Below are 1,153,433 nucleotides of genomic sequence, written 5' to 3'. Positions count from 1 at the left end.
AGTCTCCTTTCAAGTTGTATCTTGATAAAGAATAAGTTGGAGCTTGTTGAAGTAGGAGCCTCATGTGGGTTTTCACCCTACAGAAAATTTATGGGAGTTGGAGCTTCCATGCAAGTTGAAGTTTACAGAAGAATTGAGGTACCAACCTCCTGTAGGTTGGAGTTGGAGCCTATATAAAATACGATGTAACAAGGGAGTAGTAACTTTCCTTTGCATCAAAACAATAACAAATGCATAGTTTTCTCATTTTATGGGTTTCCACTTATATTGGGTGTTCATGTGTGTTTCTTTTATGTGTTGATTTGATGTTATGGTTTACTTATTACATATTGTTAACATATTAAATCTATTCTTCATAAGGTGTTCTACTCATTTAATATTTCAGTTAAGCATTGAAAAAGAAAAGTAAACTTTTTCCATGAATGCACTATAATGCTTCACCCCCTTCCCCCACCCGGCAACTCCTCTGCGCCCCCAAGTTTAGTTAAGTTTCCAACACACACAAGAGAGAAAAAAAGGAAATTTCTTATATCTTTTAAATAAATAAAGTTTGTAATATATAATATAATTTCTTTGCATGAGACAAGTATAACCATTCTCTTATATTAATCAAGTTAAGTGCATCATATAATGGGGATCATGACTTAATACTGGGGAGCCATGTCGAAATACTCCAATTAAATTTTTTACAATCATGGTATAATTCCACTAAATAGAGTATAAGACTAGGCCCAATGTCATAGAGAGCTAGAAGATCAAATACATGATATATGAGAGCCTTCTTAGTATTCCATTGTAACATTGAAACATTAGCACCATTTAATGTCAGTCTCCATGATGTTATAATGACTTGAAATGAAGCATGGGAGAAAGCATATCATTAGCAATCAATAGAAATCACTACTATGTTTAAGATAGCCCACTAATGAGGAAACAAAATACCAAGGTAAAAGTATTATCATTTGCAATTCAAATAAATGAGTTGAAGTCATACATTAAAAGGAACCATTTGATCATGTATCAGTGATGATAATCCCTTCCAAATGTGAGGGGGTCTATACTTTATGAAAGTTTAAATCAAGGTATTAAACATTTAGATCAAGCCCCAAAATAAATGTGTTATTGTTGATAGGGAAAAATCTATTAAAAAGAGGCAAATGACAAGTCTCATTAACCTATATGAGGTAACTAGAGTGCTAATGAATGAATAACATAGAGACTTGACTCAAGGATTAGGCTATTGTGGGGGTTGAAAAAAGTGATTCCCTTAACATGTAGTAGAGACAAAGACTCACATGGGTAGCAAACATTGATAAAGGACCATGCAAGGATGACTTAACCACTACCTTAAAAGGAACATGAGAAAGAGTGAGTTTTAACAAACAATTGAATGGAGAAAACTCAATTTTGCTAAGTTGGTGGGGTAAAAGTAGCTCAATAACCATGGTGACCAAGTGGAAGCACATATATGGGTTATTTTTAAATGTATATGCTTTGATCAAGGGTGATATTTATTATCAGCTAAACTCCTAGGGATTTTATTTCATGGTGGAAATCTTGGAATTAAATAAGACCTCATATCTTTCCCCACTTTCATTTTTTTTCTTATTTTTTTGGTTGTTTATCCTTAGTGGGAAGAATAAAATAATATTATATGATACAAACATTAGGAGATGTCAATCCACAATAAAATTGATTTCCTATAATGTAGTGGAACAGAGCTAACACAGTAACAAGCACAATAAAAATGATGGACACTTGAGTGCATTCCCCCCCACTCAAGTAGTAGTAGTTTGAATGTGTTTAGAGATTCAAATCCATTTAGAACTAAGATCATAATAAGTAGAATAATAGTAAAAAGTACAAAATGTGTGGGATCCCTTGAAGGGGTGGCCATAAATTGAGGAGCACAAAGTATAATGATTCAAAATGCAAATGACAAATACCACATGAAAGAGCACAAAAGAAGAAATCCAACCATGCAAATAGTGAAAAATATTTTGAGATAGATATGGGTGAGGTCTCCATACCATATATCAACATAGGATGGGAAGAATCAATGCTTGCTAGTGGGAAAGTTAGGGTTTTTGGGTTCATCAAACATAGTAGGAAAATCAACAATACTTTTGGCTAAGATTATGGAAATCTTGGATTTCAATGCAAGTAATATTGGGGGGTATAATCAACCTTGATATTTTTTACAACGTCTAAATTTGTGGAAATATCATAGGTTTGGTCTTGTATATTCCAAGTTACCTTCTTGAAAAAAGTGGTCAAATGGAAGAGGGTGGAATCAATTGAAATTTCTAATGGGGATGAATTCTTTGAATTCAATTGCAAATGGGTCTTACCCAAGAAATAAGGCCATGGAGAGGATGAAAACGTATAAGGGAGGTTTAATGAAATCTAGGATGCTTCTAGCCTATAGGCATTTTGCATTAGTCTGGAACACTATGTCCAAATAAGTTAGTGGATTTAGGTTGTTCACTTGGGAAAATAGGGGAAGTAAATGGCTCAATTATCCCCATGGGTGAAAACACTTGATCAGTCTTTGGGGCCTTGTCTAAAGAAGGTGGTTCTAAAGGAATAGGTTTTCTTAATTCTCAACAGAGGTAAAGGTTTCCATTACCTCTACCCAAGGATGTCAATAAGTCCAACATGTGCAATCTTTCACTTGGCACACTCGATTGATGTTTCATTTTTAGCTATTTCACACCTCCATTTTACTCAAGAGCATAATGATTCATCTTTTTCTTAGGTATACCCACTCATTTGTAATGCTAAACGAAATTTGTGAAGATAACCTCTCCACCACTCTCACTTCTTAACACCTCAATGTATTGATTAGTTTATTTCTTAAGCAAACGAAACCCATGAACTTGTGGAATGCCTCATCATTCTTTCCAAAGAAGTGCATGAAGTTGCATTTAAAGAATGATCATTAATGAATGTGGAAAAATGCATGGCACCTCCTTTTAATTTTGTCACCATTGAACCATATAGTGATGTGTATTTGATTAAGAAATCCAATAATTTTCCCAATCATTTATGCTCGATTGAAGTCCTTTGTATGTTACTTTTGTGACACACACTACTAACAAAACTCTAAAATAATATTTCCATCAAGTTTGATTATCTACTTTATCACTTTACTCGTCATTGCCAAGTTTGTAGCAACAATGTCCTAATGTTTGATTCCATCATGCAATTCTATCATTCAATGTTACCACCCAAACCTCTTTTGTATGTACCTTTGAAATTTATTGTGATTCCTCATTGATTTCCTTGTTGACATTAAACTAATTGAGAGACTATTAATTTGTAATACTCAACAAATTCCTAAGAGATCATTTCTTTGCGACTCTTACTTCTTAGCACTTAGATTTACCAACTAGACTACTTCATAATAAGCCTATTGAACTTGTAGAAGCCTATTTACCAACATACTTATTCCACAACATTTCAATTATGATAATTGACAAAGTTCTTGGTACTCCCTTTAATAGTTGTCACCATTAGGCTATACCTATTTTTATTTAATAGGTCAAACAATCTAGCAACTAAAATCATCAATTAAGTTTGGTAAAATTCCTCTGTTTTACTTCCTTGCCACACATCACAGACAAAACTCCATAGTTAAGCATTGCCATTAAGCTTGTCAAAATGGACACCTTGCTCATCCTTATCAAGTTCCTAACACCATGATTTTTAAATGTTTGGTAGCAAAATGTGAGCCTATCATTAATTTAACCACCTCAACTTTTACCTCTAGTAATGACATCAAATATTATATTGATCTTCTTATCAATCTCAACATTAACTAAGTAATTACAAACATGATTCTAGTTAACTTGATTTACATCCCATATTTAATACTTTTGATAAATTTCCATTACTCCTTTCAATATAGGTTTGGGATACATCATCGTATTACAATATAAGAGGTTCTTCATTGCATCGAGGTGTACAATATGTCATAAATACTATCACATGCATAGACACCACTCATCATATATTAAAAAAATAATAAAATTAAAGCAATCAAAAAATATAATTATTACAATGAATATATATATATATATATATATATATATATATATATATATATATATATATATATATATATATATATATATATTAAATATCCAACATCCATAAATAATAAACTAATCTCAACCAATTAAGTCATAACCAACAAATTTGTGAACTACATAACGAAGGTTTGACGATGAGCATTTATATGAAAGTGTGATTCTAAGCCACAAATGGTATTTTGGTAAGTGAAGCTTTTCCTTCAAGTTTCAATTATTCCTTGCCTTACATTCATGGTCCAATTCTGGTAGTTTCAATGGCTTTGGCCCTTTCCTAGGAGAGGAAAGTTCTGTATCAAACATTTGTCATAGGAGTTTGGGGAGGTAGCATTGTGTTGGCCTCATCCATAGATGATTATGCAAAGGACCCCTCTACAATGTTTGATGACAATGTGATATATGCTTGATGTGTTGGTCAGGGTGTTGCACACAATTTTTTTTAGGTGGGATAGCATTCTCTAGAGGGATGGAGAGGTGGGAGTAGATTGCATGTTCTTTCTTCCTAGAAGCTTTGGTGTCTTTGTAAGTTTGTGGTAATTGTTAGCTCTGCTACATAATTCGATATTTGCTGGGTCAAAGACACCGTGACCGTGTGTATTTTACAAAGAGGGAGCTCGCAGCAGTTCATTTTATCCTCCCCCCTTCATTTGCTTTATACCCTTATAACTCCCGCTACCCTATTTACACCCACATTCAACATAAAGCTGTGTTTCCTTAGCTCCTAGGTGTTTTAGATTAAACATTATAAAACCCCGATAACCCGATCAAGTGCCTTTCGCAAGCCTTCTTTCACGTCACATCAGTTAAAAAGCACATTTTTTTAACCCTGTGATCTGATCCTCCACCTCGTGATCCAACGATATACACTACTCCTGCTCCCATAAGCCGCGCACGCAATAACCCGCGGGGAAAGCAGTTTCCCCGCCATCACATCTGCCATGCATCACAATTTTATTCCATCGCGCCCCCGCATACGGAAACTGCCTTAGCTCCAAAGGTGGTGCGGGGATACTGCTTACCGCCCGTACTCTGTCCCCCGCACGTTAACTTTCACACACCTCTGCCGCCTGATAACCGTCGGATCTACCCGACTGCGATCCGACGGCCCATGTTTGCCCATCCACAATTCCTTCCGATAGCTTATGTAATTTGATCTCAGACCATCTGCTACATCTGACGGCTTACAATCAATTGTGCCTCCGTTTCTTCCCGACGTCGCCCGCCAAGAGATCTCGGCCGTCTGTCTATGCCATCCAACAGCTAGTATTCATTCCCAGCCCTTCGTTCATCTTCCATGCAGTTTTCGTGTGTTTGGCATTTACCGTGCGTCCAAGGGACAAAGGATAACAGTGATCGGCTACCCACCAGCACTTTGCGCAGTTAATCTTCAACTACCTCATTCAAGAGACAGCACGGCCAAGGAAGGAAAGTACAGCCTCGAGCAGTTAAACTCCTCCAGCAGTTATGGAAATTTATTCATACAACACTCCACCTGCTCGAGGAGTACACGTAAGTACCAGAGAATGTCAAATTTTGTTTATTGAAATAGTAAGATTGTATCAGAGACCCATATCAAACAGTTAATGTGGTTGGTGGTCCATTATGACCCCTCCACGCATAGGATAGCAAATATTTTTGTAATCAACCACCATATATACCCAGAAACAAGATGTAATGAGGGTTGATGGATATTGTTTTGATGTAAAGTTCAACTTCTAGAGATTGTAACTATTGTGATACCTACAGCGTCTGGTCTTCATTTTTAGCTAATGCAAGCTTCTTTTGTTGTTAATTTCTCAGTTTCCACTTCTTCTTTGTTCTAGGCTATGCCTATTATGCATTTTTCATGCGCTCTTGATGTTTAGCATTAGAGGGCCTGTCATCCCATCTCTGTGTTAGAATCTAGTATGTATTATTGAAGGTGTATGCAAGTTTCTATTTTCTTGGTGCCAGAGAGCTGTCATACTATCTGTGCATTAGGAAATAGATTTACAGACCTTTCTACTAGTTGCAGCTAGCCATCACATGGTCTTGTGCATCTTCTGGTGTGGTCAGTTTTCTCCATCTTCACCTGTTCCTCAAACTGTGAGTAATTGGTGGTCTAAAGCCTTGTAGTTTGGGGGTGTTCACCAATGTCTGGGGTTAAGCATAGTAGAAGTGGTTATTTGGCTTGAATATGCATCATTCCTTCCATTCATCCACCTATTTCCAACATTTTTGTTGAGTTTGTAGTTTTCCCGAGCATCTATGATATACAACCTAGGAGAGTTTCTTGGGGTGATAACATCAATTGGCGCCGTTTCCGAGGAGAGGAGATTGAAGCTCAGCTTCCCTGGGAGAATGAAACAGTTCCAGATTTTGATGATAGACAAGGTCTGGGCACACTTTTGGTTGTAATCATCTATCTTGCGACTCCACTGGAGGAAGACCAACATTTGACGACTCCACATTGAAATTCTGGCTCAGTTTGTGAGACATACTCGAAGAAATCCTCAGAAATCATGGGTTGAACTAATGCCTGACCCTGAGAGGACTATCAAATCGAAGAAATCATCAAAGAAAGGGGCATCAGGATTAGGTAAGCCTAAGAAATCTCATGCATCTCTGAAAGATAAAGTTATAGCTGAAGATATACAGTTTGAAGATTTAGAGCCCAACACTGTTAATAAGGACATTCCTTTAGAGATTAATACAACCCATTGTCCATCTAGTTCCCCTTTGAATCTCAGTCCAAAGAAAGCTTCCCATATAGTCCTAAACTTCCCTTTGTCTCTGCCATCCATCACATTACTTCCTACCATTCAATCTTCCAATATCCTTCCACATATCCCAATCATGGCAAGCCAGCAAGCACCCACGAAGATAGAAAGCATTGTAGCTGTTAGATATGGACATTTGGTCTTGCCTGTCCCTTTGAATCCTATGCCTGTGGGAGAATATCAAAAATATATGCCTAAGTTCACTGGCACAGAGGGAGTAACAACTGAAGAACACCTTGAGGCCTTTTACAGTTATGCTGATAACTTAGATATAAGTGAAAATGATGTATGGATGAGAGTTTTTGTTCAAAGCCTTGATGGAGAGACTAGGAAGTGGTTCAGAGAATTAGCCCCTAGATCTATTGCTAATATTGAAGCCTTAGATGAAGCATTTTTGAAGCACTTGGGAGATAAAAAGGACCTGTTGTATTATCACACTGAGTTTGGTAACCTGAAGAGGGAAAATGGGGAATCATTACTTGATTTCAATAAAAGATTCAATCATATGTATAGTAAGATACCAGCTGAGGTAAAGCCTACCCCCACTTCTACCAAACTCACTTATGCCAATGCTTTTGACTCTGATTTCTGCCTATTGTTGAGAGAAAAGAGATGTGCTACTCTGGCAGATATGCAGGATGCAGCCCTAGAAGTAGAGTCTAATATCATGGCTGCAGAGAAGCTCAAAGGTCAAGCTGACAGAAGGAGGCAGAGAGGTCAGGATTCTACCTCCTCTACATCATCTTGAGAGCCAAAATTAGATAAAATGACTAAGATGATAGAGTCATTGGCTGCTGAAATATCTAAGCTAAAGGTTGAGCAAAATTTAGGAAGAACAAGGCAGCAAAACACATTTGCTCCAAGAAATTCAAATCCATTTAGAATAGCAAATGAACAGTTGCAAATAATTTAGAGGGGTAAGGAACCAAATGAAGAACAGAAAGTTAAATCTCCTTTCCAAAATGTAGTCATGGAGGAGGAACAATTTTAAGAAGATGAGGATGAAATTCACTACATGGAAGATAAAGGCAGTGCTGCTTTTTTGACATTGGCTGTGTATGAAGAATCATTGCTGCAAGAACAAGATAATCAGGAGTGGGACAGAGAGGTTGTTCTACAAACTGGTGAACAACAAAGATACAATCTGAGGTCAAATGCAAAAAATGTCAAGGAGAATCCTGCCCAAAGAGCTACTGTCAAAACAGAGCCACAGAACATCAAATAGAGAAGGCCAGCAGCTGACCCAGTCATCCTAAAAGCACCAGTTCAAGAGGTAATAGGTTATGATAAGTTGCCTCCCTCTTTCAGCTTTGAGTCAGAAATTCAGAAATTGAAAATATCTGTACCCCTGATAGAGTTGGTGAAGAGTGAAGTATTTAGAAAGCCTATCATTGAAGCTCTTGAGCTGGAAACCACACAAACCTCCACTGACTCTGTCAATTTGCAAGATGACAAGCCTAGCATTGTGTTTAGCCCCATGATTGAACCTACTGATAATAATTCTCCATTTTTTTATGTCTCCTTGAGCATTCATGACAAAATCCTCCACAATTGCCTATTAGATACAGGGGCCAGCCACAATTTGATGCCTAAAGTTGTCATGGAAGAGTTAGGCCTTGATATCACCAGACCCTATCATGATTTATTTTCTTTTGATTCAAGGAAGGTGAAATGCCTAGGATTAATCAAAGACCTGGCCATTACCCTAACTCAGGTGCCCATGAAGAGTATGATGATGGATATTGTGGTAGAAGATGTTCCTCCTAAGTTTGGCATGCTGCTATCCTGAGGATGGATTAAGAGACTAGGTGGGACATTACAGAATGATCTATCTTATGCTACTGTCCTAGTTTTTGGAGGAGAAAGCAGGAGATTGTATAGAGAAGCACAATTGGCATACATCATCAATGATGAGAGGAATCCTACCAATCATCCCATATATGCAGTGGACACTGATTTTGGAGCATGTATTCTCCAAATAGAAGAATCCCAGAAGGCCTCAATGCAGATCAGGAAACCAACAGTTCAAGCTGAGGAAGAGCAAGGAAATCAGGTTTGGGAGATGTTCTTTGATGGAGCATGTTCCAGGGAGACTGCAAGAGCAAGGGTGGTGCTGATATCTCCACAACAGAAAAGCACGCATCTGTCTTTTAAGCTGGCTTTTCAAGTCACAAACAATATAGCAGAATATGAGGCTCTGTCATTGGGCCTTAATGCAACAAAGGACAAAGGAATCAAGAATCTGAAGGTATTTGGAGTTGCTGATTTGATCATTTAGCAAGTAAATAAAACATTTCAAGCAAAGCACCCAAGGCTGAAAGCATACAGAGATGAGGTATGGAGAATCAGAGATTCCTTTGATTATTTCTGTATTTCATATATCCCTAGAGCCAAAAATCAGCTTGCTGATTCCCTTGCTATGTCTGCTAGTCTATTTATCCCTCCAATGCCTCCCAGATTGTTGTATGAGGTCCAAATGAAATATAGACCATCCTTGCCTGATAATGTCCAGCATTGGAAAGTTTTTAATGATGATGATGAGATAAATAGGTTTCTACAAGTCATTGATGAGTTTGTTGAAATGAAAATTGACCAAGATAATGAAGCCTTGTTATAAAGCCCCAAATCCCAGCTTAGAAATAAAATTGGCAAAGAAAGCATTGTCCAGCTTCCCAGAAATCATATTCCTAAGGGTTTAATTCCTCTAGAAAGACTATTTGAACAAAATGGTGTGCCTTACAAGGCTGCCCAGAAAGAAGATCAATCTGCAGTCTGTAAGCATGATATAGGAATTCCAGGTCAACCTAGATACATAAATTTGTCCACCCATCTGTCTGCTGACCAAAGTTCTAAATAATGCAGATTAATGAACCAATTTGCTGATGTGTTTGCCTGGGAGTATAATGATCTGAAAATGTATGATAAGAAGATAATCCAACATAAAATTCATCTGGAGAAAGACACCATTCCTTTCAAACAGAAGCTGAGACCAATAAATCCTATGCTTCTTCCTATAATTGAAAAAGAAATTAAAAAATTGTTGGCTGCCAGGATTATAGTTCCTCTTAGATATTCCAAATGGGTAGCCAATCTAGTAGTGATGAGGAAGAAAATTGGAGAAATCAGACTCTGTGTTGATTTCAGAAACTTGAACAAGTGCTCAAAGAAAGACAATTATCCCCTACTGAAGATGGAGCATTTGCTACAAAAAGTCTCAGGAGCCAAAGTAATGTCTTTCTTGGATGCTTTTTCAAGTTTTAATTAGATTGCTGTGCATTCAGATGATCAAGAGAAGACTGCATTTACCACTCCTTGGGGCACTTTTATGTATGCCAAGATGCCTTTCGGGTTGATGAATGCTGGAGCTACCTTTCAGAGAGCTATGGATATAGGATTTGTGGGAGAGAAGGATAAATTCGTCCTTATCTACCTTGATGACATAACTGTATACTCCAGTAGCCATCAAAATCATTTGCAGAACTTGAAAAAAGTGTTTCTGAAGTGCAGAAGGTTTGGGATTTCAGTCAATCCTAAAATGTCACAATTTTCTTTAGAATAAGGCAAGCTATTGGGACATATTGTTTCTGCTGCAGGTGTCTGAATTGACCCAGAGAGAGTCAAAGCAATACAGACTTTGTCTGTCCCAAGATCAAAGAAGGATATTCAGTCCTTTCTAGTCAAAATTAATTTTGTAAGGAGGTTTATACCAAATTTTGCTGAATATGTGAAACATATTACCTCCATGTTGAAGAGAGGAGCAGAGGTCAGATGGACTGATGCAGTAAGAAAATCATTTGAGTCTGTTAAAAAAGCTATTATGGAGGCTCCTACTTTAATAAGTCCAGATTACAACAAGGAGTTCCATATATTTTCATTTGCCTCTGAAGACACCATTGCAACAGTTTTATTGCAGGAAGATGAAGAAGGTTCAGAACATCCAGTAGCATTTTTCAGCAAGAACTTGAGGGATGCTGAACTGAGGTATGATATTATTGAAAAACAAGCATATGCTCTTATCAAATCCTTGAAAGCTTTCAGAGTTTACATTCTGCATTCCAAGATAATTGCATATGTACCCTCTGCTGCAATAAAAGATGTCTTGACACAACCTGATGCTGATGGAAGAAGGGCTAAATGGATTGCAAAACTAATTGAATTTAATATAGAAATGAAGCCCACCAAACTTGTCAGAGGTCAGGGTCTTGCAAAGTTATTGGCTGAGGATAATTGCAGATCATTGGATATTGATTTCCTATGCACAATTGCAGAAAATGGTCAAACAGAAGAAGAGGAAGCAGTTGAACCAGAGAGAAAGCAGTCAGTGGCCGAGAATCTAGCTTCTTGTGATTGGTATTCTGCAATAATTAATTTCTTGCTGAAGCTAGAAATCCCTTCAGGATTTACTCAAAGTCAAGCCAGAACTATAAAGCTTAGGGTAGCTAAATATTGTATCTATGAAAATCTGCTCTGCTGGAGGGATCCATCTGGAGTGCTTTTGAGGTGTCTGGACAAAGAACATTCAATAGAAGTTATGCAGCAATTTCATTCCAGCATGTGTGGAGGGCACCATTATTGGAAGACTACAGCACATAAAATTCTTAAAGCTGGATATTACTGGCCCTCCTTATTTTCTGATGTATTTTCATTTGTTAAATCTTGTGACAAGTGCCAAATATTTGAAGGAAAGCAGTAGTTGAAGTCCCTGCCCCTAAAACCAATACAAGCAAAAGGACCTTTTTAGCAGTGGGGCTTGGATTTTATTGGAGAAATCAATCCACATTCCAGTGGTCAGCATAGATGGATATTAGTAGCTACTGATTATTTCACTAAGTGGATTGAAGCAGTCCCCACCAGGAAGGCTGATCATAATGCGATCATGAAGTTTTTAATTGAAAATATCTTTACCAGATTTGGTTGTCCACATAAATTAATCATAGATAATGCAACAGCCTTCAGGGCAAAAGAATTGGTGGATATGTGTGACTCAATGGGTATTAAAATTATTCATTCCACCTCATATTATCCTCAAGGCAATGGTCTAGCAGAATCCTTTAATAAAAGCTTGATAAGGATAATTAAGAAGCTGTTAGAGGACAACAAGAAGAATTGGGATTCTAAGCTCAAGTATGCACTGTGGATTGATGGAGTGACCATTAAGAAATCCACAGGGAATTCTCCTTTCAAGCTAGTATATGGCACTGAAGTTGTATTCCTCATTCAGTTGACTCTCCCTATGGCAAAATTCCTTCAAATAGAATAGAATGAAGAAGAAGACATGGCAAAGAGGATCACTGATTTAGCAGAGGTACATCAGATTAGAGAACAACTGGTTGAAAAGGCTGCAGCACATCAGAAAAAGGTCAAGGATGCTTTTGACAAGAAGACAAAAATAGATAATTTTCAGGTTGGAGACTTGGTTCTGAAATGGGATGCATTGAAGGAAAAGAAAGGCAACCATGGGAAATTTGATGCTTTCTGGACAGGGTCTTTCATCATTTCTCAGATTCAAGGGAACAACACCTTCATACTGAAAAGTATGGGAGGAGAGGTAGTTTTTGATGGCCTAGTTAATGGGCATTTTCTAAAAAATTATGTTGTTTAAGGTCTTTGGGCCTTAAAAGTTGTAAATATTTTGTTTTTATCGGTTTTGTGTAGGCAAAGTAGACTCCATGCCCAATGGAACACTAGGAATTTTTGCTAATTTATTTTCAACTGGAAAGGCAGTGGTCTGCAAGTTCTTGAGACCTCACAGGGAGGATCTCATCCCCAGAAGGAGCCAGTGTTAGCTCTGCTACATAATTCGATATTTGTTGGGTCAAAGACACCGTGGCTGTGTGTTTTTTGCAAAGAGGGAGGTAGTTCATTTTATCGTTCCCCCTTAATTTGCTTTATACCCTTATAACTCCTGCTACCTTGTTTACACCCACATTTAGCATAAAACCATGTTTCCTTAGCTCCCAGATGTTTTAGATTAAACATTATAAAACCCCGATAACCAGACCGAGCGCCTTTCGCAAGCCTTCTTTCGCGTCACATCAGTTAAAAAGCACATGCTTTTAACCCCACCGTCCGATCCTCCACCTCACGATCCAACGATATACGCTACTCCCACTCCCACAAGCCGCGCACGCAATAACCCGCAGGGAAAGTGGTTTCCCCGCCCTCACATCCACCACGCGTCGCAATTTTATTGCATCGCGCCCTCGCATACGAAAATTGCCTTAGCTCCAAAGGTGGTGCGGGGATACCACTTACCGCCCGTACTCCGTCTCCCGCATGTTAACGTTTGCACACCTCTGCCGCCCGATAGCCATCAGATCTGCTCTACTGCGATCCGACAGCCCATGTTCGCCCATCTACGATTCCTTCTGATAGCTTATATAATCTGATCTCCGCCATCCATCTACCAGATCTTACGGCTTACAATCAATTGCACCTCCGTTTCTTCCCGACGCCGCCCGCCAAGAGATCTTGGTCATCTGTCTGTGACGTCCAATGGCTAGTATTCATTCCCAACCCTTCGTTCATCTTCCATGCAGTTTTCGTGTGTTTGGCATTTACCATGCTTCTAAGGGATGAAGGATAACAGCGATCGGCTACCCACTAGCACTCTGCGCAGTTAATCTTCAACTACCTCATTCAAGAGACAGCACGGCCAAGGAAGGAAAGTACAGCCTCGAGCAGTTAAATGCCTCCAGCAGTTATGGAAATTTATTCATACAACACTCCACCTGCTTGAGGAGTACACCTAAGTACCAGAGAATGTCAAATTTTGTTTATTGAAATAGTCAGTTTGTATCAGAGACCCATATCAAACAGTTAATGTGGTTGGGCACCATTATTGGAAGACTACAGCCCACAAAATTCTCAGAGCTGGATATTACTGGTCCTCCTTATTTTCTGATGTATTTTCATTTGTTAAATCTTGTGATAGGTGCCAAAGATTTGAAGGAAAGCAGCAGTTGAAGTCCCTGCCCCTAAAACCAATACAGGCAAAATGACCTTTTTAGCAGTGGGGCTTGGATTTTATTGGAGAAATCAATCCACATTCCAGTGGTCAGCATAGATGGATATAAGTAGCTATCGATTATTTCACTAAGTGGATTGAAGCAGTCCCCACTAGGAAGGCTGATCATAATGCGATCATGAAGTTTTTAATTGAAAATATCTTTACCAGATTTGGTTGTCCACATAAATTAATCATAGATAATGCAGCAGCCTTCAGGGCAAAAGAATTGGTGGATATGTGTGACTCAATGGGTATTAAAATGATTCATTCTACCTCATATTATCCTCAAGGCAATGGTCTAGCAGAATCTCTAATAAAAGCTTGATAAGGATAATTAAGAAGCTGTTAGAGGACAACAAGAAGAATTGGGATTCTAAGCTCAAGTATGCACTGTGGGTTGATAGAGTGACCATTAAGAAATCCTCAGGGAATTCTCCTTTCAAGCTGGTATATGGCACTGAAGTTGTATTCCCCATTCAGTTGACTCTCCCTATGGCAAAATTCCTTCAAATAGAACAGAATGAAGAAGAAGACATGGCAAAGAGGATCACTGATTTAGCAGAGGTACATCAGATTAGAGAACAACTGGTTGAAAAGGCTGCAGCACATCAGAAAAAGGTCAAGGATGCTTTTGACAAGAAGACAAAAACAGATAATTTTCAGGTTGGAGACTTGGTTCTGAAATGGGATGCATTGAAGGAAAAGAAAGGCAACCATGGGAAATTTGATGCTTTCTGGACAGGGCCTTTCATAATTTCTCAGATTCAAGGGAACAACACCTTCATACTGAAAATTATGGGAGAAGAGGCAATTTTTGATGGCCAAGTTAATGGGCATTTTCTAAAAAATTATGTTGTTTAAGGTCTTTGGGCCTTAAAAGTTGTAAATATTTTGTTTTTATCGGTTTTGTGTAGGCAAAGTAGACTCCATGCCCAATGGAACACTAGGAATTTTGGCTAATTTGTTTTCAACTGGAAAGACAGTGGTCTGCAGGTTCTTGAGAACTCACAGGGAGGATCTCATCCCCAGAAGGAGCCAATGTTAGCTCTGCTACATAATTCGATATTTGTTGGGTCAAAGACACCATGGCCATGTGCTTTTTGCAAAGAGGGAGGTAGTTCATGTTATCCTTCCCCCATAATTTTCTTTATGCCCTTATACTCCCACTACCCTGTTTACACCCAAATTTAGCATAAAACCGTGTTTCCTTAGCTCCCAGGTGTTTTAGATTAAACGTTATAAAACCCCGATAACCCGACCGAGCGCCTTTTTCAAGCCTTCTTTCACGTCACATCAGTTAAAAAGCACATGCTTTTAACCCCACCGTTCGATCCTCCACCTCACAATCCAACGATATATGCTACTCCTGCTCCCACAAGCCACGCACACAACAACCCGCGGGGAAAGTGGTTTCCCCACCGTCACATCCGCCACGCGTCGCAATTTCATTGCATCGTGCCCTCGCATACGGAAATCGCCTTAGCTCCAAAGGTGGTGTGGGGATACCGCTTACCGCCGTACTCCGTCCCCCGCACGTTAACGTTTGCACACCTCTGTCACCTGACAGCCATTGGATTTGCTCGACTGCGATCTGATGGCCCATGTTCGCCCGTCCACGATTCCTTCCGATAGCTTATGTAATCCTATCTCCGCCGTCCATCTGCCAGATTTGATGGCTTACAATCAATTGCACCTCTGTTTCTTCCCGACGCCACCCACCAAGAGATCTCGGTCGTCCATCTGTGCCATCCAACGGCTAGTATTCATTCCCACACCTTCGTTCATCTTCCATGCAGCTTTCATGTGTTTGGCATTTACCATGCTTCCAAGGGACAAAGGATAACAACGATCGGCTACCCACCAGCACTCTGCGCAGTTAATCTTCAACTACCTCATTCAAGAGACAACACGGCCAAGGAAGGAAAGTATAGCCTCGAGCAGTTAAATGCCTCCAGTAGTTATGGAAATTTATTCATACAACACTCCACCTGCTCGAGGAGTACACCTAAGTACCAGAGAATGTCAAATTTTGTTTATTGAAATAGTCAGATTGTATCAGAGATCCATATCAAACAGTTAATGTGGTTGGTGGTCCATTATGACCCCTCCACGCATAGGATAGCAGATATTTTTGTAATCAACAACCATATATACCCAGAAACAAAATGTAATGAGGGTTGACGGATATTGTTTTGATGTAAAGTTCAACTTCTAGAGACTGTAACTACTGTGATACCTGCAGCGTTTGGTCTTCATTTTCAGCTAATGCAAGCTTCTTTTGTTGTTAATTGCTCACTTTCCACTTATTCTTTGTTCCAAGCTGTGCTTGTTATGCATTTTTCATGTGCTCTTGATTTTAGCATTAGAGGGCCTGTCATCCCACCTCTGTGTTAGAATCTAGTATGGATTATTGAAGGTGTATGCAGGTTTCTGTTTTCTTGGTGCTAGAGAGCTGTCATCCTATTTGTGCATTAGGAAATAGATTTACAGACCTTTCTACTAGTTGCAGCTGGCCATCACGTGGTCTTGTGCATCTGCTGGTGTGGTCAGTTTTATCCATCTTCACCTGTTCCTCAAACTGTGAGTAATTCGTGGTCTAAAGCCTTGTAGTCTGGGGGTGTTCACCCATATCTGGGGTTAAGCATAGTAGAAGTGGTTATCTGGCTTGAATATGCATCATTCCTTGCATTCATCCACCTATTTCCAACATTTTTGTTGAGTTTGTAATGTTCCTGAGCATCTTTGATATACAACCTAGGAGATTTTCTTGGGGTGATAATAGTAATGCTTCACCAAAGAGGTTGGGCTAGGCGAGAAGCATGCCCTTGGGGCCAACCCAGGGGGAGAAATAACCAAGCAGAGGAAATGGAGGATGAGGTGGCAAGTGGTGTGGGCCTTGAGGGAGAAGTTGCCTAAGCCTATGTCAAGTCTCTGGGTCATGTGGAACAACTGCCCACACTTACCTCCATAGAATATTAGTTGCGGGACATCTCAATGAGTCTTGAGGTCATCTGCCAACATAGATATGAGCACTATAATGAGACCATTGCATACATTAACGACATCCAATTCAGCGAGGGCGACAACGTGGATCATTTGATTTTCTTGGTCATCCTCCAACAGAGATATGAGAACTGTAATGAGACCATTGTGTACATTAAAGACATCTAATTCATCCAAGGTGACATTGTGGACCGTTTGATTTGGTTTCCTTTTGGCGAAGCCAACGTCGCTCCAATGAATGGTTGGACAAGCTCAAAGCATGACTATCACATATAGATTTTCATGTCCATAAAGGTCATGGCTCTTCAAGGGCCCCAGATGTTGGTCATGCACCATACTCTCCTCCTTGAAATGTTATTTGTTGGTTGTTTTTTGGTCTTACATGTGTTTTGCCGCATTTGACTTTTTTGCCTCTGGAAATCATGTAAAAAATGACAATATATACTTGATCGTTCTCCAGGCTAACAAATCAGGTCAGAGTGAAGCCAGTAGAGTAAGGGGTACCTAAATTGTAAACTGTTATTTTGTTATAAATTATTGAAAATGTTTTAGCTGATAAAAAAATTCATAATGTTTACGAACTATTAAGAAAACATCTAATATTATAAGACTAAACTTTCAACAAATTAAGTCATAGCTAGCAAATTAAAAACCCTAAGTAACATTGTTTATGAACTATTAAGTTTACATATAATAGTATAAGGCCAAACCTGTCAAAATATGATTGTCAAAATATGATTTCTCACGAAAAGTTTCATTACGTAACCCATAACCAATGAGTATAATGGGTATAAATGAACACAAAAGATTGAAAAAACAATGCAATTGCAATAAACAAGCCTAGCATAATATGTAGCACCAAAGTATTACCAAATAATAATGACTCATTGAAATTTGTAATCTAACATCCAATCAAATTGATTATGTAATAAGGTAAGACAGTGAACATATACGATAATTTATGAATTTTATGATAATTACACAACTTCATTTTGTTCAAGTGAGAATACAAGATGATTTATAAGTTTGACAAAGAAATCACAATATCCACGTATGGACTGGACCTATATGAAAACACTGAGAAGTTGTATTACCTTTACCTTGCGAATGCATCTGAAAAGAATTCGCAGACTACTATCACCAATAATGAGCCAATCCACCGAAGGATTATAAATAAGAGTTGTATTAACTATGTCATGGATTTGATATATTCGCCAAATACTTCTTCAATCGTTGGAACTCATCTTCTCTGACTATTTTTAATTTATCCTCTTACATTCTTTATTACTGTGACACTCCTACTTTATTAGTCCCTGTCGCAAGCTGGCTCGGACTATAGTAATTGAAAATGTGGGTGTTAACATTACTTCTACTGCTTAGTGCTACTAATAACCAAAATTCTTACAAATTTTGTGTATTTTCTTAAACTTTGTGTATTTTCATAATGCATTTTGTTTGGTCATCTTATTTGGCCTCTTCCCAAGGCGAGGAGAGGAAAGCATATGTTATATTGATATCTTCACTTCACATTTTGAAATCATTTTGAAAGAGGTAAACTAATGATATAATTAGTTTACTAGTATTAAATGTTATCTTTCTATTATAAAAAACAACCAAAGTCAAGCGGTGTCTACATGTTGTTGTTGTGGTGTCTGCATGTTGTTGCTCTTGTTGTCTAACTAAGGATCACTCTTGTTGTCTAACTAAGGATCACAGATCAAATTTTTTGAGCAATTTATGTTTCGATAGTCTTAGCCACTAGTCCTAGTTGCTTCAATTGGATACGCTCTTAGCTATGTGGGGAGTATATGCGTCCTTCATCCTTCTAATTTCAGGTAGACGCAGGAGCCACCTACCACTCAAACCATTTGGGAAAAATATGTGTCCTCCATCCTTCATCTTTTAGGTAGACGCAGGAGCCAACTACCACTCGAACCATCTGGGTCATAGAAAATGGTGGAGGTAAGATTTATATTCTTGAACCCGAAAACTAATTAGCACCAACTGACCTCTCCCCACCTCAAATTTTGATTACTATGATCGTCATGGTGGTAAGCACCCTAGTTGTCCTAGATATATGCACCCTACACTATGCAGAAAAAGCTTCAAATGGAATTTCAGAATACGTGCTCCTTCCTAATAATTCATTGTGAACACATTTCATTCAATTTAGCATTATTCATGAAGAGTTGTGATACATTTGATATGTGTAAGTTATTTTTGTTGTTATATAATATGGTTGTTGTCAATAAAGTTCTATTGTCTGAAAATAAATTAGTAGTGACCTAAGTGCTTCCACTTTTGTTTTGGCTTCAGCTTGACTTCGTTGGTGTATATAAAGTAAGTAAAAGAATTATTGATTAAACTATATATATGTGATTTCCCTAGGACATTTTTTGACCAACCACTCTATTTCTTTTGCTTTCACGCTCACATAGGAATGTCATACCTTCTTTCAAAGCCTTATGGTTTTTCCCTAGCTAGAGGGTGCTTGGAACGTTAGCCTTGCCATGCCTTATGTAACGAATACCTAATAGGTACAATGAAAATGGACTTTTGTTACTATTTTTGTTTGTGTACCAAGTAGTAGCTTTCTACCTCTCCCACCTAGTGCCGTGATCCAAGCAAGCAAGGTTTAATGCAGCAGTGGAGACAGACCGCTTGGTGACTGAACCAAAAGCTCATGAAACCCAAACTCTAAGGGCAGTGTTTCTTTCCTTTTTGAGGCCCTACTTATTATCATTTTGGCTAAATGGAATCCAAATTTTTTGGTTGTTGGTCCTAACCCTCAACTTGTTCTTTTTGTTCATGGCCATGATCCTTGATTAGGAGTCGCATCATAACAGCTCTCTAGTGGACAGGTTCATTTTTTGTCCACTAGGTCTAACTCCTTTTTTTTTAAGAAGAGAAGCTCTCAATCCTATATTCAGATATATATTTAGTTACAGTGGTGATTCCAAGTGGAAACAATTAGAAGATCTGAGAAAAAGCGGCATATTCTCTCTGTTTTATACTTTTCACAATTACTCTCTTATTTCTACCTCATCTAAACTGCAAACTTGACATATTTTGTCATTGAACCTTGTATTTATTTCTAATTTCGCAGCATCTTAGATGCATGTGTTGTCTTCCTTGTAGTGAGTACTTTTTCATTCATCTAATGCATAGTGGAGAACCAAACTCTGAATTCAGAGTTGCCTTGATAATGATAACTCAAATTCAATAGAGAGAAGTTAGAGCTTGCTTGCTTTCATTCCTTATTATACTATCTTTCCTGCTTTACTGATGGATGGAATCCATACTCGAAATAAGGTTCGAATTCTAGCTTTCATTAATACTTGATTTAAGGTAATATTGCTTGATTGAATTAATGATTCATGTTTTGCTTTATATTGCATGTCTCAGAACTGCTATGTTATTTCTGCCTCCTCTGAATTGCAAACTTAGTACTTTTTCATTCATCTAATGCATAGTGGAGAATCAAACTTTGAATTTAGAGATGCCTTGATAATGACAACTCGAATTCAATAGCGAGAAGTTAGAGCTTGATTTCTTTCATTTGTTATTATACTATCTTGCCGGGTTTACTAATGGATGGAATTCATACTCGAAATAAGGTTCGAATTCTAGTTCTCAATAATACTCGATTTAAGATAATACTGCTTGATTGAATTAATGATTCATGTTTTTATTTATATTTCATGTCTCAGAATTGCTCTATTATTTCCGCCTCCTCTGAATTGCATAAATGAGCTATAAGTATTTTGTCACTTATAGTATTATAGCGTGTTGATTGGAATCTACTCCCTTGCAGGTGTTGTCTTCCTTGCATTGAGTGCTTTTTCATTCATCTAATACATAGTGGAGAATCAAACTTTGAATTCAGAGTTGCCTTGATAGTGACAACTCGAATTCAATAGCGAGAAGTTAGAGATTGCAGGTTACTCATACTTACCTAGGAAAATGGTTTTGGTTTCCAAATTGATGATTTCAAAGCTTCCTTGATAATGACAACTCAAATTCAATAGTGAGAGGTTAGATCTTGATTGCTTTCATTCCTTATTATACTATCTTTCTGGGTTTACTAATGGATGGAATTAATATTCGAAATAAGGTTCGAATTCTAGCTTTCATTAATACTTCATTTAAGGTAATACTGCCTAATTGAATTAAAATTCGTGTTTTTCTTTATGTTGCATGTCTCAGAACTGCTCTTTTATTTCTGCTTCCTCTGAATTGAAAACTTAGTACTTTTTCATTCATATAATGCACAGTGGAGAATCAAACTCTAAATTCAGAGCTGCTTTGATAATGACAACTCACTGCTCTCTTATTTTTGCCTCCTCTGAATTGCAAACTTGACATATTTTGTCATTGACCCTCATATTAAGTTGTTACTTTCATAACATCTTAGATGGATTGTGTGTACAAAAAGGAAGGATAGATTTCCTCCTGTAAAAATCCTTCAAAAAGTTGTCAAAACCCTTCACATGATACTAATTTGTACCTCATTCTCATGTTTTGCTTTATATTGCATGTCTCAGAACTTCTCTCCTTGGTGGTATGGGGATACTCGACTTGGATTTAGACTACATTTCCTTTTTATGCCATCCATATTTATAACAAAAAACTGGTTGTATAGTCTAAGTTAAGTTCTTTCCAACTGCATGGCTAAACTACCACCCCAAAGCCTAAATATCATCCTCGGTGATCTGCACGCTTCAATGAGATTCACATATGTCAGCCCGAAATTAGAAAAACCCTTGCGTGTGCTACACCTTCCCACTTGAGTTTTCGACCATGCCCACTCAATCAAACCTCAATACAATTACCATACTGATGTGATGCCCTGGTAAGTATTTCCTTCTTTATATAAGATTTTCTTCCCTCAATGACCTTCAGGGAGACAGACTTCCGAAGCTTTCATTGGGTGGAAAGTCCCTTACTGGTTAGTAAGGTCTTGACCTGACCATTACTTTCAGGGAGACATATACTTTAAGTGAAGGAGTAGTGTCTTCTCTTTATTATTCCCCATATTCTTATCTTCATACTCGAAATAAGGTTCGAATTCTAGCTTTCATTAATACTTGCTTTAAGGTAATACTGCTTGATCGAATTAATGATTCATGTTTTCCTTTATGTTGCATGTCTTTGATCTGGATTTAGACAGGAACATAATAAACATAAACACAGAGATGCAACAGAAATAATACTTCATTTCATTGATGGAGAATACTAAAATATGCTTACAAACAGAAATGGAAATAAACTAGCTTGGGCGATGGTAGCTTATCTCTGAGAAGAGATGTGGCGGCTACATGCCTCTGAATTGTCTTACAATGAGGCTCGAAGACCTATTTATTGTTGAGAAACAATGGAAAACCATAAACATCCAAAAACCTAACCCTAGAAGATGAAGCGCCAAACTATGGGCCCCGTTTTGGGTAAATTTGTACATCAAATTCCCAGGGTTGTAACTTTTGCATACAATCTTTGTTTGACGCGCACAATACCTCATTAGAAAGATCTATCTGAGGACTAATACTTTGGGATGAGCAACATCGGTCCATGGATCCATGTTCCTCCCAGTTTTCTCAAAAAAAGTCGTTTAGGGCCTCAAAACTGATCTGGAAGTTCAAGACCCGAAAAACTGCTAAAAATAGTAAACTATGCTACAATTAAGGAAACTAAAAAACTGAAAGAAGGGGTCCAAGTGGAATTGGCGGGTGGCCACCAATATCCACCTGGATCATTCCTCCCCCCTTAGGAAGCAATGGTCTCCATTGCGTTGAGTTCCTCCATGAGATGAGGAAACTTCTGCTGAACTTGGTCCCTGGTGAGCCACTTGCCCTGGTGAAGGAGTTGGCCTACTTTGACAACTCGATACATTTGGATCTGCTACTGGTGATTGTACTTGATCTGTGTGTCCATGATCCAATCAATTGCAGCCTGTTCCATACAATCTGGAATTAACTCTGTCAGTGTGAGTTGTTCTGCAATGTCGGATGTGTCTAGTAATGGTGAAAAGTATGGCCAAAGGCGGTCCACATTGAACACTGGGTGCAGGCCTAGGAATCAGGGAATGCTGAGCTCAAATGCATTGTCTCCCACAACCTTGGTAATGGTGTAAGGACCATATCGGATTGTTTGAGTTTTCGATAGGCTCCGGTAAGGTGTTCCTTTTGCAAATGCAACCAGACTTTGTTGCCCACCTGAAACTTGTGTGGCACCCGATGCTGATCATGTCACTGCTTGTACTTAGCATTTGATTTCTCCAGAATGTCTTGGACCTGCTGGAGGATATGTTGGATGTGCTCAATGAAGTTTTTTTCCTTATCTGTTTCGAATTGGACATGAGTCGAATCTATCTGAGTAGTTGTAAATGGCAAGGCCACATCAAGGGGACATAGTGGCTGGAATCCCAAACCCACTGAAAAGGGTTCTGGCTAGTCAAGCTGTGGAGAGCCCAATTATAGTTGTGTTGAACATAGGAGAGGCTCTCATCCCATGTGTGTGGATGCTTTGAGTTGTAAATGCGCAAAATGTGTACGATCATCCTATTGACAACCTCCATCTGGCCATTTGTTTGGGGATGGAAGGTTGTGGACTTGGTGAGTTTGATGTCCAACATTGATTAGAGACTAGACCAAAATGTACTAAGGAACCTGTTGTCCTGATCTGAGATGATAGACTGTGGGATCCCAAAGTGTACCCATACTCGTTCAAAGAAGAGTTTAGCAGTGGCTTCTGCTGTGATATTCTTCTTGCAGGCTACCATAATGGCCATCTTTGAGAACCTATCGATGACCACAAAAACACAGTCGTTTCCATGCTTAGTAGAAGGAAGGCCTGACATGTAATCCATGGAGATGGATTCCCAAGGTCGACTAGGGGTAGGTAGCGAGGTATAGAGGACTTGCTTCTTGATGGTTGATTTGGCAATGGGACAGGTAGTGTAGGATTTAATGTACTTCCTGACATCCTGTCAGAGGTTCAGCCAATAGAAATACTTCTGCAATACTGCCACTATTTTCTTGACTTTGAAATGCACAGTAGCCCAACTATAGTGTACTTCCCAAATCATCTTGGCACGCTCGCTTGAAGGAACAAAAAGGTGACCCAGGTGGCATAACAGGGCATCTTGGAGGTGAAAATATGAAACATGCTGACCCTCCAAGAGTGTTTGTTATGTGTGGCCGAATTCTGGGTCGCTTTCATAGAGAAGTGGCCAATCAGAAGTCTCGTGTCCATAAGAGTTGAGCACGGTGGTTAATGCCATGATCGGTAGTTGACTAAGGCAATTTGCAACATTATTGGTGATGCCCTTCTTATACTTGATATTCAAATGGAACTGTTGTAGGTATGTGGACCTCTTCTGATGGTGATCATTCTGCAACTTCCCTTGGTTCTGTATGAACTGTAAGGGCCGGTGGTCTATGTGGATGACCGTTTCCTTCCCGAAAATGTAATGCTTCCATTATCAACAGGCCTGCGCAATGGAATTAATCTCTTTGTCATAAGTGGGATACTTCCGGACTGTGTCTAAAAGTTTCTCATTGTGATATGCCACTGGATGCCCATGTTGAGTAAGGACTACCCCAATAGCATAGTCAGAGGCATCTGTCTTGATCTCAAATGGTTGTTGCAAGTTTGGTAATGTGAGCACTGGTGCCGAGCAGAGGTGATGTTTCAACTCTATGAATGCATTTTGTTGAGGTTCAGACCAAAAGAATTTTGCTTTCACTCTTCCCTTAGTGACTTGACTCAAGGGCCAAGTGATATGAGAAAATCCCAAAACAAACCTACGATAGAAGTTGGTGAGACCTAGAAAGCTGCGGAGCTCTGTCAGAGTGGCTGGAGATGGACAATCCTGAATGACTTGGATCTTGGCTGGATCCACATGCACCCCCCGTTCATTAATAATGTATCCCATATATTGAACCTGAGTCATGCCAAAAGTGCATTTCTCCAAATTGGCACATAACTTGTGTTGTCGTAGTGTCTAGAGAACCTGTCGGATGTGATGGAGGTGCTCTCCCAACTCTGGCTGAAGATCAGGATGTCATCCAATTATACCACTACAAATGAGTTGGTGAATGGTCGCAAGATGTCATCCATTAGCCTCATGAAGGTTGCAAGAGCATTCGTCAACCAGGAAGGCATGACCAACCATTCGAAAAGGCCCTCCTTGGCTTTGAAGGCAGTCTTCCACACATTGGAGGATTCAATTGGTAACTAGTGATATCCTGACTTCATATCGATCTTACTGAAATATTTTCCCCCCTTCAGTTGGTCTAGAAGGTCATCAATCCATGGGATCGGGTACCTATTCCAGACAGTGATCTTGTTCAGCGCTCGATAGTCAATAAAGACTCTCCAAGTCCCATCCTTCTTCTGTACCAACACGATCAGGCTCCCACAGGGCGATGAAGTCGGTTGGATGTGACCTTTCTGTAGTAACTCCTGAATTTGCCTCGTGATTTCATCGTTCTCCAGAAAAGAGCGTCGATAGATTGGTCCATTGGGTAGCGGCGCACCTGGGGTTAGGTCGATGGAGTGCTTCACTTGACAGTGCAGAGGAACCCCTGCGGGGGAGGTGAAGATGTCCTCGTACTCCTCCACGACCTTGTCCATATGTAGTTGTCGTGCGGAGGGGCCCTGTCTAGAGGTCATGGCCACTGTCTTCTTCTTTTCTTGAGGGTGTATCATCAGGAAAGCAAATTTCCCTATTTTGGAAATGAGCTTACTACATTTCTTTGGAGTAACCAAAGAGATGGCGGTAGGTGGTGCTACCTCTGGTATCTTGTACAACTTATTGCCCAAAGTAACAATAACAACATGAGGCCTTGATTCATACATAGCATGTCGCTTCCACAAGTATGGTTGGCCTAATAATACATCACAAACATCAAGGGGAGCAACGTCACACAATACCTCATCCGTGAAGGGCTTGATGTTGTATGGAAGGCAACACTATTGGCTCACGTGAAGATCATGTCCTTGGTGAAGCCACTCGATGGTGTACAGTTGTGGATGTGTCGTGGTCAGTAAGCCCAACCACTTCAGGACCTCTGCCGAAATCTGGTTCTTTTGGCTCCTGCTGTCAACAATGAACTATAGCAGGGAGCCCTTTACACACATCTGGGAGTGGAAGAGGTGCTCCTCCTCCTCTGGATCTTCGGGTTCCTCCTTCTGGATTTTTGTGGTGGCATCAGTGGTGTTGGGCTTTGCATCGATAATCTGCTTCCCTTTGTCATTCCCCTTGTCGAGTTCTGATTCAAAGTCAGAACATGCATATGATTTTGAAGCCTTTGGCTCGGCCACCAGTGACTCCTTGGCCCGATACTCACTTGTGTTGTGAGTGGAGCTCTTATGGAACTCACACCACTTTCCCGTGTCCTTTTTTGGCTTTGCGGTGCTATTCTTTGCTTGCGGCTTTGGCGGGCTGTTCTTGGCCGCCTCGCATTGTCTTTGTCCTTTGTTCTACAATTTGAGGGCACCTTTCCCTTGCTTTAGATTTGCAGATCCAACATCTCGCTTCTTCTGTTTAAGCTCTTACTCAATCTTGACAGCATATCAGTATGTCGTGCCGAGCGAGGAGATGTTAAGGAATTCTATTTCGTCCTAGATGTACCTGTGTAGGCAGCCGTAGTATTTGAGTACCAAATGTTGCTTTGAATCCTTGATACCCAACTTTGTGCGAAGGATATGAAAAATATTGGTAAACTCTGGCACATATTGGTCCCTTCCCTGTCGCAACATGGTCCACATTATGTATTGATCCTCATAGCTTCTAATAGGGTAGTACTACTCTTTGATGGCAGCCCGGAATGAATTCCAAGTGGGTGTGGCTGAAAATAGTGAGGTTGTACTTTCATCCTTCTGCTCACAGCAAGTTTCCCACCAGTCCTTGACGTGGGGGGTAGCTTTGAGAAGAGTGAAAGTAACCTTCTCCCAGCTGGAAAAATCATGAATAGAAAAATACCCTTCTAGCAGATTTAACCATTTATCTACAGCGTCTCCATCTATCTGACCCTCAAATATGGGAATTTCAAAGTTAACTTTTACCTTAAAGGGTGTGGCGCTTCCACAGTAGATGCTGGAAGTAGATGTGTCGCCCCTGGGCAGCCGCTGAAGGATCTGGGCAAAGTCGTCCATCATCATGTTCCTTTGTCGCTCGAGGGCCTCTTCAAGCAAGATTTTGATAGGATCTCCTACCTCCTCATCTTTCTTTTCATCTTCCATGGGAGGTGTTACACAGTAATTTATCACTGCCTTCCTGTCAGTCACCCTGCTGTGTCCAAGAAGTCACAATCACTAAGTGTTTGATCCCTGAACTGGCTTAAAACCCATTCTTCCAAAGTTTTGTGCATCAGCGCGTCTGTTCCTAAAATAACCGCGATGACCAGCGCCCCACAGTGTATTTCGTGCGCTGCCATCGCGGAAGAACATCACTTTTCCGCGATGACGCACAGCGCGGCTTTCGCGTGTCCTTCCGCGCTGACATGGCTTGTTTAGTTATTGTCATGTGCTGACAGCGCGGCAGTCTCCATATCATCCGCGCTGATCCAGTTTGGGCGAATTTGTTCAAACAACCAGCCTTCCAGATCTCTCCAGGCTTGGTTGTTAGCTTTGTGAATATCGACTCCCTTCTATGGCATGTCTGTTCGACCCTTTGCAACTACTCCCCTTGAAGATAAGCTCATCCTTCCACCTTTTTAGGAGACTCCTTCTCCTATATAAACTTCCACCATTACCATGAGCAGCTAGTTAGAAACTAGGGGGAACTAGCTAGACTTAGCTTGGATTATACAAGAGCTTGTAGTGCTCAGATTGCTGCTATAGGTGTGGTGTGTTAGGAGTGGAAGTGATTGATTGCTTTGGGAAGTTTGTTTGTGACATTTGTGTGAGAGAGAGAGACTAGTTTGTCTTGGGAGAACCATCCTCAAAGGTGAATGCTTGAGATACATGCTGACTGATCCCTCCTGAGAAGTTTATCGACGTCAGAACATTTGGTTGTACTCTTCTCTATTCTGATTAATAATAGATGACTGCTATTATTGTTCCATTCTCGTTTGTTTATGCAATGGATAAATGTGAATTATGTCTTTTCTGACTGGCATATAGTTACTTTTACTAGATTTCACGCTTGCGTTTGCTTTCCCTTCGTGTGTGCAGGTGTCCGTTCGCGGGGATCGCGGAAGACTATGACCAGCTGAAGCGAAGGAGCAAGGGAAACATCCCCTCGACAAACGACAGCGCAGGAATCCAAGTAGGTGCTCTTTACTTCTTGTTTAATTGTAACTAGGAACATGCGTGGCAGCATTGTGTGATTGTTGCTAGACCCCTATTGGGCTAGTAGGGATCGCCTCTATCCGTAGAGGGGATTTACCTTCTCAACAATTTGGCGACTCCGCTGGGGATAAGCCTTTTTGTCTCTTGAGTCCATCTTTGTGTTTGAATTTGATTGCTCTCTTTTTGAAATTGGGGATTAATTATCAATCTTTTGCGTTTTCTGGGTTGATCTGGAAGTGCCCCTGTTTGATTGAAAGATTGGCTGTTTTGATTTGGGAGTTTTGATTCGCCTGTCACTATTTTTGAGCTCCATCGCGGATTTAATTTTAACAGTCGCGCTGGAAATCGGATCATCGCGGAAAAGACGTGTATATCCGCGATGTCAGCGCAACTTTCTAGCTTAATTCCGCGCTGACTGTGTTTTTCTAGCTTAATTCCGCGCTGACTCTGCTTTTCTGAGATCATCTCGGTTTTTGGGTCAAAAGTCGCGCTGACAGCTCGGGTGGTCTGTGTAAAAGTTGCGCTGACATGGGTTTTTAGTGTAAAACTTGCGCTGACTCCTGAAAAGTTGTTTTTATAACTTTATCTCCTGAATTCATCAATCTTTCTTATCCCCTGTGGTTTCTTGTCCCTCATTAGCTTGTTTTGATTGCTTTTGGTTAAGGGACGCTCTCTCTTTGATTTCATTCGAGTGAGTCTTGTGTTTTTTGACCATGTGACCTAGCCCTTTAGAAGTTTCATCGCGAAACCATTTGCTTGGGTTACTTGTCTATTCAAGGTTCATCCACAACCTTCTTATTGATTTTCTTGAGGCTTTTTCACTGCTTGTTGCTGGTTGATTTTTAGTGTCGATTATTGAACCACGTTTTTATGTTGATTCGATTTCTTCACTACCAAACATAGATTACGATTGTTTGGATCGATCAGTTCACATTCGCTTCCTCCTTGCTTGCAATCCTTGCTTGTCTTGCCGAGCTTAGATCACATAGCTCGTGCAGAGCTTGATTTTCCTGTTGATTTGAAAATCTTTGTTGAATGTTTAGGGAACTTTGTGTGCTTTCATTAAGTAGTTTACTTGGTGTTCTAGTTCCTCCAAATTATTTTGGATGCTTTGTGTCACTGAAAGAAAATCAAACTAGTAGCTTTGCTTTTAAAAAAAATTGAAAAGGAAAAGAACGTTTCGTTGATTTGTATTTTCGAAAGAAAAGTTTCCTTTCCTCGCTTTAGTTGCATTAGCTTGTTTGATTGGTTGTGTTCGTTTTGTTTGATTGAAATCTCTTTACCCTTTTGTAGTTAGAATTCATCGAACAGAATGATTTTCTTTGGCATGTAGTTTGCATCTAGGTAATTGTGAGAGAACATACGATAGAGCCTGAAATCGAAACTTAATCTCAAGATCAACTATAAAATGAACCAAATGAATCTAAAAACGCATTGGAACTAAACGCAAATATTTAGAGGTCTAGGTTAGAGACGTGTTCCGGCGTCTTAAAACATAGTCACTGTTGTTTCACATTAGGTTGGGTGATTCCTCCTTCTGTGACTCGATAGTGGTCTAATACGGACTGCGCTCCCACGTACCGTCGAGTATATAGGGAGACCCCACTAGGCTTTTATCCTTTATCCATAGGAAGCCGAGTCTGCCGCCTTATGATTCACAATGCAGTGAACACAGCATTCACAAAGATTGACCACCCGTACCCTAAAAAGTATTCTGTGGTTTTGCGAAAAGTTTGGCACACCCTTTACCTAGAGTTCCAGAGCAGTCGCTTTTGATCCTTTTCGGACTCCCTAAACGAAAAGGTACCTGTGAGCGTCTTGTCACTTCGTGCTCATTAAACATTCGAAGGAGACTGGAGTCATCTTTTCGTCCTTTTCTCGACTCCTGAAACATGAAAAGGTCAAGTTTGGTTCCAGTGTCTTAAAAATTTATTCGGCCTCGATAACATCACCTGGTTAGATCTTGTGTGCGTTAGCTTGAGTAGGTTTCGTTTTCGTTTGCTATGGCAACTTTTCCAGGATTCACTAACCCAGGTTCCCCCTCTGATGGGAACCCAGGACAATTCCCTCCTCTTGGGAATGTTGGTGCTCCGTATATGGCGACGTTGTCCCTACCAGGGTTAACTGTCGGGTTGCCTGTGTGGTTGTTTTCAACCTCTTTGGTCCCTACCGTATCGGCTGTTAGTCCATCAGTCCCTCCACCTGAACGACATCATGTTGATCCTAAGGTGGATCTCTCCCCCTCGACGCCTACTTCTACGTCGTCCTCTTGTACTTCGCCTGGTGAAATTCTCGATGTGAGTAACCAGGTGGCTAAGAAGAAGAAGAGGAAGACCAAGAAGAAGAAGTCCCCTCAGGGAGAGCCTACACACACAGTCCCCCTCTCAAGTCCAGCTATCCACTCCAATACACCTGAAGTCGGGTCACCTTCTACTCCTCCGCGGAAGGTTAAGTTTCCTTGTCGATTATGCAAGGAGGACCATCTGCTTCGTGATTGTCCTGGCATTCCCAGGGTACTAGAAGCATGGTCTCGCGATCCGGCCCACCCTTCATCGTCCACTGATGATCATGGCGATGCTACCTCATTAGTTGGGAATGGTAAGGAGAAAAGGAAGTTTCGAATCCCCTGTCGACTTTGTGAAGGCAAACATCCCCTTCACCTTTGTCCCCTCATGGATAAAGCCTCTGCTATGTTGGAAAGTCTTGCTGCTCCTCCGAATCCATTTCCCGCCGGTTATCAACGTCTTTCTACAACTGTAGATCGCGCCCTTGTTGACAAAGAGATTGTTTCAGATTCCTCTTTTGTCCAAGCCCCTCTTCCCGAACCTGGCTGTTCCCAGTCTGTTCCAGACCCGCCGTTGGTCGGAAAGAGTGTTGATTCGAGTTCACCTCCTCTCAAGCACTCTGTTTCGGAAGAGCAAAATTCTCATGTTCTTCTCGTCTCCTCAGATTCTCCTGAGCTTGATAAAGGTTCTCCTGAAACCTCTCCGGAGAATTTAGATTCGGTTCTTTCCGAGCAGGGGGGCAACCATATGGTTCCCCCACCAAGTAGTTCGGTCATTTCCTTTGATTGGAGTCGTTTGACTACCCCTCCCCTTCCATCCCACGTGCCTTTCTGGGTCACCGCCTATGCTTGCAATAAGGCGCTGCCTGGCACTGTGTTAGACGAAGGAGCATCGGTTAGTCTTATGCCTGTTACTACTTGGCGAGCTTTGGGTTCCCCATCGCTTGTACCTGTCGCGCCGCATCTCACCGCTTTTGACGGAGGAACGAGTCAGCCATTAGGGATCCTTCCAAAGTTTCCTATTACTTTGGGGGGCAAGACTGTCTATATAGACGTCTCAGTTACCCAAGGTTCTTTAGACTTCAGTCTTCTCCTTGGTCGTGATTATGTGTATGCCATGGGAGCCCTTGTTTCTTCACTTTTCCGTGTGGTTTGTTTTCCACACGATGGAAGAATAGTGACGTTCGATCAATTATCGTTCGTTCGTCCACAAGCCCCTCCGGCACACTCATCCTTCCCTCCTGGTTTTCATCCACAAGTTACATCTGCCTCACCGCAAATCAACTATGTGGCTACCTACCCCGTGCCCGTATCCAGCAATGTCGCCGTCGTGCACAGTGTCCTGGGGGCATTGGGTCCTGACTTCCGAGACATTGACCTCCCACTGGGAGCGCCACTCTTGGAAGCCCCGACTTCCTGTTCATTATGATGAAGTTCAGATGGAGCATAGTTCCTTTCCTGTGTCAAGCTCCTTAAAAAATGAAACTGGATCAGTCCCGAGGATAGTTCCGATCTTGTGTCGACCTCGTTAAAAAACGAAACAAGGAGACGAGCATAGTTCCTGATCTTGTGTCAAGCTCATTAAAAAATGAAACACGGGTTATGAGGATAGTTCTTTTACTGTGTCAACCTCATTAAAAAATGAAACAACTCCTTTTCCCAATTGAGTCTTTGATTAAGATCTCGTGAAATCCAAGTCGAGTCTTTCTAAGCTCTCAAAGGTGAACCTTCATTCCATCCACTTTGTTGAATGCAATGAAGCTTGGGGGGCATGTACCTCGATTTGCATTATCATGCTGGGGGCATGCATCATGCTGGGGGCATGCAAAAATTTACTAAGCATAGTTTTTCGTTTCAAGCTTGTGTAAACATGAAACCGAATCCAAGCAAAGTTCTCAATGGTTCAAGCTTGTGTAAAAATGAACCCATACCCATTTTACATCTTGTGATTGCTATCTTTATCTGCTAAATTCTGCTAGATGAGCCTTGGTTGTTTCATTCCATTGCTACCATCTCTTTGGCCGATCATATGCTCTCACTTGGTTGTTTATCCTTTCCTGAGGAACCGCAGCGATGAGTGGTTTTATTAGCTTGCCTCTTGACCATTACATGTTTTGAGTAGTTCCACCATTGCCGGAACCAGTTGCTACCTTTTATACCGCTCGTTCCTCTAGGACGAGTCACCTTTAAGCTCTTTTCTGACTCGTAAAATGTGAAAAGATTGCCGAGTATTTTTCCCTTTTTGACTCGTTAAAGAGAATAAAAATGGAGGTCTGCTTTCAGCTCTTTTCTGACCGTTTAAAGATGAAAAGATTGCCGAGTCCCCCTCTCGACTCGTTAACGGAACGAGAGGCGGTCACTTTTAAAGCTCTTTTTTCGACCGTTTAAACTAAAAAGATTGCCGGGTGTTTGTCGTTTCGCACTCGTTATTGGCTCCAAAACGACGTACTTCCGACTGCTTTTTTACTTTTTCGGGTCGAAGTTACTATTTACGAAAAGTACTCCTCGATCGAAATGGTCGGGCGGTTCTTTCGGGCATTGTTTTATACTTTTTTCGGGCTCGAGAGACACAACTTTACGAAAAAGGACCCCCCTGGAGTCTCCTTTTCCGCTGTCTTTTCAGACTCTCTAAATAAGAAAAGACGCCGAGTTTTTCCTTTGTCAGGCTCGTTAAACACTTGATGACATCGGACACCGTCGAAATGACACTCTTCAAGCATATGCTATCCCCGTCAAGCTTGTCACCCAAAAATAATCGGGGTACCTGCCAGAAATGGTGGGGAAAATGGAACTGTAATAATCGTCGTGTCGGCAGTATGTCGCTCTTGAACATGGCACTAGTCTGCATTCGTGTCTGGGTGGGGATATCTCATCTCGTTTCACATTAGCCTCCGTGGGTTTGGGTTACCCTATTTTGACCTCTCATCTGCTCATTGCCCTGTCACCATGACCTCTGCTCATTTGATGTCAAATACTGCCAAATCCACCGTCGTGCCGCCAATATGTTCAAGAGAAGTTGACCTCTGCATTAGTACAACCTTCCCTTATATCTCACACAAATCATTTTTCCTCTGTCTCGTGTCGATGATGTGGGAATCATCATGGCCCACCTTCGATCAAGGCCACTTCTCGTCGACTTCAACTCATTATCCGAGAAAGTGACTTAGAGACTCCTTCCAGGTGCCTTGGAGCCTGCATGCCTCAATGGCAGGTTCCTCGTGTTCGACGCAAGGTTTACATCATTGACCTACGATCGAATGATTCCGTGGGTGTTCGACACCAACTCATTGATTCACACGCTACGGATTGTACCTATAGTACCTTGAGGGCCATTGTCATTATTGGTGGTACCTCTCGCGTCTGTTAACGGTTCTCATCATTGGCCGGTAATCAGACGATGTTCATGCATGTTCGACTCCAACCCCTGTATTCACATGTGTGGACTTGTACTCTGTTCGGGTCGAGATGGAGCGCAAGACCCTGGATCCTTGCTCACTGTGGTCCAGGTTGCGATTTTGTGGATAATCATTACATGACTCATTGATGGATGGCTGCGCCCATACCTGAGTCTTCATGGATGGCTGCGACCATACCTTGTCATTATTATGGTCTCTTTAGCTGGGTGGCTGCGTCCATACCATAGACCAGTCTCGCATGTCTTTTGGATGGCTGCGCCCATGCCTAGACTGCATGTATGTGATTGTCAGAGATTTTTCGGTACTTCCTGGTGGTGTTCCAGTTCGGCGTGTGTTGTAAAGCATTTCACCCCTCCCACTCTCTCGGTCTTCATGCTTTAGGGGGCATCTGTTACACAGTAATTTATCACTGCCTTCCTGTCAGTCACCCTGCTGTGTCCAAGAAGTCACAATCACTAAGTGTTTGATCCCTGAACTGGCTTAAAACCCATTCTTCCAAAGTTTTGTGCATCAGCGCGTCTGTTCCTAAAATAACCGCGATGACCAGCGCCCCACAGTGTATTTCGTGCGCTGCCATCGCGGAAGAACATCACTTTTCCGCGATGACGCACAGCGCGGCTTTCGCGTGTCCTTCCGCGCTGACATGGCTTGTTTAGTTATTGTCATGTGCTGACAGCGCGGCAGTCTCCATATCATCCGCGCTGATCCAGTTTGGGCGAATTTGTTCAAACAACCAGCCTTCCAGATCTCTCCAGGCTTGGTTGTTAGCTTTGTGAATATCGACTCCCTTCTATGGCATGTCTGTTCGACCCTTTGCAACTACTCCCCTTGAAGATAAGCTCATCCTTCCACCTTTTTAGGAGACTCCTTCTCCTATATAAACTTCCACCATTACCATGAGCAGCTAGTTAGAAACTAGGGGGAACTAGCTAGACTTAGCTTGGATTATACAAGAGCTTGTAGTGCTCAGATTGCTGCTATAGGTGTGGTGTGTTAGGAGTGGAAGTGATTGATTGCTTTGGGAAGTTTGTTTGTGACATTTGTGTGAGAGAGAGAGACTAGTTTGTCTTGGGAGAACCATCCTCAAAGGTGAATGCTTGAGATACATGCTGACTGATCCCTCCTGAGAAGTTTATCGACGTCAGAACATTTGGTTGTACTCTTCTCTATTCTGATTAATAATAGATGACTGCTATTATTGTTCCATTCTCGTTTGTTTATGCAATGGATAAATGTGAATTATGTCTTTTCTGACTGGCATATAGTTACTTTTACTAGATTTCACGCTTGCGTTTGCTTTCCCTTCGTGTGTGCAGGTGTCCGTTCGCGGGGATCGCGGAAGACTATGACCAGCTGAAGCGAAGGAGCAAGGGAAACATCCCCTCGACAAACGACAGCGCAGGAATCCAAGTAGGTGCTCTTTACTTCTTGTTTAATTGTAACTAGGAACATGCGTGGCAGCATTGTGTGATTGTTGCTAGACCCCTATTGGGCTAGTAGGGATCGCCTCTATCCATAGAGGGGATTTACCTTCTCAACAGGAGGCCATCGGAATTTGCGAGGTTGGTCTTGCAAAGGTTTGACTAGTTCAAGCCCTAACTCCTTATATCCCGACCTCATTGGGGACATGCAAAGAAAAACAGAGAAAGAACAGACATCTCTGATACCATTGATCTGGATTTAAACAGGAACACAATAAAGTACAGAAATAAACATAAACACAGAGATGTAGCGGAAATAATACTTCATTTCATTAATGGAGAATATTGAAATATGCTTACAAACAGAAATGGAAATAAACTAGCTTGGGCGATGGTAGCTTATCTCTGAGAAGAGATGTGGCGGCTACATGCCTCTGAACTGTCTTACAATGAGGCTTGAAGGCCTATTTATTGTTGAGAAACAATGGAAAACCCTAAACATCCAAAAACCTAACCCTAGAAGATGAAGCACCAAACTATGGGCCCCGTTTTGGGTAAATTGGTACGTCAACTTCCCAGGGTCGTAAATTTGGCATACGATCTTCGTTTGACGCACACAATACCTCGTTAGAAAGATATATTGGAGGACTAATATATTTGGATGAGCAAAATCGGTTCATGGACCCATGTTTCTCCCAATTTTCCCAAAAATCGTCGTTTAGGACCTCAAAATGGCTCTGGAAGTTTAGGACCCGAAAAACTGCTAAAAAATAGTAAATTGTGCTACAATTAAGGAAACTAAAAAACTGAAAGAAGGGATCCAAGTGGAATTGGTGGGTGGCCACTAATATCCACCTAGATCAGTCTCATAACTGATCTGTTATTTCTGCCTCTTCTAAATTGCAAAATTAGTACTTTTTCATTCATCTAATGCATAGTGGAGAATGAAACTCTAAATTTAGAGCTACCTTGATAATTGGTGGGCTCCAGTATTGTAGCAATAATGCTACAACTCCTGGAACTCCCTTCTTTAATTTTATCAACCCGGTAGTTCGTAACAAACTTGGAAGCGACGGTGCTGTATGCACAAGTACTAGCTATTGCCGCAGCTGTCACTTGGTCAGCTGACACAAGTCCACTAGGAGCTTAAGCCAACTTCTATGAGCTCTTAGAAGAAGATTTTTAATTGATGGATGAAAGCTAACTCTAAGGAAGCTAATCTAATTGCAAAAAGAAACTGAAAGCCAAAAAGAAACGCAAACCCTAGCGAACCCTAATTCTACCAGCTAGTCCTACTGACGCAAAGGAGAGCATGAAAACTACTGAAAGAGATGCCATTACTTCTATGAAGGTAAAATACATATGTCTAGACTACCTCTATCTGAAGAAAACATCTTTTTGTATTTTTAATTAAGTTGTTGGAATTATCATGCATGTGCTTCTAACTATTTTTGACTGTGCAGAGGTGGATCAAGGAGGAGAAATTCTTGGGAAAGGTTGGGAAGGTTCATAGAGGGTCTAAGGGGTCCCTAACACCCTTCCAGAGAGTCTCACAAAGTTTGGCTGCCAAGAAACCGTGTTTATGAGCTTCTACAGGAAGTCTGCAGGGGTTCTACAGGATGTTCAGGATTTCTACAGGATGTTCTGTAATTCTTCTACAGGATGTTTCGAAATGGGATTTTGGAGCATGGATGGAGGGAAAAGGAGGGAGGAATGAGTATGGGGGTGAAATAGGGGTGTGAAGAGGTCTAGGACTTGGTGGATGAGGCTAAGGGGCGATTGGATTTGTTCAAGGATGGAGGAAGCGATGATGCACAAGAATGTAGGAATTAGGGCAAGGTGGGGAAAGTATGGCAAATGAAGGGTACGAATCATGGACTAAGGGTTGGAGCAGATTATCTGATGGATTATGGGTAGATAGAGAAGGATAACAGGTTCTCTGCAAGTTATTTTTCGAATTTGACAAATGAAGACTTGGAAAATCAAGAACCTAATTACCTTGACCTAATCTGACCTAGATAGTAGCAAAAGAAATGGAACAGAAGTTTATTTGCACAAAATCAGATGAACTAACTATGCAACTAAGCAATCATAACCCTAAGCATGCAGTCAAAACTGATATCAAGTTTGACAACTAAGAATCCAACACTAATACTTGCATGGTGAAGCAAAACAGCGTTTTTGTGGGCAGCAAGGTCACCTTTGTCCCAACTCACGATCCCACTGAGGGAGAGGTAAGATCAGAGGTGCTTGAGCCCCTTTTTCCAAGGATCCTTTATGTTATTAATCTATCCAAATCAATTTGAACATGAAAATCTACTTTAATCATCAAAAGCAACCTAAATAACACAACAGGTTTTAAATCTAAATAGCAGATTTTACTCTAAGAATGCAGCAAAGACACATGAAAGTAAACAAAGGAGGTACTGGGCGCTTGAGATGGGCCCAACCCCAAGAGCTACAGCCTCCTAAGAGAGATTTAGAGCTGGTGCAAAGCTGGATTCATCTTTATTGAGCAAGAAAAGAAGAGTTACATCAAAACTGTCCACAACGGAAACTTGAAAATGTGCTGAAAGCAAAGCTAATCTACTGCATAAAAATCGAACTACAAACTAGCTAACTTCTGCCTACAAAATGACTAACCATTGGCTACAAAATGACTAACCACTATCTAACCAAAATGAGGCCCTAAGCCTTCTTATTTATACAAATTGAGGACCCCAACAGTCCTCCTAAACTTTAGGGACTCGGCTGCCCAAGACTTGTAGTTAACAGCAGTCCTACTTGACTTGCTTGGCTGCCCTTGTGCTGATTGATTTGGTGGCCCTTGAACTCCGAGCTGATGGTGGAGAATTCAAGGTAAGCGCCCATAAATGAAGGGAACACCTTCCTAAAAATACTCTCCACGAATTTGGCTGCCAAGTGCTCATTTCAACCATTGACTTTGTCTCCAAATTGACCAAAAAGGCTACACAAAGCACACATTAGACTTGTTGGCATAATGACTAACCCAATTCACTCTATTAGCATAAATATAATAAAAAACATGCAATAAACTAATGAGAATGGTGGATTAAGTCGAATTAGGTGGTTGAATGAGCCCAAATAATCATCCATTTTTGGGGCTCATCAATAATGACAACTCACTGCTCTCTTATTTCCGCCTCCTCCGAATTGCAAAATTGACATATTTTTTCATTGACCCTTGTATTAAGTTGTTACTTTCGTAGCATCTTAGATGGATTGCGTGTATAGAAAGGAAGGTTAGATTTCCTCCCGCAAAAATCCTTCAAAAAGTTGTCAAAACGCTTCACATGATACCAGTTTGTACCTCATTCTCATGTTTTGCTTTATATTTCTTGTCTCGGAACTACTCTCTTATTTTTGCCTCCTCTCAATTGTAAACTTGACATATTTTTTCATTGAATCTTGTATTAAGTTGATACTTTCGTAGCATCTTAGATGGATTGTGTATACAGAAACAAAAACCCTATACATTGCAATGCCATAGGCAACTTTGATCTGTGCACTGAATTTCCTTTTGGAATAGACCATTCAAGGTTGTGGCAGTGAATTTTCATTCTCAAAAGTATAATTTAACGAGAATAAGGAAATCTAGGGATAACTAGTCTTTATGCTAATTCTATCGAGCTATTCCCATTACTGAAAATTCTAGGAAAAAGCTTAGCTAGTGGTTTTGACATTTTTCCGTGTATTACTGCTATCCAATCTATGCAATAGCTTATCTCTAATTCCCTAATATTTGGGTTAAACTATAATCTTTCATACACTTGGTTTAACTGATTGATTCTCTCTCTACAACCTTTCTTATAGCGGTTTAACTCAGGTTTATGCCATCCGTCTTTATACCCAAAAACTAGTTGTATAGTCTAAGTGCTTAGCAACTGCGTGGTTACACTGCCACCCCGAAGCCTAAATATCATCCTCGGCGATCCACACGCTTCAATGAGATTCGTGTATGTTAGCTCGAAATTAGAAAAATAGTTACTTTCTCAGTGCTATGGACACTCCTTTTAGTGGTTAGCCATAACTCTGATTTTTTGCAATATGAAAAACCTATCAGTATGATGATTATTGGGTAATTAGAGCACTATAATATGCTTCGGATTGGTTTAGGTGGTGATTTCTTAGGTGATATTAGCTGGTAGTTCATGTAGCTATAGGAGCTTGGCTTTACATCGAGAATTATGCATATTTGTTTATAAGGGAGTTCTTTGGTTACTATGTTGAATTCTCCAATGCATGTTTCCTTAGAAATATCTTGTTAGAATAGTTCTCATCAGTTACAGCTTTAAATAAAATTATAGCTTGATAAAAATAGCATCTACTAGACAAGATCTTTAGAATGACTTTGAAAAATAAAACATCTCAAAAAATGTTCTTTCCATGCCAAAATATTATTATACATTTGAGCTAGTTCACTTTCTGATACACATTAACAAGAAATGAATGGAAAGCATATAAGCACCTGGAAATGAATAGAAAGCATATAGCACTAAAAACACAGATTACATGTTAAAGTGTATCATGCACCTTCACTGCTTCATTAATCGAACACACTAATCATCAATACCTTTTTTCTTGAATGTATTTTATTGAACATGGTCACTAGATGTCCACATTGGCAATCTGAACAGCTCAGTATGCATTTCCACTTTCAAAGGTACACAACAATTACTTCTTGTTCTACATCAAGTTTCGTTAATTCGCACATTGGCAATTTGAGCAACTTAGTAGACATTTCCTGTTGGGTTGTATTATATTCATTCCACGACTAGCCCACGTAGTTAACCATGGGGTTAGAAGGGGGCGAAGCCCCCCATTCGTTGCATAATGGGAGGTAAAAGGGGGTTTGAGGCGTACCTGTAACACCACTTTAAAATTTTGGTTTTGGACCCTATGTTAGGTTAGGCGGACCCACCTATGGTTTTGTGCATGATTTTCGCACATATTTTTTGGACGCGATGGTTTTCGGTCCATGGTTTTGGACGCGATGGTTTTTGGTCCATGGTATTGGATGCTTCGGCATGTATAAATATGTATTGTAACATTGAAAGGAACATAATGAAAAATCAAGCTGGTAGTCCGGTTTTTGGATCCAGGGGAAAATATCTGTGTATATGTGTTTTATGTGTTATGCTCTCGCATTGTTTATTTTATGTGTTTTAGAATTCGTATGCATGTAATTTCTGTACAAGGTTAAAACCTACATTTGGTATCAGAGCTGTTTTGGCTTCAAGGGGACGCCTTTATTGCTGAGGGGTTTCGCTCAGGCTTGTGGTAGACCCTGTTCAGTGGGAGATCTGCAAGATTGATTTTGGTGGTGAAAGAAGATGGCGAGTAGTGGAAAAATAGTGATCGAGAAATTTAATGGTCAGAGTTTTGAGTTGTGGAAACTCAAGATGGAGGATCTGTTGGTGGATAAAGATTAGTGGATCGTGGTAGATCTGGGTACTAAACCAATGGGAGTGTCCGATGAAGAATGGAAGAAGTTGGATCAGAAGGTTAAGAGCACAATACGATTGTGTGTCTTAGAATTAGTATTGCTGAATGTATCAGGGGAAGCTACGGCGAAGGCTTTGTGGGACAAGTTAGGGACGTTGTACCAATCTGTTGGGTCCCTATAATACTAGTGATTACCCCATTACTATTGTAGTTATACCCCTTATTAATATTGTTGTGCCCCTATTGCCCCCATATTGTTATTATTGTGCCCCATAGAATCCCTCTATTGTTATTTTTGTGGCTTTATATTATTATTGTTAGGTCGGCTGGATTATATTATGACTCCTTAAACTCCTATATATAGAAAGGAGGTTTTGTCATTTGAATCATCAAAGAATTGTTCATTTATGTAATGTAAAGGAGGTTGCCCCCTCGAAGAGGCTGAATTCTAAGGTGTTGATCTATCTTTCTATCTTTTCTTGAGTTGGTTTCCTAACATTTGGTATCAGAGCTTTGGATTCTAGGGTTTCGCTGCTCCAAACAGGTCATCGTGGTATTTTCTCTATAACTTTTTTTCTGTGACGTTTCAGAAGTTGCAAAAAAAACCCATTTGAGAAGAAATCACTCTGAACCTCGGGTTCAAATTTTAGAGCTTTTCACACAATATTTTCGGTGATATGATCTGAGGAAGTTGGTCTTTGTGCAGACTCCTGAATTACACTCCAAATAGGTGACCTAGGGAAAATCATCATAACCTTCTCTCTGGGGATCGGATTAAAATTTCATAAGAAGGTATAGAAAGAGGAGAGACTGTAGTTTCTTGTATGCATTTTTCAGATCCAAAGGTCGAAACAGTGACTCGTGGCACGTCGTACAAGTTCGCTCTACTGAACTAGTCTATAATCAAGTCACTGTCGGAGATTTCGCATAACTCTTCCTTGGAGAATCCAATTTGGGTTAGACTTGTGGCATTGGAAAGAGGACACAGAGGCCTACATGATCTAGATGATATAAAAGTACAGAGATACATTAGAGGCAATATCGAGCTCCTACAAAGTGAAAAAAGGTGTGTAGATTTTCTTAAATTTTTGCTTAAGCTTGGTTTGAAAATTTATTTTGAAGGAATTCAAAGGGCATAATAGAGCATTATTATTGGTAACTGATGCCCCGAGGAAATAAAATGCAAACACCTAGTAAGGAACCTAAAAGCTCTAGCATGACTCATGAAGAAGAAGAAGAAATGCTATATGATATATCAAAATTACAAGAACAAGTGAAACAAGTGTCACTTGCACAAAAAGCAACAGAATCTAAGATGGATGGTTTAAGGAAAGATGTAGAAGCTAAGATGAATGGTTTAAAGAAAGGCGTAGAAGCTAAGATGGATGGCATGGAAGCTAAGGTGAATGGCATGGATGCTAAAATTGATGGCATGGATGATAAGATGGAAGAATTGAAGATAAATATGAATAAGTTGCTACAAGAAATGGTCACTAAGGGTGAAAGGGTACTAAAGGAAACTCATGATGAGAACAAAAGAAATGTTAATCATGATTCCATAGACTCTAATGTTGGATCGAAAACCCACCATGTTCCAAAAATCGATATGAGGAAGTTTGATGGCAAGGATCCTGCCACATGGATATTACAGATGGAGCAATTCTTCGATCTCAATAATGTGAAAAACACACAAAAGGTACGTATGGCAACTTTATATTTGGAACCAAATCAGTTTGTATGGTATCAATGGCTTTGCTCTCATAAACAATTTATCACTTGGGCAATTTTTACGGAAGAATTGATAGCACATTATGAGGATACAAAAAGCAACACTTTTTTTAGCCAATTGATAAGTCTCAAACAAAAGGGTTCAATAATGGAGCACATTAAGGAGTTCCAAAAATTGAACATAAGGGTAAAAGATATTCTAGAGGAGCATAGGATTGATGTGTTCATAGGGTCTTTAAAGGATAATATCCAACATGATGTTTGCCTTTGGGAACCTGATTCATTATAGAAGGCATTCAGGTTAGCAAGAAAAATGGAAAGCAAAATTATGGCAACCAGGAAGCATACCACTCACAACTATAAAGACAGAAGTGTTGTTGCCCCTAGTCTTCCACAACCTATAAGTTTGACACAACAATAATTGGAAGAAAAAAGAGCAAAAGAGCTTTGTTACAGTTGTGATAGCAAATACACTAAAGGTCATAAGTGTGCTGAGAAGAAATTATTCTACATAGATTGTGAAGAGGAAGAAGAAAAGTAGCAAGAAAGGTCAAAAGAAGAGAATATACTCCAGGAACAAAGCCTAGATGAAGAACAAATAAATCCAACCATATCTTGTAATGCATTGGCAGGAATTACCACTCCTCAAACCATCAAGATAGAAGGACAAATCAAGAAGAAAAAGGTAATAGTGTTGATTGATTCAGGAAGCACCCACAATTTTATTCATTGTAAGGTAGCAAAAGAATTGAATTGCTTCCTATATCCAACACCAGAGTGTCAAGTGATGATTGCAAATGGAGGAACAATAAATTTCTTTGGAAAGTGCCATAATATCAAGCTATCCATGGGAGAATATGTATTGACTAGCTCAATGCTTTCCATTCCAATGGGAGGTGCTGATGTTGTACTAGGAGTCCAATGGCTACAATAGATTTTAATTTTCAAGAACTTTTCATCAAATTTTCTACGGAAAGAAAGGAAGTTGAATTAAGGGGTATTGCAGGGAAACCAAGAAAGATAATTAGCTCTAATGGTATGACAAAGCTTCTAAAAAAGGAGCAAAGAGGTGTAATTGCACAATTATGTTCGCTAGATGTTTCCACATCGGAATCATCTATTTCTCCAGATCTCCAAAAAGTGCTGGACAATCATTCCAAGGTATTTGAGACTCCCAAAGGTCTCCCACCTATGCGTGATCATGATCATGCTATTCATTTGATTCCAGGAAGTGTTCCTCCAAACATCAGGCCGTACAGATATCCCTATGTCCAAAAGAGTGAAATTGAACGTATGGTTGTAGAAATGCTTTTGGCTGGTATAATTCAACCGAGTCAAAGTTCTTTCTCTACTCCAGCAGTATTCGTGCACAAGAAGGATGGATCATGGCGCATGTGTCCGGATTATAGGGAGCTCAACAAGCTCACTATCAAAGATAAGTTCCCCATTCCTGTCATTGATGAATTACTGGATGAATTGCATGGATCAATTTACTTCACCAAGTTGGATCTTCATTCAGGATATCATCAAATCAGAATGAAGATTGAAGACATTCCCAAAACAGCATTTAGAACTCATGAGGGTCATTATGAATTTTTGGTCATGCCTTTTGGCCTTACCAATGAACCTTCAACATTTGAAGGTTTGATGAATTCAATTTTCAAACCATTCCTTAGAAAATTTGTGTTAGTATTTTTTGATGATATACTAATCTACAGCAAGTCTTGGAAGGATCATGTTGAACATGTTGACAGGGTGCTACAACTATTGGAGGAGAAACAATTATATGCAAAAAGATCCAAATGTTTCTTTGGAGTCCAGGAGGTGGAATATCTCGGTCATATTGTATCTCATGAAGGAGTTAAGGTAGACCCTAGCAAAATTAAAGCCATTAAGGAATGGAAAATCCCCACATCCATAAAGCATCTGCAAGGATTTCTCGGGTTGACATGGTATTATTGCAAGTTTGTTAAGAATTATGGGAGAATAGCAGCACCTCTAACAACATTATTGAAGAAAGATGCATTTTCATGGACGCCGGAAGCAACAAAGGCCTTTGAACATCTTAAAGAGGCAATCTGCCAAGCACTGGTCTTAGCTACACCGGACTTCACAAAAACCTTTATTGTGGAATGTGATGCTTCAGGAAATGGAATTGGTGTTTTTCTAATGCAAGATGAAAGACCCATTGCTTTTGAAAGTCGTCCAATCAAGGGAAAGTTTTTAAGCAAAGCTATTTAAGAGAAGGAAATGTTGGCAATACTCCATGCACTTAAGAAATGGTGACCCTACCTAATGGGAAGACACTTCAAGGTAAAAATGGATCATGATAGCCTTAAATACTTTTTAGAACAAAGATTATCCTATAAAGAGCAACAAAAGTGGGTCACAAAGATGTTGGGTTATGACTTTGAAATCATCTACAAAAAAGGGAAGCAAAATGTGGTGGCAGATGCACTCTCAAGAAAGGATGAGGATGTGGAAGCATTGTTGTGCGCCATTTCTATTATCCAACCAGATTAGATAAACGAAGCAAGGGAGGAATGGAAGATGTTAGCCTCTCTCCTTAAACAATAATAAATCCAAAAATAAATAAATAAATAAAATATTACAAGTTAGGATTTTGTGCCTAACTCTTGGGTTGTTCCTCTAAGATAGGAGTTAGTTTAGGTAACTCCTATATTGGTGTGTGTCTGGTGAGAAATTATCTCAACCAAAGGAGAAATTATCTCAACCAAAAGTGTCTAAGATAGCATGCACTATCTTGAGAACACTGTGTCTCATCTATTTATTTGTAACACTATATTCAATTATTTTAAAGGAATGAAAATGTGAGACAGAATACCTGAGGCTAAAGCCTTTTCCACCATTCTTTGGTGTCTGGTTTATTATGTGTGCTTTATATATTTTTCTGAGTTAATTTCATTTTCAATATGTGGTATCAGAGCTACGGTGAGATTAGGTCGGGTGTTCGATTTTGTTGAGTGAGCCCTTGTCAATATTGTGGAGTGTTGTGGTAAAGCACTGGAGCAAAGGTCATATTTCTGCGAACATTGAATGGGAACTAGCATCACGCGATCGTGCACACTGGTGCAAGAACCGAAGAGTATAGGACATGGGCCGCATTTCTTCTCCAATGAATGAGCCATCACAGATTGTATAAAGAAGAATTTATTAATTCCTGAAGCTGGCCGAGTTCATTATCAGCTAAAGCAGTTCCCATTGCTGATCGTGGGTCATTTCCCCAAACTGGAGTGTGTGGAATGAATAGAAGGGCCAAGGATGGCACGCCCATCTGAATGGTGTAAATCAAGCCCAGGAAGGAGCGAGACCTTTAGTAGATAAAATGCGCCCAGCAGAAGGTAGTACGAAATTTGAAATCAGAGCAGTTCTGTTTGCATCAAGAAGCTGTGCAGGGGAATCCCCATCTCTTTGGTGTGGATGTTTCAGATGCTCCTCATAGATTTTGGTTGCCTTGGCATTTGCTGTCTCCTGTCCTAGCATGTTTTCAGAATTTATGCTAGTAGATACTCCATTAATAGAACCATGATTGACATCCCTTCTTTGTTGTTGAACATATCTCTGTTGCAATAATTGATTTTGTTGCAACTGTCGTTGTTGGTGCTGTTGTTCCCTTGCTACGTCTCTATGGATGAAGTTACGACTTCCGAATGTTTTTCATTTGTCCTCCCAATAAATATATCCCAAAAAACAAACCACCATTCGAATAGAAATCCTCCAGGAGCTTAGGAAATTGTGGAAAGTAAATAATTATTGAGAGTGATTGAAGAAGCATGTAAAAGAGAGGATTTTTTTTTATACCTATTGCCATTATGTGAAGTTTGATCGTATATCAACCTTTCTGGAGTCACCTGCGTGGGAATTTTATGCAGTAATGTTATTTCACCGTGGAACTATGACGAACAAGATGAAGCAATGAAGCTGTGGAACGTTCAAAAAAAAATTTGCTGGCAAACTGTGCGTGGCATGTAGCTCAATCTCTCTCTGCAAGGTACGATGCAAGTTGGACTACAGCATATGCTATCTTACGTGACTTCTCAAAATACATTTTTTTTTTAAAAAGAGAAAGTTTGCTTTGAAATTTTTAAAGGAGATACGCTCATTTTTAAAGTGACTCCATTCACATTTTAATTCACCTTTTTAAAAGAATTTCATAAAATTCTATTCAATGGGAGTTTAAAAGAAATTATTTGAGTGATAAGGTGTGTTTTTATTTTGAGTGATAAGTGAGTGGAATGTGAGAGAATGAGTGGGGTGAGAATGAAGTTTAACACTTAATGTTTCATGAACTTTAACGGGTTAGAGTTAGTGGAGAATAATATTTGGGATGAAGAGAGAATTAATGGTGAATATGATGAGAGATGAGAAAGGCTGTTTTAATTTTCGAAATATTTGAAGTGATAGATTTTCAAAGCAAAGCTCATTGATGTAGGAGGTTGAGTTAGGTCTTTGAAAGCATTTTTTTCAAAATTTGTGAGTGTCAAATTCTCATTGTTTGAGAAAGCTTCCATGGCAATGTTGTAAAAGATGAAAGGTTGATGATCTCAATACTCAATAAAGACATATTATTTGTGGTGATTGTGTCCAAGATCCGCCCGAAATTGAATAAGGGGATCTTAGGTACACCATGTGTATTTGTGATGGTGAGTGTTTTTATGGCTTCATGTTGTTGCTTATGATTTGTGTCTAGTTTTGACACATAAATGATCTCATTTAACACACATAAAGTTCAATGCAAGCAAGCACAACACCTGTAACGAAATAGCTGCAAGGAAGGATAATTAAGCTCAACACATGCATTTGCATCACTACAAAAAATAATCAAAGTTTTCAACATCGACATTCTACTTCAACAATCAAATTCACTCAATACAATCAAGTTCATGAATCTGCAGACTCTAGCATTTCAAAGCAATGTCTACATCACTACAATCAAGTTAATGAATCTATAAACTTCAATGTTTCAAAGCATAGTCTACATCAACATTATTGAACTTGTAATCAAACTCAAATTACATTGAATTGTAAGGGTGCATTCTCGGTTGAAACCGACACCCAAGTCTTGAATTGAGTCAAATTGAATTCATTGTAGTGAATCATTGAAATCATTGTAAGCTTTTTTGGGTGCATTTTCGACAGTGTTCGACACCCTTCCTTTAAAGCACATTCAAATGAGTCCATGAGTTTTAACTCAAAATGAAACAAACAACAAGTTCACATCTCCTGCAAGCGAGCGTGAGTATTCATTCAAGCAATTTGCGTCAAAACAATACAAAGTTCAAACTTTCAAGCGAGCCAGAGTGAAGATCATCAAAGCAACCAAACAAGTTCAACTCTAACACCAATCAAGCAAGTTGAAATTGACATCAAGCGAGCGTGGCTATTCCTTCAAGTGAGCGTGAAGTCATCAAATAAGGCAACTGAGCATTCACACAAACGCGATCGTCATCAAGCGAGCGTGAATTCCAAAGTTTAAGCAAGAAAGTTCTACAACTCTAGCAAGTGTTCCCAGTAAGTGCAATAAGCAACAAATCAAGCGAGCATGCCATTCAAGTCCCATAGCAATTGAGCCTGTCATTCAAGTAACAAAATCAAGTGAAATAGTTCAAAGCACGACATCTACGACAAGAGAGCCTGATTTCAAGTGAGCAAGTTCAGATGGCGCAACATATTCAGTGGTTATACATTCTTCATAGTTTGATCATCTCCAGTGATGAAGACATGGTGCATATCATCAAAGAAACTCTTGCTGATCTTTCACGGCATCTATAAAAAACACATGAAACCATTGAGTTTCTTCAACTAGAGTCGCAACTACAAAGAGATGAGCTGCAACAAAAGAGTGATTCTTCCAGGTCATTCAACCAAACAGATGAAGATAAAGATGTTGATTCCAAATCACTCATCCAAACAACTTCAAGTGTCGAAGTTGTTCATGGTCAAATTCAAAATTCTTCCAAGCCCATCATCAAGCCCTGGGAAGAGATTCAAAATAACAAGAATCGACGAGGCTTAGGATATGTCACTGATGACACCAACTTACATATCCCAGATTATTCCAAGCCAATTAAGTTTGTGAGTGCAGGATTTCTTGCACAACACACCTCAGTAGGTTCTGAGAAAATTGCAGACAAACAGAATTGCATGCAACCTGAAGTTAATGTCCAACCGAAATGCTCTCATTGTCAAAGAACTGGTCATATGGAAGATCAATGTTTTGATCTCCATCCGTGTTGCCATTGTGGCAAGCCCAATCATTCCTCAGAAAAATGTCGCACTCAACAAAAATCAGCCAGATTGAAGATACATTATGAATGGATCGATCCTTGGCAATGGTCATCCATAGTCAAACGGTTATCTCAGTTCTACAACCGACTACAATCACGCATAGTACAACGAGCAGTGAACTGATGATGGTACTCTCATGCAATGAACGAGGGAGTACAACAATGAAACTCTCCTACACCTGAAGGGGGGGAGTTTAGATATATTTTGGAGAAGATTGTCTCTCCTTTCAGCTGACAAAGGGGGGGAAATGTCAATGAAATTGACAAGTGGTTGTCAGACTGAAAGTCTCGACAACATCAACGAAGCAGTGAGTGGGCATCTTCATCAGCCAGTGGGCATTTGTCATCAACAATGAGCATCAGCAAATTCACCAGTGGGCGATCGACAACCAAAGTAGCAGTGAGTAGCTTTCATCATAGCAAAAGCAACATTGAGTTGTTTTTCGACATCTTCAGCCAGTGGGCGATCATCATTAGCAAATACGCCAGTGGGCGTTCATCAAATTGTTTCAGTGGACACCGGATGCTGTTTTCAAGCAACATATAGTTGGATCCTTTTGCGGCTTGGCACATGATGGAGTTGTCAAGCGTCCTTCCGAGATGAATCAGTCATGCAGCTGACTCAGTCCCTTCATATTGTAGTTTCTTCAGCATCCAGATTTGGCGGTTTTTTCAGGCAATGTTTTTGAGGATCAACATGAGAACTTGGAAGATGGTTCCTCGTTCTTATTTTGGATTTATCATTGAAGGGGGGGAATGTTAGCCTCTCTCCTAAAACAATAATAAATCCAAAAATAAATAAATAAATAAAATATTACAAGTGAGGATTTTATGCCTAACTCTTGGGTTGTTCCTCTAAGATAGGAGTTAGTTTAGGTAACTCCTATATTGTTGTGTGTCTGGTGAGAAATTATCTCAACCAAAGGAGAAATTATCTCAACCAAAAGTGTCTAAGATAGCATGCACTATCTTGAGAACACTGTGTCTCATCTATTTATTTGTAACACTATATTCAATTATTTTAAAGGAATGAAAATGTGAGACATAATACCTGAGGGTGAAGCCTTTTCCGACATTCTTTGGTGTCTGGTTTATTATGTGTGCTTTATATATTTTTCTGAGTTAATTTCATTTTCAATAGAAGAATGACGAAGAAGTGTGGGCACTTATTCGAAAGTTACAACAAGATTCCAGTACGTCTGATACATTTAGTTGGAAAAATGATTCGTTATGGTACAAAGATCGCTTATACCTCTGTAAGAATTCCCGGCTAAAACAAAAGATTCTTATGGAATTGCACACTTCTCCCTTAGGAGGGCACTCAGGATTTTTAAAAACTTACCACAGGGTTAAGAAAGAATTTTTTTGGGATGGCCTTAAATCAAATATTCAAAAGTTTGTGGCGGAATGTTTGGTTTGCCAACAAAATAAAGTTGAAACAATTAAGACACCGGGTCTATTACAACCTTTATCCATTCCAAGCCAACGTTGGGAGGAGGTTTCAATGGATTTTATCACAGGTTTACCCAAGTCTGAGGGAAAGAGTGTCATCATGGTGGTAGTTGACAAACTTACCAAGTATGCACACTTTTGTGCATTATCACATCCATTTAAAGCCAGTACAGTTTCTACTACATTTATGGAAACAATTCAAAAGCTACATGGAAACCCAAAGATTATTGTAAGTGACAGAGATCCCATTTTCACTGGAAATTTTTGGACAGAATTATTTTCTTGTCTTGGTACTCAGTTAGCTCATAGCTCATCTTATCATCCTCAATCTGATGGGCAAACTGAGATAGTAAACAAATGTTTGGAAGGATATCTTCGTTGCTTTGTATCTGATAAACAGACACAATGGGTCAAATGGTTGCCTCTGGCTGAATGGTGGTATAACACTTCCTTCCGTACAGCAACAAAAATGACCCCATTTATGGCACTTTATGGGTATCAACCACCATCCATCACATCATATTTAAGAGAAAATTCTAAGGTTCAGGTAGTGGAACATCACATCGAGCATCAACAACAAGTCCTCCAACTCTTAAAGGATAACCTCGTGTTGGCACAGAATAGAATGAAACAACAGGCAGATCAACATCGTAGTGAAAGAAATTTTGGTGTAGGTGATTGGGTATTCCTACGGCTACAACCATATAAGCAAATGTCCCTCAAGCAAGCTAAGAAGGATAATAAATTATCACCAAAGTATTATGGTCCGTACAAGGTGTTGCAAAAGATTGGTACTATGGCATACAAATTGGAGCTTCTTGCAGCTTCTCGATTGCACCTAGTTTTCCATGTTTCATGTTTAAAGAAGGTTATAGGTGGCAAGCTCCCAGTTCAAACAATATTGCCAGAACTTGACGAGGAAGGAAAAATTATATTGGAACCGGAAGCAGTCACAGAAACAAGAACTCGACAGCTACGAAATCGATCAATTTCAGAGTATCTTATCAAGTAGAAGAACTTATCCGTTGAAGATTCCACATGGGAGGATGAGAATTTTATGTAGAAGTATCCAAAACTACTCAAGCGTTGAGGAAAACACTTTTTTGAAGGAGAGGGGCATGTTGGGTCCCTATAATACCAGTGATTACCCCATTACTATTGTAGTTATACCCCTTATTAATATTGTTGTGCCCCTATTGCCTCCATTTTGTTATTACTGTGCCCCATAGAATCCCTCTATTGTTATTTTTGTGGCTTTATATTATTATTGTTAGGTTGGCTGGATTATATTGTGACTCCTTAGACTCCTATATAGAAAGGAGGTTTTTTCATTTGAATCATCAAAGAATTGTTCATTTATGTAATGTAAAGGAGGTTTCCCCCTCGTAGAGGCTGAATTCTAAGGCATTGATCTATCTTTTCTATCTTTTCTTGAGCTGGTTTCCTAACACAATCTAAGTCTCTGGTGAATAAACTATTCTTGCAGAAAAAGCTGTATAACCTGAGGATGAAAGATGGAGACTCGGTGACAGAGCATCTGAATGCATTTAATACTGTGGTAAGTTAGCTAGCATCTGTTGATATTAAAATTGCAGATGAAGATAAGTGCATCAGTTTGTTGTGTTCTCTACCAGATTCGTGGGATAGTCTAGTTATTGCAATAGGTAGTAATGAAACTGCCTTGCAGTTTGATGAAATAGTCTCATCCTTGATGACGAAGGAGATGAGACGGAAAAATATGGAGAGCCAGAATGGTGATGCCTTGTCTGTACGAGGACAATCCCAGAACATAAAAAAAATTAAGTCATCGAGTGGGAGATCTAAATCTCCAGGAAAACCTATAAAGGTGGTGTATTGGAAATGCAGAAAGGAAGGGCACTACAAAAGGGACTATAAATCTAAAGCTCCTGATAAAGGAAAGGGATTTGATGATGCTCCTTTTGCAGAGGTGAAAACCACCTCAGATGAAGGTGGGGATGTGTACTTGGCTTCTTCAAGTACACATGTAGATCATGAGGCATGGTTGATTGACTCAGGTGCATCCTTTCACTTCACTCCCCGTAGAGAGTGGTTTTGCGAGTATGAGAAATACAATGGTGGTGATGTCTTCTTGGGGGATGATAAGAAGGTTAGAATCATTGGTTGTAGAAAAGTAAAGTTGAAATTGCAAGGTGGAAGAGTTAGAACACTTCCAGGTGTTCTGCATATTCCTGCATTGGCCAGAAATATGATTTTTGTAAGCAAGCTGGATGATGCAGGTGTAAAAACAGTGTTCGAGAAGGATACCTCCAAGATGGTTCGGGAGCACTAGTATTGATGTGGGGAGTTCGGATTGGAACTCTGTACAAGCTGCAAGGTAGCATTGTTATTGATGGGTGCAACAATTTTGTGGTTCCTAAAAGTGGAGCAGAAGATCTAGTGGTCTTTGGAGAGAAGACCATGCTATGGCATCGAAGGCTTGGACATATTGGAGAGAAGGGCCTTCGAATACTTCATGGTAAAGGTATGGTAGAAGGTATGAGTAATAGCTCTTTGGATTTTGATTTTTGTGAAAATTGTGTATATGGGAAGCAGAATCAGGTGAGTTTCCCCTCTGGTAGTAAGAGGGCGAAACAGATATTAGAGCTTGTGCACAATGATGTGTTTGGACCTGTGAAGGTTCCATCATTGGGTAATTCTGTGTACTATGTATCATTTATAGATGACTTTTCAAGGAATAAATCGATATATTTTCTTAAGAAGAAATCTGAAGTCTTTGATAGGTTTAAAAAATTTAAGGCTCTCATGGAAAATCAAACAAAGAAGAAGATAAAGGTGTTGAGGATGGATAATGGTGGAGAGTTTTGTAGCAAGGAATTTGAAGAATTCTATAAGAAGTGTGGTATATCACGGTAGAAGACTACTCCATATACACCTCAGCAAAATGGAGTTGCAGAAAGAATGAACAAGATGTTGATGGAAAGGGCAAGAAGCATGCTCAGTGGTGCTGGGTTAGGACAGGAATTCTGGGCAGAGGCAGTGGATACTGCATGTTACCTGGTCAAGAGGATAAGACTCCACAAGAGGTATGGATTGGTAAGAAACCCTCTCTTTCACATATGAGGGTATTTGGATGTGATGCATATGTACATGTTCCAAAGGAGAAACAAACCAAGTTGGATAGTAAATCTGAAAAGTGCATCTTTATTGGGTATAAGGATGGTTTAAAGGGTTATAAGCTTTGGAACCATGTAACAAGGAAGGTTGTGTATAGCCAAGATGTGGTGTTCAGAGAGGTAAAATATGTTATTAAACATGAAATCCAACCAAAGGAACTTGAGAAGATAGAGTTTGAGCTAAAGGAGGAAGAATCAGACTCTACATTGGAAGAGGAATCAGAAGATGAAGAGCCACAAACTCCGGGTGTGAGAAGATCGGTTCGAGAAAGAAGGCAGCCAGAATGGTATAGTCCATCTTCTTTTTGTTCAAATTTTTCTTTATCTATTATTGATGATTATCCTAGAAATGTGAAGCAATAGATTCAGAGGATGGCAAACTCTGGAAAGAGGCCATGGTTGATGAAATGGCATCTTTGCACAAAAATGAGGCTTGGGATCTGGTGGAGTTGTCGGCTAGAAGGAAAGCCATTCAAGGATAATTTTAGGGGCGAATGTTCGCCCTTTGGCGAAATTAAGGGGTTTTAAATTTTTAGTGGGCGAATATTTTGTATCATAGTACATTTTTACAAATCACCTCAAATAGCCCACCTTATTTTAAGGGAGAGGGTAAAAAAGGTAAATTTAGCCCTTGAAATTAGGACTTACAAGCTTCCATTCGCCCATTTTCAAGAATAGGTTTTATTTAAGTGAATCCATTCGCCCATTTTCAAGAATAGGTTTTATTTAAGTGAATCCTATGGGCCAAATACCATATTTATAAAAGAGGTATGGTAAATTAATAAATATATAAATAAATGAGAGGTATGGTAAATAAATAAAACATTTTTTATATTTACTCCATAAGTCACCTTATATACATGTAAGGGTGTAAACAAATAAAAATATAAGTAAAGTGGAGGTATGGTAAATAAATAAAACGTTTTTTATATTTACTCCATAAGTCACCTTATATACATGTAAGGGTGTAAACAAATAAAAATATAAGTAAAGTGGAGGTATGGTAAATAAATAAAACGTCTTTTTATACTTACTCAAAAGGTATGGTAAATAAATAAAAATATAAATAAACTAGACGTATCGTAAATAAATAAAACCTCTTTTTAGATTTAATCCATAACCCTCGTTATATTTATGAAGGCTCAAGAAAGAGGTTTTATTTAAGTGAATCCTATGGGCCAAATACCATATTTGTAAAAAAGGTATGGTAAATTAATAAAAATATAAATAAATGAGAGGTATGGTAAACAAATAAAACATTTTTTTATATTTACTCCATAAGTCACCTTATATTTACGAACACTCAAAAAATGGGTTATATTTAGGTGAAACCTATGGCCAAAATACTATGGGACAAATACCATGGACTAGATTGTTATTAATACCATGTAAAAAACCATTATTAACCCTAATATTAGAATTAATAAAAACAAAAATGGCACATGGTATTGACCCATGGTATTCACCAAAATGGCACATGGTATTGACCCATGGTATTCACCTGGAATGTAGCCTATTTAAATGGGGGAATTAAACCAGCATGTAGCCTATGCTAAGATTCACTGGGAATTTACAAAGTTTTACTATTTAGTGAAAGACTCGCCAAGATCTTACAAGATTTTATAATTCAGTAAAATATTCGCCATGCCTGGTGAGAGATTCGCCAAAAAATTATATATACATATTATATTATTGATAAAATCGCCTTCCATTTTTCCTATATACCATGGAGATTTGCCCATTTATTATATTTATAAATTTAGGGGGGGTTCTTAAAATTTTCCCTGAAGCCATTGGTGGAAAATGGGTGTTAAAAAAGAAGACAAATGCAGAAGGAAAAGTGGAGAAATACAAAGCTCGGTTGGTAGCAAAAGGTTATTCTCAGGTGATGGGAATTGATTTTGGTGATATTTTTTCTCCTGTTGCCGAGGTAGCTTATATTAGATTGCTATTATATGTTGCTGCTGCTTTTGATTATGAGGTAGAATGAATGGATGTGAAGACAACATTTCTTCACAAGGATCTGGAAGAGGAGATCTACATGAAGCAACCTGAAGGTTTTGTGGTGAAGGGTAAGAAACAACTGGTGTGCAAGTTAAAGAAGTCTTTGTATGGGTTAAAACAGTCGCCAAGGATGTGGTATCAGAAATTTGATACATTTATACGGGGACTTGGCTTTACCAGAAGCAAAGAAGATCACTCTATGTATTTTAAATTAATTGGTGACCATGTTATTTATCTAGTCTTGTATGTGGATGATATGTTGCTAGCTGGAAATGATAAAGAAATTATCTAGGATTTGAAGACCCAATTGTCCTCCAAATTTGACATGAAAGATCTTGGTGCTGCAAACTATATTTTGGGCATGGAAATTAAAAGAGATCAGGCAAAGAGGAAGCTCTGGTTAAACCAGAGGAAGTATGTCGAGACAATAATGCAGAGGTTTAATATGCAGGATAGCAAACCGTGAAGGTTCCTATTCCAGTAGGTGTAAAGTTATCTACTAAACAGTGTCCCAAGACACAAGAAGAGGAAGAGGACATGTCCATGGTTCTATATGCAAGTGTAGTCGGTACTCTGATGTATGCAATGGTTTGTACTAGACCAGACATTGCACATGCAGTGGGAGTACTGAGCAGGTTTATGTCAAAACTAGGGAAGGAGCACTGGACAACAGTGAAGTGGGTTTTCAGGTATTTGCGTGGCACTAGTGATTATGGTTTGTGCTACCAAGGAAGACTAGAATTGGATAGAGTGTTGGATATTCATGGCTTTGTTGATGCAGACTGGGCTGGAGATCAGGATCAGAGAAGATCTACAAGTGGGTATGTGTTTAACCTATTTGGAGGTGCAATCAGTTGGATGAATAAGAAACAACCTGTAGTGGCACTATCAACTACTAGGGAAAATTTTAGGAACCCACCCTAAATTTACATGTATAATTAATGGGTGAATCTCCATGGTATATAGGAAAAATGGAAGGCGATTTTATCAATAATATGATATGTATATATAATTTTTTGGCGAATCTCTCACTAGGCATGGCAAATATTTTACTCAATTATAAAATCTTGTGTTTATTGAATACACAAATGAAATCATTGCATTTCTTTAAAATATCTTTTGAAATCAAAATTACCAAAATTACATATAGATAACCTAGTGGGTGTAGGATAAAATTCACCCGTGCCATTCACAGAAAGCATGAGAAAAAACCTAATACTATATATAAAACCAAGAAAAATTCAAATTCATCACTTCTAGGGACCTCGTAACCACCCTGCCAATACACAAGTATGTTCTTGTTTGCAATTAGAAAAATTACCCGCAATTAGAAAAATTACCCAAATTACAATCTGTTTATTCCACTTCTAGGGACCTCATAAGCACCCTGCCAATACACAAGTATGTTCCCATTTGCAATTAGAAAAATTACCCAAATTACAATCTGTTTACTCTAGCATATGTTGGAAAGTTATAGAAGGATGACTAGTGCAATCAATCCATTCCTTTTAGCTGTGGATTTGTTTCAGTTTAAAACAAAAGTATATATACTTGTCCAATGTCTATGCTTTAACCATTCACCTTAAGATGTTTTTACAATATAATTTCCTAAGTCTATTTAATATCTTCATTATCATAAAAACCAACCTATATCCATCTTAACTCCACATCTACCACTCTTAGGGGGATGAAATCTATTTATCCCTCTGAGCACTTGGTAGACCCAGAATTAAGATGGATCTAAGATAGAATTTCCCCTTTAAATAGTCTATGCTCACATGAATACCATGGGTTATCATAAACCTGGAGCTTAAAAATTACTATTAGTAATTTATAAAAATTAATAAAATTAATAGTTGATTTATATTTTATTTTTATTTTAACCAAGCTAAAATGTTTAACATACATTAAATTACAACATCCATTTTTACTCTTGATCGGATCAAATATTTTTTCACTCTATGCTAGTTTGCATATCACAATATTTGATCCAGAGTAAAGATGGATCTATGCTAGTTTAATTCCCCCATTTAAGTAGGCTACATTCCAAGTGAATACCATGGGTCAATACCATGTGCCATTTTGGTGAATACCATGGGTCAATACCATGTGCCATTTTTATTTTTATTAATACTAATATTACCATACCTCTCGTTTATTTATATTTTTATTAATTTACCATACCATTCATAAATACAAGGTGACTTATGGAGTAAATATAAAAAAAAAAATTATTTGTTTACCACACCTCTCGCTTATTTATATTATTAATTTACCATACCTCTTTTACAAATATGGTATTTGGCCCATAGGATTCACTTAAATAAAACCTATTCTTGAAAATGGGCGAATAGATTCACTTAAATAAAACCTATTCTTGAAAATGGGCGAATGGAAGGTTGTAACTCCTAATTTCAAGGGCTAAATTTAACTTTTTTACCCTCTCCCTTAAAATAAGGTGGGCTATCTGAGGTGATTTGTAAAAATGTAATATGATACAAAATATTCGCCCACTAAAAATTTAAAACCCCTTAATTTCGCCAAAGGGCGAACATTCGCCCCTAAAATCACCCCTATCAACTACATAGGAAAAATACATGGCAGCCACTCATGCAAGCAAGGAAGCAGTTTGGTTGTAGAGATTGTGTTCAAGTATGGGGTTAGTACAGGAAGCTATAAGGATAGACTGTGACAGCCAAAGTGCAATTTTCTTGGCAAAGAACCTTGCATATCATTCAAAGACAAAGCACATTGATGTTCAGTATCACTTTGTGAGGGATATGATAGAAGGCAAAAAGGTGTTGTTGGTAAAGGTGGACACTTTGAAGAATACTGTAGATGCATTGAAAAAATTTGTGAGCTCTGAGAAGTTCTCTTGGTGTAGAGAAACAATGGGCGTTGCAGGGCTGGATAAATGACTAAGCTCTCTTGTGGCCCCTTGTGGAAAGAAAACAACAAGTGGGAGAATGTTGGGTTGTGTTATATTCTTTCCATGACTAGCCCATGTAGTTAACCGAGGGTTTAGAAGGGGGGCAGAGCCCCCCATTCGTTGCATAACGGGAGGTCACAGGGGGTTTGAGGCATACCCATAACCCCACTTTATGGGGTTTGGGGTAGCACCCCAGAAAATTTTGGTTTTGGACCCTATGTTAGGTTGGGTGAACCCACCTATGGTTTTGTGCATGATTTTCACACATGTTTTTTGGACGCAATGGTTTTCGGTCCATGGTTTTGGAAACGATGGTTTTTGGTCCATGGTATTGGATGCTTCGGCATGTATAAATATGTATTGTAACATTGAAAGGAACATAATGAAAAATCAAGCTGGTAGTCTGGGTTTTGGGATCCAGGGGAAAATTTCTGTGTATATGTGTTTTATGTGTTATTCTCTTGCATTGTTTATTTTATGTGTTTTAGAATTCGTATGCAAGTAATTTCTGTACAGGGTTAAAACCTACATTTCCACTTGCAATCTGAAAGGTACACAACAATTACTTCTTGTTCTACATCAACTTTCATTGTTCAACTTGCTGTTATGATGTTGTGACTTATAATTGCATTGCATTACTAAACATATAATTGCATTGAACAATTAGTGGTCATCGTGTCTTCTTTATCTAAAAAAGAGAAATTGGAATTAGTCTTGGAATAACATCACTTATTTTGCATGAATGATTTCTTATATCTGATTGGAGACTATTTATTCGATAGTTTAGAAATTTTACTAGATTTTAGATACACATCAGTAGAGTTAAGAAAAGGAGAAATAGAGTATTTTAGAAACTGTCTAGAAAAACAAGATAGAGAAGCAATTTTTCCTTACGGACATGAACTGTATGAAGAGTCATTAAAATAAATGCACGACATTAGCAACGGTGAATTGTATTTATACAAAATGTCGAGATCGTTGTCAACCAATATACCGCTATAATCTAGAGGCCTATGGGGAGATAGTTTCTGTATCCATTGGCTATCAAATTGGCTGACACATTATTGAAGCACTTCCAACAACTACGTGTAGTTCTTGTAGATGAGGCATCACTTGTTGGTGCAACAATGCTATACCAAATTGATTAGCAACTCCAGCAAATATTACACATGCTAACTTCATACTTTGGTAATGTTGACATGATATTCTCTGGCGATCTCTACCAGTGAAACTCGGTAAGAGACTCTCTCATCTTTGAAAGCCAAAAAATCAACAAAAACATAATTCCATACAACTTTTGGATAGAGAAAATAAATTGTTATCAATTACACACAATAATGTGTCAAGAAGACACATTGTTCATTGATGTGCTGAATAGGATGAGATTAAACATGCAAGCAGATCAAGATTGCTTACATAAACGACAATTTCCATAGGCCCACACTTTTAAGCCCACTTTTCCCATACATTTTCTACGAAAACAAGGATGTCCATACTCACAATGCAAAAATGATTTCACTAAAAGATGGTGAACAAACAATGCTCGCTGTAATTGACAACTACGAGATGGATTTTCTATATTGGATGGGACAGGGACTTTGAAACTCAAGATGTCTTCAGTCAGGTGTGGAGCTCTCGAATAATAACACTATTCAGAGACAGAGAAATGAAGTTCTGTAAATCGTAAAAGCCACTAGCTTTTAATAAATAATAAGGGCAGGTTCTCAAACTCATGTGAAAAAAAGAGCCCCTCCAATCCAATCAAATCCTTCCCTCGATCTCTTGCATTATACCAAATGTTCTATCTATGGGTCTTTATTTGTCGATATCACAATTAACTAAAGGTCTTAGTGACGGATGAACCATAAGCGTGTGATGATGGAGTATGTAGACGTTAGATTGTATAAGTGTGAACAAAGTGCTTTTAACACCGAGCATTGAATTTTTGATTATGTTTATGGGTCTTTATTTGTCGATATCACAATTAACTAAACGTCTTATTGACGAATGAACCATAAGCGTGCGATGATGGAGTATGAAGATGTTAGATCGTTTAAGTGTGAAAAAAGTGCTCTTATCACCGACCATTGAATTTCAATTATGTTTTTTACTTGTGGCGAGGGTGGATCATGAAGTGTGCTAGTTGTGACCTCATCTGCATGTATTACACTTGTATGAGCATCTTGATATTAACTATTCGAATTCCCACAGTTGTATGAAAACCATAACATTAACTATATGAAGCATTCGAAATGCCATGCCACTAACTATACAAAGCATTTTACAATGGGCATGCGATGGAATGGTTTCCATGTGATCTTTGGTGCTCTTGGTGCCCTTGGGCACTGTATTGTTCCAATGGAACAAAGCTCAATAACCGTTCCCTCGCCTGCATTTAAAGGTCTCCTCCTAGATGGGTGTACTAAGATGTCTGTACTAAAAGAACAATGTCATCGAAAATCTCTTTGCCTAGATGTTGATGTTCTTGCCATCATTTGCACCATGCAACAATGAAGAAGCCACAAGCATTGAACATATATTGATGCAACAGGCAGTAATGAAGATGCAATAGGCATTGAACATATATTGATGCAACAGGAAGTGGAATATTGACTCGCTTATAGATTTAACTCAGTGGTGCACAAACCCTTGACTTGCTTATAGATTTAACTAGTGGTGCATAGAGAAATTAAACTATTCACCAAATTGCAACTTTAGTTTATAACCAGTGACTATATCGATTTTTAATCTAGTCGGATGCTGATTGGATATGGAGCTTTTTCCAGGTCTTCCATGGGAAATAGGGTGAGAATGTCTGCTGAGAGTCTCTTAAAAATCCCACCACAATCTCATGGATGTTTGCAGAGGCTGGGAGGCTGCAGTGAACAACCCTTGGTTCTATCGAGACAGAAGAAAGCTTGGAAGGTGCGAGCAGTCCATATGCTTTATTCAGGCTGTCGTCGTTCCAGATGATGCCAAATCTCTGAATCTTGATGAGAAGAGGAAAATGAGGCCACCATTTTATGGGGTGACTGTTCATGAGCCTCTACAGGGCACCTAGGAAAGGCTCCCACAACTCCTTTATTTCCCTTATTTCCATGGTCATGGAATCCCACGTTTTTGTGAGTGTGTTTCTGTTAATCACAAGCATCCATCCTCTCTTGCCACTCCAATATGGTAAGCAACATCAGCATAATATTAAGCTCTCTACATGTGTTTCCTTTTCTTTTGTGAACTTAATCTCTCTCGTGATAGCATGTCTCAATTGATATGCTCCTAAGGTCAAAACATGGCTCAATGTCATTGTTTCATTGTTTCAATGGGTGAAGTGTGATGGTATCACTCATATAGCTCAGTTGCATGCACATAGTTGAAACTGCACATAGTCAGCATACTGTGACAGTTGTTGTTTGTCTAGCGCCTTGCCTCACGTGATAGGTAACTATGCTCTATCGGAAAACATGTCTAGCCATTGTCTTGGCAGTTCTCGCATAACAGGTTCGACCGAAAGCGACTTCGTAGTTCTCGCATAACAGGTTCGACTAGTGTTTGGGTTCTTTTCTTTCTTCGCAAAGTCCATTTGGTGCTTGCTCTCCTAGGTTATCATTCTCATGCTTGGGGTGGGGTTCGACCATTCAAGACTCAAGCTCTATCTAGTGCTCGCTCTCCTAGGTTATCCATGTTCTCGTTCATTATAATATCATTGGAAAGTATGGTAGGATGGAAAGTGTCCATTGAACCTATTGAGCGAGATCATCTTTGTAATTAACTCGAGCTCATATAATAGTATCGAACTTTTGAAGTAGGACAAAACATATCTCTGAAATTTTTTCAAGTTTCTTTCGGTATTTGTTAAGCGAAGTTCATACTCCTATATATAGTTGTTACCATATTCAAATGAGCCGACATGAACATTCTAGCGTTGACTTGGTGAACATTAACTTTTTAAGTGCTCTCTCTCTTGGGTTATCCCTGTTCTCGTGCTTGGTGTGGGGTTTAGCCATTCAAGGATATTTCTCATCCTCTCTCGACTTGGTGAACATAAATTTTCAACTCTAATTAAACAATTTAAATTTGATAGTATCGTGTGATGCAAAATTTCAAGAGTAAGATATTTCTAAAGTTCATAACATCTTGCAATGCTAAAATTCAAATTCAAGTTAATAGTATCTTGTGATGCAAAAATTCAAATTCAAGACTAGGATACAGAAATAGAGAAATAGTAACTGTTTAATTCATATCATTTTAACAATATCTTCATAATCTTTTCTGTGGCTTGAATTTTGTCCATCCATCGGCCTCACCATGTACAAGAGAACCAGGAGCTCGCCTTGAAAAAAAGAACCAGGAGCTCGCAAAATAAAACAAGGTTAGAGTGTAGACCAGGTCTTCATTCCTCCTAAAATTAGCTTCAGAACAAGGTTAGAGTGTAGACCAGGTCTTCATTCATCCTCAGATTAGCTTCGGAACAAGGTTAGAGTGTAGACTAGGTCTTCGTCCATCTTCAGATTAGCTTCCCGAAGGTACCACCTTCTTTTGGCAAGCTAATGCCTCTGCAATAAAAGCCTCTGCAACGAAAGGAAAAGCTAACATAGATATGGAAGTTTGAAAAGTGAAGGCCAAAGCTAACACAGATATGGGAGTTTGAAGGAATTTGAAAAGTCAAGGCTGCCGTATGGGAGTTTTCCATGGCGGTGAAGGCCACTAAAAACAGATATGGGAGTTTTCTATGGCAGTACTTCACCAAACACACATAATTTGCATGGGTGTGGAGGTGGCAGTGGGATGTAGTGGCACCGAACACATGAAATTTGCATGGGTGTGTAGGTGGCAGTGGGATGCAGTCGCAATGGGAATTACCCTCAACAACACGAAATTTGCATGGGTGTGTAGATGGCAGTGGGATGCAGTGATAGTGGGAATTACCCTCAACAAGTGGTAGTGGGAATTACCCTCAAGAAGTATAAGCGTTACTGCCAAAATATTATAACTTAGCATTTAATACTGCAGATTGATGTTAGCATGTATGCTAAATTTGAGCATTATTTATAAGATCATTTTTTAACGAGGCCTTGGGAAATTCAGAAATCTAATGAACCAAGGAGCACACAACTACTAGTTAGCCAATATCAGTGTAGGCGATTAGGTCAGTCATGATCAGTGTTGAGTCGCTAACCTATTTCTAACTAATTTTACTAAAAATATTGAGAATCCTTGATATCCATCAATGAATTTGAATAATGTTGAATTTCTTGGTTGCATGCTCTGTTAATTGTGGTGTCTTTGGCTGTATGTATTTGTGAGGTTAAGGTTATAATATAAGGCTACACATTTGTACTCAGATTTCTCTATAGATACTTATTGCCTACATGCTCTACCCTCCCATACACAGATGCTACATGCCCTCCCTTTCTATATGGCCCTTGGTTGGGCGGTCCTCACTTAGCTCGATCCATATCCTTGAAAGAATAGTTAGTATAGTATTATTCACCTACACGAAGAAGCGGAGGGATGGAGAGACAGAGGAGAAAGGATGAAAGAAGCATGAGAACCAGCAACACGAGTGAACGATAGCAGCTAAAGAGAGCTACCAATAAAAAACGTAACCTGCAGGGCATATCCTCTTCTCTATCCCTTTATCCCTCCTCTCTTTCCTTTGTGCTATGTAAACAACAACAATACTTATCGAAATCCTGCAAGCATATTTTGCAAAATAATGAGTTTGTTCATTGCTCTTGTGTCCATTATAAAATTAGACTAATGAAACAGTTTAGCAATGCCATGTGTCTTTTTTAATTAAATTCTAAACTAAATGATTATTAACAATTAACTCTAAACCCACAAAACAAAGCATGGAAAATATGTATGAATGGAAATATGTTTATCAAGATGCCAATGCTCAAAACAACTCACTAATGAGACCAACTTTGAGAAAGGACAAAAGAGTGATTCACTAATTCACTTTCTTCCTTTATATAAAACATGCCATCTTGGTCCATTCCAAAAAAAAAAAATCCTATTGCCCCATGTAAGAATTTTCGCTTCTATTCATTTAGTTTCGTTTATTTATATGTGTGGGCAGGATTTTGCACATTTGATTATGATCTGTGAGCAATGGTTCTCTCACCTAAGATATTGTTGGGGATGACAGTTTCTTAGTTGATCTGTCAACAACCCAAGTGATGATGGTAAACAATTATTTATGTTATTAAATTAAATCTTGGAAAAGCTTATTGCAAAATCATTGAAATTATTGGCCTGTGTATAAACATTATCTTCCCTAAAATTACAGTCCATTGTTTCTCAGCCCTTATATCAAGTATTCTAAAAGAAGCTTTTCTTTTTGTTACCGGTTTTAAATAAAATTAAGTTGCATAATTAGAGTCTCGACTGAAAGTTCAACACTTCGTAGACTTGTTCCCAGAAGGCTTTAACTTGGTTTGTCCTCAAAGGTGAATTGTTTCTTGGCTTTCAAAGAGTTGCTTCATTGAAATGAAGCACACTTCATGTTTCTCATTCCATATGTTTTTTCCCCTTTGATTGAAATGCTTAATATGCTTCAGCCTAATATTCTATAGGTAATTCTTGTCTTGATATATTTTTAATGGTATTTCAAATTGTTTTATTCAAATCAAGTACAATAATATTTTAGTTATTTATTTTGCAGAACAACAAAGGCAATACACGAAACAATTTTATTAATCTCATTTCTAATCTCTGAATTATAAATAATACATACATGGAACCTTTTTAACAATTATGTTATTGCGCTAAATAGCAAAAGAGATACATGAAAAATCTATATTAATTTCTTTTCCACACTCTCTGAGTTATTAACATAGGGGACACCTTTCAACATATAATCATTGTTTGGTGTTATCTATTCTTTTGAAAGAAATTTTGTGCCTTTAACTTGTAATAACTACCACTTTCTTAAAAGCTATCTTTTCCCCACTAGTTTGTGCATGGAACTCTTGCACAAACACTGTTTTAAGAAAACAATACATATTGGACTGTCCAATCCTTAGAAGTAATGACAAGACATTACTTGAGAGCCCTATCACATGACATTGCCAAAGGTTTGAAGCTTTCAGCTTATGTATTGTTTGATTAGCCTCCCTCCATTAGAAGCTCTTAGAAAGAGAGAAGTAAGTCCTTCTTGAGCCTAATTGATGCTATATTCATTTTTTCTATTTGTTAGATCAATGTATTAGTTGGTGCACCATGCAATAGAATTCTACAGCCAAACATCCTCAATAATTGATGATGTATGATTTACATACCACAAAGGTCTATTATAATTCACATTCTAATGTCATCAAATCATTGCCTTACTTGCTGCTCTGTTTAAATTCTAAATGCTTGACTAATTAGCCAAAACCCTCGTATGTGGTCATTTAATTATGTGATGAGTTTGCACAATCATTACTTAGCTGGTAATGGAAGTGACTCCTTACAACAATTCATTTCAAGGTGTGTGTGACTCCTTACAGCTAGCATTATATGCATAACTACTTGAATGATCAAGGCTTTGTAATGTCATTTAGTCATTTATAATACATGTTGAACCAAATCTGAGAACTAGGCACAGGGCAGGGACTTGCTGCACAACAACCACCCTTGTGACTGATTAAAAACAAAACACAGATTATATTACATCATATAGTTAAATCTAATATCAAAGTATAATATGATGATTTCTTACACCAGTACAAAAGATCAGAATAATTAGTTTTTGAATGAAAGATTGTAATTATATACATAGAAAGCATTAAAAAATAAAAATAAAAATAAAAATTATTATTTTGATAGAGTAAATTGAAAAAAAAAAAAAAATTTTTTTAATTAAAACAAATTAATTTTACAGTGTGTAAAAAAACCAAAGTATTTAAAATAAATAAATGAATAACATTTTTTCATAACAATATTTTTGTTTTGAAGAAGTGGCAAATTTGTTTCAATAATAATTTTTCTATTCTCAATAAGGTAAAGATTAGGAAATGGCAGATAAGTTTAAGGTTTTTTGTTGAACATTTTATTAACAACGAAATTGATTTAATGTATTGGTTTTAATTAGTATATGGTTTATATTGACATAATTATCAATGGTATATTATATGTATTTATGGTATATGTTTAATTAGAACTTAAATAATTTAGTTTTAAAATATTTTTTAAATTAATTATTAATAATATAAATTATTAAATTGATTTTTTTAAAATAATAATTTTAAAATGCTTAATTTCCAAGATGGAGGGTGTGTTCTCATGTACATATATCTATCTTTAAAGCTATATTTGGATTGATTAAAAAACATATCATAAAAAATTATATTAATATATGTGTAATTAAAAATAGGGATTCAGATTCTTGTAATTTTTAGTTTTTTCAAATTTTATATTTATGTATATAATTTAAAATCATATTTTATTTTATACATGAATATAATTATTTTTATTATATAATATTGAGCATTATTATGTTTTTTTTCGCTTAATTATGAATGAAATAGAACGTAAAATTAATAATAATAATATAACTATTTAAAAAAATAAAACAATTAAAACTTTGTATCAGATTTATTTTAATTTACTCAAAGCCACGTGTTATCAATCACAATCCAATAAAATAAACTATATGGGTATGTGTTATTGTGATTAGTTAAAATAACAAAAATTGTAATACATTCACTTAACCTTGCATTGTGAAATATTAGTAATTATTTAAATTTTGGAGTATTAGAAATTGTAATTTCCAATTACAAAGACTTTAGTAACTATAATTACTCCATTGAAAATTATAATTAGAGAATCTTAAAAATATTTGCTAAGAGTTATTCATTAATAAATAGCAACCTAATTTTAAATAAGCTTTTTTATTTAAAAGAAATTAAAAAAATGTTCCAGTGGATTGATTTCAAAGGCAATAACTTCAGGAAGAAACAAGGAACGAAGAAGATCCCAAATCTCCCATGCATAAGGGGCGGGATCTCGAGAACATGATAATGATAGAATAAATTCCCTTTGCAGAGAAAAATAAGGAGCAAACCAAAACACCTCATGGAGGCCCCAAAATAAGAAGTATATTTGAGCATAATGACAAGAAATAGAGCTGATTTGTCACAAGGATTAGATAATGGGGATAATCTTGACTCTGATAATTCCAAAAAGAAAGTGGGACAACTGTCAAACAAAGACTCCCAAGAATCTAAAGCAAAACTAAATAAATGACTAGGGTTGTAGCAGCCAATAGAAAAATATTTCAAATTCTCCGAGGAAAGGATGTATTGCAAGGAAGACCCAAATCATGAGGTAAGTACCATACTCTCTAAAAGATCTGACTTGACAAGAAAATACTACTATTGTCCTCATCTAAGAGGCTAAACTAAATGATTCAAAATTTATAGATCTAGCAAGCAAAATCTAGAAGGGAAGCACAAGAATTTCTCAAAGTGCTCAAGGCACCTCAAGAGGCTTGCAAAGCCTCCTTGTTCAAATTCTTAGATTATAGAAGGAAGAAAGATATGGTCATAATAGTGTTGGAAAAAAAATACTTCTGTTAGTGACAAGCATCATAAATGTGTATGCGCTAGTGATATACATGGAAAAATAAGTTTTCTGGGATACCTTGATGTGTCTCAAGGCTAAAGATCTGAATAAAAATAGTATCATTGTTGGTGAATTTAACAAGGTTCTATACTTTTCTTAAAAGCTCGAGGGGGGAGTAAATAGTGTAAGGGAGACCTTCAAGGAAAAGATGGAAGACTTGATATATGACTGGGATCTCATAGATATTGCTCCAAAATAGGAAAAGTTCACATGGACAAATCACATAATAGGACCAAGACACACAACAACAATACTAGATAGATTCTTGATCCACAGTGATTGGATGGGATGTAATGAAAAACATTATTTCTTAAGGAGAATCAGACCAGAGATCGATTTCTTTATTCCTTGAAGAAGTCAAGAATACGGGGCCACTTCATTTTCGCTTTAATCATTTATGGGTTCAAGAAGAAGTAGTAGTGGATCAAATAAAGCAACCTTGGAAGAGCCCCTTTTAGGTTCCCCAACCCTCATGCGGGAGTCAAAGCTCAGAGAAGTCAAATATATTTTTAGGAAACGGACAAAAAATCACTATTAGCAGCTAGATGCTAGGAAAAAAGAGGTCATTTAGCAATTAAATTCATTATATATATATATATATATATATATATATATATATATATATATGGAGTATTTTGTCATAGCAGAACAACATATTGCAAAGGAAAAAAATCTTACCACTCATATTTGCAAGCTCAAACACTAGGAGGGACAATGGAGGCTTAAATATAAAATTGTTTGGTTGAAACCAAGAGATCAAAACATGACCTTCTTTCAGAAATAGGAAAAGGCAAGAAAAATATGAAATAGGGTGAAAGAAATAGCCATGCAAAAAGAAGAAAAGATATCTTCATTTCAAGAAATAAAAAATTAGGCCTTTAAACATTTCAAAAACCTCTACTCTAAGGACAAGACTTTGTATGAATTGGAGGCAAACTTCTTTCTAGATGTAGTTCCAACGATCATTAATGAAAATGAGAATCAAAACCTACTAAAATAAATGAATGAAGATGAATCTTTATATGCAATCTAAGACCTAGAGCCTAATAAGGTCCCTAGGCCCGATGGCTTCTCCATTCATTTTATCAGGCTTTTCTATAATTTAATTAAAGGAGATTTATGCAAAATGATGAAATGGACAAGGAAAAAGGAGAAAATGAGAGGAGGGATAAACTATACACGTCTAGATATCGTCCCTAAAGAATCTAAACCTTCATATTTTATGAGATTTAGACAAAAATATCTTTATGTAAGTCAACCTACAAGATCCTCATGAAAGAGATAGAAAAAATCTGAAAATTCTCCTTCAAAAACTCATCCCTAAGAACCAAGGAGGCTTCACACAACTGTGGCATATTCTAGCTAACGTAATCATGGTTCTAGAGACTCTACACACTAGAAATAAAAGTGAAGATTGTGGGATAGTAATTAAGTTGGACATAGCCAATGCCTTTGATTAGGTATGACATTCATTTCTTTATCAAATGTTAGAAATTCCGAGTTTTTATTCTAATTTTATTAGACACATAGAAGCTTTTTTAGGTTCACTATGGATTGACCCTCTTATGAATGGTTTCCCTACCTCCTTTTTCCAAGCAAAAAGAAGTATTTAGCAAGGCTACCCCCTCTCTCCTATATTATATAAAATTATGGCAGAAAGATTGAGTAGGAACTTAGAAGAAGAAAGAACAACTAGGAATTTGGTGGGACTCTCAATAGCAAGAAATGTAAAATCTCTAAACCACTCATAATTTATTAATGATACTCTATTGTTGGGGGATACTCCAAAGCAGTAGTAGTTTGCTTCAAAAAGACATTGGATATTCATTTATCTCTCTCATATGGAAAATTCAATAAAAGAAAAAGACAAATATATGGATGGAACTGCTCAGAAAGTGTCCTGTGAATAATATCATTTGTTTTGTCATTAAAATAGATGGCATTCAAGTATGTGGGTGTTCCAATTTTTCTTGGAGCATCTACTATGGAGGAATAAGATGAAATAATGGGATGAAATAATTCAAATTTAAAGAGAAAATTCATGCCTAAGGGGCTTGGTGGTTGAATATGGCGAGGAGAATAGTTTTCATAAAGTTTCTTCTATCATCTCTTCTAGGTTATCTATGTTACGAACTTATAGTCCAAAAAAGTGTGATTACTCAGTTGAGAATTCTAGTAAAAAAATTTGTGTGGCAAGGAGTAAGAACAATGAAAAGAAGATGAAGTACAAATAGGGGAAGGATGAGAGACGGCAGAGGCTCTACAACTTTATCTAGGGTTGACATTAGGGTTTGATGTTGGGTACCATGGCAAGAGGTGCAAGGGGGAGTGTTGCTCCCTCCTACAGTCAAGTAGTTACGTATAGAAGCAAGGACGCTGGAAAGCAACGTTTCAAGAAACCTCTGGAGAAGACAACAGAGGCAAGTAACACGGAAATATTGGGAAGAAACAGACCTCATGAACAGGAAGGGGATCAACAAGAAGCTAGTAAGGAGAAGGAGAAAGGGGGTAGTAGTCAAAAAACAACTTCTATAAGGACAACTAGGGTATGCAAACCTAAGTTGAACATCATTCCCTGGGTCATCTTAAGTGACCTAGCGCTACAAGCGCATAGGGATCATATGGCGGAATATGTGGTTATATGAAAATTCATGGGGATATGGCCGACGAAGAGGACGCTGCACGTATGGATAAGGAGCACTGGAAACCAAAGGGGGAAATAAACCTTCATTTGGGATCTAAGGGCTTCTTCATTGTAGTGTTCATAAGCCTAGAAGATAAAGATAGTGTTCGAAGAAGGACCATGTTTCTACGATGCTGCAGGCTAGAACGCGAAACATTCACATCAGTACTAGTATGGATTAGACTATACTCCCTTCCTTTGGATTATTGGCTACTAGAATCTCTAAAAACAATAGGCAACAAACTGGGGCATTTTCTAAAGATCTCAGATGTGACTCTGAAAGGAAAATACACCTCCTTTGCCCGAACATGTGTGGAAATGGACTTATCTGGAGCACTTCTGGACATGATAATTTTAGAAGTATATGATGAAGAATGGGTGCAGGCGGTGGACTATAAGCACATCCCATTTAGGTGCCGCAAATGCCATGAACATGGGCATCTATACAAAGACCGCCCAACAAACAATATGGAGAGAAATGTGAAAACCACAGAGGATAAAAATCTCGAGGGTTTCACCAAGGTTGGAGGCAAAGGGAAAGGCAGGAAGTGACCACAAAAAATATCAATGAAGAAAGAAAACCGAGCCACAATAGCTTTAAGATCCTAGAAGAAGAAGATGGAAATACATAAACAAACCAAGAAACGAAGAACATTATCACTGAGAAGGAAAGGGATGCTAGCATGGAAGATATCATAGAAAATAGCCAACAAAAGGATGATCTACCAAGCATTATGGAGATAAGTAGGGACCATGAGATGACTCCAAGTGAGGCAAGAACGGAGGACCATGAACTGCAGGAGATTCTAGAAAGGGAAAATCTAGATCTAGAGAAATTTTTGGAACAAGGGACGACCAAAGGAGTGGACTCCCTGCCAAAAGAGGATTATGATAGGGTTCAACAGCTATTCCTATGGAGATCACAACTGAAGGGCTCTGGAGTCAAAATAAATCATGAAAGTCAGGAGCATAGAGGGGTCAAAATGATGGAGGAGACATAGGCACAATCTCCAAAGAACCCAGGCAGGAAAAGAGGAAGAAAAAGGTATAATGAGTTGTTGAACGAATATGGGAAACTATTGATCAACTCAGGTAAGATGAAAGATCTCACCAGTTATTCCTTTATAAACCTTTCTTAATGAATCTCACAACCTGGAATATTAGAGGCATAGGAAATAGAAGGAAACAAAGAAATCTCAGTAATAGAATAAAAGAAGAGAAACAAGATATGGTTTTTATTTAGGAGACAAAATGTTCGATGGATAATATTAGAGAAATTCATAATAAATGGCTAATCAAGTATGAGTATCTAGAGGTTAAATCAAATAACTTGGCGAGGGGGATTCTTACACTCTAGGATCCACAGAAATTTGGAATCCTGGATGCTGAAGCGTCCAAGAACTATCTTTCTTTGGTATGTCAACCTTTAGGTGATCAGAAGATATACATGATCACAAATGTCTATGGACCTCAAAAGCAAGAAGATAAACTCAAGCTTCTCACCTCCCTTGAGGAACTAAGAGCAAGACACCCTAATATGCCCTGGATCATTGCAGGAGATTTCAATATGATAAGATCTCTTACAGAGAAAAAAGGCGGTATCAGACAGCTAGGCAGAGACTCCATGGCCTTCTAGAACTTCATAAGGAACATGGGGTTAGTGGACACTGAAACAATAAATGGGACCTTCACTTGGAACAACAAGAGGGGAGGGGCTTCACAAGTCGCCTCTAAACTCAATAGATTTATTATTTCAGAGGACCTCTTTCTTTCAGGCCCTGCCATGTCAGCTTCTATTCTTCCCTTTGGAGGTTCGGACCATTGGCCTGTACAACTGGAAGCCACTTTTATGGGTACAGCAAGAAACAAAAACTTCAGGTTTGAAAATGCCTAGCTCTCTCACCCTGAATTCACCAGCAATATTGACAAATGGTGGAGAGAGGATCTGAACATTCAAGGCACTACAATGTTCCTGCTCCAACAGAAACTTAAACATATCAAATCTAGGCTTAAAAATTGAAACAAAAAGGAATTTGGCAATATCTTCAAAGCCAAAAGAGAAGCTGAGCAGAAACTCTAGGAGATCAATTAGATCAGCATCACAGATGGCTTTACCGAGGAGCGGAAAAAGCTAGTTGAATCTCTGCAGGAAGAATTGGAATATCGTTGCAAGCAAGAGGAAATTTTCTGGAGATAGAAATCGAGGGTGCAGTGGATTAGAGTGGGAGAAAGAAACATGAAGTTCTTTCATAAATCCACCATGGATCACAGGGCACACAACAAAATCACAAAGCTCAAAGATTCTCAAGGGATAAAACTTGTCTCTCACAAAGATATGGAATCTGTCCTTCTTCAACACTTCCTCAGTATAGCAGAGGAGCCTCTGGTGGATAGATCCAGGTTCATCAACAATTTCACTCAGTACATCCCTCAGCTAGTTACCAGAGAGGACAAACACAATCTTAACAGACCAGTGTCGAAAGAGGAGGTCAGTGAAGTGATTAATGAAATGCAAAATGGAAAAGCTCCAGGCCCGGATGGGTTCAATGTAGACTTCTTCAAAGCCTACTGGAAAGCAATCAAACAGGATATCCTTGAGGTGGTGGAAGACTCAAGAAGATCCAAAAAGGTTTTGAAGGCTCTTAATGCTTCCTTAATAGCTTTGATCCCAAAACAAGAAAAAGCCATAACTCTGGATGGCTTCAGACCCATAGCTTTATGTAATGTGGTGTACAAATTATTTCCAAGCTGATCGCCAATAGACTTAAGCCCCTTTTACCAGCTCTCATCTCAGAGGAGCAAACGAGCTATGTGGAAGGAAGACAAATCCTCAATAACGTCATCTAAGCTCACGAGGTGGTACACACTCTCAAAAGCAACAAAAAAGCTGGTATGATCATCCAGTTTGACCTAGCAAAAGCTTACGACAAGCTAAGTTTGTCTTATATAAGGGCAGTTCTAAGAGCCTATGGCTTCAACCAAAACTGGATAAGATGGGTTATGGCACTAGTCACTACGACCAACTTTCCCATCCTGCTCAATGGCGCTCCTTCAAGAACCTTCACACCCTCCAGAGGTCTCAGACAAGGGGATCCGCTCTCACCCTTGCTCTTTGTTCTCATGATGGAAGGGCTAGGTAGAGTGATTAAAATGGAAAATGCTGAAGGAAGATTCTAGGGTATCAAACTCACCTTGGATGGAGCAGCAAATACTCATCAACAATTTTTGGATGACACAATTTTGTAGGGCATTCTCACAGTCAGGGAAGCCAGAGCAATCAAACAAATCTTAAATGACTTTGCTATGGCAACTGGCACAGAGGTAAGCCTCAACAAATCAAAAGTTTTTTTCTTTAACACTGACATTGCTATTCAGAGAAACATCACCAGGATTCTTGGGTTTCAAAGGGACCGATTACCTTCCAAGTATCTAGGCATACCTCTTATAGATAAGCCTCTAAGAAAAGGTGTTTGGGAGCCAATAATAAATAAACTTCAGGACAAAATCAGAAAATGGACATGCAGGGCTTTAAATTTGGTAGGGCGCCTTGTGCTCACACAGGTTGTCTTGCAGGTAATTCCCATTTTCATGTTCTCAACTCTTCCTGCTCCTAAAGGAGTTTAGTAACAGATTAGGAGCATGCAAAGGGATTTTCTATGGGGCAGAGGGGAAGAGAAAAAAAATGGGCTCTAGTGTCCTGGGACAAGATTTGCAAGCCCAAGAGCCATGGTGGTTTGGGGCTTCATGACCCTGAAACCCTCAATAGAGTTTCAGGAGCTAAACTCTAGTGGAGGTGGATCAAGGAATCAGCAACCCCCTGGGCCAAGATTTGGAAACAGAAATATGCCAAAAATTGGCAGGAAAAGGATCACATTCAAATGTCAAGGCATATTAAGGGCTCCCACATTTGGAACCTTGCCTGGAAAAATAAAGGTATTGTTCAGCAGCATAGTTTCTAGGAGATCCGAGCTGGGAACCTGGCTTAGTTTTGGGAGGATAACTGGCAACAATAACCCAACGTGTATAAGGATGAATTAGCAGATCTCAAGAATGATACCGATAAAAATGTTCTACTCATGGTTAATGACTTCTGGGACTAGCTAAGGAACAATGGAAAATGGATAATTTGGAAGGATTTAGGCCACAGTGAAGAGGGCCCTCTGAAGGCCTAGGCAGACTCTCTTGCTCAGGATCTAGAGCATAGGAGGATCTTGGTATCCTCCTTGCCTGATTAACTAAGATGGGGAAGGAACACCAAAGGAAACTTCAACCTCAAAGAAGCTAAACAAGTAGTAACAGGGTTTAACTACCAAAACCCTGATCAAGTATGGAAGAATCTTTGGCAAAGCCCCCACTAGATGAAAATAAAGTTATTCATTTGGCTAGTTCATCAAAGGAAAATTTTAACTTGGGAGAATCTCCTAAAAAAAGGCTTCACTGGCCCATCCAAATGTTACCTATGTGGCTTACAAGAGGAGATGATGGATCGCCTTCTCAACCTCTGCCCTTTCACCTCTATTGTGTGGGAATGGGTGGCTTCAATCTTTAGGCACACTGATAGAGATAGACTCAACATCTCCAACACTTTGAAGAATTGGAGGAGAAATTTCTTAGGGAATGAAATCATCAATAAAACCTGGACTCTGGTTCCAAGCTTTGTCATCTGGGATGTTTGGAAAGAATGTAATAGTAGGATTTTCAAGAACAAAGCAAGCAAGCCCCAACACATAATTGATCAAATTTTAAGGCAGCTCAAAGACACAATCAAAAGCTTGTTGTGGAAACTTCCTAAGGACCCTCCTCTACGCCAAGATGCGTGTATACTACTGCATTTGGGTCTCCATTCTATACGCCCACAGGGCATAATTAAGGGTGTGAGCCAAATAATGCAGATATAAATATTTGGAAGCCTCCTCCACGTGGTTTCTTAAAAGTCAATATAGACGGAGCGTCTAAGGGAAACCCAGGGCTAGCTGGTTTTGGGGGTGTTATAAGAGATGAACATGGATGAATAAAGGAGATCTTTCATGGCCACTTGGGGAAGGCCACTAATAACATGGCAGAACTCATGGCCTTATAGCAATGCCTGGAAATCTTGGTAGACTCAAATTCACACAATGTCATCATTGAAGCAGATTCGGAATTGATTATTAGAGTGGCCAAGAAAATAGGAAATGGTACGACATCGGATAAAGTGTTGAAACATTGGAAGCTATCGCAGGTCTTTCTCCGTAAACCTTAAAAACTGTAAACTTTGTCCATGTGAAAATAAAAGCTAATATGTTAGCTGATTATCTGGCGAATGAAGGGGTGGTTAGTAAGGAAAGGAACACTCGGCATGTTTGGGAGTTGATACCCCTAGGCAAACTGTTAGAGGATCGTCTCTATCTAGCTACTAAATATAGGGATCGATGGATTGACAGGATGGATCGATGAGGCTCAGGAGATAGGCGGGAGTACATGGATGCTTAAACTATTTGCTTGTTGATTGGCAACAGTCCGCAGATTATTGGCATTAGTATTCCAACGGATTTGAGTGGATGGTCGAGATTAGTGGAGGAAGACCAAGGACGTAGTGGCGTGGAGATTGATTTAGGATTGATAGATCTCGGTTGAGATAGATCTATGGTGTTTGGGCAAGTAAGTTACCCGACAATTAACGAGAAGAAGCGGGTTGGAGAAACCCACAAGTGGATTTCAGGTGGAGAAAAGGCCATAAATGGTAATTCCCCGTTGGCTCCTATTCCACACACAGTGACACATAACAACAAGGTGAGAGAGGGAAACTTCTTTTCGGTTGGATTTGGAGTGCACAAGTTAACCAACCAAAATACGTGTGAGCCGTTTGATCTGGCGGAGCGAGATCGACGGTTGATAGACGAGGAGCAAGTTTCGAAGTCAAGAAGTGTTGTGACCGTTAGATCTTGAATAGATCTACGGTGAAGAAGTGTCGACGTATCTTTAGAAGGGCAGCTTTCAAACTTTTTTAAACTATGGTTTCTATTTCCGTCGGGTCCGGATTAGTAGAATCGGGTTGGAGAAACCCACTAGTGGATTTCGAGCAGAGGAAAAGTTGTAAATGGTATTTCCCAGTTGGTTATGATTCCACTCACTCAGTGACAAGTAGTAGCGAGGTTATAGAGGGAAACCGCTTTTCAGGCGAATTTGAAGTGCGCAAGTTAACCGGCTGAAATATGTGTGAGCCGTCAGATCTGGTGGAGCGAGATCGATGGTTGACAGACGAGGAGCTTGTTTCGAAGTCGGGAAGTGTTATGACCGTTGGATCTTGAATAGATCAACAATGTAGAAGTGCCGATGAATCTTTTGAAGGGCGGATCTCAAACTTTTTTAAACTGTGGTTTGTGTTACTGTCAGGTCTGGATTAGTGGAAGTTTAGCGGAACTCTGCGATTTTTGGAGGGGTCTATTAGCTTAGCGGAAGCTCTTAGTTGTCAATGGATGATAGAGAGCCGTTGGGAGTTTAACACTCCTTCCTGTTTAAAAGTTTTTGGATAATCCGTGAGAATTGGTTTGATCCTGGGTTTTATTTTTCCTATTGATGGCATTCCCACAACAGGCTGGTTCTTGTTTGGGTCTATGCACTTGCAAAGACGTGTATCATATGTAATGTACTTGTATGATTAATAGAAGGCTCCATTCTTACTTGACCAAAAAAAATACAATGAAAAGAAATTTCAATTGGTGAATTGGAATATAGTCCAACTTCCTAAAACCGTAGGAGGCCTAACCATTAAAGATTTCCATTCTATAAACTTGGCTTTAGGATCCAAGATTAAGCACCTTATCTCATATTCAAATGAATGGTGGAAGCCAGCATTCATATGAAAGTATTTTCAAATTTCAAATATAATCTATCTGGAAATCATAATTCAGAAACAACTTGTTTATGAATATGGAATCTTTGCAAAGCCTCATTAAATCTTGTTGTTAACCATTTAGGATGGAAACCAAGAAACATGTAAAGAATCAAACTATGAAAAGATGACTTCGTCGAAGTAGAGGCATTGGAAAGAAAGGAGTCAACTCAAATTACAACGTTGGATGCATGTGAAGGGGCACAAAAACCTATATAATATATAAACTTGTGACGAGGGCACATGAACATGGCAAGGTTGGAATATCATATAATTCCCATCACATCTACTTCATCCATGGAAAGAAATTATTTTACATCTGAAATGAATGGGGGAAAAAATTATTTCACATTTGAAGCATATTTGTGTGAGGAGAATAGTTGCGTGTAGCAGGCCTGCGTTCAAATCTAAAAAGCTGAGTGCGTTCCGACTTGGTGCTTAGAATTTTCTTTGGCCAACACAATACAATTGTTGCATATTCCAATGTCACATTTTAAATATCTATGGAAGGAAATCTTTATGATGTCACGTTAGATTTTATGTAGCGAGACTTTAATGTTTAAGAAAAAAGTGCTTACTTTTATACCTTGAGAATTAATGTATGTTATTTAGGAGAGAGAATTAGAAGAGGAATGGGAATCTTCTTAGGGAATCTTCTTATGTCAGAAAATATATTTTATATATATATATATATATATATATATATATTTACTAGGGTTATAAAAAGGTTAGTTATCTTTTTTCTTATTAAGTTGTATTGTATTCATGGAAAAATATATTAAGAGAGGAAGTCTTCAAGGAGCTATGTTTAATTTTCGATAGAATTGAGATTTTTAGTTCTATATTGCCATTAAATATTAATAAAAATGATATTTTGTGGTGGTGGTTGAGTACTAATTTCTGGGACATTGGTACAAGTCCCATGTTAAAGTGGGACACACTGTGTTTTCTTTGTGCATTTTATCTCTTAATCTCTCTCTTACTCTCCTTATGGAAAGAAGCACCCTTGTGTTGCCTAAACTTATTGGCACAAATTATTTTTATTGGAGCAAACACATGCAACCTATATTCATCACTAATGATTTATGGGAACTTGTAACTGATGGATATCACTATTCCTTCTCCTGATGAACTCAAAGCATTAAGTGATGATGAAAAGAAATATATTAAGGAACCTATTAAGAAAGATAATGAAACACTTTCACTTATAGGAAGCGTTGTTGAAGAATCTATATTTCCAAGAATCAATGGTGTAGTATCATCCAAGGAAGCATGGGATATCTTAAAGAACACATATGAAGGTGTGGTTGTAGCTAAATTGCAAACATTAAGGAGGAATTTTGAAAATGCCCATATGAAAAGTAATGAATCCATTCATGATTACATCACAAAATGGAAGATTGTTTTAATCATATGAGGTCATTAGGTGAAGATTTTCTAGAAAGAAGGCTAAATGAGAAGATTTTAAGAAGTGTTTTGCCTAAGTTTCAGATGGTTACCACCAGTATTATGGTCTCCAAAGACTTAAATACAATGAAAATTGATTAATTAAGTGGATTCTCGTTAACTGTTGAAGAGAATCAACCATCTGAGCAAGTGGAACATGATTTTTTTGTAAAGCATAGAGGAAGAGGAAGGAGCACGGGTCAATATTAGAATCAAAACCAAAATAAAATCAACAAAATTTATAAGGAAGTGCATCTCCTTCGAGAGGCAGACGAAGGAATCCCAATCAGTTTCGGGGAAGAAGCGGAGATGGATCTCGTGGAATAGGACAAGGAAGAGTTGAAGGTAGAAATGGAGGAAGAGGTGGAGGACCACAATTTTATGATTTCCAGAAATTTGGCCATCTTGAAAGAGATTGTTATCCAAGAAATTGAGATATGGAGCATAAAGGAGCCAATGCACTGGTTGAAGAAACTAGGAATGAGAAGTTATTCATCTCAAGTTTGATGGCACATAGTGAAGAAATTGAAGCATGGCATATTGATTTGGGATGTTCAACTCATTTGGCATCTCAAGAGGAGTTGTTTACCAAAATTAATGACAATTATTATGGTAAAGTGATATTTGGTGATGATAGTGTTTTTGAAGTGAAAGGGAAAGGCATAGTTGCAATACCAACATTGTATGGTAAGAAGAATTTAATTGAGGACACTTTGTTGACACCAACATTGAAGAAGAACCTACTTTCTATAAGACAGATGATGGAGCAAAATTAGAAGTTAGTGTTTGATAATAAAGAGTAATTATGGATAAGTTGAATCAAAATGTAGTTGTGGCAAGAGGAAAAATGATTGAAGACATAATTTTTAAGATTTCCTTTGATTCAAGTAATTCACAAAGTTTGGAAGCAACAAAAGAAGCAAATAGTAAACTTTGGCACTTAAGGATGGAACATATGAATTTTTAGAGTTTGGTGCTACTAAGAAAGCAAAATATGGTGAATGGTCTTCCTTATATTAAGTTGGACGATAAAGTATGTGAAGGGTGTATTTTTTGGAAACAACACAAGGGAAGATTCTCAAATAAAGCGTGGAAGGCTAGAGAACATCTAGAATTGATGCATTTAGATTTGTGTGGTCCAATGGAGATCGTGGCTCTTGGAAAGGAAAATTATTTTCTCACTTTCATTGATGATTATTCCAAGAAGTCTTGGGTGTATTTTTTGCAAGAGAAGTATGAAGTATTCTCTCATTTCCTTGAGTTTAAGACATTAGTTGAAAAGAAAAGTTGATCTGAAAATTCTCACCCTAAGAACAGATAATGGGGAAGAATACAAGTCAAATGAGTTTTTGAATTATTGCAGGAAGAATAGAATAAAGTGATAGTTTACCAATTCATACTCTCCTCAAAAAAATGGAGTCGCAGAAAGAAAAAATAGGACCATAGTTGAAATGGCTAGGAGCATGTTAAAAATTAAGTCTCTTGGAAATGAGATTTGGGTTGAAGCAGTACACACAACAGTATATACACTTAACAGATGTCCTACAAAGGTAGTGTTGCATTTGACTCTAGAAGAAGCATGGTCAAGATACAAACCAAGTGTTGCATGTATGAAATTTTTTGGTTGTATGGCATATGCACTTGTTCCTCAAGAAAAGAGGAATAAATTGGATGATAAGAGTGTGAAGTGCATATTTATTGGATACAGTACTAAAACAAGAAGTTACAGGTTGCTTGATCCTGAAGCAAAGAAGGTGTTAATAAGCAGAGATGTTGTGTTTGATGAGTAGGGAATCTATCAACCATAACATGTACATTTTGAATTGAGGAAAAATGCAGTGAATATTGGTGTTGAATCAAATCCCAAGTCAGTAAAGATAGATGAAGTTAAGAAGAAGCCTAAGTGGCTTGAAAGGGGTCATTCAAAAAGTAGTATGATTGATAGAAATTTTGAAAGAATGGTTACTAAATCTCAAAATTCTCTAGTAAATTATGCAATTATGGGACAGGTAATGAAAATGGATGAACCACAAGATTATGCGGAATCATCAAGAAAGAAAGAATGGAATGAAGCTATGGAAGTAGAATTGAATTCCTTGGTGAAAAATGATACATGGGAATTGGTCAAATTACTAAAAGGAAAAGATGTAATTGGCACTAAGTGGGTTTATAAAACCAAGTGTAAATCAAATGGCACAATTGAAAATAAAAGACTCATTTAGTTGCAAAGGGATATGCACAAAAAGAAGGAATTGATTTTACTGAGACACTTTCCCAAGTGGAAAATTTGGATACAATCAGGACAATCCTTCCATTAGTTGCTCAGTACAAATGGACTATTTTCAGAGGGATGAAATCAACTTTTTCGAATGGTTATGTGGAGAATCCTTATGGTTTTGAAGTGCCAGGAAAAGAAGATTGTGTTCATAAGTTGAAGAAGGCCTTATATGGTCTTAAGCAAGTGCCAAAGGCATGGTATTCAAGAGTTGATAAGTATTTTCATGATCATGGCTTAGTTAAAAGTTTATCTAAGCCTAATATCTATATCTTTCAGTGAAGATAGGATATTCTGAAAGTTATCTTAAATGTTGGTGATTAGATCTATAGAGGGAACAATTATGAACTATTTCAAAGGTTTAAGTCACATATGATTGTTGAGTTTGAGATGAAAAATATTGGTGAGTAGCATTATTTCTTGGATATTGAAGTTTGGCATAAGGAATATGGTATTTTCATGTCACAATCCAAGTATACTTGGGACATTCTAAAGAAGTTTAGAATGTTGAGTTGCAAGCCAATAGAAACTCCTTTGGAAGTTGGGTTGAAATTATACGGCATGAAGGCTCCAATTTAGTTGATGTTACTTTGTATCATCAATTGGTTGGAAGTTTGATCTACTTAACCACAGCTCGACCGCATATTTCATTTGCAGTCAATATGATATCAAGACTTATGGCAGAAGTCAAGGAATTGCATTGGAAAGCAGCTAAGAGGATTCTAAGATATCTACGTGGAAGAGTTGGTTATGGTTTGGTGTATAGATCTACAAAATATTCCAGGCTATTTGGTTATATAGATTCAAATTGGATGCATGCATGGATGATGGGAAATCAACTTTCAGGTATTCATTTAGCATGGGTTCAACAAAAGTTTCTTGGAGTACTAACAAGCAACCCATAGTTTCTCTCTCCACAACAGAAGCATAGTATAAAGCAACAACAACAACAAAATGTGAAGCAGTTTGGTTGAGAAGAATTCTAGAGGTTCTATATGAGTCGCAAGAGCAACCAAATCAATTGATATGTGATAATCAAAGTGTTATTCAAATAACCAAGAATCCAATTTTTCACAAGAAGACAAAGCATATCAATATTCAATATCGTTTTATTCGAGATTTGGTTCAACAAGGAGTGATAAAGATCAAGTATTGTAGAATAGATGAATAGGTAGTTGATATATTCACCAAAGCAATATCTAAGGAAAATTTCTACAAATTCAGAGATGATCTTGGAATATTTCTAAATGATCATTGTGGGGGATAAATGTTAGAATAATGACTCATTTGTAAATATGTTATTTTAAGTGATAGATGCCTTGAGAGATTTGTGGAGTGATTGATAAGATATTTGTGGAGTGATTGATGAGAGATTTATGGAGTGATTGATTGATATATTTGTGGAGATGACATATTCCCAAAGACCTCTCTTCATTTATATGATTTTGATAATGAAAATAGTTGATATCTTGGTGTGTGAATTGTTGTTGAATTTTTTTTGCTTTGTTATTATGCTTGTGATTCTTAGTATTGGGTATTAGTGTATGGAAAACTTCTCAGGGCAGAGAATCTTAAAAAAAGGAATGTTTATGGGCCATTGTGGGGTGTACTTTGCTAAAAATCTAAGACATTATATCATTTATTTAAGGAATGTGAATCCATATTGCAATCTTGGTGCCTTTCCATTGGAGAATTTTATTATTTGATGGAGATCCCAAATACTTGGACTTATGTGTTTTTTAATTGGATAAAAACTTTGACTCTCCCCTAAAAACAATATCTATCCTAACCCACTTCTAGATGGCACTTCCAAAATACCTTTATTGTAAGATTTGGTTGGCCCGAAATAAATTCGTCTTTAATAAAATTCAATAAAATGTATCTTTAGGAATTGTTAAAGCACTCGCTCTCCTTACTAAGGCTTTGTTAACTCGAGGGGTTAATTCCAGCAATCTAGAGGCCCTCCAGGCTTACAAAAATATTTGGCTCGGTGGTATCAAAAAATATAATCATGCTAGTAACTTCATTAAGAAACCATATTTTAAACAAGACTATTTTCTAAAAATGAACAAGGACAACCTTGAAAAATGGATCAAATCATGAGGGGAAGTTTCTATATTCTTTGACATGGGTTCCAAATAAAATCCAAGGACAATAGGACTCAGATGGGTTCTCACTGACCCCAATGAACAAACAAAAACATAATATGTGTGGGGACTAGGTCAAGATACAAACAACCGAAATGATTTTTGGACTCATTAGTAAGGATTGAAATTATTCTTGGAGCTCAAGATATAGAAGGCCATAATTATCAGAGACACATTTCTAGTAATCCATCAAGTCTAGAATAATAGATTCAATTGAAATGGGGTATCTGATCCTATTCTATGTTGAATTCTCTTTACGATTAACAATTTTACCAACTTAACAATAATTATAACATAAAATTGAGAACTCTGACCCAAAAACCCCTATTTTTATGCAAAAAAAATGAAAAAACGCATCGAAATCGAAAATTTGTGATGTTGCATCACCATTTTTTTAGCATTAAAATTCCAACATTTTTCATCCATGGAATTAAAAACCAAAATCATGAACATGGAAAACCTTAAACTTCCAACAATTTTCAACCATGGTGTAAAGATCAAATAGCATGACTCCAAAAAACCTCAAAATTTCAACATTTTTATTTTCTTTTTTTTGCAAAATGAGTAAGGCTTATATTAAAATTTGTGCCTAGACACAACAAGTACATGAGAAATTTGGTACATTACTTCTCCTCTCAAAGGATCCTCCAAGGAGGGACTGACTAGTAAAGAGACTAAATTGAAAATCGATTGCTATAAAAGGCCAACATACATAGAATTTACAAAATTGGTTGAGTAGAAAAACACATTTACAATATGAGATCATTAGAAAAGAGGAGAGAGATATTCTTCTGGAGACTTGTTGAGATCTAGCTACAATTTTTTCTATGGGTCAACTAGATGTTGTGCTTTTGGAGTTTTGGTTTTCATTTTCCTTGATCTGTAACTTCAAGTCTTCTAGTTGCCTATGCAAGGCATCAATTTCATCATCTCGGTGGGTTATTTTAACTTTGGGGAACTAAATCTCAACCATGAGAGAGATGGCGGTTTCCATCTGCTAGTGGATTTTCCACTTAATGTCCATATGTGCGAGTTGTAGAGATTTGATTTGATGTGAGAAACTTTTACAATTACTATTGTCCTCTTCTATTGCTAATTTTTCTTTCCTGAACAACTTTGTTAGATTGTTGGAGAAAAGGATCCAAGTTTTCGAGAGGACATGGCTCAAAGGATTCAAAGGTCCAATGGAAGGGCTACTAGGAGAAGCAAAAGGGACTGTTATCACTCAGATTTTTTCTTTAGAAGTTATCAAAGAAGGAATAGTCCGAGGTAACCACAAACCTAATCTTTTAGACTCGGGTTCTAGCCAACCTAAGTCCAGAGAGGGCTCTCTCTTTATAATTTAACTTTGTTTTGAATAAGATTTTAGGCTAGTTCTTAGTGTTCATGATTGTTTTGTTTTGATTGCGTGGTGGAATTAAGAAAACAGATGGGCGGAGAAAGTATTTAGGCCATTGGGCTATGGAGTCAATCAAGAGTGGCTAAACTAGATTTGATCAATCACTAAGGTAGGAGTTCACAGGGCAGGCTAGCACAACAAAAGCAAATCTGTAGGTTCAAATGGATGAAGTCGTCCTAACCAGGGAAAAGAGCAATGAAGAATCCTTAACCGGGATTAAGATGATGAAAGGAAGGATGATCAGTAGCAAAGGGCAATGAAGAGTCCTTTACTATGGACCAAAGGGGGGGTAAACTATGGAAGTAAGGGAGAAATTAAGAATTCCCATACCAAGACAGTTTAGTAGAAAACATAAAGAAAGCATATAGCTAAAACAAAGAGCACTTAAGCTAATTTTGATGATATAATTCCTTGTTTGCTTTTAAGATTTCGTAAGAGACACATATGAATATTTATAACATGAAGAGAAAACAATATTTAAACATGAAGAGATAATACTTATTTGTTCCAATTGTGCACAAGAATCCAGTGAAATGTCCTCAGCTTTATTTCATATCTAGCAAAACCAATCCAGTCTTGAGTACAATAGCTCCTTAGCTCAAAATAAAATGTCTACAGAAATGTATTTTAATCCACACTAATTACTTCAATTTGTGAAGTATTTATACAAAAAAAAATGATACAAAATATCTCATAACAATATGAGAACTATTCTAGGAAATAGAAAATATCTTCAACACAAAGATAGAGACAGATGGAGAACTGTCTTCTTGTTGTCCCTTTTATTGTGACTGTGCTGGCTGTTGTAATTCGAATTTGGATCTTTCAGTTTCTTTTTAGTTATGTGCTAGAATAACTTTCTATATTCGACCTACTGATACTCTTTACCTATTCTGCTTTGACCTTGTATTACCCGTTTTACCTAGCAACCATGTTTTACTATGTAGATTTAATGTAGTAACTTTATAGTAAATCTGTAAGTTTTGTCCACCATTCACTGTCAAGTAATTTCATCCTTATCATTTTCCTATATATCTCATCATCTTATGTATACTTAGCAAAATTTGGCTTGCTTGTAAATAAGTGCTTGACCTCATGCTCTATGTAAAATAGATTTTCAAGGCCATCATATAGTAATTTTCTCGTGGGCAAAGATTTCACCCTTGAAGTACTAGCTTGGTTTCTGGACAGCTTGTTTAATATTTGAATGTAATATTCTTGGGTCATCAACTTGTCATGTATTACCATAGGACTGGGAAGTCCTTTTTATCTTAAGATGCCATACTTTGTCATAAAACTGTCAATGTTTGCTTGGATGCTCTGACATATTTTCTCCAAATTGAGCATCAGGTTCCTCTTCGTAAGAACCTTCTCTATTTCAATGATGGTGGTTGTTCTATTATCAATTTCTAGTTCATCCAGCTGGTACCTGTTTCTGCTGTTCAAAAATGTGATCAATTGATTGGCCTCTTCAGGTTTATCTCCCAATTCATCCACTATCTTGTGGATTGCTTCTGTGGCTACTTTGACTAATTCAGTTGTTCAAAAATAACCTGAATAGAAGGCCAAACATCGTTGTTGGAATCAATGATGTTGGCCCAAAGAATTTCTTTCATGTCTCCCAATAGCTCTTGCAATGTTGAGTCCTTTTTAAGGACTTTTATCCTTTCTACCTTCCTTTGGTTCTTCTAAGCTTCTTCTTTCTGCTGTATTTGTGCAAGTTTACAATTGGTCTCTAAACTTGACACTTGTTCTCTAAGTTTCTTAAGCTCAGTGGCCTGGATACTCATTTCCTCCATGGCCTTGATCAATTCAGCAGTCTTTTCTGTTGGTGTCCCTGTGCTTGTTGATGTACCTGTGCCTGCTGATGTACCTGTTACTGGCAAAGTTGTCGCTGGTGGAAGTGTGGGTGCTAATGCAGCAGCCAAGGTGGAGGGAACTACTGTGGAAACTGTAGGAATTACAGTCTGAGGAGTGGTGGCCAACTCACTCTGTTTGGACTGTATTAAATTGTCTAATTCTTTTTCAGTCTCCTTCAATTGTTCATTCAACTTAAGGACTAGGTCCATAAGCTCTTCCTCCTTCTATGTTTCCAATACTTTAGCTGTCTGAGGATGATGTAGAAGAGGAATCTTAAGCTGCTTCTTTAGTGCAGTTATGTCATTGTTTTTCTTCTTGATAAGCTTCTCTACAGCTTTCACATCCTTGGGATCATGTCCCAGTTCTATGACCAAGTCCTCTAAGGACTTTATTCTGGTGTCTTTGGCCTATGAAGAAGCCTTCTCCAACTGGAATTGTGATTATATATTATTCAGCGAATTCTGGAGTTGGTAGGCTGCAATTGCTTTATTGGTCAAAGCGGAATAGACCATTTCACCAGTTTGCCTATGTAACTCAATTTGGTCAATAGGATGGATATCCTTTGCCAATACCTCAAAATCTATTTTAAGATAATCTGCCATTGATTTGGGTTGCTGTGTAGTTGGTTTCAAAAAACTCATCTGCATTTTCGCTTCTTTTATGTCAAAGGTTGACATTAGCCATGTTTGGTTTTTTGGAGCCATTTTCAAGTAATGTGCATAACTTTGAACTTTTAATCTTTCATTCCTGGCCTTGATTTCTTTAGATTTATCTTTGATATCTCAGCTCTAGCCAGTAGGAGCCCTGAAGGAGGATACTTCCACACTCTATCATATTTCCAACATTTGAGCCTATGAGGTGGACGATTCTTGTGTGCCTCATGAAGGAGTGGTATGCATGCTTTCTGTTCTCTCTGCACCTGTAGTTCTTGCTGTCTCCTCAGTATACTCCTGCTCTGAAAATGGATTCATCCTTTGCCTCTTACCATAGGTTTGGGAAACAGGTTTGCTGGAAGGAGTGGCCTCCTCTCTATCCCTTTTGAGGTTCCTCTCCTCATTTAGAGGAGTCTGCAAAATAGGAGGATTTCTTGTGATTTGTTCTGGTTGAGCAAGTTCCTCTAAAATCTCAAGCTGTTTTAATTCCTCTGGTTTCTCTAATGGTTCTGGTTGCTCTGATGGCCCTGGTTGCTCTAATGGCCCTTTTTCCTATGATGTTTTCCCACTATGTCCCTGTGATTGCCTTTGAGATTTTTCTCCTGGCACCTGTACAAATGAATCCTCATCAAGTCTTCTATCTAAATCAATCAAAACATTATTGACAGCAGTTTTTGTGCTATCCCAGTCTACCAAAGTGCTTTCCACCCATTCAAGCTTATTTGCATACTGTTCAATTTTAGGGATTCTATGGTGGACGTAAGGAGATGATTTATTCTTCTATCTCTGATTGCAAATTAAGTCTAAAGGGTCATAGTTCTAGATAAAACTTTGTTTGAGTCTCAACCTTTGCAGGATTTTCTCTGCTTCCTTTCCTGCTTCTCTACTATTACATATGAACAGGCCAAGCTGATCCTTTATCCTAAGTTGAGCCTTCTTCTTGGCTTTCACAAAATGCACCTCATCTGAATTGATCATTTTGCTGTAGTACTCTAGGGCAAACAATCTCATGGGGAGGTACCTTGGCAATTTGTAGGGAGCCAACTCACATCCATAGATTCTGATTTCAGTGTTGTTTTGGTACAAGTACCAATCCCCCACTTTATATTTCTTGGACAACTATAGGACCCTCCTGATGTTTGCACTGATTCTAGGGGGAGGGATTCCTAGTAGCATAGTTGTCACTGGGTACACAAAGAGATTTATGAAATCAGTATAAGAATATTGAGAGTCAAATTGATGGATTAATGAAGTCCAGAATATCACTGATCTGGGGTCGCCTCTAGTATCAAGCTTTTGGAAGGTGATTGGAAATCTATCAGCTTGATAATACAAGAATAAAAGATACAGAACTAAAGAATACTTAAACACTCTCATTATCCAACCTCATGAATTGGTTATGCATTTTATCAGTAATGAACTTAGCATAGTCAAACAGGATGGTTGGTGGTTGTCCAGGAGAGTAGATGGACATAAAGGCTATAATGATTTCATCAACAAACTCACTTGTAGTATAGCCTAGCACACTGGATATCATGTCTATGATGTCTTGGCCGAGGTCAGAGAATATAGTCCACAGATAAGGGGGAGAGTCTTTTGGGGTGTATTTTTCTCTGATGAAGGCCTGGTATAACCCAACAAGTCTGATTGAGGTAAGTGTAGGGTATCTGTTCAGCATATCTCCAATAGAAAAAGGAGTCAAGATTTTGCTTGGATGTAACTGTAGCATTTCGTTAATGGACTCAGCCGTGATGGTGAATAGTATAGATTGGTCAGTGGTTCTTACTACCCTTTGGATGGGATCATAATTCATGTGGCAGTAATGTATAATCTTTGGGAAGATATGAACTCTGGGGAACTGGTACTTGGGTAAACCTAATTCCCAAAGCCCCATATAATCTGCATGGTTCAGGTACTAGTCTCTGTACCTGTAGAATAGCTTCAAAGGGGATTCTGAGACAATGGTATCTTTAATCTGGAAATCTTTGTCTACAAGTGGGAGACGGTCTAAATCCCTGTGAGGAGTCGTAATGGGCACGCCATTCAATGCAAATGGGGCATCCATCCTTGGTTCTTGTGGATTCAAGGATGGGGGCAAAGGGTTTCAGTGAAATTGGGAAAAACTGGTCTATTTGAGGGTATTTTAGAGTCACTAGGGAACTTATTTTACTAAATTACTTAGTATTTAAAGCAATTTAGTTCATGGTTTGGTAAGAAAATAGGGTTTCTCAATGAAATTGGGGTAAATACCTTGTTTCGGCTTTTGAAAGGAGTAATGGTGACTGTGTCTTGTTTGCAGAAAGTGCACGCAGTTGAAAGGTGGTCGAGAATTTCAGTAGGTTCAGTGAGTTGACGATTGGTAGTAGGTTGACGGTTGCACGTACTTTTGGTGCTTGCATGGAGGTCAGAATGTTCTTTTTTCACGATAAAACGAAAAGTTTTAAGTTTTTTGGTTTTATTCATAAATTCAATGACTTTGGAGGGTACATTGGGAAAACAACAGTTGGTGCCAATGGGGGATGTGACATTTTGGCGTGTAGCGAAGGTGGTAAGCAGAATTCATCACACCACTTTTTGAGATAAAGTGGTTTTGGGGGGAGGCTGCCCGATGCCATTCATCAGGCACCACATGGCAGCGGGGTGAATAGTGAAACCACTTACATCAAGTAGGGAAAGGCTGGTCTTCAGAGGCCATTCGATATGAGTGTCGACCATTGGATCTGACAGGGTCAAATCGCATCGTGATCGGGGCAATGATTTGATCGGAGATTTAATGGGGGGGAACTGATGGGGTTTTAATGAGTGCAAGGATTAATTAACTGTGGATTAGGGACGCTTAATGATGCTGGGGGTGATTTGACTGGCAGGGACAGATTATTAATTAATCACTAATTGATTAATTAATCTCTTTAACTCGACGGTGGGTCATGGTTATTAATTAGTCACTGATCGACTTAATTAATCCCTTTAATTGGTTTATTAATAAGGTTTATGTTTCAAACCTCGGGGCAGGATATTAACATATGGGTTTTAATAAAATATACAGGAAAGGGTTTATCTTTGGGAGTTAATAAATATAATTAAAATTAGGAGTTAATATGAAATGAAAGCGGAAAAATGGATTTTGCGCTAAGTATAATGTGTCTGAAATTTATTTACATTTTCACATTTAAACAGTATAACTTAGGCTTAATGCATATTTGTGGGTTTTTTGGAAAAAAAAAGGGTTTTGTATGGGGGTAATTACTTTCCCTAGGCAAATGGTGAGTTTACCTTAGGAAAAGGGAATTTTTAGATGAAATGAATGAATTATAGAGGGGGTGAATGTTGGTGAGGGGGCTTTAGTATTTAGACCCTATAAGTTATTGGGTCGAGGATTCGATCCCTCCAGAAGTTAGAGAAATGCTCTTAGCCCTTTAACTTAAGGTTTTAGGTACTTTTGACTTTGCTTATAGGAAATTAGTAAAATTAAAGGTAATATGAATTTGGAAATTATCCACTTGACTTTGTGTAACTGCTCAATTACCATCCATACTTTAGCAACTTGATGATGAAAGTAAATGATATGATCTTAGCTAATCATTCATCATAATTCTACAACCATTCAACTACTTACCCATCTACCCATCCTACCATTTTTTCTACTCTTTATTAGGGTGCACTTAAGCTGACAAACCCTTATCAAAACCTTTTTCTTTTCTTTTACAAAAGTAATCTATCTAAGTCTATCCTTATTACATCCAAGGGCTCAAATTAAACTGTTGAGCTCCTTTTATTTACTCTACCTAATCTAATTATCTTCCAAGTTTAAATAGTTTGGTCAGATCTTATTCTCTATCTCTAAACATGAATTTCAAAACATGGAATAACCAAGATTAAACTATTTGGTTACCATGGATTGTGGCATGAATAAAAAGTTTCACACAATCATTATTATGCAAAAAAGTAAATAGTAGTGGCATTTGGACTTGCACACTTTCATGGTCTTTTTCTTTCTTGGGGTTCATTTTTTCATCTTTTTTGACCTTTTTTAATATTTTTGTCCCTTGATTTTTCTTTTGGGACATACCCTCTTTACATTTTTTTATTTTTATTTTTTATTTTTTGAATATGGAAAACATTTGTATAAAGAAAAGGTATGTACATATTACAGATTTGACCTTAGCCATTCAAAAATTATGACACCTATTGGTATAGGAACATAACAGTGGCTCCACTTGGGGATGGAATTTCCTGGTGAAATGTCAAGAACTAGTAGATCAATGGCCATTTTGAATTACTATGGTTTTACTCTGCAACTTTCCCTTTTATTTTGTTGCTTTATTGATACTTATTGATAGTGAAACTTTTGAAGCTTAGGGCCTTCTCTTTGGACTTCAACTCCAAAATTTACCATCCAATCCACACTAAAATTTGTGAAGGATATATTGTGTACAAGTGATTAGTGAAATCAGTGCCTAGGATCTATATAGTGCTTAAGCATCCGACCATTGATTGGTCCTCCTTCTACTTCTGTACCATCCAATTCTTCGAGGAAATAAGCATTATTACCTCTAAAAGCATAAATAATGTAAGGGCCTTTCTATAGGAAGTCAAACTTCCCATGTTTACCTTTATCCTCCCTCCTTGAGTCCCATTTCAAAACTTTATCTCCTAGATAGAAATCTTCCGCCTTGGTTCTTTTGTCAAAAGCTTTCTTAATTCTTTCCTGCGCAATTTGGGACTTGATGTACACCTCTTCCCTAGTTTGCTGCAAGTGAATTGTCTGATTGATCCTCCTTTGAATATAATTTGGCTCAACCTGTGCTTCTTGGATTAATTTCATCACTGGAGTTCCCAAAGAATATGGGAAGACAACCTCCATTCCATAGACTAGCTGATAGGGACTGGTACCAATGGATTTTGTGGCCAGCCTGTTTTCCCACAGGGCATTTACTGGTTTCTTATTCTAGGTTTTCTTGTTATCTTCCAATAGTTTTTTGATGATATTCATTAAGCTCTTATTGGAAGACTTTGCAAGTCCATTTCCTTGGGGATATGAGGCTGTGGAGTGACCAAGGGTTATGTGATATTTGTTGCAAAAATCAATCATCCTCTTTGATTTAAAGGTTGCTGCATTGTCTATGATGATTTTAGTGGGGCAACCGAATCTGGATAGAATTTTGGCCTCAAGGAAACCTATTATGACAGTATCAGTGGCTTGTCTTGAGGGTATGGCTTCTATCCACTTTGCAAAACAGTCTGTGGCAGTCAAGATCCATTTGTGTTGGCCAGAGGAAGGGGGATGAATTTCACCAATGAAGTCAAGACCCCACTTTTGAAATGTTGTTTTAGTAGATATAGGTTTCAAAGGTAATGGCAGCAATTTTCTTTTTCCATCAAAAATATGACATTTGTGGCATGAGGTTACAAACTTCTTCACATCAGCAAATAGAGTGGGCCAGTAAAAACTAGCCCTTAAGATCTTATCAGTTGTTTTCTTCCAATAAAGATGTCCCCCATAGTCACCTACATGAAACTCTTGCAATATTTTGTCAAATTCTTCCTTTAACAAACAATTTAAGAGGATGCCTTCATGATTTTTCCAAAATAAAGCATTGGAAATTATGGAAAGCTTCAAAGATTTCATTTTTAAGAACCTACTTTTGGTCCTGTATAACTCTGGAGGAGCTTGAAGATTTCGTAGAACGTATATTATGTCAACATACCATGGAGAATCTATAAAGGCTTGGCTGATCTGTGGAGTCATCATCTCCTCTTCGTTATCCAATTCTGCAATGAAGTTTATGTTTAGGGCCTGGTAGTTTGATTCATCCATGAGCTTGACTCAACCTTGGCCTTTGATCAATTTTGTAGGTTTAATTTCTATATCATATTCTAATATGGTAGCTATCCACTTCCCTCACTTTCCATAAGGTCCATCCTGTGTTAGAATGTCCTTGACTACAGCATTGGGAACATAAGCTACTATATGAGAGTACAAGATATAAACTATGAAATATTTAATAGCTTTAACCAGAGCAAAAGCTTGCTTCTCCATTATATTATACTTTAAAGGTGCATCTCTCAGGGCTTTACTGAAGAAGGCTATTGGTTGTTCAAAACCATGATCATTCTTCTACAGTAGGACTGCAACAATTGTATGTTCTGAGGCGAAAGAAAAAATAATGAAATCCCTATCGAACATTGGACTGATGAGAACTGGTGTTCGTGTTAAGGCTAACTTTATATATTCAAATTAATTTTTAGCCTCTGGAGTCCATTTAATAGTTGAATATTTCTTTAACATGTTGTTTAGTAATCTAATCAGTTCAGCTAAGTTAGAGATAAATCTTCTCAAAAAGTTTGTTTTACTTAAAAATGCTTGAAGTTCTTTGATGTTCCTAAGGTGTGGTATCTGCAAAATGGCTTCAATTCTTGTTGGGTCAATCCGAATACCATATTTGGAGATAACGTGGCCTAATAATTTCCCCTCTTCCAACCCAAACAAAGATTTTTTAGGATTAAGGGAGATTCCATACTTCCTACACTTAATGAAGACCTGCCTAAGATGATCCAGGTGTTGCTGATCTGATTTAGAGAATACTGTGATATCATCTAGGTATATTACCAGGAAGTCATGGATTTCCTTAGCAAAGGCTATGTCCATTGCTCTTTGAAAGGTGGCCCCTACAGTCTTTAACCCAAAAGGCATTTTCACATACATGAAGGTGCCCCATGGTGTGGTGAATGCAGTTTTTACCTGATCATCTGGGTGGACTAGGCTCTGGTTATAACCAGAAAACCCATCCAGCAGTGAGATTCTGGTGGAACCTACTACCCTCTGTAATATGTGATCCATTTTAGGAAGAGGATAGTTATCCTTAAGTGAAACTTTATTCAAATTCCTAAGGTCAACACACAGTCTAATTTTGCTAGTTTTCTTTCTTGTAGGTACCAAATTAGAAACCCAATCTAAAAATCTAATTGGTGCAATAATCTTAGCTTCATACATTCTTTTGATCTCCTTTTCGATAGAAGGTAGTAGAACATGGTTGATCCTTCTAAGCTTCTTTCTAAAAGGCTTTTGATATTCTTTTAAGGAAATGGTGTGTTATATTATGTTGGTATCATAGGACTTAAGGTCCTCATAATTCCAGGCAAAAACATCTTGGAATTCTTTTAGCAGTTCTATGTATTTCACTTTTTCATTGGGAGGTAATGGCTTCGAAAGTTTTATCAGTTTGGGATCTTCTTCAGAACCTATGTTACATTCCTCAATGTCTGATTTCAAGGGTTCCATTTTAGGCTTTTTAGGAATATCGTTTGAATCAAATAAGTCCTCTAAAGGAGTTAGTACTTTGGGTAAAAAATTCTCTTTAAGATTAATGACTTCATATTCTTCATCAATTGCTTCATCCATTTCCATTTGTTTTAGGTTTCGGATATCTGATTTTGTAAAATTTGTGGGATGAAATCTATCTATCTGATCATATTCTACTTTGTTAATTTCTTCTTCATCAGTGTAATCAAAATCTAATGCTATGTCTTTGTCTATGTTTCTATTCACAAATTCCTCATCTAAAGTCAAAAAATTGTTAATTTGTTGGTCATTCTCAAATACTTTCTAGTTCTTTAAGTTGTCAGGAATGGAAGGTCTATGCCTAACCTTAGTAGTGTACTGGTGGTTAGGCTGAAATGGCAACTTGCAAGTACTAGCAAACATGGCTAAATTGTGAGCTTGCATATTGTGTTTTCTTGGAATAACAACAAGCTTGGTTTCTAAAAAAGTATTAAGTATTTCTACAACTGTACCTCTATAAAATCCTAACCTAGGATCCCTAGTCATATAAACAACATTAATTTTTTTGATTACCAACTCAAAATATCCCATAATAGAGACTCTTATGGCTCCTAACCTTTTGACTAGTTTCAGACCTAACAAGAGTGCTTCATATTTGGCCATGTTGTTTGTACATTTAAAGTTCAATCTGTAAGCATGGTCCTTTGAATGATCATTTTCTAAGTTGTAAATCCATACACCTACTCCTACACCTAGTTTTTTTACTGACCCATCAAATTCAAGATGCCATAGGATTTCATGCTCATAATTTTCACTGTCTGGGGGAATGAAATCTTTTTTGATTAAGGTATCTAGGTCATCTTTTTTATCTAAAATCTCATGAATTCGAACATTTTGATTTTCTTTTAATACTACAATTTCTTTTGGTTCTACTATAGTGTTGTCTGAAGTATCTTCTTGATTAGATTCAGCATTGTAAATTATGAAAGAATCAATATCAGAATGTACTGAATATGTAGGAAAGTTTTGAGGCCTCTCCTGTGTACTCACCACATACTTCATCAGAGTCTCTCTATACAGTTTCTTGGGATGTCCAAAGACTGATACAGTAACATATGACATGTCAAGTTGCAGATATCCCTGGAGTTTGGCACCCCAAGATCTGGACAACAGCATACCATACTTAGGTGGTATATCAGCAAAAACTATGTCCATAAGTATGGTCTTACCAAGGTACTGAACTAGGGAAACACACAAATATTTTATAAGCCCTAAGCACTTAACTTGGCTTGAATCAAAGCAAAACAGATCCTTGTAAGACCTGGTGATATCCAAGTTTAGCTTCTCCATAATAGACTTAGGCATAAGATCATGTGAAGCTCGAGAGTCAAGCATGGAATTATGTAGGATTTTATGGTTGATGTTAAGGCTAATGTAGAAGGGTGGTATTCCTCCTTCCACTAGCTTTACATTAACATCAGGTCCGAAAATTAACTCAATTGATCATCAAATAGATTCACAGAGTCTTCATTCTCAACAAAGTTTAGAGATTTACTTATTTGAGATCTGTAAGTTTCATGTTTAACTAGTTCTGTCAAAGGCACTGAGATTTTGAGTTTGGCCACCTCTACTCCCAAATTGAAAGGCAGAGGGGATTTGTCTGTTTGAACATTTGAAATTTTAGCACCAAGATTCTGAGTAGTCTTTTCTTATTTTTCATTGTTTGGAGTGTTTTTAATTGGATTTTCTAATATGATTTCTGGAGGATGTTCCACTATTCCCTTAAGGGGGACTGAAGTGGAAGGTTTCCCATTAGAAGGTTGGTCATTGGTTACATCTTCAATGGTGGGTCTGGGAGGGTTTTGATGTGGTCTAGAAAGGATTTGTAGGGTTTTTGTAACGTGAGGATTCTGATTTGCCACTTTTACTTTCTTAGGCTGATTAGGAACTGCTTTCTTGTTCTGATCTGGAACATTAGTGTTCTTTTTGCTTCTCAAATTGTACTATTTATGCACTTCGAAAATAGCAGAGTCATACCCTTGTTTATAGTCGAAGATTCTCCAGTTTGAGTCTGTAACTGTTGAAAAATGTATAATTCTTGATCATCCTAAGTAAGAAAGACATTCTCTTCATCATCTAATCCCATTAGGTTGATTTGGGTGTCTATCTCAGGGTCTTCTTGGTGAGAAGTTTCAGCATAATTTTCTTGGAAAGGTGGTCTAATGTTCTGATCAGGCCCGTTTTTACCAGTGTTTTGGTTCTGGTTTTTTCTAAAATTTGGATTCCTAACTGGAGGTGCCTGTTGGTTATCCCAGTGAGGTTTCCTTTCAATGACTTCTATCCTATCCATCAACCTTTCCATTCCCTTAGCTAAAGCATCCATTTTTTTATCAAAGGGTGAAGTTTCATCTTTCAGGGGTGTTCTTCTTCTTTTCTAACCCTAGCCCTTTTAGATAGCAAATTAGCTTCTACACTAACTTCTACACTTTGCATATCTTCTAGGGTTGGGGGATTCCTTTCTCTAAGTTGAAAAGCCATATTTGTTTCAAATCCATTTGGAAACTTAATAAGGGCTAAGCCAGGTGGAGGCCTAAGGTCAAGTGAGATTGCATTATATACATTGTTAAACCTAGTACAGTAGTCCTCAACAGTTTTGTTTAGTCCCCTTTTAAGGTTTTCATATTTAGAAAGAATTTGAAGGGGGTTCTTTTTCTTCTCCCACCTATTTAAAAATTGTTGGTAAAGAAATTCTAAACTATCTATACTCTGAGGAGGCAACGATCTAAACCATGTTCTCACTTCTCCAGCTAAAGTCTAGACAAATATCCTCATTTGGACATCTCATATGTCAATTTCATGCAGTTCAAAATAATCTGTCATTTTCTTTGTGTTTTGTTGTGCTGTGTAAGTTTCGGTGCCATCAAATAAGGTAATTTTACTATGATAATCTGCTTGTAAGGCACCTTGAGGAGTAGGCATCACAAGGGGGCATATCTGAGTGCCATAGCCCTAAGTTGGACAGGATTGAGAACAAGATTTGGGGTAACAGGAGGATTTGGGACAACAAGGGGAGTTGAGGTAATAGGGGTAATGGGTATTTGAGGGGTAGTGATGGGTTGATGGGGGAGTGAAGGTATAAATGGAGATGAGGGATGATATTCAGAGGTGCGGGGAAACAATGGTGAGATAAAAGATATTGAAGCTATTTCAGAAAGTTCAGGGATTCTATTAGTGGTAAGGGATGACTGAGGGGAGTTCAGAAGGTACTGATCAATTGACAAGTTGGCTCGTTGGACTTCAAGTTCTCTTGTGAATTCTAGATCTAGGACTATGTCCTCAAGTTCACTCTCAAACTTGGTTCTAAACAGAGAAAGGTCAAAGTACTCGTCAAAAGGGATGTCCTAAATGAATAACCACTCAGTAGGGCAAGAATTGGATCTAAAAACAGGTCTAGGGCTTACTGAAATTTCTTGTCTTCTGATTATTCTCGGAATAAGGTTGGGATTGTCAAATACAGGGGGAGGATTTGGATCAGGGTTGGCCCTGGTATAGTGAGTTCTCCTTGAAGCCAGATTTCGAGCTTTTTCTAATTATTTTTTTTTTTCATGAATTTTTGAAATAGCTTCTAATGACCCTTTAAGATGCTTAAAAATAAAAATTTGAATTTCTCAAAGGTTTATTAAGACTGGGGTTTTGAATTCCCCAGTATGGTCGCCATTATGTTATCACTAAGATTTTTTCCTTAGAAGTTATCAAAGAAGGAATAGTCCGAGGTAACCACAAACCTAATCTTTTAGACTTGAGTTCTAGCCAACCTAAGTCCACGGAAGGCTCTCTCTTTATAATTTAACTTTGTTTTGAATAAGATTTCAGGAAAGTTCTTAGTGTTAATGATTGTTTTGTTTTGATTGGGTGGTGGAATTAAGAAAACAGATGGGAAGAGAAAGTATTTAGGCCTTTGGGCTATGGAGTCAATTAAGAGTGGCTAAACTGGATCTGATCAATCACTAAGATAAGAGTTCACAGGGTAGGCTTCCACAGCAAAAGCAAATCTACAGGTTCAAATGGATGAAGTAGTCCTAACCAGGGCAAAGGGCAATGAAGAATCCTTAACCATGATTAAGATGAAGAAAGGAAGGATGATCAGTAGCAAAGGGCAATGAAGAATCCTTTACTATGGACCAAAGGGGGGGTAAACTATGGAAGTAAGGGAGCAATTAAGAATTCCCAAACCAAGACAGTTTAGTAGAAAACATAAAGAAAGCAACTAGTTAAAACAGAGAGCACATAAGCTAATTCTGATGATATCATTCCTTGTTTGCTTTTAAGATTTCATAAGGGACACATGAATATTTATAACATGAAGGGAAAACAATATTTAAACATGAAGAGATAATACTTATTTGTTCCAACTGTGCACAAGAATCCAGTGAATTGTCCTCAGCTTTATTTCATATCCAGCAAAACCAGCCCAGTCTTGAGTATAATAGCTCCTTAGACCAAAATAAAATGTCTACAGAAATGTATTGTAATCCACACTAATTACTTCAATTTGTGAAGTATTTATACAAAAAAAAATGATACAAAATATCCCATAACATTATGAGAACTATTCTAGGAAATAGAAAATATCTTCAACACGAAGATAGAGACAGATGGAGAACTGTCTTCTTGCTGTCCCTTTTATTGTAACTGTGATGGCTATTGTAATTCGGATTTGGATCTTTTAGTTGCTTTGTAGTTATGTGCTGGAATCACTTTCTATCTTCGACCTACTGATACTCTTTACCTATTTTTCTTTGATCCTGTATTACCGGTTTTACCTAGCAACCATGTTTTACTATGTGGATTTACTGTAGTAACTTTATAGTAAATCTGTAAGTTTTGTCCACCATTCACTGTCAAGTAATTTCATCCTTATCATTTTCCTATATATCTCGTCAGCTTCTGTATACTTAGCAAAATTTGGCTTGCTTGTAAATAAGTTCTTGACCTCATGCTCTATGTAAAATAGATTTTCAAGGCCATCATATAGTACTTTTCCAGTGGGCAAAGATTTCACCCCTGAAGTACTAGCTTGGTTTCTGGCCAACTTGTTTAATCTTTCAATGTAATCTTCCTGGGTCATCAACTTGTCATGTATTACCATAGGACTGGGAAGTCCTTTTTCTCTTAAGATGCCATACTTTGTCATAAAACTGTCAATGTCTGCTTGGATGCTCTGACATCTTTTCTCCAAATTGAGCATTAGGTTCCTCTTGGTAAGAACCTTCTTTATTTCAATGATGGTGGCTGTTCTATCATCAATTTCTAGTTCATCCAGCTGGTACCTGTTTCTGCTGTTCAAAAATGTGATCAATTGATTGGCTTCTTCAAGTTTATCTCCCAATTCTTCCACTATCTTGTGGATTTCTTCTGTGGCTACTTTGACTAATTTAGTCTATTCAAAAATAACCTGAATAGAAGGCCAAACATCATTGATGGAATCAATGATGTTGGCCCAAAGAATTTCTTTCATGTCTCCCAATGGCTCTTGCAATGTTAAGTCCTTTTCAAGGACTTTTATCCTTTCTACCATCCTTTGGTTCTTCTGAGCTTCTTCTTTCTGTTGTATTTGTGCAAGTTTACAATTGGTCTCTAAACTTGACACTTTTTCTCTAAGTTTCTTAAGCTCAGTGGCCTGGATACTCATTTCCTCCATGGCCTTGATCAATTTAGCAGTATTTTCTGTTGGTGTCCCTATGCTTGTTGATGTACCTGTGCCTATTGATGTACCTGTTACTGGCAAAGCTGCCACTAGTGGAAGTACGGGTGCTAATGTAGCAGCCAAGGTGGAGGGCACTACTATGGAAACTATAGGAATTACAGTCTGAGGAGTGGTGGCCAACTCACTCTATTTGGACTATATTAAATTGTCTAATTCTTTTTTAGTATCCTTCAATAGTTCATTCAAATTATGGACTAGGTCCATAAGCTCTTCCTCCTTCTGTGTTTCCAATACTTCAGCTGTCTGAGGATGATGTAGAGGAGGAATCTTGAGCTACTTCTTCAGTGCAGCTATGTTATCATTTTTCTTCTTGATAAGCTTCTCTACAGCTTTCACATCCTTGGGATCATGTCCCAGTTCTATGACCAAGTCCTCTAAGGACTTTATTCTGGTGTCTTTGGCCTGTGAAGAGGCCTTCTCCAACTGGAATTGTGTTGATATATTATTCAATGAATTCTGGAGTTGGTGGGTTGCAATTGCTTTATTGGTCAAAGTGGAGTAGACCATTTCACCAGTTTGCTTATGTAACTCAATTTGGTCAATAGGATGGATATCCTTTGCCAGTACCTCAAAATTTGTTTTAAGATAATCTGCCATTGATTTGGGTTGCTGTGTAGTTGGTTTCAAAAAACTCATCTGCATTTTCCCTTCTTTTATGTCAAAGGCTGACATTAGCCTTGTTTGGTTTGTTGGAGCCATTTTCAAGTAATGTGCATAACTTTGAACTTTTAATCTTTCATTCATGGCCTTGATTTCTTTATATTTCTCTTTGATATCTTGGCTCTGGCTAGTAGGAGCCCTGAAGGAGGATACTTCCACACTCTGTTGTCTTTCCAACATTTGAGCCTGTGAGGTGGAAGGTTCTTGTGTGCCTCCTGAAGGAGTGGTATGCATGCTTTATGTTCTCTCTACACCTGTAGTTCCTGTTGTCTCCTCAGTATACTCCTACTCTGAAAATGGATTTAGCCTTTGCCTCTTAGCATAGGTTTGGGCAACAGGTCTACTGGAAGAAGTAGCCTCCTCTCTATCTCTTTTGAGGTTCCTCTCCTCATTTAGAGGAGTCTGCAAAATAGGAAGATTGCTCATTATTTGTTCTAGCTGAGCAAGTTCCTCTAAAATCTCAGGCTGTTTTGATTCCTCTAGTTGCTCTGAAGGTTCTGGTTGCTTTGATGGCCCTGGTTGCTCTGATGGCCCTTTTTGCTATGATGTTTGCCCACTGTGTCCTTGTGATTGCCTTTGAGATTGAGTTTCTCCTGGCACCTGTACAAATGAATCCTCATCAAGTATTCTATCTAAATCAATCAAAACATTATTGACAACAGTTTTTGTGCTATCCCGGTCTACCAAAGTGTTTTCCACCCATTCAAGCTTATTTGCATACTGTTCAATTTCAGGGATTCTATGGTGGATGTAAGGAGATAATTTATTCTTCTGTCTCCTATTGCAAATGAAGTCTAAAGGGTCATAGTTCCAAATAAAACTTTGTTTGAGTCTCAACCTTTGTAGGATTTCCTCTACTTCCTTTCCTGCTTCTCTACTATTACATATGAATGGGCCAAGCTAATCCTTTATCCTAAGTTGAGCCTTCTTCTTGGCTTTCACAAAATGCACCTCATTTGAATTGATCATTTGCCTGTAGTACTCCAAGGAAAACAATCTCATGGGGAGGTACCTGGGAAGTTTGTAGGGAGCCAACTCACATCCATAGATTCTGATTTCAGTGTGGTTTTGGTACAAGTACCAATCCCCCACTTTATATTGCTTGGACAACTATAGGACCCTCCTGATGTTTGCACTGATTCTGGGGGGAGGGATTCCTAGTAGCATAGTTGTCACTGGGTACACAAAGATATCTATGAAATCGGTATAAGAATATTGAGAGTAAAATTGATGGATTAATGAAGTCCAGAAGATCACTGATCTGGGGTCACCTCTGGTATCAAGCTTTTGGAAGGTGATTGGAAATCTATCAGCTTGATAATACAAGAATAAATGATATAGAACTGAAGAATACTTAAACACTCTTTCATTATCCAACCTCATGAATTTGTCATGAATTTTATCAGCAATGAACGTAGCATAGTCAAACAGGATCGCTGGTGGTTGTCCAGAAGAGTAGATGGACATAAAGGCTATAATGATTTCATCAAAAAACTATGCTAAGTTCATTGCATAAGGATATCATGTCTATGATGTCTCGACCGAGGTCAGAGAATATAGTCCACAGATAAGGGGGAGAGTCTTTTGGGGTGTATTGTTCTTCTCTGATGAAGGCCTAGTATAACCCAGCAAGTCTGATTAAGGTAAGTGTAGGGTATTTGTTCAGCATATCTCTAGTAGAAAGAGGAGTCAGGCTTTGGCTGGTCTATAATTGTAGTATTTTGTTAATCGACTCAGCAATGATTGTGAATAGTACAGACTGGCCATGGGTTCTTACTGCCCTTTGGATGGGATCATAATTCATGTGGCAGTAATGTACAATCTCTGGGAAGATATGAACTATGGGGAACTGGTACTTGGGTAAACCTGATTCCCAGAGCCCTATATAATATTCATGGTTCAGGTATTGGTCTCTGTACCTGTAGAATAGCTTCAAAGGGGATTCTAAGACAGAGGTATCTTTAATCTGGAAATCTTTGTCTGCAAGTGGGAGATGGTCTAAATCCCTGTGAGGAGTCATAATGGGCATGACATTCAATGCAATTAGGGCATCCATCCTTGGTTCTTGTGGATTCAAGGATGGGAGCAAAGGGTTTCAGTGAAATAGGGAAAAACTGGTCTATTTTAGGGTATTTTAGAGTCACCAGGCAACTTATTTTACTAAAATACTTAGTATTTAAAGAAATTTAGTTCATGGTTTGGTAAGAAAATAGTTTTTCTCAGTGAAATTGGGGTAAATACTTGGTTTTGGCTTTTGAACGGAGTAAGGGTGACTATGCCCTGTTTGCAGGAAGCACACGCAGTTGAAAGGTGGTCAAGAATTTTAGCAGGTTCAGTAAGTTGATGGTTGGTAGTAGGTTGATGATTGCATGTACTTCTGTGCTCTCATGGAGGTCAGAATGTTCTTTTTTCACGATAAAATGAAAAACTATAAGTTTTTTGGTTTTATTTGTAAAGTCAATGACTTTTGAGGGTACATTGGGAAAAGGATAGTTGGCGCCAACAGGGGATGTGACATTTTGGTGTGTAGCGGAGGTGGTAAGCGGAATTCATCGCACCGCTTTTTGGGTTAAAGCGGTTTTGGGGGGAGGCCACCCGATTCCATTCATTGGGTACCATGTAGCAGTGGGGTGAACAGTGAAACCACTTACATCGGGCAGGTAAAGGCTGGCCTTCGGAGGTTGCCCGATATGAGTGTCGACCGTTGGATCTGACAAGGTCAGATCCAACGGTGATCAGGGCAATGATTTGATCGAAGATTTAATGGGGGGGTGGGGATATGGTTTTAATGAGCGAAAGGATTAATTAACTGCAGATTAGGGAGGCTTAATGACGTCGGGGGTGATTTTATTAGCGAGGACATATTATTAATTAATCACTGATTGATTAATTAATCTCTTTAACTCAGCAGTGGGTCATGGTTATTAATTAGTCGTTGATCGACTTAATTAATCCCTTTAATTGGTTTATTAATAAGGTTTATGTTTCAAACCTTGGGGTGGGATATTAACATATGGGTTTTAATAAAATATACGAGAAAGGGTTTATCTTTGGGAGTTAATAAATATAATTAAAATTAAGAGTTAATATGAAATGAAAGCGAAGAAATGAATTTTGCGCTAGGTATAATGTATCTAAAATTTATTTACATTTTCACATTTAAACATTATAACTTAGGCTTAATGCATATTTGTGGGTTTTTGTGGAAAAAAATGGGTTTTGTATGGGGGTAATTACTTTCCCTAGGCAAATGGTGATTTTACCTTAGGAAAAGGGATTTTTTAGATGAAATGAATGAATTATGGAGGGGGTGAATGTTGGTGAGGGGGCTTTAGTACTTAGACCCTATAAGTTATTGGGCCGAGGGTCCGGTCCCTCCAAAAGTTAGAGAAATGCTCTGAGCCCCTTTAACTTAAGGTTTTAGGTACTTTTGACTTTGCTTATGGGAAATTAGTAAAATTAAAGGTAATATGAATGGGGAAATTAATCACTTGACTTTGTGTAACTGCTCAATTATCATCCATACTTTAGCAACTTGATGATGAAAGTAAATGATATGATCTTAGCTAATCATTCATCACAATTCTGCAGCCATTCAACTACTTACCCATCTGCTCGTCCTACCATTTTTCTACTCTTTATTAGGGTGCACTTACGCTGGCAAACCCTTATCAAAACCTTTTTCTTTTATTTTACAAAAGTAATATATCTAATTCTATTCTTATTACATCCAAGGGCTTAGATTAAACTATTGAGCTCCTTTTATTTACTCTACATAATCTAATTATCTGCCAAGTTTAAATAGTTTGGTCAGATCTTATTCTCTATGTCTAAACATGAAATTCAAAACATGGAATAACCAAGATTAAACTCTTTGATTACCATGGATTGTGGCATGAATAACAAGTTGCACACAATCATTATTATGCAAAAAATTAAATAGTAGTGGCATTTGGACTTGCACACTTTCATGGTCTTTTTCTTCCTTGGGGTTCATTTTTCATCTTTTTTGACCTTTTTTAATCTTTTTGTCCCTTGATTTTTCTTTTGGGACATACCCTCTTTACATTTTTTAGTTTTTTTTTTTTTTTGAATATGGAAAACATTTGTAGAAAGCAAAGGTATGTACATATTACAGATTTGACCTTAGCCATTCTAAAATTATGACACCTATTGGTATAGGAACATAACAGGGACAACTATTGTCCAATGACAAGTGACAACACTGCGAGAGCCAAATTGTAGTAGCCTAATCCCACAGGGGGGAGCAAGAGGAATACAAATGTTGTTAGGTCAAGGAAAAGCATGCCACATAGGTGGATAAATAAACAGAACTTCCAATTAAAAGGGAAAAACATATAAAAGCTACAAAAAGGCATAATAACAAAGAATTTTGTGCAAAGAGGTATGGGGTACCTGAATATGAAGGCGCTGGAGAGAGGAAGGTGGGATTGCATGAAGAAGTGCCCATGAGCATGAACAAAGCAACAAATTGGTTTGTCACTGACCAAGTTGAAATGAGATGTGTCTTCACATACATATAGGGAACCTGAGGGAAATGGATATACTACCGAATTTGCAATTGTTGTCACTATTTAAGCTCCCCTTTATATCAGTAATGTAGGTGGCAGAGCATTTTTCATATATACATTCAGAGAAATGCCAATTATTACAGATAATTTTTTAGAAAACAACCCATCTCAGATGAGTCGGCATTGGTAACCTTTGCACATGATTGAAGCATAGCTTCCACTGTTCAGGAAATGGAAATTTATAATGGAAGGAGCAAGCATACTCAATGAATTTAATCCAAGAACCAGAGATCCCACATGTGAAACAAATACATTAAAATATTAAAAAATAAGTAAAATTAAAAGAAATAACACATTTAATTAAAAAAAATGAAAAATAATTTTTGAAAGGAATTAAAAAAATTAAGACATATATATATGATGATGATGATGATGATTAACATCCACTAAGACCAATTGCGGTCTATCGGACCTCAAGACAGTAATAGATTAGTTGTGACTCTTTAATATTTTATTTATATGATCAAAAGAGAGGGAGAGAAGTGCTCAAGGTCAGTATAGTTTTGCTGACTTAGAAAGTCAAGAAGATTGGAAGTATCACAAATGTTCTAGAACTGAGAGTGGATATTAGTAAGAGTTAAGAAATCTAAGAGAAAGTATTGTTCATCTTCAACCCTCTCAGTATTGCAAAGGAGGTAGATTGTTTTGTCCCAGGGTGTTTTGGGAATCATCTAGTTTCGCTATGGAACTCATGAGAATTAGTTCTTATCCTTGCAATGTTCATTTTTTTCTTAGCATTGGTCAAGACAGAGAAATAATTTTGGTCAGCAATGGTGGGGTTGAACACCTCCTTATAATACCTGAGCTTCCTTCTTCCCTCCAGCTCCTTTTTTTGTTGTTGTTCAAAAGTGCCTTCATTAGATTTGTGAAATAGCATAGCTTATTAAGAATATCTCAACAGTCCCTTCTCTCTTGGGATAGACGTGCATTGTGAGATTAGCATTGGAGCATACCAGTGAGGACATATTACATACATTATTTTCAATAAGTGCTAAGGCCTTAGCTTACTAAAATAGACAAAAAAGGAAGCCTGAGTTAACAACAACATGTTAGGGAGGGGGGTGGGGAGGCATTGCTGGAGGAGCTGCAAAATACTCAACACGGTCATGAATGTGGAAGTCGATGTGATCCATTCAATCTTCCAAGATGTGAATATGATCACTGGTACGTTGCAGACTACATCGGAGGTTGTCCAGTTTCTCTAGGATTTCACTATGACTGTATAGAATATTTGTTAGATACGCCACAATCTCATTATGGTCCTCATACCTATGCTCCTTGAGGATGTCAATATCAAGTTGAAGGTGGCATAGCTGCTCTGCTATAGTGTCCAATGAGGTCAGGGATATAAGGTTGCTGGGAGAATTAGCTGGAGAAATATCCTCAATGTCCTTCGTTTCTCGACTAGCCAAATTGGCAGAAGATGAAAAGTGCCCATGCTCTTGACGACCAACCTGAGCTGGCTGACCCCTCCCTCTGTGAGGATAGCCCTGTTTGCGGGGCATGTTAAAATCGACAATAGATGATGGAAAACAATAGGAGGAAGTTGATGAGTCTCATTATTGGGTAGACTAATGTGCATTGATTGTAGGTTTTTGAGAGTAAATCATGGAAAATTTGGCTAATTTAGGATTGAAACTTGAATGAGAAGAGGAAGAGAGATTGTAGGAGATAGATCTTCCTCATTTACTCTTCACTCATTTGAATATTCCTCCATCAAATCACACTAGCTCGGAGTTACAAGCATCCAAGTCATGAAGATCAAAAGGTAGTCGAGCTAGTGACAGTTAAAGAGCCAGTTCATCTTGAGTTTGGAAGCCGAGCCTCCTTAGATTTAAGGAAGTCATTGGAGACTTCAGTTATATAAATAAGGATGCCTAGAGCCTCATTAGGATTTGAATTTTTGATGTAAAAACACTAGGCATTTTTGAGTTCAAGACTTATGGAAGACATTGTGACGTAATTTTATGATTTGATAATGAGAATGAGCATTTCCTTGATCCAGCACTGAGTTGACTCAGAGGGTTGAAGCTCTTGGGTTAGGACCCAACCCTAGCAGCAAAGTCTCCTCTTCTTGTATTTGTATGCTTAGTTGATTTCATAGATTAATGGTTGAATTGTCTTTAGCATTATTTCATTACAAGTAGTTGTGGATTTGATTAGTTTGCTTCCATTTGTCCATTGCTTCAACATTAGCTTAGGAATATAAAGGGATATCAAAAATATTTTAGTATGTGGATTTGACCTCACTCCTCCCTTCAGGGACCATAGTTTGAGGAAAGAACTCCTATGCAGCCCCAAAAAGACAGAATTCTGATTTCTCATGGAATTTAGGGTTTTCTATTACTTAGGTCAACATTTTACTAGTTTTCAAGAATATGAATTAATTTTCATTTCTGATATCTTCAGTCTTACATTAGATTTCATCAAGGTTTCATATTACCCTGCAAGTTTTCCCATGCATGAAATAGGTAGCTAGCTCATGAAATTATGTTTTCCTTAGTTAATTGAAATCCTTCCTGTTTACATGATTTATGGATAAATGTCAATGATTGATGAAGTCCAGGAGTTTCAATAGTACAGAGATATTTCATGATCAGAAACCCCATCCTAACCTTTTCCATCCATGGTTATCACTTTTCTTCACTAAATCCCTCACTAAATTCATCATTCTACAATAATACTTCTCCAAGCTTGTTGAGCAAATCCAACCATCTCACAACTCTATTTTTGAGTTTGGAAGGAGTCCTAGGCACTCCCTTGCTTCATTTCACCCACCATTCACCTTTCCTAAGCCTTACATCACCTTCCAAATCCCTTCTCTCACTCTTGGTTGTATCATGTAGGAATACAGGGGATCTTGTAGGAGCATTAGGACATCATGTAGGATGAATTAGGACATCCTGTAGGTTGACCTGTAGTGGCCTGTTTTGAGGCCGAATTGTGGAAAAAGCCCCTAGGAAGCTAGAAAAGGACCCGTACTTGCCTCCCAATCCATCTAATCATCCACCATAATCTCTAATCCACCTGCCACATCACCAAAAGAAGTTAGCTTTCATACTTTCACGCAAAAAGACAAAAAGGAAAAAATTGTTATTTTGTTCATTTACATACACAATAGTAGAATGTTTGATGTTTCAAATTGCATGCCTAGGACAGTAGGAATGACAATTTGATAATTTAGCATTCTCTTGAAGCAAAGCCTCTTAGTAGTTAGATTAGATGAATGGTGTGTTTAAGCATTTGATTTTAGTCTTTTTCCTTACTGTAGTAGACAAGATTTCTTTTAGTGTATATTTCCCTTTTTCCTCATTGGTAATCAAGCTTCTTCTGAATCAATAGGAGTTTGGTTTGAAAAACCTCAATGGTCTATCACCAACTTAGTAGTGACAAAGAGCAGACCCATCACATTTACTTGTGTATACATCAATCTCACCTCCAAGTTTGTATGAACCCTAGGTTGATAAAGTAAAGTTGGTAGCCCCAAGAGTTGCAGCATTCTTACTGCAATATTGGTGCTCATCACTTTTTGGCGTCATTGTCGTGGAGGTGTCTAAGTAATATGTGATTTCTGCTATCTTTCTTCCATTTCTTATCTCTGACATTCTGCTATTAACTTCATTTCTGCAAAAGTAATTTAGTTTGCTTTCTTTTCCATTTTTCAAGTGAGATTTCATTTAAGCAGTTAGTTTTCATTAAGTTAGTTAGTTTCCATTCAGTTTTTGATTTCAATTATGCAATTATTCTCAAAGCTTGAAAAAAACAAAACATAATAAAAACACTTCTTTCATGCTTCGTAGGAATAGGGATAACTTAGGAAAATTTCTACCAAATACCCCCACTGCTTCAAACAACCAACCTTCCCTCTTCTTCGGTGGCTATGAATTGGAGGACCCCTTAGGTGAACAACCAAAGATATTTGAAGAGCCTACAAAGGGAGAAGAAGAAGGAGAACCCATTCCAATTGACCTAAAGGTTGAAAATAGAAATGACATAGGAGATAGAGAAAGAATTGAGGGTGCCTTTCCCATCAGAGAAATGAATGGGGATACCAAGATGAAAAACATATGCCCCTTTGATCTTCCTCATTTACATGGCCTGACCTTAGAATATCTAGACACTTTTTTGTTTGATTTTGCTGCCATATGCAAAAATTATGATTACACCAATGATGAGCAGAATTTGAAACTATTCCCATCCACTCTCAAGGATACAACTTTTCGCTGGTTCATGGGTTTACCTGGGGATAGCATCACAACCTGGGATCAGATCCAGCAAGCCTTCAACAACAAGTATCGATACTACAGTAGGTCTAAAGACACTAAAGAGGAATTTTTTAGGATGACCTTAAGTCATGATGGATCCCTAGAGAATTATGAAGAAATATTCCAACTTAGCTACAAAAGGGCCAGGTGCACACTTGATCCTGAGTCACTGAAGCTAGTCCTACTCAGAGGGGTAAGGGAATATCTTTTGGATACCCTAAACCTGCTAGTAGGAGGGGACATCTACCAGCTACCCTATGAAGATATCAAGACTATCTTTAGGAACCATTCTAGGGAAGCTAGGAAAAAGGGTAGGGGTAGTCAACCAATGGTCAGTCCATCCTCTTCCAATACATCCATCAAAGGTGAAATTGGAAATATGCTGGAAGATTTCAAGAGTGAAATGTTGCAAACCCTTGCCCTATAGATGGACACTATGCACATCAAGAGAAAGCAGGAGGAAGCAGAGAGAGCCTTAGCCATTTTCTTCCGTAGATGCACAAGGAGGCACCCTAGTAATCAATATCCATTGAATCTGATTGAAGTCTACTTGATATATGAAGAAAACCACTCCACAAACAAGTGCCCTTCTCTACTTGGACTAAAAGTTGTGTATCAGGGAACTGAAGGGGTGACTGAACAACTTTGCTACATAAATCAAAGGAGACCTCATGGGCCTCGGCCATACTAGTATGGCATGCAAGGGTCATCCCATGCATATTACAACCCTAACCAAACCACATCCATTCCCTCTTGGGGGGCCCCTGCTCATCCCTCCTAGTCTACACCTCCTCCTTAGTCTTTTGCACCTCAGTACCATTCCCAACCGACTAGCCAGTCATTTTAGACATATGCTTTGCCACAACCTTAGTAGAATGCACCACCCTAAGGGTGGAGGCCCCCATACGATAATGCTCCAGCTTTATTTCCTTCACCACCTACTCATCCACAGCTTTTACACCCTGCTCCACCTAAACAACCTCAGGTTCCTACCCAGCCAAATCCAAACTCGAATAATAGACAGGCCCAAAAATTTTAAAGTGGAGAGACATCCTATCCTGCTTATGCTATGGAGATTTAGGAAATCAACTTAAGATCTAGGAGATTACTCCTAGACAACCAACCTCCACCTCCACCTAGGGAGAGTGAGGAGGAAAGAGAGCAAAGCATGCCCAAAATAAATCCACCACCCTTTCCTGAGAGATTAACACAACCAGTCCATCCTACCCTAGAAGAGAATGAACTTCTAGGTGAATTTAAAAATCTATGTGTCAAAATTCCACTTCTCCAAGCCATAAATGATGTACCTATTTACAACAAGTTGATTAAGGAGAAGTGCTTCAAACATCTAGGGAGGTAAAAAAGAGACACCCCTACCATTAACGTCATTAGACAGTTGTCTGACTTAATGCTGGGGCAAGTAATTTTCCTAAAGTATTTGGACCCTAGAAGCCCTGTAGTAGATGTGCACATCAATGACACCATTTCCACACACACTTTGATTGATATTGGGGCTGCCATTAATGTAATGACTAAGGACACCATGCTCAAATTCAATCTCCAAGGTTCATTGAGAAATACCACAATAGTCTAGCAAACTTGCAGACAGTTCCATAGTGACCCTTGAGAGGATTGTGGATGATGTGATGGTCTCCATTTACTCTTGGGAGTACCCTGCAGACTTTCTAGTTCTCTAGCCTAAGGCCAAGCTTACTGGTTATCATCTCATCCTTGGGAGGCCCTGGTTAGCCACTGCCAATGCCTACATCAGCTGTAGGGATGGAAATATGACTATAAAAAATGGGCATATGTTCAAGAAGCTAGTCTTGTACCCTCCTTCTCAGCCATATCTAGAACATGACTTACCTTTATGGCTGGAAGAGGAGGAAGAAGATGAATTCTACTTAGCCCAACTCTATACCTTAGAAACAACCATGAGAGGAGGACAACCGGATGAAGATGATTTTATTGAACACATACTCCAAATTCCAACTCCCAGCCCCTTGTCCTTAGAGTAAGTAGTAAAGGAAACCCAGAATAACCATCAGATTGATCTACGCTTAGCTGATTCAAATCCTACCCGTGTCAAAACCATAGAATTCGGCCTTGATAGAACTTTGAAAATCAACCCATCTCTTTCTGTACACCAAGAAGAAAAGTTGTCCAACATGCTAAAGGAATATCTAGATTCCTTTTCTTAGAGTTACAAGGAAATGAAGGGAATGCACCCCTCGGTGTGTACTCACCACATTTATATCAAAGAAGGTTGCAAACCAGTTTGACAACCCCAAAGAAGAATGAATCCAACTCTCAAGGATATAGTAAAGAAGAACTAGAAGAGTTGCTAGATGAAGGATTCATTTACCCTATCTCGGACATTGAGTGGATCTCTCCTTTGGTGTTGTTTCCAAAGAAAAATGGGAAGTGGAGGATTTGTGTTGATTACAAAGAGTTAAACGAAGAAACAAAGGACTATTTCCCTCTACTTTTCATTGACCAAGTGCTAGATGGCCTGGTAGGGAAAAAGTTTTTTTCTTTCCTATATGGGTTCAATGGGTACAATAAAATCTAGACTAGCCCTAAAGCCCAGGATAAAACCACCTTCACTTGTCCTTGGGTTAATTTTTCCTACAGGGTCCTTCCTTTTGGCCTATGCAATGCCCCTACCACTTTCCAAAGAGCAGTCATGAGTATCTTTTCCAAGCTAGTCCATGATGCAATAGAAATTTATATGGATGATTTTACACCCTATGGGTGTGATTTCCAAGAGGCTCTGTCCAACTTAAGTAAGGTGTTGAACAAATGCATTGAAATGAACTTGTCCCTTAGTCCTAAAAAATGTGAGTTATTGATGACTGCAAGGACTGTTCTAGGTCATTCAATATCCCAGAAAGGACTGCAGGTGGACCCAAATAAAATAGCCATCATCCAAAGGGTCCCACCTCCACAAAAACAGAGAGATGTCAAAAGTTTTCTAGGTTTAGCTGGATACTATCAGAGGTTTATAAAAGACTTTAGCAAGTTAGCTTCTCCTTTATTTGGGTTATTGGCCAAAGACTCTGAATTTTTATGGTCAAAAAGCTGTCAAGAGGCCTTGGACACCCTGAAGGACAAGTTGACCACTGCACCTATTCTCCGAGGCCCAAATTGGGCCCTTCCTTTCCATATACATGCCTCTCATAAAGCCATAGGAGCAGCTCTAGGCTAGATAGATGACAAGTTACCTTATGTTATTTACTTCATCAGTAAGAATTTGTCAAAGGTAGAATTGAACTATACAGTAACTGAGAAGGAGCTCCTAGCTATTGTGCATTCATTGAACAAATTTAGGCATTAAATTACAGGTTACCAAGCATTTGTATATACTAACCATGATGCAATTAAATATTCAATGAATAAACCTGATGTGAATGCCTAGATTATTAGATGGTTACTTGTATTACAATAGTTTGATCTAACTATTATTGATAATCTTGGCAAGGATAATGTTGTTGTGGATTTTTTATCTAGATTAACTTTGCCTACAGGGGAGGAAGAAATGGTTGATGATCAGTTACTGGATGAACACTTATTCTCCATTTTAGTTCTCTCTCCATGGTTTGCTGACATAGAAAACTACTTGGTGTATGCACAATTCCCACCGAATTTTTCCTCCAAAGAGAAAAGCAAGATTGTGAGGAAGAGCGCCCCATTCACTTGGATTGGGGGAAACCTCTTCAAACTAGGCCCAAATCAAATTTTGAGAAGATGTGTCAGGGAGGAGGATGTCTTTGACATCCTTCTGACCTGTCATGATGGGCCTTTTGGAGGTCACTTTGCAGTCAAGAGGATAGCATTCAAGGTGCTACAAGTTGGGTACTATTGGACCAGTCTTCATCAGGATGTGAGAAGGTATACTAGTCAGTGTGATCAGTGCCAAAGGATGGGAAAGCCTACTCCAAGGGATGAAATTCCTTTGCAACCTCAAGTGACTTTCGAGCCATTTGACAAGTGAGGCATGGATTTCATTGGACCTATTAACCCTCCATCCAGGAAAAAGAAGTACATCATTGTGTGCATTGACTATTTGACCAAGTGGGATGAAACCAAGTCAATCAAGGCAACAACAGAGGAGAAAGTGGCTGAGTTCTTAAGGGAAAATGTATTTTATAAGTTTGGGTACCCTAGAGAACTAGTCATTGATCAAAGCAGCCAGTTTACATCGCACATGATTGAAAATTTGTTAAGCCAGCACAAGATCAAGCACATAACATCCACTCCTTATCATCCACAAGCTAGTGGGCAAGTGGAGGTGACCAACAAAGTACTAGAGGGCATTCTGACCAAATTTATTAGCAACAACAGAAAAGATTGGGTAGATATATTAGTTGAGGCCACATGGGCATACAATACCACCTGGAAGACCACCACTGGATTCACTCCCTATGATTTGGTCTATGGGAAAAAGGCTCTATTGTCCATTGAATTTGAGTACAATACATTGAGAATGGTAGCACAACTATATCTAGATCTCACTAGTGCACAACAAGAGAGACTGCTCCAGCTCAATAGGTTAGATGATTTTAGAATGCAGGCCCTCTTGCACACAGAGGTGACTCAAGTTCAAAGGAAGATCTGGCATGACAAGAACATAAAAGACAAAAAATTTCAAGAAGGTGATTGGGATTTGTTGTATGATTCCAGATACAAATGTTTTAAAGGAAAGTTAAGGACTAGATGGTTAGAGCCTTATGTCATAGAGAAATTTCATGATAATGGTTCAGTGCAGATAAGAACCATTGATGCAAAGGCTATTCCTTTACTTGTCAATGGGCACAGATTGAAGGTCTACAAGAAGACCTTGTAAAATAAATAATTCATTGATGGAATCAGCAAGATAGTGATGGTACTAGATCAAGTCTCAGCTTCCACCCCATCAAGTCACTGGGAAAGAAAAAGAAAAAAGGCAACAAAAGAGAAAAAATAAGGAGACTCAGGTGAAAACCTCCATGAGGCACTCGAGTCCCACAGCTGGGTTTAAAACCTCTTGAGGTGGCCCAATGTTGTCAAAAAAAAAACTATGGGTGAAAACCCCTTTTGTGGAACCCAAGGCAAGCAGCTAGGATGAAAACCTCTTGGAAGTAGATTAGTTGTTTTAGAAAAAAAGGAAAGAGAAAAAAACAAAAAAGAGATTAAAAAAATGAGAGAAAAGAAAACTTTCAAAATGTTGTTTGTAGGTCAGCAGGAGGAGGATTAGAGCAATAAGAAAAGATAAAAAGGACCTATATATTCATGTTTTCATTCCTCCATTCCATATCCTTCATCATTCCATCATTCCCTTCATTTTTGAACTCATTTAGCTCAGTTTGCAAGGATTCTGTGTTTTCTACAGGATTCCCTGAAAACCTACAGGATGATCCTGTAGCAATTAGAGTGGCTTGGGAATCCCAAGGAAAGTAACCCTAGAGCAAGGGATGACCTGCTTATGTAAAAAAAAGTGTCTACTTCACCATATCATCACCGTGTCTCTCTCCACCATGATCACCCCTGCATTCATCCAATAAAGTCAAAATCAAAAAAAATATTACAGTTTAAAAAAAAAAGGATAATTCCAAAGAATGAGACACACTTGAAAGCTATACCTCTCATTCACCAATCCCTAGACCCCTTCTCTACCCACTCCAGCCATCCTCATGCTCCATAAGTGAAGGATTGATTAAAAAATTTGAGGCAGAGGCAGCTACAGGACATCCTGTAGGAATTCCTATAGCAGTCTATCCCACAAAACAAAAAAATCACAGGTTGCAGTCAGCTTCAGCATGGAGATCCGGAGGTCAAAGAAGCCCCTCTAGAGCTTAGTAGTAGCAACAGGATCATCAGAATCACCATCCTATACCTACACATCAAAGGAGGACAATAAAAAATAAGAAGAGAAAAACACATGCAGCGAATACACAACAAGGACTTCACTCTCCAACAAAGTAGCATCAAGGTATCTCACCACAGGTATGTCTCTCGCTTCAACTCTCTTGTTAGAATAATATGATCAAACATGTAGATTTTTGAAAGAGTTGGTTTTATAAGAAAAATTTGGCCAGTTAACTTGGCCACCTTCTGTCAGTCAACGAGGAGAATACAGTTAGTTCATTACACATGTGGTAGCAGTCAAGTCAGGAGAAAGGAGAGATGAGGTCGAAAGTGGTTAAGTTACAGATTCTTGAAGTGGGAGTTGATTACGAGGTAAGGAGAATGATGATTTGGTAGTGGGACCAACGGTCCAAAAATGGATACTCGTACCTCAGTTTCCAGCACACCATCCCACTCAAATCACCCATATGAGGAAATAAAATGTTGATTCCCATGCATAGAGGCATTCACAATCTCAAGGCTACATCAAAGAAAAGTTTCTCTCGGCCCCTTAAGAAGTCTATAAGAAAGACAGTGAGCGGTATTTTTCCAGCGGAGGAGCACCTACAGGATCCTACAGGAAAACCTACAGTATATAGAACATTCACCTACAGGATTGGTAGTGAGAATTTTCAAAGGGAAAAACCAAAGTTTGGCTTCATTAGGTAGTGACAAGGAGGTAGGAGCTATACCTTCCCACTTTTCCAAGTAAAAAATATATAGAAACGCCTTTTATTTTTTTGAAAAGATTGTAGTCTAGGGGAATTATAACATAATTTTCCTTTAAAATTCCTCATCCATTAGAATTTGGTATCAGACGTATACAACCATCCACATCCATGAAAGAAAAATGACAGGGGGATTTAACAAGAGGGAACCCACAAACACAGTGAGAATTCATCCTCACCCTCCTGTACTAGAGATATACACAAGGCAAAATTGGATGGGTTTCTTTGAAAAATTGAGGGGATATGATGATGAAGTGGCCAGAGACTTTGCTCTCTCCCTAATACCATTGACTAGGACTCATGCCACTATTGTAGTGAAAGGCCCCTCTGTAGAACTCACCCTTGAAATCATAGGCAGAATCACCACACTTCCTTTAGGGTTTCCTTAGAGAAAGGGAGATAAGGGTAACATCCCAATTGCAAAGAATAAATTCTTTTTGGAAGGAGATGAGGCAATGGAAGACAAAAATGGGGTTAGAAGAGAAAGTCTGCCATATCCTTGAAATGAAATTAGCTACCACCTCATTAAGTATATATCATGTGAAGGTAGGTACAATGGGGTATTGGGTACCATTTTAGGTTTCTCCAAGAGCTGAGGTTTGGAGAAGACACACCTCCTCAAAACAGACTAATCATACCCTACTTTCTTCTTCAATTAATGAGAGATATGAGCATTAAGGTGCAAGGAGGAAACCATCAACAACTAGCCCATCATGGGTTAATTAGACTTATCATAGAATATGCCTTGTAGAACCTAAGACTCCCTATCACATGGGAAATTTTTTTAGACATGCTGACAGAGAAAGACATAAAAGCCCTTGAATATGACAAAAGCTCCACCGTGAGTGAAAGGGATGAAAAAAAAATAGAGAGGGATGAAGAATAAAAAGAGAAGGATGAAGAGGAAACAGAGGAAGAATAAGGGGAAGAAAAGGAGAAGGAAAGTGGTGAAGAGACAAAAGAAGACGCAAAGGAAGAAACTGATGAATAGAGTGAGGAACTAGAGGGAGAAGAAGAGGAGAAAGAAAAGAGTGAGAAGGAGAATGGAAAAGGGGAGACAGAAGACAAGAAAGAATATAGGTCTGAAATGTAAGGCAAATAAGGGGAGGACTCACCCAGGGTATCTCCAGAACCCACTAAGAAAGAGGCAGCAACTGCCCTCACTGCCCTAAGTACCCCTATCAAGCAAAAAGGGAAGAGACAAAGACAAACTCCATTGTACTTTAGGACAAGAAAAAGTACAAGGATCAGGCAAGGAAAACCTCAAACACCCACCAAAGTTCCTATTTTCATTGAAGACTCACCAAAACAACAAGAAAAGATATCTCCTCTTGTGAAAAATCAAGGGGAAGGATCATCAGGACAAGCCTCTCCCAAGTCTCCTATCACTTATGTTAGGAGGCCTGTCACTAGATTTGCCTCATCCAAAGGAAAAGGTCTCCTACAGGAGACATAGAAGGACCTAAAGAAATCAGAGGCCATCCTACAGGAAACTCTGCTAAACCTACAAGAAACTTAGAAATTGGACAAAGAAGCGATCATGCAGCAAGAAACAAAGAAGGAGGATACAAAACTGAAGGAACCTAGTCCTCAACCCAACCTTGACTCTTACTACAGGTTCATTGAAGGGGGTAGGGTCATTCCACAAAAAATTTCCTTCCCCTTATTCTTTGAGCTTGAGAAAGAAAGGGAAAGAACACATAGGTTGATGAAAATTGCCAAATCTAAAGGAGTGGAGGACATAGGTCACATGGAGGATAAAGTAAAGCATATGGGTAGAGAACTGAGCAACCTAAGGGACAGAGAGGTAATGAAGAAAGCTCAGTTGGAGGCATAGAATGCATGGTTAAGGGGACAGCTACAAGAATGAGAGAATCAATTCGCATCCATGTCCAGTCTATCCTTAAAGGCAATCGAGTGCAGGAAGCCAGCAAAGTCCTATGCATTGTATCTTAAGTAACAGTGGTTGCAGTTCCAAATTAAAAATTTAACATAGAGAGGCACTATGCCCTTCCAAGATTATAGACAATTCATTGATCTCTATTATCAAAGCACTTTGGAGGATAGAGCTAAAATGTTTGAGTTTTACCTCCACAACTTGGCCTTGACTGATCTGAACATGTGGGATTCAAATTCAAACTAGGGGACTTACAGCTGATGGATTTGGCATCCTGGATGAATCAAGAGCAAGCAAGGGTTGTAGAAATGAAGAAAGTAATGGCAAAAGAAGAAACATAACCCCTCATGATAAGAGTTGAGCAATCAAATCCAATGGCTATCATCAGCACCCATAACTTGATTGCAAATGACGCTCAACTTGCACCTAGGTACCTTGCTTCCCAAGAGAAAGCAATCACACACCCTAAGGACATGTTCAGGATGTTAGGGGATGAAAGTAAGCAAGCTTGCCAAAGGAGATGGAACACTTTGTCGTACAGCTTGAAAATCAGAGAGTACCATTCTCCTCAGAGAATGAGAGAGGCACTGAACAGAACACTCATGTACACGCAAGCTCTCCAAAGACTCAAAGTCAATTAGATTGGCTTGAGACTCAGTCCACCATTGCTCGTAGGAATGTTGGAAGGAAGTCCAGAAGAGGAAGAAAGAAAGCGATGGGAGGAGATAGAGAGGCAGGCAAGATTTTATGCACAGGAAGAGGAAACTACAGCAGAAGCATGGGATGTCAGGGAGTCCACTACAGCAATGAAAGGCATGGATATAGATTGAGTAGCTCAAAGGATGAGAAACACTTTTAGTAGGGGGGTGATTATGAGCCTCATCATTGGGTAACTATATGGACCTTTAATACACCTCCTATATTATTCAAATCGACTCTTCTCATAATTTCTTACATATTTTGATTATATTTTGCTTAATGAGATGAGTCAAAGTGAGATATTATGCCTAGTGGACTAATGTGCATTGATTGTAGGTTTTTGAGAGAAAATCATGGAAATTTTGGCTAATTAAGGGATGAAACTCGAATGAGACAAGGAGGAGAGATTGCAGGAGATAGATCCTCCTCATTTACTCCTCACTCATTCGAATATTCCTCCATCAAATCACACTAGCTCGGAGTTACAAGTAGCCAAGTCATGAAGATCAAAAGGTAGTTGAGCCAGTGATAGTTAAAGAGCCATTTCATCTTGAGTTTCGGAGCTAAGACTCCCTATATTTAAGAAATTTGTTGGAGACTTCAGTTGTATAAATAAGGAGGCCTAGAGCCTCATTAGTATTCGAATTTTTTTATGTAAAAACATTAGGCATTTTCAAGTTCAAGACTTGTGGAAGACATTGTTATCTAATTTTCTGATTTGATAATGAGAATGAGAATTTTCTTGATCCAACACTGAGTTGACTCATAGGGCTGAAGCTCTTGGGTTAGGGCCCAACCCTAGCAACAAAGGCTCATCTTCTTGTACTTGTATGCTTAGTTGATTTCATAGATTAATGGTTTAATTGTCATTAGCATTATTTCATTACAAGTAGTTGTGGATTTGATTAGTTTGCTTCCATTTGTGCACTACTTCAACATTAGCTTAGGAATATAAAGGGATATAAAAAATATGTTAGTAGGTAGATTTGGCCTCACTCCTCCCTTCAACGACCATGGTTTGAGGAAAGAACTCCTATGCAGCCCCAAAAAGACATAATTCTGATTTCTCATGGAATTTAGGGTTTTCTGTTACTTAGGTCAACATTTTACTAGTTTTCAAGAATAGGATTTAATTGTCATTTCTGCTATCTTCAGTCTTACATTAGATTTCATCAAGGTTTCATATTACCCTGCAAGTTTTCACATGTATGAAATAGGTATCTAGCTCATGAAATTCTGTTTTTCTTAGTTAATTGAAATCCTTCTTGTTTACATGATTTATGGATAAATTTCAATGATTGATCAAGTTCAAGAGTTTTAGTAGTACCTTAACCTCATCCATCCATGATTATCACTTTTCTTCGCTAAATCCCTCACTAAATTCATCATTCCATCATTCCACCAGAATACTTCTCCAAGCTTGTTGAGCAAATCCAACCATCTCACAACTTTATTTTTGAGTTCTGAAGGATTCCTAGGCACTCCCTTGCTTCATTTCACCCACCATTTACCTTCCCTAAGTCTTACATCACCTTCCAAATCCCTCCTCTTGCTCTTGGTTGTATCCTGTAGGAATACAGGGGATCCTATAGGAGCACTATGACATCCGGTAGGACGAAATAGGACATCTTGTAGGTTGACCTGTAGTGGTATGTTTTGAGGCTGAATTGTGGAAAAAGCCCCTAGGAAGCTAGAAAAGGACCCCTAATTGCCTCCCAAGCCATCTGACCATCCACCATCATCCCTAATCCACCTGCCACATCACCAAAAGAAGTTAGCTTTCACACTTTCACACAAAAAAGACAAAAAGGAAAAAAGAGTTATTTTTTTCATTTACATGCACAACAGTAGAATGTTTGATGTTTCAAATTGCATGCCTAGGACAGTAGGATTGCACATATGATAATTTAGCATTCTCTTGAAGCAAATCCTCTTAGCAGTTAGATTAGATGAATGGTGTGTTTAAGCATTTGATTTTAGTATTTTTCCTTATTACAGTAGACAATATTTCTTTTAGTGTAGATTTCCCATTATCCTCATTTTTAATCAAGCTTCTTCTGAATCAATAGGAGTCTGGTTTTGAAAAACCTCAGTGGTCTATCGCCATCTTAGCAGTGACAAAGAGCGGACCCATCACATTTAATTGTGTATACAACACTATCACCTCCAAGTTTGTATGAACCCCGGGTTGATAAAGTAAAGTTGGTAGCCCTAGGAGTTGCAACATTCTTGCTATAATATTTGTTATCATCAGAATCCATGGAGGATGATGTATCCCACCTGCAAAAGACACGACCAAAACCAAAACCACATGGCCACTTCCCTACTACCAAATAAACTTCCAAATTGCCACCAGAACCCAAAGTGGCCAATGAATCTAAGACCACCTAGACTGGAGAACAAGGTAGAGAAGCCTTCATAGGAAAATTGAAGGCATATGATTGGCCATGAGCACAACCCCAATTGGGGGAGAGGAGAGTGAAACTTCCTGCATGCAAAGGAGTAATACTAAAACCATGAAGTCAAATTCTTGAAATTAAAACACCATTCACATACCTGAGAGAACCTAGAGGAGTGGACGAGGGAGGAGCCAACAATGGCCATCGATGTTGTAGAAGACTTTTAAGGTGAACCACAACTATCCAGGTTCCAGGGTCCCAAGGGCAAACCAAGAGGTAGTATACAACCCGTGCTCAGAGGTAGACCACAACTTCCTTGCTCCTCAACTGAGACCATCACCCCAACAAGACTCCATGAACCTAGACCCAAGCACTTTTACAAACCTTCAAACCCAAATTCATCTCCTGAATTTCCAAACTAAGATGCACACGCTGCCTACCAACGAATTTAAAGACTCATTATGAGGAGGGACTCATCGTGCTGCGACAATGAATGCAGGTGCAGAGTGTCCATGTTAGGTCCCTATACTACTAGTGTAACCCCTTATTATTATTGATGAAACCCCCTTATTATATTGTTGTGCCCATGTAGTCCCCATATTGTTATTATTGTTCCCCATAGAAGCCCACTATTGTTATTGTTGTTCCCTTACATTATTATTTTTATGTCAGCTCTAATTACATTATGACCCCTTAGACTCCTATACATAGAAAGGATTTCTTGTCATTTTATCATCCAAGAATTATTCATTTGTGTAATGTAAAGGAGGATTTCCCCCTCGAAGAGGCTTATTTTGAAGGCATTTATCTCTCTTTTCTATCTTTTTGTGAGTTGGTTTCATAACATTTGGTATCAGAGCTTTGGATTGTAGGGTTTCGCTACTCCAAACAGGAAATCGTGGAATTTTCGCTATAATTTTTTTCTTCCACACATCAAAAGCTAAAAAAACAACCCATTTGCGAAGAACAATCACTGAACCTCGGGTCCAAATTTCAAAACTTGTCTCGCTATAGCTTCGGAGATATGATATGAGGAAGTTAGGGTTGTTGCAAGCTCCATAATTCCAACTCAAACAAGTCATCATGGAATTTTCGATATAATTATTTTTATAAAAAGTTTCAGACTATGAAACTAAAACATATTTCAGCCAAAATCTTGGTGAAGCTCGTGCCCAAATTTCATATTTTTTTCGCTATATTTTTGGATATACAGTCCAAGACATTTAGGGTTTCTACAGGCTCCTGAATTACATCCCAAATAGGTGACTTTGGGAAAATCTTCATAACTTTCTCTTTGAGCATCAGATTGAAATTTCGTAAGAATTTATAGAAAGAGGATGAACTGTAGGTTTCTTTGTATTGGTTTTAGGTGCTAAGGTTGAAACAGTGATACGTGGTACTTCGTACAAGTTCGTTCTACTGAACCAATCTATAATCAAGTCATCGTGGGAGATTTTACATAACTCTTCCTTGCAAAATCCAATCTTGATCAGAGTTGTGGGGTTAGAAGGAGGACTCATAGGGCTACCGCGGGATGCAATTGCAAACCTTGGAGATTTGAAATTACAAAGATACAATAGATTCAAGATCGAGCTCCTAAGATTAAGAAAAATCGATATGAGGAAGTTTGATGGCATGGATTTGGTAAATTGGATACTACAGATGGAGCAATATTTTGATCTACATGGTGTATAAATATTACAAAAGGTACATGTTTCATATTTATATTTAGAACTGAATCAATGTTTATGGTATAAATGGCTTTGTTCTCATAAACCACTTGTCACTTGGTCAATTTTCATAGAGGAAATGATAGCACATTATGAGGATACAAAGAGTAACACCTTCGTTAGCCAATTTATAAATCTCAAACAAAAGGGTTCAATGGAAGAGCACATTGAGGACTTCCAAAAATTTAATATAAGGGTAAATGATATTCGAGAGAAGAAAATGATTGATGTCTTCATAGGGACTTTAAAGGATAACATTTAACATGACGTTCTTCTTTGGGAATCTGATTCATTGGAGAAGGCATTCAAGTTGGCAAGAAAAATTGAAAGTGGAATTATGGAAACAAGGAATACTACCACCCACAACTATAAATATGGAAGTGTTTTTGCTCCTAGCCTTCCACAACCTACAAGGTTTACACGACAACAATTGGAAGAAAAAGGAGAAAAAGGGCTTTGTTACAGTTGTGATAGCAAATACACTATAGGTCATATGTGTGCTAAGAAGAAATTATTTTACATAGATTATGAAGAGGAGGAAGAAAAGGATCACGAAATGTCGAAAGAAGAGGATATACACCAAGAACCAACCCCAGAGAAAGAAGAAATGAATCTGACCATATCTTGTAAAGCACTCCTCAAACTCTCAAGATAGAAGGACATATCAAGAAGAAAAAGGGTCAAGAAGTGAAAGATCGCATCGAGCATCAAGAAATGAATTTGATCATATATTGTAATTCATTGGTAGGAATTACCACTCCTCAAACTATCAAGATAGAAGGACATATCAAGAAGAAAAAGGTAATATTTTTGATTGATTTGGGCAGTACCCATAATTTTATTCATTGTAAGATAGTGAAGGAATTGAATTTCTTCCTATATCCAGCACCAAAGTGTCAAGTGATGGTTGAAAATGCAAGAACCATAAATTTCTCTGGAAAGTGCCATATTAACAAGCTATACATGGGAGAATATATTTTGAATAGTCCAATGCTTTCCATTCCAATGGGTGGTGTTGATGTTGTACTAGGAGTCCAATGGCTACAATCTTTGGGTATGATAAATTTTTAATTTTCAAGAACTCTTCTTGAAAAAAAATCAAAATTAAAGGAAGTTAAATTAAGGGTTATCGCAGGGAAACCAAGAAAGATAATCAGCTCTAACAACATGACAAATCTTCTAAAGGAAGAACAACGTGGCATAATTGCACAATTATGTTCGCTATAGGTTCCCACGTCGAAATCATCTATTTCTCCATATCTCCAAAAAGTCTTGGACAATCATTCCAAGGTATTTGAGACTCCCAAAGGCCTCCCACCTATCTGTGATCATGATCATGCTATTCATTTTCTAGGAGGTGTTCCTCCAAACATTAGGCCTTACAGATATCCCTTTGCACAAAAGAGTTAAATTGAATGTGTGGTTGCATAAATGCTAGAGGTTGGTATAATGCAACCTAGTCAAAGTTCTTTCTCTGCTCTAGTAGTATTGGTGCACAAGAAGGATGGATCATGGCACATGTGTCTAGATTATAGAGAGCTCAACAAGCTCAATATTAAAGATAAATTTCCCATTCTTCTCATTGATGAATTATTGGATAAATTGCATGGAGAAATTTACTTCAGCAAGTTGGACCTTCATGCAGGGTATCATCAAATCATAATGAAGACTAAAGACATTTTGAAAACAACATTTATGAATTGAAGGGTCATTATGAATTTTTGGTCATGCCTTTTGGCCTTACCAATGCACCTTCTACATTCCAAGGTTTGATGAATTCCATTTTCAAACCCTTCCTTAGAAAATTTGTGCTAGTATTTTTTGATGATATACTAATATACAACAAGTCTTGGAAGGATCATGTTCAACATGTTGATAGAGTGCTCAGACTATTGGATGAGAAACAATTATATACAAAAACCTCCAAATGTTTCTTTGGAGTACAAGAGGTGGAATACTTGGGTCATATTGTACCTCATGAAGGTGTTAAGGTAGATCCTTAGCAACAACAAGTTCTCCAACTCTTAAAGGATAACCTCACTTTGGCACAGAATCGAATGAAACAACAAGCAGATCAACATCACAGCGAAATAAGTTTTGATATAGGCGACTGGGTATTTTTACGAATACAACCATACAAACAAATGTCCCTCAAGCAAGCTAAGAAGGATAATAAATTATCACCAAAGTACTATGGTCCTTACAAGGCATTGCAAAAGATTGGTACTATGGCATACAAATTGGAGCTTCCTGCATCTTCTCGAGTGCCCCCAGTTTTCCATGTTTCATGCTTAAATAAGTTTATAAGTGACAAGCTCCCAGTTCAAACAATATTGTCGGAACTTGATGAGGAAGGAAAAATCATATTGGAACCTAAAGCAGTCATGGAAACAATAACTCGACAACTGTGAAATCGATCAATTTCAAAGTATCTCATCAAGTGGAAGAACTTACTCGTTGAAGATTCCACATGGGAGGACAAAATTTTTATACAGAAGCATCTAGAACTACTGAAGCATTGAGGAAAAAACTTTTTGAAGGAAAGGGGCATGTTAGGCCCCTATACTATTAGTGTAACCCCTTATTGTTATTAGTGCAACCCCCTTATTATATTGGTGTGCCCATGTAGTCCCCATATTGTTATTATTTTTCCCCATAGAAGCCCACTATTGTTATTGTTGTGCCCTTACATTATTATTGTCATGTCATTCGTGATTACATTATGACCCCTTAGACTCCTATATATGGAAAGGAGCTCTTGTCATTTGTATCATCCAAGAATTATTCATTTGTGTAATGTAAAGGAGGATTGCCCCCTCGAAGAGGCTTATTTTGAACACATTGATCTCTCTTTTCTATCTTTTTGTAAGATGGTTTAATAATAGTCCAAGCTTTATCAATGCTCACGTGGAGGAGGAGCTAGCCCAAGAGGCCTCATATGATACAAATGGTTGTTGGGAGGAGCACCCCCATCGGGGGATTCCCTCCAGCTCCTTATCATCCCGATAATTCATCCTTAAATTTGGAGGTAATAATATTTTTAATACTATCCATATTCCCCAAGATGATCTCCTCCTTTATGCCCAATGGCCGAGCCAAGACTGGGCATCCTTGTGCCATCCACGCTTGAGATGAAGGTGGGGGTTTTGGCTAGAGTTAGAGGAAATTTTGGGAAACCTTGTAGCTTCTATGTTATAAAGCTTCTTTTTGTACATCAAATACCTAAACATAGCCATGTTTTTAATGGGGGAAAGGATAACTTTGATCAAGAGGATACGATACATAACATTTCCTTTAATCTTGAGATTATAGGTTATAAATTTCTTTTGAATTGTCTCGATATTCATCCATGATTCTCTGGATATACTGCAAACCCAAACTTCAAATCCATATAAAATAATAGGGGTGACGAGAGTCTAAAAAAGGAACATTTTTTTACTCCAAATTCAGAGATCACCTGACTTATAATTATTTTCAAGCCCATAATAGGCTTTCTAGCCTCCAATGATCATTTTCTCAATGTGATGATTCTAGCTGAGTTGATGACGAAAGTCAATATCTAAGTTTTTGTAGGAATAAACCTACTCTAAGTAATTTTTATCACAGATGAATTACCAGGGTTGGTCTTTTTGGATTTAATAATCATGACTTTAGTCTTCTTGGTATTAACTGTCATACCCATCTTGGAGAAAAAATCAGGGAGGGTCTTAAGTTGTTTATCGAGCTCATCGTGGCTTATAGCTAGGAGAATGATATCGTTAGCGTAAAGGAGAAGAATAATGAATATATCAGCGGGATCAAGGCAAATTAATCTCGTAGCTTCCAAACACTCTTCTAGCTTATCGATGTAAATACTGAAACATGTAGGGGATAGGGGACATCCTTGCTTAACCCCGATATTACATGTAACCTCTTTGGACCACCCCTCGATGGTTTTAAGCTTGGCGACAATGTTCTTGTAGATTCGAATAACAATGATCTTTAACTCCAAAGGGACCAGTATCTCTTCGAGTCTTTTCCATAGCTTATCCCAAGGAACAATGTCGAAAGCTTTTCTAATGTCAACAAAATAGAAAAGGAGATCAATTTTACTATTGTGACACTCCTTGACAATGATCCTAAGAGTGGCAAGATGATCGACATTAGAGTGATGTCTCCCAAAACCATCTTGATATTTAGCTCTTTTCCATGGGTTTCAAGTGAGAGGCTAATCTTCTTTTGCAACATGAGCCCATATGGTTTGGCTAAAGGTTAATCATGATGGTCCTATAGTTAGAGGGAGCATTTTTGGCTCCATTTTTAAAGATAGGCACAATAATGATTTATTTCCAAAGCTTAGGAAAGTCATGTTTTACCGCCAAATTGAGAAGTTTGTGGATATGAGGAATGAGGATATACCTTCCCATTTTGATAATTTTAGCTTGGTCTACCTCAATATCCCTAGCTTTCCCATTGGCGAGTTTCTTAATTTCAAACTCCACATCTTTGAAAGAAAATATATCCTCCTTTATAGGAGTGTTTAAGATGATTTCCATGGTGTTTGAGGAGTCATAAAGCTTCTTAAGATAAATATCCCAGTTCTTTAAGGGGATCAAGTTATTTTATTTAGTTTTACAAGCAAGGATATTTCACCAAACCTTTATGGGCTCAACTTTAGCAAGGTGAAGAAGAAGCTCTTGTCTCTTATTAATATAGGACATTTTCTTCCTCGTGATAAGGGCTTTGTATATTGTTTTTTAATGTATACAAAAAAAAAACAAAAATAGTGTGAGGGAGGGTGATACTTGGATTTAGTTGTTAAATTTGACGGGTATTTACCCATATTTCAATTCTTTAACCGTCATTTACTAGAATTTTTAAATTTCGCACGCCATTAATGACATTTAATTAATTCTTTAAAACGTTAATTTGATGGGCATAATTAAAATTTACCCCATATATATATATATATATCCACTTTATTGATTTTTCCATAAAGTAACAAAAAGTTTTGATTTTTCTATAAAATAGCAAGTAGTTTTAATAATATCTTTTCCATAATTAATAATGGAGAATTTTATTTTTTACATAGCTAATTATTGCACCAAGAGGCTCTCCAACCGAGTCTAAAACAAATGTTGTAATGCCTTGTTATGTTGTGTTATGTAAATATTTTGACCCGATAAAATAAAATAAGAAAATAAAATTAATAATTTAACATTGACTGTTGTTTAGCTCCCATGGTATTTGTTATGATGAAGCCTATTTAAAGGTTTGAGGAAACCCATTATGGAATGTAATATTAGTGTAATCCATTTCTATATATCAATCCAATCAAGCACAACACACCCACTAGATGCAAAATATGTAAGTTTTAATCTTTTCAACTAGTTTATGTTGGAAATAATACTGAGAGGGGGGGTGAATCAGTATTATTAAATTCTTTTCAATATACCATCCTGATTTATACTTTAAATTAGTCTTCAGATATTAATGATTAACTTTTATGTCAATACTATATAATAATGAGCAAGAACAATGAAAAACAGATAGTCACACCAAAGAACACCAGATATAAGGTGGAAACCCAATGTGGGTGAAAACCACCTGCTGCAATATATCTCTATCTTCTTTCAATTAGAAACTTCTTTTACAATGATTTTGTACTAGTGCAGTCCTTTACCAGTACGCAGGCTGCAACCTGCAGAGAGCTACAACTCTCTCTCATTTTCCAATCTCTCCTGGAAGGGAGTTACAACCCCCCTTTGCTCTTCTACCTCTTTAAGGACCATGTTTCATTAATTTTCAGACTGGATCCAAGAAGATCAAATAATCATCAAGTACATGAAAATCACCCAATCTCCTTATACAATCAACCAATGAATCACCCAACTTCTCAGAATGCTGTAAACAGAAAAGTAATACCAGAAATCTAAATCCAGAACTCTGTAGCAATAGATAAAAGACAACCAACAAATGTTTCAAGATAGGTCCGCAACTTCACCAATAGAGTCCTGCGAATATCCGCAGCTCTTCTATGTCTAAACTGCGTAGATCCGCACTGGTAGGTCTTCTGCTCTGTGTATCTACGCACCACTCGTTCTGTTGCCCTGCGTACCTCTGCTCAGATCTGCACCTACACTATCTGCCTGGTAGCGTACCTCCGCAACTGGTTCTTCTGTTCCCCTGCATACCTCCGCACTGTGCCTTCTTCTACGCTGTGTACCCCCACACTGCGCCTTCTGCTGCGCTGCGTACCCCCGCACTGCGTCTTCTCCTGCGCTGCGTACCCCCACACTCACGCCATGGATCACCTGCAAACCTCTGATTAGTGCCAAGTTAACAGTCCTCCAATGTGCCACAGACAGTCACATCCACAGATCCGATCATGCGCCCGAGAGATCACGACTTATCAATAGATTCGCCTTAATTTTTCTCCTTGATTTAGATCTGGCTTTTAGAACCAATCACCCCAAAATTTCAGATCTTAAGATATTCAAATTTCACAAGTGTCTAGCCAAGTGATCTCCTTTCCTTTTTATAGGCAAGCCCTTATTCAAACCATGGGACAAAACCATCGAAAACCAATACAAGGGATCCAAAACGGGGTTCAATAATTTAGATCCTATACCACGGGCCAAAACCATAGGATCATGAACGACGGGCTAAATACCAAGGGCCAAACATAAGAAACCCCACGTGAGCGCGCTTCTCTGCATTGGAGTGAGTGAACTGGGGGACCGCACCTTCTGAACGGAGAACCTACGGGTATGACCGCACTTCCTGGACGACGAACCTGCGGGTCCGCACCTTTTGAATGATGCACCTGCGAACCTCTTATTTTCCATCATTTTGAGAGCCTGAACAGAGTTTTGCCACTTGAGTGAGTTGCCATCAAGTACAACACATGTACCATAGAGCCAAACCAGAATCATAATGCTAAAAATCTCCCCCTTTGGACTTGATGGCAACCTCAAGATCCTCAACGTCATTCTCCCCCTTTGACATCAAGGGAAAAGGGTTATGCTCCCCTGAGAACATGCTCCCCCTGACTATAAACCAGATCTACAAAAGGAAAGAAATTTCTTCAAGAAGAACCATAATCCACCAAACACCATAAATGACCATGAAAGAGATAGAGACATATTGCAGCAATATTCAGATCAGCATCCATGATCTCCTTTTGTACTTCCTCCAAGATCTTCTACCATAATGCCAAAAATGCATTATATGCTCCCCCTGAACCTGTGCCATTCGATCTTCGACCAATCCGCAACCTAGCAAATGTACGCATATACCCCATATGAAACTTGCGTACAACCAACAATGAGATTCAACAACAAGATGATGCATCAAAAACCCCCAGCTTTTGCCTAAGGTATTCAAAGGTCTCCCTGGGCAATGGTTTGGTGAGTATATCAGCAACTTATTCCTTAGAAGGAACATACTCCAACTTGACCTTTTGTTCAAGCACTTGTTCCCTGAGAAAGTGATACTTGATCGGTATGTGCTTGGTCTTTGAATGCATGACTGGGTTCTTTGAAATGCTGATTGCACTTGTATTATCACATAAGATGGAGATAGGTGGTGTACAAGTGATTTGAAAATCCTGCAAGGTCTTCATCATCCAAAGGAGTTGAGTGCAGCAAGATGCAGCAACCACATATTCCGCTTCAGCTGTAGATAAAGCAATCGAACTTTGTTTCTTGCTGAACCAAGATACTAATCTGGAACCCATAAAGAATGCACCACCACTTGTGCTCTTCCTGTCATCCACGCTTCTGACCCAATCTTCATCTGTATAAGCATGAAGTGTGAGATCTGTATCTCTAGGATACCATAAGCCATAGTTTTGAGTTCCTTGAAGGTACTTGAAAATTCTCTTCACTGCCTGAAGATGAGTTTCTTTTGGATTTGCCTCAAATCTTCCAACTATTCCCACTGCATGCATGATGTCTGGTCGGGTACCTGTCAAATAAAGTAGACTTCCAATCATAGATCTGTAGGTTGGTTGATGCACTGCTGCTGATTTATCATTTTCACTGAGGCTACATCCTGTGACCATGGGGGTACATACTGGTTTTTCATCTTCCATGCCATATTTCTTCAAAATTTGCTTGAGATACTTGGTTTGAGACAAGAAGATCCCGCCTTCATTTTGTTGGATTTGCAATCCAAGAAAATATGTCAGTTCTCCAAGCAAAGACATTTCGAATTCTTTTTGCATCACCAAGGAAAAGCTTTGACTCATAGCTTCTTCATTGCTGCCAAAGATAATATCATCTACATACACAACAAGTATTAGCAATTTGTCATTTTCAATTTTTATATAAAGATTGCTATCTGCTGATCCCTTTGAAAAACCTTGTTGACAAAGATATTTGTCCAAATGGTAGTACCAAGCCCTTGGAGCTTGTTTAAGACCATAGAGAGCCTTTTTTAGTCTGCATACAAGATTTGGATCATTCCCAAGGATGAAACCATCTGGTTGCTCAATGTACACTTCTTCTTCTAAGTCTCCATTCAGAAAGGCTGATTTCACGTCCATTTGAAATACTTTGAACTTCTGAAAGCTTGAGAGAGCAAGGAACATTCGAATGGCCTCAAGTCTAGCAATGGGAGCAAAAGTTTCTTAAAAGTCTATTCCTTCTTGTTGAGCATACCCTTTACAAACAAGTCTGGCCTTGTTTCTAATTACTTCCCCATTTTCATTTAACTTATTTTTGAAGATCCATTTTGTCCCTATGACATTCTTGTCTTTTGGTCTAGGAACCAACTCCCAAGTGTTGTTCTTTTCGATCTACTCAAGTTCTTCATCCATTGCCTTGACCCAACATTCATCTTTGCATGCCTCTTTTACATTTTGTGGCTTAGTGGAGGAGAGCAATGCCAAATAGCTTGAGGCTTCTCCAATTGTTCTTCTTGTTTGTACACTTGCCTCTTTCTGCCCCAAAATCTGAGATTCTGGATGATTCTTCTGAACGTACCTGGATGGAGTCTTCTCTTCTATCCTTATCTATTCCTCTGGTGCCTCTTGAGGTTCTTCTTCATCATCAGTCTGTTTTTGAGGGTAGTCTTCATCCTCTTCGATATTTTCATGATTTACTTGCCTAGGAATGTATCCTTTTTCATCAACCACTACATCAATGTTGTCAACAATTCTTCCAAGCCTTTTATTGTAACACTTATATGCTTTGTTGTGGGGAGAATAACCAAGAAGAATGCCTTCATCTGCTCTAGGTTCAAGTTTGCCAAGCTGATCATCATTATTCTTAATATAGCATTTTCTCCCAAAAATTTTGAAATGCTTTACCGAAGGAGTCTCACCATACCAGAGCTCATGAGCAGTTTGAGTGTTGTTCACTCAGACATTTGTTTTGTTGAGAATAACAACCGCAACAAATGCAGCTTCACCCCAGAAGGTTGCGGGAGTTCCATATTCATCAAGCATAGCACGAGCCATTTGTTGAATCGTTCTGTTCATCCTTTCCACCACTCCATTTTGCTGAGGAGTCCTAGATGTAGAGAATTCCCTTCTTATTCCATTTTTTTCACAGAAATCAAAAAATTCATTTGAGGTAAACTCCCCACCTCTGTCAGACCTGAGGCACTTAATTTTGTGATCTGATTCATTTTCAACCATGGATTTGAAAGATTTGAATTTTTCGAATGCTTCGTCCTTATGTTTCATAAGTCCCAACCAAATCATCCTGGAAAAGTCGTCAATGAATAATATAAAGTATTCTTCTCCTCGAGGTGACCTTGTCCTAAACAGACCACATACATCTGTATGGACTAGTTCAAGAGGCCTGCTGGCTGATCCTTCCTTCTTAGGGAAGTTAGTTCTGGTTTGCTTACCAAACTGACATGATTTGCATATGGTGTTGTCTGGAATTTTGATATCTATAAGACCATGAACTGCCTAGTATTTTCATGCTTTCCTTATTTGTGAAAAGATTAGATGCCCCAACTTCCGGTGCCATAACCAGTGTTCATCATCCTTGCTCAAATAGCATTGTTGTTGTCCTTCTTCAAATATGTATAGATTATTTGGAGTTCTTTTGCCTTTGATCACTGTTTTTCCTGTATCAAGATCACGAACACTACATCCATTTGATCAAAATATTACCTCGGTTCCTTGATTGCACATTTGACTGACACTCAGTAGATTATGCTTCAAGCCATCAACATACAAAACATTTCCAGCTTTGACCTTTTCTTTCAACTAAGCAATGCCTTTTCCTTTTATGGCTGTAGGGGTATCATTTCCAAAAGAAACTTTCTTTCCCTTTTCTAAAGCAGTATATGATTCAAGTTTTTCTTTATCACCTGTCATATGCTTCGAACATCCGCTGTTGATGTACCATTAATTTTCCTGTCCTTCTGCATAAAAAGCTATCCCACATATTTCTGGTTGTGGTTCCTTTATTCTCCATGTTCTGGTACTTGAGGCTTGTTCCTTTGTCTGCCAAAACCTGCTCCTGCATTCAGAATCTTCATGACCAAAGTTATTACAAATAGGACATTCAATTTCATTTTCATGGGCTGAAAAGTTGTTATAAGTCCTTTTCATGATCCCAGTCATATTTCTTTGTCTTTGAGCTTCTCTAGTCATGATTATTTTATAGGCAACACATTGAGCTGCTTTGTGGCCAAAGTTATGGCAAGAGAAACATTGGCCATTGAAGAAACTTTTTCGATTATCAAATCTACCTGCCAAATGATTGTAGTTTCTATTGTCATCCATTCTTGAGGCAAATTGAGAAGATTTTACCTATGGCTGGTTGTAGCTTTTGTTCATCCTTAAGGTGGATTGCCCCTGATTTACCTGGTATTCTTTGTTTATTCTTGATGTAATTCGTCCCTGTTTTACCTGGTGATCTCCATTGGGCTTTTGCTCATTTCTCCTTGCTGCATCGAGATAACTCTTTGAGGTGGATGCTTGAGATGTTTCTCCATTATACCCCAGACCTGTCTTGATTAGTGGAGAACGCTCTACATTGATAATCTCATCCAAAGTTTCAAATCCTTTAACAAACTTAAGATTAAGAGCCTTTTTTTTCTCAATTTCTTTTCTAAGGCCAATAATTTCACATTCTAACTTTTCAATAAATTTTTCTTTTTCATCAAGTTGAAATTGCAGAGTATCAATGATCACATTCTTTTCTTCTAAACATGTCTTGAGTCTAGAAATCTCTTCATAAAAGCTATCCACATCTATAGCATCCATGTAATCATCATCTTCAAAAGCCATTAAAAGTTTATAGTGATTACCTCGTTCATCTTCATCACTATTTGATAGTCCATCACTGTCTTCATGAGTGTAATAGCTTTTCTTATTTGCATTCTGTTTCTTGTTCCATCTAACAGGTTCCTTCCCTTTGTCAATCTTATCCTTATGAGGACATTTGGTAGCATAGTGACCTACTCTTCCACAAGCAAAACATTTGAAAGGTAACTTACCTCTGAATCTTCCAGTACCCCGTTGAATATTTCTGACAAAATTTGATTCTTCTTCTTCTTCTGACACGTGTCCTGACTCATAGTACTCTCCTTTGCCTGAAGCCTTGAAGGCAACTTCTCTCCTATCTGATGGACCTCCTTTCCTCATTTCATAAGCAGTTAGAATTCCGTGCAACTGTGACATTTTAAGGTTTTGTAGATTCTCCTATTCTTCTATTGCAGAAACTTTAGATTCAAACCTAGGGGACAAAGATCTTAGAACTTTTTCAACCACAACAACCTCTTTTATTTCTTCACCCAAATTTTTCATACAATTAACAATCTCATCTACACGAAGAAAATAGTTAGCCACACTTTCATCATTGCACATTTTGAGATTTTCATACTAAATTCTGAGGGTTTGAAGTTTTGCTCGTTTTACCTGATCATCTCCTTCATAGCTCAGAACAATCTTGTCCCATATTTCTTTTGTGGATTTATACTGCATAACTTTCACGAATTCTAATTGAGATAGACATCCTAGAAGAGTATTGACTGCCTTTCCATTTGTTTCATATTTCTTCTTCTCAGCTGGATCTGTAGGAGTAGCTGATGGAAAAGTATACCCTGTTTCTATGATGTCCCAGACTTCTGTACCCAGAGATTGAAGATAGGCAGTAACTCTTACCTTCCAATATACGAAGTTTGTCCCATCAAAAATCGGTGGCCTGATTGATGCTTCCCTCTCATAGTTTCTCATGATGATAGATCTTCCTTCAAGCGATTAAGCTTCTTCAGAAGGACCTGCTCTGATACCAATTGTTGGAAATAATACTGAGAGGGGGGGTGAATCAGTATTATTAAATTCTTTTCAATATACCATCCTGATTTATACTTTAAATTATTCTTCAGATATTGATGATTAACGTGTATGTCAATACTATATAATAATGAGCAAGAACAATGAAAAACAGATAGTCACACCAAAGAACACCAGATATAAGGTGGAAACCCAATGTGGGTGAAAACCACCTGCTGCAATATGTCTCTATCTTCTTTCAATTAGAAACTTCTTTTACAATGATTTTGTACTGGTGCAGTCCTTTACCTGTACGTAGGCTGCAACCTGTAGAGAGCTACAACTCTCTCTCGTTTTCCAGTCTCTCCTGGAAGGGAGTTACAACCCCCCTTTGCTCTTCTACCTCTTTAAGGACCACGTTTCATTAATTTTCAGACTGGATCCAAGAAGATCAAATAATCATCAAGTACATGCAAATCACCCAATCCCTTATACAATCAACTAATGAATCACCCAACTTCTCAGAATGTTGTAAACAGAAAAGTAATACCAGAAATCTAAACCCAGAACTCTACAGCAATAGATAAAGATAGCCAACAAATGTTTCAAGATAGGTCCGCAACTTCACCAATAGAGTCTTGCGAATATCCGCAGCTCTTCTGTGTCTAAACTGTGCAGATCCGCACTGGTAGGTCTTCTGCTCTGTGTATCTGCGCACCACTCATTCTACTGCCCTGCATACCTCTGCTCAAATCCGCACCTACACTGTCTGCCTGACAGCGTACCTCCGCAACTGGTTCTTCTGTTTCCCTACATACCTCCGCACTATGCCTTCTTCTGCGCTGTGTACCCCCGCACTGCGCCTTCTGCTGTGCTGCGTACCCCCGCACTGCGTCTTTTCCTGCGCTGCGTACCCCCTCACTCATGCCGTGGATCACCTGCAAACCTCTGATTAGGGCCAAGTTAACAGTCCTCCAATGTGCCACAGACAGTCACATCCACAGATCTGATCATGCGCCCGAGAGATCACGACTTATCAATAGATTTGCCTTAAGTTTTCTCCTTGATTTAGATCTAGCTTTTAGAACCAATCACCCCAAAATTTCAAATCTTAAGATATTCAAATTTCACAAGTGTCTAGCCAAGTGATCTCCTTTCCTTTTTATAGTCAAGCCCTTATTCAAACCATTGGACAAAACCATCGAAAACCAATACAAGGGATCCAAAACGGGGTTCAATAATTTAGATCCTATACCACGGGCCAAAACCATAGGATCATGAACGACGGGCTAAATACCAAGGGCCAAACATAAGAAACCCCACGTGAGCGCGCTTCTCTGCATTGGAGTGAGTGAACTGGGGGACCGCACCTTCTGAATGGAGAACCTGTGGGTATGACCGCACTTCCTAGACGACGAACCTGCGGGTGCGCACCTTTTGAACGATGCACCTGCGAACCTCTTATTTTCCATCATTTTGAGAGACTGAACAGAGTTTTGCCACTTGAGTGAGTTGCCATCAAGTACAACACCTGTACCATAGAGCCAAACCAAAATCATAATGCCAACAGTTTAGATTTTTTGTAAGACAATTTTGTTTTCTCATGGATTCATTTAATTTTATCCGAATTGATATTAATGAATTTTATTCAATGTATGCAGGTTATTCATCACTATGAATATCCCAAGTACGTTCAATGAGAAAGTTGTAGCCAAAGGAGAGGAGAGGTCTGAGGAGGAGCACTATAAATTGTACTTGTGAGTTAATTTGAATTTATTTATTTCTAAAGTCATGTTTATTCATAAAAATTTAATGGTTGTGTAAGACTGAAAGTATGCTTTAAAATCATAGTAATTTAGTTTTAATTTGAATTTATTTATTTCTAAAGTCACGTTTATTCATAAAAATTTAATGGTTTTGTAAGACAGAAAAATCATAGTAAATAATCTAATAAGATAAACATGATTATTCAATAATCGAGTTAAATCATAATTTTAATTTTAATTTTATTATTATTTAATTAATTAAAATAATTAATTTCTTATGTGAAATTTATTTTTCTCTTTCTAACGCAGGTAAGAGAATTTTCTATGATAAAAAATAACTTTAAATACACGAAACTAAATACATAGTAAAAAATAACTTTCTATGATAAAAAATAACCTATTTGGTATTTTTAAAGTAATATAAATCATAGACATATATTTTATGGTCAAACCATAATTAAAAATTTTATGAAGACAAAACACAAAACTTATACTACCAAAAAAGTGTTTTACATAATAGGTTAAAAAAAAAAAAATTAAAGGTCATGTGAAGGGAAATTTTAAAAGGAAACATGTCATTAAATAATTTCTTTACAAGTAGGAGTGCCCTTCAAAGTTATACCCTGCTTGGCATCACCCCTTTGCACACGTGTGTTGCAAACTGGTTGCATGGACAGAGGGACAATGGTGTTTTTTTTTAATTTTTGTTTGTTTTGCCCCCCCCTTTTTGTTAATGTTTCTTTTTATTGTTTTTTTATTATTTTTTAATTAAATTATATATATATATATATATATATATATATATATATATATATATATATATATATTAGTTTTTAGATTTTTATTTTTTGTAATTTCTTTTTATTACTTTGAATTTATAATTTTTTTGGTATTTTTTAAATTTTTTTTTGGTAATTTAATGGTTTTTCTCTTCTTTTCTTTTTAAATTGATTTTTCCCTTTAAAAAAAATATTTTCATTTTTTTCTCAAATTTTTTAGTGTAATTTTTTTTTAATAGGAATGAGTATTTTTATTTTATTAAATTTCTGTGTGGTCACAATGTTTACTCAAGAAATACATTTCTTGTTTCTCATCCTTCCTCTTCTTCCTATGTTTTTTATAAACTACTAAAACTTTTGAGGGTCTATAGATTTTCACAAAATTCATTACATTCCTGTAGGGATACATCCGACAGTAATTACTTAATAAAAGACAAAATTTGCAACAATACATGTATCATTTGAAGTTGTAATCCTCCTCCCTCGATGGGTTGTTGAGGTCTAGATATTTGTTTACTTCCTTCCAACTTCTAGTACTAGATTCACTTAGGCTTGTTTACAAAAGTTGAACTTTTTCCTGTATGTCCACAATCTAATTATGAAGTGCCACTAACTCTTCCACTTGCCAGGCTGGATTATCTCTTGGAACTTGGACCTCCTCTAGCACATTCACACTATTTTCCAACTGCTCCATCTGTCTAATATTCATCACCATTATATCGAGTTGGAGGGAATCCATTTTCTCTACCAATTGAGTGACTCGTTCCTTTCATCTGTAACAAGCTTTCCTTTCTTATTTGCTATCGCGGAAATCTCACTCTTTGATTCACCACATCTTAATCCACTCAGTCTAGAAGAAGAAGTAATAATCCATAGTGTACTATACAGTCACCCCCAATTCTTGTCTAATGTAGTTACATGCCTCCTAAGGTGATATTTGGTTCCCACTGTCGTCCAACCTAGAGTCACTGAGCTCCTTCTCCTCCCACAGTCTCCATTTGTCCCAAGTAGAAGTGTTTATGCAATCTTGCAATAGTTCAATACCTTACCTCAGACCAAGTTTTGAACCCAACAAAAAAACTCCCTGACTACCAATCTGGGCACAAAGAAGGCCCATAAACCAATCTATAACCCAAAGGAATTTAAACAAGCCTAGCCATGGGCCACACTCTGTTTCCCTAAATTTTCTAGTCCTTGGGACCAATATGAAGTTCTGTGAATAAACCATACAATTATTCCTTCAACATAAATTGATCTTAGGTGACCCTTCACAAGCCTATTCCATTCTAGGAGTGTAGAGATATGCAACCTGAATGCTAGAAGACCACAATCCCAAGGATTTTCTTCCACCTACCATGTCCAGAAATTAATCCCACAGGTAGCTAAGAAAATATCACAATCATGCATACAAATATCCCAAACAACAAACAAAGATAGGAACCAACCTAGAAGCCAAATGTTTTGGGAGAGGAAGATGGTGCATCAGGTAAGTTTCTACCCCATGGGACCTGCCATATTCTTCTACGTTTCCCCCAATTGTTTTCTCTAAATATCATATCGAAATGGTAACCCCAAGCATTCTATTATTCTACTTCAGGGCAAGTTCACACCCTATCTCCCAGATCCCACATGATTCCAAAGTCATTGTTGAATAATTAATCATAAGTGCCTCTCTCCCCAATGCATTCATTGTCAAATGTGGAGGTATGATGGCATATTTGTACTTCATTATTTGGGCTGCATCCCACTTATGTAGAAATTATGACCTTCTGACTTATGCATGGACCAAACTTAATAGGGGAGCCATAATATTCGTTGGGTTCCCTTCCCACTCATATAATGAAGTCAACTCCCATCAATAAGTTAATCCATGAAATAATCTTGAGTAAGAGAAATGTATCTAACTCCCTTCCTTATAAATTAAATTTCCATTTTGGGTTATGGTAGCGGTCACTGCCTTGAGTTGCCATTTACTTTTAAATTCCCTTCCTGAAGCTGGAAGGCTTGATTCACACATTTATCGACTTCTTCGTTTTTTACTTTGAGGATGTGAAAGTACTGTTTTGTGGAATGTATTCAAAAGTCTTCCTTATTCGCTTCAATAGGTTCCCCAAATGCTTATCCTGGGGTGATGTTCCTTTGCACAAGTGTTGAATGATAATAAGCAAGTCTTCCAAAATTCTAATGTTGGACACTTGTAAAATTTTGGCCAATATTAGACCTTATAACAAACCATGCATTTTAGCTTGATTGTTTGTCATTGGTCCCAATCCCCATGCATACCTCTTAACAATATCCCCTTAAGGGCTATATAAGGCCCATTCTGCTCCTACCATCCCTACAAAAGTTTTAATGTAATTCATTAAAAGAATAAATAATTAATAATTAAACAAAAAATATGTATTTCAAGTTTTAGATTTATAGTTAACTTTATACTTTTTATTTTCGCTGGCACCAATGATCAAGGTTGTAACATCAATTAATTGGTAATTTTAACCCCAAAAGTAAAATAAAATAAAACAAAAGTTAGACACCCCAAATGGGGTGCTCGATATGTGAGGTGGCTCGAGGATGAGTTGTCACCATCCCACCAAGTCACATGCCACTAGGCATGGCATGATTCCCCCATAACTATTTAGGCATGCACATGTAGAGTGCATGAGATAACCTCTTGATCGGCCATCTAGTGAACTGAATGGAAAATATTCTTTGCCTCTCCAACATGATAAGGATGGTCAAACGTATAGAATAATCTGTAAATAACTCTAATGTGGATACCGGGTCACCCAACAAATTTGTCATACAAAATCAACTAATTAATTTTTCATTCAATAGACGTCAAGAGGTGAGGATTAGCTCCAAAACGTTGATTTGGGGAATAATTTTACGTCATTCTCATCATTTCTTGTCAATCAGATACATGTCATAGGGAATTAACATCAGTAAGGGGTTCTCTCATCTCCACCATGGTCGATGCTTCTTATTTATACTATTGCAAAGGATATCACTCATACCTCATTGGCGCTCTGTCTGGTTTCAAAACTGGTTCTCTATTCACTCAAGAATCTCTTTTAGGGAGCTGCATAAGGAAATTAGACATATTTGTGTTATTTCTCTCACCCCCCAAATAACTCAACTTCATTGTAGGCTTCCCAAGACTTTACACACATTTCAGACAAGCTTACGGAGGAAATTGCTTCTCCAGAAATAGTCTTTCAATCATTCTTGAACCTCCTAGGTAAGTTGCCCACAGGAGGTATCAACAATAGGAGACACAAAGTTTGATTTTGTGCCATATCCCTTTGTGAGCATTTCTAAATTCTTCATTGTTACATTTATCATGTTGTTTGTTATCCTGGGAAATTGAGATAGAGATAGTTTCATATCTAAGAATGAGTCTCCCCAGAATCACAATATAAACAAAAAAACGAGTCGTGAAAAAGGACTTTGACACCCTCTTATGGAAGAGGCCCTAATTATTTGCAGCCTACTCAATGTTTAAGAGTCCCTTTGGTGTACAGGTTTTGGCCAAGGTGGAATTATTTTTACCATTGGGCCCAAAATACTTCTTTGACAACCATCATGCCACATCTAAGGGATCAAGTGCAGTGTGGAGCCGCTTGCTACTAGGAAAGGGGATGCACTCAAGCTCAAGTGAGCATTGAAAGTTTAGCAATTAGGTATAAATATCTTAATCCACAACCAATTCAAGAGAAAATTGCACAGAAAGAGAGGTAACTAGCTTAAGAGAGACACGCCCTCATAGATACTAAAGTGATGGAGGAAGTAGCAAATTGGGTTCCATATGCAGGGCATATTAGAGGACGTTATAACTATTACATGTATAAAATGTGCATTTATTGGCACCTAATGCTCCTTATTAATAGAGTTTTTTGGATAGAAATGAGAGTAAAGAGGATAGTATATATTAGATGCAATGACACATGGCAATAATGGATTGAAGGATGGGTCATATAGAGAAGCACAGAGGCATTCCTCCTGATCTAGGTTTCTCCCTAGGAAGCAACAAGAATCCATTCCAGTTGAAGCCACTAATTCAAATAATTCAATCTAAATGTATTTTAGTTTCTTTTTTTTAGACTCTTGTATGTTTCACTTATGTAATTTTCAGTCTAAAAATGGCCCAAGAGGTGCAACAAATAGCCTAGGAATTTTGTTCTTAGGAACTCTAGTTAGTACCATACCTTCTGTAATTTTGAAATTGTTGAAGTTTTGTGTCTAGTCCAATCTTCCCAATGGTAGACCATAACAAGATTCAGAATATTATTATGTAAACCTTTGTTTTCAAGAAATACAAAAGTATTTACTTCATAGAAAAAGGTAGTAAAATTTGAAAAACATTTAAGAAACAAGTATATACAAAAGAAAAAAAGGTCCAAATTTTGAGTGCTAATTTTTAGGGTTTTTTTTAGTCATAATATTTGGTATTTAATGTCATGCTTAATTTTTTTTTTTGAATTTTAACCCTAAAAAAGGAGGTGATGTTACATCACTAACTTTGTATTTCAACATGTTTTTCATGCCTTTTGTAGTCTTGATATTTGGTCTTTAATGCCATGATTGAAAAATTTTGAATTTTAACCCTAAAAAAAAAATTGTTGCATCACCACTTTTGCATTTCAACATGGTTTTTCATGTCTTTTGTAATCATGATATTTGGTTTTTAATGTCATGATTGAAAAATTCTAGATATTTAAGTCTGAAATGAAAAAAGGGTGACGTTGTATCACCACTTTTCAAAATCAACATGAAAATCATGATTTGATGCAACCTCCAAAAAAAAACTAGATAATGTTCTTGTTAAATTGGTAAATTTGTTGGTTTACTAGTTTTAAGAAATCAACTTATTTCATGTCATTTGGAGTTAAATTATAGCACATATCAAATGGGCAATTTAGGTGTTCAACTAGAACAAGGAGTCTTGAAGCATGTTGGGGCTACGATGCATAATCAAACTCCCCCATGAAATTTCTCCCCACCCTATTTGTATTTATTTACACATTAAAATCCCAAATAGTTTTCTTATGAACAATAAAGAGTTAGATGCACTCCTCTCTTGGTTAGATTATGGATGATAGATGGTATATCTAGGAAATGCATCATGGCATTTCTCTAACTCCTTATTTGGTGGGGAATGAGGTGGAAAAAATTTGGCATGTTTTTAATTTGAATAAAGAGTGGCATTATAAATGTTCCCATCCATTACTATCTATTATTATTCTAGATCGATTAAGGATAGGAAATTTTAACATCCAAAATTTATAATATATGGCATGGATGAAGGAAACTAGTACAATGTATTGACTGTAGTTGAAAAAAAGGAAAAGGAAGAAAAGATGTGTTAAGGGTCAAGTTTAATATACATTGAAGAACCAGTGCTACAAAAGGATCTAATGGACATGGATGTGGAATACAAGGATCGATCCCAAGGCATTGAAGTAGTCAATGATGAGGAGATGGGAAGTGCTCCTCCATTTTGAACCATTAGGATCTCCCTGATCTTTTATCATTATGTCACATGTTATGTAATGTTGTGCTAGTATTAGGTCATTTCGGGAGCATTTATACATATAGGAAGATAAATTTTGACTTCTAATGTAAGCACAAAATAAATACAGTTTCCCTTACTTTTGATATAGATTTCTATAAGATACATAGAACTTTGATAATGTAGTTTGGTTCTGGGCCTGATCTCATATATATTTTAATATAAAATACCTCAATGATTCCTTTAAAAAAAATACAATATGGTCCATTTATTTTAACATTAATTCAATAAATATTGTGTAAAATATGCTCAACAATTATCTAGTATTCCCATCTATTTCAACAATCATATGGTACAAAAATAATAAAGTTCATTGATTTTAATGATGATACAATTCAAAATTACTAGGTTCTTTGATTTAATAAATAATATAAAGAAAATTGGTTTTCTTCATTCATTTAAATGACTTTAAAAATAATACAAATTATTAAAATGTTATGAAAGAGGTTTTGTTGTCTCTGCTACAACATCCTCCAAAATTTCACTACATCCGAATTTTGGAGCCTACTTCATTGCCATATCAAGTCTCACCTTGGTAATTAAGTGTTTTTTTATGTTGTTTCATATGTATTAAGTGTTACTAAATGTTCTCAAGTGTCATCACATTGACTAGAACATCTCAATATGCATTTCATGGTCATACCACCTTTTTCATTGTAAAATGACACTTTCAGTTCGCAGTCACACACACTTCAATGGTTAGACTTGGGGAATGTCCATAAAGTTGAGTTTTTATGTATATTCATTGTTGATCAAGGATTTCTAATCTTTCTCATTGAGCTAGTATGCATCGCACATGGTTTTATCTCTAGAACTTGTCTTGCTCACCCCTTGACCAATCATCCAAACTTAGACAAATTTCAGTTGTAAAATGAGCTCATTAAGGCTGAGAGCACATGAGCACACTCCAAAGCATTGATGGGAGACCCTTAATTTTTTGGAAGTGTGCCATGTTCCCTCCTTGAGAGCTGGGGACACTCGCAAAGCACAAATCCACTTTCTTGTTCTGAATTGCGCCCTTCAAAAAATGAAGCCTTCCTTTGAGTGCACTCCTTTGACCTGAAGAAATGCGCCCTCCTTGGGAGCACTCCTTCAACCTTAAGGAATGCGCCCTCATTGGGAGAACTCCTTAAACCCAAAGGAATGTGCCCTCCTTGAGCACATGAGCACACCTCGAAGGCCTTAATATCCACCCTCCATCGTTCCATAATGTGCCATGCACCCTCTTGACCCTTTGAGCACATCATCGCACTTCGAAGGCACAAAGCATCATCCTTCAACCTTCGAACTTGCACCATGTGCCCTATTTGGTATTTTGAGTGCATGAGTGCACTTCGAAGGCACGAGTCGCCATCCTTCAGCCTTCATACTTACACCATGCACCCTCATTGGTTTCCATTGAGCACACTCCTTAGACTTGAAGAGATGTGCCCTCCTTGAGAGCACTCCTTCAACCCGAAGAGATGTTCCCTCTTTGAGAGCACTCCTTTGACCCGAAGAGATGCACCTTCCTTGAGAGAATCCCTTCGACACAAAGATATGTACCCTATTTGAGATCACTCCTTCGACCCAAAGACATGTGTCCTCCTTCGACCCCAAGGAATACACCCTCTTTCTCTCCCTTAAGCGCACATCGCACTTGCACTACAACAAAAAGGCTCATTGGTGAGGATTGAAAAATGTCACCATATGCTCATTGGTGATGGTCAAATGAGCCTCTGTCACCAAAAATTGAATGTCACCAAAGGTGGCATCGCCAAAAGTACAGGTCTTGTGGTGACTTTCAAGGTTCGTCACCAATAATGATTTATAATGACGAATAGTGAGTGTCACCATTTCATATGAGCAATGGTGAGAGTCCTTAGCCATCGTCACAAAAAAAAAATGAACGTCACCAAAGGTGGCATCGCCAAAAGTATAGGCATTGTGGTGACATTCAAGGTACATCACAAATAATGATTATAATGGTAGATAGTTAGTGTTACCATTTCATATGAAAAACAACAACTTATTGTGATGGACCTTTCACTATCGATGCATATATATGGTGACATTCATTGACCGTCACCATTTCATATTTTGGTGATGATCGAAAAATGACACCATAAGTTCATTGGTAACGGTCAAAAGAACCTCTGTCACCAAAGGCCACATCACCAAAAGTATAGGTGTTGTTGTTACATTCAATTTTCCTCACGAAAAAATGTCACCATAAGCTCATTGGTGATGGGCAAAAGAGCTTGTGTCACCAAAAAATGATCATTGTCATTCCATATGAATATTAGGGCACGGTGGAATTGAACCACCAACCTCCTGCTTGTAAAGCAAGCACTCTTCCATTGATCTAGAACCCTTTAAAGAATTAGACTTTGAAAAATTAGACCTTGAAACTTTATAAAATCTAAATTCTAAAACTTTCAATAAATTATAAAACTTTGTAAATTCTTGGCAAATATTTTACTAAACAAGAAAAATAGCATCGAAGTTGCAAGTCCCTACCTAATGGTTATGGAAGTTATGAAAAGTGGGTGAAGGGAAAAATAGTTATGTAAAAGATACTCAATATGTTCAGTTGAATACTCAATTAAAAGTGAAACTTGGAAGACATTTATAACCTATAAAAAATAGCAACAAGAAATGATAAAAATAGAATCCAGAATATTCCAGTTTTAATTTGTCCTTGAATTAAAATTGAAAATTAAAATTCTAATTTAGTCTCACCAGCTGCTTGAAAAATAATTAATTAATTCATCTTGAGTTAATTAGTTGGAGAAATTCAAGTTATAAGTCTTTATGAATTCATGAAACAGTTATCCCTTAAATTAAGGAGATTATCCCTCAATTAAGGAGATAAGATTGAGTTGTATTTGAGTTGTAATTAGTTAGCTCAGTTTACTGAGTTAAGTCTAGTTAGGTTAGTTCCAAACTGTTTGAGGAACTAATTGTGAGTTCAGTCAGTTAATGCCTGCATGCATACAACTAGTGTACTCCTAATAACTGAAGATTCTCTCATCATTAACTCATGCATGTCTATTCTGAGAAAGACCTAGTTGAGATTAAAGACAGGGACAGTGTATTATCAGTAACATGAGTTTTCCTATAAAGGAAACTCATCAATGCAGAAGGAAGAAGGTTCCTTGAGGATTCAACAGTTTTACAAGGTGTGAGATCAGCGTGAGTTATCAATGTTACACTTGGTAACAATAGGATCACCCAAGAGAAACTGCGCAAGGAAACATGAGGCTTGGAGGGCTGAGGAGAAGGTTTGTGAGAAGCCTTGATTGCCTGTGAGCATCCATGAGGATTGTGCTGAGAGTTGGTTAGCTGTGAGAGCTAAAGCTTTGTGTAATTCTAAGATATTTCCACATTTTATGATAATACAGATAGTGGGGTTTTTAGTTGAGGCTTTCCCTTGAGTATTCTTCTGTGTTTCATGTGCATTGATTCTTCTTCTGGCTATAAGTGTTCTGCTTGATCTTGCTCAAATCTATTAAGCTTCCATAGGTTTGATTGTAGAAGTAGATTAAAGTATTTTTCTTTAGTTATATTGCATTTTCAGGTTAATCTACAGCCAAAATTTCTACATGGTATTGGAGCAAAGGTTATCAAAGCTGTGAACAGTTTACAAAGAAGAGAATTCAAAGTTTGAAGTTCGGGGTTGCAGGTGAAAATTGAATCCATCTCATACTTCATGTTGGTCAATGGCGTTCTATGGCTTAAGACTCGAGTATGCCTTGGATGGAAGCTCAAATTACACAGCATGGAAAGATCGCATGTAGGTTGTATTAGAAGACAAAGACATGAAGGATTTCATTGATTGAGAAATCCCAAATCCAGCTTCAACTAATGCACAAGAGTTGGTTGAGTGGAATAAGTGTGTGGCGAGGGTGAGACAGATCATCCTTGAGGAAGTTCGAGACCATATTGTCTCGAGTCTCCATGGGAAGGATACTCCATATTCAATGTGGAAGACATTGAAGGATATCTACCAGAATAGTAGTGATCAGATGAAATTAGCTCTCAAGGATAAGCTTCGAAGAATCAAGATGGAGAACTATGATACTATTTCCACATATCTAAACAAGCTCACCACTTGTAGAGATGAGCTTAGCCATGTGGGAATAACTACTGCTAATGATGATATGGTGTGCCTCACATTCCTTAGCCTTCCAAAGAGCTGGAATAGCTACCATTACTCTATGAATGGAAGGGAGAAACTGTCGGATTGGGAACGACTGTGGTCAGATCTCATGTAGGAGGAGATCAGGAGGAGCACACGAGATGGTTCTTCATCCAAGGATGATGAAGAAAATATGGCCTTAGCAAGTAAGGCAAGGAAAGGGAAGGAGAAGGATTCTCATTCCAAATCAAATTATTCTCATGGAGGGAAGAAGGTTGACAAGTCTAAAGTGAGATGCTTTAATTGTCATGAAATGGGTCATTATGCGACTAATTTCCCATCGAAGAAGTCCAAGAAGGGATCCTCGAAAGGATTTGAAGGTGAGGCATTAGCCTCTCAGTTCGAGATGGACTTTACCCTCATCGCATGCATGGTGTCATCAATGATGGGTTGTGGTTGGTATCTTAACAGTGGAGCCTCATTCCACATGATTAGTGATAAAAGTTTATTTAGTACCTTGGAGGAGAAAGACCTCAAGATGCGCATAGAGATGGGTGGCGATGAAAGATATAGTGTTTTAGGAGTGGGCACAGTTGCTTTTCAAAGGGAGCATTGAGCTCTTATCACCTTGACAGATGTGAAGTATGTGCCTGGACTGAAGAAGAACTTGGTATCAATCACGATGTTGGAGGACAAAGGCTATGATGTTGTCTTCAGTAAGGGAAAGGTTTTCCTCAAACACATCACCATGAGATAGGTGAAATAGATCAGTTCACGAGTTAAGAACTTGTATGCTCTTGAGGTTCAAGATGCATGCAAAGCCTTGAGGAGAAAGGCAAATTTTATAGACTTGGTGGTTGAGAGGGAGAGTAAATTACCTCTCAACATGCAGCCCCAAAATAAGTCTCAGATAATTATGGAGGAGCCACAATTGGAGACGCTGAGAGGAGACCAAGTGGAGGCATCCACTCATGCAGAGACCTCTACTAGGGGGAAATTTCAAGCCAAGCGGGAAGAGGGATCACATGTAGCCATACCTTCAGGTGTGAGGTGGGGCAATGTGAAGTGATAGTCTCAAGAAGGTTGAAATTGGGTAGGGTCCATTGAGAGGTTTTATCTCATGGATTGTACCTTGCTACGAGAGCCAAAAGTAATAGTAGCGGGAGAAATCAGTGGGATTGATGTAGTCAAAGATCAAAGTGATAGAGGCTAGAGCAGTCAAATACTGAAGAGCACAGAGAAGGATTGGCAATAGTGCAAAAAGGTTGAGTCAGCAGAAGCGCAAAGTTTTCAGTTGACAGATGCATCATACTGATTCAGGTTGGATTTGTTTTGTTTCTGGAGTTGTTGGAGCAACAACACTAGAGAGAAGTGTTACATGCAAAACATTGCATAGGTTCGGGATTGGGATCGAGTTGAATTCCTTTATTGTTTAGAGGGAGTGTTAAAAATAGCAACAAGAAATGATAAAAATAGAATCTAGAATATTCCAATTTTAATTTGTCCTTGAATTAAAATTCGAATTTATTCTCACCAGCTACTTGAAAAATAATTAATTAATTCATCTTGAGTTAATTAGTTAGAGAAATTCAAGTTAGAAGTCTTTCTGAAGTCATTCAACAATTATCTCTTAAATTAAGGAGATTATCCTTTAATTAGGGAGATGAGAGTGAGTTGTATTTGAGTTGTAATTAGTTAGCTCATTTTACTGAGTTAAGTCCAGTTAGATTAGTTCCAAACTATTTGAGGAAATAATTGTGAGTTCAGTCAGTTAATGCATGCATGCATCCAACTAGTGTACTCCAGATAACTGAAGATTCTCTCATCATTAGCTCATGCATGTCTATTCTGAGAAAGACCTAGTTGAGATTAAAGACAGGGACAATGTACTATTAGTTGCATGAGTTTTACTATAAAGGAAACTCATCCATGCAGAAGGAAGAAGGTTCCTTGAGGATTGTGCAGTTTTACAGGGTGTGAGACCAGTGTGAGTGATCACTGTTACACTTGAAAACAGTAGGATCACCCAAGAGAAACCGCGCAAGGAAATAGGAGGCTTGGAGGGTTGAAGAGAAGGTTTGTGAGAAGCCTTGATTGCCTATGAGCATCTAGGAGGATTGTACTTAGAGATGGCTAGTTGTGAGAGCTAAAGCTTTGTGTAATTCTAAGATATTTCCACCTTGTATGATAATACAAATAGTGGAGTTTTTAGCTGAGGCTATCCCCTGAGTATTCTTATGTGTTTCATGTGCATTGATTCTTCTTCTAGTTATATGTGTTCCACTTGATCTTGCTCAAATCTATTAAGCTTCCGCAAGTTTGATTGTAGAAGTAGATTAAAGTATTTTGCTTTAGTTATATTGCAATATCAGGTTAATCTACAGTCAAAATTTCTACGTAGATGACCTATAATTATCAAACCTAAAATCTGTAATTACAACAAAAATTGATTTCTCAACCTTGTAAATCACGTAAATATGTTGTGACAGCATAAAAATTTTCCTCTAAAAGAATGATTTGCATGCCAAAAAGTAAAAAACAGTGAGTATTTATGATGCAATTATGAACAATGAGCTACATGCTTGAATCCTACTGGCTTTGGGGTCTAGAGAACTAATCGGGAGTTCTTTCATAATTAATTAATTCAATATGTCAAAATACAACGATCAATAACAATGATACTGAAATGTAACCAATAAATATATGTTAAAATTGTAAGCACAAAGTTTGGCTAATATATGTTACACCAAAAAAATATCCAAGAGGCATTCAAACACTTCCAGATCCACACCAAACATGAGTACCCAAAGATGCAATTGCATGAATACAAGGAAATCACTCTACCTATCAATGATAACTATGTCCCCCCACAAGTACTTCAACTAGAAAAAGGGTTTCAAGACAAGAACCTCAAAGAAAAAAGAACTACACAATACAAAAATACACTTCATCCCCCCTCTACCTTTATAGAATAGATCTAGGGAATAACAAAAAGATCCATAGAGAATATGATTAGAAAGGGAAAAATAAAGATGATAAAAAAAAAAGTAAACAACAACAAAATATACTACTTTTAACATGTTTAAAGTACATTAAATAGAAATGGCAGTGTCATTGGTCAATGTTGGGATTGGTCAATTGCCGATTGTCCATAGTGTCACCAATCTAATGAACTATGAGAGGAGATGTTCCCTTTAATGGAGCAACATGTTTAATCTCACATTGTTTCTTGATAACCATTTTCTCTAACTAACAACCATGCATAGTTCTAGTGCATCACTACAAAACATGGACTCAAAAGTGAGCATAAAGACCAAAATCCCAATCTACCTTAATAGAGAAAAACAATAAATCAAAACGTACATTCTATGTAGCAACCATTGAAAGGATAGAAACATGAAAGCAAATATCTTCATACTTATCATGAAGGACAAACAAAATCATATCACTTGCAATGATGAATTTAGAAACCTTTTGACTTCAGAAAAAGGTATTAATACACTAAATTTAGTTGGTTGGCAAAAAGAAGCCAAGGAGGCATTTTAAAATCAACCAAAATTATTTATTCATGGAATAAAACAAATTCAATATTAAAGCATTAAATATAATTGGACTAGCAAATGAAAGACAATATTCAACCATAAGATATTATCAATAGAGTTAAAAAGAAAAAGAAAAAGAAGATGGTCACATCTTACTTCATATGATAGCTAGATCCACATGAGGAACTTAAAATGATCTCCTCCAGACCCTTCAAATCAAGGAACCCCCAACCTATTCATGTAAATGATGGTCACAAAGAATGAAATCTTTCACTGTCAATACGTGTTGCTTGCTCTTGCCATAAAAATGCAATATCAAGAGCATATACCTCTGGTAAAGAATGCTCGGTTTGACAAATGTAATATCGTCGCAATCATTAGGATATCATCATTAGGAAACTTCATTGCATCAGAAAAAATCATAGCAAGAAATGTTGGCTTTATCACCAATGTAAACTAAACTTCATGTATTGAAATTTGAAAAGAAAAAAAAAATTAGTGTATTCATCTCTAAAACACTGATAGATACATGCTCCAACCCAAGCGGCTAAAATTATTGATAATGTTACCTAAAATGGAAAATCAAATATGAGAATATATTTCAAAGCAATTGTATGAGCCTATTATTACAAAAACAAAGCATTGTATAAACAATTGATGTGTGACATGCAAACATATAAGACATATGAACTATATCATTATCATCTACACAAAATTTAGATTACCTACAATATTAATAGTCCTAAATCTTATTGGAAATATGAGAAATAAGAATACAAATATCTAATAGAAAGGAAATAATAAATTGGACCAATCCTATGGACAAGAAACTTCTATGATTCCTATCAGCCTTTTCAAGGGAATTTTTCAAAATGTACATAATGAATAAGGTCATTGTACTGGCTTTGCAGACTACATAATGGTCTGCATGGTGTAAGGTACTAAGCATCTTGATCCCTACTATCTTCTTTTGTAAAAATTGAAGAGCAATCTTAATTTTTGTCAATCTACAATAAACAAGGGATGATAGCTAGAGGAGACCACTGATTTGGAACCATCAAAAATTATGTAGAGATCGCATTTCAAAAACACTTCTTGTACTGCTTTGTAGATGTAATTGTTGATGATATATTTTTCAGACCACCAAGAATACCAGAAGCTTTTACCAAGATATCTAGATGATTTTCCCACATATATTGCCTCATAAAATCAACAAGAGCGGTTGCTAAGAAACAAGTCCATGTTGAGCAGGAAGTGTACCTTGCTAAATAGAAGTTTGAATAGCTCTGAATGTTTGTTTTTTTTTGCAAGGCCACCAAGAGTTCTATAAGAATTTATATCTATTATTTCTAAGTTTGAATAGATCCAAACTCCAATATTGGTTAAATTTGTATTTCTAATAGTATTTCCCAGTATATAATCAACCTTCTACTTCATAGCAAACCACTTATAATAATGTCACTTCCAGACTAACATGAAAAACTTGGATGCTCGAACAATCATACAAAACATACAAAATTGTAAATACGTGAAATACAAATTGACATAGGATGGGGTTCGAATAGACTAAAAAAAAAGAACCTGTAATACATAGCAAATGAAATTGTTGGAAATAATACTGGGGGGGGGGTGGGGTGAATCAGTATTAGCAAGTCAATAATATTTCTTTCCACAATCAGATTTGTATATGCTACTTCAATTAATGAAACTTGCATATATATGAAACTGTTGTTAAGAAAACTAACATATATCCTACAGACTTATAATTTAGTTTCATCAGGTGTTGATCTTTAATCTGTGTATCAGAACCATATAACAGTAACTAGGTACAGTAAAAACAGAGCAAACAATCACACCCAAGAACACAAGATATAAGGTGGAAACCCAATGTGGGTGAAAACCACCTGCTGCAATTCGTCTCTTTCTTCTTTTAATAAGAAACTTCTTTTTACAATATTTCTGTACTAGTGCAGTCTTATACCAGTACACAAGCTTCTACCTGTAGAAGGCTACAACCTTCTCTCGTTGTCCAACTTCTCCTGGAAGGAAGCTACAACCCCCTTAGCTCTTGTACTAGTTGATGTACTAGTACGTAGGTGCTGACCTACAGAAGGCTATAACCTTCTCTTTTCTTCCAGGGACCACGTTTCATAAATTTTCAAACTGGATCCATCAATAACATCAATCAAACATAAAATATATCTGCATCAACCAATCTCCTTTGTACCAACCAAAACTGAATCAAACAATCACTTTTCTGAAAGCTATAACCAAAACACAGTAACAGTAACCAGAACCCAAGCCAGAACCCAGAACACTACAACAGCAGACAGAAGTAGCTAAAACATATTTTATGAGGTGTCCACTACTTTAATGTGTCAAAATTGCGTGCATACACACTTTGCTCAAGAAAAACCTTCATATACGCTGTTTTGAAATGCTGAACCAGCGTGTATACGTGCCCTTGCTGTAATGAACCTGCGTACAAATCTGTAAAAGATGATTTAACCTTTACAACTATTCAGACATCAGTTATACCCAAATCATCAGATTTATAGATTACGACATGCACAACTATTCAGATAAAAGATCAAAACCACATAAAGATACTTCTCTTCAAGCCTTAAGATCTTGACCCATCAATAGAACTTATCCTTCTTCAAGCGCTCAGGTTCCTCCTTGATTCAGATCTAGCTATTCACCATAACCCAATGACCAGTATTCTAGATCTTTCTCTTCATTATATATTCAATACTTGAGTGCCTTTGCCTAATGATCTCCTCATCCTTTTATAGTCTTAGGCCTTACTCAATACCATGGTCCAAAACCACTTAGAAGCAATACCTTGGACCAAATACCTGGGGTCAACACTTCAGAGAAGATACCTTGGACCAATACCATGGGTCAAAATACCATGGTCTAAATACCACGGACGAAAACCAAATTCTCTAACATGTACGTGCTTTTCCTTGCATGAAAGTGTGTGTATATGCATACTCGTCTTTTGGTCGGAAAACTTACGTGTATACGCGGCTTTTTCAAGGTAAACCTGTGTATACCTCTTTTTCCTTCATTCTGTGAGCCTGAACTATTATTTTTCATCTGAGTGAGTTGCCATCAAGGACAACACCTACGTATACCTCTTTTTCCTTCATTCTGTGAGCCTGAACTATGATTTGTCATCTAAGTGAGTTGCCATCAAGGACAACACCTGTGTCATAAGGCCAAAACCTGTGTCATAATGCCAACAATCTCCCCCTTTGGACTTGATGGCAACCCCAAGTCACTCCAAGTCATTCTCCCCCTTTGTCGTCAAGGGCAAAGGGTTATGCTCCCCATGAGTACATGTTGAACTTTTCTAATATGCTGAAGTGTATTGTTCATGCTCCCCCTAACTGTAAGCAAGGTCTGCAAAAGGATGTTCTACAAGAAGAACATGACTCTATACATCATAAATGACCTTCCTATCACCAAATACTCATACATACATCCATATCCCAACCAAGTAGTGATATACCAAGATTGACTCATCCACCCAACGAAGTGGGGATACACCAAAAGTTTATACATGATAAAACAAGAACCTTACATCATCCATCCCAGGCATAGTGGGGAAACAAAATTGGTTGTTACATGACCTTGATAATGAAAGATATGCATAGAATAGAGACAAAATATCTAAAACAAGACTATGATATTCATCAGTAGTTATCTGTCAATCACCATCCAGACCAGCAACCATGATCTCCCTCTGCACCTGTTCCACCTGAATCAGAAACAACTGTTAAATTGTACCAAGATCTTCTAAGATAATGCCAACAATGCATTATTAGAAGTATATGCTCCCCCTGAACCTGTGCTAGATGATCACTGTCAGACCCATATCAGACTCTTTTCATATTGAGTTTGGCCCACTGGTATTCTTCAAACCAACATATACGCAGCTGTATCCACAAAAACCGGGGTATGTACCCGGATACGCTTCATGAAACTCGCGTACAACCACTGTTCTCTGAACCAGATAGGTTTCAACAGCAAGATGAAGCATCAACTACTCCCAGCTTCGGTCTAAGATATTCAAATGTCTCTCTGGGCAGTAGTTTGGTGAATATATCAGCAACCTGTTCTTTGGAGGGAACATACTCCAATTTGACCTTTTGTTCGAGCACTTGTTCACAGAGAAAATGATATTTGATAGGTATGTTCTTGGTTTTGGAATGCATGATAGGATTCTTTGAAATACTGATTGCACTTGTATTATCACATAGAATAGAGATGGGTGGAGTACATGTGATCTGAATGTCTTGTAATGTTTGCATCATCCAAAGGAGTTGTGTGCAGCAAGATGCAGTAGCCAAATATTCTTCTTCAGTTGTAGATAATGCAATTGAACCTTGTTTCTTGCTTAACCAAGACACTAATCTAGAACCCATAAAGAATGCACCACCACTAGTGCTTATTCTGTCATCCACGCTTCCTACCCAATCTGCATATGTATATGCATGAAGTGTAAGATCTGTATCTTTAGGATACCATAAACCAAAGTTTTGTGTTCCTTGAAGATATTTGAAAATCCTTTTGACTACCTGAAGGTGTGCTTCCTTTGTATTTGCTTGGAATCTTCCAACTATTCCCACTGCATGCATGATGTCTGGTCGGGTACCTGCTAGATAGAGCAAATTACCAATCATGGATCTGTAGGTTGATTGATGTACTGTTGTTGCTTCATCATTTGCGCTGAGGCTGCATCCTATTACCATAGGGGTACATACTGGTTTAGAATATTCCATGCCATATTTCTTCAAGATCGGCTTGAGGTACTTGGTTTGTGATAGAAAAATACCATCTTTATTTTTTTGAACTTGCAAACCAAGAAAATATGTGAGCTCACCAAGCAGGGAAATTTCAAATTCTTTCTGCATTACCAAAGCAAAGTTTTGACTCATGGCTTCTTCATTACTACCAAAAATGATATCATCAACATACACAACAAGTATTAGCCATTTATCATTGTCAATTTTTATATATAGATTGCTATCAGTTGATCCTTTTGAAAAACTTTGTTGATGAAGGTATTTGTCAAGATGATAATATCAAGCCCTTGGAGCTTGTTTTAGACCATAGAGAGCCTTTCTGACTCTGCATACAAGTTTTGGATCATTTCCAAGGATGAATCCGTCTGGTTGCTCAATATAAACTTCTTCTTCTAGGTCTCCATTAAGAAAGGCAGATTTCACATCCATTTGATATACTTTGAACTTCTAAAAGCTAGAAAGAGCAAGGAACATTCTTATGGCTTCAAGTCTAGCAACAGGTGCAAAAGTTTCTTCAAAGTCTATACCTTCTTGTTGAGCATACCCTTTACAAACAAGTCTAGCCTTGTTTCTAATAACTTCTCCATTTTCATTCAATGTGTTTTTGAATATCCATTTGGTTCCTATGACATTCTTATCATGAGGTGTAGGAACTAAATCCCAAGTATTGTTCTTTTCAATTTGCTCAAGATATTCATTCATAGCCTTGACCCAACATTCATCTTTGCATGGTTCATGTACATTTTTTGGTTCAATGGAGGAAAGCAATGCTAGATAGCTTAAAGCTTCTGTAATAGTTCTTGTCTGCACACCTGCCTCTTTCTATCCCAAAATTTGAGTCTCTGGATGATTTTTCTGAACATATCTAGATGGAGTCTTTTCTTTTGTCGTTATCTGCTCTTTTAGTGCTTCATTGGTTTCTTCTTCTTCAGCATTAGTCTGATTTGATGTGGAAGAATAATCCTCATCTTCTTCCCACTCTTCAGTTTTTACCTGCTTTGGATTTTCGCCTGCTTCATCAACCACAACATCAATATTTTCAACAATTTTCCCAAGTCTTTTATTATAACACTTGTATCCTTTACTCCGGTAAGAGTAACCAAGGAGAATGCCTTCATCTGCTCTAGGTTCAAACTTGCCAAGTTTTTCATCAGTCCTTTTGATGTAACATTTGCTTCCAAAAACTTTGAAGTATTTAAAATAGGAGTCTTACCATACCAAATTTCATGAGGAGTTTGAGTGTTGTTTACTCGAACATTTGTTTTGTTGAGAATAGTGATGGCAGCAAATGCAGCTTCACCCCAGAAGATTGCAGGAGTTCCAGACTCATCTAGCATAGCACGAGCCATTTGTTGAACAGTTCTGTTCATTCTTTCTACCACTCCATTTTGCTAAGGAGTCCTTGCAGTATAGAATTCCCTTCTTATTCCATGTTCTTCACAGAAGTTGAAGAATTCATCCGAGGTAAATTCCCTTCCTTGATCAGATCTGAGGCATTTGATTTTGCGATCTAATTCATTTTTAACCAAAGCTTTGAATGCTTTGAACTTTTCAAATGCTTCGTCGTTATGCTCTAGAAGTCTATCCAACACATTCTGGAAAAGTTGGCAATGAACAATATAAAGTATTCTTCTCCACGAGGTGACTTTTTCCTTGATGGACCACATAAATTAGTATGGACAAGTTCAAGTAGCTTACTAGCTGATCCTTCCTTCTTAGGGAAATGTGTTCTGGTTTTCTTACCAAATTGACATGATTTGCATATTGTATTTTCTGGAATTCTGATGTCAGGAAGATCACGTACAACCTAGAATTTGCATGTTTTCCTTATCTGAGGGAAGCTTAGATGCCCCAATCTTCTGTGCCATAGCTAGTGTTCATCATTTTTCTTATATAGCATTGTTGATGTCCTCCATTGAGTATGTATAAATTATTTGGAGTTCTTATGCCCTTGATCACTGTTTCTCCTGTATCAAGCTCACAAACAACACATCCATTTTATCAAAATACTACCTCATTTCCTTGATCACACATTTGATTAACACTCAATAGATTATGCTTTAAACCATCAACATACATAACATTCCCAACTTTGACCTTTTATCTTAAGAGAATAGAGCCTTTACCTTTTATGACTGTAAGGGTGTCATTTCCAAATGAGACCTTCCTTTCCTTTTCTAAGGCACTATATGACTAAAGTTTTTCTTTATCACCTGTCATGTGTTTCGAGCATCCATTGTCGATGTACCATTGATTTTCTTGTCCTTCTACATATAATGCTATACCACATCTTTCGGTGTGTAGTTCTTTCTTTTTCCATGTTTTGGGACCCAATGAAGCTTGCTCCTTCTAAGATGTTTGCTAAAATTTACTCCTGCATTCAAAGTCTTCATGACCAAAGTTGTTACAGATAGAGCATTCTATTTCATTTTCAAGAGTAGAAAAGTTATTATAGGTTCTTTTCATGATCCCAATCACATTCCTATGATTTCATGCTTCTCTAGTCATGATGGTCTTGTAAGCAACACTTTGAGCAGCTTTGTGTCCAAACTTATGACATGAAAAACATTGGCCATTAAAGAAATTCCTGCGATTATTGAATCTACTAACCTGATGATTGTAGTTTCCATTGACATTCATTCTTGAAGAAAATTGAGAATGATTTACCTATGGTTGGTTATAGCTTCTGTTCATCCTTGAAGTAGATTGAACTCAATTTACCTGGTGATGTGCTTTAAGCCTCTGCTAACGATTGTCAACCTGTTCATTTCTCCTTGCTGCATCAAGATAGCTTTTGGAGGTTGATGGCTTCTGTGCTTGAGATGGTTCTTCAGTATATCCAAGACCTGTCTTTATCAGAGGAGAATGTTGCACTTTGATAATTTCATCTAAAGTTTCTGATCCTTTAGCAAACTTAAGATTGAGAGCTTTTGTTTTCTCAATTTCTTTTCTTAGACCCACAATTTCACATTCTAACTTTTCATTGTGTTTTTCCCTTTCAGCAAGTTGGAATGTAAGAGTATCTATAATCATACTCTTTTCTTCTAAACAGATTTTAAGTTTAGAAATTTCTTCATAGAGACCATCTTCATCTAAAGCATCCAAGAAATCATCATCTTCAAAAGCCATCAGAAGTCTATAATCATTACTATTTTCATCTTCATCACTATTTGATAAACCATCACTATCTTCATGCATATAGTAGCTCTTCTTATTGACACTTTATTTTCTATTCCATTTTGTTGATTCTTTACCTTTATCAAGCTTATCTTTGTGAGGACATTTGGCAGCATAATGACCTACTCTTCCACAAGCAAAACATTTGAAAGGTAGTTTACCTCTGAATCTTCCAGAACCCCGTTGAAGGTTCTTGACAAAGTTTGATTCTTCCTCTCCTTTTGACATATGTCCTGACTCATTGAGTTCTCCTTTTCCTAAAGCTTTGAATGTGGCTTCTCTCATATCTGATGGACCCCCTTTTCTCATTTCTAAAGCAGTTAGGATTTCGTACAACTATGAAATAGTAATACTCTGAAGATCCTGCTTTTTTTCTATGACAGAAACTTTTGATTCAAATTTAGAAGACAAGGATCTTAGAACCTTTTCAACTAAAGTAACTTATTTTATCTCTTTACCCAAGTTTTTCATGCGATTAAAAATCTCATCTATACGTAAGAAATAATTAGCTATACTTTCATCATTGTGCATTCTAAGAGTTTCATATTGAATTCTGAGAGATTGTAGTTTTACACATTTTACCTGATCGTCTCCTTCATAGCTTAGAATGACCTTGTCCCATATTTCTTTGGCGGTTTTGAGTTGCATAGCCTTGACAAATTCTGATTGTGACAGACTCCCCAATAGAGTATTGATACCCTTTTCATTTGTTTCATATTGCTTTTTATGTGTTGTATCTGCAGGAATTGTTGATGGAAATGTGTATCCTCCTTCCACGATTTCCCAAACATCTATTCCAAGATATTGAAGATAGGTTATCATTCCTACCTTCCAATAGACAAGGTTGCTCCCATCAAATATTGGTGGCCTGATGGATGCCTCTCTTTCGTAGTTGCTCATGATGATAGATTTTCCTTCAAGCGATCAAGCTTCTTCTGAAGGTCCTACTCTGATTCCAATTGTTGGAAATAATATTGAGAGGGGGGGTGAATCAGTATTAACAAGTCAATAATATTTCTTTTCACAATCAGATTTGTATATGCTACTTTAGTTAATGAAACTTGCGTATATACGCAACTTTTGTTAAGAAAAATAGCATATATCCTACAGACTTATAATTTAGTTAATTCATCAAATGTTGATCTTTAATCTGTGTATCAGAACCATATAACAGTAACCAGGTATAGTAAAAACAAAGTAGACAATCACACACAATAACACAAGATATAAGGTGGAAACCCAATGTGGGTGAAAGCCACCTGCTGTAATTCGTCTCTGTCTTGTTTTAATAAGAAACTTCTTTTTACAATATTTTTGTACCAGTGCAATCTTATACCAGTACGCAAGCTTCTACCTGTAGAAGGCTACAACCTTCTCACATTCTCCAGCTTCTCCTGGAAGGGAGCTACAACCCCCTTAGATCTTGTACTAGCTGATGTACTAGTACGTAGGTGTTGACCTACAGAAGGCTACAACCTTCTCTTTTCTTCCAGGGAACACATTTCATAAATTTTCAGAATGGATCCATCAATAACATCAATCAAACATCAAATATATCTGCATCAACCAATCTCCTTTGTACCAACCAAAACTGAATCAAACAATCACTTTTCTGAAAGCTATAACCAAAACACAGTATCAGTAACCAGAACCCAAGCTAGAACCCAGAACACTGCAACAGCAGACAAAAGTAGCTAAAACATATTTTATAAGGTGTCCGCTACTTCAATGTGTCGAACCTGCATGCATACACACTTTGCTCAATACAAACCTACATATACACTATTTTGAAATGATGAACCAACGTGTATACGCGCCCTTACTGTAATGAACCTGCGTACAAATCTGTAAAAGATGATTTAAACTTTACAGCTATTCAGACATTAGTTATACCCAGATCATCAGATTTATAGATTATGACATGCGCCAACTATTCAGATAAAAGATCAAAACCACATAAAGATACTTCTCTTCAAGCCTTAAGATCTTGACCCATCAATAGAACTTATCCTTCTTCAAGCGCTCAGGTTCCTCCTTGATTCAAATCCAACTATTCACCATAACCCAATGACCAGTATTCTAGATCTTTCTCTTCATTAGATATTCAATACTTGAGTGCCTTTGCCTAATGATCTCCTCCTCCTTTTATAGTCTTCGGCCTTACTCAATACCATGGTCCAAAACCACTTAGAAGCAATACCTTGGACCAAATACCTGGGGTCAACACTTCGGACAAGATACCTTGGACCAATACCATGGGTCAAAATACCATGGTCCAAATACCATGGTTCAAAACCAAATTCTCCAACATGTACACACTTTTCCTTGTGTGAAAGTGCGTGTATACGCATATGCATCATTTGGTCGACAAACCCACGTTTATACATGACTTTTTCAAGGTAAACCTGTGTATACCTCTTTTTCCTTCATTCTGTGAGCCCGAACTGTGATTTGTCATCTGAGTGAGTTGCCATCAAGGAAAACACCTACATATACCTTTTTTTCCTTCATTCTGTGAGCCTAAATTGTGATTTGTCATCTGAGTGAGTTGCCATAAAGGACAACACCTGTATCATAAGGCCAAAACCTATGTCATAATGCCAACAGAAATGATATAAGAGACACCTTCAAAGGTTGTCCTAAGAAAAAGGTTGTAAATACTCATCCAACCAGTCTTCAAGAAAGCAACTCCATACAATTTATAAAAGTATGTTCTCAAGTAGAAATCAACATAAAAGGAAAGAGTAGATATAATAATGAATTCCATTCAACATCTATTTTAACTTTCTCACACATTTTTTTTTATTCCTCAATCTTTAGTTGTTCCTTCTGTCTAGATTTATGATTCAACTCTAACCTATCTTCTTAATCTTTAGATGTCTACACCAAAAGTATGGCATTAAATATTGATTAACTCGGCCCAATATTGAATCACTTTATGAAAAATGATCAGAATTCAACTACCGAATCCCTATACACAATAAAAAAGAGATTGAAAAGCTTGATACGATTTTCGTGGTTTATAATTTGTTAGGGGTTCCTAAAATAAAAACCTCTAAGACAAACAACATTTTCATTTACTTCTAAGTCCAAATTGTAAGTTACAATCATAACACATATTGAATCCGATTTAAATTTCAATGTAAAAGTAACCCAACAAGAGTGCATCTATTAATTACCAACAAAAAATCTTTGTTGAATGGAAAAGATGGGACTCATCATGAAATACCCTACTAAAACACTGGATGATAGTCTTAAGAGGAAAATGTAGGTGCCAGGCCTAAAACAAATTACCAATTTATTTTCTCAAAATCATATATCCAGCATGTAAAAATATCAAGAAAAAAAAAATAGGAAGATATGATATAATTTTGGAAGTACATCTCCTTAACACTGTCAAAACTTTGACCAAATAGAAAATATTTCATCAATAGAAAGATTTAAATTTGCAAGGCTCTATCCACCATAAATAGCCCTTGCATTTCTTTGGCAACCAACACACATGTCATGAATTTTTTCAATATGTGAAATATGCCCATCAAGTAAAATACTTGTATCACAAAATCTAATTAGTGTTCTAAGAAAATCCTTGAAGCAATCAATTTATTAGCATATGAAAAAAAACTTCTACAATTGCCCTTAATTTATGGAAACCTTTTTGTACAAAATGATTTTCTTGGCACACTATTTTATGTGATATTCTGGCAAAGTGATTTGAGCAATATTTTCCTCAGATATGGTGAAATCTTAAATGATATTGATAATTTCATCATAAGCATTATGTCATTTAGGATGAGGGTTCCCCTGCTACTTTAGTGATCCTGAGCAATGAAAAGTTATCCAAGTGGGATTGGGTTCATGTTACCTGTTACTTTAAAAAACTATTATATACTTGGTTATTGTTTATTTATTTTTTAGTTTTAACTTGATATGATGAGCTATGGGGTCTTATCGTTTTGGTTCCTCCACACATAGAGGATCATTATGCTGAACTTTCATAGCATTGTTAATAGCTTTGGGCTCCTTGTGCACATTAGTATAATCTTTTCTTAAGCTTAAATTTTGGTATTGATATTTTCATAACTCTTTTGTCATTTGGATGAGAGTTCCCTAGATACTTCCATAATTTTGGGCAATGGAAAAACCATCCAAGCTAGGATTGGGCATTTGTTCGTGGGTTAGGCATGTAGAAAATATCTATATAGGACATGCATATATGTTTATCTTTTGTTATGTTACTTTATGTTGTTAGGGTAGCCTGCTAAACTTGCATTGATCTTATCATTGTCATAATACAAAGCATGCTATAGAGAACTATCTAGATTTGCTAGCCAAGCAGGAGGAAAAGAAAAGAGGATGTAACATGATTTATACAGAACCCAGGAGAAAGAATATTGAGGAGCCATGTGTGAATGTAGTGACGCAAGGAAGTCCAAAGACAATTTTAGATGCAGAGAGGATTCTAGAAGGAAAGGTTAAGAAAGTTTCCCCCATGCCACCTAAGTTTTAGGTTGTTTTACATAAGGAATTCCTACAAGATGTTGTAGAGTCCCCAAGGAATGTATCAGATAGTCAAAAGGACGTGAACATATTCAAGGAGCATGAGATTCACCCTGAAGACTAAGTAAGTAACTTCTTGAAATGATGTGTAAAGATCTTAAATTATCCTCAAAATTTTAGGAGGTTAATTGAGATTTTGAAAAGGTTAATAGAGATTTAGAAGATGAAGAAAATCCTATGGATGCACCTTTGCCTGAGAGAGATGTTAGGTAGGTAAATAAGATGAGGACAAAATGTAGGGAGTTTAATATGGCTATGGACATTGTAGGCTATGTGATACAGGATTTTATGTTGGATATTGGGTCTAATGTTAACATTATGCCAAAGAAGACTTGGGAGCTTATGGGTAAACTATGCTTGGTATGGTCACCCATCTAGCTAAGATTGGCAAATTTGTATAAAATCTATCTTGTGGGAAGGGTACAGGATGTTGAAGTAAATATTGATGGAGTAAAGATGACATATGATTTTATAGTTATCAATTTCATGGAAGAGAAGGACCCCTATCTTGCTTTTCTTGGGATAGACTGGGCTTTTAACAATAATATCTTCAGTTTGAAATAGAGAAAGATGTCATTTAAGACAGTGTAAATGTGCGTGGTGACACCCTTATATCCGACTGAAGATTTATAGGCTCACTAAGCCTATTAAAGATGATGTAAAGAATTATATCTTTGAAAATATCTACAAAATCACTACCTAGAATGAGGATTATGTGAACCCTACTATAGATGGGGAGCTAAGATGGAGGAGTAGTTATTCCTTTTACACATATTATAAAAAGGCTTTGGAAAGATGTAGACTTTTGTGCATGAGATGTCATCATGAAGGTGCACATATGTACAAAGCTAATGCAATGGATAGGAAATAATGTGTGTTACCTACCATAGTTTGATGGGATTAATTCAGTACTAGAGTTCATAATGTACATATATGAAGTAGTCCCAAGAAAACATAGATTGCAAGTAATGGAAGTTGTGATGAAAGGAAAACCAATGTGGACTGGTGGGCGATGCAACAAGATAAATTTTCCAATTAGTTGTAGGTAGTACAATGTATGACTCTTCCATTTAATCCCCCTCAAGAGATGGAATTAGCAAATAGGTATAAAGGCATAGAAGATCCCTAGGAAGATTTATGGGTTTGTAAAAAGACATGGAAATACAAAGGATATCCTAGGTAAGAGTGGGTTCATCAGTTTTTCCACACCTTGAATTATGTTTCCCAAAGCTAGTATGTATAGGAGGAGAGTAGATAGATAAGAGACTAGGATATGGTGTTGAAACAATTCTACATGACTTTCCAAATTGTGTCAAAGGATCCAAATCTTACCAGCCTTTTGCAGCAGATCAAGCATTTTATTTTAGTGGGGAGGAACCTTGGTACAGTAGTCAAAGGCCAATAGTTGTAAAGTGATGATGTAAAGACTTATATCTTGGAAAATATCTACAAAATCACTACCTAGAAGGAGGATTATGTGAACCCTACTATCGATGGGGAGCTAAGATGGAGGAGTAGTCATTCCTTTTACACAGATTACAAAGAGGCTTTGGAAATATGACATTTTGTTGTACATGAGACGTCATCGTGAAGGTGCCCATATGTACAAATATCGATGTAGTGGATAGGAAATAAGGTGCATGACCTACCACAGTTTGATGGGATTAATTTAGTACTAGATTCCATAATTTACATATATGAAGTGGTCCCACGAAAACATAGATTGCAGGAAATGGAAGCTATGATGAAAGGAATACCAATGTGCTGGTGGACGATCCAAAAATAGAAATTTTTCAACTGGATGTAGGTAGTACAATGTATGACTCTTCCATTTAATCCCCCTCGGGAGATGGAATTAACAAATAGGTATAAAATCATATAATATCCCTATGAAGATGTATGGTTTTGTAAGAAGACATGGATAGACAAAGGATACCCTAGGTAAGAGTGGGTTCATCAGTTTGTCCACACCTTGAATTTTGTGTCCCAAAGCTAGTATGTATAGGAGGAAAAGAGAAAATAGATAAGAGACTAGGATATTGTGTTGAAACAATTCTATGTGACTTTCCAATTTGTGTGAAAGGATCCAAATATTACTGGCCATTTGTAATAGATAAGACATTTTATTTTAGTGGGGAGGAACCTTGGTACAGTAGTTGCAGGCCAAGAGTTGTAAAGTGATGATGTCAAGATTTCTGTCTTCGAAAATATCTACAAAATCACTACCTAGAAGGAGGATAATGTGAACCTTAATATGTGTCGTATAATATGTCAATTTTCCATTAAATTAAATGTTTGTCCTTGTAAATTTTCACACATCTCAAGAGGTATGTGTGTGTTCACATAACATAACTTATCTAAAATGTGTAATTTTTATATATATATATATATATATATATATATATATATATATATATATATATATATATATATATATATATATATATATATATATATATATATATATATATATATATATATATATATATATATATATATATATCTATAGATATAGATATAGATATATATATAAGAGCATGATCTACACAGAGAGAAATAAGTTTTTCATATATATATATATATATATTGCAAAATTATACTTTTTATTATTTTTTGAAGTTGGTGAAATAATATTTCATTTAAATTTTGCAGACACATGTTTGTGCAAGGTTTTTTTCAACTATTTAAATAAATTAAAAACCAAGAGTACCCTTTTGAAGAGGACTCGCAAACGAAGATAATGGTATTTTTTAAATTTTTGCGTTGTGTAATATTGTATGTTATTTATTTTTTATTCAACGTCTTTAAAGGTGTCCAAAAAAATTTCAAGCATTATGTTCAAAAGAAATCATATGAAAGATATCATATGAATTCAAAAATGTCAAACTCATATGCCATTGGATAGACAATTCCTTCATGAATCCAACATGATCAATTCTGCCACTTAAGGACAATTTTTTCCCTAAGTCCACTAGGGTATAAAATGGTGTTACAAAAAATTTTGCAGAAGGGGTACTGAAATTGTGGATTTTAGGACCTCAAAAGCTCGATCGAGCACTTAAAATGCTCAACCGAGATATTTTAAATTCAAATAGCTCGAACACGATATTTATTAAGTGCTCGAGAAGCTCAATCAATGTCTTAAACTGCTTGATCGAGCCCTCTGTTTTTTCACCCTCTCTTGCCAAAAAGTGTAACCCAACTCCATGCTATCACCCAGGTGGTATGACACATATTTCTTTCTTTAATAAATACCTTCTATTTTTTTTGCAAGATATTAAAGTTTTTATCTTTTCTGATGCACATTACCATATATTGGTTTTCATTTCTCGTATCTTTGTGATTGCAGGTCAAGAGAAATTACATTGGCTTCATTGGAAATTTAATTACACTTAGCCCTGAACTTTTAGCTAGTTAGGTTAGGAGTAGTGTTAGTTTCATTTATCTTCCTTTACATTGCATCCACCTTCTTTCATGATCTCCATCTAGTCTCTACATCTGTTTTGTTTTTATGTGATTTTTTGGCTTCAGACTCCATTTGCTTTGTCTCTTGTTTATGATTTTGGTTTTGTATACATTTATTTCGTGTTTTCTTAATAAGACCTTGTATGAAAAAGTGCATGGCTCAAAAGGGATTTTATCGTGAAATAAAAGGGAAGTGTGACAACCACAATGCTTTGATTTTTGTTGTTCTCCTTCTTTGTTTGGGAAAATTCCGTAGGTTGAGCCAAGTCTAGATGGAAAATATGATTTGTCCAAGAGGAGAACCTCAAGGGAACCTATTAGATCTATGCCTATGCTAATTTCTAAACTACTCAACTTTGTGTAAATCTACATGTGTGTTAACGGTTGTCCAATAGTATAAAAAGGATAAGGGGAAAACCTAATGTGAGCAAATAAATATCAAAGGTCTTAAAATATTGCTTTGAAGGAGAAACCTCTTGTCCTCTCAATAAGTTAGGATCCCTCTTTTTCCCATTGAAAATAATAAGTGTTCATTCACAGTCTATTAAATAAACAAATAAAGGGTGAAAGAAGAGAAAGTCTTTATGAAAAGGGAGGTGAAGCAAGCAACTTCGCCAGGGTACTAACCAAGCCTACTGACAGTGAAACAACGTTTGTGCTCCTGAAGTGACTTTGTCATGGTACTATCTAGGCCTGCTGGCAGCAAAGAAACACCAGAGATGAAAATTCATACTCTGGAAATCATAAACGCATTGTACACATTACTCGTTCCTGTATCTAAACAATTATGATATAGTGTATCTTTTGTATGTGTTTTGACCAAGTAGAGAACAATAAGATGCTATGTATAAAACCAGGTGGAAAGGGGGGACTTGGGGAAATTAACACTTCCTGAAGGTCTGACCCTTAACTAAAATATATTCCTTGATAGAGAAGTTGTAGTTTGCCCAGTGTGTTTCCAAGTGTTTTCACTACTACAATGCCCTCCAAAATTTCAATCTATCTAAATTTTAGAGCCTACGTCATTGCCATATCAAGTGTCACCTTGGTTTTCAAGTGTCATCTTTTGTTTTTTCATATGTCTTAATTGTTATTGAATGTTCTCAAGTGTCTTCACATTCACTAGCACATCTCTATAAGCATTTCATGGTCATAACACCTTTATTGTTGTAAAACGACACTTTCAGTTGCAATTTATCACACACTTCACTGGTTATACTTGGGGAATGTGCATGAAGTGGAATTTTGATGTGTATTCATTATTGATCAATATTGTATATTTTTTCTCGATGAGTTATTATGTGTCGCACATGGGTTTATGTCTATAACTCATCTTTCTCACCCCTTGACCTATCATCCAAACATAGAAAAAATTTGGTTGCAAAATGAGATCATTAAGGCTAAGAGTGAATGAGCATACTCCAAAGCCTTGATGGGAGACCCTTCATTGTTTGAAATTGCACACTGCAACCTCCTTGAGAGCTAGGTAAACTCCCAAAGCACAAATCCCCTTCCTTTGAGCACACTCCTTCGACCTGAAGAAATGCGCCCTCCTTGGGTGCACTCCTTTGACCCTAAGGAATGCGCCCTCCTTGGGATCACTCCTTTCACCCAAAGGAATGCACCCACCTTGAGTGCATGAACTCATCCTGAAGGCCTTAAGCTCCAACCTTCAGCCTTCCACGATGCACCATGCGCCCTCTTGACCATTTAAGTGCATGAGTGCACTTCGAATGCATGAAGCATCATGCTTTAGCGTTGGTACTTGAGCTGTGTGCCCTCTTTAGTCTCTTGAGAGCATGAGCGCACTTCAAAGGCACGAAGCATAATCCTTTAGCCTTTAGACTTACATCATGCACCCTCATTGGTTTCCTTTGAGCACACTCCTTCAACCTGAAGAGATGTGCCTCCTTGAGAGCACTCCTTTGACCCGAAGAGATGTGCCCTTTTTGACAACACTCCTTTGACTTGAAGAGATGCACCCTCCTTGAGAGAAATCCTTCGACCTGAAGAGATGCACCCTCCTTGAGATCAATCCTTCAACCCAAAGAGATGTGCCCTCTTTGAGAGCACCCATTCAACCCAAAGAGATGCACCCTCCTTGAGATCACTCCTTCGACCTAAAGGAATACAACCTCTTTCTCTCCCTTGAGCGCACTTCACACTTTTGAAGCTCGAAGCCTTCCCCTTCCTCCTTTATACTTGCGCCATGCACCCTACCTTAACTATCTCTCTCTCTTGAGCACATGCCAAAGCCACAAAGCCTTTCAAAGTGCACCCATGCACCCAAAAGCCCCTTTGACCCTTTTGAGCGCACCAAAAACAGTAAATAGAAAATATGCATAAAACATTGTAGATTAGCATATCTTTAGGCTGATAGGTGCTCGTCATGGGTGATTCCAAAAACAGGTATTCTAGGGACCTCATGGAAAGCACACACGAGGAAGATCGGGCAAAGAGGATAAACAAAGGAAGCATGAAAAGAATCAAGAACACACTTGAAATTTGATGATCCTTGAAGCACCCCAAAGACTTCAAGATTGAATACCATTTGGAGGGTGAAATCGCCATGATCAAAAGATAAGCAAAGAGCAAAGACAGAGTGTAGTCATGTCACCAATGGAGAAATTCCATGTCATCAGTCAATATTAGTCTTACTCATCAAAGATAGTGACATGTCAAGTCTCATAATATGATGATGTGGAGGTCATGATGTAGTATTGTAATCATTGTAAAAGACAAATAAGTGGAAGTCCAAGATTCATATGTGGAATATGAAGAGTCACATAGTCATATATACACAAACATTGTATAGAAGTCCAAAGGACACACTAGGAGTCTAAGAGTCATGAGAATATGGAAGTTCATTTCTATTGTTATAAAATAAACCTCATAACTCAAGCAAAAGGGGCATTTTGCAAGCTTAATATTTGGAGAGTTAGTCCTGGCTTCTCTAATTATTATAGGAGATAAAATCTATTGTTTGGAGAAGCGAGAAGTGACTTATTGTTCCATTATTGGAGGTAGTGTCTCATCATTATAATTGTGTACTTGGACCTTTCACCTAATTGAAGCTCTATGAGCCGATACATTTTCATTTACTAGAGACATTGAACTATTTCGATGGCTTTAGCACTCATCTTGTTGAATGTATGTTGTATTCACTTTAACATCATTAGGTGAACTATTTCGCTAACGAATATTTTTATGCTCATGTGTGTCACTCTTAGGTTAGTACTATTAATTTCCTTCTAGAGGCTCACTTGTCTCTCCCCTCGTGAAAGTCCCCTTTTACACATTGAAATCGGTGTTTCATAATGTCGACTTACTTGCTTATTGAAGGTTTATTTATATAATCTCTTATGTTATCCGTTGGAACCGAGATGAACGTTTGTGTTATGACAGTCAGGTCGATAGTCCAGAAGGGGCTCCTACTTGAAACAATGTTAGGTCTAATTGTGAATTCACATCGAGGATACCCCTTGTATTTTGGCGATATCCAGTATCGTGAATAGGGTCTTAATTATAAGTACAAGTTCACCACTTTATTCAACTAGATTTATTTCCTTAATTAGTATTTTCATATTGACAAGATTATATTCAAGTATTTTTTTTTAAATGATGTTAATATATTTACAATGCATTGAGACTAAAAGCATAAAACATGATGTAAATTTTTTTATGAGAAACAAATAAGATTGAAGAAATAACCTGTTAATATTGGAAAACAAAAAAATTAGAGTGTAACATTCACTAAAATATTTTCATGTTAAAATTTTTAGTATTCAAAAATCTTCTTCTTTTTTAATATGATTAAGATGCAAAAATGGTAAAGCTCATACTTTTATAGCATAATGTAAACTATTGTTTTATATCATGCATCATATTACTTTCTTAATATTTTATTCATTATCGCATATAAAATTTTATTGCTATTTATCATATTTTTATGTAACATTTTAAGTGGCTTTCTTGATATCATTATTTAGACTATAATCAAATCTATCTTAATTTCCAATTCTTATGCTCTTGACCTATGAGAAATTCCAAAAAACCAAATATGCGAAGAAATACAACCCAGAACACAGAATAAAATGAGAAAAACAAAAAGAATTTTATTATTAAGAGATAAAAGCAATGTTCACTTGCCTCTTCGAGGGGGCAACCTCCAGCAGAGCAAAGCTTGATTACAAAATAGGACTCGATGATCTTTCCCTTCTAACTACGACTATTTATAGATAAATGACCTTAAACAACCTAATGACTAGTGGTGTTACTGGTGAAAGTCAAGTCACAATCAGACACAATGGAAGTGGGCATGCCATGCAGTTTGAAGATCTGGTCTATGAAAGCTTGAGCCACCAAAGTGGGGGTAAATGGGTGGGGTAGAGTGCAAAAATGAGCATATTTAGAAAGTATTTCCACAACCACCATGATGACTAATTTTTTGCCTGACTTCGGGAGACCAATAATGAAATCCATAGAAACATCCAGCTAGATGGAGGTAGGCATTGGCAATGGTTGTAAGGTTCCTGGAAACTTGATTGTTTCTCCTTTATGGCGTTGACACACATCACATTCAACTACAAAAGCAAGAATGTCAATTTTCATGCCCGTCCAAAAGAAAGAACGACAAGTGCAGGCATAAGTCTTCTAAAATCATGCATTGCTTTCAGTGGGAGATGAGTGCAACTCTGCCAAAATGCATGTTTTGAGGATGGATGTTGGTGAGTATAACTACTTGATCCTTGTAGCGAAGAATCTCATCCTTCCAAAAGTAGACAACTTATGAATTAGGATCTTCTCTCAAGTTACTATTGAGTTGGGAGAGAGAGGGGTGTGAAAACCATTCCTTGCGGGCTTCTTCAATCCAATCTGGTATGGGAAGAGAGATGGATAGCAGGGTGCTTTCATCCTCAAATTGGCATGATAAAGAATCATCTACAACATTGTCAAGCCCTTTCTTGTAAATTATCTCATAATCATATCCCAACATTTTGGCCAGCCACTTATTTTGTTGTGGTGAGGATAGACATTGCTCCAAAAAGAATTTGAGGCTTTGATGGTCTGTGCGGATTTCGAAATGCCGCCCCAATAAGTATGGTCACCAGGTATCTACTGCATGTAATATAGCCATTATCTCTTTCTCATACGTATATTGTCCCAGATGTTTCCCACTTAGTCGTTGGGTGGTGAAAGCCAAGGGTCAACCTTCCTGCATTAAGACAACACCAATACTAGTACCTAAAGCATCACATTCAATCACAAAAGATTTGGTGAAGTCAGGTAGTGTCAATATTGGAGTGGAACACATGGCCTATTTGAGAGCCATAAATTCTTGTTGTGCTGCATCAGTCCAGAGGAATTATTTTTTCTTGAGAAGGTCAGTGAGGGGTCTAGCAATGTGACCATAATTGCGGACAAATTTTCGATAGTAGCCAGTGAGACCCAAGAATCCCCTCAAACTCTTCAAGGTTTTTGCTCAGGGCTAATCTTGCATTACCTGTATCTTTTTGGAATCAACCCTAACACCTTCATGACCGACAATGTGTCCCAAATACTCAACTTCTTCCACACTAAAATATCACTTGGACAATTTGACAAATAATTTGTGATTCTAGAGCAGGTGCAAGATCGGGTCTACATGCTAAAGATGTTTTTCCTAGGTTAGGTTGTAGATGAGGATATCATCAAAGAAAACAAGGACACATTTTCAAAGATATGGTTTCAGCAGGTGATTCATGAGGCTTTGAAAAGTGGATGGGGCATTATAGAGACTAAATGCCATGACCAAAAATTCATAATGGCCTTCATGATTTTGGAAAGCAGTCTTGGGAATGTCTACTTCTTTCATGCGTATTTGGTGATAGCTAGAGCAAATATATAGCTTAATAAAGAATTGAGCACCATGTAGTTCATCAAGTAGATCATCAAAAACCAGGATAGAGAATTTGTCTTTGAGAGTGAGCTTGTTGAGGGACCGAAAGTCTAGACACATTTGTCATTCCCCATCTTTCTTGAGCACCATAACCACTAGTGATGAATAAGGACTGATGCTAGGATGAATAACACCAGCTTCAAGGAGTTCATTGATGATTTTTTCAATTTCATTCTTTTGGGCAAAAGGATACCGATATGGGTGCACATTCCACTATTGTTCCCCTGGGACCAAAGTAATGCTATGATCATTTTACCCTCTAGAGGGTGGAAGCTCTTTAGGTTTGTCAAATACCTGTTGGTGGTGGTTTAAGACCTATTGCATCTCAGAATGAATATGAAGAGTAGTGGGTTCTATGACCTGGATGGCATTAAACTGGGCGATAGCTCCATGATAGCCCTTTTTCAACAACTTTTCCATTCAATGTGATCTAATGATAGAAGGAGCACCTGCCTGGAGTCCACAAAGTGTAATCATGTGGTCATTCTGCTTAAAGCTCATATATAACTCCTGTAAATCCATTTTGATTGGGCCTAGTTTGCGAAGCCATTCAACACCCAAGACAATGTCACAACCACCGATGTTAATCGCAAACATGTGGGTCTTTTGGTGGTAGTCTCCCATATGAAGTTTAATATTTTCACAATAGCATTCACATTTCATTGTCCCCCCATCAACAATAAGGACCTGGAAATTAGAGACTGCCCTTACAAAATAATGAACAGCTTCGGTGACTCACTGATGGATAAAGTTATGAGTGTTGCCACTATCAATCAATACTACTACAGGGCGATATTTAATAAAGTCTTTGATTTTGAGAGTTTGGGGTGCATAAATGGCCACCAAATCATGTAGCGAGATAATTGTTTCCTCTGACGTAGCTATGAGCTCATTGTCTTGTTGGGTTTCCTCAACTTCATCCTATGGTCCCCCAAGGGGTGGGGCTTCCTTTGATGAGCTGTGATCAGTAACATCAATTTGAAAGAATTTTGGTTCCTTGCATTTATTCCCCAAGGAGTATTTGTCATCATAGTAGTAGCACAATCCTTGTTTTCTTCTTTTAGCCATTTCTGCTTGGGACGCCTTTTGAACCTTAAGTGTTTGGGTAGGGCCCTGAGCCTAGGTGGAGCATGCCTTGACTATGAAATTTGGATGAGTAGACTGGAAAGCTAAAGCACGTTCCACTTCGACAGCCTTTGTGCAAGCATCTATCCATGTAGGTGGGTGGTGCATTCGAACATGTGCTTGGATGGCTTCTTTGAGACCACTTATAAAACATTCCAAGTAGAATTCATCTCCTAGACCTTCTATTCGGATGGCCAATGTCTCAAAGGATGCAACGTAGTTTTTACTGTGCCTATCTATCGGAGCTTAATAAGATGACCCAAAAAATTAGATTCTTTGTCAAAGCGGTCACAAAGGGATTTTGAGAACACTTGCCAAATTATGTTCCCAAGATAGCATTTACGATGCCACTGCCACCATTGCCATCTCTCTTGGTCCAAGTAAAGGGCTCCCATACGTATTTTAGTTGGATCATCGCAGATATCATTTAGAATGAAATATTGTTCCATTTTTGCTACCCATACTGTTGGATTAGAGCCATCAAGTTTATACATATCCAGCTTGGGTGGCCGAGGGTGGGAATGTTGGTGATTTCCATGGAAGTGAATATGATGGCTAGATTCTCCTTCAAGGTGTTCATCAATACCATGTGCCTCCGGATGCAAACCTAACCTACTCGTATTGAATTGTTCAATGAATTTTGTAATTTGTTGCATCTCTTCCTGGAAAGAATCAAACTTTTTTCAAGGCACTCGATCTTAGTCACTTGACGTCACTTTGAAAAAATTTGGGATCGCCAGAAAATTGAAGCTGACAAGTGAATGGTACCATTGTGATCAACTCGTTGCCTGGAATCTTATGCACTAAGTCTCTTGTTAGCGTCCCGGGAAGGCCTCAGACTTGAACAGAGTTTTACTCCCCATTGATCAATACTGCAGTGGCCAAGTTCCATAAAATTTGATCCTACCCAATGTCCTGTGAAAATCAGGCCCAGACTATAGCAATCACAAGCCTTACTACGTAGAGGGTCAGATCTACCTGCAAAACCCCAATGGCCGAATGTGAGTTGGATTGTGGCGACAGAAACCCAACTAGTGGATCTAATTGGTGCGGTGGTGACAGAAACCCAACTGCTAGATCTGAATGGTACTCCAGTGGTAGAACCCTAACTAGTGGATTTGATTGTGGTGACGATGATAGAACCCCAATTGCTAGATCTGAATCGTACTGTGGCGGTAAAACCCCAATTGGTGGATCTGATCTTGCAAATAAGATAATGGGCGATCTTCAGAGATTCGAGGGAACTATGGTCACAAAGGAGTGTTAGTTGCTACAGATCATAATATACATAAGGGTCCAACAATAATACTCAACCCAATATTTCAGGGCACTAACTAAGGAGGATTAATCGTACCCTTAATTGTACTACCTGACTACCCTATCACACGCACGAGTAATCTCCTCGAGTGTTATTTTCAATGTACTGTAGCAGCAAGATGGCCAATGGATTATCTAAGGTGAGGTTTCAGGTGAGCCTAGGGGGCTTCCAATATACCCAAAGGGTACATGGAAGGCAGCCCGTTCGCGATTATGTCTAATGTGCTACTACTCGAAGGGGTACCCACAGGGGTTACAAGGGAGTCCAACAAGTGTGACCACCTCTTGTATTTCTTGCGTGCATGCCTCCCCAAATCTGCAAGTTTAAGCGTTCAATAATAGATTGTGTGGTTTAAAGATGCTGGAACACATCTCTAGCCTAAAAAAAATTCTGCCAAAAATGGAGGTACCACCGGCCCTGGAAAGTGCTCTAATACCACTTGTTATGCTCTTGACCTATGAGAAATTCTAGAATACCAAATATGCAAAGAAATACAACCCAGAACACAGAATAAAATGAGAAAAACAACAAGTATTTTATTATTCAGAGATAAAAGCAATGTTCACTTGCCTCTTCGAGGGGGCAACCTCCAGCAGAGTAGAGCTTGATTACAAAATAAGACTCGATGATCTTTCCCTTATAACTACAACTATTTATAGCTAAATGACCTTCAACAACCTAATGACTAGTGGTCCTTTTCATAACAAGGGTTAATGACTTTATTGATTAATTATGGCCCGATGCAACTAACTGTGGTCCCTTTCTTAAATGCGGGTCAACCACTTACAATTATTAATACAGTCTTTATTGACTCCTTAACTAACTATGACTTGACCCTATTGGATTTATTACATAAATAAATGGGTTAGGGTTGGACCCTAAAGGCAACCACCAATTTACCAAAATTCAAGAGGGATCAAATCTCTCATGAAAATCATTTTTCAATAAACTTGAGGAAAGGTTTTCACCTGGAAAGATTCAATTCCTCTTGGTAGATCCAAAGTTAAAATAAATCTATGCTATTTATTTATAATATTATTTATATTTATATTAATTTCACATCTCTGTATAAAAATATTCTTAATTTTTATTGCACTAAGAGGTGCTCTACAACCCAATATGAGGGAGATGTGTAGGCGCAATGTAAGTATGTCAACATCTTTTAATTGTTGGGAAAAATACATACAAAAGAAAAACAAAACAAAACAAAATTAAATGTTGGCCTCATATGTTTTAACTAATATTCTAATTAAAACATATATAAATGTAAAATATAAAACCAATCACACAAATCAATCATATATTGATTGTACTATGTACTCTTTGTATGGATTAGCGGTATTTTGACTTATCTCAACCCATGTTATTTCCCATGATATTCCTAACCCATGGTTTTTCCCATGGTATTCTTCTTTAATGTGGCCTATTTAAAAGTATAATATTCCAATGAATTTTCATTTATTCTAAAGAGGGATTGTTTTCAGGCTTTCAGTGTTATTTATCTATGCTCTATCTCTACCCAAAATGAGTTCTGTACAATTTATACCTTGTTTACTTGGTATTGGGTCGAATTTGATTGGTGTTTTTCATCCACTTATAAACAATTTAAGGTCAAACGATACAATTATTTATGTTAAAATCCCTTATTTTCCCATTATATATATAGATATATATAACAAACTTAATCTAATAGAACATAAACAATCTCTTTATTATGGTGATGGGAACAATAAAAGTATGTCTCTTAAACTTCATGCTTTCCTTTTCTATCATTACTATTGACATTAACTATTGGAAATATATATACATTACCATAATTTAGCTATTACTTGTTGTGGGAATGATACACAGTTTGGAAAATCACGACGTGATAGACTATCATTCATGTCATTCCTGGGTGGAAACAAATATTTGGGACTTGTTGTAATGGCTACAACTACCCTCCAAAATTTTGCCTTAGCCTGTTTTGGGGCCTCCCTACCAACCTTCACAGTAGCTTGCCTTGCTTCGTCAAGTCCTCAAGTTTCAATGTCTTTCTTCCTCAAAGGTAGCCTGTCGATCACAGTTTGATCTTTTCCCTCACAGACTGCTCACCCGGACTTGGTCTAGCTGCAGGCTGAGCAACTTCCTCTTGAAAATTGTGCATTTCTGGAGGGCAACCAGCCTTCCCTCTAGGAATTGTGCAATCCTCTCTGACAACCTACTGGGCTCCAGGATTGCACAATCTTGCCAGCCAACCCTCCTAGCAGGATTTGTGCAAATTTTCCCAGTAGAAGGTTGTTCAACCCAGGATTTGTGCAAATCTGGGCAGCAGTCAGCTGCTCTGCCTAGAAGTTGCTCAACTCTCCTGGGCAGTTAGCCCAAATCCCAACCAAAATTGTGCATTTTTCTCCAACAGTCGAGCAGTCTCTTGCATGTGCAGCTAAGTTGACCGGTTCCCTCCGGGACTGAGAAAAATAGACTGGCATACATGGGCTTCTTCTCCCAAGGCAACATGCAAAGACATCCCTTGTTTCAGGGATCTATGTTTAGAAGTTGGAGGTTACATGCAAGGAGCCATTCTGAAACCTTCCACCAAGTGTCGCTTCCCCTAGATTCATGGCATGCACCTCACAACCTCAGTGTTATAAAAAATCATCAATCAGACATTGCAGAGCTCATTCCTCACATCAACCTTGTAGCTCTAACATCCCACCACACATCTAGGAGCGGTCGGCACACTCAACTCAATTGTTTTGGGGTAAGCTCGCTTCCCATGCCTTGTGCTACATTTATATCGCTTTTTGTGTTTTCACTTGTGGGAGTAATGTTTGTTTGATTTCTTTGAACTTTTGTTGTCATTTACATGTATACTAGCTTGTCCTAGCTCTGTTTCAATTTTCATTTCTATCTCACTGATGTAGCATGCATGAAACTATTTTGCACAGACGTTCGCCTAGCAAGCGAACTGCCTCACCCTCATGCATGTTGATCTAATTGTTAAATATTTCATTCATGCTTTGCATGCACTATTAATCACTTCTACTATCACTTAGTGTCACCATGCATTCATTGACTTACTTGCTTTCAGTTGTCCATCGGCGAGTCGGGCCAACCTTGGCTTGGGCTCTGCCTTCACCAAGGCTGCATTGCACAATCTGTGAAAGGAATGCTCACCTTCCTCTCCATATTTATGCATTCCTACCTAGTACTAGCCTCTATGACTATTTTGTGCATTTCTGGAGGACAATGGCTACTTGGGCCAAGAAATTGCACAAATTTGTCCCTGGGCCAGCAGTCCTTCCCAGCTGGAATTGCACATTACGCAAGCCCGACAGTTAGCAGCCATACTAGACTATGCATTGCATAGTTCCAGTAGTCATCCAATCTCCCAGCAGCCAAGACTGTGCCTTCAACAGCCTTGGTAGTCGGTCTCCCGACCTCCCAGCCGAAATTGCGCAACCTTCATGATCATTTACCTAGGTATGTTGTAAGTTAGTTCTCATGTTCATTTTGGTTTTTGAATGACAGATTTCGTGCTATGAGTGTTGCCATGTCTCTAGGTATCGCAAGTGTTCATCTACCTCTCAGAAGTACATGTACAATGGTTTCCAGGAGAGTAGAGATGAAGACACCATTCAGAGTACGCTTGGGGATGCAGTCGATCAAGTGTCTATGAGCTTGCCTACTCATGAATACATCAAGTTGTTTGTAGACAAGGACATCAAGCGGAAACATCACAATGAGTAGCATCATGAACAATAGCTGAAGATAGCATACCAAATGCAACGAATGTAAGAGGAGGGTTGTTGACAACATGGAGGCACAAGCTTGCAAGTTCAAGCAGGTCCATTGATGATGAAAGCAACTTTGGAGACTCTGGCTATGATGTGATGGTGTGACATGAATATTGCACAAGGGGATAAGATGGAACTAAGAAGGTGTTGCATGTACTAAAGAATTAACTCCAGAAGAACATGAATTTGCATAGACAAACAAATGAGTTGCAACGGGAACAAAAACAACAGTGGGCGCAACATGCACTCACGGATGAAATTGTGCCCATACAAGTTAAGGATCCATCCCAGCAGGTGACATAGAGCAGACATGGTGAGTAGTGTTGTTAATCGAATGCAAGGGATTCGGCAGCATGCATGTCATTGAGCGCATGCATGCAATCCAACCCATTCAACACACTCACCAAGGCGAAGACAAGAAGCAAGTCCAAACGGAGCTGAACATGTACTTCGGCAAGTTGATGCACATGACCACCAACACACACTTGAAGATCAGCATGGAAACCATAAATTAGTGTGTTTTCGGTTCAACTGTATCCAAGAAGACCATGCGCATGTTAGCAGACTTGTTGGATGAAGGGGTCGGACCTGTGCACCAGTTGCAACGGAGGCATCAGTGCGCTTCAATAAGATGTCACCATGAAGTGCATGCACACCATCATAGACGACCAAGCTCGGAATCAACTCACCACCTTCACCATCACAAGCATGTCAAAGAGTTGGTCTCACCACAGTAGACTGAGTGTCAGTGATGTCTTGCAAGGCTTGCTCAAGCCATGTTGTCTCACATGAGTACATGTGCATTGTAACTTTGAGTCATGTCAAGTGTAAGTCAAGTTTCAATAGTTGGACGTAACATTCATAGAGTAGGTGAAGAGTCATGAGGGTAGTTGAACTGTCACAAAGGGGAATGCCAAGGGTCACCCCACCCTTTGCTATAAATAGTCCCTCATAACTCATTGCATAGACTTTTGGTCAGCCAAGCTTTTACTAAAACTATCTTGAATAAGGCTTGGATAGTATTGTAACATGCATTGGATTCTCCACTGCACAGAGCTAGTACATATCTTTGAAGGAGTAGGCGTATGTGGCTGTAATGTTTCACTATTAGGGCTAGCAAGTTTACATGGTGTATTGTATGATTGTGACTTACACTTCTTTAATAATAAGAGCCAACACATTTTCATGCATATGTTGTTAATGTAGTTGGATTGTTCTGGTTTCTTTAATGATATATGTTGTTTAACTTACACTTATTTGTATGCAATTATATGAATCTTGTTGTTAATGTGTTGCATATGTTGTTAATGCTATCACCATCCGTGTCGACTACTCTGTCAGACATCAGATAGACCTCTCTCTTGAACCTTGCTATATCTACCGTCACACTTGTCTTGAACTGATCTGTGAGTGTTGTTCATGTTATCTTACCTTGTTGTTGTGACTGCCGCATCTGAGTGGACTACTCCGTTGGAAGTTATGCATGTCCTTTGTGTGGTGTGTTCCTATCAGAGTTGAGACTGATCCCTTTCAACCTAGAACTCATCTTCACCTTTCTCTCCCTTCGAAGTGTTGGAACCTATCATACACATTCCTTGACTCTCTGCATCAATCACGCCTTTGCTACTGACAGAGTTATCTTACTTGCCTCTATGCGACATCATAGTCAAGGCATTACCTTACAACCCACTGCTCGGACTCCTACACCAAATGGTCTGAGGTCTAATTAGGACTTCTTACCGGGGAGATCCCCTTGACATGCCAGCGGGTCTAGCACTGTCAACATTTCTGGCACTAGAAGGAGTGCCTGATGACAAGCAGTGTCCTCTCATCCAATTTTGAACCTTTGCATATCTTCCATGGATTCTTGCATTCTTCTTATCCCGAGGTGTTTTTTGAATTGTGGAGATGTCTACATCTCGGGGAAGCTTTTCAATCTCTTGTCCACCCACACGTATGATGGTGTAGGCGAAGTGGCCTGGCCTGAGCACTTACATAACTGTCTTTCCATGATTTATGAGGAAGATGAGTTTACTAACGAATAGGGCAGGTTGTTGCTCGCATACACACTTCGTGAATCTCCATTTCGTTGGGTGCTTAGCCTACCAGATAACACCATGCACTCATGTGAGCAATTCTTTGATCTTATTGAAAAGATGTTCTATCATTTTGATCTAGACCATATTGACCGGAAACTGTTACAGCAACGAAGGGCTTCGCATGAATCCGCTATTGATTTTTGGCAGTGCTTCCGTGACTTCTCGTTTCAAGCTCCAAGGAGCCAATGAAGTTCGCTTATCTCTCGAACCGATTCGAGTATTGTCTTAGGAAATCTGCCCATCCTAAGAGAAAGCTTGATGTCAATCCTTGCTCAACCTTCTTTGGTGATGGAACTGCGCAATCCCATGAGGGAGTTGGCACTGTCTGAATGGACTATCCGCCTCCCTCTCATTCAACAGTCCCACCATCACCCAATGATGCTGAGGATCATGTTCGCACATCTGTTCATCCTTCATGCCCTCCCAACATCACTCCACTCTGTTAGGTTCCTATACTAATAAGAAGTCATAATTTTGAATGGCTAAGTTTAAGCCTTGTAATATGTACATACATTTTCTTTATACAAATGTTTTCCATATTGAAAAATAAAAAATGAAAAGAAGGTATGTCCTAAAAGAAAAGTTAAATGACAAAAATAATAAGGAAAAAAGGTCCAAAGAAAAAGTGAAAAATATGAACCCCAAAAAAAAACAAAAAGAGACCATGAAAGTGTGCAAGTCTAAATACCACTACTATTTACTTTATGCAAAATAATGATTGTGTGCAGCTTGTGATTCATGCCATAATCCAGGGTAATCAAACTATTTAATATTGATTATGCCATGCTTTAAATTTCATGTTGATAGTTAGAGAATAAAATTTGACCAAACTGTTTAATCTTGGTAGATCATTAGATTAGGTAGAGTAAAATAAAAGGAGCTCATCAGTTTAATCTGAGCCCTTAGATGATATGGTGATAGAATTATATAACTTTCTTTGTGAAAAGAAAAGAAAATGTTTTAATAAGGGTTTTCTAGTCTAAATGCACCCTAATAAAGTGGAGAAAAAATGGTAGGACAAGTAGATGGGTAAGTAGAAGAAAGGTTGCATAAATATGGTGATAGGGGCAAAAGCATATTTACCATCTCTCATCATAGGCTTCAAATGTAAATGGTCAATCAAGCATGAAGACGGATTTCAAGGTCAATTGATTAACTTCCCCCATTCATTTTACCTATTTACTTAACTAATTTCCCATAATAAAGTTCTAAGTACTAAAAAACTCTAAGTCAAAGGGGCTCAGAGAATTTCTCTAACTTTTGGAGGGACCGGACCCTCAGCTCAATGACTTATAGATATCAAGTACCAAATTCCCCTCATAAAACTTCATCCCCCCTTCATTTCATTCATTTTCCCTAATAAAACCCCTTTTCCTAAGGTTAAAACATTATTTGCCTAGGGAAAATAATCACCCCCATGTAAATTCCCCTTTCATATAAAAAAAACCCACAAAAACACTTTAGCCTAAGTTATAATGCATATATGCGAAAACAAACAAATCACAGAAAATACATTATGCTTGGTGCTATTTATTTCCAATGTTTTTCATATAACTTCTAACTAGTATATATTAATTTCCGATATAAACCTATCCTTATACCCTAGTTCAAATATAAACTATAAGATACATAAACCCGACAAAAACCCACTAATTAATCAATCTGTGATTAAGTTAGGAAAAACCATGATTAAGTCGTCCACTAATAACCCCGATGGCTTAGTCATGCCTTAATCCGCCATTAATCCCGATACTGCCATATTTAAAGTTCACGTTGGGCCCCCATTAACCTCCGTGCGCAATCGTGCCCCGACCACTTTCCGATGTAAAGGCCCAGATCCAACATCCCGAAACCATTTCGGGCAGGATCATCCACCAGAGATACACGCCTGAAAAAAATTGTTTTCCACAAGACTGCCCTGGAAATGTGTCAGTGGCTAAGTGGAATCAAGCAGCCCTTCCTAAAAACCACCCAACGCCCATAAGCGGTGCCAAATTAACCTCTTACCACCACCCCACTATGCGATAAATCAATCACTATTGACCCATACCTGCCAAAAAACATTTTTCCATATAAAAACCAAAAAGCCCCAAAATGTCTTTTTCACTGAATTTTCGCCTACAAGCTTTTGTACGCATGCATGACACCTGAAAAACATCGAAGCCATCAACCTATGTGAAAATTTTGCTCCAGAGAACACCACAGACCACCCAGTAAACTGTACAGCTTCCACAAGCACCCTTCGACCAATTGCACCAACCAGTTACCCTGCTCAGAGTCAATTTGCCTCAGTTTCAGGTATTTAAACCTGAATTCACCAAGTGCCCTATCAATTTCAACTTAGACCAGTCATTGAGTATTCTGTTAAACTTAAAACTTAATTAAAATTACTCCAATAGACTCCATACTGCACTTTGCTAAATACTCAAACCCTGAAACTACCAAACTACCTCTTAAAACCCCAATTCAACCTTAAGCAAGCCTAATTTGAACCCACAAGAACTGAATTATGGCTGCCTCTACTACATTGAACGTGAGACCCATCTCCACGCCCCATTTGGACCTGGACCACCTTCACTTAGTTGATAGATATTTCCAGATAAAAGATACCTCTATTATAGAGCTCCTGCTAAAAATACATTGCCAAAGTAGGGACAAGTTCTTGAACCATGCTGATGAAATTGGCCTTTCGGAGTCAAATTTTCCCAAGTACCAGTTCCCCCAAGTCCACATTTTCCCTGAAATTGTACATATGTGCTATGCTTGCTACGTCCCCAGTGACAGAACCGTCATGTCTCAGGACCAGAAAGTCCTTTTTGCCATCACTCCTGAGTCCACCAATGAGATGCTACAGCTCCAACCAGGGCCAAAGCTAACTCCCCTCTCAATTGGAGACCTGTTGGGCTTATATCCCAAACTCAGCCCTGCAATATTGGCCCAATTGATCCAAACCTTCATCATAGAAGAGAAGTATACCACCAAAGACCCCCCTCCATATGTAGAAACTATATTTTCTCCTTCGGGTAGAAACATTGTATCCATGATATCTTGTGTTTTGGGTTACTCCACAAGTGAATACATTGATGAAATCATCCAAGCTTTCATGTCCATCTATACCCCAGGACAGCCTCCTGCAACCATTTATGACTTTGCCACATTCATAGCTAATAGAACGCATGAGCAGTTCATAAGAATGGAAAATGAAAGGGTTTTCAAGTACTCCTCAGTACTATACCACATGTTCCTCTACTTCAAAGCAGATAAATTCCCACTTACCTTGCAAAAGTTGGACACCAAGGGCCAACCGAGATCAGTCATCTTCTGGACCCCATTGATTCATCAATATTCCTCCCACTATTCATACAATGAATTCATAGATTCCTTTGTCCACCCTATGATGACCATGCTCAGTGGAACCCCTCCACTAAGAATCAGTCCTGAGATCAAGAGAGTCCTTCATTTAAACATCATACATTCGGTGGGAGATTGGTACTTGTACCAAAACCACACTGAAATCAGGGTTTATAGGTGCAATCTTGCCCCATACAAACTACCTAAATACATCCCAATGAGGTTATTTTCCCTAGAGTACTACAGGCAAATAATAAATTTAGATGAGGTAAACTTTTTTAAAGCCAAAAAGAAAGCCTAGCTCAAGATCAAAGACCAATTAGGTCCTTTTATTTGTAATAGCAGAGAAGCTGGAAAGGAGGCAGACCTGATCCTTCAGAGATTAAAATTAAAATAGAGCTTCACATGGAGATATGATCCCTTGGATTTCATCTGCAAAAGAAGGAAGAAAAACAATATGGCTCCCTATATCCATCACCACATCCCTCAGATAGAAAAGTATGCCAACCAATTGCAATGGGTGGAAAACACTTTAGAGGACAGGGACAATACTAAAGTTGCTATGCAAAACACATTATTAGATCTAGAAAATCAACTTGATGAAAACTCATTTCTGCAAGTACCACCTCAGGAAGGGACAATGAGCACTCCCCCTATCATGCAGACTCCTCTGAATGAGGAGAAAAATCCCAAAAGGGGTGGGGAGGAAGGATCAAGTTTAGGGACACAAGCCTTTAATGTTCAATATGAAACAGGCCAAAGCAAAAGGCCTAGACTTAATCCTGTGTCAGAATAGGAAGACACCGATGGCTCAGTTGAAATAACTGATTTTGATCCAAAGAGGAGTAAAATTATTGTTCCTTCAGAGGAAACACAGCCCCCATCATCCTTAGGAACCCAAATGATACAGAGACAGATGAGTGTAAAGGCCTTGTCTTTCAGTAGGAGAGCAGACCAGGATAAAAGTATCAAAGACAGATTCAAAGAGATAAAAACGAGGAATGGAAGGTTGAAAGTTGAGACATATGCTCAGCTTTTCAAACTTTCTACTCCAGGTCAGAATAGATTGATGTCAGCCTTTTACATCAAAGAGGGGAAGATGCAAGTGTCCTACATTCAACCAACTGTGCAGCAACCTAGGGCACCCACTAACTATAAGAAAGTTGATTTTGAGGTGTTGGCCAGAGATATTCACCCTGTCGACCAAATAGAGTTTCACAAGCAGGCTGGAGAAATGATCTACTCCACCCTGACAGGGAAGTCCATAGCTTTTCATCAACTGCAAAGTTCCATGAACAACATCTTAGCTCAGTATCAACTTGAACAGGCTTCTTCACAAGCCAAGGATAACATAATCAAATCTTTGGAAGACTTGATCATAGAGATGGGACATTGTCCCAAAGATATCAAGGCACAGAGGAGTTAATAAAACAGAAGAACAAGGACATTGCTTCACTGAAGAAGCAACTAAAGATACCTTCCTTGCATCATCCACAAATGCAAGAGGTGTTACAGTCTCAAACTCAACATGAGGACTTAATGTATTTAGTCCTCAAGCTGAATGATCAGTTGAGGAGCATGGAGAAGGAATTGGATGCTTTAATCCAATTGAAGCAAGGTGAAGTAGGGACCTGTTGATGCCTCGGAAAACGCTGCAACAACATAGGGGAAACCACCCGGTCCGGACCTTAGTACAGCTCCTTTTCCGTTTGGAATAGTGGCTCCGACTGGGGATAATGGGACCAGTTTCCCAAAAATAGATAAAATGGGATGGATGAGTGACTTATAGATTATGCTAGCGATATGCGAACAACTAAAACTATCAGCGAAATATACTAACTATAATCTAATCCCGGGACTTATCAATTTTCAAAGCGTAGCGTTTGATAATATGTGCTTCAAGGCAGGCATATAGATGACTCTAACGCTAAAACATAGATGTTTAAATCATTCAAGATTGCTCTGCATAATTAGTTATGCAGAGCGATAATAGCGAATTACTACACTTTGTCATTCATATCATTGATACATGCATGATTAAAAGAAAAGGCATATCACAAAACATCCAATAGTGGAATGCAATGGAGATTTGCTGTTACAGCGCATACATATATTCAATAATAGCAAAAATAATAACACAGCAACTCATATAAGAGGAATGAACACAGATGCAGATAAAAGTACCATGTAAGCTGTTTATCACTCCAGTATATTAATCGCTACGTCGCAGTCCTTCCTTCAACTCAGAAAGCATTCCAAACAAGAGACAATAGTGCGCAATTGCATAAAACAGCTTTCCCGTTAAATTAAGAACCATTGGTCGAGTTTCACAAAAGAATATAGGCTGAAGCACAGTAGTGCAAACTTCAGCCTTTAAGCCTGTTACAAAATTTTACGACCCTTTCTAAAAACATGAAAGGGTCTATAAATACTAAGCTAATCTAAATATCTAAGAAACTGAAAAGCTATTAAATTGGCATCAATTAATATTTCTCCAATCTTCCTTGGCGATCTGGCAGTCGGCGGCAATGATTCATCAAGTAGGCTCTTTGCCTTTAAACCTTAGCTGACATATCGCCAGCATTGGCTCTACTTCCGGCGGTTTGTTGAGGCACGAACTGAGCTGGGCACCATATGTGGCATCTTGAATATCGGGGATTATGCATCCGAGAGCATCTGTTAAACACTTGAGGGTCGACCTTTGTGTGTGTGGCTTGATCAGAAAGAGCCAATATGCCTCGGAAGTCAAAGTATTTACTACAGCGATTAACCTTCCCTTTTCCTCCAAGTCATGATAACTTGTTTGCTCAATCATGTTTGCTGTTGTTATGCTTCCAGGTGTGCACTGGGAGATCATGTTTGCCAAGTAGAGTGTATTGTTGACTAAATCAACCATATTGCTGGCAATTAATTTACATCTTGAAGCAGCCCTTTCCGCTTTCATCACTTGAGTGTGCCATTCCGTGAAGAGTATGTCCTTGTATGTCTCATGGATTCTGGGCAAGTTCGTTGCTTTTCCCACGTCAGAATCTTGCCAATCAAGATAGCCGACTATGGTTTCTTCGGCTTGATCTAGCTCATTTCTGGCCTTCTCTACCTGCTGACACACTGATGTAGTTAGCTCGCATAATGGTTCTGCCTCAGTGAGTTGTCGGCACAGGAGCCTAATCTGAGATATTAATGCACTGTTTATCTAAGATGCCTCGGCTCTGAAATCCTCCACTTTCTGGGTTCCCTTGATGTCTTCGAGCTGCGCTAATAGTTGAGCTATTTGCTCGTCTTTTGATTTCATCATCAGTTCATTCGCTGTTCTCAACTGTGCCAATGCCTCCGACAATTCTTTCTGCTTCTGGATTGTGCTTTGGTCGATCCTCTGCTTTTCGGTCTGCAGTTGCTGGGTTAATAAATTGTTTTCTTGCTGTTGTGCCAGCAACTGCTCTTCTGCTTGCGCTGCCTTGTGCTTCGCCTCGGTTACTTCTGCCTGTAATGCACAAATTTCCTGGTCCTTAGTCTTCAATAGAAGACTTACCTCCGATGCCTTATCAATAGTCGCTGCAGAATAAGCTCCTGCATACTGCGACAGCTTTGTTAGGTCATCGGAGGGGTCCAATTCCTCCTTCCATACTACATTGCCCGTGACTGTTTGTTCAGGAAAGATAGAAGGTTGATCAAGCTTTCGTCTCTTTCTTGATCGCTTAACAACTGCTCTATGCCTTGGGCTGTAGAAAACATCCAGGGGAGGAATATCTTCCACCTGGAGAACAATTTGATCAGAAGGGTCTTTAGGAATTACCTCAACATCCTTTGAAATGGGTGGGCCGCTGGTTCCGCTTAGAACCTGAAAAGAAGTGATATCTGGTGTATCGCTTGTTTTAGAGGTGTCTGTATCCTTGGAGCCCTCCGTTCCTCTGATAATGGAATCGAATTGCTTCCATTGTTTAAGCAATTCGGGATCAATGGATGTCTGTTTATGCTGCTCAGTTTGGGATTCGCTCCACTCTTTTTCCTGTTCTTTCCTCTGCTGCTCCTCCAATTCTTTCCTCTGCTGCTCCTCTAGCTCTTTTCTCTGTTTCTCTTCCTTTTCCCTTTTCTGCCTATCTGCCAATTCCTTTTTCTGCCTATCTGCCAATTCCTTTTTCTGCCTCTCTGCCAGTTCTTTCTTTTGTTTCTCCTCTTCTTCCTTCTTCCGTTGTTCCTCTATCTCTCTCTGCTTTCCCTGTTCTTGTTCCTTCTGCACTTTCTGCTGTTTTTCTATCTGCTCCTTCTTTTGCCTCTCTGCTTGCTCTTTTCTTTGCTTTTCTGCCTGCAGCTTCTTTTGCCTCTCCTCCTGTTGCTTCTTTTGTTCTTTTGTTGTAACAGGAGGTTGGCTCGTCTGTTGCCGACCAAGCTCGCTTGAAGATGACGCTGGAGTTGTTGACAATAAATCTAGACGCAGAGTTTGCAACCTCTGCTCTCTAAGTTTATTGAATTTAGTTAACTCCTCATCATTTTATTTCATTCTAGCAAGCTCTTTGGCATGGCCTATTGTTTCGGCGGCGATGAACAGGTCATCAAACACATCCTCTTGATGGTCAATCTTTGTCAGTTTGGCCTGTTCTAAGGCAGTGTAAGCAGTTTTCTTTGGATCATAGAGTCTGTTTGGGATAGTGGGCAGGGATAAAGCTTGCATCTTTGTTGCTTCCTTTTCTGCATGCTTGAGATCATGCAGAGTAAAAACACCAATTCTCAAGGGAAAAGAGGGCCAGCCCCTCTTCTTTTCTTTCTTAAGAGTTTGTGTAACACTCTCGGCCATAATCTGGTAGGAGATTTCTCGGGCTAACAATTTGTCTGGAACATATAAAGGGAGAACATGTGGATTGGCTTGGCTCCCGAAAACCATAACATAAGTAAATCGCTCTTCTCCGAACCAACTTGCTACCGCTGGTAAATCAAAAGAAGCTAGATAGGAGATTTTGGGAATGGGCCTATCAAAAATAGAATAATGAATGGGAACCATAAAACCATTGCAAATTTGATACAAATGGTCCTTGTAAGAGGACTTCCACAATTTCTGGTGGTATAAATGAATGGGTGAGGGGTCTTGGGCGGTCCACCTCCAACCGAGGATGGGAAACTCAGAATTAAAACATAATGTATCCATAATGTAAGCACTATAATAAAATGGTGGGATTTTCCTTTCAGTGACTACGAGATTGGCTCTAAAGTCACGAACAGCTACGGCCAACTTATCAGAGAGAATGGTGGCCCAATCCATGATTATACTATTAACAGCTGCTTCCATTAGGGGAACCATATCTATGTAAAAATTAGCCGAGTCGTGTAATCCCCATAGCCTACACATCATAATCCCCGCATAGCAATAGGGAGAAGCCAAAGAATCGACTGAGTACTTACCAGAGGTTTCGTGCTTGTGTTTGGCTGGATTCTGCCTCCAATCCCGAATGGGCTCGGATTGCACTTCATTGTCGGCTGCAAATTTCTCCACGAAAGCTTTGTTGTAGATTTTCTCCGGCTCGGGCAAATGATACATTTGCCTTAGATGCTCTGGCTTGAACGACCCGAAAATCCTCCCATCCCTTGTGATAAACGTTCTGTCGTGGATTGGGATTTCCTCAATTGCCCATCGCACTACATCAGTGTAGGGAAGAATTTGTTCTCTGGCCGCTATCCTGTGAAGGAAAGAGTCGGCCAAGTCTTTAAGAGTAGCATCGGACTTCCTTAACACGTCCACACTAGCTTCCATCACCGTTACTTCTGGTTGCTCGGCCTCTAATAGATTATAAGTGCCCTGCCATGTAGTCCTAGTAAGACCAGTGCATGTAGTGTCTGAAATTAAGCCTTTCTTCTTATCTGAGGCAGCTTGTCCTGCAACAGATGTAGCCGCGGAACCCGCAGTCCTTTTGGATTTCTTCCCCATCTTGCTCAAGCTTCTCTCGACAGATGAATTCTACACAAATGCAAGAGAAATCGTAACAAAGAAATATAACAATGACAATCCATAGCGGGAAAGATATATCATTTGAAGCGTGCTGAGATTAATTCTCAAAAGTGGCTGCGGATCCAATCACTGGGAAGATATTGCAGATGCATTAATGGTCGTTTAAGGCCTGCTACTCATTAAATGATTATTACACCGTTATCCGGCTGAATGACCCCCTTAAGCGTGCAATAGATATTTTGGCGGTTGAGCGCAGGTGTTCGTTAATCGAAGGGGCAAGGTTTTAAATACAAATACATCACCTTATCCCTGCATTTAACGGCTTTTTTGAAATTCGCGCTTTATCAATCGGATAACAATATAACTTTTAGATCCTTACGTGATGACTTTTCGGGAACGCCGATCGCCGATAACAGATATCGCATCGCTTCGGGGAATAAATGTTATACAATCATGAGCAAAGGATCCTGCCGATCGCCGATTGCGACATCGCATCGGACTAGCGCAAGAGGGTGCATATAAAGTGATTCCCCGACTTCCCGATCGCCGATATCACATCGCATCGGGGGTAGGACTGTTGGTATCATCCTGAGACCCTTTTTCCTTCCCAAAAACATATCATTTCTCCATACATTTTCATCATATTTCCCTCAAAATCCTTGAATATTGATTATTAATTGTTCTATAGTTATTAAATTGCATAGAAATTAATTTAGGGGTTTTATGTTCCAGAATTAGAGGTTTTTGATGACATGACTACAGGAAGTACCCACAACCTGTAATGAGTTTACCGTTTGACATGTGGCGCAGCGGATGAGCGAGAACGAAAAGCATGGGCAAAAATTGGAATGTCCAAGGATGGACAAACACCTATCTCCCACCCAAATCGAGCCTCCTATGCATGCGGTCAACTTCAGTCAAAGCAGGGTACTCTGGCGCATAAAAGCAGCAACAGCATCATTCTATTTTCATTTTGATTTTTGTTCTTTTTGAAACTTATGGTATGGAAACATTTTGAAAAAGCTATGTAATAAACGCGGCAACAGCACTATGTACATTCACTGCATCGATGACATGGCTGTATGTACGCATGTGTAAATACAGTTAGTTCAATGTTTTGAAGGTTAATCAGTTGTTGAAACATTTGCTCGGAACAGAGTTTTAGTTAATACACAGAACCATTTACAGTCACAACGTGTGTATACTCTTTTGCATTGGTTGATTGCTGAACGGTGGTAGTCAGTATACCCTTAGGCGCGGACGGGCCCTGCGTTCTTCGTTTGGTATACAGCTCTTCGTTTTGTTACATTTCAGTCCTTATATATTTGCACAGCGTTGTATTAGATTCGATTTGTATGTTTGCACAGCGTTGTATTGAATTCGATTTATGTATCACACATGTTGCATCATAGTTTCGATTTACATAACTGTTGATTCACATAGCATACGGGTTGCAGTCATATAAGCTTTCGATTCCTTTATGTTTTGAGTTTCATTACATGTATATGGTGTGCGCATCTGAAGGGTTTATTGTTATGTTGAATGGTCAGCATTAAGATCTGGAACGAGAATCTTGTAAGGGATTTGGTCCTTGTGCGACTTATAGATGCATGCTCATAAACTCTGTTTCAGTTTATAGATCATTTATGCTCTTTTTATATAGTTTAATAGTGTAAATATCTTGCATGCTGTGTGTGTTTACCAAGCAAAGGTTTTCTGAGTGATACCTCTGTAAGGAGGTTAGAATCATTGCCACAGTCATACACAGGACTTAGATTCACGGGTTGCTTTGATAGATGCATTTCATAACCAGCATTGTAGTCAAGTACATCAGTAGGGCAATCTAGGTGTGTGAAGGATAGGCTGCATATCACGGTCTTCCGTAAAGAAGCCTTGCAATTTACCTCATAATCACCTGGGCGGTAATTCTTTATGTCTATATATTTTAGACCACGCCTCTAAGCTTACGCACCTCGGTCGATATTAAATATAGAGTCTAGTCTAGTACCCTAGCTAGAACCACTACATTTTGGCGCCGTTGCCGGGGAGGCGTACGTGAAGAATTCAAACAAAAAGAAAAAAATTTCAATACACAAAAACAACCAAAAACAGAGTTAGAATCATGTTCATATATGCCTAGACTTAGAGACACTCAAGGGAGATTTGTGAGAACCCCCCACCATCTCAACACTAACCCATCATCATCAGGAGCAGACTCTCCAGGGAAAACAACACCAACTGAGGAGGATATTCAAACAATAGCTGAGAAATTTTATTCAGGACAGCACATTACTCTTGCTGAGAGGGAAACTCTGTTTGCACATAAATCATAGCATCCACCCTTTCCTAACTCTTCTACACAAGGGAAAAGTAGCACCATTACCAAACAATTTTCCTTTCTCTCTTTTCCACCAAGAGACACTAAGAAACCAAGTAGAATGGTTGAGGAGGGATCTGGATCAGTTCCCCATCAAGAGGAGGAGGAATCCACTTTTAAATTCCCTATACAAGAACCACAGGAGGATGAAGAGATCAAAATGAAAAATATACCCCCATCCGTGCTACCCAATTTCTATGGAATGGCATCAGAGGATCCGGACTCATTCTTATTCGAGTTCGATATTGTGTGTCGAACGTATGGATATACTGATGATGCTCACAGACTGAGATTGTTTCTAGCCACATTAAAGGCAGCAGCCTTGAAATGGTTTATGGGGCTAGGGGAGCATGCCATAGTAGATTGGGATGGCATGAGGAGGATATTTCTGAGGAAATATCAGCCTTATTGCAGATCCAAAGATTCTAAAGATGACATCTTTAGAATGAGCCAGCAGGAGGATGAAACCTTAGAAGAATATCTAGAATGGTTTGTCTATAACTTGCAAAAATCTAAACACCGAACCATGCCTCCTGATCTAGTCCGCACAATCTTTTTGAAAGGTATCAGGGAAGAATACATGGATGATCTCAACTTAATGGGAAAAGGTGATATCTCTGCCCTACCCTTTGAAGAAATAGCTGAACTGTGTGAAAAATATTCAAGAAGTAAAGCCAAAATGGGAAAGAGGACCTTGTCATCTAGGGTCATAAAAACTGCCTCTGCTAGTGTCACCCGGGCTGAAATTGGTAATCTTTTAGAAGAGTTCAAAACAGATTTGTTGAGTACTCTAGGAAACCAAATTGATACCTTAAAAGCCAAAAAGAAACAAGAGGAAGAAGACAATATAATGGCTATTTTCTGCCCCAAGTGTCGCAAGAAGCATGCATTAAAAGACTGTCCTCTAGACAATATACAAGTATGTGCTTTCTGTACTGAGCATCATGATATGTTTAACTGTCCTAAAGTTAAAATTGTGCAGAATTGTAACATGGCAGCCAGCACAGAGATGGAGAACGTGTACTACATGGGTGCAAAGCGACCATGGCAGCCAAGGCAAGCACCCCAAGGTATGTTTCCTAATCAAAATATGCAATTTCCTATGAATGATCAGATGTATGCACAAAACTCATGGAATATACCTATGCCATGGCAGCATGGAAACCAATCACAAAATCAATGGAGACCATCTCAACAGTATCCCCAATCCTACCATCAGTATCCTCAATCATACCCACCTTACTCACAGCCATATCAGCAGTACCAACAGCCATATCCATCACAATCACAGTCATATCAACAGCACCCTCAGCCAGTTGTTTATCAGCCCCAACCTTCTCAACAGACCTTACCTGCTCCTCCACAAATAAATGTACCACAACTTCAATTTCCAACTAACCCGCCACCTCCCAGACCCACACAAATACCTGCTCAAACTGTCCCAAATCCGAACAATAGAGCAGAGAGGCCAGTTTATAATGTAGAGGAAGGAACCTCCTACTCCACACTGCCTTTGCAAAACATTAATCTGAGGTCTAGTAGGGTGCTCCAGAAGGATTCTCTAATAACAGATCAGCAAGAAGAAAACTTAGAAAAAGAAAATGAAATGACCACTCAAACAAAACCAAGCAGTGAAACCAAGGACAAACAAATGCAATCACTGCAACCACCTTTTCCGGACCGTTTGGTTCACGTAAAACCACCATTGCCTCCACCACAATTTGATGTCTTGGATGAACTTAAAAATGTCTACATAAAAATCCCTTTGCTGCAAGCTATAAAGGACATTCCTATTTACACCAAAGCCATCAAAGACATGTGTCTCAAGAAACCTGCTAGAAAGAGGATTGATCCTCAGACCATTCATGTTTTAGGAAATTTAGCAGGCCTTATGACCAATACCATCTCCATGGAGAAGTATGTTGATCCGGGCATTCCAAAAGTGACCACCATCATTAACAACATACGGATCCCAAACACTTTGATAGATCTTGGAGCTGCAATCAATGTCATGACCCTTGAAACTATGAGAACACTCCAGCTTGTGAATTTGCAACATACCACAATTGTTCTTGAACTAGCTGATAGGTCCAAAGTCATTCCTGAGGGGATTTTGGAAGATATTATTGTCTCACTGGACTCTTGGGAGTATCCGGTGGATTTCCTAGTCCTTCAACCCAAATCCAATCTAGGAGGACATCCTATCATTCTAGGCAGACCATGGTTAGCGACTGCTGATGCATTTATTGGATGCCGATCAGGTAACATGATTATCTCTAGAGGGACCGAAAGGAAACAACTCACCCTCTATCCATCGGCACAATCACCTGCAGTAACACATAACTTGTGGCTTGATGACAAATTTAATGACAAAGAGGAGGTACAATCTGTTTTTAGCATTGACCAGATCTATGATTTCCATGAAGATAATACTGATTTGGTAGAATTATTTCTCTCACAGCCTGATATATCTGAAAACTTGAGAAATGAACAATATAATGCTGCAGATGTACTTCTAGCTCAAAACTTTCAAGAAACATGCACTATCCACTCCTTGCAATCTACATTTCATGACATCTTTCCAGTTCAATCCATCACCAATACTCAGAGTCAAGTCATAGAGATCAGTCCGGGAAAAACTTTGAACATAGGCAACCACCTAGACTCATCTCAACAAGAAAAATTGATTAGACTCTTGACGAAGTACCAAAAAGCCTTTGCATGGGATTACACTGACATGCATGGGATTCACCCCGACACATGCACTCACCACATTTACACTGACAGCACCATTAAACCGGTGAGGCAACCACAAAGAAGAATGAACCCCATGCTCCAAGACATTGTCAGAGAGGAGTTGCAAAAACTTTTAAGAGTCAACTTTATATATCCTATTTCTGACAGTCAGTGGGTATCCCCATTGGTTATTGTGCCTAAGAAGAATGGCAAGTGGTGTATCTGTGTTGACTACAGACAGCTAAACAAAGCCATGCTCAAAGACTACTTCCCACTGCCATTCATTGACCAAGTGTTAGACACCCTAGCCGGCAAATCATCATTTTCCTTTCTTGACGGTTTCAGTGGCTACAACCAGATACGGATTGCCTCTGAAGACCAGGACAAAACCACCTTCACCTGTCCTTGGGGCACCTATGCCTACAATGTTTTTCCATTTGGACTTTGTAACGCTCCAGCTACATTTCAGCGAGCTGTGTTAGCTATCTTTGCTGATTTGATTCATGATTGTGTTGAAGTGTATATGGATGATTTTTCAGTATATGGCAATTCTTTTGAACATGCATTAGAAAATCTAGAAAGAGTTTTGAAAAGGTGTATTGAAGCTAACCTGTCCCTCAGCAACGAAAAGTGCTTCATGATGCTAAATGAAGGGATAGTGTTGGGCCATTATATCTCTTTTCAAGGCATCCAGGTTGACCCAGCCAAGATCCAGATTATTGCCGATTTGCCTATTCCACAGAACCAGAGAGAGGTAAGAAGTTTTCTCGGGTATGCTAGCTATTACCGCAGATTCATTGAACATTTTAGCAAGATAGCCTTACCTTTGTTTAAACTTCTTGCCAAAGATGTACTTTTTAATTGGACTGAGAACTGCCAACATGCATTTGAACAACTTAAGAAGAAACTATCTACTGCACCAGTCCTGAGAGGGCCTAATTGGAGTTTACCATTTCATATTTTTACCGATGCATCTGACACTGCCATAGGTGCATGCTTAGGCCAAAAAGAAGAATCTTGTACATATGCAATTTATTTCATTAGTAAAAATCTCACACCTGCCGAGCTAAACTATACAGTTACAGAAAAGGAAACACTTGCCATCATTTATGCTGTGAATAAATTTCGCCATTACATAACTGGTTATGAAGTCTTTGTACATACTGATCACTCTGCCATTCGACATCTCATGAATAAACCAATAACTAGTGGCAGAGTTACCAGATGGTTACTATTGCTGCAGGAATTTAACATCACAGTGTTAGATAGACCAGGCAAAGAAAACCAGGTGGCAGATTTCCTCTCTAGACTGCAAAATCCAGGTGAGATTGTTCCTGTTGAGGACTCTTTTCCGGATGAGCACTTATTCGCAATTTCCATAGTAACTCCTTGGTTTGCTGATTTAGCTAATTACTTGTCTACAGGTAGGACACCTCCACATTTCACTGCAAAGGAAAGGAAAAGACTGATCAAACAAAGTGTTAGATATTCTTGGCTTAATGGCGATCTCTTTTACACTGGTTTTGATATGATCATTAGGAGATGTGTCCGAAATGATGAGGTAATTGACATTTTAAAATCTTGCCATGATGAACCGTGTGGTGGGCATTTTGCAGCGAAGCGGACAGCCTTCAAAGTTCTTACTCTTGGATACTATTGGCCATCCATTTTCAAGGATGCCAAGAAGTATGTAAAGAGTTGTGACAGCTGCCAAAGGATGGGCAGACCCACAGCTACGGATCAGATGCCCCTTCAGCCCCAAGTTCACTTAGAACCATTTGATAAGTGGGCTCTGGACTTCATAGGACCGATCAACCCAGCCTCTAATGGTAAGAAGTACATCTTAGTGTGTACTGATTATGTCACAAAGTGGGCAGAAGCGAAAGCACTGGTAAGAGCAACCAAACACACAGTAGTCAATTTCCTTTTTGAGGAGATCTTTGTGAGGTATGGAGTGCCAAGAGAAATTGTCACTGATCAAGGTACCCAATTCACCTCAAAGCTCATGAAGGACATCACAGACAAGTACCAGATAAAGCATAGGAAAAGTACCCCCTACCATCCACAGGCCAATGGGCAGGTGGAATCAACCAACAAGACTTTGGAGGGGATCATTACCAAAACTGTTGCAATGAACCGCAAAAACTGGGAGGAAAAGCTCAAAGAGGCACTCTGGGCTTACCGGATTACTTGGAAAGATACCACCGGATTTACACCATACCAGTTGGTGTACGGTAAGGATGTCATGCTTCCTATTGAGTTCCAAATTCACACTTTTAAATTAGCTGCAGATTTACTAATTGATTTGGATCAAGCACAGAAAGAGAGAATCCAGCAGTTGAACCAGCTGGATGAGATGAGACAACAAGCAGAACAAACCACCACCCTCATGCAAAAGCACAGGAAGCAATGGCATGATTCACACATTAAGAAGAAGCACTTCAAAGAAGGTGACTGGGCTCTGCTTTTTGATTCAAAATTCAAGGATCATAAAGCTAAGTTCACCACCCATTGGATGGGCCCTTATGAAATTGTTCAGGCTTATGACAATGGTTCAGTAAAACTCCAAACTATTGATGGCAAAGGTCATTCTTTCACAGTCAATGGTCATCGCCTGAAGCTGTACAACAAGCCCATCAGCAAGCAAGATTTTCTCCATACACTATCTCAGCAAGAAGAGGTTGAGGTACTGCAGCCCTCAGCTGCAGTATCACTGCCTTAGTTTCATTTTCTTTCAATTTCAAAATCAAGAAGAAAAAAAAATAAAAAAAAAAAAAAAAATAAAAATAATAAAAAAAATTAAATAAAACAAAAAAAACTCAAAAAAAATAATAATGGGTTAGATGTGAAAACCAGTATCTGGCACAATCTAACCCCGAATTCCTACCTGAAAACCAATTTATTGGCGGGTATGAATTCTATTTCTGTTGTTCATTGTTTCATTTCTCAGTTGCATCATGACTTGAGGACAAGTCAAACTTTCAGTCGGGGAGAGGGAGACATCTGTTCTGTTACTTTTATCTCTCCCTTGTAAATTCTTCAGATTTCTTATTCTATATTTCACTGTAAATTTCCAACAGCAGCTTGTTACCAGCATTCTAGACTTTAACAAATAAGCTGTTCTGTCATGATTTTCAGAGGGACCTGGTTATAAATAGTTTGCAGGGGGACCTGTTTTGTTCAGACACCTATGCTATCAACACCATCAGTGCAATGGGACCTGTTTAAGATATTCAGAAGGGACCTGTTTAAAGCAATTGACACCTGTTTGAGACATTCCAGCCAGCAGTAGGGACCTGTTTAAAACCTTCAGTTGGGACCTGTTAAAAAAAAATTCTTGACACCAAGGGCTACTTCAACAGACTTCCACCAAGCTTTACAAGGATTTGGCACCAACACTCCAGCAAATTGCAAGCTCAGTGAACCTGTAACAATACAAAGAGCTGCATGAACATCTTCAGTTTTTTTAAGGGACCTGTTACAGCTTTCTCAAGGGACCTGTATCTTCAGTTTTCCAAGGGACCTATTACATTTTCAGTCTTCAAGAAGGGACCTGTACATTCAAACTTTTCAAAGGGACCTGTTACATCTTCAAAACTTTTCTCAAAGGACCTGTGTATTCAACCTCCCTCAGAGGACCTGTCAAAAAGAACAGTCAAAAGGATTAGCAACTCAGCATGTCAAATGATCAACAAGAGAGTAATGTATTTCTGTTCTTGGACATTTAATTTCCTAGATTAGTTTTTAATGTAATTTTGGTGACTATAAGCTGTTGTAATTAATTTCAAGGACACCTTCATACATCCACTTATCACCCTTTATCCCACCAAGTTTCATCATTTCCCTACATCCACCTATCCCTAACACCCATCACCAACACATTCACCATGTCATATACCCTCCAGGCATACCAACATTCTCTACATGACTGAATATAATTGAAAAGGGCACGTGGTGAGCTGTGTGTTTGTTTTAAAAAATATAAAGGATGAGATAGAAGCGGCCTATATATATTCTTTACTCCATACAGTCGAATCATAACAAGCGGCCTATATGTTTTACATCACACGCACACCCGAATCATAACCTCGCCACCCAGCATTGTCACCCAGCATTATAGCTCAGCACTATGGGTACGCTCTCAGCGTTCTTATGCTAACATGCATACAAGCGTACAGCCCTCTGTTTTTAAAATTGTATGATTACATTGTAAGGCGAGTACAGGGTATTTCACATCCTCGGTTCCCATAACTTACAAAGTGAAAGTTTGAAGCAAGGAACGCGAGGAGATTGTCATCATTCGGGTAGAGTTACAAAGTAAAAGAGTGAAGCAAGGAACGCCGAGGAGATTGTTACCATTTGAGTGGGGTTACAAAGTGAAAATTTGAACAAGGAGCGCAGAGGAGAATATCACTGTTCGGGGTCGGTTTGCACAGTGAAACCGGTGAGCGCCGAAAAGGGAAGCATCACCATTCTACTTCTAACACCCACAGCAGTCATATCGACCAGCTAAGCACCATAATTAAAGACTGAAGGAAGCTATATATACCAGGTAACCGACTTGACATCTCTGTGTTTAAATTTTAAAGAGCATAGACAAAGAAGGGTTCGAGGCATAACCCTCTGCCATCACCATGACTAATAGGGTCGAACCCAGTACATTTGATAGCTCACAATACCATAACGATTGCATTGAGATTCTTCAAGAAGCACAGTGGTTACCTTTTCTGGAAAAATTCCATGGGAGTAATGAAGAAGTCACAAAACAATTTGCCTTTACCTTCAATGGAGAAAAGGCCCTAATAGGCACCTTCTCCTTCAGAATCTCAGAGGATACCATAGCTCAGGCAATTGGACTCAGCCCTGAGGGAGAAAAGTACTTTAAAACTAAACAATTCAAGGAGAAATCATGGACACAGTTCATGTCCAGGTCTAGAGTTTCCTCAGTAAACTGGAAAAAGGGAGTTCCAAGAAGCTGGTTAGTTCATCCTTGGGATGAAATGGTTTACATTATCCAAAAGTTTATAACATGTGAAGGTAGATACAGCATTGTTTAACTCTATCACATCAAGCTACTCCTCCATTTAAAGAAACAATGTGTAATCAGTGTGCCATATTTTCTGCTGCAAAGTTTAACAAAGATGGCCAAAACTATCCAGAAACAAAAAGGGAATGAGGATAAAAGCCTGTACCATTTTGGCCTGATTAAAATTCTCATTGAACATGAGTTGCAGAAGCGAGGGAAGCCATGGAAAGAATTCTTAACTGTCAACCAAATCAGAGATGAGGAGGAAAAAGAAGAAGTGCAAGAAGATTCTGGGTTTATGAAGGACATAGATGAGGAAATTCCAGTGTCCAAGGCCAGCAGAGCACCTCAACCTGAGGGCAGCATAAGGACCAGAAACATGCAAAAAGAGGATGTCAAGAGGGCTGAGAAAGACAAAATCTTCACCACCTACTCCCGAAGATCAAGAAGGACACCAAAAACTCAGCTGCAAGAAGACCAATTTGAATCTCATGCCCCTGCCCATTTGGATGTTGAAAGTGGTGATCATTCACCACCAGCACCAGAAGTTGACATAGAGGTGGAAAGCCATAACCAACAGGAGAAATGTTCACCACCTCCTACCAAAAGACAGAAGAAGTTAGAAAAGCAAATTGAGGAATTGAAAGAAGAGCTCATGGAAGCTAACATGTTGGAAAAGGTTATTAAAAGAGAAAATGAAATGCTCAGGGCACAAAGCAAAGAAACACAGAAGACAAATGAAAAGCTCAAGGAAAGAATCAGTGAGTTAGAGACTGAGCAATCTGAGATTTCCAACTGGGCCACTAAGTGGTACAACCAGAAGAAGGCTCTTAAAGAGAAATATAAAAAGTTAAAGCAGGAACTCAAGGGACAGAAGGATCACCAGGTGAAGAAGAATGTAGATACCTTGCTCAAGGCAGCAGAGATCCATGCAGGCACAGAGTTCAAGGGGAGTACTTCTGGGGTAGCATGAGGACATGCTAAGTCCTTAAGTCGGGGAGAGATGTTGGTATCATCCTGAGACCCTTTTTCCTTCCCAAAAACATATCATTTCTCCATACATTTTCATCATATTTCCCTCAAAATCCTTGAATATTGATTATTAATTGTTCTATAGTTATTAAATTGCATAGAAAATAATTTAGGGTTTTATGTTCCAGAATTAGAGGTTTTTGATGACATGACTACAGGAAGTACCCACAACCTGTAATGAGTTTACCGTTTGACATGTGGCGCAGTGGATGAGCGAGAACGAAAAGCATGGGTGAAAATTGGAATGTCCAAGGATGGACAAACACCTATCTCCCACCCAAATCGAGCCTCCTATGCATGCGGTCAACTTCAGTCAAAGCAGGGTACTCTGGCGCATAAAAGCAGCAACAGCATCATTCTATTTTCATTTTGATTTTTGTTCTTTTTGAAACTTATGGTATGGAAACATTTTGAAAAAGCTATGTAATAAACGCGGCAACAGCACTATGTACATTCACTGCATCGATGACATGGCTGTATGTACGCATGTGTAAATACAGTCAGTTCAATGTTTTGAAGGTTAATCAGTTGTTGAAACATTTGCTCGGAACAGAGTTTTAGTTAATACACAGAACCATTTACAGTCACAACGTGTGTATACTCTTTTGCATTGGTTGATTGCTGAACGGTGGTAGTCAGTATACCCTTAGGCGCGGACGGGCCCTGCGTTCTTCGTTTGGTATACTGCTCTTCGTTTTGTTACATTTCAGTCCTTATATATTTGCACAGCGTTGTATTAGATTCGATTTGTATGTTTGCACAGCGTTGTATTGAATTCGATTTATGTATCACACAGGTTGCATCATAGTTTCGATTTACATAACTGTTGATTCACATAGCATACGGGTTGCAGTCATATAAGCTTTCGATTCCTTTATGTTTTGAGTTTCATTACATGTATATGGTGTGCACATCTGAAGGGTTTATTGTTATGTTGAATGGTCAGCATTAAGATCTGGAACGAGAATCTTGTAAGGGATTTGGTCCTTTTGCGACTTATAGATGCATGCTCATAAACTCTGTTTCAGTTTATAGATCATTTATGCTCTTTTTATATAGTTTAATAGTGTAAATATCTTGCATGCTGTGTGTGTTTACCAAGCAAAGGTTTTCTGAGTGATACCTCTGTAAGGAGGTTAGAATCATTGCCACAGTCATACACAGGACTTAGATTCACGGGTTGCTTTGATAGATGCATTTCATAACCAGCATTGTAGTCAAGTACATCAGTAGGGCAATCTAGGTGTGTGAAGGATAGGTTGCATATCACGGTCTTCCGTAAAGAAGCCTTGCAATTTACCTCATAATCACCTGGGCGGTAATTCTTTATGTCTATATATTTTAGACCACGCCTCTAAGCTTACGCACCTCGGTCGATATTAAATATAGAGTCTAGTCTAGTACCCTAGCTAGAACCACTACAAGGACCTGGGCGCCTTATTAGGGTACATGGGGTGCTGCCGACTGCCGATTGCGAAATCGCATCGGGTCGGAGCTTATAACTTAAAGCGTTTTTACCACATGAGGCACCGCCGATAGCCGATCGCCGATATCGCGTCGCGTCGGGGCTTAGGTTATGCGCGTTTATAAGGTGTGCATGGAATATCGCCGATCGCCAATAGCGATATCGCATCGGCGGAGATCAAGATACCACTTTAATGTGTTTCTCATGTCATTGCGATATGCGATCTTGCGATCGCTTTATCGCAATAACAAAAGATTGTTTTATTATTGGAACACAATTATTCAAAAGGCTTAAATACATAAACTCATTTGATTATAAGGCCTTTTTGAATCAACAAAAGATTTTGATGCCAATCAAACTTTAAAAGGGACCCATTCCATATGTTAACATTTGTGAATAAAAATGATATGAAATGGGGGGTTGTTGTAGAGCACAACAATTGGCGATTCGCTGGAAGAACCAGTTATCTCTGAAACTGATAAAAATACTTAAGCTTTTCCAAAATAGAGTCTCGATCAGAAGTGGAAACTTCTAATATAACTGGATATCTGTGCATTCTGAACAAAGTGAACTTATTCTGTTAACTTCCTCCCCTTTTAGTTTCAAGAAAATAAATACATTTTAAGTTTTTAAAATAGGCCTTTGTTGGTTTATAATGATAAAACAAAAACTTTCCCAAATCAGCTTTTATAATTAACCCCTCTGTCATAGGTAGAGCCTCTGTTGCCAGCAAACGTTTATAGTCTCGACAGGGATACCTTTTAACCATATTATTGTCCACTTTTCCATTCACATAAGAGTGTAATTAGCAGAATGAATCCAAAACAATTTTTCATATTTTGTATTTCATTTCCTTTTTCTTCTTTGTCCTTGATAAGATAAAAAGCCATTGTCCTGGTTTGGTGGCCAGCTGTTGACAATGCCATTCACTGGTAGTAATTTAACTGAACAAGCTGGCTCGTGATGAGACCCCTTGTCTTGTAATTTCAAGCCATTACCCTGTTTTGATAGGCAGTATTGGTAATGTCAGTCAAACTATTTTCCTATGAACATGGTAAGCAGGCTTGTAATAAGACCTCTTATCTTTAATCTTTTATATTTTAGAATTACACTCTGAGTAATCATAGACTTTAGTGAATGGGGTGAACAATCTTCTCCTTAAGAGCAAATGGATGACAGGTGAAGAGTTGAAGATGCTGAAAATGGGTTAGTTTCTATCTTAAAATGGATAACCTTTGGAGACCAGTTTTGAAAACAGAAAATGATTCACAGAACTTTTACATTTTTGAGAGGAGTCTTCAAAAGTTGGATTGTCGTTTTCAGAATACAAAGATATCTAATTTCCTAGAAATTATCCCTTTAGGTTGAGGGTTCTATTATCTAAAAGCAAATATTCATATTATTTTTGTGAGACAACTTTCTCAAACACAGCAAAAGGTCAATGGAAGCTATTCTACAATTTTATTTCCTGCAAATCCTACAAACTACACAAATCTACAAAGAGGAGAAGGGATTACCTTCTCAATTAAAGAATTTCTTCAAGATCAGGCCATTAACAGGGAGAGAATCTCTCAACCCTGATAAGTCTTGCAATATAAAGGTTGAATGGCCTATCTTTTCACAGATCTGAAATGGTCCAAGCCACATTTTCTGAAATTTGGTATGCTTACCTTTATCTTCATGGGCCTTGTCCCATTTGAGAACTAAGTCTCCGACTTGAAACTGTTTTGAACCGGATGAGGCTGAGTCAAAAGATGCTTTGATGATTTGTTGATGTTTGGCATGAGTGATTCTGGCTTTTTCCCTTTCTTCTTCTAATTTGAGAATTTGGTCATGCCTAAGCTGGATAGAAGAAGAAGGAGTCTCTTCAATGTACTGTACTAGGGCCAAAGAGGGCAGAACGAGATTTGTAGGCAATACTGCTTCTTTTCCATATACCAGATTAAATGGGGAGGAACCTATAGAAGCCTTTTGTGTTATTCTATCAGCCCATAATGCAAACACCAAAGATTTGTGCCAGTTTCTATGATTCTGTTCAACAGTTCGCTTAATGATTTTGATGAGATTCTTATTAGTAGATTCGGCTAAACCATTTCCCTGGGGATAATAATTAGCAGAATACTTCAGTTTAAACCCCCTCTTAATAGCGAAATCATATATAGCGTTTCCTGAGAAATAGGAAGCATTATAAAAAACGAGAGCGTTTGGGACACCAAACCTGGTAATGATGAATTGGTCTATGAATTCAATGATTGCTTCAGAGTTTGCTGTCTTTAAAGGGATTGCCTCAACCCACTTTGTAAAGTAATCGGTAGCAGTAAGGATATACTTATGCTGTTTGGAAGATGCCGGAGTAATCTCCCCAATGATATCCAATCCCCATTGCTCAAATGGCTGTTCAATGTTGATTGGTTGCAGGGGAAAAGCTGATTTACGTTGTCTTCCGCTAGCAGTTTGACAATTTAGACATTTCCTTACATACTCGTGAGCATCTTTAAACAAAGTAGGCCAATAGTAACCAGCATGAATAATTTTGTGAGCTGTTGTGTCAGCTCCGAAATTTCCTCTTGCTGGTCCGTCATGGAGCTCCTGCAAAACCTTTTGGGCTTCAGGTTTTTCAAGGCATCTCAACAAGATAGAATCGTAATTCTGTCTAAAAAGCACGTCATCAATGATGGTAAAATTCTTGGCTTTTAATCTAATAGCCCTTTTGTTTTTGTAAGACAAATTCGGAGGTGCATAACCATTCTTTAAATAAAAGATTAAATCTGCATATTGAGATCCAGAATCAGTAACACTTATCTGATTAATTTCTTGAGTTTGATCTGTGTCGCTTGATTCTGGAATGTTGGATGCTCCTGCCAATATCCTGCAAAAACCTTGGCCCCTAACAATCTTTGCTGGCTTAATTTCTAAGTCATACTCTTGAAGCGCTGTGACCCAATTTGCCCTTTTTTCACCCAGTTCTTTTTGAATTAATAGTTGCCTAACTGCCGGGAAAGGAACTATTATTTTTGTATGGGTTTTTAAAAGAAAGGGTCGATAATGTTTGACCGCTTTGAATACAGCAAAGGCTTGTTTTTCTACATCGGAGTAATTTAATTCGGCACCCTGAAGATTTGAACTGAAGAATGATATGGGTGCCTCTAAATTGTGAGCATTTGGCTGCGTGAGAACTGCAGCATAAGATACATCGGACGCAATGGTATACAATGTAAAATGATTAGAAAAATTTGGAGTATTCAAGGCCGGGGCATTGATTATTGATTGCTTGATAACATCAAAAGCTTGCTTTTCTTCTGATCCCCACTTGAAGACTGAATTTTTCTTGATCATTGTCTGAAGTGGTAATACAATTTGAGAAAAATCTGGAACAAATCGTTTAACAAAATTAATCTGGCCTAAAAATGACTGCATCGACTTTTTATTGTGTGGGAAAGGGATTTCAGAAATTTCCTTGATCCGATCAGGATCAATATAAATGCCATCTTTGGATACTATAAAGCCTAAGAGTTTTCCTTGATCAAGAGCAAAGAAAGACTTCTTTGGGTTCAGAGAAATACCATATCTTTTGCATCGTTGAAAGATTTGATTTAAGTCATGCAAATGATTATATCTCTTCTTAGAATATACAGTAATATCGTCTAGATAGACGACTACCGTTCGATTAATCAATCCTTTAAAGGCTATATCCATAGCTCTCTGAAATGTCGCTCCTGCATTTATGAGTCCAAAAGGCATTTTCTGATATGCATATGTTCCCCATTTTGTTCTGAATGTGGTTTTAAGTTGGTCATCAGGGTGAACCAGAACTTGGTTATATCCTGAGAATCCATCAAGAAAGGACATCAATTCAGAGCCTGCTACTGATTGGAGGATTTGCTCCATAGTAGGTAATGGGAAGTTATCTTTCAAGCTTGCTTTGTTCAGGTTCCTGAAATCAATACAGATTCGAATGTCGCCATTTTTCTTTCTGACTGGCACCATATTAGAGACCCAGTTTGAATGTCGGACTGGAAAAATAATCTTGGCTTTCAAGAGCTTGTTAAGCTCCGACTTTATCTGGCTCTCCAAATTTGGATGTATTTTTCTTAACTTTTGCTGAATTGGTTTCTGATCAGGAAGCATAGGAATGGTATGCTGGATAATAGATGTATCATACGTCTTCAAGTCATCATACTTCCAAGCAAAGACTTGTTTGTTTTTTCTTAACAATTTAATAAATGCTTCCTTTTCTTCCAAGGAAAGTCCTAATCCTAAATTGATGTTTTGAGGAGCATGATCAGTACCTAGATTTATCAATTCAAACCTAAGGGTAGAACTTTGAAGCTTTGCATTAATTACAGGTTTAAACCTGTCTTTGATATCATAAAGGTCTTCAAGCTTTACCACTGGTTTAGGGATTGAATTTTCTTGAGGTGTTTCTTTCATCTGTAGATCATGATCATTTTCCTCAATAACTTGATTGTCGTAGGACTTTTCGGAAGTTAGAAACTGCAAGATATCTTCGTCATGGTTAAATACTCTCCAATTAGTGACATTGTCAGGAATTGAAGGCCTAAAAAGTAATTCTACAGAAAATCTATCAAGGTTGTAGTCTTCAGAAGGTAGAAGCTTAGAAGCTACATTGGCTAGTAGGTCGGCTGCCGAGTTTTGTGACCTAGGAATGGAAGAAATGTTAAATGCCGAGAAGTGTGAGGTAAGATCCTGTACTAGCGATTGATAATGCTTGAGGTGACTTGAAAGACAATGAATTGCATTCCTCACCTGTTTGACAATGATTTCCGAATCGCCGAATACTTTTAGATATTGCACTCCGAGGCCGATTGCTTTATATAATCCCTGGACTAAAGCTTCATATTCGGCTGTGTTGTTAGTGCAGTCAAATTCTAACCTACAAGACAGCATTGTCTTTTCTCCTTGTGGACTAACCAAAATGCAACCTGCTCCTGAGCCCTCGCTGGACTTAGAGCCATCAAAATATAAAGACCAAAATAAAGGAGTATTAACAAAAATATTTACATTTTCCTCAGCATCATTAAAACATCTGGACTTATCAGTTTGTGAAAAATTTTCAATCTGAGATGTAAAATGATTGACTGAAAAAGGAGATGGTTGGGCAACAAAGTTGCCAAAGAATGACTCTGATGAATAGTTCCCCAAAATGTTGTTGTTGAACGCCACAGGTTGGTTTTCTTGCTCAAATTCGGTAACTGTGTGGGTCATATGCTTCTCTCGATCGATCCTTATTTGATTTGGCTTTCCCTTGTAGGGAAGCCACATATGTGACCAATCTGTGGAAATGTACCCATGCAATTTTTCGGACCAATCTCTGCTCAAAATTAAACCATAGAATTCAGGTATGTCAGCAATTAAGATATCAATCCTCTATACAATCCTGGGATCGGCAGACAACCTGATGGTTACAGAATTAATTTCTCCCACAACCTGCACTTTGGTCCTGTCCAACTGTACAATATGAATAGCAGACTTCTGGGGTTCTATGTTCAGTTTAGAGCAAACTAAAGCTAGCATTATATTAGATGATGCCCCTGAGTCAATTAAACAGTTGTGCAAGTTTCGATTATAAATCTCATAGGTCAGCAGGAAGGGTGGAGTATGAGAGTTCGATCTATCTCCGATCAGAACTGAATCGGTAGCTTCAACCATACCTGAAGGAGGTTGGCCTGAATCGTTGGCAGCTCTTGCACTGGGAAGGGGAGTAGAGGGAACAGCATTCAATTCTTTAAGAAGTAATTTTTGTTGATGCTTTAATTTACTAAGCTCAAACATAGTTATGTTCGCCTTAGTTTTCTTCATGTCATCAACAATGTTATATTCCATTGAATCGGATACCACTAATGTCTTGGATGTCGAAGGAGAATTAGAAGTTGAAGGCTGGTTTTGCGGAATAACTACAGGTGACTTCTTTGGGGGAACTTTTTCCTTTGTCGTGGTTGCACCTGCGCTCCTTTTCTTTGAAGTTGCCTGGGTAGGTTCAGAAGTACTTTTACTTCTTGTAGTAACCGGAAAGGCTTCTTCTTCATTCTCGGTATCAGAGTTTGGGAGTATAAAATCCCACATTCCATGGCATTCAGCTACTTCTTCTTCATCGTCGGTTTGTGAGGTTGTTTCCTCTTACTCTTCTTCTTGCTCTGAATCTGCGTTAGATATAACATTGGGTGGCTTAGTTTCAGTTTTCTTAAAAGTCCTAAATGGCCTTTTGTTTGAGGTTTCGGCCACCTGCTTCTTTATTTCAACCATTTCGTTAGACAACGTTTTAAGGACTTTTTGTAAACCCTCCATGTCGTACGGGTCCTTTGGGGTTTTCTTCTTGGAATCCTCTTTAAATGAGACTTTTTTAGCTTTTCTATCTTCCAAAGCAGCTTTCTTCTCTAGAGCGTTAATGCGCTTTTCAACAGCAAGTGCTTCTCTCATGTTTTCAGCTAAGGTAGGTTTCCCAGCCCTGTCGACAAAAATAGCTATGTTGGCAGGTAGGGCGGTAATATACCATTCGCTTCGAATTTGTTCACTTGGTTTAGAAGCGGTAGGGATTTTATTTAGGAGTTTATTAAATCTGGCATTAAACTCTTTTATTGGTTCCCTATGCTCTATTCTCAGATTGGAGAGGTCGTTTATTAAAGTAGCTAAGGACCTATCATCTCCATATTTGGTAAGAAACTGCTCTTGGCATGTGTTCCAACTGGTAATTGAACCAGAGGGTAAGGAAAAATACCAGGATCCTATTGATCCTTGTAAGGTGTAGGGGAAGAGTCTTACAACAACATCTTGCTCTATCACTCCTTTTAAGTTAACTGCTAACATAAAATTGTTAATGTGTTCTTCAGCCTGGGTCCCATCATCTGGGTTAAATTTAGGCAGCCATTTTTCAGGAGCATCTGGTAGATCATGCAATGGTGCAGGCATGTTGACTGCACCTGGCCTAGTCCATGGGTCTGCCATTATAATAGCGACAGTGGTTGACACTACTGTTGGGATTCCAGATGTATGGGAAGGGGTCAAAGATGAGGAGTGAACAGGTTGGGATATTGAGGCTTCTGATCCTTGGTGAACGACAATCTGTAATGGGGGAGTGGATGGTTGACTTCGCAGAGGGGAAAATGCAATGGAGGACGTGGATGAGAGCTCTTCACTATCAGATCCTTCAGTAATTTTCTTCGCCTTTTTCCTTTTGGGTAAAGGGAACTCAGTGGGTTCAATACCGAGTTTTTCACTCTGAAGTCTGGTGAGAGGATGAGTCAGATTGAATTGCGAAGTCGCACTGCTTTCTGATACCTCAGATTTCTGTGGTGAAATCGAGAAGCTCTGAAGTTTATGGATTAGAGACTGGACTTCAGGTGATTCAAGACTTAATTGTTCTGGGGTATGATGGGTTTGAGCAGTGGTAGTTGATTCCCCTTCTCCTTGTTTGGATACCGGCGAACCAGTGTGCAAATGGGGAGGTCGAGGGGGTTCGGAGGGAGAATTGCTCTTAGAATGGCTTATAGGTTTGGACTTATGTGCCATTCACAGTTGATGGCCCTCCTTCTAGCGCCAATTATGTTGATGCCTCGGAAAACGCTGCAACAACATAGGGGAAACCACCCGGTCCGGACCTTAGTACAACTCCTTTTCCGTTTGGAATAGTGGCTCCGACTGGGGATAATGGGACCAGTTTCCCAGAAATAGATAAAATGGGATGGATGAGTGACTTATAGATTATGCTAGCGATATGCGAACAACTAAAACTATCGGCGAAATATACTAACTATAATCTAATCCCGGGACTTATCAATTTTCAAAGCGTAGCGTTTGATAATCTGTGCTTCAAGGCAGGCATATAGATGACTCTAACGCTAAAACATAGATGTTTAAATCATTCAAGATTGCTCTGCATAATTAGTTATGCAGAGCGATAACAGCGAATTACTACACTTTGTCATTCATATCATTGATACATGCATGATTAAAAGAAAAGGCATATCACAAAACATCCAATAGTGGAATGCAATGGAGATTTGCTGTTACAGCGCATACATATATTCAATAATAGCAAAAATAATAACACAGCAACTCATATAAGAGGAATGAACACAGATGCAGATAAAAGTACCATGTAAGCTGTTTATCACTCCAGTATATTAATCGCTACGTCGCAGTCCTTCCTTCAACTCAGAAAGCATTCCAAACAAGAGACAATAGTGCGCAATTGCATAAAACAGCTTTCCCGTTAAATTAAGAACCATTGGTCGAGTTTCACAAAAGAATATAGGCTGAAGCACAGTAGTGCAAACTTCAGCCTTTAAGTCTGTTACAAAATTTTACGACCCTTTCTAAAAACATGAAAGGGTCTATAAATACTAAGCTAATCTAAATATCTAAGAAACTGAAAAGCTATTAAATTGGCATCAATTAATATTTCTCCCATCTTCCTTGGCGATCTGGCAGTCGGCGGCAATGATTCATCAAGTAGGCTCTTTGCCTTTAAACCTGAGCTGACATATCGCCAGCATTGGCTCTACTTCCGGCGGTTTGTTGAGGCGCGAACTGAGCTGGGCACCATATGTGGCATCTTGAATATCGGGGATTATGCATCCGAGAGCATCTGTTAAACACTTGAGGGTCGACCTTTGTGTGTGTGGCTTGATCAGAAAGAGCCAATATGCCTCGGAAGTCAAAGTATTTACTCCAGCGATTAACCTTCCCTTTTCCTCCAAGTCATGATAACTTGTTTGCTCAATCATGTTTGCTGTTGTTATGCTTCCAAGTGTGCACTGGGAGATCATGTTTGCCAAGTAGAGTGTATTGTTGACTAAATCAACCATATTGCTGGCAATTAATTTACATCTTGAAGCATCCCTTTCCGCTTTCATCACTTGAGTGTGCCATTCCGTGAAGAGTATGTCCTTGTATGTCTCATGGATTCTGGGCAAGTTCGCTGCTTTTCCCACGTCAGAATCTTGCCAATCAAGATAGCCGACTATGGTTTCTTCGGCTTGATCTAGCTCATTTCTGGCCTTCTCTACCTGCTGACACACTGATGTAGTTAGCTCGCATAATGGTTCTGCCTCAGTGAGTTGTCGGCACAGGAGCCTAATCTGAGATATTAATGCACTGTTTATCTGAGATGCCTCGGCTCTGAAATCCTCCACTTTCTGGGTTCCCTTGATGTCTTCGAGCTGCGCTAATAGTTGAGCTATTTGCTCGTCTTTTGATTTCATCATCAGTTCATTCGCTGTTCTCAACTGTGCCAATGCCTCCGACAATTCTTTCTGCTTCTGGATTGTGCTTTGGTCGATCCTCTGCTTTTCGGTCTGCAGTTGCTGGGTTAATAAATTGTTTTCTTGCTATTGTGCCAGCAACTTCTCTTCTGCTTGCGCTGCCTTGTGCTTCGCCTCAGTTACTTCTGCCTGTAATGCACAAATTTCCTGGTCCTTAGTCTTCAATAGAAGACTTACCTCCGATGCCTTATCAATAGTCGCTGCAGAATAAGCTCCTGCATACTGCGACAGATTTGTTAGGTCATCGGAGGGGTCCAATTCCTCCTTCCATACTACATTGCCCGTGACTGTTTGTTCAGGAAAGATAGAAGGTTGATCAAGCTTTCGTCTCTTTCTTGATCGCTTAACAACTGCTCTATGCCTTGGGCTGTAGAAAACATCCAGGGGAGGAATATCTTCCACCTGGAGAACAATTTGATCATAAGGGTCTTTAGGAATTACCTCAACATCCTTTGAAATGGGTGGGCCGCTGGTTCTGCTTAGAACCTGAAAAGAAGTGATATCTGGTGTATCGCTTGTTTTAGAGGTGTCTGTATCCTTGGAGCCCTTCGTTCCTCTGATAATGAAATCGAATTGCTTCCATTGTTTAAGCAATTCGGGATCAATGGAGGTCTGTTTATGCTGCTCAGTTTGGGATTCGCTCCGCTCTTTTTCCTGTTCTTTCCTCTGTTGCTCCTCCAATTCTTTCCTCTGCTGCTCCTCTAGCTCTTTTGTCTGTTTCTCTTCCTTTTCCCTTTTCTGCCTATCTGCCAATTCCTTTTTCTGCCTATCTGCCAATTCCTTTTTCTGCCTATCTGCCAGTTCTTTCTTTTGTTTCTCCTCTTCTTCCTTCTTCCGTTGTTCCTCTATCTCTCTCTGCTTTCCGTGTTCTTGTTCCTTCTGCGCTTTCTGCTGTTTTTCTATCTGCTCCTTCTTTTGCCTCTCTGCTTGCTCTTTTCTTTGCTTTTCTGCCTGCAGCTTCTTTTGCCTCTCCTCCTGTTGCTTCTTTTGTTCTTTTGTTGTAACAGGAGGTTGGCTCGTCTGTTGCCGACCAGGCTCGCTTGAAGAAGACGCTGGAGTTGTTGACAATAAATCTAGAGGCAGAGTTTGCAACCTCTGCTCTCTAAGTTTATTGAATTCAGTTAACTCCTCATCATTGTATTTCATTCTAGCAAGCTCTTTGGCATGGCCTATTGTTTCGGCGGCGACGAACAGGTCATCAAACACATCCTCTTGATGGTCAATCTTTGTCAGTTTGGCCTGTTCTAAGGCAGTGTAAGCAGTTTTCTTTGGATCATAGAGTCTGTTTGGGATAGTGGGCAGGGATAAAGCTTGCATCTTTGTTGCTTCCTTTTCTGCATGCTTGAGATCATACAGAGTAAAAACACCAATTCTCAAGGGAAAAGAGGGCCAGCCCCTCTTCTTTTCTTTCTTGAGAGTTTGTGTAACACTCTCGGCCATAATCTGGTAGGAGATTTCTCGGGCTAACAATTTGTCTGGAACATATAAAGGGAGAACATGTGGATTGGCTTGGCTCCCGAAAACCCTAACATAAGTAAATCGCTCTTCTCCGAACCAACTTGCTACCGCTGGTAAATCAAAAGAAGCTAGATAGGAGATTTTGGGAATGGGCCTATCAAAAATAGAATAATGAATGGGAACCATAAAACCATTGCAAATTTGATACAAATGGTCCTTGTAAGAGGACTTCCACAATTTCTGGTGGTATAAATGAATGGGTGAGGGGTCTTGGGCGGTCCACCTCCAACCGAGGATGGGAAACTCAGAATTAAAACATAATGTATCCATAATGTAAGCACTATAATAAAATGGTGGGATTTTCCTTTCGGTGACTACGGAATTGGCTCTAAAGTCACGAACAGCTACGGCCAACTTATCAGAGAGAATGGTGGCCCAATCCATGATTATACTATTAACAGCTGCTTCCATTAGGGGAACCATATCTATGTCAAAATTAGCCGAGTCGTGTAATCCCCATAGCCTACACATCATAATCCCCGCATAGCAATAGGGAGAAGCCAAAGAATCGACTGAGTACTTACCAGAGGTTTCGTGCTTGTGTTTGGCTGGATTCTGCCTCCAATCCCGAATGGGCTCGGATTGCACTTCATTGTCGGCTGCAAATTTCTCCACGAAAGCTTTGTTGTAGATTTTCTCCGGCTCGGGCAAATGATACATTTGCCTTAGATGCTCTGGCTTGAATGACCTGAAAATCCTCCCATCCCTTGTGATAAACGTTCTGTCGTGGATTGGGATTTCCTCAATTGCCCATCGCACTACATCAGTGTAGGGAAGAATTTGTTCTCTGGCCGCTATCCTGTGAAGGAAAGAGTCGGCCAAGTCTTTAAGAGTAGCATCGGACTTCCTTAACACGTCCACACTAGCTTCCGTCACCGTTACTTCTGGTTGCTCGGCCTCTAATAGATTATAAGTGCCCTGCCATGTAGTCCTAGTAAGACCAGTGCATGTAGTGTCTGAAATTAAGCCTTTCTTCTTATCTGAGGCAGCTTGTCCTGCAACAGATGTAGCCGCGGAACCCGCAGTCCTTTTGGATTTCTTCCCCATCTTGCTCAAGCTTCTCTCGACAGATGAATTCTACACAAATGTAAGAGAAATCGTAACAAAGAAATATAACAATGACAATCCATAGCGGGAAAGATATATCATTTGAAGCGTGCTGAGATTAATTCTCAAAAGTGGTTGCGGATCCAATCACTGGGAAGATATTGCAGATGCATTAATGGTCGTTTAAGGCCTGCTACTCATTAAATGATTATTACACCGTTATCCGGCTGAATGACCCCCTTAAGCGTGCAATAGATATTTTGGCGGTTGAGCACAGGTGTTCGTTAATCGAAGGGGCAAGGTTTTAAATACAAATATATCACCTTATCCCTGCATTTAACGGCTTTTTTGAAATTCGCGCTTTATCAATCGGATAACAATATAACTTTTAGATCCTTACGTGATGACTTTTCGGGAACGCCGATCGCCGATAACAGATATCACATCGCTTCGGGGAATAAATGTTATACAATCATGAGCAAAGGATCCTACCGATCGCCAATTGCGACATCGCATCGGACTAGCGCAAGAGGGTGCATATAAAGTGATTCCCTGACTTCCCGATCGTCGATATCACATCGCATCGGGGGTAGGACCTGGGCGCCTTATTAGGGTACATGGGGTGCTGCCGACTGCTGATTGCGAAATCGCATCGGATCGGAGCTTATAACTTAAAGCGTTTTTACCACATGAGGCACCGCCGATAGCCGATCGCCGATATCACATCGCGTCGGGGCTTAGGTTATGCGCGTTTATAAGGTGTGCATGGAATATCGCCGATCGCCGATAGCGATATCGCATCGGCGGAGATCAAGATACCACTTTAATGTGTTTCTCATGTCATTGCGATATGCGATCTTGCGATCGCTTTATCGCAATAACAAAAGATTGTTTTATTATTGGAACACAATTATTCAAAAGGCTTAAATACATAAACTCATTTGATTATAAGGCCTTTTTGAATCAACAAAAGATTTTGATGCCAATCAAACTTTAAAAGGGACCCATTCCATATGTTAACATTTGTGAATAAAAATGATATGAAATGGGGGGTTCTTGTAGAGCACAACAGGACCACACCAGCAATTGTAATCCCTACAGTGACTACTGCAGTACCATCTACATTGGCAGCTAAATTGGCTCCAAAAAATCCTATAGGCACTACCTTTCCCATCACCACTGCAGCATCTACATCAGCAGCTTCTACAACAGTAGCAGGTACAACAACAGATGAAGTAGCCAAGTTGGTTCATGCCATGGAAGAAATGTCTATTCAAAAAAACGAGATAAACAAGCTAAAGGAATGGGTGGCAAGCTTAGAAACAAACTATAAGCTTGCCAATATCATGCAGAAAGAGGAGGAATAGAAGGTTGTCATAATAAAGGAAAAGCTAAAGTCAATGGAAAGAGACTTGACACTAAAGGAGCCTCTTGGAGAAGCCAAGGAAAAACTGTGTGCCAATATCATTGACTCTATCAATGATATTTGGCCATCCATACAGGTCATATTCGAGTAGATTGATCTCATAGCATTAATAACAGAGGCTATTGAGAAAGTGCAGATTGAATTAGGCAATGGGCCTAGAGAGGCTACCAGGCTCATCCAGTTCTTAAATTCAAAGAAAAAGTACCAATTACAGGAACTGGAAATTGAAGATAGGACTGCTACTATTCTGGAGGTAAATAAAGTCCTCACCAAGAGGGACCTTATGCAAAAGTTAGAGGAAAAGAGCAAGGAAATGCAAGTAGTCATTGACAGGTTCATGGCTAAGTTTGATAAGCTAAAGGAAAATGGATTACCTAATCCCTTATTCATTCATGATAAACTTACGGAACAAGGAGATTACAACGACAAACTCAGGGACGTAGCAAGACAACAAGTTGCTACTTCACGGGTTTCAAGCATACCAACAGGAAAGGTATTGTACAGTGCCTTTGAAAATCTATTTTACCTCCAGCATGAGGTAAAACATCGATTTGTAAATAAGCCTTCATTTTCCAAATACACTAAGGCAGATGAAACTTACCGAAGAATATTGAGTATTTGATTACCAACAGATCAAGAATGGGAAAAGTTGACTGACTTACTATAGTAGAACATAGTTAAAGGTCAAACACACAGTCAACGAGGTAAAAGAGCATCAGAGTCAAGTAGTTACTGGGTCAAAGAGTATCCGTGTCAAAGAGTATCAATATAAAAGACAACAGACTTTGGCTAGCACAGAGCATAGCAACCATAAACTTCCAGCTAAACCACAATAAAAGGGACAACAAGAAAATAGTTCAATAGCTGTCACTATCTTCGTGCGAGAAGATATTTTGAATTTCCTAGGTTAATTCCCAAGTTAGTTTGAGATATTTTGTAAAAACATTTTGTATAGATACTTCACAAAATGAAGTATGTAGGGGTGGATTCTCACACTTTCAATAGAATTTTGTTCAAAGACTGTAAAAGCTTTTGTATCACTGTCTGGGCCAACATGCTAGATTGATTAATAAAGGCCAGATATTTCAAGGGATTCATGTGTAAAGCGGAGTACAAATGAGTAATTCTCTTGTGTTGTTTTATCTCTCTTAGAGTTGTTTCATAATCTGAAATGTTTCAGAAGTCTAAATGTTTAACTTGAATATTATTTCATAATTTGTTTAACTGTACTCTGTCTTATTGTTATACATTCTTAATTTTTCTCTTAAACTATCTTAGCTAGGGATCTCTTAACTGCTCCTTAGCTTCTGTAGTTTCTCCTCTGGTCTATAGTAAAGGATTCTTAATAGCCCTTTACTCATGATTCACTATTTTTCCGCCATCTTAGCCTTTGTTTGAGGATTCTTGATTGCCCTCTCACCTTCGTTATGACTCATTTCACCACTTAGTCCAAGGATTTGTTCTTCACTCTGCTATCATGTCCCTTGAACATTCACTTTAGTGAGTTAACTCCAGCTTTGTTGCCCCTTCTTTGACTCCATTGCCCAATGGCCTAAAGGCATCAACCTATCTTCCGGTTTTAAGGATTCCACCACCAAATCTTCATATAAATAAAAAACCCCCCTGAACTCTAGAACTAGCCTAATATCTAAGCAAACATAGCTAAATTATATAGAGAGATCCCTCTCTGAGTCATAGGTTGGCTAGAGCCTATGCTTAAAAGTCAATTTGTGGTTACCTCGAAGCCTTCCCTTCTTCCAAAACTTCTAAGGAAAATTTTTGAGTGATAACATAGTGGCGACCATACTAGGGACGCAAACCTCAGTCTCCTAAAACTTTAAGGAAATCTTAATCATCACCTCGAGCCCCTTAGAGTCAGTTTTTACGGAAGTTTTAAAATTTACACTAAAAAACATTTAAAAAGTTATAATTCTGGCTACCAGGAAAACTCATTATACCAGGGCCAACCCAGATCCAAACCCTATAGTTATTGTGGATGATCCAGACAAAATTATAAGAAAATCCAAAAAAGAAGAGAGTTTAGCTGATAAAACACCATTAGTTAAAGCTAATTCTTGTCTTGATGAGTGGTTGTTTTTAGAAGATTTAACTTTTGATGTGAAATTTGATCTCTCATTGTTTAGAACAAAATCTGAAAGTGTGCTTAATGAAACTGTTCTAGATCCCAATTTTATTGCAAACCTTGAAGTTCAAAGAGCTAATAGATCAATTGACAAACATATTCTAAACACTCCACTATCATCCATTAATACTGCTCTAACTGGTGAACTTTCTGCTCAATCCTCCAACATTATTAATACCCTTCCATCACTACCACACCATCTATTATTTCTACTACAGTTCATTCAACTGTCCCATTCATTCCACAACTCCCAATACGACCTAGAATCTTGTTTCCACCTATAGACAGTCCCACTTCACCCATTAGTCCTTCGAGTTCACTTATAGATACTTCCATCTCCCCTATACAAACAACTGTCCCTTTTATCCCAATTTTCATTATAGACACCCCTTCATACACTGTTAATATTTCAGTTTCATTTGTAGATATTCCAACTTCAGCTATTAATATTCCAAATTCCACTGTTAATACTCCAGTTTCAATTGGAAATCTTCCATTTTCAATTGTAAGCACTGCTAGCTCATCCATCTCCACCTTAACCTAAACTAATCTTACCTTATCCCTAAGCCAAGCTAAGGTTTTAGCCATGGCCAATAGATATGCCCCTTTGGTGTTACGTGGTCAGTTACATGACCTACCTCAGGACTATCAAAGCAAAATTCAACTATTCAATGCTACAGGCCTATACACTGCTCAATGACATGTTAACAGAATGAATGATTATTTTGAGATACATGTGATAGATGATGCAGATGTAAGAATGTGGCTTTTTTCCCAAACATTAGTTGGGGAAGTTAGAAGCTGGTTTAGAAACTTAACTGTTGGTAGTATTGCAAAAATGACAAACTTTCATAGGATGTTCATCGAGAGATGGGAAAGGAAGAAAAACCCAATGCAGATACTTTATGAGTATGAGAACATTAGGAGAGGTCATAAAGAATTAGCTCAAGACTACTGCACCAGGTTTAATAGCACTTACAATGCCATCCCTGCCAACCTTAAGCCTTCTCCTGATCTCGTAATGATGAAATTCCATGATGGTTTTGATCTAGATATGGCCTACCAACTTAGGGAAAGAGAGTCTGCAACCCTAGAGCAAAGCCAAACCAATGCAGTAAAAGTAGAGGCTAATGTTTTAGCCAAAAAATCCTGAGAAAAGATAGAAAAGAGAGTAGGATTTGTTGATGAAGCTTCAATGTCTGATGGTAAAGTAGATCTTTTGGCCAAAACTGTAGAAAGAATCATGGATATACTTGATAGCCTAGATAGAAAAACATGGGATAATCAACAAGCACCACCAGTTAGGAATGATAATTTTAGAAAAAACCAAAATCAAAACCAAAACACAAGAAAGAATGGACCTGATCAAAACATTAGGCCCCCTTTTCAAGAAAACTATGTAGAATCATCTGGTCCTGATGATCCAGAACAATATACCCAAATCAATCTAATGGGATTAGATGATCAAAACCCTGTATGCTTCTCCCAGGATCAGGAAGAATTTCATATGTTGCAACAACTGCAAACCCAGTCTGGAGAGTCATTTGACTATAAATAGGGATATGACTCTGCCATATTTGAAGTGCACAAACATTATAATTTGAGAAGTAAAAAGAATGTTGGTCCTCCTGACCAAACTAAGAAAGCAATGGCAAATCAACCCAAAATAACAAATAAAGTCCCTGCTTTGGAGGTACTTCAAATCCTCCCTAGACCAAACCAAAATCCCCCTAGTCCCATCATTGAAGAAATAACTGCCAACCAACCCTCTGTTGAGCCACCATCCACATCAGTCCCACTTAAAGAACCAAAGAAAAACACCTATAATGCCAGATCTGAAATTCCTTATAAGGAAATCCCAAGTAAACAAAAGGAGGATAATTCTACTCAAAACCTTGTTTCAAAGGTCTACAACCCTTCCTCATCATTCAATTTGGGAGCAGAGATATCCAAGCTGAAAATTTCAGTCCCTTTGACTGAACTAGTTAAAAACAAAACTTACAAATCACAGGTAAATCAGACCTTGAACATTACTGAAAACGAAGACTCAGTTAACTTGTTTGATGATAAACTAGAATTAATATTTGGACGAGATGTTAATGGAAAACCGAAATAAGGAGGAATTACGCCTTTTTACATTAGCCTTAATATTCATGACAAAATACTACACAATGCCATGTTAGATTCTGGGGCTTCTCACAACCTAATGCCAAAATCAGTAATGGACAAATTGAAACTAGACATTTGTAGACCTTACAAAGACTTGTTCTCCTTTGATTCAATTCAAGTAGAATGTCTAGGGTTAATCAAAGATTTGTGTATTTCTTTAGTCCAATATCCTTCCAAGAGCATCCTCATGGACATTGTAGTGGCTGATATCCCACCAAAATATGGCATGTTGTTATCAAGATCTTGGGGAGCCAAGCTTCAAGGATCCCTCCAAATGGATATTTCATATGCCATAATTTTTGTGTTTTGACAACCCAAGAAACTGTACAGAGAAGCTTTCATGAAATACATGGTAAGAAGCCAAGATAGACCTCAAAATTATCCCATCTACTCCATGCATTCAGATGTAGACTCTTTTATTATGTTCAACATTGATCAAACACCAAATGAAACTCCTAACAGTGTTGTTGTGGAACCAAAAGAAATCACAGTTTCCACTACTAATGAATCTAAAGAAACTTCAGAATTGTGCAATAAAGAAAGTAATCAGGTTGTTAGAAATAAAAATAAATGGGATACTGGGATACTGATGATGAGAACTATGTACATGAAATCTTATGGCATTTAGAATTTTATGTATCTGTAAATAAGTTTGGAGCAGGAGTAGGAGTATGGATTTATAATTTAGAAAACAATCATTCAGAGGGCCATGCATATAGGTTAAATTTCATATGTAGTATGGCCGAGTATGAGGCCTTGATTCTAGGTTTCAATGTAGTTAGGAATTTAGTTGATCAAAGAGTTTTAGTCATACGAGATTCAGAGCTAGTTGTAAATCAAATTTAGGGTGTATATATGACTAAAGACACTAGATTAGGTTATTATAGAGGAACCATTGTAGAAATAATCAATACTTTTCTAGAAACACAGCTTGCAGTAGTTCCTAGGAAGCACAATATGCAAGCCCATAGTTTAGAAATGTTTGCCAATACCTGCAAGTTACCCTTCCAACCTAACCATTAGTACACTGCAGAGGTTAGGCATAGACCTTCAATCCCAGATAATGTGTAGAGTTGGAAAGTATTTTCAAATGATAGACAGATAAACAACTTCTTAACTTTAGAAGAAGAATTTGCACATAGTAACATAGACACTGATACATCCATAGATCTTAACTCTAGGGATGAAGTAATAATAAATGAGCTAGAAGGTAATGAAGTAGATAGTTTTAATCCCACTAAATTCACAAGGTCAGATATAGACAACCTAGAACAGGTTGAGATTGATGAAACAATTAATGACGAAAACGAAGTAATTAATCTCAAGGATAATTTCTTACCAAAAGGTTTAACCCCTCTGGAAGACTTATTCGATTCAAATGATGTTCCTAGGAAGCCTAAAATGGAACCATTAAAATCTGATATTGAAGAGTGTAATATAGGCATTGAAGACAATCCCAAGCTAATTAAACTATCAAAGTCACTCTCTTCAATAGAAAAGGTGAAATACATTGAGTTATTGAAATAATTTCAGGATGTCTTTGCTTGGAGCTATGAGGACCTTAAATCCTATGACACTAGCATCATCCAACACACAATTACTCTCAAAGAGAATCACAAAACCTTTCAAACAAAAGCTTAGGAGAATTAATCTTGTCTTATTACCTTCAATTGAAAAGGAAATTAAGAGAATGTATGATGCCAAGATAATTGCACCAATAAGGTTTTCTGAATTGGTCTCAAACTTGGTCCCAACCAGGGAGAAAACTAGTGAGATCAGACTTTGTGTAGATCTCATAAACTTGAATAAAGCATCACTTGACAATTACCCTCTTCCCAAAATGGACCACATCTTACAAAGGGTAGTTGGGTCAACCAGAATCTCATTACTGGATGGGTTTTCTAGTTACAATCAAATTTTGGTTCACCCTGACGACCAACCCAAGACTACTTTCACCACTCCTTGGGGAACCTTTATGTATGTCAAAATGCCTTTCGGGCTAATGAATGCAGGAGCCACTTTCCAGAGGGCTATGGATATAGCCTTTTCCAAAGAAATCCATGATTTCCTGGTGATATATCTTGATGATATTACTATTTTCTCAAAATCAAACAATAAACATCTAGATCATCTAAGGCAGGTCTTTATAAAATGCAGAAAGTATGGCATCTCCTTGAACCCCAAGAAATGTTTATTTGGATTGGAAGAAGGGAAATTGTTAGGGCATATCATTTCTAAATATGTCATAAGAATAGATCTTGCAAGAACTGAATCCATCTTGCTGATACAACACCCTAGGAATATCAGATAACTACAAGCCTTTTTAGGAAAGATTAACTTCCTTAGAAGATTTATTTCTAACCTAGCAGAGTTAATTAGGGCACTAAATAACATGTTGAAAAATGATTTGACCCTAAGTTGGACTGTCGAAGCTAAGAAATCATTTGAAGACATCAATCTAGCCTTGACAAAAACCACAGTATTAGTTAGTCCCAAATTTGACAGGGATTTCATTTTGTTTTCCTTTGCTTCTGAGCATACAATAGCTGCAATTTTACTGCAGAAAAATGACCAAGGATATGAACAACCCATTGCTTTCTTTAGCAAAGCCTTAAGAGATGCTCCCTTAAAATACAACATAATGGAGAAACAAGCATTGGCTTTAGTCAAAGCTATCAAATATTTTAGGGTATATATTTTGTATTCTCATATAGTAGTCTATGTTCCCAATTTTGTAGTCAAAGACATCCTGACTTAGGAAGGTCCTGAGGGGAAAAGGGGAAAATGGATTGCTACTATCTTAGAGTATGATATAGAGATCAAATCCACAAAGTTAATCAAGGGCCAAGGCTTAGCCAAAACTATGGTTGAGTCGAACTGTCAAGCCTTAGACATAAACTTTATTGTTGCACTAGATGAAGGAAAGGAGAAGGTGACTCCACTGATCAGTCAAGCCTTTGGTGAATCACCATGGTATTCTGATATCATCTACATTTTACAAAACTTACAAGCTCCTCCTGGATTATCTAGAACGAAAGGTAGGTTTTAAAAATGAAATCTTTGAAATTTTGTATACTTGATAATGCTTTGTTTTGGAAAGATCATGAAGGAATTCTCCTTAACTGTTTGATAAAATATGAGGCTGACAAAGTTCTACAAGACTTTCATGCATGTGACTGTGGTGGACACCTCTATTGGAGAACCACTGCAGATAAAATCTTAAGGGCAGGTTTCTACTGGCCAACTTTATTCTCTGATGTCAAGAAATTTGTGACCTCTTGTCACAAGTGTCAAATTTTTGAAGGAAAAAGAAAACTTCTACCATTACCCCTTAAACCAATCACTGTTGAAGTACCTTTTCAACAATGGGGTTTAGACTTCATTGGTGAAATTCAGCTGCCCTCCTCTTCCCAACATAAGTGGATCCTCATATCCACAAACTATTTCACAAAATGGATAGAGGCCATACCTTCAAGGCAAGCCACAAATACTATTATCATTAACTTCCTTGAAGCCAACATTCTTTCCAAGTTTGGATGCCCAACCAAGCTCATTACTGATAATGCAGCAGCTTTTAAATCCAAATGAATGATAGAATTCTACAATAAGTATTGCATCACCCTAGGTCATTCTACAGCCTACTACCCTCAAGGAAATGGACTGGCAGAATCTTCAAACAAAATCCTGGTGAACATTATTAAGTTACTGGAAGATTATAAGAAAACATGGAACAAGAATTTAGTTAAGGCCCTATGGGTTGAAAGACTGACTACAAAGAAGTCAATTGGTACATCTCCCTATCAACTAGTTTATGGCATGGAAGCTATTTTTCCATCCTCTTTGGGAGTACCAGTGATGAAGATGCTCCAAGAACTGCAATCTGAATCAAATGATATCCAGAGGAGAATTAACCAGACAATTCATCTCCAGAAACTAGAGAAGAGGTCTACCTCAGATCTCAAGTTGTTCAGGAAAAGATAAAAAAGGTCTTTGATAGAAGGACCAAGGCAGATGATTTCTACTTAGGTGATAAATTACTCAAGTGGGACTCGAGAAGGGAAGATAAGGGTAAGCATGGGAAATTTTATTTCCTATGGAAGGGCCCCTATATCATTTATGCTTATAAAGGGAACAATGCTTTCTTCCTTAAAGGACTAGATGGTACTGAAGAAGGAGGACCAGTGAATGGTCGAATTCTCAAACATTACATAGAACCTAGTTACTAATTGCTTTTTCCCATGTGTGTATATTTTATTTTGAAAAAGTCTAGTTTAGATTGGATGGTAAACCTTTAGAGTTGAAGCCCAGAGAGAAGGCCCTAAGATTTTAAGGATTTATTATCATAAATATGAATAAAGCAGGTGGAAAGGTGACAAATCACAAGGTAACTGAAGTCAAATTCCAAGGCTACTGATCTCAAAATTCTTGACATTTCACAAGGAAATGCCATCCCCAAGTGGAGCCACTGTTAGGTTCCTATACCAATAGGAAGTCATAATTTTGAATGGCTAAGGTTAAGCCTTGTAATATGTACATACCTTTTCTTTCTACAAATGTTTTCCATATTGACTTCTAACTAGTATATATTAATTTCCGATATAAACCTATCCTTATACCTAGTTTAAATATAAACTATAAGATACATCAAACCCGACAAAAACCCACTAACTAATCGATCTATGATTAAGTTAGGAAAAACCATGATTAATCCCTCCACTAATAACCCCAATGGCCTAATCCCGCCTTAATCTGCCATTAATACTGATACCGCCATATTCAAAGTTCCTGCTGGGCCCCCATTAACCTCCGCATGCAATTGTGCCCCGACCACTGTCTGATCTGAAGACCCAAATCCAACGCCCCGAAACCATTCCAGGTGGAATCATCCGTCAAACGATACATGCCCGAAAAAGTTGTTTTCCACGAGACCTCCCTGGTGACGTGTCAGTCACTGAGTGGATCGTGCGGCCCCTCTTGAAAAGCACCCCATGCCCATAAGCGGTGCGAAATTAACCACTTACCACCTCCTCGCTATGCGACAAATCAGTCGCTATTGACCCGTACCTGCCAAAAAACATTTTTCCATATAAAAACCTAAAAGCCCCAACATGTATTTTTCACTGAATTTTCACCTACAAGCTTCTGTACGCATGCACGACACCCGCAAAACATCAAAGCCATCAACCTATGTGCAAATTTTGCTCCAGAGAACACCACAGACCACCCAGTCAACTGTACAGCTTCCACAAGCACCCTTTGACCAATTGCAGCTACCATTTACCCTTCTCAAAGTCAATTTGCCTCAGTTTTAGGTATTTAAACCTGAATTCACCAAGTGCCCTGTCAATTTCAAGTTAGACCAGTCATTGAGTATTTTGTTAAACTTAAAACTTAATTAAAATTATTCCAATAGACTCCATACTACCAAAACTGCCAAACTACCTCTAAAAACCCCAATTCAACCTTGAGCAAGCCTAATTCGAATCCACAAGAACCAAATTATCGTTGCCCCTACTGCATTGAATGTGACACCCATATCCACTCCCCATTTGGACCTAGACCACCTTCCTTTAGCTGATAGAGATTTCCAGATAAAAGATACCTCTGTTATAGAGCTCTTGCTAAAAATACATTGCCAAAGTAGGGACAAGTTCCTAAACCATGCTGATGAAATTGGCCTTTGGGAGTCAAATTTGCCCAAGTACCAATTCCCCCAAGTCCACATTTTCCCTGAAATTGTACATATGTGCTATGCTTGCTACGTCTCTAGTCACAAAACCGTCATGTCTCAGGACCAGAAAGTTTTTTTCACCATAACTCCTGAGTCCATCAGTGAGATGCTACAGCTCCAACCAGGGCCAAACCTAACTCCCCTCTTAATTGGAGACTTGTTGGACTTATATCCCAAACTCAGCCCTGCAAGATTGGCCCAATTGATCCAAACCTTCATCATAGAAGAGAAGTATACCCCCAAAGACCCCCCTCCATATGTCGCAACTATATTTTCTCCTTGGGGTAGAAATATTGTATCCATGATATCTTGTGTTTTGGGTTACTCCACAAGTGAATACATTGATGAAATCATCCTAGCTTTCATGTCCATCTATACCCCAGGATAGCCTCCTGCAACCATTTATGACTTTGCCACATTCATAGCTGACAGAATGCATGAGTAGTTCACAAGAATGGGAAATGAAAGGCTTTTCAAGTACTCCTCAGTATTATACCACATGTTCCTCTACTTCTAAGAACATAAATTCCCACTTACCTTGCAAAATTTGGACACCAAGGGCCAACCAATATCAGTCATTTTCTGGACCCCATTGATTCATCAATATTCCTCCCCCTATTCATATAATGAATTCATAGATTCCTTTGTCCACCCTGTGATGACCATGCTCAGTGGAACCCCTCCACCAAGAATCAGTCCTGAGATCAGAAGAGTCCTTCATTTAAACATCAATCATCAGGTAGGAGATTGGTACTTGTACCAAAACCACACTGAAATCAGGATTTATAGGTGCTAGCTTGCCCCATAAAAACTACCTAAATACCACCCAATGAGGTTATTTTCCCTGGAGTACTACAGGCAGATAATAAATTCAGATGAGGTAAACTTTTTTAAAGCCAAAAAGAAAGCCCAGCACAAGATCAAAGACCAATTGGGTCCTTTTATTTGTAATAGTAGAGAAGTCAGAAAGGAGGCAGACCTGATCCTTCAGAGATTAAAATTAAAATAGAGCTTCATATGAAGATATGATCCCTTGGATTTCATCTGCAAAAGAAGGAATAAAAACAAGATAACTCCCTATATCCATCACCGCATCCCTCAGATAGAAAGTATGCCAACCAATTGCAATGGGTGGAAAACACTTTATAGGATAGGGACAATAGTGAAGTTTCTATGGAAAACACGTTATTAGATCTGGAAAATCAACTTGATTAAAATTCATTTCTGCAGGTACCGCCTCAGGAAGGGACAATGAGCAGTCCCCCTATCATGCAGACTCCTCTGAATGAGGAGAAAAATCCCAAAAGGGGTAGGGAGGAAGGATCAAGTTCAGGGACACAAGCCTTCAATGTTCAATATGAAAGAGGCCAAAGAAAAAGGACTAGACTCAATCCCGTGACAGAACAGGAAGACATCGATGGCTCAGTTGAAATAACTAATTTTCAGCCAGAAAGGAGTAAAAGTATTGTTCCTTCAGAGGAAACATAGCCCCCATCATCCTCGGGAACCCAGATGATATAGAGACAGATGAGTGTAGAGGCCTCGTCTTTCAGCAGGCCAACAGACCAGGATAAAAGTATCAAAGATAGATTCAAAGAGATAAAAATGAGGAATGAAATGTTGAAAGCTAAGACATATGCTCATCTTTTCAAACTTTCTACTCCAAGTCAGAATAGATTGATGTCATAGTTTGACATCAAAGAAGGGAAGATGCAGGTGTCCTTCATTCAACCAACTGTGCAGCAACCTAGGGCACCCATTGACTATAAGAAAGTTGATTTTGAGGTGTTGGCCAGGGATATTCACCCTATGGACCAAATAGAGTTTCACAAGCAGGTTGGAGAAATTATCTACTCCACCCTGACAGGGAAGTCCATAGTTGTTCATCAACTGCAAAGTTCCCTAAGAAACATCTCAGCTCAGTATCAGCTTGAACAGGCTTCTTCACAAGGCAATGATAACAAAATCAAGTCTTTGGAAGACTTGATCATATAGATGGGACATGATCCCAAAGATATCAAGGAAATAGAGGAGTTAATAAAACAGAGGAACAAGGACATTGCTTCATTGAAGAAGCAACTAAAGATACCCTCCTTACATCATCCACAAACACAGGAGGTGTTACAATCTCAAACTCAGCATGAGGACTTAATGGATTTGGTCCTCAAGCTGAATGATCAGTTGAGGAGCACGGAGAAGGAATTGGATGCTTTAATCCAATTGAAGCAAGGTGAAGTAGGGACCACACCAGCAACTATAATCCCTATAGTGACTACTGCAGTACCATCTACATTGGTAGCTACATTGGCTCCAAAAACTCCTATAGGCACTGCCTTGCCCATCACCACCGCAGCATCTACATCAATAGCTTCTACAACAGCAACAGGTACAACAACAGTTGAAGCAGCCAAGCTAGTTCATGCCATGAAAGAAATGTCTATTTAGACAAACAAGATAAACAAGCTAAAGGAACAGGTGGAAAGCTTAGAAACAGACTATAAGCTTGCCAAGATTATGCAGAAAGAGGAGGAACAGAAGGCTGCTAGGATAAAGGAAAAGCTCAAGTCAATGGAAAGAGACTTGACACTAAAGGAGCATCTTGGAGAAGCCAAGGAAAAACTGTGGGCCAATATCATTGACTCTGCCAAGGATATTTGGCCATCCATACAAGTCATATTCGAGCATATTGATCTCGCAGCATTAATAACAGAGGCTATTGAGAAAGTGAAGATAGAATTAGGCAACAGGCCTAGATAGGCTACTAGGCTCATCCAGCTCTTAAATTCAAATAACAAGTACCAATTACAGGAATTGGAAATTGAAGACAGGACTGCTACTATTCTGGAGGTAAAGAAAGTCCTCACCAAGAGGGACCTTATGCAAAAGTTAGAGGAAAAGAGCAAGGAAATGCAAGTAGCCATTGAAAGGTTCATGGCTAAGTTTGATAAGCTAAAGGAAAAGGGATTACCTAATCCCTTAGTCATTCATGATAAACTTATGGAACAAGGAGATTACAACGACAAACTCAGGGATGTAGTAAGACCGCAAGTGGCTACTTCACAGGTTTTAGGAATACCAACAGGAAAGGTACTGTACAGTGCCTTTGAAAATCTATTTTACCTCCAGCATGAGGTAAAACATTGATTTGTAAATAATCCTCCATTTTCCAAATACACCGAGGCAGATGAAACTTACCAGAGAATGCTGAGTATCCAGTTACCAATAGATCAAGAATGGGAAAAGTTGACTGACTTACTATAGCATAACATAGTTAAAGGTCAAACACAAAGTCAACGAGGTAAAAGAGCATCAGATTCAAGTAGTTACAGGGTCAAAGAGTATCCGTGTCAAAGAGTATTAGTATAAAAGATAGCAGCCTTTGGCCAGCACAGAGCATAGCAACCATAAACTTCCAGCTAAACCACAATAAAAGGGACAGCAAGAAAACAGTTCAATAACTGTCACTATCTTCCTACGAGAAGATATTTTGAATTTCCTAGATTAATTCCCAAGTTAGTTTGGGATATTTTGTAAAAAAAATTTGTATAAATACTTCACAAAATGAAGTATGTAGGGGTGGATTCTTATACTTTCAATAGAATTTTGTTCAAAGACTGTAAAAGCTTTTGTATCACTGACTGGGCTAGCATGCTAGATTGATGAATAAAGACCAGATATTTCAAGGGATTCATGTGTAAAGCGGAGTACAAATGAGTAATTCTCTTGTGTTGTTTTATCTCTCTTAAATTTGTTTCATAATCTTAAATGTTTCAGAAGTCTGAATGTTTAACTTGAATATTATTTCAGAATTTTCTTAACTGCACTATGTGTTACTGTTATACATTCTTAATGTTTTCTCTTAAACTATCTTAGCTAGGGAATTCTTAACTACTTCTTAGCTTTCGTAGTTTCTCCTCTGGTCTATAGTAAAGGATTCTTAATTGCCCTTTACTCATGATTCACTATTGTTCCCCCATCTTAGCCTCTGTCTGAGGATTCTTGATTGCCCTCTCACCTCCATTAAGACTCATTTCACCACTTAGTCCAAGGATTTGTACTTCACTCTACTATCTTGCCCCTTGAACATTCCCTTTAGTGAGTTAACTCTAGCTTTGCTGCCCCTTCTTTGACTCCATTTCCCAATGGCCTAAAGGAATCAACCTATCTTCTGGTTTTAAGGATTCCACCACCAAATTTTCATACAAATCAAAAACCCCCCTGAACTCTAGAACTAGCCTAATATCTAAGCAAACATAGCTAAATTATATAGAAAGAACCCTCTTTGAGCCATAGGTTGGCTAGAGCCTATGCTTAAAAGTTGGTTTGTGGTTACCTCGAAGCCTTCCCTTCTTCCAAAACTTCTAAGGAAAGGTTTTGAGTGATAACACACTCAATTTTCATGCAGAGTTGGTTGTGAGTCCTTCGAGTTCCCATATGAATTCTTTTCTTCGACCTCCGTCTTCGCACTCAGGTGTTCCTCCGGATGATGTTGTCTTGTGTTTGTCCATTCTTGACTCTTATCTTGTTGTGAACGAAGAACAACCCACTGATGGAGTTGGTGTTTCACAACCAACATGCATTGTCCTTCATGAAGAGTATGAGTGGGAGCTTGAACATCAACACTTGGTGAAGGATGACACCCTTCTGTCCGAGTCCCCTCCATTCCATCCTAGCTTCTTTGGTGAGCCTTCCATCCATGATTTTGCATGTGTGTCTTCATCCACAGACGCACCCATTGTTGATCACTTGTAGGACTCACCGAATGCTAGTCCATCATTCGACAATGGATAGGATAAGCTATTCATTAAAGATCCACTTGATCCTTCATTTGTCTTTTCCGGAAACATAGAGAATGAGTTTGTTCTCTTTTCATCAACCCCTCTATTCGATTCATCTGATCATGAGGATGCCGAAGAATACATTGATTTTTATGATCATGGCAGTCGTGATCCATTTTCTTCCATTTTTTATCATGATCATGAATCTATCACAGTTGATCTTTCGAAGCCACCAGTTTATGATGATCTACCTGATGATGAAGTTGAGACACCCAAGGTTGTCGAGGCACTTCAGCCCGAGTTGATGGTTATGTCAGGCTCTCGCTCTCTTGGGGTTAGTCTCACTTCCAATCATGAAACTTTTCAATCACCCAGGGCTCCTCATCACTCGTCTATATTCATTGAAGATCCATCTCACACACAGATCACACTTCCTCCACTCGAACTGCACAATCTCATTACTCATGCATTGGAGGAGTCTTACATTGCAAGCACTCATTCACGAAGCAAGTTATCTTAGTTTCTTTCCTTTACTTGCATGTCTAAGTCAAGAGTGTGCTTTTGCTTCGAAGTTGCACGTAGTGTCACACAACATCATGATAAGTCCATGGATTTTCTGTCATGCACATGCACTCACTTATGTCTCGTGGGAACTTTGAAACACAAAGTGTGGCTGTCTTCACTGTTATATATTTCTTGTATGTTGGTTCACACAACTGGGTTACTCGCAGACCAAGCATTCACCAACATGGGTCTACCGATGCGTTCGTGGATGCACTGGAAATATCACTTAACGTGATTAGGCCCATGCACAATTAGTGTAGGAGTAGGAGTAGTGTTTGCTTTTAGTTTTTTTCTTGCATGCTTGTCTGCTTACATGCTTTGTTTTCTTTTTTTTTGCTTGCTTGTTTGTTTACTTTCTCCGCTTTCGTTTTTTCTTCTGCTCTTGCTTTGCTTTGTTGATTGATTAGTTCATTTTCTCATTTCATTTGTAGGTTAGTGATGAGTGCCAGTATTGCAGCAAGGATGCTGCAACTCCTGGGCTACCAGCTTTACTTATCATCCTGGGGTTCCTACAAACTTGGAGGTGACAGTGTTATATGCACAGGTAGAAGTGAAGGTCTTGCCTATTGTCACTTGTTCATCTAGCGAGAGACCCCAAGGGTTCCAAGCCAGACTTCTATAGAGTCAAAAGAAGCTTGATTCTTTGATGTAAGAAGAGAAAATCTATTCTAAAGGAGCTACTCTACTGCAGTAATGAAGAAAACAACATGTAATGCTAAATCACACCATATCTTAATTAACCATTTAAACAGCTAAAATAAGTAGAATTTCTAAATCAACACTAACCTAATATTGTTATCTAAGTTACAGAAGTAAAGAGCATCAAACCAAACTAATGTGTACGCAAGGAAACTAAACTAAGTATGTTTTCACGTTTTTGGTGTTTTGGTAAAATCAAGCATGCAAGGAGTCAAGTGGAAGAGAAAGAGAAGATTGAAATTAGTGAAAGGAGGACGTAATGAAGCAGAAGTTCATAGGAATCGTTGGATCAATCGGGAATAGTATTAGTGGGAGATGAGCGGCATAGATCTTATCGCAGAAGATTACGTGAATAGATGGACGAATAAGACTGACAGAAGATGAATGGCAAAGATCTTATCGTGGGAGGTTAAGTAAAGAGATGGACAAACAGGACTAATCAGAAGATGAATGGTGGAGATCCTATCGTAAGCAATTTAGTGAATAGATGAATGAACAGGGTTAATCGAAAGATGAGCGGCGGAGATCTTATTGCGGGTGATTTAGTGAATAGATGAATGAATAGGACTAATAGAAGATGAGCGGCGAAGATCTTATCACGTAGGTTAAGTGAATAGATGGATGAACATGACTGACAGAAGATGAATGGCAGAGATCTTATCGCGGGAGGCTAAGTCAAGAGATGGATGAACACGGTTAAATGAGAGATTGAGTGGTGGAGATCTTATTGTGGGATTTAAGTGAACGATGGGTGAACAAGATTACACGTGGCGACAAAAGGAAAGAAAACATGGGGAATGATGGAGCGGGTTTCCACAGGCAGTAAGCATTTTCTCGCGCACCCTTGAGGCTGTAAGAGGAATTCCAAAATTTTACATGATTAGCCTAACTAGGTGACATGTAGCATGATAAAACCACTTTTCTCACATGATCTCAGGTAGATATCGGTCATGCAAGAATCCGTGCAAGATTGTGCGATAGCCATTGGATCAGGCGAGGTTGATCAATGGTGGAGATCATCCAAGCTAGTTGGCGATCGAGTGATGGGATAGCCGTTGGATCGAGGGTGAGATAGATCAATGGTGGAGATCTAGGGTGCATAAAGTCAAGTGTTAAAATGAATCGGATGGTGATTTGTTAGGTTTGCTGTGGATCGGACGGTAAGGAGATATATAGGTATAATCCACTTAAGACATGATTTATTGTCTCGCTCTTAAGTATTTCATGTTGAAATAAATGAGAATATGAGTGAGATCTATTACAGAAAGAGAGTGATTGAAGACAAAAATAATGAAATGAACCAAGTACTGAATCGAGACAACAAACTCCAAAGCTCATGCGATAACTAGAAATCTAAAATACAACTAATCTACTCTACACTGTTGTAATGAAAATGCAGCTACTTAAGCAAATGAACGATTAAACCATGGATCTACACTAGCAGCATACAAGTACAGTAAAGAGGAGACTTCGCTTCTAGGGTTGGGCCCTAACCCAAGAGCTTCAGCCCTCTGAGTTAACTCAATGCTGGCTCGAAACAAAACTCATTCTTATTATCAAAACAATGGATTACATCAAAAACCATCACAAGTCTTGCAGCTCCAAAATAAAGTAGAGTTTTACAATTAAAAGTTAGAATACTACTAAGGTCCTAGGACTCTCTACTTATACGACTGAAGTCTCCAATGACTTCCTTAAAATTAGGGAGGCTCAACTCCCAAACTCGAGATAACTGGTGCTTTGAAATTCACTTGCTCGACTGCCTTCTAGTCCTCATGATTTGGCTTGTTGCACTCCGAGCTGATGAAGGAATATTCGAATGGAGGGGTAGTAAATGAGGAGGATTTACCTCCTATAATTCCTCTCCCTTGTCGCATTCAAGTTTTGACAAAGGTCTTTGCTAAAACTCCTTTCTTTTATCCTTTAATCCTGCATCACATGCACATTATACCACAAAGAAAAATATCCAACTCTAACTCATCTCATAAGCAAAATATAATCAAAAGTATGCAATAAGTTGTGAGAATAGTTGGTTTGACTAAGCTAGGAGGTGAATTAAGGCCCATATAATTACCCAATGATGAGGCTCATCATCGCCCCCTACTGAAATTGTTGCTCATCCTCTGAGCAACCTAGTCAATGTCCATGTCCTTCATGGCTCTGGTAGCCTCTCTGACATCCCATGCTTATGTTGCATCTCTTATTATTTTTCATAGAAGCCTGCTTTCCTTTCTACTTCTTCCCACTTCCTCTTTTCCTCTTCTTATTTTCTCCCTTCTAGCATCCCTAGTAGTAGTGTTGGACTGAGTTTTAGACCTATTCAATTGCCCTTCAACCTTTGCATTGATTGCTTATACATAGGTGTCCTGTTGAGTGCCTCTCTCCACCTTTGAGGGGAGTGATATTCTCTGATCTTCAAGCTGTGTGGTAGTGTGTTCCATCTCCTTGAGCAGGCATGTATACTCTCATCTCCTAACAGCCTAAACATATCCTAAAAATGTGAAATTTCTTGTTCTTAGGCAGCAAGATATCTAGGTGCTAGCTGAGGATCATTTACAATTAGATTATGGGTGCTGATTAGGGCCTTGGGATTTGATTGTTTAGCTCTGATGAAAAGAGGTTCATTTTTCTCTCTGGCCAATATTCTTTTCATCTTTGTAGCCATTGACTCCTCATGGTTTATCCATGATGCCAAAGCCATTAATTGTATATCTCCTAGCTCGGCATTAGGATCCCAAACATTAATTTCTATGGGGGCCATGTTGTGCAACTAAAACTCAGCCATTTTGGCCCTATCCTCTAGTGTACTTTGATCACAAAGATCAATGAATTGCCTGTAGTCCTGAAATGGCATGGTGCCCCTTTGTACTAGTGTTTTAATCTGAAATTGCAACCATTGTCCTCTAAGGTAAAGAGCATAGGATTTAGCTGGCATCCTACACTAGATGGCCTCCAAGGAGAGGCTGGACATACATGCTAGTTGGTTTTCCCTTTCCTGCAGCTGTCCTCTCAGCCATGCATTTTCCCTCTAAAGTTGATCTCCCATTATGGCTTCTCTGTCCCTTAAGCCACTTAGCTCTTTACCCATTTCCTTGAGCTTCTCTTCCATGTGCCCAATGTCTCTTGGTGTAGGGGAATCTTCAATATCAATAGGGATTTTTGTTGATATTTGTGGCTTCCCTTGTTTTATTATTGTGCTCTTTCTTGTTATGAAATATAGAGGGGTTTGCCTCCTTTTCTTTTTTTCCTCCTTGTTTTCTTCCCCTTCTATTTCAATGCCTTCTTCCTCTCTGTTTTTCTTATCTCCTTCCTCTTGCTATTCTTTCTCATATCCATCAGTTTCTTCCTTCGTTTCCTCCTCTATTTCAGCATCATCCTCCTTCTCTTCTCTTCCTTCTTCTTCAACTTCATCATGTTCCTATATATTAGTTTCTTCTTTATTCATCTCATCCCCATCTAGCTCTGTATCTTCTTCTTCATGTTTTGCCTCCTCCTCACTAACAGAAGGACTAACATCATAGGTGAGGGTTTTGATGTCATCCTCTGTTGGTAAGTCTCTAAATACTGACCATGTTATAGGGATCCTGAGGTTTTGGAGGGCATCCTCAATGAGGATCCTGATCAACCCGTGGTGAGCCAATTGTTGGGACTTCCCTTCCTTTACTTTGTTGTTGGAGTCTGTGAGTGATTGCATCAAGAAATAGGGTATGTTGCATCTTTGGTGAACTAGTGTTTCTAACCCAAATCTTAATTCTTCAAGAATCCTAAAATGGTATCCATAAACAACACTATATCTACCCTCACATGAGATATATTTGATGAATTGGTAAACTACCTCACTCCATGGGTATGGAAAATTGTCCCTCCTTACTTAATTTTTATCCTCTGTGGGTTCTTCACCTTCTAAAAAGAATTTCCTTTTTTCCACCTCACTATTTGCTTTGTCTTCTTTTCTCCATGGAATTCCTAGGGGAAGTGTGGTGACCCTACTGATGAGCTTTGGGGTTAGATCTATAGTGAGCCCTCTAACTATAACAATGGCATGGATTCTGTTGTGTGGAGTGAGGGAATGAGAAAATTCTTGAGCCACCTCATCATCATACCCTGTGAATTTTTCGAAAAAACCCATCCATTGGTGTCTTATAAATATTTCAAGCACTTGGGGGTGTTGTTGTATCCCCACAGTGTTTGTGGGTTCTCTCCTATTAAACCCTCTTTTCATATTTCTTGTGAGGCTTGAGGAGGAAATGAGAGGTTTGACACAAGAATTTTAAATTCAGGAGAAAGTAGAGTTTCTTGTGTATGTACTTCACCTCCCACATGATCCGGATTTAAATAGGAACGCAATAAAATATAGAGATAACCATAAAGACAGATATGCAGCAGAAATAATACTTCATTTCATTAATGGAAAATACTGATATATGTTTACAAATAGAAATAGAAATAACCCAGCTAGGGTGATGGTAGCTTATCTCTGAGAAGAGATGTGTCGGCTACATGCCTCTGAACTGTTCTGAACTATCTTTACAATGAGGCTTGAAGGCCTATTTATTATTGAGAAATAATGGAAAACCCTTCACATTCCAAAACCTAACCCTAGAAGATGAAATGCCAAATTGTGGGCCCCGTTTTGGGGTGAGTTGGACAGCCAACTTCCCGGGGTCGCGAATTGGTCGTATTATCTCCATTTGACGTGCATGATAGCCCGTTGGAAAGATCTCTCCGAGGACTACAACGAAAAAGATGATTTTTATCAGAAAAATTGCTGGTGGTAGATTTCCCAAAAAACATCGTTTAGGGCCTCAAAACAACTCCGGAAGTTCAGGACCCGAAAAACTGCTAAAAATAGTAAGTTGTGCTACAATTAAGGAAACTGAAAATGCTGAGAGAAACAATGGTGGGGGTCCAGGTGGACTTGGCAGGTGGCCACCAAGATCCACCTGGATCATTCCTCCCCCCTTAGGAAGCAATGGTCCCTATTGCGTTGAGTTCCTCCATGAGATGAGGAAACTTTTGTTGTACTTGGTCCCTGGTGAGCCACTTGCCTTGGTGAAGGAGTTGGCCTGCTTTGACAACTCGATACAGTTGGATATTCTGTTGGCAAGTGTTCTTGACCTGTGTGTCCATGATCCAATCAGTTGCAGCTTGTTCCATGCAATCTGCATTTAATTCTGTGGGTGTGAGTTGTTCTGCAATGTCGGATGTGTCTAGCAATGGTGGAAAGTATGGTCGAAGGCGGTCCACATTGAACACTGGGTGTAGGCCAAGGAATGGGGAAATGCTGAGCTCAAATGCATTGTCTCCCATAGCCTTAATAATGGTGTAAGGACCATATCGGAGTGGTCTCAGTTTCCGATAGGCTCCAGTAAGCCGTTCCTTTTGCAAATGCAACCAGACTTTGTCGCCCACTTGAAACTTGTGTGGCACCCGATGTTGATCATGTCGCTGCTTGTACTTGGCATTTGATTTTTCCAGAATGTCATGGACCTGCTGGTGAATATGTTGGATGTGCTCAATGAAGTTGGTTGCCTTATCTGTTTCGGACTGGACATGAGCTAAATCTGTGTGAGTAGCTGCAAGTGGCATGGCCACATCAATGGGGCATAGTGGCTGGAATCCCAAGCCCACCTGAAAAGAGCTGTGGCCTGTCGAGCTATGAAGAGCTCGGTTGTAGTTGTGCTGAACATAGGGGAGGCTCTCGTCCCATGTGCGTGGATGCTTTGAGTTTTAAATGCGCAGAATGTGTACAATCATCCGATTGACAACCTCTGTCTGGCCATCAGTTTGAGGATGGAAGGCTGTGGACTTAGTGAGTTTGGTGTCCAGCATTGACCAGAGACTGGACCAAAATGTACTGAGGAACCGACTGTCCCGATCTGAGATGATAGACTGTGGGATCCCAAAGTGAACCCAAACTCGTTCAAAGAAGAGTTTAGCAGTGGCTTCTGCTGTGATATTCTTCTTGCAGGCCGCCATAATGGCCATCTTCGAGAACCTGTCACCAACCACAAAAACACAATCATTTCCATGCTTAGTGGAAGGAAGGCCTGACATGTAATCCATGGAGATGGATTCCCAAGGTCGACTAGGGGTAGGCAGCAGGGTATAGAAGCCTTGCTTCTTGAAGGTTGGTTTGGCAATGGCACAGGCAGTACATGATCTAATGTATTTCCCGACATCGTGTCGAAGATTTGGCCAATAGAAATACTTTTGCAGTACTGCCACCATTTTCTCGACCCCGAAATGCCCAACAGCCCAACTGTAGTGTGCTTCCCAAATCATCTTGGCACGCTCGCTTGAAGGAACACAAAGGTGACCCAGGTGGCATAATAGGGCATCTTGGAGATGAAAATCTGGAACATGCCGACCCCCCAAGAGTGTCTGGTATGTGTGGCCAAATTCTGGGTCGCTTTTGTAGATAAGTGGCCAATCAGAAGTCTCGTGCCCACAAGAGTTGAGCATGGTGGTTAACGCCATGATTGGTGGTCGACTAAGGCAATCTGCAACATTATTGGTGCTGCCCTTCTTATACTTGATATTCAAATGGAACTGTTGCAGATATGTAGACCACTTCTAATGGTGATCATTCTACAATTTCCCTTGGGTCTGTATGAACTACAGGGGTCGGTGGTCTGTGTGGATGACCGTTTCCTTCCCCAAAATGTAATGCTTCCATTGTCGGCAGGCCTGCACAATGGAATACATCTCTTTATCATAAGTGGGATACTTCCGGACTGTGTCTGAAAGTGTTTCACTGTGATATGCCACTGGATGCCCGTGTTGAGTAAGGACTGCCCCAATAGCATAGTCAGAGGCATCTGTCTCGACCTCAAATGGTTGTTGTAAATCTGGTAACGCGAGCACCGGTGCCGCGCAGAGGCGATCTTTCAACTCTATGAATGCCTTCTGTTGAGATGCAGACCAGAAGAATTTCGCTTTCATTCCTCCCTTGGTGACTTGACTCAAGGGCCAAGTGATATGAGAAAACCCCAACACAAACCTGCAGTAGAAGTTGGCAAGACCTAGAAAGCTGCGGAGCTCCATCAGAGTGGTTGGAGATGGCCAATCCCGAATGACTTGGATCTTGGCCGGATCTACATGCACCCCCTGTTCATCAATAATGTATCCCAGATATTGAACCTGGGTCATCCCAAAAGTGCATTTCTCCAAATTGGCACATAGCTTGTGTTGTCGCAATGTTTGAAGAACCTGTCGGATGTGGTGGAGGTGCTCTTACCAACTCTGGCTGAAGATCAGAATGTCATCCAAGTATACCACTACAAATGAGTTGGTGAATGGCCGCAAGATGTCATCCATTAGCCTCATGAAGGTTGCAGGAGCATTCGTCAATCCGAAAGGCATAACCAACCATTCGAAGAGGCCCTCCTTGGCTTTGAAGGCAGTCTTCCACACATCAGAGGGTTCGATTGGTACCTGGTGATATCCTGACTTCAGATCGATCTTGCTGAAATATTTTGCCCCCTTTAGTTGGTCCAAGAGGTCATCAATCCGCGGGATCGGGTACCTATTACGGACAGTGATCTTGTTCAGCGCCCGATAGTCAATACAGAGTCTCCAAGTCCCATCCTTCTTCTGTACCAACACAATCGGGCTCCCATAAGGTGATGAACTCGGACAGATGTGACCTTTCTGCAACAGCTCCTGAATCTTCCTCTTGATTTCATCATTCTCCACAACGGAGCACCGATAAATTGGTCCATTGGGTAGCGGCGCACCTGGGGTCAGATCGATGGAGTGCTTGACTTGACAGTGCAGAGGAACCCCTGCGGGGGAGGTGAAGATGTCCTCGTACTCCTTCACGACCTTATCCATCTGTAGTTGTCGTGCGGAGGGGTCTTGTCTGGAGGCCATGGCTACCGTCTTCTTATTTCTTTGCGGGCGTATCATCAGGAAAACAAATTTCCCAGTCTTGGAAATGAGCTTACTGCATTGTTTTGCAGTAATCAAAGAGATGGCAGTAAGCGGTGCTACCTCTGGTATCTTGTACAACTTATTTCCCAATGTAACAATAATAGCATGGGGCCTTGATTCATACACAGCATGTCGCTTCCACAAGTATGGTTGTCCTAATAATACATCACAAACTTCAAGGGGAGAAATGTCACACAATACCTCATCCGTGAAGGGTTTGATGTTGTACGGAAGGTGACACTGCTGGCTCATGCGAAGATCCCGTCCTTGGTGAAGCCACCCGATGGTGTATGGTTGTGGATGTGCTGTGGTCGGCAAGCCCAACCGCTTCATGACCTCTGCTGAAATGAGGTTCTTTTGGCTCCCGCTATCAACAATGAACTGTAGCGGGGAGCCCTTTACCCACATCTGGGAGTGGAAGAGACGCTCCTCCTCTTCTGGATCTTCGGGTTCATTTTTCTGGATCTTTGCGGTAGCAACAGTGGCATTGGGATCCGCGTCAATGATCTGCTTCCCTTTGTCATCCCCCTTGTCGGGTTCTGACTCAAAGTCAGAACATGCATCTGATTCTGGAACCTTTAGTTCAGCCACCAGTGACTGCTTGGCTCGACACTCACTGGTGTTGTGAGTGGAGCTCTTATGGAACTCACACCATTTTCCCGTGTCCTTTTTCGTCTTCGCGGCACTGTTCTTTGCCTATAGCTTTGGCGGGTTGTCTTGGGCTGCCCCGCCTTGGCTTTGTCCTTTGTTCTGTGTTTTAGGGGCGCCTTTCCCTTGCTTCAGATTCGCAGATCCAAAGTCTCGCTTCTTTTGCTTAAACTTCTGCTCGACCTTGACGGCATATCGGTACGCTGTGCCGAGCAAGGAGATGTTTAGGAATTGTATTTCTTCCTGGATGTACTTGTGCAGGCAGTCGCGGTATTTGAGTATCAAATTCTGCTCCGTATCCTTGATACCCAACTTTGTGCGAAGGGTATGGAAAATATTGGTGAACTCAAGCATATCTTGGTCCCTTCCCTGCCACAACGTGGTCCATTTTATGTATTCATCCTCATAGCTTCCGACAGGGTAGTACTGCTCCTTGATGGCATCCCGGAATGAATTCCAGGTGGGTTCAGCTGAAAATAGTGAGCCAGTATTTTCATCCTTCTGCTCGCAGTAGGTTTCCCACCAGTCCTTGACGTGGGGGGCTACTTTGAGAAGAGCGAAAACGATCTTTTCCTAACTTGAAAATTCATGAACAGAAAAATAACCCTCCAGCAGATTTAACCATTTATCTACAACATCTGCATCTATCTGACCCTCAAATATGGGGATTTCAAAATTAACTTGTACCTTAAAGGGTGTGGCATTTCCAGAGTAGCTGCTGGAAGCTGATGCGTCGCTTCTGGGTAGCCGCTGAAGGATTTGGGCAAAACTATCCATCATCGCGTTCCGTTGTCGCTCGAGGGCTTCTTCGAGCAAGATTTTGATAGATCTCCTGCCCCCTCGTCTTTCTTCTCATCCGCCATAGGAGGCCGTTGAGATCTGTGAGGCTGGTCTCGCAAAGGTTCGACCAGTTCAAGCCCTAACTCCTTATATCCCGACCTCGTTGGGGACATGCAAAGAAAAAAGAGAAAAAGAAGACCGCTCTGATACCACTGATCTGGATTTAAATAGGAACACAATAAAATATAGAGATAACCATAAAGACAGATATGCAATGGAAATAATACTTCATTTCATTAATGGAAAATACTGATATATGCTTAAAAATAGAAATAGAAATAACCCAGCTAGGGCGATGGTAGCTTATCTCTGAGAAGAGATGTGTCGGCTACATGCCTCTGAACTGTTCTGAACTGTCTTTACAATGAGGCTCGAAGGCCTATTTATTATTGAGAAACAATGGAAAATCCTTCACATTCCAAAACCTAACCCTAGAAGATGAAACGCCAAATTGTGGGCCCCGTTTTGGGGTGAGCTGGACAGCCAACTTCTCGGGGTCGCGAATTGGTCGTATTATCTCCGTTTGACGTGCATGATAGCCCGTTGGAAAGATCTCTCCAAGGACTACGACGGAAAAGATGATTTTTATCAGAAAAATTGTTGGCTCCGGAAGTTCACGACCCGAAAAACTGCTAAAAATAGTAAGTTGTGCTACAATTAAGGAAACTGAAAATGCTGAGAGAAACAATGGTGGGGGTCTAGGTGGACTTGGCAGGTGGCCACCAAGATCCACCTGGATCACCACAGTTGTTATATCCACTAGCTTTTAGATCATTTCTAGTTCATTTGCTTGTAAATGGGGATGGATTTTTAGATCCTACATCTTTAGAATGGTGGAAGTGGACAGTTCTCATGATATTCCCTCTTGAACCCCTCCCTGCCTATCTTGTAGACTGCCTCTGTGTATCCTATAGACTTCACCTGTAAACTGTTCCTGTAGGAATTCATGTGCATGCTCCTGTAGAAATTCTCTTGCAGAATGATGGATCCTTGCTTCTGGTGGGTGGCCAGAGTTATAAGAGAGACTTGAGTGAGGGAGTTTCGAGGAGGTGTAATGCATGAATGCATGCAAATGATGTTTTTTTTCCCACTCCTTGTAATCAGCTCCCAGCTTGTATATCTGTAGTTAACCACTTCTTTTCCTACTCCTCTGTCTTTGAGTTGATTACGGCCACGTGTGAGAGGACACTCGATTTTGTATGTGATGACTGAATGAAGGTGGCCAAGTTAACTGGCCACCTTTTCACTTATAAACTAACTACTTCCTAACCTTTACAACTTTTGATCAAATTATGCATATGAGTGAGTGAACAGGATACTTACCTATGGTCTCGATGCCATGCCGCAGTTGTCGAAGGTCAGATGTGTTGCGTTGTTTATTCGTTGCATGGTCATTCTCCTTGCTGTTCTGTTAGCTGTTGTGTGTTGTCTGGATCATCTTAGTGAAGACCTGTAGCTGATGATTGATATTCTGTGGGATAGGCTTCTACAGGACCTAACCAACTGTAGAAATTATCACTATAGATTAACATGATAATGCAATATAACTAAAGCAAAATACTTTAATCTACTTCTACAATCAAACTTGCAAAAGCTTAATAGATTTGAGCAAGATCAAGTTGAACACATATAACCAGAAGAAGAATCAATGCACATGAAATAGAAGAATACTCAGGGGAAAGCCTTAGCTAAAAACCCCACTATCTGTATTATCATACAAGTGGAAATATCTCAAGATTACACATAGCTTGAGCTCTAACAGCTAGCCAACTCTCAGTACAATCCTCACAGATGCTCACAGGCAAAATAGACTTCTCCTTAAGTCCTCCACACTGCCCTCCAAGCTCTTATTTCCTAGTGCAGTTTTTCTTGGTTGATCCTATTGTTACCATGTGTAACACTGATCTTACACCCTATAAAACTGCGCAAATCTCAAGGAATGAATTCCTTCTACATGCAAGAATTTTCCTTATAGGAAAATTCCTGCAACTGATAGTAAACTATCCCTATCTTTAATCTCAACTGGGTCTTTCTCTGAATAGACATGCATGAGTTATTTATGAGAGAATCCTCAGTTATCTGGAGTACACTAGTTTGATGCATGCATGCATTAATTGACTGAACTCACAATTAGTTCCTCAAACTATTTGGAACTAATTTAACTGGACATAACTTAGTTAGCTGAGCTAACTAATTTCAACTCAATACTCATCCTTATCTCCTTAATTAAGGGATAATCTCCTTAATTTAAGAGATAATTGTTGCATAACTTCACAAAGACTTCTAGCTTGAATTTCTCCAACTAATTAACTCAAGATGAATTAATTAATTATTTTTCAAGTAGCTGGTGAGACTAAATTCGAATTTTAATGCAAATACAAATTAAAATTCAAGGCCCCATGATGCAGATGGCCCAACCGCCTATGCCATAACTCGCCAATGTCTTTGCTTTGCAACAATTCTGCTTTTGAACTCAATGCAGCACAGTCATCTACCTCTAGTTTATAGAGATTTTTCACTCGAATCCCAATCCTCTTGGTCTAACCCATGGCTATGTGTCTTAGGAAAGCCTTTCCTTTACTGAAGAAAACATCACAGCCTCTGTCCTCCAACATCACGAATGATACCAAGTTCTTCTTCAGTCCAAGCACACACTTCACATCTGTCAGGGTGAGAGGTCCTCCATGCTCCCACTAAAAAGCAACCGTGCCTTCTCCTGAAACATAATACTTTCCGTCGTCACCAATCTCTATGCGCATCTTGAGGTCCTTCTCCTCCAAGGTAGTGAATAAACTTTTAACGCCGGTCATGTGGAATGAGACTCCACTGTCAAGATACCAAACACAACCCACCATCACTGAAACCATACATGTGATGAGGGTAAAGCCCATTTCGAACTGAGAGGCTAATGCCTCACCTTCCAATCCTTTTGTGGATTCCTTCTTGGACTTCTTCAATGGGAAATTAGTTGCATAATGTCCCATCTCGTCACAATTAAAGCATCTCACTTTAGATTTTTCACCCTTCTTCCCTCCATGAGAAGAATTTGATTTGGAATGGGAAGCCTTCCCTTTCCCTTTCCTTGCCTTACTCGCTAAGGCCATATTTTCTTCATCATCATTCTTTGATGAAGAACTATCTCAAGTGCTCCTCCTGATCTCCTCCTGCATGAGATCTGACCACAGTCATTCCTAATCTGGCAGTTTCTCTCTTCCATTCACAGAGTCCTGGCAGCTATTCCAGCTATTTGGAAGACTGAGGAGAGCAAGGCTCACCATATCATCATCAGCAGTAGTTATTCCCACACTACCAAGCTCATCTCTGCAGGTGGTGAGCTTGTTCAGATATGTAGAAATAGTATCGCCCTTCTCCATCTTGATTTTTCGAAGCTTATCCTTGAGCACCAGTTTCCTCTGGTCACTATTGTTCTGATAGAGGTCCTTCAATGTCTTCCACATTGAAAACAGAGTATCCTTCCCATGGAGACTCGAGACAATATGGTCTCAAACTCCCTCTAGAAGAATCTGTCTCGCCTTCGGCACACACTTCTTCCATTCAGCTAATTCTTGTGCATTAGTTGTGTTTAGTCAATTTAGTATGTCCTAAATTGCTACATTAATTATCAATCCGGGCGTCGTAAATTGATGAAGTGTGGCGCACTATATGTGCAAGACAACCTCTTTCTTACTTTTTATTGTTTTCAATTTTGTTTTGTTTTTGGGGGTTTTATCTTGGTTTGTCTCCTAATGCGAATGGAAATCATATTCCTAAGTTTTAATAACACTTTAGAAGGCAAGTATGGATATAGATTTTAAGGCAATTATGTCCTTTATGATGACTTCCAGAGCTTAACACTTTAGAGGATCTCAAAACATACTAGTGATGAAATTAGTACTTGAACAAGAGTGTAAATGTGCAGCTATTCAAATCAAACAAATGATAAAATATTGATCATGAAATCACTATCTCTGCTGCTCATCTAAATACAAAAATAAAAGTTAAGCTATTGCACTCAAACAAATCAAAAAATGCAAACTAATAAAAGTAAAACCAATTCACTTCACTTATAGTCCGATAGCTTGCCAAGTAGCTTTTCGGGGTTAAGACATGGCTCTGGAGATAACGTCAATAACATAGGAATTGATAACTAAATTACCTACTTTCAAATGAAAATAAAATCAAGTTACTTCACTTATAGTTCGATAGCTCACCAAGTAGCTTTTCCGGGTTAAGCCATGGCTCTGGAGATAACATCAATAACATGAAGAACCTAATATCTAATTGCAGAAATGAAAGGAAAATCAAATCAACTCACTCATAATCCGATAGCTCGCCAAGTAGCTTTTCGGGGTTAAGCCATGGCTCTAGAGATAACATTAAATGACATGAAGAATTTGATATCTAAACTAACTATCAATAGCAAATGAATAAGACTAAAATCAAAGTATAACCGAAATTGAAAGCTAAGAAAAACAAATTCAGCAGAGAGGCCAATATCATGTCACTATTTATTGCAAAAATTGTATGAAAATGCTCGAGCCTAGCCTATCCTGAAACATACTGATCAGTGTTAGCAAAAATATACAATGCTTGGAAAATCATGTACATGAATGAAACATTAACACCATAACTAAGATATGAAATATACACAGGTGAACAAACTACGAAATATCTACAATGGAAATAAGACAATAACATATGAAAACTTTACAGAAATAAGGAATGAAACCTTAGCCAGTAGGGGCCCTCTACACGGCCTTGGTTAACACGCTGTCAGTCCAAAATTACGCTCACACAGTCATATAAAACAGAGTCTTGTTATATTGCAAAACAGAGGAAGGATCCTCTCGTTACAACAGCAGGACCAATGTCACGGCACAGTACATGAACTAACAGCAAGATTACATCAAAAACTAGCTACATGCATTTGCAAACACATTATTTATAAAGGAAATTACATAACTATTTTTCCTATGGAACACCTCCAGCAGGGGACACGTAAAAAGACAGCATCCGTGAGCTTAGCGTGGTGGTTTCCATGATCATTCAATCTACCAAAAGGTGGTTGTTGGATTTGCATCGTGGAGGCAGTCTACAGCTGTCAAAATGAATCCATGGATCTAGGAACAGTCTCGGACCCTTCACGTGTTGAAAACAGAGACCTGTTTGTCGTAGAACTCCTCGTTTGACCACCGTTTGACCAATGATTTCCTCTACGAATCTGGCTAAACCAATAAGACTTGGTCCATGTCCAGATCATTTCTGAACTGCCCATGTGCCTTGTTTTTCTTACTAACACCTGTAACCTAGAGATCAACAAAAACAGTTGTGGAATCTCAAGTCAGCTACGGAAAGTGGCTGCATTTTGCAGCTGATGAGAAAAATATAAGTCAAATAGCAAACACAAAAACATAGTTAGAAAACCACTTAAATTCACTCTCAGAATCAATATGTAATGATCTTTGATAGCTTGTGAGGCACTGGTGAGGGGAAAAAGTCTAGAAAAGTGTGTAGAAGAGATGTAGTTTCAGGGCTCAACAAGTTGCAGCTAGCTTGGGGATTTCTTGATCAATGAAATCCTTCAAACCATTGTCTTCGAATACAGGTTCCATTCTATCTTTCCATGTGATGTAATTCGAGTTGCCTTCCAAGGCATACTCAAATCTCAAGCCATAGAATGCCATTGACCAACATGAAGTATGAGATGAATTCGATTTGTACCTGCAATCTTGAACTTCAAACTTCAAATTCTCTTCTCCATATACTATTCACAGCTCTTATAACCTTTTCTCTGATACCATGTAGAAATTATCACTGTAGATTAACCTGATAATGCAATATATCTAAAGCAAAATACTTTAATCTACATCTACAATCAAACTTGCGGAAGCTTAATAGATTTGAGCAAGATCAAGTTGAACACATATAACCAGAAGAAGAATCAATGCACATGAAACATAGAAGAATACTTAGGGGAAATCCTCAGCTAAAAACCCTACTATATGTATTATCATACAAGTGGAAATATCTTAGGATTACACACAGCTTTAGCTCTCATAGCTAGCCAGCTCTTAGTACAATCCTCACAGATGCTCACAGGCAAAATAGACTTCTCCTTAAGTCCTCCACACTGCCCTCCAAGCTCCTATTTCCTAGCGCAATTTTTCCTGGGTGATCCTACTGTTACCATCTGTAACACTGATCACTCACACTGATCTTACACCCTATAAAACTGTGCAAATCTCAAGGAATGAATTCCTTCTTCATGCAAGGGTTTTCCTTATAGGAAAATTCTTGCAACTGATAGTACATTGTCCCTGTCTTTAATCTCAATTGGGTCTTTCTATGAATAGACATGCATGAGTTATTTATGAGAGAATCTTCAGTTATCTGGAGTACACTAGTTTGATGCATGCATGCATTAACTCACTGAACTCACAATTAGTTCCTCAAATTGTTTAGAAATAATTTAACTGGACATAACTCAGTTAACTAAGCTAACTAATTTCAACTCAATTACAACTCATCCTTATCTCCTTAATTAAGGGATAATCTCCTTAATTTAAGGGGATAACTGTTGCATGACTTCACAAAGACTTCTAGCTTGAATTTCTCCAACTAATTAACTCAAGATGAATTAATTAATTATTTTTCAAGCATCTGGTGAGACTAAATTCGAATTTTAATTCAAAGACAAATTAAAATTGGAATGCCATGCTACAATTGTTGAAGATCAGATGTGTTGCGTTGTTTATTTGCTACATGGTCATTCTCTTCCTCTTCTACTAGCTGCTATCTGCGATCTAGATCATCTTAGTGAAGACCTGTAGCTAATGATTGATATTCTGTGGGATGGGATGCTATAGGACCTAACCAACCTACCATTCACCCTCAGATTTCTTCCTGTAGGTTTTCAAGGTATCCTGTAGGAATACAGGGGATCCTATAGAAAACACAGTATTCGCTTGAATTGAAGCAATGAAGTGAAAAAACAATGTAATTGATGTAGGGATGCATGGTAAGGAGTGGAGGAGATGAATATATGTGAGGCAGGGTTCCCTTTGGATCTTCTCTTTTCTCCTTGATTGTCTTTCTCGCCTACCTACAAATAACAATTATATATTTTTTCTCTTTCTTTCTTTTTTGAAAAACACCTAGGCTGCCTCAGAGAGGTTTTCACCCTAGATGTTTGCCCTAGGCGCCTCAAGGAAGGCTTTCACCCAGGGATCTTCTTATTTTTTTTTCATTTTTTTTCATCACTAGGCCACCTCACGAGGTTTTTCAACCCAAAGATGGGACTCAGATGCCTCATGGAGGTTTTCACCTAAATCCTTATTATTCTTTCTTTTTTCTTTTTTTAGTGACCTGATGAGGGAGGAGCTGGAACTTGCTCCACTATCATCATTGACTTATTGATATTGTCAATGAACTCTTGTTTTTTTAAAGGCCTCTTGTACATTTTCAATCGATGTCCATTAACAAGCAATGGAATGGCTTCTTCATCTATAGTTCTAATCTGCACTGAACCATTATCATGGCATCTTTCCACCACATAAGGACCGAGCCATCTTGTCCTTAGCTTGCCCTTAAAGAATTTGTACCTCGAATCATATAACAATTCCTAATCGCCCTCTTGAAATTTCTTCTCTTTAATATGTCTATCATGCCAGATCTTCCTCTAAAGCTGAACTATATTTGTATGTAGGAGGGCCTGCATTTTGAATTCATCCAAGCCATTCAATTGGAATAGTATTTCTTTCTGTGCATGACTAAGATACAAATCTAGTTGGGCTTCCATCCTTAATGTTTTATATTCAAACTCAATGGACAACAAAGCCTTTTTCCCATAAACTAGCTCATAGGGTGTAAATCCAATGGTGGTCTTCCATGTTGTATTATATGCCCAGGTGGCCTCAACTAGTCTCTCTGCCCAATCCTTCCTTTTGCTGCTTACTACCTTGGTTAAGATGTTCTCGAGTGCCCTGTTGGTCACCTCTACTTGCCTATTAGCTTGTGGAAGATAAGGAGTGGAGGTCCTATGCTTGATTTTGTGATGGTTGAGTAGTTCTTCAATCATGTTGGAGGTAAACTGGCTGCCTTGGTCTGTGACTAGCTCTCTAGGCTACCCAAATTTGTAAAATACATTCTCCCTTAGGAACTCAACCACCTTCTCTTCTGTTTCTGCCTTAATCGCCTTGGTTTTATCCCACTTAGTCAAACAACCAGTGCACACAATAATGTACTATTTTTGCATTGAAGGAGGGTTGATAGGTCCAATGAAGTCCATGCCCCACTTATCAAATGCCTCGAAAGTCACTTGAGGTTGTTGTGATGTAGGAAAGTGTTCCCTCTGCGAACAGAGGCAACCCCTCTAGCCCTAGAGTGGGTCTAGTCACAAACAAGGATAGATCAACAATAGCTTTCCTTAAACAGTCATAGTTGGAGGCCTACCTCAACCGGTGGTCGATGGAGTTCCGTTGCGCTGCTCTAACTTCCGCTTCCTTCTCCTAATGAGTAATCAACCTAAAACAATGCAAAGGAAATACAACAAAGCACGTAACCGGAAACAACAATGAACTATTTACTCACAAATTCAAGAATTCATGAGCTGTCAAGTACATTACATACAATACATAGGAAAACCTCATTGATTGCATTAATAATGAAATAAGAGTAAGCTTACAACCAAAGTCTTGACATCACAAGCCTTCTCAGAAGGGTCTAGCCAGCATGTTCCTCAAGCATTCACTCTTTGAAGATGGATCTCCCAACATACAAATATCTCTCACTCACAAGTTTTACACAAGATTAAGGGCACTTCACAACCTTCCTCAAGCTATCAACAATCCCACACTTGTCACACTCACACCAGCTGTCTAGCAAACTCACAAACACTAACAGCACTGCTCCACTAGCTAACTATCAGCAACCATTCCAAAAACTAGCAACACATAGCAATGGTGAGAGTTTAAATAGGAGGAGTCTCCATGAAAGGTGGAAGAGTGAGCTTATCTCCAAGGAAGGTAGCACAAATGATGGAATAACCATGCCATAGAAAGGAGGGCGACATAAAATATGCCAACAACCAGGTCTGGAGTCATTTGGAAGGCCGACTGTTGGAACAAATTCGCCCAATCTGGATCATCGTGGGCACATAACTGATCTTCTGCACTAACATCGCTATTGACTAACGTAGCTAGTCAGGTCATCGCCGAAGATTACAAGCGACCTTGCGCTGGCACATGAAATCGGACCATCACGGGAATCAGGTGTACTTCCATGATGGCAGCACTTCTGGACTATTTTGGAGCGCTCTTCAGCGCGTTTATTTAACCAACAGATGTGATGAGGCAAATAACTTAGGAAAAGTGGGTCATTTGGCAACATCATAGAGCATTTGTCTAATATGAGCATGTATAACTTTGGACACATGACACAGTAGGAGGATTGGGATGAAGACAGTGACAAATTACTGTGTAACAGTTGTAGGGGCATTTCATCTCTTGGAGTAGGCTTTCCCATCCTTTGGCACCGATCACACTGACTAATGTACTTTTTCATATCTTGATGAAGAGTGGACCAATAATAGCCTGCTTGTAACACTTTGAATGTTGTACTCTTTGCTGCAAAGTGACCTCCACAAGGCCCATCATGACAGGTCAGAAGGATGTCAAAAACTTCCTCTTCCCTTACACACCTTCTCAAGATTTGATCTGGGCATTTGAAAAGATTGCCCCCAATACAGGTGAAGGGGGCGCTTTTCTTGACTATCTTGCTCTTTTCTTTGGAGGGAAAGTTTGGTGGGCACTGTGCTAATACCAAATAGTTTTCTATATTAGCAAACCATGGGGAGAGACCTAAATAGCAAACAAATGCTTGTCTGGTAACTGCTCATCAGCCATTCCTTCTTCACCTGCAGGCAGATTCATCCTAGATAGAAAGTCTGCAACAACATTTTCCTTACCAGGTTTATCAATAATGGTTAGATCAAACTACTGTAATAAAAGAAAACATCTTATAATTCTAGCATTCACATCTAGTTTGTTCATTAAATATTTGATTGCAGCATGGTCAGTATGCACAAATGTTTGATAGCCTGTAATGTAATGCATAAATTTGTTTAATGAATGCACAACAGCTATGAGTTCCTTTTCAGTCACAGTGTAATTTAGCTCAACCTTTGACAGGTTCTTACTGATAAAATAGATGGCATAAGGAAATTTCTCCTCTACCTGACCTAAGGCTGCTCATATGGCTTTGAGAGGCATCAGCATGAATATGAAAAGGGAGGGCCCAGTCTGGGCCTCGAAGAATTGGTGCAATGGTCAACTTACCCTTTAAAATGTCTAAGGCCTCTTGACAACTTTTTGACCATATAAACTCTAAATCTTTGGCCAACAACCCAAATAAAGGAGAGGCCAACTTGTTGAAGTCCTTTATGAACCTTCGGTAGTATCTAACTAACCCCAAGAAACTCCTGACATCCCTCTGTGTTTGAGGAGGTGGGACCCTTTAGATTATTGCTATTTTGGTTGGGTCTACCTATAGTCCTTGTTGAGATATTGAATGACTTAGCACAGTCCCTTCAGTCAACAAGAATTCCCATTTTTCTAGACTGAGAGATAGGTTCGTTTCAATGCATTTGTGAAATACTTTGCCTAGGTTAGTCAGGGCTTCTTGAAAATCATAGCCATAAGGTGTAAAATCGTCCATATAGATTTCCACTGCATCATGTACTAATTCAGCAAAAATACTCAAGACTGCTCTCTGGAAAGTGGTAGGAGTGTTGCATAGGCCAAAAGGAAGGACCCTATAGGCAAAAGTACCCCAAGGATAGGTGAATGTGGTCTTATCCTGGTCTTCTGGGCAGATTTGGATTTGGTTGTACCGACTGAATCCATCTAGGAAAGACAAAAAATTCTTCCCTGCCAGACCATCTAGCACTTGGTCAATGAAGGGTAGGGGAAAATGATCCTTCTTTGTGGCTTTGTTCAACTCCATGTAATCTACACAAATCCTCCACTTACCATTTTTCTTGGGAACTAACACTAAAGGAGAGACCCACTCACTATCAGAGATAAGGTAAATGAATCCTGCATCTAGCAGTTTTTGCAGTTCCTATTTGACTATATATTTAAGAGATGGATTCATCCTCCTTTGTGGTTTCCTAACTAGCTTGTAACCTTCTTTGACGTATATGTGGTGAGGACACACTGAGGGGTGTACTCCCTTCATTTCCTTGTAACTCCAAGCGAAGGCTTCTAGGTTTTCTCTCAACATGTTGCATAGCTTTTCCTCTTCAAGAGTAGAAAGAGATGGATTAATTTTCAAAGTTTCCTTTGGGCCAAATTATATGGTTTTGACACGGAGTGGATTGGAATTGGCCAAGCATAAGTCAATTGGATGATTTTTCTTGGTTTGCCTTACTTCTTCTTCTAATGGTAACGAACTAGGAGTTGGACTTTGGAGCAAGTGCTCAATTAAGTCATCCTCATCTTGTTGTCCTCCTCTTATGGTTGCTTCCAAAGCATAAAGTTGGGTTGAATAAGACTCATATTCTTCCTCCTCCTCCAACCATAAAGGTAAGTCATGCTCTAAAGAAGGTTGAGTAGGAGGGTATAGGACTAACTACTTGGACATATGCCCATTCTTGATGGTCATATTCCCAGCTCTACAGCTAATGTAAGCATCAGCTATGGCCAACCATGGCCTCCCAAGGATGAGAGGGTAACCAGTAAGGTTATCCTTAGGTTGGAGAACTAGGAAATATGAAGGGTACTCCTAGGAGTCAATGGAGACCATCACATCCTCCACAATTCCCTCAGGGGTGACTGTGGAATGGTCTGCAAGTTGCAGAACTTTTGTGGTCTTCCTCAACGACCCTTAGAGGTTGAGCTTGAGCATGGTGTCCTTGGTTATCACATTAAGGGCAGCCCCCAGATAAATCAGAGTGTGTGGGACAATGGTGCCATTTATGTGCACATCTACTACAGGGCTTCCACGGTCCAAATATTTTGGACATATTACCTGCCCCAACATTACGTCAGACAGTTGCCCAATACATTAATGGTAGGGGCATCCCTTTTTCTTCTTCCTGGATGCTTGAAGCATTTCTCCTTAATCAAGTTATTGTAAATGGGAACATCTTTTATTGCTTGGAGAAGGGGGATCTTTAAACATTGATTTTTTCAATTCTCCCAGAAGTTCAAGTTCTTCTGGCGTAGGCTGGAGTGGTTGGGCTAATCTTTCAGGAAAGGGTGGATTTACTTTAAAGTTTCTTTCCTCTCTTTCTTCCTCAACCTCCATATGTGGAGAGGGAGGTTGGTTATCTAGGATAATTCTCCTAGATCTTAGGTTGATCTCCTGGATTTCTACAGCATAATCTGGGTATGATGTCTCTCCACTGTATACTTGTTGATCCTACCTATTGTTTGGGTTTATATTTGGCTGGGTAGGAATCTAGGATTTCTTGGGTGGAGCAGAGTGTAGGATTTGTGGTTGGGTAGGTGGTGGAGGTAATAGAGCTAGAGCATTGTTGTATTGGGGCCTCCACCCCTAGTGTGGGGTATTCCACTAAGGTTGTGGCTGAACATAAGGTTGAAATGGCTGGCTGGCTAGCTGGGAATGATACTGAGATGCATAGGACCAAGGAGGGGATGTAGACCAGGAAGGATGAGTAGGGGTTCCCAAAGAGGGTATAGTTGTGGTTTGGTTGGGGTTGTAATATGCATGGGATGACCCTTGCATACCCTACTGGTATGGTCTAGGCCCAGGAGCTCTATTTTGGTTGATGTAACAAATCTGCTCAGTGACCCCTTCAGCTCCTCGATATACAACTTTAAGTTCGAGTAAGGAAGGGCACTTGTCTGTCGAGTGGTTTTCTTCACAGACTGAGCAAATCTCAATGCAGTTCAATGGACATTCATTCCTAGGATGCCTCCTAGTGCATCTAGGATAAAATATGTCCAAGGCTCTCTCTACTTCCTCTTGCTTCCTTTTGATGTTCATGGTATCCAATTGCAAGGAAAGTGTTTGCATCATCTCACTTTTGAAATCTTCCAACATATTTCCAATTTCACCCTTAATGGATGAGTTGGAAGATGATGTACTGGCCATAGGTTGACTACCCATACCCTTTTTCCTGGCTGCCCTAGAATGGTTTCTAAAGATAGTCTTGATATCCTCATAGGGTAATTGGTAGATATCCCCTCCTACTAACAAATGTAAGGTATCAAAAAGATCTTCCTTTACTCCTCTGAGCAGGACCAGCTTTAGTGACTGAGGGTCACGTGTGCACCTGGACCTTTTGTAATTGAGCTGAAATATTTCTTCATAGTCTTTTAAGGATTCATCTTGGCCCATGGTCATCCTGAAAATATCTTCTTTAGTATCCTTTGAACCAGTGCAACGCTGCATCCTTGAGGGTAGATGGAAATAGTTTTAACTTTTGACATCATCTGTATAGTCATAGGTTTGGCATATAACAGCAAACTCAAATAGGAAAGTGCCAGGGTCCTCTGTGGTCAGGCCATGGAAATGAGGTAGGGCAGAGGGGCTTATATTCTTCATCTTAGTGTCCCCATTGGTTTCCCTAATGGGGAAGGCACCCTCAATTCTCTCTTTATTTCCTTTGTCATTTTGGTTTCAGCCATTGGCTCAGTAGGAATGGGTTCCTCTTCTTCTTCTTCCCCTATAGGTTCTTTAAATATGTCAGGTTGCTCACCTAAGGGTTCCTCTAGTTCACAGCTACTGAAGAAGAGAGAAGGTTGGTTATTGGATGCAGTGGGGGTATTTGGCAAGAATTTTCCTAAATTGTCCCTACTCCTATGAGGCATGAAAGGAAATGTTCTTGGGTTGGCTTTTGGAAGATTTTTTTTAGAAAGAAAGTATGCAGAAATGAAATTGCTAATTGAATTAAAACTACTAAGAGAAGGAAAATTTACTTTTTGAATTGAAATTCTACTTGCAGAATGGAAAAGAAAGCAAAATGAAATTGTTGATTGAATGAAAACTACTGATAGAAAGAAAAGTTACTTGCTGAATTGAAACTCTACTTGCAGAATGGAAAGGAAAGCAGATAATGATAAATGAAAGAAAGGAAGCTAATAGATTACTTTTGCATAAATAAACTAATGGAAGAAAGTTGAAGACTAGAAATAGAAGAAAAGAAAGTAGTAATCACATTCCACTTTGACACCTCCCTGACAACGACGCCAAAAAGTGATGAGCACCAGTATTGTAGCAAGGATGCTACAACTCTTGGGTTACCAACTTTACTTATGAACCCAGGGTTCATACAGACTTGGAAGTGATAGTGCTATATGCACAAGTAGAAGTGAATCTCCTACCTGTTGTCACTTGTTCATCTGGCGAGAGACCCCAGGGGTTCCAAACCAGACTTCTATAATGTTAGAAGAAGCTTGATTCCTTGATGGAAGAAGAGAAAATCTATTCTAAGGGACCTACTCTACTACAGTGATGAAGAAAACAACATGTAATGCTAAATCACACCATATCTTAATTAACCATTTAAACATCTAAACTAAGCAAAATTGCTAAATCAACACTAACCTAATGTTGTTATTTAAGTTACAGAAGTAAACAGAATCAAACAAAACTAATGTGTAATCAAGGAAACTAAACTAAGTCTATTTTTGCGTTTTTGGTGTTTTGGTAAAATCAAGAGCAAGCGAAGATCGAAATCAGTGAAAGGAGGACGTAACGAACCAGAAGTGCATAGGAACCTTTATATCGATCAGGAATAGTATTAGTGGGAGATGAGAGGTAGAGATCTTATCGCAGAAGATTACGTGAATAGATGGACGAATAAGACTAACGGAAGATGAATGGCAGAGATCTTATCACGGGAGGTTAAGTCAAGAGATGGATGAACATGACTAATCGGAAGATGAATGGCGGAGATCCTATCGCATGTGATTTAGTGAATAGATGAAAAAACAGGGTTAATCAAAAGATGAGTGGCGGAGATCTTATCATAGGCGATTTAGTGAATAGATGAACAAATAGGACTAACGGAAGATGAGCGGTGGAGATCTTGTCACGTAGGTTAAGTGAATAGATGGACGAACAGGACTGACGGAAGATGAATGGCAGAGATCTTATTATCGAGGGCTAAGTTAAGAAATGGACAAACAGGGTTAAACTGGAGATTGAGGGAGATCTTATCGCGGGGTTTAAGTGAATCGATGGGTGAACAAGATTAAGTCACGTGGTGGCAGAAGGAAAGAAAACGTGTGGAATGATGGAGCAGGTTTCCATAGGTGGTAAGTGGTTTCTCGCATGCCCTAGAGTTTGTAAGCGGAATTCCAAAATTTTGCATGATTAGCCTCACTGGGTGACACGTAGCACGAGAAAACCACTTTTCTCGCTTGCCCTTGGGCGAATATCAATCGTGCGAGAATCCACGTGAGATTGCGCGATAACCATTGGATCGGGCGGGGTTGATCAATGGTGGAGATCATCCAAGCTAGTTGGTGATCGGGTGACATGATAGTCATTGGATCAAGGATGTGAAAGATCAACGGTCGAGATCTGGAGTGCATAAAGCCAAGCGTTGAAATGAATCGGATAGTGATTTTTCAGGTTTGTGTGGATCAGACAGTAAGGAGATCTACGAGTATAATCTGCTTAAGATGTGATTTATTGGCTCGTGTTTAAGTATTTCATGCTGAAGGAAATGAGAATATGAGTGAGATATATTACAGAAAGAGAGTGATTGAAGACGATAACGATGAAATGAACCAAGTATTGAATCAAGACAACAAACTACAAATCTCATGCGATAACTAGAAATCTGAAACACAACCAATCTACGCTACATTGTTGTAATGAAAATGCAACTACTTAAGCAAATGAACAATTAAACCATGGATCTACACTAGCATACAGGTACATTAAAGAGGAGCCTTAGCTGTTAGGGTTGGGCCCTAACCCAAGAGCTTTAGCCCTCTGATTTAACTCAGTGTTGGCTGAAACAAAACTCATTCTTATTATCAAAACAATCGATTACATCAAAAACTGTCACAAATCTTGCAACTCCAAAATAAAGTAGAGTTTTACAATTAAAAGTTTGAATCCTACTGAGGTCCTAGGCCTCTCTACTTATACGACTGAAGTATATAATGACTTCCTTAAAATTAGGGAGGCTTGGCTCCCAAAATTGAGATAGCTTGTGCTTTGACTTTCACTTGCTCGGCTACCTTCTAGTCCTCATGATTTGGCTAGTTGTACTCTGAGCTGATGAAGGAATATTCAAATGGAGGGGTAGTAAATGAGGAGGATTTACCTCCTATAATTCCTCTCCCTTGTCCCATTCGAGTTTTGACCAAGGTTTTTGCTAAAACACCTTTCTTTTATCCTTTAATCTTGCATCACATGCATATTATACCACAAAGCAAAATATCCAACTCTAACTCATCTCATAAGCAAAATATAATCAAAAGTATGCAATAAGTTGTGAGAATAGTTGGTTTCACTAAGCTAGGAGGTGAATTAAGGCCCATATAATTACCCAATGATGAGGCTCATCATCATCCACCTACTAAAAGTGTTGCTCATCCTCTGAGCAACTTAGTCAATGTCCATGTCCTTCATGGCTCTGGTAGCCTCTCTGACATCCCATGCTTTTGCTATGGTCTCCTCTTCTTGTTCATAGAAGCCTGCTTTCCTTTCTACTTCTTCCCACTTCCTCTTTTCATATTCTTCTTTTCTCCCTTCTAGCATCCCTAGTAGTAGTGGTGGACTGAGTTTTAGGCCTATCCAATTGACCTTCAACCTTTGCATTAATTGCTTATACATAGGTGTCCTATTGAGTGCCTCTCTCCACCTTTGAGGGGAGTGATATTCTCTGACCTTCAAGCTGTGTGGCAGTGTGTTCCATCTCCTTGAGCAGGCATGTATACTGTCATCTCCTAGCAGCCTAAAAATATCCTCAAAATGTGAAATTTCTTGTTCTTGGGCAACAAGATATCTAGGTGCCAGCTGAGGTTCATTTGCAATTAGATTATGGGTGCTGATTAGTGCCTTGGGATTTGATTGTTTAGCTCTGATGAAAAGAGGTTCATTTTGCTCTCTGGCCAATATTCTTTTCATCTCTGTAGCCCTTGACTCCTCATGGTTCAGCCATGATGCCAAAGCCATTAATTGTAGATCTCCTAGCTCAGCATTAGGATCCTAAACATTCATGTCTGTGAGGGCCATGTTGTGCAAGTAAAACTCAGCCATTTTGGCCCTATCCTCTAGTGTACTTTGATCACAAAGATCAATGAACTACCTGTAGTCCTGAAATGGAATGGTGCCCCTTTGTGCTAGTGTTTTAATCTGAAATTGCAGCCATTGTCGTCTGAGGTAAAGAGCATAGGATTTAGTTGGCATCCTACACTAGATGGCCCCCAAGGAGAGGTTGGACATATATTCTATTTGGTTTTCCCTTTCCTTCAAGTGTCTTCTCAGCCATGCATTTTCCCTCTCAAGTTGATCTCTCGTTATGGCTTCTATGTCCCTTAAGCCACTTAGCTCTTTGCCCATTTCCTTGAGCTTCTCTTCCATGTACCCAATGTCTCTTGGTGTAGGGGAATATTCAATCTCGATAGGGAGTTTTGTTGATATTTGTGGCTACCCTTGTTTGATTCTTGTGCTCTTTCTTGTTCTAAAATATAGAGGGGTTGGCCTCCTTCTTTTCCTTTTTTCCTCCTTGTGTTCTTCTCCTTTTGTTTCAATGCCTTCTTCCTCTCTGCTTTTCTTATCTTCTTCCTCTTGATGTTCTTTCTCATCTCCATTAGTTTCTTCCTTCATTTCCTCCTCTGTTTTAGCATCATCCTCCTTCTCTTCTCTTCCTTATTATTCTTCTTCATCATGTTCCTCTATATTAGTTTCTTCTTTATTCATCTCATCCTCATCTAGATTTGTATCTTATTCTTCGTGTTTTGCCTCCTCCTAACTGATAGAAGGACTAACATCATAGGTGAGGGTTTTGATGTCATCCTCTGCTGGTAAGTCTCTGAAGATTGACCATGTTATAGGGATCCTGAGGTTTTGGAGGGCATCCTCAATGAGGATCCTGATCAACCCGTGGTGAGCCAATTGTTGGGATTTCCCTTCCTTTACTGTGTTGCTGGAGTCTGTGAGTGATTGCATCAAGAAATAGGGTATGCTGAGTCTTTGGTGAACTGGTGTTTCTACCCCAAATCTTAACTCTTCAAGCATCCTAAAATGGTAGCCATAAATAACACTGTATCTACCCTCACATGAGATATATTTGATGAGTTGTTAAACTAACTCACTCCATGGGTATGGCAGGCTATCTCTCCTTACTCCATTTTTATCCTCTGTGGGTTCTTCACCTTCTAAAAACAATTTCATTTTTGCTACCTGACTGTCTGCTTTGTCTTATTTCCTCCATGGAATTCCTAAGGGAAGTGTGGTGACCCTACTGATGAGCTCTGGGGTGAGATCCATAGTGAGACCTCTAACTATAACAATGGCATGGATTCTGATGTGTGGAGTGAGGGAATGAGAAAATTCTTGAGCCACCTCATGATCATACCCTGTGAAATTTTCGAAAAAACCCATCTATTGGTGTCTTATAAATATTTTAAGCACTTCGGGGTGTTGTTGTATCCTCATAGTGTTTGTGGGTTCTCTCCTATTAAACCCTCATGTCATCTTGCTTGTGAGGCTTGAGGAGGAAATGAGAGGTTTGACACAAGAATTTTAAATTCAAGAGAAAGTAGACTTTCCTGTGTATGTACTTCACCTCCCACAGTTGTTATATCCACTAGCTTTTAGAGAATTTCTAGTTCATTTGCATGTAAATGGGGATGTATTTTTAGATCCTACCTCTTTAGAATGGTGGCAGTGGATAGTTCTCATGATATTCCCTCTTGAACCCCTCTCTGCTTATATTTTAGACTGCTTCTTTGTATCCTGTAGACTGCTCCTGCATGTTGGGGTGTGTTATATTCTTTCCACGTAGTTAATAGGGGGTTTGAAGGGCACCCGTAACCCCACTTTATGGGGTCCGAGGCAGCGCCCCGGAAAATTTTGGTTTTGGACCATATGTTAGGTTGGGCGGACCCACCTATGGTTTTGTGCATGATTTTCGCACATGTTTTTTGGACGCGATGGTTTTCGGTCCATGGTATTGGATGCTTCAGCATGTATAAATATGTATTGTAACATTGAAAGGAACATAATGAAAAATTAAGCTGGTAGTCCCGGTTTTGGGATCCAGGGAAAAATCTCTGTGCATATGTGTTTTATGGGTTATGCTCTCGCATTGTTTATTTTCTTTGTTTAAGAATTCGTATGCAGGTAATTTCTGTACAGGGTTAAAACCTACATTTGGTATCAGAGCTGTTTTGGCTTCAAGGGGACGCCTTTGTTACTTAGGGGTTTCGCTCGGGCCTGTGGTAGACCCTGTTCAGTGGGAGATCTGCAAGATCGATTCTGGTGGTGAAAGAAGATGGCGAGCAGTGGAAAGATAGAGATTGAGAAGTTCAATGGTCAGAGTTTTGAGTTGTGGAAACTCAAGATGGAGGATCTGTTGGTGGATAAAGATCAGTGGATCGTGGTAGATCCAGGTACTAAACCATCGGGAGTGACTGATGAAGAATGGAAGAAGTTGGACCGGAAGGCAAAGAGCACAATACGATTGTGTGTCTCAGATTCAGTATTGCTGAATGTATCAGGGGAAGCTACGGCAAAGGCTTTGTGGACCAAGTTAGGGACTTTGTACCAATCTAAGTCTCTGGTGAATAAACTGTTCCTGCGGAAAAATCTATATAACCTAAGGATGAAAGATGGAGACTCGGTGACAGAGCATCTGAATGCGTTTAATACTGTGGTAAGTCAGTTATTATCTGTTGATATTAAAATTTCAGATGAAGATAAGTGCATCAGTCTGTTGTGTTCTCTACCAGATTCGTGGGATAGTCTGGTTATTGCAATAGGTAGCAATGCAACTGCTTTGCAGTTTGATGAAATAGTCTCAGCCTTGCTGACGGAGGAGATGAGACGGAAAATAATGGACAGCCAGAATGGTGATGCCTTGTCTGTACGAGGACGATCCCAGAACAGAAACAAAAATAAGTCATCGAGTGGGATCTAAATCTAGAGGGAGATCTAAATCTCCAGGAAAACCTACAAAGGTGGTGTGCTGGAAATGCAGAAAGGAAGGGCACTTAAGAAGGGATTGTAAATCTAAAGCTCCTGATAAAGGAAAGGGATCTGATGATGCTCCTTCTGCAGAGGCGAAAACCACCTCAGATGAAGGTGGGGATGTGTACTTGGCTTCTTCAAGTACACATGTAGATCATGAGACATGGTTGATTGACTCAGGTGCATCCTTTCACTTCACTCCCCATAGAGAGTGGTTCTGCGAGTATGAGAAATACGATGGTGGTGATGTCTTCTTAGGAGATGATAGGAAGGCTAGAATCATTGGTCGGGGAAAAGTAAAGTTGAAGTTGCAAGGTGGAAGGGTTAGAACACTTCCGGGTGTTCTACATATTCCTGCATTGGCCAGAAATCTGATTTCTGTAAGCAAGTTGGATGATGCAGGTGTAAAGACAGTGTTCGAGAAAGATACCTGCAAGATGGTTCGAGGAGCACTGATATTGATGCGGGGAGTTCGGATTGGAACTCTGTACAAGCTGCAAGGTAGCACTGTTGTTGCTGGGTGCAATAGTTCTATGGTTCCTGAAAATGGAGTAGAAAATCTAGTGGTCTCTAGAGAGAAGACCATGTTGTGGCATCAAAGGCTTGGAAATATTGGAGAGAAGGGCCTTCGAATACTTCATGGTAAAGGTATGGTAGAAGGTATGAATGATAGCTCTCTGGATTTTGATTTCTGTGAAAATTGTGTGTATGGGAAGAAGAATCGGGTGAGTTTCCCCTCTGGTGGTAAGAGGACGAAACAGATATTAGAGCTTGTGCACAGTGATGTGTTTGGACCTATGAAGGTTCCATCACTGGGTAAGTCTGTGTACTATGTATCATTCATAGATGACTTCTCAAGGAATACATGGATATATTTCCTTAAGAAGAAATCTGAAGTCTTTGACAGGTTTAAAGAATTTAAGGCTCTGGTGGAAAATCAGATAGAGAAGAAGATAAAGGTGCTGAGGACAGATAATGGTGGAGAATTTTGCAGCAAGGAATTTGAAGAATTCTGTAAGAAGTGTGGTATAGCACGGCAGAAGACTACTCCATATACACCTCAGCAAAATGGAGTCGCAGAAAGAATGAACAAGACGTTGATGGAAAGGGCAAGAAGCATGCTCAGTGGTGCCGGGTTAGGACAGGAATTCTGGGCAGAGGCGTTGGATACTGCATGTTACCTGATCAACAGATCACCTTCATCAGTGTTGGAGGATAAGACTCCAAAAGAAGTATGGACTGGTAAGAAACCCTCTCTTTCACATCTAAGGGTATTTGGATGTGATGCATATGTACATGTTCCAAAGGAGAAACGAACCAAGTTGGATAGTAAATCTGAAAAGTGCATCTTTATTGGGTATAAGGATGGTTTAAAGGGTTATAAGCTTTGGAACCCAGTCACACGGAAGGTTGTGTACAGCCGAGATGTGTTGTTCAGAGAGGTAAAAGATGTTATTCAACATGAGGTCCAACCAAAGGAACCTGAGAAGATAGAGTTTGAGCCAAAGGAGGAAGAATCAGACTCTGCAGCAGAGGAGGAATCAGAAGATGAAGAGCCACAAACTCCGGCTGTGAGAAGGTCAGTTCGAGAAAGAAGGCAGCCAGAAAGGTATAGTCCATCTGCTTTCAGTTCAAATTTTGCTTTGTCTGTTACTGATGATGATCCCAGAACTGTGAAGGAAGCAGTGGATTCAGAGGATGGAAAACTCTGGAAAGAGGCCATGGTCGATGAAATGGCATCTTTGCACAAAAATGAGGCTTGGGATCTGGTGGAGTTGCCGGCTGGAAGGAAACCCATTGGCAGCAAATGGGTGTTCAAGAAGAAGACAAATGCAGAAGGAAAGGTGGAGAAATACAAAGCTCTGTTGGTAGAAAAAGGTTATTCCCAGGTGCCGGGAATTGATTTTGGTGATATTTTTTCTCCTGTTGCCAAGGTAACTTCTATTAGATTACTTTTATCTGTTGTTGCTGCTTTTGATTTTGAGGTAGAACAGATGGATGTGAAGACAGCATTTCTTCACGGGGATTTGGAAGAGGAAATCTACATGAAGCAACCTGAAGGCTTTGCGGTGAAGGGTAAGAAAGAACTGGTATGCAAGTTAAAGAAGTCTTTGTATGGGTTAAAACAGTCACCAAGGATGTGGTATCAGAAATTTGATACATTTATACGGGGACTTGGCTTCACCAGAAGCAAAGAAAATCATTGTATGTATTTTAAATTAATTGGTGACCGTGTTATTTATCTGGTCTTGTATGTGGATGATATGTTGCTGGTTGGAAATGACAAAGAAATGATCCAAGATTTGAAGACCCAATTGTCCTCCAAATTCTACATGAAAGATCTTGGTGCTGCAAACTATATTTTGGGCATGGAAATTAAAAGAGATCAGTCAAAGAGGAAGCTCTGGTTAAACCAGAGGAAGTATGTCGAGACAATACTGCAGAGGTTTAATATGCAAGATAGTAAACCGGTGAAGGTTCCTATTCCTGTAGGTGTGAGGTTATCTGTTGAACAGTGTCCCAAGACACAAGAAGAGGAAGAGGACATGTCTCGTGTTCCATATGCAAGTGCAGTGGGTAGCCTGATGTATGCAATGGTCTGTACTAGACCAGACATTGCACATGCAGTGGGAGTATTGAGCAGGTTTATGTCAAAACCTGGGAAGGAGCACTGGACAGCAGTGAAGCGGGTTTTCAGGTATTTGCGTGGCACTAGTGATTATGGTTTGTGCTACCAAGGAAGACCAGGATTGGACAGAGTGTTGGATATTCATGGCTTTGTTGATGCACACTGGGCTGGAGATCTGGATCAGAGAAGATCTACAAGTGGGTATGTGTTTAACCTATTTGGAGGTGCAGTCAGTTGGATGAGTAAGAAACAATCTGTAGTGGCACTATCAACTACAGAGGCAGAATACATGGCAGCCACTCATGCAAGCAAGGAAGCAGTTTGGTTGCAGAGATTGTGTTCAAGTATGGGGTTAGTACAGGGAGCTATAAGAATAGACTATGACAGCCAAAGTGCAATTTTCTTGGCAAAGAACCCTGCTTATCATTCAAAGACAAAGCACATTGATGTTCAGTATCACTTTGTGAGGGATATGATAGAAGACAGAAAGGTGTTGCTGGTAAAGGTGGACACTTTGAAGAATACTGCAGATGCATTGACAAAATTTGTGAGCTCTGAGAAGTTCTCTTGGTGTAGAGAAGCAATGGGAATCTCAGGGCTGGAAAAATGACTAAGCTCTCCTGTGGCCCCTTGTGGAAAGAAAACAACAAGTGGGAGATTGTTGGGGTGTGTTATATTCTTTCCACGTAGTTAATAGGGGGTTTGAAGGGCACCCGTAACCCCACTTTATGGGGTCCGGGGTAGCGCCCCGGAAAATTTTGGTTTTGGACCATATGTTAGGTTGGGCAGACCCACCTATGGTTTTGTGCATGATTTTCGCACATGTTTTTTGGACGCGATGGTTTTCGGTCCATGGTATTGGATGCTTCGGCATGTATAAATATGTATTGTAACATTGAAAGGAACATAATGAAAAATCAAGCTGGTAGTCCTGGTTTTGGGATCCAGGGAAAAATCTCTGTGCATATGTGTTTTATGGGTTATGCTCTCGCATTGTTTATTTTCTTTGTTTAAGAATTCGTATGCAGGTAATTTCTGTACAGGGTTAAAACCTACACTGCAGACTGTTCCTGTAGGAATTCCTGTGCATTCTCCTGTAGAAATTCTCTTGCAGAACCATGGATCCTTACTTCCGGTGGGCGCCCAGAGTTATAAGAGCGACTTGAGTGAGAGAGTTTCGAGGAGGTGGAATGCATGAATGCATTCAAACGATGTTGTGTTTCCCAATCCTCGTAATCAGCTCCCATCCTGTAGATCCATAGTTAACCACTTCTTGTCCTACTCCTCCTCTGCCTTTGAGTTGACTGCAGCCACGTGTGAGAGGACACCCAATTTTGTATGTGATGACTAAACAAAGGTGGCCAAGTTAACTAGCCACCTTTTCACTTATAAACCAACTACCTCATAACCTTTACAACTTTTGATAAAATTATGCATATCAGTGAGTGAGCGGGATACTTACCTATGGTCTCGATGCCATGCTGCAGTTTTTGAAGATCAGATGTGTTACGTTGTTTATTTGTTGCATGGTCATTGTCTTCCTCTTCTACTAGCTGTTGTCTGTAGTCTAGATCATCTTAATGAAGACCTGTAGCTGATGATTGATATTCTGTGGGATAGGATGCTACAAGACCTAACCAACCTACCATTCACCCTCAAATTTCTTCCTCTAGGTTTTCAGGGTATCCTGTAGGAATACAGGGGATCCTGTAGAAAACACAGTCTTCGCCTGAATTGAAGCAATGAAGTGAAAAAACAATGGAATTGATGGAGGGATGCATGGTAAGGAGTGGAGGAGATGAATATATGTGAGGCAGGGTTCCCTTTGGATCTTCTCTTTGCTCCTTGATCGTTTTTCTCGTCTACCTGCAAATAACAATTATTTCTTTTTGCTCTTTTCTTTTTTCTTCTTTTTTTTCTTTTTTTTCTTTTTTGAAAAACAACTAGGCTGCCTCAAAGAGGTTTTCACCCTAGATGTTTGCTCTGGGTGCCTCAAGGAAGGTTTTCACCTAGGGATCTTCTTATTCTTTTTTCATTTATTTTTTTTCATCATTGGGCCGCCTCACGAGGTTTCCAACCCAAACATGGGACTCAGGCACCTCATGGAGGTTTTCACCTGAATCCTTATTCTTTTTTCTTTTTTCTCTTTTTAGTGACCTAATGAGGGAGGAGCTGGAACTTGCTCCACCATCATCACTGTCTTATTGATATTGTCAATGAACTCTTATTTTGATAAAGGCCTCTTGTACATTTTCAATCGGTGTCCATTAACAAGCAGTGGAATGGCTTCTTCATCTATAGTTCTAATTTGCATTGAACCATTATCATGGCATCATTCCACCACATAAGGTCCAAGCCATCTTGTCCTTAGCATGCCCTTGAAGACTTTATACCTTGAATCATATAATAATGCCCAATCGCCCTCCTTAAATTGCTTCTCTTTAATATGTCTATCATGCCAGATCTTCCTCTGAAGTTGAACTATCTCTGTATGTAGGAGGGTCTTCATTCTGAATTCATCCAAGCCATTCAATTGGAACAATATTTCTTTCTATGCATGAATGAGATCCAAATCTAGTTGGGTTGTCATCCTTAATGTGTTATATTCAAACTCAATGGACAACAAAGCCTTTTTCCCATAGACTAGTTCATAGGGTGTAAATCCAATGGTGGTCTTCCATGTTGTATTATAGGCCAAGGTGGCCTCAACTAGTCTCTTTGCCCAATCCTTCCTGTTGTTGCTTACTACCTTAGTTAAGATGTTCTCCAGTGCCCTGTTAGTCACCTCCACTTGCCCATTAGCTTGTGGATGATAAGGAGTGGAGTTCCTATGCTTGATTTTGTGTTTGCTAAGCAGTTCTTCAATCATGTTGGAGGTAAACTGGCTACCTTGGTCTGTGACTAGCTCTCTAGGGTACCCAAATTTGTAGAATGCATTCTCCCTTAGGAACTCAGCCACCTTATCTTCTATTGCTGCCTTAATCGCCTTGGATTCAGCCCACTTAGTCAAATAATCAGTGCTCACAATAATGTACCATTCTTACTTTGAAGGAAGGTTGATAGGTCCAATGAAGTCCATGCCCCACTTGTCAAATGCCTCGAAAGTCACTTGTGGTTGTAGGGGCATTTCATCTCTTGGAGTAGGCTTTCCCATCCTTTGGCACCAATCACACTGACTAATGTACTTTTTCACATCCTGATGAAGAGTGGGCCAATAATAGCCTGCTTGCAACACTTTGAATGTTGTCCTCTTTGCTGCAAAGTGACCTCCACAAGGCCCATCATGACAAGTCAGAAGGATGTCAAAAACTTCCTCTTCCCTTACACACCTTCTCATGATTTGATCTGGGCCAAGTTTTAAAAGATTTCCCCAATCCAGGTGAAGGGGGCGCTTTTCCTTATTATCTTTCTCTTTTCTTTGGAGGACAAGTTTGGTGGGAACTATGCTGATACCAAATAGTTTGCTATATCAGCAAACCATGGGGAGAGAACTGAAATAGCAAACAAATGCTCATCTGGTAACTAATCATCCACCATTCCTTCTTCACCTGCAAGAAGATTCATCCTAGATAGAAAGTTTGCAACAATGTTTTCCTTACCAGGCTTATCAACAATAGTTAGATCAAACTACTATAATAAAAGAAACCATATTATAATTCTATCATTCACATCTGGTTTGTTCATTAAATATTTGATTGCAACATGTCAGTATGCACAAATGTTTGATAGCCTGTAATGTAATGCCTAAATTTGTTTAATGAATGCACAATAGCTAGGAGTTCCTTTTCGGTCACAGTGTAATTTAGCTCAACCTTTGATAGGTTCTTACTGATAAAATAGATGGCATAGGGAAATTTCTCCTCTACCTAACCTAAGGCTACTCCTATGGCTTTGTGTGAGTGTTACACATTAATTTGTCACCAACCCCACATTCCCTGATCCCAGACACTACCGGTCCATATTGTTGACATCTACGCTGTGTCATGTTGCCAATTATGTGTCAATACCTTCCTTGTAATCTCAAGAAGAATGTCTCAATTCATTATCCCTTAAGCAAACTCTTTTTTACCTAAGTTTCTAGGTCACCGCGGGTCAGCAGTTGTCCCACCCGCAAAGATGGTCAAGTTTTCACTAGCCCTAGCAAAGTCGTCACTCTATCCCTATGTTTCACCCATGACGAGCTACTTTTGGAAAGTTTTTTAAACAACTCGTCGAAGCTTCGAGATGAAACTACTTCATGGGTAGTCCTAGGGCTGGTTTTTGGGTCATGAGCTCGCCTCTCTCATTTGGGATAGTTGTTCCACCTTTTGTGCAACCTCCCTAAAGGATAAGTTCCTCCTCCCATCTCTTATGGAAGCTCTCCCTCCTATAAATGCCTCCTCCATGAATGAGATCAGTTAGCTTGGATGTAACTCGATGATAACTAGATGTAATTTGGTAGTTTCAGGATTCTAAGAGAGGAGTAGAGGTAGAGAGTGTTATTAGAGTGTGGAAGTAGCCTCACATGTAATTTGGCTTGAGAGATGTTTGAGTAGAGTTGGCTTGGGAACTTTCTAGCATCAACCTTTTGGATGAAAGAGAGAGCCATTTATTCCCTTGGGAGACGGTTCACGAGTCAATGCTTACAGATACATGCCGACAAGACCCTTCGAGGAGACTTACGACGTCAAGGCTCGGTTGTAAGTTTTACCTTGATTAATATTAATACAAATCAATGGCTTGTTTCCTATATCGTATGTCAATAGCTTGAAGTTCCTTGACTCTTCAAGTAGATTGTTTGGTCGTTTTCTATTGCGTTTGTGGTGTTTCTCTACATGTTGTTTTCAGGTACAAGTGATTAGAAGAACAAGAGCTGGAGCGACACGATGAGGACTTCATCGAATGATGATCTGAAGGTAGGCCTTCATAACACCAACTTTCTAAGGAAATTTGCTTTGGTATTGTCTTTGCAGTGACTAGACCCACTCTAAGGCTAGAGGGGTTTCCTCTGTCTGCAGAGGGAACTTGCCTGTGTCACAAGTTGGCGACTCCACTGGGGAACTTGTCTTTTGTCTTTTGTTTTGATTGGTTTTGTTTGTTTATTGTCTCCCTCATTGTTTGGGTAGCATGCTCTACTCTGGAAGTTGTTAGACTACTCCTGTAGTCTTCCCACTCTCATGAGTGATAGATCTAGCCTTGCCTCAGCCAAACTTTCATTTTTTCCTTTGATCTGAGGTTGTCGTTGTTTATTTTCTGACAGTCATGAAGTAGTCGCACTTGCGTTGTCTTATGGGTTGCGCCTTTTACTATTTGGTGCGATTAAATTGCCTAACAGTCGCGAAGAGTTCTGAAATCGGCTCGGTGCTGCTAACCAGTGTACTTCTGTGACGACATCGCAAAGTGCTTAGTTAGAGGGGTGTGACGATTCATTGTTGGCGCATGTTGTTAGTTTTACACTCGCGACAATTCCTGTAGATTTCAAATATTGAAGTTTGTTTGTTGATTGGCCAGTGTGTTCTATCCTCTGAGCTTGCTTTTTGCCTCTTTATTGTATCAAAAGTGTTGGTTGTTAGGATTTTAGATTCTGGGTTTCAAGTCATTTGAAATCCTTCCTCTTGAACCGTGTGACCTAAATACCTTAAGGTTTCTTGAATGATTGGTTTCCCTGGGTCGCTCATTCATTAGGATCTTTAGACTCTTCTTGGCATAATCTCTTACTTTGTTTGAGGCTTCTTCCTATTCACTGTTTGTCATCTTCCTGATTGGTATGTGACATTTGGTTACCAAACTTTCATGTCTTGTTCATTCAGTTTCCTTCCTTCACTTGGCATAGATCACATTGCTTCCCAGTCAATGAGACAGCTTTCCAGTTTTTCAAAAATAAATATCTCCTTAGTTTTGAGTCTTTGATTCATTTTTCATTTAGTTACTTATCATTTATTTAGAAAAATCAAAAAAATTCATTCATCTTGTATTAAGACTTGAAACACGATTTATGCATGAGTAAATTCTTGATATTAAGACATTGAAAAGCAAAAAGTGTGTTTTCCATTTTCTTATTTAGATTGATTGCAAGTTTAAGTAAATGGTAGAATTATTTCTTTTGTTCCTTGATTGGTTTTATTTCTTTCCATTTAACTGTTGTGAATTGAACCTCTCACTCTTCCTTAGCTAGTTGTTCATTCAACGAGAATGGTCTTTTTGCTCATTTAGTTGCATTCTAGGATTTTTTGAAGATGCATTTGATAGGGACTTAAAACTGAGACTTAATTCAAGATTAACTATGAAAATTTATTGAATAAACTTAAAAACGCATTGGAACCTAACACTCACATATCTAGAGGTCTAGGCTAGAGACGTGTTCCAGCGTCGTTAAATCCAATTGCTATTGTTTTCACTAAGGTTGGGTGATTCCTCCTTTTGTGATTCAATAGATACTAGTATGGATTTGTGCTCCCTGTACCATCGAGTATATGTTGGGAGACCCCACTAGGTTATCATCCTATTACCATAGGAAGTTGAGTCTACTGCCTTGTGAATTGTAACACACCGAAAACAACATTCGGGAAGATTGACTGCCATATGGGAAGTCCTTGGTCATTTCTCTTTCATTTTATTACCAAGGTGTATATGCAGTTTTACGATTTGTCTAGTAAACCTTTTGCCTAAAGTTCCAGAGCAGTCACTTTCATTCCTTTTCGACTCTTTAAAAGTAAAAGGATCATCCGAGTGCTTATCCTTTTGAGCTCGTTTCCAATCGAAAGCGATAGAGTCACCTTTCGTCCTTTTCTCAACTCCTAAAACATGAAAAGGAAAAGTTTTGTTTCAGTTTTCTAAAATTAACTTCCCACAAAAAATTCGTGGTAAATATTGACTTTCTTAGTAATTCTTTGGAGTCAATTCCAATGGTAGCATTTCTGAAGTCCACTATTCAAGGGTTCCCCTCAGAAGGGAATCCTGGTCCTTTTCCTTCCTTTGGAAACGTCAGTGCTCCTTATATGGCAACATTGTCCCTCCCTGGGTTAACCATTGGTTTACCTGTCTGGTTATTTTTTACCTCAATGATCCCAAGTATCTCAACTCCTGCCCCACCGTCTCCTTCATACGAATCATGGCATGATGATTCTAAGGTTGACCCTTCGCCTTCTTCCCCTATTTCTTCACCTTTCTCTTCTACTTCACCTGTTGAAAGTTTCAAATCTAGTAACCAGGAGGCTAAGAAGAAGACAAGGAAGACGAAGAGGAAGAAGTCAGCTAAGTAAGGGGCTGATGGTGCGGCTGTTACATCAAATGCACCTCCTATCGGCAAACCTTCTGATCCTCCATGGAAGGTCAAGTTCCTTTGCAAGCTGTGTAAGGGTGACCATCTCCTCCGAGACTACCTTGGCATTCCCAGAGTCTTGGAGGTATGGTCTCAAAATCTGGATCAACTATCCCCATCGACTTCTGGAGATCATGTCAATGTTGCACTCTTAGCTAGCGATGGTAAGAAGAAAGGGAAGATTAGATTTCCATGTAGGTTATGTGAAGGAGAGAATCTCCTTCGCCTTTGTCCCCTTATGGATAAAGCTTCCACAATTTTGGAAAACCTTACAGCTCCTCAACCCCAACTTCCTGTTGGTTATCAGAGACTTTCTTCTAACCCTCCCTTGGTTGGTAAAGAGATTGACTTGGATTCATCTCTTTCCAATCCTGACCTTCTTGAACCTGACTCTCTTGTGTCTGTTCCCGACCAACCATTGGTCGGAAAGAGTGTTGACTTGATTTCACCACCAATTGCTCACTTTGCCCCGGAAGATCATGGTGATCATACTGCTCATGTTTTTCTCGTCTCCTCAGATTATCATGAATCAAAGAGTGACCCTCCCATCCTAGTTGTTCAGGAGAGTCCTTCTTCTATTGTTGCAGAGCATGGGGGTAATCATATAATACCCCCACGAAGTAGTTTTGTCGTTTCTTTTGATTGGAGTCACTTGACTGCTTTCCGCCTCCCATCTTATGTGCCTTTCTAGATCACAGTACAAGCCTATAATATGGTAGTACCTAGCACTCTATTAGATGAAGGCACATCTATTAGCATCATGTCTTCTACTACTTGGCAACCTTTGGGCTCCCCACAGGTTGTGCCTATCACCCAGAATCTGTTAGCTTTCAGTGGAGGAACTAGTCAACCCTTAGGGATCCTTCCGCAGTTCCCTATTACTTTGGGAGGAAAGACCATCTATATAGGCATGATGGTAGTCCAAGGCCTGTTAGATTTCAATCTTCTCCTTGGATGTGACTATGTTTATGTCATGGGAGTTCTTGTTTCTTTGCTTTTCTGTGTGTTTTGTTTTCCGCACGAAGGAAGAATTGTGACTATTGATCAATTGTCGTTCATTGGTCACCAGGCGCCTCCTTTGAAACCATCATCCCATATCGGCTCTTGTTTGCAAGTAGTGCCTTCCCCGCCATAGGTCAATTATGTGGCTACCCATTCTGTCTCCAGATCTGCTAATGATCACACAGATGGTATCATACATTATGTACTGGGGGCATTGGAACCTGATCTGTCATTGGTACCAAATGACATGTATTCCTCTCAGAGTGTGGTCCTTCTGTCTAGTGAAGACCTCTTGGGAGCCATGTTCTCATATGGTCCATTATCAGTTCATGAGGATAGTTTTTGGTCTTGTGTCAACCTCATTAAAAAATGAAACAAGGAGTCATGAGGATGGTTCCTTTTCTTGTGTCAACCTCATTAAAAAATGAAACAAGGAGAGATGAGGAGAGTTCCTTTTTCTTGTGTCAACCTCGTTAAAAAATGAAACAAGGAGAGATGAGGAGAGTTCCTTTTTCTTGTGTCAACCTCATTAAAAAATGAAACCAAGGGTCCGAGGATAGTTCCTAGTCTTGTGTCAACCTCGTTAAAAAATGAAACAAAAAATCTGAGCATAGTTCCTTGTCTTGTGTCAAGCTCGTTAAAAATTAAACAAGGGTCATGAGGATAGTTCTTTTCCTGTGTCAAACTCATTAAAAAATGAAACAACTCCCTTTTCCAAATTGAGTCTTTGATTACAATCTCGTAAAATCCCAGTCGATTCTTTCCAAGATATCGTAAGTGAACCTTCATTCCATTCACTCAGTTGAATGCAATGAAGCTTTGGGGGCATGTACATCGATTTGAGTCATTATGCTAGGGGCATGCAAACTTATAGTAAGCATAGTTTTTCATTTCAAGCTTGTGTAAACATGAAACTGAATCCAAGCAGAGTTCTCCGTGGTTCAAGCTTGTGTAAAAATGAACCCACACCCGATTTACATCTCGTGATTGTCGTTTTAATCAGTTGATTCCTGCTAGATGAGCCTTGGTTGTTTTATTCCATCATTGCCATCTCTTTGGCTGATCATATGCTTTCACTTGGTTATTTTTCCTTTCTTGAGGGACTGCAATGATGAGTGGTTTTATTAGCCAACCTCTTGACCATTATGTGCTTTTAGCAGTTCCTCCATTACCGGAACCAGTTGCTACCCTTTATACCACTCGTTCCTCTAGGACGAGTCACCTTTAATCTCTTTTCTGACTCGTAAAAAATGAAAATCTTGCCGAGTATTTTTCCCTTTTTGACTCGTTAAAGAGACTAAAAATGGTAGGTCTACTTTCAGCTCTTTTTCAACCCTTTAAAACCAAAAATATTGTCGAACTCTTGTCACTTTGAACTCATTAAAGGATGCGAAGCATCATATACCCAGTATAAGTTTACCCCTTTTACGGGCTCGGATAGATTACTTACGAAAAAGGTGTATGTGATCTCTCATGGTCAATAGGTTCCCTTGGATATTGTTTTCTACCTTTTCGGATTCGAGGGACAAATTTACGAAAAGGGACCTTTGGAGTTTTCTTTTCCATGTTTGTTCAAAATCTCTAAATATGAAAAAGACTCTGAGTTTTACCTATGTCAGACTCGTCAAACCCTGACGGCATTAGACTTGTCACCATGACGAGACCGAGCTTCTCCTTCCTAGGGCTCTTTAAAAATCACTAGGTGGGATTCGTCTAAAGGATGAACTTCCATTACAAACATATGATATCCCCTTCAAGCTTGTGTTTCAAAAATAATTGGGGTACTCGCCAAAAATGGTGAGGGGAAATTTGGAAACATTCTGTTGGTTGTGTTAGTTATTACGGCAGCTTCTCGCTCTTAGACATCGACACTCTTTCTGCTTCGTGTCGGGTTGAAATATGGTCATTCTATCGTTGGCCTTCCAGGTTTTGGGTTATTCATTTTTCCTCATTCCATCTAATCCTTGTTGCATCATCATGACCTTTGATACCTTAGTACCAAAATGCTATCAAATTTTGGAGTCGTGTCGCCGATATGTTCAAGAGCTTAATCCTTCTACAGTTTGTATCCTTACACACCTTCCTATGATTCTTTGTCTCATCCACCTCATTTTATTCCTTTGTCTCGCGTCGATGATGTGGGAAACATTATGGCCCTCCTTCGATTAGTTTCTTCCTATTGATTTCAGCTCATTATCCGGGAAGTTGATCTAGATACTCCTTTCTGGTACCTTGGAGCTTGCATGCCTCAATGGCAAGTTCTTCGCATTCGATGACAAACTTGCATCATTCATCTTTGATCGAGTGATTTAACAAGTGTTCGACTTCATATCATTCTTAACAGTACCTTGAGAACCATTGACATTACTGGTGGTCTCTCTCGCGCTTGTTAACGGTTTACATCATTGGCCGGTAATCAAGTGATTTTCTAGTATGCTCGACTTCAGCACATCTATTCGCATATTAGAATTTGTACCATGATCAGGCTAGGATTCAAGACCCTGGGCTCAGATTACACTAGTCTAGGTTGTGTGGATTGATTCATACATGACTCTTTTGATTGGATGGTTGCGACCATACCTGAGTCTTTTTGTGGTCTTTTTGATTGGATGGTTGTGTCCATACCATAGATCATTTATGTTTATCTTCTGGATGGTTACACCTATTCCTTATAAACATGTATTTCCTTTTCACTAAGTACTCATGTATCAGAGATATCAGTTGTACTTGCATTTGCAGGTTCTCCACGATGGTGTTCTGTTTCAGTTATGGATTCATAAAGCATTTCACCCCTCCCACTCTCTCGGCCTTCATGCTTTAGGGGGCATTTGTTACACAGTAATTTGTCACTGACCCTGCATTCCCTGATCCAGACACTACCGGTCCATATTACTGACATCTATTATGTGTCATGTTGCCAATTATGTGTCAATACCTTCCTTGTAATCTCAGGAAGAATGTCTCAGTTCATTATCCCTGAAGCAGACTCTTTTTTACCTAAGTTTCTGGGTCGTCGTGGGTCAACAGTTGTCCCACCCGCGAAGATGGTCAAGTTTTCACTAGCCCTAGCGAAGTCGTCGCTCTGTCCCTGTGTTGCACCCATGACGAGCTACTTTTGGCAAGTTTTTTAAACAACTCATCAAAGCTTCGAGATGAAACTGCTTCATGGGCAGTCCTAGGGCTGGTTGTTGGGTCAGATGAGCTCACCTCTCTCCTTTGGGATAGTTGTTCCACCTTTTGTGCAACCTCCCTAAAGGATAAGTTCCTCCTCCCATCTCTTATGGAAGCTCTCCCTCCTATAAATGCCTCCTCCATGACTGAGATCAGCTAGCTTGGATGTAACTTGATGATAGCTAGATGTAATTTGGTAGTTTCAAGATTCTAAGAGAGGAGTAGAGGTAGAGAGTGTTATTAGAGTGTGGAAGTAGCCTCACATGTAATTTGGCTTGAGAGATGTTTGAGTAGATTTGGCTTGAGAACTTTCTAGCATCAACCTTTTGGACAAAAGAGAGAGTCATTTGTTCCCTTGGGAGACGGTTCACAAGTCAATGCTTACGGAGACATGCCAACAGGACCCTTCGAGGATACTTACAACGTCAAGGCTCAGTTGTAAGTTTTACCTTGATTAATATTAAAACAAATCAATAGCTTTTTTCCTATATCGTATGTCGAATTGTATGTCGATAGATTGAAGTTCCTTGACTCTTCAAGTAGATAGTTTGGTCATTTTCTATTGCATTTGTGGTGTTTCTCCACATGTTTTTTTCAGGTACAAGTGATTATAAGAACAAGAGATGGAGTGACACGACGAGGACTTCATCAAATAACGATCTGAAGGTAGGCCTTCATAACACCAACTTTCTAAGGAAATTTTCTTTGGTATTGTCTTTGCAGTGACTAGACCCACTCTAGGGCTAGAGGGGTTGCCTATGTCCATAGAGGGAACTTGCCTATGTCACAATGAGGCATCAGCATGAATATGAAAAGGGAGGGCCCAGTTTAGGCCTCTAAGAATTGGTGCAGTGGTCAAATTACCCTTTAAAATGTCCAAGGCCTCTTGACAACTTTTTGACCATATAAACTCTGAATCTTTGGCCAACAACCCAAATAAAGGAGAGGCCAACTTGCTGAAGTCCTTTATGAACCTTCGGTAGTATCTAGCTGACCCCAAGAAACTCCTGACATCCCTATACTTTTGACGAGGTGGGACCCTTTGGATGATTTTTATTTTGTTTGGGTCCACCTGCAGTCCTTACTGAGATATTGAATGACCAATCACGGTCCCTTTAGTCAACAAGAATTCACATTTTTCTGGACTAAGAGACAGGTTCATTTCAATTCATTTTTGCAATACTTTTCCTGGGTTAGTAAGGGCTTCTTGAAAATCACAGCCATAACATGTAAAATCATCCATATAGATTTCCACTGCATCATGTACTAATTCGGAAAAAATACTCAATATTTCTCTTTGGAAAGTGGCAGGAGAATTGCATAGTCCAAAAGGAAGGACCCTATAGCCAAAAGTACCCCAAGAATAGGTGAATGTGGTCTTATCCTAGTCTTTTGGGTAGATTTGGATTTGGTTTTACCCACTGAATCAATGTAGGAAAGAGAAAAACTTCTTCCCTACCAGGCCATCTAGCACTTGGTCAATGAGGGTAGGGGAAAATGATCCTTCTTTGTGGCTTTGTTCAACTCCCTGTAATCTACACAAATCTTCCACTTACCATTTTTCATGGGAACTAACACTAAAGGAGAGACCCACTCACTGTCAGAGATAGGGTAAATGAATCCTACATCTAGCAGTTTTTGCAGTTCCTCTTTGACCATATCTTTAAGAGCTGGATTCATCCTCCTTTTGGTTGCCTGACTGGCTTGTAACCTTCTTTAATGTATATGTGGTGAATACACATTGAGGGGTGTACTCCCTTCATTTCCTTGTAACTCCAAGCGAAGGCTTCTAGTTTTTCTCTCAACATGTTGCACATCTTTTCCTCTTCAAGAGCAGAAAGAGATGGATTAATTTTCAAAGTTTTCTCTAGGCCAAATTCTATAGTTTTGACACGGAGTGGGTTGGAATTGGCCAAGCATAAGTCAATTGGATGATTGTTATGGGTTTCCCTTACTTCTTCTTCTAATGGTAACGAAATAGGAGTTGGACTTTGGAGTAGGTGTTCAATTAAGTGATCCTCATCTTGTTGTCCTCCTCCTGTGGTTTCTTCCAAAGCATAAAGTTGGGTTGAATAAGCCTCATCCTCTTCTTCCTCCTCCAAACATAAAGGTAAATCATGCTCTAGAGAAGGTTGAGCAGGAGGGTATAGGACTAACTGCTTGGACATATGCCCATTCTTGATGGTCATATTCCCAGCTCTGTAGCTAATGTAAGCATCAGTTGTGGCCAACCATGGCCTCCCAAGGATGAGAGGGTAACCAGTAAGCTTAGCCTTAGGCTGGAGAACTAGGAAATCTACAGGGTACTCCCAAGAGTCAATGGAGACCATCACATCCTCCACAATTCCCTCAGGGGTGACTGTGGAATGGTTTGCAAGTTTCATAACTATTGTGGTCTTCCTCAATGACCCTTGGAGGTTGAGCTTGAGCATGGTGTCCTTGTTCATCACATTAATGGCACCCCCCAAATCAATTAGAGTGTGTGGGACAACGGTGCCATTAATGTGCACATATACTATAGGGCTTCCAAGGTCCAAATATTTTGGATATATTACCTGCCCCATCATTAAGTCATACAACTAGCCAATGACATTAATGGTGGGGGCATCCCTTTTTCTTCTTCCTGGATGCTTGAAGCATTTCTCCTTAATCAACTTATTTTATATGGTAACATCTTTTATTGCTTGGAGAAGGGGGATACTTACACATAGATTTTTCAATTCTCCTAGAATTTCAAGTTCTTCTGGGGTAGGCTAGAGTGGTTGGGCTAATCTTTCAAGAAAGGGTGGATTTACTTTAAAGTTGTTTTCCTCTCTTTCTTCCTCAACCTCCCTATGTGGAGAGGGAGGTTGGTTATCTGGGAGAATTCTCCCAGATCTTAGGTTGATCTCTTGGATTTCTACAACATAAACTGGGTATGATGTCTCACCACTCTATACATGTTGAGCTTGCCTATTGTTTGGTTTCAGACTTGGCTGGGTAGGCATTTGGGGTTGCTTGGGTGGAGCAAAGTGTAGGAGTTGTGGTCGGGTAGGTGGTGGAGGAAATAGAGCTGGAGCATTGTTATATTGAGGCCCCCACCCCTAGTGTGGGGTATTCCACTAAGGTTGCGGCTGAACATAAGGTTGAAATGACTGGCTGGCTAGTTGGGAATGATACTGAGATGCATAGGACCAAGGAGGGGGTGTAGACCAAGAAGGATGAGTAGGGGGTCCCTAAGAAGGTATAGTTGTGGTTTGGTTGGGGTTGTAATATGCATGGGATGACCCTTACATACCCTACTAGTATGGTCTAGGCCTAGAAGGTCTCCTTTGGTTGATGTAACAAAGCTGCTCAGTGACCCTTCAGCTCCATGATATACAGCTTTGAGTCCAGGTAAAGAAGGGCACTTGTTTGTGGAGTGGCTTTCTTCACAGACTGAGCAAATATCAATGCAGTTCAATGGACATTCGCTCCTAGGATTCCTACTATTGCATCTAGGAAAAAAGATGACCAAGGCTCTCTGTGCTTCCTCTTGCTTCCTTTTGATGTTCACGGTATCCAATTGCAAGGCAAGGGTTTGCAGCATCTCACTTTTGAAATCTTCCAGCATGTTTCCAATTTCACCCTTAATGGATGAGTTGGAAGATGATGTACTGGCCATAGGTTGACTACCCCTACCCTTTTTCCTGGCTACCCTAGAATGGTTTCTAAAGACAGTCTTGATATCCTCATAGGGTAATTGGTAGATAACCCCTCCTGCTAACAGATGTAAGGTATCCAAAAGATCTTCCTTTACTCCTTTGAGCAGGACCAGTTTTAGTGACTCAAGGTCACATGTTAACCTGGTCCTTTTGTAACCAAGCTGGAATATTTCTTCATAGTCTTCTAAGGATTCATCCTTGCCCATGGTCATCCTGAAAAGATTTTCTTTATTATCCTTTGACCTACAGTAGTCCCTGTATTTGTTGTTAAAAGCCTGCTACATCTGAGTCCAAGTTGTGATGCTAACTCTAGGTAAAGCCATGAACCAACACAATGTTGAATCCTTGAGGGTAGATGGAAACAGTTTTAACTTTTTCTCATCATCTGTATGGTCATAGGTTTGGCATATAACAAAAAACTCAAATAGGAAAGTGCCATGGTCCTCTATTGTCAGGCCATGGAAATGAGGTAGGGAAAAGGGGCTTATATTCTTCATCTTAGTGTCCCCATTGGTTTCCATGATGGTGAAGGCACCCTCAATTCTCTTACTATTTCCTTTGTCATTTTGGTTTCAGCCATTGGCTCAGTAGGAATGGGTTCATCTTCTTCTTCTTCCCCTATAGGTTCTTCAAATATGTCAGGTTTCTCACCTAAGGGTTCCTCTAGTTCACAGCTACCGAAGAAGAGAGAAGGTTGGTTGTTGGATGCAGTGAGGGTATTTGGCAAGAATTTTCCTAAATTGTTCCTACTCCTATGAGGCATGAAAGGAAATGTTCTTCGGTTGGCTTTTGGAAGATCTTTTTTTAGCAATAAAGTACTTTGCAGAAATGAAATTTTTGATTGAATGAAAACTACTAAGAGAAGGAAAAGTTACTTGCTGAATTGAAATTCTACTTACAGAATGGAAGAGAAAGTAGAATGAAATTGTTGATTGAATGAAAGCTACTGACAGAAAGAAAATTTACTTACTGAATTGAAACTCTACTTGTAGAATGGGAGGAAAGCAGATAATGATAAATGAAAGAAAGGAAGCTACTAGATTACTTTTGCAGAAATAAACTAATGGAAGAAAGTTGAAGACTAGAAATAGAAGAAAAGAAAGCAGTAATCACATTCTACTCTGACACCTCCCCAGCAACAGTGCCAAAAAGTGATGAGCGCCAATGTTGCAGCAAGGATGCTACAACTCCTAGGCTACCAGCTTTACTTATCAACCCGAGTTTCGTACAAACTTGGAGGTGACAGTGCTATATGCACATGTAGAAGTGAAGGTCCTGCCTGTTGTCACTTGTTCATCTAGCGAGAGACCCCAGGGGATCCAAGCCAGACTTCTATAGAGTCAGAAGAAGCTTGATTCTTTGATGGAAGAAGAGAAAATCTATTCTAAGGGACCTACTCTACTGCAATAATGAAGAAAACAACATGTAATGCTAAATCACACCATATCTTAATTAACCATTTAAACAGATAAACTAAGCAAAATTGCTAAATCAACACTAACCTAATGTTGCTATCTAAGTTACATAAGTAAAGAGCATCAAACCAAAATAATGTGTAAGCAAGGAAACTAAACTAAGTCAGTTTTCACTTTTTTGGTGTTTTGGTGAAATCAAGCATGCGAGTCAAGCGGAAGAGCAAGCGAAGATCGAAATCACTGAAAGGAGGACGTAATGAAGTAGAAGTTTATAGCGACCTTTGGATCGATCAGGAACAGTGTTAGTGGGAGATGAGCGACGAAGATATTATCACAGAAGATTACATGAATAGATGGATGAATAATATTGATGAAAGATGAATGGCGAAGATCTTATCGCGAGAGGTTAAGTCAAGACATGGATGAACAAGACTAACCAGAAGATGATGGCGGAGATCCTATCGCGAGTAATTTAGTGAATAGATGAACTAATAGGGTTAATCGAAAGATGAGCGACAGAGATCTTATCGCGGGCAATTTAGTGAATAGATGAATGAATAGGACTAACGGAAGATAAGCGTCGGAGATCTTATCGCATAGGTTAAGTGAATAAATGGACGAACAGGACTGACAGAAGATGAATGGTGGAGATCTTATCACGGGAGGCTAAGTCAAGAGATGGACAAATAGGGTTAAATAAGAGATTGAGTGGAAAAGATCTTATCATGAGGTTTAAGTGAATCGATGGGCGAATAATATTAAGTCATGTGGCAACAGAAGGAAAGAAAACGTGTGGAATAATGGAGCCGGTTTCTATAGGGGGTAGGTAGTTTCTCGCGTGCCCTCAAGGCTGTAAGCAGAATTCCAAAATTTTACGCAATTAGCCTAACTAAGTGACACATAGAACGAGAAAACCACTTTTCTTGTGTGCTCTCGAGTAACAGATATCAACCATGCAAGAATCCGCGTGAGATTGCGCGATAGCCGTTGGATCGGGCGGGGTTGAGCAATGGTGGAGATCATCCAAGGTAGTTGGTGATCGGGTGATGCAAAGCCGTTGGATCGAGGGTGTGACAGATCAATGGTGGAGATCTAGAGTGCATAAATTCAAGCGTTGAAATGAATTGGATGGTGATTTGTCAGGTTTTCTGTGGATCGAACAGTAAGGAGATCTACAGGTATAATCCGCTTAAGACATGATGTATTGGCTCGTTCTTAAGTATTTCCTGTTGAAGGAAATGAGAATATGAGTGAGATATATTATAGAAAGAGAGTGATTGAAGAAGATAATGATGAAATGAACCAAGTATTGAATCAAGACAACAAACTCCAAAGATCATGCGATAACTAGAAATCTGAAACACAACCAATCTACTCTACACTGTTGTAATGAAAATGCAACTACTTAAGCAAATGAATGATTAAACCATGGATCCATGCTAGCATATAGGTACAGTAAAGAGGAGCCTTAGCTGCTAGGGTTGGGCCCTAACCCAAGAGCTTCAACCTTCTAAGTTAACTCAGTGCTGGCTCGAAACAAAACTCATTCTTATTATCAAAACAATGGATTACCTCAAAAACTGTCACAAATCTTGCAGCTCCAAAATAAAGTAGAGTTTTACAATTAAAATTTTCAATCCTACTGAGGTCCCAAGCCTCTCTACTTATACGAATGAAGTCTCCAATGACTTCCTTAAAATTAGGGAGGCTCAGCTCCCAAACTCGAGATAACTGGTGCTTTGACTTTCACTTGCTCAGCTACCTTCTAGTCCTCATGATTTGGCTGGTTTCACTCTAAGCTGATGAAGGAATATTCGAATGGAGGGGTAGTAAATGAGGAGGATTTACCTCCTATAATTCCTCTCTCTTGTCCCATTCGATTTTTGACCAAGGTCTTTGCTAAAACTCCTTGCTTTTATCCTTTAATCCTGCATCACATGCACATTAGACCACAAAGCAAAATATCCAACTCTAACTCATCTCATAAGAAAAATATAATCAAAAGTATGCAATAAGTTGTGAGAATATTTGGTTTTACTAAGCTAGGAGGTGAATTACGGCCCATATAATTACCCAATGATGAGGCTCATTAGTTAGTTGGAATGAAACCATGTATGACTCTTCAAATGAGCTGGGTGAAGTACAAGAGGGCTTGTATAGCTATCACTACTTGGTTATCTGTCATCTTGCCTCTATATGATGAGCTTGTTACTTTTAATCCATGATACGTCGAAGGAAAATATGTACTATTCGAAGCGAACCTTGGTGAAAACACAACACTTTCACGCTAACTATTATTACCTTCTCTAATCGGTTGTTTTTGGGTTAACCCTTGTCAGTTCAGTCAAGTAGAGTAAGGTGAGGTGGAAAATCCTTAATAGGCATGCTAGAGATACAATAAACTACTTCTCTACTGGAACAACCTCTTCTGCTCTCAATAAGTCGGTATCCCTCTTTTGCCTCTAAAATGAATAAGTGTTATGCATAGAGAAAATGAAAAAAATGAAAAGTCAAAAAATTCAAATGAAAAATGAATAAGGTGAAATAAGAGAAAGGCTTCTTGCTCAGGGAGGTGATGCAAGTAATTCTGCGGGCATACTGACCAAGCTTGCTGGTAACAGATCCATGCTTGTGTTCCTATGTGACTCAACTGAGGTCCTGTCCAAGCCTACTGGCAGTGGAGCAACACCAGAGATGAAACTTAGACTCTGATGACTATACTGCTTCTGCACTTATATACCCCTCAACTCCAATCAAAACAATTTTGTTGCCTTGGCTTGGAATGTGTGTCAATCGACCAAGATTCTGGCAGATGCTACATCTTACAATCAAGCTAGTCTGAAGCCAAGACGAGCTGAGCATTGAACAATACTTCCAAAGGTGTTAGACTTGCTTTTCACGAACAAGGTCCATTCAGAGAGCTGGAGTTCTACCAGTGTGTCACTAAGTGTTGTAGCAGCTACAACCACCCTCCAAAATTTTTCCTTAGCTTGCTTTGGATCATCCCTATGAACCTTCACAGCATCTTGCCTTACTTCATCAAGTCCTCAAGTTTCAATGTATTTATTTCTCAAAGGCAGCCTGTCGATCACAGTTTGATCTTTTCCCTTCATAGGCTGCTCACCCGAACTTTGTCCAGCTGCAGGCTAAGTAGCTTCCCCTTGAAAATTGTGCATTTCTGGAGGGAAACCAACATTTCCTCTAGGAATTGCATAATCCTCTCTGACAGCCTGTTGGGCTCCAGGATTGTGCAATCCTTCCAGCCAACCCTCCCAGCAAGATTTACGCAAATTTTCCTAGTAGTAGGTTGTTCAGCCCAGGATTTGTGCAAATCTGGGTAGAAATCAACTGCTCTACCCAGAAATTGCGCAAATATCCTGGGTAGACAGCCCAGCTCCCAGCCAGAAATGCACATTTTTCTCCAACAGTTGAGCAGTGTCTTGCATGTGCATTTGAGTTGACCGATTCCCTCTAGGACTAAGAAAAACATATTTGCATGCATGGGTTGCTTCTCCCAAGGCAGCATACAAATGCATCCCTTGTTTTAGGGATCTATGTTTAGTCATTGGAGGTTACATGCAATGAGCCATTCTAAAACCTTCCACAAAGTGTCGCCTCCCCTAGATTCGTGGCATGCGCGTCACAACCTCAGTGTTATCAAAATTCATCAACTAGACACTGTAGAGCTCATTCCTCACAGCAACCTTGTAGCTTTAACATCCCACATCACATCTAGGAGAAGTCGGCACACTCAGCTCAGATGTTTTGGGGTAAGCTCGCTTCCCATGCCTTATGCTACATTTCTATCACTTTTTGTGTTTTTGCTTGTGGGAGTACTGTTTTCTTGATTTCTTTGAATGATTTTCTTGTTTACATGTATACTATCTTGTCCTAGCTCTATTTCAGTTCTCGTTGCTATCTCACTATTGTCGCATGCATGAAACTATTTTGCACAGATGTTCGCCCAACCGGTGAACTGCCTCAGCCACATGCATGTTGATCTATTTGTTGAATCTTTCATTCATGCTTTTCATGCACTATTAATCACTTCTACTATCACTTAGTGTCACCATGCATTCATTGAATTACTTGCTTTCAATTTCCCGTCAGTGAGTCGATCCAACCTTGGCCCAAGCTCTGCCTTCACCAAGGCTACATTACGTAATCTGGGAAAGGAAGGCTCAACTTCCTCTCCAAATTTGTGCATTCCTGCCCAGCACTGGCCTCCAAGACTGTTTTGTGCATTTCTGGAGGAAAGTGGCTGCTTGGCCCAAGAAATTTTGCAAATCTGTCCCTGGGCCAGCAGTCCTTCCCAGCTAGAATTGTGCATTGCGCAATCCCAGCAGTCAACAGCCAGACTAGACCATGCATTGCATAGTTCCAGCAGTCATCCAATCTCCCAGTAGCCCAGTTTGTGCCTTGAGCAGCCTTGGTAGTCGGTCTCCTGACCTCTCGGCCAAAATTGCTCAACCTTCATGATCATTTACCCAAGTATGCTACAAAATTTTTCTCGTGTTCATTTTGGTTTTCGACTAACAAATTGATTGCTATGAGTGTTGCCATGTCTCCAGGTATCGTAGATGTTCATCTACCTCTCAATAGTATAGGTACAATGGTTTCCAAGAGATTAGAGACGAAGACACCGTCCAGAGCATGTTTGTGCATGCAGTCGATCAAGTGTCTATGAGCTTACCTACTCATGAAGACATCAAGTCGTTCGTAGACAAGGACATCAAACGGAAACATCACAACGAGCATCATCATGAACAATAGCTGAAGACAACGTACCAAATGCAATGAATGCAAGAGGAGGGTTTTTGACAACATGGAGGTAGAATAAGGTTGCAAGCTCAAGAAGGTCCATTTATGATGAAAGAAACTTTGGAGACTCCGACTATGAAGTGATGGAGTGACATGAAGATCACGTGAAGGCAGAAGATCGAACTAAGAAGGAGTTGCATGTGCTGAAGCAACAACTCAAGAAGAACATGAAGCTGCACAGACAGACAAATGAGGTGCAATAGGAACAAAAACAGCAGTGGATGCACATGCACTAACAGATGAAACTGCGCCCGTACAAGTTAAGTATCCATCCCAGAAGTTGACATAGAGCAAACATGGTGAGCAGTGTTGTTGATCACATGCAAGGGATTCAACAGCATACATGTCGTTGAGTGCACAGATGCAATCCAACCCATTCAACACACTCACCAAGGCGAAGACAAGAAGCAAGTCCAAATGGGGCTAAACATGTACTTCGGCAAGTTGATGTGCATGACCACCAGCACACACTTGAAGATTAGCACAAACACCATGCATCAGTGTGTTTTCGGTTCAACTGTACCCAAGAAGACCATGCGCATGTTAGCAGACTAGTTGGATGAAGGGTCCGAACCAATGCACCAATTGCAACGGAGGCAAGAGGTCGCTTCAGCAAGATGTCACCATGGGGTGCATGCACACCATCATGCACAACCAAGCTTGGCATCATCTCACCACCTTCACCATCACAAGCATGTCAAAGAGTTGGTCTCACCATAATAAACTGAGTGCCAGTAATGTATTGCAAGGCTTGCTCAAGCCATGTTGTCTCACATGAGTACATGTGCATTGTAATGTTGAGTCATGCCAAGTGTAAGTCAAGTGTCAATAGTTGGACATAACACTCATAGAGTAGGTGAAGAGTCATGAGGGTAGTTGAACTGTCACAAAGGGGAATGTCAAGGGTCACCCCACCCTTTGCTATAAATAGTCCCTCATAACTCATTGTATAGGCTTTTGGTCATCCAAGCTTCTACTAAGACTATCTTGAAGAAGGCTTGGACACTATTGTAGCGCGCCTTGGCTCCTCCATTGCACGGAGCTAGTATATCTTTTTGGAGGAGCAGGCAGATGTGGTTGTAATGTTTCACTATTGGGGCTAGTAGGTTTACATGGTGTATTGTATGATTGTGACTTACACTTCTTTAATAATAAGAGCCAACACATTTTCATGCATATGTTGTTATTGTAGTTGGACTATTCTGGTTGCCTTAATTATATATGTTGTTTAACTTACGTACTTGTATATGAACTGATTTATATGCAATTATATGAATCTTGTTGTTAATGTTGTCACCGTCCGTGTCGACTGCTCTGTCGGACAGTAGACAAACCTTTCTCATGAACCTTAATATATCAACTGCCACACTCGTCTTGGACTGATCCATGAGTGTTGTTCATGTTATCTTACCTTGTTGTTGTGACTGTCGCATCCAAGTGGACTGCTCTGTCGGAAGCTGTGCATGTCCTTTGTGTGGTGTGTTCCTAGCAAAGTTGGGACTGATCCCTTTCAACCTAGAACTCACCTTCACCTTCCTCTCCCTTCAAAGTGTTGGAACCTCTCATACACATTCCTTGACTCTTTGCATCGGTCACACCCTTGCTACTAACACAGTTATCTTACTTGGCTCTATGCAACATCGTGGTCAAGGCATTACCTTACAACCCACTATTGGGACTCCTACACTAAACAGTCTGAGGTCTAATTGGGACTTCTTACCGAAGAGATCCCCTTGACATGTTGGCGGGTCCAGCACCATCAATAGGACTCCATTTTTTTCTTACCTTTTCTCTTCCCATGCATGTATCAGTAATTGCTTCCATGAATTGTTTTTGACCACTTGTAAGGAATTTAAAGTCTAATACTAAAATTATTTCAATTAAACTCTCTTCTTTGCCTTTTTATTGTTATTTATTACTATATAATCTAACATGATTTAATATAAACTTAAAAATCTCTTAGTCAATGCATGATCTTTTTATTGTTATTTATTACTAGGTAAAATAACTTGATTTAATATAAACTAAATTATCTATTTATCACTATTATGGGAAGGAATAAGTTACAAGAGGGACAAATTCAAATTCAATTATTTTCAAATTCTAATTGGGGGTTATAAAATAAAGTTTGTGTTTAAAAAAAAAAAATTGATATAGTATATTATAATTTAAATTTTTTAAATTTAATTTTTGTCTTTTTATCATAAGATAATTTTAGCTTTTTAAATTTATGGTATATATGAAGTTTAGTATATATATTAAAAAGGAAAAATCATAATTTTAAAATATTGAAATTGTTATTTTTAATTTAACAATTGTTTTTCAATACAGGGTAATATTTATATAGTGATTTGATTTTGAAATATTAATAACCAGCCTAGAACCATTTTAATTTTGGATCTACCAAGCGCCAAGATGGATGAAATATTTGAGATGCAAACCTCTTTTAGAGTGAAAAGAGATTTGATCCCTCTCGGCCCTTGGTATATCCAGAGTTAAGATGGATTTAGGTTGGTTTTATTGAATCTTTCGTAATACCTATACATGAATTTTTTCTTTGATATCTTTTACGATTTATTTATTTAATTTTTTAATGTGATATATATATATATATATATATATAGAGAGAGAGAGAGAGAGAGAGAGAGAGAGAGAGAGAGAGAGCTACTATTTATATTTGATATATATTTCACATTTCTATATATATGAAAAAAGTTATTTTTAATTTTATATATAAATACATACATATGCATATACCATTTTTTATTTTAAATTTTTAATGTGATATATATATATATATATATATATATATATATATATATATATATATATATGGAAAAAGTGTTTATTGTAAGTATTAAGTCTTTATATGGTTATTAACTAAATTTAAACATGAGATTCTCAAGTATCATCATTTTGGATATGAATCATAATTTGAGAGACTGAATTCGGATATTCCACTGTGTTCATCTTTTATTTTTCGACGTTTCGAGTCTAGACCAAGACTCATCATCAGGACTCTTGGTCTAGACTCGAAACGTCGAAAAATAAAAGATGAACACTGTGGAATATCCGAATTCAGTCTCTCAAAAACCACACCACAGAAATCTACAAACCATTATGAATCATAATTATTAAATTTCTTTTAAAAAAAAATTGCAATATAACACTTACTATTATTATTATTATTATTATTATTATTATTATTATTATTATTATTATTATTGTTTCATTTTTAATTGACCCAAAATTTTGTATTTTGCAAGTTGGGTCTTGCACACTGGTGATGGCTAGTGATGAATGTAAAGAATATTTTTAAAAAGAAGAAGACAAAAACAAACAGTATGGCATTTTTTCTCTCAGAAGGGTTTCGACCTGATATCTAGTGTCCCTATGTGAATTTATGATTTATGTCTTGTGCTTATGTTTCCTATGTTATCTGCTACTAATATATTGTATTGTTGCTAATTAATTGACGATTCAGGTTGAAATAAAAGGAAAAAATGATTAATAGATGATCCATTATGCATAATATTGATCCACACCCCCCCCTCCTCAGTATTGTCAAGTTACCAACAATTGTTTTAGATCTACACAACATATAGAAAATATAAACACAAGTATGATCAATGCATGAGAATAACAATACACATGAACAAATAGCCATAAGAGAAAACACCATCAATCAAAAGAGGACACCAGATATTAGGTGAAAACCCTTTCAGGAGAAAAACCAATGTACTATGTTCTCTTCTTCTTCTATTATTAAAATATTTTCTTACATCAGTCACTTTCCACCATAATTGTGAAATCCTTGACTTGCAATGTGCACAAGAAACCGCTCGCTCTAGTCCACTACCTAATGAAAGCCACCACATACACAACTGTGCAGGTCCTAACTTGTTGGAGGCCCATACCTCCAATAGTTTATCAGGTCACCAACTGAAGGAAGCCACCACTCCTTGGGAAATCCATCACTTTCCATTGAAGGCCCCAACCCTTAGAATCTTGTAGACCACCTTTCATATATTTTCAAATGAATATTTCCTTACATCATTCATTGGCCACCACCTGTATGCAAGGCCCGACTTGCGATTTACATGAGAAACCACTTGCTTTAGGCCAATACCTTATAGAAGCCACCACTTCCAAAAATATGTAAGCCCCTACCTCCAATAGCTTCTCAGTCCACCACTTGAAAGAAGCCACCACTCACTGAGCCAATATTGTTTTAAAATATATGAAAGGTGATCCATAAGAATTTGAGGATTGGGGCCTTCATTGGAAAGTGGAGGCTTACTTATGGAGTGGTGGTTTCCTTCAGGTGGTGGCTTGAGAAACTATTCGAGGTAGGGGCCTCCAACAGATTGGGGTCTGCATAGTTGCGGTGTTGAAGAATTTAACTAGGTTCAGTCTTCATAAATGTATTTAAGTCACAATACAATGCATTTGTCAAAAGAAAGAAAATAAAATTTCATTATTATTAAAATCGACTTATTAAAGCATGGGTTTCATGCTTGGGTCAATTATTTTTAGGTCAAAACCTCCATTGCAAACTTCTAAGGTCTGTGTCAAGTGTCCTTGTCAATGTCATAATGTAAAGAACCCTTCTTGGGAATTATTTGTCAAGAAACAAATTTATTTTATATTAAAATTAGTCATCTAGGCCTCCTCCACCAAGTCGACCTCAAAACTAGACAAGTCTGCCTAAATTGGGCAACATAATCACTATATAAAGGCAACAACTCAACCTTATTTGTCACGCACACACAATAAGTTGGATCTATAGTAACTGAGCCAAGAAAAAGTGTGAAGTCCAAGGAAGAAGGAGAAGAAGGAGGACCCTTTCAAGCATAAAAATCAAAATTTTCTCTCTTTCCCACACATGTGAAGTTGTGCGCTTTTGGAAGGGGGCCAAAATTTTGCAATAACTAGGAGGCCGAAATTTTGCTGCAGGAGGCCGAAATTTTGCTGCAGGAGGCCGAAATACTGCAACTAGGAAGTTGAATTTCTGGATTGTTGTTGGGATGGATTTATTGGATAAGAAGAGATTACTATACCATCTTGAACGGCTTACTTGGTTGAGGAGGAAAGTATATTGGTCTAGGGTCTTGGTCCATCTCAATTTGAATTACTAAAGGAAGATTTCTTCACTGGGTTTTCCCTTATATAGGGGTTTTAGACCTAATTGTCTACCTACATATGGTGTCCATGATCTTCAAATCATTTTTTTTTTTTTAATTTCTTAATGAACTAAGATAAAATAAGAACATAAGAAAGATGCAAAGAAATCAAATATATCACAAGTAATTATCAACTAAAAAAATCTTTCTGCCTTTCTGATTTTCTAAAATGGAATCAATAAAAGGGATATTAAAAGGGGATCACATAAGAAGACAAAGCTACTATTTATAGGAACAATGACAAACTCAATGAAGGGAGAAAACAAATTAAAAGGGACCTCCAACTACAAGGCCTAGAAAAAGAGAATAGATCTCATTCTCTAAAAGAACAAAGTTTTAGATATTGTTCCAGGAAAATTCAAGAAGCCTATTGATGAATCAAGTAATGTAGATAAACTGAATCTTAGAGAACATGAAATTGTGGCTATCAATCTAATAGTGGATGGAGTTAAGGATAACTTAATTTCATACATATCCAACATAAATTTTGGTCAATAAATGTATGAGTCTATCTCCAAGTTATTCCAATTCAAGAACATTGGTCAAATAGTAAGCCTCAAGAATGAACTAAGAAATGTTAAGATGACAAATGATGATATTGTTTCACCATACTTTATAAGGATATCTAGAACCAGGGATGAACTCCAAGCAACAAGTTGTCCCGAAAAGGAGCTTGTAATTACTGCCCTTCTAGGACTACCTAAATCTTAGAGTTCTTTTGCATCACGATTTAATAGTTGGAAGGATACTCCAACATTTGAACAAATGAGGAATGCATGTAGTCAAGAAGAAGCCATAATATCAACAGTAAACAATAAGAAGGAGCGTGAAGAATAAAACACATTGAATGCTTATTCTGCTCATCACAAGAAGAAGGGAACCTTCAAGAAGTCCAAAGGACCAAAGAAGAAAATGGACCTATCCAAGGTTGAATGTTACAATTGCCACAAGGTGGAACATTACAAGAGTCATTGTCTTGAGAATCCAAGAAATAAGAAGAGAAATAGGGATCAATAAAATGTCACTTATGAAGCTCCATATAAGAAAAACAAAACTAGAGAAGAATCAGAAGTCAAGGACTTATACTACTAAGTCCTCCCTTTCACATATCCTCCCTTGTTCTTCTATTCTAAGTTGTGAATTTCCCTTCTGTTTTGATTCCTAAAAATTTGTAGGTCTAACATGTTGTGTTAAGACATTTTTGAATTATTTTTATAAGTTGTAGGTATCCCTCAAAGATTGGATTAATAGGGAGCCTCCATCATTTTCCAAAAGATAAGTATTTTATTCCTTGTATCCTCTTTTGTGTTTTGTTTCTCTCTCATATCAAAGTATGTTTGTATTGTATGCTAATAACCTTTCCCTTTATATTTTTCTTGGTTAAGAAAGCTTGATGTTTTATCAAGGGTTATGGAGAAGATTTCAAAGGATAGACTTGAAGCATGAAAGAAGCTCTATTGAAGCCCTTCAAGCATTGATGTCCTACTAGGTTTGTCAAGAAAAAACCTAAGGTATGTCTTATCTTATAATCTTTCTTACAAATTTCTCTTCATATAAAGGTACCATCATTCTTCTTTTTAATTTTTTCTCTACATTACTAACATCGTTATTTATAGGATTTTGAATCATAGGAGATTCTTGTTTGATTAATCATCAAATTGAATCTACCATCATTATATTTTAATCATTCGTATGGAACCCTAAAAGGTTCTCTATAAAACCCTAACCTAAGGGTATGTCTATATTTATAAAACCCCAGTCTACTTAGGGTTGATGATGAAGTCTAGAAATCCTATTTTCTTAATGTTTAGAGTTTTGGTATTGTTATAATAGAAACCCTAGTCCTTTAGGGTTTGTTGTTAATGTTTAAATGAAACCCTAGATCCTTAGGGTTTGATAAATTAGGGTTTATGAGAAAAACCCTTGTGATGTCTATAGTAAGATTCTAGGGATAAATCCTTAGGTGTGTATTTGTCTATTTGATTGAAACCCTAGTCTTGTCAAAATTTGTTATATGTCTAACTTTAATATATTAATGTTTGTGTCTTAGGATTACCTAGTAGATAGTGTTGTGATTCGTTAGTACATGATTATAAAAACCTGTGTGTGTGTGTGTGTGTGTGTGTGTGTGTGTGTTGACCTATTTGTCATTTCTCATGGTTTAGTCCATGAATTCTAGAGTTTGTAACAATGCCTAGTAAAGATTGATAACCTAGGATTTGATGATATTATTAATATGTTTTAGTTTTGATATCTAGGGTTTGCAACAAGCCCTAGTAGAATCTAACATGCATAGTAGAATTGTTATTTGATTAAATTGATAATATCTAAAGGCTTTGTGGAATCTAGGGTTTGCAAGAGTAAGAGTTTGTTATCTTAATTGAGTTGCTTTAAGTCTTAACAATAATCCTAACAAAAGGTTAAAATATGTTTTTCTTATTGAACCTAACTAGGTTTAGGTATCAAATGTCTAAATTTTGAAGGTTTTAATGCTTCCATTATAATGACTTGATTTTTAGTATAGTTAACTTCATGCTTCTGTATATTTGTATTTGGTTGTACTTGCTATTGAAATATTTGCAAGTACACAATCTTCAATATAATGAAGATATTCATATAAGCATGATGAAGGAAGATAACCTTGATACTGTAAGAAGGAATGGAGCCATAAAATATTCTCCAATGTTATGGAAGAAGGAAGTGGTTAATCTCCCTAAGTTGAGAGGTAGCCTGGATAGAAGAAAGGGTATATCTCCCTAGTTGAGAGGGGAGGCATATTATGACAATGAATACTTTGAAGTAAGAAAAATTATTATCTTAAATGTTCATGATTCATGATGTTGCGAACAAAATACTTGAGAATTACTAAGGCTATATTTGGTGTTGCTAAAGAAGTGGTAGAAGAAAGCTTCTGACAAGATGTATTTGGATAACTTGTTGATGATATAAGAAACATCTAGACCTTGAAGTTTTGTTTTTACTTGTTTGTATGTTTGAAGCTTATTATTGATTGAGCTTGTGATTGTACAGGTAAGTCTCTCCACAAGAAGGTTGAAACACTTTGGAAGCATGCTTGGACAAATGGACATATATAGTTTATTAGGGAGAGTCGATGAAGCATCCAATGGCATATGTTTGGGAGGACATCTGGCCGACATGTGTGTTGATGTCTAGATCTCGAAGAGGGAGGGTGGTGTTGGCCTTGGAGCTCTAACCTTGGATATGCACCTAGACCCCCAGGTTGATGGTTAGTTAGTAAGTTGGATGGTACCTACACTGGCTGAAAGCTTTAGTCCATCTTAATCACGCCTAGATAAATAACCTTGGTCAGGTATCTAGTTTGTGGCATTGACTGTGTCTGAACTCTTCATAGTTCATTTTGGATATCTTCCATGTACCTCTATATAGTTGTACTTATGAATACCTCCCTAGTTAAGAGGGAATGTTGAAGAATGTAACTATGTTCAGTCTTCATAAATGTATTTAAGTCACAATACAATGTGTTTTTCAAAAGAAAGAAAATGAAATTTTATTATACTATTAAAATTTACTTATTAAAGCATGGGTTTTATGCTTGGGTCAATTATTTGTAGGTCAACTCCTCCATTGTAGGCTTCTAGGGTTTGTGTCAAGTGTCCTTGTCCATGTCATAATGTAAAGAACGCTTATAGGGAATTATTTGTTAAGAAATAAATTTATTTTATATTAAAATTAGTCTTCTAGGTCTCCTCCACCAAGTCAGCCTCAAAACTAGACAAGTCAACCTAAAATTGGGCACCATAATCACTATATAAAGGCAACAACTCGACCTCATTTGTCACTCACACACAACAAGTTCGATCTGCAGTAATTGGGCCAAGAAAAAGTGTGAAATTCAAGGAAGAAGGAGAAGAAGGGTAGCGAAGAAGAAGGTGGACTCTTTCAAGCATAAAAAACAAAATTTTCTCTCTCTTTTCCACATGTGTGAAGCTGCTGGAAGGGGGCCGAAATTCTGCAATAACTAGGAGGTCAAAATTTTGCTATAGAAGGTCGAAATAATGCAACTAGAAAGTTGAATTTATAGATTTTTGCTCAGCCAGAGCTTCTGGATAAGAAGAGACTACTATATCATCTTGGAAGTTTGACTTGGTGGAGAATGAAAGTTTGTTGGTCTAGGGTCTTGGTCCATCTCAATTTGAATTACTGAAGGAAGAGTTATTAACTGGATTTTCCCCTATATAGGTGTTTTAGCCCTGGTTTCCCCTCTACATATGGTGTCCTTGATCTTCATATTTTTGTTTTTGATAATTTCTTGATGAAATAAGATAAAAGAATAACATAAGAAAGATAAAAAGAACTCAAAGATATCACAAGTAATTATCACCTAAAGAAATTTTTCTGCCTTTCTAATTTTCTAACATGTGGAAGTGGAGACTTCCATCAGGTAGTGTCTTGGAGTGAGTGGTTTCTCACGTACATCGCAAGTCGAGGCTTTCATAATGGTGGTGGCTAGTGATGTAAGAAAAAAATTGTTTGAAAATATATGAAAGGTGTTCCACAAGAACACCATTTTTAATATGTGTCAAACACTTTGCCTATTAACTCACTTCAACGCACAATAAACAACATTCGAGGCTCTGTTAAAAATATATGTTATAGACGCAATTGTTGTGCTATGTCACTCCATCTGCTGGAAGATCTCTATGCACTCCTATACCCACCTTTCTATGTACATTTATCTTTATATGTTCATAATTATAACATTTGTGTAACTTTTATCTATTGCTCAGTGTATTTATAATTAAATTATGTAATTTCTTTATTTTCTTTATAGTCTACTTATTTTTTTATTTCTGGTCAAGAATGTATGTTTATATCATTTCAAAATATTAGAATTTTTCAAAGCAAGCTTTGTGCTAAAAAAATAGAAATAATACAACTGAACTAGACTTATGTGCAAGAAAATATTTATAGTATACCTATATCGATAGGTTATGCACTATTTCATATGGTTTATTCTACTTAACCAAAAAATAGTATAAAGTATCAACCCGTCTTTGATTTATGCAACTTACTATCTTATATGCAACTTTGTTTGCATTAATACACATATAAATACTCATGCCTCCCCAACTGACACTAGATATATGCATTATCAAAACAATAATACTCTTTTACTACCACATTTTTAACTTGTCTTTCTCTTTTCTCTTTGTCTTCATATTGTAAACACTATTCATTCATAATACAACACTTTTACATTATCTGTTGTTGATTCAATACAAATATCTACAACATAACATTTTTACTTATGTAAATAGAATAGTCAACTGTAAATATTGTAGGAACAACCACATTGCTTCCAACATGTGAGTTGCACAAAACAACTCCTCCCAATCCTTAGACCTTTTGCTATCAATAGCCTGTCAACAATCAATGGTGATTTCTTATTTCCCCTTGTAGGCTTTGGCAATGTCCTACCCTCTCTTTAATGTCTACTCTCTTCTTCTTTATGTAGCTAAGAATTTTTTTTAACAAAATCTTCTTTTCTTATTTTCCTCTCTAGCTCTGTTTTTCTCTCCAACAATGCTAAAAGTATCCACCCACCCAACATAGCACTTATCTTTAGCTATGTTGTCTCTCTGGTGGTGGTTATTCCTCCTAAAATCTTGGGAGATCATGGAAGTTATAACTATGACAATTGTCAAATTAACTTATCCATTACCTGGGACTCCAACCACTTAACAATTACTTGACAACAAAGGAACATTATTACTGACATGTTGGCTACCACAATATTTCCAATTAAAGACAACATTTTATTTATAATTGCACATAATTATTTACATCTGTCATTCACAATGTTTAATTTTAGCCTTGACCACACAACCAATGTCTCCAACTAAAATATTTACAAGTATAAATAAGATAATAAAACCTACAAAAGATAATTAAACTAGGGATATCACATGGGCAATGTGCTTATGTCATGTTGTTACAAGTATGAAACCTAATGATTACTAAGATCGACATAGTGTGAGAGCTGGGAAGACAAATGTGGGATTCAAAGCCACCTGCTCGTGGCATCGTGAAAATTTTGAATTTCCCCATGGGAGTTAGGCAAGTTGTGGGGCAATGGGGTAGTTGGTGAGAAGAGAAAGTGGTGGGAGAACTGAGAAGAAGGTAACAAAATCATTCAAAACTGAGTTTCGAGCCCCTTTGGCAGATATAGAGGAGAAGATTATTTCACATGCACTAATCCAATGTGTGGTGTAGTGCCTACTCCATGATCAGAAGTGCTAAGATTTATTCTTTTCCATATGATTATTGAGCTATACCATAATTTGTTGTTAGGGATGGTGTCACAAGAGTAAGTCTTACTTTGATTAGAGCTTGTTGTTATGTTTATGTTGGTTGATTTGTTGATGTACATGACCCATATCTTATTTTTAGGTTTATATTTGAGTATGATGAAGATAATGAGGTTTCGATTATTAGCCAGTGTTAAGTTAGTGTATTGCTAAGATTATGAAAGTTGTTAACTACTTACTACTTCCATCAGAAGTTGTTAGGGTTTGAGTATTATTGTTGTTGTTGGAGGTATTTTTATGACAAGGACTACTATTGGCCTAACTTGTTTACTCTATATGATAAATATGAATTACTGAAGTATTGAGGTGTTGGCGACATCATTGTTCATGAGGGCCCTTATGATGATAGAGTGAAAAGTATATTATATTGTTGCACAATATGATTTGTGAATCCTCATTGCTGAGAGTTTCATTCCACATTTTTATGTATGTGTGAGGACCTATACTAGGGCCCCAAAACTTGGGGTTGTAACCAATACTTCTATCTAACATAGTATTGGTTGAATGAAAAGCTTGTTTGATTTCCTAGTGTTTTGGCATCTACAACATTATTTTTTGTTATATATATTTCTCTATTTAAAAAGCAGAATGTACATTGTTTGTATGTAGCACATACACATGCAACTTAACAATATATAACAAAATAATCACTATTAATCTAATTAAATAACAATGCAACATAATTGTTAATCAAATTTATGAGAACAAGGTTTATCTTCTTCTAGTCTTCCATTTTGAAGCAGTGGTAATAGAAGATGAGGAGATGAGAAACACTCTTCCATTTTGAACCAACAAGGCCTCCCTAATCTTTCATCATTATGTCACATGTTTTGTGAAGTTGTGCTAATCTTAGGTGTTTTATGGTGCATATATAGATACATGAAGATCATTTTTTACTTCCATTGTAAGCACAAAACAAAGAATATTACCCTTATTTTTTATATACATAGCTATAAGTTACCCAAAACTTTGAGAATATAATTTGGTTTTAGGATTGATCTCGAATATCTTTTAATATAAAATTTCTCAATATTTCTTTTTTTAAATGACAATATAATCCATTTATTTTAGCATTAATTCAATAAGTATTATAATAAAATATACCTAACAATAATCTAATATTTAGATTATTTTCAACAATCATAATAAAATAAATAAATTACATTGATTTTAATGATGATACACTGCAAACTTACTACTATGCGTTGAATTGCATACGTACTAGATGCATTGATTTAAAAAACTAATTAAGACAAAATTAAATACATCATTCTTTTAAATGAAAAATGTATTACAATGTTAGGAAACAATTTCTCAACAGGGTAGGAATTTCAAATCTGAATCACCCGTCAGATTTGATGAATTTTACGATTTAGATAACTCCAGCACCTATTCTAGTCATTTTAACAAAAAATATTAACGATTATGAAAAAATTTCAGCTGTGTTTCACAGGCAAATCAACCGGTGACGAGCAATTTGCCCGTCAAATTCCATCCTTGGTTCTCAATTGTAAGTACACGTCCACCAATTAATTCACTTCATTCTTTTAAATGAAATATAAATGTATTACAATGTTATGAAAGAGGTTCTTTACAAATCCATCACTTTATTCACTTGGCCTTTTTTCCTTGATTAGTATTTGCATATTGAAAACATTATATTCATTATATTTTTTAATAATATTAAAATGTATACGACTGAGAGAATACATTCTAAATAAAAATATGAGAAACATTTAAGTTGGTATAAATAGCTCATTAATATTGGAAAGCAAAAAAAAATAGTGTATAATCTTTGTTAAAATATTTTCAAATTAAAAATTTCAATGATCTTTAAAAATCAACTTTTTCCAATGTAATTAAGATGGTGTCACTCATATTTCTGAGTAAAATAAAATAAATTTTGAAGAACAAGGTTCATCACAAGTATAAATTATATATTATTTATCATATATTTCATATTACTTTCTTATTATTATTTTTTTTTTTTTTGTAAGTTTTTGTAAATCATTTTCATTATTATAAAAAGGTATTACAATGAGTATTCCACAGTCTAAAAATATACTCCTGAGAGACCATTATTTCAATGTAGTGCTCCCCAAGAACCATCATTACTACTGGTTCAAAACTTGGAAACCAAAGTTAACTAAGACATAGAACCAAAAAAACCAAATTAGAGCAACCTGATTTATCCAAGGTCACCACCAGTGAAGTTTACAAAATGCTAAAGAATATGACAAGAGTAGAAACATGCACTACCAAAATTGCAAGCCATTGATTACATTAGAGAGTGAAAAGAAGTGAGAGATCATCATATGCCATCCTGATGTAATCAAAAACAAGATTCATACAACAGTGAAACATTAAAGTGTTGAGCACTGAGATACCAGAAAGAATGACAACAACCTTCACAAGTACACCACTTGAAATGGGAAGTGCTATATTCATTTACATTATTTATTATTGAATATACACATTTTATGGCTATTTACCATATTCTACATTGATATTATTGTTTAGACTATAAACTAGTATAGATCTATCTTAACGCCCAATCTACCAAGGTTCTAGAGGGATCAAATCTCTGATGCAAACTACCTTTTCAATAGTTTATAACAAGAGAGATTTGATCCCTCTGGGTAAATCTACACTTAAGATGAATCTATGTTGGTTCTTTATAATAATGTTAATATTTATATTAATTTCACATTTCTATATAGAGAAATATTTTTATTTTTAATTTATTAAATTTTTCATAAAACATATAGCTACATACATATGCACTCGCTATTTTTCTTTAATATGCTTTATAGTTTATTTATTTATTTATTTTTTGATGTGATAGACACAGTGTGTATGTATATATGTATATACAGTCAAATATCTTAATTAATAACTACTATTTATATTTTATATATATTTCACATTTTTATATGTATAAAATATTCTTATTTCTAATTTTATTAAAATCCTCATATAATATATATATATATATATATATATATAACTAGCTACATACCTATGCATATGACATTTTTTATTTTGAATATATATATATATATATATATATATAACTAGCTACATACCTATGCATATGACATTTTTTATTTTGAATATATATATATATATATATATATATATAAACACTTATTGTTTCTATTATTTCTTTTTTAATTGAGTCAAGCTTATGTGTTGTAGTCATTGTTTGATTAGTTATTCATTTTATTTTTAAATTTAATTTTAAATTTAATGCCTCATTGATTTAATGCTCCATTACAACATCTCCTATAAAGGTAATGGCACATCCTAAATTTCATATAATTAATTTCATCTTTTATATATATGATCATCTAAAATTTTGAGGGACCACCCATGATTTCAACCAGCCTATACCCATCTTAACTTTCAATTTATCAAACATGGAAATGAATAATTTTTCTCAAAGTGTAAATATTTTCTCAAAATTTACGTGGAACTTCTACACAAAAAATAAAAAATAAAAAATTACATCTCAAAAAATTTACACATTTTCTCAAATATTACACAAAAATTTACATCTCAAAAAATTTAATCAAACTAAGCAATAAATCTAAAATTAAAATAACCTAAATTTATCTCTAAAACATACAACATACTACCATTGTCTTTCATCTCATCAATCTACAATCTCACCATCACCGAGCTAACCACTCTTTATTTAAATTATTGATTCAAAGTTGTGGGACATGCCCAATGGTAACCTTTGAACTTTGTACCACCAAAATAAAGTGGATGATGTAATCTTGCCTACCCAAACACCTATTGGCTGCATTTTCTATGATTTTCTTCCCTTTCAAATTCTTTAATCATTTTGAGCATGAGCTTTTCACATTTATTTCATCGATATCAGATCATCTCTTTATAGTGCCACTTGTTGGTTTTGCTAGCCCAGAAGTAGAGGACCTCTATGATTACAACCCTAACCCTCGTTTCAATTCTCTTAGGGACATCCACTTGTCTTCCTGTCACCATGTTGATGTCTAGAAAATTGACTACATTCTCTACAGATACCACCATAGTGTGCCATGGTGGGAACGGTTATCAAATATGATGTCAACATACTATTTCCTTTAGATATTCACACCAGTAGAAGGCAACTACTTGACCAACTTCATCATGTGGTCTCAATGGGCAACTCCCTCAATCATCATAGCATGGTTGTAAGGCAACTACTTGACCAACTTCATCATGTGGTCTCAATGGGCAACTCCCTCAATCATCATAGCATGGTTGTACTAGTGCTGGAAGAAATGTTGACTAGCCACTTTTCAGCAATAAATGTTGACTAGCCACATTTCAGCAATAGCTTTCCACACTTCATTTACCGGTTTATTCACAGTGCACACAATACAATACAAAAGAGTTTAGGAAATAAATCAGCCTATTCCTCTTATCCTTTTTCCTTCCAATCAGTTGCACCAGTGTTGGAGTCTTTCTCGACTGTAATAATCTTTCACCAGTACATATGAATCCATTCTGCTCTTCAAGTTGCCACAATTCTCTCCATAAAGCCACTCCACAACTCACTTTGATTTCTCTGAAAGGGTTTCTCAGCACTCAGCCACACAACTCCCACTGTCATAGTTATTTCCATAAAACCACTCCCCCACCCAGCTTGATTTCTTACATTACCATTTCTATGGGGTTCTCATTCCTTACACACACAATTCCCATTGTGTTGAATTCCACAACTCCTACTGAATACCAATTTTCTGACTTGAATGCCTTTAACATCTAGATCACCAAGAAAACTTCACTAGGCACCTTATGGAACTAATGGCACTTCTTTAAGTTCTTTTAAAGAAAATAAAGGGCAAGCAATTTCTTCAATGCTACTTGATTCAATTCAGAGCGCAACTAGCTCTGATACAACCACTTGTGCATAAGAAATTGTAGACAGACACATGCAGAACTAGAAAATAATAGTATATTGAAGTTGAAAATAGTTCTTTTAATGTATCAAAATGATTATATGTAAAGAACATAGATGTTAAACAAAGATATGGGTGTTTTTGCCAGTACCTCTAATCCAGGGTTTTCTAGTTTCTGCTTACATTGTTCCCTGTTACATCATGCAAATATGCAAAGAAACAACTTCTATGTACCTCAAACACACACAATGTACAAAAAGCTTTGCCATCAGCTCTCTCTCTCTCTCTTGTGGATCCAAGCTTGCCATTTCATAAGTAGGGCGGATTGAAAATAAGTCTTGAACATAATAAAAAATATGTGAAGATATTCCACAAGGTACCAGACCAATTTGCAATGAGCCTCACATAGAATTGTATGTTCAAAGAAGCAATAATTAACCTGGTGAAATATGGAATGAAGAAGATCACTAAATAAAGAAGATCATAAGTTATTTCTTCTCTTTCAAGCATTCAAATAATTAGCACCCATCAAAGATATCGAGGGAAGCTATGACCAACCATGTTTCAGTTTAACTGAATAGAATCAGAGTTGTGTAAGTAGTAGCAATATCAGTGTTTTGAAAAAATGTACAAGTAATGATTTTCTGTAGGGACAATTAACTCTATTTACTATTGGCATGAAAAAAATATAAACACCATTTGAAGAAACCTCGAATGCATTCTTAGTCCAAGTCACTTAGTTATCATGTCTTCCTCTATAGCATCATGTTATCCAGGAAAAACCATTTCTTCTGAATGCAAGAAGACTAAAAAGATTCCATGGTCACAAAAAGCTATAGACACCTGTGTGGTCCAAAGAAGGAACAAATGAAAGTTCTCAAGGAGAAGCTAGTAAAAAAATGCAAATGGAAAGGGCATACGACGGTGCCATTGAAGTTGAAAAGCTCTGGAAATGAGTCGTTGAAAAACAAGTAACATGCCTCACTAATTCCATAAGTAATAAGCCATAATGCTATTTTCCAAAGGAACACTTCAAAGCTCAATATCAACTGTTATTAAATATACAAGATCTTTGTCCAGCCAAATCAAACTTAACAAAATAGTTGGTTCAGGAACCTTGGTGTTGATCCTGACAAGATATGATAGGGTGGGCAACTGCCAGCTCCTCTATCCTTCGTGCATTCTATTATTAACATAGATAAATGTAAAATGCCTTAGAACCTATTATTTTTAAACGAATAAAACAGTATAAACCTTAATCAGAAGGATGATTGAAAATCCATGAAAAATAGGAGGACAAACTTACTGAAGATATTTATATTTACGTACAATATCGACTTTCTCTTGCCTTTCAGGCCTTGCAGATACTCAAAGTACAGTGAATGGCTAAAGTTGCAGGGTAAGGTATTGCTAAAACCAGCAAAATACAACACCACATTCGTGTTGAAGATTGATGTCAAAGACAACGAAGGCATGGTAAATTTTTGAATAACCTGTAATATGCTTCAGAGAGTGGGAATCTTCTTGTTATATCTGCAAACGATTAAGTGAACCCAACTGAACAGCTCCATCACAGATCTGTCAAACCGTTTTTGGAAAATGTATTTCAGTTGCCTTCTTCCTGGCTTTGAATCAATTTACTTCTGCCAATCATTACACCTTCGGCAAGCACAGATCTTTTCTGATCTAAATTAGTCAGGAAGATGAAACAAAGCCGCATGGAAAATAATATCTGCTATAAGTAATTTCCTCAATATTTACCCCGATATTTTGGTTTCACAGGAGTGTCAACAGCAATGCTTGTCTCGTATGGATCATTCCCATTCTGGATTGACCTGAAATTGATATTGCAAGGATCAGCATCCAGCAACATCTGTACAACTTCTCTCATTGTTGGCCGCAGTGCCGGTAGGTTGTAGGTACAATGCAATGCTATTTTCAGGACCTTGATCATTTCTTCCTGAAAAGACTTGCAAATATTTGAGTCGAGAACTTCAAAAGCATCTTTCTGGGAACATATCTTGTGTGAAACCCAGTATACAATATCTTTGTTCTCACCAAAACCTGGTTCAATTGGTTGTTTGCCAGTAACAAGCTCCAACAATACCACACCAAAACTATAAACATCACTCTTTTCTGTAACGTTCAAAGAGCATGCACATTCTGCATAGGAAAAATGGATGTAAGTACTGAACCATTTACATCAAATATGTAGACAGAAATATGAATGGATTTTGAAAAAGGCTAGAATCTATAACTGCAAAATCTACGAAAACCTTGAGAAAGGACTGCCATTTCGATGGCAAAGGTGCAAACTAGGGGAGCACAGTACTAAGTGGAACATACCAGGAGCAATGTAGCCATGGGTGCCTGCAAAAGCTGCTACGGTAGAATTCCTTCCTCCACAAGCCTGAAGATTTTTGGCAATCCCAAAATCGGCAATCTTTGCCTCATAAAATTTATCCAGCAAAATATTCGTAGATTTTACATCTCTGTGAACAATTGCAGGCAAGCAATCATGATGAAGATATGCCAATCCATGAGCTGCTCCCAATGCAATCTTGTACCGTGTTGGCCAATCCAAATCCATACCTCTTCTCTTTAATTTCTTCTCTTCATTATTTCCATGCAAAGCATCAAATAAGTTTCCGTTTGGCATGCATTCATATACCAGTAGATTTGAATTACCATTTGACAAATGACAATAAAGCTTCACTATATTTTTATGCCGAACTCTTCCCAAAATGTCCACTTCTGCCTTTATCAATCTATCTAATCCATTTTGCTTATTGTTGTTGATGTTCTTTGTCCATATTCGCTTTACAGCTACAGTTTCATTGTTCTGCAACCTGACACAATACACCGTGCCCGATCCACCCCTGCCTATGATATTATCTTCATCTAATAATGCTTCGTGAACATCTTCTGAAGAGAAGCTTAAATTCTGAAAAGATGTAAGGGTCCAAGAAGAGTTATCCTTTTCATCCATCAGGTCAAGTTGATTTTGACGATATCTTCGCTGAAAATGTATCAATCCAAGCACAAGTAATAACAATGCTGCGCCAAGAATGAGACCGGAGATAATTCCCATTTGTCTGGCTTCTTTCCCACGATGAGAATCAGAACAAGCCTCCAGTATATTGTTATTATCATAATTATCATTTCCAGAGCTGTTAGCACACAGCCCTGGATTTCCGGAAAAGCTTTGTCTGTTTACCTCATTAATAAGTGAATCTGGAACAGGCCCACTTAACTCATTATCGGAAAGATCAAGCAAACTGAACTTTAGTGCACCAAGACTGCTTGGAATTGAACCAGATAGTTTGTTGTTTGAAAAATTTAAGGAGTTTAGATCAGCAATAGATCCCAGTGACTCTGGAATTGACCCTTGCAAATTATTTTCTGCAAGATTTACAACAACCAAAGAAGTACAGGAACCAACCTCATCTGGTATGGATCCCTCAAACATGTTTTTCTGCAAAAGCAGATCAGTCAACTCACTCAAGTCGCCAATTTCCTTTGGTATTGGACCAGTAAATTGATTATTGTTTGCTTCAAGTTTGACCAATAGCTTTGCCATGCCAATCTCTGGTACCAGAATCCCAGAAAATTGATTATTCTGAATATACAACTCTGATAATTCCTTCACATTTGCGATCTCTGGATCAATTCCACCAACAAAATTATTAAAGCTTAAATCAATAATGTTAACATTTGGCAGTCCCCAAATTCCTTTGGGCACCGGACCACTCAAACTGTTGTTTTTAACTCTAAAGCGAACCAAAGTTTTGCAATCTCCATAAGTTTCAGGCAGCCCTCCTGTAAAAAAGTTATCCAGAACCAGAAAGTATTGCAGATTTCCTCCTCTGCACATATCCTTTGGTAGCGGGCCACTGAATTGGTTGTCAGAAACATCAAGCAAGTTAAACTTGGATAGACTGCCAAGCTTCTGTGGTAGTTGGCCTGTGAAATTGTTCCGATACAGTGACAAACCTACAAGATACGGGAATTCCCCAAAACTTTCGGGAATTGGACCTGACAGTTGGTTCATGTAGAGCTGAAAGGAAACGAGGTTTCTTAAATTGCCAACCTCCTCTGGAATATTTCCACTAAGCATGTTCTTTGATGCATCAAAATATTGCAGAAATGTAAGATTACCCAGCTCTCGAGGTATATTTCCACTAAGTTTGTTACGGTAGAGCTCCAGTTGGTAGAGCTTACTGAGTTTGGAAATTTCCCTTGGAATATATCCATGGAGGTTATTGGTAGAGAGATCCAGCAGGCCCAGATCTGTAAAATTTAAAATGAAACTCGGAATTTCTCCTTCCAAATTGCAGGAAGCCAGGTAAAGCAGATTGAGCTTTTTCAGATTCATGAGCTCTTCAGGTATATTTCCTGGATTGAAAGGATTGTTTGCCAGGCTCAGAGAGGTCAACTCTGGTAAATTTCCCACAGAAGCAGGGAATGGACCAGTGAAGTTGTTAATTGTCAAATCTAGAATTTGCAGGGATTTCAATGGAGAGAAGTCGGGTAAAGTACCGGACAAAGAATTATTGGTAAGATTCAAGTATTCAAGCTTGCTGCAATTCATAAGGGTCGATGGCAGATTCCCTTCAAGGTAATTTACACCCAGTTGAAGTTTCTTCAAGCTGCTCAAACCGCATATATTGGACGGAAAAGGACCATTCAGAAATTTGGTTTCAAGTATGAGTTGAGTAACCATACCTGTAGAATTGTCGCAGGTAATTCCATCCCAATTGCAAGGCGCATCAATGGAGTCTTCCCAGTTTTTCATGGAATTCTGAGGATCTTTCAAGCTACTCTTCATCAGCTGTAAAATTTGAACCTCTTGACGAAGAGCTTGGGCTGTGTTCATCCGTAGGAGACCACATGAAAGCAACAAGCATACACTCCAAAAAACAATCTTGTTCTCCATAGTTTCTTCTGTATCTCACAAACCTATACTGCAAGTTCAGGCTATTGGGTATTTTGCCTGCATATCTCTATTTATGGCCATGGTATTTTCTATTCACTGAGAAGTTCTTAAAAGATATCCACCTGCCATGGCTTTGCAGTAGACTAAACCCAACAATCAGCTCTGTTTCAATTGCAAAGCTACCCACAATCACTCATCTGATGGCTCCCCTGTTTCAATTGCAACCACAAATTACAATCACTCAGTTGATGGCCTTAGCTGCCAAGAGTAACCTATGGCCACCAGACTTTTCTTCAAATTTTGGGCTTTTCAAGAAGTGACAGAGGGACTTTCTTTTGATATAGACTGGAAAGGGAAACTTTATCGTGATATGATACAGGGAGGCGGGGGTAAAAATGGCAAGGATAAAAAAGAATCAAAAGAATCTTGCAGAGTTTTTTAAATGGAGTTGATGGAGTTGTTTTTGGTGTAATTTTTTAGAGATTTCGGTGATGGAATACGGCGGAAAAAATTGAGGTTAAATTTTGATTTGTATTATTTAAAATGGTTTTTTAATTGTATATTTGGATTCAGCACCCTGAAAAACCCTTAAGACGCTTTGATTGTGCAGAAATTACCTATCAAAATTGCTGCTGGATTTCAATAAATTGCTATCAGATTTTAGAGAATTTTAATCCGAAAAACCCAAAAAAAAAACTTTCAAAAAAGATGCAATCAGTTGGCAATTCATGTCTTCTTCTGCGTTCCCTCTGCTTATATTCTATAATTTATTTTCACCATTCATGTCTTCTTCTGCGTTCCCTCTGCTTATATTCTATAATTTATTTTCACCGCACGCTGAAAAATGTGGACCATTGCCGACTGTTAAGTTGCATGAAAGAACGAGGACTCTATCATGGGGACAGGACAGCAACTCAGACATGAACCTCTCGAAGATTTTTACTTTTCTTATATTACCATTTGTCGAGGTTCATGAATCTCTAAAAGATTTTTACTCATCTTATATTACCATTTGTCGAGGTTCATGAACCTCTCAAAGATTTTTACTTTTCTTATATTACCATTTGTCGAGGTTCATTTTAAAGGAAACTATGAAGATAAAACAGAAAAACCAAAATATAGCTAGTTCATAAAAGTTTCCTTTCGTGAACTAAAAATACATATCCCCCAGAGCTAGCTGTTACTTCTATACAGTTATCTTTTTGTTTTTTATGGAAGAATAATTTATTTAATTGCGGGATGATGTTATAACGACTACGACATGTTTGATATGATAATTTTTATATCCAATTAAATTCCTATGTTAATTTCTTTGTACTTTAAATTTTTAATTTAACAAAGGGTCAATTTTACATAAATCAATGAATTTACAAATTTTATATGGTATAGTTTAATTAATTAATATTTTTGTTTACAAACTCAAATTTAATGATAAATTTGGAGAGAATTTTTTTTTATTGTGATGAGAGTAGAGCGGAAGAGTAAGAGTGGCTACGGTTATGGATCATGGATTGCACCTGACAACCCTGCAACATGACAAGGGAAAAACAACAACGGATTCGGCTGACAATGGGAATGAGTGGTATGGTAGGGGGGAGAAATCCCCTCCTACCGAAATGTCGCCGCAGGGGGGACGAGTCTTCATGGCACTGCCGAAGGCAACCGAAATTGTGGGAAAGGTCTACCAGTACTAGGAGCTAAATGGCAAGTCGGGCTAGGAGGAAAATACCTACCTAGAGCAACCAAGAAACCCCGATTTGTAATACCTAATAACAAGCTGGAGGAATACAGAAGATAAATGAAGGACCATGCTCTGATTTGCAATTTTATTGGGGCCTAACCAACCGAGAAGGAACTGATCAAATGGATCCAACAACGATGGAAACCAAAGGGGCATATTGACCTCAAGCTAGGGGCAAAAGGGTTATTTTCAGTAATATTTTCCAACCTAGAAGACAAGGAGAAGGTTTTTGAAGATGGGCCATATTTCTTCAACAATGTTGGCCTGTTTATGAGACACTGGGAGGAGTGCTACAACCCGGACCAAGAGAAGTTGTTGGCAGCACCCATCTGGGTCCGACTCTTCAGCCTACCAATGGACTTCTGGGACCCTGAAATACTGGAAGGAATAGGCAACTCGATCGGTACCTTTGTCAAAGTGGCAGACTCGACAAGAAAAGGTAGGTACACATCCTATGCAAGAATCTGTGTTTACATGAATATCACTGAGCTGCTACCAGACTACATAGAGCTAGAATACCATGATGAGATATGGCAACAAACCCTTGACTACGAGCATATCCCATTCAGATGCAGGCCATGCCGTGAATACGGCCACCTGTATCGGGCTTGCCCACTAAACAACCTAGAAAATCAGCCGCATGAGAAGAAGGAACGAGAGGCAACGGGAAGAGAGGATGGGGATAGATTCCAAGAAGTGCACAGAAAGAAAAGAAATCGTAAACCAGTTGGGAACCAGGAGGCAAACAAAAATGACAAAGAGCAACAAAACCATAGTAGATTTGCTACCCTTTAAATGGATGAGATGGGGGAGACGAGCGAGGAGCACACTAAGGAGATGGAAGGCATACAGATGAAGGAGACCGAGGGAAATAAGCAAAAGAGACAAGAATTAACTGAAAACCAAAGAGAGGAGAATACCATGCAAATGGTGGAGAAAAACCCAATGGAAATCGACTCCCAGAAAGAAGACCTCAGTGTGGAAGAGCAAGTGATGAAATGCCTGCTACAGGAGTGGAGACATCTAGATGAACGCTTCATTCCAGAGGATCAAAAACAACTCTATAAAGAAACCTTTCAGCAATACAAGATAAAACAAGGATCGGCCATTATAGCCCAACGAGAGCACTTAGGATCCCATGGAGGACAAGGGCATGAATCAGGAACCTTAGGAAAAGGGGGAAAGAAAAGAGGTAGAAGACCAATGAATGAATCCATACAGATGGTGGGGGAACTATTAGTAAACTCCAGGAGAGTGGTGTCATTAGCAAGGTCTTTCAACAACCCCCAAAATTATATAAGAGGCCTCAATAGCAGAGGCAAGGAGAGATACTTAAAGAGAGACTGAAAAAACATAGACCTAGTATACAAGAAATGAAAATAAGTGAAAGTAAATTGAAAGAGATTTTGGAAAATTTCAAACCCCAGTACCAAGTTATTGGACAGACGCTAATGGCAGTGCAGGAGGGTTGGCGATCATCTAGAACCCAAGAGAAATATGGTTTGAAGATTGGGTCAACATCCTGAGAATCCTCTCAGGATGGTTCAGAGTCATTGGATCGAAAGATTGGGTGTTACTCACAGGAGTATATGGACCCCATATCCCAGGAGAAAAAAGGGCTTTTCTACAGAACCTAGCAAAAATGAGAAGCTTATACCCAGAGGACTTGTGGGTGGTGGGAGGTGACTTCAACATGATCACATCATTGGCGGAAAAAAGGGGAGGCATGAGGAGAATGGACACAAACATGGAGTTATTCGGGGACACTATAGCAGAGCAGCGCTTAGTAGACATCCCAACCATCAATGGGGTGCACACCTGGAATAACAAAAGAGGAGGGAATCACCAAATTGCTTCCAGATTGGATAGATTCCTAATCTCAGAGCAGGTAATTAGCAGAGATATATTCATAGAAGCATTGATTCTCCCTGGAATGGGCTCAGACCACTGGCCGATTCGGCTGGAAGTGGATTTGAAAGCAAGCCTGAAAAATCGACCCTTTAGGTTTGAAGCCTTTTGGCTCAGAGACTTAACCCTCATTAAAAAAATCGAGACCTGGTGGATGCAGAGCGACCAACAAGGGAGGAACTGTATGCACACATTCCAACTAAAACTCAAAGAAATTAAAAAGAAGATAAGGAAATGGAACAAAGAAGACTTTGGACACATCATGAAGGATCAACAACAACTAAATCAGAAGATGATAGAAGTGCAACAAAAAATAATACAGGAAGGGAGATTAGAAGAGTTAGCAGCAGAGGAGGGTCAACTAATAAGTTAGCCTAAGGAAAGGCGAAAGCTAGAAGAGATTATATAGAAACAAAAATCGAGGGTTAATTGGTTAAGAGAAGGGGAGAGGAATACCCAGTTCTTCCATAAGGCCATGATCCAACACCGCTAGAACAACAAAATATTCTCACTCAAAGATGAAGAGGGGAACCACAGAATACAACATGAGGAGATGGAGAGGCTCTTAGTAAATCACTTCAGAGACCTCCTATCAGAACCACAAGAAGATAGAATGGAAGCAATTCAAAGAATCTCCCAACATATACCTCACAAGGTCACACAAGATCAAAACTTAGCCTTGATGAGAGCAGCTATGCTCGATGAGGTGGAAGAAATCGTCAAAGGCATGAAAAAAAATAAGGCCCCAGGCCAGATGGGTTTATAGCAAAATTCTACCAAGCCACTTGGCATTTCATGGGAAGAGACATACTGGAAGTCGTGGAGGAATCAAGGCGAAACCAAAAGGTATGCCCTAGTCTTAACTCCACTTTTATAACTCTCATCCCTAAGACTTCGAACTCAGAAGACCCCCAGGGATTCCAACCTATAGCCCTATGTAATGTCATTTATAAAATTATAGCTACTCTTATAGTCAAGCGGCTAAAGCCTCTTCTCCCGAATATCATCTCCCCAGAGCAAACAAGCTTTGTCGAAGGAAGGAAAATTTTAGATGGGCTGGTAACCTCCCAAGAAGTTGTCCATTCCCTCAAGGCAAAAAAGCTAGCAGGCATGATGGTGAAGCTGGATCTATCAAAGGCTTATGATCGACTGAGCTAGGAGTACCTAAAGAGTATCCTTAGAGTCTATGGATTTAATCCCAAATGGATGAACTAGATTAGTGCTATGATATCCACCCTTGTCTTCTCTATCTTGCTGAACGGGACCCCTACCCCTACCCAAACCTTTAATCCTACTCGACGGTTGCGACAAGGAGACCCATTGCCACCCTTTCTATTCATTATTGTTGCGGAAGGTCGGGGCATATACATTAAGAAGGAAGCATTGGAGTCTAGGATCAAAGGCCTAAGGATTTGGGGGAATGACCTTGCAATAACCCACCAGAAATTCGTGGATGATATCATTCTTTTTTGCCAGGTATCGCTCAAAGAAGCCCGTAGAATCAAAGAAATCTTGAATACCTTGATGTTGGCATCAGGGACCCAAATAAACAATGAAAAATCTTGTACCTTTTTCTTCAATACCCAAGGGAATCTTAAAAACTATCTGGCTAGGATAATGAGGGTCATTATAGGTAACCTCCCCACCAAATATCTAGGCATCCCTCTATCAGAAAACACCCTAACACTAGCAGGATAGTAGCAGATCCTCTAGAAGCTACAAGGAAGGCTAGGAAGTTGGGCCTTTCGATTCCTCAACCTAGTCGACAGAACAATCCTCCTCAAAGAAGTACTGCAGTCAATACCAATATACCAATTGTCAAGCATGGCAACCCCTAAGGGGGCCTGCACCAAAATGGTTGATATCTTTAAAAATTTCCTATGGGGAGGGGCTCAATAGAAAAGGAAATGGGCCCTTATATCTTGGCAAGGATTGACAAAAAAAAGGATGGAAGGGGGGCTAGGCCTCAGGGATCCTTACACTTTAAACCAAGTAATGGGAGCTAAATTATGGTGGAGATGGCTGGGGGGAGGAAGGGACCTATGGAAACAAATATGGACAAGAAAGTATAACATGCTGGAGAGAACTAAAGAAATTCTATGATACAGAGACCCACCCAAGGGTTCGGCAATATGGAACTTGGCAAGCCAAAATCGAGACCTCATTACCCAACATGCTTTCTGGGAAATCCGAAATGGCAGAACAACAAGATTTTGGCAGGACTCATGGCAGCAAAGAGAAAGACTTATAGATAGGCAAGACCTCCGAGACATATACCGATTTACCAATGATAACAACATCAATATGTAGAACAATTCTGGAAAGAAGAGCAAGGGACAAGAAACTGGAGAAGATGGAAGAAGAAGGAAGACTGGGGCCAGGGTATAGAGACAGAGCAATGGGTAGAATTCGAAAAAGAAATGAGATCAAGACAAATCATGATTAGGAATGACCCAAATATTCTGAGATGGGGCCATTCAACAAAAGGAACCTTCACCAGCAAAGAAGCATATGAATTAAAAGCAAAACAAGGCAACGATGGACAAGGACTTCTCTGGAAAAAAATCTAGAAGGGAGGATGGTGGCCAAAGGTAGCCCATTTCCTATGGCTGGTATGTAAAGGGAGGATCCTTACCTGGGACCAACTACAGAAGAAAGGAATTCAGGGACCGTCCTTATGTTGGATGTGCCAATAGAACAGAGAGGATATGGAGCATATGTTGAACTCATGCCAGTTTGCGGAACATAAATGGGGACAACTGCAAGGAGTCTTTGGAAGGATGGATCGGGACTGCCATAGCATAAAGGAAACAATCCTTCTATGGCACAACAATATCTTCTCAAGTCCAGTACTGAACCGAGCTTGGGGTCTGGCCTTGGGCTTAAACCTATGGGCCATATGGAAAGAAAGAAACTATAGAATTTTCAAAAATAAAATCTCAACCCAGGAATAGGTATGGGAAGGAATTGTTAGAAACATCAGGGAAACTATACTAGCAGATCAATGGAGCCCTGAAGATTGGCAAGTCCCCCCCCCCCAAGAAGCAAGAATTCTTCGAAAACTTAACCTAACAATGGAAATGGTAGCCCCAAATTCCTGGAAAACAGATAGGACGAATATAGACTCCTCGATGCAGTTCACTACCCCCGGTGAAGGGTTCATAAAACTTAATTTTGATGGGGTTGATGAGCCTAGATATTGCAACAATAATGCTGCAACTCCCAGGGCTACCAGCTTTACTTATCAACCCGGGGTTCGTACAAACTTGGAGGTGACAATGCTATATGCATAAGCAAAAGTGAAGGTCCTACCTGTTGTCACTGTTTGTCTGGAAAGAGACCCTAGGGGTTCCAAGCCAAACTTCTATAGCGTCAGAAGAAGCTTAATTCTTTGATGGAAGGAGAGCAAACATATTCTAAGAGATAGCTACTCTACTACAGTAATGAGGAAAACAACATGAAATTATAAACTTACACCATAACCTAATTAAGCAATTAAACAACTAGGCTAAGCAGAATTGCTAAATTAACACTAACCTAATGCTAATTATCTAAGTTGCAGAAGTAAAGAGCATCAAAACTAGACTAAGGTGTAACAAAGAAACTTAGGCTAAATCAGGTTTCAAGTGGAAAAAGCAATCAGAGGTCGAAATCAGTGAAAGGAGGGCGTGAGGGAGCAATAGTGCATAAGAGCTGTTGGATCAGTTGGGTGAAAGGCAAATGAACGACGAAGATTGGATAGCAGGAGGTTGCGTAGATAGATGGGCGAACAGGGTTAACTAATAGGATGAACTATGGAGATATTATCATGAAGGCTTAAGTGAATGGATGGACGAACAAGGGAACAAAGCAGATGAATGGCAAAGATCGTGTCGCGAGGGATTAGGTGAGTGGATGGACGAACGAGGTTAACAAGAGATGAATGACTGAGATCTAATCATACGGTTGAAGTCAAGAGATGGACAAACGAGGCTAACAGGAGCGATGAACGGCTAAGAACTTATCGCGCGGGTGAAGTCAAGAGATGGACGATGGAGATCATATCGCGAGGAAAAGAAACATGCAGAAATGAGGGGGCGGGTTTCTAAGGAGGTAAGTAGTTTCTCGCATGCCCTTCGGGCTATAACCAGTATTTGGAAATTTCACGCGATTAGCCTTACTGTGTGACACGTAGCACGAGAAAACCACCTTTCTCACGTGCACTCGGGTGGATAATGTGCGTGCACTAATACGCGTGATATTGCACGATAGTCGTTGGATTAGGCGGGGCTGATCAACGGTGGAGATCGGCCAAGCTAGTTGGCGATCGGGTGAAGCGACAGTTGTCGGATCAGGCTAGGCAGATCGACGGTGGGGGTTTAAGCACCTAAAGTGATCGGGTGATGCGATAGTCGTCGAATCAGGTGAGGCAGCTCGACGGTGGGGACTTAAAGTTCATAAAGTAAGTGGTGGACTCCACGTGAGGCAACATTTGGAGAAAATAATGAATCAGACGGTGATTGTGAAGGTTTGTTGGTGATCGAACAGCAAGGAAGCGATGCATGAAGAATCGCACTGAAGGCATTTTCAAAGTAAAACGACAGAGAAAACGAGTGAAAGTGAACAAATAACTATATCAAATGACAAACTCCATAGCCCATGCAAGAACCATAAACTTGTTTTTTGGGGCTGTTGAAGGGTCCCTTCCTCAAGTCATGGTCCTAGAGGGAGGAGATGAGGTCGAGACACCTGCGCACAGCTTGATAGTGATCTTTTTCCTCTAACTAACCCATGAACTAAAAGAAGGCGTAAATGGAAGTAAATTGAAGCAAATGCAGCTACTGAAGCAACTGAATAGAAAAACCATGAATTATCTATGTTATACTGATGTAATGGAAATGCGGCTATTTAAACAACTAAACAGAAAACCATGAATCTACTTAAGCAAATGAATAGAAATAGGAAGCTATGCTACTTAAACAAATGAACAATGAAAACTAGGAACTATGTTAGAATACATGTGCAATAAAGAGGAGCTTTGGCTGCTTGGGTCAGGCCCTAACCCAAGAACTTCAACCCTCGGAGTTAACTTAGAGCTGGCTTAAACAGAACTCATTCTTATTATAAAAACCATGGATTACAAAGCAAATGGTCACAAGTCTTTGCAGCTCAGGAATAAAACAAAGTTTTACAATAGAAGTCTAAATCCTACTGAGGTCCTAAACCTCTCTATTTATACATGTGAAGTCTCTAACGACTTTCTTCCCATTAGGGAGGCTTGGCCTCTAATTCAAGAAAAACTGGTTTCTGTCCTTTTCACTTGCTCGACTGTCTTCTAGTCTTCAAAGTGATGGCTGTTTGCACTCCGAGATGGTGGAGGAATATTCAAATGGAGGGGTAGTAAATGAGGAGGATTTACCTCCTATAATTACTCTCCCTTGTCCCATTCTAGTTTTACCAAGGTCTTTGCCATATTTCCTTGCTTTTATCCTTTATACCTGCATTTTCCTTGCTTTTTTCCTTTATTCCTGCATTTCATGCACATTAGACCACAAAGCAACATATCCAACTCTAACTCATTTCATAAACAAAATATAATCAAAAGTATGCAATAAGTTGTGAGAATAGTTGGTTTGACTAAGATAGGAGGTGAATTAAGGCCAATTAAGGCCCATATAACTACTCAATGATGAGGCTCATCATCACCCTTACTGAATGTGTTTCTCATCCTCTCAGCAATGTAGTCAGTGTCCATTTCCTTCATGGCTCTGGTAGCCTCTCTAACATCCCATGCTTCTATTGTGGTCTCTTCTTCTTGTTGATAGAAGCCTGCTTTCCTTTCTACTTCTTCCCACTGCCTCTTTTCCTCTTCTTCTTTTCTCCCTTCTAGCATCCTTAGGAGTAGTGGTGGACTGAGTTTTAGGCCTATTCAATTGACCTTCAACCTTTGCATTGATTGCTTATACATAGGTGTCCTATTGAGTGCCTCTCTAAACCTTTGAGGGGAGTGACATTCTCTGATCTTCAAGCTGTGTGGCAGTGTGTTCCATTTCCTTTAGCAGGCATGTGTATTATCATCTCTTAGCAGCCTAAACATATTTTTAAAATGTGAAATTGCTTGCTCTTGGGTAGCAAGATATCTAGGTGCTAGCTGAGGATCATTTTCCATTAGATTATGGGTGTTGATTAGGGCCATGGGATTTTATTGTTTAGCTCTGATGAAAAAGAGGTTCATTTTGCTCTCTTGCCAATATTATTTTCATCTTTGCAGCCCTTGACTTCTCATGGTTCATCCATGATGCCAAGACCATTAATTGTAGATCTTCTATCTCTGCATTAGGATCCCAAATATTCATGTCAGTCAGGGCCATATTGTGCAAGTAAAACTCAACCATTTTGGCCCTATCCTCTAGTGCACTTTGATCACAAAGATCAATAAATTGTCTGCAGTCTTAAAATGGCATGGTGCCCCTTTGTGCTAGTGTTTTAATATGAAGTTGCAGCCATTGTTCTCTGAGGTAAAGAGCATAGGATTTAGCTGGAATCCTACATTGGATGCCCTCTAAGGAGAGGTTGGCCATATATGCTAGTTGGTCTTTCTTTTCCTGTAGCTGTCCTCTCTATTTTTCTTATCTTCTTCCTATTGTTGTTCTTTCACATCTCCATTAGTTTCTCCCTTTGTTTCCTCCTCTTATTTCAACATCATCCTCCTTGTCTTCTTTCAGCATGTTCCTCTATATTAGTTTCTTCTTCACCCATCTCATCCCATCTAGCTCTGTATCTTCTTTTTCTTGTTTTGCCTCCTCCTCACTGACAAAAGGACTAACATCATAGGTGAGGGATTTGATTTCATCCTCTGCTGGTAAGTTTCTAAAGACTGACCATGTTATGGGGATCTTGAGGCTTTGGAGGGCATCCTTAATGAGGATCCTGATCGACCCATGGTGAACTAACTACTGGGAATTTCCTTCCTTTACTTTGTTGCTAGAGTCTGTGAGTGATTGCATCAAGCAATAAGGTATGCTAAGTCTTTGGTGAATTGGTGTTTCTACCCCAAATCTTAATTCTTCAATCATTCTCAAATGGTTTCCGTAACAACACTATATCTATGGACTCTTGCATTCCCTTTTGACTTATTAAAGAATTTCCTTTTTGCCACCTTTTCACTTATAAACCAACTACCTCTTAACCTTTACAACTTTTGATCAAATGATGCATATGAGTGAGTGAGTGGGATACTTACCTGTGGTCTTGATGCCATGTTGCAGTTGTCAAAGATCAGAGGTGTTGTTGATGGTCATTCTTCTTCCTCTTATGTTGTCTGCTACTGGTTTATTAGCTTTTGCAGGTGTCTGTGACTAAAGATCTGATGTTATTGCTGCTGCTGTGGAGCTCCTAGATCTGATGTTGTTGCTGTTGTGGAGCTCTTGGATTACCACTTGGCAATGTTTGGTGTCTCCCTTAGAATTTCTTGATCATGTTGCTGGATGGTGTTGTGAGGATGTTGTAATGAATGGACAGAGGGAGTAGGAGTGTATGTGGATGCAGGGATGATGGTAATGGTTGAGGTGATTCTGTTAGAAAACACAATCTTCACCTGAATTGAAGAAATGAAGTGAAAAACAATAGAATTGATGGAGGGATGCATGGTAAGGAGTGGAGGAGATGAATATATGTGAGGCAGGGTTCCCTTTGGATCTTCTCTTTGCTCCTTGCTTGTATTTTTCATCCACCTACAAATAACAATTATGTTTTTTCTTCTTTTTTTTATTATATTTAATAAAAATACAAAAAAAAACATGTAGGCTTCCTCAAAGAGGTTTTCACCCTAGATATCTTCCCTGGGCACCTCAAGGAAGGTTTTCACCCAGGGATCTTCTTACTCTTTTTCATTTTTCTCATCCTTGGACCGCCTCATGATTTTTTCAACCCAAAGATGGGACTTAGGCGCCTGAATCCTTATTCTTTTGTTTTTTCCTTTTTCAATGACCCGAAGAGGGAGGAGATGGAACTTTCTCTACCATCATCACTGTCTTATTGATACTGTCAATGAACTCTTGTTTTGATAAAGACCTCTTCTACATTTTCAATCTGTGTCCATTAACTAGGGAATGGCTTCATCATCAATAGTTTTGATTTGCACTTAACCATTGTCATGGCATCTTTCCACCACATAAGGTCCAAGCCATCTTGTCCTTAGCTTACCCTTGAAGTCTTTATACCTTGAATCATATAGCAATGCACAGTCTCCCTCTTGAAATTGCTTCTCCTTGATGTGATTGTCATGCCAGATCTTCCTCTGAAGATGTACTATCTCTGTATGTAGGAGGGCCTGCATTCTGAATTCATCCAAGCCATTCAACTGGAACAACCTTTCTTTTTGTGCATGACTGAGATCCAAATCTAGTTTTCCTGCCATCCTCAATGTGTTATATTCAAACTCAATGGACAATAAAGCCTTTTTCCCATAGACCAGCTCAGAGGGTGTAAATCTAGTGGTGGTCTTCCATGTTGTATTATAGGCCCAGGTGGCCTCGACTAGTCTCTCTGCCCAATCCTTCCTGTTGTTTCTCACTATGTTGCTTAAGATGTTCTCCAGTGCCCTATTGGTCACCTCCACTTTCCCATTAGCTTGTGGATGATAGGGAGTGGAGGTCCTATGCTTGATTTTGTGATGGCTGAGTAGTTCTTCAATCATGATGAGGTAAACTAGCTGCCTTGGTCTGTGACTAGCTCTCTAGGGTACCCAAATTTGTAGAATACATTCTCCCTTAGGAAATCAACCACCTTATCTTCCGTTGATGCCTTAATTGCCTTGGTTTCAGCCCACTTAGTCAAATAATCAGTGCACACAATTATGTGCTGTTTTTTTTCTTTGAAGGAGGGTTGATAGGCCCAATGAAGTCCATGCCCCACTTTTCAAATGGCTTGAAAGTAACTTGAGGTTGTAGGGGAATTTCATCTCTTGGAGTAGGCTTTCCCATCCTCTGGCACCGATCACACTGACTAATGTACTTTTTCACATCCTGATGAAGAGTAGGCCAATAATAGCCTGCTTGCAACACTTTGAATGTTGTCCTCTTTGCTGCAAAGTGACATCCACAAGGCCCATCATGACAAGTCAGAAGGATGTCAAAGACTTTCTCTTTCCTTACACACCTTCTTAAGATTTGATCTAGGCTAAGTTTGAACAGATTTCCCCCAATCCAAGTGAAGGGGGCACTTTTCTTGACTATCTTGCTCTTCTGTTTAGAGGGAAAGTTTGGTGGGAATTGTGCTGATACCAAATAGTTTGCTATATCAGCAAACCATAGGGAGAGAACTGAAATAGAAAACAAATGCTCATCTGGTAACTGGTTATCCACCATTCCTTCTTCACCTGTAGGCAGATTCATCCTAGATAGAAATTCAACAATAACATTTTCCTTGCCAGGCTTATTTACAATAGTTAGATCAAACTGTTGTAATAAAATCAACCATCTTACAATTTTAGCATTCACATCTAGTTTGTTCATTAAATATTTGATTGCAACATGATCAGTAGGCACAAAATTTTGATAGCGTGTTATGTAATGCCTAAATTTGTTCAATGAATGCACAGCATCCAAGAGTTCCTTTTCAATCATAGTATAGTTTAGCTCAGCCTTTGGCAGGTTCTTACTGTAAAATAAATGGCATAGGGCAATTTTTCCTCTTCCTGACCTAAGGCTGCTCCTATGGCTTTGTGTGAGGCATCAACATGAATATGAAAAGGGAGGGCCTAGTTTGGGCCTCGAAGGATTGGTGCAGTGGTTAACTTATCCTTTAGAATGTCTAAAGCCTCTTGACAGCTCTTTGACCATATAAACTCAAAATCTTTGGCCAACAACCCAAACAAAGGAGAGGCCAACTTGCTGAAGTCCTTTATGAACCTTCGGTAGTATCTAGCTAGCCCTAGGAAACTCCTGACATCTCTCTGCTTTTGTGGAGGTGGGACCCTTTGGATGATTGCTATTTTGTTTGGGTCCACCTGCAGTCCTTGCTGAGATATTGAATGACCTAGCAAAGTCCCTTTATTCATTAAGAATTCACATTTTTCTGGATTGAGAGACAGATTCATTTCAATGAATTTGTGTAATACTTTGCCTAGGTTAGTCAGGGCTTCTTGGAAATCACAACCATAAGGTGTAAAATCATCCATATAGATTTCCACAGCATCATGTACTAATTCAACAAAAATACTCAAGACTTCTCTCTAGAAAGTGGCAGGAGCATTGCATAGGCCAAAAGGAAGGACCCTATAGGCAAAAGTACCCCAAGGACAGGTGAATGCGGTCTTATTCTGGTCTTCTGGGTAGATTTGGATTTGGTTGCACCCACTGAATCCATCTAGGAAAGAGGATAACCTCTTCCCTTCCAGGCCATCTAGCACTTGGTTAATGAAGGGTAGGGGAAAATGATCCTTCTTTGTGGCTTTGTTCAACTCCCTATAATAACACAAATCCTCCACCTACCATTTTTCTTGGGAACTAACAATAAAGGAGATACCCACTCACTGTTTGAGATAGGGTAAATGAATCTTGCATCTAGTAGTTTTTGCAGTTCTTCTTTGACTATGTCTTTAAGAGTTGGATTCATCCTCCTTTGTGGTTGCCTGACTGGCTTGCAACCTTCTTTGATGTATATGTGGTGAGTACACACTGAGGGGTGTACTCCCTTCATTTCCTTATAACTCCAAGCGAAGGCTTCTAGGTGTTCTCTCAACATGTTGCATAGCTTTTCCTCTTCTAAAGCAGAAAGAGATGGGTTAATTTTCAAAGTTCTCTCTAGGCCAAATTCTATGGTTTTGACACGGAGTGGGTTGGAATTGGCCAAGCATAAGTCAATTGGATGATTGCTTTGGGTTTCCCTTACTTCCTCTTCTAATGGTAATGAACTAGGAGTTGGACTTTGGAGCAGGTGTTCAATTAAGTCATCCTCATCTTGTTGTCCTCCTCCTATGGTTGCTTCCAAAGCATAAAGTTGGGCAGAATAAACCTCATCTTCTTCCTCCTCCTCTAACCATAAAGGTAAATCATGCTCTAGGGTAGGTTGAGCAGGAGGGTATAGGACTAATTGTTTGGACATATGCCCATTCTTGATGGTCATATTCCCAGCTCTAAAGCTAAAGTAAGCATCCGTTGTGGCCAACCATGGCCTCCCAAGGATGAGAGGGTAACCAATAAGCTTAGCCTTAGGCTAGAGAACTAGGAAATCTATAGGGTACTCTCAGGAGTCAATGGAGACCACCACATCCTCCATAATTCCCTCAGGGGTGACTGTGGAACGGTCTGCAAGTTGCAGAACTGTTGTGGTCTTCCTCAATGACCCTTGGAGGTTGAGTTTGAGCATGGTGTCCTTGGTCATCACATTAATGGAAGCCCCAAGATCAATTAGAGTGTGTGGGACAATTGATGTACACATCTACTACAGGGCTTCCAAGGTCCAAATATTTTGGACATATTACCTGCCCCAACATTAAGTCAGACAATTTCCCAATGAAATTAATGGTAGGGGCATCCCTTTTTCTTCTTCCTGGATGCTTGAAGAATTTCTCCTTCATCACTTTATTGTAAATGACTGCTTTGAGAAGGGGGATATTTACACATAGATTTTTCAATTCTCCCAGAAGTTTAGTTTCTTTTGGGGTAGGCTGGAGTGGTTAGGTTAATCTCTCAGAAGGGGTGGATTTATTTTAAGGTTTCTTTCCTCTTTTCTTCCTCAACCTCCCTATGTGGAGAGGGAGGTTGGTTATCAGGGAGAATTATCCCAAATCTTAGGTTGATCTCCTGGATTTCTACAGCATAAGCTGGGTATGATGTCTCTCCACTGTATGCTTGTTGAGCTTGCCTATTCTTTGGGTTCAGATTTGGCTGGGCAGGCATTTAGGGTTGTTTGGGTGGAGCAGAGTGTAAGAGTTGTGGTTGGGTATGTGGTGGAGGCAATAGGGATGGAACATTGTTGAATTGGGGCCTCCACCCCTGGTGTGGGGTATTCCACTGATGTTGTGGCTGAACATAAGGTTGAAATGACTGGCTGGCTGGCTGGGATTGATATTGAGATGCATAGGACCAAGGAGGGGGTGTAGACCAGGAAGGATGAGCAGCGGATCCCCAAGAAGGTATAGCTGTGGTTTGGTTGGGGTTGTAATATGCATGGGCTGACCCTTGCATACCCTGCTGGTATGGTCTAGGCCCAGGAGGTCTCCTTTGGTTGATGTAGCAAAGCTGCTCAGTGACCCCTTCAAATCCTTGATATACAATTTTGAGTCTAGGTAAAGAAGGGAACTTGTCTGTGGAGTGATTTTCTTCTCAGACTGAGCAAATCTTAATACAGTTCAATGGACATTCATTCCTAGGATGCCTCCTGGTGCATCTAGGACAAAAGATGGCCAAGGCTCTCTTTTTTCCCTCTTGCTTCCTTTTGATGTTCATTGTGTCTAATTGCAAGGCAAGGGTTTGCATCATGTCACTTTTGAAATCTTCCAGCATATTTCCCATTTCACCCTTGATGGATAAGTTGGAGGATGGTGTACTAGCCATAGGTTGACTACCCCTACCCTTTTTCGTGGCTGCCCTAGAATGGTTTCTAAAGACAGTCTTAATATCCTCATAGGGTAATTGGTAGACATCTCCCCCTGCTATCATATTTAAGGTATCCAGAAGATCCTCCCTTACTCCTCTAAGCGGGACCAACTTTAGTGACTCAGGGTCAAGTGTGCACCTGGCCCTTTTGTAACTAAGTTGGAATATTTCTTCATAGCCTTCTAGGGATTCATCCTCACCTATGGTCATCCTGGAAATCTCTTCTTTAGTATCCTTTGACCTACAATAGTCCCTATATTTGTTGTTAAAAGTTTTTTGCATCTAAGCCCAAGTTGTGATGCTATCTCCAGGTAAACCCATGAACCAGCTCAATGCTACATCCTTGAGGGTAGATGGGAATAGTTTTAACTTTTGCTCATCGTCTTTATAGTCATAGGTTTGGAATATAACAACAAACTCAAATAAGAAAGTGTCAGGGTCCTCTGTGGTCAGGCCATGGAAATGTGGTAGAGCAGAGGGGCTTATATTCTTCATCTTAGTGTCCCCATTGGTTTCCCTGATGGGGAAGGCACTCTCAATTCTCTCTCTCTCTCCTCTGTCATTTTGGTTTCTAGCCATTGGTTCCATAGGAATGGGTTCTTCCTCTTCTTCTTCCCTTGTAGGTTCTTCAAAATTGTAAGGTTCCTCACCTAAAGGTTCTTCCATTTCATGGTCACCGAAGAAGAGAGAAGGTTGACTATTGGATGTAGTGGGGGTATTTGTCAATAATTTACCTGAATTGTACCCATTCATATGAGGCATGAAAGGAAATGTTTTTGGGTTGGTTTTTGTAATATTTTGTTAAAGCTAGAAAGTAATTGTAGAATGAAATTGTTGATAATGACAAATGAAAGAAAGGAAGCTAGATTACTTTTGCAGAAATAAACTAATGGAGGAAAATTGAAGACTAGAAGTAGAAGAAAAAAAATTTGGAGACTAGAAAATAGAAGAACGTAGTAATTACTTCTACTTAGACACCTCCTCGGAAATGGTGCCACAAACTTGGAGGTGACAGTGTTATATGCACAAGTAGAAGTAAAGGTCCTGCCTGTTGTCACTGTTTGTCTGGCAAGAGACCCTAGGGGTTCCAAGCCAAACTTCTATAGGGTCAGAAGAAGCTTAATTCTTTGATTAAAGGAGAAAAAACCTATTCTAAGAGAGAGCTACTCTACTGCAGTAATGAGGAAAATAGCATGAAATGCTAAACTTACACCATAACCTAACTAACCAATTAAACAGCTATGCTAAGAAAAATTTCTAAATTAACACTAAGCTAATGAAAATTATCTAAGTTGCTGTTGGGTCCCTATAATACTAGTGATTACCCCATTACTATTGTAGTTATACCCCTTATTTATATTGTTGTGCCCCTAGTACCCCCATATTGTTATTTCTGTGCCCCATAGAATCCCTCTATTGTTATTTTTGTGGCTTTATATTATTATTGTTAGGTCGGCTGGATTATATTGTGACTCCTTAGACTCCTATATATAGAAAGGATGTTTTGTCATTTGTATCATCCAAGAATTGTTCATTTATGTAATGTAAAGGAGGTTGCCCCCTCGAAGAGGCTGAATTCTAAGGCGTGGATCTCTCTTTTCTATCTTTTTGTGAGTTGGTTTCATAACATTTGGTATCAGAGCTTTGGATTCTAGGGTTTCGCTGCTCCAAACAGGTCATCGTGGCATTTTCGCTATAACTTTTTTTCTGTGACATTTCAGAAGTTTCAAAAAAAACCCATTTGAGAAGAATTGGCGCTGAACCTTGGGTCCTAATTTCAGAGCTTTTCGCGCGATATTTTCGGAGATATGATCTGAGGAAGTTGGTCTTTTTGCAGACTCCTGAATTACATTCAAAACAGGTGACCTGGGGAAAATCGTCATAACTTTCTCTCTGAGGATCGGATTGAAATTTCGTAAAAAGGTACAGAAAGAGGACGGACTGTAGTTTCTTGTATGTGTGTTCAGATTCAAAGGTTGAAACAGTGACTCGTGGCACGTCGTACAAGTTCGCTCTACTGAACCAGTCTAAAAGCAAGTCACTGTGGGAGATTTCACATAACTCTTCCTTGGAGAATCCAATTTGGCTCAGACTTGTGGCATTGGAAAGAGGACACAGAAGGCTACTACAGGTAGCAATTTCAGAACTGGATGATCTGAAATTACAGAGATACATCAGATTCAATATCAGGCTTCTATAAAGTGAAAAAAGGTGTGTAGTTTTTTTTTAAATTTTTATGTAAGCTTGGTTTAACGGAATTCAAAGGGCATAGTAAAGCATTATTATCGGTAACTGATGCCCCGAGGAAAGAAAATGCAAACACCTAGTAAGGAACCTGAAAGCTCTAGCATGACTCATGAAGAAGAGGAAGAAATGCTACATGATATATCAAAATTACAAGAACAAGTGCAACAAATGTCACGCTCACAAAAGCTAAAAGAAGCTAAGATAAGTGGCGTGGAATCTAAGATAAATGGCGTGGAATCTAAGATAAATGGTGTGGAATCTAAGATAAAGGGCATGGAAGCTAAGATGGAGGATTCGATGGTAAATTTGAAGATAGATTTGAAGATAGACATGGAAGAATTGAAGAACTTGCTACAAGAAAGAGTCACTAATGGTGAAAAGGTAGTAAAGGAAACTCATGATGAGAACAAAAGAAATGTTAATCATGATTCCATAGACTCTAATGTTGGATCGAAGACTCACCATGTTCCAAAAATCGATATGAGGAAGTTTGATGGCAAGGATCCCGCCACATGGATATTACAGATGGAGCAATTCTTCGATCTCAATAATGTGCAAAACACACAAAAGGTACGTATGGCAACTTTATATTTGGAACCAAATCAGTTTGTATGGTATCAATGGCTTTGTTCTCGTAAACAATTTATCACTTGGGCAATTTTTACGGAAGAATTGATAGCACATTATGAGGATACAAAAAGCAACACTTTTTTTAGCCAATTGATAAGTCTCAAACAAAAGGGTTCAATAATGGAGCACATTGAGGAGTTCCAAAAATTGAACATAAGGGTAAAAGATATTCCAGAGGAGCATAGGATTGATGTGTTCATAGGGTCTTTAAAGGATAATATCCAACATGATGTGCGCCTTTGGGAACCTGATTCATTAGAGAAGGCATTCAGGTTAGCAAGAAAAATGGAAAGCAAAATTATGGCAACTAGGAAGCATACCATTCACAACTATAAAGATGGAAGTGTTGTTGCCCATAGTCTTCCACAACCTACAAGGTTGACACCACAACAATTGGAAGAAAAAAGAGCAAAAGGGCTTTGTTACAATTGTGATAGCAAATACACAAAAGGTCATAAGTGTGCTGAGAAGAAATTATTCTACATAGATTGTGAAGAGGAAGAAGAAAAGGAGCAAGAAAGGTCAAAAGAAGAGGATATATTCCAGGAACAAAGCCTAGATGAAGAACAAATAAATCCGACCATATCTTGTAATGCATTGGCGGGAATTACCACTCCTCAAACCATCAAGATAGAAGGACAAATCAAGAAGAAAAAGGTAATAGTGTTGATTGATTCAGGAAGCACCCACAATTTTATTCATTGTAGGGTAGCAAAAGAATTGAATTGCTTCCTATATCCAGCACCAGAGTGTCAAGTGATGATTGCAAATGGAGGAACAATAAATTGTTCTGGAAAGTGCCATAATATCAAGCTATCCATGGGAGAATATGTATTGACTAGCCCAATGCTTTCCATTCCAATGGGAGGTGCTGATGTTGTACTAGGAGTCCAATGGCTACAATCCTTGGGTACAATAGCTTTTAATTTTCAAGAACTTTTCATGAAATTTTCTGTGGAAGGAAAGGAAGTTGAATTAAGGGGTATTGCAGGGAAACCAGGAAAGATAATCAGCTCTAATGGCATGACAAAGCTTCTAAAAAAGGAGCAAAGAGGTGTAATTGCACAATTATGTTCGCTAGATGTTTCCACATTGGAATCATCTATTTCTCCAGATCTCCAAAAAGTCCTGGACAATCATTCCAAGGTATTTGAGACTCCCAAAGGTCTCCCACCTATGCGTGATCATGATCATGCTATTCATCTGATTCCAGGAAGTGTTCCTCCAAACATCAGGCCGTACAGATATCCATATGTCCAAAAAAGTGAAATTGAACGTATGGTTGCAGAAATGCTAGAGGCTGGTATAATTCAACCGAGTCAAAGTTCTTTCTCAGCTCCAGTAGTATTGGTGCACAAGAAGGATGGATCATGGCGCATGTGTCCAGATTATAGGGAGCTCAACAAGCTCACTATTAAAGATAAGTTCCCCATTCCTGTCATTGATGAATTACTGGATGAATTGCATGGATCAATTTACTTCACCAAGTTGGATCTTCGTTCGGGATATCATCAAATCAGAATGAAGATTGAAGACATTCCGAAAACGGCATTTAGAACTCATGAGGGTCATTATGAATTTTTGGTCATGCCTTTTGGCCTTACCAATGCACCTTCAACATTTCAAGGTTTGATGAATTCAATTTTCAAACCATTCCTTAGAAAATTTGTGTTGGTATTTTTTGATGATATACTAATCTACAACAAGTCTTGGAAGGATCATGTTGAACATGTTGACAAGGTGCTACAACTATTGGAGGAGAAACAATTATATGCAAAAAGATCCAAATGTTTCTTTGGAGTCCAGGAGGTGGAATATTTGGGTCATATTGTATCTCATGAAGGAGTTAAGGTAGACCCTAGCAAAATTAAAGCCATTAAGGAATGGAAAATCCCCACATCCATAAAGCATCTGCGAGGATTTCTTGGGTTGACAGGGTATTATCGCAAGTTTGTTAAGAATTATGGGAGAATAGCAGCACCTCTAACAACATTATTGAAGAAAGATTCATTTTCATGGACTCCGGAAGCAACAAAGGCCTTTAAACATCTTAAAGAGGCAATGTGCCAAGCACCGGTCTTAGCTACACCGGACTTCACAAAAACCTTTATTGTGGAATGTGATGCTTCAGGAAATGGAATTGGTGCTGTTCTAATGCAAGATGAAAGACCCATTGCTTTTGAAAGTCGTCCAATCAAGGGAAAGTTTTTAAGCAAAGCTATTTATGAGAAGGAAATGTTGGCAATACTCCATGCACTTAAGAAATGGCGACCCTACCTAATGGGAAGACACTTCAAGGTAAAAACGGATCATGATAGCCTTAAATACTTTTTAGAACAAAGATTATCCTCTGAAGAGCAACAAAAGTGGGTCACAAAGATGTTGGGTTATGACTTTGAAATCATCTACAAAAAAGGGAAGCAAAATGTGGTGGCAGATGCACTCTCAAGAAAGGATGAGGATATGGAAGCATTGTTGTGTGCCATTTCTATTATCCAACCAGATTGGATAAACGAAGCAAAGGAGGAATGGAAGAATGACGAAGAAGTGTGGGCACTTATTCGAAAGCTACAACAAGATTCCAGTACTTCTGATACATTTAGCTGGCAAAATGATTCATTATGGTACAAAGATCGCTTATACCTCTGTAAGAATTCCCAGCTAAAACAAAAGATTCTTATGGAATTGCACACTTCTCCCTTAGGAGGGCACTCAGGATTTTTAAAAACTTACCACAGGGTTAAGAAATTTTTTTTTGGGATGGCCTTAAATCAGATATTCAAAAGTTTGTGGCGGAATGTTTGGTTTGCCAACAAAATAAAGTTGAAACAATTAAGACACCAGGTCTATTACAACCCTTATCCATTCCAAGCCAACGTTGGGAGGAGGTTTCAATGGATTTTATCACAGGTTTACCCAAGTCTGAGGGAAAGAGTGTCATCATGGTGGTAGTTGACAGACTTACCAAGTATGCACACTTTTGTGCATTATCACATCCATTTAAAGCCAGTACAGTTTCTACTGCATTTATGGAAACAGTTCAAAAGCTACATGGAAACCCAAAGATTATTGTAAGTGACAGAGATCCCATTTTCACTGGAAATTTTTGGACAGAATTATTTTCTTGTCTTGGTACTCAGTTAGCTCATAGCTCATCTTATCATCCTCAATCTGATGGGCAAACTGAGATAGTAAACAAATGTTTGGAAGGATATCTTCGTTGCTTTGTATCTGATAAACAGACACAATGGGTCAAATGGTTGCCTCTGGCTGAATGGTGGTATAACACTTCCTTCCATACAGCAACAAAAATGACCCCATTTATGGCACTTTATGGGTACCAACCACCATCAATCACATCATATTTAAGAGAAAATTCTAAGGTTCAGGCAGTGGAACATCACATCGAACATCAACAACAAGTCCTCCAACTCTTAAAGGATAACCTCGTGTTGGCACAAAATAGAATGAAACAACAGGCAGATCAACATCGCAGTGAAAGAAGTTTTGATGTAGGTGATTGGGTATTCCTACGGCTACAACCATATAAGCAAATGTCCCTAAAGCAAGCTAAGAAGGATAATAAATTATCACCAAAGTATTATGGTCTGTACAAGGTGTTGGAAAAGATTGGTACTATGGCATACAAATTGGAGCTTCCTGCAGCTTCTCGATTGCACCCAGTTTTCCATGTTTCATGTTTAAAGAAGGTTATAGGCGAAAAGCTCCCAGTTCAAACAATATTGCCAGAACTTGACGAAGAAGGAAAAACTATATTGGAACCGGAAGCAGTCACAGAAACAAGAACTCGACAGCTACGAAATCGATCAATTTCAGAGTATCTTATCAAGTGGAAGAACTTATCCGCTGAAGATTCCACATGGGAGGATGAGAATTTTATGCAGAAGTATCCAGAACTGCTCAAGCGTTGAGGGCAACACTTTTTTGAAGGAGAGGGGCATGTTGGGTCCCTATAATACTAGTGATTACCCCATTACTATTGTAGTTATACCCCTTATTTATATTGTTGTGCCCCTAGTACCCCCATATTGTTATTTCTGTGCCCCATAGAATCCCTCTATTGTTATTTTTGTGGCTTTATATTATTATTGTTAGGTCGGCTGGATTATATTGTGACTCCTTAGACTCCTATATATAGAAAGGATGTTTTGTCATTTGTATCATCCAAGAATTGTTCATTTATGTAATGTAAAGGAGGTTGCCCCCTCGAAGAGGCTGAATTCTAAGGCGTGGATCTCTCTTTTCTATCTTTTTGTGAGCTGGTTTCATAACAGTTGCAAAAGTAAAGAGCATCAAAACTAGACTAAGGTGTAACAAAGAAACTTAGGCTAAATCGGGTTTCAAGCGGAAAAAGAAATCGAAGGTCGAAATCAGTGAAAGGAGGGCGTGAGGGAGAAACAGTGCATAAGAACTGTTGGATCAGTTGGGTGAAAGGAAAATGAACAATGAAGATTGGACTGTAGGAGGTTACGTAGATAGATGGGCGAACAAGGTTAACTAATAGGATGAACAGTGGAGATCTTATCACGAAGGCTTAAGTGAAGAAGAGAACAAAGCAAATGAACGGTGGAGATCGTGTCGCAAGGGATTAGGTGAGTGGATGGACGAGCGAGGTTAACAGGAGATGAATGGCCGAGATCTAGTCGCACAAGTGAAGTCAAGAGATGGACGGACGAGACTAACAGGAGCGATGAACGGCTGAGATCTTATCACGCGGGTGAAGTCAAGGGATGGACGATGTAGATCATATCGCGGGGAAAAGAAATGTGTGGAAATGAGGGAGCGGGTTTCTAAGGCGGTAAGTAGTTTCTCGCATGCCCTTTAGGCTATAAGCAGTATTTGGAAATTTCACGTGATTAGCCTTACTGCGTGACACGTAGTATGAGAAAACCACTTTTCTCGCGTGCTCTCGGGCGAATAACGTTCGTGCACTAATCCGCGCGAGATTACGCGATAGCCGTTGGATCAGGTGGGGCTGATCAACGGTGGAGATCAGCCAAGATAGTTGGTGATTGGGTGAAGTGACAACCATCGGATCAGACAAGAAAGATTGACAGTGGGGGTTTAAAGTGCCTAAAGTCATCGAGTGACGCGATAGTCATTGGATTAGGTGAGGGAGATTGACGGTGGGGACTTAAAGTTCATAAAGTAAGTGGTGGACTCCACACGAAGTAGCAGTTGGAGAAAATAATGAATCAAACAGTGATTGTGAAGGTTTTTTGGTGATCAGATTGCGAGGAAGTGATGCATGAAGAATCATGCTGAAGGCGGTTTCAAAGGAAAATGACAAAGAAGACCAGTGAAAGTGAGCAAATAATTGTATCAAACGACAAACTCCATAGCCCATGTGAGAACCAAAAACCTGTGTTTTTGGGGCTGCTGAAGGGTCCCTTCCTCAAGTCATGGTCCTAGAGGGAGGAGATGAGGCTGAGACACCTGCGCACAACCTGATAGTGATATTTTTCCTCTAACTAACCTTTGAACTGAAAGAAGGCGTAAATGGAAGTAAACTAAAGAAAATGCAGCTACTGAAGCAACTGAACAGAAAAACCATGAATCATCTGCATTATACTACTGTAATGGAAATGAAGCTATTTAAACAATTAAACAGAAAACCATGAATCTACTTAAGCAAATGAACAGAAACAGGAAGCTATGCTACTTAAACAAATGAACAATGAAAACTAGGAAACTATGCTAGCATACATGTACAGTAAAGAGGAGCTTTGGCTGCTTGAGTCGGGCCCTAACCCAAGAGCTTCAGCCCTCAGAGTTAACTCAGAGATGGATTAAACAAAACTCATTCTTATTATAAAAACCATGGATTACAAAGCAAACTATCACAAGTCTTTGCAGCTCAGGAATAAAACAGACTTTTACAATAGAAGACTGAATCCTACTGAGGTCCTAAACCTCTCTATTTATACATGTGAAGTCTCTAATGACTTTCTTCCCATTAGGGAGGCTTAGCCTCTAATTCAAGAAAAATTGGTATTTGTCCTTTTCACTTGCTCGATTGTCTTCTAGTCTTCAAAGTGATGGTTGTTTGCACTCTGAGCTGGTGGAGGAATATTCGAATGGAGGGGTAGTAAATGAGGAGGATTTATCTCCTATAATTACTCTCCCTTGTTCGATTCTAGTTTTACCAAAGTCTTTGCCATAGTTCCTTGCATTTATCCTTTATACCTGCATTTTCCTTGCTTTTTTCCTTTATTCATGCATTTCATGCACATTAGACCAAAAAACAACATATCCAACTCTAACTCATTTCATAAACAAAATATAATCAAAAGTATGTAATAAGTTGTGAGAATAGTTGGTTTGACTAAGCTAGGAGGTGAATTAAGGCCAATTAAGGCCCATATAATTACTCAATGATGAGGCTCATCAGGGGCCTCAAAAGGGAACTCAGGAATAGCAGGGCTTGATGGCATATTCTAAGATACCCAAGCAAACACGCAGCTCATTTATGTAGACTCATGTGAGATAGAAAACAACAACGAGGTAGAATTCACAACATATATGCAAGGACTCTGAATAACTATAATAATGGGTTATCGAAATGTGGTGGTGGAAGGCGATTCTAGTCTGGTCACAAACACCATGAGGAAACTCAAAAATGGCACGTCATGGGACAAATTGAGCCAAAGTTGGAGGACAACTCACCTTATACAAGAAATAGGGGAGCTTATTCACAAGTTTAACTATATAATGGTCTAACATGTAAGAAAGGAAGGGAATAAAGTGGTTGACTTCTTGGCCAATTGGGGTTGTAACCAGCAACATGGTCTGCTGGAAACATTATGGCCACTACAGCTCACGAATGGCAGACTCAAATTCCTGGAGGATATTCTAGGCCAAGACCGCCAATAAAGCAAGGAAAATGGGAACACAATCAACCACAACCCCGATCGGGGTGCGTGCTGGAGGTTGGAAAGGATGGCAGACAATCATGACAGTTATAAAGATTAATGGAAGGGTACCCTCCTTCGCCTCCCACATGCTTGGTGATGGGTGCATTGGCCTCTAGCGTGCATACAGGTAGAGGTGGTAGGAAAGGTGGCAGGCATGGCAAGCACAAGGTGGGAGGCACTGCAAGTAAGGAAGGACAGGGGAGAGGTTATGGCATGATAGATTGTGGAGTTAAGGCAGTGCAGGGGAGTGATAACTACATTGTTGTGAACGTTGGTGGGAGCTGGAGCACTGGAGCAAGGAGGCGAAGGTATCGTTGACGACATCAGTGGAGCGAATTTGGGTATGTTTCTTAATCCTGCAACCCTCTTGTTATGGCAACATTGTTTGTTTATGGATGGAGGGCTCGGGAGAAGCCAAGGGAGGGGAATTGGGGGGCTAGCTGGGGAGAACACCGCAAGCTTGGGTTGGCTGTTGTCTGGTTTAGTGTTCTGGCTTGGAGAGTCCTGAGTGTCGACCTGGTCAGCGGATGGGAAGCCTCCCTTGAGAGCAACAGAGTGAATTCACATGACTGTTTGGGTGGAGTGGAAGAAGCACTGCAATGGGGAAGGGTAGGCATGAGGGAAAGCTGAGGAGTGGCGCAACTTAACTAGGTAGAGGGGAATGGGAAGGCTCAACCATGCTGGGGGACCCTTGACTGGGTAGAGGGGAATGGGAAGGCTCACCTGTGCATGGGAACTCTTTCTTGGCTGCGAGAGGGGTGGGTCAATCGAACTGTGTATGAGTGGCAGCGGGAAGGGAGCAGAGAGCAGCAAGACAGGGCAAGGCGACCAGTCTCGTTCCTTGAATGGGTTGTCACCCAACCTACATCTGTTTCCGAAAGAATTAGGGATAGGAAAAGGAATAAGGTTAAAGGTGGTATTGAAATTCACCAACAGAGGTTAACTCATCGTACCTTTGAACATGGTGTGGAAAAAGTGGAGATGGCTCGGCTGGCAAGAGGAAGAGGGAGTGGAAGACATGGGAGGGAGCCTGCATAGGCAAATGGCCCGAGCACCTTGGAACCGAGAACAGGAAGAAAACTGGTAGAACACATCATCAGTGAAGCTGCGACATCTTACAGGGAGGGAACATATGTTGGTATTTGTAAGTTGTTGGAAGAATGGGACGGAGAAATTAAATAGGAAGGTGAGACCGAAGAGGAGATTGAGAATTGAAGGACTGTAATCCCAGATCCTAGGAATACCAGAGGCCGAATAACCCGGTTTAAACAGATCCTTTATCTATATTGGCTTATAAAGAGCCTAATGGGGATGGCGATGGAACAAATATTAGTGGGGATGGTGCTGACCATCCAAGATATGCCCAACTGTAAAAAATATTTGCAGCAAATTCAATTTCAGCTTCATAAGCAGGACATCCACCTGGACAGAATTCAAAGGCAGATCCCTTGCGTCATCGAGCTAGCTAAGTTGCTTGGTGATTCGGCCAAGGACCCACCTCCGATCGAGTTAGCTTCAGAAGAGCAACAGGAATAACCAGTTAATCTGGGCGCTTTTTGTTTTTACGGGTAGCATTTACTTTAAAAATATGCATGCTTATGATAAGTAGACATATAGAGTCTTACCATGAAATTGAAACTTATCTAGCTTGGTTAAAAATGCTGATACTTTACTATTTTTGGATGGCTTATAACAAGGATAGGTGGCCAACAGACTTGGTTTCCCATTGGGCAAGTTGAGGCCACCTATCTCACATAAGTGGTGTAAATTTTTTGTTTATAAATAGAAAATGAAGGACCTACCAAGCTTAACAAAGCAAAAAAAGAATTAATGATAAATTTTTATGGGATGTCTTGAATTTTTGTTATTTAAAATGTTTTTTTAATATAAATAAATTTATTATTTAAAAAAAAAATTAATCAAAAATTAATATTTTTTTTTTTTTTAAATTTTTAATTTTTGTTATTTTTTTTAAATATATAAATGAATTTAACATCTTAAAAACATTTAAAACATTACAACGACATAAATTACAGTTAAAACATTACAACTGCATAAATTATGTCACTATGTGCATTATCTCTACTTTCATATTTAGTTTTTATTAATTAAATCATATTAATTAAAAATAAAATGGCTCATTTTGTTGGGAAAGTCTTATTTAATTGATTACAAGTGAAGGACTATTAATTAGGTCATATATATATAGTTATTAAACAAGTGTTACATAGTAGTTTGTGCATGCCCCTTAGTAAAATGATACACATGTGACTTTGACCATTATTTGTAAAGCTATGAACTTTACATAGAAAGTAAGTATTATATATTAGATAATTGATAAGATACTAACACAACTACATTTATATTAATATAAATGTGGTTGATAAACACCCATAGGCCTATATCGACCACTACCAATATTATTAATATTGATATTAATAATATCAATATTATTACTATTATTAATAAATAATATTATTACTAATAATATTATTAATATTACATATTAATAATATTATATAATAATAAATAAATATAAAATAATGGATAACAATTTAAAATAATTTCATAAATAAATAATTCCACAAAGCAAATATTATAAAAATAATTAAACACGATTTAATTAATAATTTAAATTATTAATTATTTAAAAAATAATAAAAAGTAAATAAAATTACTTAAAAATGATAAAATAAACAATCATTATATTAACAAAATCAATTAATAAAATATTAATAAAAATTAATAACCTAAGTATATAACATTATTTATCATAGAAAAACAATAATAATGTTAATTAAAAATATTAATAAGTATAATCATAGGAAAAAGTAAAGGCATTGAAGAGAACATAAATTTTCGCATGATCGATAACCATTGTGAACTACTAACAATCGTTGACAATGGTTAACAAAGGACGATTCTGACAATATCTGTGGTAATGCAAAAAAAAAATGAAAACAAATTTTAAACATTACAGGACCAATGACAAGAACACGAAATTTACTAACATTGAAAGAAATAAAAAAACATATTTTTAATGAGGTATATTTTATTTCTAACAATAACAACATTGCACAACAAAATCCAACTTTCAACACTCGACCATAACACAATTATTTGATGCGAGTCTCTTCCAAAACACACTCAGAGCAGTGGCAAAAGCAACACCATTTCAAATCAACATGATAAAGATCACGATACTTCATGCTTTCAAGCTAGTCCCTTCTCGTTTTCCTCCCTGATTCTCTTTGGTGCAAATGATATAAAGTTTCAACATCTGATCTCATTCCATTCAAAACACAGATATGCTCATCGAAAAAATCAGGATGGAAGCCATGTCTTTTATCAAACCTTGCGCGAATAAGGGTAACAAAATTAATGGTTTTTGCAATAGATTTAATCGCTTTGATGTTATACAAACCATCATTGTTCTCCAAACCTGCGAACCATTGACAAAAAGATACAATTAAAATCAATACATTCAAACAAAACAAATAAACAAAAATGAAACTATTGATTTATGATTTTGGTTCTTTCGTATTCAAACATAAATGTAATAGGATTCGAAAGAAGGAGAGAAAAAAGCAGAAACAAGTACAATTCAACCAATGAAACAACAACAACACCACAAAAAAGTTTATTAGCACATGAAATTGCTCCAAAACAGTCAATTTACTTACTTGACCAATCAACAAATCTATTGAAATCAACAACAAGAAAAACAAACAACTTATCAAGGTGCATACAAATAATTGCAAAAAATAACAACAACTAGAGAGAAGTAATCTTCTTTTTTCTTAAATACATGCATACAAATAATTGCAAGCAACAACAACAAATACAAAAAAGAATTCATGAATAGTAAATTGTATACAAGATAAATACCCCAAAAATTATATTGACTTCAATCGTTCCTCCTCTTTCTTTCTAAGTGTAACATATGCATTGTATTGAATTTTTTCATAACATTGAAAAGAAAAAGGTGGTGAAATCCGCAAAGCATCTATTGATTTCACTCTTGATATCGTTGTAAATGTCACACCCTGCCTCTCTTTGTCTCCAATATCTATAATGGCTCGTTGCAAAGTCATTCCCTGTTATTTGTGTATTGTCAATGCCCATGCCATTTTCAAAGGCATCTGTCTTATATTCCTCCTAACAATAGGTAGAAGTGATACAAGCATTGGGCAATCCCTATCAAATGGAACACTACAATACTTTTCAGACATAAATGCAACAAATTTTGGAAGTTGTGGCGCCTTCGAACTAGGCGTAGAGGAAATATTTTCAATATATCCAAGTGCACCATTAACCATGCCATCTTCAACCCACAAATTACACGTTAACATCACACACTCTCCACAGCATAACAATATTTCACGCTCAAACACATCATCATCACTATCACTTATTTATGTTCTTCTACTACATTCTACAACACATTTCGCAATAAGAGAATGTTGGGTCCCTATAATACTAGTGATTCCCCCATTACTATTGTAGTTGTATCCCTTATTAATATTGTTATGCCCCTATTGTCCCCATATTGTTATTACTGTGCCCCATAGAATCCTTCTATTGTTATTTTTGTGCCTTTATATTATTATTGTTAGGTCGGCTTGGTTATATTGTGACCCCTTAGACTCCTATATATAGAAAGGAGGTTTTGTCATTTGAAGCATCCAAGAATTGTTCATTTATGTAATGTAAAGGAGGCTACCCCCTCGAAGAGGCTGAATTCTAAGGCGTTGTTCTATCTTTTCTATCTTTTTGTGAGCTGGTTTCATAACATTTGGTATCGGAGCTTTGGATTCTAGGGTTTCGCTGCTCCAAACAGGTCATCGTGGCATTTGTGCTATAACATTTTTTCTGAAGTGAACTTTGCATCCTTGTCTGACACAATCTTCTTTGGAATACCATGTAGTTTCACTATCTCTCTAATGAACACCTATGCTACCTCACTAGCTGAATATGTAGTCCTTACCAGAATGAAGTGAGCTACCTTGCTCAACCTATCGACCACGACCATAATAGAATCGTGTTTATTCACTGTCCTCGAAAGACCTATGATGAAATCCATGGAAATGACCTCCCATTTCCATTCTGGAATCACAATAGGTTGTAGTAGACCACTTGGATGCTTGCACTCTACCTTTACCCATTGACAATCTAAGCATCGAGTCATGAACTCAGCCACTTCTTTCTTCATATTCGACCACTAATAGAACTTCGTCACCGTCGTCAACATCTTTTGATATCTTGGATGATCCAAATACAGTTTCAAATGAAACTCCCTCAAGATAAGCTTCTTGAGCTCACTGCATTTCGACACATAGATCATGTCTCGGAACCTCACCAAGCCATTTGCCGTGAGAAGATAGTCTGCATCCTAATCCCCTATTCCTATACCTGTAGCTGTACCTATAAATGTACCTACACTTGTACTTGTACCTGTACCTGGGCTCTTCTGTAACCTGTGCATGATATCCATGTATTTGTCATCCCACTAACATGCCTGCAAAATCCTATCCTGTAACTTTGTCCCATAAAATCTTATAACTGCTATATGATTTACATGTACCTTCCTGATAAGATAATTTGTAGCCCGGTTCTCCTTCCCTTTGATGTATCTGATATCGAAGTCAAATTCATTAAGGGTAGCCAACCATCTAGTTTGCCTCACATTTAGGTTTGGCTAGTCAAAAAAATACCTCAAACCACGTGATCGCTCATTAATGTAAACCTCCTCCCCAAAAGATAATGTCTCCACATCTTCAATGCATGTATAATCATTGTTAGATCAACATCATGCGCATCGAATAGTTTTGCTCGTGCTCATTCAGTTTCCGTGACTCATAACACAGTACCTGTCCTTCTTGCATGAGAACTCCACCAAGTCCCCTTTTTCAAGAATTTGTACACACCACAAACTCCTTGTTCGTATCCACAATATTTAGCACTGGTGCATGTGTCAACAACTGCTTAAGCTACTCAAAACTATCCTCACATTCCGCCTGTTAGTGTCAGTATATGCACACTTCCATCAGGGATCAAATCTTCTCTTTGCATTTTCATTTTAGGTGTCTCATACTGAATTTTTTGATCATTCCACTAGGTCATGCCAAAATGGTCCATTGATGGTTGTTTTCTTCTCAAAAAATCAAATTTTCCCTCATTAGGTACATTTGTTGACCCATTTCCATGTCGCATTTAGTTATGGTTTCAGTTTTTTTATTTTTAGAGTCAAGGTAGTTATGTTTCCAGGGTTTATTTCCAAGGTCTTTTCATTAGGTCTTAGGGTTCATTTCCAAGGTATTTTCATTAGGTCTTAGGGTCCACTTCCAAGGTCAAAAGCATAATTTCAAATGTAAATAAAGGGCAACAAAGATATGAGGAAGACCAATAAATAAAGAGTGATTGGTAGTAAGTCATGGTTATTGTATGAAAATCTTATTTAACTGATGTAATTTTCATCTCAAAAACATGTTTTTGAGACGAAAATAGAGTATTTTAGTTGATTCATATTTTTTGATGTAATTCAAGTCATTGTATGTAATAATTGTTTCCATAAGCTGCCCAAGAATTTCTCCTTGCTGCAAGAAATGAGCCATTGAATAAATCAACTCAATCAAAGCATCATCCACCTGAAAAGAGACAAAGAAAGAGAAACATTAGACAGAGATTTGAAAAAAAAATAAAAGTTCCAAACAAACATTATAAAGTGGGTTTTTTCTAAAGCAAAATCAAAATCATTCTCTATATAAAATTTTCAAAGGCATTTTTCAAAATTCATTAGTTCTTTTGCACCCTAAGCTCTCCTTGTCAAAGAGGAGAATGAGTGAAGGAGGAAAAAATCAAAAAGGCACATTTGCTGAGGGCACTATGCACTGGGAGAAGTCACTGCGCGCCTATAAGGTCAATGGCGCGTTTTCCAATCCGAGCCAGAGTAAAATTCAACGGTGTTGCGCGCCTGTGGGGTAAAGGGTGCGCTTGCTGAGGACATTGCGCACTGGCACTTGCTACTGCGCGTTTGGCCAAAGGAGCCTGGAAAACCCTAGGAACGCCAAAACACCACTTCCTTCATTTGCTCAAAGCCAAAAAAGCTTCAACTATTTGCATACAACAAGTAAGTGGCCCGATATCTCTTTTTCTCCATCAATTAAGCAAATTGACACCCTGAATTTTGAAACCCTAAGAAAATCTCCCTTGCATGCTTCTAAAATCACCTCTTTGTCTCTAGCTTGGCTGTTGCGGAACTCTAGCCGGAGGCTATCGACAGACTGGCCACCTGGCCTAGTCCCGAATAAAGTCAAGTCTTCGCCTCTCTTAGGCAAACCGGTCAAGAAATATATGTCTGCCAGCTCGATTTCGAGCTGGTGGCCACCAATGAAGAAGCACTGGTCCTGTATGCTCCATATTTCAACCAGCCACTGTAAGAAATCCACCTGGGCCCTCATGCCAGGTATGGCCCAGAATTTGTACAAGCCGCAAGCCTTCAATGCATCGATCAAAGGTTGGTGATTCAACGCGGCCAGATCCACGTCCTCATGCTCTAGTTCACGCCAATCTAGCATGATGTACTCTCTGCATCACGTAAAAAGACAAATTAGAATGCTAGAAATTAATTTGTTTGGGTCAATTTTGAGAAATTTTGGGTTAAAACCCCTTGCTACAGGGACCACACCCTCTGCATTAGAGACAGTGTGTGGGTCCACACCTTGCCTACATGGAAGGTGCGGACCCCTGAGTTTTTCCCCATTGAGAAAAAGTCGAGGTCCGCGCGTTGTCAGTGTTACACCTGCGGGCCCCCGCGTGCAGGTTTTAAGCCTAAAAACCCTCCAAAAAATGAAATAAAAGCCTAAAACAAGAAATGAAACGGTTAAAAATGAAGACTAGGATGATGTGGATTCCCTGGAGAAGACGGCGTTCGATTCCGACGGTTGGATTTTCCGCAATATTCACGGGAAGTTTTCTGAACAAAAGCACTATTTTCTCACCCAAAACTCAAACGGTAAAAATGAATTGACGAAAACCCTTTTTATAAGTTTTTTGAGTAAATAAATTGCAAATTTGTTTATGTTTCACTTTGGAAAGGTATTTTTGCAACATTTTTATCCATTTCAAACAGGTATGAGTAATGTTTGCATTTTTGTTCAGGATAATGGATTATTCAGGCGAAATCTATCATTTTCGACGAAAAAACATTTAGAGTCACCTTTAAGCTCTTTTCTGACTCCTGAAACATGAAAAGATTGCCGAGTTTTTCTTTTAAACTCGTTAAAACGGAACTAAAAGACGGTCCACTTACAGCTCTTTTCTGACTGTAAAAACATGAAAAGATTGTCGAATTTTTGTCGTTTCAAATTCGATATTGGTTATAAAACGACGTGTCGTTGATCGCTCTTTTACTTTTTCGGATCAGGGGCACTAATTACGAAAAGTTCTCCTTGGTCGTAAAGATCAAGCGGTTCTCTCAAGTATTATTTTATAATTTTTCGGGCTTGGGAGACACAAATTTACGAAAAAGGTCAACCCTGGAGTCTTCTTAAGTTTTTTCAGACTCTCTAAAATTGAAAAACGCCGAGTTTCTCCTATACTGGACTCGTTAAAATTTCACAGTAAAGGACCTGTTCAATTACAAACAGGAACGAACCACTCCTTCTTAGGGTTCGAATTTAAACTAAGTTGGACTCATCCGAAGGATGAGCTTATAATGAAGCAAATGTTATCCTCCTCAAGCTTGTCAAAAATAAAGAGGTACTTGCCAGAAATGGTGGGGGAAAAGAGAGAAAAATGAGCCTATTTGTCATACTTTGTAACCACTCTTGAACACGACACTTTTATTCACCTAGGTTGGGAAATCCTTTGCCTAACAGTTGATCAAACCACATTGAAAGTCTTCGGCCGGTTTTTGGGTATTAACTTTGGGTCAATTGTCACCAAACCGTCTGTTGTGTCGTTATGTGTTCAAGAGGTCACTGCCAATAAGCCATTCATCTGCAAAATATCTATCATCCATCTTGACCATCCCTGAGTCAGTCCTTGCAACTAAATTTCTTCAACTTGATCCATGATTTCGTGTTGTAGGCTTGCCTACGAGGGATCGCTTTCTATCGACTTCAACTCATTATCTAGAAAGATGATCTAGAAATCGTCAGTACCTTGGGATCTGCATGCCTCAATGGCAGGTTTCTCGCCTTTGACGACAGGTTGCATCATTGACCTTCGATCAAAGGATTCTGTGACATGTTCGACATCAACACATTTATTCACATCTCATGGATTGTACTGGGTACTTTGAGAGCCGTTGACATCACTGGTGGTTTCTCTCACACTTGTTAAAAGTTTACATCATTGACTGGTAATCAAGTGGTTTCTACCATGTTCAACTTCAACACATTCATTCGCATGGATAGAATCGTACTGTTTCGGGAAGTAAAAATGAAGACACTGGATATAGTTTCTGTAATCCAGGCTGCGAGGAATTTTGTATTCATTATATAATGGATTATTCATAAACAGATGGCTACATCCATACTGTGTCCACATGAGTCTATTCTTGTGATGTCTTACAAGATCATTCCTGTATCAGAGCAGTAGTTAGTTTTCTAAGTCAGTTTTGATCTGAGTATGGGAATGCCTACCTTAGCGATGATATGATCTCATATATGTATCTTGCATTGAATGTTTTTACAGGCTCCGACCGGGCTCTCCACAAGATGATCCTCGAAATGATAAAGTACTTCACTCTTCCTAAATGATAAATGAAATCCTCATCTACTACAGGCTTTTCACTTTAGGGGGCAATCTGTTACACAAAAATATCGTCACCATGATTATTTGCAGTCAGTATGGGTCTATCACCACTTTTACTGTCCTCCTAAGCAAGTCTCAGACCTCAGCTCTTCAATTCAAGCTTTGAAAATGAGAGAAAGACATTGAAAATCAACAAAGCTCTGGTTCCACACTTTCTTTCACTATTGCCTGCGGTCCCACACCTCCTGTTTACAAAAACTGCGGACCTGCTCGCTCTGTCCCTAAAGGTGTGGGTGCGGACCCTTGTGAAATTCAAATAGGTGCAAGTTTATTCTAAAAAACTCACTTTGGATTAATTCTAGATGATTCTAGAAGGAATTTTGATGTGGATTGGCCGCTCTTAGGTGGTTCATGCATCCCAAAAGAGAAGGAGCTAATCCCTTGATGAGAGGAGCTATCCCTTTGAAGGAGGGCTTTATCCCTTTGAAGGAGGACCTAGTAACTTCCCTCCATTGCACTATAAATTCAGGCACTGTGCTGGTTGCTAGGGAGGTTAGAAGCCGAACATTTTTTAGGGTAAATGCTGGTGAAATTAAGACTTCCTAGTTGAGCTTGAGAGGAGAGATCACATACCTTTTTGGCTTCATTCGGAAGAGAGTGAAACTTGTCAAAGTAGAGGAGAATTCTTGCTGGACCCTAGGAGGAGCTTGTACAGCGTCAAGGCACAGGTTGTAAAGTTATTCTTTGATTTGTATTAATACAATCATATTCATTTTTCTCAACAAATCGTCTCATGTCATTTGTTTCATGAATTCCTTGACTTTCATGTTAAATATGTTTTATGATATTGGCTTTTCAGGTGCTATTTAATTGGTTTGCTTGTTTGTGTTTGCAGATTCGTGACAAGGGAGCTCTTTTGGATCGAAGGAGCGAGGCTTCCACAAACTTGCGTTGGACCCAAGGTAGGCCTAAAACACTTGTTTGCCTTTGTTTATAAATGCATATTTAGAGAAAGATAGTTTGTGATTGGTTTGCTTGTCATTATGTCTTCTTTAGATTCTAGGAAGGTCTATCTTGTCCGCAAGATCGACTCATTCCATGTGACACTTATATTTTTTCACCTTCCTATCATCCTGACTGTATTTCACTCCACCTCCTCATTGTTTCACTCATCTTGGCATAAATATTAGTTCCTCAAGTTTTCACCTATAAAGCATGGCAGAATACAGTAGTTCAGAAGAAGGGGAAAGACAGCCCAAGAGGCCAAACAAGAAAGGAGGGAGAATTATTAGATTTGAATCCACTGATACAACAGAACTTATGGCATCACCACTTGCAGTATCATGTTTCAGGCACATGGGTTGTTTAGAGTTTTGCCAAAGGGTTGAGACGGTGAATTTTCATCAACAATTAACCAAGCAGTTCATCCTCAATTTGCAAAACAACCAAGTCACTTTAGCCAGTGTCACATTCACTATATCTTGAACCATCATATCACAGGCCACTGGAATTCCAAATGTAGGAGAGAAATGGTTCAAGCAGAAAAATCTGCATCACAGTTTTTATGAGCCATATGTTAAAACAAGGTTCAAAAATGATAAGAAGAGAATTTTCCATTTCTCTTGTCTTTTGGACAAGTATGTGCCATTGATGAATACCATCATGAGGTATTTCACATGTGAGGTCAGGTTTTCCCGACTATACTCATACCACATCAAGCTTCTTATGCACTTTACCAGGGTAAGAATGCTCAATTTGCCATATTACCTTTTCAGGAGTATTAACAAGATGACATATATTGCTCAGAAAAGGGGCCCAACTCATTAGATACATAGTATTTTCCATCATTATCTTATCAAAATGATAGTCCTCCATCACTTAGATCAACTAGGCATTACTTTGGAGGCCTTCATAGCTAATGAAATATTCAATGAACCATTTACTCAGCCAACTCCTCGCATTCCTCCATCATCCTCCACTCATCCATCTACTTCTTCTCATCCACCACAGCCTACTTATCACTCATCCTCAACAAGTCATTCTTCACTAGACACCTCCACACCATCTACATCACCATTTCATGTAGCCATTCATTCACCCACTAGAGATGATGACAGTGATGAGGGACATGATGAGCATGAGGACAGTGAGGGACATGATGTACACATTGAGCATGGTCAGAGTGGTATACCATAGAGCAATAGTTTACAGCCATTTGCTTTCACATATCAAAGTGGAAAGAGGTGGGTGTTTACCCCATAGAAAGTGGGAAGGGCCTTGCCTTCGTCATCAGCATTACAGGTTAAAGGAAAGGAGAAAATGGTAGAGGAAGCAGAGGTCAAACAACAACATGAAGAGCATGACATTGAAAAGGAGTTTCTCCTTGTGGACTCTAGTGATGAGGAGGGAAACAAATCTTCTCAAGCTGCCTTGAGAGAAAAGGATGCCAAAATCAGGGAGCTTGAGGTTAATTTACAAAGAGCCCAATATGTTATCTCCTTTTATGAGCAAGAGAACAAGCAGCTAGAAGTTAAGTAAGAGTTGATGCAAATCAAGTACATCAAGGCAAAAAGGGAAGCTGAGAAAGCCAAATTTTAGCTTGATGAGGCTTATGGAGATTATGGAGAGCCGGATGATGAACAGGGATAAAGAAAAAGGCCAAGAACAAGAGGATTGAAAAAGGCCTTAGAGCTTGAAAGACAAAAAGAGGTAGAATTGGAGGAGCAGCTCACTCTAAATGAGCAATTGGTCAAGGACATAGATGAAAATAGAGAGTCTTGGCTTGAGAAAGTGAACACACACTTGGAGACCCTCATGGACAAAGCAAAAAAAGATGTTGAGTTGCAAAGGAAGATGGCCAAGTATTATGCAAGGAGAAACTAAGTGGCAAGGAGCAAGCTCAAAAGAGCTCATGAGAAAATTGACAAATTGACTAAGCAAGAGGAGAGGAGGAGACCTGACATGCTTGCTAAGGCATCCCTACATGCCTCTAATCTTTCATTAGTCATAAAAACGCATTTTTGGGCAGATGGATCATTTTTGAGTTTGAAGGAAGTTTCTGTGTTTTTCAGTCCATTTTTTGCATAGTCATGGAAGGAAAACACGCAGCGCCATGGGCGCTGCGCTCTTTTTTGGGGCATTCAATGACGAAAAGGTCAACATTTTTGGATTCACAGTGATGAGTACATGCACCCTGTGCATTTTCTAAGGTTTTGGAGCAGAACTGGTTTCCCAAAAGGGTCAAAACCCCTAAAAAAAATGACCTTTCTACCCTCTTTCTAGCCTGGGCGCTGAGAAGTGTTGGGAGGATTGACTTTTGATAGGGAAAATGAACTCCAAATGCAAAAATTCAAGATGTTCCGGAAAGTAGACAGGTAGAGCTTTCCAAAAAGCTATTGTGGGCCCAATTTGGACATCGGGAAGGCCTCCAAAAGTGCAACTGAAGTTGAAGGGCGTGCCTGGCATTGGCACTGCGCACCTAGCACTAGTGCTGCACGTTTGACAGATTGTCCAGTTTTTCACTGTTTTGTCCTAGTTTTCACTTTCACCTTGGAAAATCATGATTTTATCCTTGTAATTGATCAGTTGAATGTAATTATGATGCTTCTAGAGCTTACTAGGGTAGATTCATCAGGTAAAACAAGTTCATGAGGTGTAATGTATTAGTTTGTTTGGGTTAGGGATGAGTCACTTTGACCACCCTATTTTCTTGTTAGTAGTTCATATCTTGTTAGAAACAGCTCCTCTTCTCATGGATTCGACCCCCTGAGCTTAGGATGAGTTGTTGGGGTCTATATGATGCTTTTCCTCAGTCATTGTGTGGGTTGGACTCAGTTGGATGCTTAGGCTTTGAGTAGACATCATTTTGTATTAGTTTTCAATAAGAGATTAATGAAAAGTTGCAGCTATTTCTTTGGGATACATGTGGTATGATGTTCAATTCAGTTTTCTCTATTGTGATCATATTTTAAAATGTTTTTTGTACTTCATCAATCATTTCATTACTTTTAAGTGGATGTTTTCAAGTTGATAGGCAGAACTCATAATATTTATGCTTTATTTTGGGAAAATATTCACAATCTATGTTTTCTTCAGTTTAGAAAGAATCTATGTTTCTTACATGCTCTTTGTAGCTCCTCACCTATCTTGAATCACCTCACCCATCAAACCCTAGAGTGTTGAGCCTTGTGCCTACCTTGCCCCATCGAACACCCTACAATTTTGACCTAATTTCCCTGCCCTAACTGTTTGGCTCCTTCTGATCCAGAAAAACCCTTCAAAATTAAATAAAAACCTTGTGCTACTATACCTAGCCTAATATCATTTTCTTGATCCAGTCATCTTGGCTGAGATCTTTATGGAGAGAGCCATCTCTTGGCCTAGTAGGGCTAGCTACTTGGCTAAGTGTGGTTTGTGGTTACCCTGTCATTGTCTTCCTTCAGCTTGAGGTTCAATCTATGTGATAACATAGTGGCGACCATACTGGGGAATGAAAGATTAGAAATTAATCACCCCAGTAAGATGTTTCATTTGAATTCTTAAGCTTGTGGATGATGAGTTTTAGAATTTAATAGGTTGAATTGGAAAGTTGTAAAGCAATATCTTAAATTTCAAAATTAGACATATTGGCTTCCCGAAAGTACACTAGATCCAATCGAGATCCAAATCCTCCAACCATTGTTAGTGATCCTCATAAAATTGGGCGAAAATCTAAGAAAGCTGCAGAGAAATCTAGTTTAGCTGGAGAACAGTCAAGTGAGGATTTCATTCCTTGAGTTAATTCACTCCCAGAAAGGTTAGACACTTTGCAAGACATTGAGTTTGATATTAATTTTGAGCAGAGTCTATTTCACAATAAATCTTTAAGTTGGATCAATCAGACAATTGTTGATTCCTCTATATCTCTTTATAACCCCGTTGAAGATTTGTTTTCACACAATAAATCAGGGTCACATCTTATTTACACTCTTGATCATTTGTAGAACCTCTCTTCAAACTTAAACACTTGGGTGAAAAATAAGACTCATAGGCCATCTTTTGATTTTCGAAATACTTCTTTCACATCTACTACCACTCAAACTATCTCTCACCCTCCGCCTTCTTCTTCACAGATTGTTCACACGACTCAAGCTATTGTTAATCCACCTTTGAGTATATCGAATATCCCAATCCTTGTCATAAATCCACCACTTCCCCCACCTCTAGTTATGGCTGCTCGATATGCCCCCCTTATTTTCCCTCAAAATCCTGGTGACATGCCCCTTGATTACCAAACCAAAATACCTTTCTTCGACGGCACCCAAACTATTAAAACTCAACAGCATGTAGACAAGATGAATGCTTTCTTTGACCTCCATGAAGTTGAAATTGAAGATGTGATGATGAGGCTGTTTGTACAAAGTTTTGGAGGAGAAGTTCGGAGATGGTTCAGAGCCCTAGCAACAGCTTCTATCATTAATATACTTGCCCTTCAGAGGCAATTCCTAGATCGGTGGGAGGTGAAGAAGAATCCCCTTCAGATCTTGTTTGAATATGAGAACATCAAAAGAAATTTTGGCGAGAGTGTGTAAGACTATTGTGTGAGATTTAATGCAGTATACAATGCTATCCCTGCAAATATCAAACCACCAAAGGGATTGGCTTTGCTTAAGTTTCCAGATGGATTTGATGCTAATATGGCATATCAGTTGCGTGAACGTGATCCTACAACTCTAGAAGACATGCAAAAGAATGCTGTGAGCATAGAAGCGAACTTGTTGGCCAAAAGAGCAAGAATGAGATTAGATAAAAGAGTGATCATGAAGGAAGAAGCATCTACTTCAGATGTAAAAATCGATACATTGATTCGAACAATGGAAAGGATGGTTGACCGGTTGTCCATCATAGACAAACTTGAACCACATATTCGGAACCCAAACTTTAGAGGGCAGCAACAACCCCAATTCCGAATCAAGAAAAGAGAGAAAAAAGCACTAGAACAACCAGCGCAACAACAACAATAGATCATAACTCCCTTACAATAGAATTATGTTCAAGGAGTGGAAGAAGAAGAGGAGGAATATTTGGTAATTGAAACAAATCACTTCTTCACTGCAGATGGTATGTCTATATTTCTTAACGAAGATGAAGAGTATGCAGAAAGTTCTGAAATTCTAAAGGATGAGGACTACATCTTAGCAAATGATGTTGTTTCGGAGGCCGAATCTAATGATTATTAGCGTGGTTACATGAATGCTTTGAGTGCACAGCAGAGACAATATCCTTTGAGGAGCAGAGATGTACCAGTCAGTCCTATTCAGAAGAGGAAGGATGTTCAGTCAAAGAATGATCTCTCAAACAATCAGAAAAAAGGAAAGGAGCATGTCGATCAGAATTCTAGCAAGGTAAACCAGCCATCAACAAGTACAACTGCAAAAGAGAAATACAATCAGCAAAAGGATAGTGCAACGAAGGAGAAAACAGATAAGATGGACATCAGTGTCAAAGAGGTAGAAAAATTCACATCTTTTAATTTAGAAAGTGAAATTTCTAAATTAAAAGTGTCTATTCCTTTGACCGAGCTTGTTAAGAATAGCCATTACAAACACAATGTGTCTAGAATACTGCAAATTGATCCTTTGTCCGACATGGTTGTTGGAAATAATACTGAGAGTGGGGGTGAATCAGTATTTACAAATCAATAAATTTTTCATTTCCATAATTATATTTATATACGCTACTTCAGTGAAGGGAATTCGCGTGTGCACGCAACTGTTCTTAAGGCAAAAAACGTATATCCAGTGAACTTATGATTCAATTAATTCATCATATGTTGATCTTTAATCAATGCATCAATACTTTATTAAACATTAAATAGTAACCATTTGCAGTAATAACAGAATAAACCATCACACATAAGAAAAACACATGAACACCAAGATTTAAGGTAGAAACCCAATGTGGGTGAAAACCACCTGCTACTATCGTCTCTTTCTTCTTTTAATAATAAGAAAATCTGTTTGCAATCTTGTACTGGTGCAGACTCATACTAGTACGCAGGAACCCACCTACAGAAGGCTACAACCTTCTCTCGTTTTCCATCTTCTATTGGAAGGGAGCTACAACCCCCTAGCTCTTGTACTAGCCGGTCCGTTTACTAGTACGTAGGCACCGACCTATAGAAAGCTCCAAACTTCACTCATTTTCCAGTTGCTACAAGAAGGGAGCTCCAACCCCCTGGCTCTTGTACTGGTCGATATGTTTACCAATACGTAGGCACCGACCTACAGAAAGCTGCGACCTTCTCTCCTTCCTCCAAGGACCACGTTTCATTAATTTTCAGACTGGATACTCCCCGAACACAACGCCACAATCTTAAGGCCATGTTTCATCAAATTTTCATACTGAACCCATCAGTAACATTGAAGCTCAAAATCAATCACCACTACAATACATCTGCATCAACAATCAATCTCTGATATAGCTGAAACAAATCATCAATATCTGATATAATCATAACTGAATCAATCAATCACTGAAACCTCTGGCATACTGAATCAAACAATCACCGAAACCTCTAACATACTGAATCATACAATCATTGAAACCTCCGACATACTAAATCAAACAATCATCGAACCTCTGACACAACTGAATCAACCATTCATTCAAACTTAATCAAATTCAACCAAACAACTGGAACAAACAAATCATTGTAACCAGTATACAGATCTAAAACCAGATCACTGCATCAACAACCAGAACTAATTGTAACCTCAAAAGGCACGTGTTAGAATGTATATGCTCCTTCAATGAATCCAACCAGCGTTTATACGCTACTTCCTTTAGCCCAACCTATGTATATCTCTAAATATACTGAATCATAAAACCTCTAAACCACAAACTGTACCAATCAGTGACATTCTGAGGATCTATTGTCATATTACAGAGTTATAAACAAATAAAAACAAGGATCACCCTTCCTTCTCAATCAATCAGACTCAATTTGCTTATACATTTAGTTCTACATTTAGATCTAAGAAGTCATCATTGACAAACAACAGTAATACAACAACAAAACAACAATATTGATCTGATAGATCAGTCATCCCTGAACATCAAGCTTTTCTTTTGCATATGCTACTTGGAAGAGCCGAACTAGAGTGTATACGCACTTTTACAAAAGTGAACCAGCGTACAGATCTGCAAATTCTAACTTAAAAAACTTTGCAGCTATTCCAGACATACCCAGATCTGTAAAGAGCAGAACCCAGAATTCTGCAACAACAACCAGAACCAACTGCAACTTCAAATATCATATTTCATAATGTATACTCTACTTGGATGTGCCGAACCAATGTGCATACACACTTTTACCAAAGTGAACCAACATACATATCTACAAATACTAACTTAAAAACTATGTAGCTATTCCAGACTTCAGTCATACCCAAATCATAACATTTATGGAATAAAACACGTGTCAGTATTCAAATCTAGATTATCCATGATCAAACCACATAATGATAATTCATTTTAATTCTTATGATCCTGATCCATCATCCATCATCAACCACATAGGTGCATCCTTAGTTCAAATCAAGAGAAGCAACAGAAACCCATAACATGCATATTTGATCTAACAATTCATAATATATTCAATACTTGCACCACTTGGCCTAATGATCTTCTCCTCCTTATATAGTTTTAGGACTTTCTCAATACCTTGGACCAAAACCACTTAGGACCAATACGGTGGACCAAATACCTTGGATCAATACCTTGGACCAAAATACCTTGGACTAAATACCTCGGACCAAAACCTTGGTTTTCCAACATGTACATGCTTTTCCTCCTGTGAAAGTGCGTGTATACATATACGCTCCTTTTGTTCTGTTAACGCACGTGTATACGCTCCTTTTCTACAGTGAACTTTGTGTATACAACTTAACATACCTGAAAATGTCCTTTTTATTCAACTTCTTGATTCTGATCTATAGTCCTTTGTTCCTTCATCCTATTATTTTGTATCATTACTTTGTTCCCTCTTAATAGACCTGTTATAATGTGATTTTCCATTGTACATTACTTCTGAACTGATTCCTTTGAACTGCCCTGCATTTTGTCACATCTATAAACACAATTGCCATGCATTCTGTCACATCTGATATCTCTCCTGTAGATTCATCTAGTTACATAGATTCATCTAGTTACCATATACAAGTGAGTTGTTATGCTATAAGTGGGTTGCCATCAAGTACAACACATGCATCATAATGCCAACAATCTCCCCCTTTGGACTTGATGGCAACCATGTTGGTGTTGATTACTACAAGTTGTAGAAACTGTTAGAGATAACAAGAAAAACCAAAATACTCTCTCCCTTTGACATCAAAGGAAAAGGGCAGACCAAGATATTCCCCCCATTTGATATCAAGGGAAAAGGGTGACCAAAGTGAAGGCTTTCATATCTGAACAACTGAATATAATCATTGATCGTGCTCCCCCTAGGCACATGCTAAATTTGCTGATGTGGTGATGCATTAAACCGTCCATGCTCCCCATGAGCATATGCAGAGTCTGCAAATATATTTTCTAAAAGAATAACATGACTCTATAACTCAACTATGTGAGTATGACCTTCCTATCACTAATGACTCATACATACATTAATCTCCCAACCAAGTGGGGATATACCAAATTTGACTCATTTACCCAACCAAGTGAGGATATACCAAATGTTTATATATAAATGAAATATAGCAATTATTACATCATCCTTTCCATGCATAGTGGGGGTATAAATTACATCATATGGTCAAAAGGACTCATTAAAAGACTATGACAGACAGATACATATTATTACATCATGGGCCTTTATATGACTTTTTCATCGAGTGATATACATGACATTTATAACAAAGACTAAATATCTAAACAAGACCATGATAGTCATCAACGACTATCATACACCATATATGATATGCACCATGAGCATCTGTTAGCAGCATCCGGACCCGCAACCTGTATATGTCCATCATTAGTTCCGAAGATATGACAAATTAAATATCATCAACATGTGACAAAGTATGCCGCATATAGATATCAACTCATCCTCTTGATCTCATCAAGATCAACTTGCTTCGTTTCCTTAGTAGAAAGAGCCTTATCATAACCTTCCATGAATCAACTAAGCATATGTCATATCTCCAAGTAGTAACACAAAATCATTCACATCATATCATATGTATGTGAAAATACCATAGTCATCATCTATGATCATAACATCATCATCAAGAACAGCATGATCTTTCCACAAGAACCCTCAATATATCAACCATGTATCATCACTAGGGAACATCTCACATCTGATAAGCATCAACCACGATAATCAACATATGTGAGTATAAACCTATCATCATAAGGTAAGAAGTCATCATGATTATGTGACTAAGTAAGCCATGTCTCAAAATATCCATGTCTTCAAATAGCTATGTCTTCATGAGACCTGCAACAACACCATTCTCTTGGCCAACCAACAATATTTATCAATATGAAACTTAAGTAATAATGTGTATCCATCAATTATGTATCTAACAAACCATGAGCGTATGGTCATTTTTCAAGCTTTCTTGATACCATCAACAACAACAATCCTCAACGATGTGAGAGCCAAGAATTATAGGAATCCTGCATCATAACTGCACCATATGAATTTTATGCATCTTTTAAGGCATGGTGACACCAGCATAAAAGAAATGAGTGGCTCATCATCAAATAATGAAGTTGTGTACTCAAGATTTGTACTTTTCCTTGTCCTTATGAAGATCACCATGTAAGAAACATATATGTACTATATGCATCATCAAAAAGTCATCCACAATCATCCATAAATTTGATCTGAATAACAACTATGTAACCCCAAGCAATACAAGTATCATCATCATAGGCAACTCATAACCGCAACATAGCATGATGTATCATTTAAACACTTTTAGCCACATAAGCCTCATCACCATTGATAAGAATCATTAGGTACCAAAGACTTCTAAACATAATGCCAACAATGCAATATTAGAAGAATATCATATTCTCCCCCTGAACCTATGCCACCTGTTCACTGTCAGATCTGATCTTTGCATATATCAGTAAGAAATATCAAGGCATCATCATGAATTAGATATATGTCAAGTCATCAACAACTTATGAGGGCCAAGATCACTTCTACATATTATCAGCAGACTGTAATCATCATCAACCAGATATTTGATAATTGATTGAACCATATCAGACCCCTTTTTCTGAGTCTATCCCACTGCTTTTTCCTCAAACCCACATATACACGACTGTGCAGCTTCGAACTTGCGTATATATGTGACTTGTCTTCATGAAAATTGCGTATGTGATTTGGAACACTGAAGTTTCACACTTTCAGCTCCCCTGATTCTGTTATGTCTGTACACTGTGCTATGCCACATCTTTCTGATTGTACTTCCTTATTCTTCCATATCTTCGAGTATGATGATGTTCTCTCCTTTTGGTATGGTGCCTGAAATTTTCTCCTGCATTCCTTTGCTATATGTCCAAACTTGTTACAAGCATAACATATTACATGTTTCAAATTCCTTCTATGGCAATCAATGGCTTTGTGACCAAACATAATGCAAGAAAAACAATATCCCTTAAAGTACGTGGAAGCTGATGATCTTTCTGTGTGATGGTCTTGAACCATTCTACTTCTGCATATCGCTGCAACATGTCCAAAATTATGACATATAAAACATTCAAAATTATTCATTTGAGGAAATAACTGACTATCACTTCCACAGTTGGCCGCAAAATATTTTCATTGAAGACTTTCTTTCCTTGTTTGATGATGGGGTTGACCTCTCATCTCCTTATTGAGCATTTCAGATTTTGCATTAGAGTTTCTTACCTCACCTTGTGAGCTAGATTCACCTTCAACAGATTCATGAAAACCAAGACTAGTTTTAATGGTAGGAGACCTCTGACTACTAAGAATATTATCCAAAATCTTAGTACTATCTTGAAATCATAACAATTTATCCTTTTCTTCTAATTTACCTTTTAAGATATTTACCTCAACCTGATATTGCTCTTCCTTTTTCAAATATTGCTTCTTCAAAATTTCTTCAACCTTTCTTCCTTCTTCCACTTGTTGCCTTAATTTGAGAATGTAATTTTCTTGTTCTTCATCTGCTTGGAGTAGTTCTTCATTCTACTTATTTGATTTTTCAAGATCTTCTTTTAGAGAGAGGATCTTAGCTTCAAGACTTTCATAGTAACGGGATCTATCTTTAAGTCTCTTGATTGTTGTACTCTTTTCACTTAATTCATTTCTTAATGATGTCACTTCATCCTACAACTTTTGACATTGATCTTCCTTTTCCTTGTACTACTTCCTTACCTTGTTTCCTTCCTCCAACTGATATTTTAATATGGTAATTTCTTCTTTGTAGGAACATTCCCTTTTATCAATTAGATCTTTTTGACCTCTAATTATATCTCTAAGACTTTTAAATTCTTCCTCTATTTGAGTTCTTTCTCTTTCACCCATAAGAGAAAATTCAGTTGTTTCGCTCTCACTTTCATTATCTTCAAATGAATAGAGAAATGTATCACTAAAGGAAAACAAATTCATACCTGATATTTCTTTTGCTTGTTCATCTTCATTCTGAGGTGATTCTGAATCTGAGGAGTTTCTTCCACATAATCTCCAATCATCTCTCCCACTGTCACAGTTCCTTTGAGATGCCTTCTTCTTTTGAGGTGCTTTCTTCTTTAGCTTCTTTCCCATTGTTTCTACGAATCTCATTCAAGCGATCAAGCTTCTACCAAAGGACCTGCTCTGATACCAATTGTTGGAAATAATACTGAGAGGGGGGCTGAATCAGTATTTACAAATCAAAATGTTATGAAACCAGCTCAAGAAAAGATAGAAAAGAAAGATCAACGCCTTAGAATACAGCGTCTTCGAGGGGGCAACCTCCTTTACATTACATAAATGAACAATTCTTGGATGATACAAATGACAAAACCTCCTTTCTATATATAGGAGTCTAAGGAGTCACAATATAATCCAGCCGACCTAACAATAATAATATAAAGCCACAAAAATAACAATAGAGGGATTCTAAGGGGCACAGAAATAACAATATGGGGGTAATAGGGGCACAACAATATAAATAAGGGGTATAACTACAATAGTAATGGGGTAATCACTAGTATTATAGGGACCCAACATGCCCCTCTCCTTCAAAAAAGTGTTGTCCTCAACGCTTGAGCAGTTCTGGATACTTCTGCATAAAATTCTCATCCTCCCATGTGGAATCTTCAGCGGATAAGTTCTTCCACTTGATAAGATACTCTGAAATTGATCGATTTCGTAGCTGTCGAGTTCTTGTTTCTGTGACTGCTTCCGGTTCCAATATAATTTTTCCTTCCTTGTCAAGTTCTGGAAATATTGTTTGAACTGGGAACTTGTCGCCTATAACCTTCTTTAAACATGAAACATGGAAAACTGGGTGCAATCGAGAAGCTGTAGGAAGCTCCAATTTGTATGCCATAGTACCAATCTTTTCCAACACCTTGTACGGACCATAATACTTTGGTGATAATTTATTATCCTTCTTAGCTTGCTTTAGGGACATTTGCTTATATGGTTGTAGCCGTAGGAATACCCAATCACCTACATCAAAACTTCTTTCACTGCGATGTTGATCTGCCTGTTGTTTCATTCTATTTTGTGCCAACACGAGGTTATCCTTTAAGAGTTGGAGGACTTGTTGTTGATGTTCGATGTGATGTTCCACTGCCTGAACCTTAGAATTTTCTCTTAAATATGATGTGATTGATGGTGGTTGGTACCCATAAAGTGCCATAAATGGGGTCATTTTTGTTGATGTATGGAAGGAAGTGTTATACCACCATTCAGCCAGAGGCAACCATTTGACCCATTGTGTCTGTTTATCAGATACAAAGAAACAAAGATATCCTTCCAAACATTTGTTTACTATCTCAATTTTCCCATCAGATTGAGGATGATAAGATGAGCTATGAGCTAACTGAGTACCAAGACAAGAAAATAATTTTGTCCAAAAATTTCCAGTGAAAATGGGATCTCTGTCACTTACAATAATCTTTGGATTTCCATGTAGCTTTTGAACTGTTTCCATAAATGCAATAGAAACTGTACTGGCTTTAAATGGATGTGATAATGCACAAAAGTGTGCATACTTGGTAAGTCTGTCAACTACCACCATGATGACACTCTTTCCCTCAGACTTGGGTAAACCTGTGATAAAATCCATTGAAACCTCCTCCCAACGTTGGCTTGGAATGGATAAAGGTTGTAATAGACCCGGTGTCTTAATTGTTTCAACTTTATTTTGTTGGCAAACCAAACATTCCGCCACAAACTTTTGAATATCTGATTTAAGGCCATCCCAAAAAAATTCCTTCTTAACCCTGTGGCAAGTTTTTAAAAATCCTGAGTGCCCTCCTAAGGGAGAAGTGTGCAATTCCATAAGAATCTTTTGTTTTAGCTGGGAATTCTTACAGAGGTATAAGCGATCTTTGTACCATAGCGAATCATTTTGCCAGCTAAATGTATCAGAAGTATTGGAATCTTGTTGTAGCTTTCGAATAATTGCCCACACTTCTTCGTCATTCTTCCATTCCTCCTTTGCTTCGTTTATCCAATTTGGTTGGATAATAGAAATGGAACACAACAATGCTTCCATATCCTCATCCTTTCTTGAGAGTGCATCTGCCACCACATTTTGCTTCCCTTTTTTGTAGATGATTTCAAAGTCATAACCCAACATCTTTGTGACCCACTTTTGTTGCTCTTCAGAGGATAATCTTTGTTCTAAAAAGTATTTAAGGCTATCATGATCCGTTTTTACCTTGAAGTGTCTTCCCATTAGGTAGGGTCGCCATTTCTTAAGTGCATGGAGTGTTGCCAACATTTCCTTCTCATAAATAGCTTTTCTTAAAAACTTTCCCTTGATTGGACGACTTTCAAAAGCAATGGGTCTTTCATCTTGCATTAGAACAGCACCAATTCCATTTCCTGAAGCATCACATTCCACAATAAAGGTTTTTGTGAAGTTCGGTGTAGCTAAGACCGGTGCTTGGCACATTGCCTCTTTAAGATGCTTAAAGGCCTTTGTTGCTTCCGGAGTCCATGAAAATGAATCTTTCTTCAATAATGTTGTTAGAGGTGCTGCTATTCTCCCATAATTCTTAACGAACTTGCGATAATACCCTGTCAACCCAAGAAATCCTCACAGATGCTTTATGGATGTGGGGATTTTCCATTCCTTAATGGCTTTAATTTTGCTAGGGTCTACCTTAACTCCTTCATGAGATACAATATGACCCAAATATTCCACCTCCTGGACTCCAAAGAAACATTTGGATCTTTTTGCATATAATTGTTTTTCCTCCAATAGTTGTAGCACCTTGTCAACATGTTCAACATGATCCTTCCAAGACTTGCTGTAGATTAGTATATCATCAAAAAATACAACACAAATTTTCTAAGGAATGGTTTGAAAATTGAATTCATCAAACCTTGAAATGTTGAAGGTGCATTGGTAAGGCCAAAAGGCATGACCAAAAATTCATAATGACCCTCATGAGTTCTAAATGTCGTTTTCGGAATGTCTTCAATCTTCATTCTGATTTGATGATATCCCGAACGAAGATCCAACTTGGTGAAGTAAATTGATCCATGCAATTCATCCAGTAATTCATCAATGACAGGAATGGGGAACTTATCTTTAATAGTGAGCTTGTTGAGCTCCCTATAATCTGGACACATGCGCCATGATCCATCCTTCTTGTGCACCAATACTACTGGAGCTGAGAAAGAACTTTGACTCGGTTGAATTATACCAGCCTCTAGCATCTCTGCAACCATATGTTCAATTTCACTTTTTTGGACATATGGATATCTGTACGGCCTGATGTTTGGAGGAACACTTCCTGGAATCAGATGAATAGCATGATCATGATCACACATAGGTGGGAGACCTTTGGGAGTCTCAAATACCTTGGAATGATTGTCCAGGACTTTTTGGAGATATGGAGAAATAGATGATTCCAATGTGGAAACATCTAGCGAACATAATTGTGCAATTACACCTCTTTGCTCCTTTTTTAGAAGCTTTGTCATGCCATTAGAGCTGATTATCTTTCCTGGTTTCCCTGCAATACCCCTTAATTCAACTTCCTTTCCTTCCACAGAAAATTTCATGAAAAGTTCTTGAAAATTAAAAGCTATTGTACCCAAGGATTGTAGCCATTGGACTCCTAGTACAACATCATCACCTCCCATTGGAATGGAAAGCATTGGGCTAGTCAATACATATTCTCCCATGGATAGCTTGATATTATGGCACTTTCCAGAACAATTTATTGTTCCTCCATTTGCAATTATCACTTGACACTCTGGTGCTGGATATAGGAAGCAATTCAATTCTTTTGCTACCCTACAATGAATAAAATTGTGGGTGCTTCCTGAATCAATCAACACTATTACCTTTTTCTTCTTGATTTGTCCTTCTATCTTGATGGTTTGAGGAGTGGTAATTCCCGCCAATGCATTACAAGATATGGTCGGATTTATTTGTTCTTCATCTAGGCTTTGTTCCTGGAATATATCCTCTTCTTTTGACCTTTCTTGCTCCTTTTCTTCTTCCTCTTCACAATCTATGTAGAATAATTTCTTCTCAGCACACTTATGACCTTTTGTGTATTTGCTATCACAATTGTAACAAAGCCCTTTTGCTCTTTTTTCTTCCAATTTTGTGGTGTCAACCTTGTAGGTTGTGGAAGCTATGGGCAACAACACTTCCGTCTTTATAGTTGTGAATGGTATGCTTCCTAGTTGCCATAATTTTGCTTTCCATTTTTCTTGCTAACCTGAATGCCTTCTCTAATGAATCAGGTTCCCAAAGGCGCACATCATGTTGGATATTATCCTTTAAAGACCCTATGAACACATCAATCCTATGCTCCTCTGGAATATCTTTTACCCTTATGTTCAATTTTTGGAACTCCTCAATGTGCTCCATTATTGAACCCTTTTGTTTGAGACTTATCAATTGGCTAGAAAAAGTGTTGCTTTTTGTATCCTCATAATGTGCTATCAATTCTTCCATAAAAATTGCCCAAGTGATAAATTGTTTACGAGAGCAAAGCCATTGATACCATACAAACTGATTTGGTTCCAAATATAAAGTTGTCATACGTACCTTTTGTGTGTTTTGCACATTATTGAGATCGAAGAACTGCTCCATCTGTAATATCCATGTGGTAGGATCATTGCCATCAAAATTCCTCATATCAATTTTTGGAACATGGTGGGTCTTCGAGGGGGCAACCTTCGATCCAACATTAGAGTCTATGGAATCATGATTAACATTTCTTTTGTTCACATCATGAGTTTCCTTTACAACCTTTTCACCATTAGTAAGTATTTCTTGTAGAAAATTTGTCAAATCTGTCTTCAAATCTGCCATGTCTGTCTTCAAATATGTCCTCAAATCTGTCTTCAGATCATCCATCTTAGCTTCCATGCCCTTTATCTTAGATTCCATGCCATTTATCTTAGATTCCACGCCATTTATCTTAGCATCTGTTAGCTTTTGTGAGCGTGACATTTGTTGCACTTGTTCTTGTAATTTTGATATATCATGTAGCATTTCTTCCTCTTCTTCATGAGTCATGCTAGAGCTTTCAGGTTCCTTACTAGGTGTTTGCATTTTCTGTCCTCGGGGCATCAGTTACCGATAATAATGCTTTACTATGCCCTTTGAATTCCTTCAAACCAAGGTTATGCAAAAATTAAAAAAAAAACTACACACCTTTTTTTTTACTTTGTAGAAGCCTGATATTGAATCTGATGTATCTCTGTAATTTCGAATCATCCAGTTCTGAAACGGTGACCTGTAGTAGCCTTCTATGTCCTCTTTCCAATGCCACTAGTCTGATCCAAATTGGATTCTCCAAGAAAGAGTTATGCACAATCTCCCGCAGTGACCTGATTATAGACTAGTTCAGTAGAGCGAACTTGTATGAAGTGCCACGTGTCACTGTTCCCACCTTTGACTCTAAAACATATATACAAGAAAACTACAGTCCGTCCTCTTTCTGTACCTTCTTACGAAATTTCAATCCGATGCTCAGAAAGAAAGTTATGACGATTTTCCCCAGGTCACCTGTTTTGAATATAATTCAGGAGTCTGCAAAAAGACCAACTTCCTCAGATCATATCTCCGACAATATCGCGCGAAATGCTTTGAAATTCGGACCCAAGGTTCAGCGCGATGTCTTCTCAAATGGGTTTTTATTGTGACTTTTGAAACGTCACAGAAAAAAGTTATAGCGAAAATGCCACGATGACCTGTTTGGAGCAGCGAAACCCTAGAATCCAAAGCTCTGATACCAAATGTTATGAAACCAGCTCAAGAAAAGATAGAAAAGAAAGATCAACGCCTTATAATTCAGCCTCTTCGAGGGGGAAACCTCCTTTGCATTACATAAATGAACAATTCTTGGATGATACAAATGACAAAACCTCCTTTCTATATATAGGAGTCTAAGGAGTCACAATATAATCCAGCCGACCTAACAATAATAATATAAAGCCACAAAAATAACAATAGAGGGATTCTAAGGGGCACAGAAATAACAATATGGAGGTAATAGGGGCACAACAATATAAATAAGGGGTATAAATACAATAGTAATGGGGTAATCACTAGTATTATAGGGACCCAACACAATAACTTTTTCATTTCCATAATCAGATTTATATACGCTACTTTAGTGAAGGGAACTCACATGTGCACACAACTATTTTTAAGGCAACTTATGTATATCCAGTGAACTTATGATTCAGTTAATTCATTATATGTTGATCTTTAATTAGTGCATCAGTACTTTATTAAACATTGAATAGTAACCATGTGTAGTAATAACAGAATAAACCATCACACATAAGCAACACACATGAACACCAAGATTTAAGGTGGAAACCCAATGTGGGTGAAAACAACCTGCTGTTGTCGTCTCTGTCTTCTTTTAATAATAAGAAAATATGTTTACAATATTGTACTGGTGCAGACTCATACCAGTACGCAGGACCCACCCGTAGAAGGCTACAACCTTCTCTTGTTTTTCAGCTTCTACTGGAAGGGAGCTACAACCCCCTAGCTCTTGTACTATCCGATCTGTTTACTAGTACGTAGGCGCCGACCTACAAAAGGCTCCAACCTTCACTCTTTTCCAACTGCTACTAGAAGGGAGCTCCAAACCCCTGGCTCTTGTATTGACCGATATGTTTACCAATACGTAAGCGCTGGCCTATAGAAGGCTACGACCTTCTATCCTTCCTCCAGGAACCATGTTTCATTAACTTTCAGAGTGGATACTCCTGGAACACAACACCACAATCTGAAGGCCAGGTTTCATCAAATTTTCATACTGGACACATCAGTAACATTGAAGCTAAAAATAAATCACCACTGCAATACATCTGCATCGACCAATCAATCTCTGATATACCTGAAACCCAATCATCAATCTCTAATATAATCATAACTGAATCAATCAATCACTGAAACCTCTGGCGTACTGAATTAAACAATCATTGAAACCTCTGACATACTGAATCATACAATCACTGAAACCTCTGACATACTGAATCAAAAAATCACTGAACCTCTAACACAACTAAATCAACCATTCATTCAAACTTAATCAAATTCAACCAAACAACTGGAACAGACAGATCACTGTAACCAGTACACGGATTTGAAACCAGATCAATGCATCAACAACCAGAACTAATTGTAACTTCAAAAATCATGTGTCAGAATGTATACGCTCCTTCAATGAATCCAACCAGCATTTATATGCTACTTCCTTTAGCCCAACCTGCGTATATCTCTAAAGACAATGAATCATAGAACCTCTAAACCACAAACTGTACCAATCAGTGACATTCTGAAGATCTACTATCATATTACAGAGTTCTAAACAGATAGCAACAAGGATCACCCTTCCTTCTCAATCAATCAATCAATCAGACTCAATTTGCTTATATATCTAGTTTTACATTCAGATATAAGAAGACATCATTGACAAACAACAGTAATACAGTAGCAAAACAACAGTATTGATCTGATAGATCAGTCATCCCTGAACATAAAGCTTTTCTTTTGCATACGCTACTTGGAAGAGCCAAACTAGCATGTATACGTGTTTTTACCAAAGAAAACCAGCGTACAGATATGCAAATACTAACTTAAAAAACTTTGCAGCTATTCCAGACTTCAGTCATACCCAGATCTGCAAAGAGAAGAACCCAGAATTCTGCAACAATAACCAAAACCAACTGCAACTTCAAATATCATATTTCATAATGTATACGCTACTTGGATGTGCTGAACCAGTGTGTATACGCGCTTTTACCAAAGCGAACCAACGTACAAATCTGCAAATACTAACTTAAAAACTTTGCAGCTATTCCAGACTTCAGCCATACCCAGATCATAACATTTACAGAATAAAACATGCGTCAGTATTCAGATCTATATTATCCATGACCAAACCACATAATGATAATTCATTTTAATTCTTATGATCCCAATCCATCATCCATCATCAACCACATAGGTGCATCCTTAGTTCAAATCAATAAAAGCATCAGAAACCCATAACCTACGTATTTGATCTAACACTTCATAAGATATTCAATACTTGCACCACTTGGCCTAATGATCTTCTCCTCCTTATATAGCTTTAGGCCTTTCAATACCTTGGACCAAAACCACTTAGGACCAATACCTTGGATCAATACCTTGGACCAAAATACTTAGACTAAATACCTTGAACCAAAACCTTAGTTTTCCAACATGTACGCACTTTTCCTCCTATGAAAGTGCGTGTATACATATATGCTCTTTTTGTTCTGTTAATCTGCGTGTATACGCTCTTTTTCTATAGTGAACCTGCGTATACAACTTAACATACCTGAAAATGTCCTTTTTATTCAACTTCTTGATTCTGATCTGTAGTCCTTTGTTCCTTCATCCTATTCTTTTGTATCATTACTTTGTTCCCTCTGAATAGACCTGTTATAATGTGATTTGCCATTGTACATTACTTCTGAACTGATTCCTTTGAACTGCCCTACATTTTGTCACATATGTAAACACAACTGTCATGCATTCTGTCACATCTGATATCTCTCTTGTAGATTCATCTAGTTACATAGATTCATCTGGTTACCATATACAAGTGAGTTGTTCTACTATAAGTGGGTTGCTATCAAGTACAACATATGCATCATAATGCCAACAATGGTGAATGTTGAGGATGATCACCCTGAACTTATTTTTGGTCCAGCTATAGAAGGTCAGCTAGAAGATAGCGAAGTCCCACCCTTTTATTTGAGTCTTAGACTGCATGAGTGTATTCTTCATAGTTTTATCCTTGATTCCAGAGCTTCCCACAATTTGATGCCCAAGGCTATCATGGAAAAGCTGGGTCTAGATATCACCCGAAAATATCATGACTTGTATTCATTTGATTCTGGTAGAGTTCGCTGCATTGGTCTCATCAAAGATTTGGTGGTTTCCTTAGATCAAATCCCAACCAAGAATGTTTTGATGGATGTAGTAGTAGTTGATATACCACCTCGATTTCGTATTTTGTTGTCTAGATCGTGGGGAGCCAAACTCAAAGGCACGTTACAACTTGACTTTTCTTATGCTACAATCCCTGTTTTCGGTCAATTGAGGAAGTTGTACCGGGAAAATAAGATGAAATATATGATCACTAGTAAAGAGAAGCCCATAAATCATCTGATAAATGTTGTACATACAAATTTAGAGTCTTTTGTTTTGTACACTGATAGTGGATTTAATGATGTATATATTCAGCTCGTAGAAGTAGATGATATACCAGAAATTTCCAAAAATTTTAGAGTAGTTCTTAATCAAGAAAAGGAAAAAGTGGCAATTCCTTCTGAGCAGCCTCCATAGGAGTAGAAAGTTAGTGAAGAAGAACAAAATGAAGCAACCAGCAAAGGTAAAATTGAAACAAAAGCATAATTCCAACATCTAGAAGACGAAGAAGGCCTTGGAGCATGGACTTTGATGGTGCTTTGGGTAAATATGGTGCAGGTATTGGAATTTGGATTCGAAGTCCTATTTCTCAACCAGACAAAGTTCCAAGTAACGTTAGAGTGTTCCTATAACTTAGCTTTCAATTGCTCTAACAATGAAGCGGAGTATGAGGCATTGATTACAGGTCTAAATATTTTGAAGAAGCTGGGTGCGAAAAGGATTTATGTTTATGGTGATTCAAAGCTAGTGATTAAACAAGTCAAAGGAGAATATCAAGCGAAGCATCCACGGATGAGAGCTTATAGAAACGCAATCCTGGATGTCTTGAAAATTTTTGCAGAATACACATTGACAGCAGTGCCAAGAAGTCAAAACATCATTGCTAATTCACTTGCTATAGCAGTGAGCAATTTGAAAATTCCAATGAATTCTAGCAATAAATTTGAAATTCATGTCAAACATAGGCCTACTGTTCCTGATAATTTGAGATATTGGAAAGTTTTCTGGGATGAAAATGAAATTAATTCCTTTTTGCAGAATGAAGGGAAGTTTAAGAATTCTTTCATTGATGATGTTTGTGATTCTGATGAACAAGACATTGAGGTAAATCAGATGGATGTTTTACAACTGAAGGATAATGTTATTCCTAGAGGTCTTATACCTTTAGAGGAGTTGTTTGATCAAGATGATGTGGTGAGAAAACCAACCTTGGTTCCTACTAACAAAGGAGTTGAAGATGTAAACATTGGAACAACAGACCAGCCCAAGCTTGTTAAGCTATCAAAAACATTATCTCCCGAATCAAAAGCTAAGTATGTTAAGTTTCTTTCTGAATTTTCTGATGTTTTTGCATGGGATTACTCAGATTTGAAAGTTTATGACAAGAACATCATTCAGTGTACAATACCTACCAAACCAGATCAAAAATCATTTAGACAAAAGTTGAGGAGGATCAACCCAAAGCTACTGCCATCCATCGAGAAAGAGGTAAATAGATTGTTTAAAGCTGGTATCATCGCTCCAATTAGATTCTCTGATTGGGTTTCAAATTTGGTCCCTGTATGAAAAAGACCAGGGAGATAAGGTTGTGTATTGATTTCCATAACCTAAATAAAGTATCCCCGAAAGATAATTATCCTCTTCCTAAGATGGACCATATTCTACAAAGAGTAGTTGGAGCATCACGGATGTCACTACTAGATGGCTACTTAGGTTACAATCAAACTTGGTGCACGAAAAAGACCAAGACAAAACTGCGTTCACAACACCATGGGGGACTTTTCAGTATGCCAAGATTCCATTTGGGTTGAAGAATGTCGAGGCCACTTTTCAGCGGGCCATGGATATAGCTTTCGCTAACGAGAAGGATGTTTTCTTGGTGGTTTATTTAGATGACTTGACAATATTTTATGGTTCTGATGATGAGCATTTACACCACCTGAGGATTGTTTTTCAGAAATGCGAGTAGTTCGGGATTTCTTTAAATCCAAAGAAGATTATTTTTTCCATGGAGGAAGGTAAACTCCTCGGTCATATAATTTCCAAAGATGGTATTTGCATTGATCCTTCTAGGGTGGAGGCAATTCAGCAAATAGACTTTCCGTGCAACAAAAAGGAGATCCAAACCTTCAACGGTAAGATGAATTTCTTACACAGATTTATACCAAATTTGGTTGAGCATTTGCGTGAGTTAACTAATATGTTGAAGAAGGACAACACTGTGAAATGGACCGAGGATGCCATGAAATCTTTCAACTTGGTAAAGCTTGCTTTGACCACAACCCCTGTTTTGATCAGTCCTAATTATACTCGTGATTTTATTATATTTTCATTCACATCTGAGCAAACTTTGGCGGCGGTGTTGATGCAAAAGAAGGATCAGGTGGAACAACGCATTGCATTTTTTAGTCGGACTATCAGAGATGCTACTCTATGCTATAACATCATTGAGAAACAAGCTTTGGCTCTTATAAAGGCATTGAAGGATTTTCGAGTCTACATTCTGCATTCGCATACCATATCATATGTTCCCAATGCAGCTGTCAAAGATGTCCTCATGCAAACTGATCCAGAAGGAAGAAGAGGTAAGTGGATCGCAGCGATGTTAGAGTATGATCTTGAGATTAAGCCTACAAAACTGATCAAATGTCAAGGCTTGGAAAAACTCATGGCTGAGTCGAATCTTCATGCTCTGGACATATATATTATTGCAGCAATGTCAGATGACGAAGATGGTGGCAACCTCATTCAGGTATCAAAGATGTTTCTCAACTCACCTTGGTATTTTGATATAGTATATGTTCTTCAGGATATTTCTCCTCCTCCTGGCATATCGAGAAGTAAAGGTAGATCACTAAAACTGAAGTTTGCAAAATTCTGCATTTTAGACGGTGCTCTCTATTGGAAAGATATGGGAGGGGTTCTTCTTAATTGTTTGGTTGAAAATGAAGCTCAGCAGGTAATGAATGATTTTCATAGAGGATATTGTTATTAGGATATTCCGACACATAGGAAATAGTTAAGTACAACTTGGTCTAGTATAGAGTTAGGTATAGAGTTAGGTAAAGTGTGTTTCTTTACCTTGTACATTTTGTAACTTACAATCCGACGGTCACGATATGTAGTGATCTGACGGTTCATTCTCTCCTCGGTATTACCGACACTTGATCCGTGGCTTAACACCCGATTGGTCCATGATTTCTATTTAAAGCGCATGGAGGGTCATTTGTAGGGTAATCCGTGCATGAGAGAAGCATATGTAAATTTTCATTCTTTTATTAATAAATTGTCTGAAGTGGCCGCGTTGGCTCAGGCCGTGGACTGTTTCCCTCTTTGAGGGTTTTAACCACGTCAAAAATACTGGTGTATTGATCTGCGATCTGGTTGTGAGCAGTGTCCTTTGGTGTTCTGTTTGAGGAACTTACCCTGTAAATTCCTACATGGTATCAGTGCTATTTGAAGGCCGCGTCCGTTGGTGATCCAAATCTGAAGCCGGTAGAACTGCATCCGACTGCCGTTTCCTATATCTACTGTTTCTAACTGCTTTCGGGCCGAGAGGACTGTTCTGTTGTGTTGGGAGCATCTGTTCCAGTGAGGAACCCCTTTCGTTTCACGCGAAAAGGTTTCTGGTAGCCCTAGCTGTGTCATTTTTAAGATCTGGAGGTATACAGTTTTTATTTGCAGTTTACAGTTATTTTCTCTCTGTTTATTTAGCCTTTTTTATTACCGGATATATACCTTTAATTTCTACGTATGCTCTTTACCCTGTGACTCTGTGCGATCTGGGCAAATCAGAAACAGAAAGGAAGGATTTCTCTCATGCATATGCTCTTTTCCCTACGCCTTAGTGTGATCTCGGAAAATCAGAAACATTGAGAAAAATATTTAGTTTCCGGCTAAAGCTAACTTTGAGCCGCAAGTTTCATTTTTGAAAATATTTAGTTTTTTGGCTAAAGCTAACTTCGAGCCGTAAGGTTCGTTTTCTTTGCATATCCGTGTTGGGTTTTGTGTTTTTTTGTTTTGTAGGGAAAAAGAGCTTTCTCAAAGCAAGCACGCAACCCAAAGCACCCCCCCCCCCCTCTCTCTCTCTCAAATTTTTTGTATAGCTCAATTGGTTCAAAGCTATTTTAAGAGAGTAGAGGTCTTGGGTTCAAGTCTCCATTTTGTGGGGGCGGACTTTTTCATTTCCGCACATTCCCGCACTTCGTCAGCAACTTCATCAACTTTTTTTCAAAAAGCCATAACTTCTTCATCCGGAAGCCGTTTTCAGAGCCATTTTTTTTAAACCAGCCTAATTTTTTGAGATCTATCCATTGGAACACTTAGTTTCAGCATCTTTAGCTTCAATTTCCATTGAAATGGAAAGTCAATACCAAGTTACCCTTGACAGCACCAACTACTTCCAATGGTTGGCCTACATTGAGGATTTACTTAGAAGTAAAGGTCTCTACAGAATAGCCTCAGGCCAAGAAAAGAAACCGACGGATGAAGATAAGGCTGCTAAATGGGAAAATAGGCAAGATCAAGCACGTGGATTGATAGGGATGTCTATTTCTCCAGATCTTAGATTCCATATTGCAGAACTTGATACTCCTGATGAAGCAATGAAACAAATCAATAAAGTTTTTGGGATTAAAAATGAACTTAGAGCCCATCAACTTGAAAATGAGTTGCTTACATTGGACCCTAATAATTTTTCTTGCATTGAAGATTTCTTGTCCAAGTTCAAGACCCTTAGATATCTCTTGGAAGGTGTTAAAGTTAAGAAAGAAGATAGTAACCTTATCTATTCCATTCTTACTAAGTTGGGACCAGCCTACTCTGTGTTTGTTTCCACCTTCCATTCTACAAGAGAAGCCTTCATTTATCAAGGAACAGACTACAAGTCCCCTTCCTTTGACTCTTTTTGTGATTCTTTAATAAGAGAACAAGAAAAACTCTTACACCTTGGTCTTCTTAATCTTGGAAACTCTTCCAAGAAAGCGTTAGCCGCCCAGCAGCAACCAAATTCAAAGAATCCTAAGAAGTCATATCCTAAAAAGAATGGTCCTAAACCAAACAAGGGTCCTAAGCAATCTTAGCCTCAAAATGAAAAATCATTTCAACAAAATGATAAGAAAAATAAAAACAAATGGAAGAAGACTGATAGACATTGCAACTTTTGTAATCGAGATGGCCACTTAGAATCCAAATGATTTAAGAAGATGGAAGCCTTGGAAGCAGTGATGAAGAAACATAACATCCATTTGGAGCAATCTTCAACTTCAACCTCATCTTCAGGAATGGCACTTTCTGCATGTGGTTGTTAAGCATCTCGGTCTGGCTATGCACTAAATGTATCTTCTTCTTCTCATTCTCATGAGTGGCTCATTGATTATGGAGCTTCTTATCACATGGCCAAAAACAAAGCCATGTTTTCTTCTTTAAATGATTGTAACACCAAAAATATATATGTTGGTGATGATAGATCTCTTAGTGTTGTAGGGACTGGAACTGTTCATCTAGACAATGGTCAGTTTAATGATGTATTATGTGTTCCAACCTTATCCTGCAACCTTCTATCTGTATATCAGATAACTCATTCAGGTGAAGGTAAAATCGTTGAATTTTCACCTCATGATGTTGTAATCAAGGACCTAAGAGATCCTAAACAAATTTTAGCTACTGGCATTGCTGATGATTCTACAAGGTTGTATAAGTTTCACAACTTTGGGTCATCAAATCTTCCCTCAATATTTGTTGCTCATAACGATGAAGTGAGCAAACTTTGGCATGAGCGATTTGGTCACTTAAACTATCGCTCCCTTCAGCATCTATGTAAAGAAAATATGGTGACAGGTCTTCCTATGGTATCTTGCAGAGATGGTGTTTGTTTCGGATGTGTACTCGGAAAACATCATCGGGACAGTTTTGAAAAATGTGCCTCTTGGCATGCCTCAACCCCTTTACAGCTTGTGCATAGTGATTTATGTGGTCCACTTCCAGTTGTTTCATTCTCTGGCTGCAATTATTTCTTAACTTTCATTGATGATTTCTCCAGATGCACTTGAGTATACTTCTTAAAACTCAAGAGTGAAGTATTTAACACATTTTTTTCCTTCAAGGCCTTTGTTGAAAAACAATCTGGACATCAAATTCTTAAGCTAAGATCTGATAATGGTGGAGAATATGTTAAAAACACATTCATCAACTTCTGCACTGAGAATGGAATTCAAATGCAACATAATATTCCATATACTCCACAACAAAATGGTGTAGCTGAAAGAAAGAATCGCACCTTAAAGGAAATGGCTAATTGTATGCTACAATCTAAAGGACTTGGTCTTAGTTTTTGGGCAGAAGAAATTAACTGTGCAAATTACATAATAAATCGCACTCCTACTAAGGCTTTAAAGAATATCACTCCAGAAGAAGCATGGAGCTCAATCAAACCAGATGTAAGTCACTTTCGTGTTTTTGGAATTGAAGCGTGGGCCCATATTCCAGATGAAAAGCATAAAGCTTTAGAACCTAAGAGTGAAAAATGTACTTTTGTTGGATATTCTGAAGATGTCAAAGGCTATAGACTTATTCCATTTAAGTCCAAAAATGTTATCATTAGAAGATATGTAAAATTTGATGAAAATATATCGGTCTGCGAGCCTAGTCCGGCGGATGTGCCACCTCTCCCTATCTCTTCTACTTTTGAAAACATTTCTTCTTCAGATGATGAAAGTGAGGATGAAAATCCTCCCCCACCATCTCAGGATCCTCCTTCAGCTCCTCAGCTTCCAAAATGGGTTCGTGCTACTCGAGATGCAGCAGGTGATCTTGCCGGTGATCCTACAGATCAGCGACGTACACGTTCTCAATTCGAGAGAGCCTCTTCTTTACTGGCTCAAGCTCCAGTGAATTATGATCCTGACACCTTTGCAGAAGCTTCAGGCCATCCAGATTGGGAAGCAGCTATGAATGAAGAATATCATTCATTATTGGCAAATGATACATGGGATCTTGTTCCTCTACCAAAGGGATGAAAACTTGTTAGATGCAAATGGGTTTACAGAACCAAGTATGGACCAGATGGAAAAGTTGATAAACATAAAGCTCGTCTTGTTGCTAAAGGTTTTTCACAGGTTGAAGGCATTGACTACACTGAAACCTTCTCCCCTGTTGCCAAAATGAACTCTATCCACCTTGTTCTTTCCCTTGCTGCCTCGTTCAAATGGGATGTCCATCAGATGGATGTTAAATTTGCCTTCTTGCATGGGGACTTGCATGAAGAAATCTACATGGAACAACCTATTGGCTTTATACAAACAGACTCCAGCCTTGTATGTTGGCTTAAGAAATCCCTTTATGGTCTCAAACAAGCTCCTCGAGCTTGGTATGCCAAAATGGATAACTTTCTTTTAGAATCTGGCTTTTCTAGGTGTCATTCTGACAATACTGTCTACACCAAGAAAGTGGGCAAGTCTCTTATCATTCTTGTTCTTTGTGTTGATGATCTTATCCTGACTAGTAGTGATCCCAACCTTATCAACCATGTGAAGTCTAGCCTTAAAAGGAAGTTTGAAATGACAGACTTAGGACACTTACATTATTTTCTCGGTATTCAAGTCTTGCAATCCAAGGAAGGTATTTCCCTTTCTCAATCCAAGTATGCCTGTGATATTCTACGCCACTTTCACATGGAAGACTGTAAGCCAGCCCCTTCTCCCTTTCAGTCTGGAATCAAACTTTCAGTCACTTGTACTTCTCCTGAAGTTGATGCTACCTTATACCGTCAACTTGTAGGAAAACTTTTGTATCTAACCCATACTCGTCCTGACCTTTCCTTTGCTATTGGCCTTGTTGCTCGGTTCATGCAAAACCCCCGTGAAAGTCATTGGAAAGCAGCTAAAAGAATACTTCGTTATGTTCAAGGTACAGTTCAGTTTGGGATTCATTACAGTGCCGAAGCATCTCCTCTATTGGTTGGTTTCACTGATTCTGATTGGGTTGGTGACCCTGATGATCGGAAGTCTACTGCAAGTTATGTGTTCACTCTTGGTTCGGGACCTATTACATGGGTTTGCAAGAAACAAGGTGCCATTTCTCTTTCATCAGCAGAAGCAGAGTATCGTGGTGTCGTAGAAGCTAGTAAGGAAGCCTTGTGGCTTCGTCAGATCCTATCAGAGTTTGGCTTTAAACAACAGCATCCGACTACACTTTGGTGTGATAATCAAAGTGCATGCAAAGATCCAGTCCAACATCAGCGCAACAAACACATTGAACTACACATGCACTTCATCAGAAAGCTCATTCATGACCATGTTCTTGAAGTGCAATATTGTTCAACAGATGATCAAGTTGCAGACATCTTCACAAAGGCTCTCACAGAGGCGAAGTTCACTAAACTTTGATTTATGGTTGGAGTTCAGGAAGTTGTCACTAAGGGGGGATAGGCTCTAGTGCCTCCTTCCTTCTCCTATTGTGTCATATTTGTAAATCCTTCAATCCTATCCCAAGTTGTTCTTAAGGGGGGATGTTAGGATATTCCGACACATAGGAAATAGTTAAGTACAACTTGGTCTAGTATAGAGTTAGGTATAGAGTTAGGTAAAGTGTGTTTCTTTACCTTGTACATTTTGTAACTTACAATCCGACGGTCACGATATGTAGTGATCCGACGGTTCATTCTCTCCTCGGTATTACCGACACTTGATCCGTGGCTTGACACCCGATTGGTCCATGATTTCTATTTAAAGCGCATGGAGGGTCATTTGTAGGGTAATCCGTGCATGAGAGAAGCATATGTAAATTTTCATTCTTTTATTAATAAATTGCCTGAAGTGGCCGCGTTGTCTCAGGCCGTGGAATGTTTCCCTCTTTGAGGGTTTTAACCACGTCAAAAATACTAGTGTATTGATCTGCGATCTGGTTGTGAGCGGTGTCCTTTGGTGTTCTGTCTGAGGAACTTACCCTGTAAATTCCTACAATTGTGGGGGTCACTTGTTTTGGAAAACAACAACTAATAAAATTTTGAGAGCAGGGTATTATTGGCCATCTTTGTTTTCATATTTATATAAAACAGCCATGGGATGCCATGAATGTCAAGTTTTTCAAGGAAAAAGGAAGTTGCTTCCTCTTCCTTTGAAGCCAGTTGTAGTCAATGCACCTTTCCAGCAGTGGAGGCTTGATTTCATAGGATAAATTCATTCTACATCATCAACACAACATAGATGGATTTTGGCAACTACCAATTACTTCACCAAATGGATCGAAGCCATTCCGACAAGGCAAGCTACGGACATGGTAATCATTCATTTTTTAGAGTCCAATATCTTGTCTTGTTTTGGTTGCCCTCACAATATTATTCCAGATAATGCAACAATGTTTAAGTCGAAGAAAATGGTTGAGTTTTGCGAGAAATAAAATATCACATTGCGTCATTCCACAACATACTATCCACAAGGCAACAGACTAGTTGAGTCTTCAAATAAATCCTTGGTAAACATTAGTAAGAAGATGTTGGAGGCAAACAAAATAATTGGAATCGAAAGCTTTCCAATGCTTTGTGGGATGACAGAGTGAGCAGTAAGAAATCAATAGGTATGTTGCCTTTTGAATTGGTTTATGGTACTGATACAGTGTTTCCCACATCCCTTGCAGTCCCGGTCATGAGATTATTGCAAGAAGCCGGCAGTGAAGAAGATGATATTCAGTGCCGGATCAATCAAATGATTCACCTTCAACAAACAAGGGAAGAGGTTTCTCAAAACACTTTCTAGCTACAAGAGAAGATAAAGAAAATTTATGACCGCAAAACCAAGGCAGAAAAGTTTCAGCTGGAAGATGTAGTGCTGCGATGGGATGCACGAAATGAAGAAAAAGGGAAACATGGTAAGTTTGAAAATCTGTGGAAAGGACCTTATAAAATCTCAGCCTATCGAGGACAAAATGCATTTTTATTAAAGGAAATGGATGGTCAAGAATGCTCAGGAGGACCAGTGAATGGTAGGCTCCTGAAACACTATTATTTCTGATGCAGCTTGCTGAAGTTGTTTCACTATCATTATATATACCAGTTTGCGTTCCTTACAAGTTTTGAAGTACAATTTCATTTGAGCTTGGGGCCCGAAGTGAAGGCTATAAAGCTTAAATTCTTTGTGTTGTGTTTAGTTGGTTTTTGAGTCAGTCTAGAGTCGGTTGTGAGTCAGTTTTCAGTTTGTATCGAGTCATTTTTCAAAATTTCAAAAAGTTTTCAGTCTTTCATTTGTTTGACTGTATTGGCCCAATCATTAGGCACTTGGTCTATGGTGTTCTTGACACCTCCAAGGATCTGTCATCCCAAATAAGGCCATATGTTAGTGTCAGTATATGCACACTTCCATCAGGGATCAAATCTGCTCACTGCATTTTCATTTTAGGTGTCTCATACTGAATTTTTTATCATTCCACTAGGTCATGCCAAAATGGTCCACTGATGGTTGTTTTCTTCTCATAAAATCAAATTTTCCCTCATGAGGTACATTTTCTGACCTATTTCCATGTTTCATTCAGTTATGGTTTCAGTTATGTTATTTTTAGAGTCAATGGAGTTATGTTTCCAGGGTTCATTTCCAAGGTCTTTTCATTATGTCTTAGGGTTCATTTCCAAGGTCTTTTCATTAGGTCTTAGGGTCCACTTCCAAGGTTAAAAGCATAGTTTCAAATGTAAATAAAGGGCAGCAAAGATATGAGGAAGACCAATAAATAAAGAGTGATTGATAGTAAGTCATGGTTATTGTACAAAAATCTTATTTCACTGATGTAATTTTCATCTCAAAAACATGTTTTTGAAATGAAAACAAAGTATTTTATTTGATTCATATTTTTTGATCTAATTCAAGTCATTGTATGTAATAATTGTTTCCATAAGCTGCCCAAGCATTTCTCCTCGCTGCAAGAAATGAGCCATTGAAGAAATCAACTCAATCAAAGCATCATCCACCTGAAAAGAGACAAAGAAAGAAAAACATTAGATAAAGATTTGAAAACAAAATAAAAGTTCCAAACAAACATTATAAAGTGGGTTTTTTCTAAAGAAAAATCAAAATTATTCTCTATATAAAATTTTCAAAGGAATTTTTCAAAATTCATCAGTTCTTTTGCACCCTAAGCTCTCCTTGTCAAAGAGGAGATTGAGTGAAGGAGGAAAAAATCAGAAAGGCACATTTGCTGAGGGCGCTGCATGGTAGGAGAAGTCACTGCGCACCTGTAGGGTTAAGGGCGCATTTGCCAGTCCGAGCTAGAGTAAAATTCAACGGTGTTGCAAGCCTGTAGGGTGAAGGGCACACTTTCTAAGGACGTTGTGCGTTGGCACTTGCTGCTGTGCATTTGGCCAGAGGAGTTTTGCAAACCCTAGGAGCTCCAAAACACCACTTCCTTCATTTTCTCAAAGCCAAAAAAGCTTCAACTACTTGCATACAACAAGTAAGTGGCATGATATCTCTTTTTCTCCATCAATTAAGCGAATTGACACCCTGAATTTTGAAACGCTAAGAAAAGCTCCCTTGCATGCTTCCAAAATCACCTCTTTGATCATAGTTATAGTACTTCTTATATTTTGTCACCTTCTTATCATCCTGACTATATTTCACTCCACCTCTTCACTGTTTCACTCATCTTGGCATATATATTAGTTCCTCAAGTTTTCACCTATAAGCATGGTAGAATATAGTAGTTTAGAAGAAGGGGAAAGACAACCCAGGAGGCCAAACAAGAAAGGAGGGAGAATTATTAAATTTGGACCCACTGATACAATAGAACTTATGGCATCACCACTTGCAGTATCATGTTTCAGGCACATGGGTTGTTTAGAGTTTTGCCAAAGGGTTGAGACGGTGAATTTTCATCAGCAGTTAACCAAGCAGTTCATCCTCAATTTGCAAAACAACCAGATCACTTTAGTCGGGGTCACATTCACTATATCTTCAACCATCATATCACACGCCACTGGGATTCCAAATGCAGGAGAGAAATGGTTCAAGCAGAAAAATCTGCATCACAGTTTTTATGAGCCATATGTTAAAACAAGGTTCAAAAATGATAAGAAGAGAAAATTCCCTTTCTCTCCTCTTTTGGGAAAGTATGTGCCATTGATGAAGATCATCATGAGGTATTTCGCATGTGAGGGTAGGTTTCTGGACTATACTCATACCATATCAAGCTTCTCATGCACTTTACTAGGGTAAGAATGCTCAATTTGCCATATTACCTTTTCAGGAGTATTGACAAGATGACATATATTGCTCAAGAAAGGGACCCGGCTCATGAGGTGCATAGTATTTTCCATCATTCTCTTATCAAAATGATAGTCCTCCATCACTTAGATCAACTAGGCATTACTTGGGAGGCCTTCATAGCTAATGAAATATTCAATGAACCACCTACTTAGCCATCTCCTCGCATTCTTCCATCATCCTCCACTCATCCATCTACTTCTTCTCATCCACCACAACCTACTTATCACTCATCCTCAACAATTAATTCTACATCAGACACCTCCACACCATCTACATCACCATTTCATGTAGCCATTCATTCACCCAATAGAGATGATGACAGTGATGAGGGACATGATGAGCATGATGACAGTGAGGGACATGATGTACACACTGAGCATGGTCAGAGTAGTATACCATAGAGGAACAGTTTGCAGCCATTTTCTTTCACCTATCAGAGGGGAAAGAGGTAGGTGTTTACCCCACAAAAAGTGGGAGGGGCCTTGCCTTTGTCATCAACATTACAGGTTAAAGGAAAGGAGAAAATGGTAGAGGAAGTAGGGTCAAATAACAACATGAAGAGCATGACATTGAAAAGGAGTTTCTCCTTGTGGACTCTAGTGATGAGGAAGGAAACAAATCTTCTCAAGCTGCCTTGAGAGAAAAGGATGCCAAAATTAGGGAGCTTGAGGTTAATTTACAAAGAGCCCAATATGTTATCTCCTTTTATGAGCAAGAGAACAAGCAGCTAGAAGTTAAGCAGGAGTTGATGCAAATCAAGTACATCAAGGTAAAAAGGGAAGTTGAGAAAGCCAAATTTTAGCTTGATGAGGCTTATGGATATTATGGAGAGTCGGATGATGAATAGGGAAAAAGAAAAAGGCCAAGAACAAGAGGATTGAAAAAGGCCTTAGAACTTGAAAGACAAAAAGAGGCAGAATTGGAGGAGCAGCTCACTCTAAATGAGCAATTGGTCAAGGACATAGCTGAAAACAGAGAGTCTTGGCTTGAGAAAGTGAACACACACTTGGAGACCCTCTTGGACAAAGAAAACAGAGATGTTGAGTTGCAAAGGAAGATGGCCAAGTATTATGCAAGGAGAAACCAAGTGGCAAGGAGCAAGCTCAAAAGAGCTCATGAGAAAATTGACAAATTGACCAAGCAAGAGGAGAGGAGAAGACTTGACATGCTTGCTGAGGCATCCCTACATGCCTCTAATCTTTGATTAGTCATAAAAACACATTTTTGGGCATGATGGATCATTTTTGAGTTTGAAGGAAGTTGCTGTGTTTTTCAGTCCATTTTTTGCACAGTCATGGAAGGCAAACATGCAGCGCCATGGGCACTGCACTCTTTTTTGGGGTATCCAATGAGGAAAAGGTCAGCATTTTTGGATTCACAGTGATGAGTACATGCACCCTGTGCATTTTCTAAGGTTTTGGAGCATAACCGGTTGCCCAAAAGGGCCAAAAACCTTCAAAAAATGACCTTTCTGCCCTCTTTTTGGCCTGGGCGCTGAGAAGTGTTGGGAGGATTGACTTTTGACAGGGAAAATGAACTCCAAATGCAAAAATTCAAGATGTTCTGGAAAGTAGACAGACAGATCTTTCCAACAAGCTATTGTGGGCCCAATTTGGACATCGGGAAGGCCTCCAAAAGTGCAGTTGAAGTTGAAGGGTGCACCTGGCATTGGCACTGCACGCCTAGCACTGGTGCTGCGCGTTGGACAGATTATCCAGTTTTTCATTATTTTGTCCCAGTGTTCACTTTCACCTTAGAAAAGCATGATTTTATCCTTGTAATTGATCATTTGAATGTGATTATGATGCTTCTAAAGCTTACTAGGGTAGATCCATCAGGTAAAACAAGTTCATGAGGTGTAATGTATCAGTTTGTTTGGGTTAGGGATGAGTCACTTTGACCACCCTATTTTCTTGTTAGCAGTTCAGATCTTGTTAGAAATAGCTCCTCTTCTCATGGATTCGACCCCCTGAGCTTAGGATGATTTTTTGGGATCCATATGATGCTTTTCCTCAGTCATTGTGTGGGTTGGACTTAGTTGGATGCTTAGGCTTTGAGTAGACATCATTTTGTATCAATTTTCAGCGGGAGATTAATGAAAAGTTGCAGCTATTTCTTTGGGATCTATGTGATATATGATGTTCAGTTCAATTTTCTCTATTGTGATCATATGTTAAAAAAAAAATTGTACTTCATCAATCATTTCATTGCTTTTAAGTGGATGTTTTCAAGTTGATAGGAAGAACACATAATATTTATGCTTTGTTTTAGGAAAATATTCACAGTCTATGTTTTCTTTAGTTTAGAAAGAATCCATGTTGCTTACATGCTCTTTCTAGCTCCTCACCTATCTTGAATCACCTCACCCATCAAACCCTAGAGTGCTGAGCCTTGTGCCTACCTTGCCCCATCGAACACCCTGCAATTTTGACCTAATTTCCTTGCCCTAACTGTTTGGCTCCTTCTAATCCAGCAAAACCCTTCAAAATTAAATCAAAACCCTGTGCTACTATACCTAACCTAATATCATTTTCTTGATCCAGTCATCTTGGCTGAGATCTTTACGAAGGGAGCCCTCTCCTAGCCTTGTGGGGCTAGCTACTTGGCTAAGCGTGGCTTGTGGTTACCCTGGCATTGCCTTCCTTCAACCTGAGGTTCAATCTAGGTGATAATACTATCGTCTATTCACACTTATTACCTTTCCACTGCAATGATGTGATAGAATATGTAATGCGCGAGAAGTTCCTAATGAACCTCCTGTAGTAACCTTCCAATCCCATAAATTATCTCACCTCATCTACATTCTTAGGAGCTACCCATTCCATGATTGCCCTTATCCTTTCTGGATCTACTGCTATGCCTTCCTTAGAGACAACATGTCCCAAGTAGTGTACCTCAATCTGAAAGAAGCTGCACTTGCTAAGCTTAGCATACAACTGATGCTCTCTTAGCAATCTCAACACTACTACTAAATGTTCGGCATGTTCTTCCTCATTCTTAGAATATACCAATATGTCATCAATGAATACAATAATAAACTTGTCCAAATAAGGATGCAACACGCTATTCATCAAATACATGAATGTAGATGGAGCATTAGTCAAACCGAATGTAAAAACAACAAACTCATAATGCCCATACCTGGTCCTTAACGCAGTCTTGAAGATATCCTCTTCCTTGATGCGTACCTAAGGGTATCCCGATCTCAAGTCGATCTTAGATAACATTGTTGCTCCCTTTAGCTGATCAAATAAATCATTAATCTGTGGCAAAGGGTACCTGTTCTTGATCATTACATTGTTTAGCTTCTTGTAATCAATGCACAATCTAATAGTACCATCTTTCTTCTTTACGAACAACACTGGTGCACCCCAAGGTGATACATTGGTCTGATGTATCCTTTGTTCAACATTTCCTTTAGCTGCAACTTCAACTCTACCAACTCAGGTGTGTTTGTCCTGTAAGGTGCTTTCGATGTTGGAGTTGCCCCTGAAATTGACTCAATAGAAAATTCTACCTCCCTGTGAAGTGGTAACTCTGAAATGTCCTCAGGAAATACATTTTGAAACTGCTGCAATACTGGGTACCTGCTCAACACATCAGCATCCTCAACCTCCTTACTCTTGTCACTAGAAATATGTACTGCAAACATCACACAACCTTTTCTGCAACTACGCTTAGCCTAAATAGTGGTAAACATCCTTACTAGTGTAGGCTTCTTCTTTCCTTGCAAGGTCCTCTTTTCCCCACTATCATCCACACACTCAATGTCCTTGTCGAAGCAATCCACTTTTGTTCTATGAAGGTATAGCCAATCCATACCCAAAAGCTTATTATACGATCCCAATGGAAATACACTCAAATGAATTGTTGTAGGCATACCATTTAACTCAAATGCACAAGTTCTCACCCAATGGTGAACTCGCTTCTTCGTACCTGTAGCCAACTGTGCCAACTAAGATTTTGCATGCACTTCTTTTCTCAAACCACACTTATCCACCAGGTAAGGAATAATATAACCATAGTTAGATCTAGGATCAATCAAAATAGAAACAACTTGATCACAAAGCTTACCATCCATCTCAATGATCGATGTCTGATGATCCATCTTCCTGTTGTCCATGGCTGCATAAATCTGAGGAATGTTATGACCAACATCACCAACTGTATTTGCCTCCTGATCACTTTAGATCTGGGTTCTACCACCACTCTAATATTGTGGACAATCCCTCTTACGATGATCCTTACCACATATCCAACATTGCAATGGTTCCCTACCACCGCCTTTATCTTGCTGCTCTCCATGTCCTTTCTCGGTTATTGAATCTCTTGTAAGGAACTGCATTATCTTCTCACTTCCGTCTTGAGGTATTCCTCGCTTGGTGGCCATTTTCCTTTAGCTTTCTCATTTCCTTTAAAGTCATTCTTCAACTCAACTTTGCGCTTCGACTGCTCATAATAATGCTTCAAATTTCGGATGGCCTCCTCCAATGATCTAGGCTCATCGAACTCAATCAAGTACTTCTTCTTGAAGATCCTTTCAAACACATGCCTGGTCAACTCATCCTTATGTATGTCCTTGAAATTCTTCATGTATGCCCACCAAACATTTGCTTTACCTTTGAGACTGACATGCAATATCCTTGCTTTCATGTTTTCTGAGTAATCATGCAATCTAAATAATTTTTGCATGCCAAGCAACCAAGCCTCTGCATCATGCAATTTCTTCATCTCTCCATCAAAGGTAGGTGGCTTTTCCTTCTTGAACTCATCCGGAAAGTATCCTCTATCATTCCTCCTATACCGATGATAATGATGACAATCATGATGTCTATTAGAACTAGAACTAGAGTAATACCTGTGTCTAGTACCTCCCCTATCCAGAGTGTCCAACAACCTGACATCTCTTATAGTGTCATATCTATCTTACATGTGTCTACTATGAGACCTACTGCCATATGTCCCATTAGTTATATCCTCATGTCCATGGTTGATCTGAAGAGGTCCTTGTCAGTGGAAATCTGACAAACTCTGAAGTAATACCACATTCACCTTTGCTTATTTCTCTTATGCCTGCATGATTTTGTCATTGTATTCTTTGCAACTCCTTATTTCTTCCTTCATGGTTCTCAAGGTGTCTGCTAAGTCAAAAGAGTGACCCACACCACGCTGCCCATCTGATTCATTAGGAGATTCTATGTAGTCTACCACCTTGTTGGCCATCTAATATCTTTCCTGCAAGGCATACTATGTCAGCTAAACCAAATCACCATAAATAAATGTACCTTAGCATACTCGGGGAGGATACCTTGTCTACAAGATCATCAAATCAACGTGATCCATGTACAGCATAACCATAATAACATATAGACATATATCAATAAGTGCATCAACGCATGACCATCATACTAACTAGGGTCCAATCATCAATGCAAGGCCATATCAACAATGCTTGATTTGACTGCATCGATGATAAAAACCATTACTCCAGTATACACATTGCCTCATGCAACTATCCACCTGCATAAGAAATACCTAATCAACTACACACTCATAACCGCATGTATTTGAGCATAAGCGATCAATTCTTGTAATCAACCTACAAGACTGATGCATGTAATCAAATAACCAAGAATTCAACCCAACATACAAGAATGTAATAAAGATGCATGTAATTGTATAACCAGTCATATACTCATGACGATGCATTCGATAAAACTGACATCAAGTTCCTCATGATAACCTTACTTCTACCATGATTAATATGATCTAGTGTAACAAGCACATGGAACGCAAGTGTAAGAGCCACACATGCAATTGACATGCATGTATGACCAACACATTCACCCATACATGTAGCACCATATATGACCCAAAGAGAGCGTAACCATGCTCTGATACCACTTTGTAACGACCCCTCCCGGCTCTACCCAAATTAACCATGCCAACTGGGGTAAACATGAGGAAAGATGCTACTACAATCAGATTTGACCGCCTATGTCACCTTAAGGAAGTGGAATCGACAAAACATCACATACAGTTATCCAACATCATCAATAAACCCCTCAGGAGACAAGTCAGCCACTCAGGCAGCTTGTCCATGGGTCCCACTTCTATTCTACAGCTCTTAGGCCTCATTCGCTCTCATGATATGGCAAGGGAGTGACCAATTACCTAAAGTTGCTCTGACAGGCCTGCCTACCAGCCACTGCGGTCCAAAATTTCTAGTTCTGTGCCAACGATCTCAGGATTTGAGCCACTTTTCTAGCCCATAATCCCAGCCTTTGCCCAGAACTTGTTCTAACTTTCGGAAATCATTAAAAACATGATAACCATGCTGATCAATCAAGATTCACCATCAGGACTAGGCCTGGGCATCCCCAACTGGGACTAACATTCTGTCAAACACTTCACATCATTGCAACCTATAGGTCTAGGATACAAGAGAGAGCATAAATGACTAAAGCAACTTATGAAACATAACCAAAAAGAGAACCTCCTTCCCCATTGAACTGCTACAACATCAATTAGGTCTTGCATCCATCCATTTAGCAGTTACAAGTAGATATATGAAATAACCATGACATGAACCAGTCATTCAATCATACTTGTAACCAACATAAACCATATAAATATAATAGATATGACAAGCATTAAATCCACATATAAATCAGTGCAAAAGTAAAAGAATTTAGATTTTATTAATCATAGGCAAATCCGACCAGGTTCGAGACTTCCACAAACCACCCGACCATATACATGGTTGAACCAAACCTCTCTTTCAGCCAGTCACCCCCGTGCCATATTCCAAGCATGAATGTGGGATCTCATAAAACAACCAATGGAATGCATATGTTAAAACACCTTTATCCTCATCCAATCGGGATCACACCAAAACTGGTGCTCTGATCACAATCGAACAGAACTTGAAATGCTATCTAGAATCCATCACTATCCTTGAGGAATTTTTTGTCTCCTTATCTCTCAGGGTTTACAGCAATCCAAACATAGATCACTAGGCCCTAAACCGAAACTGCTCCCTTAGGCTTTACTGTGTATCCTGCCAAAATCAATCAAGGGATTCCTAGGCCTTTGGGAATGAACCTTGAGACCACCTCCGCGGATTCTAAAATCCATCCAGAAAACGAAATCTCAAAAACCAAAATAAACATCCCAACATACCATGGCATCCTAAAAAGGTTAGGCTAGGATGAAAACCATTGTCATAACCCAACAAAACCATGCCACCGACAGCAAGAGAACCATACACCAACATGCAGAGTCATGCATGTCTAAACCATCTAGGAAATCACACATGCAAAAGGTTACCTGCAAGTATTCCTGCTGAAGTTGCTTGATCCTGTTTTCCTTTCATTGTTCCTTGCTTTCTTTTCCTTTCCTTCCCTTGCCTTCCCTTTCCTTTGCTCCAAACTAGAGTGCTCCAATAAAACTCTAAGTGACCAAGAGAGTGAGAAAGAGAGAGAGAATAATAAGAGATCTCCAAACTTGAACTTGATAAAAGCCATGAACCGATCCTCATAACCCTTTTTATGCATGAGGCCTCTAATTTTTTCATTTTCCATTATTTTCCTTTAATTTCTTCCTCACATGAAACCTATGACCTTTCACCTTACTTTTCTCCTAATTTCCTTTATTTTCATAAATAAATGTGCCAAAATGCATTTTTGCCTTTTAATTCCTTTTCCTTAGCCAAAAACACACACACAATGATGCCCACTAGGATATATATTTGCCCAACACTTAGCTTGGAATAAGTGTCCCTTAACCGTGTTCTTATTTTGCCTTTATTAAATTTTATTACATGAAATTTTCACCAGGGTTGTTACACTTCTCGCAAACATGAATCTATCTGTATGAATATCCTTGGACCTATAAAGCTCATCTCATCAATCGATATCTATCAAACGTGCCTCATTTCTTCTTGAAACACTTCCAAAGCCTTCCCACACTGTGGCTTCATATCTTTTATAGGAATTTTTAAAACAAAATGTATTGTTTTTCCACATATGTTAAAAGAAACTATACCAGTTGGAGAAATCAATAACAAAGGACTTTTACCATCTATTATTGAACTATAAAGAGCATGAGAAATACAACCAATGAGAAAAGACATCTCAATTCTAGCAATACCTAGAATAATCATTTTCAAAGCACCATTATTTTTGCCATTAATAAAGTGTCAAAAAACAATTTCGAAAGAAGCTAGTTTCTTTTTTGATAGAGAGGAACGCGAAAAATATGTCCTCGACGAAGCTGCAATTTGGAACACCTACATACTGCGCATGTTTTACAAAATTGATCCCTTTTTCTAAAAAATCATTTGAGACCATCATTTCCTGCCAATTATAATCAATATCAAAGTCCCTTCTACCAAGATTATCAAGGTCTAAAATGTTTACATAGCTTGGAGGAACTAATCGTGAAAAAACTTGCCACTCCTCTAAATATCAACCAACATTTTATTCATGTATAAGCAGCTCCACATCCTCTTCATTGCCTTCATTTGAAAAAGGGCCTCAATCAACATGCCATGCATGATATCTCCAATTCCTCCAATTCTCAACAATAATTTCAATAGACAACCCAATATTTGAACCAATGTCACGAAACGACTTGTATAGAAGCCACTGACTCCAACAAAATGTTCCAAACTCTTCTGACCCTTCATCAAGAACAACATAAAACTATGGCCAGACACACACAATAACAAGGTAATCTCGTGGCCTCCATTGCTCCTTCCTACGCTTCACCTCAAAACTCCATGATATTTTTGTTTCTATCAAGCACAAATGATCCAAAAAAATGGGTCAGCTTTGATAAACCTGAATGAAATGGTTTCCGCACAAAAATTCATCAGAATGCACCGAAATCCTTTGGTACACTTACTTCCCGACATTCAACGAGAATAATTTACGACTATAGACAACAAGAGGCAGATTTAGAAACAAATGAAATGTTTCTTAACCTCCAATGTCACACTTAACAAGCATTTCAGCGAGGAACCTTCTATACGTGGATAATGTAGGAACCTCGGACCCACTCCCACCAGCAAATCTGGTCAACATTTCGTAATAACTTTTCGATATTCTCTCTGCTTTTGAAGCATATTTTACAATGTACTTAAAAACTTGATGTCGAGAAATAACTGGCTGACAATCAACATTTGCTCGCCACATTGTTAAAACATCAACATTATGAACATTTAAATGGTTGTCATTTCATGTTGGTTCATACATTTTTTTCCCTTTTTCATCTATGCACAATGTTGACTCTGCATGAACCCCCCATGGAGCATGATAACGACATGAAAGGACATACCCTTTTCTCCATAAACAAAAATCAACACTGCATTTTGTATGCCTTTGGACATGGTCCACTAAATGCTCATACTATTCTTTGGGATTTCAAGAAAAAAAAAAAGTCTAAGTATTCAAAAGACATGGACCATGATTTAGAGTTCGAGGGATCATGACATTTCGATGATGTATGTCGCGTGGATTCTAGGTTGTAACATATTTGTCAAAGTAGCACTTTGTTGCACCAACAACAATGGCGTTATACCAATCCAATGTTTCCATATTTGGTGCTTCAGGAAACCACAAAATACATGGATGTGATCTAAACCTATATGCTGCCACTCCTACCTGAAAAAATTCAAAACATGTAGTTAACATATAATAAACAACCATAAAAACATACCAATTGCTTCAAATCATTAAAAAATCGTCGAAAAGGAATGACAACAAACCTATACCAAATGTTTTTAGCATCAAGTTATCTCTGCAAAACTATGTCAAGTAAGATATTGAATCTTCGGTGCATGTACATAGCGACTATAGGTAGGTACTGAATAACATTTTGAACCTTTTTTCCATGATCACTTTGTTGATGAGAATCTTTGTTTGAAGACGTAACACTATGCAAATCAAGCCACTTTGTGTTAGTTGCACTTAATGTAAAAAACAAAGTAGGGAAGCCCAACTGGTTGATCATGTCAATCAGTTTGGAATGGCTCTTTGTCCAATAAGCCCTCGTACCCCTAAGACAAGATCCGAAATGCATTAATTTCTTGGCCAACTTATTATTTCTAGGTATGATTTAGTGGTTATGATGCTACAAATTCATTTTGTTTTTTAAAAGTGTGATTCAAACTTTCAAAAATGAGTTTATTATGAGTTGAGAAGGATTACAACGTATATTTTTATAGTTTAAAAATATATAATTAGAATTATATTAGAATTAATATAAAAAATAATTTAAATTAATTCAATATATATTAAAAAAAAGATACCTAAATATCTTCATATTTAAGAAATCAAATTCACCTCGATCTTTGTTGGTTCTCAAGGTGTCTGCTAAGTCAGAAGAGTGACCCACACCACGCTGCCCATCTGATTCATTAGGAGATTCTATGTAGTCTACCACCTTGTTGGCCATCTAATATCTTTCCTGCAAGGCATACTATGTCAGCTAAACCAAATCACCATAAATTAATGTACCTTAGCATACACGGGGAGGATACCTTGTCTACAATATCATCAAATCAACGTGATCCTTGTACAACATAACCATAATAACATATAGACATATATCAACAAGTGCATCAACGCATGACCATCATACTAACTAGGGTCCAATCATCAATGCAAGGCCATATCAACAATGCATGCTTTGACTTCATGGATGATAAAAACCATTACTCTAGTATACACATTGCCTCATGCAACTATCCACCTGCATAAGAAATACCTAATCAACTACACACGCATAACCGCATGTAGTCGAGCATAAGCGATCAATTCTTGTAATCAACCTACAAGACTGATGCATGTAATCAAACAACCAAGAATGCAACCCAACATACAAGAATGTAATAAAGATGCATGTAATTGTATAAGCAGTCATATACTCATGACGATGCATTCGATAAAACTAACATCAAGTTCCTCATGATAACCTTACTTCTACCATGATTAATATGATCCAGTGTAACAAGCACATGGAACGCAAGTGTAAGAGCCACACATGCAATTGACATGCATGTATGACCAACACATTCACCCATACATGTAGCACCATATATGACCCAAAGAGAGCGTAACCATGCTCTGATACCACTTTGTAACAACCCCTCCCGGCTCTACCCAAAGTAACCATGCCAACCGGGGTAAACATGAGGAAAGATGCTACTACAATCAGATTTGACCGTCTATGTCACCTTAAGGAAGTGGAATCGACAGAACATCACATATAGTCATCCAACATCATCATTAGACTCCTTAGGAGACAAGTCAGCCACTCAGGCAGCTTGTCCATGGGTCCCACTTTTATTCTACAGTGCTTAGGCCTCATTCGCTCTCATGATATGGGCAAGGGAGTGACCAATTACCTAAAGTTGCTCTCACAGGGCTGCCTACCAGCCACTGCGGTCCAAAATTTCCAGTTCTGTGCCAACGATCTCGGGATTTGAGCCACTTTTCTAGCCCATAATCCCAACCTTTGCCCAGAACTTGTTCTAACTTTCAGAAATCATTAAAAACATGATAACCATGTTGATCAATCAAGATTCACCCTCAGGACTAGGCCTGGGCATCCCCAACTGGGACTGACATTCTGTCAAACACTTCACATCATTGCAACCTATAGGTCTAGGATACAAGAGAGAGCATAAATGACTAAAGCAACTTATGAAACATAACCAAAAGGAGAACCTCCTTCCCCATTGAACTACTACAACATCAATTAGGTCTTGCATCCATCCATTTAATAGTTACAAGTAGATATATGAAATAACCATGACATGAACCAGTCATTCAATCATACTTATAACCAACATAAACCATATAAATATCATAGATATGAAAACCATTAAATCCACATATAAATCAGTGCAAAAGTAAGAGAACTTAGATTTTATTAATCATAGGCAAATCCGACCAAGTTCGAGACTTCCACATACCACCCGACCATATACATGGTTGAACCAAACCTCTCTTTCAACCAATCACGCCCGTGCCATATTCCGAGCATGAATGTGGGATCTCAGAAAACAACCAATGGAATGCATATGTTAAAACACCTTTATCCTCATCCAATCGGGATCACACCAAAACTGGTGCTCCAATCACAACCGAACATAACTTGGAATGCTATCTCGAATCCATCACTATCTTTGAGGAATTTTTTGTCTCCTTACCTCTCAGGCTTTACAACAATCCATACCTAGATCACTAGGCCCTAAACCGAAACTGCTCCCTTAGGCTTTACTGTGTATCCTGCCAAAATCAATCAAGGGATTCCTAAGCCTTTGGGAATGAACCTTGAGACCACCTCCGCCCCGGATTCTAAAATCCATCCAGCGAACGAAATCTCAAAAACCAAATTAAACATCCCAACATACCATGGCATCCTGAAAAAGGTTAGGCTAGGATGAAAACCACTATCATAACCCAACAAAACCATGCCACCGATAGCGAGAGAACCATACACCAACATGCAGAGTCATGCATGTCCAAACCATTTAGGAAAGCACACATGCAAAAGGTTACCTCAAGTATTCCTGCGGAAGTTGCTTGATCCTGTTTTCCTTTCATTGTTCCTTGCTTTCTTTTCCTTTCCTTCTCTTGCCTTCCCTTTCCTTTGCTCCAAACTAGAGTGCTCCAATAAAACTCTAAGTGACCAAGAGAGTGAGAGAGAGAGAGAGAATAAAAAGAGATCTCCAAACTTGAACTTGATAAAAGCCATGAACTGATCCTCATAACCCTTTTTATGCATGAGGCCTCTAATTTTCTCATTTTCCATTATTTTCCTTTAATTTCTTCCTCACATGAAACCTGTGACCTTTCACCTTACTTTTCTCCTAATTTCCTTTATGTTCATAAATAAATGTGTCAAAATGCCTTTTTGCTTTTTAATGCCTTTTCCTTAGCCTTTGCCAATTTCCTTAGCCAAAAACACACATACAACAATGCCCACTAGGATATATATTTGCCCAACATTTAGCTTGGAATAAGTGTCCCTTAACCGTGTTCTTATTTTGCCTTTATTAAATTTTATTACATGAAATTTTCACCAGGGTTGTTACACTTCTCGCAAACATGAATCTATTTGTATGAATATCCTTGGACCTATAAAGCTCATCTCATCAATCAATATCTATCAAACGTGCCTCATTTCTTCTTGAAACACTTCCAAAACCTTCCCACACTGCGGCTTCATATCTTTTATAGGAATTTTTAAAGCAGAATGTATTGTTTTTCCACATATGTTAAAAAAAACTATACCAGTTGGAGAAATCAATAACAAAGGACTTTTACCATCTATTATTGAACTATAAAGAGCATGAGAAATACAACCAATGAGAAAAGACTTCTCAATTCCAGCAATACCTAGAATAATCATTTTCAAAGCACCATTATTTTTGCCATTAACAAAGTGTCAAAAAACAATTTCGAAAGAAGCTAGTTTCTTTTTTGATAGAGAGGAACGCGAAAAATAGGTCCCCGACGAAGCTGCAATTTGGAACACCTACATACTGCGCATGTTTTACAAAATTGATCCCTTTTTTTAAAAAATCATTTGAGACCATCATTTCCTGCCAAGTATAATCAATATCAAAGTCCCTTCTACCAAGATTATCAAGGTCTAAAATGTTTACATAGCTTGGAGGAACTAATCGTGAAAAAACTTGCCACTCCTCTAAATATCGACCAACATTTTATTCATGTATAAGCATCTCCACATCCTCTTCATTGCCTTCATTTGAAAAAGGGCCTCAATGAACATGTCATGCATGATATCTCCAATTCCTCCAATTCTCAACAATAATTTCAATAGGCAACCCAATATTTGAACCAATGTCACGAAACGACTTGTATAAAAGCCACTGACTCCAACAAAATGTTTCAAACTCTTCCGACCCTTCATCAAGAACAACATAAAACTATGGCCAGACACACACAATAACATGGTAATCTCGTGGCCTCCATTGCTCCTTCCTACGCTTCACCTCAAAACTCCACGATATTTTTGTTTCTATCAAGCACAAATGATCCAAAAAAATGGGTCGGCTTTGATAAACCTAAATGAAATGGTTTCCGCATAAAAATTCATTAGAATGCAACGAAATCCTTTGGTACACTTACTTCCCAGCATTCAATGAGAATAATTTACGACTATAGACAACAAGAGGCAGATTTAGCAACAAATGAAATGTTTCTTGACATCCAATGTCACACTCAACAAGTGTTTCAATGAGGAACCTTCTATACGGAGATAATGTAGGAACCTCGGACCCACTCCCACCAGCAAATCTGGTCAAAATTTCGTAATAACTTTTCGATATTCTCTCTGCTTTTGAAGCATATTTTGCAATGTACTTCAAAACTTGATGTCGAGAAAGAACTGGCTGACAATCAACATTTGCTCACCACATTGTTAAAACATCAACATTATGAACATTTAAATGGTTGTCATTTCATGTTGGTTCATACATTTTTTTTCCCTTTTTCATCTATGCACAATGTTGACTCCGGATGAACCCCCCATGGAGCATGATAACGACATGAAAGGACATACCCTTTTCTCCATAAACAAGAATCAACACTGCATTTTGTATGCCTTTGGACATGGTCCACTAAATGCTCATAATATTCTTTGGGATTTCAAGAAAAAAATCTAAGTATTCAAAAGACATGGATCATGATTTATAGTTCAAGGGATCATGACATTTCGATGACGTATGTCGCGTGGATTCCAGGTTGTAACATATTTGTCGAAGTAGCGCTTTGTTGCACCAACAACAATGGCGTTATACCAATCCAATGTTTCCATATTTGGTGCTTCAAGAAACCACAAAATACATGGATGCGATCTAAACCTCTATGCTGCCACTCCTACCTGAAAAAATTCAAAACATGCAGTTAACATATAATAAACAACCATAAAAACATACCAATTGCTTCAAATCATTAAAAAATCGTCGAAAAGGAATGACAACAAACCTATACCAAATGTCTTTAGCACCAATTTATCTCTGCAAAACTATGTCACGTAAGATATTGAATCTTTGGTGCATGTACATAGCGACTATAGGTAGGTACTGAATAACATTTTGAATCTTTTTTCCATGATTACTTTGTCGATGAGAATCTTTGTTTGAAGGCGTAACACTATGCAAATCAAGCCGCTTTGTGTTAGTTGCACTTAATGTAAAAGCCCAACTGGTTGATCATGTCAATCAGTTTGGAATGGCTCTTTGTCCAATAAGCCCTCGTACCTCTAAGACAAGATCCGAAATGCATTAATTTCTTAGCCAACTTATTATTTCTAGGTATGATTTAGTGGTTATGATGCTACAAATTCATTTTGTTTTTTAAAAGTGTGATTCAAACTTTCAAAAATGAGTTTATTATGAATTGAGAAGGATTACAACGTATATTTTTATAGTTGAAAAATATATAATTAGAATTATATAAGAATTAATATAAAAAAATAATTTAAATTAATTCAATATATATTAAAAAAAAAATACATAAATATTTTCATATTTAAGAAATCGAATTCACCTAGATCTTTGTTGGTAATGTTTATATATAGAATAATGTTTTTATATATATATATATATATATATATATATATATATATATATATATTATTTTAATAATTAATTTAATTTAATTATTATAATATTATGTTATGAAATGTATATTGTATTCTTTTAATATCAAAATATATTTTTATTTAATAAAATAATTTAAACTATTTAAAAATATACTATTTTTAAAGAATATTTCACATTCAAATATTTTTAATTTAAATACAAAATATGAATAATTGCTTTTACCATTATTTATTTAAAATACATATATGAACATTAATCATCATCATTAGTAACCTCATAATCTATATACACGTATTTACTTATTAATTTTCATATTTATGAAATAAAATATATTAAAATATTAGATTAAAATATTAAACATACTCATCTCTCTTATTTAAAAATTCAAGGTTTGTTTTTTCTTTTTAAGTTTATTTCCCCTCTTAGATTTGTCTCTCAAGATAGATGAGAGGTAAAAACCATCCCAACCACATGAATTGTCCACATTTTGCCACGTGTTTTTTATTTACACATATGTTAGAGAAGTTGACATTTTAATCCATTAAGAAGATTTTCCTGGATTTTCCTAGAGTTTACATTGAAATGATGGCATCATCTTCATATACACTTTGATTTGGAATATGATGTCATTGACACAACCACCAACCATTTGGGTTACGATATGACAACAAGGAGTATGGGTATGAAGAATTCAATACATGTTGCAGGTCATGTTGCACATATTACAAGACATTTTCCAATAACATCTCCAAACTTGTAGCCAATAACATTAAACATAACTGCTAATTTGTAAACTTATAAAAAAGAAAAAAAGTTATGCAAAATTGTAAAATATTTTACATGTTTGACTAAACTAATATGTTTTCAACTCAATACCTATTGCGTGAATGCATGTTGGGGCAGACATAATAAAATATTTAAATATATTTTTTAAATTTAAAATATTTTAAATAATTTATTTATTTTTAGAAATATATAAAAGTATATTAATTCATTTTATTAATTTATGTTAATATTAATAAAGTAAATATGGGTGGTAGGTGTAGGTAGTTAATTTTTACTTCCAAAGGACAAATGGAAATTGGTTTTGGTTGGAGTTTGGGGAGGCCTCCAACAATTAAGTTGAAGCATATGGGCATTTTCAAGGTCCCTCTCTAACTGGACCACCTTTCAGAAGTACTCAGATACTCATTGTTTAAGATTCCAAATTATAATAGGCCATCTTCGGAAAGGTACTAGCCCTAAGGATCCACTACTTAATTCAATTTTCCTATGTCAAGGTTCTTCTCGCTCAATTTCAAGAATATCTGATGTTTTCACATTTTCTGCATAACAATTTATGGTGAATGCAATGGAAAATAAGGTAGTAAGCATGGCAAGGGAATCATTGCTTATGCACAGTTAAATATCATATCATTCCATCCCATGATCATTGGCATTGTCAAGAAAAAGGAAATTTTTGTGTACTAATAGTTAGTCATGGTGTTGATCTGGTCATTAACATTGGTGTTGTGATGGTGGGCATCTCCTCCATCCACGTGCCCTCCATGCAATGTGATAAAAGACCAACCATTCCTCTGTTATCAATGAGGACATGACTGCATACAAATGGGCTATCATTACAATACAGAGGAGGGGATGATAGGAAATTTTAGGTGACAATGAATGAGTGTGGATGGGAAGGTATAATTCCTTTGTGTGAGCTAACCCTAATGATTTCAATTTTACTTTGGCACGACTAGGTCAATCTAATGCCAAGAGAATCCATGGTTAAGGAGCTTGAGGTGATGTATTTTTATCATGATCGATGGTGGGAATGGGAGTATTCGGGAAATTAAGAAAGTATCGAACGACTAAGCAATTAGTCCTCCTTGTGGGATTCATCTGGTCAAATTGTTCTCTATTATCGAGCTTCCCAAATATGTTTTTGTTTATTAATGGTTTATGTATGGTTCTGGGTGGTATGCTCTCTAATTTAAATTTCCTTACCCTTGGTAGGAAGTCAAAATTTGTTGGGTTACAACTATCTTCATGGTATGTTGAGTCTTTTCTCGATCAATTGAGCCCCTATATGTCCCTATGACCTATAGGATTCCTGATGCTAATGTTTCCTCCTTGAATTGGCCTGCCCTGGTCTTCAATTTAGTATTTGGATTTCTTTATTTTCAAGTTTTTCCTTGGGGAATTTACTCTTTGTTCAACATTTTTAGTCCCCATTCCTCCATCTCAGGAAAGTTTGATCCTATCTAGGTTTTTTGTGTTAATTCCTTTTGGAATATTCTATTGGTATCGAGGCACAGGGCCTTTTCTACTTGTCTCATGGAAATTTTGAATATTGGTTGTTATTCCCACAAATTGGAGTTTGGGCTATGAAAATAAGGCAAGTTGTGCCCTTACCTGTAATTTTATTATGAAGCTATTATTATAGGATTAGTCTCGAGTTGAATTGAAAATCTTTGGATTCATCACTCAAAGTATGGTGTGGAAGGAGTTTGGGAAATTTCTCCCCCCTAAGCGGGAAGAGGACATAGAGAAATTTCAACAAGATGTAATTCACCTATAATTCCATCACAAATAAACAATTGGAACCTAGACTATAACAAGGAAACTTCTAGTTGAGCATAGATTCAAATTACAAACTGTGAAAGACAAAATTGTGACCCTCCATCTTCAACTCAATGAGCTTCAAATTTATGTTGGTAGACTTAAATAGGGATGGTCTTCTCCGAGAAATTTGATAAATTAGATCACTAGAAGCCTACCTTATTTAAATGTTTTTCCTATAGAGGTATGTGTTTTTGGCAATCAAGCATGTCCTCCTCATAAATAATCTATATGTTGTTCAAATGTATTAATATTTCGAAGGCCTTTTGGCAGATATATATATCTAGGAAAATAAGTTTTCTTACTATTGTAGTTAAAAAACTCCAGCTTTTGTATTTAGATAAGCCTTATCCTTAGTTCTCAATAGTTGAAAACATCATTTTTGCACTCTTTGTTGTAAGACCATGTCCCAAACAATGGATTTTTAATATAAATATTCATTGTTCGGGTTTAATAATATTAATAATAATACTTTAATTATTTTAATGCACATATATTTATTATATTATAGTGAAACTGTGTTGGTAAATTGTCTATTTAATATTAATATTAATAATTTAATTTTTAAGATTATAATGGAATTGGTTAATCAATTAATGTTTTATGTTTTATTGTTTGTAATATGATAGATTATATATATATATATATATATATATATATATATATATATATATATATATATATATATATATATATATATATATATATATATATATATATATATATATATATATCTATATATATATATCTATATCTATATATCTATATATATATATATATATATATATATATATATATATATATATATATATATATATATATATCTATATCTATATCTATATATATATATATATATGATTTATATCTTTTTTTTCTATTATTTATTTATTTATTTATTTTTTAAATTGAATTGAAACACATAGTTTTAATTATTAAATTTGTTTATCAGAATGGAGTCTCTGTGAGTAGAATTGTTTAGAAATCTAGCTTTTGGATCCATCACATAAAATTATTGATTACCCATGCGTTTCGAACCAACCAATATGGTTCATCACCATGACGAAAAGATAAATTTCTAAATTTATTTATTTGTGTAATTTTTTTTTATAAATAAAAATATCATATATAGATTAATTAAATATTTTTGTGAATTGAGTTTAGATTGGGTGGTTGGGCACAATTAGTTTGACATGTTGTAGCTATGGAATATAGTAACTATATTATGCTCTTACGTGAGTTTACACTATGAGTTTCCTAGGTACCAACAACATCTCTCTTTCTTTCGAACTGCAAGGTTGATTTATTTCCATGGGTGGTCTCCAATGCCCAAAAGTTATCCCAAAGGGGTTGGTGTAACACTACCTACCAGCCCTCTTTGAATTATTACGGGTTGCAAAGGGTGTCACAGACGTCTAACTTTAATCTCATGATGATCATTAATATACCAAGTTACCAAAAATGTCATTTATCTAAAACTTGCAAAATAGGTGTTAATGTAATTATCAATGTTAAGCTTGGTGAAAGCCCTATTGACGAGAAAGTTATTTTGGCAAAGTAGGATCTAGATTAAGAGTATTTATTAAAAACAAATCTTACCTAATTAATTTCGGCCACGTTATCACTTGTACTCCCCGTGGCTTTTAGTTCGTCTATATATATAGAGAGAGAGAGAAAGATCCCATAAACAAATATGTACATATGCATATAAACCAAATGCATAAATAAATATTTAATGCAATATGTTTATGCATCTAATTCTACTTATTATACTCTATATAACCTAGTATGATACACATAAGTAAACACACAATTATATATATATATATATATATATATATATATATATATATATATATATATATATACATTCTCTAACAATAATTTAAACATATATATAGTGCAACATACATATTGCAGTAAGTTCTAAATGCGCACCTTATGAAAGACAATTACTTTATCTATGTATACTAGAACAGCGAAGCGATGACATGGATCATTAACATCACGATGATGTCATCAATGGAGCTACCAAAGACCCTAAGGTCTAGGTCATATAAATCAGTTATATGAAAATGTTGGCCCAGTTATTTAAATTGGTTGAAATTCTAGATTCTTTGGAACAACTATGGTCGGCCCTAGCGTAAGCACTATAACTAGCAATTGCCCCAAAAGGTGCAAAGAGAGGCCGATAAGATTGTTAAATTGGGAAAAAATTCTCTTTCCCATTTCCTCAGTAAACAATTTCAAAAAAATTTCATTTTTCATATCTCTATCAAAATATTTCAAAATCTTATCTTAGCATACCATTAAATGTTCATGTAAAAATACACAATGATGAAGTCATCTTTAGACAAATTTGTATAAAATCTGCCACAAGAAAGAACAAAATAATGTTTTATATTCATTGCTAAAAGAATTCAGATGTCAAAAATAAGCCTTGTGTTCCTTACCAATACTCAATGAATTCTCTTAATGACTCACTTCCATAGAAAAAGTTTACAACAATAGTTCAGATGAATTCTCTTGTTTTACTTGATGTAAAACAAGTGTGATTGAGCCAATCTTTAACTAGTAATCCAGGTGTTGTAGTTCTTAAAGAAAAGTGAAATTTCTAAATGCTGTCAGCTTTTAAGTTTTAAGCCATCAAGCTTGACTAACTTTATTTTTGAATGACTTTTAAGGGGATCGTACAATGAACCTCCTAAGCATCCAAATGGTTTCTCTGTTATCAAAAAACTTTAAAGACATTTTATAATTCTCCAAGACAATCAGGTACCCAACTATATGTCTTATAAATCTTTCCATGTGTGAGAAAAAATGTGGCAGACCTCTTCCGTGAAAAAAAATAGACACTATTTGCCAATTCTGGCCTCTTTCAAGTGCAGATTATTGTTATTAACAACATAATATTGCAAGAGATTCAAAGTGATTTCTGGCACTTTTATGCAGAGAAATCAGGGTTGATCTCTAAAGTTGTTTAAGCATGGAAATTGAGGCAGAAATTTTTTGTCATTCTCTGACAGAATTCAAGTCCTATTGTTGTGTAATTTTGGTTTTAGATTTTTCTCTGTCAAGACTGAATAAGAAAAACACTCTAGCATTCAACACTATTGTTGTGTTCTTGCTATGTATTTGTTTCAGTTTCCCATTCAGTTATTTTTTCTTCTGTGTATTATTTTTCTTCTGTGTGTATGCCTAAAATCCCTAGAACGAGTTCGATTTTGAACGAGGTGCAAAGAATGGTTGGAGGAGTGGCAATATTGGAGGAAAACCCACTCTGCTACAAGAGGGATCCTTTCCTCGTTTCCCGTAGCAACAAATTCCGTCCAGATTCATTGAACTCATGCTACAAGTGATGACGATAAAAGCAGAGAGTGATCCTCTACTTCTATCAGTGCACTCTCTTGTTCATCTATTGGCCCTTATGCACAGGAGGAGAAAAGAGGGGATACCATTCATCTATGTCTTAAGCTAAGGTACCATTTCAGCGAAGATCTCTTTTTAATGAACCTTTCGTTTGTTTTTTTTTTTCCTTTTTCCGGACATGAACTAATCAGATGAATACTTAATATTTTTAAACATTTGAGCTCACTTTGGGGAAGGTTTTTAGGGACATCATGTTTATATGAGGTTTCAACGGTTGCCAACCTGCTGAAACAAATTCTTCTCTGTCCAATACATCACAAATAAAAAAAAATTTGCACTTTTCCCTAATTGTCTTTTTTTTAAATCCCTCAAGCTGCTTCTGCTGAGGCTAGGTTTTTCTTTAGGTTTCCTTGGCTGTTTCTATTTATTCGAAAGGTTAGCACGCTGGATCTTATTTTTTCTACATTAATTAGATATAAATCTGTAAATATGTCGGAGTTTACCACAAATACATTCTCAGCGCATTGTTGTATGGACTTTGAGAATCCCTGAACCAACATGTCTCTGGAGTATACAACTTGCTGGACCAGAAATGGGGTGATTTCTGTAAATAAAATAAAATACTCTGTATTTGTATTCTCACGTTTGAAAAAAACATTGCTGACATACTTTCCTTACTTATGCCCAGGGGTCCTTTGTATCCATCCTGCTTTTTGCAAAGGAAGCATCTTATAAGCTAGATGACTCTATTATAAACACTTTTGGAGGGGTACTGACATGCTTAGCAGCATATATCTATGCCAATTAACTACTTTCACCTTGCCTGCTATGTACAAGTTCTTGAAGCCCTTTAATTCCTTTACAACCCTGTTTAAACCTAGTTTCATATCTCCTAGGAAATAGATCCAATTCAAAACCCCTTTTATTAGCGCATCTTTTGTTCTTGCATCCTTATCAGAGACAATATCTAAAGAATCAAAATGCATTGAAATGGTGCTGGACTGGTTGGGCTTTGGCCAAAAATTTACCCAAAGAATCAACATGTTTTTCAATAAGTTTCATTTAGAATTGTAGTAAATCACAGTATCCTCCAACCATTCGGTCTGCAACAACTTCTCCATAGGAATGTTTGTCTCTAGTAATATTTTCTAGTGATAAGAAGGATATCCATGCAATCAACATATTGCATATACACTTCTGCACTTATGTAATACTAGTTGTTCTCATTCCACAGTCAATTTTCAGTTTTCTGGCTAACTATGTTTTGTTTAACAGTTTATATTAAATGGTGATTCTTGCATGTTAAGTCAAGTGTTTGGTCATATTTTTTCTTGCCTACTGATCTTTTTATGTGCCTGTATTTTTTAGATGGACACCCTTCTCTTCACATCAGATTCTGTCAATGAGGGACACCCTCACAAGCTTTGTGATCAGGTTTCTGAAGCCATCTTGGATTCTTGCTTGGAGCAAGATCCTGAAAGCAAGGTTGCATGTGAGATCTGCACAAAGACAAATATGGTTATGATATTTGGAGAAATCACAACTAAAGCTAATATAGACTATGAGAAGATAGTGAGGGGAACACCTGTAGAGGAATTCAATTCATGTCAATGGATGTTGGCTTGCATGCAGATAATTGCAAGGTCCTGGTGAACATTGAACAAAAAAGCCCCGACATTGCACAGGGTGTCCATGGCCATCTTACTAAGAATCCTAAAGAGATTTGTGCAGGAGATAAGGGCCACATGTTTGGGTATGCTACAGATGAGACCCCGGTGTTGATGCTTCTCAATCATGTGCTGGCAACAAAGCTGGGAGCACAGTTGACTGAAGTAAGAAATAATGGAACCTGCCCTTGGTTGAGACCAGATGGAAAGACCCAAGTTATTGTTGAGTATAAAAATGAGGGAGGGGCAATGGTCCTGTTAAGAGTTCACACTGTTCACATCTCTACTCAACATGATGGAACTGTTATCAATGATCAGATTGTAGTTGATCTCAAGGAGCATGTCATTAAGCCGGTTGTTCTTTCTTAATATCTAGATGAAAATACAATATTCCATTTCAACCCATCTAGGCATTTTGTAATTGGAGGACTCCATGGGGATGCTAGAATCACTGGGAGCAAAATTATTATTGATACATATGGTGGTTGGAGTGCTCATGATGGAGGAGCCTTTTCTAGAAGGGGTCCCACCAAGGTGGATTGCAGTGGTGGCTACATTGTTAGACAAGTTGCCAAGAGTGTTGTTGCTGCTGGGCTAGAACGCTGCTGCCTTGTGCAGGTTTCATATTCCATTGGTGTGCCTGAGTCACTCTCTGTGTTTGTTGACACATATGGAACTGGAAAGATTCTATATACTGAAATCTTGCAGTTGATCAAGGAAAATTTTGACTTCCGCCCTAGCATGATTTCTATCAATATTGACCTAAACGGGGAGGCAATATGAGGTTCCAAAAAATAGCTGCATATGGCCATTTGGGTTGGGATGATCCTGATTTCACTTGGGAGACTGTAAAGGTCCTTAAGTGGGAGAAAGCTAGTAAGAATCTGGTAACCTTGAAACCATTCATGATTTAATGTGCTCATTAGACTCTGATTTAAATGTGCTCAACTTGTTGGACTCTGAACACTAATTTGTAGAATCAGTTGGAAAGAAAACAATTACTCATCGCTGTACTCATGTGACCAACAGCGTTTTCAATTTCCAGGTGGAGGTCCTAAGCAACAAGAAAATTAGAGTTTCATAAACATTCAATATTCCATTAAAAATCAACCAGAGGAGTTACATAAACGTTCAATCTTCCATTTAAAATCAACCAGAAGAGGAAAATTTAACGGACATTTCAAATATTGCTTAAATCTAGAAAACCACATGAAATACATACTGAAATTTCAACACATAGTTGGTAACAGTAGCAGAAGATGGGAATCTATCCCCACTCCACAATACATCCCGTAATGGTGATGAAAACACCTAATTTTCCCTCTTAGACGTTATGGAAGATTCGAAGAGCTTGGTCACATGCTTTGGGGATAAATATCACCTTCTTCCTTCATTGATAGCGACACTGCAAACACACTGCACTTTTGAACAATTAAGAGCAGCTATTTGGGTATTTAAGACCATGGCTACTTAAGAAACTGATAATTGTAATTTGTGATCACTGTTCAATTTTGGACATTTACAAAGCAGTTATTTGGGCATTTGAGATCACAACCGCTGCTTAAAGTGTAGGTAGTTGTATTTTGTACAGAATCTAATTGGTTACACATCATAAGAAGGATGGTAAACGTGAGTTGATTAGGACGGAGGCCTTTATATTTCACTAATTGAAACAATCTCAATGCCTCCTCAGCAGGTCCATGCCTTGCATAAGTTGCAATCATGGTAGTCCAAGAACAAACATCTCGTTCTGGCATTTGTTTGAAAACTTTGCAAGCGTCATCCAGTATATTCCATCTCAGCCCTTTCTTAGAATTCTGTTCAATAAATTAATTGTTTCCCATCATTGTGAAATACTTTAAATAGAATTCCCACGAGTATAAACTACTTTAAATAGAATTCCCACGAGTATAAATGACAGGAAAATTTTATAAATAAAGAAATGAAAAGGCATAGTAAAATGTGTACATTGTAATATTTTTTTGTTTTTCTTTTAATATATTTCCTAGAAATTTCAAAAGGACAGAAACAACACTTAAAGTCTTCCATCAATGAAATATATATAGCACATCTTGGTTCTTCACACCATACATATCAGCTATTGGAATTCAATCTATTACACATAGTGCTCACAATCCATTTGGCTACAAGAACAATACCCTGGCAGATGTAACAACCATGCTAAGTCCTACATGTACCCTGGAACATATAACTTCCATGCCTAGTCCTTATCCATTTTTAGCAAAGTTCATAGATCCACAACAGGAGGGCATTGTTCCTTTAAAAATAATTATTTTAAAGGTGGAAACCCACTTCTCCCTTTATTTTCTAGGACTATTGAAAGCACAAGCATAGATTAAACTTCCTTAGCTACAACACGAATTTAAAGTCAAAGAAATACTTACAAAGATGGGCATGGTGTTTGAGACCTTGCATAGGTAGACATGAGGGGTCTTCTTGTTTCTTTTCATATTCCTACTTTTCCCATGTCATTCCTATTCTTAGTCTACAACTTCTATAACAATAATGCTTACCTGAACTTGACATTTCAGTCAGTCCGAAGATTAGCCCAATTCTGACGTTTCTAGACATGAATACTTTGCTTGCAGCCCAATTCATCATTTACAGAAATTTGTGACTTCGATAAGACGATATCAAGGCCTCTAGGGACGCCATAAGGTATAGACAGCAAGAACTATGCTTCATTTCCAAACATGATTGACAGCCACATTAGACTTCAAGTAAGGAAATGGACTAAGTAGTATTCTAGTTTATCAAATTTCAAAAATGGATGTTTCCCCAACTTGATTATAAGTCAGTAATGCTCATTCTTCTCCACAAATGGATTCTTCGACCAAGGGCCCAAATCTTTTACAGGCCAATTTAGGCGGCCTGTAACATTTGTTCCTTGCAAATAATTCAAGGGCAGAAATGAATTCATTATATCTTTACATTCCCTTGAGGTAAACACTAATCTCTCTTTCTATCTCGACCTTCAATGTGTGAGATGTTGTTTATTAAAATTGTCTCTTTACTGCGTACCCATTCTACTCATATTTTAATAGATGGGCTCCTTGAAATCTATGCAACCTCTTGCAAACACTTAGTTTTATGATAGAAGTATTCATATATATGATAACAAAAGTAGAAGTCGATCAAATTCAAGTAGATCCAATCTTGGTTCAGGAAGTAGAAACACTGCAAGCCAGGAGAATAATGATATAGGTGTATCTCTCAATTTGCTTGCAGATGCTACCTCGCTATTAGTAGATCACGGATTTCACAAGTATAGGCATACAGATTTAGGAAAAACGTTTTTAATCCTTGTTTTTCCCATTACTGTGTTCAGACATATTGATGTGACAAACCTAGTTTGCAGAAACATCAATATTTAGTTAAGGATCATGGTTTGGATTCTGCAAGAGATATGGCATTCAATAAGGTTAGACAATCTGAGGTTGGCCAACATAGTTTCAACGACATTTCAAAAGTATCTAATATGGAGTAGGGAGCCATGCCAATGACTTGATCCAAGTGAGAAAGGTTACAAGCTTTAACCACCAAATTTTCAGACTCTATATTGTAGCCACGAAAGAAGGTTTTAGAGGAAGTGCCCACTTGTCAGTTCTCTTGAATTTCAGAGGTAATGTGGCTCGTGAATACTGTGTATTTTCCTCACTTCCATTTTCTGGAGATTTCTCGGGCATCTATTACATTCTACGAGTTACAGTTCCTAGTTTCTCTGTTAAATTTGGACAACTAGGTCCAAACTCCATGTTCTGATGCTCAGATTAAGAGGCTAATATTTTTGTTGGATTCCTCTTTCTGAGAGGTGTAAAATCCATATAAAAATAGTCTTAATCCGATGAGCAGAACTTATATTTTGAATTTATTATTCTTAATAAATTATATGTGCAAGGTCAGCCAGTTTTGTAATGTAGGCTCACATGCCCAACAGATGTGTCACACACCCTCATTGATGGATATATATATACAGGAAAAGTTGGAGAGAATTTGATCACAACACAACTCACATCTTCCTCTCTCATCCTAAAAGTACGAGCTACCTGGAGGACGAATTTCAGCCACTCGTGGGAAGGACGAAGAGGATTTCTCTGCTGCTAGGGTTTCTGCTGCTAGGGTTTCGCAGAAGTTTGACCAGCATTGAGGGTTGTTGTGACACATGCTGGTTGGAGGGTTGTTGTGACACATGCTGGGCTGGCTGACCAAAGGAGACTTTGCTGGTTGAAGCATCCTGTTGACCGCCGAAACGAACACATACACTTTTCTTGTTTCTGATTTGTCTTCTGTAAGATCTGCTTATATGTTCTATCTGCATTTTGCTTATCTACTTGTATGATTGCTGTGAGAAAAGTGAAATTGCTCTTAGCATAGAACATCTACAAAACTTTACATGGTATCAGAGCTGAGGTGAAGACAAACTCTATCTATAGCAATCAATCAATGGAGTCTCTCGGATTAACTGCGTAGTTCTAATGCGTAAGGTTCAGGGGCGCAAGAGGACAAGATGCAGGCGTTAATTCCTGTCGGTGGAATTAACAGCGAGAGAGGATATTGGTAACAGAAGTTTGGGAACGACAGTTATCTCCCATACGCCCAAAGAAGCACGGGGTTGTGCTGATTGGGGTTGGATGGTCGATTGAAGTTCTGTTCGATAGAATTCGGCAGTAGCTGTGGGCGTAAGACAGCGTGGATTACATGAACATTGGCGTTCACGGGTTAACACGCAGAGGTTTACGCAGATCATAGACTGTCGGCTTCTGACAATTGACTGAGTATGTGAATTGCGTGGACTTGTTGATAGTCTGCTACGTGGGAAGAGATCTGCGTTCGAACGTAGATTATCTGGTGGCTGTCACGTGGACAGAAAACACAGAATCGCGCAGTAATATATGTACGCAGTGAGCTGTCCGGACTTGGTTGAACACGTGGTCAGAGATCGGTGGTATTACGCAGGTCACTGGTGGTCTAACGCGTGGACAGTATTATATATATGCAGGTTTATATATATATATATACGCTGATGTGTTTGGAGCAAACAGCAAAGGAGATTGCGCAGGATTGCTGAGATAACGCATGGACAGGGTTATATATATATATGCTGGTGCGGTTGGAGCAAACAGCGAAGAAAACGATTGTGCAGGTTCGGACAGAGAATAATTATATGGTGGCGCTGCGTTATTCGAGCATTGGAGCTCTCGAATAAATGTGCAGGGTTTACATATATGTTGACGGCTGTCAAGCTGGTTCAGTAGATTATCGAAAGAATTGTCCCGTAGGCAGAGACATACAGTAGCAGGCTGGACTGCGCAGGGATGTTAGAAGACTGACACGTGGGCAGCTGTGGATGTGTTTATGTGCAGGTTTATGAGAGCGTGGAACGCTTGAATAGACAACACTAAGGTTATGCAACAGAGATCGAAGAACTGACGGAGGTCACAACATTGTGCAGGTTATTAACAGACTGCCACGTGGACGAAGATCTGCAGTATCACGCAGATTCATGGAAGACATTGAATGTATAACAAGCACGGAAGAACCGTAGATAGAGCCGCATGCACAACATGGTAGCCGCAGTGATACAGTCAACCGCAATAATGAAACCACCATCGAGATCCCTCACAGTCAATGTAGAATGCATACGCAGTCAAAAGCAATGGAGCTATGAAGAGCCGCAGTCATATATGAAGCCGCAGTTATATATGGAAACGTGGTTAACCGCATTTATATATGGAGCCGCAGTCATCTCCACATGAAGCTGAGGCCAAGGGTTTGACTGCACCTCGCCATAAGAACAGTCATCAACTCGGGAGACAGTAGCCTCAGAATATAAGTAGATAAACATATCTCGGTGCTCTCACAATAGTGCATTCGCAGTCACAGTGAGACGGTGGCATATGTGTAGCAGTTCCAACACAATGAACAACCGTGATAGAACTCTCGGCCAACTATCTCTGCAGAATCGTGTTGATGAAATAAGTTCCCATGATGCACAATATTCAGATCTGTGATCTCAATCTAAATATCAGTACCGTACATTTGCTCAGCATATTAATATGCAGTCACCATGATAAGGATCATAAGCAATAATGTTTCTTATGGTTATAGTCTCTACATAATGAGAATGATAAAGATGAACAGTCTCAGTTCATGATGAGGAAAGTTGCAGTGTAAATGGGCATGCTAAGCAAGGGCAGCATGATGATGAATGAAATAGTGGGCAGCATGATGATGAGAGCAGGAGCAGCTCAGTCATCAAGGTCCAATACATGTGACAGTACAACATGGTGTCACATAGTTGTGTGCAGCAAATGGACTACGATAGGTGAAGTTGTCACCTTGGAGAATTAGTTGAAGCAGAATGTCTTCAACTGATCTCATCGCTATACGAAATGATCTATACTCAGATCTAGACAAGTCAAAGGGTTGGCTTCTGTTGTAAATATGTATGCAAGAAGAAACAAGGATGAAGGAATTTGATAATGAAAGAAATGCTGCCTATGTTGCTCATTCCCGAAAGAAGAAACTCTGGTGGTTCCAAGGACAAAGGAAGGACTAAGCCTCAAAAGAAGAAGGGTAAATGTTTCACCTGTCATAGGACTGGACACTATGCTAGAGAATGCCCCTTCCAGAAGAATTCTCCCGATAGTGACGACAACAACAACAACCGAAGGAATGGGAATCGAAGAAATGACAAATCCAAAGGAAAGAGGAAGGCTCACTTTGAAGGAAACAATCCACCTTCTAAAAGGACCAGAAATACCAGGTATGAGGAGTCTAATGTTGTTGATAAAAGAAATGAGTATATTCTAATATCTGCTCTCTCAGCTGCATCTCCGCCCGACACTATGGATGTCTGGCTAATCGATAGTGGTGCCTCAAGACACATCACCGGATTCAAGGAAGCACTTTCTGACATGGTTGAAAGGGATACTAATCTAGAAATTATCCTTGGGGATAATGCCACCTATCCTGTGAAAGGGACCGGGACTGTGACCCTCCACTTGTCTCAAGGACAAGTCCTCCATCTACAAGATGTACTCTATGTACCCAAATTGAAGAAGAACCTTGTGTCTGTATCTACCATGGAAGACAAAGGATTCAATAGGTACTCATGTGGAAGAAGAGCTTCAAGGAAGCTATCTCAATTGGTTTTAGGGTTGGTACACTCTACCAGGTTGGAGGGAGTCCGTTGGGAGCTATGACTTGTGATACTATCCGTCAAACCGAACTATGGCACCGAAGATTTGGACACCTTCATTACAAGGCTCTTCCCGAAGCAAGGAAGGTGGTGACAGGGATGCCTGATTTTGGAAATAAAGGAAGAGGTGTATGTAGAACAACCTCTAGGATTTGAAGTTCAAGAACGAGACACTTATGTCTGCAGGTTGAAGAAAGCCCTCTATGGGTTAAAGCAAGCACCCAGAGCTTGGTATGAGAGGATGGATAGTTACTTGATGAAGCTGGGCTTCACTCGAAGCAATGCTGATCCAAACCTTTACTTTAAGGTTGTGGAAGGAAAGCCTCTCATTCTAGTGCTGTATGTAGATGACCTCTTCCTGACAGGTGATGACCCTCTCATTCATCAATGTAAGAGGGAGCTTGTTGCTGAGTTCGAGATGAAAGACCTAGGACTGATGCACTATTTCCTAGGCCTGGAGGTCTGGCAGAGACCTGGAGAGATTTTCCTTTCTCAAGGAAAGTATATTGTGAAGCTTCTGGAAAGATTTGGGATGGTGGACTGTAAGTCCGTGTCGACACCAATGGAACTCAACTTTAAGAAGTTGAGTGGCAGCGCTGCAGGGCCTATCTTGGCCAATCCTACTGAGTATCGTCAACTCATAGGAGCTTTGATGTTCTTAGTGAACACCCGTCCGGACATATGTTTTGCAGTAAATACTTTGAGTCAACAGATGGTTGAGCCTCATCATTTTCACTGGGTTGGTGCCAAGAATCTTTTGAGATATCTTCGGGGCACGATAAACCATGGGCTAAGATACACTGCCGGGAGTGTGATACTCCGGGGATATACTGATGCCGATTGGGCTGGCAGTGTGGTGGATCGTAAGAGCACATCTGGATGCTGTTTCAATCTTGGTTCTGCTTCGATCTCATGGATGAGCAGGAAGCAGAAGTCGGTGGCTTTGAGCACCGCGGAGGCCGAATACATTGCTGCTAGTATGGCCTGTTGTGAAGCAGTTTGGTTGAGGAAGCTCTTTAGTGAGCTGTTCCAACATGTGCTAGATACCACTGTAATACTCTGTGATAATCAGAGTGGGATTCGTATGACTGAGAATCCTGTGTTCCACGACCGATCCAAGCATATTGATATCAGGTACCACTTTATCCGGGATATGGTACAGCGAGGCGCCGTAAGGCTCGATCATATAGGAACTGATGAGCAGGTCGCGGATATTCTCACTAAGCCCCTGGGGAAGGTCAAGTTCCTAACCTTCCGTGAGAATCTTGGTGTCGTGGAAAGACCCTATGATGTGGGTCCTGTTGGACGATGAGCTCTGGGAGCTCTGGGGGGCTTTGGGGATAGCTTCTCGGAGCTATAAGTACTCATAATGCTTCTGCCCCACCCTTGTGATTATTGAGCTGGTTCGCCACTCATTTAATCTGTGCCCCGTATGCATCCTACCCATTGAGTTCAGGGCTCATGGGAAGTACCTCTCATTTGGCCAATGAGGTGTGGAAAAGCTAGAGACTATTAGCAAAGACTGATGGACGCATCAGAGATTGCCGTACTCTCTATCTAGGATGGCATGGTCCAACCACTTGATCTGGGATCAAGATTTGTGAGGTCTGGGACCTCTGGACTGATTATGTCAGTCGGGGAATGATGTCTTTGTGACTGACCCACTTCTGTTCTGAAATAAAGAAGCCAGCAAAGCAAGTTTCGGCGGGATGACTCACGATGTTAATTGCACTAATAGATGGAGTTCTCCCTAGTTGAGAGGGAGTGTTAAATTTGGACAACTAGGTCCAAACTCCATGTTTTGATGCTCAGATTAAGAAACTAATATTTTTGTTGGATTCCTCTTTCTGAGAGGTGTAAAATCCATATAAAAATAGTCTTAATCCGATGAGCAGAACTTATATTTTGAAATTATTATTCTTAATAAATTATATGTGCAAGGTCAGCCAGTTTTGTAATGTAGGCTCACATGCCCAACAGATGTGTCACACACCCTCATTGATGGATATATATATACAGGAAAAGTTGGAGAGAATTTGATCACAACACAACTCACATCTTCCTCTCTCATCCTAAAAGTACGAGCTACCTGGAGGACGAATTTCAGCCACTCGTGGGAAGGACGAAGAGGATTTCTCTGCTGCTAGGGTTTCGCAGAAGTTTGACCAGCATTGAGGGTTGTTGTGACACATGCTGGTTGGAGGGTTGTTGTGACACATGCTGGGCTGGCTGACCAAAGGAGACTTTGCTGGTTGAAGCATCCTGTTGACCGCCGAAACGAACACATACATTTTTCTTGTTTCTGATTTGTCTTCTGTAAGATCTGCTTATATGTTCTATCTGCATTTTGCTTATCTACTTGTATGATTGCTGTGAGAAAAGTGAAATTTCTCTTAGCATAGAACATCTACAAAACTTTACATTCTCACATCCTCATTCAGCCATAAACCTACTCTTCTATGAGAGCTAAAAGCTTCTCACCAACTATAACACATTTCCTGAGTTTCCTTCACCCCTCCAATCAAACTCCCCCCTACAAATCGACGGGCTGCACACACCAAAATTAAAATTAAATCCCAACTTCCATGTGATTAACACCCAAATTCTTGTTCAAGAAAACAGTAGAGAAATCCAAAATTTAGAGATAGCATATCTGCCTAAGCTGTGGATGCCTTTGACACTCTCAGTTTGATTGAAATATAATTTCGTTCATATCTTTTATCTACAAGACAAAAGGGCACGGAGGACTTACCCATAACAACAGCCGGAGCAGCAAATTGCACAGGCTTTTCTGGCAAACCAACTATGACCAACTTCCCATTCACCTTTAGCAAATTAAGGAGGGGCTCCACAGCATGATTAGCAGAGACTGTGTCAATAATATAGTCTACAGACTTGACTGCAGCCTGCATCTATTTCTCATCTTTGCTGATGACGAAGTGATCTACTCCTAAAATTTCTCTCGCTTCCTTTTCCTTGCTAGGCGATGTACTTATCACCGTCACTTGCAACCCAAAAGCTTTGCCAAATTTGACAGCCATGTGTCCCAAACCACCAAGCCCCACCACGCCCAGGCTCTTTCCAGGCTCCGTCATCTGGAAATATTTCATGGGGCTGTACACCGTTATTCCCGCACATAGCAATGGTGCAGCGGCATCCAAGGGCAGATTCTCTGGTACCTTCACCACAAAGCTACTTACAACCCACAAACCACCCAAATTATTAAAACCCTATTTAACCAATATAAAGAAAAAATATTAATGCCATTTGTCTCCGGTTTTATATAAAAGAGACAAACCACCCATCTCGGCAAGGCCTGCCGGAACTTGGCGCAATTAAATTTTCTGAGGTTTTGAGTCAATTGGGAGATTCCCGAAACTCGTTGATCCCATTCCAAACATGAACAGGATTATATGGACAGAAAAGGAAGCCTTTTATGGCGAGTTTAGCCTATATGCCCTAAAACAAAAATGGTTGCATGAGTTGGGATAATGATTAATTACCTCTGGTTACAAACCATCAAGGATGAGTAACCTCCAAAAGTGACAGAACCATCAACATCGGTGCTGCCATACGTCCAAATGACCTTCTCACAGTATTGTTCTTGCCCTTTGCTACAAGAATCGCAATGATGGCAACTTCCAACCATACAGCCCACGCCCACACGATCTCCAGCAGAAAAATTCTTCACTTCTGAACCAACTTCAACTACTATACCTACTATTTCATGGCTGCAAAAATAGAATTGCGAGTAAATTAAAATCGATCTCCAGCTGGAAAATTCTTCACTTCTGAACCAACTTCAACTACTATACCTACTATTTCATGGCTGCAAAAATAGAATTGCGAGTAAATTAAAATTGAGCATGAATTTCTAGGCATATACTCTTTCTGTCTTGCTATTTGATGTGAAGCAGTGTTGAAGATTATGAAGACATTACCCAGGAACCATTGGGTATTGGGAACCTTTCCATTCATTACGAATTTGATGTAGATCAGTGTGACAGATTCCGCAGTATACGATCTTGAAAGTAACATCATGCGGCCCAGTTTCCCTTTCAAGGCAATTTAAAATGGGTATCAATAGAAGCAAACAATTTAAATGTAAGTTTTCTGCAAATGGGTATCAATAAAAGCAGTTATGAGAGTAAGGCAATTTAAAATGGGTATCAATAGAAGCAAACAATTTAAATGTAAGTTTTCTGCAAATGGGTATCAATAAAAGCAGTTATGAGAGTAAAGCGAGGAGAAACCTGCGAGTGAAATTGAAGGGCGAGAGAATGCCTGACTCGTCTCTAGCAGCCCATCCTTGAACATTAAACCGACCTACTTCCTTCACCATCTTCTCTTCTTCACAACACTCAGAAATAAATTTGATTCACTTAGAAGAAGCCTGACTCGTCTCTAGCAGCCCATCCTTGAACATTAGACTGACCTACTTCCTTAACCATCTTCTCTTCTTCACAACACTCATAAATAAATTTGATTCACTTAGAAGAAGCAGCTAAGCAGATGAATATAAAGAACAGATTTGAGGAGACAACAGGTGTTGGGATGGGTATTTAAAAGGTCAAGTATGGCAGGATATAGCAGGATGACCACTGAATAACCGAGAGCTAAATTCATCGTTAGGCAGCAAGGCAGGTCGTGCACAGCAGAAACCAGAAACATTATTGCAGCAGGTTGTGGAAGAGCCAGAAACATTATTGCAGCAGGTCGTGGAAGAGCAGTGCAAGAGCAAAAAGCGAATGAGCAGAAATCAAAAAACAGCTGCCGCAGAAATCAGAAAACAGTTTTGGTGAGAGACGAATAGTCCAAAAACATATGCCAAATGTCAATTAAACCAGAGACCAGTCAGAGACCATATGTTAATCAGAGAATCAAAAGGTATACTACTAAACTCATTCCAAAAAACACCTATCGGCCTGAATATGGTGCCACTGAGGGCCTTAAATACAACAAAATTTGTAATTGATTGGTATCATTTGTACTGTGGTTTGCTTCAGGCTGTTTGTGGTCAAGAATTTTTTTGTGCTAATTTGAAAAAAAGTTATGTCTGGTTCATCGCCTTCGGTTTTATGAAATTAGTTCATAAGATTTTTTTTTTTTTTTGAGTTTCGTATTCTAGTTGGATTCAATTGGACATGTTGACAAGGTCCAACCAATATTTTTGTCGAGAGTTTGACCCACAACGAAAATAAGTTGGTATTATATGTATGTGGCCATTTTATTGCATAATTAATTTGTTTGTCTGGTGAAAAGTTTTTGAAAATGGGAAACATGTTGAACATTTAATGTTATATATTGTTTATTATGGTTTTTATCGCTTTTTGGAGTCATTATTGATCCAAATTGAAATCTGAAAGAAGCTTGGGATCAAGACTCAATGATGGATGCAACTAGAGGGGTTTGTTGTTGTTTTGGTTCTTATTTGATGACCAGAAGATCTTGTGTATGTTTGGAGGGTCTATAAGCATAATGAAGATGTCTTGGATATATGAAGTAAATAAGTTTTGAGAAGGGGCCTGAGTGACCATACTGATGAATTGGTTTGAGTAGAGTTTGGGATTGCGGTATGACAACGAGCAATAAATATTGACATGAAATTTGTGATAGTAATGGTACAACATGTTTATGGAAATACATTTTTGTGGCTTATATGAAATTATTGTGGTTGCAAGTTGTGTGGAAGAGACAGTGAGACAATTGTTCTAGTAGTGGCAGAGTGTGCAAGTTGTGATTGTAGTTTGTGAGAATTTACTTTGTATGTAGATTTAGTGATATATTATGATCGTGGATCCAATTTGAAAATGAGATGAAATAGAAGTCCACAAGGAAGCAGAGGAAGGAGGTTGGAGCCTACTCATTACTGATGTTGGAGCCTCAATCAAGCTAGAGCCTAGAGTAGGTTGGAACCTGTTCATTGCTGAGGTTGGAGCTTACTCATTGTTGAGGTTAGAGCCTCAATCAAGTTGTAGACTACAGTGAGAAGTTGTTTGCATCTTCGAGGTTGGTACCTCAATCAAGTTGTAGCATACCGCAAGTGGAAGCTTGCTTAGTTTGGGATTAGTTTCCTCCCATAGGCTAGGTCCTACAAATTGATATAGAGAAATTGAAGATTGACCAAAACAAGAGTTGGTGGTTTTCTCCCATTTAGGTTTCCACCTAAAAATTTGCATCTCCTTGTGATGTGATGCTTTCTTATGTTGTTGATTTATTTTTGTTATGTTACTGATATGATGATGCATTGACATAATTGATGACATAATGGTTCACTATTATATCGATGTATGATTAAGAAATATTGTTAAATTGTGAAATTGACCTCACACTGATTAAACCCCCTCTTAATGTGACTTTTGGGCCAACAAGTGGAATCAGAGCAGGTCATCTTTAGGAATAGTTAATCATTGGAAGATGGATCAAAGCAATATGGACTTAGATGCATCATCAATTAAGCTCTTGGAATTTAAGTTGGAAGAGGTCAAGAGAAAGAATGATATCCTGATAAAGCAACTTGATCAAGTCAAGAAGCAGCTAAGGGAAACCCAAGAAGTCACTGGGAGAAACCAAAAGGAAATTGAAGGAGAAAAATGACATAATGATCATCTCATGAAAGAGGCAAATATAACAAAGAAATCATCCAATGGAATTCAGGTAGAATCTCAACCCAAAGCAAGAAATAAGAGGCAAACATATAGGTACTATATATTTTTTTATGGTAATTATTTCCTATATCATTCATTTGGTCATAAGGCAATTACTTGCAGTCATCTTCCATATCATCATTACAAAAAAGAGATGGAAAAGGAAGAAAAGTGTGCTCTTATACTATATGCTCAGAGGAAAATGAATGGGTGATATGTCGGTAGTGGCTGCTCAAGGCACATGACAGGTGTTCAAAGTAAATTTATCAGCATTTGGAAACAATGCATCCACCAAAATCATTGGAAAAGGAATAGTTACCATCGATGAAGGAATAACCAAATAACAATATGTCTTGTGCATTGAAGGACTGAAGTATAATCTCGAGTGTCAGTGAAATTTGTGACCAATATTTTGATGTCATTTTCAGTTCTAAGAAATATAAAATTCAAAATCTAAAATTAGGTAAAGTGGTATCCAAATCCACTAGAATTGATAATAATATATAGATTCTAGATGGATCAAGGACCGAGAGCAACTGTGATAAAGAAGATAAGATTGCATCCTATTTTCTCCAAATTAATTGTGATGAAGAAGAATCCAAGTTCGTTTGAAAGCTCAAGAGAGGAACTAGCAAGTTCAAAGGTAAGCTTCCTTTCAAATGTGGAAGAATTGGTCATTATGCATATAAATGTCCTTATGCTAAGATGATTGAAAGTGACGATGAATCAAGATTCAAACCTAAGTATCAAAAGAATAAGCAAATAGGAAAGAAAAATAACTTTTACTCAAAGGAACAAAGTGACAGTGAAAGAAATGAAAGCATGCCCAATGAAGAAAGGAATGAAATACTATTCATAGTTGAGGTTGAAGAACCCGAAGAAAAAGTGGATCTTGAAGGGGAACTTAGAAGTGCATTGAAGGAAATCAGAATTCTCAGGAAAAGAGAAAGTCAATTGATGCAGCAACTTCAAGAAAAGAATTCAAATGAAGACACTATTATCGCTCTCAAATTTGAACTAGAAGAAGAAAAAAGGGTAAAGGAATTTATGTCAGAATAAATAAATGAGAAGGAACAAATATATGAAAGATTGGAAGAGGAAGTTGTCCTCTTAAGAGAATATTTGAGAATTTTAAATCAAAGTACAACAGAGGGACTGAATCCCTAGATCATATTCTCAGCATGTAGAGGTCTCCGCTTATCAAGATAGGTCTTAGCTATCAAGAATGTAAGGCATCCAAAAGAAATGATCCCACATGCTCATCAAATAAATGACATCCCAAGGAGATTGATTAGAGTTTTATAGCATCAAGAAGTAGCTCACTTGAAAATCCAAAGCAATAAGAACTTTAGGCAAAGCATGTTCACTTCAATTATTCTCAAAGAAATTTCAGAAAAATAGTGGAGTGCAAGAATCAGAATGAAGAGAAAGGATCCATAATAAAAATTGATGCAAGAAAGAAAATGAACATGGTTCATCACAAAGCATCCTCAAGAAATAATGGAACAATGTTGGGAATCAAGAAATGAATATGGCTCATGGAAGGGTTGAACAACAAGGAAACATGAATCCCCCAAGAAGCATCCTCAGAAGATTGAGATCTCCTTCCATATCCTGGTATCAAAATAAGTTTCTTGGTTATTGTTTATTATGCTCAAGGTGTGGACATAAAGTGCAGGATTGTATAACCTATGACATTGTCAAATATAGAGGATATGGTTAGATACCTAAATGGAGACATTTGGACCAAATAAAGAGAATGCATCACCCATATCAACAAGTATTGAAGCTCGATGTTGAATGTCACATATGTCACAATGAAGGCCACATCACTTAGGATTGCAGACTTAACTATGGATGGTATCATAGAGAAAGATTTCTTATTAGTGTGGGAACATGGAGAAGAGATCAGGAAGGACCTCGATTAGGTTTGATTCCTCAGATATAATTCCTTGAATAAATCTTCTTCAAGATCATTACTAGTCAAATAAAAACTTGAAGAAGCAATCACTGTGTGAAGGAATTATGTGGACTATGTTTTGATGGTGATATCTCAAATGTAAAAAGAATGTAGGAATAAATAGATTCCTATAAATAAAGAAAGGAGAACGATCTTAAGAGGAGTACAAAAATAGTGGTAGCATGATTTCAAGTGGAGAACAAGAATGTAAGGAAGCATGGTATCAAGAGGAGACTATGTGTTAGAAAAAAGGAGCATGGTTCATGACAGGTCCATAGGATCATCTAGGAACAGGTAGTCATTCAATATCATCAACATAATAGGATTTTCTATAGATATATGTGATACTTTTCCATTGATGTCAAAGGAGGAAACAATGTAGACATTGATGTTACTAGCAGATATTTTAGATTGCAAGCATTTCACTTATATTTGTAGCAAGAAGAGATTACAACAGTTCACTTGGAGCTCTTGATTTTCTTTGACATCCAATGACCATCAATGTCTAGGGCTATTTCCATTAATGACAAAGGGGGGAATTTTTTCACATAGTGTTGTCATTGATGATAGAAATATGTCATTGATGTTAAAGGGGATGTTTGGCTAATAACAGGACCATCCTTGATAATCAAAGAAGTAGCATCACTCTTTGTAGATTAGTATGACAACTAGATCGTTACCACAGTCTTATTACATGAGGATGTGGGTTCTTGAAGTTATTTGAGTTTTTCGATGAAGTTAGGATGCTAAAAATATCTTACAAATAACATGGTTTCATAGTGCTCATTGATACATTTCCAATAGTGTATTATGCTCAGAAAAACTCCTCCCTTATGGGAAGTTATGGCTAGTTGAAAATCAATATTAGTTGGGGCACAACTGAAAGGTCAAACTATAGGGCCAAACCTATATTATTAAAGGGTTAAATAGTGTACAAGTTTGGAGCATATCTACCATTGAGTAGAATGATCAACAACCATTATTACATGGATTTGCATACTTGTTAATGAAGTTAAAAAGTGCGCAAGTCTTGATTCAATCAACAACATCACCAGACTTAGGTCAATGTCCATATTAAAGAGAAGAAACATGATGTTTAACAAATTCACGAAATTCAATCGAATAATGAAATATGGAAAGGTTTTATTGATTGAAGATGTGGATTTTGATGATGTCAACATAGTGACACAAGGTGTCACTAGGTGTTTCCACCTAGTAGTGACCAATAGAATTTTTGGATCTGCCATGAGGTTGAATTTGGGTGACCTGTGGCATCTCTCTCGAGCTACCATGTTGAGCATTGACATCACAATGACATCATCAATAGTGTGACCAAAGACCCTAAGGTCCAGGTCATATGAATTGATTATAGGGAAACATTGACCCAATTATTTAAATTGGTCAAAATATTGGATTCTTAGGAACGAGTATGGTTGAAAAACATTACATGGCCCAAGCACTATAAATATGACACCATTGAGGGCTTGAAATACAAAAAACAATTGTAATTGATTCATAACATTTGCATTGTGGTTTGGTTCGTGCTATCTGTGGTCGAGAATTTTTTGTCCCAAGTTGAAACAAATTTTGTGTCTAGTTCAACACCTCTGGTTCGGTGAATTTGTTCACAAGACTTTGTTTTAAGTTTTGTATTCTAGTTGGATTCAAGCAGACGTGTCAATGAGGCCCAACCACTGTTTTTACATTGGATCCAATGGTGGCTAAGCCACCACATTTGTATCAGACAAAAACCCTATTCTAGTGTCGTGTTCATATATCGATGGAGGAAAAGCCACGTGTCCCTTAACCATAGCTTGTGTATGCCCAAGCCACAAGGATGAGGCCGAGTACTATGTAGCTTTATGGCCCCTTACTCTCAAGTCATGGGGCATGTACATGAGTGCAGTTGAGCCATGGAGGATTGGATAATCGATAAGGCTTTTTTGAATACAATGATACTACCATAAATAAATGAGAGTTGCTTAGTATTCCAAAGAACACTGGGAGCACAATTGGTAAAGTGTATGGGCGGTCAAGATTTCAACCCACAGGGGGCAAATTTGGTATTATATATATATATATATATATATATATATATATATATATATATATATATATATATATGACAATTTTTTCACACATTTACAACTTCTGATGACCTGTCCTAAAATCCAGTTGTCCATTGAAAACTGCTCGAAAACATGCATTATGTCAAACATTTAATTTGTATATTGTGTATTATGGTTATTATGGGTTCTTGGAGTTATTATTGATCTGAATTGAAACCCATAAGAAGTTTGAGGGATCGAGGCTTAGATTTGGATGCAACTAGAGGGGTTTGATGTTGTTCTGACTCTTATTTGACGACTAGAAGCTCTTGTTTGTGTTTGGAAGGTCTATTAGAATAATGTAGGTGTCTTGGATACATGAAGTAAATAGGTTCCGCGAAGGGGTCTAAGTGACTAGATCAATGAACAGGTTGGAGCAGAGCTTGAGACAGTAGTATGAAAACCAACAATAGATATTGGCATGAACTTTCTGATAGTAAAGGTACACGTTATTTATGGCAATGTAGTGGATGAAGATTATATAGGACTATAGTTGTTGCAGGTTGTGTGGAAGAGACAATGAGACACTATTTCTAGTAGTGGTAGAGTATGCAGTTTGTGACAATTTACTTTTTATGTAGATTCAGTGATATATTGCGATTGTGGTTCCAATTTGAAAATGACATGAAATAGAGGTCCACAAGGAAGCAGAGGAAGAAGGTTGGATCCTAGAGTAGGTTGGAGCCTAGAGCAGGTTGGAGCCTACTCATTCTTGAGGTTGGAGCCTCAATTATATTATCGCCTATAGTGAGCAACTACTTGCATCTTCAAGTTTGGTACCTCAATTAGGTTATAGCCTACCACAATTGGAAGCTTGCTTATTTTATGGGTATTTTCCTTCTGCAGGTTGGGGCCTATAAATTGTTGTAATGAAATTTAAGACTAGATAGAAGAAGATTTGGTGGCTTTCTCCCATTTGGGTTTCCACCTAAAATTTGTTGAGACGTGTAGCAAGAAAGGCTCAATTTGACTTAGCCTTAATCAAATTGAGAAAATTCAAAATTTCCACATGAGCAAACGACTTGGAGGAAGTTAACTGAGGTGACATGTATCTTGTCAATAAATTAGCTTAGTAAATTCGAGTTAGAGGGCTTGAAGTTCAGTTATGAATGTGTGATTGCTAATTTATAGTGATCAAGTTCAATTATTTATAGTTGTACTCAGTAAACTAGTTCTAACACTCTTAGTTGGAGGTTAGTTGTGTAGTGGGACAACAGTCTAACTCAAAGATCATCCAGTTAACTAATCAATCAACCAAAAATAATTCATGCATACAAGAAATTTGAATTGCTCAGTTGAAGTGGATATTCCAAGGTAGTGTAACATCAGTTGTAGACTAGTCTTGAGTGTACAGGTGTTGCATGCAATCAATGATCAATCCTTGGGAATTGCACAATCATTTTGGAGGAAATTCCTAAAGAATAGGTGCTAATTTCCTCAGTATTTACGCAAGGAAATAGGAGCTTAGGTGGGGGCATGAATTGACTAAGTCTGGGTTAGAGCTTCTCATTGAGGAGAGAGAACAATTATTCTTTTGCAGGTGGAGCTCATAGTTGGAGCTAGCATTTGTAGTAGATTCTCTATTCATCTTATGAATGTAAGCAAGCTTAAGGAGTTTTTACCAGGGTGTTTTCCCTAGATACATTTGTTTACTTGTGTATTTGATTGATGCATGTTTGCGAATATTGTTCTAAATTGTGAATTAATTTCTACAGATCAGTAGAGTAGAATTGTGTCTCTTGATTTAGATTAAATTTCTTAAGCAGTTGCAATTCTATCACCATATTTATACAAAATTTTATTTCCTTGTGATGTGATGCTTTCTTGTGTTGTTTATTTCTTTTTGTTATGTTACTGTTATGATGATGCATTGACATAACTGATGACATAGTGGTACATTTCTATATGGATGTATGATTAAGAAAGATTATGAAATTATGAAACTCACCTCACATTGATTTACCCCACCTCTCAATGTGACTTTTTGGCCAACAAAGTATGCCCATGACTTCTTGAAAAATAATTTATTTCAGCTTCCCCTTCCTTGCAATCACAAACTTTCTAAGTTTAGGCACCACCTTCTTTGTTTCATCATTCCCTTGGGTGATCCATCCCCTAGCAAGGTTGTTAGAAACTAGGACAATAAGGAGAGGGGGGATGAATCAATATCGTGATAATTTAAAACTTCTTTCACAAGTAAATAATGTTAGGACACGAATAAACACTTCAACAACCATTCATATGAGCATATTAAGAATCAATCACAAGAATCACATATTTGACACATAGATTATTAAATATATTCTTCAATTAATTTCAAAAAGGAAAGCTTCTACTTGTTGTTACAAATTTCTTTGGCTACAACTAGAAGGAAGCTACTACTCCCTAGTTTATCAGCTACCACTAGAAGTAGCTACAACCCCTGATTTATCAGCTACTAGTAAAAGGATCTACAACCCTTGATTTATCAGCTACTAGTAAAAGGATCTACAACCCTTGATGTTTACCAGCCACTACTAGAAGGAGAAACAACCCCTGACCTAAAAAGATACAACTTTCTTGACCTCCTTGATTAATCTATCATTCAATTTTCAAACTAAAATCATGAAGGCCACTTCTTTTCATAAAACCAATTAATTTCTCCTCAATCACACACGAAAAACACCGTAAAATCACCTTTAGCAATATTTGATCACAAATTAATTCACAATACACACCAACAACAACAAGATTAACTTCTGAACAACAACATTCTTGCAAACTCAAATTTTCTTATAAAGAATTTGAGCTGATATTATTAAGTTTCAATATCTAGTTAATTTCAAATCTTTAGCATGCATAAATACTTATTTTTCTTATGTCCCACATTTTCCTTGTCATCTGGGTGTGTTCAATTAGTCACCAAACTCTGATATGTTGTCTCTAGAAGAAAAACTGAGTTAAACTGCCACTTTTCTCAATTTTGGAAAATATTGGGGTTTAGCTATGACTTTCCAAATTTGGCCAATTATCCAAATATGCATCTAAATATGCCTATGCTTCCAATTCTTTTGCCAACTTGTTTATGTCATGTTTACCAAGTTTTAGCACACTGCCAGTTTGGTGTCAAATCACCAAATATGGAACAAAATGAAAAATTCCATAACTGTCGCCCTATTTATGCCTGGCCTTCACCCTCGGTCACATAATATCCGCAGGACTGAGTGTTGGTCCAACCACTTTAGCCCTAAGCTCTATTTCCCTGGGTAAAACCAATGGTGTGCCTTTATTTTCTTCTGGGGTCTATCCTTTGTGGTTACGTGTCCCAATGGGGACCAACCATTCTTCAACTTGTGTGCCTATGATTAATTTGTCGTTTCAACTTAATACTACTTGTTCTATCACTATGTCCCATAGTTGTGTTAGCCTGAATAATAGTATTATTCTCCCTTTGAAAACTCCTAAGGTGCCTAGACTTTCAGGGTCCGGGATGACATGTCCCTATGGGACCCTGCAATAAATATGTGCAACAATCAAAAACTTTTCAGACTGAGCTATCTTTGACACCTGTGTTCCAACTGGATGTCACTGTGTCCCAAAACTAACTCCCCAGACATCTCTGCCTATGCATCCTTTAAAACTTTTAGGGTCATTCCTCTGGGTTGACATGTTTTCTAGCCTGTATGTCACCTTTGCAGGGATGCCACATGTCACTCATTTTTGGCCCACTTGGGTACCTAAAACTACCACATGTCACACCCTCATTAGTACCACGTGTCATGATGGCATCATCATGCCACTTTGTAACTCTGTCATTTCTATGAGCCAATCAACATGCACCATGTGTCCTTCTCTAGTTGATCCATGTGGCCTATATTCCATGTCATAATGCAATAAAGAGAAGGTCCCAAGCATGTGTTTTTCATTGAATTATTTGTTAAATTTAAAAGGTCAAGACGAGAATTTTGGTTGCATCTAGTAGGAATTTTGTCATTCCCTGACTCTATTACCCCATACCTTTAGACTCATGCTCCCCTTTGAATCTTCTAGGGAATACCTTTTCGGGTGACGTGTCTTGTGGGGTCCTCCCTCCAATAATCAACACTCAATCTACCTATCACGTGCCTTCCACGCCTTCGTTGTGCCACTATATTGAGTACCTTTGATGGTCTTCCATGGAGCCCCCTTGTATGGTTTAGTGGTAAAATGGAGATGGGATCCACTATTAATGAGGACTGTCAATATTTCGATTGGTGGTTTGGAAATAAAACCCATAGCAATACCCACTTATTATTAACCCTTGGGTGAGCATGATCCCACGCAATTTCTCTAATGGGTTAAAGGGGACGTGTGACACGTGATCCACCACCAAAGTTTCTCATTGTTTAACTGTCACTCTGATCTGCCAACTTTGGCCAAACACCAAACTTTCACCAACTAAAACCATCACCAACTTTAGTTTTGCAACCTTTGACCCCTTTTGGCATGCCTACCATTGACTAACAATAACTTCTGATCCATAAGGCCATTTGCAGACTTCCATATACCATTGGAAAGATATTTTTGAGCTCTATCCATATGAGAAGTTTTCAAGAGCACCTGAGATGATATTATGAACTAGAAATGAATCCATAATCTCTACTCCTTGACCATTCTTCTTGCACCCATATTTGCCTTTTCCATTAATGATAACTTATGACTAATATTCTCCCCCTTTGGAATTTATGGCAACACCAACAACACAATCATAAAATAAAAATTGTCTTCTCTTACTTCTACTTGTTTTTGTAATCCTCCCCCTTTGGTGTACTTCCCCCCCTTTGACATCAGTGGTAAAAAAAAACAATGTGCTCCCCCTTACTTGTTGATCTTGTGGACTGACAACTTCGTGTTGATATGTTGAGTGCTTGATGATTGTATTTATTCATATTGAGGAATATCTAGTGGAGGGAGGTATAAGGAACTATTCCCTATATTTTCCTTCAGTACTCAAATTGATCTCCGGTGAGAGGTTTGGTGAAATATCAACTACCTTCTCTTTTATAGGTACATACTCCAACCGGGAAATCTAATTTGAAACTTGCTCTCATAAAAAATGGTACATAGTTTGAATATGTTTTGTCTTTTATTGGAAAATAGGGTCTTGGACATGTTTATTGCACTTGTATTGTCATAGATGATTGGTATTGGCTGCTCATATTCAACCTAAACATCTTGTAAATTCTACTTCATCCATAATAGTTGAGTGAAACATGAAGTTGTTGCTATATAAGCTCCTTCAATAGTAAAGAGAGAAATTGAATCTTGCTTCTTGATCAACCATGAAACAAGACATGCACCAAGAAAGAAAGCACCACGATTAGTGCTCTTTCTATCATCTACACCACCTTCCAAATCAACATCATTAAAAATAGTTAGTGAAAAATATTGACCTCTGTGCTACCAATGTCCATAGTCCATTGTGGCTCTTCGATATATGAGAATCCTTTTGGCTACTAGAAGATGAATCTATCTAGGGGCTACCTGAAATCTTCCAACAATACCAACTGCCTACATGATGTCTGGTCTTGAGGTTGTCAAATATAAGAGGTTATAAATAATAGATCTATACAGAGTCTGATCCACCTTTAGTGATTCATCAGTCTTGCTAAGTTTACAACATGTAACCATTGGAGTGCTTACCAAAGAACATTCCTTCATGCCAAATTTATTCAAAACTTCCTTGAGATACTTGCTTTGTGAGATAAAGATTCCTTTGGAAGATTGTGGAATATGAAAACCAAGGAAATAAGGAAGTTATCCAAGCATTGTCATCTCAAATTTTGCCTTCATATCAGTTGCAAGCTGGCATGTTAGTTTACTTGAATCATTGACAAAAATAATATCATCAACATAGACAACCACCGCAATAAATAAATAAATAAATTCCTCATTATATTTCACATATAAATTACTATTAACTACACCTCTTTTAAAACAACACTTGAGCAAAGAATTATCCAACTTGGAATACTAAGGTCTTAGGGCTTGCTTGAGACCATACAATGACTTTTTCAACTTGCAAACATAATAGGGCTTATATGATCATTGAAAACCATTAGGATGCTCAATATAAACTTCTTCCTGCAAATCTCCAATTAAAAAGGAAAGTTTGACATCCATCTGATATATCCTAAATTTCTTGAAACTAGCAAAAGCCAAGAACATGTGAATTTCTCCTAATCGAGCAACAAGAGCAAGGTCCCATAAAAATCTAAGGCTTCAATCTTTTCAATACCTTTGCAAACTAACCTTGCTTTATTTCTTATCACTTCGCCATGTTCATTCAATTTGTTTTTAAAAACCCATGTGCTAATAACATTCTTGTTTGTTGGTCGAGGAAAAAGCTCCCATTTCTGATTTTTCTCAATCTCATCAAGCTCTTCATTCGCGACCTTTAACCAATTGTCATATTTTCTATCTTATGAAAAATCCTTTGGCTCCATCATAGATAACATAGCTACATGCGCTTGAGTAAGGGGATTTAACAATCTTCTTCTTGTCTACACACCTCTATTAAAGTCACCAATAATTTTCTCAACTAGTTGGTGTTTTTGTACATTGATTGTAGGATATTTGGATTGTGGATAGAGGGGTTCTTCATCTGAAAATGGATCATCATCCTTCTCATCATTATTGACTAGAGTATTATAGTTGATATTCACTAGTTGATTGCCTTCAATGTACTCATCAACTTTAACATCAATACAATCAACTATTCTCTGTGTATTTTTATTATAGCATCTATACCCCTTGCTAGTCTGAGAGTATCCAAGGAAAATGCCTTCATCAACTCTTGTATCAAACTTGATAAGCTTTTATAATTCCTTTTGATATAACACTTTCTTCCAAATCCTCTGAAATGCTTGATTGTAACAAGTCTTCCATACCAGAGTTCATATGGAGTTTTATCACTATTTGGTTTGAAGTGTGCTTTGTTTAGACTCACCAGTGATGTGTGAATAGCTTCAACCAAAAGGATATTTTGAATATTTTTTTCTCCCATCATGGCTCTAGCCAATTGCTGAACTAATCTATTACCTCTCTTAGCTACATTGTTCTATTGTAGAGTTTATGTTATTGTAAATTTCCTTTTAGTACCATGTTTATTGCCAAATTCATCAAACTCTTTTGAAGTAAACTCACCTCCATTGTCAGACCTTATGCATTATATTTTACAATCAATCTCATTCTCTACCATGGCCTTAATGTTTTTAAACTTCTCAAAGGCCTCTAATTTTTCTCTACAAAATACTACCCACGTCATTATGCTAAAATCGTTAACGACAAGCATGAAATAAAATTTACCTATGAGTGTATGAGTTCTTGAAGGACCACATAAGTACATATGTACTAATTGCAATGCCTTGGTTGATGAATTATCATTTTCCTTGAATGGTACTCACCCTTGTTTTCCAATTTGACAGGACTTGCAAATAGTATTCTTTGGCTTTGAAAGCTTTGGTAGATCTCTAATAGAATCCTTCTTGCCCAATTTGACAATCTACTCAAAATTCAAATGTCCTATCCTTTGATGCCATATCCAACTCTCATCATTCTTTGACAATCAACACCTCTCTGCCTTTTCTTTTAGAACATAGACGTTACTATCTATTCTTACAACTTCATCTGTTATCTCTCCTATACTTGCAGACTTAATTTGTTAATTATTACCTTTAAACAACACATCATAGCCTTGGTCACACATAGAGAAATAATACATCCTTATGCTTCAACCCATAGAGAAATAATACATCCTTGGCTTTAAATTTTCCATTAGCTAAGCTAACAATTCCTTTGCCCACAATTTTTCCAAGTGCATTGTTCCCAAAGGTTGCATTACCTTTGTTGACTAGTTTCCATGGCAAGAAATTGCTCTTATCTCCTGACATGTGCTTGAAACAACCATTTTCAACATACCAATTACTTCCTTCATTTTGAGCATATAAAACCACATTACAGTTCTTTGTTTTTTCTCTTTCCTTCCAAATTTTGGGTTGTTGGGTTGTTTGCTTGATTTCTAGGTCAAACCTTTTGTTTTCTAATCTACAAACAACTGACCTGTGGCCATAGTTATTACAGATATAACATTGAATCAATTTTTTCAAAGGAGAGAATGAATTTCTAAGTCTAATAGTTCTCCTCATCTAGCTGAAATTATAATTTCCAAACTGATAAATTCTCCCTTTTGACCTGAACTGTCTAAATGAAAAATTCACCCTACAGTTTGCCTTGTGGCCATAATTTGTACAAGTAAAATAGTAGCCTAGAAATATGTCTTCATACCTAGGAGAAAAATAATTTATGAAGATTGGTTGAGATGTTCTAAATGAAATTTGATTTTCCCCTCCTGCATTATTTGACTTTTGCCGAGTTGAATTTCTTCTTTTGTTTTTCAACAGTTGATTTGTCTTTGACTGAATATTAGAATGCATGCTCCCTTTATCACTTTGTTGTTGTGTTGTGTCATCTTTGATTTCTATGACCCATGATTTATCAGTTACTACTAAAACAAGCTATAACCCCTTATGCTTACTAGCTACTACTGGAGGGAGCTACAACCCAAGATCTCCAAGCTCCAACTCGCTTTACCTCCTTGATTCATCTTTCATTTCATTTTCAAACTCAAATCATGAAGGCCACTTCTTTTCATAAAACAAATCAAACTCTCCTCAATCACACACCCTAAACACCATCAAATCACCTTCAATACTCTCTAATCACTGATTCATTCACAATACACACCATCAACAACAACAAAATTAACTTCTGGATAGAAACATTCTCGCAAATTCAATTATGCTTATGAAGAATTTGAGCTAATATTTTTAGGTTTAAAGCTTTAGTTAACTTTAGCTCTTTGACATGCATAAATCCCTATTTTTTCTTATATCTCACTTTTGTCAAGTCTTCTAGAAGTGTTCAATTAGTATTCAAACTCTGATTTGTTATCTCTATGAGAAAACTTGAGTTAACTGCCACTTTTCTCAATTCTGGAAAATATCAGAGTTTAGCAGTGACTTTCCAAACTTGGAAATCTCTAGATTTGGCTAATTTGCTAATTTGCTAATTATGCTTCTAAATATGTTCACATTGCCATTTCTACTACCAACTCATTCATGTTGCCTTTACCAATTTTTAGTGCACTTCTAGTTTGGTGCCAAATCACCAAATATGGCAACAAATGTCGAATTCCATAGTTGTTGACCCGTTTATACATGTTACACGCCCTCGATCACATAATATCCACAAGACCAAGTGTTAGTCCAATCACTTTAGCCCCCCCGCTCTATTTCCCTAGGTAAAACCAATGGTGTGCCTTTATTTTCTTCTAGGGTCTATCCGCTAGGGTTACGTGTCCTGGTAGGACCACCACCCTTCTGCATGCATAGTTATGAATGGTTTTTCACTCCAACTTTATGCCACTTGTTCTACCATTCTGTCCTAGAGTTATGTCAGCCCAGAGAATATCATTTTTCTACATTTGAAATCTCCTAGGGTTCCTGGACTTCTGGGGTTTAGGATGATGTGTCCCTATCAGACTCTACACCGTACATGTGGATCAATCACAAACTCATTGAGCTAACATATCTTTTCCACCTGTATTTCACCTAGATGTCACCTTGTCCTGGATCTATCTCCTAAGTTATCTTTTCCTATGCACCCTTTGAAACTTCAGGGATCGTTCCTCTGGGATGACGTGTCTTCTAGCCTATAGGCCACCTCTGTAGGGATTCCATGTGTCACACGCTAAGTGGTGCCATTTGTCACTCATTTTTGGCCCACTTGGGTACTTGAAAATGTAAAATCTACATGCCACATGTCACACCCTCATTAGTGCCACGTGTCATGCTGACATCATCATGCCACTTGGTCACTATGTCATCTCTTTGAGCCAATGAAAATGCGACATGTTCCCTTCTCTGGGTTGTCATGTGGTCTATATGCCATTTCATCGTATGACAAAGGGAAGGTCCCAGGCCTATGTTTTTAACTGAATTGTTCACTAAATTTAAAAGTTCGAGATGAGAATATTGGCTGCATCTGGCGGGAATTTTTTGTTCCTCAGATCTATTACCTAGGACCTTTAGACTTGTGTTCCCTTTGAATCTTCTAGGGAAGACCTTCCAGGGTGAAATGTCTTGTGGGTTCCTCCCTCCATCAATCAATGCTCATTTCACCTACCATGTGCCTTCCATGCCTCTGTTGTGCCACTATACCATTTATTGCTAATGGTTTTTCATGGAACCCATTTTTTTATTTTAGTGGTAAAAGGGGGAGGGAATTCACTATTAATGAGGATCGTCGATGTTCCAATCGGTGGTTCGGAAATACAACCTATAACCAACCCCCTTTGTCATTAATCCTTAGGTAGGCATGGACCCACATAATTTCTCTGATGGGTTATGTAGAAATTTCACCTGTATATCAAAATGATATATGCAATTTCCTAAAGCATAATACTTGATCTACTTCTACAAAACATTAAGTGGAAGCAAAATTGATTTCATGAGCAAGATCAAGCATAAACACATATAACTGATCAAGAGAAATAATCACACATAACACAAGATGTATCACTAGGGAAAGCACCAACATAAAACCCCCAACATTGTATTATCAATCAAGTTGAAATCCTCTTCTGGTTACAAAAAATATCAGCTCAAGGGCTATCCTGCACTCTCTACAATCAAAAGATGAATATCATAGACTCAATAGGCCTCAATATATTGGCCACCAGTCCTCCAATCCCCTTTTTCCCTGCGCAATTTTGATTGGGTTCCAATTACAAAACATATGTGAATTGGCCCCAGATCATGCCTGCTATCAACCTCAAGTCCAACTACGCAATCCTTGAGGACACTAGTTCCTCCTGCATGCAAGGAATATTCCATGGGAAGATCCAAGCATCTAATAGTACACTATCCCTCATCTGATCTCAATTGGGTCTCTGTCTAAACTACCATGCATCAGTTATCCATGAGAAAATACTCAGTTATCTAAAATAATAGTTGTCACATGCATGCAAGCATTAACAAACTATATTTTATTATTTTAACAACTTGTTAAAAAAATCTAATTGGACTTGACTAGTTAGCACTAAGTCAACTGATTCTCTCATTATAGAAATCATACATAATTCCTCAATCAGTGGAGAGAATAAAGGATAAATTCCTCAATCAGTGGGACAACTAATTGCATGTTCTCACAAAGACTTCAAGTTTAATTTTTAAAACTAATTAGTTCATGGAGATTAATCAGTTAATATTTTAAACTGTTGTTAAGACCAAATTTGATTTTACTTCCTATAGATAGACCAGGGTCTGCTATAAATAGGAAGGGACCCAGAAATGCTATTTTTAGAACTTTTTATTTTTAGCAGTTTCACCTCTCACCCAAGGTGGCCAATGACCTCACTAGCCAAACTACTATTTTTAGACATGCTATTTTTAGGAGTTATATTTTTAGCACATTCTAAATTTAGCATTTCTTGTTGCACACTTTTCAACACTCCCTCTCAACAAGAAAGGGATTATCATCAACCCCGATCCTGTATTTGTGGAACTCAAACTTGCCTTTTGACAATGCCTTTGTCAAAATATCTGCATCTTGTTCCTTGGTCGACATGTACTGCAACATCATGATCCTATTGACCACACAATCCCATAGATGATGATAACAGATATCTATATGCTTGGACCTGTCATGAAACACTGGATTCTCAGAGAGTTTAATGCAACTCTACTTTTCACAATATATCACTGTAGGATCCATCATCTGACCAAACAATGCCACTAGAATCTTCTGCATCCAAATGGCCTCACATGCAGCCTGACTAGCTGCCATGTACTTTGCCTCCACTGTGCTAAGTGCAACTGATCTCTATTTCTGGCTATACCAAGAAACCACAACTGACCCAAGGTTGAAGATTCCCCCAGAAGTGTTTGAAAATGCAACAAGATGATGGAGCTTAGTGGAAAGGAGTCGCCTTCACTAAGTGGGCCCGCAGGCTATTTTTGGTGCAAAGTCTATTTTTAGACATATGGATCATGGTCTATGAGTTGCAGGATGCTATTTGTGGATGATTGGTCATGTTGGTAAAAATAGATGGACTTCTATTTTTAGACATATGGGCGGTTTTCTATTTTTAGACTGCCAGGCTAAAAATAGAATAGTCGAATATTATTAGCTCATAATAATATTTGGACTATAAACATTGTCTTATCCTCTTGGAGAAATTCAGTTTGAGCTACAGATGTGGCACATGCAGCTACCAAAAGGAAATACACTTTTCTTGTGGGTCAGTTGAGCTATTGCATGCAGGACTTCAGTTAGAACTCATGTGGTTGAGTTTGGTGGAGTTGATTGAGGAGTTGATGGAGTTGTGTTTAGTTTGACTTGGTTGAACTAGTTGTATTTAGTCTAACTGCATAATACACTAGTGATGAGTGATGTGAATTAATTGTTAAATTAATTCACTAATTATTAACTCATAAAGCAACTAAAGAATACATCAGTTAACTCAGTGCATGGACAGTTCAGTGGAGACAGGTGTTAGAGGTTGAGATTGCTATCAGTTGTGACTATAGTTGTGCATGAGATCTTGCACAATCAATGGATTGAGTATTGCCAATGAGGATTGCGTGGTTCAGCCAAGGGAAATACGAGTTTGGATCAGCCATTCTCATCTATTCTCATGCAGGATTGCGCAGTGGAGGCAGGCAAACAGTGGAGGAGATTTGAGGCATCAGATCTGAGCTAGTTTTGTGTGTAACAGGTGGAAATAGTACTGAGTACTTGTGAGGAGTATTGTACTATGTATTATTACATGTTCTCAATCATTATAATATACAGATAGTGTGGGGTTTTCAGCTGTATGCTTTCCCCGGGTTACATACTGTGTTAATGTGTGCATGCGATTGATGTTTCATTGTTTTTGATGCTGCTAAATTGATGACCAACATAGAGGAGGTTATGTATTGTGCATGCATTCCGCAATAGTGTATAATCGGGATAATCTCTGTGAATAAGTGATTAATTATTCAAAATTTCTACATGGTATCAGAGCAGTTTATCATCAGATCTATTATTCAGAAAGTGTTTACATTTTATTTCTTCAGGCAGAGTCTGCAATCGGGCCAGGTAGCCTCTGGATTCATCCTTCCTTTGGAAGGTGAGATATCTGGTAAAAGCCCATACAGTCAATCTCTGTATGAGAAATACTTTGTTCTCACGAATTTTAGATCAGAGGTGGTTGAGTTTTGAGCTGGTGGAATTCGAATTTGCAGCAGTGTTTTCTTAGTGTCAACGTTGCAATGTCTTTCAACGGATTGTGATTGGAGTATGCTCTTGAGGGCAACTCGAATTATATTGCATGGAAAGACAGGATGGAGGCGGTGTTAGATGACAATGGGTTGAAGGAGTTCATAGAGGCTGAGGTCCCAAAGCCTACTGATGTTGCTGAAGCTGTGGTTTGGCAAAAGAAGACAACAAAGTGTCAAAGGATTCTGTTGGAGGGCGTGAAGGATCACATTGTATTCAGCCTGCATGGAAAGGCTTCTCCATACTTGATGTGGAAAGCGTTGACAAATCTATTCCAAAGCAAGAGCAACCAGAGGAAGTTGGCGCTCAAGGATAAACTCAGAAACATTAAGTGTGAGAATGGAGACAGTATGCCCCAATATCTCACGAGGTTCACCTAATGCCGGGATGAGCTGGGAAGTGTGGGGGTGACTGTCGATGATGAGGACTTGGTGAGCTTGGCTCTCCTTGGTCTTCTGAAGAGTTGGCATTCCTATCAGGACTTTGTCAATGGTCGGGAGAAATTGCCAGGATGGGAGAGACTTTGGTCGGATCTTGTGCAAGAGGAGATTAGACGGAGCACCAGAGACAGTTCTTCATCCATGCATGATGAGGAGAACTGTGCCTTAGCGAGCAAAGCAAAGAAGGGGAAGGATAAGGGTTCTCTTTCCGAATCCAGTTCTTCCAATGATGGGAAGAAGGTTGACAAGTCGAAGGTGAGATGCTTTCGTTGTCATGAGTTGGGCCATTATGCTACTAATTGCCCAAAGAAGAAGTCCAAGAAGGGATCCGGGGAAGGATCTGAAGGTAAGGCACTTGCTTCATAGTTCGAGTTGGATTTCACACTCTTCGCATGCATGGTTTCATCCATGGTGGGAAGTGGTTGGTTTCTTGACAGTGGAGCTTCTTTCCACATGACCGGTGACAAGAGTTTGTTCAGTACTTTGGAGGAGAAAGATCTCTAGATACTCATAGGGATGGGTAATGATGAGAAGTATAGTGTCTCAGGTGTAGGCACGATTATTTTTCAGAGGGAGCATGGAGCTCGCCTTACCTTGACTGATGTCAAGTATGTACCAGGACTGAAGAGAAACTTGGTGTCGATCGCGATGCTGGAAGACAGAGGCTATGATGTAGTCTTCAGTAAGGGAAGGTTTTCCTTAGACACATCATCACTAGACAGGTGAAGCAAATTGGTTCACGGGTCAAGAACTTGTATGCTCTTGAGGTTCAAGATGCATGCAAAGCCTTTAGCAGCGAGGCAACTGATGGAGACTTGGTGGTTGAGAGGGAGCGTATATTACCTCTCAACATGCAGAGCCAGAAGAAGTCTTAGATGATTGTGGAGGAGCCACGATTGGTGCAGCAGCTTCAAGAGGTTGTGGAGCAGCCACAACAAAGGAAGCTGAGAGGAGATCGAGTAGAGACATATACTCATGCAGAGACCTCTAGTAGGGGGAAACTTCAAGTCAGGTGGGCTGAGGGATCACATGCAGCCATACCTCCAGGTAGGAGGTGGGGTGATGTGGATTGATCGTCCCAAGGAGGAGGGGCAGGATCCTTGAGGTACCCAACCTCTTGGACGAGACCTTGCTAGGGGAGCCCTGATGTGGAGTAGCAGGAACTTACTGATTGGGTAGAGACAGATGTGGATGGAGCGGCAGAGAGAGCGATAGTGTAGGGAATCCTAGGACAGCACATAGCTAGCAGGCTGCAGCAATGTAAGAGGCACAAGTGTTTTGCACAGTGCTAGGTGGCACAAAGAAGTGTGCAATGGTGCGAGATGCATGGAGATGTTACAATAGCGCAGATGTCAGAGAGGGAGCACTTGTCAGCAGCAGGTAGAGCTTCAGCATCAGAGTATGTTCCTAGCCCAACAAAGTGGTCAGTTGGGAGTGTTTTTGTTCCAAGTGTTGTTGGAGCAAGTGGACCGGGAAAATGTGTTGCATACAGAACATTCCAGAGTTGCAGGATAGGGGTTGCAGATAATCCATATCTTGTTGAGAGGGAGTGTTGAAAATGCAACAAGATGATGGAGCTTAGTGGAAAGGAGTCGCCTTCACTAAGTGGGCCCGCGGGCTATTTTTGGCGCAAAGTCTATTTTTAGACATATGGATCATGGTCTATGAGTTGCAGGATGCTATTTGTGGATGATTGGTCATGTTGGTAAAAATAGATGGACTTCTATTTTTAGACATATGGGAGGTTTTCTATTTTTAGACTGCTAGGCTAAAAATAGAACAATCGAATATTATTAGCTCATAATAATATTCGGACTATAAACATTATCTTATCCTCTTGGAGCACTTCAGTTTGAGCTACAGATGTGGCACATGTAGCTGTCAGAATGAAATACACTTTTCTTGTGGGTCAGTTGAGCTATTGCATGCAGGACTTTAGTTATAACTCATGTGGTTGAGTTTGGTGGAGTTGATTGAGGAGTTGATGGAGTTGTGTTCAGTTTGACTTGGTTGAACTAGTTGTATTTAGTCTAACTGCAGAATACACTAGTGATGAGTGATGTGAATTAATTGTTAAATTAATTCACTAATTATTAACTCATAAAGCAACTAAAGAATACATCAGTTAACTCAGTGCATGGACAGTTCAGTGGAGACAAGTGTTAGAGGTTGAGATTGCTATCAGTTGTGACTATAGTTGTGCATGAGATCTTGCACAATCAATGGATTGAGTATTGCCGATGAGGATTGCGTGGTTCAGCCAAGGGAAATATGAGTTTGGATAAGCCATTCTCATCTATTCTCATGCAGGATTACGCAGTGGAGGCAGGCAAACAGTGGAGGAGATTTGAGGCATCAGATCTGAGCTAGTTTTGTGTGTAACAGGTGGAGATAGTACTGAGTACTTGTGAGGAGTATTGTACTATGTATTGTTACATGTTCTCAATCATTATAATATACAGATAGTGTGGGGTTTTCAGCTATATGCTTTCCCTGGGTTACATATTATGTTAATGTGTGCATGCGATTGATGTTTCATTGTTTTTGATGCTGCTAAATTGATGATCAACATAGAGGAGGTTATGTATTGTGCATGTATTCCGCAATAGTGTATAATCGGGATAATCTCTGTGAATAAGTGATTAGTTATTCAAAATTTCTACAAGAAGTGCTCTTCCTATCTAATGGACTACCTGCCCAATCTGCATCTGTGAAGCCTTGGAGCTTCACTCCCTCTGTCCACCTATACCATAATCCATACTGTGTAGTGCCTTTGAGATATCTCAGCACATGCTTTTCCGCCTTCCAAAACAACTTGGTTGGCTGAACCATAGCTTGACTTAGCTGGTTCACTTCAAAGCACAAATCCGGTCATGTGTTCACCAAATACATGAGTGAACCCACAAGCTGCCTATAAACAGAAGCGGCTACTACCTCACCTGAAGTAGCATCCTCCTTCCTACAGTTACCTACTAGAGGAATATCCATGGGTTTGCACATCTCCATGTGGAAGCGCCTGAGTATCTCATTGGCATGCTTGTCTTGAGACACAAATACTTCCCCATCTCTCTACCACACCTCCATGCCTAGAAATTAGTGCATGAGGCCCATGTCCTTCATCTCAAACTCTCTTGCAAGATCCTCCTTGCAAGACTTGATCAACTAATCATCACCTGTCAAAATTAGATCATCGACATAAAGTACAATAATCAATAGCTTACCATCTACAATGATGTGGTAGAGGTTTGCATCCGCTTCACTCTTGGTGAAGCCCAACCTGGTGAAATAGTTGTCAATCCTGGTATACCAAGCACGGGGTGCTTGCTTCAGCCCATACAATGCTCGCTTGAGCCGACACACATGTGACTCACGATCGAAGGTCTCAAATCCCTCTAGCTACTCTATATATACCTCTTCCTCAACCTCCCCATTGAGGAATGTTGTCTTCACATCCATCTGATGGATCTGCCAACTCATCTATGTCGATAGTGCTAGAATCGATCTAATCGATGAGTACCTTGCAACAGGAGCAAAGGTCTCATCATAGTCAATCCCTTCAACCTGTGAGAAACCACGGGAAACAAACCTTGCCTTGTGTTTCTCAATACTACCATCAGCTGCCTGCTTTACCTTGTAAAGCCATCAGGAAGTAACCACTGACTTGTCCCTTGGTCTAGGAACAACATCCCATACATTGTTCTGCATGATAGAATCATACTCCTCTACCATCGCATCCACCCAAACTGGCTGCTGCACTGCCTCCTCAAAAGAAGAAGGCTCGGTCGCTACACACTCCCCAACCAGGGCCATGTAGCCAGTGTATCTATCGGGAGATATCCTCTGTCTGCACTGAGAGGATGGTTGCCCCACATTCTCTCTCGCATCCTGCATCAATCTGTCAGCTTCCCGTGAGTGTTTCCACCCATCTCTGGAAGACTCTCCAGCAGTGGTGATCTCCACTACTGGAATCTCTGCATGCGGCTGATCCGCATCATTAGGAGGCTCCTCCTCCTTAGGAACTAATATTTCCTCATAATCACCATGCAACTTGAGCTCCCTCTCAAGAGATACTCGCATGGCTCACTGCTCATTGAACTCCCTGCGCACTACGGTCCTCTAACTGGCAGGCAAAAACACACGATAGTTGTGAGGTGTATCCGTGTACCCCACAAGTATTCCCAACTCAGCTGTTGGGTCTAGCTTCTTCCGAGCATCTTTGGTCACATGACAGAAGACTGGTGATCCAAAGATGCGGAAGTGACTCACATCTGGTCTCTTCCCCGAAAAAGCCTCCATAGGTGTCTTCATCCCCAAAATACGATGAGGACTTCTGTTATGAAGATATACTGTTGTATTGCATGCCTCAGCCCACAGATGAAGTGGTAGGCCTTGGTCATGCAACATCGATCGAGCTACACCCACAATAGATTTGTTCTTCCTTTCGGCCACCCCATTCTGTTGTGGGTTATGAGGAGCCGTGAGTTCCCGTTTAATTCCTTCTGAAGCACAGAAGTCCTTAAACTGCTGGGAAATATACTCTCCACCGTTATCACTTCACAAGGCCTTTACTTTCATCCCTGATTCTTTCTCTGCCAAAGCTTTGAACTCACAAAACTTCAAGAAGGTTTGATCCTTCTTTTGCATGAAGTAGATCCAACATCTACGAGAAAAATCATCAACAAAAATAACATAATACCTTTGCTTTCTGATGGAGGCTATAGAGAAGGGCCCGCATACATCTGAATGAACTCACTCTAGAACTACTCCTGCTCTACCATCCCGATCATGAAAGGAAGATTTTGCATACTTACCCAAAGTGCAACCTTTGCATGTGCTCACTTGCTCCAGCTTGCACTTGGGTAATCCGGTAGAAATTTGCTGCATGATCTTCAAGGCCCCATGATGCAAGTGGCCCAGTCTCCTATGCCATAACTCACCAATATCTTGGCCATGCATCACCTCTGCTTTGGAACTCAAAGCAGCACAGTCTTCTACCTGTAACTTATAGAGATTCTTAACTCGAATCCCTATCTGTTTGGTCTGTCCAGTGCCTATATGCCTTAGGAAAACCTTTCCCAAACTAAAGACTACATCATAGCCTTTATCCTCAAGCATAGCAATAGACACAAGATTCTTTTTCAGCCCTGGTACATACATAACATTAGAAAGAGAGAGGGGAGAACCATGCTCCCTCTGAAACACAACCGTACCTTCACCTGAGACACGGTACTTTCCGTCATCACCCATCTCGATCTGTATTTGGAGATCCTTCTCCTCCAAAGTGCTGAAAATAGTCTTGTCACCTGACATGTGGAAAGAAGCTCCACTATCCAAGTACCAAACACATCCCATGCTAGATGAAACCATGCATGAAATAAGTCAGAAATCCATCTCAAATTGTGAAGCTAGAGCATCACCATCAGATTCCTTGGAGGAAACTTTCTTGGACTTCTTCCTCTTTGGGCAACTAGTAGCATAGTGACCCAACTCATGACAATGAAAGCATCTCACCTTCGACTTGTCAAACTTCTTCCCTCCTTGAGAAGACTTGGATTGGGATGCCTTCCCTTTCCCTTTCTTAGCTTTAGATGATAAAGTCAAGTTCTCTTCATCATCATGCTTTGATGAAGAAGCTCCATCTCTGGTGTTCCGTCTGATCTCCTCCTGCATCAAATCCAACCATAGTCGTTCCCAATCTGGCAGTTTGTCCCTTCCATTCACTGAGTCCTGGTAGCTATGCTAGCTCTTAGGAAGGCCAAGGAGTGCTAGACTCACCATATCATCATCAGCGGTAGTGACCCCTACGCTTGCAAGCTCATCTCTGCAGTTGGTGAGCTTGTTCAAGAATGTAGTGATCATGTCACCCTTTTCACACTTGATCTTTCAAAGCTTGTCCTTCAGTGCCAGCTTCCTCTGATCACTGCTATTCTGATATAAATCTTTCAATGTTTTCCACATTGCAAATAGAGTTTCCTTCCCATGGAGGCTCAAGACTATGTGATCTCGAACTCCCTCTAGGATGATTCTCCTAGCTCTAGCCACGTTCTTCTTCTAGTCTGCAACTTGAGTAGCATCAGTAGGCTTAGGGACATCTTGATCAATGAAGTCCTTAATGCTATTATCTTCCAATACTGCCTCCATGCGATCCTTCCAAGCTATGTAGTTTGAGCTGCCATCAAGGGAATACTCAAGCCTTAACCCAATGAAGGTCATCTGGATGAAATCTGAACTGTAATGCGAACTAGATATCTATATCCCGAATAATAAACTTCGACTTTCTTTCTCTTTCTTGTATATCGTTCCTTGCTTGATTAACCATGATCTGATACCATGTAGAACTTTTTCTACAAATCAGCTAGCTTTGATACCATGTAGAAATTTCACCTGTAGATCAAACTAATATATGCAATTTCCTAAAGCATAATACTTGATCTACTTCTACAAAACATTAAGCGGAAGAAAAATCGATTTCATGAGCAACATCAAGCATAAACACATATAACTGATCAAGAGAAATAATCACACATAACACAAGATGTATCATTGGGGAAAGCACCAGCATAAAACCCCCAACACTGTATTATCAATCAAGTGGAAATCCTCTTCTGGTTACAAAAAATATCAGCTCAAGAGCTATCCTGTACTCTCTGCAATCAAAAGATGAAGATCATAGACTCACTAGGCCTCAATATATTGGCCACCAGTCCTCCAATCCCCTATTTCCTTGCGCAATTTTGATTGGGGTCCAATTACAAAACATATGTGAATTGGCCCCAGATCATACCTGCTGTCAACCTCAGGTCCAACTACGCAATCCTTGAGGACACTAGTTCCTCCTGCATGCAAGGAATATTCCATGGGAAGATCCAAGCATCTGATAGTACACTGTCCCTCATCTGATCTCAATTGGGTCTTTGTCTGAACTACCATGCATCAGTTATCCATGAGAAAATACTTAGTTATCTAAAATAATAGTTGTCACATGCATGCAAGCATTAATAAACTATATTTTATTATTTTAACAACTTGTTAAAATAATCTAACTGGACTTGACTAGTTAGCACTAAGTCAATTGATTGTCTCATTATAGAACTCATACATAATTCCTCAATCAGTGGAGAGAATAAAGGATAAATTCCTCAATCAGTGGGACAACTAATTGCATGTTCTCACAAAGACTTCAAGTTTAATTTTTACAACTAATTAACTCATGGAGATTAATCAGTTAATATTTTAAATTGTTGTTAAGACCAAATTCGATTTTACTTCCTATAGGGAGACCAGGGACTGCTATAAATAGGAAGGGACCCAGAAATGCTATTTTTAGAACTTTTTATTTTTAGCAGTTTCACCTCTCACCCAAGGTGGCCAATGACCTCACTAGCCAAACTGCTATTTTAGACATGCTATTTTTAGGGGTTCTATTTTTAGCACATTCTAAATTTAGCATTTCTTGTTGCACACTTTTCAACAGGTTAAAGGGGACAAATGGTGCATGATCCACCACCAAAGTTGCCCATTGCTTAATGGTCACTCCACTCCACCAAATTTGGCCAAACACCAAACTTTCACCAACTAAAAACATCACCAAATTTGGTTATGAAACCTTTGACCCCTTTTGGCTTGCTTAACTTGATTGGCAAAAATTTTGATCCAGAAGGCATTTGTAGACTTCCATATACCATTGGAAATAGCTTTCCGATCTCTAGCCATCTTATTAGTTTTCAAGAGAACCTTAGTTGATATTCTAATCTATAAATGGCTCCAAAGTCTCTGCTTCTTGACCATTTTTCTTGCACCCATATTTTCCTTTGTTGTCAATGACAACTTGTGACTAAGAAAGGATTCCTCACACATGCATATTTTTCACAACCAGGACATCCCTCTAGCTTGTTTTAATAACATAGCACATGTTTGTGGGACCTCATGGAGATCAAAGCACATCATGGGTTTCCAGTGCCTCTATAATGGCCTAGTTCTCAAGGTATTCAATGTTATCATGCTTTCAATGTGTACTCTAATTTTATCATGTTGATATTGTTTTTCTTTGTAATAAGCCTCATACATTTGGCCCAGATGGTTCAGTGGTTTACCTACATCACAAATACACAATTTTGATAATATTAAGAATAAAAACTTTAAAACATATTAAATCATAACTTATACATAAATTTCTCTAAATTGATAGTTGATACTTATGTTTGTAGTTACTCTTGCTTCATTGGCTTTGTAAGCACTAAGTCATTTATCAGCCCCCAACGCAAGTGCTTAGTGGCAGTTATACTACTTCATGCAATCTTTTTGCACAACTCCAAACAAGCCCTCCCTCTTGCTCACCTCACAATGAGCATGGGAATCTACCATCAAGGTAGTCTTCTTTCGACAAGAATATTATTTAGCATCATACCTCCATTATCATCACACCTACATAGTCATAATACCTCCAATGTCGTCACACCTCCAATAAGGCAAGTGTTATTGTTTGGCAAGTATATAAGTGTCTAGCTAGAACTTTGGTGGTGGTAATAGATGAACTGTAAGAACTAAGTGGTTTCTTAGCCTAAGCTAGCACTCAGTGGTGTATGTGCTTCATGATTTGACCAAGGAAACCAATTAGTTGTTAGTATATTCATTGATAGAACATTTTGTTGAAGAATGTAACTACTGTCGGTCTTCATAATTATACCTGAGTCATGATTTAATGTATTTGTCAAGAAAAAGAAAATTATTATAAATTTATTTTATGGGTACGAGTTTCATGCTTCTAGGTCAAACCTCCATTGTAGGATTTTAGGTTTTTCAAAATCCAAAATCATAGACCCTTCTTGGGCTTTATTAGGAACTGAAATTATTTTATTATAACTTAAAGTCAAAAGTTTCATACCTCATCCTCTAAGTCGGCTTCAACAAGACTTTAAGTCAACCTCATGAAAGGACTCAAACATCTAAAAGAAGACTATATATACAACCATGCATTCGAGCCATTGAGAGTTCATATATCATCAATCTATCTCTACAATTTAAAAGGGTGCGAAAAGGAGGTCAAAAAGAAAGGTTCGAAGGTATAGAAAAGAAGAACAACATTAGCAAGAATTTTCATCTAGCAACAAGCCGAAATTGGTCATTACTCTGCCACATATGTGAAGATGACTATGGAAGATTGTAGGACCAAAAATATAAAGTTGCAGTCAAAAGGTTCCAAACCAAGATCTATTGTTATGCGAAGTTCTACTCCTATGAAGTACAACTAATGCTTTTATGTGAAGTTTTGTTGTCTACTGAAGTATGTGAAGTTCTATTGACTACTAAAGTATGTGAAGTTCTATTGACTGTTGAAGTTCCTACATGAAGTCAAACTCTTAGATCTTAAGCTGACTTGGAGGATTGAAGGAGGTCACTTTCTTAGTCAAAAGGTCAAAATTGTCTCATCTTGATCTGAATATACTAGTGGAAGAGTTTGACTGGGTTTCCCCATTTATAGGTGGTTTTCCTTGGCTGAGTGGCTATATTTGGTGTCCATTTATGATCTTCATGTTTTTGTAGTTGTTTGATGGTAAAAAGAACATAATAATAATAAGGATAAGAAGAAAGAATCTAAAATAATTCCAAAATCAACTATCAAAGCTAAGAGAAATCAATTTGAATAACACCTAACTAAGTTGCTCTAGATTTCTCAATATGGTATCAAAGATAAGGTCAATGAATAAGGAATTTGAAGATAATTTGTATGTGCAAAATAAAAAGGCTTCTAGCCTAGTTTTGGAGGGCGATCTGATTAGAAGGAGGAATGAATTACAAAATATGCATTTTTGTTCACATACCTTTGCAATTATGGCTACAAAGCAAGACTTGAAGATCAAAATATTGAGGAACCAAACTACCTCATTTGGAAATTTGAATGACTATGCCTCTAGCCTAATCAAAGCCGAGTCCTTTGAAATAAGAAAAGAATTTTGGGGCATAGGGATCACGATCTGAAATCACCATTTAAATCTAGACTTTGTATTGTCTCAGAGTTCTGAAAACTTCTAAAATATGGTCCAGTAGTGGATAATCAATTCAATAAGTAAAGTCTCTCATTGTGAACTAGAAGAATCATTCTCAAAGTTTACTTGTTGACTAAGTTAGAACCAAATTGATTGAAAGCCTTATAATCCTAACTAGAAGGCCAAAATTTGAAGCTACAGTCACATAGGAAACGATACTGAAACTTCTATTGAGAAAGAATAATAATTTGTGCACATATATGTATAAGATATGGGTCTCAACAATCACATAAAATAAGGTCAAGTCACCTCGATAGCCAACCTTATAGAACAAGAAAGTCACTGTCATGACATGCGTACTGAAAATTTATATCAGTAGTTTGGTAAAGCACTAATCAAGAGCAGTGAAAAGACTCTTTGAAGGATCACTGTGTCCCAAATCTACCTCCCTAGATATCTCTACCTATGCACCCTTTGAAACTTTCAGGATCATTCCTCTAGGCTGACGTGTTTTCCAGCTAGTATGTCACCTTTGCAAGGATGCCATGTGTCACTCATTTTTGGCCCACTTGGGTACCTAAAAATGCCAAATATACATGGCACATGTCAAACCCTTACTAGTGCCACGTGTCACGTTTGCATCATCTTTCCACTGTGTAACTATGTCATCTCTATGAGCCAATCAACATGTACCATGTTTCCTTCTCTGGTTGGTCCATGTTTCCTATATGCCATGTCATCATGCGATAAAGAGAAGGTCCCAGGGATGTGTTTTTCATTGAATTATTTGTTAAATTTAAAAGGTCAAGATGAGAATTTTGGATACATTTAGCAGTAATTTTGTCATTCCTTGACTCTGTTACCCTATACCTTTAGACTCGTGCTCCCCTTTGAATCTTCATGGGAATACCTTTTGGGGTGACATGTCTTGTGGGGTCCTCCTTCCACTAATCAACACTCACTCTACCTATTGTGTGCCTTCCACACCTCCACTACACCACAATAATGACTACCGTCGATGGTTTTCTGTGGACCCCCCTTGTCTAGTTTAGTGGTAAAAGGGGGATGGGGTCCTCTATTAATGAGGATTGTCAATCTTCTGATCGAACGTTTAGAAATGCAGCCCATAGCAAGCCCCCATTATCATTAACCCTTGGGTGAGCACGATCCCACGCAATTTCTCCAATGGGTTAAAGTGGATGTGTGGAACATGATCCACCAACAAAGTTTCCCATTGTTTAATGGTCACTCCGCTCCGAAAACTTTGGCCAAACACCAAAATTGCACCAACTAAAACCATCACCAACTTTAGTTTTGCAACATTTCACCCCTTTTGGCCTGCCTAACATTGACTAACAATAAATTTTGATCCATAAGGCCATTTGCAAACTTCCATGGACCATTGGAAAGATATTTTTTAGCTCTATCCATCTCAGTAGTTTTCAAGAGAACTTGAGATGATATTCTAAATTGGAAATGGGTCCACAATCTTTGCTCCTTGACCATTTTGCTTGCATCCATGTTTTCATTTTCCATTAATGACAACTTAGACTAAGATTCTCCCCCTTTAGCACTAATGGAAACACCAGCAACACAATCATAAAATAAAATTACTATTCTCTTACTTCTACTTGTTTAGGTACTCCTCCCCCTTTGGTGTACTTCTCCCCCTTTGACATCAATGGAAAATAAAATAATGTGCTCCCCCTTACTTGTTCATCCTATGGACTCGAAAGCTTTGTTTTGATATGTTGAGTGCTTGATGGTTGTATTTATTCATCTTGAGGAATATATAGTGGAGGGAGGTATGAGAAACTACTCCCAATATTTTCCTTAATTAATCAAATTGATCTCTGGTGAGAGGTTTGGTGAAATATCAGTTACCTTCTCTTTTCTAGGTACATACTCCAAATGGACAATCAAATTTGCAACTTTCTCTCATACAAAATGGTACTTAATTGGAATATTCTTGGTATTTGAATGGAAAATAGGGTTCGTGGACATGTTGATTGCACTTGTATTGTCATAGATGATTGGTATTAACTGACCATATTTCACTTTCACATCTTGTAAAGTTTACTTCATCCATAATAGTTGAGTGCAACATGAAGTTGTTGCTATATATTCTACTTCACTAATAGAGAGAGAAATTGAAGCTTGCTTCTTCCTCAACCATGAAAAAATACATGCACCAAGAAAGAAAGAACCACCATTAGTGTTGTTTTTTCCATCTACATCACCTTCTCAATTAAAATCAGTGTAAATAGTTAGTGAAAAATATTTACCTCCGGTGTACCAAAGTCCATAGCCCATTGTGGTTCTTCGATATATGAAAATCCTTTTGGCTACTATAATATGACTTTGTCTGGGGGATACTTGAAATATTCCAACAATACCAATTACCTACATAATGTCTAGTCTTAAGGTTGTCAAATATAAGAGGTTACAAATAATATATCTATATAAAGTTTGATCCACCTCTAGTGATTCATCAGTCTTGCTAAGTTTGTAGCATGTAACCATTGGAGTGCTTACCAAAGAACATTCCTTCATGCCAAATTTCTTCAAAAGTTCCTTGAGATACTTTCTTTGTGAGATAAATATTCCTTTGGAATATTGTGCAATTTGCAAACCAAGGAAATAAGAAAGTTATCCAAGCATTAACATCTCAAATTTTGCCTTCATATCAGCTGCAAGTCGGCATGTTAGTTGATTTGCATCACTAGCAAAAATAATATCATCAACATAGACAACCACCACTAACAATTTTCCATCATTAGATTTCACATACAAATTACTATCAACTACACCTCTTTTAAAACCACACTTGAGAAAATAACTATCCAACTTGGAATACCAAGCTCTTAGGGCTTGCTTGAGACCATACAAGAAATTTTTCAACTTGAAAACATAATCAGGATTATATGATAATTGGAAACCATCAGGATGCTCAATATAAACTTCTTCCTGCAAATCTCCATTTAAAAAGGCAAGTTTGACATCCATCTAATATATTTCAATTTCTTGAAACTAGAAAAAGCCAATAACATGTGAATTGCTCCTAATCGTGAAAGAGGAGCAAGGTCTCATAAAAATCTAAGCCTTCAATTTTGCATAACCTTTGCAAACTAACATTTCTTTGTTTCTTATCACTTCACCATGTTCATTAAATTTGTTTTTGAAAACCCACTTTGTGTTAATAACATTCTTGTTTGTTGGTCTAGGAACAAGCTCCCATTTCTATTTTTTCTCAATCTCATCAAGTTCTTCATTCATGACCTTTAACCAATTGTCATCTTGGCTATCCTGAGAAAAATCATTTGGTTCCATCATAGACAATAGAGCTAAATGTGCTTGAGTAGGGGGATTTAACAATCTTCTTTTTCTCTACACACTTGTATTGAAGTCACCAACAATTTGGTTAACTAGGCGGTGTTTTTGTACATACCATGCGGGATATTGGGATTGTGGACAAAGAGGTTCTTCATCTAAAAATGGCTCATCATCTTTCACATCATTATTGACTAGAGTATTGGAGTTGATATTCACTGGTTGATTTCCTTCAATGTACTCATCAAATTTAACATCAATACAATAAACTATTCTCCTTGTATTTTTATTGTAACATCTATAACCCTTGCTAGTCTGAGAGTATCCAAGGAAAATTCCTTCATCATCTCTTGCATCAAACTTGCTAAGATTTTCATAATTCCTTTGATATAACACTTGCTTCCAAATGCTCTGAAATGTTTGAATGTAACAGATCTTCCATACCAGAGTTCATATAGATTTTTATCACTGTTTGGTCTAAAGTGTGCTTTGTTTAGAATCACCATTGATGTGTGAATGGCTTCAACTAAAAATATTTGTTGAATTTTTTTTTTGCCATCATGGCTCTAGCCAACTGTCGAACTAATATATTGGCTCTCCTAGCTACATTGTTCTGTTGTGAAGTTTATGTTATTGTAAATTTCCTTTTAATACCATGTTGATTGCAAAACTCATCAAACTCTTTTGAAGTAAACACACCTCCATTACAATATCTTATGAACTTTATTTTACAATAAGTCTCATTCTCTGCCACAACCTTAATGTTTTTAAACTTCTCAAAGGCCTCTGATTTTTCTCTAAGAAATACTACCCACAACATTCTGCTAAAATAATCAACGATAAGCATGCAATAAAATTTACCTATGGGTGTATGAGTTCTTGAAGGACCACATAAGTCCATATGTACTAATTGCAATGGCCGGGTTGATGAATTCTCCTTTGTCTTGAATGGTACTTGAAATTTTTTTCCAATTTGATAGGACTTGCAAATAGTATTCACTGGCTTTGAAATATTTGGTAGATCTCTAATATAATCCTTATTTCCCAATTTGAGAATCTAATAAAAATTCAAATGTCCTAGCCTTTGATGCCATAGCCAACTCTCATCATTCTTCGACAATCAACACCTCTCTGCCTTTTTTTTATAACATAGACATTACTGTCTATTCTTACAACTTCATCTACTATCTCTCCTATGCCTGCGGACTTAACTTGACAATTCTTAGCTTTAAACAACACATCATAGCCTCGGTCACAGATCTGAGAGACACTGAGTAAGTTATGCTTCAACCCATCAAGAAATAACACATCCTTAGTTTTAACTTTTCCATTAGCTAGGCTCACAATTCCTTTGCCCATAATATCACCAAGTGCGTTATTCCTAAAGGTTGTATTACCTTTGTTGACTAGTTTCCATGACAAGAAATTTCTCTTATCTACTGACATGTACCTAGAACAACCACCGTCAAAATACCAATTACTTCCTTCATTCTGAGCATATGCAACCACATTACAATTCTTTGTGTTTTCCTTTTCCTTCAAAATATTGGTTTGTTGGCTTATTTGCTTGATTTCTAAGTGAGGCCTTTTTTTTTTTAATTTGCAAACAACTGACCTTTAGCCAAATTTCTTACAGATATAACATTGAATCAAATTGTTCAAGGGAGAGAATTAATCTATGATTCTAATAGTGCTCCTCCTATGGCTGAAATTCTAATTTGAAAACTGATAATTCTTCCTTATGACTTGAACTGTATAAATGACAAATTCAGCCTACAATTTCTTGCCTTGTGCCTAATTTGTACAAGTAAAATAGTAGCCTAGAAAGATGTCTTCATACCTGGGAGAAAAATAATTTTTTAAGATTGGCTAAGATGTTCTAAATGAATTTTATTTTCCTCTCCTTCATTATTTGAATTTTTCCTTGTTGAATTCCTCCTTTTGTTTTGGAACAGTTGATTTGTATTTGACTGAATATTAGACTACATGCTCCCTTTATCTCTTTGTTGTTGTGTTGTGTCATCTCTGGTTGCTACGTTGTGTCCAATTTTTGTTGCTTCACAAAAGTAATGGTTTTCTTGCCCTTTATTTCATCTATTAAGCTTGACTCGTACTAAAATCCAAGACCTAATCTGTTATTTGGGACTCTTTGTGCTTCGAGAAGTTCATTCAAATTTTTAGTCCCTTTATTAAGGAGATAAGGATGAGTTGTATTTGAGTTGTAATTAGTTAGCTCAGTTAACTGAGTTAAGTCCAGTTAAATTAGTTCCAAACAATTTTTGGAACTGATTGTGAGTTCAGTTAGTTAATGCATGTATGCATGAAACTAGTGTACTCCAGATAACTGAGGATTCTCTCATAAATAACTCATGCATGTCAATTCAAACAAAGACCCAGTTGAGATTAAAGACAGGGACATTGTACTATCAGTTGGAGGAATTTTCCTATAAAGGAAACTCATCCATGCAGTCAAGGTAAGGTTCCTTGAGAATTGCGCAGTTTTACAGGGTGTGAGATCAATGTGAGTGATCAGTGTTACACTTGGTAATAGTAGGATCACCCAGGAGAAACAACACAAGAAAATATGAGGCTTGGAGGGCAAAGGATAAGGTTTGTGAGAAGCCTTGTTTGCCTGTGAGCATCCAGGAGGATTGTACTGAGAGCTGGTTAGCTGTGGGAGCAAGGCTTTATGTAATCTTGATGTATTTCCACCTTGTATGATAATAAAAATAGTGGGGTTTTTAGCTGAGGCTTTCCCTAGAGTAGTCTTTTGTGTTTCATGTGCATTGATTCTTCTTCTTATGGTTACATGTGTTCAACTCGATCTTTAAGCTTCCGCAAGTTTGATAGTAGAAGTAGATTAAGTATTTTTCTTTAGTACATTGCATATCAGTTTAATCTACAGTGAGAATTTCTACATGGTATCAGAGCTAACTGATTTGTAGAAATTTCTACAAGAATAAATTCCTTTGAGATTTCATAGGTTTTGCCCTCATCTGAAGATTGACTACCTTCACTTTCATAGGACCTGGAATCTTGGGTGTGGAAGTTTTTATTCTTAGACTTCCTTTTATAGTTTTTCACATTTCTAAACTTCTCGCTAGGGTCATATTCATTCTTCTTCTTTTCTAGACACTTATAAGCATAGTGGCATACTTTACCACAATTTAAGCACTTGAGAGGTAGCTTACCCTTGTACTTTCCCAAGTCTCTCTTGAGATTCCTCATGAACTTAGCTTCCTCTTCATCTAATTCACAACATGAATCATTTTGTTCTTCCTTGGGATTCTTATCTGCTTTGAAGGATGACTCTTTTTCTCTTCGATTTCCATTGGACATTGATATTTCTTCTAACTGTTAAACTAATCTTGAAGTAACTTGGTTGCTATGATACCAATTGTTAGAAACCAAGACAATATTGAGAGGGGGCTGAATCAATATTGTGAGAATTTCAAAACTTTCTTTCACAAGTAAGAATTCTAGGACACCAATAAACACTTCAACAACCATTCAGATGAGAATTACAAGAATCAATCACAAGAAGCACACATTTGACACATATTCTTCAATTACTTTCAAAAGGGAAAGCTTCTACTTGTTGTTATAAGGTTCTCAGGCTACAATCATAAGGAAACTACTACTCCCTTGTTTATCAACTACCACTGAAAAGAGTTATGACTGTTGATTTATCAGTTGCTACTGAAACAAGCTACAACCCTTGATTTTTACCAGCTACTACTGAAGGGAGCTACAACCACTAATTTGCAAGCTCCAACTCGCTTTACCTCCTTGATTAATCTTTCATTCCATTTTCAAAACCAAATCATGAAGGCCACTTCCTTTCATAAAATAAATCATCCTCTCCTCAATCACACACCCCAAACACCATCAAATCATCTTCAATAATCTCTGATCACTTATTAGTTCACAATACACACCATCAACAACAACAACATTTGCTTCTCGAAAACAACATTCTTGCAAATTAAATTATGCTTATGAAGAATTTGAGCTAATATTTTTAGGTTTAAAGATTTAGTTAACTTCAGCTCTTTGACATGCATAAATCCTTATTTTTTCTTATGTCCCACTTATGTTATGTCTTTTGGATGTGTTCAATTAGTCTTCAAACTCTGATATGTTATATCTATGAGAAAAACTGAGTTAAACTGCCATTTTTCTCAATTCTGGAAAATACTAGGGTTTAGCATTGACTTTCCAAATTTGGAAATCTCTAGATTTGGATAATTTGCTAAATATGCTTCTAAATATGTCCATGTTGCCATTTCTACTACCAACTCATTCATGTTATGTTTACCGAGTTTTAGTTCTTTTCCAGTTTGGTGCCAAATCACCAAATATGGAAACAAATGCCAAAATCCATACTTGTTGACCAGTTTATACCTGTTCCACGCCCTCGGTCACATAATATCCATAAGACCGAGAGTTAGGCCAATCAATTTAACCTGTGACTCTATTTCCCTAGGTAAAACCAATGGTGTGCATTTATTTTCTTCTAGGGCCTATCCTCTAGTGTTGTGTGTCGTGGTGGGGACAACCATCCTTCCACATTCATGATTATGAATGGTTTTTCGCTCCAGCTTTATGCCACTTGTTCTACCACTATGTCTCAGAGTTTTGTAAGCCCAGAGAATATCCTCTTTCTCCCTTTCAAATCTCCTGGGGTGTCTGGAGTTCTGGGGTTTTGGATGACATGTCCGTATGGGACTCTGCACCGCACATGTGGACCAATCACAAACTTATTGAGCTGACCTATATTTGCCATCTGCGTTCCACCTAAATGTCACCATGTCCTGGATCTACCTCCCCAGATATATTTGCCTATGCACCCTTTGAAAATTCTAGGATCATTCCTTTGGGATGACATGTCTTCCAGACTATATGCCACCTCTGTAGGGATTCCATGTGTCACATGCTAGGTGGTGCCATGTGTCACTCCTTTTCGGCCCACTCGGGTACATAAAATATTAAAATCTACATGCCACATGTCACACCCTCATTAGTGCCATGGGTCATGCTAATGTCATGTTGACAACATCATGCCACTTTGTCACTATGTCATCTTTGTGAGCCGATGAACATGCACCATGTGTCCTTCTCTAGTTGTTCTATGTGGTCTCTATGTCATTTCATCGTATGTCAAAGGGAAGGTCACGGGCCTATGTTTTTCACTAAATTTAAAAGGTCGAGACGAGAATATTGGCTACATCTGGTAGGAATTTTTTCCGTTGCCCGACTCTATTACCTAGGACCTTTAGACTTGTGTTGCCATTTGAATCTTCTGGGGAAGAACTTCCAGGGTGACATGTCTTACAGGGTCCTCCCTCCACCAATCAATGCTCATTCCGCCTACCACATGCCTTCCATGCCTCCGCTGTGCCACTATACCATTTATCGCCGATGGTTTTCCATGGACCCCCTTTGTCTAGTTTAGTGGTAAATGGGGGAGGTAATTCGCTATTAATGAGGATCGTCGATCTTCCGATCGGTGGTTCTGAAATACAACCTGTAGCTGACCCCCTCTATCATTAACCCTTTCATAGGCATGGACTCACACAATTTATCTAATGGGTTAAAGGGGAAACATGGCACATGATCCACCACCAAAGTTGTCCATTGTTCAACAGTCACTCCGCTCCACCAAATTTGGCCAAACATCAAAATTGCACCAACTAAAACCATCACCAACTTTCATTCTACAACCTTTGACCCCTTTTGGCTCGCTTAACTTGATTAACAAAATATTTGATCTAGAAGGCCATTTGTAGATTTCCATATACCATTGGAAATATCTTTCTGAACTATATCCATATTATTAGGTTTCAAAAGCACTTGCGTTGATATTCTAATCTAGAAATGGCTCCAAAGTCTATGCTCCTTGACCATTCTACTTACACCCATATTTTCCTTTGCTATTAATGACAACTTATGACTAAGAAAGGCTTCTTCACACATGAAGAGTTTTCACAACCAAGACATCCCTCTGGCTTGTTGTAATAACATAACACATGGTCATGGCACCTCATGGTGATCAAAGCACATCATGGGTTTCTAGTGCCACTACAATGGCGTAGTTCTCAAGGTATTCAACGCTATCATGCTTTCATTGCATACTATGATGTTATCATGTTGATATTATTTTTCTTTGCAATCAACTTTGTAGATTTGGGCCAAATGGTTCAATGGTTTACCTACATCACAAATACACAATTCTTATAATATTAATAATAAAAACTTTAAAAGATATTAAATCATAACTTAATCATAAATTTCTCTAAACTGATAGTTGATACTTATGTTGGTATTTAATCTTGCTTCCTTGGCTTTGTAATCACTAAGTGGTTTATCAACCCCTAAAGCAAGTGCTGACTGGAAGTTATATTGTTGAACACAATATTTTTGCACAACTCCAAACAAGCCCCCCCTCTCGCTCACCTCACAGTAAATTATAGTAAATGAGTTTTAATTTGAATTTGTTTATTTATAAGTTACATTTATTCATAAAAAAATTAATGGTCGTGTAAGACTGAAAGTGTGCTTTAAGATCATAGTAAGATAAAGATGATTATTCAATAATCAGAGTTAAATCACAACTTTTTTTTTTTTGTTATTATTTAATTAATTAAAATAATTAGTTTCTTATGTGAAATTATGTTTTTCTTCTCCTAATGCAAGTAAAAGAATTTTCTTGCCTTAAGGAAAAGAAAAAAAGAAGTGAACTCCTCAAAAATCACGAAATTAAATAGATAGTAAAAAAAATAACTTTCTATGATAAAAATAACCTATTTAATATTTTTAAACTAATATAAAGCACATACATATATTTTATGATCAAGCCACAATAAAAAAATTTATGAAAACAAAACACAAAACTTATACTACCAAAAAGTTGTTTTTGTACTCACAACAAAAAAATAACAAAAAAGCAGGTAATACATGATACTTAAATGATGGGTAAAAATAAAAATTAAATGGAATGTGAAGGGCAATTTTAAAAAGAAACATGTCATTATAAAAATTCTTGATGAGTAGGAATGCTCGTCAAATTTATGCCTTGCTTGGCATCACCCCTCTGCACACATGGTCGCCCTACAGCCACTACACAATGTGTGTTGCAAGCAGTTGCATGGACAGAGGGACAATGTTGGTTTTTTTTTTTAATTTTTGCTTGTTCTCCCTTTTTTTGTTAATGTTTCTTTCTATTATTTTTTGAATTAAATTTTATTTATTTTAATTGTTTAAAATTTATATTTTAGTTTTTTTAAATTTTAATTTTTTTTTAAATATATTAATAATTTTTTTGAAAAGAATTTAAATATCTTACTAGTTTTTTTTTTTTACTATTTTTTTTTTTTGGTAGTTTTGAATTTTTATAGGTAATTTTTTTTAGTAAATTAATGTTTTTTCTTCTCTTCTTTTTAAATTGATTTTTCTCTTTATTTAAAAAGAAAAAAAATAAATAAAAGGAAAAAAAAAAAGAAAGAGGAAGTGGTTTTGAGTTTTTTAAGGTTAAAAAGGTGATTTTTTAAATTTATTTTTCCCTTTAAAAAAAATATTTACAATTTTTTCTCAATTTTTTTAAACTAATTTTTTTAATAGGAATGAGTATTTTTATTTGATTAAATTTGTGTCCGGTCACAACCTTTACTCAGGAAATACATTGTATGTTTTTCATCCTTCCTCTTATTCCTATGTTTGCTATAGAATACTAAACTTTGGAGGGTCTATAGATTTCCACAGAATTCATTACATTCCTATAGGGATACATCTTATTGTAATTACCTAATAAAAGAAAGAATTTGCAGCAATGCATGTATCATTTGAAGTCATCATCGTCCTCCCCCAGTGGGTTGTTGAGGTCTAGACACTTCTTTACTTCCTTCCAACTTCCAATACTGGATTCACTTAGTCTACTTTACAAAAGTTGAACTTTTTCCTGTAAGTCCAAATATTATTAAGAGGTGTCGCTAACTCATCCACTTGCCAAGTTGCCTTATCTTTCAAAGTTTGGACCTCATCTAGCAGATTCACACTATTTTCCAACTTCTCCTTTTATCTCATATTCATCACCATTATATCGAGTTAGAGGGCATCCATTTTCTCTACCAATTGAGTGACCTATTCCTTGCTTCTGTAACAAGTTTTCCTTTCTCAGTTGTTATCACTGAAATCTCACTCTTCCTTGCCATATCTTAATTTGGTCAGTGTAGAAGAAGAAGCAATAGTCCATAGTGTACCACACAGTCACCTCTAAGTTTTGTCTGATGTAGTCACATGCCTCCTAAGGTGAGTTTTGGTTCTCACAGTCGTCCATCCTAGAGTTATTGAGCTCCTTCTCCTCCAACAATCTCCATTTGTCCCAAGCAGAAGCAATTCTACGATCCCTCAAAAGTTCAATGGCTTACCACAAACTAGGTTTTGAACCCCGCAAATAAACTCCCTAATTACCAATCTGGGGCACAAAGAAGGCCCATAAACCAACCTATAACCCAACAGAATTTAAATAGACCCATCCATAGGCCACACTCCATTTCCATAAATTTCCAAGTCATTGGGATCAATATGAAGTTATGTAAATAAACTAGAGAATTATTCTTGCAACATAAACCGATCTACGGTGACCCTTCACAAGCCTATTCCATGCTAGGAGTGTAGAGATATGCAACCTGAGTGCTAGAAGACCAAAATCCCAAGCATTTTCTCCAACCCACCATGTCCAAAAATTGGTCCCACTGCTAGCTAAGAAAATATCACAATCATGCATACAAAATATCCAAAAACCAAATAAACACAAGAACCAACCTAGAAGCTAAATGTCTTAGGAGAGGAAGATGATGTGTCAGGCAAGTGCTAACCCCATCAGATCTACCATATTCTTCTGCATTTCTGCCAATTTTTTTCACTAAAGAGCATATTGAAATGGTAACCCCAAGAATTCTATTATTCTACTTTAGCTTAAGTTCACACTCTGTCTCCTAGGTCCCACATGATTCTAGCGTCATTGCAGAATAATTATTCATAACTACCTCTCACCCCAGTGCATTCATCGTCATATGTGGACATATGATGACATGTTTGTACTTCATCCTTTGGTTTGCATCCCACTTATGTAGAATTTGTGATATTATTCCTTATGCATGCACCAAACTTAATTGGGGTGCCACAACATTTGTTGAGCCCCCTTCCCACTTTTTATAATGAAGTCGACCCACATCAATAAGTTGATCCGTGAAATAAATCTTGAGTATGAGAAATGAATCAAACTTCCTTCCTTAGAAAATAAATTGGAATTTTGAGTTATGGTAGAGGTCACTACCCTGAGTCACCATTTACTTCTAAATTTCCTTCCTGAAATTAAAAGGCTTGGTTCACACATCTATCCACTTCTTCATTTTTTACTCCTAAGGATATGAAAGTACTCTTTTGTGGAATGTATTCAAGTGTATTCCTTATTCTCTTCAATAGGTTCCCCAAATGCTTATCTTAGGGTGATGTTCCTTTGCATAAGTGTTGAATGATAATAGGCAAGTCTCCCAAAATTCTAATGTAGGACACTTATAAAATTTTCGCTAATATCAGACCTTGTAACAAACCATACATTTCAACTTGATTGTTTTGTCATTGATCCCAATCCCCATGCATACCTCTTAATAATATTTCCTTAAGGGCTATACAAGGCCCATCCTGCTCCTTATTAAAAGCATAAATAATTAATAATTAAACAAAAATTATGTGTTGCCAGTTTTGGATTTATAGTCAACTTTATGCTTTTTATTTTCAATGGTACCAATGGTTAAGGTTGTAACATCAATTAATTGGTAATTTTAACTCCAAAAATAAGATAAAAGTTAGACACCCGAGATGGGATGCTTGACATGTGAGGTGGCCTGAGGGAGGGTTGTTGCCATCCCACTAGACCACATGGCAGGATGCCCCCATAACTGTTTAAGCATGCACATGTAGAGTGCACGAGATAGCCTCTTGCTCCACCACCTAATGAGTTGAATGGAAAATATTCTCTTCCTCTGCAACATGAGAAAATGGTGAAAGATATAGAATTTTCTGTAAATAAATCTAATGTGGATACTAGGTCGACCAACGAACCTGACACACAAAATCAACTAATTAATTTTGCATTCAATACATGCCAAGTGGTGAGTAGCAGCTCCAAAACTTTGATTTGGGGAATAATTTTACATCATTCTAATCATTTCTTACTTATCAGAGATGTGTCATAGGGAATTAACACGGGGAAGGGGTTCTCTCATCTCTCCCATGGACGGTGCTTCTTACTTATATTATCGCAGTGGATTAAAACTCATACCTCTCCAGCACTATGTCTGGTTTATAAATTGGGTCTCTATTCACTCAAGAATCTCTTCTAGGGGGATGCAAAAGGGAAGAAGGAAGAGTTGTGTTATTTCCCTCACCCCCCAAATAACTTGACTTCATTGTAGGCTTCTCAAGAGTTTCCACATAGTTCAAACAAGCTTAGGAAGGAAATTGCTTCTCCAGATGCAGTATTTTCAATCATTCTTAAACCTCCCAGGTAAGTCACCCATAGGAGGTATCAACATTAGGAGACACGAGTTCAATTTGTCCCCATCCCCCTCTGTGAGCATTTCTAAATTCTTCATTATTACAGTTACAGTGTTGTTTGTTATCCCGGGAAATTCTGACAGGGATAGGTTCATATCTAAGAACAAGTCTCCCCACAGTCACAACATAAACAACAAAATGAGTTGAGAAAAGGGACTTTGGCACCCTCTTGTCGAAGAGGCCCTAATTATTTGCAGCCTACTTAGCATTTAAGAGTCCCTCCAATGGACAATTTTTGGCCAAGGGGGAATTATTTTTATCATTGGGCCCAAAGTACTTCTTTGACACCCATCATGCCACATCTAAGGGATCAAGTGCATTATGGAGTTGGTTAATACTAGGAAAGGGGACACACTTGAGCTCAAGTGAGCACTGAAAAGTTTAGCAACTAGGTATAGAGAGCTTAATCCACAGCCAATTCAAGAGAAAATCACATAGATAGAGAGGGAAATGTCTGAAGAGAGACACACCCTCATAGATACTAAATTTTTGGCATAAGTAACAAATTGGGTTCCATATGTAGGGCATACTAAAGGACTTTATAACTCAGTACATGTATGCAATGGACATTTATTGGCACCTAATGTTCCTCAATAGATTTTTTGGGATAGAAATGAGAGTAAAGAGGATAATATAGATTAGATGCAGTGGCAGATGACAACAATGGATCGAAGGATGGGTCATATAGAAAAGCACATGGGAATTCCTCTTGATCTAGGTTGCTCCCTATGAAGTAATAAAATTCCATTCCAGTTGAAGCCACTAATTTAGATAATTCAGTCTAAATGTCTTTTAGTTTATTTCCTTTAGACTCTTCTGTGTTTCAATTATGTAATTTTCAGTGTAAAAATGTCCTAGTAAGCTTAGCAAATAGCATAGGCATTTTTTTCTTAGGGACTCTGGTTAGTACCATATCTTCCTTAATTTTGAAATCGTTGAAGTTTTGTGTCTGGTAGAATATTCCTAGTGGTAGACCAAAACAAGCTTCAGAATATTAGTATGTAAACCTTTGTTTTCAAGAAATACAAAAGTATTTACTTAAGAGAAAAAAGGTAGTTGAATTTGAAAACCATTTAAAAAGCAAGTATATACAAAAGAAAAAAAGGTACAAACTTTGAGTGTTAATTTGCAGTGTTTTGTGTAGTCATAATATGTTTTTTGTAGTCATAATATTTGGTCTTTAATGTCATGGTTGAAAAATGTTTGAAATTTAACCCTAAAAAGGGGGTGAAGTTGCATCACCAACTTCTTATTTCAACATGCTTTTCACACTTTTTGTAGTCATGATATTTGGTCTTTAATTACATGATTGAAATATGTTTGAATTTTAACCCTTAAAAAAAAGGGTAATGTTGCATCACCACTTTCGCATTTCAACTTGGTTTTTCATTTCTTTTGTAATCATGATATTTGGTTTTTAATGTCATGGTTGAAATTTTTTGGATCCTTAAGTCTAAAATGAAAAAAGGGTGATGTTGTGTCACCACTTTTCAAAATCAACATGAAAATTCATAATTTAATGTAGTCCCCAAAAAATTAAAACTAGATAAAGTTCTTGTTAAATTGGTAACTTTATTGGTTGACTAGTTTGAAGAAATCAACTTCTTTCATGTCATGATGGAGTTAAATTATGGCATAGATCAAATGGCCAATTTAGGTGTTCAATTAGAACAAGGAGTCTTGAAGCATGTCGGGGCTACGATGGATAATCAAATTCCCCCCATGAAAATTATCCATATTAAAATCCCAAATAATTTGCTTATGAACAATGAATAATTGGGTACACTCCTCTCTTGGTTAGATTATGGATAATAGATTATATATCTAGGAAAGGCAACATGGCAGTGCTCTAACTCCTCGTTTGGTGGGAAATGAGGTGGAAAAAATTTGGCATGTTTTTTATTTGAGTGAAGAGTGGCATTATAAATGTTCCCATGCATTACTATCTATTATTGTTTTGGATCAATTAAGGATAGGACCTTTTAACATCCAAAATTTATAGTTTATGTGATGGATGAAGGAAACTAGTACAATGTATTGTGTACAGTTGGAACAAAGGAAAAGGAAGAAAATGTGTGTCAAGGGTTGAGTTCGAGAGACGTTGAAGAATTAGTGCTATAAAAGGATCTTGCGGACATGGATGTGGAAGACGAGGATCGAGCCCAAGGCATTTAAGTAGTAGAAGATGAGGAGATGAAAAGTGCTCCTCCATTTTGAACTAATAGGATCTCCGAGATATTTTATCATTATGTCACATGTTATATAATGTTTTGTTAATATTAGGTCATTTCAGGTGCATATATACCTGTAGGAAGATAAATTTTAACTTCTAATGTAAGCACAAAATAAAGAAATTTTCCCTTATTTTTTATATAAATTTCTATAAGCTACCTAAAACACTGAAAATGTAATTTGGCTGAGAATGTAATTTGGTTTTGAGCCTAATCTCATATATATTAGTATAAAGTCTCAATAATTCCTTAAAAAATACAATATCATCCATTTATTTTAACATTAATTCAATAAATATGGTGTAAAATATGCTTAACAGTTATAAAGTATTTCCATTTATTTCAACAATCATATGGTTGATTATACAATTCAAAATTACCAAAGTGATTTGATTTAAGAAATTAAAAAAAAAAAATTTGTCTCATTCATTAAAATGAATTTAAAAATAATACAAATATATTAAAATTTTACGAAAAAGGTTGTCAATTATAACTACAAGTCCACCCCTTTATTCAACTAGATTTATATCTTATTTGCATATTGAAAACATTATATTCAAGTTGGTTTAAAAGTAATGTTAAGATATATACACTGCATTAAAACCAAAAACATAAAAGATGATGTAAAAATTCAAAATAAATATTTTTTTTTATGAGAAACAAATAAGAAATAACTTATTAATATTGGAAAACTAAAAAATTAAAGTCTAACCTTCCTTGAAATGTTTTCATGATAAAAATTTAAATATTCTTCAAAAATCAACTCCTTTTTTAATATGATTAAGATGCAAAAATTAAAAATTTAAATATTCTTCAAAAATAAACTCCTTTTTTTAATATGATTACCATGCAAAAATGGTAAAGCTCATACTTTTATAGCATAATGTAAACTATTTTTCATCCTGCATCATATTATTTTTTTAATATTTTATTTAATATTGCAGATAATTATTTTATTGCTATTTATTATATTATTTATGTAATTTTCGAAGTGATTTTTTTGAGATCACTATTTAGATTATAATCAAATTTATTTTAATTTTTAATCTATCAAATTTTAAGAGGATTAAATTTATAATGTAATTTTTTTTCAATAAAATTGAAAAATTTACATGAAAGATTCAATCCCTCTTGATAGATCCAGAGTTAAAATGAATCAATGCTATTTATTTATAATATTATTTGTAATTATATTAATTTCACATCTCTATATAGAAATATTCTTATTTTTTATTCGATCCCTCTTGGTAGACTTAAAGTTAAAATGAATCAATACTATTTATTTATAATATTATTTATAATTATATTAATTTCACATCTCTATATAGAAATATTCTTATTTTTTATTGCACTAAGAGGTGCTCTACAACCCAATATGAGGGAGATGTGTAAGCCTAATGTATGTCAACATTTTTTAATTGTTGGGAAAACTACATATGGAAGAAAAACAAAACAAAACAAAATTAAATGTTGGCTTCATACTTTTTAACTAATATTCAAATTAAAACACACACATATATATATGTAAAATATTAAAACCAATCACACAAATCAATCATATCTTGATTGTACTTTGTACTTTTCATCTTAATTAGAAATATGTTGACTTATCACAACCCATAGTTTTTCCTATGGCATTCTTCTTTAATATGACCTATTTAAAATATAAAATTCCAATAAATTTTCATTTATTCTCAAGAAAAAAAATTGGTTGGGACTTTTAGTGTTATTTATCCCTCCTGTATCTCCACCCAAAATGAATTCTATGCAATTTATACCTTGTTAACTTAGTATCAGGTACGAATTTGATTGGTAATTTTCAGCCACATTATTTCTGTTAAAATCCAGGTTTTTCCTATATATAATCTCTTTATTAAGGTAATGTGAACTCTCTCTCTCTAACCAACTTAATCTAATATAAGATAAACAATCCCTTTATTAAGGTGATGGAACAATAAAGTGTCTCTCTTAAACTTTATGCTTTTCTTTTTTATCATTACTATTGACATTGGTTACTGGAAATATATATAAGTTACCATAATTTGGCTATTACTCGTCATGGGAATGATATATGGTTTGGAAAATCACGGTGTGATAAACTATCATTCGTGTCCTACTTGGGTGGAAACAGAACTATGGAAATCCATTATTTTCTTACCTTATCCCTTCCCATGCACGTATCAACAATTGCTCCCATGAATGGTTTTTAACCACGTGTAAGCAATTTAAACTCTAATAATAAAATTGTTTCGATTAAACTCTCTTCTTGGCTTTTTTATTGTTATTTATTACTAGATAATCTAACATGATTTAATATAAACTAAATAATCTCTTAGTTTATACACGGTATTTTTGTTATTATTTATTACTAGCTAATATAACTTTATTTAATATAAACTCGGATGCGGGTGCCACGCCGCATCTGGATGGCTCGCCAGCTGTTTAGCATGGGTGGTCTCAAGTTCAGAAGAGGCATTAACTGCTCTCCGCCGCCCTGGATGGCAAGCGTGAGAGCTGAAGGGAGGAAGGACGGCAATTCATTGCCGATTCTGTGCGACATTAACGGTTTCAGATGGGAGTTATGGCACTCCAAAAACGAGGCAAACCAGAGCAGCTTAAGTATGCCAACAATTGGGAATGTTTTGCAATGGTTCAGGCTCGATTTGTGGATTCAGGCTTCAGTCCGTCAGGCCTTCAAGCGCTGGCTCACGAGCTCTCCTTGGAAATTGGAGGTGGATACAGGGCAGCAAGGGAGGATAAGGGCGGATTCACACCCCTCATATCCCTCTCCACGGCTCTGTCATGCTCATCGGTCTTCAAGGAAGGAATGGCGCCAAGACAGAGGCTCATTAGCCGTTGAGGCACTGGAAGGGAAGGTTCTTCTCGTCCCCGGGCTGCTAATCCGCCTCCATGTTGCTGTCGTTGTTTATGCCACCAGTCAGCAGATGTACACCCCATTCGTCCGTCTCAATTCATGGACACCAGGTCTCCGGACTCAAGCTCTGCTCCGCTACCTGCGTTCGGAACAGCGGTCTTCACTGTCATTTGTGCCCAATGTCATTCCAACATTAATGCTCATGTTTCGGTCCTATTCCTGGAGGAACCGAAAAAGGAGGTGGGAGGATTACCCAGCGCCCAAATTCATCATGCTGAATGTTCCAGAGTTGCTGGGGAAAGGGCAGAGGCACCACCTGAACCGAATGCTGTGCAACCTTCGTCTCAGCCAGCACCAGCTTCAGGCAAAGCCAAGGTTGATTGGGGACCTCCACCGGAAGGCGAGTACTGGATTTATGAAGAGGACTCGGAGGAAGAGGATTCGGTTGAATAGGAGCCGGCTCTACCATGCTTCTGCCCTCAGACAACTCTCAGGTGTTTTTTGTGAACTGTTACTCTTGATACAAGTGCTCAATTATGCTGTAAATGTCACTGTTTGGCCTCATAATTTTGTTACTCTATGCTCGACTAAGCCCGCGCGAAGAATACTGCTGAAGAACCTCTCTTTCTCTCCTTGGCCCCTGCGCGGGATCCATAATTTTGCTTTTTCTGTGTCTCCAAAGATTACAGCCCCTGCGTGGGTTACTAGTCTCAGTCATGACGCCCTTGTGTGGGTATCTGGTCAAAAGGGTGTTGCCCCTGCGTGGGCGTTCAGTAGCTATAAGAAGACCCCTGAAAGTGAAGTTTTCTGTGAGCACTATCAATCCAGAGGACCAGCCTTGGCCCCTGGCGACATGTATTCCTGGATGTAACTGTTTTCTCTTGTAAATAATAGAAGTAGCATAGTTTTAACGATAAAAAAAAAAAACTTTATTTAATATAAACTAAATAATTTATTTATTACTATGATGGGATGGAACAAGTTACAAGAGGGACAATTTTATTTTCAAATTTTAATTGGGGTTATAAGATAAAGCTTGTCTTTTAAAATTTAATTTCTTTGGTATAGTATTTTATAATTTAATTTTTTAAAATTTAATTTGTCTTTTTATCCTAAGATAAGTTTAGCTTTTTAAATTTATGTTATATCCAAAGTTTAGTATTTATATTAAAAAAGGAAAATTTTTATTTTAAAATTTTGAAATTTTTATTTTTAATTTAATAATTATTTTTTAATACGAGTTAATATTTATATAGTTATTTGATTTTAAAATATTAATAACCTCAAGAGGGATAAAATCTTAATTATGAATCTACCAAGTGTCAAGAGGGATAAAATATTTGAGGTGAAAACTTCTTTTAGAGTGAAAAGAGATTTGATTCCTCTCTCTGCTTGGTAGATTAGAGTTAAAATGAATTTATGTTGGCTTTATTGAGGCTCTCATAATACATATAACTATACATAAAAAATTCTTTGATATGTTTTATGACTTGTTTATTTTATTCTTAATGTGATATATATATATAGAGAGAGAGAAAGAATTTATATTTTATATATAGTTCATATTTCTATACATATGAACAAATTTATTTTTAATTTTATATATAGCTATATATACATGCATATGTCATTTATTATTATTATATATATATATATATATGAAAAAGTGTTATTGCAAGTACTAAGTCTTTATATGGTTATTAACTAAATTCAAACATGAGATTCTTAAAAACATCGTTAGATATCAATCATATTTATTAAATTTATTTAAAAAAAAAGATTGCAATATAACACTTACTATTATTATTATTATTATTACTCTTTTAATCGACCCAAAATTATGTATTATTTTTCACCTTTAAAAATAAATAAATTATATTGAATACATCATTAGTCTAAAGCTCCACTATAACATCTCCTCCATACTAGGTTGTAGAGAAACAACACTTCTTGACTTTCACATAATTAATTTCATCTTCTATATATATGATCATCTAAAATTTTGACCTAACCACCCATGACTTTAACTAGCCTAGACCTATCTCAACTTTAGTTTTATCAAGCACTAAGAGGGATAAATTTTCACAAAGTGCAAACATTTCCTCAAATTTTACACAAAAATTTACATATCAAAAAATTTGATTGAGCTAAATACTTAGTAAACCTAAAATTAAAATAAATCTAAATTTATCTCTAAAACATACAACATACTACCAATGTTTTTCATCTCATCAATCTACAATCATACAACATGCTACTAATTAATTCATCTCATCAGTATACAATCTCACCATCACCGGGCTAACCAATAAAAGTTGTAGGGCATACCCAATGATAATCTTCGAATGTTTGTACCACCAAAATAAACCCAATGATGAAAATATTACGTAGTTAAACACCTTCTATTGGCTGCATTTTCTATTATTTTCTTCCCTTTCAAGCTATTCTATTCATTTCGAGCATGAACTTTTCAAGTTTTTTTCATTGATATCAGATGATCTCTTTATGGAGCCACTTATTGGTTTTTCCAACCCAGAAGTAGAGTGTTCGTAGCATGGTGTTGGTATTGATATCAAACATAGAGTCAGTGAGTTGGGCAATGATGTCAATAGATTGATGAGATTGTGCATAATGAACGATCAGTGTTCTTGTGCTAATTATGGTCCGTAGAGGTGTAATGACATGATATAGGAATAAAAACACACATTGCTGTTAGACTTAAGTTACCATACTGCCTTCGTTTGCTACCATAATTACTTCAGTTACCGGATTATTTGTGTTTGCTACTAGAATTCGATACTTTGGTAATTCACCAATTTTGGAGTATATTAATGTGTTGAAGTGGTCATGGTTAATAATTTGATTTGGTCTACTTAATTAGTAATTTAGTCATCAAAGATGAAGTGGAACTCATTGAATGTAGTGTTGATCATAGTTTGATTGGATCTCAATTGATTAATTGATTTTGTCTCGTCATCATTTTGATTTAGTCACGATCCACTATGTTTGATCTAGTCCCAAAAATGTGTTGAAAAATGCAGCAAGAAATTATCAATTTGATTTTTCCTTGACTAAATTGAGAAAAGTTGAATTTCCACATTAGCAGACAACTTGTATGTAGTTAATTTATGTGACATGGCTTGTGTCACCTATTTTACTCAGTAAATTTGAGTGGGAGGAGTTAGATTTTAGTTAAGCATGTTTGATTGCTAATTTGTAGCAATCAAAGTCAGTTATCTCAAGTTGTTTTCAGTTAAAATAGTTCCAACTGTTGGAGGAAATATTGGAAGGTTAGTTGTGCAATGGGAGTTCAGTCAGACTCAGTGATCATCTAGTTAACTAATCAATCAACCCAAAATAGCCAGTGCATTCAGATAATTCAAGTTACCTAGTTGAGGTGGAGATTCCAAGGCATTGTAACATCAGTTGTAGACTATTCTGAAGTGTATAGGTGTTTCATGCAACCTAATGATCAACCTTGGGAATTGCGCAATCAATTTGAGGAATTTCCTAAATAATAGGGGCCTAATTTCTCAAGGACTTGTGCAAGAAAATAGGGGCTCAATCAGAGGTAGAAATTGATTGAGTCTGGGTCAGATCTTATTACTGAGTAGAGAGATACGTTATGCACTTGCAGGTTGTGCTCAATTGAGCAAAGAAATTGTAATATTATTCGTCAGATTAATGCAAGCATGCATTGGAGTTTTTTAGCAGTTTGATTTCCCCGGGAAAAATATTATTTGCATGTGTGTGATTTCCTATTGCATGTCTGATATTTTTGTTCTAAATTGTGAATTATTGTCCAAATAGTAGTAGCGTAGGTTTGCGTCTTGCAATTTGATTAAAAATTCATGAGCATTTGCAAATATACTTCTAATTCCCACATGGTATCAGAGTAGGAATTTCGAAGTTGTTTCTCAGGACATTCGAATTTGGAGTTCAGTGCAGCAGGATTTCTTCATAACTAAGAATATGGCCTTCAATGGACTAAGGCTATATTATGCCTTGGAAGGCACCTCTAATTTTGTGGCATGGAAGGATCGCATGGAGGCAATATTGGATGATAATGGATTGCTATAATACATCAAGATAGATGTTGCAAAACCGTTGAAATCTGATGCCAAGGCGAGGAGAATAATCTTGGAGGGAGTACAAGATCACATTGTCTCAAATCTCCAAGGAAAGGAAACTTTGTTCACAATGTGGAAAGGACTAATAGAATTGTTCGAGAACAATAGTGACCATAAGAAGCAGGTGCTCAAGAATAAACTTTGAAGTATCAAGATGCAGAAGAATGACATTATTCCACAGTATATGAGCAAGTTCACACAATGTCGTGATGAACTTGGTGGGGCCAGTGTTAATGTTCCTGAGGAATAAGTGGTAAGCCTAGCCCTTCTAAGCCTACCAAAGAGTTGGCGTAGCTATCAAGATTCAGTGAACGAGAGGGAGAAACTACTGAATTGGGAGCGCTTATGGTTTGATTTGGTATAGGAGGAAATAAGGCAAAATACCAGAGATAGGACTTCATACAAGGGAAAGGATGAAGAAAATTTTGCATTGGTTGGAAAGGAAAAGAAGGGAAAAGGGAAGAAATCTCAATCCAAACCAGAGTCCAGTCAAGGGGGCAAGAAGAAAGATTTGTCCAAAATTAAATGCTTCCATTGTCATGAATTTAGGCACTATGCCACAAAGTGTCCACACAAAAAGGAAAGAAAGAAGACCTCAGGAGGAGTGGCAGGTGAAGCCTTGGCTTCATAGTTCAAGCTTGACTTTACCCTCATTGCATGCATGGCCAACACAGTGATGGGGAGCGTGTGGTACTTGGACTCAGGTGCATCATTCCACATGATAGGGTGTAGAGATTTTTTCAGTGACCTGGAGGAAAAAGACTTGCAAATGCACATTGAGATGGGGAATGATGGAAGGCATAACCCTATCATGATTGGTACAATCACCTTTTAGAGGGAGTCGGGATCCCCTCAGGCTCAAGGATGTCATGTTCATTCCGGGCTTAAAGAAAAATCTCATCTCTATTGCAATTTTGGAAGACCATGTTTATGGTGTGATATTCAGCAAAGGAAAAACATTCCTGAGACAAATAGACATGGGACATGTGAAGCAGATCAGGGTTCATGTGAAGAGCCTATTAAGCTAGATGTGGAATATTGTGTTGCATTAAGAAAAAAGGCGGAGAAGGTGCAGAGCCATGATGTTGGTGAACTTTAGGACAAAATAATTGTCCATTTTCATCATGGCACCATGAAGATTATGCAATAGATAACCATAGGCCTCCCCAAAGGCGCACTTGAGGAGAAACATGTATGCAAAGGATGTACTTTGGGGAAGTACACAAAATACACATTCCTTGATCGAGACAACAAAGCACATGTAGTCCTTGAAAGGATCCACTTTGATGTTTGTGGACCTTTCTTGACAACATCCACTACCAAGCATAAATATTTTGTCACTTTTATTGATGACTTCTCACGGAAGTGTTGGATCTTCTTCATGTAGAAGAAATATGAGACATTCTCCAAGTTCATAGAATTTAACGCACTGGTTGAGAAAGAAACTAGAAAGAATGTGAGGACCCTCATGAGTGATAATGGAGGTGAGTAAATGTCAAATGAATTTAAAAATTTATATGCAAAAGAAGGCATTCGATGAGAGTTAACAACATCCTACAACCCACAACAGAATGGGGTGGCTGAGAGAAATGACCATAGCATTGTGAGAGTAGCGAGGGCGATGTTGCATGACCAAGGCCTACCTCTGCATTGGTGGGTTGAGGCATGCAACACAACATTCTATTTGTAGAACCAGAGTCCTCATCGGATTCAAGGCATGATTACACCAGAGGAGGCCTTCTGGGGGAGAAAGTTGGATGTGTCGCACTTCAGGATTTTTGGAGCCTCTTTTTATTGCCATGTCTCCAAAGATTCAAGGAAGAAGCTAGAGATGATAGCAAAATTGGTGGTATTTTTGGGCTACACTTAAACTCCCCAAAACTACCATGTGTACTTGCCATCCCCTAGAATGACGATTGTGTAAAGGGATTTAAAATTTGATGAGGAGAAATTGATGCAGTTCTCTCTTGAGAGGGAGCTTCAAATCCCACCGGAAGAGGATATTTTAGCTCCAAGGGAGGAACCTCGGGAAGTTATGGAGTAGCCAAAAATTGAGGAATAGAGAGTGGAGATAGCCACTCAAGTAGAACCATCTAGAGAAGGAAAGAAAAGAACCAGGGAAGCTGAGAGATTTGTGCATGATGCAAGGGGTAATGTGGGCGCCCCTTCAAATAAGTGCAAGCATAGAAGGTCACCTGATTGGTACACCAACTACATGGCTCTAATGACTGAGCTTGTAGAGACTGAGCCATCCTCTTTTGAGGCACTCATCTTGGCAGAAGCAAAATACATGGTTGCAAGTCAAGTAGCATGTGAAGCGATATGGATGAGAAAGATACTTGTTGGATTGTTTGGTTAGATGGTGGATCCAACTGTGATCTATTGTGATAATTAGATTTTCATCAAGCTCTTTGAGAATCTTGTATTTCGTGACCGATCCAAGAATATAGATATACCATATCACCATTTACGGGACTGTGTGCAAAGGCGGATAATGTTGCTTCAGTACATTCTGATAGAGGAACAAGATGCTGATATTTTGACAAAGGCCTCTTCAAGAGGGAAGTTCGATTTCCACATGTGCAAGATAGGAGTGGTTGATAATCCCTTTCTTGCTCGGAGAGAGTGTTGAAAAATGAAACAAGAAATTCTCAATTTTATTTTTCCTTGATTAAATTGAGAAAAATCGAATTTCCACATCAGCAAACAACTTGGATGTAGTTAACTTGTGTGAAATTGCTTGTGTCACCTAGTTTACCCAGTAAATTCGAGTTGGAGGAGTTAGAGTTCAGTTAAGCATGTTTGATGGCTAATTTGTAGAATAAAAGTTAGTTATCTCAAGTTGTTTTAATTTAAACTAGTTCCAACTATTGGAGGAACTATTGGAAGGTTAGTTGTGTAGTAGGACTTTAGTCAAACTCAATGATCATCCAGTTAATTGATCAAACATCCCAAAATAGCTGGTGCATGTAGAGAATTCGAGTTAACTAGTTGACGTGGAGATTCCAAGGTGGTGTAACATCAGTTGTAGACTATTCTGGAGTGTACAAGTGTTCCATGCAATCTAATTATCAACCTTGGGAATTTCTCAATCAATTTGAAGAATTTCCTAAATAATAGGGGCCTAATTTCTCAAGGAATTGCATAAGGAAATAGGGGCTCAAGCAGAGGAAAAAATTAACTACATTTGAGTTAGATCTTCTTAGTGAGTAGAGAGATAGGTTATGCACTTGCATGTTGTTCTCAGTTGAGAAAATCAATTGTAATACATTTATATTTATCATATTAATGCAAGTAGACATTGGGGATTTTTAGTAGTTTTCTTTCCCCAAGAAAAATACTATTTGCATGTGTATGATTTCTTATTGCATGTCTGATATTTTTATTCTAAATTATGAATTAATGTCCGCAAAGTAGTAGAGTAGTTTTGTGTCTTGTTATTTTGATTAAAACTTCATGAGCAATTGCAAATCTAGCATTTTCTCCAGGCCTCGAGCCAATGGTTTCTCATGTACATCGCAAGTCGAGGCTTGCACACTAATGGTAGCCAGTGAATGATGTAAAAAAAAAATTAATAATAGAACATTGGATATTAGGTGGAAACCCTTCTGGGAGAAAAGCCACCGTACAATTTGTTTCGTCTTATTCTTGTTAAAAATGTCCTTTACATCAGTCATTGGCCACCATGAGTGTGCAAGCACCGACTTGGGACGTACGCGAGAAATCAATCACTCCAAGCCACTACCTGACGGAAGCCACCACTTCCACAACTATGCATACCCCAACCTACTTGAGGACCTAATTTGTTGTAGGTTGGGGCTTGCATAATTGTGGAAGTGGTGACTTCTATCAAGTAGTGTCATGGAGCGAGTGGTTGTTCACATACATTTCAAGTTGGAGCTTTCACACTAGTGGTGGCCATTGATTAATATAAATAATATTTCTAATAAGAAGAAGATGAAGACAAACTGTATGACAATTGTTCTCTTGGAAGGTTTTCCACCTAATATCTAGTGTCCCTATGTGAAATGTGAAGAATTTTATAGAATTTTTCTACAAATCAGCTAGCTCTGATACCATGTAGAACTTTTTCTACAAATCAGCTAGCTCTGATACCATGTAGAAATTTCCCACCTGTAGATCACCTGGTAATGCAATGTACTAAAGCAAAACACTTGATCTACTTCTACAAACAATTTAGCGGAAGCTTAATCGAACATGAGCAACATCAATAAGAACACATATAACTGATATGGAGAAATCAAACACACATAACACAGAAGATATAACTAGGGGAAAGCACCAGCCTAAAACCCCATCTTTGTATTATCATACAAGTGGAAATATGTCCGGATTACACAAAGCCTTAGCTCGGAAGCTATCCAGCTCTCAGTACAATCCCTCTGCTGCTCATAGACAATCAAAGGCTTCTCACAAACCTTCTCCTCTGCCCTCCAAGCCTCCTATTTCTATGCACAGTTTTTCCTAGGTCCTCTAGCTGCAACCTGTGTGATTCTCACCTCACACACAACACTGACCTCTTAAATAACTGCACAAACTTGAAGGAGATAAATCCTCATCATGATGAGCTTCCTTTATAGGAAAAATATTCATCCAAATGATAGTACACTGTCCCTTCTCTGATCTCAACTGTGTCTCTGTCTGAACTAACATGCATCAATTATCCATGAGGGAATACTCAATTATCTGAAAATAATAGTTGTCACATGCATGCAAGCATCAACAAACTATATCTCATTAATTTAACAACTTGTTAAATTAATCTAACTGAACTTGACTAAGTTAAACTAAGTCAATTGATCCTCTCAATATAGAAATCATCCTTAATTCCTCAATCAGTGGAGAAAATCAAGGACACATTCCCCAATCAGTGGAGAAATTATTGCATGTTCTCACAAAGACTTCAAGTTTGATTTTTCTTAACTAATTAACTCATGGAGAATTAATTAATTAATATTCAAACTGCTGGTAAGACCAAATTCGAATTTTACTTCCTATTTTAGACCAGGGACTATCTAAAAATAAGAATCCAACTTGAACTGCTAAAAATAGAACTTCTATTTTTAGCACTTCCATTTTTCATTCCTTGTTGCCCAATCCAACACTGATGCCCAAACTGCTATTTTTAGCACTTCTATTTTTAGCAATTTCTTGTTGCCATTTTTCAACACTCCCTCTCAACAAGAAAGGCTTCCTCTCGAACCTGATCCTGTACCTCTGGAATGTTCTGCATGCAACACATCTACCAAGTGTGGTTGCTCTAGCAACTCTCGGAACAAAAAAACTCCCAACTGACCTCTCTGTTGGGCTAGAAACATACTCTGATGCTGAAGCTCTACCTGTTGCTAACAAGTGCTCCCTCTCTGACCTCTACACTACTGAAACATCTCCATGCATCTCGCATCGTTGCACCCTTCTCTGTGCTACCCTACACTGTGCAACACACTTGTGCCTCTCGCATTGCTGCAGCCTGCATGCTCTGCGCTGTCTTGGGATTCCCTGCACTGTAGCTCTTTCTGCCGCTCCATCTGCATCTGTCTCTACCCAATCAGTCAGTTCCTGCTACTCCACATTGGGGCTCCCGTAGCAAGGTCTCATCCAAGAGGTTGGATACCTCAAGGATCCTTCCCCTACTCCTTGGGACGATCACTCTACATCGCCCCACCTCCTACCTGGAGGTATGGTTGCATGTGATCCCTCTGCCCACCTGGATCGAAGTTTCCCCCTACTAGAGGTCTCTGCATGAGTAGATGTATCTACTTGATCTCCTCTCAGCTTCTCTAGTTGTGGCTGCTCCACAACCTCCTGAAGTTGTTGCACCAATCGTGGCTCCTCCACAATCGTCTGAGACTTCTTCTAGCGCTGCATGTTGAGAGGTAATTTACTCTCCCTCTCAGCCACCCAGTATCTTACCTTTGCCTTGCTCCTCAAGGCTTTGCATGCATCTTGTACCTCAAGTGCATACAGGCTCTTAGCTAGCACACCAATCTATTTCATATTTCCCACCGTCACAATTTTTTTTTTTTGGAAAGAGCTGATTTTAAATCAGCGATATCTCCCTCCTCCGAACTCTGATTCAGCTGATTTTTTTTTTTTGATTTTGGGTATTTTTCCGCAAGGAATCCAAATCTGTTATTTGTTTCTGAAAATTTTGTATAGAAATTTTCAAATCTGCTCTGCAAACTCTCGGCCCAAAATTCAAAACTTTGAAATCTCCTCTTCTTGTATATTGTTCTTCCTTGATCACCTCACAAAGACTTCAAGTTTGATTTTCCTTAACTAATTAACTCATGGAGAATTAATTAATTAGTATTCAAACTACTGGTAAGACCAAATTCGAATTTTACTTCCTATTTTAGACCAGGGACTATCTAAAAATAGGAATCCAACTTGAACTGCTAAAAATAGAACTTCTATTTTTAGCACTTCCATTTTTCATTCCTTGTTGCCCAATTCGGCACTGATGCCCAAACTGCTAATTTTAGCAGTGTTATTTTTAGCACTTCTATTTTTAGCAATTTCTTGTTGCCATTTTTTCAACACTCCCTCTCAACAAGAAAGGCTTCCTCTTGAACCCGACCTTGTACCTCTAGAATGTTTTGCATGCAACACATCTACCAAGTGCGGTTGCTCCAGCAACTCTCGGAACAAAAAAACTCCCAACTGACCTCTCTGTTGGGCTAGAAACATACTCTGATGCTGAAGCTCTACCTGCTGCTGACAAGTGCTCCCTCTCTGACCTCTACGCTACTGCAACATCTCCATGCATATCGCACCATTGCACCCTTCTCTGTGCTACCCTACACTGTGCAACACACTTGTGCCTCTCGCATTGCTGCAGCCTACATGCTCTGCACTATCCTGGGATTCCCTGCACTATAGCTCTCTCTGCTACTCCATCCGCATCTGTCTCTACCCAATCAGTCAGTTCCTGCTACTCCACATTGGGGCTCTCGTAGCAAAGTCGAATCAAAGAGGTTGAGTACCTCCAGGATCCTGCCCCTCCTCCTTGGGACGATCACTCCACATCACCCCACCTCCTACCTGGAGGTATGGCTGCATGTGATCCCTCTACCCACCTGGCTCGAAGTTTCCCCCTACTGGAGGTCTTTGCATGAGTAGATGTCTCTACTCGATCTCCTCTCAGCTTCTCTAGTTGTGGTTGCTCCACAACCTCCTGAAGCTGCTGCACCAATCATGACTCCTCCACAATCGTTTGAGACTTCTTCTGGCACTGCATGTTGAGAGGTAATTTACTCTCCCTCTCAACCATCAAGTATCTAACCTTTGCCTTGCTCCTCAAGACTTTGCATGCATCTTGTACCTCAAGTGCATACGGGTTCTTGGCTAACACACCAATCTGTTTCATATTTCCCACCGTCACGAATTTTTTTGGAAAAAGATCTGATTTTAAATCAGCAATATCTCCCTCCTCCGAACTCCGATTCAGCCGATTTTTTTTTTGATTTTGGGTATTTTTCCACAAGGAATCCAAATCAGCTATCTCTAATACCATGTAGAATTTTGTAGAATTTTTCTACAAATAAGCTAGCTTTGATACCATGTAGAACTTTTTCTACAAATTAGCTAGCTCTGATACCATGTAGAACTTTTTCTACAAATCAGCTAGCTCTGATACCATGTAGAAATTTCCCACCTGTAGATCACCTGGTAATGCAATGTACTAAAGCAAAACACTTGATCTACTTCTACAAAAAAATTAGCGGAAGATTAATCGAACATGAGCAACATCAATAAGAACACATATAACTAATATGGAGAAATCAAACACACATAACATAGAAGATATAACTAGGGGAAAGCACCAGCCTAAAACCCCATCTCTGTATTATCATACAAGTGGAAATATGTCCGGATTACACAAAGCCTTAGCTTGAAAGCTATCTAGCTCTCAGTACAATCCCTCTGCTGCTCATAGATAGTCAAAGGCTTCTCACAAACCTTCTCCTCTACCCTCCAAGCCTCCTATTTCTATGCACATTTTTTCCTGGGTCCTCCAACTGCAACCTGTGTGATTCTCACCTCACACACAACACTGACCTCTGAAATAACTGCACAAACCTGAAGGAGATAAATCCTCATCATGGATGAACTTCCTTTATAGGAAAAATATTCATCCAACTGATAGTACACTGTCCCTTCTCTGATCTCAACTGGGTCTCTGTCTGAACTAACATGCATCAATTATCCATGAGGGAATACTCAGTTATCTGAAAATAATAGTTGTCACATGCATGCAAGCATCATATCATTAATTTAACAACTTGTTAAATTATTCTAACTGAACTTGACTAAGTTAAACTAAGTGAATTGATCCTCTCAATATAGAACTCATCCTTAATTCCTCAATCGGTGGAGAAAATCAAGGACACATTCCCCAATCAGTGAAGAAATTATTGCATGTTCTCACAAAGACTTCAAGTTTGATTTTTCTTAACTAATTAACTCATGGAGAATTAATTAATTAATATTCAAACTACTGGTAAGACCAAATTCGAATTTTACTTCCTATTTTAGACCAGGGACTGTCTAAAAATAGGAATCCAACTTGAACTACTAAAAATAGAACTTCTATTTTTAGCACTTCCATTTTTCATTCCATGTTTCCCAATCCAGCACTGATGCCCAAACTGCTATTTTTAGTAGTGCTATTTTTAGCACTTCTATTTTTAGCAATTTCTTGTTGCCATTTTTCAACGAATTGATGATTTATGTGTTGTTCTTATGTTGCATATGTTATCACCTATTAAATATATTGTGTTATTGTTAATTAATTGATGATTCAGGTTCAAAGAAAAGGAAAATAGGATTGATAGATTATCCATTCTACACAATATTGATTCACCTCCCCCCCGTATTGTCAAGTTCCCAACAGTTTTATTAGATCTACACAACATATAGTAGATCTAAACACAAGTATGATCAATGCATGAGAGCAGTAATACACATGAAAAAGTAACCATGAGAGAAAACACCATCAAACACAAGAGGACACTAGATATTAGGTGGAAACCCTTCCGGGAGAAAAACCAATATACTATGTTCTCTTCTTCTTCTATTATTAAAATATTTTCTTACATCATTCGCTGGCCACTACAATTGTGTAAGCCCTGACTTGCAATGTGTGCAAGAAACCACTTGCTCCAGTCCACTACCTGACATAAGCGACCACTTCCACAATTATGAAGGCCCTAACTTGTTGCACACCCCTACCTCCAATAGTTTCTTAGGTCACCACCTAGAGGAAGCCACCACTCCCTGAGCAAGCCACCAATTCCACTGAAGGCCCCAACCCTTAGACTCTTGTGGACCACCTTTCATATATTTCCAAACAAATATTTCTTACATCATTCAGTGGCCACCATCAATGTGCAAGCCTCGACTTGCGATTTGCATGACAAACCACTTGTTGTAGGCCACTACCTAATAGAATCCACCACTTCCACAACTATGCAGGCCCCAACCTACTATAGACCCCTACCTCCAATAGTTCCTCGGGCCACCACTCGAAGGAAGCCACCACACCCTGAGCCAATATTGTTTGAAAATATATGAAAGGTGGTACAAAAGAGCTTGAGGGTTAGGGCCTTCATTAGAAAGTGGTGGCTTGCTTAGGGAGTGGTGGCTTCCTTAAGTTAGTGACCTAAGAAACTATTGGAGGTAGGGTCTTCTAGTAGGTTGGGGCCTGCATAGTTGTGGAAGTGGAGGCTTCCGTCAGGTAGTGTCCTGGAGTGAGTAGTTGCTCACATACATCACAAGTCAGGGATTTCACATTGGTGGTGGCTAGTGAATGACGTAAGAAAAAAATTGTTTGAAAATATATGAAAGGTAGTCCACAAGAGTCTGAGGTTTGTGTCCTTGAATGGCAAGTGGTGGCTTGCTCAGAGAGTGTTGGCTTCCTTCAAGTGATGGGATAGGAAACTATTAGAGGTGGAGGCCTCCAACATGTTGGGGCTTGCATGGTTGTGGAAGAGGTGGCTTCTTTCAAGTAGTGACCTGGAGTGAGCGGTTTCTCGTGTACATTGCAAGTCAGGGGTTGCATAGTAGTGGTGGCCAATGAATGATGTAAGAAAATATTTTAATAATAAAAGAAGAAGAGAACAAAGTATTGTGGTTTCTCTTCCAAAAGGGTTTCCACCTAATATTTGGTGTCCTGTTGTGTTTGATGGAGTTTTCTCTCATAGTTATTTGTTCATTTGTATTGCTTGTCTCATGCATTGATCGTACTTGCGTTTACATTTTCTATATGTTGTGTGGTTGATTAATGAATGATTCAGTTAAAATTGTAAAGAAAAGGAAAAAAGCAATTAAGATGATCCATTGTGCACAATATTGATCCACCCTGCCCTTATCAGTATTGTCAAGCTCCCAACAATTGGTATCAAAGTGGGTTTATTTAAGTGTAGCTTAACCGCTGGAAGGCAGATCTAGGTAAAAAACAAAATCCTAATGGGTCATCAATGTGTGTCTTTGCTCAACGTTGCAAGCTACCAGGTATGGAGTGAAAAGGTAAAATTTGAATTGTTATCTTGTGGATCTAATGTTTGGAATGTAGTGGTTGAAGATTATGGCAAGAATCTTCCCTCAAAGAAAATGCAACATCTAAATTCTCAATCTAAATGTGTGATATACGAAAATCTTCACAATGCAGATCTTGAGAAGATAATGGATTTGACATTTGAAAAGGACATATGGGACAAATTGTAGGTGTTTTGTGGAGGATACAACAGTGGAAAAAATGGAGAGAAGACGAACAAAAAGAAAAATAAGAAGAAGGTTGTGTAGTGTTATCTTTCGAAGTTATCGCATTCATGTTTGTTGGAATTGACGTTTCGAACCAACCTCTGTGGTTCATCTTCAGGAATAGATCCAAGAATGAATAAGTCAGAACTCAATAGGGTTGATAAATAAGGGTTAGGGTTGGTCTGGAAATGAATACTAGCCGACAGGTTTAATTCAGATTTGTTTATTTCTAAATTTGTTGTTAATTATAGAATTATTTTTATTTTTATTTTGTTGTTAATTATATAATTAATTTTTATTTTAAATTATTGGTTTTATTTTTATTTTTAGTTCCTAATTAAATGTCTAGTTTTTTCTTCTTCTTTAAGATTAAAATTAGGATTAGAAATTTATTAATTCATAACTAATACTAATTATTGATTATAAACTTATTAATAATTATGTGTATTATTAATTAATTTTTATTAATTATATGATTATTTTGATTTTAAGTTATGTTTGAATGATAATTATTGTTTAATTTTTATTAAATATATGATTATTTTAATTTTAAGTTATGTTTGAATGATTAAAATAAATAATAATTAATACTTAGTAACTAATAATGATTAACCCAATTCATTATTATATCTTAATAAATTAATTTATGTTATGAATTTATTAAATCTTGTTAAATTAAATTAGATAAAAACTTTTATGTTTAGTGAATGATGTTGGTTAAGTATGTTGTAAATTTAATTATATTTCTATGCACTTATTGATAGTTAATTTATAAAGAATTATATTTTTAGAATTGAATATGATCAAATTAAAGTTGTTTGATTAAATTGTATTATTTGGTGATTATAATTTTTATTTATTCTTGATGATTTGAGGAATGGATAAGTGAATGTAGGGCTAGTGCAAATAAGAGGGCAGGGAACACTTAGGGGAAGGCTGGTTAAGAGGTTAGAGTTGGGATCCAATTATCACTAATTTTCCAGCCAACATCACGGTTAAGGTTGTTAGGGTGTTTACCTATTTTGATGGCTTCTCTAAATTTCCTATGATGATAATGATCAATTTTGGCCACAACACAAGAGTTTTCAACACATATATGATGATTGGTTTTATTGGAGTGCTCGGCCAAAGTTGATGTTTTGGACCGGTTATGTTTAATGTCAGCTGCATGCTCTTGTATCCTAGTTGAGACATAAATTAATTTATTAAGATATAATAATGAATTGGGTTAATCATTATTAGTTACTAAGTATTAATTATTATTTATTTTCATCATTCAAACATAACTTAAAACTAAAATAATCATATATTTAATAAAAATTAAACAATAATTATCATTCAAACATAACTTAAAATCAAAATAATCATATAATTAATAATACACATAATTATTAATAAATTTATAATCAATAAGTAGTATTAATTATGAATTAATAAATTTCTAATCCTAATTTTAATCTTAAAGAAGAAGAAAAAGAAAAAAACTAGACATTTAATTAGGAACTAAAAATAAAAATAAAACCAATAATTTAAAATAAAAATTAATTATATAATTAAGAACAAAATAAAAATAAAAATAATTATATAATTAACAACAAAATTAAAAATAAACAAATCTGAATTAAACATGTCGGCTAGTATTCATTTCCAGACCAACCCTAACCCTTATTTATCAACCCTATTGAGTTCTGACTTATTCATGCTTGGATCTATTCCTGAAGATGAACCACAGAGGTTGGTTCGAAACGTCGATTCCAACAAACATGAATGCAATAACTCCGGAAGATAACACTACACAGAACACAGATCGCAGAAGCCTTAAATCATTAAAGAAGAAGGCTCTTAGAAGAAAGAGTCTCAACCTGATGAGATCCATCCTCCTAGTGCAAATGAAGCAGCTGATGCTCAAGAGGAGAAATCAGAAAATCAAAGTGAAGGAGAACCAGATGTGATGCAACAAGGTAGATCTAAAGGTATGAACGAATGTGAGTTATTGCTCAATTATGCATTAGGTGGATTTGATGTTAACTATGATGAATCAAATAGTAAAGATGACAATGATTGTGATAGAATGATGGTCCCAAAATATCAACTTGATTTAGCCCTAGTTGCAACAAATAAACGAGTTGTTGAAGTAGAAAGGCTAACATGAGTGAATAGAGATCAAGTAAGAGTTGTAACAACCCCGGGTTAAAAAACTATGTAATAAAGTTAATAAAGGAAAAATAATACCAAGGTCATGGGACACATATTCCAAGTTGAATGTTGGGAAAAAGCATAGTGATGGGGATCACTTGTGATTAATTGATGGTGATGGAAATTGGCAAAGACAATGCCAATGGATTTGGAAAGGCATGGGGCATTCATTAGCATTCTATTTATGAAAATAATGGAAAATAGGAGAAAAGGAAGGTGAAAGGTCACATGTTGCATGTGAGGAGGAAAATGAAGGAAAAATAATGGAAATTGAAGAAAATAGAGGTCTCAATGATAAAAATGCTTCTTAGGCTTCTGAGGTTGTGGGTTCAACAACTACAACAGGTTTTGTTTGCAGGTACAGAGTTGCGTGTATGGTTTCCTTGCTATTTCTAGCATGCATTGTATATGCATGTGGTTATTTGGTTATGATATGTCATTGTCGTGGATGATTTCCTGGATTGACGATGGTTTTGCCTAGACTTGCCATTTCCTAGATAACCATTGTGTTGTGGGTTTTACCCTTTTGTTTTCAGGTTGGTTCTCATGTTCCTTATGGCTTTGGGTTGAGTTATTAGTTCCTGGAGCGTTGGTTGGACAAACGCTCTAGAAGCCCTGTAACATATTAGGCTGAGTGAATAGTCCTAGAAGCCTTGGTTGGACAAATTCTCTAGAGCCCTTGGTGCTTTGGGTTACTAGCCCCGGAACCATTGGTTGGACAAATGCTCTAGAGCCCGACGATAGTTGTGGGTTGAGTTACCAGTCCTGGAATTCAGGTTGGAAGAAACACTTTGAAGCCTTAGAGAGCTTGGATAGAGACCGATCTGGTGATGGTTAGTGATGTCCAGCCATGAGTTGGAATCATTGGTTGAGGGTTGAGGTGGTTTGGCCTCTGGAAGCTCTAGTTTGGTTTTCTTGGTTTATTCCATGAGATCCCACATTCATGCTTGGAATATGGCGCGGGGATGATTGGCTAAAAGAAAGATTTGGTTCAGTCCAATCTATGGTCGAGTGGTACATGGAAGTCCTTGAATTGGTTCAATTAGCATATGTTAATAAGAGATGCTTTCCTCTTATATTCTATGTGTGAATGTACTTGTTAGTATGTATATATGATGGTTGTTATATTGTTGTTATTTATCTGGTTATATGCTGGTTACAAGTATGGTTTTATGACAGTCTTGAGTTATGGATCTCATCATGTTTTTGTTAATGGATGAAATATTAATGAATGAATGACCTAATAAATGATAATGCAACTAATGTTAGAAGGTGTCATACCTTCTTGACGAATCTTTGATAAGTATGAGGTCCCTATGTTCATAGGTGTTTTTATGACCTGTACATTACATGCTCATGATGTGTTTGACAAAAGGCCTGTCATGGTTAGGATGAGTCAGGTTAGGTCCTCATTCAAGTTTTGTATTAGAGATATTGTATTCTTGTTACTTATCATTTCTGATAATTTCGTCAAGTTTTGGGTAGAGGCCTGAGTCCTATCCTTGAAAAAGTGGCTGAGAATTTGGGGTCGCTAGCATAGAATTGCCTAAAAAAGACTATAGTCACATGGAGGCCTTTTATGGGAGTGACTGAAGGGTTATAGTCACATGGGGTCCTTGTCATGGGAGCGATTGGGTGTCTAGTTCAGTTAAAAGGAAAGTTAACTCAGGTGTTGGGCACCTGGAGTGGTTGTTTAGCCCTTGGGGATCTTGTAGCTCCTGAAGAAGGCCAGTTTGGTTTTGGTTTGTTGATTCCACTTCCTTAAATTTACTTGGGGAGTTGAATCATATCATAGTAACTCTTCATCACATATTTACCATGGTGGACCGGTTAGATTGGATAAGTGTGGGAGGAGGGCGTTACACGAGTACTGCAGATATTTGATGAGAAGGAGAATGAGCATTGAGAATAAATCCTTATCTCGAAGATCCAATTAAAAGAGGCAAGGAGATTGAAGATGTAAAGAGAATCCATCTAAAACAAAGAGAGGTTCTAGTTGAAAAGCTTAAAGTTGAAGTTGTCTCAGTGAGTAAGAAACTTGAACAGAAAGATAGCCAACTCAAGATGGAGAAGAGCACCAATATCTTGGATAACATGCTTAAGAACCAAATATGTTCCTTGATAAGATTTGGTCTTGGATTTCAAAAGGGAGAGTCTAGGGCACAGTCACATGCAAGCAATGATGCAAACCTAAGAATCCTGTAGGAGATAATGGCACCAGGATGAGAAGAAAAAGAGAAAGGAAGTAGTAGATCCAACAATAGAGAAATGTGTAAGGAGGAGAATCTATGGCAAGAAGACTATTCGCTCCAAGAGAATATTGTAGCATATCTAGAATATTTCAAAGGAGAAGCAACAAATCCATTTCTTCTTTGATGGATAAGGTAGAGTGTTACACTTGTCACAAATATGGACATGTTGCATCCAATTGTAGAAGCATATTGTTGACATTTTACCAACAAAAAATGTAGCAGTTTGGGAAGCCAAGGAGAGCAACAACCTTTAGGTATACTAATGCATTTCATGGTTATTTTTTCTCATGTAACGTTTATCGCCACAAGGCAATTGATTTCATATCCCATGCATGGAATAGAAGCATGATCAATGCAAAGTAGAGATTTGGTGTGAACAACATAGGGTTTGATCGTCTAACCTCATATCTCAATCACGTGAGATGTTATACTTGTGATAATCTTGGTCACATGGCTAGATAATGTAAGTTGTCCAACTCTTCAAGACATATCAAGAAAAGGAGATATTTTATCCAAATTAGCAAGAAGTTAGAGGAGAATGTGCATACAAAGAAGTAGCCTATTAAAATGTGGAAGAAGGAGCAGCAACAAGTGAAACAGGAAAATCTAGTCCCTAGTACAGTCCATTGTTACATGTGGATATTCATAAAATATTGTAGAAGAGTTATGAGATGCCTACATGGTCTCAGAGGGAGAACATGACAGCAACATAAGAGCATAAAGAATACGTAAGTATGATTTGTAACAACAACATGGTGTGATCAAGAGCCCAAGTGCAAGATCAATACCACAGGATTAGCAAGAGAGTTGGAAGGAATATGAGCTCAGGGGTAGATGTGCATGTAATTAGGGTTTTAAGGGTTGTATGTCATTTTCATCTCGCTTTCACTCATTTATTTTGAACCAGTGTCATATATTGTATGCGTGAGTGAAAGAGCATGTCTTTCAACCATATGTATGTACTTGTCTGTCATTGATATTTTAGTTGAAAATCCCTTGGTTAAGTTATGCATAGGAACGAGTCATTCATATTAGGCATGTATGTACATGTTCATGTATCTGATTTGGTCTATTGGTTGATTAACCCTTACTTCTACCATGCATAGGAAGAGTCACTTTCTTTGCAATGCATAGCAATGAGTTATAAATTAAGCCATGTAAACACCCTTAAGTGCATTGTTACAATCATGTACTATCATTGATGTAGCCCTGTATAATCCTTACAAGCCTTGTACTTTCATGTTTATCATTTATTATGGCTTGTTGTAATCTCTTGCTTATTGCAAGGAGGCTTCAAGAAGAGCAGTAGTATAGAGTGTTATTGAAAAATAACGTTGAAGAGTTGATTGTGGATAATCCAAGCACATGTTTAGGGGGAGCATGAACATGTTTAGCAAGAGGAAGGTCATGGCGTTGGCCTTGTTGGAATTATGTCCCAATATCTTTAAGTATGAGAAATATATTTTCTTGGGTTCTAATGCCTATTTTTCACAATGTGTTGTAGTTGATTGCTTTATCAGAGAACAATTGGTATCAGCATAGTATGGTGTCAGCATGGTGTTTCACTGAAGTTTGGTCACCCTTTTCCATTGATGTCAAAAGGAAAGAATGTGACGAGACACCAATGGAGAATGAGTTAGCCAATCAGTTAAAGAGGATTATTTTGGTGGGGTGCTTGTAGGTTCCATCAGTGCTAAAGGGGGAGATTGTTGGAAGCATGCTTTTGGCATTGATGTCAACCATGGAGTCAGCCAGTTGGGTATTAGTGTCAAAAGATTAATGAGCTTGTGCATAATGAATGGTAGGTATTTTGGTGCTAAATATGCTCTCTAGAGGTGATCTAGGTGGCTCCCTAAACACTCAGAGATCAAAGAGGGCTTATGAAAATCTCAAAAATAAAAGTTCTCTTATTGCAATGAAACTAGGGTCAGATTGAAGAGCTCGTCATAAGCTTTCCAACGCACAAATGACACCTTAATATGAATTCGTATGTGAAAGTTATGACGAGTAAAAGTTTTGGTCAAACTAGGCCCATTGAAAACCACTAACAAGGCGAAAATTTGGCACTTCACGGTGACGGTTTCCTGCGGTCGGAAAAGGCGGATTTGTTGCCTTGTTAATTTTTCTAATAACCACTAAAAATCCGTCATTTGGTTTTTAACTTATTATAAATAAATAAATTATTAAAAAAAGGAGGTGGCGGGCCACCAACCCCGCCACCCACCCCCCTACCCCCCCCCCCCCCCCCCAACCATTATTTGATATAATATAAAACAAATTATGTTATGTGGCCAAACGACTGAGCCACCAAGTTTGGGATGGACGACAGGATTTGAACCCGCTTGGCCAAGTGGTCACCCCCCAATGGGTAGCCCCATTACCAACCACCCGCCGGCAACACCACATATTACAACCCGACAACTAAAAAAATACAACACACCAAAAAAAATCTGTTGCAAAGTCACGCGCGCCAAAAAGGGGGGTCCCATAGGGTTTTACCTAGGGACCTCCCAACCACATCTTCTAAATTAACTTCCACCAACTGAGTTGCCAGGTGGGCAACATTGAAGTGAACGCCCAATTTTTTTTATATAAACTCAGATTTTTGCCCAACGAGGAGAGGAGTTAGCATGGAACCCAATGCAGGGGTGGGCCATGTCTGGCACAAAATTTGAGAAGAATATTCTTTGATGCAGGGGAGGAATCTTTAGATTCCCTTGGGGGCCAATTTTTCACAGAGACAAACTATGCCAACTTTATACTCATTCTTCTCATATTTTCACAGGGAATGCAATGGTGTAATAAGATTTTTCATCTGAGCAACATATCTTCAATCAAATTTTAGAGAGGAAACTTTGTGGAATTATGAGGAATCGAAAAGATTTCATTGATGCCAAATTTTCATAGTGACATAATCATGTCAACTTTATACTCAAACGAACCATAATTTCGCCAAAAGTTTGATGGCATGATCGGTTTTCAGATCTAAGCAGCAAATCTTCAGTCAAATTGCAGAGAGGAATGTTTATGGAATCATAAGGAATCTAAAAGATTCCCTAAGGGCCAAATTTTGACGGTGTTGGAAGCAAGCCAATTTTATACTCAAATTACTTAGTTTTTCGCAAGGAGCGCAGTGGTGAATTTAGAATTGTCATATGAGCAGCAAAACTCCATTCAACTAATGAGAAGGAATATTTGGGAAATGTTTGAGATTCCCGAGGGTCCAAAATTTGACAATGTCAGAAAGGGTCGAGTTTATAGCCATTCAACACAATTTCGCACCACAAATTCAATAGTGCAATCCATTTCTTCAGCAGAGCTATGCATTTTTAGGCCATCCACAGAAGTGGAGGTATATGATGTAGTGATTCCATGTCTTTCTTTTCATTTGTTGAGACGATGTTTTTGATGTTGAGATCCTTGTTTACCATTTTGTTGGAGAATACTCGTATGCTACTTCATGTGAGAATTAGATATATTGTCATGCTAAAGGAGGGCCCATATGAGTGAGAGTTCTTGTAGGAGTACGTCTCGTGGAGAGATATGCCACTCTTGTTGAGCGAGTTTATCCTTGTAATGACAAAGAATATACCATGTACATCATCATCATCTTGTAGCATTTAATGAAGCAACCTCCCCACTCTTGAAACCAGGCCTAGAGACGTAACCCACACTAAGTGAACTCCATTATCACTGTGTGTGTGTCCTTTGATTTGATGGTCGTCATTATGTTTCCTCTTCTTTAAAGTATACACGTGGTTTTTCATACTCTTTCATATGAAATTATACTAACATCATAGAAGTAAAAGATCTTGGTTAATTTCGATAGCTGGGGGATCCAAATCAAGAGGTGTAATGAAGTAACTGATATAGGACCAAAAACATGTAGTGTTGCAGGATTTTAGTTACTGAATTATCTGTGTTTGTTACCAGAATTCGATACTCTGGTAATTCACCAATATTGGAATATGTTAACACAGAAGTGGCCATGGTTAATAATTTGATTTTGTAGACTTAATGAGCGATTCAATCATCAAAGGCGATTGAGTGGAACACATTGAATGTAGTGCTTATCTTAGTTTGATTATGTCTCAATTAATTAGTTGATTTGGTCTCGTCGTCCTCTTGATTTAGTCATGATCCACTATGACTGATCTAGTCCCCAAAAGGTGTGAACGTATTAATGGTTTGGTTGTGGTGTTATTGGTGATCCTGTATGGATTGATGAATGGGTGAATGAGTTAAATGTGTTATGCAATAGGTTGATTAAAGGTTAGATTATACCAATGTGTGTGACCTATAGCTGATACATGCTTGAGTATGGACAAAGTGTGATTTGAAGATGCTACAAACTCCTGTAGTTTTTAATCATTAGATAAAAGTGTTTATGCTTGTGTATGAAATAAAATGATGGATCTAGTTTACATATGGTAGAGTTGGGATTGACTTTGTTAGTAGAATGTGAAAATATTTTGTGTGTATTAGTAGTAGAGAGTGGTCAAGTTATTTTTTGAGTATAGAGGTCGAATGCATCATCTATGGTGTGACTTGCAAATTGTGCATTGCAGATTGACTCAGGCATGTGCTCATGTATATTCTATTGTGTGTGTTGAGAATTGTGGCATTTTGAGTGAAGTTTCATTGGAAAATTAATCGATGGTAACATGCATGTGCGTTAAGGTAGAACTGAAGTAGAGCAATTAGGATTTTGGAGTTGTTGCAAATGTGTTTTGATGTTGTTGTGGTGTGCATTGGCTGAGCCAAAGTATGAAGAGTGTGATTGGTGCATAAATTGAGTGTGAATGGTGACCAATGCACACAGACAAAGGTCGAAGAGTATCCCATCGAATTCCTGAAGAATCAAAATGTATATTTGATTGTCGCATGGTGCGATCTGTGAGATCTCTGGTTACTTGCATTGAATTAGTTTTGAGTGTGATGCGTTGGACCAATTTGTTGTACAATGTATGGGTTCTGCATAGTCTGTGATGCCAAGGGTTGATATGTATGTTGAGTGTGAGAGATATACTTGCTGGTTGGAGGTAGTTCGATTAAATATATGTACTTGTGCATTGAAAGTGTAACCGTTGAGATCGAAGGATGCATCTATGTGTGGGTAGTTTTTATGAGGTGCTTCGATTAGTATTGGATCGATTACTATGTATGCTATATGGTTTGAATGTTGTATATGTTGTTGGTGTATTATTTGTAGCAGAAAAATGTGTAGATCAGAGGATGTTGGTGCCTTAGCAATGAGCAGAGTTTAATGGTATATTGGTAGCATGTTATATGGAGTTTCATGATAGTGTTGATGTAGGGGTATATTTCTAGTTTATTATCATAGTTGTCTTATATTTTCTTGAGCCTGGGTTTGTAATTAAGAGTGTGAGTGAAAATGTTGTTACCATGTGCAGTTCATGTCCATTAATTCCATGTATTTGTATTGATGTAAATTCCATGTAAACATGAGCAGCGAATTTGTTTATTAGTATTGAGTCAGAGTATATGAGTGTGATGTATGATGCTGCTAGAGTGGATTGTGTTGATTTGATGTCTTGATTAAGGTTGAGAGTGAGTTGTGCGACTAAGTGAATATTGTATATGTTGATGTTATGTGGTGTTGGTGTTTTTGTATGGTTGAACAAGAATGATGCGATAATGTTGTTAGGTTTTGATGAGGAGAGTAATTGTTGAGCTAGGGTTTGAGTTAGCAGAGATTGCACATTCAGAATGAGTAGAGGATATTATGTGGGTCTAGTATGAAAACAAATGAAACGAGGTCCAAAGATGTTTGAGTTGAGATTGGTGAGCCTAGTTTGAACATATATGAAAGGTGGTCCACAAGGGTATAAGGGTTGGGGGCTTTAGTGGAAAGTGGTGGCTTGTTGGAAAGTGGTGGATTCCTTCCGGTGGTGGCCTCAAAAACTATTGAAAGTAGGGTTCTCTAGCAAGTCGGGGCCTGCACAGTTATGGAAATGGTGGCTTCTGTCATGTAGTGGTTTGGAGCAAGTGGCATAAAATATGTTTTTGAGTGCATAAATGGATTCAAAGCCCTGAAAAACCCTTATTTCCCTCAAATTTTGCAAATTAAATGACTTAAACTCAATTTTTTAAAAAATCTTTGTCATATTTTGGTTAAAATTGACCAAAAAATGTTCCTTGAGAAAATATAATTCGTCCATGTCACATCCCTAGAGCACTCCTTGAGTTAAGGCGCATTGAGTCCCTTTAAGTGTGCGACATTAGCAAGGTTCCTTACAATTTATGTGACCAACTTACAAGTACTTGACTCTCAGACTACGCCTCTAGCACTTATACTTCATATTTGCGTGTAAAGTATATTATGTGTGCAGAGTCCAACATTCAATCTTAATAGAATTATAATGCTCAACTACAATTTTAATTCCACCACATATAGTCCATAATCATAACATTAACAACATGCTAAAATATATTTTTGCATCCATAGAATACATAACTTCTTGAAAATATAGTACACCACATATATAGAATGGGATCCTTGGTCCTCCCTTCAATTATATATAAAAAAAATTAATTTACAATGTTGAAACTTATAGATTTCAAGGCCCTCTGTCCCTTCTCAAATTAAAATGAAAAAATGATCATTAGTTTCCCAAACCAAGTCCGCAAATGAATACAAGAAAGACAACCCCCATAGTTAAAGACTCATTGTACATGACTAGGGCATGCTCGGTTGTCCACTTGGTTCAGTTTTCCAGCAACTCGCATGATTTCCTCTTCAACGTGCATAAATCCTAGCTCCACCTCTCAATAGAGTGAGCCCTCATGTGCTTGCCCCACCTCATTTGATCTTGTTCTTAACTTTGCACAACTCTCCTTGTGTGGGCTAACTTGTTCCTCATTCCACTTTGTTCCTCCTTCCTCTCTCTTTCCATCTAATACATACATATATCCATCATGCACGTGAATGGTTGTTAAGAAGGCTGAATCATCTCATTCCTTCTTGGGTGTTGGTACTCGTGTAGTCTCGACTAACCATCATTGCTTCTAAAATCTTGCAGGAAACCCCAATTTCCAATTGGGCTAACTCGTTTTGTCTCGGGCATGGGTGCTTGTGCAGTATCGGTCAAAGCATACAAAATCTTCGGTCACGTTAATGTGGGTGCATCTTGTTCTATATCAAGCATATTTTGTTCCATCTTGGGTGCTTCAAGCGAGCTCATGCCAACTCTTGGACGCCTCATTATCAGGCATGTTCATTCCGACTCATGCACCTCGTGCCAACTCAAGCGCCTTGGGCGCTCTTGGTCCACTTGTGCCAAAACCCCAAAATTCCACACAAAAGTCACAAATGATGTGATGATCAACTTGTCTTACGACTCGAAACATCCAAATAGTGGCATTTGTGGGTGCTCAAGCTTAGGGGCCTAACATCCTCCCCCAATATATAGATATTGTCTTCCTCAACAACAAAATTCCCCTAGAAATCCATCCATCACTAAAGGTACTATATCCTCAAGAATATTATTCATGAAAATGATATCTCATGTAATTTAACAACCCCACTACTACATGAATCATGTAAGGAATTCTAATCTCGTAACGCTACTCAACCCTCTGACTCTATGAATGCTCCCATAAGAATTTCATTTGTTTGATCCCCTTGTGTCATTAGCTAATCAGGTAGCTAATATAATTATAGTGCCAAACCCACAATAACTCATGTCACTAGAACAAATGCAAACACCATCACATCCTCATGTCATCCCAAACATCTCCATACATACTCATCATCTCAAATCTTCTCATTAAGAAGTACCTCTCCTAGGCGCTCCACATCTCCTCTTAGAATCGTTACCCTAAGCAACGGATGATGAGCACATCACCAAGAGCTCATAGATAACATGAAGTGGGGTATCTTCGAGGACTACCCCTCCACACTCTAACTCTACCTCTTGAAGATGTACTCTACCCTCTCGAATATTCTCTATCTGATCTTGGAAATGGTCCTACTATCCCTAGAATGAACCCTCCATATATGTATGCAATATATCTCAACAAAGGGGGATAGGAACCTATCCTACCCTCACTTTCCTCAATCAACCTCTCCAACTTTGGATCCTAAGGCCAACCCTCTACTCCTCCTGACTCACTAGACTCCTCAAGCTCTTTTCTTGATCATCTATACTAAGGCTCATCATCCTGAACCTCATCCCAAACTATACATGAAATCCTTCTGGCTCCATCAACATCAAGATGGTCCTCAATCAAGTCACCCTCCTCATCATATATTTCAACAAAGTTAACAGGTTCGGATATTAAATTCTCAAAATCAACCACCTCATGTCTCCTCAGAAGACTTGAGAGCCTCTCTACTAAATCAATCACCATCTCTTTCTATCATAGAAGCATAGAATCAACATGATCCAACCTCCTAACAATATCATCATCAAGTTGTCTCTCCTCCACACATATATCTGTCATCCTCTTATCTGCATCTAAATTGGAATTCACGGTCGAAACAATCACAAGCTTTGCTTTTGGAAGAATGAACAATCGCTCCTAATGTGGCACAGGAAAAACTCTCTCTCCAATCAATTTTTTTTTCCAAATAAAACCTCATAGTCATCCAATCAAATGATGGTGAAGTTTGTCTTTCCACTCCAACATTCAATCTTCACATGAACATCTCTAGTCAACCCAAGAACTCTCATATTCTCAGAGTTCACTTCTTTGAAGGACATATGGACTAGAACAATTTGCAAACCCAATCTCCTCACTACATCCTCCCTCAAGAAGTTGTGAGTAGCACTACTATCTATCAAATCAACCTATTGACTCCCACCTACACATATACTCACATATTTTAGTCAGATATTTTCTCTGATCATGCTTTGGAATAGCCTCTTTCGAATAAGTTGAAGCCAAAACCTACATCACTCCTACATATGGCTTCTCTACCTATTGCATTGCAGTTAAATTTTGCTTCATTAATACATAATTCTTTGCCATATGATCTTCTTTGGACATCCAACCTAAAAGGGACTTATTCCCCTTCCCTAAACTACTTTGCTTTGGTCCATCCTCCTTCGAAGGCTTCCCTTTTCCTTTGTCTTCCTTCTTCTTTCCTTTATCACCACCCTAATTTTTCCTTTCTATATTCCCATTTTCAAGGAAATCAAGAGCTTATCTGTTGTAGTGATAGCCCCTTCAAGTGTCAGTGGATGCTTCCTTCTCACCTCTATCTATGCCCATGGTTGCAATTTAAAGAATTAGTCTTCATCAAACATATCCTCGATCTCCAACATGAGACCCAAATACTCATGAATGTAAGTATGTATGCGGCCAATATGCCTCAGATCCTCAACTTAGTCATCACATTCCAAATTTGATCCCTCGGTCCAAACTTCATGTACAAAGTTTCCTTCATTTATTCCCATGTAGTGATGTCATCATGGACGTAACCACAACAATAGCCTTTGCCCCAGTCCTCCACCACAACTTCATTCCTGTCAAATATGTAGCAATAACTATGACCTTGTCCTCCTCTCCCCAGTTTTCCAAGATAATTCTCCACATCCCAATAGAAATTTCCAATCACCTTAGCACATATGGTACCATCAAACAAATCTGGTTCCTTCACCTTCACCTTCACTGAAGTACCGCACGAACCCTAGCCAATTGCTTCTTCAATACCGCAATTGTCTCTAACTACTTATGAAACAAAGACATACAATAACCAACATATGTCTCCAATTGACATAATATTTATCTGTTGGTCTCAAATTGATCAAGCACCTGATGAATCAAATCAATCAAGTTCGAATCTTGAGCACCATTTCTCTAAGCTTGTGAACATTTATCTCGACCTCCATCAATTAAATACGCTTTGAAAACACCTTCCTGTCATGTCAAGGATAGTGTGGTGAATAGCACCAAACAACTAATAATCTACTTAAACTCGGATACCACCTTCGAGGGATGGTGGTGGGATTTTCTTTGATACTAGCTATCATGCCCCTAGAGTGCTCCTTGAGTCTAGGCCCTCTAAGTGTGCGGCACTACCAAGATTCCTCACAATGGTTGTGACCAACTTAAGAATACTTGACTCTCAAAATATACCTCTAGCACTTATATTTCTTATTCAAGTGTAGTATATATTATGTGTCTGGAATCCAACATTCAATCTTAACCCAAGTATAATGCTCAACAACAATGTTATATCCACCACATATAGTCCACAATCATAACATTAACAACATCCTACAATATATTGTCACAACCATTCAATACAAAACTTATTCAAAATAAAGTACACCACATACATAGAATGGGACCCTCGGTCCGCCATTCAATTATATATAAAAAAATTTTTTTTTATTTTATAATGCTGCAACTTACATATTTCAAGGCTCTCAACCCCTTCTCAAACATGGGGACTTCACTCAATGAACCTATGACATATCACGTGTGTTCGTGGCATACTAAACAATACTCTTATTTTGACTATATATTGGAAAATACCTCTAAAAATCACATTATTTAACTCCCTACCAATACGAACCAAATACACCTTCCCAATTTAAAAAATCCCTACTTTCACTAGATATTATAGGTATCCATTTTTTCATTAACATTTTTTATACCCCTTTATATTTTTTCATTAACTTTGAGATCCATTTTTTATACTTGCCAATATAAAAACCCTTTACCCCCTATTATATGCTTAATATATTATGCCATTTTTTCCTCAATATATATCCCCCAATATGAATGTATGTGGTATGGTATTTCTCCCCCAGTGAAGCCCCCCATGTTCTCAAATTACAAAATAAATTAGCTCTTTGGTTTCCAAAACCAAGTCCCCAAATAAATACAAGAAAGACAAGCCCCCTTGCTTCACCACCCATCTTGCATGACTCAGGTATTCCTAACTGTCCACTCGGTCCATTCATCCAACAACTTGCACGATTTCCTCTTTAGCTTTCACGACTCCTAGCTCCACCTCTCAGTAGAGTGAACCCTCATGCAGATGGCCCAACTTAATCATTCATGTTCTTTAGTTTGAGTGACTCTCCTTGTGTGAAATCATTTGTTCTCCATTCCAATTTGTTCCTCCTTCCTCACTCATCCTATATGATAAGTAAATATATGTACCCATCATGCACATGAATAGTTGTTCTAGCAGTTAGGCTAAATCATTTTGTCTTGAGCATGGCCACTCATGCAGTCTCGATTGATGCTCATTCCATCTCAACTTGTGTATCAAACCCTAACTTCATGTTGGGTTGACTCGTTATGTCTCGGGCATGGGCGCTCATGTAGTCTTGGCTGAATCGTTCCAACTCTTCGGGAGCATTTGTGCAGGTGCATCCCATTTTATGGGAGATAATGCCTATAAACTTAGTCTACCTCCATACATGCACATCTCTTAGTGGTGAATGTAGAAAATCTAAAACCCTATGATCCTTCCATGCTAGATCAGAAAGAAGAACAGGTCCTACCTTTTGTATAGAATTTGGCACCAGATGCTTTAGCAGTGTTGACAAAAAATACAGTTTTGCAAAAGAGGTCAAGAACTATGAGACAAGGTTAGCATGACCTTTGGCAGATTGGGTTGAAAGGATAACTTCAATGCACGTCTAAATGGTACACTTGTGGGAAGGTGGAGGAAAATTTTCCCCACCTCATTCAGTAGAAGCTTTCAGGGGCCAAAATCCTCCCAAAATGGGGAGGTGTGATCTGGATTGGGTCTTTATATTGTTTTTCAACCATCTTGATGCTTTCAGAGTGGAAAAGGTGGAGGAATCAACTCACGAGACCATTTTTACTAATGGGACCAAGTTTTGCATATTGGAGTATGAAACCTTATGTGATCCAGATTGGATCATTATATTGTTCGTCATCCATCTTGATGCTTTCAAAGTGGAAAATGTGGAGGAATCAACTCATAGGACCATTTTTATCAGTAAGACCTAATTTAGCAAATTGGGATGTGAAAACTTATGAGATCTTTTTGAGGCATCAAATGGCATTTTTTTGGGGTAAAGATTTGTTGTTATGCACCTTTTTTTCCCAATTCTACATATAGATATGTTTCTAATGGTGCAAGAATCACCTTAATCAGATTTTGTATGAAAAAGTTATGCCACTTAAAAGTTGACCTTCCTGTTTTGACCACCATAATTGGAGAGGACATCAACCCCCATTACTCATGGAAAAGGGGCTAGCCATGTGAGCATGATGAAGAAGACTCTAGAAGAGTCAATATCCTAACTTTGGTTAAGAGCTAAAGGAGTCAAACCTAACCATTGGTAGGCTATTAGGCTATATTATGACCGGGCCACTAGGAGGAAAAGGGGTTCCATTATTTTCAAGTGCATTTTGTTCCATAGATGAGAAAAGTAGCCAATAGGGATAGGGAGAAAACACATAGATAGGGTTTGTGCACTGTAGTAGCCCATCGGTCACATGCCTTACTTCTTTGTACTTGCATTCATTTTCTATTCAAAGAAAGAGAGAAAAGCAGCCTCATCTTCTAGTTGGGTTTTCTACCAAAAGGGTTTCCCGAGATATATCTTGTGTCAATTGTGGTTTGTGAGTTTTTATTTCACTATTATCTATTTTTTTCATAATTATAATTTTCATGCATACACCATAAACAATAATTTACAGATCTAGAAATCTAAAGAGAAATAAACCCTCATAATGTCTGAGTTTAGATTTTTAAATATAAGTGTATCAGATATGTTGTGATGAATTGTCCAGTTGAATATCCACCATATTTTACGGATCATCCGAAAATTACAATGTTTGATGCACAAGAAGGGGCACAAAAACCTATATGATATATCGACTTGCGACATAAGCACATGAAATGGAAAGTTTGGAATATACCCAAACTTCCATCACATCTACTTCATTAGTGGAAATAATATTTTTTTTAAATCTGAAAGGAAGGTCCCCCCATCAACCCCATCTTGAACACACAATGAAAGATGGATATAACATGCTAGCAAGGAATTTTATCTTCCCTCTTTCTTCTCCTCTTTGGAAAAACATCTAGCATAGAGATGAAATCCTCAATATAAATACCTTTTCTTGGCTATTAGTGCATGGAAAACTTCTCATGGCAAAAAATCTTAGAAAAAGGAATATTTATGGTCCTTTGTGGTGTGTAATCTATCAAAAATTTTAGGAGACAATGAATCATTTATTCAAGGAGTGTAAATCCACATCGTAACCTTAGCACCTTGTCTTTGGAGAAGTATGTTATTTGATGGATATCCCAAATACTTGGATCAATATGTTTGTTAATTGGATAAAAAGGATTCCACTCTCCTCTAAAAACAAACTATATCCTAACCCACTTTTGGATGGTATGTCCAAAATACCTTTGTTGGAAGATTTGGTTGGCCCAAAATGAGCTCATCTTTAATCAAATTCAATCAAATCTAGCTTTGGTTGTTTTAAAAGTCCTCTCTCTCCTTGTTGAGGCTTTGTCAACTTAAGGGGTTAATTTGAGCAATCTAGAGGCCCTCTAGGAGAATGAAAAGACCTAGATAAATAGTATAAACAAATATGATAATGCTAGCATCTTCATCAATAAACCATATTTTAAACAAGACTATTGTCTAAGAATTGATAAGAACAACCTTGAAAAACAAATCAGATCATGAGGGCAAGTTTTCTATTCTTTGATGGGGCTTCCAAAGGAAATCTAAGGGTAGTAGGAGTGAAGGGTTCTCACAAACCCTAATGAACAAATAGAATCAAAGTATGTGAGAGGACTAGGTCAAGAAACAAACAATCAAGCTGAGTTCTAGGCATTTTGGAAAGGATTGAAATTAGTGTTTGAGCTCAAGATACACAAGACAACAATCATTGGAGACTTGCTTCTAGTCATTCATTAGGTCTAAAATAATATATTCAATCCAAAAGAGTTGTCTCATCCTACTTTATGACACATTCTCTTGATGGTTGACTAGTTTAAAGAAATCAACTTCTTTCATGTTATAAGGGAGTTAAATTATAGCTCAGATCAAATGGCCAATTTAAGTGTTCAACTAGAACAAAGAATCTTGAATTATGTTGGGGCTATCATGCATAATCGAATTCCCTTATGAAAATTATCCCTACTCCATTTGTATTTCTTTCCATATTAAAAACTCCAATAATTTTCTTATGAACAATGAAGAATTGGATGCACTCCTTTCTTCGCCAAATTATGGATAATAGATGGTATATCTAGGAAAGGTGACATGACATTGTTCTAACTCCTCATTTAGTGTGGAGTGAGGACGCAAAATTTTGGCATGATTTTTATTTGAATGAAGAGTTCCGTTGTAAATGTTCCCAACTATTACTATCTACTATTGCCCTATATCGATTAAGGATGGGACCTTTTAAGATATATAGTTTATTATCTATGGGATTGATGAAGGAAACCAATATAATGTATTCATTACACCTAGAGCAAAGGAAAACGAAGTGAAGGTGTGGCAAGGGTCGAGTTCAAGACACAATGAAGCACTAATGTTGGAGAAGGATCAAGAGGACATGGATGTGGAAGACTAGGATCAATCCCAAGGCATTGAAGTAGTAGAAGATGAGCAAATGAGAAGTGCTCTTCCATTTTGAACCACTAGGGTCTCCCTAATCTTTTGTCATTATGGCACATATTTTGTAAAGTTGTGCTAACTTTACGTGTTTTATGGCACATATATAGATATAGGAAGATAATTTTTTACTTCCATTGTAAGCACAAAACAAAGAGTTTTTCCCTTATTTTTTTATATACATGGCTTTAAGTTACTCAAAATTTTGAGAATATAATTTGCATCTGGGATTGATCTCGGATATCTTTTAATATAAAATCACTCAATAATTCTTTTTTTAAATAACAATATAATCCATTTATTTTAACATTAATTCAATAATATTATGATAAAACATGCATTATTCACATTGTTTTCAACAATCATATAATACAAAAAAATAAAATGCATTGATTTTAGTGATGATACATACTAGGTGAATTGATTTAAAAAATGTTTGAGACAAAATTAATTCACTTCATTCTTTTAAATGAAATATAAATGTATTACCATGTTATGAAAGATGTTCTCAATTGTAAGTACAAGTCTACCAATTAATTCACTTCATTTTTTTAAATGAAATATAAATGTATTACCACGTTAGGAAAGAGGTTGTCAATTGTAAGTACAAGTCCACCACTTTATTCACGTGAATTTTTTTCCTTGGTTAGTATTTGCATATTCAAAACATTATATTTTTTAGTAATATTAAAATGTATACCATGAGCATACAATACAATGTAAATACAAATATGAAAAACATATAACTATGGAGAAATAACTCATTAATATTGGAAAGCAAAAAAAATAATGTATAATTTTCATTGAAATATTTTTCAAATTAAAAATTAAATGGTCTTTAAAAATCAACCTCATCAAAATGTAAAGATGGTGCAATTTATACTTATAAATAAAATAAACTCTTAAGAACAAAGTTCATCACAAATATAAACTATATATTATATATCATATCTTTCATATTACTTTTTCACTATTTATTGTATTCATTATTTTTTTGAAGTTTTTGTAAATCATTTCCATTAAGTTAAGAAGGTATTATAATGAGTATATGAAATATTCCACAGCTTAAAAAAGACACTTCTAGGAGACCATTACTTCAACCTAGTGTTCCCAAAGAACCACCATTACTACCTGTTCAAAATTTGGAAACCAAAGTTAACTAAGAAACAAAACACAAAAAGCCTTGACTATAGCAACTGGATTTATCCAAGGTCACCACCATGCAAGTTTACAAAATGCTAAAGAAGATGACAAGAGTAGAAACATGCACCACTGAACATGCTAAAGAAGATGACAAGAATAGAAACATGGACTACTGAACTCACAAGCCACTGATTACATTAGAGAGTGAAAAGAAGTGAGAGATAATCAAATTTATCTCTAAAACATACAACATACTACCAATATCTTTCATCTCATCAATCTACAATCTCACCATCAATTTCATCTAATCAATCTACAATATCACCATCAACGAGCTAACCACTCTTTATTTAAATTCTAAGGAGCTAACCACTCTTTATTTAAATTCTTGATTGAAAGCTGTGGGGCATGCCGAATGGTATCTTTGAACTTTGTACCACCAAAATAAAGCGGATGATGAAAATCTTGCCTAGCCAAACATCTTCTATTGGCTGCTGTGATTTTCTTCCCTTTCAAATTCTTTATTCATTTTGAGCATAAGCTTTTCACGCTTCTTTCATTGATATCAGATTCATCTCTTTATACAGCCACTTTGTTGGTTTTGCCAGCCCAGAAGTAGAGGACCTCTATGATTAGGGACATCCACTTGTCTTCCTGTCACCATGCTGATGTCTAGAAAATTGACTACATTCTCTAGAGATACCCAATAGTGACCCATAACGGGAATGGTTATCAAATATGATGTCAACATACTATTTCCCTTAGATATTCACACCAGTAGAATGCAACTACTTGACCAACTTCATCATGTGGTCTCAATGGGCAACTCCCTCAACCATCATAGCATGGTTGTATTAGTGCTGGAAGAAATGTCGACTAACCACTTTTCAGCAATAGCTTTCCACACTTCATTTACCGATTTATGCACAGTGCACACAATATAATACAAAATAATAAAGGTTTAAGAAATAAATCAGCCTATCCCACTTATCCTTTTTCCTTCCAATCAGTTGCACCAGTGTTGGAGTCTTTCTCGACTGTAATAATCTTTCACCAGTAGATATGAATCCATTCTGCTCTTCAAGATGCCATAATTCTCTCCATAAAGCCACTCCACAACTAACTTTGATTTCTCTCAAAGGGTTTCTCATCACTCAGCCACACAACTCACATTGTCATAATTATTTCCATAAAACCACTTCACTCCCCCACCCAGCTTGATTTCTGACATTACCATTTCTATGGGGTTCTCATTCCTTACACACACAATTCCCATTGTGTTGAATTCCACAACTCCTACCGAATACCAATTCTCTGACTTGAATGCCTTCAACATCTAGATCATCAAGAAAACTTCACTAGGCACCTTATGGAACTAATGCCACTTCTTTATGTTCTTTTAAAGAAAATAGAGGGCAAGCAATTTCTTCATTGCTACTTGATTCAATTCAGAGCGCAACTAGCTCTGACACAACCACTTGTGCATAAGAAATTGTAGACAAACACATGCAGAACTAGAAAATAATAGTATATTGAAGGTGAAAATAGTTCTTTTAATGTATCACAAAGATTATATGTAAAGAACATAGATGCTAAACAAAGATATGGGTGTTTTTGCCAGTACCTTTAATTCAGGGTTTTCTAGTTTCTTCTTACATTGCTCCCTGTTACATCATGCAAATATGCAGAGAAACAACTTGTATGTACAACTCAAACACACAAGAATGTACAAAATGCTTTGCCAACAGCTCTCTCTCTCTTGTAGATCAAAGCGTGAGATTTCATAAGTAGGGCAGAACGAAAATAAGTCTTCAACATAATAAAAAATATGTCAAGATATTCCACAAGGTACCAGACCAATTTTCAATGAGCCTCACATAGAATTGCATGTTCAAAAAAGCAATAATTCAACCTGGTGAAATATGGAATGAAGAAGATCACTAAATAAATTATTACAAACAACAATCATAAGTTATTTCTTCTCTTTCAAGCATTCAAATAATTAGGACCCATCCAAGATATGGAGTGAAACTATGACCAACCATGTTTCAGTTTAACTGAATAGAAAAAGAATCAGATTTGTGTAAGTAGTACCGATATCAGTGTTTTGCAAAAATGTACAAGTAATGATTTTCTGTAGGCACAATTGACTCTATTTACTATTGGCATGAAAAGAATATAAACACCATTTGAAGAAACCTCGAATGCACTCTTAGTCCAAGTCACTTAGTTATCATGTCTTCCTCTATAGCATCATGTTATCCAGGAAAAACCATTTCTTCTGAATGCAAGAAGGCTAAAAAGATTCCATGGTCACAACAAACTATAGACACCTGTATGGTACAAAGAAGGAACAAATGAAAGTCCTCAAGGATAAGCTAGTAAAAAAATGCAAATGGAAAGGGCATACAACGGTGCCATTGAAGTTGAAAAGCTCTGGAAATGAGTCATCGAAAAACAAGTAACATGCCCTACTAATTCCATGAGTAATAAACCATAATGATATTTTCCAGAGGAACACTTCAAACCTCAATATCAACTTTTATTAATATACAAGATCTTTATCCAGCCAAATCAAACTTAATAAAATAGCTGGTTCAGGAAACTTGGTATTGATCCTGACAAGATATGATAGGGTGAGCAACAGCCAGCTCCTCTATCCTTGGTGCATTCTATTATTAACATAGACAAATGTAAAAAGCCTTAGAACCTATTATCTTCAAACGAATAAAACAGCATAAACCTTAATCAGAAGGATGATTAAAAATCCATGAAAAATAGGAGGACAAACTTACTGAAAATATTTATATATATCTACGTTTCTCTTGCCTTTCAGGCCTTACAGATACTCAAAGTACGGTGAAGGGCTAAAGCTGCAGGGTAAGGGATTGCTAAAACCAGCAAAATACAACATCACAATCGTGTTGAATAACCTGTAATATGCTTCAGAGAAAAGGAATCTTCTTGCTATATCTGCAAACGATTATGTGAACCCAACTGAACAGCCCCATCACAGATTTGTCAAACCTTTTTTGGAAAATGTATTTCAGTTGCCTGCTTCCTGGCTTTGAATCAATTTACTTTTTCCAATCATTACACATTCGGCAAGCACAGATTGTTTCTCGATCTAAATTAGTCAGGAAGATGAGCCAAAGCTCCATGGAAAATAATATCTGCTATAAGTAATTTCAATATTTACCCCAATATTTTGGTTTCGCGGGAGTGTCAACAGCAATGTTTGTGTCGTATGGATCATCCCCAGTCTGGATTGACCTGAAATTGATATTGCAAGGATCAGCATCCAGCAACATCTGTACAACTTCTCTCATTGTTGGCCGCAGTGCCGGTAGGTTGTAGGTACAATGAAATGCTATTTTCAGGACTTTGATCATTTCTTCCTGAAAAGACTTGCAAATATTTGAGTCGAGAACTTCAAAAGCATCTTTCTGGGAACATATCTTGCGTGAAACCCAGTATACAATATCTTTGTTCTCACCAAAATCTGGTTCAATTGGTTGCTTGCCAGTAACAAGCTCCAACAATACCACACCAAAACTATAAACATCACTCTTTTCTGTAACGTTCAAAGAGTATGCACATTCTGCATAGCAAAAATGGATGTAAGTACTGTACCATTTACATCAAATATGTACACAGAAATATAAATGGATTTCAAAAAGGCTAGAATCTATAACTGCAAAATCTATGAAAACCTTGAGAAAGGACTGTCATTTCGATGGTAAAGGTGCAAACTAGGGGAGCACAGAAAGGACTGTCATTTCGATGGCAAAGGTGCAAACTAGGGGAGCACAGTACTAAGTTGAACATACCAGGAGCAATGTAGCCATGGGTGCCTGCAAAAGCTACGGTAGAATCCCTTCCTCCACAAGCTTGAAGATTTTTTGCAATCCCAAAATCGGCAATCTTTGCTTCATAAAATTTATCCAGCAAAATATTGGTAGATTTTACATCTCTGTGAACAATTGCAGGCAAGCAATCATGATGAAGATATGCTAATCCATGAGCTGCTCCCAGTGCAATCTTGTACCGTGTTGGCCAATCCAAAACCACACCTCTTCTCTTTAGTTTCTTCTCTTCATTATTTCCATGCAAAGCATCAAATAAGTTTCCGTTTGGCATGCATTCATATACCAGTAGATTTGAATTACCATTTGACAAATGACAATAAAGCTTCACTATATTTTTATGCCGAATTGTTCCCAAAATATCCACTTCTGCCTTTATCAATCTATCTAATCCATTTTGCTTATTACTGTTGATGTTCTTTGTCCACATTCGCTTTACTGCTACAGTTTCATTGTTCTGAAACGTGACACAATACACCGTGCCCGATCCACCCCTGCCTATGATATTGTCTTCATCTAATAATGCTTCGTGAACATCTTCTGCAGAGAAGCTTAAATTCTGAAAAGATTTAAGGGTCCAAGAAGAGTTATCATTTTCATCCATCAGGTCAAGTTGATTTTGACGATATCTTCGCTGAAAATGTATCAATCCAAGCACAAGTAATAACAATGCTGCGCCAACAATGAGACCGGAGATAATTCCCATTTGTCTGCCTTCTTTCCCACCATGGGAATCAGAACAAGCCTCCAGTATATTGTTATTATCATAATTATCATTTCCAGAGCTGTTAGCACAGAGCCCTGGATTTCCTGAAAAGCTTTGTCTGTTTAGGTCATTAATAAGTGAATCTGGAACAGGCCCACTTAACTCATTATTGGAAAGATCAAGCAAACTGAGCTTTAGTGCACCAAGACTGCTTCGAATTGAACCAGATAGTTTGTTGTTTGAAAGATTTAAGGAGTTCAGATCAGCAATAGATCCCAGTGACTCTGGAATCGACCCTTGCAAATTATTTTCTGCAAGATTTACAACAACCAAAGAAGCACAGGAACCAACCTCGTCTGGTATGGATCCCTCAAACATGTTGTTCTGCAAAAGCAGATCAGTCAACTCACTCAGGTCGCCAATTTCCTTTGGTATTGGACCAGTAAATTTATTATTGTTTGCTTCAAGTTTGATCAATAGCTTTGCCATGCCAATCTCTGGTACCAAAATCCCGGAAAATTGATTATTCTGAATATACAACTCTGATAATTCCTTGATATTTGCGATCTCTGGATCAATTCCACCAACAAAATGATTGAAGCTTAAATCAATAATGTCAACATTTGGGAGTCCCCAAATTCCTTTGGGCACCGGACCACTCAAACTGTTGTTTTTGACTCTAAAGCGAACCAAAGTTTTGCAATCTCCATAAGTTTCAGGCAGCTCTCCTGTAAAATAGTTATCCAGAACCAGAAAGTATTGCAGATTTCCTCCTCTGCACATATCCTTTGGTAGCGGGCCACTGAATTGGTTGTCAGAAACATCGAGCAAGTTAAACTTGGATAGACTGCCAAGCTTCTGTGGTAGTTGGCCTGTGAAATTGTTCCGATACAGTGACAAACCTACAAGATACGGGAATTCCCCAAAACCTTCGGGAATTGGACCTGACAGTTGGTTCATGTAGAGGTGAAAGGAAATGAGGTTGCTTAAATTGCCAACCTCCTCCGGAATATTTCCGCTAAGCATGTTCTTTGATGCATCAAAATATTGCAGAAATATAAGATTACCCAGCTCTCGAGGTATATTTCCACTAAGTTTGTTACTGTAGAGCTCCAGTTGGTAGAGCTTACTGAGTTTGGAAATTTCCCTTGGAATACATCCATGGAGGTTATTGGTAGAGAGATCCAGCAGGCCCAGATCTGTAAAATTTAAAATGAAACTCGGAATTTCTCCTTCCAAATTGCAGGAAGCCAGGTAAAGCAGATTGAGCTTTTTCAGATTCATGAGCTCTTCAGGTATATTTCCTGGATTGAATGGATTGTTAGCCAGGCTCAGAGAGGTCAACTCTGGTAAATTTCCCACAGAAGCAGGGAATGGACCAGTGAAGTTGTTAATTGTCAAATCTAGAATTTGCAGGGATTTCAATGGAGAGAAGTTGGGTAAAGCACCGGACAAAGAATTATTGGTAAGATTCAAGTATTCTAGCTTGCTGCAATTCAAAAGTGTCGATGGCAGATTCCCTTCAAGGTAATTTACACCCAGTTGGAGTTTCTTCAAGTTGCTCAAACCGCATATATTGGACGGAAAAGGACCATTCAGAAATTTGGTTTCAAGTATGACTTGAGTGACCATACCTGTAGAATTGTCGCAGGTAATTCCATCCCAATTGCAAGGCGCATCAATGGAGTCTTCCCAGTTTTTCATGGAATTCTGAGGATCTTTCAAGCTACTCTTCAACAGCTGTAAAATTTGAACCTCTTGACGAAGAGCGTGGGCTCTGTTCATCTGTAGCAGACCACATGAAAGCAACAAGGATACACTCCAAAAAACAATATTGTTCTCCATAGTTTCTTATGTATCTCACAAGCCTATACTGCAAGTTCAGGCGATTGGGTATTTTACCGGCATAGCTCTATTTATTGCCATAGTAGTTTCTATTCACAGAGAAGTTCTTAAAAGATATTCACCCTCCATGGCTTTGCAGTAGAGTAAACCCAACAATCAACTCTGTTTCAATTGCAAAGCTACCCACAATCACTCAGCTGATGGCTCCCCTGTTTCAATTGCAAAGCTGCCCAGTTGATGGCCTTAGCTGCCGAGAGTAACCTAAACAGCCGAAATGGAAACTCACTGCAAATATCCAAATTTGGAGTTTCGTTATAATGGAATATGCTCACCTACTCTACTATCTGCTAGCTACTTCCAGCAGTCTTTTCTTCAAATTTTGGGCTTTTCGAGAAGTGACAAAGGGACTTTCTTTTGACATAGACTGCAAAGGGAAACTTTATCGTGATATGATACTGAAATCCATTCGTTCAGGGAGGCAGGGGGGTTAAAATGGCAAGGATAAAAAGAAGGGAATCTTGCAGAGCTTCTGGATATGATGACATATGCCTTGCAATGAGTTGGCAATTCATATCTTCTTCTGTTCCCTCTGCTTGTATTCTATAATTTATTTTCAACGCATGTTGAATAATGTGGACGACTGTTATCTGCAGTAAAGAACCAGGGATTTAATTCCTTGAAAGGTATATGTACAGGACAGGACAGCAACAGAGACATGAACCTCTCAAAGATTTTTACTTTTCTTATATTACCATTTGTCGAGGTTCATTGAAAACTATAATTTATTTTCAACGCATGTTGAATAATGTGGACGACTGTTATCTGCAGTAAAGAACCAGGGATTTAATTCCTTGAAAGGTATATGTACAGGACAGGACAGCAACAGAGACATGAACCTCTCAAAGATTTTTACTTTTCTTATATTACCATTTGTCGAGGTTCATTGAAAACTATGAAGATAAAACAAAAAAAAAACCAAAAAACGTATTTTGATACGCAGGAACGTGACATAAAAGTTTCCTTTCGTGAACTAAAAATACATATCCCCCAGAGCTAGCTGTTACTTCTATACAAATATTTTTTTGTTTTTAATGGAAAAATAATTTGTTTAATCGCGGGATGTTGTTTTTAATGGAAAAATAATTTATTTAATCGCGGGATGATGTTTTTTTTTTTTTTCTTTGTTTTTTTTTTTCAAAAGGTGGAAAAATCTATCAAACTCAGTTTGTCAAACCAACATTGAGGACAGCCATCTCTGGCTGCTATCCGCGAATGTCAGTTGACACATCACTGTTATCAAGGAAAACCACGCCACCTGAAATAACCCGCTGGTGGTCCGTAAGGGAGCAGACTTTCACTCCTGCCAGATGCCTCTGGGTCTTGGGCCGTTAACCTGTTTCCTTACGTCCGAGGAAGACGAGCTCTTAGCCACGCAGAAGCAGTTTTTTTTAGGGCATACTCCAGGCCCATCGCGGGATGATGTTATAAAGACGGTGTGAGATGTTTGATATGATAATTTTTATTTCCAATTAATTCCTAGGTTAATTTCTTCGTACTTTAACGTAAATTTTGCATAAATCAATGAATTTAGGAATTTTATGGGGTATAGTTTAATTAATTAATATTTTTGTTTATGAGCTTAAATTTAATGATAATTATTTTTTATGGAATATAAATATTAGATAATTAATTAAATATTAGTACAATCACATTTATATTAATATAAATATGGTTGATAAATACCTATAAATTTATATCAACACATATTAATATTATAAATAAATAATATTAATAATATTATATAATAATAAAAAAATAATAACAATTTAAAATAATTTTAGAATTAAATAATTCTATACATAAACAAACATTTAATAAAAAAATTAAACATAATTCAATTAATTATTTAAAAGTAATAAAAATAAATAAATATGATAAAATAACCCATCATTATATTAACAAAATCAAGTAAAAAATATTAATAAAAATTAATAACATAAATATATAACATTATTCATCATAGAATATAATAATAATGTTAATTGAAAATATTAATAAGTATAATCATAAGAAAAAGTAAAGGCATTGAGGAGAGCATAAATTTCCGCATGATCAACAACCGTTGTAAACTACTAACAATAGTTGACGATAGTTAACAAAGGACGATTCTGACAATCTCTATCGCAATGCGGCAAAAAAAAGAAAACAAATTTTAAACATTATAGGACCAATTACAAGAACACAGAATTTACTAACATTGAAAGAAATAGAAAACATACTTTTAATCAGGTATATTTTATTTCTAACAATAACAACACATTGCACAACAAAACCCAACTTTCAACACTCAACTAGAACACAATTATTTGATGCGAGCCTCTTCCAAAACACACCCAAAGCAGTGTCAAAAGCAACACCAATTCAAATCAACAAGGTAATGATCACAATACTTCACACTTTCAAGTCAGTCCCTTCTCGTTTTCCTCCCTAATTCTCTTTGTTGCAAATGATATAAAGTTTCAACATGTGATTTGATTCCATTCAAAACACGAATATGGTCATCGACAAAATCAGGATAGAAGTCATGTCTTTTATTAAACCTTGCACGAATAAAGGTAACAAAACTAATAGTTTCCGTCACTTTGATGTAATACAAACCATCATTGTTCTCCATATCTGTGAATTATTGACAAAAAGATACAATTAAAATCAGTACATTCAAACAAAACAAATAAAAAAAAAATGAAATTGTTGATTTATGATTTTGGTTCTTTCGTATTGAAACATAAATGTAATGGGATTCGAAAGAAGGAGCAAAAAAACGGAAACAAGTACAATTCAACCAATGAAACAACAATAGCACCACCATAAAGTTTATTAGCACATGCAATTGCTCCAAAACAGTCAATTTACTTACTTGACCAATCAACAAATCCATTGAAAGGCAACAAGAAAAACAAACAACTTATCAAGGTGCATACAAATAATTGCAAAAAATAACAATAGCTAGAGAGAAGTAATCTTCTCTTTTCATAAAGACATGCATACAAATAATTGAAAGAAACAACAACAAATACAAAAAAGAATTCATGAATAGTAAATTGTATTCAAGATAAATACCCCAAAAATGATATTGACTTCAATCGTTCCTCCTCTTTCTTTCTAAGTGTAACATATGCATTGTCTTGCATTTTTGCATAACATTGAAAAGAAAAAGACAGTGAAATACGCAAAGCATCTATTGATTTCACTCTTGATATAACTATAAATGTCAGACCCTACCTCTCTTTGTCTCCAATATCTATAGTGGCTCATTGTAAAGTCATCCCCTGTGATTTGTGTATTGTCAATTCCCATGCCATTTTCAAAGGCATATGTCTCATATTCCCCCTAACAACAACCAGAATCGGTACAAGCATTGGACAATCCCTATCAAATGGAAGACCACAATACTTTTCCAACCTAATTGTAACAAATTCTGGAAGTTGTGGCACCTTTGAACCAGGTACAAAGAAAATATTTTCAATACATCCAAGTGCACCATTAACCAGTCCGGCTTCAACCCACAAATTACACGTTAACATCACACACTCTCCACAACATAACAATACTTCACGATTCAACACATCATCATCACTATCACTTATTTATGTTCTTCTACTACATTCTGCAACACATCTCACAATAGGAGAATTTAACAAATTTAAGCGTTTTCCAATTGTACAAATTGACAAGATTATTCGTCGCAAATAAGTGAACATAAGGATCAAACAAAGACCTTTCCTTTAGATCCACGCAACTATCAACATGCGTCATAAGAAGATCCCAATGAAAAAGAAAAGGCTTTGCATTTCTAATATTGGTTAAAATATTGCGAAAAGACACTTGTCTCTGATCATCTCCTTATTGCCTATAAATTTTGTCTGGAGTCACAACAATGTTAAAGCCTTCCCACAAAACTTTCCCAACTATTCTACCTTTATACAAGGGTTTATCTCTAATAGGAAGCAGCTGGGGAAGGTCACCCACAAGAATGATAGACCTACAACCAAAAGGACAATCCTCGTTTTAAGAAAAGGCTTCTTGCAAATGGAAATCTATCTGTATGAATAGCCTTGGACCGGTAAAGTTCATCTCATCAATCAATATATATCGAACGTGCCTCATTTCTTCTTAAAACACTACCCAAGCCTACCCACACAATGGCTTGATATCTTTTATAGGATTTTTTTAAGCAAAATGTATTGTTTTTTCGCATATGTTAAAAGCAACAATACCAGTTGGAGCAAGCAATTACAAAGGACTTTTACCATCCATTCTTGAACTAGAAAGAGCATGAGAAATATAGGTAATGAGAGAAGGATTCCCAGTTCCATCAGTACATGGAATAATCATTTTCAAAGAACCATCATTTTTTCCATTAACAAAGTGTCGAAAAACAATTTCGAAAGTAGCTAGTTGTTTTTCTCATAGAGAGGAATGCAACAAATATGTGTCCCTAACAAAGCCACAATTCAGAACATCTGCGAACTGTGCATCTTTTACAAAATTGATCACTTGTTCTAAAAAATTGGTTGAGACCATCATTTCTTGCCAATTATCATTAATATCAAAGTCCCTTCTACCAATATTATGAAGGTCTAAAATGTTTACATAGCTTGGAGGAACTAATCGTGAAAAAACCTGCCACTCCTCTAAATCATGATCAACATTTTCTTCATGTATAAGCGAATCCACATCCTCCTAATTTCATTCATTTGGCAAAGGGCCTCAATCAACATGCCACACAAGATATCTCCAATTCCTCCAATTCTCAAAAATACTTTCAGTAGACAACCTGATATCTGAACCAATGTCACGAAACAACTTGTACAGAAGCAACTCACTTCAACAAAACGTTTCAAACTCTTCCAACCCTTCATCAAGAACAACATAAAACCATGGACAAACATGAACAATAACATGGTTATCACTTGGCCTCCATTGCTCCTTCCTACGCTTCACCTCAAAACTCCATGATCTTGCTGTTTCTATCAAGCACAAATGTTCCCTAAAAACAGGGTTGATAAACCTAAATAAAATTGTTTCCGCACAAAACTTCATCAGAATGCAACAAAAGCCTTTGGTACACTTTCTTTCCAACCTTCAACAAGAATAATTTATGACTACAGACAATAAGAGAAAACTTTAGCAACAAATGACACGTTTCTTGAGCTCCAATGTCACGCTCAATAGACGTTTCAGCAAGGAACCTTCTATACACAGATAATGCAAGAGCCTTAGACCCACTCCCACCAACAATTCTGGTCAACATTTCATAATAAATTTCCAATCTTCTTTCTGCGTTTGAAACATATTTTTCAATATACTTCAAAACTTTATGTCGAGAAAGAACTCGCTGACAATCAACATTTGCTCGCCACATTGTTAAAACATCAACATTGTGAACATTTAAACGATCATCATTTCATGTTGATTCATACTTTTGTTTTCCCTTTTTCATCTATGCACAATGTTGACTCTTCACGAACCTCCCATGGAGCATGATAGCGAAATGAAATGACAAACCCTTTTCTCTGTAAACAAGAATCAACCCTGCATTTCATATGCCTTTGGACATGGTTCACTAAATGCTCATAATCTTCTTCGGGATTGCAAGAAAAAATTTGTTGAGTATTCAAAAGACATGGATCATCATTTAGAGTTCGAGGTATCATGACATTTCGAAAATGTATGTCACATGGATTCAAGGCTGTAACATATTTATTAAAGTCATGTTGTTATGCTCTTGACTTGTGAGAAATCCAGAATACCATAAATACGAAGAAATATAGCCCAGAACACAGAATTATCACGTGAAATGAGAAAAAATAAAAAGTATTTTATTATTCAAAAACATATTCAATGTTCACTTGCCTTTTTGAGGGGGAAACCTCCAACAGAGAAGAGGTCAATTACAATAAGACTCGATGATATTTCCCTTACTAACTAAGACTATTTATAGCTAAATGACATCCAAAACCATAACTACTAGTGGTCCCTTGCATAACAGGGGTTAACCACTTTATTTATTAACTATGGCCCATTTACAACTAATTTTGGTCCCTTTTCTCTAATATGGGTCAACCACTTACAATTATTAATGTGGGCTTTATTGACTCTCTAACTAACTATGAATCTGACTTGACCCATTGGGCTTATTACATAAATAAAGGGGTTAGGGTTGGACCCTAACATGCCCTCCCCCATCAAAAGAAACCTTGTCCTCAAGGTTGAAGCTGTGGAAACTGCTGAAGAATAGTGGTTGGTTCCTAGGTCACATCTTCTGGAGAGGTGTCTTTCCACTTGATGAGGACTTCCTTGATCGTGCAATCACAGAGATGTCTTTCACGAGTATCGAGGGCTTGTTCTAGTCGGAGCCAAAGTGAGCCTTCCTCATCCAATTCAGGTAGACTTGTTTGAACTCTGCAATTGTTCCCCACCACTTTCTTGAGGCATGATACATGGAAGACTGGATGGATTTTTGAAGTAGGTGGCAAGGCTAGTTTGTAGGCAACTGCTCCTATGCACTGAAGTATCTGATAAGGCCCATAGAATTTTGGTGCTAGTTTCTGGTAGCCATTTTCTTTGAGAGATGTTTTCTTATATGGTTGGAGTCACAGGAATACATGATCCCCTTCTTGAAATGTGCGCTTGGAATGATGTTGGTCTATCTGTTGCTTCATTTAGTTTTGAGCTTGATGTAGATTATCTTTGAGATGAGTTATCATGGTGGCACGGTTCTGTAGGAGTTGATCAGGTGCCTGTACTCTAGAACATACAAGGATACAAGAAATAGGTGAATGTGAGAGTTGGCCATACACTGCCTCATATGGAGTCATCTTGGTAGCTTCATGATAGTTAGTATTATACCACCATTCAGCTAAAGGTAGCCACTGTACCCATTGGTTCTAATTTTTTGAAGTGAAGCACCTCATATATGTCTCTAAACATTTGTTGACTGCTTATGTTTGACCATCGGTTTGGGAATGATAGGCGGTAATTAGTTGGACTTGTGTGCCTTGTAGCTTGAAAAAGTCCTGCCAAAATTTGCTGGTGAAAGTGGGGTCGCAATAAGACACAAAGAAAGTCAGCATGCCATGCAGTTTGAAGATCTGGTCCAAGAAAACTTGAGCCACCAAAGTGGGGGTAATTGGGTGTGGTAGAGTGCAAAAATGAGTATATTTAGAAATTTTTTCCACCACCACCATGATGACTGATTTGTTGCCAGACTTTGGGAGACCAGTGATGAAATCCATGGAAACATTCGTCCAGACAGAGGCTTGGAACGACAATGGTTGTAAGTTTCCTGGTAACTTGACTATTTCCCCTTTGTTGCGTTGGCACACATCACATTCATCTACAAAAGTAATAATTTCGTTTTTCATGCCAGTCCAAAAAAAATAACGATGTGCACAAGAATAAATCTTTTGAAAGCTTGAATGTCCTGCAATTGAAGATGAGTGCAGTGTTGAATTTCCATGACCTTGGGTCTAGGTTAGAGTCTTAAAATCACTGACGCTACCAAACCAAGAATCTCAACAAGAAATACTTTGCACAACAGAATACAAACAACAATAAATCAAACATGTACAAAATATAGACAACTTTTTACAGTTTTCAACCCATATTTGTTATATTAAACAACATATAATACAACAGTCTAGGGCTCCCGTACCAGGGATAATGGCCCTCATACATCCACTAGTAAAAGATACAAACTGGGGCTTGGTGTCAGTCCATCAATGACCAATCTGCCCTCAACAAGATACTCTGACCATCTGGCCGTCGCATTCTCTCTCAGCTCCTCTTGGTCGTACCCTGTACCTGCCCGTTCCTTCAACTCCCGATGTGTAGTTCCTGCATCTATCAACGCATCAACAAATCGAGACTTTTGTCTAGTTGTTCACAACTCCACTTGTTCACAACTCTCAATCTTCCCACTGCTAATCCTTAGCTACGCAGGGACTTCATCCCACTATGGTCTTCCTGCGCTGCACTGATGAAGACCAACATAGGGCACGGAGGGCTTCCACCTATCACTACAAGATGTCCATCTCCCATAATGAACACAAGATAGGAGGACTGCCCATCATCTACTGTAGAATTCCTTCTCCCTGCACAAGTCTTGGGCTCCACAAACTACTCTTGGTTGAACAGACCCTTAAGTGTTGGCATTATGTTTTCTGGTATGACTGTATGTTACAGATGTTGTACTTGATGGCAACTCCAGTGGCAAGGCTCTCAGTTTGTTGAAAATTAAGAAGGACGCAGGAAACCAGTTCAGGAGGTGCGTACCCGCAGGTACACCATGCAGGGTCCGTGTCCAGCGACGCTGGCCAGCCGTTCAGGGGGTGCGTCCACCCAGTGCACACATTTCAAGGCAGAGAAAAAGCATGTGGGGGTTTCTTGTGTGGTATCCAGCCGACGGTTTTGTGTTTCTATGGTGTCGGCTCGTGGTATTGTTCCATGTTTTGGGGAGGAGCTTGCCTATATAAAGCAAAGGAGTTCATTTGGATTGAATATGGTCTTTGGTTGAATATCTTATTTGGTGAGATCTAGTCCAGATCTAAGAGGGCGAATCTTCTAATGGACTGTGATCTCTATGGCGCATGATCATATCTGTAGATCTGACTGTTTAGGTTAGTCCTGAAGCCTTCATATCATTTATATCTGAAGGGACGCAGGTTCAGTGGAAGAAAAGCGCGCCGGGACGCAGTGCAGAGTCTGGAGATCTGCGTGGGGACGCAGGGCAGACGAAGTTCAGGTGCGTCTGGGACGCAGCGCAGTGACTGTAGATCTGCGTGGGGACGCAGAGAAATCAAGGTTCAGGTGCGTCTCTGTAGCAAAAGACGCGGCGCGATAGTATCTTTTGGTGCGTCCCTGAAGCAACAGAATGCAGAACAGTTAAAGGAACAGTGCGTGGGCACGCAGCGCAGCGGAAGGATATCTGCGTGTGGACGCAGAGTAGCAGAAGGTTTACTGCGTTTGGTCGCAGGCCACAGAAGGAAAAACGGCGTCTCTGTTTTAAGATGTTTTGTTGATTGAATTTCTCTGTTGATAAGGTGTTCTGGGTTAGTTCTGTTATTGCTGATCTGATATCTGTAGTGGTCTATATCTGTTATGTACTTGTTGATCATCTGATGCTTTATGAAAAGAAGTAGGGGGTTGTAGCTCCCTTGTAGGAGTAGACTTGAAAACGAGAAAGAGAGAGAGTTGTAGCTCTCTGCAGGTTGCAGCCTGCGTACTGGTAAAGGACTGCACCAGTACAAAATCATTGTAAAAGAAGTTTCTAAATTGAAAGAAGATAGAGACATATTGCAGCAGGTGGTTTTCTCCCACATTGGGTTTCCACCTTACATCTTGTGTTCTTTGGTGTGACTGTCTATTTTCTTTGTTCATGCTCATTATTTTATGGTACTAATATGCAAGAATAATTCAAAAGATCAAATAAGGAAGATTTGTTAAATTGCTAGATAATACTGATTCACCCCCCCTCTCAGTATTATTTCCAACAATTGGTATCGGAGCAGGTCCTTCAGAGAAGCTTGATCGCTTGAAGGTAGATCGTTCATCATGAGCAACTACGAGAGAGAAGCATCAATCAGGCCACCGATTTTTGATGGGACAAACTTCAATTATTGGAAGGTAAGAGTTACTGCATATCTTCAATCTCTTGGTACAGAAGTTTGGGACATTGTAGAAACAGGCTATGCTTTTCCTTCAGCTACTCCTACAGATCCAGCTGAGAAAAAGAAGTATGAAACAAATGCAAAAGCAGTCAGTACTCTATTAGGAAGTATATCCCAAACAGAATTCATGAAGGTAATGCACTTCAAATCAGCAAAAGAGATATGGGACAAAATGGTCACGAGCTATGAAGGAGATGAACAGGTAAAACGAGCTAAACTTCAAACTCTCAGGATTCAATATGAGACTCTCAAGATGTATAATGATGAAAGTGTGGCTAATTATTTTCTTCGGGTAGATGAGATTGTTAATTGTATGAAAAATTTGGGTGAAGAAATAAAAGAGGCTATAGTAGTTGAAAAGATTCTAAGATCATTATCCCCCAAGTTTGAATCTAAAGTATCTGCAATAGAAGAAAAGGAAAATCTCCGTGTTCTCACTGTCTCAGCTACATGGAATTCTAACTGCTTATGAAATGAGAAAGGGAGGTCCATCAGACAGAAGGGAAGCTGCTTTTAAGGCATCAGGCAAAGAAGATTACTATGAAGCAAGCCATGTTCCAGAAGAAGAGGAAGAAGAATCAAACTTTGTCAGAAATCTTCAAAGGGGTTCTGGGAGGTTCAGAGGTAAGCTACCTTTTAAATGCTTTGCTTGTGGAAGAGTAGGTCATTATGCTGCAAAATGTCCTTATAAGGATAAAGGAAAGGAACCTGCTAGATGGAACAAGAAACAAAGTGCAAATAAGAAAAGCTACTACACCCATGAAGATAGTGATGGCTTATCAAACAGTGATGAAGATGAACAAGGTAATAAATATAAGCTGTTAATGGCATTTGAAGATGATGATTATGAGGATGCTGTAGATGTGGATAATCTCTATGATGAAATTACTAGACTCAAGAGATGTATAGAAGAAAAGAATGTGATCATTGATACTCTACAATTTCAAATTGATGAAAAGGAAAAACATCTTGAAAAACTAGAAGGTGAAATTGTTGGTCTCAGAAAAGAAATTGAGAAAACAAAAGCTATTAATCTTAACTTTGTCAAAGGATCTGAAACTTTGGATGAGATTATCAATGTGCAGCGGTCTCCTCTAAACAAGACAGGTTTGGGCTATAATGGAGAAACCTCTCAAGCATCCACCTCAAAAAGTTATCTTGATGCAGCAAGAAGAAATGAGCAGAAGAACAATGAAGATAATCAGGTAAAGCAGGGACGAATTACAAACAAAAACTATCAGGGGCAATCCATCTTAAGGGTGAACAAAAGCTACAACCAGCCACAGGTAAAATCTTCTCAGTTTGGTTCAAGAATAGATGAAAATAGAAATTACAATCAGTTGGCTGGTAGATTCAATAACCGCAGAAGCTTCTTCAATGGACAATGCTTTTCTTGCCATAACTTTGGTCACAAAGCAGCTCAATGTGTTGCATATAAAACAATCATGACTAGGGAAGCTCAAAAACAAAGAAGTATGACAAGGATTACAAAAAGGACCTATAACAACTTTTCGGCTCTTGAAAATGAAGTTGAATGTTCTATTTGCAATAATTTTGGTCATGAAGACTCTGAATGCAGGAGCAGGTTTCAGGAGAAAAAGGAACAAGAGCGGAAAAAGGAACAAGCCACAAGCACCAAAACATGGAGAATAAAGGAACCTCAAACAGAAAGATGTGGGATAGCATTTTATGCAGAAGGACAGGAAAATCTATGGTACATTGACAGTGGATGTTCGAAACATATGACAGGTGATAAAGAAAAACTTGAATCTTATTCTACTTTAGAAAAGGGAAAGAAAGTTTCTTTTGGAAATGATACTCCTGCAACTATAAAAGGAAAAGGGATTGCTCCTTTAAAAGAAAAGGTCAAGGCTGAAATGTTTTGTATGTTGATGGATTGAAGCATAATCTTCTAAGTGTTAGCCAGATGTGTGATCAAAGAACCGAGGTTATTTTCAGATCGAATGGATGTCTTGTTCGTGATCTTGATACAGGTAAAACAGTACTCAAAGGCAAAAGAACTCCAAATAATCTGTACATATTTGAAGAAGGACAACAACAATGCTATCTGAGCAAGGATGAAGAGCACTGGTTATGGCATCGAAGGTTGGGACATCTAAGCTTCTCACAAATAAGGAAAGCATGCAAATATCAGGCAGTTCACGATCTTCCAGATATCAAAATTCCGGACAACACCATATGCAGATCATGTCAGTTTGGAAAACAAACCAGGACTAACTTTCCAGAGAAGGAAGGATCAGCTAGCATGCCTCTTGAGCTAGTACATACAGATACATGTGGTCCATTCAGGAAAAGAACACCTAGAGGAGAGGAATACTTGATATTATTTATTGACGATTTCTCCAGGTTTGTCTGGTTAGGACTTATGAAGCACAAAGATGAAGCTTTCGAAAAATTCAAATCCTTCAAAGCCTTGGTTGAAAATGAATCAGGTCACAAAATTAAGTGCCTCAGATCCGACAGAGGTGGGGAATTTACTTCAAATGAATTTTTCGATTTCTGTGATGAACATGGCATAAGGAGAGAATTCTCTACAGCTAGAACTCCTCAGCAAAATGGAGTTGTTGAAAGAATGAACAGAACAATCCAACAAATGGCTCGTGCTATGCTTGATGAATCAGGAACTCCCGCAACTTTCTGGGGTGAAGCTACACATGCTGCGGTTATTATTCTCAACAAGACAAATGTCCGGGTGAACAGCACTCAAACTCCTCATGAGCTCTGGAGTGGTAAAACTCCTTCGGTAAAGCACTTCAAAATCTTTGGGAGCAAATGCTATATCAAGAATACTGATGAGCAGCTTGGCAAACTTGAACCTAGAGCAGATGAAGGCATTCTTCTTGGTTACTCTCCACATAGCAAAGCATACAAGTGCTACAATAAAAGACTTGGCAGAATTGTTGACAGCATTGATGTGGTGGTTGATGAGAAGGGATACATTCCTAGGCAAGTACATCGGGAAGATATCGAAGAAGATGAAGGCTACCCTCAAAGAGAGAATGATGAAGAAGAAGAACCTCAAGAAGAACCAGAGGAGCAGACAAGAATAGAAGAGAAAACTCCATCCAGATATGTTCAGAAGAATCATCCAGAATCTCAGATTGTGGGGCAGAAAGAAGCATGTGTACAAACAAGAAGAACAGTTGCAGAAGCCTCAACCTATTTGGCATTACTATCCTCTACTGAACCACAAAATGTGAAAGAAGCATGCAAAGATGAATGTTGGGTAAAAGCAATGGATGAAGAACTTGAGCAAATCGAAAAGAACAACACTTGGGAGCTGGTTCCTAGACCAAAGGATAAGAATGTTATCGGAACAAAATGGGTCTTCAAAAATAAATTGAATGAAAATGGAGAAGTAATTAGAAACAAAGCCAGACTTGTTTGTAAAGGGTATGCGCAGCAAGAAGGAATAGACTTTGAAGAAACTTTTGCTCCTGTTGCAAGACTTGAGGCCATCCGAATGTTCCTTGCTCTCTCAAGTTTTCAAAACTTCAAAGTATTTCAGATGGACGTGAAATCAGCCTTTCTGAATGGAGACTTGGAAGAAGAAGTGTACATTGAACAGCCAGATGGGTTCATTTTTGGAAATGATCCAAATCTTGTATGCCGATTGAAAAAGGCTCTCTATGGTCTCAAACAAGCTCCAAGGGCTTGGTACTACTGGTTGGACAAATATCTTCATCAACAAGGTTTTTCAAAAGGTTCAGCAGATAGCAATCTGTATATAAAAGTTGAAAATGACAAATTGCTAATACTTGTTGTGTATGTAGATGACATTATTTTTGGCAGCAATGAAGAAGCTATGAGTCAAAGTTTTGCCTCGGTCATGCAGAAAGAATTTGAAATGTCCTTGCTAGGAGAACTGACATATTTCCTTGGTTTGCAAATCCAACAAAAGGAAGGAGGAATCTTTTTATCTCAAACCAAGTATCTCAAACAGATTTTGAAGAAATATGGCATGGAAGATGCAAAACCAGTATGTACACCCATGGTCACAGGATGTAGTCTCAGTGCAAATGATGAATCTGCAGCAGTACATCAACCAACCTACAGATCTATGATTGGAAGTTTACTATATTTGACAGGTACTCGACCGGACATCATGCATGCAGTTGGAATAGTTGGAAGATTTCAGGCAAATCCGAAGGAGACTCATCTTCAGGCAGTAAAGAGAATCTTCAAATATCTTCAAGGGACTCAAAATTATGGCTTATGGTATCCTAGAGATACAGATCTTACTCTTCATGCTTATACAGATGCAGATTGGGCCGAAAACGTGGATGACAGGAAAAGCACAAGTGGTGGTGCGTTCTTTATGGGTTCCAGACTGGTATCTTGGTTCAGCAAGAAACAGAGTTCGATCGCCTTGTCTACAGCTAAAGCGGAATATGTTGCTGCTGCATCTTGTTGCACCCAACTTCTTTGGATGATGCAGACTTTGCAGGATTTTCAAATCACTTGTACACCACCAATCCCCATCTTATGTGATAATACAAGTGCAATCAGCATCTCAAAGAACCCTGTTATGCATTCAAAAACCAAGAACATACCAATCAAGTACCATTTTCTCCGGGAACAAGTGCTTGAACAGAAAGTCAAGTTGGAGTATGTTCCTTCCAAGGAACAAGTTGCTGATATTCTCACCAAACCATTGCCCAGGGACACGTTTGAATACCTCAGGCAAAAGCTGGGGGTTGTTGATGCATCATCTTATTGTTGAACATCTTCTTATTGGTGGTACAGGCTCAGGGGGAGCACATAATGCATTGTTGGCATTATGGAGAAGGAGATCTTGGAAATAGCTGCAATATGTCTCTATCTCTTTCATGGTGGATCTCTGGTTATTTGTTGCAGATCTGGAGGAGCATGAGCTTAGGGGGAGCATACCCTTTGCCCTTGATGTCAAAGGGGGAGAATGAAGCTGAAGTTTGTAAGGTTGCCATCAAGTCCAAAGGGGGAGATTGTTGGCATTATGTTTTCTGGTATGACTGTATGTTACAGATGTTGTACTTGATGGCAACTCCAGTGGCAAGGCTCTCAGTTTGTTGAAAATTAAGAAGGACGCAGGAAACCAGTTCAGGAGGTGCGTACCCGCAGGTACACCATGCAGGGTCCGTGTCCAGCGACGCTGGCCAGCCGTTCAGGGGGTGCGTCCACCCAGTGCACACATTTCAAGGCAGAGAAAAAGCATGTGGGGGTTTCTTGTGTGGTATCCAGCCGACGGTTTTGTGTTTCTATGGTGTCGGCTCGTGGTATTGTTCCATGTTTTGGGGAGGAGCTTGCCTATATAAAGCAAAGGAGTTCATTTGGATTGAGTATCGTCTTTGGTTGAATATCTTATTTGGTGAGATCTAGTCCAGATCTAAGAGGGCGAATCTTCTAATGGACTGTGATCTCTATGGCGCATGATCAGATCTGTAGATCTGACTGTTTGGGTTAGTCCTGAAGTCTTCATATCATTTATATCTGAAGGGACGCAGGTTCAGTGGAAGAAAAGCGCGCCGGGACGCAGTGCAGAGTCTGGAGATCTGCGTGGGGACGCAGGGCAGACGAAGTTCAGGTGCGTCTGGGACGCAGCGCAGTGACTGTAGATCTGCGTGGGGACGCAGAGAAATCAAGGTTCAGGTGCGTCTCTGTAGCAAAAGACGCGGCGCGATAGTATCTTTTGGTGCGTCCCTGAAGCAACAGAACGCAGAACAGTTAAAGGAACAGTGCGTGGGCACGCAGCGCAGCGGAAGGATATCTGCGTGTGGACGCAGAGTAGCAGAAGGTTTACTGCGTCTGGTCGCAGGCCACAGAAGGAAAAACGGCGTCTCTGTTTTAAGATGTTCTGTTGATTGAATTTCTCTGTTGATAAGGTGTTCTGGGTTAGTTCTGTTATTGCTGATCTGATATCTGTAGTGGTCTATATCTGTTATGTACTTGTTGATCATCTGATGCTTTATGAAAAGAAGTAGGGGGTTGTAGCTCCCTTGTAGGAGTAGACTTGAAAACGAGAAAGAGAGAGAGTTGTAGCTCTCTGCAGGTTGCAGCCTGCGTACTGGTAAAGGACTGCACCAGTACAAAATCATTGTAAAAGAAGTTTCTAAATTGAAAGAAGATAGAGACATATTGCAGCAGGTGGTTTTCTCCCACATTGGATTTCCACCTTACATCTTGTGTTCTTTGGTGTGACTGTCTATTTTCTTTGTTCATGCTCATTATTTTATGGTATTGATATGCAAGAATAATTCAAAAGATCAAATAAGGAAGATTTGTTAAATTGCTAGATAATACTGATTCACCCCCCCTCTCAGTATTATTTCCAACATTAAGCTCATCAAATTCCTCTCTTGCAACCACCTTTTTCCATCAAGGTGTTGCTCACTGGGCTCCAACTTGGACACTATCACGTTATCCTCTAGCAGACCATAAATTCCCAATCACGTCCACACTTGGTCTTCTCTCAAGATGCCCTCCAACAGTTCATGAGAGACCAATTCCACGTTGTAGCATCTGCACCTAGTTAGGGCATCCTCACACCTAGGAGACCCTTACACACGGCTTCCCACAAACTTCTCATCAACTTCCCTTTGCTTCTGCAATAGAGGAGCTATTGCACAAATCTAGGCTCCATCATGGCCTCATCTAGGACATCTATCTCATGAGCTGATGTGTTACTGCTTGCTAAGTCTGCAATCTGGCTAGGGATAATATTAGTCCACATCATCCCTAGATCCTTTCCTCTAGCTTTGGTTTTCTTCTCACTGTAAGATGCTCCCTTTGTTCCACCTTGGGACAAGTCTGAGGTGGTTTTGGATCCTCCAAAAACCACTACAACTTCTTCCCTCTCTGCAATCATACCAGGGTCTATTGCTTACAATTTTGAGACAAATCAACACCAAAGAGCTTCACACATATCAGTCTAGAATTTTCCTACACTAGGACCAATCCCCCAACATTCAATCCTACACAAAACAAATCAATCATTCATATTTCATATCATAAAGTGCTATTGTAGACTGTTGTTCTTGAATGTTCTTGATTAGGGCACCTTGCACGCTGCAACAAACCAATTAAATGCACCCAAACAGTCCTCAAGTACTACGTCTTCCTTTCATAGAGGTCTCCCAATGCAAGGCTATAGGTCTGGGCTAAAACAAGTACCAAAACACTCCTTTAAACACCCCTTTACACCTGCGGCTTCCCTATAATCCTTAGAGTAGCGTTAAGGCTTCTTGTACATGTGTTTTTAGGCCTACGACATTCCTATAAGGCACAACTAGACCTGCAGTCTCTTTTGGAGAGACAACCCATAAAAAAAATCATCACAAATAACCTTCTATCACTTGTCTTTTCCCTGTGGCTTCTCCTGAGGTAATGCAAACCTGCAATGGAAGAAAAATCATGTCAAAACCCAACCCTTTTCTCGTCCACATCTTGTCCTCCTCTTCTATGCTCCCTCAGATGTGTTTACAGAAGATATGAATGCACTTTGATGAGTAAAAATGTATCACAACACATTCTATCTATAAACTTTAGAAGGGCTCCACGAATTTGTTGAAGAGACATGTCTCTTGGACCAAGCCTACATGAATTGACTATCCATAATTAACTATCAACTTCAAAAATTCATATGTCAAGTTCTAGAGCTCTGGTTTGAATGATCTTCAAAGCGTTGGAATCGACATGCCAAGCTCTATCACCTCAAATTTTCCCATGCTCAAATTCATCATGGTTTGGCCCAAATCCCAATGGGTGCAAAACCCCATGCTTGGGTTCCAAGACCACAAGCCTACTTGTGTTTCTTTGACCTATGCCCCTCGAACACTAGGGCTTGGAGTACCTCCCAAGCTACACAAAAATAAACACTCCCTTTTAGCGAGGGAGGTACTTCCAAGATTAGGAAGTAACCATCATCATCCGACGACACTAGCCCATTTGGCATCCATCACTATAGCATACCCTGTAGAATGAATCCGAAAATATCGGTAGTGCCTCTGCATCATCACATCTGAACCTAAAGATCTCGAACCTCCATATGGATGCTCCCTCTAAGGCTAGACTCCCTATAATCCTACACGATCTCCGTTGGCTCAGTCCTGCAAGCATTCATCCTCCTGGATCAAATACCACTCATGCAAATCCCACCAATCTCATATATGCAACATCACAATCCGATGAAGATTCTAGCCTTCCAATATCTAGTGCATCACATGAATCCATCTCGATCAACCTAATATCGTCCATGCCAAAGAAACCCTCGAGTTGTCCCAACCATCCATGACAAGACATAAGAAGTTCACGATCTACAAACCACCACACAACATACTGAAGTGCACCAGGTTCATCACCGATCCACCAAAACTCCCAACCCATCTCATCATGTATACTATCAAGACCACTCAGCTAAACCCTTTGCTCCATGATCTAGACACCCATAAGTCCCTCTGAGTTTCTTCATTGTGCACACTCTGATTCACTGTGCCTCAAAGTAGCTTAGATACACTCTGATACCATGTTGAATTTCCACGACCTTGGGTCTAGGTTAGAGTCTCAAAATCACTGACGCTAGAAAACCAAGAATCTCAACAAGAACTACTTTGCACAATGCAATATAAACATTAGTAAATCACACATGCACAGAATATAGACAAATTTTTACAGTTTTCAACCCAGCTTCATTATATTAAACAACATATAATACAATAGTTTAGGGCTCTCGTACCATGAATAATGGCCCACATACATCCACTAGTACAATATACAAATTGGGGCTTCATGTCATCCCATCGATGATCAATAGACCATCAACAAGATACTCTAACCATTTGGCTGTCGCATGTTCTCTCAGCTACTCTCAGTCGTACCCTGTACCTTCCTGGTCCTTCGGCTCTCGATCTGCAACTCCTACCTCTATCAATGCTCCAAGTCGATCTGTCCACTAAATCTCGACTATCCAGTTTGCTCACTAGTTGATCGTTTGTCCATAAACGTATCAACAAATCAAGACTCCTGTCGAGTTGTTCACAGCTCCACTTGTGAACAAATTTTAATCTTCCCACTGCTACTCCTCAGCTACTCTAGGACTTCAGCCCACTATTTTCTTCCTATGCTACATCAATGAAGACCAACATAGGGCACAGAGGGCTTCCACCTATCACTGCAAGATTTCCATCTTCCACAATGAACATGAGATATGAGGACTACCCATCATCTACTGCATAAATCCTTCTCCACACATAAGTCTTGAGCTCCACAAACTACTCCTGGTTGATCGGACCCTTGAGCTCATCAACTACCTCACTTGCAACCACCTTTTTCCATCAAGGTTTTGCTCACTAGGCTCCAACTTGGACACTATGATGTTGTCCTCCAACAGATAATAAGTTCCCAATCACTTCCACACTTGGTCTTCTCTCACACTTCCCTCCAACAATCCACGAGAGACCAAGTCCATGATGTAGCATTTGCACCTAGTTAGGGAATTCTCACACCTAGGAGACCCTTACACACAGTTGCCCATAGACTTCTCATCAATTAGCCTTTGATTTTGCAATAGAGGAGCTATTTCACAAATCTAGGCTCCATCATGTCCTCACCTAGGACATCTATTTCATGCGTTGATGTGTTAGTACTTGTTAAGTCTGCAATCTGGCTAGGGATAATATCAGTCCACATCAACCCTAGATCCTTTCCTCTAGTTGTGGTTTTCTTCTCACTATAAGATGATCCCTTTGCTTCCACCTTGGGACAAGTCTAAGGTGGTTTTGTCTCCTCCAACAACCGCTACAACTTTTTCCCTCTTTGCAATCATACCAGGGTCTGCTGCCTACAATTCTAAGACAAATCCACACCAAAAATTTGCACACATACCATCCTAGAATTGTCCTACACTAAGACCAATCCTTCAACATTCATTCCTACACAAAACACATCAATCATTCATGTTTCATATCGTAAAGTGTTGTTGTAGACTGTTGTTCTTGAATGTTCCTCATTAGGGCACCTTGAATGCTACAACAACCCAATTAAATGCACCCAAACAGTCCTCAAATATTGCGCCTTCCTTTCATAGAGGTCTCCCAATGCAAGGCTATAGGTATGGGCTAAAACCAACCCCCAAATAGTCCTTTAAACACCCTCGTATACCTGCAACTTCCCTGTAATCATTACAACAACATTAAGGCTTCTTATACATGTGTTTTTAGGCCTGTGACCTTCCTATAAGGCACAATTAGAGTTGCGGCCTCTTTTGGAGAGACAACCCATAAAAAAATTATCACAAATAACCTTCTAGCACTTGTCTTTTCCCTGCGGCTTCTCCTGTGGTAACTCAGACCTACAATGGAAGAAGAATCATGCCAAAACCCAACCTTTTTCTCCTCCATGCCTTGTCCTCCTCTTCTATGCCGCCTCAAATGTGTTTACACAAGAGATGAATGCACTTTTATGAGTAAAAATGAATCATAACACCTTTTATTTGTAGACTTTAGAAGGTGTAGAAATTTTGAATAATATGACACTTATTCACAGAGATTATCTTGATTATACACTATTGCGGAATACATGCATAATACATAACCTCCTCTACGTTGATCATCAATTTTGCAGTATTAAAAACAATGAAACATCAATCGCATGTGCACATAATCACGGTATGTAACCCGGGGAAAGCATACAGCTGAAAACCCCACACTATCTGTATATTATAATGATAGAGAACATGTAACAATACATAGTACAATACTCCTCACAAGTACTCAGTACTATCTCCACCTGTTACACACAAACTAGCTCAGATCTGATGCCTCAAATCTCCTCCATTGTTTGCCTGCCTCCACTGCGCAATCCTGCAAGAGAATCAATCACTCTGTGAAATCGAATTCCTTTGGTTATACTACGCAAGCCTCATGGGCAATCTCCATCCATGCATGTGCAAATCTCATGCACAACTATAGTCACAATTGATAGCAATCTCAACCTCTAACACCTGTCTCCACTGAACTGTACATGCACTGAGTTAACTGATGTATTCTTTAGTTACTTTATGAGTTAATAATTAGTGAATTAATTAATAATTAATTCACACAACTCATCACTAGTGTATTCTTTAGTTAGACTAAAATACAACTAGTTCAACCAAGTCAAACTGAACACAACTCCATCAACTCCACAATCAACTCCACCAAACTCAACCACATGAGTTCTAACTGAAGTCCTGCATGCAATAGCTCAACTGACCCACAAGAAAAGCATATTTCATTCTGATAGCTGCATGTGCCACATCTGTAGCTCAAACTGAAGTGCTCCAAGAGGATAAGATAATGTTTATAGTCCAAATATTATTATGAGCTAATAATATTCGACTGTTCTATTTTTAGCCTGGCAGTCTAAAAATAGAAACTGCCCATATGTCTAAAAATAGAAGTCCATCTACTTTTACCAACATGACCAATCATCCACAAATAGCATCCTGCAACTCATAGACCATGATCCATATGTCTAAAAATAAACATAGTCTAAAAATAGACTTTGTGCCAAAAATAGCCTGCGGGCCCACTTAGTGAAGGCAACTTCTTTCCACTAAGCTCCATCATCTTGTTGCATTCTCAACAGAAGGGATCCACAAATTTGTTGAAGAGACATGTCTCTTGGTCCAAGCCTACATGACTTGACTATCCATAATTAATTGTCAACTTCAAAAATTCATATCTCAAGTTCTAGAACTCTAGTTTGAGTGATCTTCAAAGTGTTGGAATCAACACGCCAAGATCTATCACCTCAAATTTTCTCATTCTCAAATTCATCATGGTTTTGGCCCAAATCCTGATGGGTGCAAAACCCCATGCTTGGGTTCCAAGCCCACGAGCCTACTTGTGGTGCTTTGACCTCCACCCCTTGAACAATAGGGCTTGGAGTACCTCCCAAGCTACACAAAAATCAACATGCAGTTCGTCTAAGACACAGGTTTCAAGGGTGGAGGCCAGTGATATAACTGGTTGATCCTTGTAGCGAAGAATCTCATCCTTCCAAGAGTAGTTTGCTAAGGAATTAGGATCTTCTCTTAAGTTATTAATGAGTTGGGAAAGGGAGGGGTGGGAGAACCATTCCTTGCGGGCCTCTTCAATCCAATCTAGTATGGGTAGAGAGATTGATAGTATGGTGCTCTCATCCTCAAATTTGCACGATAAAGCATCAGCCACTACATTGTCACACCCTTTATTGTAAATTATATCATAATCATATCCCAACATTTTGGCAAGCCATTTATTTTGTTGTGGCGATGATAAACATTGCTCCAAAAAATATTTTAGGCTTTGATGGTTCATGCAGATTTGGAAACGTCATCCCAACAAGTACGACCACGAGGTGTCTACTGCATGTAAGATGGCCATCATTTCTTTCTCATAAGTAGATTAACCCAAATTTTTGCCACTAAGTTGTTGGCTGGTGAAAGACAATGGTCTACCTTCTTGTATTAATACAACACTAATACCAGTATTAGAAACATCACAATCAATCACAAAAGATTTGGTGAAGTCTGGTAGGGCCAATATGGGAGTGGAGCACATGGCATGTTTGAGAGCCAAGAAGGCCTAGTGAGCTACATCAGTCCAGAGAAATGAATTTTTTTTGAGAAGATTAGTGAGGAGTCTAGGAATGGGACCATAATTGCAGACAAATCTGCAATAGTAGCCAGTGAGGCCCAAGAATCCCCTCAAACTCTTCAAAGTTTTTGGTTGAGGCCAATCTTGCATTTCCTAAATATTTTTCAGATCAAACCTCACTCCTTCATGACCCACAATGAGTCCCAAATACTCAACTTATTCCATGCCAAAAGAGCACTTGGATAATTTGACAAATAATTTGTGATCTTAGAGCAGTTGCAATATCTGATCTACATGCTGAAGATGTTTGTCCCAGGTTATGTTGTAGATGAGAATGTCATCGAAGAAGACAAGGACAAATTTTTGGAGATATGGTTTCAACAGGTGGTTCATGAGGCTTTGAAAAGTAGATGGAGCATTATAGAGATGGCATGACCAGGAATTCATAATGGCATTCATGAGTTCAGAAGGCAGTCTTGGGAATGTCTACTTCCTTCATGTGTATTTGGTGATAGCCTGAGCGAAGGTCTAGCTTGGTAAAGAATTGAGCACCATGCAATTCATCAAGTAGATCATCAACACCAGGAATATGAAATTTATCCTTGATAGTGATCTTGTTGAGTGTCTGAAAGTCTGAACACATGCACCATTCTCCATCTTTCTTTAGAACCATGACCACTGGAGATGAATAAGTGATCCAAAAATAATAGAATAGACTATTTGCTAAATTTATTAAAATCTTAACTAAGGTTTATTTTTAAGTGAATTAATAAGGAAAATGGATTTTTAAGTGCCTTAAACTTAAAACTTGAAATTTGAAAACAAGCATGAAAAATAGAAATAAGAAGCAAACACAACAAATTTGATGACAGAGTTCGTCCCTCCTGGACTACATCTTCAGGTCCTCTTCCAATGGGCGTCCGTTGTATTAAAAATACTCATAAAGTCTCTTTACATCAAATTAACCATTCTGGAATGTACTCATAGGCATCAATGGCTACTGCCAGAAGATAGGACTTAGCCTCAACTCTCCAATGCAACTTACAGATCCCAAAAAGGCCCAATACTGGCCAAGTTATGCTTCAAAAGGCATATTACAAGCACTGTCAAAACAATAATAAAAGCTTCACATTAAAACTCCCATGCTAAGGGCACACTGTTGAATTATTTTATAACTTTGTGGGAAGGTCCCCGGGTCAAACCCGCAGGCCTCCCGAGATTGGTTTGCAAAACATAGTATTGTGTTACAACAACATTTGTTAACATAGTATGTGACTGATTGTATTGATAAACCTTGTGCCATATTTATCAAATGGTTGTAACCATAGTCTGTTGGTGGTATAATGTTTCAACTCGTGGGATATAGTTTCAACAGTGAATCATATGGTTCATAACCATATACCAGCAGTGACATATATCGATCCCTGTGACATATCATATGTTAACTTTGGTATGGTCGTTGTATAATGGTTGCTCTACGTTGAGTTTGAAGGCTCTGATAACTTGTTTGGTAGCGCAATAAAACAATCTGAGGGTTTGGCAAGGCCACTGGATATGGCGGGCTCTGCGAACCCTTTCACCCCATACCACAACAAATAAACTTTAACTATAATATGGCGCCCATGCTATATAAAGATAAGCATGTAGTCTATTGGTAAAGTTTTGTGGTATTGGTGTGGAGGTCGCGGGTTCAACCCACAATTCCTCCGCCTGGTTTGAATTAACTCCTGCCACGTGCCTTTCTCTGAGACTGCCACGTGCACTACTCTAAGACTGCCATGTGTCATGTTTTGAGACTGCCACATGGCCTGCTCTGGCCCCTTTTTGCCTGTTTGACCAAAACTTCAGAGTGTATTTTGTCCCTCATACGAAGGCCATTTTGAAAATCGAAAATACCACTGGAATCAACGCGATGAGCTCTTCAACTTGGCACTAGTGTCATGAGAATCAAATACCATTGAACTTTGAGCATTTTGAGGATCCTCTTGGATTATTCCTCTCCACTGGAAGCTTTTGGACCACCAAAATTTTGGTTTTAAGCAGATATGAGGTGAGGGTACTGTTCCCTCACCCTTCTGATCTCCATCCACCTTTCTTTGCTTCGATTCATGCCTTTGAGTCCCACTCGAAGATACTCTACATATCCTTGCCTGGAAGTGCAAACCTTCCTATCCAAGATGGTATCTTCTTGTAACTTAGTCATACATTCATGTGAAATATCATCAATTGTTGGAATTTGAGTGTTTTCCTCTTGATCCATGATCATTGGAGGTTCATACAACTTCAATTTATCAACATTTACAACTGAATATATATGCATGTATGGAGGCAAATTCAACTTGAATGCATTGTGCCCAATATTTTCAACAATTTTAAAAGGATCATACCTTACAGATTTCAAATTTTTACCTTCACCTTTCATCCTTTCTTTGCTGATGTATATCCATACTTGATCACCAACCTGGAAGTGATGATCCATCTAATGCTTGTCATGACGTATTTTGTATTTGGCCTGACTTTTCTCTAATTATGATGCACTATTTCATGAATATTTTGGATTCTTTGAATGAACTTGATTGATTTGTTGACATCTCCATGTCCATCCTCCTTAGCTTATTCACCAAACATAAAGTCCATTGGTGATTTTGGAAGGTACCCAAAACATGTTTCAAAAGGAGATCTACAAGTAGAAGAGTGTAAGGCCCAATTGTAAGCATGATAGACATAATGTAAGGATTCATCCCAAAACTTAGAATGTTTGCTGCAATAACCTCTAAGAAGATGTACCATTATTTTGTTCACCACCTTTGTTTTCCCATTGGTTTGTGGAGGAAAAGTTGTTCTTTTTTTCAAATTAGTGTCCATGAGTCCCCAAAAAGTGGAACAAAACTCCCCCATAAAATGAGAGTCCCGATTGGAAATTATAGGAGTAGGCAACCAAAAATGAACCCATACATTTTGAAAGAACATCTATGCAGTTTGTTCAACAATAACTTGCTTCTTACATGGAACAAGAATACACATTTTGCTAAATCTATCAACCACGACATACAAATAATCATGTCCTTTTTTAGACATTGGAAGTCCTCCTACAAAATCCATATATAAACTTTCCCATGCCCGAGAAGGAAATGGAAGTGACATATACAAACCTAAATTTGTATTGTTTGGTTTGCTTGTTGAACACATGACACAACCTTTGATGTATTTAGTAATTGTTTCATTCATTCGAGGCCAATAGAAAAACCTTTGTAATTGTGCCACTGTCTTAACTACACCAAAATTCCCTGAAACACGAGAAGAATGTGCTTCCCTGATCACATGCACTCTTTCTCCCTGTGGTATGCACAACTTTCCAAGATGGTACAATAACCTGTCATGAACATGATAATTTACTTCTTCCACCTAAGAACCATGAGTTAGTGATTCATAAACATCCTTAAAATTAGAATCCGCAACATATTGTTCTATATAACTTTCATGTGCTAAAGAACTGTTTTGCAGAATAACTAAAGCATTCAAAGAAGGTCTTGATAATATATCAACTACTTTATTGGTGGTTCCTTTCTTATATTTGATTACTAAATGAAATTGTTGCAAAAACCCCATCCATCTATAATGTCGAGACTGTTGAAAATTAGTTTGAGATTGAAGGCTTCTAAGTGTAGCTAACTGAATTTTTGCAGATTCATCAACAACATTTTGAATTCTACAACGCATCTCAAGTTGCTTTATCCAGTTATCTAACTTTTCAGGATTCATTTCACCATCATATATTGGCAATTCAAACTTAACATCAAGCTTCAATAAAGGAGATTTATTTTTCTTCTTTTGTGATTCTGAATATGAACTTGAATTATAAGAGAATAAAGAAGAAGAAGATGAAGATGGAGGAGAAGGAGGTTCATTACCATCAACTTTTTCCTTGCCCTTTTTCTCTTTCGTGCCTTTAGAAGATGAAGTTGCATCTCTAGTCTTCTTGTCTTCATAAAGTTCTAAAATCATCCTTTGCATATTAAGGAACATTTGTTGAAATTGCTCCTCACCAACGACCTTTGTTTTAGTTCTCCTTCATTTGGCACTCCCATCTTCAAATTTTGAGAGACTTCCATCTTTCCAATCTTTGGATTTATCTTCTCAAGTTTCCCTTCTCCACGTCACAACATGGATCTAGTCAACATTCACATTGGGAAATATCTTGCTTATACATGATAAACCTCGCTCTAATACCAAAATATGATCCAAAAACAACAAAATTGATTGTTTTCCCAATTTCTTCAAATATTAACTAGGGTTTCTTTTTTAACTGAATTAGTAAGGAAAATGGATTTTTAAGTGTCTTAAACTTAAAAATTGAAATCTGAAAACAACCATGAACAACAGAAATAACAAGTAAACACAACAAATTTGATGATGGAGTTCATCCCTCCTGGACTACATCTCCAGGTCTGCTTCCAATGGGCATCTATTGTATTAAAAATGCTCATAAAGTATCTTTAAATCAAATTCACCATTCTAGAATGTGCTCATAGAAATCAGTGGCTACTGTCATAAGATAGGCCTTGGCCTCAGCTCTTCAATGCAACTTATAGATCCAAAAAGGCCCAATAATGGCCAAGTTATACCTCAAAAGGCATATTACAGGCACTGTCAGAATAATAAACAAATCTTCACATTACAACTCCCATGCCAAGGGCGCATTGGTGAATTCTTTTATAACTTCGTGGGAAGGTCCTGAGGTCAAACCCATGGGCCTTTCGATACTAGTTTGGCAAAACATAGTATTGTCTTACAACAACATATGTTAACATAGTATGTGACTGATTGTATTGATAAACATCGCGCCATATTTATCAAATGGTTGTAACCATAGTTCATTGGTGGTATAATGTTTCAACCTGTGGCATATAGTTTCAACGGTGAATCATATGGTTCATAACCATATACCAGCGTTGACATATATCGATCGCCATGGCATATCATATGTTAAATTTGATATGGTCATTGTATAATGGTTGCTCTATGCCGAGTGTGAAGGCTCCGATAACTTGTTTGGTAGTGCGATAAAACAATATGAGGGTTTGGTGGGGTCGCCGGATATGGTGAGCTCCACCAACCCTTTCTCCCCATACCACAACAACTAAACTTTAAATATAATATGGCGTCCATGCTATATAAAGATGAGCCTATGGTCTATTGGTAAATTTTTGTGGTATTGGTTCGAAGGTCACGTGTTTGACCCAAAGCTCCTCCGCTTGGTTTGACTTGACTCCTACCATGTGCCCTGCTCTGAGACTGCCATGTGCCCTGCTCTAAGACTGCCACGTTCCTTGTTCTAAGACTACTACTTGGCCTGCTCTAGCCCCTTTTTTGCATGTTTGACCAAGATGTCCTAGTGCGTTTTATCCATCATACGAAGGTCATTTTGAAAACCGAACATAACACCAGAATTAGCGTGACGATCTCTCTAACTTGGCACTGATTTCATGAGCATATGAGACTATTGAACTTTGAGCCTTTTGGGGATCCTCTTAGATCAATAAGGGATGATGTTGGGACGTATAACACCGACTTCGAGGGGTTCCTTGATGATCTTTTCAATTTCATTCTTTTGGGAAAAAGGATATCGATATGGGCAGACATTAGGCAGTTGGGCACTCAGGACCAAAGGGATTATATGATCATGTTCACCCCTAGAGGGTGGAAGCCCTTTAGGTTTGTTAAATACCTACTGGTGGCAATCTAATACCTGTTGCATCTTAGGATGAATATGAGGAGTAGTGGATTCAATGGCCTGAATGACATTAAATTGGGTGAATACTCCATGATGGCCCTTTTCTAAAAGTTTCTCCATTCGAGGCGAGTTGATGATAGTAGGAGCACTTGCCTGGAGTTCCCTTAGTGTATGAATGTGGTCATTCTGCTTAAAGCTCATAGATAACTCCTGGAAATCCATTGTGATAGGCCCAATGTGCGAAGCCATTCAACACATAGGACAATGTCACAACCACCCATTTTAATAGCAAACATGTGGGTCTTTAGGTGGTAGACTCCCATCTGAAGCATAATATTTTCACAATGGCCTTCACATTTCATGTTCCCCCCATCAGCGATAAGGAATTGGAAATTAGATACCGCCCATACAAAGAAATGAACAACTTCTGTGACTCTCTTATGGATAAATTTATGAGTGATAGCACTATTAATCAATACCACTACTGGGCGATGTTTAATAAAGCCTCGTATTTTGAGAGTATGGGGCGAAGAAATGCCAGCCAAGGCATGTAGTGATATAACTGGCTCATCTGGCATAGCTTTGAGATCATTGTCAATTTGGGTTTCCCCTTCTTCTTCCTCGTGCACCTCAAGGGATGGAGCTTCATCTTTTGAGCTGTTATCAATAGCATCAATTTGAAATAATTTTGGTTCCTTTCATTTATGTCCAGGGGAGTACTTGTCATCATAGTAGTAGCACAGTCCTTGTTTTCATCTTTCGGCCATTTTCACTGGTGACACCTTTTGAACCATAAGTGTTTGGGTGGGGCCTCGAGCCTGGGTGGGACATGCCTTGGTGGAAAAATCTGGATGGTTGGACTAGGCATTTAAGGTGATTTCCACATCTAAGGCCTTGCAACATAAGTCCAACCAAGTAACTGGGTGGTGCATCCGAACATGGGCTTGGATGGCTTCTTTTAGGCCACTGATGAAACATTCCAAGTAGAAGTCATCTCCTAGACTGTCAGTTCTGATGGCCAATTTCTCAAAGGCTACAATGTAGTCCTTTACTGTACCTGTTTGTCGGAGCTTTGTGAGACGACCCAAAAAATTAGATTCTCGATCAAAGCGATCACATATGGCTTTTGAGAACATGTTCCAAGTTTCTCTCCCTGGATAAAATTTATGATGCTACTTCCACCACTGCCATCTCTCTTGGTCCAAGTAAAGGGCTCCCACATGTAGTTTAGTTTCATCTTCATGAATATCATTAAGGGAGAAATATGTTCCATTTGTGCTACCCATACTGTAGGGTTAGAGCCATCAAATTTGTACATGTCTAGCTTGGGTGTCTGGTGGTTGGAAGAGTGGTGATTTCCATGGAAGTGAATGTGATGGTTGGATTCTCCTTCTATGTGTGCATCAACACTAGGATCCTCCGTATGAGGCAGTCTTATAAGGGCTGCTATTGTTGAGAGTTGTTGGGTAATCTTGGTCTCGAATGCCTTGATTCTATCTTCAAGGCTGTTGACCCTCTTAACTGCCTTTTCTGCAACCATAACTTGAGATATGGTACCCAACATACACCAATCCTGGTCAATTTATTGAGCTTACTTAAGAGTAGTCTACTTCGAAATAGGGCAAGCTCGGGAGTCTAATGACGTAGGTCACTTGAAGCCGTGTTGAAAAAAAAATTGGACCATCTAAAAATTGGGTGCTTACAAGTAGATGGTACCACTGAGACTAGTTCGTCATCTTGAATATTATGGGCTAAGTCTCTTGCAAGTGTCTCAGGATGGTCTCCTGCTGAGTTTTTTTTTCTCAAAGGAGTTTTACTCCTCACTAATCAATACTGTAGTAGCCGAAATCCAGAATGCTTTCTACTGCCCAAAGTCTTGCGAAAATTCAGCTTGGAATTTAGTAACATAAATCCCAAGGTCTTGGGCCTGCGAATGTGCTGCAACAATATGATCTAGACTATGGTGGCCAAAATCCTCACTGCACAAACAATCTGATCTGCACTGTGAAAACCCCAACTGCTGAATCTGAGTTGTACAATGGTGACAAAATCCCAACTGCTGGATTTGATCTAGAAGATATGGTAGAGGGCGATCTTTAGATATCAGAGGGAACTATGGTCACAAAGGAATGTCAAGTGCTACAGATCACAATATACGCAAGGGTCTAACAATTGTACTTGACCCAATCTTTTAGGGCAGTAACTAAGGAGGATCGACCATACCCTTAGACATACAACTCGACTACCTTATTGTATGTGCGAGTAATCTCCTCGAGTGATGTTCTCAGTGTACTGTAGCAGCAAGACGATTGAAAAATTATCTAGGGTTAGGTTTCAGGTGAGCCTAGGGGGCTTCCACTATACCCAAGGGTACGTGGAAGTGTAGTCCATGCGTAGTTCTATCTAATGCGCTACTACTCGAAGGGGTACCCACAGGGGTTACAAGGGAGTCCAACAAGTGTGACCACCTCTTGTAGTTCATGCGTGCATGCCTCCCCAAATCCACATGTTTATGTGCTCAACAATAGTTCATGTGGTTTAAAGACGCTAGAGCACATCTCTAGCCTAAAACAAATTCTGCAAAAATTTGAGGTACAACTAGCCCTGGAAAGTGCTCTGATACCACTTGTTATGCTCTTGACCTGCGAGAAATCCAGAATACTAGAAATATGAAGAAATATAGCCCAAAACACAGAATTATCACATGAAATGAGAAAAACTACAAAGTATTTTATTATTCAGAAATAGATTCAATGTTCACTTGCCTCTTCAAGGGGGCAACCTCCAACATAGTAGAGATCAATTACAATAAGAATCGATGATGTTTCCCTTACTAAGTAAGACTATTTATAGCTAAATTACATCCAAAACCCTAACTACTAGTGGTCCCTTGCATAACACGTCTTAACCACTTTATTTATTAACTATGGTCTGTTTAGACCAATCCATTATTTCCATATCTGGTGCTTCAGGCAACCACAATAATACGTGGATGTGATCTGAACCTCTATGCTGCCACTCGTACCTAAAAAAATTCAAAACATGCAGTTAACATATAATAACTAACCATAAAAACATACCTTTTGCTTAAAATCATAAAAAATTTGTCGAAAAGGAATGACAACAAACCTATACCAAAAATCTTTAGCACCAAGATATCTCTGCAAGACTATGTCACAAAATCGATTGAATCTTTGGTGCATGTACACAGATACTATATGCAGGTACTAAATAAAATTTTGAATCTTTTTTCCATGCTCACTTTGTCAATGATAATCTCAGTTTGAAGGCATAACACTATGTAAATTATGCCACTTTTTGTTAGTCACACTTAATGTAAAAACCAAAGTAGGGCAACCCAACTGGTTGATCATGTCAGTTAGTTCAAAATGATACATTGTCCAATAAGCCCTCATACCCCTAAGACAAGATCCAAAACGCATTAATTTCTCAGCCAACTTATTATTTGGTAGATCAAAATGTTGTTGACATGGCTCTAGAATAGTTGCAGGCACATTTTCATGAATATTTTTCTTCAAGAAAAAGAATTTATTGCTTGACTACAATGTCGCATAATCATATCCAACTAGCAACATTGAAATTGAGGATGGCTTCCAAATATTTGATCATAAAATTTCAATAGATGCAAACCATATTCATGCATCTCAACATTGCTAATACGAGGATGCAACTAATCAACATCACCTATAGGGAATAAAGTGGGGAATTCAATATCTAGCAATCCTTTAGTGTTATATTCATTAATTAGAGATGTACCAATATTTGGCTAATCTATTAGTTCAACATATGTTCTATTTGCATTCTCAATAAATATTCTCATCCTATCAACTTCCTTGGATTCATTAGGCAAGAGAGAAAGAAAGGATGATGAGTGACAATACAAAAAATTGCCCCACCTGCTTCAATCTTTGCATCCATCCTAGCTATTTCATCAACATCACTATCAACATATTGTAACCTACTAGAAACATCAGTAACTTTTTCCAGGAGAGCATAAAATGAATCCATGTCAATTTCAACATCTTTGTAGTACTTTTCCATTTCAATTTTATAATGCAATGCATCCATCACACATTCTCTCTTAACATAGCATTCATAGTATTCAGATAGAGCACCTTGCCTTCTCAAAATCAAGAAATCTAGTTGTTCAACACGTCGTGGAAGCTTCTTCGCAATCGAAGAAATTTCTTGTGGAAAACTTATAGTGTGGCCACTATATTTATATTGACCACCACGAGCATGAGTCACTTACAATATTGGATTTATCCGCATTATTAGCATTTCTTCAATTTGTGTCAAAACTCGTAGAAACTCAGGCTGCTCACCTGGATCCATGTTGTTAAAGTGACAAAAGTGATGAGCACTTTTATCGCACTTACATATTTTTAAAATGGGCCCTTCGTAGAATATGACAACTTGTATACTAGAATAACATTCATTGCACACATGGCACATATGCACAACAGACAAACTATCAATCCTCGACTGAATTTTTTTATGCACATCAACCATATCTTCACTAAAATGATAAGGATCACTTTCATTTTCTCTACAACACACCATTCTAGCTTGGTGATGATGTGAAACAACTCGTCGAACTGGAGTATTGGTTGTATCATTTATTTCCATAAAAGAATGGCAATTCATTCTTCTACATTCATTACACCTAAGCAAATTTTGTTTGCAAGAAAGAAAATAACCTTTGTAAGAATGAAATATCTACAAAACAAGTTAAATTTGTTAATAGAGCAAAAAAAAATTACATTTTCTTCATTGTTGCATCATCCATGTGCAAGTCGGGGAACTGATATTTCTTGCATTGACTGCAAATATTTTTCTCAAACACTATTCACTTGAGCAATATTCTACCAAAAAACATAAAAAAAAGATTCATAAAAGAATATAAATTTAAGATTCAGAAGCACAAAACCTTTCAAAATAAATCTGCATTAAGCACCTATGTTGTGCCAAGAGGAAAAGTGTTCTCACATTCTTTGGCTTCAACAATATTCTCTCTAGAGCTACGTCAACAAATAGTGGTTCCAACATTTCCAACAAATTGGCCCAAATTATCAATCATTCTAGCAAGCATATTACTATCACCAAAAAAATCATACGCAACAAGTTGTTCAATGGAATCAGATTCCCTATCTTCCATTATAGCATGTCTTCCACCATTTCCATGGCCCCCAAGGTTGTCACTTCTATCAAGCGTCCCTATGTAAACACAATGTTCCAAAACATACAACATTTGAGAAAATATATGGAATAACAACAAAATTTGAAGACAATCAACAACAAAGAAAATAAACATGCCAATGAAATGTTCTCCTACCTAAAGACGAAATTTTCTAAACTTACGGTTAGTGATGCAATACGTTTCGTCATTTCATGAAGTTTGACAAGTTGGTCGTTGACCCTCACATTCAGGAACAAATAAAGGTTGCACTGCTTTTGAATCTATTTGCGGGTTACTAATCATTTTGACATTGTTCTAAAAAAACAATACGGTGAAAAAATACAACAGTAAAAACTTCACATGAGGAAGAAAACAAATGTAAAAGAAAAAAAATTGAACTGCCTATGTTGTTGCAAAAAATAGATTATGTACAAATTCAATAGGGATAACTATATTAACAATATAGTTGCTACTAGGAAAGCCCTGACCCTGTTCGCCAACACTGTCTCCCAATTTTTCAACCATTTCAGGGAATTATTCATTCCTACTGTTGTCGTAAACTCCCAAAATTGCTTTTCTTTCATTTTTTTTGCACAAAATACCATTGTCATTCATATAAAGATTCTTTTGAAACACAATGTTCCCAAAGAAGACAAAAGTTAGTAAAGTTTGAAAAAATATAAGTCCTTTCACATCATAAACATCCAGGAAAACGACCATGAAAACAAAATCTTCTTTGCACTATACCACTCCTATTTTTCATACTTATGATTTACACTCCTCCTTCTTTGTGATTTGCTAAAGTTCTTTTTTTTTTGTTGGTATGCAACTCTTCTCTGTGCTTTAATGAATAACTTATTTTATTGATACCACTACTATTGGTATTCATTTGATCGTTGCCATGTAGCAGCAAAGCGAGGCCTTTTCGCACCACCTTTGCTTCTTAGTTCACTCAACATTTCTATGATAAAGTTAAAGTCAATTCAAAATTCGTTTTGCAATCGCCTTGAAAAATAATACCTACTCTTCAACCTTCAAAAAACTAAATACTAACAAATACGCCTTCAAATTTCAAGGATATACACATGCAATAATTATTTGAAAAATTATCTTTCCCACCACAAAGTTCAAACACATGGAACAATGACCCCCTTACAGATAATCGAAGAGGTCACAGAAACAAATAATATATCAACATCCACAAAAACAAACACTTGCAAGGCTTTCAGCCAATACAATATGACTTCAAAATGTGAATTACAATGATCTTACAAAAATGTTTAAAAACATTAAACATACCTAGGGTCTTCAACAATATCAAAAAACAAACATGTTCAAGCCTCAAAGGCTAATTCAATATATCCACAGGTAGTGGAGGTATGTCAACAATAGAATCTACATTTGGAATAAGCGAAAAAATTTCCATTTTCAATCACATCATCAAAATCTTCAACGGTTTGTAGATAGAAGCATGATGCTTCGAGCATGGAAAGTCCATCAACAATTGTTGTTTTGCACAATCTAGTCACTAAATGATACACCTTTAACTGCAATTTGGACCAACGTAGCATAAGGAATTTTTCTTCAACTATACACAAAAGGTAGGTAACCTAAACATTTACTATTTATATCCATAGAGACAATTTCAAGAAATGACCATTTGTACCCTGAATCGTTTTCAAAATATTCCAGACTTCGCTCTTTCGAGAATCAACCAAATTCAAAATTCTATATCTCTTCAAGTGACCAAACGGAGTTCGAACCATTCTTAGTAACACAAACAAGTTGATTTCTGTATAACCCTAATGACATACACTGCATATCAACAATATGAACAAATGAATAACCCCAATTATTTTTATTTAAATCAAACCAGTAGATAGTGTAACCATAAGTAGGGTAATCTTCATAATCTCTATCTAGATATACCCAATAAAACTTTTCTTTAAAGAAGACATCCTCCTTTGGTGGCGTTACACCACCATGTGGAAGCTCCATCATGTTTTAAACATTATTAACACTACTGCAAATGAGAAAATGTGAATCCATGTTTTTAGAAACATCTTTCAAGAACAACCATTCATGTTTTCATGGATTGCATTTTTACAACAAATATAGAAGAATCCTTTGTCAGAGAATTATATATTACAGAGCAATGGAACACATAAAATATTGCAGAAATATAAACGCAGAAAACACATAAAACAAGAGAGACACAGATATACGTGGTTCACCCAGTTTGGGCTACATCCACAGAGAAACAACCAATCCTTTTTTTTATGTTATCCAGCAAACTGAAGAGATACAGCCTACAGCAGATCCGCTGTAATTCCCTCTTCGCTCTCAATCTCCTCTCTCTTCTTCAATTAGAATACAGATATGCATAGACGCAATACAATTCCCTTAGATATAGCGAGGAGTTGCCTTCTAGGGAAAAAAAACCCTAAATTAAACATAACTTATACCATCAGATATCTGCCAAATGGACGGCCCAGATTGACTACAAAATTACAACATTTTACAAGGCAATTTTGCATCTATTCTTAGCTTCGGGGGTGCTGTCCTCGATCCCCCCGCCTAGGGTGGACTCCCAAAGATCACAGCCACCCCCCCGGACCCCCCTTGCAGCGAATATTTTACGGGCGGCGTTGTCGCCCCATCATGAACTAGGGTCCAATGCGGCAATACCTTTGAACACATAAGATAATCAAGCTCCACACCCAACATCCTCACTCCCTAAGACTGAGAACTCCAACATTTCTATACTTCTTCGTAAAAGGGTTGATAATGAAATAACTTTTTGTATGCAAATAACTTCCATGCGTGCTAAAAAAAATCATTGATCCCATTGTACATTCAATTTTGAATGCAAAATGAAGAAAAGGAAAAACCATATTAGACAAGTGACCTCTATTGTTAAGGTATGATGCTATGAAGCAATCATCGGCAAAATGAGCAGGGAAAGAAATAAATCCTAACTCTTTCTCATTCCATCAATTGCAACTCACAAGGAAAAACAGGTTTTCCAAAACAATACACCATTGTCTACAAACCAACTTAATTTTAATCAACACCAATAAAAGAAGCCGATGAAACACAAGCTCAATAATCTCAGAGGGGAGAAATTTCCAAATAGCAGGATCCATACCAAAAGCAACAACTTTTGCTGGGAACAAAAGAAAACTTCCCTTGTCTACTACAAAGAAAAACAAAAAAATGTATCAATCACAATAGGCACAACATTCATTCATTATTTTAATGTCAAAATCAATTGGGAAAACAATCAATTTTCATCATTACTTGGTTGCCATAGACTTCAATATTAGAGTAAATAAATTAAATAGTGCAACTTAAAACTTCATAATTAAAAAAACTTCAATATTAGAGTAAATAAATTAAATAGTGCAACTTAAAACTTCATAATTAAAAAAAACACATTCTAGTAAAAAATTCAAATTCGTCTAATAAAACTCAAATTTAAAAATTCACAAAAGTTTAAATTGAAAATTGATAAAATTTTAAATTCTTATAACAATTAAGCTCTAAACTATTCATATATTCCACAAACCATATACAATGTGAGAAATTTATATTTCACAAATTATAAAAAAGAAGTTAAAAATACTTACAAAACATCCATTCAAATATTTAAATTTTCTGTAATAAAATTATACAATATCAACTCAATAAAATAGTAAGGGAACAAGAAACATTAGTCTCTTTGATATTAATTTTGTTTCTTTTATTATAACATACATCTTCGACAATTATTACGTTTCGAAAATGTGTCTCAATCCCTTAACCAACTTTAAATGTTTATTTTTTAAATTAAAAAAAAAATTACATACTTACTATTACTTCATATCTAGAGGCCTCTAAGCTCACACTCTCATGCATAAGAGGACTCACACAATACATCGGTTCTTCACATGCACTTAAAACTACCTTAGAATTGTGATGCAACTGGACTTGCTAACTATAATTATACCCAATAACCATCACAATCAATATTATATTATTAATGTCATATTCAACAAAAAATAATACGTGTTATATTCTATTATTCATCATCACAATATAAAATATTAAACAACAAAATTTATCCAAAAACATCACCTACTTACAACCAAAAATAAGAAAAGAAATAATAACTAAACAATAATCTTTAAAATTAAAAATATTTTTTTTTTATTATTTTAACTAGCTAAGTCATGTATTATATATACAAGTAAAAATTACAAACAGTAAGACATGTCTTCCAGGGCCTGTGGTAGCACCCTGGGAACCTTGACCATAGTTCTAAAAGCTCCCTTGCTGGGGTAGCTTCGCCAAAACCATTCAGACATTGCCATGACATCAAAAGCTCCCACACAGGGGCAGCACCGGATCGACTTTTTGAAACAGTTCCAGACAAGTTCAGACTCCCTGAGGAGCAGCAGAGTGTAGACCCAACACATTCTTGCCCACGCAGGGGCTTACTACCAAAATAGACTGACTCACAGACCAGACAGAAGTGAGCATGACAGAGGCGCTCATATCAGCTATCAACTTAGACCATTTAAAATTAAGACTAGACCAGAGACTAGTCAAAATTACACACGGCGGAGATGTAAGCATCATCTGCCAGCAAGCAAAACGAAATGACAAGAGAAAAATACCCGCGGCTGCGCTAATCCTGGAGACGAGCTGAAGGTGGAAGGAGGGCCGCGAGCTGGGCATCTGCCTCTTCAGCAAGGCTTTTGTCTTCAACCACGTACGCCCAGCCATCACCCTCTGCTCGTCCCTCCCACATCTTCCTCCATATCTCTTCGTCGACGCCTGGAGGGGGTGGCCCCACTGGAGGAAAGGTGTCTTGCGAGCCTTTATCTTCCATGCTTCCAGCTTCAGACGCTGGAGGCACCATAGCTGAGCCCTGTTCCGCCGCCTCTTGTTCTCCTCTGTCAATTTCCTTGCCCTTGCCTTCCAGTTGCTTCTCCGGCAAGCTCTGAGGGGGGTCCTCCCCATTGCCTTCCGGAATTTTTGTAAACATGACTGATATGTGGGCACTAAGCCCTGGGTTGTCCTCAGAGCTTTGCAGCGTGAATACCACAGAGCCGAATGAGGGAAGCTCCGGTTTTCCTTCATTAGGACTCCCCACCTCCAAGAAATGTCTAATGGGGAGCGGGGTAGCCCTGGCTCTCCTATGACAATAACAGCAGCAGCAGTGGTGATGCTCATCTGCTGCAGGGGCTCTTGAGGAGGAACCTCTCGCTGGACCTCTCCTGCATGACTGTCGTTCTCGAATTTTGACCATGGTGAGTCCGATTCTTCTTCTGTATGCTTGCGGGTGAGTTTGGAATCGATGGCAGAACCAATTGCTCTCCAAATCTCTCTCTGGTACCCAATCTTCACTCTGAAATCCTCCCCTTGGTAGCAGATTAAACCATTTCCAGAACTGTCGTTGCAATTGTGCCAATTGCCTACGTCTGCTAGACCAGCAACCAGAGTGGCAATAGCCACGGGTATCCAAGCCTCCGGGTGATAGAGACTGCCATCGCCGAGGCCCTCTGTGTTTCCGCCTCTTCCAGCTCTTCTCAGACAATAATTCCTTGCCCGATCCATCGTGCCTGTAAAACGCTGCCTCATTCCCTCGATGCAGGCGCACATTAACTTCCTTCTGCATTTCCATCTACCATGCTTCCTCGCCATTAAATGCATTAACGCAGCAGGGGCTTCATTTATCAGCTGACGGCCTTCTCCTGGTGGCCGTGGTGTTAACACGGGGCAGCCCATGCGTGGCATGTGGCTCGCCCGTCCTTCCCAGTCCGCCACCCGCATCCGGGGTTAAAATTAAAAATATTAATATTATTAAATACTAATTTTTAAAAGCAAAATTGACATGGACTTATATTTTTTTGGAATTCAGTTCCAAATGCAAATTCAAAATATAATTTTAGATATTTTAATTAATAAAATATTTTAATTTAACTTTTACATCATTTACACTTAATAATACATTTAAAATATACCTTCTAAATATTCCAATGTAATTTTACTTTTTAAAATGAATAAATTTACTTTCTTGTAAAAAGTTCCTTCTCACACTCAAAAACATGAAACAAATTTTCTCTCCTATATAAGAGTGGTTAATATCATATGTGAAATATACGTCCAAATTTTACCATACACTCGTTAATGAGACAAACCCTATACCTTTCATGTGTAAGGGTTGTGAACCACATATTTAAAAACCACCTCAATTACTATAATTAAATTAGATGCTTGTTTTTCTTAGATTACCGTGTCTGTATTACAAAAAAAAAGAAGTAAATTGATATTACGAATATGCATTCGTACCCCAAAAAGGTAAATTAAAAAAAATATATTTACCTTCAAACCATAGTTAATGAATTTATGAGTAACATGGAATTAGCATAATGGACACTATATAAAACACTGACATTGAACACATGATTAACAAGCATGGTTTAAATAATAGTTTCAAAAAAACATTTGAATTATTGGTTTGATATTTTTACATAGCAACATTACCAAAGGTTTACACCGAGGGTTGGTTCATCCCCTTAGGCACATATATATATAGGCTTATGGTGTACAATTGTCTTTTTCCTTGCGTGCCAAGTTGTACCTAGAAGCTTCTCCAGTGTTTCCTCTGCACCATTGATCGATAGTGGTGACAATATCACGGTCAATTGGGATCTGCAATTGTTGAGGTAACCACCCTGCCCAACTCTCTCGGTTTCCGGTCATTTTCTCCCTGTCCAAACTTGGAAGCACCGCTCTGCAACTGCACCTCACTGGCGAAAGGGCTTTCTAATGGTTCCAATGTAATTTCACTCACGACCCTCTTTTTGTTTGATTAATGATCATGGCCGACATGGTCAAATCACTAATAAATTCTCATGCTTGCAATTTTTAGGTGGCTAGTCTTCCTGTCAAGGGTTTCCTTTAATTCGCTAGCAAAATGCTCCTCCTCTGCCTCAAGCAGGTAAGGTTCTGACTTGAGCGATGGTTTTGCGCCAATGATGTTCTTTCCTTTCCAGGGTTAATGTTTGAGGTTTCTGTCCACTGACAGGCTTTCGCTCCATGCCAGATTCTAGTTTTTTCACAGGTAAAATGTCCATTTTACTGATTGTATTTACCCTATTTTTTGTAATGGTAGCATTACTGTTACTAACAAGGTTTCTAAGCGGCTTGTTTGATGTACAGGTTATACCCTAATTCTCCATTTTATTTGAGCTTGAAGGAAGGCTTTGATTTAATGTACGAGTGACAACAATTGACCCTCATCTCTATTTTCCTCTTACCATGTGCCTTACTCCCATGTTATTTAAATATGGAACCCAATAGGGTTTAGATAGTTGTTTAGGAATGAATCATTTTAATTTATGAACAGTCTCTATGTAGTTGTTGGCAAGCCCTATTCGGACTGAAAGGGTTTTCATATCTGTTATTTTATTTTCATTACTGCGCCAAGCTAATTCGTAACTTACAAGGTGCAAGGAGCCTTACCGTTCAATTTGTCTGTAATTTAACTATCTATAATAATTCTGCAATCGTTTAGAGATACTTTATGTAAATCCAAGTGTCTTGATAGAACAAATAATTTTTATGATGTGGTTGATTTACAATACACAATTATAAATTTTATATTTATATATAACAGTCTAGTCGAGTTTTGTTGCATCTATAATGTGTATAATGTTTTTGGATTTTCCATCTGCATATCTATATGTTAATTTGGTGAATGAGTTTCCTTTTGATTCGTGAATGGTTTATGAGAACTTAAAAGTAATTTTTCGCATCTGCTGGGGTTTATATTTTGAGTTGCCTCTACCTAAGGAAGGTACTGTGTAGTTACCATTTGAGTCCCTGGGTTGGGCTGGTGTTCTGCTCACCCCGAGAAGGGTGTGAGTCATTTTTATGAATTTCAGGGGTTTCAACCTCAAATTCTATGTGAATTTATATATATTTGACACTTTTAAATCAATTTTCCTCTCGACAATTGATGGTTTCTTATAATACATTTGCTCTCCAGTGTATTTTTCTATATGAAAATCTTATTTATATGTTTCAGCCAACTCTATGTGAATCTGTGGAATAAGTTTGGTAGATTACACTAAGTTTACAATCCTTTCCAACAATGCGGTGCAAACTCTCTTGACTCTGCAGAATTCTCAGGTGGGCAAATATTCTCTACACAACAACACCTAATTTTTGCATTCTCTACTTCCAGTTCCATTTAATTGTTATTTTCACTTTATTGTTGAATTACGATTGACCGTTTTATTCTCATTGCAAAGGGTTTCTAAGAAAAACATAGTCTCCTCACCTCGAGAAGGGCGCGAGTAATTTTTATGAATTCCAACGATTTCAACCCCAAACCTTCTGTGAATTTGTATATATTCGACTATTATAAATCAATTTTCCTCTCGGCAATCAATTGTTTAACAATTATTGCACTTCTATTTTCTCATAATATATTTGTTGTAAAGAAATAATAATAAAAAATAATATTTAAAATTAAAAATATTGATATTAATTTTAAAAAACAAAATTGAACTAATTAACATTCTTATATATTAATTTTATACAGTCATACTTTATTTAGATGATGTGGCATTTTCTTGAGCTCTAAGAGTGTTTTAGTTGGTTTGAATATGTAAGATTGAATTGTAAGTATCATAAACATACAATACATAAAGTGAAATTTGATCATGAAGATTCTAAAGTGATTTAATGATATTCATAATATTCATATGGATAAGACTTATATTATCATTTATTTCGACAATTTATCATTTATCATTTTTACTAAAGTAGTCCTAAAGTAATAATTTCTATTATTGTGAATGTATTACAATTTTCCATCCCATATCAATTAAGTTACACTGAAGATCAACGAAGATTCAATCCCTTCCTTTCGACACCTATTGCTACAGATATCGAACTTGGCAATCGTTGGTTAATCAAGGTTGGCATCGAAATCCATAAAATCCTTCTCAACCCTCCACCTATCACTACTGATCTCCAAATTTCCAATCTAATCGACAATTCTGGTTCAACCCTAGCATCGACAGTGTAGAAGCAAAGAGGGTCGTTTAGGTAATCAAAAACCCTCTTCTGGGGCCACAGAGGGGTCATTCGGTCTTTGTCACTTTGGCAAAATTGAGCTCTGAAACTTCACCCGTTAGCTAGGTTTCTGTGTCTCACATAGGTGTCCTACTTTTCTCACTATACTCCTAATTGAGTCTTTTGGTTGCATCAGTGGCAAATCCTCTGTTAAGGTCAGTTATCCTAGGCTTCCCTTAGCTCCGACCGAGTACGAAACCCATGCTCGATGCCCTTCATCTTATTTAATCAATTCATCTTATTTAATCAATTCATGGCTTGTAAGGTTATCATCTTGTGTGCTCTGGTGACAGAATTTTAATGGGGTTTCTTCTTCGTGACCCAGGTATGTTTGTTAGTATGTTAATGAGAATTTTCTTCTATTGTGGTTTATCTACGTTTTGATTTCAACTCTTTTACTTATATGTTCTTATCTCTTGTTTATAGGTCAGACCCATGCTCATGGTGTATGGACACAAAGTCTTCGGTTACGAATTGATTGTTTCCTCTATTTTCTAGTTTAGCAACCCAACCCTTCCTAGCTAGAATTTCTACTCAACAGTGTTGCCTCGACAAAATTTCGAGTCCTATGAGTTCAACACCTGCTAGAATTAAAGGTTACGTTACCTCTCCAGCATTCACAGTTCCATATAATCATTATTTTCAGTTTAATGTTGAATTAAGCTTGACGAAATTAATTGTTATTTTCAGTTTAATTGTTGTTGGTCTGGTCTGGCGACCAAATTTTGATGGGGTTTCTTCTTCATCACCTAGGTATGTTTATGAGTAATTCATTCAAAATTTTCTTCTATTCTGGTTTATCTACATTTGGTTTCAATTATTTTACTTATATATTATTATATTTTGTTGACAGGTCAGACCCATGTTCGCGATGTATGGACACAGACTCTCGGGTTACCAATTGACTTTCCCTCCTTTTTCCAGGTTAGCAACGTAGCCCTTCTTTGCTAGAATTTTAGCTCAAAAGTGGTGCCTCAACTAAATTTCAAGTCCTATGAGTTTGACAGTTGCTAGAATTAAGGGTTTATGATTGGTACCTTCTGATTAAACTATGTTAGCTATTACCTACAGGATTGTGGACGCAGCATGACTTATGTTACTTCTTTTTTTTTATAATACATTGAATTCATCACACGACCATGCTCTTATTGGTATGTAATTTTTATTGTAATGATTTAGATGACTCATAGCTTATTTTAAAGGGTTGAATACACTATATGAGATGTTGGAATGTAATTTTTTAAAAACAAATATGCTCGTTCGTGAATTTACATTTACTCCAGTCTATTTTTATTTGTTTGTGCCAGCTCTACGTCAATTTTTGGAATAAGTTTAGAAAATAAAATACGTCTTAATTATTTCAGGTCCATATTCCATTGTTTGCAACTTGAATTCAGGTACTTCTACTGGTGCGACTTATGCTATTGTAGCATCTAACCCTTCTTTTTTCCTATATAAAAAAGAGTCAAGGATATGTTTCCAACAACGCAAAATATTTATTGTTTCTTTTATATTCACTACGAGTTGAACACTTTAGTTTTTCGAGTCACCCATTTACTGGATGACGACAACCATCTTGGATTAAGATGGAAATAGATTCTCTAGTTACCAATTGACTGTTCTCTCTTTTTTCCAGGTTAGCAGCGTAGCCCTTCCTAGCTAGAATTTTAGCTCAACAGTGGTGCCTCAACTAAATTTCGAGTCTTATGAGTTTGGAAGTTGCTAGAATTAAGGGTTTCTGATTGGTACATTCTGTTTAAACTATGTTAGATTTTACGTAAATGATTTTGGACATGACATTACTTATGTTACTTCTTTGTTTTGTAATACATTGAATTCATCGCGCAACCATGTTTTTATTTGTTTGCAATTTTCATTGTAATTATTTAGATGAATCACAAATTATATTAAAGAGTTGAATACACTATATGAGATGTTGGAATGTAATATTTTTAAAACAAATATGCTCGTTCGTGAACTTACATTTACTGTAGTCTATTTTTATTTGTTTGTGCCAGCTCTACGTCAATTTCTGGAATAATTTTAGAAAAGAAAACACTTCTTAATTACTTCGGGTCCATATTCCACTATTCACAACTTGCATTCAGGTACGTCTACCAGTTATGTCATTGTAGCGACTTATGCTATTATAGCATCTAACCCTTTTTTTCCTGCGTAAAAAAAAGAGTCAAGGATATGTTTCCAACAACACAAATTATTTACTGTTGCTTTTATATTCACTACGAGTTGGACATTTTAGTTTTTCGAGTCACCCATTTACTAGATGGTGACAACCATCTTGGCTTAAGACGAATTGGGTTTCTCTAGTTTGCGCTTAGGTGTATTTATATGCATGCAAATGCAATTGCTCCAGCAAGAGTGTCCTCAACAAGTTGGCAGTAAGTCGACAATAATATTTAAATTTCCTTATAAATAAAACATCACCGATAGTGATTTTGAATTTTTGTTCTAACTCAAAATTTAATACCATTTATTCTGGCCAAATAAGTTTGTAGTGGAAATCAATTATTCTGGGACTGACGTTGTATCAAATTATGCTACTATACTATGTAACACTTATTTTCTCCTGCGAAAAAAAGGAGTGAAGGTATTTACTGTTCCTTTTACTGAGATGGTGACAACCATATCGTCTTAAGGCAACATCAAAATTTTCGCTTACACACTAACACAAAATGTTTATTGTTCCTTTTATATTCACTACGACTTGAAAGCAAAGGAGACTGCTCTGCAAGGACTGTGCTCAACAGCTTAGTAGTAAGTCGACGTGAACGTACAAACCCCTGAACTCGTTCTTGTACTTCCTCTTCTTCTAGTTATCAGTTTCACATACATCCTTGTAACCTTAATAAATAAAAATATTCTCTTTGTAATTACCATCTTAGCGAAGGGTAAAGATTTATTACTCTTTTCACGAAAGACGACCACCCAATGTCTGCAACGCTAACCCAATGTCTACAACGCCAACTTAATGTCTGCAACACCAACCGTAGGAAGCACAACACACCGAGGCAATTCAATTACAACAGGAACCTCCAAGAAACATGAAGACAGGAACTGAAACATACATAAACATCCAATTCCAGCACCATGCAACCAATTTAGCATCCCACTGCAATTTCAATTGTTTTACATACATCAAAATCCAAACCATTTTATCATCCACAACTAAAAAATATTTTTAATTATTTATTTATTAACATTTTTAACATTTGTGTTAGTGTGTCGGTGTTTCAATTTATTTACTACGTAACTTTAATTTTTACTGCATAAATTTACATCTGCCAACACTACACATTTATTAACTCGCTTAATTTTGAATTTATTAACTCTCTTAGTTTTGAATTTATTAACTCATGTAAATTATTAAAAAAATTCATTTTCGCCCAATAAAAACCTCACTATAATAGTGGATTAGTTATCTATTGTTTTTAATACGACCGCCAACACTACACATTTATTAACTTACTTAATTTTGAATTCATTAACTCACTTAATTTATTAAAATACTTAATTTTCGCCCACTAAAAACTTCACTGGAATAGTGGAGAAGTAGTTATCCATTATTTTTAATACACATGCCGACGCTACACATTTATGAAATCGCTTAATTTATTAAAAAATTAATTTTCTCCCATTAAAAACTTGACAAGAGTGGATAAGTGGTTATGTGAACAACGGAATTTTACTCCATAACATCATAGTTTTCACTGATTCCTTAACACCACCGCCAACACTTCCAAATTCAATTAGACAACATCTGTCCTTCGCATCAAACGACATCGCTGCCCTCTCTCGTTCACTTCAGCTGTAGATTTAACATTGAGACGAAGAATACCTTGGCATATTCACTCCTCAACAAATCCTGTCCACCCAATATTAACAAGAGAGAAAATCAACAAACCTCCTTGCACCTAAAGTTCACATATATACGCCTATCGACAAATTAGAGAATTGACATTTTTACAAGATAGGAAGCACCAAGAGAGCATTGTTTATGTTCAAATCAAATTACTAAAGCAGATATAGACTTAACATAGCTTGCTAGCAAGATACACATAAATACTAGTGACATATGATTCTAGGTTATGATCCTAGAAATTCATTTTGTTTTTCAATAGTGCATTTCGAACTTTCAAAAATAAGATTCCTATGAGTTGAGAAGGATTACAATGTATATTTTTATAGTTGACAAAAATATAATTATAATTATATTAGAATTAATATAAAAAATAATTTAAATTAATTTAATATATATTTAAAAAAATACATAAATATCTTCATATTTAAGAAATCAAATTCACATGGATCTTTGTTAATAATGTTTTTTAATGATTTTTTTAAAATAATTAATTTAATTTAATTATTATAATATTATGTTATGAAATGCATATTATATTTTTTAATATTAAAATATATTTGTTATTTAATAAAATAATTAAAAATATACTAATTTTCAAGAATATTTCACATTCAAATATCCTTAATTTAAATACAAAATATGAATAATTGTTTTTACAATTATTTATTTAAAATACATATATGAACATAAATCATCGTCATTGGTAACCTCATAATCTATATACATATATTTACTTATTAATTTTCATATTTATGAAATAAAAGGTGTTAAAATATTAGATTAAAATATTAAACATTCTCATATCAAATTTTCAGATTTATTTCATGAAATGTATTAAAATATTAAACATGCTCCTCTCTCTTACTTAAAAATTCTAGGTTTGTTTTTCTTTTTAAGTTCATTTCCCCTCTTAGATTTGCCTCTCAAGATAGATGGGAGGTGTTACACAGTATTTTGTCACGCCTCCTACACTTCCCTGTGACATACCCTGAAGTGCCTGAAACATGATCATTATACATTATATTCATTAATGTGTGTAGCTTAGATCCCTCCTTTAAATTTGCCTAGAAAATATCTAGAGCTTTCCCTGAAGAAATAGCTTATGAAACCCTAAAATGAGAATCATCGCACTTATGAAGCTAAAAACCGCGATGATCGCCTGTTGCACCTTGTTAAGACAGCGATGGCATCGCCCTGTTCTCTTTCATACTCGCGATGGTCTCAAAAATGGAGTTTTCCCATAGAGGATGAGAAGCTTCGTGATCTAGAAGCTTCCAGAGCGGCGAGTTGGAGGTGGTTTCGCATAGATGAGGTTGAATCCTCCTAATTTGACCTCTTGGTCTCATCCCTATGAGATACCTCCTTAAGATGTGGGCCTAATCCTATCTTTGGAGGATGTCTAACTCCCTCTCCCAGCTTATAAATTCCCCCTCTACCATTCCCAAATGGTTGATCTATGTCCATTTGCACCCCTATGCTGAGCTTGTGCTTAGAGGTTATTCATTAGACTTGGAGAAGGAGTGTTGGAGAGTTTCTTGGCTTGGACTTGGATTACCACTCAAGGAGAGCCTTTCAACATCAAGGCTATGGTTGTAAGCTTCCCCTTTATTCTTTAAATAATAATACAACTGCTGGTTCATCTTCCCAATATATATGTTCATGTATGTATTTGTTTGGCATTCCTTGATCAGCTAAATAGATTATTATTGGATTTGATATTGGTTTTGGCATGCTTTTTTGTCTCTTGGTTGTTTGTGCAGGTACATAAGCACTGGAAGAAGCAGGAACAAGACCTTGACACAAGCAGTTCGAGGATTTCAACAAAGGAAATCGAATTAGCATCAGAACAAGGTAGGCCTTCTCTCTTGTTCTATTTTTCAATCATAATCTAGGAAGATGTCTAGTTGATTGTCCTCTCAAGTTGCTAGACCCACTCATTGGGATAGAGGGATTGTCTCTGTCCACATAGAGGATTAACCTTAACAACAAAATGGTGACTCCAATGGGGAGCCTATGACCTTTTCCTTCCTCTCCTTCACCTTGTCTTTTGACGAGTTTGGTCAACCATTGATTTTTAGACTTCATTTCTTGCTTGCAGTCAATGTCATTGCCTGGTAGATGTTTGAAGATTGTTAACTTGAGCTATTTTTGAAGATTTTAAATTTATTTGTCCTTTTCCTTGACCATCGCGGATATAATCCTGATAATCATGATGATATCACGATTTTTCTAGTCATAGTAGTGATGATCGCTACTTTAATTCTGACAGGTGCGATGATTGCAGAAAACTTAGAAATTTAGGGTTTTCTCTTTGATTTTCAGTTTCAGTTGTCTTCTCCTTGAGATTTACCAGTGTGTTTGTTCATTGACTCTCTCAGTGTCTGCTTGCAATTTCTTTTTGACTTGGCTTGAGTGTTCTTGAAGTTTGATTAGCCTTTTAGGGTTCTAGGTCTTCTAGGTCAACCTTAGTACACTCGTCGATCTTCTAATCAGAGATTGATTGCCTGCGTTAAAAAGTCTTTGTGTGTTCAGACCTGCTTGCAGATTACTTTTGGTTCTTGTGCCTTAAGTTGTTTTCATTAGTGGATATAGTGAAAGTTTCTTAGGCTTCATTCGACAAGCGATAGATTACAGATTGATTGTCTCTTTGGAATCAAAAGAAAAGTGTTTTCTTTGAAGTTATTTATGTTTCAAACTAAAAGTGTAAGTGCAATTATTTTCCTAGTTCTCGGAACATTTTTTGTTGCATTCGAATCATTGATGTGAAAGTAATTTTCATACTTCTTGGTTTTCTTGCATTCTCTTTCCCTTTGCACTAGATTACGTTTGTTGCATTTCAAAAAGAGAAGAAAAAATCAGCATTATATCTTAGAGATTTTGCTTTAAGATTTTCTTTGGTGTTGCGTTTGCTTAGCATATGAAAGATTAGATTTCATATTTTTTGCATTTGAGGATAGTCATATATGCCTATTGCATTTGGTTTGATGCATGATTTGAGTGATTTTCTTCCCTACATAGCTAGCCTTCATTGAATTGAAAGATTTCATTTCATTATCTAGTTTGCATTTTAGGAAGAAGAAACATTGTTAAGGCCTTGAAATTGAGACATAATTACAAGATCAACTTTAAATCTATCAATTAACCTACGGAGAATTCGAAACATTAATGATCATATTTAGTGGTCTAGGTTAGAGACGTGTTTCGACGTCTTTGAAACTTAGTAGTTGTCATTAGCTTTGGAATTAGACAGCGCTAGCATGAACTTGTGCTCCTCGTATCGTCGCTTATATAAAGGGATACCCCTCTAGGTTGCAATCCTTTATCCATAGGAAGCCGTGTCTACTGCCCTGTAAACGTGATACACCGAACAAAACATTCGGGGAGATTTCCTGCACGTACGTCAAGTCCTTGGTAAAATTATTTTGCTGAGGTGTATATTGCAGTTCACGGTTACTCGGTACTCCTTTTACCTAGATTCACCTGAGCAATCATTTCGATCTTTTCTGACTCTTTAAATTTGAAAATATCATCGAGCACTTGTCCTTTCAAGCTCATTAAACCAAAAAAAGCGACTAGAGTCACCTTTTATTCCTTTTCTCGACTCTTAAAACATGAAAAGGCAAAGTTTTTTTTTCAAATTCTAAAATTAATTGACTGCGAAACAACATCCTTCTTGTGGAAATACTCCTTAGTAGATCTTAGGCTGATACTAATGACAACATTTCCTGAGTCTACCAGTCAAGGAAGCCCCTCTGATGGGAATCCTAGTCGTTTTCCTTCTTTTGGAAATACTGGTGCTCCCTATAAGGCGACATTGTCCGTTCCTAGATTGACCATTGGTTTGTCAATTTGGTTATTTTCGACGTCGGTGGTTCCGAGTGCTCAAACTGATTTTCAAACGAGTTCTCCTCCAACTGAACAAAACCAACATCATGATGATCCTAAAGTTGACCCCTTCCCTTCTTTGTCTATTTCTTCACCTCGTTCTTCCTCTTCGCTTGGTGAAAGTCTAGATTCTAGTAACCAGGAAGCTAAGAAGAAGAAGAAGAAAAATAAGCAAGGGGGCAACCAATTAGTCATTGCTATGGATGCAACTGATGTAGGAAAATATTCCAATCAACCTTGAAAAGTAAAATTACCTTGCATGTTATGTAAGGGTGACCACTTTCTTCGAAATTATCCTAGTATTCCCTAGGTCTTAGAAGTGTGGTATATAGGTTCACATCGACCCTTTTCATCATTCTCTAGCGATCATGCTGGTGATAAACCTTCAATTAGTAAATCCCATGGGAAAAAGGGAAAAGTCAAATTCCTTGTAAGTTGTGTGAAGGTAATCATCCCATTCACCTTTTTCCTTTAATGGATGAAGCTTCCAAAGAGTTGGAAAACTTTACTGCTTCCCAACCTCATCTTCCGACTGGGTATCAGAAGCTTTCCCTTGATCCTTCACTAGTTGATCTAGTGATTGATCAAAAGTCATCTTTGGTCAAGCCCTCTCTCTCTGATAGTGAGTCTCATGAGTTCATTCTTGACCAACCATTGGTTGAGAAACTGGTAGGCTTGACTCCATCTTAAATTAAATGCACCTTTTCGGTAGTGAGTGAACCTCATACTGCTCAGGTTCTTCTGGTTTCTTCAATCTCAAATGAACTGGAGGTAAATCCTCCTGTTCCTGAGGTGCATGAGAGTATCTTTCCTGGTCCCATCGAGCAAGAGTGTATCTCAAACATTCCTATGACACCCCCTCTGAGTAGTTTAGTCACTTCTTTTGATTGAAGTTGACTGGCAGGATATCGCCTTCCATCTTATGTGGCTTTCCAGATTATGATACAAGCTTACCATATGGCCATACCTAGCACAATTATAGATGAGGGCACATCTATTAGCATTCTGTCGTCAACTTCTTGGAAAGATTTAGGTTCTCCTTAGCTTGTCCCCGCCACCCAGAATCTGTTAGCTTTTAATAAAGGAACCAATCAACTGTTAGGGATCCTTCCTAAGTTACCTATTACTTTGGGAGGAAAGATTGTCTATATAGACACGATGGTTGTCCAAGGCCATTTAGATTTTAATATACTCCTTTGGCGTGACTATGTTTATGTCATGGGACCTCTTGTTTATTCCCTCTTTCAAGTGATGTATCTTCCGCATGAAGGAAACATTATGATCATTGATTAAATTACATTCATTGGTTTTGAATGAGCTCCCAATCAACTAGCATCCCTAAATGGTTATTATGTGCAAGCAGTATCACCTCCGCCACAGGTTAATTAAGTGACCACCTGTTCCATGCCCGCATCTACTAATGATCTAGTAGGTGATGTAGTACATCATGTACTGGGGACATTGGAGCCCAAATTTTCCTTTGGATCTCTGGACATGTATCCCTTCCAAAGTGTTGTTCTCCCCTCTAATGAGAAACTCTTGGAAGCCATGGCCTCTTTTGATCTGTGATCAAGGTATGGAGCAGAGTTCCTTGTCTTGTGTCAAGCTCATTAAAAAATGAAATAAGGACCATGAGGATAGTTCTTTTACTTGTGTCAAGCTCGGTAAAAAATGAAACAAGGTGTCATGAGCATGGTTATTTTCATGTGTCAAGCTCATTAAAAAATGAAACAAACCCCCTTCCAGTTCGAGTCTTTGATTAGACCTCATAAAATCCCAGTCAAGTCTTTCACTTGATCTCGTAAGTGAACATTCTTTCCATCCATTTACGTGAATGAAATGAAGCATGGGGGGCATGTTCCTCAAATTGACTCATTATGCTAGGGGCATGCAAAATTATTTCAAGCACAATTTATTTTTGTTTCAAGCTTGTGTAAAATTGAAACCAAATTCAAGCATAGTTTATCTTTGTTTCAAGATTAGGTAAAAATGAAACCAAATCCAAGCATAGTTTTTTTCCATTTCAAGCTTGTGTAAAAATGAAACCATTCCCACTTTACATCTTGTGATTTCCGTTTCTATCAACATGTTTTCTAGATGATCCTTGGTTTTGTCCATTCCATTGCCACCATCTCTTTGGCTGGTCATTCACTTTCGCTTGGTTGTTTTACCCTTGCCTGAGGAACATCTATGATGAGTGGTCTTATTAGCCAGCCTCTTGACCATTACATGTTTTGAGCAATTCCATCATGATCGGAACCAGTTGATATCCTTTTATACCACTCGTTCTTGTAGGAGGAGTCATCTTTCATCTCTTTTCAAACTCCAAAAATATGAAAAGTGTTAGGCCCCTATACTACTAGTGTAACTCCTTATTGTTATTAGTACAACCTCCTTATTATATTGTTGTACCCATGCAGTCCCCATATTGTTATTATTGTGCCCCATAGAGGCCCACTATTATTATTATTATGCCCTTACATTATTATTGTTATGTCGGCTCTGATTATATTATGACCCCTTAGACTCCTATATATAGAAAGGAGGTCTTGTCATTTGTATCATCCAAGAATTGTTCATTTGTGTAATGTAAAGGAGGTTGCCCCCTCGAAGAGGCTTATTTTTAAGGCGTTTATCTATATTTTCTATCATTTTGTGAGCTGGTTTCATAACATTTGGTATCAGAGCTTTGGATTCTAGGGTTTCGCTGCTCCAAACAGGTCATCGTGGAATTTTCACTATAACTTTTTCTCTATGAATTTTCAGAACGTAAAACAAAAACCCATTTGAGAAGAAATCATTTTGAACCTTGGCTCCGAATTTCAGATCCTGTCTCTCTATATTTTGGCAATATAGTTCAAGGAAGTTAGGGTTTATTCAGACCCCCAAATTACATTCCAAACAGGTCACCTTGGGAAAATCGTCATAATTGTCTCTCTGAGCATTAGATTGAAATTTCGTAAGAAGTTACAAAAAGAGGACGGACTGTAGTTTTTGTGTATATTTTTCAGATCAAAAAGGTCAAAACAGTGACACGTGTCACTTCATACAAGTTTGCTCTTCTGAAAAGGTATATAATCAAGTCATCTTGGGAGATTGTGCATAACTCTTTTTTGGAGAATCCAATTTTGATCAGACTGGTGGCATTGGAAAGAGGACATAGAGGGCTACTGTAGGTCACAATTTTAGAACTTAAAGATATGAAAGTACAGATTTACAGTCATTTCAAGATTGAAATCCTAAAATCAAGAAAAATTGAGATGAGGAAGTTTGATGGTAAGGATCTGGTAAATTGGATACTACAGATGGAGAATTATTTTGATATACATGGTGTACCACGATTACAAAAGGTATGGATTGCATCTTCATATTTAGAACAAGATCAATTTTATGGTATAAAGGGCTTTGTTCTTGTAAACCACTTGTTACGTGGTCAATTTTCATGGAGGAAATTATAGCACATTATGAGGATACAAATTGCAACACCTTCTTTAGAGCAACACCACAACAATTGGAAGAAAAAAGAGAAAAATGTCTTTGTTACAAAGTGGAAAGCAAAATTATGGAAACAAGGAAGTCTACTCCTCACAATTATAAAGATGGAAGTGTTGTTTCTCCTAGCCTTCCATAACCTACAAAGATTACACCACAACAATTAGAAGAAAAAAGAGAAAAAGGGCTTTGTTACAATTGTGATAGCAAATGCAATAAAGGTCATATGTGTGCTGAGAATAAATTATTTTACATAGAGTATTAAGAGGAGGAAGAAAAGGATCAAGAAACATCAAAAGAAGAGGATATACGCCAGGACCCAACCATAGAGAAAGAAGAAATGAATCCAACCATATCTTGTAAAGAATTGGCAAGAATTACCACTCCTCAAACTCTCAAGATAGAAGGACATATCAAGAAGAAAAAGGTTCAAGAAGTGAAAGAGCACATCGAGAAAAAAGAAATGAATCCAACCATATCTTGTAATGCATTGGCCGAAATTACCACTCCTCAAACTATCAAGATAGAAGGACATATCAAGAAGAAAAATGTTCAAGAAGTGAAAGATCACATCGAGCATCAAGAAATGAATCTGACCATATCTTGTAAAGTATTGGAAGAAATTACCACTCCTCAAACTCTCAAGATAGAAGGACATATCAAGAAGAAACAGTTTCAGGCAGTGAAATATCACATCGAGCATCAACAACAAGTTCTCCAACTTTTAAAGGATAATGCCACTTTGGTGTAGAATCAAATGAAACAACAGGTAGATCAACATTGTAGTGAAAAAAGTTTTGATGTAGGTGATTGGGTATTTTTACAGCTACATCTCAAGCAAGCTATTTATGAGAAAGAAATGTTGGCAATACTACATGCACTTAAGAAATGGCGACCTTACCCAATGGGAAGACACTTCAAGGTAGAAATGGATCATGATAGTCTTAAATACTTTTTAGAACAAATATTATCTTTAGAAAAACAGAAAAAATGGGTCACAAATATGTTGGGTTATGACTTTGACATCATCTACAGAAAATGGAAGAAAATTTTTGTTGCAGATGCACTCTCAAGAAAGGATGAGGATGTGGAAGCATTGTTTTGTGCTATTTCTATTATCCAACCAAATTGGATAAATGAAGCAAGGGATGAATGGAAGAAGGACAAAGAAGTGTGGCAACTCATTCAAAAGTTGCAGAATATCCCAATTCAAACAATATTGCCAGAACTTGAAGAGGAAGGAAAAATCATATTGGAACTTGGAGCAGTCATAGAAAAAAGAACCCGACAGCTACGAAATCGATCAATTTCAGAGTATCTAATCAAGTGGAAGAACTTACCCGCTGAAGATTCCACATGGGAGGACAATAATTTTATACAGAAGCATCAAGAACTACTCAAGCATTGAGGACAACACTTTTTAAAGGAGAGGGGCATGTTAGGCCCCTATACTACTAGTGTAACCCATTATTGTTATTAGTACAACCCCCTTATTATATTGTTGTACCCATGCAGTCCCCATATTGTTATTATTGTGCCCCATAGAGGCCCACTATTATTATTATTATGCCCTTACATTATTATTGTTATGTCGGCTCTGATTATATTATGACCCCTTAGACTCCTATATATAGAAAGGAGGTCTTGTCATTTGCATCATCCAAGAATTGTTCATTTGTGTAATGTAAAGGAGTTTGCCGCCTCGAAGAGGCTTATTTCTAAGGTGTTTATCTATATTTTCTATCATTTTGTGACCTGGTTTCATAACAAAAAGATTGTCGAGTACTTGTCATTTTGAACTTGTTAAAGTAAATGAATCGATGTCGTCTTAGTATAATTTTACCCTTTTCGGGCTGAGGTTGACTATTTATGAAAAAGGTACACCTTGGTCAACATGATCAAGAGGTTCCCTCGGATATTTTTTTATACCTTTTCGGGTTCGAGGGACAAATTATGAAAAGGAACATGGTGGAGTTTTCTTTTTCGATTCTTTTTCAAACTCTCTAAACGTGAAAAATATGCTGAGTTATTCTTACGCCGGGCTCGTTAAAATGTTACGACAAAAGGCTCGTCACCATGATGGGACCAAGCTTCTCATTCCTAGGGATCGTAAAACTTAGTAGGATGGATTCATTCAAAGAATGAACTTACATAACAAGTATATGTTATCCCCTTCAAGCTTGTGATTAAAAATAATTGGTTTACTCGCTGGAAATAGTGGGGGAAAATGAAGATGAGACATCCTTTTTATAGGCAGCATGTCGCTCTTGAACATGACACTCTTCTAATCTTGTGTCGGGTTTGGGATATCCTCACTTAGTCACTTTTCTTGCCTCTCATTTGACTATTCCACACTGTCATCATGAAATTTACTCCCATGTTAAGTCAGATGCTACCACACTCCAGAGTCGTGTCACCAATATGTTCAAGAGAAGTCCAATCTGAAGTTATTTACCTATACATTGTTTGAGTCATTGCTACAGTCCTGAACATCATTCCACTTTATTCCTTGTTTCGTGTCAATGATGGGGGATTCATCATTGCCCTCCTTCGATGGGTCACTTCTTGTCAACTTCAACTCACTATCCAGGAAGATGACTTAGGAACTCCCTTTCAGTACCTTAGAGTTGGCATGCCTTAATGGTTAGTTCTTCGCATCCAACAATAGGTCTTCATTATTGGCTTTCGATTGGGTGATTCCATGAGTGTTCGACCTCAAATTCATTATCACATTCATGGATTGTATTGTTGTACCTTGAGGGCCATTTTCATTATTGGTGGTTTCTCTCGTACCTGTTAATGGTCCACATCATTGGCCAGTAATCAGGTGGTTTTCTAGCATGTTCGACTTCAACACGTTTATTCACATGCTGGGATTCGTACATTGATCAAGTTGGGATGGAGCACAAGACCCTGAGTCCTGTCTATTATGGATTAGGCTGCATGGAGTTTTATGTTATTCATAATTGTACACATGTTTCTACTATATGGGTGGTTGTGACCATACCGTGAGACTTAATATTTATATTGATCTCTGTTATCTGGATGGTTGCGCCCATACCATGGATCTTTTTATAATTTCTTCATCATTCGGATGGTTGTGTCCATGGCATGGATTCATGTCTTAATCTCAAATATGTATATGTATATGTATCCTTGATTTGCAGGTCTTCTGACAGTGTGCGTCCTCGTACTTGCCAAAATCTCATAAAGCATTTCAATCATCACTCCTCGTTCTGCCTTCATGCTTTAGGGGGCATCTGTTACACAGTATTTTGTCACTCCTCCTGCACTTCCCTGTGACATACCCTGAAGTGCCTGAAACATGATCATTATACAGTATACTCATCAATGTATGCAGCTCAGATCCCTCCTTTAACTTTGCCTGGAAAATATCTAGAGCTTTCCTTGAAGAAATATCTCATGAAACCCTAAAATGAGAATCATCACACTTATGAAGCTCAAAACCGTGATGATCGCATGTTGCACCTTTTTAAGCCAATGATGGCATCACTATGTTTTCTTTCATACTTGCGATGGTCTCAAAAAGGAAGGTTTCCCAAAGAGGATGAGAAGCTTCGTGATCTAGAAGCTTCCAGAGCGGCGAGCTGGAGGTGGTTTCGCGTAGATGAGGTCGAATCCTCCTAATTTGACCCCTTGGTTCATCCCTATGAGATACCTCCTTAAGATGTGGGCCTAATCCTATATTTAGAGGAGGTATAACTCCCACTCCCAACCTATAAATTCCCCCTATATCATTCATAAATGGTTGATCTATGTCCATTTGCACCCCTATGCTAAGCTTGTGCTTAGAGGTTATTCATTAGACTTGGAGAAGGAATGTTGGAGAGTTTCTTGGCTTGGACTTGGATTACCACTCAAGGAGAGCCTTTCAACATCAAGGCTATGGTTGTAAGCTTCCCCTTTATTCTTTAAATAATAATACAACTGCTGGTTCATCTTCCCAATATATATGTTCATGTATGTATTTGTTTAGCATTCCTTGATCAACTAAATAGATTATTATTGGATTTGCTATTGGTTTTGGCATGCTTTGTTGTCTCTTGGTTGTTTGTGCAGATACATAAGCGCTGGAAGAAGCGGGAACAAGACCTTGACACAATCAGTTCGAGGATTTCAACAAAGGAAATCGGATTAGCATCAAAACAAGGTAAGCCTTCTCTCTTGTTCTATTTTTCAATCATAATCTAGGAAGATGTCTAGTTGATTTTCCTCTCATGTTGCTAGACCCACTCATTGGGCTATAGGGATCGTCTTTGTCCACAGAGAGGATTAACCTTGACAATAGGAAGTACAAATCATAACAACCATATGAATTGTCCACATTTTTCCACGTGTTTGTTTATTTACAGATATGACAGAAAAGTTGACATTTTAATCCATTAAGAGGATTTTCCTAAAGTTTACATTGAAATGATGGCATCATCATCATATACACTTTGATTTGGATTACGATGTCACTGACAGAACCACCAACCATTTGGATTATGATATGACAAAAAGGAGCATGGGTACGAAGAATTCAATACATGTTGCAGGTCATGTTGCATGTGTTACAAGGCATTTTCCAATAAAATCTCTAAACTTGCCCCCACAAACATTAAAAATAGATGTCAATATAAGAATTTGTAAAAATTAAAAATATTTTTTAAAGTTATTGATCCAGGAGGATATTGGTGGCCACCTGCCTATTCCACTTGGACCCCCACCATTTTTCTTTCAGTTTTTCAGTTCCTTATTTGTAGCACAATTTACTATTTTTGGTATTTTTTCGAGTCCTAAACTTCTGGAGCCATTTTGAGGCCCTAAATGATTTTTTGGGAGAATTGGGGCCAACATGGGTTGTTGATCAATTTTTTTTTCAAAAGTTGTAGTCCTCAGCTACATATTTCTAACGAGGTATTGTGCGCGTCAACCGGAGGTCGTATGCCAAAGTTACGACCCCGGGAAGTTGATGTACCAATTTACCAAAACAAGGTCCATAGTTTGGCACTTCATCTCCTAGGGTTAGGTTTTTGGATGTTTAGAGTTTTCCATTATTTCTCAATAATATATAGGCCTTCGAGCCTCATTGTAACACAGTTCAGATGCATGTAGTTGCCACATATCTTCTCAGAGATAAGCTACCATCGCCCGAGCTAGTCTTATTCCCATTCTGTTTGTAAGCATATTTCAGTATTTGAGATTAATGAAATGAAGTGTTATTTTTGCTGCATCTTTGTATATATTTGTAATTTGTTGCATTCCTATTTAAATCCAAATCAGTGGTGTCCGACTGACCTGCTCTTTCTATGTTTTTCTTTGCATGTCCCCAATGAGGTTAGGATATAAGGAGTTAGGGCTCGATCTGGTTGAACCTTTGCAAGATCAGCCTTGCAAAACCCAATGAACACCCATGTGGGAAGACAATAAAGACGAGGAAGCAGGAGATCCTATCAAAATATTAATCGAGGAGGCCCTCGAGAAACAAAGGAACGCGATGATGGATAACTTTGCCCAGATCCTTCAACACTTGCCCATCGGTGGCGCATCCACATCCAGTAGCCACTTTGGGGGCTCCACTCCTTTTAACGTACAAGTAAACTTTGACATTCCCATATTTGAGGGCCAAATAGATGAAGATGCCATAGATAAATGGTTAAATCTGCTAGAAGGATATTTTTCTATTCATGATTTTTCCAGCCAGGAAAAGATTACTTTTGCTCTTCTCAACGCCACCTCCCACGTCAAGGATTGCTGGGAAACCTACTATGAGGAGAAGGATGAAAGTATGACCTCACTGTTTTCAGCCGTACCTACATGGAATTCGTTGAGGGATGTCATCAAGGAGCAATACTACCTTGTCGGGAGCTATGAGGATAAAAACATAAAGTGGACCATGCTACGGTAGGGAAGGGACCAAGATGTGTTAGTGTTTACTAATGTTTTTCATACCCTTCGCATGAAGTTGGGTATCAAGGATTCTGAGAAATATTTGGTACTCAAGCATCGTGGCTGCCTACACAGGTACATCCAGGATGAGATGGATTTCCTAGACATCTCCTCGCTCGACACGACATACTGATACACTGTCAAGATCGAGTAGAAGTTCAAATAGAAGAAGCGAGATTTTGGATCTATGAATCTGAAGCAAGGGAAAGGTGCCCCCAAACCACAAAACAAAGGACAAAGCCAAGGTGGGGTAGCCTAGAACAACCTGTCAAAGCTGCAAGCAAAGAACAACATTGTGAAGCTGAAGAAGGACATTGGAAAGTGGTATGAGTTCCATAAGAGCTCCACTCACAACACAAGTGAGTGTCGCGCAGAGAAGTCACTGGTGGCCGAGCTGAAGGCATCAGAATCAGATGCATGTTTCGAGTCTGAGTCAGAACCCGACAAGGGGAATGCCAAAGGGAAGTAGATTATCGATGCGAAGCCCAATGCCATCTTTGCCACCATGAAGATCCAAAAGGAGGAACCTGAAGATCCAGAGGAGGAGGAGCGCCTCTTCCACTCCCAGATGTGGGTAAAGGGTTCCCTGCTACAGTTCATTGTAGATAGCCGGAGCCAAAAGAACCTCATTTAAGTAGATGTCATGAAGGAATTGGGCTTACCGACCACAACACAACCACAACCGTATACCATCGGGTGGCTTCACCAAGGAAGGGATCTTCCCGTGAGCCAGCAGTGCAACCTTTCATATGGCATCAAGCCCTTCACAAATGAGGTATTATGTGACGTTGCTCCCCTTGATGTTTGTGATGTATTATTAGGCCAACCATACTTGTGGAAGCGACATGCTGTGTATGAGTCAAGGCCTCGCGTTGTTATTATTACCTTGGGAAATAAGTTGTACAGGATACCAGAGGTAGCATCGCCTATCGCCATCTCTTTGGTTACTGCAAAGAAACACAGTAAGCTCATTTCCAAAACCAGGAAATTTGTTTTCCTGATGATACACCCTCAAGGAAAGAAGAAGACGTCAGCGACGACCTCCAAAGAGGTCCCCTCCACATGACAACAACAGATGGACAAGGTCATGGAGGAGTACGAGGACATCTTCACCTCCCCCGCAGGGGTGCCTTTGCACTATCAGGTCAAGCAGTCCATCGACCTGACTCTAGGTGCATCGTTGCCCAATGGACCAATCTATCTGCTCTCTGTTCTGGAGAACGACGAAATCAAGAGGAAAATTCAAGAGTTGTTGTAGAAAGGTCACATCCGACTGAGTTCATCACCCTATGGGAGCCCAATCATGTTGGTAGAGAAGAAGGATGGGACTTGGAGACTATGTATTGACTATCAGGCGTTGAACAAGATCACTGTTCAGAATAGGTACCCAATCCCTCGAATTGATGACTTTTTGGCCCAACTCAAGGGGGAAAATATTTTAGCAAGATCAACTTGAAGTTCAGATATCACCAGGTACCAATCAAACCATTTAATGTGTGGAAAACTGCCTTCAAAGCCAAGGAGGGCCTTTTCGAACGGTTGGTTATGCCTTTCAGGTTGAAGAATGCTCTTTTAACCTTCATGAGGTTGATGGATGACATATTGTGGCTATTCACCAACTCATTTGTAGTGGTATACTTGGATGACATCCTGATCTTCAACCAAAATTGGGAAGAGCACCTCCACCACATCCAACAGGTTCTCCAAACACTGCGGCAACACAAGTTGTGTGCCAATTTGGATAAATGCACTTTTGGCATGACTGAGGTTTAGTATCTGGGATAAATTATTGATGAGCGGGGGTTGCATGTGGATCCATCCAAGATCCAAGTCATTTGGGATTAGCTAGCCCCAACCACTCTGACAAAGCTCCGCAACTTTCTGGGTCTTTCCAATTTCTACCGCAGGTTCATGTTGGGGTTCTCTCATATCACTTGGCCCTTAAGTCAAGTCACCAAGCAAGGAGCGAAAGAAAAATTATTTTGGTCTAAATCTCAACAAAGGGAATTCACAGAGTTGAAACATCGCCTTTGCGTTGCACTAGTGCTCACATTACCAGACTTGCAACAACCATTTGAGATCGAGATAGATGCCTCTGATTAAGCTATTGGGGCAGTCCTTACTCAACAAGGGCATCCAGTGGCATATCATAGTGAGACACTTTCAGACACAGTCCGTAAGTATCCCACTTATGACAAAGAAATGTATTCCATTGTGCAGTCTTGTCGACAATGGAAGCATTAAATTTTGGGGAAGGAAATAGTCATCCACACAAACCACCAACCCCTGCAATTCATACAGGCACAAGGGAAGTTGCAGAGTGATCGCCATCAGAAGTGGTCCACATACCTACAAAAGTTCCATTTGAATATCAAGTACAAGAAGGGAAGCACCAATAATGTTGCAGACTGCCTCAACCGACCACCGATCATGGCGTTAACCATCGTGCTCAACTCTTGTGGGCACGAGATTTTTGATTGGCCACTTTTCTGCAAAAGCGACCTAGAATTCAGCCACACATACCAGACGCTCTTGGAGGGTCAACAAGTTCCAGATTTTCACCTCCACGATGCCCTGGTATGCGACCTGGGACACCTTTGTGTTCCTTTAATCGAGCGTGCCAAGATGATTTTGGAAGCGCACTACAACCGGGCCATTTGGCATTTCGGGGTCGATAAAATGGTGGCAGTGATGCATAAGTATTTATATTGGCTGAATCTTCGATAGGATGTCAGGAAGTACATCAGATCCTGCACTATCTGCGCCATTACCAAACCGACCATCAAGAATCAAGTCCTCTATACTCCGCTGCGTACTCATAGTCGACCTTGGGAATCCATCTCCATGGATTACACGTCAGAACTTCCTTCTACTAAGCATGGTAATGATTGTGTTTTTGTGGTCGTCGACAGATTCTCGAAGATGGCCATTATTGTAGCCTGTAAGAGGAATATCACAACAGAAGCCACTGCTAAACTCTTCTTTGAATGCGTGTGGGTACACTTTGGGATCCCACAGTCTATCATCTCAGATTGGGACAACAGGTTCCTCAGTATATTTTGGTCTAGTCTCTAGTCGATGCTAGACACCAAGCTCACTAAGTCCACAACTTTCCATCCCCAAACTAATGGTCAGACAAAGGTCGTCAAAAGGATCATCGTACACATTTTGTGCATGTACAACTCAAAGAATCTATGCACATGGGATGAGAGCCTCCCATATGTTCAGCATAGCTATAACCAAGCTCTCCACAACTAGACTGGACACAACCCTTTTCATTTGGGCCTGGGATTCTAACCACTATGTCCCATTGATGTGGCCATACCATTTTCAGCTACTCAGGAAGATTCGTCTCATGTCCAGTCTGAAGATGATAAGGAAAACAACTTTATTACGCACATCCAACACATCCGCCAGCAGGTCCATGAAATTTTGGAGAAATCAAATGCCAAGTACAGGCAGTGACATGATCAACATCGAGTGCCACACAAGTTTCAGGTGGGCGACAAAGTCTGGTTGTATTTGCAGAAGGAACGCCTTACTGGAGCCTATCAGAAACTCAGACCACTTCGATATGGTCCTTACACCATTACCAAGGCTGTGGGAGATAATGAATTTGAGCTCAGGATTCCCCTATTCCTTGGCCTGCACCCAATATTCAATGTGGACCGCCTTCGACCATACTTCCCACCATTGTTGGACACATCAGACATTGTAGAACAACTCACACCTACAAAGTTAAATCTAGACTGCATGGAACAAGCCACAATTGATCGTATCATGGACATGCAAACCAAGAACACCCGATAGTACAAGATCTAACTATATCGAGTTGTCAAAGCAGGCCAACTACTTCACGAGGGAAAGTGGCTCACCAGGGACCAAGTTCAACAGAAGTTTCCTCATCTCATGGAGGAACTCAACGCAATGGGGAACATTGTTTCCTAATGGGGGGGGGGAATGATCCAGGTGGATATTGGTGGCCACCCACCTATTCCACTTGGACCCCCACCATTGTTTCTTTCAGTTTTTCAGTTTCCTTATTTGTAGCACAATTTACTATTTTTGGCAGTTTTTCGGGTCCTAAACTTCTGGAGCCGTTTTGAGGCCCTAAACGATTTTTTTTGGGAAAAATGGAGCCAATATAGGCCTTTGGTTGATGTTTTCCATTTCAAAAGTTTTATTCCTCGGATATATATTTCTAACGAGGTATTGTGCGCATCAAAGGAAGATCGTATGCCAAAGTTATGACCCCGAGAAGTTGATGTACCAATTTACCCAAACGAGGCCCATAGTTTGGTGCTTCATCTCCTAGGGTTAGGTTTTTCGATGTTTAGGGTTTTCCATTATTTGTCAATAATAAATAGGACTTCAAGCCTCATTGTAAAAGAGTTCAGAGGCATGTTCAGAGATAAGCTACCATCGCCCGAGCTCGTCTTATTTCCATTCTATTTGTAAGCATATTTTAGTATTTGATATTAATGAAATAAAGTGTTATTTATGATGCATCTCTGTATTTATGGTTATATCTGTAATTTTTTGCATTCCTGTTTAAATCAAGATCAGTGGTATCCAAGCGGCCTGTTCTTTCTCTGTTTTTCTTTGCATGTCCCCAATGAGGTCGGGATAGATGGAGTTACGACTCAATCTGGTTGAACATTTGCAAGACCAGCCTCGCAAACCCCGACAACCGCCCATGGGGGAAGAAAAGAAATATGAGGGAGTAGGAGATCCTATCAAAATATTGATTGAGGAGGCACTCAAGAAATAAAGGAACGCGATGATGGATAACTTTGCCTAGATCCTTCAACGGTTGCCAATCGGTGGTGCATCCACATCCAATAGCCACTCTGGAGGCTTCACTCCTTTTAAGGTACAAGTAAACTTTGACATTCCCATATTTGAGGTCCAAATAGATGTAGACATGGTAGATAAATGGTTAAATCTGCTAGAAGGATATTTTTCTATTCATGATTTTTCTAGCCAGGAAAAGATTACTTTTTCTCTTCTCAAAGCCGCCCCCTATGTGAAGGATTGGTGGGAAACCTACTGTGAGCAGAAGGATCAAAGTATGACCTCACTGTTTTCAGCTGCACCCACTTGGAATTCGTTACAGGACGCCATCAAGGAGCAGTACTACCCTGTCAAGAGATATGAAAATAAATACATAAAGTGGACCATGCTGCGGCAAGGAAGGGACCAAGATGTACTGGAGTTTACCAATGTTTTTCATACCCTTCGCACGAAGTTGGGTATCAAGGATTTTGAGAAACATTTGGTACTTAAGTGTTGTGGTTGCGTACACAGGTACATCTAGGACGAGATGGAGTTCTTGGACATCTCCTTGCTTGGCATGGTGTACCGATACACCATCAAGATCGAGTAGAAGTTTAAACAGAAGAAGCGAGGCTTTGGATCTGCGAATCTAAAGCAATGGAAAGGTGCCCCCAAACCGAAAAATAAGGGACAAAGCCAAGGTAGGGCGACTGAGGACAACCCATCAAAGTTGCAAGCAAAAAATAACACCGCAAAGCTGAAGAAGGACATTGGAAAGTGGTGTGAGTTCCGTAAGAGCTCCACTGAAAACATAAGTGAGTGTCAGGCTAAGCATTCACTAGTGGCCAAGCTGAAGGCTTCAGAATCAGATGCATGTTCCGACTCTGAGTTAGAACCCGACAAGCGAAATGACAAAGGTAAGTAGATTATCGATGTGAAGTCCAATGCCACCATTTCCACCACGAAGATCCAAAAGGGGTAACCTATAGATCCAAAGGAGGAGGAGCGCCTTTTCCACTCCCAGATGTGGGTAAAGGGTTCCCTACTATAGTTCATTGTAGATAGGGGAGCCAAAAGAACCTCATTTCGGTAGAGGTCGTGAAGCGACTAGGCTTACTGACCACAACACACCCACAAATGTACATGATCAGGTATCTTCACCAAGGACGAGATCTTCACATGAGTCAACAGTGTCGCCTTCCATACAGCATCAAGCCCTTCACAAATGAGGTATTATGTGATGTTGCTCCCCTTGATGTTTGTGATGTATTATTATGCTGACCATACTTGTGGAAGTGACATACTGTGTATGAGTCAAGACCTCACGTTGTTATTGTTACCTTGGGAAATAAGTTGTACAGGATACCGAATGTAGCACCGCCTACCGCCATATCTTTGGTTACTACAAAGCAATGCAGTAAGATCATTTCCAAAACCGAGAAATTTGTTTTCCTGATGTTACGCCCTTAGGGAAAGAAGGAGACAGTGGCCACGACCTCTAGAGAGGGCCCCTCCGCATGACAATAATAGATGGACAAGGTCGTGGAGGAGTACGAGGACATTTTCACCTCCCCCGCAAGGGTGCCTTTGGACTGTTAGGTCAAGCACTCCATCGACCTGACCTTAGGTGTGTCGTTTCCCAATGCAATATTCTATCGGTGCTCCGTTCTAGATAACGATGAAATCAAGAGGCAGATTCAGGAGTTGTTGCAGAAAGGTCACATCTGACTAAGTTCATTGCCCCGTGGGACCTTGATCGTGTTGGTACATAAGAAGGATGGGAGTTGGAGACTTTGTATTGACTATCGGGCGCTGAACAAGATCACTGTCCAGAATAGGTACCCGATCCCACGGATTGATGATCTTCTGGACCAACTCAAGGGGGGGGGGGAATATTTCAACAAGATCGACTTGAAGTCTGGATATCACCATGTACCAATCGAACCCTCTGATGTGTGGAAGATTGCCTTCAAATCCAAGGAGGGCCTTTTCGAATTTCACCCCCATGATGCCCTGTTATGCCACCTAGGAAACCTTAGTGTTCCTTCAAGCAAGCGTGCCAAGATGATTTGGGAAGTGCATTACAGCTGGGTCACTGGGCATTTCGAGGTCAAGAAAACGGTGGTAGTATTGCAGAAGTAATTTTATTGGCTAAATATTCGATAGGATGTCGGGAAGTACATCAGATCCTACACTTCATGTGCCATTTCCAAACCGACCATCAAGAATCAAGGCCTCTATACTCCGCTGCCTACCCCTAGTTGACCTTGGGAATCCATCTCCATGGATTATATGTCGGGCCTTCCTTCTACTAAGCATGGCAACAACTGTGTTTTTGTGGTCGTTGACAGATTCTCAAAGATGGCCATTATGGCGGCCTGCAAGAAGAATATCACAGCAAAAGGCACTGCTAAACTCATCTTTGAATGAGTGTGGGTACACTTTGGGATTCGACAGTCTATCATCTCCAATTGGGGACAAGAAGTTCCTTAATACATTTTTGTCTAGTCTTTAGTCAATGTTGGACACCAAGCTCACTAAGTCCACAGGTTTCCATCCCCAAACTGATGGCTAGACAGAGCTCGTCAACAGGATGATCGTACAAATTCTACGCATGTACAACTCAAAGCATCCACGCACATGGGATGAGAGCCTCCCCTATGTTTAACACAATTATAACCGGGCTCTCCATAGCTCGATTGGTCATAGCCCTTTTCATGTGGGCTTGGGATTCCAGCGACTATGTCCCATTGATGTGGCCATATCATTTGCAGCTACTCAAGCAGATTCGGCTCATGTCTAGCCTGAAGCTAATAAGGAAAACAACTTTATTGAGCACATCCAACACATCCTTTAGCAGTTCCATGACATTATGGAGAAATCAAATGCCAAGTACAAGTAGGGATATCATCAACATTGGGTGCCACACAAGTTTTAGGTGAGAAACAAAGTTTGGTTGCATTTGTAGAAGGAGCACCTTACCAGAGCCTATCGGAAACTTAGACCACTCTGATATGGTCCTTACACAATTACCAAGGTTGTGGGAGACAATGCATTTGATCTCATAATTCCCCCATTCCTTCACCTAAACTTAGTATTCAATGTGGATTGCCTTCAACAATACTTCCCATCATTGCTAGACACATCAGACTTTGCAGAACAACTCACACCTATAGTGTTAAATCTAGACTACATAGAACAAGCCACAATTGATCGAATCATGGAAACACAGATCAAGAAAACCCAACAACAAAGGATCCAACTATATCGATTTGTCAAAGCAGGCCAACTACTTCACTAGGGCAAGTAGCTCACCAGGGACCAAGTCCAGCAAAAGTTTCCTCATCTCATGGAGGAACTCAATGCAATGGGGACCATTGCTTCCTAAAGGGAATGGAATGATCCAGGTGCATATTGGTGGCCACCCTACTATTCCACTTGGACCCCCACCATTGTTTCTTTCATTTTTTTCAGTTTCCTTATTTATAGCACAATTTACTAATTTTGGTAGTTTTTCGGGTCCTGAACTTCAAGCATCGTTTTGAGGCCCTAAACAACATTTTTTTTGGGAAAAGTTGTATTCCTCATATATATCTTTCTAACGAGGTATTGTACACATCAAACGAAGATCGTATGCCAAAGTTACGACCCCGGGAAGTTGATGTACCAATTTACCGAAACAAGGCCCATAGTTTGGTGCTTCATCTCCTAAGGTTAGGTTTTTGGTTTTTTAGGGTTTTCCATTGTTTTTCAATAATATATAGGCCTTCAAGCCTCATTGTAACACAATTCATAGACATGTAGCCACCACATCCCTTCTGAGAGATATGCTACCATTGCTCGAGCTAGTCTTATTTCCATTCTATTTGTAAGCATATTTTAGTATTTGATATTAATGAAATGAAGTGTTATTTCTATTGCATCTCTGTATTTATGGTTATATCTATAATTTTTTGTGTTCCTATTTAAATCCGGATCAGTTATACTTTTGTAGAATTGTAAAATATTTTACATGTTTGACTAAACTAATATGTAATCAACTCAATACCTATTGTGTAAATACCTGTTGGGGTAGACATAATAAAACATTTAAATATATTTTTAAAATTTAAAATTATTTAAATATTTTTTTTTTAGAAATATAAAAGAATATTAATTCATTTTATTAATTTATGTTAAGATTAATAAAGTAAATAGGCGTGGTAGGTGTAGGTAGCTATTTTTTACTTCCAAAGGACAAATGAAAATTGATTTTGTTTGGCTTTTGGGGAGGCCTCCAACAATTAAGTTGAAGCATATGAGAATTTTCAAGGTCTATCTCTAGCTCCACCTTTCATAATTACTTGGATACTCACTATTTGAGATTCCAAATTATAATAGACCATCTTCAGAAAAGGTACTAGCCCTAAGGATCCACTACTTAACTCAATTTTTCTCTATATCAAGGTTCTTCTTGCTCAATTTTCAGAATATCTGATGTTTTCACATTCTGTGGCATAACAATTTTATGGTGAATGCAATGGAAAATAAGGCAATAAGCATGGCAGGGGAATCATTTCTTATACACAGTTAAATATCATATCATTCCATCCCATGATCATTGGAATTGTCAAGAAAAAAGGAAATTTTGGTGGACTAATAGTTATTCATGTTGTTGATATGGCCATTAATAGTGGTATTGTGATGGCGGGAAGCTCATCCATCCACGTTCCCTCCATGCAATTTGATAAAAGACCAACCATCGTTATCTTATCAATAAGGACATGACTACATGCAAATGGGCTAGCTCTACAATAGAAAGGATGGGATGAGAGGAAATTTTAGGTGACAGTGAATGAGTGTTGATGGGAAGGCATAATTCCTTTGTGTGAGCTAACCCTGAGGATTTCAATTGTCCTTTGGCATGACTAGGTCAATCTAATGCCAAGAGAATCCATGGTCAAGGAGCTTAAGGTGATGCATTTTTATCATGATCGATGGTGGGAATGGGAGTATTCAGGAAATTAAGAAAGCATTAAACGACTAAGCAATTAGTCCCCATTGTGGTATTCATCATGTCAAATTGTTCTCTATCATCGAGATTCCCTAGTATGTTTTTGTTTATTAATGGTTTATGTATGGTTTTGGGTGGTATGCTCTCCAATTTAAATTTCCTTACCCTTGGTAGGAAGTCAAAATTTGTTAGGTTAAAACTGTCTGCATGGTTTGTTGAGTCTTTTCTCGATCAATTGAGACCCTATATGTCCCTATGAACTATAGGCTTCTTGATGCTAGTGTTTCCTCCTTGAATTGACCTGCCCTGGTCTCTAATTTAGTCTTTGGATTTCTTTATTTTCAAGTTTTTCCTTGGGGAATTTACTCTTTGTTTAACCTTTTTAGTCCCCCTTTTTCCATCTCGGGAAAGTTTGATCCTATCTGGGTTTTTTGTGTTAATTCCTTTGGAATCTTCTATTGGTATCGAGGCATGATGTCTTTTCTACTTGTCTCATGGAAGTTTCAAATGTTGGTTGTTATTCCCACAAATTTGAGTTTGGGCTATGTAAACAAGAAAAGTTGTGCCCTTTCCTATAAGTTTATTATGAAGCTATTATTATAGGATTAGTCTCAAGTTGAATTGAAAATATTTGGAATCATCACTCAAAGTATGGTGTGGAAGGATTTTGGGAAAATTCTCCCCCCCGAGTTGGAAGAGGACATAGAGCAATTGCAATAGGAGGTAGTTCACCTACAATTCCATCACAAATAGACAATCTGAACCTAGACTATAACAAGGAAATTCCTAGTTGAGCATAGAGTCAAATTGGAAACCGTGGAAGACAAAATCATGGCCCTCCATATTCAACTCAATGAGCTTCAAATTTATGTTAGTCGACTTCAATAGGGATGGTCTTCTCTGGGAGATTTGATAAATTAAGTCACTAGAAGCCTGCCATATTTAAATGTTTTTCCTATAGACCATTGTGTTTTGGGAAATCAGGCATGTCCTCCTCATAAATAAGCTATATTTCGTTAAAATGTATTAAGATTTCGAAGGCCTTTTGGCGACTATATGTATCTAGGCCAAGAAGTTTTCTTATTGTTGTAGTTAGAAAACTCTAGCTTTTGTATTTAGATAAGCTTTCTTCTTAGTTCTTGGTAGTGGAAAACATCATTTTTGTAATCTTTGTTGTAAGACCATGTCCCAAACGATGGATTTTTAATACACATATTCATTGTTCGGGTTTAATAATAATAATAATAATATTATTATTATTATTATTTTAATGCATATATATTTATTATATTATAGTGAAACTTTGTTGGTAAATTATCAATTTAATATTAATATTAATAATTTAATTTTTAAGATTATAATTAAATTGAATAATAAATTAATATTTTATGTTTTATTGTTTGTAATATGATATATTTTTTATATATATAAATTTAGTTATGAAAAATTATAAGATTTATATCTTATTCTATTTTTTTCTTCTTTTAAATTGAATTGAAGCACATATTTTTAATTATTAAATTTATTTATCTGAATGGAGGCTTTTGTGAGTAGAATTGTTTAGAAATCTATCTTCTAGATCCATCACATAAAAGTATTGATTGCTGATGTGTTTCGAACCAACCAATATGGTTCGTTAGCAAGAGGAAAAGATAGATTTCTAAATATTTGTGTAACTGTTTTTATAAATAAAAATATCATATATAGATTAATTAAATATTTTTTTCAATTGAGTTTAGCTTGGGTGGTTGGGCACAATTATTGTGATCCTTCCCAACAAAGTTCAAATCTTTTAGTTTGACATGTTGTAGCTACGGAATATAGTAACTATGTTATGCTCTTAAGTGAGTTTATATTATGGGTTTCCTAGGTACCAACAACATCTCTCTTTCTTTTGAACGATTTCTTTCGACAAGTGAACTCCAATGCCCAAAAATTTATCCCAAAGGGGTTGGTGTAACACTACCTACCAGCCCTCTTTGAATTATTACGGGTTGCAATGGGTGTCACAAATCTCTAACTTTAATCTCATGATGATCATTAATATACCAAGTTACCAAAAATGCCATTTATTTGAAACATGCAGAATAGGTGTAAAAGCAATTATCAATGTCCAACTCGATGAGAGCCTTCTTGACTAGACAAGTTATTTTGATGAACTGAGATCCGGATTAAGAGTATTTATTAAAGGCAAATCTTACCTAATTAATGTCAGCCACATTATTGCTCATACTCTCCATAGCTTTTAAGTGGTTTATATATATATAAATACCCACATCCCATAAACAAATATGTACATATGCATATAAAACAAATGCATAAATAAATATTTAATGCAATATGTTTATACATATAATTCTACTTACAATAAACAAAATGTATACTCTATATAAAATGTATACTCTATATAAACTAGTATTATACACATAAGTAAACACACAATTATATATTTATATATATATATATGAATTCATTCTCTAACAATAATTTAGACACATATATATTACAACAAAATGTGTACTCTATATAAACCAGTATTATACACATAAGTAAACACACAGTTATATATATATATATAAATTCATTCTCTAACAGTAATTTAAACACATATATATTACAACATACATATTGCAATAAGATTTAAATGCACCTTATGAAAGTCAACTACTTTATCTATGTATACTGGAACAACGAAGCGATGACATGGATCATTAACATCATGATGATGTCATCAATGGAGCTACCAAAAACCCTAAGGTCTAGGTCATATAAATCAATTATATGGAAATGTCGGCCCAGTTATTTATATTGGTTAAAATTTTGGATTCTTTGGAACGAGTATGGTCGGGCCTTCCATGGCGCAAGCACTATAAATATGGTGTCACTGACGGCCTTAAAAGACATTAAAATTTGTAATTGATTTGTATCATTTGCACTGTGGTTTGGTTCGTGCTGTCTGCGGTCGAGAAATTTTTGTCCCAAGTTGAAACAATTTTTATGTCTCGTTCATCGCCTTCGGTTTGATGAATTTAGTTCACATGACTGTTTTTTAGTTTCACATTCTAGTTGGATTCAAGTGGACACGTTGACGAGGCCCAACCACTATTTTTGCAATGGATCTCACTGGTTAAACCACCACATTTGTATAGGACGACAATCCTATTCTGATGTCATATTCTTATATCGACATAGGAAAGGACACCGTGGCCTTGAACCATAGCTTACATATGCCCAAGCCATGGGGATGAGGGTGAGTAATATCTAGCCACGTGGCCCTATATCTCAAGTCACGACACATATCAAAAACTAGAATTGAGCCACGGAGGATTGGAGAATCGACGGGGCTTTGTGGAATACAATGATACCACTATAAATATATTAGTCATTGAGTGTTCAAGGTGCATCGGGAGTGTATTTGGTAAGTTGTTGGTATAGTATATCGATGGACGAGAGTTTGACCCACAACGAAAATAGGTTGGTAATATATATATGTATGGTCATTTTGTCGTATATTTAATTTGTTTTTCGGTTGAAAAGTGCCTGAAAATAGGAAATATGTTGAAAATTTAATTTGATATATTGTTTATGTTGAAAATTTAATTTGATATATTGTTTATTATGGTTTTTATGGGTTTTTGGAGTCATTATTAATCCAAATTGAAATCTAAAAGAAGTTGGGGATGAAGACTCGAATATGGATGCAACTAGATGGGTTTGTTGTTTTGGCTAGTATTTGATGACAAGAAACTCTTGTGTGTGTTTGGAGGGTCTATGGGCATAATGAAGATGTCTTGGATATATGAAGTAAACAAGTTCTAAGAACGGGCTTGAGTGACCATATCGTTAATTTGATTTTTTGATGAAAAGTGCCTGAAAATAGGAAATATTTTGAACATTTAATTTTATATATTGTTTATTATGGCTTATTATGGGTTTTTGGAGTCATTATTAATCCAAATTGAAATTTGAAAGAAGTTGGGGATGAAGACTTGAATATGGATGCAACTAGAGGGGTTTGTTGTTGTTTTGGCTAGTATTTGATGACAAGAAGCTCTTGTGTGTGTTTGGAGGGTCTATGGGCATAATGAAGATGTCTTGAATATATGAAGTAAACAAGTTCTAAGAAGGGGCCTAAGTGACCATATCGATGAATTAGTTGGAGCAAAGTTTGGGATAGTAGTATGATAACTAATAATAAAGATTGACATGAAACTTGTGATAGTAATGGTACAACTTGTTTATGGAAATACAATATTGCAGGTTATATGGAATTACAGTGGTTTCAAGTTGTGTGGAAGAGACAATGAGACAATTTTTCTAGTAGTGGCAGAGTGTGCAAGTTGTGGTTGTAGTTTGTGAAAATTTACTTTGTATGTAGGTTTAGTGATATATTATGATCGTGGATCCAGTTTGAAAATGAGATGAAATAAAGGTCCAAAAGGAAGCAGAGGAAGGAGGTTGGAGCCTACTCATTACTGATGATGGAGCCTCAATCAAGCTAGAGCCTAGAGCAGGTTGGAGCCTACTCATTGCTAGGTTCGAGCCTACTCATTGTTGAAGTTAGGGCCTCAATCAAATTGTAGACTACAGTGAGCAATTTCTTGCATCATTGAGGTTGATGCCTCAATCAGGTTGTAGCCTACCGTAAGTGGAAGCTTGCTTATTTTGGGGGTAGCTTCCTCCCGCTGGTTGGGTCCTACAAATTGATGTAAATATATTGAAGATTGAGTAGAATAAGAGTTGGTGGTTTTCCTCCATTTGGGTTTCCACCTAAAAGTTTGCATCTCCTTCTGATGTGATGCTTTCTTATGTTGTTGATTTCTTTTTGTTATGTTATTGATATGATGATGCATTGACATAATTGATGACATAATGATTCACTACTATATGAATGTATGACTAAGAAAGATTGTTAAATTGTGAAATTGACCTCGCACTGATTCAACCCCCCTCTTAATGTGACTTTTGGGCCAACAAGTGGAATCAAAGCAGGTCATCTTCAAGAATAGTTAATAATTGGAAGATGGATCAAAGCAATATTGACTTAGATGCATCATAAGTTAATCTCTTGGAATTCAAGTTGGAAGAGGTCAAGAGAAAGAATGATATCCGTATAAAGCAACTTAACCAAGTCAAGAAGTAGTTAGGAGAAACCAAAAGGAAATTGAAGGAGAAAAATGACATAATGGTCATCTCACGAAAGAGGCAAATATAGCAAATAAATCATCCAAGGGAATTCAGGTAGAAGCTCAACCCAAAGCAAGAAACAAGAGGCAAACATCTAGGTAACATAGATTTTTTTATGGTATTTGTGTTATAGACATTTTTGGGCTCTGCAACCCCAATCAAACATGTCCATAAACCAAGGACTCCTAAGTCCCTAAAAGTGTTGTTCCATCCCCTAAAAGAACAAGGTTAGCTGATTACATCATCTCCCAGAGGTTCTCCATGAAAAACTACTCAGAACTGGTCAAAGCTGGACCATCTCACCTGCTCCATGGTCAAAGTGCGCTGCATCCCACCTAAATGCACACGGGAGGTGCAATGCATATTGAAAATCCCTTCTATGGGGTGTGATGGGTGAGAGTGGACAAATGGCAGAGTTAATTTGTGAGGTGGAGGATCATGGAATATTCCAGAAATTTATCCTGTGACACTTGCCTCTCTGCATTCGCTCAGCGATGAGTAAGAGATCATCGATATCCAAGTGGAATCAAGAACTATTAGAGAGAGGACACTAATCAAATCTCAGAAGCTGACTCACCTCCCTGCAATCATCTATATATGGATCCCTCATCCCAGAGATCCAGAGGCTGGAATTTTGTATCTTGCAAGGAAGTGCTGCTGGTTTCTTGGTGTAACATCATAGTGTTGGGTGATCTAAGCTTTTCATGAGGTGAAGAAGGGATTTCCTGCTGAGAGGATGACGCTGGTTCAGAACAATTGGTTGCAATCCTCTTTGCTATTCTTGATATTAATAAAGCTATTCAAGTTTTCCTCCACATTCTTGTATGATTGATGATATATGCATTTGTGTGGTCAATATATGTGGTCCTATATTTTTTATGATAGTAGATCTCTGTTCTTGGATAGTGTTATGCTGCTTTGATTCCACAGGTGCTCTTTGAAGCTGGGTAGATGAGGAAGCGAGTGGCAAAGATCTATCAGAAGGGAGAGGAATCAAGTAAGGAACCAAGCGCAAGACAGAGGTTGGTCTCCTTTGTTCCCCTCTTATCTACTTCTCATAAAGGAAAACGAAAGTAGTTTTAGTTTGTTTGTTTCTAAGATAGCTACCAGTCTTAGTGGGACTAGCAGCTCTGCATAGACACTAGATTTCTCGATAACAAAATGGTGACTCTGCTGGGGAGCGAATAGATTGTTTGTTTGTCTATATTTGTTTGCTTTATAAACTTACAGATGGAGCCTAAAGTCAAGCTAGCTAGCCTTCGAACTGCATTTGCTATGCAAGTGCAAAGTAGATCAATGCTGCTTCAGTCTATCTCTGGGTTTTGTTTATGAACTGAACAATCGATTTACAAACTCTCTAATTGCCCTTGTGGTGGCTCTAGTAACCTCCTTAGATCTACCCCTGTGATTTATTTACTGATTATCACTTGCTCGGCCTAAATCCCTGAACTATGCTGCAAACTGTGATCAAGAACTGGATCAAAAGTCTCGCACTGTACCATCACACCCTCTCTTCAAGGATATCAGTATGCATCGCACTTCTCGTGTGCTGTAGGTGGGATGCATACTGGAATCCCTGTGTAACAGGTGCGCTGGTCAGAGAAGGCTAATTTTGCCTCTAGACTTTGGTTTTTCTTCACTCTTTTCAGCTCTATTCAGGAGTTTTGCTGTCTGTAGTCAGTATACCTTTGTGGAAACCCCCTTCCTTGCCATTATTCCGCCTCCATTGTGCAAAGAACTGTAAATTTTTTTATGTATTGTGAGCCATTTTCAGTTCTCTTTTACAAAGAAGTAGCGTAATTGAACTGTCGTTTCTTGATTTGGAAGTGTCGCAAGTGTCGTTTTTAGTCATAGAAGAGAATCCGATTGTTCTTGATAGTTGATTACACTGTTACTCTTGTATTTGATTTGAATTAGTAGTTTTTCAAGTGTCGAAAGCAAGTTTTCAATTCCAAATCGCAAAGTGTCATCATTGTCTTCATTTTGTCTTGAAAAGAAGCTTGTTAGTAATGTCGCTTTGAAAAATAATTCAGATTTGCGCTTAGCTTTCTTTTTATCATTCACACATTAAGAAGGCTGAAAACAAATACATGCATGTGCATTTGCATTTATATTGTTTGTTGGTTTGATTTAGGACAGTGCATATAGTGTGTGCTCTCTGCTCTATGTTGAAAGAATATCATCTCTCTTTCTTTAGTAGCTAGGATTTTCATTGCAAAAAGAAGATTAAACGATTGTTTATCATCTTAGATTGCATTTTAGGAATTGTATATCTACATCACGCGGTGAACCTGAAAGGCAAATTTCTTAAACAAGATCAACTGTAAAATAAATTTAATGAATCTAAAAACGCTTTGGAACCTAACACACAACATTTAGAAGTCTAGGCTAGAGACATATTCTGGCGTTGTAAAACCTGGTAACTGTTGTTTTCATTGCTGGTTGGGTGATTCCTCCACTTTGAGACGACAAGTGTTAGTACGAACTTGTGCTCCCACGTACTGTCGAGTATATATTGGGAGACCACAATAGGCTATATCCTTTATCCATAGGAAGCCATGTCTGCCGCCCTATCGATCGCAATGCACTGAACACAACATTCAGGAAGATTGATTGCCGTACCGTAAAAAGTATTCTGCAGTTTTGCGATTGGTTTGGTAATCCCTCTGTCTAGATTTCCAGAGTAGTCTCTTTCGTTCCTTTTCAGACTCCTTAAAGGAAAAGGTCCATCTGAGCACTTGTCACTTCAAGCTCATTAAAAATCGAAGGCGACTAGAGTCATCTTTTGTTTTTTCTCGACTCTTAAAAATTGAAAAAACAAGTTGTGTCAAAGCATTTAAAATTCATTTAATTCGGAAACATATTTCCCCTTGATTTTTATTTGATCAAGTAATCCGCTATTGTGGAAGAAAGTCAATTGAAACCCCGTCGTTCGCGGAGGCTTACGAGTCAACCGTCTTTGTCTCCAAAATCAAAACTGTTACGGACGAAGCGAACTCGTTTAACCAGTTCAAAATCCCCTGGTAAAGTTGGAACAAGTGTTCCGACACCATCGGAGACTCCGGTTACTCCAAACATTTCTGGTATCCCTACCTTTATAGAAGAAGTTCCGCAGCCACCAAAGGACAGTAGAGCTGATCCTAGTGTGAAGGTAAACACTTGTATTACTGAACCAGCTCCATCTACAGTTGATTCGGAAGGTGTTATTCCCAAACATCTGTCACTGCAGAATCTATACCTTCTTCGACACCAGAAATATTTTACGGACCTGACGGTCTTCCTCTTCCACCTGGTCTGATTGCTATAGAAGAGATTGTGGAGGATCCTCCATCTAGTACTCCATCACAATTTGGAGTCGGGATCACCCTATATCCTTCTTCATCAGAAATTAGTCTACCGTTATCGGAAGCTCCTGTAGAATCGCTAGGAAATCTTTTGGATAGACTAGAAATGTCTGAACAACCATCGACATCTAGGACTGTGTCATCTGACACAGCGACGACAGAACTTCCTGCTATCACTCCAACAATGTTCGTCGGCATACCATCTATCCCAACTAGCTCTCAATCGCTAGATGGGGCCCACTCAGGGGCTATTTCGACAGTATGGTCCGTTCCCGTTTGTTCATCCGGAGTAATATCCGGGAGCTCTTATGTTGAGTCTCAGCAAATTGATCCTTCACGGTGTCAATTTGGGCAGTCCGGTCCTCAAGGGCAAATCATTCCTTTGAGTACTGGATTACCACCGTATGGGGGGCAATATACCCTTTCATTGTCTCCTCCGGGAGAACAACCATACTAGAGTTCACAATAAAATTTAGATTATGCTGGAATTACATCTAGCGGTTGGGTGCCAATACTACCTCAACAACCAAGAGTTGTATACTTGATGCAACAATGTCTACCTATGTCAAATATACCAACTACACCGGCTATTATGATGGTGTCGCAAGTACAAGCGTTGCCTGTTGTATGCCAACCTCAGGTCGTAATGCAACAGCCTCTTATCCCTGCGACTCAACCACAATCGCCAACTAGTGGAATGACACAGGCCCAAACAGGTACAATTACCCCTCATCTTGGTCAAACAGCCAGTATTGGACAACAACACATGGCTTCACAACCATGGCTGGTGCAATATCAACAACCGCAATTCCAACAAGTTTACCAAGGATCTGAGCAACAAATCTTTGCAAATAATGGACAGCTGTATATTCAAAACGGTCAAAATCAACAATTATATAATGGTTATGCCCATCAACCTTACCAAAGTTACCAGCATCAAATGAATTATGCTGGTATGCAAAGACCAACTGCTCAGGCAATTACATCTTATCCTGGGTATGCTTCGCCAAACCTGAATCAACAGTTACCCTTCGTGGCGACTTTAGAGTTACCAGATCTAAATCGGCTAACAAACGATCCAATTGCTTACACCACTTGGTGGCCAGCGATTCCGCATAAACTTCTGTTAGATATTCCTAAATTTAATGGAAATCCGGGTGAAGACCCGTCGAATCATGTGATGACCTTTCATCTGTGGTGTTCATCAAACACCCTAAACGATGATTCGATTAGGCTTCGCCTTTTTCAGAGAACGTTAATTGGTCCGACAGCAAAGTGGTATATCGAATTACCTAGAGCTTCGTTTGATAACTTCAGTACCCTAGCCACAACCTTTTTAACCCATTTTCAGTTACCCATAAGGTACGAAATGGGAACAGAACTTCTTACCAATTTCAAACAAATGACAACCACTCACATATCCGATCATATTCATGAGTGGCGACGTCGTCGTAGAATGGTAAAAACGTACGTTCCTGATCAGCTTTTAGCTGAATGGTTTATTAAGTCATTATTACCTTCCATTATAGAAGATGTGGCAAAGGGAGGAGTCATCACTGAAGAGCAAGTTATTGCTCGTGCGCAATATTTAGACTTGATTTATACTCAGTCTGGCACGCTCTACGATAAAATCCCTGACGCTCCCAGACCAGAATTTTCTGTTCCTCCTCCTCCTAAATCGAACAATGACTCTCATGCCGGTGATGGCGTGATTGGTAAGACAGACACGAAATCAACAAAGGCTACATCTAAAAAGGCCCGTAAGATTTCTAGTCAAAATGAAAATGAGGAACTTCTCGCCTCGGAAGTAAATGCCGTCTCAACTGACAAAGGCAAAGAAACCAAGCAACCAGGAGGCAAGAAGAAAAACAAAGGGAAGAAGAAGAAACAGGAGGAGTCGTCTCTTGGAAAATCTTCTGTAAACCCTTCTGGAAATAGGAAACCAAATCATCCATGCTTTGTATGCGATGAGGATCATTGGACATCAGATTGTCCATATAAAGCTGAGCTTAGAAAATTCTTCAAGAATACAAAAACCTCGGTAGTATTAACTGATCCGTTTCCGAATCCAGGAACAAATATGGTTGCTATTGATAATGCTTCCTGATCCCAAGTACTTATGCTGTCCGTTTTGAAGCACCAAAATGATGCTTTGATATCGACAAGGAATAAAGATAAGAAAGATTCTTCGGCGAAAATCACATGGAATATCATTTGTCGACGTGTTTCGAACCAACCAGTGTGGTTAATAATAATATTAATAATATTATTATTATTTTATTAATAATAATAATAATAGTAATTGTAATATTAATAATAATATTATTGATAATATTTGTGGGGACCAGGTTGGTAAAAGCATCTCTAACTCTGAATATAATAAGAATAAGGGGGCTACTGGTATTACCCCTTCTTCTCCTTCTAGTAACAAGGTTATTAATCTTTCCAGTTTCGTTTTTCCCCCTGCTGTTTTTAAAGTTTTGGGCAAAGGTTTAAATTTTGCCTTAGCCCCTAGAAAAATCCCCGTAGAGGATATTATCTGTGATATTGAGTTTGGGATCCGAGGTCTACCTGATAGGATCAAGGATACTATCAGGCAAGATTGTGCTGTTGCCCTGAGGAGGGCTAAGCCGCCTAAGAGTAACCTCAGCAAAGAGGAATCTCTAGCTCTCAGATCCTTAAACCAGAACAAGGATATCATTGTTCTAAAGGCAGACAAGGGTGGTGCTGCCGTAATTCTTAACAAAGTTGATTACCGTAGCAAGATGTTGGATCATCTTCATAATAGTGGTAGCTACAAAAAACTTCCCAAAAATCCTTTGAAGAAGGTTGCTAGAAATGTGGCTATGGCCATTAAATCCATTGGCTCTTTGAGTTCCTTGCACCATAAGCTCATTGAAAGCAACCCTATTACTCCTAGAATCTACGGCCTCCCCAAGATTCACAAGGAAGGAGCCCCCTTAAGGCCCATCGTCAACACCATTGGAGGTCCTACCTACCTTCTGGCGAAGTTCCTTGCTTTAAAGCTTAAGCCCCTTGTTGGTCGTACGAAGTCCTTTGTAAAGGACTCTGCTTCCTTTATTGAGGAGCTAAAGGGCATTAAGCTTGATCCTGGGGACATTCTTGTCAGTTTTGATGTTGTCTCCCTGTTCACTTGCATCCCTATTAATGAGGCCATGGATGTGATCAACCGCCTAACAGATCCTGACACGGCCAAGTTGGTTGAGATCTGTCTCACTTCCACCTTCTTCAGTTTTGAAGGGGAGTTCTTTGAGCAAACATGTGGGGTGGCAATGGGATCCCCCCTTTCCCCTATTGTTGCTAATCTGTTTATGGAAGATTTTGAGTCCAAGGCTCTGAACTCTTCCCGGCTCCTACCTAAGCTTTGGAGGAGGTATGTGGATGACACCAATGTCATCTGGTCTCATGGCCAGGTTGAGCTTGATCTCTTCTTTGATCATCTCAACAGGCAGTCCTCAGCCATTAAGTTCACTAAGGAGCAGGAGGTAGATGGATGCCTTCCTTTCCTTGATATTCTTATTTCTAGGAATGATGATGGTTCCCTCGCCCATCGAGTTTTCCGGAAGAAAACTCATACGGAGCAGTATCTTCATGCCAGTTCCCACCATTTCCCGGCTCAGAAGATGGGTGTCCTTAGTACCCTTGCTACTCGGGCCCTGAGGATCTCGGACAAGAAGAGCTTTGAGAAAGAAAAATCCCATCTGCTGGATGTCTTTGCGGAGAATGGTTATAGTAGATACATGGGTCAAAGGGCTTTCCTTAAAGCTTCCAGGAATTCTCTGACTAAAAGAGAACCTAGAGATCGTATTCCAGGTGTCCACCTTCCTTATGTTCAAGGGACCATTGATAGAATTGACAGGATTCTCAGGAGGCATAGTGTCCCTGTGACCTTTAGGCCCCTAAACACCATTCGTATGTCCCTCAGATCAATGAAGGATCCTATCGAACCTAAGGATATGAAGGGCGTTTATATGATCCCTTGTTCCTGTGGGACCCCCTATATTGGGGAGACTGGTCGTTCCATTAATCAGAGGATTAGCGAGCACGCAATGGATATTAAGCATAGGAGAGCTAAGTCTTCCGCTTTGGCTGAACCTGCTGAGGAAACCAATCATCATGTTTGTTTTGAAGAGGCCAGTGTTATTGCTAAGGTTTCGCATTTCCACCATCGAAAATTCAGGGAAGCACTTGAGATTGAAAAGAGACCAAGCAATCTCAATAGAGATGATGGATGGAAAGTCAGTAGGTGTTGGGTCCCTGCCCTCTCGTCCTAGTCGTTTTTTCGTCCTCTTTGGTTTTTTGTCATTTTTCTTTATTTGTTCTTTTACTATTATTTTAGTTTTTATTTTATGTTATTTATTTTAATTTATTTTATATATATATAATTATTTTTATTTATTTATTTATTTCTATTTATTTATTTTATTTTATTTTTATTATTTTTATTTGTATTTATATTTTTCGAGTGTTATTTTAATTTTAGTGTGATTTCTATTTATTGTTTTCTCCTTTCTTTCTATTTTTTCTGATATTTTAAGGCCCTCTTATTTTGAGGTCCCTCTTATAACTAATTTTGTTCCTTATATGTTTAACTAATAGGGTCTTTTTTGACCTTTTTCTATACATGATTCTTATAAATAATATTATTTTATTTATTCTTTATATTCTATTGAGGCAATTACCTTTTTCATAAGGTCATTTTCCTATTAACTTATGGTTATTAACTTTGATTTCTAACTTAATTTCCTTTGATTTATTAATGATATTTAAATAAAATTATTATTTTCATATTAATAAAATGTAAATAAAATTATTATTTTAGGTCACTTATTTAGCAAACTGCCCTTTAAATTATTAATCAACTTATAATTTTTAATGATTCTTTTAATTATACATTCTATTGAGGCTTTTACCTTTTTCATAGGGTCATGTATTTAACTAATTTTCCCCTAACTTATGATAATTAACTTTGATTTTCTAACTTAATTACCTTTTATCTATTAATAAAAATTTAAATAAAATTATTATTATTTTTATTAATAAAATTTAAATAAAATTATTACTTTCTATATTACTTTTTAGGTATTCTATTATTTTAAGGCCATTTATTCAACTAACTTTCCTTTAAATTATTAATTAACCTATAATTTTTGATAATTAAACGATTATAATAATTTTGACCCCTGTCCTTGAGTCAAACTAGCCGTTAGAAAGGATAGCTGTTGGAGGCTCCGCTTAGTCTATTTAACATGATGAGCTTGATCTGTTTCTTCAACTTGTCCTGACGATGAACCACACTGGTTGGTTCGAAACGCGTCAACAAATGATATTCCATGTGATTTTCGCCGAAGAATCTTTCTTAACTTGATATGGATCACAGAAGCCTAAACTCTATTAAGGAATAAATATTACGGGAATCCACAGTTGTCAAACAACAAGGCTAATGATCAACCTAGTAGTTCGACAACGACTTCGACCGAAGTTGTGCCACCCATCATTCCTGAGCTAACGATAAAGCCGCCAAAGGGAGTAGTACACAAATCGACATTTAGTCCTCGTTCCAGAGCAACACAACATTATAATATAGTAGGGGACTTGGCCCAATCGCCGTCCGCTATGTCGACACTTGAGGTACCGCAAAATTGCCCCTCCCAAAAGCAAGCTTTATTATCAGCAATAGGTAGGATTGACCCAATGGATTCCAATCTTGTGGCCTTTGATCATAAAGGATATGACCCTCAGTTACTAGCTCAACTAGCTTTCCTTATTCAAGTGAAAGCCCTCAACAAAACTGTTCATCGAACAATTATTGATGAGGGGGCATCTACATGTATTATGTCGATGAGTTGCTGGAAAAATTTAGGCTCACCACCCTTGTCGAGATCATCAATGACGTTAAAAGCATTTGATGGACGATCATACACTCCATACGGGATTTTAAGTAACTTGCGAGTTGAACTGGGGGGGAAAACAATAGAAATTGATGTTGAGGTTATCGATGGAAACCTCGATTACAACATCCTACTGGGAAGGCCCTAGATTTATGCTATGGCTGTAGTTGTGTTGACATACTTCAGAAAGATTGCATTTCCTTTTCAAGGAGGAATTACAATCGTCGACCAACAAACATTTCTCCCCAACAGTTCACAAGTTACGGGAAGCATTCCAATGATCCATGGAAGCAATCATTCGCTTCAAAATATTGGAGTAGGCCTCCTAAAAGACCCTGCCTTAATGGGTACTTTTGCCCTACCACCTCTGAGTAATCTGGCGGAAGTGGCCACAGTGGAAACCTGCAATATGAAATCTTCTATATCTAATGGATTCGGAAGATTCTTGAACATTTTTATAGCATGGATCATCACCATTTAGAAATATTGTAGCAATAAATTTTCTTGGCCTGGGGGGCAGACCCAAATCAACGCTCATCGAGTGTTTGGATAGATAGGTCTAAGGAATATGGTACCTCTTCAGATCTTTGGTTGCATGTACGTTCTACAGAAAAAGGAATCATTCAATCAATGATGATAGGAGAGGCACCATGGGAAAATCACCACCATCGTTCCCGTCTTCCGGATTACCATGAAGATTATTCTAGCAACCTTAATCATCCTTCAGTTTTTGATTTTCTATCAAATACTGTAAATATGGTGGATACCGAGGACGGTTCTTATCTCGTGTCGACCTCGTTAAAAAATGAAACAAGGAGTCATGAGGATAGTTATTTTACTGTGCCAACCTCATTAAAAAATGAAACAACTCCCTTTCCAAATCGAGTCTTTGATTATGATCTTGTAAAATCTAAGTCGAGACTTTCAAAGATCTCGGAGTTAAACCTTCATTCCAACCACCGTTTTGAATGCAATGAAGCTTGGGGGGCATGCACCTCGATTTGCGTCATTATGCTAGGGGCATGCAAACTTATCACAAGCAGTGTTACCGCAGGGTTAAAGCTTGTTAAAAAATAAACCCGCCTCGAGTAGTTTTTATGTGGAGTTCAAGCTCATTAAAAATCAAACATAAGCAGTGAGCAAATGTTTCCCCCAGAGTTTAAGCTCATTCATTAAAAAATGAACCAATTTCTGGTAAATAACCATTGTGAATGAATTATCATCAGCCTTTGAAGCCTTGGTCATGTTCTCATCATCACCTCCACTCTGTTTTGGCCGATCATTCACCTCCATTTGATTGTTTACCATTTTTGAGGAACAGCTGCGAAGAGTGATCCTGTTAGCCATCCTTGTGACACTGCCGTGATTGGAAAATTCCAAACTTTACATGGAATTAGCTGCTACCCAAATTTATCACTCGTTCCTCAAAAAACGAGTCTCCTTTAAGCTCTTTTCATCTGACTCATAAAATATGAAAAGATTGCTGAGTAATTGGCCCCTTCAGCTCGTTAAAGTGACCGGAAGTGCTATCCCTCCTTTAGATTTTAATCTTTTTGGACCTGAGGGATTATTACACAAAATGATCGAGCGCTTGTTTTGTTCGGCTCGTTAAAATTACCGAAAATTCATCCCTTTTGTATTATTTTATACTTTTTCGGACTTAAGGGATTATATGACGAAAAAGGATTGTTGGAGTTTTCTTTACGTCCCTTTCAGACTCTCTAAAATTGAAAAGGACCGAGTTATCTTTGTCATTAAACTCGTTAAAATTGAATAGCGACAAACTTGTCCATGCAGACAAGAACGAGTTTCACTATTGCTAGGCTCGTTAAAACATAGCGATGGGTTTGCCCGAAGGGCAAATTATAGAACAAGCATATGTTATCCTCCTCAAGCTTGATAAAAACAAAGAGGTACTGGTCAGCAATGGCTGTGGAAAAATTGGGAAGAAAACTTGAAGAAACTTTATTGGTAGCAAGTCGCTCATGAACATGACACTTTCACTCCTCATCCGAGTCGGGTTGGGTTGTTCCGTTCACTGGTCATATCACCATTGGTCCATCGCACCATCCACATTTGGGGTTAACACTACCAATCCATCATGTCAGTGTCGCCGATATGTTCAAGAGAAGTTGCTCAGAGAATTCACCTGTGTCTCATCCACTGCAATACATTTACGCTCCATTCTTTCATGACTGCCACCCTGAACCTTATATCATCAGATCGTTTTCACCTCCATTAAAATCATTTGCTCCATTCCGTGTCGTAGATGTGGGATTCATTAAGGCCCTCCTATGACGGATCGCTTCTTGTCGACATCAGCTCATTATCCAGGAAGTCGATCTAGGAACAACCCTTTCAGTACTTTGAAGCTTGCATGCCTCAATGGCAAGTTTCTCACTTCCGACGACAGGTTTACATCAATGGCCTTCGACTGAAAGATTTTGCGTGGTGTTCGACACCAAGTCCCTTTTTCACACCACGTGAATTGTACTATCGTACCTTGAGGGTCATCATCATTATCGGTGATTCCTCTCGCGCTTGTTAACAACTTACATCACTGGTTGGTAATCAGGCGATGTCTTTCCATGTTCGACTCCAGAACATCTCTCACATGGATCGACTTGTACTTTGAGTGAAGATCGAACGAGATTGAAGACCCCAGATCTAGTTTCATCCATCCGGGCTGCGATATATATTCAGGAAAATAAAGACATCAAATGTACATCATTGCTGCACAGATAATCATCCAATCTAAGGGATGATGGCTTTACCAGAATCATCAGTCTGCACTAAGACGATTGTCTGTCTTATGTACATGAAAATGAATTTATAAAGCTGAGCATGGGAATTCCCGCCTCAGCTAGATCATGAAAATATTATGAAGATAATGTATTGTATTGTATCTTATTACAGGCCGCCTTCCAGCTTGAAAAAACTTCGGATCCTCATGATAAAGCATTTCACCCGACATCAAAAGATTAACAACCTCATGCTTTAGGGGGCAACTGTTATAGACATTTTTGGGCTCTGCAACCCCAATCAAACATGCCCATAAACCAAGGACTCCTAAGTCCCTAAAAGTGTTGTTCCATCCCCTAAAAGAACAAGGTCAGCTGATTACATCATCTCCCAGAGGTTCTCCATGAAAAACTACTCAGAACTGGTCAAAGCTAGACCATCTCACCTGCTCCATGGTCAAAGTGCGCTGCATCCCACCTAAATTCACACGGGAGGTGCCATGCATACTAAAAATCCCTTCTATGGGGTGCGATGGGTGAGAGTGGACAAATGGCAGAGTCAATTTGCGAGGTGGAGGATCATGGAATCTTCCAGAAACTTCTCCTGTGACACTTGCCTCTCTGCATTCGCCCATGGATGAGTAAGAGATCATCAATCTCCAAATGGAATCAAGAACTATCAGAGAGAGGACACTAATCAAATCTCAGAAGCTGACTCACCTCCCTGCAATCATCTATATATGGATCCCTCATCCCAGAGATCCAGAGGCTGGAATTTTGTATCTTGCAAGGAAGTGCTGCTGGTTTCTTGGTGTAACATCATAGTGTTGGGTGATCTAAGCTTTTCATGAGGTGAAGAAGGGCTTTCCTGCTGAGAGTATGACACTGGGTCAGAACAATTGGTTGTAATCCTCTTTGCTATTCTTGATATTAATAAAGCTATTCAAGTTTTCCTCCACATTCTTGTATGATTGATGATATATGCATTTGTGTGGTCAATATATATCTGGTCCTATATTGTTTATATTAGTAGATCTCTGTTCTTGGATAGTGTTATGCTGCTTTGATTCCACAGGTGCTCTTTGAAGCTGGGTAGACGAGGAAGCGAGTGGCAAAGATCTATCAGAAGGGAGAGGAATCAAGCAAGGAACCAAACACAAGACAGAGGTTGGTCTCCTTTGTTCCCCTCTTATCTACTTCTCATAAAGGAAAACGAAAGTAGTTTTAGTTTGTTTGTTTCTAGGATAGCTACCAGTATTAGTGGGATTAGCAGCTCTGGATAGACACTAGATTTCCCGATAACAATTTGTTTCATATATCATTTATTTGGTCATAAGGCAATTACTTGTAGTAATCTTCCATATCATCATTACAAAGAAGAGACGGAAAAGGAAGAAAAGTGTGGTCTTATACTATATGCTCAAAGGAAAATGAATGGGTGGTATGTTGATAGTGGCTACTCAAGGCACATGATAGGTGTTCAAAGTAAATTTATCAATATTAAAGAAATAAATGAAGGTAAAATAAGTTTTGGAAACAATGCATCCACCGTAAATCATCTGAAAAGGCATAGTTACCATCGATGAAGGAATAACTAAAGCAAAATATGTCTTGTGCATTGAAGGACTGAAGCATAATCTCTTGAGTGTCAGTCAAATTTGTGATTAAGATTTTGATGTAATTTTCAGTTCCAAGCAATGTAAAATTAAAAATCTAAACATAGGTAAAGTGGTATCCAAATCCATTAGAATTGACAATAATATATATATTCTAGATGGATCAAGGATTAGGAGAAACTGTGATAAAGAAGATAAAATTGTATCCTATTGTCTCCAAATTAATTGTGATGAAGAAGAATCCAAGTTCATTTGAAAGCTTGAGAGAGGAACTGGAAAGTTTATTGAAAGTGATGATGAATCAAGATTTAAACCTAAGTATAAAAAGAATAAGAAAATAAGAAAGAAAAAGAAATTTTACTCGAAGGAACAAAGTGATAGTGAAAGTAATGCAAGCACAACCAATGAAGAAAGGAATGAAATACTATTCATAGTTGAGGTTGAAGAATCCGAAGCAGAAGTGGATCTTGAGGGGGAGCTTAGAAGTGCATTGAAGGAACTCAAGATTCTTAGGAAAAGTGAAATTCAATCGATGAAGCAGCTTCAAGACAAGAATTCAAATGAAGACACTATTATGGCTCTCAAATTTGAACTAGAACAAGCAAAAAGGGTAAGGTAATTTATGTCAGTAGAACTAAATGAAAAGGAACAAGTATATGAAAGATTGGAAGAGGAAGTTGTCCTCTTAAGTGAAGATTGGAGCATCTTAAATCAAAGTGCAACAGATGGACTGAATCCCTAGATCATATTCTTAGCATGTAGAGGTCTCCTCTTATCAAGACACGTATTGGCTATCAAGAATGTGAGGCATCCAAAATAAATGATCCTCCATGCTCATCAAATAAATGACATCCCAAGAAGACTAATTAGAATTTTATAACATCAAGCAGTAGCTCACTTGCAAATCCAAAGCAAGAAGAAAAATAGGTCAAGCATGTTCACTTCAATTATTCTCAAAACAATTCCGGAAAATAGCAAAGTGTGAGGAATCAGAATGAAGAGAAAGGATCCATAAGAAAAATTGATACAAGAAAGAAAATGAACATGGTTCATCACAAAGCATCCACAAAAATAATCGAACAAGTGTTAGGAATCAAAAAATGAATATGTCTCATGGAAGGTTGAACAACAAGGAAACATGACTCCCCTAAGAAGCATCCTTAGAATACTGATATGTCATTCCATATCCATGTATCAAAATAATTTTCTTGGTTGTTGTTTCTTATGCTCAAAGTTTGGACATAAAGTGTAGGATTGTATAACCTATGACATGGTAAGATATAGAGGATATGGTCAAGTATCTAGATGGAGACATGTGGACCAAATAAAGAGAATGCATCACCCATATCAACAATTATTGAAGCTCGATGTTGAATGTCACATATGTCATGATGAAGGTCACATCACTTAGGATTGTAGACTTAACTATGGATTGTACAATAGAGAAGTATTTCCTATCAGTGCGGGAAGATGGAGAAGAGATTAGGAAAGACATCGATTAGGTATGATTCCTCATATATACTTCCTTGAAGAAAGCTTCTTCAATACCATTACTAGTCAAATAAAAACTTGAAGAAGAAATCACTGTGTGAAGGAAGTATGTGGACTATGTTTTGATGGTGATATATCAGATGTAAAAAGAATGTAGGAATAAATAGATTCCTATAGATAAAAAAAGGAGCACGATCTTAAGGGGAGTACAACAATAGTGGTAGCATGATTTCAAGGGGAGAACATGCATGTAGCAGAAGAATGGTATCAGGAGGAGACTATGTGTTAGAAAAAATGAGCATGGTTCATGACAGGTCCATAGGATCATCCAGGAATAGGTAGTCATACAATATCATCAACATAACATAATTTTCTATAGATATATTTGGTCCTTTTCCATTTATGTCAAAGGGGGAGAGAATGTAGAGATTGATGTTAGTGGGAGAAATTTTAGAATGCAAGAATTTCACTTATATTTGTAGCAGGGAGAGATTGCAACACTTCACTTGGAGCTCTTGATTTTCTTTGACATCCAATGACCATCAATGTCTAAGGGTGTTTCCATCAATGAAAAAGGGGGATATTTTTGCACATAGTGTTTTCATTGATGACAACAAGATGTCATTGATGTTAAAGGGGATGTATGGCTAATAATGGGACCATCCTTGATAATCAAAGAAGTAGCAGGACTCTTTGTCGATTAGTATGACAACTAGATCTTTCCCAAAGTCTCATTACGTGAGGATATGGGTTCTTGAAGTTATTTGAGTTTTTGATGAAGTTAAGATGTTCAAAATATCTTACAAATAACATGGTTTCATAGTGCTCATTGATACCTTTCCAATAGTGTATTATGGTCAGGAAAATTCCTCCCAAATTGGAAGTTATGGGTAGTTGAAAATCAATATTAGTTGGGGCACAATTGAAAGGCCAAAATATAGGGCCAAACCTAAATTATTAAAGGGTTAAAGAGTGTGCAAATTTGGAGCGCATCTACCATTGATTAGAATGATCAAAAACCACTATTACATGGAGTTACACACTTGTTAATGACATTAAAAAGCGTGCAAGTCTTGATTCAATAAAAAACATCACCAGTCGGTCAATGGCCAGATGGAAGAAAAGCGACATGATGTTTAAAAAATTCACCAAATCCAATCAAGTGATGAAACATGGAAAGGTTTTATTGATTGATGATGTGGATTTCGATGATGTTAGAATAGTGACACATGGCATCACTAGGTGTTTCCACCTAGTAGTAACCAATAGAATTTTTGGATCGGCCATGAGGTTGAATTTAGGTGACCTGTGGCATCCCTCTCGAGATACCATGTGGATCATTGACATCGTGATGACATCATATATAGAGCAACCAAAGACCCTAAGGTCCAGGTCATATGAATTGATTATATGGAAACATCGGCCCAATTATTTAAATTGGTTAAAATATTGGATTCTTAGGAACGAGTATGGTCAAACATTCCATGTGTAGAAATTTTGAATAATATGACACTTATTCACAGAGATTATCCCGATTATACACTATTGCGGAATACATGCATAATACATAACCTCCTCTACGTTGATCATCACTTTTGCGGAATTAAAAACAATGAAACATCAATCGCATGCGCACATTAACACAGTATGTAACCTGGGGAAAGCATACAACTGAAAACCCCACACTATCTGTATATTATAATGATTGAGAACATGTAACAATACATAGTACAATACTCCTCACAAGTACTCAGTACTATCTCCACCTGTTACACACAAAACTAGCTCAGATCTGAATCAATCACAGGTTCAAATCTCCTCCACTGCTTTGCCTGCCTCCACTGCGCAATCCTGCATGAGAATAATAATGAATGGCTGATCCAAACTCGTATTTCCTTGGCTGAACCACGCAATCCTCATTGGCATTACTCAATCCCATTGATTGTGCAAGATCTCATGCACAACTATAGTCACAACTGATAGCAATCTCAACCTCTAACACCTGTCTCCACTGAACTATCCATGCAGTGAGTTAACTGATGTATTCTTTAGTTGCTTTATGAGTTAATAATTAGTGAATTAATTAACAATTAATTCACATCACTCATCACTAGTGTATGTTGCAGTTAGACTAAATACAACTAGTTTACCCAAGTCAAATTGAACACAACTCCATCAAATCCTCAATCAACTCCACCAAAACTCAACCACTTGAGTTCTAACTGAAGTCCACCATGCAATAGCTCAACTGACCCACAAGAAAAGCGTATTTCCTTCTGACAGCTGCATGTGCCACATCTGTAGCTCAAACTGAAGTGCTCCAAGAGGATAAGATAATGTTTATAGTCCAAATATTATTCTGAGCTAATAATATTCGACTGTTCTATTTTTAGCCTGGCAGTCTAAAAATAGAAACCGCCCATATGTCTAAAAATAGAATTACATCTATTTTTACCAACATGACCAATCATCCACAAATAGCATCCTGCAACTCATAGACCATGATCCATATGTCTAAAAATAGACATAGTCTAAAAATAGACTTTGCGCCAAAAATAGCCTGCGGGCCCACTTAGTGAAGGCGACTTCTTTCCACTAAGCTCCATCATCTTGTTGCATTCTCAACACTCCCTCTCAACAAGAAATGGATTATCAGCAACCCCTATCCTACCTTGGTGGTATTCAAATTTGCTCCTGGTGAGTGCCTTCGTCAAGATATCAGCATCCTGATCCTCCGTTGGAATGTATGAAAGTAACATGATTCTCCGCTGCACACAATCTCTGATATGATGGTACCTGATGTCAAAGTGCTTGGATCTATCATGAAATACTGGATTAGCCGAGAGTTTAATGCAACTCTGGTTATCACAATAAATCACAGTAGGGTCCAAGTATGGACCGAACAACCCGACCAGGATCTTCCTCATCCATATAGCCTCGCATGCAGCCAAACTTGCTGCCATATACTCGGCCTCTGCTGAACTGAGTGCCACGGATCTCTACTTCCTATTGTACCAAGAAACTGCTGTCGACTCGATATTGAAGACCCCTCCAGATGTGCTCTTTCTGTTCGTTGGGCTCCCTGCCCAATCTGCATCCATGAAGCCACATAGCTTCACCTCATCCTCCTGTCTGTACCACAATCCATATCCCGATGTGCCTCTGAGATAACGCAATACATGCTTGCCTGCCTTCCAAAAGAGCTTGGTTGGTTTAACCATAGCTTGTGAAAGCTGGTTAATAGCATAGCATATATTGGGTCGTGTATTGACCAGATACATAAGCGACCCCACCAACTGTCGATAAACAGTGGCATCCACTACTTCTGCTGAAGTAGCATCCTCCTTCCTCCAACCTCCAGGAAGAGGAGTATCACCAGGCTTGCAGCCATGCATGTTGAACTTCTCCAATATCTCCCGAGCATACTTACCCTGAGAAACAAATAGTCCATCACTGCGCTGCCAAATTTCCAATCCTAGGAAATAATGAAGGAGGCCCAAGTCCTTCATCTCAAACTCCTTAGCAAGATCATACTTGCATGAAAGTATCAATAGCTCATCACCTGTTAGAATCAAATCATCTACATAAAGTAAAATGATAAGCAACTTACCCTCCACCACAATCTGGTATAGGTTAGGATCTGCCTCACTCTTGGAGAATCCAAGTCCGGTGAAATAACTGTCTATCCGTGTGTACCAAGCACGTGGTGCTTGTTTCAACCCATACAGCACTCTCTTGAGCCTGCACACATGCGACTCGCTGCTGAAGATCTCGAAACCTTTGGGCTGCTCTATGTACACCTCCTCCTCAATGACTCCGTTGAGGAACGCAGTCTTCACATCCATCTGATGAATGTGCCACCCCATCTGCGTTGAGAGAGCAAGAATCGTCCGTATGGAAGAATACCTTGCGACAGGTGCAAAGGTCTCCTCATAATCAATCCCCTCTATCTGTGAAAAGCCTTGGGCAACAAATCTTGCCTTGTACTTCTCCACACTCCCGTCAGCTGCGTGCTTAACTTTGTAGATCCATCTCGAACCCACCACTGATTTCCCTTCTGGTCTTGGGACAATCTCCCATGCACTGTTTCTGACAATTGAATCATACTATTCCACCATGGCATCTACCCATGCGGGATCCTCCACAGCTTCCTCGAAAGAGGATGGCTCAGTCACAACACATTTGCCCACAAGAGCCATGTATCCAGGGTATCGATCAGGTGACTGTCTCTATCTACGTTGAGCTGTAGGTGGTCCTACAACCTTCTCTGCATCTTGAGCCAGTCGCTTAGCTTTTGTCAAGTGCTTTCGCCCTCTAATGGTTGGCGCTGCATGAGTGGTCTCTTCCACTCCATGAACTTCGTCCTGTGGCTGATCCACGTCTTGAAGCTCATCCTTAGGAACTAATAGCTCCTCATCTGCATGCAAGTGTGGCTCTCTCTCAAGCAAACACTTCATGGCTTTCTCCTCCTGAAATTTTATATCCCATCGCACAACAGTCTTGTGACTGTCTGACAAATACACCCGATAGTTGTGGGGCGTATCAGTGTACCCCACAAATATCCCAACCTCTGCGGTTGGCTCCAACTTCTTCCTGGCATCCTTCGTCACATGCATGTAAACGTTAGAACCAAAAATCCTCAAATGAGAAATATCAGGCCTCTTACCAGAATAAGCCTCCTTGGGTGTACTCATGCCAAGTATCCTGTGAGGACAACGGTTCTACACATATACTGCAGTATTGCATGCTTCCGCCCACAAGTGAAGGGGTAGGCCGTGATCATGCAACATTGCCCGTGCAACACCCACGATCGTTCTGTTCTTCCGCTCAGCAACCCCGTTCTGTTGTGGGTTATGGGGAGCTACGAGCTCTCTTCGAATCCCTTCTGCGCTGCAGAAATCCTTGAACTCGCCAGAGATGAATTCACAACCATTGTTGCTCCTAAGAGCCTTCACCTTCTTCCCCTACTCCTTCTCAACCAGTGCTTTGAACTCACAGAACTTTGAGTATGTCTCGCTCTTCTTCTGCATGAAGAAGATCCAACACTTCCGAGAGAAATCATCAACAAAGATCACATAGTACCTGTGCTTTGCTGTCGAAGCTACTGAGAAAGGTCCACACATGTCTATGTGAATTCTCTCAAGGATCGTCGTGGTGCGACTATCCTTCTCGTGAAAGGTGGCTTTCACAAATTTTCACAAAGTACACCCCTTACACTGATCTGATTGTGCAAGAGTGCATTTAGGAAGCCCAGTAGTTATCTGCTGCGGTATCTTTAAGGCTCCATGGTGAAGGTGACCCAATCTCTTGTTCCACAGCTCGCCATCATCCCGGCTCACCAATCCTTCTGCCTTGCATGCCATTGCTGCGCAGCCATCTACATGCAACTGATAAAGGTTCCTAACTTGAACCCCTATCTTCCGGGTTTCTCCAGTTGTCTTACCGCGCAAGAAATCCTTTCCCTTGCTGAAAACAACATCATATCCCTTGTCTTCTAACATCGCCACAGAGATAAGATTCTTATTCAATCCTCGAACATGCATCACTTCCTTCAATATGAAGGGTTTACCAGACTCCCTCTCAAAGGAAATGGGACCGATACCGGTTGCACTGTATCTACCATCATCGCCCATCTCGATGTGCGCTCCAAGATCTTTCTCCTCTAGATCAGAAAACAAATCTCGATCTCTTGTCATGTGAAAAGACGCACCACTGTCCAAGAACCATACCGATCCCATCACACTTGATACCAAGCATGCGATCAATGAAAAATCAAGCTCAAACTGTGAGGCTAAGGCCTCTCCTGCTGCAGATCCAACATCTTGCTTATTTTTCTTCTTCTGCAAACAATTTGTGGCATAGTGTCCGTGCTGGTGACAGTGAAAGCACTTCACCTTGGACATGTCCTACTTCTTGCCTTTCACACTGGAATGAGAAGCTTTCTTGTTCTTCCCCTTCTTTGCTTTGGCAGCCAAAGCGCAATTTTCCTCATTAGGTGCCTTTGATGAAGATCCGTCCCTGGTATTCCGCCTGATCTCCTCCTGCACAAGATCTGACCAAAGTCTCTCCCATCCTGGCAATTTCTCCCGACCATTGACAGAGTCCTGATAGGAATGCCAACTATTCGGAAGACCAAGGAGAGCCAAGCTTACCAAGTCCTCATCATCGACAGTAACCCCACACTTCCCAGCTCATCCCTGCACTGAGTGAACTTCGTGAGATACTTGGGCATACTGTCTCCCTTCTCGCACTTAATGTTTTTGAGTTTATCCTTGAGTGCCAACTTCCTCTGGTCGCTCTTCTTTGGAATAGATTTGTCAATGATTTCCACATCAAGTATCGAGAAGCCTTTCCATGCAGGCTGGACACAATGTGATCCTTCACGCCCTCCAACAGAATCCTTTGACACTTTGTTGTCTTCTTTTGCCAGGCATCAACTTGATCAGTATCAGTAGGCTTTGGGACCTCAGCCTATATGAACTCCTTCAGCCCATTATCATCTAACACCGCATCCATCCTGTATTTCCATGCAATATAATTCGAGCTACCCTCAAGAGCATACTCCAATCGCAATCCGTTGAAAGACATTTCAACTTTGACACCAAGAAAACACTGCTGCAAATTCAAATTCCACCAGCTCAAAACTCAACCGCCTCTGATCTAAAATTCGTGAGAACAAAGTATTTCTCATACAGAGATTCACTGTATGGGATTTTATCGGATATCTCACCTTCCAAAGGAAGGATGAATCCAGAGGCTACCTGGCCCAATTACAGACTCTGCCTGAAGAAATAAAATGTAAACACTTTCTGAATAATAGATCTGATGATCAACAACTCTGATACCATGTAGAAATTTTGAATAATATGACACTTATTCACAGAGATTATCCCGATTATACACTATTGCGGAATACATGCATAATACATAACTTCCTCTACATTGATCATCACTTTTGCGGAATTAAAAACAATGAAACATCAATCGCATGCGCACATTAACACAGTATGTAACCCGGGGAAAGTATACAGCTGAAAACCCCACACTATCTGTATATTATAATGATTGAGAACATGTAACAATACATAGTACAATACTCCTCACAAGTACTCAATACTATCTCCACCTGTTACACACAAAACTAGCTCAGATCTGAATCAATCACAGGTTCAAATCTCCTCCACTGCTTTGCCTGCCTCCACTGTGCAATCCTGCATGAGAATAATAATGAATGGCTGATCCAAACTCATATTTCCTTGGCTGAACCACACAATCCTCATTGTCATTACTCAATCCCATTGATTGTGCAATATCTCATGCACAACTATAGTCACAATTGATAGCAATCTCAACCTCTAACACCTGTCTCCACTGAACTGTCCATGCACTGAGTTAACTGATGTATTCTTTAGTTGCTTTATGAGTTAATAATTAGTGAATTAATTAACAATTAATTCACATCACTCATCACTAGTGTATTCTGCAGTTAGAATAAATACAACTAGTTTAACCAAGTCAAACTGAACACAACTCCATCAACTCCTCAATCAACTCCACCAAAACTCAACCACTTGAGTTCTAACTGAAGTCCACCATGCAATAGCTCAACTGACCCACAAGAAAAGCATATTTCCTTCTGACAGCTGCATGTGCCACATCTGTAGCTCGAACTGAAGTGCTCCAAGATAAGATAATGTTTATAGTCCAAATATTATTATGAGCTAATAATATTCGACTGTTCTATTTTTAGCCTGACAGTCTAAAAATAGAAACCACCCATATGTATAAAAATAGAAGTCCATCTATTTTTACCAACATGACCAATCATCCACAAATAGCATCCTACAACTCATAGACCATGATCCATATGTCTAAAAATAGACATAGTCTAAAAATAGACTTTGCGCCAAAAATAGCCTGCGGGCCCACTTAGTGAAGGCGACTTCTTTCCACTAAGCTCCATCATCTTGTTGCATTCTCAACACCATGTCCCAAGCACTATAAATATGACACCACTGAGGGCTTGAAATACAAAAAAATTGTAATTGATTCATAACATTTGCATTGTGGTTTGGTTCGATTTGTCTGTGGTTGAGAACTTTTTGTTCCAAGTTGAAACAATTTTTGCATCTAGTTCATCACCTCTGGTTGGGTTAATTTGGTTCACAAGACTTTGTTTTAAGTTTTGTATTCTAGTTGGATTCAAGTAGACATGCCAATGAGGCCCAACCACTATTTTTGCATTAGATCCAATGGTTGCTAAGACACCACATTTGTATCAGACAAAAACCCTATTCTAGTGTCATATTCGTATATCGATAGAGGAAAGGCCACTGTGTCCCTTAGCCACATCTTGCATATACCAAAGCCACCAGGATGAGACCAAGTACTATGTAGCTTTGTGGCCCCTTACTCTCAATTCATGGAGCATGTTCATGAGTGCAGTTGAGCTCTGGAGGATTGGAGAATCGACAAGGTTTTTTTGAATACAATGATACTAACATAAATAAATGTGAGTCACCTAGTGTTCCAAGGCACACCAGGAGCACAATTGGTAGGTCATTGGTATAGTGTATGGGTGGTAGAGAGTTCAACCCATAGGGGGAACAAGTTGGTATTATATATATATATATATATATATATATATATATATATATATCTACACACACACACACACACACACACACATATATATATGACATTTGTTTCAAACATTTTACAACTTCTGATGGCCTGTCCTAAAATCCAGTTGTCTGTTGAAAAGAACTTAGAAACAGGCATTATGTCGAACATTTAATTTTATATATTGTTTGTTATGGTTATTATGGGTTTTTGGAGTTATTATTGATCTGAATTGAAACCCATAATAAGTTGATGGATCGGGGCTTAGAGATGGATGAAAATAGAGGGGTTTGATGTTGTTTTGACTCTTATTTGATGACTAGAAGCTCATGTGTGTTTGGAGGGTCTATGAGAATAATCTAGGTGTCTTGGATACATGAACTAAACAGGTTCTGAGAAGGGGTCTGAGTGACCAGATCGATGAACGGGTTGGAGCAGAGCTTGGCATAGTAGTATGAAAACCAACAATAGAGATTGACATGAACTTTCTGACAATAATGTTACACGTTATTTATGGAAATGTAGTGGATGAAGATTATATAGGACTATAGTTGTTGCAGGTTGTGTGGAAGAGATAGTGAGACAATATTTCTAGTAGTGGCAGAGTGTGCAGTTTGTGACAGTTTACTTTGTATGTAGATTCTGTGATATATTGTGATCATGGGTCCAATTTGAAAATGAGATGAAATAGAGGTCCAAAAGGAAACATAGGAAGGAGGCTGGATCCTAGAGTAGGTTGGAGCCTCAATTATGTTGGATACTAGAGCAGGTTGGAGCCTACTCATTACGGAGGTTGGAGCCTGAATCAAGTTGGATCCTAGAGAAGGCTGGAGCCTACTCATTATTGAGGTTGGAGACTCAATTAGATTGTAGCCTACAGTGAGCAACTACTTGCATCTTCGAGGTTGTTGCCTCAATCAGGTTGTAGCATACCACAATTGGAAGCTTGCTTATTTTATGGGTAGTTTCCTTTTGCAAGTTGGGGCCTATAAATTGATGTAATGAAATTGAGAAGTAGGCATAAGAAGAGTTGGCGGTTTTCTCCCATTTGAGTTTCCACCTAAAATTTGCTGAGACATGTAGCATTAAAGGCTCAATTTAACTTAGCCTTAGTCAAATTGAGAAAATTCAAAATTTCCACATCAAAAAACAACTTGGAGGCAATTAACTGAGGTGACATGGCTCTTGTCACTCAGTTAACTCAGTAAATTTGAGTTAGAGGGCTTGAAGTTCAGTTATGCATGTGTGATTGCTAATTTATAGCAATCCAGTTTATTTATTTCTAGTTGTACTCAGTTAAACTAGTTCTAACGGTTAATAGAACTAGTTGGAGACTAGTTGTGAAGTGGGACAACAGTCTAACTCAAAGATCAACCGGTTAACTAATCAATCAACCAACATTCATGCAAGAAATTTGAATTTCTCAGCAATCAATGATAAATCCTTGGGAATTACGAAATCATTTTGGAGGAAATTCCTAAAGAATAGGGGATAATTTCCTCAGGATTTATACAAGGAAATAGGAGCTCAAGTGGGGGCATAAATTGACTAAGTCTGGGTCAGAGCTTCTCATTGAGGAGAGAGAACAATTATTTTTTTGCAGGTCGAGCTCAGAGCTGGAGCTAGCAATTGTAATAGATTCTTTATTCATCTTATTAATGTAAGTAGGCTTAAGTGGTTTTTACCAGTTGGTTTCCCCTAGATACATTTGTGTATTTGTGTATGTGATTGATGCATGTTTATGAATGTTGTTCTAAATTGTGAAATAATTCCTATAGATCACTAGAGTAGAAGGATCTACAACCCCTGATCTAAAAAGCTACAACTTGCTTGACCTTATTGATTCATCTTTCATTCAATTTTCAAACTCAAATCATGAAGGCCACTTATTTTCATAAAAAAATTAATTTCTCCTCAATCGCACACCCCAAACACCATCAAGTCACCTTTAGCAATATTTGATCACAAATTAATTCACAATACACACCAGCAACAACAATATTAACTTCTGAACAACAACATTCTTGCAAAGTCAATTTTTCCTATAAAGAATTTGTTAAGTTTAAAGCTTTAGTTAACTTCAACTCTTTAACATGCATAAATCCTTATTTTCTCTTACGTCCCACTTTTTCCTTGTCATATGGGTATGTTCAATTAGACACCAAACTCTGATTTATCATCTCTATGAGAAAAATCGAGTTAAACTGCCACTTTTCTCAATTTTGGAAAATATCGGGGTTTAGCTATGACTTTCCAAATTTGGCCAATTTTCCAAATATGCTTCTCAATATGTCTATGCTTCCAATTCTTCTACCAACTTGTAACAACCCTAGTGAAAATTCCATGTAATAAAAGTTAAAAATAATAACCATGGTTCCATGTTGAATGTTGGGCAAGACATCCCGGGGGGTGTTCATTTGGTTGGTTATAGCTAAGGAAATTGGAAAAGGCAATGGCTAAGGCTTTGGAAAGGAAAAATGGAATTTTTGGACATTTATTTATGAAAATAATGGAAATTAGGAGAAAAGGGAGGTGAAAGGTCACAGGTTTCATGTGAGGAGGAAACTGAAGGAAAATAATGGAAAATGAAGAAACAAAGGCCTCATTCATATAAAGGCTTCTGAGGATCAATTGATAACCTTTTGTTAGTTGAGTTTTGGAGCTCTCTCATTATTCTCTCTCTCTCTCTCTCTCACTCTTGGGCACTTAGATTTTTCTTGGAGCACTTTGGCATTGGAGTAAGAAAGGAAAAGAAGGCAAGACAAAGCAAAGATCAAGTAGGGAAATGTAGGATCAAGCAGCTACAAAAGGCTTCATTGCAGGTATGAACTTGCATGTGTATCTTCCTTGCTATATTTGGCATGAATGGGTTTGCATGTGGTTATTTTCTATCATGGCATGTTTTTCCAAGTGTGACACTGTTCTTTAGCCTAGCCTTGCCATTTCCTGATAGCTTTGATGAGATGGGTTCTCATATTCCGTTTATGTGGGATGGACGGATGGATTTGAAGCTAAGTGGGGTGGATCTCCGAAATGACAAACACATGGCCTAGTGGTCCCTGAACCAGACTATGGATCACGGTAAAGCCACTGGACTAGTAACCCATGAACCGAACTATGGGTTACGGTAAAGCCAAAATTGTGTGCCTCGGTGGGCCTAGGAATCCTTTCCGGTGAATGGAGGGATATACAACAAATCCAAGAGGTGCATCTCTCTCCTTTGGGCCTCGTAGTCCCTGGATGGGATGTACAGTAAAGCCTGGAGAGTGTGTCTTGGTGTAGGGCCTAGTGATCCTTGGATCAGACTGTGGATTACAATAAAGCCTAAGAGACTATGAGGCACTCAAATTCCTCACAGTGTAGGTGGAGAACTTTGGTGGCATCCATGCCTATTTGGTGTTTTTGGTGTGTTCTATGAGTCCCACATTCATGCTTGGAATGTGGCATGGGGGTGATTGGCTGAAGAGAGACTTGGCTAAGCCAATCTATGGTCAGGTGAAACATGGTAGTCCCATCTCTGGTTGGCTTATTGCATCATTAATGAAATTTTATTTCTCCTTGTATTTCTAAGATTATTTTGATGGATTATATGTGGTCTATATGGTTGTACTTTCATGAGTATTTATGTTGTTATTATGCTAGTTATATGTGTGTTTTATGAAAACAACTATATATGGCACTCAACATGTTTACTTGTAAATGAATGGATAATGTATCTATGGACTAATATATGATAATGTAACAAATGACATGAAGGAAAAATGCGTCATAGCAATTCCCAGATGAGTATGAGATCCCTACACCTAATTCTCTCATTTACACCTGTAGGTTACATGTTGATGATATGTTTGACAAAATATCTGTCATGGCTAGTAGGGGTCTGATTAAGGTCTTGTTTAACTTATTGTTTTTGCATCATTGTTTCCATGTTATTTGAATGATATTAAGCTATCATTCCATTATGGGAAGTGACCTGGGCTCTGGGCCTGAAAAAGTGGCTCAAATCCTGGGGTCGCTAGCACAAAATTGGAAAATTGGGTCTCTAGATGATGGAAGGCAAGCCTATGAGAGCGACTATGGGTTTCTAGATGCTCTCATGCCTATAGCATGAGAGTGACTGCGGCTTAAGATGTCCGGAACGTCAATGGGACCTAGGGATAGGATGTTTGAGGGGCTGATATGTCTCATGAGGGTTTTGTTGTTGATGTGGATAGGTTGGTTGATGTGTTCCATCGATTCCACTTCCTTAAGGTCACATAGGAGGTCGAATTCAATCATAGTAGCCTCTCATCACATGTTTACCCTGGTTGGTTGGTTACTTGGGTAGATGTGTGAGGAGGGTGTTACATAGTGGTATTAGAGCATGGTTCAACCCTCAAACTGGATGGGAAGTGTGTGTTTTTCATGCATGTATGCATGTCAGTTGCATGTGCGCCTCTTACACTTGCATTCCATGTGCTTGTTACATTTTCTTGATGATTGATTATGGTTGAAGTAAGGTTGTCATGGAGAATTTGATGTTGAGTATGTGGAATGCATCACCATGAGTATATGACTGGTTACATATTGCTACATGTCGCTTACATGTCGATTTTATGTCGCCTACTTACATCGTTATATGTTAGGCTACATTCTTGTAGGTTTGATGACATGTATCAGTCTTGTAGGTTGATTACAAGAATTGATCACTTATTCTCGACTACATGCGTCTATGCATATGTGTAGTTGATTTGGCATTGCTTATGCATGTTGATGGTTGCATATGGCAATGTGTACAATGGCGTAATGGTTGTTGTCATGCATGAGGCCATAGCACGCATTGTTGATATGGCCTTTCATTGATGACTGGACCCTATCTAAAATGATGTTTATGCATTGATGAACTTACTTGTTATATGTCTATATGCTATTATGAATATGTTATACATGTATCACACTGATTTTTTGATCTTGCAGATGAGGTAGCATCCCCAAATTATATTAAGCTACATTGATTTATTGTGGTTTGGTTTATCTGACATTTATGCATTGCAAGAAATAGATCAAATGGCTAGTAAGGTGGTAGACTACATAGAATCTCCATATGCATCAGATGAGCAGCATGGTGTGGGGCACTCTTCTGATTTGGTGGATACACTGAGAAGCTTCAAGGAAGAGATAATGAGTTGTAAGGAAGACAAAGACTGGATCATACATGAACAAGAGAAACAAGCAGAGGTTAATGCAATACTTCTTCAGAGTTTGTTAGAATTGCAGCAACAACAGCCACTTCGGATCAACCATGGACATGAGGATAGAACTGTTGGGGCATATGGTAGTAGTTCTCATGGTAGACACAGGTCAGATAGATTTGATATGGTGAGAGATGGCCGTTTGTTGGACACTTCAAATAGAAGGGGTGATGAGCACAGGTATTATTCTATTTTTGGTTCTGATACACATCATGATCGTTATCGCTATCATCCTTACATGAGGAATGATAGGGGATACATGTCGGATGAATTTAAGAAAGAAAAACCACCTAGTTTTGATGGATACATGAAGAAGACAGAAGATGCAGAGGCTTGGATACTTGGGATGAACAAATTCTTTGACTTGCATGAGTACATAGATAACATGAATGACAAAATAGCTATCTTTAGTTTGAAATATAAATCAGACATCTGGTGGGAGGATGTTAAGCTGGTCAGAGACATTAGGATAGATGAATTGAGTTGGCAGGAGTTCAAGAGGATTTTCAGGAAGAAGTACTTGTCAGAGAGGTACCACGATAGTAAGGCCAAAGAATTCTATGAGCTAAATATGGGGTCAATGACAGATGAAGAGTCCACGAGCAAGTTTCTAGAGCTATTGAGGTATGTACCATATCTTACAGATGAGAAGGCTAAAGTTCAAAGATTTTTCAGTGGTTTTCCATTAGCATATAGAGATCATATTGAGTATGATGAGCCTCGGTCACTTAAGGAAGTCATTGGAAAATTGAAGCATTACTATGGACATTAAAAACATAAGAATGGATCTTAACAAGGATGGAAAGGGAAGGACAAAGGTAAAGGTAAATGACAACCTAAGAGAACAAGGCCTAAGAATGCAGATGGCAAAGAAAATATGGCACTGCAAAATAAGTTCAATGCAACTAGACAGTGACATGGGTTGCAACAGCAGCATAGAGGTGAGGGCACTGGTCAGTTGGAGTGTTGGACATGTGGAGAGGAGAAACTTAGGAGAGATTGTCCACAACATCAGGGTGGTAGGCCTAATATATATAGTGCAAATGAGACACAAACTGTTGGGGATGTTGGGTAGAGCATTCCTCGTATTTATGCGACAGTGGACAATAGACAGGTAGAACACCAATCATTTATCATTGAGATGGATAGTAAGCTTTTTGATCAAGTTATTTCTATTTTGATTGACCATGGATCTAATTATAGCTATTTTAGGCCTTACTTTGTGGATAAGTGTGGTTTGAGTAAAGAATTGCATGCAGAGTCTTGGTTAGTGCAGATGGCTATAGATACAAAGAAGCGAGTTCATCATTGGGTAAGAGCTTGTGCATTTGATTTGAATGGTATGTCTACCAAAGCACATCTAAATGTATTACCATTGGGATCATACAGTATGTTGTTGGTTATGGATTGGTTGTATCTTCATAGAACCAAGGTATATTGTTATGACAAAGCCATTGAGTGTGTTGACGACAATGGGGAACCAGGTGTCTTGCAGGGTAAGAAGAAATCCACATCAATTAGGATGGTGACAACTATGCAAGCAAAGCATAGCTGCAAGAAAGGGCATGTGTTAATTGCAGTGCACATTTATAGTGATAAGGGTAAGTAGGTTTAGGATGCAGATGTGTTGAGAAGGTAGCCAATTTTGCAAAAGTTTTAGGATGTATTTCATGAGGACATTACAGATTTTCCACCTCACATGGAGGTAGACTTTTCGATTGAATTAGTGCTAGTGGAAACACTAGCATCAAAAGAACCTTACATGATGAGCACACTTGAGTTGGTTGAGTTAAAATTACAGTTGAAGGAAATGTTGGACAAGGGATACATTAGGCCAAGTGTATCACCTTGGGGTGCTCTAGTATTGTTTGTGATGAAGAAAGATGGAACTCTCATATTATGCATTGACTACAGGAAATTGAAAAAAATTACCATCAAGAATAAATATCTATTACCAAGGATTGATGACTTATTCGATTAGTAGAAGGGAGCAACAATATTCTCGAAGATTGATCTGAGATCTAGATACCATCAGGGATGCATCAAAGAGGAGGAAATTTACAAGACAACTTTCCGGACCAGGTATGGGCATTTTGAGTTGGTTGTAGTTCCATTTGGCTTAATTAATGATCCATCTAGATTTATGTGCTTGATGAATAGTCTGTTGTGTTCGTATTTGGATATATATATATATATTTTTTTGTAAGCTTGGTAGGACTACATATTCATCATGTCCAGCTTCTTACCCCAATCAGGGGGGATAGCAAAATATTTGAACCCAAGACTTCAAGTTCGATGAGACTTAATTTCCATGGCCATTGCCAATTGAGATACCTCAAGAAAATGTTTTTGGATAAGTTTATTATTGTTTTCATTAATGATATATTGGTATATTATAAAAATGAGGAAGAGCATTTAGAGAATTTAGAAACAATGTTGAGGTTGTTGAAAGAGCATCAGTTGTATGCTAAGCTCAGTGAGTGCGGTTTCTTTCAGAGTGAGATACACTACTTGGGGCATGTTGTATCCAAGGAGGGCATTGCAGTAGATCCAGAAAATATAAGAGACATCATGGAATGGGTAGCTCCTAAGAGTGTGGATGAGGTGAGATATTTCATGGGTCTGGCAGGCTATTATCGAAGGTTCATCAGGAATTTCTCGTGGATTTCTTATCCTATTACATCATTGCAGAGGAATGGTAACAAGTTCGAATCAATAGAGGAGTGCGAGGCTAGCATTGAGAAACTTAAGCAGTTGTTGACACATGCATCAGTGCTACATATTGCAAATCTGGACAAGGAGTTTGTAGTATATACAGCTGCTTGAAAGAGAAGACTTGGTGGAGTCCTTATGCAAGATGGAAAGGTGGTCTGCTATGAGACCCAGAAACTAAACGAGCATGATAAGATTTACCCGACACATGATCATGAGTTAGCAGAGATCATACATGCATTAATATGTGGAGACACTATCTTCTTGGTAGGAGGTTTGTACTTATGAGTGATCATATTGGGTTGAGATATTTGTTTGACCAACTGAATCTGAATGCTAGGCAGGCCAGATGTTTGGCCATAATAAGTGAGTTTGATTTCGAGATCAGGTACATCAAAGGTAAAGAGAATAGGGTGGTGGATGCTCTTAGCAAGAGGATATAGGTAATCCACTTGGAAGCTATGAGTTCCTGTGGGACAAACTTGCAGGATATGATCTTGCAAGAAGGTCAGAAATATGTCAGGTATATGGAGATTGTGCACAGGTTGCAGCAGGGTGCTAGTACAGGTACATGTGATATTAGATGTACAGGTACAGGTGAAAATATAGGTACAGGTACATGTGGCAATACATGTACATGCACAAGTACATGTAAATGTGAAGGTGCATAGGTTATGGATTATTGTCTTATAGTAGAAGGATTGATCAGATTCAGAGACAAGATATATGTGCCCGATAACAACGAGCTCAATAAGGTCATCTTGAGAGAGTTTCATGTGGAACCTTATTTAGGTCACCTGGGTTATCAAAAGACATTGATTGTAGTGAAGAAATTTTATTATTGGCCGAATCTGAAGAGGGATGTAGCAGAGTTTGTGGCTAGGTGTTTTGATTGTCAACGAGTGAAGGCAGAGTGAAAACATCTAGGTGGACTGCTACATCTGATCATGATTCCAGAGTGGAAATGGGAGGTCATTTCCATGGACTTCATCACAGGGTCGCCGAAGAAAATGAGACAACATGATTCCATCATGGTTGTTGTGGGCAAGTTAACAAAGGTTGCGCACTTCATTCCAGTGAAGTCTACATTCTCAGCTAGTGATATAGCACAAGTATTCATCAGAGGTGTGGTTAGGTTGCATGGTGTTCCAAAGAATATTGTGTCAAACAGGGATGCAAAGTTCACTTCCAAGTTTTGGAAGGAGTTATTTGAAAGTTGGGGCAGAGAGTTGGCCTTTTGTATAGATTATCATCCGCAGACAGATGGACATATAGAGAGGGTCAACAAGATATTGGATGACATGTTGATGATGTATGTGATGCATCAATAATGGAAGTGGGAAGAGTATCTCCCCTTGATAGAGTTAGCATACAACAACGATTATTAGGATTCGTTGAGGATGAGTGATTTTGAGTCATTGTATGGGTGGAATTGTAACACTCCTATTAGTTGGAGTAATCCAGTTAACAGGGTACTTATTGGACCAAATATGTTAGAAGGCATGGAAGAGGAAATGCAGGTGATCAAGAAAAATTTAAAGGAAGCATAGGATAGGAAAAAGAGTTATGCATATTAGAACAAATTGTTCAAGGAGTTCCAGGTTGGGGAACATGTGTACTTGCACATCAAACTGAAGAAGAGCTCCTTGTGGATTGGATCGTGTGCCAAGATGGTACCCCGGTTTTGTGTACCCTTTAGTATCATTGAGAGGATTAGGCTGATAACCTATCAAATTGCACTTCCTCTGACAGTGAAAGTCCATGATGTTTTCCATGTGTCATTGCTTAAGAAGTATATTAAATATGTTGATCATGTGATTGACTGGTCTGTATTGCAGGTGGAACCAGATGGAGAATTGCAGCCAGAGCCTCAATGTATATTGCAGAAAAAGGTGCTCATGCTCTAGAACTAAGAAATCGAGCAATTTAAATTGCAATGGAAGCACTTTGGGCCCGATGAAGCTACATGGGCGATGGCAAATCAAATGTGGTCTATGTATCCTTCATTTTTTTTCCTGTTGAGGAAAAGCAGTTTGAGATGGTGTTTTGGTATATGCTTTGATATGGTGTTTTGGTATATGTTTTGATATGATGTCTTTGTATATGTTTTGGTATATGTTTTGATGTGATGTCTTGGTATATGTTTTGGTGATATTTCTATATGTACATACATATATGAATGTAAATACCACCATGAGCTATGTTATAAAGCTCCATTAAGTGGTATGGGTGTTATGCCATTATGATTATGATGTCATGTTACTATATTATCATTTGGTTATGTTATCATGATGTCATGTAGGTTGGAACTTAGGAGGATGATCATTGTAAATACTGCATTGAGCTATGTCATAAAGCTCCATGAGCGGTGTGTCTTCTTTCCAATGGTTTGCTGAGGTATATGTGTGATTGAACACCGAGGACTATTGAAGACTCTAGGGAAAATTAGGTTAATCAAATTCTTCTCTCGATGATAACTATTTGTGAGGTTCTTTTTACTCTTTCTTATTAGAACAATATTTGTTTATTATTAGAGTTTGTTTTCTTACTTCATCAAATAGTTACCAAAACAAAAGAGACAATAACAAAAGATGTTGGCTTTCTGCCAGGGCCAAAACCTCTCACTATTTGAAAGGAAAACTCGCACAAATTCTTCTTATAGAGATTCCAATTTATGAATACCTAGACCATGACCCTTGACCTATTTGGCCACTCCAAGAACAAGACAAAAATCCTCTTCTTCATCATTGCTGAGATCATTATCACTACTGCAACACCGAGGCCATCACTGTTGCAACACCGGGGCCATCACTACTTCACCACTGAGATCATTACTGTTACAACTTCACCGAGATCTTTCATCAAGACAATGAGATCTCTATACTGAGATATGTATATGCATTTATGAGAGCTACACTGAGATATTTATCAATATCATGACCTTGTCACTACGTCTTCATCAAGATCATGGATGAGACCATGATTACAACTATGCTGAGACAGAGTGTATCACTATGGGATCACCAAGAACCTCCTCATCACAACTATACCAAGACTGCGACTGTGTCTAGAGTGTATTCTGAGAGCGTGTCACTGTGAGATCACCTAGATCCACCTCATCACAGATATGACGAAACTATGACTGCATCTAGTATGCTGAGATAGTGACCACCAAGACTGTGAGGAGGCCTAGACTTCACCTCTGTGGTACCCATCCAAAAAACATAGAGATATCTGCATACTTCACCATGGACAAAATTCTGAAATTACCTCACTTTGTCATTCGAAACCCTTTTTTGTGACAACCATTTGAAACTTCAGAAGGATCTAAGTTCTCCACTGCATTTTTGCGAAGACCCTAGATGGATATTTATAGTAGTTTGACCCACATATTAAGTTGATATTGTAATGTCAAGAGATGTGTCTGTTGATGAAATTCGACATGATCTTCCTTTAATTCAATTTGTAGGCTGACTTATTCAAGAGGGATTGTGCTTGCCTTTGGAGGGCTTCTAGACATTTCTATAGACTTGTATACATTAAAAATAGGCTCAAGAAGAGCTCTTCATACATGACATTAATTCTAGACTCTAAATGGAAAATCTTATTATTATAAAATCACTTGCTCATTAAACCCATGAAGCAAGTTTACAATAATAATTTTGTTCTCTTTATTACATCATTTACATGAGTCCTAATTACATGTCATTATGAAGATTGAACCTATTTACACATTCTTCAACACTCCCTCTTAACTAGGGAGGTATTCATAATGGTACTTGGTCATTCTCAATCTAAAGAATTTCTCATAAGAAGAATTAGATTAGTAATCCATCTGTGTAGCATCATAGTAACCAACATTGTTTCCACAACAAGGCCTTGAATGACAACTCTATCTCTCATCATATCATAGCACAATGTTGGCGAGACCAATGACTATGGACACCTTCATCATTGTCTCTCAAGGTACATACCCACATGGGTGTTCACTGAGTATGACCTTCTAGGACTATTCTTATCTTGGGTTCCTAGCCCTAAAATAATATTGGTCCTTTTCATACTCTTGTCTTGGATGCCATACACATCCTCAAAGAGCATTGGATGCTAGATGATTACCCAATCCTGCATTATTTATTCCCAACTGAAGATAAGAATGTTTTGTCTATCTCTTCCTCTCAACTAGGGAAGATATTCCCATTCCTATAAAGGAATGTACCCAAGCTCCCTCTGACCAGGGAATTTCCCAAGCCCCCTCTTAATTAGGGACTTATCAGAGCTCCCTTTCAATTGGGGACTCTTCTTTTCATCAACAACTTCCTTTTCATGGGTCCTTCAGCTGCTTGATCACTTTCTTTCCTTGATGTCATGAAATTCAGTCGAGCTTCTTCCTTGTAGGGAATCAACCATTGATCACTTTCCTTCTTAATTCGTCATGTCATTCCTTTCTTCATGGAAGGTGGCCTTCTTGATACATATCTGGAACCTTCGTCATATGGATACTTCTTCCTCATCATGTTTCTTTCAAGAATTTTTCATCCACCACATGAATACTAGTTTTACTTGCACTTACAACTCTTGTTCCAGTAGGCCTGCATGAACTCATCTAGATATTATTCAAGAAACCAAAACATAACATTAAATCAAATAGTACCTTACGAGATGGATCTTCATCATGACATATTTTTGTAGGTATCAACATCTTGCATACATGTTGACACACCTCCCAAATATATCCATTGTCAAGGGTCTCCATCCTATTTAGACTTCCATCAGAGTCTTCATATCTTTCCGGGATATTTCCTAGTCAAATCTTCTTGGTCCTTTGGATGTTGATCGCCTTCATCATGGTTTCATATCTCATGATCTCTTCCTTTCTTACACATTCCATTCCCAAGAGCTTCCAATCAGAGTTCCTTAATTGTTGTCAACCACCTCATACTTCATATGAGGAGATATTATGTTGATTTCATCTAGTGTGACTTTGTGCCTTCCTGCATCCTTTCAGAGGATGAGATCCTTTTTCCCTTGATCATACTTCTCAAGATAGAAGTAGTGATATATTTTACCTACAGCCATATGACATGACTTTATAATATTAAATACAAGCATACATACCTCATTTATCTTTAGTTCATCTAATCTAGGGCTCTTTCAGTAGCTTCCTTGATTGAAGTGTCTTCAATCCCTTGATCTGTTTTATCTCTTATGTCATCATACCATCATCCATGAATTCCACAAGTTGGAGTTCCTGATGAAATTCTTTCTTCCTCTCCATATTAGTGAACCCTTTGATGAGGATTCCATCAGATAATCTTGAGGATCCTGCATATCCCCATTGTTATAGCATTTTTGGGCACTACAACCCCAAGCATGAAATGTCCATAAACCAAGGGCTCCTAAGTCCCTAAAAGTGTTGTTCTAACCCCTAAAGGAACAAGGTCAATAGATTACAGCTTCTCCCGGAAGTTCTCCATGAAAAACTGCTCATAATTGGTCAAAACAGGATCATTTCAGCTGCTCCACTGGCCAAGTGCGTTGCATCTCACCTAAATACACTGTGTGGGTGCGTTGCATTTCAAAAAGCCCTTCTATGGGGTGCGATGGGTGAGAAATGACAAATGGCAGTGTCATTCCGCGAGGTGGAGAGGCAATGGAAGCTTCCAGAATCTTCTCCTGTGACACTTGCCTCTCTGAATTCGACCAAGGATGAGTAAGAGATCATCAATCTCGAAGTGGAAGCAAGAACTATCAGAGGGAAGACACTAATCAAATCATAAGCTGACTCATCTCCATTACAGATATCTATATATTGATCCCTCATCCCAGAGATCCAGAGGCTGGAATTTTGCATATTGTAAGGAATTGCTGTTGGTTTCTTGAGACAAACATCAGATTGTTGGGTGATCTAAGCTTTGTATGAGGTGAAGAGGGGCTTCCTTGCTGAGAGGTTGATGCTGGGTCAGAACAACTGGTTGTAACTCCTCTTGGCTCTTTCTTGTTTATCAATAAAAGCTATTCAAGTTTTCCTCCCTGCTCTTGTGTCATTGATGTTTGCTACATTTGTATGGTCAATTTACATCTGATCCTAGATTGTTTATGATTATAGATCCATGTATTTGTATAGTGCTATACTACTGTGATCTTACAGGTACTTTGTGAAGCTGGGCGTGCAAGGGAGCAGGTAGCTAAAGACTATCAAAGAAGAGAGGAATCAAATCAGGAGATTAGCGCAAGACAGAGGTTGGTCTTTCTGTTCCTCTCTATCCATAATTCATAAAGGAAAAACGAAAGTAGATTTTCTCTGTTTGTTTCTAAGGCAGCTGTCACACCTTAGTGAGATAGAGCAGTTCTATATAGACATTTTTCCCTGTAACAAAATGGCGACTCCGCTGGGGACGAATTAGTTTGTTTGTTTATCTTCCTTGTTGTCTATTTCATAAACTTAGAGACGGAGTCTGAAGTCGTGCCAGGTAGCATTCGAACTGCATTTGCCATAGCAAACGCAAAGTATATAAATGCCACTTCAGTCCATCTCCGAGATCTGTTTACGATTTAAACAATTGATTCACAAACTCTCTGATTGCCCTTGTGATAGCTCTTAGATCCTCCTTAGATCTACCCCTGATTGTTGAATTACTGATTACCTTTTGCTCGGCCAAAACCCATGAACTGAACTGCAAACTGTGACCCGGAACCCAACCAAAGTCTCGTCTCTGGCCTAGTGCAGGTACTGTTCTGAGAATTTGAAATTCAGCGCACTTCCCGAGTGTAGTAGGTGCGCTGCATTTCAAATTCCCTGTGTTACAGGTGCGCTGATTAGACTAGGCATTGTGCAATTTTGGTTTCTGTGATTCATTCTTTCCAGTTCTATTCATGAATTTTGCTGCCTGTGATCAGTATATCTCTGTTTGAAACCCCTTTTCCTTGCTGTTATTCCGCCTCCTTTGTACAAAAGAACTGTAAATGTTTTTGTGTGTTTGTTGAGTCATTTTCAGTTCTCCTTTGCAAAAAGTAACATAATCGCACTGTCGTCCTTTGATTTGAAAGTGTTGCAAGTGTCGCTTTCAATCATAGGAAAGAGTTTGATTGTTGTAGATAGTCGATTATCTTGTTACTATTGTTTTTGGTCTGAATTTGTAATTTTCTAGTGTCAAGAACAAGTATTCATTTCAAAATCGTAAGGTGTTGTGATCATCTCCATTTTTGATTTCGAAAAGAAACTTGTTGATATTTGTCGCTTGAAAAGAAACTCAGATTTGTGCATCAACTTTCTTTTTAGCATTCATATACTAAGAAAGTCGGAAACAAATACATGCATGTGCATTTGCATATAGACAGTTTGATTGGCTTGATTTAGGAAAGTGCATTTAGAGTGTGCTCTTTGCTCTTTGTGAAAAGATTCTGTCTTTCTTTCCTTAGTAGCTAGGATTTTCATTGCACAAAGAAGATAAAAAGTTTGTTTATCATCTTAGATTGCATTTTAGGAATTACATCTACATCTCGCGGTGAACATGAAAGGCAAACTTCATAAACAAGATCAACTATAAAATAAATTCAATGAATCTAACAACGCTTTGGAACTTAACGCACAACATTTAGAAGTTTAGGCTAGAGACGTATTCCGGCGTCGTAAAGCCTGGTAAGTGTTGTTCTCACTGATGGTTGGGTGATTCCTCCACTTTGAGACGATAAGTGCTAGTGCGGACTTGTGCTCCCACGTACTGTCGAGTATATTTTGGGAGACCCCAATAGGCTTAATCCTTTATCCATAGGAAGCCGTGTCTGCCGCCCTATTGATCGCAATGCACTGAACACAACATTCGGGAAGATTGACTGCCGTACCATAAAAAGTATTCTGCAGTTTTGCAATTGGTTTGGTAATCCCTCTACCTAGATTTCTAGAGCAGTCCCTTTCGTTCCTTTTCAGACTCTTTAATAGAAAAGGTCCATCTGAGCACTTGTCACTTCAGGCTCATTAAAAATCGAAGGCGACTAGAGTCATCTTTTGTTTTTTCTTGACTCTTAAAAATTGAAAAAACAAGTTGTGTCAAAGCGTCTAAAATTTATTTTAAACGGAATAATCATCACCTTTCCCTCGTTGGTCTTCGAAGTTAGTCTCCCTTCATCGCAAGTTCTTGTAGAATCGCTAGAAAATCTTTTGGATAGACTAGATATGTCTGAACAACCGTCGACATCCAGGACTGTGTCATCCGACACAGCAGTGGCAGAGCCTCCTGCTGCTACTCCAACGATGTTCAATGGTATACCATCTGTCCCGGCAAGTTATCAACAACAAGCCGGAGTCCAATCAGGGACTGTTTCGATGACATGGTCAGTTCCTATTTCTTCATCCGGATTATCATCTAGTATTTCTTATGTTGAAACTCAACAAATTGATCCAATGTGTCTTCAAAGGCCAATCTACCCTTTAAGTACTGGATTTCCACCATATGGAGGGCAGTATGCCTTTTCATTGTTCCCTCCCAGAGAACAACCATATGGGAGTTTACAACAAAGTTCAGGTCAAACTGGAATTACATCCAGCGGTTGGGTACCAATACTGCCTCAGCAACCAAGGGTTGTATATTCAATGCAACCAGTCCAACCTGTGTCGAATATTCCCACTATACCTGCTATGGTGACTGCGTCACAAGTACAAGCACTACCTGTTGTATGTCAACCCCAATTTTCTCATGTTGCAATACAACAACCTCTTGTCTCGACGACTCAATCACAACCTCAGGTTAGTGCCTCCTTATCTGGAGCGGCTCAGGCTCAAGCAAGTACTATGACTCCTCATCTTGGTCAATCATCCAGTATTGGACAACAGCAAATGGTCCAACAACCAGGGCTGGTTCAATCTCAACAATCGCAATTCCAACAATCATATCAAGGACCTGAGCAACAAGTCTTTGTAAGTAATGGGCAAATGCATTTCCAAAGCGGTTATCAACAACCATATTATAATGGTTATGCCCATCAACCTTGTCAAAGTTGCCAGCATCAAATACATTATGCTGGTATGCAAAGACCCACTGCTCAGGTGATTCCATCTTATCTTGGGTATGTTTCGCCTAACCTGAATCAACAGTTGCCCTTTGTAGCAACTCTAGAATTACCAGATCTAAACCGGCTGACGAATGATCCAATTGCTTATGCCCCTTGGTGGCCAGCGATTCCGCATAAACTTCCGTCAGATATTCCTAAATTTAATGGAAATCCGGGAGAAGACCCGTCGAATCATGTGATGACATTTCATCTGTGGTGTTCATCAAACACCCTAAATGATGATTCGATTAGGCTTCGCCTTTGTCAAAGGACGTTAACTGGTCCAGCAGAAAAATGGTATATCGAGTTACCCAGAGCTACGTTTGACAACTTCAGTACCCTAGCCACAACCTTTTTAACCCATTTTTAGTTACCGATGAGGTACGAAATGGGAACGGAACTCCTTACCAATTTCAAACAAATGACGGCCACTCACATATCTGATCATATTCATGAGTGGCGACGTCGTCGTAGAATGGTAAAAACATACGTTCCTGATAAGCTTTTAGCTGAATGGTTTATTAAGTCATTATTACCTTCCACTACAAAAGATGTGGCAAAGGGAGGAGTCGTCACTGAAGAGCAAGTTATTGCTCGTGCGCAATATTTAGACTTGATTTATACTCAGTCTGGTACAATCTACGATAAAATCGCTGACGCTCCCAGACCGGAATTTTCAGTCCCTCCTCCTCCTAAATCAAACAATGACTCTCATGCTGGCGATGGTGTGATTGGCGCAACAGACACGAGATCGACAAAGGCTACATCTAAAAAGGCCCGTAAGATTTCTAGTCAAAATGCAAATGAGGAACTTCTTGCCTCGGAAGTAAATGCCGTGTCGACCGACAAGGGCAAACAACTGAAGCAACCAGGAGGCAAGAAGAAAAAGAAAGGGAGAAAAAAGAAGCAGGATGAGTCATCTCCTGGAAAACCTTCTGCAAACCCTTCTGGGCAAAGGAAACCCCCTGCGGGGTGTCATATATGCAATGAGGATCATCAGACGAGAGATTGTCCACATAAAGCTGAAGTTAAGAAACTCTTTAAGAGTTCAAAAACCTCAGCGGTATTGACTGATCCATTTCCAAACCCGGGAACCAAACTGGTTGCTAATCAAAATGCTTCCCGATCCCAAGTGCTTATGTTGTTTATCTCAAAGCAGCAAAATGATGCTTTGACAAGGAATAAAGATTACGGGAATCCACAGCTGTCGAATAACAAGGCTAATGAACGACCTAGTAGTTCGACAACAACTTTGACCGAAGTTGTGCCACCCATCATTCCTGAACCAATGATAAAGACGCCAAAGGGAGTAGTACACAAATTGACATTTAATCCTCGTGCCGAAGTAGCACAAAATTATAATATAGTATGGGATTTGGCCCAATCACCGTCCGCTATGTCGACACTTGAGGTACCGCAAAATTGCCCCTCCCAAAAGCAGGCTCTATTATCAGTAATAGGTGGGATTGACCCAACGGATTCCAATCTTGTATCCTTTAATCACAAAGGATATGACCCTGAGTTACCAGCTCAACTAGCTTTCCTTATTCAAGTGAAAGCCCTCAACAAAACTGTTCATCGAACAATTATTGATGAGGGGGCATCTACATGTATTATGTCGATGAGTTGCTGGAAAAATTTAGGCTCACCACCCTTGTCGCGATCGTCAACGATGTTAAAAGCATTTGATGGACGATCATACACTCCATACGGGATTTTAAGTAAGTTGCAAGTTGAACTGGGGGGCAAAACAGTAGAAATTAATGCTAAAGTAATCGACGGAAACCTCGATTACAACATCCTACTGGGAAGGCCCTGGATATGCTATGGCTACAGTTGTGTCTACCTACTTCAGGAAGATTTCATTTCCCTTTCAAGGGGGAATTACAGTCATCGACCAACAAACATTTCTCCCCAACAGTTCACAAGTTACGGGAAGCATTCCAATGATCCATAGAAGCAATCATTCCCTTCAAAATATTGGAGTAGGCCTCCTAAAAGACCCTACTTTAATGGGTACTTTTGCCCTACCGCCTCCGAGTAATCTGGCGGAAGTGGCCACAGTGGAAACCTGCAATATGAAATCTTCTATATCTAATGGATTTAGAAGATTCCTAAACATTTTGTCAACATGGATCATCGCCATTTTAGAAATATTGTAGCAATCAATTTTCTTGGCTTGGGGGTCAAACCCAAATCAACGCTCATCGAGTGTTTGGATAGATAGGTCTAAGGAATATGGCACCTCTTCAGATCCTTGGTCGCATGTACATTCTACATACGAAGGAATCATTCAATCAATGATGATAGGAGAGGCACCATGGGAAGATTACCACCATCGCTCCCATCTTCCGGATTACCACGAAGATTATTCCAACAACCTTAATCATCCATCAGTTTTTGATTTTCTATCAAATACTATAAATACGGTGGATTCCGAGGACAATTCTTATCTCGTGTCGACCTCGTTAAAAAATGAAACAAGGAGTCATGAGGATAGTTCTTTTACTATGTCAACCTCATTAAAAAATGAAACGACTCCCTTTCCAAATCGAGTCTTTGATTACGATCTCGAAGGTAAACCTTCATTCAATGAAGCTTGGGGGGCATGCACCTCGATTTGCATTATTATGCTGGGGGCATGCAAACTTATCACGAGCAGTGTTACTGCAGGGTTCAAGCTCGTTACAAAATAAACCCGCCACGAGCAGTGTTACTGCAGGGTTCAAGCTCGTTAAAAAATAAACCCGCATCGAGAAGTTTTAGCACATAGTTCAAGCTCGTTAAAAAATAAACATAAGACATGAGCAAATGTTTGCCCCCGCGTTTAAGCTCATTAAAAAATGAACTATTCACTGGTAAATAACCATCGTGAATGTAGTACTTCAACCATTAAAGCCTTGGTCGTGTTTGCACCATCACCTCCACTTTTGCATTGGCCGATCATTCACCTCCATTTGATTGTTTACCCATTTTGAGGGACAGCTACGAAGAGTGATTCCACTAGCCATCCTTGTAACACTGCCATGATTGGAAAATTCCAAACCTTACCTGGAATCAGTTGCTATCCATTTTATCACTCGTTCCTTAAAAGACGAGTCTCCTTTAAGATCTTTTCAACTAACTCGTAAAATATGAAAAGATTGCCGAGCCATTGGCCTCTCCAGCTCGTTAAAGGGACCAGAAGTGCTATCTCTCCTCTAAATTTTAATCTTTTTGGACCTGAGAGATTATTACACAAAAAGATCGAGCGCTTGTTTTGTTCGGCTCATTAAAAGTATCGAAAATTCATCCCTTCTGTATTGTTTTATACTTTTTCGGACTTAAGGGATTAGATGACGAAAAAGGAATTTTGGAGTTACCTTTACGTTCCTTTTCAGACTCTCTAAAATTGAAAAGGACCGAGTTATCTTTGTCGTTAAACTCGTTAAAAGTTTAATAGCGACAAACTTGTCTATAGACGAGAACGAGTTTCACTATCGCTAGGCTCGTTAAAACATAGCGATGGGTTTGCCCGAAGGGCAAATTATAGAACAAGCATATGTTATCCTCCTCAAGCTTGACAAAAATAAAGAGGTACTGGTCAGCAATGATTGGGGAAAATTGGGAAGAAAACTTGAAGAAACTTTGTTGGTAGCAAGTCGCTCTTGAACATGACACTTCCACTCCGCGTCCGAGTCGGGTTGGGTTGTTTCATTCACCGGTCACATTACCATGGTCCCATCATACCATCCAAATTTGGGGTTAATGCTACCAATCCATCACATCAGTGTCGCCGATATGTTCAAGAGAAGTCATTCAGAGAATTCACCTGTGTCTCACCCACTACCATACATTTATACTCCATTCTTTCATGACCGCCACCCTGAACCTTATATCACCAGATCGTTTTCACCTCCATTAAAATCATTTGCTCCGTTCCGTGTCATTGATGTGGGATTCATTAAGGCCCTCCTGTGACGGATCGCTTCTTGTCGACATCATCTCATTATCCAAGAAGTTGATCTAGGAACACCTGATTCAGTACTTTGAAGCTTGCATGCCTCAATGGCAAGTTTCTCACTTCCGGCGACAGGTTTACATCAATGGCCTTCGACCGAAAGATTTTGCGTGGTGTTCGACGCCAAGTCCTTTATTCACACCACGTGAATTGTACTGCAGTACCTTGAGGGTCATTATCATTATCGGTGATTCCTCTCGCGCCCGTTAACAGCTTACATCATTGGCTGGTAATCAGGCGATGTCTTTCCATGTTCGACTCCAGAACAGCGTTCACATGGATCGACTTGTACTTCGAGTGAAGATCGAACGAGATTGAAGACCCTGGATCTAGTTTCATCCATCCGGGTTGCGATATATATTCAGGGAAATAAAGACATCAAATGTACATCATTGCTGCACAGATAATCATCCAATCAAAAGGATGATGGCTCTATTAGAATCATCAGTCTACACTCAGACGATTGTTTGTCCTATGTACATGAAAATGAATTTAAAAAGCTGAGCATGGGAATGCCCGCCTCAGCTAGATCATGAAAATATTATGAAGATAATGTATTGTATTGTATCTTATTACAAGTCTCCTCCCAGCTTGAAAGAACTTCAGATCCTCATAATAAAGCATTTCACCCGACATCAAAATATTAACGACCTCATGCTTTAGGGGGCAACTGTTATAGACATTTTTGGGCACTACAACCCCAAGCATGAAATGTCCATAAACCAAGGGCTCCTAAGTCCCTAAAAGTGTTGTTCTAACCCCTAAAGGAACAAGGTCAACAGATTACAGCTTCTCCCGGAAGTTCTCCATGAAAAACTGCTCATAATTGGTCAAAACAGGATCATTTCAGCTGCTCCACTGGCCAAGTGCGTTGCATCTCACCTAAATACACTGTGTGGGTGCGTTTCATTTCAAAAATCCCTTCTATGGGGTGCGATGGGCGAGAAATGACAAATGGAAGTGTCATTCCGCGAGGTGGAGAGGCAATGGAAGCTTCCAGAATCTTCTCCTGTGACACTTGCCTCTCTGAATTCGACCAAGGACGAGTAAGAGATCATCAATCTCGAAGTGGAAGCAAGAACTATCAGAGGGAAGACACTAATCAAATCATAAGCTGACTCATCTCCATTACAGATATCTATATATGGATCCCTCATCCCAGAGATCCAGAGGCTAGAATTTTGCATATTGTAAGGAATTGCTGTTGGTTTCTTGAGACAAACATCAGATTGTTGGGTGATCTAAGCTTTGTATGAGGTGAAGAGGGGCTTCCTTGCTGAGAGGTTGATGCTGGGTCAGAACAACTGGTTGTAACTCCTCTTGGCTCTTTCTTGTTTATCAATAAAAGCTATTCAAGTTTTCCTCCCTGCTCTTGTGTCATTGATGTTTGCTACATTTGTATGGTCAATTTACATGTGATCCTAGATTGTTTATGATTATAGATCCATGTCTTTGTATAGTGCTATACTACTGTGATCTTACAGGTACTTTGTGAAGCTGGGCGTGCAAGGGAGCAGGTAGCTAAAGACTATCAAAGAAGAGAGGAATCAAATCAGGAGATTAGCGCAAGACAGAGGTTGGTCTTTCTGTTCCTCTCTATCTATAATTCATAAAGGAAAAATGAAAGTAGCTTTTCTCTGTTTGTTTCTAAGGCAGCTGTCACACCTTAGTGGGATAGAGCAGTTCTATATAGACACTTTTCCCTGTAACACCCATATGACATATGTTTCCTTTTTGACTTGAATACGATGAGCCTTTTCCTGGATGACTTCATCCTTTCCTTCAATGTCCAATGAGGTTCTCAAGAGCTATATCCTTCATGTTTGACTGCCATCGATTTTGTTCTTTCTGTCCTTCATGATTACCATGGTGATGTCACAAGCTCTTGTTTCTAATGCTTCCATGATGCCACGATGCAACATATTAGTTATCATGCTCATATCTATAACAAAAGATTTAGGAGCATATGATACGACCCTTTAGTGAGGGATACCATCTCAATCATAGTAGAGATTTGTTACTCCCTCTTTCCTTGGCCCTTTTATTTAGCTTCCTCCATCTTTCCAGTGATATGAGCTTTCTTTCGATAACATTGAATCTTAGCTACATTGTTCTATCTTGTTTGAGGACCAAACTTCCCTTTACTTTCTACAAATGTTTGAGTCTATTAACCTTCAACACTTTTACCCTCAACTTGTCTTTTTCTATCTAGCATAGAGACCACAAGTTGTCAAATGAGGTAACTTTAGTTCATTTAAGAACAATGATGATTATCTTCTTATCATCTCTCCCAGATCTCCCAATTGAGATCTTATAAAGATATCCCTTCATTCTTTGATATCTTCAATTTTGTGTAGATCAGGTCTAAGTGATATGACCTTCTTTATTGCACTTTCAGAGAGTATATCTTCTAGCATTTCATATATCGCTTTGATGTCTCCTCTGTTACATAGGGATGAGAGGACCTTTGATTGATTTCATAAGAATCATATGAGTTACTTGATCATTTTCCATGAATTCAAACAATGCTTGACCTTCAGAGACTTTTCCATAGATATCAACGAATTCTCTTTTGGGGACTATATCTATCCTCCTTTCTTATGCAAGGAATTTCGATGACCCAGCCAATTTAATAGATATCCTTGCAAACACGAAGTCATTTAACCAAACTTGATTATAGAATGAAAGTTACTTACTTGGCAAGTGAAGATGAAATCTTCACCTTGATTATGTTGAAAGTGGTTGAAGCAGATTCATTGATGCTTCCTCCAAATGATATCCTTGTAGTAATGATAAGAAACTTCCCTTCTTGTCTTCAAGATATTTTGACTTATATAAATTGTTGACATACTTGAGATGGCACTGTACTGCTACCACACTAGTGGACTATGGAACCTTGTAGCATTATATTAAAATTGCAGCATTGTGTAGAACCATAGAGCAACGAGGTCACTTGCTATGATCATCACCTTATAGTACTGAGATCTATCACCGTGGTATAACATAGACCGAGACTGTGAGAGGCACCGAAATTGCTACCATGTACTCGAGACTATTATCATGAAATTTATTTGAGAACTTCGGATATGGATCAGTCTCACTGTAGTACTTATCCTAAATTGTCTTGCTGTAATACCCAACCGAAATTACAGTCCATAGCCTTATTCTGAATTGGGGTACTGTAGTCTAGGTCTGATATTCTTCTATTCAAGATAGTTTTTCATTTGAGATTGTGTATCATCGAACTGTGATATATGCTGGGGGTATATATAGGTGATTTTATCTCCATTCATAACTATAAATCAATCCTTGAGTGTCACTATAACCATAACTTTTGAATCCCTTCTTGAAACTTGATCCTTGAATGCCTCTTTTATGCCCTTCCTTTAGCTTCAACACCTTAGCTCTGAAACCATGTTGAAGAATCTAGGGAAAATTAGTTTAATCAGATTCTTGTCACGATGATAACTATTTGTGAGGTTATTTTTACTCTTTCTTATTAGCACAATATTTGTTTATTATTAGAGTGTTTTTTCTTACTTCATTAAATAGTTACCAAAACAAAAGAGACAAGAACACAAGATGTTGGCTTTCTGCTAGGGCCAAAACGTCTAACTCTTTAAGAGGAAAACCTGCACAAATTCTTCTTATAGAGATTCCAATTGATGAATACCAAGAACATGAACCTTGAACTATTTTTCCACTCCAAGACCAAGACACAAATCCTATTCATCATCATTATTGAGATAATTATCACTGCTGCAACACCGAGGCCATCACTACTTCACCACCAAGATCATTACTGCTACACCATTGTTGCACCATCACCGAGATCTTCATCAAAACAATGAGATCTCTCTTGAGATATGTAAATGCATTTATGAGAGTTGTATTGATATATTTATCAAGATCATGACCTTGTCACTACGTCTTCATCAAGATCATGGCCAAGACCATGATTATAACTATTCTGAGATCGTGACTGCATATAGAATATATGCCAAGACAGAGTGTATCATTGTGGGATCACCGATATCCTCCTCATCGAAACTATGTTGACACTGTGACTGCATCTAGAGTGTATGACAACAGTGTGTCACTATGAGATCACCTGGATCCACCTCATCATAGATATGCTGAGACTGTGACTGCATCTAGTATGCTGAGATAGTGATCACCAAGACTGTGAAGAGGCTGAGACTTCATCTCTGTGGTACCCATCTGAAAAAACACATAGATATCTGCATACTTCACCATGGATAGATTCTGAAATTACCTCACTGTGGCATCTAAAACCCTTTTCTGTGACAACCATTCAAAACTTTAGAAGGATCCGAGTTCTCCACTGCACTTTTGCGAAGACCCTAGCTGGGTATTTATAGTAGTTCGAACCACATATTAAGCCAACATGAAAGTTTCAAGAGATGTGTCTATTGGCGCAAGATGACATGATCTTCCTTTAATTCAATTTACAGGCCGACTTATTCAAGAGGGATTGTGCTTGTCTTTGGAGGGCTTCTAGACATTTCTATAGACTTGTATACATTAAACATAGGCTCAAGAAGATGTCTTCATACATGCCATTAATTCTAGACTCTAAATGACAAATCCTATTATTCTAAAATCACTTGCTCATGAAACCCATCAAGCAAGTTTACAATAATAATTTTTTTATCTTTATTACAACATTTACATCAGTCATAACTACATGTCTTTATGAAGACCGAACCTAGTTACACTTTCTTCAACAATGACGGTGTCCCACAAGGGGGAGGGTTCTATAACAACCCTGGTGAAAATTCCATGTAATAAAAGTTAAAAATAATAACCACGGTTGATTAGCCACTTATTCCAAGCTGAATGTTGGGCAAGACATACTAGGGGGTGTTCATTTGGTTGTTTATGGCTAAGGAAATTGATAAAGGCAATGGCTAAGGCTTTGGAAAGGAAAAATGGCATTTTTGGCACATTTATTTATGAAAATAATGGAAATTAGGAGAAAAGGGAGGTGAAAGATCACAGGTTGCATGTGAGGAGGAAATTGAAGGAAAATAATGGAAAATGAAGAAATAGAGGCCTCATTCATAAAAAGGCTTCTGAGGATCAGTTGGTAACCTTAGGTCAGTTGAGTTTTGGATCTCTCTCATTATTCTCTCTCTCACTCTCACTCTTGGACACTTAGAGTTTTCTTGGAGCACTTCGTGATTGGAGCAAGAAAGGCAAAGAAGGCAAGAGGAAGGAAAGATCAAGCATGGAAAGGCAGGATCAAGCAACTAAAGTAGGATTCGTTGAAGGTATGAACTTGCATGTGTATATTCATTGTTATATTTGGCATGCATGAGATTTCATGTGGTTATTTTCTATCATGGAATTGGCTTTGCCAGGTGTGACAATGTTCTTTAGTCTAGCCTTTCCATTTCCTGATAGCTTTGATGAGATGGGTTCTCATATTCAGTTTATGTGGGATGGTTAGATGGATTCCAAGTTGAGTGGGGTGGATCTTTGAAAAGAAAAACACATGGCCTATTGGTCTTTGAACTGGACTATGGATCACGGTAAAGCCACTGGCCTAGTAACCCCTGAACCAGATTGTGGGTTACGATAAAGCCAGGATTGTGTGCCTCGGTGGGCCAAGAAATCCTTGTTGGTGAATGGTAGGATATATGGTAAATCCAAGAGGTGTATCTCTCTCCGTTGGGCCTAGTAGTCCCGGGATGGGATGTACGGTAAAGCCTAGAGAGCGTGTCTCAGTGTAGGGCCCAGTGATCCTTGGTTCAGACTGTGAATTATCGTAAATCCTGAGAGGCTAGGAGGCACTCAAATTTCTCACGGTGTAGGTGGATAAATCCGGTGGCATCCATGCTTATTTGGTGTTTTTTGTGTGTTCTATGAGTCCCACATTCATTATTGGAATATGGCATGGGGGTGATTGGCTGAAGAGAGACTTGGCTAAGCCAATCTATGGTCGGGTGGAACATGGTAGTCCCATCTCCAGTTGGCTTATTGTATCATTAATGAAAGGTTATTTCTCCTTGTATTTCTAAGAGTATTTTGATGGATTATATGTGGTCTATATGGATGTACTTTCATGAGTATTTATGTTGTTATTATGCTGGTTATACGTGTGTTTTATGATAGAAACTATGTATGGCTCTAAGCATGTTTTTACTTGTAAATGAATGGATAATGTATTTATGGCTTAATAAATGATAATGCAACAAATGAAATAAGGGAACAATGGTTCATAGTGATTCTCAGATAAGTATGGGATCCCTACGCTTAACTCTGTTGTTTACACCTGTAGGTTACATGTTGATGATATGTTTGACGAAATGGTTGTCATGGCTAGTAAGGGTATGATTAAGGTCTTGTTCAACTTAATTATTTTGCATCATTTTCCCCATGTTATTTAACTGAACTTAAGGTATCATTACATTCTGGCCAATCACCTGGGCTCTGGGCCTGAAAAAGTGGCTCAAATCCCGAGATCACTGGCACAAAACTGGAAAATTGGGTATGTGGATGTTGGTAGGCAAGCCTATGAGAGAAACTATGGGTATCTGGATGCTCTCATGCCTATAGAATGAGACTGACTAAGGATTAATATGTCTAGAAAATCAGTGGGACCTAGGGATAGGATGTCCGAGTGGTTGACACATCTCCTTAGGGTTATGTTGATGATGTCGATAGGTTGGTTGATGTGTTCCATCGATTCCACTTCCTTAAGGTCACATAGGAGGTTGAATCCAATCATAGTAGTCTATCATCACATGTTTACCCTAGTTGGATGGTTACTTGGTTAGATGTGTGAGGAGGGTGTTACACAACTTGTTCATGTCGTGTTTACCAAGTTTTAGCGCATTGCCAGTTTGATGTCAAATCACTAAATATAACAAAAAATGAAAAATTCCATAACTGTTGACCTATATACACCTGGCTTGTGCCTTCGGTCACATAATATCTACAGGACCAAGTGTTGGTGTAATCACTTTAGCCCTAAACTCTATTTCCCTAGGTAAAACCAATTATGTGCCTTTATTTTCTTCTGGGATCTATCCCTCGGGGTTATGTGTCCCAATGGGGACCCACCATCATTCAACTTGCGTGCCTATGATTAGTTTGTCACTCCATCATTAGATGTACAAGAGTTTTGGCATCTCAGATAACAGCCTTATTCTCCTTTTGAAAACTGCCAAGGTGCCTGGACTTCCAAGGTTCGGGATGACATGTGCCTGTGGGATCCTACACTACATATGTGGAAAGTGAAAAACTTGTCAGACTAACCTATATTTGCCACCTGTGTTCCAAATCAAAGTCATCATGTCTTGAATCTACCTCCCTGGACATCTCTGCCTATGAACCCTTTAAAACTTTCAAGGTCATTCCCCTTGGCTGACATGTTTTCTAGCCTGTATGTCACCTTTGTAGGGATGCCACATGTCACTCATTTTTGGCCCACTTGGGTACCTAAAAATTCCAAATATACATTCCATATGTCACACTCTCATTAGTACCACGTGTCATGATGGCATCATCATGCCACTGTGTCACTACGTCATCTCTATGAGCTAATCAACATGCACCATGTGCCCTTCTCTTGTTGGTCCATGTGGCCTATATGCCATGTCATCATGTGATAAAGGGAAGGTCCTAGGCATGTGTTTTTCATTGAATTATTTGTTAAATTTAAAAGGCCAAGACGGGAATTTTGGCTGCATCTAGTAGGAATTTTGTCATTCCTTGACTTTATTACCCTGGACCTTTAGACTCGTGCTACCCTTTGAATCTTCTAGGGAATACCTTTTGGGGTGACGTGTCTTGTAGGGTCATCCCTCCACTAATCAATGCTCACTGTACCTACCACTTGCCTTCCATGCCTCCACTGCACCACTATGCTGATTACCGTTGATGGTTTTCATGGCCCCCCCTTGTCTGGTTTAGTGGTAAAAGGGGAATGGGATCCGCTATTAATGAGGACCGTCAATCTTCTGATTGGTGGTTTGGAAATACATCCCATATAAATCCCCCCTTATTATTAACCCTTAGGTGAGCACGATCCCATGAAAATTCTCCAATGGGTTAAAGGGGACGTGTGGCATGTGATCCACCACCAAAGTTTCTCATTTTTTAACGATCACTCTGCTCCACCAAATTTGGCCAAACACCAAATTTTCACCAACTAAAACCATCACCAACTTTAGTTTTGCAACCTTTGACCCCTTTTAGCTTGCTTACCATTGACTAACAATAACATTTGATCCATAAGGCCATTTTTAGACTTGCATAGACCATTGGAAAGGTATTTTTGAGCTCTCTCCATCTGAGTAGTTTCCAAGAGCACTTGAGATGATCTTTTGAACTAGAAATGGATCCACAGTCTCTGCTTCTTGACCATTCTTCTTGCACCCATATTTTCCTTTTCCATTAATGATAACCTATGACTAACATTCTCCTCCTTTAGCATTGATGGCAACAACAAAAACACAATCATAAAAGAAAACATTTCTTCTCTTACATCTACTCGTTTTCGTACTCCTCCCCCTTTGGTGTACTTCTCCTCCTTTGACATCAATGGAAAAGAAAGAGTGTGCTCCCCCTTACTTGTTGATCGTGTGGACCTGACAACTTTGTTTTAATATGTTGAGTGGTTGATGGTTCTATTTCTTCATCTTGAGGAAGATCTAGTGGAGGGAGGTATGAGGAACTACTCCCAATATTTTCCTTTAGTACTCAAATTGATCCCTGGTGAGAGGTTTGGTGAAATATCAGTTACCTTCTCTTTTGTAGGTACATACACTGACTCGACAATCTAATTTTCAACTTTTTCTCATACAAAATGGTACATAGTTGGAATATGTTTGGTCTTTGAATGGAAAATAGGGTCCTTGGACATGTTGATTGCACTTTTATTTTCATATCTAGTTGGTATTGGCTTATCATATTTCACTTGCACATATTGTAAAGTCTACTTCATCCATAATAGCTGAGTGCAACATGCAGTTGTTGCTATATATTATACTTTAATAGTAGAGAGAGAAATTAAAGATTGCTTCTTTCTCAACCATGAAACAATAAATGCACCAAGAAAGAGAGCACCACCATTAGTTCTCTTTCTATCATCTACATCACCTTCCCAATCAACATCAGTGAAAATAGTTAGTGAAAAATATTTACCTCTGGGGTACCAAAGTCCATAGTCCATTGTGGCTCTTTGATATATGAGAATCCTTTTGGCTACTAGAATATGACTCTTTGTTGGAGCTACTTAAAATCTTCCAACAATACCAACTTCCTACATGATGTTTGGTCTTGAGGTTGTCAAATATAAAAGGCTATAAATAATAGATCTATATAAAGTATGATCCACCTCTAGTGATTCATCAATCTTGCTAAGTTTACAACATATAACCATTGTAGTTCTTACCAAAGAACATTCCTTCATGCCAAATTTCTTCAAAACTTCGTTGAGATATTTTCTTTGTGAGATAAAGATTCCTTTGGAAGATTGCACATTCTACAAACCAAGGAAATAAGAAATTTATCGAAGCATTGACATCTCAAATTTTGCCTTCATATTAGCTGCAAACTGTTGAAATGTGGCAACAAGAATACTCCAAATTAATTTGTCCTTGAATTAAATTGTGAATTAAAATCGAATTTAGTATTAACAACTACTTGGAAATAATTAATTAAATTATTTTGACTTAATTAGTTGGAGAAATTCAAGTTAGAAGTCTTTCTGAAGTCATGCAAGAGTTATCCCTTAAATTAAGGAGATAAGCCTTAAATTAAGGAGATAAGGTTGAGTTATATTTGAGTTGTAATTAGTTAACTCAGTTTACTGAGTTAAGTCCAGTTAAATTAGTTCCAAATTGTTTGAGGAACTAATAGAGAGTTAACAGTCAGTTGATGCATGCATGCACTCAACTAGTGTACTCCAGTTAACTGAAGATTCCCTCATCAGAAACTCATGCATGTATATTCTGAGAAAGACCCAGTTGAGATTAAAGTCAAGGACAATGTGCTATCATTGGCATGTGTTTTCTTATAAAGAAAACTCATGCATGAAGTCAAGGATCATTCCTTGAGGATTGCACAGTTATGACAGTGTGTGAGATAAGTGTTCCACTTGGTTGAAGGTGAATCATCCCAAAGGAACAACGCAAGGAAATAGGAGCTTGGAGGGTAGAGAGGAAGGCTGGAGAGCAACCAAGATTGCCTGTGAATGTTTGTGAGGATTGTACTGAGAGCTGGCTAGCTGTGAGAGCTAAGGCTTTGTAGAATTCCTATGTATATCCACCTTGTATATTAATATAGATAGTGGGGTTTTTAGCTGAGGCTTTCCCCAAAGTATTTTCATGTGTATTGTGTGATTGATTCTTCTTCTTCTGGTTATATTGTTCAGCTCGATCTTTAAGCTTTCGTAAATTGATAGTAGAAGTATGTTATAGTATTCTGCTTATTGCATTATCAGGGTAACCTACATCAGATTTTCTACATGGTATCAGAGCTGGATTTGTAGAAATTTTCTACATGGTATAAGAGCTATATTTGTAGAATTTTCTACATGGTATCAAAGCTATGAACAGTTTACTGAGAAGAGAATTTGAAGTTTGAAGTTCGGGGTTGCAGGTGCAAATCAAATTCATATCATACTTCAAGGTTGGCCAATGGAATTCTATGGCTTGAGACTCGAGTATGCCTTGGAAGGTAGCTCAAATTACATAGCATGGAAAGATAGAATGGAGGTTGTATTAGAAGATAATGGGTTGAAGGAATTCAGTGATTAAGAAATCCCAAAGTCAGGTTCAACTAATGCACAAGAGTTGGCTGAGTGGAAGAAGTGTGTGGCCAAGGCGAGATGGATCATCCTTGAGGGAGCTCTAGACCATATTGTCTCGAGTCTCCATGGGAAGGATACCCCATTTTCAGTGTGGAAGACATTGAAGGACCTCTACCAGAACAGTAGTGACCAAAGGAAATTGGTGCTCAAGGATAAGCTTCAAAGAATCAAGATGGAGAAGGGCGATACTATTTCCACATAACTGAGCAAGCTCACCACCTGCAGAGATGAGCTTGGTAGTGTGGGAATAACTATTGCTAATGATGATATGGTGAGCCTCCCTCTCCTTGTCCTTCTAAAGAGTTGGAATAGCTACCAGGACTCTGTGAATGGAAGGGAGAAACTGCCAGATTGGGAACGAATGTGGTCGGATCTTATGCAGGAGGAGATCAGGGGTAACACACGAGATGGTTCTTCATCCAAGGATGATGATGAAGAAAATCTGGCCTTAGCAAGTAAGGCAAGGAAATGGAAGGGGAAGGCTTCCCATTTCAAATTGAATTCTTCTCATGTAGGGAAGAAGGGTGATAGTAAGATGTTTTAATTGTCACGAGATGGGACATTATGCGACTAACATAAAAGAAGTATAAGAAGGAATCCTTGGAAGGATCAGAAGGTGAAGCATTAGCCTCTCAGTTTGTAATGGACTTTATCCTCATCGCATGGATGGTGTCATCGATGATGGGTTGTGTTTGGTATCTTGACAATGGAGCCTCATTCAAGATGCGCATAGAGATTAGTGACAAAGGAAGGTATAATGTTTTAGGAGTGGGCACGATTTCTTTTCAGAGGGAGCATGGAGCTCCTCTCACCTTGACAGATGTGATGTATGTGCCTGTACTGAAGAAGAACTTGGTATCGGTCGTTATGTTGGAGGAAAAAGGCTATGATGTTGTCTTCAATAAAGGAAATGTGTTCCTAAGACACATAGCCACGGGTGAGACCAAGAGGATAGGGATTCAGGTGAAGAATCTCTATAAACTAGAGGTAGATGATTGTGCAACATTGAGTACGAAAGTAGAATTGGTGCAAAGCCAACACATTAGTGAGTTGTGGCATAGGTGGTTGGGAATTTGCATCATGGGGCTTTGAAGATAATGCAGTAGATATCTACAGGACTTCTGATGAGCCCCATAAATTGGTAATTATATGGGCTCATTTGGCCTCCTAACTCAGTTTAATCCACCATTCTCATTAGTTTATTGCATGTTTTTGATTATATTTATGCTAATGGAGTGAATTGGGTCAATCATTATGCCATGAAGTCTAATGTGTGCTTTATGCAGATTTTTGGTAAATTTTGAGACAAAGTCAAAGGTTTAATGAGAATTTGGTAGCCAATATTCGAGGAAAACAAGGGAGAGGATTTGTAGGAGGGTGTCCCCCTCATTTATGACCCCCTACCTCGAATCCTCCTTCAGAAAGCTCGGAGCACAAGCAACCACATCCATGCATCAAAGGGGCAGCTGAGAAAGTGAAGAAAAACTGTTGTCTATCTCTAGTCTTGGGAGCCAAGCCTCCTTGATTGTAGGAGAGATGTTGGAGGCTCCAGTTGTATAAATAGGAGGGCTTAGGTGCTCAGTAGTTTAGTTAGATGTTAGTCAAAATGTTCGCACTTTTGTTGTAGCTCTTCTTCAGCTCATTTTCGAGCTTACTTTTGTGAATAGTTTCATGTAATGTGACTATTATTTTGATAATGGGGATGAAATATTTTCTGAGCTAGCAATGAGTTCTTCCAGGGGGCTGAAGCTCTTGGGTTAGGGCCCAAACCAAGCTGCCCAACACCTCTTGTTTTTATTTATATGTTTTTGTTTCAGTTCATGAATTAGTTGCTGTTAGATAGTTTTTTCTTGGTTAGAATAGGTTGCTTTTGGTGAGTTACATAGTTGTTTCTATTTCAGTTTGCTGAAGTAGGTTAAATAGTGATAGGAGAAAGATACAAAAAGGCCATCAACAGAGCCTTGACCTCCTTTCTTCCCTTTGGGACCATGAGCTGAGGTCAAGACACTCTTGTTGCCACAAAAACACAGTTTTGCTTCCTCCATGCGATTTCTAGTGTTACAATTTGATTCAAAGGTTAATGTTTTGCTTCAGATCCATTTTGCCATACTCATTTATGTTTCTGCAATAAATCTCTTTACATGCTTTCCTTTCCATATAGCATTGTTCAACATTTCATTTTCCTAGGTCAGAATTTAGGTTAACATGAGATATAGTTCTGTTTTTTGGTATAGCTAGCTCTTTTCTTGCTCAGTTTCAGTGTTTTGACTTGCAGCTCTCTTACAGTACATCTTTTCTCATAATAAATCAATAAATCAACCATCACCATCTCCTCTGCTACATGTTCACAGGTCATGCACAACCCTTTGCAAATCTGCCCTAATTCCTGCACTTTTCTCATAAGCTTTCCTCTCGTATCTTGAACAAATCCAACCATCATTTTCTTTCCTAAACACCCTTGGTGAAATTCAGACACCCTAACACATCCCTCTGGTCCTCATCTTCCCTTTTCCACCATTTTTCCACCTTTAAAACCTCCAAAACAGCCCTTGGCATCCTCCTGTAGATCCTCTTGTAGATCCTCCTGTAGATCCCCTGTAGCCTCCTATAGAATTTCCTGTACGTGGCTTTTTGAAGTTTGATTGCATGGAAAGCCTCCAGAAGGTTACCAGATGCCTCCCAGGACCCCTCCACACCTTCCTACACCTCTGCAAATTCCAAAGTCACCCTCCATCGCCACCTAATCGCTACCACATCGATAAACAAATAAATTACATGCATAACAATTTCACATAAAATACACAAAAACCCAAAAAAGATGTTTTTTCTTATTTCTTGTTAGAAACAACTTGAATAGGTGTAGTTTACTTCTTCAGTAGGTAATGGCACTCCTTTCCTAGATTTTCACCTCTCTTCTTGCAAAAATAGGGTTAGTCGGTAAATTAGGGTTTGCTAGGTTTACCTTACATTTCAGTCTTCTTTTTCTTCCTGCAAGTAGAATAGCCTCTGTAGAGTAAACTTTCCTTTCTTTCATCATAGTTATAGCTTCTTCTAGAATTCATAGAAGTTGGTTTGATCTCCTAGTGATCTTGCGCTAGCTGACCAAGTGACAGCTTGCAGTACGAACTAGTACTTGTGCATACAACACCGTCGCTTCCAAGTTTGTCATGAACTATCGAGTTGATAAAAGTAAAGTGGGAAGCCACAGGAGTTGCAACATTATTGCTGCAATATTGGTGCTCACCACCTTTTGGCGCTGTTGCTGGGGAAGCATCAAAGTATTTTGTGATTACTGCTTTTCTTCTATTTTCTATTGCAACATTCTGCTAAGTAGTTCATTTCAGCAAAAGTAGAGTAGTTGTTCCTTTCAATTCCTGCATTTCCTTGCTTTCATTTCAATTCTGCAATTTCCATTTCAGCAAAAGTAGATTAGCCCTTTCAATTCTGCAATTTCCATTTCAGCAAAAGTAGATTAGTCATTTCCTTGCTTTCAGTTCAGTTCTACAATTTCCTTTCAGCAAGTTCATTTCAGTAGTTGCAATTTTTTTGTTCAATCAATTTCAGTTTTGCAGGTACAAGAAAAAAAAAAAAACAAAAAATCACCCAAAAAAAAGAGATTCCCTTTCATGCCTCGTAGGAATAGAGATAATTCAGGGAAATTCCTACCCAACACCTCCACTACATCACAAACCCACTCTTCTCTCTTCTTCGGTGGTAGTGATCCAGAAGAACTTTTAGGTGAACAACCAGAGATATTTGAAGAACCTATAGGAGAAGAAGAGGAAGAAACCATCCCTCTTGAGACAATGGCTGAAAACAGAAATGTTAGGGGGAATGGAGAAAGAGTATATGGTACCTTTCCCATCCGAGAGATCAATGGGGACACTAAAATGAAGAACATAAGCCCTTCAGCCCTACCTCACTTCCATGGATTGACTACAGAAGGTCCTGACACCTTTTTGTTTGAGTTTGCTGTTATCTGTCGGACTTATGACTATGCAAAAGATGAGCAGAAGTTGAAATTGTTTCCTTCTACCCTCAAGGATCCAGCATTGCGCTGGTTCATGGGGTTACCTAGCAACAACATCACAACTTGGGCTCATATGCAGCAAGCCTTTAATAACAAATACTAGGACTAATGTAGATCAGAAGATACCGAGGAAGAAATATTTCGAATGACCATGGGAAGTGATGAATCCTTGAAAGATTATGAAGAGAGGTTCTAGCTCTGTTATAAAAGGGCCAGGTGCACACTTGACCCCGAATATCTGAAGTTGGTCCTACTCAGGGGAATTCCTGAATACCTTCTAGACACCCTCCATTTACTGGTTGGGCGAGTAATCTACCAATTACATTATGAAGACATAAAGACTGTTTTTAGAAACCATTCTAGGGCAGCTAGAAAGAGAGGTAGGGGGAGTCAACCCATAGCCAGTACCTCCTCAGTCAGTTCATCCCTCAAAGGTGAACTTGGAAACATGCTGGAAGACTTCAAGAGTGAGATGCTGCAGACTCTTGCCATGCAAATGGATACCTTGCATATCAAAAGGAAACCAGAGGAAGCAGTGAGGGCTTTGGCCATTTTTTGTCCTAGGTTCACTAGAAGGCATCCTAAGAACGAATGTCCATTAAACTCTATAGAGGTTTGTTCAGTCTGTGAAGAAATCATTCTACAGACAAGTTCCCTTCCTTACTCGGACTTAATGCTGTATACCAAGGGGCTGAAGGAGCCACTGAACCACTCTATGTCATGAACCAAAGGAGACCACATGGACCTAGACCTTACCAGTAGGGAATGAAAGGGACATCTCAGGCATTCTACAACCCCAATCAAGCCACTTCCATACCTTCTTGGGATCCCCCTACTCACTCTTCCTGGTCCACACCTCCTCCTTGGTCATATCCATCTCAATATCATGCTCAACCAGCCACTCATTCATTTCACTCCTATGCTTAGCCACAACCTCAGTGGAATGCATCTCATCAAGGGTGGAGGCCCCAGTACAACTCTCCTCCCACTCTTTTGCCTCCACCACCTACTCAACCGTAACCATTGCCTCCTTCTCCACCAAGGCAACCCCAAATGCCTGCTCAGCCGAACCCGAACAATAGATAGGCTCAGCAAGTATATAGTGGGGAACCATCATGCCCAACCTATGCTGTGGAGATTCAGGAGATTAACCTTTGATCTGGGAAGGTTCTCCCAGATAGCCAACCTCCCCCTCAGGAGGTTGAGGAAGATAAAGAGGAAAGTGAACCAAAAGAAAATCCACCCTTTCCTGAGAGATTATCTGGAACAACACAACCTACCCTAGAAGAAATTGAACTTCTAGGAGAACTGAAACAATTATGTGTAAAGATACCACTTCTCCAAGCCATAAAGGATGTGCCTATATACAACAAGATGATCAAAGAGAAGTGCTTCAGGCATCCAGGTAGGCGCAAGAGAGATGCCCCAACCATCAATGTCATAGGACAACTGTCCGACCTAATGTTGGGGCAGGTAATTTGTCCAAAGTATCTAGACCCTGGAAGCCCAGTAGTTGATGTTCACATCAATGTCACCATGATCCCACATACCTTGATTGATCTGGGAGCTACCATTAATTTGATGACAAAGGACACCATGCTCAAGCTCAACCTCGACGGCTCCCTGAGAAAGACCACAACTGTACTGCAGCTAGCAGACCACTCCACCGTGGCCCCGGAAAGGATTGTGGAGGATGTGATGGTCTACATTGATTCTTGGGAGTACCCTGCTGATTTCCTGGTTCTCCAGCTGAAGGCAAAGCTCACTGGGTATCCTCTCATCCTAGGAAGACCCTGGTTGGCTACTGCAGATGCCTACATCAGCTGTCGAGCTGGGAATATGAAAATCAAGAACGGGCATATGTCCAAGCAGCTAATCCTATACCCTCCTGGAAAACCCTTGCTAGAACATGATCTACCTCTCTGGTTGGAGGAGGAGGATGAGGATGAAGTCTATGTTGCACCACTGTGTATAGTAGAAACTGCCATGGGGGGGAACCACAAACTGAGGATGATATCATTGAAAATTTAATTCAGAATCCACCCCCCAGTATTTTTCCATTAGAAGATATAGTGAAAAAAACCCAAGACAATCCCTTAGCTGATTTCTGTGTGGCTGACCCAACCTCTCTCCTTGTTAAGAATATAGAGTTCGGCCCTGAAAAACTTTGAAAATCAACTCATCCCTATCCACCTCCTAGGAAAAGGAACTGTGTAGCTTATTGAGAAAACATTTAGATGCCTTCGCCTGGAGCTATAAGGAGATGAAGGGAGTGCACCCTTCAGTTTGTACTCATCACATTTACATTAAGGAAGATTGCAAACCAGTCAGGCAGCCTCAAAGGAGGATGAATCCAGCCCTTAAAGACATTGTCAAGGAAGAATTGCAAAAGTTACTGGATGCAGGATTCATCTACCCCATCTCCGACAACGAATGGGTCTCTCCTTTGGTGCTAGTGCCAAAGAAAAATGGTAAGTGGAGAATCTGTGTCGATTATCAGGAACTGAACAAGGCCACCAAAAAGGACCATTTTCCTTTGCCTTTCATAGATCAAGTGTTAGATGGTCTGGCGAGGAAAAAGTTTTTCTCCTTCCTAGATGGGTTTAGCAGGTACAATCAGATCCAAATCTACCTGGAAGACCAAGATAAGACCACTTTCACTTGTCCTTGGGGTACCTTTGCATATCGGGTCCTTCCTTTTGGTTTGTGCAATGCTCCCGCCACTTTCCAGAGAGCAGTATTGAGTATATTTTCTGAACTGGTTCATGATGCAGTGGAAATATATATGGATGATTTTACTCCTTATGGTTCTAACTTTCAGGAAGCTTTATCTAACCTGGGAAAAGTTTTGGACAAGTGTATTGAAATGAACCTATCCCTCAATCTAGAAAAATGTGAATTCTTGATGACTGAAGGGACCGTGCTAGGTCATGCAATATCTCAATAAGGATTACAGGTGGAACCCAACAAAATTTCCATCATCCAAAGGGTCCCACCTCCTCAAAAGGTGAGATATGGCCGAATTTTCATAGGCTTAGAGGGATATTACAGAAGATTCATTAAAAATTTCAGTAAGTTAGCCTCTCCATTGTTTGGTCTTTTGGGAAAAGATGTTGAGTCCATATAGACTGAAACCTGTCAAGAAGCCCTAGATACCTTGAAAAGTAAACTTGTGACCGCCCAAATTTTGAGAGGCCCAAACTAGGCCCTACCTTTCCACATTCACACAGATGCCTCAAACAAAGCAATAGGAGCAGCCCTAGGGCAAGTTGATGAAAAGTTACCTTATGCCAAATACTTTATAAGTAAAAATTTGTCAAAGGTAGAGTTAAATTACACAGTAACTGAGAAAGAACTCCTAGATGTAGTACATTCTTTAAATAAATTCAGATATTACATCACAGGTTATCAAACTTTTGTACACATCGATCTTGCTGCAATTAGGTATCTAATGAACAAACTGGATGTAAATTCTCGCATTATTAGGTGGTTTCTTTTATTGCAACAGTTTGACTTAACCATTGTTGATAAGCCTGGTAAGGAAAATGTTGTTGCTGACTTTTTGTCTAGAGTAAATTTTCCTACAGGTGAGGAAGGAATGGTGGATGATCAAATGCCAGATGAGCATCTATTTGCTATCTCAGTACTCTCCCCATGGTTTGCTGATATAGCAAATTACTTGGTTTCAGCACAATTCCCACCACACTTGTCCTCAAAAGAGAAGAGAAAGATCGTGAGAAAAAGCACCCCTTTCACCTGGATTGGGGGCAATCTCTTCAAACTTGGCCCAGATCAGATTTTGAGAAGATGTGTTAGGGAGGAGGAAGTTTTTGACATTCTCTTGACCTGTCATGATGGGCCTTGTGGAGGCCATTTTGCAGCAAAGAGGACTGCCTTCAAAATTCTGCAAGCAGGTTACTATTGGCCCACTCTTCATTAAGATGTGAAGAGATATATCAGCCATTGTGATCGGTGCCAAAGGATGGGGAAACCTACTCCAAAGGATGAGATGCCCATGCAGCCTCAAGTGACTTTTGAGCCATTTGAGAAGTGGGGCATGGAATTTGTGGGTCCTATCAACCCTCCTTCAAAACATAAACAATACATCATTGTGTGCACCGATTATCTGAAAAAATGGGCAAAGACAAAGGCAATCAAGGCAGCAATAAAAGAAAAAGTAACTGAGTTTTTAAGAGAGAACATCTTCTATAAGTTTGGGTATGCAAGGGAACTGGTTACAGATCAAGGCAGTCAGTTCACTTCCAATCTGGTTGAAGACCTGCTCACACATGATAAATTCAAGCACAGAACTTCCACCCCTTACGATCCACAAGCAAATGGACAGGTGGAAGTCACTAACAAAGCTTTGGAAGGAATTCTGACCAAGGTAGTAAGCAACAACAGAAAAGATTGGGTAGATCGATTGGTTGAGGCCACCTGGGCCTACAACACTGTTATCACTCAGGTTGTCCTTAAAGCTCCAGAAAAGGATACGGCCGAGGTAACCACAAACCAACTTTGGACTGCAGGTTCTAGCCAACCTGCAATCAGAGAGGGCTCTCTCTTTTAGATTTAGCTTTGTTTGAAAAGATTTTGGGCTAGGTCTTGGGTCCAGAGGGTTTTTTGTTTTGTTTTGGTGGGAAAATTGACACTTTCAGGTAGAGAGGCAGAGTATAGTCTGAATGTTTCAAACCATTGGGCGTGGAGTTGAGGAGGGGAACTGCTGGTGCGTTTCCTTAATAACAGTGAGGGAACATGGAGCAAGATAGCTGAGCTTGAAGCAATTTTCAGGTTTAAAGGATGGAATGAATGCTAAAGAAAGAGAGGCAGTTAAGAATCTCTCCAACAGATTAGCAGAGAAAGTAACGGGGCGTTACCTAAGGGCAGTTAAGAATCCCTAGATAATTGGCCAACACAGGTGAATTGGGGTAAACATGAGCCAGAAGGAATTCAATATTCATAACCAATTCATTCAGACGAAAACATCGAGAAACAGCAGAAATTGAGCATAGAGAGTATTTAAACTAATTCTAGGCTATTCTTTTTTCCTGCTATTTAGATAATGGCAAACACATAAACAGAGATAAGAGGCACTTATTGTTTCAGGCCGCAGCACAAGAATTCCATCTTCAGTCTCAAAAACATTCATTAAACAACAAACAGTTCGCTCTCCAAGCTTTCAGCAATCTTTGATTACAGAATAATTCAGGTATACACAGCGAGTCTCTAGTGAAGAATTCTCAATTTTCCAACCCTTAAAACTATACAGAGGGTGGTATATATAGGGAAAAACTTTCTATCTATAGCTTTTATTACATCTTGACCTAATCAGGTCATAAAAAATAATTTATTGACCTACTCCTATCTGAAATAAATGCATGAACATTCTCAGGCTGCGTTGGGGGCGGCCGTATTAAATCTGAATAACTTATGTAGTCCTTGGTGACTTGGTGCAGGTGCTTCTGAAATAAATGCGCATGGGTTTCTGCTTCTTTGCTGTCCTGTGGCTTTGAATGCCTTAATTGTGATTTGAGGGCAAGGATGGGCTTATGCCTCTTGATTTGACTTTCTGGGGGATTCATTAATGTGCAGGTGCTTCGAGCCCCTAAACAAATCTTTGCTGATACTCTTTGGCATCTTTTCTTCCACTGATACTCTTTGACAAAATCTGGACGACTGATCTGATGTGCTGGGGGTCTAATCACCAGTAAATGGGCGCTGTTCGGCCTCTGTATTATCTGGAATTGTCTTCTGCTCCTTTTGATATGATCTGTGAAGAAAACGGATCATTTTTGCACCTTTTCGGGCTTCCTGGGGCCGCATGATGAGAAGATTCCCTAAAGATTCTTTGAAGATTCTCCATTTTGGCCCAAAAAATCCTACGATTTGCAAATCGCTCATCAAAAACTGCCTCAGAATTGGATTCCGGGGCTCCGAAGTGTGATTTTTTGCCCTTCGCGCCAAAAAAGTGCTGATGACGTCATCATGATGTTAGCAATGATGTGACATTGTACGGCGGATGATGTCAGCAGGACGATGTGGCGGGATGACGTCAGCATGACGTCATCATGTATGGATGATGACATGGCAGGTACGGTGGCAGGAGGCCACGCAGGCAGGTGACTTGACATGGTGACTGGGCAAAGGGGGTGACGTAAGCAGGGACTGTGCAGAGGGTGACGTGGGGTGTGACGTCACGGGCGGTAAGCGGTTTTGTGGCGCACCGCTTATGGGCAAAGGCGGTCTCGGGGGAGGGGGCTCCGCCACAGCCCAACGCTTGACGCGTGGCGGGAGTACGGCGGGAATACCGCCCATCTCCCGGACGCTAAAGCTCGGGCGGTTCGGGGATGGGGCGGCCCGCCAGTCGTAGATCTGCGGGGCTGTGGATCGGACGGCTGGCGGCAAAGGTAACACGGCGGGGAGATACGGCGGGGGAATATTCAAAGAATATTCCTTTTTTAATGATGCGCGCGGGTGGGTTTAGACTTAGGGAATGGGGTTTTTATGTGAAAAAACGGCGCGGGTTAATATTTTATGCACAGAACGTAGGAAAAAGGTGTAAAAAATGGGTTTTTGAAGGTTTTTTAGGGGTTTTGGGCTAGGGAAGAGGTTACTAGCTGACCAGATGTCAAACTAGCTCCTTAATGACTCGGATGGGCTAAAAACAACCCCAGATGGACCATTTTTTCCCGGACTTATAAAAATATGGCTATATTGCCAGGGAGGGGATATTTACATGGGGGGGTTATATGTACATAGCTTTGGTAGGGGAACGAGAATACTGATAGGGAGTTATATAATACTATTAGCAGTTAATATGAAGATGAAAAGAGGGCGCTAAGGTATGAGACCTTAGGCTTTGTTGGGGAAAAGGAGGCTCACAGATGATGAGTGAGCAGTCCTTGAGTGAAGCAGATCCTCACCAAGGTGAATGTCATGGAAATGATGAAACTGAGAGGCTCAAGCAGATCTTGACCTCTTGGGGGATGTTAGTAAGTGACTTGGGGGACATGAGAAGAAGGGGAGGTTAGTGAATTCCAGTTTTAGTACCTCCTTTGAATGCAAAAACTACCTGATAACTGTGATCTGAAAAGATAAGACATTGTGAGATACAAAATTGATCATCAATCACCACTCTGCCACCGAACAGCTACCTACCCAGCCTACTGTCCTAACATTTTTTTCTTCTTTTTGTTTGGGTGCACTTAGACTTGCAGACCCAGATTCACAATTTTTCTTTTGAATTTTCCTATCTAGATCTGCACTTATTTCTGCCAGGGCCCAGATTAAACAATTGGGTCCCTTTGATTCTCTACCTATCTACAAATCTGCCAAGATTAAACTGTTTGGACAGATGCATTCTCTATATTCTAAAACTGGAAAATGAAACCTAGGGAGACCAAGATTAGACTGTTTGGACCTCCCTTAAATGAAAACTCTCCAAAACTGGGACAACTCAACAAATGGAACCTCAGCAGTGGCATTTGGACTAGCACACTCTCATGGTATCTTCTGGAAATATGGAACACTGCAGCTTGCCAAGTATGACATATTTGGCATGTAAAAATGTCAATCATGAAAAATGAAACCCTGTTGCAACAGGAGGCTAACAGTGGCTCCACTTGGGGATGGCTTTTCCTGGTGAAAAGTCAAGAACAGCAGGTCATATTGCCTTGATATTCTATAGCTGCTGTAGATTGAAAACTTTTTTGTTCTGGCCTTTAAAGTATGAAACTCTGAAACTTATGAACAACTCCTCCTCAACTGAGCTTTCTGTGAACTGTACAGCACCGCCTGCTTTCTTCTGCGTGCTTGATTTTTATGTACAATGCTTGAGCAACTATGCTGATATAAACTGAAAGTTCTTGCTCTGTTTTGATGCTTTTGAGATTTGAAGAATTTGCATCGGCTGCGTCCTTTCCAAATTTACTGCTATTCCTTAACAATCGGCCTGTTTACAAAAATTTAAACTGAGTGCTGATATATACAAATAATATTGTACAAAAGGTATTTACAGAACTTGCGTTGCTTCAGCAACAAGGATCGTGATAATGTTTCAACATCCTGCCATTCACGGGGCCTTCTTCACCAGTGCTGTCCTCCATAGATCTGAGAAAATAGGTGTTGTTTCCTTGCACAGCAGAAATAACAAATGGACCCTTCCATAGAAAGTCAAACTTGGCATGTTTGCCCTTTTCTTCTCTTCTTGAGTCCCACTTCAAAACTTTGTCATCAATACTAAAATCTTCAGCTTTAGCTCTCTTATCAAACATCTTTTTGAGCTTTTCTTGTAAGAGTTGAGCTCTATCATAAACTTGTTCTCTGGTTTGCTGAAGGTGAATTGTTTGATTAATCCTTCTTTGAATGTCATTTGGTTCAGCCTGAATCTCCTGTAACAGCTTGATAGTAGGAATGCCCAGGGAAGAAGGAAATCTAGCCTCCATGCCATATACCAGCTCATAAGGGCTCATCCCAATGGATCTTTTGTTTGAAAGTCTGTCTGCCCATAGGGCGTTCACTAGCTTCTTGTGCTAGTTCTTCTTGTTTTCTTCTAGTATTTTCTTTATGATGTTGATGAGGCTCTTGTTAGATGATTCGGCCAATCCATTACCTTGAGGGTAATACGCTGTGGAGTGGCCCAGTGTAATATGGAATCTGTGGCAGAAATTGATCAGCTTTTTGGACTTAAAGGCAGCGGCATTGTCAGTGATGATTTTCTCAGGGCAGCCAAATCTGGAAAGGATATTGCACTCAAGGAATTGGATAATAATGGCATCATTGGCTTGTCTACAGGGAATGGCTTCAACCCACTTAGTTAAATAGTCGGTGGATGTTAGGATCCATTTGTGCTGGCCTAAGGAAGAGGGATGAATTTCTCCAACGAAGTCAAGACCCCATTGTTGAAAAGGTTTTTCGGTGGAGATGGGTTTAAGGGGTAGGGGCAACAATTTTCTCCTACCTTCAAAAATTTGGCACTTGCGACATGTCGTGGAAAACTTTTTTACATCTGCAAAAAGAGTGGGCCAGTAGAAACCAGCCCTCAGGATTTTGTCAGCCGTGGACTTCCAGTAGAGATGTCCTCCACAATCACCTGCATGGAATTCTTTCATGACATTGTTAGTTTCATTCATGGTTAAGCAATTCAACAATATACCTTCATGATTTCTCCAAAATAATGCACCATCAATAACACAAAACTTTAAAGCCTTCATTTTCAAAAATCTTTTCTTTGTTCTGGACAATCCTGGGGGAGCACACAAGTTTAAAAATATAAAGCAAATATCAGTGTACCAAGGGCATTGCAGAAATATTTCACTGATCTGTGGAGTCGCCAGTTCCGGTTCATTGTCCAGCTGGTTAATGTCTAAGGCTTGAAAATTTGTTTCGGACATCAGTTTAGCTAAACATTGTCCCTTTATCAGCTTGGTTGGTTTTATTTCAATGTCATATTCGAGGATACTTGCAATCCACTTACCTCTTTTTCCTTCTAATCCGTCTTGAGTCAGTATGTCTTTTACAGCAGCGTGTGGGACGTAGGCAATCACGTGTGAATACAATATGTACACTCTAAAATCCTTGATGGCCTTGACAAGTGCATAGGCCTGTTTTTCCATTATCGGGTACTTCAATGGGGCGTCTCTTAAGGCTCGGCTGAAAAAAGCAATTGGCTTTTCAGCTCCCTGTTCATCCTTCTGCAGCAGGACAACAGCTATTGTATGCTCGAATGCAAACGAAAATATGATAAAATCTTTATCGAACTGTGGACTAGTTAGGACAGGGGTTTGAGTTAAGGCAGATTTGATACTCTCAAATGATTGCTTGGCTTCCAGGGACCATCTTACCTTGGCATCCTTCTTTAACATGTTGCTTAACAGTCTTATTAATTCAACCAGATTTGGAATGAATCTTCTCAAAAAGTTGATTTTTCCAAGGAATGCTTGTAGCTCTTTTATGTTTCTGGGGTATGGAATTTGGAGGATGGCCTGTATTCTCTCAGGATCAATTCTGATCCCATCCTTTGATATAATGTGGCCAAGTAATTTTCCTTCTTCAAGGCCAAATAAGGACTTCTTAGGATTCAAGGAAATTCCATATTTTCTGCATGTCATGAAAATTTGCCTGAGGTGCCTGAGATGTTCTTTATCAGATTTGGAAAATGGGGTTAGATCATCAAGGTAGACAACTAGGAAGTCATATATTTCTTTGGTGAAAGCAATGTCCATTGCTCGTTGAAAAGTAGCGCCAACGTTTTTAAGTCCAAATGGCATCTTTACATACTTAAATGTTCCCCAGGGTGTGGTAAAAGTTGTTTTGTCTTGGTCATCTGGGTGAACAAGTATCTGGTTAAAACCTGAAAATCCATCTAGTAGGGAAATTCTAGATGCTCCCACTAATCTCTGCAATATGTGGTCCATTTTGGGCAGGGGATAGTGGTCTTTTAAGGAGACTTGATTTAAATTTCTGAGATCTACACAAAGTCTGATTTCACCTGTCTTTTTTCTTGTAGGCACTAGGTTGGACACCCACTCTGAGAATCTGATAGGGGCTATAATGCCTGCTTCCCACATCCTTTTCACTTCTTTTTCAATCGGGGGAAGTAGCACAGGGTTGATTCTTCTCAATTTCTATTTGAAGAGCTTCTGATTGGGCTTCAATGGGATCGTGTGCTGAATCACTGATGTATCATAGGATTTCAAATCCTCATAGATCCAGGCAAATACATCTTGAAATTCTTTGAATAGATCTATGTACTTGGGATTTTGATCAGGTGGTAGATTTTTGGACAGTTTGATCATTTTCGGATTTTCTGGTGTCCCGATGTTGTGTTCTTCTATTTCAGTGTTTATTGGTTGCAGTTTTGGTTTTCTGGGAACGTCGTTAGAGTCAAACATGTCTTCTAGTGGGGTTAGACCAGCAGGCAAAAAATTATCTTTCAGGTCAATGATTTCTGCCTCTGTTCTGTCTACTTCTTCTGCCTGTGTTTGTTTCAGCTGTTCAATGTTTTCATTGTCAAAAATGGTTGGCTTCAGAATTTGTTTGACTGTTGCAGCGGTTAGAACTTGCTGACTTTCATTTCTCTGCTGTTCAGAATCCGTCATGGCATCCATGTCAATGTGAATATTTGAAAATTCATGCTCGAGGGTAAGGAAATTATTAATCTGGGCATCATTCTCGAACACTTGCCAATCTCTGACATTATTTGGGACAGTGGGCCTATGTTTTATTTCAGCCATGAAGTGATGGCTTGGGTCAAAAGGAAGCTTGCATGTACTAGCAAAGGTGGCTAGGCTGTGTGCATGAATGTTGTGATGTCTGGAAATCTTGTCAAGCTTGAATTCAGTGAATGACTGGAGTATGTCAGTAGCAGCTGTTCTATAGGCTCTCATTCTGTTGTCATTGGTAACAAAATTACCTTTCATCTGTTGTATAACTAGATCAGAGTCACCCAGGATAGATATTTTAATAGCTCCTAGAGTTTTTAGCAGTTTAAGGCCTAAAAGCAGAGCCTCATACTCTGCCATGTTATTTGTGCATTTAAAGTTCAGTCTGTAGGCATGTCCTTCTGCATGGTTATTGCGTGTGTTATGAATCCAGACACCTGCCCCTGCTCCTAACTTGTTAACAGAACCATCAAACTCTAAGAACCATGTGATTTCTTGCTTGTTGACCATGCTAGGAGTTTGAGCTGTTTCAGGACGGGGCAGATCTAAAATTTCTATCTGGGGAACTTCTTTTGGTGGGCTGGTTGTGTTAACTGTTGTGACAGTTTCGTGGGTATGTGCAACCGACTCTTCATTTATATGTGTGTCTATTTCTAAAACCAGCGGTTTATCATCAGTGGGCAGATTTATTTCATCATTAAATAAAATGAAGGAATCCATATCAGAATGAATTGAATAAATGGGAAAATTTTCCGGTTTACTTTCACTACTTACTACATACTTCATGAGCGTTTCTCTATACAGTCTCTTTAGTTGCCCAAAGACTGAAATAGTAGCGTAGGAAAGGTCTAATTGAAGGGATCCTTGGAGCTTTGCTCCCCATGATCTTGAGAGGAGCATACCGTACTTTGGTGGGATATCAGCCACCACTACATCCATGAGGATGGTTTTGTTAGGATATTGGACTAAGGAAACACACAAGTCTTTTATGAGGCCTAGGCATTTCACTTGACTTGAGTCAAATGAGTATAAATCTTTGTAAGGTCTTGTGATGTCGAGATTCAGTTTTTCCATAACTGCTTTGGGCATAAGATTGTGCGATGCCCCTGAGTCAAACATAGCGTTGTGTAAAACTTTGTCATGTATATGCAGACTGACATAAAAGGGTGGGACAGGTCCTTGTGTTGACTTTCCATTAACTTCTGGTCCAAACAATAGTTCAGGGGAATCATCCAAAACATTTACATCATCTTTGGTTTCTGGGAGTTGGAGTGACCTTTGAATATGTTGCCTATATACATCGTGTTTAGCCAATTCTGAAAGAGGAATGGCTATCTTGAGTTTTCCAATCTCTGTTTCTAAAGTAAAAGGCTTCTCCAATGGAGTCTTAGTATTGGCATTGGCAGCTTTTTCCTTTTCATTTGAATTTTCAGCGACTTGCTCTCGTTTATCAGTGCAATGGGAAGTATTTGCTTGCGGTTTGGGAACTTCAGGAGTACTTTTTGGGACGCTGTTTGAATTTTCTTTTGAGAAAAGAGGAGGCAAAGGCTGCTCTTTGGAAGGCTGTATTTCTGTTATATCTTCTACGGTCACTTGATGTGGGTTTGGGACAGTCATATCAGCTGGTTCTGTTACAACAGCTTTGTTTTTTATCTTGTTGGGTTCTTTACTTTCCTTTGTATTGCTAGGCTCAGAGATGCCAATGGTCCTAGTTCTGAGCTTATATTGTTTGTGTACTTCATACACAGCAGTATCATAACCCTGTTTGAAATCAAAAGACTCACCAGTTTTAGTCTGAAATTGACTGCAATCATGCTCATTTTGGTCTTCTTGTGTGAGGAAAGTTTGATGCTCACCCTTTAGATCCATTAAATTCATATGATCGTCTTCTATGGGTTGACGAGAAGTAGATCCTTCTACATAGTTATCTTGAAAAGGGGGTCTAATGTCTTGGTCCTGGTTAGACCTACCAGCATTTGTGTTTTGTGTTTTCCTAAAATTTGGGTTTCTTATGGGATTAGACTGCTGTCCCTCCCATGATGCTTTTCTCTCAACATTTTCTACCCTCTCTCCCAGTCTTTGCAGGCCATTAATGATAGCATCAAGCTTCTGGTCAAAGGCTGAGGGTTCTTCCTTAAAGGTGGTTCTCTTTTCCATTCTCGCTCTGTTTCTCTTGGCAATTAAGTTAGCCCCTACGGTAACAGCAACCTTTTGCGCGTCTTCAAGGGTTTCAGGAGCTCTTTCTTTCAACTGATATGCCATATCAGGGTCAAAACCGTCAGGAAATTTGTACAAGGCCAGATCAGGTGGAGGTCTTAAGTTCTGTGGTATTGCGTTATATACGTTATTGAATCTTGCATAGTACTCCAAAACAGTCTCTTGGGGACCTCGTTTGATCGTGTCATATTCAGCTAGTATGTGCAAGGGGTCTTTCTTTTTCTCCCATCTGTTGGTAAAGGATAGGTAAAGCTCATCAGGAGTGGTTATGGAATTTGCAGCGAGTGATCTGAACCAAGTTCTTACATCACCTGTTAAACTCTGAACAAAAATTCTCATTCTCACGCTGTCATCATCCATTTCATAGTTCTCGAAATAGTCTTGCATCTTTTTGGCATGCTGAATGGCTGTGAAGGGACTAGTGGAATCAAAATATGTAATTTTGGATTGGTAATCTTGAGGTAAAGCCGCAGCATTAGCAGGCAATTGCAGGGGTGCATATCTATTAGCCATATTGGTGGGGATAACAGGAACAACAGGGATTACAGGGACAATAGGAGTAACTGGAACAGTGGAAACAACAGTAGTGTTAGCAGGTGCAGTGGATGAAGGTGTGGAAGGACTACTGGGGGATGTAGATGATGAACTAATGGAAATAGAGGTAGAACGGAACAAAACCTTGACAGGAGTCGGAATACAGCTAGGGTAAGATGTTTCAGGGTTCAAATCAGCGAAAATTTCCTGTCTTTCTTGTTTCCTAAGGATTTTCAGGATTATGTTAGGGTTTTCAAAAACAGCTGGAGGGTTGGGATCTGGATTGGATCTTGTATATCGTGGATTCTTCTTGGGAGCCAGCTTCCGAATTGTTTTTTGTTTTTTGGTATTTTATGGGAATATTATTGTAGTTAACAAGGGACGGATCAGATTTTGGAAAGGCTGTGTATGGCTTAAAACTAGCATGAAGATTGACTGAAGCAGCTTTTATTTACTTTTGTTAATGTAAGACAAAAACAGTTTCAAAGGCTTCCAGGCTGACATTCAGGCTTCATCTGTAGTTTTAAGAAATATACAGCAATTAGAAAATCGATTTTTCCAGGGATTTCCAACCTTCTTTGTGAAACTTAACTGAGGAAGATCCCCAGTGGAGCTTTCCAACTTAATCAATAAAACTTTCTGAGGATTAGGTCCCCAGTGGAGTCGCCATTATGTTATCACTCAGGTTGTCCTTAAAGCTCCAGAAAAGGATACGGCCGAGGTAACCACAAACCAACTTTGGACTGCAGGTTCTAGCCAACCTGCAATCAGAGAGGGCTCTCTCTTTTAGATTTAGCTTTGTTTGAAAAGATTTTAGGCTAGGTCTTGGGTCCAGAGGGTTTTTTGTTTTGTTTTGGTGGGAAAATTGACACTTTCAGGTAGAGAGGCAGAGTATAGTCTGAATGTTTCAAACCATTGGGCGTGGAGTCGAGGAGGGGAACTGCTGGTGCGTTTCCTTAATAACAGTGAGGGAACATGGAGCAAGATAGCCGAGCTTGAAGCAATTTTCAGGTTTAAAGGATGGAATGAATGTGAAAGAAAGAGAGGCAGTTAAGAATCTCTCCAACAGATTAGCAGAGAAAGTAACGGGGCGCTACCTAAGGGCAGTTAAGAATCCCTAGATAATTGGCCAACACAGGTGAATTGGGGTAAACATGAGCCAGAAGGAATTCAATATTCATAACCAATTCATTCAGAGGAAAACATCAAGAAACAGCAGAAATTGAGCATAGAGAGTATTTAAACTAATTCTAGGCTATTCTTTTTTCCTGCTATTTAGATAATGGCAAACACATAAACAGAGATAAGAGGCACTTATTGTTTCAGGCCGCAGCACAAGAATTCCATCTTCAGTCTCCAAAACATTCATTAAACAACAGACAGTTCGCTCTCCAAGCTTTCGGCAATCTTTGATTACAGAATAATTCAGGTGTACACAGCGAGTCTCTAGTGAAGAATTCTCAATTTTTCAACCCTTAAAACTATACAGAGGGTGGTATATATAGGGAAAAACTTTCTATCTACTGCTTTTATTATATCTTGACCTAATCAGGTCATAAAAAATAATTTATTGACCTACTCCTATCTAAAATAAATGCATGAACATTCTCAGGCTACGCTGGGGGCGGCCGTATTAAATCTGAATAACTTATGTAGTCCTTGGTGACTTGGTGCAGGTGCTTCTGAAATAAATGCACATGGGTTTCTGCTTCTTTGCTGTCCTGTGGCTTTGAATGCCTTAATTGTGATTTGAGGGCAAGGATGGGCTTATGCCTCTTGATTTGACTTTCTAGGGGCTTCATTAATGTGCAGGTGCTTCGAGCCCCTAAACAAATCTTTGTTGATACTCTTTGGCGTCTTTTCTTCCACTGATACTCTTTGACAAAATCTGGACGGCTGATCTGATGTGCTGGGGGTCTAATCACCCGTAAATGGGCGTTGTTCGGCCTCTGTATTATCTGGAATTGTCTTCTGCTCCTTTTGATATGCTCTGTGAAGAAAACGGATCATTTTTGCGCCTTTTCGGGCTCCCTGGGGCCGCATGATGAGAAGATTCCCTAAAGATTCCCTGAAGATTCTCCATTTTGGCCCAAAAAATCCTGCGACAAAAACTGCCTCAGAATTGGATTTCGGGGCTCCGAAGTGCGATTTTTTGCCCTTTGCGCCAAAAAAGTGCTGATGACGTCAGCAATGATGTGACATTGTACGGCGGATGACGTCAGCAGGACGACATGGCGGGATGACGTCAGCATGATGTCATCATGTACGGATGATGACATGGCAGGTACGGTGGCAGGGACACGTGGCAGGAGGCCACGCAGGCAGGTGACTCGACATGTTGACTGGTCAAAGGGGGTGACGTAAGCAGGGACTGTGCAGAGGGTGACGTGGGGTGTGGCGTCACGGGCGGTAAGCGGTTTTGTGGTGCGCCGCTTATGGGCAAAGGCGGTCTCGGGGGAGGGGGCTCCGCCACAGCCCAACGCTTGACGCGTGGCGGGAGTACGGCGGGAATAGCGCCCATCCCCCGGACGCTAAAGCTCGGGCGGTTCGGGGATGGGGCGGCTCGCCAGTCGTAGATCTGCGGGGCTGTGGATCGGATGGCTGGCAGCAAAGGTAACACGGCGGGGAGATATGGCGGGGGGATATTCCAAGAATATTCCCTTTTTAATGATGCGCGTGGGTGGGTTTAGACTTAGGGAATGGGGTTTTTATGTGAAAAAACGGCGCGGGTTAATATTTTATGCACAGAACGTAGGAAAAAGGTGTAAAAAATGGGTTTTTGAAGGTTTTTTAGGGGTTTTGGGCTAGGGAAGAGGTTACTAGCTGACCAGATGTCAAACTAGCTCCTTAATGACTCGGATGGGCTAAAAACAGCCCCAGATGGACCATTTTTTCCCGGACTTATAAAAATATGGCTATATTGCCAGGGAGGGGATATTTACATAGGGGGGTTATATGTACATAGCTTTGGTAGGGGAACGGGAATACTGATAGGGAGTTATATAATACTATTAGCAGTTAATATGAAGATGAAAAGATGGCGCTAAAGTATGAGATCTTAGGCTTTGTTGGAGAAAAGGAGGCTCACAGATGATGAGTGAGCAGTCCTTGAGTGAAGCAGATCCTCACCAAGGTGAATGTCATGGAAATGATGAAACTGAGAGGCTCAAGCAGATCTTGACCTCTTGGGGGATGTTAGTAAGTGACTTGGGGGACATGAGAAGAAGGGGAGGTTAGTGAATTCCAGTTTGAGTACCTCCTTTGAATGCAAAACTGCCTGATAACTGTGATCTGAAAAGATAAGACATTGTGAGATACAAAATTGATCATCAATCACCACTCTGCCACCGAACAGCTACCTACCCAGCCTACTGTCCTAACATTTTTTTCTTCTTTTTGTTTGGGTGCACTTAGACTTGCAGACCCAGATTCACAATTTTTCTTTTGAATTTTCCTATCTAGATCTGCACTTATTTCTGCCAGGGCCCAGATTAAATAGTTGGGTCCCTTTGATTCTCTACCTATCTACAAATCTGCCAAGATTAAACTGTTTGGACAGATGCATTCTCTATATTCTAAAACTGGAAATTGAAACCTAGGGAGACCAAGATTAGACTGTTTGGACCTCCCTTAAATGAAAACTCTCCAAAACTGGGACAACTCAACAAATGGAACCTCAGCAGTGGCATTTGGACTAGCACACTCTCATGGTATCTTCTGTAAATATGGAACACTGCAGCTTGCCAAGTATGACATATTTGGCATGTAAAAATGTCAATCATGAAAAATGAAACCCTGGTGCAACAGGAGGCTAACAAACACAACATGGAAGACCACCACAGGTTTCACACCCTATGAATTGGTCTATGGGAAGAAGGATTTGCTGTCAATAGAATTTGAATACAATACACTAAGGATGGCAGCTCAGCTAGACCTAGATCTTAGCCATGCAGAAAGGGAAAGGTTACTCTAGCTTAATGGATTGGATGAATAGAGATTACAAGCCCTTCTCCACACAGAGGTAGTCCAACTTCAAAGGAAGATATGGCATGAAAAAAATATCAAGGAGAAGCAATTCCAAGAAGGAGATTAGGCGTTGTTGTATGACTCAAGGCATAAGGATTTCAAGGGCAAGTTGAGGACAAGATGGCTGGGACCCTACACTGTAGAAAAATGCAAAGACAATGGTTCAGTTCTGATAAGGACCATTGATGAGGAAGCCATCCCCATGCTTGTCAATGGGCATAGGTTGAAAATTTACAAGAAGCCCCTCTACAAGCGAGAGTTCATTGAAGATCTGAATAAAACAGTGTTGGTAGTGGAGCAAGTCTCAGCCTCCACTCCACCCACTCACTAAAAAAAGAAAAATAATAAGGACTTAGGTGAGAACCTCTATGAGGTGCTTGAGTCCCATCATTGGGTTGAAAACCTCTTTTGAGGCGGCCCAGTGATGACAAAAACAAAAAAGAGAAAGAATAAGATCCCTGGGTGAAAACCTCCCTTGGAGGTGCCCAGGGCAAGAAAATAGGGTGAAAACCTCCTGGAGGAGCCCTAGTTGTCTTTTCAAAAAAAAAAAAAATACACACACACAGAGAAAAAAAAAGGAAGAGGAATTGACTTTTAAAATGCATTGCAGGTTACAGATGGACCACAGGAAGCAAGGGGACATGCCACAAAGCATATTACACATCCTCTATACTCTTCTCCATCATTTTTGATTTTTTTTCTCCAACTCTCTGTGTTTTTTTTGAAGACTGTGCATCCTACAGGAGGCCCTGTGCGTTCTATAGGAGGCTCCTGTAGAAATCACAGAGAGCTCAAAATAAAGTTAAAAAAGAATAGTTGAAGAGCTGGGAATTTTCATAAAAAGCCTGTAGGCCATCCTACAGCTATCCACCATCCTAAACCTCCATCCCAGACCTGCACCACCTCATTTCCATTGATTTCTTTCCTTCCTGCAAGAAAAACACAGAAACCAGTTTAAAAAAATAAGGAAATAAAAGAACATCACCTCCACAACTCACCTGTGGCTTACCAAATCCCTCTCCATGGCCATTAGAATCTTCAGTAGCATCCTCACAACTCCCAGGACAAGCATCAGCTAAAATTTTTAGAGGGAGAAGCAGCTATAGGAGCTCCGGTCGGATTTCCTGTAGCAGTTGATCCCCTTAAAATCAAGCTCCAACAGCAAAACAGGTGCAGTCACAAACATTCAGGCGATGACCGAAGCAAGATTCAGCTAAAAGGCACCTGTACACAGAAACCAAGCACATATCAAGAGAAAAAAGCATATAGTAGAAGGGATATAGGCATGCAGCACTGGAATCCGAGCATGCAGCAACAACAGAACCTAGTAGCACCACAGCACAAGCATTCGACCTGCAGGTAAGTGTCTAACCCTCTCCTCTATTGCATCTGTATAATTTAAAAACTGCATGAATGAATGGAATGGTTGGGATTAAACCAGAACGGTGGCCAGTTAGCTGGCCACCCTCATCCAGTTCAACTGTGCTCATCCAGAGATCACACCACACGTGTGTGTAGTCAACTCACGAAAAATCCAAAAAGACAGGTAGTGGCAGATGTTTGAATTCAAACGCAAATGATGGGAGGTGATTGTGGGCAGAAGGCATGAAGACTCATGATGACACTGCAGTGGGGACCAATGATCCAAATAATGGCGACGTACCCTTTTCAACACCTCACATGATCGCCAGAAATATCTCGAGTGAACATAAGTACTCCTCCTCGAACTTATTCACCACCTTTGTTTCCATTTTATCATCGTCCCCATGGCTGCAGCGAGATCCATACTACCTCCAGAGCCTCGAAACCATCACTCTCTGTCGTTTTCAGAAATCTTCCTCTTATCGAGTTCTACAAGAGCATTATCGGTTTCTACAGGAGCAGTAACAGTTCTACAGGAGAACCTCCAACCATTTCTACAGGAGGGCCAGTAAGCAGTTTTACAGAAGAGAACACAGGGTTTTCATTCAAATTCGAACTTGAAGAGGTAGGCTCGGTACAAACCCACTTTGCATATTCATATATACAAGGAGTGATGCAATTTTAAGGAAGGATTAAGCCTAAAAAAGGAGAGGAATTGCATTCAAAAGTCTGCCTGTTTCTTGAAAAAACACCATTTTTATCTATTTCCTATTTCTGCAAAAGAAGTGTTGTCTCCTTCTCCACCTTGGGTACTCACATATACAGGGAATGATGCAATTTTAGGGAAGAATTAAGCCTAAAGAGAAGAGAAATTGCATTAAAAAAGTCTGCCTGTTTCTTAAAGAAAAACACAGTTTTTTTCTCTGTTTCCTGTTTTTGAAAAATTGTTGTCTCCTTCTCCACCTGAGGTATTCCAAAGGATTATAAACATAATGACAGGGGGATTCATGAGGAAGGAACCCCTAAATTTAGTCAGGCTCCATGAACATCCTGAGGTAGTAGCCATTTTTACCAGAGCCAATTGGATGCCATTTTTCGAAAAACTTCGAGGGTATGATGAAGAAGTGACTCAAGAGTTTGCACTTTCCTTGGTACCTCACTCAAAGACCCATGCCACTGTTACTTTCAGAGGTCTCACCATGGAAATCACCCCAAATTTTATCAGTAGGGTTACTAGTCTTCCACTTGGACTACCCTGGAGCAAAGAAGAAAAGCCACTGGGTCAAGTTGCCAAGAAAACCTTCTTCCAACCAAATGAGCATCCTGTAGAGGACAAAAATGGCATCAAAAGAACAAGCATACCTTACCCTTGGGATGAGGTTAGTTACCAAATTATCAAGTACATTTCCTATGAAGGGAGGTATATCATAGTTTATGGTTATCATTTCAGACTTCTGCATGAGTTGAGATATGGCATGGATATTCCCACACCCCAAAAACTCAGCATTCCCTATTTCCTCCTACAGTCCCTTATAGATTCCAACATTAAATTGAAAGCAGGAGGTCCAGACCAATTGGTTCACCATGGACTAATTAAACTGTTGGTGGAAGAAGCCCTCCACACCTTCACAATCCCCATAGCCTAGGAGATTTTCAGAAATATGACAAGAGAGGATGATATAAAAACCCTCACATATGACCTCAGTCCTTCTGAAAGTGAGGGGGAAAACCAAAAAGGGGAAGATGAGGAGGAAACCAAAGCAGAGAAAGAGGAACTTGAAACAGGGAAGGAAAAGACCAAAACAGAGAAGGAAAAAATCAAAACAGAGAAGGAAGAGACTGAAACAGAGGAGAAAAAGACCAAAGCAAAGAAGAAGGAACCTAGGATAGAAGAGAAAAAGACTAAATCAGAGAAGAAGAATACTAAAGTGGAGAAGGCAGAAACTAAACAAGATGAGAAGGAAATCCAAACAGAGCTAGAGGAGACAAAACTAGTAGAGGTAGAAAAGACAAAAGAAGAAGAAAAAGGGGCAAAGAAGACAGAAGTGTCTCCTGAGACACTAGAAAGGGAAGCAGTAGTTGTTCTTGCTGCACTCAGCACCCCAGTTAAGCCCAAATAAAAGAGAAAAAGGCAACCATCAATGTATTTTAGGGCTCGAAAAAGGACAAGAATAAAAACAGGGAAGCCACAGCCACCCTCAAAAGAGCTTATCATCATTGAAGATTCCCCTACTGTCAAAGGGGAAGAATCGCCTTCCAAAACCCCCATCACTTATGAAAGAGGTAGCCCTAGATCTTCCACTTGGAAGGAGAGAATAAAAATATAGGACTCAAAAACAGTCCTATAGGAGGCGCAGACTGCTCTACAGGAGACCCTAACAAAGCTATAGGACATTGAGAAACTTGAGAAAAGGGTAGAAGAGCAGACCAAAGGGAAGGATGAGGCAACAGAGATACTAGAACCTGACCCCCAACCTAGTTTAGGCTCCTATTACAACCTTCTTGAAGGAGGAAAAATTATTCCATAGAAATTCGCAGTCCCACTTTTCTTTGAACTGGAAAAAGAAAGGGTAAGGAGCCATAGATGGATGCAGATCACCAAGTCCAAAGGTGTGGAGGACATTAGACACATGGAGAAAAAGCTGAGAGAGATGTGTAAGGAATTGAGCACTGCAAGACATACAAAAGCAATCAAAAGATCTCACTTGGAAGCAAAAAATGAAATGTTAAGGAAACAACTGCAAGAAAAGGAACCACAACTAGCATTCATGGCCAATGGGCTATGGATGCACTACAATGCAGAAAACCAACCAAATCATATGGAGTATACCTCAAAGACCGGTGGCTATAATTCCAGATCAAGACTCTGGCACAAAGAGGCACCATGAATTTTCAAGATTATAGATAGTTCATGGATCTATGTGATCACAGTTTAGCAGAGGACAAGGAAACGTTGGCAGAGTTTTATTTGCATAACATGGCCCTTACTGATATGAACCTATGGGACCCCAATGCTAGGTTAGGGGACTTGCAACTGGTGGCCATGGCATCTTGGATGAGTCATGATGTTGGTTCCTATAATACTAGTGATTACCCCATTAATATTGTAGTTGTATCCTTTATTAATATTGTTGTGCCCCTATTGCCCCCATATTGTTATTACTGTGCCCCATAGAATCCCTCTATTGTTATTTTTGTGGCTTTATATTATTATTGTTAGGTCGGCTGGGTTATATTGTGACTCCTTAGACTCCTATATATAGAAAGGAGGTTTTTTCATTGGAATCATCCAAGAATTGTTCATTTATGTAATGTAAAGGAGGTTTCCCCCTCGAAAAGGCTGAATTATAAGGTGTTGATCTATCTTTTCTATCTTTTCTTGAGCTGGTTTCATAACATTTGGTATCAGAGCTTTGGATTCTAGGGTTTCGCTGCTCCAAACAGGTCATTGTGGCATTTTCGCTATAAATTTTTTTTCTGCAACGTTTCAAAAGCTAAAAAAACAACCCATTTGAGAAGAAATCACGCTAAATCTTGGGTCCAAATTTCAGAGTTTTTCGCGCTATATTTGTGGAGATATGATCTGAGGAAGTTGGTCTTTTTGAAGACTCCTGAATTACATTCCAAACAGGTGACCTAAGGAAAATCGTCATAACTTTCTCTTTGAGAATCAGATTGAAATTTCGTAAGAAGGTGTAGAAAGAAGACAGATTGTAGTTTCTTGTATATCTTTCTCAGATCCAAAGGTCGAAACAGTGACTCATGGCACATCGTACAAGTTCACTCTACTGAACTAGTCTATAATCAGGTCACCTTGGGAGATTGTGCATAACTCTTCCTTGGAGTATCCAACTTGGATCAGACTGGTGGCATTGGAAAGAGAACACAGAGGGCAACTACAGGTCGCAATTTCGGAACTGGATGATCCAAAATTGCAGAGATACATCAGACTCAATATCAAGCTTCTACAAAGTGAAAAAAGGTGTGTAGTTTTTTTTTTTTAATTTTTGCATAAGCTTGGATTGAAAAATTAGTTTGAATCGGTAATTGATGCCCTGAGGAAAGAAAATGCAAACACCTAGTAAGCAACCTGAAAGCTCTAGAATGACTTATGAAGAAGAGGAAGAAATGCAACATGATATATCAAAATTACGAGACCAAGTGCAAAAAGTGTCACTTACACAAAAAGCAACAGAATCTAAGATGGATGGTTTAAGGAAAAATGTAGAAGCTAAGATGGATAGTTTAAAGAAAAGTGTAGAAGCTAAGATGGATTGTTTAAATAAAGGTGTAGAAGCTAAGATGGATGGCATGGAAGCTAAGATGAACAGCATGGACGCTAAAATTGATGGCATGGATGATAAGATGGAAGAATTGAAGATAAATATGAATAAGTTGCTACAAGAAATGGTCACTAATGGTGAAGGGTAGTAAAGGAAACTCATGATGAGAACAAAAGAAATGTTAATCATGATTCCATAGACTCTAATGTTGTATTGAAGACCCACCATATTCCAAAAATCGATATGAGGAAGTTTGATGGCAAGGATCCCGCAACATGGATATTACAGATGGAGCAATTTTTCGATCTCAATAATGTGCAAAACACACAAAAGGTACGTATTGCAACTTTATATTTGGAACCAAATCAGTTTGTATGGTATCAATGGCTTTGTTCTCGTAAACAAATTATCACTTGGGCAATTTTTACGGAAGAATTGACAGCACATTATGAGGATACAAAAAGCAACACTTTTTTTAGCCAATTGATAAGTCTCAAACAAAAGGGTTCAATAATGGAGCACATTGAAGAGTTCCAAAAATTGAACATAAGGGTAAAAAATATTCCAGAGGAGCATAGGATTGATGTGTTCATAGGGACTTTAAAGGATAATATCCAACATGATGTTCGCCTTTGGGAACCTGATTCAGTAGAGAAGGCATTCAGGTTAGCAAGAAAAATGGAAAGCAAAATTATGGCAACCAGGAAGCATACCACTCACAACTATAAATATGGAAGTGTTGTTGCCCCTAGTCTTCCACAACCTATAAGGTTGACACCAAAAAAATTGGAAGGAAAAAGAACAAAAGAGCTTTGTTACAGTTGTGATAGCAAATACACTAAAAGTCATAAGTGTGCTGAGAAGAAATTATTCTACATAGATTGTGAAGAGGAAGAAGAAAAGGAGCAAGAAAGGTCAAAAGAAGAGGATATACTCCAGAAACAAAGCCTAGATAAAGAAGAAATGAATCTGACCATATCTTGTAATGCATTGGTAGGAATTACCACTCCTCAAACCATCAAGATAGAAGGACAAATCAAGAAGAAAAAGGTAATAGTGTTGATTGATTAAGGAAGTACCCACAATTTTATTCATTGTAAGGTAGAAAAAGAATTGAATTGCTTCTTATATCCAGCACCAGAGTGTCGAGTGATGGTTGCAAATGGAGGAACAATAAATTTCTCTGGAAGGTGCCATAATATCAAACTATCCATGGGAGAATACGTATTGACTAGCCCAATGCTTTCCATTCCAATGGGAGGTGCTGATGTTGTACTAGGAGTACAATGGCTACAATCCTTGGGTACAATAGCTTTTAATTTTCAAGAACTTTTCATGAAATTTTCTGTGGAAGGAAAGGAAGTTGAATTAAGGGGTATTGCAGGGAAATCGGGAAAGATAATCAGCTCTAACGGTATGACAAAGCTTCTAAAAAGGAACAAAGAGGTGTAATTGCCCAATTATGTTCGCTAGATGTTTCCACATTGGAATCATCTATTTCTCCAGATCTCTGAAAAGTCTTGGACAATCATTCCAAGGTATTTGAGACTCCCAAACGTCTCCCAACTATTCGTGATCATGATCATGCTATTCATCTGATTCCAGGAAGTGTTCCTCCAAACATCAAGCCGTACAGATATCCCTATGCCCAAAAGAGTGAAATTGAACGTATGGTTGTAGAAATGCTAGAGGCTGGCATAATTCAACTGAGTCAAAGTTCTTTCTCTGCTCGAGTAGTGTTGGTGCACAAGAAGGATGGATCATTGTGCATGTGTCCGGATTATAGGGAGCTCAACAAGCTCACTATTAAAGATAAGTTTCCCATTCCAGTCATTGATGAATTACTGGATGAATTGCATGGATCAATTTACTTCACTAAGTTGGATCTTCATTCAGGATATCATCAAATCAAAATGAAGACTGAAGACATTCCGAAAACAACATTTAGAACTCATGAGGGTCATTATGAATTTTTGGTCATGCCTTTTGGCCTTACCAATGCACCTTCAACATTTCAAGGTTTGATGAATTCCATTTTCAAACCATTCCTTAGAAAATTTGTGTTAGTATTTTTTGATGATATACTAATCTATAGCAAGTCTTGGAAGGATCATGTTGAACATGTTGACATGGTGCTACAATTATTGGAGGAGAAACAATTATATGCAAAAAGATCCAAATGTTTCTTTGGAGTACAAGAGGTGGAATATCTGGGTCATATTGTATCTCATGAAGGAGTTAAGGTAGACCCTAGCAAAATTAAAGCCATTAAGGAATGGAAAATCCCCACATCCATAGAGCATCTGCGAGGATTTCTCAGGTTGACAGGGTATTATTGCAACTTTGTTAAGAATTATGGGAGAATAGCAGCACCTCTAACAACATTATTGAAGAAAGATGCATTTTCATGGACTCCAAAAGCAACAAAGGCCTTCGAGCATCCTAAAGAGGAAATGTGCCAAGCACCGGTCTTAGCTACACCAGACTTCACAAAAACCTTTATTGTGGAATGTGATGCTTTAGGAAATGGAATTGGTGTTGTTTTAATGCAAGATGAAAGACCCATTGCTTTCGAAAGTCGTCCAATCAAGGGAAAGTTTTTACACAAAGCTATTTATGATAAGGAAATGTTGGCAATACTCCATGCACTTAAGAAATGGCGACCCTACCTAATGGAAGACACTTCAAGGTAAAAACGGATCATGATAGCCTTAAATACTTTTTAGAACAAAGATTATCCTCTAGAGAGCAACAAAAGTGGGTCACAAAGATGTTGGGTTATGACTTTGAAATCATCTACAAAAAAGGGAAGCAAAATGTGGTGGCAGATGCACTCTCAAGAAAGGATGAGGATGTGGAAGCATTGTTGTGCGCCATTTCTATTATCCAACCAGATTGGATAAATGAAGCAAGGGAGGAATGGAAGAATGACGAAGAAGTGTGGGCACTTATTCGAAAGTTACAACAAGACTCCAGTACGTCTGATACATTTAGCTGGCAAAATGATTCGTTATGGTACAAATATCGCTTATACCTCTGTAAGAATTCCCAGCTAAAACAAAAGATTCTTATGGAATTGCACACTACCTTAGGAGGGCACTCAGGATTTTTAAAAACTTACCACAGGGTTAAGAAGGAATTTTTTTGGGAGGGCCTTAAATAAGATATTCAAAAGTTTGTGGTGGAATGTTTGGTTTGCCAACAAAATAAAGTTGAAACAATTAAGATACCGGGTCTATTACAACCTTTATCCATTCCAAGCCAATGTTGGGAGGAGGTTTCAATGGATTTTATCACAGGTTTACCCAAGTCTGAGGGAAAGAGTGTCATCATGGTGGTAGTTGACAGACTTACCAAGTATGCACACTTTTGTGCATTATCACATCCATTTAAAGCCAGTACAGTTTCTACTGCATTTATGGAAACAATTCAAAAGCTTCATGGAAACCCAAAGATTATTGTAAGTGACAGAGATCCCATTTTCACTAGAAATTTTTGGACATAATTATTTTCTTGTCTTGGTACTCAGTTAGCTCATAGCTCATCTTATCATCCTCAATCTGATGGGAAAACTGAGATAGTAAACAAATATTTGTAAGGATATCTTCGTTGCTTTGTATCTGATAAACAGACACAATGGGTCAAATGGTTGCCTTTGGCTGTATGGTGGTATAACACTTCCTTCCATACAGCAACAAAAATGACCCCATTTATGGCACTTTATGGATATTAGTCACCATCCATCACATCATATTTAAGAGAAAATTCTAAGGTTCAAGCAGTGGAACATCACATCGAACATCAACAACATGTCCTCCAACTCTTAAAGGATAACCTTGTGTTGGCACAGAATAGAATGAAAAAATAGGCAGATCAACATCGCAGCGAAAGAAGTTTTGATGTAGGTGATTGGGTATTCCTACGGCTACAACCATATAAGCAAATGTCCCTGAAGCAAGCTAAGAAGGATAATAAATTATCACCAAAGTATTATGGTCTGTACAAGGTGTTGCAAAAGATTGGTACTATGGCATACAAATTGGAGCTTCCTGCAGCTTCTCGATTGCACCCAGTTTTCCATGTTTCATGTTTAAAGAAGGTTATAGGTGACAAGCTCCCAGTTCAAACAATATTGCCAGAACTTGACGAGGAAGGAAAAATTATATTGGAACCAGAAGCAGTCACAGAAACAAGAACTCGACAGTTACGAAATCGATCAATTTCGGAGTATCTTATCAAGTGGAAGAACTTATCCGCTGAAGATTCCACATGGGAAGATGAGAATTTTATACAGAAGCATCCAGAACTACTGAAGCGTTGAGGACAACACTTTTTTGAAGGAGAGGGGCATGTTGGGTCCCTATAATACTAGTGATTACCCCATTACTATTGTAGTTGTATCCTTTATTAATATTGTTGTGCCCCTATTGCCCCCATATTGTTATTACTGTGCCCCATAGAATCCCTCTATTGTTATTTTTGTGGCTTTATATTATTATTGTTAGGTTGGCTGGGTTATATTATGACTCCTTAGACTCCTATATATATAAAGGAGGTTTTGTCATTGGAATCATCCAAGAATTGTTCATTTATGTAATGTAAATGAGGTTGCCCCCTCGAAGAGGTTGAATTATAAGGCGTTGATCTATCTTTTCTTGAGATGGTTTCATAACACATGAGGAGAAAAGGGCCACAGAAATCAAGAAGTTGATGGTAAAAGAAAAAAATGAGCCCTTGATGATTAGAGCAGAGCCATCAGACCCTATGGCTCTCATTAGCACACACCAACAACTTGCAGCTGATCCTCAAAGTTCCCCTAAGTACATCAATGATTAGGCCCAGGCTATTGCACATTTTGAGGAAATGGAGAGATTGCTTGGAGATGACTGCATTCATGCCTGCATGAGAAGGTGGAACACACTGCCACACAGCCTATAGGTCGAGGAGTATCACTCCCAAATAGGATGAAGGAAGCATTGAGGAGAGTGCCACTATACAAGCACTCTATGCAAAGCTTGAAGGCCTATTGGATTGGTGTCAAGTTGAGTCCCCCACTACTGCTAGGACTGCTAGAGGGCACAAAGGAGGAAGAAGAAAGACATCAGTGGGAAGAGGTGGACAGGAAGGCTGGATTCCATGATAGGGAAGAGGATCTCACATCAGAGGCATGGGATGTCAGGGAGACCATTAGGGCCATCAAGGATGAGGAGTTGGACTAGTTGCTCAGAGGATGAGTAACACATTTAGTGGGGGGGCGATGATGAGCCCCATAAATGGGGAATTATATGGGCTCATTTGGCCTCCTAACTCAGCTTAATCTACCTGCAGAGCTTCAAAGAATCAAGATGGAGAAGGTCGATACTATTTCCACATATCTGAACAAGCTCACCACCTACAGGGATGAGCTTGGTAGTGTGGGAATAACTACTATCGATGATGATATGGTGAGCCTCCCTCTCCTTGGACTTCTAAAGAGTTGGAATAGCTACCAGGACTCTGTGAATGGAAGGGAGAAACTGTTGGATTGGGAATGACTGTGGTCGGATCTTATGCAAGAGGAGATCAGGAGGAACACACGAGATGGTTCTTCATCCAAGGATGATGATGAAGAAAATTTGGCCTTAGCAAGTAAGACAAGGAAATGGAAGGGGAAGGCTTCCCATTTCAAATCGAATTCTTCTCATGGAGGGAAGAAGGGTGACATGTCTGAAGTAATATGCTTTAATTGTCACAAGATGAGACATTATGTGACTAATTCCCCATCGAAGAAGTCTAAGAAGGGATCCTTGGAAGGATCAAAAGGTGAGGCATTAGCCTCTCAGTTTGAAATGGACTTTATCCTCATTGCATGGATGGTGTCATCGATGATGGGTTGTGTTTGGTATCTTGACAATGGAGCCTCATTCCACATGACCGGTGATAAAAATTTATTCAGTGCCTTGGAGGAGAAAGACCTCAAGATGCACATAGAGATTAGTGACGACGGAAGGTATAGTGTTTTAGGAGTGGGCACGGTTGCTTTTTAGAGGGAGCATGGAGCTCATCTCACCTTGAAAGATGTGATGTATGTGCCTGTACTGAAGAAGAACTTGGTATCGACCATGATGTTGGAGGACAAAGGCTATGATGTTGTCTTTAGTAAAGGAAATGTGTTCCTAAGACACATAACCACGGGTCAAACCAAGAGGATGGGGATTCAGGTGAAGAATCTCTATAAACTAGAGGTATATGATTGTGCAGCATTGAGTACGAAAGCAGAATTGGTGCAAAGCCAAGACATTGGTGAGTTGTGGCATAGGCGGTTGGGCCATTTGCATCATGGGGCTTTGAAGATAATCTAGTAGATATCTACAGGACTTCTGATGAGCCCCATAAATGGGTAATTATATGGGCTCATTTGGCCTCCTAACTCAACTTAATCCACCATTCTCATTATTGGTTTAGTCATTATGCCATGAAGTCTAATGTGTGCTTTATGCAGAGTTTTGGTCAATTTTGAGACAAAGTCAAAGGTTTAATGAGCATTTGGTAGCCAATATTCGAGGAAAACAAGGGAGAGGATTTGTAGGAGGGTGTCCCCTCATTTATGACCCTCTACCTCGAAGCCTCCTTTAGAAATCTCGGAGCACAAGCAACCACATCCATGCATCAAAGGGGCAGCCGAGCAAGTGAAGAAGAATTGTTGTCTATCTCTAGTCTTGGGAGCCAAGCCTCCTTTATTGTAGGAGAGATGTTGGAGGCTTCAGTTGTATAAATAGGAGGGCTTATGTGCTCAGTAGTTTAGTTAGATGTTAGTCAAAATTTTCGCACTTTTGTTGCAGCTCTTGCTTAGATCGTTTTCGAGCTTACTTTTGTGAGTAGTTTCATGTAATGTGACTATTATTTTGATAATGGAGATGAAATATTTTCTGAGCCAGCATTGAGTTCTTCCAGGGGGCTAAAGCTCTTGGGTTAGGGCCCAACCCAAGCTTCTCAGCACCTCTTGTTTGTATTTATATATTTTTGTTTCAGTTCATGAATTAGTTGCTGTTAGATAGTTTTTTTCTTGGTTAGAATAGATTTCTTTTGGTGAGTTACGTTGTTGTTTCTATTTTAGTTTGTTGAAGAAGGTTAAATAGTGATAGGAGAAAGATACAAAAAGGCCATCAACAGAGCCTTGACCTCCTTTCTTCCCTTTGGGACCATGAGCTGAGGTCAAGACACTCTTGTTGCCACAAAAACACAGTTTTGCTTCCTCCATGCAATTTCTAGTGTTACAGTTTGATTTAGAGGTTAATGTTTTGCTTCAGATCCACTTTGCCATACTCATTTATGTTTATGCAATAAATCTCTTTACATGCTTTCCTTTCCATAGAGCATTGTTCAACATTTCATTTTCCTAGGTCAAAATTTAGGTTAACATGAGATATAGTTCTGTTTTTTGGTACAACTAGCTCTTTTCTTGCTCAGTTTCAGTGTTTTGACTTGTAGCTCTCTTACATCACATCTTTGTTCATAATAAATCAATAAATCAGCCATCACCATCTCCTTTGCTACATGTTCACAGGTCATGCACAACCCTTTGCAAATTTGCCCTAATTCCTGCACTTTTCTCATAAGCTTTCCTCTCATCCGTTGAACAAATCCAACCATCATTTTCTTTCTTAAACACCCTTGGTGAACTTCAGACACCTTAACACATCCCTTTGGTCCTCATCTCCCATTTTCCACCATTTTTCCACCTTTAAAACCTCTAAAACAGCCCTGTAGATCCTCCTATAGATCCCCTGCAGCCTCCTGTAGAATTTCCTGTACGTGGCTTTTTGAAGTCTGATTGTAGGGAAAGCCACCAGAAGGTTACTAGAGGCCTGCCAAGAGCCCTCCACACCTTCCTACACCTTTGCAAATTCCAAAGTTGCCCTCCATTGCCACCTAATCGTTGCCACATCCATAAACAAATAAATTACATGGATAACAATTTCACATAAAATACATAAAAATGCAAAAAAGATATTTTTTCTTATTTCCTGTTAGAAATAGATTGAATAGGTGTAGTTTAATTCCTCATTAGGTAATGGCACTCCTTTCCTAGATTTTCACCTCTCTTCTTGCAAAAATAGGGTTAGTTGGTAAATTAGGGTTTCAATTATTGAATTGAGGCTTTTGTGATCCATATCAATTATAAGAAGAGTTTCGGCGAAAAATCACATGAAGAAAACCTTTGTCGACGCGTTTCGAACCAACCAGTGTGGTTCATCGTCAGGACAAGTTGAGGAGTCAAATCATAGCTGCAAAATAAATAGGGAGAGCAGATCTTCAAACGGCTAGGTTTACCATCAACGGCTATATAACAGCTAGATTATTTAATGTTAAAAAGTCAAAAGTAAATACAACTAATAATAGAATAATATCCTAATTTTGGGGAATAATAACTAATTATATAATAGAATGTTATAATTATTAAAATATTTTCAATAGGATATTAATTTATTTAATTGCTTTTTTTTTTTTGTTAAATATATTTTTATCATATGGAAGCTTGAAGGGGATTTTTTTATTTTTATTTTTATTTTTTATTCTCATTATATATTAGTGTGATATAATATTAATTTTATTAAGTATTGAATTACTTAATTCAAACCACATTTAATCCAATGTGAAAATAAATAAATAAATAAAGGTTATATTAATATTAATATGTTATAATATTAATTTCATTTAATAAATAAATAAATAAAGATAAAAATAAAAAATAAATCAATAAAATAAATAAATAAATAAAAATTCTATTTATATTATAATGTTATAATAATAAATTTCAAAAAAAAAAAAAAAAGAGAGGAAGAAAGAGGGAGGAGAAGAAGTTATGGTTATATTTTTATGTTCTAATATCAATTTCATTTAAATATTAAATCACTTAATTTTAATCAAAAGTCATTCTATTCTTTATTGATATACTTAATCATTAAGCTACTAGGGAATAAATTACTATTGAGTATCGGTTAAAATTAATTTCTAATTCTTAATTTATTTAAATTTTATTCATAAGGTCAAGGAAAAAGCTTAATAACAAAAACTATGAAAAGGAAAAGTAATAAAAATAGAATGAGCGACAGATTATAAACACTAGAAGGACAAGAACAGGACGATTAAAAAAAAGGAGAAAGACCTCGAAACTTAAAAAAGGGGGGGAAGGGGGAAAAAAGGGAAGGACTAAGAAGAAAGGGCAGGGATCCAGCAACTACTGATCTTCCAGCCGTCATCTCTATTGAGATTGTTGGGCCTTTTTTCAATTTCAATTGCCTCCCTGAATTTACGGTGATGGAATTGCGCCACCTTGGTAATAACCTTGGCTTCCTCAATACAGACTTGATGCTTGGTCTTTTCTGCATGCTCTGCTAACGCTGAAGACTTGGTTCTCCCATGTCTTAGGTCAGCTGCACACTGGCTAATCTTTTGATGGATAGATCGCCCTATTTCTCCAATATAGGGGGTCCCACAAGAATAAGGGATTACGTAGACACCCTTCATGTCCTTAGGGTCAATGGGATCTTTCACCGATCGGAGGGATTTACGAATGGTATTGAGGGGCCTAAAGGTAGAGGGAATATTATATTTCTTAAGGATCCGAGCAATCTTGTCCGTGGTTCCCTGGACATAGGGAAGATGGACACCTTGCAGGCGTTCTTTAGGTACCTTTTTAATTACAGAATTTTTAGATGCTTTAAGGAAAGCCTTCTGACCTAAGCGCCTACTATAGCCATTCTCCACGAAGACATTAAGGAGATGGGATTTCTCCTTGTCGAAGCTCTTATTATCAGAAATCCTAAGGGCACGAGTAGCGAGGGTGTTAAGAACACCCAATTTTTGAGCGGGGAAATGATGAGAATCGGCATGAAGATACTGCTCAGTATGCGTTTTCTTCCGGAATACTGAGTGGGAGAGGGAACCATCCTGGTTTTTAGAAATAAGAATATCTAGGAAGGGGAGGCAACCATCGACTTCTTTTTCCATGGTGAACTTAATGGCAGAAGATTGACAGTTGAGGTGATTGAAGAAGAGATCCAACTCCTCCTGGCCATGGGACCAGATGACATTAGTGTCATCAACATATCTTTTCCATAGCTTGGGAAGGAGACGGGCTGAGGCCAAAGCTTTGGCTTCAAAATCTTCCATAAAAAGATTCACAACAATAGGGGAAAGGGGTGAGCCCATGGCAACACCACAGGTCTGCTCGAAGAATTCACCCTCGAAACAGAAAAAAGTGGAAGTGAGACAAATCTCAACCAGCCGAGCGGTATCGGGATCTGTTAGGCGATAGATCACTTCCAAGGCCTCCTTTATAGGGATGCAAGTGTAAAGGGAGACCACATCGAAGCTGACGAGGATGTCTTCAGGGTCAAGCTTTATGCCCTTAAGCTCATTAATGAAGGAAGCAGAGTCTTTTACAAAGGACTTTGTATGACCAACTAGGGTTTGCTAGGTTTACCTCACATTTTAGTCTTCTTTCTCTTCCTGCAAGTAGAATAGCCTCTGTAGAGTAAGCTTTCCTTTCTTTCATCATAGTTAAAGCTTCTTCTGGAATTCATAGAAGTTGGCTTGAGCTCCTAGTGATCTTGCGCCAACTGACCAAGTGACAGCCTGCAGTAAGAACTAGTACTTCTTCATATAGCACCGTCGCTTCCAAGTTTGTTACGAACTACCGGGTTATTTAGATTCTCTTCCGGATACATCGCACGAGATTTCTTTTTCATCAACATTTGGAACTAGCAATGGTGGTTCATCTTCAGGATGTGAAAGAATATTGAAAGATTGGTCTAATTTTTCAATTATATATATAGAGATGCTTAGCCGACAGTCTCTGCATCTCTTCAAAAATGTAAGGTCAGTCTTCTTTTTCGTTAAGAGCCATTTGTGTCATTCAAATCTGTGAACTTATTTCATAATCTCCCTTCCGTATTGGGTGAGTATCTTGTCTTTGAGATTTCTGCGAGTTTCATTATTATTTAGATTCTCTTCCAGATACATCGCATGAGGTTTCTTTTTCATCGACGTTTCGAACCAGCAACGGTGGTTCATCTTTAGGATGTGAAAGAATATTGAAAGACTGGTCTCATTTTTCAATTATATATATAGAGATGCTTAGCCGACATTGAATCTCTGCATCTCTTCAGAAATGTAAGGTCAGTCTTCTTTTTCGTTAAGAGCCATCTGTGTCGTTCAAATCGGCAAAATTCTTTCATAATATCCCTTCCGTATTGGGTGAGAATTTGTCTTTGAGATTTCTACGAGTTTCATTATTATTTCGAACCAGCAATGGTGGTTAGAATCTAAATAATAATGAAACTCGCAGAAATCTCAAAGACAAGATACTCACCCAATACGGAAGGGAGATTATGAAAGAAGTTCGCAGATTTGAACGACACAGATGGCTCTTAATGAAAAAGAAGATTGACCTTACATTTCTGAAGAGAAGTAGAGACTATGGGCTAAGCATCTCTATATATATAATTGAAAAATGAGACCAGTCTTTCAATATTCTTTCACATCCTGAAGATGAACCACCATTGCTGGTTCGAAACGTCGATGAAAAAGAAACCTCATGTGATGTATCCAGAAGAGAATCTAAATAATAATGAAACTCGCAGAAATCTCAAAGACAACTACCGGGTTGATAAAAGTAAAGTAAGAAGCCCAAGGAGTTGCAACATTATTGTTACAATATTGGTGCTCACCAACTTCCCAAAAGTAAACTTGAGCAAGTTGACACATGAAAAGGTTGTACCTTGGGAAAGTACACCAAGTCTTACTTTCATGATCGAGACAATTGAGCAAAGGCTATCTTAGAGCGAGTTCATACTGATGTGTGTGGACCATTCTCATCGGCATCCACAACGAAGAAAAGGTATTATTTGATTTTCATTGATGACTATTATCGTAAATGCTGGATTTATTTCATGCAGAAGAAGGACCAAACCTTCACAAAGTTTTGTGAGTTAAAATATTTGGTCGAGAAAGAGTTAGCGAAGAAGATCAAGGCCTTGAGAAGTGACAATGGTGGAGAATATGTCTTTCAAGAGTTTAAGGACTTCTGTGTAGCGGAAGGAATTAAACGAGAGTTGGCGACACCTCATAACCCACAACAAAATGGGGTGGCCAAAAGGAAGAACAGAACTATTGTAGGGGCAGCCCAGGAAATGCTGCATGACCAAGGCCTACCACTTCACTTGTGGGCTGAGGCATGCATCACAATGGTCTATTTGCAGAATAGAAGCTCACATCGCATATTTAGGATGAAGACACCAAAGGAAGCTTTCTTCGGTAAGAGACCAGATGTGGGTCATTTCAGGATCTTTGGCTCATCGGTATATTGCCGTGGGACAAACGATGCATGGAAGAATCTTGAGATGACAGTAGAGTTGGGGATACTTGTGGGATACACTGATACACCTCATAACTATCAGGTGTACTTGCCTACCAGTCGGAGGACAGTGGTTCGCAGAGATCTCAAGTTTGATGAGCAGAAGGCCATGCGAGTTTCCCCTGAGAGGGAGCTCCAACTACAGTCTGTGGAGGAACTGTTGGTTCCAAAGGAGAAGGAGCCTCAGACTAATGTGGAGCAGCCACATGTAGAGGTTCCAGGAGTGGAGACATCCACTCAAGCAGAGTCTTCCAGAGATGGATGGAAGCATACAAGAGAAGCTTACAAATTGTTAGAGGATGAGAGAGAGAATGTGGGAGCACCATTTTCTCAGCGCAGATAGAGGAGGTCACTTGAGAAGTACACTGGATACATGGCCCTTGTTGGAGAATGTGTTGAGATCGAGCCATCTTCCTTTGAGGAAGCAGTGCAGTAGCCAATTTGGGTTGATGCTATGGTGGAGGAGTATGAATCCATAGTTCGTAATAGTGTTTGGGACGTGGTTCCGAGACCGGAGAACAAGTCAGTTGTGAGTTCTTGTTGGCTTTACAAGGTAAAGAAATCTGTTGATGGTTGTGTGGAGAAGCATAAGGCAAGATTTATTGCCCGTAGCTTTTCACAGGTCGAGAGGATAATGTTGCTGCAGTATATTTCGACAGAGGAGAAAGATGATGACATTTTGACAAAGGCATTGTTAAAGTGTAAATTCGAGTTCCATAGAGACAGGATCGGGGTGGCAGATAATCCCTTTCTTGTTGAGAGGGAGTGTTGAAATGTGGCAACAAGAATATTCCAATTTAATTTGTCCTTGAATTAAATTGTGAATTAAAATCGAATTTAGTCTTAACATCTACTTGGAAATAATTAATTAAGTTATTTTGACTTAATTAGTTGGAGAAATTCAAGTCAGAAGTCTTTCTGAAGTCATGCAAGGGTTATCCCTTAAATTAAGAAGCCTTAAATTAAGGAGATAAGATTGAGTTATATTTGAGTTGTAATTAGTTAACTCACTTTACTGAGTTAAGTCCAGTTAAATTAGTTCCAAACTATTTGAGGAACTAATAGGGAGTTAACAGTCAGTTGATGCATGCATGCAATCAACTAGTGTACTCCATTTAACTGAAGATTCCCTCATCAGAAACTCATGCATGTCTATTATGAGAAAGACCCAGTTGATATTAAAGTCAAGGACAATGTACTATCAGTTGCATGTGTTTTCTTATAAAGAAAACTCATGCATGCAGTCAAGGATCATTCCTTGAGGATTGTGCAGTTCTGACAGTGTGTGAGATAAGTGTTCCACTTGGTTGAAGGTGAATCATCCCAAAGGAACAACGCAAGGAAATAGGATCTTGGAGGGTAGAGAAGAAGGCTGGAGAGCAGCCAAGATTTCTTGTGAGCATCTGTGAGGATTGTACTGAGATCTGGCTAGCTGTGAGAGCTAAGGCTTTGTATAATTCCTATGTATTTCCACCTTGTATGATAATACAAATAGTGGGGTTTTTAGTTGAGGCTTTCCCCAAAGTATTTTCATGTGTATTGTGCGATTGATTCTTCTTCTTCTGGTTATATTGTTCAGCTCGATATTTATGCTTCCGCAAATTGATAGTAGAAGTAGGTTATAGTATTCTGCTTTGATTTATATTGCATTATCAGGTTAACCTACATCAAATTTTCTACATGGTATCAGAGCTAGATTTGTAGAAATTTTCCACATGGTATCAAAGCTAGATTTGTAGAATTTTCTACATGGTATTAGAGCTGTGAATAGTATACTGAGAAGAGAATTTGAAGTTTGAAGTTCGGGGTTGCAGGTGCAAATCAAATTCATATCATACCTCAAGGTTGGCCAATGGCGTTCTATGGCTTGAGACTCGAGTATGCCTTGGAAGGTAGCTCGAATTACATAGCATGGAAAGATAGAATGGAGGATGTATTAGAAGATAATGGCTTGAAGGATTTCGTTGATCAATAAATCCCAAAGCCAGCTTCAACTAATGCACAAGAGTTGGCTGAGTGGAATAAATGTGCGGCGAAGGCGAGATGGATCATCCTTTAGGGAGTTTGAGACCATATTGTCTCGAGTCTCCATGGGAAGGATACTCCATTTTCAATGTGGAAGACGTTGAAGGACCCCTACTAGAACAGTAGCGACAAAAGAAAATTGGCGCTCAAGTATAAGCTTCAAAGAATCAAGATGGAGAAAGGCGATACTATTTCCACATATATGAACAAGCTCACCACCTGCAGAGATGAGCTTGGCAGTGTGGGAATAACTACTATTGATGATGATATGGTGAGCCTCACTCTCCTTGGCCTTCCAAAGAGTTGGAATAGCTACCAAGACTCTGTGAATGGAAGGGAGAAACTACTGGATTGGGAATGACTGTGGTCGGATCTTATGCAGGAGGAGATGAGGAGGAACACACGAGATAGTTCTTCATCCAAGGATGATGATGAAGAAAATATGGCCTTAGCAAGTAAGGCAAGGAAATGGAAGGAGAAGGCTTCCCATTTCAAATCGAATCCTTCTCATAGAGGGAAGAAGGGTGACATGTCTAAAGTAAGATTCTTTAATTGTCATGAGATGGGACATTATGCGACTAATTTCCATTGAAGAAGTCCAAGAAGGGATCCTTGGAAGAATCGGAAGGTGAGGCATTAGCCTCTCAATTCAAAATGGACTTTACGCTCATCCATGCATGGCGTCATCAATATGGGTTGTGTTTGGTATCTTGACAGTGGAGCCTCATTCCACATGACTGGTGATAAAAATGTATTCAGTGCCTTGGAGGAGAAAAACCTCAAGATGCACATAGAGATGGGTGACAAAGGAAGGTACAGTGTTTCAAGAGTGGGCACGGTTTCTTTTTAGAGGGAGCATGGAGATCCTCTCACCTTTATAGATGTGATGTATGTGCCTGAACTAAAGAAGAACTTGGTATCGGACACAATGTTGGAGGAAAAAGGCTACGATGTTGTCTTCAGTAAAGGAAATGTGTTCCTAAGACACATAGCCACGGGTGAGACCAAGAGGATAGGGATTCGGGTGAAGAATCTCTATAAACTAGAGGTAGATGATTGTTAAACATTGAGTACGAAAGCAAAATTGGTGCAAAGCCAAGACATTGGTGAGTTGTGGCACAGGCGGTTGGGCCATTTGCATCATGGGGCTTTGAAGATAATGCAGTAGATATCTACAGGACTTCCCAAAGGTAAACTTGAGCAAGTTGACACATGCAAAGGTTGTACCTTGGGAAAGTACACCAAGTCTTCCTTTCATGATCGAGACAGTCGAGCAGAGGCTATCTTAGAGTGAGTTCATACTGATGTGTGTGGACCACTCTCGATGACATCCACAACGAAGCAAAGGTATTATTTGATTTTCATTGATGACTATTCTCGTAAATGCTGGATTTATTTCATGCAGAAGAAGGACTAAACCTTCACAAAGTTTTGTGAGTTCAAATATTTGGTCAAGAAAGAGTCAAGGAAGAAGATCAAGGCCTTGAGAAGCGACAACGATGGTGAATATGTCTCTCAAGAGTTTAAGGAATTCTGTGTAGCGGAAGGAATTAAACGAGAGTTGACGACACCTCATAACCCACAACAGAATGAGGTGGCCGAGAGGAAGAACATAACTATTGTAGGGGCATCACAGACAATGTTTCATGACCAAGGCCTACCACTTCACTTGTGGGCTGAGGCATGCAACACAATAGTCTATTTGTAGAATAGAAGCCCATATTGCATGCTTGTGATGAAGACACCAAAGGAAGCTTTCTCTGGTAAGAGACCAGATGTGGGTCACTTCAGGATCTTTGGCTCATCGGTATATTGCCGTGGGACAAAGGATGCACGGAAGAAGATTGAGCTGAAAATAGATTTGGGGATACTTGTGGGGTACACTGATACACTTCATAACTATCAGGTGTACTTGCCTACCAGTCGAGGACAGTGGTTCGCAGAGATCTCAAGTTTGATGAGCAGAAGGCCATGCGAGTTTCCCTTGAGAGGGAGCTCCAACTATAGGCTGTGGAGGAACTGTTAGTTCTTAAGGAGGAGGAGCCTCAGATTGATGCAGAGCAGCCGCATGCAGAGGTTCCAGGAGTGGAGACATCCACTCAAGCAGAGTCTTCCAGAGATGGACGGAAGCACACAAGAGAAGTTAACATATTGTTGGAGGATGGGAGAGAGAATTTGGGAGCACCTTCTTCTCAGTGCAGATAGAGGAGGTCACCTGAGAGGTACACTAGATACATGGCCCTTACCAGGGAATGTGTTGAGACCGAACCATCTTCCTTTGAGGAAGTAGTGCAGCAGCTGATTTGGGTTGATGATATGGTGGAGGAGTATGACTCCATAGTTCGTAACAGTGTTTTGGACATAGTTTTGAGACTGGAGAATAAGTCAGTTGTGAGTTCCCATTGGCTTTACAAGGTAAAGAAAGCTGCTGATGGTAGTGTGGAGAAGAATAAGGCAAGCTTTGTTGCCTGTGATTTTTCACAGGTTGAGAGGATCATGTTGCTGTAGCGGAGAGGATCATGTTGCTACAGTATATTTCGATAGAGGAGCAAGATGCTGACATTTTGAAAAAGGCATTATCAAAGTATAAATTTGAATTCTGTTGAGACAGGATCGGGGTGGCAGATAATCCCTTTCTTGTTGAGAGGGAGTGTTGAAATGTGGTAACAAGAATATTCCAATTTAATTTGTCCTTGAATTAAATTGTGAATTAAAATCGAATTTAGTCTTAACAGCTACTTGGAAATAATTAATTAAGTTATTTTGACTTAATTAGTTGGAGAAATTCAAGTTAGAAGTCTTTTTGAAGTCATGCAAGAGTTATCCCTTAAATTCAAGAGATAAGCCTTAAATTAAGGAGATAAGATTGAGTTATATTTGAGTTGTAATTAGTTAACTCAGATTACTAAGTTAAGTCTAGTTAAATTAGTTCCAAACTGTTTGAGGAACTAATAGAGAGTTAACAGTCAATTGATGCATGCATGTACTCAACTAGTGTACTCTAGTTAACTGAAGATTCCATCATCAGAAACTCATGCATGTCTATTATGAGAAAGACCCAGTTGATATTAAAGTCAAGGACAATGTACTATCAGTTGCATGTGTTTTCTTATAAAGAAAACTCATGCATGCAGTCAAGGATCATTCCTTGAGGATTGCATAGTTCTGACAGTGTGTGAGATAAGTGTTCCACTTGGTTGAAGGTGAATCATCCCAGAGGAACAACGCAAGGAAATAGGAGCTTGGAGGGTAGAGAGGAAGGCTGGAGAGCAGCCAAGATTGCCTATGAGCATCTGTGAGGATTGTACTGAGAGCTGGCTAGCAGTGAGAGCTAAGGCTTTGTATAATTCCTATGTATTTCCACCATGTATGATAATACATATAGTGGGGTTTTTAGCTAAGGCTTTCCCCAAAGTATTTTCATGTGTATTGTGCAATTGATTCTTCTTCTTCTGGTTATATTGTTCAACTCGATCTTTAAGCTTCCGCAAATTGATAGTAGAAGTAGGTTATAATATTCTTCTTTGATTTATATTTACATTATCAGGTTAACTTCGTTGAGATACTTTCTTTGTGAGATAAAAATTCCTTTGGAAGATTGCACATTCTACAAACCAAGGAAATAAGAAATTTATCAAAGCATTGACATCTCAAATTTTGCCTTCATATCATCTGCAAACTGGGATGCTAGTTTATTTGAATCACTGACAAAAATAATATCATCAACACAGATAACCACCACTAACAATTGTCATCATTAGATTTCACATATAAATTACTATCAACTACACCTTTTTTAAAACAACACTTGAGAAAATAATTACTCGACTTGGAATACCAAGCTCTTAGGGCTTGCTTGAGACCATACAAGGAAATTTTCAACTTATAAACATACGCAAGCTTATATGATCATTGAAAACCATCAATATGCTCAATATAAACTTCTTCCTGCAAATGTCCAATTAAAAAGGCAAGTTTTGAAATCCATCTAATATATCTTATATTTCTTGAAACTAGCAAAAGCCATGAACATGTGAATTTCTCCTAATCGAGCAATAGGTGAAAGGTCTCATAAAAATCTAAGCCTTCAATTTTTGAATAACCTTTGCAAAATAACCTTGCTTTGTTTCTTATCACTTCACCATGTTCATTCATTTTTTTTTTCTTAAAACCCACTTCATGCTAATAGCATTCTTGTTTGTTGGTCTAGGAACAAGCTTCCATTTCTGATTTTTCTCAATCTCATCAAGCTCTTCATTCATGACCTTTAACCAATTTTCATCTTGGTTATCCTAAAAAAATCATTTGGTTCCAACATAGATAATAGAGCTACATTCACTTGAGCAAAGGGATTTAACAATCTTCTTCTTGTCTACACACCTTTATTGGAGTCACTAATAATTTTCTCATCTAGGTGTTGTTTTTTTACATACCTTGTAGGATATTTGGATTGTGGATAGATGGGTTCGTCATCTGAAAATGGCTCGTCATCCTTATCATCATTATTGACTAGAGTATTGGAGCTGATATTTAGTGGTTGATTTCCCTCAGTGTACTCATCAACTTTAACATCAATACAATCAACTATTCTCCTTGTATTTTTATTATAGCATATATAGCCCTTGCTAGTATGAGGGTATCCAGGGAAAATTCCTTCATTATCTCTTGCATCAAACTGGCCAAGATTTTAATAATTCCTTTTGATATAACACTTGCTTCCAAATTCTCTAAAATTCTTGATTGTAACAGGTCTTCCATACCAGAGTTCATATGAATTTTTATCACTATTTGGTTTGAAGTGTGATTTTTTTAGAATCACCATTGATGTGTGAATAGCTTCAACCAAATATATATGTTGAATATTGTTTTCTCCCGTCATGGCTCTAACTAATTGCTAAACTAATCAATTGGCTCTCTTAGCTACATTGTTCTGTTGTGGAGTTTATGTTATTGTAAATTGCCTTTTAATACCATGTTGATTGAAAACTTCATCAAACTATTTTGAATTAAACTCACCTCCATTATCAGACCTTATGCCTTTATTTTACAATCAGTCTCATTCTCTTCCATGGCCTTAATGTTTTTAAACTTCTCAAAGGCCTCTATTTTTTCTCTAAGAAATACTACCGACATCATTCTGCTAAAATCATCAACAATGAGTATGAAATAAAATTTACCTATGGGTGTATGAGTTCTTGAAGGAACATATAAGTCCATATGTACTAATTGCAATGGCCTGGTTGATGAATTCTCCTTTATCTTTAATGGTACTCGCACTTGTTTTCCAATTTGATAGGACTTGCAAATAGTATTCTTTGGCTTTGAAAGCTTTGGTAGATCTCTAATAGAATCCTTCTTGCCCAATTTGAAAATCTGATCAAAATTCAAATGTCCTAGCCTTTGATGCCATATCAAACTCTCATCATTCTTTGACAATCAACACCTCTCTACCTTTTCTTTTATAACATATACATCATTTTCTATTCTTACAACTTCATCTACTATCTCTCCTATTCCTGCATACTTAATTTGAGAATTCTTACCTTTAAACAACACATCATAGACTTGGTCACAGATATGAGAGACACTGAGTAAGTTATTCTTCAACCTATCAAGAAATAACATGTCCTTGGATTTAAATTTTCCATTAGCTATGTTGACAATTACTTTGCCCACAATTTTCTCAGGTAAATTGTTCCCAAAGGTTGTATTACCTTTGTTGACTAGTTTCCATGACAAGAAGTTTCTCTTATCTCTTAACATGTGCCTGAAAAAACCACCATCAACATACCAATTACTCCCTTCATTATGAGCATATAAAACCACATTATAGCTCTTTGTGTTTTCCTTTTCCTTCCAATTTTGGGTTGTTGGCTTGTTGCTTGATTTCTCGGTCAGGCATTTTGTCTTTTAATCTACAAACAACTGACCTATGGCCAAATTTCTTACATATATAGCATTGAATCAAAATTTTCAAAGAAGAGAATGAATTTCTAAGTCTAATAGTGCTCCTCCTCTGGCTGAAATTCTAATTTGCAAATTGATAAATTCTCCCTTATGACCTGAACTGTCTAAATGAAAAATTCACCCTACAGTTTCCTGCCTTGTGCCCATAATTTGTACAAGTAAAATAGTAGCCTAGAAAGATGTCTTCATACTTGGGAGAAAAACAATTTCTGAAGATTGGTTAGATGTTCTAAATGAAATTTGATTTTCCTCTACTGAATTATTTGACTTTTTCTAAGTTGAATTCCTCCTTTTGTTTTGCAATAGTTGATTTTTCTTTGGTTGAATATTAGACTACGCTCTCCCTTTTATCTCTTTTTTTGCGCTTTGTCATCTCTGGTTGCTGCGTTGCCTCCAATTTTGGTTGCTTGCACAAAAGTGATGGTTTTCTTGCCCTTTATTTCATCTATTGAGCTTGACTCCTCCTAAAATCCAAGACTTGGTATGTTATTTGGGACTCTTTGTGCTTCAAGAAGTTCATTCAAATTTTCAGTCCCTTTTCCAAATTTTTCATTAAATCTCAACTAGGTTTTATCTTTTTCAAGTCCTTTCATTAGAAAGAAAATTCCTCCTTCATGACTTTCACATGCTTGAATTTTGTCATTGATTTGTTAATTGAGAGTTTCTTGAATATTGTTACCTTCTTCAATTTGTAGGAGTAGATGTTCAATAGCTTCAAATTTGTCCTTAATCGAAAATTCCTTTTGTGTTTTATTTTTCTTCATCAGCCTTTGTATCTCTTCAAGAGAACTGACTAGCTCTCCTTCTAAGTCAACTTCAACCCTTCTCCATCAAAGCCAATAAATTCTACTTCCATAATTTTTAAGGCCATGAGCATAAATTCCTTTGTTCTTTCATAGGTTTTGTCCTCATCTGAAGATTGACTGCCTTCACTTTCATAGGAGTTGTAATATTGGGTGTGGAACCTTTTCTTCTTAGGCTTCCTTTTATCCTTTTTCACATTTCTAAACTTATCTTTGGGGTCATATTCATTCTTCTTATTTTATAGACACTTGGAATCAAAGTGACCTACTTTACCACAGTTAAAGCACTTGAAAGATAGCTTACATTTGTACTTTCCCGAGCCTCTCTTGAGCTTCCCCATGAACTTAGCTTCCTCTTCCTCTGATTCACAACATGAACCATTATGTTCTTCCTCGGGCTTCTTATCTGCTTTCAAGGTTGACTCCTTTTGTCTTGGCTTGCCATTGGCCCTTGATATTTCTTCTAGTTGTTAAACTAATCTTGGAGTAACATGGTTACTTTGATACCAATTGTCAGAAACCAAGAAAATACTGAGAGGGGGGTGAATTAGTATTGTGAGAATCTTAAAACTTTATTTCACAAGTAAATAATTCTAGGACACTAATAAACACTTCAACAACCATTCAGATGAGCATTACAAGAATCAATGACAAGAAGAACATATTTGACACATAGATTATTCAATATTTTCTACAATTACTTTCAGAAAGGAAAGCTTCTACTTGTTGTTACAAAGTTCTCTGACTACAATCATAAGGAAGCTACTAATCCCTTGTTTATCAGCTACCATTGAAAAGAGCTATGACCCCTGATTTATCAACTGCTACTAAAACAAGCTATAACCCCTAATGTTTACTAGCTACTATTGGAGGGAGTTGCAACCCCTGATATGCAAACTCCAACTCGCTTTACCTCATTGATTCATCTTTCATTCCATTTTCAAACTCAAATCATGAAGGCCACTTCTTTTCATAAAACAAATCAACCTCTCCTCAATCACACACCCAAAACACCATCAAATCACCTTCAATAATCTCTAATCAATGATTAGTTCACAATACACACCATCAACAACAACAACATTAACTTCTCAATAAACAACATTATTGCAAATTCAATTATGCTTATGAAGAATTTGAGCTAATATTTTTAGGTTTAAATATTTAGTTAACTTCGGCTCTTTTACATGCATAAATCACTATTTTTTCTTATATCCCACTTATGTCATGTCTTCTGGATGTGTTCAATTAGTCTTCAAAATCCGATCTGTTATCTCTATGAGAAAAATTGAGTTAAACTTCCACTTTTCTCAATTCTAGAAAATATCAGGGCTTAGTAGTGAATTTCCAAACTTTCAAATATCTAAATTTGGCTAATTTGCTAAATATGTTTCTAAATATGTCCATGCTTCCATTTCTACTACCAACTCATTCATGTTGTGTTTGCCAAGTTTTGGTGCACTTCCAGTTTGGTGCAAAATCACCAAATATGGCAACGAATGCCAAATTCCATAGTTGTTGACCCGTTTATACCTGTTACATGCCCTCGATCACATAATATCCACAAGACCAAGTGTTAGGCCAATCACTTTAGCCCTTGACTTTATTTCCCTCAGTAAAACCAATGGTGTGCCTTTATTTTCTTCTAGGGTCTATCCTTTAGGGTTATGTGTCTTGGTGGGGACCACCATCCTTCCACATGCATGGTTATGAATGGTTTGTCACTCAATCTTTATGCCACTTGTTCTACCACTATGTCCTAGAGTTGTGTCAGCCCAGAGAATATCCTTTTTCTTCCTTTGAAATTTCCTGGGATTCCTAGACTTCTGGGATTTGGGATGACGTGTCTCTATGGGACTTTGAACTGCACATGTGGACCAATCACAAACTCGTTGAGATGACCTATCTTTGCCACCTGCGTTCTACCTAGATGTCACCATGTCCTAGATCTACCTTCTCAAATATATTTTCCTATGCACCCTTTGAAACTTCAGGGATCGTTCCTTTAGGATGACATGTCTTCCAGCCTATATTCCACCTCTGTAGCAATAACATGTGTCACACACTGATTTTCTCCATTTGCGACTCATTTTTGCCCCACTTGGGTACTTGAAAATGTAAAATCTACATGCCACGTGTCACACCCTCATTAGTGCCATGTGTCATGGTGATGTCATGTTGACATCATCATGCCACTTTGTCACTATGTCTTCTCTGTGAGCCAATGAACATGTTCCATGTGTCTTTATATGGTTGGTCCATGTGGTCTATATGCCATTTCATCGTATGACAAAGGGAAGGTCTCAGGCCTATGTTTTTCATTGAATTGTTCATTATATTTAAAAGGTCGAGATGAGAATATTGGCTACATCTAGCAGGAATTTTTTTGTTCCCCAGATCTGTTACTTGGGAACTTTAGACTTGTGCTCCCATTTGAATCTTTTTGGGAAGACCTTCTAGGGTGACATGTCCTGTGGGGTCCTCCCTTCACCAATCAATTCTCATTCTACCTACCACGAAGCTTCCATGCTTATGTTGTGCCACTATATTGTTTACAACTGATGGTTTTCCATGGACCCCCTTTATCTAGTTTAGTGCTAAAAGGGGGAGGGAATTCACTATTAATGAGGATCGTCGATATTAGAATTGGAAATACAACCTATACCCGACTACCTTTGTTATTAACCCTTAGGTAGGCATGGACATGCACAATTTCTCTGATGGGTTAAAGGGGAAACATGGCGCATGATCCACCACCAAATTTTCCCATTGTTTAATGGTCACTCTGCTCCACCAAATTTGGCCAAACACCAAATTTGCGTCAACTAAAACCATCACCAACTTTGGTTCTGCAACCTTTGCCCCTTTTGGCTCGCTTAACTTGATTGAGAAAAAATTTGATCCAAAAGGCCATTTGTAGACTTCCATATACCATTGGAAAGATATTTCTGAACTTTATCCATTTTTATTAGCTTTAAAGAGAACTTGAGTTGATATTATGATCTAGAAATGGATCCAAAGTATTTTCCCCTTGACCATTCTGCTTGCACCCATATTTTCCTTTGCTATCAATGACAACTTATGACTGAGAAAGGCTTCCTCACACATGAAGAGTTTTCACAGGCAAGACATCCCTCTGGCTTGTTTTAATAACATGAAACATGGTCATGGCACCTCATGGTGATCAACGCAGATCATGGGTTTCCAGTGCCACTATAATGACTTAGTTCTCAAGGTATTTAACTCTATCATGCTTTTGCTGCGTACTCTGTTGTTATCATGGTGATATTTTTTTCTTTGCAATCAACCTCTTATATTTGGGCTGGATGGTTCAGTGGTTTACCAACATCACAAATACACAATTCTTGTAATATTATTAATAAAAACTTTAAAACATATTAAATCATAACTTAATCATAAATTTCTCTAAACTGATAGTTGATACTTATGTTTGTAGTTACACTTGCTTCCTTGGCTTTGTAAGCGCTAAGTGGCAGTTATATTGCTCCACGCAATATGTTTGCACAACTCCAAACAAGCCACCCCTCTCGCTCACCTCATAGTGAGCATGGGAATTTACCTCAACGTAGTCTTGTTTTGACAAAAATATTATTTACCATCACACCTCCATTATCATCACACCTCCATAGTCATAATACCTCCAATGTCATCACACCTACAATAAGGCAAGTGTTATTGTATCGCAAGTATATAAGTGTCTAGCTAGAAATTTGGTGGTGGTAATAGATGAACTGTAAGAACTAAGTGGTTTCTCAACCTAAGCTAGCACTCAGTGGTGTATGTGCTTCATGATTTGACCAAGGAAACCAATTAGTTTTTAGTATATTCATTGATACAATATTATGTTAAAGAATGTAACTAGTGTTGGTCTTCATAAATATACTTGAGTCATGATGTAATCTATTTGTCAAGAAAAATAAGATATTATAAAATTTATTTTATGAGCACGAGTTTCATGCTTCTAGGTTAAGCCTCCAGTGTAGCCTTTTAGGTTTGTCAAAAGTCAAAATTATAGACCCTTCTCGGGCTTTGTTAGAAAATGAAATTAGTTTACTATAACTTAAAGTTAAAAGTGTCATACCTCATCCTCCAAGTCGGATTCAAGAAGACATCAAGTCAGCCTCATGAAAGGACTCAACCATATAAAAGAAGACCATATAGACAACCATGCATTTGAGCCATTGAGAGATCATCTATCATCAATCTATCTCTACAATTTAAAAGGGTGTGAAAAGGAGGTCAAAAAGAAAGGTTCGAAGGTATAGAAAAGAAGTACAACATCAGTAACAATGTTCATCTAGAAGCAAGCCAAAATTTTTTATTACTCTGCCACATATGCAAAGATGACTATGGAATATTGCAGGACCAAAAATATAAAGCTGCAGTCAAAAGGTTCTAGACCAAGATCTGTTGTTATGCAAAGTTCTACTCCTATGAAGTACAACTAATGGTATTATGTGAATTTTTGTTGTCTACTGAAGTATGTGAAGTTATGTTGACTATTAAAGTATGTGAAGTTCTATTAAGTGTTGAAGTTCCTATGCGAAGTCAAACTCTTAGATCTTAAGCTGACTTGGAGGATTGAAGGAGGTTACTGTCTTAGTCAAAAGGTCAATCATTTTGATTTTAATCTACTAGTGTAAGAGTTTGACTGGGTTTTCCCCTAATTGAGTGCCTATATCTGGTGTCCATTTATGATCTTCATGTTTTGGTAGTTGTTTGATGATAAAAAGTAGATAATAATAATAAGGAGAAGAAGAAAGAATCTAAAATAATGTCACAAGAAACTATCAAAGCTAAGAGAAATTAATTTGAATAAACCCTAACTATGTTGCCCTAGATTTATCAGCATGGTATCAAAGATAAGGTCAATGAATAAGGAATTTTAAGATAATTTGTATGTGCAAAAGAAAAAGGCTTCTAGCTTAGTTTTGGAGGATGAGTTGATTAGGAGGAATGAATTACAAAATATAAATTTATGGGCACATACCTTTGCAATTAGGGCTACAAATCAGGACTTGAAGATCAAAACGTTGAGGAACTAAACTGCCTCATTTGGAAATTTGAATGACTATACCTCTAGACTAATCAACGTTGAGTCCTTTGAAATAAGAAAAGCAATCCTGGGCATATGGATTAAGATCTGAAATCACCATTTAAATCTATACTTTGTATTATCTCAAAGTTCCAAAAACTTCTAAAATCTGATATGGCAGTGGATACTCAATTCAATAAGTAAAGTGTCTCATTGTGAACTAGAAGAATCATTCTCAAAGTTTACTTGTTGACTAAGTTAGAATCGAATTGATTGAAAGCCTTATAATCCTAGTTGGAAGGCCAAAATTTGAAGCTACAGTCACATAGGAAAAGGTATCAAAACTTCTATGGAGAAAGGATAAGAATTTATGCACATATATGTATAAGATATGGGTCTCAATAGTTACATAAAAGAAGGTTGAGTCACCTCAATAGCTAACCTTATAGAACAAGAAAGTAACCATCATGACATGCATATCGAAAAATCTATATCAATAGTTTGGTAAAGCACTAATAAAGAGTAGTGGAAAGACTCTTTTAAGGATCTCTCGAAGAAAGAAATATATATGAAGTTTATTTCAAATTTCCTAGGGTGCCTAGACTTCCGGGGTTTGGGATGATATGTCCCCGTGGGACCCTGCACTACATACGTGGACCAATCAAAATATTGTTAGGCTGACCTGTCTTTGCCACCTGTGTTACAACTGGATGTCACCTTGTCTCGAATCTACCTCCATGGATATATCTGCCTATGGGTCATTCCTCTGGGCTAACGTGTTTTCCAACCTATATGTCACCTTTGCATGGATTCCACGTGTCACTCATTTTTGTCCCACTTGGGTACCTGAAAATTAAAAATATACATGTCACATGTCTCACCCTTCTTAGTGCCACATGTCATGTTGGCATCACCATGCCACTGTGTCACTACATCATCTCTATGAGCCAATTAACATGCACCATGTGTCCTTATCTGGTTGGTCCATGTGGCCTATATTCCATATCATCATGCAATAAAGGGAATGTCCCAAGCATGTGTTTTTCATTGAATTCTTTGTTAAATTTAAAAGGTCAAGATGATAATTTTGGCTGCATTTAGTAGGAAATTTGATGTTCCTTGACTCTATTACCCCGGAAATTTAGACTCGTGCTCCCCTTTAAATCTTCTAGGGAATAAATTTTGGGGTGATGTGTCTTGTGGGGTCCTGCTTCCACTAATAAACGCTCACTCTACCTACCGCATGACTTCCACACCTCCATTGCGCCACTATATTGATTATCATCGATGGTTTTCCGTGGACCCCCCTTGTCTAGTTTAGTGGTAAAAGGGGGATGGTGTCCTCCATTAATGAGGACCGACAATATTTCGATCGGTGGTTTGGAAATACAGCCCATAGAAATCCCCCATAATCATTAACCCTTGGGTGAGCACGATACCATGCAATTTATCTAATGGGTTAAAGGGGACGTGTGGCACGCGATCCACCAACAAAGTTTCTCATTGTTTAACATTCACTCTGCTTTGCCAACTTTGGCCAAACACCAAACTTGCACCAACTTTTGGCCTGCCTAACATTGACTAACAATAACTTTTGATCCATAAGACCATTTGCAGACTTCCATAGAGCATTGGAAAGATATTTTTGAGCTCTATCCATTTGAGTAGTTTCCAATAGAACTTGAGATGATCTTCAAAATTAGAAATGGCTCCATAGTCTCTTCTCCTTGATCGTTCTACTTGCACCCATATTTTCCTTTTCCATTATAGACAACTTATGACTAACATTCTCCCCCTTTGGCATTAATGGAAATACCAACAACACAATCATAAAATAAAAATGTTCCTCTTACTTCTACTCGTTTTGGTATTGCTCCCCCTTTGGTGTACTTCTCCCCCTTTGACATCAATGGAAAAGAAAACAATGTTCTCCCCCTTACTTGTTGATCCCATGGACCTGGCAACTTCGTTTTGATATGTTTAGTGCTTGATGGTTGTCTTTCTTCATCTTGAGGAAGATATATTGGAGGGAGGTATGAGGAACTACTCCCAATATTTTCCTTAAGTATTAAAATTGATCTTTGGTGAGAGGTTTGGTGAAATATTAGTTACCTTCTCTTTTGTAGGTACATACTCCAATTGGACAATCTAATTTCCAACTTTCTGTCATACAAAATGGTACTTAATTGGAATATGTTTTGTCTTTAAATGAAAAATAGGGTCCTTGGACATGTTTATTGCACTTGTATTTTCATAGATGATTGGTATTGGCTGATCATATTTCACTTGCACATCTTGTAAAGTCTACTTCATCCATAATAGTTGAGTGCAACATGAAGTTGTTTCTATATATTCTACTTCAACAATAGAGAGAGAAATTGAAGCTTGCTTCTTTCTCAACCATGAAACAAGACATGCACCAAGAAATAAAGAACCACCATTAGTGTTGTTTTTGTCATCTATATCACATGCCCAATTAACATTAGTGAAAATAGTCTCAAAAATATCTACCTCTCGGGTACCAAATTCCATAGTCCATTATGGCTCTTCGATATATAAGAATCCTTTTGGCTACTAAAATATGACTCTGTCTATGGGCTACTTAAAATCTTCCAACAATACCAACTACCTACATGATGTCTAGTCTTGAGGCTGTCAATATAAGAGGGTACAAATAATAGATCTATATAAAGTATGATCCACCTCTGGTGATTCATCAGTCTTACTAAGTTTACAACATGTAACCATTGGAGTGCTTAACAAAGAAGATTCCTTCATGCGAAATTTATTCAAAACTTCCTTGAGATGCTTGCATTGTTAGATAAATATTCCTTTGGAATATTGTGCAATCTGCAAACCAAGGAAATAAGAAAGTTATCCAAGCATTGACATCTATAATTTTGCCTTCATATCAGCTGCAAGTTAGCATGTTAGTTGATTTGAATCACTGGAAAAATTAATATAATCAAGATAGAAAACCACCACTAAAAATTTTCCATTATTAGATTTCAAATACAATTTAATATCAACTACACCTCTTTTAAAACCACACTTGAGAAAATAACTATCCGACTTGGAATACCAAGTTCTTAGAGCTTACTTGATACCATACATGGAATTTTTCAACTTGCAAACATAATCAGACTTATATGATAATTTAAAACCATCAGGATGCTCAATATAAATTTCTTCCTCTAAATATCCATTTAAAAAGGAAAGTTTGACATCCATTTGATATATCTTCAATTTCTTGAAACTATCAAAAGCCAAGAACATGTGAATCTCTCTGAATCAAGCAAGAGGAGCAAGGTCTCATAAAAATCTAAGGCTTCAATTTTTGCATAAGCTTTGCAAACTAACATTTCTTTGTTTCTTATCACTTCACCATGTTCATTCAATTTGTTTTTGAAAACCCACTTCGTGCTAATAGCATTCTTGTTTGTTGGTCTAGGAACAAGCTCCCATTTCCTATTTTTCTCAGTGTCATCAAGCTCTTCATTCACGACCTTTAACCAATTGTCATCTTGGAAATCCTAAGAAAACTCATTTGGTTCTATCATAGATAACATAGCTACACATGCTTGAGTAGGGGTATTTAAAAATCTTCTTCTTGTCTACACACCTGTATTGAAGTCACCAACAATTTGGTCAGCTAGGTGATGTTTTTTTACATACCTTGCAGGAAGTTTGGATTGTGGATAAAGGGGTTCTTCATCTGAAAATGGATCAACACCCTTCACATCATTATTGACTAGAGTATTGGAGTTGATATGCACTGGATGGTTTGGGTCATTTCATTGTCGAGTCATGTGAGTGTGTGTTCGTATGATCACCTACGTATCTTTCGATCATTCACACACTTAGTCATTTTTGTTGAAGTTATGACAACCAAAATGCCCTTTGACAGCTGGACCATCACCCCACTTTCGACTCAATCAACTGTCAACCATAACAATGCAGAAGCACCAAGCTAGTATTTTCAAGTTTCCCGAAAGAATTTCAATCAACCCTCATGCTAGCCACCTGGACAGACAGACCCGGCAGTCACCTCGAGACTGACCCCCCTCAAAAATTGCATAGAGGCCACTGAACTTGCTCACTCAGCTGACTGAGGAAATTGTGCAGACAGGCTGGACATACACCAAGTGCCCATCCCTGTCTCCCTCAGAAAATTGCACAGTTTTCCCAGTCAGTCATCCCAACAGTCGACCAACTATTCATCTCATAAATTGCGCAGTGTTCATGAGCAGGCCTTCTGTTGCCCATCAGTCAGCTCAACTAAGAAATTGCACAGAGATGATCAGCAAGCTGGTCTCCCGGCCTCAGTGCAGTTTCCCTTGCCAGCAACCCCTAGCAGTCGACTGCCATTTCCCTCCAGAAATTGCACAGTTTCTGCTGCCAGTGTCTCCAGTAGCCAACTAGAAGTTCCCTATAGGAATTTTGCATTTTTGGCTGCTAATGACCCTAGCAACCAACTGCCAGTTCCCTCTAGGAATTGTGCAGTTTTGGTTGCCAATCTCCCGGGCAGTTCCCCCAACAAATTGTGTAATCCCTGCTTGCTGACCCTTCATGCAGCCTGATCCGCTCCTTTGGAAAATTGCACACATCTGGCTGTCCAGCCCCCACTGCCTGTTCGTTACGGAAAATGTGTAAAGCATGCCTACCTTGCTTTCATGCAGCCTGGACTGTCCCTTCCAAAATTTGTACAATTTTTCCTCCTAGCCGATCCAGACCTCGCAGATAGTCATTGTCGACTTAGATTGCCTGTCTTCATCACTCAATGGCTCTTGCATAGTTTTCATCAGCAGTGGCTGGAGCCGTCATCTCGCTTTGCAACCTTGTTGCCTCTCCTGGTAACCTGCATCTGAAATGATCATGTGTCATGGTAGACTAGGAGGTTTTGGATTTGATGTCGTCTTGTCATGACTGCATACAGGTACAGGTACACCAACAAACATGGCAAGACAACGAATGGGATGAATGAAGGGAGCACATGTAGAAGGACATGTTCACCAATGGATGAACAAATGATGCACGTGAAACGAAAGAATGTAATGAACATGCACCTTCGCGAACAGATGAGTCGGTCAAGTCTTCCAACATGCAAGCTAGGAACAACATCTTAAAGCTTCATCAAGCAAACAAAGGACCATCGAAGACTCCGTGCACTTTGCCATGTGGAGGTGAAGCTATGATACACAATGAAGACATCCATCACCGAGCAACACTGTAGATCAACATGCACTCTAGCAGCAACACGAATGTACCAACAATGTCATGTCAAGTCATGCCGAGTCATGTCACACACATCTCCACTATGGGCTATGTTGTCAATCAATGTGATGTAACGTGGAAGTCCAAGATACCCACTTGTTGAACAAAGAGTCATGTAAGTTGAAATGTCATGGAAGTCAAACGTTCGTGAGGGTAGTTGAACAACCATAAGGGTCAGTTTCACCCTTGGCTATAAATACCCCCTCATTTGTACATGAAAGGACTTTTCACCTCAGCTCATCCCACATAGCCAAGACAATCTGTAATCTTTTCTTTGAGGAATAAGTAGTGGCTCCAATGCTCTCACTCAGGTTTAGTGATGTATGGTGTAACGATGTGTCTTGGAACTTTCGCTTAATTCAGAAGCCTGCTAATGGGCCATCACATTTTCACACATATATTGTATTTGTTGTAAGTGTTATGAAACCATCTCAAGAAAAGATAGAAAAGATAGATCAATGCCTTAGAATTCAGCTTCTTCGAGGGGGAAACTTCCTTTACATTACATAAATGAACAATTCTTCGATGATTCAAATGAAAAAACCTCCTTTCTATATATAGGAGTCTAAGGAGTCACAATATAACCCAGCCAACCTAACAATAATAATATAAAGCCACAAAAATAACAATAGAGGGATTCTATGGGGCACAGTAATAAAAATATGGGGACAATAGGGGCACAACAATATTAATAAGGGATACAACTACAATAGTAATGGGGTAATCACTAGTATTATAGGGACCCAACATGCCCCTCTCCTTCAAAAAAGTGTTGTCCTCAACACTTGAGTAGTTCTGGATGCTTCTGTATAAAATTCTCATCCTCCCATGTGGAATCTTCAGCGGATAAGTTCTTCCACTTGATAAGATACTCCGAAATTGATCGATTTCGTAACTGTCAAGTTCTTGTTTCTGTGACTGCTTCTGGTTCCAATATAATTTTTCCTTCCTCGTCAAGTTCTGAAAATGTTGTTTGAACTAGGAGCTTATCGCTTATAACCTTCTTTAAACATGAAACATAGAAAACTAGGTGCAATCAAGAAGTTTCAGGAAGCTCCAATTTGTATGCCATAGTAACAATCTTTTGCAACACCTTGTACGGACCATAATACTTTGGTGATAATTTATTATCCTTCTTAGCTTGCTTGAGGGACATTTGCTTATATGGTTGTAGCCGTAGGAATACCCAATCACCTACATCAAAACTTCTTTCGCTGCGATGTTGATCTGCCTGTTGTTTCATTCTATTCTGTGTGAACACGAGGTTATCCTTTAAGAGTTGGAGGACTTGTTGTTGATGTTCGATGTGATGTTCCACTGCTTGAACCTTAGAATTTTCTCTTAAATATGATGTGATGGAAGGAAGTGTTATACCACCATTCAGCCAGAGGCAACCATTTGACCCATTGTGTCTGTTTATCAGATACAAAGCAACGAAGATATCCTTCCAAACATTTGTTTACTATCTCAGTTTTCCCATCAGATTGAGGATGATAAGATGAGCTATGAGCTAACTGAGTACCAAGACAAGAAAATAATTCTGTCCAAAAATTTCCAGTGAAAATGGGATCTCTGTCACTTACAATAATCTTTGGGTTTCCATGTAGCTTTTGAATTGTTTCCATAAATGCAGTAGAAACTATACTAGCTTTAAATGGATGTGATAATGCACAAAAGTGTGCATACTTGGTAAGTCTGTCAACTACCACCATGATGACACTCTTTCCCTCATACTTGGGTAAACCTGTGATAAAATCCATTGAAACCTCCTCCCAACGTTGGCTTGGAATGGATAAAGGTTGTAATAGACCCGGTGTCTTAATTGTTTCAACTTTATTTTGTTGGCAAACCAAACATTCCGCCACAAACTTTTGAATATCTGATTTAAGGCCCCACCAAAAAAATTCCTTCTTAACCCTGTGGTAAGTTTTTAAAAATCTTGAGTGCCCTCCTAAGGGAGAAGTGTGCAATTCCATAAGAATCTTTTGTTTTAGCTGGGAATTCTTACAGAGGTATAAGCGATCTTTGTACCATAACGAATCATTTTGCCAGCTAAATGTATCAGACGTACTGGAGTCTTGTTGTAACTTTCGAATAAGTTCCCACACTTCTTCGTCATTCTTCCATTCCTCCCTTGCTTCGTTTATCCAATCTGGTTGGATAATAGAAATGGCGCACAACAATGCTTCAACATCCTCATCCTTTCTTGAGAGTGCATCTGCCACCACATTTTGCTTCCCTTTTTTGTAGATGATTTCAAAGTCATAACCCAACATCTTTGTGACCCACTTTTGTTGCTCTTTAGAGGATAATCTTTGTTCTAAAAGTATTTAAGGCTATCATGATCCATTTTTACCTTGAAGTGTCTTCCCATTAGGTAGGGTCGCCATTTCTTAAGTGCATGGAGTATTGCCAACATTTCCTTCTCATAAATAGCTTTGTGTAAAAACTTTCCCTTGATTGGACGACTTTCAAAAGCAATGGGTCTTTCATCTTGCATTAAAACAACACCAATTCCATTTCCTGAAGCATCACATTCCACAATAAAGGTTTTTGTGAAGTCTGGTGTAGCTAAGACCGGTGCTTGGCACATTGCCTCTTTAAGATGCTCAAAGGCCTTTGTTGCTTCTGGAGTCCATGAAAATGCATCTTTCTTCAATAATGTTGTTAGAGGTGCTGCTATTCTCCCATAATTCTTAACAAACTTGCGATAATACCCTGTCAACCAGAGAAATCCTCGCAGATGCTTTATGGATGTGGGGATTTTCCATTCCTTAATGGCTTTAATTTTGCTAGGGTCTACCTTAACTCCTTCATGAGATACAATATGACCCAAATATTCCACCTCTTGTACTCCAAAGAAACATTTGGATCTTTTTGCATATAATTGTTTCTCCTCCAATAGTTGTAGCACCCTGTCAACATGTTCAACATGATCCTTCCAAGACTTGTTGTAGATTAGTATATCATCAAAAAATACTAACACAAATTTTCTAAGGAATGGTTTGAAAATGGAATTCATCAAACCTTGAAATGTTGAAGGTGCATTGGTAAGGCCAAAAGGCATGACCAAAAATTCATAATGACCCTCATGAGTTCTAAATGTTGTTTTTAGAATGTCTTCAATCTTCATTCTGATTTGATGATATCCTGGATGAAGATCCAACTTGGTGAAGTAAATTGATCCATGCAATTCATCCAGTAGTTCATCAATGACAGGAATGGAAACTTATCTTTAATAGTGAGCTTGTTGAGCTCCCTATAATCCGGACACATGCGCCATGATCCATCCTTCTTGTGCACCAATACTACTGGAGTAGAGAAAGAACTTTGAATCGGTTGAATTATACCAGCCTCTAGCATTTCTGCAACCATACGTTCAATTTCACTCTTTTGGACATAGGGATATCTGTACGGCCTGATGTTTGGAGGAACACTTCCTGGAATCAGATGAATAGCATGATCATGATCACGAATAGGTGGGAGACCCTTGGGGGTCTCAAATACCTTGGAATGATTGTCCAAGACTTTTTGGAGATCTGGAGAAATAGATGATTCCAATGTGGAAACATCTAGCGAACATAATTGTGCAATTACACCTCTTTGTTCCTTTTTTAGAAGCTTTGTCATACCGTTAGAGCTGATTATCTTTCCTGGTTTCCCTGCAATACCCCTTAATTCAACTTCCTTTCCTTCCACAGAGAATTGCATGAAAAGTTCTTGAAAATTAAAAGCTATTGTACCCAAGGATTGTAGCCATTGGACTCCTAGTACAACATCAGCACCTCCCATTGGAATGGAAAGCATTGGGCTAGTCAATACATATTCTCCCATGGATAGCTTGATATTATGGCACTTTCCAGAGCAATTTATTGTTCCTCCATTTGCAACCATCACTTGACACTCTGGTGCTGGATATAAGAAGCAACTCAATTCTTTTGCTACCTTACAATGAATAAAATTGTGGGTACTTCCTGAATCAATCAACACTATTACCTTTTTCTTCTTGATTTGTCCTTCTATCTTGATGGTTTGAGGAGTGGTAATTCCTGCCAATGCATTACAAGATATGGTCGGATTCATTTCTTCTTTATCTAGGCTTTGTTCCTGGAGTATATCCTCTTCTTTTGACCTTTCTTGCTCCTTTTCTTCTTCCTCTTCACAATCTATGTAGAATAATTTTTTCTCAGCACACTTATGACCTTTAGTGTATTTGCTATCACAACTGTAACAAAGCCCTTTTGCTCTTTTTTCTTCCAATTGTTGTGGTGTCAACCTTATAGGTTGTGGAAGACTAGGGGCAACAACACTTCCATCTTTATAGTTGTGAGTGGTATGCTTCCTGGTTGCCATAATTTTTCTTTCCATTTTTCTTGCTAACCTGAATGCCTTCTCTAATGAATCAGGTTCCCAAAGGCGAACATCATGTTGGATATTATCCTTTAAAGTCCCTATGAACACATCAATCCTATGCTCCTCTGGAATATTTTTTACCCTTATGTTCAATTTTTGGAACTCCTCAATGTGCTCCATTATTGAACCCTTTTGTTTGAGACTTATCAATTGGCTAAAAAAAGTGTTGCATTTTGTATCCTCATAATGTGCTGTCAATTCTTTCGTAAAAATTTCCCAAGTGATAATTTGTTTACGAGAGCAAAGCCATTGATACCATACAAACTGATTTGGTTCCAAATATAAAGTTGCAATACGTACCTTTTGTGTGTTTTTCACATTATTGAGATCAAAAAATTGCTCCATCTGTAATATCCATGTTGCGGGATCCTTGCCATCAAACTTCCTCATATCGATTTTTGGAATATGGTGGGTCTTTGATCCCACATTAGAGTTTATGGAATCATGATTAACATTTCTTTTGTTCTCATCATGAGTTTCCTTTACTACCCTTTCACCATTAGTGACCATTTCTTGTAGCAACTTATTTATATTTATCTTCAATTCTTCCATCTTATCATCCATGCCATCAATTTTAGCATCCATGCCATTCATCTTAGCTTCCACGCCATCCATATTAGCTTCTACGCCTCTCTTTAAACAATCCATCTTAGCTTCTACACCTTTCTTTAAACCATCCATCTTAACTTCTACATCTTTCCTTAAACCATCCATCTTAGATTCTGTTGCTTTTTGTGCAAGTGACACTTGTTGCACTTGGTCTCGTAATTTTGATATATCATGTTGCATTTCTTCCTCTTCTTCATGAGTCATGCTAGAGCTTTCAGGTTGCTTACTAGGTGTTTGCATTTTTTTTCCTCGGGGCATCAATTACCGATTCAAACTAATTTTTCAAACCAAGCTTATGCAAAAAATTAAAAAAAACTACACACCTTTTTTCACTTTGTAGAAGCTTGATATTGAATCTGATGTATCTCTGCAATTTCGGATCATCCAGTTCTGAAATCACGACCTGTAGTTGCCCTCTGTGTCCTCTTTCCAATGCCACCAATCTGATCCAAATTGGATTTTCCAAGGAAGAGTTATGCACAATCTCCCAAGATGACCTGATTATAGACTAGTTTAGTAGATCTAACTTGTAGGATGTGCCACGAGTCACTGTTTCGACCTTTGGCTCTGAAAAATATACACAAGAAACTACAATCCGTCCTCTTTTTGTACCTTCTTATGAAATTTCAATCCGATGATCAGAGAGAAAGTTATGACGATTTTCCCCAGGTCACCTGTTTGGAATTTAATTCAGGAGTCTGCAAAAAGACCAACTTCCTCATATCATATCTCCGCAAATATAGTGCGAAAAGCTCTGAAATTCGGATCCGAGATTCAGCGTGATTTATTCTCAAATGGGTTTTTTTTTTAACTTCTGAAACGTCGCAGAAAAAAAGTTATAGTGAACATTCCGTGATGACCTGTTTGGAGCAGCGAAACCCTAGAATCCACAGCTCTGATACCAAATGTTATGAAACTAGCTCAAGAAAAGATAGAAAAGATAGATCAACACCTTAGAATTCAGCCTCTTTGAGGGGGAAACCTCCTTTACATTACATAAATGAACAATTCTTCGATGATTCAAATGAAAAAACCTCCTTTCTATATATAGGAGTCTAAGGAATCACAATATAACCCAGCCGACCTAACAATAATAATATAAAGCCACAAAAATAACAATAGAGGGATTCTATGGGGCACAGTAATAAAAATATGGGGACAATAGGGGCACAACAATATTAATAAGGGATACAACTACAATAGTAATGGGGTAATCACTAGTATTATAGGGACCCAACGGTAAGACTGATCTTTAACACTTGTAATGCATTAAACAAAGTCTTTCGATAGAAATCACATGAGAGAATTTTTGGTCGATGCGTTTCGAACCAACAAGTGTGGTTCATCATCAGGACTAGATGAAGAGGTAGACCATGGAAAAGGCTTAAATAGAGAGAAATGTACAGACATAATTTCAAGTAATGGCAAATGTCTCTACATTTCTCTCTATTTAAGCCTTTGCCATGGTCTGCCTCTTCATCTGGTCCTGATGATGAATCACACTTCTTGGTTCGAAACGCGTTGGCCAAAAATTCTCTCATGTGATTTCTACTAAAAGACTTTGCTTAATGCATTACAAGTGTTAAAGATCAGTCTTACAACAAATACAATACATGTGTGAAAATGTGTTGGCCCGTTAGCAGGATTCTAAATTAAGCAAAATTTCCAAGACACATCATTACACCATACATCACTAAACCTGAGTGCAGGGTGTTGGAGCCACTACTTATTCCTCAAAGAAAAGATTACAGATTGCCTTGGCTATGTGGGAGGAGTTGAGGTGAAAAGTCCTTTCATGTACAAATGAGGGGGTATTTATAGCCAAGGGTGAAATAGACCCTTATGGTTGTTCAACTACCCTCATGAACGTTTGACTTCCATGACTTTTCAACTTACATGACTCTTTGTTCAACAAGTGGGTATTTTGGTTGCTGTAACCTATGTTTTACATCTGAACCGCTTCATTTGTTGTAATGCATAATCTATTAATGGAAATATATTGTATATGTTATTAACGCTATCTCGCCTGTGTAGACTACTCTCCCGGACATCAGACATACCTTTCACATGAATTTTGATGTAACAACCGTTGCACTCATTCGGACTGATCCATTGAGTGTTGTACATGTTATCTTACCTTGTATGTTGTGATTGTTGCATCCGTGTGGATTGCTCCTCTTGAAGATGTACATGTCCCATTGTGTTGTGTGTTCCTAGCAGTTTTCAGACTGATCCTAATTGACCTGGAACTCTCTCTCACCCTCTCCCTCGATAGTGAAAGAACCATTGACACAAGTGACACTTACACTCATAGGCATGTGAACCTCACTTCTCGAAGACAAAGCAAACCACTGTCCTGTGCTGACAAGCAAGAGTTGAGGCAGATCTTTAAGATAATGGCAACCGGGCCATCGTCCTGGATGGGAATCCTACACCAAATAGTGTAAGGTCTAGTTGAGACTTCATACCAGGGAGATCCCCTGAATGTTGGCGGGTCCAACACCGTCAACATTCCTACCGCTAGTTGTACATGGCTGAAATTATCCTCACACTCACTCATCAACCATTTGGTCAAGGCAGTAACTCGCACTCCCTCTCACGTGACTTTGAAATTAGTTACTCCACACCTTCCAAAATTGAGCATGAGATTTCATATCAACACCTTCGCTCTATCCGTCCCATCACTCACCAGTTTGTGAAAGAAGTCAAATTGATCCCTGGTGTACAGCATCTTCCACACATATCTAGGAAGCCAAAAGCCACTCCCACAGGAGTTGTTGTATCATCGGTGGAAGAAGAAGTCCTTGCCATGCTTGAAGGTCTAGAAGAATCTTTTGAAGATAGAGAGGAACCTCCAATATTCCTTGAAGACGAATAAGGCACCCTTGTGATCTTCGGATCGAAATCTGGTATAGGAGGCAGAGGGGAAGATAGCGGAGGAGGTGAAGGTGGAGATAAACTGACATACTCATATCCGGAACCATCAAACTCCAAAGGAGAGGAAGAGGACAAAGAAGACGAGGAGGATGAAGAAGACAAGAGATGGCTGACCCAAATCTTGAATGGATGACTCAGGGACCATTGGCTCTCCCAGTTGTTCTTCACAAAATGTCGAAGCGAGTGGAGAGGATGAACATCAAGTTCAACCCTAACAACACGGTGAAGGCAGAAGACCACTTAGACAACTTCTACCTATAGCTGCAGACCCTTTAGGTATGTTATGATGATGTAGCATGTAGATTGTTCACATGTACCTTGAACGGCTGCGCAACTACTTAGTAGCACAACCTTCCACCTAACTCCATACAAAATATGGTTCTTTCAAACATATGTTCCTTGAAAAGTTTGTTGATGACAAAACCCCAACTATGCTACTTAAAGAATTGGGAAGCCTCAAGATGGAGGGAAAAGAGAAAGTGAAAGACTTCAATTAGAGGTTTATGCATATTTTGATCAAATTTGCAGTAGACACTAAACCTCATGACTCCATCACTATTGACTATTACACGTCTACACTGCTGACCACCATTGTGAAGTTCGTAAAGCGAGCTACAAAGCCAACACATTTAGAAAGCTGCGAAGAGGCTATTGTTGTTGAAAAGGACTTGCATGCAATTAGAGTCATTAAGGATGATGAATCAATGAAAGACTTCAAGGATGCGAACAGAAAGCCCCAAGCAATGATGAGCAAGGGTAAAGACAAGGAAGCAACTAATATTGAAACCCTCACTCGCCTTGTCAAGAACTTGACCACCAAAATGTCTGAACTCAAGCAACGGAAAATAGACACATTCAAAAGCAATCATCCCCCCAGACAGAGACAGGCAAGCATCTCATCAAGCAACAACCTGTTTGCTTCCAAAATTGCACAAGAGCCAGTGTTCCAATTCGATCAGTGCACTGATCCTAATTTTTGTTCCTTCCACGAAGAGTTCCACCTAAGAACTCTTGTTCGGATTGAAAGTGATTCGTTAGCTCTGTCTACAGTCATACACTCGATGTGGAAGGCGATATGCAGAATCAACTGCAAGACACTGATGATGACGAAGAGTTTTCACATGATGAAACACCAAGTTTTGGGCATGTGGTTAACACATATTAATGCTCGCAAGTAATCTCGAAGGCAAACACCGAGAAACAACCCCAAAAACAAAATGATCGTTACAATCTTATGAGTAAAGGGGCTCCCAATACACTTGGGGAAATGGAAGAGAAGGTGAGGCAGCTGATAAAGAAGGCCTATCCACCGGCCACCTCAAAGCAACAAACACAAAGCAAGTTCAGGAATACATCAGCGGATAAGAGTACATCCATGAGCAGCAAGTTACGAAACACTCCTCTTGATAGCATGAACATCCGTTCCACCCCAGACACCTCGGTGAGTCTACCACCTCTAGACTACAACATAGTTTATGACATGAAGAAAACTTGAGCGAACATCAGTTTGTTTGAGTTAGCCAAAGTCCAGAGTCAGCGAGATATCATGTTGTGTGTGTTGGGACAGACAGAAACAAACAATGCAACCTCTACCAGCAAGGGAGCATGCACACCTCCCGGATCACTATCCACTATGCTCAATACACTCCGGATGGAAGAAACAAACTCAGGTTACCCCCATTCCTTCTTTCATTTGAAGTTTTCAACTACAATGTTCACAATTTCTTGATTGATTCTGGGGTGGAAGCCAACGTCATGCCATTGTCCATTACTAAGAAGATCAATGCACAATGGAGTGAAACATACGTGAGAATCATCCAACTTGATCGAACATCAGTACCAACCATTGGTGAACTGCGAGACATGATCATCCAACTATCTCATGACAATCGAGTCCACCAATGCATCAACATAGTTGTTGTGGACATACTGGAAGCATGTGGCCTACTACTCAGCAGAGACTGGTTCAGTAAGCTAGATGGATATTTTTCTACAGACTGTTCTCACATGTGGCTTTCGTACAAGGGAAAATGCAACCAAATACGGGTGTTATCCAAGAGATACATGAAACAAAATTTCACTCCCCTTAATGGCGAGAGCAAACCGTTGGCCTTCCTAGAACTCATGTTTGGCAACTGCCTCCTGGAAAAGATATTGGAGTGTTATCTTGCATGGGCAACTCCAACCTCATCAAACAAGTAGTTGGGACTCCTTCCTTGCCCAACTGATGGTAATGAAACTTGTACAATTTATTTTTCTGATAGTAGTAGTAGTAGCAGCAACAACAGAAGCAGTAGTACTAGCATGCCAAACAGTCCATGTATAAACGAGTTGTGGTCCATGAGTCCTGACGAATCAGAAACACATGATGGCTCAAGGACCGAGTGTATCTCAACCACCTGAAATGACAGACAATGCATGATTTCGAGTTGTGTGAAGTTCAAAGGCACAAACAATGATGCTGAGTATGAAGCATTCATGTTGAACACACAAAGGACCAACACTACGAGCGAACAGAGAAACCTGGGAACCTATCATGATCCGAAGATAACGAGCCTTGGTACAAACTACACACCGCAACAGCAGCAAATCGTTGACCGCTTGATCAAATAGTACTAGGATGGGTTTGCATGGGTATATGATGACATGAGTACACACTACACATGAGTAATCCAACATGAGATTCCAAGTAAGGGAGGAGACAAGCCATTACATCAAAGACTAGGTAACACATACATGTTGTTTGCACTCCTTTTTTAGAAAAATATTTGACTAACATTTTAAGTGATTGGACTACTTGCAAAGTTCGTCATCATACCTGTGTTGGGTGTGGAGCCTGACTATCTTCTTTATTTATAGGTATCACCGCATTGGACCCCAGTTTATAATGTGGCAGAAACACCACCCATAACATTTGCACTGCAAGGGGGGGCTGTGATCTTTGGGAGTCCCCCCTGGTGGGGGATCGGGGGCAGCACCCCAAATCTAAAAATAGATGTAAAATTGCCTTGTAAAATGTGGTAATTTCATAATCAATCTGGGCTGTTCATTAGGCGGAGATCTGATGGTAGAAGTTATGTTTAATTTAGGGTTTTTTTCCCTAGAAGGAAACCCCTCGCTATATATGAGGAATTGTATTGCATCTATGTAGATCTGTATTCTGAGTGAGAAAGAGAGAGGAGATTATGTGAGATCGAAGAGGGAATTATAGCGGATCTGCTGTAGGTTGCATCTCTTCAGTTTGTTGGATAATATAAAAGGAAGGACTCATTGTTTCTTCGTAGACATAGCCCAAATTGGGTGAACCATGTATATCTGTGTCTCTCTTGTTTTATGTGTTTTCTGTGTTTATATTTATGCAATATTTTAATAATTGGTATCAGAGCCGAAGGTCTATTTGGCTGATAAACTCGTAGGAGAGAAGAGTTCCTTGTTCAAGTGGGAGCAATGGCGGAAGATGGTAGGTTTAGGGTCGAAAAATTTAACAGCCAAAACTACCAGCTATGGAAGATGCAGATGGAAGATTGTTTGTACCAGAAAGATCTGTACCAACCATTGAGCAGAAAGACAAAGAAGCCGATGACTATGATAGACACAGAATGGGATATTCTTGACAGAAAGGCACTTGGAACAATACGGCTGTGCCTAGCGGTGTTGGTAACCTTTAATATTTCAAAGGAAACGACAATAGAGGGTTTAATGTCAACATTGGCCCAACTATATGAAAAACCCTTGGCCTCAAATAAGGTATTTCTTATGAAGTGTTTATTTAATATGAAAATGTCAGAAGGTGGATCTGTTGCTGATCATTTAAATAAATTTAATACAATTACCAGTCAGTGAAGTTTTGTAGGGGTAACTTTTGATGATGAAGTTAGGGCTCTGTCATTTCTGTGCTCATTGTTAGAAAGGTTTAGTTATGGTAATTAGTAACTCTGTCTCGGGATCTAGTACTTTAAATTTTGATGATGTTTTCGGTCAATCCTTAGCGAGGAAATGCGACGAAAAAGCTCCGGTGAGACATCAAGTAATGCTTTGACTGCAGAGACTAGGGGAAGAAAAATGGAAAGAGGAAAGAGCCTAGGATATCGCAGTAAGTCAAGGAAAGGCAGATCCAAGTCCAGATCAGGGATAGTGTGCTGGAAATGCGGGAAGAAAGGACACTTGAAGAAAGACTGCAAGTCTCAGAAGGGAAAAGAAGGAGACACACAACAAGAAAACAATCATGAAGCGAATGTGACAGGTGATGTGTTGCAAGATTCTTTGATTCTTTCATTAGAAAATATTATTGATTCCTGGGTGGTAGATTCAGGGGCCTCATTCCATGCCACACCTGATAGGAAACATTTTCATGATTATGTTCAAGGAGATTTTGGACAGGTTCGATTGGTGATGATAAACCCTGTAAAATCATTAGAATGGGTATAGTTTTCATAAAACAGCAGAATGGAAATCAATGGCTATTGAAGGAGGTAAGGCATGTTCCAGGTCTGAAGAAAATCTAATTTCAACAGGGCAGTTGGGAGGTGAAGGCTGTGTAACTAATTTTACATATAAAACTTAGCAGGTCACTAAAGGAGCCCTGGTAATAGCAAAAGGAGAAAAAGTTGGTACATTGTATTTATTCAATGGTATTTCTAATTCTGTTAATGCTTTAACCTCTACAGGAGAAGATATGACATTGTGGCATCATAGGATCGGGCACATGAGTGAGAAGGGGATGCAGATTCTTCACTCAAGAAATTTGTTACCAGGTTTGAAGCTTGTTGATTTAAAATTATGTGAGAATTGTGTTTATGGAAAACATAAGAGAGCAGATTCCTCAGAGTTGGGAAAGAAAAGAAAAGCGAAAAATTAGAGCTTGTGTGTATAGATGTATGGGGACCTTGTCAGGTATCATCTCTCAGTGGCTCTCGCTATTATGTTACTTTTATTGATGATGCAACCAGAAAAATCTATATTTATTGTATTCAAAATAAATCTGATGTATTTGATACTTTCAAGAAATGGAAAGCTTTGGTTGAAAATGAGACAAGAAAAAGGTTGAAGTGTCTCAGATCAGACAATGGAGGTGAATATTGCAGCAAATAATTTCATAGGTACTGTTTAGAGAATGGAATTCACAGAGAGAAGACAATTCCAGGAACACCACAAGAAAATGGTGTGTCAGAAAGGATGAACAGGGCAATCATGGAGTGTGCAAGGTGCATGAGATTGCATGCAGGATTTCCTTTACAATTTTGGGAAGATGCTGTAGATACTGTTGTTTATCTAATAAATTGAGGGCCTTCAAGTTCCTTGGATGGTGGTATTCTAGAGGAGGCATGGACAGGTAAAAAGGTAAACTACTCATTTTTAAATACTTTTGGTTGTGAAGCCTTTGTCCACATTAATAAAGAAAATAAAACAAAGGTTGAGGCAAAATCAAAGAAATGTACCTTTATTGGATATGGTGTTAATGATTTTTGTTATCACTTTTATGATTATGAAAAACAAAAAATCATTAGAAGTAAAGATGTCATATTCAATGAAAATGTTTTGTATAAGGATCAGCTGCAGGAAAATAAACAAGAAAAATAAAATAGAGAATACATAGTGCTTGATGAGATCACAGAAAAAGTGATGGTGCTTGAAAATCATAATGATCAACAACCACAACAACAACAACAACCACAACAACAACAAGCACTTCAAACACCTGAAAGTGGTGTTAGAAGATCTACCAAGATAAGTAGACCCCTGAACAATATTCTCCCTCATTATATTATGTATTGTTGACTGATTCTAGTGAACCAGAATGTTATGAAGAAGCAGTGCAGGTAGAAACACAAAGAAGTGGGAGCAAGCCATGAAAGAAGAGATGGACTCCTTAGCACATAACTAGACTTGGGAATTAGTCAGGTTGCCTACAGGTAAAACAACATTGTAGAATAAATGGGTTTACATGTTGAAGGAAGAAGATGGAGGTAGAAAAAGGTATAAAGCTAGACTTGTGGTGAAGGGGTTTGCACAGAAGAAGGGTATATACTTTGATGATATATTTTCTCTTGTTGTTAAAATGACTTCAATCATAACTATTTTAAGTCTAGTAGCAGCTGAAGATTTTCATCTTGAGTAGTTAGATGTAAAGACAACCTTTCTCCATGGGGATTTGGAGGAAGAGATATATATGCAGTAGCCACAAGGATATGAGGTAAAAGGGAAAGAGAAACTAGTGTGAAAGTTGAAGAAGAGCTTGTATGGCTTAAAACAGGCGTTGAAAGGATTTAATATGCAGAATGAAAAACCAGTTAGTATGCCTTTGGCTAGCCATTTCAAACTAAGTAAGGAGGAGTGTCCCAAGACTCAGGAAGAAATGGCTTATATGTCTAAAGTTCCATGTGCATCAATAGTTGGAAGCTTAATGTATGCAATGGTATGCACAAGGCCTGATATTTCACATGCAGTGGGAGTTGTAAGTGTTTAGTCAATTTAGTATGTCCTAAATTACTACATTGATTATCAATCTGGGAGTCGTAAACTGATGAAGTGTGGCGCACTATATGTGCAAGACAACCTCTTTCTTACTTTTTATTGTTTTCAATTTTATTTTGTTTTTGGGGTTTTTATCTTGGTTTATCTCCTAATGCGAATGGAAACCTTATTCCTAAGTTTTAAGAATACTTTAGAAGGCAAGTATGGAGATAGATTTTAAAGCAATTATGTCCTTTATGATGACTTCCAGAGCTTAACACTTCAGAGGATCTCAAAACATACTAGTGATGAAATTAGTACTTGAACAAGAATGTAAATGTGCAACTATTCAAATCAAACAAATGATAAACTACTGATCATGAAATCACTATCTCTGCTGCTCATCTAAATACATAAATAAAAGTTAAGATATTGCACTCAAACAAATCAAAAACTGCAAACTAATAAAAGTAAAACCAATTCACTTCACTTATAGTCCGATAGCTCGCCAAGTAGCTTTTCGGGGTTAAGCCATGGCTTTGGAGATAACTTCAATAACATGAGGAATTGGTATCTAAATTACCTACTTGCAAATGAAAATAAAATCAAGTCACTTCACTTATAGTCCAATAGCACGCCAAGTAGCTTTTCCGGGTTAAGCCATGGCTCTGGAGATAACGTCAATAACATGAAGAACTTGATATCTAATTGTAGAAATGAAAGTAAAATCAAATCACCTCACTCATAATCCGATAGCTCGCTAAGTAGATTTTCGGGGTTAAGCCATGGCTCTGGAGATAACGTTAAATGACATGAAGAATTTGATATCTACACTAACTATCAACAGCAAATGAATAAGACTAAAATCAAAGCATACCCGAAATTGAAAGCTAAGAAAAACAAAGTCAACAGAGAGGCCAATCTCATGTCACTATTTATTGCAAAAATTGTATGAAAATGCTCGAGCCTAGCCTATCCTGAAACACACTGATCAGTGTTAGCAAAAATATACAATGCTTGGAAAATCATGTACAGGAATGAAACATTAACATCATAACTAAAATATGAAATATACACAAGTGAACAAACTATGAAATATCTACAATGGAAATAAGACAATAACATATGAAAACTTTACAGAAATAAAGAACGAAACCTTAGCCAGCAGGGGCCCTCTGCATGGCCTTGGTTAACACGCTGTCAGTCCGAAATTACGCTCACACAATCATATAAAACAGAGTCTTGTTATATTGCAAAATAGAGGAAGGATCCTCTTGTTACAACAGTAGGACCAATGTCACGGCACAGTACATGAACTAACAGCAAAATTACATCAAAAAAACTAGCTACATGCATTTGCAAATGCGTTATTTATAAAGGAAATTAGATAACTGTTTTTCCTATGGAACACCTTCAGCAGAGGACACGTAAAAAGACAACATCCGTGAGCTTAGCATGTTGGATTCCATGATCATTCAATCTACCAAGAGGTGGCTGTTGGATTTGCGTCGTGGAGGCAATCTACAGCTGTCAAAATGAATCCATGGATCTAGGAACAGTCTTGGACCCTTCACGTGTTGAAAACAGAGACCTGTTTGCCTTAGAACTCCTCGTTTGACCAAGGCTTTCCTCTACGAATCTGGCTAAACCAATAGGACCTGGTCCATGTCCAAAACATTTTTGAACTTCCCACGTGCCTTGTTTTGCTTGCTGACACCTGTAACCTAGAGATCAACAAAAACAACTGCGGAATCTCATGTCAGCTGCAGAAAGTGGCTGCATTCTGCAGCTGATGAGAAAAATCTAAGTCAAATAGCAAACACAAAAACATAGTTAGAAAACCACTTAAATGCACTCTCAGAATCAATATGTAATGATATTTAATAGCTTGTGAGGCACTGGTGAGGGGAAAAAGTCTAGAAAAGTGTGTAGAAATTGTAGTTTCAGGGCTCAACATACCTCCACTACGAAGGTGTTGCATGTCCTCATGCAACCAAAACTGTGACCATCCTCCCTTCAGTTCATGTGTTCTAAGACCTCTGCTAATACATCTAGCCTTCTTTTCTTCTTTCTTGGTACCACTGTCATCTTAGGCTTTCTCATTAGGCACTTGAATTTAAGGTTGATGAGAGCTCTGCTCAACCTCCTGCTCTTTTTCTTCAATTTCCTATTTTTCTTCTACCACAGCCCAAGATGCAACATGGTGTTGTTGTGAATAATCTTATCCAACCTGCTCTATTCTTTCAATGTTTTAGTTTCTCTTTTGATGTGTCTATTTAGGATTTCCAGTTCAAAAACTTCCTGTTTTAGTGATTGGATTAGAGCTTCTTGGGCTGTATTAGGCTGGGTAGATGAAGTGCCTTGATCTATGGCAGTCTTCTCCAACAACTCAATAAAATCATACATTTCTTGCTGGGTTGGATCTATCTCAGGTGTAGCCTTTCTTGGGCTGTCCCCAAAATCTGGTTGAGAAGGACTGATCTCAAAATTTGGCTGAGAAGGACTGATCTCAAAATCTGGTTGAGAAATAGGAGTATGTTGTGGGCTACGGCCAGGAGGGATTTCTGGAGATTGTTCCAGTGTTTCCCCTCCTAAATCAATGAAGTGGGGCCCTTTAGTTTGTACTTTCTTCAGTTTTCCTTTAAGTCTGGAGCTCCTCCTTAGATTCTATGAGCTAGTGTCTCCTTTCTCCACACTCTGTTTTTCTTTCCCTTTTCTCTTTGCTGCAGCTGATTGTTCCTGAAGGTAAATTAATCTTTCAGAAAGTATTTGATCCTCTTCTGAGGAAGGTTCTAGGGTTTGATAGACAGCTTCAATATTTCTTTTCCCCTTTAGTTTTCTTTGCTTCCTAACCTCAGTTCTTTCCTTCCTACTTTCAGACAACTTCTCTTCCTTATTAGTTTCTTCAGCTATGTTAGTAGGAGTGTCCTGAATGTTCACACTTATTTTCCTTCTCATACTTTTCCTTGCTGAGCTACTCTCGGGTGTTTCAGGTGGATACTGAAAGAAGTTTCTAATCAAGAACTGTTCCCAGGTGTCCTTCTTTTCCTTCAACTATTTTTCAATCAAAATTTTTACAAGGCCGTGATGGTAAAGGTGGGGTTCTATGTCCTCCAGATTCTTTTGTACAGTTATGGACATCTTTTTCAGGCTATTCAATAGAAAGTAAGGCAAATTGATGGTTTGATTTTCTAGAAAATTCATTAGCAACCGGATGTGGTACATATACATGGACCCAAACCGTCCTTCACATGTAATAAACTTCTGGATTATCAATAATAAACTAGTCCACTTTTCCTCTAGAGCAGAGACAGGGATTCCACGTTTGAAAATGGTTATATCCATACCTGGATTACGTAAGATAATCCTCCAGGCCCTCTCATCAAAGTTTTTGTTTTTGAACCACCATTCCCCCTCCTGTGGGAGTTCCGTTGCTGCTGTGATAGATGCCTCTATGACTGAAAATTTAAGATCTCCAACCTCAACTTCCACGCCATTAAAAGACCTTGCAAATGTCTTCGTGACTTCTTTATTGTAACCTCTGAATTTCTAGATGAACTGCAGCCACCGTGCCTTCCTTAATATGCTTTTCAATTGTGGATACCTCTCCATGAATTTAGGCCTGTCTGGTTTCGCTCTTAGCAGAAAACCCATTCCTTCCTCCTACCTTAAAATACGTTTGGGAGTGATGGACTGTGAGTAATGGATTGACGGAGGTGAAACGGTTGTGTTAGTGGGGAATGGAGAAGGTTTGTGGAAAAAAACTAGTAGTTGTAAACAAAGAGCAGAGAACATGTAATGAGAATAAGTTCACAGAGATGTAAACAGGCCAGAAATAACAAACACAACTTCAATGGGATAGTATGGAAATGGAGTGAGCTGGCTTTTGAACTAGAAGGCTGTGGAATAGGCGTGAGCATGTTCTCAAAATGACTGTGGATTTGTGCAGCGGGAAAGAGCCGTGATCAAATAAATTACATCCTCATAATTACCCGGTTCAGCAGGTGGAATGCCAACATACAAATAAACACGAGTTAAATTCAGAGGCGGATCATGAGGCCGTTAAAAATTAATGCAAAGTTCATGGTGGAATCATGTAAAGGCCATGGGGCGGTTATGAAAGCTATCAATGCTAATTATTACACATAATGGAGCTAGTGGTTTCATAACTATATAGAATGTGCTTTAAAATGCTATTTGAAATGAATCTTGCTCATACCTTAGAATTTTGCCACTTCCGTCCACTAACCTTTGATTAGCTGTTTCCTGATGGTGCTTTAGGTGCTTTATATCTTCAAAATATTTTCCTTTGTCATACTTGCATTTGGTTCTCATCATTATTTGGCTAACATATGACTGTCAGTACTGAATAACAGAGTGTTAGCTGCGGAATCAACAACTAGCTGTGAAATCATTTTTTAGCTGCGGAAACTGACACAGTGAACATATGACTGAATGGAGATGGATGGAAATGAATGATGACTGAGCGAATGATATATGAAAACTAGTCATAAAAGGGATTTTATTGGCGGAATGAGATGAAATGAAATGAAGTGAAGCGAAATGAAATGAAATGACATGAAACTAAAAGTGAGAGGAATTTTTTTTGGAAAATATAGGGCATCAAAAGTTTCTGATTTTTGCCCTGTATTTTCTGTATAAGACTGCCAATCAGTGATTGGTTTTCAGGCTTATACAATTTTTATTTTATTTTTTTTTAAAACAGAAAAGAACAAAGACTAGGCTGGTGGAGAAGAAGGATTCTTCTTCACCAGCCTTATTGCAGAATTATCTTGAAAGATTTTGACAAATTCCTCCTTTGAGAGTGGCTTATGATAGATCTTTAATCTGTGACCATTCACAATAAGAGGAATTTGATGTTCATCAATGGTTTTGATTCTTACCACTCCATTGCTAAAGACTTTGTCAATCTCATATGGCCCAAGCCAATGAGTCTGAAATTTACCTTTGAAATATTTGAACTTGGAATCAAATAGCAATGCCCAATCTCCTTCTTGAAACTTTTTCTCCTTGATGTATTTGTCATGCCACTTAGCTCTTTGATATTGAACTAGATTAGTTCTTAGGATTGCTTCTTGTCTGATTTCATCTAGTTCATTCAACTGCTCCATTCTATGCTTTTGGGCTTCTGATATATCCATTCCCAATTGAACTGCCATCTTGAAGGTTCTAACTTGGAACTCAATGGAAAGCAGAACTTCTTTCCCATAAACAAGTTCATAGGGAGAATGTCATGTTGTATTCCTCCATGTAGTTCTGTAGGCCCATAAGGCTTCAAGAAGCCTTTCTGCCCAATCTCTTCTGTGTAGATGAACAGTCTTGGTAATGATGCCTTCAATAACTTTGTTTGTAGACTCCACTTCTGTGCTTGACCTTGTACTCTTCCATCAGCTTCTCCATCAGTTTGGATGTGAATTGACCTCCCTGATCTGTCACAATTTCTCTTGGAACACCAAAGCGAGTAAAAATATCCTCATAAAGAAAACTAACAATTGAATGCTCAGTAGCAGAAAATAATGCTTTGGCTTCTACCCACTTAGTGACATAATCAGTACTTACCAATATATACTTTCTTTGTTTAGATGGTGGGTTAATAGGTCCAATGAAGTCTAAAGCCCATTTTTCAAAGGGTTCGATGAGTACCTATGGTTGTAATGGCATTTCATTTGAGAGGGTAGGTTTCCCTACTCTTTGGCAGCTATCACATCTTTTGACATATTGTTTTGCATCTTTGAAGAGGGATGGCCAATAATATCCTAAAAAGAGGATTTTATAGGCTGTCCTTTTGTCAGCAAAGTGTCTGCCGCATGGTTCATCATGACATGTTTTGAGAATATCAGGCATCTCATCTTCCCTAACACATCTTATGATCACAAGATCTGGCCCCGTTTTAAACAATTCGTTAGAAATCCATGAATATTTTGAACTCTCCTAAATAATCTTTCTTCTTTCACCAGGAAATAAATGTGGAGGTAGTTTCCCTGTAACCAAATAGTTAGCTATATCTGCATACCAAGGAGTCTTAGTAGTTACTGCAAATAAATATTCATCAGGAAACTTGTCCTCTACAGGAGAATCTTCTTTAGTATTCTGAATCCTAGACAAGAAATCAGTTACTGTGTTTTGTTTCCCTGGTCTATCTAACACAATAATATTGAATTCCTGTAAAAGTAGGAGCCACCTTGTAACTCTGCCATTAGTAACAGGTTTGTTCATTAGATATCTAATTACAGAATGATGAGTATGAATAAAATTTTCATAGCCTGTTATATAATGTCTGAACTTATTGATTGCATGAACAACAGCTAAGAACTCTTTTTCAGTTACAGTATAGTTCAACTCAGTGGGAGTTAAATTTTTATTGGTATAGTAAATGGCATAAGGAACTAAATCTTTCTGTCCCAATACAGCCCCTAGAGCTGTATCTAAAGCATCTGTAGAAATATGGAAAGGAAGTTTCCAATTTGGTCCTCTCAAGATAGACGCTTCAGATATTCTTGTTTTCAAAGTTTCAAATGCTGATTGGCAATCAGGACCCCATTTAAATTCACAGTCTTTTGTAAGCAGTTTGAAGAGTGGAGATGCTATTTTGGTGAAGTTTTCTATAAATCTTCTATAATATCCAGTAAATCCCAGAAAACTTCTAACATCTTTTTGACAATTTGGAATAGGTAACTTGGAGATGACTTCAACTTTTGATCTATCAACTTTAATTCCATCCCCTGAAATATGATGTCCTAAAACAATACCTTCAATAAACATCATAAAGAATTTTTCATGGCTTAGTGAAAGGTTTGTTTCTTTACATCTTATAAGGATTTTTTCCAAATTTTCTAATGCCTCTTCAAATGAATCACCATAAACTATAAAATCATCCATATATACTTCTACACAATCATGGATTAGATCAGAAAAAATTCCTAGTACTGCTCTTTGGAATGTTGCGGGTGCATTACATAATCCAAAAGGAAGCACTTGATAAGCAAAATTTCCCCATAGACAGGTAAATGTGGTCTTATCCTAATCTTCAGGTGCTACTTGAATTTGATTATAACCACTAAAACCATCCAGAAATGAAAAATACTTTTTGCCTGCTAATGTATGTAATACTTGATCGATAAAGGGCAAAGGAAAGTGATCCTTCAAAGTTGCTTTATTCAATTCCCTGTAATCAATGCATACCCTCCATTTACCATTCTTTTTGGGTACTATAACGAAAGGAGAAACCCATCGGCTATCTGAAATTGGGTAAATGAAATTTACATTGAGTAGTTTTTGGAGCTCTTCTTTCACTATCTCCCTAAGATTTGGATTCATCCTTCTCTGAGGTTGTCTGATTGGTCTACTATTTTCCTCGATATAGATATGATGGATGCAAGTTTTAGGGTTGATACCTTTCATGTCAGTATACTCCCATGCAAATGCAGTAGAATGTTTTGCAAGATTTTGGTTAGCTCTTCCTGTTGTAATTTTTCCAAATTTTTGTTGATATTCAGTGTTTTTCCTAGAAAAATTTCAATGGTAGAGCTACCAAACTCTTCCATAGAGTAAAGAGACATTTGTCTTGATGATAAATATTCAATATCAGAATCTAACTAAAATTGTGTGTGGTCATATTCTGAAGATGTTTCAAAATTTTCTAATGTGTTCAAAATTTGACTATCTTCACTAATTTCACAGAAAGTAAGGACAAGTTGTATAATATCTTCATCGTCGACCCATTAATTGTCTCCTACTTCTGTAATTGCCTTTGCTGGAGGATACAAATTGAATTTCTTTGTCGAAATACCATCAGAAATATATATATCTCCAGATCTATAACTAATGAAAGCATCAGCTGTGGCTAGCCAAGGTCTTCCTAAGATGAGTGGATGCCCTCCTAAATTACTCTTGGGAGTCAAAATCATGAAATCTATTGGATATTCCCAAGAATCTAAGGAGACTGAAATATCTTCTAATACACCATCTGGTTTGATTATTGATCTATCTGCAAGTTGCAGTAAGGTGGGTGTAAAAAGAAGATTAGGAAGTTTAAGCTGTTCCATAGTCTGTCTACTCATAATGTTGATAGCAGCCCCTAAGTCAATCAAAGTGTTTGGAATTTCTATCCCATTTATATGTGTCTTGACAATTGGACTACCTGGATCCACATACTTCTGCATGGTAATTTTTCCCATCATGATATCTGCAATTTTTCCTACCAGGTGGATTCTTCTTGTATCTCTTGGTTTCCTTCCTGGTCTTTTAAGACTCAACTCCTTTATTGTTTTTGCTAGAATAGGAATCTCTCTAATGGCTTGTAGCAAGGGAATCTTGATATAGACATTCTTTAATTCATCTAGAAAATCATAGTCAGGCAACAAGATTTGTTTTTCCACCCCTTTGTCAATTTGTAATCTTTCAGGGAAAGGAGGCGTGGATGAAGATGCAGGTTGCTCAACTATAGGAGCTGTCGGGGTTGACTCTTTTTATTTTTATTTTTGAATGATTGGGTTTTGAAGAGATGCTTCCTCAGAACCTTTATTGACTTTAAGAGAATATTCCTCAGAGGTACATTGCTATAGAAGGTTTTTCTAAAACTCTACTAGATCTGAGTTGGACATCATTAAGAGGAACAATCATATAGGTAGGAAATTGTTGTCCTTCTACCATGTAAGCATTCTATGGATTTTTGTTGTTGGGATTTGGCAATGGCTGGGCTGGTAGTTGATTTTTATTTTTTTGAAATGGAAGCAAGAGTTGAGAATTTGGACTTTGTTAAGAAGGTTTCTGTTGTGGAAATGGCAATGAAAGTTGTGGGTTTTGATTTGGAAGTTGTGGATTTTGTTGATTTTGAAAAGATGGAGGATATTGATAAAATTGAGCAAATCTCCCATAAGGATTTTGCATCCCTTGTGCCCATGATTGGTATGGATTTTGAGGTTGGGGCCAAGGTTGTTGCCAAGAATTCCAATTTGGTGGGGGCTGAAAGTTCATAGGATTGTTAAATCCTTGATTTTGTTGCCCCTGCCATGGTCTTCTTGAAACAAAACAAAGGGACTCTACTGAATTTGGATCTTCTTGAAAGACAGCTTTGAGCCCAGGAATTGAAGGACAATCCTTGGTCTCATGATTTTCTGAGAAAATCATACATGTTTCTACAACTTTTGCATCCAAGGGACATTCCCTTAGAGCATGTTTTTTTCTACATTTTGGACAAAACATGGCCAAGGCATCAGCTTCTGCTTTCTGCTTGTTTTGTAATTTAAGGGTGTCTAGTTGTTCACTAAGGCTCCCTAGAATATCAGTTTTGAACTCATCAAGCATATTGCCAATATCTGCCCTACTTATTGATCCAGTTGCAGATTTGTTTGCTCTAATAAGAGAAGGATCTCTCGGCCCTTTTCCAGTTATAGATTTTCCCCTTGAGAGATGGACACATAGTTCTGCTATGTCACGAAGTGGAAGTTGGGAAATGTCTCCCTTCCCCATCATGTTTAAAATATCTATCCATTCATCTCTTATGGCTTTCAATAGAAGGGCTTTCAAGGTTTCCTCATCTAAATTACTCATTTTTGCTCTCTTTAAGTTGTATTCAAATCTTTCAAGTAAATCCTCCAAGTTTTCATCTTCTTTTTGCATCATCTTGAATACCTCATCCGTATGATTGGTGGGCATACAATAATCTAGGTATCTATCCAAAAATGTTTGTTTCATATCATTCCAAGTCCTAATAGATTGAGTGACTAATCCCATGAACCATTTCAAAGCAGCTCCTTTCAATGTTGAAGGAAACAATTTGAGTTTTTGAGAGTCTTCCATATAGTCATATGTTCGGCACAAGACTTCAAACTCAAATAGAAATGTTTCAGGATCCTCACTTCAAAACCCATAAAAGTTTGGGAGGACAGATGGTGAAATGTTTTTCATTGTTGTATGAGTTTCCTCATCGGCTATAGGGAATCCAAATGAGTTATCTCCTTCCCTATTTCCCCCATTGTTACCTCTACCTCCTCCATTATTTCCTCTTCCTCTACCCCCTCCTCCAAATCCATCTACTACTTCCTCTATCATGATAGTTTCCTCAGAGTCTTCTGGTTCCTCTATTAATGGTGAAAGAGGGAGAGTTTCTCCCTTACCCTCTTCTTCAGGTGATTCTACTTCTTTGATTACAATATGTTCCCCTGTAGAAGTGAAGAAAGGTTCTTATCCTAGATCAGATTTAGTAGATAGTGTGGGAGAATCTCCTAATTTGGCTATTTCCCCTTGAATTCCAGGAATCCTAAAGCTAGGAGTATGAGTCAGAGATGGAGGTGTATCTTGTCTATGCCTTGAAGTAGCTGGAGTTGTGAAAATCGAACTTTTGGCCCTAGCTATAAACCTTCCCCTAGAATCTCTTGCTCCATGCATGCCATTTATTTTTATTTTTATTTTTATTTTTAAGTTGGGCTAATAATTCTCTTTTTGATCTTCCAGGTCACACTAGGTGCAAGAAGAGAGCATAATAAAGAAATTATTGAACTAATAACTCTCTTTCTGATCCTCCAGATAACACTAGGTGCAAGAGGAGAGCATACTTCAAGAAGTTATCAATTTTCCCTTCTTTTCTTTTTTTTGTAAGAGATCGGCTACCTAGTTACACTTCCCCAGAAACGGCGACAAAATGTTTAGTCAATTTAGTATGTCCTAAATTACTACATTAATTATCAATCCAGGAGTCGTAAACTGGTGAAGTGTGGCGCACTATATGTGCAAGACAACCTCTTTCTTACTTTTTATTGTTTTCAATTTTATTTTGTTTTTGGGGTTTTTATCTTGGTTTGTCTCCTAATGCAAATGGAAACCCTATTCCTAAGTTTTAAGAATACTTTAGAAGGCAAGTATGGAGATATATTTTAAGGCAATTATGTCCTTTATGATGACTTCCAGAGCTTAACACTTCAGATGATCTCAAAACATTCTAGTGATGAAATTAGTACTTGAACAAGAATGTAAATGTGTAGCTATTCAAATCAAACAAATGATAAACTACTAATCATGAAATCACTATCTCTGCTGCTCATCTAAATACATAAATAAAAGTTAAGCTATTGCACTCAAACAAATCAAAAACTGCAAACTAATATAAGTAAAACCAATTCACTTCACTTATAGTCCGATAGCTCGCCAAGTAGCTTTTCGGGGTTAAGCCATGGCTCTGGAGATAACGTCAATAACATGAGGAATTGGTATCTAAATTACCTACTTGCAAATGAAAATAAAATCAAGTCACTTCACTTATAGTCCGATAGCTCGCCAAGTAGCTTTTCCGGGTTAAGCCATGGCTCTGGAGATAACGTCAATAACATGAAGAACTTGATATCTAATTTCAGAAATGAAAGTAAAATCAAATCAGCTCACTCATAATCCGATAGCTCGCCAAGTAGCTTTTCGGGGTTAAGCCATGGCTCTGGGGATAACGTTAAATGACATGAAGAATTTGATATCTAAACTAACTATCAACAACAAATGAATAAGACTGAAATCAAAGCATAACCAAAATTGAAAGATAAGAAAAACAAAGTTAGCAGAGAGGCCAATCTCATGTCACTATTTATTGCAAAAATTGTATGAAAATGCTAGAGCCTAGCCTATCCTGAAACACACTGATCAGTGTTAGCAAAAATATACAATGCTTGGAAAATCATGTACATGAATGAAACATTAACATCATAACTAAAATATGAAATATACATAAGTGAACAAACTATGAAATATCTACAATGGAAATAAGACAATAACATATGAAAACTTTACAGAAATAAAGAACGAAACCTTAGCCAGCAGGGGCCCTCTGCATGGCCTTGGTTAACACGTTGTCAGTCCGAAATTACGATCACACAGTCATATAAAACAAAGTCTTGTTATATTGCAAAACAGAAGAAGGATCTTCTCGTTACAACAGTAGGACCAATGCCACGGCACAGTACATGAACTAACGACAAGATGACATCAAAAAAACTAGCTACATGCATTTGCAAATGCGTTATTGATAAAGGAAATTACATAACTGTTTTTCCTATGGAACACCTTCAGCAGAGGACATGTAAAAAGACAGCATCCGTGAGCTTAGCGTGTTGGTTGCCATGATCATTCAATCTACCAAAAGGTGCCTATTGGATTTGTATCATGGAGGCAGTCTATAGCTGTCAAAATGAATCCATGGATCTAGGAACAGTCTCGGACCCTTCACATGTTGAAAACAAAGACCTGTTTGTCGTAGAACTCCTCGTTTGACCACTGTTTGACCAAGGCTTTCCTTTACGAATCTGGCTAAACCAATAGGACCTGGTCCATGTCCAAATCATTTCTAAATTGCCCACATGCCTTGTTTTTCTTGCTAACACCTGTAACCTAGAGATCAACAAAAACAGTTGCGGAATCTCAAGTCAGGTGCAGAAAGTGGTTGCATTCTGTAGCTGATGAGAAAAATCTAAGTCAAATAGCAAACACAAAAACACAGTTAGAAAACCACTTAAATGCACTCTTAGAATCAATATGTAATTGTCTTTGATAGCTTGTGAGGCACTGGTGAGGGGAGAAAGTCTAGAAAAGTGTGTAGAAGAGATGTAGTTTCAGGGCTCAACAGTAAGCAGGTACATGAACAATCCAAGAAAAGAACATTGGATGGCAGTGAAGTGGATTCTCAGGTATTTGAGAGGTACCACAAATCAAGCATTATGCTTTGGTGGTTCAAACATTGCTCTACAAGGATATGCTGATGCAGATATGACAGGGGATAGAGATAATAGGAGGAGCACAATAGGGTACGAGTTTACTGTAGGTGGAACAACTGTCAGTTAGGTTTCAAAACTGAAAAGTGTTGTTGCACTCTTAACAATGGAATTGTTGCTGCTACAGAAGCTAGTAAAGAAATGATTTGGTTACAAAGGTTTCTAGATGAATTGGGTAAGAAGAAAGAGTTGGGCAGGTTATACAATGACAACCAGAGTGCCATACATCTTGCAAAGAACTTTTCATTTCATTCCAAGAAAAAACATATATAGCTCAAGTATCATGTCATATGGTCAATGTTGGAAGATGGGCAGTTGAAGCTGGAAAAGATACACACCAGCCAGATTCCTGCAGATATGTTAACAAAAGTTGTAACCAGGGAGAAACTGAGATTTTTCTCGGTTTCAATTGGTCTTCAAGTATGATTATGAAGATAAGAAATAGCCAGGTCCAAAGTGGATTCATTGTCCAAGAAATGAAGTAGCGGTGAAGTTGCTATTATCAATCTCCAAGTGGGAGATTGTTAGGTGTGGAGCCTGATTATCTTCTTTATTCAGAGGTATCACTGCATTGGACCCCAGTTCATAATGTGGCGGAAACTCTGCTTGTAATATTTGCGCTGAAAGGGGAGTCCAGGGGGGCCGGCTACGATCTTTGGGAGCCCCCCCCCCAGCGGGGGATCAGGGGTAGCGCCCTCAAAGATAAAAATAGATGTAAAATTACCTTGTAAAATGTTGTAATTTCGTAGTCAATCTGGGCTGTTCATTAGGCGGAGATCTGATGGTAGAAGTTATGTTTAATTTAGGTTTTTTTTGCTAGAAGGAAACCCCTTGCTATATATGAGGGAATTGTATTGCGTCTATGTAGATCTATATTCTGAGTGAGAAAGAGAGAGGAGATTGTGTGAGAGCGAAGAGGGAATTACAATGGATCTGTTGTAGGTTGTATCTCTTCAATTTGCTGTATAATATAAAGGGAAGGAGTAGATGTTTCTCCGTGGACATAACCGAAATTGGGTGAACCACATATATCTGTGTCTCGCTTGTTTTATGTGTTTTCTGTGTTTATATTTATGCAATATTTTATGTGTTCCATTGCTCTGTAATATATAATTTTCTAACAACCTGGTTTTCTAATTTAAATCCCTCACGTAAGAAATCTAGGAAAATCCGCTTACGCATTGACTTCAAAAACTTGAACCCTTCCCAAAATAAAAACAACTACCCCTTGCCATCATCCTAGCCCATGTTGCACGCAGTACCTAAAACAATGATGTTGTCTTCACTTGAAGGTCTTTTGGAATACCACCAGGGTCCAGTGGCGGAACTCGGTGGACTTGCACTGGTCCACAAGAAGCTTGGCCCACACACACATCATTTGCAGTCACTAGGTAGGAGGATTGACAACCTTCTCGCCAACGGCCAAGATATCAAAAATTATTTTCAGTAGGCCGGGTCGTTCCCGTGCCATGTACATAGTCTGCTTGCTGCTTGTTCTTTTCATTTGTTTTGTTTTTCTTATTACCTTTGTTTTCGCTTTGTTTGATTTTACTTACTATTTTTGTTCATGTTTGTTTTGTTTGTTTGGTATATTACTATTTTTGTTTCCAGAAATAATTGCTGCCAACTACTATGTTCTGGCTTTTGAATAGAGTATGTGGCTGAAATTGGAAGAAACTTGTGACACTACAACACTTGGCCAGTCTTGTGTCTGCCTTCTCTTTTCTTGGTTGTAACCTTCGGTTGATGAAGTCTTGATGGAAAATACAAACCGTCTGTAAGGGAAGTTTTGGTTCAACCATGAACCTGTGTCCACACTCGGAAGCCCCATGCCTATACTCAACCTTCTGCTCTGTGTGTTCAAGCTCATCCAACTAGTAGAAACTGAGAAGGGGAAGATCTGAACCAGAAAACCTATGTCAGAGGTATTACATACTTCTCTAAAGGAACAACCTCTTCTGCTCTCAATAAGTCGGGATCCCTCTTTTGCCCCAAAAATAAATGAGTTCCTATGCACAATCCTCTTGAAAAATACAAAGGCGAAAGAAGAGAAAGGCTTTCTACGCAGAGAGGTGAAGCATGCAACTCCACTGAGGTACTGACCAGGATCGCTGGTAGTGGAGCAATGTGTGTGTTCCTGCGTGACTCCGCCGGGGTACTTTCTAGGCCTTTTTTCAGTGGAGCAACCCCAGAGACGAAAAATTATACTCTCAAAATCTTCAACTTGCAAGCTAGACTACCCTTCTCAAATTCAAAACACTGATATCTAAGTTGAACTTTTGATTATGTTTGACTGAGTTGGAAAAGGGTGAAGCACGTATGTCCATGGGGTAAGTGGGGAAACTGAAGTAACCCATACAACGATTCAATACTCCCCAAAAGACCAAGGGCTTGTGCTAGCAATGAAATGAAATAGAGAAGCTGGAGTTCTACCAGTTTGTCGCCAAGTGTTGTAGCGGCTACAACCACCCTCCAAAATTTAGGCTTGCACCAATTTTGGAGCCTCCCTTGAAGAGTTTCACTTGATGACTGCACACACTCGGGTTCACTCTGTGAGCTCGTGTGAGTCTTTATATCTACCTTGCTTCTTCATTTCATTCAAGTTTCTGTATGCTCATGTCTAAGTCATGTTTGCGACCATGTTCTGGTTATTCTCAAAGTCTTCGCTTCGTATGTGCTTGTTTTGTTCGCTATGAAAACATCTGTCACACTCACACACGGAGTCACATTCACTGTCGTGCACGCGTCATCTCAATCAATGAATGATCAATCATGAGTGTCGTGCTTGTCACTTGCACCGTCGGTTAGTCATGTTAAACATGTGTGTCTGGATGGTTTGGGTCGTTTCATCGCTAAGTCATGTGAGTGTGTGTTCGTATGATCACCTATGTGTCTTTCGATCATTCACACACAATCATTTTTGTTGAAGTTCTGACGGCCAGACTCCCCTTCGGCAGCCGGACCATCACCTCGCTTTTGACTCGATCGACTATCAACTAGAATAGCACAGAAGCACCAAGCTAGTATTTTCAAGCTGTGTTGCCCGCAAGAATTTCAATCAACCCTCATGCTGGCCACCCGGACAGTTAGACCCGGCAGTCACCCCGGGACTAACTCCCCTCAAAAATTGCGAAGAGGCCACTAGCCTTGCTTGCTCAGCTGACTGAGGAAATTGTGCAAACAGGCCAGACAGACACCAAGTGCTCGTCCCAATCTCCCTCAGAAAATTGTGCAGTTTTCCCAGTCAGTCATCCTAACAGCCAACCGACTGTTCATCTCAAAAATTGTAAATTGTTCATGAGCATGCCTTCCGTTGCCCATGAGTCAGCTCAGCTCATAAATTTCACAGAGATGATCAGCAGGCCAATCTCCTGGCCTCAGTGCAGTTTCTGTTGCCAGCGCCCCTAGTAGTAGGCTGCCATTTCCCTCCAGGGATTGCATAGTTTCTACTGCCAGTGTCTCCAGTAGCCAACTGGTAGTTCCCTCTAGGAATTGCATAGTTTTGGCTGCCAGTGACCCCAGCAGCCAGCTGCCAGTTCCCTCTGGGAATTGCGTAGTTTTGGCTGCCAGTCTCCTAGATAGTTCCCCTAGAAAAATGCGCAATCCCTGCCTGCTGACCCTTCACGCAGCTCGACCTGCTCCTCTAGAAAATTGCATAAATTTGGCTTTCCAACCCCTGTTGCCTGTTCTTTTTGGAAAATTCCCAAAGCATGCTTGCCTTTCCTTCCTGCAACCCGGACTGTTCCTCCAAAAATTTGCGCAACTTTACCTCCCAGCCGAGCCATACCTCGCAAACAGTTATTGTTGACTTAGATTTCCCTTCTTCATCACTCAGTGACTCTTGTGCAGTTTTCATCAGCAGTGCCCGGAGCTGTCATCCCACTATGCAACCTTGTTGCCTCTCCCAGTCACCTGCATCTGAAATGATCATGTGTCATGGTAGACTAGGAGGTTTTGGATTTGATGTCAACTCATCATGAGGGACTGCAGGTATAGGTACACCAACAAACATGGCAAGATGACGAATGGGATGAACGAAGGGAGCACATGTAGAAAAATAGGTTCACCAACGGACAAACGAACGATGCATGTTAAATGGATGAATGTGATGAACATGCACCTTTGCGAACAAATGAGCCTGTCAAGTCTTCCAACATGCAAGCAAGGAACAACATCTTAAAGTTTCATCAAGCGAACCAACGACCATTGAAGACTCTGCGCACTTCGTCATGCGGAGGTGAAACTATGATACACCATGAAGACATCCATCGCCCAACAACACTGGAGCTTGACATGCACTCTAGCAGCAACACAAATGTACCAGCATTGTCATGTCAAGCCATGTCGAGTCATGTCATGAGTCGTGTCGCCCACATCTTCACTATGGCTTATGTTGTCAATCTATGTGATGTAACGTGGAAGTGCAAGAGACCCACTTGTTGAACAAAGAGTCATGTAAGTCGAAAATTCATGGAAGTCAAATGATCATGAGGGTAGTTGAATAGCCATAAAGGCTAGTTTCACCCTTGGCTATAAATACCCCCTCATTTGTACATGAACGGACTTTTCACCTCAACTCCTCCCACATAGCCAAGACAGTCTTTAATCTTTTCTTTGAGGAGTAAGTAGTGGCTCCAACACCCAACAGTCAGGGTTAGTGATGTATTGTGTAATGATTTGTCTTGGAACTTTTGCTTAATTCAGAAGCCTACTAATAGGCCAGCACATTTTCACACATGTATTGTATATGTTGTAAGACTGATCTTTAACACTTGTAATGCATGTTGCTTTAACCTGTGTTCTACATCTGAACTGCTTCATTTGTTGTAATGCATAATATATTAATGGAAATGTGTTGTATATGTTGTTAACATTGTCTCGCCCATGTAGACTGCTCTCTCAAACATCAGACATACCTTTCACATGAAATTTGTTGTAACAACTGTTGCACTCATTCGGACTGATCTGTTGAGTGTTGTATGTGTTATCTTACCTTGTATGTTGTGACTGCCACATCCGTGTGGACTGTTCCTTTGGAAGCTGTGCATGTCCTGTTGTGTTGTGTGTTCCTAGTAGTGTTAGGACTGCTCCCAAACGACCTGGAACTCACTCTCACCCTCTCCCTTGATAGTGAAAGAAGCATTGACACAAGTGACACTTACACTCACCAGGCATGCAAACCTCACTTCTTGAAGACAAAGCAAACCACTCTCCTTTGCTGACAAGCAAGAGTTGAGGCAGATATTTAAGATAATGGCAACCGGGCCATCGTACCGGATGGGACTCCTACACCAAATAGTGTGAGGTCTAGTTGGGACTTCATACTGGGGAGATCCCCTGAATGTTAGCAGGTCCAGCACCGTCAACACTCTCTTAGCTACATTGTTCTGTTCTATAGTTTTTGTTATTATAAATTGCCTTTTAATACCATGTTGATTTCCATGGCCTTAATTTTCTTAAACTTCTCAAAGGCCTCAGATTTTTCTATAAGAAATACTACCCACATCATTATGCTAAAATCATCAATGATAAGCACAAAATAAAATTTATCTATGGGAGTTTGAGTTCTTGAAGGACTACATAAGTCCATATATACTAATTACAATGGCCTGGTTGATGAATTCTCCTTTGTCATCAATGGTACTCGCACTTTTTTTTCAAATTTGACAGGACTTGCAAATAGTATTCTTTAGATTTGACAACTTTGGTAGATCTATAATATGATCCTTCTTGCCCAATTTGAGAATCTTGTTAAAATTCAGATGTCCTAGCCTTTGATGCCATAGCAAACTCTCACCATTCTTTGATAATCAACACCTCTCTGCCTTTTCTTTTAGAACATAGATATTGTTGTCTATTCATACAACTTCACCTACTATCTGTCTTATGCCTGCAAACTTAATTTGATAATTCTTAACTTTAAACAACACATCATACCCTTGGTCACACATCTGAGAGACACTAAGTTATGCTTTAACCCATCAAGAATTAACGCATCCCATCTAGCTGAAATTCTTATTTTCAAACTGATAAATTCTCCCTTATGACCTGAACTGTCTAAATGACAAATTCACCCGACACTTTCCTGCAATGTGCCCATAATTTCTACAAGTAAAATAGTAGCAGAGAAAGGTATCTTCATATCTGGGAGAATTTTTTTTTGTGAATATTGGTTGAGATGTTCTAAACAAAATTTTATTTTCCTCTCCTTCATTATTTGACTTTTGTCGTGTTGAATTCTTCCTTTTGTTTTGCAATAGTTGATTTGTATTTTGCTGAATATTAGACAACATGCTCCCTTTACCTCTTTGTTGTTGCATTGTGTCATCTCTAGTTGATGCGTTGTCTCCATTTTTTGTTGCTTCACAAAAGTAATGGTTTTCTTTCCCTTTATTTCATCTATTGATCTTAACTCGTCTTAAAATCAAAGACCTGGTCTGTTATTTCAGATTCTTTGTGGTTCAAGAAGTTCATTTAAATTTTTAGTCCCTTTTCCAAATTTTTCATTAATTCTCAACTAGGTTTTATCTTTTTCAAGTCCTTTCCTTAGAAAGAAAATTTCTCCTTCAAGCCTTTCACATGCTTGCTTTTTTTCATGGAGTTTTTGATTCATAATTTCTTGAATCTTTTTACCTTCTTCATTTTGTATGACTAGAGGTTCAATAGCTTCAAATTTGTCCTTAATCGACAATTCCATTTGTGTTTTATTTTTATTCCTTGGCCTTTGTATCTCTTCAAGAGAACTGATTAGCTCTCCTTCTAAGTCAACTTCAACCTCTTCTCCATCAAAGCCAATAACTTCTACTTCCATATTTTCTATGGCCATGAGCATAAATTCCTTTAAGCTTTCATAGGTTTTTTCCTCATCTAAAGATTGACTTCCTTCAATTTCACAGGAGCTGGAATCTTGGGTGTGAAAATTTTTATTCTTAGAGTTCCTTTCATACCTTTTCACATTTCTAAACTTCTCATTAGGGTCATATTCATTCTTCTTCTTTTCTAGACACTTGGAATCATAGTGACCTACTTTACCACAATTAAAGCACTTGAATGGTAGCTTACCCTGGTACTTTCTCGAGCCTCTCTTAAACTTCCCCATGAACTTAGGTTTCTATTCATCTAATTCACAACATGAATAATTATGTTATTCCTTGGGCTTCTTATCTTCTTTGAAGGGTTACTCCTTTGCTCTTGGCTTGCCATTGGTCCTTTATCATTCTCCCAATTCTTAAACTAATCCTGAAGTAACCTGGTTGCTCTGATACCAATTGTTAGAAACCAAGACAATATTGAGAGGGGGGTGAATCAGTATTGTGAGAATTTTAAAACTTTCTTTCACAAGTAAAGAATGCTAGGACACCAATAAACACTTCAACAACCATTTAGTTGAGCATTACAAGAATCAATAATAAGAAGGACATATTTGACAATCTTTTCTTCAATTACTTTCACAAAAGGAAAGCTTCTAGTTGTTGTTACAACGTTCTCAGGCTACAATCAGAAGGAAGCTACTACTCTCTTGTTTATCAGCTACCACTGAAAAGAGGTATGACCCTTGATTATCAGCTGCTACTAAAACAAGCTACAACCCTTTATTTTTTCTAGCTACTATTGGAGGGAACTACAACCCCTGTGAAGAAAGCTCCAACTCGCTTTACCTCCTTGATTCATCTTTCATTCCTTTTTCATACCCAAATAATGAAGGCCACTTCTTTTCATAAAATAAATCAACCTCTCCTCAATCACACACCCAAACACCATAAAATCACCTTCAATAATATTTTATCACTGATTAGTTCACAACACACACCATCATCAACAACAACATTGACTTCTAGAAAACAACATTCTTACAGATTCAATTATGCTTATGAAGAATTTGAGCTAATATTTTTAGGTTTAAATCTTTAGTTAACTTCTACTCTTTGACATGCATAAATCCTTATTTTTCTTATGTCCCACTTTTGTCATGTCTTTTTGATGTGTTTAATTACTCTTCAAACTCTAATCCATTATCTCTATGAGAAAATTTGAGATAAATTGCCACTTTTCTCAATTCTGGAAAATATCAGGGTTTAGCAGTGACTTTCCAAATTTGGAAATCTCTAGATTTGATTAATTTTCTAAATATGCTTCTAAATATGTCCATGCTGCCATTTCTACTACCAACTCATTCATGTTGTGTTTACCAAGTTTTAGCGCTTTTATAGTTTGGTGCCAAATCACCAAATATCGAAACAAATGCCAAATTCCATAGTTGTTGACCTGTTTATACCTGTTCCACACCCTTTGTCACTTAACATTCATAATACTGAGAGTTAGGCCAATCACTTTAGCCCACAAATCTATTTCCATAGGTAAAACCAATGGTGTGCCTTAATTTTCTTCTAGGGTCTACCCTCTAGGGTTATGTGCCCTGGTGGGGACAACCATCCTTCCACATGCATGATTATGACTAGTTTTTCACTCCAACTTTATGCCACTTGTTCTACCACTATGTCTCAAAGTTGTGTAAGCCTAGAGAATATCCTTTTTCTCCCTTTCATATCTCCTAGGGTGCTTGGACTTCTGGGGTTTTGGATGATGTGTACCTATGGGACTCTGCACCACATATGTGGACCAATCACAAACTCATTGAGCTGACCTGTCTTTGCCACCTGTGTTCCACCTAGATGTCACCATGTCATGGATCTACCTCCTCAGATATCTTTGCCTATGCACCTTTTGAAACTTCTAGGATCATTCCTTTGGGATGACGCGTCTTCTAGCCTATATGCCACCTTTGTAGGGATTCCATGTGTCACACACTGAGTGGTGCCATGTGTCACTCATTTGCGGCCCACTTGGGTACCTGAAAATGTAAATCTACTTGCTACATGTCACACCCTCATTGGTGCCACATGTCATGCTGATGTCATGTTGACATCATCATGTCACTTTGTCACTATGTCATCTTTGTGAGCCAATGAATATGCAGCATGTGTGCTTCTCTGATTGGTCCATGTGGTCAATATGCCATTTCATCGTATGTCAAAGGGAAGGTCGCAGGCCTATGTGTTTCACTAAATTTGAAAGGTATCGACGAGAATTTTGGCTGCATCTGGTAGGAACTTTTTCATTCCCCGACTCTAGTACCTATGACCTTTAGACTTGTGCTCCCGTTTGAATCTTCTAGGGAAGACCTTCCATAGTGACATGTCCTATGGGGTCCTCCCTCCAACAATCGATGCTCATTCTGCCTACTACATGCCTTCCATGCCTCCACAGTACCACTATATCGTTTATCACCAATGGCTTTTATGGAACCCCTTTATTTGGTTTAGTGGTAAAAGGGGGATGAAATTTGCTATTAATGAGGACCGTCGATCTTCCAATCAGTAGTTCGGAAATATAACCCATATTCAACCCCCTCTGTCATTAACCCTTCGGTAGGCATGGACTCTCACAATTTCTCTAATGGGTTAAAGGGAACACATGGAGCATGATCCACCACCAAAGTTTTCCACTGTTTAATGGTCGGCTCCACACAATTTGGCCAAACACCAAAATTTCACCAACTAAAATTATCACCAACTTTGGTTCTACAACATTTGACCCCTTTTGGGTCACTTAACTTGAGTAAAAAAAAATTGATCCAGAAAGCCATTTGTAGACTTCCATATACCATTGGAAATATATTTCTGAACTCTATCCATCTTATTATTTTCAAGAGCACTTGAATTGATATTATAATCTAGAAATGGCTCCAAATTCTATGCTCCTTGACCATTCTGCTTGCACCCATATTTTCTTTTGCTATCAATGAAAAATGATGACTAAGAAAGGATTCCTCACACATGAAGAGTTTTCACAACCAAGACATCCCTCTGACCTTTTTTAATAACATAACACATGGTCATGGAACCTCACGGTGATCAAAAAACATCATGGGTTTCTAGTGCCACTACAATGGCCTAGTTCTCAAGGTATTAAGCTCTATCATGCTTTTGTTATGTACTTTGATGTTATCATGTTGATCTTGTTTTTCTTTACAATCAACCTCGTAGATTTGGGCCGGATGGTTTAGTGGTTTACCTACATCACAAATATGCAATTCTTATAATATCAATAATAAAAACATTAAAACATATTAAATCACAACTTAATCATAAATTTGTTTAAACTGATAGTTGATACTTATATTTGTAGTTACTCTTGCTTCCTTGGCTTTGTAAGCACTAAGCGGTTTATCAGCCCCTAAGGCAAATCCTTAGTGGCAATTATACTACTCCACGCAATATTTTTGCACAACTCCAAACAAGGTGCCCCCCCCCCCCCCCCCCACCCTCTCGCTCACCTCATAGTAAATTATAGTAAATGAGTTTTAATTTGAATTTGTTTATTTATAAGTTACATTTATTCATAAAAAAAATAGCGGTCGTGTAAGACTGAAAGTATGCTTTAGAATCATAGTAAGATAAAGATGATTATTCAATAATCAAAGTTAAATCCTAATTTTGATTTATTTTTTATTATTATTTAATTAATTAAAATAATTAGTTTCTTATGTGAACAATTTTATTGATTTAAGAAGAAGAAAAAAAAAAGTGAACTCCTAACAAATCACGAAATTAAATAGATAGTAAAAAAATAACTTTCTATGTTAAAAATAACCTATTTGATATTTTTAAAGTAATATAAAGCATAGACATATGTGTTATGGTCAAGCCATAATAAAACAAATTATGAAGACAAAACACAAAACTTATACTACCAATTTTTTTTTATACTCACAACAAAAATAACAAAAAAACATGATATTTATATGATGGGTAAAATTAAAAATTAAATGGCATGTGAAGGGGAATTTTAAAAGGAAACATGTCATAGAAAAATTCTTTACAGGTAGGAGTGCTCGTCAAATTTATACCCTTGCTTGGCATCACCCCTCTGCACATGTCACCACCTTGCATCCACTACACAATGCATGTTGCAGGTCGGTTGCATGGACAGAGGGACAATGTTGTTTAAAAAAAATGTTTTCCCTTTTTTTGTTAATGTTTTTTTTTTTTTGAATTAAATTTTATTTATTTATTTATTTTAGTTTTTTTTTTTAATTTATATTTCAGTTTTTTTTTTTAATATTTTTTTAATATATTAATAATTTTTTTTTTTAAACAATTTAAGTATCTTATTCATTTTTATATTTTTATTTCTTATAATTTCTTGTTATTATTTTTAATTTAGAATTCTTTCTCGTTATTTTTTAGTTTTTATAGGTAATATATTTTTTTAGTAAATTAATGTTTTTTCTCATCTTCTTTTTAAATTGTTTTTTCTCTTTATTTAAAAAAAGAAAAAAAGAAAAAAAAGAGCAAGTGGTTTTCATTTTTTTACCGTTAAAACAATGATTTTTTTAAATTTATTTTTCCCTTTAAAAAAAATTACAATTTTTTTTCTCAAATTTTTTAAGGTATTTTTTTTAATAGGAATGAGTATTTTTATTTCATTAAATTTGTGTCTAGTCACAACCTTTACTTAGGAAATACATTGTATGTTTCTCATCCTTCCTCTTATTCCTATGTTTGCTACATAATACTAAACTTTGGAGGGTCTATATATTTTCACATAATTCATTACAATCCTATAGGGATACATCTGATATTAATTACCTAATAAAATACAAAATTTGTAGCAATGCATGTATCAATTTTAATCGTCATCCTCCTCCCCCAGTGAGTTGTTGAGGTCTAGACACTTGTTTACTTCCTTCCAACTTCCAGTACTGGATTCACTTATGTTACTTTACAAAAGTTGAAATTTTTCTTGTAAGTCCACAATATGATTACGAAGCGCTGCTAACTCATCCACTTGTCAGGTTGGGATATCTTTCAAAGTTTGGACCTCCTCTAGCACATTCACACTATTTTCAAACTGCTTCTTTTGTCCCATATTCATCACCATTATATCGAGTTGGAGGGCATCCATTTTGTCTGCCAATTGAGTGACCTGTTCCTTGCATCTGTAACAAGTTTTCCTTTCTCAATTGTTATCACCAAAATCTCACTCTTTGCCTTTCCATATCTTAATTTGGTCAGTCTAGAAGAAGCAATAGTCGACAATGTACTGCAAAGTCACCCCCAATTTTTGTATGATGCAGTCACATGCCTCCTAAGGTGATATTCGGTTCTCACAGTCATCGATCCCAGAGTCACTAAGCTCCTTCTCCTCCCATAGTCTCCATTTTTCCCAAGCATAAGGAATTTTGTGATCTCTCAATAGTTCAATGTCTTACCTCAAAACAGGATTTGAACCCCACAAATAAACTCCCTACTTACCAATCTGGGGCACAAAGAAGGCCCATAAAACAACCTATAACCCTAAGGAATTTAAAAAGGCCCAGTCATAGGCCACACTCCATTTCCCTATTTCCTAGTCGTTGGGATCAATATGAAGTTATGTGAATAAACTAGACAATTATTCATACAATATAAATCGATCTACGGTGACCCTTCATGAGCCTATTCCATGCTAGGAGTGTAGAGATATGCAACTTGAGTGTTAGAAGACCACAATCCCAAGTATTTTCTCCCATCCACCATGTCCAAAAATTGATCCCATTTCTAGCAAAGAAAATATCACAATCATGCATACAAAATATCCCAAAAACCAAACAAACACAAGAACCGACCTAAAAGCTAAATGTCTTAAGAGAGGAAGATGAAGCATCAAGAAAATTTATACCCCATGGGACCTGCCATATTCTTCTGCATTTCCCCCAATTCTTTTTACTAAATAGCATATTGAAATGATAACCCCAAGCATTCTATTATTCTACTTCAACTCAAGTTCACACTCTGTCTCCCAAGTCCCAGATGATTCCAAAGTCATTGCGGAATAATTATTCATAAGTGCCTCTCCCCCTAGTGCATTCATCGTTAGATGTGGACGTATGATGGCATATTTTTACTTCATCCTTTGGGTTGTGTCCCACTTATGTAGAATTTATGGTATTATGCCTTATGCATGCACCAATCTTAATTGGGGTGCCACAACAATAGTTGAGCCCCCTTCCCACTTTTTATAATGAAGTTGACCCCATCAATAAGTTGATCTGTGAAATAAAACTTGAGTAAGAGAATTGAATCAAACTTCCTTCTTTAGAAAATAAATTGGAATTTTGGGTTATGGTAGAGGTCACTACCCTCAGTCACCATTTACTTCTAAATTCCCTTTATCCACATTTATCCACTTCTTCATTTTTTACTCCTAAGGATATGAAAGTACTCTTTTATGGAATGTATTCAAGAGTCTTCCTTATTCACCTCAATAGGTTCCCCAAATGCTTAACGTGGGGTGATTTTCCTTTGCATAAGTGTTGAATGATAATAGGCAAGTCTCTCAAAATTATAATGTTGGAAACTTGTAAAATTTTGACCGATATCTTCTAACAAACCATGCATTTCAACTTGATTGTTTTGTCATTGATCCCAGTCCCCATGCATACCTCTTAAAAATATTTCTTTAAGGGATATACAAGGCCCATCTTGCTCTTGCCATCCCTATAAAATTTTCAATGTAAATTATTAAAAGAATAAATAATTAATAATTAAACAAAAATTATGTATTACCAGTTTTAGATTTATAGTCGACTTTATGCTTTTTATTTTCAATGGTACCAATGGTCAAGGTTGTAACATCAATTAATTGGTAATTTTAACTCCAAAAATAGATGGGGTTCTCGAGATGTGAGGTGGCCTGAGGGAGGGTTTCCACCATCCCACCAAGCCACATACCAGTGGGACATGGTAGGATTCCCCCATAATTGTTTAAGCATGCACATGTAGAGTACATGAGATAGCCTCTTGATCCACCACCTTGTGAACTGAATGGAAAATCTTCTCTACCTCTGCAACATGAGAAAGATGATGAAACATATAGAATAATCAGTAAATAACTCTAATTTGGATACTAGGTCACCCAACGAACATGTCATACAAAATCAACTAATTAATTTTGCATTCAATGGATATCAAGTGGTGAGTATCAGCTCCAAAAATTTGATTTGGGGAATAATTTTACATTATTCTCATCATTTCTTATTGATCATAGATGTGTCATAGGGAATTAGGATGGGGAAGGGGTTCTCTCATCTCTCCCATGGTCGGTGCTTCTTATTTATATTATTGCAATGGATATTTCTCATACCTCTCCAATTCTCTGTCTGGTTTATAGACTGGGTCTCTATTCACTCAATGATCTCTTTTAGGGAGTTGCACAAGGGAAGAAGGAAGAGTTGTGTTATTTTACTCACCCCCAAAATAACTCAACTTCATTGTAGGATTCTCAAGGCTTTCCACATAGTTCAAACAAGCTTAGGGAGGAAATTTCTTCTCCAAATGCAGTATTTTCAATCATTCTTGAACCTCCTATGTAAGTCACCCATAGGAGGTATCAACACTAGGAAACACAAGTTCAATTTTTCCCCATCCCACTCTGTGAGCATTTTTAATGTATTCATTGTTATAGTTATGGTGTTGTTTGTTATCCTAGGAAATTGCGATAGGGATAGGTCCATATATAAGAATTATTCTCCCCACAATCACAACATAAATAAAAAAATGAGTTGAGAAAAGGGACTTTGGCATCCTCTTGTCGAAGAGGCCCTAATTATTTGCAGCCTAGTCAGCAATTAAAAGTCCCTTCAGTGGATAGTTTTTGGCCAAGGGGGAATTATTTTTACCATTGGGCCCAAAATCTTCTTTGACACCCATCATGCCATGTCTAAGGGATCAAGTGCATTGTTGATCTTCTTAATACTAAGAAAAGGGATGCACTTGAGCTCCAGTGAGCACTGAAATTTTAGCAACTAGGTATAGAGAGCTAATCCACAACTAATTCAAGATAAAATCACATATATAGAGAGGGAACTATCAAAAGCGAGACACGCCATCATAGATACTAAAGTGTTGGCATAAGTAGCAAATTGGGTTCTAGATGTAGGGCATACTAGAGGACTTTATAAATAGTACATGTATGCAATGGACATTTATTGACACCTAATGTTCCTACTTAATATATTTTTTGGGATAGAAATGAGAGTAAAAAGGATAATATAGATTAGGTACAGTGGTAGATGGTAGCAATGGATCAAAGGATGGGTCATATAGAGAAGCAAATGGGCATTCCTCCTGATCTAGGTTGCTCCCTAGGAAGCAACAAATAACCATTCTAGTTGAAGCCACTAATTCAGATAGTTCTGTCTAAATGTCTTTTAGTTTCTTTGTTTTAGACTCTTTTATGATTCAATTATGTAATTTTCAGCCTAAAAATGGCACAGGAAGTCTAGCAAATAACATAGGCATTTTTTTCTTAGGGACTCTAGTTAGTACCATATCTTCCATAATTTTAAATTGTTGAAGTTTTTTCTTTGGAAGAATCTTCCTAGTGGTAGACCAGAATATGCTTCAGAATATTAGTATGTAAACCTCTGTTTTCAAGAAACTCAAAAGTATTTACTTCAGAGAAAAAAGGTATTCAAATTTGAAAAACATTTAAAAAACAAGAATATACAAAAGAAAAAAAGGTACAAACTTTGAGTGTTATTTTTTAGGGTTTTTGTAGTCATAATATTTGGTCTTTAATGTCATGGTTGAAAAATGTTTGAATTTTAACCCCTAAGAAAGGGGGTGATGTTGCATTGCCAGCTTTATATTTCAACATGCATTTCACGCCTTTTAATCATGATATTTGGTCTTTAATCCCATGATTGAAAGATGTTTGAATTTTAACCCTTAAAAAAAGGGTAATGTTGCATCGCCACTTTTGCATTTCATCATGTTTTTTCATTTCTTTTGTAATCATTTTTAATGTCATGGTTGAAATTTTTTGGATCTTTAAGTCTAAAATGAAAAAAGGGTGATGTTGTATTACCACTTTTCAAAAGCAGCATGAAAATCATGATCTGATGCAACCTCCAAAAAATGAAAACTAGATAAAGTTCTTGTTAAATTGGTAACTTTATTGGTTGACTAGTTTGAAGAAATCAACTTCTTTGATGTCATGATGCAGTTAAATTCTAGCATAGATCAAATGGCCAATTTAGGTGTTCAACTAGAACAAGGAGTCTTGAAGCATGTTTGGGCTACGATGGATAATCAAATTCCCCCATGAAAATTATCCCTACCCTATTTGTATTTCTTTCCATATTAAAATCCCAAATAATTTTCTTATGAACAATGAAGAATTGGATGCACTCCTCTCTTTGTTATATTATGGATAATATATGGTATATCTAGGAAAGGAAACAGGGCATAGCTCTAACTCCTCATTTGGTGGGGAATGAGGTGCAAAAAAATTGTGTTTTTTATTTCAGTGAAGAGTGGAAATATAAATGTTCCCATCCATTACTATCTATTATTGTTTTGGATCAATTAAGGATAGGACCTTTTAACATCCAACATTTATAATTTATGTGATGGATGAAGGAAACTAGTACAATGTATTGACTGCAGTTGGAACAAAGGAAAAGGAAGAAAAGGTGTGTTAAGGGTCGAGTCCAAGAGACGTTGAACAACCAGTGCTATAAAAGGATCTAGCGAACATGTATGTGGAAGACAAGGATCGATCCCGAGGCATTGAAGTAGTAGATGATGAGGAGATGAGAAGTGCTCCTCCATTTTGAACCAATAGGATCTCCTTGATATTTTATCATTATGTCACATGTTATATAATGTTGTGCTAATATTAGGTCATTTCAGGTGCATATATACATGTAAGAAGATAAATTTTGACTTCTAATGCAAGTACAAAATAAAGAAAATTTCCCTTATTTTTTATATAGATTTCTATAAGCCACTTAAAACTCTGAGAATGTAATTTGGTTCTTGGCCTAATCTCATATATATTTTAATATAAAATCTCTCAATGATTCCTTTAAAAAATAAAAATACAATATGATCCATTTATTTTAACATTAATTCAATAAATATTGTGTAAAATATGCTTAACCGCTATAAAGCATTCTCATTTGTTTCAACAATCATATGGCTGATAATACAATTTAAAATTGCCCAGGAATTTGATTTAAGAAATAATACAGAGAAAATTTATTTGCTTCATTCATTTAAATGACTTTAAGAATAATACAAATGTATTAAAATGTTATGAAAGAAGTTCTCAATTATAAATACAAGTTTACCCCTTTATTCAACTAGATTTATTTCATTAATTAGTATTTTCATATTGTATTTAAGTTGTTTTTAAAATAAAGTTAAGATCTATACAATACATTGAAACCAAAAACATAGAATATGATGTAAAAATTTAAAACCATAAAAGATTATGTAAAAAAAAATCATGAAAAACAATTAAGATTGAAGAAAAAACTTATTAATATTGGAAAACAAAAAAATTAGTGTAACCTTCCCTAAAATATTTTAATGATAAAAATTTAAATACTCTTCAAAAATCAACTTCTTTCTTCATATGATTAAGATGCAAAAATGGTAAAGCTCATACTTTTATAGCATAATGTAAACTATTTTTGTATATCATGCGTCATATTATTTTTTTAATATTTTATTCATTATTGCATATAATAACTTTATTGTTATTCATTATATTTTTTAATGTAATTTTTGAAGTGGTTTTCTTGATATTACTATTTAGATTATAATTAAATTTATTTTAATTCCTAATTTACCAAATTTTAAGAGGGAACAAATCTCTAATGAAAATTTCTTTTTCAATGAATTTGAGCAAATATTTGCATCTCGAAAGATTCGATCCCTCTTGATAGATCCAGAGTTAAAATGAATCGATGTTATTTATTTATAATATTATTCATAGTTATATTAATTTGACATCTCTATATAAAAATATTCTTACTTTTTATTGCGCTGAGCTCAACAACTCAGTATGGGGGAGATGTGTAAGCATAATGTAAGTATGTCAATGTTTTTTAATTATTGGGAACATATAGAAGAAAAACAAAACAAAACAAAATTAAATGTTGGCTTCATATGTTTTAACTAATATTCAAATTAAAACATATACAAATGTAAAATGTAAAATATTAAAATTGATCACACAAATCATTCATATCTTAATTGTACTTTGTACTCTTCGTCCGTATTAACAATATTTTGACTTATCACAACCCATGGTTTTTCCCATGGTATTCTTCTTTAATATAGCATATTTAAAAGCATAAAATTCCAATGAATTTTCATTTATTCTAAAGAGAGGGCCTTTGTTGGGGATTTCAGTGTTATTTATCTCTTCTCTATCTCCACCCAAAATGAGTTCTATACAATTTATACCATATTTACTTGGTATCAAGTTCAAATTGGATTGGTGATTTTCAACCACTTGTAAACAATTGAAGGTCGAAAAATAAAATTATTTCTATTAAACTCTCTCCTTTCGCCCCCCGCCCACACACACACACATATTAAGGTGATCTCTCTCTCGCTATATATATATATATATATATATAACAAACTTAATCTAATATAACATAAACAATCTCTTTATTAAGGTGATGGGAATAATAAAAGTGCCTCTCTTAAACATTATGCTTTGCTTTTTTATCATTACTATTGACATTAATTACTGGATATATATATATATATATATATAACCATAATTTGGCTATTACTTGTCATGAGAATGATATATGGTTTGGGAAAGCATAGCGTGATAGACTATCATTCGTGTCTTGCCTGGGTGGAAATAGAGCTCTGGGACTCCATTATTTTCTTACCTTATCCCTTCCCATCCACGTATCAGTAATTACTTCTATGAATGGTTTTTGACCACTTGTACGAAATTTAAAGTCCAATAATAAAGATATTTCAATTATATATCTATATCTATATATATTACCATAATTTGGCTATTACTTGTCATGAGAATGATATATGGTTTGGGAAAACACAGCATGATATACTATCATTTGTGTCTTGTCTAGGTGGAAATAGAGCTCTGGGACTCCATTATTTTCTTACCTTATCCCTTCCCATGCGCGTATCAGTAATTACTTCTATGAATGGTTTTTGACCACTTGTGAGGAATTTAAAGTCCAATAATAAAGATATTTCAATTAAACTCTCTTCTTGGCCTTTTTATTGTTATTTATTACTAGATATTCTAACATGATTTAATATAAACTAAATAATTTCTTAGTCTAAGCATGGTCTTTTTATTGTTATTTATTGATAGGTAATATAACTTGATTTAATATAAACTAAATATCTCTTTATTACTATGATGGAAAGGAACAAGTTATAAGAGGGACAAATTCAAACTCAATTATTTTTAAATTTAAATTGGGGGTTATAAGATAAATTTTGTCTTTTAAAATTTAATTTCTTTGGTATAGTATTTTATAGTTTAAGGTTTTAAAATTTAGATTATCTCTTTTTATCATAAGATAAGTTTAGCTTTTAATTTTATGTTATATATGAAGTTTAGTATTTATATTAAAAAAGAAAAAAATTAATTTTAAAATATTGAAATTGTTATTTTTAATTTAACAATTATTTTTTAATACGAATTAATATATATATATATATATATATATATATATCTATATATATATATATATATATATATATATATATATATATATAGTTATTTGATTTTGAAATATTAATAACCAGCTTAGAACCATCTTAATTCTAGATCTACCAAGCACCAAAAGGGATGAAAGCTTTGAGGTGCAAACCTCTTTCAGAGTGAAAAGAGATTTGATTCCTCTCGGTGCTTGGTAGATCCAAAGTTAAGATGGATTTAGGTTGGTTTTATTGAAACTCTCATAATACATATAGCTACACATAAAAAATGTCTTTGATATGGTTTTTATTTATTTATTTAATTTTTAATGTGATAAGCATGTATATATATATATATATATGTATATCACATTTCTATACGTATGAACAAATTAATTTTTAACTACATACAAATTTAGCGCTCTCTCTCTCTCTATTATGAAAAAGTGTTTATTGTAAGTACTAAATCTTTATATAGTTATTAACTAAATTCAAACATGTGATTCTCAAGTATCAACGTTTCAGATATGAATTATCTTTATTAAGTTTCTTTTAAAAACAAGATTGCAATATAACACTCATTGTTATTATTATTATTATTATTACCTTTTTAATTGACTCAAAATTATGTATTATGTATTATTATTACTTTTCACTTTTGAAAAAATAATAATAATTTTATATTTAATACATCATTAGTCTAACACTCCACTATAACATCTCCTCCATAATAGGCTGTAAAGAAACAACACTTCATGACTTTCAAATAATTAATTTCATCTTCTATATATATGATCATCTAAAATTTTGAACTAACCACCCATGACTTGAACTAGCCTAGACCCATCTCAACTTTAGATTTATGAAGCACTAAAAGGGATAAATTTTCAGAAAGTGCAAACATTTCCTCAAATTTTACACAAAAATTTACACATCAAAAAAATTGATTGAGCTAAATACTTAGTAAACCTAAAATTAAAATAAATCTAAATTTATCTCTAAAACATTCAACATACTACCAATGTATTTCATCTCATCAATCTACAACCATACAACACACTACTAATTCTTTCATCTCATCAATATACAATCTTGAACCATCACTGAGCTAACCAGTAAAAGTTGTAGGGAATACCCAATGATAATATTTGAATGATTGTACCACTAAAATAAAGCCAATGATGAAAAGGTTATGTAGCCAAACACCTTCTATTGGCTGCATTTTCTATGATTTTCTTCCCTTTAAATTTGTTCTATTCATTTTGAGCATGAGCTTTTCAAGTTTCGTTCATTGATATTAGATCATATCTTTATGGAGCCACTTATTGGTTTTTCCAACCTAGAAGTAGAGTGTTGGTAGCATGGTGTGCATAATGAACGGTCGGTGTTCTAGTACTAAAGATGGTTTGCATATGTGTATAATGAAATGATATAGGAACAAGAGCACACATTGTTATAAGACTTCAATTACCTGTATGTCTACGTTTTCTACCAAAATGACTTCAGTTACCAGATTATCTGTGTTTACTACCAGAATTTGATACTCTAGTAATTCACCAACTTTGGAATGTATTAATGTGTTGAAGTGGTCATGGTTAATCATTTGATTTGGTCTACCTATTATTAATTTAGTCATTAAATATGAAGTGGAATGCATTGAATGTAGTGTTGATCATAGTTTGATTGGGTCTCAATTGATCAATTGATTTGGTCTCGTCATCCTTTTGAATTAGTCATGATCCAGTTTGTTTGATCTAGTCCCCAAAATGTGTTGAAAAATGCAGCGATAAATTATCAATTCTATTTTCCCTTGATTCCACATCAGCAGACAACTTGGATGCAGTTAAATTGTGTGACATGGTTTGTGTAACCGATTTTAGTCAGTAAATTCTAGTTGGAGGATTTAGAGTTTAGTTAAGCATGTTTTATTTCTAATTTATAGCAATTAAAATCAATTATCTCAAGTTGTTTTCAGTTAAACTAGTTCCAACTATTGGAGGAAATAGTGGAAGTTTAGTTGTGCAGTGGGAGTTCTGTCAAACTTAGTGATCATTAAACTAACTGATTAATCAACCCAAAATAGTTAGTGAATTCAGAGAATTTGAGTTACCTAGTTGAGGTGGAGATTCCAAGGAATTGTAACATCAGTTGTAGACTATTACAAAGTGTATAGGTGTTGCAAGAAACCTAATGATCAACCTTGGGAATTGAACAATAAATTTGAGGAATTTCCTAAATAATAGGGGCCTAATTTCTCAAGGAATTGTGCAAGGAAATAGGGGCTCAAGCAGAGGCAAACTTTCAGTGAGTCTAGACCATAGCTTGTTATTGAGTAGAGAGATAGGTTATGCACCTGCAGGTTGTGCTCATATGAGAAAAGAAATTGTAAAGTTATTCATCAGCTTAATGCAAGTAGGCATTGGGGTTTTTTAGCAGTTTTCCTTCCTCGGGAAAAATATTATTTGAATGTGTGTGATTTCTTATTGCATGTCTAATATTTTTGTTCTAAATTGTGAATTAATGTCTACAAAGTAGTAGAGTAGGTTTGTGTCTTGTGATTTTGATTAAAACTGTTGGAATAAGGAATTGGTAAGAGTGGGGGGGGGGGTGTGAATCAGTATTTAAGAAACTCTTTTTTTTTTCTTACTATGCTTACAGTCCCTTCTTTTGTTCTTTAACTTGTGAGAGCATTCATTCACAACAAAATGAACCAATAATATTTCAAACACACGTATTCAAATAACAATAACATGAGCAACACACATTTGACACAATACTTTTCACGTGGAAACCCAGAGGGAAAAAACCACCAATTTTTGTTTGTTTATGATGTAAATTAAACACCCACTTAATTACACCTATTTGTTTGTGAGAACCCACTCAGAGGAAGCACTCACCCCCTTTGTTTAGCAAGCACCAACTTGCCAAGAGGAACCAACCTCTTTAGTATGCAGGCACCAACCCGCCCTTGCCACTTTTCTACTATTTGATACAATTTTCAAACTGAAAATAGAGGCATACAATTATACAAGTAAAATACCAATAAATAGCTGTCTACATATTCAACTTCTGCACTCTGCTTTATATGCTCACTTGCAGCAGATCTCCTCTTGCTGCTCTTAGCAACACTTCCTATGTTCTCTGCCTTCATTGTTAAGGGCTCTTCACTAATTTCTCGTCAGAACTACCCTCTCCATTCTCCACACAACACTCTTGCTTCTCTTATTGTGCTAATAGACAAAGTACTCTCAGGTGCTTCAGTCTTGCTATCACTATGTGCTTCACTTACAACTCAATACTCTCACATCTGCTCAAACCTCCTCAACACATACACAACAATACTATATACCCTAGTAGCTCAATGGACATTCTGATTTTTGTTCATGTTCTTCATTGAGATCAATGTTGTCTCTCTCACCATCCACACTGCCTGAGAGTGTACTCCTGACATGCACTCCATTCTTCTGTTGCATCACTTTTTACAAATTTTGTCATTGCATTAAAACTTAAGAATGGGCTTCATTCACTTCACCATCTCATGGTGTGACTCTCCATGCTGAGAATTTAATCTTAGTCCACCTACACACTCCATTGAGACTCCACATGCCTACTCATGGCTCACAGAGCTTGATTGTATTTCCGCATGGCTTCTTTGTTTTTCATTTATTTCTATAATACGTGCACAGGATATCAGATATGGCTTTCTTTCAACATCGAGACAATCCCAATATTTCTTTGATAGGCGCAATTACTCCTAAGGAAAACTCCTTTGCTCACGCATTCAATATTGCAGCTGCCTACCCATATGCCTTTAACTCTCCGTGTCACACTATCGGAGCCCAATATGTCTTGTAATATTACCAAGTGCTATATTGAAGCTTTTCCTTATCATAACTTTATTCTTAAAATATATTATGAAAACAACGATTTTCGTTGTCCTTGGCCCTTTTTTGTTTAACCCCTTTCTATTTTACTCCATGGGTTTGGGTGCAGTGACCATAGGCTTAGCCTTAAGGTGCTAGGGAATTTTGTTCCTGCCCGGGGGCCATTTTTCTTTGTTAAGAGCTTAGTGCCCTTGGTTCTATAAGTCCTTCTCAACCATGTGCCAGGCCTAATATCGGAGCCCCCTTATCGTCACTTTTTCAATTTCAAACTGTTATAAAGTGCCGACATCCTCAATCTTCGATATGATTTCATCACTCCATGTGGCACTTCTTGAGTGGTAACATGTGTACCTAGGTTTTCCCCCTTAGGCCCATCAAAATTCCAAAACTTCCTGCCACGTGTCCTATCGTACCACCATGTCATGCTGACGTTGGATGCCACTGTAGCTTATCAGGACCAATCATATGCCACCACGTGTCCTGCTAGAGGAGAGATAAAAGGGCCCGTCCACCTTTGGTTTTGCGATGGAATCCTTTGTTAATCTTTATTGGAGTTCCCTGGAAACTTTTAAAATTATCGACACATTATGCATATTGGAAATTTTTAAAGGTTGTCACCCTAAGAAGTTGTGATTATCCAATTCGCTGACATTCTGATGTGCTGATGCTCTAATATCTCAGAACCTCCGATATGTCATTGATGATACCTCTAGACCTCTAGCATGTGATCGTCGATTTCTCTGGACCTCCGATGTTGCGATGCGCCAATTTTCTTGACCTTCGATATGAAATTGCCGATATGCCTGATGCTTTGAACCTCCAATATGCGATCGCCGATATTCTTTCCTTCATGAGGCTTTAATCCTTGAAACTTTAGCAGACCATAACTTTTGATCAAGGAGTCCATTTTTGGACTTCTGCATATCATTGGAAATCTTATTCAAAGAACTTTCTAATAGGGAGGGTTTGATATAGGCTTTGAGTCTTTCTCCTTCTTGGAATGTGATTGCAAACTTCTCTTCCCATTGATTCTTTGGTTAGTTGAACACCAACTACCGTGATGATAATTTTATGGTTTCTTCAGTAAGCCTACTACTATGATGATTCTCTACAAGAAGCATGCAAATACCATGGAGTTCCATCCAGACACCCAATCATCATGTTGACCCTTGTTTTACATCAATGCTAACACTTACACAACCACCTATACACCATCAAATGTCCAACAATATCCCCCTTTGGCATTGATGGAAACACCATAAGCTCCCTCTCAAGCTTCGCATAGTCTACTTCGATGTCAGTCTTCTCCCGCTTTGACATTAGTGGCAAAGAATACTTCACAAGAACTCCCCTTGAACCATTGATGTATACACTCCCATGAATTCCACATGCTGAGTAGCTTCCACCACGTACCAAAATGAAGTCATTTGGAGGGAGGAGTCACAACTCCTATTTTCTTCTAGAGATACTCAAATGGTTCCCTTGCCAGTGGCTTGGTAAAGATATCTGCCAGTTTCTCTTTAGTGGGTACATATACAAGTTTGAAAATGTTGGATGCAACTTGTTCCCTCAAGAAATGATACATGATAGGAATATTCTTAGTCTTTCAATGCATGTCTGGATTTTTAGAGATGTTGATCGCACTTGTGTTTTCACACATTATTGGAATAGGATCAGACATCTCTACCTGTATATCGTTCAAGGTTTGCTTCATCCATAGAATTTGCGTACAATTGGTAGCAGTAGCAATATACTCTACTCCAACAGTCAACACTAAGATAGAGCCTTGTTTCTTATTAACCCACGACACCAAGCATTCACCTAGAAAGAAAGTTGCACTAGAAGTACTCTTCCTATCATTAAGACTTCCAGCCCAATCTGCATCTATGTAGGCCTTCAAATTGAAATTTTCACTCTTAACATACCATAGTCCATACTCTACTATACCTTGAATATACTTGAAGATCCTCTTGACAGCAACAACATGGCTTTCTTGTGGAAAACCCTGAAATCTGGACACAATCCCCACTTCTTGCATGATGTATGGCCTCGAAGCTTCCAGATATAATAAGCTTCCTATCATTGAACTGTATTCAGTCTAATTTACCAACTGTGTTCCATCTTCTTTGCACACTTTTCAGCGTATAGTCATGTGTGTGCTGACAAGCTTGTAATCTTCCATTCCAAATTTCTTCAGAGTTTCCTTGAGATATTTGGATTGGGATATAAATACTCCTTGTGGAGACTGAGTAATTTTCAAACCCAAAAATAAGGACAGTGCTCCAATCATGGACATTTCAAACATTTTTTGCATACAAATTTCAAATTTATGCCCCAACTACTCCACATCATTGCCAAATATTATATCATACACATACACAACTACTATCAGTAGATGGTCACCTTTATATTTTACATAAAGATTACTGGCAATTGTGCCTTTCTTAAACCCTTTTTGTTGAATATACCTATCCAGCCTTTCATACCAAGCTCTAGGAGATTGCTTTAATCCATACAAGGCTTGCTTTAGTTTGCATATGAGTCCTTCATCGGACGAGAACATAAATCATTCTAGCTACTCAATGTAAACCTCCTCTTCTAAATTTCGATTGAGAAAGGTAGACTTCACATCCATCTACTATACCTTGATATTTCTGTATTCAAGCTTCTATGATCCATAATGAATTAAGCAAAGTATTTCGATAGAAATCACATAAGAGAATTTTTTGGCCGACGCGTTTCGAACTAACAAGTGTGGTCCTGATGATGAACCACACTTGTTGGTTCGAAACGCGTTGGCCAAAAAATTATCTTATGTGATTTCTACCAAAAGACTTTTCTTAATACCTTGATATTCTTATGGATGGCAAGAGAAAGAAAAAATCTTATAGCTTCCAGTCAAGCTACTGGTGCAAAGGTTTCTTCGAAATCTACCCCTTATATTTGGGCATACCCTTTGCAGACCAATTGAGCTTTTTTCTTGATTACTTGACCCTCTTCATTCACTTTGTTCTTGAAAACCCACTTAGTTCCAATAACATTTTTCTCTCTTGGCCTTGGAATAAGCTCCCATGTGTCATTCTTTTCAATCTGGTCCAGTTATACATTCATGGCTTTCACCCAGAACTTATCTTCACTTTCTTGACAAAGGTTCTTGGGTTCTATCTGTGACAGCAGAGCCAAATTTGCATAACTTGTACCACCCACAAGTTTCCTTTTGGTCTGGACACCCTTTCTTTGATCTCCAAGAATCTGACTCTCAGGATGTTCGTTCTGTGCATACCTGGAGGGTGTCTTTGGTCTTGAACATATGCCTTATTCCTCACCTTCACTATCTGAATTTGTTTCATTTAGAATGGTAGACGTCAAATCTAAACTCTCTTCTCATCTAAGTTCATATTTTGTTTAGAGGATTTAGGTTGTGAACCTACCTCATCTACAATTACATCGATGCAATCCTCAATCTTCCTTTTCCACTTGTTGTAACACTTATATGATTTGCTTCGAATAGAGTATTCGAGCAATATCCCTTCATCAGCACGTGAATCAAACTTCCCAAGGTTCTTTTCATTCCTTTTAATGAAGCACTTGCTTCCAAACACCTTGAGGTGTTTAACTGATGCAAGTCTTCCCTTCCATAACTCATAGGGAGTTTTATCACTATTAGGCCTGAGTTGAGTTCTGTTTGATAGATATAATGTTGCTTGGGCTTATTCTACCCAGAAGTTGTGAGATACTCCTGCTTCCTCTATGATTTCTCTGGCCATTTCCTGGATTGTTCTATTCTTCCTCTCTACTACTCCATTTTTCTAAGGAGTTCTAGCCACTGAGTACTGCCTCTTGATGCCATGCTCTTCATAGAATTCCTCAAATTCTCTTGAGGTGTACTCTCCCCCTCTGTCTGATCTTAAGAATTTTATCTTTAAGTATTTCTCATTTTCTACTTGAGCTTTAAACTTCTTGAAATTCTTGAGCGCTTCTGAATTTTCTTTTAAGAGGACAATCCAAGTGGCCCTAGTGAAATCATCAATGAGAAACATAAAATACCTCTCTCCTTTTGAGGTTCTTTCTCTGGTTGGGCCACAAATGTCTATGTGAATGAGCTCCAAAGGTCTGGATGAGAAGAACTCTTTCGATTTGAAATGAGTCCTAGTCTTCTTTCCAAACTGACATGACTTGAAGATTGTGTTATCGGGCTTCGACAATCTTGGTAATCCTTTCACTAATCCCATATTGCTTACTTTTATCAAAATGTCAAAATTTAGATGCCCTGGCCTCTTGTGTCACAACCTTGCTTCCCTTTTTTGGCTTAAATAGCAGTTAACCTTGGAATCGTTAAACACATATACATTATTGGGGATTTTGATTACTTTTCCCACCAGTTTTCCATTCTTTATGTTGCGGATCTCATAATATTTAGATCGAAAGGTCACATCATAGCCATTATCACACATTTGGCTAACACTGAGCAGATTGTGCTTGATACCTTCTGCATACAACACATTCTATGCTTCTATTTTTTTATCAAGACTTACTACACCTTTACCCTTGATTCTTGCTAGAGCATTGTTTCGAAAGGTGACATTGCTTCCTCTATCCTTTTCTTTAAGAGAAATAAATTTTCTTTTGTCCCCGGTCATATGTTTGGAACAACCACTATCCACACACCATTTTTTTCCTTGATTATGAGTTGATAAGGCAAGTTGACACCTCATGTCTTCTTTAGTATTCCGATTCCAGCTCCCATTATCCTTCTGGATTTATGATTTTCTATCATATTGGGACTTAGACACGTATTCAAACCTGCATTTGCACTCACTTGATTTGTGCCCAGAATTATTACATTTGAAGCATTCAAATTCACTTATTAAGGGAGAGAAGACATTCTGATTTCCAAGTGAGGAATTTTGAGACTTAGAAGTCCAATGCGTATTATATCTAGGATTTTCACCTCTTTCAACTTTGGTCCTTCTGCAATCAATGGCTTTATGTCCAAAAATATGAAACCTATAAAAGTGACCATAAAACAAATATGCATGTCTATTGTTAAAAGCATTATGAGATAGAGCAGGAAAATACCTTGGTCATCTGGCTAATTGATTCATTCTCCATTGGCGATCTCCTCTTTGTCTGACTACTCTTTTGTCTTCATTCATTCTTTCATGATGCTTCTTCCCATGGATCTGTGGTTCTTCGAATCCTGTGGACCTGAATTTTATCTTCCCAATAGAATATTCTTGTGTCTTAGAGTATCCTAGACTAGTCTTGATTCCTGAAGGCCTTTGACTATTCAGGATTTGATCTATTTTCCTTGTCCCTTCAGCAAAATTTTCATTTATATCCTTCTCTGTCTTTGTTTTCTCAAGTTTGGTTCTCAGAGAGACAACCTCTGCTTCAAGACTCTGACATTTCTCTTCCCATTATTGAATTAGGTCTTGAAGAACATCTTCTTTTTCTTTGGCCTCCTCTAGCTCTAATTTCAAAGATAGAACATCATCTTTTCATATTTGTGAGCTTGTCTCCTTTTCTAAATTGAGCACCTCCAATTTCAACTTCTTGTTCTCGTCTTCCAGTCTCTCATAGTTTCCTTGATTTCCTTTCAATAAAATGACTAGTTTGTCCTTTCTCTTGATAGCTTCTTCAATCTTTTCTCTTTAATAGGAATACTCCTCATTATCAGAGTTATACATGCCTTCCTCTGCAAGTTGTAATTGTTCCTTCATCTTCGTATCCTTCTTCCTTGCTTTCTTCAATTGATTGAGGGAATTGATAAGTTCCCCTTCAAGTTATACCACTCCTTCTTCTTCTTCCTCTTCAGAGTCCATAATACCTTTTTTCTTGGAGTATGCTTCAAAGGCCATAAGAAGATAATTACCTTATTCATTCTCTAATGAGTCTTCACAGTCTGACTTTGATGCTGAGCTATATTCTTTGGAGTAGAACCCCTTTTATTCATAAGTGCAATTGGAAGAGAAATGTCCAACTCTTCCACAGTCAAAACACTTAAAGGTAAACTTCCTTTTATATTTTCCTGAGCTATGCTTTAGTTTTCTGGCTAGTTGAGTTGGCTCCTTATTAGATTCACAGTTGGCGCAATCTTGATGATATTTGTGCTCCTTGCCTTTTTTAGATACTTTGAACACCGCTTCCTTTGGTTCAAAATTTTCTATTCCTACTCACATCTAATAGGTTGTGAGAGTAGCATGTAGCTGATACATCTTGAGATCCTTTAAATTAGCCATTTCCTCAATAGATGAGATTTTGGCATTAAATCTCATGGGTAGAGATCTTAATATTTTATGAATGATCATCTCTTCCTTCAATTCTTCACCAAGCCATCTAATCATATTAATCACTTCATCAACTCTAAGGAATTATTCTTCTATGCTTTCATTCTCATTCATTCTCAATATTTCAAACCTCATTCCGAAAGTCTAAAGTTTCTCTTGCTTGACTTTGTCATCTACTTCATGACACTAGTTGAGTTTTACCCTCATTTCATTAGCATACTTAAAATGCATAACATTTACAAGTTCTGATTGACTAATACCAGTGAGAATGGCGTTCTTGGCTTTACCATTGCTTAGATATATTTTTTTCCATCTACATCAATGGGAGGAATATCAGGGACATTGTAGTATACTAGTACTGAAGTCCAAAAATCTAGTCCTAGGGACATAAGATACGCTTCCATTCTCACTTTCCAAAAAGCATAGTTGGTCTCATCAAAAGATTAGTATTATACTTGAGTAAGATTCTTGACTCTTTTGCCTAGACATAATTCCCTATAGATCTACCTTCAAGTGTTTAAACTATCGTTGAAGGAACCTTGGCTCTACTACCAATTGTTGGAATAAGGAATTGCTGAGAGGGGTGGGTGAATTAGTAATTAAGAATTTTTTTTTTCTTTTTCTTACTATGCTTACAGTCCCTTATTATGTTGTTTAACTTGTGAGAGCATTCATTCACAAAACAGTGAACCAATGATATTTCAAACACACATATTCAAATAACAATCACATGAGAAGCACACATTTGACACAGTGTTTTTCACGTGGAATCCTAGAGGGAAAAAACCACCAATTTGTTGTTTGTTTATGATGTAAATTAAGCACCCACTTAATTACATATGTTTGCTTTTTAGCACCCACTCACAGGAGGCATCGACCCCCTTTTTTTAGCAAGCACCAACTTGCCAAGAGGCACCAACCTCTTTAGTATGTAGACACCAACCTACCTTTGGTTAGCAAGCACCAACTTTCCAAGAGGCACCAATATCTTTAGTATGCAGGCACTAACCTTCCCTTGCCACTGTTATACTATTTTATACAATTTTCAAACTAAAAATAAAGGCCTACAAGTATACAAGTAAAATAACAATAAATGGTTGTCTGCAGATTCAACTTCTACACTCTGCTTTCTATGCTCACTTGGAGTAGATCTTCTCTTGCTGCTCTCAGCAACACTTCCTCTACACTCTGCCTTCACTGTCAAGGGCTCTTCATTGACTGCTCTTCAACACTACCCTCTCCATTCTCCACACAACACTCTCGCTTCTCTTGCTGCGCTAATAGACAAAGTCCTCTCAAGTGCTTCAACCTCACTGTCAATATGTGCTTCACTCATAGCTCAATACTCTCAAACATCTATTAAACTCCCCTCATCACGTACACAACAGCATTGTATACCCTAGTAGCTCAATGGAGATTTTGAGTTTTGTTCATAAGTTGCACTGAGCTCAATGTTGTGTTTGTTGCCATCCACATTACTCGAGAGTGTACTCTTGGAATGGCACTCCATTATTCTATTGAATCACTTTTTACAAATTCTTTCGCTGCATTAAAAGTTAAGAATGGGCTTTGTTCACTTCACCATATCATTATGTGACTCTCGATGCTGAGAATTTAATCATAGTCCACCTGTACACTCCACTAAGACTCCCCATGCCTACTCATGGCTCACATAGCTTGAATTTACTTCAACGTGGCTTCTCTGTTTTTCATTTATTTCTATAATACGTGCACAAGATATCATAGATGGCTTTCTTTCAACATCGAGACAAGCCCATCATTTCTTTGATAGTCACCATTACTCCTGAGACCAACTCCTTTGTTCCCACATTCAATCTTGCAGTTGTCAACCCATACACATTTAACTCTCTGCGTCACACTATCAGAGCCCAATATGTCCTATAATATTGCCATAGTGCTATATCAAAAATTTGCCTTATGGAAACTTTATTCTTAAAATATATTACGAAAGTAGCGAGTTTTGATGTCCTTGGCCCTTTTTTGTTTATCCCCTTTCTATTTTCCTCCATGGGACTAGGTGTGGTGACCAGAGGCTTAGCCTTAAGGCGCTAGGGCATTTTGTTCTTGCCTGGGGGCCATTTTTCCCTTATTAAGAGCTTAAAGCCCTTGGTTCTATATTCCTTCTTGACCATGTACCAACCCGAATATAGGAGCCCCCTTATCAGCACTTTTTCAATTGCCAATTGTTATAAAGTGTCGACATCCTCAACCTACGATATGTCGTCATCACTCCATGTGGCATTTCCTGAGTGGTGACATGTGTCTCCTAGATTTTCCCCCTTAGGCTCCTCAAAATGCTAAAGTTTCATGCCAAGTTTCCTATTGTACCATCATGTCATGCTGACGTCGAATGCCACTTTAGATTATTGGGACCAATCATATGCCACCACATGTCCTGCTAGAGGAGAGGGAAAAGGGCCCATCAACCTTTGGTTTTGCGATGGAGTCCTTTGTTAATATTTATTGGAGTTCCCTCGTAGTGTTTAACATTATCGACACATTATGCATATCGCAACTTTTTAAAGTTTGTCACCTTAAGAAGTTGTTATTGTCCAATTCACCGACCCTCTGATGTGTCGATGCTCTGATATCTTAGGATTTCTAATATGCGATCATTGATACCTTTAGACCTCCGGTATATGATCGTTGATTTCTCTGGACCTCCGATGTTGTGATGCATTGATTTTCCTAACCTCCGATATGCCTGATGCTTTTAACCTCTAAAATGTGATCGTCGATATCTCTGGCCCTCCAATATGCGATTTTTGATATTCTTTCCTTCCTAAGGCTTTAATCCTTGAAACTTTAGCAGACCATAACTTTTGATGTAGGAGTCCATTTTTGGACTTCTGCATATAGTTGGAAATCTTATTCAAAACACTTTCTAATGGGGAGGGTCCAATATAGGCTCTGAGTCTTTTTGCTACTTGGAAGGTAACTGCAAACTTCTCTGCCCATTAACTCTTTGGTCAATTGAACACCAACTACCATGATCATCATTTTATGGATTCTTTAATAAGCCTACTACTATGATGATTCTCTACAAGAAGCCTGTAGCTACCATGGAGTTCCACCCAAACACCCAATCATCATGCTGACCCTTGTTTGCATCAATGTGAACACTAACACAGCCACCTATACTCCATAAAATTTCCAACAAAAACTTCATGATTACTTGCAAATATACATCATAATTTCTACATGGTATCAGAGTAGGATTCAAATTAGAGAAGGAATTTCGAAGTTGTTTCTCAGGAGGTTCAACTTTGGAGTTCAATTCGGCAGGATTTATTTCGAGTTGAGAAGATGGATTTCAATGGAATAGGGCTATAGTATGCCTTGGAAGCACCTCTAATTTTGTGGCATGGAAGGATCGAATGGAGGTGGTATTGGATGACAATGGATTGCTAGAACACATCAAGACAAATGTTGCAAAACCACTAAAATCGAATGCCCAAAACCTTCTTAGTGGAAGAAAGAAGTAGCCAAGGCAATGAGAATAATCTTGGAGGGAGTACGAGATCACATTGTCTCAAATATCCATGGAAAATAAACTTTGTTTGCAATGTGGAAAGCACTAACATAATTGTTCGAGAATAATAGTGACCATAAGAAGTGGGTGCTCAAGGATAAAATTTGAAGTATCAAGATACAAAAGAACAAAATTATTCCGTAGTATCTGAGAAAGTTCACACAATGTCATGATGGACTTGGCAAGGTCAGCGTTGATGCTCCTCAAGAATACTTGGTAAGCTTAGCCCTTCTGGGCCTTCCCAAGAGCTGGCATAGCTATCAAGATTCAGTGAACGAGAGGGATAAACTACTGAATTGGGAGAACTTATGGTATGATTTGGTATAGGAGGAAATAATGCAGAATACGAGAGATGGGAATTCATCCAAGGGAAAGGATGAAGAAAAAATTGCATTGGTTGGAAAGGAAAAGAAGGGAAAAGTGAAGAAATCTCAATCCAAACCAAAATCCAGTCAAGGGGGCGAGAAGAAATATTTTTCTAAAATTAAATGCTTCCATTGTCATGAATTCGGGCACTATGCCACAAAGTGTTCACACAAAAAGGAAAGAAAGAAGACTTTAGTAGGAGCGATAGGTGAAGCCTTGGCTTCATAGTTTGAGCTTGAATTTACCCTCATTGCATTCATGGACAACATAGTGATAGGGAGTGTGTGGTACTTGGACTCAGGTGTATCGTTCCACATGATAGGGTGTAGACATTTTTTTAGTGACCTGGAGGAAAAAAGACTCACATATGCGCATTGAGTTGCGGGATGATGGAAGGTATAGCATGATCAGGATTGGTATGGTCACCTTTCAGAGGGAGTCGGGCTCCCCTCAGGCTCAATGATGTCATGTTTATTCTGGGCATAAAGAAAAATCTCATCTCTAATGCAGTTTTGGAATACCATGGTTATGATGTGATCTTCAACAAAGGAAAATAATTCCTGAGACAAATAGCCATGGGACATGTAAAGCAGATCAGGGTTCATGTGAAGAACATATTTAGCTAGATGTGGAATATTGTATTGCATTAAGCACAAAGGTGGAGAAGGTGCAGAGTTGTGAGGTCAGTAAACTTTAGCACAGAAGACTTGGCCATTTGCATCATGGTTCCCTGAAGATTATACAACATATAACCAAAGGCCTCCCTAAAGGAGCACTTGAGCATCAACATGTATGCAAAGGATATACTTTTGCAAAGTACACAAAATCCACATTCCATGATCGAGACAACAAAGCACATGTAGTCCTTGAAAGGATCCACTTTGATGTGCGTGGAACTTTCTCGACAGCCTCCACTACCAAGCACAAATATTTTGTCATTTTTATTTATGACTTCTCATGGAAGTGTTGGATCTCCTTCATGCGGAAGAAAGATGGGACATTCTCCAATTTCACAGAATTCAAGGCATTGGATGAGAAAGAAACTAGAAATAAGGTGAAGGCCCTTAGGAGCAATAAGGGAGGTGACTAAATTTTGAATGAATTTAAAAATTTCTATTCAAAAGAAGGCATTCGAAAAGAGTTGAAAACACCCCACAACCCATAACAGAATGTGGTGGCTGAGATAAATAACCATAGAATTGTGGGAGTAGTGAAGGCGATGTTGCATGACCAAGGCCTATGTCTGCATTTGTGGAATAAGGCATGCAACACATCATTCTATTTTCAGAACCAGAGTCCTCATCAGATTCTAGGCATGATTACACCATAAGAGACCTTCTCGGGGAGAAAGTCGGATATGTCACACTTCATGATTTTTGGAGCCTCTTTTTATTGCCATGTCTCCCAAGAATAAAAGAAGAAGTTAGAGCCGATAGAGAAATTGGGGGTATTTGTGGGTTACACTTAAACTCCCCAAAACTACCATGTGTACTTACCATCCCTTAGAATGATAGTTGTGCAAAGGGATTCAAAATTTGATGAGGAGAAAGTGATATGGTGCTCTCTTGAGAGGGAGCTTCAGATCCCACCAGAAGAGGAGCTTTTAGCTCCAAAGGAGTAACCTCGGGAAGTTGTGGAGCAGCCACAAATTGTGGAACAAAGAGGGGAGACAGCCACTCAAGCAGAACCATCCATAGAAGGCAAGAAAATAACTAGGGACGCCGAGAGACCTGTGCAGGATGCGAGGGAGAATGTGGGTGCTTCTTCAAATCAGCGAAAGAAGAGAAGGTCACCTGATCGGTATGCCCGCTACATGGCTCTAATGACTGAGATTGTAGAGACTAAGTCATCCTATTTCAAGGAAGCAATAGAGAAATATGTATCAGTTGATGTAATGGTGGAGGTATACAAATCCATTATAAAGAATAGTGTTTGGGAAGTGGTCCCAAGACCAATAGATAAATCAGTTGTGGGTTTGAGATGGATCTTCAAGGTGAAGCAGGCAGTGGATGGAAGCATGGAGAAGCATAAGGCCTTATTTTTGGACAAGGGGTACTCTCAAGTTGAGGGGATTAACTATGAGGATACCTTTTCTCTTATAGCAAGGTATTCATCCATTATATCAATTCTTGCTTTGGCTACACAGATGGGGTGGAACATCCACTAGATGGATGTAAAAATGACATTTCTCAATGGGGTTATTGAGGAGGAGGTGTACATTGAGTAATCAAAAGGTTTTGATACTTTTGATCGAGAGTCTTATGTGTGAAAACTCAAGCGTGCATTGTACGGTCTAAAACAAGTACCTCATGCTTGGTACACCAGGATCGTTAGTTATCTCATTGGTTTTGGCTTCACCAAAATTGAAGCAAATTCAAACCTCTATCATATCTTGGTAGAAGGTAAATTTCTCATTATTGCCTTATACGTTAATGATTTTATTTTAACTGGTGATGAGTAGTTGATCAGATCTTTCCAGGAGGACCTTGGAAGGGAGTTTTAAATGAAGGACATGGGTCTCATGCACTACTTCCTTGGGTTGGAAGTATGGAAAGATGATGGAGAATTGTTTGTCTCTCAAGAAAAGTATGACAATGAGATCGTTCAAAGATTCTGCATGGATAGTTGCAAACCCATGGAAACACCCCTAGCAACCAACTGGAGGAAGGAGGGTGCCACTTCAAGTGAGGAAGTGGATGTTACCATTTATCAACATCTAGTGGGTTCACTCATGTATCTTGTGAACACACGGCCAAATATGTGCTATGCAATCAACCATTTGAGCCAAGCAATGGTTAGGCCAACCAAATTATTTTGGAAATCAACTAAGCATGTTTTATAGAACCTCAAAGGCACTACTCAATTTGGCATATGGTACATATGGATAGAGGGAGGGAAGTTGTGTGGCTTCATCGATGTAGATTGGGCGGGGAGTCCATCTAACTGTAAGAGTACATCAAGTGGAATTTTTAGTGTTGTGTCCTTAGTTGTTTCCTGGTATAGCAGGAAGCAAATATTTGTGGCACTCAACCTGGCAGAAGCAGAATACATGGTTGCAAGTCAAGTAGCATGTGAAGTAACCTAGATGAGAAAGATACTTGTTGGATTGTTTAGTCAGATGATGGATCCAACTATGATCTATTGTGATAATCAAAGTTGCGTCAAGCTCTCTAATAATCTTGTATTTCACGATTGATCCAAGTATATAGATATATGGTATTAGAATTTATGGGACTCTGTGCAGTGGTGGATAGTGTTTCTTCAGTACATTCTGATAGAGGAACAAGATGCTGACATCTTGACAAAGGAATTTCAAGAGGGAAGTTCGAGTTCCATAGGTGCAGGATAGGAGTGGTTGATAATCCCTTTCTCGCTGAGAGGGAGTGTTGAAAAATGTAGCAAGAAATTCTCAATTTCATTTATCCTTGATTAAATTGAGAAAATTTGAATTTCCACATCAGCAGAGAACTTGGATGTAGTTAACTTGTGTGACATGGCTTGCATCACCTAGTTTACTTAGTAGATTCGAGTTGGAGGAGTTAAGTTAAGTTAAGCGTGTTTTATTTCTAATTTATAGAAATCAAATAGGTTATCTTAAGTTATTTTTAGTTAAACTAGTTCCAACTATTGGAGGAACTAGTGGAAGGTCAGTTGTGTAGTGGAACTTCAGTCAAACTCAATGATCATCCAGTTAATTGACCAAACATCCCAAAATAGCTAATTTAGGTAGAGAATTCGATTTAACCAGTTGAGGTGGAGATTCCAAGATAGTGTAACATCAGTTGTAGACCATTCTGGAGTGTATAGCTGTTGCATGCAAACTGATGATCAACCTTGGGAATTTCCCAATCAATTTGAAGAATTTCCTAAACAATAGGGGCCTAATTTCTAAATGAATTACGCAAGGAAATAGGGGCTCAAGTAGAGGCATAAATTGACTACGTTTGGGCCAGAGCTTATTAGTGAGTAGAGAGATAGGTTATGCACTTACAAGTTGTTCTAAGTTGAGAAAAGAAATTGTAATACATCTCTATTCATCATATTAATGCAAGCAGACATTGGGGTTTTTTAGTAGTTTTCTTTCATGAGGAAAAACACTACTTGCATGTGTGTGATTTCTTATTGCATGTTTGAGATTTTTGTTCTAAATTGTGAATTAATGTCCGCAGAGTAATAGAGTAGGTTTGTGTCTTGTTATTATGATTAAAACTTCATGAGAAATTGCAAATATACATCATAATCTATACAAAAGGTGTGAACGTATTGATGATTTAGTTTTGGTGTTAGTGGCGATACCCTAAAGATTGATAAATGGGTGTACAAGTTAAATGTGTTATGTGATGGGTTGATTAAAGGTTAGACTATGGATCAATGCATGTGTCCTGTAGTTGATACATTCTAGAGTATCGATGAAGTGTGATTTGAAGATGCTACACACTTTTATAGTGTGGAATCATCATATCAGAGCATTTATGCCTATGTGTGAAATAAAATGATTGATCGAGTTTACATATCATGGTAGTGTTGGGATCGAATTTGTTAGTAGAACATGGAAAGGTGTTGTGCATATCTATAGCAGATAAGGGTCAAGTTATTTGTTGAGCGTAGACTCTGAATGCATCATCTCTAGTGTGACTTAAGAATTATGCATAGAAAATTAATCTAGATGTGTGCTCATGTATATCCTAGGTGTGCATTGAGTATTTTTTCATTCTGAGTGAAGTTTCGGTGGTAGATTAATCGATTGTAACCTGTGTGTACGCTAAGAAAAAAATGGAGTAGAGAAATTAGGAGTTTTGAGTTGTTGTAAATGTGATTTGATGTTGGTTTGGTGTGTACTAGCTGAGCCAAAGTATGGAGGGTTAGGGCCTTCAGTGGTAAGTGGTGGCTTGCTGGCAAGTGGTGTCCTACTAAGGGAGTGATGTCTTCCTTTAGGTGGTGGCCTGAGAAACTATTGGAGGTAGCGGCCTCCAGTAGGTTGGGGCCTACAATAGGTTGAGTCATGCATAGTTGTGGAAGTGGTGGCTTCCATCAGGTAGTGGCCTAGGGCAAGTGGTTTCTCACATACATTGCAATTTTAGGCTTACACACTAGTGGTGTCTAGTTAATGATGTAAGAAAATATTTGTTTGAAAATATATGAAAGGTATTCCAAAAGATTCTAAGGGTTGGGGCCTATAGTGGAAAGTGGTCGCTTGTTGGAAAGTGGTGGCCCAATTAAGGAGTGGTGGATTCCTTTAGGTGGTGGCTTAAGACACTATTAAATGTAGGGGGCTTCAATAGATTGGGGTTTGCATAGTTGTGGAAGTGGTGGCTTTTGTTAGGTAGTGGCCTAGAGCGAATGGTTTCTCATGTGCATCGCAAGTCGACGCTTACACACTAATGGTAACTAGTGAATGATGTAACAAAATATTTTAATAATAAAACACTGAATATTAGGTGGAAACCCTTCTGAGAGAAAAACCACCATACAATTTGTTTTCATCTTATTCTTGTTAAAAATATCATTTGCATTAGTCACTGGCCACAACTAATGTGCAAGCCCCGACTTGCGATGTACGCGAGAAACTAGTCACTCCGATCCACTACCTGACAGAAGCCACCACTTCCGCAACTATGCAAACCCCAACCTGCTACATGACCTAATTTGTTTCAGGTTGGGGTTTGAATAGTTTTAGAAGTGGTGACTTCTGTCAAGTAGTGTCATGGAGTGAGTGGTTTTTCACATACATTGCAAGTCGGGGCTTTCACACTAGTGTTGGCCAATGATTAATGCAAGGAATATTTTTAATAAGAAGAAGATGAAGACAAAATGCATGGAAATTTTTCTCTCGAAAGGGTTTCCACCTAATATAGTCCTTGTGTGAATTGATGATTTATGTGTTGTGCTTATGTTTCATATATTATCTTCTACTAAATATATTGTGTGGTTGTTAATTAATTGATGATTCAGGTTGAAAGAAAAGGAAAAAAGGATTAATAGATGATCCATTGTGCACAATACTGATTCACCCCCCATTAGTATTTTCAAGTTCCCAACAATTCTTTTAGATCTACATAACATATAGAAGATCTAAACATAAGTATGATCAATGCATGAGAGAAGAAATACACATGAACAAATAACCTTGAGAGAAAACACCATCAAACACAAGAGGACACTAGATATTATGTGGAACACTTCTGGGAGAAAAACCAAGTTACTATGTTCTCTTCTTCTTCTATTATTAAAATATTTTCTTACATCATTCACTATCCACCACAATTGTGTAAGCCCCAACTTGCAACGTGTGCAAGAAACGACTTGCTCTAGTCCACTACCTGATGGAGGCAACCACTTCCACAATTATGCAAGCCCCTACCTCAAATAGTTTCTTAGGTCACCACCTAAAGGAAGCCACTACTCCCTGAGAAAGCCATAAATATCCACTAAAGTCCCCAACCCTTAGACTCTCATGGACCACCTTTCATATATTTTCAAACAAATATTTCTTACACCATTCACTAGCCACCACTAGTGTGCAAGCCCCAACTTGTGAGTTACACAACCAACCACTTGTTGAAGGCCAATACCTGATAGAATCCACCACTTCCACAACTATGCAGGCCCCAACCTACTGTGGGCTCCTACCTCCAAGAGTTCCTTAGGCCACCACCTGAAGGAACCCACCACACCCTGAGCGAATATTGTTTGAAAATATATGAAAGGTAGTCCATAAGAGTCTGATGGTTAGGACATTCATTGGCAAGTGGTGGCTTTCTTAGGGAGTGTTGGCTTCCTTTAGGTGGTGACCTGAGAAACTATTGGAGGTAGGGGCTTCTAGAAGGTTGGGCATGCATAGTTGTGGAAGTGGAGGCTTCCATTAGTTAGTGTCCTGGAGTGAGTGGTTTCTCACATACATCGCAAGTCAGGGCTTTAACATTGGTGGTGGCCAATGAATGATGTAAGAAAAAAATTGTTTGAAAATATATGAAAGGTAGTCCAAAAGAGTCTGAGGATTGTGTCCTTGAATGGAAAGTGGTGACTTTCTTAGAGAGTGTTGGCTTCCTTCAAGTGATGGGATAAGAAACTATTAGATTTAGGGGCCTCCAGCATGTTGAGGCTTGCATGGTTGTGGAAGAGGTGGCTTCTATCAAGTAGTGACCTGGAGCGAGTGGTTGCTCATGTACATTGCACGTCAGGGCTTGCACACTAGTGGTGGCCAGTGGATGATGTAAGAAAATATTTTAATAATAGAAGAAGAAGAGAACAGAGTACAGTGATTTCTCTTCCAAAAGGGTTTCCACCTAACACCTAGTGTCTTCTTGTGCTTGATGGTGTTTTCTCTCATGGTTATTTATTCACGTGTATTGCTTGTCTCATGCATTGATCGTACTTTTGTTTAGATTTTTTATATGTTGTGTGGTTGATTAATGAATGATTCAGTTAAAATTGTAAAAGAAAAGGTAAAAAGAAGTTAAGATGATCCATTGTGCACAATATTGATCCACCCTCCCCTTTTTAGTATTATCAATCTCCCAACAATTGGTATCAAAGTGGGTGTCTTCATATGTAGCTTAATTGCTAGAAGGCAGATCTAGGTAAAAAAAAATCCTGATGGGTCATCAAGGTGTGTCTTTTCTCAGAGCTGCAAGCTATCAGGTATGGAGTGAAAGGGTGAAATTTGAATTGTTATCTTGTGGATCTAATGTTTGGAATGTAGTGGTTGAAGTTTATGGCAAGAACCCTCCCTAAAAGCAAGTGCAACAACTAAATTCTCAATCTAAATGTGTGATATTCGACAATCTTCACAATGTAGGTCTTGAGAAGATAATGGATTTGACATTTACAAAGGACATATGGGACAAATTGCAGGTTTTTTATGGAGGATACAACAGTGGAAAAAATGGAGAGAAGAAGAACAAAAAGAAAAAGAAGAAGAAGGCTCTCAAAAGAAAGAGTTTTAACCTAATGAGATCCATCCTCCTAGTGAAAATGAAGTAGTTGATGTTCAAGAGGAGAAATAAAAAAATCAAGGTGAAGGAGAACCAGATGTGATGCAACAAGGTAGCTCTAAAGGTATGAATGAATGTGAGTTAATTCTCAATTATGCATTAAATGGATTTGATGTTAACTATGATGATTCAAATAGTCAAGATGACAATGATTGTGATAGAATGATGGTCCTGAAATCTCAAGTTGATTTAGCCCTAGTTGTAACATATAAACTAGTTGTTGAAGTAGAAAGGCTAACATCAGTGAACAGAGATCAGGTAAGAGTTGTAACAACCCTGAGTTAAAAATCCATGTAATAAAGTTAATAAAGGAAAAATAATAGCCAAGGTCATGGGACACGTATTCCAAGTTGAATTTTGGGCAAAAGCATAGTGATTGGGACTTCTTGTGATTAATTAGTGGCTATGGAAATTGGCAAAGGAAATGAAAATGGATTTGGAAAGGCATGAGGAATTTATTGGCATTATATTTATGAAAATAATGGAAAATATAAGAAAAGGAAGGTGAAAGGTTACAAATTGCATGTGAGGAGGAAAATGAAGGAAAATAATGGAAATTGAAGAAATAAAGGCCTCAATGATAGAAAGGCTTCTGAGGATTCTAAGGTTGCAGGATCAACAACTACAACGAGTTTTCTTTGCAGGTACAAAGTTGCATGTATGATTTCCTTGCTAGTTTTGGCATGCATGGTATATGCATGTGGTTATTTGGTTATGATCTATCATTGGCATGGAGGATTGGCTGGATTGATGGTGTTTTTTCCTAGCCTTGCCATTTCCTGGATAACTATGGTGTTGTGGGTTTTACCTTTTTTTTTCTCGTTGGTTCTCATGTTCATTATGGTTGTGCGTTAAGTTAGTTCTTAGATCCCTCATTGGACAAATGCTCTGGAAGCCCTGTAACAATTTAGGTTGATTTAATAGTCCTAGAAGCCTTGCTTGGAAAAATTCTCTCGAAACCTTGGTGGTTTGGGTTACTAGTCCTTTAAGCCTTGGTTGGACGAATGCTCTAGAGCTCGACGACAATTGTGGGTTGAGTTACTAGTCTTGGAATTTGGGTTGGAACAAACGCTCTAGAGCCCTAGATAACTTGGATAGAAACCGATATGGTGATGGTTAGTGATGTCCGACCGAAAGGTGGAATCATTGGTTGAAGATTGAGGTGGTTTGGCCTTTGGAAGCCTTCGTTTGGTTTTCTTGTTTTATTCCATGAGATCCCACATTCATGCTTGGAATATGGTGTGGGGGTGATTAGCTGAAAGAGATATTTGGCTCAGCCCAATCCATGGCTGAGTGGTAGGTGGAAGTCCCTGACTTGGTTGGATTAGCATATGTTAATAAGAGCTCCTTTCCTCTTATATTCTATGTGTAAATGTACTTGTTAGTATTTGGCTATGATGGTTGTTCTATTGTTGTTATTTATTTGGTTATATATTGGTTACAAGTATGGTTTTATGATAGTCTTGAGTTATGGCTCTCATCATGTTTTGGTTAGTAGATGAAATTTTAATGGATGAATGACCTAATAGATGATAATGAACTTAATGTGAGAGGGCATCAGACCTTCCTTACGAATCTCAGATAAGCATGAGGTCCCTGTGTTCGTGATGTGTTTGACAAAAGGCCTGTCATTTTTAGGATGGCTTAGGTTAGTCCTTGTTCAAGTTTTGCATTAGAGGTATTGTATTATTGTTACTTATCATTTCTAATAATTTCATCAAGTTTTGGGCAGAGGCCTAATTCATATCCTTGAAAAAGTGGCTCAGAATTCGGGGTTGCTAACATAGAATTGCTTGAAAAATACTGCAGTCTCATGGAGGCATTGTTTTCGGAGTGACTAGAAGGTTATAGTCACATGGAGGGCTTGTCATGGGAGTGAATGGGGGTCTAGTTCAGTTTGATAGAAAGTTAACTCAAGGGTTGGACACCTGGAGTGGTTGGTTAGCCCCTAGGGTCTTGTAGCTCCTAAGGAAGGTCAGTTTGGTTTTGGTTTGTTGATTCCACTTCCTTAACTATACTTGGGGAGTTGAATCATATCATAATAAATCTCCGTTGCATATTTACCCTGGTGGACCAATTAGCTTGGGTAAGTGTGGGAGGAGGGTGTTACAAGAGTACTGTAGATCTTTGATGAGAAGGAGAATGATCTTGGATAAGAAATCCTTAGCTGGGTCCAGGAAGTAGCTAAAATAGAAAGATAATCAGCTCAAGATAAAGAAGAGCACCAATATATTGGATAACATGCTTAAGAACCAAATATGTCCCTTGATAATATTTGGTCTTGGATTTCAAAAAGGAGATTCTAGGTCAAATGAGCATGCAAACAATTATGAAAAACCTAAGAAGCCTGTAGGAGATAATGGCACCAAGATGAGAAGAAAAAGAGAAAGGAATTAGTAGATCCAACAATAGAGAAATTTGCCAAGAGGAGCACCTATGACAAGAAGACTATTCGCTCCAAGAGAAGATTGTAGCATATATGGAATATTTCAAAGGAGAAGGAACAACTCCATTTCTCCTTTGATGGATGAGGTCTCGTGTTACACTTATCGCAAATATGGACATGTTGCATCCAACTGTAGAGGCATATTGTTCACATTTTACCAGCAGAAAATGTAGTAGTTTGGGAAGCCAAGGAGAGCTACAACCTTCAAGTATACTAATGAATTTCATGGTTATTGTTTCTCATGTAACCATTTTGGCCACAAGGTAGTTGATTTCATATCTCATGCATGGAATAGAAGCATGATCAATCTAAAGCAGAGATTTGGTGTGAAAAACATAGGGTTTGATCAACCTCATATATCGATCATGTGAGATGCTATACTTGTGACAATATTGGTCACATGGCTAGATATTGTAAGTTGTCCAGCTCTTCAAGATATATTAGGAAAAAGAGATATTTTATCCAAAGTAGTAAGAAGTTAGAGGAGAATGTGTATACCAAGAAGTAGCTTATTAAAATGTGGAAGAAGGAGCAACAACAAGTGATGCATGAAAATCTAGTCCCTAGTACAATCCATTGTTACCTATGGATATTCATAAAATATTGTAGAAGGGTTATGAGATGCCTACATGGTCTTAGAGGGAGCACATGACAACAGCATAAGAGCATAAAGAAGATATGAGTATGATTTGTAACAACAACATGGTGTGATCAAGAGCCCAAGTGCAAGATCAGTTCTGCACGATTAGCAAGAGATTTTGAAGGCATATGAGCTCAGGGGTATTTATGCATGTAATTAGGTTTTTAAGGGTTGTATGTCATTTGCATCTTGCTTTCACTCATTTCTTTTGTAGTAGTGTCATATATTGTATGCATGAGCGAAAGAGCATGTCTTTCAACCATATGTATGTACATGTTTATCATTGATATTTAGTTGAAAATCCCTTGGTTAAGCTATGCATAGGACCAAGTCATTTATATTAGGCATGTATGTACATGTTCATGTGTCCCATTTGGTCTATTGGTTGAGTAACTGTTACTTCTACCATGCATAAGAAGAGTCACTTGTTTTGCAATGCATAGTAGTGAGTTATTTATTTCAACCACGTAAGCACCCTTGAGTGCATTGTTACAATCATGTACTATCATTAATGTAGCCCTGTATAATCCTTATAAGCCATGTACTTTCATGTTTATTATTTATCATGGCTTATTGTAATCTCTTGCTTGTTGCAAGGAGGCTTCAAGAAGAGCAATAATATAGAGTGCTATTGAACAATACCATTGCAGAGTTGGTTGTGGAGCCCAAGCACATGTTTAGGGGGAGCATGAACATGTTTAAAAGAGGAAGGTCATGGTGTTGGCCTTATTGGAATTATGTCACAATGTCTCTAAGTACGAGCAATATATTTTCTTGGTTTCTAATGCCTATTTTGCACAATGTGTTGTAGTTTATTGCTTTATCAGAGAACAATTGGTATCAACATAGTATGGTGTCAGCATGGTGTTTCAACGAGGTTTGGTCACCCTTTTCCATTTATATCAAAAGGAAAGAATGAGACTAACCACCAGTGGAGAATGAGTTAGTCATTCAGTTAAAGAGGATTAGTTCAGTGGTGTGGTTGTAGGTTGTCATCAATGCCAAAGGGGGGATTGTTGGAAGCATGCTTTTGGCATTGATGTCAACCATGGAGTCATCCAGTTGGGCATTGATGTCAATATATTAATGAGCTTATGCATAATGAACAATAGGTATTTTGGTGCTAAAGATTCTCTCTAGAGGTGATCTAGGTGGCTCTTGAAACACTTAGAGATAAAAGAGGGCTGAGGAAAAGATAAAAAAACAAAATTTCTCTTGTTGCAATGAAACTAGGGTCAAAGCAAAGGGCTCTTCACAATAATCCCAATGGTGCAAACGACACCTCAATCTGAGTTCATATGTGAAAGGTAGGAACAATCAAAGTTTTGGTCAAACTAGGCCTATTGATAGCCACTAACGAGGTGACAATTTGGCACTTCATGATGACAGCTTCTGGCGATTGTAAAAGGTGAATTTATTGCCTCGTTAATTTTTCTAATAACCCCTAAAAATCTGTCGTTTGGTTTTTAACTATATTTAAATAAATAAAATATTAAAAAAAGGAGGTGGCAGGCCACCACCCTCGCCACTCCACCCCAACCACTATTTGATATAATATATAATATATTATGCTATACTGCCAAATGATCGAGCCAACAAGTTTTGGAGGGATGGCAGGATTTGAACCCACCTGACGAAGTGGCTGACCCCCAACGGGTAGCCCCATTACCAACCACCCGTCGGCATCCCCACATAACCGCAGCAACACATATTACAACTTGCCAACTAAAAAAATACAACACGCCAAAAAAAATCTATTGCAAAGTCGAATGTGCCAACAATGGGGATCCCACAGCATTTAACCCTAGGACCTCCCAACCATAACTTTTAAATTAACTTCTGCCAAACGAGTTGCCAAGTGGGCAACTTTAAAGTGAACGCCCAATTTTTTTTATATAAACTCATATTTTTGCCCAACGAGGAGAGGCTTTGGAACCCAACATAGGGGCAGGTCATGCCTGGCACAAAATTTGAGAAGAATATTCTCTGATGCAAGGGAGGAATCTTTAGATTCCCTTGGGGGGAAATTTTTCACAAAACCAAAACTATGCCAACTTTATACTCATTCTTCTCATATTTTTGTAGGGAATGCAATGGTGTAATCAGATTTGTCATATGAGTATCAAATCTTCAGTCAACTTGTAGAGAGCAATATTTGTGAAATCATGAGGAATCTAAAAGATTCCTTTGATGCCAAATTTTCTCAGTGACAGAATCATGTCAACTTTATACTCAAACAAACCATAATTTCACCAGAATTTTGATGGCGTGATCGGTTTTCGGATCTGAGCAGAAAATCTTCAGTCAACTTGTAGAGAGGAATGTTTATCAAATCATAAGAAATATGAAAGATTCCATAAGGGCTGAATTTTGATGGTGTCGGAACCAATCTGACTTTATATTCAAATTACTCAGTTTTTTGCAAGGTGTCATCTGAGCAGCGTAACTCTAGTCAACCATCATGAAGGAATATTTGAGATTCTTGAGGGTCAAGATTTTGACGCTATCAAATAGGGTCAAGTTTACAATTATTCGACACGATTTCATGCCACAAATTCAATGTAGTGGTCCATTTCTTCAGTACAGTGTGCATTTTTAGGCCATCCTCACCAGTGGAGGTATATGATGCAGTGATGCCATGTCTTTATTTTGATTTACTGAGATGATGTTTTTTATGTTGATATCCTTGTTTACCATTTTGTTGGAGGATACTCGTATGCCACTTCATGTGAGAATTAGATATCTTGTCATGCTAAAGGAGGGCCCATATGAGTGAGAGTTCTTGTAGGAGGACGTCTCGTGGAGAGACATGTCACTCTTGTTGAGGGAGTTTATCCTTGTAATGACAAAGAATATACCATGTACATCATCATCATCTTGTAGCATTTAAGGAAGTGACCTCCCCACTCTTGACATCAGGCCTAGAGGCGTAACCTACACTAGCTGAACTCAATTATCAATATGTGTGTGTCCTTTGATTTGATGGTCGTAATTATGTTTCCTCTTATTTAAAGTATGCAAATGTGGTTTTTCATACTCTTTCATATGAAATTCTACTAACATCACAGAAGTAAAAGATCTTCATTAATTCTAGTAGCTAAGAGATCTAGATCAAGAGGTGTAATGTAGTAAGTGATATAAGACTAAATGCATGTAGTGTTGTAGGAGTTTAATTACCAAATTATTTGTGTTTTCTACCAGAATCCGATACTCTAGTACTTCACAAATATTGGAATATATTAACACACTGAAGTGGCCATGGTTAATCATTTTACTTTGTTGACTTAATGAGTGATTCGGTCATCAAAGGTGATTCAGTGGAATGCATTGAATGTAGTGCTTATCTTAGTTTGATTCTATCTCAATTAATTATTTGATTTGGTTTCATCGTCCTGTTGATTTAGTCATGATCCACTATTGTTGATCTGGTCCCAAAAGGTGTGAACATATTAATGATTTGGTTGTGGTGTTAGTGGTGATCCCCTATGGATTAATGAATGGGTGAATGAGTTAAATGTGTTATACAATGGGTTGATTAAAGGTTAGATTATGGACCAATGTGTGTGACCTATAGTTGATACATGCTCGAGGATGAAGTGTGATTTGAAGCTACTACAAACTCCTGTAGTTTGTAATCATCATATACAAGTGTTTATGCTTGTGTATGAAATAAAACGATGGATCCAGTTTACATATGGAAAATTTGGGATCAAATTTGTTAGTAGAACGTGAAAATATTTTGTGTGTACTAGTAGCAGACAGAGGTCAAGTTATTTTTTGAGCATAGAGGTCGGATGCATCATCTATCGTGTGATGTGAAAATTGTGCATTGCAGATTGATTCAAGTTTGTGCTCATGTATATTCTATTGTATGAGTTGAGCATTGTGGAATTCTGAGTGAATTTTTGGTGGCAGATTAATCGATGGTAACATGCATGTGTGCTAAGGTAGAACTAAAGTAGAGAAACTAGGAGTTTGGAGTTGTTGCAAATGTATTTTGATGTTGGTGTGGTGTGTATTGGCTGAGCCAAAGTATGAAGAGTGTGATTGGTGCGTAAATGGTGACCAATGCACATGGAAAAAGGTCGCAGAGGATCCCATCGAATTCCTAAAGAATCAAAATGTATATCTGATGGGTGCATGGTGCGATCTGTGAGATCTCTGGCTACTTGCGTTGAATTAGTTTTGAGTGTGATGCGTTGGACCAATTTGTTGTACAATGTATGAATTATGCATAGTATGTGATGCCAAGGGTTGATATGCATGTTGAGTGTGAGAGATATACTTGCTGGTTGGAGGTAGTGCAATTAAATATATGTACATTTTCATTGAAAGTGTAACCGCTAAGATCAAAGGATGCATCTGTGTGTGGTAGTTGTTATAAGGTGCTTCGATTAGTATTGGTTTTATTACTGTGTATGTTATATGGTTTGAATGTTTTATATGTTGTTGGTGTATTATTTGTAACGGACATATGTGTGGATCAGAGGATGATGTTGCCTTAGCAGTGAGAAGAGATTAATGGTATATTGGTAGCATGTTATATGGAGTTTAGTGATAGTGTTGATATAGGGGTATATTTCTAGTTTATTATCATAGTTGTCTTATATTGTCTTGAGCTAGGGTTTGTAATTGAGAGTGTGAGGGCATAATTTTGTTACCATGTGCAGTTGATTTCCATTGATGCCATGTATTTATATTGATGTAAATGCCATTGCAGAGAATTTTTTTATTAGTATTGAGTTAGAGTGTATGAGTGTGATGTATGATGTTGCTATGGTGGATTGTGTTGAGTTGATGTATTGATTAAGGTTGAGAGTGAGGTGTTCGACTGAGTGATTATTGTATACGTTGATGTTATGTGGTGTTGGTGTTTTTGTATGGTCGACCGAGAATGATTTGATAGTGTTGTTATGTTTTGATGAGGAGAGTGATTGTTGAGATATGGTTTGAGTTAGCAGAGATTACACATTCAGAATGAGTAGAGAATATTGTGTGGGTCCAATATGAAAACAAATGAAACAAGGTCCAAATATGTTTGAGTTGAGATTGGTGGGCTGAGTTTTAAAATATATGAAAGGTGGTCCACAAGAGTATGAGGGTTAGGGACTTCATTGGAAAGTGGTGGCTTGTTGGCAAGTGGTGGATTTTTTCTGGTGGTGGCCTCAGAAACTTTTGACAGTAGGGTCCTCTAGTAGGTCGGGGCCTACATAGTTCTGGAAGTGGTGGCTTGCGTCATGTAGTGGCCTGGAGTGAGTGGCATAAAATATTTTTTTGAATGCATAAATGGATTCAGAGCCCTCCAAAATATTTGTCATATTTTAGTTAAAATTGACCAAAAAAATTCCTTGAAAAAATCAAATTCGTCCATGTCACATCCCTAGAGCACTCCTTGAGTTAAGGCGCGTTGAGGACCTTTGACCATGCGACTTTAACAAGGTTCCTCACAACGGTTGTTACCAACTTACAAGTACTTGAATCTCAGACTATGCCTCTAGCACTTATACTTCTTATTCACATGTAAGGTGTATTAAGTATGCAGAATCCAACTTTCAATCTTAATAGAATTATAATTGTCAACTACAATTTTAATTCTACCATATATAGTCCATAATCATAACATTAACAACATGCTACAATATATTGTTGCATCCATATAATACATAACTTCTTGAAAATACAGTACACCACATATATAGAATGGGATCCTTAGTCCTCCCTTCAATTATCAATTATCTATATATATGTATATATGTGTGTGTGTGTGTGTGTATACAGATACATACATACATATATATATATATATATATATATATATATATACATATATATCTTTCCCTAGATCTACAATCTTGGGTGGTAGGAATCCACAGATACCCCCTGTTCCCAAAAATTTATCATCAAGACATTCTGCTCCAAGAGAGGATCATAGAAAATCCACCTCTCAGCTACCTGATGATTGTCAGTTCTGTATTCCATCTTCATCTTCTACATTCCAGACTGATGAATCTCCTAGCTCTGAAGTCTTTATACCTGATATCAAAAGTTTCTCACTTCCTAGAGCTCAGTCAGAAGTTACTGCAAAAATACCAGAAAGATATTTAGAATCTGGAAATTCTAGAAGGACATTTAGCAATGGAACGAAGAAAGCAGATTTCCAGTGGTTATCTATGAAAGCAACTTCTGATCCAGATCAGAATGAAAATGAAAAGCTGCATAATTATACAAACTAGAGTCTGAGTAGTGTTGTAGTCTGAGTGAAGTCTCCCTGCTCTGCATCTGCGAGAAGTTTTCTCGATCTGCTTGCATCACGGAGTTTAACTCTATAGTCTGTATTGTGAAGTTTGAGTTCTTTGAGTTTTAGACGAGACGAGATCTCCCTGCTCTGCATCTGCGAGAAGTTTTCTCGATCTGCTTGCATCACGGAGCGCTAGTCTCATATCTGGATTCTGTAATTATCTGAAAAGCAAATATATCTTGGCACATCTTTGCTGCATATCTGGTTCTTTGCATTTATTCTGGTTCTTTGCATTTATTCTGGTTCTTTGCATTTATGGTATCAGAGCCATCTGGTTCTTTGTCCAAGAGCTGTTTTAAATTGTCTGGTTCTTCCATTGAGTAGTATTTGTCCGAGCTATTGTCCACGAGTCTAAGTTTGCGATAAGGCGCTGGTAGAGAGCTGTGAAGGTGAAGGACTACCGTGTTTGCTTTCCTGGTGCACAAAAGCTTTGATTCTCCTCTGTTCAGGTGCTTACTCATACTTTCTTTCAATGGCTGGTTATATGAATGAGTTTTCTCTTCAGAAGCCCGAAGACAGAAAGATAGCTCATAAGAATCGATGGTCTTTTATGAATAAGTTTTTAAATAAACCCAGAAATGAAGATGTTCTCTATGATGAAAAAGTATTAGTACAAGAATTTGAACCACAGCCTAACTGGACATTGCCAGAGATTGATATTGATAAGCTCTATAAAATGCCTGTTTTCCAGTTTCGAGCTGCTCAGTTATTTAGATTTACATCTGTGAATATTCCTATTTCCACTGGCCAGTCTGTATATCAAATCCCACTAATACAGCCAGAAGATATCAAATGGGGTTTAGAAAATGGTTATAGGTATATCCATATCGGTATCGTCCAATTTGGAATTAATCCTCTAGTCCGTCCTGGTCTAAATACTTCATGCTTGACATGTGTCCTTGATACAAGAATGAATAACTTTGATGACGCTTTATTGGGAGGATTCCAAAGTCCCCTCAATAATGGCCATGTTTGGTCATCAGTTATCCCTAGGTATCAAGTTTCATTAACAGACCCTTATATCAATGAATTCTTGAATGCTTATATTCAGTTTTATGGTTTTAATGTTGCCCCACAGTCACAGATCGCTCAGCTCCATGCTTCTACATGCCTGAGATTTGTCTCCACTTCCATGCCTCCTCTGAATCCAAAATTAACTGGTAGAGCTTTAAAAGAAGGTGTTATTGTTGGCCCTGGTAACACTGCTCCCCTACAGATTGGTTTTGTAGAATGTACTCTTCCAGATGAATGGAATAGTACTTATATTCCACTTTCACAGAAATATCCTCAACTGCAAACCTCTAAAGTTCCTCCGAAATTGTCTCTCATCCATCATCCTGATGGATCCACTGGTCTTAAATTTACCACTCCTTCACTTACTAGATCTATGTCATCTTTCCCTAGATCTACAATCTTGGGTGGTAGGAATCCACAGATACCCCCTGTTCCCAGAAATTTATCATCAAGACATTCTGCTCCAAGAGAGGATCATAGAAAATCCACCTCTCAGCTACCTGATGATTGTCAGTTCTGTATTCCATCTTCATCTTCTACATTCCAGACTGATGAATCTCCTAGCTCTGAAGTCTTTATACCTGATATCAAAAGTTTCTCACTTCCTAGAGCTCAGTCAGAAGTTACTGCAAAAATACCAGAAAGATATTTAGAATCTGGAAATTCTAGAAGGACATTTAGCAATGGAACGAAGAAAGCAGATTTCCAGTGGTTATCTATGAAAGCAACTTCTGATCCAGATCAGAATGAAAATGAAAAGCTGCATAATTATACAAACTACCAAATAGTTTGTATGCTTCAGAATATTGATGATATAGCCCGAGATGTTTTAGAAATCAAAGAGCACATCAAAAAGATGCATACTGGTTATGTTGAGACATTGGGAATACAAGATGCACACACACAAAAGTTGAATAATATTCAGTCAAACATGGGTATTATCTCCAAGTCTTTAGAACATCTTACAAATGCACTCCCCACTCCTGCTTCTCCACCTCATTATAGAGAAGTAGATGTCTTAAGTTCAAAGCTGAAATTCTCCTCCAAATCTGATGAATCAAAGCAAATTCTTTTTAAAGGGATAGAGAATATAGATAAAGCCAGACTTGAGAAGATCAAGAAAGGAATCAATCTAGCTAGAGAAAAGACAGAGTTGATGAAGAATAGACTAGCTGATATTCCTTCTGTTGAAAGTCTAAGACTACCAAAGAACTATGTTAGCCTTAGTTCTTTGATGAAACAAAATGGCCAACCATCTGCTCCTTCAATAATGGCCATGTCAGGAGTAACTGGTGAGCAAACACATGGTGAATCAAATTCTAAAAGAGATAGAAGTGATTCATTTTTCCATTCCAACAAAGGGAAAAGAGGTGCCGGTGATACCAATGCACATGAAGCATCAGCATCCAGCCCGTTCAGCAGATATACTGAAAATCTGCAATCTGTACCTATAAGGCTAGACAATCCTGCTTCCAGAGGATATGGAAATTCATTGTTAGTAAATATTGATTGCCTTGATTATAATGAAGTAATTGCTGTTTTGCATAATGTCCATGCTTGGGCATTACAGAGGAAAGCCGAAGCCAAAGTGTCATGGTCTGATGTAGTTACTCAGATTGTATGGTCTTTTACTGGCATACTAAAGTAATGGTGGGAAAGGCTTGCAGAGGAAGAGAAAGATCAAATAGTTGAACATAGTACTGATCCATTAAGAGCACTGTTTGAAGCTTTAAAACATGAATTTGTTGGATTAGTCCCTGAAGATTCAGCCCATCATTCACAGTTATTTCTCTCCCAGAAGTTATGCGACATTGATTACTTGCAAGAGTATTTTTGTGTTATGCAAAAACTTCTGTATCAGGCTAGTGATCCACATAATGTTGCCTATCTGAGATATTACATCCAGTCTATGCCTGGAAAAATTCCTGATCTAATTAACCAATACATAGCAGATCATAAAGTAAATTTGGAAGGACAATCATTTGCAGCTATTCACCAATTGATTGTCACAATATTGCAGAAAGAATGTGCAGAGAGCAAAGCCAAGAAGAATTTTTCAAAACAGATGCACTTTAGCACAAAGCTTTGCAATAATTTCAAAGAAACCTATAATTTTGGTTGTCACAAGAAAAGTGAAAGAAAGGTTTCTAAAAAGACAAAGTTTGATAACTCTTGCTCCTGCAAAGCTGATAAATACTTTCCTAAAAAGAAAAAATACTTTCCTTCCAAAAGATCATTTAAAGGACGAAGGGTAGTATTTAGGAAAAGATCAAAACCTTCTAAAAAAGGTGTGTGTTTTATTTGTGGTAAAGAAGGTCATTATGCTAACACTTGCAGAGAAAGAAAGGACAAAAAGCAGATGAAGATAATGAATATCTTTTCTACAATACATGATCCACAAGATTGGGATCTCATATCCCACTCTGATGGAGAATATTTTGAAGTTTCAAGTTCTTCTTCAGAATCTTCGGATAGTGAAATTCCTGAAATCAGGAAATTAACAATTGATTCAGAATCATCTGATTCTGATGAAACCTTCATTCCTGATATTAAAATGTTTAGTTTGAATTCCTCAGGAGAAATACAAGCAAAGATTGCAGCAGTCAAAGCTGATCTAGCACAGTTAGATCCAGTCTAGTTTACGGCAAGAAGAAGATTGACTGAAAAACTTGAAAATCTTGAGAAACAACTGCCATCCAAAAGGAAAGAAAATTTTTCAGAGGAAGAAATAGATGATGATGACTTCATCGAAAGAGAGTTCGATTCAATGTTCAGACCTTTGCAGATTTCAGTTATGAATCAAATTGATGCTCTTAAAAAGAAGATCATAGATTTGGAATCTTCAATTCACCATACAAGCTCAGAAATGTTACAGTTGTCTTCCAAACTTCAAATGCTTATTTCTGATTATGATGATTGTAATTCCAAATTAACCAGCCTACTGATGAAAAATGTGCCAGTCATGGAAGAAATATCCCCAAAGAAAAATGTTGAGCTTTTTAATGTTATGGGCATCGGAGATAGAGTAGTTATTCCAATAAGAATTAAAGTCCCTAGCATTAAACAGTATACCTTGGATGCTCAAATAGATTCTGGTGCTATGAGTAGTTGCTGCAAATATAAAGCTATTCCTCATTATTATTGGCAGCCTACTAAACTCCAATTCAGGGCTATCACTGGTGATTTAATGGAAATAAGTCACATAGCTCCTGAATTTCCTATTTTCTTGAACGATGTCCAGGTTTTTGTCACTTTGTATAGTTTTGATACTGGTGTTGATGTTCTGTTAGGACAAGATTTTCTGAAGAAATATTTGCCAGTCACTTTCGGACAAGATTATGTTACATTCTCCACCACTGCTGGTCCTATCACAGTCCCTGCTTCTAGTGACTATAAAATTAATGTGCAACCTGAAGAACAGGATCCTCTCCAGTATAGTCTGCGAGATCTGACCAAGATTAATAAGATCGTAAAAAATGCAGAGTTACATGGTCCCAAAACTTTGCAACAAATTTCTGATAAACTTCGTGCAGATTGTACTTCAAGTAGGCCAGATGCTTTTTGGGCAAGAGAAAAGTATTTTGTTGCACTACCTTACCGAGAAGGATATATTCCTAAGCCACAAAAAGCCAGTGCAAATCATATGAGTCCAAAAGAGCAAGAATTATGCAAAGCAGAAATTGAACAATTGTTAGAACAAAAGCTTATTGAATCCTGCAAGAGCCCTTGGCCTGCCCGGCTTTTTATGTCAATAAGCATAGTGAGCAGAAAAGAGGCAAGAAAAGGCTTGTGATTAATTATAAGGCTTTGAATGATGCTCTTCTTCCTATTCGATATCCTCTGCCTAACAAAGAATTATTACTTGCCAAAATTGCTAATGCTAATGTGTTCAGCAAGTTTGATCTTAAAAGTGGATTTTGGCAGATTGGTATTATTCCTGATGACAGGTATAAAACAGCCTTCACTGTTCCTCATGGCCAATATCAATGGACTGTGATGCCCTTTGGTTTGAAAAATGCTCCATCTGAATTCCAAAAAAGGATGGAAGATATTTTTGGTGGGGTAGAGTACATTATTGTATATATTGATGATTTGCTTATATTTAGCAGAGATGTAAATATGCACAAGATCCATTTAGAACAATTCTACCAACTTGTATATAAGCATGGATTAGTACTTTCAGATTCAGAAGAGAAGTTTCAGATTGGAAAAGTCAAGATTGATTACTTGGGTTTACACATAGAAAAAGGACATGTAGAACTTCAGCCACATGTGCTAATCCATCTATTAAAGTTTCCTGATATAATTGCCAATGTAAAGACCCTGCAGAGATTTCTTGGATGCCTGAATTATATAAGAAAATTTTATGCTAACCAATCAGAGGATACAAATATACTGCAGGACAGACTAAAGAAGAAAGGTGTCAGTTGGACAAATGAAATGACAGCAGCAGTAATTAGTATTAAGAGTAAGCTTAATGATTTGCCAAAACTCAAGCTTCCTGATACTAATCTTCCTTTTATACTTGAAACAGATGCTTCTTATCACACTTGGGCTGCAGTTTTGCTACAAAAGCATGGAAGAAAAGAATTGGTTTGTGCCTATTCCTTAGGATCTTTTAATGACACAGAGAAAAAGTATCCTTCTTCTCATAAAGAAATACTTGCAGTAAAGAGAGGAATAAAAAGATTTCGCTTGTTCTTGAAAAGTGTTAAATTTATTGTCAGAACAGATCTAAAGCATATGAAACAGATGTTGGCAAACAAAAGGTTGTTAGAAGAAGGCAGTACCAGAGTACTAAGATGGGCACTATGGCTAGAAGGTTTTGATTTTGATATTGTTTACAAATCTGGTGCAGAAAATTATCTTGCTGACATGCTTACCAGAGAAGGTGCTCAAGAAACCAAGGAGATCAAGATGTTCAGACCACTTAACCAACACGAAGCTTCCACAAGTCAGTCCAGTCATGTCGAGTCTAAAAGAGTTAAGTATGTTACAATCTGTAGTAACTGTCATTATGAGTTTTGTCTAGAATGTCTATCAAAACAGGTCCGAGTCTTGCCATTGTGCTTAAGACAAATCATTCTGCAAAAATGGTTTGATTCCGAGGAGTCTAGATGGTCATATACAAAAGAGTTACCATATAGGATTAGGCCATGGCGTGTTTATTATGCATTGTCTAGGGAACCAGATCCTGTTTATTTTGGGTGTATTCAAAATACTGACTGGACATGGGAAGACTACTTTTCCATTCACCAAAGAGCTAGGATACATGGTTCGGTTAAGGTCATATTTTATGCTAACGCTATAGATCCCTCAAACAATTGGTGGAGTCCATGGTTTAAGCTATTCATGTTTAGATATTTGCCTAGAGCTAAAAGCATTTTCGATAGGACTTTTGCTGAGTTTGTCAGAATCTTTCATTGGAAATGCATGTAGCTGTCCAAAATGATTTCGTCTTAGAGTTTGAATTCATCCACAAACACACAATTGTCATTCCTAATGAAGAAGATGAATCCTTTAAGCTTTCTGTCAGATTCAGAGGATTGATATCAGTGGACCCACATGACAGGCCAACATTTATGTTCACATTTCCATTCTTTTGTTGTACCAGAGATGTAGCACCATATTGGCTAGATGAATCTGTCCCATACGAAGTGCTGGCTCCAAACAATGAAGAGCTAATTGAAGAATTAATAGAACAAGACCAAATCAGGCTTGGCCATAATAATCCAGCTGTTCCAGATACTCATGCACATGATTATGACGACAGGGCTAACAGTGACTGATTGAAGGGATCAATCAAATGAAATCCTTTCATATCCTGCTTTATTTGTACATATATTGCTCTTCGGTTTCCGTGGGATTTAGTCCGAATAAAATCTCCACTGTGTAATTACTTTATCTTGTTGTTCTTTGGTTTGCGTGGGATTTACTCCGAATAAAATCTCCACTGTGTAATTACTTTTGTATAAGAGCCGACGTCCTAGATTCCGGCCATCTTTTCACTTCAGAGATGTCATGATTCGGTCCCCATATGGCTTAGCCTCCAAGGGATGAGATAACAAGTGGTTGTCCCCACTTGCCTGAATCTTTAGGACTATTCATTACTTTTGTACAAAGTTCTTTAGTGATTCGTGACAGACATCTTGCATGATGATCTAACGAATCTTTTAAAGTTTCAAGTTCCCGGTAAAACCTTTCACCGGATGACCTGCTAGGATATTATAAATACTAGCATTGTAAGCTCATTAGGGCATTAGAGTCTTGAGAGTTTTGAGAGAGTCTGAGTAGTGTTGTAGTCTGAGTGAAGTCTCCCTGCTCTGCATCTGCGAGAAGTTTTCTCGATCTGCTTGCATCACGGAGTTTAACTCTATAGTCTGTATTGTGAAGTTTGAGTTCTTTGAGTATTAGACGAGACGAGATCTCCCTGCTCTGCATCTGCGAGAAATTTTCTCGATCTGCTTGCATCACGGAGCACTAGTCTCTTATCTGGATTCTGTAATTATCTGAAAAGCAAATATATCTTGGCACATCTTTGCTGCATATCTGGTTCTTTGCATTTATTCTGGTTCTTTGCATTTATTCTGGTTCTTTGCATAAATGCAAAGAACCAGAATAAATGCAAAGAACCAGATATGCAGCAAAGATGTGCCAAGATATATTTGCTTTTCAGATAATTACAGAATCCAGATAAGAGACTAGTGCTCCGTGATGCAAGCAGATCGAGAAAATTTCTCGCAGATGCAGAGCAGGGAGATCTCGTCTCGTCTAAACTCAAAGAACTCAAACTTCACAATACAGACTATAGAGTTAAACTCCGTGATGCAAGCAGATCGAGAAAACTTCTCGCAGATGCAGAGCAGGGAGACTTCACTCAGACTACAACACTACTCAGACTCTCTCAAAACTCTCAAGACTCCAATGCCCCTCATGAGCTTACAATGCTAGTATTTATAATATCCTAGCAGGTCATCCGGTGAAAGGTTTTACCGGGAACTTGAAACTTTAAAAGATTCGTTAGATCATCATGCAAGATGTCTATCACGAATCACTAAAGAACTTTGTACAAAAGTAATGAATAGTCCTAAAGATTCGGGCAAGTGGGGACAACCACTTGTTATCTCATCCCTTGGAGGCTAAGCCATATGGGGACCGAATCATGACATCTCTGAAGTGAAAAGATGGCCGGAATCTAGGACGTCGGCTCTTATACAAAAGTAATTACACAGTGGAGATTTTATTCGGAGTAAATCCCACGCAAACCAAAGAACAACAAGATAAAGTAATTACACAGTGGAGATTTTATTCGGACTAAATCCCACGGAAACCGAAGAGCAATATATGTACAAATAAAGCAGGATATGAAAGGATTTCATTTGATTGATCCCTTCAATCAGTCACTGTTAGCCCTGTCGTCATAATCATGTGCATGAGTATCTGGAACAGCTGGATTATTATGGCCAAGCCTGATTTGGTCTTGTTCTATTAATTCTTCAATTAGCTCTTCATTGTTTGGAGCCAGCACTTCGTATGGGACAGATTCATCTAGCCAATATGGTGCTACATCTCTGGTACAACAAAAGAATGGAAATGTGAACATAAATGTTGGCCTGTCATGTGGGTCCACTGATATCAATCCTCTGAATCTGACAGAAAGCTTAAAGGATTCATCTTCTTCATTAGGAATGACAATTGTGTGTTTGTGGATGAATTCAAACTCTAAGACGAAATCATTTTGGACAGCTACATGCATTTCCCAATGAAAGATTCTGACAAACTCAGCAAAAGTCCTATCAAAAATGCTTTTAGCTCTAGGCAAATATCTAAACATGAATAGCTTAAACCATGGACTCCACCAATTGTTTGAGGGATCTATAGCGTTAGCATAAAATATGACCTTAACCGAACCATGTATCCTAGCTCTTTGGTGAATGGAAAAGTAGTCTGCCCATGTCCAGTCAGTATTTTGAATACACCCAAAATAAACAGGATCTGGTTCCCTAGACAATGCATAATAAACACGCCATGGCCTAATCCTATATGGTAACTCTTTTGTATATGACCATCTAGACTCCTCGAATCAAACCATTTTTGCAGAATGATTTGTCTTAAGCACAATGGCAAGACTCGGACCTGTTTTGATAGACATTCTAGACAAAACTCATAATGACAGTTACTACAGACTGTAACATACTTAACTCTTTTAGACTCGACATGACTGGACTGACTTGTGGAAGCTTCGTGCTGGTTAAGTGGTCTGAACATCTTGATCTCCTTGGTTTCTTGAGCACCTTCTCTGGTAAGCATGTCAGCAAGATAATTTTCTGCACCAGATTTGTAAACAATATCAAAATCAAAACCTTCTAGCCATAGTTCCCATCTTAGTACTCTGGTACTGCCTTCTTCTAACAACCTTTTGTTTGCCAACATCTGTTTCATATGCTTTAGATCTGTTCTGACAATAAATTTAACACTTTTCAAGAACAAGCGAAATCTTTTTATTCCTCTCTTTACTGCAAGTATTTCTTTATGAGAAGAAGGATACTTTTTCTCTGTGTCATTAAAAGATCCTGAGGAATAGGCACAAACCAATTCTTTTCTTCCATGCTTTTGTAGCAAAACTGCAGCCCAAGTGTGATAAGAAGCATCTGTTTCAAGTATAAAAGGAAGATTAGTATCATTCAAAGCCTTATAATTAATCACAAGCCTTTTCTTGCCTCTTTTCTGCTCACTATGCTTATTGACATAAAAAGCCGGGCAGGCCCAAGGGCTCTTGCAGGATTCAATAAGCTTTTGTTCTAACAATTGTTCAATTTCTTCTTTGCATAATTCTTGCTCTTTTGGACTCATATGATTTGCACTGGCTTTTTGTGGCTTAGGAATATATCCTTCTCGGTAAGGTAGTGCAACAAAATACTTTTCTCTTGCCCAAAAAGCATCTGGCCTACTTGAAGTACAATCTGCACGAAGTTTATCAGAAATTTGTTGCAAAGTTTTGGGACCATGTAACTCTGCATTTTTTACGATCTTATTAATCTTGGTCAGATCTTGCAGACTATACTGGAGAGGATCCTGTTCTTCAGGTTGCACATTAATTTTATAGTCACTAGAAGCAGGGACTGTGATAGGACCAGCAGTGGTGGAGAATGTAACATAATCTTGTCCGAAAGTGACTGGCAAATATTTCTTCAGAAAATCTTGTCCTAACAGAACATCAGCACCAGTATCAAAACTATACAAAGTGACAAAAACCTGGACATCGTTCAAGAAAATAGGAAATTCAGGAGCTATGTGACTTATTTCCATTAAATCACAGTGATAGCCCTGAATTGGAGTTTAGTAGGCTGCCAATAATAATGAGGAATAGCTTTATATTTGCAGCAACTACTCATAGCACCAGAATCTATTTGAGCATCCAAGGTATACTGTTTAATGCTAGGGACTTTAATTCTTATGGAATAACTACTCTATCTCCGATGCCCATAACATTAAAAAGCTCAACATTTTTCTTTGGGGATATTTCTTCCATGACTGGCACATTTTTCATCAGTAGGCTGGTTAATTTGGAATTACAATCATCATAATCAGAAATAAGCATTTGAAGTTTGGAAGACAACTGTAACATTTCTGAGCTTGTATGGTGAATTGAAGATTCCAAATCTATGATCTTCTTTTTAAGAGCATCAATTTGATTCATACCTGGAGATACTGAAATCTACAAAGGTCTGAACATTGAATCGAACTCTTTTTCGATGAAGTCATCATCATCTATTTCTTCCTCTGAAAAATTTTCTTTCCTTTTGGATGGCAGTTGTTTCTCAAGATTTTCAAGTTTTTCAGTCAATCTTCTTCTTGCCGTAAACTGGACTGGATCTAACTGTGCTAGATCAGCTTTGACTGCTGCAATCTTTGCTTGTATTTCTCCTGAGGAATTCAAACTAAACATTTTAATATCAGGAATGAAGGTTTCATCAGAATCAGATGATTCTGAATCAATTGTTAATTTCCTGATTTCAGGAATTTCACTATCCGAAGATTCTGAAGAAGAACTTGAAACTTCAAAATATTCTCCATCAGAGTGGGATATGAGATCCCAATCTTGTGGATCATGTATTGTAGAAAAGATATTCATTATCTTCATCTGCTTTTTGTCCTTTCTTTCTCTGCAAGTGTTAGCATAATGACCTTCTTTACCACAAATAAAACACACACCTTTTTTAGAAGGTTTTGATCTTTTCCTAAATACTACCCTTCGTCCTTTAAATGATCTTTTGGAAGGAAAGTATTTTTTCTTTTTAGGAAAGTATTTATCAGCTTTGCAGGAGCAAGAGTTATCAAACTTTGTCTTTTTAGAAACCTTTCTTTCACTTTTCTTGTGACAACCAAAATTATAGGTTTCTTTGAAATTATTGCAAAGCTTTGTGCTAAAGTGCATCTGTTTTGAAAAATTCTTCTTGGCTTTGCTCTCTGCACATTCTTTCTGCAATATTGTGACAATCAATTGGTGAATAGCTGCAAATGATTGTCCTTCCAAATTTACTTTATGATCTGCTATGTATTGGTTAATTAGATCAGGAATTTTTCCAGGCATAGACTGGATGTAATATCTCAGATAGGCAACATTATGTGGATCACTAGCCTGATACAGAAGTTTTTGCATAACACAAAAATACTCTTGCAAGTAATCAATGTCGCATAACTTCTGGGAGAGAAATAACTGTGAATGATGGGCTGAATCTTCAGGGACTAATCCAACAAATTCATGTTTTAAAGCTTCAAACAGTGCTCTTAATGGATCAGTACTATGTTCAACTATTTGATCTTTCTCTTCCTCTGCAAGCCTTTCCCACCATTGCTTTAGTATGCCAGTAAAAGACCATACAATCTGAGTAACTACATCAGACCATGACACTTTGGCTTCGGCTTTCCTCTGTAATGCCCAAGCATGGACATTATGCAAAACAGCAATTACTTCATTATAATCAAGGCAATCAATATTTACTAACAATGAATTTCCATATCCTCTGGAAGCAGGATTGTCTAGCCTTATAGGTACAGATTGCAGATTTTCAGTATATCTGCTGAACGGGCTGGATGCTGATGCTTCATGTGCATTGGTATCACCGGCACCTCTTTTCCTTTGTTGGAATGGAAAAATGAATCACTTCTGTCTCTTTTAGAATTTGATTCACCATGTGTTTGCTCACCAGTTACTCCTGACATGGCCATTATTGAAGGAGCAGATGGTTGGCCATTTTGTTTCATCAAAGAACTAAGGCTAACATAGTTCTTTGGTAGTCTTAGACTTTCAACAGAAGGAATATCAGCTAGTCTATTCTTCATCAACTCTGTCTTTTCTCTAGCTAGATTGATTCCTTTCTTGATCTTCTCAAGTCTGGCTTTATCTATATTCTCTATCCCTTTAAAAAGAATTTGCTTTGATTCATCAGATTTGGAGGAGAATTTCAGCTTTGAACTTAAGACATCTACTTCTCTATAATGAGGTGGAGAAGCAGGAGTGGGGAGTGCATTTGTAAGATGTTCTAAAGACTTGGAGATAATACCCATGTTTGACTGAATATTATTCAACTTTTGTGTGTGTGCATCTTGTATTCCCAATGTCTCAACATAACCAGTATGCATCTTTTTGATGTGCTCTTTGATTTCTAAAACATCTCGGGCTATATCATCAATATTCTAAAGCATACAAACTATTTGGTAGTTTGTATAATTATGCAGCTTTTCATTTTCATTCTGATCTGGATCAGAAGTTGCTTTCATAGATAACCACTGGAAATCTGCTTTCTTCGTTCCATTGCTAAATGTCCTTCTAGAATTTCCAGATTCTAAATATCTTTCTGGTATTTTTGCAGTAACTTCTGACTGAGCTCTAGGAAGTGAGAAACTTTTGATATCAGGTATAAAGACTTCAGAGCTAGGAGATTCATCAGTCTGGAATGTAGAAGATGAAGATGGAATACAGAACTGACAATCATCAGGTAGCTGAGAGGTGGATTTTCTATGATCCTCTCTTGGAGCAGAATGTCTTGATGATAAATTTCTGGGAACAGGGGGTATCTGTGGATTCCTACCACCCAAGATTGTAGATCTAGGGAAAGATGACATAGATCTAGTAAGTGAAGGAGTGGTAAATTTAAGACCAGTGGATCCATCAGGATGATGGATGAGAGACAATTTCGGAGGAACTTTAGAGGTTTGCAGTTGAGGATATTTCTGTGAAAGTGGAATATAAGTACTATTCCATTCATTTGGAAGAGTACATTCTGCAAAACCAATCTGTAGGGGAGCAGTGTTACCAGGGCCAACAATAACACCTTCTTTTAAAGCTCTACCAGTTAATTTTGGATTCAGAGGAGGCATGGAAGTGGAGACAAATCTCAGGCATGTAGAAGCATGGAGCGAGCGATCTGTGACTGTGGGGCAACATTAAAACCATAAAACTGAATATAAGCATTCAAGAATTCATTGATATAAGGGTCTGTTAATGAAACTTGATACCTAGGGATAACTGATGACCAAACAGGGCCATTATTGAGGGACTTTGGAATCCTCCCAATAAAGCGTCATCAAAGTTATTCATTCTTGTATCAAGGACACATGTCAAGCATGAAGTATTTAGACCAGGACGGACTAGAGGATTAATTCCAAATTGGACGATACCGATATGGATATACCTATAACCATTTTCTAAACCCCAATTGATATCTTCTGGCTGTATTAGTGGGATTTGATATACAGACTGGCCAGTGGAAATAGGAATATTCACAGATGTAAATCTAAATAACTGAGCAGCTCGAAACTGGAAAACAGGCATTTTATAGAGCTTATCAATATCAATCTCTGGCAATGTCCAGTTAGGCTGTGGTTCAAATTCTTGTACTAATACTTTTTCATCATAGAGAACATCTTCATTTCTGGGTTTATTTAAAAACTTATTCATAAAAGACCATCGATTCTTATGAGCTATCTTTCTGTCTTCGGGCTTCTGAAGAGAAAACTCATTCATATAACCAGCCATTGAAAGAAAGTATGAGTAAGCACCTGAACAGAGGAGAATCAAAGCTTTTGTGCACCAGGAAAGCAAACACGGTAGTCCTTCACCTTCACAGCTCTCTACCAGCGCCTTATCGCAAACTTAGACTCATGGACAACTGCTCGGACAAATACTACTCAATGGAAGAACCAGACAATTTAAAACAGCTCTTGGACAAAGAACCAGATGGCTCTGATACCATAAATGCAAAGAACCAGAATAAATGCAAAGAACCAGATATGCAGCAAAGATGTGCCAAGATATATTTGCTTTTCAGATAATTACAGAATCCAGATAAGAGACTAGTGCTCCGTGATGCAAGCAGATCGAGAAAATTTCTCGCAGATGCAGAGCAGGGAGATCTCGTCTCGTCTAATACTCAAAGAACTCAAACTTCACAATACAGACTATAGAGTTAAACTCCGTGATGCAAGCAGATCGAGAAAACTTCTCGCAGATGCAGAGCAGGGAGACTTCACTCAGACTACAACACTACTCAGACTCTCTCAAAACTCTCAAGACTCCATATATATATATATATCTATATATATATATATATATATATATATATATTATATATATATATATATGTATGTATGTATGTATGTATGTATGTATGTATGTATATGTATGTATGTATGTATATATATATATATATATATATATATATATATATATATATATATATATATATATCTATATATATATATATATATATATATATATATATATATATATAGATATATATATATATATATATATATATATATATATTTATATATATATATATATATTATATATATATATATATATATATATATATAATTTACAATGTTGAAACTTATAGATTTCAAGGCCCTTGGTCCCTTCTCAAATTAAAATGAAAAAAGGCTCCTTAGTTTCCCAAACAAAAGTTCGCAAATGAATACAAGAAAGACAATCCCCACAGTTAAAGACTCATCTTACATGACAAGGGCATGCTCAGTTGTCCACTTGGTTCAGTTGTCTAGCAACTCGCATGATTTCCTCTACGACATGTGTAAATCCTAGCTCCACCTCTCTGTAGAGTGAGCCCTCATGTGCCTACCCCACCTCATTTGATCATGTTCTTAAGTTTTCAAAAATCTCCTTGTGGGTGCTAACTTATTCCTCATTCCACTTTGTTCCTCCTTCCTCACTCTTTCCATCCAATACATATATGTATGCGTCATGCACGTGAATGGTTGTTAAGAAGGTTAGACCGTCTCATTCCTTCTTGGGTGTTGGCACTCGTGCAGTCTCAACTAAAAATCATTCCATCTCAAATTGTGCAGGAAACCCCAACTTCCAATTGGGATAACTCGTTTTGTCTCAGGCATGGGTTCTTGTGTAGTGTTGGTCGAATCATTCCAACTCTTCGGCATGTTCATGTGGGTGCATCTTGTTCCGTATCAAGCATGTTTTGTTCCATCTTGGGTGCTTCAGGAAAGCTTGTGCCAACTCTTGGGCACCTTGTTATTGGGCATGTTCATGCCAACTCAAGCACCTCATTCGGGCACTCTCGTGCCAACTCGAGTGTCTTGGGCACTCTTGGTTCACTTGTGCTAAAACTGTAAAATTTCGCACAAACATCACAAATTATGTGATGCTCATCTCGTCTTGTGACTCGACTCATCCAACTAGTGGCATTTGTGGGCACTCAAGCTTAGGGGCTTAACATCCTCCCCCAATATAGAGATGTTTTCCTCCTTGACAACAAGCCTCCCCTAGAAATCCATCCATCACTAAAGGTACTACATCCTCAAGAAGACTATTCATCAAACTGGCATCTCATGTAATTTAACAACCCTCTACTGCATGAATAATGTAAGGAATGCTCATCTCCTAACGCTACTCAACCCTCCGAATCTATGAATGCTCCTATAAGAATGTCATTTGTTTGATCTCGTCGTGTCATTAGATAATCATGTAGCTAATCTAATTATAGTGCCAAACCCATAAGAACTCATGTCACTAGAACAAATGCAAACACCATCATATCCTCATGTCATCCCAAACATCTCCATACATACTCATCATCTCAAATCTTCTCATCAAGAAGTACCTCTACTAGGTGCTCCACATATCCTCTCAGAATCATCACCCTAAGCAACTGATGATGAGCACTTCACCAAGAGCTCATAGAGAATATGAAGTGGGGTAGCCTCGAGGACTACCCCTCCACACTCTAACTCTACATCTTGAAGATGTACTCTACCCTCTCGAATATGCTCTATCTGATCTTGGAAATGGTCCTTCTATCCCTAGAATGAACCCTCCATATATGTATTCAATATATCTCAACAAAGGGGGATAGGAACCTATCCTACCCTCACTCTCCTCAATCAACCTCTCCAACTTTTGATCCTTAGGTCAACCCTCTGCTCCTCCCGACTCACTAGACTCCTCAAGCTCTTTTCTTGATCATCTATACCAAGGCTCATCATACTAAACCTCATCCCAAACTATACATGAAATCCTCCTGGATCCATAATCATCAAGGAGGTCCTCAATCAAGTCACCCTCCTCATCATATATTTCAAAAAAGTTAACAAGTTCAGATATTATAGTCTCAACATCAACCATCTCATGTCTCATAGGAAGACTTGAGACCCTCTCTACTAAATCAATCACCATCTCTATCTGCCATAGAAGAGTAGAATCCATATGATCCAACCTCCCAACAATATCATCATCAAGTTGTCTGTCCTCCACACATATAATTGTCATCCTCGATTCTCCATCTAAAATGACCTTCACGGTTGAAACAATCACAAGCTCTACTTCTGAAAGAATGAACAATCACTTCTAATGCGGCATAGGAAAAACTCTCTTTCCAATCAAAAATTGTTTTCCAAATACAACCTCATAGTCATCCAATTAAATAATGGTGAAGTTGAGCTTTCCACTCCAACATCTAATCTTCACATGAACATCTCTAGTCAACCCAATAACTCTCCTATTCTTAGAGTTCACTTCTTTGAAGGACATATGGACTAGAACAATCAACAAACCCAATCTCGTCACTACATCCTCCCTCAAGAAGTTGTGATTAGAGCTGCTATATATCAAAGAAACATATTGACTCCCACCTACACATATACTCACATAATTTAGTCAGTCATTTTCTCTGATCATGCTTTGGTTAGCCTCTTTCGAAGAAGTTGCAACCAAATCCTATATCACTCCTACATATGGATTCTCTACCTATTGCATTGCAGTTATCTTTTTCTTCAATAGATAATTCTTTGCCATATGATCTTCTTTGCACATCCAACCTGAAAGAGACTTCTTCTCCTTTCCTAAACTACTTTTCTTCATTCCATCCTCCTTGAAAGGCTTCCCTTTTCCTCTGTCTTCCTTCTTCTTTCCTTTATCACCACCCTAATTTTTCCTTTCTATCTTCCCATTTACAAGGAAATCAAGAGCTTATATGTCATGGTCATAGCCCTTGAAAGTGTTAGTGGATGCCTCCTTCTCATGTCTATTTGTGCCCGTGGTTGCAAGTTAAAGAATCAGTCTCCATCAAACATATCCTCGCTCGCCAACATGAGACCCAAATACTCACGAATGTAAGTCTGTATGATACCAATCTACCTCAAAATCCTCGACTTAGTCATCACATTCCAAGTTTGATCCCTCGGCACAAAATTCACATACAAAGCTTCCTTCATTTAATCCCATGTAGTGATGTCATCCTAGATGTAACCACAACAATCTCCTCTACCCTAGTCCTACACCACAACTTCATTCCTGTCAAATATTAGCAATAACTCTAACCTTGTCCTCCTCTCCCCAGTTGTCTAAGGTACTACTCCACATCCCAATAGAAATTTTCAATCACCTTAGCACATATGGTACCATCATACAATTTTGGTTCCTTCACCTTCACCTTCATTGAAGGACCGTACAAACCCTATTCGACTACTTCTTCAATACCACAATTGTCTCTAACTACTTATGAACTAAAGACACAAGATAACAAACATGCGTCTCCAATTGACACAACATTTGTTCATTGGTCTCAAATTTATCAAGCATTAACAAATCAAATCAATCAAGTTCAAATCTTGAGCACCATTTCTCTAAGCGAACATTTATCTCGACCTCCATTGATTAAATATGCTTTGAAAACACCTTCATGTCATGTTAGGGATAGTGTGGTGAATAACATCAAACGACTAATAACCTGATTCAACTCGGATACCAATTTGGGGGATGGTGGTGGGATTTTCTTTGATACTACTTATCATGCCCCTAGAGTTCTCCTTGAGTCCAGGCCCTCTGAGTGTGCAGAACTACCAAGATTCCTCACAATGGTTGTGACCAACTTAAGAATATTTGACTCCCATAATACACCTCTAGCACTTATATTTCTTATTCAAGTGTAGTATATATTATGTGTGTGGAATCCAAAATCCAATCTTAACACAAGTATAATGCTCAACAACAATGCTATGTCCACCACATATAGTCCACAATCATAACATTAACAACATCCTACAATATATTTTCACAACCATTCAATACAAAACTTATTCAAAATAAAGTACACAACATATATAGGATGGGACCCTCGGTCCTCCATTCAATTATATATAATTTTTTTTAATTTATAATGCTGCAACTTACATATTTCAAGGCCCTCAACCACTTCTAAAACATGGTGTCTTCACTCAATGAACCTCTAACATATCAGTGTGTTTGTGGCATGATCAACAATACCCTTATTTTGACTATATATTGGAAAATACCTCTAAAATTCACATTATTTATCCCCCAACCAATACAAACCAAATACACCTTCCCAATTTAAAAAATCCCTACTTTCACTAGATATTATAGGTATCCATTTTTTCATTAACATTTTTTATAGCCATTTATATTTTTTCATTAACTTTGAGATCCATTTTTTATACATGCCAATATAAAAACCATTTACCCCCTATTATATGCTTAATATACTGTCATTTTTTCCTGAATATATATCCCCCAATATGAATGCATTGTAGGTTTTAACCTCATACAGAAATTACCTACATACGAATTCTAAAACACAGAAAATAAACAATGCGAGAGAGTAACACATAAAACACATATAAACAAATATTTTCCCCTGGATCCCAAAACCGGGACTAGCATCTTGATTTTTCATTATGTTCCTTTCAATGTTATAATACATATTTATACATGTCGAGGCATCCAATACCATGGACTGAAAAACCATCGTGTCCAAAACCATGGACCGAAAACCATTACGTCCAAAAAAACATGTGCGAAAATCATGCACAAAGACATAGGTGGGTCCGCCCAACCTAACATAGAGTCCAAAACAAAAAAAAATTTGGGCCGTTGCCCCAGACCCCATAAAGTGGGGTTACAGATACGCCTCAAATCCCCTATGACCCCCCCCGCTACACAATCAGCGCAATGAAGGGGGGCTCTGCCCCCCCACGCGCCCCCCCCCCGCCCCCCCCCCCCCCCCCCCCCCCCCCCCCCCCCCCTCTAATTCCCGGTTAACTCCGTGGGCTAGTAGTGGAAAGAATATAACACAACCCAACATTCTCCCACTTGAGCTTAGTCATTTTTCCAGCCCTGAAACACCCATTGTCTCTCTACACCAAGAGCACTTCTCAGAGCTCACAAATTTTGTCAATGCATTTGCAGTATTCTTCAAAGTCCACCTTTACTAGCAACACCTTTTTTTTCTATCATATCCCTCACAAAGTGATATTGAACATCAATGTGCTTTGTCTTTGAATGATATGCTGGGTTCTTTGCTAAGAAAATTACACTTTGGATGTCACGGTCTATCCTTATAGCTTCCTGTACTAACCCCATACTCGAACACAATCTCTGTAACCAAACTGCTTCCTTGCTTACATGAGTGGCTGCCATATATTCTGCCTTTGTAGTTGATAGTGCCACTACAGATTGTTTCTTACTCATCCAAATGACTGCACCTCCAAATAGGTTAAACACATACCCACTTGTAGATCTTCTCTGATCCAGATCTCCAGCCCAGTCTGCATCAACAAAGCCACGAATATCCAACACTCTGTCCAATCCTGGTCTTCCTTGGTAGCACAAACGATAATCACTAGTGCCACGCAAATACCTAAAAAGCGCTTCACGATTGTCCAATGCTCCTTCCCTAGTTTTGACATAAACCTGCTCAATACTCCCACTACATGTGCAATGTCTGGTCTAGTACAGACCATTGCATACATCAAGCTACCGACTGCACTTGCATATGGAACACGGGACATGTCCTCTTCCTCTTCTTGTGTCTTGGGACACTGTTCAGCAGATAACCTCACACCTATAGGAATAGGAACCTTCACCGGTTTACTATCCTGCATATTAAACCTCTGCAGTATTGTCTCGACATACTTCCTCTGGTTTAACCAGAGCTTCCTCTTTGCATGATCTCTTTTAATTTCCATGCCAAAAATATAGTTTGCAGCACCAAGATCTTTCATTTCGAATTTGGAGGATAATTGGGTCTTCAAATCCTAGATAATTTCTTTGTCATTTCCAACCAACAACATATCATCCACATACAAGACCAGATAAATAACACGATCACCAATTAATTTAAAATACACACAATGATTTTCTTTTCTTCTGGTGAAGCCAAGTCCCTGTATAAATGTATCAAATTTCTGATACCACATCCTTGGTGACTGTTTTAACCCATACAGAGACTTCTTTAACTTGCATACCAGTTCTTTCTTACCCTTCACCGCAAAGCCTTCAGGTTGCTTCATGTAGATCTCCTCTTCCAGATCCCTGTGAAGAAATTATGTCTTCACATCCATCTGTTCTACCTCAAAATCAAAAGCAGCAACAACAGATAAAAGTAATCTAATAGAAGTTACCTTGGCAACAGGAGAAAAAATATCACCAAAATCAATTCCCGGCACCTGGGAATAACCTTTTGCTACCAACTGAGCTTTGTATTTCTCCACTTTTCCTTCTGCATTTGTCTTCTTTTTTAACACCCATTTTCTGCCAATGGGTTTCCTTCTAGCCGGCAACTCCACCAGATCCCAAGCCTCATTTTTGTGCAAAGATGTCATCTCATCAACCATGGTCTCTTTCCAGAGTTTTCCGTCCTCTGAATCTACTGCTTCCTTCACAGTTCTGGGATCATCATCAGTAATAGATAAATAAAAATTTTAACATAAAGTAGATGGACTATACCTTTCTGGTTGCCTTCTTTCTAGAACTGATCTTCTTACACCTGGAGTTTGTGGCTCTTCATCTTTTGATTCCTCCTTTGTTGTATAGTCTGATTCTTCCTCCTTTAGCTCAAACTCTATCTTCTCAGGTTCCTTTTGCTGGACTTCATGTTTAATAATATCTTTCACCTCTCTGAACACCACATCTCAGCTGTACACAACCTTCCTTGTTACTGGGTTCTAAAGCTTATAACCCTTTAAACCATCCTTATACCCAATAAAGATGCACTTTTCAGATTTACTATCCAACTTGGTTTGTTTCTCCTTTGAACATGTACATATGCATCACATCCAAATACCCTCAGATGTGAAAGAGAGGGTTTCTTACCAGTCCATACCTCTTGTGGAGTCTTATCCTCCAACATTGATGAAGGTGATCTATTGACCAGGTAACATGTTGTCTCCACCGCCTCTACCCAGAATTCCTGTCCTAACCCGATATCACTGAGCATGCTTCTTTCCTTTCCATCAACATCTTGTTCATTCTTTCTGCAACTCCATTTTGCTGAGGTGTATATGGAGTAGTCTTTTGCCGTGCTATACCACACTTCTTATAGTATTCTTCAAATTCCTTACTGCAAAACTCTCCACCGTTATCTATCCTCAGCACCTTTATCTTCTTCTCTGTCTGGTTTTCCACCAGAGCCTTAAATTATTTAAACCTATCAAAGACTTTAGATTTCTTCTTAAGGAAATATATCCATGTATTCCTTGAGAAGTCATCTATAAATGATACATAGTACACAGACTTACCCAGTGATGGAACCTTCACAGGTCCAAACACATCACTGTTCACAAGCTCTAATATATGTTTCGCCCTCTTACCACCAGAGGGGAAACTCACCTGATTCTGCTTCCCGTATATACAATTTTCACAGAAATCAAAATCCAGAGAGCTATTACTCATGCCTTCTACCATACCTTTACCATGAAGTATTCGAAGGCCCTTCTCTCCAATATGTCCAAGCCTTTGATGCCACAACATGGTCTTCTCTCCAAAGACCACTAGATTTTCTGCTCTACTTTTAGGAACCACGAAACTATTGCACCCATCAACAACAGTGCTACCTTGTAGCTTGTATAGAGTTCCAATCTGAACTCCCCGCATCAATACCAGTCCTCGCCGAACCATCTTGCAGGTATCCTTCTCGAACATTGTTTTTACACTTGCATCATCCAGCTTGCTAACAGAAATCAGATTTTTGGCTAATGCAGGAATATGGAGAACACCCGGAAGTGTTCTAACCCTTCCACCTTGCAGCTTCAACTTTACTTTTCCACGACCAATGATTCTAGCCTTCCTATCATCCCCCAAGAAGACATCACCACCATCATATTTCTCATACTCACAGAACCACTCTCTATGGGGAGTGAAGTGAAAGGATGCACTTGAGTCAATCAACCATGCCTTGTGATCTACATGTGTACTTGAAGAAGCCAAGTACACATCTCCACCTTCATCTGAGGTGGTTTTCACCTCTACAGAAGGAGCATTATCAGATCCCATTCCTTTATCAGGAGCTTTAGATTTACAATCCCTTTTGTAGTTCCCTTCCTTTCCACATTTCTAGCACACCACCTTTACAAGTTTTCCTGAAGATTTAGATCTCCCTCTAGATTTAGATCTCCCACTTGATGACTTATTTTTGTTTCTGTTCTGGGACTGTCCTTGTACAGACAAGGCATCACCATTCTGGCTCTCCATATTTTTCCGTCTCATCTCCTCTGTCAGCAAGGATGAGACTATTTCATCAAACTGTAAGGTAGTTGCATTTCTACCTATTGCAATAACCAGACTATCCCATGAATCTGGTAGAGAACACAACAAACTGATGCACTTATCTTCATCTGAAATTTTAATATCAACAAATGCTAACTAACTTACCATAGTTTTAAATGCGTTCAGATGCTCTGTCATCGAGTCTCCATCTTTCACCCTCAGGTTATACAGCTTTTTCCACAGGAATAGTTTATTCACTAGAGACTTAGATTGGTACAAAGTCCCTAACTTGTCCCACAAAGCCTTTGTCATAGCTCCCCCTGATACATTCGGCAATACTGAATCTGAGACACACAATCGTATTGTGCTCTTTTCCTTTCGATCCAACTTCTTCCATTCTTCATCGAACACTCCTGTTGGTTTAGTACCTGGATCTACCGTGATCCATTGATATTTATCCACCAACAGATCCTCCATATTGAGTTTCCACAACTCAAAACTCTGACCATTAAATTTCTCGATCTCTATCTTTCCATTACACACCATCTTCTTTCACCACCAGAATCGACCTTGCAGATCTCCCACTGAACAGGGTCTATCACAGGCCCAAGTGAAACCCCTCAGCAACAAAGGCATCCCCTTGAAGCCAAAATAGCTCTGATACCATATGTAGGTTTTAACCCCGTACATAAATTACTTGCATACGAATTCTAAAACACAGAAAATAAATAATGCGAGAGAATAACACATAAAACACATATACATAGAGATTTTCCCCTAGATCCCAAAATCGGGACTACCATCTTGATTTTTCATTATGTTCCTTTCAACATTACAATACATATTTATACATGTCGAAGCATCCAATACCATGGACCGAAAAACCATCACGTCCAAAACCATGGACCGAAAACCATCGCGTCCAAAAAAAACATGTGCGAAAATCATGCACGAAACCATAGGTCGGTCCGCCCAACCTAACATAGAGTCCAAAGCCAAAATTTTTTGGGGCACTGCCGCAGACCCCATAAAGTAGGGTTAAGGATACACCTCAAACCCCCTATGACCCCCCCGCTACACAATCGAAACAACGAAGGGGGGCTCCAGTCCCCCTCTAATCCCCCGGTTAACTACGTGGGCTAGTCGTGGAAAGAATATAACACAACCCAACATGCAAGTGGTATGGTATTTCTCCCCTAGTGAAGCCCCCCATGTTCTCAAATTACAAAATAAAATAGCTCTTTGGTTTCCCAAACCAAGTCCCCAAATAAATACAAGAAAGACAACACCCCTTGGTTCACCACACATCTTGCATGACTCAGGAATTCCTAATTGTCCACTCGATTCGTCCATCCAACAACTTGGACAATTTCCTCTTTAGCTTGCATGACTCTTAGCTCCACTTCTCAGTAGAGTGAGCCCTCATGTAGTTGGCCCAACTTAATCGTTCATGTTCTTTAGTTTGAGTGACTCTCCTTATGTGAACTCATTTGTTCTCCATTCCACTTTGTTCCTCCTTCCTCACTCATCCCATCTGATAAATATATATATATATATATATATATATATATATATATATATATATATATATATATATATATATATATATATATATCTATATATATATGTACCCATCATGCACATGAATAGTTGTTTAAGCGGTTAGGCCAAATCATTATGTCTTGAGCATGGCCATTCATGCAGTCTCGGTTGATGCTCATTCCATCTCAACTTGTGGAACAAACCCTAACTTCTTGTTGGGTTGACTCGTTATATCTCAGGCATAGGTGCTCATGCGGTCTTGGCTGAATCATTCCAACTCTTTGGGATTGTTTATGCAGGTGCATCCCATTCAGTGGGAGATAATGCATGTAACCTTAGTCTGCCCCAATACATGCACATCTACTTAGTGGTGAATGTACAAAATCTAAAACCCTATGATCCTTCCATGATAGACCAGGAAGAAGAATATGTCCTACCTTTTGTATAGTATTTGGCACTGGATACTCAAGCAGTGTTGACAAAAAATACTTTTTTGCAAAAGAGGTATAGAACTACGAGACAAGGTCAACATGACCTTTGGCAAATTGGGTTGAAAGGATAGCTTCCATGAAGGGCTAAATGGTACACTTATGAGTTGAAGGTGGAGGAAAAGTTTCCTTGCCTCATTCAGTAGAAGCTTTTGGGGACCAAAAGCCTCCCAAAATGGTGAGGTGTGATCTAGATTGGGTATTTATATTTTTTTCATCCATCTCGATACTTTCAAAGTGGAAAATGTGGAGGAAACAACTCACGAGTCCATTTTTACCGAAGGGGCCCAATTTGGCATATTAGAGTATGGAACATTATGTGATCCAGATTGGATCATTATATTGTTTTCATCCATCTTGATGCTTTCAAAGTGGAAAAGGTGGAGGAATCAACCCATAGGACCATTTTTATTGACAGGACTTAATTTAGTAAATTGGGATGTGAAAACTTTTGAGATCAGTTTGAGGCACCAAATGGCATTTTTTTGGGGTAAAAATTTGTTTCTATGCACCTTTTGTTTCCAATTCTACACATAGATACGTTTCCAATGGTGCAAGAATATCCTTAATAAGATTCTGTATGAAAACGTTATGCCACTCAAAAGTTGACCTTCCTTTTTTACCACCATGTTTTGAGAGGATGCCACATCAACCCCCATTACTCTTGGAAAAGGAGTTAGACACGTGACCATGATGAAGAAGAATCTAGAAGAGTCAATATTGTAATTTTGGTTAAGAGCTAAATTAGTCAAACCTAACCATTGGTAGGCTATCAAGTTGTGTTATGACTGTGCGACTAGGAGGAAATGGGGTTCCATTATTTTCAAGTGCATTTTGTTCCATAGACGAGCAGAGTAGCCAATAGGGGCAGGAAGAAAGCACATAGACAAGATTTGTGCATTATATTAGCCCTTGGGTCACATGCCTTACTTCTTTGTACTTGCATTAATTTTCTATTCAAAGAAAGAGAGCAAAGCAGCCTCACCTTAATGGTTTTTCTCCCAAAAGGGTTTCTTGGGATATATCTTGTGTCAACTGTGGTTTGTGAGTTTTTATTTCACTATTATCAATTGTTTTTGTAATTATAATTTTCATGCATACACAATAAACAATAATTTACAGATCTACAAATCTAATGATAAATAAACCCTCAGAGTGTTGATGTTAGATTTTTAAATATAAGTTTATCAGATATTTTGTAATGAACTGTTCATTTGAATATCCACCATAGTTTATAGATCATTCGAAAATTACAATGTTTGATGCATGAGAAGGGGCACAAAAACCTTTATGATATATTGACTTGCAACATAGACACATGGAATCTCAAGTTTGGAATTTACCAAAACTTCCATCGCATCTACTTCATTAGTGGAAATATTTTTTTTTAAATCTAAAAGGAAAGTCCCCCCATCAAACGTAATATGAAGGAAAGTAGAACTTGAAGACCCTTCGACCATCTTGAACACACAGTGAAAGATGGATATAACATGCTAGCAAGGAATTTTCTCTTCCCTCCTTCCTCTCCTCTTTGGAAAAACATCTAGCATAGAGATGAAATCCTCAATATCAATATCTTTTGTTGGCTATTAGTGCATGGAAAACTTCTCATGGCAAAGAATCTCAAAAAAAGGAATATTTATGTTCCTTTGTGGTGTGTACTCTGTAAAAAATTTGAGGAGACAGTGAATCATTTATTTAAGGAGTTTAAATCCACATGACAACCTTAGCACCTTATCTTTGGAGAAGTATGTTATTTGATGGAGATCCCAAATACTTGGACCAATATGTTTGTTAATTGGATTAAAAAAAATCCACTCTCCTCTAAAAACAAACTATATCCTAGCCCACTTTTGGATGGTACTTCCAAAATATCTTTGTTGGAATATTTGGTTGGCCCAAAAGGAGCTCATATTTAATAAAATTCAATCAAATCTAGCTTTGGTTGTTTTTAAAGTCCTCTCTCTCCTTGTTGAGGCTTTGTCAACTTAAGGGGTTAATTTGAGAAATCTAGAGGCCCTCTAGGAGAACGAAAAGACCAAGTTGAATAGTATCAAAAAATCTAATAATTCTAGCATGTTCATCAATAAACCATATTTTAAATAAGACTATTGTCTAAGAATTGATAAGGACAACCTTGAAAAAGAAACCAGATCATGAGGGAAGTTTTATATACTTTGATGGGGTTTCCAAAGGAAATATAGGGGTAGTAGGAGTGGGAAGGGTTCTCACAAACCCTAATGAACAAATAGAATCAAAGTATGTGAGAGGATTAGGTCAAGAAACAAACAATCAAGCTGAGTTCTAGGCATTTTGGAAAGGATTGCAATTAGTGTTTGAGGTCAAGATACAAAAGACCATTATCATTGGAGACTTGCTTCTAGTCATTTGCCAGGGCTAAAATAATAGATTCAATCCAAAAGAGTTGTCCCATCCTACTCTATGATACATTATCTTGATGGTTGACTAGTTTGAAGAAATCAACTTCTTTCATGTGATAAGCGAGTTAAATTATAGCTTAGATCAAATGACCATTTTAAGTGTTCAACTAGAACAAAGAATCTTAAATTATGTTGGGGCTATCATGCATATTTGAATTCCCTTATAAAAATTATCCTTACTCCATTTGTATTTCTTTCCATATTAAAGGCTTGAATAATTTACTTATGAACAATGAAGAATTAGATGCACTCCTTTCTTCACCAAATTATGGATAATATATGGTATGTGTAGGAAGGGAGACATGGTATTGTTCTAACTCCTCATTTAGTTGGGAATGAGGAGGCAAAATTTTTGGCATGATTTTTATTTGAATGAAGAGTGGCGTTGTAAATGTTCCCAACTATTACTATCTACTATTGTCCTATATCTATTATGGATGAGAACTTTTAAGATATATAGTTTATTATCTATGGGATGGCTGAAGGAAACCAATAAAATGTATTCATTACACCTAGAGCAAAGGAAAATGAAGTGAAGTTGTGGCAAGGGTCGAGTTCAAGATACATTGAAGCACTAATGTTGGAGAAGGATCAAGAGGACATGGATGTGGAAGACTAGGATCGATCCCAAGGCATTGAAGTAGTCGAAGATGAGGAGATGAGAAACGCTCTTCCATTTTGAACCAGTGGGGTCTCCTTAATCTTTTATCATAATGTCACATGTTTTGTAAAGTTGTACTAACTTTAGGTGTTTTATCGTGCATATATAGATACATGAAGATCATATTTTACTTCCATTGTAAGCACAAAACAAATATTTTTTTCCTTAGTTTTGATATACATGGCTATAAGTTAACCAAAATTTTGAGAATAGAATTTGGTTCTGAGAATGATCTCGAATATCTTTTAATATAAAATCTCTCAATAGTTTTTTTAAATGAAAATATAGTCTATTTATTTTTAGCATTAATTCAATAAATATTATGATGAAAATATGCCTAACAATAATCTAGTATTCATATTGTTTTCAATAATCATATAATACAAAAAAATAAAATGCATTGATTTTAGTGATGATACACTGCAAACATACTAAGTGCATTGATTTAAAAAATGATTGAGAAAAAATTAATTCACATCATTCTTTTAAATGAAATATAAATGTATTACAATGTTATGAAAAAGGTTCTCAATTGTAAGTACATGTCCACCAATTAATTTGCTTCATTATTTTAAATGAAATATAAATGTATTACCATGTTATGAAAGGGGTTCTCAATTGTAAGTACAAGTCCACCACTTTATTCACGTGGATTTTTTTCCTTGGTTAGTATTTTCATTTTCAAAACATTATATTCATTATATTGTTTAATAATATTAAAATGTATACCGTGTATTGAACTTGAGAGCATACAATACAATGCAAATAAAAACATGAAAATCATATAAGTGGGGGAGAAATAACTTATTAATATTGAAAAGCAAAAAATAATAATGTATAATCTTCATTGAAATATTTTGAAATTAAAAATTTAAATGATCTAAGATGTAAAGATGGTGCAACCCATACTTGTAAATAAAATAAACTTTTAAGAACAAGGTACATCACAAATATAAACTATATATTATTTATCATATATTTCATATTATTTTTTCATTGTCTATTGAATTCATTACTTTTTTTAAGTTTTTGTAAATCATTTCCATTAAGTTAAGAAAGTATTACAATGAGTATATGAAGTATTCCACAGTTTAAAAAGACACTTCTTCTAGGAGACCATTACTTCAACCTAGTGCTCCCAAAGAACCACCATTACTACCATGTTTATGAGACCATTACTTCAACTTAGTGCTCCCAAAGAACCACCATTACTACCAGTTCAAAATTCAAAAACCAAAGTTAACCAAGACATGGAACACAAAAAGACTTGACTATAGCAACCAGATTTATCCAAGTGATGGGCCTCCAAATTAAACAAAAATCAAGGCCCTTCTAACCTTTATTAGGCACATGAAGGATATATTAAATCTCTCCTTCTACACTTAATAATGTTTTTTAGTTTTAATATGTTTATTAGGAAGGTTTATGGATAATTGCATATTTGTGCCTAATATTATTTATTTTTGTAGAATATTGTGAGAATATTGGGCAGATTATGGAGATTTGGATGAGGATATAATTTAGGAACTCGCTCCCTACTACAGGTGAATCAATATTGGATAACAAATCAAGAATATATTTTGAAACTATAGCACAGATTTTGGAGCTCCAATGATTGAGAAAATCTAGGAATGTGTTCCCTCTCATTTCATGTTGATTCCTAGTGTTGGAAACCAGATCCACTATTTGAGGGATTTTGGAGGGGAAAGCTTCCTAATCATTTTATATAAGTACCAAGTTGAATTTTCCTCTAGGGGTTGACTTTTATTAGTCTTCTTGTGGAGAGAATTCATATTTTTGCAGCTCCACTTTCATTTCTTGCAGGGATGTAATTGTATTGATGGAAATAATGAAGATTGGTGCCATGTTCAGCTTCTAAATCTTGGTCTCCTTCATAGGACTCTGAGTTTCCTTGGGCTTGGCCATCCCAAGAGCCTCAAAGTCCTTTTGTATCATTTACTTTTCTTCCTTTCACTTATTATTCACATGCATCTCTTGTTCTTGTATTTTTCTGTTTCTGCATTTAGTATTGATGATTTATTGTTGTAGGATTGGGTTAAATGGTTTAAGTAAGTTCTTTTGCATAATCAAAAGTATGATTTCATCATTTTAACAACTTTGGAAGGACATTGTAATCATATAGTTACTTGAATTAATTAATTTATGCCCAAATCTAAATTTATGGAAGTCCCTTGTGGAAAATAATAGTAAATTTATGCTATTTCTTAGAACATGTTAACGAGCTTCAATCGAGTGGATTCCACTTTCATTAGATCACAAAAACATTCAAGTTAATAACAAAATTTACCCCATTTCATTCGCACTTGATTAGTTTAGGCATTTGATAGATTAACTAGCTCACTAGTTCTCGAATTTCTAGATTTTAGACTAGTAATTTTCTATTATTTTTTAGCATGTGTTAACAGGGGTATTTTTGAGTGATTCCAGTGGGAATGGAGACCTAAGACATCCTAGTCAATAAAAAAATTCATCCCATCAAATTTGGATTTGAGTTTCTTGGTTATTCGGTGAATTATATCTTCTTGTAGCAAACCTGTTTCTTGTAGAAGATTCATGTAGCACTCTTCCGACATGTATATACTTGCCGAGATTTGCTCAAAAAGGTTGGTTTTTGTCCCTTAGGGTTGAATCATTACTAGTAGGCTCTAAATCAATGGTTGAGGAGGAATAAACACCACTTAGGACTTGCCTTTTTACCCATGCAAAACATCTCAGCAATTTGAGTTAATGGACAAATTTACGAATTGGATAATACAATAATGATTTTCTTGATTGCCACATCCAATGAACTATGTCAATGGATCTAAACTCTTTGAATGTAATAATCTATATTTAGTTAATGATCTTTAATTTATGCACATAGAATAGTTTTTCCTTGTATTTTATTTCTTTCAATAGGTTAAGGTTTCCATTTCGAGCATTTCCATTTCTGCAACTAGTTAGGATTTGATTTTATTACATGCACTCCATTACATCATGAAAACAAAGGAATGACACATTGTATATTGCACATATAGTGTCGATACCTCTTAAGTTTGTATGAACTTCAGGTTGATAATTAAAGTTGGTAGCATTGGGAGTTGCAACATTCTTGTTGTAATATTGAGGCTCATCACTTTTTGAAGCCATTGTTGAGGAGGTGTCAAAGTATGTCTTGTTTTCTTCCCTAGTTGATTCATTTATTTTGCTTTCTGAAAAAATAAAAAAAGATTTGCATTAGGAATATTTCATTCGAAAACAAAAAAATTGTATTGCATTAACATTCTTATTCCAAAAAAGTTCTTTGTTGAAAATAGCAACAATAAATGATAAAAATAGAAATGCTAAAAATAGAATTTCAGGATATATTCCAATTTTAATTTGTCCTTGAATTAAAATTCAAATCGAGTCTCACCAGCTGTTTGAAAAATAATTAATTGATTCATCTTGAGTTAATTAGTTGGTGAAATTCAAACATGAAGTCTTTGTGAAGACATGCAACAGTTATCCCTTAATTAAGGAGATAAAGATGAGTTGTATTTGAGTTGTAATTAGTTAGCTTAGTTAACTGAGTTAAGTCAATTTAAATTAGTTCCAAACAGGGAAAATTTTAAGAACCCCCCCTAAATTTATAAATATAATAAATGGGCGAATCTCCATGGTATATAGGAAAAATGAAAGGCGATTTTATCAATAATATAATATGTATATATAATTTTTTGGCGAATCTCTCACCAGGCATGGCGAATATTTTACTCAATTATAAAATCTTGTAAGATCTTGGCGAGTCTTTCACTAAATAATAAAACTTTGTAAAGTCCTAGTGAATCTTAGCATAGGCTACATGTTGGTTTAATTCCCCCATTTAAATAGGCTACATTCCAGGTGAATACCATGGGTCAATACCATGTGCCATTTTGGTGAATACCATGGGTCAATACCATGTGCCATTTTTATTTTTATGAATTCTAATATTAGGGTTAATAATGGTTTTTTGCATGGTATTAATAACAATCTAGTCCATGGTATTTGTCCCATAGTATTTTGGCCATAGGTTTCACCTAAATATAACCCATTTTTTGAGTGTTCGTAAATATAAGGTGACTTATGGAGTAAATACAAAAATGTTTTATTTGTTTACCATACCTCTCGTTTATTTATATTTTTATTAATTTACCATACCTCTTTTACAAATATGGTATTTGGCCAATAGGATTCACTTAAATAAAACCTCTTTCTTGAGCCTTCATAAATAGAACGAGGGTTATGGACTAAATATAAAAAGAGGTTTTATTTATTTACGATACGTCTAGTTTATTTATATTTTTATTTATTTACCATACCTTTTGAGTAAGTATAAAAAGACGTTTTATTTATTTACCATACCTCCACTTTACTTATATTTTTATTTGTTTACACCACTTTACTTATATTTTTATTTGTTTACACCCTTACATGTATATAAGGTGACTTATGGAGTAAATATAAAAAATGTTTTATTTATTTACCATACCTCTCATTTATTTATATTTTTATTAATTTACCATACTCTTTTATAAATATGGTATTTGGCCCATAGGATTCACTTAAATAAAACCTATTCTTGAAAATGGGCGAATAGATTCACTTAAATAAAACCTATTCTTGAAAATGGGCGAATGGAAGGTTGTAAGTCCTAATTTCAAGGGCTAAATTTACCTTTTTTACCCTCTCCCTTAAAATAAGGTGGGCTATTTAAGGTGATTTGTAAAAATGTACTATGATACAAAATATTCGCCCACTAAAAATTTAAAACCCCTTAATTTCGCCAAAGGGCAAACATTCGCCCCTAAAATTATCCTTGGTTCCAAACAGTTTGTGGAACTAATTGTGAGTTCAGTCAGTTAATGCATGCATGCATGCAACTAGTGTTCTCCAGATAACTGAATATTCTCTCATAAATAACTCATGCATGTCAGTTTAGACAAAAAACCAGTTGAGATTAAAGGTAGGGACAGTGTACTATCAATTGCTAGAATATTCCTATGAGAATATCTCTTGCATGCAGAAGCAATTCATTCCTTGAGGATTGCGCAGTTACTACAGAGGTATGAGCAGTGTGTGAGGTGAGAATCACACATGTTACAGCTGGAGGACCTAGGAGAAACTGCGTAAGGAAATAGGAGGCTTGGAGGACAGAGGAGAAGGCATAAGAGTTGTTTATTCTGTCCATGAGTAGTAGTGAGGGATTGTACTAAGAGCTGAATAGCTTCAGAGCTAAAGCTTTGTGTAATCCTGAGATGTTTCCACTTGTATGATAATACAGATAGCGGGGTTTTTAGTTGAGGCTTTCCCCAGAGTATTCTTCTGTGTTTCCTGTGTGATTTAATCTTCTTCTTTGTTATATGTGTTCTATTTGATCTTGCTCAAAATCGATTAAGCTTACACAAGTTTGATTGTAGAAGTAGATTAAGTATTTTTCTTTAGTACATTGCATAATCAGTTTAATCTATAGTGAGAATTTCTACATGGTATCAAAGCAAAGGTGATCAAAGTGGAGAACAGTATAAAAAAAGGGAGAATTTCGAAGTTTTAAGTTCTTGATTGTAGGTACAGAATCGATTTCTTATCACATCTCAAAGTTCACTAATGGCGTTCAATGGCTTGAGACTTGAGTATGCCCTGGATGGCAGCTCGAATTACATAGCCTGGAAGGATCGCATGGAAGCGGTATTAGAGGAAAACGGTTTGAAGGACTTCATTGATTAAGAAGTCCCCAATCCAGTAGAAGCTAATGCCCAAGAATTGGTGGAATGGAAGAAATGTGTGGCGAGAGCAAGGAGGATTCTTCTGGAGGGAGTTCGAGACCATATTGTCTCGAGTCTCCATGGGAAGGAGACTCCATTTTCAATGTGGAAGACATTGAAGGATCTATATCAGAACAACAACGACCAGAGGAAGCTGGCGTTGAAGGACAAGCTTCAAAAAATCAAGTGTGAAAAAGGCGACACAATCTCTACATATTTGAACAAGCTCACCACTTGCAGATATGAGCTTGGAAGTGTAGGAACTGTTGAAAATGGCAACAAAAAATGCTAAAAATAGAACTGCTATAAATAGCATTTCAGGTACCAGTGTTGGATATAGCAACAAGGAATTATAAAATAGAAATGTTAAAAATAGCATTGTTATAAATAGCATTTCAGGATAGATTCCAATTTTAATTAGTTCCTAAAGTAAAATTGAGAATTCAAATTCAAATTTGATCTTAGCAGCTGTTTGAAAAATAATTAATTAATTCATCTTGAGTTAATTAGTTTTAGAAAATCAAACATGAAGTCTATGTGAAGACATGCAATAGTTTCCCCTTTGATTGAGGAAGTTATCCCTTGATTAAAGGAGATCATGATGAGTTGTACTTTGAATTGTAATTAGTTAGCTTAGTTAACTGAGTTAAGTCCAGCTAGATTAGTTCCAACAGTTTGTGAAACTGATTGTGAGTTCAGTTAGTTAATGCATGCATGCATGTAACTGTTGCACTTCAAATAACTAAATATTCTCTCATAAATAACTCATGCATGTCAGTTCAGTCAGAGACCCAGTTGAGATCAGAGGAAGGGACAATGTACTATTAGTTGGAGGATTTTTCCTATATAGGAAACTCATCCATGCATAAGGAATCATCTCCTTCAGGATTGTGCAGTTATTTTAGAGGTCAGTGTTGTGTGAGGTGAGAATCACACAAGTTGCAGCTAGAGGACCCAGGAGAAACTACACAAGGAAATAGGAAGCTTGGAGGACTGGAGGAAGGCATATGTGTTGTCTATTCTGTCTATGAGCAGTATTGATGGATTGTACTGAGAGCTGGATAGCTTGAGAGCTAAAGCTTTGTGTAATCCTGAGATATTTCCACTTGTATGATAATACAGATAGCAGGGTTTTTAGTTGAGGCTTTCCCGAGAGTATTATTTTGTGTTTCATGTGTATGATTTCTTCTTCTCTATTATATGTGTTCCAATTGATCTTGCTCAAATTGATTAAGCTTCTGCAAAGTTTGATAGTAGAAGTAGATCAAGTATTTTTCTTTAGTATATTGCATTATCAAGTGATCTACGGTGAAAATTTCTACATGGTATCAGAGCTAGATGATCTATAGAGAAATTTCTACAGGAATCACGACAGTTGATGATGATATGGTGAGTCTTGCTCTCCTCGGTCTTCCTAAGAATTGGCATAGCTACCAGGACTCAGTGAATGGAAAAGAGAAACTACGAGATTGGGAATGACTATGGTCGGATCTTATGCAAGAGGAGATCAGGAGGAGCACCAGAGATGGTTCTTCATCCAAGGAGGATGAAGAAAATTTCGCCTTAGCGAGTAAGGCAAGGAAAGGGAAGGAGAAGGATTCTCATCCCAAATCGAGTTCTTCTCATGGAGGGAAGAAGATTGACAAATCTAAAGTGAGATGCTTTAATTGTCATGAGGTGGGCCATTATGCAACCAATTGTCCATTGAAGAAATCCAAGAAGGGATCCTCGGAAGGATCTGAAGGTGAGGCCCTAGCCTCTCAGTTCGAATTGGATTTTACCCTCATCGCATGCATGGTTTCATCGATGATGGGTTGTGGTTGGTTTCTTGATAGTGGAGCCTCATTCCACATGACCGGCGATAAGAGTTTATTCAGTACCTTGGAGGAGAAAGAGCTCCAGATGCGCATAGAGATGGGTAATGATGAAAGGTATAATGTTTCAAGAGTGGTCACGGTTGCTTTTTAGAGGGAGCATGGAGCTCTCATCACCTTGACAGATGTGAAGTATGTTCCTGGACTGAAGAAGAACTTGGTATCGATCGCGATGTTGGAGGACAAAGGCTATGATGTAGTCTTCAATAAGGGAAAGGTTTTCCTTAGACACATCACCACGAGACAAGTGAAGCAGATCGATTCACGAGTTAAGAACCTGTATGCTCTTGAGGTTCAAGATTCATGCAAAGCCTTGAGAAGCAAGGCAAATGTTGGAGACTTGGTGGTTGAGAGGGAGAGTACATTACCTCTCAACATGTAGCGCTAGAAGAAGTCTCAAACAATTGTGGAAGAGCCAAAATTGGTGAAGCAGTTTCAGGAGGTTGTGGCGCAGCCACAATTGCAAAAGCCGAGAGGAGACTGAGTGGAGGCATCCACTCATGCAGATACCTCTAGTAGGGGAAATTTCGAGCCAAGTGGTCAGAGGGATCACATGCAGCCATACCTCCAGGTGGGAGGAGGGGCGATGTGAAGTAATAGTTCCAAGAAGACTGAAATAGGGGTAGGATCCTTGAGGTACCCAACCTCTTTGATTAGACCTTGCTACAGGACCTCCGAAGAGGAGTAGCAGGACTGGCTGAGTGGGTAGAGACGGATGCGGATGGAGCAACAGAGGAAGCTTCAGCATCAGAGGATGTTTCTAGCCCAACAGGGAGGTCAGTTGGGAGATCAATTACTTACTTCTCAGTAACTGAGTTGCGGTATAGCAGTGGGCAACACGATGAAACATGATGAGAGGAGGTGCAGTGTTGGGAGAAAGGACCAACAGTAGCACTGATGCAGCATGAGGAATCAGTGGGATCGATGCAGTCAGAGATCAAAGTGACAGAGGCTAGAGCAGTCAGATACTAAAGAGTGCTGAGAAGGACTGAATAGGGCAGAGTCAGCAGAAGCGCAAAGTTTTCAGTTGACAAAGGCAATATCAGTCAGAGACTTTGATGACAGAGGCATCATTTTGATTCAGGTTGGATATTTTTTTTTGTTTCTGAGTTGTTAGAGCAACAACACTTGAGAGAAGTGTTGCATGCAAAACATTCCAAAGGTTCAGGATTAGGATCGAGTTGAATTCCTTTCTTGTTGAGAGGGAGTGTTGAAAATAGCAACAAGAAATGATAAAAATAGAAATGCTAAAAATAGCATTGCTATAAATAACATTTCAGGATATATTCCAATTTTAATTTGTCCTTGAATTAAAATTGAGAATTCAAATTCAAATTTAGTCTCACCCGCTGTTTGAAAAATAATTAATTAATTCATCTTGAGTTAATTAGTTGATGAAATTCAAACATGAAGTCTTTGTGAAAACATGCAATAGTTATCCCTTTGATTGAAGAAGTTATCCCTTAATTAAGGAGATAAGGATGAGTTGTATTTGAGTTGTAATTAGTTAGCTCAGTTAACTAAGTTAAGTCTAGTTAAATTAGTTCCAAATAGTTTGTGGAACTAATTGTGAGTTCAGTCAGTTAATGCATGCATGCATGCAACTAGTGTTCTCCAGATAACTGAATATTCTCTCATAAATAACTCATGCATGTCAGTTCAGACAAAGACCCAGTTGAGATTAAAGGCAAGGACAATGTACTATTAGTTACTAGAATATTCCTATGAGAATATCTCTTGCATGCAGAAGGAATTCATTCCTTGAGGATTGTGCAATTACTAGAGAGGTATGAGCAGTGTGTGAGGTGAGAATCGCATAGGTTACAGCTGGAGGACCCAGGAGAAACTGCGCAAGGAAATAGGAGGCTTGGAGGACATAAGAGAAGGCATAAGTGTTGTTTATTCTGTCTATGAGCAGCAGTGAGGGATTGTACTGAGAGCTGAATAGCTTGAGAGCTAAAGCATTGTGTAATCCTGAGATATTTCCACTTGTATGATAATACAGATAGAGGGGTTTTTAGCTGAGGCTTTCCCCAGAGTATTCTTCTATGTTTCATGTGTGATTGAATCTTCTTCTCTGTTATATGTGTTCTGTTTGATCTTTCTCAAAATCAATTAAGTTTCTACAAGTTTGATTGTAGAAGCAGATTAAGTATTTTGCTTTATTACATTGCATAATCAGTTTAATCTACAGTGAGAATTTCTACATTCTCCAACACCACCCCCCTGTTTGATCATGTGGTGCAGTAAGAGCCACATCACCATCCACTATTGTAGGTAGAAGAAGAGGAGGTGGCATAGAAAGTAGAAGAAATGGATGGAGATGATGGCAATGAAGAAGATCCTCTTGGATTTCCCATTCAAGACACTAATGTTAGTGTGCACATGAAGAACATCCCTCTAGATTTTATTCCAAAATTTCATGGTCTAAGGTCAGAGGATCCAAAAACCTTTCTCTTTGAATTTGAAATTGTCTGTTGATCTTATGGTTACTTATTAAACACTCAAAATTGAGATTGTTTCTGACAACATTGAAGGATAGATCTCTTAAATGGTTCATGAGTTTAGGGACTAATTCAATAAGATTATGGAATGATATGCAAAAGATATTTCTAGAAAAATATAAAGATCATGATCTTAACAAAGAAATCATTAGAATGAATCAAAAAGAAGATGAGAGCCTTGAGGATCTAATAGAGAGGTTCATGTATAATATTAAGAGGGAAAAATTACATCATATAAGATCTGGCACATTAAAAACCCTCTTACTTAGAACAATTATAGATGAGTGGATTGATCTCCTTGATCTCATGAGTAGAGGTGATGTATACCAATTATATTTTAAAGAAATTTGTGAAACATGCAAATACATATTACGAGGAAGAGCAAGAGTAAGTAAATCAATATCAAGATCGATAAGTCAAGCTAAACTTGGTAATTTTCTTGATAACTTCAAAACATAAATTCTTAGTAATCTAAGCGAACAAGTAGAAATGATAAGAATGGAAAATGAGAAAAAATAAGATGTTGATATTTGTGTTGTCTATGCAGAATCACGTGTTATTAAATATTGCCCATCAGTACCAAGGTTAAAAGAATTTTACCAAGAGGACAATAGAGCAAGTCAATTGCCAATGCAACGATGTTATGTAGCTCCAAGAGGACCATGATAGCCTATTCAACCTGATATGATGCAAGAGTCTAATTCAAAATTTCAAGCTTATGCACATCCATCTCAAAGTAATTGAAACACACCCTTTCCTTGGCAACCTTGGCCATCTCAACCCCAAAACCAATCTTGGCAACAAGGTTGGCAAGTAACTTATGGGAGTTATCCACAATATCCTGAATATTTTCCTCAATATTCTCCATACCCAAATCCATTATATCCCTACCATTCACCTCCACCACAACCACAACCCCAACCACATCCATCTCAAAGATCCATTCCCATTCAACTACCTGTACCACCATTTCCAAACTCACACAATGAATTAGCTCAGCCCACTTACAATGTTGAGGCACAACACTTCTAAACATCTCCTCTTGATCTCAATGGTATTCATCTTAGCTCAATAAGGGAATTGCAAAAAATAGTTTCTCTTGATGTCATTGAAGGACAACATGCAAAAAAAGAAGATTCAAATGAGAAGACCAAAGAATCACGAGTTGCACTTGATGAAGAGCAGACATCTGAATCAGAGATTGAGAAAGTTCCCTCATGTTCACCACTAGATCCTGTATGCGTTTAAGTGAATAATAGCAAAAAGAAGAATATCTAAATTTCATGGAAGAAAAAGACATCCAAGATAATCCAAATCAGTAAGTGGACCAGGGGCATCAAAACTATATTGAAATATGGTTCCAGACAATCAGTAATTTGTAGCCACACACTCTTCCTCAACAATTCCTGATCTCATCTCAACCAAAGCATTTGGTCTCTGAAATTCAAATACATGCCAAAGCATATATTTCAAGCCTACACATCAATTTATTTGTCATCTTGATGTGCACTTGGCTTCATTGGAAATATTCTTACACTTGACAATGATTTTGTTTTTTCAAATAGAGTAAGATACGAAAAGAAATAAAAAATGAAAAATAAGAGAAAAATTAAATCTCAGGTGAAAAGCTCATTTGAAGCAGCTAAGATTGGATCATTGATTAAAAACCTCCATGAGGTATGGAATGGGTTGGAAGAAAGAAAAAAGAAAAAAGAAGAAGAAAAGATCCTAGGTGAAAACCTCATTTGAGGTGCCTAGGCAGACCTACTAGTTGAAAACTTCATTGAGGCAGCTAGTAGGCCTAGAAGAAAGAAAAAATAAAAAAAATATTTGCTCCATGTATCTCTCTCTAATAAATACAGGTGCTCTCCAACCTATGCAAGCAACAAAAACATGTTAGCTACCAAAAGAAAAGTTGATCACAAGCCTAGTAAAAAAAGGCCAAATTTTGACTTTCTCCTCCTTTGCTCAAATGCTACAACAGAACCAAGGTCATGCCAATCCATCACTCTCATTTATTTCCATCATCCACCCATCATTCCCAATCTTTTGCCATTCATTTTCCTTGTTTTCTTAAAATGCTACAGGGAGGCTCCGTTTTGCTACAGGAAGCCAAAATACATGGAGCAAAAACATGTTTTTCTCATATCTTGAAAAATGTGCATCCATTTGGTGAGTTGTTTCAGGGGAGATGCATGCGGATGATAGTAATATTCCCAAGAAATTTCAGCAAATTTCAGTGCACACTTTTCGATAAATTGACCTCCATCATCTACATCCGTTTTTAATTTTTCTCGATATTTGTGCATCCATTTGCCAAGCTGTTTCATATAGAGATGCATATGGATGATAGTAAAATGACCAATCAATTTCATCAAATTCCAGTGCACAGTTTTCGAGAAATCGACCCCCATCACCTACATCCATTTTTAATTTTTCTCAAGATTCATACATATATATTGACCAAGATTGTTTTATGGGGAAGTGCATAAGGATGACGGCAACATGCTTAGAAAATTTCAGGTCAATCCAGTGTACCATTTGACATATATAGGCAAAACAAGTATGCTACATGTTTGCTACAAGATGTCCTAAACTACTATAGGAAGTTGGCTGAGGGGTTTTGGAGGAAAATAATGGTGAGATGAAGTGTTGGAAGGGTGTATGATAGTTGTGAAAAGTGTGAGGTAGGTAAAGGCCAACCTAGTTAACTCAAATCACTTTGAGTTTATTTTTCATGCAATAAAAAAATACAGAAAAGTTGAAAAAAAAGAGAAAAAATAATGGAAAAAAATGAAAAAAGAAGAAAGGAAAAAATAAAAATAAAATAAATAAAAGGTAAACCTGCCACCTCTTGGAATGCAAAATTTAGTTTCTACAGGATTCAGGTTGTGTGCAACTCATTACAGTTGAAGAACCACCTGAGGGAAAGAAGCAACCTCAACCTACAATAGGGATTCCTTGGGAAACTGAGATAGAAAAATGCAGTAGCAAGAAGAGCGGTAGAAAGAGCATCAAATAGACCAGAAAACAAAGCATGAAACATGTCAGCATACATGAAGAACAACAAGGCGAGCAAGATGAATAGGTTGCTCAGAGGATGATCAACAATGTCAGCAGGGGGGTATGATGGGCCTCCAAATTAGACATAAATTAAGACCGATATAACATTTATTAGGCACATGAAGGCTATATTAAACCTCTCTTTCTACACTTAATAATGTTTTTTAGCTTTAATATGTTCATTAGGAAGGTTTATGGATAATTGCATATTTGTGCCTAATATTATTTATTTTGTAGAATATTGTGAGAATATTGGGCAGATTATGGAGATTTGGAGTAGGAGATAATTTAGGGACTTGCTCCCTACTATAGGAGGATCAATATTGGATAATAAATCAACAATATATTATGAAATTATTGCACAGATTCTAGAGCTTCAATGATTGAGAAAATCTAGGAATGTGTTCCCTGTCATTTAATGTAGATTCTTAGTGTTGGGAACCAGATCCACTATTTGAGGGATTTTGGAGGGGAGAGCTTCCTCCTTTCATGGGAAATGTTTCCTAATCATTTTTTATAAGTACCAAATCGAATTTGCCTCTAGGGGTTGATTTTTATTAGTCTTTTTGTGGAGAAAACTCATATTTTTGCAGCTCCACTTTCATTTCTTACAAGCATGTAATTGTATTGATGGAAACAATGAAGATTGGTGCCATGTTCAGCTTCTAAATCTTGGTCTCCTTCATATGAATCTGATTTCTTTTGGACTTGGTCATTCCAGGGGCGTCAAAGCTCTTTTGTATCATTTATTTTTCCTCCTTTCACTTCTTATTCACATGCATCTATTGTTCTTGTCTTTTTCTATTTCTGTATTTAGTATTGATGATTTCGTATTGTAGGATTGGGTTAAATGGTTGAAGTAAGTTCTTTTGCAGGATCGAAAACATGATTCCATCCTTCAAACAACTTTGGAAGGTCATAGTAATCATTGAGCTACTTGGATTAGTTTGCTTATTCCCAAATCTAAATTTTTGGAAGTCCCTTGTGGCAAATAGTAGTAAATTTCTGCTATTTTTTAGAACATTCTAACGAGATTCAATCTAATTGATTCCACTTGCATTAGATCACAAAAACATTCGAAATTTACCCTATTTCATTCACACTTGATTAGTTTATGCATTTGATAGATTAACTAGCTCACTAATTCTCAAATTTCTAGATTTTAAACTAGTAAGTTTCTGTTATTTTTTAGCATGTGTTAATAGGGGTATTTTTGAGTGATTCCACTCGAAATGGAGACCTAATACATCCTAGTCAATAACAAAAATTTTCCCATCCAATTTGAATTTGATTTGCTTGGTCATTCGATGAATTATATCTTCCTGTAGCAAACTTTTTTTTTTTGTAGAAGATCCCTGTAGCACTCTTCCAACATGTATATACTTGCCCATATTTTCTCAAGAAGGTTGGTTTTTGTCCTTTAGGGTTGAATCATAACCTCTAGGCTCTAAATCAATGGTTGAGGAGGAATAAACCCCAGTTAGGACTTGCCTTTTTATATATGCAAAAAATCTCAGCAAATTGGGTTAATGGAGAAATTTATGAATTGGATAATACAATAATGATTTTCTTGATTGCCACATCCAATGAACTTTGTCGATGGATCTAAACTCTTTGAACTGTAGTGATTGATATTTAGTTAATGATATTTACTTTATGCAATTAGAATAGTTTTTCATTCCTTGCATTTTCTTTCTTGCAATAGGTTTAGGTTTCCATTTCGAGCATTTCCATTTCTGCAACTAGTTAGGATTTGATTTCATTACATGCACTCCATTACATCATGACAACAAAAGAATGATACATTGTATGCTACACATATAATGTCGATACCTCTTAAGTTTGTACAAGCCCCGAGTTGATAATTAAAGTTGGTAGCCTTGGGATTTGCATCATTCTTGTTGCAATACTAATGCTTATCACCAAGGTCACCACTAGGGAAGTTTACAAAACGCTAAAGAAGATGACAAGAGTAGAAACCTACACTATTGAACTCGCAAGTCACTAATTACATTATAGAGTGAAAAGAAGTGAGGGATCATCATATGTCATCTTGATGTAATAAAAAATAAGATTCATACAACAGTAAAACATTAAAGGGTTGACCACTGAGATGCCAGAGAAAATGACAACGACGTTCAAGAGTTCCATAACCGCAACCACCTAAAAAGGAAAGTGCTACATTCATTTACTTTATTCATTATTGAATTTACACATTTTATCATTATTTACCATATCCTACATGTAGAATTTTTCTTGATATTATTGTTTAGGTTATAAATTAGTATAGATCTATCTTAACTCTTGGCTCTACATGATCAAATCTCGATGTGAACTTCTTTTATAATTAGAGAGATTTGATCCCTCTTGTTAAATCTGGAGTTAAGATAAATCTACGTTGGTTCTTTATAATAGTGTTTATATTTATATTAATTTCACTTTTCTATATAGAGAAATATTTTAATTTTTAATTTTATTAAAACTTTCATAAAACATATAACTACATACATATGCACATGACATTTTTTTTTTTATGTTTTTTTTTTTGATGTGATAGACATAGTGTAGATATATAAAGATATCTTAATTAATATCTGTTATTTATATTTTATATATATTTAACATTTTATTTTTATAATTATTTCACATTTTTATAGGTATACAAATATTTTTATTTCTAATTTTATTAAAATTATATATATATATATATATATATATATATATGTATGTATATATATATATGTATATATATATATATGTATATATATATATATATGTATATATATATATGTATATATATATATATATGTATATATATGTATATGTATATATATAGATATATATATATATACATATATATATATATATATATATATATATATATATGTATATATATATATATATATATATATATATATATATGTATATATATATATATGTATATATATGTATATGTATATATATCTATATGTATATATATGTATATATATAGATATATATACATATACATATATATACATATATATATATATACATATATATACATCTATATATATATATATATATATATATATATACATATATACATATATATATATATATAATTGAGTGAAATTTATGTGTTGTAGTAGTTGTTGTTTGATTAATTTGTTACAACATTTCACATGGGGTCAATGGCACTCTGTCAATTTCACATAATTAATTTCATATTTTATATATTTGATCATCTAAAATTTTGAGGGATCACTGATGATTGCAACCAGCCCAGACCCATCTCAATTTTGAATTTATCAAACATTGAAAGGAATAATTTTTTCAAGTAAATATTTTTTAAAAATTTACACAAAAATTTACATCTCAAAAAATTTACACATTTTCTCAAATTTTACACAAATTTACATCTCAAAAAAATTAATCTCACCACACACTCAGTAAATCTAAAATTAAAATACACTCAATTTTATCTCTAAAACATACTACCAATGTCAATCATCTCATCAATCTACAGTCTCACCATCAACGAGCTAACCACTCTTTATTTAAATTCTTGATTCAAAGTCATGGGGCATGCCCAATGGTAATCTTTGAACTTTGTACCACCATAAAGGGGATGATGAAAATTTGCCTAGCCAAACATCTTCTATCAGCTACTATGATTTTCTTCCCTTTCAAATTCTTTATTCATTTTAACTATGAGCTTTTCATGTTTCTTTCATTGATATCAGATCATCTCTTTATATAGCCACTTGTTAGTTTTGCCAGCCCAGAAGTAGATGACCTCTATGATTAAGGACATCCACTTGTCTTCCTGTCACCATGCTGATGTCTAGAAAATTGACTACATTCTCTATAGATACCACAATAGTGTCAGATATGATGTCAACATACTATTTCCCTTAGGTATTCACACCAGTAGAATGCAACTACTTGACCAACTTCATCATATGGTCTCAATGGGCAACTCCCTCAACCATCATAGCATGGTTGTACTAGTGCTGGAAGAAATGTTGACTAACCACTTTTCAGCAATAGCTTTACTCACTTCATTTACCGATTTATGCATAGTGCACACAATATAATACAAAATAATGAAGGTTTAAGAAATAAATCATCCTATCCCTCTTATGCTTTTTCCTTTCAATAAGTTGCACCAGTGTTGGAGTCTTTCTCAAATGTAGTAATCTTTCACCAATAGAAATGAATCCATTCTTCTCTTCAAGATGCCATAATTCTCTCCATAAAGCCACTCCACAACAAACTTTGATTTCTCTCAAAGGGTTTCTCATCACTCAGCCACACAACTCCCATTGTCATAATTATTTCCATAAAACCACTTCACTCCCCCACCCAGAGGTTTTGTCATAAATGAGGTCATTGAATGGCCTTCCAAACTTAGAGTTATTTTCCATGGAGGAAGGGATGAGAATATAGGAGGTTACTTAACTCATTCTCTATCCAATTTCGAGCTCATAGGAGATGTTAAGTGTGGGAATCTTCTAGATGGCTCTAGAAGATAAGAATATTCCTAGAACCCTATGTGAATTTCACTCAATCTCGCCCAGTGTAGGTCAAAGTGGGCCTCGGTGCTTTGTAGAGCACCTTGACATGGGCCTACCTACACTGAAGCGCACTTAGCCCTGACCAAGGCTACGCTGGTCCCTCAAGGAGGCAATTCTGGAGGGCTTCGGGCCAAGAAACTCTCATGGAAGGAGACATTCAAAGTGGTGACTTGTCTAGGGCATGTAGCAACTGAATTAGGGTTTGATGAGCCCTAATGGTACTGACCTGAATGATGGGAGTGATGTGCCCAAATGGATCTGTAACAATATCACATCTAGTTAGCTCAAGACATAACCATCATAAGTAAAGGTCATAAATCACATGAAACTATCCTAAATCATAATTATAGATCAAATGCATAATAATAAATGACATAAAATATTGATACTTATCTTTTAATCAGTCCTTTTCTTCTATCTTTTTTCTTTGTCCTTTTCTTAGACACGTTGAATCGTTTTCCAAACCCAACAAGCACCAAATTCCTTCTCTTTTCTTCAACCATGTACACATTCACATAATGTATACCACACACATACAACCACACATTGCATACAACACCACAGAATCCATGACCTACACCTGGCATACAACACATACACCTACACCCGATGTATAACACAACACATACACCTACACCTACACCTAGTGTACAACACAATACATAAACCTACACCTGGTATACAAAACAATACGTATATGTACACATATTACAACACAATGAATACACATGTAAGTATACCATGACTACATAATGCACATACACAATAGCATATGTACACAACATAGCATGTACAACATGCACACAATACCACATGTACACAACACAACATGTATGACATGCACAAAATACCACATGTAAAATAGTACCACATGTACAAGATGCACACAATACCACCTGTACACATCATTGCCTGCACAACATGTACACATCACCACATGTACATGGCACCACCTGCATAATGTGTACACAACATCACATGTGCACAACACCACCTACCCAACGTGTACACAACATCAGTCTCAATCAGTCTCTGGGAAAGTGCAAGTAGTATGGTTTCAGTATCAATCAGTCTCTGGGAAAGTGCAAGTAGTATGGTTTCAGTATCAATTAGTCTCTGGGACAGTGCAAGTAGTATGGTTTCAGATTTGTAGATTATAGGTTGATGGACTGACTCCAACTATTTAAAAAGAATTTGTCACCTTCCTACAATTTCATCCTTACCGTGATAAATTCATTTCTTTAGACATCATTTCATCTAACCGTTTCCATTGCTAAACCTTGAAGTTTATGAGCTTTTTGTAAGTATATCTGAGTTATTTTTAAAAGGATTTTATTTTAAATAAAATTCAATTTTATAATATATATATATATATATATAATTATTTATTTAAAATATTAAAACTTAGATTAAAAATAACTAAAACCCAATATCTAAAATATAGAAACTGTTGTTGCTCCTAGAGGTAGCCTTGGATTTCTTACAAGACCAGTGCCTTAGTACATCTAAATTTGTGTGCCTCAAATGATTCTCAAGCAAGAGGAGAAACGACCTGTATTCTATACATAGCTATCATAGAGTTGGTTCTTTCATTCAAAGATACAAGCCATATGTTTCAGCATTTATATACACACATAGTTCCCAGAAATATAATATAAATAGTGAAGGCCAAGCACTTCACAGACTTGTTGTTTAATCAACTTTATAAGATATATGAGAGGAGACAAAGAATAAGGACACTCAAGATATAGAGCTCAAAGTACCAAGAATTATATAAATAAAATATAGAGCTTGAAACCATAATATTTACAATAACTATCTAAGTGATAGGAAGATGTAATGGACAAAGAAGAAATGAACAATACACTTCACACAATACAGTTTGGAAATAAAATTTCAACGCCTCACATAGGCATATTCATTAACACTTTAACACAGATGAATCTGTAGACAAGTATGAAATATCAGAGTATCTATTATCACATGAATTCAAAGAGGAAAACATACAAGATGAATGAAACAGAGTAACAGACTGTAATACATCAAAGGAGGAATCACCACTATTCCTGTAATATTTTGCAAGATCTTTGTGACTAAGTGATACAAATTTCACAAAAATATATGACTTTCTTTCAGATTTCAGAACCCTTTTTCAGTGTTGCGGCCCCCTATTTATAAGAAGATGGGGTGCTTTCAATCATGGTTTCATACATAAAATCTTGGGCCAAGTTTTCAGCTGTCAAGACAGCTTGCTCTCTCGGCTAGGGGAGGTTATGTATCCAAAAAATATTAATAACAATAATAATGGCCTCACATAGGAAGGAACATCACAAAATCGCAGAACAAATGAGACATTAATGCAAAGTCCCAATGCCTCATCCCTGTAATCACTTACTTTTCATGGCTACATTTAGTTCACAGCATATGCTCCTGTACTGCTCTACTAACTCTTGTCATTCCATCTTTAAGACCTTCGGTGCCAACCTTGAGAACTGGTTACGAAGAGCCATTTATAGGGGGTGCCCATACTTGGTTTTAGATGCTTCCTCTCCTGATTCACTGTTGTAGCCACCTCTAGGACTGAATCTGTCTCTTTGGCCTTAAATTTTCTACTGAATCCCTCCACACTTTTCTCTACTTGGTCTCAAAGGGTTGATCTCATATATCTTCTTCTACGACTGCTTTCGGCGCTGACCTTGTCGATTTCTTCCATAAAAATATTCTGAGCACAGTCAGTGCCCTGATCTGGCCTAGGGGTGTGTTCTTGGTTTAATGGTAGAATTCTCAAGGGGCACAAGCATTCGCCTCTTCATATAGGTGAAAGGGCACAGGCTTATGCCTCTGGGATGGGAAAAAGGGAACCTTTGGATTCCCCCCTTATCCTCTCTTTATTATAGCCCCTTTATTGAAATTCCTTATATGACCGGGGCTGGAACCAAAGGCCCATGTGCTTGGTGCCAAAGTTCTTAATAATTGCACGGGGGGCCTTTTTATTTATATTGTAGAAGTCCCTCATCGATCGATTTCCCAGACCCGAACTCTTTCTAAATCATAGCTCATAACTTATCGCATCCAGGAGAGGAGTCCTGCATATCGCAATCACATTGCACTGTTGTCTTAAGCCTTTACCCCTTAACTGCTGTGATCACTGATCTGCGGGATGATGTCATTATTGCCACATGTTTCCCTATGAGTGGTGACATGTGGCACCTTGAAATGGCCCCATAGGACCCCTGAAAATGCCAAAAATGAGTGACATGTGTCCACCCGCCATGTCAGCATCTGTACTGCCACATCATTGTTGACATCATCTACCATGTCAGCTTAGAGAACCAATCACATGCTGCCACATGGCCCCCCTAGAGGAGAGAGAAAAAGGTCTTCACAGCCTTGTTTTTCATGCTTTTCCTTTCGTATTTGGTTTTCTCAGCCCCTGATGACATTACGGAAAAAATCAAAAATTGGCCCCCACAAGGTCTTTGAAGTTTTAGATTACTGGACTACTTTGGTGCGGGATGCACGATTGTGCCACGTGGAGGAGAGAGAAGGGGAGTCACCCATCCCAGATGGTTTGACAATATATCACAACCCCCCGCGCATCTTTTGGAGCATGTCTTAATTGATGGACTGCTATATCTACCGGATGCTGGTTGTGATATTGGCGGTCTAGACAACCATATGACGATATCCTTAGCTGTGTGCCCCAAGGATCCTGTCGATGGTCGATTGTGATAAATGCTCCACCCGGACCCATCGACTTCCGATATGTGATATCAGTGATCGGTGGGTCGATGTTTATCGTTCCCTCAATTCTCCATACTTCTCTAGACACCGAGATGTGATATGCGATGAGCCTCCTGCATCTCAATTGTGATTTTTTCTCCATACTTAGCCATTTTCCTCAATCAGCTGGGCTTTTTAGGGGCAATCTTCTACAAGCTCTAACTTTTGATCAAGGAACCCTTTTTTGGACTTCTATAAACCACCAGAAAGATTTTCCTGAGCATTATGCAATGGAGAGGACCTCATCAAGCTATGATAACTTTTGTGGCTTAGGAAATGGCTTGAACTTTATTTTTCTCATGCATCCTGGACCACTGATCATTTGCAAAGCAGTGAGTGAGAAGTAAATGACAACATTGGCTCCATCTGGGGAAAATGCCTTGCCTGCGAGGCACTGAGAACCTACACACTGCGAATTACTCCTTTGCACACAGAGTCACTTCTCAGTCAAAAGATAAATGTCATAGAAGCAAAAAATTTTACAATAAAAGAAAATTCAAATGACAATTGCAGTAAACACACTGGATATTTACAATGAGTGTAAGACATCTAATTCTTAATTTTGAAAATAGAACTTGAGGAAATGGCCATTCATTGGTAGTTCCAACAATTCACCATCCAATCTTTCAAGTAGAAATGTGTTCTTCCCTCTCTCTTCTGAAATCCTGAAGGGGGAAAACCAGAGTGGATCAAATTTTCCATTTTTTCCTTTGTCCTCCTGTTAGAAATCCCACCCGAGAACTAAATATCCTGGCTAAAGAAGTTTGTCCTTGGCCTTCTTATCAAATAGAGATTTCATTTTTTGTTGATAATTGGACAGTTTGGCCTCCACCTTCTCTTTGTTCTCCTGAAGCTCAACCAACTGATTAATCTTCCTTGTCAAGGGTCTTGGCTCCTCTTCAGCTTCTTGTAATGACCTTGCTATTGGCATTTCTAGTTGAATTGGGAAGACAACAACTTTTCCATACACTAACTCAAAAGGTGATTTCCCAGTGGATCGTTTAGGCGTTACTCGGTTGTCCCATAGAGCAAACTTTAGTTTGGAATCCTAGTTCCTTTGGTTTTCATTGATAGACTTCTTCAGCACCCTCACCACATCTTTGTTTGAGGACTCAACCAAACCATTGCCTTGAGGGTAGTATGTAGTGGAGTGTCCAATAATGATATTATATTTATGGTAGAAGCTGGTGAACTTGGCATATTTGAATACCTGAGAGTTATCAGTGATGATTTTGAAAGGACAATAAAAGCGGGACAATATGTTCTCCTCCATGAACTTTATCACCAATGAGTCTGTAGTATTTCTAGCTAGGATGGCCTCTACCCACTTGGTAAAATAGTCAGTGGCTGTCAATATCCATTTGTACTAGCCACTGGATGGTGGGTTGATCTTCCCTATGAAGTCCAGTCCCCACTGTCTAAAAGGTTCCTCCACATGCACAGGAATCAGGGGGAGAGGAGAAAACTTTTGTATTTCAGAAAAAACCTGGCATTTCTGACACCTCCTGTCATTGTTATAGATATCCTAGAACAATGTAGGCCAGTAAAATCTAGCCTTGAGGATTTTGTGTGCCATGGTCTTCCAGCTGTAATGCCCTCCATAGACTCCTTCATAAAATTCCCCAATCAGCTTAAGGGTCTCTCCTTCCACTAAACATAGCAACAATACCCCCACATGGTCCTTCTAGTAGAGTAGGCTGTTAGATATGATACATTTCTGGGCTTGCAACCTCAGGCTTCAATATTTGGAGGCATCCATCCCTAACGGGCACCTCAAGAATAAGAGGTAACGAACGATATTATTGTACCATGGTCATCCCTCGTACTTGGCATAGATTTTTTGCTTAGATGTCTTAATACTACTCTGGTTATCCTTTGGTTTGTCTTCCTCTGTGGTCAGGTTTATCCCTAGTGCTTGACAGTTGGATTCAGACAAAACCTTGGCCAACCCTTGGCCTTGAATGAGCTTGGGAGGCTTTATTTCCAACTTGTATTCCTATATTTTCACTATCCCCTCTTTCCCTCGCTATCTCCTTTCACCTGGATGTCCTAGACTATTGTTGTTGGGACAAACTTTGTGATCTTCGATTGCAGCACATATGCACGAAATGCCTTCAGAGCCTTGACCAATGCATGATATTTTTTCTCCAATATATTATATCTTAGTTCAATGTTCCTTAGTACTCGGCTGAAGAAGGTGATGGACTACTCATGACTCGTTTTATTTTTCTGTAGCAACATTAAAGAAATGGTATGTGGAGAGGAGAAAGAAAATATGTAGAACGATGTTGCATAGTCAGCACTAGATAACACTGGGGCTTCAGCCAAAGCTTCTTTGATTCTGCTAAAAGAATCATGGGGATGGGGCTCCACTTGACTTCGTTTCCCTTCTTGAGCATGTCTATAATATCTTTGACAATCTCTGCGTAGTTGGGTATAAATTTCCTCAAGAAATTTATTCTCCCCAAGAAGGCTTGGACTTCTTTCTTATTCATGGGTAGAGGAATGTGGCTAATGGCTTCAACCTGTTTAGGATCAATCTTTACACCCTCCTGTGATACTACATGTCCTAGTAGCTTCCCCTCACTTAGGGTGAATTGGGATTTCTTAGGATTCAAGGAGAGACCATATCTCTTGCACTTCTCAAAGGTGATTTCTAAGTGGAGGATGTGTTCCTCATTCTTGGAAAAGTATATGATGTCATCCAAGTAAACCACCACGAATTTCTGTCACTCCCCCACGAAAAATATGTCCATGGATCTCTAAAATGTGGCCCCTGCATTTATCGACCCAAAAGGCATGTGAGCATACATAAATGTTCCCCACAAGGGGGTGAAAGCAGTCTTTTCCTGATCCTCGGGATGAACAGCCACTTGATTATATCCAAAGAACCCGTCCAACATAGACATTCTGGTTGAACCAACCGCCTTCTGCAATATATTATCCATCTTGGGCAGCGAGTAGTTGTCTTTCAAAGACGCCCTGTTTAGGTTCCAAAAGTCTACACATAGCCTTATCTCTCTATTCTTCTTACAAAATGGGACCAAATTCACTACCCACTCAGAGCATCTTAAAGGTACTATAATATTTGCCTGTAGCATCTTCCTTATCTCGCTTTTGATGGAGGGGAGTGAGAGTGGATTTATTTGTCTGAGTTTCTACTTCTGGGGTTTCATTCTGCTCTTCAAAGGAATCTTACGTTGTATGATGTTAGTATCAAACGTTTGCAAATCATCATAAGACCAAGAAAAAACATTTTTGTATGCTTTTAAAAGATCTAAATACCTTCGTTTATAATGCAAGGGGATTCCTTTTGACATCTTGATCATCTGAGGCTCCTCCTATGATCCAATGTCGCAATCTTATACTTGATCATCCATCTCAAAAGCTATTTGTTTGTCGTCTATGTTTTCTTTATTAAAAGGCCTTTCTAGTGGGACTTGTCCACGAGGGATAGTGTTCCCTTTCAGTTGCAACATTTTTTGCCCAACAACTCCATCTTTCCATGAAGCGACTTCTTGATCTACTTCTTATTATTCTTCTTCTTCTTGGTCGATGGTGGAGTTATAAAACTCCCTAACGACCTCTATGAATCATTTCACTTGTTCATCATCTTCTAACACTTGCCAGTGCTTAATGTTATCAGGTATGGAGGGTTTGTACCTGAATTCCACCTCATTTATGAGGAGAGGATTTTGAGGGGATTGAAAGTACTTGTAGCTACAGCAAGAGATTCAGCCATCCTATTTTCTTCCCTGGGTAGAAACTAGATGTTGAAGGCCAGGAAGAAATTATCAATTAAGTCCCACACTTCTTTTCGGTACGTCCTCAGTCTGGGGTGTTTGGCTTGGCATTGGTCCTAGTTTTCCTTACAACCATCTCAGAGTCTCTATAAATTGTTAGACATTCAATATTCAGATTTTTTGCAGTCTGTAAACCAACGAGCAGCCCTTCATACTCTGCCACGTTGTTGGTTGCTTCAAACTCCAGCTTGAATGAAAGGGGTATCAGGCGGCCTTTAGGAGATACCAACAATACTCTTGCCCCATTTCCCTCTTTTGAATTAGCCCCATGAAAATATAATTTCCATACTTTTCTTTCAGTTACATGCTGATGTTCTGATGGCCATGTTAGGTGGACTAATGTTTCTTCCGTGACAGCCTTATCTTCTTCTACAAATAAGAAGGAGAGGTCACTTTATTTTCCATAAACTGTGAAGTTCTTTGAGCCTTTAGTTGAGGTCACAATTTTTAGAAACCTAGATTCTCTATATAGTCTCCTTTGTTCTCCTCCAAAGATGGGAATGGTGGCATAAGTTAGATCCAACATAATAGATCCCCCTACCTTTGAACCCCAAGACCTTGATAAAAACATTCCAAAACGAGGGGGTATAACTGCCACTACTATGTCCATTACCACACTTTTCACAGAGATTTGAGCCAAGTTCTCCTACAGATCCTTTATCATTCCCAAACATTTTACTCTCTTGGAGTGAAAGGAGTATAGGTCCTTGTAGGGCCTAGTGACCTACAAGAAAGTTGTTCCATTACTTCCAAGGGCATGAGGTTGTGGGATGCTTTGGAGTCCAACATGAAATTATGTAAAAGAAGATCATGAATTCCCATAGTTACATATAAAGGTGCAGTAGAAGGGTCAATTTCTTCCACATGTGGCCCAAAGACCACCATTAGCCTCTCTTCTTGGAGATTTAGAGAATATTAGGTGGGTGATGAGACTGATGGAAGCATGAATTGAGATACCTGAGCTTTATAGGTAGGCTGCTTTAGAAGCACAGAAATCTTTACCTTTTTAAGCTCCCTTTAAAGGTTGAATGTAGATTGGGTCTTCTCTATACCTCATGGCTCAGCTTCTCCTTCACTACCACCAGTGTTTTTCTGCGAGAGAGGTGCTTACTTTCTTGTGTGCTCCCCTGAGCCATTTCTTTCCTTATTCAAGGGGACTTTTGTCCTAGCTGGATCAGAATTCAGCTTACCTTCCCCTTGGTCCAGTACTAGAGGAGTAACTTGGGGAGTCATTTCCTCCTTTTTCTCTGGTTCTCTTGACCTCTTCTTTGAAGATCTTAGATTATATATACGTTGTGGTTGTGCCAACATGAACTCTGCAAACTGTTTTCAATAATAATCGATATCTTTCTTATCTATTGCTTCTCCATCATGATTGACCTCTTGCTGAACCATATTTTCATGTTCTTCTTTAGAGAAAGCAGAATATAGGTTTCCCTGCATCTCCTATGTATCTGACCATTTCTCATCGAGGTCATCTTCTAAATATAAGGGATGAGGGATCTGATCCGGTTGTTCCTTTCTTTCCCTTGGTAGTATCTGTAATGGAGGCCTTCTATATTTTGGGTTATATCCCTGATTGTTTCCTTGAGCATTTTGTTTGGAGGGAATTTTGTTCTGAATTTAGAGATTTCCAACCTTATGTGACAAACTCCTGATGAGTTTATCCAGCTCCTCCAACTTCTGCTCTGGTGATTCTCTGGTTTGACTAGAGGAGGAAGCTTCTTCTTTACCTCTTCTATTCCCAGTGGTTTCCCGCTTTCCACTTGACTTCCCTGTGGAGGAAAAATTTGCTTCTACTTCCAGAGCATCAACCTGGAGTTGATCTAAGGTAGGATATTTCTATTCTCTTAAAGTGAAACCAAATTCATATTCAAAGGCTCCCAATTAAACTACCCAAGTAGAAGCTGGAGGAGGTTTTATCTCGGCAGGCAATTTTTTAGACTGCTTATTGAATCTCTTATTAAAATCTGAGATATTCTCCTTTGGCTTATTCCTAATGGCATTGAACTTTGTGAGGAGGTACTCATGATCTCTCTTCTCACCCCATTTTGTGTGAAAGAGGTTTCAAGTTCATCCCAGGTAGTGATGGAAGCATCAGGGAGGGTTTTGAACCATTTTCTAGCTTCTCCATCAAGGGACTGTACAAAAAGTATCAGGACCACATCCAGCTATTCTACATTCAAGTTCTCAGCAAAAGCACAGAAGGCCTGAATGTGTTTTTGAGTAGAATTATCATCTTCCCCATTGAACCTAGACAAAAACTTCAAGTAGTCCTAGGGCATGGCACTCAGGGGTTGAGGTAAATTGAGAGGTGCATACTTATTTAGCAAGAAGCCTGGAAGAGCCATATGGAATGGTGGAGGAGGATTGAAATTTACTTGAGGAACTGAGGTCAATACCATAGGGGTTGGAGGGGAAGGAGGGTATTTCAAGGTCTTAGGAGTAAGTCCTGAATTGTGAGAAACAGTGGGATGAGAACTAGAGGAGGAAGTTGCAAACACTGGTGAGATGGTAGCGGAGGCAAGGGGAGTTTTCTCTCTCCATAATTTCCTAAAAATTAATTTTTCAGGGAAATAAATGGGGCTTTCTGCTGTGAGGTGTCTGAGCGAGTATGAGGCCTTCTAAAATCCAGAGTGATGAATGATGATGAAGGGGGTGTGGAGTCGCCAAGGTGATGTGAAATAAATCAGAACAGACTTCGCTCACCTACACGAAGGGTGCTCAATTTGTCGTATCCCGAGGGAGAAATCCTTCAACAAGCTCCCTAACAATGGCGCCAGAAGACATTGTCGCTCCCAGAGATAGCCTTGGATTTCTTACAAGACTAGTGCATGCGTACATCTAAATCGGTGTGCTTAAATGATTCTCGAGTAGGAGGAGACACCACCCATATTCTATAAATAGATATCAGAGAGTTGGTTTTTTCATTCAAATATACAAGTCGTATGTTTCATCATTTCTACACACATAAATTTCCCAGAAATATAACAGAAATAGTGAATGACAAACACTTCAAAGACTTACATTATAATCAACTTTATAAGATATATGAGAGGAGACAAAGAAAAGGGACAACTCAAGATATAGTGCTCAGAGTACCAAGAATTCTATATATAAAATATAGAGCCTGAAACCATAAGATTTACAATAACTATCTGAGTGACAAGAAGATGTAATGGATAGAGAAGAAATAAATGATATGCTTCATGCAATACAGTTTTGGAAATATAGTTTCAACCCCTCACACAGGCATATGCATTAACACTTTAACACAGATGAATCTGTAGACAAGTTTAAGATATTAGAATATCTATTATCACATGAATTCAAAGAGGAAAACATACAAGATGAATGAAATAGAGTAACAAAATGTAATACATCAAAGGAGGAATCACCACTATTCTTGCAATATTCTGCAAGATCTATGTGACTAAGTGATACAGTTTTCACAAAAATATCTGACTTTCTTTCAGATTTGAGAACCCTTTTTCAATGTTGCGACCCCATACTTATAAGGACAAGGGTTGCTTTCAATCATGGTATTATACATAAAATCTTGGGTTGAGTTTTCAGTTGTCAAGTCAAATTTCTCTCCCAACCAGGGGAGGTTTTGTATCCAAAAAACATTAAGAACACTAATAATGGTCTCACAGAGGAACGCACATCACAGAATCAAATAACAGGTGAGACATTAATGCAAAATCCCAATTCCCCATCCCTATAATCACTTATGTTTCATGGATTCATTTAGTTCCCGTCATATGCTCCTGCGTTTCTCAGCTAACTCTTGTCATTCTGTCTCTAAGACCTTCCACGCTGACCTTGAGAGTGGGTTACGAAGAGCTATTTCTCTGGGGTGCCCATACTTGGTTTTAAATGCTCTCTCTCCTGATTGACTGTTGCAACTGCCTCTGAGACCGACTCTATCCCTTTGGCCTTAAATGTTCTACTGAATCCCTCGGCGCTCTACTATGCCTAGTCTCAAAGGATTGATCTCCTATATCTTCCTCTGCAGCTACTTTCGGTGCTAACTTCATCGATTTCTACAATAAAAACCTTCTGAGCACCGTCAGTGCCCTCATTTGGCCTAGGGCTACATTCTCAGTTTAATGATAGAAGTCGCAAGGGGCACGAGCATTCACCTCTTCATACAGGCAAAAGGGCACAGACTTATTCCTCTGGGATGGGCTAAAGGGTAACTTTGGATTTCCCCATTAGCCTCTCTTTATTATAGCCCCTTTATTGAAATTCCTTATGTGATAGGGGCTGGAACCAAAGGGCCATGTGTTTGGCGCCAAAGTTCTCAATAACTGTGTGGGGGCCTTTTTCTTTATATTGCAGAAGTCCCTCCTCGATTGATTTCGCAGACCCTAACTCTTTCTAAATCATAGCTAATAACTTATCACATCCGAGGGAGGAGTCCTGCGTATCACAATTGCACTACATCGTTGTCTTAAGCCGTTATCTCTTAACTATTGTGATCATCGATCTGCGGGGTGATGTCATTACTACCACATGTCACCCTGTGAGTGGTGACATGTGGCACCTGGAAACGGCCCCATAGGAGCCCTGAAAAAGCCAAAAATGAGTGACATGTGTCCACCCGCCATTTCAGCATCCGTATTACCACGTCATTGCTGACATCAGCTGCCATGCCAGCTTCGAGAACCAATCACATGCTACCATGTGGCCCCACTGGAGGAGAGAGAAAAAGATCTGTTCGACCCTGTTTTTTCGTGATTTTACTTTTGTATTTGGTTTTCTCGTGCCCCTGGTGATGTTACACAAAAAATCTCAAATCGGCCCCCACAAGGTCTTTGAAGTTTTATATTACAGGACCGTTGGGATGCGGGATTGTGCCACGTGGGGGAGAGAGAAGGGGGGTTGCCCACCCCTGGTGGTGCGACAATATACCGCAAATCATCCCCACCCCCGCATGTTTTGGAGTATGCCTCAAATAATGGACGACTTGATATATAGGATGCGGGATGCGATATCGGTGGTCAGGACCATGATATGCTAATATCCTTAGTTGTGTGCCCCAAGGATCCTGCCGATGGCCGTTTGTGATAAGTGCTCTGCCTAGACCCACCGACTGTCGATATGCGATATTGGTGATTGGCGGATCGTTGTTTCTCATTTCGTTAGTGCTTTATACCTGTTTGAATGCTGATATGCAATATGCCATCAGCCTCCTGGGTCCCGATTGGGATTGTTTCTCCATACTTATTCATTTTCCTCAATCAGCTGGGCTTTTCAGGGGCAATCTTCTACAGTCTCTAACTTTTGATCTGGGAACCCTTTTTTGGACTTCTATATACCACTAGAAATATTTTTCCAACCATTATGCAATGGAGAGGATCTCATCAATCTCTGATAATATCTATGGCTCACGAAATGGCTTCAACTTCACTGTTCTCATGCATCCTAGACCACTGATCATTTGCAAAGCAGTGACTGAGCAGTAAATGACAACATAAAACTCATTTATTTATCCTATTATATATGTCAAGTCACAAGTCAAATCCATAAATTCAAAGTAAATTGTGTCCCCACCCCACACTTAGCTATTAAATCACGCTAGTATTTCAAAGAATCACATAAAATCATTAGTAAATTCAAGAAATTGACATATTTTCAGGGAAAACTTCACAAATCCCTGATTTTAAGGCACAAAATTATCAGTTGAAAGACAAATGGCAGAAAATCAACAACTCTAGATTTCAAGGGCATGAAGATATCAGCATTCAAAGGACACCTAATAGCAAAAGATTAGCAAATTGAGGATCATTTTGCATATTTCCAACAATGAGTGAACCAATTCCCAGATTTAAGGGCTAAATATTTTCCAACAGTTCCATATTGTAGATTTCCATTGATTAATGTTATCGTTAGTTTATTATTTAGATTTTTTCTAGAAATTGTTAGAGATTATTTTGTAATCCATTCCTTTTTGGAATCTAAAGATAGTTCAATAGGAAGTCTATAAGCATATTGTAATAAGACTTAGACATGGTTGGGACTTGTCTGAAAAAAGGAGATCTTTCATGTAAATTTGTACATGTAATGAAGTGATCATTTCCATTAATACAGAAAGTTTGTTCTGGGATTCCTGTGTGAGGCAATTGGTGAAGTATAATTTCAAATAATCAATGGATTTACGGGATGAAATTATTTGAGGAGATATTTTGAGGACTTCATTTAGTAAATTCATGAAATTAGAGAAATATGAAATTCATTCATTGAATTTTTGAAAAACATTTATAAAATATTTCCTTCCAAAATATTTTATGACATCGGTGAAGCGTTGTCAAAGAGTCACATAAAATCATTAGTAAATTCAAGAAATTGACATATTTTCAGGGACAACTTCACAAACCCTTTATTTTAAGGCACAAAATTATCAGTTGAAAGACAAATGGTAGAAAATCAACAACTCTAGATTTCAAGGGCATGAAGATATCAACATTCAAAGGACACCTAGCAACAAAAGATCAACAGATTGAGGATCATTTTGCATATTTCCAATAGTCAGTGAACAAATTTCCAAATTTAAACGCAAAATATTTTCCAACAGTTCCATATTTCTTGTAGATTGCCAGTGATTAATGTTATCTTTAGTTTATTATTCAGATTTTTTCCAAAAATTGTTAGATATTATTTTGTAATTCATTCCTTTTTGGAATCTGAAGATAGTTCAATAGGAAGTCTATAAGTATATTGTAATAAGACTTAGACATGGTTGGGACTTGTTTGAAGAAAGGATATCTTTCATGTAAATTTGTACATGTAATGAAGTGATCATTTCTATTAATACAAAAAGTTTGTTCCGGGATTCCTGTGTGAGGCAATTGGTGAAGTTTCCTCTCTTGTAAAATTGTCATTATTCCAAATTTCCATATGTTGTTTCTTTCTCTATTGTTTAAAGAAGATTAAGGGTTGAATTTGTTTAAATACACTTTGTTATGGCTTATAAACAATATCTATGTTTTCACTCTGATATTAAATATAAAATTCATCCTAGTAGGCTCTATGTTTAATTGAATCTAAATCTTTTCATCGTATTCATTTCATAAATGATCTAAAGATCTGAAAGACTTCCTACTTTACCCTATTACATCTGTTCTGTGATTTTTTTATTTGATCACCATAAGACTTATGAGTCCACTGCCCAATGGACTGTCCTTGCAGTTTCAACCAAATCTTTGAAAAAACCAAACTGAGAACTCAATAACTAGCCTAATATCTCAAAACAACAAATCTAAATCATATAGAGAGATCCCTCTCTAAATATGGAAGGGATAGATCCCAACTTCCAAAGTGGTTTTGTGGTTACCTCTGTGTTTCTCTCACATCTTTGGTAAATTATGGAGTGATAAAATTATGGCGACCATACTATGGAACAACGTTTCATCATCCTCAGGGAATAGTGGCAAGTTTCAGACCAAATTGTTGATGGTGGATAGTGATTAGACATAAGAAGTCTGAACCATTCACCTGGCGACTCCAATCAAGTTTCAGCTTGATCTAAAGACTCCATTGTCAAAGAATCTAGATTGCAAAACACTCATGTTGATTCCACTACACGTTGATGAGGTCACTTGCTAAACAAGATGACAGGGTATGTGGAAGACCCTATCTCTATTGAAGGTTTCAAGGAATACTAGGATAATTTTGATGATGATCAAATTGATGAGGCTTTCTCATATTTTTTTCCTATTTACCTATATAAATGCAAATGTAGCTCTAAAGCCTAGACCATATTTTTAGTAGAGTTTGGTGAACAAATTAAGAAAGATCTTTAGGCCTTAGAAGTTCAAATTCAGGGCCACAATTTACAATGTCAAAATCATTTCTTTGAGAACCTTTTTCAGCTGAAACAAGAAGTGGTAGTGCTACATTTTGATATTGAGTTTGAGGATTGTTTTGAGAATAGGTCTGATGACTCACAACTGAAACTATATGATGATAAAGAAAACATATATGAATTTCCCAAGCATGACAATAAATTTGTAGAATACTTTGAAAATCAAACAATTAGTCATGTATTTCATGATCCTGTAGTTGTCTATATGGAGGAATTGTTCACTACAGAGTTCTGCTTATATTTCTTCTATGAAGATCAAGCCTACAATCAATTTCCAATGCCCTTACAAGTTCTAGTTTTGATTATGCTTAAAAACAATCAAGGCGCCGAGGTATTGGATCAACTTTTGGATTTGTTATATTGGAGGTTTTGCAATGCTTGAAATCAGCCATTTGGTTCTCATCTGTTAGGGTAGATTAGTATGTACATAAATAAGCTCGAAGTTTTGAGCATCTTTTTCAGTAGTGCGCCATCTTCCAACAATTTCTTTGGGCATTTTGGGATTATTTTTCAGATCTGCGAGTGTGGGCAACCATCATCAATGTTTGAAGCCTGAGGAGAAGGACCTAAGATTCTGGTAATGTGTTGTAAAATTTTTGATTTAGTTTTAATATTTTCTGCAAATTTTTTAGTTTGTAGTGTACAATTCAGATTCTAGTTTGAAGAATGGATTTGGTTCAATATGAGGATTGGAACATATTACCAATGGGTTTCATTTGCAGTGTTTTCATGGCAGAGCATGTTGTAGGTTTGGGATCAGCCCAATGGATCAAGATACTAGTCTACGGTGTTCTTGGCACCTTAAAAGGAGGATGCCATCCCCATTGGAGCCACAGTTAGGGTCCTATAATTTATAGTGATCAATTGATGATTATCTAGTTATTTATTTTAGGAATCAATGGTAAAGTTTAGCCTATGAATCACTAGGTTTCATAGCTTAAAGGTTTGTTTCTCCAAGTGTGTGCAATAGATTAGTGAGTTTGCAATTTATGAATGGGGTTATTTTAGTAGTGTTTGTATAAAATATATTAGTTTAATTTAAATCCTCTTTAATAGTTTTCAATTTGGTTTTAGTATCAACCAGTCTCTGGGAAAGTGCAAGAAATATGGTTTCAAATTTGTAGATTACAGGTTGATGAACTGACTCCAACTATTTAAAAATAATTTGTCACCTTCCTACAATTTTATCCTTACCCTAAAAAAATTCCTCCCTTTAGACATCATTTTATCTAACCCTTTTCCATTGCTAAACCATGAAGTTTATGAGGTTTTGTAAATATCTATAGGTTATTTTTAAAAGGTTTTTATTTTAAATAATATTCAATTTTGTAAAATTTATATATTTATTTTTTATAAAATTATTTATTTAAAATATTAAAACTTAGATTAAAAATAACAAAAACCCAATATTGAAAATATATAAACCTCATTTATTTATCATATTATATACGTCAAGTCACAAGTCAAATCCATAAAGCCAAAGTAGATTGTATCCCCACCTCGCACTTAACTATTAAATCACCCTAATACTTCATGCCTTTGAGATATGTACAATATAAATCGATGGTTATTGACGGGGGCTCCTGCCTTTTCGACATTCAACCAGGGGGTGGTCCAAAAATCAGTTTCACATTTACTGCTTTTTACAGTTGTTGCCCTCTTGTTTACTTCAGATTCCTCCCTTCCTAAACAATTTACTACCAACCCTCCTCTGAAAACCGTTAAATGTATTGATCTGAATCTTATGATGTATGGCAGGAAGGTCAATGGTTTCGTTTGATTAATTGAACTTCTCTGGGTTGGAGCGAGTTGGAGCTTGGATTCCTCTGAATCTTAGGTGATGTATTTATAAAATAACTTTACGGATAAGACTGAGGTTAACAAGACCGAGGTAAAAACGAGACTTGTGTGAAATGAGGTTACAGGTGACAGTAAAAGGAGACTCAACAAAAATGAAATTTGACAAAAGGAATTGAACCAAAGAGAAAAGTCACTTATGTTCACTTATGTTCATGTATTTTCGTGTATGTTGGCACAAAGGAATATTTAAATTATTTTGAGATTAAAAATAATTTTAATTATTTTTAAAATCAAAACCATGGGAGCAAAACCAACAACATGAAGGAAAATAAATTATGAATGAAAAATGTAGGAGAACATAATATTTGGATATATTTATCCAAATATTTTACAAGGGTAAAAGGAAAAGTAAAAACAAAAACACATGGATAAAGAACACACGGTTTTGGAAATCCACGGGAAAGCAAAACAACACATAGTTTTGAAAATCCATGAGAAAGAAAAACAAGGCATGGATTTAAAATATTTGAAAACAAGACATAATTTCAAATAAAGGATGGATTTATAGGATGCCATTGAGGATTTCATTTAGTAAATTCATGAAAATAGACAAATATGAAATTCATTTATGAAATATTTGAAAAACATTTATAAAATATTTCCTTCCAAAATATTTTATGACATTGGTGAATCATTGTCAAAGAGTGACATAAAATCATTAGTAAATTCAAGCAATTGACACATTTTGAGGGACAACTTCACAAAATCCAGATTTTAAGGCCCAAAATATCACTTGAAAGACAAATGGAAAAATATCAGGAACTCCATATTTCGAGGGCATGAAGATATCAGCATTGAAAGGACACCTAGCAGCAAAAGATCAACAGATTGGGGATCATTGTGTAGATTTCCAACAGTCATTGAACCAATTTCTAGATTTAAAGGCTAAATATTTTCCAGCAGTTCCATATTTCCTGCAGATTTCCAGCAATTAGTGTTATCTTTAGTTTATTATTCATATTTTTTCAAAAAATTGTTAGATATTATTTTGTAATCAATTACTTTTTGGAATCTGAAGATAGTTCAATAGAAAGTCTATAAGTATACATGGTTGGGACTTGTATGAAGAAAGGAGATCTTGGATGTAAATTTGTAGATGTAATGAAATGATCATTTCCATTAATACATAAATTTTGTTCCAGGATTCCTGTGTTAGGCAATTGGTAAAGTTTCCTCTCTTGTAAAATTGTCATTTTTCTAGTATTCTATATGTTCTTTATGTCTCTATTGTTTAAAGAAGATTAAGGGATGAATTTGCTTAAAAACACTATGCTCTGGCTTACAAACAATATCTATGTTTTCACTCTGAGATTGAATATACAATTCATCCTAGTATGCTCTATGTTTAACTGAATCTAAATCTTTTCATCTCATACATTTCATAAATTCTCTAAAGATCTAAATGTCTACCTACCTTGCCTTATTACATTTGTTCTGCAATTTTTATATTTGATCACCATAAGACTTATGACTCCATTGCCCAATGAACTGTCCTCGCAGTATCAACTAAATATGTGAAAACACTAGACTCAGAACTCAATAACTAGCCTAATATCTCAAAACAACAAATCTAAATCATATAGACATATCCCTCTTTGAAGTTGGAAGGGCTAGATCCCAGCTTCTAAAGTGGTTTTGTGGTCACCTCTGGGTTTCTCTCACAGCCTTGGGAAATTACAAAGTGATAACACAACCAATCACCCTTGTGCCATATTCCAAGCATGAGTGTGGGACTCAAGACCAAATATACAAGGGCTTCATCGAGATCAAATAACCTCCACCATCAGGCTTTACCGCAATCCCACCAAAATCGGTCAAGGGATTCCTAGGCCCAAACAAGCGTATAAACAACCAAAATTCATGGTAATCACGCCAAATTGTTCAAGGGATTTCTAGGCCCAAAATAAGAACATACACTACCAGGGTTTACTGCAATCCCACCAAAACTTGTCAAGGGATTCCTAGGCCTAAAATAAGCTAGGATACCTCCACATTTCTTCACCAATATATTTAGGAATTTTCCCATCTCCATTCTCAGGCTTTATCGTAATCCCGCCAAAAATGGTTAAGGGATTCCTAGGCCCTTGGGAATTTTCCTGAGACCACCTTATCTGGTTCCAAAACCATCTAGAAATCCAAAGCTCAATCTATTGAAAAATGTACCAAGAAAATCTCAATTTGATTTCACCTTGCTTAAATTAAGAAAAAATCGAATTTCCACAGCAACAGATAACTTGGATGATCTTAACTTGTGTGACATGGCTCGTGTCACCTAATTTACTCAGTAAATTCAAGTTGGAGGAGTTAGAGTTCAGTTTTGCATGTGTGATTTCTAATTTGTAGCTATCAAGGTCAGCTATCTTAGGTTGTTTTCAATTAAACTAGTTCCAACCTTTGGAGGAACTAGTGGAAGGTTAGTTAAGAAGTGGGACTTCAGTCAAATTCAGTGATCATCCAGTTAATTGATAAATCAACCCAAAATAGCTAGTGCATGTAGAGAATTCGAGTTCCCTGGGTTTGGTGGAGATTCTAAGGCATTGTAACATTAGTTGTAGACTAGTCTTTAGTGTACATATTTTGCACGCAATCATATGATTAAACTAAAGGAATTACACAATCAATTTGAGGATTTTTTTGAATAATAGGGGCTCAATTCCTGAAGGAACAATGCAACAAAATATGAGCTTAAGTAGAGGCAAAATTTTACTAAGTCTAGGTTAGAGGCCTTTAGTGAGCATAGAGATAGGTTATGCACTTGCAGGTTGTGCTCAGTTGAGCAAAGGAATTGTAGTACATCTATATTCTTTTGATTTAATGTAAGAAGGAATTGGGGTTTTTAGTAGTTTTATTTCCCCGGGAAAAATACTTGTTGCATGTGTGTGATTCTTATTGCATGTGTTAAATTTTTGTTCTAGATTATGAATTACTTTCCATAGAGTAGTAGAGTAGGTTTGTGTCTTGTGATCTTGATTAAAGTGTCATGAGAAGCTACAAATCTACATCGTAATTTATACATGGTATCAAAGAAGGATTCACATTAGAGTAGAAAGTTTGAAGTTATTTCTCAGGAGGTTCGAATTTGGAGATCAGTGTAAGAAGGTCTCTTTAGCGCTGAGTAGATCACCTTCAATGGACTAAGGCTAGAGTGTTTCTTGGAAGACACCAAGGTCTACCTCTGCACTTGTGGGATGAGATTAATCTAAATTTCCACAAGTTTTTGTTATAATCTAAAGTTCCACATGTATTTATTATAACAAGAAATATGTATGCGTTTTTTTCTATTGTTCATATTATAATATAAATTCATTGTCAATGTATCATGGTATTCAATTTATTCCTTATGGTCCTAGAGTATAAATTAAGTATTATGGTGATATCACCCTCATGCTCCAAGTATAGTTGATCTTTACAATCATTTGACTTACGAGCTAGGGGTTATGTTAAGGTTCAAAACCTTATTCTATTGTGATATGCATTTTTATTAGTGATTACCTTTACTTGTATTTCGTTGACGTTTATATGGGTATGGAAATGTTATGAAATTATTTAGACGGAGTCCTAAACCTTCTAGATGTGCCAGCTGTAGTGAACTGTTAGTTGATGGAATTCATTCCAGATTACTTGGCCTATGAACAAGGTCCTCAACTAGGTGTTCAACTTCGCCATGGACTAATGTCTATACTTTTGACTCGATTCTTAAGTGGTTTAATCGTTACTTATTTTTTACCACGCTGAATTAATGGGACAAGGTTTTTGTTGTAGCTCCCCTCTTCTCAAGTACATGGAGTGTTATTTTAGCATATAGAACTCTGAAGCATTCTTTACAGAGGATAAAGGTTCACCCAAACTTCTAATTGTAGTTGCAGGTGAACCCAAAAAAAATTGTTCCATTGAGTCACTCTTTCAAGGAAAATCAACTTAATTTTATTAATTCATTCGTGGAATTGTTTTATGTGTAGGTAGAATATTATTGTTTCCTTCATCATTAGATATAACTAGGGTTAACCAGTTTTGTGTTTCGGTACACCTTAATTCATGAAATATGATTTTTTTTTAATGCTTTTTTTCATGGTTGTGACAGGTTCAAACACTAAATAGCTTTACGAATAGAAATGGGCTAGAACTATCATTTTTCATCTTGAGCAAAGGTTTCCAAGTTTTCAATGTTTTTTTCTCAGTTGATTTATTTTAGGGCTTCCATGAGATCGAGGTCCATCTATGTAGGATGTATTTTAAAAGGAAAGTGCTAACCCGACTCTAAGTTGTATTTTAATTAACGAGTTTATTTATCACTCTAGATATTGGCTGAAAGATTTTCTCAAAACAAACCTATTATTTTTCTATGTAATTGTAGTTCTGGTTTACAAAATTTTGAGAGACGGAGCCATTGTATATGTGTTTCCTTGACTCTCCACCAATAAACTATCTAAGAATTTATAATGGCCTTGCTATTGTTTTATGTATGGTTTTCCATTTATGTATGGTTGTCCATTTTTTAAATAGATTTTTCTATTGTTGTATGAAGATTATTGAGGTGATTTTTGTAGTCACAGGTGCGATATATTCTATAAAGTATCTCGTCAAATCCTATAGGGTTTCGGCCATACCACTTCTCATTTATATGTTTCCTTCGTCCCTTTATTGAGTCCTTGATAATTAATCATGTTTAAGAATGGTTTTGTTAGGCTTGTTGAACCGTAACAATGGAAATTATTTCTCCTTCAGTGACAAACTATTTGTACTTTGTTATTTAAAAGAGAAAGATTTAATTCTTAATTGATTTGCTTCTCCTTCCGGTATTGGTCTCATATTTCTGTGTGAGTGACTATAGTTGTAATCCATCATAGTTTTTTTACAAGATTTTATTTATGTACAAAGAAAATTGACATCTATATCCTTATGTTGTTCCTTTTTTTTAGAATACGTAATCATACAAAAAAATTTCTTCCTTTTTATTTTAGGCTCAAAGTTTAGAATAGTTCTACTTTATAATTGTAATTTGGTCTAGACTAACCTATGTGGGTCTGGAAACGGGCCTACCTACCCTCTCTAGTACTTTTTGTTAAGTTTAGAGCTATCTCTAAGTTGCAGGTTCTCACCCAGCTTGGCCTGAAGACTACTCTAACCCACCCTAATATTTTAATATTCTCTTAGTCCTGTTAGGAATTGACTTACAACAAACCTTTATTCTATACATATGTAAAGAAAATTATACCATAGAAACCTATAGAAACAAATTGCGTCTAGAAAGAATCATAATAGAAACATACATATGATACTTATATATAATTCTGTTAGGATACCATGAATATCGTTGGGAAAAAGACTATTCCACCCAACCAATGATTATAGGTACCCTCTACTAGACTTCTCCCGAGCCAATCTCACTTCCAGAACAATCTTCTTGACAAGGACTAGATCAATTCCACCTAGGGCTTATTTGACCACACCAGGTTCAACCTAGTGTTTCTTAGAGTCCACAAGTTTGATTAGGAACTCCACTAGCCAACTAGCTCAAGAATTAATCCCTTACTATCAATGTCCTGCCTTCCCTTAAAAGCATCCTTTCTAATGTACTAAATTTTCAGTTTCCTCCCTTGGTTGCCTCAGGATTTTTCCTCACACCCTCTTGGCTTCCGTTTCCTTAACTGAGATGATTTATCTCTAGGGAGAGGAATAAATATCCTCTAATTGTCTGGTAAGTGAACTTCTCATTTAAAATATTTTTCCTTCGTAATTTCCATGGCTAAACATAACTAATTTCACTAATGAAATTCAAAATAAAATTAAACATTTAATTTTATCACTTATTCATATCAAACCTTTTATATCTCCCACAGTCTGCCAAGTCATTTCATTAGAAGTAAATGAAAATATTTACATTTCACTGAGGGGTGTTACATCCTCTGCCCCTCAAAGGAAACACCATCCCCAGTGTTTGTTCTTATCCCTTTTTAAAATAAGTTGGGATATGCCTCACGCATGAAATTTTTGTCTTCCTAGGTTGCCTCTTCCAGGCCAAAGTGTTTCCATTGCAATTTAACCTAGGTGATAACTTGCTTCCATAACATGATTTCTCTTTGATCGATAATACACAGAGGCTCAACCAGGAACTCTCCATCTGACTCAACCTACACTCACATTCATTAGAATTTTCATTAGTTTCTCTTCAAACATTTATTAGAAAATAACATATCTAGAATAATTCCATGATTCTAAACTTTGCGACTTAATCTTAGCAGTTATTAAATTGAAAACCCCATTCATCGATTCCAATGGCCCCGTGCCCGACAAAAGGAAAGCAGTCAACACCAGAAGAAGAAAAAGCACCTCAGGCATTATAAATCCAAGGAAGCATAGTAAAACAAGGAGCAGAATGAAAAGCCAAAGGAAGAACAGGAAATCAACTCAAATGGAACCATAGTGGCATATTACAAAATCAGTAGCACAAGTAATGAAGGAGAGAATTTGGTCAATTATGAAAATAAGAAACAACCAACTCAGCAGAAAATAGTCTATAAGCCTCGAAAAACTATCATAGAATCCATGGCATGTAAATTTATATTTCTAATAGGTCAGTTTGTTAGGTAGTACACTAGAATACCCATAAAAATACATGAAGTCTTGAACACTAGCCTAGGAGAAGAGACTACGTTCCTATCTCCTAGCTTAGATGTTTATGTTTTTGCAGTCGTTTGTAGTAGGAGCTTGCTTCAACAAAGCTTTTGATAATATATCAACTACCCAACCTTGTTAAAAAAAAATACACAGAGGCTCAACCAGGAACTCTCCATCTGGCTCAACCTACACTCACATTCATTAGAATTTTCATTAGTTTCTCTTCAAACATTTATTAGAAAATAACATATCTAGAATCATTCCATATTCTTTTTTTTTTACCTATACATCCTGCCAATTAGTGATATCTCTAGGATAATATATATGCTTATTTAATATAGAAACATGGAATGTGTTATTTATATGTATATTACTAAGAAAATCCAATTGATAAGCTATAGGTCCAATTCAATCTAATATTTGGAAAGGTCCAAAAAAATAGACAACCAATTTTTCACAACTTCCCCATCTCAAAGTGTTATTCTTAGGTTTGACCCTCACATACACATGGCCTCCCACCTAAAGTTATCTCTAGGTCCTTATTTTATCTACATAAATTTGTGTCCAATCCTGAGCAAATTTCAAATTCATTCATACTTTTCTTACATTATTTTCCATTTCCTTTAACATTTGAGGTCCCAATATTAGTTTATCTTTAGGACTATTCCAATTAATAGGTTTCCTACACATCCGCCAATATGAGATTTGAAATAGACTCATTCTTAATGAAGCATGGTAAATGTTATTGTATGTGAATTCCACCGAGTTGAGGTAATCCTGCCACTTGGTTGGTTGTTGCATAATATACATCCTTAGCATATCTTTTGACACCTGATTTGTAACACCCTCCTCCCACATCTACCCAAGCAACTGGCCAATTGGGATAAACATGTGATGAGAGGCCACTATGATTTGATTCGACCTCCTAAGTCGCATTAAGGAAGTGGAACCAACAGAAACACACCATACAAACATTCAACATCAGCTTCAAGGTCCTCATGAACCAATCCAACACTTCAAACCACTTGCCCTTGGGTCCAACTAAACTTTTGGATAACTTAAGCCTCAGTCGCTCTCATGCTATAGGCATGAAATTGTCTAGAAACCCAAAGTCGCTCTCACAAGATTTCCTGCTAGCATCCAGAGACTAAATTTGTCAGTGCCATGCCAGTGTCCATAGGATTTGAGCCACTTTTTCAGGCCTAGAGCTCAGGTCATTGCCCAAAATTTCATGACACCTTCAAAACAGTAAAATAACAGGGAAATGATAGTACTAAATCAAATGCTTAAATGAAACCTTGACTGGACCCCTACTAGCCATGACAAGAATTTCGTCAAACATGTCACGAATATGTAAACTACATGTGTAAATAATAGTTCTGAGCATAGGGGTATCATACTTAGCTGACAATCACTAAGAACCATTGATGCTCAACACATCAAGTTCCATTCCATCCATTAGGTCATAGATACATTGATCATTTAATTACAAGTAAAAACATGGTGAAATCCATACATAGCAGTTGTCATAAGACACAAATAACAAGAATAATAGAAACAAAAATACTCATGAAAGTACAACCATGAAGACCACATATAATCCATGAAAATTCTCATTGAAATATAAGGAGAAATAAGATTTCACTAATTATGCAAAATCCAAACCCGGGATGGGACTTCCACATTCCACCCGAATGTAGAATCGCTGAGCCCAACCTCTCTTCATTCATTCACCCACATGCCATATTCCAAGCATGAATGTGGGATCTCTTAGAACAGATCAATCAAAAATAATCTAGGGCTTCCGGAGGCGATCCACCGTAACCCGTCAAATAGTGATTCCACCTCATGGTTGGAAATAATAAAACCATCATCAAATCGGTCTCTATCCCAACCATCCAACGCTCCAGAGTATTTGTTCCAACCAAGGCTCCAAGACTAGTAACTCAACCCACAATTTCCATCGAGCTCCAAAGTGTTTGTCCAACCAAGGCTCCAAGACTAGTAGTTGAACCCACCATGGGATCCAAAGCATTTTTCCAACCAAGGCTACGAAAATACTAACTTAGCCCAAGTTGTTACGGGGTTCCAGAGCATTTGTGCAACCAAGGCTCCAGGAACTAATAACTCGACCCAAGCCAAGGAAACATTAGAATCAACCAAAAACACAAAATGAAAATAAACCCACAATCACCATGACTATATAGGCAATGGCAAGGATAGGCAATCCACTGCCAATCCAGGAAATCCCCCATGTCAATGAAAGATCACAACCAACAAACCACATGCATATGCCATGCATGCAAAAACTAGTGAAGGAAACATACATGGAACTCGATACTTGCAAGAAAATATGATGTAGTTGTTGATTCCGATGCCCTCTTGTGATTTATTGCTCTTCCTTTCCCTTCTTTCTCTAAGAATCCAAGTATGCCACATCCACCAAGAGTGCTCCAAGAAAACTCTAAGTCTCCAAGAGTATGAGAGAGAGAGAGAACAATGAGAGAGCTCCAAAATTGGCTGACAAAAGGTTACTAAATGATTGTCATAAGTCTTTTTATGAAGGAGGCCTGTAATTTTCTTCAATTTCCATTATTTTCTTTCATTTTCCTCCTCACATGCAACTTGTGACCTTTCACCTCCTTTTTCTCCTAATTTCCATTATTTTCATAAATAAATGTGCTAAAAATGCCATTTTTCCTTCCCAAAGCCTTAGCCATTTCTTTAGCCAATTTCCTTAGCCACCAAACAATAACAAGTGACCCCCATCACTATTATTATGTCTTTATTACTTATATTACATGGAATTTTTACTGGTGTTGTAATAAAACCTTCCCCTTTTGGGGAACACCGTCCTCGATGTTCAACAACACCTATAACCAAAAAAATGTTGTAAGCAAAATATACTACCAATGGAGCTTTATAACTTAGCTCACTGTAGTATTTAGAATGATGAACCTCCTGAGGCACAAACCAACATGAAACATAACAAGCATAACATCCTAATGACATGACACCCATACCACTTATTAGAGATTTATAACATAGCTAATGGTGGTATTTACATCCATATACATATGTGCATAAACCATCATCACCAAAACATATATCAAAACATATACCAAAGCATATACCAAAATACCATACCAAAACACCAAGCCAAAACTAGTTTTCCTCAACCGAGAAACAGGGAAGGATACATAGCCCGCATCTGATCCGCCATCTCCCATGTAGCTTCATCAAGCCCAAAGTGCTTCCATTTCACTTTAACTTGCTCGATTGCTTGGTTTCAGAGCATGAGCACATTTTTCTGCAATACACAATGAGGCTTCGGCTGAAATTCTCCATCTGGTTCCACCTACAATACAGGCCAGTCAATCACATGATCAACATCTTTAACATACTTCTTAAGCAATGACACTTGGAAAACATCATGGAATTTCATTGTGGGAGGCCACAAAAACTGTGGTACCACCTTTGCACATGATCCAATCTGCAAGGAGCTCTTCTTCGATTTGATAAGAAAGTACACATGTTCTCCAACCTAGAACTCCTTGAACAACCTATTCTGATCTACATAGCTCTTCTGCATATTATGTGCTGCCTTTAGACTTTGCTTGATTAGATACATTTCTTATTCCATGTCTGCCAACATATCTGGTCCAATAAGTACCCTATTAATTGGATCAATCCAACTGATAGGAGTATTGCAACTCCACCCATACAATGCCTCAAATAGACTCATCCTCAAATATTCCTGATACACATTGTTGTATGCGAATTCTACCAGTGGAAGGTACTCTTCCCAATTTCACTATTAATGCATCACATACACCCTCAACATGTCCTCCAATATCCTATTGGCCCTCTCTATCTATCCATCTATTTGTGGATGATAAGTTGTACTGAAGGCCAACTTCGTACCCAAATGTACAAATAACTCCTTCCAAAACTTGGAAGTGAACTTTGCATCACTATCTGACACAATATTCTTTGGAAAACCATGCAATCTGACCACATCTCTGATGAACACCTATGCCACATCGCTAGCTGAGAATGTAGACTTCACCAGAAAGAAATGTGCAACCTTTGTCAACCTATTCACAATAGCCATGATGGAATCATCTTGTCTCACTGTCTTCAGAAATCCTATGATGAAGTCCACGAAAATGACTTCCCATTTCCACTTTGGAATCACAATCAATTGTAGCAATCCACCTAGATGTTTACACTCTTGCTTCACTCATTGACAATCAAAACATCTAGCCACAGACTCTACTACATCCTCTTCAAATTCAGCCAATAGTAAAATTTCTTCACTGCAGTCAGTGTCTTCTCATAACCTGGGTGACCTAAATAAGATTTCGCATGAAACTCTCTCAAGATTACCTTCTTGAGCTCACTACTATCTGACACATATATCCTATCTCATAATGTGACCAATCCATCTGTTGTAAGGAAATAATCCATATCCTATGCACCTACACTTATACTTGTACCTTTACCTACACCTATACATGTACCTATACTATCACCTATACATGTACTATCACATGTACCTATACTATCACCTCTAGCTGTATACCAGTACTTGTACCTATACTTGTATCCTTATGTAACTTATGCATAATATCCATATATTAGACATGTTGTTGACTTGCCCGCAAGATCCTATCCTGTAGATCTGTCCCATAGGAGCTCATAGGTGATAAGTGATTTACCTGTATCTACCTGCTAAGAGCATATTCCACTTTTTTATCTATATATTTGATATATATAATCTCAAAATCAAACTCATTGATCGTAGTCAACCACTGAGCCTGCCTACCATTCAGATTTGGTTGGTCAAATAGATATCGCAAACCATTATGATCACTCATCAATGTGAAACTCCTGCCCAAAAGATAGTGTATGCACATATTCAATGCATGTATAATTGCTCCCAACTCAAGATCATGTGTGGGGTAGTTCTGGTTGTGCTCATTTAGTTTCCGTGACTCATAGCATACCACCTGTCCATCATGTATAAGGAGTCCACCAAGTCATTTCCTGCGAGCATCTGTGCATACTATAAATTCTGTGTATGGATCTGCAAGCTTTAACATTGGTGCATGTGTCAACAACTGCTTGAGATGCTAAAAAATGGCCTTACACTCCTCTGTCCATTCAAAATTCTTACCTTTCCTTTGCAATAACGTAATACTATAAGGAATCTGTGAGAATTTCCTGATGAAACTCCTGTAATAGCTTACCAACTCCATTAAAGATCTCACCTCATCCACATTCTTAGGAGCTACCCATTCCATGATGGCTCTTATCTTTTCTGGATCTACTACAATGCCCTCCTTGGAGACCACATGCCACAAGTAGTGTACCTCATTCTGAAAGAAACTACACTTGCTGATCTTAGCATACAACTAATGCTCTCTCAACAACCTCAACACTGCTACTAAATGTTCAACATGCTCATCCTCATTTTTAGAATATACCAGTATATCATCGATGAACACAATAACAAACTTATCCAAATATGGACGCAACTCACTATTCATCAAACACATAAATGTAGCTAGAGCATTAGTTAAGCCAAATGGAACTACAACGAACTCATAATGTCCATACCTGGTCCGGAAAGTTGTCTTGTAAATGTCTTCCTCTTTGATGTGTACCTGATGGTATCCCGACCTCAATTCGATCTTAGAGAACACTGCGGCTCCCTCAAGATGATTGAACAAGTCATGAATTCTCGACAATGGATACCTATTCTTGATGATCACTTTGTTCAATTGCATGTAGTCAATGCATAATATAAGACCACCATATTTATTCTTCACAAACAATACCGATGTTCCCCATTGTGATACACTTGGCCTAATGTATCCCTTGTCCAACATTTCCTTCAAATGTGGCTTCAACTCAACCAACTCAGGTGTGCTCATCCTGTAAGGTGCTTTTGATGCTTGAGCTACCCTTAGCACTAACTCAATAGAAAATTCTACCTCCCTCTTAGGTGGAAACTTTGTAATGTCCTCAAGAAATACATCCTTGAATTGCTATAAACCTGGGTACCTTCTCAACACATCTCTATCCTCAAATTCCTTACCCTTATCACTAGAAATGTGCACTGCGAATAGCTTGCACCCTTTCCTGCGGCTATGCTTTGCTTGCATAGCTATCACCATCCTAACCGATGTGGATTTCTTCTTACCTTGTACGACTCTTGGTTCCCCATTGTCATCCAAGCACTCAATGGCCTTGTCATAAATATCCACTTTGGTTCTATGAAGATACAACTAGTCCATGCCCAACAATATATTGTATGATCCCAACAATAATACATTCAAATGTGTTGTGGTAGGCATACCATTCAAATCAAATGCACAAGATCCCAATGATGAACTCACTTCTTTGTACATGTAGCCAACTACACTAACCAAGACTCTGCATGCAATTCCTTACTCAAACCACACTTATCCACCAAGTCAGGACTAACATATCTATAATTAGATCCAGGGTCAATCAAAATATAAATAACTTGGTCACAAAGCTTACCATCCATATCAATGATAGATGCCTGATGCTTTGCCTGTTTGTTATCCAATACTACATAGATACATGGAATACTCTTACCAACATTCCCAACATTATGTGCTTCCTATGCACTGTATATCTTAGACCTACTATTTTGGTACCATGGAAAGTCTCTGTTGCGATCATCTTCTCCACAAGTCAAAAATTGCACGGGTTCATTATTATGTTCCTCAAATGATCCAGGTGGATATTGGTGGCCACCCACCAATTCCACTTGGACTCCCACCATTGCTTCTTTCAGTTTTTCAGTTTCCTTAATTATAGCACAATTTACTATTTTTAGTAGTTTTTTCGGGTCCTAAACTTCTGGAGCCGTTTTGAGGCCCTAAATGACGTTTTTTGGGAAATCTACCACTAGTGATTTTCTATCTAAAATCATCTTTTCTACTGTAGTCCTTCGAGAGATCTTTCCAATGTGCTATCATACATGTCAAATGGAGACAATATGACCAAGTCATGACCCCGGGAAGTTCGTTGTCCAACTCACCCCAATGGGGCCCATAAACTCTTGGTGTTACATCTCCTGGGTTAGTGTTTTGGTTTTAAAGAGAGAATCCATACAGGCTGGTGTGGTTTTGAAGTTCATCACCCTATGGGAGCTCGATCGTGTTGGTACAAAAGAAGGATGGGACTTGGAGACTCTGTATTGACTATCGCGCGCTGAACAAGATCACTGTCTGTAATAGGTACCCAATCCCACGGATTGATGACCTCCTGGACCAACTTAAGGGGGGAAAGTATTTCAGCAAGATCAATTTGAAGTTAGGATATCACCAGGTACCAATCGAACACTCTAATGTGTGGAAGACTACCTACAAAGCCAAGGAGGGCCTTTTCAAATTGTTGGTTATGCCTTTTTGATTGACGAATGCTCCTGCAACCTTCATGAGGCTAATGGATGACATCTTGCGGCCATTCACCAACTCATTTGTAGTGGTATACTTGGACGACATCCTGATCTTCAGCCAGAGTTGGGAAGAGCACCTCCACCACACCCGACAGGTTCTCCAAACACTGCGGAAACACAAATTATGTGACAATTTGGAGAAATTCACTTTTGGCATGACCCAGGTTCAGTATCTGGGATACATTATTGATGAATAGGGGGTACATGTGGATCCAACCAAGATCCAAGTCATTTAGGATTGGCCATCTCCAACCACTCTGACAGAGCTTCACAGCTTTCTAGGCCTTGCCAACTTCTACCGTAGGTTCGTGTTGGGATTTTCTCATATCACTTGGCCCTTGAGACAAGTCACCAAGGAAGGAGCGAAAGCAAAATTATTTTTGTCCGAATCTCAATAGAAGGCATTCACGAAGTTGAAAGATCGCCTCTACTCAGCACCAGTTCTTGCATTACTAGACTTGCAACAACCATTTGAGGTCGAGACAGATGCCTCTGACTTTGCTATTGGGGCAGTCCTTACTCAACACGAGCATCCAATGGCATATCACAGTGAGACACTTTCAAAAATAGTCTGAAAGTATCCCACTTATGAAAAAGAGATGTATGCCATTGTGCAGGCCTTCCGACAATGGAAGCATTACATTTTGGGCAAGGAAACGGTCATCCACATAGACCATCGACCCCTGCAGTTCATACAGACCCAAGGGAAATTATAGAATGATCACCATCAGAAGTGGTACACATACCTACAACAATTCCATTTGAATATCAAGTATAAGAAGGGCAACACCAATAAAGTTGTAGATTTCCTCAGTCGACCACCGATCATGGTGTTAACCACTGTGCTCAACTCTTGTGGGCACGAGACTTCTGATTGGCCACTTCTCTACAAAGGCGACCCAAAATTCTACCACACATACCAGAAACTCTTGGAGGGTCAGCATGTTCCAGATTTTCACCTCCAGGATGCCTTGTTATGCCACCTCGGTCACCTTTGTGTTCCTTCATGCGAGCGCGCCACGATGATTTGGGAAGCACATTACAGTCAGGCTGCTGGGCATTTTAGGCTCGAAAAAATGGTGGCAGTACTGCAGAAGTATTTCTATTGGCCAAATCTTCGACAGGATGTCGGGAAGTACATCAGATCATGCACTACCTGCGCCATTGCCAAACCGACCATCAAGAAGCAAGGCCTCTATACCCCACTACCTACCCCTAGTCGACTTCGGGAATCCATCTCCATGGATTACATGTCAGGCCTTCCTTCCACTAAGCATGGAAATGACTGTTTTTTTGTGGTTGTTGACAGGTTCTCGAAGATGGCCATTATGGCGACCTGCAAGAAGAATATCACAGTAGAAGCCACTGCCAAACTCTTCTTTGAACGAGTGTGGGTACACTTTGGGATCCCACAGTCTATCATCTCATATCGGGACAACAGGTTCCTCAGTACATTTTGGTCCAGTCTCTGGTCGATGTTGGACACCAAACTCACTAAGTCCACAACCTTCCATCCTCAAACTGATGGTCAGACAGAGGTTGTCAACATGATGATTGTACACATTCTGCGCATGTACAACTCAAAGCATCCACGCACATGGGACAAGAGCCTCCCCTATGTTCAGCACAACTACAACTGAGCTCTCCATAGCTCGACTAGCCACAACCATTTTCAGGTGGGCTTGGGATTCTAGCCACTATGTTCCATTAATGTGGCCATGCCATTTGCAGCTACTCATGTAGATTCGGCTCATGTCCAGTCCGAAACAGATAATTCAAACAGCTTCATTGAGCACATCCAACATATTCGCCAGCAGGTCCATGACATTCTAGAGAAATCAAATGCCAATTACAAGCAGTGACATGATCAACATCAGGTGCCACACAAGTTTCAGGTGGGCGACAAGGTCTGGTTGCATTTGCAAAAGGAACGCCTTACCGGAGCCTATTGGAAATTCAGACCACTCCAATATGGTCCTTACACCATTACCAAGGCTGTGGGAGACAATGCATTTGAACTCAGCATTCCCCCATTCCTTGGCCTGCACCCAGTGTTCAATGTGGACCACCTTCGGCCATACTTTCCACCATTACTAGACACATCCGACATTGTAGAACATCTCACACCCACAGAGTTAAATCCAGATTGCATGGAACAAGCTACAATTGATCGAATCATGGACACACAGATCAAGCACACTCGCCAGCAGAATATCCAACTGTATCGAGTTGTCAAAGCAGGCCAACTCCTTCACCAGGGCAAGTGGCTCACCAAGGACCAAGTTCAGCAGAAGTTATATCATCCCATGGAGGAACTCAATGCAATGGGGACCATTGCTTCTTAAGGGGGGAGGAATGATCCAGGTGGATATTGGTGGCCACCCACCAGTTCCACTTGGACCCCCACCATTGCTTCTTTCAGTTTTTCATTTTCTTTAATTATAGCATAGTTTACTATTTTTAGCAGTTTTTCGGGTCCTAAACTTCCGGAGCCGTTTTGAGGCCATAAACGACATTTTTTGGGAAATCTACCGCCAATGATTTTCTATCTAAAATTGTATTTTTTGTCGTAGTCCTCGGAGAGATCTTTCCAACGGGCTATCATGCACATCAAACGGAGATAATATGACCAAGTCGCGACCCCGGGAAGTTGGTTGTCCAACTCACCCCAACGGGGCCCATAAACTCTTGGTGTTACATCTCCTCGGGTTAGGGTTTTGGTTGTTTAGGGTTTGCTCTTATTGTTCAATAATAAAAAGGACCTTGTGCCTCATTGTAAGACAGTTCAGAGGCATGTAGCTGCCACTTCTCTTCTCAAAGATAAGCTACCATCACCCTAGCTGGTTTATTTCCATTCCTACTTGTAAGCATATTTCGGTATTTTACATTAATGAAATGAAGTATTATTTCCACTGCATCTCTGTGTTTACGGTTATATCTATAATTTGTTGCATTCCTGTTTAAATCCAAATCATCAAATCAGTGTCCATGTCCTCTATCTGATGCATTGAAGCTCTTAGGTGGTGCAACATTCTCCTTATTACCTGGATCCTGAGGTATTGATCGTTTCTTGTCCTGTTTCCTTTATTCTTTGCATTACCTCTCCAGTTTAGCTTAGTTTCAGACCTACAATTTAGTTTTTCATAGCAATTCCTTAGCTTTCGAATGGCCTCCTCCAATGATATAGGCTTATCGAAATGAATCCTATCTTTAAATGCAACTGGTAATCCACTAACAAACCTCTGGATCTTGGCCTTTTCCTCTGTGAGATAAGGCACATACCTTAGCAACTCCAAGAATATTCTAGTGTACTCATCCTCTATCATGGAACACATATTTTTCTCATAAAATTATTTCACCTTGTCATTAAAGTATCTCTCTGAAAAATACTTCTTCTTGAATAACCACTCAAACTCACTCCAAGTTAGATCCTCCTCATAAATACATCTGACTTTCCTCACATCTTCCCACCAAATGTATGCTTTACCTTTGAGACTAAACGTAAATACTCTGGATTTCATGTTCTCTGAATAATCATGTAACCTAAATAGCTTCTTCTTGCCAAGAAAGAATGCCTCTGCATCCTGTGTTGAAAAGTGTGCAACAAGAAATGCTTGTTGAGAATGCAACAAGATGATGGAGCTTAGTGGAAAGGAATCGCCTTCACTAAGTGGGCCCGCAGGAAAATTATGGCGTAAAGTCTATTTTTGGATCACAGCAAGAGTGATCACATCAGGAGTGTCACAGCAGGAGTGATCAGAGTTTATTTTTAGACTGCTAGTCAAAAATAGAAAAGTTAAATATTATTGTCTTATAATAATATTTAGACTATAAACTTTATCTTATCCTCTTGGAGCACTTCAGTTTGAGCTACAAATGTGGCACATGCAGCTGTCAGAAGGAAATACGTTTTCTTATGTGTTAGTTGAGCTATTGCATGCAGGACATCAGTTAGAACTCATGTGGTTCAGTTTTGTGGAGTTGGATGAGCAGTTAATGGAGTTGTGTTCAATTTGACTTAGTTGAACTAGTTGTATTTAGTCTAAGTGATCAATAGACTAAGTGATGAGTTGTGTCAATTAGTTATTAATTAATTCACTAATTATTAACTCATAATGCAACTGAAGAATACATCAGTTAACTCAGTGCATGTATAGTTCAGTGGAGATAGGTGTTAGAGGTTGAGATTGCTATCAGTTGTGCATGAGATTGTGCACATGCATGGGATTGAGTTATGCAATGATCTCTGTGTAGTATGGGCCAATACCAAGTGAAATATAGCTTGTGCTCACGTGATTTACAGTGTGGGTGATTTTCACAAGGTAAATAGGAGTTTGGATCAGCCATTCTCATTCATTCTCAGCAGGTATTGTGCAATGGAGGTAGGCAAGTAGCGGGGGAGATTTGGAGATCAGATCTGAGCTGTATTGTGTGTAGCATGAGGAGATAGTACTAAGTACTTGGGATAAGTATTGTACTATGTATTGTTACATGATTCAATCAATATAATATACAGATAGTTAGGGTTTTTAGCGAGATGCTTTCCCCGGGAAAATACTGTGTTGATATGTGTGATTGATGCTTCTATGTGCGCCTGTGAATGTTTCTGCTTCTGTAAATTGATGATCAACGTAGAGGAGGTTATGTATTATGCATGTTCCGCTTATAAGTGTATAATCAGGATAATCTCTGTGAATATGTGTCATATTATTCAAAATTTCTACATGGTATCGAAGCTCTTTGATTTGTAGAAAAAGTTCTACAGGATATCAAAGCGAGGATTGATCATCAAATCTATTATTCAGAAAGTGATTACATTTTATTTCTTCAGGCAGAGTCTGTAATCGGGCCAGGTAGCCTCTGGATTCATCCTTCTTTTGGAAGGTGAGATATCCGGTGAATGCCCATACAGTCGATCTCTGTACAAGAAATACTTTGTTCTCACGAATTTTAGATCAGAAGCGGTTGAGTTTTGAGCTGGTGGAATGGCGCTCAAGGATAAATTCAGAAACATTAGGTGTGAGAATGGAGACAGTATGCCCAGTATCTCACGAAGTTCACCCAATGCCGGGATGAGCTGGGAAGTGTGGGGGTAACTGTTGAGGATGAGCATATGGTGAGTCTAGCACTCCTTGGCCTTCCTAAGAGTTGGCATAGCTACCAGGACTCAGTGAATGGAAGGGAGAAATTTCCAGGATGGGAGAGACTTTGGTCAGATCTTGTGCAGGAGGAGATCAGATGGAGCACCAAAGATAGTTCTTCATGCATGCATGATGAGGAGAATTGTGCCTTAGCAAGTAAGGCGAAGAAGGGGAAGGAGAAGGGTTCTCTTTCCGAATCCAGTTCTTCCAATGATGGGAAGAAGGTTGACAAGTCGAAGGTGAGATGCTTTCATTGTCATGAGTTGGGTCATTATGCTACTAATTGCCCAAAGAAGAAATCCAAGAAGGGATCCAGGGAAGGATCTGAAGGTGAGGCACTTGCTTCACAGTTTGAGTTGGATTTCACACTCCTCGCATGCATGGTTTCATCCATGGTGGGAAGTGGTTGGTTTCTTGACAGTGGAGCTTCTTTCCACATGACCAGTGATAAAAGTTTGTTCAGTACTTTGGAGGAGAAAGATCTCCAGATACTCATAGGGATGGGTAATGATGAGAAGTATAGTGTCTCAGGTGTAGGCATGGTTATTTTTCAGAGGGAGCATGGAGCTCGCCTTACCTTGACCGATGTCAAGTATGTACCAGGACTGAAGAGAAACTTGGTGTCGATCGCGATGCTGGAAGACAGAGGCTATGATGTAGTCTTCAGTAAGGGAAAGGTTTTCCTTAGACACATCATCACTAGACAGGTGAAGCAGATTGGTTCACGGTCAAGAACCTATATGCTCTTGAGGTTCAAGATGCATGTAAAGCCTTGAGTAGTGAGGCAACTGATGGAGACTTGGTGGTTGAGAGGGAGCGTATATTACCGCTCAACATGTAGAGCCAGGATAAGTCTCAGACAATTGTGGAGGAGCCACGATTGGTGCAGCAACTTCAGGAGGTTATGGAACAACCACAACAAGGGAAGCTGAGAGGAGATCGAGTAGAGACATCTACTCATGTAGAGCCCTCCAGTAGGGGGAAACTTCGAGCTAGGTGGGCTGAAGGATCGCATGCAGCCATACCTCCAGGTAGGAGGTGAGGTGATGTGGATTGATCGTCCCAAGGAGGAGGGGCAGGATCCTTGAGCTACCCAACCTCTTGGATGAGACCTTGCTACGGGAGCCCTGATGTGGACTAGCAGGAACTGACTGATTGGGTAGAGACAGATGCGGATGGAGTGGCAGAGAGAGCGACAGTGCAGGGAATCCTAGGACAGTGCATAGCTAGCAGGCTGCAGCAATGCGAGAGGCACAAGTGTTTTGCACAGTGCTAGGTGGCACAGAGAGGTGTGCAATGGTGCGAGATGCATGGGGATGTTGCAGTAGCGCAGATGTCAGAGAGGGAGCACTTGTCAGCAACAGGTAGAGCTTCAGCATCAAAGGATGTTTCTAGCCCAACAGGGAGGTCAATTGGGAGGTGCAATGCAGATTCAATGCTGGGAGATAGAACCGACAGCAACACGGATGTAGTCAAAGATCAAAGTGACAGAGGCTAGAGCAGTCAGATACTAAAGAGCACAGAGATGCAGAGTCTTCAGTCGACAGAGGCAATAGCAGTCAGAGACTTTGATGACAGAGCAAGTGGACCGGCCAGATGTGTTGCATGGAGAACATTCCAGAGTTACAAGATCGGGTTTGAGAGGAAGCCTTTCTTGTTGAGAGGGAGTGTTGAAAAGTGTGCAACAAGAAATGCTTGTTGAGAATGCAACAAGATGATAGAGCTTAGTGGAAAGGAGTCGCCTTCACTAAGTGGGCCCACAAGAAAATTATGGTGCAAAGTCTATTTTTGGATCACAGCAGGAGTGATCACAACAGGATTGATCACAGCAGGAGTGTCACAGCAGGAGTGATCACAGCAGGAGTGATCAGAGTCTATTTTTAGACTGCTAGTCAAAAATAGAAAAGTCAAATATTATTGTCTCATAATAATATTTAGACTATAAACTTTATCTTATCCTCTTGGAGCACTTCAGTTTGAGCTACAAATGTGGCACATGCAGCTGTCAGAAGGAAATACGTTTTCTTATGTGTTAGTTGAGCTATTGCATGCAGGACATCAGTTAGAACTCATGTGGTTGAGTTCTGTGGAGTTGGATGAGCAATTAATGGAGTTGTGTTCAGTTTGACTTAGTTGAACTAGTTGTATTTAGTCTAACTGATCAATAGACTAAGTGATGAGTTGTGTCAATTAGTTATTAATTAATTCACTAATTATTAACTCATAATGCAACTAAAGAATACATCAGTTAACTCAGTGCATGTATAGTTTAGTGGAGACAGGTGTTAGAGGTTGAGATTGCTATCAGTTGTGCATGAGATTGTGCACATGCATGGGATTGAGTTATGCCAATGATCTCTATGTAGTGTGGGCCAATACCAAGTGAAATATAGCTTGTGCTCACATGATTTACAGTGTGGGTGATTTTCACAAGGTAAATAGGAGTTTGTATCAGCCATTCTCATTCATTCTCAGCAGGTATTATGCAGTGGAGGCAGGCAAGCACCGGGGGAGATTTGGAGATCAGATTTGAGCTGTATTGTGTGTAGCATGAGGAGATAGTACTGAGTACTTGGGATAAGTATTGTACTATGTATTGTTACATGATTCAATCAATATAATATATAGATAGTTGGGGTTTTTAGCAAGATGCTTTCCTCGGGAAAATACTGTGTTGATATGTGTGATTGATGCTTCTATGTGCGCCTGTGAATGTTTCTGCTTCTGTAAATTGATGATCAACATAGAGGAGGTTATGTATTATGCATGTTCTGCTTATAAGTGTATAATCAGGATAATCTCTGTGAATATGTGTCATATTATTCAAAATTTCTACATCCTGTTGTTGGTTCTTCTCTCCATCAAATGTTGGTGGCTTTGCTTTCTTAAACTCATCCCATAAATATCCCCTATCACTCCTCCTGTAAGGATGATAATGATGAAGATCATGATACATATCTAAATCAGAACTAGAATAATACCTCTGTCTATCCCCTCTGAGAATAGAGATAGGTTAGGCACTTGCAAGTTGTGCTCAGTTGAGAAAATAAATTGTAATACATCTATATTCTTCTTATTTAACTTAAATAGACATTGGGATTTTTAGCAGTTTGCTTTCCCCGGGGAAAATACTTGTTGCATGTGTGTGATTCTTATTGGATGTATTAAATTTTTGTTCTAGATTATAAATTACATTCCACAAAGTAGTAGAGTAGGTTTGTCTCTTGTGATCTTGATTAAAATGTCATGAGAAGCTGCAAATCTACATCATAATTTCTACATGGTATTAGATCAGGATTCAAATTAGATTAGAAATTTTGAAGTTATTTCTTAGGAGGTTTGAATTTGGAGACCAGTGTAATAGGGTCTCTTCAGCGCTGAGAAGATGACCTTCAATGGACTAAGGCTAGAGTATTTCTTGGAAGACACCTCTAATTTGTTGCATGGAAGGATCGCATAGAAGCAGGATTGGATGAAAATGGATTGCTAGAATACATCAAGAGAGATGTTGCAAAGCCACCATAATCTAATGCCCAAAACCATGCTCAATGGAAGAAATATGTAGCCAAGGAGAGGAGAATAATATTGGAGGGAGTACGAGACCACATTGTCACCAATCTCCATGAGAAATAAACTCTTTATGCAATGTGGCAGGCACTGATAGATTTTTTCTAAAATAGCAGTGACCACAGGAAGCTGGCACTCAATGATAAAATTCAAAATATCAAGATGTAGAAAAATGACACTATTCCACAGTACGTGAGCAGGTTCACATAATGTCATGATGAGCTTGTAGGAGTTGGTGTTATTGTTTCAGATGATGATTTGGTAAGCCTAGTCATTTTGGGCATTCCCAAGAGCTGGCACAACTATCAAGATTTGGTGAATGCGAGGGAGAAACTACCGAATTGGGAGCGCTTATGGTGTGATTTAGTACATGAGGAAATAAGGTGGAATACAAGAGATGGGACTTCATCCAATGGTGAGGATGAAGAAAACTTTGCATTGGCTGGAAAGGAAAAGAAGGGAGAAGGGAAGAAATCCCAATCCAAACTAGAATCTAGTTAAGGAGGCAAGAAAAAAGATTTGTCAAAAATTAAATGCCTCCATTGTCATGAATTTAGGCATTGTACCATGAAGTGTCCACACAAGAAGGAAACCAAGAAGACCTTAGGAGGAGCAACAGGTGAAGCCTTGGCTTCATAGTTCAAGCTGGACTTTACTCTCATATCATGAATGGTCAACACAATGATGGGGAGTGTGTTGTAGGTTTTAACATTGTACATAAATTACCCACACACAAATTCTTTAAACAAAAAAATAAACAATAGTGAAAATAGAAAAAAAAATATACACAAATTTTTCTCCCTTGGATCCAAAAACTGGGACTACCATATTGATTTCTAATTATATTCCTTTGAATGTTACAATACATATATATACATTTTGACGCATTCATAAACACCAATCCATTAACCTTGGATTAAAACATAAGCATAGTTTCCTTGACCGAATATACAAAATACCATGGGAAGAAAACCATCATGCCCAAAACCATGTGCAAAACCTATGCAAAAAACCATGGGTAGGTCTGCCCACCATCTTTGGGTCTACCCCCCATCCTTGGGTCTGCCTATCTATTATTGGGCCCGGATAAAAAAAAATACACAAGATGTTGTCCCAGACCCCATGCAGCGAGGATATCGCCCCCCTGCAAAGCCCCCAATAGGGGGGTGGCCTTGGCTGCCCCCATGACCCCCCCACTGTGTCTACTTCTAGTCGCGGAAATAATATAACACATACCCAACACGTGTGGTACTTGGACTCAGGTGCGTTGTTCCACATGACATAATGTAGAGACTTTTTCAGTGACCTAGAGGAAGTAAGATTTGTTGATGCCCATCAAGATGGGGGATGAATGAAGGTACAAAACAAACGGGGTTGGTATAGTCACCTTTCATATGGGTTCAGGCTCCCCCCTCAAGCTCAAGGATTTCATGTTTGTTCCGGGCCTTAAGAAAAATCTCATCTTTATTGGAGTTTTGGAAGACCATGGTTATGATGTGATCTCAAGTAAAGGAAAGGCATTCCTTAGACATATATCCATGGGATGGGTGAAGCAGAGCGGGTGTCGTGTGAAGAACTTGTACAATCTAGATATGGAGGATTGTGCCGCATTAAGCACTAAGGCAGAGAAGGTGCAGAGTCACGATGTCGGTGAACTTTGGCATAGAAGACTTAGCCATTTGCATCATGGCGCCCTAAATATTATGTAGTAGATAACCACATGCCTCCCCAAAGGAGCACTTGAGAATCAAGATGTACGTAAAGGATATACGTTGGGGAAGTACACAAAATCCACTTTCCATTATCGGGACAACAGAGCACATGCAATCCTTGAAAGGATCCACTTTTATGTTTGTGGATATTTCTCGACAACCTCCACTACTAGACACAAATATTATGTTATCTTTGTAGATGACTTGTCACAGAAGTGTTGGATCTTCTTCATGGGGAATAAAGATGAGACATTCTCCAAGTTTGTAGAATTCAAGGCACTGGCTAAGAAATAAACTTAAAAGAAGGTGAAGGCTCTCAGTATTGATAATGGAGGTGATTACGTGTCCAATTAATTTAAAAATTTATGTGCAAAAGAAGGCATTTGACAAGAGTTGACAACAACCAAAAACTCATAATAGAATGGGGTGTCTGAGAGAAAGAACCATAGCATTGTGGGAGTAGCGAGGGAGATGTTCCATGACCAAGGTTTACCTTTGCACTTGTGGGATGAGGCATGCAACACAACAATGTATTTTCAGAACCAGAATCCTAATCAGATTATGGGCATGATTACACCAGAGGAGGCTTTCTTCATGACAATGTTGGATGTGTCGCACTTCCAGATTTTTGGAGCCTCGATTTGATGCCATGTCTCCAAAGACTCAAGGAAGAAGCTTGTGCTGACAACAGAATTGGGCATATTTTTGGACTACACAGTAACTCCCCACAACTACCGTGTGTACTTTCCATCCTTTAGAATGACACTTGTGAGAAGGAATATAAAATCTGATGAGGAGAAAGTGATGTGATGCTCTCTTGAGGGGAGCTTCAGATCCTACCAAAAGAGGAGCTTTTAGCTCCAAAGGAGGAACCTCAAGAAGTTGTGGAGCAACCACAAATTCAAGATCAGATAGTGAAGAGAGACACTCAAGAAAAAACATCTAAAGATGGCAGAAAAAGGACCATGGAAGCTGAGAGACTTGTGCAAAATGCGAGGTAGAATGTGGGTGCTCCTTCAAATCAATGTAGGCAAAGAAGGTCCCCAGATCGGTACATTGGCTACATGGCTCTAATGACTGAGCTTATAGATACTAACCCATGCTCTCTCAAGGAATTAGTTGAGAAACTTGTATGGGGTGATGCAATGGTGTAGATATACAAATCCATTATAAAGAACAGTATTTGGAAAGTGGTCCAAAGACCAGTAGATAAATCAGTGTTGGGTTCGAGATGGATCTTCAAGGTAAAGAAGGTAGCAGATGGAAGCATATAGAAGTACAAGGCCAAATTTGCACCCTAGGGGTATGGTGAGCACCAGTATTGCAGCAATAATGCTGCAACTCCTGGGTTGCTTACTTTACTCTTATCAACCTGGTAGTTCGTAACAAACTTGGAAGCAATGGTGTTGTATGCACAAGTACTAGTTCTTACTACAGGCTATCACTTGGTCAGCTGGCACAAGATCAATAGGAGCTCAAGCCAACTTATATGGATTCCCGAAGAAGCTCTATATGTGATGAAAGAAAGGAAAGCTTACTCTACAGAGGCTACTCTACTTGCAGAAAGGAAAAGAAAACTAAAATGTAAAGTAAACCTAGCAAACCCTACTTAACCAACTAATCCTACTTTTGCAGAAAGAAAGATGAGAACCATGAAATGAATGCCATTACCTACTCAGGAAGTGAAAAACATCTACTCAAGCTATTTCTAGAAGTAAATGAGCAAAAAAACATCTTTTTGGATTTTTATGTATTTTTATGTGAAATTGTCATGCATGTAATTTATTTGTCTGTGAATGTGGCAGTGATTAGGTGGTGATGGAGGGTGATTTTGGGGCTTGAGAAGATCTAGGATGGTGTGGATGGGTCCTAGGAGGTCTCAGGTGGCCTTCTGGAAACTTTTCCCACAATCAAACTTCAAAACGAAGCCTACAGGAAAATCTATAGGAGGCTACATGGGATCTACAGGAGGTCTATAGGAGGTCTACAGAAGGATGCCGAGAGTAGTTTTGAAGGTTTTGAAGGTGTGAGAGTGGGTGGAAAAATTAGCTAAAGGCTGGGATGATGTGTTAAGGCACCTAGGGTTTACCAATGATCATTAGGAGAGGGAAAGATGGTCGGGAGCGAGGAAGAAATCCTATGGAAAAACGCAAAAAACTAAGGCAAATTTGAGGTGAACTTTGGGCGACTTGTAGGGCATAGATCAGGAAGATAATGTGATGGCTGATAGGCTGACTTGCTGTGAGAAGAGATTTGCTACAAAGGAACTGACAATCAAACAAGGAGATCAAGCAAGCAAGGAAATTAAGTTCATAAAAAAAAAACAGAATTTTGCATCAAGCTAATCTAAATTATGAGCTATGAAAATAAGTGCTTGAAAATGCTATAATGAGAGAAAGCATGGAAGAAGACTTATTGAAAATATTAACACTAGAAATAATATGGAGAAGGAAAATCTGTGTTTTTGTGGCAGTAAGAGGGTATTGGCCTTAGTTCATGGTCCCAAAGGGAGGAAAGGAGGCCAAGGCATTGTTGCTGGCCTTTTGTATCTTCTGTCTACCACTATTCAACCTACTATAGAAAACACAAATGGAAACATCCTTCTAAATCACCAAAATCAACCTATTCTTAACCAAGAAATAAAGTCATCTAACAGCAACTAATTCATAAACTGAAACAAAACATATAAATACAAACAAGGGGAGCTTGGCTACTTGGATTGGGCCCTAACCCAAGAGCTTTAGCCCTCTGAGGTAACTCAGTGCTAGCTCAAAAAGGATCTCATCTTTTTTATCAAAATAATAATAGGATTACATGAAACTGTCAACAAAAATAAGCTCGAAGTTGAGCAGAGAAAAGCTGCAGCAAAAATTCAACAAAAATTCGACCAACTCCCTAGTGAGGCCCCAGGCCTCTCTACTTATAAAAATGAAAATTCCAATAGCTTCCTCAAAATCAAGGATGCTTGAGTCCCAAAACTCGAGATAAACATAAGTTATCCTCCACTTGCCTGGCTGCCTCCTAGTGCATTTATTTGGCTGTTTGTGCTATGAGATGCATGAAGGAGAATTCGAAGTGGGGAGTAATAAATGAGGGGGATTCCCTCCTATAAATCCTCTCCTTTGTCCACTTCAAATTATTGTTGCCAATTGTCCATTAAATCTTTGACTTTGTCTTCAAAATTCAACAAAAGACTGCATTAAACACATATTAGACTCCATGGCATTATAACCAACCCAACTCACTCCATAAGCATAAATATAATAAAAAAAGCATGCAATAATCTAATAGAATGGTTGATTAAACTATGTTAGGAGGCAAAATGAGCCCATATAATTACCCATTTATGGGGCTCATCATCACCCCCCTACTGAAGGTGTTGCTCATCATCTGAGCAACTTAGTCCATCTCCTCATCTTTGATGGCCCTGGTGGCCTCCCTGACATCTCATGCTTCTGATGTGAGCTCATCTTCTTTTTCATGGAATCCTGCCTCTCTCTCTACCTCTTCCCACTGTTGTTTCTCTTCTTCCTCTTTTCTGCCTTCTAGCATGCCTAGCAGTAGTGGGGAACTCAATTTGAGGCCAATCCAATTGACCTTCAAATTCTTCATGGAGCGCTTATACATTGGCACTCTCCTTAATGCCTCTTTCTTCCTTGTTGGGGAGTGATACTCCCTGATCTGTAAACTATGTGGTAAGGTGTTCCACCTCCTCATACAAGCATGAATACAGTCATCCCCAAGTAATCTTTCCATATCCTCAAAATGTGCAATTGCTTGAGCCTGATCATTGATATATTTAGGGGCAATTTGAGGATTATTTGCAAGCAACTGGTGTGTGTTGATGAGAGCCATGGGATTTGATGGCTCAACTCTGATCATTAAGGGCTCATTCTGCTCCTTTATCATCAACTTTCTTATTTCTGCTGCCCTTAACTCCTCATGATTCATCCATGATGCCATGGCCATTAGTTGCAGGTCACCTAGCCTAGCATTGGGGTCCCACACATTCATGTCTATGAGGGCCATGTTATGCAGATATAATTCTATTATTTTTGCCTTGTCTTCTGATGAGCTTTGGTCACACAGGTCCATAAATTGTTTGTAATCTTGAAAAGGCGTTGTGTCTCTCTGTGCCAAAGTCTTTATCTAAAATTGTAGCCGTTGGTCCTTGAGGTACAATCCATATGATTTTGCTGGTGTTCTACATTGCAGTGCCTCCATGGACCAGCTGGCCATGCATGCCAATTGTGTCTCTTTTTCTTACAGTTGTCTTCTTAGCAATTCATTTTCTATTTCAAGGTAAGTTCTTGTGATTGATTCACTATGTCTGATAGCACTTAATTCTCTGCCCATTTCTTTGAGTTGATTCTCCATATGGCCAATATCCTCAACTCCCTTGGATTTGGCTATTTGCATCCACTTGTGGGTCCTTATTCTTTCTTTCTCCAACTCAAAGAAAAGTGGGATTGCAAATTTTTGTGGAATGATTCTTCCCCCCTCAAGAAGATTGTAGTAAGAGCCCAGACTAGGCTAGGGGTCAGGTTCTTGTGCCTCTGTTGCTTCCTCCTTCCCTTGTGGCTGTCCTTCTATCCTTTTTTCAAGTTTTTCAGTCTCCTGTAGTCTTGACAGGGTCTCCTATAGAACAGTTTGTGCCTCCTGTAGAACTGTTTTTGAGTCCTGTAGTTCTACTTTTTCCTTCCATGTGGGAGATCTAGGAGTCCCCCTTTCATAAGTGATAGGTGTCTTGGAAGGGGATTCCTTCCCTTGGGCAAAGGGTGAATCTTCAATAACAATAGGCACTTTAGAAGAAGGTTGGGGTTTCCCTTGTTTGATCCTTGTGCTCTTCCTAGCCCTGAAATACATTGAGGTCTACCCCTTCCTCTTTTGTTTTGGTTTAATTGAGGTGCCGAGGGCAGTGAGAGCAGCAACTGCCTCTCTTTCTAGGGTCTCAGGAGACACCTTCGTCTTTTCTACCCATTTTTCTCCTCCTTCTATCTTTTCCTTTGTCTCTGTTTGTTTTGTTTCCTCCTACTCTACTTTGGTTTCTTCCTTCTTTATTTCTTATTCCTCAGTTTATTCCCCTTCTCCCCCTTGTTGCTCTTCCTCCTCACTATCAGAAGAATTGTTATCATAGGTGAGGGCCTTTATGTCATCTTCTGTTGTCATGTTCCAGAAAATATCCCATGCTATGGGGATTGTGAAGGTATGGAGGGCTTCCTCCACTGAAATTTTAATTAACCCATGGTGAGCCAGCTGATTTAGACCTCCTGCCTTTAACTTAATGCTAGATTCTATGACGGATTGCAAGAGAAAATAGGGGATGCTGAGTTTCTGGGGTGTTGGAGTGTCCATGCCATATCTCAACTCATGGAGGATTATAAAATGGTAGCCATAGACTATGCTATACCTCCCTTCACAAGAAATATATTTGATGATTTGGTAACTGACCTCATCCCAAGGGTAGGGTATGCTTGTCCTTCTAATGCCATTTTTGTCTTCTACAGGATGTTCATTGTTTTGGAAGAATTTTTTCTTGGCAGCCTGTCCAATGGGTTTTTCATCTTTGCTCCAAGGCAATCCAAGAGGAAGGGTGGTAACCCTACTGATAAATTTTGGGGTGATTTCCATGGAAATTCCTCTAAAAGTGACAGTGGCATGGGTCCTTGAGTGAGGGACTAAAGAAAGGGCAAATTCCTGAGCAACTTCTTCATCAAACCCTCGAAATTTCTCAAAAAATGACATCCAATTTTCCCTGGTGAATATGGCTACTACTTGGGGATGTTCATGGATCCTGGTTGAATTGGTGGGCTCCTTCCTCATGAATCCTCATGTCATTGTTCTTATACCCCTTTTGAACACCCAATTTAGAGGTGGAGGCAAGAATTTAGAAGAAAACAGGAAAACTGAGGAAAACTGTGTTTTTTTAAGAAAACAGGAAGAAATTTTTTATGTAATTCCCCTTCTTCTATGGAATCAATTCCTCCTTAAAAATGATATCATTCCTTGCATATATTGATAATCAAGGTGGGTATACATGGAACCTACCTCCTCAATCCAAAAATCGAGCAAAAAACCTGTGTTTTCTCCTTAAAAGCAACTCACTACCCCTCCTATAGAACTGCCTGTAGGTGCTCCTGTAGAACCTGTAAGTGCTCCTGTAGAACGCCGATAGTAGGAGGATGGATAAGAGTGATGGAGAACAATGGTTTCGAGGTTGTGGGGTGATAAGGAGCTTGTTGCAGCTAAGTGGATGAGGATGGAATGAAAGAAAAGGTGGTGAAGGAGTTTCGAGGAGTACTTATTTCTTCTTTTACATATTTCTGGTGATGGGGTGAGCTGGCAGAAATTTACATTGCCATATTTGGACCATTGGTCCCCACTTGCCTTGTCATCATGGTTTCTTCCCGCAATCACCTCTCATCATTTCATCAGAGTTTGCAAACCCTCCACTACCTGTCCTTGGGATATTTCTCTGAGTTGACTATGCGCACATGTGGTGGCATCTTCGAATGAGTGTAGTCAACTGGATGAAGATGGCCCAGTTAACTGGCCACCTTTTCTCGTTCAACCCTAACCATCTCATTCGCTTATGCATATCTTTCAATTACACAAATGCAACAGAGGAGTGGGTTAGTCACTTACCTGTAAGTCAAATGTATGTGTTGTGAGGTATTTTGGATCTTTTTGTTGCTGCATGCTTGTATTTCCTTTGTTGCATGCCTGTATTTCCTTTGCTACATGCTCTCTATTGTTCGATGTGTGGCTACTTGTCTTGTGCAGGTATCCTCTAGCTAGACCTAACTTCAAATGTCTCCTTCAATCCCATGGTTGTACTTCTTTTGCTGTTATGGCTTGATTTTAATGGGATCAACTGCTACATGAATTCCTACAGGAGCTCTTGTAGCTGCTTCTCCCTTTAAAATTTTAGCTGATTTTTTATGTTGGAAGCTATAAGGATGATGCCAGAGATGCTAATGGAGATGGAGAGGTACTAGGTAAGTTGCAGGTGAGATTTGAGGTGTTGCTTCCTTTATTTTTTGTTTTTTTCTAAAATTGGTTTTCTGTGTTTTTCTGTGACAGGAAGGAAAAAATGATGATGATGATGTGATGCAGGTGTGGAATGGATGGCAAGGAGGGTTGATAGTTGTAGGGGGGTTTACATGCTCTTCATGAAGCTTCCTAGCCCCTCAAACTACTTTTTGGAACCATTTTTGGCTCTCTATGATTCCTACAAGAGCCTCCTGTAGAAGACAGTTTCCGAAAAAAAAACACAGTGAGGTGGAAGAAAGTTCAGAAATAATGGAGAAGAGTGTGGAGGAGATGAAATAGGCTCTGTGGCATCTTCTCTTGCTCCTTGTGGTCCTCCTGCAACCTGCAATGCACATTAAAATTCAATTTTCTTTTTCTTCTTTTCTCTGTTTTTTTTTTTTTTAAGGACAACTAGGGCACCTCAAGGAGGTTTTCACCCTGATTGCCTGACCTGGGCACCTCCAAGGGATGTTTTCACCTAGGAATCTTATTCTTTTCTCTTTTTTCTTTTTGTTGTTTTTGGCATCACTGGGCCGCCTCAGAAGAGGTTTTCAACCCAATGATGGGACTCAAGCGCCTCATGGAGATTTTCACTTGAGTCCTTATTATTTTTTCCTTTTTTTCTGTTCCTTCAGTGTGTGGAGGCTGAGACATGCTCCACTACCATCATTGTCTTATTTAGATCTTCAATGAACTCTCGCTTGGAGAGGGGCTTCTTATAAATTTTCAACCTTTGTCCATTAGCAAGCATGGGGATGGCTTCCTCATCAGTGGTTTTGATCAGAATTGAACCATTATCATTTCATTTTTCCATAGTGTAGGGTCCCAGCCATCTTGTCCTCATCTTGCCTTTGAAGTCTTTATACCTTGAATCATAGAGCAGTGCCCAATCTCCCTCTTGGAATTGTTTCTCCTTGATATTTTTTTCATGCCATAGCTTCCTCTGAAGCTGAACCACCTCTGTGTGGAGAAGGGCCTGCAATCTTTGTTCATCCAATCCATTGAGCTGGAGTATTCTCTCCTCTGTGAATGGCTGAGGTCTAGGTCCAGCTGAGCTGCCATCCTTAGTTTATTCAATTCAAATTCTATTGACAGCAAAGCCTTCTTCCCATAGACTAGTTCATAGGGTGTGAACCCTGTGGTGGTCTTCCATGTTGTGTTGTAGGCCTAGATGGCCTCAACTAATCTGTCTGCCCAATATTTACTGTTGCTACTCACTACCTTGGTCAGAATTCCTTCCAAAGCTCTATTAGTGACTTCCACCTGCCCATTGGCTTGTGGATGGTAAGGGGTGGAATTCATGTTCTTGATTTTATGATGTGTGAGCAGGCCTTCAATCAAATTGGAAGTGAATTGACTGCCTTGATTTGTGACCAATTCTCTTGGATACCCGAACTTATAGAATATGTTTTCTCTCAAGAACTCAACTACTTTTTCCTCTATTGCTGCTTTGATTGCTTTCGTTTCTACCCACTTTGTCAGGTAATCGGTGCACACAATTATGTATTGCTTCTGTTTTGAAGGAGGGTTGATACGACCCACAAAGTCCATGCCCCACTTCGCAAATGGCTCAAAGGTCACTTGAGGTTGCATGGGCATCTCATCCTTTGGAGTAGGTTTTCCTATCCTTTGACACCGATCACATTGGCTGGTGTATCTCCTCACATCTTAATGAAGAGTGGGCCAATAGTAGCCTGCTTGCAATATTTTGAAGGCAGTCTTCTTTGCTGCAAAATGACCCCCACAAGGCCCGTCATGAAAGGTCTGGAGAATGTCAAAAACTTCCTCCTCCCTGACACATCTTCTCAAGATCTGATCTGGGCCAAGTTTGAAGACATTTCCCCCAATCCAAGTGAAAGGGGCACTTTTCCTCATGATCTTGCTCTTCTCCTTTGAGGACAGGTGTGGTGGAAACTATGTTGAAACCAAGTAGTTGGCTATATCAGCAAAGCAAGGAGAGAGTACTGAGATAGAAAATAGGTGTTCATCTACCATTTGATCATCCTCCATTCCTTCTTCACATGCAGGAAAATTTACTCTAGACAAAAAGTAAACAACAACATTTTCTTTACCAGGCTTATCAACAATGGTCAAATCAAACTGCTACAGTAAAAGCAACCATCTAATAATGCGAGCATTTACATCCGGTGTCATGCGGAAAGAGTTGATTTTGCGGACAAAACCAACCTCCCTAGAAGCTTAAGGCTTTCTAGTGACAAACAAGACAATTAAGAGCAATCCTTCTCTAAATATGCATTTATCATACAAGAAATCAAGTGTTTAGATCCTACCTGTAACCCAACGCTGTTGTAGTAGTCCAGCTTCGTCGATCCGGATGAGCTCCTCCTTCTCTTCGAAACCTGCATTTACTAACAATCAAACGATTAAATAGCACCTGAATATCTCATAAAACAAAACATATTTAACATACAGACCAAGGAGTATATGAAACAACTCATAAATAACAAATTGTTGAGAAGAATGGACTTATTTGTATTAATAGGAAACAAAAGAAACCATTACAACCTGAGCCTTGGTGTTGTGCAGGTCCCTCCCAGGGTCCAGCAAGAGTTTTCCTTTACTTTGATAAGCTCACCCACTTCCAAATGAAACAAGAAAGGATGGGAATCTCTCCTCATAAGCTTCTACAAGGAAGTCCTAATTCCAACAGCATCTACCCTTAGGAATGTTCAGCTTTCAACCTCCCCTCCTTCTGGCCCAATGCCTGTATTTATAGTGCTCTAGAGGAAGTTAATCAGGTCCACCATCAATGGGATAAGCCCCTCTTTGGATGGGTTAGCTCCCCTCTTGATGGGATAAGTTCCTCTTTCATAGGGATACATGAACCATCTGGAGGCGCTCAATACACGTCAAACAAGCTTCTAGAATGCTCTAGAAATGACCACAAGTAACTTTTTTAAGATGAAACTCGCGCCTTTTGACCTTTACAGGGGTACGCACCCATCCCTTTACATACAGAGCGTACAAGTACGCAGATATTGTGAACTTGGGGTGCGTACACACAGGTAAGGCTAAGAGAAACTGCATACCCAGAGATATATAGATTTTTAATGACTTTCTCTCTTTCTTGGAGTTTGACATGGAGAGCAGAGGTATGAGGCTTGCCAAGGAGGATAGTATGACAGTTGATGGAGCCATACTAACTGCAAATAGTCATGGTGACAAATTTTAGTGTAACAGATTGCCCCCTAAAGTGCGAAGCCTGTAGTAGATTAGGGTTTCATATAATCTAGGAAGGGTGAAGTACTTTATCATTTCAAGGATTATCTTGTGGAGAGCCCAGTCGGAACCTGCAAGTATTCAACACAAAATACATATATAAGATCATATCATCGCTGAGGTAAGCATTCCCATACTCAGATTGAAAACTTTAACTAATTGACTATCTACTGCTCTGATACAGGAATGATTTTGCAGTACATCATAATCATAGACTTTTTTAGACACAGTATGGACGCAGCCATCTGTTTATGATTAGTCTACTGTATAATGAATACAAAACTCCTCGCAGCCTGGATGGTGGAAACTAGATCCAGGGTCTTCATTTCTACTTCCCGAATTGGTACGATTCTATCCATGCGAATAAATGAGTTGATGTCGAACATGGTAGAAACCACTTGATTACCAGTCACTGATGTAAACTGTTAACAAGCGTGAGAGAGACCACCAGTGATGTCAATGGTTCTCAAAGTACCCAGTACAATCCATGAGATGCGAATGAATGGGTTGATGTCGAACATTTCACGGAATCCTTCGATCGAAAGTCAATGATGTAAACCGTCGTCAAAGGCGAGAAACCTGCCATTGATGCATGCAGACTTCAAGGTACTGACAATTTCTAAGTCATCTTTCTAGATAATGTGCTGATGTCGATAGAAAGCGACCCGTTGCAGGCAAGCCCACAACACGAAATCATAGTTCAAGTTGAAGAAATGTTGCTGTAAGGACTGACTCAGGGATGGTCAAAGTGGATGACAAGTATTTTGCATATGAATGGTTTATTTGCAGAGACCTCTTGAACACATAACGACACGACAGATAGCTTGGCGACGATTGACCCAAAGTTAATACCCAGAAACGGTTGAAGACTTTCAAAGTGGTTTAATCAACTTTAAGGCAAAGGATTTCCCAACCCAGGTGAATGAAAAGTGTCGTGTTCAAGAGTGGTAATAAGGTTTTTTCTGTGACGAAGGATGACAAATAGGCTCATTCTTCTCTCTTTTCCCCCACCATTTCTGGCAAGTACCTCTTTATTTTTTACAAGCTTGAGGAGGATAACATATGCTTGATTATAAGCTCATCCTTCGGATGAGTCCAACTTAGTTTAGACTCGGACCCTAAGAAGGAGTGGTCCGTTCCTGTTTGTAATCGAACAGGTCCTTTACTGTGAAATTTTAACGAGTCCAGTATACGAGAAACTCGCCGTTTTTCAATTTTTAGAGAGTCTGAAAAAACTAAAGAAGACTCCAGGGTTGAACTTTTTCGTAGATTTGTGTCTCCCAAGCCCGAAAAAGTATAAAATAATACTTGAGAGAACCGCTTGATCTTGCGACCAAGGAGTACTTTCATGATTAGTGTCTTTGACCTGAAAAGTAAAAAGCGATCAAGGACACGTCGTTTTATTTCCAGTATCGAATTTGAAACGACAAAAATCCGGCAATCTTTTCCTATTTTTACGGTCAGAAAAGGGCTATAAGGGGACCGTCTTTTAATTCCGTTTTAACGAGTGTAAAAGAAACGCTCGGCAATCTTTTCATTTTTTAGGAGTCAGAAAAGGGCTTAAAAGATGACTCTGATGTTTTGGTTCGTGAAAAATGATAATTTTCCCTGAAAGTCCTTTTGTCCTGCACAAAAACAACACATTACTCATACCTGTTTAAGATAGGCAAAAATACATTGCAAAATATCCTTCCATGGTGAAAAATAAACGAACTTTAGCATTCATTTATCCAAAAAACCTATAAAAAGACCTTTTACCATGTTATTTTTACCATTTTACTGTTGAAGGAGAGAAAAGGGCTTTTGGCAAGAAACTTCCCGTGGACTTGCGGAGAATCCGACCGTCGGAATCGAGTGCCATCTCTTTCAGGTATTTCACAACATCCTCCTCTTTGTTTTCATCCGTTTAGAATTTCATTTTAAGCCCTAGTTTGATTTTTTGGGGGCTTTGGGGTTTCAAGATCCGCTTTTCGGGGTACGCAGGTGCCCCATGGGCGACCTGCGTACCTCGACATTTTCGTTAATGAGAAAATGGCAGGAGTACGCAGCCTACCTTCAGAACAGCTGCGTACCCACGCTCTGTTTTCTGAAAGCGGGGTGCGTACTCCGTGCAAAGTAAATTTAAAACCCCAAATCTCAAAACTAAACCATTAATTTTTTATTTAATGAATTCTAATGAATGTTTTCTGGTGTGTAGATTGCCCACCATGCTTGATTGGCGCGAAAGAGAACACGAAGATGTCGATTTGGCCGCAATAGATCATCAACCTTCCATTGATGCTTTGAAGGCATGCGGTCTCTACAAATACTGGGCCATACCTGGCATGAGGGCCCAGGTGCGATTCTTAGAATGGCTGGTTGAAAGGTGGAATGTTCAGGATCAATGTTTTTACATCGGAGGGCACCCGCTCGAGATAGAGCCCTCAGACATATACTTTCTCACTGGTTTGCCTAATAGGGGCGAGCAACTGACTCTGTCCGGAACTAGGCCGGGTGGCCAATCCCTTGCTAGTCTCCGGCTAGAGTGGTGCAATAATCAGCACCAGGAGAAAGGGATAGAAATCAAATACATATCCCTGCCTGAACTTATGGTAATTGCCTTTACAGTTACCAGACTCTGCGGCGCAGCCGCTTTGCATATTGCCACCGAGTCCCAAATGTGGATGGCAATTGATTGCTACCGAGGCACCATTTTCAACTGGTGCGATGCTGTGTTGGCCAATATGAAGGGCCAACTGACTAGGGCAAAGAATGGGCAATTAAAGACCTTTGGGTATGGGCCTCTAGTTGTGAGCTTTGCCCTAGAGAGGGTTCCGATGCTGATCCCACAGCATCTCACTGTTGCAGTTGGGCCTCCTCGGGAGCCAAAGTTGATGCGATGGGTTGCGGTGATGGCCCGGCATCCTGATGAGGGAGCAGGAGTTGTCCGATTTCCTGTGGGTTACTTTCACTGGTTGGAGGACCAGGTCTTTGCGATCCAGGATTTTCCTTATGCCGGAGTGGATTTTCGTAGTGATCCGGACATGGTTCTTCCACAGGGAGAACAATGGGACGACAGAGGTACTTCATTTTTCACAAGTTTTTAAATTATCTATATTTTTTTTTTGTTTCTTATATCGTCTCAAAATTGACAGTGACAATTTTCAAAATGCAGATGTAGGTCCACAGCGTCTGGCCAATCTCTGGTCATTCGAGAGAAGAGTACCAGTTGCACCAACACCGGCCCCACAGGATGCGGCCGCAGAGACCTTAGCCGAGTTGGAACAGGACCTAGAGCGTCTTACGGCGGACATACCAGAGACGACTATAGATGATATTCCTATCCGACTTCAGCGCTATGTGGTTGCAGTCCCAGGACCTTTCAGGAGGTTCCTGTGTAGGGTAGCGTGGGCAGTGGTGTCATATAGAGAGCACCACCAGTGATTGGCTAGTCATTTTTTGTAGACACATGTGACATTTTGGTTTTTTGTACTTATCATTTTTGCCGATCATAAGGTGTTTTTCAACCTATGATCAAAGACGATGTATATTTTGACACACTCCTATCTATATATATCATTATTACCGGCTTATCTTGTTAAACATGTGTGATGAAATGTTTTTAAATTTACAAGTATGATTATCGCAAATGTCTGTCTAACATTCGAGAAGCAATTGCATCTGCTAATGTATTTAATGACCTTGGAATATGCTGATATTCAATGTAATCAAATTCACGTTCCAAGAGACGCACCCTCAAAAACAATCTTAATAACACTGGATTTCTAATGGCATAGACTCTATTAAGCTGTAATACAACGAGTTCAGAATCTAACCTCACTATCAAACTTCGAATCCCAAATGAAATAGATTCAGATAATAACTCAATCACTGCACTGTATTCTGCAATGTTGTTTGTTGTTTGACCGAGGCTCACCCCATGCATAGAAACTAACTCGTCAGAGGGCGAATAAATAACCCAGGCTGCGGAAGAGATATTCCGTGTACTATGACAAGCACCATCAGCGAATCCAATGTACGTTTGGAGAGGCGTCGACATCTGCAATATCAAGAGTAAAACCAAGATAAGCCAGAATAACGACGAAAACACACTTTCTAAGCTAAGCACACTGTCTAAACTAACAAACACACCAACTAGAAAGAAAAATTAACCTAACTAACCTAACTAAAATCTCCACACCCATCATTTAAGCATAATACCTCTTTAGGTAAAGTCCATTTCTGGGTTTACCCAAAGAGTCCCCATCAAAGTCAACCAGCTCATAGGCCCCTTTTGCTAGCTTTCGCTTAACAATGTAGGGTCCATGCCACATAGGAACGAATTTTCCAGCACCTAATTTATCGTTAGCTTGATCATATAATAGCACTAGGTCTCCTTCCGAAAAATTTCGAGGGGTCATGTTACGGTCATACTGAGCTTTCATCCATTTTGCATGAGTCTCGATTGCCAGTGCAGCATCGCGTCGAGTCTCATCTAATTGAGCTAAGTATAACAAATGCTTCTCTTCTTCGAAAGTAGCTGGAAGTAATTCGACAGCCATTTGAAGTGATGGGATTTCGCATTCAATAGGCAGCACAGCTTCCAAACCATAAACTAGTTGGAAAGGAGTGAACCCTGTTGATGTTTTCACTGAGGTTCGATACGCCCAAAGCGCTGAAAATAACATGTTGTGCCAATTCGACCGATGAATACCAATGATTCGTCGGATCATGATAACTAGAACTTTGTTGATGGACTCAACCAAACCGTTTGCTTGGGGATAATAAGGAGTAGAACTATCATGACGTAAACCAAGCTGGCCTATAAGTTCTGTCATCATAATGTTTCGAAAATGGCGTCCATTGTCAGTGATTATCGCTTGCGGGACACCAAACCTAGCAATAATGTGATTGAATACAAAAATTGCAGCTGTCTTGCCGTCAGCCTCAAATGTAGGCATCGCCTCGGCCCACTTAGTAAAATAATCAACTGCAAGGATGATATACGCATGCCCCCCGGCCGAGTGAGGGTTACATGTAATAAAGTCAATACCCCATTTGGCAAAAGGACCAACGGCAATTATAGGGTGGAGAGGAGCAGGTGGTGCGCGCATCTTGCGATCAAACACTTGACAGTTGTGGCATTTTCGGACCACAATGATACAATCTTTAAACATGGACGGCCAGAAGTAGCCAGCACGCAACACCTTCTGAGCTGTGGCATACCCAGACATATGACCGCCACACACCCCAGAGTGACAGTCATTCAAAACCCTTTCTGCCTCTTCATGACTTAAGCAACGTCGGAAAACCAAGTTTGCCCCATGGTGATAAAGAGTATCTCCAATAATTTTGTACTGTTGGGACTGGAATCGAATTTTCCGACGTTCCGACTTTGAAGTTTCAGGCCGAAAGGATTGGGTTTGGAGATAGACGATTATATCCCCATACCACGGATCTAAAGTGCTGATGAGAAACAAAGATTCGTCCGCAATGGGTTCCTCTGCCACAATTTCCGTGTCAGCACGCGGGAAGTCACACATCAACTCTGCAAAAACTAAAGATTTCTTAGACTTAGATTTTTCAAACTCTAAGTCGAACTCTTGCAGGATAACGATCCATTTAGAGTACTTTCCCCCTAGCAATTGTTTAGTCAAAATGTAGATCATAGGGTTGCAATCCGAAATGACTGTAGTTTTACGGAGAAGAATGTAATGACGAAAACGATGGACAGCCTGAACGGCTGCCAGGGCCAATTTCTCCACATGCGAATATTTTAGCTTAGTGGGATTTAACGTCCTACTAAGATAATATATCACATGTTCCGTTCCGACTTCGTCTTCCTGAACTAACACCATTCCAATAGTGGAATGAGAGGCGGCGAGGTACAAAAGGTAATCTTGGTTGTAGTTGGGAGGATGCAACAACGGTGCATGGGTCAACGCGTGTTTAAGTGCATCGAAAGATTGCTGAGCTATCTCAAGCCAAGAGAATTGAGCGTTCTGTTTCAACAACCGCGTAAAACCTTTTGTGACCTCGGCGTAGTTAGGAATGAACCGGCGTAAAAAGTTTGCTTTCCCCTGCAAACACTGGAGTTGGCGAAGATTCGAAGGAGGAGGCAATTTGATGATAGCTTCTACCTTCGAGGGATCGACGCGAATGCCGGCTTTTGAAACTACAAATCCTAGCAATCGTCCCACTTCTATACAGAAGACACATTTGTGTGGGTTCAAATGTATACGATAATGCCTACACCTCATGAAGATTGCTCGTAAATGGACAAGGTGATCAGCTCGATATAAAGAATGAGCAGGCAAATCATCGAGATACGGTTGCACAATGTGTTTGATGTCATGAAACGCATAAGATATTTCCCTTTGAAAAGTGGCTCCGGCATTCTTAAGTCCAAAAGGTAGTTTACAATAAGCAAATGTCCCCCATGGACAAATGAAAGCCGTTTTTGGTTGATCAGCAGGTAGAATATTGATTTGATTGTAACCGGAAAAACCGTCCATAAAGGAAAATATTTCACTGTCGGCACAATCATCAATTATTTGATCGATATAGGGCATGGGATAGTTGTCTTTTGGACAAGCACGATTAATATCCCTATAGTCGATGCATATTCTTATTGTTCCTTGTTTCTTGTTAACCGGAACAATATTCGATACCCAATCGGTTAACGGGATCAGATAAATGAAACCTACTTTCAACAGCTTCTCAACTTCTACTTTAATCGCAGCCGCTTTCTGAGGGTGTATCTGACGCAGACGTTGCCGAACGGGTTTAGCGTCCAGGTAAGTCTTGATCTCATGAACAACAATGGAGGGATCAATTCCTGGCATTTCCTCATAGGACCAGGCAAACACGTCACGGAATTCTTGAAATAGGGCCTTGTATGTTTGAATTTCGTCATCTGTACACGAGGCGCCTATATGAATGTTCTCAACAATTCCAGTTTTGACTGAAATGTCAATGGCAATAGTTTGGGAAATGTTTCCCAAATTCAACTCTGAATCAGGATGTTTCATGGGATTCTGAGTGTCCTTGACATATTCAGCCGTAAAGATTGATGAAAAATCATTCTCAAAGCCATCACCCTCAGGTAAAAACGAAGATCTATGATGGAGATCTTCCCATGGTAGATCGTCTACACTTAGGAGTTCGCGAAGTTGCTCGTCAGATGACACGACTTCGGGAAACGCTATCCGTTCTGAGGTTGATGTGAAAAGTGATTCCTCACCGACCACATTCATTTGGTCGATTTGGGTTGAACGAGGGTCGGTAAAAGACTGCACGGCTTCATAAGCAATTTCATATGGACTCAAAGGCATAGCATCACCGAATGAGTCTATCTCAAATTCAGATGGGACAATCCAAGGATCATCGTAAATAATAGTATCTGACGTAATCATATGAATGAATGTGAATGAAGGGTCTGCGTTGATTGGAGGAAAAGGAAAAGTTCCCAGTAAACCGGAATCTTTAACTAATCCTACGCCAACATCCTTATAAGGGATAGTCGTTTTACCGACATGCTGGATACTCTCTGAAGAGGCTAGGTCGGATGAAAAGAAAGCCAGCTGGTCTATTGTCACAATCTTGCCATTATGTGGAAACTTTATAACTCTGAAGACCGATGAGACGACCGCTGTCATAGCGTAAGACCTACTTCGACCCAAGAGAAGGTTGTAGTCTAGAGGGGCATCAACCCCTCCACATCCAGACTAACGGTTTTTCCTTCAACCCCTATAGGCAAGTCCTGTAAAATGCCAAACGGATGGAACCCACGGCTATCAAAGGCCTTAAGAATTGTCGGGGATTGGTTCAGCGAAGGAGAACAAAGCGATCTCCAACACTCAATCGACTTAATACACATGGAAGCTCCCTCATCAATTACAGTCCGATGAATAGGCCTGTTTTTGACTATCACTGGAATCTGGAAAGCCATCTGATGAGGGAGACGCGGTGTACTATTTTCTAGATCAAAGATTATCAGGTTCGGGTCCTGAACATCAACAGCTCCTATAGCCGACAAAAGTAATTTTCGTTGTGCTGGGCATGATTGCAGCACTTCTAAAGCCGACATTGCTGAGGGTGAAACAACTAAATCCTCAACAATGTTGTAATTATGGGCCGCTCTCGCATGTGGATTGAAAGCAGACCTTCGAAGTACACCCTTGGCGGGCGGTTTGATTACTAAGTCAGGGTTAGGTTTCTCGATCTGTAGTGGATCGGAACCGGGAGCTGAGGTTGATGGATTTGATTGAGAAGATTCTGCTTCTTTCGATCCATCAACAGGACTTTTACTACCATAATCGTGTGAACGAGTCGCAATCCTTACATGAGACATCATCAATATGGGTTCTTCACTGGCACTCGAGGAAGAACCTATCATCTTACTCTCCTGCTTTGGAAATGGATCTTTCAAAACAGCAGGAGTTGGGGAACCCTTGACGATTTTCACAACCTCGGCCCGATGAGGGCAATCTCTTGTAAAATGATCCTCTTCACAAATAAGACAAGGATATCGAGGTTTGCGCTTTTCGTCATTGGTTTCCGACTTTTCTTTTTTCTCCTTTGGAGCCTTGTCTGCTTTATCCTTCTTCTTGCCTTTCTTTTTCCCACTGTTTTTTGATTTAGCCGTAGATGACTCTACAACGTGAATATCAGCGGAAATTTCAGGAGAAGATTCTCCTGTCGGGGAGTCTGGTAAGGTTATAATGGGCGAAGAATTCTTTGAAGACTTCTTCTTGCTTTTAGTATTTACCGTACCAATCATGCCGTCAGCAGCATGAGACCCCGAAGGAGCAGCAGCAATTTGATTTGACTTTGGAAGATCTGAGATCTTTTCGTGTAACGTACCCGACTGAGTATAAACTAAGTCAAGGTACTGCGCTTGAGCAATTACTTGCTCTTCAGTAACTACTCCGGCCTTAGCTACGTCTTCAGTAATCTTCGGTAATAATGATTTAACAAACCATTCAGCTAAGATTTGGTCCAGGATAAAAACTTTCACTAATCGCCTTCGACGTCTCCATTCATGAATATGATCGGAAATATAAGTGGACGTCGACTGTTTTAATGAAGTTAATAACTCGATGCCATTATCATACCTGACCAGCAACTGAAAATGTGTTAAGAACGAGGTAGCTAACTGACTAAAATTATAAAAAGAGGCCCGTGGTAACTCAATGTACCACTTGGCCGCGAGACCATTGAGTGTACGCTGAAAAAGACGTAAACGGATTGAATCATCCGAGATAGAATTTGAAGCACACCAGAGGTGGTAAGTCATCACGTGATTTGATGGATCCTCTCCAGACTTACCTTCGAACTTGGGTATGTCACTGGGCAACTTATTTGGCATTGGCGGCCAGAACGGAAGATAATTTATTGGATCATTCGTTAGGCGCGTCAAGTCTGGTAAATCCAAAGTTGCGATAAACAGAAATTGCCGATTAGGATCCCTAAAACTCTGGGTCACAAGACCAGTCCCAGGAGGAGGATATCCAGGATAACTTGGAACAGGAATCGCATTCGGGATACTGTATCCTCCCGGAAAACCAGGATTAACCAGACCGTACTGGGGTTGTTGTGGTTGTTGATAAGTGTACCCAGGATACGGTTGATACTGGTAAACCGGTTGTTGGACAGCAGGCCCGTATTGGTACTGTCCCTGGTACGGTTGATAAACAAATTGTGGTTGACTAGTGACAACCGTACTTAAACCAGGCTGCCCCATAGGCATCTGAATCGTAGTTTGAATCGTGGATCCAGACAATGGTAAAGATGTCTGCGGAGTAGTGGCAGAGACAGTAGAAACCGGAGCTGTCGATACTCCAGAAGTAAGTGCGGTGGAAGAAACAGATGTTGCGGTAGTTGCAGCAGTCGTTTGAGATGGAGTACTAGGTGCAATTGGCGACTGAGTAACTACCGAAGGTACAGAAGTTTGAACATTAGACTGGACTGGTTGCTGGGGTGGACCAGAAACCACAGGTTGTCCAGTTTGAGATGACAACTGTATGCTTGGCTGCAACACTTGTTGAACTTGCGATGGATCCCACACTATGTTCATTCTGGGGTATTGACCCATGACAGGTTGAGGATATTGAGATCCATAACCGGATTGAGGGTAGGATTGATAATTGAAAGGTACATTTCCCGTACCTTGAACATAAGATTGACCTTGGGGTGGTTGATAACCTTGACTCGAGTACTGACATTGGGGTAGATACCCTTGAGGTAAGTACTGATACTGGGGTTGACCTTGAGGCATAAATTGATACTGAGGTTGACCCTAGGGTACATATTGAGGTTGGGGTTGACCTTGAGGAATATACTGTACCATAGGTACATATTGTCCTTGAGGCTGCCCCCCAGACGCAAGTTGTGTACCTTGAGGTTGCCCCCCAGGCGTTAATTGAGGCTGCCCCCCAGGCGGTAATTGGCCACCTTGAGGTTGAGGACCGGGAATTGAACCTGACATCATATAAATGTCTCCTACGCCCAACGGTTTATTACCATTGTTTCCAGTTAATGACCCATGTCCAACGGGTTGAGGAGATGCTCCTGCAAAGGTACCAGAAAGTGATTGATACCCAGTAGGAACAGAAGGACCACCATACAAGAAAGATTCAGGAGATTGAGTGAACACAGACGACTGACTAGACATATTTACAGGATTATAAATACCTCCGGATGGATAAGGAGTACGAGGTGGAGAAAAACTTATCCCTGAGTTGTCTAAATAATTAGTTAACGAAAGGTACCAAGTAGTACTTCTAGGTGGACTCTAAAAGATAGATTCACGCTCCCTTAGATCAATAGTAGGTTGATCTTCAAGAATAGGGCCGCCTACGTCTTCTTCTGGAGCAAGTTCTTCAATAGCTATCAAACCAGAAGGAAGATTTTCGGTGATGACTCTTTCTACCCTAGGTGAATCAGGAACACTAGAAGTTGGAGTAACAGGTTCAGATATTTCAGGTTCTTCGCCTATATCACTAGTAGATGAAAAACTACCAGCAAGCTCAGAAACAGCAACAGCTTCAGGATTATAACCTGTTTCTAGACTTTGGTAATCTGGATGGACTACCAACGACGATTCTCCTTCTTCAGGTGAACCTACTTTACTGCCACTAGGAGTTACAAGGACTTTCAAACCTTCGTAATGACCCGGGACGTCTTCAAGAGGTTCGCCCCGAAGTCTACGGGACTTCCTCAACAAATCGGCCACGGTAACAATCTCAGGAGACTGGCCCCGAAGTCTACGGGACTATCTCGGTAATTCCGCCACAGTTAAAACTTTTAACTACTGCACACGCAAACAAAGTAAAATCTCAAAGCAAACCACCTAAAGTCTCTAAAGAACCAAACAAATTTGAATCATACGCCTAAAGAATCTAGGGCGTCAAACCATACACAAACAGTAGCCTTCCGGACCGAAAACACTAGTTGGTGATGAAGCCCAACATCGCCGAATTCAGTACAGAAGTGGTGGGTGGAACAGTTACCCCGGCAACCTGCTTAATGAATAGACCGGCACAAGTTCCTCCACTTTAACCATCTCGAGTGAAGTGAACCCCCCAGAAAATCCAAGTGAGTCTAGCCGACGTCTGCTCCAGGTACAGTGGGATCTTCCCTCCACCGTCACCTCGGGTAGAATCCTAAAGATAATGGTCACTAAGGTTACCAACAGCAACAAATACACCTGGGGGAACAGTCTACGCTCCGACAGCACGCAAGGGCAGAGTATCAAGCTCAATCCCCTTGCCAGCTCCTTGACAATAATCCAAGGTTTACCGACAAGTGACCCCTGGCTCCTCGACAATGGTTAATCCAAGGTTTACCGTTTGTAATACGTGCGTGTCTGGCGTCGTTCCCAACGAGGGAGGATTGATCCCCTCACTGGTTCGGACACGAACTCATGCTTCTCCTTTAAGAGGAGCTTTCCCAGAGTATAAATGCAACAGTTGGATTTATCCTACCACAAGATAAGCTACTTGTTTGGTTTTGCTGTCTTGGAGAGTTAATTACTCTCCTACTCCAAGACACTAGCCTGATCTATATTGGTGTTTCAGAGCCCTAGTAAATAAAAGTTACTACGTTGATTTTACTTTAAGCGTTAATTTTTATGGCTTTTCTTTAAGACAAAAGGTAGCGGAGATGAAACTAATGGTGTGTAGACTCGACTCAAATCCACTAAAAAGATGCACTTAGGATGACTTATACTAATTTTCTTTTTCAATGAATTCCCTAGCTAAGAGAGTTGGAGAATGCAAAATTTATAAAAGACAACTTTCTTGGCAAAGACAATCAAAGAAACAATCTCTTTATCTTTTCCAAAACATACAACACATGACCACTAATTATTCTACGAAAATTCCTTTTTCTTTTCAAAGACTCAAATACTACCAAAGCAAACTTTCCTTCAAAAGATATTTTTGTATTTTTTCCTAATTAATAAAGCATGTAAAACTCACTTTAACAAAAATCAAAGTTAAAAAAAACTATGGCAATCAAATCAACTCAATTTCACTCAAAAGCAAATCTAGAGAAATGCACCTAAAAACTAAATCAAACGAGGCAAAAGCCTACTAAAGATGATTCCTGGATGTTTTACTCAGTCAAAATGCAACTAAGGACTAGTTAATGCAGAACCAAAAACCAGTCAAAAACAAAAATCAAAATCTTTTGTTCTTTTCCTCAAGAATAAAATTCAAAGTTCAATCAACAAACTTTTTCAAGATTCACAAAGAGAAGACACAAAGGTAGGTCTCTCACAAGGATGAATTCTATGACAGGCCCGACTCCTAAGAGGGTTGAACAAAACTAGGGAGATTCAAAGTTTGACAACCTCTAACGCCAAAGTCACTACAGGACCAGTTAAAAATCAAACCCTAAGGCAAAATCTCTATGAATTTCACTAAAACTCTCGACACTGACGAAACAAGCTTAGGTGAAGATTTATGGCAGAAAACCAGTGGATCTAGGCAGAGAAAACAAATTAAAACCAAAATCTAAAAGGCAAAAAGAAGAAAATTGAAATTTTCTTAATTTTGACAGGGTACGCAGGCGCCCTGTTTGCACAGGTGCGGGTACGCTCTGTGCACAAAGCTGCAATGCGTACAAGTACGCACTGTGCTCAACGCAGAGGATGCGTACTTCTAGCAAAACAAAGAAAAACTAAAATCTAATTTAACCCTAAGCTAGCCCACCCAAAAACACAGTCAGACAGCCAAAAACCAGAAAACAAACGACTTTTCTCAGATCAAAATTTCATACAAAGGAAAAATCATTCACATCAATGGAGTCCCCAGTATGGTCGCCATTTTGTCATGCGGAAAGAGTCGATTTTGCGGACAAAACCAACCTCCCTAGAAGCTTAAGGCTTTCTAGTGACAAACAAGACAATTAAGAGCAATCCTTCTCTAAATATGCATTTATCATACAAGAAATCAAGTGTTTAGATCCTACATGTAACCCAACGCTGTTGTAGTAGTCCAGCCTCGTCGATCCGGATGAGCTCCTCCTTCTCTTCGAAACCTGCATTCACTAACAATCAAACGATTAAATAGCACCTGAATATCTCATAAAACAAAACATATTTAACATACAGACCAAGGAGTATATGAAACAACTCATAAATAACAAATTGTTGAGAAGAATGGACTTATTTGTATTAATAGGAAACAAAAGAAACCATTACAACCTGAGCCTTGGTGTTGTGCAGGTCCCTCCCAGGGTCCAGCAAGAGTTTTCCTTTACTTTGATAAGCTCACCCACTTCCAAATGAAACAAGAAAGGATGGGAATCTCTCCTCACAAGCTTCTACAAGGAAGTCCTAATTCCAGTAGCATCTACCCTTAGGAATGTTCAGCTTTCAACCTCCCCTCCTTCTGGCCCAATGCCTGTATTTATAGTGCTCTAGAGGAAGTTAATTAGGTCCACCATCAATGGGATAAGCCCCTCTTTGGATGGGTTAGCTTCCCTCTTGATGGGATAAGTTCCTCTTTCATAGGGATACATGAACCATCTGGAGGCGCTCAATACACGTCAAACAAGCTTCTAGAATGCTCTAGAAATGACCACAAGTAACTTTTTTAAGATGAAACTCGCGCCTTTTGACCTTTACAGGGGTATGCACCCATCCCTTTACATACAGAGCGTACAAGTACGCAGATATTGTGAACTTGGGGTGCGTACAGGCAGGTAAGGCTAAGAGAAACTGCGTACCCAGAGATATATAGATTTTTAATGACTTTCTCTCTTTCTTGGAGTTTGACATGGAGAGCAGAGGTATGAGGCTTGCCAAGGAGGATAGTATGACAGTTGATGGAGCCATACTAACTGCAAATAGTCATGGTGACAAATTTTAGTGTAACATCCGGTTTGTTCATTAAATATCTCATTGTAGCATGATCTATGTGCACGAAGGTCTGATAGCCTGTGATATAATGTCTAAATTTGTTTAAAGAATGCACAACAGCTAGGAGTTCCTTCTCAGTCACTGTGTAGTTTAACTCTGCCTTTGAAAATTTTTTGCTTATAAAGTATATGGCATAAGGTAACTTTTCATCAATTTGTCCTAAGGCTGCTCCTATTGCTTTGTTCGAGGCATCTGTGTGAATGTGGAAAGGTAGGGCCCAGTTTGGGCCTCTCAAAATTGGGGCAGTCACAAGTTTACTCTTCAAGGTATCTAAGGCTTCTTGACAGTTTTCCGACCAAATAAATTTGACATATTTTCCTAAAAGACTAAACAACAGAGAGGCTAACTCACTGAAATCTCTATCCAGCTAAGCCTAGGAAAATTCTGACATCTCTCACCTTTTGAGGAGGTGGGACCCTTTGGATGATGGCAATTTTGTTGGGGTCCATATGCAATCCTTGTTGATATATTGCATGACCTAGCACGGTCCCTTCAGTCATAAAAAATTCACATTTTCCGGATTGAGGGACAGGTTCATTTCAGTACATTTGTGCAAAACTTTCCCAAGGTTAGATAAAGCTTCCTGAACTTTAACACCATAAGGAGTAAAATCATCCATATATATTTCCATTGAATCATGAACTAGTTTAGAAAATATACTTAATATTGCTCTCTAGAAAGTGGCTGGAGTGTTACACAAACCAAAAGGAAGGACCAGGTATGCAAAGGTACCCCAAGGACAAGTGAAAGTGGTCTTATCTTGGTCTTCTAGGCTGATTTGAATCTGATTGTACCCACTAAACCCATCCAGGAAGGAGAAAAACTTTTTCCCTCCAGACTATCTAACACTTGATCTATGAAAGGCAAAGGAAAATGGTCCTTTTTAGTGGCTTTGTTCAACTCCCAATAGTCAACACAGATTCTCCACCTGCCATTTTTCTTTGGCACTAGCACCAAAGGAGAGACCCATTCACTATTAGAGATGGGGTAGATGAATCCCTCATCAATTAATTTTTGCAATTCTTTCTTAACAATGTCTTTAAGTGCTGGATTCATCCTCCTTTGAGGCTACCTGACTGGTTTGCAATTTTCCTTAATGTATATATGATGAGTACATATTGAAGGGTGCACTCCCTTCATCTCCTTATAACTCCAGGTGAAGGCATCTAAATGTTTTATCAATAAGCTGCATAGCTCCTTCTCCTTCTCTAGGCCGAACTCTATATTCTTAACGTGGAGAGAGGTCGGGTCAGCCACACAGAGATCAGTTAAGGGATTTTTTTGGGTTTCTTCCACTATAGCTTCCAATGGCAATGTGCTAGGGGGTGGATTCTGAATTAAATTTTCAATGATATCATCCTCATCTTGCGGTTTCCCCCCCATGGAGGTTTCTAAGGCACAAATTGGTGCAGAATAGACTTCATCCTCATCCTCCTCCTCCAACCAGAGTGGTAGATCATGTTCTAGCAAGGGTTGGGTAGGAGGGTATAGGATTAACTGTTTGGACATATGCCCATTATTGATGGTCATGTTCCTAGCCCGACAATTGATGTAGGCATTGACAGTAGCCAACCAGGGTCTTCCCAGGATGAGAGGATATCCAGAGAGCTTTTCCTTTGGCTAGAGAACTAAGAAATTAGTAGGGTACTCCCAAGAATCAATGGAGACCATCACATCTTCTACAATCCCTTCAGGAGTCACAGTGGATTGGTCTGCTAGATGTAGTACTGTCGTGGTCTTCCTCAAGGAGCCCTAGAGGTTAAGTTTGAGCATGGTGTCCTTTGTCATCACATTAATGGCAGCTCCCAGATCAATCAAGGTATGTGGGATCATGGTGCCATTGATGTGGACATCAACTACTGGGCTTCTAGGGTCCAGATATTTCAGACAGATTACCTGTGCCAACATCAGGTCGGACAGCTGTCCTATGACATTGATGGTTGGGGCATCTCTCTTGTGCCTGCCTGGATGCCTAAAGCACTTCTCTTTGATCAATGTATTGTATATAGGGACATCTTTTATGGCTTGGAGAAGTGGTATATTCACACATAACTATTTCAATTCTCCCAGAAGTTTAGTTTCTTTTGGGGTAGGTTGTGTTGTCCTAGATAGTTTCTCAAGAAAGGGTGGAATTGATTTAGGTTCAATTTCTTCTTTATCTTCCTCAACCTCCCTAGGTGGAGGCTGGCTATCTGGGAGAAACTTCCCAGATCACAGCTTAATCTCCTGAATCTCCACAACATAAGTTGGGCATGATGGTTCCCCACTATATACTTGTTGAGCCTGTCTGTTGTTCGCGTTTGAGTTCGGCTGGGAAGGCATTTGGGGTTGCCTTGGTGGGGAAGGAGGCAATGGTTGTGGTTGAGCACACGGTGGAGGAAAAAGAGCAGGAGGAGAGTTGTACTGGGGCCTCCACCCCTGATGAGATGCATTCCACTGAGGTTGTGGCTGAGCATAGGAGTGAAATGAATGAGCGGCTAGTTGGGCATGATATTAAGATGGAAATGACCAAGGAGGAGGCGTGGACCAGCAAGGATGAGCAGGAGGGCCCTAAGAAGGTATGGAAGTGACTTGGTTGGGTTGCAGTATGCCTAAAATATCCCTTGCATCCCCTGCTGGTATGGCCTAGGTCCATGCGGTCTCCTTTGGTTCATGAAATAGAGCGGTTCAATGGCTCCTTCGGCCCCCTGGTATACAGCTTTAAGTCCGAGCAAGGAAGGGCACTTATCTGTAGAATGATCTTCTTCACAGATTGAACAAACCTCTATAGAGTTCAATGGACATTCGTTCTTAGGATGCCACCTAGTGCACCTAGGACAAAAAATGGCTAAATCCCTCTTTGCTTCCTTTTGTTTCCTTTTGATATGCAAGGTATCCATTTGCATGGAAAGTGTCTACAGCATCTCACTCTTGAAGTCTTCCAGCATGTTTCTAAGTTCACCTTTGATGGATGAATTGGATGAGGAGGTACTGGCTATGGGTTGACTCCCCCTCCCTCTCTTTCTGGCTGCTCTAGAATGGTTTCCAAAAATAGTGTTTATGTCCTCATAAGGTAGTTGGTAGATGTCTTCCCTAGCCAGTAGATGGAATGTGTCTAGAAGGTCTTCTGAAATTTCCCTGAGCAGGACCAACTTCAGAGATTTAGGGTCAAGTGTGCACCTGGCCCTTTTGTAACTGAGCTGGAAACTCTCTTCATAATCTTCCAAAGATTCATCATTTCCCATGGTCATTCGTACGATTTCTTCCTTGGTATCTTTTGACCTACAGTAGTCTTAATATTTGTTACTAAAGGCCTACTGCATCTGAGCCCAAGTTGTGATGATATTGCTGGGTAACCCCATGACCCAACGTAACGCTGCATCCTTGAGAGTAGAAGGAAATAGTTTCAACTTTTTCGCATCTTCTGCATAAGGTTCGACAGATGACAGAAAACTCAAACAAGAAGGTGTCAGGATCTTCTGTAGTCAAACCATGGAAGTGAGGTAGGGCTGAAGGACTTATATTCTTCATTTTGGTTTCCCCATTGGTCTCCCAGATGAGAAAGGTACCCTCTATTATTTCTCCATTCCCCCTAGCATTTCTGTTTTCAGCCATTGGCTCAGGAGGGATGTTTTCTTCTTCTTCTTCCCCTATAGGTTCTTCAAATATCTCTGATTGTCACCTAAAGGTTCTTCTTGATCATTGCCACTGAAGAAGAGAGAAGGTTGGCTATTTGATGTAGTGGGGGTGTTGGGCAAGAATTTTCCTGAATTATCTCTGTTCTTACGAGGCATGAAAGGAAATATTTTTGGTTGGTTATTGTTTTTTTCACTGATTGTACCTGCAAAACTGAAATTGATTGAACAAAAAAATTGCAACTAACTAAAATAAAATTGCTGAAATGAAATACAGAACTGAAAATGAAAGCAAATGAAATGTAGAACTGAAAGCAAGGAAATGAATAATCTACTTTTGCTGAAATGGAAATTACAGAAGTGAAGAGGAAAGCAAGGAAATGCAGAAGATGAAAGAAACAACTACTCTACTTTTGCTGAAATGAAAATTGTAGAATTGAAAAGGAAAGCAAGGAAATGCAGAAGCTGAAAGAAACAACTACTCTACATTTGCTGAAATGAACTACTTAGCAGAATGCTACAAGAGAAAATAGAAGAACGCAGTAATCACAGAATACTTTGACGCTTCCCCAGCAACGGTGCCAAAAAGTGGTGACGACCAATATTGCAGCAATAATGTTGCAACTCCTGGGCTGCCTACTTTACTCTTATCAACCTGGTAGTTTGTAACAAACTTGGAAGCGACGGTGTTGTATGCACAAGTACTAGTTCTTACTACAGGTTGTCACTTGATCAACTGGTGCAAGATCACTAGGAGCTCAAGCCAACTTATATGGATTCTAGAAGAAGCTCTATATGTGATGAAAGAAAGGAAAGCTTACTCTACAAACTTGCAGAAAGGAAAATAAGACTAAAATGTAAAGTAAACTTAACAAACCCTAGTTAACCAACTAATCCTACTTTTGCAGAAAGAAAGATGAAAACCATGAAATGAATGCCATTACCTACTCAGGAAGTTAAAAACATCTACTCAAGCTATTTCTAGAAGTAAATGAGAAAAAGAACATCTTTTTGGATTTTTATGTGAAATTGTCATGCATGTAATTTATTGGTCTGTGAATGTGGAAGCGATTAGGTGGAGATGGAGGGCGGTTTTGGGACTTGAGAAGATGTAGGATGGTGTGGATGGGTCCTAGGAGGTCTCAAGTGGCCTTTTGGAGGCTTTTTCTACAATTGGACTTCAAAAGGAAGCCTACAGGAAAATCTACATGAGGCTGCATGGGATCTACAAGAGGTCTACAGGAGGATGTCGAGCGTAGTTTTAAAGGTTTTGAAGGTGTGAGAGTGGGTGGAAAGGGTAGCTGAAGGTCGGGATGATGTGTTAAGGCGCTTAGGGTTCACCAAGGATCATTAGGAGAGGGAAAAATGGTCGGGAGTGAGGAAGAAATCCAATGGAAAAACGCAGAAAACTAAGGCAGATTTGAGGTGAACTTTGGGCAACCTGTAGGGTATAGATCAGGGAGAGAATGTGATGGTTGATAGGATGACCTACTGTGAGAAGATATTTGCTGCAAAAGAACTAACAATCAAACAAGGAGATCAAGCAAGTAAGGAAATTAAATTCATCAAAAAAAATAGAATTTTGCATCAAGCTAATCTAAATTATGAGCTATGGAAACAAGTGCTGAAAGATGCTATAATGAGAGAAAGCATGGAAGAAGAATTATTGAAAAGACATAAATGAGCATGCTGAAAGAGATCTAAAGCAAAGCATTAACCTTCTAATAGATTGTAACACTAGAAATCCTATGGAGAAGGAAAATCTGTGTTTTTGTGGCAGCAAGAGGGTCTTGGCCTCAATTCATGTTCCCAAAGGGAGGAAAGGAGGCCAAGGCACTGTTGCTGGCCTTTTGTATCTTCTGTCTACCACTGTTCAACCTACTATAGAAAACAAAAAATGAAACAACCTTCTAAATCACCAAAAGAAACCTATTCTTAACCAAGAAAGAAATTCATCTAACATCAACTAATTCATAAACTGAAACAAAGCATATAGATACAAACAAGAGGAGCTTGGATGCTTGTATTGGGCCCTAACCCAAGAGCTTCAGCCTTCTGAGGTAACTCAGTGGTAGCTCAAAAAGGATCTCATCTTTATTATCAAAATAATAATAGGATTACATGAAACTGTCAACAAAAGTAAGCTCGAAGTTGAGCATAGCAAAGTTGCAACAAAAATTCAATCAACTCCCTAGTGAGACCCTAGGCCTCTCTACTTATACAAATGAAACTTCCAACAGCTTCCTCAAAATCAAGGAGGCTTGGCTCCCAAAACTCGAGATAAACGTAAGTTATCCTCCACTTGCTCGACTGGCTCCTAGTGCATTGATTTGGTTGTTTGTTCTTCGAGCTATATGAAGAAGAATTGAAGTGGGGAGTAATAAATGAGGGGTATTCCCTCCTATAAATCCTATCCTTTGTCCACTTCGAATTATTGCTGCCAATTGTCTATTAAATCTTTGATTTTGTCTTCAAAATTCAACAAAAGTCTGCATTAAACACATATTAGACTCCATGGCATCATAACCAACCCAACTCACTCCATAAGCATAAATATAATCAAAAAACATGTAATAAGCTAAGAGAATGTTTGATTAAACTATGTTAGGAGGAAAAATGAGCCCATATAATTACCCATTTATGGGGCTCATTAGGGTATTCTCAAGTTGAAGGAATAGAAAATGAGCAAACCTTTGCTCAAGTGGCAAGGTATTCATCCATTAGATCAATTATTGCTTTGGTTGTGCAAATGGGGTAGAATATCTGCCAGATGGACATAAAAACAACATTACTCAATGGAGTTACTCAGGAGGCGGTGTACATCGAGAAACCAGAAGGATTTGAGACATTTTATTGAGAGTATCATGTGTGCAGACTCAAGTGAGCATTCTACTGTCTCAAGAAAGCACCACGTGCATGGTACACTAGGATCGATATCTATCTCACCGGTTTGGGCTTCACCAAAACTGAAGCAGATGAAAACCTCTGTTATATCTTGGTAGAAGCTAAATTTTTAATTATAGTCTAATATGTTGATGACTTGATTTCAACTGGTGATGAAAAACTGAACAGCTCTTGCAAGGAGGACCTTCAAAGAGAATTTGAAATGAAGGACATGGGGCTCATGCACTAGTTCCTCGGATTGGAAGTATGGCAAGACGATGGGGAATTATTTGTCTCTCAAGGAAAGTATGGAAATGAGATACTACAGAGGTTCTGAATGGAGAGTTGCAAACCCATGGAGACATCTCTAGCAACCAACTAGAGGAAGGAGCATGCCACTTCAGGTGATGAAGTGGATGCTACCATTTATCAGGAGCTAGTGGTTTCACTGATGTACCTTGTGAACACACAACCAGATATGTGCTATGCATTCAACTAGTTGAGCCAAGCTACGGTTAGGCCAACCAAATTATTTTGGAGGGTAGCTCAGCATGTTTTCCAGTACCTCAGAGGCATTACCTAGTTTTCACTTTGGTACAGATGGAGAGAGGGAGTGAATTTGTGTGGCTTCATAGATGCATATTGGTTGGGGATTCCATCAGACCGAAAGAGTACATTAGGTGGAATTTTTAGTGTTGGGTCCACTGTTGTTTCTTGGTACAACAGGAAGCAAATATTTGTGGCACTCAGCTTGGCAGAAGAAGAATACATGGCTGCAAGTCAAGCAATATGTGAGACGACCTGGATGAGAAAGATACTTGTTGGATTATTTGGTCAGATGATGGATCTAATTGTGATCTACTGTGATAATCAAAGTTGCATCAATCTCTCTGAGAACCTTGTTTATCATGATCGATCCAAGCATATAGATATCAGGTATCACCATTTATGGGATTGCGTGCATAGGAAACTAATGTTGTTTCTGTACATTCTGATAGAGGAACAAGATGCTAAAATTTTGTCAAGGGGTATGTTCAAGTTCAAAAGGTGCACAATAGTGGTGGTTGATAATCCCTTTCTTGTTGAGAGGGAGTGCTGAAAAATGCAAAAAAAAAAAAATCTCAATTTGATTTCGCCCTAATTAACTTGGATGATGTTAACTTGTGTGACATGTCTTGTGTCACCCAATTTACTCGAGTTAGAGTTCAATTATGCATGTGTGATTGCTAATTTGTAGCAATCAAGGTTAGTTATCTCATGTTGTTTTCAGTTAAACTAGTTCCAACTTTTGGAGGAACTAGTGGAATGTTAGTTAAGCAATTGGACTTCAATCAAACTCAGTCATCATCCATTTAACTGATCAATCAACCCAAAATATATAGTTCATGTAGAGAATTCAAATTCTCCATGCTTGGTGGACATTCCAAGGCAGTGTAACATCAGTTGTAAACTAGCCTTGAGTGTACAAGGGTTGCATGCAGTCAGAGGATCATCCTAAAGGAATTGCGCAATGAATTTAAGGAATTTCCTAAATAATGGGGGTTGAATTCTTCAAGGAACAATGCAAGGAAATAAGAGCTCAAGCAGAGGAAAAATTTGACTAAGTCTGGGTTAGAGGCCTTCAGTGAACAGAGAGATAGGTTATGCACTTGCATGTTGTGCTTAATTAAGCAAACCAATTGTAATACATCTCTATTCTTCTGATTTAATGCAAGTAGGCATTGGGGTTTTTAGCAGTTTTCTTTCCCCGGGAAAAATACTTGTTGCATGTGTGTGATTCTTATTGCATGTCTATTTTTTTTCTAGATTGTGAATTACTTTAGGTTTGTGTCTTGTGATATTGATTAAAATTTCATGAGAAGCTGCAAATATACATCGTAATTTCTACGCAATCAAATGAAAGAGCCCCATCACACCATGGTTATCCGGAAATGGCAAGGCAAGGTTGAAACCACTGTCGCACCTGGAAAAACCCATGCCAATGACAACAAGAGAACCAAATACATACATGCATGCACAAACTAGCTAGGAAATCACACATGCAACCTGTTGCCTCCAAGTTTTCCCATTGAAGTTGCTCGACCCAACTTTTCATTGCTTGTTCCTTGATTTCCTTGTCCTTCCTTTGTTTTCATTCCTCAACGCTAGATTTATCTAAGAATTCTCTAAGTGTGCAAGACTATGAGGGAATAGAGAGAGCTCCAAGCTAAAAATAACAAAAGGTCTGATTGACAAAAGCCATAAACTAATCTTCAAAATCCCTTTTATCACCGAGGCCTCTATTTTCTTCATTTCCCTTCATTTTTCCTTCAATTTCCCTCTCATGAAAATCTATGTCTCCTCACCTTCCTTTCCTCCTATTTTCCATTATTTCATAAATAAATGCCAATTAATGCCTCTTTTCCTTTTCAATGTTTTTTCCAATTTCCTTAGCCATAATAAACCAAAATGAACACCCACTAGGATGTTTTGTCCAACATTTAGCTTGGAATACGTGTCCCATGACCTTGGTCTTATTTTTACCTTTATTACAAGAAATTTTATCCTGAGCTTGTTACAGCAACGAAAATCCTCGCAACCCCAACCCCAACCCACTGAGCCAATTTTATCCTAGCAGTAAACGCCATCAAACAACAACTTCGGGTAGCCAAACTTTTGACATGGAGTCCAACAAAACAACACCCAGAGCATAACACCAATTCTAGCCGGCCCAACCTCCAAAGACATTGTAGGTCACACATCCAAAAACATGCAATTTGACTACCATGCCACCCCATTTTAGCTTCATGACACTTTCATTGCCATCGTTTATGTTCCCCTTCATTCCACCAGACGAAGTATGTTTGGTCAAAATGTTGTGCAGTCTCAAATAGAGAGAAGTTATGTTACATAAAAAATTAATTACCCACGTTAGAGAGTGTCAAAAACACTTTAGACGAAAGAGGCTACTTGTGAGGATGAATATTTTATGCGGAAATTATATTGTATCTTGTTTTGAGGGATAGGAAACACCAAGGATGGTGTTGCGCTTAAGGGGGGAAGATGTAACACCCTTAGTTAAAAGTAAATATTGTAATTTACTTCTACTAGAAGTAAGTTAATAGATTACAGGCTAATAATAGGCCTTATATGTATATTGTAAAACATGAGTGTTTATTTCATTTTAGTTTAATTAACAAGATTAATTATGGTCATCCAAGAAAATTACAGAAGAAAGAAAATGCTAAAAGAGGATTTCCCTACCAGACAGTCAACGGACAATTACTCCTCTCCAGAGGAGGGAGTAGATAGGAGACTTGAGACAATCAAGAAATAGGAAAAGAGAATTCAACACCCCAGAAATGTTGTTGTTGATGTAAGGTAGGATGCTTCCATAGAGAAATTCTTGATCTAGATGTGGCTAGTGGAATTTCTGTTCAAGAGATATGAGTATGTGAATGTTTTGGGCAAGACCTAGTAACGTGAGATAAAGCCCTGGTAGGCCTGGTGTGGTATTTTTTCAAAAAATACTATACGAGAGGGGAAATGAGCTTGCAGGGAACTCTGGTAGTGTTACTGTGCTCATTGGTCCTAGCGAGTAGCATTTTCCTTTATTTGGTGATTTCATGTGGCAATCTAACTTACCTTGAACAAATAAGTGTTTATGTGTCTTCTGGTGAAAAATTTCTACTAATTATGTTCCTATGTGAATTGTTTTTCTATGATTGTTTTCTATAAAACCATATTTTTTGTAAAAAAAATTATACCTTTAGGGATTTTTTAAATTATACTAATTATTATTCTTAAATTTCAATTAAAATCTTTACCTTTTTTTATTTTAATAATTTTTTAAAATTAACAATTAATAATGTATTATAGTGTTCCGTTATAATAATATTTTAATTTTTTCCCTTTATTATTTTTCTAATTTTCTTTTATATTATAATATTTTTTTTAAATATATTATCTTTTTATGGTTTGTTATAATAATTTTTTAGTTTAAAATTTTTCACTGTATTATATTTTTAGTAATATTTTATATGCTTTTTAATTATAAAATTATATAATATATTATTTTGTTTAAATTATTATATTTATATTTATTATATAAACAGTGTAATTATTATATTTATTTTATTCTTCAAACTTTGAGTTTTTCGAGAGTTGAGTGAAAGAAATAGAATTTTGTTACAAAACTGTAGTTCAAACTCAAATACAAGTCAAGTTCTAATTCGGAGATTGGAAATTGAATTAGCATTCGAATATAAAACTCGAGTTAAAACAACACATGTGCAACTCGAGTTCAAACTGAAACTGTGGAGAGTAACATCGGAATAAAGTGCAACTCCAGTTCAAACTGAAACTGTGTAAAGTAACATCGGAATAAAGAGGCGTGTAACTCGAGTTCAAACTGAAACTGTGGAGAGTAACATGGGAATAAAGAGGCGAGAGAGAAGACAAAGCTCACGGCCTCTTCCATCGTTCTGCTCAGCTTCCTTACATCATTAAACAACTCCGTCATATCACCAATGAAGGCACTACTTTTAAAGAAATGCGTTTAAAAATAGTCCTTTCTTTGGTGATATCACGGACTTGTTTTAACCAGGTCGCCTGAACAGCGTTGCAGCACCATTACGCACGGCCATAACTTTGATGGTGTCGGGAGCAGTGGCAATTGAGAGGTTGGGACACGGAAAATTGGAATGATCACTCCTGAAGTTGAAGAGGTCTGCATCACCCCTGACAGTGAAATTGCCTTCTCCTTCTACTTCACGAGTGACCATCCCAATCTTCCCTGTACTCGGTTTCGGTTTATTTCGATTAATCCTCAGACGAAAACTAACATGTAACTTATTGCTTTCTTTCTACTCATTTATAAAATTACCAGAAAAACTGTTTCGTCAAATATGTCTTTGACCATGAATCCATGGCTGGCTGACAGGGTTAAAATATGTCGCCGGGCTGGAATCCATTGCAGATTCTTCTAACTTGCTTAGGTGGTTGTTTGGTAGTCCAAAATTTAATGTTTTGTTTTGAGATAAGAACTCTGTCATGGCCCTCGCGCCGCACATCTAGCTGGAAATTTAATGTTTTGGGATAAGAACTATGTCATGGGAAAATGCTATTTCCACCACTATAGGATCATTAATGCGCTCTTACATGCGTGGGAGATAGACGTTTATAATTAGATAATAAAAATAAAAACGTCGCGTTACCCCTGCGCGTGTTATAAAAGTCTATCTCCCACGCATGTAAGAGCGCATTAATAATCCTATAGTGGTGGAAATAGGATTTTCCTATGTCATGGCCGTCCCCGCGCCGCCTAGTGGAGAGCTCGAGGCATGGGATTCAATTCAACCCATTCGACTGCATGGTTGTCTTATTTGGACAAATGCATCGTAAATATATATTAATGATGCAGTGATCGGAATTACGCGTGGGTAGGGGGTGCGGTAATCAAACGTTTTATATAAATTATATTTTTCTATTATCTCTTTTGTCACCGTTATATGTTTTTGTAAAACTCCATGGCAACATGTAACATTGACAAGCGTGGGCAGCAACAATTGCTTTATTTTGATTTAAACTTTTTTACATCATGATAATTGTCACACCTCTCTCACTTATTGCCGATGTAAACCAGGCATTTTCTAATGGAGTCCTTAGGTGGAGGAATTGTCCCGACAATTAAAAATAGTTAGAATTTGGGCAAAACAATTTCAAAAAAATTGGTAGAGGAAGTGCTTGAATCGTATTTTTGATGGTGGAAATGGATTCAGCACCATCAAAAACGTCTACCACACCTAAAATTTTGAAGTTTAACAACTATAACTTAGATTTACAAAAATCCTTGCCAGATTTTGTGTAAATATAACCGGAATTTCCATAACTTTCGAGGCAACTCCTCCACCTGGTTAGACTACGCGTTTTCTAATTATTTTTAATATTTGAAATTTTTATTTAAAATCAAAAAAATGATTAGTAATGATTAATGAAAATGTTGGATTTAAAATTAAAATTATTAATATAAATATTATTTATTTATCAATATGGTAATTGGTAATTGTTGTGTTATTATTCAAAAAAAAAATTAAATATTTTAAATATTTATAATTTTTTTTATCAATTTAGAAAGTTAGCAATATTATTGTGAAAATAATTTTTTCTCTATAACTCATTGTGGCAAACATGTAAATGTAAATGTAAACACTTAACATTTAACATTTTTAATTTATTGTCAGCCCTATTTAGAAATCAATTTAATTATTATTATGTATAAACACAATATAAATTTAAAATATAAAAGGATTTATGAACACTCAAAAAATAGGCATGGTAAATAAATAACACCTCTTTTTATGCTTACTCCAAAGGTATGGTAAATAAATAAAATAATTTTTTATATTTACTCCATAATTCACTTTATATTTACCAACACTAAAAAAAGTTTTATTTTTGTGAATCCCATGGGACAAGTACGATGGGCCAAATTATTATTAATACTATGCAAAATATATATATATATATATATATATATATATTTTTAACAAGATCTCATAGTGGATATATTACCAAAAGTTGTGATGGAGCAAACTCCTATTACAATCAAGTGTAGCATAAGTGGAAACTAAGTTGTGAACACAGTCCCTTCTCCTGTGCTTATATTCAAAAATTCATAGATTTCTGTAGCTATTCTTGAATATTGTCTAACATATTGTCCTACTAGTAAAGCAAATTTACATCACATTGATTCTCTGGTATTTTTTCATGGTTTGTAGACTGACTACTCCTGAGAGGGCTGATTCTTCTTGTCTTGAATTCCATTTGGTTTGCTTACTTCTTTTTCCCCTTGGGTTGCTTGCTGTTACTTCTATTGTTGTGTTGTTCCTTCTGTTGTTGTGTTGTTCCTTCTGTTGGCTATGGCTGCTCCTTTTGCTTGTCGTTCCTTCTGTTGTTATGATGTTCGTTCTACTCGTTGCTCCTTTTATTGTTGTGTTGTTCCTTCTGCTTGTTGTTCCTTTTGTTGGCTGCGGTTGTTCCTTCTGCTTGATGTTCCTTTTGTTGTTGTGTTGTTCCTTCTACTTGTTGTCCTTCGGTTGTTGTGTTATTCATTCTGCTTGATGTTCTTTCTATTGGAAGCAGCTGCTTGATGTTCCTTCTACTTGTTGATCTGAGTGTTGAGGCCAATGAATGCAAATCTGCCTGTTATAGCTTGGTTAAGGCAGAGGATGAAGCGAGAAGGGTCCTCCATTGAGACTAAGGTTTCCATGAGGCAACAGACAACCTTTATTTTCCACAGATTCTGCTTGCTTGTTTAAATCTCGCAAAATGTGGTAAGAGTCAACTCTGTCAAAATCTTTCAAAGTGTTTCGAATTCGCTGCAGAGTTTTTTTTAATGCAGGATTACAAAAATGATCTTCAGAGTTTAAAAGTTTAATCAGAAGCTCCGAGTCTCCGAAAATTTGAATTATTTTATAACCTAGCTCCTTCACAATCTGACAAGCTTTTAAGAGACTGTAACTCTCTGCTTGATTGTTCGAGCTAGTGCCTAGGCCGCAACTGAAGCCAATTTCACACGATCTATCCGAGGAAACAATAAAACCCCCTGCACCTGCAGTTCCTGGGTTCCCCTTGGACGCTCCATCAAAGAATATCATGGCTTTTGAGGTCCCCTGCCACCACATGTGAAAGTCACCTTCAGTGAGTCGCAAGTGCCAAGAAGGAGCATTCAACAGTTTGCTGACTGAATCGTTCCTCTCTCCTATCGAGCAGGATCCCAGCCATGCAGAAGCTTCTGAAGGTAAAGAAGGGGCAAGAGCTGATTTACTTGCAATTTCCAGCAAGAGGGCTTTCACTTTGGCCACCACTACCATTGAATTCAGAAGCCTGTTGTTGAAAACGCAGTCGTTTATAGCCAACCACACTTTCCACCAAAGGCATTTTGGAATAACTTGCCAGATGTTGTTCCAGACTGCGTTTTTAACTTTTTTCTCAGGATTTTGGTCTGTCCAGGAGATGTAAAGAGAAACGACAGATGTCTGGGAGGGGGAGGGAGCAATAAGACCATGAAGGACCAAATTCTAGACTGCTTGTGTGAAGTCGCAGTCAACCAATAAATGATCAGAGGTTTCAGCAGCAGAGTTGCATAAGTAGCATCTGAAGGGGCCGTAGAACCCTCTTTTGTTCAAATTTTCACCTGTTAGTGCCTTTCTATGCATAAGTAACCATGTGAAGAAATTCACCTTTGGTAGGCTATAGGGGGACCAAATTGGTTTCCAGAGCTTTGGTGTCAGTGAAGGGGCATGAGTAGATTGTAAAGAGGAGAAACCTTGAGTTGTTGTGTAAATTCCTATTCTTCCACACCCCCATTTGTCCTTGGATGACTAGTGGACAGGGGCGAGGCCAAAGAGAGCTGTATACAACAAGTTTTTTTGAGTGTGAAGAGGTTCTAGGACCCCTGGAAAAGTCCATCCTGCCCAATTCCCTTTGCTATCCAAGAGCAAATGTTTGCAAGCCAGAGGAGACCTTTGTTCACTAGCCAGATCTTTAACTCATTGCAGGAATTTAGGGAGGCCAAAGGGGAATTCCCTCGAATAGTATCCTCCCACAGTAATGTTCTCACACCATTGCCTGGGATTCTGAATAAATGTTGTTGTAAGTGATCGATGCATCTTCTGCTTAAATTCCAAATTGTTGTTCTTATTGGAGTAGATGATGTTGTAAGGTTTCTCAAGGAGCCTCCCTTTAGGTATTTCATCCAGAGGATCTTTTTGACAGGATGTTTGTTCTTTGCATACAACTGCCATATGATTTTTCCACCAAGAGCCAGATTTGCTAGGCCTGGATCCCGAATCTGTAACCCACCTTCCTAGAGTGGTCTTTTAAGGATATCCCATCTTACCAGATGTAACTTGCTCTGGTTGCCCTTACCCCCGTTCCATAGAAAATCCTGAAGGAGCTTGGAGATATGTTCTGTGATAGACTTGGGCACTAGTAGGAGGGAAGACTAGAAGATGGGGAGGGCAGAGAGGACTACCTTTATCAAAACTAGCTTCCCAACCTTTGTTAGCCATTGGCCTCCCCAATATGTTATTTTTGCTTTTATCTTGCTAATTACTTCGATCTAAAGGGAGGGAGGGCTTGGTCCCAAGGTTAAGGGAAGGCCTAGGTATTTGATCTTTTCCCATTTGTCATACCCAGGGAATCCCAAGGAGCAAGCGATTCGAAGGATAGTTGGACAATCTACATTCCAACCGTAGACAACACTTTTTCTTTTGTTGAACAAGGCTCCTGTAATTAAGTAGAAGTGTTGAAGAATTTCATTGAAAGCCCTTTCTATCCTAATCGAGGCCCCTCCCAAGAGGATAGAGTCATCCACAAAGAGGGCATGATTTATACGATCCACACCTCTTGTTGCCTTGATGCCTAGGATAGAGCCTACTTCCCTTTCAACCGTTAGCTTTCTGCTTAGGGATTTTGCCAATAGGATATAAAGATAGGGTGACAATGGGAACCCTTGGCGGAGCCCTCTTGTAGCTTGGAAGAGATTAGTAGGTTTGCCATTGACCAGGGGCGCTATCCAAGGTCTATATGTGCAGGCTTTAATTAAGTTGACAAACTCAGCACTAAAACCAAAAGAGAGAAGGATTTAATAGAGGAATGAGATTTTAACTCGGTCAAAATCATTTGACATATCCAACTTGATGAGCATGCCTTTTCCCTTCCAAATGTGGCTAGAGTGGAGGCTTCTTGCACTTGGATCACATTGTCTATGAGATGCCTTCCTTTGACAAAACCGCCCTAAAGAGGGAAGATCAGATTCCCTAACAGAAGCTTGAGTCTATTGGCTAAGAGTTTGGCGAGAATCTTGTATGAGGCATTATAGAGTGAGATAGGCCAAAACCTATCAAAAGTCTCTGGGTTAACTTCTTTCGGGATTAAAGCAAGGAAGTTGGAGTTGTTGCACCCTCCCACTTTGGATTTCTTTTGGAAGGCTCTTATCATTCAGAGGAGATCAAATTTTATTACATTCCAGCAAGCTCTGTAAAAATGGATGGTGAAGCGATCCAGCCCAGGGGCTCAAAATCTCCACATGCTCAAGATATGCCATCTTCATCGCATCCCACTAATCCTCATGATGAAGACATACTCCCTCCATCTCAGCCCACTACATCTATCCCTCCATCATCTCGGCCTATTTCATCACCATCATCACCATTTCATGATCATGCAGGGTTACCTCACAGAGTTGAGGTCATCAAGCCTAAGAGGGCAGATTTGAGCACATTGGCATATACTAATAATAGAGGCCACAGGTAGGTGTTTGCTCCACAAATTGTGGGAGGGGCCCTACCTTCTTCATCAGCAAAGCAAGTACAGAAGGGCAAGCAAAAGATGACAGAGGCAAAGGTTCAGGCAGAGAGCAAACATGAGGATCAAGACTTCCATAAGAAAGAAACAGAGATTGACCTTGTTGACTTGGATTAAGATGATGATCATGAGAGCACAATTTTGATCATCAAAGAGAAATAATCCCAAATCAAACAATTGAAAACTCAATTGGAAAGAGCTAAATATGTCATTTCATTTCTTGAGCAAGAAAACCAACAATTGCAAAAAAAACAACTGATCATGGAGGTGGACCTTCTGAAAGCCAAAAGACAAGAGAACAAGGCTAAGGAAAAGGCCAAGAACCAAAGGCCTAAAGAGAGCATTGGAATTAGAGAAACAAAAAGAAGTTGAACTAGCAAATGAGCTTACTCTAAATGAGCAAATTGTTATAATGATCAATGAAAGCAGGGAGCATTGGCTTGAGAGGGTGAACAACCATCTTGAAAATCTCCTATACAAGGCTAAAAAGGAAAATGACATACATAGGAGGATGGCAAAGTATTTTTGCCAAAGAAGCCAAATAGCAAGGTCCAATATTGAAACCCTAAAGGTGCAAGAGGAGAAAGGAAAGTTGGATATCCTTGTTGAGGCCTCTTTCCATTACTAGCACACTTCATCAATAGCTTATACACCAATTTTTACAATATTTTGGGCACTTTTGACATTTTCGGGTTTCTTGTGCAACATTGGATAGTTTTGGCACATGTGAACTGTCCTATCTTCTAGAGGTCTCCAAATGGAAAACCAAGACTACCATTAGATTTAGAAGGCCAATAACATACACTTTTGACTATTGTTATACCAAATTTGGACCACTGGATAGGGAGAAATGGCCAAAAACACCTCAAAATTCACCTTTCTGCCCTCTTTTTCAGCTAGGTGATACGCACAGAAGCTGTCTTGGGAGATTGACCTTTTGGAGGGTCCAATATTATCGTTTTTGGGAACCAAGGAAATTTCTAAAAAGTAGACAAGATAAGCTTCCCAATGAGCTATCCTGAGCTCAATTTGGACATCATCAACCCCTTCAACAATTAGCTTGAAGTTAGCACTGCGTAGAGGCTTAAGGCACTGCACATAGAGCACTCTCTCGGCGCATAGGGAAAAATTCCCTGATTTTTTTTCACTTTTTTGCTCCAGTTTTGATTTTCATCCTCGGGAATCAATTTTTACTGTTTTAACTGATATGGTAAATGTAATTATGGTCTTTTACTATTACCTAGGCGTAAATACATTAGGTTAATAGTCTTCATCAAGTCAGATGAATTAGTTTCAATGTAATTACGGATAAGTCACTTTGACCATCGTACACTCTAGCTATCAGTTCAAATTTTGGTGGAACTGTTCCTCCTCTCATGGATTTGACCCCCGAGGTTGATAGGTGTTTGTTTTGATGTCTATATCTTCTCTTTCTTTACTCTTTTCAGAGGTTGGACTCAGTTGGATGTTGTACTTGTGATCAGAGACATTCTTGTATTCAAACTTTGGCATGGAATATATTGGATAAGTTGCAGTTATTTTGGTGGGATTCCTATGGCATGGTATTTTGACATTGTTTCATCTTCAGTTACATGTATGTGAATTTTTTGTATTTTCCATGATCCATTGCACTTCTAAATATGTTTGATTTTCAAGTATGATGCGCAGAATTCATCTCCTATGTTCTGTTTTGGGAAAATCATCATAATTTGTTTAATTTCTTTAGTTTAAAAATAATTCATGATTTCCATGATCATTTTAACACCTCATCAGTCTAAACCATTTCATCAAGATACTACAAAGTGTTAAAGTACTTTCCTACCTTGCCCCATCATATATATGCAATTCTAACTTTCTTTTTCCTTGACCTAGTTCACTCTCTAACCTAATTCAGTCGTCCAATGAATACCCCAACCAATTCAAATAAAAAAAACATCTGCACATCATATCTAGCCTAAAACCCTAATCCATCCAGCCCTCTTGGCTCTGATCCTTCGGAGAGAGCCCTCTCTAGCTTGGTAGGGCTAGCTACCAAGTCAAAAGATTGGTCTGTGGTTACCTTAGCTAGACTCTGCCTTAGCCTTGGAGATCCAGAGGAGTGATAACGTACTGGCGCCATTGCCGGGAACTAAAGATTCATTTTCCCTGGGTGAATGACAAGTTTTCATGGGAATTTGGTCCTTTGGATGATGGGACTAAGTCAAAAAGGTTGATTTCATAATTGAAGTGTCAAGATTGTAGAGCTGGAGTTGAGGAGACAAATAAGATCAAATTTTGCATCTTGATCCAGTTGATTGAGTAGAAGATATGCAGAGCTTGTTCAAAAAGCGAAGAAGTTTACAAATCACAAGTTCAATCGAAACCTCATTCCATTGGTAAGCTCTTGATCGTTACCTGTTAAAATTTTCTATTGAAAGAAATTCCTTGGTGGCGAAGTTTGAAGCTTTCTTTGTTCCACTCAAGTCTGAAATCTTTTACCTTACATAGTCTTTGGCCCTGTTAAGATTCTGGCTCCGAAAAGATATACCAGGTCAAACCCTGACCTGAACCCTCCTACTCTTGTTGATGGTCCTGAAATATTGTTAAGAAAACCTAAAGTCCTTTCCCTGAGACTAAAATCACAAAGTTGGAAAGGACCACTTCCTTGCCAGACTAGAAACTGAGTATTGAGGATATTCCTTTTGATATTAAATTTGAGCTATCCTTATTTTGTTCAAAGATTGATTCTTGCCTTACAGAGGTAGTGTTTGATCCCATAAAGTTTGATTCATAATTACCCACCTCAAAATCTTTGTTTAATCAACCTTCTGCTACATCTCAGTCTTCAAAACTTGAGCACGAGGTTTGGTCTAATTTTGAGAAACTTCAAAGCCTAGCTGATCAATTACAAATTACTACGGAAAAAGCCTATATCCAGTATCAACTTGAAAGATTATCTTTTTCCATACCCTCTAATGCACCTCCGAAAAAAACTGTATCCAAACCTCCATCTTCATCCCAGCCAACTTAACCCATTATAATCCTCGTACGCCCTCCCCCAGTAGTCATGGCGATATTTGCTCCCTTACAATTACCTGGTCAGTTGGCAGCTTTACCTCAGACCTATGGCCAGAGACTTCCTCTTTTTGATGGCAGTATGGGAATCACAACACAACAACATATTGACAAGATGGTTGATTTCATTGATTTATAGGAGGTTGATGAAGATGATGCCAAAATGAGACTAATGGCTCAAAGTTTTACTGGAGATGTGACAAAATGGTTCTATGGTTTGGTAGCTCGCTCCATTGATACTCCTCAGAGGCTAAATGAGTTGTTCTTAGCCAGGTGGAGGGAAAAGAAGAATCCATTGTAGATCTTGGTAGAATACAATACATTGAAAATGAATCCTAACAAGACGGTTCAAGAGTTTACTATTAGGTTCAATCAGATCTACAATTCCATTCTAGATAACATGAAACCTCCACCTAATTTGGAACTTCAACATTATCCGAATGCCTTTGATCCAGAGATGGCTTATCAACTAAGGGAAAGAGATCATACTACCTTGGAAGAAATGCAGAATAATGCATTGAGTGTGGAAGCAAACTTGATGATTAAAAAGTCATTAGTTGAAACATGAGAAACCAGAGAAGAAATAAAAATCAAAGAAGAACCATCTTCTTCAACCAATATCAAACTACATCCTCTGATCAGAACCATGGAGAGGATGGCTAACCAAATGATAAATTTGGATAGACAACAGGAGCCACAAGTCAGGAATCTGAATTTCATAAACCAGCAACAACCTCAGTATAGGATAAAACAAAGAGAACAGAAATCTCTTGAGGCATCAACATCTCAGCAAAAAATTCGGACACCCTTGCAGCAAAATTACGCTCAAGGAGAATCAGAAGATGAAATAGACCCGATTATCAAATAAAACCACTTCTTTAGGGAATATTACCATCCCATTTTCTTGACTAGAAATGAGAAGTGTGTCGAGAAGACGGAGGAACCTAAAGATGAAGACTACATACTGGTGAATGACTATGAATTGGAAACCCAATCAGATGATTATCAGAGAGGATATTTGAATGCACTCATATCTCAGTAGAAGCAATATTCCTTTAGAAATAGAGATGTCCAAATCACTCCCATTCAGAAAAGGACATCGCAGCAGAAGGATACCCAACTGAAGACAATTCCTTAAGGTAATCAAAGTAAAGGCAAAGAGCTAGCAGTAGCTGACCAAAACAAAGTAAATCGGTCATCTACAAGCAATCCAAACAAGGACCATGACTATCAAAAGAAAGAACAAACATCAAAATATTTTCCCGAGAAAAGAGATATCATCCAAAAAGAGGTAGATAAATATAGCTCATTCAATTTAGAAACTGAAATTTCAAAGTTAAAAGTGTCAATCCCTCTTACTAAACTTGTCAAAAATAGCCATTACAAGTCTGATATAGTTAAAATGATGAAAGTTGACCCTATGTCTGACATGGTTAATGTTTAAGATGATGAGACTGAATTGATTTTTGATCTAACCATAGATGGTTAGTCAGAAGATAGTGAGGTTCCTCCATTTTACTAGAGTTTAAGAATCCATCAATACATTCTTCATAACTCCATGCTTGACTCTAGAGCCTCCCATAATTTAATGCCCAAGGCCATCATGGAAAAGTTGGGTCTATATATAACTCGTGAATATCACGACTTGTATTCTTTTGATTCCGATAAGGTCCAGTGTCTTGGTCTAAAAAAATATTTGGTAGTATCACTCGACCAAATCCCAGAAAAGAATGTCTTTATGGATGTGGTGGTAGCTGATGTAACACCATGGTTCAGTGTGTTATTGTCAAGGTCCTGGGGATCGAGACTAAGAGGCACACTATAGTTAGACTTCTCATATGCCATTATTTCGGTTTTCATGAAATTGAGGAATTTGTATTGAGAAACCAAAATGAAATTCATTATAACTAGCAAGAAGAGGCCGAATAATCATACTATAAATGTTGTACATAAATATTTAGAACCATTTATCTTATATAATGATAGTGGACTGAATGATGTAGATAGTCAGCTTGTGGAAATAAAATATGTACCAGATATTTCCAATTGTATCAGGATAGTTTTAGATCAGGGAAAACAAAATCTGTCATGTTCATCAGAACAACTATCGAATAAGGCAGAGAAAGGCTCGAAACAACAATCAGAGAAGTTAATGGAAAATTCAGAACAACCTAAAGAGAAAGTTCAGAAATTTGACCCAAAGAAGAGACCAGATTTATAGCCCTTGGAAGAGGAGCATGGTCTTTGGACCATGGACTTTGATGGTGGTCTCGGGAAAGATGGGGCAGGCATTGTCATTTGGATCTGAATTCCACATCATCAGCAAGGTGAGGTCCCTCAGAATGTTAGATTATGCTCATACAAGTTAGCTTTTGGTTGCACTAACAATGAGGTAGAGTACGAAGCACTCATCACGGGCTTAAAGATCTTGAAAAGATTGGATGCACAAAGGATTTTGGTGTATGGTGATTCAGAACTTGTGATCAAGCATCTTAAAGGTGAATATCAAGCTCACCATCTGTCGATGAGATAATATAGAAATGTTGTTATATATATTTTGAGAATGTTTCCGGAATATACACTTTCGGTTGTACTAAGGAGTTAGAATCTTATGGCAGATTCTTTGGCTATAGTTGTAAGCAATTTCAAAATCCCCATCTTTTCAAATAAGAAATTTGAGATTCATGTAAAGTGTCGGTCCTCTGTTCCTGACAACTTGCGATATTGGCAAGTATTCTAGGATGACAATCAGGTAAATAACTTTCTCCAGAGTGAAGGAGAGTTTGAGAATTGTTCCACGGATGAAGTTTATGACAAGGATGATCAAGTCATCGAGGCAACCCATGTTGATATACTACAACTGAAGGACATCAATATTCTGAAAGTCTTGTACCTTTGGAAGACTTGTTTGATCAAGATGATGTAGCAAGGAAGCCTACATTGGTTCCTATGGAGAAAGGTGTCAAAAACATGAACATTGGAACAACAGAAAAACCAAAAATGATCAAGCTATCCAAAACATTATCTCCCAAGGTAAAATAAAAATATATTCATTTATTGTCTGAATTTTCTGATGTTTTTGCGTGGGATTATGCAGACTTAAAGGAGTATGACAAGAAAATAATTCAGCATACCATCCCAATTAAACTAGATCAAAAGCCCTTTAGGCAAAAGCTAAGAAGGATTAACCCAAGGTTGTTGCCATCCATAGAGAAATAAATTGAGAGGCTTTTCAACGTGGGCATCATTGTTCCAATTAGATTTTCTGATTGGATATCAAATCTAGTCCCGACGAGAAAGAAGACTAGAGAAATTAGGCTCTACGTAGACTTCATAAACTTAAACAAAGCATCTCTGAAAGTTAATTATCTGCTTCCTAAAATGGACCATATCCTTCAGAGAGTTGTTGGCGCTTCTCGGATGTCACTGTTGGATGACTATTCTGGTTACAATCATATTTTAGTGCACAAGGATGATCAGGACAAGACAACGTTCACCACACCTGGGGCCACATTCAAATATGCAAAAATGCCACTCAATCTCAAAAATGTAGGGGGCAATTTTCAACATGCCATGGACATGGCCTTTGCCAATGAAAAAGATGTTTTCTTGGTTTTATATTTAGATGATGTAACGATATTTTCACATTCAGATGATGACCATTTGCATCATTTAAGAGTTATTTTCGGGAGATGTAGAATGTTCGGGATCTCTCTCAATCCAAAGAAAAGCTTGTTTTCTATGGAGGAAGGCAAACTTCTTGGCCACATCATCTCAAAGGACGACATCCGGATAGACCCTTCACAGGTAGAAGCTATTCAAAAAATTGATTTCCCTTGTAGCAAGAAAGAAATCTAAGCATTCAATTATAAGATGAATTTATTATGCAGATGTGTTCTTAATTTGGTTGAACATCTTAGAGATGACAAATATGTTGAAAAAATAGAATGATGTAAAGTGGTCCGAAGAAGCCTGCAAGTCCTTTCATGCAGTAAAGCTTTCCTTGACCACTACCCCTATTTTAATCAGTCTCGATTACTCCAATTCTTTTATTATATTCTCTTTTGGTTCTGAACATACCATGGCAGCTATATTAATGCAAAAAAGAGATGCAACTGAGCTTCCAATAGCATTTTTCAGTGGCAATATCAGGGATGCATCCCTCAAGTACAACATCATTGAGAAACAAGCCTTGGCTTTGGTAAAGGTGGTAAAAGATTTCAATGTTTACATTTTACATTCACATACTCTTGCTTATGTGTCTAATGCAACAATAAAAGAAGTTCTTGTGCAGAATGCCCCGGAAGGTAGAAGAGGTAGATGGATAGTAGCATTATTAGAATATGATCTTGAGATCAAGCCTATCAAGCTGATCAAGGGTCAACGCTTAGCCAAACTCATGGCTGAGTCAAATCTCCATGCTCTAGATATCAACCTTGTAGCAGAGTTGTCCAACAATCAAGAAGAAGTAAATCTCAATCAGGTACCTGATATCTTTCTATCATCTCCACGATATTCTGATATTATTTATGTTTTGCAACATCTAAATCCCCCTCCAGGCATGTCTAAGGCTAAGAGCAGGTCATTGAAGCTGAAGGATTCTAAATATTGCATTATGGATAGCACACTTTATTGGAAGGATCCTAGAGTTGTGTTGTTGAACTGTTTGACTGAAGATGAGTCTAAAGAAGTAATAAATGACTTCCACAAAGGAGATTGTGGGGGCCACTTGTACTATAAGACCATGACCAACAAAGTACTGAGAGAAGGTTACTATTCGCCCACACTTTTTGAAGATATCTACAAGACGGTGATGAGTTGTCACGAGAGCCAAGTTTTCCAAGGTAAAAGAAAAGTTCTTCCTTTGCCTCTACAACCTATATCAGTTCATGCACCTTTTCAGCAGTGGGGCCTAGATTTCATAGGCGAGATTAACCCATCATCATCTGCACAAAACAAGTGGATATTGATAGCTACAAACTACTTTACTAAGTGGATCGAAGAAATTCCAACCAGGAAAGCAACAGATTCAGTGATCATTTAGTTTTAAGAAACTAATATCTTGTCCCATTTTAGCTGTCCTAATAAGATCATCACAAACAACGCAAAAACATTCAAGTCTAAGAATATGATTGAGTTTTGTGACAAATATAGCATTAATTTGGGACATTCTACAACATACTATCCATAAGGAAATGGTTTGCTGGAGTCCTCCAATAAATCCTTAATCAAAATCATCAAGAAAATGTTGGAGGCCAACAAAATAATTGGCACAAAAAGATGATCTATGTATTGTGGGAAAATCGGGTTAGTAAGAAATCTCTTGGAGTTTCTCCTTCTGAAATTGTGTATGGAGTAGATACTATTTTTCCTTCATCATTAGCAGTCTCGGTCATGAAATTGTTACAAGAAGCAAGAAGTGAAGAGAATGATATACAACGCCAGATCAATCAAATGATTCACCTACAACAGACATGAGATGAGGTATTTCAAAACACCTCTAAGCTCCATGAGAGGATAAAGAAAATCTATGACTAGAAAACAAAGGAAGATGATTTCGAAATTGGAGATGTGACGCTTCGTTGGGATGCCAAGAAGCGAAGACAAGGGCAAGCATAGTAAATTTTAAAACTTATGGAAATGCCCTTATCAGATTTCAACTTTCCGAGGACAAAATGCTTTCTTGTTGGATGAGATGAATGGATAACCATGCTTAGGAGGACTAGTCAATGGTAGGCTCCTTAAGCACTATATTTTTTGAATCATTCCAGTTTCATTGTACATAATAGTTTAACTTTTTGCAAGTGTGAAGTAGAGAATCACTAGAGTTTGGAGCCCACAGTGAAGGCCACAAAGCTTCAGTGATTTTCTACCATTTTCATTGTTTAGTCGTTAGTTAAGTAAGTCAGTTTTGAGTCAGTTTGTGTTATTCTAGTGGTCAGAATTTAGTCATGCATTTCAATTTAAATTTTGACCGTATTGGCCCACATGGTTAGGCAATTGGTCTATGGTGTTCTTGACACCTCCAAGGAGATGCCATCCCCAAATAAGGCCGATGTTAGAGTCATTATTTGCATACTACCATTAGTGATCAAAAATCCTCTTTTATATCATATTAGGGTCCCATTTTGAAATTTTTGTCATTCCACCTAGGTCCTCATTCAAAAATTTACTCACTAATGGTAGCCCTATGTCAAAAGCCCTGCTCTTTCTCCAAAAAAAATATTTGTTGGCCCACCTTAATGTGTCTTACTGAGCATACATTGAACATAAAGGCTCATTTCATCATGTTTTGTGTCAGTCAAGTCCACATGGAGTCTTCTCATTCAAGGTCCCATTAGGTCACTAGGTTTCATTCTTTCAAGGTCCAATAATACTCCATTTCACTACATAAAGCCAACAAAAAGTACGAGAGTGAGAAAAATAATATCCTTTTGTCATTTAAAGAGGATTGGTAAACACGTGGCTATGTTTGCCCAAGTTCTAATTTTTATTCCAAGTATCAGTTCTATTTCAGATTGTTATTTTATTTCAAAAAACAAAGATGTAATATTTTTTCCAATTTATGTAATTTTATGTTCATTATATGTAATACGTTACTATTCTTGAGCTATCACCTTAGAAAAATATGTGTCAACTCCATCCAAAGAAAAATCAAATGTGAAGAGTGCCAACACTCTAGCATCATCCACCTGCAAGGAAGAAATTCAGGAAGGAAATTAGCAACCATTTCAAAAAGGAGAAGAGAAACATTAGAAAGTGGGTTTTTAAAGCTAATGATCAATATCACTCATGTATAAAGGCCTTCCTAGCATATGACCCAACTCCATTTGCCTCCTATCATTGCTTGATCAAACCCCAAAGCACCATTCCTCATGATTTTGTGCGAAATTAGCAAAACCGAGGTAAGCATTGCGCACGGGTTGCAGGTATTGCACACGGGCTTAAGACGATGTGCATGGTCTTAAGGTGCTACACACACACTAAGGGCACTGCGCACCAGTCAAATTTTTCCCACAAGCTCTCATACTGAAAACAAAGGTTCCTAATCTTCAGTACATGGTTTCTAAGCCTATTATAAAGTAAGTACAACCTTGTTCATCCCTCCTTACACCTCTCAAAGTCATCATTCTTGTTATGAAGCTTATTGCCTAAAATTGTGAATTCTAAAGTGTTGCAAACCCTAGCTTTTTTCCTACAACCCTAGAAACTATTCCTAAGATCCTACTCCCCTTCCCACATGACAATAAACTCCATCCCTACCCCTGAGTTTCTAAATACATATCCCAAGTGCATTCTCCCTTAAACCCTTAGTCCTAGGCAAACATACTACATACCTGTAATTAAATATCAAATCCTAAATCCCATACACATTTCACTCCCCTATCACTTCCCTAAATTCCCTAATCCCTTCCTCCACTTCCTAAATTTTTCCTAACCCATTCCCACTCCTATTTCCTAATCCCTATGGTTTCAAGCAAGAGGAAAGAAAACACATAATGGAGGAAGAAAACAGAGATTTTTCAGAGGAAGAAGACCAAGAAGAAAGAAAACCACATAAAGGAGGAATAATCTTGAGGTTTGAACCTACCAACACCAAATAGTTAATGGCCTCACCTATGACAGTCATTTCCTTCAAGAATTTGGGATGTTTTGATTTTTTTGTGATGGTACAAAGAGTCCAAAGCCATCATGTTTTGACTAGAGTGTTCATTTCAAATCTTGCAGACAATGAAGTGACCCTTGTTGGGGTAACCTTCACCATGTCCTCAGACATTATTGCCACTGCTACTAGAATACCTAATGTGGGTGAAAGGTGGTTTAAAGCTCAAAACCTAGATGATCAATGTTATGAGCCATATTTGAAACCTCAGTATAGAAATGAGAGAAATGCATTCTTCTCTTTCAGCCACCTTCTTGGTACATATGCTCCCATGATGAAAATCATCATGAAGTACTTCACTTGCGAAGGCAGATTTTCCAAACTTTATTCATACCATATTAGATTGCTCATGCACTTCACAAGAGTCAGAATGCTCAATATCCCTTATCATTTGTTCAGGAGCATTGAGAAAATGACATACAAAGTTCAGGGAAAAAGGTATGAGAAGCAAATGAATAGTCTTTTCCATCACTCTCTCATCAAGATCATTGTCCTCCGTCACCTTAACCAGCTGAACATGGCACGGGACACTTTCATTGCTAATCATATTTTCACTACTCCAAAATATCCACATGCTCAAGATATGCCATCTTCATCTCATCCCACTAATCATCATGATGAAGAAATACCCCCTCCATCTCAACCCACTAAATCTATCCCTCCATCATCTCAGCCTATTTCATCACCATCATCACCATTTCATGATCATGCAGGGTTACCTGGCAGAGTTGAGGTCATCAAGCTTAAGAGGGAAGATTTGAGAACATTGACACATACATATCAGAGAGGCCATAGGCAGGTGTTTTCCCCACAAATTGTGGAAGGGGCCCTACCTTCTTCATCAGCAAAGAAGGTACAAAAGGGCAAGAAAAAGATGACAGTGGCGGAGGTTCAGGCAGAGAGCAAACATGAGGATGAAGACTTCCATGAGAAAGAAACAGAGTTTGACCTTATTGACTTCAATGAAGATGATGATCATGAGATCACAAGTTTTATCATCAAAGAGAAATAAGCCCAAATCAAACAATTGAAAACTCAATTGGAAAGAGCTAAATATGTCATTTCATTTCTTGAGCAAGAAAACCAACAATTGCAAACAAAACAATTGATCATGGAGGTGGATCTTATCAAATCCAAAAGACAAGAGAACAAGGCTAAGGCCTTACTTGATGAAGCATATGGAAGTTATGGTAATTCTGATGAGCTGGAAGAACAAGTTCCAAGGAAAATGCCAAGAACCAAAGGCCTAAAGAGAGCATTGGAATTAGAGAAACAAAAAGAAGCTGAACTAGCAAATGAGCTTACCCTAAATGAGAAAATGGCCATAATGATCAATGAAAACATGGAGCATTGGTTTGAGAGGGTGAACAACCATCTTGAAAAGCTCCTAGACAAGTCTAAAAGGGAAAATGACATACATGGGAGGATGGAAAAGTACTATTGCCAAAGAATCCAAATAGCAAGGTCCAAGCTCAAGAAAATGAAGTCAAAGCTTGAAACCCTAAAGGTGCAAGAGGAGAAAGGAAAGTTGGATATCCTTGTTGAGGCCTCTTCCAATGCCTAGCACACTTCATCAACAACTTATACACCAATTTTTACAATATTTTGGCACTTTTGGCATTTTTGGGTTTTTTGGGCAACATTGGACAGTTTTGGCATAGGTGAACTGTACTATGCGCAACACCCTAGGCACCGCGCTTATTCTAGAGGCCTCCAAATGGAAAACCAAGACTACCATTAGATTCATAAGGCTAATAACATAACATTTTGACTATTGGTACACCAATTTTTGACCATTGGATTGGGAGAAATGGACAAAAACACCTCAAAATTCACCTTTTTGCCTTATTTTTCAGCTAGGCGCTGCGCACAAAAGTAGTCTTGGGAGATTGACCTTTTGGAGGGTTCAATATAATGATTTTTGGGAACCAAGGGAATTTTTGGAATGTAGACAGGATAATATTTCCAATGAGATATTGTGAGCTCAATTTGGACATCAACAACCCCTTCAACAATTAGCTTGAAGTTGGCACTGTGCATAGGCTTAAGGCATTGCATATAGGGCACTGGCGCTGCTCATAGGGAAAAATTCCTTGATTTTTTTTCACTGTTTTGCTCCAGTTTTCATTTTCATCCTTGGGATTCAATTTTTACTGATGTAACTGATATGGTAAATGTAATTATGGTCTTTTACTATTACCTAAGGGTAAATACATTAGGTTAATAGTCTTCATCAAGTTAGATGAATCAGTTTCAATGTCATTAGGGATGAGTCACTTTGATCACCATACACTTTAGCTATCAATTCAGATTTTGGTGGAACTACTCCTCCTCTCATGGATTCGACCACTGAGGTTGAGAGGAGTTTGCTTTGATGTCTATATCTTCTCTCTTTACTCTTTTTAGAGGTTGGATTCAGTTGGATGTTGTACTTGTGATCAGAGACATTCTTGTATTCAAACCTTGGCATGGAATATATTGGATGAGTTGCAACTATTTTGGTGGGATTCTTGTGGCTTGGTTTTTTTACATTGTTTCTTCTTCAGTTACATGTGTGTGAATGTCTTGTATTTTCCATGATCCATTTCACTTCTAAATATGTTTGATTTTCAAGTATGATAAGCAGAATTCATCTCCTATGCTCTGTTGTGGGAAAATCATCATGATTTGTTTCATTTCTTTAGTTTAAAAAGAATTGATGATTTACATTCTCTTTTTAGCACCTCATTAGTCTAAACCATTTCATCAAGATACTACGACGTGTTAAAGTGCTTTCCTACCTAGCCCCATCATATGTCTACAATTCTGACTTTCTTTTGCCCTGGCCTAGTTCACTCTGTTACCTAATTCACTCATCCAGTGATTACCCCAACCAAATCAAATCAAAACAACTTTTGCATATCACATCTAGCCTAAAACCCTAATCCATCCAGCCCTCTTGGTTGTGATCCTTCGGAGAGAGCCCTCTCCGGCTTAATAGGGTTAGCTACCATGTCAAGAGATTTGTCTTTGGTTACCTCAACTGGACTTTTCCTCAGCCTTGGAGATCCAGAGGAGTGATAACAACTCAAAAGAGAAAATAAAGTCATTCGAGTTAGGAAAAAAATAGAACATAAATTTATACATCAAGCACATTAGTGAGAAATGAGTAAATCTTGAATTTATTGTTCCTTTATTTTTCACAACTCACCTTTAAGAAGTGAGACATATAGGATGGTTTTCTTCCATTTTTCTATCTTTTCCGTGGTGACTCACTATTTGCGATTTTTAAAGGCTTTCTTGTAACATTCTTTGTTAATGTAACAAAGAGCCATATGTTAAATATCATAGAACACTGGAGTAACCTTCCTTTTAGAAACCAATTCATCCAAGCACCAATTAGATTCAACATAATGCTCCGAAAAAATGGTGACATGAACATAGGCACTTTTAATGGCTGCTTCAATTATAGTCGAGACATTAACTCCACAATGAATCTCTTTTCGATCAAGGAAGACTTGTAGTTTTCAATCAATAACTTTGAATAAATTGTAGATGATGTTGGCAAGGCCCTTCTTGACATTGATTTCCATGTGATTTCTGAATATGTCGTATTGCAGTTCTCCTTTTATCTCAATTATAAGTATCCATACAAATAGAAATGGATACGGCATCATATTGAAGGTGATGGTATGTTTCGATTGTGAGAGAGATCGATGAAGTAATGCAAAAAGATTGACAAAATTTAGAAAAGTAATAGTATTTAAAGAAATATAACAAAATCAATTGGATAGGGATTGACGTATTTGGATTATTTTTAATTTAAAAGTCATATAAAATGCCTATAGGGATTGAACTAATAGGAGAACATCTATGATAGTAAAACATTTGAACATTCCAAAGCCTATTGAGGAGTTGAATCACTTAAAATGAATTGTGATTAGTGTTGCTACTAAATATTCATTCAAGGAGGACAAGGTCATTATGAAAAAATTTCCATAAGATTTTTTTCTTATGAAGTCGTTAAGAGAATTGGACTTAAGAATATTCTGAGAGATGAAGTCACTTAATCCTGAGTGCTTCGGTCACTTAACCAATATCCAACACATCGTCTTGACAAAGTGCAATAAATTGTATATGTTGTCAGATTCTTTTGGTAATTTGAAAAATATCGAACAAATTGAGTTGCTTGAGTGCTAATCTTTGAAGAGGCTTTCAAATTCCTTTGGTATCTAAACAACCTCCAACAAATTCAGTTGATTACGTGTAAAGATTTCGAGAGCCTACCAGATTTCTTTAGTAATTCACCTGAACTCCAACAGATTCAGCTATCTAATTTCAAAAATTTGAAGAGGTTTCAATAATGTTTTATAATTTAACCAACCTCCTACAAATTAAGTTGTCCTAGTGTCTCACTTTGGAAAGGTTGTCAGATTCCTTTTATAAACTAGTTAAACTCCAACCTCTTGATTTGGGTTCTCGCACTAATTTAACCATGTCAAGAGAAACACTAGGAAATATAACCACACATGACTACCTAAATCTCTCTAACTATAGGAATATTGAAGTGTTCCCTCTACATGTGGTGCATCATAGGTTGCTTAAAATGTTATATATGATAGGTATAAATTTAGAATAATCGTGTTATGAAAACAGCTCACAAAAATATAGAAAAGATAGATCAACACCTTAGAAATAAGCCTCTTCGAGGGGGAAGCCTCCTTTACATTACACAAATGAACAATTCTTAGATGATACAAATGACAAGACCTCTTTTCTATAATAGGAGTCTAAGGGGTCATAATATAATCAGAGCCGACATAACAATAATAATGTAAGGGCACAATAATAACAATAGTGGGCTTCTATGGGGCACAATAATAACAATATGGGGACTACATGGGTACAAAAATTTAATAAGGGGGTTGTACTAATAACAATAAGGGGTTACACTAGTAGTATAGGGGCCTAACATGCCCCTCTCCTTCAAAAAGTGTTGTCCTAAACGCTTGAGTAGTTTTTGATGCTTCTGTATAAAATTCACGTCCTCCAATGTGGAATCTTCAGCGAGTAAGTTCTTCCACTTGATGAGATACTCTAAAATTGATCAATTTTGTAGCTGTCGGGTTATTGTTTTTGTGACTGCTAAAGGTTCCGATATGATTTTTCCTTCCTCTTTAAGTTTTGGAAATATTGTTTGAATTGGGATATTCTGCAACTTTTGAATGAGTGGCCACACTTCTTTGTCCATCTTCCATTCATCCCTTGCTTCGTTTATCCAATCTAGTTGGATAATAGAAATAACACAAAACAATGCTTCCACATCCTCATCCTTTCTTGAGAGTGCATCTACAACAAAAATTTTCTTCCCTTTTCTATAGATGATGTCAAAGTCATAACCCAACATATTTGTGACCCATTTTTTCTATTCTTCTAAAGATAATATTTGTTCTAAAAAGTATTAAGCCTATCATGATCCATTTTTACCTTGAAGTGTCTTCCCATTGGGTAAGGTCACCATTTCTTAAGTGCATGTAGTATTGCCAACATTTCCTTCTCATAAATAGCTTGCTTGAGATGTATCCGTAAAAATACCCAATCACCTACATCAAAAAAATTTTCACTGCGATGTTGATCTACCTGTTGTTTCATTCGATTCTGCACCAAAGTGGCATTATCCGTTAAAAGTTGGAGAACTTGTGGTTTATGCTCGATGTCATCTTTCACTGCTTGAACCTTTTTCTTCTTGATATGTCCTTCTATCTTGAGAGTTTGAGGAGTGGTAATTTCTTCCAATGCTTTACAAGATATGGTCGGATTCATTTCTTGATGCTCGATGTGATCTTTCACTTCTTGAATATTTTTCTTCTTGATATGTCCTACTATCTTGATAGTCTGAGGGGTGCTAATTCCGGCCAATGCATTACAAGATATGGTTGGATTCATTTCTTGTTTCTTGATGTGATCTTTCACTTCTTGAACCTTTTTCTTCTTGATATGTCCTTTTATCTTAAGAGTTTGAGGAGTGGTAATTCTTGCCAATGCTTTACAAGATATGGTTGGATTCATTTCTTGTTTCTCTGGGGTTGGGTCTTGGCGTATATCCTCTTCTTTTTATGTTTCTTGATCCTTTTCTTCCTGCTCTTCATACTCTATGTAAAATAATTTGTTCTCAACAAACTTATGACCTTTAGTGCATTTTCTATCACAATTGTAACAAAGCCCTTTTTCTCTTTTTCTTCCAATCATTGTGGTGTAAACCTTGTAGGTTGTGGAAGGCTAGGAGAAGAAACACTTCCATAATTATAGTCATGAGTGGTGGGATTCCTTGTTTCCATAATTTCACTTTCAATTTTTCTTGCCCACCTGAATGCTTTCTCCAATGAATCAGGTTCCCAAAGACGAACCTCATATTGAATGTTATCCTTTAAAGTACCTATAGAGACATCAATCCTTTGCTTCTCTGGAATATCATTTACCCTTATATTCAAATTTTGAAAGTCCTCAATGTGCTCTGCCATTGAACACTTTTGCTTTAGATTTATCAATTGGCTAAAGAAGACGTTTCTCTTTGTATCCTCATAATGTGTTATCATTTCCTCCGTGAAAATTGACCACGTAACAAGTGGTTTATGAGAACAAAGCCCTTTATACCATAAAAATTGATCTAGTTCTAAATATGACGATGCAATACATACCTTTTGTAACAGTTTCACCTCATGTAGATCAAAATATTGCTCCATCTGTAGTATCCAATTTACCGAATCCTTTCCATCAAACTTCCTCATGTTGCCTTTTCTTGATTTTAGGAGCTCGATCTTGAAACGACTATAACTCTGTAAATTCGGCTCTTCGAGTTCTGAAATTGAAACCTGTAGTAGCCCTATGTGTCCTCTTTCCAATGCCACTATTCTAATCAAAATTTGATTATCCAAGAAAGTGTTATGTGCAATCTCCCAAGATGACCTGATTATATACCTTTTCAGAAGAGAGAACTTGTATGAAGTTCCACATGTCACTGTTTTGACCTTTGGATCTGAAAAATATACATAAGAAACTACAGTTCGTCCTCTTTCTGTAACTTCTTACGAAATTTCAATCTGATGCTTAGAGAGATAGTTATGACAATTTTCCCAAGGTGACATGTTTGGAATGTAATTAAAGGGCCTGCAAAAACCCTAACTTCCTTAGACTATATCTCTGAAAATATAGCGATACAGGATCTGAAATTCAAAGCCGAGGTTCAGATTGATTGCTTCTCAAATGGGTTTTTGGTTTAGCTTCTAAAAATTTGTACCAAAACAATTATAGAGAAAATCCCACAATGACCTATTTTAGTTGAAAGTTTGGCTCTTTCAAAAACCCTAACTTCCTCAGATCGTGTCTCTGAAACTATAGCGAGACAAGCTCTGAAATTCGAACCCGAGGTTCAATGTGATGTCGTCTCAAATGGGTTTTTTTGTTAGCTTCTAAAACGTCACAGAAAAATGTTATAGCGAAAATTCCACGATGACCTGTTTGGAGCAGTGAAACCCTAGAATCTAAATCTCTGATACCAAATGTTATGAAACCAACTCACAAAAAGATACAAAATATAGATCAACACCTTAGAAATAAGCCTCTTCGAGCAGGCAACCTCCTTTATATTACATAAATGAACAATTCTTAGATGATACAAATGACAAGACCTCTTTTCTCTATATAGGAGTCTAAGGGGTCATAATATAATCAAAGCCGACATAACAATAATAATGTAAGGGCACAATAATAACAATAGTGGGCTTCTATGGGGCACAATAACAACAATATGGGGACTACATGGGGACAACAATATAATAAGGGGGTTGTACTAATAACAATAAGGGGTTACACTAGTAGTATAGGGGCCTAACAAATCGCCAAGTGCAATTGGAGAGTTAAGTGAACTGGAAGTTCTGGATGTAGTCCCTTTCTTGTACACATTTCCACATGTAACTTAAATAACTTGAAGAAATTTCAGCTCTACATATGTAAGGAATTGAACTGATTGTTGGCTTTGCTAGCTAATTTAAAGAACTTGAATGAATTGCAACTTCATAAATGTAAGGAAGTGAAATGTTTGTTGCCTTCTCTTCAATTGTTGGCCCAGTTGACTGAGTTGAGGGTAATTGATTGTCCAGTGATACATGAATTTCCATTTTAGGAGGTGAAAGGAGAAATAAAAACATCGAGTGATTTGGACCCTTCCATTCACAACTGCATACTTCCACAATGCCAAGTATTAGAGGTTGCAGGGACAAGGATAACAGAGATATAATTTGTTAGAGGTGTTTGCTTCAAACTTTATGATATTATAGTATCTTATAGAAATAATTGTGACGAGGTTAGAACATTTCTAGCTACTTGCAAATTTATCATTTAGGGTTTTTTATTAATTTGATAAAAATACATATGATTTGTTGTGTCCAAAAACTTCAAACTGTGGTAATTGTTCATTGCAAGAAATTGGAGAGGTTTCCATGTATGAAATCATTGTTATCTTTGAGGTATTTGAACACAAGTGCGTTTGTGAGGTTGAAGAGCATACGTTGATTCGGGCAGTTGTCACAACTTCAAGAGTTGTCCATTATTGGGTGTTCTGTGTTAGAAGAGATGGAAGGAATCCAACTTTGTATATCATTATAAAATATACATGTTGGAGATTTTCCCAAATTGCAACAAATAATTTTAAACATGTTGGGTGTTAAATGATGTTTAATTATGTCGAAGGAATTTTTTAAGGCAGTGATTCTATTTAGGCCTTCTTTGTTTGTCCATATCCACCTGAAGGTTATCACGTGTCCCACCAATCTATCAAAAAATACACTTGTATTCATACAATTTATGAGATATGTGCTCTATTCTACCATGAAAATAAATGTATATCAAACTAAAATATATAAAAAGAATTCAACTTCAAACCTGTACATGAATCCTTATTCCATCCATTAGTAATTGTATAAATTAGATTTTAACTAAATTATCGATCCTATGTATGAATTTGGAATGAACCACTTCATTATCCCTTTCCCATTTGATATCATCGGCATTTATTTAATTATGTAAAGAAAGTACTAATTGGCGTGTCATGATTAAACATTTCATCCATTATTAAATACTGAAATTATATTTTAAGTTAAGGAATTGTACATATGCATTTGATATATGTAATTGAAATAAATGTAGAAATTAGATTTTAAGTTAATGAAGTGTGTATATGAATTTTTTTCTATGTAATTGAAATGATTTTTATAATTATGCCATTTTCATTTGATACAATAATAATTTTTTAATTAAATAAAGAAAATATTTCAAAGACAGGTCATGATTAATGTATTTAAAATGTGAGTTATGTTTATGTATCTCCTGGAAGTTGGTGAACCACTTCCCATTTCAATTTTGGAAAAGAAAATGTAAGAAAAGTTACATAGGAGTTATATGCATGCTTTTTTTGTAAAAAAATATATGGAGGTACTTTAGATATTGGAAATTTTATTATGACTTTTTAAACAATGATAATTAGTATTTCGACAAAACAATGATAATTAGTAGTTCAACAAAGTTACAACTCCTAGACAAGTTGATCACCACTAAAATCCCCATGGATTAAAATTAGAACACTAGGGAACACTACTCACAAGCCATTTTGTTCACCAATTAGTCATCTCCGACATTGTCTCATATTGTTGCAACTCTCAACCTTGTTGCTCTTGTGGCCTTGGTGTCCTACCAAACATTTAACTCTTCATAGATTCCTCCAATCCAAGAAACACTTTTTTTATTATACCTACTCAATTTGATGCAAGGGATCTTCTGTTAAATGCAATCCAACCATGGGATTGTAAACATGTATAACTGTGGATATACGATTATGGGATAATAATAATAATAATAAAGCTCCTATTTGATACTCTCATCACTCATGTTATCTTATATAGATATGAATTTTGGGGATGAAGTATCTCTATATAATATTGAAGAAAGAATAAAATCCAGATGAATTTTATAAATTATAATGTTAATATTAGAAATGTACACCCTATCCTATCCTCCTCATATTAGAAAGCCTCTCCCTCATTGAGTGCATGGCATAATATGATTGACCTAATTATTTGAATTTGATGACAGATTGACTTTCTGAAGATTCAATGCCAAATTTCTAAGCAACTTATCAACTTCCAATAAACCTATCCTATAATTTTATTGAATCGACAAATTCATAATGTTTGCATGATACATGATACAAAGGTTCTCCCATTCATTGATCTTAGAGTCGGCTTTCAGAAGAGTCTTCTTATTAAAATAATTTAAGAATTTGCAACTTCTCAAAATTATTTTGGATTCATTGATATCACTTTTGTCCATGTTGGGATACTTTTATATCTAATGGAGATGACCCAAATCCCTAATGAGGAAACCATTTTGATTTAAGCCTCTAAAGAGAAACCTTTTTTGGGTCTATAAGGGAGGAAATAAATTGAATAAGGTTAAGGACTACAAACTTATATGCTTCCATGAAATTTTCAATCAAGAATTAGAATCAATATCATTTATATACCCTATGTTCCAAACAATTTAGAGAACTAGCATCTTTTTATGATGATGAGAAAATTGTCATATTTATTAAGGGAACTAAAGAATTTGAGGGAGATAAGCTTGATTCAAGGGGAAGCATTTTGTCTAATTTTCTCCCTCTAATAAAATTCTTGGCTTTAATTCCTCCAAAATCATCTTTTGGCTGAGATGATGCTTTCAAAGGAAGAATAAACTCACTCAACTTGGAAGATTATGAAGAGATAAACATGGGAAATAACGCTGATGTGAAAGCAATTAAATTTGATAGTCATATCACTTGAGGAAAAGAGTAAGATTAAAATCTTAGTGATGGACTTTAGGGACATGTTTTTTCATTTGTCTGCAACACCCACAATAGTGCGATGTGTAGAGGTTCATGTTTCTGAGTAGTTAAAGGAAAATCATCTCTAAGTATTGTGGAGGAACTCTGTAGCAATGTGTGTTTGGAATATTTTCTTGGCAGTGATTGATGACGTGGATTCCAGCCAATGACTAGATTAAGTTATTGATCAAACCGGGTGTCTTGCGAGCATTTACAAAGTAACCATTGAAAATGTAGATTATGGTTAAAAAGTTATTAAAAAAACAGAACAAAAATAACTCAAAGAATTTACAATGTCACCATTGACAATGCGGATTATGGTTAAAAAGTTGTAAAAAAATTGAACAAAAAGATCTCAAAAAAAATTGTGTGAGAGCACTGTGTGGTGCATTGATTCGCTTCCGAAAGCGATGCCAGTTGTCTCCTTTCTGACCCCTTTGCATCGGTTTGGGCTGGGCCACAGTGCTATGTCAAGCATCGTGTGGGTGGGATAGATTAATATCTCCCGCTCTATCTATCTATTTTTTTAAATATTTTTATAATTTTATGTAATATTTTTTTATAAATATTTTTATAATTTTATGTAATATTTTTTTATAAGTTCATGTAATATTATTTTTTAATACTTTTTAATTTGATTTAATTTTTTTTCTTTTTCTTTTGCTTGAATTATTTTTTTTTCCTGTTTTTAATTTAGTTTGTATTTCATTTTTTTCTTCAAATAGTGTGGTTTTTCTTTTTCTTTTTTATTTTTTCAAAATTTTTGTTTTAATTTTATTTTTATCTTGTATTTTTTAATTGTGTATTTTTTTAGATCTTTATTTTATTTTCCATATTTTTAAATAAATTTTATTTATTTTTATTAGATTATAATGTTTTAATTTTTCTTTTCCTTTATTGTTATTTTTTTCTTTCCAAATTTTTGTTTTAAATGTTTAACACCCTCATCAAATAGTAAATATCGTAATTTACTTCTACTAGAAAGTAACTTAATAGAGTGTGGGCTAATAAAAGGCTTTATATATATATATATATATCTTTTAGGTAGAAAATTACTAATCATGAAGAGCATCATACAAATATTGGAAATCACTAAGAAGTGAAACCGCATAGGCAAACAAGTTATGAACGTTATGTGTTCAGAACAACTTCCAAATGGTACTTATAATTAAATTGTAGAAAGGAATGAAAATGTGAAGATAACCTCATTAGAGTAATACTATCATATGAGAAGACAAATATCTTAATAATAATACAGTCATATATAACTGAGGTTGAATAATTTTAAGAACTATATCAACAATTGTGATACCAGAGAGATAAAAAGCCATTTATATTGGAAATCACTAAGAAGTGAAATTGCATAGGCAAACAAGTTATGAACGTTATGTGTTTAGAACATCTTCCAAATGGTACTTATAATTAAATCGTACAAAGGAATGAAAATGTGAAGATAACCTCATTAGAGTAATACTATCATATGAGAAGACAAATATCCTAATAGTAATACAGTCATATATAACTGAGGTTGAATAATTTTAAGAACTATATCAACAATTGTGATACCAGAGAGATAGAAAGCCATTTATATTCTTCAACCTAATGCATAGAGTTAGAATAAAATATTAAAAGAAAGCAGACAAGTATTCAGTAACATTATATGATGTTTCAATGTACATCTATATATTTTTTGGAATTTAGTATGAAAAATGAGTAGTAAGAGACATTTTTATTTATCAAACGAGCTCAAACTAATATCTTCTCCCTATTATAGGTAAGACCAAAAAAAGAGGAAATAAAGAAAGAAAACAATTTCTGTGGAAGGTTTCCAGACAACACATATTCTCGAGACTTCTTAAAAAACATGTGTACAAAGAGCATGTATATGGAATCTGGATGAAGACAAACATATAATATATAAATAGATCCCAACAAGGGCAATGATCGTAGGCCATTTAATTAAAAATACAACAATTACATAGTTTCTTTTATAGTCCAACATAAAATTGTGGCTCGTTTGGATGATAGATAGCAAACCCTTGATGCAGAGGAATAATTTAATCAAAACTTTATAATCATACCCCGACTGAACACCTTTCATAACTTGGAGAAAAGAAACGATAAATTATCAATAGGAGAACCTAGTTTGAGGCTGTTACAATTCGTATGGTTCACGAAAGGCTGTAGAAAAAAGCCTCACTTGTGGAATATGAGAAATAACAATACTTAGAATAAAAGTCACAATTGTAAATAAATCAATCAAAAATAACATTTTTGAAAACTGGGTTACCTTTATGGGTACCCTTTCTTCCTCGAAGATGCCAGGGAACATTACTAAAAGAAAAAATAACCCAAACTATTAGTATATTCATATAATCTTGACTAAAATCTAAATGAAGCATTGAAGAGGGCTTCTGGTAAACTTAATTATCAAAGGAACAAACAAGAAATCTTCGATAAAGAAAATTATTGAATCAGAGTCTCACCATCCCCATGGAATATGGGTTTGAGAAAGGATTAAAAAAAATGTGGATGACTTTGGTAAAAGTCAAATGACAAGTCCAAAGAGATAACTAGGTAATCAAATAAGTGGGTTAAGCAGTGGAAACTTGAAAATTCATATGAAAAGTACGAACATAACGCGTTACCTGACTAAACAAATGTAGAAGGGTTTAAACCTCAATAACACAGTTGCAGAGCCCCAATTGGCCAGGATGGAAAAAAAATGAGTTGGATGTGGCACATGAATGAAAGTGTGGTTACCCTCTAAACTCCCCTCACTGAATCTCATCATCCAGGAAAACCCTAGAGCGTGAGAGTCACGGAGCTCACCACACACATATCTAAGAAAGTAATTGTCAACTGGCATGTAGTAGAGGGTCTTGAGAAATTTCGGTCATCTTATTTCCAGAGAAGTCAGGCTATATGCTAATTGCAATTATATAAAATGTGTTACCCACAATAAGTCACATTGCATCAACATAATTTTTTTTTATGTTGAAAACTTATGATCAAGGCTACCAAAACTAAGGAAGGATTATAGATACATAAATCTCAAAACTCTATGATTAATAATCCACCATTTGCATAACAATATTAAAAGGCCTATACATTGCGAGGGTCAATCCATTTTCTTGGATAGCAAAACATAAAGATTAACCGATTTGTTTGATTATGGTAATGTCCATATGTAGTAAAAAGATTTTTTTTTTTTTTTTTTTTTTTTTTTTTTTTTTACTTAGGGTAGTTCAACTGAAAGGGGATGTGACAAGTGGTATTAGAGATGAAGGGTTAAAAAATGTGGCATGTTTAAGGGCAGATAGTAACAAATTGTGTTGTGTCCATAGTAAAGAAGGATCAAACATATAAAAAATCCACTTACCAAACTAATTTTGTACCCTTGCCTAAATCAAATCTTTAAAGGTGGGTGCAACTAGGAGTGTAATTTCGGGTCATGACCATTATGTTGTTTAAAAAATATATATATAGAAGTAAGGGCATAGAAAGCCAGCTAAGAGTTGGAAATAGACCATGAATTAGAAAACAAATAAATTTTTGAGTCAAAAGCCAAGGCAATGAGGAGGTGAAGAACCCTGGCATAGGTACATTGAAAAGGGATGTTAGTAAATCATGTTGTGTGACCAAGGAATAGAAATTTGTGATCAGTGATAACAAGGAAGTGTATGAGTAGACAAAGAATGAGACAATTATGTGAGTAAATGGAATAATGTCCTATATTGTTAAAAAATTATAAATCAAATGGCTATGTGTTGCATGTAAAATCACCCTAAAATGTTTGGGATTATATGTATGATGATTAACTGTTAATATTTGTAAAACTTTTCATTATATTATTAAAAAATATGCTTTAACACATAATTTATAAATATTAATAATTAGAAATATGTATTAAATTTAAACCTAGTGTGGATTGTTAAAGAAGGATATATACATAAAGGGGTAAAGATTCTATTAGTGAGTACAAAATCATAGTATCAAATCGTGGAATGATTCGCTAAGGACCCGTGAAGGAAAATGTTGCAATATAATTTACAACTACAAATGAGACAGTATAATGTTATGATATGTAAGATATGGTAATATTCCTTTTCTAAATTGCATGCGGGTTATTATGTGGAAAGTTTGACATAAACACCACCTAAAAGGTATATGTGATATTAATTACGTTTTACTGTCAATTTACTTTTATACATTGAAGAAACTATGTTGAGGGTCAAGTATGAATGTATGATGTACATAAGTGTTCCTGTTGGTTTGATCACAATGTGCATGTGAACACTTATGTAAATCATTGTGAGAAAGAGTGCTACATGAAAATTTCACATGCCAAATAGTTATGGACAATTGTGAAAGGCTAGGAGGCCTTGGGTTGATGGTGGTTGCTTGCCTGTATTTCCTCTCCTTAGATATAAATGATCTTAGTAAAGGAAAAGAGTTGGCCAAGAGGGTGGAGAGGGGAAAAGGCTTGAGGCAACTCTGTTGATTTTGGAGCATCTGGGAGGAGGCGCAAAATTCTTAATAAATGGGATGTTTTCAGGGGAATATGAAGGATGTTTCCAAGAGGAATCCTATATAGGACCCTATGTGGTCATTGGAATTCTTGAGCTTGTTGGCTAGTGGAATTCTAGACTAGACTAGGTATGGTCTCTATCAAAAAGAATATATGGGTGTGAAATTCCTTAATTTGGTTGTGGAAAATAGTTTCCCTTGGTTGGGAGAAGAATTATTTTACCATTGTGGTTCTCATTGTTGGAAATAATACTGAGAGGGGGGGTGAATCAGTATTATCAGATCAGATAAAACTTTTCAATTTCATACTCAGAAACATATACGCGACTTCAGTTAAGTGAACCCGCGTGTACACGCGACTGTGTCTAATGCAACTAGCGTATATCCAGAGATCTTATGATTCAGTTAATCTTATCTTCAGTAAATGCATCAGAACATTATTAAGCATATTAACAGTAAACAGGTGCAGTATAACAGAACAGATCATCACACAAAAGCCACACACATGAACACCATGATATAAGGTGGAAACCCAATGTGGGTGAAAACCACCTGCTGCAATTTGTCTCTTTCTTCTTTAATGAGAACTTCTTTTACAATGTACTGGTGCAGTCCTTTACCAGCACGCAGGCTACAACCTGCAGAGGGCTACAACCCTCTTAGCTCTTGTACTAGCCGATCCATTTACTAGTACGTAGGTGCCTACCTACAGAATGCTTCTTTACTCGTTTTCCAGCTGCTAGTGGAAGGGAGCTACAACCCCCTGGCTCTTGTACTGGCTGATATGTTTACCAGTACGTAGGTGCCGGCCTACGATCTACCCGGGACCACGTTTCATACATTTTCATACTGGATCCATAAGACAATCATCATTGTAGTACAACCTGCATCATCAATCACTGAAACACCCAATTCTGAATCACTGTAACCCTGTCAACAATAACCAGACAATCATAGCAACAACCAGATCCAGCTCCATATTCAAATATCATACTTCACATTGTATACGCTACTTGGATGAACCAAACCTGCGTGTATACGCTCTTTTACCAAAACCAACTCGCGTACAGATCTATAAATTCAACCTTAAAACTCTGCAGCTATATCAGACATCAAAACATACCCAGATCATAATAATAAACATGCGTCAGTAGATCTAGTCTATCCAGAGGCAAACCATATGAAGATAATCATTCCAAGCCTTGAGATCTCGTTCCATCATTCATCATCCTCCGCATGAGTGAAACCTTGGTTCAGATCACCAACCCATAACCAACACTTGGATCTCACACTTCCTCAGATCTTCATCACTCACACACTCTTGCACCCTGCTTGCATACATTTGCCTAATGATCTTCTCCTTATATAGCCTTAGGCCCTTTACAATACCACGGTCCAAAACCATAGTAACACAATACCATCAACTTCAAAACTAGGGATCAACACGTCCGTCGAGACGCCATGGTCCAAAACCATAGGCACAACTTCCAAGGATTAACCGCCGTGGACCAAAGGTACGTTTTCACATACACGCGCTTTTACTGAAGCCAACCTGCGTGTACACGCGACTTGGGCTTAATGAACCTGCGTGTATTAACTTTCTTGGCCTGCTGTACTAAGATCTGTCTTCTGATTAAGTGCCATCACCTGTACCAACCTCTGAGCAACTGTACCAACCTCTGAGTGAGTTGCCATCAAGGACAACACTTGAATCATAATGCCAACAATCTCCCCCTTTGGACTTGATGGCAACCACCACACCAAGTCACTCTCCCCCTTTGACATCAAGGGCAAAGGGCGTACCAGGATATCCTCTTCTTTGGTATACCTTCTGCTGTCCATACTCCCCCTGAGTACCTGCTGCAATCTCCAAATGTGCTCCCCCTTTGTGTATGCCAAGGTGTACCAATCTATCCATCCTGCTCTTGCTGAATTGTGCTGTTCATGCTCCCCTTGACTGTAGGCAAGATCTGCAAAAGATGTTCTTCAAGAAGAACAAAGACTTATACATCATAGAAGACCTTCCTATCACCAAAAGACTCAACATACATTCATCACCCAACCTAGTGGGGATATACCAATATTGACTCATTCACCTAACCATGTGAAGATACATGATAATACATGAACATTTCATCATTCATCCCAGGCATAGTGGGGAAACCAACATAGGCCGTTACATGACCTTGACATCATAAAAGAGATACATGACATAGTGATGAAATATCTAGACCAAGACTTATGAAAGCCACCAACAGCATCATGATCTGTACCATAAGCATCAGCCTGTAATACCATTCCTAAATAGTAAGATAGACTTTATCAACAACTTCTAACCATAATGCCAACAATGCATTATTTGAAGAATATTCTCCCCCTGAGTGTGAGCCAACCATGTCTGAACCATTTCCTGAGTCTGTTCTGCTCCCCCTGAGCCTGAGCCAACCATGACTGAACCTGGGTCTGTTCTGCTGCCCTCTTTCCATATACGCGACTTTGCAGCCTGTAACTCGCGTATATACGCGACTTGTCTTCATTATATCAGCGTATGAGAATTAGAACACTGAAGTTTTACACCTTCAGCTCCCCCTGAGTTTGTTATGTCTGTGCTGTGCTGAGTACCCTGTGCTGTGCCATATTTTTCTGACTGAACTTCCTTTTTCTTCCATATCTTCAAGCATGTTGATGATTTCTTCTTATCATGAGCTTTGTTCCTGCAATCTCTTGCTTTATGTCCAAACTTGTTACATGCATAGCATCTTACATGTTTCATATTCCTCCTGTAGCAATCAGCAGCTTTGTGGCCAAACATATTGCAAGAAAAACAATATCCATTAAAGTACCTCGAATGTGATGATCTTTCTGCATGATGGTCTTGAAACCTTCTTCTTCTACATATGGCTGCAACATGTCCAAGATTATGACATACATAACATTCAACATTATTCAGTGGAGGAAATAATCGTCTATCACGTCCATAGTTAGGAGTAAAGAATCTTCCTTGAGGAATTTCTTTCCTTGGTTGTTCCTTGTTGGGCATTTCAGATTTCTCATTAGAGTTTCTTGCCTCACCTTGTGAATTAGATTCACCTTCAACATAACCACGAAAACCAAGACCAGTCTTGATAGCAGGAGATCTTTGACTATTAAGAATATCATCCAAGACTTTAGTACTATCTTGAAATCGTAAAAGCTTATCCTTTTCTTCTATTTTACCTTTCAAGATATTTACCTCAACTTGATGTTGTTCTTCCTTTTCAAGACATTGCTTCTCCAAGGTCTCTTCAGCTTTCCTTCCTTCATCCAACTGATGCCTTAGTTTGAGGATCTCGTTTTCTTGCTCTTTATTCAGTGCTAGCAGCATTTCTCGAATTCTGGAGGCACATTCTAACTGATCTTCTAATCTGATGATTTCTTCCTTGAGGACATTCTCCCTTTTGCTAGGTAGATCTTGTTGATCTATGATTTGATCTGATGCTTCATTTGCTTGTCCATCTTCAATCTGAGATGCTTCAGGATCTGAACACTTGCTTCCACTCAACGGCAGGTTGTCATTTTTCCTTTGAGCTGTCTTCTTCTTCTGACGTGCTTTCTTCCCCATTGTTCTACGAATCTCCTTCAAGCGATCAAGCTTCTCTGAAGGACCTGCTCCGATACCAATTGTTGGAAATAATACTGAGAGGGGGGGTGAATCAGTATTATCAGATCAGATAAAACTTTTCAATTTCATACTCAGAAACATATACGCGACTTCAGTTAAGTGAACCCGCGTGTACACGCGACTGTGTCTAATGCAACTAGCGTATATCCAGAGATCTTATGATTCAGTTAATCTTATCTTCAGTAAATGCATCAGAACATTATTAAGCATATTAACAGTAAACAGGTGCAGTATAACAGAACAGATCATCACACAAAAGCCACACACATGAACACCATGATATAAGGTGGAAACCCAATGTGGGTGAAAACCACCTGCTGCAATTTGTCTCTTTCTTCTTTAATGAGAACTTCTTTTACAATGTACTGGTGCAGTCCTTTACCAGCACGCAGGCTACAACCTGCAGAGGGCTACAACCCTCTTAGCTCTTGTACTAGCCGATCCATTTACTAGTACGTAGGTGCCTACCTACAGAATGCTTCTTTACTCGTTTTCCAGCTGCTAGTGGAAGGGAGCTACAACCCCCTGGCTCTTGTACTGGCTGATATGTTTACCAGTACGTAGGTGCCGGCCTACGATCTACCCGGGACCACGTTTCATACATTTTCATACTGGATCCATAAGACAATCATCATTGTAGTACAACCTGCATCATCAATCACTGAAACACCCAATTCTGAATCACTGTAACCCTGTCAACAATAACCAGACAATCATAGCAACAACCAGATCCAGCTCCATATTCAAATATCATACTTCACATTGTATACGCTACTTGGATGAACCAAACCTGCGTGTATACGCTCTTTTACCAAAACCAACTCGCGTACAGATCTATAAATTCAACCTTAAAACTCTGCAGCTATATCAGACATCAAAACATACCCAGATCATAATAATAAACATGCGTCAGTAGATCTAGTCTATCCAGAGGCAAACCATATGAAGATAATCATTCCAAGCCTTGAGATCTCGTTCCATCATTCATCATCCTCCGCATGAGTGAAACCTTGGTTCAGATCACCAACCCATAACCAACACTTGGATCTCACACTTCCTCAGATCTTCATCACTCACACACTCTTGCACCCTGCTTGCATACATTTGCCTAATGATCTTCTCCTTATATAGCCTTAGGCCCTTTACAATACCACGGTCCAAAACCATAGTAACACAATACCATCAACTTCAAAACTAGGGATCAACACGTCCGTCGAGACGCCATGGTCCAAAACCATAGGCACAACTTCCAAGGATTAACCGCCGTGGACCAAAGGTACGTTTTCACATACACGCGCTTTTACTGAAGCCAACCTGCGTGTACACGCGACTTGGGCTTAATGAACCTGCGTGTATTAACTTTCTTGGCCTGCTGTACTAAGATCTGTCTTCTGATTAAGTGCCATCACCTGTACCAACCTCTGAGCAACTGTACCAACCTCTGAGTGAGTTGCCATCAAGGACAACACTTGAATCATAATGCCAACACTCATAGTAGAACATATTAGCTACTCATATAAGAGATGTGTTAAAAATGATTTATTTATTTATTTATTGTGTAATAAGTTTTTGTAGTCTTGAGTGAAAAGAACCTAGTTGTTAGGGTCCAACCCTAACCCCCTTATTTATGTAATAGGGTCGAGTCATAGTTATAGTTAAGTAAAGAGTCAATAAAGCCCATATTAATAATTGTAAGTGGTTGACCCGCATTTAATGAAGGGACCATAGTTAGTTGCAAATGGGCCATGGTATTGACCCATGGTATTGCATGTATGAATCCTATATAAAGGATAGAGACTCCCCTCGAGGAGAATCGTGTCTTATTTTTTCATTGAGCTCAGCTCTATTGGAGGTTGCCCCCTCGAAGAGGCAAGTGAACATTGCTTTCCTTTTTGAATAATAAAATACATGTTGTTATTTCTTATTGTTCTGTGTTCTGGGTATATTTCTTCACATATTTGGTATTCTGGTATCTTCTCGCAGGTCAAGAGCATAACACTAGTGCTTGAAAAGGAACTACTAGAAGCATTAGTTCCTTTATTGTGTTATCAAATTGGTGAAAGGACTAAATTACAATGGCCTTCGGATTGGAAAGTTCGAATCTAATTGACAAAATGATAATGAGAAAATTTGATTTAGGGAAATTATTGTTAATTGTAATCTCGGTATTTAATGATTATTTTCTTCAAAATTTTCAAATAACATGAGTTCTACAAGGATAGTATAGAAAATTATTTATATATATACACCCGTGATAAGATACACACTACAATGGATTTGTATAATCAGTACTATGAGGAGTCTAGTGTCCTAGTGAGACTTGAAGGATTAATGGTAGATATAGGAAAGAGAAAATCAATTAGAAACTAATAGAGGGTTGAGAAAGGTAATTAAGGAAAGGTGTTGTATAATTTTAAGGAAATTTGGAGCTCTAATAAAAGAATGTTGCTAGTCCACAAAAACATTACCTATGCTAGTACCATGAAAATTGGAACATGTCATCAACCAACAACACCTTAGATCAATACCATTGGAAATGTAAAATGGATTTTATAGACAAAAGTGAAGTCTTGTCAAATGATTGATTAGGATGAACATATAATTATAAAACAAATATGTCAAGATATCCACATTGACATGATGTGTTGAAAATGTTGATAAATAGGGAAGACACAAGGGAATTCTTGTAGTTAGGGCACATGTAACCGCATAAACTTTAATCAATAATATGCAGTTTACAGAGGGATATAAGCCTAGTTGGATAGTTGTGGAATTAACCAATACAATTATAAATATAAACAGAACTAAATATTAAAAAAAAAAAACAAACAATTGGTGAGTTGGAGCAATACAATTGTAAGTTTTGGTGTAGTAGCTTTCTTATCATGTATCTTAATCATAATATGTTACTATAGGTTGTGCCCGAGAATTATTATATCCAAAGGGAAAAGAACAAAAGGAAGAGTATTAAATAAAGGAAAAACCTGGAATATAAAACTTGAATTAAGACTTCCGTATGAAAATATTGGTGGATAATTAATGTGGTTAGGACTAGGTCCCCGTCCAAGTCAAGGACGAAGATAATACCTACCTAGAAAGTAGTAAGTTATACTAACCATCTTCATTTTTGTGACATAATTAGTATCACAAAATTATGCTAGTTTCTAAAGAAATGATCTTGGTTTCAAGCCATGATGGGGTCAAGGTAAAAGTAAAATTTAAAATAAAAAATAAAAAGGTGGGATAGAAAATATTATTTGACTATGGGAGTGGTCTCACCATATAATAAACTCTTACAATTATGATGAAAAACTATGGTTTATTAACATTCCACCAGACCTCACATGTCCATTATAATAAAATAATCTACTGTTAAATGAAGCAAATAACATACTAGGATCCGATATACAGGGAATGAACTAGTAGAGGAATTGCATTACTATACACAAAAGAAAAATTGCATATGAATTGCACTAACAACATATAATACAAGATGACAAAGGAGTCAAAATTTAGAAATTCTGCCAAATGATTTCCTTGTTTTGCATAAAGAAAATAACAAGCAGCACAAGATGACACAACTAAGTTTACTTTGATTAACTGGACAACCAAGTAGCCACAATGTATATGGAAAGAAAAAAGAAGCTATCCTAAATTTTACTCATGTATCACTAATAAATATGTAACCCCGAAACAATGCTACTTAGCATGAAAACACATTAGTTGCAATCTATCATAAAAGATAAGAGCAACAAATGGGTTATGAAATACTAGTTAAGTAGTGAAAATAGAATTGGTATTTCCATGATTTGGAATTTACGATGTAATATATATATATATATATATATATATATATATATATATATATAGATAGAGAGAGAGAGAGAGAGAGAGAGAGAGAGAGAGAGAGAGAGAGATATATATATATATATATATATATATTATTGTTGATGAGATTATAATGATGTTGCTAACCCTGATGGAGTGCAGGTTGCTAACCCTTGATTAGGTTGGGATGCATGCTAATGATCGTTATGAGTTACATAAACAACAATGGATTCCGAATAATAAATTCGGAATATATATATATATATATATATATATATATATATATATATATATATATATATATATATATATATATATATATAGATATATATATATATATATATATATATATATATAGATTCTAAAAAAATGATTCATAGAAACTAATAACAACCAAAGTGATTTTGGATCTGTCAGGCCAGGTTAACTCCAGAAATTAATGAGCGCAAGAAAGAACTGATGATTTTATTCATTAGCCAACTATTATTTATACATACATAAAACGGATCAGTTCATCTTCTAGATGACTGTCCAGCTTCACCCATCCGTTTCGGATTAGGTGTCAACATTCCCCCCTTAATCTGAAGGGATGTTGGTGAGTCCAAGCATCATTCTGAATCTTTCAAGCTTTTCTCTTCCAAGCGCTTTGGTGAAGATGTCTGCAATTTGCTCGTTTGTGGAACAATGACGGAGATGGATTGTTTTGGCCTCAACATGATGTCGGATCAGATGATATTTAGTGTTGATGTGCTTAGTACGATCATGGAACTTTGGGTTCTTGGCCAACTTTATTGCAAAGGTGTTATCAATCATGAGTGGAGTTGATTGTATTTGTTTTACCTGCAAATCTTCAAGAATTTTCCTGAGCCACACAATTTCTTTCGTTGCTTCAGCTGCTGCCACATATTCTGCTTCTGTTGTGGAATCTGCTGGTACTGATTGTTTGCGTGATCTCCAGGAGACAGCTCCCGATCCAAGACTCATAGCATATCCTGAAGTAGATACCCCAGTTTCTTTGTCTCCATCGAAGTCTGAATCAGAGTATCCAATCAAGTTGAAGTCGTCCACCTGTGTATACTTGATTCCAAGGTCTTGAGTTCCCTTCAAGTACCTTAGAACTCTTTTTGCAGCAGACCAATGTCCCTCACAAGGCTTTTGCATAAACCTGGAGAGGATTCCAACAGCAAATGAAATGTCTGGTCTGGTAGTAGTGAGGTAGATGAGACTTCCTACAAGCTGTCTATACTTTGTTGCATCCTCAAATTCCTTTCCTTCAATAGATGTGAGCTTCAAGTTTTGTTCCATTGGAGTAGAAAGGGGATTACACTCTGTCATGCCAAATCTGTTTAACAAATCTCCAATGTATTTCTTTTGAGAAAGAAATATGGACTTTGGGTGTTGGGTTACTTCAATGCCAAGATAGTAATGAACATAGCCCAAATCAGTCATTTCAAAAAAATTTCCTAATTCTTTCTTTATGGATGCAATATAGCTTTCATTGTTCCCTGTCATTAAAAGATCATCTACATATACCACAAGATATACAACTGTTTTGCCAACTTTCTTGACAAATAAAGTTGCATCATCAAGATCAAAATGATTGAAGTTGAGTTTCAGAAGATGCTCAGTTAGTTTTTCATACCAGGCTCGTGGTGCTTGTTTGAGGCCATACAAGGACTTCACAAGTTTGCATACTTTGTGTTCATGTCCTTTCACAGCAAATCCTTCAGGCTGGGACATAAAAACATTCTCTTTTAGATCTCCATTCAAGAATGCAGTTTTTACATCCATTTGATGGACTTTCCAACCGTTCTGAGTAGCTAGTGCAAAGAGTGTCCGGATGGTGGCCCATTTTGCTGTGGGAGCAAAAGTTTCCTCATAATCGACCCCTTCCTTCTGTGCAAAACCTTTTGCCACAAGCCTAGCTTTGTGCTTGTCAAGTGAGCCATCAGCTTTGTACTTGTTCTTGTAGACCCACTTGCAGCCAATTGGTTTGGTTCCAAATGGAGGATCAACCAGCTTCCAAGTGCCATTCTTTATGAGGGCATCATACTCCTTCTGCATCGCTTCTTTCCATTTATCATGAGAAGCAGCTTCTTTGAAGGAAGTTGGTTCAAAATCTGTAGACAAGTTCAATTCACAATCATAAGTAACGTCCATATCAACAGGTGAATTAGAGTTATCTACATCACCTCCATCTTGTCGGTTTGAATTTCTGGTTCCTGTTTTTCCAATTTCATCAGGATGAACACTTTCAAGTGTCTTTGTCGGCCACTTTGGGGGACCTTTCTGAGATGGTCCAGGCTATTCTGTTGATTGAGTTGGGTCTGAATCAAGATTGAGTCTCCCAATTCTATCAATTACATCACTTAAAGCATCATCCGTTGTTGGAGTGTCATGCAGGGGAGATTGTTCTTCAGAAGGAGATTCCACATGTTGATCTAGTATAGGAATCCCCCCTTCAAGATGTGGAATCTGATTATCAAACTCTTGGAATGATTTCGGTTTTGTGAATCTATCCAAGCGATCAAGTTGCCGCTCAACAACACTGTCAGATTTGGATGATTCAAGAAAAATGACATCTCTAGATAAAACAAACTTTTTATTTACTTCATCATAAAGGCGGTATGCTTTAGATGTGTTTGAATACCCCAGGAAGATACACTTACGACTTCTAGCACCAAGTTTGTTTCTATGTACCTTTGGTATTAAAGCATAACAGGTGGAACCAAATATCCTAAGATGTTTTACCGAAGGAACATGTCCATACCACAATTCATAAGGAGTCTTGTTTCTTATAGCACTAGATGGACATCTATTCTTTATATATGCAGCACATAGAACAGCATCAGCCCAAAACATTGTCTTTACATTTTTGAAGAAAAGCATGGATCGTACCATATTCAAAATTGTTCTGTTCATTCTTTCAGCTACACCATTCTGTTGAGGATTATAAGGTACAGTTGTTTGATGTTTAATCCCATGTTGGCGAAGATAGTGTTCAAATTCGTTTGATGTATATTCTTTTCCATTATCAGTGCGAATAGACCCAATATGAGATTGTGCATCATTTTCAATCCACTTATGAAAATTCTTGAATGTTTGAAAAGCATCAGATTTGTTCTTCAATAAGTAAACCCAACACATTCTGGTGTAATCATCAATAAATGTCATGATATATTTATTTCCATTTGCAAAAGGAACAGGCATTGGACCACATAAATCTGAATGAATAAGTTCAAGCTTCCTATGTGCTCTTGAATGTGAATCATGAAAAGACTGTTTGCTATGCTTTCCTAGAATGCAAGCATCACATTGTTTATGTTTTCTAGGAATTGTAGGCAAACCAACAACACCATTTTTCTTCAACAAGCGGAGACTATCATAGTTTAAATGTCCAAATATAGCATGCCATAATAAACTTGATGGAAGTGTACCTTCATCATGATGAGAAATATATGAAAAATGTTGTGCATGAGCAGAGGTTCCTTGCAGTTTAAGAAGTCTTTCTTCTTCTATACCTCTCATGACAAGTGAATGGTCAGATGCCTTTCTTATCTCAAGCTTTCCATCAAACATATGAATGGAGTGACCTTGCTGGCGGATGTGGACCAGGGACAGCAAGTTTCTCTTGAGCTGTGGGAGATATAGAACATGATCCAAAAGAAAATCTGGAAGACCAGGCAGTTTAAGCCTGATTGTGCCAAGCCCTGATGGCTTGATTTTTGACTGATCTACAAAGTATACTGCTCCATCAACATTGTCAGTGAAATCTTCAAAAAATTCTTTCCTATGAGTCATATGACAGGTTGCTCCTGAATCAAGCAACCAGTCATTTTTCGAAGAAGCAAGTGAAGCATTAAACAAGTCTTCATTTACTCCAATGTTACATTGTGCCTCAATATAGTGAGCGGATTCAGGTGCTTTACCTTTGTCTGTGTCATCAGTTTTACCTTTCTGCTGGTTTCTTCTCTGCTCAACCTTGTCCCATGGTAGGTTGCATGTAGAAGCATCATGTGATCCATTTCGTTTGCAGCGAATGCAATGCAGATCTGCCTTTTCTGCTTGAGAATGTCTGCCCCCCCTGCCTCTGAAGTATCTTCCTCTTCCTCTTCGTCCACCTCTTCCTCTTGTAGAATCTTGAGCAGGATGCTTTTCTTTGTGAGCAAGGCAAACAGTCTCTTCAGAAGATTCAGGGACTGTTTTCTTTCCAAAGGCTTTTTCTCTTTCAGCAAACTTTTTCACAAGAGAGTCAAAGGTTATATCTTTAAGGTTTCCATTTGCTTGTAAAGACTCAAGATAATTGGAGTAGGTAGGATAGAGTGCTTTGAGAAAGGCAATAAGAGAGATATCCAACTCAACCTTAGTGGATTTAATATCATGCATTATAGACTTTATTTCAGATGCAAGAGCAAGAGGATCATTATTTTTCAGTTCAAGAGTGAAGAGTTTAATCATGAGCTGAACAACTTCAAGTGCAGAATGTGTATCATAGAGTTCTTTCAGCTTTTGTAAAGCTTCAAAGGCAGTGGAATAGGATGAAATATGACGACTTACTTCCTCATTTACAGATGCTGCGATTAATGCATAGGCTTTGCTGTTCTTGTTTTCCCAAATGGCGAGTTCTTTGTCTGATGTGGGCTGCACAGGGTCTCTGTCTTCTTCTCCGACACACACTCCTTTCCACAGCTCATTGTAGATGAGGGTGTTTTTTACCATCCAAGACCATTCAGAATAGTTCTCCTTGCCAGTGAGAACTATTCCGACCATAGAAATGATTGAATGCATTCTGTAAAAAATATCTCTGCTAAAAAACTTCTGTTGATAAAAGACTTCTGCTGGAGAAAAAAAATTCTTATGCCACAGCCTTATGCACTTTATTTTCTTCTAACATTTGCATCAGCATATCAGCATTTCTTATATCAGTAATATTACTATGTTTTGAGAAAAAAAAAGGCGCTAAGGGATCTCTTCAACATATATCACTTCAATCTATATCAATGTAAAAACTGTTAAGAAAACAGCGCAATATATAAAACTCCGCTCCTGGTTGCGCCAAAATCCCTGTCTCAGATAACAACAGGACGAGAACATATTCAATCTTCTGCCAATTTCCAGTGGACAAGAGATCCTTCAACGACTGATAACTTAGCAAACTCAAGAAACCCTACACCAAGCAGTAATATAGCAAATTCAACAAGACCTCTGGCTCATACAACAGTACCTCGCAATTTCCAGTGGAGAAGATCATATCATTATATATGCCAAAAGGGATATAGAGCAATGGGAAGAGCTAACATATGATTACAGGTTTTTCTCAATAGATGAACAGTTAGCTTGCTACTGTGGGTTCCCAAGATGTCGCGGAATTGTCAATATGGACGATGAGGAGCAAGTAGGGAAAATACGTGTACCACGCCGTGAGTTGATTGCATGGAAACCTGGTGATGGTAAATGAGAACCTCAGGACAAACCACAAGATGTTTTCAAGATGTGAATGTTCCTGCTTCTATATAAACAGGTCATGATATTTACCTTCGCCTCAATTGGGCTCTATCGACGAATGATCTTTTCGCATCCATTAAATCATACAAATCAACAACTGGTCGGTAAAATTCCTTATAACAGGAGAATGGAGCAAAAGGTGATGTTATTCAATTTGAATAGCAGAGAGAAGAGAATCGATATCAATTGGAGCAGTTCTTACAATAAAACCGAGCGAAAAACTGAGGTCTCTTCTTAAAAAACTGAGTGATACCATAGTTCTTGCAATAAAAACGCAGCGATACCACAGTTCTTACAATAAAACGATACCACAAACGCAATCACCATTACAAAAACGCAGTTGCATTTTCACCAAAAACGCAGTCATGGTTATGACAGTAGAAACGCATCAACGCATAACGTAACGAAGCTTACATTCAACAGCGCATTCCACGCTCACCGCACCATATTCTGTCATGCCAGAGGCGCTCAGGACACCGCCAGAAGCACGTAGTCTCAGGACACCGCCAGAAGCACGCAGTCTCAGGACAGAGGTGCTCAGTCTCAGGACAGAGGGCGCTTAGTGTCAGGGAATCGCTCAGGATGATGCAACGCTCAGCGGGAGTTACACTATTTTGGGACCTGTGCTTTGATACCATGTCAGTGCACAGGTTAACTCCAGAAATTAATGAGCGCAAGAAAGAACTGATGATTTTATTCATTAGCCAACTATTATTTATACATACATAAAATGGATCAGTTCATCTTCTAGATGACTGTCCAGCTTCACCCATCCGTTTCGGATTAGGTGTCAACAGGATCTAGGTCGAGCCAGACGAAGTATGTTTGGTCAAAACATTGTGCAGTCTCAAAAAAAGAGAAGTTATGTTACATAAGAAATTAATTACCCACGTTAGAGAGTGTCAAAAACACTTTAGAGGAGAGAGGCTACTTGGGAGGATGAATATTTTATGCAGAAGTTATATTTTATCTTGTTTTGAGGGATAGGAAACACCGAGAATGGTGTTGCGCTTGAGGGGGGAAGATGTAGCACCCTCAGTTAATAGTAATTGTAATTTACTTCTACTAGAAGTAAGTTAATAGATTGTGGGCTAATAATAGGTCTTATATGTATATTGTAAGATCTGAGTGTTTATTTCATTTTAGTTTAATTAACAAGATTAATTATGGTCATCCAAGGAAATTACAGAAGAAAGAAAATGCTAAAAGAGGATTTACTCCTCTCCCTAGAAATAAAAATCTTAGTTTGGGCAAGAGAGAGAAGGGAGTAGATAGGAGACTTGAGACAATCAAGAAATAGGAAAAGAGAATTCAACACCTCAGAAATGTTGTTGTTGATGTAAAGCAGGATGCTTCCATAGAGAAATTCTTGATCTAGTTGTGGCCAGTGGAATTTCTGTTCAAGACGTATGAGTATGTGAATGTTTTGGGAAAGACCTAGTAACATGAGATAAAGCCCTGGCAGGCCTGGTGTGGTATTTTTTCAAGAAATACTATATAGGAGGGAAAATGAGCTCGCGGGGAACTCTAGTAGTGTTACTGTGCTCATTGGTCAGGAGTAGCATTGTCCTTTATTTGGTGATTTCATGCGGCAACCTAACTTACCTTGAACAAATAAGTATTTATATGTATTCTAGTGAAAATTTTCTACCAATTATGTTCCTATGTGAATTGTTTTTCTATGATTGTTTTCTATAAAACCATATTTTTTGTAAAAAGAATTATGCCATTAGAATTCTTTAAATAGTTGCAGTATCCAATTTGCAGGATTTTTTAAATTATACTAATTATTATTCTTAATTTAAGATTAATAATCTTTTACCTTTTTTATTTTAAAAACTTTTTTTAAATTAACCATTAATAATGTATTATAGTATTCAGTTATAATAATATTTTATTTTTTTCCCTTTATTATCTTTCTAATTTTCTTTTATATTATAATATTTTTTAAAACCTATTATCTTTTTATGGTTTGTTATAATATTTTTTTAGTTTAAAATTTTTCACTGTATTATATTTTTAATATTTTATATTCTTTTTAATTATAAAAATTATCATTTTAGTTTATAACATATTATTTTTTAAAATTATTATATTTATATTTATTATATAAACATAATGTAATTATTATATTTATTTTATTCTTTAAACTTCCAGTTTTTCGAGAGTTAAAGTGAAAGAAATAGAATTCTGTTACAAAACTGTAGTTCAATTTCAAATATTTGAATTAGCATTCGAAGATAAAACTCGAGTTAAAATAACACATGTGCAACTCGAGTTTAAACTGAAACCGTGGAGTGTAAAATCGGAATATGTACATTTAAGTGATAAAAATTAGCATTCGAATAAAGAGGCGTGTAACTCCAGTTCAAACTGAAACTGTGTAGAGTAACATATAAACAACAGCGTTGCAGCACCATTACGCACTGCCATAACATAGATAACTTTGATGGTGTCGGCCCTCGGGAGCAGTGGCAATTGGGAGGTTGGGACACGAAAAATTGGAAGTTGAAGAGGTCTGCATCACCCCTGACAGTGAAATTGCCTTCTCCTTCTACTTCACGAGTGACCATCCCAATCTTCCCTGTACTCGGTTTCTGTTTATTTCGATTAATCCTCAGACGAAAACTAACATGTAACTTATTGCTTTCTTTCTACTTATTTATAAAATTACCAGACTGTTTCGTCAAATATGTCTTTGCCCATGAATCCACGACTGGCTGACAGGGTTAAAATATGTCGCCGGGCTAGAATCGAACTCGAGACGCATGGATGAAAAATATGTCGCCGAGCTAGAATTGAACTCGAGACGCATGGATGAAAATGCTGTGGACATATTGATAGTCATCATATCACTATTCTTCATTTAATAATTTGAATATCATTATTACAATGACGGTTGTTCTTTATTTTTGTTACCGAAACTACAACGACGAGTTGCTCATTTCAGTTTTCCACGCCAACTCCGCCTCCTTCTGAGATCTTTCTGCTGCTCCTCTTTCAAAGAGTATTACAAACACTCTTTAACCAAATTGAATTAGTGTAAATTTTATATATAAAGGTTTACAATGAAAAATGTATTTATTTAAAAAGATTAGTAACGTATTAAATAAATATTAATATAATTGCCACCGAAATCATTATTCATAGCTAAAAAACGACAATTCTTCTAACTTGCTTAGGTGGTTGTTTGGTAGTCCAAAATTTCATGTTTTGTTTTGAGATAAGAACTATGTCATGGCCCTTGCGCCGCACGTCTAGTTGGAAAATAGTAATGTATTAAATATTAATATAAATGCTACCGAAATCATTGTTCATAGCTAAAAAACGACAACTCTTATCCCCATTGCAGATTCTTCTAACTTGCTTAGGTGGTTGTTTGGTTGTGTGGTTGATAAGAACTCTATCATGGCCCTTGCGCTGCACATCTAGTTGGAAATTTAATGTTGGGAGTTTAAAAGTTTAATCAAAAGCTCCAAGTCTCCGAAAATTTGAATTATTTTATAACCTAGCTCCTTCACAATCTAACAAGCTTTTAAGAGACTGTAACTCTCTGCTTGATTGTTCGAGCTAGTGCCTAGGCCACAACTGAAGCCGGTTTCACACGAATTATCCGGGGAAACAATCAAACCCCCTACACCTGCAGTTCCTGGGTTCCCCTTGGACACTCCATCAAAGAAGATCATGGCGTTTGAAGTCCCCTGCCACCATGTGTGAAAGTCACCTTCAGTGAGTCGCAAGCGCCAAGAAGGAGCATTCAATGGTTTGCTGACTGAATCATTCATCTCTCCTATCGAGCAGGATCCCAACCACGCAGAAGCTTCTGAAGGTAAAGAGGTGGCGGGAGCTGATTTACCTGCAATTTCTAGCAAGAGGGCTTTCACTTTGGCCGCCACTACCACTGAATTCAGAAGCTTGTTGTTGCAAGCATAGTGGTTTCTAGCCAACCACACTTTCTACCAAAGGCATTTTGGAATCGCTTGCCAGATGTTGTTCTAGACTACGTTTTTAACTTTTTTCTTAGGATTTTGGTCTATCTAGGAGATGTAAAGAGAAACGACAGATGTCTGGGAGGGGGAGGGAGCACTAAGACCATGAAGGACCGAATTCCAGACTGCTTGTGTGAAGTCACAGTCAACCAATAAATGATCAAAGGTTTCAATAGCAGAGTTGCATAAGTAGCATCTGAAGGGGCCATGGAACCCTCTTTTGTTCAGATTTTGACCTGTTAGTGCCTTTTTATGCATGAGTAACCATGTGAAGAAATTCACCTTTGGTAGGCTATAGGGGGACCAAACTGGTTTCCAGAGCTTTGGTGTCAGTGAAGGGGCATAAGTAGATTGTAAAGAGGAGAAACCTTGAGTTGCTATGTAAATTCCTATTCTTCCCCACCGCCATTTGTCCTTGGATGAGCGGTGGATAGGGGCAAGGCCAGAGAGAGCTGTATACAACAAGTTTTTTTGAGCGTGAAGAGGTTTTGGGACCCTTGGAAAAGTCCATCCGACCCAATTCCCTTTGCTATCCCAAGAGAAAATGTTTGCAAGCCGGAGGAGACCTTTGTTCACTAGCCAGATCTTTAACTCGTTGCAGGAATTTAGGGAGGCCAAAGGGGAATTCCCTGAAATAGTATCTTCCCACAGTAAGTTTTTGATCCAGGTGGATGTTGGTGGCCACCCACCTATCCCATTTGGACCCCCACAACTGTCTCTTTCAGTTTTTCAGTTTCCTTAATTATAGCACAGTTTACTATTTTTAGTAGTTTTTCGGGTCCTAAACTTCTAGAGCCATTTTGAGGCCCTAAACAACGTTTTTTGGGAAATCTACTGCCAACGATTTATCTATTGAAAAATCATCTTTTCCGTCATAGTCCTCGGAGAGATCTTTCCAACGGGCTATCATGCGCATCAAACGGAGATAATACGACCAATTCACGACCCCGAGAAGTTGGCTATCCAACTCGCCCCAAAACGGGGCCCACAATTTGGTGTTTCATCTTCTAGGGTTAGGTTTTGGATGTGAAGGGTTTTCCATTGTTTCTCAATAATAAATAGGCCTTCGAGCCTCATTGTAACACAATTTAGAACAGTTCAGAGGCATGTAGCCACCACATCTCTTCTCAGAGATAAGCTACCATCACCCTAGCTGGTTTATTTCCATTGCTGTTTGTAAACATATTTCAGTATTTTATATTAATGAAATGAAGTATTATTTCCGCTGCATATCTGTGTTATGGTTATCTCTGTAATTTGTTGCGTTTCTGTTTAAATCCGGATCAGTTTCTCAGACCATTGCCTGGGATTTTGAATAAATGCTACTATAAGTGATTGATGCATCTTCTGCTTAAATTCCAAATTGTTGTTCTTTTTGGAGTAGATGATGTTGTAAGGGTTCTCAAGGAGCCTCCCTTTAGGTATTTCATCCAGAGGATCTTGTAGACATGATGTTTTTTGTCTGCATACAACTTCCATATGATTTTTCCACCAAGAGCCAAATTTGCTAGGCCTGGATCCCGAATTTGTAACCCACCTTCCTGGAGTGGTCTTTTAAGGATATCCCATCTTACCAGATGTAACTTGCTCTGGTTGCCCTTACCCCCATTCCATAGAAAATCCTGAAGGAGCTTGGAGATTTGTTCCGTGATAGACTTGGGCACTAGCAGGAGGGAAGACTAGAAGATGGGGAGGGCGGAGAGGACTGCCTTTATCAAAACTAGCTTCCTAGCCTTTGTTAGCCATTGGCCTCCCCAATATGCTATTTTTTCTTTTATCTTGCTAATTACTTCGATCCAAAGGGAGGGAGGGCTTGGTCCCAAGGTTAAGGGAAGGCCTAGGTATTTGATCTTTTCCCATTTGTCATACCTAGGGAATCCCAAGGAGCAAGCGATTCGAAGGATAGTTGGATGATCTACATTCCAACCGTAGACAACACTTTTTCTTTTGTTGATCAAGGCTCCTGTACTTAAGCAGAAGTGTTGAATAATTTTATTGAAAGCCCTTGCTATCCTAATCGAGGCCCCTTCCAAGAGGAGAGAGTCATCCGCAAAGAGGGCATGATTTATACGATCCACACCTCCTGCTCCCTTGATGCCTGGGATAGAGTCTACTTCCCTTTCAACCATTAGCTTTCTGCTTAGGGATTCTGCCAATAGGATATAAAGAAAGGGTGACAATGGGAACCCTTGGTGGAGCCCTCTTGTAGCTTGGAAGAGATCAGCAGGTTTGCCATTGACCAGGGGCGCTATCCAAGGTCTATATGTGCAGGCTTTAATTAAGTTGACAAACTCAGCGCTAAAACCAAAAGAGAGAAGGATTTTATAGAGGAATGAGAGTTTAACTTGGTCAAAATCATTTGACATATCTAACTTGATGAGCATGCCTTTTTCCTTCCAAATGTGGCTAGAGTGGAGAGCTTCTTGCACTTGGAACACATTGTATATGAGATGCCTTCCTTTGACAAAACCGCCCTAAAGAGGGGAGATCAGATTCGTTAATAGAGGCTTGAGTCTATTGGCTAAGAGTTTGGCGAGAATCTTGTATGAGGCATTGCAAAGTGAGATAGGCCAAAACCTGTCGAAAGTCTCTAGGTTAACTTCTTTCGGGATTAAAGCAAGGAAGGTGGAGTTGGTGCACCCTCCCACTTTGGCTTTCTTTTGGAAGGCTTTTATCTAGCTCCATTGACCATATGACTTCCACTATCTCTTTTTTAGTAAAAAGCTTCAATAACCCATCATTTAAATCTACAGTGACAAGTGAAGGGATGTTTGACAAAAAGTCAACAGCCAGATCATCATCAGAAGAACCATCCTCCTAAAACAGTTGTTGAAAATGAGATGTGGCGGCCTGTTTTAAAAGAGGTTGTCCTTTGATGACTTCCCCCTCCCTGGTGGATATTTCTAAGATGTGATTCCTAGAGAGATGGGATTTGCATTGTCTATTGAAGAATGATGTGTTTCTATCTCCAGCTTGGAGCTAGGGACTACAGGACTTGAGGCACCAGTACTCCTCTTCCAGGCGAAAGGAGAGAAAAGAGTTGAACTGGGTGTTCTGTTCAATGAGTAGCTAAGCTTAGTTGGTTTTAGTTTCTTCCATGCCTAGCTAAAGCTTGCACAGTATTTTGTCTATTGCTCATTGGAGTGGAGAGGGTTTTTTTTTTGCCTAGGGTTTTAGGGCATACTTAGTGTACTTAAGTTTCTGCTCCCACACAAAGCTGGGGGATCCTTCAACTAGTTGCGACCAAGATTGAGCCACTATGTCCATAAATCCCTCTCTCTCTACCAAAAGAAGACTGAATCTGAAGGGAATAGGGCCTAAGTCTTCCTCTTTTTCTAGCAGCAGCAAGATTGGCTTATGGTCGGATGTTATCTTGGGCAGAATTTTTGAAGAGATTAAATGCTTCCCCCCCATCAAGGAATTTGAACTAGAAACCGGTCTAGACGAGCAGCAATGTTGGCACTACCAACTCTATTGTTGGTCCATGTATAACGACCTTTCTTAGGTTTGAGGTCAAGGAGGTCCCAATCAAGAATCAAAGACCCCATCGAGACATGGAAGGGATATTTACCCCAAAATCCACCTTTTTTCTCTTTTGGATCTAAAGTGATGTTAAGATCCCTCGCCATTATGATGTTAGGGGGAGTGTAGATTTCTAGGAAGTCTGAGAGAGAATTCCAGCAATCCTTCTTTTCCAAGAAATTAACAGGGACATAAAGCCAAAGAAATCTTACTTGGAAGATGTTGAAGTTCTATATATATCCATTGTTGGGTTGCGAAGGAGCTTTTTAGCTAAAACATATCCTCTGACCATAAGGTTGCAAGACCCCATGAAGTGCCTCGGGCGTTGACCGCTTTTCCTGAGTTCTTATTCCACTTGATTCGACTTAAGGATAATAGAGCATCCTCTTCTATCTTTGTCTCTTGGAGCAGGAGGATATCTAACAGTTCCATTCTTGATAGATCTTTTATTGCTTCAGCTTTCAATGGGTTTCCCAAACACCTGCAATTCCAAGAGACAATTTGCATTATTTACCAGGGAAGGAAGGAGTAGGCCCTCCCTTTGTGGGTCAAGCCCTTGTGTTTCTGCCTAATGAAATTTCAATTGTGGACTGACTACCCCGCATCTTTAATATCTCTGCCTCTTCTTCTCTGATCTCCATACGAGACTTCCTTTCTGCCTTTTTGGTGGATCGCTCAAAAGAGTCTTCTTCAGAAGAGCCAGGGCTATCTATCAACCTTTTCTTTTTTATCATTTCTGCATAAGAGAGTGGGGATATGGTGCCTGCTCAAGAGCCATGGGTTTCCTGCGGGGTTGTGTATACACAAGGGATTTCTTAGGTGGCTACTCCAGTTTGTTCCTTAGATCCTAAGTTTATTTTTGCGTCTGCTATCTGTTCAATATACTGCTACACCTCTCCCTCTTCAAATTCTTGTTGGTTTTGATCTTCTAGAGGGTTTACAATAGCAAAAGGATTTGTTGAAGTGGTGGCATTTGATGTGGCTTGAACTTCAGGTAGTCACTTCCCAGAAGAGGGTCCTTCGGTCTCTGCATTCCCTCCTTTCCCTTTCGCTTTGTTGGTCTGCTTGGATATGCCTGCTTTTCGGGATTGTGTCCACTATTCGCCCTTCTCTCTTTTAGATTCTTCCTCAATTTTCTTCTTGTAGTTTCGAGAAAAATGGCCATAGTCGTGATAGTGTCGACACTTAAAGGGGAGCTATTCATAATCAAGTTCCTGTATGTGAGACCAGCCAGCGACGGTTAGCTTGATCACTTCGGGCAACCCTATCTCAAAGTCAACTTCAACACATATTCTGGCACACGAATATTGTTCTATCCTTTTAGCGCTATTAATGTATTTGCCTAGTTTGTTCTTGATGGTTTCCATAGATTCCGGGTTCCAGCAATGAAGAGGGAGGTGGGGTAACCTTACGAAGACAGGAACACCTGAAGAAATATCCTGGGAAGGATCAAAGTTCGTTGTCCATTTATTTAGATAGAGCCCTTGGGGCCCCATGAAATATGGACCATTTCGGAAAATAAGGTCTCGATCTTCTGTTGAATCAAAGACAAAAAAGTAATAGCCTTTGCCTACCAGATGATTTCGGATTCCTTAAGAGACATGGGGCCTCCAGTTTTGCTGGACTGATCCATCAATAGCTTTGGGAGAGGGCTAGAGGCCCACAAATTGACTAATGAGCCCGCATTCTGCTAGCTTCAGCGCAGTTTGGCACAAGCGTTCGGCAGGCAATTCAACACAGGGGATGGATTCAACTTTCTTTACAAACTTCTACTGATTCAGGTTTACTTTCCTCTTGCCGCAAGAGGCTACCAGACATTTGAAGGCATCGATCTCAAGAGGGACGAGAGGACGGGGCCCCCTCCAGTGTCCATGCGGGCAGAACTCAAATTTTTACCAGTTGGATCGTTTTAGGGTTTATCCAGACACAACATGCACTCAAAATTGCACCAACATCCCAATTCACACCTTCAAAAAAAAAACATTATTAACCCTAATATTAATATTAATAAAAATAAATATGGCACATGGTATTGACCCATGGTATTGAAAACCAAGATCCATGGTATTCACATGGAATGTAGCTTATTTAAAGGGGAAATTAACCTAGCATAGATCCATCTTTACTCTGGATCTACTAAGGGATCAAATATCTTGATATGCCAACTAGCATAGAGTGAAAAAATATTTGATCTGATGTGTAATTATTTGAGCATAAAAATGAAGTATTTTCTAAATAAAAAACAATGTATACTATAATTAAAAACAAAAATAAATATATTTATTTCATTAGTTTTAATTAAAAACAATATAAAATATCGATAATGTCACTGGATTGGTTGTTCACATTATAACTTAAAATATCTGGGAATGATATTTTTCTAGCTCTCACCTATAAATAAAATATATGAATGTTCATATCAAATAACATAATGTTATATCATCATTTAAAACGACACACACACACACACACACAGATGCTCCCATTATAAAAATCATCATGAAGTACTTCACTTGTGAAGGCGGATTTTCCAGACTTTATTCATACCATATCAGAATGCTCTTGCACTTCACAAGATTCAGAATGCTCAATATCCCTTATTATTTGTTTAGGAGCATTGAGAAAATGACACACACAGTTCAAGGAAAAAGGTATGAGAGGCAAATGAACAGTCTTTTCTATCACTCTCTAATCAAGATCATTGTCCTCCATCACCTTAAGCAGTTGAACATTACATGGGACACTTTCATTGCCAATCATATTTTGACTGTTCCAAAATCTCCACATGCTCAAGATATGCCATCTTCATCGCATCCCACTAATCATCATGATGAAGACATACCCCCTCCATCTCAGCCCACTACATTTATCCCTCCATCATCTCGGCCTATTTCATCACCATCATCACCATTTCATGATCATGCAGGGTTACCTTGCAAAGTTGAGGTCATCAAGCCTAAGAGGGCAGATTTGAGCACATTGGCACATACTTATAAGAGAGGCCATAGGTAGGTGTTTGCCCCACAAATTGTGGGAGGGACCCTACCATCTTCATCAACAAAGCAAGTACAGAAGGGCAAGCAAAAGATGACAGCAGAGGTTCGAGCAGAGAGCAAACATGAGGATGAAGAATTTCATGAGAAAAAAATAGAGATTGACCTTGTTGACTTGGATTAAGATGATGATCATGAGAGCAAAGTTTGATCATCAAAGAGAAATAAGCCCAAATCAAACAATTGAAAACTCAATTGGAAATAGCTAAATATGTCATTTCATTTCTTGAGCAAGAAAACCAACAATTGCAAACAAAACAACTGATCATGGAGGTGGACCTTCTCAAAGCCAAAAGAGAAGAGAACAAGGCTAAGGCCTTACTTGATGAAGCATATGTAAAATATGGTGATCTTGATGAGCTGGAAGAACAAGTGCCAAGGAAAAGGCCAAGAACCAAAGGCCTAAAGAGAGCATTGGAATTAGAGAAACAAAAAGAAGTTGAACTAGCAAATGAGCTTACTCTAAATGAGCAAATGGCCATAATGATCAATGAAAGTAGGGAGCATTGGCTTGAGAGGGTGAACAACCATCTTGAAAAGATCCTATACAAGGCTAAAAGGGAAAATGACATACATAGGAGGATGGCAAAGTATTATTGCCAAAGAAGCCAAATAGCAAGGTCCAAGCTCAACAAAATGAAGTCAAATATTGAAACCCTAAAGGTGCAAGAGGAGAAAGTAAAGTTGGATATCCTTGCTGAGGCCTCTTTCCATTCCTAGCACACTTCATCAATAGCTTATACACCAATTTTTACAATATTTTGGGCACTTTTGACATTTTTGGGTTTCTTGTGCAACATTGGATAGTTTCGGCAAAGGTGAATTGTCCTATCTTCTAGAGGTCTCCAAATGGAAAACCAAGACTACCATTAGATTTAGAAGGCCAATAACATACACTTTTGACTATTTTTATACAAAATTTCGACCATTGGACAAGGAGAAATGGCCATAAACACCTCAAAATTCACCTTTCTGTCCTCTTTTTCAGCTAGGCGATACACATAGAAGCCGTCTTGGGAGATTGACCTTTTGGAGGGCCCAATATTATCATTTTTGGGAAACAAGGGAATTTCTGGAAAGTAGACAAGACAAGATTTCCAATGAGCTATCCTGAGCTCAATTTGGACATCATCAACCCCTTCAACAATCAGCTTGAAGTTAGCACTGCGCAGAGGCTTAAGGCCCTGCACATAAAGCACTTGTGCTGCACATAGGGCAAAATTCCCTGATTTTTTTGCACTTTTTTGCTCCAGTTTTGATTTTCATCCTTAGGAATAAATTTTTACTGATTTAACTGATATGGTAAATGTAATTATGGTCATTTACTATTACCTAGGCGTAAATACATTAGGTTAATAGTCTTCATCAAGTCAGATGAATTAGTTTCAATGTAATTAGGGATGAGTCACTTTGACCACAGTACACTCTAGCTATCATTTCAAATTTTGGTGGAACTGTTCCTCCTCTCATGGATTCGACCCCTGAGGTTGAGAGGTGTTTGTTTTGATGTCTATATCTTCTCTTTCTTTACTCTTTTCAGAGGTTGGACTCAGTTGGATGTTGTACTTGTGATAAGAGACATTCTTGTATTCAAACTTTGGCATGGAATATATTGGATGAGTTGCAGCTATTTTGGTGGGATTCCTAAGGCATGGTATTTTGACATTGTTTCATCTTCAGTTACATGTATGTGAATTTTTTGTATTTTCCATGATCCATTTCACTTCTAAATATGTTTGATTTTCAAGTATGATACGCAGAATTCATCTCCTATGTTTTGTTTTGGGAAAATCATCATAATTTGTTTCATTTCTTTAGTTTAAAAAGAATTCATGATTTCCATGCTCTTTTTAGCACCTCATCAGTCTAAACCATTTCATCAAGATACTACGAAGTGTTAAAGTACTTTCCTACCTTGCCCCATCATATGTATGCAATTCTGACTTTCTTTTTCCCTGACCTAGTTCACTCTCTGACCTAATTCAGTCATCCAGTGATTACCCAAACCAAATCAAATCAAAACAACCTTTGCACATCATATCTAGCCTAAAACCCTAATCCATCCAGCCCTCTTGGCTGTGATCCTTCGGAGAGAGCCCTCTCCAGCTTGGTAGGGCTAGCTACCAAGTCAGAAGATTGGTTTGTGGTTACCTCAGCTGGACTCTTCCTCAGCCTTGGAGATTTGGAGGAGTGATAACATACTGGTGCCATTGTTGGGGAACTAAAGATTCATTTTCCCTCGGTGTATGACAAGTCTTCATGGGAATTTGGTCCTTTGGATGATGGGACTAAGTTTCAAAAAGGTTGATTTCATAATTACAGTGTCAAGATTGTAGAGCTGTATTTGAGGAGACAAATAAGATCAAATTCCGCATCCTGATCCAATTGATTGAGTAGAAGATATGGAGATCTTGTTCAAAAAGCGAAGAAGTTTACAAATCACAAGTTCAATCGAAACCTCATTCCATTGGTAAGCTCTTGATCGTTACCTGTTAAAATTTTCTATTGAAAGAAATTCCTTGGTGGCGAAGTTTGAAGCTTTCTTTCTTCCACTCAAGTCTAAAATCTTTTACCTAACATAGTCTTTGGCCCTGTTAAGATTCTGGCTCCGAAAAGATATACCAGGTCAAACCCTGACCTGAACCCTCCTACTCCTGTTGATGGTCCTGAAAGATTGTTAAGAAAACCTAAAGTCCCTTTCCCCGAGAATAAAATCACAATGTTGGAAAGGACCACTTCCTTGCCAGATCAGATACTGAGTATTGAGGATATTCCTTTTGATATTAAATTCGAGCTATCCTTATTTTGTTCAAAGATTGAGTCTTGTCTTACAGAGGTAGTGTTTGATCCCATAAAGATTGATTCATACTTACCTGCCTCAAAATCTTTGTTTAATCAACCTTCTACTACATCTCAGTCTTCAAAACATGAGCATGAGGATTGGTCTAATTTTGAGAAACTTCAAAGCCTAACTAATCAATTACAAATTACTACGGAAAAAGCCTATATCCCGTATCAACTTGAAAGATTATCTTCTTCCATACCCTCTACTGCGCCTCCGAAAACAACTGTATCCGCACCTCCATCTTCATCCCATCCAACTTAACCCATTCTAATCCTCGTACACCCTCCCCCAGTAGTCATGGCGAGATTTTCTCCCTTACAATTCCCTGGTTAGTTGGCAGCTTTACCTCAAACCTATGGCCAGAGACTTCCTCTTTTCGATGGCAGTCCGAGAATCACAACGCAACAACATATTGACAAGATGGTTGATTTCATTGATTTAGAGGAGGTTGATGAAGATGATGCCAAAATGAGACTAATGGCTCAAAGTTTTTCTGGAGATGTGAAAAAATGGTTCTGTGGTTTGGCAGCTCACTCCATTGATACTCCTCAGAGGCTAAATGAGTTGTTCTTAGCCAGGTGGAGGGAAAAGAAGAATCCATTGTAGATCTTGGTAGAATACAATACATTGAAAATGAATACTAACAAGACGGTTCAGGAGTTTACTATAAGGTTCAATCAGATCTACAATTCCATTCTAGATAACATGAAACCTCCACCTAATTTGGCACTTCAACATTATCCAAATGCCTTTGATCCAGAGATGGATTATCAACTAAGGGAAAGAGATCCAACTACCTTGGAAGAAATGCAGAATAATGCATTGAGTGTGGAAGCAAACTTGATGATTAAAAAGTAATTAGTTGAAACACGAGAAACTAGAGAAGAAAGAAACAATCAAAGAAGAACCATCTTCTTCAACCAATAAAAAACTACATCCTCTAATCAGAACCATGGAGAGGATGGCTAACCAAATGATAAATTTGGATAGACAACAGGAGCCACAAGTCAGGAATCTGAATTTCATAAACCAGCAACAACCTTTGTATAGAATAAAACAGAGAGCAAAAATCTCTTGAGGCATCAACATCTCAGCAGCAAATTTGGACACCCTTGCAGTAGAATTATGCTTAAGAAGAATCAGAGGATGAAATAGACCCGATTGTCAAAGTAAACCTTGACTAAAAATGAAGTATGTCAAGAAGACGTAGGAACCTAAAGATGAAGACTACATACTGGGGAATGACTATGCATTGGAAACCCAATCAGATGATTATCAGAGAGGATATTTGAATGCACTCATCTCTCAGTAGAAGCAATATTCCTTTAGAAATAGAGATGTCCCGATCACTCCCATTCAAAAAAGGACATCGCAGCAGAAGGATACCCAACTGAAGACAATTCCTTAAGGTAATCAAAGTAAAGGCAAAGAGCTAGCAGCAGCTGACCAAAACAACGTAAATCAGTCATATACAAGCAATCCAAACAAGGACCATGACTGTCAGAAGAAAGATCAGACATCAAAATATTTTCCCGAGAAAAGAGATATCATCCAAAAAGAGGTAGATAAATCTAGCTCATTCAATTTAGAAACTGAAATTTCAAAGTTGAAAGTGTCAATCCCTCTTACTAAACTTGTCAAAAATAGCCATTACAAGTCTGATATAGTTAAAATGATGAAAGTTGACCCTATGTCCAACATGGTTAATGTTGAAGATGACGAGACTGAATTGATTTTTGATCCAACCATAGATGGTTAGTCAGAAGATAGTGAGGTTCCTCCATTTTACCAGAGTTTAAGAATCCATCAGTACATTCTTCATAACTCCATGCTTGACTCTAGAGCCTCCCATAATTTAATGCCCAAGGCCATCATGGAAAATTTGGGTCTAGATATAACTCGTGAATATCACAACTTGTATTATTTTGATTCCAGTAAGGTCCATTGTCTTGGTCCAATAAAATATTTGGTAGTATCCCTCGACCAAATCCTAGAAAAAAATGTCTTTATGGATGTGGTGGTAGCTGATGTAACATCATGGTTCGGTATGTTATTTTCAAGGTCCTGGGGATCGAAAATAAGAGGCACACTGTAGTTAGACTTCTCATATGCCATTATTCTAGTTTTCATGAAATTGAGGAATTTGTACAGAGAAACCAAAATGAAATTCATTATAACTAGCAAGGAGAGGCCAAATAATCATACTGTAAATGCTGTACATAAATATTTAGAATCATTTATCTTATATAATGATAGTGGACTGAATGATGTAGATAGTCAGCTTGTGGAAATAAAATATGTAACAGATATTTCCAATTGTATTAGGATAGTTTTAGATCAGGGAAAACAAAATCTGTCAAGTTCATCAGAACAACCATCGAACAAGGCAGAGAAAGGCTCAGAACAACAATCAAAGAAGGTAATGGAAAATTTAGAACAACCTGAAGAGAAAGTTTAGAAAATTGACCCAAAGAAGAGACCAGATTTACAGCCCTTGGAAGAGGAGCATGGTCTTTGGACCATGGACTTTGATGGTGGTCTCGGGAAAGATGGGGCAGGCATTGGCATTTGGATATGAATTCCACATCATCAACAAGGTGAGGTCCCTCAAAATGTTAGATTATGCTCATACAAGTTAGCTTTTGATTGCACTAACAATGAGGCAGAGTACGAAGCACTTATCACGGGCTTAAAGATCTTGAAAAGATTGGGTGCACAAAGGATTTTGGTGTATGGTGATTCAGAACTTGTGATCAAGCAACTTAAAGGTGAATATCAAGCTCACCATTCGTAGATGAGACAATATAGAAATGTTGTTCTATATACTTTGTGAATGTTTCCAGAATATACACTTTTGGTTGTACCAAGGAGTTAGAATCTTATGGCAGATTCCTTGGCTATAGTTGCAAGCAATTTCAAAATCCCCATTTTTTCAAATAGGAAATTTGAGATTCATGTAAAGCATCAGCCCTCTGTTCCTGACAACTTGCGATATTGGCAAGTATTCTGGGATGACAAGCAGGTAAATAACTTTCTCCAGAGTGAAGGAGAGTTTGAGAATTGTTCCATGGATGAAGTTTATGACAAGGATGATCAAGTCATCGAGGCAACCCAAGTTGATATACTACAACTGAAGGACAACAATATTCTGAAAGGTCTTGTACCTTTGGAAGACTTGTTTGATCAAGATGATGTAGCAAGGAAGCCTACATTGGTTCCTACGGAGAAAGGTGTCGAAGACGTGAACATTGGAACAACAGACAAACCAAAAATGATCAAGCTGTCCAAAACATTATCTCCCAAGGTAAAAGAAAAATATATTCATTTATTGTCTGAATTTTCTGATGTTTTTGCATGGGATTATGCAAACTTAAAGGAGTATGACAAGAAAATAATTCAGCATACCATCCTAATTAAACTAGATCAAAAGCCCTTTAGGCAAAAGCTAAGAAGGATTAACCCAAGGTTGTTGCCATCCATAGAGAAATAAATTGAGAGGCTTTTCAAGGTGGGAATCATTGTTCCAATTAGATTTTCTGATTGGATATCAAATCTAGTCCCGACGAGAAAGAAGACCTGAGAAATTAGGCTCTACGTAGACTTCATAAACTTAAACAAAGCATCTTTGAAAGATAATTATCCGCTTCCTAAAATGGACCATATCCTTCAGAGAGTTGTTGGCACTTCTCGGATGTCACTGTTGGATGACTATTCTGGTTACAATCATATTTTAGTGCACAAGGATGATCAGGACAAGACAACGTTCACCACACCCTGGGGCACATTCAAATATGCAAAAATGCCACTCAGTCTCAAAAATGTAGGGGACAATCTTTAGCGTGCCATGGACATGGCCTTTGCCAATGAAAAAGATGTTTTCTTGGTTGTATATTTAGATGATGTAACGGTATTTTCACATTCAGATGATGAGCATTTGCAACATTTAAGAGTTATTTTCCAGAGATGTAGAATGTTCGAGATCTCTCTCAATCCAAAGAAAATATTGTTTTCTATGGAGGAAGGCAAACTTCTCGGCCACATCATCTCAAAGGACGACATCTGGATAGACCCTTCACAGGTAGAATCTATTCAACAAATTGATTTCCATTGTAGCAAGAAATAAATCTAAGCATTCAATTATAAGATGAATTTATTATGCAGATGTATTCCTAATTTGGTTGAACATCTTAGAGAGATGACAAATATGTTGAAAAAAGAGAATGATGTAAAGTGGTCCGAAGAAGCCCGCAAGTCCTTTCATGCAGTAAAGCTTTCCTTGACCACTGCCCCTATTTTAATCAGTCTCGATTACTCCAATGCTTTTATTATATTCTCTTTTGGTTCTGAACATACCATGGCAGCTATATTAATGCAAAAAAGAGATGTAGCTGAGCTTCCAATGGCATTTTTCAGTCGCAATATCAGGGATGCATCCTTAAGTACAACATCATTGAGAAACATGCCTTGGCTTTGGTAAAGGTGGTGAAAGATTTCAAAGTTTACATTTTACATTCACATACTCTTGTTTATGTGTCTAATGCAACGGTAAAATAAGTTCTTGTGCAGAATGCCCCGAAAGGTAGAAGAGGTAGATGGATAGCAGCATTATTAGAATATGATCTTGAGATCAAGCCTATCAAGCTGATCAAGGGTCAAGGCTTAGCCAAACTCATGGCTGAGTCAAATCTCTGTGCTCTAGATATCAAACTTGTAGCGGAATTCTCCGACAATCAAGAAGAAGTAGATCTCAATCAAGTACTTGATATATTTCTATCATCTCCATGATATTCTGATATTATTTATGTTTTGCAACATCTAAATCCCCCTCCAGGCTTGTCTAAGGCTAAGAGCAGGTCATTGAAGCTGAAGGATTCTAAATATTGCATTATGGATAGCACACTTTATTGGAAGGATCCTAGAGGTGTGTTGTTGAACTGTTTGACCGAAGATGAGTCTAAAGAAGTAATAATGACTTGCACAAAGGAGATTGTCGTGGCCACTTGTACTAGAAGACCATGACCAACAAAGTACTTAGAGAAAGTTGCTATTTGCCCACACTTTTTGAAGATATCTACAAGGGATTGATGAGTTGTCACGAGTGCCAAGTTTTCCAAGGTAAAAGAAAAGTTCTTCCTTTGCCTCTACAACCTATATTAGTTCATGCACCTTTTCAGTAGTGGGGCCTACATTTCATATGCGAGATTAACCCATCATCATCTGCACAAAGCAAGTGGATATTGACAGCTACAGACTACTTTACTAAGTGGATCGAAGCAATTCCAACTAGACAAGCAACAGATTCAGTGATCATTCAGTTTTTAGAAACTAATATCTTGTCCCATTTTGGTTGTCCTAATAAGATCATCACAGACAACGCGAAAAAATTCAAGTCTAAGAATATGACTAAGTTTTGTGACAAATATAACATTAAGTTGGGACATTCTACAACATACTATCCATAAGCAAATGGTTTGCTGGAGTCCTCCAATAAATCCTTAATCAACATCATCAAGAAAATGTTGGAGGCCAACAAAAATAATTGGCACAAAAAGCTGATCAATGCATTGTGGGCAGATCGAGTGAGTAGTAAGAAATCTCTTGGACTTCCTCCTTCTCAAATTGTGTATGGAGTAGATACTGTTTTTCCTTCATCATTAGCAATCTCGGTCATGAAATTGTTACAAGAAGCAGGAAGTGAAGAGAATGATATACAACACCAGATCAATCAAATGATTCACCTACAACAGACACGAGATGAGGTATTTTAGAACACCTCTAAGCTCCATGAGAGGATAAAGAAAATCTATGATTGGAAAACAAAGGAGGATGACTTCGAAATTGGAGATGTGATGCTTCGTTGGGATGCCAAAAAGCGAAGACAAGGGTAAGCATAGTAAATTTGAAAACCTATGGAAATTCCCTTATCAGATTTCAGCTTTCTGAGGACAAAATGCTTTCTTGTTGGATGAGATGAATGGAGAACCATGCTTAGGAGGACTAGTCAATGGTAGGCTCCTTAAGCACTATATTTTTTGAATCATCCCGGTTTCATTATACATAACAGTTTAAATTTTTGCAAGTGTGAAGTAGAGAATCACTGGAGTTTGGAGCCCAAAGTGAAGGCCACAAAGCTTCACTGATTTTCTACCATTTTCAATGTTCAGTCGTCAGTTAAGTAAGTTAGTTTTGAGTCACTTTGTGTTATTCGAGTGGTCAGAATTCAGTCATGCATTTCAGTTTAAGTTTTTGACCGTATTGGCCCACATGGTTAGGCAATTGGTCTATGGTGTTCTTGACACCTCCAAGGAGCTGCCATCCCCAAATAAGGCCAATGTTAGAGTCAGTATTTTCATACTGCCATCAGTGATCAAAACTCCTCTTTTATATCATATTAGGGTCCCATTTTGAAATTTTTGTCATTCCACCTAGGTCCTCATTCAAAAATTTACTCACTAATGGTAGCCCTATGTCAAAAGCCCTGCTCTTTCTCCAAAAAAATATTTTTTGGCCCACCTTAATGTGTCTTACTGAGCATACATTGAACATAAAGGCTCATTTCATCATGTTTTTTGTCAGTCAAGTCCACATGGAGTCTTCTCATTCAAGGTCCCATTAGGTCACTAGGTTTCATTCTTTCAAGGTCCAATAATACTCCATTTCACTGCATAAAGCCAACAAAAAGTATGAGAGTGAGAAAAATAATATCCTTTTGTCATTTAAAGAGGATTGGTAAACATGTGGCTATGTTTGCCCAAGTTCTAATTTTTATTCCAAGTATCAGTTCTATTTCAGATTGTAATTTTATTTCAAAAAATAGAGATGTAATATTTTTTCCAATTTATGTAATTTTATGTTCATTATATGTAATAGGTTACTATTCCTGAGCTATCAACTAAGAAAAATATGTGTCAACTCCATCCAAAGAAAAATCAAATGTGAAGAGTGCCAACACTCTAGCATCATCCACCTGCAAGGAAGAAATTCAGAAAGGAAATTAGCAACCATTTCAAAAAGGAGAAGAGAAACATTAGAAAGTGGCTTTTTAAAGCTAATGATCAATATCACTCATGTATAAAGGCCTTCCTATCATATGAACCAACTCCATTTGCCTCCTATCATTGCTTGATCAAACCCCAAAGCACCATTCCTCATGATTTTGGGCAACATTAGCAAGACTAAGGTAGGCATTGCACACGGGTTGTAGGTACTGCGCACGGGCTTAAGACGCTATGCACGAGCTTAAGGTGCTATGCACACACTAAGGGCACTGCGCACTGATCAAATTTTGCCCACAAGCTCTCATACTGAAAACAAAGTTTCCTAACCTTTAGTACATGGTTTCTAAGCCTCTTATCAAGTAAGTACAACCTTGTTCATCCCTCCTTACACCTCTCAAAGTCATCATTCATGTTATGAAGTTTATTGCCTAAAATTGGGAATTCTAAAGCGTTGCAAACCCTAGCTCTTCTCCTACAACCCTAGAAACTATTCCTAAGATCCTACTCCCCTTCCCACATCACAATAAACTCCATCCCTACCCCTGAGTTGCTAAATACATATTCCAAGTGCATTCTCCCTTAAACCCTAAGTCCTAGGCAACAAAATCCCTAGGCAACCATACTACATACCTGTAATTAAATATCAAATCCTAAATTCCATACACATTTCACTCCCCTATCACTTCCCTAAATTCCCTAATCCCTTCCTCCACTCCCTAAATTTTTCCTAACCCATTCCCACTCCTATTTCCTAATCCCTAGGGTTTCAAGGAAGAGGAAAGAAGACACATAATGGAGGAAGAAAACAGACATTTTTCATAGGAAGAAGACCAAGAAGAAAGAAGACCACATAAAGGAGGAAGAATCTTGAGGTTTGAACCTACCAACACCAAATAGTTAACGGCCTCACCTATGACAGTCACTTTCTTCAAGAATTTGGGATGTTTTGATTTTTGTGTGATGGTACAAAGAGTCCAAAGCCATCATGTTTTGAATAGAGTGTTCATTTCAAATCTTGAAGACAATCAAGTGACCCTTGCTGGGGTAACCTTCACCATATCCTCACACATTATTGCTACTGCTACTAGAATACCTAATGTGGGTGAAAGGTCGTTTAAAGCTCAAAACCTAGATCATCAATATTATAAGCCATATTTGAAGCCTCAGTATAGAAATGAGAGAAATACATTCTTCTCTTTTAGCCACCTTCTTGGTACATATGCTCCCATGATGAAAATCATCATGAAGTACTTCACTTGTGAAGGTGGATTTTCCAAACTTTATTCATACCATATTAGATTTCTCATGCACGTCACAAGAGTCAGAATGCTCAATATCCGTTATCATTTGTTCAAGAGCATTGGGAAAATGAGATACAAAGTTCAGGGAAAAAGGTATGAGAAGCAAATGAACAATCTTTTCCATCACTCTCTGATCAAGATCATTGTCCTCCATCACCTTAACCAGCTGAACATTGCATGGGACACTTTCATTGCCAATCATATTTTCACTGCTCCAAAATCTCCACATGCTCAAGATATGCCATCTTCATCTCATCCCACTAATCATCATGATGAAGACATACCCCCTCCATCTCAGCCCACTACATCTATCCCTCCATCATCTCAGCCTATTTCACCACCATCATCACCATTTCATGATCATGCAGGGTTACCTGGCAGAGTTGAGGTCATCAAGCTTAAGAGGGAAGATTTGAGCACATTGACACATACTTATCAGAGAGGCCATAGTCAGGTGTTTGCCCCAAAAATTGTGGAAGGTGCCCTACCTTCTTCATCAGCAAAGAGGGTACAAAATGGCAAGCAAAAGATGACAATGGTGGAGGTTCAGGCAGAGAGAAAACATGAGGATGTAGACTTCCATGAGAAAGAAACAGAGTTTGACCTTATTGAATTCGATGAAGATGATGATCATGAGAGCACAAGTTTGATCATCAAAGATAAAGAAGCCCAAATCAAACAATTTCAAACTCAATTGGAAAGAGCTAAATATGTCATTTCATTTCTTGAGCAAGAAAACCAACAATTGCAAACAAAACAGTTGATCATGGAGGTGGACCTTCTCAAATCCAAAAGACAAGAGAACAAGGCTAAGGCCTTACTTGATGAAGCATATGGAAATTATAGTGATTCTGATGAGCTAGAAGAACAAGTTCTAAGGAAAATGCCAAGAACCAAAGGCCTAGAGAGAGCATTGGAATTAGAGAAATAAAAAGAAGCTGAACTAGCAAATGAGCTTACCCTAAATGAGCAAATGGTCATAATGATCAATGAAAACAGGGATCATTGGCTTGAGAAGGTGAAAAACCATATTGAAAAGCTCCTAGATAAGGCTAAAATGGAAAATGACATACATGGGAGGATGGCAAAGTACTATTGCCAAAGAAGCCAAATAGCAAGGTCCAAGCTCAAGAAAATGAAGTCAAAGCATGAAACCCTAAAGGTGCAAGAGAAGAAAGGAAAGTTGGATATCCTTGTTGAGGCCTCTTTCAATGCCTAGCACACTTCATCATCAACTTATACACCAATTTTTACAATATTTGGGCACTTTTGACATTTTCGGGTTTTTTGTGCAACATTGGACAGTTTTGGCATAGGTGAATTGTCCTATGCGCAACACCCTAGGCACCGCACTTCTTCTAGAGGCCTCCAAATGGAAAACTAAGACTACCATTAGATTCATAAGGCTAAGAACATAACATTTTGACTATTGGTACACTAATTTTGGACCATTGGACTGGGAGAAATGGCCAAAAACACCTCAAAATTCACCTTTTTTCCCTATTTTTTAGCTAGGCGTTGCGCACAGAAGTAGTCTTGGGAGATTGACCTTTTGGAGGGTTCAATATTATGATTTTTGGGAACCAAGGGAATTTATGGAAAGTAGACAAGATAATATTTCCAATGAGCTATTATGAGCTCAATTTCGACATCAACAACCCCTTCAACAATCAGCTTGAAGTTGCCACTACGCATAGGCTTAAGGCGTTGCTTATAGAGCACTGGTGCTACTCATAGGGCAAAATTCCTTGATTTTTTTTCACTTTTTTGCTCCAGTTTTGATTTTCATCCTTGGGAATCAATTTTTACTGATGTCACTAATATGGTAAATGTAATTATGGTCTTTTACTATTACCTAGGGGTAAATACATTAGGTTAATAGTCTTCATCAAGTTAGATGAATCAATTTCAATGTAATTAGGGATGAGTCACTTTGACCACCGTACACTTTAGCTATCAGTTCAGATTTTGGTGGAACTGCTCCTCCTCTCATGGATTCAACCCCTGAGGTTGAGGGGAGTTTGCATTGATGTCTATATCTTTTCTTTCTTTACTCTTTTCAGAGGTTGGATTCAGTTGGATGTTGTACTTGTGATCAGACACATTCTTGTATTCAAACATTGGCATGGAATATATTGGATGAGTTGCAACCATTTTGGTGGGATTATTGTGGCATAGTATTTTGACATTGTTTCTTCTTCAGTTACATGTTTGTGAATGTCTTGTACTTTCCATGATCCATTTCACTTCTAAATATGTTTGATTTTCAAGTATGATAAGCAGAATTCATATCCTTTGCTCTGTTTTGGGAAAATCATCATAATTTGTTTCATTTCTTCAATTTAAAAAGAATTCATGATTTACATGCTCTTTTTAGCACCTCATTAGTCTAAACCATTTCATCAAGATACTACGAAGTGTTAAAGTACTTTCCTACCTAGCCCCATCATATGTCTACAATTCTGACTTTCTTTTGCCCTGACCTAGTTCACTCTCTTACCTAACTCACTCATCTAGTGATTACCCCAACCAAATCAAATCAAAACAACCTCTGCATATCATATCTAGCCTAAAACCCTAATCAATCCAGCCCTCTTGGCTATGATCCTTCAGAGAGAACCCTCTCCGGCTTGGTAGGGTTAGCTACCATGTCAAAAGATTGGTCTTGGGTTACCTCAGCTAGACTCTTCCTCAACCTTGGTGATCCGAAGGAGTGATAACAACTCAAAAGAGAAAATAAATTCATTCGAGTTAGGAAAAAAATAGAACATAAATTTATACATCAAGCACATTAATGAGAAATGAGAAAATCTTGTATTTATTGTTCCTCTATTTTGCACAAATCACCTTTAAGAAGTGAGACATATAGGAGGGTTTTCTTCCATTTTTCTATCTTTTCTGTGGTGACTCACTATTTGCGATTTTTAAAGGCTTTCTTGTAACATTCTTTGTTAATGTAACAAAGAGCCATATGTTCAATATCATAGTACACGGGAGTAACCTTCCTTTTGGAAACCAGTTCATCCAAGCACCAATTACATTCAACATAATGCTCCGAAAAAATGGTGACATGAACATAGGCACTTTTAATGGTTGCTTCAATTATATTCAAGACATTAACTCCACAATGAATTTCTTTTCTATCAAGGAAGACTTGTAATTTTCAATCAATAACTTTGAATAAATTGTAGATGGTGTTGGCAAGGCCCTTCTTGACATTGATTTCCATGTGATTTCTGAATATTTCGTATTGCAGTTCTCCTTTTATCTCAGTTATAAGTATCAATACAAATAGAAATGGATACGACATCATATTGAAGGTGATGGTACGTTTCGATTGTGAGAGAGATCGGTGAAGTAATGCGAAAAGATTGACAAAATTTAGCAAAGTAATAGTATTTAAAGAAATATACCAAAATCAATTGGATAGGGATTGACGTAGTTGGATTATTTTTAATTTAAAAGTAATATAAAATGCCTCCAGGGATTGAACTAATAGGAGAACATCTATGATAGTAAAACATTTGAGCATTCCAAAGCCTATCGAGGAGTTGAATCACTTACAATGAATTGTGATTAATGTTGTTACTAAATATTCATTCAAGGAGGATAAGGTCATTATGAAAAAATTTCCATAAGATTTTTTTATTATGAAGTCATTAAGAGAATTGGACTTAAGAATATGCTAAGAAATTAAGTCACTTAATCTTGTGTGCTTCAGTCACTTAACCAATATCCAACACATCGTCTTGACAAAGTGTAATAAATCGGATATGTTGTCAGTTTCTTTTGGTAATTTGAACAATATCCAACAAATTGAGTTGCTTGAGTGCTAATCTTTGAAGAGGCTTTCAAATTCCTTTGGTAGCTAAACAACCTCCAACAAATTCAGTTGATTACGTGTAAATATTTTGAGAGCCTGCCAGATTGGTTTAGCAATTTACTTGAACTCCAATAGATTCAGCTATCTAATTTCCAAACTTTGAAGAGGTTTCTATAATGTTTTATAATTTAACCAACCTCCTACAAATTAATTTTTCCTAATGCCTCACTTTGGAAAGGTTGTCAGATTCCTTTTGTAAACTAGTTAAACTCCAACCTCTTGATTTGGGTTCTTGTACTAATTTAACCATGTCAAGAGAAACACTAGGAAATATAACCACACATGAATAGCTAAATCTCTCTAACTGTAGGAATATTGAAGTGTTTCCTCTACATGTGGTGCATCATAGGTGGCTTAAAATGTTATATATGATAGGTACAAATTTAGAAGAATCGTGTTATGAAAACAACTCACAAGAAGATAGAAAAGATAGATCAATGCCTTAGAAATAAGTCTCTTCGAGGGGGAAACCTCCTTTACATTACACAAATGAACAATTCTTAGATGACACAAATGACAAGACCTCTTTTCTATATATAGGAGTCTAAGGGGTCATAATCTAATCAGAGTCGACATAACAATAATAATGTAAGGGCACAATAATAACAATATGGGGACTACACGGGTACAAAAATATAATAAGGGGGTTGTACTAATAACAATAATGGGTTACACTAGTAGTATAGGGGTCTAACATGCCCCTCTCCTTCAAAAAGTGTTGTCCTCAATGCTTGAGTAGTTCTTGATGCTTCTGTATAAAATTCTTGTCCTCCCATGTGGAATCTTCAGCAGTAAGTTCTTCCACTTGATGAGATACTCTGAAATTGATCGATTTTGTAGCTGTCGGGTTATTGTTTCTATGACTGCTCAAGGTTCCAATTTGATTTTTCCTTCCTCTTTAAGTTCTGGAAATATTGTTTGAATTGGGATATTCTGCAACTTTTGAATGAGTGGCCACACTTCTTTGTCCTTCTTCCACTCATCCCTTGCTTCGTTTATCCAATCTGGTTGGATAATAGAAATAGCACAAAACAATGCTTCCACATCCTCATCCTTTCTTGAGAGTGCATCTACAACAAAAATTTCTTCCCTTTTCTGTAGATGAGGTCAAAGTCATAACCCAACATATTTGTGACCCATTTTTTCTATTCTTCTAAGGATAATATTTGTTATAAAAAGTATTTAAGACTATTATGATCCATTTTTACCTTGAAGTGTCTTCCGAATGGGTAAGGTCGCCATTTCTTAAGTGCGTGTAGTATTGCCAACATTTCCTTCTCATAAATAGCTTACTTGAGATGTATCCGTAAAAATACCCAATGACCTACATCAAAACTTTTTTCACTGCGATGTTGATCTACCTATTGTTTCATTCGATTCTGCACCAAAGTGGCATTATCCTTTAAAATTTGGAGAACTTGTGGTTGATGCTCGATGTCATATTTCATTGCTTGAACCTTTTTCTTCTTGATATGTCCTTCTATCTTGAGAGTTTGAGGAGTAGTAATTTCTTCCAATGCTTTACAAGATATGGTCGGATTCATTTCTTGATGCTCAATGTGATCTTTCACTTCTTGAACATTTTTCTTCTTGATATGTCCCTCTATCTTGATAGTCTGAGGAGTGGTAATTCCGGCCAATGCATTACAAGATATGGTTGGATTCATTTCTTGTTTCTTGATGTGATCTTTCACTTCTTGAACCTTTTTCTTCTTGATATGTCCTTCTATCTTGAGAGTTTGAGGAGTGGTAATTCTTGCCAATGCTTTACAAGATATGGTTGGATTCATTTCTTCTTTCTCTGGGGTTGGGTCTTGGCGTATATCCTCTTATTTTGATGTTTCTTGATCCTTTCCTTCCTCCTCTTCATACTCTATGTAAAATAATTTCTTCTCAACACACTTATGATCTTTAGTGCATTTTCTATCGCAATTGTAACAAAGTCATTTTTCTCTTTTTTCTTCCAATTGTTGTGGTGTAAACCTTGTAGGTTGTGGAAGGCTAGGAGAAGAAACACTTCCATGATTATAGTCATGAGTGGTGGGATTCCTTTTTTCCATAATTTCGCTTTCAATTTTTCTTGCCCGCCTGAATGCCTTCTCCAATGAATTAGGTTCCCAAAGACGAACCTCATGTTGAATGCTATCCTTTAAAGTACCTATGAAGACATAAATCCTTTTCTTCTCTAGAATATCATTTACCCTTATATTCAATTTTTGAAAGTCCTCAATGTGATTTGCCATTGAACACTTTTGTTTGAGATTTATCAATTGGATAAGGCGTTTCTCTTTGTATCCTCACAATGTGCTATCATTTCCTCCATGAAAATTGACCACGTAACAAGTGGTTTACCAGAACAAAGCCCTTTATACCATAAAAATTGATCCGGTTCTAAATATGAAGATGCAATACGTACCTTTTGTAATAGTTGCACCTCATGTAGATCAAAATATTACTCCATTTTTAGTATCCGATTTACCGGATCCTTTCCATCAAACTTCCTCATATCACATTTTCTTGATTTCAGGAGCTCGATATTGAAATGACTATAACTCTGTAATTTCGGCTCTTCAAGTTCTGAAATTGCAACCTACAGTAGCCATATGTGTCCTCTTTCCAATGCCACCAGTCTGATCAAAATTGGGTTCTCCAAGAAAGCGTTATGCACAATCTCCCAAGATGACCTGATTATATACCTTTTCAGAAGAGCGAACTTGTATGAACTTCCATATGTCACTATTTTGACCTTTGGATCTGAAAAATATACACAAGAAGATACAGTCCGCCCTCCTTCTATAACTTCTTACGAAATTTCAATATGATTCTTAGAGAGATAGTTATGATGATTTTCCCAAGGTGACCTATTTGGAATGTAATTTAGGGGCTTGCAAAAACCCTAACTTCCTCAGACTATATCTCTGAAGCTATAGTGACACAGGATTTGAAATTTAGAGCTAAGGTTCAGGCCGATTACTTCTAAAATTTGTTTTTGGTTTAGCTTATGAAAATTTGTAGCAAAACAATTATAGAGAAAATCCCACGATGACCTACTTTAGTTGAAGGTCTGGAGCTTTCAAAAACCCTAACTTCCTCATATCATGTCTCCAAAACTATAGCGAGAAAACCTCTGAAATTCAAACCCGAGGTTCAACACGATGTTGTCTCAAATGGGTTTTTTGGTTAGTTTCTAAAACGTCGCAGAAAAAAGTTATAGCAAAATTCCATGATGACCTGTTTGGAGCAGTGAAACCCTAGAATCCAAAGCTCTGATACCAAATGTTATGAAACCAACTCACAAAAATATAGAAAAGATAGATCAACACCTTAGAAATAAGCCTCTTCAAGCAAGAAACCTCCTTTACATTACACAAATGAACAATTCTTAGATGATACAAATGACAAGACCTCTTTTCTATATATAGGAGTCTAAGGGGTCATAATATAATCAGAGCTGACATAATAATAATAATGTAAGGGCACAATAATAACAATAGTGGGCTTCTATGGGGCACAATAACAACAATATGGGGACTACATGGGTACAACAATATAATAATGGGGTTGTACTAATAACAATAAGGGGTTACAGTAGTAGTATAGGGGCCTAACAAATCGCCAAGTGCAATTGGAGAGTTAAGTAAACTGGAAGTTCTAGATGTAGTCCCTTTTTTGTACACATTTCCATATGTAACTTAAATAACTTGAAGAAATTTCAGCTCTACGTATCTAAGGAATTGAACTGTTTGTTGGCTTTGATAGCTAATTTAAATAACTTGAATGAATTGCAACTTCATAAATGTAAGGAAGTGAAATGTTTGTTGTCTTCTCTTCGATTGTTGGCCCAGTTGACTGAGTTGAGAGTAATTGATTGTCCAATGATACATGAATTTCCATTTTAGGAGGTGAAAGGAGAAATAAAAACGTTGAGTGATTTGGACCCTTCCATTCACAATTGCATACTTCCACAACACCAAGTATTAGAGGTTGCAGGGACAAGGATAACAGAGATATAATTTATTAGAGGTGTTTGCTTCAAACTTTATGATATTATAGTATCTTATTGAAATAATTGTGAGGAGGTTAGAACATTTCTAGCTACACTTGCAAATTTATCATTTAGTGTTTTTGATAATTTGATAAAAATACATATGATTTGTTGTGTCTGAAAACTTCAAACTATGGTAATTGTTCATTGCAAGAAATTGGAGAGGTTTCCATGTATGAAATCATTGTTATCTTTGAGGTGTTTGAACACAAGTGGTTTGTGAGGTTGAAGAGCATACGTTGATTCGGGCGGTTGTCACAACTTCAAGAGTTGTCCATTATTGGGTGTTCTTTGTTAGAAGAGATGGAAGGAATCCAACTTTGTATGTCGTTATAAAATATATATGTTGGAGATTTTCCCAAATTGCAACAAATAATTTTAAACATGTTGGGTGTTAAATGATGTTTAATTATGTCGAAGGCATTTTTTAAGGGAGTGATTCTATTTAGGCTTTCTTTGTTTGTCCATATCCACCTGAAGGTTATCACGTGTCCCACCAATCTATCAAAAAATACACTTGTATTCATACAATTTGTGAGATATGTGCTCTATTCTACCATGAAAATAAATGTATATCAAGCTAAAATATATAAAAAGAATTCAACTTCAAACCTGTCCATGAATCCTTATTCTGTCCATTAGTAATTGTATAAATTAGATTTTAACTAAATTATCGATCCTATGTATGAATTTGGAATGAACCACTTCATTATCCCTTTCCCATTTGATATCATCGACATTCATTTAATTATGTAAAGAAAGTAAAGAAAGTACTTATTGGCATGTCATGATTAAACATTTCATCCATTATTAAATACTGAAATTATATTTTGAGTTAAAGAATTGTACATATGCATTTGATATATGTAATTGAAATAAATGTAGAAATTAGATTTTAAGTTAAGGAAGTGTATATATGCATTTTTTCTATGTAATTGAAATGATTCCTATAATTATGCCATTTTCATTTGATATTATAATAATTTTTTAATTAAATAAAGAAAATATTTCAAAGATATGTCACGATTAATGTATTTAAAATGTGAGTTATGTTTATGTATCTCCTGGAAGTTGGTGAACCACTTCCCATTTCAATTTTGGAAAAGAAAGTGTAAGAAAAGTTACATAGGAGTTATATGCATGCTTTTTTTGTAAAAAAAAATATGGAGGTACTTTAGATATTGGAAATTTTATTATGAATTTTTAAACAATGATAATTAGTAGTTCAACAAAGTTACAACTTCTAGACAAGTTGATCACCACTAAAATCCCCATGGATTAAAATTAGAACACTAGGGAACACTACTCACAAGCCATTTGGTTCACCAAATAGTCATCTACGACATTGTCTCATATTGTTGCAACTCTCAACCTTGTTGCTCTTGTGGCCTTGGTGTCCTACCAAATATTTAACTCTTCATAGATTCCTCCAATTTCACTTCCTCCAATCCAAGAAACACTTTTCTTATTATACCTACTCAATTTGATGCAAGGGATCTTCTGTTAAATGCAATCCAACCATGGGATTGTAAACATGTATAATTAGTGGACATACGATTATGGGATAATAATAATAATAATAATAAAGCTCCTATCTGATACTCTCATTACTCATGTTATCTTATATAGATGTGAATTTTGGGGATGAAGTATCTCTAGATAATATTGAAGGAAAATTCAAATCCAGATGAATTTTATAAATTATAATGTTAATATTAGAAATGTACACCCTATCCTATCCTCCTCATATCAGAAAGTCTCTCCCTCATTGAGTGCATGGCATAATATGATTGACCTAATTATTTGAATTTGATGACAGATTAACTTTCTGAAGATTCAATGCCAAATTTCTAACCAGGTTATCAAATTCCAATAAACCAATCCTATAATTTTATTGAATCGACAAATTCATAATGTTTGCATGATACATGATACAAAGGTTCTCCCATTCATTGATCTTAGAGTCGGCTTCCAGAAGAGTCTTCTTATTAAAATAAATTAAGACTTTGCAACCTCTCAAAATTATTTTGGATTCATTGATATCACTTTTGTCCATGTTGGCATAATTTTATATCTAATAGAGATGACCGAAATCCCTAATGAGGAAACCATTTTGATTCAGGCTTCTAAAGAGAAACCTTTTTTGGGATCTATAAGGGAGGAAATAAATTGAATAAGGTTAAGGACTACAAACTTATATACTTCCATGAAATTTTCAATCAAGAATTAGAATCAATATCCTTTATATACCCTATGTTCCAAACAATTTAGAGAACTAGCATCTTTTTATGATGATGAGAAAATTGTCATATTTATTAAGGGAACTAAATAATTTGAGGGAGATAAGCTTGATTCAAGGGGAAACATTTTGTATAATTTTCTCCCTCTAATAAAATTCTTGGCTTTAATTCCTCCAAAATCATCTTTTGGCTGAGATGATGCTTTCAAAGGAAGAATAAACTCACTCAACTTGGAAGATTATGAAGAGATAAACAAGGGAAATAAGGCTGATCTGAAAGCAATAAAATTTGATAGTCATATCACTTGAGGAAAAGAGTAAGATTAAAACCTTAATGATGGACTTTAGGGACATGTTTTTTCATTTGTCTGCAACACCCACAATAGCTGGATGTGTAGAGGTTCATGTTTCTGAGTAGTTAAAGGACAAACATCTCTAAGTATTGTGGAGGAACTCTGTAGCAATGTGTATTTGGAATATTTTCTTGGCAGTGATTGATGACATGGATTCCAGCCAACAAATAGATTAAGTTCTTGATCAAACCAGGTGTCTTGCGAGCATTTACAAGTAACCATTGAAAATGCAGATTATGGTTAAAAATTTATAATAAAAAAAAACCGAACAAAAATAACTCAAAGCATTTACAATGTCACCATTGACAATGCAGATTATGGTTAAAAAGTTATAAAAAAACTGAACAAAAAGATCTCAAAAAAATGTGTCGGAGCACTGTGTGGTGCATTGATTCGCTTCCTAAAGCGATGCCAGTTGTCTCCTTTCTGACCCCTTTGCATCAGTTTGGGTTGGGTCACAGTGCTATGTCGAGCATCGTGTGGGTGGGGTAGATTAATATCTCCTGCTCTATCTCTCTATATATTCTATTTTTTAAATATTTTTATAATTTTATGTAACATTTTTTTATAAGTTCATGTAATATTATTTTTTAGTACTTTTTAATTTGATTTAATTTTTTTTTCTTTTTCTTTTGCTTGAATTATTTTTTTTTCCTATTTTTAATTTAGTTTGTATTTCATTTTTTTCTTCAAATAGTGTGGTTTTTCTTTTTATTTATTTATTTTTTCAAAAATTTTGTTTTAATTTTATTTTTATCTTGTATTTTTTAATTGTGTATTTTTTTAGATATTTATTTTATTTTCTATATTTTTAAATAAAATTTTATTTATGTTTATTAGATTATAATGTTTTAATTTTTCTTTTCCTTTATTGTTAATTTTTTTCTTTCCAAATTTTTGTTTTAAATGTTTAACACCCTCATCGAATATTGTAATTTACTTCTACTAGAAAGTAACTTAATAGAGTGTGGGCTAATAAGAGGCTTTATATATATATATATATATATATATATATATATATATATATATATCGTTTAGGTAGAAAATTAATAATCATGAAGAGCATCATACAAATATTGGAAGTCACTAAGAAGTGAAACCGCATAGGCAAACAAGTTATGAACGTTATGTGTACAAAAAAACTTCCAAATGGTACTTATAATTAAATTGTACAAAGGAATGAAAATGTGAAGATAACCTCATTAGAGTAATACTATCATACGAGAAGACAAATATTCTAATAATAATACAGTCATATATAACTGAGGCTCAATAATTTTAAGAACTATATCAACAATTATGATACCAGAGAGATAGAAAGCCATTTATATTGGAAATCACTAAGAAGTGAAACTGCATAGGCAAACAAGTTATGAACATATGTGTTCAGAACAACTTCCAAATGGTACTTATAATTAAATCATACAAAGGAATGAAAATGTGAAGATAATCTCATTAGATTAATACTATCATACGAGAAGACAAATATCCTAATAATAATACAATCATATATAACTGAGGTTGAATAATTTTAAGAACTATATCAACAATTGTGATACTAGAGAGATAGAAAGCCATTTATATTCTTCAACCTAATGCATAGAGTTAGAATAAAATATTAAAAGAAAGCAGACAAGTATTCAGTAACATTATATGATGTTGCAATGTACATCTATATATTTTTTGGAATTTAGTATGAAAAATGAGCAGTAAGAGACATTTTTATTTATCGAACGAGCTCAAACAAATATCTTATCTCTATTATAGTTAAGAACAGAAAAGGAGGAAATAAAGAAAGAAAACAATTTCTGCGGAAGGTTTCCAAACAACACATATTCTCGAGACTTCTTAAAAAACATGTGTACAAAAAGCATGTATATGGAATCTGGATGAATAGAAACATATAACATATAAATAGATCCCAACAGGGGCAATGATCGTAGGCCATTTAACTAAAAAGACAACAATTACATAGTTTCTTTTATAGTCCAACGTAAAATCGTGGCTCGTTTGGATGATAGATAGCAAAACCTTGATGCAGAGGAATAATTTAATCAAAACTTTATAATCATACCCCGACTGAACACCTTTCATAACCTAGAGAAAAGAAACAATAAATTATCAATAGGAGAACCTAGTTTGAGGCTGTTACAATTCGTATGGTTCACGAAAGGTTGTAGAAAAAAGCCTCACTTGTGGAATATGAGAAATAACAACAGTTAGAATAAAAGTCACAATTGTAAATAAATCAACCAAAAATAACATTTTTGAAAACTGGGTTACCTTTATGGGTACCCTCTCTTCCTCGGAGATGCCAGGTAACATTACTAAAAGAAGAAATAACCCAAGCTATTAGTATATTCATATAATCTTGACTAAAATCTAAATGAAGCATTGAAGAGGACTTATGGTAAACTTAATTATCAAAGGAACGAACAAGAAACCTTCGATAAAGAAAATTATTGAATTGGAGTCTCACCATCCCCATGGAATATGGGCTTGAGAAAGGATTAAAAAAAATGTGGATGACTTTGGTAAAAATCAAATGACAAGTCCAAAGAGATAACTAGGTAATCAAATAAGTGGGTTAAGCAGTGGAAACTTGAAAATTCATATGAAAAGTATGAACATAACACATTACATGACTAAACAAATGTAGAAGGGTAACCTCCATAACATAGTTGCAGAGCCACAACTGGCTAGAATGGAAAAAAAATGAGTCGGATGTGGCACATGAATGAAAGTGTGGTTACCCTCTAAACTCCCCTCACCGAATCTCATCATCTAGGAAAACCCTAGAGCGTGAGAGTCATGGAGCTCACCACACACATATCTAAGAAAGTAATTGTCAACTGGCACGTAGTAGAGGGTCTTGAGAAATTTCGGTCATCTCATTTCCAAAGAAGTCAGGCTATATGCTAATTGCAATTATATAAAATGTATTACCCACAATAATTCACATTGTATCAACATAATTTTTTTTACGTTGAAAACTTATGATCAAGGCTACCAAAACTAAGGAAGGATTATAGATACATAAATTTCAAAACTCTATGATTAATAATCCACCATTTTCATAAGAATAGTAAAAGTCTTATAAATTGCGACGGTCAATCCATTTTCTTGGATAGCAAAACATAAAGATTAACTGATTTGTTTGATTATGGTAATGTCCATATGTAGTAAAAAGTTTTTTTTTTGTTACTTAGGGTAGTTCAACTGAAAGGGGATGTGACAAGTGGTATTAGAGATGAAGGGTTCAACAATGTGGCATGTTTAAGGGTAGATAGTAACAAATTGTGTTGTGTCCATAGTAAAGAAGGATCGAACATATAAAAAATCCACTTACCGGACTAATTTTGTACCCTTGCCTAAATCAAATCTTTAAAGGTGGGTGCAACTAGGAGTATAATTTCGGGTCATAACCATTATGTTGTTTATATATATATATATATATATATATATATATATATATATATATATATATATATATATATATATATATATATATAGAAGGAAGGGCATAGATAGCCAGCTAAGAGTTGGAAATAAACCGTGAATTAGAAAACAAATAAATTTCTGAGTCAAAAGCCAAGGCAATGAGGAGGTGAAGAACCCTGGCATAGGTACATTGAAAAGGGATGTTAGTAAATCATGTTGCATGACCGAGGAATAGAAATTTGTGATCAGTGACAACAAGGAAGTGTATGAGTAGACAAAGAATGAGACAATTATGTGAGTAAATGGACTAAAGTCCTATATTGCTAAAAAATTATAAATCAAATGGCCATGTGTTGCATGTAAAATCACCCTGAAATGTTTGGGATTATCTGTATGATGATTAACTGTTAATATTTGTAAAAATTTTCATTATATTATAAAAAAATATGCTTTAACACATAATTTATAAATATTAATAATCAGAAATATGTATTAAATTAAAACCTAGTGTGGATTGTTAAAGAAGGATATATACATAAAGGGGTAAAGATTCTATTAGTGAGTACAAACTCATAGTACCAAATTGTGGAATGATTTGCTAAGGACCCATGAAGGAGAAAATGTTGCAATATAATTTGCAACTGCAAATGAGACAGTATAATGTTATGATATGTAAGATATGGTAATATTCCTTTTCTAAATTGCATGCGGGTTATTATGTGGAAAGTTTGACATAAACACCACCTGAAGGGTATATGTGATATTAATTATGTTTTACTATCAATTTACTTTTATACATTGAAGAAACTATGTTGAGGGTCAAGTATGAATGTATGATGTACATAAGTGTTCCTTTTGGTTTGATCACAATGTGCATGTGAAAACTTATGTAAATCATTGTGAGAAAGAGTGCTACAGGAAAATTTCACATGGTAGATAGTTATGGACAATTGTGAAAGGCTACGAGGCCTTAGGTTGATGGTGGTTGCTTTCCTGTATTTCCTCTCCTTAGATATAAATGATCTCAGTAAAGGAAAAGAGTTGGCCAAGAGGGTGAAGAGCGGAGAAGGCTTGAGGCAACTCTGTTGATTTTGGAGCATCTTGGAGGAGGCCCAAAATTCTTAATAGATTGGATGTTGTCAGAGGAATATGAAGGATGTTTCTAAGAGGAATCCTATATTGGACTCTGTGTGGTCATTCGAATTCTTGAGCTTGTTGGTCAATGGAATTCTAGACTGGACTAGGTATGGTCTCTATCAAAAAGAATATATGGGTGTGAAATTGCTTAATTTGGTTGTGGAAAACAGTTTCCCTTAGTTGGGAGAAGAATTATTTTACCATTGTGGTTATCATAGTAGAACATATTAGCTACTCATATAGGAGATGTCTTAAAAAATAATTTTTTATTGTGTAATAATTTTTTGTAGTCTTGAGTGAAAAGAACCTAGTACCCTAACCCCCTTATTTATGTAATAGGGTTGAGTCATAGTTATAGTTAAGTAAAGAGTCAATAAATCCCATATTAATAATTGTAAGTGGTTGACCCGCATTTAATGAAGGGACCACAGTTAGTTGCAAATGTGCCATGGTATTATATAGATGGTATTAATAAGAACCATGGTATTTACCCATGGTATTACATGTATGAATCCTATATAAAGGATAGAGACTCCCCTCGAGGAGCATCGTGTCTTATTTTGTAATTGAGCTCAGCTCTATTGGAGGTTGCCCCCTTGAAGAGGCAAGTGAACATTGCTTTCCTTTCTGAATAATAAAATACATGCTGTTATTTCTTATTGTTCTATGTTCTGGGTATATTTCTTCACATATTTGGTATTCTGGTATCTTCTCAAAGGTCAAGAGCATAACACTAGTGCTTGAAAAGGAATTACTAGAAGCATTAGTTCCTTTATTGTGTTATCAATTTGGTGAAAGGACTAAATTACAATCGCCTTCAGATTGGAAAGGTTGAATCTAATTGACAAAATGATAATGATAAAATTTGATTTAAGGAAATTATTATTAATTGTAATCTCAGTATTTAATGATTATTTTCTTCAAAATTTTGAAATAACATGAGTTCTAGAAGGATAGTATAGAAAATTATGTATATATATACATGCGTGATAAGATACACACTACAATGGACTTGTATAATCAGTACTATGAGGAGTCTAGTGTCCTAGTGAGACTTGAAGGATTAATGGTAGATATAGGAAAGAGAAAATTAATTAGAAACTGATAGAGGGTTGAGAAAGGTAATTAAGGAAAGGTGTTGTATAATTTTAAGGAAAATTGGAAGCTCTAATAAAAGAATGTTGCTAGTCCACTGACAGAAACATTACCTATGCTAGTACCATGAAAATGGGAACATGTCATCAACCAACAACACCTTAGATCAATACCATTGGAAATGTAAAATGGATTTTATAGACAAAAGTGAAGTCTCGTCAAATGATTGATTAGGATGAACATATACTTATAAAACAAATATGTCAAGATAACCGCGTTGACATCATGTGTTGAAAATGTTGATAGATAGGGAAGATGCAAGGGAAATCTTGTACTTAGGGCACATGTAACCCCATAAAATTTAATCAATAATATCAAGTTTACAGAGGGATATAAGCCTAGTCAGAAAGTTGTGGAATTAACCAATACAATTATAAATATAAACAGAACTAAATATTAAAAAAAAAACAAACAATTGGTGAGTTGGAGCAATACAATTCTAAGTTTTGGTGTAGTAGCTTTCTTATCATGGATCTTAATCATAATGTGTTACTATAGGTTGTGCCCGAGAATTGTTATATCCAAAGGGAAAAGAACAAAAGGAGGGGTATTAAATAAAGGAAAAACCTGGAGTATAAAACTCGAATTAAGACTTCCGTATGAAAATATTGGTGGATAATTAATGTGGTTAGGACTAGGTCCTCCTCCAAATCAAGGACAAAGATAATACCTGCCTAGAAAGTAGTAAGTTAAACTAACCATGTATTTTTGTGACATAATTAGTATCACAAAATTATGCTAGTTTCTAAAGAACTGATCTTGGTTTCAAGGCATGATGGGGACAAGGTAAAAGTAAAATTTAAAATAAAAAATAAAAAGGTGGGATAGAAAATATTATTTGACTATGTGAGTGGTCTCACCATATAATAAACTATTACAATTATGAGGAAAAACTATGGTTTATTAACATTCCACCAAACCTCACATGTCCATTATAATAAAATAATCTACTGTTAGATGAAGCAAATAACATACTAGGATCCGATATACAGGGAATGAACTAGTAGAGGAATCCCATTACTATACACAAAAGAAAAATTGCATATGACTTGCACTAACAACATATAATACAAGATGACAAAGGAGTCAAAATTGTAGAAATGCTGCCAAATGAATTCCTTGTTTTGCATAAAGAAAATAACAAGCAACACAAGATGACACAACTAAGTTTACTTTTATTAACTGGACAACCAAGTAGCCACAATGAATATGGAAAGAAAAAGGAAGTTATCCTAAATTTTACTCATGTATCACTAATAAATATGTAACCCCGAATTAAGATAAAATCGTAACAATGCTACTTAGCATGAAAACACATTAGTTGCAATCTATCATAAAAGATAAGAGCAACAAATGGCTTATGAAATACTAGTTAAGTAGTGAAAATAGAATTGGTATTTCCATGATTTGGAATTTACAATGGGACGATATGGTGAGGTTTTGGTAAATTAACATAGCCACGGGGTAATTGTTTTTAATTTTATATATACATATATATATATATTATTGTTGATGAGATTATAATGATGTTGCTAACCCTGATGGAGTGCAGGTTGCTAACCCTTGATTAGGTTGGGATGCATGCTAATGATCGTTATGAGTTACATAAAGAACAATGGATTCCAAATATATATATATATATATATATATATATATATATATTCATTCTAAAAAATGATTCATAGAAACCAATGACAACCAAAGTGATTTTGGATCTAGGTCAAACCAAACGAAGTATGACACTTTAGACAAAAGAGGCTACTTGGGAGGATGAATATTTTATGCGGAAGTTATATTTTATCTTGTTTTGAGGGATAGGAAACATCGAGGATGGTGTTGCGCTTGAGGGGGAAAATGTAACACCCTCAGTTAATAGTAAATATTGTAATTTACTTCTACTAGAAGTAAGTTAATAGATTGTGGGCTAATAATAGGCCTTATATGTATATTGTAAGACATGAGTGTTTATTCATTTTAGTTTAATTAACAAGATTAATTATGGTCATCCAAGGAAATTATGGAAGAAAGAAAATGCTAAAAGAGGCTTTCCCCTACCAGACAGTTAATGGACAATTACTCCTCTCCCTAGAAATAAATATCTCAGTTTGGGAAAGAGAGAGGAGGGAGTAGATAGGAGACTTGAGACAATCAAGAAATAGGAAAAGAGAATTGAACACCCTAGAAATGTTGTTGTTGATGTAAGGCAGGATGCTTCCATAGAGAAATTCTTGATCTAGTTGTGCCCAGTGGAATTTTTGTTCCAGACTTATGAGTATGTGAATGTTTTGGGCAAGACCTAGTAATGTGAGATAAAGCCCTGGTAGGCCTGGTGTGGTATTTTTTCAAGAAATACTATACGAGAGGTGAACTCTGGTAGTGTTACTGTGCTCATTGGTCAGGGGGAGTAGCATAGTCCTTTATTTGGTGATTTCATGTGGCAACCTAACTTACCTTGAACAAATAAGTATTTATGTGTATTCGGCTGAAAATTTTCTACCAATTACGTTCCTATGTGAATTGTTTTTCTATGATTATTTTCTATAAAACCATATTTTTTATAAAAAGAATTATGCCATTAGAATTCTTTAAATAGGAGTAGCATAGTCCTTTATTTGGTGATTTCATGTGGCAACCTAACTTACCATGAACAAATAAGTATAAATTTTCTACCAATTACGTTCCTATGTGAATTATTTTTCTATGATTGTTTTCTATAAAACCATATTTTTTGTAAAAGGAATTATGCCATTAGAATTCTTGAAATAATTGCAGTATCCAATTTACTGGATTTTTTAAATTATACTAATTATTGTTGTTAAATTTACAATTAATATTCTTTTACTTTTTTATTTTAATAACTTTTTTTAAATTAACAATTAATAATGTATTATAGTGTTCAGTTATAATAATATTTTAATTTTTTTCCTTTATTATCTTTCTAATTTTCTTTATAATTAATATTCTTTTAAATCTATTATCTTTTTATGGTTTGTTATAATATTTTTTTAGTTTAAAATTTTTCACTGTATTATATTTTTAATAATATTTTATATGCTTTTTAATTATAAAAATTATCATTTTTGTTTATAATATATTATTTTTTAAAATTATTATATTTATATTTATTATATAAACATAATGTAATTATTATATTTATTTTATTCTTCAAACTTCGAGTGTTTCGAGAGTTAAGTGAAAGAAATAGAATTCTGTTACAAAACTGTAGTTCAAACTCAAATATTCTAATTGGGAGATTGGAAATTGAATTAGCATTCGAACATAAAACTCGAGTTAAAACAACACATGTGCAACTCGAGTTCAAACTGAAACTGTGGAGAGTAACATCGGAATAAAGAAGCGTGCAACTCCAGTTCAAACTGAAACTGTGCAGAGTAACATCGGAATAAAGAGGCGTGTAACTCGAGTTCAAACTGAAACTATGGAGAGTAACATCGGAATAAAGAGGCGAGAGAGAAGACAAAGCTCACGGCCTCTTCCATCGGTCTGTTCAGCATCCTTACATCATTAAACAACTTCCTCATATCACCAATGAAGGGACTACTTTTAAAGAAATCACTTCAACATACGTTTAAAAATAGTCCTTTCCTTGGTGATATCACGGACTTGTTTTAACATGGACAGCGTTGCAGCACCATTACGCACTGCCATAACTTGTCGGGAGCAGTGGCAATTGAGAGGTTGGGACACGGAAAATTGGAATGATCACTCCTGAAGTTGAAGAAGTCTGCATCACCCCCTGACACCTTCTCCTTCTACTTCACGAGTGACCATCCCAATCTTCCCTGTACTCGGTTTCTGTTTATTTCGATTAATCCTCAGATGAAAACTAACATGTAACTTATTGCTTTCTTTCTACTCATTTATAAAATTACCAGAAAAACTGTTTCGTCAAATATGTCTTTGCCCATGAATCCAAGGCTGGATGACAGGGTTAAAATATGTCGCCGGGCTGGAATCCATTGCAGATTCTTCTTACTTGCTTAGGTGGTTGTTTGGTAGTCCAAAATTTAATGTTTTGTTTTGAGATAAGAACTCTGTCATGGCCCTTGCGCCGCACATCTAGTTGGAAATTTAATGTTTTGGGATAAGAACTATGTCATGGCCGTCCCCTCGCCGCCTAGTGGAGAGCTCGAGGCATGGGATCCAATTCAACCCATTCGACTGCATGGTTGTCTTATTTGGACAAATGCATCGTAAATATTTGTGATGCAGTGGTCGGAATTACGCGTGGGTAGGGGGTGCGGTAATCAAACGTTTTATATAAATTATATTTTTCTTTTATCTCTTTTGTCACCGTTATATGTTTCTGTAAAACTCCATGGCAACATGTAACATTGACGAGCGTGGGCAGCAACAATTGCTTTATTTTGATTTAAACTTTTTTACTCAATCATAATTGTCACACGTCTCTCCACTGCATTTACATCATGCTTTATTTTGATTTACACTTTTTTACTCAATGATAATTGTCACACGTCTCTCCACTGCATTTACATCATGGTTTAATTGTCACACGTCTCTCACTTACTGCATTTACATCATGTAAACCAGATATTTTCTAATGGAGACGTCTAACGGGGAGGAATTGTTTGAATGATTAAAAGTAGTCAGAATTTGGGTAAACAATTTCAAAAAATCTGGTAGAGGCAGTGTTTGAATCGTATTTTTGATGGTGGAAATGGATTGAGCGCCATCAAAAACGTCTAGAACACCTAAAATTTTGAAGTTTAACAACTATAACTTAGATTTACAAAATTCCTTGTCAGATTTTCTCTAAATATAACGGGAATTTCCAAAACTTTCCCAGCAACTCCTCCACCTCCTTAGACTACGTATTTTCGAATTATTTTTGATGCAGGAGCATCCGGACACCTCAATGAAAGAAAATTAGAGAAAGAGGACAGGTGGACAACCACATGGACAGCCAAGCCAATCTTGAACAAGATTCGGTTAATAAACTAATTTTAGTTAAAAATCAGTTAAAACTGAATGTATGTGTAATAATAACTGAAGGATTCTTGAGTAAATCAAGAAGAAAAAAGGAGAAAAGAAAATCCTGTGTGTGAGAGAGAAGGAAAAATGTAGTTGCTGGAGAAATCTCGATTAAGGCTGAAATGCCTTAAAATTGTAATCTGAGTTTGTACATAATAAAAATGTTTCTGTGTGAACTTGTGTCTTTATATGTTTTTGTTGTTTTCCTGTTTTCTTTTCTGCTGAAAATGAAAATGTGAATGCCACAGAACACCCATGTCAGTACGCAGGGTTTTCGGTAGAGTTTTGTGAAGAATTGAACGCGCCCATTGAGATAAGAACACCATGCTGGTCGGTGACACAGGGAAAGAGAAAAGAACGAAAAAAAGGGTTTCGGAGAGAGTTTAAATGACTAGATATGACTGAAGCTTGTGCGTAGAGCTAAAACTATTCGTTTTAAGCGGTTTCGGGTTCGAAGAAGCAGCAACTCGACTCAAACAAATGGCAGAGGAGAGTAAAGACAGATGTGAAAAAAAACCAGCAGATATCGGCCGAAAGGGGCATGAGCAATTGGAGTTCTGCGTCGTCCATGCTCCTGGTTTGAGTAAGGGTACCGAGTTAGCCAAGAAGATGTCTTAAAACTAGAGAATCATCTCACTCAGGTGAGCAATCGCCCAGCAGCGGAGAAGCCCGCAGCTCTGCCTTCGCCCAAGAAGAACCCAAACTCTTTGGACATGTCCGCTGTTTGAAAGCAACGCATCCTGTCAGAGCGAACACTTGTATCCCCTCTGGTTCGAAGGCCAAGAAGAGCGTAGCCGCCAAAAAAAAAGAGGCGAAGATGATGCGTTTGCCGAAGAGCAGCCCGCGTCGAAGAAGAAGTCGGTGTCCAAGGGAAATAATGTCGCTCAAGAAGTCTCGGGATCGAAGCCATTGAGAAAGAGATTGTGGATGCACCAGCTAGAAATCCCTGGCCCCGTCCCTAGGGTGACTCATTCTGCAAAGCACTCGTAAGAGAAATCCATTTTGAAGAAGACGGTGTGTGTGTGGACTGAGGATGAGGAGAGCACCGTCATGCTGGACTGAGGACGAGGAGAGCGCCGTCATGCATTGCCATCTGAATTGCACAATGGAGGAAGATTAAAGATTCACTGGACCACAAGGCAAGTGAGGCCTCGCTGTCAATGAGAAGTGATTCTGAAGGGCTTCATGGGCCCATAACCCACAGGTCCCAGGATTGGGCTTGTAAAAATATTGAAAACGAAGACACCCAGAATTCGTTTTCATCAATTTTTAATATTTAAAATTGTTATTTAAAATCAAAAAATGATTAGTAATGATTAATGAAAATGTTGCATTTAAAATTAAAATTATTAATATAAATATTATTTTTTTATCAATATGGTAATTGGTAATTGTTGTGTTATTATTTAAAAAAAATATTATTTATTTTTATATTTTAAATATTTATATTTTTTTTTTTATCAATTTGGAAAGCTATAAAGTCAGCCATATTTATTGTGAAAAATATTCTTTTATAAAATTTTATTAATTTTTTTCAATTTTCTAAAAGTTATTGTTGTGTCCAAAAATATATTCTACAATCTAGTATGATTAACATAAAACAACTATATATATATAAAATATATTCACTTTTGAATGTAAAGAGGTATATATATATTCACTTTTGAATATAAGGAGGATTATAATTCTTATACTTTTAAAAAATATTTCAATAGAGGGCTTGAGTAACTACTTAAATATCATCCTAACTAATTATTTCAAACACATTCTTTAAGGTGATGGATCACTAACAACCTTTATAGTTTATCGAAAGTCATTTGAATCGCTTTCAAATAACTTACTTAGATCTTATCCATCCTCAAATGGCTCGCTTAGAATATATATATATATATTTCATAATTGATTTTTCTAATAAATTAAAAATAGCTACATATAATAGAATTAACTTTTATTTTTATTTAAGAAAATATTCCATATTTAGTTACTTATATAGTTAAATAGATAAACTGAGTTTATTAGTCAACTATATAAGTAACTTAGTTATCTAATTCATAATCATTTAGTTTATATAGGTTTAAATAATATAGAGTATATTAGGTTTAAGTTTATAGAAATTAATAGATCTAACAACTAACTAATTAATTAATTATTTAATTAGACAATTAATTTCTCCTATCCTTATCTCTTGGTCAAGTCAATGATAGCTATTCCTTGGTCAATAGTAGCTGTTTTTCTAGCTGTTGATTGATATGCTTTCTCTATTTAACTTGTAACCATGATCTGGTTCTTCATCAATAGTAGCTATTTTTTCTAGCTGTTGATTGATATGCACACTCTATTTAACTTGTAACCACGATCTGGTTCTTCATCTTTTTTGCTAGCTGTTGATTGATATGTTCTTCCTATTCAACTTGTAACCATGATCCAGTTCTTCATCAATAGTAGCTGTTTTTTTCTAGCCGTTGATTGATATGCCCTCTCTATTTAACTTGTAACCATGATCTAGTTCTTCATATTGTCCTGAGGATGAACCACACTCGCTGGTTCAAAATGCGTGGACAAATGAATTTTGATGTGATTTTCACCAAAAACTCTACTAAAATATATATATTTCACTTTCTAAATTTATACTCATTAATAAAACTATCTATCCAAAACAATTAAATTTATTAATTATTGATTTAATTAAAAAAATTGAAGCCCGTTAATGCGCTGATATCAATACTAGTGGGACTCATAAGCATAGCCCTTTCTGTTTGTTATTAAAATTTGTTCAAACCCTTGTCTAAAACTCTAAGTAAAGTAGCTTGCGACACAATAACCACTTCGGCTTTATAGGCGCTGATATCAATCCTAGTAGGACTCATAAGCATGGCCCTTTCTGTTTGTTATTAAAATTTGTTCAAACCCTTGTCCAAAACTCTAAGTAAAGTAGCTTCCGACACAATAACGACTTCGGCTTTATAGGTGACTGTCCAGGTCCACAAAATACATGCTTAGAATGTGAGACGAGGAAAGATAATCGCTATTTGGCAAGTATGTGTCCTACCAAAAGATTTGTGTTATAATATTTAATTAATGTTCACGTTTATTTAAGAGTTTATATTGTGGTACACTTTTTTAAATAGACATCATTACCATATAAGAATTTAGTTTATATATATATATATATTTATTTTAATATGTAAAATTGAAAATTATATTAAATTTGGTTATGTTTTGAAATTAATTATGAAAATTAATTATGAATTCATAACTAGAGTGTTTATAATTTATTTATTATCTTAAGTTACAATGACTTTTAATTATTTAATGTTATGATATTCATTTTTTATGCAGAAAATTCCAAACGGATATTGAATATTTTATTGGTTTTTTTCCAATTTCCTTCTACGACAAAGAAATTTTAATGTTTACCATCGACATTTGAAAAAAAAAAAAAAAAACTAATATATACATAATCAAAATTCTTATAGAAATTTATATATTTTATAACTTTAAAGTGATTTGGCTCGAACATTGCAAATCCCCCCATCCTCCTCCTCACTTTTTCCTATATACACGTAGTTTGGCCAATTGGCATAATATCTGCCCTTAATTTTCAAGGCAGAAATTCGACGGTTGTCTTCAACTAGGTTTTCTTATGGTCGAAACAACCCTCCCCCTGGCTGCAATCATGCTTCATTCATGCTTCTACGTGTTCGAAGGAGTTCTACTTCACCCAATCAAACCCCTCCCTCACAATTCGTTCTTTCCCTTATTTGAGCTTAACATACAGACAAATATTTCACAAAAAATCCTCACAGCTCTGGAAATTAGCATGTTTTTCGAACAAACTGGGGATATCACCGGCTTCGCGCTTGACGCTACATATGATTATTGCAGAGGCTTCAAGTCAAGCATTTTGTTCCACCGAAACTGACTTCTATCTGTGGCTAGAAGAAACCATCCTCTCATACAACAATCTAGGTATTCGAAATTTATTTACAAGTGTGGTAACGACAAGTGCTCACCAGAATTACAGGTAAAGGCTTTAGGGGTTTATGTATGTGAATGTTGGACAGTAGTTATTTCATAAAATTTCCTCATAGCTCTGGTAATTAACTTGTTTTTCGAAGAAACTGAGGATATGATAGAGTTCAGGCTTGTCCCTGCAGATGATTATTGCAAAGGCTTCCGGGCAAGCGTTTTGTTCCACATACACGCAGTTTTATCTGTGGCTATTCCAAATTCATTTGTAGGTCTGGTAATGACAAGCCCTTACCATAATTATAGGTAAACACATTTGGGGTTTCTATATGTGACTCCCAGAACTTTTGTTAATTTTCTTTTCCTAGAAATTATCGCCATACTAACCCTTCTAAGGGTTGATGTGGCCCTTGGACATGAAGAGCCAGAATTTGTATTTTTACAGGTAAAAATCATCCTTGGGACTCTCAGTCGGCCTTGGAACTCATTGCCAGCCTTGCAATTTATATGTTTCATCTCAATCATTCTTTTGTTTTTTCTTTACTTGTCACTAGTTTCAGCTATAAAGGATTCCTAGCCAAAGTTGGTTTCAACTTTCTTACCAGTTTTAAAATGTAGTATTTTGTAGAATTTGGCCATTTGTCCTAACCCTTTCCTAGGGGATTATTACACTAGTGAGTTACTTGGCCCTCAAACCCTCTTTGGTTTGGTTAAGATATCATAACGCCGAGTTGCTAAATGATTGCTAGCTATGTTTAGGCGTCTATGGATGGTATGTTCTCGAAGAATTTATGGGTTGTCCACAAACCCTCTCTAGTTTGGTTATGATACCATTTAGTTCAAGTTCTAGTTATTCAGCACCGTGACAGATGTATATCTAGATTTATTTACAATTCTTTTTTTTTCCATAATTTCTTTGTGAATAATTTGGAAAAGGAAATGGAGGGCAATTTTTTTCCCTATATTTCTTAGGTTTTAGGCAATTTTTGTTATGAATTGAGCGTAAACATTAATAAAATTTGTATGCATTGAGTGTAAATAATGGATGCTTTCATTGTATGCATTTTCTTTCTAAATAATTTGGAAAAAGAAATGTATGGATTTTTTTCCTTATATTAGTTAGCGTTTATGGGTTTTCAGATTTCGGATTTCAGTTATAAAAAAATCACTGGCCACATGGATGATTTCATTCTTTGGCCAAGCTAATTTTCTTTGGATTGTATGTCTCAAACAATTTAGGGGTTATTTTTTCAATGCTATTCTTTGTTCCACATATTTCCTAAAGAATGTTACTGAACTTTCAACCCATTTCTTCAAATGTGGTATATATATATATAATTTTATTTTTACGCGGGTGCATTGGGTTATGTGTCACCCTTGGAGATTGCAGTTGGTATACTCATGAACCAACCCCTATCTTGCTTCCCATTCACATTATTATTTGTTTTTTTATGTATTGTTTACAAGCAGTCTTTATTTACATTCCATAAAGAAATTGAAAAAGCAAAATTTTAAAAATATTCGAAGCATATTGTTTTTTACCAAGTCGAAATAAAACCTCAAACATCACAATAAAAACTTTAAATTAAAATTTTCAGCATGTTATCTTACTCTTTTTCATGACACAGGTCAACGCAACCTAGGCCTCCTCCCACATTTACCCAATTTCACCGGTCTACCAAGGTAAACATTAGAGGAGAGTTACTAAGACATTACTTGACCTCCAAGGTTCACTTATGGAAATGTGTCTAAAAACTGAACCTATCAACCACAAATTAACATCCTACAGGACATACACGACACTTAGAGGCCAAATAACCACTCCTAATGTCCAAATCTTGAGTTGGATAGCTATTTCGCAAATCTAGACTCTGATTCGTAGGCATAACACTGCATCCATGTGACTTTAGGCCTCCAATCATATGCATAAGCCTACATCCATGCGACTGCAGGCCAAATTTCTCAGTTCTAAGCTTGCAACCATGGAATCAGTGTCACATTTTCAATGCTTCTCTCCATACCACTGCCCAAAACTTAATGAGACTTTCGAGAATGATAAATAACATTAAACAAAACCATTAATTCAAAATTTGGTCACGAACTTGACCTAAACAGGCATAACCATGACAGTCCTTTCGTCAAACATATGGCGAACATGTAATCTACACGTCATGAATGCACATCTCAACATAGGGATATTATACTTATCTTAGAATCACCAAGAAGGTCTAATGCCCTCTCATAATATCTACAATAACATCTATTAGCTTAGGCATTCATTAATCATTCATCATCAAATCAAACATATGAGAGGAATAGCTAGAACCTATTATGAAACCATGCTTATAACCAATATATAACGAGAATAATAACCATGATAGAATAACCATCAAAGTCACTTAATAAAAAGTACATTTACTCATGAAATACATGAGGAAAATACCTCTTCTCACCTGACCATAGATTGGGTTGATCTAAATATTTCTTTTAGCTAATCACCCCGGTGCCATATTCCAAGCATGAACATGGGACTCAAGACCAAGTCTACTAGGGCTTCCCGGAGATCAAACCACCTCCAATATCAAGCTTTATCGAATCCCACCAAAATTGGTCAAGGGATTCCTAAGCCCAAACAAGGGTATAAACAACCAGGCTTTACTGCAATCCCGCCAAAACTAGTCAAGGGATTCCTAGGCCCAAAAGAAGAACATACACTACCAAGCTTTACCACAATGCCAAATATGGTCAAAGGATTCCTAGGCCCAAAATAAGTTTGGATGCCTCCATATTTCTTCATCGATATTTTGAGGAATTAGCTTGTATCCATCATTAGGCTTTACTGCAATCCCACCAAAACTGGTGAAGGGATTCCTAGGCCCTTGGGAATTTTCTTGAGACCACCTCACCCATTTCCAAAATCATCTAGCAATCGAAAGTTCAGTTGAATGAAAGAACCCCAACACACCATGGCTATCTGTAAATGGCAAGGCAAGACTAAAACCATTGTTACACCTTGCAAAGCACATGCCAATGTCAGCAAGAGAACCAAATACATGCATTCATGTACCATGCATGCATTGACCAATGAGAAAATCACAAAGGAAACCTATTACTTGCAAGTATTCCAACTGAAGTTGCTTGAACCAATTTTTCTTTGCTTGTTCCTTGCTTACCTTGTCCTTTCGTTGCCTTTCTTTTCTTTTGTTCCTCAATGTTATAGTGCTCCAAGAATGCTCTAAGTGTGCAAGAGTATGAGAGACTAAAGAGAGCTCCTAGCTAAAACTAATAAAAATTCTAACTTGAAAAATCCACGAACTGGTCGTCAGAAGCCTTTTTATCACCGAGTCCTCTATTTTCCTCATTTCCATTCATTTTTCCTCTCATGTAAATCTATGTCTTTTCACCTTTATTTTCTCCTATTTTCCATTATATCATAAATAAATCCCAATTAATGCATCTTTTAATTTTCAGTGCCTTTTCCAATTCCTTTGCCAATTCCCTTAGCCATAATAAACCGAAATGAACACCCACTAGGATTTTTTACCCAACATTCATCTTGGAATACATGTCCCATGACCTGGGTCTTATTTTTGGATTTATTACATGAAATTTTAACTCGATGTTGTGACAAGCCCATCCCCCTTCAGGGAACACCATCCTCATTGTTTTATGACAAGCAAATCGTTGAAAAAAAAAATACTACTCATGGAGATTTATAACAAAGTTAATTGTAGTATTTACAATAAACCTATTGAAAAGAAAAACCAATATTACAAACATAACAACATGACAACCATACCTCTTATTGGAGTTTTATAAAACATATTGTTACGAAATTTACAATAACAACCACATATAATTATGAGCATTTTCTTCAACAAGAAAATAATCATATTGTTCATGGAGCTTTATAAACCCAACTCCATACAATATTCACAATAAAATACACATATATACATATGCGCATTTTCTTTAACCAACAAAGAAAAGGATATGATTGCCATATCTGCAACAAGGGAATCCAAAGGCTCACACGTCCACCCTCAAAGTAGTACTAAGATTCACCTCCTTTCCAGGAAGTACAAAATCCACTGCTAAAGTCAAACCTACATCCAATGTCCAATGCCACAGTCCTTGCGTTACTTGTTCTCTCAGTGAATAGTTACGAACTCATTTTTCCAAGGCACACTCCTAATGTGATTCTGATTCCGTTTGGAAATGCTAATGACCAAAAGAAATTCATACACCAAACTTCCCTTGTTTGCTACACAGTCCATCAAGCAATCTGATCACCTGCTTCCATGCATTCACACACCTTCCAAGTTCTACTCGCATCCCTTTCTCTGCTACATAGTCCCTCTGGTGATCCATCCCTTGGAAAGGTTTCCTAGCATCGGAAGGTCCAAAAGCCAAGGCATATCTCTACCTTAAAGCCATCATACCAGTGTTATCATGCTCATGGAAATCAATGGACATTATTGGACACCAATTTCCCACAATGGCCCTGCTACTGAAGGTATTTACCAGCATATTATTGTGTGTTCCAATTCTCTTTGTTGCTACTGCTAATTCTTTGAGTCAGTTTCAACCACCCCAAATCAGGCATTCACCTTTTTTCTTGTATTGAGCACATAATTGCTATTAAACTAAAAAGGAATTGAAATAAATTCCAATCATACCTCATTGATGGCCCATTAATAAAGTACAAAACATAGCATATGTACACAACATAGCATGCATGACATGCACACAATACCACATGTACACAACACAACATGTATGACATGCACAGAATACCACATGTAAAATAGTACCACATGTACAAGATGCACACAATACCACCTGTACACATCATCACCTGCACAACATGTACACATCACCACATATACATGACACCACCTGCACAATGTGTACACAGCATCACATGTACACAACACCACCTACACAATGTGTACACAAAATCACCTGCACAACATGTACACAACTCCAGTCTCAATCAATGTTTGGGAAAGTGCAAGTAGTATGGTTTTAGTATCAATCAGTCTTTGAGAAATTTCAAGTGGTATGGTTTCAGATTTGCAGATTATAGGTTGATGGATTGGCTCCAACTATTTAATAGAATTTTTTACCTTCCTACAATTTCATTCTTACCATGATAAATGTCGTGATAAATTCATTTCTTTAGACATCATTTCATCTAACCGTTTCCATTGCTAAACCATAAAGTTTATGAGCTTTTTGTAAATATATCTGAGTTATTTTTAAAAGGCTTTTATTTTAAATAGAATTCAATTTTATAAAATATATATATTATAAAATTATTTATTTAAAATATTAAAGCTTAGATTAAAAATAACTAAAACCCAATATCTAAAATACAGAAACTGTTGTCGCTCTGAGAGATAGCCTTGGATTGCTTACAAGACCAGTGCTTGGGTACATCTAAATCAGTGTGCCTCAAATGATTCTCGAGCAAGAGGAGACACCACCCATATTCTATACATAGATATCAGAGAGTTGGTTCGTTCATTCAAAGATACAAGCCATATGTTTCAACATTTATACACACACATAGTTCCCATAAATATAAAAGAAATAATGAAGGCCAAGCACTTCAAAGACTTGTAGTTTAATCAACTTTATAAGATATATGAGAGGAGACAAAGAAAAGGGAAACTTAGGATATAGAGCTCAGAGTACCAAGAATTCTATATATAAAATATAGAGCCTAAAACCATAAGATTTACTATAGCTATCTCAGTGATAAGAAGATGTAATGGACAAAGAAGAAATGAATGATATGCTTCACGCAATATAGTTTTGGAAATACATAGGCATATTCATTATCAATTCAACGCAGATGAATCTGTAGACAAGTATGAAATATCAGAGTATCTATTATTGCATGAATTCAAAGAGGAAAACATACAAGATGAATGAAATAGAGTAACATATTGTAATACATCAAAGGAGGAATCACCACTATTCCTATAATATTCTGCAAGATCTTTGTGACTAAGTGATACATATTTCACAAAAATACCTAACTTTCTTTTAGATTTCAGAATCCATTTTCAGTGCTACGACCCCCTATTTATAAGAAGAGGGGGTGCTTTCAATCATGTTTTCATACATAAAATCCTGGGCCGAGGTTTCAGCTATCAAGACAACTTTCTCTCTCGGCCAAGGGAGGTTATGTATCCAAAAAACATTAAGAACAATAATAGTGGCCTCACAGAGGAAGGCACATCACAAAATCGTGGAACATGTGAGACATTAATGCAAAGTCCTAGCACCCCATCCATGTAATCACTTATGTTTCATGGTTGCATTTAATTCATGGCATATGCTCCTACACTGCTATGCTAACTCTCATCATTCCGTCTTTAAGACCTTCAGCACCAACCTTTAGAATGGGTTACGAAGATCCATTTCTAGGGGGTGCCCATACTTGGTTTTAAATGCTCCCTCTCTTGATTCACTATTGTAGCTGCCTCCGGGACTGACTCTGTCACTTTGGCCTTAAATTTTCTACTGAATCCCTCTGCACTTTGATCTACCTGGTCTCAAAGGCTTGATCTCCTATATCTTCCTCTACAGCTTCTTTCGATGCCGACCTCGTCGATTTCTTCCATGAAAATCTTCTGAGCACAGTCGACGCCCTATTCCGACCTAGGGGTGTGTTCTCAGTTTAATGATAGAATTCTCAAGGGGTACGAGATCTCATCTCTTCATACAAGCGAAAGGGAACAGGATTATGCCTCTGGGATGGGTGAAAGGGAACCTTTGGATTCCCCCCTTAGCCTCTCTTTATTATAGCCCCTTTATTGAAATTCCTTATATGACTGAGGCTAGAACCAAAGGCCAATGTGTTTGGTGCCAAAGTTCTTAATAATTGCACGAGGGGCCTTTTTCTTTATATTACAGAAGTCCCTCATCGATCAATTTCCCAGACCCGAACTCTTTCTAAATCACAGCTCATAACTTATCACATTCGGGAGAGGAGTCCCGCATATCGCAATTGCATTGCATCATTGTCTTAATCCTTTACCCCTTAATTGCTGCGATCACCGATCTGCAGGGTGACATCATTACTACCATGTGTCGCTTTGTGAGTGGTGACATGTGGCACCTAGAAATGGCCCCATAGGACCCCTGAAAACTCCAAAAATGAGTGACATGTGTCCACCCGCCATGTCAACATCTGTACTGCCACATCATTGCTGACGTCAGCTACCATGCAAGCCTTGAGAACCAATCATGTGTTGCCACATGGCCCCCATGGAGGAGAGAGAAAAAGGGCTTCACAACCCTATTTTTTCATGCTATTCCTTTCGTATTTGGTTTTCTCAGCCCCTGGCAATGTTACAGAAAAATCACAAATCAACCCCCGCAAGGTCATTGAAGTTTTAGATTATGGGACTACTATGATGCAGGATGTGGGATTGTGCCACGTGGAGGAGAGAGGAGGGGAGTTCCCACCCTCGAAGGTGCGACAATATATCACAAATCCCCCCCCTCACATCTTTTGGAGTATGCCTTAATTGATGAACAGCTAGATCTGCGGGATGCTAGTTGCGATAACAGCAGTCAGGACAACCATATGTCAATATCCTTAGCTCTGTGCCCCAAGGATCCAGTCGATGGTTGATTGTGATAAATGCTCCACTCGGACCCGCCGACTGTCGATATGTGATATTGGTGACTGGCGAATCGATGTTTATCATTCTGTCAGTTCTCCATACTTGTGTGAACACTGATATGCGATATGCAATGAGCCTCCTGGGTCTTGATTGCGATTTTTTCTCCATACTTAGCCATTTTCCTCAATCAATTGGGCCTTTTAGGGACGATCTTCTATAGGCTCTAACTTTTGCCCAGGAACCCTTTTTTGGACTTCTATAAACCTCCGGAAAGATTTTTCTGAGGATTATGCAATGGAGAGGATCTCATCAAGCTATGATAACTTTTGTGGCTTAGGAAATGGCTTGAACTTTATTTTTCTCATGAATCCTGGACCACTGATCATTTGCAAAGCAGTGAGTGAGCAATACATGACAACATTGTCTCCATCTGCGGACAATGCCTTGCTAGTGAGGTGTTGAGAACCTGCACACTGCGAACTACTCCTTTGCACATGGAGTCACTTCTCAATCAAAAGATAAGTTTCACAGAAGCATAATTTTTTACAATAAAAGAAAATTCAAATGACAATTGCAGTAAACACACTGGATATTTACAATGAGTGTAAGACATCTAATTCTTAATTTTGAAAATAGAACTTGAGGAACTAGCCATTCATTGGTAGTTCCAACAATTCACCATCCAGGTTTTCAAGTAGAAATGTGTTGTTCCATGTCTCTTTTGCAATCTTGAAGGGGCCAAACCAAAGTGGACCAAATTTTCCATTTTTTCCTTTGTCCTCCCATTAGAAATCCTACCTGAGAACTAAATATCTTAGCTGAAGACATCTGTCCTTAGCCTTCTGTCAAATAAAGATTTCATTTTTTATTGATAATTGGACAGTTTAGCCTCCACCTTCTCTCTGTTATCATAAAGCTCAACCAAATGATTAATCTTGCTTGTTAAGGGACTTGACTCCTCTTCAACTTCTTTTAACGACTTTGCTACTGGCATTTCTAGTTGAATTGGGAAGACAACAACTTTGCCATACACTAACTCAAAAGGTGATTTCACAGTGGATCATTTAGGTGTTACTCAGTTGTCCCATAGAGCAAACTTCAGTTGGGAATCCTAGTTGCTTTGGTTTTTAGTGATAGACTTCTTCAGCACCCTCACCACATCTTTGTTTGATGACTCAACCAAATCATTACCTTGAGGGTAGTATGTAGTGGAGTGTCAAATAATGATATTATATTTATGGTAGAAGTTTTTGAACTTGGCATATTTGAATACCTGAGATTTATCAGTGATGATTTTTAAAGGACAACGAAAGCGAGACAGTATGTTCACCTCCATCAAATTTATCACCAATGAGTCTATAGTATTTCTAGCTAGGATGGCCTCTACCCACTTGGTAAAATAGTCAATGGTTGTCAATATCCATTTGTGTAGTATTTCTACCTAGGATGGCCTCTACCCACATGGTAAAATAGTTTGTGGCTGTCAATATCCATTTGTGCTAGCCACTGGATGGTGGGTTGATCTCCCCTATGAAGTCCAGTCCCCACTGTCTAAAAGGTTCCTCCACATGCACAAGAATCAGGGGGAGAGGAGAAAAATTTTGTCTTTCAGCAAACACCTAGCATTTCTGGCACCTCCTGTCTTTGTTATAGATATCCTAGAACAACCTAGGCTAGTAAAATCTAGCCTTGAGGACTTTGTGTGCCGTGGTCTTCCAGCTGTAATGTCCTCCACAGACTCCTTCACAAAATTCCCCAATCACCTTATGGGTCTCTCCTTCAACCAAACATAGCAACAATACCCCCACAGGGTCCTTCCAGTAGAGTAGGCCATTGGATATGATATATTTCTGGGCTTGCAACCTCAGGGTTCAATATTTGGAGGCATATAGCACCAACAGGCACCTCAAGAATAAGAGGTAATGAATGATATTCTTGTACCATGGTCATCCCTCGTACTTGGCATAGATTTTCGACTAAGATGTTTTAATACTTCTCTGGTGATCCTCTGGTCTGTCTTCCTCTCTGCTCAGGTTTATCCCTAGTGCTTGAAAATTGGATTCAGACAAAACCTTGGCCTTTAATGAGATTAGTAGGCTTTATTTCCATCTTGTATTCTTGTATTTATGCTATCCACCTGCCCCTCTTTCCCTCGCTGTCTCCTTTCACCAGGATGTCCTTGACTGTTGTTGTTGGGACAAACTCTTTGATCTTCGATTGCAACACTCCAATATATTATATCTTAGTTCAGCGTCACTTAGTACTTGGCTGAAGAAGGCGATGGGCTGCTCATGACCCATTTTATTTTTCTGTAGCAGCATTGTGGAAATGGTATGTGGAAATGAAAGATAAAAGATGTAGAATGGCGTTGCATATTCAGCACTGGCCAACATTGGGGCTCCAGCCAAAGCTTCTTTGATTCTGCTAAAGGAATCACGGGGGATGAGGCTCCACTTGACTTCGTTTCCCTTCTTGAGCATGTCTGTAATATCTTTGAAAATCTCTGTGTAGTTGGGTATAAATCGCCTCAAGAAATTTATTCTCCCCAAGAAGGCTTGGACTTCTTTCTTATTCATGCGTAAAGGAATGTGGTTAATGACTTCAACCCATTTAGGATCAATCTTCACACCCTCCTGCGATACTACATGTCCTGGCAGCTTCCCCTCACTTAGGGTGAATTGGGATTTCTTAGGATTCAAGGAGAGACCATATCTCTTGCAAATCTCAAAGATGATTTCTATGTGGAGGATGTGTTCCTCCTCAGTCTTGGAAAAGATTTTGATGTCATCCAAGTAAACCACCATGAATTTCTCTCGCTCCCCCATGAAAACTATGTCCATGGATCTCTGAAATGTGGCCCCTGGAATTATCGACCTAAAAGGCATGCGAGCATACATAAATGTTTCCCATGGGGGGGTGAAAGCGGTCTTTTCCTAATCCTCGGGATGAAGAATCACTTGATTATATCAAAAGAACCCATCTAGCATAGACATTCTGGCTAAACCAACCGCCTTCTGCAATATATTATCCATCTTGGGCAGTGAGTAGTTGTCTTTCAATGATGCCCTATTTAGGTTCCGAAAGTCTACATAGCCTTATCTCTCTGTTCTTCTTACGAAATGGGACCAAATTTGCTACCCACTTAGAGTATCTTAAAGGTACTATAATCTTTTCCTGTAGCATCTTCCTTATCTCGCTTTTGATGGAGGGGAGTAAGAGTGGATTTATTTTTCTGAGTTTCTGCTTCCAAGGTTTCAGTTTGCTCTTCAAAGGAATCTTATGTTGTATGATGTTAGTATCAAACATTTGAAAATCATCATAATACCAAGAAAAACAATTTTTGTAGGATTTGAAAATATCTAAATACCTTTGTTTATAATGCAAGGGGATTCCTTTTCATAGCTTGATCATCTGAGGCTCCTCCTATGATCCAATGTTGCAATATTGTACTTGATCATCCATCTCAAGAGCTATTTGTTTGGCGTCTATGTTTTCTTTATTAAAAGGCCTTTCTAGTGGGACTTGTCCACGAGGGATAGTGTTCCCTTTCAGTTGAAAAATTTTGTGCCCAACCACTCCATCTTTCCATGAAGCGGCTTCTTGATCTGCTTCTTCTTCTTCTTGATCGATGGTGGAGTTATAAAACTCCCCAATGACCTCTATGAATCATTTCACTTGTTCATCATCTTCGAACACTTTCCAATGCTTAATGTTATCAGGTACGGAGGGTTTGTACCTAAATTCCACCTCATATCTAAGGAGAGGATTTTGAGGGGGCTTGAAAGTACTTGTAGCTACAGTAAGAGAGTTAGCCATCCTTTTTTCTTGCCTGGGTAGAAACTAGATGTTGAAGGCCAGGAAGAAATTATCAATTAAGTCCCACACTTTCTTTCGGTACGTCCTCAGTCTGGGGTGTTTGGCTTGGCATTGGTTCCTGATTTTCCTTACAACTAGCTTAGAGTCTCTATAAATTGTTAGACATTCAATATTCATATTTTTTATAGTTTGTAACCCAAGGAGGAGTGCTTCATACTCCTCCACGTTTTTGGTTACTTAGAACTCCATCTTGAATGAGAGGGGTATCAGGCGGCCTTCAGGCGATGCCAACAATACTTCGGCCCCATTTCCCTCTTTTGAATTAGCTCCATGAAAATATAATTTCCATACTTTTCTTTCACTTGTATGTTGATGTTCTGATGGCAATGTTAGGTGGAATAATGTTTCTTTTGTGATACCCTCATCTTCTTCTAGAAATAAGCAGGAGAAGTCACTTTCTTTTCCATAGACTGGGGAGTTCTTTGAGCCTTTAGTTGAGGTCACAGTTTTTACAAACCTAGATTCTCTATATAGTCTCCTTTGTTCTCCTCGAAAAATGGGAATGGTGGCATAAGTTAGATCCAACTTAATAGATCCCCCTACCTTGAACCCCAAGACCTAGATAGCAACATACTATAACAAGGGGGTACCTCTTCCACTACTATGTCCATTACCACAATTTTCATAGGGATCTGAGCCAGGTTCACCTACAGATCCTTTATCATTCCCAAACATTTGACTCTCTTGGATTCAAAGGAGTATAGGTCCTTGTAGGGCCTAGTGATCTGCAAGCAAGTTGTTCAATTACTTCCAAGGGCATGAGGTTGTGGGATGCTTTGGAGTCCAACATGAAATTATGTAAAAGAAGATCATGAATTCCCATAGTTACATAGAAAGGTGCAGTAGAAGGGTCAAGTTCTTCCACATGCAACCCAAAGACCACCATTGGCCTCTCTTCTTAGAGATTTAGAGAATCTTGGGTGGGTGATGAGACTGATGGAAGCATGAATTGAGATACCTGAGCTTTATAGGTAGGCTACTTCAAAAGCTCAATCAGTGGAACATAAATCTTTACCTTTTCAAGCTCCCTTTGAAGGTTGAATGTAGATTGGGTCTTCTCTATACCTCCTGGCTTAGCTTCTCCTTCACTACCACCAGTGTTTTTCTACAAGAAAGGTGCTTACTTTGTTGTGTGCTCCCCTTAGCCATTTCTTTCCTTATTCAAGGGAACTTTTGTCCTAGTTGGATCAGAATTCAGATTGCCTTCCCCTTTGTCTAGTACTAGAGGAGTAACTTGGGGAGTCATTTCCTCCCGTTTCTCTGGTTCTCTTGACCTCTTCCTTGAAGATCTTAGATTATATATAAGTTGTCGTTGTGCGAACATGAACTCTACAAACTGTTTGCAATAATAATCGATATCCTTCTTATCTGTTGCTTCTCCATCATGACTGACCTCTTGCTGAACCACATTATCCTCTTCTTCTTCAGAGAAAGCAGAATATAGGTTTCCCTACATCTCCTGTGTATCTGACCATTTCTCATCGAGGTCATCTTCTAAATATAAAGGATGAGGGATTTGATCCTGTTGTTCCTTTCTTTCCCTTGGTAGTATCTGTAATGGATGCCTTCTATATTTTGGGTTATATCCTCGATTGTTGCCTTGAGCATTCTATTTGGAGGGACTCTTGTTCTGAATTTCGAGCTTTCCAACCTTATGTGACAAACTCCTGATGAGTTTATCCAGCTCCTCCAACTTCTGCTTTGGTGATTCTCTGGTTTGACCAAAGGAGGAAGCTTCGTCTTTACCTCTTGTATTCTTGATGGTTTCCCGCTTTCCACTTGACTTCCCTGTGGAGGCAAAAATTGCTTCTACTTCCAGAGCATCGACCTGGAGTTGATCTAAGGTAGGAGATTTCCGTTGTCTTAAAGTGAAACCAAAGTCAGATTCAAATGCTCCCAAGTAAACAACCCAAGTAGCAGCTAGAGGAGGTTTTATCTCGACTGGGAATTTTTTAGACTGCTTATTCAATCCCTTATTAAAATATGAGATATTCTCCTTTGGATTCTTCCTAGTGGCATTGAACTTTATGAGGAGGTACTCATGATCTCTCTTCTCACCCCATTTTGTGTGAAAGAGGTTTCAAGTTCATCCCAAGTAGTTATGGAAGGATCAAGGAGGGTTTTGAACCATTTTCTAGCTTCTCCATCAAGGGACTATACAAAAAGTATCAGGACCACATCCAGTTATTCTACATTCAGGTTCTTAGCAAAAGCACAGAAGGCCTGGATGTGTTTTTGAGTAGAATTATCATCTTCCCCATTGAACCTAGGAAAAATTTTCAAGTAGTCCTAGGGCATGGCACTCAGGGGCTGAGGTAAATCGAGAGGTGCATACTTATTTAGCAAGAAGCCTAGAAGAGCCTATATGGTCCAAACCTTCTATGCCATCCTATGTTAGTACTTTCCCCAGCACTATACATGATGCTTCGACATGTACATGAAACTCCTTCTTCTTGTCCGGGAAGACTAGGATCGGCGTGGTAACCATATTTTCTTTTAATATATCCAAGCTTTTCTTACACTCATCGTTCCAGCAGAATGTGACATCCTTCTTCAACAATTTTTCCATCGGCGTGGTGATCTAGGCATAGATTTTGATAAACTTTATGTAATATCCCGTATGTCCCATAGTAACACGTAGCTATTTCACACTCCTTGGTGCTTCCAAGTTCAATATCACCATGATATTCGTGGGGTCTACCATCAGTCCTTGTCTACAAACCACATGCCCCAATAGGTTCCCAAAAGGAACGCAAAATAGACACTTCTTGAGATTGAGCACAATCTAGTATCTTCGACAAGTATCCAACATCAAGCATAAGCTTGCTGCATGGTGCTTAACCAATCCAAGTACAGTCCAGTCATCAAAAGATAGCTCCCAGAACTTACTAATAAATTCCTTGAATGTTGCAACAACCACGCGCGAAAATATTGCAGGCGCATTCTTCAATCCAAACGGCATTACAGTGTATTGAAAACAACCCCACTCAGTCATGAAGGTTGTCTTGCTCCTATCCTCCGGCGTGATTTTGATTTTGTGATGTCGAGAGAACGCATCAGTGAAGGAATATTATTCCTGGCCGTCTACATTATCCAACACCTCATCTATGAACAGAATCGGGAAAGGATCATGCACACAAGCATCATTCAGTTTTCTCATATCCATGCATATCCTTATCTCATCCTTTTGCTTCTTCTCTTGCACCACCATTGGGCTTACCCAATCAGATTCTTTCACAGGCTCAATGATGCCTGTCGCTAATATCTTTTTCAGCTCTAAGCGAACCTTCTCCTTGTATTTCGGATTGAGGCAGTAAGGCCTATTCTTAACTGGCTTTGCGTCTAGCTTTAACGTGATCTTCATCACTCCTAGGTCTTCGATTATTCCTTTCAGATCCGTAAACTTGGTAGTGAATAAGTCCTGGTATTCGCAGAGAAATTCAATGATGTTATCCACCATCGCGCCGTCCCAGTAGTCTCCAATCTTTGCGAATTTGGGTTCGGCCTCTGTACCAATGTTCATTTGTTTTGTTTTCACCGACACGGTTATATCAGGCTTCTCAATTTGCGGTCCTTGAACCTCGCAGTGTCCTTCTGTTTCTGGAATGTTAATCTTCCACGAATCCTTGTCCTCTACTTCAACAGTTATATTATAACATTCGAGCGCGTGACTCAGCTGAGTAGCCCATTCAGGCTGAATTAGGTCTAAAGGATCCTACGGTATCCTAATGATGGTTTCTTTCACCTCTTGTAGCACTTCATCAATTGATGCGAGAGAATTCGGCTCAGAAATATCATTTTATTTTAGTAGACATAGGGGATCTTGTGTTTTAAGGAAGTTGGTTTCCTATGCATCAAATTAATGTCATTTTAATGTTTTTGAGTGATTTTATGAGAATAGGATCTAATTAAGTATTGAGAGGCATATTGTAAATGTTCTCGAATGAAGGGGAACATGAGAGAATTAGGATAGTTGAGAGTTCATAGGGATTGATAGATTGGAAATTAATTGTAGAATTAAATTAGGAATTAGTTCATAATTTCTGGGATTGAGAGGATTCTTAAGATTTAGTTGAACTTATTAAGGATCTGAACCAGAATTGGTTCATAGAACCTTTTGTATAAATGTAGGCCTAAAAGGGAATAGGAAGAGTTAGTTAGTTAGAGTGTGAATTAGATTTCATAGATTAGATAGAGCTTGATTGTAAGCCTACAGGGAAACAGAGGCCACTAATATTGGAAATCAAGCTCGAGAGAAGAACCTGTGTAAATACTTGTTTATGAATATAGAAATTCAATTTCAACCTTGTGTAGAGTACATATGTAACTAGATTGTAATTCTTTATAAACGAAGTGTTGTTGCATAAGATATGTGTGTACAAACGAAATCGAGAAAGACCAAGCGCAAAGATAAATGTGTTTTTAACGCAATTCCACCAATAAGCGAATGGAGGAGAGTTTCAATCGAGATTGGGGTTGATTGACTAGCATAGCGGAAACTGTTGGATCATCTAGATCAATGGATAATAACATTGAACAAGGAATGGTGTAGAAAATATCGTAGCCGTCCGATGGAAAGAGATCCACGTTCATCACATGGTGAAGATGCATGGGCGTTAATCAAAATGGAGAGGCGGTTTTCATATGCGGGGAGCTGTTTCTCACGCGGCCTCAAAACCATAAGCGATAATTAAAAAATGGACCCGAGAAAGTTATGAACTGTGACTAAATCTAGTTGAAGTCCAGATAGATCACAGCCGTCCGTTGAGTGTTTGATAGGACGGATATCGCATGAAAACAAGCGCAAACCTTAATTCAAAAAACGGACGCGATGAGGGTTTATAAAAAAATGTTAAAACCTTGTTGAGTTCTGATAATCGTGACCGTTCATTCGGTGACTAATCGGACGGTAATCGTGCGGAAAAGTGCATGCAGCTTAACATTTCGGGCGGACCCGATGAGTTATTCAAAGAAATTTAACTTCTTTCAGTTCTAACGAAAATGGATTAAAGTTGGAGATCGCATAATAGACATTGATCTCAAGAAGTGAAATCGATGGTGGAGGTTGAACGCGATAAAGCAAGCATTGATATATGTGCAAAGTGTTGAAGAATGGCGGAAAGGTAAGGTTAAGTGTTGTTTATGTGTATTTCTATTATATGAGGGTTATAATAGAAATAAAGCGGGATTAATGAATTTGGGTTAAGTTGAGTTTAACCAAAATCTGAAAGGTTATGGTATGGTTAAGATGAGTGGGTAATGAAATCAACCGGGGGTTTAAGTTATAAGGTTTAAGAGAGAACCGAATATATTTACGCTTAAAGAATTAAACTTTGATAAAGTGGGTTTTCATCAAAAGTTGTATTTCTACATAGAGATTAACTAAGGAGCCTTAAACCTTGATTTGTGAAGGTTTCCCTAAGTATGGAATTTTAGAATTCCTGGGACATAGTAGATCATGCAATTTAATTTGCATAATGTGGGTATAGCAGCTTAAGTTGTATCATTTGGTATCAGAGAAGGTTAAAGCTCTTTTTAATTAAAGCAGAATTGTGCAGAATGCAAGTGTGATTGCGAAAGGAATAGGAGATCAGGTTATTTGAATCTGATAAGTAAAAGGCATGACATAAGATGAGAGTAAGTGATACTCTTAAGAATAAATTACAGAAGCATAAATAAAGCACAATGATGTTTGTTTTCTTGAGGAAAATGGAGGTTCACTCAAATGTGAAGAGTGGATGGAGATTGCCTGTGAAATCATACAGGTATTGTTTTATTTAACTCTAGTTTGAGTTTTGCAGGTTAAAGAAAGAGTAAAGATTGATAGAAATGGACAGAAAAGGAAATCTGTATGTGTTCTAAAGAACAAAGTGAATGAAAGACGAGAAAAACAAGTGGCAGTAAACCTAAAGAATCTGACTGAAGGTTGGACAGAGAGGATAAGGGTGTTCTCAGAAGGAAGTTGAGTACAAACATGTTAAAGTGGCCATAGAAATTTGGCAGCAGCAAGCTTTTGAAAGCTTGAAATGATCTTTGTTTAAATATCATTGATATGCAGGTAACAGTAATTAGTGAAGCATATGAGCAAGAAGATCACAGCCTGAAGGGCAGTGAGGAAGGAAGCCAGTAAGGGTTTCTGAGAGAGAGTGGCAGAACCTAGTATTTAATTTGTGTTTGAAATACAAGAGGACAGTTGTGTTCTCAAAAGTTTAGATGAGTTGAAATCTAGAGCATGGAGTGCTCATATGGTTCCATAGTAGAGAATCAGAAAGATGCCAAAACACTGAGCTTAGAGGAGAGAAGCTTAGTGAGGCATCATACATCAGGGAGGACTTGTTGTTGCAAAGACTTGTGTAGCTCATAGTGAGTGAATGAATAACTCATAGAGATGGAGAAGAAGATGACTACTGATAGTCATAGCAGAGGTTCTGAGGAAGACCACAACAGAAGAAAAGTGAAGAAGGAGGATGCCAAGGAAAATGGAAAGAGGATGAGTGAAGAGGAGATTGACAAGGATATTGTTGAGTTAAAAGAACAACTCAATGCATTAAGGATGATACTAGAGGAAAACCAAAGACAAGGTTGGGTCTTGAGGAAAAAGGCAGTGAAATCGCCTAAGTTACAGAGAAGGCTACAACAGAGGCAAGTGAAGTGGCTGGTGGAAGAACTCAGAGAAGCTGAGTTGGAAATGGAAGTTTCCATTTGTGAAGAAGAACAGGGTGAAGTTTTGGGTGGAGATGAAGACTTGAAGACTGAAACTTCAAGTGAGACCAAAAGGACACATGATTTTAAATCTGATAATTTGTGTATGTTTGTAGGTGAAACATGTGAAAAAGGACAATTTGTTGATATTGTCATAAAGGAGGAAGAAGACAGGAAGAATCTAAATTATGTTCTGAAAGAGGATGAGATAGATAGGTCTCATGTAAATGCCTGTACGCAGTTGGCAAAAGGTTTTACTTTTTAGCATATTGCAAAGACTGAATGTAGAGGAAGTTTGACCCATGATGATGGCCAAAAGAAAGAAGTAGGGAAGGATATCAAGCAACCAAGTGAAGGACTTGATGAGATTGAAGAAAAAATCATCAAAATATTTTTGAGTCATGTAAAGGACTTGGAATAGTAGGAGGACTTGGTGATTTAATCATCAAGTGAGATCTTGAGGTCTGGTGGTTTTAAAACTGACAAGTTGAGGGTGAATGTAGGTATTGTAGAAGACAAACCATCCTATGGAACTGTCTTGAGTGAAGCTAAAAGTTACCAATTAAAGTATGATGATGATTGTCTTTCAAATGAAGATCAAGTTGAGTTATTATAGCAGAAGGAGTTCATAAATTCCTTGCTTAGTAAAGGAAATATCTCCAGTAGAGATGAGATAGTTATATCTTATGATAAATAAATTTTTATCGGTAAGGACAAAGAGAAATTGATTTTCTTAGATGGCCAAAGGAAGAGTGATGGACAGACATCTAAAACTATCACGGAGATGGAGGGTTAGAATTTTATTCTGATCGAAACTGAAGAAGTAGTGTCACCAAGAAATTATACTTGTGACAAAGAAGAAGATAGTGAGGATCATACAGAGCTTTTAGGAGGAATCCAAAGTGAGATGGCAAATTTATGGCATGAGTTAAGTCTTTTGGAGAAAAGGCTAGAAAACCAAAGAGTAAGTGTTCAGGTTGTAAAATCGGAACTGAATGAGAATGAAGAAGTTCACTATAATGGACAAGAGAAGGAAGACATCATTGAAGCAGATGATGTTGAGAAGAGATCTATTGAAGATCTTATAAGTTGTTTGGAGAATGAGGAGGAAGAGAGACTTCCAGGAAGTCTCATGAGCTCTTTGAATAGTTCAGATCAACAAATGGATATGATGATAAGTAACACTGACAGGCCTAATGTTTTCATTTCTAACATTTTGTGTGTGGTTGCAAATTTAGAAAATGAAGAACAGTCATTGCAAACTATTATACATGTTAAGGAAGATGAGAAGCCTAATAAATGTCTCATGTGTAATGATAAATTAGAAATGATGTTGGTAAAAGGATATCATGTTTCTCATGGTTGGTGTAAGCAGGCAAGTTTTGAAGTAGATAAAGATGGAAAATATTCTACAGGTATCATAGAAATTGAAGAAGATTGTAAGCCCATATATGATGATGAATACTTCTCAGAAGAAGACAATTTTGAACTGGCATAGAAGATGTATATATATGTACTGCTTAATAGAGGACAAGTTCAACATGAAGACCAAAGAGATGGAGTTAAACACAGAGATTGTGATATCGATAGAGGAGAATCAGGTGATAGGTAGTCACTTGAAGTTGACATGAAGATGAAGGAGATGCACAAAGACATTTCAAAGAGGCAAGATCAAAATTGCATTCTGATGGAGAATGAGACTATGTTGTCTCATGAGGACAACCAAGGGGGAGCACATGCACATTTGGTTAATGAGGAGACTGGCAGACAGTCTGAAGAATTTGTTGTTGAGGATATGAAGGAGGAAAAGGAATATTTCATGATATTACTTAGCCAATGGAACGAAAACATTAAATCATTGGAAAGTGAATTTGCAGAAAAGGAGCAGAAAATAGATGTTGCAGAGGGAGATATCTACAAGGATATTCAGGAAGTTTGGGTGGAAGCAATATCTACAAAAGTACCTGGAGCAATATCAAGAGTAATAGCAGAAGATGAAGTAGAAAAAGCTAAAGAAAGTAAACATCAGGTTGAAGATGAGTGGACAGAGTACGACAACAAGTGACAGAGTAATAAAAGCAAGATTTATTACCAGCTCAAGGATGTGTTGGAGATGGAGATTGAAGAATTATGGAAGTTGATGATGAAACAGTCTAGGTTGAGAAAAATGATAGCAGGAGGAGTGGTCAATTAGAATTTGAAACTGATTGAAGAAAGGAAGATGAACCAGAAAACAACAGATATACAACAACAGCAAAGGTGCAAGGCATTTGGGCAGTTTAAAACTAAAGTTTGCGACCTTGGAGGCTTTTTTTATTAACACATGAGAACACATGATTAGGAGATCATGAATGTTTTCAACCTTGGGAGTCTGATGCAGGAGCATTTGGCTCAGAAATATCGTTGTATTTTAGTAGACATAGGGGGTCTTGTGTTTTAAGGAAGTTGGTTTCCTGTGCATCAAATTAATGTAATTTTAATGTTTTTGAGTGATTTTATGAGAATGGGATCTAATTAAGTATTGAGAGGCATACTGTAAATGCTCTCGAATGAAGGGGAACATGAGAGAATTAGGATAGTTGAGAGTTCATAGGGATTGATAGATTGGAAATTAATTGTAGATCTTAAATTAGGAATTAGTTCATAATTTCTGGGATTGAGAGGATTCTTAGGATTTAGTTGAAATTATTAAGGATCTGAACTAGAATTGGTTCATAGAACCTTTTGTATAAATGTAGGCATAAAAGGGCATAGGAAGAGTTATTTAGTTAGAGTGTGAATTAGAATTCAGAGATTATATAGAGCTTGATTATAAGCCTACGGGTAGATAGGGAAACAGAGGCCATTGATATTGGAAATTAGCCCTGAGAGAAAAACCTGTGTAAATACTTGTTTACGAATACAGAAATTCGATTTCAACCCTGTGTCGAGTACATATGTGACTAGATTGTAATTGTTTATAAACGAAGTGTTGTTGCATAAGATATGTGTGTGCAAACGAAATCGAGAAAGACAGAGCGCAAAGATAAATGTGTGTTTAACACAATTCCACCAATAAGCGAATGGAGGAGAGTTGTTTCAATCGATATTGGGGTCGATTGACTAGCACAATGGAAACCATTGGATCATCTAGATCGACGATAACAACGACGAACAATGAATGGTGTAGAAAATATCATAGCCTTCTGATGGAAAGAGATCCACGTTCATCGCGTCGTGAAGATGCATGGGCATTAATCAGAATGGAAAGGCGGTTTTCATAGGTGGGAAGTTGTTTCTCGCATAGCCTCAAAACTGTAAGTGATAATTAAAAAATGAACCCGAGAAAGTTATGAACTGGGACTAAATCCAAATGAAGTTCAGATAGATCAAAGTCGTCCGTTGAGTGATTGATCAGAGAAATATCACGTGCAAACAAGTGTAGACCTTAATTCAGAAAATGGACGTGATGAGGGTTTATACAACAAGGTTTAAACCTTGTTGAGTTTCGATAATCATGACTGTTCATTCGGTGACTAACCAGATGGTAATTGTGCAGAAAAGTGCACACAGGTTAACATTTCGGGCAGACCCAATGAGTTATTCAAAGAAATTTAACTTCTTTGAGTTCCGACGAAAATGGGTTAAAGTTAGAGATCACGCGATAGCCGTTGATCTGAAGGAGTGAAATCGACGGTGGAGGTTGAACATGATAAAGCAAGCATCAATATATTGCAAAGTGTTGAAGAATGGCGGAAAGGTAAGGTTAAGTGTGGTTTATGTGTATTTCTATTATATGAGGGTTATAATAGAAATAAAGTGAGATTAATGAATTTGGGTTAAGTCAAGTTTAACCAAAGTCTGAAAGGCCATGGTATGGTTAATATGAGCGAGTAATGAAATCAACTAGAGGGTTAAGTTATAAGGTTTAAGAGAGAACTGAATATATTTCCGCTTAAAGAATTAAACTTTGATAAAGTGGGTTTTCATCAAATGTTGTATTTCCGAATAGATATTAATTAAGGAGCCTTAAACCTTGATTTGTGAAGGTTTCCCTAAGTATAGAATTTTAGAATTCCTAGGACATAGTAGATCATGCAATTTAATTTGCATAATGTGGATATCGTCAGCTTAGGTTACATCATCAATACTGTCAAACCCGTCCTCAAAATTGAATGTCATCATGAATCCTTCGCGCAGGATATCCCATTTGCCTGTCCAATGGCGAAGCTCCGTCTCCATATACCAATTCATTGGGATAACATCCAGGGTATGACAGAATAGGTGCACCCACTCAGGTTGGGGCTTTTCTCCATAAGCCTGTGTCCATTTGGCCAGGTGCACGCGCGGATCAGTCTGCCCATCATACTTGTCTGTCAGTTGCATCTTAGGTTTCCCAAATCTTGTTCTCATCATCCTCGTACATTCGAGCCAATCATCAAAGCTTCGATTGTGTGTACCCCACCATCTTGCGGGCATAGAACGCAGTGCCCAGTCCAAGGCCTGGAAGCGCTGCTTTTCTGGTACCTCCCTTTCAAATGCATCCAAAATGATATCTACCTCAGTTAGGCCATTATAAGTAGGCAGGTTTCTTACCTCTGATGACACACAACACAGTGACTGGGTCATCATGTTGCAATTTAGCGTAGTTACTTCATGTAACCGATTCTGCCAGCATTCCATTTCTTCGTTGGAGTCCGAATTGCAGGAACTCTCGCGATCCCACGTCATTCGTCCATCCGCGATGGGATTCCCCCAATCTTAGTCTCACACTGTTATCTTATAGATACATTCCATGTTGTCATCACTCGCATAATCATGGACAGGCTCAGTATAGTGCGATCCTTCAGCAGGATCGAGGGGTATTATTACACACAACGATTTCTTCTCAAAGGTCATCATTCGCTTCTTCAGATTGATTACTCGGTTCATATCAGTATTGTAGTCAATTCCCAAGAGCGCAGGGTAGGGATTGTTGTCATCCACTATCTATATTACTTCAAAATCGACCAGTGCGCTCGTTCTCTCAATATCCACAGTCACCCCCTGCAGCCACCCCATGTAGATGATTTTTTGTTGATTCACCATCCTTAGCTAAATCAGAGACAATTGCAGCACAGGTCTCCCCATTCACTCCCAAGTCTACTTTGGTAGGACATTCGCATCTGACCCCAGGTCCAAAATGACCTGATCCATTTCATACTCTCTTATCTGTGCAGTCAGTCTCATCTCCTGTCACATCCTCGTTTTATGATTGCCAATATTTCGTACTATGAGTGGCTCACCTAGCATGGTCCCAGCGCACGTATTGAAGAGTTCTTGTAACCCTTTCACCGCCTTACTGTCACACAGTAACTTCATACAGGTTTCCAGGAAAGTTGTGAGCATAGAAGGATCCATCTCTGGCTCAGGCTTATCCTTGCTCCTTGAGGTGGAGGCCTCAACGAAGCTGTTCTTAGCTTCCATGAAGGTTTCATGAGCATGCTCCAAATCGAACTCAGCCTCTTTCGCCGAGGCTTTACGAACCCCTATACTATCTTCTGGTTGTTTCCCTTTGTCATCTCCCGTCAGGATTCCACTTCTGAGTACTATATTTACGTTTGGATCTTCCTTGCGCAGCTCAGATCTCATCATCTGTAAGTTCTGAGTTGGCGAAGGTGGTAGCGCCCCTTTGTCACGTATCCTAGCTATCAGCGTAGGACAGTCTTCCGTTTCATGATCAAACAATGTGCAATATTTGCACGACGGACGCGTTGGATTAGCACAATCGTGGGCATAGTGTCCTGGTCCTTCGCAATTGTCGCAAATCAACTGTCATCGACCTTTACTAGGTCCTCCTCTACCTCGGCCTTGTCTGCACCACTAAAATCTTGTCTGCGCCATCCCTGCATTCTGGTCAAGGGGTCGCGTTTCTGCCTGAACCCTGTAGGCAGAAGTTCTATCCATAATCAATTCATAGCTCCTGCAAGTACACTCATCGTGTCCTACTGACCTAGAAAAGTTGCAGAACAGTTGTTGCGGTGCTTGTACATACTTCTGTAGCAAGCGACAGTTATCCGTGGCATGTTTTCTGGCTACCTGACAGATAGCGTACCATAAGCCAGGCCTCGCGCTAGGTCCTACTTGTGCTTCTGGCCTTAAAGGCATCAGTCCTCCTCCTGCAAGGTAATTTGCAAAGACTGGGCAATGGTCTTTATCATGACACTGACTCTTACATTTCAAGCACCATACCTCACGTAGCTTTGGCCAAACCATCCTATCCTGCTTCAGACATTACATCTCAAGGCACATGTTCTTCAACTACGCATTCATTTGCTGAACTCCTAGATTAGGATCTTGCATTGGAGTCTCATGTAGTCTCATGGCAATCTCCAAGGCCTCTGCCTGAGTTGTTATCTTTTGCTACGACAGTGCACTCCTTAAGTATGGTAGTAGTGAAGCCACAAACCACTCACAATGCTATCCATCTGTCAAATTCATGTTGGCTTCACGGATTGTACATTTCAGCCTCTGATCGAGTTCCCAAGGCATCTCGCCTAGTTGCATTGTGATCTCTTTGAATACCACAATCGACTGTGCCTCAGATTTAGGCATACTAAATTCCCTACTTAGTGCTACCTGGATGTCCACTACTCCAACATTCAGATTATCGTTAGAGTACTTAATATAACAGGTTAGCACGTGATATTACATAGCACTAACCAGTGTCGCCTTCTTCATATGATCATCTATAACACCCTGAGCTTCCCATACAACCCTCACAATGAACCAGAATTGGTTCGGGTCCTCATTTCCCAAGCCTTTGAACAAAGGCAACTTCACTGTGTTTTCCATACTGAACCATGGTGGAGGTGGAGGTGGTACGGGCGAAGTCGGAGGCGATGGCGGTGAAGTGGGAGGTGGTGTGGGTGGAGGTGGTATTCGTGGGAATCCTTGTCTTATTAATTGGATAGCACTTCGCAGAGAAACCTTCACTTTCCCTTCTTCATCTCTTCGCAGAGGTGAAATGAAGGGGCTATAATCCAGACCCTTATTTCCTTTGTTCCTGTAAGTTTTTCCACTTCGCGTAGTCCCAAACATCAAGGTAGCTGCATAACCCATTTTTTGCACAACAACATTTTAATCCAAGTATTCAAAGATTTTACGTACTTACCTCGTGGTCCTTTGAAAAGGTGTCATTCTGCCTCGCTATAGTTGACTAAGGTGTCGACCACGAATTCAATCACAAATCCTCCCATGACGCGATCAAGCCAATGATCAACAACGATGGTGATCTTATCCTTTAATGCTTACAACCTCTGCACTAGCTCTGGGATCCACACAATAGGACCGTCAAGTTTCCACCTTCCTTAGCTATTTGCTAGCTTCACGATCCACTCGTATAGCTCAATAGGGAAAGAGCAGAAAAAAATTTCGTGGATCTATGTATACAGGTATCGGTCCAACTACTGTTCTTTTGATAGTCACGAGTTTATGTTCTCCCGTGTCGCGAATTCGTGGATCTTTATATCCAACTAGTCTCCAATCTCCTTCTTAGTTTGATTCTAGTGATACGACATCACACATCTCTTATACAGATTCCAGTCCCAGCAATGGAACCATTTGTTGGCTTGAGGGGGCCTGACCCAAGTTCAGCATTATTTAGCCAAAAAGATCCCTACACTACTAGCCCTTTTGGCATCAACCTGTGGACCGCGGACCAAAGTCTTACCCTAAGTAGTATGGGGGGATGATGGAACCAAGTTTCCACACCCTTGAGATGGTTATGATTTTGTTTGATCTCTTCTGCGCAGGTGATCTCGCTCTAGGTCTTGTAAGACAAACGCTCTATTTTGGCTTTCAATACCTTCGTGGAAAAACACGATCAACCTTCAGGCAGCTCTAACTTGTAGCTCAAGTACTTTTGCGCTGATATAGCAGCGTGCCATGCAGATTCCTCAGTTATCCTAAGTGATTTTCTTATCTTGTCAAATACTTAAAGTTATCACCACGTAAACAGATATTCGTGATTGCATTCAGTTATTCAATGTGATTGCATTCATTCCCGCATCATATAAGCACAATAAAGGAAATTCGTACACAACATGTCAAAATCATTAATAGAACAAATACACATAATTTTCAGAATAACTCCCTTTATTAATATCTTCCAAGTATTACAAACTCTGTTCACTCTGTGCACACAATTGCAGGGGTCTGTGCACTCAGTTGCAAACTTCTACCCTAGGCCTTTGCGCACTCAGCTGCAAAGCCTCTACCTACGCTACAACCGAAGACTTAGACTTCTTGCTCTAAAGCTATGATTCTCTTCCTCGTCCAATGCTATTAACTACTTAGAGCTTAGCTCTTTTTATATAATCCCATGGTTCGACCTTACTTTACAAAACTAAGGGTAGACTACCCTTTGTGACACATAATACCTTCGCGCTCCACAACCACAAAATGTGGAGGCTTTACAATAATATTACAAAAACATGGGATTTTAGCCCCAAAACTGCTCTTGGGGGATCTCGCTCCAACTAGGTAAGCATGCCATTGAAATCAAATGCACAAGATCCCAATGATGAACTCACTTCTTTGTACATGTAGCTAACTACACTAACCAAGCCTCTGCATGCAATTCCTTACTCAAACCACACTTATCCACCAAGTTAGGACTAACATATCTATAATTAGATCCAGGTTCAATCAAAATATAAATAACTTGGTCGCAAATCTTACCATCCATATCAATGAGAAATGCCTGATGCTCTGCCTGTTTGTTATCCAATACTACATAGATACATGGAATACTTTGACCAACATCCCCAACATTATGTGCTTCCTACACACTGTATATCTTAGACCTACTATTTTGGTACCATGGAAAGTCTCTCCTGCGATCATCTCCTTCACAAGTCCAACATTGCATGAGCTCATTAGTATGTTACTCAGATCGATGTCCCTATCCTCTATCTAATGCGTTTAACCTTTTAGGTGGTGCAACATTATCCTTATTACCTGGATCCTGAGGTATTGATTGTTTCGTGTCCCATTTTCCTTTATTCTTTGCATTACCTCTCCAGTCTGCCTTAGTTTTAGACCTACAATTCGATTGTTCATAGCAATTCCTTATCTTTCGAATGGCCTCCTCCAATGATCTAGGCTTATCAAACTCAATCATCTCTTTAAATGCAACTGGTAATCCATTAACGAACCTCTGGATCTTGGCCTTTTCCTCTATGAGATAAGGGACATACCTTAGCAACTCCAAGAATATTCGAGTGTACTCATCCTCTATCATGGAACCCATCTTTTTCTCATAAAATTATTCTGCCTTGTCATTAAAGTATCTCTGTGAAAAATACTTCTTCTCGAATAACTACTCAAACTCACTCCACGTCAGATCCTCCTCATAAATACATCTGACTTTCTTCACATCTTCCCACCAAATGTATGCTTTACCTTTGAGAATAAATGTAACTACTCTGGATTTCATGTTCTCTGAATAATCATGCAACCTAAATAACTTCTTGCCAAGAAACCATGCCTTTCCATCCTGCAGTTTCTTCTTCTCTCCATCAAATGTTGGTGGCTTTGCTTTCTTAAACTCATCCGGTAAATATCCCCTATCGCTCCTCCTGTAAGGATGATAACAATGAAGATCATGATTCATATCTAAATCAGAACTAGAATAATACCTCTGTCTATCCCCTCTGAGCATAGAGATAGGTTATGCACTTGCAAGTTGTGCTCAGTTGAAAAAATAAATTTTAATACATCTATATTCTTCTTATTTAACATAAGCAAACATTGGGATTTTTAGCAGTTTTCTTTCCCCGTGAAAAATACTTGTTGCATGTGTGATTCTTATTGGATGTATTAATTTTTTTTCTAGATTATAAATTACATTCCACAAAGTAGTAGAGTAGGTTTGTCTCTTGTGATCTTGATTAAAATTTCATGAGAAGCTTCAAATCTACATCATAATTTCTACATGGTATCAAAGCAGGATTCACATTAGATTAGAAATTTCGAAGTTATTTCTCAGGAGGTTCGAATTTGGAGATCATTGTAATAGGGTCTCTTCAGCGCTGAGAAGATGACCTTCAATGGACTAAAGCTAGAGCATTTCTTGGAAGACACATCTAATTTGTTGCATGGAAGGATCACATAGAAGCAGGATTAGATGACAATGGATTGCTAGAATACATCAAGAGAGATGTTGCAAAGCCACCATAACCTAATTCCCATAACCATGCTCAATGGAAGAAATATGTAGCCAAGGAGAGGAGAATAATATTGGATGGAGTAGGAGACCGCATTGTCACCAATCTCCACGAGAAATAAACTCTTTATGCAATGTGGCAGGCACATATAGAATTTTTCTAGAATAGTAGTGATGACAAGAAGCTGGAACTAAATGATAAACTTCAAAATATCAAGATGCAGAAGAATGACATTATTCCACAGTACATGAGCAGGTTCACATAATGTCATATTGAGCTTGTAGGATTTGTTGTTACTGTTTCAGGTGATGATTTGGTAAGCCTAGCCATTTTGGGCATTTCCAAGAGTTGGCACAACTATCAAGATTCAGTGAATGCGAGGGAGAAACTACCAAATTGGGAGTGCTTATGGTGTGATTTAGTATAGGAGGAAATAAGATGGAATACTAGAGATAGGACTTCATCCAATGGTGAGGATGAAGAAAACTTTGCATTGGCTGGAAAGGAAAAGAAGGGAGAAGGGAAGAAATACCAATCCAAACTAGAATCCAGTTAGGAGGCAAGAAATTTTTTTTGTCAAAAATTAATTTCTTCTATTGTCATGAATTTAGGCACTGTACCATGAAGTGTCCACACAAGAAGGCAACCGAGAAGACCTTAGGAGGAGCAACAGGTGAAGCCTTTGCTTCATAGTTCAAGCTGGACTTTACTCTCATATCATGAATGGTCAACACAATCATGGGGAGTGTGTTGTAGGTTTTAACACTGTACAAAAATTACCCACACACAAATTCTTTAAACAAAAAAATAAACAATAGTGAAATATAAAAAAAATATACACAATTTTTTTCCCTTGGTTCCCAAAACCAAGACTACGATATTGATTTCTAATTATATTCCTTTCAATGTTGCAATACATATATATACATTTTGACACATTCATAAACACCAATCCATTAACCCTGGATTAAAACATAACCATAGTTTCGTTGACCAGATATACAAAATACCATGGGAAGAAAACCATCATGCCCAAAACCATGTGAAAAAACTATGCAAAAAACCATGGGTAGGTCTGCCCACCATATTTGGGTCTACTCCCCATCCTTGGGTCTACCTATCTATTATTGGACCCGCATAAAAAAAGATTCCTAGGATGTTGTCCCAGACCCCATGTAGGGGGACTATCACCCCCAACAGGGGGGTGGCCTTGGTTGCCCCCCCGCCCATGACCCCCCCCACTATGTCTACTTCTAGTCATGGAAATAATATAACACATACCCAACACGTGTGGTACTTGGACTCAGGTGTGTTGTTCCACATGACATAATGTAGAGACTTTTTCAGTGACCTAGAGGAAGTAAGATTTGTTGATGCCCATCGAGATGGGGGATGAATAAAGGTACATCATGAACAGGGTTGGTATAGTCACCTTTCATATGGGTTCAGGCTCCCCCCTCAGGCTCAAGGATTTCATGTTTGTTCTGGGCCTTAAGAAAAATCTCGTCTTTATTGGAGTTTTGGAAGACTGTGGTTATGATGTGATCTCCAGCAAAGGAAAGGAATTCCTGAGACATATAGCCATGGGATAGGTGAAGCAAAGCAGGGGTCATGTGAAGAACTTGTATAAGCTAGATGTGGAGGATTATGCCGCATTAGGCACTAAGGTGGAGAAGGTGTAGAGTCACAATGTCGGTGAACTTTGCCATAGAAGACTTGTCCATTTCCATCATGGCGCTCTGAATATTATGTAGTATATAACCACATGCATGCCCAAAGGAGCACTTGAGAATCAAGATGTATGTAAAGGATGTACGTTGGGGAGGCACAAAAAATCCACTTTCCATTATTGGGACAACAAAGCACATACAATCCTTGAAAGGATCCACTTTTATGTTTGTGGATCTTTCTCGACAACCTCCACTTCTAGACACAAATATTATGTTATCTTTGTAGATGACTTGTCATGGAAGTGTTGGATCTTCTTCATGGGGAATAAGGATGAGACATTCTCCAAGTTTGTAGAATTCAAGGCACTGGTTGAGAAAGAAACCGACAAGAAGGTGAAGGCTCTTAGTAGTGATAATGTAGGTGATTACATGTCCAATGAATTTAAAATTTATGTGCAAAAGAAGACATTCAACGAGAGTTGAAAACACCCAACAACTCATAGAAGAATGGGGTGGCTGAGAGAAAGAACCGTAGCATTGTGGGAGCAATGAGGGAGATGTTGCATGACCAAGGTTTACCTCTGCACTTGTGAGATGAGGCATGCAACACAACAGTATATTTTCAAAACCAGACTCCTCATCAGATTATGGGCATGATTACACCAAAGGAGGCTTTCTTCATGAGAATGTTGGATGTGTCACACTTCTAGATTTTTTGAGCCTAGATTTGCTGCCATGTCTCCAAAGACTTAAGGAAGAAGTTGTTGGAATTATGAAATAGGTTTGGCACTATGGCATAGGTTTTGTCCTCAATGGCAACTCACTCAAAGGGCAGATCACAGTTCAAGCTCTCAGAATGAAAGAAAATGAGGTATATGCAAGTTCCTCTTAACAAAATCACGTATACAAGCGGGTGTACCAATCAAAAGGCACGTATACGTATGCACGCACTTTCATGCAAAGAAAAGCGCGTACAAGTGGGAAAACTTATGGTTGGTCCATGGTATTTAGTCCGACATATTTGAACCTATGGTTTTGGTCCTTGGTATTGCATCCAAAGTGTTGAACCCAGGTATTGAGTCCCTAGTATTGGATCTCTATGGTTTTGGACCATGGTTTGAGTAAGGCATAAGTCTATAAAAAGGGAAGGAAAACATTTGGCAAGGTGAAGAACTGAAGCATTGAATATCTTATGAAGAGCAAGATCTAGAATACTGTCATTGGGTTATGGTGCATAACTAGATCTGAATCAAGGAGGAACCTGAGTGCAAGAAGAAGGATAAGGTCTATTGATGGGTCAAGATCTTAAGGCAGTTTGAAGAGAAGTATCTTTGTGTAATTTTTGATCTGTTATATTTGGTGCATGACGTGATCTATAAATATGATAATCTGGGTATAACTAATGTCTGAATAAGTAAAAAGGATAAATTATCTTTTATAGATCTGTACGCAGGTTCAACACAGCAGAGGCGCGTATACACGCTGGTTCAGTAACTTAAAACAGCGTATACGCAGGATGGCCTTGATACAGAAGCATATGCATGTAGGTTCCACATATTAAAGTAGAGTACATCTCATGAAATATGTTTTAGCTGCTTCTTTTTATTGCTGCAGTGTTCTAGGTTCGGAATTGATGTTTGGTTATTGGTACTATTTTCTGGTTACAACATTCTGAGAAGTTATTGGTTGATTCAATATTTTTTTGTACAAAGGAGTATGGTTAATGTAGATATACTTGATGTTTGATTTATATTCATGGATCCAGTCTGAAAATTTATGAAACTTGGTCCCTGGAAGAAAAGAGAAGGTTGTAACCTTCTGTAGGTCAGCACCTACATACTAGTACCTCAGCTAGTACAAGAGCTAAGGGGGTTGTATCTCCCTTTCAGGAGAAGCTGGAGAATGAGAGAAGGTTGTATCCTTCTACAGGTAGCAACCTACATACTGGTATAAGACTGCACCAATACAGAATCATTGTAAAAGGAAGTTTCTAATTTAAAAGAAGATAGAGACAAATTGCAGCACGTGGTTTTCACTCACATTGGGTTTCCACCTTACATCTTGGTGTTCATGTGTGTTGATTATGTGTGATGATTTTCTCTGCTTTACTGCTCCTATTTACTGATCATATGGTTAAATAATGTTCTGATGCTATCATTAAGAAGCAACTAACTGATTTATAAGTTTACTGCATATACGTTGGTTGCATTATACACAATTGCGTATACAAGCTATTTTACTTAACTGAAGTAGCATATATGAATCTGAATATGGAAATGAAAATTTTTATTGATTAGATAATACTGATTCACACCCCCCCCTCTCAGTATTATTTCCAACAATTGGTATCAGATCGGGTCCTTCAGAAGAAGCTTGATCGCTTGAAGGAAGATCTATCATCATGAGCAATTACGAGAAAGAAGCATTGATCAGGCCACCAATTTTTTATGGGAGCAACTTCGTCTATTTGAAGGTAAGAATCACAGCATATCTTCAATCTCTTGGTACAGAAGTCTGGGATATCGTGGAAACAAGATACACATTTCCATCAGCAACTCCTACAGATACAACTGGTAAGAAGCAGTATGAAACAAATGAAAAGGCTGTCAATACTCTATTAGGGAGTCTATCTCAATCAAAATTCATCAAGGTTATGTAGCTCAAAACCACAAAAGAAATATGGGACAAGATCGTTCTGAGCTATGAAGGAGATGATTAGGTAAAACGAGTAAAACTACAAACTCTCAGGATTCAATATGAAAATCTCAGAATGTACAATGATGAAATTGTGGCTAACTATTTCCTACGTATAGATGAGATTGTTAATTGTATGAAAAATTTGGGTGAAGAAATAAAAGAAGTTGTTTTGGTTGAAAAGGTTCTAAGATCTTTTTCTTCTAAGTTTGGATCAAAAGTTTCTGCCATAGAAGAAAAACAGAATCTACAAAGCCTTACCATGTCACAGCTACACGGAATCCTAACCGCTTACGAAATGAGAAAAGGGGGACCATCAGACAAGAGAGAAGCCACATTCAAAGCCTTATGAAAATAAGATTACAATGACTCAGGACATATGTCGAAAGAAGAGGAAGAATCAAATTTTGTCAATAACCTTCAACGGGGTTTTGGAAGATTTAGAGGTAAGCTACCTTTCAAATGTTTTGCTTGTGGAAGAGTCGGTCACTATGCTTCCAAGTGTCCTCATAAAGATAAGCTTGACAAAGGTAAGGAACCAGTTAGATGGAACAGAAAACAGAATGTAAGTAAGAAGAGCTATTACACACATGAAGACAGTGATGGACTTTCAAATAGTGATGAAGATGAACAAGGTAATGACTATAGACTTTTGATGGCTTTTTAAGATGATGATTTCTTGGATGCTTTCTAAACTCAAAATTTGCTTATAAGAAAAGAATATGATTATAGATACTCTGACATTCCAACTTGCCGAAATGGAGAAACACAATGAAAAGTTAGAATGTGAAATTGTGCGACTTAGAAAGGACATTGAGAAAACAAAAGCTCTTAATCTTAGATTTTCTAAAGGATCTGAAACTTTAGATGAGATTATCAAAGTGCAGCGTTCTCCTCTAATCAAGACAGGTCTTGGGTATACTGAAGAAACATCTCAAGCACAGAAGCCATCTACCTCCAAAAGTTATCTTGAAGCTGCAAGGAGAAGTGAACAGGTTGACAATCGACAACAAAGGCACAATGAAGATCACCAGGTAAATCAGGGACAATTTACTTCAAGAATGAACATAAATCACCAAGTAATACGAGGGCAATCTACTTCAAAGATGACTAGAAGCTACAACCAACCACAGGTAAATCATTCTCAATTTGCCTCAAGAACGAATGGCTATTACAATCGTCTAGATGGAAGGTTTGATGATCGCAAGAATTTCTTCAATGGCCAATGTTTCTCTTGTCATAACTTTGGACATAAAGCAGCTCAATGTGTTGCCTACAAGACCATCATGACCAGAGAAGCGCAAAATCAAAGGAGCGTGACTGGAATCATGAAAAGAACCTACAATAACTTTTCTACTCTTGAAAATGAAATAGAATGTTCCATCTGTAACAACTTTGGTCATGAAGATTCTGAATGCAGGAGTAGGTTTCGGCAAACAACTCAGAAGGAGCAAGCTTCATTGATCCACAAGACATGGAGGAAGAAAGAACCACAACCATAAAGATGTGGCATAGCCTTAGATGTGGAAGGGCAGGAAAATTAGTGGTACATCGATAGTGGATGCTCGAAACATATGACAGGTGATAAAGAAAAACTTCAATCATATAATGCCTTAGAAAAGGAAAAGAAGGTTTCATTTGGAAATGACACCCTTGCATTCATAAAAGGTAAAGGTTCTGTTCTTTTGAAAGAAAAGGTCAAAGCTGGGAATGTTATGTATGCTGATGGTTTAAAGCATAATCTATTAAGTGTTAGTCAAATGTGTGATAAAGGAAATGAGGTAATATTTCGATCAAATGGATGTATTGTTCGTGAGCTTGATACAAGAGAAACAATGATCAAAGGCATAAGAACACCAAATAATTTATACATACTCAAGGGAGGACAACAACAATGCTATCTAAGCAAGAATGATGAACATTGGCTATGGCACAGAAGATTGGGACATCTAAGCTTCTCCCAGATAAGGAAAGCATGCAAATATCAGGCGGTTCGTGATCTCTCTGACATTGGAATTCCAAACAATACGATATGCAAATCATGTCAGTTTGGGAAGCAAACTAGAACTAATTTCCCTGAGAAGGAAGGATCAACTAGTAGGCCACTTGAACTTGTCCATACTGATGTATGTGGTCCATCTAGGAAAAGGTCACCTCGAGGAGAAGAATACTTTATTGTTCATTGACGACTTTTCCAGGATGTGTTGGATAGGACTTATGAAGCATAAATACAAAGCTTTCGAAAAGTTCAAAGCATTCAAAGCCTTGGTGGAAAATGAATCAGATCGCAAAATGAAATGCCTCAGGTCTCATAGAGGTGGGGAATTTACCTCAAATGAATTTTTTGATTTTTGTGAAGAACATGGAATAAAAAGGGAATTCTCTACTGCTAGGACTCCTCGTTAAAATGGAGTAGTAGAAAGGATGAACAAAACAATTCAAAAAATGGCTCGAGCAATGCTTGATGAGTCTGGGACTCCTGCAACCTTTTTGGGTGAAGCTGCATTTGCTGCCGTCACTATTCTCAACAAGACAAACATCCAAGTGAACAACACTCAAACTCCTCATGAACTTTGGTATGGTAAGACTCCCACAGTAAAATACTTCAAAAATTTTGGAAGCAAATGCTACATCAAAAAGACTGATGAAAACCTTGGCAAGTTTGAACCTAGAGTAGATGAAGGCATTCTTCTTGGTTACTCTCCCCACAACAAAGCATATAAGTGTTACAATAAAAGACTTGGAAAAATTGTTGAAAGTATTGATGTAGTGGTTGATGAAGAAGGAAACATTCCAAGGCAAGTAAAATCTGAAGATTTTGAAGATGATGAGGACTATCCTTCTAGAAAAAATCAGACTCCTGATGAAGAAGAAACCCATGAGGCACCAAAAGAACAGATAAGGATAAAAGAAAAGACTCCATCCAGGTACGTTCAGAAGAATCATCCAGAAACTCAAATTTTGGGGCAGAAAGAGGCAGACGTACAAACAAGAAGAACCATTTCAGAAGCTTCAAGTTATCTAGCATTACTCTCCTCGATTGAACCACAAAATGTAAGAGAGGGCTGATGAATGCTGGGTAAAGGCCATGGAGGAAGAACTTGAGCAAATTGAAAAGAATAACACTTGGGAGTTGGTTCCTAGACCAAAAGATAAGAATGTCATAGGAACAAAATGGATATTCAAAAATAATCTAAATGAAAATGGAGATGTGTTTAGAAACAAGGCCAAACTTGTTTGTAAAGGGTATGCTCAACAAGAAGGTATAGACTTTGAAGAAACTTTTGCACCAGTTGTTGGACTTGAGGCCATAAGAATGCTCCTTGCTCTTTCTAGCTTTCAGAAGTTCAAAGTATTTCAAATCGACGTGAAGTCTGCCTTCCTGAATGGAGACTTGTATGAAGAAGTATATATTGAGCAACCAGATGAGTTTATTCTTGGAAATGATCAAAAACTTGTATGCAGACTCAAAAAGGATCTCTATGGCCTTAAACAGGCTCCAAGGGCTTGGTATTATCGGTTGGATAAGTACCTCCATCAACAAGGTTTTACAAAAGGATCAACAGATAGCAGTCTATATATAAAAATTGACAATGATAAGTTGCTAATACTTGTTGTGTATGTTGATGATATCATCTTTGGTAGCAACGAAGAAGACATGAGTCAAAATTTTGCCTTGGTGATGCAAAAAGAGTTTGAAATGTCCATGCTTGGTGAGCTCACATATTTTCTTGGTTTACAAGTCCAACAAAACAAAGACTATATTTTTCTATCACAAACCAAGTATCTCAAGTAGATCTTGAAGAAATATGGGATGGAGGATTCGAAACCAGTATGTACCCCTATGGTAACAGGTTGCAGCCTCAGCGCAAATGATGAATCAGTAGTAGTGCATCAACCAACCTATAGATCCATGATTGGTAGTCTACTCTATCTAACAGGTACCCGACCAGACATTATGCATGCAGTGGGAATAGTTGGAAGGTTTCAGGCAAATCCAAAGGAAACTCATCTTCAAGCAGTTAAGAGAATTTTCAAGTATATTCAAGGAACTCAAAACTATGGCTTATGGTATCCTAGAAGTACAGATCTCACCCTTCAGGCATATACAGATGCAGATTTGGCAAGAAGCGTGGATGATAGAAAAAATACTAGTGGTGGTGCATTCTTCATGGGTCCTAAATTAGTATCTTGGTTCAGCAAGAAACAGAGTCAATTGCATTATCTACAGCTGAAGCAGAATATCTAGCTGCTGCATCTTGCTGCACACAACTCCTTTGGATCGTGCAAACATTGCAAGACCTACAAATCACTTGTACTCCACCTATCTCCATTTTTTGTGATAATACAAGTGCAATTAGTATTTCAAATAATCGTGTCATGCATTCAAAGACTAAGCACATACCTATCAAGTATCATTTTCTCCGGGAACAAGTGCTTGAACAAAAGGTTAAATTGGAGTACGTTCCCTCTAAGGAACAAGTTGCTGACATACTCACCAAACCACTGCCCAGGGAGACATTTGAATACCTCAGACAGAAGCTGGGGGTAGTTGATGCATCATCTTACTGCTGAATCTTGTTTTCTTCAGAGAAAATTGGTTGTGCGTGAGTGTCATGAGGAGGATCCGCGTACATACGCCGGTTTATGAAGATACAGTTGCGTATATGTTGGTTTAAAGAAAAACAGTGGGCTAGCTTCAGGATGAAAAGAGTCTGATATAGGTCTGGCAGAGACCATCTGGCACAGGTTCAGGGGGAGCATATACTCTTCTAATAATGCATTGTTGGCATTATCTTAGAAGATCTTGGTTTACATTCACAGTTTATTTAATTTCAGGTGGAACAGGTGCATGAGGAAGAGCATGGTTGCTGGTCTGAATGATGATTGACAGATGCTAGTCTTGCTATAGATATTTCGTCTCTATGTCATGTATTTCTTTTCTTATCAAGGCCATGTAACGACCTATCTTGGTTTCCCCACTATTCCTGGGATGGATGAAGTCATGTTCTTGTTGTTTTCATGTGTAAATTCTTGGTGTATCCCCACTTGGTTGGGTAAGATGAGTCAGTCCCCACTTGGTTGTGAGATGGATGTATGTATGAGTCTTTGGTGATAGGAAGGTCATTTATAATGTATAAAGTCATGTTTCTTTTGTAGAACATCTTCTTGTAGACCTTACCTACAGTCAGGGGGAGCTTGGACAGCACAGCAGAGCAGAGATTTTAGCATGTATTCAGGGGGAGCATAACCCTTTGCCCTTGATGTCAAAGGGGGAGAATGATTTTGAGTGACTTGGGGTTGCCATCAAGTCCAAAGGGGGAGATTGTTGGCATTATGACATAGGTTTGGCACTATGGATAGGTGTTGTCCTCAATGGAAACTCACTCAAAGGGCAGATCACAGTTCAAGCTCTCAGAATGAAAGAAAATGAGGTATACACAAGTTCCTCTTAACAAAATCGTGTATACATGCGGGTGTACCGATCAAAAGGCGCGTATACATATGCATGCACTTTCATGCAAAGAAAAGCGCGTACATGTGGGAAAACTTATGGTTGGTCCATGGTATTTAGTCTGACATATTTGAACCTATGGTTTTGGTCCTTGGTATTGCATCCAAAGTGTTGAACCCAGGTATTGAGTCCTTAGTATTGGATCTCTATGGTTTTGGACCATGGTTTGAGTAAGGCCTAAGTCTATAAAAAGGGAAGGAGATCATTTGGCAAGGTGAAGAACTGAAGCATTGAATATCTTATGAAGAGCAAGATCTAGAATATTGTCATTGGGTTATGGTGCATAACTAGATCTGAATCAAGGAGGAACCTGAGCGCAAGAAGAAGGATAAGGTCTATTGATGGGTTAAGATCTTAAGGCGATTTGAAGAGAAGTATCTTTGTGTAATTTTTGATCTGTTATATTTGGAACATGATGTGATCTATAAATATGATAATCTGGGTATAACTAGTTTTTGAATAAGTAGATAGGATAAATTATCTTTTATAGATCTGTACGCAGGTTCAGTGCAGTAGAGGCGCGTATACACGCTAGTTCACTAAATTAAAAAACGTATATGCAAGATGGCCTTGATACAGAAGCGTATGCACGCAGGTTCCACATATTGAAGTAGCGTACATCTCATGAAATATGTTTTAGTTGCTTCTTTTTATTACTGCAGTGTTCTGGGTTCAGAATTGATGTTTGGTTACTGGTATTTTTTTCTGGTTACAGCATTCTGAGAAGTTATTGGTTGATTCAATATTTGTTTGTACAAAGGAGTTTGGTTAATGCAAATATACTTGATGTTTGATTGATATTCATGGATCCAGTCTGAAAATTTATGAAACGTGTCCCTGGAAGAAAAGAGAAGGTTGCAGCCTTCTGTAGGTCAACACCTACGTGCTAGTACCTCAGATAGTACAAGAGCTAAGGGGGTTGTAGCTCCCTTCCAGGAGAAGATGGAGAACGAGAGAAGGTTGTAGCCTTCTTCAAGTAGCAGCCTGCGTACTGGTATAAGACTGCACCAGTACAGAATCATTGTAAAAGGAAGTTTCTAATTTAAAAGAAGATAGAGACAAATTGCAGCAGGTGGTTTTCACCCACATTGGGTTTCCACCTTACATCTTGGTGTTCATGTGTGTTGATTATGTGTGATAATTTTCTCTGCTTTACTACTCCTGTTTACTGATCATATGGTTAAATAATGTTCTTATGCTCTCATTAAGAAGCAACTAACTGATTTATAAGTTTACTACATATACGCTGGCTGCATTGTACATAGTTTTGTATACACGCTATTTTACTTAACTGAAGTAGCGTATATGAATTTGAATATGGAAATGAAAAGTTTTATTGATTAGATAATACTGATTCACCCCCCCTCTCAGTATTATTTCCAATAGATGCTTGCCCTGACAACAGAATTGGGCATATTTTTGGACTACACAGTAACTCCCCACAACTATCGTCTGTACTTGCCATCCTTTAGAATGAAACTTGTGAGAAGGAATATAAAATCTGATGAGGAGAAAGTGATGTGATGCTCTCTTGATATGGAGCTTCAGATCCTACAAAAGAGGAGATTTTAGCTCCAAAGGGGGAACCTCAAGAAGTTGTGGAGCAACCACAAATTCAAGATCAGATAGTGAAGAGAGCCACTCAAGAAAAAACATCTAAAGATGGCATAAAATGGATCAGGGAAGCTGAGAGACTTGTGCAAAATGTGAGGTAGAATATGGGTGCTCCTTCAAATTAGCATAGGCAAAGAAGGTCACCAGATTGGTACACTAGCTACATGGCTCTAATGACTGAGCTTATAGATACTAAGCCATGCTCTCTCGAGGAAGTAGTTGAGAAACCTGTATGGGGTGATGTAATGGTGGAGACATACAAATCCATTATAAAGAACAATGTTTGAAAAGTGGTCCAAAGACCAATAGATAAATTAGTGTTGGGTTCGAGATGGATCTTCAAGGTAAAGTAGGCAGCAAATGGAAGAATAGAGATGTACAAGGCCAAATTTGCATCCAAGGGGTATTCTCAAGTTGAAGGAATAGAAAATGAGGAGGCCTTTGCTCAAGTGGCAAGGTATTCATCCATTAGATCAATTATTTCTCTGGTTGTGCAAATGGGGTAGAATATCTGCCAGATGGACGTAAAAACAACATTACTCAATGGAGTTACTCAGGAGGAGGTGTACATCGAGAAACCATAAGGATTTGAGACTTTTTATCGAGAGTATCATGTGTGTAGACTCAAGGGAGCATTCTACTGTCTCAAGAAAGCACCACTTGCATGGTACACTAGGATCGATATCTATCTCACGGTTTGGGCTTCACAAAAAGTGAAGTGGATGCAAACCTATATTACATCTTGGTAGAAGCTAAATTTTTAATTATAGTCTGATATGTTGATGACTTGATTTTAACTGGTGATGAAAAATTGAACAGATCTTGCAAGGAGGACCTTGAAAGAGAATTTGAAATGAGGGACATGGGGCTCATGCACTAGTTCCTTGGATTGGAAGTATGGCAAGCCGATGGGGAATTATTTGTCTCTCAAGGAAATTATGGAAATGAGATACTACAAAGGTTCCGAACGAAGAGTTGCAAACCCATGGAGACATCTCTAACAACCAACTAGAGGAAGGATCATGCCACTTCAGGTGATGAAGTGGATGCTACCATTTATCGAGAGCTAGTGGTTTCACTGATGTACCTTATGAACACATAACCAGATATGTGCTATGCATTCAACTAGTTGAGCCAAGCTACAGTTAGGCCAACCAAATTATTTTGGAGGGTAGCTAAGCATGTTTTCCAGTACCCCAGAGGCATTACCTAGTTTTCACTTTGGTACAGATGGAGAGAGGGAGTGAATTTGTGTGGCTTCATAGATGCATATTGGGTGGCGATTCCATTAGATCGAAAGAGTACATCAGGTGGAATTTTTAGTGTTGAGTTCGCTGTTGTTTCTTGGTACAGCAGGAAGCAAATATTAGTGGTACTCAGCTTGGCAGAAGAAGAATACATGACTGCAAGTCAAGCAATATGTGAGACGATCTGGATGAGAAAGATACTTGTTGGATTATTTGGTCAGATGATGGATCTAAGTGTGATCTACTGTGATAATCAAAGTTGCATCAATCTCTCGAAGAACCTTGTTTTTCATGATTGATCCAAGCATATAGATATCAGGTATCACCATTTACGGCACTGCATGTAGAGGCAAATAATGTTGTTGTCGTGCATTCTAATAGAGGAACAAGATGCTAAAATTTTGTCAAAGGCCTTGTCAAGAGGTAAGTTCAAGTTCAAAAGGTGCACAATAGTGGTGGTTGATAATCCCTTTATTGTTGAGAGGGAGTACTGAAAAATGCAACAAAAAATTCTCAATTTGATTTTGCCCTAATTAAATTAAGAAAATTGAAATTTCCACATCAGCAGACAACTTGGATGATGTTAACTTGTGTGACATGTCTTGTGTCACCAAATTTACTCGAGTTAGAGTTCAATTATGCATGTGTGATTGCTAATTTGTAGCAATCAAGGTCAGTTATCTCACGTTGTTTTCAGTTAAACTAGTTCCAACTTTTGGAGGAACTAGTGGAATGTCAGTTAAGCAATGGGACTTCAATCAAACTCAGTCATCAACCAGTTACTAATCAATCAACCCAAAATATATAGGTAAAATTTGACTAAGTCTGGGTTAGAGGTCTTCAGTGAACAGAGAGATAGGTTATGCACTTGCATGTTGTGCTCAATTAAGCAAACCAATTGTAATACATCTCTATTCTTCTGATTTAATGGAAGTAGGCATTGGGGTTTTTAGTAGTTTTCTCTCCCCGGGAAAATACTTGTTGCATGTGTGTGATTCTTATTGCACGTCTATTTTTTTTCTAGATTGTGAATTACTTTCCGCAGAGTAGTAGAGTAGGTTTGTGTCCTGTGATATTGATTAAAATTTCATGAGAAGCTGCAAATATACATCGTAATTTCTACACAATCGAATGAAAGAGCCCCATCACACCATGGTTATCCAGAAATGGCAAGGCAAGGTTGAAACCACTGTCGTGCCTGGAAAAACCCATGCCAATGACAGCAAGAGAACCAAATACATACATGCATGCACAAACTAGCTAGGAAATTACACATGCAACCTGTTGCCTCCAAGTTTTCCCGTTGAAGTTGCTCGACCCAAGTTTTCATTACTTGTTCCTTGATTTCCTTGTCCTTCCTTTGTTTTCATTCCTCAACCCTAGATTTATCTAAGAATTCTTTAAGTGTGCAAGACTATGAGGGAATAGAGAGAGCTCCAAGCTAAAACTGACAAAAAGTCTGATTGACAAAAGCCATAAACTGATCCTCAAAATCCCTTTTATCACTGAGGCCTCTATTTTCTTCATTTCCCTTCATTTTTCCTTCAATTTCCCTCTCATGAAAATATGTGTCTCCTCTTCTTCCTTTCCTCCTATTTTCCATTATTATTCTTAAATTTACAATTAATAATCTTTTACCTTTTTTATTTTAATAATTTTTTTTTTTTAAATTAACAATTAATAATGTATTATAATATTCAGTTATAATAATATTTTAATTTTTCCCTTTATTATCTTTCTAATTTTCTTTTATATTATAATATTTTTTTTAAATCTATTATCTTTTTAGCGTTTCTTATAATATTTTTTTAATTTATAATTTTTTTAATAATATTTTATATGCTTTTTAATTATAATAATTATCATTTTATTCTATAATATTTAATTTTTTAAAATTATTATTATCATATAAATATAATGTAATTATTACATTTATTTTATTCTTATATTTTTTAGTTTATAATTTTTTTTAATAATATTTTATATGCTTTATAATTATAATAATTATCATTTTATTCTATAATATTTAATTTTTTATATTTATATTTATTATATAAATATAATGTAATTATTATATTTATTTTATTCTTCAAACTTCGAGTTTGGAGAGTTAAGTGAGAAGAATTAGAATTATGTTACAAAACTGTAGTTCAAACTCAAAACTCAGATTCTGAATATAAGTCAAGTTCAAACTCGGAGTTTAGAGATTTAAAGTCAAGTTCAAACTAGGAGTTTGGAGATTTAAGATTTAAGTGAGAAGAATTAGCATTCGAATATAAAACAACACATGTGCAGCTCAAGTTCAAACTGGAACTGCGGAGCGTAACATTGGAATAAAGAAGCGTGCAACTCGAGTTCAAACTGAAAGTGTGTAAAGTGACATCGGAATAAAGAGGCGTGTAACTCGAGTTGAAACTGAAACTGTGGAGAGTATCATGGGAATAAAGAGGCGAGAGGGAAGACAAAGCTCACGGCCTCTTCCATCGTTCTGCTCAGCTCTTACATCATTACATCATATCACCAATGAAGGCACTACTTTTAAGAATAGTCCTTTCTTTGGTGATATCACGGACTTGTTTTAACACGTGGACAGCGTTGCAGCACCATTACGCACTGCCATAACTTGTCGGGAGCAGTGGCAATTGAGAGGTTGGGACACGGAAAATTGGAATGATCACTCCTGAAGTTGAAGAGGCCTGCATAACCCACGGCAGTGAAATTGCCTTCTCCTTCTACTTCACGAGTGATCATCCCAATCTTCCCTGTACTCGGTTTCTGTTTATTTCGACTAATCCTCAGACGAAGACTAAGATGTAACTTATTGCTTTCTTTCTGCTCATTTATAAAATTTGCTGGAGAAACTGTTTGAAACAAATATGTCTTTGCCCATGAATCCAACGCGGGATGGCAGGGTTAAAATATGTCGCCGGGCTGGAATCGAACTCGAGACGCATGGATGAAAATGCAGTGGACTGCAGCGAGGAGTTGTTCCTTTCATTTTTCCACGCCAACTTTGCCTCCTTCTGAGATCTTTCTGCTGTCCCTCTTAAATAGTATAGTATGATTCTTTCTGTTGTCCCTCTTAAATAGTATAGTATGATTCATTTTAACTAAATTAGGGTAAATTTTATATATAAAGGTTTACAATGAAATAAAGAATGTATTTATTTAAAAAACAAAAAAAAATTAGTAATGTATTAAATATTAATATAAATGCTACTGAAATCATTATTCATAGCTGAAAAACGACCGCTCTTATCCGCACTGCAGATTCTTCTAACTTGCTTAGGTGGTTGATAAGAACTCTGTCATGGCCCTTGCGCCGCACATCTAGTTGGAAATTTAATGTTTTGGGATAAGAACTATGTCATGGCCGTCCCCTCGCCGCTTAGTGGAGAGCTCGAGGCATGGGATCCAATTCAACCCGTTCGACTGCATGGTCGTCTTATTTGGACAAATGCATCGTAAATATTTGTGATGCAGTGGTCGGAATTACGCGTGGGTAGGGGGTTGCGGTAATCAAACGTTTTATATAAATTATATTTTTCTTTTATCTCTTTTGTCACCGTTATATGTTTCTGTAAAACTCCATGGCAACATGTAACATTGACGAGCGTGGGCAGCAACAATTGCTTTATTTTGATTTAAACTTTTTCACTCAATCATAATTGTCACACGTCTCTCACTTACTGTATTTACGTAATGTAAACCAGAGATTTTCTAATTATTTTTAATAATGTGAATTTTTATTTAAAATTAAAAAATTATTGGTAATGATTCATGAAAATGTTGGATTTAAAATTAAAATTATTAATATAAATATTATTTATTTATTAATATGGTAATTGTTGTGTTATTATTTTAAAAAAATTATTTAAATTTTTTTTATATTTTAAATATTTATAATTTTTTTATTAATTTGGAAAGCTAGTCAACAATATTATTGTGGAAAATATTTTCTCTACAAACCAGTATGGGGTAGATCTCATGTAAACATGTAAATGTAAATGTAAACTTAAACGTAAACATTTAACATATTTAATCTATTGTCAGCGCTATTTAGAAATCAAGCTAATTATTATACGATGGGCCAAATTATTATTAATACTCTGCAAAAAAAACATGGATCTATTGGTAGATCGACAGTGAAGATGGATCTATGCTGGTTTATAAAATTCTATTCATTTTCTGCAATCTTCTAAAAATTAATGTTGTGCCCAAAAACATATTCTACAATCGAGTATGGCTTATGTGTAATTCTTTGAGTGCTCAACTTCTAATTGACATGTGTCACTTTTAAAATAAAAATGATGTATTTTCTAAATAAAAGACAATGTACACTATAATTAAAAACAAAAATGAATATATCTATTTCATTAGTTTTAATTAAAAACAATATAAAATATACATTATAACTTAAAATATGTGGTAATGATATTTTTCTAGCTCTCACCTATAAATAAAATATTTGAATGTTCATATCAAATAAAATAATGTTATATCATTGTTAAAAATGATATATATATATATATATATATATATATATATATATATATATATATATATATATATATATATATATATATGTCCATTTTATAGCCTAATATGATGGAGATGTGTATCAAGTTGACACATGTCCCTTCTAAAATAAAAATAAAATATTACCATCCCATTTTCTTGACTGAAAATGAGAAGTATGTCGAGAAGACGGAGGAAGCTAAAGATGGAGATGTGTATCAAGTTGACACATGTTCCTTCTAAAATAAAAATAAAATATTACCATCCCATTTTCTTGACTGAAAATGAGAAGTATGTCGAGAAGACAGAGGAAGCTAAAGATGAAGACTACATATTGGTGAATGACTATGCATTGGAAACCCAATTAGATGATTATCAAAGAGGATACTTGAATGCACTCATCTCTCAGCAGAAAAAATATTCCTTGAGAAATAGAGATGTCCCGATCACTCCCATTCAGAAAAGGACATTGCAACAGAAGGATACCAAACTGAAGACAATTCCTCAATGTAATCAAAGTAAAGGACCAGCCGCTAACCAAAACAAATTAAATCAGTCGTCTACAAGCAATCCAAACAAGGACCATGACAATTAGAAGAAAGATCAAACATCAAAAGATATGCCCGAGAAAAGAGATATCATCCAAAAAGAGGTAGACAAATCTAGCTCATTCAATTTAGAAACTGAAATTTCAAAGTTGAAACTGTCAATCCCTCTTACTGAACTTGTCAAAAATAGCCATTACAAGTCTGATATGGTTAAAATGTTGAAAGTTGACCCTATGTCCGACATGGTTAATGTTGAAGATGACCAAATTGATTGATTTTTGATCCAGCCATAGATGGTCAGTCAGAAGATAGTGAGGTTCCTCCATTTTACCTGAGTTTAAGAATCCATCAGTATATTCTCCATAACTCCATGCTTGACTCCAGAGCCTCCCATAATTTAATGCCCAACGCCATCATGGAAAAGTTGGGTCTAGATATAACTCGTGAATATCATCACTTGTATTCTTTTGATTCCAGTAAGGCCCATTGACTTGGTCTAATAAAATATTTGGTAGTATCCCTTGACAAATCCCGACAAAGAATGTCTTTATAGATGTGGTCATAGCTTATATACCACCATGGTTCAATATGTTATTGTCAAGGTCCTGTGGAGCGAAATTAAGAGGCACACTTCAGTTAGACTTCTCCTATGCCACTATTTCGGTTTTCGAGCAATTAAGGAAATTGTACCGAGAAACCAAAATGAAATTCATGACAACTAGCAAGGAGAGGCTGAATAATCACCCTATAAATGTTGTGCATACATATTTATAATCATTTATCTTATATAATGATAGTGGATTGAATGATGTATATAGTCAACTTGTGGAAATAAAAGATGTACTAGAGATTTCAAATTGTATCAGGACAATTTTAGATCAGGAAAAAGAAAAGCTATCAAGTTCATCAGAACAACCATCGAACAAGGAAGAGAAAGGTACAGAACAACAATCAGAGAAGGTTATGGAAAATTTAGAACAACCTGAAGAGAAAGTTTAGAAAGTTGACCCAAAGCAGAGACCAAATTTACAGCCCTTGGAAGAGAAGCATGGTCCTTGGACCATAGACTTTGATGGTGGTCTTGGGAGAGATGGGGCAGGCATTGGCATTTGGATCCAAAGTCCACATCATCAGCAAGGTGAGGTCCCTCAGAATGTTAGATTATGCTCATACAAGTTAGCTTTTGATTGCACTAACAATGAGGCGGAGTACGAAGCACTGATCGTGGGCTTAAAGATCTTGAAAAGATTGGGTGCATGAAGGATTTCGGTTATGGTGATTAAGAACTTGTGATCAAGAAAGTTAAAGGTGAATATCAAGCTCACCATCCACGGATGAGACAATATAGAAATGTTGTTTTAGATATTTTGAGAATGTTTCTGGAATATAAACTTTTGGTTGTACCAAGGAGTCAAAATCTTATGGCAGATTCTTTGGCTACAGTTGCAAGAAATTTCAAAATCCCTATCTTTTCAAACAAGAAATTTGAGATTCATGTAAAGCATCGGCCCTCTGTTCCTGACTACTTGCGATATTGGCAAGTATTCTGGGAAGACAAGCAAGTAAATAACCTTCTCTAGAGTGAAGGAGAGTTTGAGAATTGTTCCATGGATGAATTTTATGACAAGCATGATCATGTCATTTAGGCAAAGTTGATATACTACAGCTAAAGGACAACAATATTCTAAAAGGTCTTGTTCCTTTGGAAGACTTGTTTGATCAGGATGATGTAGCAAGGAAGCCTACATTGATTCCTATGGAGAAAGGTGTCGAAGACGTGAACATTGGAACAACAGACAAACCAAAAATGATCAAGTTGTCTAAAACATTATCTCTCGAGGTAAAAGATAAATATATTCATTTATTGTCTGAATTTTCTAATGTTTTCGCGTGGGATTATGCAGACTTAAATTAGTATGACAAGAAAATAATTCAGCATACCATCCCAATTAAACCAGATCAAAAGCCCTTTAGACAAAAACTAAGAAGGATTAACGCAAGGTTGCTACCATCCATAGAGAAAGAAATTAAGAGACTTTTCAAGGTGGGCATCATTATTCCCATTAGATTTTCTGATTGGATATTAAATCTAGTCCCGACGAGAAAGAAGATCAAAGAAATTAGTCTCTGCATAGACTTCAGAAACTTAAACAAAGTATCTCTGAAAGATAATTATCCACTTCCTAAAATGGACCATACCCTTCAGAGAGTTTTTGGCACTTCTTGGATGTCACTGTTGGATGGCTATTCCAGTTACAATCATATTTTAGTGCACAAGGATGATCAGGACAAGACAACATTCACCACACCCTAGGGCACATTCAAATATGAAAAATGCCACTCGGTCTAGAAAATGCAGGGGCCAGTTTTCAGCGTGCCATGGACATGGCCTTTTCCAATGAAAAAGATGTTTTATTGGTTGTATATTTAGATGATGTAACAGTATTTTCACATTCAGATGATGAGCATTTGCATCATTTAAGAGTTATTTTCCAGAGATGTAGAAAGTTCGGGATCTCTCTTAATCCGAAGAAAAGCTTGTTTTCTATGGAGGAAGGCAAACTTCTCGGTCACATCATCTCAAAGGACAACATCCAAATAGACCCTTCATGGGTAGAAGCTATTCAGAAAATTGATTTCCCTTGTAGCAAGAAAGAAATCCAAGCATTCAATGGTAAGATCAATTTCTTACACAGATTTATTCCTAATTTGGCTGAACATCTTAGAGAGATGAAAAATATGTTGAAAAAAGAGAATGATGTAAATTGGTCCGAAGAAGCTCGCGAGTCCTTTCATGCAGTAAAGCTTGCCTTGACGACTTCCCATGTTTTAATCAGTCCCGATTACTCCAATGGTTTTATTATATTCTCTTTCGGTTTTGAACATACCATGGAAGCTGTATTAATGCATCCATTAAGTACAACATCATTGAGAAATAGGCCTTGGATTTGGTAAAGGTGGTGAAAGATTTCAGAGTTTACATTTTACATTCACATACTCTTGCTTATGTGCCTAATGCAGTGGTAAAAGAAGTTCTTGTGGAGAATGACCCAGAAGGTAGAAGAGGTAGATGTATAGCAGCATTATTAGAATATGATCTTGAGATCAAGCCTACCAAGCTGATGATGGGTCAAGGCTTAGCCAAACTCATGGTTGAGTCAAATCTCCGTGCTCTAGATATCAACCTTGTAGCAGCATTGTCCAACAATCAAGAAGAAGTAGATCTCATTCAGGTATCTGATATCTTTCTATCATCTCCACGATATTCTAATATTATTTATGTTTTGCAACATCTAAATCCCCCTCTAGGCATACATTCTAAGGCTAAGAGCAGGTCATTGAAGCTGAAGGCTTCTAAATATTTCATTATGGACAATGGACTTTATTGGAAGGATCCTGGAGGTGTGTTGCTGAAATTTTTGATCGAATATGAGTCTAAAGAAGTAATAAATGACTTCCACAAAGGATATTATGGGGGCCACTTGTACTGGAATACCACGACCAAAAAAGTACTAAGAGAAGGTTACTATTGGCCCACACTTTTCGCAGATATCTACAAGGTAGTGATGAGTTGTCACCAGTGCCAAGTTTTGCATGGTAAAAGAAAACTTCTTCCTTTGCCTCTACAACCTATATCAGTTCATGCACCTTTTTAGTAGTGGGGCCTAGATTTCATAGGCGAGATTAACCCATCATCATCTGCAAAACACAAGTGGATATTGACAACTACGGACTACTTTACTAAGTGGATCGAAGCTATTCCAACCAGGAAAGAAACAGATTTAGTTATGATTCAGTTTTTAGAAACTAATATCTTGTCGTGTTTTGGTTGTCCTAATAAGATCATCATAGACAATGCAACAACATTCAAGTCTAAGAAGATGGCTCATTTTTGTGACAAACATAACATTAAGTTTGGACATTCTACAACATACTATCCACAAGGAAATGGTTTGGCGGAGTCCTCCAATAAATCCTTAATCAACATCACCAAGAAAATGTTAGAGGCCAACAAAAATAATTGGCACAAAAATATGATCAATGCATTGTGGGCAGATCAGGTGAGTAGTAAGAAATCTCTTGGAGTTTCTCCTTTTCAAATTGTGTATGGAGTAGATATGGTTTTTCCTTCAACATTAGCAGTCCCAGTCATGAAATTGTTACAAGAAGCAAGAAATGAAGAGAATGATATACAATGTCAGATCAATCAAATGATTCACCTACAACTGACACAGAATGAGATATTTCAAAACACCTCTAAGCTCCATTAGAGGATAAAGAAAATCTATGACCGGAAAACAAAGGAGGATGATTTCAAAATTGGAGATGTGGTGCTTCGTTGGGATGCCAGAAATGAGGACAAGGGTAAGCATGGTAAATTTGAAAACTTATGGAAAGACCCTTATCATATTTCAGCTTTCCGAGGACAAAATTCTTTCTTTTTGGATGAGATGAGTGGAGAACTATGCTTAGGAGGACCAGTCAATGGTAGGCTCCTTAAGAACTATATTTTCTGAATCATCCCTGTTTCATTGTACATAACAGTTTAACTTTTTGTAAGTGTGAAGTAGACAATCACTAGAGTTTGGAGCCCGAAGTGAAGACCACAAAGCTTCACTAATTTTCTGCCATTTTCAATGTTTAGTCATCAGTTAAGTAAGTAAATTTTGAGTCTGCTTGTGTTATTCGAGTTGCCAAAATTCAATCATGCATTTTAGATTAAGTTTTTGACCGTATTGGCCGACATGGTTAGGCACTTGGTCTACGGTGTTCTTGACAGCTCCAAGGAGCTGTCATCCCCAAATAAGCTCGATGTTAGAGTCAGTATTGCATGCTGCCGTTAGTGATCAAAACTCCTATTTTACATCATATTAGGGTCCCATTCTAAATTTTTTTCATTCTACCTAGGTCCTCATTCAAAAATGTACTCACTGATGGTATCCCTATGTCAAAAGCCCTACTCTCTCTCAAAAAAAATATTTTTTGGCCCACCTTCATGTGTCTTACTGAGCATACATTGACCATAAAGGCTCATTTCATCATGTTTTATGCCAGGGAAGTCCACATGGAGTCTGCTCATTCAAGGTCACATTAGGTCACTAGGTTTCATTCATTCAAGGTCCAATAATACTCCATTTCACTGCCTAAAGCCACCAAAAAGTATGAGATTGAGAAAAATAATATCCTTTTGTTATTTAAAGAGGATTGGTAAACACGTGGCTATATTCTACCAAGTTCTAATTTTTATTTATCAGTTCTATTTTAGGTTGCTATTTTATTTCAAAAATCAAAGTTGTAATACTTTTTCCAGTTTATGTAATTTTATGTTCATTATACGTAATAAGTTACTATTCTTGAGCTGTCAACTAGGAAATAATATGTTGCAACTCCATCCAAAGAAAAATCAAATGTGAAGAGTGCCAACACTCTCACATCAGCCACCTGCAAAGAAGAAATTCAAAAAGGAAATTACCAACCATTTTAAAAAGGAGAAAAGAAACATTAGAAAGTGGGCTTTTAAAGCTAATGATCAATATCACTCATGTATAAAGGCCTTGCTAGCATCTAACCCAACTCCATTTGCCTCCGATAATTGCTTGAGAAAACCCCAAAGCACCATTCCTCACAATTTTGGGTGAAATTAGCATAACAAAGGCGGGCTCTGCACATGGGCTGCAAGCACTGTGTTTGGGCTTAAGGTGTTGGGCACGCACTAAGGGCATTGCACACGGGTCAATTTTTGCTCGCAAGTTCTTAGATTGCAAACAAAGGTTCCTAACCTTTAGTACATGGTTTCTAAGCCTCTTATCATGTAAGTACAACCTTGTTCATCCCTCCTTACACCTCTCAAAGTCATCATTCATATTATGAAGTTTATTTCCTAAAGTTAGGAATTCTAAAGCCTTGCAAACCCTAGATTTTTTCCTACACCCCTAGAAACTATTCCTAAGATCCTACTACCCTTCCAACATCACAATAAACTCCATCCTTACCCCTAAGTTTCTAAATCCATATCCCAAGTGCATTCTCCCTTAAACCTTAAGTCCTAGGCAATAAAATCCCTAGGCAGCCATACTACATACTTGTAATTAAATATCAAATCCTAAATCCCATACACATTTCACTCCCCTATCACATCCATAAATTCCCTAATCCGTTCCTCCACTCCCTAAATTTTTCCTAACCCATCCCCACTCCTATTTTGTAATCCCTAGGGTTTCAAGCAAGAGGAAAGAAAACACATAATGGTGGAAGAAAACAAAGATTTTTCAGAGCAAGAATACCAATAAGAAAGAAAACCACACAAAGGAGGAAGAATCTTGATGTTTGAACCTACCAACACCAAAGAGTTAATGGCGTCACCTATGACAGTCACTTCCTTCAATAATTTGGGATGTTTTGATTTTTGTGTGATGGTACAAAGAGTCCAAAGCCATCATGTTTTGACTAGAGTGTTCATTTCAAATATTGAAGATAATCAAGTGACCCTTGCTGGGGTAACCTTCACCATATCCTCAGCATTATTTCTATTGCTACTGGAATACCTAATGTGGGTGAAAGGTGGTTTAAAGTTCAAAACCTCGATCATCAGTATTATGAGCCATATTTGAAGCCTTTGTATAGAAATGAGAGAAAGAGATTCTTCTCTTTCAACCACCTTCTTGGTACATATGCTCCCATGATGAAAATCATCATGAAGAACGTCACTTATGAAGGCAGATTTTCCATACTTTATTCATACCTATCAGATTTCTCATGCACTTCACAAGAGTCGAAATGCTCAATATCCCTTATTATTTGTTCAAGAGCATTGAGAAAATGGCATACACAGTTCAGGGAAAAAGGTATGAGAAGCAAATGAACAATATTTTCCATCACTCTCTGATCAAGATCATTGTCCCACATCACCTTAACCAGCTGAACATTGCATGGGACACTTTCATTGCCAATCATATTTTCACAGCTCAAAAATCTCCACATGCTCAAGATATGCCATCTTCATCTCATCCCACTGATCATCATGATGAAGACATACCCCCTCCATCTCATCCTACTACATGTATCCCTCCATCATCTTAGCCTATTTCATTACCATCATCACCATTTCATGATCATGCAGGGTTACCTGGAAGAGTTGAGGTCATCAAGCCTATCACTACAACAAAACAAGCAATTTGCGCTAGATTTAGCATCAGATTTTAGTGCAATTTTTTTCTCAATTGGGATGAGCAGCCTAGCGCTAAATCTGTCTCTATTGTACAATTTTTAAAGCGTCCTTTTTTGCGCCAAATTTTACATCTTTTTTTATGCCAATTTTGCATAATTTTTTGCATCATATTTTGCACTAAGATTTGCATATGGTTTTACAACATGTTTTTCTTCTAGTTTTGTGCCATTTTTTGCATCTATTTTGGCATCATTTTTTTCTTCATATTTTGTGTGATTCTTTGCTTCTTGTTTTGTGTCGTAATTTCCATCAATTTTTACACCATCTTTTGCATCTGATTTAGTGCCTTTTTTTGCGTCCAGTTTGTGCCAGTTTTTGCATCTAGTCTTATGCCATTTTTTGCTTCTAATTTTGTACTTATTTTTACATCTATTTTTGCGCTAATTTTCTGCCTTTCTTTACACCATTTTTTGCATCCAATTTTGCACCATATGTTGAATCTAATTTAGTGCCAATTTTTTAATCCATTTTTGCACCATTTTTTAATTCAGTTTTGCATTTTATTTGTCTTCGTTTTTTTCATCCTATTTTGCACCATATTTTTCATCTAATTTTGCATCATTTGTTGCATCAAATTTAGCATCATTTTTAACACCATTTCTTGCATCCAATTTTGCATCCTTTTGAGCATCTAAATTTGCATCCTATGTTGAACCATGTGTTGCATCCACCTTTGCATCCCATTTTGTGTCCAACGTTACATTCAATTTTGAGCTATTTTTTTCATCTAATTTTTCATTTGTTTTTGCACCAAGTTTTGAATCATTTGTTGCACCTCATTTTGCATCCAATGTTGCATCTCAATTTGCATCCAAATTTGAGCCATTTTTATGCCCATTTTTGCACCATTTTTTCTACTTTTCTGTCCAATTTTGCACCATTTTTTAGTCCAATTTTGCATAATTTTTGGTGTCTAATTTTGCATCCATTTTTGCATCCGTTTTGCATCCTTTTTTTGCCACATTTTGTATCCACATTTGCATCTCATTTTTCACCTAGATTTTAGTTTGAATTTTCATCTAGTTATGCATCATTCTTAGCATCCTTGGTTTCACCCCTTTTTAGTCCTATTTTTCATCTTGTTTTGTGTCTTTTCTTACATGCTTTTTGCACCCAATTTTGCTTCCTAATTTTACACCATTATTTGGATCCTCATTTTGGTGTCCATTTTTGCATCCTTGTTTGCGCCCAATTTGGTATCCTTTTGTATGCCCTATTTTTTTCCCTTCTTTGTGTCTAGTGTTTCACCCTTTTTTAATTATACTTTAAAACCCTTTTTGTGTCATTGCTTGCATCTTGTTTTCATGGCTGGTTTAACATCCAATTCTACTCCCAATTTTGCATCCATGGTTACATACACTTTTGGCTTCTTGTTTAGATTTTTACTTTTATTTCCATTTATGACCCCCTTTATGGGTTCATTTAACTATTTTCAATTACGTAGTGAAATATATTATCAAGCTCAAGGAGCTCACTCTGAGCCATCCTGTCCTCATTGCCTCAAACAAATCACATATATATAGCCTATCATCATCCACCTCACACAACATGCTTAGATTAGTCATATCCTCATCCAACCCATGTGTGAGTGAAAATTCTTATGTGATGAATTCCTCAATAAATTTGAAAACATCTAATTCACTTGCATTGATGGGGAAATCCTTCATCGCCTACTCTTTTGTGACAACCAATGATTCTTGCTCAACTTCCTTCAATAAAATATCCACAATTTTTTGCAAAAGGTCCCAAAGGTCACTCATTTTAGATTTGGTATTTGCATGCTTACATCGGTCATCAAAACTCCTCTTTTTTATCATATTAGGGTCTCATTCTGAAATTTTTGTCATTCCACCTAGGTCCTCATTCAAAAATTTACTCACTGATGGTAGCCCTATGTCAAGAGACGTACTCTCTCTCAAAAAACAATATTTGCTAGCCCACCTTCATGTGTCTTACTAAACATACATTGACCATAAAGGTTCATTTCATCATGTTTTGTGTCAATAAAGTCCACATGGAGTCTGGTCATTCAAGGTCGCATTAGGTCACTAGGTTTCATTCTTTCAAGGTCCAATAATACTCCATTTCATTGCATAAAGCCAGAAAAAAGTATGAGAGTGAGAAAAATAATATCCTTGTCATTTAAAGAGGATTGGTAAACACGTGGCTACCTTTTCCCAAGTTCTAATTTTTATTCCAAGTATCAGTTCTATTTCATATTGTTATTTTATTTCAAAAAATAGAGATGTAATATTTTTTTCCAATTTATGTAATTTTATGTTCATTATATGTAATAAGTTACTATTCATGAGCTGTCAACTAAGAAAAATATGTGCCAACTCCATCAAAAGAAAAATAGAATGTGAAGAGTGCCAACACTCTAGCATCATCCACTTGCAAAGAAGAAAGTTAGAAAGGAAATTAGAAACCATTTCAAAAAGGAGAAGAGAAACATTAGAAAGTGGGTTTTTAAAGCTAATGATCAATATCACTATGTATAAAGGCCTTCCTAGCATCTAGCCCAACTCCATTTGCCTCCTATCATTGCTTGAGCAAACCCCAAAGAACCATTCCTAACCTTCAATACATGGTTTCTAAGCCTCTTATCAAGTAAGTACAACCTTGTTCATCCCTCCTTAAACCTCTCAAAGTCATCATTCATGTTATGATGTTTATTTCCTGAAATTGGAAATTCTAAAGCCTTGCAAACCCTAGATTTTTTCCTACACCTCTAGAAACTATTCCTAAGATCCTACTCCCCTTCCCACATCACAATAAAATCCATCCCTACCCCTGAGTTTCTAAATCCATATCCCAAGTGCATTCTCCCTTAAACCCTAAGTCATATGCAACAAAATCCCTAGGCAACCATACTACATACACGTAATTAAATATCAAATCCTAAATCCCATACACATTTCACTCCCCTATCACTTCCATAAATTCCCTAATCCCTTCCTCCACTCCCTAAATTTTTCCTACCCCATTCCCACTCCTATTTCCTAATCCCTAAGGTTTCAAGAAAGAGGAAAGAAAACAAATAATGGAGGAAGAAAATAGAGATTTTTCAGAGGAAGAAGACCAAGAAGAAAGAAAACCACACAAAGGAGGAATTATCTTGAGGTTTGAACCTACCAACACCAGAGAGTTAATGGCCTCACCTATGACAGTCACTTCCTTCAAGCATTTGGGCTGTTTTTATTTTTGTGTGATGGTACAAAGAGTCCAAACCCATTCTGTTTTGACTAGAGTGTTCATTTCAAATCTTGAAGACAATCAAGTGACCCTTGCTGGGGTAACCTTCACCATATCCTTAGACATTATTATTGCTACTACTGGACTACCTAATGTGCGTGAAAGGTGGTTTAGAGCTCAAAACCTAGATCATCAGTATTATGAGTGTTATCGGGAAATCTAGTGTCTATGCAGAGCTACTAGTCCCACTAAGACGAGTAGCTATCTTAGAAACAAACAGATTAAAGTCATTTGTTTTTCCTTTATGAGAGAGAGATTAGAAAGAAGCAGAGAGTACCAACCTCAATCTTCCGCTTGGCTCCTTGCTTGTTTCCTTTCCCCTTTGACAGAATCTCACCACTGCTTCCTTACTTTTCCAGCTTCAAAGAGCACATGTAGATTCACAGCAGCATAATAAAATCAACGCATAGAGATATTTCACTGTAAACAATATAGGATCAGATATATATTGGCCATACAAATGTATATAACAAACATAATATTCAGAGATACACAAGAATATGAGGAAAACTCAAATAGCTTTATTAGTAAAAGTCATAGAAGAGAGCATTACAACCACTTGATCTGACCCAGCACCATCCTCCCAACTTGAAAGCCCTCTTCATCTCACACAAAGAAAGATCACCCAACAATGTCTTCAAAGAGAAACCAGCAGCACCTCTTTGCAAATTACCAAATTCCAACCTCTGGATCTCTTGGATGAGGGATCCATTTATAGATATTTGCAGGGGGGTGAGTCAGCTTCTGGGATTTTGATTAGTGTCATCTCTCTGATACTTCTTGGTTCCACATGGAGATTTTAGATCTCTTACTCATCCCTGGGCAAACTCAGAGAGGCAAGTTTCAAATGAGAAGTTTCTAGAAGATTCTCTGGGTTTCCACCTAGCAAACTGCTTGTGCCATTTGTCTGCTCTCGTTCATCACACCCTATGAAAGGGCTTTCCAGTATGCATCGCAATTTTTGCATGTGGTAGGTGAGATGCATCACACCTTTAGCACTGGGCAGTCTGTATGGTCCTGCTTTGACAAATTCTGAGTAGATTTTCATGGAAAACTTCTGGGAGGTGATGTAATCAGTTGACCTTGCTCCTTTAGGGTATGAAACAACACTTTTAGGGACTTATAAGCCCTTGGTTTATGGACATATGTGATTGGGGTTGCAGTTCCCAAATATGTCTATAACAGTTGCCCCCTAAAGCATGAGGTCGTAAATCCTTTGATGTCGGGTGAAATGCTTTATAGTGAGGATCCGAGGTTTTTCGCACTGGAAGGTGACCTGTAATAAGATACAATAAAATACATTATCTTCATAATATTTTCATGATCTGGCTGAGGCGGGCATTCCCATGCTCAGCTTGATAAATTCATTTTCATGTACATAAAACATACAATCGTCTATGTGCAGACTGATGATTCTGGTAGAGCCATCATCCCTTAGTTTGGATGATTATCTGTGCAGCAATGATGTACATTTGATGTCTTTATTTTCCTGAATATATCGCAACCTGGATGGATGAAACTAGATCCGGGGTCTTCAAAACTCGTTCAATCTTCGCCCGAAGTACAAGTCGATCCATGTGAATAGGTGTCCTGATGTCGAACATGGAAAGACATTGCCTGATTACCAGCCAATGATGTAAGCTATTAACAGACGCGAGAGGAATCATCGATAATGATGATGACCCTCAAGGTACTGCAGTACAATTCACGTGGTGTGAATACATGAGTTGATGTCGAACACCACGCAAAATCTTTCGGTCGAAGGCCATTAGTGTAAACCTATCACTGGAAGTGAGAAACTTGCCATTGAGGCATGCAAGCTTCAAAGTACTGGAAGGGTTGTCCCTAGGTCGGCTTCTTGGATAATGAGCTGATGTCGACAAGAAGTGACCCATCGTAGGAGGGCATTAATGGATCCCACATCTACGACACGGAACGGAGCAAATGATTTTGTAGAGGTGAAAACGATCTGATGATACAAGGTTCAGGGTGGCGGTCATGAAAGAATGAAGCATGAAGGTATTGTAGAGGATGAGACACAAGCTGGGTAAGTGAATTCTCTAAGCAGCTTCTCTTGAACATATCGACGACACTGAAATGGATTGGTAGCGTTAACCCCAAAAGTGGATGGTATAGTGGACCAATGGTGATATGACTGGTGAACAGAATAACCCAACCTGACTCAATCATGGTGATGGAGTGAAAGTGTCATGTTCAAGAGAAACCTACTACCAATAAAGTTTCTTCAAGTTTTCTTCCCAATTTTCCCCAGTCATTTCTGACCAGTACCTATTTATTTTTGTCAAGCTTGAGGAGGATAACATATGCTTGTTCTATAATTTTCCCTTCGGGCAAACCCGTCGCTATGTTTTAACGATCCTAGCAACAGTGAAACTCGATCTTGTCTGAATGGACAAGTTTGTCGCTATTGTTTTAACAAGTTTAACGATAAGGATAACTCGGTCCTTTTCAATTTTAGAGAGTCTAAAAAGAGACGGAAAGAAGACTCCAATATTCCTTTTTCGTAACATAATCCCTTAAGTCCGAAAAAGTATAAAACAATTGAAAGGGATGACTTTTCGATAGTTTTAACAAGCCGAAGAAGACAAACGCTTGATATTTTTGTGTAATGATCCCTCAGGTCCAAAAAGATTAAAATCTAGAGGAGGGATAACACTTCCAATCACTTTAACGAGCTGGAGAGGCCAATCGCTCGGCAATATTTTCATATTTTACGAGTCAGATGAAAAGAGCTTAAAGGAGACTCGTTTTTTGAGGAACGAGTGATGTTTTCAGATAGCAGCTAGTTCTAGGTAAGGTTTGGAACTTTCCAATCATGGAAGTGTAAAAAGGTGGCTAATAGGATCACTCGTCGTAGTTGTTCCTCAAAAGGGGTAAACAATCAAATGGAGGTGAATGATCGGCAACAACAGAGTGGAGGTGATGGTAAGAACACGACCAAGGCTCAAAAGCTGATGATAATGCATTCACAATGGTTATTTACCGGAGGTGGGTTCATTTTTTAATGAGCTTAAACTCTGGTGGAACATATGCTCATTGCTAGGTTTAATTTTTAATGAGCTTGAACTTCGCGTAAAACTGCTCGTGATAATGGTCATTGATATTTGATTCACCGTTGACACTATGTTCTTTTGATGGTCGTATTACCTGTTCAATTGCTCCATCAAACTGATTAGAAATGAGGACATACGCTTGAAAAATGAGTTAAAAATCTAATACCCTACTTAAATTATGTGAAAGGTAATTTAAAAATAGAGCTTTTACCCCTCATTTTACCATTTCATTTGGAGTTGTGATTGTTGGAGCTCTGGAGGTGCTTTCCCCTTTGATTTTCACCAGCTGATTCTGGGAGATTCTGTGGACAATTTTCGGTGCCGTCTGGACTAGGTAGGAGCTAAACCTGAGCTCTTCAATTGCATTCTTTCCTTTTTGAATTCTGAGCATGTTTTCCTGCTTTTCTTGGCCCCTAAGGTTTGAACATTTTGTTCTGCCCCCATCGCACCTAGTGTATATCGAAAGGTGCGATGCATCTTAAGCTATCCACTAGCCAAAATGTATGCATCACACTGTGTACCAAGCCAAGGTGCGATGGGCGCAAGGAAAAACTTTTGCACTAATTTTTCATGAAAATTTTGCCTGTTTTTTGCCAAATCAGGATCCTAACTCTTCTCTTGTTTGTTTTTCAGAGATTCATCGGAGAAAAATGGTCATTACATGGCATGAACATGAGCATGAAGAAGAGGACATGGTTTCCCTACACGATCCGAGTACGGTAGCTGCATTTCGGAACTGTGGCTTGCTCAAGTTCTTCCGCATTTCTAGCATGAGGCTACAAATCAATTTGTTGCAATATTTCCTCGATGCATGGGATCCTACCAACCAAGTGTTCCAGATAAGAGGCAAATCCATGCCCATGACCATTAAGGACATCTACTTTTTGACTGGTTTATCAAGGCGTGGTGCCCCTCTCTCACTTTCAGGTTCTGCCCGTGGGGGTGAATCCGTGAGGGATTATATTCGCCGATACTGTAGGGAAGGATCTCAGCGGAGCAGGGATAGTAAGATCAGCATCTAAGATGTCACCGACTAGCCTCTGAGGACTATTTTATTCACCTTTGCTAGATTGGTTGGCAGCGCGGTACTTCACTTGGCCAACAAGTCCTATATGCAGTACGCCTTGGAATGCCTCGAACCCAAGGTATTCAACTAGTGTGATGCAGTACTTCCAATTATCAAAGAACAGCTCACCAAGGTGGAAAAAGGAAGATCCAAGAACTTTGGCTATGGTTCTATTTTGACTACTTTCGCTCTGGAGAAGATCCCATTGATGCAGCCATAGTACATTTCACTTGGCCTACCACCACCGGTTGAACCACAGATGCAGAGATGGGTCGACCTTATGGCTAGACATGCTGGTCAACCGCAGGTTTCATTCTTTGATGCCTTCTTTGAGTGGTTCAACTGTCAGCAGATGGTTTATGCCGAGTATCCATATGCTGGGATGGATTTCTGGGGTGACCCGGATTTGGTACTACTGGTTGGCGAGCAGTGGGGTGTCATAGGTAAAAATCTCTGACAACATCTCTATTTATTGTTTTCATAATGTTCTCGTGTTTTTAAATGTTTATCAAGACTAATCAAAACTCATGTGATTATGCAGATATTGGGCCAGTGCGACCAGCAACGCGTCTGAGAGGAGCAGTTGTCGTTCTAGTAGGAGAGGCTGTAGGGAGGGCCATTATTCGCGACCTGGATGTATCCGAGACCTTTGCAGTGTTGCAGGAGCAGATCGAGGGTCTCACTCTTTGTATTCTAGATGTGAGGACCGATGAGCTTCCTCTGAGATTATAGCGCCATACCATTGGTGTACCGAGCCGATGGACCAGGCTCTTACGCATGATTGCACAGGTAGTGACTAGTTATCACAAGCACCATTAGACTAGGGAGCCCCCTTGCATTTTGAGTTTTTGGGTCATATGACCAATTTTGTCTTGGACACAGAACACTATGTACAAACTATAAACAATTATATATGTATTTTTTATTTTCGAAGCTTTATTTTGGTTAAGGTATATTATCCTGATGCAGTTTATTGATAGAATGCTTTTTCTTTTACAAATGTTGCAAATGTTTATCTAACACATAATTTGCTAATGAATCAGTTAATGTGTTTAAAGTTCTGGAAATATGTTGATATTGAATAGATTCAAACTGCCTTTCCAAAATCTTGACCCTTAGGAACATACGATAGATGGCTGGATTCTGAACGGAATAGATGCTTGTAAGCTGTAGAATGACGAGCCGTGAGTCTAGCCTGACGACAAGTCGGCGTATGCCATGCGTGATGGCATCAGAGAGGATTTCTATCAACGCGCTATATTCAGCGTGTTGTTCATTGATTGACCAATACACACCCCTCTAAAACTCACTAACTCACCGCTTGGACCAAAGATGGCCCAAGCTGCAGAAGATAGGTTCCGCGTACTACGACTCGCCCCGTCGGCATATCCAACAAATGATTCCAATGGGTTCGACATCTGCAACAAAATTCAAAAGTGGATTACCTAACCAAAATGATCACTCTTAATGAAAACAAAAGTGTAACAAAAGCATATGAATGTTAGGATATTCCGACACATAGGAAATACTTAAGTACAACTTGGTCTAGTATAGAGTTAGGTAAAGTGTGTTTCTTTACCGTTGTACACTTTGTAACTTATAATCCGACGGTCACGATATATAGTGATCCGACGGTTCATTCTCTCCTCGGTATTACCGACACTTGATCCGTGGCTTGACACCCGATTGGTCCATGATTTCTATTTAAAGCGCATGGAGGGTCATTTGTAGGGTAATCCGTGCATGAGAGAAGCATATGTAAATTTTCATTCTTTTATTAATAAATTGCCTAAAGTGGCCTTGTTGGCTCAGGCCGTGGACTGTTTCCCTCTTTGAGGGTTTTAACCACGTCAAAATACTGGTGTATTGATCTGCGATCTGGTTGTGAGCGGTGTCCTTTGGTGTTCTGTTTGAGGAACTTACCCTGTAAATTCCTACATGGTATCAGAGCTATTTGAGGGCCGCGTCTGTTGCTGATCCAAATCTGAAGCCGGTAGAACTGCATCCGACTGTCGTTTCCTAGATCTGTTGTTTCTGACTGCTTTCAGGCCGAGAGGACTGCTCTGTTGTGTTGGGAGCATCTGTTCCAGTGAGGAACCCCTTTCATTTCACACAAAAAGGTTTCCGGTAGCCCTAGCTGCGTCATTTTTAAGATCTGGAGGTATACGGTGTTTATTTGCAGTTTACAGTTATTTTCTCTTTGCTTATTTCGGTTTCGGTTTATTTAGCTTTTTTTATTACCGGATCTATACCTTTTATTTCTGCGTATGCTCTTTGCCCTGCGACTCTGTGCGATCTGGGCAAATCAGAAACAGAAAGGAAGGATTTTTCTCATGCGTATGCTCTTTTCCCTGCGCCTTAGTGCGATCTCAGAAAATCAGAAACATTGAGAAAAATATTTAGTTTCCGGCTAAAGATAACTTTTAGCCGCAAGGTTCATTTTTGAAAATATTTATTTTTTCGGCTAAAGCTAACTTCGAGCCGTAAGGTTCGTTTTCTTTTCATGTCCATGTTGGGTTTTGTGTTTTTTGTTTTGTAGGGAAAAAGAGCTTTCTCAAAGCAAGCACGCAACCCAAAGCACCCCCCCCTCTCTCTCTCTCTCCCTCTCAAATTTTTTGTATAGCTCAATTGGTTCAAAGCTATTTTAGAAGAGAAGAGGTCTTGGGTTCAAGTCTCCATTTTGTGGGGGCGGACTTTTTCATTTCCGCACATTCCCGCACTTCGTCGGCAACTTCATCAACTTTTTTTCAAAAAGCCATAACTTCTTCATCCGGAAGCCGTTTTTTTTAAACCAGCCTAATTTTTCGAGATCTATCCATTGGAACACTTAGTTTCAACATCTTCAGCTTCAGTTTCCGTTGAAATGGAAAGTCAATACCAAGTTACCCTTGACAGCACCAACTACTTCCAATGGTTGTCCTACATTGAGGATTTACTTAGAAGTAAAGGTCTCTACAGAATAGCCTCAGGCCAAGAAAAGAAACCGAAGGATGAAGATAAGGCTGCTAAATGGGAAAATAGGCAAGATCAAGCACGTGGATTGATAGGGATGTCTATTTCTCCAGATCTTAGATTCCATATTGCAGAACTTGATACTCCTGATGAAGCAATGAAACAAATCAATAAAGTTTTTGGGATTAAAAATGAACTTAGAGCCCATCAACTTGAAAATGAGTTGCTTACATTGGACCCTAATAATTTTTCTTGCATTGAAGATTTCTTGTCCAAGTTCAAGACCCTTAGATATCTCTTGGAAGGTGTTAAAGTTAAGAAAGAAGATAGTAACCTTATCTATTCCATTCTTACTAAGTTGGGACCAGCCTACTCTGTGTTTGTTTCCACCTTCCATTCTACAAGAGAAGCCTTCATTTCTCAAGGAACATACTACAAGTCCCCTTCCTTTGACTCTTTTTGTGATTCTTTAATAAGAGAACAAGAAAAACTCTTACACCTTCATCTTCTTAATCTTGGAAACTCTTCCAAGAAAGCGTTAGCCGCCCAACAGCAACCAAATTCAAAGAATCCTAAGAAGTCATATCCTAAAAAGAATGGTCCTAAACCAAACAAGGGTCCTAAGCAATCTCAGCCTCAAAATGAAAAATCATTTCAACAAAATGATAAGACAAATAAAAACAAATGGAAGAAGACTGATAGACATTGCAACTTTTGTAATCGAGATGGCCACTTAGAATCCAAATGCTTTAAGAAGATGGAAGCCTTGGAAGCAGCGATGAAGAAACATAACATCCATTTGGAGCATTCTTCACCTTCAACTTCATCTTCAGGAATGGCACTTTCTGCATGTGGTTGTCAATCATCTCGGTCTGGTTATGCATTAAATGTATCTTCTTCTTCTCATTCTCATGAGTGGCTCATTGATTCTGGAGCTTCTTATCACATGGCCAAAAACAAAGCCATGTTTTCTTCTTTAAATGATTGTAACACCAAAAATATATATGTTGGTGATGATAGATCTCTTAGTGTTGTAGGGATTGGAATTGTTCATCTAGACAATGGTCAGTTTATTGATGTATTATGTGTTCCAACCTTATCCTACAACCTTCTATCTGTATATCAGATAACTCATTCAGGTGAAGGTAAAATCGTTGAATTTTCACCTCATGATGTTGTAATCAAGGACTTAAGAGATCCTAAAAAGATTTTGGCTACTGGCATTGCTGATGATTCTACAAGGTTGTATAAGTTTCACAACTTTGAGTCATCAAATCTTCCCTCAGTATTTGTTGCTCATAACAATGAAGTGAGAAAACTTTGGCATGAGCGATTTGGTCACTTAAACTATCGCTCCCTTCAGCATCTATGTAAAGAAAATATGGTGACAGGTCTTCCTATGGTATCTTGCAGAGATGGTGTTTGTTCCGGATGTGTACTCGGAAAACATCATCGGGACAGTTTTGAAAAACGTTCCTCTTGGCATGCCTCAGCCCCTTTACAGCTTGTGCATAGTGATTTATGTGGTCCACTTCCTATTTCATTCTCTGGCTGCAAGTATTTCTTAACTTTCATTGATGATTTCTCCAGACGCACTTGGGTATACTTCTTAAAACTCAAGAGTGAAGTATTTAACACATTTTTGGCCTTCAAGGCCTTTGTTGAAAAACAATCTGGACATCAAATTCTTAATCTAAGATCTGATAATGGCGGAGAATATGTTAAAAACACATTCATCAACTTTTGCACTGAGAATGGAATTCAAATGCAACATACTATTCCATATACTCCACAACAAAATGGTGTAGCTGAAAGGAAGAATCGCACCTTAAAGGAAATGGCTAATTGTATGCTACAATCTAAAGGACTTGGTCTTAGTTTTTGGGCAGAAGCAATTAACTGTGCAAATTATATAATAAATCGCACTCCTACTAAGGCTTTAAAGAATATCACTCCAGTAGAAGCATGGAGCTCAATCAAACCAGATGTTAGTCACTTTCGTGTTTTTGGAAGTGAAGCGTGGGCCCATATTCCAGATGAAAAGCATAAAGCTTTAGAACCTAAGAGTGAAAAATGTACTTTTGTTGGATATTCTGAAGATGTCAAAGGCTATAGACTTATTCCATTTAAGTCCAAAAATGTTATCATTAGAAGAGATGTAAAATTTGATGAAAATATATCGGCCTGCGAGCCCAGTCCGGCGGATGTGCCACCTCTCCCTATCTCTTCTACTTTTGAAAACATTTCTTCTTCAGATGATGATAGTGAGGATGAAAATCCTCCCCCACCTTCTCAGAATCCTCCTTCAGCTCCTCAGCTTCCAAAATGGGTCCGTGCTACTTGGGATGCAGCAGGTGATCTTGCCGGTGATCCTACAGATCAGCGACGTACACGTTCTCAGTTCGAGAGAGCCTCTTCTTTACTGGCTCAAGCTCTAGTAAATTATGATCCTGGCACCCTTGCAGAAGCTTCAGGCCATACAGATTGGGAAGCAGCTATGAATGAAGAATATCATTCATTGTTGGCAAATGATACATGGGATCTTGTTCCTCTACCAAAGGGACGAAAACTTGTTAGATGCAAATGGGTTTACAGAACCAAGTATGGACCAGATGGGAAAGTTGATAAACATAAAGCTCGTCTTGTTGCTAAAGGTTTTTCATAGGTTGAAGGCATTGACTACACTGAAACCTTCTCCCCTGTTGCCAAAATGAACTCTATCCGCCTTGTTCTTTCCCTTGCTGCCTCGTTCAAATGGGAAGTCCATCATATGGATGTTAAATCTGCCTTCTTGCATGGGGACTTGCATGAAGAAATCTACATGGAACAATCTACTTGCCATTTCACCGCTTTGTTTAATGTAGGCAATGCCTCGGCCCATTTCGTAAAATAGTCAATTGAGACTATGATATACCCATGCCCCCCAGCTGAGGTGGGGTTACATTGCATGAAATCTATGCCCCATTTGGCGAATGGCCCAACAACAACTATTGGCTGCAGAGGTGCGGGTGGTATTCTGGTTTTGCGGTCGAAGATTTGACAAGCATGGCAACTTCTGACTGTGGTTATGCAATCTTTGAACATTGTTGGCCAGAAGTATCCTGCTTGTAAAATATTTTGTGTCATGGCATAACCAGATTGGTGCCACCCACATGTGCCTGAATGACAATCATTCAGGACTTTTTCGACCTCCTCATGGGTGAGGCACCTTCGTAGAACTGTATCGACACCGCGACAGTATAGCGTATCACCAACGATCATGTAGTCTTTTGCTTGGTATCGAGTACGTCGTTGTTCTGAGCGAGAGGTATTAGACCTATATGTTTGGGTTTGGAGATAAATGATTATATCTTCGTACCATGGATCGCTTGAAGATATCAGAAACAAAGATTCATCCACGATTGTTGCTTTGGATGTTGAATCGTTGTATGATGATGGGAAATCACATAGTAACTCTACAAATACTAAAGCATTCTTTGATTTGGATTTTACAAATTCTAGATGAAATACTTGCAAAATTGCTATCCATTTTGAATATTTTCCCCCAAGCAACTGTCGCGACAAGATGTAAGTCATGGGGTTGCAATCTGACAAAACGGTAGTTTTTCGAAAGAGAACATAGTGTCGAAATATTTGTATTGCTTGAACAGCTGCGAGAGCTACCTTTTCAACATATGAGTATTTTATTTCTGTATCATTTAAGTTTCGACTTAAATAATAAATAGGATGTTCAATTCCATTGTCTTCTTGAACTGAAACCATTGCGATGGTTGTATCTGCTGCAGCCAGATACAGGTTAAAGTCTCTTTGATAATCAGGAGTGTACATTAATGATGCTTTTATTAGGGATTCCTTTAGAGAATCAAAGGAAGCTTGCGCAACCTGATCCCAGTTGAAGAGTACTTCTTTTTTCAAGAGACGCGTATAACCTTTAGCAAGTTCAGCATAATTTGGAATGAACATCCTCAGAAATTTTGCTTTCCCTTGGAGTTTCTGAATCTGAAGCAAATTTGAAGGTGAAGGCAAGTTGATGATTGCCTGAACCTTGCACTGGTTGAGACGAATTTCGTCCTTTGAAACTACAAAGCCAAGTAAACGACCAGAGCCGACGCAAAACACACACTTGTGCGGATTGAGTCTTATTTTGTAGTGTCGGCAACATAGAAATATTGCTCTCAAATGTTGTAGATGATCGGTCCGCTTTCGCAAGTGAGCCATAAGATCATCGAGGTATGGTTGAACGATGTTCTTGATGTCATGGAAGGCTTAATTCATTGCCCTCTGAAAAGTTGCCCCTGCATTCTTTAAACCAAAAGGTAGCTTACAGTATGCAAATGTGCCCGACGGACAGATAAATGCAGTCTTTGACTGGTCCTGTGGGTGGATATTTATTTGATTATACCCGGATAATCCATTCATAAGCGAAAAGATTTCGCATCCGATGCATTCATCAATTATTTGGTCGATGAAGGGTGTAGGGTAGTTGTCCTTTGGACAAGCTTGGTTTACATCCCTGTAACCGATGCACATTCTAATTGTTCCTTGTTTTTTCATCACAGGAACAATGTTTGATACCCAATTAGTTAGCAAAATGGGTAAATGAAACCAGCATGTAGAATTTTTTCAACTTCTGCTTTAATGGCAACGACTTTCTTTGGGTGCACCTGCCAAAGCCGTTGTCTTACTGGTTTGACATCTAGATACATATTAATTTCGTGTTCAACTATGCTCGAGTCAATGCCTGGAATTTCTTCATATGACCATGCAAAGACATCTCTAAACTCACGAAGGAGAGCGTAATATATTTCTAGTTCTGAAGAAGAACAAGATTTGCCAACATGAATATTTCTACAACATCTGGTTTTGTCGAGATATTTATGGTGATAGTTTCTTCAATATTGGATAGATTTCACTCGGAATCCACCATATTTACAGTATTTGATAGAAAATCAAAAACTGATGGATGATTAAGGTCGTTGGAGTAATCTTCGCTATAATCTGGAAGATGGGAACGATGGTGGTAATCTTCCCATGGTGCCCCCTGTATGTTCATTGACTGAACAATTCCTTCATCTGTAGAATGTACATGCGACCAAGGATCTAAAGAGGTACCATACTCCTTAGACCTATCTACCTAAACGCTTGACGAGCGTTCATTGGGGTTGCCTCCCATGCTAAGAACATTGATTGCTACAATATTTCTATTGGGCTTAGAGGCAACACCTGGTGATGATCCATGCTAATATTGTTTTCGGACATCTTCTAAATGGAAGATACCATATTGCAGGTTCCCACCGTTTCCACTTGTTCCATGTCGTTTGGAGGCAGTACGGAAAATGTACCCATCAATGTAGGGTCTTTTAGTAGGCCTACTCCGATATTTTGAAGCGATTGAGAGCTTCTGTGGATCATCAGAATGCTTCCCGTAACTTGTGAACTGTTGGGGAGGAATGCATGTTGATCAACGATTGTAATTCCCCCTTGGAAGGGAAATGCAATCTTTCTGAAGTATGTCGACACAACAGCAGCCATAGCATAAATCTAGAGCCTTCCTAGTAGGATGTCGTAATCAAGGTTTCCATCGATAACTTCCACATCAATTTCTACTGTTTTTCCCCCAGTTCGACTTGAAAATTACTTAAAATCCCGTATGGAGTGTATGTTCATCCATCAAATGCTCTTAACATCGTCGACAATCGTGACAAGGGTGGTGAGCCTAAAGTTTTCCAGCAGCTCATTGACATAATGCATGTAGATGCCCCCTCATCAATAATTGTTCGATGAATAGTTTTTTTGAGGGCTTTCACTTGAATGAGGAAAGTGAGTTGAGCTGGTAACTGCGGGTCATATCCTTTATGATTAAAGGCCACAAGATTGGAATCCGCTGGGTCAATCCCACCTATTGCTAATAATAAAGCTTTCTTTTGGGAGGGGCAATTTTGCAGTACCTCAAGTGTCGACATAGCGGATGGCGATTGGGCTAGGTCCTCTACTATATTATAATTCTGTGCTACTCTGGAATGAGGATTAAATGTCAATTTTTGTACTACTCCCTTTGGCGGATTTATCGTTAGCTCAGGAATGATGGGTGGCACAACTTCGGTCGAAGTTGTTGTCAAACTACTAGGTTGATCAGTAGCCTTTTTGTTCGACAGCTATGGATTCCCATATTCTTTATTCCTTGTTAATATCAAAGCATCATTTTGCTGTTTTGAAATGGAGAGCATAAGGACTTGGGATGGGGAAGCATTGTCACTAGCAACTAGATTGGTTCTTGGGTTTGGAAACAGATCAGTCAATACCGCTGAGGTTTTTGAATTCTTAAAGAATTTCTTAACTTCGGCTTTATATGGACAATCTTTCGCCCAATGATCCTCATTGCATATGAGGCATGGATGAGTGGGTTTCTTTTGCCCAAAAGGGTTTCCAGAAGATTTTTCAAGAGACGAATCATCCTGTTTCTTATTTTTTCTCTTCCCTTTCTTCTTGCCCCCTGGTTGCTTCAATTCTTTTCCTTTGTCAGTCGACACGACATTAACCTCCAAGGCTAGAATTTCTTCATTTTCATTTTGATTAGAAATCTTACGGGCTTTCTTAGATGTAGCCTTTGTCGATTTTGTGCTCATCATACATATCATGCCATCGTCGGCATGAGAGTCTTTGTTTGATTTAGGAGGAGGAGGAACGAAAAACTCCAGTCTGGGAGCATCGGGGATTTTGTCGTAGAGCATTCCAGACTGAGTATAGATCAAGTCTAGATATTGCGCACGAGCAATAACCTACTCTTCAGTGACGACCCCTCCCTTTGCCACATCTTCTGTAATGGAAGGTAACAATGACTTAATAAACCATTCAGCTAGCAGCTGATCAGGAACATATGTTTTCACCATTCTACGATGACGTCGCCATTCATGAATATGATCGGATATGTGAGTGGCCGTTGTTTTCTTGAAATTAGTAAGAAGCTCTGTTCCTGTTTCATACCTTATTAGTAATTGAAAATGGGTTAAAAAGGTTGTGGCAAGGGCACTAAAGTTATCGAATGAAGCTCTAGGCAACTCGATATACCATTTTTCTACCGGACCAGTTAAAGTTCGCTGAAAAAGGCGAAGTCGAATCGAATCATCATTGAGAGTGTTGGATGAACACCACAGATGGAAGGTCATCACATGATTCGACGAGTCTGCACCTGGATTTCCATTAAATTTAGGAATATCTGATGGAAGTTTATGAGGAATCACTGGCCACTAAGGGGCATAAGCGATTGGATCGTTCGTTAGCCGATTTAGATCTGGTAACTCTAGGGTCGCCACGAAGGGCAACTGTTGGTTCAGGTTCGGCGAAGCATACCCACGATAAGATGGGATCGCCTGAGCAGTGGGTATTTGCATACCAACATAATGCATTTGATGCTGATAACTTTGATAAGGTGGTTGGGCATAACCAATTTGAGACCATTGGTTATAACCGTTTTGAATATACGGCTGCCCATTACCTGCAAAGTTTTGCTGCTCAGGTCCTTGGTAAGCTTGTTGGAATTGCGGTTGTTGATATTGCACCAGCCATGGTTGTGAAACCATTTGCTATTGCCCAATACTGGACATTTGACCAAGATGAGGGGTAATAGTACCCATTTGAGCCTGAGTTGCTCCAGTTAAGGAGCCACTAACTGGCGATTGTGGTTGTGTCGCAGAGACAAGAGGCTGTTGTAAAACAACCTGAGAAACTTGAGGTTGGCATATAACAGGCAATGCTTGTACTTGGAACAGTGTCACAATAGCTGGTGTAGTGGGGATGTTCGACACAGGGAGACTTGGTTGCATTGAGAATACAACTCTTGGTTGTTGAGGCAGTATTGGCATCCAACTGCTGGATGTGATTCCAATTTCACCTGAATTATGTTGTGAACTCTCATATGGCGGCAATCCAATGCTCAAGGGAATGATTGGCCTTTGGATACTAGACTACCCAAATTGATGTTGTGAAGGGTCAATTTGTTGAGATTCAACATAAGAGATTCCATATACTATTCCAGATGAACAAACAGGAACAGACCATACTGTTGAAATAGTCCTTGGGTGGACTCCTTCTAGCGATTGAGAGCTAGTTGGGACAGATGGTACACCATCGAACATCATCAGAGTGGTGGCAAGAGGTTTTGCTACCGCTGTATAGGACGAGACAGTCCTGGATGTCGATGGTTGTCCAGACATATCTAGTCTATCCAAAAGACTTCCCAGCGCTTCTATAGGAACTTGTGATGAAGGGGTATTAACTTCTGAAGTAGAAGGAGATAGGTGGATCTCAGTCCCAAATGCGATGGAGTACTGGATGGAAGATCCTCCATAATCTATTTTATAGCAATCAATCCAGGTGGAAGAGGTAGACCGTCAGGTCCGTAAAATATTTATGGTGTCGAAGAAGGTATAGATTCTGCAGTGACAGATGTTGGAGGGGTAACACCTCCTGAATCAACCCTGGATGGAGCTGGTTCAGGAATAGAAGTGTTTATTGTTACACTAGGATCAGTTCTAATGTCCTCTTGTAACTACGAAACTTCTTCTGTAGAGGTGAGGATACCAGAAATGGTTGGAGTAACTAGAGTCTTAGAGGATGTTGAAACACAGGTTTCAAGCAAACTAGGAGATTTTGACCCAGTTAAACGAGTTCGCTTGACCCAGAATGGTTTGGTTTCCGAAGTCAAAGACGATTGACTCATCAGTCTCCACCAACGACAGTGTTTTGATTGACTTTCTTCTGCAATTGCGAATTTATTTGATCAACTCAAAATAAGAGGGGAAAATGTTATTCCGTATTAAATGAATTTTACACGCTTTGACACAACTTGCTTTTTTACTTTTTAAGAGTCAAGAAAAAGCTAAAGATGACTCTAGTCGCCTTCGATTTTTAATGAGCCTAAAGTGACAAGTGGTCAGATGGACCTTTTCCTTTAAGGAGTCCTAAAAGGAATGAAAGAGACTACTCTGGAAATCTAGACAGAGGGATTACCAAACCAATTGCAAAACTGCAGAATACTTTTTATGGTAAGGCAGTCAATCTTCCCGAATGCTGTGTTCAGTGCATTGCGATCGATAGGGCGACAGACACAGCTTCCTGAGGATAAAGGATATAGCCTATTGTGGTCTCCCAATATATACTCGACGGTATGTGGGAGCACAAGTCCATACTGGCACTTATCACCTCCAAGAGGAGGAATCACCCAACCTACGATGAAAGCGATAGTTACCAGGCTTTACGACGCCAGAATATGTCTCTAGCCTAGACTTATAGATGTTGTGTGTTAGGTTCCAAAGCATTTTTATGCTCATTAAATTTATTTTACAGTTGATATTTCCTAAGAAATTTTCCTTTCAGGTTCACCGCGTGATGTATATATACAATTCCTAAAATGCAACCTAAGATGATAAACAGTCGTTTAATCTTCTTTTTGCAATGAAAATCCTAGCTACTAAGGAAAGAGAAATGAAATCCTTTCAACATAGAGCAGAGAGCACACACTAGATGCACTGTCCTAAATCAAAATCAACAAGCAGTCTAAGTGCAAATGCACGTGCATGTATTTGTTTTCCGCTTTCTTAATGTGTGAATGACAAAAAGAATGCTAAATCTAAACTATTCCTTCTCTCAAAGCGACAATACTAGCGATTTTCTTTTCAAAAAATGAAAAGGAGACAAGACGACACTTTTACGATTTTGAATTGAAAAATGCTTTCGAAACTTGAAATACTACTAATTCAGATCAAATACAAGAGTAACAGTGTAATCAACTATCAATAACAATGGGATTCTTTTCTTTGACTGAAAACAACACTTGCGACACTTCCAAATCAAAAGATGACAGTTCGATTAAGCTACTTCTTTGTAAAAGAGAACTGTAAATGGCGCAAAATACATAAAAAATTTGACAATTCTTTGTACAATAGAGGTTGGATGATGCACAGACAACAAAACTCCTGAATAAAACTGAAGACAGTGAAGAAAAAACCAAAATCTGGAGGCAGATCTAGTCTTGTCTGATCATCGCACCTGCAACATAGGGAAACAGGGATGCATCCCACCTACTGCACACGGGAGGTGCGATGCATCCAGATTTCCTAAAGGAGAGGGTGTGATGGTCAAGGAACAAGACTTTAACTTGGGTTTTGGTCACATTTTGCAGTTTAGCCCAGGGATTTAGGCCGAGCAAATGATAGTCAGTAACTACAAAGTATAGGGCTGATCTAATGAGGTTACTCAAGCTACCTCTAGGGCACTTAGGATGTTTGCAAGCCAATTGTTCATTTCATAAACAAACCCGGAGATTGACTGAAGCAACATTGATCTACTTTGCACTTGCATAGCAAATGCAGTTCGAAGGCTAGTTGGCTTGACTTTAGGCTCCGTCTGTGGTTTATGCATCAAATAAATAGAGGCAAGCAATCAAACTAATCGTTCCCCAGTGGAGTCGCCATTTTGTTATTGGGAAATCTAGTGTCTATGTAGAGCTGCTAGTCCCACTAAGACGGGTCGATATCTTAAAAACAAACAGATTAAAGTCACTTTTTTTTCCTTTATAAGAGAGAGATGGGAAAGAAGTAGAGAGTACCAACCTCAGTCTTCCGCTTGGCTCCTTGCTTGTTTCCTTTCCCCTTTGATAGAATCTCGCCATTGCTTCCTTACTTGTCCAGCTTCAAAGAGCACCTGTAGATTCACATCAGCATAATACCATCAAAGCATAGAGATCTTTCACTGTAAAAAATATAGGATCAGATATATATTGGCCATACAAATGCATATAACAAACATAATATTCAGAGATACACAAGAATATGGAGGAAAACTCAAATAGATTTATTAGTAAAAGTCATAGAAGAGAGGATTACAACCACTTGGTTTGACCCAGTGCCATCCTCTCAGCTTGAAAGCCCTCTTCACCTCACACAAAGCAATATCACCCAACAATGTCTTCCAAGAGAAACCAGAAACACCTCTTTGCAAATTACCAAATTCCAACCTCTGGATCTCTTGGATGAGGGATCCATTTATAGATATTTGCAGGGGGGTGAGTCAGCTTCTAGGATTTTGATTAGTGTCATCTCTTTGATAGTTCTTGGTTCCACATGGAGATTTTAGATCTCTTACTCATCCCTGGGCGAACTCAAAGAGGCAAGTGTCAAATGAGCAGTTTCTACATGTGGCACCCTATGAAAGGGCTTTCCAGTATGCATCGCAATTTTTTCATGTGGCAGGTGAGATGCATCTCACCTTTAGCACTGGGTAGTCTGTATGGTCCTACTTTGACCAGTTCTAAGTAGATTTTCATGGCAAACTTATGGGAGGTGATGTAATCAGCTGACCTTGCTCCTTTAGGGTATGAAACAACACTTTTAGGGACTTAGAATCCCTTGGTTTATGGACATATGTGATTATGGTTGCAGTGCCCAAATATGTCTATAACAATGAGGCATATTTGAAGCCTCAGTATAGAAATGAGAGAAAGAGATTCTTCCCTTTCAGCCACCTTCTTGGTACATATGCTCCCATGATGAAAATCATCATGAAGTACTTCACTTGTGAGGGTATATTTTCCAGAATTTATTCATACCATATCAGATTGCTCATGCACTTCACAAGAGTCATAGTGCTCAATATTCCTTATTATTTGTTCAGGAGCATTGAGAAATGGCATGCACAGTTCAGGGAAAAATGTATGAGTAGCAAATGAATAGTCTTTCCCATCACTCTTTGATCAAGATCATTTTCCTCCATCACCTTAACCAACTGAACATTGCATGGGACACTTTCATTTCCAATCATATTTTCACTACTCGAAAACTAATCCCGAGTCCAGGTGTGACAAAGGATCCTTTCCAAGACCTTTTACTTTAGTGATGTGTTAAATTACATTTTTAAAATAACATAAATGAATACATGTGCATGTTGTAAAGAAGAAGGAACATGACAAACATGAGCAACATAAAATAACAAGACATTGATAACAGAGTTCGTCTAGGAGGGACTATGTCTCCGTGCCCGGTTTCAAGATGGTGTAGGCCGTTGCATTAAGTGTTGTCAATATTGATGATGTAAATAGGTGGTGATGTCACTATCATACAAGGAAAATCCCTCACGCAGGAGTGGCTACAATAGATGTTCCGCTACATGAACTCTCAGTCAAAAAGGACTCCTACCAGTATGACAAAAACTCATGCATGATGATAATGACAATCCCGCCAACATGGCATAAAATGGATTTTAATGCAATCATACATGGTGGCACATGAGGATCCCATCAAGATAACAACAAAGGGATCTCAAACAAGACATGAATAAACATGACAACAAGTACATCCCACAAATTATTCTGCATCACATCAAGCAGGAATCATGAGACATGTAAGAAACAAGATCCCACATCAAACATCAAATGGGGATATGTGCAGCACAATGCATAGCAAAAAGAAGTACTTGAACACATTGCATATACCTTACATCCTGAGGCTATCTGAAGAAAAGGATGTCACACTATTGAAGCTAGTTGTATCATCAATCTCACGACGTCGAATCTCATGGAATCGCTACTCGCACATGAATGCTGACACCTTCACTCCAGTTTGAAAAGTGGCCGAAAAATGAAATGATCAAATGGAAAATTTGAATGCACCATTAGATTTTTGGCGTCGAATAGTGCAAAATCGACTGTCAAATTTCTAAATTCTTAGAAAGTGGAAATTTGGGGCTTAAGGAATATTTTAGATTCTCCCTAGATTCCTCAAAGATTCCCTCCTCTGGGTCCTCTGTAAATTTGCTGCTCAGATCAAAATTCTAACTGCACCATTAGGTTCATGTCATTGAGAGGTGTTAGATCGACATAAAATTTGTCCAATTTGGACACTACAAAAATTTCACCCTCTTGAGAATTTCGCCCAATCATGGTTTAGCTTGCGTTTTTCTCAGGTTCTTGGTTCCACCCTGTATTAAAAATTAATTAAAAATTCATCTCAATTTTCTTATGCACTTCTGGTTCCTTCATGCCTTGGCACACTGACAAATGATGGTTTATATAAGTTTCTGTGCTGGACTTTTCAACGTGGGCTGGTTGGCGCATTGGTGAGAAATAGAAATTAGTTGATGAGGGGTCGGGTGGTCAAACCCTGCCCCTCCCATTTTAACACCGTATACCATTTAAATTTTATGTTTGGGAGGTGCATTTATTTGTTGATGGGGTTGGGTCCGCCTTGGGTGGCCCGCCCCATAACTCTCGTATATCCGTTAACATTTAAATGGGGCGCATTAATACATGTTGGTGGCATATTTAAGGTTTGGTGTTTGGTGTTTGGTGCTTGGTTTATGCCGCCATATGGGGCTTCCTGGTGGGGGCTGGCCCACGTGCACCGAGCAGGTTTGATCCCCACCAGCCTCACATTACTCACTACATACATAGTGTTAAGAAGGTTGGGGTGTGGGCTGGGTCCACCAGAGGTGGCCCACCCACCCCTTTGAAACTTTGTTTATATGTGGTTATGGTTGGAGGGTCCGGTGCGGACATGGCTGCTGACCCATATTTAAAAATTGTTTGGTGCGATTGGGTGGGTCAATGGGGGTCACGGCATGTTGGCCCAATCTTAATGAAATTTTAGTGTAATATGGTTTGGGGTGGCGAGGGTGGTGGCCCGCCACCTCACTTATATATTTTTATTTTTTATTTTTTTATATAATAGGCCATTTTTTAATTTTGTCTAACATAAGGGTTATTAGACAAATTAAAGAGGCAACAATTTCACCCGCTTTCAGGAGCTAGGTTTCATGCATCGGGGTCAGCCAAATTGTAGGAAACTTAAACCTAGCCCACAGTCCAAATTTGATTGGATCATTCTCCCTCATACGAACTCGGATTGACGAACCGTTCATACAACTATAATCAAGACAATGAGATCTACACTCTAGTTCTGGTTCGAAAGAATTATGACCACTTTGACTTTTGAGCTTCCATAAGCCCTCTTTGCCCTGTGTGTGTCCCTAGAGCCACCTGGATCAATCCTCCCCACTGAGGAGCTTTTGGTCCTCCAAAAACATGAAAAATAATTTGCAACCTCTCTGTACCTTGTCTGCGTCACAAGCGTCTTGAAAGGTCTCGCTTCCATCTCCTTCACCTTTGTTCTTCAGAGCCTTAAGAGATGAGCCAACACCTGCAACCTCTGCAACCTGTAGTACATTGTTTTGAAATTACATGCTTGACTTTCATGAATAGCTAATGACCCAAGTATCCCATACTTGCCACGAGTTTATAACACATACTCGATGGTCAAGTTTACATCAAGATGGACACAATACCCCAGCTACAAAACAAGGCCAACATATCATTGTTGCTCCAACAAGTGATGGAAAACACATCATCAGTACAACACATGATTTACAAATATAAGGCCAAACACTATTTTTTCTTTTGACAAGTGATGGAAACACAACATCACTTTCACAGTTTATCATGCAACTCAAAATAAGACCAAACATCATTGTTGCTTAAAAAGTGATGGAACACACATCATCACATTTACATTTTAAAATGCAACAAATGATTTACAAAAGCACGACCATGACATGGTGACATATCTAGAAACTATTTTTCACTTATCAATGTGACTTGGTCATCCCCCTGTGGCGGTTTTGTTTCTCGAACAATTGTTTCACCTGGTTCATGCACCAACACTTTATCTTTAAGGCCCTGCTCTGGATGGAACCTCCAACATGTGGCTCTTTGATGGCCACTTCTGTCGCAATGACTGCAATAGGTATTCTTCCTCTAGATATTCTTAACATGTTTCTTTACCTGTTGTTGAGAGGGTCTTTCATGCCTCATCCTTTTTTGTGTTGCCATTCTTTTCCAACACTTAGTAAATGTATGGTTATGTAATCCACAAAAGGTACATGTTTTTTGATGCCATGTTTTACGTTCATCATTAACAACATGATTATAATCGAAATGAACATTTGAATGTCAAGAGTGGTTATACCTTTCCTTGTTTTCTTTGGTGTAAGTATGGTGATGAGAGCTTGCCTCAACTCTTTCCTTGACATGGGCACTTCCATGGGATGATGGGGGTGTGTTTCCATCATTCTCTTTCCATGAAGATTTCGACGATGACTCGAAAGAATCTGACACTGTCGAGCACTATCCCTTGGTGTATCTCAAGCCTACAAATTGAGGTCTCTGCACAACCTCCAATGGTTGAGTTATGTATTGGTTATTAACACCAAGTTCTTTTTCCTCCTCGTGCCTCGTTCTGGTAAGGAGCCTCATGTTTGTCCCTATAATTGGGATCTCCACATCTCCAACAAAAATCATACTATGTGAAGATGAAACTGAAAGGAAATCAACATCTTTTACCTCCTATGTCGATTTGGAAAGAACTGATGAGGGTTTCTAATCATCTGTTGTTGGTGGTTCGCTTGCTTTCATGGCGCATTCCCCAACTTATTTTTTGACATATCCAAGTCCTTCCTGATGGGGTAATTCCTCTACTTTGATGGGATTGATAATGCCTTGGCCTTTAATTCCCAAGCCTTTTCCTTCATATCCCATTTTCTTCAACAGTTTGGAGCCAATTTCTATGGTATGATTTTCAAAAACAGCAAAATCATCATCAGGATCCATACATGAATTCATAGAATTACGTTTTACCTCACATGGGTCACACTACAGCTTTTCCAAAGCCTCATCCTTAGCTTGCAGCTATCGCAGCAAACTTTCTTTTTCCTCCTTCTCTTCATGTAGAAGCATCTTCAATTCAACGTTCTCTATTTGAAGATTCTAGTTGTTGCACTTTAGTTCTTCCAGGGCCTCTTTTGTGGCTTGCAACTAAAGCTACAATCTCTCCCTTTCCTCTGTCTCTTTCTATAGAGCTTCATACATTATTTCACCCTTTTGGAAATTTTGAGCATGGTCTCGTACATCTCTTTTTAATCCTTTGTTGTTGCACGTTCCATTCTTTATGCTTGCAATTCACATCCACACAAAGACCGCTCTGATACCACTTGATCCAGGGTCCAGGGGTGACAAAGGACCCTTTCCAAGACCTTTTACTTTGGTGATGTGTTAAATTGCATTTTTAAAAGAACATAAATGAATACATGTGCATGCTGTAAAGAAGAAGGAACATGAAAATCATCAATAACATAAAATAACAAGATGTTTATAACTGAGTTCATCCAGGAGGGACTACGTCTCCAGGCCCTGGTGTTAAGATGGTGTAGGCCGCTACATTAAGTGTTGTCAATAGTGATGATGTACATAGGTGGTGATGTCGCTATCATACAAGGAAAATTCCCACACGCAGGAGTGGCTACAATCGATGTTCCACTACATGAACTCTTAGTCAAAAAGGATTCCTATCAGTATGACAAAAACTCATGCATGATGATAATGACAATCCCGCCAACATGGCATAAAATGGATTTCAATGCAATCATACATGGTGACACATGAGTATCCCATCAAGATAACAACAAAGGGATCTCAAACAAGACATGAATAAACATGACAACAAGTACATCCCACAAATGATTCTGCATCACATCAAGCAGGAATCATGAGACATGTAAGAAACAAGATCCCACATCAAACATCAAATGGGGATCTGTGCAGCACAATGCATAGAAAAAAGAAGTACATGAACACACTGCATATACCTCACATCCTGAGGTCATCTGAAGAAAAGGATGTCACACTGCTAAAGCTAGTTGTATCATCAATCTCACGACGTCGAATCTGATGGAATCACTGCTCTCACATGAATGCTAAAACCTTCACTCTAGTTTGAAAAGTGGTCGAAAAATGAAATGATCAAATGGAAAATTTGAATGCGCCATTAGATTTGTGGCGTTGAATAGTGCAAAATCGACTGTCAAATTTCTAAATTCTTAGAAAGTGGAAATTTGAGGCTTAAGGAATCTTTTAGATTCCCCGTAGATTCCTCAAAGATTTCCTCCTCCAGGTCCTCTGCAAACATGCTGCTCAGATCAAAATTTTGATTGTGCCATTGGGTTCATGTTGCTGAGAGGTGTAATATCGACATAAAATTTGTCCAATTTGGACACTGCAAAAATTTCACCCTCCTAAGAATTTCGCCCAATCATGGCTCCACTTGTGTTTTTCTCATGTTCATGGTTCCACCCTTCATTAAAAATTAATTAAAATTCGTCTCGACTTCCTTGCATGCTCCCGGTTCCTCCATGCCTTGGCACACTGACAAATGATGGTTTATATAAGTTACTATGGTGGACTTTTCAACATGGGTTGGTTGGCACATTGGTGAGAAATAGAAATTAGTTGAGGAGGGGTCAGGCGGTCAAACCCCGCCCCTCCCATTTTATCATCATATACCGTTTAAATTTTATGTTTGGGAGGCACATTTAGTTCTTTATGGGGTCGGGTCCGCCTTGGCCGGCCTGGCCCATAACTCTCGTATATCCGTTAACATTTAAATGGTGCACATTAATACATGTTGGTGGCGTATTTAAGGTTTGGTGTTTGGTGGTTGGTTTATTCTGCCATACGGGGCCACCCGCTGGGGGCTGACCTCACATTACTCACGGCATATGTAATGTTAAGAGGGTTGGGGTGTGGGTCGGGTCCACTGGAGGTGGCCCGCCCACCTCTTTGATATATGTGGTTACGGTTGGAGGGTTCGATGTGGTCATGGCTGTCGGCGCATATTTAAACATTGTTTGGTGCGGTTGGGTGGGCCGATGGGGGTCACAGCCTATCAGCCCAATGTTGATGAAATTTTAGTGTAATATGGTTTGGGGTTGCAGGGGTGGTGGCTTGCCACCTCACTATATATATATATATATATATATATATATATATATATATATATATATATATATATATATATATATATATATATATATATATATTTATATATATATATATAATAGGCCATTTTTTAATTTTGTCTAACATAAGGGTTATTAGAAAAATTAAAGAGGAAATAATTTCGCGCACTTTCGGGAGGTAGGTTCCATGCCCCGAGGTTGGTCAAATTGTAGGACACTTAACCTGACCCACAGTCCAACTTTGATTGGCTCGTTCTCCCTCATACAAGCTCGGATTGACGAACTGTTCACATTGTTGTGATCAAGATGACGAGATCTACGCTCTGGTTCTAGTTCGAAAGCATTCTGACCATTTTGAATTTTGAGCTTCCATAATCCCTCCTTGTCCTGTGTGTGTCCCTGGAGCCACCTGGATCAATCCTCCCCACTGAGGAGCTTTTGGTCCTCCAAAAGTATGAAAAATAATCTACAACCTCTCTGTACCTTGTCTGCCTCATAAGCGTCTTGAAAGGTCTCGCTTCCATCTCATTCACCTTTGTTCTTCATAGCCTTAAGCGATGAGCCAACACCTACAACCTCTGTAACCTGCAATACATTGTTTTGCAAATTACTTGCTTGACTTTCATGACCAACTAATGCCCAAGCATCCAATACTTTCCACGAGTTTATAACACATACTCGATGGTCAATTTTACATCAAGATGGACACAATACCCCAGCTACGAAACAAGGCCAACATATCATTGTCGCTCTAAAAAGTGATGAAAAACACATCATCACTGCAACACATGATTTACAAATATAAGGCAAAACACTATTTTTTCTTTCGACAAGTGATGGAAACACGACATCACTTTCACAGTTTATCATGCAACTCAAAATAAGACCAGATATCATTGTTGCTTAACAAGTGATGGAACATGCATCATCTCTTTTACATTTTAAAATGCAACAAATGATTTACAAAAGCACGACCATGACAAGCTAACATATCTAGAAACTATTTTTCACTTATCAATGTGAATGGATCATCTCCCTATGGTGGATTTTTTTGTCAAACAATTGTTTCATCTAGTTCATGCACTGACACTTTGTCTTTAAGGCACTGCTCTGGATGGAGCCTCCAACATGTGGCTCTTTGATGGCCACTTCTGTCGCAATGATTGCAATAGGTATTCTTCCTCCAGATCTTCTTAACATGCTTCTTCACCTGCTGTTGAGAGGGTCTTTCATTCCTCATCCTTTTGTGTGCTGCCATTCTTTTCCAACACTTAGAAAATGTATGGTTATGTAATCCACAAAAGGTACATGTTTTTTGATGCCATGTTTTACGTTCATCATTAACAACATGATTATAATCGAAATGAACATTTGAATGTCGAGAGTGGTTATACCTTTCCTTTTTCTCTGTGGTGTAAGTATGGCGATGAGAGCTTCCCTCAACTCTTTCCTCGCCATGGGAACTTCCATGAGATGATGGGGGTGTGTTCCCATCATTCTCTTTCCGCGATGATTTCAACGATGTCTTGGAAGAATCTGACACATTTGAGCATTCTCCCTCAGTATATCTCAAGCCTGCAAATTGAGGTCTCTACACAACCTCCAATGGTTGAGTTATGTCTTGGTTATTAACACCAAGTTCTTTTTCCTTCTCGTGCCTCATTCTTGTAAGGAGCCTCATGTTTGTCCCTATAATTGATATCTCCACATCTCTAATAGAAATAATACTATGTGAAGATGAAATAGAAAGGAAATCAACATCTTTTACCTCGTCTGTCAATTTGGGAAGAACTGATGAGTGTTTCTCATCATCTGTTATTGGTGGTTCACTTGCTGTCGTGGCGCATTCCCCGACTTCTTTTCTCACATACCCAAGTCCTGCCTGATGGGGTAATTCCTCTACTTTGATGGGATTGACAATGCCTTGGCCATTAATGCCCAAACCTTTTCCTTCATATCTCATTTTCTTCAACAGTTTGGAGCCAATTCCTGTGGTATGATTTTCAAAAACAATAAATTCATCATCAGGATTCATACATGAATTCAGAGAATAACTTTTTACCTCACATGGGTCACTTTACAGCTTTTCCAAGGCCTTTTCCTTAGCTTGCAGCTGATGTAGAGAACTTTGTTTTTCCTCCTTCTCTTCATGTAGAAGCATCTTCATTTCAACATTCTTTGTTTGAAGATTCTGGTTGTTGCACTTTACTTCTTCTAGGGCCTCTTCTGTGGCTTGCAACTGAACCCACAATCGCTCCTTTTCCTCTGTCTCTTTCTATAGATTTTCATACATTATTTCCACCCTTTTGGAAATTTTGAGCATGGTCTCATACATCGCTTTTTCATCCTCTGTCACTGCACGTTTTTTTGTTCATGCCTGAAATTCACATCCACGAAAAGACCGCTCTGATACCACTTGATCCCGGGTCCGGTGTGAGAAATTACCCTTTCCAAGACCTTTTACTTTGGTGATGTGTTAAATTGAATTTTTAAAAGAACATAAATGAATACATGTGCATGTTGTAAAGAAGAAGGAACATGACAATCATCAACAACATAAAACAACAAGACGTTAATAACGGAGTTTATCTGGGAGGGACTACGTCTCTAGGCCCCAATGTTAAGATGGTGTAGGCCGCTGCATTAAGTGTTGTCAATAGTGATGATGTACATAGGTGGTGATGTCTCTATCATACAAGGAAAATGCCCTCATGCAGGAGCGGCTACAAGAGATGTTTTGCTACAGGAACTCTTAGTCAAAAAGGACTCCTATCAGTATGACACAAACTCATGCATGATGATAATGAACATCCCTCCAACATGGCATAAAAGGGATTTCAATGCAATCATACATGGCAACACATGAGTATCCCATTAACATAATAACAAACGGATCTCAAACAAGACAAGACGAATCATGACAACAAATACATCCCACAAATGATTCCACATCACATTAAGGAGGAACCATGAGACACATAAGAAACAAGATCCCACATCAAACATCAAATAGGGATCTGTGCAACACAATGCATAGGAAAAAGAACTACATGAACACACTGCATATACCTCACATCCTGAGGCCATCTAAAGAAAAGGATGTCACACTGTTGAAGCTGGTTGTATCATCAATCTCGCAGCGTTGAATCTCATGGAATGGTTGCTCGCACATGAATGCTGACACATGCACTCCACTTTGAAAAGTGGCCAAAAAATGAAATTATCAAACGGAAAATCTTAATGCACCCTCAGATTTGTGGCATCGAATAGTGCAAAATCGAATGTCAAATTTTTGAATTCTGAGAAAGTGGAAATATGGGGCTTAAGGAATCTTTTAGATTCCCCCTAGATTCCTCAACGATTCCCTCCTCTAAGTCATCTACAAATTTGTTGTTCAGATTGGAATTCTAACTGCGCCATCGGGTTCATGTCACTGAGAGGTGTAAGATCAACATAAAATTTGTCTAATTTGGACACTGCAAAAATTTCACCCTCTTGAGAATTTCACCCAGTCATGGTTCTGCTTGTGCTTTTCTCAGGTTCATGGTTCTACCCTGCATTAAAAATTAATTAAAAATTCATCTCAATTTCCATTTGTGCTCCTGGTTCATGCATGCCTCAGCGCACTGACAAATGATGGTTTATATAAGTTTCTATGGTGGACTTTTGAACGTGGGTTGGTTTGCTCTTTGGTGAGAAATAGACATTAGTTGAGGAGGTGTCGGGTTGATAAACCCCGCCCCTCCTATTTTAACATCGTATACCATTTAAATTTTATGTTTGGGAGGTTCATTTAGTTTTTGATGGGGTTGGGTCCGCCTTGGGCGACCCACCCCATAACTCCCGTATATCCGTTAACATTTAAATGCGGCGCATTAATACATGTTGGTGGTGTATTTAAGGTTTGGTGTTTGGTAGTTGGTTTATGCTACCATACGGGGCCGCCTAGGGGGGGCCAACTCACGTGGGCCGAGCAGGTTCGATCCCTGCTGGCCTCACATTACTCATGACATGCATAGTGTTAAGAGTGTTGGGGTGTGGGGCTGGGTCCACCGGAAGCGGCCCGCCCACCCCTTTGAAACTTTGTTTGTATGTGGTTACGGTTGGAGGGCCCAACGGGGCCATTTCCTTTGGCCCATATTTAAACATTGTTTGGTGTGGTTGGGTGGGCCGATGGGGGTCACGGCCTATCGGCCCAATCTTAATGAAATTTTAGTGTAATATGGTTTGGGGTGGTGAGGGTGGGGGCCTGCCACCACACTTGTATATATATTTTTTATTTTTATATATAATAGGCCATTTTTTAATTTTGTCTAACATAAGGGTTATTAGACAAATTAAAGAGGCAACAATTTCGCTTGTTTTCGGGAGCTAGGTTTCATGCCCTGGGGTCAGTCAAATTGTAGGACACTTAAAGCTGGCCCATAGTCCAACTTTGACCAAAACTTTGACTAGCTCATTCTCCCTCATACGAGCTCGGATTGATGAACCGTTCACATCGTTGTGATCAGGATGATGAGCTCTACCCTCTTGTTCTAGTTCAAAAGAATTATGGCAACTTTGATTTTTGAGCTTCCATAAGTGCTCTTTGTCCTGTGTGTCTCCCTAGAGCCACCTGGATCAAAAACCTACGCATGCTCAAGATATGCCATCTTTGTCTCATCCCACTAATCATCATGATGAAGACATACCCCCTCCATCTCAGCCCCCTACATCTAGCCCTCCATCATCTCAACCTGTTTCACCACCATCATCACCATTCATGATCATGTAGGGTTACCTAGCAGAGCTGAGGTCATAAAGCCTAAGAGGGCATATTTGAGCACATTGGCACATACTTATCAGAGAGGACATAGGAAGGTGTTTTCCCCACAAATTTTGGGAGGGGCCCTACCTTCTTCATCAAGAAAGCAGATACAGAAGGGCAAGAAAAAGATGACAGAGGTGAAGGTTTAGGCAGAGAGAAAACATGACGATGAAGAGTTTGACCTTATTGACTTGGATGAAGATGATGATCATGAGAGCACAAGTTTGATCATAAAAGAGAAAGAAGCCTAAATCAAACAATTGCAAACTCAATTGGAAAGAGCTAAATATGCCATTTCATTTCTTGAGCAAGAAAACCAACAATTACAAATGAAACAATTGATCATGGAGGTGGACCTTCTCAAAGCCAGAAGAGAAGAGAACAAGGCTAAGGCCTTACTTGATGAAGCATATGGAAAATATGGTGATCTTGATGAGCTGGAAGAACAAGTGCGAAGGAAAAGGCCAAAAACCAAAGGCCTAAAGAGTGCATTGGAATTACAAAAACAAAAAGAAGCTGAAGTAGCAAATGAGCTTACCCTAAATGAGCAATTGGCCATAATGGTCAATGAAAATAGGGAGCATTGGCTTGAGAGGGTGAAAAACCATCTTGAAAATCTCCTTGACAAGGCTAAAAGGGACAATGACATACAGAGGAGGATGCCAAAGTACTATTTCCAAAGAAGCCAAATAGCAAGGTCTAAGCTCAAGAAAATGAAGTCAAAGCTTGAAACCATAAAGGTGCAAGAGGAGAAAGGAAAGTTGGATATCCTTGCTAAGGCCTCTTTCCATTCCTATCACACTTCATCAACAACTTATACACCAATTTGGACAAGATTTTGGGAACTTTTGACATTTTTGGGTTTTTTCTGTAACATTGGACAGTTTTGGCACAGGTGAACTCTCCTATCTACAATGCCCTAGGCATTGCACATCTTCTAGAGGCGTCCAAATGGAAAACCAACACTACCATTGGATTCATAAGGCCAAGAGCATACACTTTTGACTATTGGAACACCAAATTTGGACCATTGGACAAGGATAAATGACGAAAAGCACCTCAAAATTCACCTTTCTTCCCTCTTTTTCAGCTAGGCGTTGTGCACAGAAGCATTCTTGGGAGATTGACCGGTTGGAGGGTCAAATATTGTCGTTTTTTGGAACCAAGGAAATTTATGGAAAGAAGTCAGGATAAGCTTTCCAATGAGCTATCCTAAGCCCAATTTTGACATCTGCAACCCCTTCAAAAATCAGCTTGAAGTTGGCGCTGCACACAGGCTTAAGGCGATGCGGATAGAGCACTGGCATTGTGCATAGGGAAGAATTCCCTGATTGTTTTTCACTGTTTTGCTCCAGCTTTGATTTACATCCTTGGGAATCAATTTTTACTGATGTAAATGATATGGTAAATGTAATTATGGTCTTTTACTGTTACCTAGGGGTAAATACATTAGGTTAATAGTCTTCATCAAGTCAGATGAATCAGTTTCAATGTAACTAGGGATGAGTCACTTTGACCACCCTAGACTCTAGATATCAGTTTATATTTTGGTGGAACTACTCCTCCTCTCATGGATTTGACCCCTAAGGTTGAGAGAAGTTTGTTTTTATTTCTATATGTTCTCTTTCTTTACTCTTTTCAGAGGTTGGACTCAGTTGGATGTTGTACTTGTGATCAGAGACATTCTTGTATTCAAACTTTGGCAAGGAATATATTGGATGAGTTGCGGCTATTTTGGGGGGATTCATGTGGCATGGTATTTTTACATTATTTCTTCTTCAGTTACATGTGTGTGAATGTTTTGTATTTTCCATGATCCATTTCACTTCTAAATATGTTTGATGTTCAAGTATGATAAGCAAAATTCATCTCCTATGCTCTGTTTTGGGAAAATCATCATAATTTGTTTCATTTAGTTAGTTTAAAAATAATTCATGATTTCCATGCTCTTTTTAGCACATCATCAGTTTAAACCATTTCATCAAGATAATACGAAGTGTTAAAGTACTTTCCTACCTTGCCCCATCAGATGTCTGTAATTATGACTTTCTTTTTCCCTAACCTAGTTTGCTCTCTAACCTAATTCACTCATCCAGTGATTACCCCAACCAAATCAAATAAAAAAAAGCTCTGTACATCATATCTATCCTAAAACCCTAATCCATCTAGCCCTCTTGGTTTTGATCCTTTAGAGAGAGCCCTCTCTGGCTCGGTAGGGCTAGCTACCAAGTCAAAAGATTGGTTTGTGGTTACCTCAGCTGGACTCTTCCTCAGCCTTGGAGATCCAGAGGAGTGATAACATACTCGTGCCATTACGGGGGAATGAAAGATTCATTTTCCCTGGGTGTACGACATGTTTTCATGGGAATTTGGTCCTTTTGATGATGGGACTAAGTTTCAAAAAGGTTGATTCCATAATTGTAGTGTCAAGATTGTAGAGTTGGCTTTGAGGAGACAAATAAGATCAAATTCTGCATCCTGATCCAATTGATTCAGTCGAAGATATTTAGAGCTTGTTCAAAAATCCAAGATGTTTACAAATCAAAAGTTCAATCTAAACCTCATTCCATTGGTAAGCTCTTGATCGTTACTTGTTAAAATTTTCTATTGAAAGAAATTCCTCGGTGGCGAAGTTTGAAGCTTTCTTTGTTCCACTCAAGTATGAAATCTTTTACCTTACATAGTGATTGACCCTATTAAGATTCTAGCACCGAAAAGATATACCAGGTCAAAACCTGACCCGAACCCTCCATCTCCTATTGATGATCCTGAAATATTGTTAAGAAAACCTAAAGTCCCTTTCCCCGAGACTGAAAGCACAAGCTTGGAAAGGACAACTTCCTTGCCAGATCAGATATTGAGTATTGAGGATATTCCTTTTGATATTAAATTCGAGCTATCCTTATTTCATTCAATGTTTGAGTCTTTTCTTATAGAGGTAGTGTTTGATCCCATAAAGTTTGATTCATACTTACCTACCTCAAAATCTTTGTTTAATCAAACTTCTGCTACATCTTAGTCTTCAAAACTTGAGCACGAGGTTTGGTCTAATTTTGAGAAACTTCAAAGCCTAGCTGATCAATTAAAAATTACTGTGGAAAAAGCCTATATCCAGTATCAACTTGAAATCTTATCTTCTGCCATACCCTCTACTGTACCTCCAAAAACAACCGTATCCACACCTCCATCTTCATCCCAGCCAACTCAACCCATTGTAATCTTCGTACGCCCTCCCCCAGTAGTCATGGCGAGATTTCCTCCCTTACAATTACCTGGTCAGTTGGAAGCTTTACCTCAAACCTATGGCCATAGACTTCCTGTTTTTTATGGCAGTCTAGGAATCACAGCACAACAACATATTGACAAGATGGCCGATTTCATTGATTTAGAGGAGTTTGATGAAGATGATGCCAAAATGAGACTAATGGCTCAAAGTTTTTCTGGAGATGGGAAAAAATGGTTCTGTGGTTTGGCAGCTCTCTCCATTGATACTCCTTAGAGGCTAAATGAGTTGTTCTTAGTCAGGTGGCGAGAAAATAAGAATCCATTGTAGATCTTGGTGGAATACAATACATTGAAAAGGAACCCTAATGAGATGGTTCAAGAGTTTACTATAAGGTTCAATTAGATCTACAGTTCCATTCCAGGTAACGTGAAACCTCCACTTGATTTGGCACTTCAACATTATCCGAATGCCTTTGATCCAGAGATGGTTTATCAACTAAGGGAAAGAGATCCAGCTACTCTGGAAGAAATGTAGAATAATGCAGTGAGTGTGGAAGCAAACTTGATGATTAAAAAGTCTCAGTTGGAACATGAGAAACCAAAGAAGAAAGTAACAATAAAAGAAGAACCATCTTCTTCCACCAATATCAAACTAGATGCTCTCATCAGAACCATGGAGAGGATGGCTGACGGAATGATAAATTCAAATAGATATCTGGAGCCACAAGTCAGGAATCTGAATTTCATAAAGCAGCAACAACCTCAGTACAAGATTAAAAAAAAGGAGAGCAGAAATCTCCTGAGGCATCAACATCTCAGCAACAAATTCGGACACCCTTGCAACAAAATTACACTCAAGGAGAATCAGAGGATGAAATAGACCTAATTGTTCAAGAAAACCACTTCATTAGGGAAGATTACCATCCCATTTTCTTAACTTAAAAGGAGAAGTATGTCGAGAAGACAGAGGAACCTAAAGATGAAGAATACATACTCGTGAATGACTATGCATTGGAAACCCAATTGGATGATTATCAAAGAGGATACTGGAATGAACTCAACTCTCAGTAGAAGAAATATTCCTTGAGAAATAGAGATGTCCCGATCACTCCCATTCAAAAAAGGACATCAGAGCAGAAGGATACCCAACTAAAGACAATTCCTCAAGGTAATAAAATAAAGGCAAAGAGCTGGCTGCAACTAACCAAAACAAAGTAAATCAGATGTTTACAAGCAATCCAAACAAGGATCATGACAGTCAAAGAAAGATCAAACATCAAAAGATCTGCCCGAGAAAAGAGATATCATCAAAAAAGAGGTAGATAAATCTAGCTCATTCAATTTAGAAACCGCAAAGTTGAAAGTGTCAATCCCTCTTACTGAACTTGTCAAAAATAGCCATTACAAGTTTGATATAGTTAAAACGCTGAAAGTTGATCCTATGTCTGACATGGCTAATGTTGAAGATGACCAAACTAAATTGATTTTTGGTCCAGCCATAGATGGTCAGGCAAAATATAGTGAGGTTCCTCCATTTTACCTGAGTTTAAGAATCCATTAGTACATTCTTCATAGCTCCATGCTTGACTTTGAAGCCTCCCTTAATTTAATGCCCAAGGCCATCATTGAAAATTTGGGTCTAGATATATAACTCATGAATATAATGACTAGTATTCTTTTGATTTTGGTAAGGTCCATTGTCTTGGTCTAATAAAAGATTTGGTAGTATCCTTCAACCAAATCTCGACAAATAATGTCTTTATGGATGTGGTGGTAGTTGATGTACCACCACGATTTGGTATGTTATTGTCAAGGTCATGGGGATTGAAACTAAGAGGCACACTGCAGTTAGACTTCTCCTATGCCACTATTCTGGTTTTCGGGCAATTGAGGAAATTATACCAAGAAACTAAAATGAAATCCACGATAACTAGCAAGGAGAGGCCGAATAATCATCCTATAAATGATGTACATACAGATTTAGAATCATTTATCTTATATAATGATAGTGGACTGAATAATGTAGATAGTCATCTTGTGGAAATAAAAGATGTACTAGAGATTTCCAATTGTATCAAGACAGTTTTAGATCAGGAAAAAGAAAAGCTGCCAAGTTCATCAGAATAACGATCAAACAAGGTAGAGAAAGGCTCAAAACAACCATCAGAGAAGGTAATCAAAAATTCAGAACAACCTGAAAGGAAAGTTCAGAAAGTTGACGCAAAGCAGAGGCCAGATTTATAGCCCTTGGAAGAGGAGCATGGTGTTTGGACCATGGACTTCAATGGTGCTCTCAGGAAAGATGGGGTAGGCATTGTAATTTGGATCCAAAGTCCACATCATCAGCAAGGTGAGGTCCCTCAAAATGTTATATTCCTCATACAAGTTAGCTTTTGATTGCACTAACAATTAGGTGGAGTACAAAGCACTGATCATGGGCTTAAAGATATTGAAAAGATTGGGTGCACGAAGGATTTCGATGTATGGTGATTCATAACTTGTGATCAAGCAAGTTAAAGGTGAATATTGAGCTCACCATTTGCAGATGAGACAATATAGAAATGTTGTTTTGGGTATTTTGAGAATGCTTTCGGAATATACACTTTCGGTTGTACCAAGGAGTAAGAATCTTATGGCAGATTCTTTGGCTACAACTACAAGCAATTTCAAAATCCCCATCTTTTCAAACAGGAAATTTCAGATTCATGTAAAGCATCGGCCCTCTGTTGCTAACAACTTGCGACATTGGCAAGTATTTTGGGACGGCAAGCAGGTAAATAACTTTCTCTAGAGTGAAGGAGATTTTGAGAATTGTTGCATGGATGATGTTTACGACAAGGATGATCAAGTCATCGAGGCAACCCAATTTTATATACTACAATTGAAGGACAACAATATTCTGAAAGGTCTTGTACCTTTGGAAGACTTGATTTATCAGGATGATGTAGCAAGGAAGAATACATTGGTTACTACGGAGAAAGGTATCGAAGACGTGAACATTGGAACAACAGACAAAACAAAAATGATCAAGCTATCCAAAACATTATCTCTTGAGGTAGAAGAAAAATATATTGATTTATCGTCTGAATTTTCTGATTTTTTCATGTGGTATTATGCAAACTTAAAGGAGTACGATAAGAAAATAATTCAACATACCATCCATTTAAACCAAATCAAAATCCCTTTAGATAAAAGCTAAGAAGGATTAACCCAAGGTTGCTACCATTAATAGAGAAAGAAATTAATAGACTTTTCAAGGCGGCCATCATTATTCCCATTGGGTTTCCTGATTGGATATCAAATCTAGTCCCGACAAGAAAGAAGACCGGGGAAATTAGGCTCTGGGTAGACTTCAAAAACTTAAACAAAGTATCTATGAAAGATAATTATCTGCTTCCTAAAATGGACCATATCCTTCAGAGAGTTGTTGGCGCTTCCCGGATGTCACTGCTGGATGGCTTTTCCGGTTACAATAAGATTTTAGTGCACAAGGATGATCAAGACAAGACAACATTCACCACACCTTGGGGCACATTCAAATATGCAAAAATGACATTCGGTCTCAAAAATGTAGGGGCCTCTTTTCAGCGTGTTGTGGACATAGCCTTTGCCAATGAAAAAGATGTTTTATTGGTTGTATAATTAGATGATGTAACAATATTTTCACATTCAGATGATGAGAATTTACATCATTTAAGAGTTATTGTCCAAAGATGTAGAAAGTTCAGGATGTCTCTTAATCTGAAGAAAATCTTGATTGCTATGGAGTAAAGCAAACTTCTCGGCCACATCATCTCAAAGAAGGAAATCTAAATAGACCCTTCATGGGTAGAAGCTATTCAACAAATTGATTTCCCTTGCAGCAAGAAAGAAATCCAAGCATTCAACAGTAATATCAATTTCATATGCAGATTTATTCCTAATTTGGCTAAACATCTTAGAGAGATGACAAATATGTTGAAAAAAGAGAATGATGTAAAGTAGTCTGAAGAAGCCCACAAGTCTTTTCATGCAGTAAAGCTTGCCTTGACCACTGCCCCTATTTTAATCAGTCCAGATTACTCCAATGATTTTATTATATTCTCTTTTGGTTCTGAACATATCATGATAACTGTATTAATGCAAAATATGGAGAAAACCGAGCTTCCAATAGCATTTTTCAGTCGCAATATCATGGATGCAGTCCTTAAGTACAACATCATTGAGAAACAGGCCTTGGCTTTGGTAAAGATGGCGAAAGATTTCAGATTTTACATTTTACATTCACATACTCTTGCTTATGTGCCTAATGTTGCGATAAAATAAGCTCTTTTGCAGAATGACTCGGAAGGTAGAAGAGGTATATGGATAGCAGAATTATTAGAATATGATCTTGAGATCAAGCCTACCAAGCTGATCAAGGGTTAAGGCTTAGCCAAACTCATGGCTGAGTCAAATCTTCGTGCTCTATATATCAACCTTGTAGTGGCATTGTTCGACTATCAAGAAGAAGTAGATCTCATTGAGGTATCTGATATCTTTCTATCGTCTCCACGATATTATGATATTATTTATGTTTTGAAACATCTAAATCCCCCTTTAGGCATGTCTAAGACTAAGAGTAGGTCATTGAAGTTGAAGGCTTCTAATTATTGCATTATGGACAGTGCACTTTATTGGAAGATCCTAGAGGTAAGTTGCTGAATTGTATGACTGAAGATGAGTCTAAAGAAGTAATAAATGACTTCCACAAAGGAGATTGTGGGGGCCACTTTTATTGGAAGACCACAACCAACAAAGTACTAAGAGAAGGTTACTATTGGCCCACACTTTTTGCAGATATCCACAAGGCAGTGATGAGTTGTCATGAGTGCCATGTTTTCCAAGGTAAAAGAAAACTTCTTCCTTTACCTCTACAACCTATATTAGTTCATGCACCTTTTCAGCAATGGGGCCTAGATTTCATAGGCGAGATTAACCCATCATCATCCGCACAATGCAAGTGGATATTGACAGCTACAGACTACTTTAATAAGTGGATCAAAGAAATTCCAACCAAGAAAGCAACAAATTTAGTTATCATTCAGTTTTTAGAAACTAATATCTTGTCCCATTTTGGTTGTCCTAATAAGATCATCATAAACAATGTGGCAACATTCAATTCTAAGAAGATGACTGAGTTTTGTGACAAATATAACATTAATTTGGGACATTCTACAACATCCTATCCACGAGGAAATGGTTTGGCAAAGTCCTCAAATAAATCCTTAATCAACATCATCAAGAAAATGTTGGACGCCATCAAAAAGAATTGGCACAAAAAGCTGATCAATGCATTGTGGGCGGATCAGGTGAGTAGTAAGAAATCTCTTGGACTTTCTTATTTTCAAATTGTGTATGGAGTAGATACTATTTTTCCTTCATCATTAGCAGTCCCAGTCATGAAATTGTTACAAGAAGCAGGAAGTGAAGAGAATGATATACAATGCGGGATCAATCAAATGATTCACCCACAACAGACACAAGATGAGGTATTTCAGAACACTTCTAAGCTCCATGAGAGGATGAATAAAATCTATGACCAAAAAAAAAGGAGGATGATTTCAAAATTGGAGATGTGGTGCTTCATTGGGATGCCAGAAAGGAAGACAAGGGTAAGCATGGTAAATTTGAAAACCTATGGAAAGGTTGTTATCAGATTTCAACTTTCTGAGGACAAAATGATTTCTTGTTGGATGAGATGAATGGAGAACCACACTTAGGAGGACCACTGAATGGTAGGCTCCATAAGCACTATCTTTTCTGAATCATCCTGGTTTCATTGTACATAACAATTTAACTTTCTACAAATCTGAAGTAGAGAATCATTGGAGTTCGGAGCCCGAAGTGATGGCCACAGAGCTTCATTGATTTTCTACCATTTTCAATGTTTAGTCGTCAGTTAAGTAAGTCAATTTTGAGTCATTTTGTGTTATTCGAGTTGTCAGAATTCAATCATGCATTTTAGTTTAAGTTTTTGATCATATTGGCCCACATGGTTAGGAACTTGGTCTACTGTGTTCTTCACACCTCCAAGGAGTTTCCATCCCCAAATAAGGCCGATGATAGAGTCAGTATTTGCATACTACCATCAGTGATCAAATTTCCTCTTTTATATCATATTAGGGTCCCATTCTGAAATTTTTGTCATTCCACCTAGGTCCTCATTCAAAAATTTACTCACTGATGGTAGCCCTATGTCAAAAGCCCTACTCTCTCTCAAAAAACAATATTTGCTAGCCCACCTTCATGTGTCTTACTGAGCATACATTGACCATAAAGGCTCATTTCATCATGTTTTGTGTTAGTCAGTCCACATCAAGTCTGCTCATTCAAGGTCCCATTAGGTCACTAGGTTTCATTCTTTCAAGGTCCAATAGTACTCCACTTCACTGCATAAAGCCAGCAAAAATTATGAGAGTGAGAAAAATAATATCCTTTTGTCATTTAAAGAGGATTGGTAAATACATGGTTATGTTTTCCCAAGTTCTATTTTTTATTCGAAGTATCAGTTCTATTTTAGATTTTTATTTTATTTCAAAAAATAGAGATGCAATTTTTTTCCCAATTTATGTAATTTTATGTTCATTATACGTAATAAGTTACTATTCCTAAGCTATCAACTAAGAAAAATATGTGCCAACTCCATCCAAGAAAAATCAAATGTGAAGAGTGCCAACACTCTATCATCATCCACGTGCAATGAAGAAAGTTAGAAAGGAAATTAGAAACCATTTCAAAAAGGAGAAGAGAAACATTAGAAGGTGGGTTTTTAAAGATAATGATCAATTTCACTCATGTATAAAGGTCTTCCTAGCATCTAACCCAACTCCATTTGCCTCCTATCATTGCTTGAGCAAACCCCAAAGCACCATTCCTCATGATTTTGGGCGAAATTAGAAAACCAGAGGGAGGTGTTATGCACGGGCTATAGGTGATGTGCATAGGCTTAAGGCATTGTGCACGGGCCGAAGACACTGCGCATGCACTAAGGGCATTGCGCACCGGTCAAATTTTGTCCACAAGATCTAAAACTACAAACAAAGGTCCCTAACCTTTAGTACATGGTTTCTAAGCTTCTTATCAAGTAAGTAAAACCTTGTTCATCCCTCCTTACACCTCTCAAAGTCATCATTCATGTTATGAAGTTTATTGCCTAAAATTAGGAATTCTAAAGCCTTGCAAACCCTACTTTTTTCCTACACCCCTAGAAACTATTCCTAAGATCCTACTCCCCTTCCCACATCACAATAAACTCCATCCCTACCCCTGTGTTGCTAAATCCATATACCAAGTGCATTCTCCCTTAAACCCTAAGTCCTAGGCAACAAAATCCCTAAGCAGCCATACTACATACCTATAATTAAATATCAAATCCTAAATCCCATACGCATTTCACTCCCCTATCACTTTCTTAAATTCCCTAATCCCTTCCTCCACTCCCTAAATTTTTTCTAACCCATTCCCACTCCTATTTCCTAATCCCTAGGGTTTCAAGCAAGAGGGAGGAAAACACATAATGGAGGAAGAAAACAGAGATTTTTTAGAGGAAGAGGTCCAAGAAGAAAGAAAACAACACCAAGGAGGAAGAATCTTGAGCTTTGAACCTACCAACACCGAAGAGTTAATGGACTCACGTATGACAATCACTTCCTTCAAGCATTTGTGATGGTACAAAGAGTCCAAAGCCATCCTGTTTTGACTAGAGTGTTCATTTCAAATCTTCAATACAATCAAGTGACCCTTGCTAGGGTAACCTTCACCATATCCTTAGACATTATTGTTGTTGCTACTGGAATACCTAATGTGGGTGAAAGCTGGTTTAAAGATCAAAACCTAGATCATCAGTATTATAAGCCATATTTGAAGCCTCGGTATAGAAATGAGAGAAAGAGATTCTTCCCTTTCAGCCACCTTCTTGGTACATATGCTCCCATGATGAAAATCGTCATGAAGTACTTCACTTATGAAGGAAGATTTTCCAGACTTTATTCATACCATATCAGATTGCTCATGCATTTCACAAGAGTCAAAATTCTCAATATCCCTTATTATTTGTTTAAGACCATTAAGAAAATGGCATACATAGTTCAGGGAAAAATGTATGAGTAACAAATGAACAATCTTTTCCATCACTCTCTGATCAAGGTCATTGTCCTCCATCACCTTAACCAGCGGAACATTGCATGCGACACCTTCATTACCAATCATATTTTCACTACTCCAAAGCCTCCACATGCTCAAGATATGCCATGTTCATCTCATCCCACTAATCATCATGATGAAGACATACCCCCTCCATCTCAGCCCACTACATCTATCCCTTGATCATCTTGGCCTATTTCATCACCATCATCACCATTTCATGATCATGCAGGGTTACCTGGCAGAGTTGAGGTAATCAAGCTTAAGAGGGAAAATTTGAGCACATTGGCACATACTTATCAGATAGGCCATAGGCAGGTGTTTGCCCCAAAAATTGTGGGAGGGTCCCTACCTTCTTCCTTAGCAAAGCAGGTATAGAAGGGCAAGCAAAAGATGACAGAGGCAAAGGTTCAGTCAGAGAGAAAACATGAGGATGAAGACTTCCATGAGAAAGAAATAGAGCTTGACCTTGTTGACTTGGATAAAGATGATGATCATGAGAGCACAAATTTGATCATCAAAGAGAAAGAAGCCCAAATCAAACAATTTCAGACTCAATTGGAAATAGCTAAATATGTCATTTCATTTCTTGAGCAAGAAAACCAACAATTGCAAACAAAACAACTAATCATGGAGGTGGACCTTCTCAAAGCCAAAAGAAAAGAGAACAAGGCTAAGGCCTAACTTGATGAAACATATGGAAAATATGGTGATCCTGATGAGCTGGAAGAACAAGTGCCAAGGAAATGGCCAAGAACCAAAGGCATAAAGAGAGCATTGGAATTAGAGAAAAAAAAGAAGTTGAACTAGCAAATGAGCTTACCCTAAATGATCAAATGACCATAATGATTAATGAAAATAGGGAGCATTGGCTTGAGAGGGTGAACAACGATCTTGAAAAGCTCCTAGACAAGGCTAAAAGGGACAATGACATACACAAGAGGATGGAAAAGTACTATTGCCAAAGAATCCAAATAGAAAGGTCCAAGCTCAAGAAAATGAAGTCAAAGCTTGAAACCCTAAAGGTGTTAGAGGAGAATGGAATGTTGGATATCCTTGTTGAGGCCTCTTTCCATGCCTAGCATACCTCATCAACATCGTATACACCAATTTTGACAAGATTTTGGGCACTTTTGACATTTTTGGGTATTTTGTACAACATTTTACTGTTTTGGCACATGTAAGCTATCCTATACATAATGCCCTAGGCGGTGCGCATGTTCTAGAGGCCTCCAAATGGAAAACCAAGACTACCATTGGATTAAGAAGGCCAAGAACATACACTTTTGACTATTGTCACACCAAATTTGGACCATTGGACAGGGAGAAATGGCCAAAAACACCTCAAAATTCACCTTTCTGCCCTCTTTTTTAGCTAGGCACTGTGCACAGAAGCAGTCTTGGGAGATTGACCTTTTGGGGATTCAAATCTTATCATTTTTTGGAACCAAGGGAATTTCTGGAACTTAGACAGGATAAGATTTAGAATGAGCTATCCTAAGCTCAATTTGGACATCAGAAACCCCTTCAACAATCAACTTGAATTTGGCGTTGCGCACATGCTTAAGGTGCTACACATGGAGCACTCGCGCTATGCATAGGGAAAAATTCCGTGATTTTGTTTCACTATTTTGATCCAATTTTGATTTTTGTTAGAAAATTATATATTACAGAGCAATGGAACACATAGAATATTGCATAAATATAAACACAGAAAATGCATAAAACCAAAGAGACACAGATATAGGTGGTTCACCCAGTTTGGGCAACGTCCACCTCGAACAGCCAGTCCTTCCTTTCTATTATCCAGCAAAATGAAGAGACACAACCTACAACAGATCCACTATAATATCATCTGTTTTCTCTCATGGTCTCACCTCTCTGTTTCTCGCTTGGAGAATACACATCTATTATACAGCCTCAATACAATGCCCTAATACAAAGATAGGGGTTTCCTTCTAGGGCAAAAAACCCTAAACTAAACATAAGTTCTACTGTCAAATCATCTGCCTAATGAACGGCCCAGATTGACTAGAAATTACTATACTTTTACAAGGCAATTTTACATCTATTTTTAGCTTCAAGGGCGCTGCCCCCAAAACCCCCGTCGGTGGACCGCTGGCCCTCGCACCCCCCAGCTGGGGGGGGATTAGCCCCCACAGACTCACACGTGGGGGAACAAGTCCCCCCCGCACCCCCCACGTGGACGGGTGTAAAAACTTCCTGGGGTATACATCCGGCTGAAACAAAGACCTCTAAATAATCATGCTCCACACCCAACAATCTCCCACTTGGAGAATGATTGTAGAAACTCCACCGCTGCTTCATTTGCTGGACAATGACTCCTCTTTGGTTTTATTTATTTCTCATCTTCATCGTCATCCCTGAAGACCAATTGAAACTTAGAATATTCTCAGTTTCTCGATGGTTACAACTTCTGTTAGCATATCTGCAAGATTCTGGCTAGTGTTTAAATTTTCCAGCTTCAACTCTCCATCTTCCAACACTGATCATATGAAATGGTACTTGAGCTGTATGTGTTTAGTCCTGGAATGAAATGTTGAGTTCTTTGCAAGATGAATGGCACTTTGGCTATCACTGTATAACATGCCCATATCATGCTCCTTACCCAATTCACTCATAAACCTTTGTAACCAAATCATTTCTTTACTAGCCTCTGTAGCAGCAACATACTCTGCTTCTGTTGTGGAAAGTGCAACAACACTTTGGATTTTTGAAACCCAACTAAAAGCTATTCCACCTACAGTAAATACATATCCCTGTAGAGAAATGTTTGAACCACCAAAGCATAATTCTTGATTTGTGGTACCTTTCAAATATCTGAGAATCCATTTCATTGCCATCCAATGTTCCTTTCCTAGATTGTTCATGTACCTGCTTACAACTCCCACTGCATGTGCAATATCAGGCCTTGTGCAGACCATTGCATACATTAAGCTTCCAACAGCTGATGCACATGGAACTTTAGACATATAATCCATGTCTTCTTGGGTCTTTGGGCACATTTTCTTACTAAGTTTGAAATGGTTAGAAAAAGGTGTACTAACTGGTTTTGCATTGTGCATATTAAATCTTTTCAACACCTTTTGTATGTACTCATTCTGAGACAATGTTAATTTGTGATTTTTCCTGTCTCTAGTTATTCTCATACCAAGGAGCTCCGAAATCCTTCATTGCAAATGAATTTGCCAATTTTCTTTTGAGCACATTTACTTCCTGCATGTTAGACCCTACAACAAGCATGTCATCCACATATAATAACAATATAATGTAGCTACCATCATTTTTCTTTTTTAGATAAACACAATGATCAGAATGACATCTAGTATAACCTTGTTCAGACATAGACTTGTCAAATTTTAGATACCACTGCCTTGGAGCCTGTTTTAAGCCATACAAGCTCTTCTTCAACTTGCACACTAGTTTCTCCTTCCCTTTTACCTCATATCCTTGTGGCTGCTGCATATATATCTCTTCCTCCAAATCCCCATGGAGAAAGGTTGTCTTTACATCTAACTGCTCAAGATGCAAATCTTCAACTGCTATTAGACTTAAAATAGTTCTGATTGAAGTCATTTTAACAACAGGAGAAAATATTTCATCAAAATCAATACCTTTCTTCTGTGCAAACCCCTTCACCACAAGTCTAGCTTTGTACCTCTGTTTTCCTCCATCTTCTTCCTTTAGCCTGTAAACTCATTTATTCTGCAATATAGTTTTACCTGTAGGCAACCTAACTAAGTCCCAAGTCTAGTTATGCATTAAGGAGTCCATCTCTTCTTCCATGGTTAGCTCCCACTTCTTCTTGCTTTCAACCTGCATTGCTTCTTCATAACATTCGGGTTCACCAGAATCAGTCAACAATAAATAATATAATGAAGGAGAGTATCGTTCAGGGGGTATACTTATCCTGGTAGATCTTCTAACACCACTTTCAGGTGTTTGGGGTGCCTGATGCTGTTGTGGTGGTTGTTGTTGTTGTGGTTGTTGATTATTATTATTTTCAGGCACCTTTAATTTTTTAGTGATCTCAGCAAGAACTGTGTATTCCTTGTTTTCCTTTTCCTGTTTCTTTTCATGCAGCTGATTCTTATACAAGACCTTTTCATTGAATATTACATCTCTGCTCCTAATGATTTTGTGATTTTCATAATCATATAAGTGATAACCAAAATCATTAACACCATATCCAATAAAGGTATATTTCTTCTATTTTGCCTCAAGCTTTGTTCTATTTTCTTTATTAATATGGACAAAGGCCTCACAACCAAAAGGCTTTAAAAAGGAGTAGTTTACCTTTTTACCTATCCATGCTTCCTCTGGAACACCACCATCCAAGGAAATTGAAGGCCCTCTGTTTATTAGATAAACAGTAGTATCTATAGCATATGCCCAAAATTGTAAAGGCAATCCTACATGCAATCTCATGCACCTTGCATGCTCCATGATTGTTCTGTTCATCCTTTCTGACACACCATTTTCTTGTGGTGTTCTTGGAACTATCTTCTCTTTGTGACTTCCATGCTTTGAACAGTACCTATCAAACTCTTTGCTACAATATTCACCTCCATTTTCTGATATGAGACACTTCAATTTCTTTCCTGTCTCAATCTCAACCAAAGCTTTCCATTTCTTGAAAGTATCAAATACATCAGATTTATTCTTAATACAATAAATCCAAGTTTTTCTAGTTGCATCATCAATAAAAGTAAAATAATAATGAGAGCCATCGAGAGATGATACCTGAGCAGGTCCCCATACATCAATATGCACAAGCTCTAATTTTTCGCTCTTCTTTTCTTTCCCAACTTTGAGAAATCTGACTCTCTTCTGTTTTCCATAAATGAAATTTCACAGAAGTCTAAGTCAACATTCTTCAAACCTGGCAACAAATTCCTTGAGTGAAGAATCTTCTGTAGAAATTTTGAATAATAAAGACTTATTCACAGAGATTATCCCGATTATACACTATTGCAGAATACATCCATAATACATAACCTCCTCTACCTTGATCATCAATTTAGCGGCATCAAAAACAATGAAACATCAATCGCATGCGCATATTAACACGGTATGTAACCCAGGGAAAGCATACAGATGAAAACCCCACACTATCTGTATATTATAATGATTGATAACATGAACAATACATAGTACAATACTCCTCACAAGTATCCAGCACTATCTCCACCTGTTACACACAAAACTAGCTCAAATTCGAACAAGTCACAGGTTCAAATCTCCTTCACTGCTTTGCCTGTCTCCACTGCACAATCCTGCAAGAGAATCACGTGAGCACAAGCTACAATTGCCCTTGTATTGGCCCACAATGCGCAATCCTCAATGGCATTACTCAATCCATGCATGTGCAAAATCTCATGCACAACTGATAGTCACAACTCACCCTTTCACTTACCTCTAACACCTGTCTCTGTTGAACTGTCCATGCACTGAGTTAACTGATGTATTCTTTAGTTTCTTTATGAGTTAATAATTAGTGAATTAATTAATATTTAATTCACACAACTCATCACTAGTGTATTCTTTAGTTAGACTAAATACAACTAGTTCAACTAAGTCAAACTAAACACAACTCCATCAACTCCACATCCAACTCCATAGAACTCACATGCATGAGTTCTAACTGAAGTCCTCCATACAATAGCTCAACTAACACATAAGAAACCACGTGATTCCTTTTTTCAGCTACATGTGCCACATCCGTAGCTCGAACTAAAGTGCTCTAAGAGAATAAGATAATGTTTAGAGTCCAAATATTATTAAGGGCTAATAATATTTGACTGTTTATATTTTTAGCCTGGCAATCTAAAAATAGACTCTGATCACTCCACTGTGAACCAAAAATAGAAGTCCATCTATTTTTCCCAACATGACCAATCATCCATAAACAACATCCTGCAACTCATAGACCATGATCCATATGTCTAAAAATAGACTTTGCGCCAAAAATAGCCTACGGGCCCACTTAGTGAAGGTGACTCCTTTCCACTAAGCTCCATCATCTTGTTACATTCTCAACACTCCCTCTCAACAAGATATGGATTATCTGAAACCCCTATAATGCAACTCTGGAATGTTCTACATGCAATACATTTGCCTGGTCCACTTGCTCCAGCAACACTTGGAACAAAAACACTCCCAACTGACCACTCTATTGGGCTAGGAACATACTCTAATGCTGAAGCTCTACCTGTTGCTGACAAGTGCTCCCTCTCTGACATCTGCACTACTGCAACATCTCCATGCATCTCGCACCATTGCACACTTCTCTGTGCCACCTAGCACTATGCAAAACACTTGTGCCTCTCGCATTGCTGCAGCTTGCTAGTTATTCGTTGTCCTGGGATTCCCTACACTGTCGCTCCATCCGCATCTATCTCTACCCAATCAGTCAGTTCCTGCTACTCCACATCGGGGCTCCCTTAGCAAGGTCTCATCCAAGAGGTTGGGTACCTCAAGGATCTTGCCCCTCCTCCTTGCAATGATCAATCCACATCACCCCACCTCCTACCTGGAGGTATGGCTGCATGTGATCCCTCTGCCCACCTGGCTCGAAGTTTCCCCTACTAGAGGTCTCTGCATGAGTAGATGCCTCTACTCGATCTCCTCTTAGCTTCTCTTGTTGTGGCTGCTCCACAACCTCCTGAAGCTGCTGCACCAATCATGGCTCCTCCACAATCGTCTGAGACTTCTTCTGGCTCTGCATGTTGAGAGGTAATATACGCTCCCTCTCAACCACCAAGTCTCCATCAGTTGCCTTGCTGCTCAAGGCTTTGCATGCATCTACATGCAACTGATAAAGGTTCCTGACTCGAACCCCTATCTTTCGGGTTTCTCCAGGGTTTCTCCAGTTGTCTTGTTGTGCAGGAAAGCCTTTCCCTCGCTGAAGACAACATCATATCCCTTGTCTTCTAACATCGCCGCAAAGATAAGATTCTTCTTCAATCCTGGAACATGCATCACTTCCTTCAATCTGAAGGGTTTATGAGACTCCCTCTCAAAGGAAATGGTATCGATACCGGTCGTACTGTATCTAGCATCATCGCTCATCTCGATGTGCACTCCAAGATCTTTCTCATCCAAATCAGAAAACAAATCTCGATCTCCTGTCATGTGAGAATACGCACCACTTTCCAAGAACCATACCAATCCCATCACACTTGATACCAAGCATGCGATCAATGAAAAAACAAGCTCAAACTGCGAGGCTAAGGCCTCTCCCACTGCAGATCCAACAACTTGCTTATTTTTCTTCTTCTGCAGACAATCTGTGGCATCTCCATTCTCAGCTTTGATGTTTCTGAGTTTATCCTTGAGCACCATTCCACCAGCTCAAAACTCAACCGCTTTTGATATAAAATTCGTGAGAACAAAGTATTTCTTGTACAGAGATCAACTGTATGGGCATTCACCGGATATCTCACCTTCCAAAATAAGGATGAATCCAGAACCTACCTAGCCCGATTACAGACTCTGCCTAAAGAAATAAAATGTAAACACTTTATGAATAATAGATCCGAAGATCAATCCCACTTTGATATCCTGTAGAACTTTTTCTACAAATCAACCAGCTCCGATACCATGTAGAAATTTTGAATAATAAACACTTATTCATAGAGATTATCCTGAGTATACACTATTGCGGAATACATTCATAATACATAACCTCCTCTACGTTGATCATCAATTTAGCAGCATCAAAAACAATGAAACATCAATCGCTACGCACATTAACACAGTATGTAACCCAGGGAAAGCATACAGATGAAAACCCCACACTATATGTATATTATAATGATTGAGAACATGTAACAATACATAGTACAATACTCCTCACAAGTATCCAGCACTATCTCCACCTGTTACACACAAAGCTAGCTCAGATTCAAACAAGTCACAGGTTCAAATCTCCTCTACTGCTTTGCCTGCCTCCACTGCACAATCCTGCAAGAGAATCACGTGAGCACAAGCTACAATTGCCTTTGTACTAGCCCACACTACACAATCCTCATTGGCATTACTCAATCCATGCATGTGCAAAATCTCATGTACAACTGATAGTCACAACTCACCCTTTACTTACCTCTAACACCTGTCTCTGTTGAACTGTCCATGCACTGAGTTAACTGATGTATTCTTTAGTTTCTTTATGAGTTAATAATTAGTGAATTAATTAATATTTAATTCACACAACTCATCACTAGTGTATTCTTTAGTTAGACTAAATACAACTAGTTCAACTAAGTCAAACTGAACACAACTCCATCAACTCCACATCCAACTCCACAGAACTCACATGCATGAGTTCTAACTGAAGTCCTCCATGTAATAGCTCAACTAACACATAAGAAACCATGTGATTCCTTTTTTCAGCTGCATGTGCCACATCCGTAGCTTGAATTGAAGTGCTCCAAGAGAATAAGATAATGTTTAGAGTCCAAATATTACTAAGGGCTAATAATATTTGACTATTTCTATTTTTAGCTTGGCAGTCTAAAAATAGACTCTGATCACTCCGCTGTGAACCAAAAATAGAAGTCCATCTATTTTTCCCAACATGACCAATCATCCATAAACAGCATCCTGCAACTCATAGACCATGATCCATATGTCTAAAAATAGACATAGTCTAAAAATAGACTTTGCGGCAAAAATAGCCTGTGGGCCCACTTAGTGAAGGCAACTCCTTTCCACTAAGCTCCATCATCTTGTTGCATTCTCAAAATCTTCATCCCCTTCTCACTCATGTGTCTGAGCCTATGATGCCATAATGTTGCATCAACTCCTTTGGAAGTTAAAGCATTAACAGAGTTAGAAATACCATTGCATAAATACAATGTACCAACCTTTTCGCCTTTTGCTATTACCAGGGCTCCTTTGGTGACCTTCCAAGCTTTATCTGTGAAAGTTTTCACACAACCTTCACTGCCTAACTACCCTATTGAAATCATATTTTTCTTCAGATCTAGAACATGCCTTACCTCCTTTAGTAGCCATTGGTTTCCATTCTACTGTTTTACAAGAACCTTACCCATTCCAACAATTTTACAAGGTTTACCATCACCCAAACGGACTTGTCCAAAATCTCCTTGAACATAGTCATGAAAATATTTCTTATCAAGTGTGGCATGCAATGAGGCCCCTAAATCTACCACCTAGGAATCAGTAATATTTTCAAAAGAAAGAATCAAAGCATCTTGTAACACCTCACCTGTCACATTTGCTTCATGATTGTTTTCTTGTTGTGCATCTCCTTCTTTTCCCTTCTGAGATCTATAGTCTTTCTTTAGGTGTCATTTCTTTCCGCATTTCCAGCACACCATCCCTGCTCTGGACTTGGATCTGCCTTTCCTTGATTTATTGTGATATCCTAAGCTCTTTCCTTTTCCATTTTTCTTCCCCTAGACTCTGCACTCAAAGCATTACCCGATGTCTCACCGAAGATTTTCTGTCGCATTTCCTTGCTAAGGATAGCACCGACAACATCATCAAACTTTAAAGTACTAGATCCAGAAATAGAGTTACTAATGGCCATTACTAAACCATTCCAACTTTCTGGAAATGAGCACAAGAATAACAGACCTCTAACTTCATCATCAAAGTTTACCCCTAAAATGACTTGTAATAGTATTAAAATCATTTAGATGGTCTGCAACAGATCCACCTTCCGACATCTTCATATTAAATAACTGTTTCATAAGAAATACCTTGTTTGAGGCCGAGCGTTTTTCATATAGTTTCGCCAATGCCTTAACCAAACCCTCTGTCATTTTTTCCTTTGAAATGTTGAAGGCGACCGACGCTGCGAGGCACAACCGTACTGTTATGAGTGCCTTTCTATCGAGAAGGTTCCATTCTTCATCTGTCATACCCGTCGACATCTTTGTTTTTCTGCCCAATGGTAGGTACAGATCTTTCTAATACAGATAATCTTCCATCTGCATCTTCCACAACAAGAAGTTTTGGCCGTTAAATTTTTTGTCCCTAAACTTACCATCTTTCGCCATTTCTACCACTCGAATGAGGAACCCTTCTTTCCTACGAGTTTATCAGCCAAATAGACCTTCGGCTCTGATACCAGTTGTTAGAAAATTATATATTACAAAGAAATGGAACACATAGAATATTACATAAATATAAACATAGAAAACACATAAAACCGGAGAGACACAGATATAGGTGGTTCACCCAGTTTGGCTACGTCCACCCTGAATAGCCAGTCCTTCCTTTCTATTATCCAGCAAAATGAAAACACAACCTACAGCAGATCCGTTGTAATATCCTCTGTTTTCTCTCATAGTCTTACCTCTCTATTTCTCACTTGGAGAATACACATCTATTGTACAACCTCAATACAATGCCCTCATACAAAGAGAGGGGTTGCCTTCTAGGGAAAAAAACCCTAAACTAAACATAATTTCTACCATCAGATCATCTGCCTAATGAACATTCCAGATTGACTAGAAATTACTATACTTTTACAAGGCAGTTTTACATCTATTTTTAGCTTCGGAGGCGCTACCCCCGAAACCCCCGCTGGGGGACCGCTAGCCCCTGGACCCCCCAGTCGGGGGGGTTTAGCAGCCTTGGACCTCCGGGGGGGGAGAGGCAAGTCCCCCCCGCACCCCCGCATCTGGAGGGGTGTACAAACTTCCTAGGGTATACATCTGGCTGAAACAAAGACCTCTAAATAATCATGCTCCACACCCAACAATTTTCATCCTTGGGAATCAATTTTTACTGATGTAATTGATATGGTAAATGTAATTATGGTCTTTTACTATTACCTAGGGGTAAATACATTAGGCTAATAGTCTTCATCAAGTCAGATAAACCAGTTCCAATGTAATTATGGATGAGTCACTTTAACCACAATACACTCTAGGTATCAGTTTCGATTTTGGTGGAACTTCTCCTCCTCTCATGGATTCGACCCCTGAGGTTGAGAGGAGTTTGTTTTGATGTCTATATATTCTCTTTCTTTACTCTTTTAAGAGGTTTGACTCAGTTGGATGTTGTACTTGTGATCAGAGACATTCTTGTATTCAAACTTTGGCATGCAATATATTGGATGAGTTGCAACTATTTTGGTGGGATTCCTATGGCATGGTATTTTTACATTGTTTCTTATTCAGTTACATGTGTGTGAATGTTTTGTATTTTCCATGATCCACTTCACTTCTAAATATGTTTGATTTTCAAGTATGATAAGCATAATTCATCTCCTATGCTCTATTTTTGGGAAAATCATCATAATTTGTTTCATTTCTTCAATTTATAAATAATTCATGATTTCCATTCTCTTTTTAGCACCTCATCAATCTAAACCATTTCATCAAGATACTATGAAGTGTTAAAGTACTTGCCTACCTTGCCCCATCAGATGTCTGCAATTCTGACTTTCTTCTTCCCTGACCTAGTTCATTCACTGACCTAATTCAATCATCCAGTGATTATCCCAACCAAATCAAATCAAAACAACCTCTGCACATCATATCTAGCCTAAAACCCTAATCCATCCAGTCATCTTGTCTGTGATCCTTCAGAGAGAGCCCTCTCTAGCTTGGTAGGGCTAGCTACCAAGTCAAAATATTGCTCTATGGTTACCTAAGTTGGACTCTTCCTCAGCCTTGGAGATCTAGACGAGTGATAACAACTCAAAAGAGAAAACAAAGTCATTTGTGTTAGGAAAAAATAGAACATAAATTTATACTTCAAGTACATTGTCGGTCGGATAAATCGTTCTTGCAGACAAGACCGATCTCCCTAGTATCAATTGATATCTAGCGACAAGCAAAACAAGCAAATCTACCTTTCTCTAAATATTTTCGATTTATAAATAAAAACCAAGAGGTGTTTTAGGCCCTACCTTAAGTCCAACGCTAGTTTTTGGCAGCCACGCTTCGATCGTCCAAATGAGTTTCCTTTTGAGAACCTACAAACACAAACAAGCACACATCAAATAACACCTGCATAGCCAATATAATAAATCATATTCATCATGGTGATCAAGGAATCCATGAAATCAACCATAAGAGACAACTTATTGAGAAAAATAAACTTGATTGTATTAACTTTAAACAAAGAAGAACTTTACAACCTTGGTGCCTTGATGTTGTACAAGCTCCTCCCAAGGTCCAAGCAAGAATCTCCTCTACTTTGACAAGCTTCACACTCTTCCCAATGAGATCAAAAGGTATGTAATCTCTCCTCTCAAGCTCAATTAGGAAGTCTAATTTCCAACAACATTTACCCTCAAAAATATTCAGCTTTCAAGCCCCCTAGTAACTAGCCCAATGCCTCATTTTATAGTGCAGAGGAAGGAAGTTACCAGGTCCACCTATGAAGGGATAGAGTCCTCCTTCAAAGGGATAAGATCCTCACATCAAGGGGTTAGCTCCTTTAGTTATGGGATGCATGAACCACCAAGGAGCGAACTTGCCACCTCAAGATTCCCTATAGAAGCTTCCAGAAATAACCCAAAGTGAGTTTTTAAGAATGTACTTGCGCCTTTTTGACTTTTACAGGGGTCCGCACCCATTTCACAGAAACAGAGCGATTAGGTCCGTAGGGAACATGACCAAGGGGTGTGGGACCACAGGTAATGCTAAGAGAAAGTGCAGAACCAGAGTTTTAGAGATTTTCAAGGACTTTCTCTCATCTTTTAAGGCTTGACATGAAGAGCTGAGGTTTAAGACTTGCATAGGAGGAAAGTATGAGTGGTGATAGACTCACACTGATTGCAGAATTTCATGGTGACAATATTTTGTGCAACAGATTACCTCCTAAAGTGCTAAGTCTGTAATAGATAGTATTTGTCATCTAAGAAGAGTGAAGTACGTTATCATTTCGAGAATCATCATGTGGAGAGCCTGGTTGGAACCTGTAAAAACATTCAAAACAAAATATATATAGATATGATCATATCATCGCTGAGGTAGGCATTCCCATACTCAGATCAAAACTGACTAGAAAACTAACTAAACTACTCTGATATAGGAATGATCTTGTAATACATCACAAGTATAGACATATGTAGACATAGTATGGGCGCAACCATCTGTTTATGAATAGTCCACTGAATAATGAATAACAAAATTCCTCGCAGCCTGGATGGTGGAAACTAGATCTAGGGTCTTGATTTCTACTTCCCAAAATAGTACGATTCTATCCATGTGAATGAATGTGTCGAAGTCGAACATGGTAGAAACCACTTGATTACCAGTCAATTATGTAAAATGTTAACAAGTGTGAGAGAAACCACCAGTAATGTCAATGGCTCTCAAAGTACTCAGTACAATCCATGAAATGTGAATAGATGTGTTGATGTCGAACATGTCACAGAATCCTTTAATCGAAGGTCAATGATGCAACCTGTCGTCGAAGGCGAGAAACCTGCCATTGAGGCATGCAGATTCCAAGGTACTGACGATTTCTAGATCATCTTTCTAGATAATGAGCTGAAGTCGATAGAAAGCGATCCGTCGTAGGCAAGCCCACAACACAAAATCATAGATCAAGTTTGAAGAAATATAGTTGCAAGGAATGACTCAGGGATGATCAAAATGGATGAACAATATTTTGCAGATGAATGGTTTATTTGCACTGACCTCTTGAACACATAACGACACCGCACATGGTTTGGTGACAATTGACCCAAAGCTAATACCCAAAAACCGGCTGAAGACTTTCAATATGGTTTGATTAACTGTTAGGCAAATGATTTCCCAACCCCGGTGAACAAAAAGTGTCGTGCTCAAGAGTGGTTGAATGATTTTCTGAGACACAAAGTATAACAAACAGGTTCATTTTTCTCTCTTTTCCCCCACCATTTCTGGCAAGTACCTCTTTATTTTTGACAAGCTTGAGGAGGATAACATTTGCTTGATTATAATCTCATCCTTCGGATGAGTCCAACTTATTTTAAAATTCGAACCCTAAGAAGGAGTGGTCTGTTCCTGTTTGTAATTGAACAAGTCCTTTACTGTTAAATTTTAACGAGTCCAGTATAGGAGAAACTTGGCACTTTTCAATTTTAGGGAGTCAAAAGAAAAACTTAAGAAAACTCCATGGTTGTCCTTTTTAGTAAATTTGTGTCTCCCAAGCCCGAAAAAGTATAAAATAATACTTGAGAGAACCGCTTGACCATTACGATCAAGGAGTACATTTCATAATTAGTGTCTCTGATCCGAAAAAGTAAAAAAGCGATCAACGACACGTCGTTTTATAACCAATATCGAATTTGAAACGACAAAAATCTGGCAATCTTTTCATGTTTATACGGTCAGAAAAGAGTTATAAGTGGACCGTCTTTTTAATTCCATTTTAATGAGCTTAAAAAGAAAAACTCGACAATCTTTTCATATTTTAGGAGTCAGAAAAGAGCTTAAAGATGACTCTAATGTTTTTGTTGAAAATGATCAATTTTGCCTGAAAAATCCAATATTCTTCACAAAAACTCAAACATTACTAATACCTATTTAAAATAAATAAAAATGCATCAAAAGTTGCCTCTTTAAAGTGAAAAATAAACAAATTAAAAATTCATTTATTCAAAAAAACTTATAAAAAGGGCTTTTGTGAATTCATTTTTACTGTTTGACTTCAGAGTGAGAAAAGAGAGCTTTTGGGTAAGAAACTTCCCGTGAAGATTACGGAAAATCCGTCTGTTGGAAACGAAAACTGTCACCTCCAGGTAATCCACATCACTTTAATCTTGCATTTCAACTGTTTCAATTTTGTTTTTAGGTTTCTATTTTGATTTTTAGGAAAAATTTAGTTTTAAAGACCGCTCGCGGGGGTCCACAGGCGCAGCATGCGAAACCTGAAGACCCCGAATTTTTCCTACATAGGAAAGAGCCAAGGGCCCGCACCTACTGTTTGGGCAGAGTGGGGACCTACGCAATGTCCTTAACTGGAGAGTGCAGTCCCTGCGACATAGGTTTTACAATTTCAAATTCTTCAATTTCCGCCCAAAAGCTTTGATTTAAAATGTTATAATCCTCCTTTTCTTTCAATGTAGGATATACACCATGCTTAGTTGGCGGGAACGGGAGCACGAATATGTGGACCTTGCCACAATTAATCATCAACCTTCAATAGATGCATTGAATGCATGCAGGTTATTTAAATTCTGGGCCATACCTGGCATGAGGGCCCAAGTAGACTTTTTGCAGTGGCTGGTGGACAAATGGAATATACAGGACCAGTGTTTCATTATTGGTGGCCACCAGCTCGAAATGGAGCCAAAGGACATTTACTTTTTGACTGGTTTGCCCAAGGGAGGTGAACAATTGACTCTATTCGGGACTAGGCCAAGTGGCCAGTCTGTCGATAGTCTCTAGCTAGAGTTTTGTAACGACCAAACCAAGGACAAAGGGATTGATATCAAAACCATCTCCCGCCATGAACTCAAAGTGATTGCATTTACTGTCACCAGACTCTGCGAAAGTGCAGCACTGCATATGGCCACCGGATCCCAAATGCAGATGGCAGTAGACTGTTATCGAGGCACCGTCTTCAACTGGTGCGAAGCTGTGTTGGCTAATGTAAAAGGCCAACTGACTAGAGCAAAGAACGGACAACTGAAAAACTTTGGATATGGTTTCTTAGTTGTGAGCTTTGGTCTAGAGAGGGTCTCGATGTTGGTCCCACAACATCTTTATGTTGGAGCTAGACTTCCCCGAGATCCCAAGCTAATGCGTTGGGTTGCAGTTATGGCTCGTCATCCTGAGGAGGTTCAAAGGTTGTTCGATTTCCTCTTGAGTATTTTCATTGGTTGGAGAACCAAGTTTTCGTGATTCAGGATTTTCCTTATGCTGGGATGGATTATCGTGGTGACCCAGACATGGCTCTTCCACCAGGAGAGCAATGGGATGACTCAGGTAAAATCATTTTCAACATTTTCTAATTTTATTTTTATTTTTTGTTTTTAAATCGTCCAAAACTGATAGTAAAAAGTTTCAAATGCAGATGTGGGTCCATGGCGACCAGCCACTCTCTGGCCCTATGAGAGGAAACACCCAGCTGCAGCAGTACCATCCCCATGGGACGAATCTACAAAGACCCTGGCTGAATTGTAAAACCATCTAGAGCATTTGACAGCAGATATTCCGGAGACTAGCATAGATGACATTCCTCTTAGGTTACAACGTTATGTGATTGGGGTCCCAGGACCTTTCAGGAGGTTCCTTTGTAGGGTGGCCCGAGTAGTGGTTTCTTATCGTGATCATCACCAGTGATAGGATGATCGCCTTTTGTAGACTCATATGACATTTTTGTTTTTTGTACTATCATTTTTGCCGATCATAAGGTGTTTTTCAACCTATGATCAAAGACGATGTATATCTGACACACTTCTATGCTATGCTATATCACTATTACTGGCTATCTTGTAAAACATGTTATGGAATGTTTTTAAATTTACTGTTTGATTATTGCAAATGTCTACTTAACATTCGAGAAGCAATTGCATCTGCTAATGTATTTAAATATCTTGGAATATGTTGATATTCAATATAGTCAAATTCACGTTCCAAGAGACAAACTCTCAAAAATAATCTCAATAACACTGGATTTCTAATGGCATAAACTCTATTAAGCTGCAATACAACGAGTTCAAAATCTAACCTCACAATCAAACTCCGAATCCCAAATGAGATGGATTCAGATAATAACTCAATCACTACACTATACTCTGCAATGTTGTTCATTGTTTGAGCGAGGCTTACCCCATGCATAGATACCAACTCATCAAAGGGTGAATAGATAACCCAAGCTGCGGAAGAAATGTTCCGTGTATTATGACAAGCACCATCAGCAAAACCAATGTATGTTTGAAGAGACGTCAACATCTGCAATATCAAGAGTAAAATCAAGATAAGCAGGAATAATGACAAAAACACTCTCTAAACTAAGCACACTTTTCTAATCTAAAACACACCAGCTAGAAAGAAAACTAATCTAACTAAAATCTCCACACCTAAGTTTAAGCATAATATCTCTTCAGATAAAGACCATTTCTGGGCTTACCTAAAGAGACACCATCAAAATCTACCAATTCATAGGCCCCTTTTGCCAACTTTCTCTTAACAACATAAGGATCATGCCACATAGGTACGAATTTTCCAATGCCTAGCTTATCATTTTCTTGATCGTATAGTAAGACTAGGTCTCCTTCCGAAAAATTACGAGGTGTAACATTTCGATCGTACTGAGCTTTAATACATTTGGCATGAGTTTTGATTGCTAGTGCAGCCTCACGTCGATTCTCATCTAGCTGAGCCAAGTACAACAAACGTTTCTCCTCTTCGGAAGTGGCTGGGAGTAACTCTATGGCTATTTGTAATGACGAGATTTCGCATTCAAAAGGTAACATAGCTTCCAAACCGTAAACTAGTTGGAAAGGAGTTAAACCAGTTGATGTTTTTACTGAGGTTCGATACGCCCAAAGCGCTGAAAATAACATGTTATGCCAATTCGACCTATGAATCCCAATGATTCGTTGGATCATAATGACTATAACTTTGTTGATGGCTTCAACCAGACCATTAGCCTGTGGGTAATATGGAGTAGAACTATCGTGATGCAGGCCAAGTTGATCTGTTAGTTCAGTCATCATGATGTTTCGAAAATGACACCCATGATCAGTGATAATCGCTTGTGGAACATCGAATCTAGTAATTATATGATTGAAAATGAAAATCGCAGCAGTTTTGCCGTCTGCCGAAAATGTAGGCATCGCCTTAGCCCACTTGGTAGAATAATCTACCGCAAGGATGATATATGCATGCCCCCCAGCCGAGTGAGGGTTACATGTAATAAAGTCAATACCCCACTTTGCAAAAGGACCGATGACAATTATAGGGTGGAGAGGAGCAGGTAGATCACACATCTTTCGATCAAAAATTTGACAATTGTGGCATTTTCGGACTGCGTCAATACAATATTTAAACAAAGACAGCCAGAAATAGCCAGCACGCAATATCTTTTGGGCTGTGGCATACCCAGACATATGACCGCCACACGCTCCAGAGTGACAATCATTTAAAACCTTTTCAGCTTCCTCATGAGTTAAACAACGTTGGAAAACAAAGTCCGCCCCACAACGATAGAGTGTATCTCCAATAATATTGTATTGTTGGGATTGGAAACATATTTTCCGTCACTGAGATCGTGAAATTTCAGGGCGAAAAGATTGGATTTGGAGATAAACTATGATATCCCCATACCATGGATCAAGAGTGCTGTTAAGAAACAAGGATTTGTCCGCAATGGGCTCTTCCGCCACAGTTTCAGTATCAGCACGCGAGAAGTCACACATCAACTCCGAAAAAACCAAAGATTTCTTTGACTTAGATTTTTCAAATTCCAAGTAAAATTCCTACAGGATAACAATCCATTTGGAATACTTGCCCCCTAGTAATTGTTTGATCAAAATATAGATCATAGGGTTACAGTCAGAAATTATGGTAGTTTTGCGTAGTAAGATGTAATGACGAAATCGGTGGACAGCTTGAACAGCTGCCAAGGCCAGTTTATCCACATGTGAATATTTTAGCTCAGTCGGATTCAAAGTTCGACTAAGGTAATAAATCACATGTTCACTACCGAATTCATCTTCCTAAACTAACACCATCTTGATGGTGGAATGAGCGGTGGCGAGATACAAGAAGTAATCCTGGTTGTAGTTAGGAGGATGCAATAACGATGCATGGGTCAACACGTGTTTAAGTGCATCAAAATATTTGTCAGCTATCTCATCCCAAAAGAATTGAGTATTCTATTTCAACAACCTGGTAAAACCCTTTGTTATCTCAGCGTAGTTAGGAATGAATCAACGTAAAAAATTTTCTTTCCCTTGCAAACTTTGGAGTTGGCAAAGAGTCGAAGGAGGAGGCAATTTGAAAATAGCTTCAACCTTCGAGGGATGAACACGAATGTCGGCTTTTGAAACAACAAATCCCAGTAAATGATCCATTTCTATACAGAAAACACATTTGTGTGGATTCAACCTAATTCGATAATGCCTACATCTCATAAAGATTGCTCATAAATGAATGAGATGATCGGCTCTACATAATGAATGAGCAGGTAAATCATCGAGATAAGGTTGCACAATGTGCTTGATGTCATGAAACGCGTAAGACATAGCTCTTTGAAAAGTTGCTCCGGCATTTTTCAACCCAAAAGGTAATTTGCAATAAGCAAATGTCCCCCATGGACAAATAAAAGTCGTTTTTGGTTGATCAGCAGGTAGAATGTTGATTTGATTGTAACCGGAAAAACCATCCATAAAGGAGAAAATTTCACTGCCGGCACAATCATCAATGATTTGATCGATATAGGGAGTTGGGTAATTGTCTTTGGGACAAGCTCGATTAATATCCCTATAATCGATATGTATTCTTATCGTTCCTTGCTTTTTGTTAATAGGAACAATATTTGATACCCAATCCATTAAGGGAATTGGATAAATGAAACCTGCTTTAAGTAATTTCTCAACTTCTGCTTTAATAGTAGCAGCTTTTCACGGATGGATCTGACGCAAACGTTGCTATACGGGTTTAGCATTTGGGTAAGTTTTGATTTCATGAACAACAATTGCTGGATCAATTCCTGGCATTTCTTCATATGACCAGGCAAACACGTCATGGAATTCTTGAAATAGGGCCTTATAAGTTTGGAGTTTGTTTTCCGTACAGGAGGCACCTATATGAATGTTTTCAACAATTCCAGGTTTAACTGAAATGTCAATAGGAACCGTTCGAGAAATATTTCCCAAATTTAATTCAGAATCAGGATTTTGCAATGGATTCTGAGGTTCTTTAACAAAATTAGTAGTAAAAATAGATGAAAAATCATTTTCAAAATGATTCATCTCAGGTAAGAACGAAGATCGATGATGAAGATCTTCCCATGGTAAATCATCAATAGAGAAAATTTCATGAATCTACTCATCAGTGTCAACAAGTTCGGAAAAAGTTGTTGAATCTGAGTTTGATGTTGAAAGTGATTCTTCATGGACCACATTGATTAGATCAATTTTGGTTGAATAAGGGTCGGAAAACGACTGTACAGCTTGATACGCAATTTCATAGGGACTCAAAGGCATAGCATCACCAAATGAATCCATCTCAAATTCGGAAGGTATGATCCAAGGATCATCATAAACAATAGTTTCTGATGAAATCATATGAATGGTTTCAATAGAAGGCGATACGTTAGGAGGAGGAAAGGAAAAAGTTCCTAGTAAACCAGAATCTTTAACCAATCCTACCCCAACATCCTTATAAGGGATAGTTGTTTTGCTGACATGTTGGATACTTTCAGAAGAGGCTGGATCGGATGAAAAGTAGGTTAGCTGGTCTATAGTTACGATCTTTCCATTACGAGGGAACTTTATAAGCCGAAAGACCGATGAAACAACAGCAATCATAGCGTAAGACCAACTACGACCCAAGAGAAGGTTGTAATCTAGAGGAGCATCAACCACTTCCACATCTAAATTAACAGTTTTGCCTTCAACCCCTATAGGTAAATCCTATAGAATGCCAAAAAGATGGAACCCACGGCCATCAAAAGCCTTTAGAATCATAGGGGATTGATTAAGTGTAGGAAAACCAAGCGATATCCAAAGCCGAAATTGCTGAAGGTGAAATAGCTAAATCTTCAACAATGTTATAGTTCTGAGTAGCTCTCGCATGCGGATTGAAAGCTGACTTTCAAAGTATACCTTTAGCAGGTGGTTTGATTACTAAGTCTGGGTTAGGTTTCTCGATCTGTAGTGGATCAGAACCAGGAGTTGAAGTTGATGGGTTCGAATTAGAAGATTCTGCTTCCTTACCACCAACAGGACTTTTACTTCCATAATCTTGCGATCGTGTCGTAATCCTAACATGGGACATCATCATTATGGGTTCTTCCGAGGCATTTGAGGAAGAACCAATCATCTTACTATCTTGGCTAGGAAAAAGATCCTTCAAGACAACAAGCATTTGGGAACCTTTGACGATTTTCGCGACCTCAGCGCGATGAGGGTAGTCTCTTGTAAAATGCTCTTCGTCACAAATGAGACAAGGATAATGAGGTTTACGTTTTTCGTCAGTAGATTCTGTTTTATCTGATTTCTCTTTCGAATTTTGCTTATTTTTCTTCTTCCCCTTCTTTTTACCGCCAGATTTTGATTTGGCCGTAGATGATTCTACGACATGAATATCGGCAGGAATTTTAGCGGAAGAGTCTCCTATCGGGAATCTGGTAAAGTTATGATAGGAGAATAATTCTTTGAAGATTTATTCTTAATTTTGGTGTTAACTAAACCAATCATACCGTCAGTGGCATGAGACCCTGAAGGAGCTGCAGTTATTTGATTTTGTTTCTGAAGGTCAGGGATTTTCTCATGTAAAGTACCCGACTGCATATAAACGAGGTCAAGGTACTGAGCTTGAGCAATTACTTGCTCTTCAGTAACAACTCTGGCCTTAGCTACATCCTCAGTGATTTTAGGTAATAAAGATTTAACAAACCATTCTGCTAAAATTTGATCCGGAAAATAAACTTTCACTAAATGCCGTTGACGCCTCCATTCATGAATGTGATCTGAGATGTATGTGTACGTCGACTGTTTTAATGAAGTTAATAATTCCGTGCCATTGTCATATCTGACAGGCAACTGAAAATGAGTTAAGAACGAAGTGGCTAATTGACTAAAGTTATAAAAAGAAGCTCGCGGTAACTCAATGTATTTCTTGGCAGCAAGACCAATCAGAGTGCGTTGAAAAAGATGTAAACGAATTGAATCATCTATAATGGAGTTAGATGCACACCAGAGGTGATAATTCATCACATGGTTTGACGGATCCTCTCCTGATTTACCTTCAAACTTTGGGATATCACTGGGAAACTTATTCGGCATTGGCGGCCAAAATAGAAGATAATTAATGGAATCGTCCATAAGGTGCGACAAATCAAGCAAGTCTGAAGTTTCAATGAATGGTTACCGACGATTAGGGTCTCGAAAACCTTGGGTCATAAGACCAGACCCAGGAGGAGGATATCCAGGATAACTTGGAATTGGAATTGCATTTGGGATATTATATCCTCCCAGAAAACCAGGATTAACCGGACCGTACTGGGGTTGTTGAGGTTGCTGATAAGTATATCCAGGGTACTATTGATACCGATAGACTGGGTTATGCATAGCAGGACCGGATTGGTACTGTCCCTGGTACAGTTGATAAGTAAATTGAGGTTGACTTGTGACAACCACACTTGAACCAGGTTGTCCTACAGGCATCTGAACCGAAGTCTGAATTGTGGGTCCAGACTGAGGTAAAGATGCTTGAGGAGTTGATGCAGGAACAGTGGAAACTGGAGCTGCCGATACTCCAAAAGCAGGTGGGGTAGATTGAAAAGATGTTGCAGTAGTTGTAGCAGTCGTTTGAGGTGGAGTACGAGGTGTACTAGGCCCAAGCTTAGAAACTACACTAGGTGCAGAAGTTTGAATAGTAGGCTGGACAGGTTGTTGGGTTAAACTAGAAACCAAAGGTTGTCCAGATTGAGATGACAACTGCACATTCGGTTGCAAGATCTGTTGAGATTGAGATGAATCACACACCATGTTCATTCCAGGGTATGGACCCATAGAAGGTTGAGCATATTGAGGACCATAACCGGGTTGAGGGTAGGGTTGATAATTCAAAGGTACATTTCCAGCTCCTTGAACAAATGATTGACCTGAAGGTGGTTGGAAACCTTGGGTTGGGTATTGACCTTGAGGTTGATAACCTTGAGGCACGTACTGAAACTGGGGTTGACCTTGAGGCATATATTGATACTGGGGTTGACCTTGAGGTACGTACTGAGTCTGAGGTTGACCTTGAGGAATGTACTGTCCCGAAGGTATGTACTATCCTTGAGGTTGCCCCCCAGGCGGTAACTGACTACCTTGAGGTTGCGGATTTGGAATGGTACCTGACATCATAAGAATGTCTTCTACATTCAACGATTTAGTTCCATTATTACCAGTTAATAACCCATGTTCAACAGGTTGAGGAGATGCTCCCGAAAAGGTACCAGTGAGTGACTGATACCCAGAGGGAACAGAAGGACCGCCATACAAAAATGTTTCCAGTGATTAGGAAAACATGGATGATTGTCTCGACATATTCAAAGGAGGATAATAACCTCTAAGTGTTGGATGAAAAGGAATGCGAGGTGGCGAAAAACTTAGACCCAGGTTTCTAAAAAGTTGGTCAATGAAAGATACCAAGCGTCCCTCCTAGGTGGACTGTAAAAGATCGATTCACACTCCCTAAGTTCTATAGTTGGTAGATTTTCAAGGATAGATATACCTTCTTCTGGAGTGACAAGTTCTTCAATAGCAATGAGTCCAGAAGGAAGATTTTGGGTAATGATTCTTCCTACCCTGGGTGAACCAGGACCACTGGAAGTTGGAGAAGCAAATCCTGATGATGGAGTAGCATCAGGTTCAGTTTCAAGCTCAGAAATTTCACGATCGTCAGCTAATTCACTAGTAGAAGAAACACTACCAGTAAGTTCCAAAAATGAAATTGGTTCAGAAATATACTCTGTGGCTTGAACTTGATAATCAGGATGAACAACTAAAGAAGATTCTCCTTCTTCTAGTGACCCAACTCTACTGTCACTAGGAGTTACAAAAGCTCATAGCCCTTCAAGCTCGCTTGGTGAATACTCGGGAGGTTCCCCCAGAAGTCTACGGGATTGTCTCAGTAATTCAGCCACTATTTTAATTACTTCACATGCAAACAAAGAAAAATCTCAATAAAACCACCTAAAGTCTCTAAAGAACCAAACAATTTGAATCACACGCCTAAAGAATGTAGGAGTTCAAACCACACACAAACAGTAACTTTCCGTATCGAAAACACTAGTTGGTGATGAAATCCAACGTCGCAAAATTCAATACAGAAATGGCGGTTGGAACAGTTACCCCGACAACCTGCTTAATGAAACAGTTTGGCACAAGTTTCTCCACTAAATCGTCTCGAGTGAAGAAAACCCCCCAGAGAGTCCAAGTGAGTCTAGTCGACATCTACTCCAGGTACAGTGGGATCTTCCCTCCACCATCACCTTAGGAAAGAATCCTATAGATTATGGTCACTATGGTTACCAACATAAACAAATATACCTAGGGGAACAGTCTGTGATCTGATACAAACGCAAGGGCAGAGTAGCAAAGCTCAATCCCCTTGAAGGCTCCTTGACATAATCCAAGGTTTACCAACAAGTGACCCCAGGCTCCTTGACAATGGTTAATCTGAGGTTTACCATTTTTAATATGTGTATATCTTCTATCGTTCCCAATGAGGAAGGATTGATTACCCCATTGGTTCAGATATGATCTTGTGCTTGACTCCCATAAGAGGAGCTTCCCAGAGCATAGATGTAACAATTGGAATTTATCTCCTACCGCAAGATATAGCTACTTGTTTGTTTTAACTATCTTGGAGAGTTAATTACTCCCTACTCCAAGATACTAGCCTAAGCTATGTTGGTGATAAAGAGCCCTAGAAATAAAAAGATTGCTAGATAAATTTTACTTTAAGCGTAATTTTTATTGGTTGTTTCTTAAGTCAAAAGGTGTGGAGATGAAACTTTATGGTGTGAAGACTCGACTCCAAAACACTAAAAATGCACCTAAGATGATAAACAATTCTTTTTCTTCAATGAATTTCTAGCTAAAGAAAGAGTTGAGAATGCAATTGCTTGAAAAACAAACCTTTCCTTAACATATAAATGAAAAGAAAAACTCTTTTGTCTTTTCCAACAAACTCAAACGAGACTACTAATTATGCTCACGAAAAAATCCTTTTGCTTTTCAACACTCAAAAACTACAAAAAACAAATTTTTTCAAAAGAGATTCTAAAATTTCTAGAAAACACTCAAAACTATGAAAAATCTAATCTTGAGATCTACAAATTCTAAAAACCTAATTGAAGTAAAAGCTTGAAAAAAATCTTTTCGAGGACGTTTTACTTAGTTATTCAGCAAATTAAGGACTAATTCGTTCAAAATAACAAATTAATCAAAAAACACCCATCTTATGTTTTATTTTTTAAAAATGAAATTCAAAACATTCCAACAAGTTCATTCAAAGCTTGCAAAGAGAAAACGAGATCTATTTCTCACCAAAGGTAGATTTCACAAATTGGTCAGACTCACAAAAAAGACCAGCAAAAACTAAGGTAATCTGAGGTTTCTTAGGCTTCTAATCTCTGAGTTACTACAAAGACCAAACGAAAATCAAACCAGGAACACAAAACTTCTAGAAAATCACCTAAAACCTAAATGCCAATGGAACTCACCTACAAGAAGTTTCTGACAAGACACATGCAAATCTGGGCAGAGGCTAAAAAACATAAACAAATCCTAAGCTTAATTGGATGAATAGATTTTAGGTTTTTCAAAAATTTGACAGGGTCCGCAGGCATCCAGTATAACCAGCTGCGGTACCACTCTGTGTAGAAAAGCAACAGTGCGGGGATGTCTGCACTGTGCTACAAACAGAACGTGCGGTCCTCTTTCAAAAGTGTGAAAAAACAAAAAACAATTCAAAATCTAAAAAACTACCCAATCCCACACACATCAAGCAAAAACCAGAAACAGAGAAAAAGTTTCTCAAGTCAAAGTAAAAGTAAAGGCAAAAAACCAAAATTCAAGTCCCCAGCGGAGTCGCCATTTTGTCGGCTGGATAAATCATTCTTGCAGACAAGACTGATCTCCCTGGTATCCACTGATATCTAGCGACAAGCAAAACAAGAAAATCTACCTTTCTCTAAATATTTGCGATTTATAAATAAAAACCAAGAGGTGTTTTAGACCCTACCTTAAGTCCAACGCTAGTTTGTGGCAGCCATGCTTCGACCGTCCAAATGAGTTTCCTTTTGAGAACCTGCAAACACAAAAAAGCACACATCAAATAACACTTGCATATCCAATATAATAAATCATATTCATCATAGTGATCAAGGAATCCATGAAATAAACCATAAGAGACAGCTTATTGAGAAAAATAAACTTGATTGTATTAACTTTAAACAAAGAAGAACTTTACAACCTTGGTGCCTTGATGTTGTACAAGCTCCTCCCAGGGTCCAAGCAAGAATCTCCTCTACTTTGACAAGCTTCACACTCTTCCCAATGAGATCAAAATGTATGTAATCTCTCCTCTCAAGCTCAATTAGGAAGTCTAATTTCCAATAGAATTTACCCTCAAAAATATTCAGCTTTCAACCCCCCTAGTAACCAGCCCAATGCCTCATTTTATAGTGCAGAGGAAGGAAGTTACTAGGTCCACCTATGAAGGGATAGAGTCCTCCTTCAAAGGGATAAGCTCCTCACATCAAGGGTTAGCTCCTTTAGTTATGGGATGCATGAACCACCAAGGAGCGAACTTGCCACCTCAAGATTCCCTCTAGAAGCTTCCAGAAATAACCCAAAGTGAGTTTTTAAGAATGTACTTGTGCCTTTTTTACTTTTACAGGGGTCCGCACCCATTACATAGAAACAGAGCGGGCAGGTCCGCAGGGAACATGACTAAGGGGTGCGGGACCACAGGTAATGCTAAGAGAAAGTGTGGAACCAGAGTTTTAGAGATTTTCAAGGACTTTCTCTCATTTTTCAAGGCTTGACATGAAGAGCTAAGGTTTAAGACTTGCATAGGAGGAAAGTATGAGTGGTGATAGACTCACACTGACTGCAGAATGTCATGGTGACAATATTTTGTGCAACAGATTATGGGGATTTTGTCGGCCAGATAAATCATTCTTACGGACAAGACCGATCTCCCTAGTATCAACTGATATCTAGCGACAAGCAAAACAAGCAAATCTACCTTTCTCTAAATATTTTCGATTTATAAATAAAAACCAAGAGGTGTTTTAGACCCTACCTTAAGTCCAACGCTAGTTTGTGGCAGCCACACTTCTACCGTCCAAATGAGTTTCCTTTTAAGAACCTGCAAACAGAAACAAGCACACATCAAATAACACCTGCATAGCCAATATAATAAATCATATTCATCATGGTGATCAAGGAATCCATGAAATAAACCATAAGAGACAGCTTATTGAGAAAAATAAACTTGATTATATTAACTTTAAACAAAGAAGAACTTTACAACCTTGGTGCCTTGATGTTGTACAAGCTCTTCCCAGGGTCCAAGCAAGAATCTCCTCTACTTTGACAAGCTTCACACTCTTCCCAATGATATCAAAAGGTATGTAATCTCTCCTCTCAAGCTCAATTAGGAAGTCTAATTTCCAACAGCATTTACCCTAAAAAATATTCAGTTTTCAACCCCCCTAGTAACCAGCCCAATGCCTCATTTTATAGTGCAGAGGAAGGAAGTTACCAGGTCCACCTATGAAGGGATAAGCTCCTCACATCATGGGGTTAGCTCCTTTAGTTATGGGATGCATGAACCACCAAGGAGCAAACTTGCCACCTCAAGATTCCCTCTAGAAGCTTCCAGAAATAACCCAAAGTGAGTTTTTAAGAATGTACTTGCGCCTTTTTGACTTTTACAGGGGTCCGCACCCATTACACAGAAACAGAGCGGGCAGGTCCATAGGGAACATGACCAAGGGGTGCGGGACCACAGGTAATGCTAAGAGAAAGTGCGGAACCAGAGTTTTAGAGATTTTCAAGGACTTTCTCTCATTTTTCAAGGCTTGACATGAAGAGCTGAGGTTTAAGACTTGCATAGGAGGAAAGTATGAGTGGTGATAGACTCACACTGACTGCAAAATTTCATGGTGAAAATATTTTGTGCAACACACATTAATGAGAAATGAGTAAAGCATGTATTTATTGTTCCTTCATTTTGTACAACTCACCTTTAAGAAGTGATAAATATAAGAGGGTTTTCTTCCATTTTTCTATCTTTTCCATGGTGAATCACTGTTTGCGATTTTGAAAGGCTTTCTCGTAACATTCTTTGTTAATGTAACAAAGAGCCATATGTTCAATATCATAGAACACAGGAGTAAACTTCCTTTTTGAAACCAATTCATCCAAGCACCAATTAGATTCAACATAATGCTCCGAAAAAATGGTGACATGAACATAGGAACTTTTAATGGCTACTTCAATTGTAGTAGAGAAATTAACTCCACAATGAATCTCTTTTCGATCGAGGAAGACTTGTAGTATGCAATCAATAACTTTGAATAAATTATAGATGATGCTGGGAAGGCCCTTCTTGACATTGATTTCCCTCCGATTTATGAATATGTTGTATTTTAGTTCTCCTTTTCTTTGAATTATAAGTATCCATACAAATAGAAATGGATATGGCATCATATTGAAGGTGATGGTATGTTTTGATTGTGAGAGGGATCGATGAAGCAATGCGAAAAGATTGACAAAAATAACAAAGGGCCATAATAATATTTAAAGAAATATACCAAAACCAATTGTATAGGGATTGATGTAGTTGGATTATTTTTAATTTAAAAGTCATATACAATGCCTCCAGGGGTTGAACTAATAGGAGGACATCTATGATAGTAAAACATTTGAGCATTCCAAAGCCTATAGAGGAGTTGAAGCACTTAGAATGAATTGTGATTAGTGTTGCTACTAAATATTCATTCAAGGAGGATAAGGTCATTCTAACAAAATTTCCATAAGGTTTTTTCTTATGAAGTTGTTAAGAGAATGGGAATTGAGAACATGCTGAGAACTAAAGTCACTTAATCCTAAGTTCTTTGGTTACTTAACCAATATCCAACACATCATCTTGATAAAGTGCAATAAATTGGATATGTTGTCATATTCTTTTGGTAATTTGAACAATATCCAACAAATTGAGCTGCTTGAGTGCTAATCTTTGAACATGCTTCAAATTCCATTAGTAGCTAAACAACCTCCAACAAATTCAATTGATTACGTGTAAAGCTTTCTAGAGCTTGCCAGATTACTTTGGTAATTCAACTAAACTCCAATAGATTCAGCTATATAATTTCCAAACTTTGAAGAGGTTTCCATAATGTTTTGTAATTTAACCAACCTCCTACAAATTAAGTTGTCATAGTGCCTCACTTTGTAAAGGTTGTCAGATTCCTTTTGTAAACTAATTAAACTCCAACCTATTGATTTGGGTTCTCGCACTAATTTAATCATGTCAAGAGAAACACTAGGAAATATAACCACACATGACTACCTAAATCTCTCTAACTGTAGAAAAATTGAAGTGTTCCCTCTACATGTAGTGCATCATAGGTTTCTTAAAATGTTATATATGATAGGTACAAATTTAAAAGAACTGTCAAGTGCAACTGTGGAGTTAAGTGAACTAGAAGTTGTGGATGTAGTCCCTTTGTTGTACACATTTCCATATGTAACTTAAATAACTTGAAGAAATTTCAGCTCTATGTATGTAAGGAATTGAACTGTTTGTTGGCTTCGCTAGCTAATTTAAAGAACTTGAATGAATTCCAACTTCATCGAAGTAAGGAAGTGAAATGTTGTTGATTTCTATTAGATTGTTGGCCTGGTTGACTGAGTTGAGGGTAATTGATTGTCCAGTGATACACAAATTTCCATTTTAGGAGGTGAAATGAGAAATGAAAACATCGAGTGATTTGGACTCTTCCATTCACAACTACATACTTCCACAACGCCAACTATTAGAGGTTGCAGGGACAAGGATATCAAAGATATAATTTTTTAAAGGTGTTTGCTTCAACCTTTGTGATATTATAGTATCTTATTACAATAATTGTGAGGAGGTTAGAGCATTTCTAGCTACACATGCAAATTTATCATTTAGGGTTTTTTGATAATTTGATAAAAATACATATGATTTGTTGTGTCCCAAAACTTCAAACTCTGGTAATTGTTCATTGTAAGAAATTGGAGAGGTTTCCATGTATGCAATCATTGTTATCTTTGGGGTATTTGAACACAAGTGGGTTTGTGAGGTTGAAGAGCATACGTTGATTGGGGCAGTTGTCACAACATCAAGAGTTTTCCATTATTGGGTGTTCTATGTTAGAAGAGATGGAAGGAATCCAACATTGTATGTCATTATAAAATATACATGTTGGAGATTGTCCCAAACTACAACAAATAATTTTAAACATGTTGGGTGTTAAATGATGTTTAATTATGTCGAATGCATTTTTTAAGGGTGTGATTCTATTCGGGCCTTCTTCGTTTTTCCATATCCTCCTGAAGTTTATCACGTGTCCCACAAATCTATCAAAAAATACACTTGTATTCGTACAATTTGTGAGATATGTTTTGTATTCTACCGTGAAAATAAATGTATATCAAGCTAAAATATATAAAAAGAATTTAACTTCAAACCTGTCCATGAATCCTTATTCTATCCATTAATCACTGTATAAATTAGATTTTAACTAAATTATCGATCCTATGTATGAATTTGAAATGAACCACTTCATTATCCCTTTCCCATTTGATATCATCCACATTTATTTAATTATGTAAAGAAAGTAAAGAAAGTACTTATTGGCACGTCATGATTAAATATTTCATCCATTATTAAATATTGAAATTACATTTTAAGTTAAGGAATTGTACATATGCATTTGATATATGTAATTGAAATAAATGTAGAAATTAGCTTTTAAGTTAGGAAGTGTATATATGCATTCTTTTCTATGCAATTTAAATGGTTCCTATAATTATGCCATTTTCATTTGATACAATAATAGTTTTTTAATTAAATAACGAAAATATTTCAAATACATGTCATGATTAATGTATTTAAAATGGTGAGTTATGTTTATGTATCTCTTGGAAGTTGGTGAACCACTTCCCATTTCAATTTTGGAAAAGAAAATGTAAGAAAAGTTACATGGGAGTTATATGCATCCTTTTGTTGTAAAAAAAATATACGGAGGTACTTTAGATATTGGAAAATTTATTATTACTTTCTAAACAATGATAATTAGTAGTTCGACAAAACAATGATAATTTGTAGTTCAACAAAGTTACAACTTCTAGACAAGTTGATCACCACTAAAATTCCCATGGATTAAAATTATAACACTAGGGAACACTACTCATAAGCCATTTGGTTCACCAATTAGTCATCTCCGGCATTGTCTCATATTGTTGCAACCCTCAACCTTGTTGCTCTTGTGGCCTTGGTGTCCTACCAAGTATATAACTCTTCATAGATTCCTCCAATTTCACTTCCTCCAATACTTACTCAATTTGATGCAAGGGATCTTCTGTTAAATGCAATCCAACCATGGGATTGTAAAAATGTATAATTAATGGACATACAATTAATGGATAATAATAATAATAAAGCTCCTATTTGATACACTTATCACTCATGTTATCTTATATGGATGTGAAGTTTGGGGATGAAGTATCTCTATATAATATTGAAGGAAAAATCAAATCCAAAAGAATTTTATAAATTATAATCTTAATATTAGAATTGTACACCCTATCCTATCCTCCTCATATAAGAAAGCCTCTCCCTCATTGAGTGCATGGTCTAATATGCTTGACCTAATTATTTGAGGTTGATGACACATTGCCTTTTTGAAGATTCAATGCCAAATTTCTAACCAAGTTATCAACTTCCAATAAACCAATCCTATAATTTATTGAATCAACAAATTCATAATGTTTGCATGCTACATGATACAAAGGTTCTCCCATTCATTGATCTTAGAGTAGGCTTCCAGAAGAGTCTTCTTATTAAAATTAATTAGGTCTTTGCAACTTCTCAAAATTATTTTGGATTCATTGATATCACTTTTGTCCATGTTGGGATAATTTTATAACTAACAGAGATGACCTAAATCCCTAATGAGGAAACCATTTTGATTCAGGCTTCTAAAGAGAAACCTTTTTTGGGATCTATAGGGGAGGAAATAAATTGAATAAGGTTAAGGACTACAAACTTATATACTTCCATGAAATTTTCAATCAAGAATTAGAATCAAGATCCTTTATATACCTTATGTTCCAAACAATGTAGAGAACTAGGATCCTTTTATGATGATGAAAAATTGTCATATTTATTAAGGGAACTAAATAATTTGAGGGAGATAAGCTTGATTCAAGGGGAAAATTTTGTATAATTTTCTCCCTCTAATAAAATTCTTGCCTTTAATTCCTCCAAAATCATCTTTTGGCTGAGATGATGCTCTCAAAGGAAGAATCAACTCACTCAACTTGGAAGAGTATGAAGAGATAAACATGGGGACTAAGGCTGATCTGAAAGAAATTAAATTTGACAGTGATATCACTTAAGGAAAAGAGTAATATTAAAATATTAGCAATGGACTTTAGGGACATGTTTTTTCATTTGTTTGCAACTCCCACAATGGTGCGATGTGTAGAGGTTCATGTTTCTGAGTAGTTAAGGATGATCATCTCTAAGTATTGTGGAGGAAATCTGTAGCAATGTGTGTTTGAAATATTTTCTTTTCAGTGATTGACGATGTGGCTTCCAACCAGTGACTAGATTAAGTTCTTGATCAAATCGGGTGTCTTGCGAGCATTTACAAAGTAACCATTGAAAATGAAGATTATGGTTAAAAAGCTATAAAAAAAAAGAAATCAAAGCATTTACAATGTAACCATTGACAATGTAGATTATGGCTAAAAAGTTATAAAAGACTGAACAAAAAGAACTCAAAAAAATTTGTGTGGGAGCACTGTGTGGTGTGTTGATTCACTTCCGAAAGCGATGCTGGTTGTCCCCATTCTAACCCCTTTGCATCGGTTTGGTCTGGTTCACAGTGCTATGTCGAGAATCATGTGGGTGGGGTAGATTAATCTATCTCCCGCTCTATCTATCTATATATTCTATTTTTTAATATTTTTATAAGTTTATGTAATATTTTTTTATAAGTTCATGTAATATTATTTTTTAATACTTTTTAATTTGCTTTAAATTTTCTTTTCCTTTTCTTTTGTTGGAATTATTATTTTTCCCAGTTTTTAATTTAGTTTGTATTTCATTTTTTTCTTCAAATAGTGTGGTTTTGCTTTTTATTTTTTATTTCTTCAAATATTTTGTTTTAATTTTATTTTTATCTTGTATTTTTTAATTATGTATTTTTTTTAGATCTTTATTTTATTTTATATATTTTTAAATAAAATTTTATTTATTTATATTAGATTATAATGTTTTAACTTTTCTTTTCCTTTATTGTTAATTTTTTTTTCTTTCCAAATTTTTGTTTTAAATGTTTAACACCCTCATTGAATAGTAAATATCGTAATTTACTTCTACTAGAAAGTAACTTAATAGAGTGTGGGCTAATAAGGGGCTTGATATATATATATATATATATATATATATATATATATATATATATATATATATATATATATATATATATATATATATATATATATATATATATATATATATATATATATATATATTGTAAGACATGAGTGCTTATTTCATTTTAATTTAATTAACAATATTAGTTATGGTCAGCCAAGGAAATTACGGAAGAAGGAAAAAGCTAAAAGAAGCTTTCCTCTACTAGACACTTAATGGACAAACAATCCTCTCCCTAAAGATAAATATATCATTTTGGGAAGAGAGGGGGAGGGAGTAGAGAGGAGGCTTCCGAAAATCAAGAAAGAGGAAAAGAGAATTCAACACCCCAAAGAGGATGTTTTTGAGGTAAGGCAGGATGTTGCAATAGAGAAATTATTGATCTGGTTGCAGCCAGTGGAATTTGTGTTCAAGACTCATGAGTCTGTGAATGTTTTGGGCAAGACCTTGCGAGGTTAGATAAAACCCTGGTGGACCTAGTGTGGTCTATTGGCAATAAATATTTTCCTACAGGGGAAATCAACTCAGGGGGAGATTTGGTGGTGTTACTCTACTCATTGGTTGGGAGGATAATTCTCCTTTATTTGGGAATTTCTTGTGGCAACCTAACTTAACTTGAACAAACAAGTATTTTTGTGTATTTTGATAGTAATTTCTACTAGTTATGTTCCTCTGTGAATTGTTTTTATATGATTTCTTTTTGTAAAACTACATATGTGATTTTCTTGTGTGACTAATTCATGCAAATTTGTTTATGCTATTTAAATTCTTTAAATAGTTGCACTAAATTATTTCTATGGAAAACTAGAGGGCTAGTTGAATGAAGTAAATAAAGGGGAAAAATTGTGTGAAGAGTTAACATAATGGGGAGTTACCAGCCAGAGTAATATTAATTGGTTATATTATCTAAGACCATATGGGTCAGATCAGTTCTTGGCCAAGCTAATGAGTACTATGATGTGTGACTAGTGTCATTGGTTGGGATGTTCCTTTCCCTGTGTCTTCAAGTCTAGCTTGAAAAAGCAGAGAAAGGGGAACATATATGTATTCAAAAGGTTTACTTTGCTGGACAAAAATTTAGGAACAATGATCAACTGTATTTGAACTGTGAAATGTTTCTCGTAACTGTTCAAGTTTGTATTGTGTCAAGTTAATGTTTCAGACCTAAAACTTATTGTACAAGTCAAAATTAGGGACACATGTAATTATTGTATGATATCATGACAAATTTTTCAAAACATGACTGATGTTTATTTCCCCAGAAGCATATAACTCAAGGAAATGAGGAAATTTAATAACAGTGGAATCTTGATTAAACCTTGAAGGAGAATTGAGTTAGTTCCTGCACCGAGCCAATAGAGTTGAAAGCTCAAGATTAGTCCCTATATCATTAGAATATCATTTAGGTATAAAATTAATAATCATGAAGAGCATCATACAAATATTGGAAATCACTAAGAAGTGAAACCACATAGGCAAACAAGTTATGTGTTTAGAACAACTTTCAAATGATACTTATAATTAAATTGTACAAAGGAATGAAAATGTGCAGATAACCTCATTAGAGTAATATTATCATACGAGAAGACAAATATCCTAATAATAATAAAGTCATATATAACTGAGGTTGAATCATTTTAAGAGCTATATCAACAATTGTGATACCAAATATATAGAAAGCGATTTATATTCTTCAACCTAACGCATAGAATTAGAATAAAATATCAACAAAAAAAACAGACAAGTATTCGGTAACATTATATGATGTTGCAATGTACATATAAATATTTGTTGGAATTTAATATGAGGAATGAACAGTAAGAGACATTTTTATTTATCGAACGAGCTCAAACAAATATCTTATCCCTGTTATAGTTAAGACCAAAAAAGAGGAAATAAAGAAAGAAAACAATCTCTGTGGAAGGTTTCTTGACAACACATATTATTGAGACTTCTTAAATAACATGTGTACAGAGAGCATGTATATGGAATCTAGATGAACACAAACATATAACATATAAATAGCTCCCAACAAGGGCAGTGACCGTAGGCCATTTAATTAAAAAGACAACAATTACATAGTTTCTTTTATAGTCCAACGTAAAAGTGTGGCTCGTTCGGATGAGAGATAGAAAACCCTTGATGCAGAGGAATAATTTAATCAAAACTTTATAAACATACCCCGACTGAACACCTTTCATAACCTGGAGAAAAGAAACGATATTTACCAATAGGAGAACCTAGTTTGAGGCTGTTACAATTCGTATGGTTCATGAAAGGCTGTAGAAAAAAGCCTCACCTGTGGAACATGAGAAAAAACAACAGTTAGAATACAAGTCACAATTGTAAATAAATCAACTAAAAATAACATTTTTTTAAAAACTGGGTTACCTCATTGTTCTCTTACGCTGCGCTTGGAGAGAGCTCTGCCCGTGAAGCATCCGGGCTAGGGCTTCTGTGCATTCGCGCGCCCCTTGGGCCGCCGCGCCTTGCCCCTGATCTGCAGCTGAACCGCGCAGCCATGGAGCCCTCTGGGGGCTCGGATCCGCCTCCCCCCCCGGAGGTTTCAGCCTTTAAGGAAATGATTGCTCAATGCAATAAGCGCCCTTCTTCGGCGAGCCAGCAGAAATTTGTGAAGAAGATGGACACCATCCCCTCTGTCGCCCTCCCAGAGGAAGAAACCTGTAAAGCTGCTTTAAATCTGGCTGAGCGTGGCCTCATTGGCCAGTTCACGGGCCTCTGGCCCTCTCCCAAATCGGTGGAGGAGTGGACTCAAAGGAATTGGAAGCCGCTCATCAAAGAGGGAGTCAAAAGCTATTTCGTGGGCAAAGGTTTCTTCGTCTTTGTCTTCGAAAGTGCAGAGGACAGAAACTTGATTTTCAGGAACGGCCCTTACTTCATGGGGCCGCAAGGTCTTTACCTCAACAAATGGTCGCCCGATTTTGATCCTGCTCAAGATGTTCCTACGGCCGTCCCAGTCTGGGTTCGCCTTCCCCACCTCCCTCTCCATTGCTGGAACCCTAAGTCCCTCCAGATCATCGGAAATGCCTTAGGCAATTACATCGACCAAGCCCCGAGGAAAGATCAATACTCCTGCGCCCGCATCTGCGTTGAAGTAGACCTAGAGGAGGGCTTACCGGAAGCCATCAAACTCACTGTAGCAGGATGGACCCATGTCCAAGAGCTCGATTACGAACAGATCCCATTCAAATGCAGACACTGCCATGGCTACGGGCATTTTGCCAAACACTGTAAGAAAAAGACAGAAGATATCCCAGAGAACCAAAACGGAGAGCAGTGGACTCTAATCCAAAAACCCAACAGGAAGGGCAATGGGAAAGGCCCTCTGAAGGAGGTCCCAAGCAGTTCCAACCACAGCCAAGGCAATAATCCAAATGGCAAAGAAAACAGTCAGAAAACGGCAGCTGCTACAAATCAGGAAACCCTGGAACAGCCTGGATCTCCCACCAACATACAAGATGGAGGGGAAAAGACTATGCCTGAGGCCACCCAAGGTAGCCCTTCAAGTCCCACATATGCAGATATCACTAGGAAAAATCCTATTGATAGCTCAGGGTCATCGGAGGACGAGACCTACGAGCAACCCATCAAAAAAGTAGGCAGGAAATCTTGCAGAGAAGAAAGGGAAGAGGAGGCCGAAAGGCTAAAAACTCAAGGAAACCAACCTACTATTGAGATGTCTATCGGAAGAAATACAAGGAACAGGCCTCCTAAGGGAGGCTCCCTCCACTTCCCAGGTAAATAATGCGCCTTGTCTCTTGGGACTGTAGAGGATTGGGTAATCCCGCGAAAGCTGAAGCGATCAAAGATCTTCTCAAGATGGAGCCCTCAAACATCCTCTTGCTCCAAGAGACAAAGATAGAGGGGAAAGCCCTCTTAGACATCAGCCAAAAGAAATGGAAGAAAAATGTAGGAAAAGCAGTCAGCTCAAGAGGCTCTTCTGGAGGCCTTGCAACTCTTTGGTTAGAGGATCTCTTTCAGCTGAATAATTCTCATGAAACCCAACACTGGATCTACACGGAGCTAATGCACAATCCAAGTAAGTTATCTTTCTCCCTTTTCAACCTCTATGTCCCTGTATTATACTCAGAAAAAAGAGATTGCTGGACCTCCCTCATAGCCTTCCTGGAGCATCACTCTCCCAAAAATATCATCTTGGCAGGGGATTTAAACATCGTTTTAAAACATAAGGAAAAAAGGGGAGGCACTCTCAGCAGAGATCCCTTCCTTCCTATGGTCGAAGGACTCATTCAGGATTGGGACCTTGTCGATTTCATTCCAGCGAAAGGGCTCTTCACCTGGACCAACAACAGGGTAGGAGCGGACCATATCTCTGCTCGGCTGGATCGATTCTTGGTTCAGGGTGCCCTGATGGCAACCAAAAAGATCATCACTACCAAAATCCTCCCCAAACTTACTTCAGATCATAAGCCCATCCAGCTCTCTTTAGAAGACGAAGAAGACTTGGGCCCCATCCCTTTTCGCTTCAGCCCTCTATGGACAGAAAGAGAAGGCTTTTTTGACACAGTGAAAGCAGCTTGGAGCAAAACCTTCTCAGGGTCCCCCAGTTACGTATGGGAGCAAAAACTCAAAGCCACAAAGCACGCTCTGAAGGAGTGGATCAAAAAACCTGCTCCAAATCCAACTAGTATCAGAAAAGAAATGGTGAAGACCCTCGAGGAGTTGCAAACAGAAATGGAAAACAGAGAAGTCACTTCAGCACTGCTGGATAAAGAAGTCAAAATCCAACGCTCGACCTTTCAATCCTTTCGGTTAGAGGAGGAGTACTGGAGAATCAAATCTAGAAGCCTCTGGTTGAAGGCCGGTGATAGGAATACCACCTTCTTTCACCGCCAATATCGGGCAAGACTCTGCAGAAACCACATCTCTGAAATAACAACAGCAGAAGGGCAGACCTGCAAAGGGTTCAATCAGATCAAAGAGGCAGCTGTAAACCATTTCATTCAGCTTTACACTGTTGGAATCCAAGGTAATGAGAAGGACATGGCAGAATTCCTCTCCAATATTCCCCCTCTGGTCAGAGCTGAAGACAACTTCGATCTCAACAGGCCCTTTACGGAGGAAGAAGTCATAAAAGTGGTCTGGTCTATGGACCCAGACAAGGCCCCAGGGCCTGATGGATTTACCATCCATTTCTACAAAATATGCTGGGACATTATTAAAGCAGATCTTATTAAAATGATTAAAGGATTCAGGAATAAAGCCAAAGTAGGGGGAGGAACCAACTCTACATATCTGGCCCTCATCCCTAAAGAATCAAATCCTGAAACCTTTGCCCGATTTAGGCCAATCTCGTTGTGCAATGCCTCTTATAAAATCCTTGCAAAGCTCCTTGCAAACAGGATCAAGTCTCTCCTAAGCAGACTCATCTCCAGCAATCAAGGCGGGTTCATTGAAGGTAGGCACATTCTGGACAATGTCATACAAGTTCAAGAAATCATTCATTCAAGCCAGAAACGAAAAGAAAAGGGGATGCTGATCAAACTTGATATGGCCAACGCCTTTGACCGAGTTAACCGGGCCTTCCTTTACAAAGCTCTCCTTGCCTATGGCTTCTCCCCTCTCTTTGTCGCTCTCATCAAAGCCTGCACTGACTCCCCTTGGATTGCCCCTCTTGTCAATGGCCGCCCCACCTCCTTTTTCCGAGCCCAGAGAGGTCTTAGGCAGGGATGCCCTCTCTCTCCCTTCCTCTACATTCTGATGGCAGACTCCCTCAGCAGAAAGCTTTCAGCTGAAAAAGAGGCAGGCTCCCTCCCAGGCCTCAAACCTTCAATTTCCTCTCCTGCCCTGAATCATGCCCTCTTTGCAGATGACTCTCTCCTGCTCGGAGGGGCTTCTCATAGAATTGCTAAAGCATTTGATGAAGTCCTAAAAAGCTACTGCAGGGTCACGGGAGCCTCCATAAACGAAAGGAAAAGTGAAGTCTTTGGATGGAACATCGACCATCAGGAACTCGCAAATATCTCTGCTATCCTAGGCTTCAAGAGCCAAGCCCATTGGGAGACGATAAAATACCTTGGACTCCCTATCATCAATGGCTGCAACAAGAGAGCCCTGTGGGCTGAAGTCATCAGCAAAATTAAGACAAAGATCACAAGTTGGGGAGGATACTGGCTTACTCCTGGAGGCAAGGTCATCTTGATCAAGTCTGTCCTCTCAGCTCTACCAATCTACCAAGCTGCCTTCTTACTAGCACCAAAGCAGGTGACAGATCACATCTCCAAATTGATTCGCGATTTCCTCTGGCAAGGAGGGAAAGGGAACATTCATAAAATGCATCTGGTGAAATGGGAGAAGGTGAAACGGCCTTTCGCAGAAGGAGGCCTGCAAATCAGGGATCCAGCCATGGTCAACCTGGCGCTGGGTGGAAAAATTCTATGGAAATTATACGAGAATCCCAAGAATCCAGTCAGTGAAACTCTGAAAGCAAAGTATGCGCATAAGGCTCCGCTTCGAAATCTTCAGGCTTCCCAAATAACCAACACCTCCCAGGTATGGAAACTATGCAATAAAAGTCTGAACTTTTTCAAAGATAGAATCTATAAAATCCCCGGCAATGGTAAACATACCAAATTGTGGCTAGATCGCATTATGGACAGCGCCCCTCTGTCAGAAAATGAGGAAATCGACGAACTAAGGCATTGGCTGGAGCGCGCTGGAATTAACAGCGTTTACGATCTCTCCAAATGGGATAGTCGTGGCGCATGGTCCGGGTGGGACTTTCACGGTGTACCAAGTCGTTTAAATCATCAGAGGACAGTGCTCGAAGAGTTGCTGGAGGAAGCAGCTCCAGTGAGCAGAAGGTCGAAGGACAGATGGGGTTGGGGGCGCACAGGGACTTATTCATCAGCGGAAGCCTACAACGCTCTCCAACCCATAAAGAACAGCAACAGGAATCCGGAATTCTGGAAGAAGGTATGGGAGCCCCTCGCTCTACCAAAAGTCAATTTCTTTTTTTGGACCCTGGTTCACAATAAACTGCTTACCGGAGAAAATCTGATGAAGAGAGGCATTGTTGGGCCACACAGATGCGTGCTGTGCAGCAACAGTGAAGAAACAGCCAAGCACCTCTTCATGGACTGCAAGTTTGTCATTGAGGTGTGGCGCCTTATCCTTCATGAGCTCCAAATCACTGTTCCTCCGTATAATTCTGTTGCAGACCTCTTCGATGCCTGGAATCATTGCTACCCCCACAAAATCCCCAGCAAATCTTTTTGGAGGAAAATCTGGATTGCCATTCCCAAATTCACTTGCTGGCAGACCTGGTTGGCCCGGAATGACCTGATCTTCAACGGAAAAGAACAAACCCCTCTAGCTGTAGCTGCAAAAGCGAAATCCCTCCTCTTGGAAGCTGCCCAACAATAGTACTCTTCTGCAAATCCATTGTTGCTTCCCGAAGAAGAAAGGTGGCTGAATTATCTCTCCCCCCACCCCCGGAGGCTGCTTTCTGCCCCTCAAGCAACGAACCCAATCTGGAGAATAAGAGAAACGGAAGAAAATTTTCAGGCATGGTGGAAAAAACAAAAAATATCCACGATCTTTTTTGATGGTGCCTCCAAAGGCAACCCCGGGGCTGCTGGGGCAGGGGGGGTCATCTATGACCCGGCTGGAGTCAAAAGAGACAATTTCTCCTGGGGCATTGGGCAGAAATCTAACAACCAAGCCGAGATTCTAAGCCTTCTTAAAGCCTGTCAAATTGCTAGAGACAGAGGGGACAAAGAAATCCAAGTATTCGGAGACTCCGAGCTCATAATTAAAAAGTTGAATTTGGAGAACTTGTTCATCAATGTAAGCCTCAACAAAACTCTGAGCAGACTGAAGGAAGTCCTTCTCGATTTTGAATCCTACAAATGCTTCCATATACTCAGAAATCTGAACAGCGAAGCTGATCTGTTGGCAAACAAGGGCTGTACTTTAGGAAAAGGCCAAATTCTCATAAATGGGGAAAGTTCTATCCACCCATGTAATCCATGAGGATTAAGCAGCATGCACCATGGAATAGTATTAGATGCAATGTAATGATGGCAGCATTGGCGTAAGACCAAATTTCCTCCAATATAAATAAAGATACACCCGTTTCAGTTAAAAAAAAAAGAAAATTGGGTTACCTTTATGGGTACCCTCTCTTCCTCGGAGATGCTAGGTAACATTACTAAAAGAAGAAATAACCCAAACTATTAGTATATTTATATAATCTTGACTAAAATCTAAATGAAGCATTGAAGAGGACTTGTGATAAACTTAATTATCAAAGGAACGAACAAGAAACCTTTGATAAAGAAAATTATTGAATCAGAGTCTCACCATCCCCATGGAATATGGGCTTGAGAAAGGATGAAAAAAAATATGGATGACTCCGATAAAAATCAAATGATAAGTCTAAAGAAATAAATAGGTAATAAAATAAGTGGGTTAAGCAGTGGAAACTTGAAAATTCATATGAAAAGTACGAACATAAAGCATTACCTAACTAAGCAAACATAGAATGGTAACCTCCATAATATAGTCGGAGAGCCACAACTGGCTAGGATGGAAAAAAAATTGAGTTAGATGTGGCACATGAACAAACGGGTGATTGCCTTCTAAAATCCCCTCACCAAATCTCATCATCCAGGAAAACCGTAGAGCGTGAGAGTCATAGAGCTCACCACACACATATCTAAGAAAGTAATTGTCAACTGGCACATAGTAGAGGGTCTTAAGAAAGTTTGATCATCTCATTTCCATAGAAGTCAAGCTATATGCTAATTTGAATTCTATAAAATGTATTACCCACAATAAGTCACATTACATCAACATAAAAAAAATTATGCTCGAAACTTATGACCAAAGCTACCAAAACTAAGGAAGGATTATAGATACATAATCTGAAAACTCTATGATTAATAATCCACCATTTGCATAAGAATAGTAAAAGGCTTATACATTGCAAGGGTCAATCCATTTTCTTGGATAGAAAAACATAAAGATTAACAGGTTTGTTTGATTATGGTAATGTCCATATGGTCAATCTACTTACTAGATTAATTTTGTACCCTTGCCTAAATCAATCTTGAAAGGTGGGTGCAACTAGGAGTATAATTTTGGGTCATAACCATTATGTTGTTTAAAAAAACATATATAGAAGGAAGGGCATAGATAACCAGCTAAGAGTTGGAAATAGACCGTGAATTAGAAAACAAATAAATTTCTGAGTAAAAAGCCAAGGCAATGAGGAGGTGAAGAACCCTGGCATAGGTACATTGAAAAGGGATGTTAGTAAATCATGTTGCGTGACCGAGGAATAGAAATTTGTGATTAGTGGCAACAAGGAAGTGTATGAGTAGACAAATAATGAGACAATTATGTGAGTAAATGGACTAAAGTCCTATATTGCTAAAAATTTATAAATGAAATGGAAATGTATTGCATGTAAAATCACCCTAAAAAGTTTGGGATTATCTGTATGATGATTAACTGTTAATATTTGTGAAACTCTTCATTATATTATAAAAAAATATGCTTTGACACATAATTTATAAATATTAATAACCAGAAATATGTATTAAATTAAAACCTATTGTGGATTGTTAAAGAAATATATATACATAAAGGGGTAAAAATTTTGTTAGTGGGTACAAACTCATAGTACCAAATCGTGGAATGATTCGCTAAGGACCTGTGAAGGAGAAAATGTTGCAATATAATTTACAACTGCAAATGAGACAATATAATGTTATGATATGTAAGATATGGTAGTATTCCTTTTGTAATTGCATGCGGGTTATTATGTGGAAAGTTTAACATAAACACCACCTGAAGGGTATATGTGATATTAACTATGTTTTACTCTCAATTTACTTTTATACATTGAAGAAATTATGTTGAGGGTCAAGTATGAATGTATGTTGTACATAAGTGTTCCTTTTGGTTTGATGACAATGTGCATGTGAACAATTATGTAACTCACTGTGAGAAAGAGTGCTACAGGAAACTTTCACATGCTAGATAGTTATGGACAATTGGGAAAGGCTAGGAGGCCTTGGGTGGATGGTGGTTGCCTACCTATATTTCCTCTCCTTAGATATAAATGATCCCAGTAAAGGAAAAGAGTTGGCGAAGAGGGTGAAGAGGGGAAAGGCTTGAGGCAACTCTGTTGATTTTGGAGCATCTTGGAGGAGGCCCAAAATTCTTCATAGATGGGATGTTGTCAGAGGAATAGGAAGGACGCTACCAAGAGGAATATTATATTGGACCCTGTGTGGTCATTGGAATTATTAAGCTTATTGGCTAGTGGAATTCTAGACTGGACTAGGTATGGTCTCTATCAAAAAGAATATATGCGTGTGAAATTGCTTAATTTGGTTGTGGAAAATAGTTTCCCTTGGTTGGGAGAAGAATTATTTTACCATTGTGCTTCTCACAGTAGAACACGTTAGCTACTCATATAAGAGATGTGTTAAAAATGATTTTTTTTATTGTGTAATATTTTTTTGTAGTCTTGAGTGAAAATAACCTAGTGCTCGAAAAGGAATTACTAGAAGCATTAGTTCCTTTATTGTGTTATCAATTTTGTGAAAGGACTAAATTACAATCGCCTTCAGATTGGAAAGGTTGAATCTAATTGATGAAATGATAATGAGAAAATTTGATTTGAGGAAATTATTGTTAATTGTAATCTTAGTATTTAATGAATATTTTCTTCAAATTTTTGAAATAACATGATTTCGAGAAGGAAAGTATAGAAAATTATGTATATATATATACATGCATGATAAGATACACACTACAATGGATTTGTATAATCAATACTATGAGGAGTCTAGTGTCCTAGTGAGACTTGAAGGATTAATGGTAGATATAGGAAAGAGAAAACTAATTACAAATTGATAAAGGGTTGAGAAAGGTAATTGAGGAAAGGTGTTGGATAATTTTAAGGAAAATTGGAAGCTCTAATAAAATAATGTTGCTAATCCATTAACAGAAACATTACCTACGCTTGTACCATGAAAATGGAAACATGTCATCAACCAAAAACACCTTAGATCAATACCATTGGAAATGTAAAATGGCATTTATAGACAAAGGTGAAGTCTAGTCAAATGATTGATTAGGATGAACATATACTTATCAAACAAATATGTCAAGATAACCACATTGACATGATGTTTTGAAAATGTTGATAGATAGGGAAGATTCAAGGGAAGTCTTGTAGTTAGGGCACATGTAACCCCATAAGCTTTAATCAATAATATGCAGTTTACAAAGGAATATAAGGCTATTTAGATAGTTGTGGAATTAACCAATACAATTATAAATATAAGCAAAATTAAATATTAAAAAAAAAAAAACACAAACACTTGGTGAGTTTGAGAAATACAATTGTAAGTTTTGGTGTAGTAGTTTTCATATCATGGATCTTTATCATAATGTATTACTATAGGTTGTGCCCCAAAATTGTTATATCCAAAAGGGAAAAGAACAAAAGGAAGGGTATTAAATAAAGGAAAAACCTGGAATATAAAACTCGAATTAAGACTTCCATATGAAAATATTGGTGGATAATTAATGTGGTTAGGGCCAGGTCCTCCTCCAAATCAAGGACAAAGATAATACTTGCCTAGAAAGTAGTAAGTTAAACTAACCACCTTCATTTTTGTGACATAATTAGTATCACAAAATTATGCTAGTTCCTAAAGAACTAATCTTGGTTGCAAGCCATGATGGGGACAAGGTAAAAGTAAAATAAAAAATAAAAAGGTGGGATAGAAAACATTATTTGACTATGTGAGTGGCCTCACTGGATAATAAACTATTACAATTATGAGGAAAAAATATGGTTTATTAACATTCCATCATACTTCACATGTCCATTATAATAAAATAATCTACTGTTAGATGAAGAAAATAACATACTAGGCTCTGATATACAGGGAATGAACTAGTGGAGGAATCCCATTACTATACACAAAAGAAAAATTGCATATGACTTGCAGTAACAACATATAATACAAGGTGACAAAGGAGTCAAAATTGAAGAAACGTTGCCAAATGAATTCCTTGTTTTTCATAAAGAAAGTAACAAGCAGCACAATATGACATAACTAAGCTTACTTTGATTAACAGGACAACTAAGTAGCCACATTGAATATGGAAAGAAAATGGAACTTATCCTAAATTGTACTCATGTATGAGTAATGCATATGTAACCTTGAATTAAGATAAAATCATAAAAATTCTACTTAGCATGAAAACACATTAGTTGCAATCTATCATAAAAGATAAGAGCAACAAATGGTTTATGAAATACTAGTTAAGTAGTGGAAATAGAATTGGTATTTCCATGATTTGGAATTTACAATGGGACCATATGGTGAGGTTTTAGTAAATTGACATAGCCATGGGGTAAATGTATATATATATATATATCTATATATATATATATATATATATATATATATATATATATATATAGATATAGATATAGATATAGAGATATATATATATATAATATATATATATATATATATATATAGATATAGAGATATATATATATATATCTATATATATATATATATATATATATATATATATATATATATATATATATATATATATATATATAATGATGTTTCTAACCCTGATGGAGTTCAAGTTGCTAACCCTTGATTAGGTTGGATACATGGTAATGATCCTTGTGAGTTACATAAACAACAATGGATTCCGACTAATAAATTTTGAAATTATATATATATATATATATATATATATATATTCTAAAACAATGATTGATAAAAACTAATGGCAACCAAAGTGATTCTCGATGTAGGTCGAACTAGATGAAGTATGTTTTGGTCAAAATGTTGTGCACTCTCAATTACAGAGAATTTATGTTACATAAGAAATTAATTACCCACGTTAGAGAGTGTCAAAAACACTAGACAAAAGAGGCTACTTGGGAGGATGAATATTTTATGCACAAGTTATATTTTATCTTGTTTTGAGGGATAGGAAACACTAAGGATGGTGTTGCGCTCGACGGGGGGAAGATATAACACCCTCAAATAATAGAAAATATTGTAATTCACATCTACTAGAAGTAAGTTAATAGATTGTGGGCTAATAATAGGCCTTATAGGTATATTGTAAGACATGAGTGTTTATTTCATTTTAATTTAATTAACAAGATTAATTATGGTCATCCAAGGAAATTACGAAAGAAATAAAATGCTAAAAGAGGATTTCCCCTACCAGACAGTTAATGGACAATTACTCCTATGCCTAGAAATAAATATCTCAGTTTGGGAAAGAGAGAGGAGAAGGGAGTAGATAGGAGACTTGAGATAATCAAGAAATAGGAAAAGAGAATTCAACGTCCTGGACAAGATGTTGTTGATGTAAGGCAGGATGCTTCCATAGAGAAATTCTTGATCTAGTTGTGGCCAGTGGAATTTCTGTTCAAGATGTATGAGTATGTGAATGTTTTGGGCAAGATCTAGTAACGTGAGATAAAGCCCTGGTGGGCCTAGTGTGGTATTTTTTCAAGAAATACTATGTAGGAGGGAAAATGAGCTCATGGGGAACTCTGGTAGTGTTACTGTGCTCATTGGTTGGGAGTAGCATTCTCCTTTATTTGGTGATTTCATGTGGCAACCTAACTTACCTTGAATAGATAAGTATTTATGTGTATTCTGGTGGAAATTTGCTACCAATTATGATCCTCTGTGAATTGTTTTTCTATGATTGTTTTCTATAAAACCATTCTATGATTTTAATCTATGAGAATTTTTTGTAAAAAAAATTATGCCATTATAATTCTTTAAATAGTTGTAGTAAACTATTTCTATGGAAAACTGGAGGGCTACTTCAATGAAGTAAACAAAGGGGAACAATGGTGTGAAGAGTTAACATAATGGGAAGTTACTAGTCTGAGTAATATTAATTGGTTATATTATCTAAAAACATATGGGTCGGATCAGACCTTGGCCAAGCTAATGAGTACTAGGATGTGTGACTAGTCTCATTGGTCAGGAGGTTCCTTTCCCTGTGAATTCATGGCTATCTTGAAAAAGAAGAGAAATGAGAACATATATGTATTGAAAAGGTTTACTTTGTTGGACAACAATCTAGAAATAATGATCAACTATATTTGAACTGTGAAAGGTTTCCCATAACTGTGCAAGTTTGTATTGTGTCAAGTTAATGTGTCATACCTGAAACTTGTTGTACAGGTTAAAATTAGGGATAACTGAAATTATTGTAAAGTATCTTGAATAATTTTTCTGAAATCGACTGATGTTTATTTCCCCAAAATCCTATAACTGAAAGAAATGAGGAAATTTAATAATAGTGGAATATTCATCCAACCCTGAAGGAGAACTGGGTTAGTTCTTGTGCCAATTCAATAGAGATGATAACTCAGGATTAATCCCTATATCATTATAATAATGTTTAAGGAGAAAATTAATAACCATGAAGAGAATCATACAACTATTGAAAATTACTAAGAAGTGAAACTGCATAGGTAAACAATTTATTTGTTTAGAACAACTTCTAGACGATATAATAATTAAATTGTACAGAGGAATGAAAATTTGCAGATAACTGCATTAGAGTAATATTATCATAACATAAGACAAATATCCTAATAATAATCTAGCCATATATAACTAAGGTTGACTAATTTTAATAACTACATCAACAATCGTAAGACAAGAGAGATAGAAAAAAATTATATTCTTCAACCAAATGCACAAAATTAGAATAAAATCTTTAAAAAAGAAAACAAACAAGCATTTGGTAACGTTATATGTCATTGAAATGTACACCACTACATGAAAAAATGACATTAGGGAGGGGTGAAAAATGTCACCATAAGCTCATTGGTGACAGTCAAAAGAGCATTCGTCAACAAAAATTGAATGTCACCAAAGGTTGCGTCGCCAAAAGTATAGGTGTTGTAGTGACATACAAAGTCTGTCACAAATAATGATTTATAATGATGGATATCGACCTCCACCATTTCATATGAGCAATGGTGACGAACCATAACCTCCATCACCAAAGGTGGCATCACCAAAGGTGGCATCGCCAAAAGTATAGGTGTTGTAGTGACATTCAAAATTCGTCACCAATAATGATTTATAATGATGGATAGCGACTGTCACAATTGCATATGAGCAATGGTGACGGACAATAGCCTCAGTTACCAAAAGCTAAACGTCACCAAAAGTATAGGTGTTATGGTGACATTCAAGGTCCGTCACGAATATTGATTATAATGACGGATAGTGACCGTCACCATTTCATATGAACAACAATGATTTATTATAATGGATCTTTAATGGCCATCACTATTGGTACATATATATGGTGATGTTCATTGACCATCACCAAAAACAACATTACCAAAAGTATAGGTGTTGTGGTGACATTCAAGGTCTGTCACGAATAATGACTATAATGACGGACAACAACCGTCACCATTTCATATTTTTGGTGAGGGTCAAAAAATGTCACCAAAGCTCATTGGTGATGGTCAAAAGAGCCTCCGTCACCAAAAATTGATCGTCGCCATTCCATATGGATGTCAGGGCACGATGGAATCGAACCACCAACCTCCTGCTTGTAAATCAGGTGCTCTTCCATTGAGCTAGCACCCTTTAAAGAATTATACTTTTAAAAATTAGACCTTGAAACTTCATAAATTGTAAATTCTACAACTTTCAATAAATTAAAGTCTCGGCAATATTTTACTAAACAAGCAAAGCAGCATCGAAGTTGCAGGTCCCTACCTAATGGTTATTGAAGTTATGAAAAGTGTGTAGAGGGAAAAATAGTTATGTATAAGAGAATCAATATGTTTAGTTGAATACTCAACTAGAAGTGAAACTTTGAAGACATTTACAACCTATAAATGACCTATAACTAGCAAATGCACCAAATATTGGAAAGAAAATGTCATAAGTGGATAGCATATGGAAGAAGAGGAGGCAGGGACTTCGAACCCTTGTACATCTTGGCATGTCTTAGCACTTGGCACATCTTAGTTTGTTTGACATGTCTTCATACTATCAGGCACATGTTAGGATGCTTTAGCATTCCCTAACACACCTTTGCAGTCATGACCTCACAACTAGCATTACATTTTTCCATGACTTGGGAACCTTACATTCACTAGAACACCTTGGCACTCCCTAGTTGTCATGCCCTTTGTTATCCTCCACAATGTCCCAGGCTGATGAGGAGATGGACATAGGTAATCGCAGACCAAGTTTTTAGTTTGGTAGATAGCCCTACTAAACCAGAGAGGGTTGTCTCTATGAAATCATAGCTAAGAGATGACTAGAATGTAAAGGATTTTGTTATGAAACCAGCTCACAAAAAGATAGAAAATATAGATCAACGCCTTAGCAATAAGCCTCTTCAAGGGGGCAACCTCCTTTACATTACACAAATGAACAATTCTTGGATGATACAAATGACAAGACCTCCTTTCTATATATAGGGTTTTAAGGGGTCATAATATTATCAGAGCCGACATAACAATAATAATGTAAGGGCACAATAATAACAATAATGGGCTTCTATGGCACACATGGGCACAAAAATATAATAAGGGGGTTGTACTAATAACAATAAGGGGTTACACTAGTAGTATAGAGACCTAACATGTCCCTCTCCTTCAAAAAGTGTTGTCCTCAACGCTTGAGTAGTTCTTGATGCTCTTGTGTAAAATTCCTATCCTCCCATGTGGAATCTTCAGCTGGTAAGTTCTTCCACTTGATGAGATACTATGAAATTGATCAATTTCATAACTTTCGGGTTCTTGTTTTTGTGACTGCTCCAAGCTCTAATATGATTTTTCCTTCCTCATCAAGTTTTGGCAATATTGTTTGAAATGGGATCTTCTGCAACTTTTGAATGAGTGGCCACACTTCTTTGTCCTTCTTCCATTAATACCTTGTTTCATTTATCCAATGTGGTTGGATAATAGAAATGGCATACAACAATGCCTTCCACATCCTCATCCTTTCTTGAGAGTGCATCTGCCACAACATTTTGATTCCATTTTTTGTAGATGATTACAAAGTCATAACCCAACATCTTTGTGACCCATTTTTTTTGCTCTTCAGAGGATAATTTTTGTTCTAAAAAGTATTTAATACTATCATGATCCATTTTTACCTTGAAGTGTCTTTCCATTAGGTAAGGTTTCCATTTCTTAAGTGCGTGTAGTATTGCCAACATTTCCTTCTCATAAATAGCTTTCTTGAGGGACATTTGTTTTTATGTATGTAACCATAAAAATACCCAATCGCCTACTAATGAGCCCCAATTTTTGGTAACAATTTGGGCTCATTTGGCCTACTTACCTTGCTCAACCCTTCATTTTTTATCACTTATGCATCATTTCTTAGTATATTCGTGTTATTTGTAGGAAGAAGGGCAGTCATTATGCCTATGTGGCTAATACATGATGATTTCAGGTTTTTTGACACTAAATGGAGCAAAGACCACGCAGATGGAGACAAGGAGACAGCCAAGGTGGCATTGCAAGTTTGTAGGAAGGTTGTCCACAGCCTTGAATAACCTTCCTCATGATGTCCACCCTAACTCCGAGCTCCAACAGCTATCACCACCGAGCTAGAAGGCAGCCAACGGATTCTACAGGAAAAGCAGTTTACTTTTAGTTGGACAGCCAAGCCCCACTAATTGAGGAGGCCAGCTTGGCCCTCATCATGTATAAATATTGAGGCTGTAACCTTCGATAAAGACTCTTGAACCTTTGTTGTAGATTTGGAATCACGAGCTGTAGCTCTGTTTTTGCTCTTTGTAAGCCAATTTTGGCATGTTGTTAGACTCATGATTATGATCTTTTAATAAAAGGCAGGCAGATTTGGATTCAATTCTGAGTTCTTAGAGGAGCTATAGCTCTCAGGTTAGGGCCCAACCTGAGAGCAATAGACCTCCTTTTCTTTGTATTGTTACTTGTCTTTCCTTTCAGCATTTCATTTCTTTGCCTTGACATGCATTTGGAAAACACAGTCTGCTGATTCAATTTTCTTGATGTGATTAAGTAGGATTAGTTTATGGATAAAGTGCTTTCAGCAGCTTAGATTAGAGTAGGAGGATTAGAATTCATCAGAGCTCCAAGAAAAGGTTGATCGTGCACTCACTGCCACCTCTGTTTAGAGATTGGGGGTGTAGACCGTGCCAACCACCAAAAAACCGCAGTCTTATATGTTCATGCAAGCTTTAAAGTCATATTTCCATTGGTATAAGTATCCATGCAGCTAGATCTTGAGCAATAACCCCTTGTTTCAGCTCCATGCACGATTTCTCTCTTAACTTACATTGCTGTTCTTTGATTTTTAATAAAACAGATAGAATAGGATGATGAATTCTCGGTTTTGTGCAAGACAGAGGTGATTTGTTTCATTTACACTGCGCAGCACCACTTCAACACTTCCTTATCCTCCTCAGTCGTCCCTAAGCCATCTCCTTACCTCGCAGCTAGATCCTTTGCCCACCAACTCTTCTATTATCCATGTTGCCTCATCTTTTCAGCCTTCCATTGCCTCTACCCTTCTATCGACCAACCAGCTTTATACACTCTCTCCCCATCTCATCTCTCTGTCCCTGAGCCATCACAAGCTCCCCTTTCATCTTACCTATCCACCCATACAGCTCCTTCACTCCTCCATCACCCAAAACTTCGACTGCAGAACATCCTGTAGAAGTTAGCAGACTTCCTGTAGAAATCCCGAGCTTCCTGTAGGATCCCCTGCAGACATCCTGTAGAAGCCTGCAAACATGGTTGCCAAGCACCTGAACGTTGTGAACTTCTGTGGAATGATGTTAGGGATCCCCTGGAACCTCTCAGAGTCCTCCTGACCTTTCCCAAGCCTTCCTCCCCTTTGAACTATCCCTGCACAGTCAAGACCCAGTAAGAAGCACAATCATAATAACTCCAACCACTTGAGCAAAAATACAAAAAACATGTTCTCTTCAATGGAAGTAGTTTAAATTCATGCATCTCATATCACTAGAAGTAATGGCATCATTGTTAGGGGTTGCATTCCCATCATTGCATTGTAAGGATTAAGCTGGTCAGATTAGGGTTTACTAGGGTTTCCATGTTTGGTTGGCTTTCAGTTCATTCTTGCAAAGTAGGTTATTTTCCTTTGAGATAGCCTTCGTTCATCATTTAGAAAGCTTCTTCTGAGAACATATAGAAGTTGGCTTGAGCCCTAGCGGACTTGTGCCAGCTGACCAAGTGACAGCTGCGACAAGAGCTAGTACTTGTGCATACAGCACCGTCGCTTCCAAGTTTGTTACGAACTATGGGGTTGATAAAATTAGAGAAGGAAGCTACAGGAGTTGTAGCATTATTGCTACAATACTGGAGCCCACCATCTTTTTGGCGCCGTTGCCGGGGAAGCGTCAGAGTATTAGTAATTGTTGCTTTTCTTCTGTTTTCTTACTCTCGCCTTCTGCCAAGTAGTTTATTTCATTTCCATTCTGCAAAAGTAGCATAGACATTTCCTGCTTTCATAGACTAGCATTTCAATTCCACAATTTCAATTTTGCAAGCATAGATTAGCCTTTCAATTCTGCAAGCGTAGACTAGCATTTCCATTCCTGCAATTCCATTTGAGCAAAGTAGATTAGTTCTTTCCTGTTTTCATTTCAATTCTGCATTTTATTTCAGCAAGATAGTTAGTTGTAGATCAATCTGTTTCAGTTTTGCAGGTACCCAAGAAAAAAACAAAAGCAATCAAAAAAAGTCTTTCCATTTCATGCCTCGTAGGAATCGAGATAAAACAGGCAAATTCCTACCCAACACCCCCACCACATCACTGAGTCACCCTTCTCTCTTCTTCGGTGACAGTGATCCAGAAGAACCTATAGGTGAACCTCCTGAGATATATGAAGATCCTATAGCAGAAGAAGAATTAGAGACCATCCCATCTGAAGCTATGGCTGACAATAGAGGAGAAGATGAGAGAATAGAAGGTGCCTTCCCCATCCGAGAAACCAATGGAGACATGAAAATGAAAAACATTAGTCCCTCCGCTCTACCTCACTTCCATGGACTAACTACTGAAGATCCTGATACCTTCCTGTTTGAGTTTGTTGTCCTTTGTAGAACCTATGACTATACTGAAGATGAGCAGAAGCTGAAACTCTTCCCTTCAACTCTTAAGGATGCATCATTACGCTGGTTCATGGGCTTACCTGGGAATAGTATCACCACTTGGGCTCAAATGCAGCAAGCTTTCAATACCAAGTACCGGGACTACTGTAGGTCCAAGGAAACCAAGGGAGAGATCTTTCGAATGACCATGGGAATTGATGAGTCCTTAGAGGATTATGAGGAGAGGTTCCAACTTAGCTATAAGCGGGCCAGGTGCACACTTGACCCTGAATCCCTCAAGTTGGTCCTGCTCCGAGGAGTCCCTGAAGACCTCTTAGATACCCTTCACATGTTAGCTGGGGGAGATATTTACCAACTGCCTTATGAGGACATCAAGACTGTGTTTAGAAACCACTCCAGGGCAGCCCGGAAACGAGGTAGAGGAAACCTCCTCTCAGTTGGTACCCCTTTCTCCAAGCATGAGTTTGCAAATCAATTAGAAGATCTTAAGAGTGAGGTGAGACAGACCATTGCCATGCAACTAGACACATTCAGGATCCAGCAGAAGAAGGAAGAAGCTGAGAGGGCCTTGGCTATCTTCTGCCCTAGATGTACAAGGAGACACCCTAAGAACGAATGCCCATTGCATTCGGTTGAAGTGTGCTTCGTTTGTGAGGAGGACCATCCCACAAATCAATGTCCAACCTTACCTGGGCTTAAAGATATGTACCAAGGGACAGAAGCTCCCACTGAACCTCTCTATTTCCTCAACCAAAGGAGGCCACAAGGACCTAGACCTTACCAGCAAGGGATGCAAGGGGCACCCCAAGCTTATTACAGCCCCAACCAATCGACTCCTATGCCCTCCTGGGGTCCCCCTGCTCATCCTTCCTGGTCTATGCCTCCTCCATGGTCTTATCCACCTCAGTACCCTACTCAACCCACTACTCATTCATATCACTCACATGCCCAGCCACAGCCTCAGTGGAATGCACCTCAGTCGGGGTGGAGGCCCCAGTACAATGCTCCTCCCTCCATTTTGCCTCCACCACCAGTTCAACCTCAACCATTACCTCCTGCTCCTCCAAGGCAACCTCAAATACCTGCTCAACCGAACCCGAACCCCAACAATAGACAGGCCCAGCAGGTATACACTGGGGAAACATCATGCCCTACCTATGCTGTGGAGATCCAGGAGATCAATCTTCGATCTGGAAAGACTCTTCCGGATCGCCAACCTCCTCCCCTAGAGGACGAGGAGGACAAACAGGAAAGTGAACCAAAGGCTATTCCACCCTTTCCTGAGAGACTAACAGCCACCACACAACCCAACCCAGAGGAGGATGAGCTTCTGGGAGAGCTCAAGCAGTTGTGTGTGAAAATACCACTTCTCCAAGCCATCAAGGATGTTCCAATATACAACAAACTGGTTAAGGAAAAGTGTTTCAAACACCCAGGCAGGCAAAAGAGAGATGCTTCAACCATCAATGTCTTAGGACAACTGTCTGACCTTATGTTAGGACAAGTCATCTGCCCAAAGTATCTAGATCCTGGGAGTCCTGTAGTAGATGTCCACATCAATGGCACCATCATACCTCACACCTTGATTGATTTGGGGGCTGCCATTAATGTGATGACCAGGGATACCATGCTCAAACTCAATCTTCAGGGTTCCTTGAGGAAGACCTCGACAGTCCTGCAACTAGCAGATCGCTCCACCGTGACTCCCGAAGGGATTGTGGAGGATGTCTTGGTCTCTGTCGACTCTTGGGAATACCCTACAGATTTCTTGGTTCTGCAACCCAAGGCAAAGCTTACTGGATATCCTCTTATTTTGGGAAGGCCTTGGTTAGCCACTGCAGATGCTTACATAAGTTGCCGTGCAGGAAACATGACCATCAAAAACGGTCCCATGTCCAAGCAGCTAGTCCTATACCCTCCTGCCCAACCCTCCTTAGAGCATGACTTACCACTGTGGTTGGAGGAAGGAGAAGAGGATGAGGTGTATTCAGTACCTTTGTGCACCCTAGATACCACTAGAAGAGACCCCCCAACCGAGGATGACTTGATTGAGACTTTGATCCAGAATCCACCTTCCAGTGCACTATCCTTAGAGAAATTGGTGGAGGATGCCCGAGCCAGCACCTTAGTGGACCTTTGTGCCACCACCCCTGTCACTCCCAGAGTCAAGAATGTGGAGTTTGGCCCTGAGAAAACGTTAAAGATCAGCTCCTCCCTATCTCCTTCCCAGGAAAAGGAGCTGTGTAGCCTGTTGGCCAACCATCTAGATGCTTTTGCTTGGAGCTATAAGGAGATGAAAGGAGTCCATCCTTCGATTTGCACCCATCACATATACATCAAAGAGGATTGTAAGCCGGTTAGGCAACCTCAGAGGAGAATGAATCCAGCCCTTAAGGACATTGTCAAGGAAGAATTGCAAAAACTGCTGGATGCCGGATTCATTTACCCCATCTCAGATAGTGAATGGGTGTCCCCTCTGGTGTTGGTTCCCAAGAAAAATGGGAAATGGAGAATCTGTGTGGACTACCGAGAACTGAACAAAGCTACCAAGAAAGACCATTTCCCTCTACCTTTCATAGATCAAGTGTTGGATGGACTGGCAGGAAAGAAGTTCTTCTCTTTCCTGGACGGGTTTAGCGGGTACAACCAAATCCAAATCAGCCCGGAAGACCAAGATAAGACCACCTTCACTTGTCCTTGGGGTACCTTTGCCTACCGAGTTCTTCCCTTTGGGCTATGCAATGCTCCTGCTACCTTTCAGAGAGCTGTCTTGAGCATCTTCTCGGAGCTGGTCCATGATGCGGTGGAAATCTATATGGATGACTTCACTCCTTATGGGTCCAACTTCCAGGAAGCATTGTCCAATCTGGGAAAGGTCCTAACCAAATGCATTGAGATGAACCTGTCCCTTAGTCCTGAAAAATGTGAATTCCTGATGACTGAAGGGACCGTGCTAGGCCATACCATTTCTTGCCAAGGGTTACAAGTGGATCCTAACAAAATTGCTCTCATCAAGAAGGTTCCACCTCCCCAAAAGGTAAGGGATGTTCGGAGTTTCTTAGGATTAGCAGGATATTACAGGAGATTCATTAAAGACTTCAGCAAGCTAGCCTCGCCATTGTTTGGCCTGTTGGCAAAAGATGTGGAGTTTAAATGGACTGACGATTGTCAGAGGGCTTTGAATGAATTAAAGGACAAGTTGGTGTCAGCCCCAATCTTGAGAGGTCCAAACTGGGCCCTACCTTTCCACATCCACACTGATGCCTCGAACAAAGCCATAGGGGTAGCTTTAGGACAAGTTGAACAAAAACTTCCATATGCCATTTACTTTGTTAGCAAAAACTTGTCCAAAGCCGAACTGAATTACACTGTAACCGAGAAAGAATTCTTGGCTGTGGTCCATGCACTGAACAAGTTCCGACATTATATTACTAGCTATCAAACCTTTGTACATACGGATCATGCTGCGATTAGATATTTAATGAATAAACTAGATGTGAATGCTCGTATTATTAGATGGTTACTTTTGTTGCAGCAGTTTGATTTGACCATTGTTGACAAACCAGGTAAAGAAAATGTTGTTGCTGACTTTTTATCTAGATTGGATTTGTCTGCAGATGAGGATGGAACAGTGGATGACCAGATTCCCAATGAACGTCTATTTGCTATCTCAGTACTCTCTCCATGGTTTGCTGATATAGCAAACTACCTTGTTTCAGCACAGTTCCCTCCGCACCTATCTTCAAGAGAGAAGAGCAGAATCATCAGAAAAAGTGCCTCATTTACTTGGATCGGGGGCAATCTGTTCAAGCTTGGCCCTGATCAGATCTTAAGGCGTTGTGTAAGGGAGGAGGAAGTCTTTGATATCCTCCTCACCTGTCATGATGGGCCTTGTGGAGGACATTTTGCAGCAAAGAGGACTGCCTTCAAAATCCTACAGGCGAGCTACTATTGGCCCACACTTCATCAAGATGTCAGAAGGTATATCAGCCGATGTGACCAATGCCAAAGAATGGGGAAACCGACTCAAAGGGATGAGATGCCTCTCCAACCTCAAGTGACTCTTGAGCCATTTGAGAAGTGGGGTATGGATTTTGTGGGTCCAATCAACCCTCCTTCGAGGCAAAGGTCTTACATCATTGTGTGCACTGACTACCTGACAAAGTGGGCAGAGACTAAAGCAATCAAAGCAGCAACAGAAGAAAAGGTGGCCGAGTTCTTAAGAGAAAACATCTTCTACAAGTTTGGCTACCCAAGAGAGCTGGTCACCGATCAAGGGAGCCAGTTCACATCCAACCTAATTGAAGACCTACTAGCTCATCACAAAATCAAGCATAGGACTTCCACCCCCTATCATCCACAGGCAAATGGGCAAGTGGAAGTCACCAACAGAGCATTGGAAGGGATTTTGACTAAGGTGGTGAGTAGCAGTAGGAAAGATTGGGCAGATCGCCTGATTGAGGCCACATGGGCTTACAACACCACCTGGAAGACCACCACCGGCTTCACACCTTATGAGCTGGTCTATGGGAAGAAAGCTTTGCTGTCCATTGAATTTGAATACAACACTTTGAGGATGGCAGCTCAGCTGGACCTAGATCTCAGCCATGCACAACAAGAAAGGTTATTGCAGCTGAATGGACTGGACGAGCACCGGATGCAGGCCCTCCTTCACTCAGAAGTGGTTCAACTTCAGAGAAAGGTGTGGCATGACCAACACCTCAATGACAAGCAGTTCCAGCCAGGAGATTGGGCACTGTTGTATGACTCCAGGTACAAAGGTTTCAAGGGGAAGCTGAGAACCAGATGGCTGGGACCATATGCAGTGGAAAAATGTCATGACAATGGATCTGTTCTTATCCGGACCATTGATGAGGAAGCCATCCCCATGCTTGTCAATGGGCATCGATTGAAGATCTACAGGAAACCTCTCTCCAGACAAGAGTTCATCAAAACTATGGAGAAGTCAGTGTTGGTCATAGAGAAGGGTTATGCCTCTGCTTTGGGCATACCCTGAAAGATCTAAAAAAAAAAATAATAAATAATAAAGATCCTTGGGTGAAAACCTTTCTGAGGCTCCCAAGGCAGGTGGTAGGGGTGAAAACCTCATTGAGGCGCCCCTATTGTCTTTCAAAAAAAAAAAGAGATTTGAAAAAAGATCCTTGAGTGAAAACCTCTCCGAGGCGCTTAAGGCAGATGGCAAGGGTGAAAACCTCATTGAGGCGCCCCTGCTATCTTTCAAAAAAAAAGAGAGAAAAAAGAAAAAAAAAAGAAAAAACAATAAGCAAAAAAAGGCGAGGACGGCAAGTTTATAATGTGAAAATGCATGCAGGTTGCAGGTGTTCTATGAAGGAGAGGAGGTCTTTTAACACAAAGCCAAAGATCCTTATCGTGCTGCCAGGAGACCTCACCAGCACCTCCTCCAAGAATACTCATTTTCTCCAAGGTATGTGCACAATTTCATCATGGCTTGAGTCTTCTACAGGAAGATGCAGACTTTCTACAGGAAGGTGCAGACTTTCTACAGGAAACGCAAACTTTCTACAGGAAGTTCTGTATTTCTACAGGAAACTTCCTGTAGAAGTTCAGGACGGCCCAGAATTCATTTTATGAGGAGATCTAACGACCAAGGATCGGTTTGGACGCATGCAAGCTACTGTTGTCACCCTTATACACTGTTGTCACCTCTTTCTACCATCCCTGTCGACATGCAATGAAGTTGCCTGCACCATCAAAGCAGATCATTGAGTTATCAAGAGAAAAGCAATTTTTAAGATGAAAAAAACGCTGAGATGTCTTACCATATCCATCCCAGCCATCCATGAGCTCTGTGAGCGTGATCGTGGGGCCATTGCCTTCGTCGTGCAGCATGCACCCGAGGAGGAAAAACGGTTACAGGACATCCTGCAGGAGTCCCGTAACAGTTAAGCCCACTAGAGTGCACACCATTCACAGCGCTTGCCATATGCAACGAAAACACGGGCGCATGCAGCCGAAGCATCAAATCCATCGTCAGCGGCCTGTGAATATGAACCTCCGGGCCTGTGCAAATCCACCAGCAGCAAATAAATCCACTCATCATCATCCAAGAACCGAAAAATCGTGTTGCGGCCGCACAGGTAAGTGTATCGACCCTTTCTTCCGTCGAATTGCATGAATTTTACTTTGAAAATGTTTGCAAGTGTGAAGTGAATGGGTTGAGCGGTTGTATGGCCATTCGACTGGCCACGTTGATCAGTTAATGGTCTAGTCGGATGTTTGGGTGGCGGTCGTGGCAAAAGAAACGGGCAGTACACACGTGAGATCAATCCCGTCGAAAAAAACGAGTTTAACAGAAGAGACAACGGCGGATCTGCGGGGAATGATGCGGCAGTAAGGGAACTCGCAGGAAAATGATGGGATGACGTCGTCCAACGGTCCGGCAGGGACAGCTCACCCCCGCGCCACGGATTCCGCCGATTCAAATCTAATCGGCTAGATTGCCACCCCATGCATTTATCATTCACTGTTTGAGACTCGAGTGATCATCCGGATCCCTCTGCAGCTCGATACTCCGAGTCTTTGGCCATCAGAACGCCTGTGAAGCAACACCAAGAGCGCAGACCCACTGCAGTATCCCCCAGAAATCGCACGCTGCTCCTACAGGAAATCTGTTTCTATAGGAAGTCGGGTTCCTCACGTCAAAAGGTGGTGGATTAAAAAGGTAAGCCTGAACTCTCCATGCAATTGGTTTTTGAGGGTGGCAGAATCGTCGTCTACAGTCTGGTCGTAGAAAATTGTTGCAAATGTTGTCTGCCGTGCATGAACTGTCGTCCTACAGGATGTCAGTGTAATTAAGCTGTGTTAAGGTCCTCAGGAGATAAGCTTCGTGAATTATATGCATGACAGAAGCGTAATTCTACGCTCTGTCCCAGTAGGCCAAATTTCTTCCGCATTCGCCACCTCTAGCTAAAGCAGCCGTTTTTCACCATGCCGGGTGGGTTCATCAGAAGGGAACCCACTGATTCAACAAAGTTAAGAGAAAATCCTGAGGTGGTGGAGCTCTTCACACGAGCACAATGGATATCCTTCTGTGACAAATTGCAGGGCTATGACGACGAAGTGGCAGAAGAGTTTTTGCAAGCTCTGAGGCAGAAATCCAAAACATTGGCCACCGTTAACTTCAGGGGTTTAAGCCTCAAACTCACCCCACAATTCATCAGCCGAGTTACGGAGCTCCCAATGGGATTACCATGGGATAAAGAAGAAAGGAAATTGGGCCAACAGGCTAAGAAAGAATTCTTTCCACCAGAGGAGGAATTCTCAGAAGACAAAATGGGGTTCGTAGAACCAGTTTACTACCACCGTGGAATGAAGTTAGCCTGCAAATTATGAAGTACATCACCTGCGAAGGCCGTTTTAGCATTGTATACGGGTACCACTTTCGGTTACTCACTGAATTAAGGCACCAGATGGATCTACCTGTAGAAAACAAGCTCAGTCTCCCCTACTTTCTATTACAGTCTCTGATTGAGTGTGCCACCAAGTTGAAAGAAGGCACACCAGACCAGGTAGCCCACCATGGACTGATCAAACTCCTCGTGGAGGATGCGCTCCACACATACAAGGTTCCTCTCTCATGGGAAGCCTTCAGAAATTTGACAAAGGATGGGGATATAAAGATGCTGACCGAAGAGCTCGGTTCATCTAGCAGTGAGGAGAAAGAGTCAGTGCCCGCGGGAAAGAAAGAAATAGGCCAGAAGACCACGACCACGGAGCAGAAGAAAAAGCAAGAGAAGAAACAAGAGAAAAAGGGTGCCAAGGAGAAAGATGACACACCCATCTTGACAGCAAGAGAGAAAAGGTTGCAAGGCAGAGTGGACAAGGCTGAGAAGGTCCACATCAGCAAAAGTGCCTCGACAACAACCGCAACCAAGTCAAAAAGCAAAACTCATGCAGCAAAGCAAACCAAGGCGGTGACACCTGTTTCTACAGGAAAACCGAAACCGGCTTCTACAGGAAGCCCGAAATTGACTGGAAAAGGGTCTTCTACAGGAAGCCCGAAATTGACTAAAACAGGGTCTTCTACAGGAAGCCCCGAAAAAGTGAAACCCAAGGAGAAGAAAGCTGACATTCGTGAAAGGGAGGCAGCAGCTGTGCTGGCCGCCCTCAGCACACCTCCTAAGCCAAAGGAGAAGAGAAAGAGGGAGACCCCTCTATATTTTAAAGCTCGAAGAAGTGTGAGGATAAAGACGGGCAAGCCACAGCCTCCGTCCAGCAGCCCGATCATTATTGAAGATGCCCCTACTTCGCCCAAGGAAAGGTCCCCCTCGAGGATATCAGTCACCTATAAGAGGGGGAACCCGAAGAAAACTACGTGGCAAGAAAAGTTAGACCAATTGACTGAAAAAGCTCGGCTACAGGATGCTGAAAATGCTCTACAGGAAACCTTAGCCAGGCTTAAAGAAACTGAGAGAATGGAAGGGGAAGCACCCTTATCACCACCAAGGGAGGGTGAAGTAGAGCCACCAAAGGAAGTGGAAAAAGAGCATATACCAGAGCCCAGCCCTCAGCCAAGTCTGAGTTCATATTACAACTTTTTAGAGGCTGGCAAAATTATACCTCAGAAATTTACTGTGCCACTGTTTTTTGCATTGGAGGAAGAAAGAGTTCGTACACACACGTGGATGAAAATAGCCAAGTCAAAGGGTGTGGCAGACATAGGTCCCTTACAGGAGCAGCTCAAGGAGGCCAGAAGTGAATTTTCCATGGCTAAACACGTGGCAAATTGCCAACGCGTGTTCCTACAGGAAGAAAACCAGAAGCTGAGATTGCAGCTACAGGAGCTGAGGGCAGGGACAGGCACATCCTCCAAGGACACCACAGAGGAACAGCAAGGCAAAAAGGAACTGAACACCGGTCTTGGGGAGCCAACTACACATCTACAAGAAGCAGAATAGCAAGCACAAATTGAGGTGCAAGCTCTCAGAGAACAGCTGCAGCAGAAAGAAGCACAATTGGCCTGCATGGCCAGCTGGGCCATGGATGCTATCTAATGCAGGCAGCCGGCCAAATCCTATGTCTTGTACTTGAAAGACCAATGGCTGCAATTCCAAATCAATACCTTGGCGTAAAGAGGTATCTCTCAGCTCCAAGACCCGCAGTAATTCATTGAAGTTTGCAGTACTAGTTCATCAGAGGATAGGGCCAAATTAGCGGAGTTCTACCTCCATAATCTGGCCCTGCCTAATGTAGTTTCATGGGATCCCAATACGGACTTGGGAGATATGCAATTAATGGCATTTGCCTCATGGCTGAACCATGAGGACAAAAGAGCAGCAGAAGCCAAAGTAATCATGAACCGAGAGCTGAACGAGCCATTTCTCATCAGACCAGAACCAGGGGATCCAGTTGCACTAATCTCGGCACACCAACATTTGTCCACTGACCCTCAAGCTTCATTAAGATATGTGGATAAACAGGCCCAAGCCATAGCTCACTTTGAGGACATGGAGAGACTGCTAGGAGATAACGCTGTCCAAGCATGCACACGTAGATGGAATACATTGGCACACAGTCTGAAAATCCGAGAGTACCATACCCCAACTTGGATGAGGGAAGCTCTGGTACGGGTAGCCCTCTATAAGAAATCGATGCAAAACCTCCAGGCCAGCTGGATTGGCCTTAAACTCAGCCCACCACTGCTGCTAGGATTAATGGAAGGCAGCACAGAGAAAGATGATAATGAACAGTGGGAAGAGGTAAACAGAAGGGTTGGGTTTCATATCAGCAAGGAGGACACTACTACAGAGGCTTGGGATGTAAGGGTAGCAGTAAAGGCAATGAAGGATGAAGAGTTGGACTAGTTGCTCAAGGATGAGCAAATATTTTAGCTGGGGGGTGATGATGAGCCCCAATTTTTGGTAACAATTTGGGCTCATTTGGCCTACTTACCTTGCTCAACCCTTCATTTTTTATCACTTATGCATCATTTCTTAGTATATTCGTGTTATTTGTAGGAAGAAGGGCAGTCATTATGCCTATGTGGCTAATACATGATGATTTCAGGTTTTTTGACACTAAATGGAGCAAAGACCACGCAGATGGAGACAAGGAGACAACCAAGGTGGCATTGCGGGTTTGTAGGAAGGTTGTCCACAGCCTTGAATAACCTTCCTCGTGATCTCCACCCTAACTCCGAGCTCCAACAGCTATCACCACCGAGCTAGAAGGCAGCCAACGGATTCTACAGGAACAGCAGTTTACTTTTAGTTGGACAACCAAGCCCCACTAATTGAGGAGGCCAGCTTGGCCCTCATCATGTATAAATATTGAGGTTGTAGCCTTCGATAAAGACTCTTGAACCTTTGTTGTAGATTTGGAATCACGAGCTGTAGCTCTGTTTTTGCTCTTTGTAAGCCAATTTTGGCATGTTGTTAGACTCATGATTATGATCTTTTAATAAAAGGTAGGCAGATTTGGATTCAATTCTGAGTTCTTAGAGGAGCTATAGCTCTCAGGTTAGAGCCCAACCTGAGAGCAATAGACCTCCTTTTCTTTGTATTGTTACTTGTCTTTCCTTTCAGCATTTCATTTCTTTGCCTTGACATGCATTTGGAAAACACAGTCTGCTGATTCAATTTTCTTGATGTGATTAAATAGGATTAGTTTATGGATAAAGTGCTTTCAGCAGCTTAGATTAGAGTAGGAGGATTAGAATTCATCAGAGCTCCAAGAAAAGGTTGATCGTGCACTCACTGCCACCTCTGTTTAGAGATTGGGGGTGTAGACCGTGCCAACCACCAAAAAACCGCAGTCTTATATGTTCATGCAAGCTTTAAAGTCATATTTCCATTGGTAGAAGTATCCATGCAGCTAGATCTTGAGCAATAACCCCTTGTTTCAGCTCCATGCACGATTTCTCTCTTAACTTACATCGCTGTTCTTTGATTTTTAATAAAACAGATAGAATAGGATGATGAATTCTCGGTTTTGTGCAAGACAGAGGTGATTTGTTTCATTTACACTGCGCAACACCACTTCAACACTTCCTTATCCTCCTCAGTCGTCCCTAAGCCATCTCCTTACCTCGCAGCTAGATCCTTTGCCCACCAACTCTTCTATTATCCACGTTGCCTCATCTTTTCAGCCTTCCATTGCCTCTACCCTTCTATCGACCAACCAGCTTTATACGCTCTCTCCCCATCTCATCTCTCTATCCCTGAGCCATCGCAAGCTCCCCTTTCATCTTACCTATCCACCCATACAGCTCCTTCACTCCTCCATCACCCAAAACTCCGACTGCAGAACATCCTGTAGAAGTTAGCAGACTTCCTGTAGAAATCCCGAGCTTCCTGTAGGATCCCCTGCAGACATCCTATAGAAGCCTGCAAACACGGTTGCCAAGCACCTGAACGTTGTGAACTTCTGTGGAATGATGTTAGGGATCCCCTGGAACCTCTCAGAGTCCTCCTGACCTTTCCCAAGCCTTCCTCCCCTTTGAACTATCCCTACACAGTCAAGACCCAGTAAGAAGCACAATCATAATAACTCCAACCACTTGAGCAAAAATACAAAAAACATGTTCTCTTCAATGGAAGTAGTTTAAATTCATGCATCTCATATCACTAGAAGTAATGGCATCATTGTTAGGGGTTGCATTCCCATCATTGCATTGTAAGGATTAAGCTGGTCAGATTAGGGTTTACTAGGGTTTCCATGTTTGGTTGGCTTTCAGTTCATTCTTTCAAAGTAGGTTAATTTCCTTTGAGATAGCCTTCGTTCATCATTTAGAAAGCTTCTTCTGAGAACATATAGAAGTTGGCTTGAGCCCTAGCGGACTTGTGCCAGCTGACCAAGTGACAGCTGCGACAAGAGCTAGTACTTGTGCATACATCACCGTCGCTTCCAAGTTTGTTACGAACTACCGGGTTGATAAAATTAGAGAAGGAAGCTCCAGGAGTTGTAGCATTATTGCTACAATACTGGAGCCCACCACCTACATCAAAACTTATTTCATTGTGATGTTGATCTGCCTGTTGTTTCATTCGATTCTGCACCAAAGTGGTGTTATCTTTTAAAAGTTGGAGAACTTGTTGTTGATGCTCGATGTGATGTTTCACTGCTTGAATCTTTTTCTTCTTGATATGTCCTTCTATATTTAGATTTTGAGGAGTGGTAATTTCTTCCAGTGCATTACAAGATATGGTTGGATTCATTTCTTGATGCTCTATGTGATCTTTCACTTCTTGAACATTTTTCTTCTTGATATGTCCTTCTATCTGGATAGTTCGAGGAGTGTTAATTCCAGCCATTACATTACAAGATATGGTCAGATTCATTTCTTCTTTCTTGATGTGGTCTTTCACTTCTTGAACCTTTTTCTTCTTGATATGTCCTTCTATCTTAAGAGTTTGAGGAGTAGTAATTATTTCCAATATTTTACAATATGTGGTCAAATGCATTTCTTCTTTCTCCAGGGTTGGTCCCTGGTGTATATACTCTTCTTTTGAAATTTCTTGATCCTTTTCTTCCTCCTCTCCACAATCAATGTAAAATAATGGGCACAACAATATAATAAGGGGGTTGTACTAATAACAATAAGGGGTTACACTAGTAGTATAGGGACCTAATAGATTTTAGGATAGATAGCTAAGCTCAGGTGGGTTTTTGGAAAATTTAGGGACTTGGAACTCTGTCCACCGGTGTCTTGTCTGGAAAGAACTTTGTCAAGGAGGCAGGGACTTGGAACTCTGTCTAGGATAAAGCACCTAACATGTATGATAGAAGCTCTCTAGAATAGAGTACCTCCTACCAAGAAGAGTGCCCTACTCAAAATATAGAACCCTTCTCTACTGTGCATTTTTCTTAAAGATAAATCTATGCATAAAATAGTACTAAGAAAAACACCTAAATTAAGAAAAGTGAGCATCTAATTCAAACTATAAAAGTATACTAAATATGGCCCTATATAAGTTTGGGAAACACTAAACAAGCATGCTTGCATACAACAACCATAAAATGCCTATAATAGATGCACTTCTTTCATTGTTGTTATACCCTCATAGAAAAACTGGAATCTATAGCATGTACCCCAAGGTTGTATGCATTTGTTGAAGGTGTAGATTGAAAGGATCTACTGAGATGAAGTAATATTGAAGGAGAAACACATTCAAAACAATAGATAAAGTCTACTGTGAATTCAACCCATTTTCACACAGGCCAAGGTTGCTACTGGGTGATAGAGTCCTATAGTGATAGGATTCATAATTTTGAACTGGCTGATGTTAAGTCTTGTAATATTGTACATACCTTTGCTTTCTGTAAATGTTTTCCATATTAAAATTAAAAAATGTAAAGAGGGTGTGTCCTAAAAGAAATATCAAAGGACAAAAGGAATAAGAAAATATAAAAAAAGAAAAAGAAAAAATATGAACCCCAAACAAAAAAACAGATCCTGAAAGTGTGCAAGTCCAAGTGCCACTACTCTTTACTTTACTGTTTACAATAATGGTTGTGTGCAGCTTGTCAAACATGCCACAACTCATAATAGTCAAACCATTTAATCTTGACTACGTCATGCTTTGAATTTCATGTTTATAGTTAGAGAATAAAAATATAGCCAAATAGTTTAATCTTGGTAGATTAGTAGATAGGTAGAGAAATAAAAGGAGCTTGTTAGTGCCTGGATCTACCTCAGGCTGAAGGAAGGAAGGTCTAGGGTAACATCAAACCATGCTTAACCTGGTAGCTAGCCCTACCAGGTCAGGAGAGGGCTCTCTCATTGTCAATCTCAATTAGGATATTGACAATAAGGGCTTGAGATGATTGAATTTAATGTAGATTTTAGGCTAGGTATAGTAGCTCAGGGTTTCTAGCTTGATTTTTAGGTTTTGGTTGTTGGATCAATTGGAGAAGGTAGATTGGGTCTGGGAAATCAACTCAATGATACAGTCACTGTCACAAGAATCCTACAAAAATAGTTGTGAAACCTGGTTTTATTCCTTGCCAAACTGTTGATACAAATGTTCAATGAGTACCACCACTTCTACCAAAGTCCAACCTTTACAAATGAATGAGAAAAGACATCATATAGACCTCAAAACCATCTGAGCTATCCATCAGGGGTCGAATCCATGAGTCAAAGAACTGTTTCAACAACATCTAAACAAGGAGCAAGAAAATAGGTAGTGGAACAGCTTGCTTCTAAAACTAAGGAAACTGATACATTCAGTTTAAAATCACCTTTGCTTTGATGTATCTACCCCATCAAGAGTTTTACATCAACAACATTTACATCATTTACGATGCAAAATTCACCAAGAAAATAATAAAAAGTCAACTGCTGAAGAGACTAGGCGAAATTTGACTTTTAGGCAAAAATTGACAAAATTTTCCTAATGCGCAGTGCCGCTTCAAGGCTACTTTTGGAGGCCTTCCACTCATCCAAATCAGGCCCAAGCTAGATTTTTTGAAATACTTGCCTGTGTAGTTTCTAGAGCACTTTGAATTTTCTGATTTGGAGGTCATTTGCCCCCTCCAAAGTGGATTCTCCCAAGACTGGTTCCCGTGTGTCCAAAAAGTGGCAGAGAGGGGACTTTTTGAGTGTTTTTTGCCCTTTTGGTGGCCAAGATCTCCTCCAAATTTGATGAAATTTTCTGGGTTTGGTTTTTTTTTCATGTTGAATCCAAAATTACAAGCCATTTTTCAATAGGATGCACCATTTGATGTGCAGTGCTGGTGGCGTTGTGCATCAGCCGGAATTTCCTATGTTACCTAAATCAAAAAATGGAAAATGAAAAAATTGTTTCAAAATTTCCCCAATTTTGGTTCAAAGCTACATCATGGGTTACTTTGTTGGGCTAAAGTCACATCAGCCAAAAATTTGAGCTTTTCATCCTTCTTTTTGCCTTTTAAGACCCTCCTTAATCTTGCCTTAAGGTGCTTGATCCTCTTGTTGCATACTCTATTTTGGGTCAAATAATGATGTGCCATATGCCTTAGCATCTTGTTGTCTCTATATGCTTTCTTCAGAAGGCCCTCAAGGTGTATGTTTACGCTTTCAAGCCATATCTCTCTCTCATGATCCACTTCTTGTTCAATATGAGTCAAGGGAACCAGATGCTCTTTGTTGCTTTGCCTCTGAATTTTTAGCATCTCTAACTCCATTTGGCTTTGTTTACCCTCTAACTGCTTATTCTCCTACTCTAGGTAATTGATAATATATCTAGCTCTAGCCAACTTATCATTTGACATGTGAATATGAGCCTATTTCTCTTTCAAAAGCATGCTTTGATCTAATGATGGGCTTTTAAGATCAATTACGTGAGTGTGATGAGGTGGCACATTATCATCATGCTCCTCAAGCTGAAACTCCCTCTCAACATTATCATCAAGATTTTCTCCTAGGACCTTTCCTTTCCCTTTGTCTACCTGCTGCAAATTCCTTTCCCTAGAGCTGCCACTTAGGGTGTCCTCCTCAAAATCAGGGCCACTGTCTCTTTCCATGCTTGTCTCTATGGGATGGTGTGGTGATGATATGGTGAATGGTGGATAATAGATGGGGGAAAGGATGAGTATGGAGAGATTTGTGAAAGGAACAATAGTGATGAGGTGAGGTAGGGGAGTGAGAGGTATGGATAGACGACCTAGGGTTTTGATGTATGAGCTTAGGGTTTGATAAAGGGGTTAGTTTTAATAGGGAAAAGGGGAAAGGGAATATGAGTGAAGTGAGATAAGATTAAAGGATAGGTTTAGGGCAAGTGAAAATAGGAATACTAAGACAAAGAATAATATTTTACAGTGGTGGCAAATAAAATAGCAAAACACACTAGGGTTTTGAGTCTTAGGAGATAAAAATATAATTGAAGCATAAAAACCCTACCTAGGCTCCAAAGTGAGTGTACTTACTTGTTAAGAAGGAAAATGAAGCATTTGGGAGGATTTGAGATGAATTTGTTTGGTCTTGAAGCCTCACTAGCCAATGCATAGTGCACTGAGCCCAATGCGCAATGCCTGCCTGATGTGCAACGCTAGTGTATTTTTACACAGGAAAAAGCTGCCTAATGCATAGCGCCCTTCTTATGCATAGCACCGACCCTCTGATGCACAACTCCATTTTGCAGACTAGTTTTGGAGGTCTTCCCAATGTCCAGATTGCGCTTGTGATAGCTCATTCAAAATCTTGTCGAGTATACTATCCAAAAC

General features: G+C 38.2%; 2 protein-coding genes, 3 long non-coding RNA genes and 2 pseudogenes across 8 annotated transcripts; 4 read left to right on the top strand and 3 right to left on the bottom strand.

Moving 5' to 3' along the window:
• Window positions 1-303,816: 303,816 nt before the first annotated feature.
• Window positions 303,817-308,064, bottom strand: LOC149181115 (uncharacterized). 2 transcript variants are annotated; one of them, XM_089416450.1, is made up of 3 exons: window positions 305,132-308,064; window positions 304,547-304,948; window positions 303,817-304,363 (listed from the first exon to the last, which is right to left on the bottom strand). In XM_089416450.1, exons 1-3 carry the CDS (start codon window positions 307,719-307,721, stop codon window positions 304,356-304,358), a joined length of 3,000 nt encoding a protein of 999 aa, XP_089272576.1. In that variant the 5' UTR covers window positions 307,722-308,064; the 3' UTR covers window positions 303,817-304,355. The 2 variants fall into 2 exon arrangements, with proteins under 2 accessions (XP_089272576.1, XP_089272575.1); XM_089416449.1 differs by having other exon boundaries at window positions 303,817-304,948; window positions 305,132-308,061.
• Window positions 308,065-400,076: 92,012 nt separating this feature from the next.
• Window positions 400,077-401,605, top strand: LOC149181114 (S-adenosylmethionine synthase 1-like; annotated as a pseudogene).
• Window positions 401,606-410,337: 8,732 nt separating this feature from the next.
• LOC149181113 (putative mannitol dehydrogenase) lies at window positions 410,338-411,639 on the bottom strand (annotated as a pseudogene). Its single transcript, XR_016257521.1, has 3 exons — window positions 411,417-411,639; window positions 410,666-411,105; window positions 410,338-410,461 (listed from the first exon to the last, which is right to left on the bottom strand). The product of XR_016257521.1 is annotated as a putative mannitol dehydrogenase (transcript).
• Window positions 411,640-499,476: 87,837 nt separating this feature from the next.
• Window positions 499,477-503,615, bottom strand: LOC149181112 (uncharacterized). 2 transcript variants are annotated; one of them, XM_089416448.1, is made up of 3 exons: window positions 500,388-503,615; window positions 500,054-500,158; window positions 499,477-499,955 (listed from the first exon to the last, which is right to left on the bottom strand). In XM_089416448.1, the coding sequence occupies exons 1-3, from the start codon at window positions 502,972-502,974 to the stop codon at window positions 499,852-499,854; spliced, it is 2,796 nt and encodes a 931-aa protein (XP_089272574.1). In that variant the 5' UTR covers window positions 502,975-503,615; the 3' UTR covers window positions 499,477-499,851. The 2 variants fall into 2 exon arrangements, with proteins under 2 accessions (XP_089272574.1, XP_089272573.1); XM_089416447.1 differs by having other exon boundaries at window positions 499,477-500,158; window positions 500,388-503,611.
• Window positions 503,616-542,875: 39,260 nt separating this feature from the next.
• LOC149181111 (uncharacterized) lies at window positions 542,876-543,532 on the top strand. The gene is made up of 4 exons (XR_016257520.1): window positions 542,876-543,080; window positions 543,173-543,241; window positions 543,329-543,364; window positions 543,463-543,532. It is a non-coding gene; the product is annotated as an uncharacterized LOC149181111 (long non-coding RNA).
• A 1,578-nt stretch (window positions 543,533-545,110) lies between these two features.
• On the top strand, window positions 545,111-547,191 carry LOC149181110 (uncharacterized). The gene is made up of 5 exons (XR_016257519.1): window positions 545,111-545,981; window positions 546,076-546,138; window positions 546,239-546,309; window positions 546,750-546,782; window positions 547,022-547,191. It is a non-coding gene; the product is annotated as an uncharacterized LOC149181110 (long non-coding RNA).
• A 438,567-nt stretch (window positions 547,192-985,758) lies between these two features.
• On the top strand, window positions 985,759-986,172 carry LOC149181109 (uncharacterized). Its single transcript, XR_016257518.1, has 2 exons — window positions 985,759-985,922; window positions 986,056-986,172. It is a non-coding gene; the product is annotated as an uncharacterized LOC149181109 (long non-coding RNA).
• The last annotated feature ends 167,261 nt before the right edge of the window (window positions 986,173-1,153,433 follow it).

The sequence above is a fragment of the Pinus tabuliformis genome, chromosome 3_2 (genome assembly GCF_031772625.1).
Source record: "Pinus tabuliformis cultivar Carrire ecotype Pingquan chromosome 3_2, CPIR1, whole genome shotgun sequence".
Classification (NCBI taxonomy): domain Eukaryota; kingdom Viridiplantae; phylum Streptophyta; class Pinopsida; order Pinales; family Pinaceae; genus Pinus; species Pinus tabuliformis.
The sequence above is the reverse complement of the archived record's forward strand: the minus strand, read 5'-3'. Positions and strand labels throughout refer to the sequence as shown.

What these genes read in the sequence shown, in the direction of transcription:
- LOC149181112 (XM_089416447.1), bottom strand. Translation starts at nt 502,974, where the DNA reads ATGGAGAACAATATTGTTTTTTGGAGTGTATCCTTGTTGCTTTCATGT. An exon ending in CCATGGCTACATTGCTCCTG is followed by an intron (nt 500,159 to 500,387) that starts GTATGTTCAACT and finishes TTTGCTATGCAG; the next exon opens with AATGTGCATACTCTTTGAAC.
- LOC149181115 (XM_089416449.1), bottom strand. Translation starts at nt 307,721, where the DNA reads ATGGAGAACAAGATTGTTTTTTGGAGTGTATGCTTGTTGCTTTCATGT. An exon ending in CCATGGCTACATTGCTCCTG is followed by an intron (nt 304,949 to 305,131) that starts GTATGTTCCACT and finishes TTTCCTATGCAG; the next exon opens with AATGTGCATGCTCTTTGAAC.